The 1,153,433-nt window shown below is 45.5% G+C and overlaps 7 protein-coding genes, 2 long non-coding RNA genes and 1 pseudogene across 35 annotated transcripts; 3 read left to right on the top strand and 7 right to left on the bottom strand.

The window, feature by feature from the left end:
- Window positions 1-322,690: 322,690 nt before the first annotated feature.
- LOC109755831 (uncharacterized) lies at window positions 322,691-325,272 on the bottom strand. Of its 2 annotated transcripts, XM_073503390.1 has the most exons (5): window positions 324,687-325,108; window positions 323,945-324,118; window positions 323,548-323,655; window positions 323,221-323,424; window positions 322,691-323,116 (listed from the first exon to the last, which is right to left on the bottom strand). In XM_073503390.1, the coding sequence occupies exons 3-5, from the start codon at window positions 323,611-323,613 to the stop codon at window positions 323,084-323,086; spliced, it is 303 nt and encodes a 100-aa protein (XP_073359491.1). In that variant the 5' UTR covers window positions 323,614-323,655; window positions 323,945-324,118; window positions 324,687-325,108; the 3' UTR covers window positions 322,691-323,083. The 2 variants fall into 2 exon arrangements, with proteins under 2 accessions (XP_073359491.1, XP_020170308.1); XM_020314719.4 differs by having other exon boundaries at window positions 323,945-325,272.
- Window positions 325,273-328,518: 3,246 nt separating this feature from the next.
- On the bottom strand, window positions 328,519-329,211 carry LOC141027181 (uncharacterized). Its single transcript, XM_073504161.1, has one exon. It carries the CDS (start codon window positions 329,209-329,211, stop codon window positions 328,519-328,521), a length of 693 nt encoding a protein of 230 aa, XP_073360262.1.
- A 37,173-nt stretch (window positions 329,212-366,384) lies between these two features.
- LOC109755833 (protein FAR1-RELATED SEQUENCE 5-like) lies at window positions 366,385-369,360 on the top strand. The gene is made up of 3 exons (XM_020314720.1): window positions 366,385-366,411; window positions 367,995-368,488; window positions 368,625-369,360. Exons 1-3 carry the CDS (start codon window positions 366,385-366,387, stop codon window positions 369,358-369,360), a joined length of 1,257 nt encoding a protein of 418 aa, XP_020170309.1.
- Window positions 369,361-426,555: 57,195 nt separating this feature from the next.
- LOC109755829 (uncharacterized) lies at window positions 426,556-440,544 on the bottom strand. 8 transcript variants are annotated; one of them, XR_005764298.2, is made up of 4 exons: window positions 440,230-440,544; window positions 439,694-439,765; window positions 439,435-439,616; window positions 426,556-427,163 (listed from the first exon to the last, which is right to left on the bottom strand). It is a non-coding gene; the product is annotated as an uncharacterized lncRNA (long non-coding RNA). The 8 variants fall into 8 exon arrangements; XR_005764295.2 differs by having other exon boundaries at window positions 426,557-427,163; window positions 439,405-439,616; XR_012188934.1 differs by lacking the exon at window positions 426,556-427,163 and adding an exon at window positions 427,871-428,132.
- Window positions 440,545-442,088: 1,544 nt separating this feature from the next.
- LOC109755838 (uncharacterized) lies at window positions 442,089-443,411 on the bottom strand. Its single transcript, XR_002231087.4, has 2 exons — window positions 442,880-443,411; window positions 442,089-442,792 (listed from the first exon to the last, which is right to left on the bottom strand). It is a non-coding gene; the product is annotated as an uncharacterized lncRNA (long non-coding RNA).
- A 92,257-nt stretch (window positions 443,412-535,668) lies between these two features.
- LOC141027180 (uncharacterized) lies at window positions 535,669-536,250 on the bottom strand. Its single transcript, XM_073504160.1, has one exon. The coding sequence runs from the start codon at window positions 536,248-536,250 to the stop codon at window positions 535,669-535,671; it is 582 nt and encodes a 193-aa protein (XP_073360261.1).
- A 231-nt stretch (window positions 536,251-536,481) lies between these two features.
- Window positions 536,482-538,001, bottom strand: LOC109755832 (uncharacterized; annotated as a pseudogene).
- Window positions 538,002-645,738: 107,737 nt separating this feature from the next.
- On the top strand, window positions 645,739-657,708 carry LOC109781264 (protein CCA1). 17 transcript variants are annotated; one of them, XM_040397149.3, is made up of 15 exons: window positions 645,739-646,038; window positions 646,131-646,197; window positions 646,868-646,900; window positions 647,318-647,346; window positions 647,429-647,556; window positions 650,451-650,594; window positions 650,756-650,782; window positions 650,917-651,001; window positions 651,213-651,241; window positions 651,405-651,608; window positions 651,680-651,791; window positions 651,965-652,026; window positions 655,330-655,536; window positions 655,633-657,018; window positions 657,108-657,708. In XM_040397149.3, exons 10-15 carry the CDS (start codon window positions 651,570-651,572, stop codon window positions 657,456-657,458), a joined length of 2,157 nt encoding a protein of 718 aa, XP_040253083.1. In that variant the 5' UTR covers window positions 645,739-646,038; window positions 646,131-646,197; window positions 646,868-646,900; window positions 647,318-647,346; window positions 647,429-647,556; window positions 650,451-650,594; window positions 650,756-650,782; window positions 650,917-651,001; window positions 651,213-651,241; window positions 651,405-651,569; the 3' UTR covers window positions 657,459-657,708. The 17 variants fall into 17 exon arrangements, with proteins under 17 accessions (XP_040253083.1, XP_073359483.1, XP_073359481.1 ...); XM_073503382.1 differs by having other exon boundaries at window positions 650,441-650,594; XM_073503380.1 differs by having other exon boundaries at window positions 647,313-647,346.
- Window positions 657,709-658,067: 359 nt separating this feature from the next.
- On the bottom strand, window positions 658,068-661,854 carry LOC109781265 (uncharacterized). 2 transcript variants are annotated; one of them, XM_020339873.4, is made up of 5 exons: window positions 661,642-661,854; window positions 660,171-661,208; window positions 659,888-660,045; window positions 659,233-659,427; window positions 658,068-658,945 (listed from the first exon to the last, which is right to left on the bottom strand). In XM_020339873.4, the coding sequence occupies exons 1-5, from the start codon at window positions 661,769-661,771 to the stop codon at window positions 658,340-658,342; spliced, it is 2,127 nt and encodes a 708-aa protein (XP_020195462.1). In that variant the 5' UTR covers window positions 661,772-661,854; the 3' UTR covers window positions 658,068-658,339. The 2 variants fall into 2 exon arrangements, with proteins under 2 accessions (XP_020195462.1, XP_073359490.1); XM_073503389.1 differs by having other exon boundaries at window positions 659,888-660,063; window positions 661,642-661,850.
- A 313,431-nt stretch (window positions 661,855-975,285) lies between these two features.
- On the top strand, window positions 975,286-979,466 carry LOC109766910 (protein NTM1-like 9). Of its 2 annotated transcripts, none has more exons than XM_020325667.4 (7): window positions 975,286-975,767; window positions 976,341-976,627; window positions 976,925-977,254; window positions 977,365-977,604; window positions 977,680-978,465; window positions 978,706-978,787; window positions 978,902-979,466. In XM_020325667.4, exons 1-7 carry the CDS (start codon window positions 975,599-975,601, stop codon window positions 979,090-979,092), a joined length of 2,085 nt encoding a protein of 694 aa, XP_020181256.1. In that variant the 5' UTR covers window positions 975,286-975,598; the 3' UTR covers window positions 979,093-979,466. The 2 variants fall into 2 exon arrangements, with proteins under 2 accessions (XP_020181256.1, XP_020181255.1); XM_020325666.4 differs by having other exon boundaries at window positions 975,372-975,767; window positions 977,362-977,604.
- Window positions 979,467-1,153,433: the final 173,967 nt, after the last annotated feature.

The following is a 1,153,433-nucleotide window of genomic DNA, read 5'->3' as shown; positions in this document are numbered from 1 at the left end:
CCCCGGCAGAACAGCTCCGCCGGAGCCCTGGATTGGTTTTGCCAGGTTCCGCCTCATGGCGGCGGTGTTTCGTCCCGAAAGCTTCCTCCTTATTTTTTCTAGGATGAAAGACTTCATATAGCAGAAGATGGGCACCGGAGGCCTGCCAGGGGGCCCACGAGACAGGGGGCGCGCCCCCACCCTCATGGCCAGGGTGTGGGCCCCTCTGGTTGATTCTTTCTCCAATATTTTTTATATATTCCAAAATGTACCTCCTTGAAGTTTCAGGACTTTTGGAGTTGTGCAGAATAGGTTTCTATTATTTGCTCCTTTTCCAGCCCAGAATTCCAGCTGGCGGCATTCTCCCTCTTCATGTAAACCTTGTAAAATAAGAGAAAATGGGCATAAGTATTGTGAATAATAGCCCATAATGCAATAAATTTCGATATAAAAGCATGATTCAAAGTGGACGTATCAACTCCCCCAAGCTTAGACCTCGCTTGTCCTCAAGCGGAAGCCAATAACGAAAAATATGTCCACATGTTTAGAGATAAAGGTGTCGATAAAATAAAATACGGACATGAGGGCATCATGATCATTCTTATAACAGCAACATATTTATATATTGTCATATGATATCTTGTGCTAAAGTAACAATCTATTCACAATGTCAAGTATGAATCAGAAACTTCATTGAAAACTAACAAACTATGATCTCGGTCATTGAGGCAATTGCAATATATCATAACATAGGAAAGAGTCAATATAAGAGCTTTTCAGCAAGTCCACATACACAACTATCATTTAGTCTTTCACAATTGCTAACACTCATGCAATACTTATGGTTATGGAGTTTTAGTCGGACATAGAGAAAGATAGGGGCTTATGGTGTTGCCTCCCAACCTTTTACCTCAAGGGTAATGTCAACAATAATAGTTCATGCTAACTTACATCCAATTGGATATATATATATATATATATATATATATATATATATATATATATATATATATCAGGATCTTTCCAACACAATGCGCTTGCCAAAGGATACAATGTAAAAAGGAAAGGTGAAGATCACCATGACTCTTGTATAAGGTATAAGACAAGAATGAAAGATAGGCCCTTCGCAGAGGGAAGCAGAGGTTGTCATGTGCTTTTATGATTGGATGCACGAAATCTTAATGCAAAAGAACGTCACTTTATGTTGCCACTTGTGATATGGACCTTTATTATGCAGTCCATCGCTTTTATTGCTTACACATCACCAGATCGTATAAAGCTTATTTTCTCCACACTAATAAATCATACATATTTAGAGAGCAATTTTTATTGCATGCAACGATGACAACTTACTTGAAGGATCTTACTCAATCTGTAGGTAGATATGGTGGACTCTCATGGCAAAACCGGGTTTAAGGACATTTGGAAGCACAAGTAGTATCTCTACTTGGTGCAAAGAATTTGGCTAGCATGAGGGGGAAAGGCAAGCCCAACATGTTGGACGATCCATGACAATATACTTTATTTCGGATATAAGAAAACATAACCCATTACGTTGTCTTCCTTGTCCAACATCAACTTTTTAGCATGTCATATTTTAATGAGTGCTCACAATCATAAAAGATGTCCAAGATAGTATATTTATATGTGAAAACCTCTCTTTGTTTATTACTTCCTATTAATTGCAATGATGACCAAAACTATGTTTGTGAACTCTCAACAACTTTTATTCATCATACTCTTTTATATGTGAAGTCATTACTCTCCATAAGATCAATATGTTCTTTTTATTTCTTTTATTCTTTCTTTTATTTTTATTCCCTCAAGATCATAGCAAGATAACCAAGCCCTTGACTCAAAAATAATCTTTATTATATATAGCTCACGGACTCGATTACATAGAAGGATCGTAAAGCAAAACTCAAAACTAGATCATACTAAAAATTTATTCTACTAGATCAAGATATTACCAAAAGGATCAAACTAAGAAAAATAGTAAAGATACGAGTGTGATGGTGATACGATACTGGGGCACCTCCCCCAAGCTTGGCAGTTGCCAAGGGGAGTGCCCATACCAGATACTCGGTTCTCCTTTGCTCGTGAAGAAGATGGTGATAATGATGAAAATTGTGCCTTCAGCTTCTTCATATTGTAATTGAGAAGAGCAATTTCCTCCTTTAAATCATCGACCTCCGATTCCAGCTTCAAGATCTTGTCACATAAATCTCCTTTGCTTTTCTGCCGAAAACGAGAAGGAATAGATCGGCTGTTAGACAGTTTAGCCCTCGTAGGGAGGCTAGACTTCTTGAACTTCACGTGCATATCCCCAAGTTGAGGTAGAGGGACATCCTCCTCCTCCGAGCTTGAATCATTGATCCTCATCAAATGAGCATCCTCCTCAACATCCGTAGTTCGACCACAAGGAGATAGATCCCCATAGGTCTTCGGGTTAGCAACGAGATGTGAGACATAGCTCTCTCCGTCGGAATCCTGAGATGACATCTTGCTCCAAACCTGCTACAGAAACAACTCAAAACAAAAACAGAGGATATTTGCATGGTACGGTGGTCAAAACCTTCGGGAGATTATATATTGAATTTTTACCGGCCAAAAGAAGTATCGTGCAAGAAAATGGAGTCCGGAGGGCACACGAGGTGCCCACGAGGCAGGGGGCGCGCCCTCCACCCTCGTGGATGCCTCGTGTCCACTTCGGACTACTTCTTATTTTCCTATTTTCTTAAATATTCCAAAACGGAGAAAAATTGCTATTAGAACTGATTTGGAGTCGGTTTACTTACCGTACCACATACCTATTCCTTTTCGGAGTCTGAAACATTCTGGAAAGTGTCCCTTATGTATTCCTCCGGGGTTACAATTTCAATAACATTAGTTTCAACATTTATTGGGTTACCTGAGATATGATGTTTGATTCTTTGACCGTTCACCACCTTCGGATTTGTGCCTTCGAAGTTGTTGATTTTTATGGGACCGGAACGATAGACCTCCTCGATAACGTAAGGACCTCCCCATTTAGAGAGAAGTTTTCCTGCAAAAAATCTTAAACGAGAGTTGAATAGCAACACATAATCACCTACATTAAACTCACACTTTTGTATCCTTTTATCATGCCATCTTTTAACTTTTTCTTTAAACAGTTTGGCATTCTCATAGGCCTGGGTTCTCCATTCATCAAGTGAGCTAATGTCAAATAGTCTCTTCTCACCGGCAAGTTTGAAATCATAATTGAGCTTCTTAATGGCCCAATATGCCTTATGTTCTAGTTCGAGAGGTAAATGGCATGCTTTTCCATAAACCATTTTATACGGAGACATACCCATAGGATTTTTATATGCAGTTCTATAGGCCCATAATGCATCATCAAGTTTCTTGGACCAATTCTTTCTAGATCTATTAATAGTCTTTTGCAAAATTAATTCGAGCTCTCTATTACTAAGTTCTACTTGACCACTAGACTGAGGGTGATACGGGGATGCAATTCTATGATTAACATCATACTTAGCAAGCATTTTCCGAAAAGCACCATGAATAAAATATGAACCACCATCAGTCATTAAATATCTAAGGACTCCAAACCTTGGAAAAATAACTTCTTTAAGCATCTTAATAGAGGTGTTATGATCAGCACTACTAGTTGGAATAGCTTCTACCCACTTAGTAACGTAATCAACAACAACTAAAATATGTGTATACCCATTAGAGGAAGGAAACGGTCCCATATAATCAAAGCCCCAAACATCAAATGGTTCAATAACAAGTGAATAGTTCATAGGCATTTCCTGACGTCTACTAATATTACCATTTCTTTGACATTCATCACAAGACAAGACAAACTTACGGGCATCTTTGAAGAGAGTAGGCCAATAAAAACCGGATTGCAATACCTTATGTGCAGTTCTATCTCCAGCGTGGTGTCCTCCATAAGCCTCGGAGTGACACTTGCGTAGGATCTGTTCCTGTTCATGCTCAGGTACACAACGTCTAATAACACCATCTACTCCTTCTTTATAAAGGTGTGGGTCATCCCAGAAGTAATTTCTTAAATCATAGAAAAACTTTTTCTTTTGCTGGTATGTGAAACTAGGTGGTATAAATTTAGCAAAAATGTAATTAGCATAATCAGCATACCATGGAGCAGTACGAGAAGCATTTATGATAGCTAATTGTTCATTAGGAAAGCTATCATCAATAGGTAGTGGGTCATCAAGAACATTCTCTAACCTAGATAAGTTGTCTGCAACGGGGTTCTCACCTCCCTTTCTATCAATAATATGCAAATCAAATTCTTGTAACAAGAGAACGCATCTAATAAGTCTAGGTTTAGCATCTTTCTTTTCCATAAGATATTTAATAGCAGCATGATCAGTGTGAACTATTACTGTAGAATCAACAATATAAGGTTTGAACTTATCACAAGCAAATACAATTGCTAAAAAATCTTTTTCAGTAGTAGCATAATTTCTTTGGGCATTGTCTAGAGTTTTACTAGCATATTGGATGGCATTAAATTTCTTATCAACTCTTTGTCCTAGAATAGCACCTAGGCATAATCACTAGCATCACACATAATTTCAAAGGGTAAATTCCAATCAGGTGGCTGAACAATAGGTGCAGAAATCAAGGCTCTCTTAAGTATTTCAAATGCTTCTACACAATCATCATCAAAGACAAAAGGAACATCCTTTTGTAAGAGATTAGTCAGAGGCCTAAAATTTTTAGAGAAGTCCTTAATGAACCTCCTATAAAACCGGCATGACCAAGGAAACTTCTTATACATTTAATGTCCTTAGGACACGACATCTTTTCAATAGCATCAACTTTAGCTTTATCAACTTCAATACCACTTTCAGAAATCTTATGCCCCAAGACAATACCTTCATTAACCATAAAGTGGCACTTTTCCCAATTCAAGACAAGATTAGTTTCTTCACATCTCTGCAAAACTCGATCAAGGTTGCATAAGCAATCACCAAAAGAAGTTCCATATATGGAAAAATCATCCTTGAAAACCTCAACAATCTTTTCACAAAAGTTAGAGAATATAGCAGTCATACATCTTTGAAAGGTAGCAGGTGCATTGCATAAACCAAAAGGCATACATCTATAAGCAAAGGTATCGAAAGGGCAAGTAAAAGTAGTCTTTTCTTGATCCTCTTTTGACACAGGTATTTGAGAGAAACCAGAATAACCGTCTAGAAAGCAAAAATGTGTATGTTTGGATAATCTTTCTAGCATTTGATCAATTACAGGTAAAGGGTAATGATCCTTTTTAGTAGCTTTATTTAGTTTGCGGAAATCAAATACCATTCTATAACCTGTAACAATTCTTTGTGGGATCAATTCATCTTTATTATTAGGAACAACAGTAATGCCTCCCTTCTTAGGGACACAATGGGCATGACTTACCCACTGACTATCAGCAACGGGATAAATTATACCTGCCTCCATAAGCTTTAGTATTTCTTTTCTTACCACTTCTTTCATCTTAGGACTTAACCGTCGTTGGTGATCAACAACTGGTTTAGCGTCTTTCTCCAATTTTATTTTGTGCTGGCATAGAGTGGGACTAATGCCCTTAAGATCATCAAGAGTATATCCAATAGCAGCATGGTGCTTCTTCAGAGTTTTCAATAATTTCTCTTCTTCTTGCTCTGAAAGGTTAGCACTAATAATAATAGGATATATCTTCTTTTCATCAAGATAAGCATATTTAAGAGTATCAGGTAATGGTTTAAGCTCAAACACGGGATCACCCTTGGGTGGAGGAGGATCCCCTAAAATTTCAATAGGCAAGTTGTGTTTCAAGATAGGTCCTTGTTTAAAGAATACTTCATCTATTTCCCTTCTTTCATTCATAAACATATCATTTTCATGGTCTAGCAAATATTGCTGTAAAGGATCATTAGGAGGCACGACAATAGAAGCAAGACCAATAATTTCATCTTTACTAGGCAATTCTTTATCATGGGGTTGTCTTTGAAATTTAGCAAAATTAAACTCATGAGACATATCCCCTAAACTAATAGTAACAACATCCTTTTTGCAATCTATCTTAGCATTAACAGTATTCAAGAAGGGCTACCAAATATAATGGGACAAAAGTCATCTTGTGGGGAACCAAGGACAAGAAAATTAGTAGGATATTTAACTTTCCCACACAAGACTTCAACATCTCTAACAATCCCAATTGGTGAAATAGTATCTCTATTGGCAAGCTTAATTGTAACATCTATCTCTTCTATCTCAGCAGGTGCAATATCATGCATAATTTCTTTATATAAGGAATGAGGTATTGCACTTGCACTAGCACCCATATCACACAAGCCATGAAAACAATGATCTCCCATTTTAACAGAAACAACAGGCATGCCAACAATAGGTCTATGTTTGCCCTTAGTATCGGGTCTAGCAATTCTAGCAGCTTCATCATAGAAGTAAATAACATGCCCATCAATATTATCGGCCGAGAGATCTTTAACCATAGCAACACTAGGTTCAACTTTAATTTGCTCGGGGGTGTAGGTGTCCTTGTATTACTGTGACGAACCATAGTTGAAGCTTTTTCATGATCCTTTATTCTAATAGGGAAGGGTGGTTTCTCACTATATGTAGTAGGAACAATAGGATCAACATTATAAGTGATAGTCTTTTCTTCAACTTTAATAGGTTCAGCTACTTTTACTTCAATGTGAGGATGATATTTAAACCACCTCTCCTTAGATAAATCAACATGAGTATCAAAGGATTCACAGAAAGAAGCTACTATCTCAGATTCAAGTCCATATTTAGTGCTAAATTCACGAAGACATTGATATCCATAAAAGATTTAGCACAATCAAAGTTAGGTGTTATACCTGACTCCTTGCCTAGATCCCAATCTTCAGAGTTGCGTTTAATTCTTTCCAATAAATCACATTTGAATTCAATAGTCTTCATCATAAAAGAACCAGTACAAGAAGTATCGAGCATGGAGCGATTATTGAGAGAAAGCCGAGCATAAATTTTTTGAATAATAATTTCTCTTGAGAGCTCATGATTGGGGCATGAATATAACATTGACTTAAGCCTCCCCCAAGCTTGAGCGATGCTTTCTCCTTTGCGAGGCCAAAAATTATATATATAATTACGATCACGATGAACAAGATGCATAGGATAAGGTTTCTGTCAGGGAGTTTATGCAAAATCAGGATTTGTGCTCAATGTTCCACCTGCCAATCTCCCAGGAGGCAGCAGCTGAATTGGAAACCTTGGAAGGATGGTTGTTCAATCTTCAGAGAGACCCCACATTGCCTGATGTTTGGATTTGGCCTGGAAACTCTGGACAGTTTACAGCAAAGAGCTTCTACGCCATCATGCATACACACCTCCCAACTATTCAACCCTGTAAGTGGCTTCGGCTGAGCAGATGTACTATGAAAATTAAAGTCTTTGGCTGGCTCCTCTTTTTTGATAGGCTCAACACAAAGGACATGTTGGTCCGATGGCATTGGAGGTCCCCTACGGCTGATAATCTATGTGTCATCTGTAATGCCTTTGTTTTCGAGGATAGAGCTCATCTATTCTTTGAATGTAACTGCAGTGCCAGGGTTTGGAATTACCTGCAGATCGATTGGTCACATGGCTCAAATATTCAGCAATGTATATCTCAAGCAAGGCAGAGATTTGGTCATACTTTCTTCTTTGAAGTTATGCTCACAGCTTCTTGGAATATATGGATTCCAAGAAATGGGAGAACTTTCAGGGGGATACAGGCTACTTTTGCTGCCTGGAGGGGTAGCTTTATACATGATATTCTCCTATTGTCTCATAGGCTTTAAGATAGCATTAAGTCTAGGCTTGTAGATTGGGTTAATTCCCTCATGTAAATGTAAGCTTTCTTTCTTTTAGGTTAGGCTTGTAATTTGTATTTTCCCTGTACAGTTTGTTTTGAGGCTGCAATAAAGGGCTGTGGGGTTTTTACCCTACAGTAAATATTCAAAAAAAAGATGCATAGGATAAAACTTCTGATGAAATTCCAATTTAAATCGGTTGTAGTTCCATGATCCCATATCATCACATAGCCTAAACCATGTCAATGCCTTTCCCTTCAAGGATAAAGGGAAGACCTTCTTCTTGATAACATCCTCGGGCATACATGCAAGCTTAAATAATCCACAAACTTCATCCACATAGATTAGGTGCAAATCGGGATGCAATGTTCCATCTCCTGTAAAAGGATTAGCTAGCAGTTTCTCTATCATACCCGAAGGAATTTCAAAGTAAACATTTTCACTAGGTTCAGTATGTTGAGGAGCAACTCTTTGCTCTACTGGTCAGGGTGAAGATACCCTGAACAAGCCCCTCAAAGCATTACTTTCCATAGTAACAAGCGACAGTAAATTTTAGCACACTATATAAATTTTTCCTTACCAAAGGCTCTTCACTCCGCGGCAACGGCGCCAGAAAAGAGTCTTGATGACCCACAAGTATAGGGGATCTATCATAGTCCTTTCGATAAGAGTGTCGAACTCAATGAGGAGCAGAAGGAAATGACAAGCGGTTTTCAGTAAGGTATTTTCTGCAAGCACTGAAATTATCGATAACAGATAGTTTTGTGATAAGGTAATTTGTAACGGGTAACAAGTAATAAAAGTAAATAAGGTGCAGCAAGGTGGCCCAATCCTTTTTGTAGCAAAGGACAAGCCTGGACAAACTCTTATATGAAGTAAAGCGCTCCCGAGGACACATGGGAATTATCGTCAAGCTAGTTTTCATCACGCTCATATGATTCGCGTTCGTTACTTTGATAATTTGATATGTGGGTGGACTGGTGCTTGGGTACTGCCCTTCCTTGGACAAGCATCCCACTTATGATTAACCCCTATTGCAAGCATCTGCAACTACAAAAGAAGTATTAAGGTAAACCTAACCATAGCATGAAACATACGGATCCAAATCAGCCCCTTACGAAGCAACGCATAAACTAGGGTTTAAGCTTCTGTCACTCTACTAACCCATCATCTACTTATTACTTCCCAATGCCTTCCTCTAGGCCAAAATAATGGTGATGTGTCATATAGTCAACGTTCACATAACACCACTAGAGGAGAGACAACATACATCTCATCAAAATATCAAACGAATACCAAATTCACATGACTACTTATATCAAGACTTCTCCCATGTCCTCAGGAACAAACGTAACTACTCACAAATCATATTCATGTTCATAATTAGAGGGGTATTAATATGCATAAAGGATCTGAACATATGATCTTCCACCAAATAAACCAACTAGCACCAACTACAAGGAGTAATCAACACTGCTAGCAACCCACAAGTACCAATCTGAGGTTTTGGGACAATGATTTAATACAAGAGATGAACTAGGGCTTGAGAGGAGATGGTGCTAGTGAAGACGTTGATGGAGATCGACCCCCTCCCGATGAGAGGATCGATGGTGATGACGATGGTGATGATTTCCCCCTCCGAGAGGGATGTTTCCTCGGCAGAACAGCTCTGCCGAAGCCCTAGATTGGTTTCACCAGGTTCCGCCTCGTGGCAGCGGTGTTTCGTCCCGAAAGCTTCCTCCTTATTTTTTCTAGGACAAAAGACTTCATATAGCAGAAGATGGGCACCGGAGGCCTGCCAGGGGCCCACGAGACAGGGGGCGCGCCCAGGGGTAGGGCGCGGCCCCCACCCTCGTGGTCAGGGTGTGGGCCCCCTCTTGTTGATTCTTTCTCTAATACTTTTCATATATTCCAAAACGTTCCTCCGTGAAGTTTCAGGACTTTTGGAGTTGTGCAGAATAGGTTTCTAATATTTGCTCCTTTTCCAGCCCAGAATTCTAGCTGCCGGCATTCTCCCTCTTCATGTAAACCTTGTAAAATAAGAGAAAATAGGCATAAGTATTGTGACATAATGTGTAATAACAACCCATAATGCAATAAATATCGATATAAAAGCATGATGCAAAATGGACGTATCAAGGTTCCCTAGTTTACTCCGCCTGTGATGTGACTTGCTCTGTCTATAGAAGAACAACATATATAACCAAAATAAACATCCAATTACATAACTGACAATACAAATCATTCGCACACACCTCAATAAACAATCACACGCATTCTAAACTTGGAGAAACGATCACCTAACCATCTACTTCTTGTGACACTACCACCACTGCTCTGTGGCTCGATCCCTCGTCTGGGGCGGGACGAAGGCACTTCCTCATGTCAATGATCCGGCTGTACATCTCGTAGCTTGTGTACCCATCCATGGCTGCGTACTTGACGTGTTGTTCATCCAGTCTCGGCTCCCAGGAATTGTGTCAGGCGATCCTGTCCTTCTTGCTCTCATCCTTCATCTTCATGTAGTAGGGGTTGATAATGGCTGAGGCGAGGTCAACCAGGGAGTTTTGAATGTTCTTGGTGCTGCCCCTGACCTTGTAGTGGTCACAGATGTTGACAAGATTCTGGCAGGCCAAGCCTGAAACCTCGAGCGCTTTTAGATCGTTGGTGGTGTCCACCATAGCGAAACTCTAGTCGAGGCTGTTGATAAACTTAGTGAAATGCTCGCAAGGCCTTGTGGCCTGGTGGTAGTGGTAGATGAGGACGTCATGGCGCACACACAACTGGGCAACGACAACCTTCTGATCATGCCTGACACGACCGGTGAACTCGAGGTCGAAGCTGACCACTTGGTACTTGTCCTTAGCAAGCAACCGCTCCATAGTTTGGATGGAGCTCTCCATCGAGACCGGCTCGTTCGTGTACACCACCAATATGTCCTTCCCCCTCACGTGAGTGTCCACTATGTGATGCGTGGTGAACTGCCGCCCGTTGTCGTCGTCAGCTGCTGGGAGCGCCATTGGAGCCACGGGGAGTGCCACTGGAACTGCTGGATACCCTCTCTGTATGTGTCGTCGTGGGTGTGCTTATTGTGTCATGTGGCGCGAGAGATTAAGGTAAATGGCCGCGGGAATAAATGGGGGTTGGGCGGCCTGGATTCTCGGCACATCCGCATGGCAGTTTTTGAAGCGGGTCACTGCATCGTTGCGTCGTGCCAAGTGCAACTGCATGCATAATGGCAGCACGAACATACGTGATCATGCATCGGCCCCAAACACTGGCAGCGCGCGTGGAGGGATGCGGGCAGAGCGCACGGAGGGATGCGGGGGCAGAGCACGTGCGGCGGGATGCGAGCAGAGCACACCATGGCCGCCTCAACTGCGAGCAAGCACATGCATAGAGTAGTTGAACATGCAGGGAAGGGTCGTCTACAAGCAGGCCAACAGTTGCGAGCCGGCGACATGATGCGAAACTACACCGTGTTCCACATCACACCTTGGTAGAACAATCGTTCACGACGCTATGTAGAGGGCAACCGTGTGCTACCTCCGTACTGGTTTATTAGTCCCCTTCATATTCTGTGCCATATTTTGACCTTAAATTTAACTAACAAAATGTTAATGCATGTTATAAAAATAATATAATTGGAATCTATGTTCAAATACAAATCCAACGATATAATATTTGCTGACATGCATTTGTATTTTATTAGTTAAATATCTAGCCAAAATTTGGCACAAAAATACAAAGAGGACTTATAAACCAGGACTGAGGTAGTAGGTAATTAAATTGCAAACATTTTTTTATTAACCGTATGTGTATGTGTCGTTTCATCCTCCTCTCGCACGTCTTGTCACCCTGCTGTCGCTGACGCTTCGAGCGCAAGCTTGAGCACCGTGCAGGCGTTCTATTCGCCAAACGATGGCTCGAAGTGGCGCCAATGAATCGTCGGTGAGCCCGTTCCCACGCAATCGTGCAGGTTCCCACGCATAGTCACGCAAGCTTCCCACCCGACTCGGCGAAATCCCCCAAAATCCCAATGTTTACTAGCCTGCTATATAAACCCTCACGGCCGGCGAGTCCTGCGTCCCATTTTCCCCTCCCTCCCTGTAGCTTATCTCGTCAGCTTCTCCCACAATTGTCAATGACACCGGTCCATCGTCCTCGCTCAGCCACTCCGCCGTCATCAGAGGACTGGTCCAACTGCGAGGCTACACCGTACCGGCGGCGCAGTCCCCGACGTAGTGTAGTGCGTGTGGCGTCCCTGTTGGGTGTGCGTGCAACACCCACCACACGCTCCGCTGCTGCTGCCCGTCGGCAGCTGTTCCCGGCCGTCGTTGCCACCACCCCACCGTTTGCTGCCGTGGCTGCCACACCACCGTCGAAAGCCAGGGCCATCGCCCACTCCACCACCGCGGCCCAAAGGCGGGAGGTGGTTGTCGTGGCCGCCACCCCAGTGTCGGCCACCGTGGCCATCACCCGCGCCGCCACCGTGGCCCAAAGGCGGGAGGTGGCCGGCGTGGCACCACCCCACCATCGGCCGCCATGGCCGCTAGCCCACCGTCGACCGCCGGGGTCATCACCCGCTCCGCCACCGTCGCCCGAAGGCGGGAGGTGGGATGGAGCCCCGGATGTGCGTCAGCGATCTTGCATGCTACATCGAGTTCCTGTGGGAGGAGGAGGGGCATCTGGTCGAGAACGTAAAGAGTCTTACCGTCGCCGTGGCCGCAGCACACGCCGCCACAGAGGCATGGAATGAGGAGATCTACGAGGAGTCCCACCGCTTCAAGAGGGGCCGTTTGAAGCGGTAGGGGGCGTTCGAGGCGAGCGTCGCTAAAGGTGCAGAAGTAGCAGGCACTGGATTCCAATTGTCCAGCTCGTTAGTAGGCTCCTCCTCCTCTGCCTCTTACTGAGCGTGCTCGGTGAAGGAGAGGCTGCTGGAAGTAGTACAAAGCCACTCCATAGTAGTAGTATTTAGGGGCTATTTAGTTCAGTTCATCTGACTATAGATGTGGTTGAACTGTACTACGTACTTAAAATTAGCTAGTATATATAGTTGAACTAGTTATTTCAGTACGTGGTTGGCAACAATTGGGTAAAAGTTTGGTCAGTTCAGCTATCGAGTTGAACTGTTTGTATAAAGAACGACTACTTAATCTATGAATGAAATCTATGCTTACTGAATTTCAGTTGCAAAATTAGATAGTGATGGTGCTTTTTAGCTGCAAATTTTCACAATGGCAGTTTGACAAGGTTGACAAAGGGCAATGTTACTAGATTGACGAATGTCAATCTTTCCAGTTTGACAAATGGCAATGTACCCAATATGACAGATGCAAATCTTACCAAATTGTCAGTACGTAGTTGCACACGGGTCATCAGAAATCGTTTGCGTTGAAGGGATGTACAAATCCTGCGCGCTAGACTTTCTCTTGGCTTAGTGGCGAAGCAACCATAGCTCTCGCTTTGCATAACATGTTTAATCTGAACTTTTTGTGATGAAGATATGCACAAATCCTGCGTGGCAAATTTTCCATTGACTTACTAGGGAAGAACCATAGCTCTTGCTTTGCATACGGGTGTTCTATCTAAAACATTTGCGATGAAGGGATGTACAAATCCCGCGTGGCACATTTTCCCTTGGCTTACTCGGGAAGCTGTCGGTTTGCATATGGGTGTTCTATCTAAGACGTTTGTGATGACTGTTTTAAATTTAAAAACCATTGATGTTTTTCTAAATCATTTTATAAGTCTGTACATTCAGAGAGAAAAACACAAGTTTGTTCAAACCATAGGTTTCATTCAGTCACACTGCGAATTTATATTCGTATGATCAAGATACAGTATTAAACCCAAAACAACTAATTCCGGCGGCGGCGGCGTGCTGCGCCGGCATTGTCGTTGTCTTTGTCGTCCTCCGGGATGCCGTTGTTGAAGTCTTCAAGGCAGCATAGAAAGTTCTTCACTAGGAAATCAAACACCCTATCGTCACGTGATCAAGGGTGGGGCGCGGGAGGACGGCAACTCACGGTGCTGCGAGGTAGTGGTCGACGGCGGTATCCCATGACGCTAAGGGGGCGCGGGCACGGGCACGGGCGCAGCGGGTGCAGGCAAACGCATGGGGACCGGCGCCGCAGTGGGTGCAGGGGCGCGCATGGGCACGGGCACGCACGCTAGCATGTACACGAGCTCGCGCGGGTCCGCGGGGACCTCACTGACGCCCGCGGCTTCCAGCGCTGCGATAGTGCTCGGGCGACCAGCCCGTCAATGCTACGGGGATTTCGCTGGCGCGGGCGCGAGGATGGGAGCTGGGATGGGTGCGGGGCAGCAACCGCCGCAGCGAGCTTGTTCAGGGCCATGTCCATGAGGCCCCATTCCTCCTTATTTTCTATCTCGTCTAGCTCGGAAACAACTTCACCAAACTAGAAGACTAGTGGAAGATGATCCTTCTGCGCCATGGTGTTGGTGGAGGTCTCTGGGAGGGGAATGGGAGGCGAAGAGTAAGGTTGCCCGTATTAAACAGTGGCCCAGGCGCCATTAATGGAGAGGATGCCAGCGAGGCAGGAGGCCATGGAAGTCAAAGGGCTTGCTTCCCAGTGAGCCTGTGCAACATACAACTCGGACGCTTCCTGACGAGACTGCGCATTGGAGGATAGCTTGCACGCCTCCCAGTCAGTCTGTGCAGCGGACTGCGCTCACGCACCTCCTGTCTACTCAAGTAGTTGTCTGCACGGCACCTCCTAGCCACTAAAAGTGTGACGCGTGGCGTCATGTGAATGGTTAACAGAACACCCATGATTTAAATTAAACAAATGTCTGAGATGATAAGGTGGCAGCTATTTCTTTCAAAATGCCTTTGTTGGTTGTTGATTTGTGTGCCTTCTCTCAAACTAGACACGAAAGATACCACGGCATGTTGGTGCCATTCCATGATAGCATGCCAAGTTTCATGAATTTTATACGAGTTTTGGATTTACTAGAATTTTAAAACCAAGCATCTCAATGTTTGCGGCCGAGGTACGAGGTCGAGGTGTTTGAAGTTCATTCCCATTTCTTGCATGGGACTTAAGAATGCACGCAAAGACACACACATATAATTTTTCAACCCAATTTGCTACACTGGAGCATGTGCCTGTAGTTCAAATTTGAATTATGCACCTAAAATGCCTAGAAAACTCGGTTAATGCATAAAAATGTCCAAATGAACCTTGAATAATTCCAAAATTTAACATAACACTCATGTTGCTCTATGTTGTATCTAGAAAAAAAATCAAGGCAAGAAGAGGCAATGAATGTCGTTTCGTCCAGAAAGGTGACACACGTTCCCTACCGAAACCGCAAGGCTTCTTGGGAGAAGCTTTGGTTTGTGAGGAGCATATGCCAAAACCTGCCCCAAATGGGGCAATTTTTTTACCACAGCATGTTGGTGCCATTCCATGATAGCATGCCATGTTTCATAAAATTCAGACGAGTTTTGGATTTACTAGAATTTTAAAGCAAAGTATCTCAACATTTTGTCGGCGAGCAACGGTGCCCTAGTGTTCGAAATTCATTCCCATTTCTTGCATGGGACGTAAGCATGCAACCAAGGACACACATTTGATTTTCAACCCATTTTTATGCACTAGAGCATGTGCATGTAGTTCAAATTTGAATTATGCACATAAATGCATAGAAAGCTCACTTAATGTATAAAAATGTCCAAACGAACCTCGAAAAATTCCAAAATTTAACATGACACTCCTGTTGTTCTATGTTGACGCTAGACAAAAATTGAAAGCAAGAAGAGGCAACGAATATCGTTTCGCCCACAAAGGTGACTTGTTCCCTACCGGAACCATGAGGCTTGTTGTGAGAAGCTTATACCCAAACCTGCCGCAAATGGGACAATTTTTTACCACAGCATGTTGATGTCGTTGCATGATTGCATGCCAAGTTTCACGAATTTTAGACGAGTTTTGGATTTACTAGAATTTAAAAACCATGTACCTCAATGTTTGGCGCCGAGCGATGGTGCCGAGGTGTTTGACATTCATTCCCATTTCTTGCATGGGACCTAACCATGCAACCAAGGACACACATTTGATTTTTCAACCCATTTTTATGCACTAGAGCATGTGTCTGTAGTTCAAATTTGAATTATGCACATAAATGCCTAGAAAACTCAGTTAATGTATAAAATGTCCAAGCGAACCCTGAAAAATTCCAAAATTTAACATGACACTCATGTTGTTCTAGGTTGACACTAGAAAAAAAATTGAAAGCAAGAAGAGGCAATGAATATCATTTCGTCCACAAAGGTCATACGTTCCCTACCGGAACCATGAGGCTTCTTGTGACAAGCTCTTGTTTGTGAGAAGCTTATACCAAAACCAGCCCCAAATAGGACAACTTTTTTACCACAACATGTTGATGCCATTTCATGATATCATGCCAAGGTTCATGAATTTCATTCGAGTTTTGGATTTACTAGAATTTCAAAACCAAGTATCTCAATGTTTGCTGGCGAGCCACGGTGCCGAGGTGTTTGAAATTCATCCCCATTTCTTGCATGGGACAAAAGCATCAACCCACAGACACATATATGATTTTACTACCCATTTTGGTGCACCGGAGCATGTGCATGTAGTTTAATTTTAAATTGTGCACCTGGAATGCCTAGAAAACCAAGTTAATGCATAAAAATGTCCAAACGAACCTTGAATAATTCCAAAAAAATTGACGACACACCTATAGTTGCATGTTCAGTGTAAATAAAAGTTCTAGAAATTCAAACACCCTCCTTTTCCGCTGTGACCCCATTATGTATTTCAAATCAAGACGGAAAATAAAGTAGATCACACACAGTTTATTATCACCAACCATGTGAGATGCAGTACAAAATATCTTGCAGCACCATCAGGGTAGTATATGGCTTCCGCAAGAAGGTGCATGGACTACAATCCACAGCTGGCGCGTCAAGCACACTAGCTCGCTACCCAAATATCACTTCACTATTCAATCATCGCCGGTGAAAGATGGGGACTTGGACCCGCGTTGTGAGGGAAACTTTGGCGGCCCACTCCGGCGAGAGCATGGCCGCAGCCGCCATGCGCGTGCTAACAACCCATGTGAGCACAGCCGCAATCTGCGACCGGGCGGCCAAGGTAGCCCAAACAACCATTGTTGCTGCTTAGGTGGCGGCAGCAACATCTGCGACAGGGATAGCAACTGGCGAGAGCGGCGCAGTAGTTGTCCGTTCCACAGCGGGGGCTGTAGCCCTGATGGAGGCCGCCCACGACCATGTCAAGGCCGCCCATGTCCAGCTCCTGGTGGTCACTGCACAAATTGCATGAAGCTTCTCTGACAATGGTCGGCAACCCACGGTTGGCAATCGCCAAGAGCGTTTGAGCAGCCATCCATTCCTTTGCGATATACCTTGCCACGATAGAGCCCGTCCAAGCCCAGACCACGGCGCCCACACCCAGCTCGTGGTGGCCTTTTCCAAAGAGATGGCAGACACGGATGGCGAGATGCTTGCTGAGTATGGTTCGATAGATGCCATGGAGCCCCTTCCCCAGGAGATCGTTGGGCGCGAGCTGGACATGGAGGAGGCAACGCAGATCGACGAGCGGCAGCCGGATTAGTACTATTTGTTTAATTTAGAGCGTCGGTCTTTAATTTGTTAGAGTAATGTTTAGGTCAGCTAGCTCTATTTAATTTTTGAACTTGCTTGATTAAGAAGTGTGGGTATGTTGTAGGCTCTTTTGTGTGCCCAAATTATGCAATGACGTGGATGACCACTGTAACCAGGGAAATTCGGACCAAAATTTGCATGTTCAAACTCATCACACAAGGGGTAAGGTATATGAATCGTTTGTGATGTTCACATATCGCACATAGTGCTGAATAAGGGACCATGTCTGATGACACTTTGCGCGCCAGTTTTTCTCTACACTGAGCCAAAAAATTTGGCTTCCGCGGTGTGGAGGCCTCGCCATCTTCCAAGTCCAAGGAGCCAATCATCATAGATATCTCTGACGATGAGGAGTAGCTTGCCTTACTTGCTTACTATAAGGACCTATGTTTAGTTAGCTAGCTATGCCGGTTAAGCATGTTCAGTTTACCTATTGCATGTACTACTCCTGCCTTTCCTTAAAAAATTCTAGTGAATTGTCCTATGTACTTTTACCATGCAATCTAATCCTCTAGTGCATATGTTCTATATGTCATGCAATGTGGTGCTCACTTATTAACTGTTTGGTTAACTTGTTGTCGTGTTTAGTTAACTGTTTGGTTCAATTCTGCAATGTGATGTTCAATTCTTCTGGGTGCAATTTTGTATTGTCTTCTGTGTAAGAAATAAATCGAATTTGGTTGTACAAACTACATGAGAAACGAATACAATTGCTATATTTCCAAGTTGTCAAGCATGCTTGGTTTGGTTAACTGTTTGATCTTCTAGTATGTTACATATTGTGCAATGTGGTGCTCAGTTAATGTTTGGTTCATTTGTTGTGGTGTTTAGGTAACTGTTTGGTTCAATTCTGCAATGCGATGTTCAATTGTTGTGGGTGCATTTTTTTATTGTCTACCATGTGAGAAATAAATTGAATTTGGCTATACTAAATACATGAGAAACAAATACAATTGCTATATTTTCCAAGTTGTTAAGCATGCTTGGTTTGGTTAACTGTCTGATCTTCTATTAGGAGTATGTTATATTGTTCAATGTGGTGCTCAGTTAATGTTTGGTTCATTTGTTGTGGTGTTTAGTTAACTGTCTGGTTCAATTCTGCAATGCAATGTTCATTTGTTGTGGGTACAATTTTGTATTGTTATACACGCAAGGAATAAATCGAATTTGGTTGTACTAAATACATGAAAAACATATAAAGTTGCTATATTTCCTATTTCTTAATCATGCTTGGTTTGGATAAATGGCTTTTCCATGTGGCTCGAATTAATCTGCTGAATCAGCAATGTGTTTATTTTTCATCAACATATTTTACTGATAATATGCCAACCCTCACTTAACCTTATCAATAACTACCTTATATGTGTTGCAGGGAAAAAATGGGAAGCACTGAGGTTTACAATCGAGGTTTGCACATGCATGTTCGTTTGTCTAATAGCACATTATTGTGCAATTGCAGGAACCATTCTAATATTTAGGTTTTTAACAATTTGGTCTTGCACATGTAGGTCCTGCTGTCAGAGGTTTCGACCCACTGTTAGACCCATTTTGCATATGGGGAAATGAGTTGTCCATGAATATCAGTCAAGTCAAGAAACTCAGAAAGATTGTTAGGATAAAGAAACTAGTGACAAAAAATAACAAGATCTTTGTTTGCACAATGAAGAAGACGTGAGTGCACTATAGGATGATACTAACTATTATACCTTGCCTTTTTTATTCCTTTGCACCATTTCCAAATTTAGAGAAGATATTTATGCATATACTTGTTTTCGGGCCTTTCCAAAGCAGTTCACTGATGATTACCTCTCAAACCACATGTATGGTCAGGAGGCGAGGAAGGTATTCCTACAACACCCACGATACAATATTGAAGTCTTCCTCAGGAAGACGAAGGATGGACAGTGAATCATCCACAAGCACTGGCCTAAAGTTGCAAGGACCTTCAACATCAATGAAGGCTCAATATTCGTCTTCTGCTTCAGCAGTTTTCTAGATGAGATTCAACTATCTATCTACTGTCTATGATGCTAATTCCAAAGGTTATAGATGTTGCATGTGAAACTTGGTGCTAGTGTAGTTGTGTAATGGGGTAACTAGCTATATGCCTATATGGTGTAACCGAGTGCTGAAGCAATATGATGTTATACTCTGATGTATTTCAATTATGAATTCTTGGTTCTGTAATATGAAAATGAAATATATTGTGTGCTTAATATGAAATGTCAATTTGATTAATAAATGGATTATTAATAATAGGCCAATTAGCCTGCTTATTGGGTTTTTCTATTGCAAACGGTTATAAAAAAAACACTGTGGGGGATGACCTCAGACAACCCACACAGTTTCTAGGAAGAAAACATGTTGGATCAATGAACAATCACACACGACTTCCTCTTGAAAACTTTTTGCGTTAGGCCACCTTGCGCAAATCTTTTCCACATAAAAAGTGTGTGTGATGGACAACCTATGCCACACAGTTTCTTCTACGCACCATGCGTGATGCATTCAATAATGCAAATGATCAAATTGTTAATATCGTCTCCAATGACAACGCTATCACAGACAATTTGATGGGAAAAATTGTGTGTGATGTACGTGCAAACGGAAATGTTGCCTGGGATTCATCGTGTGGAATGTACATACAAACGGAAACGTTCTTGTTGGATTGATTGTGTGAGATGTACATACAAACGGAAACATATTCCTTGGATTGACTGTGTGGGATGTACATACGAAGGGAAACGTTTCTCTGGGACTCACTATGTGGGATGTACTTACGAAAGGAAACAATTGGGCTTGTATAATTGTATGCGATGGCTAACCCGATTGCACACGAGCTCATTTTGCGCAGCGTGTGTGACCGAAGGGCCTATCCCCGATGGTTTCTAGGTCGTGTGGGAAGGACCCACCCTATCGCCCACACTAGCAAGGCGACGCTTTAAAAGTTCGTCGCAGAAAGGGGTTAAAAACCGTTTGTATAGTAGCTCGTTGTACTAGTGATCACATGAGCATCAGTCACTGGGCCGCCATGTGAGTGCCTCTCTCCTTGTAAATATGGGCTCTCTTGTATTGGGCTTCAATAAACGTGCATGCCATGTTTCATACTCTTTGGTCGTAAGAGTGTACGCACTAGCGCTTCCACTTATTTCTAACTACTCATTGAAATGACAAATTAAGGTAATTTTATTGTAGGTAAGAGATAAGCAAACAAGTTCATGCGAGCTTACATGATATATTTTAAAACAGTAAGACGATGAATTGTTAAGCACACAAACTACACCAGCATCTAGACCTTCCTAGTGTGCTTGATGACATTGTGGCTCCACATGGGCACTTTACTAAATTTTATTCTTAAGACGCACGGTGATCAACTCGTTTGCCGCAATTTCAACGGACCACAAAGCTTGAGCAACTTTTTAGCATGCACTACTGTAGGATGCTGCTAACGCGACACTACAATCAGAGACCCTTTGACGAAACTGTGTGCAATGCATTAATCACAAACGGGGATGAAAAAACCCGTCAAAAAAGGTGCAAAACGTTTGCGATGGCGGAGCCATCAAACACGGTTCAGATTTTAGTTGCGTGTGCGATTCAGGGCACACGGTTAACCCGTTCGAGTTGTTTGCGATGAGGCAGAACAACAGAAACGGGCAGCCATATAATTGTGTGTGCGATATACGGCATACAGTTCGCTCCGATGAACTGTTTGCTATTAGGGAGTGCAACAGAAACAGTTAGCCAGATCAAGGTGTGTGTGATATAGGGCATACGGTTCACTCGGACGAACTGTTTTTGATTAGTGAACACAACAGAATTGGTTCATCTTAACAAGATGTGTGTGATACGTGGCAAACAGCCGACTCGGATGAACTGTTTGCAATGAGAAATTACAACACAGACAGTTAATACAGTTAGTTCGTGTGCGATTCTATGTGTACAAAAACTTTGAAAAATGCAAACTAGTTGCTTGCGGTGGCTAGGAGTATTGCACATGATGCGTCTGCGAGTACTCGTGTGTGATGATTAGTAAGTTACACATACATTTCCTTATGTTAACACTTGTGTGATAAATAACACGTGGTACCAGATACGGTATTCGGGTTGTGTGTGTGCTCCACTTAGTCTTCCCGCGCTCCACATGGGTGAATTGTAAAATCCACGCCTCTTCCCTCACCGGTTTCCCGCCACCAGCTAACGGCTTGCTGCATATAACCCAGGCAGCAACGCACCGCAGCGACACTCTGCGCAGATCTAGTCCTCACCCATCTACCATTAGTTATGCCAAGCATGCCAGGCAACGACCAAAGCTTTGACGTCGACGCCTACCTGCGTTACATCTTCGGCGAGGAGAACGAGCCGGAGCAGGCCGGGGAGCAAGAGCTTCATCGGCCGGTGCAGGCACCATGGCCCATCGGCAGCGATATTGGCGTGACAGTCCTTGGGAGCACAATCTACATATTGTAGAGGAGGTGTGATGAGCAGTTTTCCATCCACCATGCAAAAGATCTAGAGCTGCTCGGCGGCATGATTGACGACCCAACCGAAGAGCCGCCGTCACCAGTACTCAACGAGAGCCTGATGCCCCGCAAGGAATGGGCAGAGGACCTCTGCGATTCAGCCAAAACACAGCCAGCCTGCGGCTTCATCATTGCCCGCGGTGGCCGTGTCAACCTCGATCCTGATGATGTGGTGGCCAGGCTCGAGCACATCCTTGGCGGAGTTGACGTCCCTAACGAAGTAGAACATCGCCAACGTGATATCTTGAGGATGCAGGTGATGGATGGAATTTGCTACCAGGCTAGAGACATGGAAATGGAGCGGTTCCGCGGAGTTGTCATGCGCGCGATTGCACGCTGTCAAGCTCTTCTGGAAGAGGCCCAGCAGCCCCAAGAGCCTCCAAGCGCCAGCAGCTCCGTAGGCGGAGGCGGGTCGGGACACTTGGAGTGAACGGCTGCAAGGGTGCTATGCTGATCATGGAGTCCAAGAAGACCATCGTCGGAAGGCCGCCAGCTCAGCCTTTTAGCTTATATTTTATTATAATTGTATGCATATGTACGTCGTGAGTGTTCTGGGCCTTGCTGCATGTGGCATTTTAAATTATCCTGAATATGTAAGACAATTATTAAGAATTATTAACCGTTGCCATTGTAAATTTGCCTCAACGATGAGCAGAGCGCGCGCAGGGACGCCAGAGCGGAGCGCGCCGCGGCTGCCTCAATGGCGAGCAAAACGCGCGGACAGATGTGAGCAGAGCGCACCACGGCCGCCTCAACGACGAGCAACCACGTGGTTAACCTTCTGCCATCAATAAATTTTAACCTTGTTTCTCGTCACATTGTAGATTAGAACGCAATAAGTAATTGCAAATCTCTTCACACCTATCAAACTAATATGTGTTCACACTTAGCCCCGGGCTGTAAAAACTACCCACTCGAAAATTACTTCACAGTTCCTCTCCTCATGACCCACAAAACTGGTCTTTCCTGTCAAGTCATTCCACCATGACTGGTAGGAGGAGTTTAGGGTGGACATATAACCAGGAAGCAAAGACCAAGGCTGCGGAAGCACTAGAGAGGTCCCGCCGCGAAGCCGCAGCCGTAGCAGAGATGTCCCGGCGCGCCGTGGAGCCCTCGAACGAGCTCTCACGGGCACATGAGGGCTCTCACAAGCGCATTCACGGTGTCGGCCATCGCGACGAGCCGGCGTTCCTGAAGTCCTTCGCTGGCGACGACGACATTCTCGCTGGCGTCACTACGCAGCAGGAACTGGTCGACGACTTGATGAAGCTGCTCAAGATCAACGTCGCCTCGGTTGACAAGGCGACCGGCCTCGTCGAGCAACTCATGGGTGACAACGCGAAGCTCCTCAAGTTGCTCGCCGAGAAGGAGGAGGAGGCCGCCGGCTGGAAGATGCTGCATGAGCAGAGCAGTGCCTCGGAGATGACACTGAAAGCGGTCATCAAGAAACTGATGGGTGGCTTGAGGAAGCTGCAGATCGAGCGCGAGCAGGAGGTGGAGGAATCCGTGGCTGCTTTCAAGCAAAGTCGTGAGGAATTGAAGAAGGAGCTGGAGGATTTCGTCGCCCGACGATCCATCGACGAGTAGAGATAGTAGCGACCCAGATTGTTGTCTGCAATTTCCTTCTTCTCTTGCCCCCGTGTCTTCCGGGCTTTGCCGCATGTGGCATTTTAAATTATCCGGAATATGTAAGACAATTATTATCTACGCCATTGTAAATTTGTCATCGTATTATCCGTTGCCACTTTATTTGTGGTCGTATTATCCGTTGCCCTATGTGGAAATTTAAATTAGGGCGAAATATGAGTTGAAAACACGAAGAAAGCAAATGCTGCCATGGGATCACAAGCAAACACCCTCCGTCCAGGTGCTTTAATTAACCCATTAATGGAGAAGTTGTGAGCGACGGGCGGCGGCTGGTGCATGGAGGTCAAAGAGCTCGCTTCCCGGTGAGCCTGGGCGGCCTTGCTGCTCGCACGTGTCCCGTCGAGCCTGCGAGGTGGACAGGATGCACGTGTCCCGTCGAGCCTGCGCGGCAGACTGCTCGCACACGTCCCGTCGAGCCTGCACGGTGAACTTCTCGCGCTTGTCCCGTCTAATCAAACAGCTGCACGCACGCCACCGAGTATGGTTAAATTTTGGCACGGTTAATGTAATACAACCATTTGCGATATTAACGTGTCAGCTTTTTGTTTCAAAAATGACTTTGTTGGCTACTGATAACCCACAAGTATAGGGGATCGCAACAGTTTTCGAGGGTAGAGTATTCAACCCAAATTTATTGATTCGACACAAGGGGAGCCAAAGAATATTCTCAAGTATTAGCAGTTGAGTTGTCAATTCAACCACACCTGGAAAACTTAATATCTGCAGCAAAGTATTTAGTAGCAAAGTAGTATGGAAGTAACGGTAACGGTGGCAAAAGTAAAAGTAGCAGTTTTGTAGTAATTGTAACAGTGGCAACGGTAAAGTAACTAAGCAAAGATCAATATGTGAAAAGCTCGTAGGCATTGGATCAGTGATGGATAATTATGTCGGATGTGATTCCTCATGCAACAGTTATAACATAGGGTGACACAGAACTAGCTCCAGTTCATCAATGTAATGTAGGCATGTATTCTGAATATAGTCATACGTGCTTATGGAAAAGAACTTGCATGATATCTTTTGTCCTACCCTCCCGTGGCAGTGGGGTCCTATTGCAAACTAAGGGATATTAAGGCCTCCTTTTAATAGAGTACCAGACCAAAGCATTAACACTTAGTGAATACATGAACTCCTCAAACTACGGTCATCACCGGGAGTGGTCCCGATTATTGTCACTTCGGGGTTACCGGATCATAACACATAGTAGGTGACTATTGACTTGCAAGATAGGATCAAGAACTCACATATATTCATGAAAACATAACAGGTTCAGATCTGAAATCATGGCACTCGGGCCCTAGTGACAAGCATTAAGCATAGCAAAGTCATAGCAACATCAATCTCAGAACATAATGGATACTAGGGATCAAACCCTAACAAAACTAACTCAATTACATGATAAATCTCATCCAACCCATCACCGTCCAGCAAGCCTACGATGGAATTACTCACGCACGGCGGTGAGCATCATGAAATTGGTGATGGAGGAAGGTTGATGATGACGATGGCGACGGATTCCCCTCTCTGGAGCCCCGAACGGACTCCGGATCAGCCCTCCCGAGAGAGATTAGGGCTTGGCGGCGTCTCCGTATCGTAAAACGCGTTGAATCCTTCTCTCTGGTTTTTTTCTCCCAGAACGTGAATATATAGAGTTGGAGTTGAGGTCGGGGGAGCCTTAGGGCTCCCACGAGGCAGGGGGGCGCGCCCCCCACCCTCGTTGACAGGGTGTGGGCCCCCTGGTGTTGATTCTTTCACTAGTATTTTTTATATATTCCAAAAGTATTCTCCATGAAGTTTCCGGTCATTCTGAGAACTTCTATTTCTGCACAAAAATAACACCATGGCAATTCTGCTGAAAACAGCATCAGTCCGGGTTAGTTCCATTCAAGTCATGCAAGTTAGAGTCCAAAACAAGGGCAAATGTGTTTGGAGAAGTAGATACGTTGGAGACATATCAACTCCCCCAAGCTTAAACCTTTGCTTGTCCTCAAGCAATTCAGTTGATAAACTGAAAGTGATAAAGAAAAACTTTTAGAAACTCGGTTTGATCTTGTTGTTGCAAATATGTAAAGCCATCATTCAAGTTTTCACCAAAAATTATGAACTAACCATATTCACAATAACATTTAGGTCTCATGTTCACTCATATCAATGGCATAATCAACTAGCGAGCAATAATAATAAATCTTGGATGACAACACTTTCTCAAAACAATCATAATATGATATAACAAGATGGTATCTCACTAGCCCTTTCTGAGACCGCAAAACATAAATGCAGAGCACCTCTAAAGATCAAGGACTGACTAGACATTGTAATTCATGGTAAAAGAGATCCAGTCATACTCAAGGTAAACTAATGGTAATGCATGCAAATGACAGCAGTGCTCTCCAACTGGTGCTTTTTAATAAGAGGGTTATGACTTAACATAAAAGTAAATAGATAGGCCCTTCGCAGAGGGAAGCAGGGATTTGTAGAGGTGCCAGAGCTCGATTTTGAAATAGAGATAAATAATATTTTGAGTAGCATACTTTCATTGTCAACATAACAACCAAGAGATCTCGATATCTTCCATGCTACACACATTATAGGCGGTTCCCAAACAGAATGGTAAAGTTTATACTCCCCCACCACCAACAAGCATCAATCCATGGCTTGCCCGAAACAACGGGTGCCTCCAAGTAACAACAGTCCTGGGGGAGTTTTGTTTGCAATTATTTTGATTTGAGCATGGGACTGGGCATCCCAGTGACCGACCATTTTCTCGTGAGTGAGGAGCGGAGTCCACTCCTCGTGAGAATAACCCACCTAGCATGGAAGATATAGACAACCCTAGTTGATACATGAGCTGTTCGAGCATACAAAACAGAATTTCATTTGAAGGTTTAGAGTTTGGCACATACAAATTTACTTGGAACGGCAGGTAGATATCGGATATACGAAGGTATGGTGGACTCATATGGGATAACTTTGGGGTTTATGGAAGTGGATGCACAAGCAGTATTCCCGCTTAGTACAAGTGAAGGCTAGAAAGAGACTGGGAAGCGACCAACTAGAGAGCGACAACAGTCATGAACATGCATTAACATTAATCAACACTGAGTGCAAGTATGAGTCGGATATAATTCACCATGAACATAAATATCGTGGAGGCTATGTTGATTTTGTTTCAACTACATGCGTGAACATGTGCCAAGTCAAGCCACTCGAATCGTTCAAAGGAGGATACCACCCTATCATACCACATCACAACCATTTTAATAGCATGTTGGCACGCAAGGTAAACCATTATAAACTCCTAGCAAATTAAGCATGGCTTGAGCAACTATAATCTCTAATTGTCATTGCAAACATGTTTCATTCATAATAGGCTGAATCAAGAACGATGAACTAATCATATTTACAAAAAGAAGATAAGTCGAGTTCATACCAGCTTTTCTCATCTCAATCAGTAAATCATATATCGTCATTATTGCCTTTCACTCGCACGACCGAACGGTGTTGATAATAATAATAGTGCACGTGCATTGGACTAAGCTGGAATCTGCAAGCATTTAATACACAGGAGAAGACAAGGTAACATGGGCTCTTTGTTAAATTAACAATGATGCATATAAGAGCCACTTCAACATTTTCATCATGGTCTTCTCCTCTCGTCCCCCAAAGAAAAGAAAGGAAATAAAACTATTTACACGGGAAAGCTCCCAACAAGCAAAAGAAGAACGAGAATTTTTTTGGGTTTTCTTTTAATTATTACTAGCTGAAAGCTACAACTAATTTTTTTGGGGTTTTTCTTAAGGTTTTTCAAACACACAAGAAGAAGGCTTAAAACATAAAATAAACTAGCATGGATAGTACAATGAAAAAGTATGAGCACCGACAACTGGCATGAGTGTGTGAACATGAATGTAATGTCGATGAGAAATACGTACTCCCCCAAGCTTAGGGTTTTGGCCTAAGTTGGTCTATGCCCATGGATCAAAGTGGTCCTCTCCAGTGTACTAAGGAGGATCCTCGGGGTGCCACTGGTTAGCGAGCTCTTGCGGATCCCACTGATAAATAGACTCCTGATATGGATCAGGAGATGGCTCAGGCTCAGGCTCTGGGGATCGTGTTCGCTCCCAATATGCATAAATGTCATTGGCAGGATGATGTATGTGCCTGAATAAATGTTAAACAAAGAAGGTGCAAGCAGGGTAATAATCTGACAAGTATTTTCACTGAATACCAGGTTATAAATGAGTCTCTTCTCCTTATCATCGCAAATAAAATCATGTGCTAGCATACTTTTATAGTCTAAGAAAATAGAGGGCATCACCTTTTCTTCTTTCTCAAAGTGTCTAATAGGTATCTCTAAATATTTAGCAAGACGCGAAGCAAAGGTACCTCCAAAAATGGGACCCTTTGTACGGTTTAGACTCAACCATTTAGCAACCATAGCGCCAAAACTGAAAGTTCTGTCATGGAGTAAAGCATGGCGCAAAATGGCGAGGTCAGTAGCACTGAGGCCCCCACTGTTCCCGCGACCAATTAAACATCTACTAGCAAATATTGCATAGTAACGTAGAACAGGAAAATGTATACTAGTAGTTCTTGCATCCAACACTTTTCACTTTTCCCCTACAGCAATTTCATCAATGAACCCCTCCACATCGTTATGATGTGGTTCCTCTATGCTGCCCGCAAAGGGTATCTTACAGACCCGACAAAAATCATATAGTGACATCTCCCTAACCTCATCATATAAGTGAAACTCCACTGAAGGTTGTGATTTCTTAGCATGGAAATAAAAAATTTGCATGAAAATATTAGTGAGTAGGAGATACTGTTCGTGCGGGTCATTGAGGAAGTCGGTGAGGCCTGCATTCTCAGCCAAGTAATAAAAATCATCATAAATTCCGGTGGCTCTCACGAATTCTTCGCAAGGCCATTCGCACGGCCGAACCTTCGCAGTGCGAGGAAGAGTATATTTTGGCTTCTTATTCTCTTCACTTTGCTTATCCTTCGAGCTTTGTCTGAAAGAGCCTCTCAACAGTCTCTTCAACATTTTCTCCCTCTGAAAAATTTCTGAAATTTTTAGTGACTCCAAATAAAAGTGAACCAAACTCAACAAGATTGATAACAACTACTCCCACAAGTGCCTAGAGACTATATCATGCATTAGAACTACTTGGGACCATATAAATTTGAATGCAAGCTCAAGAACAGGGTCACCTAAGTAGCAAAAATTTGCAATAAATAATGCACTAGAACAAAAACTAATTGGACCATTCGAGGAGTCACATACCGAAGAACAATGCCCCGAAGCAGTTTTGTGAGTGGAGCTTTGAACAAGGAGATCAAAAGTCGCAGCAAGATGAGCTAGAACACAGGTTTGAGCTAGGGGAGGATTTTTTTCTGGAGGAAGAAGAAGTGTGTGGGTGCTGGAATAAGCGGAGGGGGGCCACGTGGGGCCCACGAGGTAAGGGGGCGTGCCCCAGGGAGGTGGGCGCGCCCTGTGCCCTCGTTGCCAGGTGGTGGCTCCCCCTGGTGTGTTCTCAGTGCCAGATATTCTTAAATATTCTATAAAAAATCATATTTCATTTTCGGGACATTTGGAGAACTTTTATTTTCGGGGTATTTTTTATTGCAAGGATAATTCAGAAAACAGACAGAAAATACTATTCTTGCCTTAATTAATCTAAATAACAGAAAGTAAAAGGAGGGTACAGAGAGTTGTGCTTTCTAACTTCATCCATCTCATGCTCATCAAAAGGAATCAACCAACAAGGTTGACCAAGTCTTGTTAAGAAACTCATTCCGAATCGCATGAAACCGGAGAATTTTCGAATAGCAGTAGGTTACCTCAACGGGGATATGCACGTCCCCAACAATAAGAATATCATATTTCTTCTTGATAGTAGGAAGTGGAAATTCAAAACCTTCAATAGTAATTGTTGGAATTTTTCCAATAGAATTGATATTGTGGACTTGAGGTTGTTTCCTCAGAAAGTGTACCGTATGCTCATTACCATTAACATGAAAAGTGACAATGCCTTTGTTGCAATAAATAACAGCCCCTGCAGTATTCAAAAAGGGTCTACCAAGGATAATCGACATACTATCGTCCTCGGGAATATCAAGAATAACCAAGTCCATTAAAATAGTAACGTTTGCAACCACAACAGGCACGTCCTCACAAATACCGACAGGTGTAGCAGTTGATTTATCAGCCATTTGCAAAGATATTTCAGTAGGTGTCAACTTATTCAAATCAAGTCTACTATATAAAGAGAGAGGCATAACACTAACACCAGCTCCAAGATCACACAAAGCAGTTTTAACATAGTTTCTTTTAATGGAGCATGGTATAGTTGGTACTCCTGGATCTCCAAGTTTCTTTGGTATTCCACCCTTAAAAGTATAATTAGCAAGCATGGTGGAAATTTCAGCTTCTGGTATCTTTCTTTTATTTGTAACAATATATTTCATATACTTAGCATAAGGATTCATTTTAAGCATATCAGTCAAACGCATACGCAAAAAGATAGGTCTAATCATTTCAGCAAAGCGCTCAAAATCCTCATCATCCTTTTTCTTGGATGGTTTAGGAGGAAAAGGCATGGGTTTCTGAACCCAAGGTTCTCTTTCTTTACCGTGCTTCCTAGCAACAAAGTCTCTCTTATCATAACGTTGATTCTTTGATTGTGGGTTATTAAGATCAACAACAGGTTCAATCTACACATCATTGTTATTGCTAGGTTGAGCATCATCATGAACATCATCATTAACATTATCACTAGGTTCATGTTCATTACAAGATTGTGTTTCAGCATCAAAAATAGAAATATCATTGGGATTCTCAGGTGTGTCAATGACAGGTTCACTAGAAGCATGCAAAGTCCTATCATTTTTCTTTTTCTTCTTTTTAGAAGGACTAGGTGTATCCACATTAGTTCTCTGAGAATCTTGCTCAATTATCTTAGGGTGACCTTCAGGATACAAAGGTTCTTGAGTCATTTTAGCCCCTCTAGTCATAACTCTAACAGCATTATCATTTTTCTTATTATTTAATTCATTGAGCAAATCATTCTAAGCTTTAAGCACTTGTTCTACTCGAGTGGTAACCATAGAAGCATGTTTACTAATAAGTTTAAGTTCACCTTTAACTCTAGACATATAATCACTCAAGTGTTCAATCATATAAGCATTACGTTTCAATTGTCTACCAACATAAGCATTGAAGTTTTCTTGTTTAACAATAAAATTATCAAACTCATCTCAGCATTGGCTAGCATACTTATAACGAGGAATATCACCTTCATCAAATCTACAGAGAGAATTTACCTTTACTACCTGTGTCAGGTTATCAAGACCATGTATTTCTTCAATAGGTGGTAAATTCTTAACATCTTCAGCTTTAATACCCTTTTCATTCATAGATTTCTTTGCCTCTTGCATATCTTCAGGACTGAGAAATAGAATACCCCTTTTCTTCGGAGTTGGCTTAGGAATTGGTTCAGGAAGTGTCCAATTATTATCATTACTCAACATATTATTCAATAGCAATTCAGCTTGATCAATAGTTCTTTCCCTGAAAACACAACTAGCACAACTATCCAGGTGGTCTCTGGAAGCATCGGTTAGTCCATTATAAAAGATATCAAGTATTTCATTTTTCTTGAGAGGATGATCAGGCAAAGCATTAAGTAATTGAAGAAGCCTCCCCCAAGCTTGTGGGAGACTCTCTTCTTCAATTTGCACAAAATTATATATTTCCCTTAAGGCAGCTTGTTTATTATGAGCGGGGAAATATTTAGCAGAGAAGTAATAAATCATACCCTGGGGACTATGCACACAACCAGGAGCAAGAGAATTAAACCATGTTTTAGCATCACCCTTTAATGAGAACAGAAATAACTTAAGGATATAGTAGTAATGAATTTTTTCCTCATGAGTGAATAGGGTGGCTATATCATTCAATTTAGTAAGATGTGCCACAAGAGTTTCAGATTCATAGCCATAAAAAGGATCAGATTCAACCAAAGTAATTAACTCAGGATCGACAGAGAAATCATAATCCTTATCAGAAATACAGATAGGTGAAGTAGCAAAAGCAGGGTCATATTTCATTCTAGCATTCAAAGTCATTTCTTTCAGCTTAGCTAACAGTTTCTTAAGATCATATATATCTTTGCAAGCAAAAAGGTTTCTAGCAGTTTCTTCATCCATAACATAACCCTCAGGCACATTAGGCAATTCATATCTAGGGGGAGAATCTTCATCATCACTTTCATCAATATTATCAGTTTCAATAATTTCCTTCTCTCTAACCCTAGCAAGTTGTTCATCAAGAAATTCACCTAATGGCACAGTATTATCAAGCATAGAAGTAGTTTCATCATAAGTACCATGCATAGCAGAAGTGGCATCATCAATAACATGCGACCTATCAAAATCAATAGCAGGTGTAGGCGTCGCAAATTTACTCATAATAGAAGGTGAATCAAGAGCAGAGCTAGATGGCAGTTCCTTACCTCCCCTTGTAGTTGAGGGATAAATCTTGATTTTTTCGTCTTTCAAGTTCCTCATAGTGATCAGCAGATATAAATCCCATGTGACTCAAAGAATAGAGCTATGCTCCCCGGCAATGGCGCTAGAAAATAGTCTTGATAACCCACAAGTATAGGGGATCGCAACAGTTTTCGAGGGTAGAGTATTCAACCCAAATTCATTGATTCGACACAAGGGGAGCCAAAGAATATTCTCAAGTATTAGTAGTTGAGTTGTCAATTCAACCACACCTAGAAAACTTAATATCTGCAGCAAAGTATTTAGTAGCAAAGTAGTATGGAAGTAACGGTAACGGTGGCAAAAGTAACAGTAGCAGTTTTGTAGTAATTGTAACAGTGGCAACGGTAAAGTAACTAAGCAAAGATCAATATGTGAAAAGCTCGTAGGCATTGGATTAGTGATGGATAATTATGTCGGATGCGATTCCTCATGCAACGGTTATAACATAGGGTGACACAGAACTAGCTCCAGTTCATCAATGTAATGTAGGCATGTATTCCGAATATAGTCATACGTGCTTATGGAAAAGAACTTGCATGACATCTTTTGTCCTACCCTCCCGTGGCAGTGGGGTCCTATTGGAAACTAAGCGATATTAAGGCCTCCTTTTAATAGAGTACCGGACCAAAGCATTAACACTTAGTGAATACATGAACTCCTCAAACTACGGTCATCACCGGGAGTGGTCCCGATTATTGTCACTTCGGGGTTACCGGATCATAACACATAGTAGGTGACTATTGACTTGAAAGATAGGATCAAGAACTCACATATATTCATGAAAACATAATAGGTTCAGATCTGAAATCATGGCACTCGGGCCCTAGTGACAAGCATTAAGCATAGCAAAGTCATAGCAACATCAATCTCAGAACATAATGGATACTAGGGATCAAACCCTAACAATAACTCGATTACATGATAAATCTCATCCAACCCATCACGTCCAGCAAGCCTACGATGGAATTACTCACACACGGCGGTGAGCATCATGAAATTGGTGATGGAGGAAGGTTGATGATGACGATGGCGACGGATTCCCCTCTCCGGAGCCCTGAACGGACTCCAGATCAGCCGTCTCGAGAGAGATTAGGGCTTGGCGGCGGCTCCGTATCATAAAACGCGATTAATCTTGCTCTCTGGTTTTTCTCCCCGAACATGAATATATAGAGTTGGAGTTGAGGTCGGTGGAGCCTCAGGAGGCCCACGAGGCAGGGGGCGCGCCCCCCACCCTCGTGGACAGGGTGTGGGCCCCCTGGTGTTGATTCTTTCGCCAGTATTTTTTATATATTCCAAAAATATTCTCCGTGAAGTTTCAGGTCATTCCGAGAACTTGTATTTCTGCACAAAAATAACACCATGGCAATTCTGCTGAAAACAACGTCAGTCCGGGTTAGTTCCATTCAAATCATGCAATTTAGAGTCCGAAACAAGGGCAAAAGTGTTTGGAAAAGTAGATACGTTGGAGACGTGTCAGCTACTAATGTGTGCGCCTCTTCTCAAACTGGACGATTTTTTTACCACGACATATATGTGACATGTCATGAAACCATGCCAAGTTTCATGTTTTTGGGGTGACTTTTTGATTTACTGGGATTTAAAAACCGAGATTCTCAATGTTTCGGGATGACGAGAAGTTTGTAATTCATTTCCATTCCTTAAATGAGACCTAAACATGCACCCAATGACACATGCACGATTTCCCACCCATTTTGCTTCACTGGAGCATGTGCTTGTAGTTCAAATTTGAATTATGGGCTACATTAAATGCGTAGAAAACTTAGTAATTAGTAATATATACAATGGCCAAAAGAACCCTGAACAGTTTCAAATTTTAGCCCGACACTCCTGTTATTCTATGTTGCCTGTAGAAAACAAAGTTCAAGCCGAGAAGAGGCAGCGATTATTGTTTCGCCCACAAGAGGGGCATGTTTCCCTACCGGAACCACGAGGGTTGCGACATACTTGGTTTGTAAGAGGCTTGTAATATAGCTCGCCCAAATTGGACAATTATATGTACCATGTAGTGACACCATGCCAAGTTTCATGATTTCCTGGTGAGTTTTGGATTTACAGAGATTTAAAAACCGAGATTCGCAATGTTTGTGGACAAGCCAGGACGGCGAGATGGTTGAATTCGTTCCCATTCGTTCCATGGGACCTAAACATGCACCCCAAGGAAACATGTACGTTTTTTCTAGCCATTTTGGCGCACTGGAGCATGTATTTGTAGTTCGGATTTGAATTATGGACATTAAATGCCTAGAAAACTCAATTAATGAATAAAAAAGGTCAAACGAACCCTGAATAATTTCACAGTTCAGCGCGAATCTCCCGTTGTTCCGTGTTGCATGTAGAAGAAAATACGAGGCTAGAAGAGGGAGTGATTATCGTTTGGCCCACAAGGGGACACGTTTCCCTATCGAAACCACGAGGCTTCTTGCGACAGGCTCCGGTTTGTAAGAGGTTTGTAATAAAGCTTGGCCCAAATTGGCAATGTTTATACCACGACATATATGTTCCATGACGTGACACCATGCCACCTTTGATGACTTTCTGGTGAGTTTTGGATTTAAGGGGATTTAAAAACCGAGATTCGAAATGTTTAAGGACGAGCCAGGACACCGGTACGGTAGTAATTCGTTCCCATTCCTGGCATGGGACCTAAACATGCACCCAAGGACACATCTATAAATTTTCTATCCATTTTGGTGAACTGGAGCATGTATTTGTAGTTTAGATTTGAATTATGGACATTAAATGCCTAGGAAACTCAATTAGTGTATAAAAAGTCCAAATGAACCCTGAATAAGTTTAAATTTTAGCACAGATATCATGTCGTTCCATGTTGCCCGTGGAAGAAAATACAAGGCAAAAAGAGGCAGTGATTACATTTCGCCCACATGGGGAACACGTTTCCCTATCGGAACCATGAGGCATCTTTGAGAGAAGCTCCGGTTTGTAAGAGGTTTGTAATAAACCTTGGCCCAAATTGGACAATGTTTTTACCACGACATATATGTGCCATGATGTGACACCATGCCACCTTTGAAGACTTTCTGGTGAGTTTAGGATTTACAGGGATTTAAAAACCGAGATTCCAAATGTTTGAGGACGAGCCAGGAAGCGGGTACGGTTGTAATTCGTTCCCGTTCCTGGCATGGGAACTAAACATGCACCCAAGAACACATGTATAAATTTTCTAGCCATTTTGGTGAACTGGAGCATGTATTTGAAGTTCAGATTTGAATTATGGACATTAAATGCCTAGAAAACTCAATTAGTGTATAAAAACGCCAAACGAACCCTAAATAAGTTTAAATTTCAGCATGGATATCCTGTCGTTCCATGTTTCCCGTAGAAGAAAATACAAGGCGAAAAGAGGTAGTGATTACGTTTCGCCCACAAGGGGGACACGTTTCCCTATCGGAACCACGAGGCTTCTTTGAGAGAAGCTCCAGTTTGTAAGAGGCTTGTAATAAAACTTGCGCCAAAATTGATGAAAAATATTCCTCGACGTATATGTGCCATGTCGTGACACGATGCCAGGTTTCATGATTTTCGGGTTAGTTTTGGATTTAAGGGGATTTAAAAACTGAGATTTCTCTCACGAAATGTTTTCAAATAGCACACGGTTCACTCACGAAAGCCATGTGCCTACCAAACCGTGGCCTATGCCCCCTCCCCCTGCTGCGCACGCGATCTGAGTCGTGCATTCTGATTGGCCAGAACCCAAACCCCACGGATCATACATGTGCACCGTTGGATGCTCCTAGATCGAACGACAACCCTGAGCCCTTACGACAGCACATGCAGTACATGGGTAACACTATGCGCATGTGTCGTGCTGCTTATGCTTCCTTCTCTACTAGGTTTTCTAAACAGGCTACTGTTTCTCGCCACTCCTCTCATCAGTTTCGCGCCTCTTCTCCCATCGTTTTCCCGCTACCAGTGTCAGTGCTCATTGAAGGCTAGAGGCGACACACCGTCCATGTAAATATCCCACACAGTTTCTAAAAGCACAAATGTGTGTGATAGGAGGGAGTAGGTCCCATAGGGTGACCTGCGTGAAACGCCTTAATGGCAAGGAGGCAATTCTTATCAGCAAGGGCGGCTTCCATCCGCTAGCCTAGTCGAATAGAACGCAGAAGTTAAGCATGCTCGGGCTATAGTAGTCCAAGGATGGGTGACCCGGTGGGAGGTTGCATATCTCAAGCTTCAATTAAATGCCATGACACAGTCATTATAGAGATATATTATATCTCTGTAGTGGCCTATCATGGCAATTATATAAACCTTGAGATCCTTGTTTTGCTAATTTGTAGACTATGTTTCTATGGGTTATTTTTTGCTCTAAAAAATTAAAGAATGATTGACTTGATCTGTCATGGCGATTATATAAACCTACTATGTTTTTATGGGTTATTGTTTGCTCTAAAAAATTAAAGAATGATTGACTTGACATGTCATGGCGATTATATAAACCTTTTTCAGGTTGCATGCAAGGTATAGGGGGCAAGGTGTTCTTCTCGAGCATGTCTCCCGTGTGCGGCTTATAGACGCGGCACATATCTGTGGGCTCCCCGAGGTATATATACTATCCTTTACCGGCAATTAGGGGGCCCACACAATCTATCCCTTTGACCCAACAACGAGAAGGGTTTGACCATGATGGTTTCCTATTGATACTAGTAAGGTACACGTGCATTGCATGCATGAGATTTGGTAACCAAATTATGAATAAATACCACACTATAGCATGTAAGCTTTGAGTCATATATGCATGATGTAGATGTTCGTTTAATTCTTATAGTTCATCTCATCCAAAATCAATTAGTTTTATAAAAAATCTATTTTAAGATTCATGGAATTGTGCATTGTAAAGCATAAAGTAAAAATAAAAAGTGACAATTCATTTAGAAAAAAAAGTTTGGGCAATTAATATATGGAAGATTCTAGACAACAAAGGAGAAGTGCTTGTGTTTTGAGGTTTGTGCATTATGCTTAAGTTCAACCATGGAGTCTTCTAGATTGTACATGTGGCAGAATCTGGTGGAATGTAGATGATATCCAACGACCAGTAGTGCTCGGATTTGCCATCTCTGTACCGTCGGATTGGCTTCATCCAACGACCAACTTTCAAAGTTATTCGCACACTATATAGAGGTATACATATAGATATAGATTGCCCCATGCTAGACCAAATAAAGTTTGAGCGCATGCGTGGGACGCCCCACCCCCCCCCCCCCCCCCCCCCCGCGTCCGCCCCCGCCTCGAAGTTGGAAACTGATATCTTACGTATTGAACCAAGCTTGGAGTCGGGTATGGTGTTCGGTTTGTAATGTAGTTGGTGGCCCATCGAAGTTGTGCATTTGGGATTTAAACACATCACACACCACCGTACCCATACATATTTTCGGGCCACATGCAGTGTATATGTGGTCTTCTGATTGACCACGTCTCCCTTGTGCGGTTTTTTATGACGACACGCATATCTGTGGGCTCTTCAAGTGTATATATGTATCATCCCTTTGACCAATAATGAGGGGTATGTGTTGGCCATGAATGGATTCCTCCTAGTTCGTGTTAGGGCCGTTCATCGTCACATGTCGCTCAACCAAAGCTCGAGATCATGTGTTGTCAGGATTCCCTCCCACATGCTCGGATTGCTAGGTTCGACCTACATCATACCTTGTGTATCTCATCCTTAACTACCTTGCCTTCATGGTTGTTGTCTGTATCGAGAGGTAGGCACCACATATAAATTGTACATTATTCTATATTGAAAACACACATCACCCCTTCCCAACGTACATTTTTTTGGGCCGCATGCAAGAGGTGCTGGTTTTGTGGTCTCTCTCATGTGATTTTTATGATGGTTCAATCTACTGGCCCAAGCGGTTTATCGACAACAACAATTGTCGTTTGACCAAACGATAGATTCATTGGTCCGTCTTATGGTAGGCCATAGCGACATGCATGTATGACCAAAGTATCGATCATTATGTGCATCCGCCCCGCTGACACGAAGTGGGAGGTGGTGGGCCAAGCATCCTACCTAGGTACGACATTATGTCATTATATATATCCAAGGGTGCTTTCGGGTTTGCGAGGCAGGTGACACCAAAGTTATGCATTGTGTATTTCAAGTTTTAAACATCCCCAATATTCCTACATATATTTGGCCACTTCCAGGTGGTTCTTGACTTCTGTCCCCTCTCATCGATCTTCGACGACGCGCCCAACCATGGGCCCACGCGGTCAACGTTGTGCATTGGAATTTTGAACATCACAGACCACCCTTTTCACTCATATATATTTGGGCCACATGCTGGTGTGGCTGTCTTCTGACCATCTCTAACGTTATTTTTTGCTGCAAAGACTCTGATGACGCTCAACAGACACGGGTATAATATCTTAACCGTGTGTGATACAAGTGCGCTGTGAATCACCACGCCTGCGCAAGTGCGAGAAAATTAAGGTGGAGGTACTGGCTCAACCGTGTGCGCTGCAAGTGCGCTGTAAAATCACCACGACCGCGCAAGAACGAGAAAAGGGTGGAGGTACTGGCTTAACTGTGTGCGATGCAAGTGCGCTGTAAAACCACCACCTGTGCAAGCTAAAGGCGGGTAAGTTTATTTGGAAATTAGGACGAACCATGTGCGATAGACCAGCTAGCTAGAAATATAAAAACAAACTACCCGCCTTGAGCATTGCAAAAATCGGCAGTTTCGCGCCACTTTTCCTTATTATCATACACACATATTGTTATTGGACCGTGCGCGATCTTGGGCGCTCCCGCCCCGCATCAATTCCTTTACCCAAATTTTAGTAGCCGCCGTACTTCAACCATCACCCACACTCCTCCAGCACCGACCTTATAGCAAAATTGCAGTAGCCGAGGCATTTGAACCGTCGCCCTCCCTCGTCCACCATCATCTCCACCCACCATAAAATTTTCAGTAGTCGTGGCGTATCCTCAAACACCCCCCTCCACAGTCCCCCACCCGCCCCCATCCCCCCTCGAACCCTAGCTCGTAGCCGCCGCCGGTGCTGCCGCCAACCCCTGCCGGTCTGCCCGTTCCTCCTAGCTTAGATAATAAAGTTTAGGTTACCTAGCGATTCCCATACCATTGCCCCACTCCCATGAGTTTTTAGATGAGGCATGCGGTGTCCCTCCCCGCCAGATCCACATCCCCTGCGCCAGAATGTCACAGCCTAAGCTCGGCCACGTATCCCGGGGAGCCCAACGAGCGTTCAGCCAAGAAGAGGTTTATCATGGCCTCTCCGGCGGATGTTGGCGAGGTGGCCGCCGTTCGCCCCGACCGGTCGATCGCGAAGCAACACGTCGCTGCAGAAGCCGGCGAAGACGTTGACTATGTTGCCATGCCGAAGGCTTCATGTCAGCAGGCTAGCGTATTACTGTATCTCGGGAAAGCTAGCTACGACATCAAGCTCGTCCACAGCGACGGCTTCACGCGGGCCATGTCACAGGTAAGTGGTCCATCCCCAACCCCTCTGGTTCAACCGCCGTCGATCTTTTCAATGGCCCTACCGCTGATCTCCTCCGCCAAGCGGTCAAGAATTTGCGAGCTTTATACGCCATCGAGCCCATTTTGTCATTTCTGAAGGACACGTTCTACGGCGGCGGCTTGGGATCCTCAATTGCCAAGTCAGATCTCAGCGACCACGACCACGAGGAGGGCACCCACGAAGGTTCTTCCAAGGTGAAACAGCCCATCTGTGACATCAGAGAGCGCACCATGGGTCTGTGCTCTTCCAACTGGAAGGATCCCGTCCATGAAATGTGAGGCAACATTCTATCATCAAATCTTACCTTTTCTAGCTTGCCAACCCGTACCCTTTGTTGTAGTAGCATTTGCCGTGCTATGTTTTAACTGTGCCGTGTTTAATTATTTCAGTTATGCAAAAATGTATTGTTCAATTGGGCTATGTGATGTTTAAGTATGAATTGTCCACTTCAGTTTCACGAATGGCTATATTTGGTTGTTTGTAGTGAGTAGATGCCTTGTTTATATGTATTTGGTTGTTAGGTTGGTTGGAGTGAGCATTTTTGCAGTTATCGAGCAGATGCCTTGTTTATATGTATTTGGTTCTTAGTTTGGTTGCAGTGAGCATTTGTCCAATTATCAAGCAGATGCCTTGGTTATCTATATTTGGTTGTTAGGTTGCTTTTTTTAGCATTTGTCCAGTTATCAAGCAGATGCCTTGCTTATCTGTATCTGCTTGTTAGGTTGGTTGCAGTGAGCATTTGTCCAGTTTTCAAGCATATGCCCTGTTTATCTGTATTTGCTTGCACTACAAGAAATATGTCAACTTTTGACCATCACTATTGGTCACTGAATGGTCATTGTTTTCCATTTTTGACCATTTTTGACCAAAAACAGATGGTCAAAAGCTGGCCGTCGTAAACTGAAATTAACGACCTTCTCCGTGATATGTAAAAGGTCGTTGGTTCCATGACCAAATTTTTGGTCACTGGCAACCTCCCCAGGCCACGTAGGATCCAGCGTGGCTAGCTGACGTGGATAAGAATCAGCCCGGTCCATTTCGGTGCTTGAGATGGGCCGAGCCCATTAATTCAGCCTTTTTAATGTATATTTTTCTGTTAATTTTCGCTAGCTACATGGGCCTGCCCAGTAATTCGGCCTTTTTAATTTCTTTGCCTATCCCTTTTGACAGATTTTTCTAGGGTCTTATTTTACTGGCCATTTCTTTGCTGGGCCTCTCAAGTTTTCCCCTCAGAAATAATTGTTCAATATATCTTGGGCTGGGCAGAAATAATTGATCCAATCCAACTTTTTTTATTATGCCATTGACATTACAACACATCACACTACAAGCTATCTTGGGCCTAGCCCAGTTCCGATACATTTTCAAAGCAACATGGAAAATTATAGGAGCCCAAAATATCTTTACATGCATTCATTTTAGTAGTACATATCTTTACATCCAAGGAACCAGTAAGTGCCAAACAAAACTATTCTACAACAAAGAAAAGAAAATAGATGACAAGACATCACAAAAGTTCCTATTGTCCTTCTCCTTCAACATTTGAAAACCTTCACCTGGCAGTAGATCAATCATGAGTGAGAAACAATATAGCAGCAAAAATATGTTCAGACGATGCAAAAAAATAACAGTCATTACACATGGTATTCGGGTACAGATTGGAAGTCATGGATCCATTACACATAGTTTTTGTGTTGTGGACTATCTTCATGCAATTGCTACTTGGTAAGGCATTACAATGCTCCAGGAAGTGTACCACACTACATTCAACAGTCTACAGTATGCACACCTAGGAATTGTAAGTCACATTGCATATCCACACCAAAAACTAAGTCAAAACATGCATGCTACTAATCCACTGTCCTGTAGTTGTTTCAAACCCACCAGCATCAGTATTCAGTAGTACTCAACCAATGACAGTAGAAAAATGTACTACCTCGTCACCCATTTCGCGCAGGTGCTTGATGAAGTTCTGGAACTGGTTCTTGTACCCAGGGATGTAGTTGCAAACATGCATGGAAGACGCAAGCAAAATTAGTTCACATATACTAGGAAATTAACAGAATGGTTTATTCGACTAGTGCCATCAAGTTCCACCAATTCACGACAAGGAGAAGAAAGGAGCATGACCGACATATTTATGTAAGACGATTGATTATTCAGAGAAGTTAAACTAAGTGCAGGTCACCCAAAACTGAATTTCTTGCAATCCAAACAACACAAACAACAGGGAGATGGTTGCATAGATACAAATCCATGTGGTAGCAGCAAAATTGACCAATATGGACCGCATCTTCTCTGTTTGGTACTAACTAAATAAAAAACTGGACTTGTTCATACAAATCCCTCTTGAATTCCTTGACACAACCAGGATTTGCATAAAACATTCCTTAATTTAGCGGCATTAGTAAGCAGAGAAAGAGGGGCAGGGAGATGGGAGTGCTACCTGCCGTGGTGGGTCATCGTGGCCGTGCTTGATCTCGGGCAGGACCTCTTGGTCGCACTAGAGGCAGAGCAAAAGGCCTCTCATGCCCCTGCTCCTCGAGCAGAGCAGGGCCGGCGGCTAGGTGCGCCCCTCATCCTCATCCTCCTTTAGCAGGGCAGCATCTGTTACAACTTGTGTTAAAATCTCCTAGGAGTTCAAAGGCTGGAAACAATCTACTATGGAGAAGTGAAGGACCCCAAGTACCTTAAGAGTAGCACATGCATTGTATAATTCTTCTTTACGAGTATCTCCGAAACCATCAGCGTTACTTGTAAAAGTGGTAGTCATCACATGGAAAAATTAGCCAAGCACAGCTCTAATATGCAAAGAAGCACTTCTGTATTTCTATTATATATGCTAGAGAAACTGATTTCTAGTGTTAAAACGTGCAGCTCTGTATACATAATTTTGGTAAGCTAGGCAGAAGCTTAAATATTCAAAGTACAGAAATAGTCATGTCTATGCATATGTTATACTTTGGTCAAGCAAATGGATGAAGACATGACCGCTCCTGGACATATAGAAAGATGGACAAAGAACAGAGACATACATGACCACAGGTAGCGGCAATCTTACCCAGAGACATGACCAAAATATGAACCTTGTGACCATTTGATTCGAGGAAAAGAATCGCTGGAGTAAAAAACCTGCATTAGATAGGAATGACATCACATAAAAGTAAATCAACCCAAGCACCAGATCAGAGCTAAGGGAAAACACATAATATACACACTGAAGTTCAGGCAGCACACGGCTATTTGATTCCCTTCAATCAGTACACACCTGCTACGCAACTTCGACACGGCATGAATTTCGTCGACCACCTGGTGCGCATGGCATACACGAAGGAGGGGAATGAAGGCGGTGGTCAAACTCCCGTCTCCACCCACCGGTCGAACTCCCGGTGGTCGAACAGCTCAAGCCTGCAATTGAACAGCAAATTAACCCTACGTGTTAATGGCAAGCTCACTCGACGAATTGAGCCTCCCGGCCCGCGATCTCGGAATGTGCCAAGCGTGGGTTGCTCACCCATATCCATGTTGCGTGTAGTATGGGAGGTTGGAGAGCAGCATCTCGTCGACGTCGAAGACCAGGTGCCGGCGGCGGCCCCGATGGCGGCGGCGGCGCGGGCGTAGGCGGAGGCCTCCTGTGCGACGAGGTCAAGGTCGGAGCGGTAGGTTGTTGGCCTCCCCCGCCATCCTCCAGCTCGCGCACCGCAGGTCCACGGCAGTCTCCAGGAGGAAAAAGGAAGGCGGCAGATTCCCCATGGTTCATTTGGTTCACCGAGCCGACGAGGGCACGCGGAGGGCGAGGAGTTCTCTGTGGACGCGGTGGGTGGCGCGCTCAGGTGGTGGGAGGACCAGGGGTGGGGCGGAGAAGAGAGTGAGGCCGGCGGCGAGGTTGGTGTGGTGACGGGAGGAAGGGGGCGGTGGACGAGGGGGACTTGGATTGGATTTGGAGAGAATGGGGGCAGCGGCGGCTGGAGTGGGAGGGGCTGGTGGAAGGGGATCGAGAGGAGCTCGGCGGATCTGGAAGGGGAAAGGAGGAGAAGAGAGCGAGGGAAAGAAAGGAGGCGGGGGTGGATGCAAAATGACCACACGGCAGAGCTAGGGTTTCGGGGATGGGGTGGAAGGGCTGAGGACTGCCGTTGGATCCACGATCATCCGATGGTGTTCGATGCATGATACGCGTAAGACGTCCACAGACCAATCAGAATACAGTACGACGTTATGACCATCTAAATTGGTCGAAAAATCCATTTTCTATTTTTCGAGTGCCCAAAATGAGTCTTTTTTTGTAAATGACCTACCATATATTTGTTGCAAAATGGGACCATATCATTTTTATAATATATTAGGCCATATTTAATGTATAATTGACAAAATGGTTGGTTGTCAAAAGTTTTTATACACCTCTGGTGAAAAAGACAAAATTCTGTCGTTTTAGTAGGAAGCGGGTCAAATTTGAACTGCAGCTGCCTCACAGTTTGCTCTTTATTTTTTCCAAAAATAATTTCTAGGTACATAAGTATCTATTTAATTAGAGAAACATCAAAAGTTTTCCATGATTCACCCACTAGCTAGCAACGGTCATGCCCGCCGTTTTGACCGCATTTTGAAACGGGCATGAAAAATTCAAAAAAAATTAAAAAAAAACCTCCCCATTGTGTAATTATATGTGGCCAAGTTACCAGGAAAAATAATAAACTTGTAATACAGCAATTATTTTAAAAAAATGTTCTAAAAGATGAGCTATCATGTGTGGAGATCAATGGCTTTCAAGCCAAATGATCAATCTTATGGCCACATTCATGGCATAGTTTGTTCAAATTATCTCATATTGTGCATGAGGGTGCATCTTGGAATGGCAAACAATATTGCCTAAGGGAGTTTTCATTTTCTTTGAACGAAAAATTCATTTTCCATTTTCTGAATGCCCAAAATGAGTTTTTTTGTGAAGGACCTACAATATATTTGTTGCAAAATTGGACTAAATCAATTTTATAAAATATTAGGCCATGTTTAATGCACAATTGACCAAATGGTTTGGTGTAAGAAGTATTGACCTCTAGTGCAAAACACAAATTTTTGCCAATTCAGTAGGAGGGTCAAATTTGAAGTGCAGCTGCCTCATAGTTCGCTCTTTATTTTTTCCAAAAATCTTTTATAGGTACATAAGTATCTATTTAATCAGAGAAACACCAAATGTTTTCCAAGATTCCACCACTAGCTAGGAACGGTCAAGGCCGTCGTTTTGGCCGTATTTTGAAACGGGCATAAAAAATGCAAAAAAATCAAAAAATTGGAAAACCTTCGCATTGTGTCATTATATGTGCGCAAGTTATCAGGAAAAATAATAAACTTATAATACGGCAATTCTTTTTTAAAAGTGTTCTTAGAAATGATCTATCATGTGTGATGATTCATGGCTTTCAAGCCAACAGATCAATTTCATGGCCACAATCATGGAATAGTTTCTTCAAATGATCTCATATTGTGCACAAGGGTGCATATTGGAATGGCAAACAATTTTACCTAAGGAAGTTTTCATTTTCTTTGGACGAAAAAATCATTTTCAATTTTCCTAGTGTCCAAAATGAGGTTTTTTCATGAAGAACCTACCAAATAATTGTTGCAAAATTGGACCAAATTAATTTCATAAAATACTAGGACATACTTAATGCACAATGTACCACATGGTTGGGTGTCAAAAATTTTGATCCACCTCTGGTGAAAAAGACAAATTTCCGCCGATTCAGGGGGAATCGAGTCAAATTTGAACTGTAGTTGCCTTATAGTTTGCTCTTTATTTTTCCAAAAAATCATTTTTAGGTACAAAAGTATCGATTTAATCAGAGAAACACCAAAGTTTGCAAGATTCTTCCACTAGCTAGGAACGGTCATGCCCACCGTTTTGACCGCATTTTGAAACGGGCATGAAAGATTTAAAAAAATCAATAAATTGGAAAACTTTGCGTTGTGTCATTATATATGACCAAGTTGCCAGGAAATATAACAAACTTGTAATACGATAATTATTTTAAAAAAGTGTTCTCAGAAATGAGCTATCATGCGTGAAGATTCACTGCTTTCAAACCAAATGATCAATCTTATGGCCACATTCATGGCATAGTTTGTTCAAATGATCTCATATTGTGCACAAGGGTGCATATTGGAATTCCAAACAATGTTGCCTAAGGGAGTTTTCATTTTCTTTTCACGGAAAATTCATTTTCCATTTTTTGAGTGCCCGAAATGAGTTTTTTTTGTGAAGGACCTACCATATATTTCTTGCAAAATTGGAACGGATCAATTTTATAAAATACTAGGCCATGTTTAATGCACAATTGACCAAATGGTTGGGTGTCAAAAGTTTTGATCCACCTCTGGTGAAAAAGACAAATTTCCACCGATTCAGTTGAAAGCGGGTCAAATTTGAACTGCAGCTGCCTCATAGTTTGCTTTTCATTTTTTACAACAATCATTTCTAGGTACATAAGTATCTATTTAATAAGAGAAACACCAAAAAAATCCAAGATTCAATCACTAGCTAGGAACGGTCATTCCCGCCGTTTTGACCGCATTTTGAAATGGGCATAAAAAATTAAAAAATTGGGAAACCTTCGCATTGTGGCATTATATGTGAGCAAGTTGCCAGGAAAAATAACAAACTTATAATACGGTAATTATTTTAGAAAAAGTGTTCTCAGAAATGAGCTATCTTGCGTGAAGATTCATGGCTTTCAAACCAAATGATCAATCTTATGGCCACATTCATGGCATAGTTTGTTCAAATGATCTCATATTGTGCACAAGGGTGCATCTTGGAATTCCAAACAATGTTTCCTAAGGGAGTTTTGATTTTCTTTTCACGGAAAATTCATTTTCCATTTTTCGAGTGCCCGAAATGAGTTTTTTTTGTGAAGGACCTACCATATATTTGTTGCAAAATTGGACGAAATCTATTTCATAAAATACTAGGCCGTGTTTAATGCACAATTGACCAAATGGTTGGGTGTCAAATTTTTTGATCCACCTCTGGTGAAAAAGACAAATTTCCGCCGATTCAGCTAGAAGTGGGTCAAATTTGAACTTAGCTGCCTCATAGTTTGCTCTTTATTTTTTTTAAAAATCATTTTTAGATACATAAGTATCTATTTAATCAGAGAAACACCAAAAAAATCCAGGATTCAACCACTAGATAGGAACGGTCATTCCCGCCGTTTTGACCGCATTTTGAAAAGGGCATAAAAAATTCAAAAAAAATAAAAAATTGGAAAACCTTCGCATTGCGTCATTACATGTGACCAAGTTACCAAGAGAAAATAATAAACTTATAATACGACAATTCGTTTAAAAAAGTGGTCTCGGAAAAATGAGCTATCATGTGTGAAGATTCATGGCAAAATTGGACCACTCCATTTTAAAAATATATCAGAACACATTTTATGTACAATTTACTAAATGGTTGCATCTCAACTTGGAATTTCAAACAATTTTGACGAAGGAAGTTTTCATTTTCATTTTTTCCTTGTTTATTTTTCTTTCTTTCTTGGTATTCAACGATTACTTCTTATTCTTTGTTTCCATTATTTTGCACTAGTTTTACATTTTCTGTTTTGTTTCATTTTTTCTTCCATTTTGTTTATTACTTTTTTTTGGTTTTCAATATTTTTAGCGTTTTCTCTCTTTCTTTTGGTTTCATTGTTCCTTTTTCGTATACGTCAAGAACATTTTTCTAATACATGTTTAAATTTTTTTAAATAAATTTGAATGTTATTTCATACTTGTTCGACATTTTTATACACATTTTAAACATTTCTTCAAATGCTTGGTTAGCATTTTTTAAATACAAGATAATTATTTTTGAATGCATGGTCACAAATTATACACATTTTAACATTGCCAAATGCTTGATTAACATTTTTTATGTACACGATTAGCTATTATTTAATACATGGTCAACCTTTTTATATACATTTTAACATTTTCAAATGCTTTATTAAAAATTTCATATAGAAGATTAATATTTATTGAATACATGGTCATCATTTTTCTATACACATTTAAACATTTTTAAATGCTTGATTAAAATTTGAACTCCCTTTATTTATATGGACTCAAAGTTGTTCGAAGCCGGTATTTTCCACACATGCATATTCTATAGGCCTATGGGTTGTTGTCCAGTCGTCACATAAAAAGAAAAAAAATATGGCCTTGTCGAACTGAGGCCCAAACCCAGCAAGGCATTTTCAGTTTAAAAGGAGCCGGTTCGGTAGTTTGACACAAGTTGAGTTGTGGTCTGGTGGTAAGCCTCGTTGGTTGTATGTAGAAGGGCGCGGGTTCGAATCCCCGCTGCACCATATATTTTTTGGTTTTAGATAAACAGAGGACTATCTAGAAGAAATTTTGTGTGAATTAGTACCACAAGCTGAGGCTAGCCCGATGGTTGGTGCCCTCCCTCTGCACCACGAGGTCGTGGGATCGACCCCCCGGTCTGCCATATATTTTTTGGTTTTAGATAAACAGAGGAATATCTATAAGAAAGTTTGTGTGACTGAGTTTTTTTGGTTTTAGATAAACAGAGGAATATCTATAAGAAAGTTTGTGTGACTGAGTACCACAAGCTGAGGCTAGCCCGATGGTTGGTGCCCTCTCTCTCCACCACGGGGTCGTTTCCACCGCCCACTGTTGACATGTAGGCCCTTGGTGGTCCCACCTGTCAAATAGGAAAAACAAATACGTGCTAAATAGTGACATGTAAGTGAGAATGACACCTAAACACGCCATGTAGGCAAGATTGCTGAGGTGTATGCCAAGTCATGCCAAATCAAATCATCGTAGAAACCACGGCTATCTAAATTGGTCATAATTGACAAGAAATAATATTGTAAATCATCTTCATAAATTTACGACCATTTTGTGTAAGAAAATTGTGACCTTTCTGACCAAAATGGTCATTGTGGTTTAGGGTTTGGAGCCCCTCGAACAGCTTTTGACCAATTGGTCTTAAATGATCGTAGATTTACGACCAATTCTTCCAGGGTCACTGACAGAAGGTCATAAGTTGACATATTTCTTGTAGTGTTGTTAGGTTGGTTGCAGTGATACTCTGTCCAGTTTTCAATGGCTATATTTGGTTGTTATACTGGTCATTTATGCCTTGTTTATTTCAGTCATTCACAATGTGTTGTTCATTATGTGCAAGTCGGAACTGTGCCGCTCGACTACATCAATACTAGTTTGAACGGCTATGTTTGGTTCCAGTTATTCCTGGTGTAGTTAACACATGCCCTTTATTTCAGTTTTACACATTTATCCAGTGTTATGTTTAAGCATTACCTATATTCTATTCATTTTCAACAATACCAGTTTGAATTGCAATATTTGATGGCTGTTAAGCCTGCTGTTGGTAACATTGCCTTTCATTTTATATCTGCTTTAACAGCATGCTGAAACCAACACATTCAAGCTATCATTTGGAGATGATGTTGTTTACCTTTTCTATATTTGTTTGATGTTAAGGTTGTTGTACTTATCATGCCTTTCCGCTACTTATGCAGGACAACAACGGGAGTGGCCACCATTTTCTGCCGAGGTTAACTTCATCCCTCGGCTTGTACTCCCCCCATCGTTCCATAATGTAGTGCATATAGATCCCGGCCTGGACACTTGTTAGCTTCTAATATTAACTTGTTGCTTGTAGGTACATATGCCCTTGGCAAGGACCCATGCATCGACCCTTTTTGCGTATGGGGCAATGAGATATTAATGAACAAGCATCAAGTGAGGAAACTGAAGGGTTATTAGCAAAAAGATACGAATGGTGGCAAGAAAATTATTTGTTTATGCTCTATCCAACACAACAGTGAGCTGTAGGATGGTAACTACAAACTCTGCAGCCTTCTCTTTTTACTTCCCATAATGAGTTGTTAGACAACAATGTCTGTATCTTTTTCGTTCGCAGTGGTTCCCGAAGCAGTTCACTATAGATTACCTCACAAAGTACATGATTGGTGGACACACAATGAAGGTTAAAGTATTTCATCTAGACTAGAATGAACATCGAGAAGTCGTAATGAAGACAGTGAAGGATGGACGGGCAGCCATCACAAGGGGTTGGCCTAGAGTCGTGCGTGCATTACGCATGGAGGAGGGCACAATATGCGCATTCCACTTCACCTTCTCCAGCAACCAGAATGTCTTTCGCCTCTCTCTTTATAGCCTTTAGTACAACTGTGGTTCATCATTCCTTACTTGGTGCTTCTGTAGTTCTTCAGTATCTATACCTGTGCATTGGTGGTTGAACCTATATTTGTAATAAACATGGTTCGATATGAAATAAGAGATTGTCTACTTTCAAATTCAAAACATGTGATTTTTAAATTAGGGATTAATTACAGATTACACTACACACGGTTTACGAAAGCGAAACATCTGCGATAGACGTGGAGATCAGAAACGTTTCTAGGATCCACTATGTGTGCGATCAATCTCTACTGCACACATGACATCCTCTTAAAAACTGTTTGTGTTAGGCCACCTTGCGCAAACGTTTACCACATAAAAACTGTGTGTGATGGACAGCCTTTGCCACACAGTTTCTTCTACGCACCGTGTGTGATGCATTCAATAACGCAAACGATAAAATTGTTAATATCGTGTGCAATGGCAATGTCGGCGTTCTGGGAACGGGGGTCCCTAGACTTGCCTGCCTGCGGCCCATGGCGTTGCTCCAGCAGCGGCCTGGTACGGCCCGTATTCACCAGCAAACACTCAAGACCCTCGCGAGGCGGACGACACAAGACCTCATCAGGGGCGGACTCACTAGGCTGGCTCGCGAGGGGTGGAGAGATCGAGGCGAGGGGCACCTCGTGAGGTTCGCGTGACGTGAGCCGTGACGACCAAGGCCAGGCGGGCGCCAGCGGGCGCAGCGTACCCGTTGCCTGTTTGGTGCTAAAGGGGCTAGCGCAGGCAAGGAGTCCCGAGGCATCAGGCAAAGGTTTCCATATAGGTGCAACGAGACCAAGACCAGCAGGACGGCAGGACGGAGGTCATCGCGGAGCCCACGACAGCGTCACCACCAGATCCTTTGGCAGGCGAAGACCACCTTTTGTGAGGATAACTTGTACTAGTTGTCCCCCTTCAAATTGGCCATTGTGGGATCCCTTCCTGCCTAACATCGCGGAGAGGACTCGGGCCTCTATAAATAGGACTAGCCACCACCGTAGTAAGGGGGGAGGATCCAAATCACCATCAGCCACACAAGCTCACCGAGTTCAAGAACACCTCTCCTCGGGAGGCTGTTCTTCCCTTGTACTTGATCATCCTTAGCCTACGAGGCAATCCACCACACCACACTGGAGTAGGGTATTACACCACATCGGTGGCCCGAACTAGTATAAACCCTGTGTCCCTTGTTCTTCGAGTTCGACGTGCTGAGCCTTGAGATCGTGGTGAGTCGGTGAGCTAGGGAAGCGAGAGATCTTCGTGCGCACCCCAGTGTTCGAACCTTAAGGGTTTTGCCGAAACCCGATATCCGACATTTGGCGCGCCAGGTAGGGGGTGCGCTGAAGCTTTCCTTTCGTCGATCCGCGCTCCACCACCTCCACGTTTTCTCCCCATGACCGGCGTTGCTCCTCTGGCTAGGACGTTGGATGCCCGCGATGGCGCCAGGGGGCTAGGAGCTTTTACCCCTGCCCTGCGGCGGGTATAATGGCTGCCCAAGTTCAAGCCGGAGATGCCGCTGCATTACGACGGCGCGGCGGACCCGTCGGCCTTCCTGCTGGCATATGAAGAAGCCGTCCTGGAGGCTGGGGGCGACGACAAGGTCATGGCCAACTGGTTTCCCATGGCCCTCGTTGGTGCACTGTGCGCCTGGCTGCTCACCCTGCCAGGGTCCTCTGTGGCCACTTGGGAAGAGCTGCACGGCCTCTTCGTCGCGCGCTTCGCCGCACCGGCGCCCCTCGCCATCGCAGCCCTCCTCGGTGGCTCGCAAGCACTGCCCTCGAGCCGTCACACCAAGCAGTTCTTTCGCCAGATCAGCGCCACTTTCGTGCAGCAAGGAGCTCCCCTGGGTTGGGCGGCGCCCGAGGCCGACCTCACCTTCGACTCGGGGGATCACCCCATCACCACCGTTGGCTCGGGCGTGCTCCCAATGCTTTGCACGCCTACCATCTGCAACATACTTGTCACCAAGAACCTCATCGACGGCGGCGCCGTCCTCAAGGTGCTCTCCGTGGAGGCTTTTAGCCTTCTTCACGTACCACTCGAGCGGCTCCGCCCCAGCAAGCCCTTCTCCGGGGTCGGTGGCGGCTACGCCAACCCCCTCGGGCAGATCCACCTCCCTGTGACCTTCGGCACCCACGACAACTACTACACCGAGCTCGTCGACTTCGACATCACCCGCATTGGCCTCGCATACAACGCCATCCTCGGGTACCCGGCTCTGGCTCAGCTTATGGCGGCAACTCATCCGGCCTACAACCTCATGAAGATGCCGGGGAGCAAGGGCATCCTCAGCGTAGCTGGAGACACTAAGGAGGCTCTGGCGGCGCTCAAGCTTGCCCTCAAAGCCGCAGCAGCGGCACACCCGGCCGACGAGGCCACCCCCGGAGCTAAGGAGGCCGCACCAGCAAAGAAGAAGCAGTTGTTCACTCAAGATTGGGCCGAAACTAAGCAGGTGCCGGTCGAGGAAGATGGGCCTCAGGAGCCACCTTCACCATAGGTGCCAACCTCGACCCGGACCAAGAGGAGGCCTTGGTGAGATTCCAGCACGCGAACAAGGAGGTGTTCACCTGGGAACCAAAGCAGCTGGTAGGGGTCCCAGGGGGGGTGATCGAGCATCACTTGAAGGTGTGCCCCAATGTGCGCCCTGTGAAGCAGAAGGCACGGCGGCAGTCCACGGAGAAGCAGTCCTTCATCATCCAGGAAACCCGCAAGCTGGAGGCAGCAGGTGCCATTCGCGAGGTTCGGTATCCGGAGTGGCTGGCGAACCCCATCGTCGTGCCGAAGAAAGGAGAGAAGGAGCGCATGTGTGTCGACTTCAACAACCTCAATAAGGCCTACCCCCAAGACCCGTTCCCGCTTCCGCGCATCGACCAGATTGTCGACTCCACCGCCGAGTGCGACCTGCTATGCTTCCTGGACGCGTTCTCGGGATACCACCAGATCAAGATGGTAGTGGAGGATGTGGAGAAGATGGCCTTCCTGACCCCGTGTGGGGTGTACTTCTACACTTACATGTCGTTCGGATTGCGCAACGCAGGTGCGACCTTCCAACGGCTGAAGCACATCGCCCTGGGTCAGCAGCTCGGGAGGAACGCTGAAGCCTACGTCGATGACATCGTGGTAAAATCTTGGGAGGCGAGAACTTTGATTCAGGACCTGGAGGAGACCTTCGCAAGCCTGCGCCAAGTGGACCTGCGGCTCAACCCAGAGAAGTGCGTGTTTGGTGTTCCCTCCAGCAAGCTGCTGGGCTTCCTTGTGTCCCACATGGGGATCGAGGCTAACCCGGAGAAGGTCAAGGCGATAGAAGACATGAGCCCACCGCAAACTCTCAAGGAGATGCGGAAGCTTGCGGGCTGCGTAACCTCGCTAGAGCGTTTCATCTCCAAGCTGGGGGAATGCGCCCTGCCATTCTTCAAGCTGATGAAGAAGAAGGGCCCGTTCGAGTGGACCCCGGAGGCTGACCTGGCGTTTCAAGACCTCAAGAGATACCTGACCAGCCCTCCGGTGATGGTGGTGCCTTGCCCCCTCGAGCCCCTGGTGCTTTACCTTGCCGCCGCCCCCTACTCTGCCAGCGCGGCACTGGTGGCGGTACGAGAAGAGCGCCAGGCCAAGAGTCCGCCGCGCCGTGCCGCACCTCCGGCCAGGGCGGTGCGGCACCTAGAGGATACCGCAAGGGCTGCGACAACGCCAGCGAATGATCAGGCCCAACAAGACGGCGTTCTCGGGCCTGCAGAGGCCCCTATGAGTGACCAGGCTCTTGGGGTCCCATCACCTCAGGAGGCGACCCAACCTTCAGCAGACGCATGCTCCATCGACGCTCCCGCCCTCGTCAAGCACCCAGTGTACTTCGTCAGCACGGTGCTGCGGGATGCAAGGGCACGGTACGCCATGCCTCAGAAGCTCTTGCTAGCGCTCTTGGTGGCCTCGCGTAAGCTGCGTCACTACTTCAAGGTCACCCAATCAAGGTCGTCTCGGCCTACCCCTAGAGAGGGTACCGAGGAGCCCCAACGCTGCTGGAAGAGTCGCTAAATGGAACATTGAGCTGCAAGCATTCCAGCTGGAGTTCAACGCAACCAGGGTCATCAAGGGAGCCGCGCTCGCCGACTTCGTGGCAGAATGGACCGACACCCCGGGGCTTGAAGCAGGCGAGGACCAATCCCTTTCGCCAGGAAGTGAAGCACCAGATGGCTGGGTCATGTATTTCGATGGTGCGTTCGCACGCCAGGGCGCGGGAGCTGGAGCAGTGCTCATCTCGCCCACTCAGGACAAGCTCTACTACACCGTGCAGCTCTTCTTCCAGCAGGGCGAGAAGGTCTCCAACAATATCGCAGAGTACGAAGGCCTCATCGCTGGCCTTAAGGCAGCGGTGGCCCTGGGGGTGAAGCGCCTCACCGTCAGGGGCGACTCGCGGCTCCTCATCAACTTCTCCAACAAGGTATATTAGCCGAGGGACGAGCACATGGAGGCATACCTCGCGGAGGTACGTAAAATGGAAAAGCAGTTCTTGGGCCTAGAGTTACAGCACGTGCCCCGTGGCACCAACAAGGAGGCCGACAACATCGCCAAAAGGGCATCCAAGCGCCAGCCCCAAGAGCCTGGCGTCTTCGAAGAGCGGCTCTTCAAGCCTTCGACAGCACCTCCGCCTTCGGGGCCAGCGCCGCCTCGGGAGGAACTCCCCCAGCCACCTACCTCGGGAGCCCCGGCCTGTGGCCCGACCTCGGGAGCGCGCCTGCTCCTGGCGCTCGAGCCTCAGGAGGGGTGCTGGACCAAAGAGTTCAAGGAATACCTGACGCAAGGGATGCTGCCGGAGAAAGAGGAGGACGCGGAGCGCGTGGCTCGACAAGCTACGGCGTACTGCATCCAGGACGGTGAGCTATACAGGAAGCGGCCAGCTGACGTTTCCTTGCGATGCATCTCTAAGGAACAGGGGAACGAGTTGCTAGCTGACATACACGGCGGAGACTGCGGGCACCACTCGTCATCACGAACCCTCATCGGCAAGGCGTTCCGCAGCGGGTTCTACTGGCCTACGACACTCAACGACGCGACCGAGCTAGTGAAGTTCTGCGAGGCCTGCCAATTCCACGCCAAGCAGATCCATCAGCCAGCTCAGGGCCTCCAGACCATCCCGCTCTCGTGGCCATTCGCGGTCTGGGGGCTGGATATCCTAGGCCCGTTCCCTCGAGCGCTTGGGGGCTACCGCTACCTCTACGTCGCCATCGACAAGTTCATCAAATGGGCGAAGGTAGAAGCTGTCCGTACCATCCCAACCGGATCGGCGGTCAAGTTCGTCAAGGGTCTCCTGAGCCGGTTCGGGGTCCCCAACCGCATCATCACCGACAACGGATCGCAGTTCACTAGTAATCTCTTCAAGACATATTGCGCTAACCTTGGAATGCAGATCTGCTACGCTTCGGTGGCGCACCAGGAGCAATGGCCAGGCCGAACGCGCCAACGCGGAAGTCTTGAGAGGCCTCAAGACCAGGACCTTCAAGAAGAAGCTCGAGGCCCGCGGCAGGGGTTGGCATGACGAGCTCCAGTCTGTGATGTGGTCCATCCGCACCACCGCCACCAAGCCAACAGGCGAGACCCCGTTCTTCCTCGTCTATGGAGCAGAAGCGGTTCTCCCTCACGAGGGCAAGCATCGCTCCGTGCGGGTCCTGGCGTTTGATGAGACGCAGCAGGACGCCATGCGGGGGATGGACCTCGTGCTGGGGGAGGAACGCCGCCGTGAAGCCACGCTCCGAGCGGCAAGATACCAGCAGTGATATGCCTATGCCTAATTTTCAAAATGATCCTTTGCAGGCTGCTCACGAAACACCAAAGTATATTGTTCCGGCATTACGTCAACAAAGTGAGACACAAAATATTCACCAGAAAGTCCGGTGAATCGAACAGCTAATGTTCGTAGCGAAGTTAGTGCCAAATCTAATGAATTTGGAAGCCAGCATACAAATTCTTTTGTACTTCAGTTTGGGAAGATGGCGTTTGAGATTTTTCCACACCATGAGGTGGAACCATGCTTCGGGACGCCATGTGCCATTCCAAGGAAAATACTACTACAAGCAAAGACTCCAGGAGGTACACGTATTTGTTAGGAGGTTAAAGGCCTACGTGCCTGATTACCGTGCCTAGTGGCCGGTTGTTAATCATTAATTAAATAAGTGTAGGGATTCGGTTAGGATATTTTATTTAGAGTACTAGTCTGGTACGGTTTGGCCACTGGCTTGCCGGTGTCCTATATATACCTTTTGGATCGATCGTTAGGAGATCAGGTTTTAGCTTATTTTTTGGTTGACCAACAGAGACTACAAGCCGGGGTATCTTCCTTTGGCGAGTTATTTCGTGTGTACTGGTTGAGAAGCTTTTATTATTGCTTTGTGTTTGGGCGAGAGATTGAAGACGCGGTCTCTAATTTGCTGCTGATTCTTGAAGGATCGTTCACGTACTTCTTCGTCAAGGTGTGCGTGTTGTTTTTGTGGTGATTGCATCTAAAAGATCGCGAGCGCCACATCGTTCCGGGTGACATTGTACCGTGAACAATTGGGAATTTATTCGCGCCGTCGATTTTCTGTCGAAGGTCGCATAAAGTGGTATTCAGAGCAAGGTTGATCACGGTACAATTTTTTTCTTGCTATTTGAGTCAACTATTTGAAAGATGATGAACTCGCACCATGACAAATCTGATCATGAGGAGGTCGATGAGCTTCCAGAGGGTTTGGAGATAAGTGATGATCTGCGTATCCATCTGATGGTGATCAAGGGAGCCAACAAGAAGCTTGGGACAAGGGTTGAGGAATTGTCTGCAAATATTGTAGGCGTCGAGGACAGGTTGAATGAGCGTTTGACTGCCAGCGACCGACAGCGCACTGATAGTCTACATGTGGTGACTGAGAGTCTTAATCGGCTCACCGCAGCAGTTCAGCGCCTTCAGGCGAGAGATGTGACACCCCGACAGTCCCGCTCACCACCACGACGTTGTGGCCGCGACAACGACGATGATGGTGATTTTTCTGAGGATTCTGATGCCCGTGGAGGCTTACCTCACCGACCACGACATGATGCTGGGGCTCACCGCCATGCTGGGCGGCACCGTGACTATGGCGGCAATGGTGGCCGCGAGGATGATGGTTTGGGTCAAATCAAGATAACCATACCTGAATTCTCGGGACGTTGTGCTGACCCAGAAAAATATTTGGAGTGGGAGATGCGCGTAAATCAGATTTTTGACGGTCACAACTACTCCGAAGAGAAGAAGATTCATGTTGCATCTATGGAATTTACAGAGTATGCTCCTGTATGGTGGGATAATAAGAACCGTACTCATGAGCGACCAGCGACATGGGCTGACATGAAGCGAATCATGAGGGAACGTTTTGTGCCTGCTTACTACACTCGCCAGCTTCATAGTAGACTGCGTCGTCTAGTGCAAGGTACGAAATCAGTTGATGAGTACTATAAGGAGATGCAAGTTTTGATGATCCGTACAGCTGTGTGTGAGTCTGTGGAGGCGACCATGGTACGTTTCTTTGAGGGGTTAGAAGAAAAGATTCACGACCGTGTTGATTTAATGCAATATAATGATATCCATGAGTTGCTTCATCAAGCGGAGCATGCTGAACGTTGGGTATTGGAGAAGCAAGCTTCAGAGACTCGTCCAACTTACAACATTGGGCGACGTGGTTCTTCTCCTATTGATGGTGGGTTTAGTGCTAAACCGACTCCTTCTTATAAGTCGGGAAGCATTGAACAAAGCAAAGTGGCGGCTGCGCCGAAGGAGATTTCTCAGGTTTCATCTAATGCGTCTTCATCTCATCATCATAATATTATTTGCCACAAGTGTGGAGGACGTGGACACATGAAGCATGAATGTTCCAATCAACGAAGGGTTTTACTTGTTGATGTGGAATATATTTCAGAATCTGAAGATGAGACGCCTAAGTTAGAGGATGGAATTGAAAGAGGTCATGGTGATACCATACTATGTTATCCTCAAGATGATCCTGATATGGAGAGTTTGCTAGCACATAAGGTCCAGCGGGATGACAAGACCATTGTTGAACAAGGACAATGGCGAAGTATTTTTCAAACTGCATGTACCATCAAGGGAGAGGTTTGCAAACTGATAATTGATGGCGGCAGTGCTAGCAACATGATTAGCAAGGATGTGGTAGAGTCTCTTTCTTTGCCAACATGGGAGCACCCGAAACCATACTATATGAAGTGGATAAATGATGTGGGCAAAGTGAAGGTAACGCACAAGGTGAAGGTGCCTTTTCTGTTGATAAAGTGGAATGCGATGTTATGCCACTACATGTTTGTCATCTTATTTTGGGGCGTCCGTGGCAGCACGATGTTAATGCTCTTCATCATGGATGAACAAATAGGTACACCTTTATGCATAAGGGTGAGTTCTATGCTATTCTTCCCAAGGATGCAAGAGAAATACAGAGTACAGTCAAAGTATTTAAGAAACAAACTGCAAGGTATAGGCCGAAACAGAGGATAGTTTCTTTTCAAGGGAGAGAGGATGATATGCCTATGCCTAATTTTCAAAATGATCATTTGCAAGCTGCTCACGAAACACCCAAGTATATTATTCCGGCATTACGTCAACAAAGTGAGACACAAAATATTCACCAGAAAGTCCGGGTGAATCGAACAACTAATGTTCGTAGCGAGGTTAGTGCCAAATCTAATGAATTTGGAAGCCAGCATACAAATTCTTTTGTACTTCAGTTTGGGAAGATGGCATTTGAGATTTTTCCACACCATGAGGTGGAACCATGCTTCAGGACGCCATGTGCCATTCCAAGGAAAATACTACTACAAGCAAAGACTCCAGGAGGTACACGTATTTGTTAGGAGGTTAAAGGCCTACGTGCCTGATTGCCGTGCCTAGTGGCCGGTTGTTAATCATTAATTAAATAAGTGTAGGGATTCAGTTAGGATATTTTATTTATAGTACTAGTCTGGTATAGTTTGGCCACGGGCTTGCCAGTGTCCTATATATACCTTTTGGACCGATCATTAGGAGATCAGGTTTTAGCATATTTTTTGGTTGACGAACAGAGACTACAAGCCGGGGCATCTTCCTTTGGCGAGTTATTTCATGTGTACTGGTTGAGAAGCTTTTATTATTGCTTTGTGTTTGGGCGAGAGATTGGAGACGCGGTCTCTAATTTGCTGCTGATTCTTGAAGGATCGTCCACGTACTTCTTCGTCAAGGTGTGCGTGTTGTTTCTGTCGTGATTGCATCTAAAAGATCGCGAGCGCCACATCGTTCTGGGTGACATTGTACCGTGAAAGATTGGGAATTTATTCACATCGTCAATTTTCTGTCGAAGGTCGCATCAAGCAGGCACTGCGACAGTATCACTGCCGCAGCGTCCGCTCCAGGACGCTCGAGGTGGACGACCTTGTCTTACGGCGGGTGCTCTCCAGGGAAGGGCTGCATAAGCTCTCGCCCATGTGGGAGGGTTCGTTTAGGGTTGCCCACGTCTCCAGGCCTGGCGCCGTGCGCCCGGAGATGCAGGACGGGGTCCCCATCCAGAATGCCTGGAACATCCAGCACCTCCGGAGGTTCTAGCCATGAAGCAAGGCCCAGCGCCTGTGAAGGTCTCCGCTCGTGACACTCTCACGTAATAATGAGTGGGGCTGTACACGCCCCGGAGTCTCAGGAGTGCCGCCCTCGGGCCTCGGGGGCTCCCTCCCACGTCCTAGTGGCAGCACTTAGCTCCGCACTGGTGAGAAGACTAGACTACCTGCCGGACGCGGCTTTTCATTTGCTTTCCGTAGTTGGCTTGCCCCTCTTTAATGGAAATTCGCAATCTGGTGTTTCTTATCGGCTTGGTTCGATCGCCTTTTTCCTATGTTTCTTCCCTCGGTTCTTTGTTTTGGCCCGTACTCTCCCTCGCATGCCTCGCGAGGGGGCTGGACAGGTGCACTCGTGAGCGTTTTGCCTGGTCTTCGCGAGGCACCCTTGCTCGATCTCGCAAACTGGCGCACCTCCCTCTCTTAAGTCCGTGCCCCTCGGGTACTGCGATGCAGAGTGTTGGGTCATGGCCGGGCACGCCTAGGGCCCTGGGCATGGAAGAATAAGAGTTTCTTAACAAATTTTTGCAGTTCCTCGACGCCTCCCAAGCCTACGACAAGGTTGTCTCACCACGTGCTGGGAGATGTGCACCTCACGAGGCGGAAACTACTTCAGACACGTCGAGCTAAGTTATCTCTACACGCCTACATAAAATGCTGATGCCGCAACACGACACAGGAACAATAAACATAACATAGCAACTTGGAAATCACGGTTTGTTGCACGCCCTTGCAGGGCCCCATACTTGTTTCTTTTTCAAATGCAGGAAGAAAGGAAAGAACAAAACAAAAGCGGCGCGCGCCCCCCAGTGGTTCGTGAGGGTAGGCCCTTGGCGCCCTCCCGGACTCAGCCAGACCCCTCCTCGCGCTTCACTGGGGCGCGGCAACGAGACGACCCGCTACTGCCCTCGAAGCGGGCATGGCGGCTGGTCATAGCCGCCACCGCTGGAGCTGTCGCCGGAGGAAGAGCCGCCGTAGATGGACGAGCCGCGGGCGGCGCCGAGGGAAAGTCCACCTTCACCCTCGACATGACCGTCGCCAAGACCGAGCACCTCACCGCCGTCGTTGTCCTCAGGGCAGCATCCGACGCGGCGACCATATTCCCCGAATACCCTCACCAAGAGGGTCGCGTTGCCGTCATACTTGAAGTGGAGGCTACACCGCCTGCCCAGCCACGGGCTAGGGCTGCGTTGCCCGTGACGGAGACCTCCACCGCGACCCACGAAGCCTTGCTGCAGCAGCCATCCGCCTGCAGCCAGAGACCGCCTGGACCCGTGGCCGGCAGTTCGCCGACGAAGAAGCGCGGGAGCTGAAGCCAGGTGCCGGCCGGGTTCTCCGACCACACGACGAGCTCTGGCAGCACCTCCGCCGAGTGGCAGCGTGGCCGGGGAGGCCGCGCAACCATGGCGCGCCTCACTCCATCGACGGGGCTGCCACGAATTGGGCGGCTCCTGATGTCTACTATGCAACCTTCTTCTTGTAGACATTGTTGGGCCTTCAAGTACAGAGGTTTGTAGGAAAGTAGCAAATTCCCCTCAAGTGGATGACCTAAGGTTTATCAATCCGTGGGAGGCGTAGGATGAAGATGGTCTCTCTCAAGCAACCCTACAACCAAATAACAAAGAGTCTCTTGTGTCCCCAACAAACCCAATACAATGGTAAATTGTATAGGTGCACTAGTTCGGTGAAGAGATGGTGATACAAGTGCAATATGGATGGTAGATATAGGTTTTTGTAATCTGAAAATATAAAAACAGCAAGGTAACTAATGATAAAAGTGAGCACAAACAGTATGGCAATGCGTTGAAACAAGGCCTAGGGTTCATACTTTCACTAGTGCAAGTTCTCTCAACAATAATAACATAATTGGATCATATAACTATCCCTCAACATGCAACAAAGAGTCACTCCAAAGTCACTAATAGCGAAGAACAAACGAAGAGATTATTGTAGGGTACGAAACCACCTCAAAGTTATCCTTTCTGATCGATCTATTCAAGAGTCTGTAGTAAAATAACATGAAGCTATTCTTTCCGTTCGATCTATCATAGAGTTCGTACTAGAATAACACCTTAAGACACAAATCAACCAAAACCCTAATGTCACCTAGATACTCCAATGTCACCACAAGTATCCGTGGGTATGATTATACGATATGCATCACACAATCTCAGATTCATCTATTCAACCAACACATAGAACTTCAAAGAGTGCCCCAAAGTTTCTACCGGAGAGTCAAGACGAAAACATGTGCCAACCCCTATGCATAAGTTCACAAATGGAACCCGCAAGTTGATCACCAAAACATACATCAAGTGGATCACGTGAATATCCCATTGTCACCACAGATAAGCACGGCAAGACATACATCAAGTGTTCTCAAATCCTTAAAGACTCAATCCGAGAAGATAACTTCAAAGGGAAAACTCAATCCATTACAAGAGAGTAGAGGGGGAGAAACATCATAAGATCCAGCATTAATAGCAAAGCTCGCGATACATCAAGATCGTACCACCTCAAGAACACGAGAGAGAGAGCAAACACATAGCTACTGGTACATACCCTCAGCCCCGAGGGTGAACTACTCCCTCCTCGTCATGGAGAGCATGGGGATGATGAAGATGGCCACCGGTGAGGGATTCCCCCTCCAGCAGGGTGCCGGAACAGGGTCCCGATTGGTTTTTGGTGGCTACAAAGGCTTGCGGCGGCGGAATTCCCGATCTATTCTGCTCCCCGATGTTTTTAGGGTATATGGATATATATATATGCGAAAGAAGTCGGTCAGGGCAGCCACGAGGGGCCCACGGGGGTGGGGGCGTTCCTCCCTGCCTCGTGGCCACCTCGAAGCTTCCTTGACTTCAACTCCAAGTCTCCTGGATCACGTTCGTTCCAAAAATCACGCTCCCGAAGGTTTCATTCCGTTTGGACTCTGTTTGATATTTCTTTTCTGCGAAACACTGAAACAAGGGAAAAAATAGAAACTGGCACTGGGCTCTGGGTTAATAGGTTAGTCCCAAAAATAATATAAAAGTGTTTAATAAAGCCCATAAACATCCAAAACAGAAAATATAATAGCATGAATACTTCATAAATTATAGATACGTTGGAGACGTATCAGCATCCCCAAGCTTAATTCCTGCTCGTCCTCGAGTAGGTAAATGATAAAAGAAATAATTTATGAAGTGTGAATGCTAGCAGGTGCATAACTTTGATCAATGATAATTTCAATCACCTTTTCTAGCATCATTATATATCATAACAGTAGCTCATCTCATAAATCTTCTCATGATCAAGTAACAAGCTATTCACATGTTAAAGTATAGATCATAAACTTTCTTGAAAACTAACAAACCGTGTTATTAGTCATCAAGCAATTACAATTTATCTTATTTTAAGGAAGAGTCTATGTCAGAGCTTTGATTCAGCAAACTTCACATACTCAACTATCATTTAGTCTTTCACAATTGCTAACACTCACATGATATTTATAGGTTCAAAGTTTTAATCAGACACAGAGAAAGATAGGGGCTTATAGATTCGCCTCCCATCCTTTTACCTCAAGGGTAATGTCAACAATAATAGTTCATGATGCCTTACATCCAATTGGATATATATATATATCAGGATCTTTCCAAGACAATGTGCTTGCCAAAGGATAAAATGTGAAAAGGAAAGGTGAAGATCACCATGACTCTTGCATAAGGTGTAAGACAAGAATAAAAGATAGGCCCTTCACAGAGGGAAGCAGAGGTTGTCATGCGCTTTTATATTTGGATGCACAAAATCTTAATGCGAAAGAACGCCACTTTATATTGCCACTTGTGATAGGGACCTTTATTATGCAGTCCGTCGCTTTTATTGCTTCCACATCACAAGATCGTATAAAGCCTATTTTCTCCACACTAATAGATCATACATATTTAGAGAGCAATTTGTATTGCATGCACCGATGACAACTTACTTGAAGGATCTTACTCAATCCATAGGTAGGTATGGTGGACTCTCATGGCAATACTGGTTTAAGGGATGTTTGGAAGCACAAGTAGTATCTCTAATTGGTGCAAAGAATTTGGCTAGCATGAGGGGGAAAGGCAAGCTCAACATGTTGGATGATCCATGACAATATACTTTATTTCGGATATAAGAAAACATAACCCATTACGTTGTCTTCCTTGTCCAACATCAACTTTTTAGCGTGTCATCTTTTAATGAGTGCTCACAATTACAAAAGATGTCCAAGATAGTATATTTATATGTGAAATCTCTCTTCCTTCAATATTCTTTCATGAATTGTTCAAGTGACCAATACAATGTTTGCTAACCTTCAATAAATTTACCACCTCTACTTCTTATATGTAAAGTCATTACTCCCCATGGGATAAGCATATGAAACATATATAATTTCAGATTTATGACATTCAAATCATTCAACCATTCTACTACGCAACCTTTTTCTTGTAGACGTTGTTGGGCCTCCAAGTGCAGAGGTTTGTAGGACAGTAGCAAATTTCCCTCAAGTGGATGACCTAAGGTTTATCAATCCATGGGAGGCGTAGGATGAAGATGGTCTCTCTCAAGCAACCCTGCAACCAAATAACAAAGAGTCTCTTGTGTCCCCAACACACCCAATACAATGGTAAATTGTATAGGTGCACTAGTTCGGCGAAGAGATGGTGATACAAGTGCAATATGGATGGTAGATATAGGTTTTTGTAGTCTGAAAATATAAAAATAGGAAGGTAACTAATGATAAAAGTGAGCACAAACAGTATGGCAATGCGTTGAAACAAGGCCTAGGGTTCATACTTTCACTAGTGCAAGTTCTCTCAACAATAATAACATAATTGGATCATATAACTATCCCTCAACATGCAACAAAGAGTCACTCCAAAGTCACTAATAGCGAAGAACAAACGAAGAGATTATTGTAGGGTACGAAACCACCTCAAAGTTATCCTTTCTGATCGATCTATTCAAGAGTCCGTAGTAAAAGAACATGAAGCTATTCTTTCCATTCGATCTATCATAGAGTTCGTACTAGAATAACACCTTAAGACACAAATCAACCAAAACCCTAATGTCACCTAGATACTCCAATGTCACCACAAGTATCCGTGGGTATGATTATACGATATGCATCACACAGTCTCAGATTCATCTATTCAACCAACACATAGAACTTCAAAGAGTGCCCCAAAGTTTCTACCGGAGAGTCAAGACGAAAACGTGTGCCAACCCCTATGCATAAGGTCACAAACGGAACCCGCAAGTTGATCACCAAAACATACGTCAAGTGGATCACGTGAATATCCCATTGTCACCACAGATAAGCATGGCAAGACATACATCATGTTCTCAAATCCTTAAAGACTCAATCCGATAAGATAACTTCAAAGGGAAAACTCAATTCATTACAAGAGAGTAGAGGGGGAGAAACATCATAAGAACCAGCTTTAATAGCAAAGCTCGCGATACATCAAGATCGTACCACCTCAAGAACACAAGAGAGAGAGAGATCAAACACATAGCTACTGGTACATACCCTCGGCCCCGAGGGTGAACTACTCCCTCCTCGTCATGGAGAGCGTCGGGATGATGAAGATGGCCACCGATGAGGGATTCCCCCTCCGGCAGGGTGCCGGAACAGGGTCCCGATTGGTTTTTGGTGGCTACAAAGGCTTGCGGCGGCGGAACTCCCGATCTATTCTACTCCCCGATGTTTTTAGGGTATATGGATATATATAGGTGAAAGAAGTCGGTCAGGGGAGCCATGAGGGTGGGGGGCGCGCCCAGGGGGCAGGCGCGCATCCCTGCCTCGTGGCCACCTCGAAGCTTCCTTAACTTCAACTCCAAGTCTCCTGGATCACGTTCGTTCCAAAAATCACGCTCCCGAAGGTTTCATTCCGTTTGGACTCCGTTTGATATTCCTTTTCTGCGAAACACTGAAATAAGGGAAAAAAAACAGAAACTAGCACTAGGCTCTGGTAATAGGTTAGTCCCAAAAATAATATAAAAGTGTTTAATAAAGCCCATAAACATCCAAAACAGATAATATAATAGCATGAATACTTCATAAATTATAGATACGTTGGAGACGTATCAGCTCCCACCGCGTGAGGAGGCGCCGCCGCGGCCGCAAGGGGCCATGGTGGGGGCCGTGACGTGCTTACGTGGGCGTCGCGTTCTCTCTTGGTCGGCGGCGAGCCGGGCCCCTCCTAGCGGGCCTTCCCCTTCTCTGCGGCCGAGAACCTCTTCACCGACGCCATGGGTGTCGCTGCTAGCAATGAAGCAAGGAAGAAGAAGCGAGCGGAACAGGAAGAGATGGGCGACGGGGGCTCTGCCCCCCTCCTCATTTATAGCAGGAGAAGGCCAACCGACGACCCCCACGATCATAGGTAATGATGGTTTTCTTTGCATGCACCAGGGACTCATCAAATCGGGCAGTTGCCCAGGCATCATGGGGAAGCGGAGACGCCCACGTACCATCAGTCGCCATGCGTCAATCAAGGCCGCAGGTGGTTGGGGCCCGCGGAGCTCCGCACTTGCCCTTTGGCTTCGCCTCGAAGCAAAGTTTGAGCGCGCCTTGGGCCCGGGGGCTACTGTCGGTGTTCTGGGAACGAGGGTCCCGAGACTTGCCTGCCTGCGGCCCACGGCATGGCTCCAGCAGCGGCCTGGTATGGCCCGTCTTCACCAGCAAACACTCAAGACCCTCGCGAGGGGCCAAGCCTCGCGAGGCGGATGACACAAGACCTCCTCAAGGGCGGCCTCACTAGGCTGGCTCACGAGGGGCGGAGAGATCAAGGCGAGGGGCACCTCGTCAGGTTCCCGTGACGTGAGCTGTGACGACCAAGGCCAGGCGGGCGCCAGGCAGGCGCTAGCGGGCGCAGAGTACCCATTGCCTCTTTGGTGCTAAAGGGGCAAGCACATGCGAGGAGTCCCGAGGCATCAGGCAAAGGTTTCCATATCGGTGCAACGAGACCAAGACCAGCAGGACGGCAGGACGGAGGTCGTCGCAGAGCCCACGACGGCGTCACCACCAGAGCCTTTGGCAGGCAAAGACCACCTTTTGTCAGGATAACTTGTACTAGCTGTCGCCCTTCAAATTGGCTGTTGTGGGATCCCTTCCCGCCTAACATTAGGGGAGAGGACCCGTGCCTCTATAAATAGGACTAGCCACCACCTTAGTAAGGGGGGGGGAGGATCCAAATCACCATCAACCACACAAGCTCACCGAGCTCAAGAACACCTCTCCTCAGGAGGCTGTTCTTCCCTTGTACTTGATCATCCTTAGCCTACGAGGCAATCCACCACACCACACTGGAGTAGGGTATTACACCACATCGGTGGCCCGAACCAGTATAAACCCTGTGTCCCTTGTTCTTCGAGTTCGACATGTTGAGCCTTGAGATCGTGGTGAGTGGGTGAGCTAGGGAAGGGAGAGATCTTCGTGCGCACCCCAGTGTTCAAACCTTAAGGATTTTGCCGGAACCCGAAATCCGATAGGCAACGCTATCACAAACGATTTAACGGGGAAAATTGTGTGTGATGTACCTGTGAACGGAAACGTTTTCCATGGAGCGACTGTGTGGGATGTACATACGAACGGAAACGTTTACGGGGACTGACTGTGTGGGATGTACTTGCGACCGAAAACAATTTTGCCAGTATAATTGTATGTTTTAGCTCTACTATACGTATTTCCGTATTTGAGCGCTCGCCGGTCGCAGACAAAATCATTTTGCCGAGCGTTTGTGCGAGGAGTGCATATCCCCGACGGTTTCTGGGTCGTGTGGGAAGGACCCCCTATCGCCGTCACTCACTAGGCGATGGTTCCAAATGTCGTCGCGGAAAGGGGTTAAAAACCATTTGTATAGCACCGACACGTACCAGTGATGGCTGAACCCTGCATCATCATGACATGTGCCCCAACATTCCAAGTTCAACGTTGCAATCAAATTCACAGGCGGGCAAATCATAGACAACACTCAGAACAAACTCATAAGATTACCAGATATAAATCAACATGCATGCTTATGCATCTACATGATTCACACATCAGAGAAAATATTTACTTCGCAACTAAATACATACAAAGAAAGAAAAATTGATCGACGTTGCTAACAATAGAGGGGGCCCATTCCAACATATCAAATGCAAGTCTTCTTGCCAACATCAGTGAGCAAAATTTGACAAGGTTTTCCCATTCCAAAATATCAAATGTGTGTTTTCCTGGTAACATCAATGAGCAAACTTTGACAAGGTTTTCCCATTCGAAAATAACAAATGAATATGATTGTGGAATGGGCGGGGTTTGTTATCAGTTTGCACATCGACATGGTGTTGGGGAACGTAGTAATTTCAAAATTTTCTACGCACACGCAAGATCATGGTGATGCATACCAATGAGAGGGGAGAGTGTTGTCCACGTACCCTCGTAGACCGATAGCGGAAGCGTTTAACACAACGCGGTTGATGTAGTCGTACGTCTTCACGATCCGACCGATCAAGTACCGAAGGCACGGCACCTCCGAGTTCAGCACACGTTTAGCTCGATGACGTCCCTCGAACTCCGATCCAGCCGAGTGTTGAGGGAGAGTTTCGTCAGCACGACGGCGTGCTGACAATGTTGATGTTCTACCGATGCAGGGCTTCGCCTAAGCACCGCTACGATATTATCGCGGTGTAATATGGTGGAGTAGGGCACCGCACATGGCTAAGAGATCAATGATCAATTGTGTTGTGTCTATGGGATGCCCCCTGCCCCCGTATATAAAGGAGCAAGGGGGAGGTCACCAGCCAAGGAGGAGGGCGCGCCAAGGGGGGAGTCCTACTCCCACCGGGAGTAGGACTCCTCCTTTCCTTGTTGGAATAGGAGAAGGGAAGGGAGAAGGAAAAAGAAGGAAGGGGGCGGCCCCCCTCCCTAGTCTAATTCGGACCAGTCCATGGGGAGGGGTGCGGCCACCCTTTGGGGCCTTTCTCTCCTTTTCCCGTATGGCCCATTAAGGCCCAATACGAATTCCCGTAACTCTCCGGTACTCCGAAAAATACCCGAATCACTCGGAACCTTTCCGAAGTCCGAATATAGTCGTCCAATATATCGATCTTTACGTCTCGGCCATTTCGAGACTCCTCGTCATGTCCCCGATCTCATCCGGGACTCCGAACTCCTTCGGTACATCAAAACACATAAACTCATAATATAACCGTCATCGTAACGTTAAGCGTGCGGACCCTACGGGTTCGAGAACTATGTAGTCATGACCGAGACACCTCTCCGGTCAATAACCAATAGCGGAACCTGGATGCTCATATTGGCTCCCACATATTCTACGAAGATCTTTATCGGTCAGACCGCATAACAACATACGTTGTTCCCTTTGTCATCGGTATGTTACTTGCCCGAGATTCGATCGTCGGTATCTCGATACCTAGTTCAATCTCGTTACCGGCAAGTCTCTTTACTCGTTCCGTAATACATCATCCCGCAACTAACTCATTAGTTACAATGCTTGCAAGGCTTATAGTGATGTGTATTACTGAGTGGGCCCAGAGATACCTCTCCGACAATCGGAGTGACAAATCCTAATCTTGAAATATGCCAACCCAACAAGTACCTTTGGAGACACCTATAGAGCACCTTTATAATCACCCAGTTACGTTGTGACGTTTGGTAGCACACAAAGTGTTCCTCCGGTAAACGGGAGTTGCATAATCTCATAGTCATAGGAACATGTATAAGTCATGAAGAAAGCAATAGCAACATACTAAACGATCCAATGCTAAGCTAACGGAATGGGTCAAGTCAATCACATCATTCTCCTAATGATATGATCCCGTTAATCAAATGACAACTCATGTCTATGTCTAGGAAACATAACCATCTTTGATCAACGAGCTAGTCAAGTAGAGGCATACTAGTGACACTCTGTTTGTCTATGTATTCACACAAGTATTATGTTTCCGGTTAATACAATTCTAGCATGAATAATAAACATTTATCATGATATAAGGAAATAAATAATAACTTTATTATTGCCTCTAGGGCATATTTCCTTCAGTCTCCCACTTGCACTAGAGTCAATAATCTAGTTCACATCGCCATGTGATTTAACATCAATAGTTCATATCACCATGTGATTAACACCCATAGTTCACATCGTCATGTGACCATCACCCAAAGGGTTTACTAGAGTCAGTAATCTAGTTCACATCTCTATGTGATTAACACCCAAAGAGTACTAAGGTGTGATCATGTTCTGCTTGTGAGATAATTTTAGTAAACAGGTCTGTCACATTCAGATCCGTAAGTATATTGCAAATTTCTATGTCTACAATGCTCTGCATGGAGCTACTCTAGCTAATTGCTCCCACTTTCAATATGTATCTAGACCGAGCCTTAGAGTCATCTAGATTAGTGTCAAAACTTGCATCGACGTAACCCTTTACGACGAACCTTTTTTCACTTCCATAATCGAGAAACATATCCTTATTCCAGTAAGGATAATTTTGACCGCTGTCCAGTGATCTACTCCTAGATCACTATTGTACTCCCTTGCCAAAATCAATGTAGGGTATACAATAGATCTGGTACACAGCATGGCATACTTTATAGAACCTATGGCCGAGGCATAGGGAATGACTTTTATTCTTTTTCTATCTTCTGCCGTGGTCGGGCTTTGAGTCTTACTCAATTTCACACCTTGTAACACAGGCAAGAACTCTTTCTTTGACTGTTCCATTTTGAACTACTTCAAAATCTTGTCAAGGTATGTAGTCATTGAAAAACTTATCAAGCGTCTTGATCTATCTCTATAGATCTTGATGCTCAATATGTAAGCAGCTTCACCGAGGTCTTTCTTTAAAAACTCCTTTCAAACACTCCTTTATGCTTTGCAGAATAATGCTACATTATTTCCGATCAACAATATGTCATTCACATATACTTATCAGAAATGCTGTAGTGCTCCCACTCACTTTCTTGTAAATACAGGCTTCACCGCAAGTCTGTATAAAACTATATCCTTTGATCAACTTATCAAAGCGTATATTCCAACTCAGATGCTTGCACTAGTCCATAGATGGATCGCTGGAGCTTGCATATTTTTTTAGCACCTTTAGGATTGACAAAACCTTCTGGATCATATACAACTCTTCTTTAATAAATCCATTAAGGAATGCAGTTTTGTTTATCCATTTGCCAGATTTCATAAAATGCGGCAATTGCTAACATGATTCGGACAGACTTAAGCATAGATACGAGTGAGAAACTCTCATCGTAGTCAACACCTTAAACTTGTCGAAAACCTTTTGCGACAATTCTAGCTTTGTAGATAGTAACACTACTATCAGCGTCCGTCTTCCTCTTGAAGATCCATTTAATCTCAATGGCTCGCCAATCATTGGGCAAGTCAATCAAAGTCCATACTTTGTTCTCATACATGGATCTCATCTCAGATTTCATGGCCTCAAGCCATTTTGCGGAATCTGGGCTCACCATCGCTTCTTCATAGTTCGTAGGTTCGTCATGGTCTAGTAACATAACCTCCAGAACAGGATTACCGTACCACTCTGGTGCGGATCTTACTCTGGTTGACCTACGAGGTTTAGTAATAACTTGATCTGAAGTTCCATGATCATCATCATTAACTTCCTCACTAATTGGTATAGGCATCACAGAAACTGGTTTCTGCGATGAACTACTTTCCAATAAGGGAGCAGGTACAATTACCTCATCAAGTTCTACTTTCCTCCCACTCACTTCTTTCGAGAGAAACTCCTTCTCTAGAAAGGATCCATTCTTAGCAACGAATGTCTTGCCTTCGGATCTGTGATAGAAGGTGTACCCAACTATCTCCTTTGGGTATCCTATGAAGACACATTTCTCCGATTTGGGTTTGAGCTTATCAGGATGAAACCTTTTCACATAAGCATCGCCACCCCAAACTGTAAGAAACGACAACTTTGGTTTCTTGCCAAACCACAGTTCATAAGATGTCGTCTCAACGGATTTAGATGGTACCCTATTTAACGTGAATGCAGCTGTCTCTAATGCACAACCCCAAAACGATAGTGGTAGATCGGTAAGAGACATCATATATCGCACCATATCTAATAAAGTACGGTTACGATGTTCGGACACACCATTACACCGTGGTGTTCCAGGTGGCGTGAGTAGTGAAACTATTTCACATTGTTTTTTAACTGAAGGCCAAACTCGTAACTCAAATACTCTTCTCCACGATCAGATCATAGAAACTTTATTTTGTTGTTACGATGATTTTCCGCTTCACTCTGAAATTATATGAACTTTTCAAATGTTTCAGACTTCTGTTTCATTAAGTAGATATACCCATATCTGCTCAAATCATCTGTGAAGGTCAGAAAATAATGATACCTGCTACGAGCCTCAATATTCATCGGACCACATACATCTGTATGTATGATTTCCAACAAATCTGTTGCTCTCTCCATAGTTCCGGAGAACGGCGTTTTAGTCATCTTGCCCATGAGGCACGGTTCGCAAGCATCAAGTGATTCATAATCAAGTGATTCCGAAATCCCATCAGTATGGAGTTTCTTCATGCGCTTTACACCAATATGACCTAAACGGCAGTGCCACAAATAAGTTGCACTATCATTATTAACTTTGCATCTTTTGGCTTCATTATTATTAATATGTGTATCACTACGATCGAGATCCAACAAACCATTTTATTGGGTGTATGACCATAGAAGGTTTTATTCATGTAAACAGAACAACAATTATTCTCTAATTTAAATGAATAACCGTATTGCAACAAACATGATCAAATCATATTCATGCTTAACGCAAACACCAAATAACACTTATTTAGGTTCAACACTAACCCGAAAGTATAGGGAGTGTGCGATGATGATCATATCAATCTTGGAACTACTTCCAACACACATCGTCACCTCGCCTTTTACTAGTCTCTGTTTATTCTGCAACTCCCGTTTCGAGTTACTACTCTTAGCAACTGAACCAGTATCAAATGCCGAGGGGTTGCTATAAACACTAGTAAAGTACACATCAATAACATGTATATCCAATATACCTTTGTTCACTTTGCCATCCTTCTTATCCACCAAATACTTGGGGTAGTTCTGCTTCCAGTGACCAGTCCCTTTGCAGTAGAAGCACTTAGTCTCAGGCTTAGGACCAGACTTAGGCTTCTTCACTTGAGCAGCAACTTGCTTGCCGTTCTTCTTGAAGTTCCCCTTCTTCCCTTTGCCCTTTTCTTGAAACTAGTGGTCTCGTCAACCATCAACACTTGATGTTTTTCTTGATTTCTACCTTCGTCGATTTCAGCATCATGAAGAGCTCGGGAATTACTTTCGTCATCCCTTGCATACTATAGTTCATCACGAAGTTCTACTAACTTGGTGATGGTGACTAGAGAATTCTGTCAATCACTATTTTATCTGGAAGATTAACTCCCACTTGATTCAAGCGATTGTAGTACCCAGACAATCTGAGCACATGCTCACTGCTTGAGCTATTCTCCTCCATCTTTTAGCTATAGAACTTGTTGGAGACTTCATATCTCTCAACTTGGGTATTTGCTTGAAATATTAACTTCAACTCCTGGAACATCTCATATGGTCCATGACGTTCAAAACGTCTTTGAAGTACCGATTCTAAGCCGTTAAGCATGGTGCACTAAACTATCAAGTAGTCATCATATTGAGCTAGCCAAACGTTCATAACGTCTGCATCTGCTCCTGCAATAGGTCTGTCACCTAGCGGTGCATCAAGGACATAATTCTTCTGTGCAGCAATGAGGATAATCCTCAGATCACGGATCCAATCCGCATCATTGCTACTAACATCTTTCAACATAATTTTTCTCTAGGAACATATCAAAATAAACATAGGGAAGCAACAACGTGAGCTATTGATCTACAACATAATTTGCAAAATACTATCAGGACTAAGTTCATGATAAATTCAAGTTCAATTAATCATATTACTTAAGAACTCCCACTTAGATAGACATCCCTCTAATCCTCTAAGTGATCACGTGATCCATATCAACTAAACCATGTCCGATCATCACGTGAGATGGAGTAGTTTCAATGGTGAACATCACAATGTTGATCATATCTACTATATGATTCACGCTCGACCTTTCGGTCTCTGTGTTCCAAGGCCATATCTGCATATGCTAGGCTCGTCAAGTTTAACCTGAGTATTCCGCGTGTGCAACTGTTTTGCACCCGTTGTATTTGAACGTAGAGCCTATCACACCCGATCATCACGTGGTGTCTCAGCACGAAGAACTTTCGCAACGGTGCATACTCAGGGAGAACACTTATACTTTGATAATTTAGTGAGGGATCATCTTATAATGCTACCGTCAATCAAAGCAAGATAAGATGCATAAAAGATAAACATCACATGCAATGAATATAAGTGATATGATATGGCCATCATCATCTTGTGCTTGTGATCTCCATCTCCGAAGCACCATCATGATCACCATCGTCACCGGCGCGACACCTTGATCTCCATCGTAGCATCGTTGTCGTCTCGCCAACTATTGCTTTTACGACTATCGCTACCGCTTAGTGATAAAGTAAAACAATTACATGGCGATTGCATTTCATACAATAAAGCGACAACCATATGGCTCCTGCCAGTTGCCGATAACTCGGTTACAAAACATGATCATCTCATACAATAAAATATAGCATCATGTCTTGACCATATCACATCACAACATGCCCTGCAAAAACAAGTTAGACGTCCTCTACTTTGTTGTTGCAAGTTTTACGTGGCTGCTACGGGCTTAGCAAGAACCGTTCTTACCTACGCATCAAAACCACAACGATAGTTTGTCAAGTTGGTGCTATTTTAACCTTCGCAAGGACCGGGCGTAGCCACACTCGGTTCAACTAAAGTGAGAGAGACAGACACCCGCCAGTCACCTTTAAGCAACGAGTGCTCGCAACGGTGAAACCAGTCTCGCGTAAGCGTACGCGTAATGTCGGTCCGGGCCGCTTCATCTCACAATACCGCTGAACCAAAATATGACATGCTGGTAAGCAGTATGACTTATATCGCCCACAACTCACTTGTGTTCTACTCGTGCATATAACATCAACGCATAAAACCAGGCTCAGATGCCACTATTGGGGAACATAGTAATTTCAAAATTTTCTACGCACACGCAAGATCATGGTGATGCATAGCAACGAGAGGGGAGAGTGTTGTCCACGTACCCTCGTAGACCGATAGCGGAAGCGTTTAACACAACGCGGTTGATGTAGTCGTACGTCTTCACGATCCGACCGATCAAGTACCGAATGCACGGCACCTTCGAGTTCAGCACACGTTCAGCTCGATGACGTCCCTCGAACTCCGATCCAGCCGAGTGTTGAGGGAGAGTTTCGTCAGCACGACGGCGTGGTGACAATGTTGATGTTCTACCGACGCAGGGCTTCGCCTAAGCACCGCTACGAGCTTATCGAGGTGTAATATGGTGGAGGGGGGCACCGCACACGGCTAAGAGATCAATGATCAATTGTGTTGTGTCTATGGGGTGCCCCCCTGCCCCCGTATATAAAGGAGCAAGGGGGAGGTCGCCGGCCAAGGAGGAGGGCGCGCCAAGGGGGGAGTCCTACTCCCACCGGGAGTAGGACTCCTCCTTTCCTTGTTGGAATAGGAGAAGGGAAGGGAGAAGGAGAAAGAAGGAAGGGGGCGCCCCCCCTCCCTAGTCCAATTCGGACTAGTCCATGGGGAGGGGTGCGGCCATCCTTTGGGGCCTTTCTCTCCTTTCCCGTATGGCCCATTAAGGCCCAATACGAATTCCCGTAACTCTCCGGTACTCCGAAAAATACCCGAATCACTCGGAACCTTTCCGAAGTCCGAATATAGTCGTCCAATATATCGATCTTTACGTCTCGGCCATTTCGAGACTCCTCGTCATGTCCCCGATCTCATCCGGGACTCCGAACTCCTTCGGTCCATCAAAACACATAAACTCATAATATAACCGTCATCGTAACGTTAAGCGTGCGGACCCTACGGGTTCGAGAACTATGTAGACATGACCGAGACACCTCTCCGGTCAATAACCAATAGCGGAACCTGGATGCTCATATTGGCTCCCACATATTCTACGAAGATCTTTATCGGTCAGACCGCACAACATACGTTGTTCCCTTTGTCATCGGTATGTTACTTGCCCGAGATTCGATCGTCGGTATCTCGATACCTAGTTCAATCTCGTTACCGGCAAGTCTCTTTACTCGTTCCGTAATACATCATCCCGCAACTAACTCATTAGTTACAATGCTTGCAAGGCTTATAGTGATGTGTATTACTGAGTGGGCCCAGAGATACCTCTCCGACAATCGGAGTGACAAATCCTAATCTTGAAATATGCCAACCCAACAAGTACCTTTGGAGACACCTGTAGAGCACCTTTATAATCACCCAGTTAGGTTGTGACGTTTGGTAGCACACAAAGTGTTCCTCCGGTAAACGGGAGTTGCATAATCTCATAGTCATAGGAACATGTATAAGTCATGAAGAAAGCAATAACAACATACTAAACGATCCAATGCTAAGCTAACGGAATGGGTCAAGTCAATCACATCATTCTCCTAATAATATGATCCCGTTAATCAAATGACAACTCATGTCTATGGCTAGGAAACATAACCATCTTTGATCAACGAGCTAGTCAAGTAGAGGCATACTAGTGACACTCTGTTTGTCTATGTATTCACACAAGTATTATGTTTCCGGTTAATACAATTCTAGCATGAATAATAAACATTTATCATGATATAAGGAAATAAATAATAACTTTATTATTGCCTCTAGGGCATATTTCCTTCACATGGAACATCGTGCTGGATTAACTAGCTGTTATTTTCGTGCAGTTCCACTGAACATGACCAACTTCAACGCGTGGCTTACAAGATTTCACCTTTATATGTTGTATGGCCTTAAAAACAAGGGCATCTCCTTTCATGTATCTAGTTTGGTGTCTCAAGGTGGCAATAAATGATTCAAGAACCATTCGATGTATTGTTTTTGCTACTTCTTGAGCTTGCGTTGATTTTTCCCTTGAAGAGGAAAGGGTGATGCCGCAAAGTAGGAGGCACAAGCAAGTCTCCAATCTATGCACCTGCACAAACTAACAAACACTTGCACTCAACGCGAAAATTGGGTTGTCAATCCCTTCACGGTCTCGAACAAGAGTGAGATCTAATAGAGATAGGTATAAAAGATAAATAGAAGAGCAAACTAAAGTAAATATAAATAAATTGCAGCAAGGTATTTTTGGTTTTTTGGTTTATAGATCTGAAAATATATGATGGAAAATAGACTCGAGGGCCATAGGTTTCACTAGAGGCTTCTCTCTTGAAAGAAAAGACACGGTGGGTAAACAAATTACTGTCGAGCAATTGATAGAAAAGCACAAAGTTATGATGATATCCAAGGCAATGATTATGAATATAGGCATCACGTCCGTGTCAAGTAGACCGACTCCTCCCTGCATCTACTACTATAACTCCACACATCGACCGCTATCCAGCATGCATCTAGAGTATAAAGTTCATAAGAACGGAGTAATGCTTTAAGTAAGATGACATGATGTAGAGGGATAAACTCAAGAAATATGATGAAAACCCGATATTTTACCCCCCCCCCCATGGCAACAATATAATACGTGCCTCGCTACCCCTACTTTGTCACTGGGTGAGGACACCGCAAGATTGAACCCAAAACTAAGCACCTCTCCCATTACAAGAAGTACCAATCTAGTTGGCCAAACCAAACCTATATTTTGAAGAGAAATACAAAGATATTTAATCATGCATAAAAGAGTTAAGAAATACACAAATAATATTCATAGATAATCAGATCGTAAATCCACAATTCATCGGATCTCGACAAACACACCGCAAAAGAATATTACATTAGATAGAACTCCAAGAACATCGAGGAGAACATGGTATTGAAGATCAAAGAGAGAGAAAAAGCCATCTAGCTACTAGCTATGGACCCATAGGTCTGTGGTAAACTACTCACGCTTCGTCGGAAGGGCAATAGAGTTGATGTAGATGCCCTCCGTGATCGAATCCCCCTCCGGCAGGGTGCCGAAAAAGATCCCAAGATGGGATCTCACGGGAACAGAGGCTTGCGGCGGCGGAAAAGTATTTTGGTGGACGCCTCTGGTGGTTTGGGAATATTTGGGAATTTATAGCGCAAGAATTAGGGTTGGAGGACTCGGGGGGGCACAAGCCCTCATGTCGCCCCCTCGGGGCGCGCCTGGCAGGCTTGTGGCCTCCTCGGGAAGCTTCGTCCCCCTCTCCAAGCTCCGTGGATGTTTACTGGTCCAAGAAAAATCATAGTAAAGTTTTATTCCGTTTGGACTCCTTTGATATTCATTTTCTGTAAAACTCAACAACAAGGAGAAAACAGAAACTGGCACTGGGCTCTAGGTTAATAGGTTAGTCCCAAAAATAATATAAAATATCATATTAATGCATATAAAACATCCAAAACAGATAATATAATAAAATGAACAATAAAAAACTATAGATACATTGGAGACGTATCAAGCATCCCCAAGCTTAATTCCTTCCCGTCCTCGAGTAGGTAAATGATAAAAACATATTTTTTCATGTGGAATGCTACCTTACATATTTATCCATGTAATCTTCTTTATTGTGGCATTAATATTCAGATCCATAAGATTCAAAACAAAAGTTTAATATTGACATGAAAACCATAATACTTCAAGAATACTAATAAAGCAATCATGTCTTCTGAAAATAACATGGCAAAAGAAAGTTATCCCTACAAAATCATATAGTCTGGCTATGCTCCATCTTCATCACACAAAATATTTTATCACGCACAACCCCAATGACAAGCCAAGCAATTGTTTCATACTTTTGGTGTTCTCAAATTTTTTCAACTTTCACGCAATACATGAGTGTGGGCCATGGATATAGCACTATAGGTGGAATAGAATATGGTGGTTGTGGAGAAGACAAAAAGAAGGAGAAAGTCTCACATCAACAAGGCGTATTAACAGGCTATGGATATGCCCATCAATAGATATCAATGTGAGTGAGTAGGGATTGCCATGCAACGGATGCACTAGAGCTATAAGTGTATGAAAGCTCAAAAAGAAACTAAGTGGGTGTGCATCCAACTTTCTTACTCATGAAGACCTAGGGAAATTTGAGGAAGCCCGTCATTGGAATATACAAGCCAAGTTCTATAATGAAAAATTCCCACTAGTATATGAAAGTGACAAAATAGGAGTCTCTCTATCATGAAGAACATGGTGCTACTTTGAAGCACAAGTGTGGAAAAGGATAGTAACATTGTCCCTTCTCTCTGTTCTCTAATTTTTTCTCTTTTTTTGTTTGAACTTATTTGGCCTCTTTGTTTTTATAAAGTCCGGAGACTCATCCCAACTTGTGAGGGAATCATAGCTTCCATCATCCTTTCCTCACATGGGACAATGCTCTAATAATGATGATCATCACACTTTTATTTACTTACAACTCGATACTGGAACAAAATATGACTATATGAATGCCTCCGGCGGTGTACCGGGATGTGCAATGATCTAGCATAGCAATGACATAAAAACCGGACAAGCCATGAAAACAACATGCTAGCTATCTTACGATCATGCAAAGCAATATGACAATGATAATACGTGTCATAATAAAACGGAACTGTGGAAGTTGCATGGCACTATATCTCGGAATGCCATGGAAATGCCATAATAGGTAGGTATAGTGGCTATTTTTAGGAATGTATAAGGTGGGTGTAATACACTGGCGAGAGTTGCGCGGTACTAGAGAGGCTAGCAAAGGTGGAAGGGTGAGAGTGCGTATAATCCATGGACTCAACATTAGTCATAAAGAACTCACATACTTATTGTAAAAAATTATTATCCATCAAAACAAAGTACTACACACATGCTCCTAGGGGGATAGATTGGTAGGAAAAGACAATGGCTCATCCCCGACCGCCACTCATAAGGAAGACAATCAAAAAATAAATCATGCTCCGACTTTATCACATAACGGTTCATCATCGTGCATGCTACGGGAATCACAAACTTTAACACAAGTATTTCTACCAATCCACAATTACTCACTATCATGACTCTAATATCACCATCTTTATATCTCAAAACAATCATAAGGAATCAAACTTCTCATAGTATTCAATGCTCTTTGTATGAAAGTTTTATTATATCCCTCTTGGATGCCCATCATATTAGGACTAAATTCACAACCTAAGAAAGTTACCATGCTGTTTAGAGACTCTCAAAATAATATAAGTGAAGCATGAGAGTTCAACAATTTCTATAAAATAAAACCACCGATGTGCTCTAAAAAGATATAAGTGAAGCACTAGAGCAAAACTGCCTAGCTCAAAAGATATAAGTGAAGCACATAGAGTATTCTAATAAATTCACGAGTCATGCGTGTCCCTCTCAAAAGTTGTGTATAGCAAGGATGATTGTGGAAAACTAAAAATCAAAGACTCATATCATATAAGATGCTCCAAGCAGAACACATATCATGTGGTGAATAAAAATATAGCCTCAAGTAAATTTACCAATGAACGAAGACGAAAGAGGGGATGCCATCTGGGGCATCCCCAAGATTAGATGCTTGGTTGTACTTGAATATTACCTTGGGGGTGCCTTGGGCATCCCAAGCTTAGGCTATTTCCACTCCTTGTTCCATATTCCTTCAAATCTTTATCCAAAACTTGAAAACTTTACAACACAAAACTCAACAGAAAACTCATGAGATCCGTTAGTATAATAAAATAAATCACCACTTTAGGTACTGTTGTGAACTCATTCTAAATTTATATTGGTGTAATATCTACTGTATTCCAACTTCTCCATGGTTCATACCCCCCGATACTACCCATAGATTCATCAAAATAAGCAAACAACACATAGAAAACAGAATCTATCAAAAACAGAACAGTCTGTAGCAATATGAAAACTTCATATACTTCTGTAACTCTAGTAATTCTGAAAAAATTAAGACAACAGAGGAAATTCATATATCAATCTTGTGTAGAAAATTCAGAATTTTTCCACGCTCCAGTGAATTTAAACAATTATGTTACTGGACACAAATGTTTCTGTTTTTCAGCAAAACCAAATCAACGATATACCAAAGTATTCCAAAGGTCTTACTTGGCTCAAACACTGATTAAAACACCAAAACACAATTAATACAGAGGTAATAATGTGTAATTATTTAGAAACAGAACGAAAACCAAAAACATAAAAATAAAATTGGGTTGTCTCCCAACAAGCACTATTGTTTAACGCCCCTAGCTAGGCATAAAACATAGATCTAGGTATTGTCATCTTTGGTATTAAATCCGTAAGTTTACCTCATAATAGATTCATATGGCAACTTAATTTTCTTTCTTGGAAAGTGTTCCATGCCCTTCCTTAACGGAAATTGAAATCTAATGTTTTCTTCTTTCATATCAATAACTAGCGGATGCACCCGCGCATTTGCGCGGCTAGACTTTGGTCAATTTTTTTATCAAAGTTAAATTTATATTTGTATTGAAGTCCCCATATTTTTTTATCTTCTCACCGTTATTTTAGTTTTGGTTATCTCCTTCTATTTTTTAGGTTCCTCAGCTTTTTTGTTCCCTTTCTCGCCTATCCACTAAATGGTCCTAATCCATGAGAGCAACAACAAATGTGTATCAATGTTGTAATAATTCAAATAAGATATATCTAAAAAATTCCTTACAATATACTGGTTATAGAGTTTTGACTTGCCATAGCTATATTTTTGTTTTCATATTTGTATTGTCACAAATTTCAATTAGGTTTATATATTTGAAATTATATATTCTTTCATATATATATAACATACATTCGTAACATATCTTTCCTTCTGACTGAAGGCTTTTCATCCATTGCACGTACTTGTGCAACAATTCTTTTATTCACTTATTTGTCCTCTACATGATTTATATCCATCTATTCAGAATCTTTATTGGGAGCTGTGTGTATTTCGATGGCAAGATTTGTACACATATTTTTACTTGGAAAATGAAGGACATATTTATATGATATTACGTTGACCTTCAATTTGGAATTGTTTTTGGCTTCAACACCACTATCGCTTATCTTTCTATATTCCTTCGATTATATGTATTTCGAACACCCTTCAGTTTGCAGTTTGGATTATTAGTACACTTTGCATTTCTTACTTTTAGTATGATATGTATGTATGAGCTATTTAGGATCGCTTATGTCTTGGATTTTTATTTTACGTGTGATCGGATCTACGTATTACACGACGAAGAAGTAGTTGAATCCTGTGTTAGAAAAAAGTAATTGAACCCTCATTTTTCTGAGGGAAAATTGGGTTCATATTATTGTATAGCTTACGGTACACAAAAGTCTGAACCCAATTACGCATAGCCCACGTATGGAGCATGCACATGCCCAAATTTTTGTGTAGTCCCATCGGAGACAAGGTCACCACACTATATAATTATTTTCAAAGTTATTATAAGCATAGCTCGCATTTCTCTCAAGAAAAAAAGTAAAACAGCTTGTGGGGCGTACAGGTTCAGATTCAGAACTTATCCTAGGTCTTGTTCGATACCCACAGAACTCCCTACCCACATGCGTCATTTCTTCCGATTTACCGCCGGCGACGGAAAGTATGACCGCTGACCTGTTGGAATATTAGGCAAGTTCATGATTAATTCCAGTAAACAATTCATGACTAGAAGAGATACTAGCATGCAATAATCTAGCAAACTAGAAGAACAACAAGACATGCATAACAGCAGCAAACACGTAACAATAGCTGTAGAGACAGACATGAACAGAGGATGTTGGACGTACTGATCGTTAGCTATTATGGGTGCGACGGTGTTGATGACGATGTTGGCGACGATCTGCTGCTGACGGCGATGAATACGACGATGAGTAGCACCGCCCGACTTGGACGGAAGACGACCCGTGATGACGAATTTGAGCAGTCGCACACAGCGCTTCCCAAAAACCTAATTCGTCCTCTCCCAGTGCAGGATCGCAAAGACGAACGGTTCCGGAGACCTGCTCTCCCACGCGCCGATGCACGTCGGCATTAGGGATGGAGTAGACTACGGCGGCGGCGCAAGTTGTGAGATGAGGCAAAACCCTAGGTGTTTTTTGGTGTGTCTCTGGCCGCAGCCGGTAGCTGTATATATATTAGGACCAGAGGCGGTATTGTGTCGCGATCACAATCCCAAACCGACTCGGTTTCTAATTCGTATACTTACCGGACAAGAAATCAAAAACTTGTCTGCCAAGACATAAAAATAAAACGGAAAAAGGAAGCTGCGCTCCTGCAAGGAGACGGACCGGATTTCGGCGGACCATTCACGCGCATGTCGCATGTACGCGCCGCCTCGCCTCGCCTCGCCTCGCCACGCCACGGCCCGGCCCGGCCCGGCCCGGCCCGGCGAGGCAAGGCGAGGCGAGCGAGCGCGCGCGTGTGGTTTTCCCTTTCCCTTCTCACACACCACTTAGAGTGGTGGAGAGAACCCACTATATAAAGAGGTCCAACTCTTCTTCAACTTCCGGGGTGGGACTAAACTTAGCACCACCACTTGCCATTTTACACATGGGCTTTGAGATTTCAGAAATTTCTATGGGCCTAGCCCATTAATTCTAACAATCCCCCACCAGATCTCAAATACCCATTTAGAGATTTGCCTTCTCTCACCACTTGTTTAATATGCCAGTGTTTCAGCAGAGACTGTTAAGTTGAACTTCTGCCTAGAACTTTAAGCTACATCAGTTCACAACTTGACAATGGACTATGCCTTGAATTGCTAGTTTTGTGTGAACAGGTTTCACTAAAGTCTTAACCAGTACCTGACCGCCAGTAGGCTACCCCGCGGTTTGGAGCTTATACGTCATACTCCCTGGTCTCTTCGTGAGCTTACTAGAGATCACCCAAATCTCATAGACTGCGACGTTTACAGCCAGAACTCATATAGGTGTGTTCTTTCAAGACTGCTCTGTAGGACAGCATCTTTGCTAATTATAGCCAATAGAACCACGTTAAGGCATGTTGCCAACCTGCCTTACAGATCTGAGCCTTACAGCTCTGAGAGTTTTGCATCTTCACTTGGAGACGATCATTTATTATTACTCTCCTCAGTTAACCAATAGCTTGTTCTTCCCAGATCCTAATTCACGGGATCTCCGATCACAAAGGTTGGGTTACTACTATGGTGTAACATCTATGGGTCTCATACCCATCTCCCTCGATGCAATATCTATCACATTTTGTGATAGTCCCTTTGTAAAGGGATCTGCCAGGTTTTTGTCTGTTTGTATATACGTAACAGTTATTACTCCGGAGTTTCTCAACTTCCTGACAGACTTCAAACGTCTCTTCACGTGTCTTGATGACTTTGCATTATCTTTAGAATTGTTCACTTTAGCGATAACCGTTTGGTTATCACAATTCATAAGAATAGCCGGTACAGGTTTTTCAACAACCGGCAAGTCCATCAAGAGCTCACGCAGCCATTCTGCCTCAACAGTAGTTGTGTCCAAAGCAGTTAATTCTGCTTCCATAGTTGACCTTGTCAATATGGTTTGCTTGCAAGACCTCCATGACACTGCGCCACCACCATGAGTAAATACATACCCACTTGTTGCGTAGAGTACATCAACATCGGTGATCCAATTTGAATCACTATATCCTTTTAGCACAGCAGGATGCCCTGAATAAGTAATTCCGTAACTCATAGTACCTCTCAGATAGCGCAAGACCCTTTCTAGTGCATGCCAATGATCATCACCCTGGTTGGACATGAACCTACTCAGTTTGCTCACAGCAAAAGAGATATCTGGTCTTGTAGCGCTAGCTAAGTACATGAGTGAACCGACAATTTGAGAGTATCTTAATTGATCTCTCATTTCTTTCTTGTTCTTTCTGAGTGTCACGCTGGGATCATAAGGTGTTGGAGAAGGCTTGCTATCCATAAAACCGAATCGGTTCAAGACCTTCTCAACATAGTGAGATTGCATTAATGTAATCCCACTCTCATCCTTAACAAGTTTGATGTTTAGAATTACATCGGCTTCTCCCAGATCTTTCATGTCAAAACTCTTTGATAGAAAAGACTTGACCTCATTAATTGCATTAATGTTTGTACCAAAGATCAGTATGTCGTCCACATACAAACATAATATGACACTATTGCCCCCACCATGGCGATAGTAAACACACCTATCAGCCTCGTTAATGACAAATCCTGCAGAAGTCAGAGTTCTTTCAAACTTCTCATGCCATTGCTTAGGTGCCTGTTTCAGACCATACAAAGATTTTAACAACTTGCACACCTTTCTCTCTTCACCCTTTACCACAAACCCGTCAGGCTGATCCATATAGATCTCCTCTTCCAACTCTCCATTGAGAAAAGCTGTCTTTACATCCATTTGATGAATGATAAGACCATAAGAGGCAGCCAAGGAAAGTAACACTCGAATGGTGGTCATTCTAGCAACGGGTGAATAGGTGTCAAAGTAATCTTTGCCTTCTTTCTGAGTGTAGCCCTTGGCCACTAGCCGCGCCTTGTACTTATCAATAGTACCATCAGGCTTTAGCTTCTTTTTGAACACCCACTTACAGCCCACAGGTTTACAACCATATGGTCTATCAGTTAGTTCCCAAGTTTCGTTAGAAAGAATTGAGTCCATCTCATTATGAACAGCTTCTTTCCAATCATCTACATCCGGAGATGCATATGCTTCTGCAATCGTCTTGGGTGTGTCGTCCACAAGGTATACAATGAAATCATCACCAAAGGATTTTGCAATCCTTTGTCTCTTGTTCCTTATAGGAACTTCATTGTTATCCTTCTCAAGGACTTCCTCATGTGATTGTTAGAAATATTCATCAGTTGTACTAGATTCAGGAATTATCTCAGAAGAAAATCTAGCAATGCTATGCATATCTTTCATAGGAAATATGTTCTCAAAAAATGTTGCATCACGAGATTCCATTATAGTATCAACATGCATATCAGGTACTTCAGATTTTACCAATAAAAACCTATAAGCAATGCTCCGTTGAGCATACCCTAGAAAGACACAATCCACTGTCTTTGGTCCATGTTTGCGTTTCTTAGGAATAGGAATATTGACCTTTGCCAAACATCCCCAAGTGCGCAAATAAGAAAGTGATGGTTTTCTCCCAACCCACTCCTCATAAGGGGTTTTCTCCTTATTATTGTTGGGAACTCTATTCAGGACATGACATGAAGTCAATAGAGCCTCCCCCCACCATGCCTTAGATAAACCAGCAGTGTCTAACATGGCATTCACCAAGTCAGTCAATGTGCGGTTTTTCCTCTCGGCCACTCCATTTGATTGAGGTGAATAGGGAGGCGTCCTCTCATGAATAATACCATGTTCCTCACAAAATTCATCAAAAACTTTGGGAAAATACTCTCCACCATGATTGGACCTAAGACGCTTGATCTTTCTTTCTAGTTGATTTTCAACTTCAGCTTTATAGATTTTAAAGTAGTCTGATGCTTCATCTTTAGTTTGCAACAAATAAACATAGCAAAATCTAGTCGCATCATCAATCAAAGTGATGAAATATCTCTTTCCACCTTTTGTCAACACACCATTCATCTCACAAAGATCAGAATGTATGAGTTCTAGAGGTGCCAAGTTTCTCTCCTCGGCAGCCTTATGAGGCTTTCGAGGTTGCTTCGATTGCACACAACTATGGCACTTAGAACCTTTGGCAACTGTGAAGTTCGGAATTAAACTCATGCTGGATAGCCGAGACATTAAACCAAAATTAATATGACATAAACGAGAGTGCCAAATACTTGCATCATCATTAACACTAGCACAAATTTGGTTTATTGACTTATTGCAAAAATCGGAAAGGGAAAAGCGGAACAAGCCTCCGCACTCATAGCCTTTTCCTATAAATTGTCCAAATCTTGACACGATTACTTTATTGGACTCTAAAACTACCTTAAATCCATCTCGACATAGAAGGGAGCCGCTAACTAGATTCTTGTTCATAGTAGGGACATGCTGCACGTTCCTTAGTTGCACGATCTTTCCCGAAGTAAACTTCAGATCCACCGTGCCAATGCCACGAACAGAAGCATGTGACCCATTCCCCATTAGGACGGAAGAATCCCTTGCGACCTGATAAGAAGTAAACAGGGAGATGTCAGCACACACATGAACGTTAGCACCCGAATCAATCCACCACGAAGATGATTGAAATACTGAAAGCACAATAGGTAAATTACCATACCCATCAGTATTGCTAGCGGTCACCATGTTGACAGTCTTGGAGCTTGTTTTCCCTCTGCGGTCTGCACGTTCAGGGCATTCCTTGGAAAAGTGTCCGGGCTTCCCACAGGCGTAGCACTCTAGCTCAGCCTTGTTGAACTTCTTCTTCTTGAAGGTAGTAGTCTTGGTAGGCTTGTTGAAAACAGGTTTGTTCTTCCCTTTGTTCTTGTTCTGTGGGCACCTCTGCACCATGTTAGCAGTAGGCTGAACCTCACCTCCTTTTTCAGTAGTATGTTTAGCCCGAGCTTTTTCTTCAACATCAAGAGATGCAATCAGATTTTCAACTGATATCTCCTGTCTCTTATGCTTCAGAGTTGTGGCGAAATTCCTCCATGAAGGAGGCAACTTTGCAATCATGCACCCAGCCACGAATTTGTCGGGTAGAACACATTTAAGGAGTTCAAGTTCCTTCACAATGCACTGTATCTCATGAGCTTGTTCAACCACAGAACGGTTATTCACCATCTTGTAGTCATGAAAACTCTCCATGATGTACAGTTCACTGCCTGCATCTGTTGCACCGAATTTTGCATTCAGTGCATCCCACAGAATCTTTCCGTCATTTATGTGCATGTACACATCACACAGACGGTCAGCAAGAACAGTCAGAATGCATCCCACAAACATAGTATTGGCTTCCTGGAATTTTCTCCGATCTTCGTCAGTCATTCCCTCTGGAGCACCAACACTAGCATGGAAAACTTTCAGAGCAGTAAGCCAGAGCGTGGTCTTCACCTGCCACCTCTTAAAGTGCACACCGGTAAACTTATCCGGCCTCGGTGCATCAGCGAATCCAGCCATAGTTGACTCAGGAAATTGCCTATAATTAGGTTTTTGGATTGTTGGAATATTAGGCAAGTTCATGATTAATTCCAGTAAATAATTCATGACTAGAAGAGATACTAGCATGCAATAATCTAGCAAACTAGAAGAACAACAAGACATGCATAACAGCAGCAAACACGTAACAATAGCTGTAGAGACAGACATGAACAGAGGATGTTGGACGTACTGATCGTTAGCTATTATGGGTGCGACGGTGTTGATGACGATGTTGGCGACGATCTGCTGCTGACGGCGATGAATACGACGATGAGTAGCACCGCCCGACTTGGACGGAAGACGACCCGTGATGACGAATTTGAGCAGTCGCGCACAGCGCTTCCCAAAAACCTAATTCGTCCTCTCCCAGTGCAGGATCGCAAAGACGAACGGTTCCGGAGACCTGCTCTCCCTCGCGCCAATGCACGTCGGCGTTAGGGATGGAGTAGACTATGACGGTGGCGCAAGTTGTGAGATGAGGCAAAACCCTAGGTGTTTTTCGGTGTGTCTCTGGCCGCAGCCGGTAGCTGTATATATATTAGGACCAGAGGCGGTATTGTGTCGCGATCACAATCCCAAACCGACTCGGTTTCTAATTCGTATACTTACCGGACAAGAAATCAAAAACTTGTGTGCCAAGACATAAAAATAAAACGGCAAAAGGAAGCTGCGCTCCTGCAAGGAGACGGACCGGATTTTGGCGGACCATGCACGCGCATGTCGCATGTACGTGCCGCCTCGCCTTGCCACGCCACGCCACGGCCCGGCCCGGCCCGGTGAGGCGAGGCGAGCGAGCGCGCGCGTGTGGTTTTCCCTTTCCCTTCTCACACACCACTTAGAGTGGTGGAGAGAACCCACTATATAAAGAGGTCCAACTCTTCTTCAACTTCCGGGGTGGGACTAAACTTAGGACCACCACTTGCCATTTTACACATGGGCTTTGAGATTTCAGAAATTGCTATGGGCCTAGCCCATTAATTCTAACAATCCCCCACCAGATCTCAAATACCCATTTAGAGATTTGCCTTCTCTCACCACTTGTTTAATATACCAGTGTTTCAGCAGAGACTGTTAAGTTGAACTTCTGCCTAGAACTTTAAGCTACGTCCATTCACAACTTGACAATGGACTATGCCTTGAATTGCTAGTTTTGTGTGAACAGGTTTCACTCAAAGTCTTAACCAGTACCTGACCGCCAGTAGGCTACCCCACGGTTTGGAGCTTATACGTCATACTCCCTGGTCTCTACGTGAGCTTACTAGAGATCACCCAAATCTCATAGACTGCGACGTTTACAGTTAGAACTCATATAGGTGTGTTCTTTCAAGACTGCTCTGTAAGACAGCATCTTTGCTAATTATAGCCAATAGAACCACGTTAAGGCATGTTGCCAACCTGCCTTACAGATCTGAGCCTTATAGCTTTGAGAGTTTTGCATCTTCACTTGGAGACGATCATTAGTTATTACTCTCCTCAGTTAACCAATAGCTTGTTCTTCCCAGATCCTAATTCACGGGATCTCCGATCACAAAGGTTGGGTTACTACTATGGTGTAACATCTATGGGTCTCATACCCATCTCCCTCGATGCAATATCTATCACATTTCGTGATAGTCCCTTTGTAAAGGGATCTGCCAGGTTTTTGTCTGTTTGTATATACGTAACAGTTATTACTCCGGAGTTTCTCAACTTCCTGACAGACTTCAAACGTCTCTTCACGTGTCTTGATGACTTTGCATTATCTTTAGAATTGTTCACTTTAGCGATAACCGTTTGGTTATCACAATTCATAAGAATAGCCGGAACAGGTTTTTCAACAACCGGCAAGTCTATCAAGAGCTCACGCAGCCATTCTGCCTCAACAGTAGCTGTGTCCAAAGCAGTTAATTCTGCTTCCATAGTTGACCTTGTCAATATGGTTTGCTTGCAAGACCTCCATGACACTGCGCCACCACCATGTGTAAATACATACCCACTTGTTGCATAGAGTACATCAACATCAGAGATCCAATTTGAATCACTATATCCTTCTAGCACAACAGGATGCCCTGAATAAGTAATTCCGTAACTCATAGTACCTCTCAGATAGCGCAAGACCCTTTCTAGTGCATGCCAATGATCATCACCCGGGTTGGACATGAACCTACTCCGTTTGCTCACAGCAAAAGAGATATCTGGTCTTGTAGCGCTAGCTAAGTACATGAGTGAACCGACAATTTGAGAGTATCTTAATTGATCTCTCGTTTCTTTCTTGTTCTTTCTGAGTGTCACGCTGGGATCATAAGGTGTTGGAGAAGGCTTGCTATCCATAAAACTGAATCGGTTCAAGACCTTCTCAACATAGTGAGATTGCATTAATGTAATCCCACTCTCATCCTTAACAAGTTTGATGTTTAGAATTACATCGGCTTCTCCCAGATCTTTCATGTCAAAACTCTTTGATAGAAAAGACTTGACCTCATTAATTGCATTAATGTTTGTACCAAAGATCAGTATGTCGTCCACATACAAACATAATATGACACTATTGCCCCCACCATGGCGATAGTAAACACACCTATCAGCCTCGTTAATGACAAATCCTGCAGAAGTCAGAGTTCTTTCAAACTTCTCATGCCATTGCTTAGGTGACTGTTTCAGACCATACAAAGATTTTAACAACTTGCACACCTTTCTCTCTTCACCCTTTACCACAAACCCGTCAGGCTGATCCATATAGATCTCCTCTTCCAACTCTCCATTTAGAAAAGCTGTCTTTACATCCATTTGATGAATGATAAGACCATAAGAGGCAGCCAAGGAAAGTAACACTCGAATGGTGGTCATTCTAGCAACGGGTGAATAGGTGTCAAAGTAATCTTCGCCTTCTTTCTGAGTGTAGCCCTTGGCCACTAGCCGCGCCTTGTACTTATCAATAGTACCATCAGGCTTTAGCTTCTTTTTGAACACCCACTTACAGCCCACAGGTTTACAACCATATGGTCTATCAGTTAGTTCCCAAGTTCCATTAGAAAGAATTGAGTCCCTCTCATTATGAACAGCTTCTTTCCAATCATCTACATCCGGAGATGCATATGCTTCTGCAATCGTCTTGGGTGTGTCGTCCACAAGGTATACAATGAAATCATCACCAAAGGATTTTGCAATCCTTTGTCTCTTGTTCCTTATAGGAACTTCATTGTTATCCTTCTCAAGGACTTCCTCATGTGATTGTTCGAAATATTCATCAGTTGTACTAGATTCAGGAATTATCTCAGAAGAAAACCTAGCAATGCTATGCATATCTTTCATAGGAAATATGTTCTCAAAAAATGTTGCATCACGAGATTCCATTATAGTATCAACATGCATATCAGGTACTTCAGATTTTACCACTAAAAACCTATAAGCAATGCTCCGTTGAGCATACCCTAGAAAGACACAATCCACTGTCTTTGGTCCAAGTTTGCGTTTCTTAGGAATAGGAATATTGACCTTTGCCAAACATCCCCAAGTGCGCAAATAAGAAAGTGATGGTTTTCTCCCAACCCACTCCTCATAAGGGGTTTTCTCGTTATTATTGTTGGGAACTCTATTCAGGACATGACATGAAGTCAATAGAGCCTCCCCCCACCATGCCTTAGATAAACCAGCAGTGTCTAACATGGCATTCACCAAGTCAGTCAATGTGCGGTTTTTCCTCTCGGCCACTCCATTTGATTGAGGTGAATAGGGAGGCGTCCTCTCATGAATAATACCATGTTCCTCACAAAATTCATCAAAAACTTTGGGAAAATACTCTCCACCACGATCGGACCTAAGACGCTTGATCTTTCTTTCTAGTTGATTTTCAACTTCAGCTTTATAGATTTTAAAGTAGTCTAATGCTTCATCTTTAGTTTGCAACAAATAAACATAGCAAAATCTAGTCGCATCATCAATCAAAGTCATGAAATATCTCTTTCCACCTTTTGTCAACACACCATTCATCTCACAAAGATCAGAATGTATGAGTTCTAGAGGTGCCAAGTTTCTCTCCTCGGCAGCCTTATGAGGCTTTCGAGGTTGCTTCGATTGCACACAACTATGGCACTTAGAACCTTTGGCAACTGTGAAGTTCGGAATTAAACTCATGCTGGATAGCCGAGACATTAAACCAAAATTAATATGACATAAACGAGAGTGCCAAATACTTGCATCATCATTAACACTAGCACAAATTTGGTTTATTGACTTATTGCAAAAATCTGAAAGGGAAAAGCGGAACAAGCCTCCGCACTCATAGCCTTTTCCTATAAATTGTCCAGATCTTGACACGATTACTTTATTGGACTCTAAAACTACCTTAAATCCATCTCGACATAGAAGGGAGCCGCTAACTAGATTCTTGTTCATAGTAGGGACATGCTGCACGTTCCTTAGTTGCACGATCTTTCCCGAAGTAAACTTCAGATCCACCGTGCCAATGCCACGAACAGAAGCATTTGACCCATTCCCCATTAGGACGGAAGAATCCCTTGCGACCTGATAAGAAGTAAACAGGGAGATGTCAGCACACACATGAACGTTAGCACCCGAATCAATCCACCACGAAGATGATTGAAATACTGAAAGCACAATAGGTAAATTACCATACCCATCAGTATTGCTAGCGGTCACCATGTTGACAGTCTTCGAGCTTGTTTTCCCTCTGCGGTCTGCACGTTCAGGGCATTCCTTGGAAAAGTGTCCGGGCTTCCCACAGGCGTAGCACTCTAGCTCAGCCTTGTTGAACTTCTTCTTCTTGAAGGTAGTAGTCTTGGTAGGCTTGTTGAAAATAGGTTTGTTCTTCCGTTTGTTCTTGTTCTGTGGGTACCTCTGCACCATGTTAGCAGTAGGCTGAACCTCACCTCCTTTTTCAGTAGTATCTTTAGCCCGAGCTTTTTCTTCAACATTAACAGATGCAATCAGATTTTCAACTGATATCTCCTGTCTCTTATGCTTCAGAGTTGTGGCGAAATTCCTCCATGAAGGAGGCAACTTTGCAATCATGCACCAAGCCACGAATTTGTCGGGTAGAACACATTTAAGGAGTTCGAGTTCCTTCACAATGCACTGTATCTCATGAGCTTGTTCAACCACAGAATGGTTATTCACCATCTTGTAGTCATGCAAACTATCCATGATGTACAGTTCACTGCCTGCATCTGTTGCACCGAATTTTGCATTCAGTGCATCCCACAGAATCTTTCCGTCATTTATGTGCATGTACACATCACACAGACGGTCAGCAAGAACACTCAGAATGCATCCCACAAACATAGTATTGGCTTCCTGGAATTTTCTCCGATCTTCGTCAGTCATTCCCTCTGGAGCACCAACACTAGCGTGGAAAACTTTCAGAGCAGTAAGCCAGAGCGTGGTCTTCACCTGCCACCTCTTAAAGTGCACACAGGTAAACTTATCCGGCCTCAGTGCTTCAGCGAATCCAGCCATAGTTAACTCAGGAAATTGCCTATAATTAGGTTTTTGGATTGTTGGAATATTAGGCAAGTTCATGATTAATTCCAGTAAATAATTCATGACTAGAAGAGATACTAGCATGCAATAATCTAGCAAACTAGAAGAACAACAAGACATGCATAACAGCAGTAAACACGTAACAATAGCTGTAGAGACAGACATGAACAGAGGATGTTGGACGTACTGATCGTTAGCTATTATGGGTGCGACGGTGTTGATGACGATGTTGGCGACGATCTGCTGCTGACGGCGATGAATACGACAATGAGTAGCACCGCCAAACTTGGACGGAAGACGACCCGTGATGACGAATTTGAGCAGTCAGGCACAGCGCTTCCCAAAAACCTAATTCGTCCTCTCCAAGTGCAGGATCGCAAAGACGAACGGTTCCGGAGACCTGCTCTCCCACGCGCCGATGCATGTCGGCGTTAGGGATGGAGTAGACTACGACGGTGGCGCAAGTTGTGAGATGCAAAACCCTAGGTGTTTTTTGGTGTGTCTCTGGCCGCAGCCGGTAGCTGTATATATATTAGGACCAGAGGCGGTATTGTGTCGCGATCACAATCCCAAACCAACTCGGTTTCTAATTCGTATACTTACCGGACAAGAAATCAAAAACTTGTCTGCCAAGACATAAAAATAAAACGGCAAAAGGAAGCTGCGCTCCTGCAAGGAGACGGACCGGATTTCGGCGGACCATTCACGCGCATGTCGCATGTACGCTCCTCCTCGCCTCGCCACGCCACGCAACGGCCCGGCCCGGCCCGGCCCGGCGAGGCGAGGCGAGCGAGCGCGCGCGTGTGGTTTTCCCTTTCCTTTCTCACACACCACTTAGAGTGGTGGAAAGAACCCACTATATAAAGAGGTCCAACTCTTCTTCAACTTCCGGGGTGGGACTAAAGTTAGCACCACCACTTGCCATTTTACACATGGGCTTTGAGATTTCAGAAATTGCTATGGGCCTAGCCCATTAATTCTAACAATCCCCCACCAGATCTCAAATACCCATTTAGAGATTTGCCTTCTCTCACCACTTGTTTAATATACCAGTGTTTCAGCAGAGACTGTTAAGTTGAACTGCTGCCTAGAACTTTAAGCTACATCCATTCACAACTTGACAATGGACTATGCCTTGAATTGCTAGTTTTGTGTGAACAGGTTTCACTCAAAGTCTTAACCAGTACCTGACCGCCAGTAGGCTACCCCGCGGTTTGGAGCTTATACGTCATACTCCCTGGTCTCTTCGTGAGCTTACTAGAGATCACCCAAATCTCATAGACTGCGACGTTTACAGCCAGAACTCATATAGGTGTGTTCTTTCAAGACTGCTCTGTAGGACAGCATCTTTGCTAATTATAGCCAATAGAACCACGTTAAGGCATGTTGCCAACCTGCCTTACAGATCTGAGCCTTACAGCTCTGAGAGTTTTGCATCTTCACTTGGAGACGATCATTAGTTATTACTCTCCTCAGTTAACCAATAGCTTGTTCTTCCCAGATCCTAATTCACGGGATCTCCGATCACAAAGGTTGGGTTACTACTATGGTGTAACATCTATGGGTCTCATACCCATCTCCCTCGATGCAATATCTATCACATTTCGTGATAGTCCCTTTGTAAAGGGATCTGCCACGTTTTTGTCTGTTTGTATATACGTAACAGTTATTACTCCGGAGTTTCTCAACTTCCTGACAGACTTCAAATGTCTCTTCACGTGTCTTGATGACTTTGCATTATCTTTAGAATTGTTCACTTTAGCGATAACCGTTTGGTTATCACAATTCATAAGAATAGCCGGTACAGGTTTTTCAACAACCGGCAAGTCCATCAAGAGCTCATGCAGCCATTCTGCCTCAACAGTAGTTGTGCCCAAAGCAGTTAATTCTACTTCCATAGTTGACCTTGTCAATATGGTTTGCTTGCAAGACCTCCATGACACTGCGCCACCACCATGAGTAAATACATACCCACTTGTTGCGTAGAGTACATCAACATCGGTGATCCAATTTGAATCACTATATCCTTTTAGCACAACAGGATGCCCTGAATAAGTAATTCCGTAACTCATAGTACCTCTCAGATAGCGCAAGACCCTTTCTAGTGCATGCCAATGATCATCACCCTGGTTGGACATGAACCTACTCAGTTTGCTCACAGCAAAAGAGATATCTGGTCTTGTAGCGCTAGCTAAGTACATGAGTGAACCGACAATTTGAGAGTATCTTAATTGATCTCTCGTTTCTTTCTTGTTCTTTCTGAGTGTCACGCTGGGATCATAAGGTGTTGGAGAAGGCTTGCTATCCATAAAACCGAATCGGTTCAAGACCTTCTCAACATAGTGAGATTGCGTTAATGTAATCCCACTCTCATCCTTAACAAGTTTGATGTTTAGAATTACATCGGCTTCTCCCAGATCTTTCATGTCAAAACTCTTTGATAGAAAAGACTTGACCTCATTAATTGCATTAATGTTTGTACCAAAGATCAGTATGTCGTCCACATACAAACATAATATGACACTATTGCCCCCACCATGGCGATAGTAAACACACCTATCAGCCTCGTTAATGACAAATCCTGCAGAAGTCAGAGTTCTTTCAAACTTCTCATGCCATTGCTTAGGTGCCTGTTTCAGACCATACAAAGATTTTAACAACTTGCACACCTTTCTCTCTTCACCCTTTACCACAAACCCGTCAGGCTGATCCATATAGATCTCCTCTTCCAACTCTCCATTGAGAAAAGCTGTCTTTACATCCATTTGATGAATGATAAGACCATAAGAGGCAGCCAAGGAAAGTAACACTCGAATGGTGGTCATTCTAGCAACGGGTGAATAGGTGTCAAAGTAATCTTCGCCTTCTTTCTGAGTGTAGCCCTTGGCCACTAGCCGCGCCTTGTACTTATCAATAGTACCATCAGGCCTTAGCTTCTTTTTGAACACCCACTTACAGCCCACAGGTTTACAACCATATGGTCTATCAGCTAGTTCCCAAGTTCCGTTAGAAAGAATTGAGTCCATATCATTATGAACAGCTTCTTTCCAATCATCTACATCCGGAGATGCATATGCTTCTGCAATCGTCTTGGGTGTGTCGTCCGCAAGGTATACAATGAAATCATCACCAAAGGATTTTGCAATCCTTTGTCTCTTGTTCCTTATAGGAACTTCATTGTTATCCTTCTCAAGGACTTCCTCATGTGATTGTTCGAAATATTCATCAGTTGTACTAGATTCAGGAATTATCTCAGAAGAAAATCTAGCAATGCTATGCATATCTTTCATAGGAAATATGTTCTCAAAAAATGTTGCATCACGAGATTCCATTATAGTATCAACATGCATATCAGGTACTTCAGATTTTACCACTAAAAACCTATAAGCAATGCTCCGTTGAGCAGACCCTAGAAAGACACAATCCACTGTCTTTGGTCCAAGTTTGCGTTTCTTAGGAATAGGAATAGTGACCTTTGCCAAACATCCCCAAGTGCGCAAATAAGAAAGTGATGGTTTTCTCCCAACCCACTCCTCATAAGGGGTTTTCTCCTTATTATTGTTGGGAACTCTATTCAGGACATGACATGAAGTCAATAGAGCCTCCCCCCACCATGCCTTAGATAAACCAGCAGTGTCTAACATGGCATTCACCAAGTCAGTCAATGTGCGGTTTTTCCTCTCGGCCACTCCATTTGATTGAGGTGAATAGGGAGGCGTCCTCTCATGAATAATACCATGTTCCTCACAAAATTCATCAAAAACTTTGGGAAAATACTCTCCACCACGATCGGACCTAAGACGCTTGATCTTTCTTTCTAGTTGATTTTCAACTTCAGCTTTATAGATTTTAAAGTAGTCTAATGCTTCATCTTTAGTTTGCAACAAATAAACATAGCAAAATCTAGTCGCATCATCAATCAAAGTCATGAAATATCTCTTTCCACCTTTTGTCAACACACCATTCATCTCACAAAGATCAGAATGTATGAGTTCTAGAGGTGCCAAGTTTCTCTCCTCGGCAGCCTTATGAGGCTTTCGAGGTTGCTTCGATTGCACAAAACTATGGCACTTAGAACCTTTGGCAACTGTGAAGTTCGGAATTAAACTCATGCTGGATAGCTGAGACATTAAACCAAAATTAATATGACATAAACGAGAGTGCCAAATACTTGCATCATCATTAACACTAGCACAAATTTGGTTTATTGACTTATTGCAAAAATCTGAAAGGGAAAAGCGGAACAAGCCTCCGCACTCATAGCCTTTTCCTATAAATTGTCCAAATCTTGACACGATTACTTTATTGGACTCTAAAACTACCTTAAATCCATCTCGACATAGAAGGGAGCCGCTAACTAGATTCTTGTTCATAGTAGGGACATGCTGCACGTTCCTTAGTTGCACGATCTTTCCCAAAGTAAACTTCAGATCCACCGTGCCAATGCCACGAACAGAAGCATGTGACCCATTCCCCATTAGGACGGAAGAATCCCTTGCGACCTGATAAGAAGTAAATAGGGAGATGTTAGCACACACATGAACCTTAGCACCCGAATCAATCCACTACGAAGATGATTGAAATACTGAAAGCACAATAGGTAAATTACCACACTCATCAGTATTGCTAGCAGTCACCATGTTGACAGTCTTCGAGCTTGTTTTCCCTCTGCGGTCTGCACATTCAGGGCATTCCTTGGAAAAGTGTCCGGGCTTCCCACAGGCGTAGCACTCTAGCTCAGCCTTGTTGAACTTCTTCTTCTTGAAGGTAGTAGTCTTGGTAGGCTTGTTGAAAACAGGTTTGTTCTTCCCTTTGTTCTTGTTCTGTGGGTACCTCTGCACCATGTTAGCAGTAGGCTGAACCTCACCTCCTTTTTCAGTAGTATGTTTAGCCCGAGCTTTTTCTTCAACATCAAGAGATGCAATCAGATTTTCAACTGATATCTCCTGTCTCTTATGCTTCAGAGTTGTGGCGAAATTCCTCCATGAAGGAGGCAACTTTGCAATCATGCACCCAGCCACGAATTTGTCGGGTAGAACACATTTAAGGAGTTCAAGTTCCTTCACAATGCACTGCATCTCATGAGCTTGTTCAACCACAGAACGGTTATTCACCATCTTGTAGTCATGAAAACTCTCCATGATGTACAGTTCACTGCCTGCATCTGTTGCACCGAATTTTGCATTCAGTGCATCCCACAGAATCTTTCCGTCATTTATGTGCATGTACACATCACACAGACGGTCAGCAAGAACACTCAGAATGCATCCCACAAACATAGTATTGGCTTCCTGGAATTTTCTCCGATCTTCATCAGTCATTCCCTCTGGAGCACCAACACTAGCGTGGAAAACTTTTAGAGCAGTAAGCCAGAGCGTGGTCTTCACCTGCCACCTCTTAAATTGCACACCGGTAAACTTATCCGGCCTGAGTGCATCAGCGAATCCAGCCATAGTTAACTCAGGAAATTGCCTATAATTAGGTTTTTGGATTGTTGGAATATTAGGCAAGTTCATGATTAATTCCAGTAAATAATTCATGACTAGAAGAGATACTAGCATGCAATAATCTAGCAAACTAGAAGAACAACAAGACATGCATAACAGCAGCAAACACGTAACAATAGCTGTAGAGACAGACATGAACAGAGGATGTTGGACGTACTGATCGTTAGCTATTATGGGTGCGACGGTGTTGATGACGATGTTGGCGACGATCTGCTGCTGACGGCGATGAATACGACGATGAGTAGCACCGCCCGACTTGGACGGAAGACGACCCGTGATGACGAATTTGAGCAGTCGCGCACAGCGCTTCCCAAAAACCTAATTCGTCTTCTCCCAGTGCAGGATCGCAAAGACGAACGGTTCCGGTGACCTGCTCTCCCACGCGCCGATGCACGTCGGCGTTAGGGATGGAGTAGACTACGACGGCGGCGCAAGTTGTGAGATGAGGCAAAACCCTAGGTGTTTTTCGGTGTGTCTCTGGCCGCAGCCGGTAGCTGTATATATATTAGGACCAGAGGCGGTATTGTGTCGCGATCACAATCCCAAACCGACTCGGTTTCTAATTCATATACTTACCGGACAAGAAATCAAAAACTTGTGTGCCAAGACATAAAAATAAAACGGCAAAAGGAAGCTGCGCTCCTGCAAGGAGACGGACCGGATTTCGGCGGACCATTCACGCGCATGTCGCATGTACGCGCCGCCTCGCCTCGCCTCGCCACGCCACGCCACGGCCCGGCCCGGCCCGACGAGGCGAGGCGAGGCGAGCGAGCGTGCGCGTGTGGTTTTCCCGTTCCCTTCTCACACACCACTTAGAGTGGTGGAGAGAACCCACTATATAAAGAGGTCCAACTCTTCTTCAACTTCCGGGGTGGGACTAAACTTAGCACCACCACTTGCCATTTTACACATGGGCTTTGAGATTTCAGAAATTGCTATGGGCCTAGCCCATTAATTCTAACAATCCCCCACCAGATCTCAAATACCCATTTAGAGATTTGCCTTCTCTCACCACTTGTTTAATATACCAGTGTTTCAGCAGAGACTGTTAAGTTGAACTTCTGCCTAGAAATTTAAGCTACATCCATTCACGACTTGACAATGGACTATGCCTTGAATTGCTAGTTTTGTGTGAACAGGTTTCACTCAAAGTCTTAACCAGTACCTGACCGCCAGTAGGGTACCCCGCGGTTTGGAGCTTATACGTCATACTCCCTGGTCTCTTCCTGAGCTTACTAGAGATCACCCAAATCACATAGACTGCGACGCTTACAGCCAGAACTCATATAGGTGTGTTCTTTCAAGACTGCTCTGTAGGACAGCATCTTTGCTAATTATAGCCAATAGAACCACGTTATGGCATGTTGCCAACCTGCCTTACAGATCTGAGCCTTGCAGCTCTGAGAGTTTTGCATCTTCACTTGGAGAACATCATTAGTTATTACTCTCCTCAGTTAACCAATAGCTTGTTCTTCCCAGATCCTAATTCACGGGATATCCGATCACAAAGGTTGGGTTACTACTATGGTGTAACATCTATGGGTCTCATACCCATCTCCCTCGATGCAATATCTATTACATTTCGTGATAGTCCCTTTGTAAAGGGATCTGCCAGGTTTTTGTCTGTTTGTATATACGTAACAGTTATTACTCCGGAGTTTCTCAACTTCCTGACAGACTTCAAACGTCTCTTCACGTGTCTTGATGACTTTGCATTATCTTTAGAATTGTTCACTTTAGCGATAACCGGTTGGTTATCACAATTCATAAGAATAGCCGGTACAGGTTTTTCAACAACCGGCAAGTCCATCAAGAGCTCACGCAGCCATTCTGCCTCAACAGTAGCTGTGTCCAAAGCAGTTAATTCAGCTTCCATAGTTGACCTTGTCAATATGGTTTGCTTGCAAGACCTCCATGACACTGCACCACCACCATGAGTAAATACATACCCACTTGTTGCGTAGAGTACATCAACATCGGTGATCCAATTTGAATCACTATATCCTTCTAGCACAGCAGGATGCCCTGAATAAGTAATTCCGTAACTCATAGTACCTCTCAGATAGCGCAAGACCCTTTCTAGTGCATGCCAATGATCATCACCCGGGTTGGACATGAACCTACTCAGTTTGCTCACAGCAAAAGAGATATCTGGTCTTGTAGTGCTAGCTAAGTACATGAGTGAACCGACAATTTGAGAGTATCTTAATTGATCTCTCATTTCTTTCTTGTTCTTTCTGAGTGTCACGCTGGGATCATAAGGTGTTGGAGAAGGCTTGCTATCCATAAAACCGAATCGGTTCAAGACCTTCTCAACATAGTGAGATTGCGTTAATGTAATCCCACTCTCATCCTTAACAAGTTTGATGTTTAGAATTAAATCGGCTTCTCCCAGATCTTTCATGTCAAAACTCTTTGATAGAAAAGACTTGACCTCATTAATTGCATTAATATCTGTACCAAAGATCAGTATGTCGTCCACATACAAACATAATATGACACTATTGCCCCCACCATGGCGATAGTAAACACACCTATCAGCCTCGTTAATGACAAATCCTGCAGAAGTCAGAGTTCTTTCAAACTTCTCATGCCATTGCTTAGGTGCCTGTTTCAGACCATACAAAGATTTTAACAACTTGCACACCTTTCTCTCTTCACCCTTTACCACAAACCCGTCAGGCTGATCCATATAGATCTCCTCTTCCAACTCTCCATTGAGAAAAGCTGTCTATACATCCATTTGATGAATGATAAGACCATAAGAGGCAGCCAAGGAAAGTAACACTCGAATGGTGGTCATTCTAGCAACGGGTGAATAGGTGTCAAAGTAATCTTCGCCTTCTTTCTGAGTGTAGCCCTTGGCCACTAGCCGCGCCTTGTACTTATCAATAGTACCATCAGGCTTTAGCTTCTTTTTGAACACCCACTTACAGCCCACAGGTTTACAACCATATGGTCTATCAGTTAGTTCCCAAGTTCCATTAGAAAGAATTGAGTCCATCTCATTATGAACAGCTTCTTTCCAATCATCTACATCCGGAGATGCATATGCTTATGCAATCGTCTTGGGTGTGTCGTCCACAAGGTATACAATGAAATCATCACCAAAGGATTTTGCAATCCTTTGTCTCTTGTTCCTTATAGGAACTTCATTGTTATCCTTCTCAAGGACTTCCTCATGTGATTGTTCGAAATATTCATCAGTTGTACTAGATTCAGGAATTATCTCAGAAGAAAATCTAGCAATGCTATGCATATCTTTCATAGGAAATATGTACTCAAAAATTGTTGCATCACGAGATTCCATTATAGTATCAACATGCATATCAGGTACTTTAGATTTTACCACTAAAAACCTATAAGCAATGCTCCGTTGAGCATACCCTAGAAAGACACAATCCACTGTCTTTGGTCCAAGTTTGCGTTTCTTAGGAATAGGAATATTGACCTTTGCCAAACATCCCCAAGTGCGCAAATAAGAAAGTGATGGTTTTCTCCCAACCCACTCCTCATAAGGGGTTTTCTCCTTATTATTGTTGGGAACTCTATTCAGGACATGACATGAAGTCAATAGAGCCTCCCCCCACCATGCCTTAGATAAACCAGCAGTGTCTAACATGGCATTCACCAAGTCAGTCAATGTGCGGTTTTTCCTCTCGGCCACTCCATTTGATTGAGGTGAATAGGGAGGCGTCCTCTCATGAATAATACCATGTTCCTCACAAAATTCATCAAAAACTTTGGGAAAATACTCTCCACCACGATCGGACCTAAGACGCTTGATCTTTCTTTCTAGTTGATTTTCAACTTCAGCTTTATAGATTTTAAAGTAGTCTAATGCTTCATCTTTAGTTTGCAACAAATAAACATAGCAAAATCTAGTCGCATCATCAGTCAAAGTCATGAAATATCTCTTTCCACCTTTTGTCAACACACCATTCATCTCACAAAGATCAGAATGTATGAGTTCTAGAGGTGCTAAGTTTCTCTCCTCGGCATCCATATGAGGCTTTCGAGGTTGCTTCGATTGCACACAACTATGGCACTTAGAACCTTTGGCAACTGTGAAGTTCGGAATTAAACTCATGCTGGATAGCCGAGACATTAAATCAAAATTAATATGACATAAACGAGAGTGCCAAATACTTGCATCATCATTAACACTAGCACAAATTTGTTTATTGACTTATTGCAAAAATCTGAAAGGAAAAGCGGAACAAGCCTCCGCACTCATAGCCTTTTCCTATAAATTGTCCAAATCTTGACACGATTACTTTATTGGACTCTAAAACTACCTTAAATCCATCTCGACATAGAAGGGAGCCGCTAACTAGATTCTTGTTCATAGTAGGGACATGCTGCACGTTCCTTAGTTGCACGATCTTTCCCGAAGTAAACTTCAGATCCACCGTGCCAATGCCACGAACAGAAGCATGTGACCCATTCCCCATTAGGACGGAAGAATCCCTTGCGACCTGATAAGAAGTAAACAGGGAGATGTCAGCACACATATGAACGTTAGCACCCGAATCAATCCACCATGAAGATGATTGAAATACTGAAAGCACAATAGGTAAATTACCATACCCATCAGTATTGCTAGCGGTCACCATGTTGACAGTCTTGGAGCTTGTTTTCCCTCTGCGGTCTGCACGTTCAGGGCATTCCTTGGAAAAGTGTCCGGGCTTCCCACAGGCGTAGCACTCTAGCTCAGCCTTGTTGAACTTCTTCTTCTTGAAGGTAGTAGTCTTGGTAGGCTTGTTGAAAACAGGTTTGTTCTTCCCTTTGTTCTTGTTCTGTGGGTACCTCTGCACCATGTTGCAGTAGGCTGAACCTCACCTCCTTTTTCAGTAGTATGTTTAGCCCGAGCTTTTTCTTCAACGTCAAGAGATGCAATCAGATTTTCAACTGATATCTCCTGTCTCTTATGCTTCAGAGTTGTGGCGAAATTCCTCCATGAAGGAGGCAACTTTGCAATCATGCACCCAGCCACGAATTTGTCGGGTAGAACACATTTAAGGAGTTCAAGTTCCTTCACAATGCACTGTATCTCATGAGCTTGTTCAACCACAGAACGGTTATTCACCATCTTGTAGTCATGAAAACTCTTCATGATGTACAGTTCACTGCCTGCATCTGTTGCACCGAATTTTGCATTCAGTGCATCCCACAGAATCTTTCCGTCATTTATGTGCATGTACACATGACACAGACGGCCAGCAAGAACACTCAGAATGTATCCCACAAACATAGTATTGGCTTCCTGGAATTTTCTCCGATCTTCGTCAGTCATTCCCTCTGGAGCACCAACACAAGCGTGGAAAACTTTCAGAGCAGTAAGCCAGAGCGTGGTCTTCACCTGCCACCTCTTAAAGTGCACACCGGTAAACTTATCCGGCCTCAGTGCATCAGCGAATCCAGCCATAGTTAACTCAGGAAATTGCCTATAATTAGGTTTTTGGATTGTTGGAATATTAGGCAAGTTCATCATTAATTCCAGTAAATAATTCATGACTAGAAGAGATACTAGCATGCAATAATCTAGCAAACTAGAAGAACAACAAGACATGCATAACAGCAGCAAACATGTAACAATAGCTGTAGAGACACACATGAACAGAGGATGTTGGACGTACTGATCGTTAGCTATTATGGGTGCGACGGTGTTGATGACGATGTTGGCGACGATCTGCTGCTGACGGCGATGAATACGACGATGAGTAGCACCGCCCGACTTGGACAGAAGACGACCCGTGATGACGAATTTGAGCAGTCGCGCACAGTGCTTCCCAAAAACCTAATTCGTCCTCTCCCAGTGCAGGATCGCAAAGACGAACGGTTCCGGAGACCTGCTCTCCCACGCGCCGATGCACGTCGGCGTTAGGGATGGAGCAGACTACGACGGCGGCGCAAGTTGTGAGATGAGGCAAAACCCTAGGTGTTTTTCGGTGTGTCTCTGGCCGCAGCCGGTAGCTGTATATATATTAGGACCAGAGGCGGTATTGTGTCGCGATCACAATCCCAAACCGACTCGGTTTGTAATTCGTATACTTACCGGACAAGAAATCAAAAACTTGTCTGCCAAGACATAAAAATAAAACGGCAAAAGGAAGCTGCGCTCCAGCAAGGAGACGGACCGGATTTCGGCGGACCATGCACGCGCATGTCGCATGTACGCGCCGCCTTGCCTCGCCTCGCCTTGCCACGGCCTGGCCCGGCGAGGCGAGGCGAGGCGAGCGAGCGCGCGCGTGTGGTTTTCCCTTTCCCTTCTCACACACCACTTAGGGTGGTGGAGAGAACCCACTATATAAAGAGGTCCACCTCTTCTTCAACTTCCGGGGTGGGACTAAACTTAGCACCACCACTTGCCATTTTACACATGGGCTATGAGATTTCAGAAATTGCTATGGGCCTAGCCCATTAATTCTAACAATCCCCCACCAGATCTCAAATACCCATTTAGAGATTTGCCTTCTCTCACCACTTGTTTAATATACCAGTGTTTCAGCAGAGACTGTTAAGTTGAACTTCTGCCTAGAACTTTAAGCTACATCAATTCACAACTTGACAATGGACTATGCCTTGAATTGCTAGTTTTGTGTGAACAGGTTTCACTCAAAGTCTTAACCAGTACCTGACCGCCAGTAGGCTACCCCGCGGTTTGGAGCTTATACGTCATACTCCCTGGTCTCTTCGTGAGCTTACAAGAGATCACCCAAATCTCATAGACTGCGACGTTTACAGTCAGAACTCATATAGGTGTGTTCTTTCAAGACTGCTCTGTAGGACAGCATCTTTGCTAATTATAGCCAATTGAACCACGTTAAGGCATGTTGCCAACCTGCCTTACAGATCTGAGCCTTACAGCTCTGAGAGTTTTGCATCCTCACTTGGAGACGATCATTAGTTATTACTCTCCTCAGTTAACCAATAGCTTGTTCTTCCCAGATCCTAATTCACGGGATCTCCGATCACAAAGGTTGGGTTACTACTATGGTGTAACATCTATGGGTCTCATACCCATCTCCCTCGATGCAATATCTATCACATTTCGTGATAGTCCCTTTGTAAAGGGATCTGCCAGGTTTTTGTCTGTTTGTATATACGTAACAGTTATTACTCCGGAGTTTCTCAACTTCCTGACAGACTTCAAACGTCTCTTCACGTGTCTTGATGACTTTGCATTATCTTTAGAATTGTTCACTTTAGCGATAACCGTTTGGTTATCACAATTCATAAGAATAGCCGGTACAGGTTTTTCAACAACCGGCAAGTCCATCAAGAGCTCACGCGGCCATTCTGCCTCAACAGTAGCTGTGTCCAAAGCAGTTAATTCTGCTTCCATAGTTGACCTTGTCAATATGCTTTGCTTGCAAGACCTCCATGACACTGCGCCACCACCATGAGTAAATACATACCCACTTGTTGCGTAGAGTACATCAACATCGGAGATCCAATTTGAATCACTATATCCTTCTAGCATAGCAGGATGCCCTGAATAAGTAATTCCGTAACTCATAGTACCTCTCAGATAGCGCAAGACCCTTTCTAGTGCATGCCAATGATCATCACCCGGGTTGGACATGAACCTACTCAGTTTGCTCACAGCAAAAGAGATATCTGGTCTTGTAGCGCTAGCTAAGTACATGAGTGAACCGACAATTTGAGAGTATCTTAATTGATCTCTCGTTTCTTTCTTGTTCTTCCTGAGTGTCACGCTGGGATCATAAGGTGTTGGAGAAGGCTTGCTATCCATAAAACCGAATCGGTTCAAGACCTTCTCAACATAGTGAGATTGCGTTAATGTAATCCCACTCTTATCCTTAACAAGTTTGATGTTTAGAATTACATCGGCTTCTCCCAGATCTTTCATGTCAAAACTCTTTGATAGAAAAGACTTGACCACATTAATTGCATTAATGTTTGTACCAAAGATCAGTATGTCGTCCACAAACAAACATAATATGACACTATTGCCCCCACCATGGCGATAGTAAACACACCTATCAGCCTCGTTAATGACAAATCCTGCAGAAGTCAGAGTTCTTTCAAACTTCTCATGCCAGTGCTTAGGTGCCCATTTCAGACCATACAAAGATTTTAACAACTTGCACACCTTTCTCTCTTCACCCTTTACCACAAACCCGTCAGGCTGATCCATATAGATCTCCTCTTCAAACTCTCCATTGAGAAAAGTTGTCTTTACATCCATTTGATGAATGATAAGACCATAAGAGGCAGCCAAGGAAAGTAACACTCGAATGGTGGTGATTCTAGCAACGGGTGAATAGGTGTCAAAGTAATCTTCGCCTTCTTTCTGAGTGTAGCCCTTGGCCACTAGCCGCGCCTTGTACTTATCAATAGTACCATCAGGCTTTGGCTTCTTTTTGAACACCCACTTACAGCCCACAGGTTTACAACCATATGGTCTATCAGTTAGTTCCCAAGTTCCATTAGAAAGAATTGAGTCCATCTCATTATGAACAGCTTCTTTCCAATCATCTACATCCGGAGATGCATATGCTTCTGCAATCGTCTTGGGTGTGTCGTCCACAAGGTATACAATGAAATCATCACCAAAGGATTTTGCAATCCTTTGTCTCTTGTTCCTTATAGGAACTTCATTGTTATCCTTCTCAAGGACTTCCTCATGTGATTGTTCGAAATATTCATCAGTTGTACTAGATTCAGGAATTATCTCAGAAGAAAATCTAGCAATGCTATGCATATCTTTCATAGGAAATATGTTCTCAAAAAATGTTGCATCACGAGATTCCATTATAGTATCAACATGCATATCAGGTACTTTAGATTTTACCACTAAAAACCTATAAGCAATGCTCCGTTGAGCATACCCTAGAAAGACACAATCCACTATCTTTGGTCCAAGTTTGCGTTTCTAGGAATAGGAATATTGACCTTTGCCAAACATCCCCAAGTGCGCAAATAAGAAAGTGATGGTTTTCTCCCAACCCACTCCTCATAAGGGGTTTTCTCCTTATTATTGTTGGGAACTCTATTCAGGACATGACATGAAGTCAATAGAGCCTCCCCCCACCATGCCTTAGATAAACCAGCAGTGTCTAACATGGCATTCACCAAGTCAGTCAATGTGCGGTTTTTCCTCTCGGCCACTCCATTTGATTGAGGTGAATAGGGAGGCGTCCTCTCATGAATAATACCATGTTCCTCACAAAATTCATCAAAAACTTTGGGAAAATACTCTCCACCACGATCGGACCTAAGACGCTTGATCTTTCTTTCTAGTTGATTTTCAACTTCAGCTTTATAGATTTTAAGGTAGTCTAATGCTTCATCTTTAGTTTGCAACAAATAAACATAGCAAAATCTAGTCGCATCATCAGTCAAAGTCATGAAATATCTCTTTCCACCTTTTGTCAACACACCATTCATCTCACAAAGATCAGAATGTATGAGTTCTAGAGGTGCCAAGTTTCTCTCCTCGTCAGCCTTATGAGGCTTTGAGGTTGCTTCGATTGCACACAACTATGGCACTTAGAACCTTTGGCAACTGTGAAGTTCGGAATTAAACTCATGCTGGATAGCCGAGACATTAAACCAAAATTAATATGACATAAACGAGAGTGCCAAATACTTGCATCATCATTAACAGTAGCACAAATTTGGTTTATTGACTTATTGCAAAAATCTGAAAGGGAAAAGCGGAACAAGCCTCCGCACTCATAGCCTTTTCCTATAAATTGTCCAAATCTTGACACGATTACTTTATTGGACTCTAAAACTACCTTAAATCCATCTCAACATAGAAGGGAGCCGCTAACTAGATTCTTGTTCATAGTAGGGACATGCTGCACGTTCCTTAGTTGCACGATCTTTCCCAAAGTAAACTTCAGATCCACCGTGCCAATGCCACGAACAGAAGCATGTGACCCATTCCCCATTAGGACGGAAGAAACCCTTGTGACCTGATAAGAAGTAAACAGGGAGATGTCAGCACACACATGAACGTTAGCACCCGAATCAATCCACCACGAAGATGATTGAAATACTGAAAGCACAATAGGTAAATTACCATACCCATCAGTATTGCTAGCAGTCACCATGTTGACAGTCTTGGAGCTTGTTTTCCCTCTGCGGTCTGCACGTTCAGGGCATTCCTTGGAAAAGTGTCCGGGCTTCCCACAGGCGTAGCACTCTAGCTCAGCCTTGTTGAACTTCTTCTTCTTGAAGGTAGTAGTCTTGGTAGGCTTGTTGAAAACAGGTTTGTTCTTCCCTTTGTTCTTGTTCTGTGGGTACCTCTGCACCATGTTAGCAGTAGGCTAAACCTCACCTCCTTTTTCAGTAGTATCTTTAACCCGAGCTTTTTCTTCAACATCAAGAAGATGCAATCAGATTTTCAACTGATATCTCCTATCTCTTATGCTTCAGAGTTGTGGCGAAATTCCTCCATGAAGGAGGCAACTTTGCAATCATGCACCCAGCCACGAATTTGTCGGGTAGAACACATTTAAGGAGTTCAAGTTCCTTCACAATGCACTGTATCTCATGAGCTTGTTCAACCACAGAACGGTTATTCACCTTCTTGTAGTCATGAAAACTCTTCATGATGTACAGTTCACTGCCTGCATCTGTTGCACCGAATTTTGCATTCAGTGCATCCCACAGAATCTTTCCGTCATTTATGTGCATGTACACATCACACAGACGGTCAGCAAGAACACTCAGAATGCATCCCACAAACATAGTATTGGCTTCCTGGAATTTTCTCCGATCTTCGTCAGTCATTCCCTCTGGAGCTCCAACACTAGCGTGGATAACTTTCAGAGCAGTAAGCCAGAGCGTGGTCTTCACCTGCCACCTCTTAAAGTGCACACCGATAAACTTATCCGGCCTCAGTGCATCAGCGAATCCAGCCATAGTCAACTCAGGAAATTGCCTATAATTAGGTTTTTGGATTGTTGGAATATTAGGCAAGTTCATCATTAATTCCAGTAAATAATTCATGACTAGAAGAGATACTAGCATGCAATAATCTAGCAAACTAGAAGAACAACAAGACATGCATAACAACAGCAAACACGTAACAATAGTTGTAGAGACACACATGAACAGAGGATGTTGGACGTACTGATCGTTAGCTATTATGGGTGCGACGGTGTTGATGACGATGTTGGCGACGATCTGCTGCTGACGGCGATGAATACGACGATGAGTAGCACCGCCCGACTTGGACGGAAGACGACCCATGATGACGAATTTGAGCAGTCGCGCACAGTGCTTCCCAAAAACCTAATTCGTCCTCTCCCAGTGCAGGATCGCAAAGACGAACGATTCCGGAGACCTGCTCTCCCACGCGCCGATGCACGTCGGCGTTAGGGATGGAGTAGACTACGACGGCGGCGCAAGTTGTGAGATGAGGCAAAACCCTAGGTGTTTTTCGGTGTGTCTCTGGCCGCAGCCGGTAGCTGTATATATATTAGGACCAGAGGCGGTATTGTGTCGCGATCACAATCCCAAACCAACTCGGTTTCTAATTCGTATACTTACCGGACAAGAAATCAAAAACTTGTCTGCCAAGACATACAAATAAAACGGCAAAAGGAAGCTGCGCTCCAGCAAGGAGACGGACCGGATTTCGGCGGACCATGCACGCGCATGTCGCATGTACGCGCCGCCTCGCCTCGCCTCGCCTTGCCACGCTACGCCACGCCACGCCACGCCACGGCCCGGCCCGGCCCGGCGAGGCGAGCGAGCGCGCGCGTGTGGTTTTCCCTTTCCCTTCTCACACACCACTTAGAGTGGTGGAGAGAACCCACTATATAAAGAGGTCCACCTCTTCCTCAACTTCCGGGGTGGGACTAAACTTAGCACCACCACTTGCCATTTTACACATGGGCTTTGAGATTTCAGAAATTTCTATGGGCCTAGCCCATTAATTCTAACAATCCCCCACCAGATCTCAAATACCCATTTAGAGATTTGCCTTCTCTCACCACTTGTTTAATATACCAGTGTTTCAGCAGAGACTGTTAAGTTGAACTTCTGCCTAGAACTTTAAGCTACATCCATTCACAACTTGACAATGGACTATGCCTTGAATTGCTAGTTTTGTGTGAACAGGTTTCACTCAAAGTCTTAACCAGTACCTGACCGCCAGTAGGCTACCCCGCGGTTTGGAGCTTATACGTCATACTCCCTGGTCTCTTCGTGAGCTTACTAGAGATCACCCAAATCTCATAGACTGCGACGTTTACAGTCAGAACTCATATAGGTGCGTTCTTTCAAGACTGCTCTGTAGGACAGCATCTTTGCTAATTATAGCCAATTGAACCACGTTAAGGCATGTTGCCAACCTGCCTTACAGATCTGAGCCTTACAGCTCTGAGAGTTTTGCATCTTCACTTGGAGACGATCATTAGTTATTACTCTCCTCAGTTAACCAATAGCTTGTTCTTCCCAGATCCTAATTCACGGGATCTCCGATCACAAAGGTTGGGTTACTACTATGGTGTAACATCTATGGGTCTCATACCCATCTCCCTCGATGCAATATCTATCACATTTCGTGATAGTCCCTTTGTAAAGGGATCTGCCAGGTTTTTGTCTGTTTGTATATACGTAACAGTTATTACTCCGGAGTTTCTCAACTTCCTGACAGACATCAAACGTCTCTTCACGTGTCTTGATGACTTTGCATTATCTTTAGAATTGTTCACTTTAGCGAAAACCGTTTGGTTATCACAATTCATAAGAATAGCCGGTACAGGTTTTTCAACAACCGGCAAGTCCATCAAGAGCTCACGCAGCCATTCTGCCTCAACAGTAGCTGTGTCCAAAGCTGTTAATTCTGCTTCCATAGTTGACCTTGTCGATATGGTTTGCTTGCAAGACCTCCATGACACTGTGCCACCACCATGAGTAAATACATACCCACTTGTTGCGTAGAGTAGATCAACATCGGAGATCCAATTTGAATCACTATATCCTTCTAGCACAGCAGGATGCCCTGAATAAGTAATTCCGTAACTCATAGTACCTTTCAGATAGCGCAAGACCCTTTCTAGTGCATGCCAATGATCATCACCCGGGTTGGACATGAACCTACTCAGTTTGCTCACAGCAAAAGAGATATCTGGTCTTGTAGCGCTAGCTAAGTACATGAGTGAACCGACAATTTGAGAGTATCTTAATTGATCTCTCGTTTCTTTCTTGTTCTTTCTGAGTGTCAAGCTGGGATCATAATGTGTTGGAGAAGGCTTGCTATCCATAAAACTGAATCGGTTCAAGACCTTCTCAACATAGTGAGATTGTGTTAATGTAATCCCACTCTCATCCTTAACAAGTTTGATGTTTAGAATTACATCGGCTTCTCCCAGATCTTTCATGTCAAAACTCTTTGATAGAAAAGACTTGACCTCATTAATTGCATTAATGTGTGTACCAAAGAACAGTATGTCGTCCACATACAAACATAATATGACACTATTGCCCCCACCATGGCGATAGTAAACACACCTATCAGCCTCATTAATGACAAATCCTGCAGAAGTCAGAGTTCTTTCAAACTTCTCATGCCATTGCTTAGGTGCATGTTTCAGACCATACAAAGATTTTAACAACTTGCACACCTTTCTCTCTTCACCCTTTACCACAAACCCGTCAGGTTGATCCATATAGATCTCCTCTTCCAACTCTCCATTGAGAAAAGCTGTCTTTACATCCATTTGATGAATGATAAGACCATAAGAGGCAGCCAAGGAAAGTAACACTCGAATGGTGGTCATTCTAGCAACGGGTGAATAGGTGTCAAAGTAATCTTCGCCTTCTTTCTGAGTGTAGCCCTTGGCCACTAGCCGCGCCTTGTACTTATCAATAGTACCATCAGGCTTTAGCTTCTTTTTGAACACCCACTTACAGCCCACAGGTTTACAACCATATGGTCTATCATTTAGTTCCCAAGTTCCATTAGAAGGAATTGAGTCCATCTCATTATGAACAGCTTCTTTCCAATCATCTACATCCGGAGATGCATATGCTTCTGCAATCGTCTTGGGTGTGTCGTCCACAAGGTATACAATGAAATCATCACCAAAGGATTTTGCAATCCTTTGTCTCTTGTTCCTTATAGGAACTTCATTGTTATCCTTCTCAAGGACTTCCTCATGTGATTGTTCGAAATATTCATCAGTTGTACTAGATTCAGGAATTATCTCAGAAGAAAATCTAGCAATGCTATGCATATCTTTCATAGGAAATATGTTCTCAAAAAATGTTCCATCACGAGATTCCATTATAGTATCAACATGCATATCAGGTACTTCAGATTTTACCACTAAAAACCTATAAGCAATGCTCCGTTGAGCATACCCTAGAAAGACACAATCCACTGTCTTTGGTCCAAGTTTGCTTTCTTAGGAATAGGAATATTGACCTTTGCCAAACATCCCCAAGTGCGCAAATAAGAAAGTGATGGTTTTCTCCCAACCCACTCCTCATAAGGGGTTTTCTCCTTATTATTGTTGGGAACTCTATTCAGGACATGACATGAAGTCAATAGAGCCTCCCCCCACCATGCCTTAGATAAACCAGCAGTGTCTAACATGGCATTCACCAAGTCAGTCAATGTGCGGTTTTTCCTCTCGGCCACTCCATTTGATTGAGGTGAATAGGGAGGCGTCCTCTCATGAATAATACCATGTTCCTCACAAAATTCATCAAAAACTTTGGGAAAATACTCTCCACCACGATCGGACCTAAGACGCTTGATCTTTCTTTCTAGTTGATTTTCAACTTCAGCTTTATAGATTTTAAAGTAGTATAATGCTTCATCTTTAGTTTGCAACAAATAAACATAGCAAAATCTAGTCGCATCATCAGTCAAAGTCATGAAATATCTCTTTCCACCTTTTGTCAACACACCATTCATCTCACAAAGATCAGAATGTATGAGTTCTAGAGGTGCCAAGTTTCTCTCCTCGGCAGCCTTATGAGGCTTTCGAGGTTGCTTCGATTGCACACAACTATGGCACTTAGAACCTTTGGCAACTGTGAAGTTCGGAATTAAACTCATGCTGGATAGCCGAGACATTAAACCAAAATTAATATGACATAAACGAGAGTGCCAAATACTTGCATCATCATTAACACTAGCACAAATTTGGTTTATTGACTTATTGCAAAAATCTGAAAGGGAAAAGCGGAACAAGCCTCCGCACTCATAGCCTTTTCCTATAAATTGTCCAAATCTTGACACGATTACTTTATTGGACTCTAAAACTACCTTAAATCCATCTCGACATAGAAGGGAGCCGCTAACTAGATTCTTGTTCATAGTAGGGACATGCTGCACGTTCCTTAGTTGCACGATCTTTCCCGAAGTAAACTTCAGATCCACCGTGCCAATGCCACGAACAGAAGCATGTGACCCATTCCCCATTAGGACGGAAGAATCCCTTGCGACCTGATAAGAAGTAAACAGGGAGATGTCAGCACACACATGAACGTTAGCACCCGAATCAATCCACCACGAAGATGATTGAAATACTGAAAGCACAATAGGTAAATTACCATACCCATCAGTATTGCTAGCGGTCACCATGTTGACAGTCTTGGAGCTTGTTTTCCCTCTGCGGTCTGCATGTTCAGGGCATTCCTTGGAAAAGTGTCCGGGCTTCCCACAAGCGTAGCACTCTAGCTCAGCGTTGTTGAACTTCTTCTTCTTGAAGGTAGTAGTCTTGGTAGGCTTGTTGAAATCAGGTTTGTTCTTCCCTTTGTTCTTGTTCTGTGGGTACCTCTGCACCATGTTAGCAGTAGGCTGAACCTCACCTCCTTTTTCAGTAGTATGTTTAGCCCGAGCTTTTTCTTCAACATCAAGAGATGCAATCAGATTTTCAACTGATATCTCCTGTCTCTTATGCTTCAGAGTTGTGGCGAAATTCCTCCATGGAGGCAACTTTGCAATCATGCACCCAGCCACGAATTTGTCAGGTAGAACACATTTAAGGAGTTCAAGTTCCTTCACAGAAACCACAGAACGGTTATTCACCATCTTGTAGTCATGAAAACTCTCCATGATGTACAGTTCACTGCCTGCATCTGTTGCACCGAATTTTGCATTCAGTGCATCCCACAGAATCTTTCCGTCATTTATGTGCATGTACACATCACACAGACGGTCAGCAAGAACACTCAGAATGCATCCCACAAACATAGTATTGGCTTCCTGGAATTTTCTCCGATCTTCGTCAGTCATTCCCTCTGGAGCACCAACACTAGCGTGGAAAACTTTCAGAGCAGTAAGCCAGAGCGTGGTCTTCACCTGCCACCTCTTAAAGTGCACACCGATAAACTTATCCGGCCTTAGTGCATCAGCGAATCCAGCCATAGTTAACTCAGGAAATTGCCTATAATTAGGTTTTTGGATTGTTGGAATATTAGGCAAGCTCATGATTAATTCCAGTAAATAATTCATGACTAGAAGAGATACTAGCATGCAATAATCTAGCAAACTAGAAGAACAACAAGACATGCATAACAACAGGAAACACGTAACAATAGCTCTAGAGACAGACATGAACAGAGGATGTTGGACGTACTGATCGTTAGCTATTATGGGTGCGACGGTGTTGATGACGATGTTGGCGATGATCTGCTGCTGACGGCGATGAATACGACAATGAGTAGCACCGCCCGACTTGGACGGAAGACGACCCGTGATGACGAATTTGAGCAGTCGTGCACAGTGCTTCCCAAAAACCTAATTCGTCCTCTCCCAGTGCAGGATCGCAAAGACGAACGGTTTCGGAGACCTGCTCTCCCACGCGCCGATGCACGTCGGCGTTAGGGATGGAGTAGACTACGACGGCGGCGCAAGTTGTGAGATGAGGCAAAATCCTAGGTGTTTTTCGGTGTGTCTCTGGCCGCAGCCGGTAGCTGTATATATATTAGGACCAGAGGCGGTATTGTGTTGCGATCACAATCCCAAACCGACTCGGTTTCTAATTCGTACGAGGCGAGCGAGCGCATGCGTGTGGTTTTCCCTTTCCCTTCTCACACACCACTTAGAGTGGTGGAGAGAACCCACTATATAAAGAGGTCCAACTCTTCTTCAACTTCCGGGGTGGGACTAAACTTAGCACCACCACTTGCCATTTTACACATGGGCTTTGAGATTTCAGAAATTGCTATGGGCCTAGCCCATTAATTCTAACATGACCATCAGCAAATCAGACCCCAGGCTATTCTCGATCTACTTGTCGCTTATTTTCTTCGAATTCCTCTTTCTAAAGGTGGTTGCTTAGTTGGGTGGGTGAGTTCGTGGACGGTGTCTCCGGAGAGCGTGAATCTGCACCAACCTCTTTGAGTCTGGCGGAGCGGCGAGGAGGGCCATGGCGAACAGGGCGCGCTGCTGAACCTAGTCATGGCCGAGGGCTAGCGGCTGTGGCGGAGATGCTGGAAGTTGGTAGCGCCGAGGAGGCGGTGTGGGAGCACCAGTTCATGGATTTTCTGGACGAAATCATGCGATTCGGGGTAAGTTTGTTGTTGGCAAGGCAACAATGTCAGCGGAGCGAATTGCACAAAAGAATTGTTGTTCGGAGGGAGGATGCTGAAGTATGGAGGGATGGACAGAGGGTGGCCGTGGCCTGGCTATGGTCCATGGGAGGTATGTGGTTAAAGGAGGCAAGATGCATATAAGGAGATTGTTGGATAATTAAATAGCAGCAAGATGTTTGCGGCTTCTAGGGATGGTGTGGTTTTTACAAATTGTAAGTACCAGCTACTGATATGCATTGCTCCCTTATGGTTGATCCATATCACTATGGAGTGTTGTCTGTTTTTAGTTGTTTTTACTATGTGTTAATAATAAAGCTTTATTTTATCTCCATGCCTGTAAAGCCGGTGACCCCCAGGATGAAAACGTGTGGTTCGTTTGCTTAATACTCCCTCCGTCCCAAAATAAGTGTCTCAAGCTTAGTACAACTTTCTACTAAAGTTAGTACAAAGTTGAGACACTTATGTTGGGACGGAGAGAGTATATATATACAAAGCATGCCTGGGCCCTTTCTCTAAAAATAGAAGGATTCCATTTATTAACTGAAATTTGTTTGTGTGTTAAACGACATAAAGTGATTGATCTATTTACCGCGTCTTGTTAGTGCTGTGTATGATATTGAAGATTTTATCATGGTTTTCTTAAACTAAACAGGTAGTATGTGTTCTAGAAGTTTTGTTACCAAGAACGATAAACTTACAAAAGTAACAGTACCTGATTTTGATAGTCTTGCATCTGTGTAATTTCGTGCTATTTGAGTTGTTAAGCAACCTGACGCCAAGTTTTTTTTATAGATGACTGTAGTTCATCTCTGCTCTGGTAATTAGATTAGCTTTTTTAAAAGTAATTTGTAGCCTTGCATAATATTTGCCCAATTTGGGAGTTGCTTTGTTGAGCAGAAGTTCACATGTTGAGTCTAGTCAAGTAATGTCTGCATCAGAAAACGCTAATGTTACTTGGCTAAAATAGCATGTATGTAAAGTATAGCTATATCCTTTATGAAGAAAGTATTCAATCTAAATTTACATATTTATTATAATAACTATTACCCTTCTTACAGTTCTGGATGCCTCAAGTACTCTTACAATATCTTGGTAAATACAAATAGACTGTCTCACTATTACTTTACTAAGCTAATGATCCACTAATTTTTTGGAAAACTTCCTCGGTCTCCTAGGTGTTGCATCTCCTACTTTATGTTCAAACTGAGCAATTATGAACCGGAAGTTGGTTCATATCTGTCAATAAGATTTTTTTCCATTATTTTCTTAAACTGCAAAGGCCTTATGAAATAGAATTTTTGTTACCAAGAACAATTAACTGAAAGATATATAGTGGATTTGCTTTGTTGCTAAGTCTAAACGTGAGAACATTGTTTTTGGATAGAATGGCGGTGTCGACAAAGCTAGTGGTATGTACAACAACAACAGAGAGGCCGTTGATTTGCTTGTATGTGGTTCAGCAATTATAAGTTACTGAAGCAAGGTACTTTCCAGTCTATTGTGAGTATGGTTTCTTCAAATTGTGAAGTGAATCCTAATATGTCAAAACTCTAGTCTTGTAGTATGTGCTGGTCTCGTACATATTTGTTTAAAATAGCATGTACATAAAGGAAACTACGCAAAGAAAGTTTTCAATCTGTTTTCGGGTAAGAACATTGCTAACATTCACACTTATATTAATCTAATAGGTATCCTTGTTATCCTCGTCGATGTCAAGTTACTTATGTTGGTCAATGCAAATAGACTGTCGTACTTTTAATTTCATAAGCTCACCTTGATGATTCAGACGAGAAGAAGTTTATTGTGGCTTCCTCGGACGTCGAGTTGCGTGCCACATGAAGTAATTGGGTGTCAAGCTACACGTCGCATGGTAATTTTTGCTAGTTGATAATGGCCAAACTTGATGATTCCCCTTGATTCAGGTGAGAAGAAGTTCAGTGTGGCTTCGTCGGACGTCAAGTTGCGCGCCAGGTGAAGCAATTAGGCGTGGGTTCGTTGGACGTCAAGCTGCACGTCGCATGGTAAATTTATGCTAGCTGATAATGGTGGGGCGTCGAGTTTCATTATTCCAACAGACTTCGATTTTTCTTGGTGGCATGTTCGAGTTGCACCCGCTGACTCGTACTTCATGGACGTGTGCTTGTGTGCGTGGCAGGATTTGTATATATGGGTTGTTGTGGTCGGCGTGTAGAATTCTGACCGTGTCCGTCTTATTTTCTTATCATCTGGTTTGGAATTGTGGGCAGTGTGGTTACGTATGTCCGTCCTTTTTTTTGTCTGCACATGTAGTCCTGTTCGTTCGTTGCGTCCGACTCCTTGATGGAAACACATCTACTTTTCCTTGTATCTCGGGCTATTTATAACGGACAGATTTAATACCAAAGATATCTTTACGTGACATGTTGCACTGGTTGTAGATGTCAATATTTGTATGTTACGTTTATATCCTTTAATCCCAACCATTGATATCTAAAATTAACGATCAATATAATTTCATCTATGTGGATTAACGTGTGGCTTGTTTTGCTCTTGTCTTAATTATAATAATAATTATTATTATTATATAATAGATAATAGAAGATTGCATCAATTGTTCTAAGAAAAGGTCTACCAGGAATAATAGGACATGTAGGATTGCAATCTATATCAAGCAAAAAATAAAATCCATAGGCACATAATTCCTATTTGCGACAATAAGAACATTATTAATTCTTCCCATAGGTTTTTTAATAGTGGAATCCGCTAGATGCAAATTCAAAGAACAATCATCAAGTTTATGGAAACCAAGCACATCACATAAAGTTTTTGGAATAGTGAAAACACTAGCGCCCAAATCACACAAAGCATTGCACTCATAATATTTAATCTTAATATTAATAGTAGGTTCCCACTCATCATAAAACTTTCTAGGGATCAAAACTTCCAATTCAAGTTTTTCTTCAAAAGATTTCATCATCGCATCGATGATGTGTTTAGTAAAAGCTTTATTTTGATTATAAGAATGAGGTGAATTAAACATGGATTGCAATAAGGAAATACAATCTATCAAAGAACAATTATCATAATTAAAATCCTTGAAATCCAAAAGAGTGGGTTCATCGCTACTTAAAGTTTTGACCTCTCCAATCCCACTTTTATCAATTTTTCCATTAAGATCTTTAAACTCTGAATAATTGGGACGCCTTCTACCTAAGGTAGAACCATCTCCAGTCCCATATTTATCAAGATTAATATTAGAAAACAAAGATTCAATAGGAGTCACGCCAATCACTTTAAGATCTTCATCATTATTTTCACAAAAACTAGAAGAACACGCTTTTACAAACCAATCTCGCTTAGCACGCATCCTAGTGGTTCTTTCTTTACACTCATCAATAGAAATTCTAATAGATTTCAGAGATACATTAATATCATGCTTGGGTGGCATAGATCTAATTTTCAAAGAATCAATCTCAAGAGAAATTCTATCAACGTTCCTAGCCAAATCATCAATCTTGAGCATTTTTTCTTCAACCATAACATTGAAAACTTTTATATCTCAAAACAATCATAAGGAATCAAACTTCTCATAGTATTCAATGCTCTTTATATGATTTTTTTATTATATCCCTCTTGGATGCCCGTCATATTAGGACTAAATTCACAACCTAAGAAAATTACCATGCTGTTTAGAGACTCTCAAAATAATATAAGTGAAGCATGAGAGTTCAACAATTTCTATAAAATAAAACCACCGATGTGCTCTAAAAAGATATAAGTGAAGCACTAGAGCAAAACTGCCTAGCTCAAAAGATATAAGTGAAGCACATAGAGTATTCTAATAAATTCACGAGTCATGTGTGTCCCTCTCAAAAGTTGTGTATAGAAAGGATGATTGTGGCAAACTAAAAATCAAAGAATCATATCATATAAGATGCTCCAAGCAAAACACATATCATGTGGTGAATACAAATATAGCCTCAAGTAAATTTACCGATGAACGAAGACGAAAGAGGGGATGCCATCCGGGGCATCCCCAAGATTAGATGCTTGGTTGCACTTGAATATTACCTTGGGGTGCCTTGGGCATCCCAAGCTTAGGCTATTTCCACTCCTTGTTCCATATTCCTTCAAATCTTTATCCAAAACTTGAAAACTTTACAACACAAAACTCAACAGAAAACTCATGAGATCCGTTAGTATAATAAAATAAATCACCACTTTAGGTACTGTTGTGAACTCATTCTAAATTTATATTGGTGTAATATCTACTGTATTCCAACTTCTCCATGGTTCATACCCCCCGATACTACCCATAGATTCATCAAAATAAGCAAACAACACATAGAAAACAGAATCTATCAAAAACAGAACAGTCTGTAGCAATATGAAAACTTCATATACTTCTGTAACTCTAATAATTCTGAAAAATTAAGACAACAGAGGAAATTCATATATCAATCTTGTGTAGAAAATTCAGAATTTTTCCACACTCTAGTGAATTTAAACAATTCTGTTACTGGACGCAAATGTTTCTGTTTTTCAGCAAAACCAAATCAACGATATACCAAAGTATCCCAAAGGTCTTACTTGGCTCAAACACTGATTAAAACACCAAAACACAATTAATACAGAGGTAATAATGTGTAGTTATTTAAAAACAGAACCAAAACCAAAAACATAAAAATAAAATTGGGTTGTCTCCCAACAAGCGCTATTGTTTAACGCCCTAGCTAGGCATAAAACATAGATCTAGGTATTGTCATCTTTGGTATTAAATCCATAAGTTTACCTCATAATAGATTCATATGACAACTTAATTTTCTTTCTTGGAAAGTGTTCCATGCCCTTCCTGAACGGAAATTGAAATCTAATGTTTCCTTCTTTCATATCAATAATTGCACCAATTGTTCTAAGGAAATGTCTACCAAGAATAATAGGACATGTAGGATTGCAATCTATATCAAGCAAAATAAAATCCATGGGCACATAATTCCTATTTGCAACAATAATAACATCATTAATCCTTCCCATAGGTTTCTTAATAGTGGAATCCGCTAGATGCAAATTCACAGAACAATCATCAAGTTTATGGAAACCTAGCACATCACATAAAGTTTTTGGAATAGTGGAAACACTAGCGCCCAAATCACACAAAGCATTGCACTCATAATATTTAATCTTAATATTAATAGTAGGTTCCCACTCATCATAAAACTTTCTAGGGATCAAAACTTCCAATTCAAGTTTTTCTTCAAAAGATTTCATCATCGCATCGATGATGTGTTTAGGAAAAGCTTTATTTTGATTATAAGAATGAGGTGAATTAAACATGGATTGCAACAAGGAAATACAATCTATCAAAGAACAATTATCATAATTAAAATCCTTGAAATCCAAAAGAGTGGGTTCATCGCTACTTAAAGTTTTGACCTCTCCAATCCCACTTTTATTAATTTTTTCATTAAGATCTTTAAACTCCGAATAATTGGGACGCCTTCTACCTAAGGTAGAACCATCTCCAGTCCCATATTTATCAAGATTAATATTAGAAAACAAAGATTCAATAGGAGTCACGCCAATCACTTTAAGATCTTCATCATTATTTTCACAAAAACTAGAAGAACACGCTTTTACAAACCAATCTCGCTTAGCACGCATCCTAGTGGTTCTTTCTTTACACTCATCAATAGAAATTTTAATAGCTTTCAGAGATTCGTTAATATCATTTTTGGGTGGCATAGATCTAATTTTCAAAGAATCAATCTCAAGAGAAATTCTATCAACGTTCCTAGCCAAATCATCAATCTTGAGCATTTTTTCTTCAACCATAACATTGAAAACTTTTTGCGAATTAATGAAATATTTAATATTGTTCTAGATATAAGAGGGTATTTTATTATAATTTCCATAAGAATTCTTGTAGAAATTACCATAATTATTAGAGGAATTACTAGGAAAAGGCCTAGGGTTGAAATTACTAGGAAAATTATTCCTACCAACACAATTCACATCCATAGATTCATTATTATTCTCAATCAAACTGGACAAAGGCTTATCATTAGGATCAATAGGATCACTCTTACTAGCAATCAATTTCATAAGTTCATCCATCTTTCCACTCAAAATATTAATTTCTTCAATCACGTGCACTTTTTTACTAGTAGAAGATCTTTCGGTATGCCATTGAGAGTAATTTGCCATAATATTATCTAGGAGTTTAGTAGCTTATCCTAATGTTATTTCCATAAAAGTACCTCCCGTGGCAGAATCTAAAAGATTTCTAGATGCAAAATTCAATCTGGCATAAATTTTTTGTATGATCATCCATAAACTTAAACCATGCGTAGGGCAATTTCTTGTCATCAATTTCATCCTCTCCCAAGATTGTGGAACATGTTCATGATCAAGTTGCTTAAAATTCATCATATCGTTCCTAAGGGAGATGATCTTAGCGGCAGGAAAATACTTGGAAATAGAAGCATCTTTACACTTGTTCCATGAATAAATACTATTTTTAGGCAAAGATGAAAACCAATTTTTAGCACGATCTCGTAGTGAGAACGGGAATAGCTTTAATTTAACAATATCATTATCCACATCTTTATTCTTTTGCATATCACACAACTCAACGAAAGTATTTAGATGGGATGCGACATCTTCACTAGGAAGGCCGGAAAATTGCTCTTTCATAATAAGATTCAACAAAGCGGCATTAATTTTATAAGATTCCGCACTAGTGGCGGGAGCAATCGGAGTACTAATATTAGTATTGGAAAAGTCACACAATTTGGTATTTTCTTGAGACATCGTGACAAAGCAAGAAATCTAACACACAAGCGAGCAAAAAGCAAACGAAAAGACGAACGAAAGAAGGGCGAATAAAAGGGCAAATAATTGTGAAGTGGGGGAGGAAAACGAGAGGCAAACGGCAAATAAGAATGCAAGAGATGAGAGTTTATGATGGGTACTTGGTAGGCTTGATGTAGAACCTCCCCGGCAACGGTGCCAGAAATTCTTCCTGCTACTTCTTGAGCTTGTGTTGATTTTTCCCTTGAAGAGGAAAGGGTGATGCAGCAAAGTAGAGATAAGTATTTCCCTCAGTTAAGAACCAAGGTATCAATCTAGTAGGAGGCACAAGCAAGTCTCCAATCTATGCACCTGCGCAAACTAACAAACACTTGCACTCAACGCGAAAAAGGGGTTGTCAATCCCTTCACGGTCTCGAATAAGAGTGAGATCTCATAGAGATATGATAACATAAAAATAATATAATTATATACAATATAGTTAGAAGGGAAAACATAAGTTGGACCTGGCATTCTTATTCTTATATGAAAAAATAGAACAGAGCTCTGCGTTTTCTTCAAAAATAAACATAAGTTGGGCTATGAATGTTTAAGAAAAAATAAAACCTGGGATGGCAGGCCTATAGGCCGGTAGATACATGATGGACCTCAAAAAAATAAGTTGAAACCACTATGTCGGCATGTCGTGGGTTGCGCATGTTGAAAAACAAAACCTAGGCTGGGCAGGCCGCAACCCACCTGATACTTCTTCGCCCTCTGAAAAAATGATACATGCTGACTCCCCGATGATAGTCTTTGTTTTAACTTTATCTCGTTTATTTACTACGTTGACAAACCCGTGGGCCCCAACATCAGTATACCATAGGAGGAAGTTTTTTTCCAATGAGGCACGTGCTTGCGTATGGCCATGGACCTAGTGGGTCCCGAATGTCAGCCTCTCCACATATAGTCCTCCCCAGATTCCTCTCGTTTGACCATGTTGACAACGACAGCCAACGGCTCCACGGCGAGCGCAAAAAGGCGGAGGACGATGTCGAGGCCTCTTTTGGGAATGAACAGGAGCTGGGGAAGACGCGGTAGTGTAGCACCTGCTCAACCCAGGTTTGATTCTAACTGGCGTTGTAGAACCCCCCCCCCCCCCAATTTTTTGCCTATGATCTTACGGACATGTGGATCCCCCTTGTCATCCACACACACACCACCTCCATCCCTAGTTTTCTATATTTTTCGCGCACTCAACACTGTCTTGGCATTTTGAAAATAGCATATCTTTTTGACTATTCATCATACGAAGATGTGCTATACATGAATGTTGATCAGCATGATGTTAACTTGCTGTTAGTTCCATTTTTAACCATGAATAAAATTTCCAACATGATGTTATCCATGTTTTAAAAGGGTGTGCTGATATTAATGCTCTGCCTCTGAAACTTGCAGTTTCTTATCTGAAACTAAAACTTGTAGTTTCTTCTCTGAAAATCACATGGTCTGCACTTTTATACTCGTATGAAACAACATTTTTGAAATTACTAAAAATAGATCTCTGGAATTCAGAAAATAATTCATATGTGCAATACTGCAAAGATCTGAAATTCAAAAGACATTCATATCTAAAAGTACTCAAAATACACAACACAAAACACAATTCACAACCTACAAATACTGATAACCCTAAGGTCCTCCTCTAATTAATCGTCGGGGCACTCCCCTCTTATTCCTCAGCGGCAAACGTCGCCCCACGAGACAAGGTGAATGGCGAGGGGACCTTGGAAAATGGCGAGGAAGCGTCATCACGCCAACTGCTTTCCTCCTCTTGTAGTTGAGTACGGTCGACAAAGACTCCACCGGCTCGTGCTGCCACGACACCCTCACAAATGGCACCATGTGGATGCTCGATCCTTGATGCTTTGGATGCTCCATCCTGGGTCGATACTCCCACAACCTCCACCTCACTACCAGATTCGACAAATTTGTCTGCTCCATGGCCCAGAGGAGCAGCTCTATGTACTCCTACATGACTCCATCGGGGTGGATCGTCGCATTTTCGCTCTGTTTCAGATGTTTGACCATTGCCATCGCCGTCGCCGCTAATTGTCGTTCATTGTCAAACCAAGATTGTATCTCCATCATCCTGGCTAGCTTCACAGGGTCGCTGTTTGCGATCGTCACATATCGGTTGTACTCCTCCATCGATCTACTACTCCACAACACCTTCACTAGCCGGCGGTGGTTTTGGAATGGAAGAGGAACGTCGGTGGTTTTGGATTGGAACAGGAGATGCGGTGGCTTTGGAATGGAAGAGGAGAGGAGCGGCGGTGGTCTTGGAAGGTTTTTTTAGGTGGTGGTCTTGGAAGTTGGAATGCAAGATGAGTTGTTCGGGATATACCCCACGGTATGTCCCGACCAGGATATGACCAGGCCCTCCTATGGAGGCTCATATCAGGCTAGTTATGTGGGTCGTAATTCAAAGCCTAGGAGGTGACTAAAAGAAGAGGCCGACTTATGGCCCAGTATCTGGTGAGCCGGCTCGACAAGGAAGCTGTAGGGAATTTCCCTTACTTGAAGGACAAGATAAGTAGGAAATAGACTAAGACGCGGGTCATAGTACGACTCGATTCTATTATGACCTTAGGTCCTCGACCTTTATATAAAGGAGAGCCCCTGAGGCAGAAAGGACTAAGTTACAAGCTCTTGAGTACTAGGTTAGCCAAGTCGCACCCTTGTAATCAAGATCTCAAGAAATAATCAATCAAGCAGGAAGTAGGGTATTACCTCCATCGGGAGGAGCCGAACCTGGGTAAACTCATGTCTCTCGATTTCGATCAACCCCGTTCAAACTACTACCTAGCTGGGATGGCCTCACGACTAAGTCCTTTTTGAAGTTCATCTGCCGTGACAAAACCACGACAGTAGGCGCCCATCGTGGGGCCTACGCATGGTGGTGTTGAGTTCTTGGAAGGAGCTCTCCCAGGGATTGATGATATGCGATCGGCTGGATGACCAAGAATCGTCGCAGCAAGCTCTACATCGATGATTCAGGCTGGGGCCCAAGAAGTATAGGGGATCGCAACAGTTTTCGAGGGTAAAGTATTCAACCCAAATTTATTGAGTTGACACAAGGGGAGCCAAAGAATACTTGTAAGTATTAGCAGTTGAGTTGTCAATTCAACCATGCCTGGAGAACGTTGGATAATATTCATCATATAACAGTCATAACCTAGGGCGACATACAAATAGCTCCAATTCATCAATGTAATGTAGGCATGTATTCCGTAAATAGTCATACGTGCTTATGGAAAAGAACTTGCATGACATATTTTGTCCTACCCTCCCGTGGCAGTGGGGTCCATAAAGAAATTAAGGGGTATTAAGTCCTCCTTTTAATATAGAACTGTAACAAAGCATTAACACGTAGTGAATACATGAACTCCTCAAACTACGGTAATCACTGGAAAGAATCCCAATTAGGGGTATGTGGATCATAATACGTAGCAGGTGCATATAACTTGCAAGATCTGATCAAGAACACAAATATATTGGTGAAAACATAAACGGTTCAGATCTGAGATCATGGCACTGGGGCCCTAGTGACAAGCATTAAGCATAGCAAAGTCATAGCAACATCAATCTCAGTACATAGTGGATACTAGTGATCAAGCCCTAACAAAACTAACTCGATTACATAATGAATCTCATCCAACCCATCACCGTCTAGTAGGACTACGAAGGAATTACTCACTCCCGACGGTGAGCATCATCAAATTGGTGATGGAGCATGGTTGATGATGATAAAGACGGAAGAACCCTCTCTCCGGAGCCCCGATCGGATACTTTTCTGGCCTCCCGATGAAGAATAGGAGGAGACAGCGGCATCGTATCGTAAAACGCGATGAAACTTCCCCTCCTATTTTTTCTCAGAATATAGGAATTTATATAGTTGGAGTTAGGGTAAGTTGAGCCTCGAGGGGCCCACTACCCACCAGGGTGCACCAGAGAGGGTGGCGCCCCATGGTACCTATTGGGCAGCAGGGGCCCCCTCTAGTGGATCTTTGCTCCAATATTTTTCTTTTATTACAAAATAAATCTCCAAAAAGTTTTGTCCAATTCCGAGAACTTTTATTTCTGCACAAAACAGCACCATGGTAGTTCTACTGAAAACAGTGTCAGTCCGGGTTAGTTTCATTCAAATCATGCAAATTAGAGTCCAAAATAAGAGCAAAAGTGTTAGGAAAAGTAGATACGATGGAGACGTATCAACTCCCCCAAGCTTAACTCATTGCTTGTCCTCAAGCAATTCAGTTGACAAAATGAAAGTGATAAAGAAAAACTTTTACGAACTCTTTTGTTCTTGTGTCCATATATATGCTTAAATAATACTCATGTTGCAAACGACAAGTCTTCGAAATTATATTCATTCATATCAATGGCATAATCAACTAGCGAGCAAATAAAATATCTCAAATGCCAACACTTTGTCAAAACAATCATTATATAATATGACAATAATGGTATCTCACTAGCCCTTTCTGAGACCGCAAAACATAAATGCAGAGCACCTCCAAAGTTCAAGCAGCGACTAGACATTGTAATTCATGGTAGAAGAGATCTAGTCATGGTGCACACAACATTAACTATACAAAATGCATGAGAAAGACAATAGTGCTCTCAATACTGGTGCTTGTTTGAGAAGGTGATGACTCAACATAAAAGTAAATAGTTAGGCCCTTCGCAGAGGGAAGCAGGGATTTGCGGAGGTGCCAGAGCTCAAAGCTTAGATCAGAGATAAATATAATTTTGGGAGGTATACCTTTCCTGTCAATGTTACGACCAAGAGTTATCAATATCTTCCATGCTAAACAAATTAGCGGCGGTTCCCAAGTGGTAAAGGTAAAGTTTACTTCCCATCCACCAACAAACACAAGCCATGGCTAGCTGAATCCTCGGGTGCCCTCCATACCAACAACAGTCCGGGGGAGTTTGTTTCATTATTATTGTAATTTTCATCATGGGACTGGGCATCCCGATTACCATCCCCTCTCGTGCAAGGATGAGTGAATGAACACTCATCATGATAATTACCTGCTTAGCATGGAAGATACTGGCCGACTCCTGTCGCTCCATGACTGGAACGGGCACACAAAACAGATGTTCATTTGAATATTTTAGAGGTAGCACATGCAAATTTACTTGGAACGGCAGAGTAATACCGCATATAGGTAGATATAGTGGACTCATTTGGAATAACTTTGGTTTAAGGACTTTGATGCACAAGCAGCATTCCCGCTTAGTACAGGTGAAGGCTAGCAAATAGGTTGAGAAGCGTCCAACTAGAGAGCAGTAACGGTCATAATCATGCACTATGAATAATTAACATTGAATACTAGCATGAGTAGGATATAAACACCATGAACATAAATGTCGTGGAAGCTGTGTTGGTTTTGAACCAACTATATGCGTGAACATGTGCCAAGTCAAGCCACTTGAAACATGCAGAGGAGGATACCATATCGTCATACTACATCACAATCTTTTTAATGCATGTCGACATCTAAGATAGATCATTATCCACTCCTAGCTACTTAAGCATGGCATGAGCAACTATAATCTCTAATTGTCATCATAAACATGTTTAATCATAATATGCTAAATCATGGATACTGAGCTAAACATATTTACAAAAACAAAACAAGTTGAGTTCATACCCGCTTTTCCTTGCCTCAGTCACTTCATTAAATATCGTCATTATTGCCTTTCACTTGCACAACCGAATGATATGAAAATAATAATAGTGCAAGGGTGTTGTGGACTAAGCTGGAATCTGCAAACATTTTATTCAGAGGAGAAGACAAGATAATATGGGCTCTTTGTTAGATCAACAGTAATGCATATTAGAGCCACTCAACATTTTCATCGTGGTCTTCTCCTCATACTGACTCAACAAAAAAAAGAATTTCAGAGAAACACACTGAAATATTTTTAGAGCTTTTATTTTTTCTTGAAAGAAGCAAACTAAAATGAGAAAAAAAACAAGAAAACTATTTACATGGGAAAGCTCCCAACAAGCAAAAGAGGAATGGGAAATATTTTTGGGTTTTCTTTTCATACTACAACTAATTTAAACTAGAAAGAAAAACCGAAAAGAAGCGAAAAATATGTTTGGATTTTCTTGAATTTTTCAAACACACAAGAAGAAAGCGAGAAAATAAACTAGCATGGATTATACAATGAAAAAGTATGAACACCGACAACTGGAATGAAGTGTGTGAACATGAAAGTAATGTCGGTGGGAAATACGTACTCCCCAAGCTTAGGCTTTTGCCTAGCTTGGTAATCACCACCCGTAACCTGGGTAATAGTCAGAGTGATAGCTCATGGAGGCTCTCGGTGCAGCCTCCTCAGCCAGGCGGGGTGTCCTCCACTGCTGCGTTGTACTCATGCGCCTATCTCTCATAGATGTAATATCTTCGTTTACTCTGGTAATCAAAGAGAGCAGGTGTAGCAAAATAACAGGTAAAAAAGGTTTTTTATCGAACATCAAGTTGTAATTGTAATTCTGAGCTCCATATTTAATGAACTTATGACGCTGCATTGCATCAAAGTCTAGGTATTGGGTAGCTAAAATATGATCATTGGGCATAGGTGACACACATAGCCTTGCAGCTATGCGCGAGGCATAAATTCCTCCATAAAAATGACCACTATTAGCATTGCCTTGCAGCCTCCGTGCAACTATTGCTCCAAGATTATAACGTTTAATCCCTGTTAAGGCAGTGTGTATGAGGCTCAAATAAGGGGCACAGAGTGTACTACAATCTTGTTTACCCATGATGCATTTTCCATTAAAAAATGCAAAGTAACGGATGGATGGAAATTGTATACTTTTTATTCTAGCTTGTGCAACTCCTCTATCCTCACCACAATAGAGACTACTTAGGAACATCTCATACTCAGATTTTGGTGGTTCGTCTAGCGAACCCCAATATGGAATTCTGCATGCGCCATAAAATTCTTCTAGAGGCATGGTAAAGGCACTATCATAAAGGCAAAATGAAACTCTAGAATCACGAGAATGATACTTAAATTTCTTGGTGAACGATTGCGATGAAGGGAGCGAGCTCAGTGTTATGAACATACTGATCAAATTCTTCCTTAAAACCCGCACCTATCATGAACTCATCACACGGCCAGAGGCACGATTTGGTATAGGAATCCCATACTGAGATTGCCTTTGGCTCAACATAGGCATGTCGTATCAAGGTCTCACTCGACGATGCCTCCGAGGACCTCCTCCTCGAAGAACTCGTCTTAAAGAGGTGCATTTTGTACAAGAAAATTTCTGTAATTTTGAGCCACAAAATAATGTGAACAAAACTTCACAAGATTGATAGCCACTACTCATATGGATGTTTAGAGGCTATATCAAGCATTCAAACTACTTGGAACTCAAAGAATTCAACATGCAAGCTAATTTTCTATAGCACCAAGAGTAGCTAATTACTCAAAATATAGAACACTAAATCAAAACCTAATTGGAGCAATGGAGGAGTCACATACCAAGTAGCAATCCCCCAAAATAGTTTAAAAAATGGAGCTCCGAGCAAAGAGATAAAAAATCTCAGCCTTGGGAGCAAGAACACGAGAGAGAGAGAGAGCTAGAGCGATTTTTTCTGGAGGTGAGTGACGATGTGAGGTAAGGGAGAGAGTGAGGGGGTCCTTGTGGGGCCCACTACCCACCAGGGCGTGCCAGGTGGGTGTGGCGCGCCCTGGTGCCTAGTGGGCACCCCCTGTGGTGTTTTTAGTGCCAGAAATTCTCAAATATTCACAAAAAATCGTGTTAAAATTTCAGGTCATTTTGAGCACTTTCAATTTTGGGCACTTCTAATTGCACGGATAATTCAGAAAACATTATTTTCATCGCATTTTATTGTATTTAACTAAAAATAACAGAAAATATAAAGCGGTTTACAGAAGGTTGTGCCTACTAAATTCATCGACCACATGCCTCTCGAAAATAATCCATTAATAAGGTTGATCAAGTCTTATTAATAACCACTTTCGATTAGCATGAACCCGAAGAATTTTCGTAAAACACTAGGTTACCTTAACGAGGATGTGCATCTCCCAAACAATAAGTGTTTCATATTTCTTTTTGATAGTAGGAAGAGGAATTTGAGAACTTCCAATAGTAATTGGCAGAGTCTTTTCAATAACATTAATACCATTCACTTGAAATTGTTTCTTCGGAAAGTGCACCGTATGCTCATTACCATTGATATGAAAAGTGATCTTGCTCTTGTTGCAATCAATAACAACCCCTGCAGTATTCAAAAAGGGTCTACCAAGGATAATCGACATGTTGTCGTCCTCGGGCATATCAAGTATAACAAAGTCTGTTAAGATAGTAACATTTGCAACTACAACAGGCACATCCTCATAGACACCGATAGGTATGTCAGTTGATTTGTCAGCCATTTGCAATGATATTTCAGTGGGTGTGAGTTTATTCAAATCAAGTCTTTTGTATAAAGAGAAAGGCATAACACTAACACTAGCTCCTAAATCACATAAAGCAGTTTTAACATAATTTCTTTTAATGGAGCATGGTATAGTTGGTATTCCTGGATCTCCTAATTTTTAGGTACTCCATCCTTAAAAGAATAATTAGCAAGCATAGTGGAGATTTCAGCTTCAGGTATTTTCCTTTTATTAGTGACAATATCTTTCATATATTTATCATAAGGGGCCATCTTTAAAATATCAGTCAAATGAGTATGCAAAAAGACTGGCCTAAGCATTTCAGCAAAGCGTTCAAATTCTTCCTCATCCTTTTCTCTTAGATGGTTTAGGTGGAAAGGGCATGGGTTTCTGAACCCATGGTTCTCTTTCTTTACCATGTTTCCTAGCAACAAAATCTCTCTTATCATAATGTTTATTTTTAGAAGGTGGGTTATCAAGAACAATAAAGGGTTTTATTTCAACATCATTATCTGGTTCTTTATCATTATCTGGTTGAGCATCTACATGAACATCATATTGTCATTATAATGATCACTGGGTGAATGTTCATTACCAGATTGAGTTTCAGCATCAGAAATAGAAACATAATTATCATCCTCAGAAGGTTTCTCTACCTCAGGTTTACTAGAAGTATGTAAAGTCCTATCTTTTTTATTTTTATTTTTAGAAGGACTAGGTGGATCAGCATTAATTCTTTGAGAGTCTTGTTCAATTCTTTTAGGGTGAACTTCAGGATAAAGTGGCTCCTGAGTCATTCTACCTCCTCTAGTCATTACACTAACAGCATGATCATTCATATTATTATTCATTTCATTGAGCAATTCACTTTGAGATTTAGCAACTTGTTCTAACAGAGTTTGGACCATAGAAGCATCACTGGTGTGCGCCGATCCTAAACAAACGATTCTTTACCCCTTTCTGCGACGACATTTGGAACCATCGCCAAGTGAGTGTGGGCGATAGGGGGGTCCTTCCCACACGACCCAGAAATCGTCGGGGATATGCCCTCGTAGCACACACGTTCGGCAAAATGAGGTCGTGTGCGACCGGCGAGCGCTCAAATACGGAAATACGTACAGTAGAGCTAAAAATACAATTATACGGCGAAATTGTTTCCGGTCGCTAGTACATCCCACACAGTCAGTCCCCGCTAAACGTTTTTGTTCGTATGCACATCCCACACAATCGCTACAAGGAAAATGTTTGCGCAAGGTGGCGTAACGCAAACAGTTTTGAAGAGAATGTCGTGTGTGATTGTTCATTGATCCAACATGGTTTATTCCTAGAAACTGTGTGTGTTGCCTTAGGTCATCACCCACGGTGTTTTCTCATTAACCGTTTGCAATAGGAAAACCCAATTAGCGGGCTAATTGGCCTATTATTAATAATCCATTTAATAATCTAATTGACATTCATATTAAGCATATAATATATTCCATTTCCATATTAAGGAAGCAGGATTTCATAATTGAAATACATCGGAGTACAACATGATATAGCTTCAGCACTCAGCTACCCCATTACACAACTGCACCAGCAGCAAGTTTCACATGCAACATCTAGAACCTTTTGAAATTAGCATCATAGACGGTACATAGAGAGATGCATCTCATCTGGAAAACTGCTGAAGCGGAAGGCGAATATTGAGCCTTCATTCATGTTGAAGGTCTTTGCAACTTTTGGCCAGCGCCTATGGATGATTGGCCGTCTATCCTTCGACCTCTTTAGGAACACTTCAATATTGAACCGTGGGTGTTGTATGAAAACTTTCCTCGCCTCCTGACCACAGAGGTGGTTTGACAGGTAATCATCAGTGAACCCTGAAAACAAGGATGTGCATAAATATCTTCTCTATATTGGAAACGAGGCAAAGGAATAAAAAAGGCAAGGTATAATAGCTAGTACCATCTTGTAAACCTCAGTGCTTCCCATTGTTTCCTTGCAACACATATAAGGTAGTTAGTCATCAGGTTAAGTAAGGGTTCGCATGCTATTAGTAAAATATGTTGATGAAAAATAAGCACATTGCAGATTCATCAGATTAATTCAAGCCACATGGAAAACCCATATATCCAAACCAAGCATGATTAAGAACTAGGAAATATAGCACTTGTATATGTTTCTCATGTATTAAGTGCAGCCAAATTCGATTTATTCCTCACATGGTATACAATAACAGAATGCGGCCACAACAATTGAACATTGCATTACAGAATTGAGCCAAGCAGTTAACTAAACACCACAACAAATGAACTAAACGTTAACTGAGCACCACATTGCACAATATAACATACTCCTAATAGAAGATCAGACAGTTAACCAAACCAAGCATGCTTAACAACATGGAAATATAGCAATTGTATTTGTTTCTCATGTATTTAGTACAACCAAATTCGATTTATTCATCACATGGTATACAATAAGAGAATGCAGCCACAACAATTGAAATCGCATTGCAGAATTGAACCAAGCAGTTAACTAAACACCACAACAAGTGAACCAAGCCACAACAAATGAACCAAGTAGTTAACTAAACACCAATTGAACAATATAACATACTCCTAATAGAAGATCAGACAGTTAACCAAACCAAGCATGCTTAACAACTTGGAAATATTGCACCCTGAAGAATTGAACATCACATTTGCATAATTGAACCAAGCAGTTAATTGAACACCACATTGCAAGACATATAGAACATATACACTATAGCAGAAGATTGCATGATGAAAGTAGATATCACAATTCACTATAATTTGTTAAGGAAAGGCAGTAGCTAGCAAACTGAACATGGGTCCTTACAGTGAGCTAATAAGACAAGCTACTCCTCATTGTCGGAGATATCGATGACAATTGGCTCCTTGGACATGGAAGAGGGCAAGGCCTCCACATCGCGGGTGCCCTCGTTGTAGTGGTGAGTTTCCTGAGCCGCTCCGGGCACCAACCTGCTAGCTCTCGAGATGAGGTAAGCATGTACACGCTGAGAAAACACCTCGTAGTCTTCGTCGAAGGCACCGACGGTGGCCTCGAGAAAACGCCATGAACTATCGTTTAAAGCAGCCAACCGCATTGCAGCGTCGGTGCGCGAGGCGTCAACGGTGGCCTTGACGGCGAGGTGCTCCTCCAAGATCTGGGGGTCGGCACGAATGGCAGCCATCGTGACCTCATCCGCGCGTGCGGCCGCGATTTGCTTCTTCGCTGCCAAATGCTCCTTGAGGTCCTGGCTATACTGCGTGCACCATGGCTTTGGCCGGAGCTTATTTGGTGGAGGGGTCGGTGATTTGGGTGGAAGGTGTCGCGCTCGCGCCGGCAGTCGGGGCATGTGGGATGTGGAAGGAGGAGGATGATGGGGGTCGGGTGTGGATTACCTGCCTGGATAGGCGAGGCCGAGCAGCATGAAGGAGGGTCGCCGGCGAGGAGGCGGCAGCGCTGCAAGCAAGGAGTGAAGGTTTCAACTTGGAAAGGAAGGCGGAAAGGGGGGAAATGTGGCTTTTGGTAAGGGGGAGGGGGCGGGGAGGTAGATATTTCCGCGGAAGCCGAAAATTTGGAATCGCTTCAGACAAAAAACTGGCGCGCAAAGTGTCATCAGACATGGTACCTTATTCAGACACGGTCTAAAGATATTTTGTGCTGCATCTCACACGGTTGGTTATAATAAACTGTGTAGGATCTACTTGATTTTTGGTCTTGATTTGAATTACATAATAGGGTCACAGCGGCCATGGACGGTGTTTGAATTGCTAGACCTTTTATTTGCAGTGGTCATAAAAGAATTGAAATTATTCAGGGTTCGTTTGGACATTTTATGCATTAAGTGAGTTTTCAACGCATTTATGTGCATAATTCAAATTTGAACTACATGCACATGCTCCAGTGCATATAAATTCGTTGAAAAAATCAAATCTTTGTCCTTGGGTGCATGCTTAGGTCCCATGCAAGAAATGGGAATGAATGTCAAACACCCTGCCACCGTCACTCGGCCACAAACATTGAGATACCTGGTTTTTAAATTCTAGTAAATCCAAAACTCGTCTGAAATTCATGAAACTTGGCATGCTATCATGGAGCGGCATCAACATGGCATGGTAAAGTTTTTGTCCCATTTGGGGCAGGTTTGGGTATATGCTTCTCACAAACCAGAGTTTCTCACAACAAGCATGATGGTTTCGGTAGGGAACGCCCCAACTTTGGGGACGAACCGATATCCATTGCCTCTAATTGCTTTCAAAAAATTTCTCGTGTCAACATAGAACAATAAGAGTGTTGTGTTATTTTTGTGCTTTTTCGGGGTTTGTTTGGACATTTTATGCATTAAGTGAGTTTTCAATGCATTTATGTGCATAATTCAAATTTGAACTACATGCACATGCTCCGGTGCATATAAATTGTCTGAAAGATCAAATCTTTGGTCCTTGGGTGCATGCTTAGGTCCCATGCAAGAAATGGGAATGAATGTCAAGCACCGTGCCACCGTCACTCGGCCGCAAACATTGAGATACCTGGTTTTTAAATTCTAGTAAATCCAAAACTCGTCTGAAATTCATGAAACTTGGCATGCTATCATGGAGGGGCATCAACATGCCGTGGTAAAGTTTTTGTCCCATTTGGGGCAGGTTTGGGTATATGCTTCTCACACAAGCATGATGGTTTCAGATAGAACACCCGTATGCAAAGTGAGAGCAGGATTTGTGCATCTCTTGAACACAAACGGTTCTTTTGGATGACCCGTGTGAATCACTAGCGGGGTGTCGGTGTACAAAAGTAGGGGCACTCCTTTTTACCCCTTTACTTGTGCACGGGCAGTCGGAGCCGCGCCCACAGCCACACTAAGTAGGGAAGAAGTGGGAAGCCAGAGACACAAAGAGCAAGAGGGCGAGGTGGACTCCCCCGGCAAGACCCTTGCCGGGGCGGCCTCCGCGGCCCCGGCAAGAGCCTTGCCGGGGTAACTTGCCCAACATCAGCAGAGTGAGCACCCTTGGGCCCGAGGGTTCCAACAACCACATTGGAACCAAGGCTCGGGAGGCACCTCTGTGGTGGCATGCAGATCTTTGTCAAGATCATAAACACACAAGATCAGATGAGGACCAGAAGACGACGATCCTCAGCGGGATCCTAGTCGAGGAAGTCCACAAGACCCCCGGCAAGATCCTTGCCGGGGACGACCACGATGCCGCAGCAAGACCCTTGCCGAGGCCCTGGCTAGGCCCTTGCCGAAGTCATCTGCGAGGCCACAACCAGGCCCGCGTCTGCCAAGACTCCACCGCCGTTCCCATACAGCTGCCAGCCCAACCAGCCGGGCAGGCACCTGCATGGCAGCATGCGGCTTCCAGGCCAGCTTAGCAAGGACCTACGTGGTGGCATGCAAATCTTCGTGAAGACCCTACCACCACGCCACCTCAGCAGCCTGCCAGCCTACGTGGTGCTGCATGCCTCGTTGGCCTGGACGCGCGTTGGAGAAAGACGGAGCGGCGACGGACGGGCCTCGTTGCCGTCCCCGATAAAGTAACAGGACACCTAAGGGGCGCATTTAATGCGGCTTGTCCCATAATGACAAGCGATAAGCTTGTGTACTGTACCCCTTTCCACCTCATGTGTGCCACTGTGGCAACCCCTGTTGCCTATAAAAGGAGGCCCGAGGTGACCAGGAGGAGGATTCGGATCTTCTGGGCTAGACACGCACCATAGCTAGTTCAAAAACTCAAGAACACTCAAATACATACACCAAAGCAGGACTAGGGTTTTACGCATCCTCGCGGCCCGAACCTGGGAAAACGATCTTTGTGCTGTCTCCTGAACCTGCTCTTTGCACAACCCCGTGCCCGCCAACCGTAGAAGGGATCCCAGTGATCCCATAGGTGTCGTTTCCACCGACAGCTTTGGCGCGCCAGGTAGGGGGCGCAGTTGTGGAAATCTAGTTTGATTGGAGCGGCAGCTTCGTGGTGGTCGTCACTCCAAGGAAGAAGACGACCAAACGGGCGGCGTCGCCTGCGGATGCGGTGAACGCCCGCGCCACGACAGAAAAGCTAAGTCACGCGAAATCTTGGTTATTCTCACTCATATAAGGCTGTCCTCCCCGAGAGATCTCGTTCCTTGTACGGGAAACCTGCATGCAATGGGACCCTTCCGTTATGGGCAACACCCTTGTTTCTGTCTCGAGCCCGCTCGACAGTTCATGCGGCCGTGCTAGTGGCGGCAAGGTGGCCTACCCGTTGCCAGTAGCGCTCTTGTCCTGCTTCGAGTCCGCTCGACAGTTAAAGCGACCGCTCTGGCAGCGGCAAGGTGGCTTGCCCGGCAGCAAGCGCCCTTCCGGCAAGGTGCTAAGGATCCTTCCTTAAAGCACCATGGCATGGGTTTACACACCGGCCGCCTTATCTCAATAAGCGTAGGGTACAAACATACAAGGGGAGGTCTAACGGGAAGATAGCATGCATGATATTAAAAGTACTGCAGAGTTATATTACATCAATTGTGTCGCGGTTCTAACTAAAGATAAAAATTGTCTTGGTCATGAACCTGCAACGGTGATCAAGAACGGGGTGCCTAGTCCCGGCGCTGGCCCTCTACCCTCTGGATTCCGTCAATAGGGCTGGTGATGGGCTTGATACACTCCTCGAGCGTCGCAAGGTCCGCATCCTCCGGCAAGCTCTCCAGCGCGGCGTCAAAGTCGAGGTTGGGGTTCTAGTGCGCCACCTTGGTGAGAACCTTGGTCATGGCACCCTGGCAAAGCCTCCGGGCCTCATCGGCCAGTGAGGCCGCCCTGTTAGAGCGGAACAGCTCCAGGGCTCCAAGAACACCCTCAAAGAACAGCGTCAGCTTGGCGTTGGGGCTCACGTTCGGCTCCGGGACATACCTCACGTTTGGCATCCCCATGGTAGCCAGCTGCGTGGTGATACTGCCGGCGACGTCCTCGAGGCGGCTGATCCATAGGTTCTCGCCCTTCACAAAATCTGCGTGGTTGGCGGCCTCGTTCTTCCACAGCTGCCTCTCCTTCTCCAGATCCTTGGTCAGGGTCTCCTCCCGGGCCCTGGCCCCCGAAAGCGTCCCCTCAAGACCCTCCAGCTTCAGCTTTAGGTCTTCGATGGAGTCGTTGGCCTTAGAGAGCTGCTCAGCCTTGCCGAGGACTGCGCCCTGCGCCTCCACCAGAGCACCGTTGAGCGTGTCCTTCTCCTTCGCCAACTTTAGGGCCCGGTCCTTCAGCCCGTCCCGCTCCACCTCCAGCTCTTTCACCTTGCTGGCATGGACCAGGGCTTGGGCATTGAGCGCCTCCTTGTGCCTTTGCTCTAGCTCCTAGGTCCGCTGCGCGACAAGCTTCTCCACCTCCTCATCCTTGCCGCGAAGTGTTGCGGCAAGCTTCTCCTCATGAGCGGCAAGGTCCTCCTCCTGGGAGTTCAGCACGGCCTGGTGCTCGTGCCGAGCGGCCTCGTCCTGGGCGGCCTGCTGCTTCGCCAGCTCCTGGGCCTTCTCGATGTCGGCCTGCTTCATGACAAGCTCCAGCTTGCGCTCAGCCAGCATGTCCTGGGCGGCCTTCAAGTCCATGTGGGCCTGGCGGAACCAAGCCTGCGCCTCGGCGACGCGCTCCTCGAGGTCCGCCTCCGCCTTGTCCACCACCGCCATCCTGGACTTGGCCTTGTCCAGGTGGGCACGATGAAGCGCCTGGAGCTTCTGGAAGTTGGCACTCATGGCCTGGAGGAGCCGCTCTTCCTGGGAACTGCCGCCACCGGCACTCGGTTCGTCGACAACCTCGAGCCCGGCGGCGGCGAGCACCTCGTCATCGAACACCTCCCCCTCGGTGGGCGCCCCGGTGATCTCCGTCCCTAGGAGGTGGACGAACAGGTCATCGCTCACCCTCAGGTACCTGCCCGAGCCAGAGGCAGCGGAGGCGGAAGGTTGGTCATCAACCGCCCCCTCCTCGGCAGCAGCCTTGCCAGCCTCCCCGGCAGGCTCCTTGCCGGCCTCCTCGACAGCGGCCTTGCCGGTCTCCCCGACCGGCTCCTTGGTGGCGTCCTCAGCAGCACCCTTGGCGACCTCTTCGGTGGCGATCTTGTTGGCCTCGGCCTCCGCGTCCCTGCGACCTCCCCGATGACAGTATCGATGTCCTCCTGGTCCACCGAGGGAGCGCCTAGATGCCAAGAGGAGGGTGAGGCAAGGCCAAGACCAAAGTTCAAAAGAAGAAGGAAAGACAGGGACGGGAAGCGAGCAGACTTACCTGCACCAGGCTAGGAAGAAGTGGCATCCTCCCCGCCAACGTTCGTTGTCGGGGTGGAACCACCGGCACCCAAGTTCGTCTCCTCCTCCTCCATGGGTGTGGGCTCGGTGGTGGATGCCCTTGCCGGGGACGCCCCTTGGGGCGGCGTGGTCGAGGGGGGCGGCGTGTTGGGGGTGTCCCTCGGCGGCTCCTCCTGCTTCCGTTCTTCCCCTGTGAAACCCGGCAAGATCAGCATCAAAGAATCACACCCCAAGGTTCATCAATGGAGGAGTGAGTGGTAGACTTACGCTGGGGGCTGAAGCAGGGGCTGCGCCGGGGGCTATTCTCTGGGCTGCTCTCCACCACCAGCGGCGTGCTCGAGGTCCCCGTTGGGGGCTGGCCGCCTGACGAGGCCCTGGCTCTCTTTGCCACCCTCTGGGCCAGCGTCTCCCCGTCCCTGCGAAGATGAAAACAAGCCAAGAAAAACGAAACAATCTGAAGGGCCAGAAAAGATGTAGGGCAAGATGCTTACCCATTCTCCTCTTCCTCTTCTTCTGCTTTCCTCTTCCTCCATGGGCTGAGTGACCCACAATCAAAGGCGACCTCCATGTCGACATCTGCGGGAGGAGGGGAAGGAGATGGGGTCTGGCGATGCTTGGACGAAGAGGAGGCAGTCGTTTTCTTCTTCACTGCCGGGGCCTTCGCCGTCTTCCTTGCTGCCGCGGCCCTCGTCTGGCGCACGGACTCCCCCTGGACATCCCGCGGTTGTGCAGCCCTGCCAGGCTGGACCGGCTCGCCGGAGCTGGCCTGCCGCAGGGTGCGTCTCTTCCCTATGGGCGGAGGGTCGTCGGCCTGGGCCTCCTTCTCGGTCGACTCCTCGACCGCGTCCTCGATGGGGGAGGCCCCGGTGTCAGTGCTGCTGACCTCCCCGACGGACTTTGCCCACTGGGCGAGCTACCTGTCCTCCGCAGCCGCACCGTCTTCATCCTCCATAGCGCCGGCGCTGCTGACCTCCTTGGCGAGCTCTGCCTCCACTGCCCTGGCGGTGATGTAGTCCAGCTCTGCTTGGGTGGTGTCCTGGATAAGCATCGGCTCGTCGCGGACGTATCTCTCCGACAGGCTGGCGAAGAACTCCTGCACTCGCGCGCCTCTGGCTCAGCCCACTTTGGGTCCAGGCCGTGCGTGTTGAAGTCCGACATCATGGCAATGATGTCGGATTGGTGGGAGTTATTGCTCAACGGGACCACTCCCGCCGGTAACCCAAATAGTGGCCCCTTGACAACCTTGCCGGCCTTCGCGGCCTTGCTGGATCTCTCGGCCCTGCCGTCGCTGAACACATCAAGCTGGAAGATCCTCTGACAGAAATGGGCATGCCCCATCACCGTAAAGTTGTGCTTCAAGCCGGTGCGAAGCCTCATGATGTCGGCCGCGTTCCTGAAGAGCCAGGCCGGCCTCCCCTTGTTATGAAGTGGGGCGATTCGGCGGCGGAGGAAATCGGACCCAATCATCTCGAGGGTGAGCCCGGCCTTGGCGAGGCGATGGATTCTGGTGGTGATAATCGTGAGCTTCTTGTCGTCGGCGTCATGGTCGCTCCATTCCTCACGACAGACTGGCGGGCTCCGACGAACCTGGCAGAACTCCTGGGGATCCTCCTCCTCGATCCACGGCCACCGGCCCCGCCATTCTTCCCACCACTCCTTCTGGGCGCCCTCCGGATACGTGCTTTTCTCCTTGGTCCTTGGGATCCAAGTGACACAGCCGGAGATGGCGCCCCCCGCCTGGATGCGGGGATAGAAGTAGTGGCGGAAAAGCGCCGTGCTGGGGAGCACTCCGGCGAAGCCCTCACAAAGGTGGGCGAAAAGGGCCATGCACGCCATGACATTTGGCGTAAAATCCATAAGGTGGAAGCCATAGGTATACATGACATCATTAAAAAAATCAAAGAAGGGGGGGTAGAGGCCGCAGGAGAAGTAGTCGACGAAGAAGGGATACCGATTTGGGCCGGCCTCGGCAAAATCGGCGGGGATGATGCGCGTGGCCGGATGCCCCGTCGTCTCCCCCCGTCTTCGCCCCCACAGGGGTCTGAAGTAGTCCCTGAGGTGGACTGCGTCGACCGTCGGGGGGAAGTAGGCAAGCTGCATCCGGAGCACCGCCAGCTCGCTCTCCGGCATCCCCTTCTCCCCGACGTCCTCCGCCACTCCCTTGCCTTTGCTGGATTTGGGCGCCATGGCGACCAGCGAAGAAGGTGAGGTTGAGGGCGATGGGGGGTGCGGCGGTGGCGGATGGAAGCGAGAGCTTGAGGAGGAAGAAGGAAGGAACGGCGGTTCCGAGATTGGAGAAGACACGGAGGGTAAATGGGCGTCGCACATGCGGTTTCTCCTTTTTTATGGGGAAGGAGCGGGCCGCCCCGTTACCATTTACCATGATGTGATGCATGAGGGCAGCGGCCGCCCCACGCATGCCCCCCACGTCACGCACGACCCTCCACGGCGCGCATTCAATGTGGGTCGTGGGGAAGCGCAAGCGAGCAAAGAAATTACTGCGGTGAAAATCCCGCCCCGCCTGCCCGCGCACCGTTATGGGCCCGGCCCAACAACGCATTGCGCTTATGTGTGGCCCAGGCCCGGGGGCTCCTGTCGGTGTACAAAAGTAGGGGCACTCCTTTTTACCCCTTTACTTGTGCACGGGCAATCGGGGCCGCGCCCACGGCCATACTAAGTAGGGCAGAAGAGGGAAGCCAGAGACACAAAGAGCAAGAGGGAGAGATGCACTCCCCTGGCAAGACCCTTGCCGGGGCGGCCTCCGCGGTCCCGGCAAGAGCCTTGCTAGGGCAACTTGCCCAACATCAGCAGAGTGAGCCACCCTTGGGCCCGAGGGTTCCAACAACCACATTGGAACCAAGGCTCGGGAGGCACTTCTGTGGTGGCATGCAGATCTTTGTCAAGATCATAAACACACAAGATCAGATGAGGACCAGAAGACGATGATCCTCGGCGGGATCCTAGCCGAGGAAATCCACAAGACCCCCGGCAAGATCCTTGCCGGGGACAACCACGACGCCGTGGCAAGACCCTTGCCGGGGCCCCGGCAAGGCCCTTGCCAAAGTCATCTGCGAGGCCACAACCAGGCCTGCGTCTGCCAAGACTCCACCGCCGTTCCCATACAGCTTCCAGCCCAACCAACCAGGCAGGCACCTGCGTGGCAGCATGTGGCTTCCAGGCCAGCTCAGCAAGCACCTACGTGGTGGCATGCAAATCTTCGTGAAGACCCTACCACCACGCCACCTCAGCAGCCTACCAGCCTACGTGTCGCTGCATGCCTCGTTGGCCTGGACGCTTGTTGGAGCAAGACGAAGCAGTGACGGACGGGACGGGCCTCATTGCCGTCCCCGATAAAGTAACGGGACACCTGAGGGGCGCATTTAATGCGCCTTGTCCCGTAATGACAAGCGATAAGCTTGTGTACTGTACACCTTTCCACCTCCTGTGTGCCACTGTGGCAACCCCTTTTGTCTATAAAAGGAGGCCGAGGCGACTAGGAGGAGGATTCAGACCTTCTGGGCTAGACACGCACCGTAGCTAGTTCAAGAACTCAAGAACACTCAAATACATACACCAAAGCAGGACTAGTGTTTTACGCATCCTCGCGGCCCGAACCTGGGTAAACGATCTTTGTGCTGGCTCCTGGACCTGCTCTTTGCACAACCCCGCGCCCGCCAACCGTAGAAGGGATCCTAGTGATCCCATAGGTGTCGTTTCCACCGACACGGGGCGGCGCAGTACTATTCGATTTGACAGCGGGCGACGCAGTTCCCGATACGGCTTTAATGCAGACAAGGGAGAGGGTAGCGGTTCCCGAAATGTTGAACGACCAATGATGCATCCTCCTTCAATTAGCATCGTGTGAATGCATGAGGGAAGTAATGGGAGGATCGGGAAAAGAGGCAGCACGATGTGAATGCAACGTAGTTTGCACTCATATAAAGGCGCCCCTCCATTCCAATGCATCTACCACATCGTACGCACCTAAGCATTTGCCTAAGCACCTACACTAATAAGTGCAAAAGTGCCCACTCCAGACCCATGGCGGCGATGCGTGCGAGCAGCCAGCGGCTGTGCCAGATGGTCCAGGACGCCGGCTTGCGGCATGGCACCGTGGATCATCTCCATACGGTGTTGGCGACCGGCTGGTGGATGGCCGCCGTCGATGCCAGCTACGACTCTCAGTTGGACCAGATGATCGTTCGAAGCACCAATAGGTTCACCGTCGTCAAGAAGCTCGCGGACGACATCGCCTCACTCCTCCAGCCCGCGCGCCCGGGCTCCTCATTGCCTGCCACCCTAATTGGCCTCCATGGTCGGAACCTCTTTGAAGCACTGGTGGCCCTGCGACTGCCCGCCGACGCCATGAAGAATGTCCACCTGGAGGTCGCGCTCGCCGCGAGGCGCCTCGCCCTGCAAGAAACCATCGACCTACACATCCATATGTACGAACAAATCGTGTACATAGGTATCTACAAGGATAGTGTGGACTCTACGACGTTGGCCTTCTTCAGCCGGCTGGAAGCCTTGGATGCCTTAGTTGAGAAGCACCTTGACCTCGCCACACAAGCCGGCGCTCCTTAGCCGCCGGTCGGTGGCCCGGCCGGCACACTGAGTCGAGGAGGAGGAGGTCGTACGTTGATGGATGCATCTTTCTTCTTGCCTCCTGTAACCACCACTGCGATCGCATCATCATGGCCTTAATTCTTATTTTGCTATTGCATTCTTGTTCCAGTCAATACAAACATGTGCGATCCCTTTGATCAATACAGACATGTCCGTTCCAGTCTTATATTGATTGGCTTGAATGAAGGTCTATCCCGCCGTTAGGCGCCGCGGCGCGCTCTGCTTGCGTCCGTCGGCGCGCTCGGCTTGTGGACAGCTTTTCCTTGCGTGTTCAACTGCTACATGCATATATATATATATGGTTGCTCGCCTTGAGGCGACCGCGGAGCACTCTGCTCACGTCCCTCCACGCGCGCTCTGCCAACGGTTGGGCATGCGCACGATCATGTCGGGGGCCCCGTATGCATGCGGCTGCGCCGTGCGCGTTGCCACGCGATGCAGTTACGGGCGGCACGCTGGTGTTACGCGCTGCAAATTAGAACTGCCATCAGGGCCTGCCGATATTCCTGGCCGTCCGGCTTCTCCTTTAATTCCTGCGGCCATTATAACCTTAGTCTCTTCAACCTTTCGATCGCGCCCCACAACAAAACAAGCACACCGACGACGACACATAGAGAGGGGATGTCTGGCGGCGCTCCAATGGAGTTCGGCGAGCATAGAGTGGAGACCCACGCGAGGGAGATGGATCTATCGGTGGTGTACACCATCGACCCGGCCGTGGTGGACGACTACATCAACAGTGTTGAGCAGTTGCTTGCTGGAGACAAGTACAAGGTGGTCGACATTGACCTCCAGTACACCGCCGGTCGTCCCGGCATAGATCAGAAGGTTGCCGTCACCCATTTGTGCGTGCGCCATCATGTCCTCATCTACCACTACTGCATGGCCACAGAGCCTTGCGACTGTTTCAACAGGTTTGTCAACAGTACTGACTACAAGTTCGCCACGGTGGATACCACCAACGATGTAAAAGCACTCAGTGTTATGGGCTTGGCCTACAAGAACCTTGTCGAAATCCATGACCACTACACGGTCTGGGGCAGCACGAAGAAGGACTCCCTGGTCGAACTCGCCTCGGCCATCATCGACCCCTACTACGAAAAGATGAAGCAGGATGCCCAGAGAACAAGTCCTGTATCCTGGCACGGGGCCTGGATGCGACAACTAGATGAACCTCACCTCAGGTTTGCGGCCAAGAGCATGTACACATGCTACGAGATGCACAGGCGGATCGTTGACATGAGGAAGTGACTCGTTACCCAAATCGACGAGCCCGGATCGAGCCACAAGCAGAGCAAGCAGCGTCACAAGAAGTAGATGATGATCAGATGATCATTTATGCTAGTTAATCATGCATGTAATATATAATTTAGTTTATTGGTGTGTGGAAATGTCATGTGTGTAGTAGCCACCTATGTAATTATGCATGTAATAGTTTACTTTAGTGTGTGCAAATGCCATGGTTGTAGTAGCCACCTATGTAAGTGGATGTTTAATTTGGTTATGCAAGCATGTCCTTATAAGTGTGTATATATATACGTTGTTGTTCTGTATGCAATCCCATCGCACAACACACATGTCTAGTTAAGTTGAACCGTTTTTGTTCTCTTGTGTCAACGCAAACAGTTCGTCCGAGTGAACCGCATGCTGTATATCACACACACCTTCATCTGGCTGACCATTTCTTTTGTGTTGCCTAATCACAAACAGTTCATCCGAGTGAACCGTATGCTGTACATCTCACACACCTTCATCTGGCTGCCCGTTTCTTTTGTTCCTCCTCATCGAAAACGGTTAATTTAACTGAACCGTATGCCCTGAATCACACACGCAACTAAAATCTGAACCGTTGTTTGATGCATCCTCCATCGCAAACGTTTTGCACCTCTTTTGACGGTTTTTTACACCACCGTTTGCGATTATGGCATCGCACACAGTTTCGTCGAAGGGTCTCTATCGTAGTGTCGCGTTAGCAGCATCCTGCAGTAGTGCATGTTAACTAACACCTTTTACATCATTAACAAGTCTAAGCAACAAGTCAATCAAATGATCAATCATGTAAGCATTTTGTTTCAATTGTTTCATAACATTTGCATTGATCTTGCTTAAAAAATGTAATTATCAAATTCATACAAGCATTGACTAGGAGATTTATTATAAGGGATATCACCTTCGTCAAACTTTATAAAAGAATTTACCTGTACCACCTGTCCTGGTGTGTCAAGACCATGTATTTCTTCAATAGGTGGTTAATTCTCAACATCTTCAACTTTAAGACCTTTTTCTTTCATACATTTCTTTGCCTCTTGCATATCTTCAGGACTAATAAATAAAATATCCCTCTTCTTCGGAGTGGGTTTAGGCGGTGGTCAGGAAGTGTCCAATCATCATAATTCTTCAAGTTATTATTCAATAGTTCCTAAGCTTGTTCAATAGTTTGTTCCCTGAAAACACAACCAACACAACTATCTAGTCCTGAGAAGCATCGGTTAGTCCATTATAGAAGATATCAAGTATTTCATTTTTCTTAAGAGGATAATCAGGAGCATTAAGTAATTGGAGAAGCCTCCCCCAAGCTTGTGGGAGACTCTCTTCTTCAATTTTCACAAAGTTAAATATTTCCTGTAAGGCAGCTTGTTTCTTATGAGCAGGAAAATATTTTTCAAAGAAGTAATAAATCATATCCTGGGCACTACGCACACAACCAGGAGCAAGAGTATTATACCATATCTTAGCATCATGCTTTAACAAGAAAGAAAATAACTTGAGAATATAGTAATAGCGAATTTTTCATCATTAGCAAATAAGGTGGCTATATCATTTAATTTAGTAAGATGTGCCACAACAGTTTTAGTTTTATAGACAAGGAAAGGATCAGATTCAACCAAAGTAATTAGCTCTGGGTCGACAGATAATTCATAATCCTTATCAATGATAAAGATAGGTGAAGAAGCAAACTTAGGATCATATTTCATTCTAGCATTCATAGATTTTTCTTTCAACTTGCATAGTAATTTCTTAAGATCATCTCTATCCTTACAAGCAAGAAAGTCCCTAGCTACCTCTCCATCCATAACATAACCCTTAGGTATATCAGGAAATTCATATCTAGGAGAGCTAGTCTAATAGGTGTTTCATAATTTTTAGCTTCAATAACTTCATCAGTCTTGGTAATCTCATTAGTTTCAGCATTCTCAATTTCTTTAGCTCTAGCAAGTTGTTCATCAAGAAATCCACCTAGTGGCACATTCTTATCAAGCAAAGTACTAGCATCATCAATAGCATCATTCATAGCAAAAATAGCATCATCAATTACTTGAGACATATCAGGATTAATAGTAGGTGGTGGTGTTTCAAGCTTACTCAAAACAGAAGGTGAATCAAGTGCAGAGCTAGATAACAGTTCCTTACCTCCCCTTGTCTTAGAGGGAACGATCTTGGTTCTTTCATCCTTAAGATTCTTCATAGTGATCAAGATATAAATCCCAAGTGACTCAGCAAATATAGCTTTGCTCCCCGCCAACGGTGCCAGAAAAAGGTCTTGATAACCCACAAGTATATGGGATCGCAATAGTTTTTGTGGGTAGAGTATTCAACCCAAATTTATTGACTTGACACAAGCGGAGCCAAAGAATACTTGTAAGTATTAGCAATTGAGTTTTCAATTCAACCACACCTGGAGACTATATCTGCAGCAAAGTGATCAGTAGAAAAGTAGTATGGTAATTTGATAGTAGAAGTAACGGTAAAAGCAGTGGTACTAGTTTTGTAGGAATTGTAACAGTAGTAATCGCAGTAGTAACTTAGCAAGAACAATATGTGAAAAGCTCGTAGGCATTGGATCGGTGATAAAGTTGGATAATATTCATCATATAACAGTCATAACCTAGGGCGATATACAAATAGCTCCAGTTCATCAATGTAATGTAGGCATGTATTCCGTAAATAGTCATACATGCTTATGGAAAAGAACTTGCATGACATCTTTTGTCCTACCCTCCCGTGGCAGGGGGGTCCATAAAGAAATTAAGGGATATTAAGTCCTCCTTTTAATATAGAACCGTAACAAAGCATTAACACGTAGTGAATACATGAACTCCTCAAACTACGGTAATCACCGGAAAGAATGCCAATTAGGGGTATGTGGATCATAACACGTAGCAGGTGCATATAACTTGCAAGATCTGATCAAGAACACAAATATATTGGTGAAAACATAAACAGTTCAGATCTGAGATCATGGCACTCGGGCCCTAGTGACAAGCATTAAGCATAGCAAAGTAAAGGCAACATCAATCTCAGAACATATATAGTGGATACTAGGGATCAAGCCGTAACAAAACTAACTCTATTACATGATGAATCTCATCCAACCAGCACCATCCACCAAGCCTACGAAGAAATTACTCACTCGTAGCGGTGTGCATCATGAAATTGGTGATGGAGGATGGTTGGTGATGATAAAGACGGAAGACCCCTCTCTCCGGAGCCCCAAACGGACTCCAGATCTGGACCTCCCGATGAAGAATGGGAGGTGGCGGCGGCACCATATCGTAAAACGCGATGAAACTTCCCCATCTATTTTTTCTCAGAAAATAGGAAATTATAGAGTTGGAGTTAGGGTCAGTGGAGCCTCAAGGGGCCCACTACCCACGAGGGCGCACCAGAGGGGGGTGGCGCATGATATTTTTATTGTTCCATGCTATTATATTATCATTCTTGGATGTTTTACAATCATTTTATAGCAACTTTATATCATTTTTTGGGACTAACCTATTGACGTAGTACCCAGTGCGAGTTGCTGTTTTTTGCTTTTTTTTTACTTCGCAGAAAATCAATACCAAACAGAGTCCAAACGCAGCGAAACTTTTTGGAGAATTTTTATGGACCAGAAGACATAAGATGGGCCGAAGAAGTACCAGAGGGGTGCCCCAAGGGGGCACAACCCACCTAGGCACGCCTGGGGGGCCAGGCGCGCCCTGGTGGGTTGTGCCCACCTCGGTGGCCTCCCGCACCGGCTCTTTGCTCTATAAATACCCCAATATTCCAGAAACCTAGGGGAGTCCACGAAAATCAATTCCAGCCGCCGCAAGTTCCAGAACCACCAGATCCAATCTAGACACCATCACGGAGGGGTTCATCATACTCATTGGTGCCTCTCCGATGATGCGTGAGTAGTTCATTGTAGACCTACGGGTCCGTAGTTAGTAGCTAGATGGCTTCCTCTCTCTCTTTTGATTCTCAATACAATGGTCTCTTGGAGATCTATTTGATGTAACACTTTTTGCGGTGTGTTTGTTGGGATCCGGTGAACTTTGAGTTTCTGATCAGATCTATGTATTGATGCGGGCAGGAGTCGGTCTACTAATCTTGGACATGATGCCTGTATAATGATCATTGCCTGGATATCGTCATGACTATTTGAAGTTCTATCAATTGCCCAACAGTAATTTGTTTACCCGTTGTATGCTATCTTTCTCGAGAGAAGCCACTAGTGAAATCTACGGCCCCAGGTCTCTTCTTTATCATATTTGCCTTCGAGATCTATTTTTATTCGCTTTTATTTTCAGATCTATATTTCTAAAAACCCAAAAATACCTTGTTGCACTTTATTTTATTTTGATTTTATTCACGATCTATTTATCCAATCTATCATATTTTTATACCGTCAACTCGACAATTTCTGGCACCGTTACCCGAAAGGGATTGACAACCCCTTTAACACGTCGGGTTGCAAGTATTTGTTCTTTGTGTGCAGGTACCATTTACGTAGTGTTGCATGATTCTCCTACTGGTTCGATAACCTTGGTCTCATCATTGAGGGAAATACCTACCATTGCTGTGCTGCATCATCCCTTCCTCTTTGGGGAACTACCGACGTAGTTCAAGCTGCATCAAAAAGAAATTTCTGGCGCCGTTCCAGGGAGACATCATCAACATCTACCAGGTGATAACCCACAAGTATAGGGGATCGCAACGGTTTTCGAGGGTAGAGTATTCAACCCAAATTTATTGATTCGAGACAAGGGGAGCCAAAGAATATTCTCAAGTATTAGAGTTTAGTTGTCAATTCAACCACACCTGGATAACTTAATATCTGCAGCAAAGTATTTAGTAGCAAAGTAGTATGATGGTAAAGGTAACAGTAGCAAAAGTAAAAGTGATAGTTTTGTAGTGATTGTAACAGTAGCAATGGAAAAGTAAATAAGCGAAGAACAATATGTGAAAAGCTCGTAGTGTAACAGTCATAACATACGGTGGCACAGAACTAGCTCCAATTCATCAATGTAATGTAGGCATGTATTCTGAATATAGTCATACGTGCTTATGGAAAAGAACTTGCATGACATCTTTTGTCCTACCCTCCCGTGGCAGCGGGGTCCTAATGGAAACTAAGGGATATTAAGGCCTCCTTTTAATAGAGTACCGGACCAAAGCATTAACACATAGTGAATACATGAACTCCTCAAACTATGGTCATCACCGGGAGTGGTCCCGATTATTGTCACTTCGGGATTGCCGGATCATAAGACATAGTAGGTGACTATAGACTTGCAAGATAGGTTCAATAACTCACATATATTCATGAAAACATAATAGGTTCAGATCTGAAATCATGGCACTCGGGCCCTAGTGACAAGCATTAAGCATAGCAAAGTCATAGCAACATCAATCTCAGAACATAGTGGATACTAGGGATCAAACCCTAACAAAACTAACTCGATTACATGATAAATCTCATCCAACCCATCACCGTCCAGCAAGCCTACGATGGAATTACTCACGCACAGCGGTGAGCATCATGAAATTGGTGATGGAGGATGGTTGATGATGACGATGGCGACGGATTCCCCTCTCCGAAGCCCCGAACGGACTCCACATCAGCCCTCCCGAGAGAGTTTAGGGCTTGGCGGCGGCTCCGTATCGTAAAACGCGATGAATCTTTCTCTCTGACTTTTTCTCCCCGAACACGAATATATAGGGTTGGAGTTGAGGTCGGTGGAGCACCAGGGGGGCCCATGAGGCAGGGGGCGCGCCCAGGGGGCAGGCGCGCCTCCCACCCTCGTGGACAGGGTGTGGGCCCCCTGGCCTTGATTCTTTCGCCAGTATTTTTTATTATTCCCAAAAATATTTTCCGTGAAGTTTCAGGTCATTCCGAGAACTTTTGTTTCTGCACAAAAATAACACCATGGCAATTCTGCTGAAAACAACATCAGTCCGGGTTAGTTCCATTCAAATCATGCAAGTTAGAGTCCAAAACAAGGGCAAAAGTGTTTGGAAAAGTAGATACGACGGAGACGTATCACCAGATTCCTCATTACAAATCTCATCTCCTTGCAATTAACATTATTTGCCATTTTCCTCTCATTTTCCTCTCCCCCACTTCACAAAAATTTGCCGTTTTATTCGCCCTCTTTTTTGTTCGTCGTTTTTTTGTTAGATATTTTTTTGAGTGCAATCTTGTTGTGTAGTCACAATGACTCAAGAGAATACCAAGTTATGTGATTTCTCCAATACCAACAACAATGATTTTATTAGCACCCCGATTGCTCCACCCGCCACTAGTGCGGAGTCTTGTGATATTAATGCCGCTTTGTTGAATCTCGTTATGAAAGATCAATTTTCCGGTACTCCTAATGAGGATGCCGCATCCCATCTTAACACATTCATGGAATTATGCGATATGCAAAAGAAAAAAGATATGGACAATGATATTGTGAAGTTGAAATTATTTTTGTTTTCATTGCGAGATCATGCAGAAATTTGGTTTTCTTCGTTCCCTCGCAATAGTATCGATTCTTGGGATAAGTGCAAAGAAGCTTTATTACTAAGTATTCTCCGCCTGTGAAAATTATTTCCCTTATGACACAAATCATGAATTTTAAGCAACTTGAGCATGAACATGTTGTGCAATCTTGGGAAAGAATGAAATTGATGTTAAGAAATTGTCCCACTCATGGTTTAAATCTTTGGATGATCATACAAATTTTTTATGCGGGATTGAATTTTGTTTCTGGAAATCTTTTAGATTCCGCCGCGGGGGGGTACTTTTATGGAAATTACTTTGGGTGAAGCTACTAAATTGCTTCATAATATTATGGCAAATTATTCACAATGGCATTCCGAAAGAGCTCCTACTAGTAAAATGGTTAATTCGGTTGAAGAAATAAATTCTTTGAGTGAAAAAGTTGATGCTCTTAAGAAGTTGGCTGCTAATAAAAATGATCCTATTGATCTTAATGATGTGCCTTTGTCTACTTTGATTGAGCAAAATAGTGATCCCATAGATGTGAATTTTGTTTCTCGAAACAATTTTAATAACAATGCTTATAGAGGTAATTTTAAATCTTTTCCTGGAAATTCCTATAATAATTATGGTAATTCCTATGGCATCCTTCTTATCATAATAATACAGACACCTCTAATCTTGAGAATAGTATTAAATAATTTATGAATGCTCGAAAGAATTTCATACTAAGATAGAAGAAAAGTTAAGTAAGATTGATGATATGTCTAGAAGCATTGATATAATTTCTCATGATGTAGAAAATCTCAAGATGAAATTTCTTGTGTCTAAGTTAGAAGAATCAATTAAAGCTTTATATGTTTCTATTATGAAAGTAAGAAAATAATCACTATGCTTAGAGCTAGAAGAGAATTTTTAGAAAAGGCGTTTTCTAGTGATTGCTTTCATAAAAATGATGAAGATCTTAAAATGATTGGTGTTTCTTCTATTGATCCTCTGATTAGTAAAATTAAGATTGATGATAAAGAGACTAAAGGCGAGTCAACTTCAGTTAGAAGGCGTCCAGATAATTCGGAGGGTGAAAATCTTGTTGAGAAAAATGATAAAAGTGGGTTTGAAGAGGTCAAAACTTTAACTAGTGATGTGCCCACTCGTTTGGATTACAAATACTTTAATATAATAATTTTTCTTTGATTGATTGTATTTATTTCTTGCAATCCATGATAAATTTTCCCCATGCTTATGAACAAAATAAAGCTTTTACTAAACATATTGTTGATGCTATGATGAAAGCTTTAGAAGAAAAGTTGGAATTGGAGATCTCAATTCCTAGAAAATTACATGATGAATGGGAACCTACTATCAAAGTCAAGAATAAAACATATGAGTGTTTTGCTTTATGTGACTTGGGTTCTAGTGTTTCTACAATTCCGAAATCTTTATGTGATGTGCTTGGTCTTACCGATATTCAAGAATGTTCTTTAAATTTGCACTTGGCCGATTCTACTATTAAAAAGCCTATGGGAAGAATTAATGATGTTCTTATTGTTGCAAATAGGAATTATGTGCCCATAGATTTTATTGTTTTAGATATTGATTGCAATCCTTCTTGTCCAATTATTCTTGGTAGACCATTTTTACACACTATTGGTGCCGTGATTGATATGAAAGAAGGCAATATTAAATTTCAATTTCCACTAAGGAAGCGTATGGAACACTTCTGATGCGGAGCATCCCACGGTCATCTCCATGTACACCTTCATAGCACCTCAAGCCCCAAGTGGACCTACCGGACTTAAGGTGAACCCGCTCCTCTTCGATACTTACATGAATACCCATTGGACTTGGTCGTTACCTCACCACGGAACATTGTGCATCATTAGGTACGAGGACGACCGCCACCAAGCAGCTACGGAGCTTCCCGGAGGCAAGGGAGAAGGATCCCAAGTACGCACGGAGGAAGAACGAACCCAACAGGAGCTGGACAAGAAGTCCCAGGCGACCCCGTGCCGACGGGCTACACAGGAAGCTGGCGCTAGAGCACCCCATGCGCACGGGCTTGTACCGTGCCCACGGGACCCCCGTGCGCACGGGCCCTACAGGATGGCCGGCCGAGGCTAATGTTTTGGGCCTCCACTTCGTCCCCTTCCTCCACCTACCTATATATATATGCCTCTTCCTCCTCCATTTAGATTAGGCAAAGTAGTTGATAGACATTAGAGAGCTTTGCTCCTTGTATCCACTCCTCTAGAAGATCATGACCTCCCAGGAGAAGATCCCCTTGTGGATTCAAGACCTCCTCTTGGGGAAGACTATCATCAAGACCTCATTCCTCATAGGATTGGGATGAACTAGTTACCTTGTATCTTTCCTTTGTTGTCCTTGGATCATTGTGACCTCTTCTGTGTTCTTGGATCTAGCATATGTGTGATTAGATCTAGTTAATTTGAGTGTTTCCCCTCTCTTGTGTTCTTCGTGTTCTTCAGGATTTCCCCTCCAATTCGTGAGAGATCCATCTCAGGGTTCCACCCTACAACATCTTGGTATCATGAGCCATGGTTTCTCACAAAATTGGAGCCCCCTTCTTTTTTTCTAGCCTAATTTTGTTGTGTTCATCCCCAATTTCGAAAATCCCCACCAAAAATAGCCCCAATTTTTTTTGATTTGTTGGTTTGGTGATGTTTTGTTGGATTTGATCCATGGATTTTCTTGGTTTCAAGTGGTTCTAGCTTTCCCCCATCTTTTCACCACCATCCATCCCCAAAATCTCTCCAATTTTGCCCTAGAAATCTTCAATTTCCGCCCAAAAATCGCGAAATTTCCGCCCACCCTGTTGGGGATATGATATTGGATATGACCCGCCCAGGAGGGGCCGGGTCATGCCACTGGTGGCTTAAAGGTGAAGAAGCCCGACGAGGCCCAAGAAGATAGGAAGATGGCGGTTCATGAAGCAGGCTTATTGAAAGCCCAAGACCCAGATGCGACTTAGGGCCTAAAGGGATGAGCCGCCATATGTTTAAACTTGTACTGTAAGGCAATCTTAGTAGAAACTGAGCCGGTCATGTTTGTGTAAGCCGGCCAGACTCTGTAAGCCGCCGGGCATCTACCTGTATATAAAGGGGCGACCCGACGGCGGGTTAATTCAAGAAACAACTCATTGAGAACTAGGTCAAGCGTATTCGCTCCCTGGTAATCAAAACCCAAGAAATACAACCTAAAGCAGGAGTAGGCTTTTACCTCGTTGAGAGGGGCCGAACCTGGGTAAACTCTCTGTGTCCTTTGTCCCATTTAAACCCCTTCAAGCTAACCTAGCTGCGATGGCTCCACACCTAAGTCCTTTTACTAGGGCATCTGCCGTGTTAAGTCCATGACAGTTGGTGCCCACCGTGGGGCCAGCGCACGGTGGTTTCGAGTTCTTGAAGGGCAACTTCACAGGGATCAAGGCATACGCCATCGGACGGATGACTAAAAGCCACCGCGCAAGCTCTACATCGACGACGCTGGCTGGGGCCCCGAGGCCAGCTCAATCGAGTACGGGTACCGGGTCCCCTTCGGCGGAATCCACATCTTCATCGGCAGGATCGGTGAGTCAGAGCCTGAGCCGGACACCTGCACCAACATCGTTGAGATGGCTCAGCATGCATGACCCGCCAAAGTTCAAACTGCCGTGAAGCACGCTTTTATGGGTTTTACTCATGGAGTGGATCTTGAGGAGGGATCTGTGTCCGGTGGAGAGACAACCATCTATTCTGGTGATGAGTCCTCAACCAGCGAGACCAATTCCATATATCAATTGCACGATGGTGGGCTTGGGGGCTGTTCCGATGGCTACAGTATTCCGGACCCCTATGAGCTGCCGAACAGGGTTGCGATCTTCATGGCCGGCACACAACTGGTGCTCGATTCAACAATTGCTGCGGCTATGACCTCCAGTTCAACGCTTGCGGCGACGGCCGGGGCGAGCAGTTCTGTGCGCTCGCCGGCTCAAGTGCTATCTAAACTCTTGGAGGCTTTGGCGACCTTATTGGCTGCAGAGGTGACACCAGAAAATCAAGCACAGCATGAGGTGGATGTTGTGAAACTACGAGATGAGATAGATCAAGCCAAGGAGGAGTTTAATTCTGAGAATGCTAGGATGGCAACAGAACGAGCCGCTTTGGATGCCGTGACATGACGGATTCAGGCAGGGTCGTTCCGGCTCACCTGCTTGGACCAGAACGCTTCAAACGCCGTCATGAGAAGGAGGCACCAGACCCATCTACCCACAGAGTTTGTGGCTAGGAACCTTTTCAATACACCTGGGGCAGGAACCAGTGACCCGCCCGTGGTAAACTGGGTTGTTGAGGCACTCGTGACCGGAGCAACAGTTCAGCCACGTACCGCAGTTGGGAGGCTGAGCTGGCGGCTCAGTTGGCGGCTCATCAGCAATCTCCGGTTTACCCATGAATGTCTGTGGAGGCAGGAATGACCTCTAGAACCCTTGGTGTGCCATGCTTAGTGCCGGCTTTACGTAATGAGCGCCTACCCAAGGATTTTAAGGACCCTCGCAAGGTGCCTAATTATAGAGCGGATCAACCCCCAGAGGCTTGGATTGAGAGCTATGAGCTAGCCATGGACATGTTGGATGTGAATGATGCTGTGTGCGCTAAGTATTTCACCATGATGTTGGATGGGCCAGCTCATACCTGGTTAAAGGGGCTGCCCCCTAACTCCATCAGATTGTGGGCTGAATTGAAGATGCGTTTCATTCAGAATTTCAAGGACACATGCAAGCAGCCTCTGTCGATTCTTGATTTAGACACATGCATCCAGGAAGCGGGCAAGTCAACCGCCTGATGGGTGCGCCGGATTTCGGTTGTTATCCACTCATTGGATAGTATCAACGCCAGCTCAGCTGTCCTGATTTTGGAGAAAAATTGTCGTTTCCTTCCTCTTAAATAGAAGCTGGGGCGGCTTAAGAGCCACTGCAACAATATGGGAGAGCTCATGGGGGCTCTTCTCAAATACACCGACTCTGATAATACTAAGGACCCTGAGTCTGATGAGAAGAAGGCTGGTAAGGGGAAGAAGAGTGGCAATGCAAAGGGACAGCAACATAATACAGCGGGTCAAGGTAATAATGGTAAGCGCAAGCAGATGGACGGTGGTTCAGACTTTGTGGCCAATACCAACACGCAGAGTAACCATCAGCGTCGTAAGGGGAAATCGTCAATGCCCCGGTTTGGCGGGCGAAAGTTCAACCTTGAGGCAATTATGAATCAGCCTTGCCCAAAGCACGGTACGCAAGAGAAGCCCGCCAATCATCTGTGGAAAGATTGCTTCATCATGAGGGAGTATAGAAATTATAGTTTTTTCCAGAATAATCATGGCCCGCATGGCGGGTCAGGATCCGACTCTCATGGGCTGGCTTTGGAGGTGGCGGCTCAAGCTCTGGTTTTCAGGGCCAAGGCAATCAAGGGGGTTAATCAGAGTAATCTAAATCAGCTGAATAGTGGTCAATATCATGTGTTTACCACGAGCTTATGCAAACGAGACCAGAAGATTCATAAGCAGGCAGTGAACGCAGTTGAGCCGGCAGTCCCTTGATACTTGTGATGGTCTGAACAACCAATTGTATGGAGTTGTGAGGATCACCCGCCCCGGGTTGACAATCTGGGTTAATTGGCTTTGGTGGTTGCTCCTCAGGTTGGAGGATACAAGTTTACAAAAGTGCTTATGGATGGAGGCAGCAGTATCAATATCCTTTACTATGACACTTTTCGCCGTATGAATTTGATTGACAAAGATCTTAAGCCATTTTCTACTGTTTTTCATGGGGTGGTGCCTGGTAAGTCGGCGTATCCTGTAGGTAAGATAGCCTTCGAAGTGGCCTTTGGTGATGATCGTGATTATAGAGCTGAAACATTGACCTTTGAGGTGGTCAAAATCAAGAGTCCTTATCATGCCCTGTTCAGACGGCCGGCTTATGCTGAATTTATGGCGCGACCTTGTTATGTTTATCTACAGCTTAAAATGTCGGGTCATAAGGGTACCATCACAGTACATGGCAACATGAAGATAGCCTTGGAGTGTGAGGAGTGCGATGCTGCTTACGCTGAGTCTGTTTGTGCAGCAGAGGAGTTGAAGTTTTACAAAGATAATGTTGACCCGACAGATATGACACCCTTGAAAAAGCAACCACAGAGCATGACCCCTTATTGAAGTTTAAGTCGGCAGATGACACTAAACAGGTTGATTTTGTTCCTGGCGACTCATCCAAATAGTTCAGTATCAGTGCCAATATGGCTCCGAAATTGGAAAGCGCGCTCATTGAGTTTATCTGTGAGAACTGGGACATCTTTTCATGGAAGCCTTCAAACATGCCAGGTGTACCGAGGGAACTCGCTGAGCACACTCTCAATGTTGATCCAAAGTTTAAACCGTTCAAGCTATTCCTTCGTCATTTTAATGAAGAGAGGCGCAAGGCCATTGGTGAGGAAGTGGCCTGGCCCTTGGCGGCTGGGTTTATTATTGAAGTTTTTCATCCTGAGTGGTTGGCTAACCCGGTGCTAGTACTTAAGAAGAACGGCACTTGGCGCATGTGTGTGGATTACACAGACCTTACACTACTGCAGGATGCTGCTAACGCGACACTACGATCAAAGACCCATCGAAAAAACTGTGTGCGATGCAATAATCGCAAACAGTGGTGTAAAAACCCGTCAAAAAAGGTGCAAAACGTTTGCGATGTCAGATGCATCAAACACGGTTCAGATTTTAGTTGTGTGTGCAAAGCAGGGCATACGGTTGATCCAGACGAACTGTTTGCGAGTAGACAGAACAACAGAAACATTCAGCCATATCAATGTGTCTATGATATACGGCATACAGTTCGCTCTGATGAACTGTTTGCTATTAGGGAAAGCAACATAAATGGTCAGCCAGATCAAGGTGTGTGTGATATACGGCATACGGTTCACTCGAATGAACTATTTTCGATTAGGGAAGAGAACATAAACGGTTCAACTTAACAAGATGTGTGTGATACGCGGCAAAAAGGCCCGGAGGTTAATCCGAGAACAAGTACATAGAGGTTAATTTGACATACATGACTTATAAGTTTCACAGAAATCATATCAATTTTTTTGGAAAACATTTAATTGTGTTGACTGTATATAGTGCTCCGTCCTATTAGTTTAATTAACCTCAAGGTCCATGTTTTGGAAACATGTCGTAAAGTAATGGGATAGACCTTCATTCAAGCCAATCAACATGTGTTCAAAAAACAAAAATTATCAAAAAGTGACGGGATAGATGTCGGCGTCCTGGGAACGGGGGTACCCAGACTTGTCTGCCTGCGGCCCACGGCGTGGCTCCGTCAACGGCCCGGTACGGCCCAGCTTCAACAACAACAACCCAAGACCCTCGCGAGGGGCCAAGCCTCACGAGGTGGATGACACCAAGACCTCCCTGGGGGGCGGCCTCACCAGACTAGCTCCCTAGGAGCGGAGATATCTATGCAAGGTGCACCTCACGAGATTCATATGACGTGAGCCATGACGACCAACGCCAGGCGGGCACTAGCGGGCGCAGTGTACCAGTTTCCTCTTTGGTGCTAAGGAGGCAAGCACAGACGCGGGGTCTCGAGGAATCAAGCAAAGGTTTCCATATCAGTACAACAAGACCAAGACCGCCAGGACGGCAGGACGGAGGTCATCGCGGAGCCCACCGCAGCGTCACCACCAGAGCCTTTTGCAGGCGAAGACTACTTTTGTCAGGATAGCTTGTACTAGTTGTCTCCCTTCAAATATGGCCGTTGTGGGATCCCTTCCCGCCTACATTTGGGAAGAGGACCAAGGCCACTATAAATAGGACTTAGCCACCACCATAGAGGGGACGGATCAATTCCACCCTAACCATTTCACCAGCTCATCAAGCTCAAGAACACCTCACCTCCTGAGGTTGTTCAACCGATGTACTAGTTCATCCTTAGCCCCTCGAGGCAATCCACCACAAAGCTGGAGTAGGGTATTACACCGCAAGGTGGCCCGAACAAGGATAAACTGCCGTGTCTCTTGTCCCTTGGGTTCATCGAGCTAGGCCGTGGAATCATTGAGCAAGCAGACTGGGAAGGGAGAGTTCTTCGGACGCACCCCAGAGTTCGAACCTCTCAAGGGTCTGCGGAACCCTGAATCCGACATTTGGCATGCCAGGTAGTGGTGCGTCGAAGCCTCTCTTCCGTCGGTCGACCCGCCGCCGCTCCACCGCCTCCATGGCTGATGCTCGTCGAGCCCATGCTGAGCGTCGAGCCGCTCTCGCCGCTCGCTTCGCCCAGACGGCGCCCGTCGGCGGGCCTCCCCGTCGTTCTCCATCACCTTCCACCAATGCCGCCACCGGCCCGGCGGGGCACGAGCAACAAGCTTCGTCGCTGCACCACTCCATGCGGCGAGATGGACGCACCGCCACCCCGTCGCTGACTCCTGCTGGCTCGTCGTCGCACACTCAACGCGGGCCGGCAGACGTGCAGGCTGCGCTACTCATGGCGTGCGAGCTCCAGCGCTATTGCCCCGTCGACAACTTCTACAAGGACTTGCTAGACCGCATCGCCAAGCTTGTCAGCGCGGCTGGGGGCTCGCCTGCACCATCCCTTTCGCTGCCTCGCCCGCCGCCCGCTATGGGCGACGTAGCCCATGGAGCACCTCCGCCACCTCCCCGTCAGAACGTCATCCTCGGTCCAAGATGTGCAGCCCCGCAGCGTGACCCGCCGCGCAGGGTGCCCTCGCACGAAGAAGAAAGCTGCAAGGAGGTCCAGCGGCCGCAAGAAGGTGATCCAGTGCTCCCTGCACCACCGCGTCAAGACCGCGCGTCGCCTGCGGTGGCGGCGCGTGAGCGCCAAGACAAGGCTCCACCTCCACGACGGGCCCCCGTGACCACTGTGGGCTGCCGAGTCTTCACCCTGAAGCTATGCAGCATTGTCTGGTCGGGCAAGTTCAAGCCCGACCTGCCTCCGCGCTACGACGGCACCCCCGACCCTGCGGTGTTCCTGCAGCTCTACGAGCTGAGCATCGAGGTGGCCAACGGCGACAAGAAGGTCATGGAGAACTGGTTTCCCATGGCTCTCAAGGATGGCGCGCGCTCGTGGCTCCTGAACCTGCCCGTGGGATCGATCTCCTCCTGGGGCGAGATGCGCGAGCGTTTTGTCGCCAACTCCCAGGGCACTCGCGACCACCCGCCTGCCGCGGGTGACCTGCGATGCATCAAGTAGTAGCAGGGGGAAACCCTGCAGAAGTACATCCAGCGCTTCAACAATGTTCGCCTCAAGATCCCCAAGGTTTCGGACGAGGCCATCATCTCGACGTTCTCCGATGGCATCCGCGATGTCAAGATGAAGGAGGAGCTCGCCATCCATGAGGACCTGTGCACGGCTCTGGAGATGTTCAACATGGCAACCAAGTGCGCGAGAGCTGAGGAAGGGCGCCTCTCCCTCCTCGAGCTCCCAGCGGCCGACCCAGAAGACAAGAAGGCCAAGGCCAAGGATGTGAAGCGCAAGGGGTCGGCTGTGCTCGCGGCTGAACCAGTGATGAAGCGCGGATGCGACCACCTAGAGTCATCCAAGGGCAGCCGTCCGTTCTATGTCTTCCACAATGTACACAGCCACAACAAAAATGATTGTCAGGTGCTCAGGGCCATACGCGATGGGCGCCTCGGTTAACGCCCCGAGCGCAACGATCGGGGCTACGGCTGCGAAGGAGGTAGAAGTCGAGGACGTTGGGACGAACGCGGTCCCTGCCAGGAGTGGCGCGACGAGCCTCATGAGGACCGCTAGCAAGGCCAGCCTCGCGAGGACGCCTGGAGAGATCAGCCTCGTGAGGACCGTCCTTAGGGCAACGCCGGCCTCCCTCCGCTGCCACCGCCATCAAGAAGGAATGACGACCACCACCAGGACGAGGGGGCTGGGGGCATCTGCATCTTGGGCTGCGCTCAGGCCTCAGCCTCTCAGCGCATCTTCAAGCAGTTCGCCCATGAGGTGAACGCGGCCCTCCGAGGCTCGAGGCCACACGTCTGCTCATGTGGTCCAAGTGCACCATCACCTTCAGCTCGTCCGACCAGCTCAAGTGCGCGGAAACTGCCGGCGCCCTCCCGATGCTTTGCTCGCCCGTCATCAGCAATGTGCTTGTCACCAAGACCCTCATCGGTGGCGGTGCAGGGCTCAACGTTCTTTCCATCGAGACGTTCGACCGCCTCCAAGTGCCATATGATCAGCTGCAGCCCACCAAGCCTTTCTCAGGAGTGACTGATGGCTCCACCACCTCGATAGGGCAGATCCGCCTCCCTGTCACCTTCGGCCAACGCGACAACTACGCATCGAGCTCATCGACTTCAACGTCGCCCACATCTGTCGTCCGTACAACGCCATCCTTGGATATCCAGCTCTGGCCAAGTTCATGGCGGTGACCCATCATGGCTACAACGTCCTCAAGATGCTAGGGAACCGCGACATCATCATGATCGCCTTCGAGGAAAAGTATGCGGTGTGCTCCCTCGAGTGCGCCTACCAAGCCATGGCGGTCGAAGACCTAGAAAACAAAGCCGTCATTTACCCTCCTGAGGCTGTCCCCAAGAAGAAGAAGCAGCTGCTCCGCCAAGAGCCTCAGGAGAGCGGTGTCTCTAGCGGCACCACCTCAGGATCCGCTCCCAGGGATGGGGCGCCTCCCTCCCTCGCATAGGAAGGCGCGCCTGGTGCCCTCCTCAGGCTGGGCTCGGGGGCTCTCTTCTGGAGGGCCTCTGACTTAGCCAATGTCACGAGGGAGGTGCTCGGGCACCACATGTAGGCATGCTTCATCGCAAGCTTCTCTCACAAGGGCACAAGGCATGGGATGCCAGGTGCTCAAGAGTTCATCACCAAGGTGACGGAGGAGCTTCAAAAGGCGAGAGCCATGTGCGTCGATCGCCGCCCACCATCTGGCACGGATCCTTGTCTTGACGAGGACAACGAGCTGCGCGTCTGCGTCAACATTCCAGGGCTCAACAGAGCCGCATCCCAGGATCGCTTCTGGCCATCAAACATTGGTCGGTGTGAGGGCCCCCCTCACAGCTACGTTCGCATGCCTTTTGGCTTGTTGAACGCGGCCGTTACGGTCCAACATCACCTGCGGAGCGTTCTGGCGGCTTAGGAGGCCAGGCACCACGTGGTCCTGGCAGAGGTGGCGACGGTTCTTGATGAGCCTCCCGAGCCCCCAGAGCCTCCCGAGGTTCAGGACCCAGGCGGCTTGTGAGGGACGACTGTCGGTGTCAAAACTGGCAGATCTCGGGTAGGGGGTCCCGAACTGTGCGTCTAAGGATCGAAGGTAACAGGAGGCAGGGGACACAATGTTTACCCAGGTCCGGGCCCTCTTGATGAGGTAATACCCTACTTCCTGCTTGATTGACTTTGATGAGTATAGGGTTTACAAGAGTTGATCTACCTCGAGATCGTAATGGCTAAACCCTAGATGTCTAGCATGTATGTTATGACTGCCTCTATGGACTAAACCCTCCAGTTTACATAGACACCGGAGGGGGCTAGGGTTGTAGAGAGTCGGTTTACAGAGAAAGGAATCTTCATATCCGCATGCAAGGAGAGTCCCATCCGGACATGGGGGAAAGCCTTCCGTCTTGCATCTTCACGGCCCATGAGTCCAGCCCATGTCGCATAGCCCGGACGCCTGAGGACCCCGTAATCCAGGACTCCCTCAGTAGCCCCTGAACCTGGCTTCAATGACGATGTATCCGGCGCGCAGGTTGTCTCCGGCATTGCAAGGTAGGTTCCTCCTCCGAACACTTCAAAGCTATATCCAGCTCTGTACAATGGGTTAATCTTCCATCCATAAAAGCATAACACTTCGAATATATCCATCGACGTCCCTTTCCGGCGGAGCGCCACGTTTGGCCCTGTTATCATCTCGAACCGTTTTTTGGGCCTCCCGCCTTGCGTTTCAACACGCAACTTCCACTGACATGTCTTGTCAAGGCAGAGATCGTGTCCCCTCATTACGGGATTCTCATTAAGACAGATTTGGGTAATCCAACTGTGTCGTTCGCACGACTCCTTGGGAATAGGCGAGTTTTAATGCTCGTGGGGGGGGGCGCTCTATATTCACTGTCTTTATAAGGGGATAAGAATCCACCACTTCACCCCACGCCTTCATCCCCATCGATCCATCTGCCCTCGAGCTCCAGCGCCCAAGCTTCCATCTTTCTCCACCCCAAAAAGCGCTCTAGCCATGTCCGAATCTGGAGCGCAGGGCAAGTGGATGGCTTCCTCCGTTATGGAGGAGAACATCAAGGAGCTCCGGGAATCGGGGTATTTAGCCAAGGAAATTGCCCACCGACTTCCGGCCAAGAGGCAGATCATCCCTACCCCAGAGCCCAACGAGGGGGTAGTATTCATCCCTCATTTCCTCCACGGAGTAGGGTTTCCCCTCCATCCTTTCGTCCGTGGCCTCATGTTTTACTACGAGTTGGTTTTCCATGATCTAGCCCCGAATTCCTTTCTCAATATTTCGGCGTTCATCGTCGTATGTGAGGCATTCCTCCGCATCCCTCCCCACTTCGGCCTATGGCTCAAGGTCTTCAATGTGAAGCCAAAAGTGGTGGATGGGCAACACGCGGAGTGCGGCGGCGCCATGGTGAGCAAACTCCCCAATGTCACCTGGCCCAAAGGCACCTTCGTGGAGATGGTGAAGGGATGGCAGCAGGAGTGCTTCTATGTCACGGAACCTTGTGACACCACATGGGCTGGCGCTCCCGAGTTCAAGTCCGGGCCTCCACTGCGGCTGACATCCTCGCTCAACAAGGGTCAGGACTGGGCATCATCTGACGAGGTGACGATGCTGCAGAATCGCATCAAAAGTATGGTGACCAAGAATACCAGCCTGGCCAACGTGATCCAGGTAATGCTCTTTCACCAGATTCTTCCATGCCAAAGCCAGACTCAGTACATGTGGGAGTTTGACCCGGCCGGCCCCCAGACCCTGCAGCGATTCTTCGGCATGAAGCACGAAGACATGTGGAAGCTGCTGTTCAAGGCCCAAAAGACGTGGCCGAAAACGACGGAAGACCTCGGCCTCTACTGGACTCACACGGCGTCTCCCGTAAGTTTTATGACAACTTCATTGCTTGAAAATTCAAGGCGTGTACTTAAGCTTTCCATTCTTCTCACAAGGTTGGACAAAGAATGCGGAGCGAATTCACTGTCCGACCCTCCTACCCGAAGACCCAACCATTCCTCTGTTAACGAGGATGCTGGTTCTGATGCCATATCAGGCGCCGGAAAAGAAGGCCAAGAAGAAGGGCAAGGAGGCTAAAAGCAGCCTCCGCCATAGAGGTGCTTCGGACGTAGTGTCCGAAGACACCGAGACTCACTCCTCCCCCGACGAAGACGAAGGGGAGGAGGTAGAGAACAACTCTCCCCTTAGAGGGGGAGGAAGAAGAGGGGGGCTTCCGCAGATCTGGAGGTGGAGGCGTCCAAGAAAGGGAGAATCTGCCTCACGAATGACTCCGAATCGGACGCCGACGAATGGCGCCCCAGGCCGAAGCCCCTGGCCGGATCGTAAGTACCCCCAAAGGCACTTATACTTTATACATCTATCCAGCTTTCTAACTTGTGATTTTAACATGCTGGATTTCGTGTTACAGTCCGTCTCACATCCCCCCAAGCAAGCCTCATCCTCGGGGAATTGGCTAGATTCGAACGGGATGGATAGTGGGTCTCCTCCACCGGCCTCCTCCCCCAACGCTATGGACATCGCCGAGGTGGTGTCCTGAAAGGCCCTTCTGGGTCGGGGAGAGGTGTGGGGAGCCGCCCAGGTGACGCCAGAGGGTGATATCCCTGCTGCCGATAACATGGGGGAATCGACCCCCATGGAAACTGAAGCTGGGGTCCATACCCAATTCGGCCCCCAACCGAATATTATTCCAGAGACCCCCAAGGCTCCGGGATCAGGCGAGCAGCTCCCTTTGAAAGAAGGGGGTGCGCAAATTCCATCGGCAACCTCTGTCAATCCAGAGGCGTCGGATACTCTGATGGAAGCACTTCAGAGTGCCATCATTGTAGAAGAACATCGTACCCTTATGGGTACGGTGGTCGAGAGGGTTCGGTCCGCCAAAGGCGGATTGACCGAGGCCTATACTAGCCTTCTACGAGGCTTTGAGGTATGTAGTATAATGCCCTTTAGCTATATAAGAAAAATATCTGAGTATAGATAGCAGCCCCTGATACTCTGTTCGGTGTTCACAAAGAAAGGCCGAACAGAGGATCGAATGACTCATATAGGGTATTAACATACATATCTATTCGAACCGAACAGGTTGTGACGCAAGCATCGGCCACCCACGCCGCCGAAGTGTCTGAGCTGAGGCGGAAGTTAGCGGAAAAGCAAGGTATATGATACCACAAATGCTTCCAAAAATAATACCAATAATAGTTTGCCAGCTTAATGAGTGTTATAACTTTGTTCGCAGCTGTCGCGCCTGAGGTTGAGACCCTCAAAAGCACTCTGGCCGAGGCCAAGAAAGAGGCAGAGGAGGAACGAGCTGCCCGCCTACACTACTGCAGGATGCTGCTAACGCGACACTACAATCAAAGACCCTTTGAGAAACTATGTGCGATGCCATAATCACAAATGGTGCTGTATGAAAACCGTCAGAAATGTATAAAACGTTTGTGATGACGGATGCATCAAACACGGTTCAGGTTTTAGTTGCGTGTGCGATGAAGGGCATATGGTTCAGTTCAATTAACTGTTTGCGATGAGGAGGAACAAAAAAACGGGCAGCCAGACGAAGGCGTGTGCGATACACAACATATGGTTCACTCGGATGAACTGTTTGTGATTAGGCAACACAAAAGAAACGGGCGGCCAGATGAAGGTGTGTGCGATATACAGCATACGGTTCACTCGGATGAACTGTTTGTGATTAGGCAACACAAAAGAAACGGTCAGCCAGATCAAGGTGTGTGGGATATACGGCATGCGGTTCACTCGGATGAACTGTTTGCGTTGACACAAGAGTACAGAAACGGTTCAACTTAACAAGACGTGTGTGTTTTGCGATGGGATTGCAGGCGGTTCACTGGGCCCTTGTCGTCAGTGTGTGACCTCTGTGGCAACCGTTCGCTCCCCAGGCGCCTCTTCGTGTACCGTGGCAACCATCCACCAACTATTCGCCTTTCCCTCTCGATTTGGAACTGCTGTCGCATGCTAGCTCTTCCTCCCTCCTCCATTTGACTTCACCCTTCCTTCTGCCATTGTTTGATCATCTTCTCCATGGAGGGAACACACCGAAAACGACCCTGTTATTCTTGCCCTGATCTGAATGATGACACGGTGGAGGAACTCATTGATCGGTGCGACGTCATCACCTCGCCTAGCATGGCAAGTTCGTTCAAGATCATTCTCGACTCAACTAATAACATCATTACAAGGAACCCAAGGGTTCAGGAGCGGTTTGATATCCCCTATCTTCTTCGCCGTGACCCTGCTGACTGGCGCGGGGACGAGGGAAGCCTCGCCTTGTGTAAGTTGATGCCGCTTGATAATGATACGTATGATGTTAAGATTCCATCGCTTGAGGGCAAGGCTTGGGCAGGCGCAAATGGCGATTGGGTTGTTTATATTGGGTACAACTGCGAGTGGGAACTTGTGAATGTGTACACCCGTCACCGGGTTCCACTTCGAAAAATCTCAGACGACTGCCCAGAGGTTGAGTACACTGGTATTCCACGTGAGTTCAAATACAATCATGCTGACTGTCGTCTACGAAAGATAGCAATTTGTCGAGTTCCCAACCGCTCTTGGGGTTATAGGAATGCTTATGTTGTCGCTATATTCGACAAGCTTGTTGCCATCCTTCATGGTTCGACTCGATGGATATTGCTCAAAAATCAGTTTCTATACACGGATGAGTATTTTGATGCAATTCAATACGAGGGTCTTGCGTTTGCTGCCACCACTCGTGGCACTATTTTTGCATGGAATCCTCATGATTACGGTACGTTTGTCTTCCACCATAATTATAATTGTTTCATCCACATGCATGCGGGTTAGCTAGTTTCCCTTTACTAATTAACCTTCTTGTGTTTCCAAGGTCCTGTGAACATTCCACCACCTATACTTGAAAATTTTATTCACGAGCATGAGGACGAGCAGGACCCATATACTCAGTGGCGCCTGGCAACTTATTCCGATGGATCACCTCTTCTTGTCTGTATACGGGGAATTGCTGATGTTACTAAGGAAGCAGGTGTTGTATCGTATGGTCGCACTCTCCGGACCTATTCCAACATTCGTTGCAGGGTATTCGGGATGGATATTGGTGTACTAGCGCCAACACCTCCTCCCTGGTTCGGTATTGAAAGTCTTGGAGGAAACTCGCTCTTCCTTGGACAAAACTATCCAATGATGGTGGAAGGCGAACCAGCTGTTGTTGACACAACGTTACTACCATTTATGAGAAGCAACTGTATTTATACCTCGGACATTACTATGCTTCCCTGCCGTCCCAATATGGGTATTGAAATAGGCCGCTTCAGCCTGGATGATCAGTCCTGCGTTGGTCTCAAGATTGACAATAGCTGGCCCTTCCCAGAGAATCACTTCTGGTTCAAAGCAAGCATTTCCAACGCCGACGAGTGGTTGAGCTGAAGTTCATTTCATCGCTTTGTTATTTGTTGTGTGAGAAAAACTTTACTAGAATGTTTTGTTGGAAATGATCTATAATCCAACGTGTATCCTCGTTGTCGTTGTGGGTTGATGACTTGTTGTATGTAATCAATGGTACATTTGCATATGCGTCCATGAATTCACGCCTGCTAGTGGTGTCCATATGAACAGTGCTAGTGATTTTAGTTGCAAAAATTAGATAGTGCTAGTGATTTGTAGCTGCATATTTTGACAAATCGCAGTGTTACAAGGTTGACAAATAGCAATGTTACTAGATAAACAAATGTCAATCTTTCCAGTTTGAGAAATGGCAACATACCCAAAATGACAGATATGAAAATCTTACCCAATTGTTTGTACGTGGTTGCACACGGGTCATGCAAAACAACCATTTGCCTTGAAGGGATGCAGAAATCCTGCTCGGCACATTTTTCCCTTGGCTTCCTGGGGAAGCTGTCGGTTTGCATACGAGTGTTCTAACTAAAACGTTTGCGATGAGTGTTTTATATTTAAAAATCGTTGACATTTTTTTCAAAAGAAAATCGTTTGACAAGTCTGTACATTAAGAGAGAAAAACACAAGTTCGTTCAAACCATATCTTTCATTCTGTCACACTGCGAATTTATATTCATATGATCGAGAATTCAAGATACAGTATTAAACCCCAAAAAACTATTTCCGGCGGCGGCGGAGGCGGTGTGTCGCGCCGTCGTTGTCGTCCTCCGGGACGCCGTTGTTGAAGTCTTCAAGGCAGCACAAAATGTTCTTCACATGTAAATCAAACATCATGTCGTCGCGCGATCGACGGGCGAGGCGTGGGAGGACGGCAACTGGCGCCGCTGAGAGGTAGCGGTTGATGGCAGCGTCCCATGCCGCTGAGGGGGGGGGGGCACGGGCACGAGTGCAGCGGGTGCAACCAAACGCACGGGGACTGGCGCTGTGGTGGGTGGAGGGGCGCGCACGGGCGCGGCGGATGCAGCCAAACACACGGGGCCGACAGCACGGTGGGTGGAGGGGCGCGCACGGGCACGGGCGCTGGCACTGGCATGTACACTAGCTCGCACGTGTCCGGGGAGACCTCGTTGACGCCCGCGGCTTCTAGCTCTGTGATAGTGCTCGGCGACCAGCCCGTCAATGCTACGGGGATGGTCGCTGGCGCGGGCACGTGGATGGGAGCTAGGACGGGAGCGGGGGCAGCAACCGCCGCGGCCAGCTCGTTCTGGGCCATGTCCATGAGGCCCCATTCCTCCTTATTTTCTATCTCCTCCAACTCGGAGTCGACTTCACCAAACTTGAAGACTAGTGGCAGATGATCATTCTGCGCCATGGCGGTGGAGGTCTGCGGCGGGGGGGGGGGATGGGAGGCGAACAGTAAGGCCGCCCATATTAAACAGTAGCTCGGGCACCATTAATGGAGAGGAAGGTGGGCGGCCATGGAAGTCAAAGGGCTCGCTTCCCAGTGAGCCTGCGCAGCGTAAAGCTCGCACGCTTCCCGGTGAGCCTACGCATTGGAGGACAGCTTACACGCCTCTCGGTCAGCCTGCGCACCAGACTGCACTCGCACACCTCCTGTTCAGTCAAGGTCAAGCAGCTATCCGCACGGCACCTCCTACAACCATTAAAACAAAGACACGTGGCGTCACGTGAATGGTTAACAGAACGCACACGTTTTGAATTATACAAACGTTTGAGATATTAAGTGGCAGCTATTTTTTCAAAATGCTTTTGTTGGCTGTCATTATTTGAGTGCGCCTTCTCTCAAAATGGACACGAAAAATACCACATCATGTTGGGCTCCATTCCATGATAGCATGCCAAGTTTCTTGAATTTCAGACGAGTTTTGGATTTACTAGAATTTAAAAACCAGGCATCTCAATGTTTTGTCGGCAATCAACAGTGCCCTGGTGTTCGAAGTTCATTCCCATTTATTGCGTGGGACCTAAGCATGCACCCAAGGACACAGATTTGATTTTTCAACCAATTTATATGCACTGGAGCATGTGCATGTAGTTCAAATTTGAATTATGCACATAAATGCATTGAAAACTCAGTTAATGCATAAAAATGTCCAAAAGAACCCTGAAAAATCACAAAAATTGACACAACACTCCTGTTGTTCTATGTTGACACGAGAAATTTTTTGGAAGCAATAAGAGGCAGTGGATATCATTTCATCCCCAAAGGTGGGACGTTCCCTACCGAAACCATGATGCTTGTTGTGAGAAGCTCTGGTTTGTGAGAAGCATATACCCAAACCTGCCCCAAACGGGACAAAAAGTTTACCACGGCATGTTGATGCCGCTCCATGAAAGCATGCCAAGTTTCATGAATTTCAGAGGAGTTTTGGATTTACTAGAATTTAAAAACGAGGCATCTCAATGTTTTGTCGGCAATCAACGGTGCCCTGGTGTTTGAAATTCATTCCTATTTCTTGCATGGGACCTAAGCATGCACCCAAGGACACATATTTGATTTTTCAACCAATTTATATGCACTGGAGCATGTGCATGTAGTTCAAATTTGAATTATGCACATAAATGCATTGAAAACTCAGTTAATGCATAAAAATGTCCAAACGAACCCCGAAAAATCCCAAAAATTGACACAACACTCTTGTTGTTCTATGTTGACACGAGAAATTTTTGAAAGCAATAAGAGGCAATGGATATCGTTTCGTCACAAAAGGTGGGACGTTCCCAAGCGAAACCATCATGCTTGTTGTGAGAAGCTCTGGCTTGTGAGAAGCATATACCCGAACCTGCCCCAAATGGGACAAATTTTTTAACACGGCAAGTTGATGCCGCTCCATGATAGAACGCCAAGTTTCATGAATTTCAGACGAGTTTTGGATTTACTAGAATTTAAAAACCAGGCATGTCAATGTTTTGTCGGCAATCAACAGTGCTCGGGTGTTTGAATTTCATTCCCATCTCTTGCATGGGACCTAGAAATTCACCCAAGGACACATATTAGATTTTTCAACCATCCTTAGTGCATTGGAGCATGTGCTTGTAGTTCAAATTTGAATTATGCACATAAAATGCCTAGAAAACCCAGTTAATGTATAAAAAGGCCAAACGAACCCCGAAAAATTCCAAGATTAAACACAACACTCCTATTGTTTTGTGTTGACACTAGAAATTTTTTGAAAGCAATAAGAGGCAACAGATATTGTCCCATCACCAAAGGTGGTACTTTCCCTATCGAAACGATCATGCTTGTTGTGAGAAGCTCTGGTTTGTGAGAAGCTTATACCCGAACCTGCCCCAAATGGGATAAAATTTTCACCACGACATGTTGATGCCGCTCCATGATAGCATGCCAAGTTTCATGAATTTCAGACAAGTTTTGGATTTACTAGAATTTAAAAACAAGGCATCTCAACGTTTTGCCAGCAATCAACAGTGCCATGGTGTTTGAATTTCATTCCCATCTCTTGCATGGGACCTAGAAATTCACCCAAGGACACACATGTGATTTTTCAACCAACTTTGGTGCATTGGAGCATGTGCTTGTAGTTCAAATTTGAATTATGCACATAAAATGCCTAGAAAACCCAGTTAATGTATAATAAAGGCCAAACGAACCCCGAAAAATTCCAAGATTGAACACAACACTCCTATTGTTCTATGTTGACATTAGAATTTTTTTGAAAGCAATAAGAGGCAACGGATATCGTGTCGTCCCCAAAGGTGGTACGTTCCCTATTGAACCATCATGCTTGTTGTGAGAAGCTCTGGTTTGTGAGAAGCTCATACCAAACCTGCCCCAAATGGGACAAATTTTTTGCCACGGCATGTTGATGCCGCTCCATGATAGCATGCCAAGTTTCATGAATTTCAGACGAGTTTTGGATTTACTAGAATTTAAAAACCAGGTATCTCAATGTTTTGCCGGCAATCAACAGTGCCCTGGTGTTTGAAATTCATTCCCATCTCTTGCATGGGACCTAGAAATTCACCCAAGGACACACATGTGATTTTTCAACCAACTTTAGTGCATTGGAGCATGTGCTTGTAGTTCAAATTTGAATGATGCACATAAAATGCCTAGAAAACCCAGTTAATATATAAAAAAGGCCAAATGAACCCCGAAAAATTCATTCCCATTTCTTCCATGGGACCTAAGCATGCACTGAAGGACACAGATTTGATTTTCAACCAATTTGTATGCACCAGAGCATGTGCATGTAGTTTAATTTTGAATTTGTGCACCTGAAATGGCTAGAAAACCAGTTTAATGTATGAAATGTACAAACGAACCCTTAATAATTCCAATTCTTTTACGACACACATATAGTTGCATGTTCACTGCAGATAAAAGGTCTAGCAATTCAAACACCGTCCATTGCCGCTGTGACCCCATTTTGCAATTCAAATCAAGTAGATCCGACACGGTTTATTCTCACCAACCGTGTGAGACGTAGTACAAAATATCTTGGAGCACCGTCGGTGTATAGTACGCCTATCGCTTACGCGAGAAGGTGCGTCGGCTACAGTCCACAGCCGGCGTGTCAAGCACACTAGCTCGCTCCCCCAAAACTCCCGCCTCTGCATCCCTCTCTGCTTCAGTCCCTTGATTCAAATTTTTAGTAGCCCCGGCATTTTACTCCCGCCTCTGCATCCCTCGCAATCTAAAAAATATCTGCTCGCCCTTGATCCAAATTTTCAGTAGCCCCGCCTTGTCACTCCCGCGTACTATAATTTTCAGTTGCCGCAGTATTTCCTCAAACACAACCTCCGCTCACACAGACACACACAACCCTCGAAACCATTGGTAGGTCGCCGCCGGCGCCTCCATCCTCAACCTCTGCCTGTGTGCCGGGGAGCTCGAGTAGCCAATGGCCAAAAACAGGTTTATCGCGGCCTTTTCGCCCGACACCGGCAAGGTGGCTGCCGAGGTGTCCCCTTCGTCCTCCGCGGGCCCAATCCACCATCGTCGGTCCCCCGATCCGCCCGCTGCCGCGCCCCTACGTTGGTTCGAGGACTTCCCCGTCCTCCCCCCGGACCCGGCAGCCGACGAAGTCCTACCTCGGGGTCCGGCAGCGGCGGTGGGGGACTTGGGTTGCCAAGATTACAGATCGAGAGACCCAGACCCGCTGGTGGCTCGGTAGCTTCCACACGGCCGAGCTCGCGGCCATGGAGTACGACCGCTGGCAGGCCCGCTACCACGGCGCGGTGGCTAGGCTCAATTTCCCCTTCGGCACACATCCGGTCTACCTTGTTCCGCCGGAGCCAGGGGTGGTGAGCTCGGCTATGGTGCGGGAGGACCGCGAGGCGTGGGAGCGTCTCGAGGCCGAGGCCGCCGACGAGGCCTACATGCAAGAGCTCCGCCGGCAGCACCCGGAGCTCGTGGAGGCGGAGCGGGCGATCTTTGCCGGCGCGGAGGGCGGCGAGGTTATCGCGCTCTCATTTGATGACAAGGTCGAAGGCGGCGAGGACGGCGGCGCGGAGAGCGGCGAGGTTATCACGCTCTCCTGTGGTGAAGAGGTCGAAGGCAGCGGCGACGGCGGCGCGGAGGGCGTCGAGGTGTTCCCTCAGGATGAAGAGATCGACGTCGACGAGTGGAGGAGTGCCTTTCCCAACGACCCCGACGATGGTACTGGCCCGGACCCGGCTCGCCGCACACCGTACATGACGAGGAAGGATTGGCTCGACCTCTACTTCGACCGAAAGTAGTTTAGCTTAGTTTAAATTTATGTTTTATGTTCGGTTATGCAAAACTATCTATGTTTATGTTTGAATGCATGCTACTTTCGGTTGAACCTGCTTTGAACTTGATCAAATTGAAGTTTACAACCTTAAGTTTAGGGGATCGACTAGAAAAGGCCAAAAATTGCTGGAGTATATATATCCACTAAGGGTTTTAGTCCTTTAACTTTTTAAGGATCGTCTAGAGATGTCCTTATGACTTGTTTATTTCAGTTCTTCACAATGTGATGCTCTATATGTGCAACTATTTGCTGTGCAGTTCAATTTCATCAATAACAGTTTCAACAATACCACTATGAATTACAATATTTGGTTGCTGTTAAGGATATTGCAGTTAACTTTCCTTTTCGTTTTTCAATTGTTGTTTAGCAACATGCATTGTACTGAATGACTAAATATGCAATCCCAGGCTACATGGTGACAAGGAAGAGTGTTACCTTAATGTTCTGATGATGTCTAGATATACATGTAATAAAATCTTATATAATGGGATGGATGGAATGTTGTACTACATCATTTTTCAATTGTTGTTTAGCTTCTAATATTAACTTGGTGCTTTTAGGTACATATATCATTGCCAAAGATCCACACTTCGATCCTTTCTGCGCATGGGGAAATGAGATATTCATGAACCAGCATCAAGTGAGGAAACTGATAAAGATTGTTACTAAAATGGGTCAAAGATGTCAATCGAACTATTTGTTTACACTTTATGCAAGACAACAGTGAACTGTGGGATGGTAAGTAAGAACACTGTAGCCTTCTTTTTACTGCCCGTAATGAGTTGTGTTAGATGACAATATCTGAATCTTTTTTCTTTTGCAGTGGATCATGAAGCAGTTTACTCAAGATTACCTCTCAAACTACATGATTGGTGGCCGGCCATCACAAGGGGTTGGACTAGAGTCCTGCATGCCTTCTGCATCCAGGAGAGCACAATAGGGCCATTCTGCTTCACCTTGTTCAGCAACTGGAATGTCTGTCGCCTCTTTCTTTACCATATGTAATAGTACAAGTATAGAACCCTGGTACATCAGTCTCTATTTGGTGCTTCTGCAATTCTTAAACATATGTACCTGTGAATCGAATAATGCATTGGTTGTTTGAACCTGGTGGATATGAATAAAGCTATAGCCTACTTTCAAGTTTAAATTAGGTACAATTTTAAATAGCAACAATTAAATTAGGGCGAAATTATGTTGCAGGTCATTACGGCACACACGGTTGGTAGAACACAAACGTATGTGATATACACCATAATCCGAGACGGTTCACAGATAGGAAACGTGTGCAAGCATGCACACAGTTGCCATTCGCAAAGCGTCTGTGATGTCAGACACTATCACATACGGTGCGGGAAAACTAAACATGTGTGATTGTCTACCTATCGTACACGGTTTATAATCATGAACTGTTTGTGATGTGCCAGGCATCGTAAATCTCCCGTGCCTGGAATCTACCTAAAATCTGCTTGGAAAGCTCCCGTGCCTAGAATCTGCTTGGTTTTAGGCAGAACCACAAAACTCCGACTGCGATGGCAATGCGAGCACAAACAAGTAGCAAGGATGAAGCGTTTGGGATATTCGAGATATCGGAAACGGTTATATAGGGACAACTGTATGCATCAAGGCTCCTATCCCTCACGGTTCCTGGGTCGTGTGGGAAGGACCCCCTATCGCCCACAGTCACTTGGCGACGGTTCCAAATGCCGTCGCGAAAAGGGGTAAAAAACCGTTTGTTTAGGACCGACGCGCACCAGTGCTAAAACATGAGTCAAGGGTGTCCGAAGTCCAGTAAGAGCTAAAGGATGCTATAAGCAAATGTGAGGCCTTAGAGCACCTGGTCTCGGATCAAAAATCTGAACTTGCTAAGGCCCTTCAAAATGCTCAGGAGGCCCGGACAAAAGCCCAAAACGCCTGCTGGGAGATCCAGGAGGCAAAGAAAATTGCGGCTGGTAAGGCCTTTAATATGCAGAGCAGATTTGTGAGGGAGAAATACATCTTACTGACCCGGGTTGGGAGTTTTCAGGAGCATTTGCGGATCTGCCCCGGAGTGTTGCTGATGCTGTGGAGTTCTTCCGAGCAAAAAGAGGGGAGCTCAACGGAGAAACTGTTCTGGTCGTAGTACCTTGCGCTAGAGCATCCAGTGCCCCTCAGTGATCAGCTGAAATAGCAGATTGAACTGCATAGGATGGCCGAGCTGGCTATGAAGGATTTTATAATCCGTCTATGGCCAGCCGAATCCATACCCTGCAGCTATATCGAGCTCGTGAAGCGGCTGATCGAGGCCTGCCCCCGTCTTGACGCCGTGAAGCGATCGTCCTGGATCGAAGGTGCGCAGATGGCCTTCGCCCGCGTTAAGGTGTAGTGGGCGAAGATGAACGTTGTCAGGCTCGCTACCGAGGGACCATCTGCAGGCAAGGAGCATCGTACACCGGAGGCACCGGAGGGGTATTTCGATGACGTCCTAGAAGGATCCCATATAGTGGAGGGCCAGTGCTCAAAGGACATCATATTTGAGTGAATATATCTATGTTGTCCGATCCTGTATAAACAAAGCTTTATGTATCGTACATTGCCTGTTCTGTTTTGAGATATCTCCTCCTATGTGGCCGTTTTACGCTATATGAGAGTTGGCCAGTCGTTGGCTTCGGCCCCCTCATAGGTAGTACGGGGGTGTTCGGGATAGCACCTGAACACACTTGACCCAACAATGTGGTCCATATAGGAGGTGTTTAGTGCGGCGAACCAGGCAATCGGACTATGTGGCTTTATCGCTCTCACTTTGGCCATAGGAGTTTTATAATAGGCGTTGCCCCTAGTACTGTTCGATTATCCGAACGTGGGTGCTGTGAGTGCCCGGTCGGTCTAAGGCCGGCCCATTGCATAATGCGGAAAAAATCGCAAGAGATTTATACGTAGTCGCCGAATAGCTAACCAGCTCTCGCCGCATCATGACAGACAGTTTTTGGTTTCTCTACTAAGGTGTTTGTCCGGATGAACCAGAAACACAATCGCAGTAGTTCTCCCTTTACTATCTTAGCCGAACAAGCGGAACGTAAGGTAGTAACCACAGGAGCCGGGCAACCCAACTATTGACCAAAGACATGATTCGGAGCCAATGCATATAATGCTATATTCGGGACGCCGAATTGTTACTAGAAAAGTGTTCGGACTTCTTTTATTTGAGAAATCTACGTAGCTCAATAGAGCCCCTGGCGATTTAAGTCGTACCGAGGTGCACATGACAATCAGATGAAAACAGGGAAATAACGGTGGAGAGGTAAGTTAGTACCACATAGGCTGGTCTAGAACTGTTTCCATTCTAGTCTGATAGATACATCAAAACGTATTGGTACAACTAGTGCAGTAAGCAACAAGGCTATTTTAAATGCCGAGTACAAGGGAAAGCTGCGTGCAGGTCCTGCGAACGGACTAGGTGATCTTTAAAGATCCTTTAGATACTCTGTCGTGCTTCTACATTGCCTTTCTCCTTGGTGTATTGTCCTTCAAGAGGATCGACACTTGGTGTTATCATGATAGGCTTCGAAAACAGGCCTGGGCACCGTCGGAAAGGTGACGTGGGTTATAAGATACCTGAAAAGAAAAAAAAAGTGCAGGCGTCTGGCCGAGGTCTGGTCGTACTGTGTACTTTGTCTTTGTGATGCCTCCATCTTTGCCCATGGTATTTTTAGTGTGTAGTTATGTATGCTTGGCACATGGTCCGTAATTCGGTTGGAGCTGAGATGGAGGCCGGATTGCTAATCGAGCTCTTGACGAGCCGAGGTGACGCCCTGCAGTGTTGTCCGGACTCGTTTAAGTGTGTCCGGGGGCCGAGCCGCTGATGTGATGTTTGGCCTGACAAGGCCGCCCTGCACTTCCGCTGCCAAGGCCGCGGTGTGCTCCTCAGTACGGAGGGAGCATTCCATGTTTCCGTTGACTGTTATAATGCCGCGTGGTCCGGGCATCTTGAATTTGAGATAAGCGTAGTGCGGGACCGCGTTGAAGCGGGCGAACGCGGTTCGTCCGAACAGTGCATGATAGCCACTGCGGAAGGGGAAAATGTCAAAGATTAAGTCTTCGCTTCGGAAGTTGTCCGGCGAACCGAAGACGACTTCCAATGTGATTGAGCCCGTACAACGGGCCTCTACACCAGATATTACCCCTTTGACGGTGGTTTTGGTGGATTTGATCCTTGACGGATCGATACCCATCTTGCGGACTGTGTCCTGATAGAGCAGGTTAAGGCTGGTGCCGCCGTCCATGAGGACTCGTGTGAGGTGGGATCCATCGATGATTGGGTCGAGGACTAGTGCGGCCAAACCTCCATGACGGATACTGGTCGGGTGATCTCTATGATCAAAAGTGATCGGACAGACTGACCATGGGTTGAATTTAGGGGTGACTGGCTCTATCGCGTAGACATCCCTGAGCGCGCGTTTACGCTCCCGCTTGGGCATATGGGTGACGTATATCATATTCACCGTTTTGATTTCGGGGGGAAACTTCTTCTGACCCCCTGCTTTTGGTGGGCGAGGCTCCTCGTCTTCGTCCTCACTGGGCGACCCCTTCTCCTTTTGATCAGTATTTAACATACCGGCCTATTTGAAGACCCAACAACTTCGGTTGGTATGATTAGCCGGCTTGTCGGGGGTGCCGTGAAGCTAGCAGGGTCGATCGAGTATTCGGTCCAGGCTGGATGAGCCTTCTCTATTTATTTTGAATGGCTTCTTCCGCTGGCCGGATTTAGAGCCGCTGAATCCGGTGTTGACCACCGTGTCTTCGGTATTGTTGTTATTGCTGCGGCGCTTGTGTTTGTTGCGCCGGGGTCTGCCGTTGCTATTCCTAACTTCTGAAGTGTCGGGATCGCTTGCACTGTTGCTGCTATGGGATAGCCAGCTGTCTTCGCCCATGCAAAAGCGGGTCATGAGTGTTGTAAGGGCTGCCATGGACTTCGGCTTCTCTTAGCTGAGGTGTCGGGCGAGCCATTCATCGCGGATGCTATGTTTAAAGGCCGCTAGGGCTTCGGCATCCGGTCAGTCGACAATCTGGTTCTCTTTAATTAGGAACCTAGTCCAGAATTTTCTGGCCGATTCTCTGGGCTGCTGGACTATATGACTCAAGTTGTCGGCGTCCGGAGGCCGGACGTATGTACCTTGGAAGTTATCACGGAAAGCGTTTTCCATGTTCTCCCAACTACCAATGGAGTTTTCTGGAATGCTATTTAGCCAGTGCCGAGCTGGCCCCTTTAATTTTAGTGGGAGGTATTTGATGGCATGAAGATCGTCACCACGGGCCATGTGAATATGGAGAAGGAAGTCCTCAATCCATACCGCGGGATCTGTTGTTCCATCATATGATTCGATATTCATGGTTTTAAACCCTTCCGGGAATTCATGCTCCATTACCTCATCGGTGAAACATAGGGGGTGTGCGGTGCCTCTTTATCGAGCAATATCACGGTGTAGTTCGGATGAAGTCCGTATGCGATTTTCGGCCCGAGCGTGGTTGTGCTTGTTGTGCCAGGCTTGATAGCTGTCCTCACGCGGCGGGGCGCCCCCCCCCCCCGCGCGATCCGTATATTGATCTTGTCTGACCTGCCTTATTTTCCAGGTCTTGTCGTAGGTCATATGTGTATCCCCGAGCTGTTGTTTCTCTGCTTCTACGGCAAGGTGGCGCGGGCTGGTGTTCGGCTTGACTTGCCGTTCTGTCCCGGCCACGTGGTGGTCGGTCAGGTCCATTAGCCGCGTTACGTGCGGGTGGTACGGGCTCCAGCGCCTCGTCGTCGAATTGGTGTAGCAGCTTACGCTTCGGGTAACTTTTTGTCGGGCGTTCAAGTCCGTATTCTTCGGGCGCCAGGACATTTGTCCATCTGTCGTTGAGCAGATCTTGGTCAGCTTGAAGTTGCTGCTGCTTCTTTTTTAGGCTTCTTTCCGTGGCTATTAGCTGGCGCTTAAAGCGCTCTTGTTCGAGGGGTTCCTCTAGCACGATGAAATCTTCGTCGCCGAGGCTCACCTCGTCCTCGGAGAGTGGTAGATAGTTTCTATCCTCCGAGTCTTCGTTCCCTGCTTGCTCATCAGGGTCAACTTTCCCGTCCTCCCGATGATCCTGTTCGGATGTTGGTTCGATGGGGTATTCCTTGTCTTCGGCATTCTCCGGAGTATCATTGTCTCCGGTGCAAGTATTGCTATCCTTTCCGCGACACAATTTAGAGTGGCGCCGCTGATGTCGACGCTTCGGTGGTACCTCAGGAGGTTCGTCCTCGACTGGGTCCTCCTGTTTATCGTCGTCGCCTTCTTTAGGTGTATCCACCATGGACACGTCGTACGAGGAAGTGGCCGTCCAGCGTCCGGTGAACGGCAGGTTTCAGGCCTCCTCCTCCCCGACATCGTCGTCCATACCATCGATGTCTTCGGAGGCGTAATCATGCATGTCGGTTAGATCCTCGACAGTGGCTATAAAGTGGGTGGTGGGTGGGAAGTAAAGTTCCCTATTTCCAGCCCCTAGTCCAAGCTGGGCGCAATTAGGAATCGACTCCTCTATGATGGCGAGGGACTGCGTAAAGTCCAGAGCCTCGTTTAAGAGCGAGGTTTGTATGGGGACCGGAGTTCCCTTGGCCGAGCCCACAGGACGCGTGCTGCGAGGGTCCAGGGCTAGTGTTCGGAAAAGAGTCCGGCTTTATGATGAGTGTTGGTGACACTATTCCCTCCGGTTCTCCCATGTTGAGCTCTGCAGCCGCAGAGAGTCCCGCGAGCTCTAGTCTCCCGTCTTCGGACCTGATGACGTGCTCCGGATCTAAGGCCGGAGCGGTGGTTGGAGCCACGAACCCTTGGAGGATCAAGTCCCCTCGGATATCAACAACATAATTCAGATTTGCGAAGCTGATTTGTTGACCAGGGGCATAATTGTCGATCTGCTCCAGGTGGCCAACGGAGTTGGCCCGCAGTGCGAAGCCGCCGAATACGAAGATCTGTCCGGGGAGAAAAATCTCGCTCCCGGCAGCATTGTTGTAGATGATCGATGGAGCCGTCAAGCCTTTCGGCGACGGCACAGCAGAACTCTCAATGAAAGCACCAATGTCGGTGTCAAACCCGGCAGATCTCGGGTAGGGGGTCCTGAACTGTGGTCTAAGGATCGAAGGTAATAGGAGGCAGGGGACACATTATTTACCCAGGTTTGGGCCCTCTTGATGGAGGCAATACCCTACTTCCTGCTTGATTGACTTTGATTAGTATAGGGGTTACAAGAGTTGATCTACCTCGAGATCATAATGGCTAAACCCTAGATGTCTAGCCTGTATGTTATGACTGCCTCTACGGACTAAACCCTCCGGTTTATATAGACACCGAAGGGGGCTAGGGTTGTACAGAGTCGGTTTACAGAGAAAGGAATCTTGATATCCGCATGCCAAGCTTGCCTTCCACGCCAAGGAGAGTCCCATCTGGACACGGGGGAAAGCCTTCCATCTTGCATCTTCACGGCCCATGAGTCCGACCCATGTCGCATAGCCCAGACGCCCGAGGACCCCGTAATCCAGGACTCCCTCAACGACTTCTTCAGCACGCATCTTCAGCCACTTCAACATCTCTTCAGCGACAGTGCCAGGTGACATTTTTCGGTTTATTCAGTTGGGGGCGCCCCTCGGGCTGCATCATCCCCAAGTCGCGTGGGTCAGTCCTTGTGGCATGTATTGTTCTTGCATCTATCAGAGCTAGCTTTACCTCCTCCCAGGAGTTTCCTTATGATTATTATATGCATGTCCGGTACTTCGATACCATGAACATCGTACGCCCTTGCAAACCCACCCACAACCGCCTCATGATTAAGGACGAGCACAACGTCTGTGCTCGGGTCCGTCCCTGCAGCGTCGCTAAACCCAAGAGGCTGAGCTCTGGCTCGCGAGCCAGCTCCCGTGTATGTCACCTCCCATGGTCCTTGGTGCCTTGTTCTTGCATGAGCTAATCGCGGGCAGACGAGGTAGGGCGCGTGACCGGTGCCTCGTCACCACGGGAGCCGCGCGCCGGTTGTCTTTCTTCAGGATTTTCGCATGAGAAGACTGGGCACGGCGTCTGTGCTCGGGTCCGTCCCTGCAGCGTCGATAAACCCAACGACTGAGCTCTGTCTGGCGGGCCGGTCCCGTTCACGTCACCTCTTGGGGTCGTTGGTGTTTGTCCTTCTCATGTGATCACCTCAGGAGATTCATTCGGTGCAGGTTGTCTAACCATCTCGCAGGGCCATCACAAGTGTCAAGAATCAAATTCAGGCGCAACCCGCCTTGAGGTAGGGCCTCGTGAGTCTCGCGCTAGCTCACGAGTGCCCAGACACACCTCCTCTTACCCTGCCGTGCAAGCCACGTGTCAGGGCGGCGCTGTACACGCCCCGGGGGCTCCACTCAGAGGGAGCCCCCACCCACGCACTAGTGGAAGCACCATGCTCCGCGCTGGCAGTCGACATGGTCGAGGAGCGGCTATGCACGTGCAAGTGCGGAAGCTCCATGCTCCGCGCTGGTGATAAACAACTGGGGGCAGCCCCATGGCCGCATCAACCTCAGGGAACCGTCAGGATCAGTGTCCAGCCTCATCGCAACACTTTCCCCTCGGGAGAGTTGCACGAGGGGGATGGGCACGGGGGCTGCACTCAGGTCATGCCTAGCGTACGCACCCTGCCAGGTCCCTCGGACCTGGTCGTCGCGCGCCCTCCCGAGTGGGACCTCGGTGAGGAAAGGTATGTAGGTCTGTTGGTACATCAAGGGGGACTACTGAGCATCGCGACTCAGCAGCCTAACTGGTCATGTAGCCCCTCAACCCTTGGTCACGTCCTGGCGATCCGGACGACCCAACGGCGGCTGAGGTATGTGCGGGGCCGGGCCCTGCCGACACAGAACGCTAAGGCCTACTCTCGCATCTCCTTCCCGAGGGCCGTTTGTACGTCAAAGGGGACTCCTGAGCATCGCGACTCAGGAGCCTAACTAGTCACGTAGCCCCTCACCCCTTGGTTTCATCCTGGTGATCCAGATGACCCAACGGCGGCTGAGGTATGCGCGGGGCCAGGCCCTGCCGACGTAGAACATTAAAGCAAACGGGAAGGAAATCGTAAAATCCTAGCAAATTATTACAAGAAACTCTGTCTCTTAAAAGGTGCAGAACACATAAGTTTTAACACCCCCACGAGGCACGGTGCATGTTGTAGGAAATAAAAATGGAGGGAAGCGCTGCCAGCAAGCCTCTTCTTCAGCCTTGAGCGCTGCCATCGCCCTCAAGGAGTGCCCCATCGTCGACAACGTCGCCATCACCCGTACCATCGGCTGTGGTTGAGGGTTCGGCAACACCGTCAGCCGGGGGCATGGGGTCGATGGCGAGGAACTTCCGCAGCAGGGCCTCCACCTGGCCCTTCACGGCTTCGGCAGCGACAGCATAGTGCTGCAGGTCCATAGGCTCAAGCAAGGCTTCGAAGTCGAAGTTGGGGTCGCGAAGATGGAGGTGACTGAAGTCGCGGGTCACGGCCGAAGTGGAGAGCGCGTGCGCCTCTCCTTCCACCATGGGGCCGACCCCAAGGAAAACGCCCTCGAGTGTCGTGACCAGCTGGGGGAGCAGCTCGGTGGGACCTTCCTCAGTAGTCACCAACGGCTTCTTCAACCCCCTCCCATAGAGATCCCGTAGTGCCTCGCGGGACCTACGCTCAAGAGAATCAAAGGCAGCACAATCGTTGGCAAGGATTTTCTCCTTGGCCTCCAGGGCGGCCTTCTCCGCCTCCAGCTCCTTCTTTAGCTTCTCGAGGCGGTCGCGCTCCGCGGCCTGCTCCCATGTTGATTGCTCCAGCTCTGTGTCGCGACCGGCGACCACATCTTCTCGAGCCTTCAGCTTCTCCTCCCGCTCCTTGCACTGACGAGCCTTGGCGGCATGCTCGTTGCGCAGGGTCTCCAGCTCGGCCTCCGCCACCCAACAACACTCCTTGGCAGCCTCAGCGTCCTTCAATGCCACGTCGCGGGCGGCCGCGGCCAGGATGGCAACCTGTTTACCTTCCTCGGAGGCCGCTATGGCCTGGCTCCATGCTGCCCTGACGGACGTGTCGGATCACAGCCACCCCGAGATCAACTCCAAGCGCCCCGACGCCAGGCGACGGTCGGCGCCTTGAAGGTCGTCACGAAGCTGGGTCAGCGTGGAAAGGGCCTCCTCCAGAGCACCAGGCAAAGCAGGAGAATCATGGCCCGGCAGCTGAGGGAGTCCTGTACTAAGGGGTCCTCGGGCGTCCGGCCTGTTGGACATGGGCCGGACTAATGGGTCGTGAAGATACAAAGACCGAAGACTTTACCCGTGTCCGGATGGGACTCTCCTTGGCGTGGAAGGCAAGCTTGGCGACCAAATATGAAGATCCCCTTCTCTGTAACCGACTTTGTGTAACCCTAGTACCCTCTGGTGTCTATATAAACCAGAGGGCTTAGTCCGTAGAGGAGAGATACAATTATAGTCATACAGGCTAGACTTCTAGGCTTTTTAGCCATTACGATCTTGTGGTAGATCAACTCTTGTAACACTCATATTCATCAAGATCAATCAAGCAGGAAGTAGGGTATTACCTCCATAGAGAGGGCCCGAACCTAGGTAAACATTGTGTCCCCCGTCTCCTGTTACCATCGACCTTAGACGCATAGTTCGGGACCCCCTACCCGAGATCCGCCGGTTTTGACACCGACAGCAGCATAATGGAAGGGGGAGGAGATAGCGTTGGTGCCAGGATCGGCAAGTTAGCAGCAGCAGAGGGGGCCGAGGGCTCTAGAGCCTTCGGGACCTCAGCAGGTGAGCTGCGGGAGAGCTCCTCCTGGGCCGACTTGGCCACAGAGATTGCCTTCTCCTGAGGCCGGGCCTCCGAGTCTCGCGAGGATGACCCAGCCGCAGAAGCACGAGAGCCATCACCATCCTTCTGTGCTAGAGGTGGCGGCCACGGCAGGCTGCTGGGTCTCAGGGATCACGGTCGTCTCCTTCTTCTTCTTCACCATCGGCATCGGCCTAACCATACAAGAAGAAGGCGTCAAGATACCACGACAAGAACAGGGAACAAAAGGTCAAGGCGGAGCACTTACTGGTCCACGGCGGCGTAGTCCCTCGCCCTCTTTAGAAGCACCATGCCCGCTGTCTTCGCGGGATGGGGCACTGGCGCACGAGCCCCAGGGGCAGACGAGGGCGCGGTGCCCAGGCCTGCGACATCCATGACCGGCGACGAGGCAGAGGCACCACCTCGCGGGATCAGTGCCGACCTGCTCTTCTTCGGCACCCCCTACTTCAGCCCCTTCGGAGGGGTGCCCTTAGACCTCGTGGTGACCCCGGCGGAGTGCGGCGACTCCCTCACCGGGTGCTTGCCGGTGTCATCGTCGTCGGGGAGGGTGTGGAGGAGTTCGGTCTGGCGTGGAGGTAAGTCTCCCCCGCCCCCTCCCGGGTCGCTTCCGAGTCCGACCTCTCCTCCTGGCCGGACTCGCCGGAGGACAACGTCATCGGGGAGCCTAGGGGCCCGGTGGGCGCCAGTGGAACGAGCTCGCACTCGTTGAAGACAGGCATGGCGGCAGCGATCTCTTCCACATCCGGGCGGCGGTATAGCGGGAGATGAGTATCTGGCAGACAGCCTTGGTCCTTCCCGACCAGGAGGCGTAGGACCTTGTTCAGCTCCTCTTCAGGCAAGTCGTCCGGGCGCAGACGTAGTTCGCCTCCCTCGTCCGTGAGCTTCCACAAGGGGCGCGAGCACGCCTTGAGCGGAGCCAGGCGCTGTGTCAGGAACTCCTTGACAATCATGGCGCCCGTCAGCTTCTCCGCCTTTGGGTCGTCCGGCTTCAGGTCGACCACCATCTTCTCCGTCAACTGCTCCACACGGGGATCGGTGAGCTTCTCATGATTCCATCCCTCGTGAGGCGCTGGCATCCCAACCGGCAGCGCCAGCCGAGGGTAGGAGCGCTTGGCATCCATTAAGATCCACTTGTTCCTGAAGTCCTCCACGTTCTTCCCGGCTAGCGAGATCGCGTTGCTGCCATTGGCCGTGACGAAGTTGGCACACCCTGAACAGCGGCCCTCCTTGACCCGGAGGTAGAAGAAATGGCGGAGCAGTGCCATGGACGACATCACCCCCACGAATACCTCGCAATAAAAGGCAAAGATCGACAGGAGGAGGACGGAGTTGGGATGAAGATGGAGGGCATGGAGATAGTAATGACGAAGGATGGCATATAAGAAGCCGGAGAAAGGGGAACCAGCCCCGCAAAGACGTTGTGCAAGAAGAAGGGATAGAAGGTACCGCCCAAGGTATCCAGCTTGACGGAGCCGGCCCGGAGAGTCGTCTCTCTCCCCTCGTTGCTGCTGCCCGCCGTCACTAGGAGCGCGGCAGCGAGATTCTTCTCCATGACTGTAGACGCGCTCAGGGCAGGCTCGAACCAGGAGGGCGAGCGCGTGGCCTTCGCCTTGTCGGTGGCCATCGGCAGCGGGCTTGGTGGACAGTTTCGGTGGATCTGGGGGCTCTCTGGGCGAGAAGCAGAAGGGGATCTGGAGCAAGATGAAGGAAGGGCAATGAAAGCCTTCTAGCAAGCTCCGGCCTTTTTTTAGGCAATGACAGTTGCCGAGGCAGCATGGGGAAGCAGAGGCGCCCACGTCCCATCAATCGCCACGCGTCGACCGAGTCCTCAGGAGGTTGGGGCCTGTGGCGCTCCGCCCTTGCCCTTTGGCTTCGCCTCGAAGCCAAGTTCGAGCGCGCCTTGGGCCTGGGGGCTATTGTCGGCGTCCTAGGAATGGGGGTACCCAGACTTGCCTACCTACGGCCCATCGTGTGGCTCCGTCAACGGCCCGGTACGGCCCAGCTTCAGCAACAACAACCCAAGACCCTCGCGAGGGGCCAAGCCTCGCGAGGTGGATGACACGAAGACCTCCGTGGGGGCGGCCTCACTAGGATGGCTCCCGAGGAGCGGAGATATCTATGCAAGGTGCACCTCACGAGGTTCATATGACGTGAGCCATGACGACCAAGGCCAGGAGGGCGCCAGCGGGCACAGTGTACCAGTTTCCCCTTTGGTGCTAAGGAGGCAAGCACAGGAGTTGGGTCCCTAGGAATCAAGCAAAGGTCTCCATATCGGTGCAACAAGACCAAGACCGCTAGGACGGAGGTCATCGCGGAGCCCACCGCAGTGTGACCACCAGAGCCTTTTGCAGGCGAAGACTACTTTTGTCAGGATAGCTTGTACTAGTTGTCTCCCTTCAAATATGGCCGTTGTGGGATCCCTTCCCGCCTACATTTGGGAAGAGGACCAAGGCCACTATAAATAGGACTTACCCACCACCATAGAGGGACGGATCGATTCCACCCTAACCATTTCACCAGCTCATCGAGCTCAAGAACACCTCACCTCCTAAGGCTGTTCAACCGCTGTACTAGTTCATCCTCAGCCCCTCAAGGCAATCCACCACAAAGCTGGAGTAGGGTATTACACCGCAAGGTGGCCCGAACCAGGATAAACTGCCATGTCTCTTGTCCCTTGGGTTCGTTGAGCTAGGCCGTGGAATCGTTGAGCAGACAGACTGGGAAGGGAGAGTTCTTCACACGCACCCCAGAGTTCGAACCTCTCAAGGGTGTGCGGAACCCTGAATCCAACAATAGACCTTCTTCAAGCCAATCAACATGTGTACAAAAAACAAAAAATGTCAAAATTACAAAACAAGGACCTCGAGGTTAATTCAACTAATATGATGGAGCACTACATACATTCAACGCAATTAAATGTTTACAACGACCCATCACATCAGTTCATTTGACATCGAGGCCACTTCCCATCCGGTCACCCATCTGATGACTACTCAAGCCTCAACACAGTTAACTTGGTAGTTCTCTTAGATGAGCTATCGATAGGGAAGCTGGTCCTTGCTGATGTAGGACCCCTCTTTGCATCCTTTATTGGGCACCTGGATGACCGACTATTGCCACCTGATGGTCAATGCCACGTCCCCCGCGAATGTGCCCGGCACGACCGATGGTGTACTCGAGGTCGAAGCCGACCACTTGGTACTTGTCCTCGGCATGGAACTGGACCATAGTTTGGATGGAGCTCTCCACCAAGACCGGATCGTTCGTGTACACCACTGAGAGGGCCTTCCCCCTCACGTGGGTGTCCACTACGTGATGCGTGGTGAACTGCCAGCTGTTATCGTTGTCGGCCGCTGGGAGCGCCATTGGAGCCACGGGGATCGCCATTGGAACCGCTGGATGTCCTCTCTGTATGTGTCGCCGTGGGTGTGCTTATTGTGTTGTGCGCCGGCCCCAAACACTGGCAGCACAACTTATAAATTGATGGATGGAGTACTAGTTACAGTGATGCATATAATTAAGCAAAGGGATCGCACATGTCTGTATTGACTGGAACGAGAATGCAATAGCACAATTAGAATTAAGGCCACGATGATGCAATCATAGTGGTGGTTAAAGGAGGCAAGAAGAAAGATGCATCCATCAACGTATGACCTCCTCCTCCTTAACAAAGTGCGCCGGGCCACCGACCAACGGCTAAGGAGCGGTGGCTTTTGTGGCGAGGTCAAGGTGCTATTCAGCAAAGGCATCCAAGGCTTCGAGCCGGTTGAAGAAGGCCAACGTCATAGCGTCCTCATTGGCCTTGTAGATACCTATGTACATGATTTGCTCATACACGTGGATGTGTAGGTCGACGAATCCTTGCAGGGCGAGGCGCCTCGCGGCGAGCGCGACCTCCAGGTGGACATTCTTCGTGGCATCGGCGGGCAGTCGCAGGGCCACCAGTGCTTGAAAGAGGTTCCGACAATGGAGGCTGATTAGGGTGGCAAGCAATGAGGAGCCCGGGCACGTGGGCTGGAGGAGTACGATGATGTCGTCCGCGAGCTTCTAGACGACGGTGAACTTGTTGGTGGTGGCAACGATCATGTGGTCCAACTGAGAGTCATAGCTGGCGTCGACGGCGGCCATCCACCAGCCGGTCGACAACACCGTCTAGAGACGATCCTCGGTGCCATGCCGCAGGCAGGCGTCATGGACCATCTGGCACAGCCGCTGGCCGCTTGCGCGCATCGCCGCCATGGGTCTGGAGTGAGCACTTTTGCACTTAGTGTAGGTGCTTAGGCGAATGCTTAGGTGTGTATGATGTGGTAGATGCATTGGAATGGAGGGGCGCCTTTATATGAGTGCACACTATTTTGCATTAACATCGTGCTGCCTCTTTTCCCGGTCCTCCTCCCATTACTTCCCTCATGCATTCACGATGCTAATTGAAGGAGGATGCATCATTGGCCGTTCAACATTTCGGGAACCGCTACCCTCTCCCTCGTCTGCATTAAAGCCGTATCGAGAACTGCGCGGCCCGCTGTCAAATCGAATAGTACTGCACCGCCCGCAGCACGCCTGGCTGAACACGCCTCCTCGCCTCCATCTATGCTTAATTACTAAATTTTAGTTGCAAAAATTAGATACTTCTAGTGATTTTTAGGTTCATATTTTGACAAATCATAGTGTTACAAGGTTGACAAATGGCAATGTTACTAGATCAACAAATGTCAATCTTTCCAGTTTGACAAATGGCAACATACCCAATATGACAGATGCAAATCTTACCAAATTGTTTGTAAGTGGTTGCACACGGGTCATCCAAAAGAACCGTTTGCATTGAAGAGATGCACAAATCCTGCTCTCACTTTGCATACGGGTGCTCTATCTAAAATGTTTGCGATCAAGAGCCATTAAAACCTATAGCCATTAAATCCAAGACATGTGGCGTCACATGAATGGTTAACAGAACGCAGACGGTTTGAATTATAGAAACGTTTGAGATATTAAAGTGGCAGCTATTTTTTCAAAATGCCTTTGTTGGCTGTTATTCGAGTGCGCCTTCTCTCAAAATGGACATGAAAAATACCACAGCATGTCAGGTACCATTCCATGATAGCATGCCAAGTTTCATGAATTTCAGACGAGTTTTGGATTTACTAGAATTTAAAAACAAAGTATCTCAACATTTTGCCGGCAATCAACGGTGCCTTGGTATTTGAAATTGATTCCAATTTTTTGCAGGGGACCTAAGCATGCACCCAAGGACAAAGATTTTATTTTTCAACCAATTTAGATGCACTGGAGCATGTGCATGTAGTTCAAATTTGAATTATGCACATAAATGCATTGAAAACTCAGTTAATGCATAAAATGTGCAAACGAACCCCGAAAAACCACAAAAATTGACACAACACTCCTGTTGTTCTATGTTGACACGAGAAAAACTTTGAAAGCAATAAGAGGCAATGGGTATCGTTTCGTCCCCAAAGGTGGGACATTCCCTACCGTAACCATCATACTTGTTGTGAGAAGCTCTAGTTTGTGAGAAGCATATACCCAAACCTGCCCCAAATGGGACAAAAAATTTACCACGGCATGTTGATGCCGCTCCATGATAGCATGCCAAGTTTCATGAATTTCAGACGAGTTTTGGATTTACTAGAATTTAGAAACCAGGTATCTCAATGTTTGTGGCCGAGTGACGGTGGCAGGGTGTTTGACGTTCATTCCCATTTCTTGCATGGGACCTAAGCATGCAACCAAGGACACAGATTTAAATTTTCAACCAATTTATATGCATTAGAGGATGTGCATGTAGTTCAAATTTGAATTATGCACATAAATGCATTGAAAACTCAATTAATGCATAAAAATGTCCAAACGAACCCCGAAAATCCCAAAAATTGACACGAGAAAAGTTTTGAAAGCAATAAGATGACGGAAATATGCCTAGAGGCAATAATAAAGTTGTTATTTATATTTCTTTATATCATGATAAATGTTATCCATGCTAGAATTGTATTAACCGGAAACTTATTACGTGTGTGAATATATAGACAAACTAAGTGTCACTAGTATGCCTCTACTTGACTAGCTCGTTGAATCAAAGATGGTTAAGTTTCCTAGCCATAGACATGAGCGTATCATATCATGGGGTTTGGATGCACCGGCGAAGTTTGCACCAACTCTCGAGGAGAGAAAGGGCAATGCACGGTACCGAAGAGGCTAGCAATGATGGAAGGGTGAGAGTGCGTATAATCTATGGACTCAACATTAGTCATAAAGAACTCACATACTTATTGCAAAAATATACAAGTCATCAAAACCAAGCACTACGCGCATGCTCCTAGAGGGATAGATTGGTAGGAAAAGACCATCGCTCGTCCTCGACCGCCACTCATAAGGAAAGCAATCAAAGAACACCTCATGCTTCAAATTTGTCACACAACGTTTACCATACGTGCATGCTACGGGACTTGCAAACCTCAACATAAGTATTTATCAATTCCACAATTACTAAACTAGCACGACTCTAATATTACCATCTTCATATCTCAAAACAATCATCAAGTATCAAACTTCTCATAGTATTCAATGCACTCTATATGAAAGTTTTTATTATACCCATCTTGGATGCCTATCATATTAGGACTAATTTTATAGCCAAAGCAAATTACCATGCTATTATAAATGACTCTCAAAATAATATAAGTGAAGCATGAAAGATCAATAATTTCTATAAAATAAAACCACCACCGTGCGCTAAGAAGATATAAATGAAGCACTAGAGCAAAATTATCTAGCTCAAAAGATATAAGTGAAGCACATAGAGTATTATAATAAATTCCGATTCATGTGTGTCTCTCCAAAAGGTTTGTACAGAAAGGATGATTGTGGTAAACTAAAAACCGAAGACTCAAATCATACAAGACGCTCCAAGCAAAACTCATATCATGTGGTGAATAAAAATATAGCTCCAAGTAAAGTTACCGATAGACGAAGACGAAAGAGGGGATGCCTTCCGGGGCATCCCCAAGCTTAGGCTTTTGGTTGTCCTTGAATATTACCTTGGGGTGCCTTGGGCATCCCCAAGCTTAGGCTCTTGCCCCTCCTTATTCCATAGTCCATCGAATCTTTACCCAAAACTTGAAAACTTCACAACACAAAACTCGACAGAAAACTCGTAAGGTCCGTTAGTATAAGAAAATAAAACCACCACTTAGGAACTGTTGTGAAATCATTCTAAATTCATATTGGTGTAATATCTACTGTATTCCAACTTCTCTATGGTTCATATCGTCCGATACTACTCATAGATTCATAAAAATAAGCAAACAACACATAGAAAATAGAATCTGTCAAAAACAGAACAGTCTGTAGCAATCTGAGTTGTTCGAATACTTCTGGAACTCCAAAATTTCTGAAAAACTAGGACAACCTGGATAATTTGTATGTTTATCTTCTGCAAAAATAATTAGCATTTTATCATGTTCTAGTGAATTTTAAAAATTATTTTCGTGAGCACAAAATTTCTGTCTTTTTCAGCAAGATCAAACAACTATCACCCAAGAAGATCCTATTGGTTCTACTTGGCACAAACACTAATTAAAACATAAAACCAGATCTAACCAGAGGCTAGATAGATTATTTATTACTAAGAAGGAGCAAAAGGCAAATAACTAAAATAAAATTGGGTTGCCTCCCAACAAGCGCTAACGTTTAACGCCCCTAGCTAGGCATGATGATTTCAATGATGCTCACATAAAAGATAAGAATTAAAACATAAAGAGAGCATCATGAAGAATATGACTAGCACATTTAAGTCTAACCCACTTCCTATGCATAGGGATTTTGTGAGCAAACAACTTATGGGAACAATGATCAGCTAGCAGAGGAAGGCAAAACAAGCATAACTTTAAAACTTTAAGCACATAGAGAGGAAACTTGATATTATTGCAATTCCTACGAGCATATATTCCTCCCTCATAATAATTTTCAGTAGCATCATGAATGAATTGAACAATATAACCATCACATAAAGCATTCTTTTCATGATCCACAAAGAAAGAATTTTTATTACTCTCCACATAAGCAAATTTGTTCTCATGAATAGTAGTGGGAGCAAACTCAAAATAATAACTATCATGTGAAGCATAATCCAATTGAAAACTAAAATCATGATGACAAGTTTCATGGTTATCATTATTCTTAATAGCATACAAGTCATCACAATAATCATCATAGATAGCAACTTTGTTCTCATAATCAATTGGAACCTCTTCCGAAATAGTGGATTCATCACTAAATAAAGTCATGACCTCTCCAAATCCACTTTCATAATTATCACAATAATATTAAACATCCTCCAAAATAGTGGGATCATTACTTCCTAAAGTAGACACTCTTCCAAACCCACTTTCATCAATATAATCATCATAAATAGGAGGCATGCTTTCATCATAATAAATATTCTCATCAAAACTTGGGGGACTAAACATATCATCTTCATCAAACATAGCATCCCCAAGCTTGTGGCTTTGCATATCATTAGCATCATGGGTATTCAAAGAATTCATACTAACAACATTGCAATCATGCTCATCATTCACATATTTTATGCCATGCATTTGATACGTCTCCGTCGTATCTATAATTTTTGATTGTTCCATGCCAATATTCTACAACTTTCATATACTTTTGGCAACTTTTTATACTATTTTTGGGGACTAACATATTGATCCAGTGCCCAGTGCCAGTTCCTGTTTGTTGCATGTTTTTGTTTCGCGGAATATCCATATCAAACATAGTCCAAACGAGATAAAAACAAACAGAGATTATTTTTGGAATATTCGGAGAATATGGGAAGGAAAATCCACGCGAGGCGGTGCCCGAGGGAGGCACGAGGCAGGGGGGCGCCCCACCCCCCTGGGCGCTCCCCTGGCCCTCGTGGGCCCCTCGTAAGGCGGTTGATGCCCTTCTTCGGTCGCAAGAAAGCTAATTTTTAGAAAAAAAACACGGCGAAGATTTCAGTCCAATCGGAGTTACGGATCTCCATATATATAAGAAACGGTGAAAGGGCAGCAGACCAGAACACAGAAATAGAGAGAGACAGAGAGACAGATCCAATCTCGGAGGGGCTCTCGCCCCTCCCATGCCATGGAGACCAAGGACCAGAGGGGAAACCCTTCTCCCATCTAGGGAGGAGGTCAAGGAAGAAGAAGAAGAAGGGGGGCCCTCTCCCCCTCTCTTCTAGTGGTGTCGGAACACCACCGGGGCCATCATCATCACCGCAATCTTCACCAACAACTTCACTGCCATCATCACCAACTCTTCCCCCCTCTATGCAGCGATCTAACCTCTCTCTTACCCGCTGTAATCTCTACTTAAACATGGTGCTCAATGCTATATATTATTTCCCAATGATGTATGGCTATCTTATGATGTTTGAGTAGATCCGGTTTGTCCTATGGGTTATTTGATGATCAAGATTGGTTTGAGTTGCATGTTTTATTATTGGTGCTGTCCTATGGTGCTCTTCATGTCGTGCAAGCGTGAGGGATTCCCGCTGTAGGGTTTGCAATATGTTCATGATTTGCTTATGGTGGGTGGCGTGAGTGACAGAAGCACAGACCCGAGTAAGTAGGTTGTTTGCGTATGTGATAAAGGGGACTTGATACTTTAATGCTATGGTTGGGTTTTACCTTAATGATCTTTAGTAGTTGCGGATGCTTGCTAGAGTTCCAATCATAAGTGCATATGATCCAAGTAGAGAAAGTATGTTAGCTTATGCCTCTCCCTCAAATAAAATTGCAATAATGATTACCGGTCTAGTTATCGATTGCCTAGGGACAAATAACTTTCTCGTGACAACAAGTTCTTTACTAAAACTAACTTAGTTGTGTCTTTATCTAAACAGCCCCTACTTTTTATTTACGTGCTCTTTATATTGTTGCAAACCTATCCAACAACACCTACAAAGTACTTCTAGTTTCATACTTGTTCTAGGTAAAGCGAACGTTAAGCGTGCGTAGAGTTGTATCGGTGGTCGATAGAACTTGAGGGAATATTTGTTCTACCTTTAGCTCCTCGTTGGGTTCGACACTCTTACCTATCGAAAGAGGCTACAATTGATCCCCTATACTTGTGGGTTATCAGCATTCTATGTAATTCTTCTTCTAGTACTTGAGCACAATTTTCCTTCCCATCATTTTCATGAAAGACATTAAAAAGATGAAGCATATGAGGCACCCTTAATTCCATTTTTTGTAGTTTTGTTTTATAGACTAAACTAGTGATAAAACAAGAAACAAAAAGATTCGATTGCAAGATCTAAAGATATACCTTCAAGCACTAACCTCCCCGACAACGGCGCCAGAAACTGCTTGATGTCTACTACGCAACCTTCTTCTTATAGACGTTGTTGGTCCTCCAAGTGTAGAGGTTTGTAGGACAGTAACAAATTTCCCTCAAGTGGATGACCTAAGGTTTATCAATCCGTGGGAGGCGTATGATGAAAATGGTCTCTCTCAAACAACCCTGCAACCAAATAACAAAGAGTCTCTTGTGTCCCCAACACACCCAATACAATGGTAAATTGTATAGGTGCACTAGTTCGGCAAAGAGATGGTGATACAAGTACAATATGGATGGTAGATATAGGTTTTTGTAATCTGAAAATATAAAAACAGCAAGGTAACAAGTAATAAAAGTGAACGTAAACGGTATTGCAATGCTAGGAAACAAGGCCTAGGGTTCATACTTTCACTAGTGCAAGTTCTCTCAACAATAATAACATAATTGGATCATATAACTATCCCTCAACATGCAACAAAGCGTCACTCCAAAGTCACTAATAGCGGAGAACAAACGAAGAGATTATTGTAGGGTACGAAACCACCTCAAAGTTATCTGTTCTGATCGATCTATTCAAGAGTCCGTAGTAAAATAACACGAAGCTATTATTTCCGTTCGATCTATAATAGAGTTCATACTAGAATAACACCTTAAGACACAAATCAACCAACACCCTAATGTCACCTAGATACTCCAACGTCACCTCAAGTATCTGCGGGTATGATTATATGATATGCATCACACAATTTCAGATTCATCTATTCAACCAACACAAAGAACTTCAAAGAGTGCCCCAAAGTTTCTACCGGAGAGTCAAGACGAAAACGTTTGCCAACCCCTATGCATAAGTTCACAAGGTCACTGAACCCGCAAGTTGATCACCAAAACATACATCAAGTGAATCACGTGAATATCCCATTGTCACCACAGATAAGCACATGCAAGACATACATCAAGTGTTCTCTAATCCTTAAAGACTCAATCCGATAAGATAACTTCGAAGGGAAAACTCAATCCATTACAAGAGAGTTGAGGGGGAAAACATCATAAGATCCAACTATGATAGCAAAGCTCGCGATACATCAAGATCGTGCCAAATCAAGAACACGAGAGAGAGAGAGAGAGAGAGAGTGAGATCAAACACATAGCTACTGGTACATACCCTCAGCCCCGAGGGTGAACTACTCCCTCCTCGTCATGGATAGCGCCGGGATGATGAAGATGGCCACCGGTGAGGGATCCCCCCTCCAGCAGGGTGCCAGAACAGGGTCCCGCTTGGTTTTTTGGTGGCTACAGAGGCTTGTGGCGACGGAACTCCCGATCTAGGTTATGTTCTGGAAGTTTGGGTATATATAAGAGGTGTTGGCGTCGGGAACAAGTCAGGGGGGTCTCCGAGGCAACCACGAGGTAGGGGCGCGCCCAGGGGGGTAGGGCGCCCCCCCACCCTCGTGGGTGCCTCAGGACTCTTCTGGCCCATCTCCGATACTCCGTGGGCTTCTTCTGGTCCAAAAATAATCTCCGTCAATTTTCAGGTCAATTGGACTCCGTTTGGTTTCCTTTTCTGCGATACTCAAAAACAAGGAAAAAACAGAAACTGGCACTAGGCTCTAGGTTAATAGGTTAGTCCCAAAAATCATAAAAAATAGCATATAAATGCATATAAGACATTCTAGATGGATAATATAATAGCATGGAACAATAAAAAATTATAGATATGTTGGAGACGTATCAACCACTCAAGCATGGCCCACGTCATCGATCAGTGCGGTGTCAAGCCGCAAGATGATTAAGTGGTAGCCATTTCCTACAGAAGAAACCCACAGATGACACCCGTCCTGCGACGTGTCAAGAGAACAGGCGCAAAGCTAGCAAGATAGCCCGGCAAGCCTTGCCGGGCAACCAGTGATGTGACACTAAGCGATGCATGTTGTCGGTGTCAAAACCGGCAGATCTCGGGTAGGGGGTCCCGAACTGTTGATACGTCCATTTTGCATCATGCTTTTATATAGATATTTATTGCATTATGGGCTGTTATTTCACATTATGTCACAATACTTATGCCTATTCTCTCTTATTTTACAAGGTTTACATAAGGAGGGAGAATGCCGGCAGCTGGAATTCTGGGCTGGAAAAGGAGCAAATATTAGAGACCTATTCTGCACAACTCCAAAAGTCCTGAAACTCCACGAAAGTTATTTTTGGAAATAATACAAAATACTGAGCGGAAGAAATACGTCAGGGGGGCCACCACCTGTCCACGAGGGTGGGGGGCGCGCCCTACCCCTTGGGCGCGCCCTCCTGCCTCGTGGGCCCCCTGTTGGTCCTCCGGTGGCCATCTTCTGCTATATGAAGTCTTTCGCCCGAAGAAAAATCCTAAGCAAGCTTTCGGGACGAGATTCCGCCGCCACGAGGCGGAACCTTGGCAGAACCAATCTAGGGCTCCGGCAGAGCTGTTCGGCCGGGGACACTTCCCTCCGGGAGGGGGAAATCATCGCCATCGTCATCACCAACGCTCCTCTCATCGGGAGAGGGCAATCTCCATCAACATCTGCACCAGCACCATCTCCTCTCAAACCCTAGTTCATCTCTTGTATCCAATTCTTGTCTCCAAGTCTGGGATTGGTACCTGTGGGTTGCTAGTAGTGTTGATTACTCCTTGTAGTTGATGCTAGTTGGTTTATTTGGTGGAAGATCATATGTTCAGATCCTATATGCATATTAATACTCCTCTGATTATGAACATGAATATGCTTTGTGAGTAGTTACGTTTGTTCCTGAGGACATGGTAGAAGTCTTGCTATTAGTTGTAATGTGTGGTATTCGTTCGATATTTTGATGAGATGCATGTTGCCTATCCTCTAGTGGTGTTATGTGAACGTCGACTACATGACACTTCACCATTATTTGGGCCTAGAGGGAGGCATTGGGAAGTAATAAGTAGATGATGGGTTGCTAGAGTGACAGAAGCTTAAACCCTAGTTTATGCCTTGCTTCGTAAGGGGCTGATTTGGATCCATATGTTTCATGCTATGGTTAGGTTTACCTTGATACTTTTGTTGTAGTTGCGGATGCTTGCAATAGAGGTTAATCATAAGTGGGATGCTTGTTCAAGTAAGAACAGCACCCAAGCACTGGTCCACCCACATATCAAATTATCAAAGTACCGAACGCGAATCATATGAACGTGATGAAAACTAGCTTGACGATAATTCCCATGTGTCCTCGGGAGCGCCTTCCTCCATATAAGAGTTATTCCAGGCTTGTCCTTTGCTACGAAAATGATTGGGCCACCTTGCTGCACTTTATTTACTTTTGTTACTTGTTGCTCGTTACAAATTATCCTATCACAAAACTATCTGTTACCTACTATTTCAGTGCTTGCAGAGAATACCTTGCTGAAAACCGCTTATCATTTCCTTCTGCTCCTCGTTGGGTTCGACACTCTTACTTATCGAAAGGACTACGATAGATCCCCTATACTTGTGGGTCATCAAGACTCTTTTCTGGCGCCGTTGCCGGGGAGTGAAGCGCCTTTGGTAGGTGGAATTTGGTAAGGAAAAATTTATATACAGTGCTGAAATTTACTGTCACTTGTTACTATGGAAAGTAATCCTTTGAGGGGCTTGTTCGGGGTATCTTCACCCTGACCAGTAGAGCAAAGAGTTGCTCCTCAACCTACTGAACGTACTGAAAATGAAGATGTCCACATTGAAATTCATTCGGGTATGTTAGAAAAACTGCTAGCTAATCCTTTTGCAGGAGATGGAACAAAGCATCCTGATGAGCACTTAATATATGTGGATGAAGTTTGTGGATTATTTAAGCTTGCAGGTGTGCCCGGTGATTTTATTAAGAAGAAGGTCTTCCCTTTATCTTTGAAGGGAGACGCATTGACATGGTATAGGCTATGTGATGATACGAGGTCATGGAACTACAAACGATTGAAATTGGAATTTCATCAGAAATTTTATCCTATGCATCTTGTTCATCGTGATCGCAATTATATATATAATTTTTGGCCTTGCGAAGGAGAAAGCATCGCTCAAGCTTGGCGGAGGCTTAAATCAATGTTATATTCATGCCCCAATCATGAGCTCTCAAGAGAAATAATTATTCAAAAATTTTATGCTCGGCTTTCTGATAACAATCGCACCATGCTCGATACTTCTTGTGCTGGCTCTTTTATGATGAAGACTATTGAATTCAAATGGGATTTATTGGAAAGAATTAAACGCAACTCTGAAGATTGGGATCTCAACGAAGGTAAGGAGTCAGGTATGACACCTAAGTTTGATTGTGTTAAATCTTTTATGGATACCGATGTTTTCCGTAAATTTAGCACTAAATATGGACTTGACTCTGAGATAGTAGCTTCTTTCTGTGAATCTTTTGCTACTTATGTTGATCTCCCCAAGGAGAAGTGGTTTAAATATCATCCTCCCATAGAAGTAAAAGTAGCTGCACCTAGTAAAGTTGAAGAAAAGACTGTCACTTATAATGATCCTATTGTTCCTACTTCTTATGTTGAGAAACCACCTTTCCCTATTAGAATAAAGGATCATGCTAAAGCTTCAACTGTGGTTCGTAAAAGCAATATTAGAACTTATACACCTCCTCAGCAAATCAAAGTTGAACCTAATATTGCTATTGTTAAAGATCTCTTGTCTGGTAATATTGATGGGCATGTTATTCATTTCCGTGATGAAACTGCTAGAATTGCCAAACCTTGTGCTAAAGATAAACATAGACCTGTGGTAGGCATGCCTGTTATTTCTGTTAAAATAGGAGATCATTGTTATCATGGCTTATGTGATATGGGTGCTAGTGTTAGTGCCATACCTATTGACTTATACAAAGAAATTAAGCATGATATTGCACCTGCTGAGTTAGAAGATATTGATGTCACAATTAAACTTGCCAATAGAGATACTATTTCACCAATGGGAATTGTTAGAGATGTTGAAGTCTTGTGTGGGAAAACTAAATATCCTGCTGATTTTCTTGTTCTTGGTTCCCCACAAGATAGCTTTTGTCCCATTATATTTGGTAGACCCTTCTTGAACACCGTTAATGCTAGGATAGACTGCGAAAAGGATGTTGTTACTATTGGTCTAGGTGATATGTCTCATGAGTTTAATTTTTCTAAATTTCGTAGACAACACCGTGAAGAGGAATTACCTAGTAAGGATGAAATTATTGGTCTTGCTTCTATTGCCGTGCCTCCTAGTGATCCTTTAGAACAATATTTGCTAGACCATGAAAATGATATGTTTATGAATGAAAGAAGGGAAATAGATGAAGTATTCTTTAAACAGGAACCCTTCCTGAAACACAAGTTTCTTGTTGAAATCCTAGGGGATCCTCCTCCACCCAAGGGTGATCCCGTGTTTGAGCTTAAACCGTTACCTGATACTCTTAAATATGCTTATCTTGATGAGAAAAAGATATATCCTGTTATTATTACTGCTAAACTTTCAGAGCATGAAGAAGAGAGATTATTGAAAACTCTGAAGAAGCGCCGTGCTGCTATTGGATATACTCTTGATGATCTTAAGGGCATTAGTCCCACTCTATGTCAACATAAAATAAACTTGGAGGAAGATGCCAAACCAGTTCGTGATCATCAACGGCGGCTGAATCCTAAGATGAAAGAAGTGGGAAGAAAGGAAATACTAAAGCTCCTTAATGCAGGTATAATTTATCCCGTTGCTGATAGTCGGTGGGTAAGTCCTGTCCATTGTGTCCCTAAGAAGGGAGGTATTATCGTTGTTCCTAATGATAAAGATGAGTTGATCCCGCAAAGAATTATTACAGGTTATAGGATGGTAATTTATTTTCGCAAATTAAATAAGGCTACAAAAAAGGATCATTACCCCTTACCTTTTATCGATCAAATGCTAGAAAGATGATCCAAACATACACATTTTTGCTTTCTAGATGGTTTTTCTGGTTTCTCTCAAATACCTGTGTCAGCCAATGATCAATCAAAGACTACTTTTACTTGCCCTTTTGGTACTTTTGCTTATAGACGTATGCCTTTTGGTTTATGTAATGCACCTGCTACCTTTCAAAGATGCATGATGGCTATATTCTCTGACTTCTGTGAAAAGATTTGTGAGGTTCTCATGGACGATTCTCCGTTTATGGATCCTCTTTTGATGATTGCTTGAGCAACCTTGATCGAGTTTTCCAGAGATGTGTAGAAACTAATCTTGTCTTGAATTGGGAAAAGTGCCACTTCATGGTTAATGAAGGTATTGTCTTGAGGCATAAAGTTTCTGAAAGAGGTATTGAGGTTGATAAAGCCAAGGTGGATGCTATTGAAAAGATGTCATGTCCCAAGGACATCAAAGGTATAAGAAGTTTCCTTGGTCACGCCGGTTTTTATAGGAGGTTCATTAAGGACTTCTCAAAAATTTATCGACCTCTGACTAATTTATTACAAAAAGACATACCATTTGTCTTTGATGATGATTGTGTAGAAGCATTTGAAATACTTAAGAAAGCATTGATCTCTGCACCTATTGTTCAGCCACCTGATTGGAATTTACCTTTTGAAATTATGTGTGATGCTAGTGATTATGCCGTAGGTGCTGTTCTAGGGCAAAGAGTTGATAAGAAATTAAATGTCATTCAATATGCTAGTAAAACTCTAGACAATGCTCAGAGAAATTATGCTACTACTGAAAAAGAATTCTTAGCAGTTGTATTTGCTTGTGATAAGTTCAGACCTTATAATGTCGATTCTAAAGTAACTGTTCACACTGATCATGCTGCTATTAAATATCTCATGGAAAAGAAAGATGCTAAACCTAGACTTATTAGATGGGTTCTCTTGCTACAAGAATTTGATTTGCATATTGTTGATAGAAAAGGAGCTGAGAACCCCGTTGCAGACAACTTATCTAGGTTAGAAAATGTTCTTGATGACCCACTACCTATTGATGATAGCTTTCCTGATGAACAATTAAATGTCATAAATGCTTCTCGTACTGCTCCATGGTATGCTGATTATGCTAATTATATTGTTGCTAAATTTATACCACCTAGTTTCACATACCAGCAAAAGAAAAAGTTTTTTCTATGATTTGAGACATTACTTTTGGGATGACACTCATCTTTATAAAGAAGGAGTAGATGGTGTTATTAGACGTTGTGTACCTGAGCATGAACAGGAAGAGATCCTATGCAAGTGTCACTCCGAAGCTTATGGATGACACCATGCTAGAGATAGAACTGCACATAAGGTATTGCAATCCGGTTTTTATTGGCCTACTCTCTTCAAGGATGCCCGTAAGTTTGTCTTATCTTGTGATGAATGTCAAAGAATTGGTAACATTAGTAGACGTCAAGAAATGCCTATGAATTATTCACTTGTTATTGAACCATTTGATGTTTGGGGCTTTGATTATATGGGACCTTTTCCTGCCTCTAATGGTTACACACATATTTTAGTTGCTGTTGATTACGTTACTAAGTGGGTAGAAGCTATTCCAACTAGTAGTGCTGATCATAACACTTCTATTAAAATGCTTAAAGAAGTTATTTTTCCGAGGTTTGGAGTCCCTAGATATTTAATGACTGACGGTAGTTCACATTTTATTCATGGTGCTTTTCATAAAATGCTTGCTAAGTATGATGTTAATCATAGAATTGCATCTCCTTATCACCCGCGGTCTAAGGGTCAAGTAGAATTGAGTTATAGAGAGCTCAAATTAATTTTGCAAAAGACTGTTAATAGATCTAGAAAGAATTGGTCCAAGAAACTTGATGATGCATTATGGGCCTATAGAACTGCATATAAAAATCCTATGGGTATGTCTCCGTATAAAATGGTTTATGGAAAAGGATGTCATTTACCTCTCAAACTAGAACATAAGGCTTATTGGGCCATTAAAGAGCTCAATTATGATTTCAAACTTGTCGGTGAGAAGAGGTTATTTGATATTAGCTCACTTGATGAATGGAGAACCCAAGCCTACGAAAATGCCAAGTTGTTTAAAGAAAAAGTTAAAAGATGGCATGACAAAAGGATACAAAAGCGTGAGTTTAATGTAGGTGATTATGTATTGCTATACAACTCCCGTTTAAGATTTTTTGCAGGAAAACTTCTCTCTAAATGGGAAGGCCCTTATGTTATCCAGGAGGTCTATCGTTCCGGTGCCATAAAAATCAACAACTTCGAAGGCACAAATCCGAAGGTGGTGAACGGTCAAAGAATCAAACATTATATCTCAGGTAATCCCATAAATGTTGAAACCAATGTTATTGAAACCATAACCCCGGATGAATACATAAGGGACACTTTCCGGAACATTTCAGACTCCGAAAAGGAATAGGTATGTGGTACGGTAAGTAAACCGACCCCAAAACAATTTTTATGGCAATATTTCTCCGTTTTGGAATATTTAGAAAAATAGAAAAAAGAAGCAGTCCGGGAAGGACATGAGGCCTCCACGAGGGTGGAGGGCGCGCCCTACCCCCCTGGGCGCGCCCCCTACCTCGTGGGCACCTCGTGTGCTCTCCGGACTCTGTTTTCTTGCACGATACGTATTTTGGTTGGTAAAAATTCATTATATATTCTCCTGAAGGTTTTGACTCCTGTATCACGTAATTATCCTCTGTTCTTGTTTCAAGCTGTTTTTCTGACAGATCTAGATTATCATGACGTCTCCAAGTGCCCCCAAGGACAAGTTCTTCGAGAAGGTCATCAACCCTTACCTCGCGGAGGTGCTGCGACACCCTCAAACCATTGAGATGCGTGATGGGTTGCTGCTTATCCGCGATGTTGAGGGACCGAAGGGGACCGGAAGCATGGAGACGAGGCTCGAAGCCATGGAGCAACAAGTTTTCAAGTGCCAGGGGATGGTGGAACGTGGACTCAACTCCAACCACATGATGATCGCGGAGTTCACGAACAACCACAAGCTGGATGCCAAGAACATTGGGGAGACCATCTTCAAGCTTCACGAGAAGATCGAGCACCTTCAAGCCCAAATCTATGCACTGCAAAACCAAAACTATGAGTATGAATATAGATTCAAAAGGATGAGTTTGGTTGCAGATTTGAGGATCCCGGAGACTCGATCATCCTTCTATGATGGTGAGCCTATGCCTTGGAAGATGGACGACAAGCCCGCATCATCAACAACTCCACCTTCTTCACCGGCAAAGGAGATATAATCACATGGGTATGGGCACTCCCCTTGGCAACTGCCAAGCTTGGGGGAGGTGCCCCGGTATCGTATCACCATCACACTCCTATCTTTACCGTTTTTCTTAGTTCGATCCTATTAGTAGTATCTTGATCTAGTAGAATAAAGTTTTGGCATGATCTATTTTTGAGTTTTGCTTTATGATCCCTCTTTGTAATCGAGTCCATGAGCTATATAATAAAGATTAGTGTTGAGTCAAGGGCTTGATTATTTTGCCGTGATCTTGAGTGAATAAAAGAAAAGAGAAAAGAATAAAAAGAAACAAAGAGATCATATTGATTTTATGGATAGTAATGACTTCACATAGAAAGAGTATGATGATTAAAAATTGTTGGGAGTTGGCAAACATAGCTTTGGTCATCATTGCAATTAATAGGAAGTAATAAAGAAAGAGAGGTTTCACATATAAATACACTATCTTGGACATCTTTTATGATTGGGAGCACTCATTAAAATATGACATGCTAAAGAGTTGATGTTGGACAAGGAAGACAACGTAATGGGTTATGTTTTCTTATATCTGAGATAAAGTATATTGTCATGGATCATCCAACATGTTGAGCTTGCCTTTCCCCCTCATGCTAGCCAAATTCTTTGCACCAAGTAGAGATACTACTTGTGCTTCCAAAAAACCCTTAAACCAGTTTTGCCATGAGAGTCCACCATATCTACCTATGGATTGAGTAAGATCCTTGAAGTAAGTTGTCATTGGTGCAAGCAATAAAAATTGCTCTCTAAATATGTATGATTGATTGGTGTGGAGGAAATAAGCTTTATACGATCTTGTGATGTGGAAGAAATAAAAGCGACGGACTGCATAATAAAGGTTCATATCACAAGTGGCAATATAAAGTGACGTTCTTTCGCATTAAGATTTTGTGCATCCAACCTTGAAAGCGCATGGCAACCTCTGCTTCCCTCTGCGAAGGGCCTATCTTTTATTATTATCTTCTACCTTATGCAAGAGTCATGGTGATCTTCACCTTTCCTTTTTACATTTTATCCTTTGGCGAGCACAGGATGTTGGAAAGATCCTGATATATATATATATATATATATATATATATATATATATATATATATATATATATATCTAATTGGATGTGGGTTAGCATGAACTATTATTGTTGACATTACCCTTGAGGTAAAAGGTTGGGAGGTGAAACTATAAGCCCCTATCTTTCTCTGTGTCCAATTAAAACTCCGTAACCACAAGTATTGCGTGAGTGTTAGCAATTATGAAAGACTAAATGATAGTTGAGTATGTGGACTTGCTAGAAAGCTCTGACATAGACTCTTTCTGATGTTATGATAAATTGCAATTGCTTCAATGACTGAGATTATAGTTTGTTAGTTCTCAATAGAGTTTCTGATTCATACTTTGTGTTGTGAATACATTATTACTTGAACATAAGAAATCATATGACAATATTCATATATGTTTCTGTTATGAGAATAATCATGATGCCCTCATGTCCGTATTTTATTTTATCGACACCTCTACCTCTAACCATGTGGACATATTTATTGTTATCGGCTTCCGCTTGAGGACAAGCGAGGTCTAAGCTTGGGGGAGTTGATACGTCCATTTTGCATCATGCTTTTATATCGATATTTATTGCATTATGGGTTGTTATTTCACATTATGTCACAAAACTTATGCCTATTCTCTCTTATTTTACAAGGTTTACATAAGGAGGGAGAATGCCGGCAGCTGGAATTCTGGGTTGGAAAAGGAGAAAATATTGGAGACCTATTCTGCACAACTCCAAAAGTCCTGAAACTCCACGAAAGTTATTTTTGGAAATAATAAAAAACACTGAGCGGAAGAAATACGTTAGGGGGCCACCACCTGTCCACGAGGGTGGGGGCGCGCCCCCCTGCCTCGTGGGCCCCCTGTTGGTCCTCCGGTGGACATCTTCTGCTATATGAAGTCTTTCGCCCGAAGAAAACTCATAAGCAAGCTTTCGGGACGAGACTCCGCCGCCACGAGGCGGAACCTTGGCGGAACCAATCTAGGGCTCCGGCAGAGCTGTTCTGCCAGGGACACTTCCCTCCGGGAGGGGGAAATCATCGCCATCGTCATCACCAACGCTCCTCTCATCGGGAGAGGGCAATCTCCATCAACATCTTCACCAGCACCATCTCCTCTCAAACCCTAGTTCATCTCTTGTATCCAATTCTTGTCTCCAAGTCTGGGATTGGTACCTGTGGGTTGCTAGTAGTGTTGATTACTTCTTGTAGTTGATGCTAGTTGGTTTATTTGGTGGAAGATCATATGTTCAGATCCTATATGCATATTAATACTCCTCTGATTATGAACATGAATATGCTTTGTGAGTAGTTACGTTTGTTCCTGAGGAGAAGTCTTGCTATTAGTAGTCATGTGAATTTGGTATTCGTTCGATATTTTGATGAGATGTATGTTGCCTATCCTCTAGTGGTGTTATGTGAACGTCGACTACATGACACTTCACCATTATTTGGGCCTAGAGGAAGGCATTGGGAAGTAATAAGTAGATGATGGGTTGCTAGAGTGACAGAAGCTTAAACCCTAGTTTATGCGTTGCTTCGTAAGGGGCTGATTTGGATCCATATGTTTCATGCTATGGTTAGGTTTACCTTGATACTTTTTTTGTAGTTGCGGATGCTTGCAATAGAGGTTAATCATAAGTGGGTTGCTTGTTCAAGTAAGAACAGCACCCAAGCACCGGTCCACCCACATATCAAATTATCAAAGTACCGAACGCGAATCATATGAACGTGATGAAAACTAGCTTGACGATAATTCCCATGTGTCCTCGGGAGCGCCTTTCTCCATATAAGAGTTATTCCAGGCTTGTCCTTTGCTACAAAAAGGATTGGGCCACCTTGCTGCACTTTATTTACTTTTGTTACTTGTTGCTCGTTACAAATTATCCTATCACAAAACTATCTGTTACCTACTATTTCAGTGCTTGCAGAGAATACCTTGCTGAAAACCGCTTATCATTTCCTTCTGCTCCTCGTTGGGTTCGACACTCTTACTTATCGAAAGGACTACGATAGATCCCCTATACTTGTGGGTCATCAACTGTGCATCTAAGGATCGAAGGTAACAAGAGGTAGGGGACACGATGTTTACCCATGTTCAGGCCCTCTTGATGGAGGTGATACCCTACTTCCTGCTTGATTGACTTTGATGAGTATAGGATTGCAAGAGTTGATCTACCACGAGATCGTAATGGCTAAATCCTAGATGTCTAGCATGTATGATTATGATTGCCTCTACAGACTAAGCCCTACGGTTTATATAGACACCGGAGGGGGCTAGGGTTGTACATAGTTGGTTTACAGAGAAAGGAATCTTCATATCCGCTCGCCAAGCTTGCCTTCCACGCAAAGGAGAGTCCCATCCGGACACGAGGGAAAGTCTTCCACCTTGTATCTTCACGGTCCATCAGTCCGGCCCATATCACATAGCCCGGATGCCCGAGGACCCCATAATCCAGGACTCCCTCAGTAGCCCGCGAACCAGTCTTCAATGACGATGTATCCGGCGCGTAAATTGTCTTCAACATTGCAAGGAGGGTTCCTCCACCGAATACTTCAAAGCATCTGAACTAAAAAGCTATATTTGGCCCTTACAGCTTCGGTCTTGGCAAGGTGAATTCTTCGAACAGCTTGGTTTTACATTAAACGTCACACCCCTCGGCTTCTGTGCTTTCGTCGCCTCAGCTTCCACGTGGCCAATGAGTATGAAGGGCCCAAGCACTTTTATAGATAACCCCTTGACAACGTACGGAAGGTGCCTATTTAAGGAGATTAGATCTCAGAGGCCATTCCACACCAGGCGAAAATGCTTCGAACTTTGCCTTAAGAAACCACGCAATCATGGCCAGCGCTCATAGTTCTTCTTCCCGCCCCCACGGCCCTCAAAAAGGCGATTGGAGAGCTGCTCTGTATCCCATGCCCAACTGTCCAAGCTCCAGGTGCAGGGCTACCTCCCTCATGCGGATCAGTCCCCGTTCGGGCGGGATTAACTTCCTTTACTGGCGAAGCCTTGGCCGAAAATTTCCCGAATCCTTCAGCAGGGGAGCGGGTGTGCTTCGTTTCCTTTCTCTTAAGAGGCGTTGGATTTCCAATCCATCCTTTCCTCCGAGGTCTCCTGGAGTACTATGGCCTCCAACTGCACAATCTCACGCCGGGCTCCATTCTGCACATCGCGGGTTTTGTCGCTCTTTGCGAGCTGTTCCTAGGCTGTGAGAACCATTTCGAGCTATGGAGGAAGCTCTTCTGCCTCGTCCCTCGCTCCCAAAAGGGATCCATATTCGAGGTGGGCGGCGCCGAAGTATGGCGCATAGCCGAGACGGGATACCTATCCAGCACTCCGAAGAAGGCATCCGAAGAGTGGCCCTCGGAGTGGTTTTATAGAAGATGTCATTCTCTCGGACCCAATCCGGCGTGGCCTACCGGAATTCTCCAATGCCCCGTTAAAGAAGCGCCACAGCTGGCGTCCTCGAAGCCTCAAGGAGGTAGACAGTGCGAAGGTTAAGATGCTGATGGACAAGATAAAAATACTCGCCCAATCCGGATTGTCCATAATCGAGGTCATGGCGATTTCCATAACGCGAGGTGTTCAGCCACTCCAATCCAGAGGACTCACCATGTGGAACTTCAACGGGGAGGACGATACATCTCGCTACGGGCGCAAGGGCCCAGACGACTTTGCTGCCCTTTCCGCCATGCTAGCTGATCTTTACAAAGGGGAGAAAGAAGAGTCCGCTCGCCTCAAGTGCCGAGATGGATTTTCCATGTACAACCCCCCTAGCTGGGTAAACTCTCAATCCAGAACCTCACTTAATCTTCTTCCTGAGTCGCAATCAGTCAAACTTAACCCGACCATTTTTAACAGGAATGGAGGAAGGCCACCACGGGGATTTATAGCCCCGCTCCGCAGCTGTAGGACCATATTCGGGACCTGGATCCCGGAGTCGAGGAGGATCCGGATATATTTTTGTAGTTCAAGGAGGGGGTCTTATATCAGGCGAGCTACGACGGTACAGAAGTGGCCATCGAAGCCGATTACCCAGGCCTTCTTCCTTCTTCCCATGTAAGTGCCCAGGGAGCGTCTCCTCCAAAAGGGTTTTCCCATCGCGCCTCACCCACTGCACTGTCTCGTGCTTCAAAGGGGCGGCGCTCGTCTCACCATGACGCATCGAGATCGTCCCTTAAGAAGGGGACGCCAACACCAGGTGGATCTTCGAAAAGAAAGGTGGACGGCGATACTTCCAAGCTCCGACCTTCATCAAAAAGGTACGGCTTTTGATACGCCCTGTGGCAAACATACCGAACTGTGACATTTGCTGCTGTGCCATATTTCAGGAAGAGCATTCACCGGACTATATCTGGTGACCATACCGGACATACGTTCACCGCTCTGACCCCGAACCCTGCCACTAGGGCTACAGTTGATACGAGTACCATCCCGGATTGTCCTCTCTCCGACGGTTCGGATAATGTTTCCGTCACCAACTCCGAAGTGGAGAGTGCCATGAACCATCGGCGCCGGAGGGCAGCTATGCGCGATCCTAGCTTTACTGAACAGGCATTCAATGCCTTCAGTTCAGCGGATGCATACATCCGAGTTGCTCGGGATGGGCTTGCTGGAGCCACTTACCAGCTTTCAAATGATATGCGGGTAAGATCATTTTGTATAGATTTAATAGCCATATACCAGTAGCCCCCGAGACTTGAAAACAGTTGAAGCAACTGATTTTATGGATCGATGTATGATTAGGTACTTACGGAGAAGAATAGCATGCTATCTCGGAGCTGGAACAATGTCGGACTCAGCTAACTGCTGTTACCGCCGAAATGGAGAAGTCCAAGGAGGCACCGACTGGTAATGTCTCCTTCTGTCCGGAGAATATGATCATGTGCCAGTCGTGTTTATGCAAATAAACACTATTGCATTTTATAATGGCATGATCGTCGGATCGGCTGGAGGAGAAACTAAAGGCCACGCAGGCGGACAAAGAACATGCCGAAAGGCAAGAGGCCGCTGGTCAACGCATACTGACGCGTACCAGGGACGAGAAGAACAAGCTGCAGGATGCCAACACCAAGCTCGGCGAAGAGCTGAAAGACGTGCGAGCCCAACTGGCAGACGCCCTAAAGGAAAACAGAAAGCTGAGAGGCGGCATATTCAGTATGCCTTTTAACTTACTGTTATGCAGTTCGCTGATGTGAATTCTAACCAGTTTATTGTTGCAGGTGTGTTGACTGGGCGGCCCGAAGAAGAGGTGTCCGGATTTCAAGGCGACCTGCTACAAGAGCTGTCCAAGGTGCACGAGCGAGCGCGGAGGGAAATGAGAAACATTGTGAAGGCTTTATGGCCAGCCGACTCTCCTCCAGGAAGTATGGAGGAACTCGTGAATTTGTACAAGGGAGCTCAGCGCCATTTTGGGCTATCGAAGATATCAGCATGCCGAGAGGGTGCTCGGGAGGCATGGGCCATGGTAAAAACACGGACCACCGAACTTGATCCCAATCATATGGCACGGGTCGGACCTCGAGGATCCGATGGACAAGAAATTCCGGTCAGCCTGGTGTATGACCAAGTGAAGGAGGCCGCCAAGTTTTCCCAACAAGATTGTAGACTAGACAACCTGTTAGAAGGTCTAGAGGAAGAAGAAGTTTTTGAGTCCAAGTAGCGATGTACTTTTATCGACAAACTTGTCTCCAGCCGAATTGTAAAACGATTGTCATGGCAGACTTTCTGCTTCGACCTCCAAAAACCCTAGGTTTAGGAGTGTTTCCGAATACTATACCTTAGGTGAACACCAAAGTATGTTCGGAAACCAGGCAGTCTGGTCATCATTGCTTGAATAGAAAAGTTGTATTCGAGGAGTTATGTTATATTACATTTGATTGTAAGAAACATCTTCCAGAGAGAATAGTTCCGTTAAGGGTTCCTTTCTCTGGTCTAGTATGCGGTTCTTTGTGCATACCGAAGCTGTGATGCTAAAAACTCACAGTACGCGTTTATACTCTGGGGTCTTGTATTGCCAGGAGGGCAGTTCGTCTTTTGCTCACCGACCAATCATTCCCTTAAGAACGCTAGCTTTCGGCTTCACCCGTCTGAGGTACATGTCCGGATGACCCGGCTGTAACAATCGCAGAGGTGCTCCCTTTATGCCCTAGCCGAACAAGCGGGAACGTAGGGCATAAGCACAGGAGCCAGGCAACCCAGCTTGGGCAAAACTTAAGTCATAAAGGTGCATATAATGGCGAAGAAAAGACATATATGGATAGATGACACATATATACGGTGAGCTTGATGCTCGAGAAATAATAATTGTAAGAATAAGCTTCCTTTGAAAAGAAGCCCCCAGGTATTGTGGGGTATGTACATTTGAGGATGTCTACCCCTCAGGTGTGCGGTTTATCCGAACACGAGCTAGAAGTCGTATAGAAATGAAGAAAAAAGAAAAAATGTTAAAGGGAGAAAAGAAGGAATGAGAAAAAAAGGTATATGTGCGGACTTAGGCATAGAATCTTCGGAGCCTTGCAGTGTTCCATGGGTTTGGCTCCAAGCGATTGTGCGAAGCATTGCAAAGACGATATCCTCCTCCAGTGAGAACTTCATCTATAAAGAAGTGACCCTCCCATTTGGGCTTGAGCCTGTCCTTTTTATTTTCTGGTAGGCGTAAAACGAGTTCACCGACATCGTAGGTCTTTGCCCGTACTTCTCTGCTTTGGTATCGCCAAGCCTGCTGTTGATAAAATGCGGAACGGGCCTTCGCGACATCGTGCTCCTCCTCCATGCCATCCAGGTCCTCCTGCCGATTGAGCTCGGCTTCTCTCTCTTCATACATGCGCACTCGAGGTGAATCATGAATAATGTCGCAAGGCAAGACTGCCTCCGCACCGTACACCATGAAAAAGGGTGTGTATCCGGTCGTGCGATTGGGCGTGGTCCGCAGCCCCCAGAGTATGGAATCGAGTTCCTCGACCCAGTGTTTGTCCGATTCTTGTAGAGATCGCACTAGTCTAGGTTTGATGCCGCTCATTATCATGTCGTTAGCCCGTTCGACCTGACCGTTTGTCTGAGGGTGGTATACGGAGGTGTAATCAAGCTTGATGCCCAAATTAGCGCACCAAGTTTTCACCTCGTCGGCTGTAAAGTTAGAGCCATTGTCAATAATGATACTATGCGGGACACCGTAACAGTGTACGGCGCCGGATATGAAGTCTATCACTGGTCCGGGTTCCGCCGTTTTAACTGGTTTGGCCTCTATCCACTTAGTGAACTTGTCGGCCATAACCAATAAGTATTTCTTCTTATGGCATCCCCCTTTAAGAGGTCCGACCATATCGAGCCCCCAGACCGCAAAGGACCAAGTAATGGGGATTGTTCGAAGGGCAGTGGGCAGCATATGGCTTTGATTAGCAAAAAGCTAGCATCCGACGCAGCGCTGTACGAGGTCTTGTGCATCTGCCCGGGCTGTGGGCCAAAAAAACCCGTGTGGAAGGCTTTACTTACAAGGGCCCGGGCTGCGGCATGATGTCCGCCAAGACCAGCGTGTATTTCCGCCAAGAGCTGTCATCCCTCTTCTTCGGAGATACATCATCGAAGGACTCCGGTAGTACTTTTCTTGTACAGTTCTCCTTCATGAACTTTGTAGGCTTTCGAACGTCGAACGATGCGACGGGCCTTAGTCTGATCCTCAGGGAGCTCATTCCTAGTAAGGTAGGCAAGGAAAGGCTCGGTCCACGGGGCAATTACAGCCATGATTTCGTGGGCCGATGGTGTTATTTCGGTGCCTGAGCCCCCGATGATATCGGAGATGTGTTCGGAATCGGGGGGTATGATCGGTCCGGGTTGGTGTTCCCGTTCTCATCCTGCCACACCACAGATGGCTTGAAGAGCCTTTCCACAAAGGTGTTAGGTGGGACGGGGTCACGTTTAGCGCCCGTGCAAGCAAGGATGTCCGCGGCTTGATTACTCTCTCGAGCCACGTGATGAGACTCGAGACCCTCGAACCGAGCTGATATTTGGAGTACGGCATTACAGTATGCCGCCATATTCGGATCTTTTGCATCGAAGTCTCCGTTTATTTGGGATATTGCAAGGTTGTATGCCCATGGAGACAACCATCCGGAGACCATCCAATAGGGCCTCGTATTCGGCTGCATTGTTAGAGTCTGTATACAGTATTTGGAGCACATAACGAACTGTGTCTCCTGTGGGGGATGTCAAGAAGGCACCAGCCCCAAGTCCGGCAAACATTTTAGAGCTGTCAAAGTGCATCACCCAGTTGGAATACATGCCGTACTCTTTAGGGAGTTCGGCCTCTGTCCATTCGACGACGAATTCAGCCAACACCTAAGATTTAATGGCTGGGCGTGGTTTGTATGTTATTTCAAATGGTAGGATCTCAATGGCCAATTTGGCAATCCTGTCGGTGGCGTCTTGGTTGTTTATAATATCATTGAGTGGTACTTCTGAAGCCACCGTGATTGAGCACTCTTGGAAGTAGTGCCGTAGCTTGCGGGGTGCCATAAAGACCGCATAAGCTATCTTCTGATAATGCGGGTATCGGGATTTGCATGGTGTAAGGACCATCGATACGTAATATACTGGTTTTTGGAGTGGGAATTTATGTCCCTCCTATTCTCGTTCGACGACGAGCACCGTACTCACCACCTAGTGAGTTGCCGATATGTAAAGCAGCATTGGTTCGCTGACGTTTGGTGCGGCCAGGATGGGGTTGCTTGCTAGCAAAGTTTTTATTTCCTCCAGTCCGGCTGTTGCAGCGTCCGTCCATGCAAAGTGGTCGGTGCGTCGGAGCAGGCGATACAATGGCAGTGCCTTTTCTCCAAATCTGGAGATAAAGCGACTGAAGGCTGCCACGCACCTGCCTAGCTTTTGGACCTGTTTGAGGTCAGTTGGTGTTGCCAATTGTGACAGGGCTCGGATTTTGGCTGGGTTTGCTTCGATTCCTCTATTGGAGACAATAAACCCAAGCAATTTGCCGGCGGGAACGCCGAAAACGCAGTTTTCCGGATTGAGCCTTATGTCATATGTTTGGAGGTTGTCAAATGGGAGGCGTAAGTCGTCCACCAACAATTCAACATGCTTGGTTTTGATGACTATGTCATCTACATATGCCTCCACAGTCTTGCCGATTTTCTTTTCCAGGCACGTTTCTATCATGCGTTGGTAAGTAGCGCCGGCGTTCTTGAGCCCGAAAGGCATAGTGTTGAAGCAGAAAGGCCCATACGGGGTGATAAATGCCGTTGCGGCTTGGTAGGATTCCTTCATTTTAATTTGATGGTATCCGGAGTATGCGTCGAGGAAACACAGCGAATCGTGTCCCGTGGTTACATCGATAATCTGGTCGATGCGAGGTAGTTTGAAGGGGTCCTTAGGGCAAGCCTTGTTAAGGTCTTTGAAATCGACACACAAGTGCCAGGATTTATCCTTCTTTGGTACCATGACCAGGTTTGCTAGCCAGTCCGGATGTTTGATCTCTCTGATAAGCCCGGCTTCGAGTAGCTTGGCTAGCTCCTCCCCCATAGCCTGTCGTTTGGGTTCGGAAAATCGCCGTAGCGTTTGCTTGACCGGCTTGTATCCCTTTAATATGTTGAGACTATGTTCGCCCAACGCACGTGGGATTCCTGGCATATCCGAGGGGTGCCAGGCGAAGATGTCCCAGTTTTCGCGCAAGAACGTGCGTAATGCGGCATCGACCGTCGGGTCCAACTGTGCCCCAATGGAAGCTGTTTTTTGGGATCCGTCGGGTGGACTTGGAATTTGACTATTTCGTCCACTGGCTTGAAAGAGGTGGATTTGGACCTTTTATCAAGGATTACATCATCCCTATCCACTGTGGAATGCAGTGGGGTGACTTCCTCGGCCGCTAGGGCTTCGGATAGTGCCTCAAGGGCTAGGGAAGCGGTTTTATTTTCAGCGCGGAGTGCTATGTCCGGATCGCTGGAGATAGTGATAACACAATTGGGCCCGGGCATTTTGAGCTTCATATACCCATAATGAGGTATAGCTTGAAAGTGTGTGAATGCGTCTCGCCCTAACAGGGCATGATATCCGCTGTTGAAAGGAGCCACCTGGAAGATTATCTCTTCGGACCTATAGTTTTCTGGTGTGCCGAATACCACATCCAGCTTAATTTTCCCCAAGCATCTTGCTTCCCTGGTGGGAATGATTCCCCTAAAGGATGTATTGCTCTGCTCAATGCGACTCCTGTCCATTTGCATTTTATTGAGCGTGTCCTCGTAGATGATGTTCAGTCTGCTGCCACCGTCCATTAGCATTTTAGTGAGCCGAAAACCGTCCACAATTAGGTTGAGGACTAGAGCAGCTGGTGCCCGGACTGAGCGGGATCTTGGTTCGTCATCGGCATTGAAGGTAATTGCCGTGTCGTTCCAAGGGTTTATTGATGCTACATGGCAGACTTTGGTAAGGTCACAAAGCGCCCGTTTGCACCGATTATTTGATGAGAAGGTCTCGAAGACTGTGAGTACTTCGGGATCGTGTTCCGAAGAGTACTGTTCTGGTGTAGTGTTGGTGAGGATACCCTGGCCGCTCTTGGCCACCTGCCGGAGTATCCAACATGCCCGTAGGTTGTGCGTTGGTTCGGTATTCGGCGTCATATGTATTTGACAGGGCCTGTCGAGCCATTCTTCGAAGACACTTCTGTGTCCCGTAAAGGGCTTGATTTTCTTGTCCACGGGATGATGATTAGGTGCCCCATGAGGGTGCATTCTTTTTGCTCGTCCGGGAGATGGCTTAAAGGCCTGCGGTTCCCAGTGGGCTGCCTGAGTTTTCCAGGCGCTTTCCATTGCGCAGTACTTATGTACTATGTGTGCCAAAACTGCGAAGTGCAGAACATGACGGTGATTGAGGGCATTAAAGATTCCCTCGTCCGTACAGTTGTTGCGAACACTGAAATTGCGTTGTCGCCGCAACAGTCTTTTATCTTGTTTTTAACAAGGAGGAATCTAGCCCAAAAGAGATGGACTGTCTCCAGAGGCTGCTGCTGCACATACATTAGGTCGCATATGTCCGAAGGGCCGGAGTTGCTTGGAGAATATTGCTTGTGGTGGGTGGGCAGGCTCAAATTCGCACCCTGACCCACTGTGGAATCCGGAGTTTGAAGAATTTCCGAGGTTACCAGCCCAGGCTCCGGAGTGTCCGAGGAATTCTCAGGCTTAACGTCCAATTTTGTCTTTGGAGGATAGGAAGTGTCCTCCCGAGGGGGGCTACTGGTTCTCCGGGTTCGGAAATCCAAACATAGTTTGTTCTCAACGTAGGAGAGGAGTTATTGTCAGCCTGTTCCTCCACAACCGCTACCTAATGGGTGATCGGCGGAGATTCAATTTCTCTCTGGTCGGGTTTAAGCCCGATCCGATCGTAGTCAGTTGAGACCCCTAGGGCGGCGATGCGATCTAGCAGCTTGTTCAAAGACGATAAATCAGCCGGATCCATCTTGTCGGAGTATTCGGGGCTGATACGGATAGGATTTTCGGCGGCCTGAGGGGTTGCCTTTGGCTTAACGGCCGAACGGGTGCCCACGGTGAAGTCGCCGAGTCAGAGGGTTTGCCCTGAAACTAGGGCTCCTCTGGAAGTGATACTGTCCATGATGACAAGGCGTGCCATCGATCCTTCTGTCGACGCCACAGAGAAACTCTCAATGAAAGCACCGGTGTCGGTGTCAAAACCGGCAGATCTCGGGTAGGGGGTCCCGAACTGTGCGTCTAAGGATCGAAGGTAACAAGAGGCAGGGGACACGATGTTTACCCAGGTTTGGGCACTCTTGATGGAGGTAATACCCTACTTCCTGCTTGATTGACTTTGATGAGTATAGGGGTTACAAGAGTTGATCTACCACGAGATCGTAATGGCTAAACCCTAGATGTCTAGCCTGTATGATTATGATTGCCTCTACGGACTAAGCCCTCCGGTTTATATAGACACTGGAGGGGGCTAGTGTGGTACACAATCAGTTTACAGAGAAAGGAATCTTCATATCCGCACGGCAAGCTTGCCTTCCACGCCAAGGAAAGTCCCATCCGGACACGAGGGAAAGTCTTCCGCCTTATATCTTCACGGCCCATCAGTCCGACCCATATCACATAGGCCGGACGCCCGAGGACCCCATAATCCAGGACTCCCTCAAATGTAATGCGCCCTGTCAGCCTGTAGAGTTAGGTATGATAGCACTGTTTGCTATCATATCAGTGCATAATGACTACTTTGCCATTGTGGTGACCCCTTGATCTGAAAAAGGAGGCCCATGGCACCCATAGAAAGGGTTGGAAAGTTGATGAACCCACACCCCCATACGCACGTAGTTGCTACTTCCCTAGGCAACCCCTGCCGGGCAAGTGTACTATGCTTCGCCACCTCCATTCCACCATCAATCCACCAAAGCAGGAGTAGGGTTTTACGCCTCACGGCGGACCGAACCTGGGTAAATTGCTTGTGTACTCTCTGTCGTGCTGCCGTACGCTGGTCTGCTCTTTGTGCAACGTGAGGTCCCCCTGCCGAACCAGCAAGGGGCCTCCTGGTCCCATAGGTGGCGCGGATATCCCGCGACACTGTTTGGTTCAATTCTGCAATGCGATGTTCAGTTGTTGTGGGTGCATTCTGTTATTATATACCATGTGAGAAATAAATCGAATTTGGCTGTACTAAATACATGAGAAACAAATACAATTGCTATATTTCCAAGTTGTTAAGCATGCTTGGTTTGGTTAACTGTCTGATCTTCTATTAGGAGTATGTTATATTGTGCAATGTGGTGCTCAGTTAACGTTTGGTTCATTTGTTGTGGTGTTTAGTTAACTGATTGGTTCAATTCTACAATGCGATGTTCAATTGTTGTGGCTGCATTCTGTTATTGTATACCATGTGAGAAATAAATCGAATTGGGTTGTACTAAATACATGAGAAACAAATACAACTGCTATATTTCCAAGTTGTTAAGCATGCTTGGTTCGGTTAACTGTCTAATTGTCTATTAGGAGTATGTTATATTGTGCAATGTGGTGCTCAGTTAACGTTTGGCTCATTTGTTGTGGTGTTTAGTTGACTGCTTGGTTCAATTCTGCAATGCGATGTTCAATTGTTCTGGCTGCGTTCTGTTATTGTACACCATGTGAGGAATAAATCGAATTTGGCTGAACTTAACAGATGAGAAACATATACAAGTGCTATATTTCCTAGTTCTTAATCATGCTTGGTTTGGATAAATGGGTTTTCCATGTGGCTTGAATTAATCTGATGAATCTGCAATGTGCTTATTTTTCATCAACATATTTTACTGATAGCATGCGGACCCTTACTTTACCTGATGACTAACTACCTTATATGTGTTGCAGGGAAACAATGGGAAGCACTGAGGTTTACAAGATGGTACTAACTATTATACCTTGCCTTTTTTATTCCTTTGCCCCATTTCCAATATAGAGAAGATATTTATGCACATCCTTGTTTTCAGGCCTTTCCAAAGCAGTTCACTGATGATTACCCCTCAAACCACCTCTATGGTCAAGAGGCGAGGAAAGTTTTCATACAACACCCACGGTTCAATATTGAAGTGTTCCTGAAGAGGACGAAGGATGGACGGTCAATCATCCACAAGCACTGGCCTAAAGTTGCAAAGACCTTGAACATGAATGAAGGCTCAATATTCGCCTGCCGCTTCAGCAGTTTTCCAGATGAGATGCATCTGTCTATGTACCGTCTATGATGCTAATTTCGAAAGGTTCTAGATGTTGCATGTGAAACTTGGTGCTGGTGCAGTTATGTAATGGGGTAGCTGAGTGCCGAAGTTGTATCATGTTGTACTCGGATGTATTTCAATTATGAAATCATGCTTCCTTAATATGTAAATGAAATATATTATTTGCTTAATATGAATGTCAATTAGATTAATAAATGGATTATTAATAATAGGGCAATTAGCCTATTAATTGGTCAATTAGCCTGCTAATTGGGTTTTCCTATTGCAAATGGTTATTGAGAAAACACCGTGGGTGATGACCTCAGGCAACGCACACAGTTTCTAGGAATAAACCGTGTTGGATCAATGAACAATCACACACAACATTCTCTTGAAAACTGTTTGCGTTACGCCACCTTGCACAAACGTTTTCCTTGGAGTGACTGTGTGGGATGTATATATGAACGGAAACGTTTAGCGGGGACTGAGTATGTGGGATGTACTTACGACCGAAAATGATTTTGCCTATATAATTGTATTTTTTAGCACTACTGTACGTATAACCGTATTTGGTCGCTCGCCGGTCGAACACGACCTCATTTTGCCAAGCGTGTGTGCCAGGAGGGCATATCCCCGACGGTTTCTGGGTCGTGTGGGAAGGACCCCCCTATCGCAGTCACTCACTAGGTGATGTTCCGAACGCCGTCGCAGAAAGGGGTTAAAACCGTTTGTATAGCACCTCGCTTTACCAATGTTAACAAGGCTTGTCCGGCTGATCCTTTGGCTCTCCCTTGTATTGATCAGATCATTGATGCTACGGCGGGTTGTGAGCATTGAGTTTTCTAGATGCTTATTCTGGTTATCATCAGATCAAGATGGCAGTTAAGGACCAGGAGAAGACACTTTATCACTCCCTTTGGAGCCTTCTGCTACGTGTCTATGCCTTTTGGGCTCAAGAGTGCCCAGACAACTTATCAACGCTGTGTTCAGAATTGCCTTCACAACCAGATTGGACGCAATGTTCACGCTTATGTGGATGATATTGTTGTGAAATCCATGAAGAAGGAAACCTTGTTAGATGATTTGAAGGAGACCTTTGACAACCTTCAGGCCTACAAAATGATGCTTAACCCGGCCAAGTGTGTTTTCGGTGTGCCAGCCGGTAAGCCACTGGGCTTTTTGGTTTCTGAGGGAGGCATTGAAGCTAACCCTGAGAAAATCAAGGCCATCGCCTCTTTGGCTAAGCCGGCATGTATCAATGACGTCCAGCGGTTGGCAGGTTGTATTACGGCTTTGAGCCGGTTTATAAGCCGCCTGGGAGAGAAGGCTATCCCTTTATACCAGACGATGAAGAAAACAGATCACTTTGTATGGAGTGATGCTGCTGATCAGGCTTTTGAGGCACTGAAAAAGCAGTTGGCTGAGCCGCCAATCCTTGCAGCTCCCATTGATAAGGAGCCCTTGCTTTTATATGTGGCCGCTAATGGCAGAGCTATCAGCGTAGCGGTTGTTGTGGAAAGAAAGGAATCAGGCAAGGAATATCTGGTTCAGAGGCCGGTTTATTATGTCAGTGAGGTGCTCATTGAATCTAAGCAGAGGTGCCCACATTGGTAGAAGTTGGTTTATGGAGTGTTCATGGCTAGTCGTAAGTTGAAGCAGTATTTCCTTGGTCATCCCATTACTGTGGTCAGTTCTGCTCCTTTAGGGGATATTATTCAAAATAGAGAAGCCACAGGCCGGGTGGCCAAGTGGGCAATTGAGCATGGGCCCCATGGTTTGAAATATATGCCTCGGACAGCTATCAAATCTCAAGCACTTGTGGATTTTATCAATGATTGGACAGAGCTGCAGATGCCTGAGGAAAAGCCGGATAACACATATTGGGCTATTCATTTTGATGGGTCTAGGCAATTGGAAGGCTCGGGGGCTGGAGTTATTTTAACTTCCCCACGAGGTGATAAGTTTTGTTATGTCTTAAGGCTGATGTTTCCTTGTACTAACAATGCAGCTGAGTATGAGGCCTTGCTCCATGGTCTTCGGATGGCTAAAGAGATGAATCTAAGCCAGGTGAGGTGCTTTGGCGACTCAGATTTGGTGGCTCAACAAGTCTCAGGAACTTGGGATTCCAAAGACCCGCTCATGGCAGCTTATCGCCAGGCGGTTGATGCTATTGCTGGTCATTTCAAGGGTTATTGGTCTGCTGCAATTGGAATCAGTATTTTATCACGTTCTGGTGATTTTAAACAATTGTTTTTGTGAACAGAAAGTTTCTGGAATTTTCAGCAAGATCAAATAATTATCATCCAAGAAGATCCTATAGGTCTTACTTGGCACAAACACTAATTAAAACATAAAAACACATCTAAACAAAAGCTAGATGAATTATTTATTCCTAAACAGAACCAAAAAGCAAGAAACTAAAATAAAATTGGGTTGCCTCCCAACAAGCGCTAACGTTTAACGCCCCTAGGTAAACATTGCAATCATGCTCATCATTCAAAGATTTAGTGCCAAACATTTTAATGCATTCTTCCTCTAGCAATTGAGCACAATTATCGGAATCCTTATTTTCACGGAAGACATTAAAAAGATGAAGCATATGAGGCAACCTTAATTCCATTTTTTTGTAGTTTTCTTTTATAGACTAAACTAGTGATAAAACAAGAAACTAAAAGATTCGATTGCAAGATCTAAAGATACACCTTCAAGCACTCACTTCCCCGGCAACGGCGCCAGAAAAGAGCTTAGTTGACGGTGTGTGAGTGCCGCTTACCTAGCCTCCCCGGCAACGGCGCCAGAAAAGAGCTTGATGTCTACTACGCAACCTTCTTCTTGTAGACGTTGTTGGGCCTCCAGGTGCAGAGGTTTGTAGGACAGTAGCAAATTTCCCTCAAGTGGATGACCTAAGGTTTATCAATCCGTGGGAGGCGTAGGATGAAGATGGTCTCTCTCAAGCAACCCTGCAACCAAATAACAAAGAGTCTCTTGTGTCCCCAACACACCCAATACAATGGTAAATTGTATAGGTGCACTAGTTCGGCAAAGAGATGGTGATACAAGTGCAATATGGATGGTAGATATAAGTTTTTGTAATCTGAAAATATAAAAACAGCAAGGTAACTAATGATAAAAGTGAGCGTAAACGGTATTGCAATGCTAGGAAACAAGGCCTAGGGTTCATACTTTCACTAGTGCAAGTTCTCTCAACAATAATAACATAATTGGATCATATAAATATCCCTCAACATGCAACAAAGAGTCACTCCAAAGTCACTAATAGCGGAGAACAAACGAAGAGATTATGGTAGGGTACGAAACCACCTCAAAGTTATCCTTTCTACTCGATCTATTCAAGAGTCCGTAGTAAAATAACATGAAGCTATTCTTTCCGTTCGATCTATCATAGAGTTCGTACTAGAATAACACCTTAAGACACAAATCAACCAAAACCCTAATGTCACCTAGATACTCCAATGTCACCTCAAGTATCCGTGGGTATGATTATACGATATGCATCACACAATCTCAGATTCATCTATTCAACCAACACAAAGAACTTCAAAGAGTGCCCCGAAGTTTCTACCGGAGAGTCAAGACGAAAACGTTTGCCAACCCCTATGCATAAGTTCACGAGGTCATGGAACCCGCAGGTTGATCACGAAAACATACATCAAGTGAATCACGTGAATCCCATTGTCACCACAGATAAGCACATGCAAGACATACATCAAGTGTTCTCAAATCCTTAAAGACTCAATCCAATAAGATAACTTCAAAGGGAAAACTCAATCCATTACAAGAGAGTAGAGGGGGAGAAACATCATAAGATCCAACTATAATAGCAAAGCTCGAGATACATCAAGATTGTACCACCTCAAGAACACGAGAGAGAAAGAGATCAAACACATAGCTACTGGTACATACCCTCAGCCCCGAGGGTGAACAACTCCCTCCTCGTCATGGAGAGCGCCGGGATGATGAAGATGGCCACCGGTGAGGGATCCCCCCTCCGGCAGGGTGCCGGAAGAGGGTCCCGATTGGTTTTTGGTGGCTACAGAGGCTTGCGGCGGCGGAACTCCCGATCTATTCTATTCCCCGATGGTTTTAGGGTATATTGATATATATAGGTGAAAGAAGTCGGTCAGGGGAGCCACGAGGATGGAGGGCGCGTCCCCTGCCTCGTGCCTTCCTCGTTGCTTCCCTTACGTGCACTCCAAGTCCCCTGGATTGCTTTCATTCCAAAAATAACTCTCACGAAGGTTTCATTCCGTTTGGACTTTGTTTGATATTCCTTTTCTACGAAACACTGAAACAAGGGAAAAAACAGAAACTGGCACTGGGCTCTGGGTTAATAAGTTAGTCCCAAAAATAATATAAAAGTGCATAGTAAAGCCCATTAAACATCCAAGATGGATAATATAATAGCATGAATACTTCATAAATTATAGATACGTTGGAGACGTATCAACATCCCCAAGCTTAATTCCTGCTCGTCCTTGAGTAGGTAAATGATAAAAGAAGGAATTTATGATATGTGAATGCTAGCAGGTGCATAAGTTTGATCAATGATAATTTCAAACACCTTTTCTAGCATCATTATATGTCATAACAGTAGCTCAACTCATAGAACTTTGCATGATCAAGTAACAAACTATTCACATGTTAAAGTATAGATCATAAACTTTCTTGAAAACTAACAAACCGTGCTATTAGTCATCAAACAATTACAATTCATCTTATTTTCAGGAAGAGTCTGTGTTAGAGCTTTGATTTAGCAAACTCCACATACTCAACTATCATTTAGTCTTTCACATTTGCTAACACTCACGCGATATTTATGGGTTCAAAGTTTTAATCAGACACAGAGAAAGATAGGGGCTTATAGATTCGCCTCCCAACCTTTTACCTCAAGGGTAATGTCAACAATAATAGTTCATGATGCCTTACATCCAATTGGATATATATATATCGGAATCTTTCCAACACGAGGTGCTTGCCAAAGGATAAAAGGAAAAAAGGAAAGGTGAAGATCACCATGACTCTTGCATAAAAGTAAAAGATAGGCCCTTCGCAGAGGGAAGCAGAGGTTGCCATGCGCTTTTATAGTTGGATGCACAAAATCTTAATGCGAGGGAACGTCACTTTATATTGCCACTTGTGATAGGGACCTTTATTATGCAGTCCGTCGCTTTTATTTCTTCCATATCACAAGATCGTATAAAGCTTATTTTCTCCACACTAAAAGATCAAACATATTTAGAGAGCAATTTTTATTGCATGCACCGATGACAACTTACTTGAAGGATCTTACTTAATCCATAGGTAGGTATGGTGGACTCTCATGGCAATACTGGTTTAAGGGATGTTTGGAAACACAAGTAGTATCTCTACTTGGTGCAAGGAATTTGGCTAGGATGAGGGGGAAAGGCTAGCTCAACGCGTTGGGCGATCCATGACAATATACTTTATTTCGGATATAAGAAAACATAACCCATTACGTTGTCTTCCTTGTCCAACATCAACCTTTTAGCATGTCATATTTTATTGAGTGCTCACAATTGCAAAAGATGTCCAAGATCGTATATTTATATGGTAAATCTCTCTTCCTTCAATATTCTTTCATGAATTGTTCAAGTGACCACAATGTTTGCTAACCTTCAATGTATTTACCACCTCTACTTATATGTAAAGTCATTACTCCCCATGGGATAAGCATATGAAACATATATAATTTCAGATTTATGATATTCAACTCATTCAACCATTTACTCATAGGATATACGTGAAGCACACGAGTAAATGACAAACTACTCTAAAAAGATATAAGTGAAGATTAATGAGTAGTTAAATAATTATGTAGCTATGTGAAGACTCTCTCCCATTTAAGAATTTCAGATCTTGGTATTTTATTCAAACAGCAAGCAAAAAAAATAAAATGACATGACGCTCCAAGCAAAACACATATCATGTGGTGAATAAAAATATAGCTCCAAGTAAAGTTACCGATGAACGAAGACGAAAGAGGGGATGCCTTCCGGGGCATCCCCAAGCTTAGGCTCTTGGTTATCCTTGAATATTACCTTGGGGTGCCTTGGGAATCCCCAAGCTTAGGCTCTTGCCACTCCTTATTCCATAGTCCATCGAATCCTTACCCAAAACTTGAAAACTTCACAACACAAAACTCAACAGAAAACTCGTAAGCTCCGTTAGCGAAAGAAAACAAAACACCACTTCAAGGTACTGTAATGAACTCATTCTTTATTTGAATTGGTGTTAAATCTACTGTATTCCAACTTCTCTATGTTTTATAAACTATTTTACTAGCCATAGATTCATCAAAATAAGCAAACAACACACGAAAAACAGAATCTGTCAAAAACAGAACAGTCTGTAGTAATCTGTATCAAACGCAAACTTCTGGAACTCAAAAACTTCTACCAAAATAGGACGACCTAGAAATTTTGATTATTGATCTGCTGCAATTTGAATCAGTATTTTATCACGTTTTGGTGATTTTAAACAATTGTTTTCGTGAACAGAAAGTTTCTGGAATTTTCAGCAAGATCAAATAATTATCATCCAAGAAGATCCTATAGGTCTTACTTGGCACAAACACTAATTAAAACATAAAAACACATCTGAACAGAAGCTAGATGAATTATTTATTCCTAAACATAACCAAAAAGCAAGAAACTAAAATAAAATTGGGTTGCCTCCCAACAAGCGCTAACGTTTAACGCCCCTAGCTAGGCATGATGATTTCAATGATGCTCACGTAAAAGATAAGAATTGAAACATAAAGAGAGCATCATGAAGAATATGACTAGCACATTTAAGTCTAACCCACTTACTATGCATAGGGATTTTGTGAGCAAACAACTAATGGTAACATGAAACAACTAGCATAGGAAGGTAAAACAAGCATAACTTCAAGATTTTAAACACATAGATAGGAAACTTGATATTATTGCAATATGTAGAAGCATATGATCCTCTCTCATAATAATTTTCAGTAGCATCATGAATGAATTCAACAATATAACCAGCACATAAAGCATTCTTTTCATGATCCACTTGCATACAAATTTTACTACTCTCCACATAAGCAAATTTATTCTCATCAATAGTAGTGGGAGCAAACTCAACAAAATAACTATCATGTGAAGCATAATCCAATTGAAAATTAAAATCATGATGACAAGTTTCATGGTTATCTTTATTCTTTATAGCATATTTGTCATCACAATAATCATCATAAATAGGAGGCATGCTTTCATCATAATAAATTTGCTCATCAAAACTTGGGAGACTAAACATATCATCTTCATCAAACATAGCATCCCCAAGCTTGTGGCTTTGCATATCATTAGCATCATGGGTATTCAAAGAATTCATACTAACAACATTGCAATCATGCTCATCATTCGAAGATTTAGTGCCCAACATTTTAATGCATTCTTCCTCTAGCAATTGGGCACAATTATCGGAATCCTTATTTTCACGGAAGACATTAAAAAGATGAAGCATATGAGGCAACCTTAATTCCATTTTTTTTGTAGTTTTCTTTTATAGACTAAACTAGTGATAAAACAAGAAACTGAAAGATTCGCAAGATCTAAAGATACACCTTCAAGCACTCACCTCCCCGGCAACGGCGCCAGAAAAGAGCTTAGTTGACGGGGTGTGAGTGTCGCTTACCTAGCCTCCCCAGCAACGGCGCTAAAAAAGAGCTTGATGTCTACTATGCAACCTCCTTCTTGTAGACGTTGTTGGGCCTCCAAGTGCAGAGGTTTGTAGGACATTAGCAAATTTCCCTCAAGTGGATGACCTAAGGTTTATCAATCCGTGGGAGGCGTAGGATGAAGATGATCTCTCTCAAGCAACCCTGCAACCAAATAACAAAGAGTCTCTTGTGTCCCCAACACACCCAATGCAATGGAAATTGTATAGGTGCACTAGTTCCGCAAAGAGATGGAGATACAAGTGCAATATGGATGGTAGATATAAGTTTTTGTAATCTGAAAATATAAAAACAGCAAGTTAACTAATGATAAAAGTGAGAGTAAACGGTATTGCAATGCTAGGAAACAAGGCCTAGGGTTCATACTTTCACTAGTGCAAGTTCTCTCAACAATAATAACATAATTGGATCATATAAATATCCCTCAACATGCAACAAAGAGTCACTCCAAAGTCACTAATAGCGGAGAACAAACGAAGAGATTATGGTAGTGTATGAAACCACCTCAAAGTTATCCTTTATGCTCGATCTATTCAAGAGTTCATAGTAAAATAACATGAAGCTATTCTTTCCGTTCGATCTATCATAGAGTTCGTACTAGAATAACACCTTAAGACACAAATCAACCAAAACCCTAATGTCACCTAGATACTCCAATGTCACCTCAAGTGTCTGTGGGTATGATTATACGATATGCATCACACAATCTCAGATTCATCTATTCAACCAACACAAAGAACTTCGAAGAGTGCCCCAAAGTTTCTACCGGAGAGTCAAGACGAAAACGTGTGCCAACCCCTATGCATAAGTTCACGAGGTCACGGAACCCGCAAGTTGATCACGAAAACATACATCATGTGAATCACGTGAATATCCCATTGTCACCACAGATAAGCACATGCAAGACATACATCAAGTGTTCTCAAATCCTTAAAGACTCAATCCGATAAGATAACTTCAAAGGGAAAACTCAATCCATTACAAGAGAGTAGAGGGGGAGAAACATCATAAGACCAACTATAAGAGCAAAGCTCGCGATACATCAAGATCGTACCACCTCAAGAACACGAGAGAGGAAGAGAGATCAAACACATAGCTACTGGTACATACCCTCAGCCCCGAGGGTGAACAACTCCCTCCTCGTCATGGAGAGCGCCGGGATGATGAAGATGGCCACCGGTGAGGGATCCCCCCTCCGGCAGGGTGCCGGAACAGGGTCCGGATTGGTTTTTGGTGGCTACAGAGGCTTGCGGCGGCGGAACTCCCGATCTATTTTGTTCCCCGAAGGTTTTAGGGTATATTGATATATATATAGGCGAAAGAAGTCAGTCAGGGGAGCCACGAGGGTGGAGGGCGCGCCCCCCTACCTCGTGACTTCCTTGTTGCTTCTCTTACGTGCACTCCAAGTCCCCTGGATTACTTTCGTTCCAAAAATAACTCTCCCGAAGGTTTCATTCCGTTTGGACTCCGTTTGATATTCCTTTTCTGCGAAACACTGAAACAAGGTAAAAAACAGAAACTGGCACTAGGCTCTGGGTTAATAAGTTAGTCCCAAAAATAATATAAAAGTGCATAGTAAAGCCCATTAAACATCCAAGATGGATAATATAATAGCATGAATACTTCATAAATTATAGATACGTTGGAGACGTATCTGGTGTCTATATAAACCGGAGGGTTTAGTCCGTAGAGGCAATCACAATCATACAGGCTAGACATCTAGGGTTTAGCCATTACGATCTCGAGGTAGATCAACTCTTGTAACCCCTATACTCATCAAAGTCAATCAAGCAGGAAGTAGGGTATTACCTCCATTAAGAGGGCCCGAACCTGGGTAAACATTGTGTCCCTATCTCCTGTTACCTTCGATCCTAAGACACACAGTTTGGGACCCCCTACCCGAGATCTGCCGGTTTTGACATCGACATTGGTGCTTTCATTGAGAGTTCCTCCGTGTAGTCGATAGAAGGATCGATGGTTCGCCTCGTCGTCAATGACAAAATCACGTCTGGAAGAGCCCGAGTTCCTGGGCAGATCCTCCAGATCAGCAATTTCACCATAGGCGCCCGTCCGGCCATTAAACCCAAGGCAATCCCCCAGATTGCCAAAAATCATCTCCGCATCAACCCCGAACGCGTCGATAAGGTGGACCGACAGATGTTTCATCTTTAAGAGAACTACTAGATCGCATTGCCACCCTTGGGGTCGCAACAGATTTCGATCTGGTTGGGCTTAAACCCGATCAGAGGGAAATCAGGTCTCCACCTGTCACCCACCTGGTGACTGTTGTGGAAGAACAAGTTGAGGATACCACTCCTCCTACGCTAAAAACAAACTATGTTCGAATCTCTGAGCCCTATGAGCCGGACACTCATCTTCGAGAAAGGATCATCTGTCTCCCGAGCATTGAGTCCGGCATTGAGTCTAGAAACCCCTCAGACACTCCGGACCCTGGGCCAATGATCTCAGAAAATTTTCAAAATTTGGATCCCACAGTGGGTCAGGGTTCGAATTCCAGCCCACCCACCCACCACAATCAATACTCTCCAAGAAATTCCGGTCCCCCGGACATATGCGATTTAATGTATATATGACAGCAACCTCTGGAAACAGTCCATCACTTTTGGGCTAGATTCCTACTTGTTAAAAACAAGATCAAAGATTGCTGCGATGACGATGTGGTATCAGTCTTTTGCCGCAAATGTACAGACGAGGGCATCCTCAATGCCCTCAATCGGCGCCACATTCTGCACTTTGCAAATTTGGCACACATAGTACAGAAGTATTGCGCAATGGAAATCGCTTGGAAAGCCCAGACAGCTCGGTGGGAGCCACCGGCCTTTAAGCCACCCACCGGCCGGACAAAAAGGACGCACCCTTACAAGGCACCTGATCATTCTTCCACGGAAAGAAAAATTCAGCCCTACCTAGGACACATAACTGTCCTTGATGGATGGCTCGACAAGCCCTGTCAGATACATGCGATGCCAAATTCTGAGGCAACTCATAACCTTCGGGCATGTTGTATACTCCGGCAGGTGGCTAAAAGCGGGGAGGCTATCCTCACCAACACTACTCCGACAAGGTGTTCCCCCGGGGATAACGACCTTGATGTGTTTACGGTCTTCGAGACCTTTTCTTCAAACAACCGGCACAAAAGGGCGCTCCGCGACCTTGTCGAGGTCAATCAGGTAGCCGCAATAAATCCTTGGAACGATATGGCGATAACCTTCAATGCCAATGACGAGCCAAGGGCCTGATCAGTCTGAGCACCAGCCGCATTGGTTCTAAACCCAATTGTAGACGGCTTTCGCCTCACTAAAGTGCTCATGGACGGCGGCAGCGAACTGAACCTCATCTACGAAGACACGCTCAATAAAATGCAAATGGACAGGACTCGCATTGAGAAAAGCAATACATCCTTCGGAGGAATCATCCCCAGTCGGGAAGCAAGATGCGCAGGGAAAATTAAACTAGATGTGGTATTTGGCACGCCGGAGAACTATAGGTCCGAAGAGATAGTCTTCCAGGTGGCCCCTTTCAACATTGGATATCATGCCCTGTCAGGGCGAGATGCATTCAGACGCTTTCAAGCCATACCTCATTATGGGTACATGAAGCTCAAAATGCCCGGGCCCAGCGGTGTTATCACTATCTCCAGTGACCCGGACATAGCACTCCGCGCTGAAAATAAAACCGCATCTCTGGCCCTCGAGGCACTGTCCGAAGCCCTGGCGACCGAGGAGCTCACCGCTCTGCGTTCCACAGTGGATAGAGACGACGTAATTCTTGATAAAAGGCCTAAATCCACTTCTTTCAAGCCAGCAGACGAGATAGTCAAATTTCAAGTTCACCCGACGGACCCCAAGAAGACAGCTTCCATTGGGGCATAGCTGGATCCGGCGGTCAACGCTGCATTGCGTGCGTTCTTGCACAAGAACTGGGACATCTTCGCCTTGCACCCCTTGGATATGCCGGGAATCCCACGCGCGCTGGCCGAACATAGTCTCAACATACTGAAGGGATATAAACCAGTCAAGCAAACGCTGCGGCAATTTTCCGAACCCAAACGACATGCTATGGGGGAGGAGCTAGCCAAGCTACTCGAAGCCAGGTTTATCAGAGAGATCAAACATCTGGATTGGCTAGCAAATCTGGTCATGGTGCCGAAGAAGGACAAATCCTGATGCTTGTGTGTCGACTTCAAGGACCTTAATAAAGCCTGCCCTAAGGATCCCTTCCCACTACTTCACATTGACCAGATTATTGACGCAACCGCAGGACACGACTCACTTTGCTTCCTCGGCGCATACTCCGGATACCATCAAATCAAGATGAAGGAATCCGACCAAGCCGCAACGGCATTCATCACACCATACGGGCCCTTCTGCTTCAACACCATGCCCTTCGGGCTCAAAAACGCCGGCGCCACATACCAATGCATGATTCAAACATGCTTGGAAAAACAAATCGGCAAGACAGTTGAGGCATATGTAGATGATGTAGTCATCAAAACTAAGCATGTCGAATCATTGGTGGACGATTTATGCCTTACATTCGACAACCTCCGAAGATATGACATACGGCTCAATCTGGAAAAGTGCGTTTTCGGCATTCCCGCCGGAAAATTGCTTGGGTTCATCATTTCCAATAGGGGAATCAAAGCAAACCCAGCCAAAATCCGAGCCCTGTCACATTTGGCTACACCAACAGACCTCAAGCAGGTCCAAAATCTAGCCGGATGCGTAGCAGCTTTGAGCCGCTTCATCTCCAGATTAGGAGAAAAAGCGTTGCCATTATATCGCCTGCTCTGATGCACCGACCACTTTGCGTGGACGGATGCTGCAACAGCCGGACTAGAAGAAATAAAAGCAATCCAATCCTGGCCACGCCAAACGTCTGCGAACCCATGTTACTGTACATATTTGCAATGCATCAGGTGGTGAGTGCGGTGCTCGTCGTTGAACGAGAGGAAGAGGGACATAAATTCTCACTTCAAAAACCAGTATACTATGTGTCGACGGTCCTCACACCATGCAAATCCCAATACCCACATTATCAAAAGATAGCGTATGGAGTCTTCATGGCATCCCGGAAGCTGCGGCACTACTTTTAAGAGTGTTCGATCACGGTGGCTTCCGAGGTACCACTTAATGATATCATAAACAACCGGGACGCCACCGGCCGGATTGCCAAATGGGCCATTGAGCTCTTACCATTTGAAATAATATATAAGCCATGCCGAGCCATTAAATCTCAGGTGTTGGCTGACTTCGTCGTTGAATGGACAGAAGCCGAACTCCCTAAGGAGTATGGCACATATTCCAACTGGGTGATGCACTTCGACGGCTCTAAAATGCTAGCCGGACTTGGGGCTGGTGTCGTCCTAACATCCCCCACAGGAGATAAAATCTGTTATGTGCTCCAAATACTGTATACAGACTCTAATAACATAGCCGAATATGAGGCCTTATTACATGGTCTTTAGATGGTCGTCTCTATGGGATTCAAACCTTGCATTATCCCAAATAAACGGAGAATTTGATGCCAAAGATCCGAAGATGGCGGCTTACCGCAACACCGTACTTAAAATATCAGCTCGGTTTGTGGGGCTCGAGTTTCATCACGTGGCCCGAGAGAGTAACCAAGCAGCGGACATCCTTGCTCGCATGGGCGCTAAGCGCGACCCCGTCCCACCCAATACCTTTGTGGAAAGGCTCTTCAAGCCATCTGTGGCATGGCAGGATGAGAGCAGCAATGCCAGTCCGGATCCGATCATACCCCCAGATTCCGAACATAATTCCGATATCATCGGGGGCTCGGCCATAGAAATAACACTATCGGCCCATGTAATCATGGCAGTAATCGCCCCATGGACCGAACCCTTCCTGGCCTACCTTAATAGGCGAGAGCTCCCGGAGGACCAAAATGAGGCTTGATTATCGTTCGACGCTCAAAAGCCTACAAGGTTCATGAAGGAGAACTCTACAAGAAAAGTACTACCGGAGTCCTTCAAAGATGTATCTCCGAAGAAGAGGGGCGGCAGCTCTTGGCCGAAATCCATGCTGGTCTTGGCGGTCATCATGCTGCAGCTCGGGCCCTTGTAAGTAAGGCCTTTCAAACCAGATTTTTCTGGCCTACGGCCCGAGCAGATGCGCAAGACCTCATCCAGCTTTGTGTAGGATGCCAGCTTTTCGCCAATCAAAGCCATATGCCGCCTACCGCCCTACAAACAATCCCCATTACTTGGCCTTTTGCGGTCTGGGGGCTTGACATGGTCAGACCCCTTAAAGGGGGAAGCCATAAGAAAAAATATCTGTTGGTCATGGTAGATAAATTCACTAAGTGGATAGAGGCCAAACCAGTTAAAACGGCCGAAGCCGGACCAGTGACAGATTTCATATCCGGTGTCGTACACCGTTATGGTGTCCCACACAACATCATCACCGATAACGGCTCTAACTTCACAGCCGACGAAGTAAAAACCTGGTGTGCTAATCTGGGCATCAAGCTCGATTATGCCTCCGTCTATCACCCTCAAACAAACGGTCAAGTCGAACGGGCTAATGGCCGGATAATGAGCGGCATTAAACCCAGACTAGTGCGGTCCTTAAAGGAGTCAGATAAACACTGGGTTGAGGAGCTCAACTCCATACTCTGGGGGCTGCGGACCAGGTCCAATCGCACGACCGGATACACACCGTTCTTCATGGTGTACGGCGCAGAGGCCGTCTTGCCCTGCGATATTATTCATGACTCACCTCGAGTACGCATGTACGAGGAGAAAGAGGCCGAGCTCGATTGGCAAGATGACTTAGATGGCCTGGAAGAGGAGCGCGATGTCGCAAAAGCTCATTCCGCATTTTACCAACAACAAACTCGAAGATACCAAAGCAGAGAAGTGCGGGCCAAGACTTACAATGTCGGTGAACTCGTTCTACACCTACCAGAGAAGAAAAAAGACAAGCTCAAGCCCAAATGGGAAGATCCCTTCATTATGGATGAAGTTCTCACTAGAGGAGCCTATCGCCTTCGTAATGCATCGGACAATCGTTTAGAGCCGAACCCATGGAACGCTGCCAGACACCAAAGATTCTACGCCTAAGTCCGGACTCATTGTTCGTTACCTTTTTTCTATTTTTTCTCTTTCTTCTTTTTCGTTTTTATATAACTCCTAGCCCGTGTTCGGATAAACCACACACTCAAGGGGTATACATCTTTAAATGTACATACCCCCTAATACCTGGGGGCTTCTTGTCACAAAAGCTTATTATAATTTTTCGAGCATCAAGCTCAACGTATATATGTATCGTCTTCTCATACATGTCTTTTCTTCGCCATTATATGCACCTTTATAACTTAAGTTTTTGCCAAGCTGGGTTGCTTGGCTCCTCTGCTTATGCCCTACGTTCCCGCTTGTTCGGCTAGGGCATAAAGGGAGCACCTCTGCGATTGTTACAGTTGGGTCATCTGGATGTGTACCTCAGACGGGTGAAGTCGAAAGCTAGCGTTCTTAAGGGAATAATAGGTCGGCGGACATAAGATGAACTACCCTCATTGCTATATAAGCCCCCAACATACAACGAGTATTGTGCTTTTTTATCACAGCTCGGGCATGCGCAACGCATGCTGGCCCAGGGAGAGGAACCCTTAACGGAACTATTCTCCCTTGAAGATGTTTCTTACGATAAAATGTAATATAACATAACTCCCCGAATACAACTTCTCTGTTCAAGCAACTATGACCAGACTGCCTGGTTTCCGAACAAACTTCGGTGCTTCCCACCAGTACAATATTCGGAAACACTCCAAAACTTTGGATTTTGGAGGTTAAAGCGGAAGGTCTGCCATGACAATAGTTTTATAATTCGGCCGGAGATACGTTTGTCGATAAAAGTACATTACTACTTGGACTCGAAAACTTCCTCCTCTTCTAGACCATCTAATAAGTTGTCTAGCTTACAATCCTGTTGCGAAAACTTGGCGGCTATCTTTACTTGGTCATATATCAAGCTAACAGGAATCTCTTATCCATCTGATCCTCGAGGCCCGACCCGAGCCATATGATTTGGATCAAGTCCGGTGTACCGTGTTTTCACCATAGCCCAGGCCTCTCGTGCCCCTTCCCTACATGCTGATATCTTCCACAGTCCAAAGCGGCGCCGAGCTCCCTTGAATAAATCCACGAGTTCTTCCATACTTCCGAGAGGAGAACCGGCTGACCATAAAGCCTTAGCAATGTTCCTCATTGCCTTCCGGGCTCGCTCATGCACTTTGGACAGCTCTTGTAGCAGGTCGCCTTGGAATCCAGATACCTCTCCTTTGGGCCGCCCAGTCAACACACCTACAACAACAAGCTTGTTACACTTCCCATTAGAAGACTGTATGGAAGTAAGGTTAAAAGCATACTGAATATGCCGCCTTTCAGCCTTCTGTTCTCTTTCAAAGCATCAGCCAGTTGGGCTCGTATATCCTTCAGCTCCTCAGCCTGCTTGATATTGGTATCTTGTAGCTTGTTTTTTCATCCCTAGTCCGTGTTAGTATACACTGACCAACGGCTTCTTGCCTTTCGGCATGTTGTTTATCCTCCTGCGCGGTCTTCAGTCTCTCTTCCAGCTGATTCGGCGATGCTGCCATCGTAAATACATCAGTGTTTATTTCAAAAAGCATTGCTGGTACATGATTCTATTTTTCGAACAGTAGCGGACATTACCAGTCGGTGCCTCCTTGGACTTTGCCAGTTCGGCGGTGACAGCAGTTAGCTGGGCCCAACATTTCTCCAGCTCCTAAGACAGCATGCTGTTCCTCTCGATGAATACCTGATTATGCAATGATCCTTAAATCAGTTGCGTCAACTGCTTTAAGACTCGGGGGCTACTGGCACATGTTCTTACCTGCATGTCCTTCGAAAGCTGTTGAGTGGCTCCAGCGAGCCCATGCCGAGCAGCTCGGATGTATGCATCCGCTGAGCTGAAGGCATTAAATGCCTCTTCGATGAAGGTTGGGTCGCGCATAGCCGCTCTCCGGCGTCGATGGTTCATTGCACTCTCCACTTCGGAGTTGGTAACGGATACATCATCCGAATCCTCAGGGAGAGGACAATCTGGCATTTCACCCGTATCAACCCCAGCCCTTGGGGCGGGATCCGAGGTCGGATTGGGCGATGCATGGCCGGGAAGGTCCCCGGACACAGTCCGGCGTATGATTTTCCTAAAAATATGGCACAGCAGGAAACGTCAAGATTTGGTACCTCTGCCATGGACATATTAAAAAACCATACCTTTTTGATGAAGGTGGGGGCTTGGCAGGGTCGCCGTCCGCCTTCCTTTTCGAAGACCCGCCCCGTGTAAGCGTCGCCCTCTTAAGGGACGCCTCTGATGCGGCGTGGTGAGACGAGCGCCACCCCTTTGAAGCACGAGACAGTGCGGTGAGTGAGGTGCAATGAGGAAACTCTTTTGGAGGAGACGTCTCCTGGATACTTACGTGGGAGGAGGGGAGAAGGCCAGGGTAATCGGCTATAATGGCCACTTCCGTGCCATCGTCACTCGCCTGATAGAAGACCCCCTCCTTGAGCTCCATGAATATATCCGGATCCTCTTCAAATCCGGGATCCAGGTCCCGAATATGGTCCTCCGACTGCCGAGCGGGGCTGTAGACCCCCGCGGCAACCTTCCTCCATTCCTGTTAAAAAATGGTAAGGTCAACTGGGTACGACTCAGGAAGAGGATTGAGTAAAATTACAGAGCGAAGGATTACCCAGCTGGGAGGGTTGTACATGGAAAAGCCCTATCGGCACTTAAGGCGAGTGAACTCTTCTTTCTCCCCTTTATAAAGATCAGCCAGCATGGCAGCCAAGGTGGCAAAGTTGTCCGGACCCTTGCGCTCGCAGCATGATGTGTCGTCTTCCTCGTTGTAGTGCCACATGGGGAGTCCTCTGGATTGGAGTGGCTGAACGCCTCGCATTGTTGAAATCCCTATTACCTCAATGATGGACAGTCCGAATTGGGCAAGTGCCTTTATCTTGTCCATTAACTTTTTAACCTCCGCACTGTCTTCCTCCTCGAGGCTTCGGGGCCGCCAGCTGTGGCGCTTGTTTAACGAAGCGCTGGAAAATTCGGGTAGGCCTCGTCGGATTGGGTCTGGGAGAACGACATCTTCAATATAAAACCACTCCGAGGGCCACTCTTCGGATGCCTTCTTCAGAGTGCCGGACAGATATCCTGTCCCGGCTATGCGCCATACTTCGGCGCCGCCCACCTCGAATATGGATCCCTTTTGGGAGCGGGGGACGAGGCAGAAAAGCTTCCTGCATAATTCAAAATGGGCCTCGCAGCCTAGGAACAGCTCACAAAGAGCCACGAAGCCCGAGATATGCAGTATGGAGCCGGGCGTGAGATTGTGCAGCTGGAGTCTGTAGTAATCCAGGAGACCTCGGAGGAAAGGGTGGATTTGAAATTCAACGCCTCTTGAGAGAAAGGAAACGAAACACACTCGCTCCCCTTCTGAAGGATTGGGGAAATTTTCTGCCAGGGCTTCGCCATTGAAAGAAGTTAATCCCGCCCGAACGGGGACTAGGTCCGTGGGAGGGAGATATCCCTGCATCTGAAGCTTAGTCAGTTGGGCATGGGATACCGAGCAGCTCCCCTAATCGCCTTTTTGAGGACCGTGGGGGCGGGAGGAAGAACTGGGAGCGCTGGCCATGTTTGCGTGGTTTCTTGTGGCAAGTTCTAAGATTTTCGCCTGGTGTGAAATGGCATATGAGATCTAGTCTCCTTAAATAGGCGCCTTCCATACGCCGTCAGGGTGTTATCTGTAAAAACGCTGGGACCTTTCGTATTCATCTGACACGTGGGAGCCGAGGCGACGGAGGCGCGGAAGTCGAAGGATATGATGTTTAATGTGAAGTGGTTCTTTTTGTTCAAATTGCTCTGGAGTATTCGGAGGAGGAACCCGCCTTGCAATGCCGAACACGTCGTCATCGAAGCCTGGTTCGGGGGCTACTGAGGGAGTCCTGGACTAGGGGGTCCTCGGGTATCCGGGCTGTGTGATATGGGCCGGATTGATGGACCGTGAATATACAAGATCGAGGACCTTCTCTCGTGTCCGGATGGGACTCTCCTTTGCGTAGGTGGCAAGCTTGGCGTTCGGATTTGAACATTCCTTTCTCTATAACCCGACTCTGTATAACCCTAACCCCTTCCGGTGTCTATATAAACCGGAGGGTTTAGTTCATAGAGGCAATCACAATCATACATGCTAGACATCTAGGGTTTAGCCATTACGATCTCGAGGTAGATCAACTCTTGTAACCCCTATACTCATCAAAGTCAATCAAGCAGGAAGTAGGGTATTACCTCCATTAAGAGGGCCCGAACCTGGGTAAACATCGTGTCCCTATCTCCTATTACCTTCGATACCAAGACGCATAGTTCGGGACACCCTACCCGAGATCTGCCGGTTTTGACACCGACAGGTACCACCTAATGTTTACCTTGATATTTTGAATAACCCTTCAGTTAAATTGCCTACGGAGGAGGATCTTGCTATCCCTGACGGCTCTTCATGCTATTCCTGATTGGACAGTTCCATATTTGGCTTATATAACCCGAGGTGAGTTACCAGAAGATGAAACTTTGTCCAGGCAGATAACCCGGCGGTCTAAGTCGATGAGTATTGTCAATGGCGAGTTGCGCCGATGTAGTGTCATGAGGGTGTTTCAGCGTTGTATTTCTCCTGAGGAGGGCCGTCATATTCTATGGGAGATTCATGAAGGAGATTATGGCCGTCATGCCGGCTCTAAGTCTCTCGTGGCTAATACTTTCCGTAATGGGTTCTATTGGCTGACGGCCCATGCTAATGCGGAAGATTTTGTTAGCAAGTGTGACGGCTGTCAGAAGTTTTCCAGACGAGCTCACGTGCCGGCTCAAGAATTGAAGATGATTCCAATTACTTGGCCGTTTGCAGTCTGGGGGCTGGATATGGTTGGGCCTTTCAAAAGATCCAAGGACAAAGAGAATCATCTTTTGGGGGCAGTTGACAAGTTTACAAAGTGGGTTGAGGTAGAGCCGGTCAGCAAGTGTGACGCAGCGACAACGGTTCAATTCATCAAAAAGGTGATTCTGTTTTGGCTACCCTCACAGTATCATAAATGATAATGGCACTAATCTGTCCAAGGGTGCTATGAAATAATTATGTCAACAAGAACATATTCATCTTGATCTCACATCAGTGGCTCACCCCCAATCTAATGGTCAAGCTGAAAGAGCCAATGAAGAAATCTTGAGAGGCATAAAACCTCGGCTTATGGTCCCTTTGCAGAGCACGCCGGGTTGTTGGGTTGAGGAGTTGCCCTTAGTGTTGTGGAGTATCAATACTACCCCCAACAGGTCTATGGGTTATACGCCTTTCTTCACGGTTTATGGAGCAGAGGCGGTTCTTCCCAGTGACATCCGTCACGACTCACCCCGTGTGGCGGCTTATGTTGAAGCTGATAATGAAAAAGCACGTCAGGATGACCTTGACCTTCTGGATGAAGAGCATGACCTTGCAGTGACTCATTCGGTGATTTACTAGCAAGATCTGCGTCGTTAGCATAGCCGCCGTGTTAAAACCCGTACCTTTCAAGAAGGTGATTTGGTGCTCCGGCTCATCCAGGATCAAACAGATATGCACAAGTTATCCCTACCTTGAGAAGGGCCTTTTGTGGTCAGCAAAAATCTGAACAATGTGTCGTACTACCTCATTGATGTTCGAGACCACAAGGACTCATGCACGTCGGAGGAGGAGACCCGCCGGCCATGGAACATTGCTCATCTTTGGCCTTATTACACCTGAGCCAACGGCTCTTGTGTTGTACATACTTTTACCAATGTATATATTACGATTAGTATAATAAAGCTAACATCCCTGATAATTCAGGACCTCTGTCGTTTCATTTCTGAGTATCTGAGTCTTTATTGTCAAGATCACTTGGGGGCTTCCTGCTCATTGAGCATAGCTATGAGTACCCTCTTGATCCGGCTTGCACGCCTTGTTACAAATTACATGGGGCCTTCCTGCTCATTGAGCATAGCTGTGACTACGCTTTGATCCGGCTTATATGCCTTGTTGCAAACGACTTGGGAGCTTTCTGCCTAAGTTAAACGGTTACCAAGAGAACTTGCTACAATGTGCGGTTCAAACATAGGTAACCTGCCTTGCTGGCTTATTATAGGTCAATTGGGGGATTCCTGTTCAATGAACATAACTATATTTACCCTTTTGATTGGCTTGGACGCCAAGTGTATTCACCAAAACTTCGGGTTATCCTACCTTTATATGTCTGCCACTCCGCCCGGGTAATCCTGGAATGGCCCGCCATACTCTTGACAGTCAATCTTATAAAGACCCTGAACTTGTCAAAGTCAAAACAACGGTTGTTCAAGTGAGGCCCGGCTTACAGGTTTGAATAAAGGATTAACTCAGTGGTTGTGCGGCCCTTGAACAACACTTGATATCGAGGTTTGGCAGCCTATGAAAGCCTTCTTTTTCTGGTTTGTTATTTTATTTGAGCATTGTTTGGGTTCATATTTTTGTACCATATTTACATACGGTTTGAAACGATTCAAGCCATGTAGCCTTAATCCTTATGGCTCATATTTGAGCATATTCGGAGGTTTGATAACCCGATCTGGCTTTGGACAATGAGGCACCAGTACGATGTGACTGTGCATTTGGAGTTCTGCGCTCTATGTTTTTTGGGCTATTACCGTTGCTGCATATGGCGCTATAAGCCAACAGTATGAAAAAATCTCACAGGTATGTTATTTACTTGTTATGAGTATGCAAGGTTTGATAACCTGCCCTAGTTATGGACTATTTAGTCACCAGTAAAATTTTATATGGGACATCATGACCCGCCTTGGTATGAACCGCCAGGGCACATGCTATTTACTTGTGTACAGGGATTATGATAACATGATCAGGGTGATTGATAAAATTATGAGCATAAGTAGCAGAACTTCAGCATCAGATCGGCGGCACAAAATGTTATGCACATCAACATGAATGATGGCATGGCAGATCATTGTTTTTACTACCCTATTACATTGCTTTCTAAGCCCAAATGATTCATTGTTTTCTCATGTCAGGACCCCGATTCCAAGTCACATCGATCTAGTCGGTAACACCTCATATCACTTTGCGGCCTCACGCACGGTATTCCCACGGGTGTTGCCTTACCATGGCCCGGGACCGTTTGCGCCTTTTGACTCACGTATATGATAGTGTCGCTAGCATCCATATGACAGAGAACCCGGGCCGACATGACTAGTCGTGAACCCAAAGTGGCACTAACTTACGGGGACAGGCATACATGAATCAACATCGTGCATGTCGGTCAGCAGCGTGCGAATCCGGGCTGTAGCACTGGGCTAACAGGACTCCAGTGAACCGGGCTGTAGCAGGCTAGGCAGTACTCCGGATGTCACCGCGTGACATTTCCCCTAAGGGACAGACACACAGGAACGAAGTGAATCACATGCCGGCCAGTCAAGTGTTCCGGAGCTGTAGTGCTGGGCTAGCAGGACTCCGGTGAACCGGGCTGTACCGGACTACTATGGCTCATGGAAGCACAAGACTACATTTCCCCATAAGAGAGGCTACCAAGGATAAACAACTAGGTTGTCGGATCCCACACATACCAAGCATTTCAATCATACACACAATATGCTCGATATGTGTAAATACAACATGGCATCACAACAAGACTCTACGACTCAAAGTATTTATTCATTAGGCTCCGAGGAGCGAGATATTACAAACATGGGTCTCATGACCCAACATTCAGAGCATACAAGTCAAAGCACATGCAGAAGCTTAACATGTCTGAGTACAGACATCTACAAATGAAAAGGCTGAGAAGCCTGACTATCTAGCAGATCCAGCCGAGGTCACAAGATCGTAGCTGAGGTATCAAGCTAAACGTCGAAGTCCACACGAAACTACTAGCGAGACTGACGTCTCTCTGCAAAACAAAAAATAGGCAAACGTGAGTACAAATGTACCCAGCAAGACTTACATCAGAACTAGCTACATATGCATCAGTATCAACAAACGGGGTGGTGGAGTTTGACTGCAGCAAGCCAGCTTTGACTCAGTGGCTATCCTAAACTATGACTGCAAGTAACTCTTTTGAGGTGGCGCACTCGAGTCCACATATTCACCATATCAATACACCACTATGGACCGCTCCCGTCTCCCTACGAGAAGGCCATCCATAGCACTCACGCTTATCTTGCGAGTTTTAGAGTATCCACGTTCACGTGTCTATGAACTGTACACGCAACCCAGAACTCCTTTACCGCGGACACGGCTATTCGAATAGATGATGTTAACCCTGCAAGGGTGTACTTCTTCACACACGCTCTTGCCACTTACCGCCATGTACACGTCATGTATCTCGGCAACCTTCAACCGGAAGCCTGGCGAGGGTGTCGGCCACGGCCTACCTAAACACTCAAGTCTCTAGTCCAGGTTTATCGCCTATTCAGGTTCCATCCGCAGGGAGTCCAGCCGAAGTTTCCACATACGGCCCCGAACGGTGTGAGCAAGGTTCCCGGGACACCAAACGGGCGCCCGGTACACCGTGCCACGTGCCTACCGCATCACAGCCCACCCCACGGGTCAGCGCTGCGCACGGCCTCCAGCATACTACAAACACCAGAAACTACTTGCAACTCCTGGACAGAGGACTGGGGTGGTTAAGAAGCCGAGAGAGTCAATTAAGGATCCTAATGTGTGGTAGTAGCTGTTCATGGATCACAAACACAGAACTCAGTTCCTGAGGACGGTTTTAATGAGACAACCCACCATGTACTACTACATGGCCTCTCACCGCTACCTTTACCAAATCGTGTTCACACACTTAGCTCTCAATAGTAAGACATGTTCACACACCTCCAATTCATCCCCGATGAATCAGACCTGACTCAACTCTAAGCAGTAGCAGGTATGACAAACAAGCATGAATGAGTAGGCACATCATGGCTCAAACAACTACTCATGCTAGTGGGTTTCATCTATTTACTGTGGCAATGACAGGTCATGCAGAGGAAAAGGGGTTCAACTACCGCAGCATGTAACAGTTGAATCGTTGTTGTCCTAATGCAGTAAAAGAGAGTAGAAGCGAGAGAGTGAGATTGTATCGGAATGAACAATGGGGTTTTGCTTGCCTGACACTTCTGAAGATAATATAGTTCTCCATCGGTGTCATCGATCACATCGTCGAAGCAACGTCTACTGAGATGGGACAATTACCGGCAACACAGAGAAAACACAATCAATGTAATGCAACAATATGATGCATGAATATGACCTGGCAAACTGAGTGTGTTCGGCTAATGCATCTACAACCAGGGTGGTTTGAGCTCATTTGAATCAAAGATTCAAATACAAACTCAAGTTATGAGTTTATAAAGTGCATTAACATGTTTTGAGCTAAACAGCAAGGTTAGGTTGCTTGAACATGCATGAAACCAGTGCAGATGGATAGATTGCATTTTTCTGATCATTTTCCATATATAATATATTTCATTTGGAGTTATGGTTTAATTTCTATGAATCTTAGAAGATTAAAGCATTTTCTGGAATTTCCAGAATAAGAATAAACCCAGAAAAAGGTTAACTGCGTCAGCATGACGTCGGTGTGATGTCAGCAGGTCAATAGACCGGGTCCAGGTCAAACCTGACCAGTGGGGTCCACTCGTTAGTGAGACAGACACTAATCCCGTGTTGACTCCGGCTTTGACCCGCTGCGGGGCCCGCTGTCAGCGTCTAATGGTGGTCCAGCTGGCAGGGTTAGTCCCAATGACGAGGCCACGTCGGCCCTCGCTGGAGTTTGGCCGGCGGCGACCAAAACTGCGGCGGAAACTCATCGGAGAAGCGCGACAGGCGGCGGCTGGACGCGCGGAGACCACCAGGGCATAGCCTGTGCTCTCCCGCATCCAGAGGGGCAGGTGGGTGGCTGCGGGGGCGCCTGAGCTCGCCGGAACAGAGCTCGCGGCGGCGGTCGGAGCTCGGCTCGAGCGGGCGCACGACTGCAGGGCACGGGGAAGCCGTATGAGGTGTGCCACGGCCTCCTGGGTCCTCTTGGAGCTCGTCTACGAGCTCGGACGCGGGGTACGCTAGGCAGAACGATGGCGGCAACATGGCCGTGCGGCGGCGAGCTTCGCACACGGCGGCTCTAGTGGTGGAGGACGTGCAGGGCGTCGAGAATAGAGGCGGAACGGAGAGGGGCTCACCCCGGTTCCAGCAGAGGCGACGAGGAGGGCGGGGACGCGCTATGGCCGGCGAATCGTCGAAGACGGCGCCGTTGCCGAAGCTTGGAGACGATGCCGATGGCGGTGCTGTGAGGTCTCCCGGCTCATATGGCTCGGTGGAGAGGACGGCGATGATGTGGCGGAGGTCTCGGGCACGTCAGAGGGGCGAGGAGGAGGCGATGGCCGCGGCAACGACGAGTGGCGGCGGCGGTTGCGCTCGGGCGCGAGAGGGAGAGAGAGCAGAAGAGTGGAGAAGCACGGGAGAGAGTGAGAGAGTCAGGGGTTGGCGCGTGGCATCTCCCAGAGGTGTCCGGGCAAGCAGGCAGAGAGGAGGTGGCCAGGGCGCGTGCCCGCGCGCGTGTCCTCCTGGCAGGAGCTTGAGGACGGTGGCGCTGGTGAGCTGGGCTGGCCAACTGGGCCGGCCAGGTGGGCTTTGGTGGGCGCCAGGTAAGTTTCAGGCGAGTCTCTGCTATTTTATTCATTTGTTTGTGTTTTCTATTATTCTGTAACTTTAGGGCTTTATTAAAAATACCAAAACCATCTCAAAATTCATGAAACTGCTCAAGGCTACTGTTTGGAATAATTCCAACAGTAAACATTTTAGTTCATGAATATTTGGGCATTTAAAATATTATATAGCATTTAAATGCCCAAATGCAAATAGCATATGATTTAATTCAGTGACCCAATGTTGTCCTAGAAAAATGTGAACCAATTTTGCCAGAGGTTCTAACCCAGGACAAAAATGATGGACATTTTAGAAGGGCATTCTAGGTTCATTGAAAAAGATTTTAGTAAACCCTAGTTGTTTTCACGGGGGTGCTGGGGGTTCTCTCATCCCCATTTCAAATTCTTTTGAATTTAAACATGATGCATGGATGCTCACAGATGCAACTAACTACAAGCAATCTAGGGCTGTGACAACTCACCCCCACCAAACAAGAATCTCGTCCCGAGATTCAAGACGTGAGGTAAGAAGACAGAGGGGACACAAAATTAATAGAATCTTCACGATCCGATTGCCCTTCTCGAAGATGTTGATTCATTGCATCATGTTGATCTTGACGTCTTTGCTTTCGAAATCTTCATCCAACACAAAGTCGACAGACAGAAACTCTACAGGAGTCGATCTCCTCGAAGATCGAGCACTCAAGATCAACTCATGGAGTGAGACATAGGAACATCTCTTGAGTTGGGACATAAAGCACACATGAGGGGCGATGGGAAGAAGCGGATGACGAAGGTTCAAATTGGTAGGCAACAATTCCATGCTTAGATAGGATGGTGAATGGTTTCAAGATAGCGATGAAATAATTGCCATGATTCCATTACGGGACACCTCGGGGGAGGTGACTCGTAGAATTATTCCCTTAAGTGGCAAAAAGAATTACTTTTGATACAGAGATCATTGAAACTCCCTATACCAGCCTAAGGAAAATCACAATTGATCGTTTCAAAGAGTTCAAAGAAATGATATACTCAAACTAGAATGGATGATGTGGACTACCTTGTTGAAGACAACGCAATGGACGATTTTTGCTTATCACTGAAAATGGATGGGACCCATGGTAGGACCACTTTTGAAGATGATCCTGAATAAAAGTTACTGAGAAGGCAGACCATAGAAAAATGGCACAGTGGCGGTGCAAGCTGGGAACAAAATGCAAATGTTGGGAATGTTCCAACCATCATATATGCCTGAGATTCAGATCTGGTTGGTGTGAGGATATTCCAGACTCATCGGGTCTAGAAAGAAAAATGAAAGTTTGCAACACAAATCAACGAGATGACATTGCGAGATTGTCGGGAGATGAACTACGATAGCAAGCTCCAAAACATGAGATGGTTCTGTTACAACATGTGAGCACGCTGTCCCAGACAAGCATGACCACATAGTAGTCTTACAATAAAACACTACCGGGTTCTGATTAGGAACCACCATCAAGGATTTCGAAGTCTTTACGCACGCTAGACTTCTTTTCCTTGAACAAGTCAATCAGTGGCTTGGGGTGCTGGAACATATGGAATGAAGGTTGCAAGTCTCCAAACCACATGATACTTCGCACATATGCATGAATGACTTGGGATGATTCCAGAGGAAGCAAAAACAAGCTTTCTCGAATTCACGGCGGCAACTTGCATCGATTGCACGTGAACTTAGAGGAAGTCGCTACTTTCATCCAAACATATGCTTCATGAACGGAACATGAAGGCATTGTTTACAAAGTTTCCAACACTAGCTTAATATTTAACACGAATCATGGGGGGGACAAGATGCTGCTGATGGGCTCAACAACAACTCATCGGAATTTCCATATCACTGGACTTCCACCATTATGTGAACAATGTGATAGTTTTGGTCAGACCAAAAGATGTAATGGTGTATGCTCGAGGAATCAACCACGAGTAAGACAACATTACGAATATCGTTGGTTCTAACTTGATTTGGTGATAGCCCATACTCAAATCAAAGATTGGATAAGATGATAGGTCCATTAACTGATCACGAGGGTCAATCGATGAAAATACCATCTTTCTTCAACACACACAAAAGATAGCCCTTAGAGATGAGCTAAGCTAGGCAAGCTTTTAACTTCCAACTCTCCAAGTTGTTGTTTAGCTTAACCAACTGCAGGGATATCCAACACAGATTCTTGGTAAAAGAGTGGTTTATTGGAAAACCAACTTGATCACGAACTCAACATAACGGCCAGGGGACAACCTGGTGATACTTCCATGAAGATATCCGGAAAATCACGAACCACCGATATGTCTCTAAGCTCGAGAACAATCTTGCTTTTGAGGGCAAGATGATATAGCTAAATAAGAAAGGGATTGATACAATCCTAACTCTTGATCGAAGAGTGCACCAGAAATAAGGACTAGGTAGCACAAGCTATCTTAGAATGATGATTCAATAACCGGCACGCTAAGAATGAAATTATTGTAATTTAACTACCAAGCAACGGGGTTGCTAGCAGTACTGATTTCACACATCACAATTTGCTTGTCAGTATTCCAGATACAAAAACACGGAAAACCGACGAATGAATGATAATGGCAAGAAGTATCACTGCGTCAAGAATTCGTAAGAGTTGGTGCAATTCCTATGATATTCTTGACATAAATAGGGTAATACTCCAAGGTAGAACAGAACAAAAGCTGGATTGGCATTTTGATCTGCGAAGTACAATTGCTTTGACCCAATCCTAGATATGGATGAGGTACTGGAGTTTGTTTCTCCTAGTCATTCCGGAATAGAATGGCTTGACAGACCACAAGAATAATAGGCATCGATGGCGAATGCACGCATACTCTTGACTATCAATTGATAGACTAGGGTCGGAATACAGCTGAGGAGGGTCAACTCAAGGAACATATAACTTTCTGAGTTGTGGATGCATAGATTAGTATGTCGAACCAAGTTCAGCAGGTTTCTTCCGGATAACCCATGCAGAGAGGTAGGACTGGCAGAGTCACAATATAGAATGGGGAACTCATCAAGAGCACCCTGGTTGTGATCTTTTGGTTCAAAAGAACTTCTTCCATGATGGTTCATGGTATTGGAAGAATGAGATACCATGGACCTCGAGGACTATCGCAAAGGTTACTAATATCTTAAGGGAACTAGCAAATACTACCAACATGAAGTAGGGTGAATCTCGGGTTCAAAAACCTAGGAGTAGAATACCTACTACTAAGTAGCATCACGGGATGCTTTCGGGAATGATGGCCATATTCATCACACTAGGAACACAAAACATGGGTAGATTACTAGGTGATCCTCTAAGATGCCTAGGGTCATAATACTAGCTCCAACCTATATACTGAGGTAGTGAAGCACCTCAACTCACTGGTTTAGTGTGGTTGATCTGGCCCAAAAGGACATCGGGAACGGGGAGGAAGGCTTTGCAAATGCATCAGATTGTTTAGAGACCTAGGATGACTCGGACATCATAACGACTGTAAATGCTCAAAAAGATTTGGGATATCCTGCAAAATAGTGGCATATCCACTTAACATCATCATATCAAGGGTCTGATTCAACTGACAACATACTAAAGTAGTAGAAACTGAACTAAGGCCTGGAACCAACAATCCTAAGATTCTACGGATTAGTAACACGTGAACCTGATAGAGAGATGAGAACCTAGTCCTTAACCCATGTAGGAAAGAAGAGGATGACTCAGATCAGAAGGCATAAGGTAAAGGAGTAAAAAGAGCCTTATGTTCCCTTCCACAATCAATTCCCTTATATAACTAAAGCATTTCTAGACTCAACTTCGACCAGTTTGGCTTGGTAATCCTACAGGCAGTCAGGCTCTGATACCAAAGCTATCAGGACCCCGATTCCAAGTCACATCGATCTAGTCGGTAACACCTCATATCACTTTGGGGCCTCACGCACGGTATTCCCACGGGTGTCGCCTTACCATGGCCGGGACCGTTTGCGCCTTTTGGCTCACGTATATGATAGTGTCGCTAGCATCCATATGACAGAGAACCCAGGCCGACATGACTAGTCGTGAACCCAAAGTGGCACTAACTTACGGGGACAGGCATACATGAATCAACATCGAGCATGTCGGTCAGCAGCGTGCGAATCCGGGCTGTAGCACTGGGCTAACAGGACAACAGTGAACCGGGCTGTAGCAGGCTAGGCAGGACTCCGGATGTCACCGCGTGACATTTCCCCGAAGGGACAGACACACAGGAACGAAGTGAATCACATGCCGGCCAGTCAAGTGTTCCGGAGCAGTAGTGCTGGGCTAGGAGGACCCCGGTGAACCGGGCTGTAGCGGACTACTATGGCTCATGGAAGCACAAGACTACATTTCCCCATAAGAGAGGCTACCAAGGATAAACAACTAGGTTGTCGGATCCCACACATACCAAGCATTTCAATCATACACACAATATGCTCGATATGTGTAAATACAACATGGCATCACAACAAGACTCTACGACTCAAAGTATTTATTCATTAGGCTCCGAGGAGCGAGATATTACAAACATGGGTCTCATGACCCAACATTCAGAGCATACAAGTCAAAGCACATGCAGAAGCTTAACATGTCTGAGTACAGACATCTACAAATGAAAAAGGCTGAGAAGCCTGACTATCTACCAGATCCTGCCGAGGGCACAAGATCGTAGCTGAGGTATCAAGCTAAACGTCGAAGTCCGCACGGAACTACTAGCGAGACTGACGTCTCTCTGCAAAACAAAAAATAGGCAAACATGAGTACAAATGTACCCAGCAAGACTTACATCAGAACTAGCTACATATGCATCAGTATCAACAAACGGGGTGGTGGAGTTTGACTGCAGCAAGCCAGCTTTGACTCAGTGGCTATCCTAAACTATGACTGCAAGTAACTCTTTTGAGGTGGCGCACTCGAGTCCACATATTCACCATATCAATACACCACTATGGACCGCTCCCGTCTCCCTACGAGAAGGCCATCCATAGCACTCACGCTTATCTTGCGAGTTTTAGAGTATCCACTTTCACTTGTCTATGAACTGTACAGGCAACCCAGAACTCCTTTACCGCGGACACGGCTATTCGAATAGATGATGTTAACCCTGCAAGGGTGTACTTCTTCACACACGCTCTTGCCACTTACCGCCATGTACACGTCATGTATCTCGGCAACCTTCAACCGGAAGCCTGGCGAGGGTGTCGGCCACGGCCTACCTAAACACTCAAGTCTCTAGTCCAGGTTTATCGCCTATTCAGGTTCCATCCGCAGGGAGTCCGGCCGAAGTTTCCACATACGGCCCCGAACGATGTGAGCAAGGTTCCCGGGACACCAAACGGGCGCCCGGTACACCGTGCCACGTGCCTACCGCATCACAGCCCACCCCACGGGTCAGCGCTGCGCACGGCCTCCAGCATACTACAAACACCAGAAACTACTTGCAACTCCTAGACAGAGTACAGGGGTGGTTAAGAAGCCGAGAGAGTCAATTAAGGATCCCAATGTGTGGTAGTAGCTGTTCATGGATCACAAACACAGAACCTGTTCATGGATCACAAACACAGAACTCAATTCCTGAGGACGGTTTCAATGAGACAACCCACCATGTACTCCTACATGGCCTCTCACCGCTACCTTTACCAAATCGTGTTCACACACTTAGCTCTCAATAGTAAGACACGTTCACACACCTCCAATTCATCCGCGATGAATCAGACCTGACTCAACTCTAAGTAGTAGCAGGCAGGACAAACAAGCATGAATGAGTAGGCACATCAGGGCTCAAACAACTCCTACTCATGCTAGTGGGTTTCATCTATTTACTGTGGCAATGACAGGTCATGTAGAGGAAAAGGGGTTCAACTACCGCAGCATGTAACAGTTGAATCGTTGTTGTCCTAATGCAGTAAAAGAGAGCAGGAGCCAGAGAGTGGGATTGTATCGAAATGAACAAGGGGTTTTTGCTTGCCTGACACTTCTGAAGATAATATAGTTCTCCATCGGTGTCATCGATCACATCGTCGAAGCAACGTCTACTGAGATGGGACAATTACCGGCAACACAGAGAAAACACAATCAATGCAATGCAACAATATGATGCATGAATATGACATGGAAAAATGAGTGTGTTGGGCTAATGCATCTACAACCAGGGTGGTTTCAGCTCATTTGAATCAAAGATTCAAATACAAACTCAAGTTATGAGTTTGTAAAGTGCATTAACATGTTTTGAGCTAAACAGCAAGGTTAGGTTGCTTGAACATGCATGAAACCAGCGCAGATGGATAGATTGCATTTTTCTGATGATTTTCCATATATAATTTATTTCATTTGGAGCTACGGTTTAATTTCTATGAATTTTAGAAGTTTAAAGCATTTTCTGGAATTTCCTGAATAAGAATAAACCCAGAAAAAGGTTAACTGCGTAAGCATGACTTCGGTGTGATGCCAGCAGGTCAACAGACCTGGTCCAGGTCAAACCTTACCAGTGGGGTCCACTGGTCAGTGAGACAGACACTAATCCCGCGTTGACTCCGGCTTTGACCCGCTGCGGGGCCCGCTGTCAGCGTCTAATGGTGGTCCAGCTGGCGGGGTTAGTGCTAATGACGAGGCCACATCAGCCCTCGCCGGAGTTTGGCCGGCGGCGACCAAAACTGCGGCGGAAACTCGTCGAAGAAGCGCGACAGGCGGCGGCTGGACGCGCGGAGACCAACGGGGCGTAGCCCGTGCTCTCCCGCATCCAGAGGGGCGGGTGGGTGGCTGTGGGGGCGCCGGAGCTCGCCGGAACAGAGCTCGCGGCGGCGGCCGGAGCTCGGCTCGAGCGGGCACACGATTCCAGGGCACGGGGAAGCCGTGTGAGGTGTGCCACGGCATCCTGGGTCCTCTTGGAGCTCGTCTACGAGCTCGGACGCGGGGTACGCTAGGCAGAACGACGACGGCGACATGGCCGTGCGGCGGCGAGCTTCACGCACGGCAGCTCTAGTGGTGGAGGACGTGCGGGGCGTCGAGAATAGAGGCGAAACGGAGAGGGGATCACCCCAGTTCCAGTACAGGCGACGAGGAGGGCGGGGACGCGCTATGGCCGGCGAATCGTCGGAGACTGCGTCAGTGCCGAAGCTTGGAGATGATGCCGATGGTGGTGCTGTGAGGTCTCCCAGCTCGCATGGCTCGGTGGAGAGGATGACGACGACGTGGCGGAGGTCTCGGGCACGTCAGAGGGGCGAGGAGGAGGCGGTGGCCGCGGCAAGGACGAGCGGCGGCGGCGGTTGCACTCGGGCGCGAGAGGGAGAGAGAGCAGAAGAGGGGAGAAGCACGGGAGAGAGTGAGAGAGTGAGAGATTCAGGGGCTGGCGCGTGGCATCTCCCAGAGGTGTCCGGGCAAGCAGGCAAAGAGGAGGTGGCCAGGGCGTGTGCCCGCGCGCGGCGACCACACGTGCGCGTCCTCCTGGCAGGAGCTTGAGGACGGTGGCGCTGGTGGGCTGGGCTGGCCAACTGGGCCGGCCAGGTGGGCTTTGGTGGGCGCCAGGTAAGTTCCAGGTGAGTCTTTGCTCTTTTATTCATTTGTTTGTGTTTTTTATTATTCTGTAACTTTAGGGCTTTATTAAAAATACCAAAACCATCTCAAAAATTATGAAACTTCTCAAGGCTACTATTTGGAATAATTCCAACAATAACATTTTAGTTCATGAATATTTGGACATTTAAAATATTATATAGCATTTAAATGCCCAAATTCAAATAGCATATGATTTAATTCAGTGACCCAATGCTGTCCTAGAAAAATGTGAACCAATTTTGCCAGAGGTTCTAACCCAGGACAAAAATGATGGACATTTTAGAAGGGCATTTCAGGTTCATTGAAAAAGATTTTAGTAAACCCTAGTTGTTTTCAGGGGGGTGCTGGGGGTTCTGTCATCCCCATTTCAAATTCTTTTGAATTTAAACATGATGCATGGATGCTCACAGATGCAACTAACTACAAGCAATCTAGGGCTGTGACATTTCATGAAGATCCAGAAGGCAGTGTCAGAGACACCTTGTGGTTCAGTTGCCTTGGTCTTGCTGGGTTGAAGCTTCCGATTTATCCAGCACCGGTTCTTCTTCTTCCTCCACTGGCTGGAAATCATGTGATATCCAGTTGACGCCAGTTACAGCTTTGAATATAGCCTCATCATCTATAAGCATGGAGGGATCAATGTCAGGGGCAAAAGTGTGCCTACGTGTTGGAGGAATCAGGTACATGAATGGATAAACCGACGCTTTCATTTTTTCATTTTGATCGGTATAAGCTGCATGATACTGGGAGAGCTCAGATTCCTCAGCCAGCTTGCTTGGGAAAGGTCACATCTCCCTTACAATTTTCGTGAAGTCCTCTGCAGTGAAGGGAGACCCATCTTCTTTTAAGCTTGGGCAGCTAGTAGCCAACTCCTCAGGGTCAAGCTCTGCCTACCATGCTTTGGCCCGGCTCAGGGCAGTGATGGCGCCAGCCCTGGCGGCTGACCGTTTTATTTCTTCTGCCCTTTGTGGTACAACTGATAGCTTTTCCAGAGTTTCTCTGATAAGAGTAGGTGGCTGTTTGGTATAAGAGACGGCAGCTATAGCTCGATGTGCACTGGTGTATAATTGTTCCACAAGAGTGTAGGCGGCTTTCAGCTTCATGCGCATGTCTGAGCCAAAGTGGGAAATCCTGGAGCCTGCATTACCAACGATATTGATAAACTGGTTGAATGGTTGTTCAACATTGATGATGAAAGATTGAGGTACAATATTACTTACCAAAGGTGGCGGCTGTCATGCTATTGATTTGATGCTTCAAGCCGGACAACTCGTCAATCACCGGCGGCAGCTTCAGCATCTTCCGCTCTTTTCAATAGAGCTGCCTTCTCGGTGTCCTAGTAGGTTCTCTCTGCGCTGAAATCCCTTTTCAACCTTTCGATCTCTTCTAAGGCGGTTTTCAGCTCTGATTTGACCTTTGAAGTTTCTGATTGTTGGGATCGGATGTTTTGCCGCAGATCCGACACTTGAGATTCATTCATATTTAATTCAGCCTGCAAGATAAGGCGAGTCAGCAGCAATATATGATTATGATGATCACCTTATTTGAAGTCCCAAGCATAATGCAAGTATTTTACTTGGCACTTGGGGGCTAATGTACATTGCTCTTTTTTAAGACAACTCTATGATGACCCGGCTAAATTTCTACAACCGTAGCCGGTTCATGGGGGCTACATAGTTGGAGTTTATTCATAAATATCGTGATAAGTCCCGGCTTAGCCATGCTGATTAGGCCGTTCCTTAGGGGCTACATGTGCGAAATTGAGCACTATAATTTGAACCAGCCCTTGGGGACTACTAGTCTTGATTCAACAGTTATAAAATGCTATGACATAGCTACAAGACTAAAGAGGCTATTTAAGTCTACATCATATTCAATTTCTTCATATTCAGTAGACTTGGCGGCTGACAGAGGAATATTTATATGAGAAGGTTTGTTAATACTCACCTCAAAGCGCTCCTTCATGAGATTAACCAGGCCAGCTTCGAAATCACGGCTAGTGTTAAGGCGGTTTAGATAGCCCGCGTGGATCTCATGAGCATTGAACTGGGCATAACTCTCCAAGTCCAGTTTCCATTTGCCCTTATCAGCAGCGGAGAATTCTTCCTTGGTGCTTTGTTTGGAAAGGACAGTGGGGTTGCCTGGAGCTATATAAGCCGTCCAAGTAACTATTACATCTTCAGTTTCTTGACCCGGCTGAGTGGGACTGGGCGGCTTAGCATTCTCTGGGTCAAGATTCATGGAGTGCATGGTGACATGGTGCTCCTCTGGCGGCAGATCATCCATGGCTGCTTTGTAGGTTTGATGCAAAGATTCGATATTGTCAGCTTCTCCGGGTCGGCAGATTGGGGATCTTCAGCCCGTTTATTCACTTTTGGCTTCTTGCTGGGTTTGGCCATAGCACTGAAAATAAAAACACATGGCGAGGTTAGTATTATGATTGAGTAAGTGCTGAAGCAAACAAGCTTAAGGTTCTCACACGGGTACGGTTTTGAAAAGAGGGACCTGAGTCCCAGTGGAGTCACCAGAGGAAGAGTCAGATGTTCCCTGATAGTTTGAATCAGAAGGGTTAAGAGGTTGTCGAATAAGACCCGCCTTTGGAAAAGCTAAGTCAGAAATTTGTGAAACCTCTGTTCGGCGCTTGCGAGGAACCGGCGTTTTGGGTAAGCCGGAAGATAAATTCCCACCACCGTTGTTCTGGGTTGTGCGACGAACTTCATGCTGCTGCTTCTTCAAAATAAAGTTGGGGTCCAAGTAAGCTAAGGGGTGAGAAAACCTTACTTCCGGCTCGCTTGATGAATTTTCTGCTTTGACAGAGGTTCTGAGTTGGAGGAAAGTATAGTTACCTCTTCACCATCTGCGTGGCTGCCTTCCGTGTCATCCTGATAGTAATCAATGTCAATAAGATGGACAAAGAAAGAGCCAAGGTAGTCAAGTTCTACCTCCGACTCATCGTCTAGAGTAAAAGGATCAGTTGCATCTGCCTTCTTTTTGGCAGGCTTCTTGGTCACCTTGGTCTTGTTCGTGGTCTTCTTGGGTGGTTTATCCTGAAGTTTTCTGTTACAGAAGGGGGAGTCAGTCTGCAGAAATTCAAGTAATAATGAGAAGGCAGATTGGTAAGTAATGAGTTAGTGAAAGTGGCTCGAATAATACTTACAGTCGGCGGCTTGTTGAGGGTGCAGAAGGGGTTCACCCCCACTGTGCTGCAAGTAGCTAAGCTCACGTTGAGTAGAGTCTTGGTCATGTCATTGATCTATTTATCCTCAAGGCGGATTGAAGAGTAACGCGGGGGATCTTTAACATCGCCGGTATACTCGCACATTAAGCCGGACCGGCGGCTTAAGGGCAAGATCCTCCATGCGACCCAGCAACGAACCAGGTTGACTCCAGTCAAGCCATTGTCCTGTTGGGGAACGTAGTAATTTCAAAAATTTCCTACGCACATGCAAGATCATGGTGATGCATAGCAACGAGAGGGGAGAGTGTGTCCACGTACCCTCGTAGACCGAAAGCGGAAGCGTTAGCACAACACGGTTGATGTAGTTGTACGTCTTCCCGATCCGACCGATCAAGTACCGAACGCACGGCACCTTCGAGTTCAGCACACGTGCAACTCGATGACGTCCCTCGAACTCCGATCTAGCCGAGCTTTGAGGGAGAGTTCCGTCAGCACGACAGCGTGGTGACGATGACGATGTTCTACCGACGCAGGGCTTCGCCTAAGCACCGCTACGATATGACCGAGGTGGATTATGGTGGAGGGGGGCACCGCACACGGCTAAGAGATCCAAGGGATCAATTGTTGTTTTTCCAAGGGGTGCCCCCTCCCCGTATATAAAGGAGTGGAGCAGGGGGAGGGCCGGCCCTCTCTATGGCGCGCCCTAGGAGGAGTCCTACTCCCACCGGGAGTAGGATTCCCCCCCCCCTTCCAAGTAGTAGGAGTAGGAGTCAAGTAAAAGGGGAAAGAGAAGAGAAGGAAGGAGGGGGCGCAACCCCTCCCCCTAGTCCAATTCGGACTAGGCCTTGGGGGGCGCGCAACCTCTCCTCTCTCTTTCCCCTGAAGCCCAATAAGGCCCATATACTCCCCGGCGAATTCCCGTAACTCTCCGTCACTCCGAAAAATACCCGAATCACTCGAAACCTTTCCGATGTCCGAATATAGTCGTCCAATATATCGATCTTTACGTCTCGACCATTTCGAGACTCCTCGTCATGTCCCCAATCTCATCCGGGACTCCGAACTACCTTTGGTACATCAAATCACATAAACTCATAATATAACCGTCATCGAACTTTAAGCGTGCGGACCCTACGGGTTCGAGAACTATGTAGACATGACCGAGACACGTCTCTGGTCAATAACCAATAGCGGAACCTGGATGCTCATATTGGCTCCCACATATTCTACGAAGATCTTTATCGGTCAGACCGCATAACAACATACGTTGTTCCCTTTGTCATCGGTATGTTACTTTCCCGAGATTCGATTGTCGGTATCTCAATATCTAGTTCAATCTCGTTATCGGCAAGTCTCTTTACTTGTTCCGTAATACATCATCCCGCAACTAACTCATTAGTTGCAATGCTTGCAAGGCTTATAGTGATGTGCATTACCGAGTGGGCCCAGAGATACCTCTCCGACAATCGGAGTGACAAATCCTAATCTCGAAATACGCCAACCCAACAAGTACCTTCGGAGACACCTGTAGAGCACCTTTATAATCACCCAGTTACGTTGTGATGTTTGGTAGCACACAAAGTGTTCCTCTCGTAAACAGGAGTTGCATAATCTCATAGTCATAGGAACATGTATAAGTCATGAAGAAAGCAATAGCAGAATACTAAACGATCGTGTGCTAAGCTAACGGAATGGGTCAAGTCAATCACATCATTCTCCTAATGATGTGATCCCGTTAATCAAATGACAACTCATGTCTATGGCTAGGAAACATAACCATGTTTGATCAACGAGCTAGTCAAGTAAAGGCATACTAGTGACACTATATTTGTCTATGTATTCACACATGTATCAAGTTTTCGGTTAATACAATTCTAGCATGAATAATAAACATTTATCATGATATAAGGAAATAAATAATAACTTTATTATTGCCTCTAGGGCATATTTCCTTCAGTCTCCCACTTGCACTAGAGTCAATAATCTAGTTCACATCACCATGTGATTAACACCCATAGTTCACATTGTCATGTGACCAACACCCAAAGGGTTTACTAGAGTCAATAATCTAGTTCACATCGCTGTGTGATTAACACCCAAAGAGTACTAAGGTGTGATCATGTTTTGCTTGTGAGATAATTTTAGTCAACGGGTCTGTCACATTCAGATCCGTAAGTATTTTGCAAATTTCTATGTCTACAATGCTCTGCACGGAGCTACTCTAGCTAATTGCTCCCACTTTCAATATGTATCCAGACTGAGACTTAGAGTCATCTGGATCAGTGTCAAAATTTGCATCGACGTAACCCTTTACGACGAACCCTTGTTGTCACCTCCATAATCGAGAAACATATCCTTATTCCACTAAGGATAATTTTGACTGCTATCCAGTGATCTACTCCTAGATCACTATTGTACTCCCTTGCCAAAATCAGTGTAGGGTATACAATAGATCTGGTACACAGCATGGCATACTTTATAGAACCTATGGCCAAGGCATAGGGAATGACTTTCATTCTCTTTCTATCTTTTGTCGTGGTCGGGCTTTGAGTCTTACTCAATTTCACACCTTGTAACACAGGCAAGAACTCTTTCTTTGACTGTTCCATTTTGAACTACTTCAAAATCTTGTCAAGGTATGTACTCATTGAAAAACTTATCAAGCGTCTTGATCTATCTCTATAGATCTTGATGCTCAATATGTAAGCAGCTTCACCGAGGTCTTTCTTTGAAAAACTCCTTTCAAACACTCTTTATGCTTTGCAGAATAATTCTACATTATTTCCGATCAACAATATGTCATTCACGTATACTTATCAGAAATGTTGTAGTGCTCCCACTCACTTTCTTGTAAATACAGGCTTCACCGCAAGTTTGTATAAAATTATATGCTTTGATCAACTCATCAAAGTGTATATTCCAACTCTGAGATGCTTGCACCAGTCCATAGATGGATCGCTGGAGCTTGCATATTTTGTTAGCACCTTTAGGATTGACAAAACTATCTGGTTGCATCATATACAACTCTTCTTTAATAAATCCATTAAGGAATGCAGTTTTGTTTATCCATTTGCCAGATTTCATAAAATGCGGCAATTGCTAACATGATTCGGACAGACTTAAGCATAGATACGAGTGAGAAACTTTCATCGTAGTCAACACCTTGAACTTGTCGAAAACCTTTTGCGACAATTCTAGCTTTGTAGATAGTAACACTACTATCAGCGTCCGTCTTCCTCTTGAAGATCCATATAATCTCAATGGCTCGCCGATCATTGGGAAAGTCAATCAAAGTCCATACTTTGTTCTCATACATGGATCTCATCTCAGATTTCATGGCCTCAAGCCATTTCGTGGAATCAGGGCTCATCATCGCTTCCTCATAGTTCGTAGGTTCGTCATGGTCAAGAAACATGACCTCCAGAACAGGATTACCGTACCATTCTGGTGCGGATCTCACTCTGGTTTACCTACGAGGTTCGGTAGTAACTTGATCTAAAGTTACATGATCATCATCATTAGCTTCCTCACTAATTGGTCTAGTAGTCACAGGAACAGATTTCTGTGATGAACTACTTTCCAATAAGGGAGCAGGTATAGTTACCTCATCAAGTTCTACTTTCCTCCCACTCACTTCTTTCGAGAGAAACTCCTTCTCTAGAAAGGATCCAAATTTAGCAACAAAAGTCTTGCCTTCGGATCTGTGATAGAAGGTGTACCCAACAGTCTCCTCTGGGTATCCTATGAAGACACAATTCTCCGATTTGGGTTTGAGCTTATCAGGATGAAACTTATTCATATAAGCATCACAACCCCAAACTTTAAGAAACGACAACTTTGGTTTCTTGCTAAACCACACTTCATCCGGTGTCAACTCAACGGATTTAGATGGTGCCCAATTTAACGTGAATACAGCTGTCTCTAATGCATAACCCCAAAATGATAGTGTTAAATTGGTAAGAGACATCATAGATCGCACCATATCAAATAAAGTACGATTACGATGTTCGGACACACCATTACGCTGTGGTGTTCCAGGTGGCATGAGTTTGTGAAACTATTCCACATTGTTTTAATTGAAGATCAAACTCGTAACTCAAATATTCGTCTCCGCGATCAGATCGTGGAAACTTTATTTTTCTTGTTATGATGATTTTCCACTTCACTCTGAAATTCTTTGAAATTTTTTCAAATGTTTCAGACTCATGTTTCATCAAGTAGATATACCCATATCTGCTCAAATCATCTGTGAAGGTCAGAAAATAACGATACCTGCCGCGAGCCTCAACACTCATCGAACTGCATACATCAGTATGTATTATTTCCAACAAGTCTGTTGCTCGCTCCATTGTTCCGGAGAACGGAGTCTTTAGTCATCTTTCCCATAAGGCATGGTTCGCAAGCATCAAGTGATTCATAATCAAGTGATTCCAAAATCCCATCAGCATGGAGTTTCTTCATGCGCTTTACACCAATATGACCTAAACGGCAGTGCCACAAATGAGTTGCACTATCATTATTAACTTTGCATCTTTTGGCTTCAATATTATGAATATGTGTATTACTACGATCGAGATCCAACAAACCATTTTCATTGGGTGTATGACCATAGAAGGTTTTATTCATGTAAATAGAACAACAATTATTCTCTAATTTAAATGAATAACCGTATTGCAATAAACATGATCAAATCATATTCATGCTCAACGCAAACACCAAATAACATTTATTTCGTTTCAACACTAATCCCGAAAGTTATATGGATTGTGCGATGATGATCACATCAATCTTGGAACTACTTCCAACACACATCGTCACTACATCCTTAACTAGTCTCTGTTCATTTTGCAACTCCTGTTTTAAGTTACTACTCTTAGCAACTAAACCAGTATCAAATACTGAGGGGTTGCTATAAACACTAGTAAAGTACACATCAATAACATGTATATCAAATATACTTTTGTTTACTTTGCCATCCTTCTTATCCGCCAATTATTTGGGGTAGTTCTGCTTGCAGTGACCAGTACTTTTGCAGTAGAAGCACTCAGTCTCAGGCTTAGGTCCAAATTTGGGCTTCTTCACTTGAGCAGCAACTTGCTTGCCGTTCTACATGAAGTTCCCTTTCTTTCCCTTTGCCCTTTTCTTGAAACTAGTGGTCTTGTTAATCATCAACACTTGATGCTCTTTCTTGATTTCTACCTTCGTCGATTTCAGCATCACGAAGAGCTTGGGAATCGTTTCCGTTATCCCTTGCATATTATAGTTCATCACGAAGTTCTACTAACTTGGTGATGGTGACTAGAGAATTCTGTCAATCACTATTTTATCTGGAGATTAACTCCCACTTGATTCAAGCGATTGTAGTACCCAGACAATCTGAGCACATGCTCACTGCTTGAGCTATTCTCCTCCATCTTTTAGCTATAGAACTTGTTGGAGACTTCATATCTCTCAACTCGGGTATTTGCTTGAAATATTAACTTCAACTCCTGGAACATCTCATATGGTCCATGATGTTCAAAACGTCTTTGAAGTCCCGATTCTAAGCTGTTTAAGCATGGTGCACTAAACTATCAAGTAGTCATCATATTGAGCTAGCCAAACGTTCATAACATCTGTATCTGCTCCTGCAATAGGTTTGTCACCTAGCGGTGCATCAAGGACATAATTCTTCTGTGCAGCAATGAGGATAAACCTCAGATCACGGATCCAATCCGCATCATTGCTACTAACATCTTTCAACTCAGTTTTCTCTAGGAACATATCAAAAATAAAACAGGGGAGCTAAACGCGAGCTATTGATCTACAACATAGATATGCTAATACTACCAGGACTAAGTTCATGATAAATTTAAGTTCAATTAATCATATTACTTAAGAACTCCCACTTAGATAGACATCCCTCTAATCCTCTAAGTGATCACCTGATCCATATCAACTAAACCATGTCCGATCATCACGTGAGATAGAGTAGTTTCAATGGTGAACATCACTATGTTGATCATATCTACTATACGATTCACGCTCGACCTTTCGGTCTCAGTGTTCCGAGGCCATATCTGTTATATGCTAGCTCGTCAAGTTTAACCTGAGTATTCCGCGTGTGCAACTATTTTGCACCCGTTGTATTTGAACGTAGAGCCTATCACACCCCATCATCACGTGGTGTCTCAGCACGAAGAACTTTCGCAACGGTGCATACTCAGGGAGAACACTTGTACCTTGATAATTAGTGAGAGATCATCTTATAAAGCTACCGTCGAACTAAGCAAAATAAGATGTATAAAAGATAAATATCACATGCAATCAAAATATGTGACATGATATGGCCATCATCATCTTGTGCCTTTGATCTCCATCTTCAAAGAATCGTCATGATTTCCATCGTCACCGGCATGACACCATGATCTCCATCATCTTGATCTATATCAATGTGTCGTCACATGGTCGTCTCGCCAACTATTGCTCTTGCAACTATTGCTATCGCATAGAAGTAAAGCAGTTATTTGGCGCTTGCATCTTATGCAATAAAGAGACAACCATAAGGCTTCTGCCAGTTGCCGATAACTTCAACAAAACATGATCATCTTATACAACAACTTATATCTCATCACGTCTTGACCATATCACATCACAACATGCCTTGCAAAAACAAGTTAGACGTCCTCTACTTTGTTGTTGCAAGTTTTACGTGGCTGCTATGGGCTGAGCAAGAACCGTTCTTACCTACGCATCAAAACCACAACAATAGTTTGTCAAGTTGGTGCTGTTTTAACCTTCGCAAGGACCGGGCGTAGCCACACTCGGTTCAACTAAAGTTGGAGAAACTGACACCCGCTAGTCACCTGTGTGCATAGCACGGCAGTAAAACAAGTCTCACGCAAGCGTATGCATAATGTCGGTCCGGGCCGCTTCATCCAACAATACCGCCGAACCAAAGTATGACATGCTGGTAAGCAGTATGACTTATATCACCCACAACTCACTTGTGTTCTACTCGTGCATATAACATCTACGCATAAAACCTGGCTCGGATGCCACTGTTGGGGAACGTAGTAATTTCAAAAATTTCCTACGCACACGCAAGATCATGGTGATGCATAGCAACAAGAGGGGAGAGTGTGTCCACGTACACTCGGAGACCGAAAGCGGAAGCGTTAGCACAACGCGGTTGATGTAGTCGTACGTCTTCATGATCCGACCGATCAAGTACCGAACGCACGGCACCTCCGAGTACAGCACACGTTCAACTCGATGACGTCCCTAGAACTCCGATCCAGCCGAGCTTTGAGGGAGAGTTCCGTCAGCACGACGGCATGGTGACGATGATGATGTTCTACCGACGCAGGGCTTCGCCTAAGCACCGCTATGATATGACCGAGGTGGATTATGGTGGAGGGGGCCACCGCACACGGCTAAGAGATCCAAGGGATCAATTGTTGTTTTTCCAAGGGGTGCCCCCCTCCCCGTATATAAAGGAGTGGAGGAGGGGGAGGGCCGGTCCTCTCTATGGCGCGCCCTAGGAGGAGTCCTACTCCCACCGGGAGTAGGATTCCCCCCTTCCAAGTAGTAGGAGTAGGAGTCAAGGAAAGGGGAAAGAGAAGAGAAGGAAGGAGGGGGCGCAACCCCTCCCCCTAGTCCAACTCGGACTAGGCCTTGGGGGGGCGCACAGCCTCTCCACTCTCTTTCTCCTAAAGCCCAATAAGGCCCATATACTCCCCGGCGAATTCCCGTAACCCTCGGGTACTCCGAAAAATACCCGAATCACTCGGAACCTTTCTGATGTCCGAATATAGTCGTCCAATATATCGATCTTTACGTCTCGACCATTTCGAGACTCCTCGTCATGTCCCCAATCTCATCCGGGACTCCGAACTACCTTCGGTACATCAAATCACATAAACTCATAATATAACTGTCATCGACCTTTAAACGTGCGGACCCTACGGGTTCGAGAACTATGTAGACATGACCGAGACACGTCTCCGGTCAATAACCAATAGTGGAACCTAGATGCTCATATTGGCTCCCACATATTCTACGAAGATCTTTATCGGTCAGACCGCATAACAACATACGTTGTTCCCTTTGTCAACGGTATGTTACTTGCCCGAGATTCGATCGTCGGTATCTCAATACCTAGTTCAATCTCGTTATCGGCAAGTCTCTTTACTTGTTCCGTAATACATCATCCCGCAACTAACTCATTAGTTGCAATGCTTGCAAGGCTTATAGTGATGTGCATTACCGAGTGGGCCCAGAGATACCTCTCCGACAATCGGAGTGACAAATCATAATCTCGAAATACGCCAACCCAACAAGTACCTTCGAAGACACCTGTAGAGCACCTTTATAATCACCCAGTTACGTTGTGACCTTTGGTAGCACACAAAGTGTTCCTCTGGTAAACGGGAGTTACATAATCTCATAGTCATAGGAACATGTATAAGTCATGAAGAAAGCAATAGCAGAATACTAAACGATCGTGTGCTAAGCTAACGGAATGGGTCAAGTCAATCACATCATTCTCCTAATGATGTGATCCCGTTAATCAAATGACAACTCATGTCTATGCCTAGGAAACATAACCATCTTTGATCAACGATCTAGTCAAGTAGAGGCATACTAGTGACACTATGTTTGTCTATGTATTCACACATGTATTATGTTTCCGGTTAATACAATTCTAGCATGAATAATAAACATTTATCATGATATAAGGAAATAAATAATAACTTTATTATTGCCTCTAGGGCATATTTCCTTCATGTCCATCAAGGCTCTGATCTTTGAAAATATGGGCATATATTTGGCTCATTCTTCTGTGCTGATTCACTCCGGGAGAGGATGTCTGTTGCTAAGCCGGCTTTCACGGTAACCCGGCAAAGGATTTTCACCTTCTCGAGAGGTGTCTTTGCAATAGAACCAAGTCTGGTTCCAGTCCTTGGGATGGCTGGGAGGTGTGGCAGCAGGAAATGTGGCTACTTTTCGCCTCTGAATTGAGATGTCGCCTAATTCTAAGCTGGGCCTGTCCGTGAACTCGGTCCGGTGGTTCAGGTAGTAAAATTCCCTGAACAATTCTTAGTGGGCTCCTGTTGAAGATGTACTTCGCAAAAGACTTGGAAGTTGCAGATGTTTGAAACAGAATTGGGCCCGATATCTTGAGGATGAAGCTTGAAGAAATGAAGCACATCACGAAAGAATTTTGAGCCGGGCGGGGTGAACCCCTGGAGCATATGGTCAGTAAAGACAATGACTTCGCCTTCTTTTGTTCAGGGGTGGTTTCTCTGCCTGAGACTCTCCAATGAATCACGTTCTTCATGGCTAAGATGCCCACTTGAACAGGCTCGTTCAGTGTTTGCTCGGTAACCCGGGAGGCAACCCAGTTGCATGAGGTGACAGTTTTGGTCATTTTGTTGATGAAAGCCTAAAAAGGAAAATATTGCCGGTCTAAGAATATGTTGTTAAGCCGACCAATGATCAACAAGTAAATATGTTATGCAAGCCAGTTCATAGGCAGAAGAGTAAGTGTTATAAAGATCAGCATGGTTAAATCGGAAGACAATGTCGGGTTATACCGATTGTGAACATATGTTGGCGACTTAACAAGGGGACTAATGTTATATGGCGGCTTATGGTTTGTCATATAAGCCGCCCGCACGGCTGCAGTGACAGATCTATAAATGAAATTTTGCTAAGTGATGGACAAACAGATTCCACAAATGGGTGCTATGATTTTGGATCTACAGCAATTCAGAAAATAAAATAAATTCTAAACCTAAGGTGGCGGCAGCAGAAGAGCTTGTGTGCTCAGATGAGATCTTCTATAGAGGGGGTGTCTTCTGCTATTGAAAACGAATGCTAAAACTACTACCACATAACTTTGGCATTGAGTTCAGGTCCAACTATGCGATCTAAAGAGGAAAAGGAAGAACGGTGAAGAACTCCGATGAACTGAGCAAACCCTAGTGTAGATCTGAGGTGAAGCAAGCTGAGTACCTGCTGATGCTAATGGACAGCGGAGGTGTGCTGCAGTGTTCTGGTCTGTTCAGGTTGATGCAGCGACTGGAGTCAAGGGCGTCGCGAAGAGGACGAAGGCGGAGGAGCTCGGGTCTGTTGAGGCGTTGCAAGGAGGAATACGAAGGCAAGGGGGCAGGGTAAAAGTGAAAGGGATGACCTGCTGTCCCTATTTATAAGGAAGTGGATAGATGGCATGCACGGGAATCGAGGAGGCCGAAAAATGATGATGTAGTTATGTGGATGCCTCGATTTTTGGGAGGTCCATTAAAGATAAAGATCTGTTGAGAGGTCCTGGGCTTTGTGCGAAGTTAATCCGAAATGATGTCATGGTAGGTTAACACGATTCTGAGGTGTGACGTCATGGTGGGTTACACTGAACAGGTACAGAATTGACGATGGAAGATTCAGTTAAGTCAAGAAGTGGAGATTGATGTGAACAAATTAAAATCAACTTGGGGCCTATGTTGGGGAATGACTATTGGATATGACCTGCCGAGGAGGGGCCGGGTCATGCCACTGGCGGCATAAAGATGAAGAAGCCCGACGAGGCCCAAGAAGATAGAAAGATGGCGGTTCATGAAGCAGGCTTATTGAAAGCCCAAGACCCAGAGGCGACTTAGGGCCTAATTAAAGGGATGAGCCACCATATGTTTAAACTTGTACTTTAAGTGAAGCTTAGTAGAAACCGAGCCGGTCACGTTTTTGTAAGACGGCCGGACTCTATAAGCCGCCGGGCATCTACCTGTATATAAAGGGGCGACCCGGCGGCGGGTTATCTCAAGAAACAACTCGTTGAGAACTAGGTCAAGCGTATTCGCTCCCTAGTAATTGAAACCCAAGCAATACAACCTAAAGCAGGAGTAGGCTTTTACCTCATTGAGAGGGGCCGAACCTGGGTAAACTCTCTATGTCCTTTGTCCCGTTTAAACCCCTTCAAGCTAACCTAGCTGCGATGGCTCCACACCTAAGTCCTTTTACTAGGGCATCTGCTGTGTTTAGTCCACGACACACCTCGTGCCCACGGACCCCAGACCCCGTGCGCACGGCCCCTCGAAAAGTCTCTGGACACCCCGTGCCCACGGGCCTATATTGTGCGCACGGGACCCCGTGTCCATGGGCCTCTACCCCCGTGCGCACGACCCCCCCCCCTACATTTTGGCATCTTTGCCTAGGCCTTCCACCACATCATCCGCAAAACCACCATAGCCTTCCGCATCCTAACCCATTTTGCTCCATTTAGTATTTGTGGTTGTTTGAGTTGTGACTTGAGTCTCCTAAGGTGTTTCGGCTACTTAGGGACGGTTGCTTCCTCATCAACCACCACCACCACTTCCACATTGCCATTTCCGCCACCACCATCACATGTCCGCTACCACCATTTGACATTTGACTTTTGAGATTTTGAGTTCGCGGTTTTTCATTGTTTCTTAAGGTGTTTCGGCTACTTAGGAACGGTTGGACTTCGTCATCACCGCCACTCATCATCGCCAAGGACGGTAACCTCGACGACACCATTGCACATTCTTGCCATTGCATTGATAACCCCTAGCCCATTTTGCGACACTTGCCTATCGAGACTAGCCATTGAGTATTGCCGACAACGTTACGTGTGCACATTAGTGATCATCGCATACAAACCATATCATCTTGGTATCATCATATCATCCCTTGTGTCACAAGATTGTTCCCGCATATACACAATTGCTATCTTGGTTCGAGCATTTCGCGTAGTGGCCATATAAAAAAGCTTTTAAGCAAAAGAAAAAGAGAGAAAAGAGCTTGTAAGCAATAGCCATAGCATCATACCACATTGTACATAAGATTGTCATATCCAATCATTTTGGATCATCTTGAGAAGAACACCGGGAACATCATACACATAGCATACTTGGGATAGAAATCTCATACATTTTGCATCTTATAGGTTGTGCACAAGTGTCGTATCCGCCTATTGAGCAATCGTGCTAGTGTCTCTCTTGAGTTGTGCAACACGAGCGTTTTCCGCGGATTCCACATTTTGTGCTCATTCCTTGGTTGCATGACCCCATTTATCTATCCGTGTGTGTGTGTGTGTGTTTCCGTGTGCCACATATTGCTATTAGACTACTTGTTTCAATTGCGAATTGGTGAATATTTTCCAACATTATTGACTCTTGCTAACATTTTGCATCAAATTTTCATGCCACTATCCTCACCAAGCTCCACCATATGCCTTACTTGTGTAGGTGTGAGAATTGACAAGATCCGTACCAATTGTGCTATTTCCTTGATACATTATTGAGTGATCATTGATCCATCTTCAACATTGGATAAGTTACATTGGTCTAGTTCTTTCCTTTATTCCACTCATATTTGCTCAAGTCTTGTGATGGATAGGTAAGGCATTTCATCTCCGGTCTTCGACAACAACAACGGCGCGAACAACTACATCATCAAAGCGTCCATCTTCGATCTACAATGACAAATGCAAGGCGCACAATCAAGATTGCCAGAGCGCATCGACAACCTCACCATCAACATACGACACTCCGAAGCACATACAAGAGACTACTTCGACAACAAGCTTTCCGCACAAAAGGAGGAGCAAGATGCAAGGATGGAGGAGATTCGGGCTTTGGCCAAGTCTACTTCCCATTCATTATCTTCAAGGTGGATACGCTCAAGTCGCACACCTTTAGAGCGGTCACACGATACAAGTACCATGCGGCACCGTCATCATCTTCAAGATGACAGCCAAGAACACGAAGCTCAAGGCCATCAAGGGCGACCCAAAGGAACAGAAGAGCAGCCTTCTGGGAGCATGTTGGATTCTCTGCCAACCCCATGCACGTGGGCCCTCGACCCCCGTGCACACGGCCTCTTGCACCCCCTTGCGCACGGGCTCTAGAGAACAACACCATCGACCCCAAGGCTGCGGCTTCATCAACAACTTTGGCATCTTCGCCAAGTGATTTCAAGGCATCTTCGCCTTTGGACGTATGGCATCTTCGCCTACTTCCCACGAGTACGCCTACTTCGACATCATCAAGTCCAAGGCAATCACCTACGAGTGAGGGTGACACTTCCATGTTCAGAAGCCCCTCAAGGAAGATGCCAAGCATGGAAAATTCCCTTCGGTCATGGAGGCGAGCTACGAGGTGCCACATCATATGGGCCTATTACAAGACGGCGACCAGACGGTCGAGCAAGGACCATCCCCTTCGACCACGACGATGAGCGTGAACCTCTTCAACAACACGAAGACGGCGCCCCAATGGGACTCATACTCCGAGTCAAGCTACGAGACCGCGCATAAAGACATTTGCACCTACATCCCTCCGACACCCACATAACGAGATGCCCCATTTCCCATGTGAGGAGAGCCACCATCCCATGAGTGATATGAGTGACTCCACCACATGTGACATTGAGTGCATTTCCTATGAGTGGATGAGCGTGACCACCACTAGCCCCACACACGAGATTATGCCACACACCCTATGTGAGGTTGGGAGCCATTTGAGTGACTCCACCAACCATATGAGTGAGAGCATCTTACCGGGAGTGAGTGAGCCACAACACTTGGTGAGTGAGGTAGTTGAGATGACACGTGAGGCCACTATGATTTCTAACGACTTAACCTCTACTCCTAGTGTGGTTTCTTCTTTGGTGCTAGGTCTCCTACATGACGACATGCCTATCCTCGACGAGTCCATACCTCCAATGGAGACGATGGTGGCCATGGTGGACAATGATGCACCCCCCACATGGTTCCATCACGACATCTCACCTACACCACACGAGTGGAGCTCCAAAGGTAACATAGGTGATTGTGCTTCTCTTGTCCCACTAGTGGACTATCTTACCAATGATTGCTTGCATGATGTTGACACACCTCTTACCGTGCTTCATGATAGTGCGACTTCCTCATGTCATGACTTACCAATTGAATATGATGATGAGCATGTTGAGTTGCCTAGTTGTGATGGTATGCTTCATAGGATATCTTGTGAAAATTCTCTTGGTCACATCATGTTCGACAACCCATTAAACTTCTCATATGCTATGAGTGAGATCTCCCATATTGCAATTACAATCTCAACATAGTACCTATGAATGCCCCATTAAAATAAATCCCATTTGCACTTATGGCATAGATGACGAAATGATGGTTATTGGCTTCTGTTTTTCATGTGATGATATATTGCCATGCTTCCTTTACATGATTTGCGCAATTCATCTACTATGCCATGCCATGAACACATTGCTTCGAATATGCATTGTTTTGGATGTTTTCAATATTCTCCATGTGATGTTTCCACTAATGATCATGAGGAGACCCCCATAATTTCCACATATTAGAAGATTTTGATGCATTCCATACTTTGCATGATTCCCATAATTGTGTGCACCATATGCATTCCATGAATAACAATGATATACATATTTCTCATGATTAATTACACAATTTGAGTCTCCATTATGCTATACATAACAATAAACCCATCATGATGGATGACATGTTTCTATATCATGCATCTCATCTATTTGAGCATTGGATATTTTGTGCTAAGAAAAACATGCACGTATGCATCATAATGGATGATGTGTACATATACCACGCACACACAATTTTCCCTTTGCTTTTGTTTTTTGTAGGTTCTCACATATACTCGTCAACCTCTCAATCCCAGGAGTTGACGAAACGAGCTCTTGAGAGCAACGATGACTTGGGATCACGTACCCTTACCACCGTTCCCTTTGCGCCACGACTACGCGCATCTCTTCTACTTGGCTCTCACAGGGCTATGGGCTATATATCACTTGTTACTTTATGCCCATCGAAGCGTGCTCACTTTGCATGATACACCTCTTTCTATGACTTTGCCATGCAATTGTGATCCTTGCATGCATTTACCCATGATTCACCATTATACTACTTCTATGTGTATCTGCATGCTTGGTGGAGATACTTGTTGCTATTGCCATGTTATATACATGCTTTATGCTATTGTTGCTTCTGTGTTGGGAGAGTCATGATGTTCCATTGCTATTTACATAGGACCTCTCGCCAATACAATGATGAAACTTTACTCATATCTTGCTTTCATACTTGTGCTATGTCATGTGCATTAGGTATGCCGACTATTTGCACACATGCCATGCTTGCCATGATTCCTTTTAGTACGTTGAATCTTCGCACTACTAGCTTTCTTGACTTGATCACTATGATTGCTTGCTTTGTCGCATCACCCATGTTCCATTCTTACTCGCTTTCTTGGGTTGATGACATACATGTTCATGCCTCTCACGTGATATATCTTGATCATTGTCGCTTGCCTCCAATAGTTGCATCTCTCATCACTTGTAGTGAGTGCAACCATGCTATGCTTATCGATCTTGGAGACTTGGACATATTACTTGTGAAGCTTGCTTGTTTACTTGAGCCTAATGTCTTTGTTTGTAGTTGCATCATATGTTTTCATACCATACCACACCTTGTCCTTTGCAATGATAAGAATGATGAAAACACTTGTTGGTTATCTCACCACTCGAATGATAGGTGTTGCATTTGCACTAACCTCATTTGTTTTTCCGAGTGTTTGTCATGTTCTTTCATTTTGAAGGATTCACAAGGCAGTACCATCATGAGATATATTGGTTATGTGAAGGCATACAAGATGTGCAACTCCAACATCCTTGAGAAACTCCTAAAGGTGACCTCCTTCCCTTTGAGCCGTCCTCACATACGCATATTGGACGAGTCTTTCTTTCACTGTTGTTTCCTTCTTCTTGTCTACATGATACATACATTGGATGGAGGACCGACATTCGAGATGGACCCTATGGACCTTCAAGTCGAGCCATGGTACAACACCACCCATAACAAATTTTCATCTTATGCATGGATTGACTCACATTATGATTGCCTTGTTGCATCTTGTATTTCTATGTCATCCATGATATATGAGCTTGTGCATTTCCTTAGCAAATTTGTTGTGATCTTTCTTGAGGGCATATTCATAAGTAATGATCACATTGCCCATCATAAATTGCATGATCACATAGTCACATTGAGCACCAATTACCATGTTCATGCTTTTGATACACCGTCCCATTATGACATCATTTTGCACAATGGTAGAATTTGTAGTTTTGTGCACCATGACAAGCACCATACCATTGTGTGCACGACGAATGACTTTGCTCCCATGGATGCATTACATATAATTCTACATCTTTTTGGATAAGCATCATGTGTCTTGCCATGCACAATCTTTTCGAATGGACTCATACTTCCTTGATGGACGCATTGTGTGCGCTAACCATTGTATTTCCAAGTGTCCCTTGTGTTTGCTCATTTTGCATGTATACCATCCCAATGACATCTTGAGGTACTTGGATTGCACCATCACATACACTCCGTCCGACAACAAGTACATCCATGCCTACCGTGTACATGGCGATACGGTTTATGATCCGAGGTCGGGATGATGTGGAGCATCCCACGGTCATCTCCATGTACACCTTCATAGCACCTCAAGCCCCAAGTGGACCTACCGGACTTAAGGTGAACCCGCTCCTCTTCGAGACTTACATGAATATCCATTGGACTTGGTCGCTACCTCACCACGGAACATTGTGCATCATTAGGTACGAGGACGACTGCCACCAAGCAGCTACGGAGCTTCCCGGAGGCCTAGGAGAAGGATCCCAAGTCCGCACGGAGGAAGAAGGAACCCAACAGGAGCTGGACAAGAAGACCTAGGCGACCCCGTGCGCACGGGCCCCCGAGACCCCGTGCCCACGGGCTACACAGGAAGCTGGCGCTGGAGCACCCCGTGCGTAGGGGCCCAACTTACCTTGTGCGCACGGGCCCTACAGGATGGCCGGCCGAGGCTACTGTTTTGGGCCTCCACTTCACCCCCTTCCTCCACCTACCTATATGTACCCCTCTTCCTCCTCCATTTAGACTAGGCAAAGTAGTTGATAGACATTAGAGAGCTTTGCTCCTTGTATCCACTCCTCTAGGAGATCATGACCTCCTAGGAGAAGATCCCCTTGTGGATTCAAGACCTCCTCTTGGGGAAGACTATCATCAAGACCTCATTCCTCATAGGATTGGGATGAACTAGTTACCTTGCATCTTTCCTTTGTTGTCCTTGGGTCATTGTGACCTCTTGTGTGTTCTTGGATCTAGCATATGTGTGATCGGATCTAGTTAATTTGAGTGTTTCCCCTCTCTTGTGTTCTTCGTGTTCTTCGGGATTTCCCCTCCAATTCATGAAAGATCCATCTTAGGGTTCCACCCTACAAAAACTTCCCTAGAACAAGAATTAGGCCACCATATGAATCAATCACGAGGGCATCTTATGGATCTAGAACCAAAGATGACAATACTTCGATCTTCGCATTATGCCTAGCTAGGGGCATAAAACGATAACACTTGTTGGGAGGCAACCCAATGAATAAAATCTATTTTTGTCTTTTTCTTTGTGTTCTTGAGTATTTGCACAATTATGTTACTGTTACTGTTATGATTGTGTTTTTTGTGTTTTAATTAGTGTTTCTGCCAAGCAAAGCCTTTGGGATCATGTTGGGTGATAGTTGCTTTGATCTTGTTGGAAAACAGAAACTTTTGCGTCCAGTAAAATAATTTTTAAAAATCACAGAAGCGATGAAAAATTCTGAATTTTTTACACAAGATTGATATACAAATTTCTCACATTGTCCTAATTTTTCAGAATTTTTGGATTTAGAGAAGTATCGTAAGTTTTCAGATTGCTACAGACTGTTCTGTTTTGACAGATTCTGTTTTCTTTGTGTTGTGTGCTTATTTTGATGAATCTATGGACTCTTTTGGGGGGGGGTTTGAGCTTTAGCAAAGTTGAAATACATTATACATAATGCAAAAATAAAATATGAATTGGTTTGCAACAGTACTTATAGTAGTGATTTGCTTTGTTATACTAACGGATCTCACGAAGGTTTTGTTGAGTTTTGTGTGATTGAAGTTTTCAAGTTTTGGGTGAGATCACGATGGATGAAGGAATAAGGTGTAAGAAGAGCCTAAGCTTGGGGTCATCCCAAGCTATTATCTAAAGAGAAGCAAGCAACTAAGCTTGGGGATGCCCGAGTGGCATCCCCTCTTTCTTCTAATGACCATCGGTATTTTACTTGGAGCTATATTTTTATTCGTCACATATCATGAGTTTTGCTTGGAGAGTCTTGTATGATATGAGTCTTTGCTTGTTTTGATTTTTATTTTTAGTCTTGAATCCTTTCTGGACACACCTATTTGAGAGAGCCAAAATTATGCTATGACTTGTTAGAGTTGCTCTCTATGCTGCACTTAAATCTTTTTGAGCTATGGAATTGCTCTAGTGCTTCAGTTATATCTTTTTGAGCATGGTGTGCTTTAATATTTTTGAAGAAATGCTCTCATGCTTCACTTAGATTTATTTGAGAGTTAGTAATTCTTTTAATAAATTCTCTCTTGCTTCACTTAAATTATTTTGAGAGAAGAAAAATTTTATGCTCATGTTCTTCACTTAGATTTGTTTGAGCTATCAAAAGCAACAAATGAAATTAGTCCCAAAGTGATAGATATTCAAGAGGGATATAATAAAAACTTTCATGAAGATCATTGGACAAAATAAACTTGATTCCTTGTAATAGTTTTGCGATATGATGATATAATATGTGAGTCATGTTGATGAGTAATTATGCTTTAGTAAGCATATTGGTGTTAAGGTTTGTGATTCCCTATGCAAGCATGAAAGTCAATAGTTATGCAATGAAATTACATCCTACTTGTGGTGCATTATTCGGTGTTAGTTATGTTTAATGCTCACTTATGAGATTTTTTGTTTCTTGGTTGGATGCTTCTCAATCTTTTGCTAGCCTTAATTTGCATTAAGTATGATCACTACTTGTGCATCCAAAATCCTTTAAATCAGTTTTGCCATATGAGTCCACTATACCTACCTATATGCGGTATTCTTTTGCCGTTCTAAGAAAATTTGTATGTGCCATCTCTAATTTTTGCTCGTACCGCTCATGAAACGGTAGGGGTGGCTGATATATTTCCATGCTAGATGTGTTATTCTCAAGATGAGTGTTTATTCACTTGCCATTGCACGAGAGTACGACAAAGGTATTAGGGACTCCCACTCCCAAAATGAAAAATGAATTTACTTTATGTTGTCAAATAATAAATTCCTTGGAAAGTGTTGGTATGGAAGGCACCCATGGATACGGTTAGCCATGGAAAGTGAAAGTATGGTGGAAAAAGGAATAAAATTTATTTTCTGTTTGGGAACCTCCTATGATATATCTAGCATGGAAAGTATTGGGAACTACTCCATCATTTTCGTTGACAGGAAAAGCATGCCACTCAAAATGTTTTTATCTCTATATTTTTCGCTTTGAGCTCTGGCACCTCTACAAATCCCTACTTCCCTCTGCGAATGGCCTTTCTATTTACTTTATGCAATTTTTATTTTGAGTCTCCATCTTCTCTTATAAAGTACCAACTAAGGGGCACTATGATCGTAGTTTAGCATTGGGTGTAGCTAATATGCGAGTGTGTTACATGAATGGATCAATGATTGAGCATAGTGGGATGGGGATAACTTGCTTTAGTATTAATATTTTGAAAGACTTTGTTGCTTGTTGATGTGCTTGAGTATTGAAATCTTCATGTCAAAACTAGACTATTGCTTTAAATCATATAAAAGTCCAAATGTCCATGCTACAAAGAAAAGAATATGTGATGCACATGTTAGGCAGCATTGCACATAAAAAATTCTGTTTTTATCATTTACCTACTCGAGGACGAGCAGGAATTAAGCCTGGGGATGCTGATACGACTCCAACGTATCTATAATTTTTTATTGTTCCATGCTGTTATATTATCATTCTTGGATGTTTTACGATCATTTTATAGCAACTTTATATCATTTTTTTGTGACTAACCTATTGATATAGTGCCCAGTGCCAGTTGCAGTTTTTTGCTTGTTTTTTTACTTCGCAGAAAATCAATACCAAACGGAGTCCAAATGCAGCGAAACTTTTTGGAGAATTTTTCTGGACCAGAAGACACAAGATGGGCCGAACAAGTAGCAGAGGGGTGCCCCGAGGGGGGCACAACCCACCTAGGCGCGCCCTGGTGGGTTGTGCCCACCTCGGTGGCCTCCTGCGCCGCCTCTTTGCTCTATAAATACCCCAATATTCCAGAAACCCTAGGGGAGTCGATGAAAATCAATTCTAGCCACCGCAAGTTCCAGAACCACCAGATCCAATCTAGACACCATCGCAGAGGGGTTCATCATCCTCATTTGTGCCTCTCCGATGATGCGTGAGTAGTTCACTGTAGACCTACAGGTCCGTAGTTAGTAGCTGGATGGCTTCCTCTCTCTCTTTTGATTCTCAATACAATGGTCTCTTGGAGATCTATTTGATGTAACTCTTTTTGCGGTGTGTTTGTTGGGATCCGATGAACTTTGAGTTTATGATTGGATCTATGTTTCTATCCATGAAAGTTATTTGAGTCTTTTGATCTCTTATAGGCATGATTACTTATAGCCTCGTATTTCTTCTTCGAATCTTTGGTTTAGTTAGGCCAACTAGATCGAATTTTCTTGCCATGGGAAGAGGTGCTTTGTGATGGGTTCGATCTTACGGTGCTTGATCCCAGTGACAGAAGGGGAACCGACATGTATGTATCGTTGCTATTAAGGATAACAAGATGGGGTCTATTTCTACATAAATAGATCTTGTCTATATCATGTTATCATTCTTATTGCATTACTCCGTTTCTCCATGAACTTAATACACTAGATGCATGCTGGATAGCGGTCGATGTGTGGAGTAATAGTAGTAGATGCAGGCAGGAGTCGGTCGACTAATCTTGGACGTGATGCCTATATAATGATCATTGCGTGAATATCGTCATGATTATTTGAAGTTCTATCAATTGCCCAATAGTAATTTGGTTACCCGTTGTATGCTATTTTTCTCGAGAGAAGCCACTAGTGAAATCTACGTCCCCCGGGTCTCTTCTTTATCATATTTGCCTTCAAGATCTAATTTTATTCGCTTTTATTTTCAGATCTATATTTCCAAAAACCAAAAATACCTTGCTGCACTTTATTTTATTTCACTTTTATTCACGATCTATTTATCCAATCTATCATATTTTTGTCCCATCAACTCGACAATTTCTGACACCGTTACCCGAAAGGGATTAACAACCCCTTTAACATGTTGGGTTGCAAGTATTGTTCTTTGTGTGCAGGTACCGTTTACGTAGTGTTGCGTGATTCTTCTACTGGTTCGATAACCTTGGTCTCATCACTGAGAGAAATACCCACCGTCAATGTGCTGCATCATCCCTTCCTCTTTGGGGAAATACCATGTAGTTCGACCGCATTAGCGAGCCCTGGTGCCTGCGGGCAGCAGGGGCCCTCTCCAGTGGGTCTTTGATCCAATATTTTCCTTTTATTCCAAGATAAATCTCCAAAAAGTTTCGTCCAATTTCGAGAACTTTTATTTCTGCACAAAAACAACACCATGGTAGTTCTGCTGAAAACAATGTCAGTGAGGGTTAGTTTCATTCAAATCATGAAAATTAGAGTCCAAAAGAAGGGCAAAAGTGTTTGGAGAAAGTAGATACGACGGAGATGTATCAGGCGGCTTCTCCGATGATGAGCCGGCTGACCACGAGCCGCCTCGTCGAACTGCTGTCTACATGGTAGGTGCCGCGATGGGAACCGACACTTCAGCACCAGCTCCGAACGCGGCCGGCTCGGTCAATCCGCTGACTCAAGTTCTAGTGGAGTTGGTTGCCTCATTGGCAACACTCTTGGAGATGTTGGTAACTGCGGAAAATCAGGCAGACCGCAACATGGAGATAACTAAACTTCGTGAGCAGATGGCTAAGGTCCGGGAGGATATCAATGCTGAGAACACTCACATGGTGGAGTTGCAAGCCTAGATCTACAATGAGGTGGAGCGCTTGAAGGCAAAAGCCTGGCACATGAGCCTCTGTCAGAATTCTTTAGACATGGTTCATCAGAGGAGGCACATGAGCCGTCTGCCCCCCAATTTTGAGCCCATGTGTTTGCTCAACACACCTCAAGACACGCTCATTCCGGGGGCTGGGACGGTTGCCCCAGAAGCACCAGTTATACCCGAGTTAACCCAGGTCGCACCCTCGAACGGAGACCAACAGCCACCGCCGGCTTAGGATCATCAACCGGCTCAACCGCACCAGCCTGAGCTGGCCCCGCATCCTCCGCCTATTCAGACGCCTCCGCATCGTTTCCTAACACTGGCGGGTCACTTCTCCAAACCCGTCGACAACATGTTGGCTGTGACTACCAATCTTGTCGTGCTTACAATCACAGGGAATACACCAGTTGAGATCAAGGCCCAGAACTCTATCGAGATGTTAACGACGGCGGTCGCCAGTGATATCTATAATTTATGAAGTATTCATGCTATTATATATTCTGTTTTGGATGTTTAATGGGCTTTATTATACACTTCTATATTATTTTTGGGACTAACCTATTAACCGGAGGCCCGGCCCAAATTGTTGTTTTCTTGCCTATTTCAGTATTTCGAAGGAAAGGAATATCAAACGGAGTCCAAACGGAATGAAACCTTCGGGAGAGTTATTTTTGGAACGGAAGCAATCAGGAGACTTGGAGTAGACGTCAGGGAAGCTTCGAGGAAGCCACGAGGTAGGGAGGCGCACCCTACCCCCCTGGGCGCGCCCCCACCCTCGTGGGCCCCTCGTGGCTCCCCTGACCGACTTCTTTCGCCTATATATATCCATATACCCTAAAAACATCGGGAAACAGAATAGGTCAGGAGTTCCGCCACCGCAAGCCTCTGTAGCCACCAAAAACCAATCGGGACCCTGTTCCGGCACCCTGCCGGAGGGGGGATCCCTCACCGGTGGCCATCTTCATCATCCCGGCGCTCTCCATGACGAGGAGGGAGTAGTTCACCCTCGGGGCTGAGGATATGTACTAGTAGCTATGTGTTTGATCTCTCTCTCTCTCTCTCGTGTTCTTGATTCGGCATGATCTTGATGTATCGCGAGCTTTGCTATTATAGTTGGATCTTATGATGTTTCTCCCCCTCTACTCTCTTGTAATGGATTGAGTTTTCCCTTTGAAGTTATCTTATCGGAATGAGTCTTTAAGGATTTGAGAACACTTGATGTATGTTTTGCATGTGCTTATCTGTGGTGACAATGGGATATCACGTGATCTACTTGATATATGTTTTGGTGATGAACTTGCCGGTTACGTGACCTCGTGAACTTATGCATAGGGGTTGGCATACGTTTTCGTCTTGACTCTCCAGTAGAAACTTTGGGGCACTCTTTGAAGTACTTTGTGTTGGTTTGAATAGATGAATCTGAGATTGTGTGATGCATATCGTATAATCATACCCATGGATACTTGAGGTGACATTGGAGTATCTAGGTGACATTAGGGTTTTGGTTGATTTGTGTCTTAAGGTGTTATTCTAGTACGAACTCTTGAATAGATCGATTAGAAAGAATAACTTTGAGATGGTTTCGTACCCTAGCATAATATCTTAATTTGTTCTCCGCTATTAGTGACTTTAGAGTGACTCTTTGTTTCATGTTGAGGTATAGTTATATGATCCAATTATGTTATTATTGTTGAGAGAACTTGCACTAGTGAAAGTATGAACCCTAGGCCTTGTTTCCTAGCATTGCAATACCGTTTGTGCTCACTTTTATCATTAGTTACCTTGCTGTTTTTATATTTTCAGCTTACAAAAACCTATATCTATCATCCGTATTGCACTTGTATCACCATCTCTTCGCCGAGCTAGTGCACCTATACAATTTACCATTGTATTGGGTGTGTTGGGGACACAAGAGACTCTTTGTTATTTTGTTGCAGGGTTGTTTGAGAGAGACCATCTTCATCCTACACCTCCCACGGATTCATAAACCCTAGGTCATCCACTTGAGGGAAATTTGCTGCTGTCCTACAAACCTCTGCACTTGGAGGCCCAACAACGTTTACAAGAAGAAGGTTGCGTAGTAGACATCAAGCTCTTTTCTGGCGCCGTTGCCGGGGAGGTGAGTGCTTGAAGGTATATCTTTAGATCTTGCAATCGAATCTTTTTGTTTCTTGTTTTATCACTAGTTTAGTCTATAAAAGAAAACTACAAAAAATTGAATCAAGGGTTCCTCATATGCTTCATCTTTTTTATATCTTTCGTGAAAATGATGGGAAGGAAAATTGTGCTCAAGTACTAGAAGAAGAATTAAATAGAATGCTTGGCATAAAATATGTGAATGATGAGCATGATTGCAATATTGTTAGTATGAATTCTTTGAATACCCATGATGCTAATGATATGCAAAGCCACAAGCTTGGGGATGCTATGTTTGATGAAGATGATATGTTTAATCCCCCAAGTTTTGATGAGCAAATTCATTATGATGAAAGCATGCCTCCTATTTATGATGATTATTGTGATGACAAGTATGCTATAAAGAACAAAGATAACCATGAAACTTGTCATCATGATTTTAATTTTCAATTGGATTATGCTTCACATGATAGTTATTTTGTTGAGTTTGCTCCTACTACTATTCCGAATGAGAATAAATTTGCTTATGTGGAGAGTAGTAAAATTCTATGCAAGTAGATCATGAAAAGAATGCTTTAGGTGCTGGTTATATTGTTGAATTCATTCATGATGCTACTAAAAATTATTATGAGAGAGGATCATATGCTTCTATATATTGCAATAATATCAAGTTTCCTCTCTATGCGTTGAAAATCTTGAAGTTATGCTTGTTTTGCCTTCCTATGCTAGTTGGTTATTGTTCCCATAAGTTGTTTGCTCGCAAATTCCCTATGCATAGGAAGTGGGTTAGACTTAAATGTGCTTGCCATGTGTTTCATGATGCTCTCTTTATGTTTCAATTCTTATCTTTTATGTGAGCATCATTGAAATCATCATGCCTAGCTAGGGGTGTTAAACGTTAGCGCTTGTTGGGAGGCAACCCAATTTTATTTTTGTTTCTTGCTTTTTGGTTCTGTTTAGTAATAAATAATTCATCTAGCCTCTGTTTAGATGTGGTTTTATGTTTTAATTAGTGTTTGTGCCAAGTAAGACCTATAGGATCTTCTTGGATGATAATTATTTGATCTTGCTGAAAAAGACAGAAACTTTCTGCTCACGAAAACAATTGTTAAAAATCACCAGAAAACGATAAAATAGTGATTCCAATTGCAGTAGATCAATAATCAAATTATCTAGCTCTTCCTATTTTGGCAGATATTTATGAGTTCCAGAAGTTTGCGTTTGATGCAGATTACTACAGACTGTTCTGTTTTTGACAGATTCTGTTTTCTATGTGTTGTTTGCTTATTTTGATGAATCTATGAGTATTATCGGAGGGTATGAACCATAGATAAGTTGGAATACAGTAGATATTACACCAATATGAATTTAGAATGAGTTCACAACAGTACCTAAGTGGTGATTTATTTTCTTATACTAACGGAGCTTACGAGTTTTCTGTTAATTTTTGTGTTGTGAAGTTTTCAAGTTTTGGGTAAAGATTTGATGGACTATGGAATAAGAAGTGGCAAGAGCCTAAGCTTGGGGATTCCCAAGGCACCCCAAGGTAATATTCAAGCATAACCAAGAGCCTAAGCTTGGGGATGCCCCAGATGGCATCCCCTCTTTCGTCTTCGTTCATCGGTAACTTTACTTGGAGCTATATTTTTATTCACCACATGATATGTGTTTTGCTTGGAGCATCATTTTATTTTGTTAGTATTTGCTTTCTGTTATTTATAATAATGTTTTTCATCTCTATTTTCAATAAAAATGTCAAGGATAGCCTTTATCATGCTTATTTTGTAAGTATACATGTTGCTGTTTCGAAACAGAAAGTTTACCACTGTTGCAAAAATTCCCTAGAAAAGTAAGAATGTGACAAGATGTTGAAACCTTTTGTATAATAAGCTCTGATAAATTTACTACAGTGGGAATTTTTTTCATAATTTTTGGAGCTAGGGAAGTATGGATCTTGCTGCATTCTTTACAGACTGTCCTGTTTAGGCAGATTGCTGTTATGTTTGCATTGTTTGCATATGTTTGCTTGTTTAATGATTCTATTTGAGGATAGGACTATTAAATATTCAGAGGAATTTAGTATGCAATGTTGAATAATAATTTTAGTGATTTGCTACAGTAGAGTATGATAAGGTTTTTGCATTGGTTTATACTAACTTATCTCACGAGTCCTTGTTGAGTTTTGTGTGGATGAAGCTCTTGAGATTTAGGGAGACCGTGATATGAGAGGAATTAAGGAGACACAAAAGCTAAAACTTGGGGATGCCTAAGGCATCCCAAGATAATATTTCAAGAAGTCTCAAGCGTCTAAGCTTGGGGATGCCCCGGTTGGCATCCCACCTTTCTTCTTCAACAACTATCGGTTAGTTTCGGTTGATCCTAAGTTTTTGCTTCTTCACGTGATGTTTGCTATCCTTGAAATGTCGATTTATTTTGTTTCGCTTGCTGTTTGAATAAAATACCAAGATCTGAAATTCTTAAATGAGGGAGAGTCTTCACATAGCTACATAATTATTTAACTACTCATTGCTCTTCACTTATATCTTTTTGGAGTAGTTTGTCATTTACTCGTGTGCTTCACTTATATCCTATGAGTAAATGGTTGAATGAATTGAATATCATAAATCTGAAGTTATATATGTTCCATATGCTTATCCCATGGGGAGTAATGACTTCACATATAGGAGGTAGAGGTGGTAAATTTATTGAAGGTTAGCAAACATTGTATTGGTCACTTAAACAATTCATGAAAGAATATTGAAGGAAGAGAGATTTCACATATAAATATACTATCTTGGACATCTTTTGTAATTGTTAGCACTCATTAAAGTATGACATGCTAAAAGGTTGATGTTGGACAAGGAAAACAACGTAATGGGTTATGTTTTCTTATATCCGAAATAAAGTATATTGTCATTGATCATTCAACATGCTGAGCTTGCCTTTCCCCCTCATGCTAGCCAAATTCTTTGCACCAAGTAGAGATACTACTTGTGCTTCCGAATATCCCTTAAACCAGTATTGCCATGAGAGTCCACCATACCTACCTATGGATTGAGTAAGATCCTTCAAGTAAGTTGTCATCGGTGCATGCAATAAAAATTGCTCTCTAAATATGTATGATCTATTAGTGTGGAGAAAATAAGCTTTATACGATCTTGTGATGTGGAAGCAATAAAAGCGACGGACTGCATAATAAAGGTCCCTATCACAAGTGGCAATATAAAGTGACGTTCTTTCACATTAAGATTTTGTGCATCCAACTATAAAAGCGCATGACAACCTCTGCTTCCCTCTGCGAAGGGCCTATCATTTGTTCTTGTCATATACCTTATGCAAGAGTCATGGTGATCTTCACCTTTCCTTTTTACATTTTATCCTTTGGCAAGCACATTGTGTTGGAAAGATCCTGATATATATATCCAATTGGATGTAAGTTATCATGAACTATTATTGTTGACATTACCCTTGAGGTATGAGGTCGGGAGGCAAAACTATAAGCCCCTATCTTTCTCTGTGTCCGATTAAAGCTTTGAACCCATAAATATCACGTGAGTGTTAGCAGTTGTGAAAGACTATATGATAGTTGAGTATGTGGAGTTTGCTAAATCAAAGCTCTGATATAGACCCTTGCTGAAAATAAGATTAATTGCAATTGTTTGATGACTAAGAGCACTGTTTGTTAGTTTTCAAGAAAGTTTATGATCTATACTTTAACATGTGAATAGTTTGTTACTTGATCATGAAAAGTTTTATGAGTTGAGCTACTGTTATGACATATAATGATGCTGGAAAAGGTGATTGAAATTATCATTGATCAAACTTGTGCACTTGCTAGCATTCACACTTCATAAATTATTTCTTTTATCATTTACCTACTCGAGGACGAGCAGGAATTAAGCTTGGGGATGCTGATACCTCTCCAACGTATCTATAATTTATGAAGTATTCATGCTATTATATATTCTGTTTTGGATGTTTAATGGGCTTTATTATACACTTTTATATTATTTTTGGGACTAACCTATTAACCGAAGGCCCAGCCCAAATTGTTGTTTTCTTGCCTATTTCAGTATTTCGAAGAAAAGGAATATCAAACGGAGTCCAAACGGAATGAAACCTTCGGGAGAGTTATTTTTGGAACGGAAGCAATCCAGGAGACTTGGAGTAGACGTCAGGGAAGCTTCAAGGAAGCCACGAGGCAGGGAGGCGCGCCCCCACCCTCGTGGCTCCCCTGACCGACTGCTTTCATCTATATATATCCATATACCCTAAAAACATCGGGAAACATAATAGATCGGGAGTTCCGCCACCGCAAGCCTCTGTAGCCACCAAAAACCAATCGGGGCCCTGTTCTGGCACCCTGCCGGAGGGGGGATCCCTCACCGGAGGCCATCTTCGTCATCCCGACGCTCTCCATGACGAGGAGGGAGTAGTTCACCCTCGGGGCTGAGGGTATGTACCAGTAGCTATGTGTTTGATCTCTCTCTCTCTCGTGTTCTTGATTCGGCACGATCTTGATGTATCGCGAGCTTTGCTATTATAGTTGGATCTTATGATGTTTCTCCCCCTCTACTCTCTTGTAATGGATTGAGTTTTCCCTTTGAAGTTATCTTATCAGATTGAGTCTTTAAGGATTTGAGAACACTTGATGTATGTTTTGCATGTGCTTATCTGTGGTGACAATGGGATATCACGTGATCTACTTGATGTATGTTTTGGTGATCAACTTGCGGGTTCCGTGACCTCGTGAACTTATGCATAGGGGTTGGCACACGTTTTACTCTTGACTCTCCGGTAGAAACTTTGGGGCACTCTTTGAAGTACTTTGTGTTGGTTTGAATAGATGAATCTGAGATTGTGTGATGCATATCGTATAATCATACCCATGGATAGTTGAGGTGACATTGGAGTATCTAGGTGACATTAGGGTTTTGGTTGATTTGTGTCTTAAGGTGTTATTCTAGTACGAACTCTTGAATAGATCGATCAGAAAGAATAACTTTGAGGTGGTTTCGTACCCTACCATAATCTCTTCGTTTGTTCTCCGCTATTAGTGACTTTAGAGTGACTCTTTGTTGCATGTTGAGGGATAGTTATATGATCCAATTATGTTATTATTGTTGAGAGAACTTGCACTAGTGAAAGTATGAACCCTAGGCCTTGTTTCCTAGCATTGCAATACCGTTTGTGCTCACTTTTATCATTAGTTACATTGTTGTTTTTATATTTTCATATTACAAAAACCTATATCTTCGCCGAGCTAGTGCATCTATACAATTTACCATTGTATTGGGTGTGTTGGGGACACAAGAGACTCTTTGTTATTGGTTGCAGGGTTGTTTGAGAGAGACCATCTTCATCCTACACCTCTCACGGATTGATAAACTTTAGGTCATCCACTTGAGGGAAATTTGCTACTGTCCTACAAACCTCTGCACTTGGAGGCCCAACAACGTCTACAAGAAGAAGGTTGCATAGTAGACATCAGCCAGCAAGCAAACTACTCCTACAGTCAGCAGCGGCTACACTCTACCCCGCACCCGAGCCACAGAAGGAGTCGGCATGCTAAGTCACCATCAGTTTCCAGCAGCGCCCATCGGCATCGCGAGCAACCGTGTGACCCGCCCCGACACGGGGTTTCGAATGCTCAGACAATCAGTGACACGGCTCAAGCTATGCGGGAGGCGAAAGCAGCGCACGCAGCGGCTCAGCCATCACCTACTACAACCCCGTTGGTTTCACCAGGTACGGGATCGAGTACCAAAACCATTGGAATACCCTGTCTAGCATCGGCTTTAGGCAACGAGCGTGTGCCTAAAGATTCAAAGGCCCCCATAAGGTTCCCAATTACACGGCTGACCTCGAGCCGGCTGCTCGGATTGAGAGCTACGAGATCGCCATGGACATGTTGGATGTTAGCAATGCAGTTTGTGCGAAGTATCTTACTATGATGTTGGAAGGGCTGGCTCGTACTTGGTTGAAAAACCTGCCCCCAACTCAATCAACACTTGGGAAGAATTGAAGAATCGCTTCATCAAGAACTTCCAAGGAACTTGCAAGCGCCCGATGATGATTGCTGATCTATAGCACTGCATCTAGCGTGACAACGAGTTTGCTCATCATCGGAGATCATTCATTCCTAAGATAGCATAATGGCGGCTCAAGCCATCCTCATTTTGGAGAAAAATTGCAATTTTCAGCCTCTCATCAGAAGCTTGGGCGGCTGAAGCGGAACGTTCAGGACATGGGTGATCTCATGGATGTCCTGTAGCGATCCGACCTTAGACGGTCAGATCTCTGTGCATAAGTGTCATCCCTGGATCGGTAATGCTGACACACACAATACTTGAAGGATTTATAACAGAGTGCAATCACACACTTATTACATCGACTATCTCAAAAGAGAACTTATTACAATAATATGGCTTAAGGCCAACTAAATAATATAACTGCGGAAGTATCAAAGGTAAATGAGTCCATCAACTCCAACGGCATAGCTGAGTGCACGACAACGACCTAGCGCACCTTACTCTTCGTCTAAAAAGTCTGCAACATAGTACGTTGTAGCCCGAAACGGGCCAGCACATGGAATATGCTGGCAAAATAACACAGTAGAGCAATGAACAGGTAAATGCTATCACTACATGCATATATGGCTGGTGGAGGCTCTTTGGTTATCATGTTTTTTTGCGAAAAGCCAATTTTTCCCTACAACAAAGGAATATATTTTGTTTAACTATCATGGTAGTTGATAAACATTGAGAAGGTTCCTCCAACTCAATCCCAATTAAGTAGTATTAATAACCCAACAAATTAATTTAGAGTGATGAGATCAACATGACAATTCAAGAACCAGATACTCAAGATGTCCATAACCGGGGACACGGTTAACCATGATTAGTTTGTACACTCTGCAGAGGTTTGCGCGCTTTTCCCCACAAGACTCGATCTCCTCCGTTGGATTTCTCGCACTACATGGTGTTTGAGAAATGGATGACCGAGACATAGTCTTTCAAAAGCATTAACTCTTTACTATGGGTAGACAGTACCACCTACATCCCCTACATCTGCTAGTCTACCACTGAAACAGGTCACACAACATACTCAACTATGTCAGAGCCCATAATGGCTTGTGGCTGCACACGTAAGTTTCTAGCATGAATGATCTTATGATCCCTTTGAGCCTGTGTGGCGAACCGTAGGATGATCACACGGGTACTCCGGGATATCCTAGGACAACACTGGATTCTCTAGGTGCCCGCAACCAATCCACCCAGATGTGTATTTAAGTAGCCACCTTAAGGTAACCATTAATTAACAATCTCACATCTGTCTTGGATACACTCAAACCCAAACCACGTCTACTTGCATAGCATAGCGGTATAAGCATAATGTAGAAGTAACTCCCAGGGTTTGACAATAAAAGGACAATAGGTTATACCTCATCATCTACTTCCCAACCCACATGTTAATCAGATCCTACTCATGTAGTGTTTGAGGGTTGTAACTAATGCATAAAAACTGGGTATGAAAGGGATATGATCAAAGTGTTACTTGCCTTGCTGACGATCTGCAAACCCTAGAGACTCGTAGTAGCATGCTTCGCACTCTGGGAATTCTATCGCAAACAAACAATAGCATACATAAGCACTCAAGCATAAATGCAATGGTAAAACTCGGATGGTAAAACTGAAGAGCTTCGAATTGCAAAAAGAATCAACAAAATCGGAGCTACGAAACTCAAACTACGATCAAAAGAAATTCGAAATCATATCTGCTTGAAACCAAATTTTAGATTGCCAAAACCATGTTCAAGTTGATTAACTGGAAAGAGGGTTTCGAGACGAACATTTTGGCGTTGGTTTCACTGGATTTGGACGAACAGTTAAAAAGTTGCGAGGGTTTGAAGATCAGGAGCTAATCCGCGGTAAATATAATCGCGGATAGGTCCCTGGCAAAAATAAAAAATAAAAAGAAAAAGACTACGGTGCGAACGTTCGCTGACATAGACAAACGAACGAATTCGTTCGTTATAAGAACTAAACGAACGAACGTTCGCGGAATAGATCTAAACCGAGAAAATCGAAAAAAAACCGATCTATAAAAAACGATCTAGATCTAGGGTTTACCGAAATAAACCGATGAGAGCCGGAGAAAAAACTGGCGGCGGCGGATCCGAACGGCGGCGGCTTCCGGCGAGGCGGGGCGGCGCGGGGTCAGCGGGCGGCGGCGCGGGCTGCAGCGGCGGGGCCGGCTGTGGGCGGCTGCGGCGGCGGGGCTTGGGGTGGGGAAGAAGAGGCGGCGGCGGCACGGCTTATAAAGGCCTCGGGGGGGCGGCTTGCGAGAGGGGCACGGACGCCGAGGCCGACCCGGACTCCGGCGGGAGTCCGGCGCTCGCACGGCTGCGGGAGGTGGCGGGGCTAGTTGGGCTTGGCCCGGCTCGGCTGGGCCGTTGGCCCAGTCGGGCAAAACATTTTTTTTAAATAAACTAATTACGTTGAAGAAAATCCTAAATAAATATAAAAATTCTAAAAATTCCAAAAACAATTTTCACCGTCTAAATAAAATATTTAGAATGAAGTGAACATTTTTCTGGCCTAAAAACGTAATTTTGAAAAATGCATATTTTCTAATTCATATAAAATATCAATAAAATCCAAATAAAATATTTATTTTATTTCAACATTTTTCCTCCAATATTTCTTTTATTTTGGAGAAGTCATTTTATCTCCTCTCTTTTATTTTTAATATTGGAAATATTTCGGAGAGAAAAATATTAAAACCAAAATGATCCTCTTCTCAAATTTGAGAAAAATTCAAATATGAAAATAATGAAATCCCCAACTCTCTCCGTGGGTCCTTGAGTTGCTTAGGATTTCTAGGATCGCAAACAAGATGCAAATAAAATACGATATGCATATGATGACCTATGTATAACATTCCAAATTGAAAATTTGGGATGTTACAAACCTACCCCCCTTAAGATGAATCTCGCCCTCGAGATTCGGGTTGGCTAGAAAATAGGTGTGGGTGGTCTTTCCGTAGGTCTTCCTCTCGTTCCCAGGTGGCTTCATCCTCGGTATGGTGGCTCCACTGAACTTTGCAAAACTTGATAACCTTGCTGCATGTAACTCGGCTGGCAAACTATCTTGACGGGTTTCTCCTCGTAGGTCAAGTCACTATCCAACTGAATTGCTTCCAGGGGCACTGTATCTCTCAGAGGAATATCGGCCATCTCAGCATGGCACTTCTTCAACTGGGAAACGTGAAACACATCATGAACTCTTGATAGTCCTTCGGGTAACTCCAACTTGTAGGCCACTTCTCCCATACGCTCCAAAACTCGGTATGGTCCTACAAACCTCGGGGCTAACTTTCCCTTAACTCCAAATCGTTTTACTCCTCGCAGAGGTGACACACGAAGATATGCTCTGTCTCCGATTTCATAGACTACCTCCTTGCATTTTGAGTCTGCGTAACTCTTCTGCCTGGACTGAGCTACCTTCAGCCTATTCGAATCAACTTAACCTTCTCTTCGGACTCCTTGATCAATTCTGGTCCAAACAATGACGGTCTCCAACTTCATCCCACATCAACGGCGTCCTGCACCACCTTCCATACAAGGCTTCAAAAGGGGCCATCTTCAGACTAGCTTGATAACTGTTGTTGTATGAGAACTCCGTGTACGGCAAATTATCCTCCCAATTGGATCCATAATCTAATGCACAGGCTCTCAACATGTCCTCCAGAATCTGATTGACTCTCTCGGTCTGTCCATCTGTCTGCGAAAGGCTGTACTAAACTCTAGCCTAGTACCCAAATTCTGGTGCAGATGATGCCAAAACTTCGAAGTAAACTGAGTCCCTCTATCTGATACGATGGTCCTCGGAACTCCGTGTAGACATACGATCCTGGTCATATATATCTTGGCCAACTTCGCACTCGTATAGGTGGTTTTCACTGGGATAAAGTGAGCCACTTTGGTCAAACGATCCACTACTACCCAGATAGAATCGTATCCTGACCGGGTCCTTGGTAATCCGGTGATGAAATCCATGCCAAGCTTGTCCCACTTCCATTCGGGTATGGGCATAGGCTGCAGTAATCCTGCTGGCTTGTGATGTTCTGCCTGCACTCTCTGACATACATCACATACTACTACATACTCGGCAATATCATTCTTCATACTAGTCCACCAGAAACGCTCTTTCAAATCCAAATACATCTTGGTGTTTCTGGGGTGTATCGAGTATGGAGAGTCATGGGCCTCCTGAAGTATTAACTTCCTGATCTCTACATTATTGGGTACATAAACACGATCCTCAAACCATAAAGTTTCGTACTCATCCTCACGAAAACCTTTAGCTTTTCCTTCGCTCATTTTCTCCTTTATCTCAGCAATCTCCTTATCATCATTCTGAGCTTCTCGAATCTTTCCCAATAATGTTGACTAAACCTCCATTGCTGCAACAAAACCTCTAGGAACTATCTCCAAACCAAGCTCCCTGAGATCTTCGGCTAACTCCTTTGGTATTCCTCCGCTTATGAGGGTATTGACATAACTCTTCCGGCTCAAAGCGTCTGCTACGACATTGGCCTTGCCTGGATGATAGTGTAGCTTCATATCATAATCCTTTATAAGCTCCAACCATCTCCTCTGCCTAAGATTCAGCTCCTTCTGCGTGAAAATGTACTTCAAACTCTTGTGATCCGTGTACACATCACAAAGGTTTCCAATAAGAAAATGTCTCCAGGTCTTGAGTGCATGAACTACAGCGACTAACTCGAAATCATGCGTGGCATAATTCAACTCATGCTGTCGAAGCTGACGTGAGGCATATGAAACAAATCTTCCGTCTTGCATAAGTACACCTCCAAGTCCTAAGCGAGAAGTGTCGCAATACACTTGGAAATCCTTGCGTATGTCTGTAGCGACCAGACCTCAAATGGTCTGTGCTGCTGTGCACCAGTGTCATCCCTGGATCAGTAATGCTGACGCGCACAGTACAAATGGAGGATTTATAATAGAGTAGCAATCACACACTTATTACATCGAATATCTCCGAAGAGATTAAATATGATAAACATGGCTTAAGGCCATCTAATAACGATAACAGCGGAAGACTTGGAAGATAAGTGAGTCCATCAACTCCAGCGGCATCACTGAGTATAAGACCACGACCTAAGGCACCTTACTCGTCGTCTGAAAAGTCTGCAACATGAAACGTTGCAGCCCAAAAACGGGTCAGCACATAGAATATGCTGGCAAAGTAACACATAGAGGGTAATGAACAATAATAATGCTATACTACATGCATATATGGCTGGTGGAAAGCTCTACGGTTAAAGTTTATGCGTAAAGCCAATTTTTCCCTACTGCAAAGGAATATATTTTATTTAACTATCATGGTGGTTGTTAAACATTGAGAAGGTACCTCCAACTCAATCCCAATTAAGTGTCATCAATAACCCAACAAAATTAATTAGAAGTAACATGGTGATGAGATTCAAATGATAATCCAGGTACTAGATACTCAAGTTGTCCATAACCGGGGACACGGCTAACCATGATTAGTTTGTACACTCTGCAGAGGTTTGCGCACTTTTCCCCACAAGACTCGATCGCCTCCGCTTGATTCTCGCACTACATGATGTTTGAGAAACGGATGACCGAGACACAGTCTTTTAGAAACAATCACTCTTTACTCTGGATAGACCGGTACACCTACTTTCCCCTACATCTGCTAGCCCACCTCTTCAAGAGATCATGTAACCTACTCAACTATGCTAGAGCCCATAATAGCTTGTGGCTGCACACGGAAGTTTCTAGCATGAACAATCTTATGATCCCTTTGAGCCTGGGTGGCGGACCTTATAAAATCAGACAACACTGGGTTCTCCAGGTGCCTCAATCCACCCAGATGTGAGTTTTAGTTGCCACCTTAAGTTGAACCATTAATAAACATCTCACATCTGTCATGAATATCTCTCAAAACCCAATCCACGTCTACGAGCATAGCATGGCAATATAATAGCAACGTAGAAGTAACTCCCAAGGGTTTGATAAGAAAACAGGTAATAGGTACTACCTCAACTACTTCCCAGTTCCCACAATTTAATCAGATCCTAATCATGCAATTGTTTGAAGAATAGATCTAATGCAATAAAACTGGGTATGGAAAGTATGATCCAAGTGTTACTTGCCTTGCTGATGATCCGCAAAACCTAGCGATTCGAAGTAACAAGCGGCACACTCTGGGTACTCTATCGCAAACAAACAAGCAAACAATAAGTACTCATCTAATGCACAGGTAAAACTCGAATGAAAGATCCAACCAGAAAGTTCAACTTAAGAACTCCGGTTTGCAAAAAGAATCAACTCGAAAGAAGCAACGAAAGTCAAACGGCGAAAGAAACAAGCTTCATTTACTAATCTGGTTCTAGGTCAAATTTTACTGTAGCAAAAACTTGTTTGAGTAGGTTAAACGGAAAGAGAATTTCGAGATGAAACTCTAGGCGCTTGAATCACCTGATTCCGATAAACGAGTGAGAAGTTAAACAGAAACGAAGATTCGATCAGAAATCGAATCTGAGATAATCGCGGAAAAATCCGACGAAAAAGAAAAATGGACGAACGGTTAAAGAACGGACGTTCGTTAACAGAGAAAAACCGACGAACGCGTTCGCTAAAACGAACGGTTCGGTGAACGTTCGCAAAATAACAAAACCGAAAAAAAACCAATCTAGGGTTTTTTTAAACGAATGGTTATTTTTAAAACAAAAACCGGCGACGAACAGCGGTGAGGTACCTCGTCGGGGGCGGGCTCCGGCGGGGCTTGGCCGGCTCCGGCGAGGGCGGCGGGGTGCGGGGTGCTCGGGGGGCGAGGGGCGGCGAGGGGCGGCGGCAAACGGCGGCGGCGGCGGCTCCCGTGCTTGACTCCGGCGGCGGCGGGGCGGGCAAGTGCGGCGGCGGCGGGGGTTTGAGAAGAGGGGGGCGGCGGTATTTATATGGGGGGGTGGAGGTCGCTTGGGGAAGGGGGCGGGCGGCGGCTCCCGTGTGCGAGCGGGACTCGGCGGCGGCGGCTCCCGTGCGCGAGGAGGGCGACACGGGGATGGGCCGGCGGCCTGGCGCGGCTGGGCTCGGCCCAGTCGGGCGCTGCGCTGTTTTTTTTAAAATACGTTCAGCGGAAAATAATTCGTAGAAAAATAAATAAAAGCCCAAAAAAGGTAAAATAAATTTTCCCCGTCTAGTTAGAAAATCTAGAATAGGGTGAACATTTTTTAACACAAAATAAATTTTTGAAAACATGCAATATTTTTAATGCAATAAAAATTGCAAATAAATCCGAATAAATTCCAATAAATGATTTTAACATTTTTCCTCCAGTATTTCAATTGTTTTGGAGAAGTCATATTTTCTCCTCTCATTTATTTTGTTTAATGAAATATTTTTCCGGAGAGAAAATAATTAAAACCAAAATCCTCGTCTTATTATTTGATGAAAATCAAATATGAAAATTCGAGAAAATCCCCAACTCTCTCCGAGGGTCCTTGAGTTGCTTAGGATTATCGAGGATTTGTAAAAATGCAATAAAATATGATATGAAATGATGATCTATGTATAACATACCAAATTGAAAATTTGGGATGTTACAATGTCCGGCAGAATCAGCACTGGGGCTGTAACCAAACGTTTCTTCAGCTCCTGAAAACTTGCCTCACATTCATCTGTCCATTTAAACTTAGTGTCTTTCTTCAACAACTCCGTCATAGGCTTCACCATCTTGGAGAAATTCTCAATGAATCTCCGATAATATCCCGCGAGTCCAAGAAAACTGCGGATCTCTCCTACTGAGGTGGGTGCTAGCCAATCAGTGACTGACTGAACCTTGGTAGGGTCTACTGCTATACCTTCTCCTGATATAACATGTCCAAGAAATCCAACTTCTTTCAACCAAAACTCACATTTGCTGAACTTGGCATATAATTGATGTTCCCTGAGCTTCTCGAGAACTAAACGCAAATGCTCCTGCTGTTCCTCTTCATTCTTTGAGTATACCAAAATATCATTAATGAACACCACAACAAACTTATCCAAGAACTCCATGAACACCTTGTTCATCATACTCATGAAATAGGCAGGGGCATTAGTCAATCCAAATGACATAACCGTATACTCTTATAGCCCATACCTTGTGGTAAAGGCTGTCTTAGGTATATCCTGTTCTCGGATCTTCAGCTGGTGGTATCCTGATCGCAGATCAATCTTGGAGAATACTTTAGCTCCTTGCAGCTGGTCAAACAAATCATTGATCATCGGTAATGGGTACTTGTTCTTTATCATCGCTTCGTTTAATGCACGATAATCAACAACCATTCTCAAGGATCCATCCTTCTTCTCAACCAAAAGCTCTGGGGCTCCCCACGGTGACGAACTTCGTCGAATGTAACCCTTCTCCAATAACTCCTTAATCTGCTTCTTAATCTCCTCCAGATCATTTGCGGGCATCTGGTATGGTCTCTTCGATATCGGTCCGGTGCATGGCAACAGCTCTATCAAAAATTCAATGTCTCGATCCGGCAGCATGCCTAGTAGTTCTGGAAATACGTCTGGGTAATCCTTCACTACAGGCACTTCCTCCTGAACAACTCCTGAGAGGGAATTTACTTGGGTTCTCCTTGGCGCATGCCTGGATACATACTTAATCCTTTTCCCCTCTGGGGTGGTGAGCAGAATTGACTTACTAGCACAGTCAATGTTTCCTCCATACTTCGATAGCCAATCCATGCCTAGTATTATATTCAATCCTTGTGACTCCAAAATTATTAGGTCTGAGGGGAAAACATGGCTACCAATGGTTAAGGGTAACCGATCACACCATCAACTGGCCATATACTCTGCTCCTGGCGAGCCTACTAACATGGGTGATCTAAGGGCTAAGGTGGGTAACTTAAACTTGTCCACAAATCCCCTTGATATGTATGAATGGGATGCACCAGTATCAAAAAGAACGAGAGTGGTAAATGACTTAACCAAAAACTTACCGATAACTGCATCTGGCTGCTCCTCAACCTCCTCCACGTTGACGTGGTTCACCTGTCCTCTGGTGAAAGGATTGGGCTTCTTCCTAGAGCTTCCATTGCCATTTCCATTCTTGGCTTCAGAACACTCGGTGGCGTAGTGTACAGTCTTCCCGCACTTGAAACAAGTAATGTGACTTAGGTCTTTCTTGGCAGGCGTTGCCGGGTTGGAACGGTTCTGGCTGCTGCTTCCTCCATTTCCATTCCCATTCTTGGGGCCACTATGATTATGTGAACTTCCTCCACTATGAGTGTGGCCTCCATGGTTGTGGTGGGTGTGTCCTCCCGAGTTCGGGGTAAAATGAGGTCTCTGCTGAGCTCCTGAATTGTACTTCCCTTGTCCATACTTCCTCTTGCAGCTCTCTATCTGCTGTTGTTTCCCTTCAATCATAAGAGCTCTGTCTACCAACTTCTGGTAGTTAGCAAATGTTGCTACCATCAACTGCATACTCAGCTCATCATTCAACCCTTCCATAAACTTCTCCTGCTTCACGGCATCTGTGGCCACATCATTGGGGCATAGCGAGCTAACTTACTGAACTCATCCACGTACTGCCCCACAATACGATTTCCCGGGCGTAAGTTGCGAAACTCACGCTTCTTCATGCTCATAGCTCCAGTTGAGACATGTGCAGTGCGGAACGCTTGCTGAAATTGATCCCAAGTGACATTGGCTATAGGGAAAGTGGTTGTGTAATTCTCCCACCATGAGGCTGCGGGTCCATCCAATTGATGTGCAGCAAAACGCACCTTCTCAGCATCTGTGCAACCTGCGGTGGTCAACTCCCTTCCAATCCTGCGTAGCCAGTCATCAGCAATAATCGGCTCGGTGCTACTGGAAAACACCGGCAGATTCAACCTCAGAAAACGGGCTAAGTTGTTAACTGGAGGTGGTGGCAGTGGGTTGTTATTGTTGTTGTTGCCTTGGTTCTGGACTAGTAGCTATCAAGGCATTCTGTTGTTGGATCAACTGAGTGAGCTCCGGGTGGGAAGACAAATCCGGGGTCAAGTCTCGGAGGCATCTAATGGGTTTAGAGGGAAGAGATTAGAATAGAATGAGGTCTAAAGAGAATAGCACTACCCATATGCACATGAGACAAACACATTCATATCACACCACTCAATTCAAACAAGGGCATACAATCGATCGATCTACCGTTACAAGATACTCGGACTACTACTATATACATGGGGGAAATACTACTGACAATATGGTGGTCATCTAGAAATTTTGATCGGTGGAAGACTCCATGATATCTACTCCAACTTCGTCTTCGTAATCATGATCGGTGTCGGTGTCGTCGATGATGATGTAGTCCTCGGGATGGTCGTCGTCTCCTCCTGGCGCGGGGTCTCCCAAAAATACTCCTAGCTTCCTCGTCAGGTCGTCATTCTTTTGTACTAGTATTGTGATTTCCTCCTCGTATCCGTCGCATGTAGACTTGAGTTCCTCTTCAAGCTCCATGTTCCTGGTCATCACCTTCTTCAGATCTATCATGCTTGCGCACATTTGGTTCTCCTGGCGGTGAATGTGCTGGTTTAACTCCTGGATGAAAGCTGCAATGGACCTGTCCCTCCTGGTGCTGATAATCTCCCATTGCTCATCTCGGCGCCCACATATCTGGTAGATGGTGTCCTTAAGATCCTTGTGATAAACTTCGCCGATGCGTCCCATGGCGATGTGAGCTGCCATGCTCTTTCCTAGACTCCAGGTTGGTGCATCAAAGGAAAACTCTATGGGCTCAGTGACTGGCGTGAATGTCCTTCCTGGAACTTGAACTCGAATCATCCAACGCTCCTCTTCTGGTAAAGTGGCGGTGTAGGTACCGGTGAAGCTTGGTATTCCTATGTTCAGGTACCTAGTGACTTCCTTCAAGTGTCGTCCAAAAGGTGTGTCTTCATCCGGTTGAGCAAACTTGTTCCTTGAGTCCGCCATCTATAGAGTGGAAAATGGAGATGAGTCAGAATTGAGTAGATAAGAGTGACCTAAGGCTTATCTTAGTGGTCATGTCCTACAATCAACGTGTGCTCTGATACCATCTTGTAGCGATCCGACCTCAGACGGTCAGATCTCTGTGCATAAGTGTCATCCCTGGATCGGAATGCTGACACGCACAGTACCTGAAGGATTTATAACAGAGTGCAAACACACACTTATTACATCAAATGTCTCAAAAGAGAACTTATTACAATAATATGGCTTACGGCCAACTAAATAATATAACTGCGGAAGCATCGAAGGTAAATGAGTCCATCAACTCCAAAGGCATAGCTGAGTGCATGACAACGACCTAGCGCACCTTATACTTCATCTGAAAAGTCTGCAACATAATACGTTGCAGCCCGAAACGGGTCAGCACATGGGATATGCTGGCAAAATAACACAGTAGAGCAATGAACAGGTAAATGCTATCACTACATCCATATATGGCTGGTGGAGGCTCTATGGTTATCATGTTTTTTTTGCGAAAAGCCAATTTTTCCCTACAACAAAGGAATATATTTTGTTTAACTATCATGGTAGTTGATAAACATTGAGAAGGTTCCTCCAACTCAATCCCAATTAAGCAGTATTAATAACCCAACAAATTAATTTAGAGTGATGAGATCAACATGAAAATTCAAGAACCAGATACTCAAGATGTCCATAGCCGAGGACATGGCTAACCATGATTAGTTTGTACACTCTGCAGAGGTTTGCGCACTTTTCCCCACAAGACTCGATCTCCTCCGTTGGATTTCTTGCACTACATGGTGTTTGAGAAACGGATGACCGATACATAGTCTTTCAGAAGCATTAACTCTTTACTCTGGGTAGACAGTACCACCTACATCTTCTACATCTGCTAGCCTACCACTGAAAGAGGTCACGCAACATACTCAACTATGCCAGAACGCATAATGGCTTGTGGCTGCACACGGAAGTTTCTAGCGTGAATGATCTTATGATCCCTTTGAGCCTGGGTAGCGAACCGTAGGATGATCACACAGGTACTCCGGGATATCCTAGGACAACACTGGATTCTCCAGGTGCCCGCAACCAATCCACCCAGATGTGTATTTAAGTAGCCACCTTGAGTTAACCATTAATTAACAATCTCACATCTGTCTTGGATACACTCAAACCCAAACCACGTCTACTTGCATAGCATAGCGGTATAAGCATAATGTAGAAGTAACTCCCAGGGTTTGACAATAAAAGGACAATAGGTTATACCTCATCATCTACTTCCCAGCCCACATGTTAATCAGATTCTACTCATGCAGTGTTTGAGGGTTTTAACTAATGCATAAAAACTGGGTATGAAAGGGACATGACCAAAGTGTTACTTGCCTTGCTGACGATCTACAAACCCTAGAGACTCGTAGTAGCACGCTTCGCACTCCGGGAATTCTATCGCAAACAAACAATAGCATACATAAGCACTCAATCATAGATGCAATGGTAAAACTCAGATGAGAAAGTCCAATTAGAAAGCTCAACTGAAGAGCTTCAAATTGCAAAAAGAATCAACCAAATTGGAGCTACGAAACCCAAACTACGATCAAAAGAAATTCGAATTGAAATCTTCTTGAAACCAAATTTTAGATTGTCAAAACTATGTTCAAGTTGATTAACTGGAAAGAGGGGTTCGAGGCGAAGATTTTGGCGTTGGTTTCACTGGATTTGGACGAACGGTTAAAAAGTTGCGAGGGTTTGAAGATCAGGGGCTAATCTGCGATAAAAATAATCGTGGATAGGTCCCTGGCGAAAATAAAAATAAAAAAGAAAAATACTACGGTGCGAACGTTCGCTGACAGAGACAAACGAACGAATTCGTTCGTTATAAGAACTAAACGAATGAACATTCGCGAAATAGATTTAAACAGAGAAAACCGATCTATAAAAAACCGATCTAGATCTAGGGTTTACCGAAATAAACCGACGAGAACCGGAGAAAAAACCGGCGGCGGCTTCCGGCGAGGTGGGGCGGCGCGGAGTCAGCGGCCGGCGGCGTCGGCTGCGCGGGGCGGCAGCGGCAGCGGCGTGCGGCGGCGACGGTGGGCGGCTGCTGCGGCGGGGCTGCGGGCTTGGGGTGGGGAAGAAGAGGCGGCACCGGCGGCGGCGTGGCTTATAAAGGCCTCGGGGGGGGGGGGGGGGCTTGCGCGAGGGGCACGGACGCCGAGGTCGACCCGGACTCCGGCGGGAGTCCGGCGCTCGCACTGCTGCGGGAGGCGGCGGCGCTGGTTGGGCTTGGCCCGGCTCGGCTGGGCCGTTGGCCCAGTCGGGCGAAATGTTTTTTTTAAATAAAATAATTCCGCCGAAGAAAATCCTAAATAAATATTTTAAAAATTCTAAAAATGCCAAAAACAATTTTCACCATCTAAATAAAATATTTAGAATGGAGTGAAAAAATTTCTGGCCTAAAATTGCAATTTTGAAAAATGCATATTTTTCTAATTCAAATAAAATAGCAATAAAATCCAAATAAAATATTTATTTGATTTCAACATTTTTCCTCCAATATTTCTTTTATTTTGGAGAAGTCATTTTATCTCCTCTTTTTTATTTTTAATATTGAAAATATTTCGGAGAGAAAAATATTAAAACCAAAATGATCCTCTTTTCAAATTTGAGAAAAATTCAAATATGAAAATAATGAAATCCCCAACTCTCTCCGTGGGTCCTTGAGTTGCTTAGGATTTCTAGGATCGCAAACGAGATGCAAATAAAATATGATATGCATATGGTGACCTATGTATAACATTCCAAATTGAAAATTTGGGATGTTACATGTCCTCACTAGGTATGCTGAGTCACACAACACGAAAGATCCTAATTCAGATGATGACAAGTCTGGGAAGGGCAACAAAAACGGTGGCGGCAAGGGTCACCAGCAGAACAACTCGGGCAACAGTGGCAACCACGGTAACCAGATCAATGGTGGTAAGCACAAGCATCCGGAGGGTGGATCAGATTTTGTTGCTAACACCAACATCGGATTCAAGGGCCAGAGACGGAGTAATAATTCTGGAAGATCCCATAATGGGAATAAGCCTCATAATTTTGAGGAGGCTCTTAAAGCCCCGTGTCCCAAACACAGCCTCCCTGATATGCCGGCAAATCACTCTTGGGAAAATTGCTACATTATGCAGGCCTTCCGCAATCAGACATACCAGAATCATCAGGGTGGCGGCGGCAGAAACCCAGGGCGGCCTGGAGCAGGCGGCTCGGGATCTGGATTCCCGGGAGCCGACTCATTTGGTGGTTTCTAGAATCCCGATTATCAAGGCTCTGACAACTCAGGATCTGGCTATCAGGGTTTTGGCAATAACGGAGGTAGAAATCAACATTGCGGACAAGGCACTCAGCAACAGGGCAACCAGTGCAGACTAAGGCATATCCTACTGGTGGAAACGGGCTGATGCCTTGCCACCCACCCAGGTTCAAGGCATGGTACTTGCAATTTGGGTTTGTTGCACCAATTATACTGTAGGGGGTTCCCTTACAGTCTTCCTGTCAAACAAATGGGGCAACCAGTCAGGTTTTCAGAGCAACCCTAAGCAGTTGAATAGTGGACAGTATCACGTATTCACCACTAGTACTTGCAAGCGTGATCGCAAGCTCCCGAAATGTGCTGTCAACATGGTTGAGCTGGCTGTTCATGGGTACTTAAATTGGTCGAAACAACCGGTCATTTGGAGAGCAGAGTGGATCATCCTCCCTGGGTCGTGAATCCTGGTTGTCTAGCCCTACCGGTGGCACCTCAAGTTGACGGTTATAAGCTCACTAAGGTGCTTATGGAAGGAGGAAGCAACATCAACATCCTATACTATGATACCTTCATATGCATGAACCTGTCAGAAAAGCAACTCCAACCTTCCTCAACTATTTTTCATGGGATCGTTCCTAGAAAGTCTGCTTATCCTTGGACGGATCAAGCTGGAAGTTGCGTTTGGCAATGAGTATAACTACAGATTGGAGTTCCTAACATTTGAGGTGATCAAAATTAAGAGTTTGTATCATGCCCTCTTCGGCCGGCCGGCTTACGCTCGCTTCATGGCCCGGCCTTGTTATGTCTATCTCAAGCTCAAGATGCCTGGGCTAGAGGGCACTATCATAGTCGATGGTGATAGGAAAATCGCACGCGAGTGTGAGGAGGGGGATGCAGCTTATGCTGAGTCGGCCTGCACAGCAGAGGAGCTAAAGTTTTATACAACTAATGTTGACCCGGCTGATATGACACCCTTGAAGAAGCCCACCACAGAGTCTAACCCCCTGCTCAAGTTCAAGTCGGCCGAAAATACAAAATAGGTTGATTTCACCCATGGAGACTCATCTCAGCAGTTCAATATTGGGACTGGAATGGATCCCAAATAGGAAAGCGCGCTCATCAAGTTCATCCGTGAGAATCGGGACATCTTTGCAAGGAAACCTTCCGACATGCCTGGTGTACTGAGAGAATTCGCTAAGCACCACCTTAATGTGGATCCTCAGATGAAACCTGCCTGACAATACCTCCGTCATTTCAATGAGGAGAGGCGCAACGCTATTAGTGAATAAGTAGCCCGACTCCTAGTTGCCGGGTTCATCATTGAGGTTTTTCACCCTGCGTGGTTGGCAAATCCAGTGCTTGTTTTAAAGAAAAACGGCACTTGGCGCATGTGTGTTGACTACACAGATCTCAACAAGGCTTGTACCAAGGATCCATTCGCCCTTCCCCGCATCGACAGATTATCGAATCCACTGCTCATTGTGAGTTCTTGTGTTTTCTGGACGCTTACTCCGGCTATCATCAGATCAAGATGGTCGTTGAGGACCAGGAGAACACGGCTTTCGTCACACCCTTCGGGGCTTCCTTCTATGTCTCTATGCCTTTTGGGCTTAAGAGCGCAAGGGCTACTTATCAACGGTGTGCGCAGAATTATTTCCACAAGCAAATCGGGCGCAGTGTTCATGCTTATGTTGATGATACTGTGGTCAAGTCTCAGAAGAAGGAAACTCTATTGGACGGCCTCAAGGAGACTTTCGACAATCTTCGAGTTTACTAGATGAACCTCAACTTGGCCAACCGTGTTTTTGGTGTCCCTGTAGGCAAGTTGCTAGCTAGATATTCTGGTATCAGAACGGAGCGTCGAGGCTAACCCGGACAAGATCGAAGTGGTAACCTCGCTCGCTAAGCTGACCAACATCAATGACGTCCCATTGTATGGTGGGTCGGATCGCAACTCTGAGCCGGTTTTATAAGCCGCCTCGGTGAGAAGGCGATTCCACTATACCAGTTGATTAAATAGACTGACAATTTTGTCTGGAGTAATGTTGTAGATGCGTCTTTCGAAGCTCTTAAGAAATCATTAGTCGAGCCACTAGTCCTGGCTGCTCCTATTCACAAAGAGCCTATGCTCATGTACATCACTGCTAATAATAAAGCGGTGAGTGTGGCAGTTGTCATGGAGCAAAAGGAGACGGGGAAAGAATATGCAGTCTAGAGGCCAGTCTATTATTTCAGCGAGGTTCTGACTGCGTCTAAACAAAGGTATCCACATTGGCAGAAACCGGTGTTTGGTGTCTTCATGGCTAGTCGCAACATGAAGCATTACTTCAAGGAGCATCCCATTACTGTGGTCAGATCAGCCCCTCTGGGAGATATCATACAGAATAGGGAGGCCATAGGCCAGGTTGCTAAGTGGGAAATTGAGCTTGGACCACATCATCTGAAATATGTGCCTCGAACGGCCATCAAATCTCAAACATTGGTGGATTTCATCAATAATTGGACTGAACTTCAAGTCCCTGAGGAGAAGCCAGACAACACGTATTGGACGATCCACTTTGATGGTTCCAGGCAATTGGAAGGCTCGGGGGCTGGAGTCATCATAGCTTCCCCACGAGGTGAATTTTTTTGTTATGTTTTGAGGATCATGCTTCCCTATACTAATAATGCAGCTGAGTATGAATCTCCCCTCCATGGTCTCCATATGGCTAAGGAGATGAATCTCAGCTGGGTCAGGTGCCTAGGTAACTCCGATCTGGTCGCTCAGAAGGTTTCGGGAAAGTGGGACTCGAAGGACCCCCTTATGGTGGCTTAACGGCAAGCAGTGACTAACATTGCATGACATTTTAAAGGTTATCAGGTTGATCACATTGATCAGCGGCTCAATGAGGCGGCTGATGCCTTGCACGACTGGGCTCTCAGCGTAAGTCGGTCCCTCCCAATGTATTCCTTGATGTTCTCCATAATCCTTCTATCAAGCTACCTTCACAGGAAGATCTCGCTATTCCTGACCCAGAAGCACAGTTGGTGGTTGCTCTTCATGTTATACCAGATTGGACGGTCCCTTATTTGTCATATCTGACTCGAGGCAAGCTCCCTGAAGATGAACTTGTCGGCATTCTGGGAACCAGGGTACCCAGACTTGCCTGCCTGCAGCCCATGGCGTGGCTCCACCGACGGCCTGGTACAACCCATATTCAGCACCTTCAAGATAAGACCCTCGCGAGGCGGGCGGCGTCAAGACCCCCGGAGGGAGCAGCCTCCCCAGGCTGGCTCTTGAGTAGAGGACATTTCTATGCAGGCACCCACCTCATGAGGTGGAGGTGACGCCAGCCATGACGACCAAGGCCAGGCGGGCGCCAGCGGGCGCAGAGGAGCGTGTTTCCTCTTTCGTGCTAAGGAGGCAAGCACAGGCGTGGGGTCCCGAGGAACCGGCCAAAGGTTTTCGTTCCCGTGCAACAAGACCAAGACCGCCAGGACGGCAGGACGGATGTCATCAACGAGCCCACTGAGGCGTCACGACCAGAAGCTTTGCAAGCGAAGACCACCTTTCATCAAGATAGGATGTACTACTTGTCCCCCTTCAAAATTGGCCACTCTGGGATCCCCTCCCGCCTTCATTTGGGGGAAGAGGACCGAGGCCACTATAAATATAGGCTTAGCCACCACCATAGAGGGAGAGAACTCACTAGCTGACACCCACGCTAGAACAGACCTCATGAGGTTGTTCTTCCGTTGTACTAGTTCATCCTCAGCCCCTCGTGAGGCAAATCCACCCCAAAGCAGGAGTAGGGTCTTACACCGCAAGGTGGCCCGAACCTGGGTAAACCGTTGTGTCTGTCTTCTTTATTACTCATCGAGCTAGGCCGTGGGGGTGACGAACTGGTTGGCTGGAGAGGTTGAGTTCTTCGCACACGCCCCAGAGTTTGAACCTCTCTTGGGTCTGCGGAGCCCTGAATCTGACATTTGGCGCGACACGTAGGGGCGTGCCGAAGGTCTGCCTCTTCATCGGCCGCACTTCACCCTCGCTGCTCTATTTTCATGGCAGGCGTCGCCCCTCCCACCGGTCCGCCGGCCACGTTCGGAGGCATCGCGGGCCTCCGAGCTTACTCCCCCACCTTGCGACACGTGCAGTGGCCGCTGAAATTCAGGCCGGAGTTGCCACCGCAGTACGACGGTGTGGCCGGCCCTACGGAGGTCCTCCAGGTGTACGTGGAGGCCGTCTGGGCAGCGGGCGGCGACGACAAGGTCATGGCAAACTGGCTCCCTATGGCTCTCACAGGCGTGCCTCGCTCCTGGCTGCTCAACCTGCCGGAGTCTTCGGTGGCCTCCTGAGAGGAGCTGTGCGATCTGTTTGTTGCGCGCTTCTGGCTCCGGCGCCCCACGCCGTCGCGACCATCCTTGGCGGGTCACAGGCGCCCTTTTCAAGAAGCCACGTCAAGAAGTTCTTCCGGCAGGTGGGGGACGCCCACTCACGACATGGGGCTCCTCCAGGCTGGGCGGCGCCCGAGGCCGACCTCGTCTTCGACTCTAGGGACCACCCCAAGACCACGGTCGGCGCTAGTGCGCTCCCCATGCTCTGCACCCCCACCATCCATAACATTTCAGTCACCAGGACCCTCATCGACGGCGACGCTGGTCTCAACGTCCTCTCTGTGGAAGCCTTCGGTCTACTTCATGTGCCTTACGACTGGCTCATCCCCACCAAGCCTTTCTCGAGGGTGGCCGACGGCTCCACCTTTCCTCTGGGGCAGATCCACCTCCATGTCACCTTTGGTACGCTCAACAACTACCGCACCGAGCTCATCGACTTTGACGTCGCCCACATCGGCCTCCCGTATAATTCCATTCTCGGTTATCCGACCCTCGCCAAATTCATGGCAGCGACTCACCCCGGCTACAACATCATGAAGATGCCGGGGAGCAGCGATGTCCTCACAGTGGTGGGGGACACCAAGGACGCACTCATGGCCCTCAAGCTCACTTTCAAGGCCGCGGCAGCCGCGCGACCGAATGCGGAGGGTGCTCTGGAGATCCCGGAGGCCGCACCGGTGAAGAAGAAGCAGTTGTTCTACCAAGACCGGGCAGAGATGAAGCAGGTGCCAGTCGATGACGATGGGGGACCAGGCCCCACCTTCACCATAGGCGCCGGCCTCCCCCCAGACCAGGAAGAGGCGCTAGTCAGCTTCCTCAGTGCAAACAAGGACGTGTTTGCATGGGAGGCAGTGGACTTGATCGGCGTCCCACGTGGAGTGATCGAGCACCACTTGATGGTGTGCCCGGCGCGCGTCCGGTGAAGCAGAAAGCGCGGCGACAAGCCTCGGAGAAGCAATCGTTCATCGTCCAGGCGGTTCATAAGCTGCAAGAGGCTGGCGTCATCCGAGAAGTGCGGCATCCAGATTGGCTGGCCAATTCGGTCATTGTCCCCAAGAAGGGCGGGAAGGAGCGCATGTGCGTCGACTTCACGAGCCTCAACAAGGCTTGCCCTCAGCACCTCTTCCCTCTTCCACGCATCGACCAGATTGTCGACTCCACTATCAAGTGCGACTTGCTGTGCTTCCTGGACGCCTTCTCAGGCTACCACCAAATCAAGATGGTCGTGCAGGATTTCGAGAAGACGGCTTTCCTGACCCTGTTCTGGGTGTACTGCTACACCTGCATGCAGTTCGGGCTGCGCAATGCCGGCGCAACCTTCCAACGATTGATGCACATCGCCCAGGTCCGGCAGCTCGGGAGGAACGCTGAGGCGTACATCGACGACATAGTGGTAAAATCTCAGGAGGCGAGAACTCTTGTCGAAGATTTGGAAGAAACATTCGCCAACCTATGCAAGGTAAACCTGCGGCTCAATCCGGAGAAGTGCATGTTCGGCGTTCCGTCCGGCAAGCTGCTGGGCTTCTTGGTGTCGCATAGAGGGATCAAGGCTAACCTAGAGAAGGTCAGGGCGATAGAAAAAATGCGCCCACCGCAGACCCTCAAGGAGATGCAGAAGCTCGCAGGCTGCGTAACTTCGCTGGAGCACTTCATCTCCAAGCTAGGCGAGCGCGCCCTCCCGTTCTTCAAGATGATGAAGAAGAAGGGCCAGTTCAAATGGACTCTGGAGGCTGAGGTGGCCTTCCTAGACCTCAAGAGGTGCCTCACCAGCCCGCCGGTGATGTTAGCACCCCGTCCTCTTCAGGCCCTGGTGCTTTACCTAGCCGCCACACTCCACTCGGCCAACACGACACTCGTGGCGGTCCAGGAAGAGCGCGCGGATGCGAGTGAGCGGCGTAGTGCCCCGCGCCCAACCAGGACACTGCAGCCTCAGGACGGCGCTCCTAAGGCCTCGGCTGCCCCACCCGACGGCAGGGCTCCCGAGGATCCCTCACCTCAAGAGGGGCAAGACGCTGTCGATGCCCCTTCCCTCATCGAGCATACCATGTACTTCGTCAGCACGATGCTACATGATGCGCGTGCACGCTACCCCATGCCACTAAAGCTCCTGCTCGCGCTCCTTGCTGCCTCTAGAAAGCTGCGCCACTACTTCCAGGGCCACCCTATTAAGGTTTTCTCCGCATACCCCTGGAGAAGGTGCTCCGGAGCCCCAACGCCACAGGAAGAGTTGCTGAGTGGAACATCGAGCTGCAGGCGTTCCGGCTGGATTTCAGCACCACCAGAGTCATCAAGGGCGCGACCCTTGCTGATTTTGTGGCAGAATGGACCAACGCCCCTGACCGAGGGGTGGTCAAGGACCGTTCCCTCACGCTCGGAGATGAGGCACCAGATGGTTGGGTCATGTACTTCGACGACGCGTTCGCATGACACGGCAGGGGGCTGGAGCCGTGCTCATCTCACCTACCCAGGACAAGCTCTACTACGTCGTGCAGCTCTGCTTTCAGCATGGCGAAAAGGTCTCCAACAACATCACTGAGTACGAGGCTCCAATCGCTGGCCTCAGGGCCGCGGCGGCTCTAGGGGTTAGGCGCCTCACCATCAAGGGCGACTCCCAGCCCCTCGTCAACTTCTCCAACAAGGCGTACAAGCCAAAGGACGAGCACGGAAGCATATCCTGAAGAGGTACGCAAAATTGAGAAATGCTTCTTGGGCTTGGAATTGCAGCACATACCGCATGGCACGAACAATGAGGCGGACGACATCGCCAAGAGGGCACCCCGGTGCGACCCCCACAAGCCTGGCGTCTTCGAGGAGCGGCTCTTCAAGCCGTCGGCGCCCCCCCCCCCACTGCAGGACCAACGCTGTTTCGGGAGGAGCCGCCCATGGCACCCTCCTCGGGTGCCCCAGCCTGCGGCCCGACCACGGGGGCTCGCCTGCTCCTCGCACTCGAACCTCAGGAGGGGTGCTGGACCGAGGAGTTCAAGGCGCACCTGCTCCGAGGGACCTTGCCATAGAAGGAGGAAGACGCAGAATGCGTGGCCCGCAAGGCCACCGCGTCTCTCTGCGATGCATCTCCAAGGAGCAGGAGTGCGAGCTGCTGGCTGACATACCACAGCGGGGACTGCGGGCCTCACTCCTCATCGCGTACCCTCATAGGCAAGGCGTCCCTCAGCGGGTTCTAGTGGCCCACGGCGCTCAACGACGGAGCGGAGCTCGTGAGGTCCTGCGAGGCATGTCAGTTCCATGCCAAACAGATCCACCAACCTGCTTAGGGCCTCTAGACCATCCCACTCTCATGGTCGTTCACATTTTGGGGGCTGGATATCTTGGGCCCATTCCCTCGAGCAGTCGGAGGCTACCGCTACCTCTACGTCGCCATCGACAAGTTCACTAAGTGGGCGGAGGTGGAGCCCGTGCGCACCATCCCGGCTGGCTCGACCGTCAAGTTCATCAAGGGCCTCGTCAGCCACTTTGGGGTCCCCAACCGTATAATCACTGACAATGGCTCTCAGTTCACGAGCAGCCTTTTCAAAACATATTGTGCTAACCTTGGAACGCAGATATGCTACGCTTCGGTGGCACACCCATGGAGCAACGGCCAAGCCGAGCGCGCCAACGCGGAGGTCCTGAGGGGCCTCAAGACGAGGAGCTTCAAGAAGAAACTCGAGGCACGCGGCAGGGGCTGGCTCGATGAGCTCCAGTATGTGTTGTGGTCCATCCGCACCACCGCGACCAAGCCCACAAGCGAGACCCCATTCTTCCTCGTCTACAGGGCTGAGGCAGTCCTCCCTCATGAGGTCAAACATCACTCCCCGTGGGTCTTGGTGTTTGACGAGGCACACCAAGATGCCTCGCGGGGGATGGACCTCGTGCTGTGGGAGGAGTGCCACCGCCAAGCCTCGCTTCGTGCAGCGAGGTACCAGCAAGCGCTGCGGCGGTATCACTGCTGTAGCGTCCGCTCCAGGACCCTCGAGGTGGGTGACCTCTTCCTGAGGCGGGTGCTCTCCAGGGAGGGGCTTCACAAGCTCTCGCCTATGTGGGAGGGCCTGTTCAGGATCGCCCGTGTCTCCAAGTCTGGCGCCGCGCGCTTGGAGACACAGGACGGGGTCCCCATCCAGGATGCCTGGAACATCCAACATCTCCGGAAGTTCTATCTGGAGTCTCCTGAGTGCCTCCCTTGGGCCTCACGGGGGCTCCCACCCACGTCCTAGTGGAGGCCCCATGCTCCGGGCTGGTGGGAAGACAAGAAGACTAGTGTAGGTGCCGGACGCGGATGTTCTTTTGCTTGATTCATGTAGCTGGTTTGCAACTTCTTGAATGAAATTTGAAGTTTTCGCGTCTCCTTTTTGAGAGGGTTGGGAATTTTCTTTTCTCCTTGCATCGTTCGCTCTTCCATGTCTTGCCTTAGGGGGAGTGGTAGTTGCCCGTTGCTCTTCCTCGAGCGTCTCGCGCGCGGGGGCTAGGCATGGTGTGTGCGCTCGGGCCCGCCCATGAACACACCTCGCCAAAGCCTCAATGTCCTGGCCTTTGGCGTCTTTTATCCTCGCGCGACGCTCTCAAGCGAGCTCATTGGCACACATGCCCTATTGAGTCCGTGCCTCCAGGCATCGCGACGTAATGTACCAACGGGGGCCAGCCCACGCTTGGGGGCTCACGCGAGGTGTGGCACCTCCGGAGTTTTCCTAATCCTGCAGCCACAGGGTGCCTCCCGAGGCTCGGCAACTTCTGAATCTTCGGGAATAAGGGGTGTGTAGGAAATTTGAGTCCTAGGGAGGCACACTCTTGCGGCAAGGGAGTCTACCATAGGCATATTAAGCTAAGTCACCCCAATCACAATCGGCAACAACACAGATATCATGGTGCAATATGAAAACGATAACATAATGGCGCAAGCGCCATGGTTCATTACACGCCCCGACAGGGCCTCCTACTTTTTTCAATGCAAGGGAAAGAAAGAAACAAAAGCAAGCCACGCGACTACAACGGCTCTTGAGGCCTGGCTCCAGCTGCGCCCGGGCTCAGTCGGAGTCTTCCTACTGCTTCACCGGGGCACGCCGATGAGGCAGCTCGTCGCCCTCCCCGGTCCGAGCCCGGCGGCGTGGTGGCTCATCGTAGTCGTCGTCGCTCGTGCTCTCCCCAGAAGAGGATCCATCGGTGCTGGAGACGGCGCGACTGTCGCCAAGGGAAAGCTCACCACCAGCGATGACGCCACCTCTCTGGCCGTCATCGTCGTCCTCGTCATCGATGTCGCTCTCCGGGCAGCACCCTAGGCGCCGACCGTCTTCCCCGAAGACCCTGACGTAGAGGGTCGTGACGCCATCATACCTGAAGTGGAGGGTGCACCTCCCATGCAGGCCGCACGCACGGGCGAACGGCTTCCACCCTCGGTTTAGGAACACGTTGCTGGCGGCCTGTAGCCAGAGGCCGCCGGGTCCACCGGCCGGCAGCGTGCCCGTGAAGAAGCGCGAAAGATGGAACCAGATGCCTCCAGGCCTCTCCGACCACACCACGAACTCAGGGGACGTGTCAGCCGAGCGGGAGCGCGGACGTGGCGGCCGAACGACTGCCACATGCCTTCCCCCGTCGTAGGGGCCTCCCCGGCCGCGGCAACTTCCGCCACGGGAAGAAGCACCTCTGTGGCTTCCGGAGGAGGCGCCAGCCCTCGAAGGGGTGCGTCTGCACGCTCGAGGAGCCACTGCTGGCGTCGCGGCATGCTTGCGGGGGCGCCCGCGACCTCTCTTGGGCGGCGGCGAGCCTGGCTCTTCCTTGAGGGCCTTTTCCTTCTCCGTGGCAGAAAACCTCCTCACCGGCGCCATGGACGCTCTGGCAAGACGGCAGGACGAAGAGCAAGAAGGAGGAGCGAGCGACGAGAAGATGAAGATGAGCAGGGGGCTCCGCACCCTCTCACATTTATAGCCGAGGGAGGCCAATCGCCGGCCTCTCACGATTCCAAGCAATGATGGTTTTTCTGCATTCATCAGGCAGTTGTCAAGTCGGACAGTTGCCGAGGCAGCATGGGGAAGTGGAGACACCCACGTCCCATAAAGCGCCATGCATCGGCTCGGTCCACAGGCGATTGGGGCCTGCGGCGCTTCGCCTCAAAGCCAAGTTCGAGCGCGACTTGGGACCGGGGGCTACTGTCGGCATTCTGGGAACCAGGGTACCCAGACTTGCCTGCCTGTGGACCACGGCGTGGCTCCACCGACGGCCTGGTATGAACCATCTTCAGCACATTCAAAACAAAACCCTCACAATGGGCCAAGCCTCGTGAGGCGGGCGGCGTCAAGACCCCCAGAGCGAGTGGCCTCCCCAAGCTGGCTCTTGAGGAGCAGAGATTTCTATGCAGGAACCCACCTCATGAGGTGGAGGTGACGCCAGCCATGACGACCAAGGCCAGGCAGGCGCTAGCGGGCGCAGAGGAGCAGGTTTCCTCTTTGGTGCTAAGGAGGCAAGCGCAGGCGCGGGGTCCTGAGGAACCGGCCAAAGGTTTCCGTTCCCGTGCAACAAGACCAAGACCGCTAGGACGGCAGGACGGATGTCATCACCGAGCCCACCGAGGCGTCATGACTAGAAGCTTTGCAGGCGAAGACCACCTTTCGTCAGGATAGGATGTACTACTTGTCCCCCTTCAAAATTGGCCACTCTGGGATCCCTTCCCACCTTCGTTTGGGTGAAGAGGACCGAGGCCACTATAAATATAGGCTTAGCCACCATCATAGAGGGAGAGACCTCACTAGCTGACACCCACGCTAGAACAGACCTCGTGAGGTTGTTCTTATCTTGTACTAGTTCACCCTAACCCCTCGTGAGGTAAATCCACCCCAAAGCAGGAGTAGGGTCTTACACCGCAAGGTGGCCCGAACCTGGGTAAACCGCTGTGTCTCTCTTCTTTCTTGCTCATTGAGCTAGGCCGTGGGGGTGACAAACTGGTTGGCTGGAGAGGTTGAGTTCTTCACACAAGCCCAAGAGTTCGAACCTTTGTTGGGTCTGCGGAGCCCTGAATCCAACAGAACTCATTGCTCGCCAGATTGTCAGACGCTCCAAGTCTACGACTATTGTCAATCGTGAGCTGCATAGGATAAGCATCACAGGTTTTTTTTCAGCAATGTGTTTCCCCTGAAGAGGGGCGAGAAATCCTCAATGAGATTCACTCTGGTGACTCTGGACATCATGACGGCTCAAGATCCCTAGTGGCGAGGGCTTTTCGACACAATTTTTATTGGCTCATGGCTCACACCGATCCTGAGGATATTGTGCTCAAGTGTGATGGATGCCAAAAGTTTGCACGCCAGGTTCATGTGACGGCTCAAGAACTCCTGATGATTCCCATCACTTGGCCTTTTGCGGTTTGGGGGCTTGATATGGTTGGTCCGTTTAAACCATCCAAGGATAAGAAGACCCACCTTTTGGTCGCTGTTGATAAATTCACCAAGTGGGCTGAAGCAGAGCCAATCAGCAAGTGTGATGTAGCACAGCACTCAAGTTCCTGAAAAAGTTGATTTTTCGCTTTGGTTACCCATACGACATCATCACTGATAATGGCACTAACTTGTCTAAGGGAGCTATGAAACAATTCCGTCAAAGGGAACAGATCCGTCTCGACGTAGCATCGGTGGCACACCCTCAGTCCAATGGGCAAGAAAAACGTGCTAACCAGGAGAATTTACGAGGTATCAAGCCAAGACTCATGGTCCCTCTCAAGCACACTCCAGGTTGTTGGGTTGAGGATCTCCCCTCGGTTCTTTGTAGTATACAGACTACCCCCAACAGATCAATAGGCTATACGCCTTTCTTCATGGTCTATGGTGCTGAGGCCGTGTTACCCAACAACATCTGTCATGATTCCCCCAGAGTTACAACCTATGTCGAAGCAGATAATGAACAACCTCGTTAGGACTCTTTGGATGCTCTAGAAGAGGAACATGACTTAGCTGCAGCAGGCTCTACGATCTATTAGCAAGACCTACGACGCTACCATCACTAGTACGCGTTGGTGCTATACAAACGGTTTTTAACCCCTTTCCGCGACGGCATTTGGAACCATCGCCTAGTGAGTGACGGCGATAGGGGGGTCCTTCCCACACGACCCAGAAACCGTCAAGGATAGGGACCCTACAGTACTCCTACTCGTTTGTGCTCGCATTGCCATTGCAGTCAGTATTCTGTGGTGGTACATTTACGATGCGCGACCCATCACAAATGGTTCACTGTTATAGAACGTGTATGATAAGCATACAATCACACACATTTGCTTTTTCCAAATCGTATGCGATAACTAATTAAGAAGATTAGCTAATCGTCATACGAGTGTCGGACAGGATTACGAAATGTCGGACCGTCGTAACATCGTCGTACACGACAACTATCGCACACGCTATTCTGTGGTGCAACGTTTACGATGCATACTTCATCAGAAATAGTTCATGGTTGTGAATCGTGTATGATAAGGCAACTAACACAAATGTTTAGTTCACACGCACTGTTTGTGACATTGCCTGACTTCGCACACGCTTTGCAAACGGCAATTGTGTGCATGCTTGCACACGTTTCCTCTCTGTGAACTGTCTCGGATTATGGTGTATATTGCAAACGTTTGTGTTTTTACCAACCATGTGTGCCGTAACGACCTGGAGTGTGTAATTTCACCGTAATTTAATTGCCGCTATTTCAAATTATACTGGATTTGATTTGAATTTGAATGTATGCTACAGCTTTATTCATATCCATCGGGTTCAAACAACCAATGCATTATTCGATTCATAGGTACATATGTTCAAGAGTTACATAAGAACCAAATAAAGAATGATGAACCACAGTTGTATACTTGTACTATTAAAGACGGTAAAGAAAGAGGCGAAATACATTCTGGTTGCTGAACAAGGTGAAGCGGAATGCCCATATTGTGCCCTCCTCCATGCAGAAGGCACGCACGACTCTAGTACAACCCCTTGTGATGGCCGACCACCCATCCTTCACGGTCTTCATGAAAACATCTAGATAATCATCGTGTTCTGGTAGAAATACTTCAACCTTTGCATGCACACCAATCATGTAGTTTGAGAGGTAATCTTGAGTAAACTGCTTCGGCAACCACTGCAAAGGAAAAAGATTCAGACATTGTCATCTAACACAACTCATTATGGGCAGTAAAAAGAAGGCTGCAGAGTTCTTACTTACCATCCTGCAGTTCGCTGTTGTCTTGGATAAAGTGTAAACAAATAGTTTAATTGTCTTTGGACCCATTTTACTAACAATCTTTATCAGCTTCCTCACTTGATGCTGGTTCATCAACATCTCATTGCCCCATACACAGAAAGGGTCGAAGCGCGGATCTTTACCAATGACATATGTACCAAAAAGCACCAATTTAATATTAGAAGCTAAACAGCAATTGCACAATGATGTAGTACAACACTCTTTTATAATATCTTATAGCATCCAATATACTCACATATTAGATGAATTAACATCTTATATTATGGGCCGGAAGGAGTTTAGTGCATTCTTACAAATTATCAGCTGATTAACTACTGTTGTATCCATGGGTTACAGTTAGTTTGAGCTAGTTCGGGCTCAAATAACCCTAAAGTATATCTAAACATGAGGGCTAGTTTGAGCTAGTTGCATCTATAACCCACCCAAAAAAACTATCCAACCCGAGAGGTGCTAGTTCGAGCTAGTTCTCCTAGTGCATTTATTGTCAATCTAACCTTGCCATCCAAACAACTCTTTGGATGGAGTTCGTTCAGGGTTAGTCATGAGCTAGAAACTAACTCAAACCTCTAGCTAAGTTGAGTATCCAAACAGGGTTGTGTTGTTGTTGTTGTTGCTGCTGCTGCTCTTCTACGTATATCTAGACATCATCAGAACATTAATGTAACACTCTTGTTGCAATGTAGCCTAGGATTGCATATTTAGACATTAAGTACAGTGCATGTTGCGATGTAGCCTCAGATATATTACATATGGCCCTAGTTAACCTAACGATAAATGGGTTGCAGATATATTCAGTTAAAATTCCGATTCATTGATTAGTCCCTTATCAGCCCCCGGCCTATATGGTACCAACTACCAATATCCTGAACAGTTGGCATATATAAGCCATGGGATGAAACTAACCTCGATGGAAAATAGCAATCGTTCCCAAAATTATCCTGTGTAGGTACATCAAGAAGCATGTTAAGCACAACAGGCTAAACATCAACCAAAATTATCCATGGCAGACAAAATAATCTCCAAAAGATAGCTTCAATGTGCAGGTTTAAGCACGCTAGTAAAGCAAAACAAGTGGAAAGGTGTGTTAACTGCAACAGGCCTAACATTTAACAACAAGCAAACATAGTCATTCAAACTGGTATTGTGCTGGTCTAAGTACACTGGTTATTGTTAAATAGAAATGGAAAGGCGTGTTAACTACAAGATGCAGCAACCAAATGTAGTCATTCATAGTGGTATTGTTGAAACTGGTAGTAATGAAATTGAACTGCACAGTTCATACTTGCACATATAGAACATCACGTTGTGAATAACTGGAATAAACAAGGCATATTACAAACAACCAAAGATAGCATTTGAAACCGGACATATGCTAACTACAAATAACCGAACAATCAAAAAACTTTAGAAGAGGCATATGCTAGCTATAACAGGCTTAACAACAAGCAAATAAATGCATCCCTATCGGTATGTTTAAAACTGGATTGATGAAATGTACTGCACAGTAAATAATTGCACATATAGAGCACCACATTGTGAACAACTGAAATAAACAAGGCATACTGCAAACAACCAGATATTGCAATTAACTACAAAAGTGACTCGACAAAACAAATCATGGGTTTCCCCCTGTGAAGAGGCACGACAAAACAAATCATGGGTTTCCTCACTTGTCACATATGGGCTCGTTCCCGTGGGAAGAGCACGGACCCTGGATGCGCTCCATGTTGTCGCAGATGGGCTCCTTCCCCTTGGAAGAGCACGGCTGTAGGGTGCCCTCCCTGATGTCGTAGACGGGCGCTTCCCCCTTGGAAGAGCAAATGGGCTCTTTCCCCTTGGAAGAGCCGGAGAGGGTGCCCTCCTCGTGGTCGCCGTCAATGAGGTCTGACTTGGAAGCTGTGCATCCCAAGCCAGCGTCGCATAATGTGTCCTTCAGAAATGACAAAAGGGGCATGATGGCGATATAGGATGGCAAATTGTTGACAGCGAGCGAGAGGAGATCAGCGGCGGGGCCATGGATGAGATCGATGGCGGTTGAACCCGAGGGGTTGGGGGTGGGCCACTTAACCTGTGACATAGCCTGTCTCAGGCCGTCTCTGTCGTAGCCGGCGGCCGAGACATGCCAGCATACTCTAGCCCGCTGCTTGAGTGCCTGCCGCCAGTAATGGTCGTCAGCTTCCTTGGCGACGTCGGGCGAAGAGACCGCGATACACCTCTTTTGGGCCAGTCGCTCCTCGAGCTCCACGTGAAGCGTAGCCGGGCTTAGGCTGCGACGCTCTGGAGTTGGGGATGGGGATGGGGATGGGGATCTGTGGGAAAGGGGACATTTGGCAGGCGTCATCTAAGAAACTCAGGGCGGTCTGGGTATGGAGTTTGGTGGGTAAGCTGCACAGGCAAACCGGCAGATGTTGACAAGGGAGGCCTTGCGGCGACGGTGGCGGCGGGGAACTTGCTAGGGTTTTGAGTGAGGGTGTGTGTGTGTGTGTGTGTGAAGGAGGGGCGGGGGTGTTTGAGGAAATGACGCTGGTACTGAAAATTTTATTATGCGGGAGTCAAACGCGGGAGTGAAATTGAAAATTTTGATGATGGTGCATCGCACACGGTCCCGAGATAACAACCGTGTGTTATGAAACAGAAAAACCCTCGAGCTGGGCAGATATTTTCGAGGGATGCAGGCGGGATTGGGAACAAGAAATATCGCACACGGTCCGGAGATAACATCCGTGTGTTATGAAACAGAAAAACCCTCGAGGCGGGTAGATATTTTCTAGGGATGCAGGCGGGATTGGGAACAAGAAATGGTCCCACATGGTCGAAACACAATAACCGTGTTTTATCAAACACAAAAAAGCTGCAGGCGGGTAGATATTTTTTAGAGGGGAAGCCTCGTGGAGCCCAATGTACTATGCAGATGTGTGCGTGACAGGGGCACCGGCGTGGCACACGGTTAGTTTGAGTGAACCGTGTCTATTGCGTCATCCGACTTGTCTAATGTTCATAAATTTGGCGAAAAATGACGCGGGAGAGGGTTAGATCACGAACACACTTGCATGTGGACCAAATTTATGTATGAAAAGGGTGGTTTGATTTGCAAATACCAAATGCAACTTCGATGTGGCACCTATCTCGCAAAGCTATGAATGCATGCCCCCTCCCCCCCAACCGCAGTTCACCTAGCAAAGTGCAAAGTAGCTAGCAGCCCCCCTCCCTCGTGTCAGCATGACGGGAATCCTAAGCTATGAATGCATGCCCCCAACTGAGGTTCACCTAGCAAAGTGCGAAGTAGCAGCCCCCCTCCCTCGTGTCGGCACGAAGGGAATCCTAAGCTATGAATGCATGCCCCCCCCAACCGAGGTTCACCTACCAAAGTGCAAAGTAGCTAGCAGCCCCCCTCCCTCATGTCAGCACGAAGGGAAACCTAAGCTATGAATGCATTCAACCCCCCCCCCCCCCCCCCAACCGAGGTTCACCTAGCAAAGTGCGAAGTAGAAGCTAGCAGCACCCCCCTCGTGTCGCCACGCAGGGAATCCTAAGATATGAATGCATGCCCCCCAACCGAGGTTCACCTAGCAAAGTGCAAAGTAGCAGCCCCCCCCCCACACACACACTTACAGTCGGCGGCCAGAGAGGCATCTCTCACCAAGATGGATCGTGAAACGGACCAAGAATAATCCACCTTGGTTGTGCAACCTCTCTCTTGTTGTTGGTCAAAGTGATGGCCGTCCATGCGACCCCGGAGATGGCTAGCTCACCAATAATCACGCAAGTAGCTAGTCCCCGAAGACAACCACTGCATGCGTGTGGCCCAAACATATGTATGGAGAGGTGTGTTTTTGAGTAACAATGGACCAACTTTGATGTGGCACCGTGATTTCGAACTAGAAATCCCCACACTGAGTGAGGGTTAGGTTGACGATGCATATGTATGTTACACAACACTTCGAGCCAATGATGGGGATTCATGCATGCATGCGTGCATAGCATATGCGCTCAAACTTAATTAGGTCTGAATCTCACCATGACCTATACTACGATCAGACGAACCAAATGAAGAATCCGCCATGGTAACCTATCTTGTTGTCGGTTAAGGTGATCATGGATGTCCACGCGGGCCCACGAATATATAGGCTTGTCGTCGATAACCACGCGAGGGAGTGTACCGTTCGAAGGCAACCACTACATGCATATGTATGGAGGTGATGCATGCATGCATGTTTAAATACCATTTTACAACATTGATGTGGCGCGTGCATCAAAAATCATACACTAGCTCCCCACACAGAGCGAGATCGGTTCAGGATGTGTCGTTGTACTAGCCACTTCGACTCGATGGGAGGGATTTATGCATACACATGCATGTGTGTGTGCTCAAACTGTATCATGCGTGTCATCCCAGAGCATGACCTATATATATATATACATATGTATATATATATACATAAACACTATTATGATCATGGGATCAGAATATTATTCTGATCACAACATGAACTTCCTGAGTTACACGCCTGAACTTCCCTCTATAGGAACCCGACCTTTGGGCTATCTTCGCAACCGTGTCTCCCCGCGCGAATTATTCTGGTTAGTTGTGTTCTATATGATGTTAGTGTAATCTAGAAACGTTTTTTAGCAACTAAATACCAGTTTTAAATAGGAATCTCGCTCGTTGGCGGATTTTGCTCTCGGGTCGTGATGAAATTGCGTTTTTGCAATTTTACTGCCTGAGTTGTTCGACCTGAACTTCTCCCAGTGCTACGTTGAACTTCCGCCAACATTGCCCAAATCGGGTTTGCGATATACCATTGGAAAGCTATGGACACCAGTATTATGACCCAAGTTAAATTTTTGGCAAAATGTAAGCGGTTTAAGAGCAGTTTTGAAAACCGTTTTTTCTTCATACAAAAAACGTGAATCATATTTTCGATCGCATTTCTAAACCGTTTATCGGAATGAGGCAAATAATATGGCGTTGGAAAGCTGATGTAAAACTGCTCCTTCCACATGTTGAAAATTTTCTCTAATTCCTTATGATTCAAGAGTAATTTGGAAAATTGTAAAATTTTGCAAACCGAACAGCCGAGTTCGTATTTTCCATGTCATTTCTAAACAGCTAATCCAATTGAGACAAATTATATGGAATTGGAAAGCTTATGAAAATGCGCTACTTTTCCAAGTTAAAAGTTTTTTCTAATTTTGAGCGGTTTAAAAGTAATTTAGAAAACGATACAAGTTCCATCGAGTTTGTATTTTCGAGCTAATTTTTTAACCGTACATCCGAATGCAGCAAATGATATGGCGTTGGAAAGTTTGAGGAAATACGAAACTTTATGGTATATATTGTTTCTCCCAATTCTTTACGGTTTTAAATCAATTTTGAAAATGGCTAAAAGCATATTTTCACGGAAATTTCTAGAAACTTTATCAGAACGGGGCAAATAATATACGCTAAAAAGCTACGGAAAATGCAATTTTTTTCATGTTGATGGTTTTCTCTGATTCCTAGCCGTTTTCAAGTAATTTCGAAAACGGCGAGATCATTCGTTTTGCCTTTATCGCGAAACAGATTCTTCGAAAATGCACCGCGTGAAGAACTTGAACTTCTCGGCATGTCTACTAGAACTTCACTCTGTTTTTTCACGTACTTTTTTTTCCTCGTAGCTCTCGATGCACTCACCTGAATAAGAAAGTGATATACCGATGGAAAGCTGATGTAAACACGCAACTTTCCCGTGTTGATTATTTTTTCATACTCGCGACGGTTTCAAAAGTTTTTCTCAAAAATTCATTCAGTGCATTAGTTGAACTTCTTGCTGTTTTCACATTGAACTTCTGTGACGTACTTTCGTTTGTAATTTTCCCATCCATTCGTTCGTGTTACACAAATGATACTCCTTTTGTACAAACCCCTTTCACAATAATTTTTTTAACTTTCTCCGACCTAGGAGTTGAACTTATAACAACAAAACTTTTAGTATTTGCTTTTTTATTCCTTTTATACAAAATGCACACCGTTTAGTACGTGAACTTCTGGCAGTTATCAATCAAACTTCTCTCGGTTATGTGAAAATATCTGAGTTTTTATAAATATTTATCTGAATTCCTTAATCAGTTTTTATGAATTTCGAAGCGCTCTATTTTTAAAAGTTGAACTTCTTGTTATTTATTTTTGAACTTCTTGTCTCCACTCGTTAATAATGAGGAAAATCTGAGTTTTCTATAATCATCGAACTTCTCCATCTTTTTAATATGGACTTCCTGGTTTTATTTATTAATCTTTTTATGAATTTTGAAGCACTCTATTTTTAAAAGTTGACCTTCTTGTTATTTTTTTGAACTTCTTGTTTCCACTCTTTAATAACAAGGAAAACTTGAGTTTTCTATAATCATCGAACTTCACCATCTTTTTAATATGGACTTCTTGGTTTTATTTTCTTAATCTTTATAATTTGAATTTTTTATTTTCTTTTTGAAATCATAATTGCTCCCAAATAATAACTGAACTTCTTTGTGGATTGAGAGAATTATTTTAAAATGCAAAAAACAATTTTTTTGTTTTCGAACATGGAAATACAAGGTGAACATATCTCGCAAGAATTTTTCAACTTCCCCGGACAGAGCACGTGAACTTCTTGAAACAAACCTTTTAAGCTTTTAGTTTCTATTCTTATATTCTTATTTGAAACGCATTTCGTGTAGTAGTTGAACTTCCCGCTGTTTTCACCTTGAACTTCTATGGCGTATTTTTGGTCAACCTCTCTCACAAGAATTTTATGTACCTTCTCGGGCCGTGCACTTGAACTTCTAGCAACAAAACTTACGGCCTTTGCTTTTTCATTCTTTTTTCCATACAAATGCACACCGAGCAGTACGTGAACTTCTGACAGTTTTCAATCTGAACTTCTTAGATCATGTGTTCTGCCTTCATCGCAAAAACAGGGTCTCCGAAAATGCACTACGTGAAGAGGTTGAACTTCTGGAGCAGTTGTGTTTGAACTTCCGTCTGTTTTTCACGTGTTGTTTTTTGCCCGTAACTCCCCAACCACTTACCGGAATTGAGCAAATGATATACCGATGGAAATCTGTTGAAAACACACAACTTTCCCGTGTTGGTCATTTTTTCACACTCATGACGGTTCAAAAGAATTTATTGCTCATTGAACTTAAGCAAAAGATATAACGTTAGAAAGCCATAAAAAGGGTGCAACTTTACGTGTTGAGTATTTTGTTTCAACTTCGCCAAGGTTTTTAAAAGTTTTTTTAATACGATAAAACTTATTTTACGAACGACATAGACCAAAATTTTAGACCGTTTAATGAGAATAAATCATTTGATATCCTATTGGAGAGAGTTTGAATAAGAGAAACTTTTGCATGTAGAGAGTTTTCCCAAAATTCATCGTTGTTTATGAGTTGTTATTATAAATGCCCAAAATGACGTCGTCTTTTTCATTATTTGTACGTGTAAATCCTATGTTTTAATATACTTTGAATTTATTTTTTATTTTAATTTGAACTTCACATCTTCTAATTTTGAGTAAAGAATTGTTTTCGATTTTTAAATAAACATCGAATTTGACTGTTTTTCAATTTAAACTTCATGGTTGATTCTTTAATAACAACGAATACCTGCGGTTTTTTTAAACGGTTAAATCCTATGTGTTTTAATAAACATCGAACCAGTTCGTTATTTTTTGTTTGAACTTCTAGTTTTTTCAGAAATGAGGATTTTTTTTAAAACTTTTTTTAGTTGTTCCTTTTATTACAATTTGAACTTCTTCATTTTATACTATAGTAACGAGAAAAAAATCTTAGTTTGATATATACTTTGAACTTCACTGTTATTTTAATTTGAACTTCTTAATTTTATTCTTCGGAGAAAAATATGGTCTTCGAATCATACAATTTTCTTAAAATTGAACTTCCAACTTTTATTTTTCCTACAAACGGAAAGAATTTGAGTTCTCCATATACATTGAACTACTCCGTTATTTTTCAATTGAACTTCTTGATTCTATTTCTTTTAGTACCAAGAAAATGTGAGTTTTTTATAAACAACAAACTTCGCTATTTTTGTAATTTGGACTTCTTGGTTTATTTCTTCGGGAATATCCTAGTTTGTAATAAGTATTGAACCGGTTTGTTATTTTAAATATGAACTTCTAGTGTTTTTTTATTTAGAAACGATGAAAATCCTTTTTTATGATTTTTCAACTGCTCTATTTTTAGAATTTGAACTTCATGCTTTTTGTGAAGAAACGGTGAAATACCCACTTCAAAGTGCCATGTTATCTTTTGAACTTCTGTGTTACTCTTTCCTGAACTTCTTATGATGTGATTTAATTTTTATACATTGAACCATTGTGTGATTTAATTTTGAACTTCTTATTTCCATTCTTTAATAGGGACCAAAATTTGAGTTTGCTATAATCATCGAGCTGCTCCATCTTTTTAATTTAGACTTCTTGGTTTTATTTATTTTTGTAACAGAAAAAAAATCCATAGTGCATACACCACTTTAAATTCTGCAAGATTCAAGTAAACTAGGGACAATTGTTTCATTAACCCCACAATCTAAACTATTGCAAGCCTACAACAATCACATTCACTCATCAGATGGATTCGAGTTCGACGGAGTCCAAGAAGAATTACCGCTGCATGTGCAGCGCCAGCCAATACATTTTATAATAATTATACAGTATAGAAGAAGGAATGAACCAGCCAGGTAATTTTGTCTGACCTGTTTTACACACTGCTACTCAATTCGACTACTAGTCAATTTTACGTTTTAACCAACCAACGAACCACTCCACAAGATAAAACACATATACTCAAACAAACATTAAGACACGGATGATAAATACTTCTACTTTGCCGCCCCTCTTTTCCATATCGAATGATGATATATGTACATTTTTTCACGGCGAGTAGATCCTTCCTGCAGGTCATGGGATTAGCGGCGATCCATCCATCCATCAATTTGACGGCCAAGAGAGCTAGCTGGCTGGTGCCAGGAACTGTGCGTAGCTAGCCTTGCGCTTTCACAGAGTACAATAGCTCCTGGACGTTGGGAGGGAAACGGTACATACAGATCATTAGGATGCTGAAGCAATGGCGAAAAGAAACAGTTAGTTATTAGGCAATCAATTAGAAATGGAAATTACCAGGTCTCCAACACCAGAGGCGAGCATAGGGTAAAGCTCGAAAAGCGAACTCTCTTCCTTGAGTCTTTCCAGGCCGTCGAGCCGCTCCATTTTTGCCTCGTTGTCTGCGCTGGTGTCTTCGGTTTTAAGCGACCCGTTTATGGAGTTCTTCCTGAAGTATATCTCCACCTCTGCGGCTTGACGTGAAAGCTGAAGAGCAACAAACTGAAACAACGCACGAAGAAACAGAGTAAGCAGAGTCTTCGCTTACTCATTTCGATCTATGTCCACCAAAGTTATGTCACAATACAGATGGCAAGTGTGTGGAAGCAAGTGATTAGTGATTACCTGGCATAGATGGCTAACAGAGAATGTTGGCTGGCAGCTGAGATAGGACTTTTCCAGTTTAGGCATGCTTTGCCCATCAAGCGGAGTTAGAGCAAGATAGAGGTTGAACTGCACAACAGAACAGACATATTCAGCAAACCTAATGGACGTAAACCACGGGCCACTGCTTGTACAAGATTGGCCTAGCCCAGGTAGCCATGTATGTGCATGTGCTGATGTTTTATATTGTCTGTGCAACACTACAAAACACACCAGAATAACACATACGAACAACAGGATGCCTTTTTAGAATGTTTAGCAATCTGAATCTTCCAAAGCATAAGTACGAAATAGCAACTCAGATTATTTTTTGGAAGAGAAACTGTAAATTTAAACTGTTGCGACTGTCTGTTGTTACCTTGGTATCAAATTCATCAGCATTACGGAGATGATCCACCTACTTGGCAACACGCCGACCCTTAACCATCCTTCCACTGGAGCCACCGGCATTACCATGTCGAGTTTGGCTGCGGGTGCCATTTTTTGCCCCAGGCAAGCATCTCTCCCCGCAGTGGAGAAGTAGCCAAGATATCTCTGGCACCTCCCAAATCATCATACACCACTTTAATTTCTGCAAGATTCATGTAAACTAGGGACAATTTTTTCATTGACCCCACAATCTAAACTGTTGCAAGCCTACAACAATCACAAGCACCACATCTGCAACATACTCTTCTTTTCTCTTCTTTCCACTCTAATATACATTGAACTGCTGCAAGAAATCAGAAGATTTGTACACTGCTAGGCATCAGCGCATTGGTTGCTCACGCGCGGGAGCAGATGGTCCAGGGTGGCGGCACCGTGTAATACTATATTTAGTCGCTTTTCTTGTACAAGGTCTACAGACCTGCCCTTCTACCACAAGAGAGGATGCATCCACAACCGAAGTTGGACTTTGCCATCTGCAATTCTGAACTTCTAGCGCGGTTGTTGCTGTTTCGAAGAGGAACTAAAACGGGGTCGCTGCTGTTGGTTGAAGACGAAGGAGACGCGAGGAGTTTAGAAGGAGCCTGGGCACAAGTCCAGAGGAACTCATCGGAGACGTGTGGATCCATCCAGCTGGACGGGAGGTGACGGACTTGAGGGGAAGAAAGGGGCACCTGAACACGCGACGTGCCCATGCCCACACGTGCAGGCCATGACGCACTGAAGATCTGGTGCTCGTGGCTGGGTTGGAGCAGCGAGGAGGCGCATGTTGAGGGAGACGTCACCGGGAGGAGCAGTTGGGAGATCCTGCAGTGGCTGACCAAGCCAGCGGCGGCCACGGATCTCGCCGGATCCAGCGACCCAGTGCGAGTAGATGATTGTGGTCCGCAGCGGCGAACTCCCGGTCGTGTCCGTCGGTGGTGGCTTGTGGCCGCGACAACGGGGGAAGACGATGGGTGGCCGCAACGATGGGAGAAGGTCGCGGGTGGTTACGGAGGGGCGGCGCACCGGTTGGAATCGAGGGTGGGGGCGGCGCTACACACCGGCCGGAACCAGGTCTGGGGGCGACGCGACGGCCGAATCCGGGGGCGGGGGTGGGGGCGGCGGGGTTCGGGGACGGGGTGGGCGGCGGCCGGCTCCGGGGGTTTGTGGCGGCAGGGGAATCGGGGGGTGAGGAGGAAGGTGCGGGTGGTCGGGGAAGTTCAGTTTTTTTTATTTGCTTCGAGATTTCTAGAAATCTGAGTAACATCCCTTTGAATCTTTGCAAATCGAGCGATTTGGCGGACGAGCTTTCTCTGCTCGTTCGTGTTCGCGTCGGATGCGATTTTTCTGTTCTCGGATGTTGTTTGTTAGTAGGAATTCTTTGATTGCGTTCATTTTAATCGGTCCGTTTACTCTACAATTTGTCTAATTTTTAGGAGTTAGTTTTCAATTTCTGCGAAATCGATTGTCTGGGCATGTGAGCTTCGTCCGCTGGTCTGTTCTTGTTGTTTTTTTTGATTTTGTGCGTCGATGCATGTCTTGCGCATGTAATGTTCGTCTTTGAATCTTGTAGTTAGTTTCCCTTTTTCGTTTGAATTTACTGTATTACGCATGTAATGTTCGTCTTTTTGGTGTGCATTTTTAAAGAATAGCTCATGCTGTTCATCATAGTGGCCGTGGGTTTCATGTATTTTTTGGTGGGTAATTGTTCAAATTTGAGTGGTTGCGCAATGTTTTGGCCACTTATCGAACTGCGAGTGGAATTGGCACCTCTGTTGGTCTCCTACATGTCTGGACCTGTACTGCTTTGATTTTATTGATGCAGTTCTGACATATGTTTGTAGTGTGCTGCATTTTTTGTAAGTAGTGTACTTCAATGTAACTGTATTATAGTGGGCATGACACCTTATGAGATAATTCTTTTTCTTAGACTGCATTCTGTGTTTCAGAGAACTTCATAGTATGCACTTTCGTACTACATTAGCAGAATAGTTATGCTGCTATTTCTTGTATTTTTATGTCAATTCTTCTGAACTCCATAGCATGAGAATTCTGTTGAACAACATATGTTGACTACAAAGTTTTCGACCATTGGCATTGCATTGTTATTGTTTAGAGCACTGCAATTTTTTATATAAGGACCGTACTATGTGTATTAGAGAACTGCATTTCTGTCAGCAGCAACTTGTCTAAAAAGAGTGATCAAATGATGCAGATGAGGTTGCATACTTTAAATAGGCGTCGTTCAAGCCTTCTGATGGACATAATTTTAGAAGCATACAACATAAGCAAAGCATTAGAATATGCCACTGATGGCTTTAACTTTTATCCTATACAACCTACAGTGCAAATATTGTAAACTTGAGGGAGTCTTCTTCTTTGTAGAAAAACACCATGGCCACTTCTCCAGCCTCAAAGCCATTCTGGGAGACCAAATCATTGCAGCCAGTAGTTATGTTGATGCAGTCTTCAGAGTCAATGTGGTGGTCAGCTTGCATGTCTGCATACCCATTCTTGTGTTGTGTCTCCAAGGTAACCTTCCCTGAACTCGGAGCAGGAAATTTTATTGTGGATGGCAGTTTCTGCATTTTGGAATGGATGGGAAAAGAATGTTTATAAGTAAACATCAAATGTTTTTCTTTATGCTTAGGATGATCTATTTATGTTGACTTAAATATGTACATATATATGACTACTATTTTTGTAAAGTAGTTGCAATGTATGAACAAACTTATATGCGGAATTGATCTCTAGTTTTACTAGGATATATATTATACAGTAACATGCTTGTACTGCAAGGTCATTTACAGTGTACTTCTCTAGCATGTCAAGAGAACTGCAACACTGCTCTACTGACCCTCTTTTTTGTCCGTGTGTTGGGGTTTTGATCTAACTAGTGTCGATACCTGGTGTGGTACTGAACAAAAATAGTTGGAAGCATCTAGTCTTAATAGCTAACAAATCTGAACAACAATACAAATTCTGTTTGTACTTGTTGACACTACTAAACAAATTAATGGTACTATATATTTAGATGTGGATTTGCAGCCTAGATTATGTCGAAAATTGTGAGGGAAAAAACATACCCAACTTTCCTGCAAATCTGCGGGTGTTAGGCGATGAAGAAATGGCGCCCGAAACCCCCTGTTGGGTTTCATCAGGCACCCGAGCATGCCGCGCCACTCGGTGTTGGTGAGCTCTAGACCCTCTGCGTACACGCATGTGTCCGCTACCGGCGCCATCCTTGCCAAACACCCGCACTTACAGTCCATGGCGACTTCAGTGGAATTTCAGAGAACAGCTGGGGATGGGATGAACCCTAGATCTACGCTTTGAAGAAAAAGAGGAATGGGGGGAGGAGTTGTGTCAGTTTGGAGCACGAATGGATAGGTTTTTATGCAACCAATTGAGCGATGGAAGCAATAAATGTTGTGGTTGTTGTTAGGTGGTGGATTGATTCTGATTTAGTGTACCCGAATGCATTTGAGAAGCAACAGGACTGCTTACTTGAATACAGCGAACTGCATTGTCGTATCACAACGAACTACGGAACGCGTTTTTGGGCCTGTGTTTGTGGAGTGGTATGTGGGATTTTTTTTTTAATTTTCAGCATCCTCTCTTTTGCCTGTAGGGCCTATCTTTGGGGAGTGAAGACGTATTCGGCCCAAGTCGGCCTATCAGTATGGCTGGTTCCCGGTGTGCTGTGTGTGCGCCCTAATGTTTAGTCCCACCTCGCCCGCGGAGGGCGCGCTCGACCTGTTTATAAGCGCTGGCGAGGCAGCCGTATCGAACTCATCTGGTTACTTATTTGGACGCTTATACACGGCGCTCGCTGCTCTATGCTCTTTGACATGTTGCTCAGAACGACTCGCCTGATGTGGGCGCAGATCTACTACGAGACTGGCTGGGCCTGGTTGCACCTGGGTGGTCAAATTTTTGTTCTTTGTATTTTTTGTCTTGCATATTTTTTTCAAATGCAGAGGCGTGCACTGCTTAGTAAATCATTCGTGCACTGCATTATTCATGTTTCTGTACTGCATGTTCACATATTCCACACTACATATATAGGTCGCATTTTCTTTTCGTGTTTTTGCTCTTATGTATTTTTTTCAAATGCAGAGGCGTGCATTGCTTTGTTGGGTATGTGTGCACTGCATTCGACAGACTCTGTACTGCATTCATACACATTTTGCACTGCATGCGTCCTATTTGCGCACTGCATCTTCGTCCGTTTTGTGCACTGCTCGAATCTAATGATACATAAGAAAACAACAGAAAACAAATGATCACAAGCATTCTGTATGACAAGTTCATCACCAGCAAACTAAGTTCAACAGAAAGCAATGTAACATAATCAAACTTCATCATTACAAAAGATTCTACATGACAAGCAAACTAAGTTCAGCAAAAGCAAATGATCACAAGCAAACTAACGATACAAAAGCAAACAACAGAAAGCAAATTTGACGATAATTCTAAAATGATGCTGCCATTGTTGGCTCTTGGCCGACACCGTCTGCTTCTTCACCAGTTAGCATCTCCCCAACCCCAGCTGCTCCTGGCGCGCTTCTTTGGGGGCTCCTCCTTCTCCAGCTTTGCACGGCGAAGCCCATCCTGGGTGAGGGTGATGCGGTTCCATATCTCGTACACTACGTAGGCGTCCTTTGCCGCGTACTCGATGTGCCTCATGGACAGAGGCAGGGTGGCCCAGCGCCTGTGTTCATCGTCGGTGATCTTCTTCTTCATGTTGTTGTAGTAGTCGTCGATGAGCATGCCGGAGACGTCTCCAAGGGAGTCCATTTCCTTGGTTGCCTCGGGCACCCTCCACTCCTTCTGGATGTCGATGAAGTTGGCGACCTCTAGATTGAAGCGCTCTAGCCTGGTTTTGTCGCCGTCGATGGAGAAGCCAGCAAAGGTGTACCTGGGGTCGGCGAGGTCGTTGTCGAAGACGATGCACCTTTCAGTGGCGCTCAGTTGGAAGAGCAACACCGGCTGAGTCTTGCCGACGGAGAGTTGCACGAGGGCGGGTTTCAGCGTCGCTTCAGGCTCGTTGTTGTACTCAAGATCAATCCCGACGATCTTGTGGCGCTGGAGCCTGAGGTGGCGCTCGTACCGCGCAAGGGAGATCACCATCTGCTTCTTGTCGTTGGTGTGGATGACGTGCAACTTGGTGTTGCCGTGGGCCTCCACGCCCTTGTACTCGTCGGAGAACGCCATCGCCGGTAGTAGGGCTTGGTGTTTTCTGTGGAGATCGATGTGATGGAGCGATTTGGTGGCAGTGCAATGGATACTTATATTGTTGTGGATGAGAAGGCCTTTTGGCATGGGTCTGAATTTAAGGGGAGGGCGCGGGGTGGGACGGCCACATTGGATGAACTGCACGATCTCGCTGACGATGCGGTTGTGCAGATCGTGGGTTGGTGTTGCGTCTGTGATCGTGGGTTTGTGGCGATGGAACCGCTCGGATTGGGTGGTTGTATGCGAACGTGGTTTTATTTATTTTTTGATCAGTAATTTTTTTAACCACCACTTTCTATGCGAATGGGCATTTGTCACGTTTATATGTATCCTACGTGTTCACGGAACTGCATTGGTTATCATAGTGCACTGCATCGTGTATCAAAAAGAACTGCATTTTGTCTATAGGTGCGTACTGCACCGTTTTTTGCGTGTCCTTGCTGCAGCCCCTGAAAAAAGTACAATGTATTCCAAAATTTTATGAGTTTTCGCTGTGGACTAGACCGTGTATTTATTCATGTAGGTAATCTGAAACTGAATTGCTTATTATACCGTACTGCTTCATCCAACCAAATGCACTGCATTTTCTAGAGCTACGTACTGCATGTGTTTTTTGCATGCACTTGCTGCAGTCCCTGGCACGGGAGGGGGGGTTGGGGGCCCCTCATTTTTTGTTTCACTTATTTGAAGGTAGACTTTTTTCGGATGCGTTATCTTAACACGCGCGTTGTTTTTGAATTTAACATTTTTTACGAACTGCATGTATTTTGTTTTGTTTTACTGTCTCAATTTCATTGTTCTTCATAGAGAACTGCATCATGTGCGTTTTGATGTAGTCCGTCTTATTTAGCCGGGCCGTTTTGGGCCGGCTCGTTTTATGTAACCCTTTGCCACGCGGGCCTCCTACGTGTCCCTCCCAGGCGATTCCACCGTTCCGCTGACAGGGAGAGACCGAGAAGAATCCCATCCCCTCTCTTGCAGTGTCTCCCGAAGCATCTCTCCCTCGAGCAAAACCGCCGTCGCGCGCTGAACCACCTCCCTCAAGAGGTCCTTATTCCTGCATCGTCGTCGTCCGCTCCGCCAGCCCTTCTCGCTGCGCTCCCGCAGCCCTTTCCCGTCCGTTCTCGTCGCCGCCCCCTCCCCCCTGCCGCCGCCATTCATCCCCTTTTTTTGTGGTACGTTCCCCTTGGCCTCGGTCTTGATCGTCCCCTCATCTAGTTTTGTGATTCTCGTAGTTACTGTTGCGGTTTTTTCTTATGTATTTTCTCCTAAGCAGGCGATTTTATCTCGATTTGAAGTCGATACTCGTGTGTGCTCTATAGGCAGAGCAAGGTGGATCTAGGGTTTCGTTAGATTTCGCCAATTTAGTTGCTTATATCTGTCACTTCGTCCTTGTGCTGCAGGAAAACGCCATGTCTTCACCGAGCAGAGTGGGAGGAGGATTTCAGGGTATGCGGAGTGCTTATTTTTTTCCTTTGTTTATTTTGTTTGATGTTTATCTAGTTTCCTAATTCATCCTGCATATTTGTTTATGATGTGTTAGTTGTTAGCGTTCGTTTGCATTATTTGTCATGTGATGTTTTGTAATTTTTGTTTCTGTTTTTTTAATCCAGTAGGTGATTGCAGTGGTCATAATGATACACCAATTGGCTCTCGTTGTCCTGGTGGTAAGGATCATGGTGGTGAGGGAGGACATCAATTGAATTCGCCAATTGAATCTTCTCCCATAAGTGTGGCCCCTCCTTCTGGTATGTGAATGCTTTGTTTATTTGTGTATGTTGCTTACTTGATGTTGTACAAATTGGCGTTGCCTTGCTGTATCTAATCCGGCATTTTGTTGGGAACATACGTGAAGTTAGTGTAGGCAGCACTGCATTTATTTGTGTATCTCAACTCCACTGTATGTATGTGTGAACTGCATTGTTATTTTATTCAAGTTTTTTGTACAATGCATTAATTTTTATTTAGCTTATGATTGGAGCACTACATTTATATGTCTAAGTGTACTGCATTTATTCTTTTTGTGCACTTTTTAACGACCATAGTTAAACTTCATTTTGACGCAGTGTCTGTTTTCCTTGCTGGGCGCCTGGGTTTGAGGAGGTTACTCAATTGATTGACCATTATTTTGCAGAGGGTGATGTTGGTGTGAGCTTTGAGTAGAGACGTCCCGTCTTGTCTGAAACACAATCGCAGTCTGTTGATGGTACAGAGGAAGTTACACAGGAGTGGATGGTCTCAGAACAGCTTCGTGCATATGATTTGAAGCAAAACAAGAAGAAGTTGAGGTTTGAAAGTGATTCAAAAGAGTGTGCGGAGAAGGAGAAGCAGAGGAGAGCTGCAGATGGTGCCAAGGGTGCAAAATTTGTCAAGGTGAAGCAGCCTGCTTTGCAGAAGAAGAGGCTGAGTTCTGTTGTTGAGGAAGGTGGTACTCCTCGGCGGAGTCCACGTGTTGCTGGCATGAACAAGAATATCGGCAAGAGAACTGCTGAAGCTGGTGGTAAGGATCCTCAGCGCAAGCGACTACATGTCAGTGAAGGTCCCAACTCTGACGATGACGACTTTGTGCTTGCTGATTTTGTGAGGGATGTTCATACTGGTAGACGCAAAGACTGTGGTTCATCTAAGAGTCTACCCAAGCGTGACCGTGATGATGTCAATGAAGATGTTGGTGCTGACTCTGGCGAGGAGGCGGATGTTGTTCCAAATGTTTGTTGACGTGGACTGCATTTGTTTCCTTCATTGTTATTCTATCTGTGTTTTCTCTATCTCTTTTTCATGGCTAATAATCTAAATTGGACTGTATTTCCCTCTACACAGAGGAAGAAGTCTAGTAAGAGCAATGCAACTGAAGATAATGCCGAGGGAGATGATTCTCGATTTAACAAGACCGTACGTTTGTCGCTTCCCACTGTTTGCAAGGCTGCTGCTTTATTGAAAGACGCACACTATAGTCGTGTTCGTGATGCTGGATTCGGTATTGTCTTTGAACTGACAATAAAGAAAAATGTGTCGCGCATTCTTATGTGCTATCTTATGGGAGTGATTGACCCTACCACCATGATAATGGACTTTGGGAATGGCAGGGTTCTTCGAATCAACCGTGATGCATTTCATCACATTTTTGATTTACCGATGGGACGTCACACTGCACCCACGCCTGCTGCTAGTGGCCATGATGACTCGTTGACTGCCCTCAAGGATGAGCTTGGCTTTGACCGTTATAAAAAGTATAGGTGTCAAGGAGTTGCTTGAGAAGCTGAAGGTGTTGGTGGAGGAAGATGATCATGTGACTGTTGATCTTGCTGTGAAGGTGTTCTTCCTGATACTTTACCAGAATTTGTTGTGCCCTGGGCCTGCAGTTCATTTGGGTAGAGTTGTTGCAATGGTAGAGAACATGGATTATGCGGCTATGGCGCAGATGGACTTTTGCCAGTTTGTTGTTGATGAGTTGCAGGCAGCTGTGGTGAGGTGGCAAACAAAAGGCAGCAAGAAGAATTGTGCAGAGGGTTGTGCCATTGTCCCCCTGATTATGTATCTTGATTGCTTGAAGCTTCGCAAATTTTCAGTTATGCACACGTTGACGCCACGTGCGTCATACCTGACGACCAAGGAACTGATGAAGTTATACAATGAGGATGTGCTTGTCAAGGAAAGATTTACTTGGAAACTTACAAATTTGGAAGCTGCCGGTTAGTGCATCTGAGTTTTTAATATCAGATTTTTTTGAAAAAAAGGTGCAGTCATTATAAATCTGAACTTTCTAGTACTCACATGTGTAATTTTCTTCGCATCTTGTCTTTTTTTGCAGTGGAAGGCGTCAGGTGATATTGTGTACAAACATCCTGCTGCAGTTGTATGTGGCAGCTCTGATGCGGGGCCTAGCACTCATGCTAGGTTTTATGAGCCTATCTGTAGCTAGCTTCCTGCCTGTGATGATGAGGTGTCGTGTACTCGTGGTTTCACGGCTCGTCGGCTGTTTGATAATAGAAGCTCTTCTAAACAGACATTTGTTGGCGGCAAAAAACACGAGGAGATCGATGAGCTTCTTCTGAAGGTTTTGAAGTTGACTGAAGATTTGCCAACCTCTGGTGACAGGTTGAGGACAGTTGCTGGTTTTTTCCCGGTTGGCCATGTCCCACGAGATGAAGATATTGTTGCTGCTCACAATTTTGATTGCAGCATGATTGAAAGCCTGAAGATTGCAGTGACGAATATTCGGTCTTCGTATGCTCGGTTGAGACATTCACAGGAAGAAAAATGCGGTCGGTATGAGAAGGATGCTGAGCATTTTTTGGATGAAATGTACCATCAGGACACTAGCGTCGGCGTTGATAATGTATGCTCTAGGTTTTTTGTGCCTTTGAACCTCTTTTGTGTATTATGTGGACTGCTCCTCAATATTTTTGGTTTTTGTGATAGGCTGGAGTGGAATCTTCTAGTGTCCATGGATCTAGGGATGATGGAATTGGTCAGGTACAAGTACTTCTGCCATGTCTGTTCTGCCATACGTCCCTCTTCTTGAACTTGCATTTTTTGCTTTCCATTGTATTGTATTTTTGTGTACTTCACGATTGTAAAGTGTGTATTGCTTGTGCATAGTTGAAGTTTTTCTTTTCTTTTTTGGTCGTTACCATCTTATTTTTGTTTTTGGTTTGTTTTATGCCTGTAGACTGGAGTTGCTGCTTGTGATGTGCACAAAGATTCCTACGATGGCTCTGGGAAGGATGAGGTCTTGGCTGATGCATCATCCCCTCCGGATGTTGTAGCTGATAAGGTATACTTGAATTACTTTTTCTGTTAGTGGGTTGTAATCTAATTCTTTTTGTTGATGTTATAAACTTGATGTACGCTGTTATGTTCACTCATATGCATTTCATTTACATATGTGAGCTCCACTAGTTTTACATGTGTGAGCTTCAGTCTTTGACAAAAGTGAACTGCAGTTCTTTTCGCATGCGTGGTCTGTAGTCTTTTACATACGTAAGCTTCAGTATTTAACATAACGGAACTGCAGCGTTTGACAAAGTGAACTGTAGTTCTTTTTACATATATGTGGGTTGCAGTTGTAGTTTGTTTTGACATATGTGGGTTGCAGTTGTTTTGCATATGTGGACTGCAGTTGTTCTGCGTATGTTGTTTGCAGTCTTTGACATAAGTGACCTGTGTGTTGTTGTGTTAATTATCCCCACGCTCATTTGTGTTATTGTGTCTTTTTTAAACGTAGAAGTTCATGTTGATCTGAACCAGGGGGGTTGTGATGTTGATGCTTCTCCATCGGTTGCCGTCGACGGTGCAGATCCTTCTGTAGCTCAGGAATCCCATGATGCTGTTTCCCCTAGTCGGCATGAAGATTCTGATTTTGGCATTGAAAAGCCGCTAGAGAATGTCGTTCCTGCTGGTAGTGTTGCTGCTTCTCCTGTTTGTCTGGCGGCCAATGATGTTCCTGAAGTATCCAGAGGGGAGCCTCATGTAGCTGAAGTATCTAAGGACCTTGCGGTTGACCAGACTGTTGTAAATCCAGAGAATGCTGATGTTGCTACAGAAGGGCAGTCCAGTGAGGTTGTGGTGGATTCGTCGCAACCAAGCCAAGTAAATGTTTTGGTCAGCTCTGAAGAACAACATCATGAAGACTCTGGCACTGAAGGCAAGAGTTTTGTTTCGAACAATGCAGTTGAAGTTTTTCTCATTCATTTTGTTTAATTACTATGGTAGCTGTATTAGATGTTTAATGATAAGTGAAACTTGATCTTTTGTTGATGATTTTCAAAATAGCTAGCAGAATTTCCTTATCTTAATATTTGAACTTGATTCTTTGGATAAGTGAACTTCATCTTTTTATTACAGATGACGAACTTCCTGTTGTGACACCGTCGAGCATTGATCCAGCTCTTCTGAAAAGATACAATGAGTTGTACAATGCTGTTACGAGGGCTCGGAAGGACAAGAAGAAGAAGAAGTATGGCTTTTTAGAAATTGTTTTGTTCATATGTATTTTCTAATTTCAGTATTTTAACCTTTTTCATTGTTGTTATTTTTTTAGTGTCTTATGTTTCAGTTTTTCATTAAAAAAAATCAGGGACATGATTGCTTTTAAAACTGAGATGGCTTATATTACCATTGGCGAAGTTGGTCAATCTTTTTGGAATAAAGGGATGCTCACTACAGGCCTTGTAGATCTTGGGGTTTGTTTGCTTGTAGATAAGTTTAAGGGATCTCCGACGATGGTTGTCCCATACCATATTTGTGGAAGAATGCAGAATTTTTTTATTTTCTTTTCTGATTTCGTGTGATGACCTGTTTGCTTGAGCACTATTTCTTTTTTGGTTTTATTTTCGCAGACAAGTATTTGGCATGGTGGTGCTGTAGGCAGGAGTGTTAAAAATGATGTTCTCTTCAAAAGCCGAGGAGCGTGTTGATAAAAAGGATATGGTGAGTAACGTTTTTCTGTGTCGAAAACCATATTTTGTGTGTTGGTTTTTATAGTGTTCTGTTTCTTCTTCTTATAATAATTTTATTTATTTTTCGTTCTTCCAACAGGTCCTGTTTGCAACATTTGATCCGCCAGAGATGAGGGATGGCGTTGGTCATTATTGTGTAGTTGCCTTAAATGTGAAAGAAAGGCAGTTTGAATTTCTTGACTCGCTCAATAAACCTGGCAGCCCTGATGCGATCAGGATTTTTAGGAGGATGGTTAAAAATATCAAGCGTGCATGGAAAGAAGGTAGCTCAAGTTCTGATGAGCCGCTAAATCCTCCTACACTTGATGGATTTGTGTTGAAACATGTCATTGTCCCAATGCAGCCAAATGGGTGTGTTCCGTACAACCCCTCTCCAACATACTACTCAAGTTTTTTTTTTAATTTCATTTCGTGAAACTGATGTTTTCTATTCTTTTATTGCAGGCATGATTGTGGATTCTATATGTTTCAATTCTTGCAGACTTGGGATGGTGCTCGAGTTGCTCAGTTTGGGGTGTAGCACATTGCCTACATCAGAAAGGCCATGCTCTATAGTTGGCTCACATCGAGAAAGTGTTGCCTTGATTTAACATCACTTTTAATTTTTGCAGATAAAGGTTGTTTTAGTGAGCTTCTTTATCTCCCTTATTTATTTTTTCTCTACTGCTTGCTTCCGCTTCTAAAGCCTTTTTTACTAGTGTGTTTAGTTAAATGCGTGATTTAGAATGGATGTCTATATTTTTGTTGTGTTAGTGAGCTGCATTTGTTGTAGACAAGTTAGCTGCATTGTTGTAGAGAAGTGAGCTGCATTGTTATAGACAAGTGGGCTGCATTGTTGTAGAGAAGTGGGCTGCATTCTCTTCTTTAGTGAACTGCATTTTTTATATTATTGAGATGTATTACATGTTTTTTGGTTTTGTATTTTGTGATGAGTGTTTCCACGTTTTTTCTACACATTTTTTAGGTTTTGATGGGGGTCTTCATGAAGGCTATATGTCACTGTTTGAGTCCCAGGGTTCTGAGGTGGTTATGGAGGATTGTGCCATTGAAATCTCTCCAGATAATTCTGGTTCTTTGGCTGGAGATGGTTTGAACACAGATGTGGCGTCTGGACAAGATGGTGGAAGTGTTTCTCGACCTAGCTCTCCACATGATGTATTTGATGTGATTTTGTTACGTCGTGCCCACGCGTCACTGGGACTAGGAGTGCAGCAATTAATCGTCCTCCTGTGGATGAGGCTGAAGTATTTTCGAACAAGAGGGTAGGTGAGAGGCTTTTAAGTTGAGATGCTCTATAGAGAAATTGAAGCCTCCGAGGTTCAAATATATTGATGAGGCGAGGAAAATAAAGGATCTCGTTCTCAGCAAAGATTTTGTAACCAAATACCACAAGTAAGTTTTATGTGTGTGCCCTTCATCCTTTTTGTGTGTTTTGTTTTTAATTTTAATTTTATTGATCCCATCTGTGTATGTTTACTGCAGGAACGCGTTCTTTATGATGAATAGTCCTTTTGGTGATGTCGAAAATTACACTGTTGACTATATCTATAATACATTTGGCAAATGAGCGGACTCATATCTCATGGATTTTTTCATCATGTACTGGAAGCAAGACCCTGAATTGGGTTTAGTTTATCGTTCCGGTGAACGTGTGCTACTTTCACCTTTATTTATCATGATAAACGTGTGCTGTCATTTTTTCTCTTGTACTGATTTTTTCATGTCCATGCGTGCATGCATGTTTTATTCTTTTTTTCATGTCCTATTTTTGTTCTTTTTCTGTGCAGTATGTTCTTCAAATGGAAACCTTTGTGAAGAGAGATGATGAATTAAACCCTGTGTTGCCACTTGTGCATAGCCCGTTTGTTTTAGAAGATGCAGTTAAGCAGTTCAAGGTTTTTGTGAGCGGCGACGAAAACCTATTGGACACAAAACTGGTATGGCCATTGTTTTCCGTCATTTATTTTCTGGTTTGTTGCATTTCTTTTTATAGTTATTTTTGGAACAGTGGTCCTAGTGCTACGTGTCGAACGAACTTTTCATTTTGTTTTTTGATGTGACAGATTATGATGCCGCGCTCCAAGGATGGTCATTATTTCGTATACACGATGAACTAGCATCGCCAGACTATTGATATCCATGACACTAGGAAGTATACTGGCCATCCTGATGTCACGACAAAGTGGCGCAGGACTGACAACCACTCAGATTGCACTGAAGTGGTATGTCATTTTTTCTAGCCAAGTGCTAAGCTTTTTTGTGTTTCTCCTACTGCATTTTTTTTATAAACTGCACATGCAATGTTAGCACACATAGCACCACACTTGTTTATATATTGCACTGCAACATATGCATGACAGAACTGCATTTTCTCACACACCCCCAATCTCTGTAAAATATCTGTGTCAAAAAGTGATAAAAGGAAATGACCTCACGTGCATTTAAAAGAGGGACTGTCTAGACATTGAGAAGAACTTTGTATTTTTCAGTTCGTCTGAATAGTTATTTGATCTGTGACGTGTGTTATTTTACTTTATGCTTCCTTTTTTGCCAGATGAGGAGGATGACTCGGCTGCTGAAGGCGATTTATGGTGAAAAGTTGTATAAATCTAAGAACCACCCTGACTGGGTTAAATTGGCAGAGAAGCCCTCTTACCCGGTTGTGCCAGCGCAGGGAACAAATGAGTGCGGAATCTATGCTCTGAGGTTGACACGGTTGTATGACGGCCAACGTCTAGTCCAGAAGATTGTCAAATCCGACGTAATACCTTCTCTGTTTTTCTTTTCCTGTTACCTTTTTTATTTTTTTATTTTTTTCACTTTTTGATCTTATGATAACCTTTTTTAAATCACTCGTCTGCATTTTTTAATTTTCTTTCAGCCTGTTGTTGAAGATTGGAAGGCGGAGTACATGTTCCAGCTGATGTTCAATCCTTCGAACATGTTGTATTATGAAGACATGCCGCGTGAGCTACGAGATCTGATTGCAAACCTCGGGCTTACTTCCCTGTCGCAGTCGCAGACGCAGTCACAGTCATTTGGCATTGTTTTTCCTGGGTAAAAGCCTGTGTATGGACAAGAACTAGGGTTCATGTTGTGTACGGTGTGCTGTCTAAGGTAGATAATGTATGAAAAGACTTTTTTTCTGTTGTTGTGTTTCGTCTTCTTTTTGCAGCAGCGTATATGGACGAATTTGTGTGTGTACTTTATTTTATATAAGTAACTCATAAAGTATATATATGTATATATTTTTTATTTGTTGACCACCACATTCTGTCCGATCTGGCATTTGTCACTCTTATATGTATCATACGTGTCCCAGAAACTGCATTCCACGTGATTCCGAACTTCTTCGTCTACCAAAAAGCACTGTATTTGTCTACAGGTTTGTACTGCACCTGTATTTTTTTGCTGTACTTGCTGCAGCCCCTGAATTCATGTGTGAATTCTGAAACTGCATTGCTTATGATACTACACTGCTTTGTCTAACCAAATGCACTTCATTGTCTAAAGTTGCGTCCTGCATTTGGTTTTTTGTTTGTACGATAGGTCGGGGGATTGGGGCCCCCCACCATTTTTTTATTTGTCTATAGGTTACTTGCTGCAGCCCCTGTATTTATGTATGTATTCTGAAACTGCGTTGTTTATGATACTGCACTGCTTTTGTCTACCAAAATGCACTTCATTGTATAGAGTTGCGTCCTGCGTCTGTTGTTTTTTTGCTTGTACGTGATGCAGCCCCTGTCACGTCGCCTCCCTGTCTATCTTAGCGGTGTGGCTCTAGGGTTGCGTGCATCCTAGGGTTGGAAAAACAGAAAGTCCGCACTGCACCTGTCAACCAAGCGCAATGCGTGCATTAGCGAGAGGCCGAGCAGGGGGTGGGGCGGGGGGTCACGACCCCCCTCCCCACCCCCCTTCGAGGCCGAGCCTGGAACGAGCCGGAGCACGCGGCGACGCGGCGTGCTGTGGTGCCACATGCGTAGGCGAGTCCGTCACACCCCGTCGCCTCCCTATCTATCTTAGGGGTGTGGCTCTAGGTTGCGTGCGTCCTAGGGTTGAAAAAACAGAATGTCCGCACTGCGCCTGTCAAAGCGCACTGCGTCCGTTAGCGCGAGGCCGAGCAGGGGGGAGGGGGGCTCGTGACCCCCCTCCCCGCCCCCCTGCGAGGGCGAGCCTGGAACGAGCCGGAGCAGGCGGCGACGCAACGTGCCGTGGTGCTGCATGCGTAGGCGAGTCCGTCACACCCCGTTGCCTCCCTGTCTATCTTAGGGGTGTGGCTCCGGGGTTGCGTGCGTCCTAGGGTTGGAAAAACAGAATGTCCGCACTTCGCCTGTCAACGAAGGGCACTACGTGCGTTAGCACAAGGCCGAGCAGGGGGATGGGAGAGGGGTCGTGACCCCCTCCCCACCCTCCTGCGAGGCCGAGCCTAGAACGAGGCGGAGCAGGCGGTGATGCGGCGTGCCGCGGCACCGCATGCGTAGGCGAGTCCGTCACACCCCATCGCCTCCTTGTCTATCTTAGGGGTGTGGCTCTGGGGTTGCGTGCGTCCTAGGGTTGCAAAAACAGAATGTCCGCACTGTGCCTGTCAAGCAAGCGCACTGCATGCGTTAGCGCCCCTCACTCCCCACCCCCTGCGAGGTCGAGCCTGGAACGAGCCGGAGGAGGCAGCGACGCGGCGTGCTGCGCCGCCGCATGCGTAGGCGAGTCCGCCACACCCCGTCGCCTCCCTGTCTATCTTAGGGGTGTGGCTCTGGGGTTGCGTGCCTCCTAGGGTTGGAAAAACAGAATCTCCGCACTGCGCCTATCAACAAAGCGCACTGCCTGCGTTAGCGCGAAGCCGAGCAGGGGGTAGGTGGGGAGTCGTGACCCTCCTCCCCACCCCCCTGCGAGGCCGAGCCTGGAACGAGTCGGAGCAGGCGGCGACGCGGCGTGCCGCGGCGCCGCATGCGTAGGCAAGTCCGTCACACCCCGTCGCCTCCCTGTCTATCTTAGTGGTGTGGCTTTGGGGTTGCGTGCATCCTACGGTTGAAAAACAGAATGTCCGCACTGCGCCTGTCAACCAAGCGCAATACCAGCGTTAGCGTGAGGCCGAGCTGGGGGGTGGGAGAGGGGTCGTGACCCCCCTCCCCACCGCCCTGCGAGGCCGAGCCTGGTCCGTCACACCCCATCGCCTCCCTGTCTATCTTAGGGGTGTGGCTCATGGGTTGCGTGCGTCCTAGGGTTGAAAAAACAGAATATCCGCACTGCGCCTGTCAACCAAGCGCACTGCGTGCGTTAGCGCGACACTAATAGGAAAAGGGCTATAGATGGAATGGCCACTAATGGCGCACTGTCCATGTGGTGCGCCATTACTAAATAGTAATGGCGCACCATGTGTTGGTGCGCCATTAGTTTGCAAATACTAATGGCGCACCACATCCACGGTGCGCCATTAGTAATTTTTTTATTTTTTCAAAACTAGTAATGGCGCACCAGGGAATAGTGCGCCATTACTACTTAAACTAGTAATGGCGCACCACTCCCACGGTGCGTCATTAGTAATTATGTTTCAAAAAAATTCAAATTTTTTTATTTTATTTTTAAACTACTAATGGTGCACCGTGGGAGTGGTGTGCCATTACTAGTAGTAATGGCGCACCACTCCCACGGTGCGCCATTAGTAATTTGGCCCAAACATTCCCCCGAATGCACACCCCCCCCCCCCCCCCCGTGGACCGCCTTTTCAGTTTCAAAAAAAATAAAATAAAATGATAGAAATGTCAAAAAAATAAAAGAAAATAAGATTCCCATGTGATATGTGGTCTAGTTGTTAGCAAAATTTACAAACATGAATTTTCGACTTTTTTGCAAAATCTCTCGAGAATTTGTAAAAATGGGCATAACTTTTGCATACGAACTCGGATGAAAAAGTTTTTTATATGAAAAATCATCTACTCGAAAAGTCCTCAAAAATCCTCAAAAACCTAACAGAAAAAAAGATACGGGGCTTTTAAGATCTGGAGAGGCAAAAAAATTCAAACTTACTAATGGCGCACCTGCCCATGGTGCGCCATTAATATCTTCCCGCCTTCAAAATTCAAAATAAATCAAAAAAATTAAAAAAAATAGTAATGGCGCACCTTCCCACGGTGCGCCATTAGTATGCCGTATATATGGCTGGGCGTGGTCCTCTCCTCCTTACCTCTTCATTCTTCTCCTCCACTCCACCTCTCCTCCACTCCACCTCTCCTCCTCTCCTCCACTCCATCTCCCCTTCTCTCCTCCACCATACTACCCTCCTCCTCTCCGGCGACCTCCTCGTCCTCCTCTCCGGCAACCTCCTGCTCCTCCTCTCCGGCGACCTCCTCCTCCCCTCCCCTCACGGTTTCTCCTCCCTCCTCTCTGGTGATCTCCTCCTCCCTCCTCTCCGGTGATCTCCTCCTCCTTCCTCTCTGGTGAGCTCCTCCTCCCTCCTCTCCTCCCCTCCCCTCACGGTTTCTCCTTCCTCCTCTCCGGTGCTCCGGTGAACTCCTCTCCGGCGACCTCCTCCTCCTCTCCGGCGATGTAGGCGAGCGCCTCTCCGGTGACCTCCTCCTCCTCCTCTCCGATGACCTCGGCCCTCCTCTCCGGTGAACTCCTCTCTGGCAAAAGAACACGGCAAAAGAACGTACAAGATCCAAAAACGAGAACAAAATTTGAAAAAAAATTCGTGCAAAAAAACAAGCAAAACAAACGAGCAAAAAATGGGCAAAAAAATCGCGATCCAGATCCAAATTCAAAATTCAAAAATAGCAATGGCGCACGGTGGGGGTTAGACGGTGCGCCACTACTATTTTCCCGCCTTCAAAATTCAAAAATACTAATGGCGCACCGTGGCCTATACTAATGGCGCACCAGTGGCCTACACTAATGGCGCACCGTGGCCTATACTAATGGCGCACCAGTGGTGCGCCATTAGTATACCAGATACTAATGGCGCACCAGTGGTGCGCCATTAGTAAAAAATACTAGTGGCATGGTACTAGTGGCGCACCAGTAGTGCGCCATTAGTAGGCAAAACTGGTGCGCCACTAGTAGGCCTTTTCCTAGTAGTGCGAGCCGAGCAGGGGGTGGGAGGTGGGTTGTGACCCCCCTCCCCACCCCCTAGTGAGGCCGAGCCTGGAACGAGGCGGAGCAGGCGGCGTGCCGCGGCGCCGCATGCGTCGACGAGTCCATCACACCCCGTCGCCTCGTTGTCTATCTTAGGGGTGTGGCTCTGGGGTTGCGTGCGTCCTAGGGTTGGAAAAAACGGAATGTCCGCACTGCGCCTGTCAACCAAGCGCATGGCGTGTGTAAGCGCGAGGCCGAGTAGGGGGTGGGAGGGGGGTCGTGATCCCCCGCCCCATTCCCCTGCGAGGCCGAGCCTGGAACGAGGCGGAGCAGGCGGCGACGCAGTGTACCGCGGCACCGCATGTGTAGGCGAGTCCGTCACACCCCGTCGCCTCCCTGTGTATCTTAGGGGTGTGGCTCTGGGGTTGCGTGCGTCCTACGGTTGGAAAAACAAAATGTCCGCACCGCGCCTGTCAACCAAGCACACTACGTGCGTTCGCGCGAGGCCGATCAGGGGGGTGGGAGGAGGGGTCGTGACCCCCCCACCCCCCACCCCCCTGCGAGGTCGAGCCTAGAACAGGCTGGAGCAGGCGGCGACGCGGCGTACCGCGGCGCCGCATGTGTAGGCTAGTCCGTCACACCCCGTCGCCTCCCTGTCTATCTTAGGGGTGTGGCTCTGGGGTTGCGTGCGTCCTAGGGTTGGAAAAATAGAATGTCCGCACTGCGCCTATCAACCAAGCGCACTACATGCGTTAGCGCGAGGCCGAGCAGGGGGGTGGGAGTGGGGGTCCTCCCCACCCCCCTGCGAGGCCGAGCCTGGAACGAGGCGGAGCAGGCGGCGACGCGGCGTGCCGTGGCGCCGCATGCGTAGGCGAGTCCGTCACACCCCATCGCCTCCTTGTCTATCTTAGGGGTGTGTCTCTGGGTTGCGTGCGTCCTAGGGTTGGAAAAACAGAATGTCCGCACTGCGCCTGTCAACCAAGCGCACTCCGTGCGTTAGCGCGAGGCCGAGCAGGGGGTGGGAGGGGGGTCGTGACCCCCTCCCCACCCCCCTGCGAGGCCGAGCCTGGAATGAGCCATGCGTAGGCGAGTCTGTCACACCCCGTCGCCTCCCTGTCTATCTTAGGGGTGTGGCTCTGGGGTTGCGTGCGTCCTAGGGTTGGCAAAACAGAATGTCTGCACTGCGCCTGTCAACGAATGGCATTGTGTGCGTTAGCGCGAGGCTGAGTAGGGGGGGAGGGGGGTCGTGACCCCCCTCCCCACCCCCCTGCGAGGCTGAGCTTGGAACGAGCCGGAGCAGGCGGCGACGCGGTGTGCCGCGGCGCCGCATGCGTAGGCGAGTCAGTCACACCCCGTCGCCTCCATGTCTATCTTAGGGGTGTGGCTCTGGGGTTGCGTGCGTCCAAATGTCGGAAAAACAGAATGTCCGCACCACACCTGTCAACCAAGCGCACTGCATGCGTTAGCGCGAGGCCGAGCAGGGGGGTGGGAGGGGGGTCGTGACCCCCGCCCCCACCTCCTTGCGAGGCCGAGCCTGCAAAGAGCCGGAGCAGGCAGCGACGCGAAATGCCGCGGCGCCGCATGCGTAGGCGAGTACGTGACACCCCCGTCGCCTCCCTGTCTATCTTATGGGTGTGGCTCTAGGGTTGCGTGCGTCCTAGGGTTGGAAAAATAGAATGTCCGCACTGCGCTTGTCAACCAAGCGCACTGCATGCGTTAGTGCGAGGCATAGCAGGGGGTGGGTGGGGGGTCATGACCCCCCTCCCCAACCCCCCACGAGACCGAGCCTGTAACGAGCCGGAGCAGGCGGAGACGTGGGGTGCCGCGGTGCCGCAGGAGTAGGCGAGTCCGTCACACCCCGTCTCCTCCCTGTCTATCTTAGGGGTGTGGCTCTGGGGTTGCGTGCGTCCTCGGGTTGGAAAAACAGAATGTCCGCACTGCGCCAGTCAACCGAGCGCACTGCATGCGTTAGGGTGAGGCCGAGCAGGGGGGTGGGAGGGGGGCCGTGACCCTGCCTCCCCATCCCCTGCGAGGCCGAGCCTGGAACGAGCCGGAGCAGGCGGCGATGCGGCGTGCCGCGGCGCCGCATGCGTAGGCGAGTCCGTCACACCCCGTCGCCTCCCTGTCTATCTTAGGGGTGTGGTTCTGGGGTTGCGTGCGTCCTAGGGTTGGAAAAACAGAATGTTCGCACTGCGCCTGTCAACCAAGCGCACTGCGTGCGTTAGCGCGAGGCCGAGCAGGGGGTGGGAGGGGGTCGTGACCCCCCTCCCCACCCCACTGCGAGACCATGCCTGGAATGAGCCGGAGCAGGCGGCGCCGCATGCGTAGGCGAGTCCGTCACAACCCGTCGCCTCCCTGTCTATCTTAGGGGTGTGGCTCTGGGGTTGCGTGCATCCTAGAGTTGGAAAAACAGAATGTCCGTACTGCGCCTGTCAACCAAGCGCACTGCATGCGTTAGCGCGAGGCCGAGAAGGGGGCTGGGAGGGGGGTCGTGACCCCCCTCCCCACCCTCCTGTGAGGCCGAGCCTAGAACGGGCCGGAGCAGGCGGCGACGCGGCGTGCCGCGGCGCCGCATGCGTAGGCGAGTCCGTCACACCCTGTCGCCTCCCTGTCTATCTTTGGGGTGTGGCTCTGGGGTAGCGTGCGTCCTAGGGTTGGAAAAACAGAATGTTCGCACTGCGCCTATCAACCAAGCGCACTACATGCATTAGCGCGAGGCCGAGCAGGGGATGGGAGGGGGGTCGTGACCCCCCTCCCACCCTCCTGCGAGGCCGAGCCTGGATAGAGCCGGAGCAGGTGGCGACGCGGCGTGCCGCGGCGCTGCATGCGTAGGCGAGTCTGTCACTCCCCGTCGCCTCCCTGACTATCTTAGGGGTGTGGCTCTGGGGTTGCGTGCTTCCTAGGGTTGGAAAAATAGAATGTCCGCACTGCGCCTGTCAACCAAGCGCATTGTGTGCATTAGCTCGAGGCCGAGGAGGGCGTGGGAGGGGGGTCGTGACCCCCCTCCCCACCCCCCTACGAGGCCGAGCCTGGAATGAGCCGGAGCAGGCGGCGACGTGGCGTGCCGCGGCACCGCATGTATTGGTGAGTCTGTCACACCCTGTCGCCTCCCTGTCTATCTTAGGGGTGTGCTCTGGGGTTGCGTGCGTCCTAGGGTTGGAAAAACAGAATGTCCGCACTGCGCCTGTCAAGCAAGCGCACTACGTGCGTTAGCGCGAGGCCGAGCAGGGGGTGGGAGGGGGGTCATGACCCCCCTCCCCACCCTCCTGCGAGGCCGAGCCTGGAACGAGCCGGAGCTGGCGGCGACGCGGCGTGCCGCGGCACCGCATGCATAGGCGAGTCCGTCACACCCTGTCGCCTCCCTTTCTATCTTAGGGGTGTGGCTCTGGGGTTGCGTGCATCCTAGGGTTGGAAAAACAGAATGTCCGCACTGCGCCTGTCAACCAAGGGCACTGCATGTGTTAGCGCGAGGCCGAGCAGGGGGTGGGAGGGGGTCGTGACCCCCCTCCCCACCCCCGTTTGAGGCCGAGCCTGGAACGAGCCGCAGCAGGCGGCAACGCGGCGTGCTGCGGTGCCACATGCGTAGGCGAGTCCGTCACACGCCGTCGCCTCCCTGTCTATCTTAGGGGTGTGGCTCTGGGGTTGCGTGCGTCCTAAGGTTGGAAAAACAGAATGTCCACACTGCGCCTCTCAACCAAGCGCACTGCATGCGTTAGCGCGAGGCCGAGCAGGGGGTGGGAGGGTGGTCGAGAGCCCCGCTCCCCACCCCCTGCGAGGCCGAGCCAGGAACAAGCCGGAGCAGGCGGCGACGTGGCGTGCCGCTTTGCCGCATGCTTAGGCGAGTCCGTCACACCCCGTCGCCTCCCTATCACACCCCGTGCGCCTGTCAACCAAGCCAGGGTGTGACATGGGATTGTGCCGTTGTAGCCAAGTGAAAAGATTCGCCAAGTGGAGGCAGCGGTTTGACGCGGGCTAGCCGTGGTAGTGTTCTTGATTGGCTGGAAAAAACAATCGTCTAAGCGAACTGCAATGCTTTATTGACAACACATCTTCCATCTCATACCGAACTACACAGCGGACTATATTTTTTAGGTGGGAGGTTACTGGAGTTGCGTGCTAGTTGTGCGTCGTTAGGCTTGTTTGTTTTGGGCTGTGAGAATTTGTTGGGTCCGTTGGGGTGTAAGACGCATTCGGCCCAACTCGGCCTGTCAGCACGGCTGGTTCCCGGTGCGCTGTGTGTGCGCCCTAATGTTTAGTCCCACCTCGCCCGCGGAGAGCGCGCTTGACCTGTTTATAAGCGCTGGCGAGGCAGCTCTATCAAACTCCTCTGGTTACTTGTTTGGGCGCTTATACACGGCGCTCGCTGCCCTTATTTCTCTGAACTGTGGGCCCATGTGTGCCCGGCCCCATGCATCGTGGCTTAGAACGACTCGCCTACTGTGGGCGCAGACCAATTACGAGACTGGTTGGGGCCTGGTTGCACTTGGGTGGTAAAAACAATTTCCGTATCTGGGGCATTTTTTTTCTTTTGCAGTATATATATTTCGTGGTAGTACAAATGATGTCATTTGTACTGCTTGCACCAACGTTGCGGACTGCACTGTGTGTACAAAGTTTGTGTGTTGTGCACTGCACGAAAGTGGCTGCAGCCCCTCTCGTTCTTCATTTAAGCATGTACTGTACTTCATGTAGACACTTTGTGAAATGCCTTATATTTCTTCGATGAATTGTATTCACGTTTGTTCAGAATGGTCTGTGGATTATTTTTTTTATAAATATTAATATTAATTGTCTTTCTCTATAATTACTAGTGTGGACTGCATGTGGACACATGTGTACTACTTATGTAACCATTGTGAACTGCATTCATCTTTCTTTTTTAGGTATGATTTGTAGTCAGAGTACTTAATTTTTTTAACGTTATTTTTTAATATGTTTTGTATGGTGTGTAGTATGTTTTGGTATCACACATTAAATTTTTCAAAGTTGTCTGGATACTTGTTCTAATACAAACTTAGCAATCATTGCCTAGTGCAAAGTTACAAGTGATTCTGCATGACAAGCAATCAACAAAATCAAATGATCACAAGCAAACTAACGATACACAAGCAAACAACAGAAAGAAGATTTGATGATAATTCTAAAACGACATTGTTTTTACAAGAAACGTTCGATATGAAGCAATAGACATAATCAAAACCTTGCAGACATGAAACAAGGAACAACACAACCACTAAAGTAAAATGAAACTAAACATAGCCCTGATTATTTCTAGTTGTTGTATTGGATTACAGCCTTGTTCTTCTTCTTCTTCTTTGCTTCTTTTTCTCTTTTTGCCTTGTCTGGTCCCATTATGACATCGTAGATGACTCTCCATGACTCATATGTTGCGAATGCATCTATTGCTGCATACTTGATAAGCTTGTCTGGCAGCGGGCAAAATCCCCACAGAGTATGGTCCTCCTTGCGGTTAATTTTTGTCTTCATGTCATGGTAGTGAATGTCTATCATCCTGCCGGCAACATCAGCAAAGCGTCAAACTCCTTTTTATTGTATGGGTCTCTCCATTCCACTTAAATATCAATGTAGTTGTCGGAGTTGATCTCCAAGCCAGGTAGCTTCAGCTTGCTTTTGCCTCCTTCAATGGCGAATCCGATGAAGGTGTACTCACCATTCATGAGAAATTTGTCTAGTTCCATTGGCCTGCAAGATGTTTGTATAGACTGAATATAGTTTCTTTTTTAGAACCACCAGTGTTTTTTTTGTTTTTTCTGAAACTGAAGTGCAATATGAATACCTGAATCTATTGCAGTGAGTAGCTGCTAATACTTTGTACAACATAACTAGTGAATCTGATAATAGATTGCATAAACAATGCATGTTTGTGCATGTTTGTATTCATGACTTGAATTTCATACATGTTTTATATAGTAATGGTGCAGTTTTCTATTGTTCAAGCAAATAATTTGTATTTGGTAAAACAAAATAAAACTGCGTGTATCACCAGATCATGTAATTCAAGAATTGAACACATGAGTTACATGGAGCCAGATGAAAATTGTCAATGAATTCCTATGCCATGCTTTTTAAAAATGAGAACCAAAGTTTAAATAATGGCAATTGCGATGAAGAAAATTTAAAATCAATATTGACAAGCAATAGTACAGATTGATAGTTATTCTGACATGTGTTTAGCTGCAGAGATGTGGTAGACAAGGCATTCTTTTTCTACGCATAGCTGGAGCACTGCTGCCCGCTGTGGCTTCAAGCAAGATGACATGATGTTGAGGGATAAACTCATCGACCGCTATCCAGCATGCATCTAGAGTATTAAGTTCATAAGAACAGAGTAACGCTCTAAGCAAGATGACATGATGTAGAGGGATAAACTCATGCAATATGATATAAACCCCATCTTGTTATCCTCGATGGCAACAATACAATATGTGCCTTGCTGCCCCTACTGTCACTGGGAAAGGACACCGCAAGATTGAACCCAAAGCTAAGCACTTCTCCCATTACAAGAAAGATCAATCTAGTAGGCCAAACCAAACTGATAATTCGAAAAGACTTGCAAAGATAACCAATCATACATAAAAGAATTCAGAGAAGATTCAAATATTATTCATAGATAAACTTGATCATAAACCCACAATTCATCGGTCTCAACAAACACACTGCAAAAGAAGATTACATCGAATAGATCTCCACAAGAGAGGCGGAGAACATTTTATTGAGACAAGAAGAGAGAAGAAGCCATCTAGCTAATAACTATGGACCCGAAGGTCTGAGGTAAACTACTCATACATCATCGGAGAGGCTATGGTGTTGATGTAGAATCCCTCCGTGATCGATGCCCCCTCCGGCGGAGCTCCGAAAAAGGCCCCAAGATGGGATCTCACGGGTACAGAAGGTTGCGGCGGTGGAATTAGGTTTTTGGCTCCGTATCTGGTAGTTTGGGGGTACGTGGGTATATATGGGAGGAAGAAGTACGTCGGTGGAGCAACGTGGGGCCCATGAGGGTGGAGGGCGCACCCAGGGGGTAGGCGCGCCCCCTACCTCGTGCCCTCCTGGTTGATGTATTGATGTAGGGTCCAAGTCCTCTCGATCATGTTTGTTCCGAAAATCATGTTCCCGAAGGTTTCATTCCGTTTGGACTCCGTTTGATATTCTTTTTCTGCGAAACTCTGAAATAGGCAAAAAACAGCAATTCTGGGCTGGGCCTCTGGTTAATAGGTTAGTCCCAAAAATAATATAAAAGTGTATAATAAAGCCCAATAATGTCCAAAACAGAATATAATATAGCATGGAACAATCAAAAATTATAGATACGTGGGAGACGTATCAAGCATCCCCAAGCTTAATTCATGCTCGTCCTCGAGTAGGTAAATGATAAAAACAGAATTTTTGATGTGGAATGCTACTTGGCATAATTTCAATGTAATTCTCCTAATTGTGGTATGAATATTCAGATCCGAAAGATTCAAGATAAAGGTTTAATATTGACATAAAAGTAATAATACTTCAAGCATACTAACTAAGCAATTATGTCCTCTCAAAATAACATGGCCAAAAAAAGTTCATCCCTACAAAATCATATAGTTTAGTCATGCTCCATTTCGGTCACACAAGAATTCTCTCATCATGCACAACCCCGATGACAAGCCAAGCAATTGTTTCATACTTTAGTAATCTCAAACTTTTTTCAACCTTCACGCAATACATGAGCGTGAGCCATGGATATAGCACTATGGGTGGAATAGAATATAATGATGGGGGTTATGTGGAGAAGACAAAAAAGGAGAAAGTCTCACATCAACGAGGCTAATCAATGAGCTATGGAGATGCCCATCGATTGATGTTAATGCAAGGAGTAGGGATTGCCATGCAACGGATGCACTAGAGCTATAAATGCATGAAAGCTCAACAAAAGAAAGTAAGTGGGTGTGCATCCAACTTGCTTGCTCACGAAGACCTAGGGCATTTGAGGAAGCCCATTGTTGGAATATACAAGCCAAGTTCTATAATAAAAATTCCCACTAGTATATGAAAGTGACAAAACAAGAGACTTTCTATCATGAAGATCATGGTGCTACTTTGAAGCACAAGTGTGGGAAAAAAGGATAGTAGCATTGTCCCTTTTTATTTTCTTTTTTTTGGGCCTTCCTTTTTTTTATTTGGACTTTCCCCCCTTTTTTTGGGACAATGCTCTATGAATGATGATCATCACACTTCTATTTATTTACAACTCAATGATTACAACTCGATACTAGAATAAAGTATGACTCTACATGAATGCCTCTGGCGGTATACCGGGATAACAATGAATCAAGAGTGACATGTATGAAAAATTATGAACGGTGGCTTTGCCACAAATACGATGTCAACTACATGATCATGCAAAGCAATATGACAATGATGAGCGTGTCATAATAAACGGAACGGTGGAAAGTTGCATGGCAATATATCTCGGAATGGCTATGGAAATGTCAATAGGTAGGTATGGTGGCTGTTTTGAGGAAGATATAAGGAGGTTTATGTGTGAAAGAGCGTATCATATCACGGGGTTTTGATGCACCGGCGAAGTTTGCACCAACTCTCAATGTGAGAAAGGGCAATGCACGGTACCGAAGAGGCTAGCAATGATGGAAGGGTAAGAGTGCGTATAATCCATGGACTCCACATTAGTCATAAAGAACTCACATACTTATTGCAAAAATCTACAAGTCATCAAAAACCAAGAACTACGTGCATGATCCTAGGGGGATAGATTGGTAGGAAAAGACCATCGCTCGTCCCCGACCGCCACTCATAAGGAGGACAATCAAAGAACACCTCATGTTTCAAATTTGTTACATAACGTTTACCATAAGTGCATACTAAGGGACTTGCAAACTTCAACACAAGTATTTCTAAAATTCACAACTACTCAACTAGCACAACTTTAATATCACTACCTCCATATCTCAAAACAATCATCAAGCATCAAACTTCTCTTAGTATTCAGCACACTCATAAGAAAGTTTTTTACTAGTCTTGAATACCTAGCATATTAGGATTATTTAAGCAAATTACCATGCTGTTTAAGACTCAAAATAATATAAGTGAAGTATGAGAGAATAATAGTTTCTATAAAACAAAACCACCACCGTGCTCTAAAAGATATAAGTGAAGCACTAGAGCAAAAACTATATAGCTCAAAAGATATAAGTGAAGCACATAGAGTATTCTAATAATTTCCGAATCATGTGTGTCTCTCTCAAAAGGTGTGTCCAGCAAATATCATTTTGGTAAACTAAAAAGCAAAGACTCAAATCATACAAGACGCTCCAAGCAAAACACATATCATGTGGTGAATAAAAATATAGCTCCAAGTAAAGTTACCGATGGAAATAGACGAAAGAGGGGATGCCTTCCGGGGCATCCCCAAGCTTTGGATTTTTGGTGTCCTTAGATTATCTTGGGGTGCCATGGGCATCCCCAAGCTTAGGCTCTTGCCACTCCTTGTTCCATAATCCATCAAATCTTTTACCCAAAACTTGAAAACTTCACAACACAAAACTTAACAGAAAATCTCGTGAGATCCGTTAGCGAAAGAAAAGAAAACACCACTTTAAGGTACTGTAATGAACTCATTCTTTATTTATATTGGTGTTAAACCTACTGTATTCCAAATTCTCTATGGTTTATAAACTATTTTATTAGCCATAGATTCATCAAAATAAGATAACAACACACGAAAAACAGAATCTGTCAAAAACAGAACAGTCTGTAGTAATCTGTAACTAACGCAAACTTCTGGAACTCCAAAAATTCAGCCAAAATATGACGACCTAGATAATTTGTTTATTGATGAGCAGCAATTGGAATCAATATCTTATCACGTTCTTCTGATTTTTAACAATTATTTTCGTGAACAGAAAGTTTCTGCAATTTTCAGCAAGATCAAATAACGATCATCCAAGCTGATCCTATAGGTTTAACTTGGCACAAACACTAATTAAAACATAAAAACACATCTAACCAGAGGCTATATCAAATATTTATTCCTAAACAGAAGCAAAAAGCAAAAAAAAAACTAAAAATAAAATTGGGTTGCCTCCCAACAAGCGATACCGTTTAACGCCCCTAGCTAGGCATAAAAGCAAGGATAAATCTAGGTATTCCCTTCTTTGGTAGGCAATCCATAAGTGGATCTCATGATAGATTCATATGGTAATTTTATTTTGTTTCTAGGAAAGTGTTCCATGCCTTTCCTTAACGGAAATTGGAATCTAATATTTCCTTCCTTCATATCAATAATTGCACCGATCGTTCTAAGGAAAGGTCTACCAAGAATAATTGGACATGAAGGATTGCAATCTATATCAAGAACAATAAAATCTACGGGCACATAATTCCTATTTGCAACAATAAGAACATCATTAGTTCTTCCCATAGGTTTCTTAATGGTGGAATCCGCAAGGTGCAAGTTTAAAGAGCAATCATCAAAATTACGGAAACCTAGTAAATCGCACAAAGTCTTTGGAATCGCGGAAACACTAGCACCCAAATCACACAAAGCATAGCATTCATGATCTTTAATTTTAATTTTAATAGTAGGTTCCCACTCATCATAAAGTTTTCTAGGGATAGAAACTTCCAACTCAAGTTTTCTTCATAAGATTGCATCAAAGCATCAACGATATGTTTAGTAAAAGCTTTATGTTGACTATAAGCATGTGGAGAATTTAGCACGGATTGCAGCAAGGAAATACAATCTATCAAAGAGCAATTATCATAATTAAATTCCTTGAAAAATCCAAAATAGTGGGTTCATTAATATCTAAAGTTTTGATCTCTTCAATCCCACTTTTACCAATTTTTGCATCAAGATCTAAAAACTCTGAAATTTTTGGAACGCCTTCTAGGTAAAGGTGGATCATATTCAGTCCCATCATTATGAAGATTCATATTGCAAAACAAATATTTAATAGGGGACACATCAATAACTTTTAGATCTTCATCTTTATTTTCATAGAAACTAGAAGAACACGCTTTCACAAAGCAATCTTTCTTAGCACGCATCCTAGCGGTTCTTTCTTTGCACTCATCAATGGAAATTCTCATGGATTTGAGAGACTCATTGATATCATGCTTAGGTGGAATAGATCTAAGTTTTAAAGAATCAACATCAAGAGAAATTCTATCAACGTTCCTAGCCAATTCATCAACTTTAAGCAATTTTTCTTCAAGCAAAGCATTGAAATTCTTTTGCGAATTCATAAATTCCTTAACACTAGTCTCAAATTCAGAAGGCATCTTATTAAAGTTCCCATAGGAATTACCATAATTATTAGAGGAATTACTAGGATAAGGCCTAGGATTAAAGTTTCCTCTATACGCGTTGTTACCAAAATTATTCCTACCAACAAAATTCACATCCATAGATTCATTATTATTCTCAATCAAAGTAGACAAAGGCATATCATTAGGATCAGAAGAAACAATCTTAGTAGCAAATAATTTCATAAGTTCATCCATCTTTCCACTCAAAACATTAATTTCTTCTATCGCATGCACTTTTTTACTAGTAGATCTTTCAGTGTGCCATTGAGAATAATTAACCATAATATTATCTAGGAGTTTAGTAGCTTCTCCTAAAGTGATTTCCATAAAAGTGCCTCCCGCGGCCGAATCTAAAAGATTTCTAGAAGCAAAATTCAATCCGGCATAATTTTTTGTATGATCATCCATAAATTCAAACCATGTGTAGAACAATTACGTATCATTAATTTCATCCTCTCTCAAGCTTGTGCAACATGTTCATGATCAAGTTGCTTAAAATTCATAATATCGTTTCTAAGAGAGGTGATCTTAGCGGGAGGAAAATACTTAGAGATAAAAGCATCTTTGCACTTATTCCAAGAATCAATACTATTTTTAGGCAAAGACGAAAACCAAGCTTTAGCACGATCTCTAAGCGAAAAAGGAAATAGCTTCAATTTAACAATATCATTGTCCACATCTTTCTTCTTTTGCATATCACACAAATCAACGAAGCTATTTAGATGGGTAGCGGCATCTTCACTAGGAAGGCCGGCGAATTGATCTTTCATGACAAGATTCAACAAAGCAGCATTGATTCACAAGATTCAGTATCGGTAAGAGGAGCAATCGGAGTGCTAAGAAAAACATTATTGTTGGTATTGGTAAAGTCACACAACTTAGTATTATCTTGAGCCATCGTGACAAGCAAGCCAACATACGAGCAAAGAAGCAAGCAAAAAAGAGGCGAACGGAAAAGAGAGGGCGAATAAAACGGCAAGGGTGAAGCGGGGGAGAGGAAAATGAGAGGCAAATGGCAAATAATATAATGCGGGAGATAAGGGTTTGTGATGGGTACTTGGTATGTTGACTTTTGCGTAGACTCCCTGGCAACGGCGCCAGAAATCCTTCTTGCTACCTCTTGAGCACTGCGTTGGTTTTCCCTTGAAGAGGAAAGGGTGATGCAGCAAAGTAGCGTAAGTATTTCCCTCAGTTTTTGAGAACCAAGGTATCAATCCAGTAGGAGGCCACGCACTTGTCCTCGCAACTACACAAACAAATAAATCCTCGCAACCAACGCAATAAAGGGGTTGTCAATCCCTTCACAGTCACTTACGAGAGTGAGATCTGATAGATATGATAAGATAATATTTTTGGTATTTTTATGATAAAGATGCAAAGTAAAGAAAGCAAAATAAAAACAACGCCAGAAATAGCTTGTTGTCGGGAGATTAAATATGATGGAAAATAGACCCGGGGGCCATAGGTTTCACTAGAGGCTTCTCTCAAGAGCATAAGTATTACAGTGGGTGAACAAATTACTGTTGAGCAATTGATAGAATTGAGCATAGTTATGAGAATATCTAGGTATGATCATGTATATAGGCATCACGTCCGAGACAAGTAGACCGACTCCTGCCTGCATCTACTACTATTACTCCACACATCGACCGCTATCCAGCATGCATCTAGAGTATTAAGTTCATAAGAATAGAGTAACGCTTTAAGCAAGATGACATGATGTAGAGGGATAAACTCATGCAATATGATATAAACCCCATCTTGTTATCCTCGATGGCAACAATACAATACGTGCCTTGCTGTCCCTACTATCACTGGGAAAGGACACCGCAAGATTCAACCCAAAGCTAAGCACTTCTCCCATTGCAAGAAAGATCAATCTAGTAGGCCAAACCAAACTGATAATTCGAAGAGGCTTGCAAAGATAACCAATCATACATAAAAGAATTCAGAGAAGATTCAAATATTGTTCATAGATAAACTTGATCATCAACCCACAATTCATCAGTCTCAACAAAAACACCGCAAAAGAAGATTACATCAAATAGATCTCCACAAGAGAGGGGGAGAACATTGTATTGAGATCCAAAAAGAGAGAAGAAGCCATCTAGCTAATAACTATGGACCCGAAGGTCTGAGGTAAACTACTCACACATCATCGGAGAGGCTATAGTGTTGATGTAGAAGCCCTCCATGATCAATGCCCCCTCCGGTGGAGCTCCGGAAAAGGCCCCAAGATGGGATCTCATGGGTACAGAAGGTTGTGGAGGTGGAATTAGGTTTTTGGCTCCGTAGCTGGTAGTTTGGGGGTACGTGGGTATATATAGGAGGAAGAAGTACGTCGGTGGAGCAACATGGGGCCCACGAGGGTGGAGGGCGCGCCCAGGGAGTAGGCGCGCCCCCTACCTCGTGCCCTCCTGGTTGATGTCTTGACATAGGGTCCAAGTCCTCTGGATCACATTCATTCCGAAAATCACGTTCACGAAGGTTTCATTCCGTTTGGACTCCGTTTGATATTCTTTTTCTGCGAAACTCTGAAATAGGCAAAAAAAAAACAATTCTGGGCTGGGCCTCCAGTTAATAGGTTAGTCCCAAAAATAAGATAAAAGTGTATAATAAAGCCCATTAATGTCCAAAGCAGAATATAATATAGCATGGAACAATAAAAAATTATAGATACGTTGGAGACGTATCATCCACGTCCTGACCCTTGCTTGTGCAAATGACGTGGAGCTTGTGGTTGTCGTGGAGGTCGACGTCATGGAGCTCCCTGGTGTACCTGCGGCGCTGCTTGTACAGAGGTGCATCCGCCATGACTCTCCTCTGCTCTCTCGTGTTTGTTCTAGAGAGAGAGGTTAGTGAAAGGAAGTGTGGAAAAGAAGATGCAATGGGGTTTTTGTGGGGATGAAGCAGTTGTGTTTTCTCCTCTGCTCTCCTTTGCTCTCCGTGACAGGACGTGGGAGTGGTGGAGCGGGGTGGTAGTGTGGTGGGGCTGTGTTTTTAGTTACGTGGCAACTGCAGAGAGGTTCTGCTATGAGGAGGCTGTCTTAGTGGGTTAGATATCCGGAACGTCGTCGCCTCTTTTTTCGTGACTAGTTCAGGTATGCACGCAACGGTCAGAAAATGTGATGATTGTGTTTTCGGTGAATTTTCCTAGCAAGTGCACTTCTTCGCTATCACGACAGAATTGCATAAGTCCACGTAGTGTACCGCATGCAATTGAAACTTATTCTTTGTATACCGTATTATACATGATTCATACAAATGTACGCACATTTAGTTTTTTGATGGAGTTCTTTATTTTTTTCTCTTATTTTATATGTGATGGTGATGTAGCTTTTGTGTGGATGGAGGGTAGTGTGCGTAGGTGTATCGGACTGCTTTGCTTAACTAACAGGGCTGCATTCTTCATTTTAGCCATACTGCAATGCAGTAGAAAGACAACTGCATTTCAGAAATAGGAATACTTCGTGCTTCCACGTGACGAACTACATTGTTATACGTTGCAGACTGCATTTGTACGTTGACTTCAGGCTTCCTGCGTTATATTTATTATAGCAAACTGTAGTTTCTGGCAGTGCCCACGCACATTTTTTGTTGTTGTTGTTGTTGTTGTTATTCATTTAAAAAATGTTTCTCATTTTACTTTGATGTTTTATTTTTGTACTTATTGTTTTTTAGTGGGCCTTGTTATTTTAACTACTCTAGCATGTTGGGCCTGTCTTTGGGGAGTGAAGACTTATTCGGCCCAAGTCGGGCTGTCAGTACGGCTGGTTCCCGGTGCACTGTGTGTGCGCCCTAATGTTTAGTCCCACCTCGCCCGCGGAGGGCTCGCTCGACCTGTTTATAAGCGCTGGCGAGCCAGCCGTATCGAACTCCTCTGGTTACTTATTTGGGCGCTTATGCACGGCGCTCGCTGCTCTATGCTCTCTGACCTGTGGGCCCATGTGTGCCCGGCCCCATGCATCGTGGCTCAGAACGACTCGCCTGCTGTGGGCGAAGATCTACTACGAGACTGGCTGGGGCGTGGTTGCAAGTGGGTGGTCAAATGTTTTTCATTGTATTTTTTCGTCTTGCATATTATTTCAAATGCAGAGGCATGCACTGCTTAGTAAATCATTCGTGCACTGCATTGTTCATGTTTCTGTACTGCATGTTCACATATTCCGCACTACACAATTTTGCGCTACATTTTTTGTGCACTGCATTATGGTCGCATTTTTCTTTATTGTTCTTCTTCTTACGTATCCTTTTTCTAGTGTACGGGTGTGCACTGCTTTGTTGGTTCTGTGTGCACTGCATTCGTCATAGTCCTGTGCTGCAGGTGTACACATTTTGCCCTGCGTACAACCTTTTTTGTGCCAAAGTTGTGACTGCTTGTACCAACGATGCGGACTGCATGACTTACATTTAAGGACAGCATCTGGTGCACTAATTCTGCGTTGTGCACTACACGAAAGTGCTATTCTTGTGCTTCATTTTGAGCATGTACTGCACTTCATGCACACATATTATGAACTTCACGATATTACTTTGGAGAACTGCATTTACTTTTATTTAGAATCATCTGCGGCTTTTTTTTTATAAATTTATATATTTTTAATGATGTGTTGTTAGTGCGTGGGGAGTGCTGCAGTCAAAGTACACCTTTTTTGGTCCTTTTTCTTTGGTAACATAAGCTTCCATTGATTGTCCTTCATTGTTGGTAACATAAGTTTCGTTAACTCTTGTTTAATTTTCATTTGACCTTTTTGCATTCCTCTCCTATAAATGTAGGCTAACTTCTAACCTTCCTTTGCCGTTCATTTCTCCTCTGGCCGCGACTTCTCTCCTTTCTCCAGCCTCTCTTTATTTCTTTTCATTTTCTAGGTTTTTGTTGCGATGGCTCCAGGCCCCTGCGCGAATCTCTCCTGCTGCAGCCATGGTTGTGGTGTGCCGACGCACTGCGATTGCTCAGCTTGCTCGGAGGCCCGTCGTGCTCGCCGCGGGGGCAAGGTCTTGTGCCAAGCTGGGCGAGCGGAGCAGCTTGCATATGGCACAGTATTCACGGAAGCATTGGATATGGGCCACATCAACGCTGCTGCATTCTATTCCGCCCTGCTTCACCGTGGCCTTGGCCGCACAAGTCCTTTTGTCCATCAGCTTACACCAACAGACATGGAGACTCACTACAAGATGGTGTTTTTCGCTTGATCTGATTTTTTCTTTGTGTTTTCTATTTTTTTGTGTAATTCTATACTAGTCTGAACTTCTAGTATTTTAGGAACACACTTATTTTGTTTTATTGAAGTGTACTGCACTATGTACTTATATCTTGTTTTTATTTTTTTTGCTTGTGTGCATGGAGCTCGTGTTTTAGTTTGCATGGTTACAATATGTGAACTGCTTAGATATTACATGAGCACCAGTAGTTTCCACAATTTTCGCCGCTTGTACGGTGTGTACTACATGCAGCTAGTCTCAAGAACTACATGATAGTTAGAAGCGCACTGCATGTTTGCAAGTTCCGTACTGCATATTAGATTGTGTGTAATCTGTACTGCTTGTTGGACTGTTGTGCACTTCATCTAGCTCGTGTCTGTACTGTGTGTAGGTTTTTATAGTTTTTTTTGCAGAAAATCCCCCAACGAGCTGTTAGGTATCTTCGGCACAAGAAGAAGGGAATTCTCCAAGTTGTTCTTGGTAATAGACACCTGAAACCAGCCAAGTACCATGTAGGCGTTGACGGGTGGCTGTATCTGCAGAAAGGCTGGAAGGAATTTATCATTGATAGTGGCCTGAAGTCTGAGCAAGTTGTTATCCTCAACTTCTTTGAACTCGAGGATCATATGGTTAGAATCACGTTTGACGTGATTGGTTAAGGTTATGAGGTTAATTTTTAATAAGTACTTTTGCTTGTCGAACGCTTCATCTTTTGATGTGTTTTGTAATAAGTACTTTTGAGACCTGAACCGCTTCAATTATTATCCAGAACTTCGTGCTGCCAGTGAGCTAACTGCATTTTTTCATGAGTTGTGGATCAAAATGTGTCAATGTTTACTCTAGACTGCTATATATATGGTATACTCATACATCATTTCTCTTGATATGGTTTAGTTGAATAACTCATAGTCAGCGGGAAATTTGTGTTTACACAAAATTTAAACTGATACATAAGTCATACAGATAAGCAAACTGCTATGTATATGATTAATTTATTTAACTTCATCTATTTGGTCGTTAACCTGCTGCTTCTTCGTGGTGACTGGAGCATGTCTAATGTCGCACTTTGTTTTGTTTTCCGTGGCGGTGTTGCTGGTTCTTGTCTTTGCACCGTTGTGTTCGTATCTCCTCGCATGCTGGTTGATGGTGGCTTTTGTTTTCCAGCGCTGTGCACTGCATCCTTCTTTGCTCCTACCTGTTTTTTTGTACGCGGTGTCATTCTCGGTTGTTTCTGTACAGCAGCATTCCCTTGTGTTTTCAGTCTTTTTTTGGTGGTCTTGTGGGCATTGTTTCATCATTTTCTTCGTCCTCTTCACTCTCTTCTTCCTCTTGCTTCTCTTCTTCATCTGCTTCTTCATAAGCCTCTCTTTGTTCAGTTTCTTCACGTTCTTCGTCCTCTTTGCTGTCTTCTTCTTCCTTCTCCTCTTCTTCATCTTCTTCTTCATAATGCATTTCTTCTTCAGTTGTGTCACCATCTTCTTCTGTGATTTCATCTTCTTCGTCTACCTCGTTTTCTGATCTTGTACTTTTGGGGCAGTTCTTGAATCGTGTCTCTTCCTCTTTTTGCAGATGCTGTAGCGTCTCGGTTTCGTCCATTTTTTAGTGTTGTGAGTGGAATTTATGTTTGGTTGTGCATCGCCATGTCCTCGGTTTTCTTGTTCATGTCTTTTTGTACATGTCCTAGAATTGTGGCTGCTGATTTCATTACATGTCTTGCACCTTCTTATTCCGAGTCGGTGACCATCACTGTCCAGCTCAGGCTGTGGCTTACTGTTTTTGTCATCATTTTTCTCCTTGCATGCAACCTTTTTCTGGGTTGCGCCGCCCCCTTTCTTCCTTCCTCTCATGTTTGAAATAGGAGGTGGAAGAATTGTTTCTTTTTTGATAGCACCAGTTGCGCTGTGTTCGGTATTTTCTACTTGCTCGGCATTATTATCCTGCTGGGATTTCTCTGCTTGCTTTAGTTTTGCTGCTTCTACTTCTTCTTCGTTGAGCACATCAACTTCCTCGATCAGCGCCCTCATACCAGACAACGCTCTGTGGCACCCAACGTCGGACCTTGTCGCTCTGTTTGCAAGGTCCATTGTTGTTTCTGTCAGCAATTTTCTACGGCAAAAAAGTGAGCTTCCATCTGGTGTTGTTTGTTCGTAGCCTCTTCTGTCAAACGTTGCATTTGATCTTGCATTCCGGGTGTATATTTTCATGATGTACACCTCAAGAATCTTGAGTACTCTCAAATGAGAAAGCATGCATAACACATGGACGCAAAAGAGCCATGCAGACAACACACGATTTCTTTGTTTTGTAAGTGAACTACATGAAATTAATAAACACATATTTTTTTAGTTATTTGTTCATTTTAAGGAACTGAACTTCACTTGGTTTTGTGAATTACTCATGCATGTGGACTTTTAAAGTTCAGTAAGTGAGTTTTCGTGCATGACTATCAGAAATTAGGATTTTTTTTGCTAGCAAGTCGCACCTGTGTGTGTCCAGAGTTTGCACTCACATTCGTAGACACCTTTCTGTTCATCGGCGACCACTTGGAAATTATGCCTTGCCCAGTCAAATGCATTCGATCTATTGTAGTGGTGTACGAGATACTTTTTCGGGATCTCTGGGCACCGTTCTGCTCTAAATGCAGTGCTACGGTAGAGTGTTTCTTTGAAATCTGCAAACACTGCCCTTGTATACACTTTTGATAGCTAAACTTCGAACACAAACTGGGTTGTTGTCTTTACCTCTGGCTGCATGATCAGAACTGCACTGTTACGAACGGGAGAAATGGAAATTTTGTTTGTTTTTGTAGTTATACTTTAGCGGTTTTTTATGGACATTTTGTTTACCTCATTTGCTACTGTCTCTGCGTGCTCGACAGCCTTCCTGGTCTGAATGCACTTGTCCACCTGCTGAGCAAACAGATGGAGATCATGCTTCTCTTTGACAAAGTTTTTGTTCAGTATGCGGTTCATGCTCTCGCTTCTCTGCGTGGAAGTCATCTGAGCACAGAAAATTTCCTTGTAGTAAGCCGAGATTCACTCGTGCCTGTCATCCCACAGCGAATTCATCACTTCATCGTTTTGCAACTTGTATTTCTGAATGAGGTCCATCCATGCTCGTTCAAATTCTGACGGCATTAGTGGGTTGTTCAGCACCGCAATGAGGCCATCCTTGAGTTTCTCGTGCGCCTTATACAGCAAGGCGAGGTGGTCTTTGTACTTCTTCATGATATGCCACCGACACAACTTATGTAGTGTATCTGGGAGGATAGTTTTTAATGCTGCCTTCATCGAAGAACACTGGTCTGAGAAGGCACAAATAGTGTTTTTTTATTAAGTTGTTTGTGTGTGTAAGATAGATGGAAGAAATATAAGTGTACCAAACAAATGTAAGTATACAGGTGTTGTTTTTTTGTGCATATGAGCATGCAGATTGGCGGCTTGTTGTTCATACACCTTAGAAATGTTTTGAAAACCCACTCGAACGACGGTATTGTTGCATCTTGCACGAGGGCAGCAACAAATATGGTGCTCTGTAGATGATGGTTCACTCCCACGAAGACTCCCAGCGGCATGTGGAATTTGTTAGTTTTATATGTCATGTCAAATGTAACGCAATCTCCAAAATCTTCATACGATCCTTTGCAACTTGCGTCGGCCCCCAAAAGACGTTTCTTACACGGTTATCTACATCAACGTCATAATCATAGAAGAACTCTAGGTTTATCTTCTGCATCTTCTCGAAGAAATCTAGAAGTTTCTTGACGTCATCTTGGGACTCTTCTTTGACAAACTTCTGTTTCCTGCATTTTCAAACGCAATGCAAACTCATCTCATCGAACAGGAAATAATTACCGACAGAATGCTCAAGTGATATGCTATGTGACGTGCTTACTTGTTTACCCAGTTGCGGCTAGTATGTCCCATGTACTGCAGACCATCGGACATACGTGACAGCGTTGACATCATCTGAGCGTGTGTGTGGTTGTCCCGGTTGCATGTCTTTCACTAACTGGTCGATCAAAAGAACGTCTCTTTTGTGCGATCGCATGTGCAAAAGCATCCTGGGGCTTTCCAGCATCTTGTGATTGTGGTTGAGTTCAACCATTTCTATCACAAATTTGCCATCCTTCCTCTTTTTGACTCTAATTTTTGCCTTGCAGTCAATCATTTTTTATGTCTTCTGACGTTTCCGATGGTAATCTGACACAGTCTGCTTGTGCGTCCCTTCTCTTGAGCAGACAATGTAGGCATTTGTCCTGTGTTTTTCCCTCTTGCGTATGCCAAACCCTGCACATCTTGCATAATTGTTGTAAAAGTCCCATGCCTTGTTGTACGTGGTGAACTTCATTCCAGCGGCATGTACGAGGTTCAGCGGCATGTTTTTATCCTGCATTAAGTGCAATGATCTATGAGATAAATTGTTCTGTTCTGTTTTTAAATACGAGGAGTGCATACAAGTTTAATAAAGCATTGCAATGTTCCTAAGTTTTCAGAAGAATCGACTGTATTAGATGTTAGGTCAAACCTCACAAGAAATACCAGTGTGCACTCCAATGTTATCTGAATGGACTGCAAATATTAATATTTTTTCTGGACATAAACTTACATGTGTGTAGAGTCGTTCACCCGATGGTGTTTGCAGCTCGCCAGGTTGTATTGGACATGGCGGGGTTATAGCAGATCTGTGTAGTTGAGGATCTCGCGGCGGCAATAATGAGGAAGATTATTACCTGCTGTTGACTTTTGACCGAGGCACCCTTGGTGGTCGTAGTGTCGAAGTTGATGCAACAGGTCTACTTGGAGCTCTGTTTTTCGGTGCACCAGGTGGGCGCTGAGCTCTCTTTTGGGGTGCGGCAGGTGGACGTGGTGGTAATCCAGTGTTGTGACAATGTCTCAGTGGATTGGTTTGACAATTTTTGAGCGGCAGCACATCATCATAGTCATAATCATCATTTGCTGCAACATCATGTTCAACTGCATCATCATTGTCTGTTCAGACATGTTGTCCAAATGTAGTGAACTCGTGCTTATACTCTTGGTTGAGAACTGTTATTGGCTCATCTTCATCGTCGTCATCTTCATCATCCTGTCGGTGAGTGCCCTCCCACACGAAGGTGACATCATTGTCATCTTCGACTACCTCTTCTTCCTGGAAAAAATCCTCTTCCGGCGAGTATTGCACCATGTTTGTTGTCGTGAAGAATCCTCGAGGAATCTCAGGGGTAACCCAGTCAGTATCTCTTTCAGAAGAAGCTTTACTCTTCTGAAAGTTCTTGTTCTCAGTGTTGTCAATTATGCGTGGCATTTTGTATCTGCTGAACATCATTTCCTGCACAAAATGGCCGAGCTGCATCGTCAGGTTAAATGAACTGAATCATGCGAGCTGCAATGTGTTTGAAAGGGTACTGCGAACTAATGTACGCTGACTGCATCACCCCGCAAGGTGAACTGAAGCAACCGCACTGCACCATTTTTGGAGGCATACTGTACTGCTTGTACTGCTTTGTATGGAATAGGTAAACTGAGATAGTTGAGGGAGTGTACTGCTTACCTCGTGTTGTAGTGCTTTCTTGCGTTTGGAGGAAGAAGTTCCCCTCTCGTCTGTCTGCAGAACTTTTGCGTTCACCCATGCAGTCCACTTGCCCTTCAGAAGTTCATGAGCGGTCTGGACATTGCTCAAGGTGAGTGGTGACGGAGGATTTGCTTTGAAGGTCATTGCAGACTTATTCCAAGAAGCTGTCGTGGATGAAGGAACCTTGCGCACAGTCCTCCTTGCTCGAATTGGTTTGATGTCGAGGCAGCACCAATCCACATCTGATGAAGTACAGGTAATTGAAGGCCCAAAGGAGTTCGGCGGCGGTGCTACCGAGCTGCTGCCGCGGAAGAATGCCGATATACTAGCGGGGGAGGTGTTGCTCGGGTGCTGCCGCGGAAGAAGGCCGATTGGCGACGGGCGGCGTCGCTGCTTGGCCGCTGGCATGGAAGAAGGCCGGGAGCGGAGGGGCAGCGTCGCTGCCGGACGCCACCGCGGAAGAATGCCGGGAGGGGAGGGGCGGTGGTGCTCCCAGGCCGCTGCCGCGGGAGAAAGCGGGGAGGGGAGGGGCGACATCGATCCCAGGCTGCCGCCGCGGAAGAAGGCCGGGAGGGGAGGGGTGGCGGCGCTCCCAGACCTCTGCCGCGGAAGAAGGCCAGGAGGAGAGGGGCGGCGGTGCTCCCAGACCGCTGCCGCGGAAGAAGGCCGGGAGGGGAGGGGCGGCGGCGCTCCGAGGCCGCTGTCATGGTAGAAGGGGGGAGGGAAGGGGCGGTGGCGCTCCCAGACCGCTGCCGCGGAAGAAGGTCGGGAGGGGAGGGGCGGCGGTGCTCCCAGACCACTGCCACGGAAGAAGGCCGGGAGGGGAGGGGCGGCGGTGCTCCTAGGCCGCTGCCGTGGTAGAAGGCGGGGAGGGGACGGGCGGCGGCGATCTGGTGGGGGATGTGTAGAATAAGGCAGGTGTTATTAGAATAAGACTCTTAAGGGGTGTTATCATAATAGACCCTATATATATATATATATATATATATATATATATATATATATATATAGGGCTGGACTATTCTGTTACCCGTAACAGAATAGTATTCTGTTACCCCTCGGCCCTATATAGGCGCGACGCGCAGAGCACCGTAGAATCCCCCCGACCCAGCCCGAACCCAACCCGCCTTCTTCCGCCGGAGGCAGCCATCTTGGGCGAGCGAGCGACGGCGGCAGCCAGAGCGAGGGAGCCCTGGGCGCCGTGACTGGCCGGCGATGGATCCGCCGCCGCCATCCCCTTCCTCGGCGACGGATCCAACGATGGGGCTGTGATCCCCGCCTCCTGCCTCCCTCCGTCGCCGGGTCTCCTTCACCGAGCCCGTGGTCCCCGCCTCCTGCCTCCCTCCGTCGCCGGGGCTCCTTCGCCGGGCCCGTGGTCCCAGCCTCCTGCCTCCCTCCGTCGCCGGGACTCCTTCGCCGGGTTCGTGGTCCCGGCCAGCCGCTGCCTCCCTGGACCTCGTCGCCGGACGTCCACCATAAGCAGCAGCGCCTCGTCTCCCCAAGCTCCTTGCCTGCATGAATGGCGCCGCCTCCCAGGAACATGCCAGTACGCCGCCCATGAGGGGAAGAAGAAGAAGTCAGATCCAAAAACATGCCAATGGAGGTGATGTCTGCTTCCCACCCTAATTTTCCTCAAAAAATGAATCAGTTCATTAGTCCTGCTATGAAGAAGGTTCAGTTTAAAAAATGCACACACTATGCTCTGCCTACATGTTACACTATCAGATTCATTAGTACTACATGTGTGTTGCATCAGTGGCGCATGTTCCTACGATGCAGAACCTGATAGTACATTGCAAATGCTTGCATCAGTTCATTACACCCCTGCCACTTGATGCACAATTTGGATGTCGAGGTTACTGTCACTACCTCTAATATGCTAGCTTCAGTTCAAGCCAAAAAACATAAACTTATGCATCAGTCCAAGTAGCTACTAGGCTTTATATAAGGTTCAGCTACCACTGCAAGTTGCATGATGTTATTTCTAATAGTACATGTCGGGTAGTTGCGTCAGTTCGAACTAGTGAAAGAATGTTGTTGAAAAAATATACACTTGTTACACAGTAAGTTCAATGATACATAAACTAGGAGTACTTCTAGTGTAGTTGCATAAGTTATAGACGAACAAAAGAGAAGACATGCATCAGTTATATATATATGCATATCCATACATCTTTGAAGTTCAATGTTCAATTTCCAAGCAGTGCTAAAAAAAATACATCGGTACATCAGTGTTGAACATGTACGTTCATCAGTTCAACTAAAAACTAAACCAGATACAAAACAGAGAACAAAGTTTAATTAACGGCCAGCGATGCAAGTTCAACTTGTACATTTTCTTCAGTGCATGACATGTTACCCATAGCATGTATACGAGAAAAATGCAGAAAAGATTAATCCCAAAACTGTTGAATGTCATTGCAGAAGCATGCAAGGCGGCACACGCAGCGAGAGTTTGATGAGCCAAGCAGATATGGGGCACCGCCTGGTTGGGTAACACCAGAAATAGCACCTGGATACTTCAACAATACAGGAAGATTTCAAGATACACCGGAATCATCACAAGCACGGACAGGTTCTTCTATGCAGCAAACACCGATATCTGGGAATACAAGCTTTGCCACTGTTGGGTTGCAACAAGGCCAACAATTTCCCCAACAACAAATGTTTTCCTTCCCTAGCGCATGCAGAAAGGCAAGGACACACAGGCTTCCACCAGTCGCTCCGTCAACATCAATCATCCGTGCTACAAAAGTGGTTGTGACGGGAAGACCAGGCCAAAGAGACAGAAATTTTGGCCACTCTAGCAGGGTCCAAAGTACAAGATATGAGCCATATAGATAGGAGCAACCTCACAACAAATCTGAGGGGATACGGCCGTACAATGAGAGATGGAGAGCTTCGTCAACATTGCTCCCTCCAAGAGATGCATTGCTGCATGTGCCAAGGGTGACACCACCCGTGCCCATACACCAGGGTGAACAGCAAACACCGGAGGCAGCACAGAGCTATACACATGTAAGTATCCATTCAGAAAAAACATACAAGCACAGTCTATACCATGGTACTGTGACCACACCATCTAACATTTTCATAACTGCGTTTTTGTTTGCTCACTTTTGCGTGCAGCCACCTAACATTGAAGCTTACGTTCTGCCAAGGCTAGAGATGCGCTCTGAAACTTTCAAAGAAGTAAAGGACTTCTACAACGTCTATGCAAAGCACGCGGGTTTTGCTGTCAGGGAAGGCTCCAAGGTTGAGACCAGAGTCTACCTTTATTGCACGTGCCATGGAGTGTATGAATCGAAGGTGTCAGAAGCAAATAGACAGCGGAACAAGATGACAGCCAGGACTAACTGCGGGGCTAAAATGAGGCTGAAGAGGGAAAAGGATGGAACACTTGTCGTAAAAGAGATAGTCTGGGAACACAACCACAGGCTACAGCTCACCCCCCAAATGCTTGTCTTCTTGCACTCCCACAAAAACTTTGACGAAACAATCTTGGAGTACGTCAAGTACCTGCAGTTCCAAGGCATTGAACACGTGAAAATCATGAGCATACTGGGCGGCGATGACCCTGGTAGCTACTTCCTCGAAATGAATGCCAAAGACCTGATTAACCTGTAAGTACAAACTTGTTCTTCTCCCATAAACCCCCTCCATCTATTTTCCTATGTCAGTACAAACATATTATGCAATGCATGACTTGACGCCAGTTCAACATGCATTTTTGAATGACTGCTCACTTTTAATATGCAGCAAAGCAAAGAATTCCAGGATGGATGATGTGGACGATGTCCTAAAGACTGTCAACTTCTTTAGGGAGATGAAAGCTATAAACAGGGAATTCTTCTGTGACATGCAACTTGATGAGTCCGACAGAGTTAAGAACATATTCTGGGCGAACGCAAGCTGTCGAGGGGCATATCAGGACTTCGGTGACTGCGTAATGTTTGACACCACATATAAGACCAACAAGTACCATATGCCACTTGGGGTGTTTGTGGGTACTAACAACCACTTACAGACTACATTCTTTGGTTTCGCCCTAATAAGAGATGAGGATGCAGATTCATTCAAATGGCTGTTCAAGACATTTTTAAGGTGCATGAGAGGGAAGGCTCCTACATGCATCCTCACACGTACAACCACCAAAACTACATGTAAAAATGTTGTGTCAGTTCTATTTTGTATATATGCACTACCATCTGCTGACCACTCCATGTCTCTTTTCTCATTACCAGACAAGTGTCCGACAATGGCTTTGGCGATCCCATATGATTTCAAGAACACAGTACACAAGCTGTGCCGCTGGCACATTAAGAAGAAGTACAGGGAACACCTCGCATACTTGTACAACCTGCACGAAGACTTTAAGGATGAATTAACATCAATCCTCAACTGGCCCCTCATGCCAACTGAGTTTGAGGCTGCCTGGAAAAGACTCATGGATAAGTACAACCTCCATGATGATGGCACGATGGTGGCCATGTAGAACAAGCGTGAGAGATGGATATCAGCCTACTACAAAGAAATTTTCTGTGCCAAAATGACATCCACACAACGAAGTGAGAGCATGAACTATGTGCTCAAGAGGAACTTCGTAAGTGAGAGACAAAACCTCCACCGGTTTGTCAGCCAGGTAAACTCCTGCGTCAAAACCAGGAGGCAGGCATAGAACCAAGAGACAATGGGTAACCGGGTATAGCTCTATCTATCACCTATCTTGAGACAAAATAACATGCTTGCTAAAGTGAAACTTTATTAGTTAGACAAGTTTTTGCTATGAGAAAACTAATAATTTGGTCATCACTCTTACTTGGGCAGAAGGAACAAAACACGCTGACCTTCTATGGGTTTGACATCCAGATGGCAAAGCTTTACTCACGAGTTGTGTACAGGGAGATCAGAAAAAGGCTAAAACTGAGCACACTCTTCACGGCGACAGAGACGGGAGAGCCCACAAAGTACCTCGTGCGCTACAACAAGCCGCAAAAACTGTCTGCGTGGGCTCAGCACGCGTTCCAGGTGGTTGCAGACCCCGTGGGATAAATATATGACTGCGAGTGCAAGCTATGGGACCACACAGGTGAGCACTAAAGAAAGATGTTACATGTTGTACCACTTATTTTTGCAAAGTTTTTGTTCGAATGAAATGAAAAAAAACATGTACCTCTTCCAAAAAAATACAGGTATTTTCTGTGTGCATGTCCTGTGCATGATGCAGACAATCAAGGCTGACAGCGTTCCAGAGAAATACATCCTCAGGAGATACACCAAACGCCCAAACATCCAGCCAACATTCAACAAAAATGACTTGAGGGTAGTAGCGTCAAACAAGGCCTCCCAATACTGCATTGGAAGCGCACTGCTACAACAGAACATGAGGGTGCACAGAAAAAGCTTGAGAAGCCAAGAGCAAATGGCGAGGTCATGGATCGTCATGGACAAACTTGAACAAGAACTCGACGCCATTCATTCTGCTGAAAACGGAGGTGTCGCGGACAATGGATCCATTGAGCAGGATATTGCTACAATCTTATCTGAGATGAACCATGTGGGAGCTATTGACCCATTCGACAACGAGGAAGATGAGCAACAGCAACCAGAGCTTGCCCATGTGCACACTCAAGAGCAGCAACATGCTCATGTGCAAGATCATGAGCTTGATGGTGCTGTAGGCGAACGACATGACAATAGGACATACTACCAGCAGCAGCAGGAAAGGGTGATTAAACCACCCATATTCTCAAACACAAAGGGGAGGAAGAGTAAGACGCAAGCAGCGAAAGCAGCAGCCAAAAAGCCGCCACGCCCCATCAGGCGCGTGGAATTTGGCCCGGACGGCAAACCTCTCGGGATAAGGGCATGCGAATTCTGCAACGTTGTGACCAACCATAATTACCGCACATGCCCACTCCGCCCAGATGCCACTGTCAATAAGCAAACGCTGCAGAAGCAGATTGGAGCCGCCCAGGTTTCAACCAATGGAGACGACACACATAACAACTACACTTGCCGCAAGTGTGGGGGGAACTGACGGACATAATGCCCGCACGTGCAAAGTGGGCAAGGAGGTCAGTGGCGCTGAACAGAAACAGGGCAAAGTCCAGAGTTCCAAAAAATCAAAAGAAGAGGATGAAGAAGAAGAGTTTCACGAGAATGACGACCAATCAGACGAAGACAATGAAGATGACAGTGTTGGGGACGAGGAAACTGAAACTGATGATGAAGCTGCCAAGGCTCAAGGAGGAAAGGGCGCCGGCAAGGGACAACATTCGGGGCCAGTTAGGAGGAGCTCAAGACTAAAAAATCCATAGTGGTTATGCTGCTTCGTCAACTGAAAAAATAAGCTTGTACTCTCAGTTGCCTCGGTACACAATGAGGAAACATATCTGAAACACTGTCGTTACCAAAACTTATTTAGCTTTATCATCGATTTCTTGATTAGTACTATAGTTAAGATATAATTTGTGTTTTGTGCCAGCTGGACAAGTGACATTATTATGTAAACCGTTTGATAATCCTTTTGAATGCAGTCACAAATACATTTCCAAAAACTTATCTGGATTTATGTAACGCCAACACTACTGTCGACCAGTAGCTCAGCAAAAATACGTTAAGGAAAAATTAAACTCTTATAGTACATCAGTACTGATAATTCACACTCGTCGGTACAGATGGCATAGTAACCAAACACACCCATGAACACCTCAAGAAACATCGTTTCAAAAACAAGCTATGTCTGCTTCTGCCAGTCCTAGTTCAGAAAGACCATCAGTACATAAAAATAATTACCTCAAGCAAAATGCAAATATAAATACACCTGTATTGATGAAAATCTAATTTATCTGTAAAAAATACTTTCAGAGATTATCTTGATATAAAAATCCTTTCAAAAAAACAAAAAATGTTTTAAAAAACATTAGCATGACACACATAATCTGACTACTATTTGGTAAGTTCAATTACACTTCAATCACCAGTCCAAGTACCCACAGTAGAGGAGTACAAACCTCCATCATCACCAACCCTGACATGTGCAAGTCGGATAAGCAGCTCTTAAGTACAGCTTGACAAGACGGATCAGTGCAACAATAAAATGCCATCATCACCGACCCTGACACGAGCAAGTGGGATAAGCAGCTGGTAAGTACAACTTGACAAGACTACTCAGTGCGACAAGATTAATACCTTGGCAAACAAATTGGCTTGGACGGTTGGTTCTTCCAGGCCACCGCCCGCACCATTCACTAGGCGGTTGCCACAAGGGACTCCAAACGGCGACCCCACGCCACTACACCCACGCCCCCGACGAACCGCCACCCACACATCCCCGTCGACGCACTGCAAAAAACCCCATTCTCTTCCATCTCTCCCTCATTCCCAGAAACCACCATTGCCGCTTCCATCTCCACTGCATAAACCACAAACTTCTCTCTCTCCCAAGCCCACAGTCGCCGGAGGAGGGCAATGGCGAAGGAACCGTCCGCCAAGTGTCATCATGGCGAGACGTCAGACAAGACCAGCAACCTCGTCGACGTTCACGTCCCCGGCTAGAAGCGCGAGTACACCACAACACTCACAGGGGTTGAGCTCCACGGCAAGGAGACGCTGGAGATCGTCTACACCAGCGAGCCAGACAAGGCCGACGAGATGTTCTCCAGGCTCTGGAGGAAGGCTGGCGGCAAGCTTCGTAAGATCGTCGGCGTTGGTGTGCACTACACCAGCGAAGATGAACCTCCCCAGATGGCAGAAGTCCTGCAGTTGTGCCTCGATGAGCTCTGCTTGGTGTACCACATCGCAGCGGCCACAAAATGGTGGCCCATCCTACTCATTTGCCCTGTTTGGTTCATCTATTTTATTAGTGCTGTATCCTGAAAATTTCATCAGACTTGTTTCCCAACTAGATGTACTAGTGTGGTTTGTGAAAAGTGGATGCACTACTGCATTTTCTCAAGTAGATACACTATAAATGTATTTTTGAACCCGATGCACTGGATTACTATTTGGAAAATCTTGCAGAAGATGAATTTCTGAAGTTGATCGACTAGTGTAGTTTCTGAACTTGATCCAATAGTGTAGTTTATGTACCTGATGTATTAAAAAGATGTTTCTGAACTTGATGTACTGAAGTAATTTCTGAATTTGATCTAATGTTATTTTCATAAGCCAAAAAACTAAGGACTTGGTGAAGCACTGGTTATGTGTTATCCTATTCAACAAAAGTTAACTAAACTAGTAGTAAAGCAGCACATACAACAATGACTGAAACTATGTATAATCCAAAAAGAAAAATAACATGACGTACTTCAATTTAATTTCAGAACTTTGTTTACTAGTTTCTGAAGTACATTCATCCATTAATTATGCTATATAAGCATCTACTTCATGGATTCATCGCTTGTAAAACAAACAAAAAATAATTCAAACATCAAAGTAATGCTAATTTTCAAAATGTCTCTCCCCTTGTAGGCCCAAGCGCCTGAACGATATGCTGCAGCATGAGAGGTTGTTCACATTTGCCGGTTTCAGCATTGAAAGCAACAAAGAGAAGCTGAAGATGTCTGGTTTGGAGATAAACCCCAACAAGTTCATCGACATTCAGCGCCTCTGGAGAGTTCCATACACCGGAAAAGAGTACGACTCCTTGACTGATGTTGCAGCCAGCGTCATCCACCCATTCTGCAAAGGCATGAAGAAGAACATCGACACACAGGAAGACCACAAATTGTGGGGGATCAGCCCGCTGCCAAACAACCTCATCGAGTACGCAGGAGTAGACGCGTACGCCGCGTACAAGTCATGGAACATGATCGACTACATCACAGATGGTTGGGAATTTGCAAAAGAGCGGGAGGCTGACAACTACTACGACTGCCCCTATTGCCCCTTTTAGGGATGAAGATACATCAGAGCCTTCCTTCGTTTTCCTTCCGCTTGTGCTTGCCTTTTATCTTGTTGTTTCAAATTAGTAGTTTGCTCTTGTTGGGTTGAACCAGTATGATTATGTCGTGCTTGTCATGGTTGAACAAGTTTACTTATGTCATCAAGTACAATGTTTTGCTTATCTCATTATATAAGTTTGGTAGCTTCGTATGTTGTTAATCCATCATTTCAAATTCAAAGTAGCTTCTAAATGGAACTTTGTGGCTGCTCTAAAGTACTAGTTATGAAGCAACTAATCACACAACGTTGTTCCATGTGTAGTTTCGATTCAGTATTGTATAGAAAACAAAACGTTGAAAACAATCAGCACAATTTGAGTTGCTTAACAACGCTTCAAAAGTTGAAGCAGAAATTCTTAGTACTTCATGTAGTGTTCTCATTCATATGTAGCTGCTAGAAAATTAACAAGTACTACAAACAGAAAAAGTTAAGAAGCATCAGCACACACTTATGTCTTGCAGATTAAGAATGACAGTACTAGTACACTTGATCGGACAGTACATACTTACTACAATAAAAAGTACAAAGAAGCATCAAACCTTAACTCCCCCCAAAAAAATGTCAGACTAACAACATAAGTGCTACTATGAATGGACTATCAGTACAACTTAGTCTACACGAAAGTACCATAGTACTGAAAATGACACCAGAAGACCCTTGAGAACAATCACAAAAACAAACACAACAAAGAAGGTAAAAAACTCAAATGAAAAAGATTACACATACACAAAACTCACAAGAACTAGAACAAAAATAATCAGTCCAAGTTACTGGTGGAGTAAAGTGCTAGATTCAATCAAACAAAATAGAAAAAATTGACCGCCCAAGGACATGCGCAGGCCCTGACGCTACTAGATACTTGAACTCGAGCCCGTGGGCGAATCCCTAGTAATCCGCACAACGCAGGGCCAGCCGACCAGGGCCCATAGGTCATGATAGAGAGTGAGCGCCGTGTATAAGCGCTCAGGTAAGTATTCAGAGGAGTTCGACCGGTGAGCCTCGACCGCACTTATAAACAGGTATAGAGCCCCCTCGACTAGCGAGGTGGGACTAAACCCAGAGCGCACGCGCACGCCGCACTGCATAGCCGCGCGGGCCATTTGGGCCAGAAAACGGCCCAATAACCTAAATCATCTACAAACACCCCACCAATAAGCCCAGTTAAACAAACCAGAGGGCGGGGCAAAGCAATATAAACTACAAGAAAAATGTTCGAAACTAAAAATATATAAATTCAAATACTAGTTCGCAGGCAACAACTTTAAATACGAAAAATAAAAATAAAAATAATTTTAGCTCTGCACCACGGATGATAAAAAAAGGAAAAAAATATGATACAAAAACAATGAACCTCTAAAAAGAAGAGAACTTAATAGCCTATCTGTTAAATGTACATAATTTAAAAAACCAAATTAAATATTACTTTCAAGTTCAACTACTAAAATGCAACAAGTTCAAATAGACAATGTTTCTCAATTCTGCTAAATTTCTTATTTATATAAAATCTGACAAGTTCAACTACTAAAATGCAACAAGTTCAAATAGACAATGTTTCTCAATTATGCTAAATTTCTTATTTATATAAAATCTGACAAGTTCAACTACCAAAATGCAACAAGTTCAAATAGACAATGTTTGTCAATTATGCTAAATTTCTTATTTATATAGAATCTGACAAGTTCAACTACTAAAAGGAACCAAGTTCAAAATAGACAATGTTTGTCAATTATGCTAAATTTCTTATTTATATAAAATCTGAAAAATTCAAGTACTAAAATGCAACAAGTTCAAATAGATTTTCTTTGTCAATTATGCTAAATTTCTTATTTGTACAAAATCTGTCCACACTTCAATGAACGATTTGGTCGTAAATAATCTCAATTCCCCCCTCCCCCCAAAAAAATAAACTCAGTTCAAACATACATATGACATCAGTACTAAAAAAGTAGGATCAATCAGGCCACTCACACCACTGTGACACCAAATTTCAAATCCGTACGCTGTATGAAATTACAATTCAGTTCACACAGCACTAAACCATAAGTGCACTAAAATGAGAATATAAAAACTATAAAGGCCTAACTTAGGTTGGCACAGATGAAAATAAAATAAGTACCAGTTTTGAGCAACAACTCTCAGGGCACTGAAAAATGTTTTGAGATAAACTAGTGTATAAGACTTCAGTGGAAAAACAATACTTAACATCCACACGAAAAAACATCACAAAGCATACGTCACCTAAACAGTGCAAAATGACATCATCACCACCCCTGAGACGTGCAAGTGGGATTTAGCAGATCATAAGTACAGCTAGACAAGACTACTCAGTGCAACAGTAAAAACCCTTTATCTTGGACGGTTAGTTCTTCCAGGCCGCCACCCGCGCCACCCACTGGGCGGTTGCCACAAGGGACTGCAAACGGGGACCCCCACGACCAATACACCCATGCCCCCGACGAACCGCCTCCCACACATCCCCGTCGACGGACTGCAAAAATACCCCATTGTCTTCCATCTCTGCCTCATTCACAGAACCACCATTGCCGCTTCCATCTCCACTGCACACAAACCACAAACTTCTCTCTCCCAAGCCCACAGTCGCCGAACGAAGGCGATGGCGGAGGAACCGTCCGCCAAGCATCATCATGGTGAGACGTCGGACCAGAGCAGCAACCTCGTCGACGTTCACATCCCCGGCGAGAAGCGCGAGTACACAAGAACCCTCACAGGGGTTGAGCTTCATGGCAAGGAGACACTGGAGATCGTCTGCACCAGCGAACCAGACAAGGCCAACGAGGTGATGAGCAGGCTCAGGATGAAGGGCGGCGGCTTGTATCCGAGCTTCATCGGAGTTGATGTGGAGTACACCAGCGAAGATGAACCTCCACGATGGCAGCAGTCCTGCAGTTGTGCGTCGCGGAACTCTGCTTGGTGTACCACATCGCAGCGGCCACAAAATGGTAACCCATACTACTGTTCATTCATCTGTTGTACTAGTACTACTCCCTAAAAACTTCATTAAACTTGTTTCCCAACTAGATGAACTACTATAGTTTGTGAAGTGGATGCACGAGTACATGTTTCTCAAGTTACATGCATTTCTGAAACTGTGAAGTGGATTGTTTCACCAGATTAGCATCTGAAACTGATGCACTGGATTAGCATATGAAAAATGTTTATAGAATTCTGAACTTGATGCACCAAATTAATTTCTGAACTTGATGTACTAGCATATATTCTGATCTTGATGCACCAAATTAATTTCTGAACTTGATGTACTAGCATATATTCTGATCTTGATGCACTAGTATAGTTTATAAAATTGATGTATTAAAAGATGTTTGGTGAAGTGCTATAGGTCCATATCTTGATGCACATGTTTCTCAAATTAATTTCTGAACTTGATATAGAATTGATGCACAAAGATGTATCAAGCACTGGTATAGGTCTTTTATTCAACAAAAAAGAAAACTAAACTTGAATCAAGCAGCACATATATCATTGACTCTGGTAAAATGATTCTTCACTTTGCTGAAGCATTTGGTGAAGCACTGGAGATAGCAAAAAAGAAAAATAACATGGTGTAGTTGAATTTAATTTCAGGACTTAGTGTACTAGTTTCTGAACTACATTCATGCATGACTTATACTATATAAGCATCTACCTCATGGATTATCACTTGTAAAACCAAAAAGCAGAAGAGTTAAATCTTCAAAAAAGAACACTAATCTTCAATATGTGTCTCCCCCCTTGCAGGCCCAAGCGCCTCAAACAGTTCCTGCAGGAGGAGAAATTGTACACATTTGTCGGTTTCAGCATTGGAGGTGACAAGAGGATGCTGGACAAGTCTAGTTTGGAGATCAACCCCAACAACTTCATAGACATGCAGCGCAAGTGGAAAGATCCAAACACCAGCAAATACTATGACTCCTTGGCCGATGTTGCAGGCGGCGCCATCCACCCATTCTACAAAGACATGAAGAAGAAGATGGACAAGGCAGACCACAAACTGTGGGGGACCAGCCCGCTGCCAGACAACCTCATCACGTACGCAGGAATAGATGCGTACGCCACGTACAAGTCATGGAAGACAATTGACAACATCGTGACAGGTTCAGATATTTCAACAGAGCAGGAGGCTAACCCCTACTACCACTGCAACTTCGCGGGATGAAGATGCATGAAAGTCTGCCTTCGTGTTGCTCGCGCTTCTGCTTGTCCTTAATCTTGTTGTTTCAGATTTGTAGTTTGCTTTCATTATGTTGAACCAGCTACCTTATCTTATGTGTGTCAGGGTTTGCACAAGTTTGTCTATGTCTATCAACTACATCGTTTGCTTATGTCGTTCAACAAGTTTGCTAGCTTCCCATTTTGTTGATCCATCATTTGAAGTTGACGTAGGCTGAAGTTGAAACTTGATGGCTGCCACGCAGCACTAATCATGGAGCAACAAAATCACACATGGATATTTTCACAAAAAAAAACAGTGGCAGACTAACTAAGGACAACAGCAAATAGTAGACTTGGACGCTCAGTACAGCTTATACATGTACGCTACTACTATCACACTAAAAATCAGTTTTTAGTTTCAGAAGAACACTAAAAAGACTAAGTTTCAGCCGAGGACAACATTCAGTACTAACAGCATCGTGCTAATAGTAGTTAGAAATTTACTAAGTACTGCAATAGGAAAAGCAAAGAACCATCAGTACGTATTTCCTAGTCACTAGCATGCTAGGACTGAGAGTTCTGGTACACTTGAACACACGGTACATTCATTCTACAAAAATATAAAAAGGAACGGGAAGTTTCAGTTCGCGTTCCATAAAACAGTGACACACTAAGAATAACAGTAATAGTACAACTAAAATCTCAGTACAACTTAGTCTATACGGCAAGTAGTATGATCATACCAAACAGTGCCTTGAGAAGAACCACAGCCTAGAAAAAAGAAGGCCAAAACTAAATCAAAACGATATCAGTTCGACCAAGGAGAAAAATCACAAGAAAGAAAACAGAAGCATCAGCCCACATTGACCAGTGAGGCCCTAGTTTCAAACAACACAAAAAAAAATAAAATGATAAAAGTACTAGCACAATTGAAATTTCAGTACAACTTAGTTTATTCGCTAAGTGCTATGATGATACCAATTAATGTATTGAGAAAGAAGGCCAAGACTCAACCAAATAGATTATAGTTCAACCAAGGACAAAAATTAACAAAAAACAAACAACAGAAGCATCAGCCCACATTGACTAGTGAACTAATTATGAACTTAATACGGCTATCCGTTAAATGTAGCTAATTTAAACCAGTGCTTTAACTTTTACTATGAAGTTCAACTACTAAAATTCAAGAAGTTCAAACCAAAATTTGGCTCTCAAAATTTTGCTAAATTTCTTATACTTAAATAAAATCTGGCTAGAGATCACGTAGCAACTTGGTCGTAAATAATTTCAATACCAAAAGAAACTTCAATTCTAATACATTATATGAAATCAGTTCTACATAACAAAAGAAGCGTCACTCCACTCACGCTAGATCCACAAGTGCTATCGTGACACCAAATTTTAAAAGCCTTACGCTGAATGACATTACTATTCAGTACTAACAGAACTATACTATAAGTACAAGAAAAGAGGGTACATAAACTATAAAGGTCCAACCTAGCTTGGGACAGATGAAAAGAAAATAAATCTCACTTTTCCAGCAACAACTTGTAATGAACTTGGAAAAAGGTGTTTTCAGTTCAACTAGTTTACAAGACTTCAGTACAAAAAATAGAACTTAACCAAAACGAATTCCCAATGAAACATACACAAGTGAAAACAGCTATTCAACCACACTATCATAATGGAAAAAAATATTGTTAAACATTGTGTCACACTTAAGCACAACACAAAATATACCAGTTATTACATAGTACTTGACAAGACATCCAAACACTACAAACAAAGCCTACAATCCTTTCAAGAGATATATCACACAAATATCCATTTCACTATGCAAATGATGATCATTTCTTCTATGCACCAGGAGCCAAAGCCTGAACCTCCTTGGGAAGCTCCGTCACCAGAAGCTGGTTATTCCGATTGAACACAACTCTATACAGATCCTCAGCGTTCCAATCAACAATACGAGGCTGCAAAAACAATAAAACAAATTATCAAAAATCATGACACATTAAAAAGAAGAATACACAATCAGCCAAACACAAAAAAGTGAAAAGCTCAACTAGAACCCACGTCATTATCTCGAATGTTCTCAACGATCTTTTCACCATCATACACTACAAAAAAATACACTTCCGTGATGATACGTGTTTGTCACAGTAGGTCACGTTTTCTGTCATGCATGTACATCCATGACAATTTTATGACAGAATCAAGATAGTCATACCTGTGCTGTTGTAGAAGTGTTCCATGACATTACCAAAATTATCATCACGGAAGTGTCCACTTCCATGACGATAAATCGCGCGTCACAGAAGTGCTTTCGTCAAGGGTGACCGACACATGGCATCCACCGTAGCGGGACGCCGTTAAGCTATCGGGTCCGGTTTTGGATCCAATAACCCGTTAACAGCCCCGACCAATGGGGATTTTCCACATGTAAAATCATCATTGGCTAGAGGGAACACGTGTCGGCTCACCATTGGGACAGATGTCATCCACTCATTGGACCCAAAGCGCCTATGATACGTCGACACGTGGCACGGCCCAACAGAGGCCCATTCCTGTGAAAAGGCCGGCCCGTTTGACTTGGTCAAAAGGTGGCGGGCCGGCCCACGGCAAGCCTGTTAATGGCATGTTCGCATATAGCCCATTTACAGCCCGCTAACCCAGGGCCCGTTTACGGCCTATCCGAATTAGGCCCAGTAGCGTCATCTGGGCCGTCCAATATAATTCCAGCCCGTTTTAACTTCCGGCCCATGTATGGCCTATGACGTCTTTCGGCCCATATGAGGCCCTTAGTAACCCTCGGCCCATTAACGGCCTGTGGTAAAACTGGCCCGTAATGAACAGTGTATCACTTTATACCCATTAACGGCCCATTATTCCGTTGGGCCGTTTCTAGCCCATGTTATCTTTCGGCCTTCTCAGGGCCCATTTATTCTTGGGCTCATTTCCAGCATTCGTTTACTTTCGGCCCGTTACTGTCATTTTATGCTTGTGGGCCAAATTCAGCCCGTGGTTACAGTCGGTCTGTTTGTGGCCCGTTAATACGTTGGGCCGTTTTCCTAGCGTCATCAAATACGACCGATTAACGACGACCTGTTATGGTCGGCCCATGAACGGACGATTTCAACTCTAGCCCATTTACGGCCATAATGTGGTCTGTTATTGGCCCATGTTTGGCCAACCGATCATACGGCCCGTAGAAGGCCCATTGATGATACGGCCCGTAGAAGGCCCATTGTGTCAATGGCCCGTATAAGGCCCATGGTTTCTATGCCCCATAGAAGCCCCATTGTTTCTACGGCCCTTAGAAGGCCCATTGTTTCTACGGCCCGTAGGAGGCCTATGTTAACTACAGTAAATATGTAGCCCATGGTTAATGTGGCCTAGTTTTAAAAAATAGGTTATTGCGGCCACTAGCAAACCGCGGAAAAAGAACTGCACTGACTATAAGAAAACAAATAAACAAGACAATAAGGAAATAAATAGGAAAGCAACTTACGCTAGGCTATCACGGCTATGACACATTACATCCACTAGGCATCAAAGTTCGCCACCAGTGCAAATATAGGGAACAAAGCAGCATATAAATGCCGCAGCAAAACAAGTCCAAAACTGAAACCACTTCAGAAGAGCTCACGAAACAATATCCTGGGTACCCATAATGCTGGCAAGATGCTTAGCAAGCTTATTAACTTTCTCTTGTTTGGCGCTTAAATCCTCCAGCACTTGCTGTTGCACCAGAAAGTATGCATCTGAATTCTGCAGGGACTTCCTCAGTCCTTCGGCTTCCTGTCGCATAACATCTGATCGATGTCTTTCAACTTGAAGTTGAGACTCAAGAAGCCAAACTGATTCAGGCAGCGAGTTCGAAGAGTTGGTGCCAGCAGTAGTAGCCAGTAACTCGAACACTACATCAAGACAGGACTTTGGGGTTGTCTTAGTGTCTTCAATATAGTTTTTATCAGCTTTCTTGGAGACCAACAGGGATGTCTCACTATCTTGAACCTTATCTGCATTACTTCCTGTACCATTGCATAACGGGGTACTCTTCTCCAATATTTTATTCGCATTCTAAAAGAGAAACAAACAAACACATCACAGGTTTACAATGTAGTATATGAAACTCATTTTGGTAAACCAGTTCAGTAGTAAGGTGGACAGGATAACAGCATGAAACAAACATATATCTATGTAGTATGGTCACTGTATGGTCCATATCATTCTAGTTTATGTTGCCAAATCAAGATAGATACCGTTCGAATCATATCTATTTAAGACAAAGCAGCTTAGACAGAATATAAGTGTGGGAAACTACACAGCAATAACAACACTTGTAAGGTGCATGGCATGAGAATATAATTGTTTATTCAATTGAAACTGAAATCAACATAGAGCAAGTTACAACAGCAAACACGTTAAAGAAACAGGTTTAAAACATACCTGTTGCGCCATTGGAGTTCAAGTTGCATCCTTCAAATTTGAAATTAGTTGGTATGAGTAAATACAGTGATGCAAGAGCAAAGTAGTATGAACAATAGCTACGGAACCTGACCTGAGAACAATTCTTCTTCTGCTTTAAGCGTTGACTTGGGGTTTGGAGTGGTGGTCCTCGTGCTTTGGGCACTGCAGTTGCCTTACTAACTGCTCATGTTTGGGTGCTCTGTGGTGGAGACGGTGCTGTGTCAACGGGAACTGGGTTACTATCTGCTGGGGTTGGGGTTAGAAGGGGTGTAGCTGGTTCTCTGTCCAACTGGGTAGGGGTACAATCTGTGTGAGTCTGGGTTATGTGTGGTGGGGCTGGTTCTTGGGCAAGTACAACCGTGGTTCTATCTCCATCGACAAGTAGCATGATCTTTTCTGAAGACCGTGTTTTTACTCCCACAGATACTGCCATCACCCCCTCCAATTGAAATGGCTGATAAATAAGAAAAGTAATTGAATGTACAGACATTGTAAGATAGACAGGTGCAATGGATAGTAGGGAAGAAAACAGGGCATGAAATAATTCACATTTATGTTGTCTAACCAAACAGAATAGCAGGACATAATTTCACATATACGATGGCTAATTAAACAGGATAGCATGACACAATTTCACATGTATGATGGCTAACTAAACAGGGTAGAATGACATACTTCAAAATATGATGACTATGTAAACAGGATGACATGATATAACTATATGATGTGTCTATTAAAGTGGTTGGCATGCCATAAATCACAAACATGCCGTCGATGGAAACATGATGGCATGATATAATTCACGGATAGAATGACATAATTCAAAATATGATGACTATGTGAAGTGTGAACAGGATGAGATGATTTAACTATATTATGTCTTTAGAAAATGGGTTGGCATGCCATAATTCAGATACATGTTGTCTATGTAAACATCATGGCATGATATAATTCAAATATATGATTTATATACTAAGGAAGTGAGCAGAGGGCAATCACATATATGATGTGTCAACTAAGGAGATGGCATTCAATATCATGTATATGATGTAAAAACTAAGCATTGCAATACAACATATGCATGATATGAGTAACATAACCCTGCCAAGTTTGAGCATACACCTCAGGGGGATAATAGGACTGGTCATCTACCTCTGAATCCTCCTCTGAAGAGCTATTTGTAACCAGCAAGATATCTGCTTCACCAGGTAGCATTGTCTGCTCTGAAGACCTTGTTTTCACTCCAGATTTCTCCATCACCAATTCAAATGGCTGATGCACAGGAAGAGCAGTTGAATATACAAACATTGTCGACAAAAGCAATGAGAAATACAAAAAAGGACGGCATGATATAATTCACATATATGACGCTTGGCTAAACATCATGGCATTTTATAATTCACATATATAATGCCTTGCAACAAGATAACATTGCATAATTCACATATATAATGTCTTGCAACAAGATGGCATTGCATAATTCGCATATATGGTAATTAGACACTAAGCAGGTGGCATTCACACAAAGCATGTCTAAACTAAGCAAATGACATAGCAATGCAAGATACCATACGCACGATATGAGCAACATAACCTTGCCAAGTTAGAGCATGCACCTCGGGGGGGGGATAGGACTGGTCATCTGTCTCTGAATCCTCCTCTGAGGAGCTATCTGTAACCAGCAAGACATGCGCTTTGTCAGATAGCATTGTCTGCTCTGAAGACCTTGTTTCCACTCTAGATTTTTCCATGACCGTGTCGAATGGCTGATGCACAGGAAGAGTAATTGAATGTACTAAAATTGTTGACAAATTTAACACGTAATAAAAGATGATGTCATGATATAATTCACATATAAGATGACTGGCTAACCAGGGTGGCATTGCAAAATTCACATATATGATGCCTGGCTAAACAAGATGGCATTGCATGATTCACATATACGATAAAGAAACTAAACAGATGGCATTGACACAAAGCATGTCTAAACTAATCAGATGACATCTTTGATGTATACAGTAAGCAATGCAAGGCACCATATGCATGATTTTACCAACATCAGCATGCCAAGTTAGAGCGAAGACCTGATGGGGTAAATAGGAGTGGTCTTCTGCTTCTGAATCCCCCTCAGAACAGTTATCTTCCTCTTGATTACGATCCGAAATGGGTGGAGGGGGGTTGCCTTTGCGCCAACCATGGAGCGACGTCTGCATGAAATTTTATTGTCACGCAAGGCTCGTCTCTTTTGCTCTACATGTTCAGTTCCATTGTGTACAATAACTGACATGCATAGGAATAAAACATGGTGAGATTATGTAAGGAGTGCATGCACAAATCCAGAGTGATGGTAGCAAACTGTGGATAGACCCAAAACAAATGATAGCAGGCAGATAATAGCTTTAGTTAAAAAATATAGATAATGGCTCCTTTAATGTTTGTTTGCACCCAACATGAAACTCATAGTAGACACCCGAGATTAACCAGATAGTAGACAGATAGTATTGATTGCTGCCCCAATATGTACTCACAACCATTTAAAAACTCAAGTTTCAGCATAAGTTTGGACCTGAGTCAGAGTCTAATAGGTGAACACGACGATAAAGTAGCATGTCATCATATTAAGCAATGCATAACGTAAGCAGACACGGAAGAGTGTGACCTCTCTTGCGGACCCGTGTAGTCCTCAAGGTCATCTGCTCAGTTGATGATGGTAATGCAGTTGTCGTGGCTGCCGGCGGCGGGGAAGAAGATCTGAGGCGGCGAAAGACAGTCTGGAGAGCGGCTCCCTGCTGTGGTGAACCCTTCCGTCGTTGGAGCAGCTGAGCTGGGGTGGAACACAACACCACAGGAGCAGGACAAACCACACAAGGTTTTCTTTGACACATATCTGTAACAGAAGTAATTGCGTGAGGGCTTGTTTGAATTTGAGGATTCTAACAATGCAGGGATAGGAAATAGACAGGAATAGGATAGGAATGCACGTGCAAAACAAAGAATTTAAAAACACAGGATTTCGGCCAATCTGGGTGTTTGGTTCAAAGATCACAGGATGCAAAGAAGCATGGTGAGATTAAGTCAAACCACAAGAAGTGTACAACCTATTTGGCGAAGCCATGTCGATCTCAGCGTGATTGGGTTGGCCGGTGAGGATGCTCTGGCTGACTTGGCTGTCAGAGGAGGGGAAGAAGATCTTAGGTGTCTGGAGATGGAGCCTGAGGTACTGCTCCGCTGTGATGGAGGGTTTCGTCGTTGGAGCAGCTCTGGTGAGTTGTACGACGCCGAGGCTGAAGCAGGACAAGAGAGACAACGTTAACCTGAGTGGAATTCTAATAGCATCTCCAATAGATGACGTAAAATACATAACCAAAAAGTGCTAGATGTATACATCAGCCGCTCATCTCTGAACTTAACTCTCGAAACTGAATTTAACTGTCGAAACTGAACTTAACTGTCGAAACTGAATTTTCCTGTCGAAACTGAATTTTACTGTCGAAACTGAACGCACTAGAGGTGAGGCTACACGTCAGTCGACTGACTTTTTCATCTCTGGTCAGTCGATTTTGCAGCCGTTGGATACGAAATCAAGGGCCTGCAGTTCATCTTCAACCTCCGCCCCCTGAGCCGCCAGCCACCACCGGCCAAACAGCCGCCCCCCGCCACCCGCGGCCGGCGGTGCACCGCCCAGCCCGCCCCAAAAACACTCCCCACCGCCGGTCTGCCGCCGCCCCGGCCATCCCTCTAGGCCTCCCCGTGCCGAGCTTTTTCTCCGGCGATCCCCACGCCACCGCCCCACCACCACCGGCGACCACCGCCCCCACCCTGAACCCTAAGATAGATAGTGGGGTACCTCTCCGTCGAGCCCCCCTCCCCACTGTGGCTGGTTCTTCCTTAACTCCGGCGAGCCCCCCCACCCTCTGAAAATTGACTGACCCAAAAGTCGATTCAGTCGACTGAAGTGTAGCTAAATCGGAGCAGCATCTAAAGCAAGAGCAAGAGCGAGAGCAGCAGCGCGAGCAAGAGCAGACCAGGCAGGGGACCGAGAGCAAGAGCAGAGCAGCAGCGCGAGCAAGAGCTAAAGCGGCAGCAGCTCCTACTGATATGGACGTCGCCACCGAGGGAGCGACTCCGTGGAGGAAGTGGCCGGCGACGCCGCCGTGGATGGAGCCGCGTCGTGTCGGCTCGGGACCGAGCGCCGGCAGCACCGTGAGATCGAACCAAGAAGAAAATGCGGCGATTAGTGTACAACCTCTTTGGTGGCGCCGATTAGGCCGCAGCTTCATCCGAGGAAACGGTGATGATGATGCTCTTCCGGTGGTGGAGGTGAAGACGGCAGTGTGGGAATGGAGGTGGCGCGAAAGACGACGGGAACGTCGGGGCAGCTCCTTGGAGGTGGAGGACGGGGTGGCTGAACCGGCGGGACGACCAGATCGACGACGGATCCTCATCCGGTACGGTGGATGAGGGACATCGAGGTGTTGATGTGTACGACGTCGTCGGGGAAGAGGCTCCGGCTGGGTGGCGGACGGAGGAGGGTGTGGGGCTTCGCGGGTTTTCCCAGCCTCGGTGTATGAATGGGTGGGCAGATGGGATGGGAGTGGGGAACCATGGCTTAGGGACGCGCTTGTCCGAAATGTGGGGTAAGTTAAGAAAGTACCCCCACCGATTTGAGGCGGTTCTTTCGGTTCAGGGGTACCACGGGCATTTCGCGTGTCGGGATTTCACAGGTGGTGGGAGTTTTCACGCGCGTTGTAATTTTGGAATAGCAAGGCGCGGGTTGTGATGGAGGGAGTTGTCGGAGCACAATGAGACAAAGATTTATCTTAAATATTTCGGGGTAACAAGGCGCGGGTTGAAGAGGCGGGAGTTTCGCGGCACGATAGACAGAGACGCTAGCTTGAAATTTCGGCATAACAAGGCGAGGATTGAAATTTTGGGAGAACAAGCTTAACGTGTACCCAAAAGAAAAAAAAGACAATTTAGACTAGTATGATATACTACGTACAATGTGTTTAACACGCACAACACACACACAGACACCATTTAGACTAGTAAGGTACACGTGCATTGCACGCATGAGATTTGGCAACCAAATTATGAATAAATACCACATTATAGCATGTAAGCTTTGAGTCATATATGCATGATGTAGATGTTCGTTTAATTCTTATAGTTCATTTCATTCAAAATCATCTAGTTTTTATAAGAAAGCTAATCTATTTTATGATTCATGGAATTGTGCGTTGTAAGGCATAAAGTAAAAACAAATCATGTAGAAAAACATTTGGGCAATTCTGATACGGAAGATTCTAGAACAAAGAAGAAGTGCTTGTGTTTTGAGGTTTGTGCATTATGCTTAAGTTCAACCATAGAGTCTTCTAGATTGTACATGTGGCAAAATCTGGTGGAATCTAGATGATATCCAACGGCCAGTAGTGCTCAAATTTGCCAGCTCTGCACCATCGGATTGGCCTCATCCAACGACCATCTTTCAAAGTTAAAGTTATCCGCACACTATATAAAAAATATAAAATATAATATATAGGGGTATAGATATAGATATTTGATGCGAAATCCACGCATCATCTCCAAGTAGAATAGTGTGTCCATGCACGGATGCAATGTGGCCAAACGATGTCTGCCATCGGTATCTCAAATTCAAACCAGTCTGACCTTGTTCAATGTGTATACATTACAACATGCTCGTTTCCAAACCACACCACGCAGATCTCCGTTATATTCATGCATGCATGGGTTTCAAACATCATGATCTCTTATTCAAATATTTGAATTCAACTTTACATTGATTATGACCTCACCTAGTCTTTTACACCCACACATTGGTCTTGTCTTTATAATTGTACCACTAACTTTCTCTCGTGCATGCATGCACACACACTACCAGTCGGCATTATCCATCGCACACATGCAATATTTTTCTTCAGGCCGGTCCCCCATGAAGTCACACACACACATATCCCCCTCTCCATCATATCGGGCATTCTTTATCTCTCACGTGCATGCGCAACGATCGATGTTCCTCTATGTGTGTGTATATAGCTAGGTCTTTCATAGTTTTCCAGATAAACCGATCAATCTATATATCTAGTGAGGTCTCACCCTCTTTCCCACGTCCACATCGATCAATCTGTACCTCGCTATATAGGATTACATATATAGCTAATACACCCACATTAATTATATATCCAATGCCCCCCTCTCATCATCCATGCCTTCCACTTCATCTCTCAGACGCGCACACAATGGAGAAGACAGGGGGCAGCAAGGGCCCTGCCCCCCCTAACATCACTATATATCGAGGCTAATATGAATGTGATCATTAGACAATTGCTGGTAAAAATGGTTTAAGTTGATGAATTGGCCCTCCTCGTAAAGGATTAGCAATGCTTGGCCCCCTAGCTCATGGGACATTTTTCATGGCTCCGCCACTGCGCGCAACAACGCACGTTCTCGCCCCCTCTCTCTAAATATCGATCTCGCAGTTGTGCGCTCCTTCATAGTCTCCCTCCACTCGGCCCCTCGCAACATCTTCTAGCCCCCCACCGGATTTTGCCACATGTACAATCTAGCAGACTCCATGGTTGAACTTAAGCATAATGCACAAATCTCAAAACAACAGTGGTTTTCCTTTGTTCTAGAATCTTCCGTATCATAACTGCCCAAACTTTTTTCTAGTTGAATTGCCATTATTTGTTTTTACTTTATGCTTTACAATGCACAATTCCATGAATCATAAAATAGATTAAGGGCTTCTTTGATTCAAAGGATTCTCGAAGGAATTTTGGAGGATTCTAATCATTAGGAATTTTTCCTATCTTGGTTGTTTGATTCGTAGGATTGTAAACCATAGGAATTTTTCCATGTGATTCATTTGCACTAGATTTCATAGGAAATATCCCATCCACTCAAACCTCTTTGAAAGAATTCTGCGTTTTTTCTATGCACAATCAAACACTCGTACCATCCTGTAGGATTCAAGACTACATTCCACTCTAATCCCATGTTCTTCTTATTCCCGCGTTTTGGAAATCCTATGAATCAAAGAGGCCCTAGGTTTTTTATAAAAACTAATTGATTTTGAATGAGATGAACTATAGGAATTAAACGAAGGTCTACATCATGCATATATGACTCAGAGCTTACATGCTACAGTGTGGTCTTTATTCATAATTTGGTTGCAAAATCTAACGCGTGCAATGCACGTGTACCTTACTAGTACTTTGAGTATGTGCAAAACACAATGGCACGCTACACAGTGTCTCTCTTACACTTCATGAAGCCACGTGACACATGTGGAGGCGTTGTCGCGACATCCTTGTGTGGATTGATCACAGTGACGTGCTGCTGGTTCCAGAAGAATGTACTCGTCCTCCGTAAGCCACACTGGCGGTACATGCACGAAGCGAAGATGTGCACGCACACCACGCACACACTCATTCCCTCGCACGCGCACGCGGGTACACGGGCGGACACAATTTTGTACCAAGATCCACCCCATGTGATAATTTGACGCGTGTAAAGTCCTTCACTTCATTGATGGTCAATTAATACAGCGCATGCAAATTGAGTGGACGTGAGGGCGGAAGAAAGACATTACTACTCCACTGCGCGCATGCGAGTAGTTAAATCATGGGTTGCTAGTAGTACTTCCATTGGTCTCCTTCGTATTTTGTGCCAATTTCTGACAGTAACATAATATTTACGCATCTGAGCAGTGTAGTCTACTTGAAATTTATGTTCCACTAAACTCATCGGGAGCCGTTTCGGGCCTCGAAACCAAAAACCATCAATTAATCTTTACCTTGTTCCCATCACATTCGAAAGTACTAGTGCTACAATTAAGTGCAAGCCTTCTCACACCTAGCAGTACGTACCAAACCTGAACGTGTTCCCACTATGCAGGTTTTAGTACTAGTGCTAGTACTTAGGTTATAAAAAGGGGAACTACCTAACCGAAAATTACTCTACCTTCCTCCTCATAAGTCCTCCTTCGTCCATCCTTGCCATGGCCGGCGTGCAGAGCTCTAGGTCGAGAACTACTCGTAACAAGGGAGCGGCAACCAACGCTGCGAAAAAAAAGAGGGCTCGCCGCCACGCAGAGACCTCGAAAGATCTCTCACGGGCAGGCGATGGCTCCCAGGAGCGCCCTAGACGCGGAGGCGAACATGCTGAGCTGGCGGCGCAGGAGTCGTTATCCCTCGACGGCATGCCCGATCAGCTCAATAAGCACCTCAATAAGCAGAAGGAGTTCATCCACGGCTTGGTGGAGCTGCTGAAGGAGAGCCTCGATGACATGCCCGCTGAGCTCAGTGAGCAGGGGGAGTTGACCGCCGGCTTGGTGATGCTGCTAAAGAAGAGCATTGCCTCGGAGAAGAAGGCGACCGGCGAAATCTTGCAACTTCAGGAGGACAAGGCGAAGCTCTGCCACGAGCTCGACCTGCTGAAGGAGGAGAACGCCGGTTGGAAGAAGCTGCATGAGAATAGTAGTTCCTCGATGAAGATGTTGCAGGCTCTCGTCATGAACAGAAGGAGGAGTTGGCGAAGCTCCGCATCGAGCACCCGGCTGCTGTCAAGGTACGTAATGCGGCAGTGGAACAGATGATGAAGGCTCGTGTCGAGAAATCCCGCGTCATGGACACAATGATGAAGATGGCGGAGGAGACGCGCAAGGAGATGGAGGTCGTGGAGGCGATGAAGAAGCAGTTACGACTCCGCGGCCAGACTTGTGTGTGCGTATTCCTTCTTTTTTGGGGTGATAATCCTCCTTCTTCTTTTGCTCCTGTGTTTCTTATTTTGCTTCGGGTATTTCACCGCACGTGTCACCTTCTCTACGAGGCATGAATAGAACAATGCTAAAAATGAGATGACTAGCAAATTAGATCATTCTTTATCGCCAATAGAACAATGCCTCTTGCTAGTAATATATAATAAGAGTAGAGAGTAGAGGATATGGCACTGGACTGCCGTGTTTCGTGCTCCTCCGTCATACTCCAGTGAGTATACCGCATGCTTCTTTGCTCCTCCTCAGGTCATCGGCATATTTATATGAGCAGTCAAATCACAAGGCCCCGCCTTCCAGCAGTAATGAGCCGTCAAATCACAAAGGCCCTCACCTCTCGTGAAAAGGACCAAGCTAGACTGCCCCGCCCTCTAGCCTTTTAAAAAATGTATACATTTGTACAGTAGTAGTATCGATGGATTGCGCCATGGAGCAAAACTAACAAGATGTAATTAAAGGAAAAAGGTGGTACATATAGAGAGCGCTCGTCGCCAAATTATGCATATACTATATGACACTACCCACTATGAAGGTACTAGTAACATAGACTAGTAACTAGTCTATGCTACTCTCCACTATGACCAGCCAAAGTCGAGGCGCGGATACCAACAAGGGCCTGGTTGTGTCTACACTTGGACAACTCACCTGACTGCATGCGCACCAAGCAGACAAAGCTCATGTCGTGTTGGTGTCGTGTGCGGCCCGCACATTAACCAAAACCTTGCGCCTCCATCTTAGCCTCGGCGTTTTAAACTTCTCAATCTCAAGGCCAAGGAGCAACGTGAAACCTATGATAGAGCCAATCAGATGGTTGAGAACACTATAATTCGTAGCTACAGATGTGTGTGTGAGAGAGGACAAGTGCGTGCGTGCACCTCTTCTCAGAGTACAACCGTATGTAGGTGGCATCGACCTAGGGAGCAGTGATGGTGCGTGCGAGAAGTCCCAAGAGATAGGTGTAATGCGTCTGAAAAAAAGACTAGTCTATAGCTCGCCACGAGGCTATTCCTGTCGAACGCTAAGCGTAAGATATGTATCCGACGGTGCCAGTTTTTGCACGTACACAGCAGTAGAAAAAGAACTAGTACCATGGCATATGCTACACCACGGCCAAGAAAACGTGCCAACGTTACGCCATCCGGGAATAGTGCCGCACTTCGAAACTAGAACCGTCAATAAATTTTGAGCGCGTCTCGTCACATTCCAAATTACTACTACTACCACGCTATATTTAATTGCAAATCTGTTCACACCGATCACAACCTAAACGGTTTTCCACTTAGGAGCGTATTAGTAGTACTCGGTTATAAATACTACTATGCTAAGATGACTGCACATTCCTCCTCAACTCCTCATCCACAAAAAACAATCAAGTCAATCAAGCCATAGCCAGCGTGATTTCTGGGTTGAGAGATTTCCACCAGGGAGAGGTGAGCATGGAAGAGGAAGCACGAGAGATGTCCCGCCTCGCCGCGAAAGTAGCCGACATGTCCAGCCGCGCAGCAGTAGTAGCACAGAGGTCCCACCGCGCCACCGAAGCAGCACGGAGGTCCCGCCGCGCTGTTGATGTAGCAGACTGGTCCGGCCATGCCGCGGAAGCAGCAGAGATGTCCCGCCGCGCCGCCGAAGTAGCAGGGAGGTCCCGCCGTGCCGCGGCGGCCTGGGAAAATTTCTCGTGGGCAGGCGAGGACTCTTACAGGCGCATGCATGCGACAGTCCATAGCCAGATGGATCAGATCTCCGGCTGGGCGAGGATGCAGGACGAGGCTACCGGCGTCATCCGGCAACTAGGGAGGGCAATGCGAAGCTCCGGGGCGAGCGCGACCTGCTGAGGGCAAAGATCGCCGGAAGGGCGAAGCAGGAGGAGGAGACCGCTGCCTTGTTGCAGAGGACGGGCGTCATCATCAAGAAACTTATGGACGAGAATGCCATGCTCCGCATCAAACGCAACAGGCTGGTGGAGGAATCCATGGATGCTACCAAGCAACGTTTTAAGGACATGAAACTGATGAAAGAGATCATCGCCCGCCGCGAGAACTAGTCTCCGCAACCTACAGCGCATAAAGAAAGTAGAGATCAGCGAGCCAGATCGTTGTATGTGTCTTCCTTCTTCTTTTGCCCTTGTGTATTTCGGGCGTAGCCGCATGTGGCTTTTTTATTTATCTTCCTAATTATGTAAGACAATTATTGTCCACTCTCGTCGTCCTTATATATATTCATCAGTCTTGCTATAAGTCGCAGTAGATGCTATATAGGTCGTCGGATCTTACATCAAGATCTGTGCAAAATTTTCTTTACAGATTTTCTTTTTTCTCCCTTAAATCTCAGTCGAGTCAGACATTGCCACGCCATTAAACAGAGGCTCGGGCGCCATTAATGGAGACCTTGGGAGAGAGGTGGACGGCAGATGGAGGTCAAAGGGCTCTGATACATCTCCAACATATCTATAATTTATGAAGTATTCATGCAAGCCTCTGTAGCCACCAAAAACCAATCGGGACCCTGTCCCATCACCCTGCCGGAGGGGGGATCCCTCACCGGTGGCCATCTTCATCATCCCGGCGCTCTCCATGACGAGGAGGGAGTAGTTCACCCTCGGGGCTGAGGGTATGTACCAGTAGCTATGTGTTTGATCTCTCTCTCTCTCTCGTGTTCTTGATTCGGCACGATCTTGATGTTTCATGAGCTTTGCTATTATAGTTGGATCTTATGATGTTTCTCCCCCTCTACTCTTTGAGTTTTCCCTTTGAAATTATCTTATCGGATTGAGTCTTTAAGGATTTGAGAACACTTGATGTATGTCTTGCATGTGCATATCTGTGGTGACAATGGGATATCACGTGATCCACTTGATGTTTGTTTTGGTGATCAACTTGCGAGTTCCGTGAACTTATGCATAGGGGTTGGCACGCGTTTTCATCTTGACTCTCCGGTAGAAACTTTGGGGCAATCTTTGAAGTACTTTATGTTGGTTTGAATAGATGAATCTGAGATTGTGTGATGCATATCGTATAATCATACCCACAGATACTTGAGGTGACATTGGAGTATCTAGGTGACATTAGGGTTTTGGTTGATATGTGTCTTAAGGTGTTATTCTAGTACGAACTCTATGATACATCGAACGGAAAGAATAGCTCCGTGTTATTTTACTACGGACTCTTGAATAGATCAATCAGAAAGGATAACTTTGAGGTGGTTTCGTACCCTACAATAATCTCTTCGTTTGTTCTCCACTATTAGTGACTTTGGAGTGACTCTTTGTTGCATGTTGAGGGATAGTTATATGATCCAATTATGTTATTATTGTTGAGAGGACTTGCACTAGTGAAAGTATGAACCCTAGGCCTTGTTTCCTAGCGTTGCAATAGCGTTTACGCTCACTTTTACCACTTGCTACCTTGCTGTTTTTATATTTTCAGATTACAAAAACCTATATCTACCATCCATATTGCACTTGTATCACCATCTCTTCGCCGAACTAGTGCACCTATACAATTTACCATTGTATTGGGTGTGTTGGGGACACAAGAGAATCTTTGTTATTTGGTTGCAGGGTTGTTTGAGAGAGACCATCTTCAACCTACACCTCCCACGGATTGATAAACCTTAGGTCATCCACTTGAGGGAAATTTGCTACTGTCCTACAAACCTCTGCACTTGGAGGCCCAACAACGTCTACAAGAAGAAGGTTGCGTAGTAGACATCAGGCTCTCTTCCCGATAAGCACGCACAGGGGTCTGATCGCACGCCTCCCGTACTCAAATAGCTACCCTGCACGGCGCCTCCTAGCTAATAAAAAAAGGGGACGCGTGGCGGCACGTAGATGGTAAATAGAGCGCCCACGGTTTTAATAATACTTGTGTTTCCGATTGTAACGTGACAGCACTTGTTCCAAAATGACTTTGTTGATTGTTAATGTGTGCGCCTTCGCAAATCGGACAGCAAAATTACCACAGCATGTTGGTGCCATGTCATGACACCAAGCCAAGTTTCATGATTTTCATGCGTGTTTCGGATTTACAGGAATTAAAAAAACCAACTTTCTCAATATTTCCAGCCGAGCCATGACGCCCAGATGTTTGAATTTCATTCCCATTTCTGGCATGGGACCCAGAAATTTACCCGAGGACACACATGTGATTTTTCAACCAGCTTTGGTGCACTGGAGCATGTGCTTGTATTTAAAATTTGAATTATGCACACAAAGGTGACACGTTCCCTCTCAGAACCACGAGCCTTCTTGAGAGAAGCTCCGGTTTGCAAGAAACTTATACCAAAACTTGTTCCTATTCTGCAATTTTTTTTACCATAGCATGGTTGTACCATGACATGACACCATTCCAAGTTTCATGATTATCAGGCGTGTTTTGGATTCACAAGAATTTTAAAACCAAGCTTCTCAATGTTCTCGGCCGAACCACGATGCACATATGTTTAAATCTCATTCCCATTTCTTGCATGGGACCTAGAAATTCACCCGAGGACACACATGTGATTTTCCAGTCAACTTTGGTTCACAGGAGCATGTGCTTGTAGTTCAAATTTTAATTATGCGCATTAAATGACCAGAAACTCAACTAATGTATTAAAAAGGCCAAACGAACCGGAATAATTCCAAAATTTAACATGGCACTCATATAGTTCTATGTTGCCTCTATAAAGAAAATCTGGGGGGAGGCAGCGTATATTGTTTCGCACACAAAGGTATAAAGAAATAAAGAAATTAGCATACCTATTTAATTCTTGGGTTCTTATTATTTATGCCACTAGTTGTGTATCACTACTCAGTTTTGCCATTAGAAGTTACAACTACTCAAAAAATGCCATCGATCCGTGAGATGCCTGCTCAAAAATGCAATTAGATATCTAAAAAATGCCATCGTTAAGTTAGATGTTTGCTCAGAAATGCCATTAGACATTGTTATTTTCACGTCAAACCCGTTGACCATGTTACATGACAAAAATAAGCCGATTCTCACAATGGTAAGTTAATGGTGTCTAGCACAACACACCCCTCAAATAAAACTAAGCACCTTGGAATTCTTTGACAAAACTAAGCACCCTGAAATTCTTTGACAACTAAACTGCTGGCTATATGATGTTGGCCATATATATTGTACGTATATAATGTCAGGAAACGAGTGGTAGTACTATACCAACTAAAAGATGAAATGTACGAAATATAACGAGAAGAAACATAACATAGTTCTGCTGGGGGCTCAACACAACACACCCCTCAAATAAAACTAAGCACACCAGAAATTAAACTAAGCAACTAATCCGGTAGACACTGCATTAGAACCACCATGAGCAACGACACTGCCACCTTACTCGGAGTCCTCGTCCACATCCTCGACTTCGTCCTTGTCCCTCTTCCTCTTGGGCGATACTTCTTTGCTTGAACCGCACACTTGGCTCTTGATCTTCATCCAACCCTTGTAGATATTGAAACAAAGGTAGCCATCCATTGCAGCGTAGTAGATGTGGTCTATATCTAGTACAGTCCACTGCCATGCACGATGAAACGTGTGCGGAGGTTTCTTCAGTTAACCATACGAAGGATGAACCATGGCTCCTGCCAGGGTCAGCATTGAAGGTGATCAAGGGAGGGCACCAGCCCTTCCTTCTGGAGGTCGAAGGGGTCGCCTACAACGAGGCCTATCCGACCCAGGATTTCCTTGTCATTCCTAAAGTCTACAGTAACGAATTTGACTCGGCCGCCCTTGAGGAACTTCTTAAATTCCTCACACTCAACATCGGCATGGCATATGTGGTAGACCAAGCAGAAGTCATGCACGCAAACCTGGATCACGGCAGGCTTCTTCTTCTCTGCCTCCTTTAGTTTCTTCTCGCTTCCCAGGACTGTGGTGTACTCAACATCTAGCCCAGCGACCCACTCATCATTTAAGTTTTCGAACATGCGTTTGTTGCGAGCAAGGCATTCTTTCACCGTTGCGGAAGAATGGGTGTAGATGACGTCGAACTCATCGCTGGTGATGGTTCTAACCTTGTACTCACTGCCGATCATGGAGATTTGGGACGCCATGGATTTGGGAGGAGGGTTAGGATTAGTGGAACTGCCGTAATGTGAAAGGATGGGACGACTGGGAGCGGTTTATCGATTGTAAAAATGTCGAGTGGGGGGGCGCGTGCGAATGGCAAGGTAGTGGCTTGCCTAGTGGATAAATGGATTCATGCACAGTACTATGGGGGCCCAATTAGATGTCATGTCTACTCGACGCCCGATTAAATGGCTTTCGATGTCATGTCAAGCGTCGGGAAAATTACAGGTGATACGAAGCTTTCCATTCTCCCATGATACGGGCTTCCGAGAGCCCTTGGATCTAAGCTCGGATGGTTGCATGGCATGATTCTAGACCTATGGGTGAATATCCTATCCTGGAGGGTTATTCTGCAAATTTTCAGCAACTTAGAATGCGACCGTTCGATCTACCATGACCGTCGCCTCGCTCATGTCATGGTCGCGCCTACCACGACCGTCGCCTCGCTCGCGCGGTCGCGCCCTTGGAGATTTAACACGGTGCGTTAGGCTATCTGATGTTGGCATGTCATACATAGTCATCACTTAGTCACTCATACAACAAGGTTAGCTATAAGGTTGGCTATAAGAGTATTTTTTTGTTTACTTCTCTCTATCTCTTTCTTCGTAGTATTTATTGCATTTGCCAAGGAGTGACCTCTTCCAATGAAATGGTGCTTAGATGAGGTGCTATGGGCATTAAATGGCTTAGCAACTCAAGTCCCCAATGCATAGGTGCTTAGTTTTTTGTTGCTAAGTTTGCTTCATCTAGGTACACGCGCTTATCACTGTTTCTTCCTGGGGTCACCAAACTAGTCTCTCTCTTCTTAATTAACTTGCCACATCAGACTTTATGCCTATGTGGCAGGCTTAGCACCTATAGGATCAAGTACAATAGTGGGCCATAAGCCCGCTTTACATGGCATTTTTGCATATGTGGGGGAAAGAGGCAAGGAAAATGTGGAGGAGTGGGCTCTCAAGCAAGAGCCAGCCTCTACATGGTGGAGCATCGGGAGAGGCACCTGCATGGAGGTGGTCAGGAATCGGGAGACTCAAGCCGGTCGTAGTGCCGCAGTTAAAATGATAATGGCAAGTCAAATCACCGGGCCCCACCTGTCCAGCAGTAACTCACTGTCAAATCACACAGCCCTACGTTTGCAGCAGCCTACTCCCTCATCTTCTCACGTCTCTGTCGAACCGACTAGGCGGAATTGCCCCGCCTACCGTGCGGGAAAAGCCCTGCCCTCGACTTTTAAATAGTACAATATACTAATTTTGTATCCATGGATTGTGCCATGGAGCAAAGCCTCAAGAAAACGGCGGTACACATGTACGGAGTATACAGCACGCCCGTCGCGTTCGCGTCGTACCCCAGACGGTCGGTCGGTCTGGCACGCCACTCTCCGAATGGAACGCACGTCATATTGCGTTTGCAAACACATGTGGGACCGCAATTGAGAACCGACCATAGGCACACTCCCCGGCCCCGCAAGTCGGGTGAGTTAATATAAGTACATACGTTGGTACCTGGACGATCCCTGCAAGACACGGAAGATCAGTTCGTCCATGCATGTGACCAGACTCCAGCAGACACGCCTGGATTGGCTACTGTCTACATATCGTGCAGGCTGTGTTGTACAGGGCTGTAGTTCTGGTGAGAAATCTAAAAAAAGGTTTCTTGTCATCTCGCAAAATTAGGTGTCATGTGCTTCGGATCACTGCGAGGGTTAAACAATGACAACTGAGTTGGGCTAGTCACTGGGGGCACATGCACGAAGACTACTCGGCTGCCATCTAGGTCAAGCCGGCTATGTTAATTAGGACATCTATCGACGAACCCCTTTTCTACGAGTTTATCTTTAATTTGAGCTTTGATCCTCGTCTAGTTTGTCCGTCGGGATTCATCTTGTCTCCTTTGGGCAGTGAGGTTATGATTTCTTGTCATGTGGCATTTTTTCGTGTTATATGTTATAATCCGGTGCTTCATATCAAAATGACGACAACTGTGCCTCCGGGGCACGTGCATGAAGACTTCACGACAATCATTGCCGAGGTCAAGCCGGCTCCGGCCGGTAGACAAGAGAACACTAGTACTCCATTATATAGGCAGGAGCCTCCGCGCTAGCTTGCTAGTGTTTCTCTCTTCACACTGTCTCGTCCTCTCCAGATCTAAACACGACAGCGGTGGCCACACACTCTCTCTCTCTACTCACCGCTGGTCACAGATCCAGCTGGATCCTCTCCGCCAGGGAAGGTGAGAAGGTGCAACGTTCACGCGGTCGTCCTCGGCAACGGCTCTTACCCACTGCCGGCGCATCCCGATCAGCGTGCCTTGCCGTTCTCTCCCAAGCATCGCTGGTGAGGGAGGGCCTCCCACCCCTTCTTCCTCGCTGCCGTAGTGTGGGCAGATCCGGCCTCCCGCCGCCCACCTAGCGACATCCCAGTGACCCTCAGGTATAACTTCCTTCGAAACCGGCCTTGCTCTACTTCCGGAGCTCCTGACATCGCTGCATTTGTATCTTTTACTATTTCTCAGGCCCCCTCGTGTAGATAGGATCGATCGGTTGTTCGAAAACCACCTAATTTTTTACTGTTAAGAGGTAAAACTAGTTCATGCACTCGAATCTAGTAGTACTTGGTTCAAACAAGGAAGAAAGGGGGTGGGGGTGGGGGAAGATTTGTTACCTGAATCTAGGACTTGGTCGAAAGAGGAAATAATGGGGCAAAAAGTAGCAGAGACTGGCTATCCAACTGGTCTCTAGGTCTAATAGGGAAATAAAGGGAACGCAGTACAAACTCAATATAAACCCGATCTATTGGTTGAAAAAGGAAGAAAGTGGGGACTGGGGGACAAGTCAACAGAGTAAGTCCAGCACTAGATTTGCTAGCCTCACACAGTATAAGGTGGCTATATACCGAACAAAAATGGCACCAACCCAGATATCCTCTTCTGATGTTTGTTGCCCCGAGCCGCTCTTATGTAATGCCACTGGTAAAATGTAGCAGCCGCACTGTTAAAAGTAAGGACACATTAAACCAATGTTGTTTTCAATGTAATGCCTCCAGTAATATGAATCAATGGCACTTTTTTTCATGTCCTGCTAAATTTCCCATTAAGATAAGTTGTTTCTTTTCGTTAGAGATGCAACTGTCCTGGTCCGCCTACTCTCCAGGAGCTTCACGACCAACCTTGATGTTGCTCAATTTTATTGCAACTAATGAAGAAGAAGCTCAGTAGGTTTCGTTTTCTGATGGAAATGGAACCGGGGCTGGAGCCCTTTTCTTAAAAAAGAAGAAGAAGAAGAAGCTGCTAGCTCATGGGACATTGCTTCATTTTAGGTGAAATGCACCAAAAGGTCCCATGAATTGAATCATCCATGTTGGTGACTAGTGTCATCCCTTCTACGATGGCGTTGACTGCAGATATGGTTCCCATCACGAGGTATGTTCCTTTTTGGTCTGACCGTTTGCCAAAGATCCTGCATGTTGATCGTGCTCTTGTGCTACTGCTTTGGCACTGCCATGATAAAGCAGTAATGTTATTATTTTGCACCTTAATCTAATGGCACTATTAATTTGAGGTAATGTTTTGGCACCACTAGTGCCACTATTTTTTTATATATCAAAAGAGGGGGTTCCCTCCGATTTCATTAAAGAAACCCAACCATAGAGAACCATTATCCGACAACATCTCAGTGTAAATGGGCAGTTATGCAACTACTACTAGAACGGACTGAGTACTAGCAGGAGACAAGTTCACCACATAAGCTAGGCAAGTAGGGGGACGCAGCACCAGCTCGACCAAGTTTGGATTACAACCCAAATGCTACCACAGAAACATCAGGGGGAAGATAGGGACTGAAAGAGCCAGCTTCAGCATCCCAGTCTAAGCATCCCCGACCTTCATCCTTGCAATGCACGGTACACCTCGTTTGCCACCTGCTCGACCCTAGTGTCACTGATAAAATGGAGTAATAATACAGTTAAAATAGAGCGAGTGTCCTCTCTATCATTTCATTTCCAATGTAGATAAAGAAAGTGCTTCTCTTTGTTAATTATGTTTCAGCAACTAGTCCCATTGTTAATGTTTAAGTGCTTCTGCAAACTGGGGTGCTTAATTTTAGTTGATCTGCACAAAAATAGAGATTTGAATGTCTCAAGGCCCCTCCTTGTACTACCGCTGTACACTGATGTTCATCACTGGCAGAAGGTGTATCGGGGAGACTTGGGTCGATTTCTAGTATGATGTAATATTTTCTTCTGTTTATTAGTGTATGTTTCATCAACTAGTGCCACTATAATGTAATCACGCCTTTTCATTATCTATGCAAACAGGGTTTTTCAGCTGCATTTTGGTGGAACTGCACAAATGTACGGATGGAACCGGCATATATGCAGAGTGCGAGGTGCCAAGTAAAAATTACCGACACCAGCCCTGCTCCATCTAAGCATTGGCATCCACCACCATCAGTGGGATGTGTGGCGCTCACTGTGGACGGATCTTTCTCGGCAGCAAATCCTCTAACCAAATACTAGTAGCTTAGACTTAAAAAAACTAGTACCTTATATTGGCAGTTTTCTAGGGGTGTACTCTTTTCTGAAAGAAGCACCAATCTATTTTTGTTTATTTGTACATAGTGTCACAACTTTGACCCAAAGGTCCAGAGCTATTTTAGGGTGATTGGCATAGTACTCGGAGACTGATTGTAAGCATGATTTTTATTAGTTGTCACACTGATTGTAAGCATGAGCAGATGGAAGATTAGGTTAGTGCGAAGCTTACCTTAAACCCTACCGACGCCGTTGAAACGCGGCGAGCGTCGAGGGAACCGTGGAGAACGGCGGGGAAGCGACGTCGCGCCATCCGGCCTCCTCTTGTGGTGGGAGAACGAATACTCCTGTGGCTCCGGCTGGCTCTGCACCCTCACGGACGGCACACCGTACTCGATCGATTCGTTATCCTCTGGGTGCTCGACCTTCGACCTGTACGCCCACCACCTCCGCCTGACTTTCGCCTCGGGCGAATCTGTCTGCTCCATCGCCCAGAGGAGATACTCGATAAACTCAAAGGACTGCGGTGTGACTGCCGCCGAGGAGTACATCGCCGTCGTCTCGCTCTTTCGCATACATTGCCACATGGCCCTCACCGTCCTCGAAATCTCCCACTCATTGTCAAACCAAGTAAGGATCTCCTTCAACCTGGCTAACTTTGCCTGGTCGCCACCGGCGATCTGCCTGATTCGCTGCTGCATCCCCTCCATAGATGTCCTTCTGAGTGGTCCGGTGCTAGCTTTGGAAGATGGGAGGAGAGACGATGGTCTTGCAATAGAGAAGAGGGAGAGGCGAGACGGTGGTTTTGGAATGGAGATGATGGAGAGGAGAGGGGGTGGTTTTGAAATGGAGAAGAGGGAGAGGCGAGACGGTGGTTTTGGAATGGAGATGATGGAGAGGAGAGGTTCCCCTGCCTTTTGGTCGCTGACAGGTGGGCCCAGCGCTTGGTGGGACCCATGTGTCAGTGTCTCAATGGCAGGATGGGCTACGTCAGGAGATCCTCGTCCGAGGGGAGAGGAGGTGGATTTGCAATGGAGAAGAGGGAGAGGCGAGACGGTGGTTTTGGAATGGAGATGATGGAGAGGAGAGGAGGTGGTTTTGCAATGGAGAAGAGGGAGAGGAGCGTGCGGCGGGGATTTAGGATTGGACGAGAGGGCCGGCGTGCTGTGACTGGATCAGAATCAAAATCAATTTACCCTTCAATTAAGAAAGCGACCCCACATTAACTAGTCTCCCTTTTATTCTGGGTCATAATTGACCATGATTTTCGCAAATAAAATACATGTTATACGTTGCAAAAATAATATAATTTGAAAGTACATTCAGATACGAACCAAACGATACAATTTTTGGTGACATGCATTCACATTTTGCTTGTCAAATACAGTACATGGTCAAACTTTGACCCAAAATACGCAAAACAAAAAAAATACTTCCAAGACCAGCGCCGCTCTTCTGCTCTTCTCCTCTTACACCGCCGCCACTCCCCTCCTGTTCCAATCTAAATCCAGCGCCGCTCCTCTCCTCTTCCATTTCAAAACCACCGCCCCTCCTCTCCTATCCCAATCCAAAACCAGCGTCGCTCCTCTCTCGTTCTAAACCAAAACCAGCGCTGCTCCTCTCCTCTTCCATTAAAAAACCACCGCCGGCGAGTGAAGGTGCTGTGGAGAAGTAGATCGATGGAGGAGTACAACCGATACGTGAGGATCACAAACGATGACCCTGTGAAGCTAGCTAGGATGTTGGAGATACAGTCTTGGTTTGACAACAAGGACCAACTAGCGGCGACGGCGACATCCATGGCCAAATATCTGCAACAGAGCGAAAAGGTGGCGATACTCCCAGAGGGAGTCGTGCGGGAGTACATAGAGCTGTTCCTCTGGGCCATGGAGCAAACAGATTCACAGAATCCGACCGTGAGGGAGCGGTGGTGGGAGTATCGATCCCAGATGGAGCATCCACCAGAGATTGAAGGATCGCGCATCTACAGGGTGCCGTTTGTGAGGGTGTCGTGCCAGAGCGACCGGTGGAGTCTTCGTCGACCAAACCCAACTGCAAGATGAGAAAAACAGTTGGCCCGACGACACTTCCCCGCCATCCTCTCCCTCGCCGTTCACATAGTCTCACGGGGTGCCCGTCTGCCGCCGAGGAATAGGAGGGATTGCCCCCCCCCCCCAGACCAATAGTCGGGCAGGTTGTGAATTGTCAGGAGGAGCATAGGGTTGATAGTATTTTCAGGTTGTGAATTGTGAATTGTGTTGTGTATTTTGAGAGTACTTTCAGATATGAATGTCTTTTGAATTTCAGATTTGTAGTATTGAGCATATGAAGTATTTTATGAATTCTAGAGATCTATTTTTAGCACTTAAAAAAATGTAGTTTCATAGGAGTATAAAAGTGCAGACAATGTGATTCTCAGAGAAGAAAATGCAAGTTTCAGTTTCAGATAAGAAACTCCAAGTTCAGTTTCAGATAAGAAACTGCAACTTTCAGAGGCAGAGCATTTATATTAACACGGCCTTTTCAAACAGTGTTAACATCATGCTGGAAGTTTTATTCATGGTCGAAACTAGAACTACCAGCCAGTTAACATCATGCTGATCAACATTCATGCATAGCACATCTTCATATGATGCACAGTCAAAAAGATATGCTATTTTCAAGATGCCCACACAATGTCGAGTGTGCGAAAAACAGAGAAAACGAGGGACGAAGTTTTGGCAAGTGTTGGACGTGGTGTGCGTAGATGACAATTGGGACCCACATGTCAATAAAGGCAGAGGCAAAAAATTTGGAGATATTTTCTCTGCACAGGTGGAATCGAACTCGGGCGGAACAGCTGTCGGGTAGTGTCACTCGGCCACTAGGCTAGTTCAGTTGTTTCGTTACTAATAAGGCACTTCCTCAGGTGGTCGGATATCCTCCTGCGCCTTTGTGCGCTCGCTGCGATGCCGCTGTCTGCCGTTGTGAACATGCAGAACAAACGAGAGGAATCTGGAGAGGACTGTACGTGGAGAGGCGGACAGTCGGGTCCACCAGGTCTATGGCCATACGCAAGCAAGTGCCTCATCGAAAAAATACTTCCTCCTAATGCTATACTGACGTTGGGGCCCACGGGTTTGTCAACATAGTTACATTTTTTAGGTGCTTCAACGTAGTTACTATAGGAGATAAATTCACAACGAAGCCGGGGAGCTGGCAGGTATCATTTATTATCACTAGCAAGTATCAGCTGCTGCCCCGTCTAGGCTTTCTTTTTTAACATGCGCTGCCCACGACCTCGGATGGGAGGTCCATAGGCCTGTTTGTATTTTCTTGAGGGCCGTCATGTATCGACCGGCCTATGGACCTCCCATCCGAGGTTTTATTTTTCCCGAAACATCGGCAGCCCAATTTATGTATTTTTTTGAAGAAAACACAGAGGTCTGTTCTATTTTTCTATATAAGAATAGGAACGCCTGGTCCAACTTATGTTTCCCTTCTAACTATATTATATATATTTAAATAATTTTATATGTTATTATGTATTATTGTTATTGTCATCATATATTTAACAAATACTTACATATGTAAGAAAACAATATCCCACATCTTATTAACTTATGAAATAATTTCTTAACAATAAAATCCTGGATTTTTTTGGCAACGAAAATCCTGGTGATTGTGTACAAAAGCTTGGTAAGATTTAAGGACCAATGTAATAATAAATCACTTATTATTTAAATATATAAATATATATATATAACAAAATGCTCAGCCCATGTTTATTTTTTGATAACATTGCTGCGCCCACCCCAACATTATAATTAGAATAAGCCCAACAAAATCGTGTATTTCGAGAAAGTGCAAATGGCCTGTAATTTTTTAGGAAAAACATAAATGGGCCGCATGGACGCTACGTTATTTGTTCACCCAGCCCAGCCCAGCCTCGCCGTCGTCCACCACCTTGATGTGCTCGGCGCGGAGTGGTCAATGAACGACACCATCGAAAGTAGACTGTGCATGGAGAGGCTGACAGCTAGGTCCACGGCCGCACGCAAGGAAATGCCTCCTTATTACGTGCAAAATAATGATTCCTCCACCTGACAGCTGGGACCCACCGGAAGGGCCTCTGTATTTCATGAATTCCCACCGCTGACAGGTTGGACCCACCAGCTATATTTTCGCACGCAAGGAAGTGCCTCCTTATTACGCACAAAAAAACGAATACCCCCTGCTAGCTGGGACCCACAATAGTGGGAGGCTGACTTGTGGGCCAACTAAGTTGACGGGGACGGAGGGCTTTGTCAACTTAGTCAATATGAATGATTCTAGCTCCAGTGACCGTACGATGTCCATCCAACGGCCGTAGTGCTTCTTCAACCTATGGTCTTCTTGCTCCAGCCGCCCAAAGCAGCGCCAGTCGTGCCTCGTGCTCCTGCCTCCCGTGGCCGGCTGCGATGCCACGGAGGCCTCACCGCCCCCTACTACTCCCACCGCTGGCCAGGCCATCCCTCTACTCACCCACACCCCCTGTTATTCTGCGGCGACGGCAGCCTCACACCACAGCAAACTAGTGAACCCTCATACTCCTCTACTCGTGGGCATCCACTGCCGCGTCTTCCCCGGCTCCATGTCGTCCCCTTCCTAGGACTCTCCGTCGTCCACCGCCCTGGTGCTCTCTGCGCAGCGTGGTCAACGTGGTCAAGGAACGGCTTCCATCGGACGTGGACTGTACGTGGAGAGGCTGACAGCTGGGTCCACGGCCGCAGCAAGGAAGTGCCACCTTATTACGCGGAAAATAATGATTCCTCCACCTGACAGCAGGGACCACTACTAGAAAAAAGGCTTTTTGCTATTAATGGCGCACTATAGGTGCGCCATTACTAGCACGCCATTAGTAACTGTTAGTAATGGCGCACATTTGGTGCGCCATTACTATCTGACTTAGCAATGACGCACCACATAGAAGTGCGCCATTACTAACAATTTTTTTCAAAAAAAATTCAGAAATTTTTTTTCAAAAATTTTTCCAGATTTTTTTTCTTTTTTTTCTTAATCTCGGGTCAATATGCTTAATCTCAAGTCAAATCGCACTCCGTGGTCAAACTTTTCGGAAGGTCACCCATCCTCACACTACTCCAGCCCCAGCACGCTTAACTTCTCAGTTCTATCCAACCCTAGCACCAGCTCACTTAACAGGCACTTGTTGATATATCTATCATATCAATCCTATTAAACCTTGTTAATGTCTAGGACTTTGTTCATGTTCATGAGTGTGATGAAATTTTGAAAAAATATTTCAAACTTCCCGGTCATATTACGTATCATATTTTGAACATTTTTTCCAAAAAAAATCAAAACCAATTTTTTTCTATTACTAGTGGCGCACCTAGCAAATGGTGCGCCATTCTAAGTTTGAATTTTTTCCATTCTCCCCCCCTCTAGATCTTAAAAGCCCCGTATCTTTTATTCTGTTAGGTTTTTGGGGATTCTAAAAATCTTCAACGGGGTTCCCCCGATTGAATTCGGATGTAACTTTTCGAGTAGATGATTTTTCATATAAATTTTTTTTAATCCGAGTTCGTATGCAAAAGTTATGCCCGTTTTACTAAATTCCAGAGAGATTTTGCAAATAAAATCAAAATTCATATTTGTAAATTTTCCCAACAACTAGACCACATATCACATGGGAAACTTATTTTCTTTTATTTATTTTTTTGACATTTCCATCATTTTCTTTTATTTTTTTAAAATTGAAAAGGCGGTCCACGGGCGGGGGGGTGCATTTAGTAATGGCGCACCTTCACAAAGTGCGCCATTACTATGTGTATGACTTGGTCAAACCTTGGTCAAAGTTAGTAATGGCGCACTTTGTATAGGTACGCCATTACTAAGTTTGACATAGTAATGGCGCACCTATGCGAAGTGCGCCTTACTAAGTTTGACCAAGGTTTGACCCAGTCATACACATAGTTATGGCGCACTTTGTAAAAGTGCGCCATTACTATGTCAACTTAGTAATGGCGCACCTATATAAAGTGCGCCATTACTATGTGTATGACTGGGTCAAACCTTGGTCAAATTTAGTAATGGCGCACTTTTCACCTGGTGCGCCATTACTGTTTTGGTTACTAATGGCGCACCTACACATGGTGTGCCATTACTATTTAGTAATGGTGCACCACATGTATAGTGCGCCATTAGTGTCCATATTGGCTATAGCTGTTTTTCTAGTAGTGGACCCACCGGACGGGCAACCGTATTTCGTGAAAAAAAACGTTCCCCCCTGACTGCTGGGACCTACCAGCGACATCTTCGCACGCAAGGAAGTGCGTCCGGGCAAAAAAAATGATTCGCCCCCCTGACTGCTGGGACCCACCAACTACATCTTCGCACGCAAGGAAGTGCCTGACAGTCGGGACCCACCTGGTCGAAGCGTATGTAGCGTTATCATTCTGGTCACGAACGTGTACGTACATACTGGTCGATGTAGAGGCGCGCACGTGTCGTAGTAGAGGCGCGCACGTGTCGTAGTAGAGGCGCGCACGTAGCATGTACACGTACGTACAGCGGCCAGGGTGCAAGAAAGTAAATACGACCACGTACGTACATACGGGCGGGGTCTCAAACGCCTACTCGCGCGTACGTACGGCCAGGGCTCGTGTTCATGGCTGGGTCGGAACGGAGAAACTGCGTCGTCGTCATGTTCATGGGGAGGCAACGGAATGCGTCATGTTCATCGGGAGGCAACAGAACGCGTGGGAGCCAACCCGGCTTGGACGGAACAGCCAATGGAAACGAGGCCTGGCATACCGCAGAACGGAGGAAACGGCCTTGTGTTCGACCGGCCACGTTCGAAACAGGATCCTGTTCATCGGGAGGGGTCTGGTGTACCGCAAAACGGAGGAAACGGACCTCCTACGGTCGAAACGGGGGTCCTGTTGATCGGGAGGGGTGTGGCGTACCGCAAAACGAAGGAAACGGACTTGTGTTGGAGCGCTACGGTCGAAACGGGGGTCCTGTTCATCGGGAGGGGTGTGGTGTACCGCAAAACGGGACTCAACGGGATACTGTTCATCTCCATCGTCGACCCCCTCCAGCCTCCACGGGCTACTGTTCATCCACCGTCGACCTCCTCCAGCCTCCACCTGCGACTGTTCATCCATGGGCTCCTGTTCATCCAGCCTCCACTGCGCGCTACTCCACCGGCTACTATTCAACCAGCCCTCTCCACGGGCTCCTGTTCAACCACCCCTCCATGGGCTACTGTTCATCCAGCCCTCCACCGTCTACTGTTCATCCAGCCCTCCACGGGGTGGTCCTGTTCATCCTACCCTCCACGGGGTCTTGTTCATCCATCTCCAACCGGCTCGATCAATCAGGGTCCTGTTCATCCAGAGGCAACACCACGGGGTCCTGTTCATCCCCCCCCCCCCACCGGGAACTGTTCATCCAAACCCCCCCAGCAACGCTCACTTTTCATCCAGAGGCAGCATCGATCGGCTTCAGTTAGCAGCAGTAGCGAAGGAATCGCTCGATCAGGTTCCGTTAACAGCCATCGATCGATCGCTCGGGTTCAGTAACGCATAGCCTGCAGTGCAATCGCTCGGGTTCAGTTAGAGCCCAACGCCTCGCACCCACGCGCGTGCGTGTATGAGAGAAACGCGCATCGCTCGGCCCCGACCACCCACCGTAACCGGGAACACCCCAATATTTTCCTCGCCCTCGCTTCTACCACGGTTTTTTCCGTCATGGACGGCCCAAAGAATGTCATGCAGCTGCGTCTCCGGCCCGCCCAGGACGAAAAGCTCATTTTCTTTCATGATTTTTTTCATAGAAGTAGGACCCCACCACATCTATGATGATACCGTGTTTTGCCACAATTATTGTCATAGAAGTGTCATAAGTATGACAGAGAAAATTTTCGTTCGGCCCAAAATGTCACGGATGTGTCTTTTTTTTGTAGTGATAGGATCCCGCATACTTCAGAGTATAATGGCCACATTCATTCGCCCCTTGAAGTGGAACCTTCACAAACGTTGGTTTCTTTGCAAAAACCTCCCATTTGGGTTGCTTGCTTGCATTGTATTGAGCATCACCATACACAGCCTTCATTACTTGGACCAACCTGGAGATCTGTAAAAAAAGAGAAGAAACCACACATTTTCAGGTCTCAGAAAAGCAGAAACAAAGATGCGGAAAAATTAATCCAGTACAGATAATAAATGTCACTCACAATCTTCTCGCAGTCTTTATGATAGGTGTTCTTTGAAGGACGATGGTTCTTCAGATAAGGTAAAGAGTTAAGGATGTCAACGCTACTTCGGTACCGATTCATGACATATAAGGAAAAGTGGTTCACTTTCTTATCCTTTGGTAAAACCGTAGGCTTGAATAGAGGCATCATGATCTAAAAAATGACCAAAAAAGAGATGTTAAATATTCAAAGTAAAAACCATCATGACAACAAACAAATAAAACCAAAAATCAGCTAGTAGATCTCACAAGGTCAGCACTGAGCAAGTCTTCCTTTTCTTTAACATAGCTCTTGAAATCTCTCGCTGCACTCTCCACATTAAACACTTTATTTTCATCACCGTAAAACGTACAGTCAAGCACAACCTGCAAAAAAGCCAAAAAAGAAATAAACAGGGGAAAAGGATCAACAAACAAAGTATTATTAAAACTCGTAAAACAATAGGCAGTCTTGTTTAACAGAAACAAAGGATTTGATTGATTACCGTGATGAAATATGGACTCAGCAATACCCTTTTTCCATACGCAAAATCAGCATTTCTCTCGGGATCTTTCTTCCAATCATCAATGAGGAAGTCCATTACATCACCCTCCATCATTTGCCCAGGTGCAAAAACTTCCCAGATGCGTTTCCTAGTGGAGCTAGTTACACTATCATCAGACTGAGGTATCATTGAGAATGTATTCCTGCAGCACACACAAGAACAAAAAGCAGGGGAAGCAAGAAAGGCATTTATAGTAGTTCAAGTTGTACAAAAAGGAACAGTTCAGGTCATATTTATTCTAGCAGTTACAAACAACAGAAGAAAAGAAGAGGAAACATAATGAGAGATACTCACTCAGCATACTTCTCACATGCTTCATCACTAAGCAACAGATTATACAACTTGCAAGCCTTGTCCAGGTGAGGGAATTTATGAGGGTGAAGTTGCTGCACAGGGGAGCAAAACTTTATAGGAGCTCTGGGCGCACGCTTCGTGCTTACAACATTGCCAGAATCCAAAGCAGGATCCTTCCTAGCACCACCAGCTCTACGAGCCACAATTCCAGCAAGTGGAGATAAACCTTTGGCAGCAGCGCTCCTGGTGACTCTTCCCATGCCAGCAATCTTGTCAAACGCACCATCATCGCTGTCTATCAATTCCACAATGGGATTCTTGGGTGTAGTGGGGCTCTCTGCACAAGCAGCTGTAGAACCTTTCAGAGCTCCCAATCGCCCCTTCATAACACCAGATCTTGTCTTTTCAGGAGAACGCCCCTGGCTAAGATCAATAGCTACGCGCTCGAGCTCCGAGAACTAGCTGCCAAAGATCCTGTAGTCGTGCTCACCAAGATCCAGCCACTCACTTGCAAAAACAAAAAAGAAAAGAAAAGACCGCATCAAGGGTAAGTTCAAATACATAATTCATGACAGTACTAATCAAGAAGTACAAGCTGCAAAAAATTACAAAAGGCCATGCATACGTACAGGGTTCGATGCCAAACAAACCCTGGAAGTCAACATCAAACACATCGCTAGTTTTGCAGGTATACAGCAAAGTCTTCCTAATGTCAAGAATGTCTTCGTGGTTGTAATCCAACATTTCAATCACACCATCCTCCCGGCAATGATAATTCTTGCAGTTTTGTAGCATAAAGAAGCCACAATCATGCATGTTAACAAAAGAAAATACAAAAGGGTACATCACAAATCCGAAAAAACAGGAACACCATCCCCCCAGCAACAAAAACAACTAACAAAAATCATTAAAAACGGATACTCACGTGTTTTCCTGCTGCGGCACCCACACAAACTCGCAAGAGAAACCATCATTATGCACCGGCGAGAACGGTTTGGCCTTGTCTACGCTGGACTCCCTCCAAAGCTTCTTTATGTTATTTGTCATATTCCTTAAGAATCTAACTGCATCACCCCAGGTTTCATCATGGAGTGAATCAAGACACTCGAAACGACGGAACCTCAAATTCAGAACAATCAAGCACCAATGCCTAGATTCTTCGCTAAGCTTCATGGTAGCCGCAAATGACGGTGGATCAAAAGTAGGGAAAAAAGCTGACAAAAAATCGTAGAGGAAAAATGAATTCAACAAATCATAATGAAACAAAAACTTCAGCCTCCAAACAATTAAATAAAAGAGGGAAATTGAAATTCAGAAGTACAAACAAAAATCAGATAATCATAAGTTCTAATTTAGTAAGCAACCCACTACAAAAAATAAATGCTACTCAAGTTTATATCCACCGCCCAAACTTGCAACAAACATATCAGTTCAATTTCCTTGCAACAATAAGTGCGGCTTTAAAAAAAGAAGCACACATCATTCATAAGTACAGGGGTAAAAGCAGGCTACCCAAGTTCATTCCCCCACCTCCCAAACTTGCAAAAAAACATGACAGTTCTAGTTCATGAGTACAAAAAGTTCAAGTTCACCTACTTGGTCAAAACCATCAGCCCCTGATCTCGTGAACCAATTTAGCACATTGGAATCAATATTTCCATCACTGATCTTGGTCTGTTGTACAAAAAGAACAACAACAGTTAGAAAATTGCAAAAATAACTTATCATCCTATCTACAAAGCAAAATACTGACCGTCACCCATCTGGGAACTATCAACTTGTCAGTGTCTTGGTACTTCTACGTAGAGAATATAAAACAACGTCAGCACTGTCTGAGTTGAGCATGCCAGTCGGGACAAACGCTTTAGCAATAGAACCAACACTGGCATCACATTCTTTATTTTGAAACATCGGCTTGTCACTGAGAAAACACAAAAGATTACATGAATTAAAACTACTGTAATAACAACAATAGTCATATGAGAGAAAGAAAAAGAGACGAAAATGATACGGGCAAAATCCCAAACTAACCGTTTTGAACGGTTCGTGCGCAACCTCGTCACAGCGAAATAAAACAAATCAACCTTAACAACATTAGCACCTTCTGCTTGCAGAAAAAGAAGAAAAATAATAAGTTCAAGCACTACAAGTGAACATGTCCAAAATGCCATAAATGAGAAGTACGCCTCATTTACAAGTCCTTACCTGCACTATCAGCGTTTGACGACGGGAGTTCCTGTGATGACACCAATATGCCTCTAGTTTCAGGGTTTGACGATGGGAGATCTTGTGAGGACACCAATATCGCTGTGCTTTCAGGGTCTGAAGAAAGAAAATCCTGGGGCGACACGAGCGCCTCCTGCGTCAAGGGGCCAGAAGAAATCGACAGAAGTAAATCATCATCCTCGGATGGCACCTCCTCCACACTAGACGCATCTTCCAATGCATCACCATAATCAAGACCTCCAGGCGGGAAATTCTCTAGCGGGAAATCTTCACAATCAGAAACATTTTCATTCCCAGCAATACCAACACCAGACGATTTGGCATCAAGTATGCTCACAGCACCAACATCCTCGTCAGCAACTTTGGTACCAACATCGCGCCCACTACTCAATGGAACACCATGAGCATCATCTCCACCACTAACGACAGCCTCACGCTCAACATCAGTCATCTGAAGAAATAAAAATTCAGAAAAAGTGAATAATATGAGCAAAACTAACAATCAAAAATAAGCTAGCAAGAGGTGCATAGAAAAACAAACCTTAGCAGCATTCACAGCAACATCATCGATCTTGTTGCTACTAACATTCAAAGGAACATCACCAACGGTCGAACAAGGCTCATCGCCAACAATAGGACCCTGATTCATATGTAATGAAGAAAAAAAAAACAATGATATTATTAGCAACAATAAACACAAGGAATTAAACCACAGTAACAAAAAGGTAGGTATCACCTGCAAACTCTTAACGGTATGGGATAGAAAAATGAACAAGGAAGGCACATTGGTGCGCATGAAAAATCAAGAAATATGTATAAACACAATAAAAATAAAAATAACCATGCACTTATCAGTAGATGGATCATTAACTCCACGGTCAACAGCAGCCTCAACATTATGACTGGTCTCCTACATGAAAAGAAAAAATAATAAAAAGATGAAGATGAGGAAGTTCAACTACAATAGTAACAGCAGAACAACATAGTAAAAACATACAAACACCGAGGACTGACTCACATCAACAACAGGGCGCTCCAAGCCAACATCATTTGTATGGTGATCAGAAACATTAGCCTCAGTACCATCATCAGCCCTACTGTCGGTGGCAGCAGCCTCATCCTACTCAATCTGCATGAAAGAAAAATTAATAAACAGATGAAGATGAGGATGTTCAACTACAGTACTGACAGCAAAACAACATAGTAAAAATTGCAAACACCGAGGACTGACTCACATCAACAACAGGGCGCTCCAAGCCAACATCATTCGTATAGTGATCAGAAACATTAGCCTCGGTACCATCACCAGCCCTGCTGTCGGTGGCAGCAGCCTCATCCTGCTCAATCTACCTGATAACAACATTTGCACTTTCTTCATATGGCTTGCGGCGAGAGTCTTGCATAGTTTTGAAACGCTTCATGTTGTTCAACAGAGGAACCGAGCTCTGAACTAGATCAGCGGCACCGTCATGCATATCACCAATTAAAATTCTCTCCATCTCAATATAGTCCGCTGCTTCCTCAGCGTTAAATTGATGACCTTTAGGAAGGATACCATTGATACATCATAGACGCTCAACTGTCGTTGGGACCTTTTGCAGCTCAGAACACACATTTATAAAAATATGCTCAGCCGCGCTCCGACGTAGAAACAACAACATCAATACCAAAACCCTGCCTCTGTGAAGTACTAACATTACTAGGGCCAGGGGAACATAACAAGCACCACGGCCTCAACTCATCGTGCAGAGATGAAAACTTGGGAACCTGAGACGGCGACATCTCCAGGACTGGCCGTTTATACACTCGGAAAAAAACAACCTCCTCTTGAGTTTTCCACTACAAACAAGGGGGGAAATTTAACTAATCAATGCAACACACAGGGAAAAATAAAACATGATATTAACAGATTTAAATCAACAGCACTATCAATCTTTAACTTTCAGTGCCAATTTGTTAGTATTTACCAACAGGCCAGTTGAACAAAGATAGTTAGTTCAACCACACATGAAACAACAGTACTAAACAGGTAACTCTGCGGGACACATGTTCACTCTAGCAAAAATAGCTATACCTAAATAAAAAAAGGTCTGCAAGACACGAAACAAATAAAACTCACCGGAAGCTTCCCAAACACCCAAGTCTTTGGATCTGTGTTGCCTTTTTTATCAAATCTGCATCAACCAGATCGGAAAGCTTGACAGGATCCATGAAACATATGCGGGGGACTCGCATGTCAGGCTCCGCAGTCTTGCCACGGATAAGGCAGTCAAGGTACATTAGTATAGGCCCTATAGCACAGCCTGTGATTGCCTTCCCCATGGTAACACCATCTTGGTACTTGACAACAGCCCTTCTAAGCTCATCAACCATCGACTGACAATAATCCATATTAGCCATGTCCTCAATGACGAGACCCTCAAACATTGCTGCCTCTCTGGAAACACGCGGGGCGGCACCAGGTAAAACAACCTTCATAAACAATATAATGAAGAACACTTTCAGAGCAAGGTCATCTTTGCTAGGATCCTTGACGAGCACCTTGAGCCTATTCCTCAAATCCTTTGTCTTGATATCTTTGTTCCTGCTAATATCAAGCTCCGATCTTAACTTCATCAGAGCATCGTCATATCCGTCCTCTGACGGCCTTGGTGCAGAACGACCACCACGAGGGAACCCAAATAATTGTTGTATACCATCACTAGTGATGCTAAGCTTCTTATTAGCCTCACCCATGTCAAGAGTCATCGTATCAGGATCTATCCTCAGGTACAAAGCTCCCATCAGAGGGTGGGAAATGTTAGACTTCACCCTCCACTTGAAGATAGAACCAAAACCAGTTGCATGAACCCTAGCCACATGCCGACTCTCAAGCAATTTAGCACAAGCTTCAACCTCTCCCAACGAACATCGCACAGTTAAGTTCAATCGTTGTTGGTCACCTTCATCCAAAGAAACTTTTCCGGCATTGCCTCCCACCGGCTTGACCGGACTCATAACGCTAACAGGCTGTAAATGAAAATAAAGAAGCCACAGCTTAAATAAATGAATATAGAAAACAAAACAAGCATATGAAGGCAAGTAGAAAAAAGAAAAGATTGCACAAGTTCAACTCTTAAAACAACATCAGTACCACCCTCAATTGATGCAAACCATGACCAGCCTCGCCTGGCCAGCATACCAGCCCAAACACAATTAAATCATTGCAAGTACAACTAGTTAGTCACATACAGTACAAAACACATACCACTGCAAATTCATCTTCAGAATCAACTTCTTCAGATACAGCATCTTCAGCTTTGACACGAGCATGCTTCATCACACCTTTGTTCACCTTCGCAGGAGGAACTTTACGCTTCTTATTTTCTTTCAACAAAGAGCACTCTGGAAGAGGAGACGAAGAAGGCTTCTTATTTGTCAAAACTCGTGGACTCCGACGAACAGGGGAGCCACCAAGTGTGCTTGGACCAATCTTCACAGCAACACTATCCCCATCAGCTTTGCTATTACCAGGTTGGGAACCAGCTTTCACACGTGGGCTACGCCTCTGTGTGCCATCAGCATTTCGATCTGACATCTTCCTCTTCAAAACAGCTTTCTTCTCCTTAACTGCATCACGAGTAAACACTTGTGTCAAACGAGTTTGCATCAGGTTTGTCTTCACAGGCATGTCACTTCCATGAGATCCACCATCAATAGTTGGAAAGGCCGCGTCACCACCTTCATCACCTACACCTTCACGAGCTTGAGCAACATCCCCATCACTTCGTTGCACACAGGCAGCCTTTTGACGCCGTTCCAACTCCTTTCTCCTCTGGAAATCACACTTCTTCTTTCTTATCCTTTCATCCTCGAGCTGTAACTGCATAGGAACATCCTCAGCCTGAGTAAGAGGCTCAGTGCCATCAACACTCTATGACTGAGTAACAGACAACTGCAAGCTGCCATCACCATCATCAATGTTAAGAGAATACATTCCATCATTAATATCTTTGACAACATCAGAAATGTCCTCAGGAGCACCATAGCTGTCATTAACTGCATAAACCAATAACATAAGCATGCACATATAAAATTAAAACACAATTAACATTGCAGAGATAAGATAAATAAAGCACATAGCATCAGACACAAAGAAAAGGAACAACTGATGTAGCTAAGCATATTTATGTATTCAAGGCTGGTAAAAAAGAGCAAGTATAAGGGAAACACCAGCAACATTCACAAGTTCTTCTAGAGGATTTGGTGTCTCAAAAATAACATTCACAAGATCTTGAAAGTGTTCTGATTTGTCAAAATCAGGATGCACCGGCACTCCAACATCTGCAACAACATCATAATTAGCAAAAAAGTACACGAACAAACAATCAGTTCAACTATATGAACACTACAAGTGCACCCAATAAAACAATATCAACCCACCACTGGCACAACAAACTTCAGAATGACAACTCTTTCAACATCATAATAGTTCTTCACTGACTACTACAACCTATTCAAATGCCAGGACAGCAGTTCAAACTACAGATGGTGATCAGTACTACAACCTGTCTGCAGGTCACATCAACCGCCAAAACTATACACACCACACATTCCAGGGCAAAATTAACAACTATCAAAATACATACAACTTATAAAGTCGATACGACAACACCTATACAACCTAAAAACCAGATCTGTTAAAACATCATCCAAATTACAGGGAAAATCACCTGCATTCAACTTGTCCAGACTGGATGATGTACCCATTGAGATCTACAGACCTAAAATCTGCCAAACCAGATCTGCAAGACACATGAACAAAAATTAGGGCTCTGACCTATTTCAGAAACGAAGCACGCCATACAAAGCAAAACTCTTACCAGCAAACACAAAATCCGCCACGGAATCCAGTATCACTGTCGCCAACCGCTCATTCAAGAGCAAAGGAACCCTAGTGAATCCAGCCTGAGACAGCAAGAGAGCAATAGCTTAGAAATAGAGGGAAAATTGTACATAAGAGGATGCAAGAGAAGTCGATGGCAGAGCAAAAGGAGCAAACAGAGCACCCAGACCTCCACCCCTAAGGTTCAACCCGCCGGCCGATGCTCCCGCGGCGAAACAGGAGAAGCAACTTCTCTGCGAGAAGAGAAGAAGAGGGGAACGAAGAAGGAATCGATTTGGGAAGGGGGCCGAGCGGAACGGGGGAGAGGGGAGGTTAAAAGGTGAGTGGGAGAAAACCGACGGCTAAAGCCCACAAACGTGGCAAAGCCCACTATCTCTAGGCAGTTACCAAAGATAATAGCAAAAATTAAACACAATAAAGAAATTAATATAGAGGGAGAAAACAAACGGCTAAAGTACAAATAATAACTCACAACAGTACAATAAAAATTACCAAAAAAGTACAAATGAAATAATAATTCATAACGGTGCTGGTTTTCCCCCTAAAAAAGATAAGATAATGGGGGCAAGTCATGTTACGGACTCGCCTCCGCATGCCCCTCGGTGCGGTGCGGTGCGGGGGCAAGTCATGTTACGGACTCGCCTCCGCATGCGACGCCGCGGCACGCCGCGTCGTCGCCTGCTACGGCTCGTTCCTGGCTCGGCCTCGCCGGGATGGGGGAGGGGGGTCCCAACCCCCCTCCCCCCCGGCTCGGCCTCGCGCTAACATAGCAGTGCGCTAGTTTGACAGGCGCAGTGCGGTTATTCTGTTCCCCCCACACGCACCCACACACCCCTAAGATAGATAATGGGGGCAAGTCCATACAAGGAAGATGTGTCAGTACAACTATGCCCCTCGGTGCGGTGCGGGGGCAAGTCATGTTACGGACTCGCCTCCGCATGCGACGCCGCGGCACGCCGCGTCGTCGCCTGCTACGGCTCATACCTGGCTCGGCCTCGCCGGGATGGAGGAGGGGGGTCGACTCCCCTCCCGGCTCGGCCTCGCCCTAACGCGGCAGTGCGCTCGTTTGACAGGCGCAATGCGGTTATTCTCCCCCCCCCACACACACGCACCCACACACCCCTAAGATAGATAATGGGGGCAAGTCCATACAAGGAAGATGTGTCAGTACAACTATGCCCCTCAGTGCAGTGCGGTGCAGGGGCAAGTCATGTTACGGACTCGCCTCCGCGGCACGCCGCGTCGTCGCCTGCTACGGCTCGTTCCTGGCTCGGCCTCGCCGGGATGGGGGAGGGCGGTCCCTGTTGGGAATCGTAGCATAATTTTAAAATTTTCCTACGCTCACCAAGATGCATCTATGGAGTATACTAGCAAAGAGGGGAAAGGAGTGCATCTACATACCCTTGTAGATCGCGAGCGGAAGCGTTCGAATGAACGTGGATGACGGAGTCGTACTCGCCGTGATCCAAATCACCGAACGGACGACACCTCCGCGTTCAACACATGTACGGTGCAGCGACGTCTCCTCCTTCTTGATCCAGCAAGGGGGAAGGAGAGGTTGATGGAGATCCAGCAGCACGGCGGTGTGGTGGTGGATGTAGCGGGATGCCGGCAGGGCTTCACCGAGCTTCTACGAGAGAGAGAGGTGTAGCAGGGGAGGAGGGAGGCGCCCAAGGCTGTGTTCTTGCTGCCCTCCCTCCCCCCCCCCCCTTTATATAGGCCCCCTTGGGAGGGGGGCGCCGGCCAAACCCATCTAGGGTGGGGGGCGGCGGCCAGGGGGGTGCCTTGCCCCCCAAGGCAAGTGGGAAGCCCCCCACCCTAGGGTTCCCAACCCTAGGCGCATGGGGGGAGGCCCATGGGGGGGCGCCCAGCCCACTAGGGGCTGGTTCCCTTCCCACTTCAGCCCACGGGGCCCTCCGGGATAGGTGGCCCCACCCGGTGGACCCCCGGGACCCTTCCGGTGGTCCCGGTACAATTCCGGTAACCCCCGAAACTTTCCCGGTGGCCGAAACTTGACTTCCTATATATAATTCTTCACCTCCGGACCATTCCGGAACTCCTCGTGACGTCCGGGATCTCATCCGGGACTCCGAACAACTTTCGGGTTTCCGCATACACATATCTCTACAACCCTAGCATCACCGAACCTTAAGTGTGTAGACCCTACGGGTTCGGGAGACATGCAGACATGACCGAGACGCCTCTCCGGTCAGTAACCAACAGCGGGATCTGGATACCCATGTTGGCTCCCACATGTTCCACGATGATCTCATCGGATGAACCACGATGTCGAGGATTCAATCAATCCCGTATACAATTCCCTTTGTCAATCGGTATGTTACTTGCCCGAGATTCGATCGTCGGTATCCCAATACCTTGTTCAATCTCGTTACCGGCAAGTCTCTTTACTCGTACCGCAATGCATGATCCCGTGACTAACGCCTTAGTCACATAGAGCGCATTATGAAGATGCATTACCGAGTGGGCCCAGAGATACCTCTCCGTCATACGCAGTGACAAATCCCAGTCTCGATCCGTGCCAACCCAACAGACACTTTCGGAGATACCCGTAGTGCACCTTTATAGTCACCCAGTTACGTTGTGACGTTTGGCACACCCAAAGCACTCCTACGGTATCCGGGAGTTGCACGATCTCATGGTCTAAGGAAAAGATACTTGACATTGGAAAAGCTTTAGCAAACGAAACTACACGATCTTTTATGCTATGCTTAGGATTGGGTCTTGTCCATCACATCATTCTCCTAATGATGTGATCCCGTTATCAATGACATCCAATGTCCATAGTCAGGAAACCATGACTATCTGTTGATCAACGAGCTAGTCTACTAGAGGCTTACTAGGGACACGTTGTGGTCTATGTATTCACACATGTATTACGATTTCCGGACAATACAATTATAGCATGAACAATAGACAATTACCATGAACAAAGAAATATAATAATAACCATTTATTATTGCCTCTAGGGCATATTTCCAACAGTCCCGACCCCCCCTCCCCCCACGGCTCGGCCTCGCGCTAACGCGGCAGTGCGCTCGTTTGACGGGCGCAGTGCGGTTATTCTCTTCCCCCCCCCCCCACACGCACCCACACACCCCTAAGATAGATAATGGGGGCAAGTCCATACAAGGAAGATGTGTCAGTACAACTATGCCCCTCGGTACGGTGCGGGGGCAAGTCATGTTACGGACTTGGCTCCGCATGCGACGTCGCGGTACGCCGCGTCGTCGCCTGCTATGACTTGTTCCTGGCTCGGCCTCGCCGGGATGGGGGAGACCCCCCTCCCCCCGGCTCGACCTCGCGCTAACGCGGCAGTGCGCTCATGTGACATGCGCAGTGTGGTTATTTTGTTTCCCCCCACATGCACCCACACACCCCTAAGATAGATAATGGAGGCAAGTCCATACAAGGAAGATGTGTCAGTACAACTATGCCCCTCGGTGCGGTGCGGTGCGGGGGCAAGTCATGTTATGGACTCGCCTCCGCATGCGACGCCGCGGCACGCCGCGTCGTCGCCTGCTACGGCTCGTTCCTGGCTCGGCCTCACCGTCCCCCCTGGCTCGGCCTCGCGCTAACGCGACAGTGCGATTATTCTGTTTCCCCCCGCCCCCCACACGCACCCACACACCCCTAAGATAGATAATGGGGGCAAGTCTGTACAAGGAAGATGTGTCAGTACAACTGTGCCCCTCGGTGCGGTGCGGTGCGGGGGCAAGTCATGTTACGACCCCGCCTCCGCATGCGGCGCCGCGGCACGCCGCGTCATCGCCTGCTACGGCTCGTTCCTAGCTCGGCCTCGCCGGGATGAGGGAGGGGGTCCCTCCCCCCTCCCCCCAGCTCGGCCTCGCGCTAACGCGGTAGTGCGCTCGTTTGACAGGTGCAGTGCGGTTATTCTGTTCCCCCCCCCACACGCACCCACACACCCCTAAGATAGATAATAGGGGCAAGTCCATACAAGGAAGATGTGTCAGTACAACTATGCCCCTCGGTGCGGTGCGGTGCGGTGCGGGGGCAAGTCATGTTACGGACTCGCCTCCGCATGCGACGCCGCGGCACGCCGCGTCGTCGCCTGCTACGGCTCGTTCCTGGCTCGGCCTCGCCGGGATGGGGGAGGGGGTCGGGATCCCGGCTCAGCCTCGCGCTCACACGGCAGTGCGCTCGTTTGACAGGTGCAGTGCGGTTATTCTGTCCCCCCCACACGCACCCACACACCCCTAAGATAGATAATGGGGGCAAGTCCATACAAGGAAGGTGTGTCAGTACAACTATGCCCCTCGGTGCGATGCGGTGCGGGGGCAAGTCATGTTACGGACTCGCCTCCGCATGCGACACTGCGGCATGCCGCGTCGTCGCCTGCTATGGCTCGTTCCTGGCTCGGCCTCACGCTAACGCGGCAGTGCGCTCGTTTGACAGGCGCAATGCGGTTATTTTGTTTCCCCCTACACGCACCCACACACCCCCAAAGATAGATAATGGGGGCAAGTACTAGATTCAAACAAACAAAAACAAAAAAAGAAAAAAGTAGCAGTCCAAGTTACTAGTGGAGTCAAGTACTAAATTCAAACAAACAAAAAAAATTGACCGCCCAAGGACCGGCGCAGGCTCTGAAGATGCTAGATACTTGAACTCGAGCCCGTGGGCGAATCCCTAGTAATCCGCACAATGCAAGGCAGCCGTCGAGGGCCCACAGGTCATGAGAGAGAGCGAGCGCCATGTATAAGCGCTCAGGTATGTATTCAGATGACTTCGACCGGTGAGCCTCGGCTGCGCTTATAAACAGGTCTAGAGCCCCCTCGACTAGCGAGGTGGGACTAAACCCATAGCGCACACGCATGCCGCGCTGCACAGCCGCGCAGACGAGCTATCTGGGCCGAAAACAACGACTCAGGCGGATGGCCCAACACAGTAGTTCGCCCCATTACAAAATTCCAGCCGATCACACACGACAAAAAAAAAATGCAGATAATTTAAAAAAAACCTCACAAGAAATCAGTTCAAAACAAATAATGTAAAAGGTTCAAACACATGTTAATGGTAAGAACTAAAAAAAATAAAAAATATTTTTTTTTAGAAAATCAAACGTAGAAGATTGTAAATAAAAATTTTAGAAACAATTTTATAAAAAGTTCAACTACTACAATTCATAAGGTTCAAGTAAAAAATAGTATTATGCAGCAAAGATTAAATTATTTTAATTTTAAAAATTACTAGAACTATCATTATTCAACTATAAAAAGAAAAAATGTGCTCTAAAATTCATGTAAAAAAGTAAGAAAAAATGCTATACAGCAAACAAATTTGATTGGTAATTGACAACCTAAAATAGTTCAGTACTATCATTAACAGCATGTAAGTTCAGCAAACTCAAAACCCAAAAGGGGTTCTACAAACATCATCAGCGTATAGTTCCGTCTGCTAGCTATGTACATGAAAATATCCCAGTCAAAACAAAGGATGCCCATCAGTTCAACTATAAAATGTTCCAGTACAAATATAAAGAATATATAAATAAAACAGTTATACTTGAGCAAAACAATAGGAAAAGCATTACATAAATTGTTCCAAACCATCTGGTAATACCATAGAATTCAACCATCTCACATGCAAATGTTTTAAAGAAAAAATATTGCAACATAATCAAACACACACAAATCTCACAACCGGCGTCAGTTGCCACATTAAAACCTACAGCACATAAATTCTGAACGTGAGAGAGTCATCTTCCCTGGAGAACATAACCATAACCACATCACCATCCTCAAATCCAGACTCTGCCACAAACTCCTTCCACCCAGTAGTTAGGTTGATGCAACCATCAAAGTCGATGTAGTAGGCAACTTCCATCAACAGATACCCATTTTTGTCTGAAGTCTCCATCTTCAGTATCCCAGAACTAGGAGCAACAATCCTGATCCTGGGTGACATTTTCTGCAAATGGGCATGGGAGTACAAAACAAAGTGAACACTTGACATAACTGAATTTTTACACAGATCTAGGAACGGTTTGCATAACAAACTGAAAAGAGAAAAATCTGAACCAAAACAATAACACCAAACTAACTAGTCATATGAACTGACTAAACTGAAGAAATATACATATCAATACACCTACAGTAAAAACTTCTGACAAAAAACGGATCAAGGATTATACAAAAATGGATAAAATACTATTAAGTAATGAACAAATACACACAAAAATCCCTACCGTTAAATTCTGACAAAACCAACTAAAAAATATAGACAAACTATTGATAAAAGTAAACTACAGATTCAGTCCATGGGATTCAAAAAGAGACCTCCAAAAAAGTAGAAAACAAAACAAATAGAAATACATACCCATGATTCCTTCAAGTCCCCAACCGTCAAGCGACAAACATAGGGTGCACGAAACCCATGGTTGCTGTACAGCAGACAAGAAAGTTGCCCACGGCGCTAAGTCTGGGTGAGCTCCAAACCAGATTCGTACACACAGCCGTCAGCTATGCGCGCCATCTTTGCCAGGCATCCGCATGAACAATCCTCCATGGAACACACAGGAACAGGGAAGAAAACAACGGAGAGAAGAGGGAGGAACCTAGATCTGATTCTGGAAGAAGGAAGAAAAAGGAGGGGGAGACTGAGCCACACACCACACATAGATGGATAGAGTTTATAGCCAGGGAGACTCGCAGATTATAAAAATAATAAATAGGCAGGTGGGCAGCCAGCTGGTAGGAAATAGTTATCATACAAGTCATGCAACATTTGACCGCAAATCAGTTCAACCTCAGATAAACCAGCAGTTCCAAAGTGCACATGACAAACATATGCAGATAAAACAACACATTCAGAGGTAAACAGTTGAATTCATTTAGTCATTCAAACATCTGCTCCCTCACAACAAAATCTTGAAAACATAATATTCACTACTTCAGTCATAACGATCAAAGAAACGACGCCATTTGGCCCTGCTGGATGGATGTGGAGTCGTGGCTGCTCTCGCCCTAGCCCAACTGATGATCTGAATATGGTTCCTTCCCCTGCCCTCTGGGAAAAGAAGCTCCAATTCATTGGAGTTGCAAGTATCCATCACCTCGCGCGCAAGCCATCTGTTGAAGTCTGCCTCCAGTTCCTCCTCGGCAGCACGTCGTGCCATCTGCCTGTGTCTGTGCCTCCTCCTCCTCCTTTGCTCAGCTACTGCAGCCCTCACATCGACGGCATCCCCCTCCTCCTTTGTGACCTCTCCCAGCTCAGGATCCATCTCGCTTTTCTTTGGTTGCAGCTGGTAGAATGAAAGCGACAGAGGGCTCGGGCTTTATACTCAAAGTGCAGAGGTATCGGTAGGTAGCCAGTAGAAAATACTTATTCCGATGTCAACGCACAGTAAGACAACTTTGACATGGAGCAGTCCAACTACACATACGGCAGCAATTCAAACAACACTGAAAAACACGCAACTTAATTACACAGTTTGACCAAATTACAAGAAATCGCAGGCTACAATCAGCCGCCATACACCACCTCCGCCGACGACAAAATAACATGGGAATCAGGGGTAAACAACTCAAAGAAGCAAAATTGACAACACAAATCTTTTCATACAATCCTCATATCTCTCCCTGCAACGCCAATTCGAAAGTAAAACAACAGAAAAAGAAGAACACATTTGCATGGCGGGCATGGAAAACGACCAAGAACACCAAAACTTGTAATCAGAAATTACAGATGAAATTAATCTCCAAAAACTCTAACATACCGATAATTATCACATCCAAAACAACAAACAGGACGTAGAATGAGGCCTACGAACACCACGGTAAACACCAACGCCCAAAACACGTCCGCCGCCAAATGCCCACGCCATCACCTCCGGTGACTCCAGATCACAAAACACGACCAGGTGAGCGCGCGCACGTGCGGAACCCCTTACATGTCTCCTCTGGCAACGAATGGCCCGCGGCACCGCGCCGGAGAACGCCCGGAAGCTCCACGCTGCATCCCCTGTTTCTGCCCGTCGTACACGCAGGAAGTCAGTTCAAGTAGAAAACCACGTCAGTCCAACCTATAAACTACGTCAGTTCAAGTAGGGTAACAGAATAATATTCTGTTACGCGAAACAGAATAGCCCAGATGTGTGTGTGTCTATATATATATGTGTGTGTGTGTGTGTGTGTGTGTGTGTGTGTGTGTGTGTGTGTGTGTGTGTGTGTGTGTGTGTGTGTGTGTGTGTGTGTGTGTGTGTGTGTGTCACCCTGGGTGAGGAATTCTTATTCCTCACCCCAGCCATCTCCCACGACCACACCTTTAAAACATAAGAAAACAAGAGCACTTGAGGTAAGGTTACGACCTGAAGAAGGAACCGGTCTCCAATACGAAAAGCAAAAGGTATTCGGGTAATATTACTTTCTGCATGCCAACAAATTACACCCTGCATGTGAGGAACCCGTGCAGCACATCAAAATAACACTATAAAATATTAATAACGTTGTTGTAATTTTACAGTGAGTACGAGGCGTGCCTGACTTTTTTTGTACAACAAGACTGCGTTCCTATAAATTGGTCTAAGTGTAATTCCTATTTGCATTACAGTGATGGTAACAGTCCAAAAGCCCAACCGATGGTCGGAGCTGATTGAGATGACAACATTAATATCTGAAAGAACCGAACAACATATCTATCATCAAGAACACGTTACAATCAACAACCTCAAGGAACGGATGGTACCCTCACACATATTTGAACATGGTTCTTAAAAAAAAACACATATTTGAACATGGTCTTCAAGCAGCTTAACAATTTCTCACATGTTCAACAATCCCTCAATGGACTGAACCATTCTTATCCATGGCCTGGAAGCAAAATAGTATCCTAAGAATAGCACTGAAGCCTTTAGGTTCACCTCTCTTCTCAGCAGTCGTAAATTTTGCTACGGATTATTGGTAAAAGGTCTAAATTTTGAATCTACCACTACTTGTACCCACCATACACTAAAATACGGAGACATATTCCAGAAAACTCATTTCTCTCTATCCCTCATACATTTGTTGTCATTCACTTGAAGGTAGAGGCCACCAACAAACAAGAATATATCACACTTGAAGGTAGACTGAGGATTTACTACCATAATCTGAAAAAAAGATTTAAAACCTAAGTTATAACAAGCGAAGTTTGGATGTACCAATTTCAGTAAAATCACATGAACATGCTGGCTACAGGTATGAATCAAAAGTAAACAGAGAAACAAGACAGAGAGGCGAAGCTTTTCCTTCATGTAAAAATTTCTTCCATAGTCAATCTGTAAATATTGGCGAACATCCTCCAATCTTTAGAGGTAGGTCTTTCTGTCATGTGTAGCCATAAGAAGCATGTAGGTTTCTTTGTCTCCAGTTGACATGAAAAGCTTAATTACTTCATGGTAATAATCATTAAACTTCTGAATTCTGACCAAGAACAAAGGAACCTTAAACTTCTGATTTATCGTCCTAAACAAAAGTGAACATAACTCTATAAGAATATGAGCTTCAAGGCTTTACATGATAATTTAGATCCATGACAAAATTTGTATAGCAATTTTTTTGAAGATAATATCATACACAAGGTAGTTTGTAAACAGGAACTTCAGTCAGTATGAAGGGAACGCAAGCCAATAGTCTACATCTGAACAAGCTAGTAACAGCCAAAAATCAACCATAGCAAGAAGCCACAAGTCAATTGTAACGCCCACGATGCGGCTATATCTCCCACGTGTCGAGGCACGACTTAGAGGCATAACCGCATTGTAGGTATTGTCGCAAGAAGGGTCATTTTCACACAATCCCATGTAATGAACAAGAATGGGATAACGAGAGTTGGCTTACAATCGCCACTTCACACAATACATACATTAATTCATACATCATCCAAAATCCACACATAGACCGACTACGGTCAAATCCAAATGAAAATAAGATAACCCCAAATGCTAGATCCCCGATCGTCCCAACTAGGCTCCACTACTGATCATCCGGAAACGAAACATAGTAACGACCACGTTCCTCGTCGAACTCCCACTTGAGCTTGGTTGCGTCATCTGCACGGGTATCGTCGGCACCTGCAACTGTTTTGGTAGAATCTGTGAGTCACGAGGACTCAGCAATCTCACACCCGCGAGATCAAGACTATTTAAGCTTGTAGGAAGGATGGGGTAATGAGGTAGAGCTGCAGCAAGCACTAAGCATATATGGTGGCTAACATACGCAAATAAGAGCGAGAAAAGGAGCATCGCAACGGGCGCGAAGCTAGAAATGATCAAGAAGTGATCCTGAAACTACTTACGTTCATGCATAACTCAAACCGTGTTCACTTCCCGGACTCCGCCGAAAAGAGACCATCATGGCTACACACACGGTTGATGTATTTTAAATAAGTCAAGTGTCAAATTCTCTACAACCAGACATTAACAAATTCCCATCTGCCTCATAACCGCGGGCACGGCTTTCGAAAGATAATACCCTGCAGGGGTGTCCCAACTTAACCCATTATAAGCTCTCACGGTCAACGAAGGATAAACCTTCTCCCGGGAAGACCCGATCAGACTCGGAATCCTGGTTTACAAGACATCTCGAAAATGGTAAAACAAGACCAGCAAAGCCGCCCGATGCGCCTACAAATCACGATAGGAGCTCCACATATCTCGTTCTCAGGGCACACCGGATAAGTCAAGCTACGAGTAAAAACCAGGCCTCGAGTTTCCCCGAGGTGGCCCCGCAGGCTGCTCGGTTCGGACCAACACTCTAAGGAGCACTGGCCCGGGGGGTTAAATAAAGATGACCCTCGAGCTCGCGAAAACCCAAGGGGAAAAAAGGCGTAGGTGGAAAATGGTAAAACCGAGGTTGGGCCTTGCTGGAGGAGTTTTATCAAGGCGAACTGTCAAGAGGGTCCATAAATCACCCAACCGCGTAAGAAACGCAAAATCAAGGAACATAATACCGGTATGACGGAAACTAGGGCGGCAAGAGTGGAACAAAACACCAGGCATAAGGCCGAGCCTTCCACCCTTTACCAAATATATAGATGCATTAATTAAATAAGAGATATTGTGATATTCCAAAATATCCATGTTCCAACATGGAACCAACCTCAACTTCACCTGCAACTAGCAACGCTATAAGAAGGGCTGAGTAAAAGCGGTAACTTAGCCAAACAACGGTTTGCTAGGAAAGGATGGTTAGAGGCTTGACATGGCAATATGGGAGGCATGATATAGCAAGTGGTAGGTAGCGCAGCATAGCGATAGAGCGAACAACTAGCAAAGCAAAGATACAAGTGATTTCGAGGGTATGGTCATCTTGCCTGAGATCCCGCAAGGAAGAAGAACGGGTCCATGCAGAAGACCAACGGATGAAGTCGAACGAATCCTCACAAACGCGACGTTACTGGAACTAACCCGAAGAGCAACACCGAAAAGAAGCAAACAACATGGTAAACAACCATCACATGAACATGGCATGATGCACAATCAAGTATGATGCATGTCCGGTTTAGTGAGGCATGGCAAAGTGCACAAACAACACTACAAATTAAGTGGAGCTCAATATGCAACGACTTGCATATTGACGAGACACCACATTCAAGTTATTTAGTTCGCTCTCGTTTATGTACCCAACAATATTCAATGTCATTAAACATGGCAAGGAGTGAAGTATAAGTAAACTAACTATTTAGGCAAGTTTAAATGAGGCCGGAACAACAAACAACAATTCCGGAAAATCCTCATATGCATATTTTGGAATTGGTACTGTTCTGCCCTAAACCATATTTTAATGATGTTAATCAGCAAACAAAGTGCACCATGTTAATCTATACATTTTTCTACCCCATGTACATATAAAGAACATTTAAATCTGAGCTACGGTTATTTAGTTATGAAATAAAACATTTTAGCATGGCATTTATGCAAAATTAAACAAACAGCAAGTTTAAACATTTTAACATGGATGAAAACAGCATAACATGAAACTAGACAGAAATCTAAGCATTTTTCATATATATAATGTTTTTACATATGATGCACTGTTAAAGAGTTATTATATGCATGATGTTTGAGGGTTTTTCTGTAAAACTGCAGTTCTCTGGATAATGCTAAAATCGCAGACATGAAAAAAAACACTACGTGGGCCAAAACTGTTGGGCGGTTAGGCTGCTCACCATGGGCCAAGGCCCAGGCGGTGGAGAGGTAGGCCGGGACGGACTGGGCCGCACGGGGACGTGGCTGGCGACGCGGGACGAGCGGAAGCAGAGGAGTGGTCAACGCGGCTGCGCGACTGCAGCCTCCTCTCGAACAGAGGCAGGAGCGGGACTTGGCGGCGCCAGGCGACGACGGGCGCGGGACAGGTCGATCCGGGGCGGCAACTCCAGATCCAGGCGCGAGGTAGGCCGCCGGTGGCTTGGGCTTCAGGCTCCTGTCCATGGGCATGTAAGAGAGAGAGAGAGAGAGATGTGAGGAATAGAGGGAAGCACGGGGAGGAAGGGAGAGACAGGGGAGGAGAGGAGCGGGACAAGGATGAGCGACGAGGCTCACCGGAGATGGTGGTGAGGCCGTCGAGGATGGAGGTGCCGGCAGCGAGGTTCGATGAAGGCGGCGGAGGCAAGGTGCAGGAGCTCCTCGGCTCCATGGAGGTGCTCTAGCACGAGCAGATCGAGCACTCCTCGCTCGGGGATGCGCTGCTTGAGGAGGAGAACTGCAGATGCGGCTCGGGGCAGGGGAGGAGCTTGGGCGCGGGCGCGCTGAACCGTAGGCGCAAGGAAGGTTCAGATCGGGAGCTCCTCTCCCGATCGGAGTTGGAGGAGGAGGCACCGGCGAGGTGGATCGAGTGGGGTGCTGGCTCTGGTTGGCTGGGTTTGCAAATCGAGGAGGTGGCTGGATCGACTGGATGGATGGATCGAGGGGATGGCTAGGCACGGAAAGAGAGGAGCAGGTGGATCGGGAGGAGATCCCGAGGTTGGAGGGAGGCTGTCGGCTGGCGGCGGCGGAGGATGGGATAAGTCTCTAGAATTTAGGGTTAGGCGGTGTATATAGGTAGGGAATTAGGGTAGGGGTTAACTCGGTCCGTCCGATCGTAATCGGGCGGTCGAGAATAAATAGGTAGGGAGTCTAAATAAGAAAACGGAGATGTTTTATAGATGTTAGGAGACGATCCGGACCCACCGGTAACACAATCCGGGTCGGGTTCGGGGAAGTTTCGGACACGCACGAGGGGGTCAGTGCACTGTGCAGAAAGGGCCAAACGGCCGGACCACAAAAGAACGGCTAGACTGAGAAAGGTCAACGGAGGCGAGGAGGGACGCGGCAACTACGAACGGATGCAAACTTTATGAAAACATGCAGATGCAATGTGCATGATGCTATGATGAAATGCAACAAACAAATAAATAACAGAGCTGACACGCAAAACAGGAAAGGCATCTGGAGCGTCGGTCTCGGGGCGTTACACCACTCCACCACTACAAGAGGATCTCGTCCCGAGATCTAGGATGGCACCGGAGGGAAAACGGGGGAGGAATAGGTAAAACAAAGTTGCTTCTTTGACAAACGAGTGAAACCCACAAACCTTGAGAGGTTGAACAAATCGAAAGAAAGAATACAATGGAGGTGAACGAGATTGCAAACACTGCGTTAGCAGAGAAGAACAAAGAACATGATGAGAACCAAGAGCTTAGGGACAAGATAGATTTTGAAGCCACTCCGGTTAAAACAAGATAGAGTAGGATTAAGAATGATATAATTTGGACAACACTCCGACTGAAAATGGAAGGAATTAACATGAACTTGCGAAGATGGGATGATACTTGAGAAATCAATAACACACTGCCTCCGGAACTATTGAAAAAATGGCACAAGGGGTAAGAAAGATTTCAGACCGCACTCTGGTTGAGGAAGGAGGCAAAACTTGATAAGATGAGAGAGCTCGAATGAAAACACAACACTCCGGTTAGATGGATAAGCAAGAAAAAGAACACGATCTTTACAAAACGAGGAGATGGGTGAAGAGAGCAACATCACAAAGCCTCCGGAAACAATGCATGATAGTTAGATAGTTGGAGTGAATAGAACGAAGAATGAAACCAACATCTCCTATCATAAATGAATTTTAAAGGGCATCCTTACGAAGTAGGATTGAACGGAGTTGTTGGAAAACCAACAACGAAAAGAATAAGCTTGTAGTGGACTTATGGAAAAACTTCTCAAAGCTATGAGGTGAAATTCTGCCACTAACGGAAACAATAGATTGGCTTGATATGAACAAGGAGACGAGAAACTTATTTCACCGGAGGATAAATGAAGAACTTGTGTCATTTATAAGCACCATAAATAGCAACAATCCTTGAAGAAAGCTTTAGGTGAAATATAACCCAAGATAACTCCAATGAAGAGATTGATGGATTTAAAATATCTCATTCCTGACAACATGTGAATCATGAAAAATGAATGAAACTGTCAAAATGACATAACACCACCTCAAAAGATATTGTAGAAAGAATTGCACTTTGGAATGCAAGAGGAAGAATACTTGAACTCCTCAAAACAAAACATGTGTTGAGCACCATGTTTATTTTGAAGTATGGCTTGACGGATCATAACTTCGAGAGAAATCTTGAAGAACAATTGGAGAATGAAAAGAATCCTTAACGAACCACCATGTGAACCTTCCATGAAGAACTCCGGTAAAACAAGGATGATAGAAAGAGAGAGAAGTTGAAAACACAAGGTGAAGCCTTGCAACGATTTAGATGGAGCTTCGCGACGAGATAATGCGGAAAAAACTTGGAACTCCGGAAGAAGGAATTAATCACTTGGATGAAACAAGAACAAGAATTATGTTATGCGTATCCTTCACCAAATTAGATTGATGACAAGCAACGGATTTGGCATACTACTTATTCTCGTTGAAAAAGGATTGAAGAGAGATATTGCTCAACTTGGGAAGGTCTTCAACGAACCACCGGTAGGATTTGGGAAGAATGAATGAATTGATACGGTAACAAAGGAAGAGGAATCTTTGAACGAACCACCGTAAGAACTGAAAATGAAAATAGCAAAGGCACAATTCACCGGGAAGAATTATAAAAAGAATGAAGATACTTTAGAGAATTTAGATACATAAGAACGAAGAGATCATGAACTAATTAGCGGATATTTGAACGATGCACCGGTAAGATTTGGAGAATGAGATCTGAAAGTTGAGAATGAATAATTCTGAGATGATGAGTTCCAGAGAATCAAACTGAAAAGACTCCCGAATTGCTTCGGATGGGTGAAAAGAATTCTCGCAGTCAAAAACAATTATGAGAGGATGGCAACAAGTTAGAACCACACATCTTCAAGAGAATGGACAAGATTTAAGGAAACTCTTCTTCGGTCTTCAAAATCCGAGAATGACGATGAGAAACACCACCATGAATTGTTGAGGCACTCCAGAATGAAAATTAGAAAGGTTGGACCAACGATGAAAAGAATTTGAAAGATCTTGGAGAAAGACATATGACTGATGATCACCCATTCTTACGTCAAACTTCGAAAAGAATTTGGAATAGCTCCGGGAAAATTAGAAGAGTCGGGTAAGATCCTGGGAAAAGACCTGTGGGTTAGGGCCCACTCAAAAGAAACACCGTTGAACGATTTAAAAGAGAGATTGCACTGGTTGAATTAAATGGCTTGAATGAGATAACAAACTCGAAATAGCTTGAACGGATTAGGAATGAAAACACGAATCTCCTGCAATATCTTCAGTACACCGGAACAAATAAATAGCAAGCGGGGAATGATTAAGAGATGCACCGGCATGAGAAAACATTTGAAACGAGGAAAGGATAAGATCAACAAAGCTTGAATTGAATCCACCGGAGAAGAAAAGAGAATGATGAACTTGAAGCTCCGTTAGTATCTTCCTGAGAATCAGCGGATTAGAACATTGATGGAAAAGAATGGAGAAACTTCACATCCATAAGATGGATACATGATTAAGAAATCTGAGTCCTTGAAGAAAGAGGGTGGGAGGGCGGGAAAACAAAGGCAACTTGGGGCAGATGGAATAAACACCGTTGAGAAAACTTATAATTGATCTTGCGGATGGGGAGAATGATGGGATCATCTCGAAGAGAAATGCACCGGTTGGAAATAGAGTTAAGATGGCAATCTCGATGATCAAGAAGGATTAGTATCTGCATTGGAATATGAGAACACCACTTAGAAAAGGTATGGAATCCACATTTGACTTCGAAGCAACTCTAATACCACAACTTAAAACAAAACAAAGGATTTGGCTTGCGAAATAAGCCGGAACAAACATGATAGAGATTTCGCCCGAAGTTTTCGTGATGGGGCCCACACGGGCTCGATCGCACAGCACCATCATGTACAAGGCAGTGCACATGACATACGAAGCGTCCCCGAGTCGGCATAGCCAAGGACTCTTTAAGACACTACGAAACCACTGTAAAACCAACCGTGGAAAGGCGAACCACTAGACGTTGAACCCCAATCTCATATCATGCATCTGTCGGAAAGATATCCTAGAAGCTACTTGAATTCCCACTTATAAACTCCCGAAACTTTCTGGTTATGCAATCAGGTGTTGGGGATACAGGGGACACAATATATCTCACCCAAACTAACAATACCTAGATCCAGCTGTATCCATCCTTCAACACATAACCAAGAAATCTTCGAAAATCATTTACCTCAACCTTCGAAAAGCATCCGTTATACGAGTTATGGCAATACTCCCGAACTCCCGCCCCAGTACTGGGTGGCGTCGAGGTGATCTCACCAATAACTGCATAAAAGAGATTTTCGATGTCGGCGAAACTCAGGTATTCCAGAACTGCAACGATAAAATTGTGACGACAACACCTCGGAGCTCAATTCCCCGGGACACTGCCACAACCCCTAAATGTCAGGAGGCACCAAGAACAATGTTCTCGTCACAAAACCATCGGAACGATTCCAAGATACCCGCGTGATCCTAATTTTTTTTAGTGAAATTTGAGGAGAGGAAAGTCAAAACATCTGCGTCAGGAGGCCTCACCAGAGCGACGAAGGGACTGAGGAGTAAAAAGAATCCTACTCTCCGATATATATAATCCTAAGACTCAAAACATTTTTGTTCTAGACTCAACAACGCCAGCGATTCGATCAAGCAGGGGCTCCTAAGTCGGGGATGGCTCTGATTACCAACTTGTAACGCCCACGATGCGGATATATCTCCCACGTGTCGAGACACGACTTAGAGGCATAACCGCATTATAGGTATTGTCGCAAGAAGGGTCATCTTCACACAATCTCATGTAATGAACAAGATTGGGATAACGAGAGTTGGCTTACAATCGCCACTTCACACAATACATAAATTAATTCATAAATCATCCAAAATCCACACATAGACCGACTACGGTCAAATCCAAATGAAAATAAGATAACCCCAAATGCTAGATCCCCGATCGTTCCAACTGGGCTCCACTACTGATCATCCGGAAACGAAACATAGTAACGACCACGTTCCTCGTCGAACTCCCACTTGAGCTCGGTTGCGTCATCTGCACGGGTATCGTCGGCACCTGCAACTGTTTTGGTAGAATCTGTGAGTCACGAGGACTCAGCAATCTCACACCCGCGAGATCAAGACTATTTAAGCTTGTAGGAAGGATGGGGCAATGAGGTAGAGCTGCAGCAAGCACTAAGCATATATGGTGGCTAACATACGCAAATAAGAGCGAGAAAAGGAGCATCGCAACGGGCGCGAAGCTAGAAATGATCAAGAAGTGATCCTGAAACTACTTACGTTCATGCATAACTCAAACCGTGTTCACTTCCCGGACTCCGCCAAAAAGAGACCATCACGGCTACACACACGGTTGATGTATTTTAAATAAGTCAAGTGTCAAGTTCTCTATAATCGGACATTAACAAATTCCCATCTGCCTCATAACCACGGGCACGGCTTTCGAAAGATAATACCCTGCAGGTGTGTCCCAACTTAGCCCATTATAAGCTCTCACGGTCAACGAAGGATAAACCTTCTCCCGGGAAGACCCGATCAGTCTCGGAATCCCGATTTACAAGAAATCTCGACAATGGTAAAACAAGACCAGCAAAGCCGCCCGATGCGCCGACAAATCCCGATAGGAGCTGCACATATCTCGTTCTCAAGGCACACCGGATAAGTCAAGCTACGAGTAAAACCAGGCCTCAAGTTTCCCCGAGGTGGCCCCGCAGGCTGCTCGGTTCGGACCAACACTCGAAGGAGCACTGGCCCGGGGGGTTAAATAAAGATGACCCTCGGGCTCGCGAAAACCCAAGGGAAAAAAAGGCTTAGGTGACAAATGGTAAAACCAAGGTTGGGCCTTGCTGGAGGAGTTTTATCAAGGCGAACTGTCAAGAGGGTCCCATAAATCACCCAACCGCGTAAGAAACGCAAAATCAAGGAACATAATACCGGTATGACGGAAACTAGGGCGGCAAGAGTGGAACAAAACACCAGGCATAAGGCCGAGCCTTCCACCCTTTACCAAATATATAGATGCATTAATTAAATAAGAGATATTGTGATATTTCAAAATATCCATGTTCCAACATGGAACCAACCTCAACATCACCTGCAACTAGCAACGCTATAAGAAGGGCTGAGTAAAAGCGGTAACTTAGCCAAACAACGGTTTGCTAGGAAAGGATGGTTAGAGGCTTGACATGGCAATATGGGAGGCATGATATAGCAAGTGGTAGGTAGCGCAGCATAGCGATAGAGCGAACAACTAGCAAAGCAAAGATACAAGTGATTTCGAGGGTATGGTCATCTTGCCTGAGATCCCGCAAGGAAGAAGAACGGGTCCATGCAGAAGACCAACGGATGAAGTCGAACGAATCCTCACAAACGCGACGTTACTGGAACTAACCCGAAGAGCAACACCGAAAAGAAGCAAACAACATGGTAAACAACCATCACATGAACATGGCATGATGCACAATCAAGTATGATGCATGTCCGGTTTAGTGAGGCATGGCAAAGTGCACAAACAACACTACAAATTAAGTGGAGCTCAATATGCAACGACTTGCATATTGACGAGACACCACATTCAAGTTATTTAGTTCGCTCTCGTTTATGTACCCAACAATATTCAATGTCATTAAACATGGCAAGGAGTGAAGTATAAGTAAACTAACTATTTAGGCAAGTTTAAATGAGGCCGGAACAACAAACAACAATTCCGGAAAATCCTCATATGCATATTTTGGAATTGGTACTGTTCTGCCCTAAACCATATTTTAATGATGTTAATCAGCAAACAAAGTGCACCATGTTAATCTATGCATTTTTCTACCCCATTTACATATAAAGAACATTTAAATCTGAGCTACGGTTATTTAGTTATGAAATAAAACATTTTAGCATGGCATTTATGCAAAATTAAACAAACAGCAAGTTTAAACATTTTAATATGGATGAAAATAGCATAACATGAAACTAGACAGAAATCTAAGCATTTTTCATATATATAATGTTTTTACATATGATGCACTGTTAAAGAGTTATTATATGCATGATGTTTGACGGTTTTTCTGTAAAACTGCAGTTCTCTGGATAATGCTAAAATCGCAGACATGAAGAAAAAACACTACATGGGCCAAAACTGCTGGGCGGCTAGGCTGCTCACCATGGGCCAAGGCCCAGGCGGTGGAGAGGTAGGCCGAGACGGACCGGGCCGCGCGGGGACGTGGATGGCGACACGGGACGAGCCGAAGCAGAGGAGTTGTCAACGCGGCTGCGCAACTGCAGCCTCCTCTCGAACAGAGGCAGGAGCGGGACTTGGCGGCGCCAGGCGACGACGGGCGCGGGACAGGTCGATCCGGGGCGGCAACTCCAGATCCAGGCGCGAGGAAGGCCGCCGGTGGCTTGGGCTTCAGTCTCCTGTCCATGGGCATGTAAGAGAGAGAGAGATGTGAGGAACAGAGGGAAGCACGGGGAGGAAGGGAGAGACAGGGGAGGAGAGGAGCGGGACGAGGATGAGCGACGAGGCTCACCGGAGATGGTGGTGAGGCCGTCGAGGATGGAGGTGCCGGTGGCGAGTTCGATGAAGGCGGAGGAGGCAAGGTGCAGGAGCTCCTCGGCTCCATGGAGGTGCTCTAGCACGAGCAGATCGAGCACTCCTCGCTCGGGGATGCGCTGCTTGAGGAGGAGAACTGCAGATGCGGCTCGGGGCAGGGGAGGAGCTTGGGCGCGGGCGCGCTGAACCGTAGGCGCAAGGAAGGTTCAGATCGGGAGCTCCTCTCCCGATCGGAGTTGGAGGAGGAGGCACCGGCGAGGTGGATCGAGTGGGGTGCTGGCTCTGGTTGGCTGGGTTTGCAAATCGAGGAGGTGGCTGGATCGACTGGATGGATGGATCGAGGGGATGGCTAGGCGCGGAAAGAGAGGAGCAGTTGGATCGGGAGGAGATCCCGAGGTTGGAGGGAGGCTGTCGGCTGGCGGCGGCGGAGGATGGGACAAGTCCCTAGAATTTAGGGTTAGGCGGTGTATATAGGTAGGGAATTAGGGTAGGGGTTAACTCGGTCCGTCCGATCGTAATCGGGCGGTCGAGAATAAATAGGTAGGGAGTCTAAATAAGAAAACGGAGATGTTTTATAGATGTTAGGAGACGATCCGGACCCACCGGTAACACAATCCGGGTCGGGTTCGGGGAAGTTTCGGACACGCACGAGGGGGTCAGTGCACTGTGCAGAAAGGGCCAAACGGCCGGACCACAAAAGAACGGCTAGACTGAGAAAGGTCAACGGAGGCGAGGAGGGACGCGGCAACTACGAACGGATGCAAACTTTATGAAAACATGCAGATGCAATGTGCATGATGCTATGATGAAATGCAACAAACAAATAAATAACAGAGCTGACACGCAAAACAGGAAAGGCATCTGGAGCGTCGGTCTCGGGGCATTACATCAATAAAGATTGAGACTTTTCGGCAGAAAATTAAGTCACTAAGTCTTTTCAGTTTCATAATTGAAGAGCTTCATCTTTTGAGAAAGCAAATTTTTTGGGCAAGATGTGCATTCTATGTGACAGTGGTGGACACTCTACCATCAACCATGGACATGCTGGGCAAAAAGTAAACTAATAATGACACGATCTATGTACCAACTGGGCAAAAAGATATTACGGTCTTGAGTATTTAGCTTGTAGGACAGCTATAACTAATACTAACAAATTGGGGGAGGAGATAAAAATTGAAACTGAAATACCTAGTTAGCCTATGCCTGTTGGGACATGATCTATTAAATTCAATTACTATACTTCTTTGCTAAATCAAACCATATTGGGAGGATAATTAGACACATACTCCTGCGAATTTATGGAGAGAGGGCTATACTTGAGAGCTCCAGCGGCTAAGGCCTGCTTGACGACCGTCTTGCTGGGAGGAGATGCAGACCACATCAACAAGCAAGCCAACGGTCAATGTAACCTGGCCACGAGGACTACAAGAGATGTTGCACGACTGGTAAGCCTACTGCGATCGACGACCACCCACCACCGTGAAAAAATGGAGTATTCCTGAGAAAATGCAGTCAAATAGTGTTAAGTACAAGAATACAAACACAAGGAAGCTTATACTGTAAAATGAAAATAACCTTTTTTGACAAAAGCCTCGATCCCTGCTTTAACAAAAGCAACAGTCTTCTGAGTACCAGCTCTTACAAGAACTGCTTAGCATAATATACCAAGTGCCAGCGAGCAGCATGGAAGAATAAAGGAGTTTAGTGATGAACTGAGCAGAAAAGACCAAGGTGAGCTGATACAGCTTTCTTTAACTGAAATTTCATTGGTTGCTTCTGTATCTTGTTAGGTTTCCCAATTTGAACAAACAAATGATCGTATTCCTGCGTACTCTCGGCAACGACTCCCAACATCCATCAAGACGTGCAAAATAAAACCCAACATCGCCTCGAGATAACTCCAACAACATAGAAAATCTAGTATCTGAACCACTCGTCAAAAGCTAAGTAACATGACCTACCAGATTCTTCTTCCTAGTTTTATTGAGCGAACCAGGTACTAATCAGAGATCAAACTATCTACTTGGGAAGAACATGACAAAGGGCAACTTAATTAAGTGGAAGCTAATTGGAATTTTGAAATGGAAATCACTAGAATTGGGGTTGCTCACCTCCCCTCGTGCACCAAACCAAATTTCAATCCAAACAACAGTACTGCCGACGCAATTGCCTGCCACAGCTTCGCGGACAGCGCCGCACTAGACCTAGGCAGACGCCGCACACCAGGCCGCCCCAATTCGCTGAACAACCACCCTAGGTCGAGACCACCCGGCGAGCAGCACAGCGCTCCACCAGGCAGGCCGCCCCAATTCGCCGAGCACCACGCCGCCGTCACCCGTGTTGTTCGTTGTCGATAGACGCGAATCGTCGCAACCTTTTTTTTACTCAGGAAAGAGAAAGGGATGGGGAAGTGGGGTGGACAGGAACATGGGGTAGCTTCGAGTCAAGCGTTACGGAAAATTACATACATACCGATGTAATTTTACAGCGTGGAACCAAGTGTGCTGCAGTACTCATACAAGTGAACTTTCCGTCGCAAAAGATTGCACTCTGTGTTTTCTTTACCTTATTTGCTCTAATTTTTGAACAATTAGTCAAAACGGGTGTGTAATATACCGTTGAATAGCTATGGATTAGGTGCTACTTCGACATGTTGAACACTTTTCGAGATTCCACACGGTTTAAGAGCAGTTTTGAAAATGGTGCGGCCCATGACAAGTGGCAGCGAGCCTTTTTTCGTGATTTCTCTAAACCGCTCGCCAGAATGAAGCAAATGATACACCATTGGAAAGATATCGTCGGGGCGCATCTTTTTCATATCTACTATTTTCTCTAATTCGTTACGGTTTAAGAGCAATTTCAAAATTACTAAATCGCGGAATTCTGTTTTTCAATTTTTTTTCAAATTTGCGGTACTGTTTTCGCTCCAGTTTTCTAATCGTTTGTCGCAATGAGGCGTATGATACGCCGTTGAAAAGCTACGGATGAGGCGCAACTTTCATGTGTTAAAATGTTTTTGAGATTCCTTACGGTTTTTAGTTAATGTTTTAAATTGTGCGGCTGACGACGAGCGGCAGCGGCCGTTTTTCGCGAAATTTTTACAAACCGCTGGTCGAAATGATCCAAGTTATACGCCGTTGGAAAGATATCAATGAGGCGCAACTTTTTTATATAGAACACTCTCTCTGATTCCTTACGATTTAGGAGCAATTTTGATTTTAACGAAATGCGGACACTGTTTTTTCGCGACACCAAAATCGTCGTATGTACTGCATCAGAAAGAAAAACACACTTCTTTAGACTAAAAAGTGCACTTCATCGAAAAACAAGTGCACTACATGATTTCTTTTTTGTGGGACGTAAAATTTCCTAAATGAGGTGGGGTGCACTTCATGTCGAGTGTTGGTGAACCGCAAGACTATGAAAAGTGAACCTCGAGACTATCGTAAACGGGCCGTACTGCATCAGACGGAAGACCGCACTTATTTAGACTAAAAACCGCACTTCATTGGACAGACAAGTGCACTGCATGATTTCTTTTTTGTGGGACGTAAATTTACCAAACGAGATGCAGTGCACTTCTTTAGACTAAAACTCCCACTTCATCGGACAGGCAAGTACACTTCATGATTTATTTTTTTGTGGGACGTAAATTTTTCCAAACGAGGTGGAGTGCACTTCATGTCGAGCGTTGGTGAACCTCAATACTATGAAAAGTGAACCACATTATTTTTCTTTTATCGCCTCCGTAATGCTTTTTATCAATGAGTATGCACTGCAGGGACGAGGTGAGTGTACTGCATCAATTGTTCTTTTCCAATTTTCTTTCTACTGCACACAAACAACAGAGTGAGCTGCATTAAAAAAATCAACCTTTTCCAATTTGTTTTCTTCCATTTTGTTTTTGCACATGGCAACATAGTGAACCGCTCGGAGATAGAAGATCACTACAGCAATGAAACAAGTGAGCTGCACTTAATTTTTTTTACTTTTCTTCTATGCATGTTTACGAGAGCCACAAACGAAACAAAGTGCATTAGAAAAAGAAGTGAACTTCTCATGGGCAAGTGCACTGCAGAATTTTTGCTAGACGGTACATTGGCGGGTTGCGAGCTGCATGCACTGGAAATACGGACTACAGCGCGGTGAGGTGAGTACTGCACTCGGCAGAAGGAGGCACAATGGCGTTGACCCGGAGCAGCACTCGTCGCCATCCTGGCCAAAGCACCGAACCGTCTGGCACATGTTTTTGAGCTGCACCGCAGCGGCTGACCGCCTGCCCCCGTAAAGGAGAGCACCCTATAGCAGTGCACTTCCCTCCCGCCGCCAGGGAACCGCAACAAGTTGAGCAGAGAGCTACTTCCGGAGGCTCGTTGACGCCAGCATACACACATTTGAATTTCACACCGCACTGCATCGGCAAAATCTGAACATTTTCTTTCTGAACTAAAGGTCAACGCTCCACTAGCTGAAGGAATTACACGAGCTGCCTCGCCAACACAATCGTGCTGCACGCGCGCGCATGCCGGACTGCATTACCATGCTGCCCCAGCGAGGATCCATGACAGAGGGAGGGTTGAGATCCCACGGCCGAAGCCCGTGCTCACTGGGAGGCGCTCCTTGTGCTCGGCTGCAGAGAAGATCGAGAGAGGAAGGTAGGTGGCCTCCTGGTGCCTGCACATCATGGTGGTGGGTGAGATGGAGAAGGGGGCATGGGGTAGGAGGGGAGGAGGAGGAGGGGTGGCCATGGCTTAGCCTTACCGGTGATGGATCTACCCGGGAGACGCAAGGTGGAGCTCCTCCCGCTCCATCCAGCCTCGGAGAGTCACAGGGGGAAGCAGGGCGCAGCGCCTGCAACGCCTCCAGGGCGGCGCCGCGGCAAGGATTCTGGGGTTGGGGGCGCCGGTTGCGGGACTCACTGGATCCGCACGGAACGGGGACAGGGAGGCCACCGTGTCGGGAGATTACGGCTGCCCTCGGCGGCGCTGGGGCTGGGGGCGGCCGCTCGAAATCCCTCGGCTGCAGGGGAACATGGCCGGCTGGATCTGATAGGGCGACGACTGGATCCATGCGCCGAAGTGCTATACGGAGGTGGATGCACCTCCTACACCCCATCTCGCCGACGGAAGCCTGGCGGAGCACTCCCTCCCCGTGCTAGTAGGTAGCAGCGGTGGCCGGCAGGAGGAGCTGCTGCGGTGGTGCGGGGCGGGAGGTGGTGCGATGGCGCGCGTGGGAGGAGGTGCGGCGGTGCAGGGAGGGAGGGGGTCCGGCGGCACGGGGGAGGGAGGTGGTGCGGTGGCAGGGTGGGATGTGGAGGTGGTGCGGCGTGGGTCGTGGAGCAGGGAAGAGGGGAGTTGGGAGGGGACGATAGGATTCGGTGAGGGGAGTGGGGAGGGGGCGATAGTGGGGGTAGGGGTTTTGTTCAGTGCAGTTCTGTCATCGTTAGTGTGTAGCTACGTGTGTGGTTCGTAGGTGTTAGCAGAATAAGCGTAGGTGTTAGCAAAATAAGGTCTTAAGTGTGTTATTACAATATATTCATCCTATAGAAAACAATAATCCCCTTCTAAGTCAAATTAACCTTTCTTGTGTTGTTCAGGCAAAAAGTAGTGATGGACCAAGCGGGCCATAGATGGAAAGCATCGATATCGCTGATAACCGTTTAAGTGGGTGCGAGAGGACAACCACCACCGCTTTACATGTGGATCAAACATATATATGTTGAATACCAAAAATGCACAACTTTGATGTGTCACGTGCCTCAAAAACCATAAATCATGCACCCACATAGAGCGAGGTTCATGAAGCATACTACATATGATGGTCCCCTTCCCCCCTCTTCACCGCATACTATATGCTCTTGCCGTCATATGTACAACCCAAAAGAATCCTCATCGATGGTGAAATTAATTAACCTCTCCTGATGTAGGTCAAAGTGATGCATGCATGTATCGACGATGGTCTCGTGGGCCCACAGATGGAAGCGTCACACGTGAGTGTCCTAGCTAGGATAACCACCGCGTGCATGCATGTGGCCCAAAGAGGTGTTGTGTGATGTTTGAATAGCCAATTTCACAATTTTGATGTGGCACGTGCCTCGGAAACCGAAAAGTCCCGACTGAGTGAGGTGTACTTGTTCATGGACGTGTACGTATAGTATATATGCTAGTCCCCTCCCACCTCTTCGACGCATACTATATACCACCATAACACAAACAAAAAAGATTCTACCTTGCTGGTCAAATTAACCTCACTGCCGTCTGTTCATCAAAGTGATTGACGACGACCTCGCGGGCCCAAAGAAAGCATCACACACGAGTATCGAGTGTCGTGTAGGACAACCATCGAATGCATGTGGCCAAAACATGTATGTATGAAAGGGTTGTGTAATGTTTTAAATAACGAATTCACGACTCTGATGTGGCACCGGCCTGCCTATAAAAAAGGCCAACCCACACGGTGGCTCACAACTCGTAGTGTACTGCGAGCCACCCGCCACCCCCAGACGCACACACCCACACACACTGCGAATCCACCGCAACTACGATGCATGTTAAATTAATTATCCCGCGGTGAACATATGTTACCAAAGGAGGGACGTCTTAATTACAAAAAAATTACAGAGATCATTAAGATGTTTTAGTACATTAATTGATTGATTTTCTATGGGTATAATGTGCAAAAATCAAATTTGAGCTATATGCACACGTGACAGTGCACCTAAATGGATTGCAAAAACACATGTGTCTCACTGGGTGCATGTTCACTCCCCCTGCAACAAATTTCAAACATTGAGAATCTTAATTTTTAAATTCTACTACATCCAAAACTTATTTGAAGTTCATGAAACTTATTGTGTTGTCATATGGACACCAATACTAGACCAACAATGGATACGTGCCATGCTTCGGTTAAGCAATAAAGCGACAACATTAATTATCCAAATAGAAAAACAATATACGTGCTGCCGCGCGACCCCTGTGTCGTGCGAGCAGGCGTGAGTTGATGGGACGCAGGCGAGCAGTCCACCGCGCAGGCAGACCGGGAGGCGTGCGTGCAGGTGTGTGAATTGACGGAGGCAGGCTCGTTGCGCAGTGTCATCAGGAGGCGTGCGAGTAGCTATCTGAAACTTTGGTAGGCATGCCAGCAGTCTGGTGCGCAGGCCCACCGGCAGGCAAGCCATCAGTTTGACCATCGCCCGCCTCTCTCCCACAACTCACACTACTCCATAATAATGGTGCGCCCGAGCGGTCCCACCCCCCATCCTCGCCACACACACAATCCTCTCTCTCCGCTTGCATCCTCGACGCCGCTCTCGGTCCTCAAAGCCGTCGGTGTATGAGGATGCCACCGAAGCGCCCCATCGGAGGGAGTGGCGACGCTGGGGCTGCTAAAGCACCGGAGCACGGCATGGAGATGGAGACAGAGGTTGCCGTCACCGCCGGCGAGTTATTGCTGCACCCTGACGTCGTCGACGGCGTCGAGCTTCCACAGCCGGAGGCGGAGTTCCACACCGACTCTGGTGACGACCCCAGTGACGACTCCGACGACCACTCCGGCGACGACTCCGACAACGACGGACAACTGGTTGGTCATCTATACCCATTTATGTGTCAAATAGATCATATGGTTTCTCTGTTTACTCCTGGCTCCACTTTTTGGAATAGAAATCCTATGGTTATGTTCTCCCAATCCATGATGTAGCGATCCGACCTCAAACGGTCAAATCTCTGTGCATAAGTGTCATCCCTGGATCGGTAATGCTGACACACACGGTACTGGAAGGATTTGTAGCAGAGTGCAATCACACACTTATTACATCGAAATGTCTCAAAAGAGAACTTACTACAATAATATGGCTTAAGGCCATCTAAATAGGATAACTGCGGAAGCATCGAAGGTAAATGAGTCCATCAACTCCAACGGCATAGCTGAGTGCACGACAAGGACCTAGCGCACCTTACTCTTTGTCTGAAAAGTCTGCAACATAATACGTAGCAGCCCAGAACGGGTCAACACATGGAATATGCTGGCAAAATAACACTGTAGAGAAATGAACAAGATAAATGCTAACACTACATGCATATATGGCTGGTGGAGGCTCTATGGTTACCATGTTTTTGCGAAAAGCCAATTTTACCCTACTGCAAAGGAATATATTTTATTTAACTACAAAATTGGTTGATAAACATTGAGAAGGTTCCTCCAACTCAATCCCAATTAAACAGTATTAATAACCCAGCAAATTAAATTAAGAGTGATGAGATCAAATCAATAATTCAAGAACCAGATATTCAATATGTCCATAACCGGGGACACGGCTAACCATGATTAGTTTGTACACTCTGCAAAGGTTTGCGCACTTTCCCCACAAGACTCGATCTCCTCTGTTATATTTCTCGCACTACATGGCGTTTGAGAAACGGATGACCGAGACATAGTCTTTCCGAAGAGGTCCCCTTAACCGATAGATAGGCCGGTACACCTACAATCCCCTACATCATCTAGCCCATCATGGAAAGGATTCCCACAACTTACTCAACTATGCCAGAGCCCATAATTGCTTGTGGCTGCACACGGAAGTTTCTAGCATGAATAATCTTATGATCCCTTTGAGCCTGGGTGGCGAACCATAGGATGATCACACGGGTACTCCGGGATATCCCAGGACAGCGCTGGATTGCTCCAGGGTGCCTCAACCAATCCACCCAGATGTGTATTAAAGTAGCCACCTTAAGTTAACCATTAATTAACAACTCTCACATCTGTCATGAATACACTCAACCAATCCACGTCTACGAGCATAGCATAGCAGTTTAAGCATAACGTAAAATAACTCCCAGCGTTTGATATAAGGACAGTAGGTTCTACCTCATCATCTACTTCCCAAACCCACATGTTAATCAGATCCTACTCATGCAATGTTTGAGGATGGGAACTAATGCATAAAAACTGGGTAATAAAGGGGTATGATCAAAGTGTTACTTGCCTTGCTGACGATCTGCAAACCCTAGAGACTCGTAGTAGCACGCTTCGCACTCCGGAAATTCTGTCGCAAACAAACAATAGCATACATAAGCACTCAAGCATAGATGCATGGGTACAACTCAGATGAGAAAGTCCAAACTGAAAATTCAACTGAAGTGCTTCGATATGCAAAACGAATCACTCGAATCGGAGCTGCGGAACTGAAACTACAATCAAAAGAAATTAGAATTCAAATCTGCTTGAAACCAAATTTTAAATTGTCAAAATCATGTTCAAGTTGGTTAACTGGAAAGCGGGGTTCAAGGCGAAGATTTTGGCGTTGGTTTCACTGGATTTGGACGAACGGTTACAAAGTTGCGAGGGTTTGAAGATCAGGGGCTAATCTGTGATAAAAATAATTGCGGATAGGTCCCTGGCCGAAAAATAAAATAAAAAGAAAAAGACTAACGAACGGACGTTCGTTATCAGAGACGAACGAACGAACGCGTTCGCGAACAGAGGCGTTCGGGCGAACGTCCGCTAAATAGAGTCGATCGGAAAAACCGAGAAAACCCTAACCCTAAAAATAAAACCGATCTAGATCTAAAACCGAAAAAAACAGCGGCGGCGGCGGTTTTTACCGGTTCTCTGAGAAAAACCGGCGGCGGCGGCGCGGCAATGGCAAGGCGGCGGGGCTGCGGTGGCGGCGCAGTGCAGCGGCGTGGGCGGCGGCAGGCGGTGGCGGCGCGGCTCGGCGGCGGCGCGGTGCAGCGGCGCAGGCGGCGGCAAGCGGCGGCCCGGCCCGGCGGCTGCGGCTGCGGGGCTGCGGCTTGGGGTGGGAGGAGAGGCGGCGGGGGCGGCGCTGGCTTGGGGAGGGGGCCGGCCTGGGAAGGAGTTCGGCTCGGACTCCCCTCGGCATCCCTGCGGGGCACGACGGCGGGGAAGGCGGCGGCGCGCGGGAGTGGGCCGGCTGGGCTTCGGCCCAGTCGGTCCGAGATTTTTTTTTAAATAAATTCCGCCGAAACAAAAATCCTAATAAAATAAAATAAAAATCTAAAAATGCCAAAAACAATTTTCACCATCTAAATAAAATATTAGAACAAAGTGAACATTTTTCTGGCCTAAAAATGCAATTTTGAAAAATGCATATTTTCTAATTCAAATAAAATCTCGAATAAATTCCAACTAAAATATTTATTTGATTTTAAAAAATTTCCTCCAATATTCCTTTCTTTTTGAAGAAGTCATATTATCTTCTCTCTTTTATTTTGATATTTGAATTATTCGGAGAGAACAATATTAAAACAAAATGATCCTCTTTTCAAATTTGAGAAAATTCAAATATGAAAATAAATGAAATCCTCAACTCTCTCCGTGGGTCCTTGAGTTGCTTAAGATTTCTAGGATCACAAACAAAATGCAAATAAAATATGATATGCGTATGATGACCTATGTATAACATCCAAATTGAAAATTTTGGATGTTACAAACCTACCCCCTTAAGATGAATCTCGCCCTCGAGATTCGGGTTGGCTAGAAAATAGGTGCGGGTGGTCTTTCCGTAGGTCTTCCTCTTGTTCCCAGGTGGCTTCGTCCTCGGTATGGTGGCTCCACTGAACTTTGCAAAACTTGATAACCTTGCTGCGTGTAACTCGGCTGGCAAACTCGAGAATCTTGACGGGCTTCTCCTCGTAGGTTAAGTCTGTCGGGTGGTTGGTGCGACATATGCCAACGGGTGGCTTATCATTGTGGGTGCCAATAAGACGTCGCTGGTGCCTGGAAACGGGATGAGGCGAAGACATGCACGCCGGCGGATCTTACCCAGGTTCGGGGCTCTCCGAGGAGATAACACCCCTAGTCCTGCTCTGCGGGGTCTCCGCATGATCACTAGATCAGTAAAAGTAGCTACAATCGCTCCTAGAGCTGTTGGGTTCAAGGGAGAAGAAGAACAAGGCTAGCTCTCACTTCTCTCTCTCTATGGTGTGTGTGCTATGCTCAGAAGCCAACCCTTTGCATGGGTGCTCCGGGGGGTTTATATAGGCCTACCCCCCGGGGGTACAATTGTAATCCGGCTGGGCTCTGGTCCCAGCCATCAGTGTCTACGCTCGTCGGCTTCTCCGCCGGTTGTTGGGGCCCGCCGGCTAGTGGGTCCTGCCGGCTGCCGGCCTCTTGGTCGACAGGCAGGCCCCACCGCCTAGGATCTTGTCGGCGGCTGCTTACTGTAGCCTCGCCCCTGATGACGAGGGCGTTGTTGAGGTAATCGTGGCTACAGTGGGCCGCCTTGAGGGTCCTCACTGTAGCCTTACCTCGTCTTGTCTCCTTAATGGGGCGCATGCTTCGAGGGAGGGGGTAGCCGGCTTCTGGGGGCCGGCTATGCCCTTGGCCGACTGGGGGAGGCCGGGCCGCCTCCGCGCTTCTCTCTGGCCGAGGGGACCCGCCGCCCGTGGGCCATACGGGAGTCTGTCGTGGATGACGTTGAGGCTAGCATGGCTACAGTGCCGAGCCGAACGGGAGACGGCCGTCCCGTACGGCCTCCTATGGCCATGCCTGCCTCGGGCTTCGGGGGTAGTGGGCCGCACTGTGGCCACACCCCGTCTTGTCACTGTTATGTGGGTGTAGCTTTGGTGGTTGTGGTCTCGGCCGGCTTCTTGGAGTCGGCGCTCTTCGAGGCCAGCTTCCTGGAGTCGGCCACCCCGCGGATATCCTGGGGGGGGGGGAGGTTGCTGAGGCTGGGCCGCCTCCCGTGAGTCGGCTTCGGGGGTAGCCGGCCAGGGGAGGTGGTCCAATGCTTGGAGTGCTTGGAGGCCCAAAGGCCTGATAATTTTTCAGAAGAACCAGGGGCAGTCGGTTAGGCTACCCGTGGCCATTTACTCCGACAAAGTCACTATCCAACTGAATTGCTTCCAGGGGCACTGTATCTCTCAGAGGAATATCGGCAATCTCTGCATGGCACTTCTTCAACTGGGAAACGTGAAACACATCATGAACTCCTGACAATCCTTCGGGTAACTCCAACTTGTAGGCCACTTCTCCCATACGTTCCAGAACTCGGTATGGTCCTACAAATCTCGGGGCTAACTTTCCCTTAACTCCAAATCGTTTAACTCCTCGTAGAGGTGACACACGAAGATATGCTCTGTCTCCGATCTCATAGACTACCTCCTTGCGTTTTGAGTCTGCATAACTCTTCTGCCTGGACTGACTTACTTTTAGCCTGTCGCGAATCAACTTAACCTTCTCTTCAGACTCTTTAATCAAATCTGGTCCAAACAACTGGCGGTCTCCAACCTCATCCCACATTAACGGTGTCCTGCACCTTCTTCCATACCAACCTTCGAAAGGTGCCATCTTCAGACTAGCCTGATAACTGTTGTTATATGAGAACTCTGCGTAAGGTAAATTATCATCCCAACTAGATCCATAATCTAGCGCACAAGCTCTCAACATATCCTCCAGAATCTGGTTGACTCTCTCGGTCTATTCATCTGTCTGCGGATGAAAGGATGTACTAAACTCTAGTCTGGTACCCAAAGTCTGGTGCAACTGATGCCAAAACTTCGAAGTAAACTGTGTTCCTCTATCTGATACGATGGTCCTCGGAACTCCATGCAGACATACGATCCTGGTCATATATATCTTGGCCAACTTCGCACTCGTATAGGTGGTTTTCACTGGGATAAAGTGAGCCACTTTGGTCAAACTGTCCACTACTACCCAGATAGAATCATATCCCGATCGGGTCCTGGGCAATCCGGTGATGAAATCCATGCCAAGCTTATCCCACTTCCATTCAGGTATTGGCATAGGCTACAGTAATCCTGCTGGCTTCTGGTGTTCTGCCTTCACTCTCTGACATACATCACATATGGCTACATACTCGGCAATATCCTTCTTCATACCAGGCCACCAGAAATGCTCCATCAAATCCAAGTACATCTTGGTGTTTTCGGGGTGAATTGAGTATGGCGAGTCACGAGCTTCTTGAAGTATTGACTTCCTGATCTCTGCATTATTGGGTACATATACACGGTCCTCAAACCATAAGGTTTCAAGCTCATCCTCTCAAAAACCTTTGGCTTTTCCTTTGCTCATATTCTCCTTTATCTCAACAACTTCCTTGTCATCCTTCTGAGCTTCTCGAATCTTTCCCAATAATGTTGACGGAACCTCCATTGCTGCAACAAAACCTCTAGGAACTATCTCCAAACGAAGCTCCCAGAGATCTTCGGCCAACTCCTTTGGTAATCCTCCGCGCATGAGGGTATTGACATAGCTTTTCCGGCTCAAAGCTTCTGCTACTACATTGGCCTTTCCTGGATGATAGTGTAGCCTCATATCATAATCCTTTATAAGCTCTAACCATCTCCTTTGCCTGAGATTCAGCTCCTTCTGCGTGAAAATGTACTTCAAACTCTTATGATCCGTGTACACATCACAATGGTTTCCAATAAGAAAATGTCTCCAGGTCTTGAGCACATGCACTATGGCTGCTAACTCCAAATCATGCGTGGCATAATTCAACTCATGCGGTCGAAGCTGACGTGAGGCATATGAAACAACTCTTCCGTCCTGCATAAGTACACCTCCAAGTCCTAAGCGAGAAGCATCGCAATACACTTGGAAATCCTTGTGTATATCAGGAAGAATCAGCACTGGGGTTGTAACCAAACGTTTCTTCAACTCCTGAAAACTGGCCTCACATTCTTCGGTCCACTTGAACTTGGTGTCCTTCTTCAACAACTCCGTCATGGGCTTCGCAATCTTGGGAAAATTCTCAATGAATCTCCGGTAATATCCCGCGATTCCTAGGAAACTGCGGATCTCTCCAACTGAGGTGGGTGCCAACCACTCAGTGACTGACTGAACTTTGGTAGGATCTACTGCTATACCTTCTCCTGATATAACATGTCCAAGAAATCCAACTTCCTTCAACCAAAACTCACATTTGCTGAACTTGGCATATAACTGATGTTCCCTGAGCTTCTCGAGAACTAATCGCAAATGCTCCTTGTGATCCTCTTCATTCTTCGAGTATACCAAAATATCATCAATGAACACCACCACAAACTTATCCAAAAACTGCATGAACACTCTATTCATCATACTCATGAAATAGGTAGGGGCATTTGTCAATCCAAATGACATGATCGTGTACTCATATAGCTCGTACCTTGTGGTGAAAGCTGTCTTAGGTATATCATGCTCTCGGATCTTCAACTGGTGGTATCCTGATCGCAGATCGATCTTGGAAAATACTTTAGCTCCTTGCAGCTGGTCAAACAAATCATTGATCATCGGTAGTGGGTACTTGTTCTTGATCGTCACTTCATTCAATGCACGATAATCAACAACCATTCTCAAAGATCCATCCTTCTTCTCAACCAAGAGCACTGGGGCTCCCCATGGTAACGAACTTGGTCGAATGTAACCTTTCTCCAATAACTCCTCAATTTGCTTCTTAATTTCCTCCAAATCATTTGCGGGCATCCGGCATGGTCTCTTTGATATTGGTCCGGTGTCTGGCAACAGTTCTATCAAAAATTCTATGTCTCGATCCGGCGGCATGCCTGGTAGCTCCTCTGGAAATACATCCGGATAATCCTTCACTACAGGCTCTTCCTCCTGAACAACTCCTGAGAGGGAATTAACTTGGGTCCTCTTCGGCGCATGCTGTGACACATACTTGATCCTTTTTCCCTCCGGGGTGGTGAGCAGAATTGACTTACTGGCGGAGGCATCTGATGGGTTTTAGAGGGGAGAGATTAGAATAGAATGAGGTCTAAGGACAAGACACTACCCATATGCACATGAGACAAACACAATCATATCACACCAGTCAAATTCAAACAAGGGCATACAATCAATCTAAACTACCGTTACAAAATACTCAGACTACTAATATATACATGGGGGAATACTACTGCTAATATGGTGGTCATCTAGAAATTTTGATCGGTGGAAGACTCCATGATATCCGCTCCAGCTTCATCTTCGTAATCATCATCACTACTGTGGGGGTCGGAGTCGGTGTCGTCGATGATGATGTAGTCCTCGGGATGGTTGTCATCTCCTCCTGGCGCGGGGTCTCCCATGAATACTCCTAGCTTCTTCGTCAGGTCTTCATTCTTCTCCAGTAGCACTACGATTTCCTCCTCATATCCATCGCGTGTAGACTTGAGTTCCTCTTCAAGCTCCATGTTCCTGGTCATCACCTTCTTCAGATCTATCATGCTTGCGAACATTTGGTTCTCCTAGCGGCGAATGTGCTAGTTTAACTCCTGGATGAAACCTGCAATGGACTTGTCCCTCCTGGTGCTGATCATCTCCCATTGCTCATCTCGGCGCCCACATATCTGTTAGATGGTGTCCTTAAGATCCTTGTGATAAACTTCGCCGATGTGTCCCATGGCGATGTGGGCTGCCATGCTCTTTCCTAGACTCCAGGTTGGTGCATCAAAGGAAAACTCTATGGGCTCAGTAACTGGCGTGAATGTCCTTCCTGTAACATGAACTCGAATCATGCAACACTCCTCTTCTGATAAGGTGGCGGTGTAGGTCCCGGTGAAACTTGGTATTCCGATGTTCAGGTACCTAGTGACTTCCTTCAAGTATCTTCCAAAAGGTGTGTCTTCATCCGGTTGAGCAAACTTGTTCCTTGGGTCCGCCATCTATAGAGTGGAAAATGGAGAGGAGTCAGAAATGAGTAGAGAAGAGTGACCTATGGCTTATCTTAGTGGTCGCGTCCTACAATCAACATGTGCTCTGATACCATCTTGTAGCGATCCGACCTCAAACGATCAAATCTCTGTGCATAAGTGTCATCCCTGGATGGGTAATGCTGACACACACGGGACTGGAAGGATTTATAACAGAGTGCAATCACACACTTATTACATCGAAATGTCTCAAAAGAGAACTTATTACAATAATATGGCTTAAGGCCATCTAAATAGGATAACCGCGGAAGCATCGAAGGTAAATGAGCCCGTCAACTCCAACGGCATAGCTGAGTGCACGACAACGACCTAGCGCACCTTACTCTTCGTCTGAAAAGTCTGCAAAATTATGTTGCAGCACGGAACGGGTCAGCGAACGGAATATGCTGGCAAAATAACACTCTAGAGCAATGAACAAGATAAATGCTAACACTACATGCATATATGGCTGGTGGAGGCTCTATCATTACCATGTTTTTGCAAAAAGCCAATTTTCCCTACTGCAAAGGAATATATTTTATTTAACTACAAAGTTGGTTGATAAACATTAAGAACGTTCCTCCAACTCAATCCCAATTAAACAGTATTAATAACCCAGCAAATTAAATTAAGAGTGATGAGATGAAATCAATAATTCAAGAACCAGATACTCAAGATGTCCATAACCGGGGACACGGCTAACCATGATTAGTTTGTACACTCTGCAGAGGTTTGCACACTTTTCCCCACAAGACTTGATCTCCTCCGTTGTATTTCTCGCACTACATGGTGTTTGGCAAACGGATGACCGAGACACAGTCTTTCCGAAGAGGTCCCCTTAACCGATAGATAGGCCGGTACACCTACAATCCCCTACATCTGCTAGCCCATCATGGAAAGGATTCCCACAACTTACTCAACTATTCCAAAGCCCATAATGGCTTGTGGCTGCACACGGAAGTTTCTAGTATGAATAATCTTATGATCCCTTTGAGCCTGGGTGGCGAACCATAGGATGATCACACGGGTACTCCGGGATATCCCAGGACAGCGCTGGATTGCTCCAGGTGCCCAGACAATCACTGGGTGCTCTAGGGTGCCTCAACCAATCCACCCAAATGTGTATTAAAGTAGCCACCTTAAGTTAACCATTAATTAACAACTCTCACATCTGTCATGAATACACTCAACCAATCCACGTCTACGAGCATAGCATAGCAGTTTAAGCATAACGTAAAAGTAACTCCTAGGGTTTGATATAAGGACAGTAGGTTCTACCTCATCATCTACTTCCCAAACCCACATGTTAGTCAGATCCTACTCATGCAATGTTTGAGGATGGGAACTAATGCATAAAAACTAGGTAATAAAGGGGTATGATCAAAGTGTTACTTGCCTTGCTGACGATCTGCAAACCCTAGAGACTCGTAGTAGCACGCTTCGCACTCCGGAAATTCTGTCGCAAACAAACAATAGCATACATAAGCACTCAAGCATAGATGCAAGGGTAAAACTCATATGAGAAAGTCCAAACTGAAAATTCAACTGAAGTGCTTCGATATGCAAAAAGAATCACTCGAATCGGAGCTGCGGAACTGAAACTACGATCAAAAGAAATTCGAATTCAAATTTTCTTGAAACCAAATTTTAAATTTTCAAAATCATGTTTAAGTTGGTTAACTGGAAAGCGGGGTTCGAGACGAAGATTTTGGCGTTGGTTTCACTGGATTTGGATGAACGGTTAAAAAGTTGCGAGGGTTTGAAGACAGGGGCTAATCTGTGATAAAAATAATCGTGGATAGGTCCCTGGCCAAAAAATAAAATAAGAAGAAAAAGACTAACGAACGAACGTTCGTTATCAGAGACGAACGAACGAACGAGTTCACGAATAGAGGCATTCGGGCGAACGTCCGCTAAATAGAGTCGATCGGAAAAACCGAGAAAACCGAAAAACCCTAACCCTAAAAATAAAACCGATCTAGACCTAGAACCGAAAAAAATGGCGCCGGTGGCGGTTTTTACCGGTTTTCTGAGAAAAACCGGCGGCGGCGGCAATGCGATCTGGCGGTGGCGCGGCAACGGTGAGGCGGCGGGGCCGCGGCGGCGGCGCGGTGCAGCGGGGCGGGCGGCGGCAGGCGGCGGCGGTACGGCTCAGCGGCTGCGGCTGCGGGGCTATGGCTCGGGGTGGGAGGAGAGGCGGCGGGGGCGGCGACTTTTAAGGGGGAGGGGGCGGCGCTGGCTTGGGAAGGGGGCCGGCCCGGGGAGGAGTCCGGCTCGGACTCCCCTCGGCGTCCGTGCGCGGCATGGCAGTGGGGAAGGCGGCGGCGCGCGGGAGTGGGCCGGCTGGGCTTCAGCCCAGTCGATCCGGGATTTTTTTAAATAAATTCCGCCAAAACAAAAATCCTAATGAAATAGAAAAAAATCTACAAATGCCAAAAACAATTTTCACCGTCTAAATAAAGTATTTAGAACAAAGTGAACATTTTTCTGGGGTAAAAACGCAATTTTGAGAAATGCATATTTTTCTAATTCAAATAAAATCTCGAATAAAATCCAACTAAAATATTTATTTGAATTTAAAAATTTTCCTCCAATATTCCTTTATTTTTGAAGAAGTCATATTATCTTCTCTCTTTTATTTTGATATTTGAAATATTCGAAGAGAAAATATTAAAACCAAAATGATCCTCTTTTCAAATTTGAAAAAATTCAAATATGAAAATAAATGAAATCCCCAACTCTCTCCGTGGGTCTTTGAGTTGCTTAGGATTTCTAGGATCACAAACAAAATGCAAATAAAGTATGATATGCGTATGATGACCTATGTATAACATCCAAATTGAAAATTTGGGATGTTACACATGAAATCTGAGTAAGTTTCGTTAGATCCGTGTAGTGTATTGATTGTTTGAATGGTACAAGTGATAAGTGATTAGTTGTTTCATCTGTACAAATGATTTTTGCTAGTAATCCGACTAGGGTTAGTGTTCGTGCTAATAATTCCTAGCCAGGACTTGACAATTGATTTTGAATGACCTACATATGTTTGTGCCATTATTTTCTTCAAGATTGGTTTGTAAATAGACGACTGTGCTTAAAAATTGAACCATAATCTCTGGATATGTATAAATAAATAGCCATAAATTCCTAATCCTACTTCACGGCATGTAATCATTGATTTGATGCCAAATTTGTTTTACTATTTTTATAGGTGTTGTCTGACGATGTGGACAGCGAGGATGAAGATGTGCAGAGGAGGTACAAGAGGCAAATCCTGAGGGAGCTTTATGCGGGAATGCATAATAGGCGTATTAGGACCTGGAACGGCGGCTATCGATCCCCATGAGTAGGCCATCCTAAATATACTACATTTGGATAAAAGGTGCCACATGCACCATATACGTGAAAGGGATTTTCCCCTCTTCTTTCTATATTAGGCAAATTAATGATGCATTGTTCTTTCGATTACTCTCATATTTCCATGACATCATGTTTACCCTATCTGTTTAATTATAAATTTTTGTCCTTCAATTTCGTCTGCTGAACAGTTCTTTCAATTTGGGCCCATATTTGCATGTTACCATATTTTCTTTAACAATCCTACCATTTTCTCTAGCGCGTCCCTTGCTATGCAATAGAATCTGTAGTGCACAATCTTTCCCTTTACGTAAATCAAGACTGCAGGGATGTCATACTGCACACAAACCATGGATTTACAATCGTTGCTACTGTAAGACTTGATGAACGTGGTGACCCCTATTTTGGCACTGGCCTTTGGAGAGAAATTGCTAAGTTTTATGAACTGCAAGCTAGCACTGGAATTGCACTGCACATAAAAGGGCCTGGTCATGAGATATATGGTAACTTCCTGTATGATATCATCCATCCAGACTTTGTTCGAAGTAGGTTTTCTTTTCAACTATCTGCATGTTGACTTACCCAGCAATATCAAATGAATTGTGTAGTATTTAAGCAACCAACTGTTATTCCCTTTTCTTACTGTATTCCTACCTAATAACTTCTAGTTATCAATACACTTTTCTATTGCCCTATTTTAACTAAATATTCCCTGTACTCCCATTTCTATCAGAAAGTGCCGCTGACAAGGAGACTCCGGAGGTGGAGAACGGGGCTTCCAACAAGCGGAGGCGGGGCGAGATAGAACCGCAAGCGATTCCAGCAGGCCTAGACTTCATCAGCAGCCTCCGCGATGATATGTTGACAGTCATCATCTCCCACCTCCCAATCAAATATGGGGCGCGGACAACCGTCCTTTCCCGGCGGTGGCGCCCCTATGGAAGTCCAGCCCATGAGCTCTGCCATGGCTATCGCAAAAGCTTGGATGCGTTCTCCAAGATCCTCGGCAGTCACCTTGGCCCAACCAGAGGCCTTAGAATGGGCAAGTTCCGTTCCAACGACAAGGACCGAGCCAAGCTTGATGACTGTTTCCGATCCCCCGCCCTATATCGGCTCGAGGAGCAAACTTTTGATGATGGGCATATGCGGTCGCTTGCAACGTCCGCACTCCACCTCGCGTCCACGCTGCGCATTGCCAAGTTCAGGAACTGCCATCCCCTAATGACGCGCCCGCTCTTATTCTACCACGACTGAAGCACCTCGAGCTCGTCGCCGTCTGCCTCTCAAACGGTGACATGGAGCACCTGCTCCGTGGCTTTACTGCACTCGAGTACCTTTGTCTTCAGGCGTTCAATGGGTTGAGTACCTTCCACATCACCTCCATGACTCTCCGGACTATTTATGTGTGTTGCTGGTGCGGCAGGAAGACATCACAAGATGTGTACCACGGTATGGTCATTGAGGACACACCTGCACTTGAGAGATTACTTGTAGTTGATCAAGAAGGTCCAACAAGAATCAATGTCATCTATGCGCCGAAATTGACAGTGGTGGGCTACTCGTCTGACAAATACTCCAAACTTGTTATTGGATCCACACCCGTTCAGGTACAATAGTCGCCTTCTACCTCTCCTTCTACAAATTAACATTATTTCTAATTTTGAAGATGTTTGTTCGTCTGTCATTCAGAAAATGATTCCGACAAGCTTGACCCCGAAACTATGCACAGTGAAGGTCTTGGCACTTGAATCTATCAGCCCCAACCTGGAGCAAGTTTTCAGTTTCCTGAGATGCTTTCCGTGCCTGGAGAAGCTATATATCGAGGTGATGTTCCTTTCCTGTTAAATGTTAACCATAAGGGAGTTCAATTTGTGACACCTTTTTCCAAGTTTACAATGACAATGTACTACGATTTCTGAAGGATTCTTTTGGAGGATTTTAGCACATACATGCCCCCCCATATTGGTTGCTTGATCCATATGGTTACAATCAATAAGCATTTCTCCTTTGGATTCATCTGTACTAGTTTTCTTAGGGAACTTTTCATCCACTCCAACCTCTTGTGAAGAAGGCTACATTTTTGTAGAATGTAATCAAATGCCCACGTTAATCATGTCAGATCGAAGATGGCATGTTAGTGCATTTTACAAATCCTGCAAACCAAATAGGCCTGTAGTAATGTTCAAAACTGCATGTAGGCACTAACACGTTTTCTTCTTTTGAAGATACAATTAGGCCCAGTGGTGGATAATGTGATACAGTATAACAATCACATCAAATGCCTAGATCTGCATCTCTCGGAAATTACTTTGAACTCCTACCGAGGGACCTTACCGGAGATTATATTCGCCAGGTTCTTTATTCTCTGAGCAAGGGTGCTGAAGGAAATGAGGTTTGCCCTACATTTATTTCACAAAAATGAGCAGTTTGTTGATCAGCGTCAGCGCCTGCGGCAGAATGGAATAGGCTCCAAAAATGCTGATTTCATTTTGGAACTTCATATGACAGAGTAATCAGAAGTCATCGTGTCAACCCCATACATGACTTCTCAGTGGCTGACCCCTTTGCAAAAATTGTGAGGTTTCGAAACCAGACTTAGAAGTGGTAATATTAGTTTGAACCTCTCTGATATCCATGTTCAACAGATCAGCGCGAGCGTTTGCAGCTAATGAGCTGAATTTCATTTCTAATATCAGTTTGAACCTTGTAATCTTCAAATTTGAGCCATATAACTCTGGAATTTGAACCTTGTAATATTTCGAGCTTTTGTGGTACAACCGTTGAAATGGCATCGTATGAGACTCGTATATTGGTAGCACTATTTTGACCTTATATGCAATGGTCTTAGATTTTATTAACCATTCTCGAATTTATTTAGCTTGTCGATCTCACAGCACACGATCTATATAGCTAACTCGACAGCGATCTTCGACATTATTGCACACAGTTGGTTTCTTCCACCGTGTGCCATGTAGAGCGCAGAATTAATTATCGCACTCGAGTGTCCATCATCACCCTTCTGTGTAACTTTGACCTCATCACCCACGGGTAAACTTATGACCGAAGTCATTCCACACACTTCGTTTTTACAAATCTTTTTGCCAATAAACGCCCATGATTTGTCCCTCTCCTAGCTGACGCCTGGCCAAACTAGCCGGGCGGGAAGCTTGCGCGGTAGCGCGGGAACAGGCTCACCGACGATACATTTGGCGCCACTTCGAGCCCACGCATGCGGTGTGGTGTTGTCAAGCGTGCACTGGAATCCTCCGCTATGAACACCGTGACAAGACGTGACGATTACAGGCTGGCCGGCCCCCATTTATTACAACGGCCATTTAACCCTTGTGTCTCTTCAACCTTTCAATCGCGCCCCATCATTGCAAGAAGCACACCCACCATGATAAATTCTTAGAGGGTATCATGTGAGGCTCCAATGGCGCTCCGAGCGGCTCCTAGTTTAGTATGCATGTAATTGCTTACTTTGGTGTGTGGAAATGTTATGTGTGTAGTCACTTGTGTAATTGTATGCTTAATTTGGTTATGCAATGTTGTCTTTTTAAGTATATATGTTGATGCACTGTAGACAGAGCGTAGATGTTGTGCGGACAAAGAAAATCACATCGCGCACGGACTAAACAATGGAACCCGTCGGTGATGTTTTCATCAATCACTCACAATTGTATACCAGCAATCGTTTGCTCACAACACACACGGATTGTTAGCAGCAATCGTCTGTGTTGTTATCGGTCTTCGCTGTGACTCCCCTGATTTGACCATACACTAATCATGCACGCAAACGTGTACGATCAAGATCAGGGACTCACGGGAAAATATCACAACACAACTCTAAAACATAAATAAGTCATACAAGCATCATAATACAAGCCAGGGGGCTTGAGGGCTCAAATATAAGTGCTCGATCATAGACGAGTCAGCGGAAGCAACAATATCTGAGTACAGACATAAGTTAAACAAGTTTGCCTTAAGAAGGCTAGCACAAAAGTAGCAACGATCGAAAAGGCAAGGCCTCCTGCCTGGGACCTCCTAACTACTCCTCGAAGCCGAACTCCATGTAGAATCATCCTCGGGATCTCTAGCTCCTGGACTCCAGCATCTGGTTGCGACAACCAGGTATAGAAAGGGGGAAAGAGGGAGAAAAGCAACCGTGAGTACTCATCCAAAGTACTCGCAAGCAAGGAGCTACACTACATATGCATGGGTATATGTGTAAAGGGACATATCAGTGCACTGAACTGCAGAATGCCAGAATAAGAGGGGGATAGCTAATCCTTTCGAAGACTACGCTTCTGGCCACCTCCATCTTGCAGCATGTAGAAGAGAGTAGATGGTAAGTTCACCAAGTAGCATCACATAGCATAATCCTACCCGGCGATCCCCTCCTCGTCGCCCTGTTAGAGAGCGATCACCGGGTTATATCTGGCACTTGGAAGGGTGTGTTTTATTAAGTATCCAGTTCTAGTTGTCATAAGGTCAAGGTACAACTCTGGGTCGTCCTTTTACCGAGGGACACGGCTATTCGAATAGATAAACTTCCCTGCAGGGGTGCACCACATAACCCAACACGCTCGATCCCATTTGGCCGGACACACTTTTCTGGGTCATGCCCGGCCTCAGAAGATCAACACGTCGCAGCCCCACCTAGGCTCAACAGAGAGGTCAGCACGCCGGTCTAAACCCTATGCGCGCAGGGGTCTGGGCCCATCGCCCATTGCACACCTGCACGTTGCATACGCGGCCGGAAGCAGACCTAGCCCCCTTAATACAAGTGCGAGCTTACGGTCCAATGCGGCGCGCGCCACTCAGTCGCTGACGTCAAAAAGAGCTTCGGCTGATACCACGACGTCGAGTGCCCATAACTGTTCCCGCGTAGTTGGTTAGTGCGTATAGACCAAATGGCCAGACTCATATCAAATACCAAGATCTCGTTAAGCGTGTTAAGTATCCGCGAACGCCGACCAGGGCCAGGCCCACCTCTCTCCTAGGTGGTCTCAACCTGCCCTGTCGCTCCGCCATAAAGTAACAGTCAGGGGCCGTCAGGAACCCAGGCCCACCTCTACCGGGATGGAGCCACCTGTCCTTTCAGCCCCCTCATCAGAATCACTTGCGGGTACTCAACGAGCCTACCCGACTTTAGTCACCACATGTGTCATGTATATAAAGTATATAGTATATACCCGTGATCACCTCCCGAAGTGATCACGGCCCAGTAGTATAGCATGGTAGACGGACAAGAGTGTAGGGCCACTGATGGAACACTAGCATCCTATACTAAGCAGTAGGATGGCAGGTAAGGGTAACAACTGTAGCAACAATGACAGACTATGCAGCAGAATAGGATTAACGAAAGCAGTAACATGCTGCACTACTCTAATGCAAGCAGTAGAGAGAAGAATAGGCGATATCTGGTGATCAAGGGGGGGCTTGCCTGGTTGCTCTGGCAAGTAGGAGGGGTCGTCAACTCCGTAGTCGAACTGGGGGTCGCCGGTAGTCTCGGGGTCTACCGGAAAGAAGTAACGAAGGGGGAACACAATAAATAACAGAGCAATCAAAGCAACACAAAGCGTAACATGACAATACGCGGTGCTAGGTGTGCCCTAACGCGGTAGTAGGTGATACCGACGAACGGGGGAAACATCCGGGAAGGTATTCCCGGTGTTTCGCGTTTTCGGACAAATGAACCGGTGGTGAAATGTTACAGGTTCACTATGCTAGGGACGCGTGGCGGACGAACGGGCTGCCTATCTGGATTCGTCTCGTCGTTCTGAGCAACTTTCATGTACAAAGTATTTTCATCCGAGCTACGGTTTATTTTATATGAATTTTAAAAGATTTAAATTAATTTTTGCATTTATTTAATTAATTTAATACAACATTATCCAGAACAGTGCATGCTGACGTCATCATGACGTCAACATGACGTCAGCAGTCAACAGGGCGTTGACTGGGTCAAACTGACATGCGGGACCCACCTGTTATTGACTGTTTACCTAATCAGATAATTAAGGCTAATTAACATTGTTAACTAGATTAACTAGCAGGTTTAACTAAGTTAATTAATTATCTTAATTAATTAATTATTATTTTTACTATTATATTTATTCTTTTTTTTTTCTCTTTTTTTTAAAGTTCCAGGGGGTGGGGCCTGCCTGTCATTGGCCCCGGGGGGCCTAGCGGGTTCGGCGGGTTCGGGTGCTGGAGCGGGCAACGGGCGCATGGGCGCGCACTCGCCGGCAGGGAGTGCGGCGGGGCGAGGCCACGGGCGCGAGGTGCTCGCGCGTGGGCGCGGGCTGGGGGAAGCGAGGGCGCGGCGACCATGGACGGTGCGCGACCCGACGTGGCGAGGCACGGCCCTAGCACAGCCGGGCGTGGCCACGGGCGCAAACACAGCGTGGCCGGGCGCGTCGGCGAGGCAGGGGGCGGGGCACGACGGCGACGCGCGGTGAGCAGAGAAAGGGAGGAGGGGAGGTGGCGGCTCACAGGGGGCCAGACGAGGAATTGCAGCGGCTCGGGGAGGAGTTGGGGTCGGCGCGACGAGGTGGAGCAGCTCCGGTCGTGGAGGAGGACGAAGATGGGCGGCGAGGTGCCGTCTTGGTGATGCTCCTGCTCGCTGGCGTTGGCATGGAGGTCGAGGAGGTCGAGGGGCAGCCCCTCAAAGTGTCGGCCTGCTCAGGGAGGCCGGTGGCCATGGGGTTCACGGCGGCGCGGAGTCGGGCGGAGGCGCTGGAAGGCGGTTGGGCGCGGGGACGAGCATGCGTGCGGGGTCGCGTGGGAGGCCCTGGAGCCGAGCTAGCGGCGGAGAAGAGGACCAGGGGCGCGAAGGCCCAAGGCGGTCGCCGGCAGCCATGGGGATCGAGGCGAGGAGCTCCTCTCCTGTGTGGGCTTTGTGTGTGTGGTGGCGGCGGGTGAGGGAGACGAGGGGAGAGGTGGGGATTGTGCGGGGGAGTGGGGTGACCGGGCTAGGGTTCGATGGGGAGTGGGGGGTTAGGCGCAGCTGGTGGGCTGGTGGCCTGCTGGGCCGTGGCCCAGTGGGCCAGGGGGTTTGTTTGTTTTTTAATTTGTTTTTTTCCTTTATTTTTATTTATTCTTTCCTATTTTATTTTAGTTTTAGTAAAAATTAGCACTAACACCTAAATTGGTACTTTTAAATAAACTACTGCCACATTAATTCTTACCCCAACTAAAATAGTTTTAATATTTTATAAAATTCAAAAGGCATTTATTTTATTATTTAACCTATAGTTTTAATTATTTTGAACACTTAATCATTTTATTAAATTTAGGTTTCTTCGCCACTATTACCCAGGATTTATTTAACACATTTACAACATTTTAGTTTTCACTTTTGAAAACTTTTATTGGTTGTTTGATTTTTTATTTGGACTCGAACCGGTTTCGAACTAACGCGAGATTAACAACAGTAACCGTGGTGACATGGCATCATTAACATGGGATTACTGTAGCCTAATTATCCGGGCGTTACAATTCTCCTCCACTACAAGAAATCTCGTCCCGAGATTTAAGGGGTAGAGCAAGGGGAAAGATTTGGTTACGACATCCTAATGGATCTTCTCATTCATTTTTGGTCTCCCTGAAGTAGTTGACCCGCTTCGTTGATGTCCTTATTTCTCTGCTTCAGATCATCATGATGAAGTCGGCATCCTTTCTTCGGGAACTCCATCGTACTTACGAAAGAATAAGGGTGGTTATTTCGGAAGAACAGACCTCTGCAAGGTTGACTAACTGGTCAATAACATCGGGGAAGGTGGCGGAAAGTAACTCTCGAATTGAAACTTAAGAAGATATCGAGAGCCAGTAAGAAGGTACCATGAGAAGTTTAAGTGGGTAGACAATCGTTCGATGCCTGAACAAAGTGTGAAAGGGGTCCAGAGCATCGAGAAATAGTATTGCGCCTGATACCAGAATAGATGACTAGGAAGGTGGCCCATGAATTAAATACGAAGCCAAGCGTGGGGAATAACCATTAGAAACGGGGTTGTATAGGAGAGTCAGGTTTCGATCCTATGGAACTGTGGGTTATGGGCCCACCATGTGGGTTAAAAGTAGGAAGGGCGGAGACGTCTTGCGTGATCATGCAAGCAAGGCATGTCAGAGGGTAGCCTGTCAATTATGTCGGCAACAACGTCGATACCAAGGGCGAGGGACGAAGAGAACCATTTTCCTGCTCGTTGAACGAGGCAGACCAATAGGCAAAGTTCTCGTCCATCGGTGGTTACCGGAATGTCATCGACAATAGTAACAGGGTCTTACTGATAGAATTGTACACCGAGGTGTTTACATAAGCAGGAGAATAGTACTGCTTAGATCATATAGATCACCAGAAAGGTTAAACCAAACAATGGAAAGGAAAATATGATTATCAGATTAAACAGAACAATGGAAAGGAAAATGTGTTTAAACACATATTTCAAGGGTATATCCTTCCCAAGGACAAGCAAAGCATGATATCCATGACAGGATATAATGTAGAAAACTCTTTCAGGTACGGGAGAGAATTTTCATGACATTACCCATACAGCGGTGTTTGGATAATTGAGCAGGAAACATTTAGCATTGGGCTTCAAATGTTCCTGTTGAAAATCGGAGTACCATAGACATGCTTCGAGATAGCATTGACATGGTCAACAGGTGAAGATCGGACTTTGGAAACAAAAAGGATCCATCAGGAACAACCTATAGAATAAGTCTTACAATTTCCTCACGGAAGAATGACTAACCTTGCCAAAAAGGAAATTATAACAAAAGGTCCTGTGGCTAGGGGTGCTAAGCAAAGACACCACCTTACCGGGTTGTATAAAGACCAACGTTATAACTCTTGGAAATATGTTCCAACCATCATATCTGACCGAGATTCAGATCTGATCGGTGTTAGGATAACTCAGATTCAGGATGCCTGAGAAGAAAGGTGCAACACAAATTGTCGAAATGACATCAAAGATTCTCGGGAGATGAACTATGGAAGGGAGTTCCGAACAAGGGTTCATCATTAAGTCAAGGAGAGGTGAGGAGGTGACTGATTGACTCAGCGACAATCCATTGAGATTTCCAAAAGATGGATTTCCACAACTATGTGAACAAGGAGATAACATTAGCTAGATCGAATGACTTAATGCTGTATGCTCGAGGAAAACATACACAATTAAACATTAGTTGAAAGGTGCACCCGAATATGGGCTTAGCTAGCATGATCAATGTTAGAATGGTGATTCGATAACCAATACACAAGGAATGAAACTATCGTTCATTAACTTACAAGCAATAGGGTTGCTGGAAGTTTTTGAATTTTACACATCCCAGTTCATTTGTGGGTACTTCGGTTAAAATCAACATGGGGACCAAGAACTAAATGTAGACAGCAAGATGTATTACTATATCAAGAATTCTTAAGAGGTGGTGAAATTCTCACGACATTCTTGATATAAAAGATGGTAATACTCCAAAGTAAAGAAGAACAAATGCTGGATAGCAAGGATCTCAAGGTATAACACAAAATATGAACAAGTTTGTGTTGGGGGAGGCAAGAATGTTGTCGATGATAACACAATTCATCGAGGGGCAAGGATGGTATTTCTCATCCTGAATTTCGACACACAACTTGGAAGAAGTCAAATTGTTGACAATGATCTCGACAAATTTGTCGAGAGGTTTTCAAGAAGATGTAATTGATCGACGATGACATCAAGTCAAAGGAATGATGTAAGCGAAAGGTTATTGGAACCACGATTAGGACACAAACTCGAAATCAAGTTTGCTGTTCAAGGAGAAGTGATATGACGAGGAAGATCGATTGTAAGATTAGCTCACCGTCGCAATTTGTGCTCCGGGAAGAAGGACCCGGTAGCACAGTTAAAATTTAGCACGATAATGATATAGCCAATCAGGCTAGGAATGACGTGATCGAGTACAAACTCGCAAGTAAAGAAGATTACTGAGAGTTGTTTAATCGCGACGCGGACTCGATTCAGTTATCGATGTCCTTGAGTGTTTAATAACTCAAAGCCCGTGAAAAACTGTAATCAGTGAGAATGTAGCACTTGATGAAGAACTCATAAGAAGTTATGCAGTTCCATGATAATCTCGAGATACTAGGGGGTAATACTCGACGACAGATCAAGGTAGAGGTTGGACTAGGGTATTGCTCTGCAGAAGACAAGTGCTCAAACTTGCACGAGAAACGGAATCAAGGAGAAACATGGTCGGGACCACGTCCACGGATACCAGATGAACTTATAACAAGGGGATAATTATTTTAAGAGAAGCTTCCATGATAAGGTATACATCGTGTCCATGCGCATGAACACAGGGTTCAAGGTCGACTCCCACTTGTTCAACGCATAACCTTTCATTCACCTCTCGTATTTCGAAAATGACAGTAGTTGTTGAAAGTTTTTACCTGGTGCAATACCAGATAAGTATGACCCGTGTAATCTTTCGGGTTCACACGGATTAGGGAAGGCGTAGGTTCAACCCATCAGGGCATCTTAGGAAAATATACCACAAACTTCGGAGTAAATATTACAAGCTCGAAAGTAGAGCATTGTTCAAAAGCAGATGATACAATTTACCAAAGGCATTATATACCCATGGAAAGGCTCACAAGGTTATTCAATATGAAGGACACTGCCGGATAAAATCCAACAAAGGAACCGATGGTCCACAAGGGATCTGATGTGAGCATCGGTACTCAACCAGAGGAAGAAGAATGCAAGGAGATCTGATTATAGAAACAACTGTCTAATTCAAAGTTCAAATGCATAAGAATCATGATTTCCAAATCAGGGGATCAGGAGCAACGCTCTGATCAAGGATGGATAAGTTAAGTAGGCTTAGGGGTACAATCGATGGCAAATTGATTGGCCGAGATCTAGCTCACGTTTAAAATGACGGCTGAGCCAGAAGGATGAATTCTAGGATCTGATTGAGGATTGCAGCATTCGCAACAAATTGAATCAACAGACTCAAAATGATAATGACAAGAGATGCCAATAAGATTATAGACTTATGGGATTAACCATAATGCAAGCAAGTAAGAATTTCAAGAGCAATAGGCTACTCAGGATTTCCGAAGTTCAAATAGTATTTTGAAGACTTTGTGAAATACATGAATCAAATGGGGATGAGCAAATATCCGGTGAGTGCTAAAAATTATCCATAGTGGTATTCATGTGGCAAAGAACAGCAAGGCAGTAAGCTCAAGGGATTCTCGGAGCAACAAAGAGAATTTCGAGGTATCTTGTAATAACAAGATCAACTGGGAAGCATTGTATGAATGGTGAGTATACGTGGTTATCCACAGGGGTTTATCGATGGAAGAGAATTGCAAAAGCGACACCATAAAGTCTCAAGAGAACATCGGAGAGTATCTTCGGATCCTTCTGGTGTAGAAGACGATCATCTGTAATAAGGGGCTCTCCGGGAGAAAGTATTATCGAGAACCTAGAGTCAGAGTTAGTAAAATCGTTTAATCCGAATAGAAGAGATGTCACAGTCCCAGAGTATAGGTTGAGGAATAAAAGATCCTACTACCACCCAATGGCGACGTGGGCCCGTAAGCCACACAGCCATGTTAGTAAAACAGTTTTCACTGACTAGACTCAACCTCGGCCAAGGAGTTGGAAAGGGGGATTCCTACAGGCCGTCGGCTCTGATACCAACTTGTGACTCCCCCGATTTGACCATACACTAATCATGCACGCAAACGTGTACGATCAAGATCAGGGACTCACGGGAAGATATCACAACACAACTCTAAAACATAAATAAGTCATACAAGCATCATAATACAAGCCAGGGGCCTCGAGGGCTCGAATACAAGTGCTCGATCATAGACGAGTCAGCGGAAGCAACAATATCTGAGTACAGACATAAGTTAAACAAGTTTGCCTTAAGAAGGCTAGCACAAAAGTAGCAACGATCGAAAAGGCAAGGCCTCCTGCCTGGGACCTCCTAACTACTCCTCGAAGCCGAACTCCATGTAGAACCATCCTCGGGATCTCTAGCTCCTGGACTAGCATCTGGTTGCGACAACCAGGTATAGAAAGGGGAAAAGAGGGAGAAAAGCAACCGTGAGTACTCATCCAAAGTACTCTCAAGCAAGGAGCTACACTACATATGCATGGGTATATGTGTAAAGGGCCATATCAGTGCACTGAACTGTAGAATGCCAGAATAAGAGGGGGATAGCTAATCCTGTCGAAGACTATGCTTCTGGCCACCTCCATCTTGCAGCATGTAGAAGAGAGTAGATGGTAAGTTCACCAAGTAGTATCGCATAGCATAATCCTACCCGGCGATCCCCTCCTCGTCGCCCTGTTAGAGAGCGATCACCGGGTTATATCTGGCACTTGGAAGGGTGTGTTTTATTAAGTATCCAGTTCTAGTTGTCATAAGGTCAAGGTACAACTCCGGGTCGTCCTTTTACCGAGGGACACGGCTATTCGAATAGATAAACTTCCCTGCAGGGGTGCACCACATAACCCAACACGCTCGATCCCATTTGGCCGGACACACTTTTCTGGGTCATGCCCGGCCTCAGAAGATCAACACGTCGCAGCCCCACCTAGGCTCAACAGAGAGGTCAGCACGCCGGTCTAAACCCTATGCGCGCAGGGGTCTGGGCCCATCGCCCATTGCACACCTACACGTTGCGTACGCGGCCGGAAGCAGACCTAGCCCCCTTAATACAAGCACGAGCTTACGGTCCAATGCGGCACGCGCCACTCAGTCGCTGACGTCAAAAAGAGCTTCGGCTGGTACCACGACGTCGAGTGCCCATAATTGTTCCCGCGTAGTTGGTTAGTGCGTATAGACCAAATGGCCAGACTCAGATCAAATACCAAGATCTCATTAAGCGTGTTAAGTATCCGCGAACGCTGACCAGGGCCAGACCCACCTCTCTCCTAGGTGGTCTCAACCTGCCCTGTCGCTCCGCCATAAAGTAACAGTCAGGGGCCGTCAGGAACCCAGGCCCACCTCTACCGGGATGGAGCCACCTGTCCTTTCAGCCCCCTCATCAGAATCACTTGCGGGTACTCAACGAGCCTACCCGACTTTAGTCACCACATGTGTCATGTATATAAAGTATATAGTATATACCCGTGATCACCTCCCGAAGTGATCACGGCCCAGTAGTATAGCATGGTAGACGGACAAGAGTGTAGGGCCACTGATGGAACACTAGCATCCTATACTAAGCAGTAGGATGGCAGGTAAGGGTAACAACTGTAGCAACAATGACAGACTATGCAGCAGAATAGGATTAACGAAAGCAGTAACATGCTGCACTACTCTAATGCAAGCAGTAGAGAGAAGAATAGGCGATATCTGGTGATCAAGGGGGGGCTTGCCTGGTTGCTCTGGCAAGTAGGAGGGGTCGTCAACTCCGTAGTCGAACTGGGGGTCGCCGGTAGTCTCGGGGTCTACCGGAAAGAAGTAACGGAGGGGGAACACAATAAATAAAAGAGCAATCAAAGCAACACAAAGCGTAACATGACAATACGCGGTGCTAGGTGTGCCCTAACGCGGTAGTAGGTGATACCGACGAAGGGGGGAAACATCCGGGAAGGTATTCCCGGTGTTTCGCGTTTTTGGACAGATGAACCGGAGGTGAAATGTTACAGGTTCACTATGCTAGGGACGCGTGGCGGATGAACGGGCTGCGTATCTGGATTTATCTCGTCGTTCTGAGCAACTTTCATGTACAAAGTATTTTCATCCGAGCTACGGTTTATTTTATATGAATTTTAAAAGATTTAAATTAATTTTAGCATTTTTTAATTAATTTAATACAACATTATCCAGAATAGTGCATGCTGACGTCAACATGACGTCAGCAGTCAACAGGACGTTGACTGGGTCAAACTGACATGCGGGACCCACCTGTCATTGACTGTTTACCTAATCAGATAATTAAGGCTAATTAACATTGTTAACTAGATTAACTAACATGTTTAACTAAGTTAATTAATTTAATTAATTAATCATTATTTTTACTATTATATTTATTCTTTTTTTCTCTTTTTTTGAAGTTCCAGGGGGTGGGGCCTGCCTGTCATTGGCCCCAGGGGGCCTAGCGGGTTCGGCGGGTTCGGGCGCTGGAGCGGGCAACGGGCGCCTGGGCGCGCGCTCGCCGGCAGGGAGTGCGGCGGGGCGAGGCCACGGGCGCGAGGTGCTCACGCGTGGGCGCGGGCTGGGGGAAGCGAGGGCGCGGCGACCGTGGACGGTGCGCGACCCGGCGTGGCGAGGCACGGCCCTAGCACAGCCGGGCGTGGCCACGGGCGCAAACACAGCGCGGCCGGGCGCGTCGGCGAGGCAGGGGGCGGGGCACGACGGCGAGGCGTGGTGAGCAGAGAAAGGGAGGAGGGGAGGTGGTGGCTCACAGGGGGCCAGACGAGGAATGGCAGCGGCTCGGGGAGGAGTTGGGGTCGGCGCGACGAGGTGGAGCAGCTCCGGTCGTGGAGGAGGACGAAGATGGGCGGCGAGGTGGCGTCTTGGTGATGCTCCTGCTCGCTGGCGTTGGCATGGAGGTCGAGGAGGTCGAGGGGCAGCCCCTCAAAGTGTCGGCCTGCTCAGGGAGGCCGGTGGCCATGGGGTTCACGGCGGCGCGGAGTCGGGCGGAGGCGCTGGAAGGCGGTTGGGCGCGGGGACGAGCATGCGTGCGGGGTCGCGTGGGAGGCCCTGGAGCCGAGCGAGCGGCGGAGAAGAGGACCAGGGGCGCGGAGGCCCAAGGCGGTCGCCGGCAGCCATGGGGATCGAGGCGAGGAGCTCCTCTCCTGTGTGGGCTTTGTGTGTGTGGTGGCGGCGGGTGAGGGAGACGAGGGGAGAGGTGGGGATTGTGCGGGGGAGTGGGGTGACCGGGCTAGGGTTCGATGGGGAGTGGGGGGTTAGGCGCAGCTGGTGGGCTGGCCTAGTGGTCTGGTGGCCTGCTGGGCCGTGGCCCAGTGGGTCAGGGGGTTTGTTTGTTTTTTTACTTTGTTTTATTTCCTTAATTTTATTTATTCTTTCCTATTTTATTTTAGTTTTAGTAAAAATTAGCACTAACACCTAAATTGGTACTTTTAAATAAACTACTGCCACATTAATTCTTACCCCAACTAAAATAGTTTTAATATTTTATAAAATTCAAAAGGCATTTATTTTATTATTTAACCTATAGTTTTAATTATTTTGAACACTTAATCATTTTATTAAATTTAGGTTTCTTCACCACTATTACCCAGGATTTATTTAACACATTTACAACATTTTAGTTTTCACTTTTGAAAACTTTTATTGTTTGTTTGATTTTTAATTTGGACTCGAACCGGTTTCGAACTAACGCGAGATTAACAACAGTAACCGTGGTGACATGGCATCATTAACATGGGATTACTGTAGCCTAATTATCCGGGCGTTACATTCGCACACGTTTCCGATTGCAGACTTGTTTGCCGCGTATCACACACATCTTGTTAAGTTGAACCGTGTTTGTTCTCTTGTCTCAACGCAAACAGTTTGATCTGGCTGACCATTTCTGTTGTGTTGCCTAATCACAAACGGTTCATCCGAGTGAACCGTATGTTGTACATCGCACACACCTTCATCTGGCTGCCCGTTTCTTTTGTTCCTCCTCATCGCAAATAATTAACTGAACTGAACCGTATGCCCTGGGTCGCACACGCAAATAAAATTTGAACCATGTTTGATTCATCCTCCATCGCAAACGATTTGCATCTTTTTTGATGGTTTTTTACACCACCGTTTGCGATTATTGCATCGCACACAGTTTCGTCGAAGGGTCTCTGATCGTAGTGTCGCGTTAGCAGCATCCTGCAGTAGTGCATAGCCGTAGAGTTCGCAGCCGTACTTTCCAGGAGGGTGACTTAGTGCTCCGTCTAATACAAGAACAAACAGGTATGCATAAGCTTTCACCTCCATGGGAAGGGCCCTTCGTCATTAGCAAGAATCTCAACAATGGGTCATATTATTTCATCAACATACGTGAACACATCAAATCGCGTACCTCCGAAGAGGAGACCAACAGGCCTTGGAACATTGCTCGTCTTCGTCTTTATTATACCACTACAAAGAAAAGACACATCCGTGACATTTTGGGCCGAACAAATTTTTTTCTGTCATGCTTATGACACTTCTATGACGATAATTGTGACAAAACCCAGTATCATCATTGATGTGGTGGGCTCCTACTTCTATGACAAAACATCATGACAGAAAAATGGGTTTTCGTCCTGGGTGGGCCGGAGACGCAGCTGCATGTCATTCTTTGGGCCGTCCATGACGGAAAAAACCGTGGTAGAAGTGAGGGCGAGGAAAATATCGGGGAGTTCCTGGTTACGGTGGGTGGTCGAGGCCGAGCGATGCGCTTTTCTCTCATACACGTACGCGCGTGGGTGCGAGGCGTTGGGATCTAACTAAACCCGAGCGAGGCATTCACCTACTGAACCCGAGCGATTGCACTGTAGGCTACGCGTTACTGAACCCAAGCGATCGATCGATCTAGCTGTTAACTGAACCCGATCGACCGATTCCTTCGCTACTGCCGCTAACTGAAGCCGATCGAACCTGCTGCCTCTTGATGAACAGTGAGCGTTGTTGGGGGGTTGGATCAACAGTTCCCGGTGGGGGTTGGATGAATAGGACCCCATGGTAGTAGAGGCCGTTGCCGCTGGATGAACAGGACCCCGATTGATCGAGCCGATTGGGGGTGGATGAACAGGACCCCGTGCAGAGGGCTGGTTGAACAGTAGCCGGTGGAGGGCTGGATGAACAGTAGCCCGTGGAGGGGTGGTTGAATAGGACCCCGTGCAGAGGGTTGGTTGAACAGTAGCCGGTGGAGGAGCGGTGGAGGCTGGATGAATAGGAGCCCGTGGATGAACAATCGCAAGTGGAGTCAGGAGGGAGATGCCGTGGATGAACAGTCGCAGGTGCAGGCTGGAGGAGGTTGACGGTGGAGATGAACAGTCGCCCGTGGAGTCCTGTTTTTCGGTACGCCACACCCTGTCGGATTTCGGGTTCCGCAGACCCTTGAGAGGTTCGAACTCTGGGGTGCGTGCGAAGAACTCAACCTCCCTAGTCTGCCTACTCGCCAATCTCACGGCCTAACTCGATGAACAGGAAGGAAACGAGACACAGCAGTTTACCCATGTTCGGGCCACCTTGCGGTGTAAAACCCTACTCGCTTTGTGGTGGATTGGCCTCGAGGGGCTGGTGATGAACTAGTACAATGGGAAAACAACCTCAGGAGGAGGCATGTTCTTGTGCTCGAGTGAGCTGGTGGATGTGAGGATGGAATGGATCCGATCCGCCGGTCATGGTGCTACTCTATTTATAGTGGCCTTGGTCCTCTCCCCAAATGAAGGCGGGAAGGGATCCCACAATGGCCAAATTTGAAGGGAGACAACTAGTACATCCTATCGTGACAAAAGTAGTCTTCGCCTGCAAAAGCCTCTGGTCGTGACGCCGTGGTGGGCTCGGCGATGCCCTCCGTCCTGCCGGTCTTGGTTTTGTTGCACGGGAATGGAAACCATTGGTTGATTCCTCGGGACTCCGCGCCTGCTCTTTCCTCTTTAGCACCAAAGAGGAAACTGATGTCCTGCACCCGCCGGCGCCCGCCTGGCCTTGGTCGTCATGGCTCACGTCATCCAAAGCTCACGAGGTGTGGCTTGCATAGGAATCTCTGCTCCTCAGGAGCCAACCTGAGGAGGCCGCTCTTGCTGGAGGTCTTGGTGTCGACTGCCTCGCAATGCTTGGCCCCTCGTGAGGATCTTGAGTTGTTGATGCTGAAGATGGACTGTACCAGGCCGTCGATGTAGCCACGCCGTGGGCCGCAGGAAGGCAAGTCTGGGTACCCCCGTTCCCAGAACGCCGACACACCCCTCCTGATGAACAGGACCACCGTTTCGACCGTAGCGCTCCAACACAAGTCCGTTTCCTCCGTTTTGCGGTACGCCACTGAGGGAGTCCTGGATTAGGGGTCCCTGGGCGTCCGGGCTATGTGACTTGGGATGGACTGGTGGGCCATGAAGATACGAGATAGAAGGCCTTCTCCCTTGTCCGGATGGGACTCCCCTTGGCGTGGAAGGCAAGCTTGGCGTTCGGATATGAAGATTTCTTTCTCTGTAAACCGACTCTGTACAACCCTAGGCCCCTCCGGTGTCTATATAAGCAGGAGGGTTTAGTTCATAGGGTCGATCGTAATCACACAGGCTAGACATCTAGGGTTTAGCCATTACGATCTCGAGGTAGATCAACTCTTGTAATCCGTATATTCATCCAAGTCAATCAAGTAGGAAGTAGGGTATTACCTCTATTAAGAGGGCCCGAACCTGGGTAAACATCGTGTCCCCCGCCTCCTGTTACCTTCGATCCTTAGACGCACAGTTCGGGACCCCCTACCCGAGATCGGCCAGTTTTGACACCAACATTGGTGCTTTCATTGAGAGTTTCCCTGTGTTGTCGACAGAAGGTTCGATGGCTCGTTTGATCGTCTACAATGATGCTGTTTCGGACGAGACTTTCCTCCCCGGCCAAATCTTCTTATTCGGCGGCTTCGCATTGTGTGCCAACTCGATTGGCCACCTCGAGCAGATCGATAGCTATGCCCCTGGTCACCGGATCAGTTTCGGGAACCTAAACTATGTCACTGATATCCGAGGAGACTTGATCTTCGAAGGATTCGCGGCCACGACCACCCCTTCGGCCTTAGATCCGGAGCGGACCACCGGGTTCGAAGACGGGAACTTAGAGCCCGCCGGACTCTCTGCGGTTAAGGAACTCGCTACCAAAGATCCGGTGGGGATGGCGTCATCAGCAAACTCAAAGACAAACTGAATTCCCCTTGTCGCTAAAACACCGGACTCTCCCTCGGACTCCGAATCTGAACTTCGAGGTCCGCGATAAACGGGCGCGGCCAGGAGGCCCTCACCCCGGTTGGCTCAGCGGACTCCCGCCTTTATGTCCAAACCTCGCTCCTAAACGAGGCTCTAGACTTAATGCGATCCCTCTCCATATCAGAGGAATCGCTTTCGAATTACGCCCAGCCCAGACTAGGGGCTGAGGGCGGGGGATTTTACATCCCACCCACCACCCACTTCATAGCCACTGTTGAAGATCTAACCGACATGCTAGACTACACCTCCGAAGAGATCGACGGTATGGACGACGATGCCGGAGACGATCAAAGCCAAAACCCTCCGTTTACCGGACATTGGACGGCCACCTCCACATACGATGTATACATGGTAGATACACCCAAATAAGGTGACGGCGATGGCAAGAAGGATCCGGTAGAGGACAAGCCTGCCAAAGCACCTCCAAATCGTCAACGACAGCGGCGCCGCTCAAAATTGCGTCGTGAAAAAGTCAGCAATACTGGCACCAAAGATAATAACACTCCGGAGAACGACGAAGACCCCGAAATTCCTATCGAACCAACATCCGAACATGATGATTTGGAGGACGGGCAAGTTAACCCCGATGATCCAATCAGGAACGAGGACTCGGAGGATAGTAACTACCTACCAATCTCCGAGGAGGATGTGAGCCTCGACGACGAAGACTTTATCGTGCCGGAGGAGCCCCTCGAGCAAGAGCGCTTTAAGCGTAGGCTAATCGCCACCAAGAGAAGCCTGAAAAAGAAGTAGCAACAACTTCAAGTTGGACAGGATATACTCAACGACAGATGGACTAATGTCCTGGTAGCCGAGGAATACGGCCTCGAACGCCCAACCAAGAGTTACCCGAAGCGTAAGCTACTACCTCAATTTGACGACGAGGCCCTCGAGCCAATTCCGCCAAAGCGTAAAACTGCTGATGAACCCGACCGACCACCACGCGGATGGGACAGACCGGCTACCCACGCCGAACACTAGCCCACACCACCCCACCGTCAAGGAAGGGAGGCAGAGGCCCCGGGCTATACCTATGACCTACGCAAGGACCTGGACAGTAGAGCCGGTCTGACAAGATCAATCTATGGGTTAAGGGGGCGTGCTCCGACACGAGAGGACGACCATCAGGCCTGGCGTGACAGGCACAACCTCACTCGAGCTGAGAACCGCATTCGGCCTTCATCCGAACTGCACCGCGGCATCGCTCGATATAGAGGCGCCGCTCATCCCTTATGCTTCACTGATGAGGTTATGGACCACCAATTCCCCGAAGAATTTAAACCCGTAAACATCGAATCATATGATGGTACAATGGATCCCGCTATATGGATCGAAGACTTTCTTCTCCATATTCACATGCCCCGCGGTGACGACCTCCACACCATCAAGTACCTGCCTCTAAAACTCAAGGGGCCAGCACGGCACTGGCTGAACAGCCTCCCAGAAAACTCTATTGGAAGCTGGGAAGACCTGGAGGATGCCTTTAGAGACAACTTCCAAGGTACCTATGTTCGGCTTCCAGACGCCGATGACCTTAGTCACATAGTCCAACACCCCGGAGAATCAGCCCGGAAGCTTTGGACCAGGTTCTTGATTAAAAAGAACCAAATCATGGATTGTCCGGACGCTGAAGCCCTCGCGGCCTTTAAACACAGCGTCCGAGATGAGTGGCTCGCCCGACACCTCGGCTAGGAAAAGCCGAAATCCATGGCAGCCCTTACCGCACTCATGACCTGCTTTTGCGCGGGAGAAGATAGCTGGCTGGCTCATAGAAGCAATAGCACCAGCGACCCCGGCACTTCCGAAGCCAGGGATAGCAATAGCAAGACACGACGCAATAAACACAAGCGTCGAAGCAACTACCAAGATACCGAAGACACGACAGTTAATACCGGATTCAGTGGCTCCAAACCTGGTCAACGGAAGAAGCCATTCAAAGGAAACAGAGATGGTCCATCTAGTTTGGACAGAATACTCGATCAGCCTTGCCAGATTCATGGCACCCCCGACAAGCCTACCAACCATACCAACAAAAATTGTTGGGTCTTTAAATAGGCCGACAAGCTCAACGCCGAACACAAGGGGAAAGGGCTGCCCAGCGAGGACGACGATGAAGAGCCTCACCCATAGAACACAGGGGATAGAAGAAATTCCCCCCCGAGGTCAAAACAGTGAAGATGATCTACGTCACTCATATCCCCAAACGGGAGCGCAAGCGCGCGTTAAGGGACGTTTATGCCTTAGAGCCAGTCGCCCCAAAGTTTAATCGTGGTCAGCCTGTCTGATCACCTTGAATCGCAGAGACCATCCGACCAGTATCCGGCATGGGGTTCGGCTGCACTGGTCCTTGATCCAATCATCGACGGATTCCACCTCAGGCAAGTCCTTTTGGACGGCGGCAACAGTCTCAATCTGCTTTATCAGGATACCATCCGTAAAATGAGCATTGATCCATCTAGAATCAAGCCCAATAAAACCAGCTTTAAAGGGGTAATACCCGGCGTAGAGGCCTATTGCACAGGATCCATAACGCTGGAAGTCGTCTTCGGCTCACCGGATAACTTCCGGAGTGAAGACCTGATCTTCGACATTGTCCTGTTCCGAAGTGGCTATCACACACTACTCGGACGAACTGCTTTCGCCCATTTCAATGCAGTCCCGCACTACGCTTATCTTAAGATGTCTGGACCACGTGGCGTTATAACAGTCAATGGAAACATGGAGCACTCCCTCCGTACAGAGGAGCATACCGCGGCCCTCGCGGCCGAGGTGCAGAGTGGCCTCGCTAAGCCGAAGACCACACCGGCTGTCAAGCCCCCGGACACTGTTAAATGAGTCCTGTCTACCTTGCGGAACGACGGCTTGGCTCATATAGAGCTAGATTAGCAATTCGGCCTCCGCCAACGCCCCAGCCTGATAGCGGCATACGCACCGCGCATGCATAACTACACGTTAAAAATACCATGGGCAAAGACGGAGGCATACTAAACATAGGGTCCAAGATACGGCTTGACCCTATCCAGACCTAAATATTGCTCCACCTTTTTCGTCTTGTTTTCCTTTTTTCAGGTTCTTTACAAGCCCGCATCAACTTCCGGAGTTAACAAGGGTCCCCTCCTAGGCCCCTTATACATACTTGATCGTCGGTCCTTTCAAAGGATCCTACACCAAGGTGAAAAGCGGCACAGACGTGCAGCAGAACGTCGAAAGAATCTTCTAGATCATCTTTTCAAATATAGGACATGTATACAGCTTTCCCTTGTTCTCGGCATGTAAAATAGCCGTGATGCTTATTGCATCTTTCGTAAAAATACGTTTTGACATACCAATCAGATTATAATGGAAATAGCTTTGCCCAGCCTTGCTTGGCATTGGCACTTTTTCTGTTTTCCCACTTCACGTTCAAGTTGGCATATACACCTTGGTACGACTTAAATCGCCAGGGGCCCTATTCAACCCATCTACATATCTTCAACGATAGAAAGTTTGAACACTTTTAGAGTGTACTTCGGCGTCCCGAATACTGCATTATATGCATCGACTCCGAATCACGTCTTTGGTCAATAGTTGGGTTGCCTGGCTCCTGTGCCTGCCACCTTACGTTCCGTTTTTCGGCTAAGGTAGCAAAGGGAGAACTACTGCGATCGTGTTTCCGGCTAGCCCGGTCAAACACCTCGGTAGAGAAAGCCAAAAACTGACTGTCGTGATGCGGCGAGAGCTGGTCAACAATTCGGTGACATATTAAGTCTCTAGCGATTTCTCCCGTATTTCACAAAGGGATGGTTGTGTTCAGTCATGCGTCTAAAGGCATCTAAGTTTGGTAGCTGCATACGCACCAGGGGCTATCTTACAACCCCATTGTAAAACTCCTACAACTAAATGAGAGTGGTAAAGCCACATAGTCCGATTGCCTTGGTCGCCGCACTAACACCTCCTCTACGGACCAAGATGTTGGGTCAAGAGTGATTATGTGCTATCCCAGACACCCCTGTACTACCTATGTGGGGGCTAAAGCCGACGACTGGCAAACTCTCAAAGATATAAAGGGCTGCACAGAAGGAAAAGTAATTCAATGGTAACAGGCATAAATATATTACAAAGGCCTCAATTTATAATACAATGTCTGGGTAGCTCGGATACAGTCGCTCAGACACAGCTACTCGAAGATAATATCCTTTGAGCGTTGGCCCTCTATCAAATGGGGACCCTCAAGGACATCCTCGAAGTAGCGCTCCGGCTTGCGATGAGCCTTGTCACCGGGCGGACCTTCAACGGCTACGCTGGCGACCTTCATTTTGGCCCAGTGCATTTTGACACGGGAAAAGGCCATCCGCGCACCCTCAATGCATGCCGAGCGCTTCACCGCCTCTAATCGGGGCAAGGCATCGCCTAGTCGCTTGACCAGGCTGAAGTAGCTGCTCAAAATGGGCCCGGCGGGCCATAACCGGACTATGATGTCCTGCATGGCCAAACCAGACATCCTATGCAGCTCTGCCAGCTGCATCATCTGATTGTTCAGCAGCGCTGGCCACTCTGGCGCCAAATACTGTGACCAGAATAGCTTCGCCGTCACGTTCCCGTCTTGGGCCCCGAAATATTGGGCGGCATCAGTAGCACTCCTCAGGAGATCCGTGAAAGCGTCTGGAGCACTCTACAGTTGATTTAGCAAAGCATATCTTCGACCGCCGGTTACACTCTATAAAATAAAAGGCTTACCAGCCGCTATCTGTCCGGCTTGCTTGATCTCCTCACGAGCAGCCTGAGAATCAGATCGCGCCTCCTTCGCAGCCTGAAGAGCCTTGGTGAGATTGGCCACTTGGGCCTTGTTCCTCTCCTCCAAGGACTCGCATTTGGTGGCGGCCTCCTGGAGCGCTTGCTCTACTTCGGTCACCCTCGCCTCATACTTAAGGCGGGAGGCCTTGCCAGCCTCCACATCCTTAGCCGCCTTGCTTACAGCTGCTTTTACCCTCGCCTCCTCCTTGGCTTCGGCAAGGGCACTCTTGAGGGCCTCGACCTCGGTCGCGTTGCCTACAAACATTAATAGTTACGCACGAGCTTAAAAACTCTTGAGTTTGCATTATAATTCAGGCTCGTAAGGGATCTTTTAAAAGCATACCTTGGGCCTCATCGAACCGCTTGTTAATATGGTCGATCTCATCATCAGCCAGCTTTAGTTTCCGCTGGAGTTCGGAAACTTCCGCGTTCTTGGCCGAAGCTGCTAGCAGAGAAGCCTGTTCACCAAAATAGACAAGTACGTTACCTCTGGGATATTCGACCCTCTGTCCGGCCCTTTCTTCAAAAGGCCGAACAGAGTCTTAGGGGCTACTATCCATACATGGGCATATGATTATACAGGCAAAAGCGACCATAGATATTACATCACATACCTCAAAACCTGTTAATAGGCTAGTGAATGCTTCATTCAGTCCGCTTTTGGCGGACTGAACCTTTTCGACCATCGTACCCATCAGGGCACGGTGTTCATCCACGATGGAAGCACGACGAAGTGCCTCCCTCAATGTATCCGGCGCCTCCAGATGGATGGAGGTCGTCGGTGGAGTCGGCACCCCCCCTCTTTCGAAGAGGGATGCTCGCTCGGATCCGGAGCCGTGTGGAACTTTGGAGCAGTATTTGGCTGGGGGCCGGACTGGTCAAGGCCCCCGCCATCAGTCTCCATGGACCCCCCATGTTTCTGGCCGCCGAGGCATTGCCCTCTGGCGCCGTTTCAGTGGCCCTTCGCACCTCTCCCTGGCCTAGAGAGGTCCTTTGGGACAACACCTCGGTGTCATCCGTGGCGCGTGGCGGGGAGGCTAGTGGAGGCGACTCACTCTCCATCATGTCCGGCGACAAGGAATTCCCCGAAGACAATGATTGTTGGGGGAGATCACGTGCCGGACTGGAAAACATAGATGATTTAACACTACAATTTATAAAAGCCAGATATATGTGTTATCTTTGAATACTTACGATTCGGCCGGGGGTTCCATTCGGGGACGGCTTCAACGTCCGATTCCAGTTCATCCGAAAGGGAGAGTTTCCCTTCTTGGACGCTTCCGCCTCTAGGTCTGCGGACGTCCCCCTCTTCTTCTCTCCCCCTTGAGGGGAGAATTGCTCTCCTCCTTGTCTTCTTCATCTTCATCTCCCTCGGGGGAGGAGAGAACCTCGGTATCTTCGGATGCTATACCCGAAGTACCCTTACAGCGGAGGCCACTTCTGGCCTCCTTGCCCTTCTTCTTGGCCTTCTTCTCCAGCGAATGGTACAGCGCCGGAACCAGCATCTTTGTTAGCAAAGGGATAGCTGGGTCTTCAGGCAACGGAGCCGGACATTTAATCTGCGCTGCTTTCTTCGTCCAGACCTGAAGAAGAAAAGGAAGGCTAATCATACTCCTCGAATCTTCGAGTAGAGGTTATATTCGGAAATCCGAAAAACTTACCAGAGTGGCCGGATGAGCACAGTCGAGGCCGAGGTCTTCAGTCGTGCCCGACCACGACTTCTGGGCCTTGAAAAGCAGCTTCCAGATTTCTTCGTGCGTTGTACCGAAGAATCATTGCAAGGTCCGAGGGCCGGACGGATTGAACTCCCACATATGGAGAGTCCGGCACTGGCAGGGGAGGATCCGGCGAAAAAGCATCACCTGGATCACGTCGGCGAGGCTGGTGTTCTTCTCTATCATGCCCTTGACGCGCTTCAGCAGCGTCATCAGCTCGTCGGACGATGCCCAGTCCAGGCCCTTCTTGACCCACGAAGTGAGCCGCATTGGAGGCCCGGATTTGAATTCGGGGGTGGCAGCCCACGCGGTGTCACGGGGCTCTCTGACATAGAACCACTCCTGTTGCCACCCTTTCACGGTTTCTACGAAGGTCCCCTTGGGCCAGGTGACGTTAGGGAGCTTGCTCACCATGGCGCCGCCACACTCCGCGTGTTGACCCTCGACCACTTTTGGCTTCACGTTGAAGACCTTGAGCCACAGGCCAAAATGGGGGGGGGCGAATGTGGAGAAATGCCTCGCACACGACGATGAATGCGGGGATGTTGAGAAAGGAATTCGGGGCTAGATCGTGGAAATATAGCCCGTAATAGAACATGAGCCCGCGAACGAAGGGGTGGAGAGGAAACCCTAGCCCACGGAGAAAGTGAGGGATGAATACTACCCTCTCATTGGGCTCCGGGGTGGGAATATCTGCTTCTCAGCAGGGAGCGGATGGGCGATTTCTTTGGCTAAGTACCCCGCTTCCCGGAGTTCCTGGATGTTCCCCTCCGTGACGGAGGAGGCCATCCACTTGCCCTGCGCTCTAGATCCGGACATGGCCGGAGTAGTTGGTGGCGAGGGGAAGGTTTGAGACTTGGGCACTGGAGCTCGAGGACGGATGGGCTGAGGAGGAAGAAGGCGTGAGGTAAAAAGGTGGATCCCAATCTTCTTATAAAGGTAGTGAATATCGAGCATCCCCCCCACGAGCCTTAAACCTCGCCTGTTCCCAAGGCATCATGTAAACGGCACGGTTGGGTTACCCAAAACCGTATTGATGAGAATCCCGCAATAAGGGGACACGATCTCTGCTTTAACAATACGTGTCAATGAAAACTGCGCCTTGAAGCGTGAAGCGGGAGGCTAAAAAACGGTTCGAAATAATAATAAAGCCAGAACACAACACCTCATCGAAAAAGTTGTCAGAAGATATGATCTGTTTTTGTTTAAAGTATTTTGCCCTTATGGATCAGGGTTGTAACTATGGTACAGAGCCGGATATAGTTCCTTTTGATCTACTACTTGGGAGTATTCGGAGGAGGAACCCGCCTTGCAATGCCGAAGACAATTTGCGTGCTAGACACATCGTCACTGAAGCCTGGTTTAGGGGCTACTGAGGGAGTCCTGGATTAGGGGGTCCCCGGGTGTCCGGGCTATGTGACGTGGGCCGGATTGGTGGGCCATGAAGATACGAGATAGAAGGCCTTCTCCCGCGTCCGGATGGGACTCCCCTTGGCGTGGAAGGTAAGCTTGCGTTCTCATATGAATATTCCTTTCTCTGTAAACCGACTCTATACAACCCTAGGCCCCTCCGGTGTCTATACAAGCCGGAGGGTTCAGTTCATAGGGTCGATCATAATCACAGTGGCTAGACATCTAGGCTTTAGCCATTACAATCTCGAGGTAGATCAACTCTTGTAATCCGTATATTCATCCAAGTTAATCAAGTAGGAAGTAGGGTATTACCTCTATTAAGAGGGCCCGAACTTGGGTAAACATCGTGTTCCCCGCCTCCTGTTACCTTCGATCCTCAGACGCACAGTTCGGGACCCCCTACCCGAGATCGCCCGGTTTTGACACCGACAGCCACACCCCTCCCGATCAACAGGACCCCGTTTCGACTGTAATAGGTCGAAGAGAAGTCCGTTTACTCTGTTTTGTGGCATGCCACACCCCTCCCGGTGAACATGATCCCGTATCGACAGCAGGCGGTCGAACACAAGGCCGTTTCCTCCGTTCTGTGGTACGCTAGGCCTCATTTAGATCTGTTGTTCCGTCCAAGCTGGTTGGCTCCCAATGAACATGACGCATTTGTTGCCTCCAGATGAACACGATGATGCAGTTTCTCTGTTCCGACCCTACCATGTACACGAGCCCAGGCCGTACGTATGCGCGAGTAGGCGTTCGAGACCTCGCCTATATGTACGTATGTGGCCGTATTTACTTTCTTGCACCCTGGTTGTACGTACGTGTACATGCGACATCTGCGCCTCTACTATGACACGTGCCCTTGCTTACTCGGCCACGGTTCATCGCTGCAGCCTGCAGACAGACCGATCGACTAGTATATACGTACATGTTCGCGACCAGAATGACAAGCTACGTACGCTTCGACCAGGTGGGTCCCGACTGTCAGGGAGGATAAGGAGGCACTTCCTTGCGTGCGAAGATGTAGCTGGTGGGTCCCAACAGTCAGGGGGAAATGTTTTTTTCGCGAAATACGGTGGCCCGTCTGGTGGGTCCCTGCTGTCGGGTGGAGGAATCATTATTTGGCGCGTAATAAGGAGGCATTTCCTTGTTGCGGCCATGGACCCAGCTGTGAGCCGCTCCACGTACAGTACTCTTCTGATGGAAGTCGTTCCTTGACCACATTGACCATGCTACGCCGAGAGCACCAAGGCGGTGGACGACGACGAGGCCTAGGAAGGGGACGACACGGAGCCGGGGAAGACGCGGCAGTGGATGCCCACGCGGAGAGGAGTACGAGGGTTGACTGGTTCGGTTGCGGTGTGAGGCTGCCGTCGCCGTAGAATAACAGGGGGTGTGGGTGAGTAGAGGGATGGCCTGGCCAGCGGTGGGAGTAGTAGGGGACGATGAGGCCTCCGCGGCAGCACAGCCGACCACAGGAGGCAGGAGCAGGCGACATGACCGGCGCTGGTTTGGGCGGCTGGAGCAAGAAGACCAGAGGTTGAAGAAGCACTACAGTCGTTGGATGGACATCGTACGACCACTGGAGCTAGAATCGTTCATATTGACTAAGTTGACAAAGCCCTCCGTCTACGTCAACTTAGTAGGCCCACAAGTCAGCCTCCCACTATGGTGGGTCCCAGCTAGCAGGGGAGTATTCTTTTTTTGTGCGTAATAAGGAGGCACTTCCTTGCGTGCGAAGATATAGCTGGTGGGTCCGAGCTGTCAGCGGGGGGATGTTTTTTTCACAAAATACAGAGGCCCTTCCGGTGGGTCCCAGCTGTCAGGTGGAGGAATCATTATTTTGCGCGTAATAAGGAGGCATTTCCTTGTGTGCGGACGTGAACCCAGCTGTCAGCCTCTCCACGTACAGTCCACTCCTGATGGATGCCGTTCGTTGACCACGTTGACCACGCCGTGCCGAGAGCACCAGGGCGGTGGACGACGGCGAGGCCTAGGAAGGAACGACATGGAGTCGGGGAAGACTCGGAAGTGGTTGCCCACACGGTGGGGAGTACGAGGGTTGACTGGTTCGGCTGCCGTCACCGGAAAATAACAGGAGGTGTGGGTGAGTAGAGGGATAGCCAGGCCAGGGATGCGAGTATGGTGGGGCCGTGAGGCCTGCCCGGCAGCACAGCCGGCCACGGGAGGCGGGAGCAGGCGGTTCCACCGGCGCAGGTTTGGGCGGCTAGAGCAGGAAGATCAGAGGCTGAAGAAGCATGATTGTCGTTAGATTGACATCTAACGGTCTAACGCTGGTAGAGTCAATTGTTGACTAAGTTTCTTTTTTGAGAAACCTTGTGTACGCATGAACTTAGTTGGCCCACAAGTCAGCCTCCAAATCTGTGGCAGACAACTTAGAGCTCATTTGCTATTTTTTTTAATAATTTGCAGCCCATTTGCTAACTTTTAAGGAATTTATTATAGCCCATTTTCTGCCCAGGACCACGGTCAAAAAGTTCAACCTTATTTTGCATATTTCGGTGGAGTCCGAACTGTTGTAATCCCAAAATGATAAACAATTATTTTTTAAGAACTTATTGATTTGCCAAAAAAATCGTTTGTTTTTGTAAGCAAATAAGACGTGGGACAATGGAGTTGGTTTAAGGGAAAACCAGTCGTAAAAAATCAGCGCTGCAAGGGGAAAAAAATAAGGATGTAAATATGAAAAGGGAACTTTACGTATTTTCAATATAATGATACGTGTATATGAACTAGTAAAACTATATGTAGAGATTAGAAAACGGAAGTAGTACATGGCGTTTCAAGAGGAAAATAGAACTGGGCTGTGTGTTTGATTCAGTAAAAAAACTGCTTGCGGATGTTCTAAGACAAAATATAACTAACACTGGCGGGCCAGAGGCCAGTAGATACCAGCTGGATATTTGTGCCCCATTGTCATCATGGGCTGGGCCTGTTAAAAACAAAACCAAGCCTCGGCAGTCTAAAGCCCAGTTGAAACTTGCTCGACCTGAAAAAACAATATACTTGTTGGATCCCAGTTATCAGTTTGTACTTGCAGAATTCTCTCGTTTATTGAGTACGTTGAAGACTTCATGGGTTTCACCGTCTCAGACGTCAGCATTATTTTTCCATCATGATAATAAGTGCATGCACTTGCTTGCGTACGGCCATGGACCTGCTGGTTCCGTACGGTTAGGCTCTGTATGGACAGCCATCTTGTGGTTCCACAAACAAATTTCATGCAAATCAGATGGTTTACAGTGAAAGCAGACTAAATTCATTGCATTTTACATATTAATTTTCATTATGGAATATTTTACATATTTCAACTAATAATAACGGACTAGGCCTTTTTTAGTCCATGGGAGGTGCTTCACGATCGAGGTCGCGACACTTAACTGTTCTAGAAGGCCCAAATCCATCGCTCCTCTCTTTTAACAATTTGCAGCTGGGATCGGCATGCCACAGCCCAGTTCTGATGTGTTGCATCCAACTACCAGCCTGTGAAACCGGATGGATCCCCTGCATACTTCGAAGATGTAAAAGATTTGGAGAACTGGGAATTCGAACGGTAGGTGCTTATGCTACCCATCAAATAAAAATCAGGTGCCTGAAAATTCATTTCGAAACAAATGATTCATCTTTATATCCATGTCGACCCTCGACATGATGGTTGGAAGCAAATGCCAAGTTCATACCGAAAGATCGTTAACAACAATACCAACTTGCAGACGACCAGATAGTACAAGTACCAATATCAAACAAACTTATAATCTTTTTAGTCATGTCCCTAGTGTTCATCCAGTAGAAAATCTTGCAGAGGACCAACTCCCGCTCCTTCTCTTGCTCCAGGTCCCCGAGGTGGTACTGGTGCATCACCCAATTGGTCCTATGTTGGTCGAAGTTCTTGTTGGTGTGCAGCACTAGAACCTTTTTGCTACCCGTCTGCCGGTTGTTGACCATCACCAGCAAGGTATTACCGGTCTTGTGCCACATTGCGTGCATGTCGCACTCTGACTGTATCTTGCGACGCGTCCACGTGCCCCTTTTGAACGCCCTGGAGTTGCGCCGGAAGAAAGGCTTGCTTAGGCCACTCAGTGTGATACCTGCAGTATTGTCGAATACAGGTTTTAGTGTACGTAGTTGGCATTTTCGTAACATCTTTGGCATGTTGCAGTCACTTGTTTCACTTTTAATTAACTGTCAAATTGCAATTGCTTCACTAGGTCTGCGTCTAAAAAGAAAATAGAGCTATAAACAAAGGAATGTGTTTGTGCAAGTAGACGGCCGATCGGTGTCTCACCTGGAAGTTTCTCAGGATGGGTGTAGCATATGTCGTGCTCGCTGTCGATGGTTGGTATGAACAAATCGATGAGAGGGTGAGATCTCGTGCTGTCAGCACTCACTTTGGCCTCAAGGTGCTCAATCAGCTCCTGATCCGTGGGATCGAACTTGACACCAGCCGACAGCACCGGCCAATCCTTCTTGGACTTGCATCGGTTAATTCTAGTTATATGGTACTCAATATATGATCAATCGACTGTTTTAAGTGAATGATGAAAGATCTCGACAGATAAGTGGTACTCCAAATCTAAAGTCCATAATACCCGAACACACCGCCAGGACTCTTGTGTCACCTCAGGCGCAGCGTGTTGTCACGTCAATTCAATGTGAGGACATGATGAATAGTTTGACCGACGTATACTAGCACTACTACTGTACTACTTACTAGTCGTATTTAGTGTCACATTTTAACCATAGGTTTAACCAACAAAATGTCAATGCATGTCACCGAAAATTATACCATTTGAAACTATGTTCAAATACGAATCAAACGATATAATTTTTTGTGACATGCATTAACATTTAGTTAGTGAAATTTATGGTCAAAATTTGACACAAATTACGAAGGGGACAAATAAACCAGGAGGGAGGTAGTAGTACGAGTATCGCAATACACGGTATAGAGGACTAGTAAGAAATTAGAAATGGAGTAAGAAGTTACAAGGCTGTGCGACAGACTTTGTAGGCTACATGAGTAATACAAAATATAATTCCCATTGGACAACAATTTCACCAAAAAGTATGCACTTGAGGCCTAATAGATCCAATTGCGGCAAGTAACAACCAGCCATGCAATTAGTAAACAGCGCCGCTTATTGTTGGAAATATGCCCTAGAGGCAATAATAAAATGGTTATTATTGTATTTCCTTGTTCATGATAATTGTTTGTTGTTCATGCTATAATTATTAACTGGAAACCGTAATACATGTGTGAATACATAGACCACAACATGTCCCTAGTAAGCCTCTAGTTGACTAGCTCGTTGATCAATAGATGGTTATGGTTTCCTGACCATGGACATTGGATGTCATTGATAACGGGATCACATCATTAGGAGAATGATGTGATGGACAAGACCCAATCCTAAGCATAGCACAAGATCGTGTAGTTCGTTTGCTAGAGCTTTTCTAATGTCAAGTATCATTTCCTTAGACCATGAGATTGTGCAACTCCCGGATACCGTAGAAATGCTTTGGGTGTACCAAACGTCACAACGTAACTGGGTGGCTATAAAGGTGCACTACAGGTATCTCCGAAAGTGTCTGTTGGGTTGGCACGAATCGAGACTGAGATTTGTCACTCCGTATGACGGAGAGGTATCTCTGGGCCCACTCGGTAATGCATCATCATAATGAGCTCAATGTGACTAAGGAGTTAGCCACGAGATCATGCGTTACGGTACGAGTAAAGTGACTTGCCGGTAACGAGATTGAACAAGGTATTGGGATACCGACGATCGAATCTCGGGCAAGTAACGTACCGATTGACAAAGGGAATTGAATACGGGATTGATTGAATCCTCGACATCGTGGTTCATCCGATGAGATCATCGTGGAGCATGTGGGAGCCAACATGGGTATCCAGATCCCGCTGTTGGTTATTGACCGGAGAAATGTCTCGGTCATGTCTACATGTCTCCCGAACCCGTAGGGTCTACACACTTAAGGTTCGGTGACGCTAGAGTTATAGAGATATTAGTATGCGGTTAACCGAAAGTTGTTCGGAGTCCCGGATAAGATCCCGGACATCACGAGGAGTTCCGGAATGGTCCGAAGGTAAAGATTTATATATGGGAAGTCCTATTTTGGCCACCGGAAAATGTTCGGGATTTTTCGGTATTGTACCGGGAAGGTTCTAGAAGGTTCCGAAGTGGGGCCCACCTGCATGGGGGGACCCACATGAACGTGGGTAGTGGGGGCAAGGCCCCACACCCCTGGTCAAGGCGCACCAAGATCCCACCTTAGAAGGAATAAGATCATATCCCGAAGGGATAAGATCAAGATCCCTAAAAAGGGGGGATAACAATCGGTGGGGAAGGGAAATGATGGGATTTCTTTCCCCCACCTTTGCCAACGCCCCAATGGACTTGGAGGGCAAAAAACCAGCCCCCTCCACCCCTATATATAGTGGGGAGGCGCATGGGAGCAGCACCCCAAGCCCTGGCGCCTCCCTCCCTCCCGTGACACCTCTTCCTCTCCGCTTGCGCTTGGCGAAGCCCTGCCGGGATCCCGCTACTTCCACCACCACGCCGTCATGCTGCTGGATCTCCATCAACTTCTCCTCCCCCCTTGCTGGATCAAGAAGGAGGAGACGTCCCCGCTCCGTACGTGTGTTGAACGCGGAGGTGCCGTCCGTTCGGCGCTAGGATCATCGGTGATTTGAATCACGACGAGTACGACTCCATCAACCCCGTTCTCTTGAACGCTTCCGCTCGCGATCTACAAGGGTATGTAGATGCACTCCTCCCCTCTCGTTGCTAGCATCTCCTAGATTGATCTTGGTGACACGTAGGAAAATTTTGAATTTCTGCTACGTTCCCCAACACTTATTTACTTTGCATGCACACCTTATCCCAGAACTTAGGGACGTCCAAGCGTTATCCAAGTTGAGAATTAGTTGGAATAGGCAACGCCATTGGTTGGGTTTCTTAGAGTATATACTATTCTTTTGAGTTGAACGACTTCAGAACATGCTATTCGGGATTAGACTATACAAAACTCTTTTAAAAACCAACAATTTAGTTATATATATCATATCTACCATTTTTCTTGGGTGAGTATATACCTTTTTTAGTGAGGGGGTATATACCATATTCAGCCGAGAGGTTCTTTTTAGGAATGACTACATACTACTCCCTACATTCCAAAATAAATGTGTGGTATATACCCTAATAAAGTGTGTGGTATATTCTGTTAGCAAAATAGTAGTATATTTTCTTGAGGGGGTATATCGTAGAATTTTTTGTGAGAATGTATATACTACATTGCATTTTGCTGACAGAGTATACATTACTTATTTTCTGTGTGGGTATATACTAACATTATGTTGTGCGGGTTTGTACTAATTTTATTAGTGAGTATATACTACATGCATTATGTCAAGTGAGACCCCTACTGTTTTCCGACCCAATTAATTATATATTCTCCATCCATTGAGAACAAAATTATGTTTTGTAGAATGATGATCATATACATAATCGAGATCTTGAACTTAATAGTGTCCCGAGTAAATACTACAAGCAAATATACTAACCTCAAATAAATATATATTACCTTGGGAGAAAGAGTATATACCAAAAAGCATACATTCATAGGAATTGGTAATCTGTATCCATCCAATATATACTTCCGAAAAAAATTAGTGTGCCACTAGTACATAGACTTTCCTAAGAGTATAATGATACACATCGTTCTCGTCAAGTCACCGCTTGTCACGTGTTGTCGGTGAGTGAGGATGTCGTCAGGGGTCTAGCTGCTTCTCATCATCGCGGTTGAGCCGCAACCAGCCATGTTGCAGATATGTCTGCATGTCATGAGCTGCCGCCGGCCGTGACGTCCGTCGTCGGCCACATCTATCTACATGTGTCGAGTCTCCGCTGATCCCGATTGCTTGTTCATATGAATTAGATGAGAATCCAAATTGATCCTTGAAACAAGAAAATGACAAAACGATGCAGAATAGAAAGATTTGAAATGGAAGTAAAATATAAGCATACATGAAGCATGCATGAGAAGAGGTTATGCATGCATATGTACTTGAGTGCATGTATATATATGTCACCAATGGCGGGATCGATTCAGTTCGCCGCCTTTGTCCGATTTTCAAATAATATTCACAGGTAAAAGAATTAGTAGTACTTTGTGCCCTCCGTCGCACATATACCATAACACAAAGAGCTAGCTTAATTTACATGTATGTATGAACTAGCTAGATGGAGATGTATGTGTTTACATATGCGAGAAGATCAATGGTAAGCAACATACCATGTCTGAATTTTGGCTGATTCTGATCGGGAGAACTGGCCGGTGGAGAGCGCTGGACGCCGGAGACCGGTAGGGCAGAAATGGGGACGTGGACTTCTTCCATGTTGATGCATGCAGCACGGTTAGCGGGAGAGACGCAGCCGTCGTCGGCCGCGACGAAGCTACAAGAGTGGATCGATGGTGGCAGTAGAGACGCTGTCGTCGCCGAGGTATGTACCAAGAAGAATAGATCGATGCAATTTAGTTTTAATGGTGGCCTTTGTTATCCCTAAAAAAAGATTTTGTTCCGGCTAATTTCAACTAACAAATAATTATCTCATTATCAGGAAGGCTAAACGGGTTTAAAACATGGCTATAGTTTGATAGGCAGATGCGTACGACGCTGGGTAGTCTCGGGAGGTGGATCAACATGGGAGTACGTACTCCTAGGAGTATCAACCCATTTTTAATATATATGGCATCTGCACATCATCTCCATCATCATTATCAGTACATCCTACGCAAGTGAGTTAGGATGCACTAGATCCCAGAAAGGTGTCTATCCTTCAAACCAGAGGAGTGCTTCAAACTAACAACGGTACATAATATCCAACAAAAGAAGGTCATGCTACAACAGCATGATACTTAGCTCAGTCTAGATATCACTACGAATCAAGTTGTGCATATTTTCTGTTGGCATGAGCCACATCACCGCATGTTGGGTTTGCAAAAGTCATCTATCGCATGGAAGCTTGATGCCTTTCACACACTGAAGATTATCTGGCAACAAGCTGTGTCGACGAATCTTTGGATATGGTGATTCATGAAACCCATGGTATGATGTGTAAACACAGTTCCCCCTGGCGAATTGAAGTTGCATAGCACGGTAATCATCGCCGGTGATATGATCGATGATTGGTTGGATGATTGGATAATTGAGCCCGAGCAACATGGAGTGGTTGCCGAGGCTGTAAACCCGCCTCCAGTTAAATACGCCTGGCCCAACGGAGCTAGAATCTTTCTCAAACAAGAAGCAGCCATAGCCATCACAGTCATGAACACCCCAGGCATTGTATTGCATGTGGTTTGATGAAATGGTTTGGTCAATTTGGTGCGTGCGAATGAGCATCAAATGACAACCCTCAGCTGAACAAGCGATAAAACACCACCCATTGACTGGTATGATTCCAGGTCCTGGAATCATGAAGGCCAGCGCATTTGCGTCTGCTGCAACAAATCAAATTGGAGATCAAAAGGACAAAAATATACAATTATGTTCAGAGTATGTGTGGAATTAAGATTATTATAACAGTGACACATATCATAGACAGAGAATTGCAATGTCGTGGTCATAATCATACCCCAAGTTAAAAAAATAAGCCAATGGCTTCCATATTCTAGCAATATGTCATGGTTCAAACATCATGTAACAATGAGAGGAAAACAGCTATGACAGGGCCTACTCATATTCTACCATAGCACTTACAACTGTTCTCATATCAACTCTAAGCAATAACATGCGGTGTTATAAAAATCTTGGAAATGAGAGTAACATATAGCAATCATGAGGTTATCCTCATAATATCTATTCTAACAATCATTAGATGCCAATTGTTCTCATATCAACTCTAACAATAACATGTGTGGTCATAAAAATCTAGGAAAAGAGAGGAACATATAGCAATGATCTGGTTATAGGCATACTATCTACTCTAAATTGTAACAATCAGCAGGCAGTCGTATTCATAAGGTAAAATGAGATGAGATAGAAAAATTACAAGACGATAGATTCCACCAGTATAGGCATCCAATCTATGCGTCGACCGCGTAAACGATGCCATCGTGCACTGTCGGGGCCGGATTTTTCGGGAAATAAATTCCCAGCAAACGACCCTTATGTCACCACCAGCACCAGGATTACTGTTGTTGGCGGATATTTCCTTGATACAGAATTCCAAGCAATTACAAGGATTTGAGTACAAGACCTTATAGGTCCATTGGGTGCAACAATGGTTTCTAGTGGCAGATGATGGAAGCGACTCGTGGATCTCCAAGATTGATGGCACTCCATTCTCACAGGAACAGCTGACCCGGATAACTCCTATCTCGCGTGGCTGCTATCTCCGAATCCTAGGTTGCGGGATGTCGTCGTAGTGCTCCTCTCTGAGTCATGATCTAGCCAAGACAATAGCCAGGGACAAGCCAGTGAGTACGTTTGAATGTACTCGCAAACATCAAGAACAAAAGATATACCGGATGCATATGCTCATGATGAATTAAATTATGTGCATGTGCTGACTAAGAATTAGAGCATGGCATGATAAATATTCATACGGTGCGGAAGGATAAATAAATCATGTTATTAGTAAATCAAAGAAATGAAACGGAACGTCGGGTGTTGGACCACCTGAGAAATTCCAAGAGAAATGCCCAACGGGTGTCTAAAAGAGAATCAGGCGAGACAGGACCGCCCGAGAACTCAAGCGACGCCACGAGAGGTCTTGAAAAGAAATGCCAAACGGGTGTCTAAAAGCGACGCCTCGTAAGGTCTTGAAAATGAATGCCACAGTCGGGTGTCTGAGCGACGCCTCATAAAGGGCTTATAAGAAAAATAATAACATGAGTATCCAGGTGGACTAGCATCCCAAGTGATACTCAGAAATAAAAATAAACTTGAGAATCCCGGGTAGTCTAGCCATCCCAAGAGATACTCAAGGTTAAACATAAGAGGAAAAGGTTAGTCCACAACAATATTGATATCAGCAATAATATTCAAAATGGCACCAGTAGTGATAATAATTACCCTGCAGAACGATCCAGGATCAATTTAGTTATTTCCTCTGGAGACTGACACTAAGACCGACACTTGACCAATCCAGACTGTAGTCCTTAACCATGGACACGGCTATTCGAATAGATATAACTCTGCAGAGGGTGTACTCTTTACCCACAAGTAAAGGATTTCTTTAGCCAACACCGAGACACTGACTAATTCCCGTTACGGCCTTTGGGTTGAAAACACACCTGACCAGCACACACACCAGATTAACTTTCCGGATGACAGGAATCACCCAAAGCATCATTCAAGAGAAACTCTAAGGCGGGGAGACCATCGTCTCGAGTAGCATGGGATCACTATTTACCCGTGCGGATTACAAGGGGTGCCCCCTCTCGGCCCAGCCGGATACACCCATGCCCCTGGCCCTATGACTAGCATTGCAGCCGGTACCTAGAAACCCTCATCATGGCCTCTCTGTACGGTGTGTGCAGGGAAAGCGGTTAACAACTTACTGAACCGTACCCTGCCTGTCGCGGGGACAATTGGTAGCACGAAACCAGTATGGGGGTTACCGGAACAAGACTCGATCTATGGTCAACTCAGGAGGTTTAAGTTTGCCTGAAGTCGTTAGCACAATATAATTCCTTGGCAGTACCAGACAGGGTCACCACCTGGTATGTCCCAACGTACCCTCACTGATCATTCTCGTCACCACGAGATTTCAGTCTCACGGTCACTTTTCTCGTGACTGATTCTTCCTGCAAATTAGCCCGGACCAACACAGGCACATATGGCACATGAAAACAACCGTACTCACTTATACTTCATGTTTAAGTGAAAATAAAATACCATCAAGGGGATCATGCATGTATGACCAACAATATGCAAACTCTATAGGAATTCAAATACACATGCCACAAATAATTATGCAGTCATCATATCATGTGTTCAAAATGCTTGCCTTGAGCATGAAGAAAGATTGGGTGCACTCCAAAACTTTGAAAATTATATCTCCCTCCATTTCCTATTTTCAAAATATTATAATTACCACATAAATCAAAAACAGTACCTAAAAGTTGTTTGGAAATTTGTGAAATAAATACTAAAATAAACTAGATGAAATTTGAGAGATAACAGAAAAAGAATCAAGTCATTTGGAGTTTATATGATTTTACTATGGATTTACTAAGCTGGAATAATCAAGGAAATGGACTATTTATTAGATCCAGCAAAAACTAGGCCTAGGAAAAAAGTTCACCCTATCTGGAAAAAATAGAGCATGATTTTAGGAGTAGGTAGAAATTTGAATCATCGAATTTGGATGTGAAATGACTGCAGTGGAATTATTTGTAATCTGCAGGAAAAGAAAAAGAGGAGGGCAGAAGTGCGCACTGGGCGATACTTAGCCGTCTGGCGCAACTGGGCCGAGCCCAGCTGCTCAGCCGCGAGGAAGAGTTGATGACGTCGAAGGCGTATTCATTCTATACGTCTACCCCAAACGGAGGCAGCCACAGCGGAGTTCGCCTCCACTTACGGGCGGGTCAGCGGCGCTCGGACACTGACAGTGGGCCCGCCTGGCCCACTGGTCAGGTTTGACCAGTCCACGCGCGCGCCATCTCCTCTGGCCGAATAAAGGCGGCGCTCCAGCGATGCTCACCGGTGAACGGCCGCACCCCTCGGGGATCTGAGCACATGGGTGTGCTCAGGTGGTCGAGGCGAACCTGTGGGTACCCTCCTTGGTCGCCGGAGTGGACGGAGTCGCCGACGGCGAGCTTCCCGGCGGACGGCGGCGTCGGGCGAGATGGGGCTTTCACCTACAGTGGCTCCTGATCAAAATCGAGCATGGGGATGGATTCGTGGATTCTCTAGGGTTCTATTGGTGAAGAGAGTGGAGAGAGGGAGGCCCTAATGGCGTCGGAACCAACACGGCAGTGGCGGGGGCCGAAGCTGCCGGAATCGGAGAAGACGACCACCTCTGGTCGTGTTGCTGCTACGGGTGGGTCAGTGAGGGAGGGAGAGAGGTGGTGATGGACTGAGAGGGCTCAGGGGAAGCTTAAATAGGCGGGGGAGGGTGGTGCCGCGGCTTCGAGAGGGTGGACACGGCGACGACGGCCATTCAAGGCGAACGTGTGGGCGGTGGCGAGGTAGGCGTGGCCGGTGTGTCTCTTGTGAGGCCGGTGATTCGCGGATGAGCTCGAGCCATTGGCGTTCAAGCGAGAGGGGCCAAGATAGAGACGTGGCGAAGGCGTACTCGTTGGGCGGCGGGCCTGGTCGTCGTGGACGGCGGTGAACGGCGCTAGGGGCTAAGCGAGGGTGTCTGTGAGGTTCCTGGTGGTCGGGCTGATCCAGAGGAGGATCGGGATGAGAGGGGGAGGCAGCAGAGACACGGCAGGAGCTCGGACGCGTGCAAAACACACGCTCTGGCCACGCCCGATGCACGCACGTTAGGTGTTTGTCAGATTGACAGTAGCGTCTACAGGGACACACACGAGCTACAAATCAACACGATGGTGCTTCTAGGTATGAGAGGAGTGATGGACATGATAGTTTGGGCAAATGACCAAGCGTCCAGTGTAAGTTAGAAAGTGTCAACATTTATGTCATGCCCACAAGGTGTTTGACAAAATGCTAGAGCTAGCTAGGAGACTTTGTTGTATTTGAAAATTGGCAGGATGGGGTCTCCTTAGATGATAAATATGGTGATGGAGTTGGTTTGGCAAGAAGAGAAACTTGTTAGTGCAAGTTTTACCAGAATTCAGTTCTGGACAGAAACTTTAGTGGCATGTTTGGTGGACTTAAAATATGCAAATAGAGTTGATCTCCTGGAGTTAAGGTTTTGGTCTGAAGGACTACTAGATGGAAAAGTTCCAGAAGTAATGGAGCTAGGAAAAGTAGGGTTGTAGTTATAACTCAAGAATGGGACAAAAATGGAAAGAGGATGTTTCACTCAAAATTTTCAAAAGACATAGTTAGGTTTTTGCACAAAAGTGATTTATAGGCATCACCTGACCTCTCATAATTTTTGTGGGATTTTAAAACAATTATTTAAAATATTTGTAGTGCAACAGAAGCATTTCAAAGATTGAAAATGCTGGTAAAAGAATTATTTTGTGGCAAATTTTATTATGAAAATATTTCCTACTGTTATTTAAAATACAAATGGAAAGGTTTATAAAACAACCACAGACCACAACATTCTACAAAATAATCTTCTATGGAGGGAAGAATTTTGTAAAACACAACAGAAAAGGCTCTGGAATTAATAAATGACCTGGAGTAGCTCAAACTTTTATTTCTGGCCAAATTTTACTTTAATAAAATTTGATTAAGTTTTTGGGGTGTTACAAACTCTAACCTCCTTAAGAAAAATCTCGTCCTCGAGATTTGTTAGGGGCAGAAGAACTGAATGCAAATCAGAACAAATGATCATATATGTAGAATGCAATCATGGCAATGCACTTATGACATACGCCTTGAAATACAATACAATGGTTGCATCACGTAAACTAGTGCGAGGTACAGCAACAATGACCGTCTATGGTCCGAAGGTGAGATCTGCAAGGTCTTGTGGAAGGGTTCCCGGTGATGGAGCACATTCTTCTTCTTCCGGGGGAAGTGAAGGAAGTAAACGAAGAACGCGCCCTTCCGGAGTTGGCCATGGTGGTCCACCAATGGCGATAGGGGGATTTAGAACAGCAAAATAATGGAGGTAATCCATTAGTTGCTGGGTTAGATGCTCCTGGGACATCACATACTGAATGAGATTGGCCAGGGCTGGGTCCCTCTCTATACGTTCACAACGGAACGTGGCTTCTGCTCCAGAAGCTGCGCAGCTCGGGAAATAGTAGTATTTCCTTTCACTGGTAGCGGGTACCGTGAATCGAAGACGGGTAACTGCTTCATAAGCAGCAGCCTCAATAGCCATGCCTGAGGTTGGCATGGATCTCCCGACGAAGACAACATATGGAGGGCCTTGCACAACTGCCCAGTGTTTCGAGGAATCAGGGGTGATCCTCATTTTGAACAACTCGTACTGGGGTGGGTGGCTGGAACCAAGGGTATTGCGGGTCAGATCCCACAAAACCTTAACAATACTACCAGGGCTTGCATCTGGAGTTTTCAGGTAGGCTCCAGGGTGACACATGGAAGGATGAATGGAGAAGAGTGGTGGTCAAGTGTGGTGGTGGCTGGTGTGGTGCATGGATACGACCCCTTATAAGGTGCATGGGTCAGGAAACACGATGCGGCGCTGGTACGACTTGTCCATCGGCTCCGACATAGGGTTGTCCAAGTCAAATTCTTGGACACCACTTCTCAAAAGGAGTGTGACGTATTACTATGTGTGTCGGCAATCACGTCTAGCATTTACTCTGTTGCCATACACCAATAATTTATGCTAGATCACACATAGTACCATCAAAACAATGACGGTAACTTACAAGCTCACTACGCCATGCGATTGCTACCTTGGAAATACAAGACAACAGGACTACTAGGATTTGATAACACTCCTGGTGGACTCAGTCCACCTCATTGACATCTAGTCGGGCGTGTCTTGTAGATGTCGAGGCTTCTCCGTGAGCTTCAGTGTCGGAGTTTTTCAGGGTAGGATGGGAAGCTACAGTGCTGGGATAGTGCTGATGCCCCTGTGGGGTCTCGTGGTTATAATTCCATTGGAGTAGGTCTCCAAGAGATAACGGAGTTCTCCTGGGGAGGCGAAGGCATTGCCGGGGTGGATGACAGGAGCAGACCTTAGGGGCTCAACTGGCCTCCCAAGCAACATTATCGGGGTGTCGGTGTCGGTTGCAGCTTCACTTCTCACCGGTGTCAGGAGAGCAAGCGTCCTGCGGGTCGCAATCAGGTCATTAGTGACCAGATCAAATAGTGCCTCTTGCGCCCTCAGGTAGCGCACCAGATGCACTAGAGCAGGATCCGACTCATGGTCTCCGTTGGCGACCTGGGTCGGGCTACCATAGCCTTCACGACTAGGGTAGTAGAAGAAAGGGCGAGTGTTAACCCTCGGCGACAAATGCCGAAGATGAACTATACCCTCTCGCGCTGCAAGTTGGATAGCTTGGGGCTCGTCGGAGGTCGTCCTCCCGGTGAACCGGTAGGGACGCTCTGATATGGTGCCCCTCCCGTAGATGTGCACCGTGGCCCAGAAGTGATGGATGGCATCACTTGTGTGTTCCTGGTACACAACATACTCTGGGGGTTCGTCTATGCCAAAAGCATGACGAGTGAGATTGGCGAGGATCGCTACGAAGTCCCCAAGCTCGGATGCGGTGATCTCGTTGCGGACGATGGGACCAGGCATCTTGGTGGTTTGGAAATTAGACTGCGAGTGAAAGTTGTGATGTGCTGAGTTTGGGGCAAGGCTTCCTTTATAAGCCAGCAGAGTCTTCCATGGCACGCTTGTGGGTAGGACAACTCAGGTGTCGGCCACGGGCGCACGGCCTATGGCCTAGGACGATAGGTTGGGCACCGACAATCAAAAAGATGTCGGCTGGCCACTATGCAGGCTATTGGATAGGATGAGCTTTACGGTGGATAAGAAAGGATATGGACAGTGTGGAAACCTAGGGATAGTGACTGGGCTAAGATAGGATTAGCCGGTGGTCAGCCTGGCTCTGATACCAAGGTTGTCGGGGCCGGATTTTCCAAGAAATAAATTCCCAGCAAATGACCCTTATGTCACCACCAGCCCCAGGATTACTATTGCTGGTGGATATTTCCTTGATACAGAATTCCAAGCAATTACAAGGATTTGAGTACAAGACCTTATAGGTCCATTGGGTGCAACAATGGTTTCTAGTGGCAGATGATGGAAGCGACTCGTGGATCTCCAAGATTGATGGAACTCCATTCTCACAGGAACAGCTGACCCGGATAACTCCTATCTCGCGTGGATGCTATCTCCGAATCCTAGGTTGCGGGATGTCGTCGTAGTGCTCCTCTCCGATTCATGATCTGGCCAAGACAATATCCAGGGACAAGCCAGTGAGTACGTTTGAATGTACACGCAAACATCAAGAACAAAAGATATACCAGATGCATATGCTCATGATGAATTAAATTATGTGCATGTGCTGACTGAGAATTAGAGCATGGCATGACAAATATTCATACGGTGCGGAAGGATAAATAAATCATGTTATTAGTAAATCAATGAAATGAAACGGAACGTCGAGCGTTGGACCGGCCGAGAAATTCCAAGAGAAATGTCCAAGGGGTGTCTAAAAGAGAATCCGGCGAGACAGGACCGCCCGAGAACTCAAGCGACGCCACGAGAGGTCTTGAAAAGAACTGTCAAACGGGTGTCTAAAAGCGATGCCTCGTAAGGTCTTGAAAATGAATGCCACAGTCGGGTGTCTGAGCGACGCCTCATAAAGGGCTTATAAGAAAAATAATAACAAGAGTATCCAGGCGGACTAGCCATCCCAAGTGATACTCAGGAATAAAAATAAACTTGAGTATCCCGAGTAGTCTAGCCATCCCAAGAGATACTCAAGGTTAAACATAAAAGGAAAAGGTTAGTCCACAACAATATTCATATCAGCAATAATATTCAAAATGACACCAGTAGTGATAATAATTACCCTGCAGAACGATCCATGATTAATTTAGTTATTTCCTCCGGAGACTAACACTAAGACCGACACTTGACCAACCCAGACTATAGTCCTTAACCATGGACACGGCTATTCGAATAGATATAACTCTGCAGAGGGTGTACTCTTTACCCACAAGTAAAGGATTTCTTTAGCCAACACCGAGACGCTGACTAATTCCCGTTACAGCCTTTGGGTTGAAAACACACCTGACCAGCACACACCAGATTAACTTTCCGGATGCCAGGAATCACCCAAAGCATCGTTCAAGAGAAACTCTAAGGCGGGGAGACCATCATATCGAGTAGCATGGGATCACTATTTATACGCGCGGATTACAAAGGGTGCCCCCCTCTCGGCCCAGCCGGATACACCCATGCCCCCTGGCCCGATGACTAGCATTGCAGCCGGTACCTGGAAACCCTCATCGTGGCCTCTCTGTATGGTGTGTGCAGGGAAAGGGGTTAACTACTTACTGAACCATACCCTGCCTGTGGCAGGGACAAGTGGTAGCACGAAACCAGTATGGGGGTTACCGGAACAAGACTCGATCTACGGTCAACTCAGGAGGTTTAAGTTTGCCTGCAGTGGTTAGCACAATATAATTCCTTGGCAGTACCCGACAGGGTCACCACCTGGTATGTCCCAACATACCCTCACTGATCATTCTCGTCACCACGAGATTTCAGTCTCACGATAACTTTTCTCATGACCGATTCTTCCTGCAAATTAGCCCGGACCAACACAGGCACATATGGCACATGAAAACAACCGTACTCACTTATACTTCATGTTTAAGTGAAAATAAAATACCATCAACGGGATCATGCATGTATGACCAACAATATGCAAACTCTATAGGAATTCAACATATTCATAATTCAAATACACATGCCACAAATAATTATGCAGTCGTCATATCATGTGTACAAAATGCTTGCCTTGAGCATGCAAAAAGATTGGGTGCACTCCAAAACTTTGAAAATTATATCTCCCCTCCATTTCCTATTTTCAAAATATTATAATTACCACATAAATAAAAAACAGTACCTAAAAGTTGTGTGTAAATTTGTGAAATAAATACTAAAATAAACTGGATGAAATTTGAGAGATAATAGAAAAAGAATCAAGTCATTTGGAGTTTATATGATTTTACTATGGATTTACTAAGCTGGAATAATCAAGGAAATGGACTATTTATTAGATCCAACAAAAACTAGACCTAGGAAAAATGTTCACCCTATCTGGATAAATAGAGCATGATTTTAGAAGTAGGTAGAAATTTGAATCATCGAATTTGGATGTGAAATGACTGCTGTGGAATTATTTGAAATCTGCTGGAAAAGAAAAGGAGGAGGGCAGAAGTGCGCACTGGGCGAGACTTAGCCGTCTGGCGCAACTGGGCCGAGCCAAGCTGCTCAGCCGCGAGGAAGAGCTGATGACGTCAAAGGCGTATTTGTTCTGTACGTCTCCCCCGCACGGAGGCGGCCACATCGGAGTTCGCCTCCACTTACGGGTGGGTCAGCGGCGCAGGACACTTACAGTGGGCCCGCCTGGCCCACTGGTCAAGTTTGACCAGTCCACGCGCGCACCATCTCCTCCGGCCGAACAGAGGCGGCACTCCGGCGATGCTCACTAGCAAACGGCGGCACCCCTCGGGGATCTGAGCACAAGGGTGTGCTCAAGTGGTCGAGGCGAACCCGTGGGTACCCTCCTTGGTCGCCGGAGTGGACGGAGTCACCGGCGGCGAGCTTCCTGGTCGACGGCGGCGTCGGGCGAGATGGGGCTTTCACCTACGGTGGCTCCTGATCAAAACCGAGCATGGGGATTGATTCGTGGATGCGCCAGGGTTCTATTGGTGAAGAGAGTGGAGAGGGGGAGGCCCTAATTGCGTCGGAACCAACGCGGCAGTGGCTGATGACCCACAAGTGTAGGGGATCTATCATAGTCCTTTCGATAACTAAGAGTGTCGAACCCAACGAGGAGCAGAAGGAAATGACAAGCGGTTTTCAGTAAGGTATTCTCTGCAAGCACTGAAATTACCGGTAACAGATAGTTTTGTGATAAGGTAATTTGTAACGGGTAACGAGTAATGAAAGTAAATAAGGTGCAGCAAGATGGCCCAATCCTTTTGGTAGCAAATGACAAGCCTGGACAAACTCTTATATGAAGGAAAACGCTCCCAAGGACACATGGGAATTATCATCAAGCTAGTTTTCATCACGCTCATATGATTCGCGTTCGTTACTTTGATAATTTGGTATGTGTGTGGACCGGTGCTTGGGTACTTTGCTTTCTTGGACAAGCATCCCACTTATGATTAACCCCTATTGCAAGCATTTGCAACTACAAAAGAAGTATTAAGGTAAACCTAACCATAGCATGAAACATATGGATCCAAATCAGCCCCTTACGAAGCAACTCATAAACTAGGGTTTAAGCTTCTGTCACTCTAGCAACCCATCATCTACTTATTACTTCCCAATGCCTTCCTCTAGGCCCAAACAATGGTGAAGTGTCATGTAGTCGACGTTCACATAACACCACTAGAGGAGAGACAACATACATCTCATCAAAATGTCGAACGAATACCAAATTCACATGACTACTTATAGCAAGACTTCTCCCATGTCCTCAGGAACAAACGTAACTACTCACAAATCATATTCATGTTCATAATCAAAGGTATATTAATATGCATAAAGGATTTGAACATATGATCTTCCACAAAATAAACCAACTAGCATCAACTACAAGGAGTAATCAACACTACTAGCAACCCACAGGTACCAATCTGAGGTTTTGGGACAAAGATTAGATACAAGAGATGAACTAGGGTTTGAGAGGAGATGGTGCTGGTGAAGATGTTGATGGAGATTAACCCCCTCCCGATGAGAGGATTGATGGTGATGATTTCCCCCTCCCAGAGGGATGTTTCCCTGGCAGAACAGCTCCGCCGGAGCCCTAGATTGGTTCCGCCAAGGTTCGGCCTCGTGGCGGCGCTGTTTCGTCCCGAAAGCTTGCTTATGATTTTTTCCAGGGTAAAAGACTTCATATAGCAAAAGATGGGCACCGGAGGCCTGCCAGGGGGCCCACGAGGTAGGGGCGCACCCAGGGGGTAGGGCGCGCCCCCCACCCTCGTGGCCAGGGTGTGGGCCCCCTCTAGTTGATTCTTTCTCCAGTATTTTATATATATTCCAAAACGTGCCTCCGTGAAGTTTCAGGACTTTTGGAGTTGTGCAGAATAGGTCTCTAACATTTGCTCCTTTTCCAGCCCAGAATTCCAGCAGCCGTCATTCTCCCTCTTCATGTAAACCTTGTAAAATAAGAGAGAAAAGGCGTAACTATTGTGACATAACGTGTAATAACAGCCCATAATGCAATAAATATCGATATAAAAGCATGATGCAAAATGGACGTATCAACTCCCCCAAGCTTAGACCTCGCTTGTCCTCTAGCGGAAGCCGAAATTGAAAAATATGTCCACATGTTTAGAGATAGAGGTGTCGATAAAATAAAATACGGAGATGAGGGCATCATGGTCGTTCTTATAACAGCAACATATAAATTGTCATATGATTTCTTATGCTCAGGTAATAATCTATTCACAATGTAAAGTATGAATCAGAAACCTCATTGAGAACCAACAAACTATAATGTCAGTCATTGAAGCAATTGCAATTTATCATAACATCGGAAAGAGTCAATATAAGAGCCTTTCAGCAAGTCCACATACTCAACTATCATTTAGTCTTTCATAATTGCTAACACTCATGCAATACTTATGTGTATGGAGTTTTAATCGGACACAGAGAAAGATAGGGGCTTATAGTATTGCCTCCCAACCTTTTACCTCAAGGGTAATGTCAACAATAATAATTCATGCTAACTTACATCCAATTGGATATATATATATATATATATATATGTATATGTATATATATATATATATATCAGGATCTTTCCAACACAAAGTGCTTTCCAAAGGATAAAATGTAAAAAGGAAAGGTGAAGATCACCATGACTCTTTTATAAGGTATAAGACAAAAGTAAAAGATAGGCCCTTCGCAGAGGGAAGCAGAGGTTGTCATGTGCTTTTATGGTTGGATGCACGAAATCTTAATGCAAAAGAACGTCACTTTATATTGCCACTTGTGATATGGACCTTTATTATGCAGTCCGTCGCTTTTATTACTTCCACATCACAAGATCGTATAAAGCTTATTTTCTCCACACTAATAAATCATCCATATTTAGAGAGCAATTTTATTGCATGCAACATGACAACTTACTTGAAGGATCTTACTCAATCCATAGGTAGGTATGGTGGACTCTCATGGCAAAACTGGGTTGAAGGATATTCGGAAGCACAAGTAGTATCTCTACTTGGTGCAAAGAATTTGGCTAGCATGAGGGGGAAAGGCAAGCTCAACATGTTGGATGATCCATGACAATATACTTTATTTTGGATATAAGAAAACATAACCCATTACGTTGTCTTCCTTGTCCAACATCAACTCTTTAGCATGTCATATTTTAATGAGTGCTCACAGTCATAAAAGATGTCCAAGATAGTATATTTATATGTGAAAACCTCTCTTTCTTTATTACTTCCTATTAATTGCAACGATGACCAAAACTATGTTTGTCAACTCTCAACAACTTTTATTCATCATACTCTTTATATGTGAAGTCATTACTCTCCATAAGATCAATATGATCTCTTTATTTCTTTTTATTCTTTCTTTTTCTTTACTTGCCTCATGATCATAGCAAGATAATCAAGCCCTTGACTCAACACTAATCTTTATTATATATAGCTCACGGACTTGATTACATAGAAGGATCATAAAGCAAAACTCAAAACTAAATCATACTAAAACTTTTATTCTACTAGATCAAGATATTACTAAAAGGATCGAACTAAGAAAAACGGTAAAGATAGGAGTGTGATGGTGATACGATACCGGGGCACCTCCCCCAAGCTTGGCAGTTGCCAAGGGGAGTGCCCATACCAGATACTCAGTTCTCCTTTGCTGGTGAAGAAGATGGTGGAGTTGTTGATGATGTAGGCTTGTCGTATGTCTTCCAAGGCATAGGCTCACCATCATAGAAGGATGATCGAGTCTCTGGGATCCTCAAATCTGTAGCCAAACTCATCCTCTTGAATCTATATTCATACTCATAGTTTTGGTTTTGCAGGTCATAGATCTGGGCTTGGAGACGCTCAATTTTCTCGTGGAGCTTGAAGATGGCCTCCCCAATGTTCTTGGCATCCAGCTTGTGATTGTTGGTGAACTCCGTGATCATTATATGATTGGCGTCGAGCCCACATTCCACCATCTCCTGGTACTTGAAAACTTGTTGCTCCATTGCCTCGAGCCTTGTCTCCACGCTTCCGGTCCTCCTTGGTCCCTCAACATCGCGGATGTGCAGCAACCCCTCACGCATCTCAATGGTTTGAGGATGTTGCAGCACTTCCGCGAGGTAGGGGTTGATGACCTTCTCGAAGAACTTGTCCTTGGGGGCACTTGGAGACGTCATGGTGATCAAGATCTGTCAGAAAAACAGCTCGAAACAAAAACAGAGGATATTTGCGTGGTACGGTGGTCAAAACCTTCTGGAGAATATATAATGAATTTTTACTGACCAAAAGAAGTATTGTGCAAGAAAACAGAGTTCGGAGAGCACACGAGGTGCCCACGAGGCAGGGGGCGCGCCCGGGGGGTAGGGCGCGCCCTCCACCCTCGTGGACGCCTCGTGCCCTTCCCGGACTACTTCATATTTTCCTATTTTCTTAAATATTCCAAAACGGAGAAAAATTGCCATTAGAACTGTTTTGGAGTCGGTTTACTTACCGTACCACATACCTATTCCTTTTCGGAGTCTCAAGCGTTCTGGAAAGTGGCCCTTATATTTTCCTCCGGGGTCATGGTTTCAATAACATTAGTTTCAATATTTATAGGATTACCTGAGATATAATGTTTGATTCCTTGACCGTTCACCACCTTTGGATTTGTGCCTAAGAAGTTGTTGATTTTTATGGCACCGGAACGATAGACCTCCTCGATAACGTAAGGACCTTCCCATTTAGAGAGAAGCTTTCCTGCAAAACATCTTAAAAGAGAGTTGAATAGCAACACATAATCACCTACATTTAACTCACGCTTTTGTATCCTTTTGTCATGCCATCTTTTAACTTTTTCTTTAAACAGTTCGGCATTCTCATAGGCCTGGGTTCTCCATTCATCAAGTGAGCTTATGTCAAATAACCTCTTCTCACTGATACGTCTCCAACGTATCTATAATTTTGATTGTTCCATGCTATTATATATTCTGTTTTGGATGATTAATGGGCTTATTTATACACTTTTATATTATTTTTGGGACTAACCTATTAACCGGAGGCCCAGCCCAAATTGCCGTTTTTCTGCCTATTTAAGAGTTTTGCAGAAAAAGAATATCAAACGGAGTCCAAACGGAATGAAACCTTTGGGAGCGTTATTTTTGGAACAAACGTGATCCAGAGGACTTGGAGTGGATGTCAAGTAACAGACGAGGAGTCCACGAGGTAGGGGCGCACCTACCCCCCCCCCCCCCCAGGCGCGCCCTCCACCCTCGTGGGCCCCTCGTGGCTCCACCGACCTTCTTCTTCCTCCTATATATACCTACGTTCCCCCAAACCATCAGGGGCATCCACGAAAACCTAGTTCCGCTGCCGCAACCTTCTGTACCTGTGAGATCCCATCTTGGGGCCTTTTCCGGCGTCCTGCCGGAGGGGGCATTGATCACGGAGGGCTTCTACATCAACACCATAGCCTCTCCGATGATGTGTGAGTAGTTTACTTCAGACCTTCGGGTCCATAGTTATTAGTTAGATGGCATCTTCTCTCTCTTTGGATCTCAATACAAAGTTCTCCTCGATTCTCTTGGAGATCTATTCAATGTAATCTTCTTTTGCGGTGTGTTTGTCGAGACCGATGAATTGTGGGTTTATGATCAAGATTATCTATGAACAATATTTGAATCTCCTCTGAATTCTTTTATGTATGATTGGTTATCTTTGCAAGTCTCTTCGAATTATCAGTTTGGTTTGGCCTACTATATTGATCTTTCTTGCAATGGGAGAAGTGCTTAGCTTTGGGTCCAATCTTGCGGTGTCCTTTCCCAGTGACAGTAGGGGCAGCAAGGCACATATTGTATTGTTGCCATCGAGGATAAAAAGATGGGGTTTATATCATATTGCATGAGTTTATCCCTCTACATCATGTCATCATACTTAAAGCATTACTCTGTTCTTATGAACTTAATACTCTAGATGCATGCTGGATAGCGGTCGATGTGTGGAGTAATAGTAGTAGATGCAGAATCGTTTCGGTCTACTTGTCACGGACGTGATGCCTATATACATGATCATACCTAGATATTCTCATAACTATGCTCAATTCTATCAATTGCTCGATAGTAATATGTTCACCCACCGTAATACTTATGCTATCTTGAGAGAAGCCACTAGTGAAACCTATGGCCCCCGGGTCTATTTTCCATCATATTAATCTTTCAACACTTAGCTATTTCTATTGCCTTTTATTTTACTTTGCATCTTTATTTCCCTTTATCATAAAAATACCAAAAATATTATCTTATCATATCTATCAGATCTCACTCTCGTAAGTGACCTGAAGGGATTGACAACCCCTTTATCGCGTTGGTTGCGAGGTTCTTAGTTGTTTGTGTAGGTGCAAGGGACTCGAGCGTAGCCTCCTACAGGATTGATACCTTGGTTCTAAAAAACTGAGGGAAATACTTACGCTACTTTGCTGCATCACCCTTTCCTCTTCAAGGGAAAACCAACGCAGTGTAGAGGTAGCAAGAAGGATTTCTGGCGCCGTTGCCGGGGAGTCTACGCAAAAGTCAACATACAAAGTACCCATCACAAACTCTTATCCCTTGCATTACATTATTTTCCATTTGCCTCTCGTTTTCCTCTCCCCCACTTCACCCTTGCCATTTTATTCGCCCTCTCTTTTCCGTTCGCCTCTTTTTCGCCTTCTTTGTCGTCATGGCTAGTCCTTTATCTACTCCTCTGTCCCCCCGAGCTTGAAGCCCTTCACTTCAAACAAAAGCAAGGAGAAAATTTAAAAGATGCTTGGTATAGATTGATAGAATCCTATCGCGGCTGCACTATAGAGGGAGATTTCAAGGTTTTACTTCGTAATTTTTATGTTGGGCTAACCTTATCCCATAGACAACTCCTTGATTTTGCCGCCAAAGGGAATTTTATTGAAATTGATCCTAGTTTTGCTTATGAAATTATAGAGGGGATAGTAGGAATATTTCCCCCACCAAAGGGATTAACTCTCACTCATGAGGGAACCCAAATCCTAGAAAAATTAGGCGAATTGCAAAAATCTCTTGACCCCCTTAAAAACGTTGGAGGGAACCTCAATCGTATGAATACTTTGATCACACTTTGCAATAAACGGTTGGATGCTCTAGATCCAAGAATCTCTGAGTATGAAGGGAAACGCAAGGAACCTCCCGGATTCGAGCATAACTCCATTAAAAAGATAAATACCAAAGATGGCAATACCTAGATCTATCCTTGCTTTTATGCCTAGCTAGGAGCGTTAAACGATAGCGCTTGTTGGGAGGCAACCCAATTTTATTTTAATTTTTTGCTTTTTGCTTCTGTTTAGGAATAAATCTTTGATCTAGCCTCTGGTTAGATTTGTTTTTATGTTTTAATTAGTGTTTGTGCCAAGTTAAACCTATAGGATCTTCTTGGATGATAGTTATTTGATCTTGCTGAAAATTCCAGAAACTTTCTGTTCACGAAAACAATTGTTAAAAATCACCAGAACGTGATAAAATATTGATTCCAATTGCAGCAGATCATTAAAAAAATTCTAGGTCATCCTATTTTGGTAGAATTTTTGGAGTTCCAGAAGTTTGCGTTAGTTACAGATTACTACAGACAGTTCTGTTTTTGACAGATTCTGTTTTTCGTGTGTTGTTTGCTTATTTTGATGAATCTATGGCTAGTAAAATAGTTTATAAACCATAGATAAGTTGGAATATAGTAGGTTTAACACCAATATAAATAAATAATGAGTTCAATACAGTACCTTGAAGTGGTGTTTTGTTTTCTTTCTCTAACGGAACTCACGAGATTTTCTGTTAAGTTTTGTGTTGTGAAGTTTTCAAGTTTTGAGTAAAGATTTGATGGAGTATGGAACAAGGAGTGGCAAGAGCCTATGCTTGGGGATCCCATGGCACCCCAAGGTAATCCAAGGACACCAAAGCTTGGGGATGCCCCGGAAGGCATCCCCTCTTTCGTCCTCATCCATCGGTAACTTTACTTGGAGCTATATTTTTATTCACCACATGATATGTGTTTTGCTTGGAGCGTCTTGTATGATTTGAGTATTTATTTGTTAGTTTGCCACAATCATCCTTGCTTTACACACCTTTTGAGAGAGACACACATGATTCGGAATTTGTTAGAATACTCTATGTGCTTCACTTATATCTTTTGAGCTATATAGTTTTTGCTCTAGTGCTTCACTTATATCTTTTAGAGCACGGCGGTGGTTATATTTTATAGAAATTATTGAACTCTCATGCTTCACTTATATTATTTTGAGAGTCTTAAACAGCATGGTAATTTTCTTTAATCATGAAATTAATCTTCCATATTGAGTTCATTAAATATCATGAGAAGTTAGATACTTGATAAGTGTTTTGAGATATTAAGGTGGTAATATTAGAGTGTTCTAGTTGAGTAATTGTGAAATTGAGAAATACTTGTGTTAAAGTTGGCAAGTCCCGTAGCATGCACGTATGGTAAAAGTTGTGTAACAATTTTGACACATAGGTGTTCTTTTATTGCTTTCCTTATGAGTGGCGGTCGGGGACGAGCGATGGTCTTTTCGTACCAATCTATCCCTCTAGGGGCATGCGTAGTAGTACTTTGCTTCGAGGGCTAATAAACTTTTGCAATAAGTATATGAGTTCTTTATGACTAATGTGGGTCCATGGATTATACGCACTCTCAACCTTCCACAATTTTCTAGCCTCTACGGTACCGCGCATTGCCCTTTCTCTCGTTGAGAGTTGGTGCAAACTTCGCCGGTGCATCCAAACCCCGTGATATGATACGCTCTATCACACATAAGCCTCCTTATACCTTCCTCAAAACAGCCACCATACCTACCTATTATGGCATTTCCATAGCCATTCCGAGATATATTGCCATGCAACTTTCCACCATTCCGTTTATTATGACACGTTTCATCATTGTCATATTGCTTTGCATGATCATGTAGTTGACATCATATTTTGTCGCAAAGCCACTATTCATAATTTTTTCATACATGTCACTCTTGATTCATCGCATATCCCGGTACACTGCCGGAGGCATTCACATAGAGTCATATTTTGTTCTAAGTATTGAGTTGTAATTGTTGAGTTGTAATAAGTAATAAAAGTGTGATGATCATCATTATTAGAGCATTGTTCCATGTGAGGAAAGGATGATGGAGACTATGATTCCCCCACAAGTCGGGATGAGATTCCGGACTAAATAAAAAAAAGGCCAAAGAAAAAAAAGAAAGAAGGCCCAAAGAAAAAAATGAGAGAAAAAGAGAGAAAGGACAATGTTACTATCCTTTTCCACACTTGTGCTTCAAAGTAGCACTATGATTTTCATGATAGAGAGTCTCCTATGTTGTCACTTTCATATACTAGTGGTAATTTTTCATTATAGAACTTGGCTTGTATATTCCAATGACGGGCTTCCTCAAAATGCCCTAGGTCTTCGTGAGCAAGCGAGTTGGATGCACACCCACTTAGTTTCTTTTGTTGAGCTTTCATATATTTATAGCTCTAGTGCATCCGTTGCATGGGAATCCCTACTCCTCTCATTGACATCAATTGATGGGCATCTCCATAGCCTATTGATTAGCTGCGTCAATGTGAGACTTTCTACCTTTTTTGTCTTCTCTCATAACCCCCATCATTATACTTTACTCCACCCATAGTGCTATATCCATGGCTTACACTCATGTATTGCGTAAGAGTTGAAAAGGCTGAAGCGCGTTAAAAGTATGAACCAATTGCTCGGCTTGTCATCGGGGTTATGCATGATGAGAACGTTTGTGTGACAATATTGAAACAAGCCTAACTATCTGATTTTGTAGGGATAAGCTTTCTTTGGCTATGTTATTTTGATAAGACATAATTGCTTGGCTAGCATGTTCAAAGTATTATTGTTTTTATGTCAACATCAAACTTTTATCTTGAATCTTTCGAACCTAAATATTCATGCCACAATAAGAGATTTACATTAAGAAGTATGCCAAGAAGCATTCCACATCAAAAATTCTGTTTTTAATCATTTACCTACTCGAGGACGAGCAGGAATTAAGCTTGGGGATGCTTGATACATCTCCAATGTATCTATAATTTTTGATCGTTCCATGCTATTATATATTCTGTTTTGGATGATTAATGGGCTTATTTATACACTTTTATATTATTTTTGGGACTAACCTATTAACCGGAGGCCCAGCCCAAATTGCTGTTTTTTGCCTATTTCAGAGTTTCGCAGTAAAAGAATATCAAACGGAGTCCAAACGGAATGAAACCTTCGGGAACGTGATTTTTGGAACAAACGTGATCCAGAGGACTTGGAGTGGACGTCAAGTAACAGACGAGGAGGCCACGAGGTAGGGGGCATGCCTACCCCCCCCCCCCAGGCGCGCCCTCCACCCTCGTGGGCCCCTCGTGGCTCCACCGACCTACTTCTTCCTCCTATATATACCTACGTACCCCCAAACCATCAGGGGCATCCACGAAAACCTAGTTCCACCGCCGCAACCTTCTGTACCCATGAGATCCCATCTTGGGACCTTTTCCGGCGTCCTGCCGGAGGGGGCATTGATCACGGAGGGCTTCTACATCAACACCATAGCCTCTCCGATGATGTGTGAGTAGTTTACCTCAAACCTTCGGGTCCATAGTTATTAGCTAGATGTCTTCTTCTCTCTCTTTGGATCTCAATACAAAGTTCTCCTCGATTCTCTTGGAGATCTATTCGATATAATCTTCTTTTGCGGTGTGTTTGTCGAGACCGATGAATTGTGGGTTTATGATCAATATTATCTATGAACAATATTTGAATCTCCTCTGAATTCTTTTATGTATGATTGGTTATCTTTGCAAGTCTCTTCGAATTATCAGTTTGGTTTGGCCTACTATATTGATCTTTCTTGCAATGGGAGAAGTGCTTAGCTTTGGGTTCAATCTTGTGGTGTCCTTTCCCAGTGACAGCAGGGGCAGCAAGGCACGTATTGTATGCCATCGAGGATAAAAAGATGGGGTTTATATCATATTGCATGAGTTTATCCCTCTACATCATGTCATCATACTTAAAGCATTACTCTGTTCTTATGAACTTAATACTCTAGATGCATGCTGGATAGCGGTCAATGTGTGGAGTAATAGTAGTAGATGCAGAATCGTTTCGGTCTACTTGTCACGGACGTGATGCCTATATACATGATCATACCTAGATATTCTCATAACTATGCTCAATTCTATCAATTGCTCGACAGTAATTTGTTCACCCACCGTAATACTTATGCTATCTGGAGAGAATCCACTAGTGAAACCTATGGCCCCCGGGTCTATTTTCCATCATATTAATCTTTCAACACTTAGCTATTTCTATTGCCTTTTATTTTACTTTGCATCTTTATTTCCCTTTATCATAAAAATACCAAAAATATTATCTTATCATATCTATCAGATCTCACTCTCATAAGTGACCGTGAAGGGATTGACAACCCCTTTATCGCGTTGGTTGCAAGGTTCTTATTTGTTTGTGTAGGTGCAAGGGACTCGAGCGTAGCCTCCTACAGGATTGATACCTTGGTTCTAAAAAACTGAGGGAAATACTTACACTACTTTGCTGCATCACCCTTTCCTCTTCAAGGGAAAACCAATGCAGTGCTCAAGAGGTAGCACTCACCGGCAAGTTTGAAATCATAATTGAGCTCTTTAATGGCTAATATGCCTTATGTTCTAGTTCGAGAGGTAAGTGACATGCTTTTCCATAAACCATTTTATACGGAGACATACCCATAGGGTTTTTATATGCAGTTCTATAGGCCCATAATGCATCATCAAGTTTCTTGGACCAATTCTTTCTAGATCTGTTAACAGTCTTTTGCAAAATTAATTTGAGCTCTTTATTACTCAATTCTACTTGACCAGTAGACTGCGGGTGATACGGAGATGCAATTCTATGATTAACATCATACTTAGCAAGCATTTTATGAAAAGCACCATGAATAAAATGTGAACCACCATCAGTCATTTAATATCTAGGGACTCCAAACCTTGGAAAAATAACTTCTTTAAGCATCTTAATAGAAGTTTTATGATCAGCACTACTAGTTGGAATAGCTTCTACCCACTTAGTAACGTAATCAACAGCAACTAAAATATGTGTATACCCATTAGAGGAAGGAAACGGTCCCATATAATCAAAGCCCCAAACATCAAATGGTTCAATAACAAGTGAATAGTTCATAGGAATTTCTTAAAGTCTACTAATATTACCAATTCTTTGACATTCATCACAAGACAAGACAAACTTACGGGCATCTTTGAAGAGAGTAGGCCAATAAAAACCGGATTGCAATACCTTATGTGCAGTTCTATCTCCAGTGTGGTGTCCTCCATAAGCCTCGGAGTGACACTTGCGTAGGATCTGTTCCTGTTCATGCTCAGGTATAGAATGTCTAATAACGCCATCTACTCCTTCTTTATAAAGGTGTGGGTCATCCCAGTAGTAATGTCTTAAATCATAGAAAAACTTTTTCTTTTGCTGGTATGTGAAACTAGGCGGTATAAATTTAGCAACAAGGTAATTAGCATAATCAGCATACCATGGAGCAGCACGAGAAGCATTTATGACAGCTAATTGTTCATCAGGGAAACTATCATCAATAGGTAGTGGGTCATCAAGAACATTCTCTAACCTAGACAAATTGTCTACAACGGGGTTCTCAGCTCCCATTCTATCAATATATGCCAATCAAATTCTTATAGCAAGAGAACCCATCTAATGAGTCTAGGTTTAGCATGTTTCTTTTCCATAAGGTATTTAATAGCAACATGATCAGTGTGAACACTTACTTTAGAATCAACAATATAAGGTCTGAACTTATCACAAGCAAATACAACTGCTAAAAATTCCTTTTCAGTAGTAGCATAATTTCTCTGGGCACTGTCTAGAGTTTTACTAGCATATTGGATAACATTTAATTTCTTATCAACTCTTTGTCCTAGAACAGCACCTACAGCATAATCACTAGCATCACACATAATTTCAAAGGGTAAATTCCAATTAGGTGGCTGAACAATAGGTGCAGAAATCAAGGCTTTCTTAAGTATTTGAAATGCTTCTACACAATCATCATCAAAGACAAAAGGAACATCTTTTTGTAAGAGATTAGTGAGAGGCCTAGAAATTTTAGAGAAGTCCTTAATGAACCTCCTATAAAAACCGGCATGACCAAGGAAACTTCTTATACCTTTGATGTCCTTGGGACACGACATCTTTTCAATAGCATCAACTTTAGCTTTGTCAACTTCAATACCTCTTTCAGAAATTTTATGCTCCAAGACAATACCTTCGTTAACCATAAAGTGGCACTTTTCCCAATTCAAGACAAGATTAGTTTCTTCACATCTCTGCAAAACTCCATCAAGGTTGCTCAAGCAATCATCAAAAGAAGTTCCATATACGGAGAAATCATCCATGAAAACCTCAACAATCTTTTCAAAAAAATCAGAGAATATAGCCATCATGCATCTTTAAAAGGTAGCAGGTGCATTGCATAAACCAAAAGGCATACGTCTATAAGCAAAGGTATCGAAAGGGCAAGTAAAAGTGGACTTTCTTGATCCTCTTTTGACACAGGTATTTGAGAGAAACCAGAATAACCATCTAGAAAGCAAAAATGTGTATGTTTGGATAATCTTTCTAGCATTTGATCAATAAAAGGTAAAGGGTAATGATCCTTTTTAGTAGCTTTATTTAATTTGCGGAAATCAATTACCATTCAATAACCTGTAACAATTCTTTGTGGGATCAATTCATTTTTATCATTAGGAACAACAGTAATACCTCCCTTCTTAGGGACACAATGGACAGGACTTACCCACTGACTATCAGCAACGGGATAAATTATACCTGGCTCCAGAAGCTTTAATATTTCTTTTCTTACCACTTCTTTCATCTTAGGATTTAACCTTCATTGGTGATCAACAACCGGTTTAGCATCCTTCTCCAATTTTATTTTGTGCTGACATAGAGTGGGACTAATGCCCTTAAGATCATCAAGGGTATATCCAATAGCAGCAGGATGCTTCTTCAGAGTTTTCAATATTTCTTTTCTTCATGCTCTTAAAGGTTAGCACTAATAATAACAGGATGTTCCTTTTTCTCATCAAGATAAGCATATTTAAGAGTATCAGGTAATGGTTTAAGCTCAAACACGGGATCACCCTTGGATGGAGGAGGATCCCCTAGGATTTCAACAGGCAAGTTGTGTTTCAAAATAGGTCCCTGTTAAAAGAATACTTCATCTATTTCCCTTCTTTCATTCATAAACATATCATTTTCATGGTCGAGCAAATATTGTTCTAACAAATCATTAGGAAGCACGGCAATAGAAGCAAGACCAATAATTTCATCTTTACTAGGTAATTCTTTATCATGGGGTTGTCTAAGAAATTTAGCAAAATTAAACTCATGAGACATATCCCACAAACCAATAGTAACAACATCCTTTTTGTAGTCTATCCTGGCATTGACAGTATTCAAGAAGGGTCTACCAAATATAATGGGACAAAAGTTATCTTGTGGGGAACCAAGAACAAGAAAATCAGCAGGATATTTAACTTTCCCACACAAGACTTCAACATCTCTAACAATTCCAACTGGTGAAATAGTATCTCTATTGGCAAGTTTAATTGTAACATCAATTTACTCTATCTCAGCAGGTGCAATATCATGCATAATTTTTTTTGTATAAGGAATGAGGTACTGCACTTGCACTAGCATCCATATCACATAAGCCATGATAGCAATGATCTCCTATTTAAACAGAAATAACAAGCATGCCTACAATAGGTCTATGTTCATTTTTAGTATCAGGTCTAGCAATTCTAGCAGCTTCATCACAGAAGTAAATAACATGCCCATCAATATTATCAGCCAAGAGATCTTTAACCATAGCAACACTAGGTTCAACTTTAATTTGCTCAGGGGGTGTAGGTGTTATAGTGTTACTCTTACGAACCACAGTTGAAGCTTTAGCATGATCCTTTATTCTAACTGGGAAAGGTGGTTTCTCAATATAAGCAGTAGGAACAATAGGATCAACATTATAAGTGATAGTCTTTTCTTCAACTTTAATAGGTGCAACTATTTTTACTTCAATGGGAGGATTATATTTAAACCACTTCTCGTTAGGGAGATCAACATGAGTAGCAAAGGATTCACACAAAGAAGCTACTATCTCAGAGTCAAGTCCATATTTAGTGCTAAATTCACGGAAAACATCGGTATCCATAAAAGATTTAGCACAATCAAACTTGGGTGTTATACCTGACTCCTTACCTTCGTCGAGATCCCAATCTTCAGAGTTGCATTTAATTCTTTCCAATAAATCCCATTTGCATTCAATAGCATCATAAAAGATCCAGTACAAGAAGTATCGAGCATGGAGCGATTATTGAGAGAAAGTCGAGCATAAAAGTTTTGAATAATAATTTCTCTTGAGAGCTCATGATTGGGGCATGAATATAACATTGACCTAAGCCTCCCCCAATCTTGAGCGATGCTTTCTCCTTCGCGAGGCCAAAAATTATATATATAATTACGATCACAATGAACAAGATGCATAGGATAAAACTTCTAATGAAATTCCAATTTCAATCGGTTGTAGTTCCATGATCCCATATCATCACATAGCCTAAACCATGTCAATGCCTTTCCCTTCAAATATAAAGGGATGACCTTCTTCTTGATAACATCCTCGGGCATACCTGCCAGCTTAAATAATCCACAAACTTCATCCAGATAGATTAGGTGCAAATCAGGGTGTAATGTTCCATCACCTGTGAAACGATTAGCTAGGAGTTTCTCTATCATACCCGAAGGAATTTCAAAGTAAACACTTTGTAGGTTCAGTAGGTTGAGGAGCAACTCTTTGCTCTACTGTTCGGGGTGAAGATACCCCGAACAAGCCCCTCAAAGGGTTATGTTCCATAGTAACAAGTGACAGTAAATTTCAGCACACTATATAAATCTTTCCTTACCAAATTCCACCTACCAAATGCGCTTCACTCCCCAGCAATGGCGCCAGAAAAGAGTCTTGATCACCCACAAGTGTAGGGAATCTATTCGTAGTCCTTTCGATAAGTAAGAGTGTCGAACCCAACGAGGAGCAAAAGGAAATGACAAGCGGTTTTTATTAAGGTATTCTCTGCAAGCACTGAAATTATCGGTAACAGATAGTTTTGTGATAAGGTAATTTGTAACGGGTAACGAGTAATGAAAGTAAATAAGGTGCAGCAAGATGGCCCAATCCTTTTTATAGCAAAGGACAAGCTTGGACAAACTCTTATATGAAGGAAAACGCTCCCGAGGACACATGGGAATTATCATCAAGCTAGTTTTCATCACGCTCATATGATTCGCGTTCGTTACTTTGATAATTTGGTATGTGGGTGGACCGGTGCTTGGGTATTTCCCTTTCTTGGACAAGCATCCCACTTATGATTAACCCCTATTGCAAGCATCCGCAACTACAAAAGAAGTATTAAGGTAAACCTTACCATAGCATGAAACATATGGATCCAAATCAGCCCCTTACGAAGCAACTCATAAACTAGGGTTTAAGCTTCTGTCACTCTAGCAACCCATCATCTACTTATTACTTCCCAATGCCTTCCTCTAGGCCCAAACAATGGTGAAGTGTCATGTAGTCGACGTTCACATAACACCACTAGAGGAGAGACAACATAGATCTCATCAAAATATCGAACGAATACCAAATTCACATGACTACTTATAGCAAGACTTCTCCCATGTCCTCAGGAACAAACGTAACTACTCACAAATCATATTAATGTTCATAATCATAGGTGTATTAATATGCATAAAGGATCTGAACATATGATCTTCCACCAAATAAACCAACTAGCATCAACTACATGGAGTAATCAACACTACTAGCAACCCATAGGTACCAATCTGATGTTTTGGGACAAAGATTGGATACAAGAGATGAACTAGGGTTTGAGAGGAGATGGTGCTGGTGAATATGTTGATGGAGATTGACCCCCTCCTGATGAGAGGATCGATGGTGATGACGATATGGTGATGATTTCCCCCTCCCGGAGGGATGTTTCCCCGACAGAACAGCTTCGCCGGAGCCCTAGATTGGTTCCGCCAAGGTTCCGCCTTGTGGCGGCGATGTTTCGTCCTGAAAGCTTGCTTATGATTTTTTCCAGGGTAAAAGACTTCATATAGCAGAAGGTGGGCACTGGAGGCCTGCCAGGGGGCCCACGAGGCAGGGGGCGCGCCCAGGGGGTAGGGCGCACCCCCCACCCTCGTGGCCAAGGTGTGGGCCCCCTCTGGTTGATTCTTTCTCCAGTATTTTTTATATATTCCAAAACGTGCCTCCATGAAGTTTCAGGACTTTTGGAGTTGTGCAGAATAGGTCTCTAATATCTGCTCCTTTTCTAGCCCAGAATTCCAGCTGCCGGCATTCTCCCTCTCCATGTAAACCTTGTAAAATAAGAGAGAAAAGGCATAAGTATTGTGACATAACGTGTAATAATAGCCCATAATGCAATAAATATCGATATGAAAGCATGATGCAAAATGGACGTATCAGTGGCGGGGGCCGAAGCTGCCGGAATCGGAGAAGACGACCACCTCTGGTCGTGTTGCTGCTACGGGTGGGTCAGTGAGGGAGGGAGAGAGGTGGTGATAGACTGAGAGGGCTCGGGGGAAGCTTAAATAGGCGGGGGAGGGCGGTGCCGCGGCTTCCAGAGGGTGGACACGGCGGCAATGGCCATTCAAGGCGAACGTGTGGGCGTTGGCGAGGTAGGCGTGGCCGGTGTGTCTCTTGTGAGGCCGGTGAGTCACGGATGAGCTCGAGCCATTGGCATTCAAGCGAGAGGGGCCAAGATAGAGACATGGCGAAGGCATACTCGTCGGGCGGCGGTCCTGGTCGTCATGGACGGCGGTGGACGGCGCTAGGGGCTAAGTGAGGGTGTCGGCGAGGTTCCTGGTGGTCGGGCTGATCCAGAGGAGGATCAGGATGAGAGGGGGAGGCAGAAGAGACACGGTAGGAGCTCGGTGCCGACGCGTGCAAAACACACGCTCTGGCCTCGCCCGATGCACGCACGTTGGGTGTTCGTCAGATTGACAGTAGCGTCTATGGGGACACACACGAGCTACAAATCAACAGGATGGTGCTTCTAGGTATGAGAGGAGTGATGGACATGCTGTTTTGGCCAAATGACCAAGTGTCCAGTGTAAGTTAGAAAGTGTCAACATTTATGTCATGCCCACAAGGTGTTTGACAAAATGCTAGAGCTAGCTAGGAGACTTTGCTGTAGTTGAAAATCGGCAGGATGGGGTCTCTTTAGATGATAAATATGGTGATGGAGTTGGTTTGGCAAGAAGAGAAACTTGTTAGTGCAAGTTTTACCAGAATTCAGTTCTAGAAAGAAACTTCAGTGGCATGCTTGGTGGACTTAAAATATGCAAATAGAGCTGACCTTGTGGAGTTAAGGTTTTGGTTTGAAGGACTACTAGATGGAAAAGTTCCGGAAGTAATGGAGCTAGGAAAAGTAGGGTTGTAGTTATAACTCAAGAATGGGACAGAAATGGAAAGAGGATGTTTCACTCAAAATTTTCAAAAGACATAGTTAGGTTTTTGCACAAAAGTGATTTATAGGCATCACCTGACCTCTCATAATTTTTGTGGGATTTTAAAACAATTAACTAAAATATTTGTACTGCAACAGAAGCATTTCAAAGATTGAAAATGCTGGTAAAAGAATTATTTTGTGGCAAATTTTATTATGAAAATATTTCCTACTGTTATTTAAAATACAAATTGAAAGGTTTATAAAACAACCACACCACAACATTCTACAAAATAATCTTCTATGGAGGGAAGAATTTTGTAAAACAAAACAGAAAAGGCTCTGGAATTACTAAATCACCTGGAGTAGCTCAAACTTTTATTTCTGGCCAAATTCTACTTTAATTAAATTTGATTAAATTTTTGGGGTGTTACATGCACTATAGAATCAGACAGAAATGGAGGCTCAATAGGATTGGCGATGCGCCATAACCATGTATGGCGAGCGGATTCTAGTTAGACTAATCCCATGTTGAACAAGGCAATGAGATTGTAATCCATGTAGTCTTTTGATGGTGTGGGCACTTCGCAGATTACAACCTTCGGCAAACAGAGGTCGAGCCAAAAGCTCGACGCGTCTCGTGCGTAGTAGGAAGGAGTGTCCGGCGGGCCGCGTGGCTCGATGGCGGCGGTATCCAATGATGGAAGGGTGATCTCTCGCTGGGTGTAGATATCCACGAGAGCCACGTACTACCGGATTGGTGGATGAGGACGATCCAGTTGGCCTTCATGCCTGTCCAGTAGTGGCCGCGCATGAAGGACAGGTGGACGGGTGGTGGTAGCATGTCGAGGGGCACCACGACAACCTCTGTAGGATCGTCAAGTCGGTGTCTAGGCCACCTGCGAGGATCGGGCATCAGCAAGCAGCGTGTCTTGAAAAGGGCCAGCCGGTTACAGACAAGTAGACGGTACAAAGACACCGAACATGCGGCCAGACGGGCGGTGCTGAGCAGGTCCATACGATTACAGATCTGCTCCAAGAGAACATCGGGGAGGGAATTCCAATCGCGGCTCTGCGTGTCAGTCGGTTCTGCCATAGGGTTTTTTAGGGCGCCGAGTTATTGGGGTTTTCGGTGCCTGCGAGCCAGCGGGGAAGTGGATTCGGGCGGGCGAGCGAAGAAGATGGCGTGTGTGGACGAGCAGTGAGCGGGGGGATATGGTACGCATGAGCTACCAAGGAAGATGGTGCGGGCGGGCGAGCAGTGAGCGGGGGGAAATGGTGTGCGGCTGACGATGGGGAAGAGAGGAGCAAGAAGAAGAGAGGAGTAAGAAGAGTGAAAGACGGGGAAGAAAGTGCATTAAATCTCAATTCTACTAGTACTACTACCAGGTTATACCGTCCTTCGGAGTGTAAATAGTTACGTCGATGACATGTGGGTCTACCTCAAGAGGGCCCATATGTCAGTTAATGGAGGAGAGAGGTGCGTAGGCGTATTTGCGGAAGCGTGCTACACTGGCAAGCATGATGGCAGTACTGGGTAAGGCTGGTTTAGTAACACCAACACGCTGGTTCAGCTTATTAATTAAGTGTCCCATCTGCTGCAGCGTGTATTGTCACTTCACTTTGAAGACTACTTGAATAATTCTCTTTGACCGAGATGTGATAATGGATCGCTAAGACTTCCTATCTACAGTATACCTATGCCTCTACGCTCATCCTGTCCAACAAGATAAAACATTGGCCAAGGCACCCCGCGCCAATAATGTAGGAGTACTAGTAGTACCTCCTTTCCGGTTTGTAGGGCTCAATTCAGAAATCTCATCAACCAAGCTAGATGGTGAGTGGTGGAATAATTTTTGTAGTTTGCAAAAACACTCAATTAATGTACTCGTTTTCCTCAAAAAATTATGTTTAGCAATGCATTAATTGCAATGCATGCATGCATGAAGTCCATGCATTGGTTAATTTTCTCTTAATACTTGCATGCAATGATTTAATGCACCTTGAAATCTGAACATGTGGTAGGGAACCATCAAATTGAGACTTATAAAATGAGAAATCTAAAATTTTGAGATAAGCCCTATAAACCGAAAAGGAGGGAGTAGTATTTTGTGTCAAACTTTGACCATCTACTCCCTCCGTCCAGGTGAATAAGTCATCTTTGGTTGTGCACCGTGACCAAGGAGTAGGGAAAAACAAGAGAACTTAATGTTTATTTGCTAATTAATAGCATTGCATGCAATGAACTAACCACTGCATGTCATGTTTGGTAGTCTCGAGTCATTGAAAACATGCACGCCCACATCTCTTATTGGTTGATATGTCAAGAAACAAGAAATGAGGTGGGAGTTAATGCACCGCGCCGAAGTGTTTTGGGATTATTTGGTTTTGGTAAAGTGACTTATACACCTAGACGGAGGGAGTATTTAACTAATAAAATGTTAATGCATTTCACCAAAAAACATATCACTCGATTCGTATTTGAACATAGTTTTAATGGTATAGTTTTTTACGACATGCATTGACACTTTGTTAGTTAAATTTACGGTCAAAATTTTACACTAAGTACGAAGGGGACCATTAAACCATTACGGAGGTTTATATACAGGTCTATAAAAAAATCATCAACCAATGTAGTAGTAAATGATGAGTGCCCGAAGAATTTTTTCCGAAAGTACTCAATAATGGGCTCGTTTTCCTCAAGAAAATTGTGTTTACGAACGTATTAATTGGAATGCATGCATGAGGAACAAATGACCAGAAATTTTACACGCATTGGTGAGTTATCTCTTAATTCTTGCATGCAACGTTTTAATGAAGCTTGAAATATGAACATGTCAATGGGAGGGAGTAAAAGCCGCATGCATGCATGCAACATGCAACACTCACACGTACACATGCACGCACGCAACACTCACGCATCCATGCGGCACACAACACATGACGCAACACACACGCACACGCTCAAGTGCTCAACGTACTCCCTACGTCCGTGAAAGACTGTACATATAGAAATTTACACATTGACCAGGAGGAACCGGAACTTCATGGCATAATTAATGCCCAAAAGTAGCAGACTTATGTGTGCATGCGACCATTGAGAGAAGAAGATTAAATGAAGGTTGTTGCATGCTGTAATTAAGGATAGACATGTAGCCTATAGCTAGAGCACAAGTTGGTGCATTAGTCTATCAATATTGATTAGATTAAAGGCTAAATGCATTGGAAGTGTAGATGTACACTCTTTGTTTTTGAGCCGATGTACACTCTTTCTTGGAAGACCGAGGGAGTACACATGCACGCACTCATATAAACAGCCAGGGTGGTTCGCACGCAAGGGTTAACTGATTTCTTTGCTCTGCCAACTGACAGGTGGGACCCAGAAACCAGGTGTCAATTTAACCAGTCAACAATGTGCCACGTCGACTATGTGGCTGGTCAGTAGGGTGCAATATGGTGCTCTACGATGAGCTAGTGATCGTATAATCACCGCAAAACTATATAGTGACCGTAAAGAGAGTATTGTTACATACGTTGACCGCCAGTTTTTTTTCTTGTTTCAAATTAAGCCATATTAACCGGAAAGGACGCAGTATGGACTAGTACTAGTATTGGTTTGATGTGTCCCGTCAACTTGCCGAACAAGGAGAAGCTTGCTTACTATGCCCTCTCCCATGCCCACGCGCGCGGCGGCTCGCGGGACAAGGAGAGGGTTTTGACTACAGCGCCCTCTCCTTCTCCCTCGCCCTCGCCCTCGCGGTGGACGTGCAACAGTTCAATCAGTGTCAGATTGCCAGAAGCATATTGTACTGTAGTATCATCATTGTTGGACCTTCCGAAGGGGCGAAGAGCCAAGTGCAAGGTTCACACGAGTACGAACTGTTGAACTTCCCGAAGAGACAAAGAGCCAAGCGCAAGGTTTTATAGGAGTTGTCGTCCTAGTAAGAGTACTACAACTATAGCGACGATGCTACTGTATGATGCCGCCACGTCACCTATATCCAAAGTTGTGCCACCTTTTTTTTCTCAAAGAGCATGTTGGAGCCCATGCAACAACCACACAAGTTGCACGTACACATAACACATTTACTAGTAACAAATTCTAAAGGACAAATGCCAGTATGCCACACAAGTTCATCTCCACTTCATGTGATAAGTTTGTGCACGACTAGTCTACATATATTCACAACACTATCGTTCACAATTTACCATACTCCACTTACACGTTATAGATGGGCTACATGTCCTCCTCCAGGTTCCAGTCCCAGGTGTTCTTCATGGATGGCACGATCCATAGCGGTGGGCAACGGGAATCATTGTCGTAGCTTTCTAGTTCGGTTCCACACGATGGAGACTCATCCAAGCTGAAGCGGCATAAATCAGGGATAGCGTGTCCGAGCATGTCGTTCATCCGGCGGTGCACACTGAAGACACAACCATGCTTCATGAACGGCAGGCCTTCGGTGTCGTGCATGGAAGGTGGCATCCGCTTCAAAATGGGGTAGCTGTCCCGAATGAAAAGCGGGTACTCTCCAAGAGTGTTCCTCGGCACCCACGTAGCATCATGGGGGTCGAACTCGGCATTGTTCATCTCGTACACGCGGCATCTCAGATCTGGACACACGGTGACGTACATAGTCGAGGTCCATGCATAATAATGTTATGCTCAAATATGGCGGTCAGTAATACTGTGCAGCAAATAGTACTACTCCGGTATAGAGGAAGTAAAATAACCGGCTTATTATATATAGCCACTCTTGGCTACATGGATGAGATAGTAAGACATGGAAAAACAAAAATGGTGGGAGCTTGTTGGTTCAAGTCTTGAAGGGCCTAGCTAGCTATACACGTCCTCCAAGGTAAAAAGTACTCCTACTAGTACTAGGAAGTAGTACAACAATGAAAGAGAAGGCGAGAGGGTTAAAAAATATAATACTAAATTGTACTACTGGTACAGTAAACATGTCCCAGTCAAGAAAAGAAAATAACTAACAAGTACTACTACTCTACTACTCTAACACACAGCAATGAGAAAATGGAATACCTGGGTAGATGGTGACGGTCCGATCGTGGTAGATTGTGTGGCCATGTTGCACATTAGTGGTACCATGGGTAACGACTGCTAAGATAGTTGATCTCAATATGCCAAAGTCAGCTACAAGGTTACAGGTTAGACCGAATCACAGATGCAAATGCACATCCAGGATCGGCGATCTTATTTTTATCGAGGGATGGCTGGTCCCTGCAAAATAATGGAGTACCGTTAGGGAAGCAAATGATGCTTTGTGCATTCCGTTTGTAATCTCCCGTACCGTAGGATGGCAACCAGATGAAACAAGTCCCTTGGCTTGTCACTGTGAAGATGCGGCCTAGATGGTGCATGGCGTCTTCGAACGTATAGGGGTACATATCTGCCACGGCCAACATGCGCCAGCCTCTGCCGTTACTACCTGTTGCATTGATGGAAATCCTTATGTCGAACACCGCGATGAGATAGTAATCGTCGTAGCCGCGTTGCTTTGTTAGTGGGTCCGCAATTGCTATCTTCTTCAATCTCATGTAGGCATCATCATATGTATTCTAGCCCAGCTAGTCCAGAAGGCCAATCCCAATGGTGGAGAAGGGGTCTAGAGGAACGGCCGCACTGCTGTGGATGTTGTGCAAAATGATGGTGGTATCCGGCCGGAGGTATGCAAGCCAATCTTCATTGGCACCGACCCAGACCTATATATAAGACGGTGGGCAGTGGAGAAATTATGGGATGGAAATGGAATAACTAAGTACTACATGATCAAACTCCATGACTGACCTGCTCATCGGACAAAATCCGACTACCTCTCAACGTCGGCAACTCTAGCGGAGTCAACGTGCAACCATGGCCAGGGAGCAGTGGATTGTTCGAAGGATTGTCCCATAGAAGAACTTTCTCCTCGAGGACGCATGGAAGACCAACAAGCATGGCCTTTTCCCAAGCCTGTTTAAGCACGGTCTTAAAAAAGTTGGTGCAGGAAGCACCGAGTCTTGCGGCGGTGAGGACGTCGGAGCGGCGTGCGACTTCTCCCAGAGGATGGTCGTCCAAGATCTCCCAGCTCCGACGAGGAGGAGAACCGCCTGGCGAATCTATGGTAGCAGCGAGAACTGCCTTCTCTTCGGGGGGAGGGGAACTAGCGAGGAGGAGATAAGAGCGTAGTAACCGCAGGGCCTCGTCCCTTCGCTAAGGAAATTATGCGGGCACACATAGTGGTAGTGCCTCGTGCCCCGCGATGGTGAGGCTATTATTTACTACGTACTTGTACTGTAGCAGTACTAGTACTACTTTCTCAACTAGTAGTGCGATGTACTATACTTCTAGTATAGTGCACCAGTTTTGAACTCTTGAATCTCAGGGCCAAGGAGCTACAGTTGGAAGTGGAGGGTACTACTGTTCTCTAGAATCATCGCTGTACTATGAATGCAGGGAAAGTACACCTGGGTAGTGGGTACTCTCGGTGCTCTATTCAAGCACGTAGCTGGCCTACTCAGCCGCTCCTCTCACGCACACACTAGCATCCTATTTATCAATGAAGGTTACTGCGGGGGCACAACATTTGAGTTATTTGATACATCGAGACTAGGCTTTTCGCTTCCATTTATGGAGGTTTAATGGATCTCGTCGAACTTTGTTAGTAGTTACTTCATTATGAATGAGATGAGGCAAAGCTTTTTCCTCTGTTTCAAAACAAAAAAATCACATCAAGAGGAATTCCTTTTTTTTGAAAGATCCAGCTATTGCTGGCTTCATTGATTTAGCAGATAGGAGAATACAAATGTTTGATCGAAGCGATCAGAATGTGAAGACGGAGAGGTGGCCAAGCGGCCAGCAACTCCTCCTGAAACTACTGAAATTAGACCTCTCCCAACATATCCCCAAAAGGGGGCTCTAGCTTCTTTGCTCCTGCTAATCTCCATTGTTCTAAATTACTCATGATCTTTGCACATATCCGCTGAGTACTTGGCATCATCCCCCTAAAGGTGCAGTCATTTCTCTCATTCCACAGTTCCCACAATATCATAATGATCATCGATCTGATTGCTCCTCTGTTTTGCGGAAGTGTCCGGTTGATGATATCCTGGCATACTTGAACAGAGGTGGGGAGACCCCTGACCAAGGGGGCCAGAGAGGAGCAGCCAGATCGCCCTGTCGTGTGCAACCAAATTTCCCGCGCAAAACTGCAATCCCAAAACAAATGCGTTGACGTTTAAAGGTTGCGGAGGCACAATTGGTAGAAGTAACTGTTGGGCCAACCCCTCCTCTAGAGTCAATCATTGCACCAAAGTCTGTCTTGGAGCAGCAGCCACATGAACATTTTGAGCTTGTTTGGAGCCTACACCTTCCAGATCAGCGTGTTGAAACTGGACTGACCAGAGGACTGAAACTGGTTGTTGTATGCTGAGTTTGCAGAGTAGCAGCCATTGTTAGTACCTTGCCATCTTATGCGTTCGTCTTCGTCGGGCCGTAACACGGTGTTTGCAACCTGGAGCATACCCCACATGGATAGAAAATTCGGTGCAATGGCCATGGTGTCACCATGCTGGAGGTCTTTGATCCACTGATCATTCTGGAGGGATGCTTCAACGCTTTTGTTTTTTCTACGGGCATGATTGAAGACTGTAGGGTATGCGATTGCTAATGGAGAATCACCTATCCAATTGTCATTCCAGAAACTAGTTTTGCGACCGTTTCTGATCTGAACTTTGGTTGCCAAGCTGAAGATATTTCGATCCTTTTCCGAGACCGGGAGGTGCAGCTGCGTCTAAGGTCTTCCCGGCTGCTCCCATGCTAACCACTGCCATCTAAGACGTAGAGCGGTGCTAAACTTGTTAAAATCTAAGATGCCCAACCCACCTTGACGCACCGGGGAACAGACCTTAGACCAGGCCACTTTGCACTTACCACCAGTGAGCTCTTCGTCCTGGGTCCATAAGAATCACCTTCTGGCCTTGTCTATCTCTCGTATGATCTTCTTAGGGACCTTGAGCACAGTCATGGCGAATGTGGGCAGAGCAGAGAGCACGCTACGAACCAGAACTCTCTTACGTGCCAAGTTGAGCAGCCTTCCTTTCCATCCCGCCAGCCGCGCTTTTATTCTGTCGAGTATGAACTGGAAGTGAACCAACCTCAGCCTGGTCGTCGAGATCGGCAAACCAAGGTAAGTCATTGGCAAACCAACCAGAGAGCCACCAAAACCCTGTAGCACTTCCGACAAATTGATGTCGTCACACCTAATAGCAGCCACGGATGATTTACTTTGGTTGAGATGCAGCCCCGTGGCCTCCCCAAAGTTTGTCAGCAGGCCAAGCAGCGTGTCAACCTCGGGCTTGGATGGGTTGGCAAAGATAACTGCGTCATCCGCGTAGAGGCAGGCTCTCATACTTGTACCCCGGCCCGGCAACCGAGCCAGTGTCCCCCTCTCCGCTGCCGCAGCTAGCAGGCGATGGAGTGGATCAATGGCGATGATGAAGAGCAACGGGGAGAAAGGGTCTCCCTGACGCAGGCCTTGGCGGTGCCAGAACTTCTCTCCCGGCTCGCCGTTCATCAGGATGGAGGAGGAAGCCGTTGATAGCAGCATGGTGGTCCAGTCCCTCCAACGTGAGTTGAAACCCAATCTCTGCAGGAGCTCCAGCAAATATTCCCAAGAAACTGAATCGAAGGCTTTAGCAATATCTAATTTGAATAGGAGGGCCAGTTTTTTGTCTCTATGAAGCGCTCTAACACAGCCCTGCACGTACTGATAACTATCATGGATACACTTGCCCTTCTGGAAAGCAGTTTGTGCCGGGGAGATCAGGTCCTTGAGTTTTGCAGCCAGCCGCATGGATAACACCTTAGCAATCAGCTTCGACACGGAGTGAATGAGGCTGATAGGCATGAAATGATGCATCTCCGTTGCCCCGTCCTTTTTTGGCAGTAGTGCTATGAACGCGGTGTTCAGTTCGTTGAAGTTTGCCCCCGCTAGGTTGTAGAATTTCTGAAAAACCGCCATAATGTCGTGCTTGACGATGTTCCAACAAGCCCTGAAAAAACGCCCGGTGAAGCCGTCCGGTCCAGGCGCTTTTTCCGCCGGCGAGGCCTGGACTGCCGCCCACACCTCAGGTTCGGTGAAGGGGAGGTCGAGCCTAGACATGTCGATTTCCGGTAGGCGCAGCTCATCCCAGTTCAGTGTGCAGGAGCGATGTCGTAGCCTTCCCAAGCACTTCGTATAATGATCGCGCGCGGCCGAGGCCTTCGCCTGGTGTTCTGTAATTTCAGCGTTGCCCACCTTGATGGAATGGATGTAGTTTTTCCTCCTTCTAGCTCTGATTTTTGCATGGAAGAATTTTGAATTTGCGTCACTGTCACAGCCCTAGCTTTGGCCTTTGCTTGTCATTGCATATGCATCCATGCATCATCTTAAATTCAAGGAAATTGAATTGAGGGAATTCTCAAGCCTCAGAAATCTTTTAAAAAATGATCAACATTAAAATATTTTCAAATGAGCCCAACAAAATGTTCCTGCTAATCCCTGAAAATATTGGCAAGAGCTAAAATTCAAACCAAAATTTTTGGAGAAATATTTATTTTGGGCATTTGAAATTTATTGAATAACTATTTGCATTGGATTTATAATAGCTATGTATTTAATATATGTCCAATAATTCTGATTTTTAGTGTGGGGCTTTGGAACAATCCAACTAGTTCCTACAATAATTTTCAGAAGAAAATAAATTGATTTGGTTCAAAAACCAAATTAAAACAAATGTCAGAAATAGAAAACAGAAACAAAAGGGGAAAAGGGTTTTACCTGGGCCTTACCTGACGCTCACCTGCAGCCCAAGTGGCTAGGCCATCCCACCTCCCGGGCTCCTGTCGCCTTCCTCCTCCTGCAAGTAGGAGCAGGGGCGCGTGGTCGCCGCGCGCGCCAGCTCCTGCTTCCACCGCGACGCCTGGCTCTTCTGAGGGCGCCACGGAGACGCCCAGAGACCCCTCTCTCCTCTCCCTCACTCGCCGCTCTCTCTCCCGACCTCTTCCCCCTCCTCTGCTCCCTCTTCCTCTCTGCCCGAGCGGAGCTCGTCGACGCCGCTCGCCGTTGCCGTGGCCACCGAGCCCCCCTCGCCTAGCTAGGATGTCTAGCAGCACCGCCATCGTCTCCTACGTCCCCTCGACGAAGGAAGAAAGCCCCGACGCCTGGAAGCGTCGCCATCGAGCTCGTCCCCGCCGCCTCTGGCCGGAGATCGCCGGCGTCGATTCGCCTCGTCCAGAGCATCCCCGAGGCCGTTGACCTGCCCTGTCACATCCCCTTCGTTCCTGTCTTCTAGCTGCCGTCCCACCATGCCGAGCGCTCCTCGCCGCGGGCCATGGTGCCGTCGCGGCCACAGCTGCTGTAGCTCGCGTCCGAGGCCGTCGTCATGCTCATCACACTCCCAGGAGCCGATAACTCCCACCAACTCTTCTTCCCGCACACCACAACGCTGCCTCGGCCAACCCCGTGCGGGCGCCGCCGCGGATGTGCTCCCCGCCATCGTTCTGGTTCACCCCGGCTCGAGCTAATGGCACCATTGGACGCGGATGAGTCGCAGCTGCACGTAGAGCCCCTCCGCCGCCGATTTGGTCGCCGGAGGGCAAAACCCGAGCAACGCCGCCGTCTCTGGACGTCGCCGGCGACTAACCGCCGACCTAACCCGGCTGTTAGGAGCTAATCACCCCACTAACTACCACCTGAGTCAATGACAGCCGGGCCCCACTGCCTAATTAACCAGCTAACAAAAATAGATTAAGATTAATCTAAACACGATGGACCCACGCGTCAGCTTTGACTATGCTGACGTGTACGTTGACCCGGACCCACTGGTCAGCCTCTGTTCTTGCCCTATTACACTGACATACGGGACCCACGCGTCAGGTTTGACCTGGACCGTGGCCCGTTGACCTGCTGACGTCAGCATGATGTCATGCTGACGCAGTATTGGTTTTCTGGATTTAAAATAATTCAGAAAATTCCAGAAAATAGTATAAACTTCTAAAAATCATATAAAATCAACCGTAGCTCAGAATGAAATAATTTATATATGAAAAATTATCAGAAAAATGCAATCTATCCATCTGTATCATTTTCATGCATGTCAAACTAAGTTATACCTGCTGTATAGGTGAAAACATGATAATGACATTATAAATGCTAAATATGGAGTTTGCATATGAACCCTTAGTTCATATGGACCTCATTTAAACTGTTGCTAGATGCATTAGTGTAAATCGTAACATTCTTGACATGTCATGACCATGCATCATATTGTCGCATTGCATTGATTGTGTCCTTCTCTGTTTGCCGGTAACCGTCCCCTCTCAGTAGCCGGTGCTCCGATGACGTGATCGATGACACCGATGAAGAACTATAATATCTTCAGAAGTGCCAGGCAAGCATAACCCCCTTGTTCATTCCGATACAATCCCACTCTCTCGCTCCTGCTCTCTTTTACTGCATTAGGACAACAATGATTCATCTGTTACTTGCTGTGGTAGTTGAGCCCCTTTCCTCTGCATGACGTGTCATTGTCACAGTAAATAGATGAAACCCACTAGCATGAGTAGGAGTTGTTTGAGCCCTGATGTGCCTACTCATTCATGCTTGTTTGTCATGCCTGCTATTGCTTAGAGTTGTGTCAGGTCTGATTCATCGGGAATGAATTGGAAAGTTGTGAACATGTCCTACTGTGTGAGAGCTAAGTGTGTGAACACGATTTGGTAAAGGTAGCGGTGAGAGGCCATGTAGGAGTACATGGTGGGTTGTCTCATTGAAGCCGTCCTCAGGAACTGAGTGCTGTGTTTGTGATCTATGAACAGTTACTACCACACATTGGGTTCCGGTAACTCGACCCCTCTCGGCTTATTAACCGCCTCGATCTCTGTCCAGGAGTTGCAACTAGTTTCTGGTGTTTGTAGGTTGTGTTAGTAGTCTACCAAGTGGTACCCAGTACAGGTGGGCTTGGGACAGACTAGGCACCGTGGCACGGTGTACCAAGCGTAGATCCATCCGTCGAGGTGGGCTTGGGAACCCTGCACACATCGTTTGGGGACGTGAGCGACACCCCGGCCGGATCTCCTTGCGGATGGAACCCGAATAGGCGATAAACCTGGACGAGAGACTTGTGTGGTTAGTCAGGTCGTGGCCGACTCCCTCGCCAGGCTTCCGCTTGAAGGTTGCCGAGGTACACGACGTGTACATGGTGGTAAGTGGCGAGAGCGTGTGTGAAGAAGTACACCCCTGCAGGGTTAAGATCATCTATTCGAATAGCCATGTCCGCGGTAAAGGACTTCTAGGTTGCCTATAACAGTTCATAGACAAGTGAAAGTGGATACTCTAAAATGCGCAAGATAAGCGTGAGTGCTATGGATGGCGTTCTCGTAGGGAGACGGGAGCGGATCCATAGTGGAGTATTGATATGGTGAATATGTGGACTCGTGTGCGCCACCTCAAAAGGGTTACTTGCAGTCGTAGTTCAGGATAGCCACCGAGTCAAAGCTGGCTCGCTGCAGTTAAACTCCACCACCCCCTTTGTTGATACCGATGCACATGTAGATAGTTCTGATGTAAGTCTTGCTGGGTACATTTGTACTCACGTTTGCTTATTTTATGTTTTGTAGAGAGACGTCAGTCTCGCTATTAGTTCCGTGTGGACTTCGCCGTTTAGCTTGATACCTCAGCTACGATCTTGTGCCCTCGGCAGGATCTGGTAGATAGTCAGGCTTCTCAGCCTTTTTCATTTGTAGTTGTCTCTACTCAGACAAGTTAAGCTTCCGCATGTGCTTGTTGCTTGTATGCTCTGAATGTTGGGTCATGAGACCCATGTTTGTAATATCTGGCTCTTCGGAGCCTAATGCATAGATACTCTGAGTCGTAGAGTCTTGTTGTGATGCCATGTTGTATTTGCACATATCGAGCATATTGTGTGTATGATTGAAATGCTTGGTATGTGTGGGATCCGACAACCTAGTTGTTTATCCTTGGTAGCCTCTCTTATGGGGAAATGTAGTCTTGTGCTTCCATGAGCCATAGTAGTCCGCTACAGCCCGGTTCACCGGAGTCCTGCTAGCCCAGCACTACTGCTCCGGAACACTTGACTGGCCGGCATGTGATTCACTTCGTTCCTGTGTCTGTCCCTTCGGGGAAATGTCACGCGGTGACATCCGGAGTCCTGCCTAGCCTGCTACAGCCCGGTTCACCGGAGTCGTGTTAGCCCAGTGCTACAGCCCGGATTCGCACGCTGCTGCCGACATGCTCGATGTTGATTCATGTATGCCTGTCCCCGTAAGTTAGTGCCACTTTGGGTTCACGACTAGTCATGTCGGCCCGGGTTCTCTGTCATATGGATGCTAGCGACACTATCATATACGTGAGCCAGAAGACGCAAACGGTCCCGGGCCATGGTAAGGCGACACCCGTGGGAATACCGTAAGTGAGACCGCAAAGTGATATGAGGTGTTACCAGCTAGATCGATGTGACTTTGAATCAGGGTCCTGACAGTCGCCCGCTTTGAGCCACATGATCCTGGAAGCTTGTCTCTTTCTAGCTCTCTCGATGGCAGCCAACCCGATCACCTTGAGCTTAAGCTCCTTGCGCAGCAGGCACTCCTGCTCCGTCAGGTTTCTGGCCTATTGCGCCATGTCCAACTGCAAGATCACCGCGTTTGCGATGTGGAACTGCAGTTTGGCGCCTCCAAAGAGTGATCTGCTCCAGATTTTTAGGTCAGCCCCAACCCTCTGTAGTTTCCTGCTGATGCGTATGAAGGGGCAGTCGTGATTCACCGGCCGATCCCAGGCGTGTTGCACCGTTTCCTGGAAGTGTGGGAATCGCGGCCAAAAGTTCTCAAACCTGAACCTAGCCTTCCTGATCGGAGGCGCTCCATTAGCTAGCAGGAGAGGGCAGTGATCAGAGAAGGAAGTTGAAGCCGCTGTGCGCAACACATCAGGGAACATGTCCTCCCATGCCAACTTGCAAAAAATCTTGTCGATACTGCATAAGGTTGGGGATTCTCATTCACTACTCCAAGTAAACCGCCTGTTTCTACACTTGACTTCTCTAACCCCTGCAATATCAATCGCCCGGCAGAAACGACCCATCATTCTTCTGTTGATCAGACCGTTGCTTTTGTCTCTGGCCTGATATATCATGTTGAAATCACCGTTGAGCATCCATGGTTCAGATGGGGGAGGGGCCGCGCTGGCTACTTCAGATAGGAAGTTTGCCTTCTGTTCATCCAGTGAAGGCCCGTAGACAGTTGTCATCCAAAACAATTCGCTGCTGCCGACGATCTCTACCCTAACCGTGATGGAGAAGCTAGGAATCATGTGTGTGACGATGTTAACTATTTTCTTATCCCAGAAGATGGCTGCACCACCTCTAGTACCCGTTGCGGGCAGGACGACACCGCCCTGAAGTGAAGGGCCCCCTACTTCTACTGCTAGCTGCGTGGTCCAGGATTCGGTCTTAGTTTCCTGCAGATTTAGAATTGCAATTTTGTTTGTGTGCGCCACCTCGCAAACGGCCGTGCGCTTTGCTGGGGAGTTTAGGCCCCTCACGTTCCAGGACATGATTCTGAAATTTGTATCAATCATGGGGACAGGCGATATCTCTTCGTCGACTAAAATAACTACTGAAGGAAACAAGCACGCACACACATGCCTTACAATCCTACGGGGAGCGATGCCGGCCACCAATAGGCCCCAAATTCTGGCGCCGTCTAACTACCTCTACCTTACAGAGAGCACAACACATGGGAATAAAACCTAACTCAAGCTAGTTTAAGACCAACCGTCGATGAAGACTACGAAGGACGACTAACATGATCACACCGTAAGGACGTCATCGTCGTTCGCTCCGGCCATGCCGGCAGCGATCTTCAGGGCCTCATAGTTCAGTCCTGTGAGCTTGGCAATAGCAGCGATGTCCTTGGAAGTTAGCGGCTCCTGGAAACGCTTGAGAAGATCAGCAGTAGCCTTGGGTGTCATCTTGTCTTTTGGCCCGAGCCCACCGAGCTCCTGGATGAGGCGCATCGCCACCCTCTGAGCGACCGGGACCGGACAGCCCGCCGCTGCCTGCCTTGCACTGCGGCAAGAAGGGGCGGAGGTGGCCCACACCTTGGGTGGTGCAGAAGGACGCGGCCGCACCGGAGGACTGGGCAGGACGGCCTGGAGCACCAGAGCGAAGAGCTGCAGCACTCCCTCGCGGCTGTTGCCGTCTGCCACCTCGTGGATGTTGGGGTCTTGTCCTCCGCCAATCTGCAAGCAGTCCACCTTCTGCGTGATCGCGTCAACATGGAACCCCACCGCGGGCAGAGCCGGCGAGCTGATGCAGGGGCTGGAGAGCGGGGCGGATAGGTCGGCGATGCACGGGAGGATGTCATCATCTTCGTGAAACTCTTCTGTCACACCAGCACGTGTGCGGGCATGCGGAGGCGAGCGTCCACCATCTTCAAAGGCCAGCGGGGAGTTGAGGGCGTCGAGCATGGCGTTTTCGATCTCGAGCTGCATGATGTCCGTGCGCGGGGGGGGGGGGGGGGGGGAGAGCACGCGACCACCGGGGAATGAGAAGAATGCGGCCACGGGGTCCAACTCCTGGGTGTCACAACGCGGGGCCGCCGCCACCGGGCGGAGAGGGAGCGGCGGGGTAGCCCGCAGCGGCGGCGCCTCGGCCTCTGCCTTGCTCTTGGCGCGTCCCCGTCCCTGATTGTTGTGCCGCCGTCCCGCCGGAGTCCTGCTGCGCCGTCTTGGTGCCGCCTCGATGACGTCAGTGGACTTGCCCTTGGCGTGGCATGAGTTGACCAGGAACGCATCGTGCCACGAGCGCCGCTGCCCGCTGGCGCCATCTTCGTCGTGGTCGCGCCGCTCCGTCCGAGGGGCCGCCCGGCAAGCAGTCGTAGCCAGCCAAGCATCCGGACGGCGACCCTGCTCCTGACCGTCTTCAATGCCGCCCGTCCAGGAACCAGGCTTGACGCGGGGGAAGGGGCAATTGTCGTCGTCATCGGAGGAGGGGAGCCCGCTCTGGCCCAAGTGCGAAGAGCGCGGCGAGAGCGGGGTCCAGTCTTCAACTCGATCCACGTGCAGCAGCAGGTCGTAACGGCGCACGCTTTGGGCGGGGGGACGCGGCGATCCGGGGGGGATTAGCCGAGGATCTCATCGACACGGCCCGCTCCCCTCTTGAGCACCCAGAACGCCCGCTTGGTTGGGATGTGCGCGACATCCCAGGTCCAGAGCCAGCACGCGAAGGTTCTCGTGTGGCCCCGCTCCAGCATCCTGCTGTCGAGGCGGTTGATGCGGCCGAAGTCTCCGAACGCCTCTTCCGCGCCCTCAAGTGACCAGAATTGCATCGGGAGGTCCTCAACGACGATGGGACATGCAGGGGCAGCTTCATGATGGCAGCGTGGTCGTCCTCTTGCCAGGCGCGGATGAAGAACTTGGCGCCGTCCACCCGCAACACGCCGCGTCGTACAGCATCATCACGGTGCTCCAGGAGGTCGAAGTGGACCAGGAAAGCCTCCGGTGGTGGGAGGTGACACGCAGCTGCAACGGGGGGGGTGCCCAGCTGCGCCTCAATGGCCTTGCCCACCGCCATGGGATTGGTGGAGTGGACCCCGTCGGCGGTGGTGAGGGTGACGGCGTGCAGGCGCAGGACGAGCTCCTCACGCTCAAGCATGGGAGAGGCGACCACCACCTTGTTGCTGACGCGTGGGCGCTGCGAGGGGTCGCAGTGGAGGAAGCGGTCCATGGTCGGGGAAGGCGGAGGAGGGCAGGTCGGCGAAGGGAAGCGGAGGCACTCGTGCACCGGAGCCCTGGAAGGAGCCGACTTCAGCCGATCCCGGGCAGCCCCTCTTGGACCCCCGTTCCTCGGGTTCTGCGGACACTCCCGGGCGAAGTGGCCTTGTCGCTTGCAGAGGATGCAGCGGAGTGGATCTCTGCAGTCCTTGCGGTGGTGAAGCTTGCTGGGGCATCGAAAGCACTTACCTTTGAATCTGCTTAAGAAGGCGTCGCGGCCGGTGAGAGCATTGAAATCCTGATGGCGGTCCGAGCGGCGCTCCCTAGGGTGGCGCGGATGGACCGCAGGGCCAGAGCCAGCGCGCTTTCCTTTCCTTGATCTGACCTCCGTCCAGCCATGGCCATCGCCCGAAGAGGAAATGTCGACAACGGGGGATGGGGCGCCAACCATGGATTTAGGGCGCCCTTGCCCTAAAAGAGGGGACGCGCCCAGATCCGTTGGGCAAAGTTGATGCCCCGAGAAGGAAGGGCCGCCTCGCTGCAGGAATCGCGGCGTCGAGGCCGGATCTGAGCCTGCCACGGTGGTAGCCGGTGTTGAAGGCGAGGTCGGGGCCCTGGACGGACCGCCCGAGGACGAGGAACCGCGGGGCGAAGTGGAGAGCCCGCGCTGCGAGCCAGCCGAGGAGGGACGGGACGGGACGGCGGCCATCAATGTCGGATTTGTGGCCGCCGTGGCCGGAGTGGCCAGCGGCGCAGGGGAGCGCGGGAGTGGGGGAGTGGCTAGTGTTCCTCTCCTCCGTTAAGAATCAACTAGACTAAGAAAGAGAAAAGGTAGAGGAATTTCTTTTATAGAGCCGATAATGGAGTGAAGTCCATGTGTGCAACGCCACAAGCTACGGAGCAGTAGAGTACTAGCACTTTACGTACAGAGCCATATTGCATAGTTCCCAATGCCGCACCAGGCTTTTCCGACTCCCCGGGCTTAATTGGGAGGCGCTAGTTTAAATATGCTAGCTGATGAGGAAGCTGCAAGCGAGGTGCGGCTAGGACGAGCACGCAGGCGAGAAACTTTGCATGGTGTGAATTGATATATAGGAGTACTACTCTAGTACGCGAGCCACGAGATGATGGGAGGGAAAACCCTTTCACGTGGATGGGCTATCCAGTGCACCCAGATTGTGGTGCGACATGTCCATTCGACTTCAAAAGTCAAACTGCCAGTGTACAATATTGGCTCGCAGCGAAAAAATGCCGCCGTGCGTTCGGTCGGGATCGAACCAACAAAACGAGCTATACACTCCCGCGACCACTAGTAGTACTCGTTGGAGTACAACACAACCTAGAATCACCTTTTTCGCTAGTACATTGTTCCGTACAAGAAACTACTAATAATGCTAAGAAACCACTAATAATGCCAAGAAACTACTACCACTTGCATACGTGGCAGACTTAAGATAAGACTACCTTATCAACCATTGTACATGCCCTTACCAACCAGCCCTACAAGGAAACTACTACTCTACAAAGTGCCTTTATAGGCACGTTTCAACCCATGTCACCCCTTAAGTCAACGCCTTCTATTCGACCGGCAAGTTAGGCGTTATGACTTGTGGGACCTACATGTCGGCTGGACAAAAATCCCCGAGTGACCTCCTACCTCCGGCCCGTCCACCTAGTCATCCTTGGCCATGGGACGCAGCTACCGCCGGCGGCAGAAGGCGAGGTCAAAACTGCCGGCGGTGCAGAGCCCATCTTGCGGCAGCCCTGATGCCAGCTCCGTCCGACGCTCGCGACCGCTAGCTAGCCAAGATAGCACACACCCTGCTGGATGCATCCAGCTGCTTGTCTGCAAGGTTTGCTAGCTAGGTTGGCACGGCGATTGAAAGGATCGAGAAGAGGTGTCTAGAGGGGGGTGAATAGACCCTTAGCAAAGAAAAGTTGCAGTTTTTAATTTCTTTATGTTAAGGTGGAGTTTTAGCACAAGTTTACACATTCACAATACATATCAAGCAAGCATGAAAAGAGTATATGAGCAGCAGAAAGTAAAGCATGCAATTTGCAAGAATGTAAAGGGATGGGATTGGAGTGTGCAAACGCAATTGGAGACACTGAGATTTTTGGCGTGGTTCCGATAGGTGGTGCTATCGTACATCCACGTTGATGGAGACTTCAACCCACAAAGGGTAACAGTTGCGTGAGTCCACGGAGGGCTCCACCCACAAAGGGTCCACGAAGAAGCAACCTTGTCTATCCCACCATGGCCATCGCCCACGAAGGACTTGCCTCACTAGGGTAGATCTTCACGAAGTAGGCGATCTCCTTGCCCGTACAAACTCCTTGGTTCAACTCCACAATCTTGATGGAGGCTCCCAAGTGACACCTAACCAATCTAGGAGACACCACTCTCCAAAAGGTAATAGATGGTGTGTTGATGATGAACTCCTTGCTCTTGTGCTTCAAATGATAGTCTCCCCAACACTCAACTCTCTCTCGCAGATTTGGATTTGGTGGAAAGAAGATTTGAGTGGAAAGCAAGTTGGAGAAGGCTAGAGATCAACATTTATGTGGTTGGAATGGAATATCTTGACCTCAACACATGAGTAGGTGGTTCTTTCTCAAAAATGTATGCTAGAAGTGTAGGAATGTTCTGATGGCTCTCCTCACGAGTGAAGAGTGGGTGGAGGGGTATATATAGCCTCCACACAAAATCTAACCGTTACACACAATTCACCAAACTCAGTGGGACCGAATCAGAAAACTCGGTCAGACCGATTTAGTTCATAATGTGACCGTTAGGCTTTTCGGTGGGACCGATATGATCAACTCGGTGGGACCGATGTGCTAGGGTTAGGGAAAACCTCATCTCGGTTTGACCGATTACACAAACACGGTGATACCGATTTTGGTAAAGAGCTAACTAGAGAGTTGGTCAAGCAAACTCGGTGAGACCGATTACAAATCTCGGTTGGGCCGGAATTATTGCAAAAGGAACCAGAGAGTTTGCAAGCCCATCTCGGTGAAACCGGATCCCATCGGTGAGACTGAACTGATCAGGGTTTCTGGCAGTGGCTATATCAAATGAACTCGGTGGCGCCGGATAGATCAAATCGGTGGGGCCGAGTTTGACTTTTGGTTTGGGACATATGTGGATATGAGAAAGTGGTTGAGAGCTTTGGACCATATCACTAAGCACTTTGAGCAAGCAAGCCATTAAGCAACACTTCATCCCCTTTTAATGGTATTGGCTTTTCCTATGGACTGAATATGATCTTGGATCACTAAAATGAAAATGTAGAGTCTTGAGCTTTTGAGCTTGAGCCAATCCTTTGTCCTTAGCTTCTTGAAGGGGTTCCACATCCTCTTGTCCACACCACTCCATCTGTTGAACTTGTCTAAAATATACTAGATGAAAACATTAGTCTAACAAGAGATATGTTGACATTAATTATGAAAACCACCCAGGGAGCACGTGTGCTTTCAGCGGTGCGGCGGCTTGCTCATGTGCGCCGCGCTAAGGCTAGCCATCTGGCTCGAGCGAAGGCCAGCGCGGGTGTCTTGCTCGCGTGTGAGTCGTGCTCTTGCCAGCCAGCCAACCCATGCGGAGGCCAGCGCAGCATCCGGCCCGTCCGGCGGAGCGGCGGCCAACTCGCTCATCACTGGCACCACCGACGAACACGCATCAGTGATGTTTGAAGTAATGTTCAGGAAAAATAATGATTTGAGGAGGAATAACAGGATAGAAGGTCTCATGTGGGTCCCTCGTGTCAACGGTCAAACAAAATGTGTTGGTTTAAACTGACTCGTCAGCACGGACGTGTGGGCCAACCCTGTCATAAACGGGTTTAAATGAGCCTAACCGGCACTAGGTAGTAGTTTTCTGGCGCGGATTAAGAAATTTTGGGTATGTTTTTGCTATTTTTTGTACAATAGTTTCTTCCTAGGGCTGGTTGAAAGTGGTAGTTTTTTGTTAAATACTCTACATACCGTAAGTAGGAGTGAAAGTTAAGCTTAGGAAGCCAATAAGCAAGGCAAGTTACATAGTGCCTATGTGTACGTGATTGAAACTAAATATCAACCATGAGTGACTAATATCTTGATGGAAAACTCGAAACTATGGAAATACTAGCAATGTTCACGTGCATTGCAACGGATCATAATTAGAATAATACGTATTCACAAACTTGATAGAAAACACTCTAATTTTGATATACATATATCACTAGAGATATATTATGTTTCAATCAGAATATATTCCTTGGGATGTTTTGGTGAGGTGAGGGAGGGATGTGGTTGGTTTTAAGATACTAATTATGGGTTTTTCTCCAAATTGGTAGAGAAGTGGGATGTTGGTGACAAAAGGCAACAACTTACCTCACAGTCGTTAGATGTAGATCTAATGGTCGGAAATGACGGATCGCAGACACACCATCATCACCAACTAAGTATTATGTAGGATTACTAGCAAGATGTCTGTGCATTGCACGGAACATCAAGATGCATTTTTTATATAAAACACCTATTGTGATTGACCCATGCGGGAGTAATCCCATGTGTAAAAACTAATGATATCTCGAGAAAGAGGAGATAAGGTGAAGAGGAGTGGGGCGTGGTGGTGATTGGTGGTCGGACTAAGCGGAGGCATGGGGATGGGCGACGCCGGCAGCGACCACCATGCCAGTTTGTTCCAGAGGCTTCCTTTTTTAATTGTTCAACAATGAGGTTGTTGGAGATAAAGATGAACGAGGGAAGGCCTTGTCTGCAAATGTGGAGAGAGGTGCGGGTATCTTTTAGTTTAATTTCTATCCGTCAGATATAGATCGGACGGTCTATATTGCAAGATGGCACGCATACAAACTTATTAGTCACTCATGGTTGATATAAGAGAAGAAATATAAGTATGGAGATACAAACTTATTATTGATACTTGTTTCCGTAAACTGGGACCTACATTCTATTCAATGGCTCAACATGTGGGGCCTTAGCACAATGACTTCTCGACTGTGTAAAACAAAGGTTTTCCCGTCGCTGATAAGGAGGGGGTGACGGCGGCGCGCTTTCGGCTTGGTCTAGTCCTGGTAGTCATACTAGGTGGTCTACGCACGTGTAGATTTATTCTTTTCACGTCTCGTGTTCGCCGTACTGCCACGACTGTTGATGAATAGACGGTAAGTTATTCATGGGAAAACCATTGTTGAGCGTCTGTGCGAGAGAGAGACAGTGTGCGTGTGTGATATGTGTAGAGACTGAGGCAATGATAAGATATTCTTTGTGTCTCTGTGTGTGGAGGATAGAGAGAGACATGTACATGGGGCTTTGTGTTGTGTAACGTGGAGACACATAGACATAATCAGAGAGTGAGTATGTGAGATACACATGCAGACATGGGGAGAGATGTGTGAGTTAGAGAGATGGAGAATTTTGGTGTGCATCTGAGCTAGAGAGAGGGGTGATATATACATACCTACAGCTGGAGAGAATATGCAAGGGTGTGTGTCTTAAAAGAAGGATCCAGATAGATGGGTGTTTGTGCGTGTCTGTGTGTCTTTGTGCGCGCGTTTGTGTGTGAGAGGGACTGTGTGTATGTGGAGTAGAGAGGCGGGGGGTGGCTTCAGATAAAGAGTGAGGTGTCTATATATGAGGGACTTTAGCGTAATTGAGATATGTATGGTCAATAGTGTGTACACTCATGGTTGATCAATTTGTTTCACATTTTGGACTATGAGATAACGATACTTTTGAACATGCGTGATATACCTTGAAGTACCAGAATTACAAACCTAAGATTGGAATTTTGGAATTCGACTCCATCATTAGCTTTTGTAATTCATTTAAACGGAGGTACATTTTCTAAGCCGGGATTCCGTTATTTCAAATTCATATATCAAACCTAGAGATATACACATACGGGCATGTTCAAACTTTATAATCATCCACTTTATTCATACACGTACCCATTTTTGCTTTTGTCATCATATTTAGGATATAACACATTTTGAATTTCATTTGAATTGGACCGTATGATGGTATTTGCTTGTACTAGCTCAATGATCCGTATTTGAATTGAATGGACAATCTAAGTTTCGAGTTGGAGACACTGATTTTCAAAACTTGCACTTTTTTGCGTGCAAAACAAATAAATTCCCGGCCATGATATCATAGTCGGTCGTACAAGAGCAGAACACCTAATTTCATGTGCGAAAATCTTTCAAACTTCCCGCTCACTCGAAATATCTCGCGCCCAAAAGTTTAGCCCTGCGATATTCCTGTTTTACCCCTGCCACATGAACGGAAAAGGGCTGCTTTGGTAACTCCATTGTTTTCCCCTCTTTGCCCCCAACATTCTTCCCGAGAGCCCCTCCCGACCCCCCAACCATGCCAAGCCACCGAATCTAGTCCTCCACCGCAGCGGTGGACCTCACACCCCACCGGATCTACCTTCGCACCTTGGAACCCCCAATTGCCAACTCACCACTTCACCGGAGCCTCTTCAGCGACTGGCTTGTCCACCTCTCCAGATCTCCTTGACCGCCATCATGGTCCACCGCACCGGATCTGCTTAACCGGCGCCCGCGTCCACCACAGTGTAGGCCCTTCACTGACTCCCTCGTCCGCCCCATCACTGGCCCTTCCTACAAGCCCTCGTCCACCGCAACAGATCCGCCCCACCGAAAGCATTGTACAACGCGCCCGCCGACGCCTTCGTCCACTGCACGGACCCGCTCGACGGATGCCATATTCAACTCCACCGGCCCTGCTTTACTGACGCCGCGGCCCCATCGGGTTATTTCGATTTGTACTCCTTCAGTTTTTCTCTTCTTTATCGTTGAACTGTTCACTTACCATGGATGAGCTTTCTTGTATGTCGACAGGCGCCGCAACCGAAGCACCGGAGCCGCTTCAGCAACGGCGATAGTCGGCCCAAACTCAACCACAACACAAGCACCATCCACGATCCTTAGCTATCAAGTATGACAACGATACCCATACGCCGTCGAGAATCAGGTACTATTATCCAACGGCCGGCGCCTACGTTCACTTTCTTAGCATTAGCACCACACCTTTGAATTTCTTCAGGGCATCATTCAATTTTTCATGAGACGCGTTATTCTGCTTGCACCTGTAGGGCCATACTTCTGGCAGTGAACATGTTACATGTGTAAATTACAAACCAGTGCACATATAGTTACAATGCTTTAGTTTTGTCCTAAGTACTACTGTACTTCCTAGATATCACTGCCTACTATTTTACTTCTTGCATGCTATATTTATGATGATGGTGTTGTTTTGATGCCACCTGTTGGTTCTATCAGACTGCTTCATGTTCTCTATGCTTACTACTGCAGGATGCTGCTAATGCGACACTACGATCGGAGACCCTCGACGAAACTGTGTGCCATGCAATAATCGCAAACCGTGACGTAAAAAACCGTCAAAAAGGTGCAAAACGTTTGCGATGACGGATGCATCAAACACGGTTCAGATTTTAGTTGTGTGTGCGATGAAGGGCATATGGTTAAGTTCAATGAACTATTTGCGATGAGGAAGAAGAACAGAAATGGGCAGCCAGATGAAGGTGTGTGCGATATACGGCATACAGGTCACTTGGATGAACTGTTTGCTTTGATCCAAGAGAACAGAAACGGTTCAATTTAACAGGATGTGTGCGATACGCGGCAAACAAGTAAGTAAACAGAAATGTGTGCGAAGACGATAATAACACACACGATTGCTTCTAATAAGACGTATGTGATATGCTCTGTCTACACAACATCTATTGGCCATTGGGCGACCGACGGTCATCCGAGTACGTCATAAGGATGCGAAGAGGCATCCTATATCAGCAAGGACTAGTTGTTCCACCAATAGCTCATCTAAGAGAACTCTCAAGTTAATTGTGCTCAGGCTGGATCAGCCATGAGATGGGTGACCGGATGGGAAGTTGTCAAAATTTCAAAACCCACTGATGGGATGGATCATAAATGTCCTTACACTACAAAAAAAGTACACTTCTGTGATGATATTTGTTTGTCACAGTAGGTCACGTTTTCTATCATGCATGTACATCCATGACAATTTTATGACAGAATCAAGATAGTCATACCTGTGCTGTCGTAGAAGTGTTCCATGACATTACCAAAATTATCATCACGGAAGTGTCCACTTCCATGATGATAAATTGCGCGTCACAGAAGTGCTTTCGTCAAGGGTGACCGACACATGGCATCCACCGTAGCGGAACGCCGTTAAGCTATCGGGTCCGGTTTTGGACCCGATAACCCGTTAACAGCCCCGACCAATCGGGATTTTCCACATGTAAAATCATCATTGGCTGGAGGGAACATGTGTCGGCTCGCCGTTGGGACAGATGTCATCCACTCATTGGACCCAAAGCGCCTATGATACGTCGACACGTGACACGGCCCAACAGAGGCCCATTCCTGTGAAAAGGCTGGCCCGTTTGACTTGGTCAAAAGGTGGCGGGCCGGCCCACGGCAAACCTATTAACGGCCTGTTCGCATATAGCCCATTTACAACCCGCTAACCCAGGGCCCGTTTATGGCCTATCCGAATTAGGCCCAGTAGCGTCATCTGGGCCGTCCAATATAATTCCAGCCTGTTTTAACTTCCGGCCCATGTATGGCCTATGACGTCTTTCGGCCCATATGAGGCCCTTAGTAACCCTTGGCCCATTAACGGCCCATGGTAAAACTGGCCCGTAATGAACAGCGTATCACTTTATACCCATTATTCCGTTGGGCCGTTTCCAGCCCATGTTATCTTTCGGCCTTCTCAGGGCCCATTTATTCTTGGGCTCATTTCCAGCATTCGTTTACTTTCGGCCCGTTACTGTCATTTTCTGCTTGTGGGCCAAATTCAGCCCGTGGTTACAGTCGCCCCGTTTGTGGCCCGTTAATACGTTGGGCCGTTTTCCTAGCGTCATCAAATATGGCCGATTAACGACGGCCCGTTATGGTCGGCCCATGAACAGACGATTTCAACTCTAGCCCATTTACGGCCATAATGTGGTCTGTTATTGGCCCATGTTTGGCCAACCGATCATACGACCCGTAGAAGGCCCATCGATGATACAGCCCGTAGAAGGCCCATTGTGTCTACGGCCCGTATAAGGCCCATTGTTTCTACGCCCCGTAGAAGGCCCATTGTTTCTACGGCCCTTAGAAGGCCCATTGTTTCTACGGCCCGTAGGAGGCCCATGTTAACTACAGTAAATATGTAGCCCATGGTTAATGTGGCCTAGTTTTAAAAAATAGGTAATTGCGGCCACTAGCAAACCGAGGAAAAAGAACTGCACTGACTACAAGAAAACAAATAAACAAGACAATAAGGAAATAAATAGGCAAGCAACTTACGCTAGGCTATCACGGCTATTACACATATTACATCCACTGGGCATCAAAGTTCGCCACCAGTGCAAATATAGGGAACAAAGCAGCATATAAATGACACAACAAAACAAGTCCAGAACTGAAACCACTTTAGAATAGCTCAAGAAACAATATCCTGGGTACCCATAATGCTGGCAAGATGCTTAGCAAGCTTATTAACTTTCTCTTGTTTGGCGCTTAAATCCTCCAGCACTTGTTGTTGCACCAGAAAGTATGCATTTGAATTCTGCAGGGACTTCCTCAGTCCTTCGGCTTCCTGTCGCATAACATCTGATCGATGTCTTACAACTTGAAGTTGAGACTCAAGAAGCCGAACTGATTCAGGCAGCGAGTTCGAAGAGCTGGTGCCAGCAGTAGTAGCCAGTAACTCGAACACTACATCAAGATAGGACTTTGGGGTTATCTCAGTGTCTTCAATATAGTTTTTATCAGCTTTCTTGGAGACCAACAGGGATGTCTCACTATCTTGAACCTAATCTGCATTACTTCCTGTACCATTACATAACGGGTTAGTCTTCTCCAATATTTTATCCGCATTCTAAAAGAGAAACAAACAAACACATCACAGGTTTACAATGTAGTATATGAAACTCATTTTGGTAAACCAGTTCAGTAGTAAGGTGGACAGGATAACAGCATGAAACAAACGTATATCTATGTAGTATGGTCACTGTATGGTCTATATCATTCTAGTTTATGTTGCCAAATCAAGATAGATACAGTTTGAATCATATCTATTTAAGACAAAGCAGCTTAGACAGAATATAAGCGTGGGAAACTACACAGCAATAACAACACTTGTAAGGTGCATGGCATGAGAATATAACTGTTTATTCAATTGAAACCGAAATCAACATAGAGCAAGTTACAACAGCAAACACGTAAAGAAACAGGTTTAAAACATACCTGTTGCGCCATTGGAATTTCAATTGCATCCTTCAAATTTGAAATTAGTTGGTATGAGTAAATACAGTGATGCAAGAGCAAATTAGTATGAACCATAGCTACGGAACCTGACCTAAGAACAATTCTTCTTCTGCTTTAAGCATTGACTTGGGGTTCGGAGTGGTGGTCCTCGTGCTTTGGGCACTGCAGTTGGCTTACTAACTGCTCGTGTTTGGGTGCTCTGTGGTGGAGACAATGCTGTGTCAACCGGAGCTGGGTTACTATCTGCTGGGGTTGGAGTTAGAAGGGGTGTAGCTGGTTCTCTGTCCAACTGGGTAGGGGTACAATCTGCGTGAGTCTGGGTTATGTGTGGTGGGGCTGGTTCTTGGGCAAGTACAACCGTGGTTCTATCTCCATCGACAGGTAGCACGATCTTTTCTGAAGACCGTGTTTTTACTCCCATAGATACTGCCATCACCCCCTCCAATTGAAATGGCTGATAAACAAGAAAAGTAATTGAATGTACAGACATTGTAAGATAGACACGTGCAATGGATAGTAGGGAAGAAAATAGGGCATGAAATAATTCACGTTTATGTTGTCTAACCAAACAGAATAGCAGGACATAATTTCACATATATGATGGCTAATTAAACAGGATAGCATGACACAATTTCACATGTATGATGGCTAACTAAACAGGATAGAATGACATACTTCAAAATATGATGACTATGTAAACAGGATGACATGATATAACTATACGATGTGTCTATTAAAGTGGTTGGCATGCCATAAATCACAAACATGCCGTCGATGGAAACATGATGGCATGATATAATTCACGGATAGAATGACATAATTCAAAATATGATGACTATGTGAACAGGATGAGATGATATAACTATATTATGTCTTTAGAAAATGGGTTGGCATGCCATAATTCCGATACATGTTGTCTATGTAAACATCATGGCATGATATAATTCAAATATATGATTTATATACTAAGGAAGTGAGCAGAGGGCAATCGCATATATGATGTGTCAACTAAGGAGATGGCATTCAATATCGTGTATATGATGTAAAAACTAAGCATTGCAATTCAACATATGCATGATATGAGTAATATAACCCTGCCAAGTTTGAGCATACACCTCAGGGGATAATAGGACTGGTCATCTACCTCTGAGTCCTCCTCTAAAGAGCTATCTGTAACCAGCAAGATATCTGCTTCACCAGGTAGCATTGTCTGCTCTGAAGACCTTGTTTTCACTCCGGATTTCTCCATCACCAATTCAAATGGTTGATGTACAGGAAGAGCAGTTGAATATACAAACATTGTCGACAAAAGCAATGAGAAATACAAAAAAAGGATGGAATGATATAATTCACATATATGACGCTTGGCTAAACAACATGGCATTGCATAATTCACATATATAATGCCTTGCAACAAGATAGCATTGCATAATTCACATATATAATGTCTTGCAACAAGATGGCATTGCGTAATTCACATATATGGCAATTAGACACTAAATAGGTGGCATTCACACAAAGCATGTCTAAACTAAGCAAATGACATAGCAATGCAAGATACCATACGCACGATATGAGCAACATAACCCTGCCAAGTTAGAGCATGCACCTCGGGGGGGGGGGGAATAGGACTGGTCATCTATCTCTGAATCCTCCTTTGAGGACCTATCTATAACCAGCAAGACATGCGCTTCAGCAGATAGCATTGTCTGCTCTGAAGACCTTGTTTCCACTCCAGATTTTTCCATGACTGTGCCGAATGGCTGATGCACAGGAAGAGTAATTGAATGTACTAAAATTGTTGACAAATTTAACACGTAATAAAAAAAGATGTCATGATATAGTTCACATATAAGATGACTGCCTAACCAGGGTGGCATTGCAAAATTCACATATATGATGCCTGGCTAAACAAGATGGCATTGCATGATTCACATATACGATAAAGAAACTAAACAGATGGCATTGACACAAAGCATGTCTAAACTAAGCAGATGACATCTTTGATGTATACAGTAAGCAATGCAAGGCACCATATGCATGATATTACCAACATCAGCATGCCAAGTTAGAGCGAAGACCTCATGGGGTAAATAGGAGTGGTCTTCTGCTTCTGAATCCCCCTCAGAACAGTTATCTTCCTCTTGATTACGATCCGAAATGGGTGGAGGGGGGCTGCCTTTGCGCCCACCATGGAGCGACGTCTGCATGAAATTTTATTGCCACGCAAGGCTCGTCTCTTTTGCTCTACATGTTCAGTTCCATTGTGTACAATAACTGACATGCATAGGAATAAAACATAGTGAGATTATGTAAGGAGTGCATGCACAAATCCAGAGTGATGGTAGCAAACTATGGATAGACCCAAAACAAATGATAGCAGGCAGATAATAGCTTTAGTTAAAAAATACAGATAATGGCTCCTTTAATGTTTGTTTGCACCCAACATGAAACTCATAGTAGACACCCGAGATTAACCAGATAGTAGACAGATAGTACTGATTGATGCCCCAATATGTACCCACAACCATTTAAAAACTCAAGTTTCAGCATAAGTTTGGACCTGAATCGGAGTCTAATAGGTGAACACGACGATAAAGTAGCATGTCATCATATTAAGCAATGCATAATGTAAGCAGACACGGAAGAGTGCGACCTCTCTTGCGGACCCGTGTAGTCCTCAAGGTCATCTGCTTAGTTGATGATGGTAATGCAGTTCTCGTGGCTGCCGGCGGCGGGGAAGAAGATCTGAGGCGGTGAAAGACAGTCTGGAGAGCAGATCCCTGCGGTGGTGAACCCTTCTGTCATTGGAGCAGCTGAGCTGGGGTGGAACACAGCACCGCAGGAGCAGGACAAACCACACAAGGTTTTCTTTGACACATATTTGTAACAGAAGTAATTGTGTAAGGGCTTGTTTGAATTTGAGGATTCTAACAATGAAGGGATAGAAAATAGATAGGAATAGGATAGGAATGCACGTGCAAAACAGAGAATTTAAAAACACAGGATTTTTGCCAATCTGAGTGTTTGGTTCACAAGAATTGGAAGATCACAGGATGCAAAGAAGCATGGTGAGATTAAGTCAAACCACAAGAAGTGTACAACCTCTTAGGCGAAGCCATGTCGATCTCAGCGTGATTGGGTTGGCCGGTGAAGATCCTCCGGCTGACTTGGCTGTCGGAGGAGGGGAAGAAGATCTTAGGCGTCTGGAGATGGAGCCCGGGGTACTGCTCCGCTGTGATGGAGGGCTTCGTTGTTGGAGCAGCTCCGGTGAGTTGTACGACGCCGAGGCTGAAGCAGGACAAGAGAGACAACGTTAACCTGAGTGGAATTCTAATAGCATCTCCAATAGATGTTGTAAAATACATAACCTCAAAGTGCTAGATGTATACATCAGCCGCTCATCTCCGAAATTAACTGTCGAAACTGAATTTAACTGTCGAAACTGAACTTAACTGTCGAAACTGAATTTTACTGTCGAAATTGAACGCACTAGAGGTGAGGCTACACGGCAGTCGACTGACTTTTTCATCTCTGGTTAGTCGATTTTGCAGCCGTTGGATACGAAATCAAGAGCCTGCAGTTCATCTTCGACCTCCACCCCCCGAGCTCCAGCCACCACCGGCCAAACAGCCGCCCCCCGCCGCCCGCGGCCGGCGGTGCGCCGCCCCGCCCGCCCCGAAAACACTCCCCACCGCCGGCTCGCCGCCGCCCCGGCCATCCCTCTAGGCCCCCCCCGTGCCGAGCTTTTTCTCCGGCGATCCCCACACCACCGTCGCACCACCGCCGGCGACCATCGCCCCCACCCTGAACCCTAAGATAGATAGTGGGGTACCTCTCCGGCGAGCCTCCCTCCCCGCTCCGGCTGGTTCTTCCTTAACTCCGGCGAGCCCCCCCTGAAAATCAACTGACCCAAAAGTCGATTCAGTCGACTGAAGTGTAGCTAAATCAGAGCAGCATCGCAAGCAAGAGCAAGAGCAGCAGCGCGAGCAAGAGCAGACCAGGCAGGGGACCGAGAGCAAGAGCAGAGCAGCAGCGCGAGCGAGAGCCAAAGCAGCAGCAGCTCCTACTGATGCGGACGTCGCCGCCGAGGGAGTGATGCCGTGGAGGAAGTGGCCGGCGACGCCGCCGTGGATGGAGCTGCGCCGTGTCGGCTCAGGACCGAGCGCCGGCAGCACCGTGAGATCGAATCAAGAAGAAAATGCGGCGATTAGTGTACAACCTCTTTGGTGGCGCCGATTAGGCCGCAGCTTCATCCGAGGATACGGTGATGATGATGCTCTTCCGGTGGTGTAGGTGAAGACGGCGGTGTGGGAATGGAGGTGGCACGAAAGACGAGGGGAACGTTGGGGCAGCTCCTTGGAGGTGGAGGACGGGGTGGCTGTACCGGCGGGACGACCAGATCGACGACGGATCCTCATCCGGTACGGTGGATGAGGGACGTCGAGGTGTTGTTGTGGACGACGTCGTCGGGGAAGAGGCTCCGGCTGGGTGGCGGATGGAGGAGGGAGTGGGGCTTTGCGGGTTTTTCCGGCCTCGATGTACGAATGGGTGGGCGGATGGGATGGGAGTGGGGAACCATGGCTTAGGGACGCGCTTGTCCGTAATGTGGGGTAAGTTACGAAAGTACCCCCACCGATTTGAGGCGGTTCTTTCGGTTTAGGGGTATCACGGGCATTTCACGTGTCGGGATTTCACAGGAGGTGGGAGTTTTCGCGCGCGTTGTAATTTTGGAATAGCAAGGCGCGGGTTGAGATGGAGGGAGCTGTCGGAGCACAACGAGACAAAGATTTATCTTAAATATTTCGGGGTAACAAGGCGCGGGTTGAAGAGGCGGGAGTTTCGCAGCACGATAGACAGAGACGCTAGCTTGAAATTTCGGCATAAGAAGGCGCGGCTTGAAATTTCGGGAGAACAAGCTTAATGTGTACCCAAAAAAGACAATTTAGACTAGTATGATATACTACGTACAATGTGTTTAACACGCACAACACACACAGACACCATCTAGACTAGTAAGGTACATGTGCATTGCACGCATGAGATTTGGCAACCAAATTATGAATAAATACCACATTATAGCATGTAAGCTTTGAGTCATATATGCATGATGTAGATGTTCGTTTAATTCTTATAGTTCATTTCATTCAAAATCATCTAGTTTTTATAAGAAAGCTAATCTATTTTAAGATTCATGGAATTGTGTGTTGTAAGGCATAAAGTAAAAACAAATCATGTAGAAAAACATTTGGGCAATTCTGATAGGAAGATTCTAGAACAAAGAAGAAGTGCTTGTGTTTTGAGGTTTGTGCATTATGCTTAAGTTCAACCATAGAGTCTTCTAGATTGCACATGTGGCAAAATCTGGTGGAATCTAGATGATATCCAACGGCCAGTAGTGCTCAAATTTGCCAGCTCTGAACCATCGGATTGGCCTCATCCAGCGACCATCTTTCAAAGTTAAAGTTATCCGCACACTATATAAAAATATATAATATAATATATATATATATAGGGGTATAGATATAGATATGTGATGCGAAAGCCACCCATCATCTCCACTTAGAATAGTGTGTCCATGCACGTATGCAATGTGGCCAAACGATGTCTGCCATCAGTATCTCAAATTCAAACCAGTCTGACCTTGTTCAGTGTGTATACATTACAACATGCTCGTTTCCAAACCACACCGCGCAGATCTCCGTTATATTCATGCATGCATGGGTTTCAAACATCATGATCTCTTATTCAAATATTTGAATTCAACTTTACATTGATTATGACCTCACCTAGTCTTTTACACCCACACATTGGTCTTCTCTTTATAATTGTACCACTAACTTTCTCTCGTGCATGCATGCACACACACTACCAGTCGGCATTATTCGTCGCACACATGCAATCTTTTTCTTCAGGTCGTTCTCCCATGAAGGCACACATGCACACTCACATCCCCCTCTCCATCATATCGGGCATTGTTTATCTCTCACGTGCATGCACAACAATCGATGTTCCTCTATGTGTCTGTATATAGCTAGGTCTTTCATAGCTTTCCACATAAACCGATCAATCTATATATCTAGTGAGGTCTCACCCTCTTCCCACGTCCACATCGATCAATCTATACCTCTCTATATAGGATTACATATATAGCTAATACACCCACATTAATTATATATCCAACGCCCCCCTCTCATCATCCATGCCTTCCACTTCATCTCTCAGACGCGCGCACAATGGCGAAGACAGGGGGCAGCAAGGGCCCTGCCCCCCCCCCTAACATCACTATATATCGAGGCTAATATGAATGTGATCATTAGACAATTGCTGGTAAAAATGGTTTAAGTTGATGAATTGGCCCTCCTCGTAAAGGATTAGCGATGCTTGGCCCCCTAGCTCATGGGACATTTTTCATGGCTCTGCCACTGCGCGCAACAGCGCACGTTCTCGCCCCCTCTCTCTAAATATCGATCTCGCAGTTGTGCACTCCTTCATAGTCTCCCTCCACTCGGCCCCTCGCACCATCTCCTAGCCCCCCACCGGATTTTGACACATGTACAATCTAGCAGACTCCATGGTTGAACTTAAGCATAATGCGCAAATCTCAAAACAACAGTGGTTCTCCTTTATTCTAGAATCTTCCGTATCATAACTGCCCAAACTTTTTTTCTAGTTGAATTGCCATTATTTGTTTTTACCTTATGCTTTACAACGTACAATTCCATGAATCATAAAATAGATTAAGGGCTTCTTTGATTCAAAGGATTCTCGAAGGAATTTTGGCGGATTCTAATGCTTAGGAATTTTTCCTATCTTGGTTGTTTGATTCGTAGGATTGTAAACCATAGGAAATTTTCCATATGATTCATTTGCACTAGATTCCATAGGAAACATCCCATCCACTCAAACCTCTTTGAGAGAATTCTGCGTTTTTTCTATGCACAATCAAACACTCGTACCATCCTATAGGATTCAAGACGACATTCCACTCTAATCCCATGTTCTTCCTATTCCCGCGTTTTGGAAATCCTACGAATCAAATAGGCCCTAGGTTTTTTATAAAAACTAATTGATTTTGAATGAGATGAACTATAAGAATTAAACGAAGGTCTACATCAGGCATATATGACTCAGAGCTTACATGCTACAGTGTGGTATTTATTCGTAATTTGGTTGCAAAATCTGACGCGTGCAATGCACGTGTACCTTACTAGTACTTCGAGTATGTGCAAAACACAATGGCACGCTACACAGTGTCTCTCTTACAGTTCATGAAGCCACATGGCACATGTGGAGGCGTTGTCGCGACATCCTTGTGTGGATTGATCACAGTGACGTGCTGCTGGTTCCAGAGGAATGTACTCGTCCTCCCTAAGCCGCACTGGCGGTACATGCACGAAGCGAAGATGTGCACGCATGCCACGCACGCACACGCGGGTACACGGGCGGATGCAATTTTGTACCAAGATCCACCCCATGTGATAATTTGACGCGTATAATGTCCTTCACTTCGTTGATGGTCAATTAATACAGCGCATGCAAATTGAGTGGACGTGAGGGCGGAAGAAAGACATTACTACTCCACTGCGCGCATGCGAGTAGTTAAATCATGGGTTGCTAGTAGTACTTCCATTGGTCTCCTTTGTATTTTGTGCCAATTTTTGACAGTAACATAATATTTACGCATCTGAGCAGTGTAGTCTACTTGAAATTTATGTTCCACTAAACTCATCGGGAGCCATTTCGGGCCTCGAAACCAAAAACCATCAATTAATCTTTACCTTGTTCCCATCACATTCGAAAGTACTAGTGCTACAATTAAGTGCAAGCCTGCTCACACCTACCAGTACGTACCAAACCTGAACGTGTTCCCACTATGCAGGTTTTAGTACTAGCGCTAGTACTTAGGTTATAAAAGGGGGAACTACCTAGCCGAAAATTACTCTACCTTCCTCCTCATAAGTCCTCCTTCTTCGTCCGTCCTTGCCATGGCCGGTGTGCAGAGCTCTAGGTCGAAAACTACTCGTAACAAGGGAGCGGCAACCAAGGCTGCGGTAAAAAAAGAGAGGGCTCGCCGCCACGCAGAGACCTCGAAAGATCTCTCATGGGCAGGCGATGACTCCCAGGAGAGCCCTAAACGCAGAGGCGAACATGCCGAGCTGGCGGCGCTGGAGTTGTTATCCCTCGACAGCATGCCCGATCAGCTCAATAAGCACCTCAATAAGCAGAAGGAGTTCATCCACGGCTTGGTGGAGCTGCTGAAGGAGAGCCTCGACGACATGCCCGCTGAGCTCAATGAGCAGGGGGAGTTGACCGCCGGCTTGGTGATGCTGCTGAAGAAGAGCATTGCCTCGGAGAAGAAGGCGACCGGCGAAATCCTGCAACTTCAGGAGGACAAGGCGAAGCTCTGCCACGAGCTCAACCTGCTGAAGGAGGAGAACGCCGGCTGGAAGAAGCTGCATGAGAATAGTAGTTCCTCGATGAAGATGTTGCAGGCCCTCATCATGGAACAGAAGGAGGAGTTGGCGAAGCTCTGCATCGAGCACCGGCTGCTGTCAAGGTACGTAATGCGGCCGTGGAACAGATGATGAAGGCTCGCCTCGAGAAATCCCGCGTCATGGACACAATGATGAAGATGGCGGAGGAGACGCGCAAGGAGATGGAGGTCGTGGAGGCGATGAAGAAGCAGTTGCGACTCCGCGGCCAGCAACCCTTCATGTAGTGAGAGCAGCGCCCCAGACTTGTGTGTGCGTCTTCCTTCTTTTTTGGGGGTGATAATCCTCCTTCTTCTTTTGCTCCTGTGTTTTTTATTTTGCTTCGGGTGTTTCGCCGCACGTGTCACCTTCTCTGCGAGGCATGAATAGAACAATGCTAAAAATGAGATGACTAGCAAATTAAATCATTCTTTATCGCCAATAGAACAATGCCTCATGCTAGTAATATATAATAAGAGTAGAGAGTAGAGGATATGGCACTGGGCTGCCGTGTTTCGTGCTCCTCCGTCATACTCCAGTGGAAAACTAGAGTATACTGCACGGTTGTTTGCTCCTCCATAGGTCGTCAGCACATTTATACGAGCAGTGCATACTAAGGCATAGCCTAGTGGTGGGAAGGGGTTGATGCCTTTCCACCCACCCAGGTTCAAGGCATGGTACTTGCAATTTGGGTTTGTTGCACCAATTATACTGTAAGGAGTTCCCTTACAGTCTTTCTGTCAAAAAAAACATGTATACGAGCAGTCAAATCACAAGGCCCCGCCTTCCAGCAGTAATGAGCCGTCAAATCACAAAGGCCCTTGCCTCTCGTGAAAAGGACCAAGCTAGACTGCCCCGCCCTCTAGCCTTTTAAAAATGTATACATTTGTACAGTAGTAGTATCGATGGATTGCGCCATGGAGCAAAACTAACAAGATGTAATTAAAGAAAAAAGGTGGTACATATAGAGAGCGCTCGTCGCCAAATTATGCATATACTATATGACACTACCCACTATGAAGGTACTAGTAACATAGACTAGTAACTAGTCTATGCTACTCTCCACTATGACCAGCCAAAGTCGAGGCGCAGATACCAACGAGGGACTGGTTGTGTCTATACTTGGACAACTCACCCGACTGCATGCGCACTAGGCAGACAAAGCTCGTGTCGTGTTGGTGCCGTGTGCGGCCCGCACATTAACCAAAACCTCGCGCCTCCATCTTAGCCTTCGCATTTTAAACTTCTCAATCTCAAGGCCAAGGAGCAACGTGAAACCTATGATAGAGCCAATCGGATGGTTGATGTAACATCCCAAAATTCTAAATTTTGGAATGTTATATTAAATAGATAGTTTTGATTGATTGTATGATTGCTTGTGTGAAATCGATTGAAATTCGAAACTTTTCGAAAGTTAAATTAGAGGGAATAAAAGGACTTTCCCAATCTTTCATTTTGCATTTATGATCTCCATGGATTCAAACTCTCTTCAAATACAAAACCCTAGAGAGAAGATGATATGACTTCTTCCATTTAATTAAATGAAAAAGGGGTTTTGAAAATATTTGAATTCCATTTGGAAATATTTTAAATTCAGAAACTTTAAGCAACTCAATGATTTTCATGAGAGAAGATAAAATGACTTCTTCAAAACATATGAAATATGAGTTGGAAGTTTAAAAGGATCAAATTTAAGGTCCTTTTAAAATTATTTTTAATTTGGAGTTATTTTGGTTTTTATTCAAATTATTTTTGTCCAAAAATAAAATATAATGAAAATAGGGTAAAATGATTCCCTACAATGGAAAATTGGAGAGAAATAAATTTGAAATTATTTTGGTATTTTTAAAATGATTTTTATTGGATTTTATTAGAGCAGTAGCACTCTTTGCTTTATTTAAATTTGTGTGGACTTTATTTGACTTCAGAAAAATGTTCACGTTGTAGAAAATCTTTTTCTGAAAATATTGATATATAATATGCCTATACTATATTTATATTTTATGTGGTTTTCTTTTTATTTATTGTCTGCTTATTTTAATTAAAAAAACTCTTCGAACAGTGACAAGCCGAAGCCCAGCAGCGGCCTGCGCCCGCTCCCAAATCGCCTCCGCACCGCCTACCGCTCGGTCGCCCGCTCGCAGCCTCGCTCCACGCTGCCTCGCCAGCCACCGACAGGTGGGACCCACCTGTCATGTCCGTCCTCGACCTCGCGCCAGGAGTCCGTCTTCCCCAGGAGTCGCCGGCCGCCGCCATGTCCGACTCGAACTCCGCCCCTGCCTTGCCCCCTCACCCACGCATCGCCCTCGCCCCCTCCTATATATAGCCAGGCCCCGGTCTCGTTTTGCCCCAAACTGGAAGGCCCGAGAACCTCCCCACGCTCCACGCGAACTCGCCAGAGTTCGCGAGATCCACCGAGCTCCGCCGCCAAGCGCCGCGCCGTTCCGACACCGCAGCCCAGCTCCGACCCCTCCATCGGCTTCGGCACCTCGCGCCGCTTCTTCCCGACCCCACGGACACGCTGGAGGACCACCAGAGCTGCAGCCCGCTCGAAGCCGACGCTGCCACCGCCATCTTCTCCGGCGACGTCGAGCCCCACCGCCGCGGTACGCCCCGTGTCCTGTCGTCCGTCCGATCTTAGAGCTACGGTTAGGATTAGATCTTTTTTTTATTCGGACCGGTATGCGCTAAATAGCGAACGTCCGCCGTTTTAGCCCCGCAGTGCACAGTTTTCGGCCAGTAGATTTCTGACATGTGTCCAGGGACCCAGTTGCAGTTATAAGTTTCATAGATTAGTCCCTGGACTTTTCAGAACAGCCCCCGAACTTCAAAACCCTCCAACTCTTTATCCGTAACTCCGATTTAAGCGGTTATTTTTGCAAAATACTCCTCGTGACATATACTTTCCAATAAAAAGTGGATTTTGGAGATTGAGCAAATCAAATTTATTCAACTTCAAATCTAGTTCAAACCTTTGTTCGATCGTAATTTTTGAACCGGAGCTCCGTTTTTATGAAACCAACGCCAATTTCTTCGTTATGATCCCCTCTGTCCAGCTAATCAACTTGAAACATGTTTATGAAAATTTAAATTTTGATTCCAAACATATTTGAATTTGAACTTCTTTTGTTCATAACTTGAGTTTTATAACTCTGATTTAATTGGTTCTTTTTGCTAATTAAAACTCTTGACCTAACTTTCTGATAAGACCAAATCCACCCAATTTTGGTACTGTTAGAAATTGTTTTCTGTTGCAAGAGTTTAATGCTTGTTTTCGAAGTTTTCTGAGATCTTTTCTTTGATTCTTTTGCATGAGTGCTTATGTATGCAAGTGCTTGCTCACGATAGAATGAACGGAGTGTGACGAGTAGAACTATCAGGAGTTATGAGTGCGAATCATCTTCATCAACAGTACAAAGCAAGTTCACACTTGGATCATATCCCTTTCATACCCAGTTTTTACGCATTAGTTTCACCCTCAAACATTGCATGGTTAGGAATTGATAACATGTGGGTATTGGGAAGTAGTTGATGAGGTAGGAACCTATTGTCCTGCATTCAAACCTTGCGAGTTACTACTACGTTATGCTTATACTGCTCTGCTATGCTCGTAGACGTGGATTGGTTTGAGTGTATCCATGACAGATGTGAGATTGTTAATTAAGGTTTAATTTAAGGTGGCTACTTTAATACACATCTGGGTGGATTGGTTGGGGCACCCTGGAGTACCCAGTGGTTGCCCGGGCACCTGGAGAACCCAGTGCTTGCCCAAGGGGATCCCGGAGTACCCATGTGATCACCCTATGGAATGCCACCCAGGCTCAAAGGGATCATAAGATTATTCATGCTAGAAACTTCTGTGTGCAGCCACAAGCTATTATGGGCTCTAGCATAGTTGAGTAAGTTGCATGATCTCTTCCAGTGGTAGGCTAGCAGATGTAGGGGATGTAGGTTGGTACGGTCTACCCGGGGTTAGAGTTAATGCTTCTGAAAGACTGTGTCCGGTCATCCGTTTCTCAAACACCATGTAGTGCGAGAAACCAACGGAGGAGGTCGAGTCTTGTGGGGAAAAGTGCGCAAACCTCTACAGAGTGTACAAACTAATCATGATTAGCCGTGTCCCCGGTTATGGACGTCTTGAGTCTCTGGTACTTGGATTATCATGTTGATCTCAACACTTTATTTAATTAGTTTGATTGGGTTAATGATTACTATTTTGGGATTGAGTTGGAGGAACCTTCTCAATGTTTCCAACCAACTTTGTAGTTAAATAAAATATATTCCTTTGCAGTAGGGAAACATTGCTTTTTGCAAAAACATTATAACCATAGAGCCTCCACCAGCCAAATATGCATGTAGTGATAGCCATTATTCAGCATTGCTCTACAGTGTGAAATTGCCAGTACATTCAATGTACTGACCCTTTGCGGCTGCAACGTCTCATGTTGCAGGATTCTTACGATGAGTAAGTGATACGTTAGGGTTACGATTTCTACACTCAACTTTGCCGTTGGTGTTGATGGGAATCCACAACCTTGTTGTTACTTCCGCTATTTGGATTGAGGTAATAGTATTTACGTTACTTTATACATGTGATTTACCTCTGTTATAAATCCTCGAGTACTGTGTGTGTCAGCATACCGATCCAGGGCTGACACTTAAGCACAGAGATTTGACTGTCTGATGTCGGGTCGCTACAGTTGAGAACACTACAATTCGTCGCTATAGATGCGTGTGTGAGAGAGGACAAGTGCGTGCATGCACCTCTTCTCAGAGTAAAACTGTATGTGGGTGGCGTCAACCTAGGGAGTAGTGATGGTGCGTGCGAGAAGTCCCGAGAGATAGGTGTAATGCGTCTGAAAAAAAAGACTAGTCTATAGCTCGCCACGAGGCTATTCCTGTCGAACGCCAAGCGTAAGATATGTATCCGACGGTGCCAGTTTTTGCACGTACACAGTAGTAGAAAAAGAACTAGTACCATGGCATATGCTACACCACGGCCGAGAAAACGTGTCGACGTTACGGCATCCGGGAATAGTGCCGCACTTCGAAACTAGAACCATCAATAAATTTTGAGCGCGTCTCGTCACATTCCAAATTACTACTACTACCATGCTATATTTAATTGCAAACCTGTTCACACCGATCACAACCTAAACGGTTTCCCACTTAGGAGCGTATTAGTAGTACTCAGTTATAATACTACTACGCTAAGATGACTACACATTCCTCCTCAACTTCTCATCCACAAAAAACAATCAAGTCAATCAAGCCATAGCCAGCGTGAGTTCCGGGTCGAGAGATTTCCACGAGGGAGAGGTGATCATGGAAGAGGAAGCACGAGAGATGTCCCGCCTCACCGCGAAAGCAGCCGACATGTCCAGCCACGCAGCAGTAGCAGCACAGAGGTCCCGCCGCGCCGCCGAAGCAGCACGGAGGTCCCGTCGCACTGTCGATGTAGCAGACTGGTCCGGCCACGCCGCGGATGCAGCAGAGATGTCCCGCCGCACCGCTGAAGCAGCAGGGAGGTCCCGCCGCGCCGCGGCGACATGGGAAAATTTCTCGCGGGCAGGCGAGGACTCTTACAGGCACATGCATGTGATAGTCTAGCCAGATGGATCAGATCTCCGGCTGGGCGAGGATGCAGGACGAGGCTACCGGCATCATCCGGCAACTAGGGGAGGGCAATGTGAAGCTCCGGGTCTAGCGCGACCTGCTGAGGGTGAAGATCGCCGAAAGGGCGAAGCAGGAGGAGGAGACCGCTGCCTTGTTGCAGAGGACGGGCGTCATCATCAAGAAACTTATGGACGAGAATGCCATGCTCCGCATCAAGCGCAACATGCTGGTGGAGGAATCCATGGATGCTGCCAAGCAGCGTATTAAGGACATGAAACTGATGAAAGAGATCATCGCCCGCCGTGAGAACTAGTCTTCGCGACCTGCAGCGCATAAAGAAAGTAGAGATCAGCGAGCCAGATCTTTGTATGCGTCTTCCTTCTTCTTTTGCCCTTGTGTATTTCGGGCGCAGCCGCATGTGGCTTTTTTAGTTATCTTCCTAATTATGTAAGACAATTATTATCCACTCTCGTCGTCCTTATATATATTCATCAGTCTTGCTATAAGTCGCAGTAGATGCTATAAAGGTCCGTCGGATCTTACATCAAGATCCGTGCAAAATTTTCTTTTTAGATTTTCTTTTTTCTCTCTTAAACCTCAGTCGAGTGAGACATTGCCACGCCATTAAACAGAGGCTCGGGCGCCATTAATGGAGACCTTGGGAGAGAGGTGGATGGCAGATGGAAGTCAAAGGGCTCTCCTCCCGATAAGCACGCGCAGGGGTCTGATCGCACGCCTCCCGTACTCAAATAGCTACCCTGCACGGTGCCTCCTAGCTAATAAAAAAAAGGGACGCTTGGCGGCACGTAAATGGTAAATAGAACGCCCACGGTTTCAATAATACTTGTGTTTCCGATTGTAACGTGACAGCACTTGTTCCAAAATGACTTTGTTGATTGTTAATGTGTGCGCCTTCGCAAATCGGACAGCAAAATTACCACAGCATGTTGGTGCCATGTCATGACACCAAGCCAAGTTTCATGATTTTCATGCGTGTTTCGGATTTACAGGAATTAAAAAACCAAGTTTCTCAATGTTTCCAGCCGAGCCATGACGCCAGATGTTTGAATTTCATTCCCATTTCTGGCATGGGACCTAGAAATTTACCCGAGGACACACATGTGATTTTTCAACCAGCTTTGGTGCACTGGAGCATGTGCTTGTATTTAAAATTTGAATTATGCACACAAAGGTGACACGTTCCCTCTCAGAACCACGAGCCTTCTTGAGAGAAGCTCCGGTTTGCAAGAAACTTATACCAAAACTTGTTCATGTTCTGCAAAAAAATTACCACATCATGGTAGTACCATGACATGAGACCATGCCACGTTTCATGATTTTCAGGCGTGTTTTGGATTTACAAGAATTTTAAAACCAAGCTTCTCAATGTTCTCGGCCGAAACCACGATGCCCAGATGTTTGAATTTCATTCCCATTTCTTACATGGGACCTAGAAATTCACCCGAGGACACACATGTGATTTTTCAGACAACTTTGCTGCACGGGGGCATGTGCTTGTAGTTCAAATTTGAATTATGCACATTAAATGACCAGAAACTCAATTAATGTATAAAAAAGGCCAAACGAACCCGGAATGATTCCAAAATTTAACAGGGCACTCATATAGTTCTATGTTGCCTGTGTAAAGAAAATCTGGGGGGAGGCAGCGTATATTATTTCGCACACAAAGGTATAAACAAATAAAGAAATTAGCATACGTATTTAATTCTTGGGTTCTTATTATTTATTCCACTAGTTGTGTATCACTACTCAGTTTTGCCATTAGAAGTTACAACTACTCAAAAAATGCCATCGATCCGTGAGATGCCTGCTCAAAAATGCAATTAGATATCTAAAAAATGCCATCGTTAAGTTAAATGTTTGCTCAGAAATGCCATTAGACATTGTTATTTTCACGTCAAACCCGTTGACCATGTTACATGACAAAAATAAGCCAATTCTCACACTGATAAGTTAATGGTGTCCAGCACAACACATCCCTCAAATAAAACTAAGCACCTTGGAATTCTTTGACAAAACTAAGCACCCTGAAATTCTTTGACAACTAAACTGCTGGCTATATGATGTTGGCCATATATATTGTATGTATATAATGTCAAGAAACGAGTGATAGTACTATACCAACTAAAAGATGAAATGTACGAAATATAACGAGAAGAAACATAACATAGTTCTGCTGGGGGCTCAGCACAACACACCCCTCAAATAAAACTAAGCACACCAGAAATTAAACTAAGCAACTAATCCGGTAGACACTGCATTAGAACCACCATGAGCAACGACACTGCCGCCTTACTCGGAATCCTCGTCCACGTCCTCGACTTCGTCCTTGTCCCTCTTCCTCTTGGGCGATACTTCTTTGCTTGAATCACACACTTGGCTCTTGCTCTTCATCCAACCCTTGTAGATATTGAAACAAAGGTAGCCATCCATTGCAGCGTAGTAGATGTGGTCTATATCTAATACAGTCCACTGCCATGCACGATGAAACGTGTGCAGAGGTTTCTTAAGTTCACCGTACAAAGGATGAACCATGGCTCCTGCCAGGGTCAACATTGAAGGCTGATCAAGGGAGGGCACCAGCCCTTCCTTCTGGAGGTCGAAGGGGTCGCCTACAACGAGGCCTATCCGACCCAGGATTTCCTTGTTGTTCCTAAAGTCTACAGTAACAAATTTCACTCGGCCGCCCTTGAGGAACTTCTTAAATTCCTCGCACTCAACGTCGGCATGGCATATGTGGTAGACCAAGCATAAGTCATGCACGCAAACCTGGATCACAGCGGGCTTCTTCTTCTCTGCCTCCTTTAGTTTCTTCTCGCTTCCCAGGACTGTGGTGTACTCAACATCTAGCCCAGCGACCCACTCATCATTTGAGTTTTCGAACATGCGTTTGAAGTGAGCAAGGCATTCTTTCACCGTTGCGGAAGAACGGGTGTAGATGACGTCGAACTCATCGCCGGTGATGGTTCTAACCTTGTACTCACCGCCGATCATGGAGATTTGGGACACCATGGATTTGGGAGGAGGGTTAGGATTAGTGGAACTGTCATAATGTCAAAGGATGGGACGACTAGGAGCGGTTTATCGATTGTAAAAATGTCGACTGGGCGGCGCGTGCGAATGGCAGGGTAGTGGCTTGCCTGGTGGATAAATGGATTCATGCACAGTACTATGGGGGCCCAATTAGATGTCATGTCTACTCGACGCCCAATTAAATGGCTTTCATTGTCATGTCAAGCGTCGGGAAAATTACAGGTGATACGAAGCTTTCCATTCTCCCATGATACGGGTTTCCGAGAGCCCTTGGATCTGAGATCGAACGTGTGCATGGCGTGATTCTAGACCTATGGGTGAATATCCTATCCTGGAGGGTTATTCTGCAAATTTTCAGCAACTTAGCATGCGACCGTTCGATCTCAGATCCAAGGGCTGCCAGCAGCCCGTATCATGGTCGCGCCTACCACGACCGTCGCCTCGCTCGCGCGGTCGCGCCCTTGGAGACTTAACACGGTGCATTAGGCTATCTGATGTTGGTATATCATACATAGTCATCACTTAGTCACTCATACAACAAGGTTAGCTATAAGGTTGGCTATAAGAGTATTTTTTTTTGTTTACTTCTCTCTACCTCTTTCTTCGTAGTATTTATTGCATTTGCCAAGGAGTGACCTCTTCCAATGAAATGGTGCTTAGTTGAGGTGCTATGGGCATTAAATGGCTTAGCAACTCAAGTCCCCAATGCATAGGTGCTTAGTTTTTTGTTGCAAAGTTTGCTTCATCTAGGTACACGCGCTTATCACCGTTTCTTCCTGGGGTCACCAAACTAGTCTCTCTCTTCTTAATTAACTTGCCACATCAGACTTTATGCCTATGTGGCAGGCTTAGCACCTGTAGGATCAAGTACAATAGTGGGCTATAAGCCCGCTTTACATGGCATTTTTGCATATGTGGGGGAAAGAGGCAAGGAAAAAGTGGAGGAGTGGGCTCTCAAGCAAGAGCCAGCCTCTACATGGTGGAGCATCGGGAGAGGCACCTGTATGGAGATGGTCAGGAATTGGGAGACTCAAGCCGGTCGTAGCGCCGCAGTTAAAATGATAATGGCAAGTCAAATCACCGGGCCCCACCTGTCTAGCAGTAACTCACTGTCAAATCACACAGCCATACGTTTGCAGCAGCCTACTCCTTCATCTTCTCGCGTCTCTGTCGAACCGACTAGGCGGAACTGCCCCGCCTACCGCGCGAGAAAAGCCCCGCCCTCGACTTTTAAATAGTACAGTATACTAATTTTGTATCCATGGACTGCGCCATGGAGCAAAGCCTCAAGAAAACGATGGTACACATGTACGGAGTATACAGCACGCCTGTCTCGTTCGCGTCGCACCCCAGACGGTCGGTCGGTCTGGCACGCCGCTCTCCGAATGGAACGCGCGTCATATTGCGTTTGCACACACATGTGGGACCGCAATTGAGAACCGACCATAGGCACACTCCCCGGCCCCACAAGTCGGGTGAGTTAATAGAAGTACATACGTTGGTACCTGGACGATCCCTGCAAGACACAGAAGATCAGTTCGTCCATGCATGTGACCAGACTCCAGCAGACACGCCTGGATTGACTATCGGCTACATATCGTGCAGGCTGTGTTGTACATGGCTGTAGTTCTGGTGAGAAATCTAAAAAAAGGTTTCTTGTCATCTCGCAAAATTAGGTGTCATGTGGTTCGGATCACTGTGAGGGTTAAACAGCGACAACTGAGTTGGGCTAGTCATTGGGGGCACATGCACGAAGACTACTCGGCTGCCATCTAGGTCAAGCCGGCTATATTAATTAGGACGTCTATCGACGAACCCCTTTTCTACGAGTTTATCTTTAATTTGAGCTTTGATCCTCGTCTAGTTTGTCCGTTGGGATTCATCTTGTCTCCTTTGGGCAGTGAGGTTATGATTTCTTTTCATGTGGCATTTTTTCGTGTTATATGTTATAATCCGGTGTTTCAGATCAAAATGAAGACAACTGCGCCTCCGGGGCACGTGCATGAAGACTTCTCAACAGTCATTGCCAAGGTCAAGCCGGCTCCGGCCGGTAGACAAAAGAAAACTAGTACTCCACTATATAGGCAGGAGCCTCCGCGCTTGCTTGCTAGTGTTGCTCTCTTCACACTGTCTCGTCCTCTCCAGATCTAAACACGACAGCGGTGGCCACACTCTCTCTCTCTACTCACCGCTGGTCACAGATCCAGCCGGATCCTCTCCACCGGGGAAGGTGAGAAGGTGCAACGTTCACGCGGTCGTCCTCGGCGATGGCTCTTACCCACTGTCGGCGCGTCCCGATCAGCGTGCCTTGCGGTTCTCTCCCAAGCATCGCTGGCGAGGGAGGGCCTCCCACCCCTTCTTCCTCGCTGCCGTAGTGTGGGCAGATCCGGCCTCCCGCCGCCCACCTAGCGACATCCCGGTGACCCTCAGGTATAACTTCCTTCGAAACCGGCCTTGCTCTACTTCCCGAGCTCCTGACGTCGCTGCATTTGTATCTTTTACTATTTCTCAGGCCCCCTCGTGTAGATAGGATCGATCGGCTGTTCGAAAACCACCTAATTTTTTACTGTTAAGAGGTAAAACTAGTTCATGCACTCGAATCTAGTAGTACTTGGTTCAAACAAGGAAGAAAGGGGGTGGGGTGGGGGAAGATTTGTTACCTGAATCTAGGACTTGGTCGAAAGAGGAAATAATGGGGGCGAAAAGTAGCAGAGACTGGCTATCCAACTGGTCTCTAGGTCTAATAGGGAAATAAAGGGAACACAGTTAAAACTCAATATAAACCCGATCTATTGGTTGAAAAAGGAAAGAAAGTGGGGACTGGGGGACAAGTCAACAGAGTAAGTCCAGCACTAGATTTGCTAGCCTCACACAGTATAAGGTGGCTATATACCGAACAAAAATGGGACCAACCAAGATACCCTCTTATGATGTTTGTTGCCCCGAGACGCTCTTATGTAATGCCACTGGTAAAATGTAGCAGTCGCGCTGTTAAAAGTAAGGACACGTTAAACCAATGTTGTTTTCAGTGTAATGCCTCCAGTAATATGAATCAATGGCACTTTTTTTCATGTCCTGCTAAATTTCCCATTAAGATAAGTTGTTTCTTTTCGTTAGAGATGCAACTGTCCTGGTCCGCCTACTCTCCAGGAGCTTCACGACCAACCTTGATGTTGCTCAATTTTATTGCAACTAATGAAGAAGAAGCTCTGTGGGTTTCGTTTTCTGATGGAAATGGAACCGGGGCTGGAGCCCTTTTCTTAAAAGAAGAAGAAGAAGAAGCTGCTAGCTCATGGGACATTGCTTCATTTTAGGTGAACTGCACCAAAAGGTCCCATGAATTGAATCATCCAAGTTGGTGACTGGTGTTATCCCTTCTACGATGGCGTTGACTGCAGATATGGTTCCCATCACGAGGTATGTTCCTTTTTGGTCTGACCGTTTGCCAACGATCCTGCATGTTGATCCTACTCTTGTGCTACTGTTTTGGCACTGCCATGGTAAAGTAGTAATGTTATTATTTTGCACCTTAATCTAGTGGCACTATTAATTTGAGGCAATGTTTTGGCATCGCTACTGCCACTGTATTTTTATATATCGAAAGAGGGGGTTCCCTCCGATTTCATTAAAAAAAACCAACCATAGAGAACCATTATCCGACAACATCTCAGTGTAAATGGGTAGTTATGCAAATACTACTAGAACGGGCTGAGTACTAGCAGGACACAAGTTCGCCACATAAGCTAGGCAGGTAGGGGGGCGCAACACCAGCTCGACCAAGTTTGGATTACAACCCAAATGCTACCACAGAAACATCAGGGGGAAGATAGGGACTGAAAGAGCCAGCTTCAGCATCCCAGTCTAAGCACCCCTGGCCTTCATCCTTACGACACACGGTACACCTCGTTTGCCACCTGCTCGACCCTAGTGTCACTAATAAAATGAAGTAATAATACATTTAAAATAGAGCGAGTGTCCTCTCTATCATTTCATTTCCAATGTAGATAAAGAAAGTGCTTCTCTTTGTTAATGTATGTTTCATCAACTAGTCCCATTGTTAATGTTTAAGCGTTTCTGCAAACTGGGGTGCTTAATTTTAGTTGATCTGCACAAAAATAGAGATTTGAATGTCTCAAGGCCCCTCCTTGTACTACCGCTGTACACTGATGTTCATCACTGGCAGAAGGTGTATCGGGGAGACTTGGGATGATTTCTAGTATGAGGCATGGCGTACCGTATGAGGCGTCGCAGGGCCCATCTCGCCCTAGCAGCATGGCATACTATGATACTATCGCAATATTTTCTTCTATTTATTTTGCGTGTTTCATCAACTAGTGCCACTATAATGTAATCACGCTTTTCATTATCTGTGCAAACAGGGTTATTCAGCTGCATTTTGGTGGAACTGCACAAATGTACGGATGGAACCGGCATATATGCAGAGTGCGAGGTGTGCTAAGTAAAAATTACCGACACCAACCATGCTCCATGTACGCATTGGCATCCACCACCACCAGTGGGATGTGTGGCGCTCTCTGTGGATGGATCTTTCTCGGTAGCAAATCCTCTAACCAAATACTAGTAGCTTATATTGGCAGTTTTCTAGGGAGTACTCTTTTCTGAAAGAAGCACCAATCTATTTTTCTTTATTTGTACACAGTGTCACAACTTTGACCGAAAGGTCCAGAGCTATTTAAGGGTGATTGGCGTAGTACTCGGAGACTGATTGTAACCATGATTTTCGTTAGCTGTCACACTGATTGTAAGCATGAGCAGGTGGAAGATTAGGTTAGTGTGAAGCTTACCTTAAACCCTACCGTCCTCGAAATCTCCCACTCATTGTCAAACCAAGTAAGGATCTCCTTCAACCTGGCTAACTTAGCCTGGTCGCCGCCGGCGGTCTGCCTGATTTGGTGCTAGCTTTGGAAGATGAGAGGAGAGACGATGGTCTTGCAATAGAGAAGAGGGAGAGGCGAGACGGTGGTTTTGGAATGGAAATGATGGAGAGGAGAGGAGGTGGTTTTGCAATGGAGAAGAGGGAGAGGCGACACGGGGGTTTTGGAATGGAGATGATGGAGAGGAGAGGAGGTGGTTTTGCAATGGAGAAGAGGAAGAGGAGCGTGCGGCAGCGATTTAGGATTGGACGAGAGGGCCGGCACGCTGTGACTGGATCAAAATCAAAATCAATTTACCCTTCAATTAAGAAAGCAACCCCACATTAACTAGTCTCCCTTTTATTCTGGGTCATAATTGACCATGATTTTCGCAAATAAAATATATGTTATACGTTGCAAAAATAATATAATTTGAAAGTACATTCAGATACGAACCAAACGATACAATTTTTGGTGACATGCATTCACATTTTGCTTGTCAAATACAGTACGTGGTCAAACTTTGACCCAAAATACGCAAAACAAAAAAAATACTTCCAAGACTTGCGCCGCTCTTCCGCTCTTCTCCTCTTAAACCACCGCCGCTCCTCTCTTGTTCCAATCTAAATCCAGCGCCGCTCCTCTCCTCTTCCATTTCAAAACCACCGCCCCTCCTCTCCTGTTCCAATCCAAAACCAGCGTCGCTCCTCTCCCGTTCTAAACCAAAACCAACACTGCTCCTCTCCTCTTCCATTCAAAAACCACCGCCGGCAAGTGAAGGTGCTATGGAGAAGTAGATCGATGGAGGAGTACAACCGATACGTGAGGATCGAAGACGGCGACCCTGTGAAGCTAGCTAGGATGTTGGAGATACAGTCTTGGTTTGAGAACAAGGACCAACTAGCGGCGACGGCGACATCCATGGCCAAATATCTGCAACAGAGCGAAAAGGCGGCGATACTCCCGGAGGGAGTCGCGCAGGAGTACATAGAGCTGCTCCTCTGGGCCATGGAGCAAACAGATTCACCGAATCCGATCGTCAGGGAGCGGTGGTGGGAGTATCGATCCCAGATGGAGCATCCACCAGAGATTGAAGGATCGAGCATCTACAGAGTGCCGTTTGTGAGGGTGTCATGCCAGAGCGAGCCGGTGGGGTCTTCGTCGACCGAACCCAACTGCAAGAGGAGAAAAACAGTTGGCCTGACGACGCTTCCCCGCCATCCTCTCCCTCGCCGTTCACATCGTGTCACGGAGCGGCTGTCTGCCGCCGAGGAATAGGAGGGATTGCCCCCCCAGACCAATAGTCATGCAGGTTGTGAATTGTTAGGAGGAGCTTAGGGTTGTTAGTATTTGCAGGTTGTGAATTGTGTTTTGTGTTGTGTATTTTGAGAGTACTTTCAGATATGAATGTCTTTTGAATTTCAGATTTGCAGTATTGAGCATATGAAGTATTTTATGAATTCTAGAGATATATTTTTAGCACTTAAAAAAATGTAGTTTCATAGGAGTATAAAAGTGCAGACAATGTGATTCTCAGAGAAGAAACTGCAAGTTTCAGTTTCAGATAAGAAACTCCAAGTTCAGTTTCAGATAAGAAACTGCAACTTTGAGAGGCAGAGCATTTATATTAACACGGCCTTTTCAAACAGTGTTAACATCATGCTGGAAGTTTTATTCATGGTCAAAACTGGAACTACCAGCCAGTTAACATCATGTTGATCAACATTCATGCATAGCACATCTTCATATGATGCACAGTCAAAAAGATATGCTATTTTCAAGATGCCCACACAATGTCGAGTGTGCGAAAAACAGAGAAAACGAGGGACGAAGTTTTGGCAAGTGTTGGACGTGGTGTGCATAGATGACAATTGGGACCCACATGTCAATAAAGGCAGAGGCAAAAAATTTGGAGATATTTTCTCCGCACAGGTGGAATCGAACCCGGGCGGAACAGCTATCTGGTAGTGTCACTCGGCCACTAGGCTAGTTCAGTTGTTTCGTTACTAATAAGGCACTTCCTCAGGTGGTCGGATCTCCTCCTGTGCCTTTGTGCGCTCACCGCGACGCCGCTGTCTGCCGTTGTGAACATGCTGAACAAATGAGAGGAATCTGGAGAGGACTGTACATGGAGAGGCGGACAGTCGGGACCCACCAGGTCTATGGTCGTACGCAAGCAAGTGCCTCATCGAAAAAATACTTCCTCCTAATGCTATACTGACGTTGGGGCCCACGGGTTTGTCAACATAGTTACATTTTTTAGGTGCTTCAACGTAGTTACTATAGGAGATAAATTCACAACAAAGCCGAGGAGCTGGCAGGTATCATTTATTATCACTGGGGCAGCAAGTATCAGCTGGGTTTTGGGCTGCCCCGTCTAGGCTTTCTTTTTTAACATGCGCAGCCCACGACCTCGGATGGGAGGTCCATAGGCCTGTTTGTATTTTCTTGAGGGCCGTCATGTATCGACCGGCCTATGGACCTCCCATCCGAGGTTTTATTTTTCCTGAAACATTGGCAGCCCAATTTATGTTTTTTTTGAAGAAAACGCAGAGGTTTGTTCTATTTTTCTATATAAGAATAGGAACGCCGGGTCCAACTTATGTTTCCCTTCTAACTATATTATATATATTTAAATTATTTTATATGTTATTATATAGTATTGTTATTGTCATCATATATTTAACAGATACTTACATATGTAAGAAAACAATATCCCACATCTTATTAACTTATAAAAATAATTTCTTAACAATAAAATCCTGGATTTGTTTTGGCAACGAAAATCTTGGTGATTGTGTACAAAAGCTTGGTAAGATTTAAGGACCAATGTAATAATAAATCACTTATTATTTAACTATAACAAAATGCTCAGCCCCTGTTTATTTTTTGATAACATTGTTGCGCCCACCCCAACATTATAATTAGAATAAGCCCAGCAAAATCGTGTATTTCAAGAAAGTGCAAATGGCCTGTAATTTTTTAGGAAAAACATAAATGGGCCGCATGGACGCTACATTATTTGTTCACCTAGCCCAGCTAATGGACTGTAATTCGAAAAAAAGATCAAATGGACTGTAAATTCTACCCCGCAAAAAAAAAGACTGTAAATTCTGAAAAAATGGGTTGAATACATGCCACATTTTTGGAGGCTGAAATGTGGGCCAATAGGTCGAAGCCAATGCAAGTCGTTGTCAACTTAGTCAACAAATGATTCTAACATCGTTAGCCGTTGGATTTACATCCAACGACCGGCATCCATCTTCAATCTCTCGTCTTCTTCCTCCAACACCGCCGGGACCACCTGCACCCGCCTCCTGCTGCTAGCAGCTCTGCTTAGCACGCTTCGCTGTGAAGTGCTACTCCACCGTTGGCCAGGCCATCCCTCCACCCCTCCACACCTCATGTTCTTCTCCACCGACTGCCAAACCACACCGCACCAGAACCAGTTAACCCTCGTACACCTCTCCGTCCGCGACTCTACTCCCGCGTCTTCCCATCTCCGGCTCGTTGCTGTCCGGGGCCTCGCCGTCGTCCACCACCTTGGATGCGCTCGGCGTGGAGTGGTCAACGTGGTCAACGAACGACACCATCGGAAGTAGACTGTGCGTGGAGAGGCTGACAGCTGGGTCCACGGCCGCACACAAGGAAATGCCTCCTTATTACGCGCAAAATAATGATTCCTCCACCTGACAGCTGGGACCCACCAGAAGGGCCTCTGTATTTTGCGAGAAAACGTTCCCATCGCTGACAAGTCGGACCCACCAGCTATATCTTCGCACGCAAGGAAGTGCCTCCTTATTACGCACAAAAAAATGAATACCCCCCTGCTAGCTAGGAACACAATAGTGGGAGGCTGACTTGTGGGCCAACTAAGTTGACGGGGACGGAGGGCATTGTCAACTTAGTCAATATGAACGATTCTAGCTCCAGTGACCGTACGATGTCCATCCAACGGCCGTAGAGCTTCTTCAACCTCTGGTCTTCTTGCTCCAGCCGCCCAAAGCAGCGCCGGTCGTGCCTCGTGCTCCTGCCTCCCGTGGCCGGCTGTGATGCCGCGCAGGCCTCACCACCCCCTACTACTCCCACCGCTGGCCAGGCCATCCCTCTACTCACCCACACCCCCTGTTATTCTGCGGCGACAGCAGCCTCACACCGCAGTGAACCAGTGAACCCTCATACTCCTCTACGCGTGGGCATCCACTGTCGCATCTTCCCTGGCTCCGCGTCGTCCCCTTCCTAGGCCTCGCCGTCGTCCACCGCCTTGGTGCTCTCGGCGCGGCGTGGTCAATGTGGTCAACGACCGACTTCCATCGGAAGAGTACTGTACGTGGAGAGGCTGACAGCTGGGTCTACGGCAGCCGCAAGGAAGTGCCTCCTTATTACGCGCAAAATAATTGTTCCTGCACCTGACAGCGGGGACCCACCGGACGGGCCACCGTATTTCATGAAAAAAACGTTTCCCCTGACTGTTGAGACCCACCAGCTACATCTTCGCAAGCAAGGAAGTGCGTCCGGGCAAAAAAACGATTCGCCCCCCTGACTACTGGGACCTACCAGCTATATCTTCGCACGCAAGGAAGTGCCTAACAGTCAGGACCCACCTGGTCGAAGCGTACGTAGCGTTGTCATTCTGGTCGCGAACGTGTACGTACATACTGGTCGATGTAGAGCGTGCACGTGTTGTAGTTGAGGCGCGCATGTAGCATGTACACGTACGTGCATCGGCCAGTGTGCAAGAAAGAAAATACGGCAACGTACGTACATACAGGCGGGGTCTCGAACGCCTACTCGCGCATACGTACGGCCAGGGCTCGTGTACATGGCTGGGTCGGAACGGAGAAACTGCGTCGTCTACGTGTTCATGGGGAGGCAACGAAATGCGTCCTGTTCATCGGGAGGCAACGGAACGTGTGGGAGCCAACCGGCTTGGACGGAATAGCCAATGGAAACGAGGCCTGGCGTACCGCAGAACGGAGGAAACGGCCTTGTGTTCGACCGGCCACGGTCAAAACGGGATCCTGTTCATCGGGAGGGGTCTGGCGTACCACAAAACGGAGGAAACGGACCTCCTAAGGTCGAAACGGGGGTCCTGTTGATCGGGAGGGGTGTGGCGTACCGCAAAATGGTGGAAACGGACTTGTGTTGGAGTGCTACGGCCGAAACAGGGGTCCTGTTCATCGGGAGGGGTGTGGCGTACCGCAAAACGGGACTCCACGGGATACTGTTCATCTCCACCGTCGACCCCCTCCAGCCTCCACGGGCTACTGTTCATCCACCGTCGACCTCCTCCAGCCTCCACCTGCGACTGTTCATCCAGCCTCCACCGCGCGCTACTCCACCGGCTACTGTTCAACCAGCCCTCTCGACGGGCTACTGTTCAACCACCCCTCCATGGGCTACTGTTCATCCAGCTCTCCACGGGGTGGTCATGTTCATCCAGCCCTCCACGGGGTCCTGTTCATCCAGCCCCAACCGGCTCGATTGATCGGGGTCCTATTCATCCAGAGGCAACACCACAGGGTCCTGTTCATCCAGCCCCACCGGGAACTGTTCATCCAAACCCCCCCAACAACACTCACTATTCATCCATAGGCAGCATCGATCGGCTTCAGTTAGCAGCAGTAGCGAAGGAATCGCTCGATCGGGTTCAGTTAACAGCCATCGATCGATCGCTCGGGTTCAGTAACGCGTAGCCTGCAGTGCAATCGCTCGGGTTCAGTTAGAGCCCAACGCCTCGCTCGGGTTCAGTTAGAGCCCAACGCCTCGCACCCACGCGCATGCGTGTACGAGAGAAATGCGCATCGCTCGGCCCCGACCACCCACTGTAACCGGGAACACCCCAATATTTTCCTTGCCCTCGCTTCTACCACGGTCTTTTCTGTCATGGACGGCCCAAAGAATGTCATGCAGCTGTGTCTCCAGCCCGCCCAGGACGAAAAGCCCATTTTCTGTCATGATTTTTTGTCATAGAAGTAGGAGCCCACCACATCTATGATGATACCGGGTTTGTCACAATTATCGTCATAGAAGTGTCATAAGTATGACAGAAAAAAAATCCGTTCGGCCCAAAATGTCACGGATGTGTATTTTTTTCTAGTGTTAAAGGACCTTTAAGATACATCCCATCAGTGGGTTTTGAAATTTTGACAACTTCCCATCCAGTCACCCATCTCTTAACACATGTTAAAGAAGGTCTATCGCATTACTTATTGACAATGTGCGATACGTGGCATACAGTTGATCCATCCGACCTGTTTGTGATGGAATAAGCCGTGTGTGTTGTGGGGTGGAATTAACCTCAAGGTCCTTGTTTTGAATTTTTTTTTGTTTTTCTTAACACATGTGAAAGAAGGTCTACCGCATTACTTTTTGACTATGGGCGATACGTGCCATACAATTGATGCATCCGACCTGTTTGTGATGGAATAAGCCGTGCGTGCTGTGGGCAAACACTTGCTAGTATACAACTGTTTGCGATTGATGAATTCATCACCGACGGGTTCCATAGTGTGGTCCGTGTTCATCTGATCATCATCTACTTCTTGTGCTAGCTCGATGTTCCTTATATGCTAAGTTTCCATTAATTGATGGCATTTTATGAACACGCCACCGTTTCCTGCCATTTCCTCACATGTTTCCCGCCACCCAATGATATTGCGCATAAACCTGGGCGGCGTGCAACGCACGGAGGCAACAAGCGCAGCCTGTAGCACATCCACCTTTCCCCAAGCATGCCAACCCACCAAGTGCCGCCTCTGCCATCAACCTCGTCGACAAGGAAAACAAGAAGGCGCCATGGCCCATCGAGGCTGAGGCGCTCCCGGGCAACGCGATGGACGACGCCGTGATGCACGTCATCGGACCCTTGGCGCATGGCGCTTGAGCGCCGCGGATCAAGATAGGCATGTCAGTGCCGAGAGGCTACAGCTCGCCGCACAACATGATCGATGGCGCGCCGCAGAGCAAGCTAGGCGCGTCCGCGCCGATAGGGTGCGGCTCACCGCAGAGCAAGACTGTTGGAGCGCCGCAGAGCGAGAGGCGCGGCGCACCACACAGCAAGAGCGGATCCATCGGCGCTTGCCTGCTGTCGACACGGCATCGCAGTTGGGTACACGTCCCGTCAGTACCCCCATTCCTCGCCAGGAGTGGGCAGAGGCCCTCTGCGCCGTACTTGCAGCAGAGGCCGGCCGCGCCGTACTTGCACCGGACGCCCGCCGCGCCGTTCGCATGGGTTACGCTGTTCGCCTTGTCTGCAGCCCGCTTGATGCCAACACGCTGGTAGGTAGGCTCGATTGCCTCCTTGGCCCAGGTGTCCACCTGGGCGCAGTAGAGGAACATTGCTGTCGCATCCTCGAGCTGGTGATCTCCGATCAAATAGCCAACTTGGAGCTCGAGATCGCACTCCAGATGTACCGCGATTGTGTCGACCGCTTGGACAAACGCCTGCACGAGTTCAGGGAGAGCCAAGAGCTACCGTAGGCAAGGGCTGCTGGTCATGGTCTCATGGACGCGTTTTATTTTGTTGAGTCGTTTCGACATGGATAGCTATGTATTAACAGCAATCATAGTATTGCTCTGTTAATTGCTCTGTTTCAATGTGTGTACTCTATTTTCCGTTCTTATATGTTCTGTTTCAATGTGTGTATATACGCTTTCCATTCTGTATATGTGGATGATAACACCTAGATTCAATTAGTATACAAAAACAGATAGAAAATGGAATTCATAATATATATATATATTGTTCATTAGTTTATCACATAATATATATAAGATCATCACATATACGTGATGATACTTAACTACTAGGTACAATGCATAAAATTGAAAATGAACAATACTAAAACTAATAATCCCTCCTGATGCGCGGCGTTCCCAGCGCGGAGGCAGTACTCCGCCTCCTCCGCCTCGCAGCGCTTGATGTACCGATCTGCCTCTTGCTGGCGGACGAGCGCGGACGGTCTTGCCATTTCGTTGGGCGCCCACCGGAGCTCCTCGTGGTGGCACGCTGGAGCTTAGTGGCCCACCTCCACGCAGCGATGAGGCGCCTAGCGCCTTTGACCTTCCTCGTGAAGTACCCATCTTCGTACACCTTCTCCGCACGACGATGCGCCCGCCCCCAAAGCTCCACCTTCTCATTTTCCCATGTGACATCACGGGCTTCACAGGCCGCCTGGTACCTAGCTTCCTCCTCCGCCATCTCCTTCTTGAACGCCACTTGCCTGGCTTTCTCAGCCGGCAGCAGTGACTTCCATAGACAAAGATTGTACTCGCCCCAAAACCAATCCAAAGTTGGGGGGTCCGGCGCAACCTCGTCCGGCGGCGCGTAGGGGTCCTCCACGTCACTGCTCTTTGACTGAGCGTCCTGGGGGGCGGCGACTCCTCGTCGGCGCGTGGGCAGATCGGCGGCGCCATGGCAGAGCAGAGAGAGAGAGAGAGGGCAAGCGAGGGGAGGATGTAGATGAGAATGCAGGTGGGATGATGTGAGCAAGGTAGTATTTATTGGCGGCCGGAATCTAGATCGACGGGAACAGTACACATGCCGGTCGCCGGAATTTACGAGTACTGTAGTTTGAATTACACACGATTCCCGCATTAGAATCCGTGTGTGAACATAATAGCTGACGGCTTCTAATACAGAACCGTGTCTGGTTAATAACCACCGCCATTCACCTTCCAAACCTCGAGGCGCGAAATAGAGTGCCAATTGTGTGGGGGCTGGTTGTCTTGCCAGATCTTTACATTTTCTTTTTTGAACACCAGATATTTGCATCGTCTGAAGATTTTTTAACTCGCACACAAGTACACAAAAAATATGATTTTTCAAACTGTTATGGTTAGTCGTTGCATGTGGATGAAGTTCAAATTTGAATTACGGTCATTAAATGGCTGCAAAATCCCTTAAATGGCTTTAAAAGGTCAAATGACCCCTGAAATTTTCCAAATTTTCACATGACAGTTGTATTAGTGCACGTTAGACATAGAAAAATTTGAAGGCCATAAGGGGAAGCTATCTCCCGTTCGTCATCAAACATGCATTGTTCCCTCTCAGAACCACTAGCCTTCTACTGAGTTGCTCCGGTTTGTGAGGGGTGTGTCCAAACTTTCGTCAAACATGTCAATTTTTTTACCACATCATCTTGGTGGCATGACATTACATCAAGCAAGATCTCATGTTTTTCTGATCATTTTTTAATTTTTGGAATTAAAATGCCATGGCTGTCCATGCATACATATGCATGTGTCCATGTCGTGAGACCAATATGTTTGAAAATTCCTTCTAATTTATTGCACATGGAATTAACTCGCACACAAGTACACAAATATGATTTTTCAAACCGTTATGGTTAGGCGTTGCATGTAGAGGTAGTTCAATTTTGAATTACGGTCATTAAATGGCTAGAAAATCACTTAAATGTCTTCAAAAGGTCAAATGACCCCTGAAATTTTCCACATTTTCACACGACAGTTGTATTAGTGCACGTTACACGTAGAAAAAATTTGAAGGTCGTAAGAGGAAGCTATCTCCCGTTCGTCATCAAACATGCATTGTTCCCTCTCGGAACCACAAGCCTTCTAGCGAGTTGCTCCGGTTTGAGGGGTGTGTGTCCAAACTTTCGTCAAACATGCCAAATTTTTTACCACATCATCTTGGTGGCATGACATTACATCAACCAATGTTTCATGTGTTTTTGATCTTTTTTAAAAACTTTGGAATTTAAATGCCATGGCACTTCATGCTTAATTGTGTCATGGCCGTTAGACCAATATGTTTGAAAATTTCTTCCAATTTACTGCACATGGAATTAAATCACACACAAGTACACAAATATGATTTGTCAAACTGTTATCCGTTGCATGTACGTCTAGTTCTAATTCGAATTAGGGTCATTAAATGGCTAGAAAATCGCTTAAATGTCTTCAAAAGGTCACATGACCCCTGAAATTTTCCAAAATGTGACATGGCAGTTGTATTAGTGCACGTTACACGTAGAAAAAAATTGAAGGTCGTAAGAGGAAGCTATCTCCTGTTCGTCATCAAACATGCATTGTTCCCTCTTGGAACCACGAGCCTTTTAGTGAGTTGCTCCGGTTTGTGAAGGGTGTGTGTCCAAACTTTCATCAAACATGCAAAAAAAATTACCACATCATCTTGGTGGCATGACATTACATCAACCAAGGTTTCATGTGTTTCTGATCTTTTTTTAATTTTTTGGAATTTAAATGCCATGGCACTCCATGCTTAATTGTGTCATAGCCGTTAGACCAATATGTTTGAAAATTCCTTCCAATTTGCTGCACATGGAATTAAATCGCACACAAGTACACAAATATGATTTTTCAAACCGTTATGGTTAGCCGTTGCATGTACATCTAGTTATAATTTGAATTAAGGTCATTAAATGGCTAGAAAATCACTTAAATATCTTCAAAAGGTCAAATTACCCTTGAAATTTTCCAAAATTTGACATGACAGTTGTATTAGTGCACGTTACACGTAGAAAAATTTTGAAGGCCGTAAGAGGAAGCTATCTCCCGTTCGTCATCAAACATGCATTGTTCCCTCTCGGAACCACGAGCCTTCTAGTGATTTGCTCCGGTTTGTGAGGGGTGTGTGTCCAAACTGTCGTCAAACATGCCAAATTTTTTACCACATCATCTTGGTGGCATGACATTACATCAACCAAGGTTTCATGTGTTTCTGATCTTTTTTTTTGGAATTTAAATGCCATGGCACTCCATGCTTAATTGTGTCATAGCCGTTAGACCAATATGTTTGAAAATTCCTTCCAATTTACTGCACATGGAATTAAATCGCACACAAGTACACAATTATGATTTTTCAAACCGTTATGGTTAGCCATTGCATGTACATCTTGTTCTAATTTGAATTACAGTCATTAAATGGCTAGAAAATCACTTAAATGTATTCAAAAGGTCAAATGACCCCTGAAATTTTCCAAAATTTGACATGACAGTTGTATTAGTGCATGTTACACGTAGAAAAATTTGAAGGCCGTAAGAGGAAGCTCTCTCCCGTTCATCATCAAACATGCATTGTTCCCTCTCGGAACCACGAGCCTTCTAGTGATTTGCTCCGGTTTGTGAGGGGTGTGTGTCCAAACTTTCATCAAACATGCCAATTTTTTTACCACATCATCTTGGTGGCATGACATTACATCAACCAAGGTTTCATGCGTTTCTGATCTTTTTTAGATTTTTTGGAATTTAAATGCCATGGCACTCCATGCTTAATTGTGTCATAACTGTTACACCAATATGTTTGAAAATTCCTTTCAATTTACTGCACGTGGAATTAAATCGCACACAAGTACACGAAATATGACTTTTCAAACCATTATGGTTAGCTGTTGCATGTACATGTAGTTCCAATTTTTGAATTATGGTCATTAAATGGCTAGAAAAACACTTAAATGTCTTAAAAGGTCAAATGACCCCTGATATTTTCCAGAATTTGACATGACAGTTGTATTAGTACTACAAATTTTCTCGTACATTAAAAACACCATCAATTGCCGCTTTACTCCAAATTCGTCTCTAACAGCTAATAAAAAATATCTACAACATCACACACAGTTGTTTTGTAGGAACCGTTTGCGATGAAAATTTCTGGGTCTATTTAAGTCTTCCTCCTGAAGCTTCGCCGGCGCGTCTGCTCCAATGCCGGCAACCCCCGAATACACGAATCTCGATCCCCATTCCCACACCCCCTTCTTCCAAAGATGACGCCGTGGAAACGCTTCGTGAAGGCCCGTACGATGGCCACGTCCCCCTCGAGCGCCACTGCCTGCGCCGAGAGCACGGCCGCCTACGCCGAGAGTGTCGCCGCAGCCACATTGAGCGCGGCCGCTTCCGCTGATAGGGCGTCTGCAGCAGCTGACAGGGCAGCTGCTGCTGCGACGGCGGCTGCAAACGCCGAGAGCGCTGGAGCTGTCGTCCGTGCCACCGATGTCGCACTGGCCCGGGTCGAGGCCATCCACGCCAAGATATTCCAAGCCATCTCAGAATCAAGCATGCAACCCACGTCTAAAAAGGCGGCAGTGGCCATGGAGCACCTGCTTCCTCATGAGGTCGCCGAGCGGGAGCTGGAGATGCAAGAGGCGGCGAAGATCGAGGAGCGCCGGGAGGAGTAGTTGCGCGTGGCCGAGGTCGAGGTAGAGAAGAGTTTGTCCGGCGAGGAATCGGTGATGGAGTACCAATGCGAGCTCTGTCGCAGCCACTACTATGAGTACTACAACCTTGAGGGCGGCGCCGAGGACGAGGATGAGGACGAGGACATGGTCTACTTCAGCAGGGAGGACGCGGAGTCCACCAACGGCGGCATGTCACCAGGACAAGTCATCGACGTTTCATCTCACACCGGCGATGCATAGGTCGGCGCGGCGGCGGATTTGTTAAAATTATGCGTACTTAGGCTTTGTTTTTAATGCTGTCTTTTGTTAGAGCAATGTTTTGGTCAACTGGCTATGTTTAATTACTAAAATTGCTCGATTCAGTAAGTGCGGTCTGTCCGTTGTACGCTCTTTTGTGTGCCCAAATTAGCAGGTGACGTTAAATTATGCAATGCAATGACGTACCCGGGGAAATTTCCACCAAAATTTGAATTATCAAGCTCATCCCATTTGTGTAAAGAAGAAGAACCGTTTGCAATGCACACAATCATTCAAAGTGAATAGTGTCCGGCGGCACCCCGCGCAAAATTTCCCTCCACATTTCGAATTTTTTGCCTACCGCCAAAATATCTACCCCCCCTTACCAACCCCCTTTTCTCCCCGACCACAAGTCACATTTCCCCTGTTTCCTCCTTCCTTCCTTCCTTCCTTCCTTCCTAAGCTATAGCCGCTTCCTCACATGCTTCCTCGCTCTCGTCGTCTCGCATCCTACCGCCGGGGTCGCCATGGTCTTCTTCAAAGACCTCTCTAGCGGTTCCTCCTTCGGTGACAACTCCTTCACCACCCCGGTATGCCTCTCTTCTCTCTCTCGGGCTATGACTTGGAATGAAGGATTTTTATCCAGTGGTCGATTTGAGTCATTTCTTCCTCTTGTAGCTCCCTAGGACCATCAGTGGCAACGAATGGAGCGGGGTGGCTGAATGTGACGCCCGGATAATTAGACTACATTAATTCCCTGCTAATGATGCCACGTCACCTCTGTCACTGTAGTTAATCTCGGTTTAGTTGAAAACCGATTCAAATTCAAAATTAAATTAAAGGCAAACAACAAATATTTTCAAACATCAAAACTAAAATGTTCGGTTTGTGCCGAATACTACATAGGTAATTATAGTAAAGAAAACACTTGTTTATAAAATACTAAAATGCTCTAAAATAATTAAAACAGAAAAGAAATAAGATAAAAAAGGTAAAAGCAAAAGAAATTGCAATAGGGGAGAATCCCCCTGCCTCCCTGGGTCTTAGCCCATTGCACAGACCGGCCCACCTTACCCCCCCACTGGGCCAACCGGCCCAACTGGCAACTAGGCCACCAGCCGACCCAGCCCACCCCCCGGGTCGTCCTCCTCACTGCTCCTCCGACCGGGGCGCGTCCCCGCCGCACCGGGCGCGCCGTCCCATTCTGCCACGTCGCCGGCAAGGGATAAGGATCCCCCCGACGCCTCAGTCCTCTCCCACTTCCCCACTTGCTCTCTCCCCCCTCCCTGGTCCTCTCTTCCTGCGCTCACTCCCCACCAGATCCCCTCTTCCTCACTCTCGCTCTGCCGATCTGGAGAAAGGGGCCGACGCTTTCATCGCCGTCTCCGCGCCACCATCGCGGCCACTGCCGTCCCCGGGCGCCTCCGACGTGTCCACCTGCCTCACCGGCCTCTGCTACGCCCTCCCCGACCACGGGCTCGGGTCGGAAGCCACCAGGGAACCCACTGCCTCCCCGTCTTCAACCTCCGTCCGCCACGGTCGCCGCCATCTTCCTCCTCTCCGGCGACCCCTGCTGCTACTAAGCCTATCACCGGCCTCCGTGTGCCGCTCGATGAGCCCCTCATCCTTCTCCCTCTCCTTGTTGACTTTGGCACGAGCCCTAGCTGCTTTCCCCACGCGCGCCCGAACGCAGCGCCGCGGAGCTCGTCGACGGCGAGTCTCCGGTGACCAAATGGTCATGGGCTTATGCCCGTTAGCTTCACCGCATCACGCAGCACCCGCCTAGCTGGTTAGTTTGGCCGCTCGCGCGCTCTAACGCCGCACCCGCTCGAGCCCGAACTCCGGCGCCGCTTCTGCTCGTCGCCGGCGTCGTTCCGGTCGTTCCCGGCCCCAGCCATCGCCTCCATCTTGCATGCGACGTCGAGCCGCGTCGAACGCATCTAGCTACGACCCCGGAAACCCCCTGTGCGCGAAACCCGACCCCTCTCCCGACGTGCGCCGCTGCGGGAGGCTCGCCGGAGCAACTCCGGTAGCCAGCGCCGATGTGGCCGGCCGAGGCCACTCCCCTGGTCACTGCGTAGGCCCTGGGGGCCCCGTTGACTGGGTTGACCCAGTCAACGTGCTGACTGGGCAGCCCAGTGGCGCTGACGTGCGGGCCCCACCGCATAATTAATTTACCTAAAACGTTTGTTTTAATTAAAATCAATAGTTAAACTAAATAGTCACTAACATGTGGGGCCCAGCTGCTAATTAACCACGTTTAATTAAAATAACCCACTGTTAGCCCTCTGTCTATGACATGTAGGACCCACTGGTCAGTTTGACCAGTCAGCGGGTCTGTTGACCCGCTGATGTCATGCTGACACTCTGCTGACGTCATAATTCCTTTTCTGTTAATTAAATAATTCCAGAAAATGTTTAAACCTTTAGAAATTCATAGTAATTAAACCGTAACTCCGATGAAAATGTTTTCTACATGAAAGTTGCTCAGAAAAATCCAACGAATCCAAATACGTGGTCCGTTCATCTGTCACATGCCCCTAGCATGCTGAACATGGAACCGTCCCCTCTCTTTCGTTTGTCCAGAAAAAGCCAAACGCCGGGAAAACCTCTCCGGATGTTTTCCCTCTCCGTCTGCAATGTGTAGTACTGCGTTAGAACACCCCTAGCTATGCATATCGTCTTGTCATGCTTAGTGTTGCATCTGTTTGCTTGTATTCATTGTTTCTTCCCCCTCTTCTCTCCGGTAGACTACGAGACCGATGCCGCTGCTGGTGCCCCGACCGACTACGTTGTTGACGACCCCTCCTTCTTGCCAGTGCAATCAGGCAAGGCCCCCCCTTGATCACCAGATATCGCCTATTCTTCTCTCTACTACTTGCATTGGAGTAGTGTAGCATGTTACTGCTTTCGGTTAATCCTATTCTGCTGCATAGCCTGTCATTGTTGCTACAGTTGTTACCCTTACCTGCTATCCTACTACTTAGTATAGGATGCTAGTGTTCCATCAGTGGCCCTACACTCTTGTCCGTCTGCCATGCTATACTACTGGGTCGTGATCACTTCGGGAGGTGATCACGGGTATATACTATATACTTTATATACATGACACATGTGGTGACTAAAGTCGGGTCAGCTCGTTGAGTACCCGCAGGGACAGGTGGCTCCATCCCGGTAGAGGTGGGCCTGGGTTCCTGACGGCCCCCGACTGTTACTTTGTGGCGGAGCAACAGGGCAGGTTGAGACCACCTAGGAGAGAGGTGGGCCTGGCCCTGGGCGGCGTCCGCGGATACTTAAAATAACACGCTTAACGAGATCTTGGTATTTGATCTGAGTCTGGCCATTTGGTCTATACGCACTAACCAACTACGCGGGAACAGTTATGGGCACTTGGCGTCGTGGTATCAGCCGAAGCTCTTTTTGACGTCAGCGACTGAGTGGCGCGCGCCGCATTGGACTGTAAGCTCGCGCTTGTATTAAGGGGGCCAGGTCTGCTTCTGCCCGCGTACGCAACGGGCAGGTGTGCAATGGGCGATGGGCCCAGACCCCTGCGTGCATAGGATTTAGACCGGCGTGCTGAACTCTCTGTTGAGCCTAGGTGGGGCTGCGACGTGTTGATCTTCCGCGGTCGAGCATGACCCAGAAAAGTGTGTCTGGCCAAATGGGATCGAGCGTGTTGGGTTATGTGGTGCACCCCTGCAGGGAAGTTTATCTATTCGAATAGCCGTGTCCCTCGGTAAAAGGACGTCCCGGAGTTGTACCTTGACCTTATGACAACTATAACTGGATACTTAATAAAACACACCCTTCCAAGTGCCAGATATAACCCGGTGATCGCTCTCTAACAGGGCGACGAGGAGGGGATCGCCGGGTAGGATTATGCTATGCGATGCTACTTGGTGAACTTACCATCTATTCTCTTCTACATGCTGCAAGATGGAGGTGGCCTGAAGCGTAGTCTTCGACAGGATTAGCTATCCCCCTCTTATTCTGGCATTCTGCAGTTCAGTCCACCGATATGGCCCTTTACACATATACACATGCATATGTAGTGTAGATCCTTGCTTGCGAGTACTTTGGATGAGTACTCACGGTTGCTTTTCTCCCTCTTTTCCCCCTTTCCCTTCTACCTGGTTGTCGCAACCAGATACTAGAGCCCAGGAGCCAGACGCCACCGTCGACGACGACTCCTACTACACCGGAGGTGCCTACTACTACGTGCAGGCCGCTGACGACGACCAGGAGTAGTTAGGAGGATCCCAGGCAGGAGGCCTGCGCCTCTTTCGATCTGTATCCCAGTTTGTGCTAGCCATCTTACGGCAACTTGTTTAACTTATGTCTGTACTCAGATATTGTTGCTTCCGCTGACTCGTCTATGATCGAGCACTTGTATTCGAGCTCTTGAGGCCCCTGGCTTGTATTATGATGCTTGTATGACTTATTTTTATTTTTAGTGTTGTGTTGTGATTTCTTCCCGTGAGTCCCTGATCTTGATCGTACATGTTGCGTGTATGATTAGTGTACGATTGAATCGGGGGCGTCGCGAGTTGGTATCAGAGCCGACTGCCTGTAGGAATCCCCCTTCCAACTCCTTGGCCAAAGTTGAGTCTAGACATTACAAAACTTTTACTGACATGGTTGTGTGCCTTATGGGCCCACGTCGCCATTTGGGTGGTATTAGGATCTTTTACTCCTCGATCTTTACTCCGGGACTCTGATCTCTCTTCTATTCGGGTTAAATGATTTTACTAAATCTAACTCTAGGTTCTCGTAACTACTTATCCCGGAGAGCCCCTTATCACAGATGATCGCCGACTGCACCAGAAGATGTTGAAGATACTCTTCGATCATTCCCGAGACCCTTGTGCCCTCTGGCTTTTCAATTCCCTACTACCGATATATCCATATGGATAACGACATACACTTGTTGTTCATACAATTACTCTGAGTTTCTCTTGTTATTACCAGATACATCGAATTGCTCTCCGGTTTTTAAGAATCCCTTGTACCACTGCCTTGTAGTTCCTTGCCGCAGAAATACCCATACGGATAATTACTCGCACCTACCGAGTATCGACTCATCCCCAGTTGATTCATGTATTTCACAATAGTCTTCAAAATACTATTCGATCTTCCGAAAATCCTCAGGAGCCTATTGCTCTTGAAATTCTTGTTTGCTTGCATTATGGTTAATCCCATAAGTCTCGTAATCTTATTGGCATCCCTTGTCATTATCATTTTGAGTCCGTTGATTCAATATGTTGCGAATGCTCGCAATCCTCAGTCAGATCCTAGAATTCATCCTTCTGGCTCAGACGTCATTTGAATGTGAGCTAGTTCTTGACCAATCAATGCCTTGATCGGTTGTGCTTCTAAGTCTATTGAGCTTATTCATTTTCGATCAGAACGTTTGCTTTTGATCCCTTGATTTGGAAATCATAAATTCCTTTGCAATTGAGCTTTGAATTAGTCAGTTGTTCTCTAATCGGATCTCCTTGCATTCTTTCTTCCTCTGGTTGAGTACCGATGCTCACATCAGATCCCTTGAAGACCACCGGATCCTTTGTTGGATTTTATCCGACAATATCCTTCATATTCAAATAACCTTGTGAGCCTTTCCATGGATATATAAAGCCTTTGGTAAATTGTATCCTCTGCTTTCTCAACCATGCTCTGTTTTCGAGCTGGTGGTATTTACTATTGAAGCTTGTGGTATATGGTTCCATGATACCCTGATGGGTTGAACCTATGCCTTCCTTAATATGTGTGAACTCGAAAGTTTCCACGAGTCATACTCTTCTGGTATTTTGCCAGATAAAATTTGAACACTACAACTTCTTCGAAAGTGAGGAGTGGATGAAAGGTTATGCATTGGAGAAGTGGGAGTCAACCTTGAACTTTGTGTTCATGCCCATGGAAACGATGTAGATCGTATCATTAAAGCTTCTCTTCAAATAAATATTTCCTTGGTATAAGTTTATCTTATATCTGGGATCTGGCATTTTGCAATCGTGGTTCCAACCATGTTCTCTTTTAAATACCATTTCTCGTGCAAGTTTAAGCACTTGTCTTCTGCAGAACAATACCCAGTCCAACCTCTATTCTGATCTGTCGTCGAGTATTACCCCCTGGTATCTCGAGATTCACAGAACTGCATAACCTCTTATGAGTTCTTCATCAAGTACTACATCCTCACTGATTCCAATTTTTCACGGGCTCCGAGTTTTTAAACACTCAAAGGCACCGATAACTGAACCGAGTCCGCATTACGGTTCAACAACTCTTACTAATATTCTTTACTTACAAGTTTGTACCCGATCATGTCATTCCCAGCCTGATCGGCTATATCATTATTGTGCTAGTTCTTAACTGTGCTACCCGGTCCTTCTTCCCGGAACACAATTTTTGACGCTGAGCTAAGCTTGCGTTGATTTCCTTGTCTTATCATTCCACCTCGAACAACAAACTTGGTTTCGAGTTTGTGTCGTAACCATGGTTCCAATAACCTCTTGCTTCATCATTCCTTTGACTTGATGTCGTCGATGAGCGATTATATCTTCATGAAACCTCTCGACAAATGTGTCATGATCATCATCAACATTCCGAGCTCCTCAAGGATATCAATTGAATTCATGATGAGAAATACCATCCTTGCCCTCGATGATTTGTGTTATCATCGACCACTCGATTGCCTTCCGTTCAACACAAACTTGTTCGTGTTTGGTGTTATACCTTGATTTCCTTGCTATCCAGCAATTGTTCTTCTTTACCTTGGAACATTAACATCTCTTATGTCATCTATGTTGTGAGAATTTCACCACCTCTTATGAATTCTTGGTATGGTAATACTTCTCACCATCACCATTCTTTCTTGGGTCCTCGTGTTGATTCCAACTGGGGTACCAACAAGTGAGCGGTGCTGTTTGGATTTTGCCCTTCTAGCAACCCTATTCCTTTGAAGTTAATGGTTGGCCGTTCATTCTTAGACTATTGATTATTGAATCACCATTCCGACATTGGTCGTGCAACCCAGCCCATATTTCGGGTGCACCTTTCAACCAATGTTTAATTGTGTATGTTTTCCTCGAGCATACATCATTATACCATTTGAATTGACAAATGTTATCTCCTTGTTCACATACTTGTGGAAATCCATCTTTTGGAAATCTGGATGAATTGTCGCTGAGTCCATCAGCCACCCCCTCACCCTCTCCTTGATTTAATGATGAACTCTTCGGAACTCGCTTCCATAGTTCAATTCTCGAGAATCTTACAATGTCATCTCGACAATTTGTGTTGCACCTTTCTTCTCAGGCATCCTGAGTCTGAGTTATCCTGACACCAATCAGATCTGAATCTTGGTCAGATATGATGGTTGGAACATATTTCCAAGAGTTATAACAATAGTCTTTATGTGACCCAGTAAGGTGATGTAATGCCTAGCACACCTGGCCGGAGGCCATATTGTTATAGATTCCTTTTTAGCAAGGTTATCCATTCTTCCATGAGAAAATTGTAAGACTTATTCTACAAGTTATTCCTGATGGATCCTTTGTGTTTCCAAAGTCTGATCTTCACCTGATGACCATGTCAATGCTATCTCGAAGCATGTCTATGGTACTCCGATTTTTAACAAGAACATTTGAAGCCCAGTGCTAAATGTTTGCTGCTCAATTATCCAAACACCGCTGTATGGGTAATGTCATGAAATTTCTCTCCCCTTACCTAAAGAGTTTTCTACATTATATCATGTTATGGATATCATGCTCTGCTTGTCCTTGGGAAGGATATACCCTTGAAATATGTGTTTTAAACACATTTTCCTTTCCATTGTTCTGTTTAATCTGATAATCATATTTTCCTTTCCATTGTTTGGTTTAACCTTTCTTGTGATATGTATGATCTAAGCAGTAATATTCTCCTGCCTATGTAAACACCTCGGTGTACAATTCTGTCAGTAAGACCTTGTTACTATTGTTGATGACATTCCGGTAGCCACCGATGGACGAGAACGTTGCCTATTGGTCCGCCTCGTTCAACGAGCAGGAAAATGGTTCTCTTCGTCCCTCGCCCTTGGTACCGACGTTGCTGCCGACATAACTGACATGCTACTCTCTGACATGCCTTGCCATCATGACCATGCAAGATGTCACCGCTCCTGTTTTTAACCCACATGGTGGGCCCATAACCCACAGTTCCACTGGATCGAAACCTGACTCTCCTGTACACCCTGTTGTCAAAGTTATTCCTCGCGCTTGACTTTGTATGTAATTCACGGGCCACCTGCCTATTGATCTATTCTGGTATCAGACGCAATACTGATTCTCGTTGCTCGGGACCCCTTTCACACTTGGGTTCAGGCAACGAACGATTGCCTACCTGCTTGAAACTTCCCATGATACCTCCTTACTATGCTCTCGATATTTTCTTAAGTTTCAACTCGAGAGTTACTTTCCGCCACCTTCCCCGATGTTATCGACCAGATAGCCAACCTTGCAGAGGTCCGTTCTGCTGAAATACCCACCATTTATTCTTTCATAAGTACAATGTAGTTCCCGAAGAAAGGATGCCAACTTCATCACGATGACCCGAGGAAGACAAATGAAGACATCAACATAATGGATCGACCTCTTCGAGAAGAGCAACCAAGACCGAGGACACTCATTAGAATTTCGTAACCAGAACTTCCCCCTTACTCCCCCTCTTAAATCTCGGGACGAGATTTCTTGTAGTGGAGGAGAATTGTGACGCCCGGATAATTAGACTACATTAATTCCCTGCTAATGATGCCACGTCACTGGAGTTAATCTCGGTTTAGTTGAAAACCGATTCAAATTCAAAATTAAATTAAAGGCAAACAACAAATATTTTCAAACATCAAAACTAAAATGTTCGGTTTGTGCTGAATACTACATAGGTAACTATAGTAAAGAAAACACTTGTTTATAAAACACTAAAATGCTCTAAAATAATTAAAACAGAAAAGAAATAAGATAAAAAAAGGTAAAAGCAAAAGAAATTGCAAATAGGGGAGAAGCCCCCTGCCTCCCTGGGTCTTAGCCCATTGCACAGACCGGCCCACCTTACTCCCCCCCCCCTGGGCCAACCGGCCCAACTGGCAACTAGGCCACCAGCCGGCCCAACCCACCCCCCGGGTCGTCCTCCTCACTGCTCCTCCGACCGGGGCGTGTCCCCGCCGGACCGGGCGCGCCGTCCCGTTCTGCCACGTCGCCGGCAAGGGATAAGGATCCCCCCGACGCCTCAGTCCTCTCCCACTTCCCCACTTGCTCTCTCCCCCCTCCCTGGTCCTCTCCGCCTGCGCTCACTCCCCACCAGATCCCCTCTTCCTCACTCCCGCTCTGCCGATCTGGAGAAAGGGGCCGACGCTTTCGTCGCCGTCGCCGAGCCACCATCGCGGCCACTGCCGTCCCCGGGCGCCTCCAGCGTGTCCACCTGCCTCACCGGCCTCTGCTACGCCCTCCCCGACCACGGGCTCGGGTCGGAAGCCACCAGGGAACCCACTGCCTCCCCGTCTTCAACCTTCGTCCGCCACGGTCGCCGCCATCTTCCTCCTCTCCGGCGACCCCTGCTGCTACTAAGCCTATCACCGGCCTCCGTGTGCCGCTCGGTGAGCCCCTCATCCTTCTCCCTCTCCTTGTTGACTTTGGCGCGCCCCCTAGCTGCTTTCCCCACGCGCGCCCGAACGCAGCGCCGTGGAGCTCGTCGACGGCGAGTCTCCGGTGACCAAATGGTCATGGGCGTATGCCCGCTAGCTTCACCGCATCGCGCAGCACCCGCCTAGCTGGTTAGTTTGGCCGCTCGCGCGCTCTAACGCCGCACCCGCTCGAGCCCGAACTCCGGTGCCGCTTCTGCTCGTCGCCGGCGTCGTTCCGGTCGTTCCCGGCCCCAGCCATCGCCTCCATCTTGCGTGCGACGTCGAGCCGCGTCGAATGCATCTTGCTACGACCCTGGAAACCCCCTGTGCACGAAACCCGACCCCTCTCCCGATGTGCGCCGCCGCGGGAGGCTCGCCGGAGCAACTCCGGTAGCCAGCGCCGACATGGCCGGCCGGGGCCGCTCCCCTGGTCACTGCCTCGTAGGCCCTGGGGGCCCCGTTTTTGACTTAGTTGACCCAGTCAACGTGCTGACTGGGCAGCCCAGTGGCGCTGACGTGCGGGCCCCACCGCATAATTAATTTACCTAAAACGTTTGTTTTAATTAAAATCAATAGTTAAACTAAATAGTCACTGACATGTGGGGCCCAGCTGCTAATTAACCACGTTTAATTAAAATAACCCATTGTTAGCCCTCTGTCTATGACATGTAGGACCCACTGGTCAGTTCGACCAGTCAGCGGGTCTGTTGACCCGCTGATGTCATGCTGACACTCTGCTGACGTCATAATTCTTTTTCTGTTAATTAAATAATTCCAGAAAATGTTTAAACCTTTAGAAATTCATAGTAATTAAACCGTAACTCCGATGAAAATGTTTTCTACATGAAAGTTGCTCAGAAAAATCCAACGAATCCAAATACGTGGTCCGTTCATCTGTCACATGCCCCTAGCATGCTGAACATGGAAGCGTCCCCTCTCTTTCGTTTGTCCGGAAAAAAGCCAAACGCTGGGAAAATCTCTCCGTATGTTTTCCCTCTCCGTCTGCAACGTGTAGTACTGCGTTAGAACACCCCTAGCTATGCATATCGTCTTGTCATTCTTAGTATTGCATCTGTTTGCTTGTATTCACTGTTTCTTCCCCCTCTTCTCTCCGGTAGACTACGAGACCAACGCCGCTGCTGGTGCCCCGACCGACTACGCTGTTGACGACCCCTCCTTCTTGCCAGAGCAATCAGGCAAGCCCCCCCCCCTTGATCACAAGATATCGCCTATTCTTCTCTCTACTGCTTGCATTAGAGTAGTGTAGCATGTTACTGCTTTCGGTTAATCCTATTCTGCTGCATAGCCTGTCATTGTTGCTACAGTTGTTACCCTTACCTGCTATCCTACTACTTAGTATAGGATGCTAGTGTTCCATCAGTGGCCCTACACTCTTGTTCGTCTGCCATGCTATACTACTGGGCCGTGATCACTTCGGGAGGTGATCACGGGTATATACTATATACTTTATATACATGACACATGTGGTGACTAAAGTCGGGTCAGCTCGTTGAGTACCCGCAAGTGATTCTGATGAGGGGGCTGAAAGGACAGGTGGCTCCATCCCGGTAGAGGTGGGCTTGGGTTTCTGACGGCCCCCGACTGTTACTTTGTGGCGGAGCGACAGGGCAGGTTGAGACCACCTAGGAGAGAGGTGGGCCTGGCCCTAGGCGGTGTCCGCGGATACTTAAAATAACACGCTTAACGAGATCTTGGTATTTGATCTGAGTCTGGCCATTTAGTCTATACGCACTAACCAACTACGCGGGAACAGTTATGGGCACTCGGCGTCGTGGTATCAGCCGAAGCTCTTTTTGACGTCAGCGACTGAGTGGCGCGCGCCGCATTGAACCGTAAGCTCGCGCTTGTATTTAGGGGGCTAGGTCTGCTTCCGGCCGCGTATGCAACGTGCAGGTGTGCAATGGGCGATGGGCCCAGACCCCTGCGCGCATAGGATTTAGACCGGCGTGCTGACCTCTCTGTTGAGCCTAGGTGGGGCTGTGACGTGATGATCTTCCGCGACCGGGCATGACCCAGAAAAGTGTGTCCGGCCAAATGGGATCGAGCGTGTTGGGTTATGTGGTGCACCCCTGCAGGGAAGTTTATCTATTCGAATAGCCGTGTCCCTCGGTAAAAGGACGACCCGGAGTTGTACCTTGACCTTATGACAACTAGAACTGGATACTTAATAAAACACACCCTTCCAAGTGCCAGATATAACCCGGTGATCGCTCTCTAACAGGGCGACGAGGAGATGATCGCCGGGTAGGATTATGCTATGCGATGCTACTTGGTGAACTTACCATCTATTCTCTTCTACATGCTGCAAGATGGAGGTGGCCTGAAGCGTAGTCTTCGACAGGATTAGCTATCCCCCTCTTATTCTGGCATTCTGCAGTTCAGCCCACCGATATGGCCCTTTACACATATACCCATGCATATGTAGTGTAGATCCTTGCTTGCGAGTACTTTGGATGAGTACTCACGGTTGCTTTTCTCCCTCTTTTCCCCCTTTCCCTTCTACCTGGTTGTCGCAACCAGATGTTGGAGCCCAGGAGCCAGACGCCACGGTCGACGATGACTCCTACTACGCCGGAGGTGCCTACTACTACGTGCAGCCGCTGACGATGACTAGGAGTAGTTAGGAGGATCCCAGGCAGGAGGCATGCGCCTCTTTCGATCTGTATCCCAGTTTGTGCTAGCCATCTTACGGCAACTTGTTTAACTTATGTCTGTACTCAGATATTGTTGCTTCCGCTGACTCGTCTATGATCGAGCACTTGTATTCGAGCCCTCGAGGCCCCTGGCTTGTATTATGATGCTTGTATGACTTATTTTTATTTTTAGTGTTGTGTTGTGATATCTTCCCGTGAGTCCCTGATCTTGATCGTACATGTTGCATGTATGATTAGTGTATGATTGAATCGGGGGCGTCACACTGAAGATCTATCTGCTCGTTGTCACCAACAATCTCCATGCGTGAAGCTAGTTCCGTTTGAATCTGTGGACAGTGAGAGGAAGTTTTTGGCATGTGCAGAGAAGGTTAGACCCTCTTTCATTGTTACAAATCATTTGGTAGATGTGATTCAGACACTATCACGGTCCCAACCCATTCATACCACACCTTCAACCAAACGCATCCTAAGACAGTATCACAGTTTGTACCTAGTATCTAAAATTGTTGCCATCTCATCAGCGGTGCCATTAGAAAATTATTTGGCACCGCTTCAGCAGTTTGTGCAGCCAACTTTGGTCCACACATCCGAGCAGCCAAGCAGTAAAATACTAAATCTTTATGGCACGAAGGAACTGGGCATCGGAGCAACTAGGTGCTCCGGAGTCCGGGTCCCTGATTTTTTTCCGCTGCATCGGCTCGCCAGTGCAGGGCACCGGTGCGAGATGTAGCAACAGCTGTCTTTACACCAGTTTTGGCATACATAGTGGACGGCCTTAGTGCTATTAGTTCTATGTTACTAAATTTGTGCATGTACACACCTGTTAATATCGATTTGCTGTCATCCAAACAATGTCGCTATGTTGTTGGAGTTATATTTACCTTCCTCATAAAATGTTCAATTTGTTATTTATTGTACATGAGTAAGAACTTGTAGCATTGTTGTAGTTAATTACAGCTTCTGATGTTTCGGAATTTAGTTTTTGTCTTAGTAGCAATTAATTCATTTGCACATTGATCTTTTTGAGAAGATATGTCATAATTAACATGTTTCTTCAGTTTTTCAAAATAAGCATTGGTGATTTTCTATGTTGCTATAAACCCATTTCCCCTACAATTGTTATTGATCTAGGTTTAAATATTATCGAATGAACGGAAGTGTTCTTACTTGGAGTGGGTTGATCAAGAGTGGCCATAGTCTTTGCAGATGTGCCTAGCAAAGCTCTGGAGCATGTATGAGGAAGAGAACAGAGGTAGGCTTAGAGAAAGTGTTGTCAACGCTGAAGAATATTTGAAGATGCTAGATAAAAAGAGGAAGGTGGAGAATGAGCTTAGATTTTTTAAATCAGACTTTGCTAAGATGGTGTTGGCGAAGGAGGAGGCACTTTCCCAGTTGGCCAGTGCAAAACAGGTTCTTACTGAACTGAAAGCAGAGGTGGATAAGACGAGCCTGCATGATCTCGATTAGGGAAATGAATATATTGTTCTAATATTGTTCTTATGAAGTTGAACTAGCTATATGTTGTAATGTGTTGTTTTCATGTAGCTATCGTACTGTGATGTTAAAATATATTTATGTGCCTGATATGAAATTGGCAAACAGCTGTTCGATATGAAATGTGAATTTGCGTAATACTGGAATTATTAATTGTAAACTAATAAACCTGCTAAATGTGTCATGGAACTTTGCAAACGGTTCTAGCAGTAAAAGCACTTGTGATGGATAGCCCAATGACACACAGCTTTCTTCATCAAATCGTGTGTGATGTAGTTGATAAAAGCAAACGGTTAAACAAGGCAGAGCGTGTGTGATAGTTACACCTATCACACACGAGCCTATAAATAAACCTGTGTGGGATGTACATACGAATGGAAACGTTTTCCCTGGATTGACTGTGTGGGATGTACATTCGAACGGAAACGTTTTCCGTGGATTGACGGTGTGGGATGTACATACGACCGAAAATGTTTTCCCTGGATTGACTGTGTGGGATGTACATAAGAATGGAAACGTATTCCTTGGATTGACTGTGTGTGATATACATACGAACGAAAACGTTTTTCTGGGATTCACTATGTGGGATGTACATACGAACAGAAATGATTGGGTTTCGAAGCCTCGCCCGATCGCACACAAGTCCCAGGAGGGCCTATCCCCGACGGTTTCTGGGTCATGTGGGAAGGACCCCCTATCGCCCACACTCACTTGGCGACGGCTCCAAATGTCGTCGCGGAAAGGGGTTAAAAACCGTTTGTATAGCACCGACGCGTACCAGCAAACTAGCATGTGGTTCCGTTGTTTTTATTTATTTTACCCTACATTTTCTGATGCTAGCTATTACATCACTGCTCTGAGCCTCTGTTCATTAATTTTGTGTGTGTTCTTGATCTTCGCAAGTTGCATGACTAATTTGATGCTTCTATTAATTATGGAGCTGCCAACCCCATCAAGCAAAATATTTGTTCTTTTGGGGCTGGCACCTCAAACAAGCATAAAATAGAGTGAAGCACATATATTGTCACCCTTCTTTCATTAGTTTAGATGAACCATTGATGATCAATTCGAACCAGTGCATGCGATTAAAATTAATTTTACCTAAATAGAGGGTGCAGAATAAACTACAACAACTAGATTTGCAACCACAGGATGCTGACGATATCTTCAAAGAACATTGCAACAACAACGAGGCTTCGCAGCAACATATGGTAAGCCATTGTGTTTTAGTACATGTGAAATGTAATGTGTGTGGGCTGCTTTCTTGGCTTGTGCCCTTAACCTGTAATCCTACGGAATTACAAATAATTCAGTTGTCTGCTTTGCTGTATTGCTTGATTCGAATGCTTGTTTGTTACTTGTTAGGATATACCTGAGTTGGCCAATATGTCAGCAGTGCCTGCTGTACTATCGTAAAGAAATGCATGCCTAGTTCATTTGAGTCCTTAACTTTTCCAATGAACTTCATCACCAGACTGTCTTTGTAGTTTATATGAGGCCACACTATTAAGTGCTTTCTCAGATTATTTCAACTACTTAGATGCCTTGGCAACTTAAATATAGCGGTGGTACACTCCCTTTCAACTAGGGATGTCAACTGCATCCCGTTTAATCCCGATTAAAGTCCACTAGTGGTATGATAGTTCAAAAGAGTTTTTGTTTTTTGAGGAAAATGAACTAGGGATCTAGCAAAAACTAACTAGATGGGACTGGCGGATGTCGTTTATTTGCCACTTACATCCCTAGTTTCATCTTACCATTTTAATTTATTTTCAGCTGATGCTGCTTCAAACCATTTAAATATAGCTTGCCATGCTCAGCAATAATTTGTATGTCATTTACCATGTAAGCTTACTGCCTGGATCATGCGATAACTATCTCTTATTTATGTCCCGCGGAAACCTTTCGGGATGCCGTTCACACTAGCACACAATGTACAACCCCAGAATCTATTTGTGGAAGCAGTGCACCATCCATGTTACCATATGGTAGTAGTTCAGAGGCAACACCGCCAGAGAGCAGTCTGAGCACAGATATTATAGTTCTTGAGGCTCTACTAGAGGTAGAAAGAGATGGTGTGGCTGCCATGAATGAGGTAATCTTGATCTTGAGGCTGGAAATTATGCAATTAGCTGCACGCATTATGCAAGCAACCCAAGAATTGGAGGAAGTAAGAATGTTGCATTTGAAGACGAAGGAGGTCCTGCTGTTTTTGCTATCTGAAGCCCAGGGTAATCCCAGTTCTTCTTTAGATACCAGTGGAAATTATCATTAGATTATTATACTTGCATGTTGTGCCATGTCTCTGAATGGATTATATTGTAAGACCCCCTATGTTGTCCATGTGTTGTAATGATCCAAAAAACTTAGGCGAGGTAATCCTCGGTACTTGTATGATTGACATAAGGTGAACTATTTTTTCGTGTGAGCATATTATATTGGATGAAATAACTGTTTGACTCAAAGTGTATCCAACCTACTGAATTCGAAGATCACGGCATTTCTAAATCATAATCATATATAAAGGTGGAACAAATCTTTGTCGTGGTTTTGAAGAAATAAATAACAAAACGTAGAATTATCTATGGATATTCGCAATCGAATACAAATTGGATTTGAATTTAGTTGCCATGGCCCAGGGTAAACGTGAATGCTAATTCTCCCAAGTTTTGAATGAAGCGGCTAAATACCCACTATCATTTGTGGGTTGCCCGAAGCAAGTGTTTGCGAGATGGAAATTACTGTCTACCCCTGACACTTGACATCCTAATCGACCGGATTTACACTTCTATCGACAGGGGTAGACTAGTAACTTCAATCAGACGTGACATGACTGCCTCTGAGCCCATTCAGACAGGGTGAGTGCCAAACATGGGCGGCAAAACACATTTGATTCAAGCTCGTCCGAAAGACATGTGTCTCTCCCTCCATTTCCCCATTCATACACAGTGGGCGGCAAAACAAACTCTCCTCGTCCGAAATTGATGTAGGCAAATATTTTAAATAGGGGCGGATGTGTAACTTCCCTCAGACGTGACACAACCGCCCTAATTGTCAGCCCCGTTCATACACCATGGGCGCCAACCGTGGGCGGAAAAACACCCTCTCCTCGCCCGAAATCGCTACAGGCAAATATATGGGAGATACGAGATTACCGTCATATCCCCAACCGACGTGATGTCCAAAATTTTAAAGAGGGGATAAGTTCGTAACTTTCCCACATTTCAGACAAGCGCGTCCCAAAGTTTGAGATCCCCCCTCCCCCTCCATTTCCCCATTCATACACCGTCGGCGCCACAACAACCTCCCCACGACGGCCAGCCTCCTCTGCCCGCCACCCCATCCTCCACCTTGCCGGAGCCGCTACCCCTACCCCATCGTACACTGCAAGAGATGGATGTCTCTCATCCACGGCGCCAGACCAGGATCCTTTCATCGCGTCCTCTCGCTTCATCGACACCGTCGTCCACCTTGTCACCGCTCCTACGACCGCCTCGTCCACGGCAACAGGACTTATCCCCCGACCCGGCCGTCTTCCATCTAAAGTCTTCTTCCGTGCTGCCGACAACCATCGCACCCGCAGCACCCTCAATGTATCAGCAGGGGCCTACACGGCATCGCAAGAGAGGTGATACTCTTTCATATATCCTTAAGTTATTGATCTCACCAGGAAAATAGATCGTAAATTGTTTACTGTACTTTTTTTGTCCGTACCAAACTGTAGTGGCTAGTTGAAAGCAAAAATTGGTTGCGAAGTAGCTTTTTCCGGTTTGCACCTTCAGATCCGCCATGGCACGGTCACTATACTCGTAAAGCTTATGGTTTCCCCCTTTATATTCACTACCATCATCGTAGGTGCTTCGTGTCGTGCTAGTACTGCTCCTCAAGACCTCAACCCATCAAGCGAAACAACATTCCACTCATAATTCCAAAGCTTAGTTGTTGAAATACGAATCTGATGTGATGCTTATATTACTAAAACAAAGAACGTTTAATTGGTCACCTAGTGTTCCTATATTCGTTTTGAAAAGCATGTGCGCCACCCACTGGTCCAGCTAGTTCCACTTTCCTGATTTTACTCTTGATGCTTAGGGTTTTCCCCTTTTATCTACTCTACTATGATCTGCGTAGGTGCTTTCTGTCATACTAGCATTAATCCACCCTTCAAGCTAAACAACACAAACTCAAAATTCCAAAGCTTAGTTGTTCAAATATGATTGTGATATGATATTGATATTAGTTAACAGACACATTTAATTGGTTAGCTAAAGGTCCCACTTGAGTTTCCAAATGCATGTCGCGGCATATAGAGAGATAGTAGAATTGCATTTGTTTGTCACTTGTTGACTGTACTTTCTTTTCCATACCAAATCTTAGTTGTTATTTCAAAGCAAACATCGGTTGCTAACTACCCTTTGCGCGGTTTGCAGCTTCAGATCTTCCATCCACTGCCACGGTCAACACTATACTCATCATGCTTACGGTTTCCCCATTTTATGATGACCACGATCAGCCTACGTGGTCCGTGTCATAATAGCACTGCTCCACCCATCGAGCTAAACAAGCTTAGTTGTACAAATTCAAATCTGATATTATGCTGATATTAGTAAAACTGAGACATGTTTACTTGGTCAGCTAAATGTTCCTACTTTAGTTTCGAAATGCATGTGAGCCACATATGGAGAGACCGGAAGGAATAGTATTTCTCTGTGCGCTCTAGTTCATCATGGGTAGGCAACATACATTGTATAGAAAGACTTGTAATATCTTCAGTCTGCTTGCTCTTCTGCTCTTCTTTAAGATCATCCTCTTCTCTTCTTTAATAAGTATGTTCCTTGATGGGAAGAGTAGCAGAGACATTTGCGGTCGACTGGTCAGGTCGAGTTGTTCTCCCTTAGTATATTTTGAATCTGTCAGGTCGGGTCGACTTGTTCTTCTTTACTATATGTTGAAGTTGTCATCTGCGAAGTATCATCACTTCTGGAGCTCTCATATTTTGAGTAGTAGGCCACATTATATTAATGCACACACCAAATTACAGCATGCATGGCATCTCTCAGAAGAATTGCAGAGATAGCACAAAGGGGTTTACAGGGAGGCAGTACTGGATTAGAATCACTTCTGCATTACAAAGATAATCTCACTTGTTTTTATGTTTTCATGCATGTCAGGTATTGAACATTATCAAAATGAATATGAGAATGGGCGCACGAGAGGAATATTGCGGAACAATCCACTGGCTAACAAACTTGGCATGGTGGAGGATGGCCTATCTTATTCACCCATCAAGGTGCTTGCTCTAACTTGGCAAGGTTGTATTGGTCGCACATATTTTGCGTATGGCCTCTTGCATTACTTCTACTTTGTTACACCACCATCTGCTTAGTTTAAGCATTATATATGAGTATATGCCATATCTATCCATTTTCCATACCTATTCCATGTGTTGTCATACTATGTTTTCCAGTCAAATGTTGTTCTTTCGTAATAGATGTCCAAAAGGAAGAGGGTGAGTGCAGATCCTCAAGGAGTACAAACTAGGTATTTGGAAAAGGTAGTGATACCTGTTAAATCAAATAGATTAGCAGCCATAGAAAACACAGGCCCAACTGTACCACACTTTACCCCTACTCCACTGGCCAAACCCCTATTAGAACTGCTGAGAGCCCAGCGTCAGGTACTGTCTATGATATCAATTCAAAATTTGAATTCCTAAATTTCTGCATGTGCCTTACCTTCTCTCTTGTATGAAAACTAATTTCAGATGATCCTTTCTCAAAGGATCATAGGATCTCATAACAATACTGGGCACTTCGTTGCTCTTGTCAGTACCTCTTGCCCTTTGTCAGCATACTTACACTCATTGTTATTTGATTATGTAGCATCGCTGTAAATGTTTGCTTCTTTATCCTCCCTTTGCTTGAAATTATAAGATCTATATTTACTCTTAGATAAATGTAGAATTAACACAATGGTTATGAAGTTTTGGATTGCTCATGTAAGTACATGTTGTCATGTACTCCCTTTGTATTGAATTAATTGTTGATCAATTGGATGTATTTAGAACTTAATAGTGCTAGATACATCCATTTGAGCGACAAGTAATAACGGACGGTGGTGGTATTACTGTACTTGCATCGCGAGATAGTTCATTGTCTAGCATTACTCTGCATCTTATCTGCTCTGCCCTCCACTTTCTCCAAATTATCATATCTACATTTACTCTTACCAAAATGTTGAATAAAGCCAATGCCACTGCACACGTTGATGTCTGCATTCCTCTTGTCAGTACCTTTTGCCTTGTAACGTTGTACTTAATTAATTGCTATTTGATTATGTATCATCAGTCTGCACCTGACCTTCATTATCCTCTGTTTCTTCCAATATTATTTTATCTATATTTACTCTTTGCAAAATGTAGAATAATGGCAACGCTTATAAAGAGGTTTCTTTGGGGAATTTATTGAATTATCCTTCCATCAACATGGAGAAGGGCTTTGTCCAGCCCGTGTTAACATGGAATGTAAGTTCATCCTTCTCAATCCTTCTTGTTCTAGTATAGATTTGGATAGGCATCATTTCCTCCATTGTTGTTTACTTTGCTGTTTACATCTGATTGGATGTTTGCAACAACTACCAGTTTTAAATTGTAGTTGTAAAAATATGTTCCTTATGCAGAACAGATCCATTTATTTGCTTATATAATTGTGAAACCTGTTACATTTCTCCTTGTTTCTCTTTCAGAGTCGTATCTCTTATGCCAGGTAGAACTTTAGAGAAGATAGTGAGCCAAACCATCTTGAAGAGAGCGAGATGACCCCAAGGTCCTGTCTTGATGAAGATAGTGAGTTGAAGCTACTCACCGGCAGCTGTGAGACAACCTCTGTGCAGTCACTGCCTCAATCAGTTCGACTTCTTCAGTCTCAACTTAAAGCGGAAAGGCTTGCTTTAGCTCAGCTCCGACTTGATGTCAATGATGCAATGAAGATCTCAGAGGACTGCCTTGTGCACTATGGTGCTATAAAGCTAGGGATGGAGCATCTAACATTGACACAACTGAGGTCCCATCAGCTTGTTCGGCTGCTTGCGGAGCCCATCCTGGCCAGGCCTAATGCCTTCTGAAGTGCTCTTAGTTTTGTATATTCTTTTTTTCGACGCGTTTATATGCACTGGTGGCGACCTTTGATGCCCAGTGTATGTAATCCGCGGTCACGTTGCGCTTTCTTATCACCGGTAGCAAACTTTGATTCCCAGTGGATGTAATATGCCATAATTTCTTTATTGTATAGTCTAGGTTTATTCTTGGTCGGTATGATGTAATTTAGGCCGGAAGGTTCAGTGGATCTTAGTATTGTCGGTCGTCAGGCCAACCCGTTACTCATATGGGCCAAAACGTGGGCTTATAATCATCTTGGGCCATTAGCAGGTCTAAACCTATAGTAGTTTTCCGCCTTTAACAGGCCGAGTAAAGTTTTGGCCAGCTGGGCCAGATAATACCATGGGCTTTTAACAGGCTAAAACCTAGATTGGGCTAGCGTTGAGCTGAAAAATTCAGGGGCAAATACAGGTCGAAATTGCCTAAGGCCCATGTTTGGCCCAAATAGGACGACCGTTAACAGGCCAAAATATATCTCGGGCCTGTTTACCCCAATAAAATTATGGGCTTTAAGCAAGCGGGTATCCACATGGGCCATAGGCCCGAAAGTGTCACGGGCCATTATCAGATGGGCTGTAAGCAGGCCGGATTCAACGCGGGCTGTAATTAGGCCCAACTGTTACACGGGCCATTGACAGGCCGATAGGCCAGTTGGGCTGAAATTTATCCATGAAGACTACGGGCCGTTAAGAGGCCTAAAGTTACTTCGGACAAGAAATAGCCTAGTTTCTGCATGGGCCATTAAATGGCCTAAAGTTAAACCGGGCCGACAACATCCCAGATGCACCACGGGCCGCTAACAGGCCGAAATTATTATCGGGCCGAACTGGTAAATGGGCATTTAACAGGCTGAAATACAAACCTGGCATAGAATGGGCCCAAAAGAACAGTGGCCTGTTAACGGGCCTGATCCGATATGGGCCGTAATTTGGCCCAAAACAAGGTAGGCTATGAACGGGCCTAATCTGATATGGGCCTCAATTTGACCCAAAACATGGCAGGCTGTTAACGGGCCAGCCCACTAGTGTCTGGAAAAACATGGTGGGCCTTCAGCTGGGCCGGCCTTTTTACCTAAAATGGGCCACTGTTGGGCTGTGCCACGCGTCGACATATCATAGGCGTCTCCCGTCCATTGTAGGAATGACATCTGTCCCAATGATTAGCTGACACGTGCATTATGTAGCGAATGAGAATTTTACACGTGGAAATCCCCATTGGTCGGGGCTGTTAACGGGTTATCGGATCCAAACCGGAAGCCGGTAGCTTAATGGTGACCCGTTACGGTGGATGCCACATGTCGGTCACCCTTGACGAAAGCAACTCTATGACGCGCGATTTATCGTCATGGAAGTGGACACTTCCGTGATGATAATTTTGGTAATGTCATGAAACACTTCTACGACAGCACAGGTGCTATCTTGATTTTGTCATAAAATCGTCATGGATGTACATGCATGACAGAAAACGTGACCTACTGTGACAAACACGTCTCATCACGGAAGTGTATTTTTTTTGTAGTATACTTAGAACCATGTCTCCAGCTTATTGTACATACCTCTATATATATATTATTATGATCAATATAATAAAGTTTGGCATCCCCGGAACTCGAGGCCTCTGTCATTTCGTCTCATATATTGTACATGAGTCTTTATTTTTTGATCATAGGTCACTTGGGAGCTTCCAACTCATCGAGTTTAGCTACTAAAATCCCTCTTGACCCGGCATATGTGATGACCCACAAGTATAGGGAATCAATCGTAGTTCTTTCGATAAGTAAGAGTGTCGAACCCAACGAGGAGTAGAAGGAAATGACAAGTGGTTTTCAGCAAGGTAATTTCTGCAAGCACTGAAATTGTCGGTAACAGGTAGTTTGATAGCAAGATAATTTGTAACAAGTAACAAGTAACAATGGTAACAATAAGTGCACCAAGGTATCTCAATCCTTTTGATGGCAAAGGACAGGCTGGTACGGTCTCAGATAATAAGCAAAGCATTCTTGAGGGCACACGGGAATTTCATCTAGTCACTTTCATGATGTTGGTTTGACTCGCGTTCGCTACTTTGATAATTTGATATGTGGGTGGACCGGTGCTTGGGTGTTATTCTTACTTGAGCAAGCCTCCCACTTATGTTTAACCCCCTCGCAAGCATTCGCAACTACGAGAAAAGTATTAAGATAAAATCTAACCATAGCATTAAACATATGGATCCAAATCAGCCCCTTACGAGATAGCCATAAACTAGCGTTTAAGCTTCTGTCACTCTAGCAACCCATACATATCATCAAAATATCAAACGAATATCAAATTCACATGATTACTTGCAACATGACTTCTCCCGTGGCCTCAAGAACAAAGGCAACTACTAATAAATAATATTCATGCTCAAGATCAGAGGGGTATTAAATAGCATAATGGATCTGAACATATAATCTTCCACCAAATGAACCATATAGTATCAACTACGAGATGTAATCAACACTACTAGTCACCCGCGGGTACCAATCTGAGGTTCTGGTACAAAGATTGAACACAAGAGATGAACTAGGGTTGAGATGAGATGGCGATGTTGAAGATGTTGATGAAGATTGGCCTCCCAACGACGAGAGGGTTGTTGGTGATGATGATGGCTTTGATTTCCCCCTTCGGGAGGGAAGTTCCCCTGGCGGAATCGCTCCACCGCAGGGTAAAAGTGCTCCTGCCCAAGTTGCGCCTCAAGACGGCAGCGCTCCGTCTTGAAAGTCCTCCCCTTATTTTTTCTAGGTCAAAAGACCTTATATACCATAAGATGGGCACCAAACGTGGGACAGGGTGCCCACTACCCACCAGGGCGCTCCTGGAGGGGGTGCCGCGCCCAGGTGTCTTGTGGTCACCTGGTAGCCCCCCTCTGGTAGTTCTTTTCTCCAGTATTTTTTATTTATTCCAAAATAATTCTCTGTAAAATTTTGGCTCGTTTGGAGATGTGCAGAATAGGTATCTCTAACATAGCTTTTTCAGGTCCAGAATTCCAGCTGCCGGCATTCTCCCTCTTTGTGTAAACCTGGCATATTATGAGAGAAAAAGCATTAGAATTACTCCATAAAGTGTTATAAAGCATAAAAACACTATAAATAACAGTAGGAAAACATGATGCAAAATGGACGTATCAATATGCCATTATGAATCTTGGTTAAACCTGCCTGTCTGCTCGATGCTACTCGCCAAGGTGACCTGGTGTACTCTTGACAGTCAATCAAACAATGACCCTGAACTTGTCAAGGTTGAAACACTGGCATAAGTCACGTGAGAGCCGGCTTACATAAAGTGAGGATAAACCTTGGGCTATCACGCCAGCTTCCCTGAAGTAAGACTCAAGCCTCGAAAGCCGGTCTTTTTTGTCGTGCCTCGAAAGCTGGCTTAACACTTATGTAATTTATTTGTTACAATCTCATATATTTCTGTTTTATAGGAATTGAGTTTCATTGATCTATCATATCGACCAAGAGTCGTTGGGTCATAAACACACCGGCTTGCCCTGCTCAAGTTAACCATTGAGTTGATATTGGCAAATGTTTTATCTACTTCGGACAATTGTTGACAAATTTGCCAGGCCACATCAAGTCGGCTTATCAGTTGATCACGGTGTCAACCCAATCCAGGTTATCATCTAAAAAACACCAGTTCATCTCTGAAGGAAGTAGAATACTACAAGTATATTGCTAATTGGCGGGTTAGCGATCAAAACACCAGGTCGTTTTACTTAAAACAATGATGTTCTCAAAATATCAAAGTGCACGATGGCACCATAAATAAGCAAGTATTTTTACTACTCCTATTACAAGCCTCATCCGGAGTGAATATCAAGCAAGTTTTTCAAGATGGCTACTCGTTCAAGTCGGCTTGAGAGCTCTTCAAGTTGATGTCCCCGTGTTGGCCTTCTGCGCCAGCTGCTTCCGGGTCAGCCTATGCCGGCTTGTCCTACCCGGTCTGGAGGTCCCTTGGCATCCACTAGATAGTGGATAAAGCTTGGAAGATTGAGTCATCGGTGATTATAACAGATGGGTCGATGACAGGGGAAATTTTTTGCTTACGACAAGGTGGAGTCAGTACAAGAGGCTTGAACTCAGACGGGTTGACGCGCTTGTTTTCCTCCGTATAGCTGACTTGATACTTTGACAGATCCAGCTCGTCAATAAGCTCGGTCGCCAGGACTTGGGTATCTTTTATGCAACGCGCAAAGTCATTTTCGGAGAAGATAGTACCATCAACATTAAACTCTGGGAACCCGCCCTCCAGCTCAGATGGCTCCATCTCGGGAAGATAGGCCTTAGCTTGGGCAAGCGCTAAGATGGCCCTAGCACAAGCCGCCGATTTCTTTAGCTCTTGGATCCGTTGAGGAATTGTTGATAAATCGTTAAGCATGTCTTTGATCCGTGAAGGGGGTGTTGCGGCGTTCTTCACTTCCATTATTACATAAGCACAACCTATGTACAACTACTTCAAGTAGGTATATATTGCCTTCAACTTTACCAAAGGCAGTTGCACAACATTGTCCTTTCTCCTACCTGCACAGAGACGCATGACAGTAAGCCGGTCGACGCTCAACCCGGATTTTAACTATGGTAATATTCCACTTACCAAAGATGGCTACAGTCATATTGGTTATATGGCGCTTCAGCGTGCTCAGTTCTTGAGTCACCGGCTCAAGCTTTCCCTCTGCCTCCTCAACACGTGTCAGCAATGCTACTTTTTCCTCTTCAAAGGCGGTCTTCATGGTTTGTAAGTTCTCTTTGGCAAGCGCAACAAATTCTTGCAAATATGAGGAGGACGATTCTGCCCTCTCACAAAGTTTTTGCTCTGTTTTCAATTGCTTTTGCAAGCCGTCAACTTTTGACTCGGCCAAATCTAGCATTTCCTGTCATAACAGATGTAAACTTAGTTCCACTTTTCTACAGTCCCGAGCCGGCGAGGTCGCACGACCTGGCACTTGGGGGCTACAGTGCAGATCTTTTATATATTTTTTCACAACAAGTCTCATGAAGCTGCAAGCAGACCCCATGACACTTGGGAGCTAATGCAAGTCTCTTTCTCAAATCCATAACATTAAAGACCCGGTTATCTCATGGAGATGAACCGTCCCTTGGGGGCTACATGTCACTTTTTTCTGCAAAGTATTGATTAAGTGGTCTTTTGAAGAACCGGCTTGTCATTTCTATGACGACCTGGTACTTGGGGGCTACGGTTTGATCTCAAATTTGATTACTATTATCTAAATACCAGCCTAGTACTATTTACTGAGCTGACCCTTGGGGGCTATAAGAGTATACATGATAAAGGAAAGGGAGTACTTCATACCTCATATTTGCGCTTGAGCACATTTATCATATTCATTTCAGCATCCCGACTCTTAGATAGCCGGGTCAAATATTCTTGATGCAGATCATTGGCGCTTAGTTTGTCAAAATTTGGGAGCTCTAGCTTAGCTTTCCCCTTAGAGAACATTGCTAACTCATCCTTGGCTACAATTTTGGCCAAAGCATTCGAAGCCTCTGGAGCCTTATGAGCTTCTCTAGTTATGGTCACCTCTGCATCATCCACCGTGCGTGATGGAATGATATTGGCTACCTCCTACAAAGGACTGGAGGCTCCTACAGGACTTGGCGAGTTAATATTATGAGCCAGATCATCTGTATTGACCTGCTCTTCGGCATGGACCGGCTCTTCCACCGTCACCAGCTCGTCAGCATTAACCCGCTCATTTCCATGAGTCAGCTCAATCCTCTGCTCTGGGTTGTCTTCGCCAGTAGGGTTAATTTGGGTCTCTGGATTAACCATTGGCTGCTCTTGAGTACCTGGTGTCGGTGTCAAAACCGGTCGATCTCGGGTAGGGGGTCCCGAACTGTGCGTCTGAGGATCAAAGGCAACAGGAGGCGGGGGACACGATGTTTACCCAGGTTCGGGACTCTTAATGGAGGTAATACCCTACTTCCTGCTTGATTGACTTGGATGAATATATGGATTACAAGAGTTGATCTACCTCGAGATCGTAAGGGCTAAACCCTAGATGTCTAGCCTGTATGATTATGATTGACCCTATGGACTAAACCCTCTAGCTTATATAGACACCGGAGGGGCCTAGGGTTGTACAGAGTCAGTTTACAGAGAAAGGAATCTTCATATCCGAACGCCAAGCTTGCCTTCCACGCCAAGGAGGGTCCCATCCGGACACGGGAGAAGGCCTTCTTTCTCGTATCTTCATGGCCCACCAGTCCGGCCCACACCACATAGCCCGGATGCCCGGGGACCCCCTAATCCAGGACTCCCTCAGTAGCCCCTGAACCAGGCTTCAATGATGATGTGTCTGGTGTGCAGATTGTCTTCGGCACTGCAAGGCGGGTTCCTCCTCCGAATACTCCAAAGTAGTTGATCAAAAAGAACTATTTCCGGCTCTGTACCATAGTTACAACCCTGAACCATAAGGGCAGAATACTTTAAACAAAAAACAGGTCATATCTTTTGACAACTTTTTCAGCGAGGCGTTGTATTCTGGCTTTATTATTATTTTGAACCATTTTTTAGCCTCCCGCTTCGTGTTTCAAGGCACGGTTTTTATTGACACGTCTTGTCAAAGCAGAGATCGTGTCCCCTTATTGCGGGATTCTCATCAATACGGTTTTGGGTAACCCAACCGCGCCGTCTACACGATACCTTGGGAATAGGCGAGTTTTAAGGCTCGTGGGGGGAGGCTCGGCATTCACTGCCTTTATAAGAAGATAAGGATCCACCTTATACTCCACGCCTTCTTTCTCCTTAGCCCATCCGTCTTCAAGCTCCAGCGCCCAAGCTCCAAACTTTCCCCTCGCCGCCAAGTACTCTAATCATGTCCGGATCCGGCTCACAAGGCAAGTGCATGGCCTCCTCCGTGACGGAGAAGGACATCAAAGAGCTTCGGGAAGCGAGGTATTTGACAGCAGAGATTAGGCATAGACTCCCTGCCAAAGAGCAAGTCATCCCCACTCCAGAACATGGTGAGAGGGTCGTATTCCTCCCTCACTTTCTCCTTGGACTAGGATTTCCCCTACACCCCTTTGTCTGAGGTCTCATGTTCTATTATGGGCTGGATTTTCACGATCTGGCCCCGAATTCCTTTCTCCACATCTCGGCGTTTATCGTCATGTGCGAGGCATTCCTCCGCGTCCCTCCACACTTCGGCCTATGGCTCAAAATATTCAATGTGAAGTCGAAGGTGGTCGATGGGCAACATGCGGACTACGGCGGCGCCATGATAAGCAAACTTCCCAAAGTCATCTAGCCCAAAGGGGCCTTTGTGGATACCATCAAGATATGGCAGCAGGAATGGTTTTACATTACTGAACCCCGCGGCACCAAATGGGCAGCCGCCCCTGTATTTAGAACCGGACCCTCGCTGCGGCTTGCGTCCTGGACCAACAAGGGTCTGGATTGGGGATCATCCGACGAGGTGCTGATGCTGAAGAAGCGCATCAAAAATATTATAGAGAAGAACACAGCCTCACAGATGTGATTTAGGTGATGCTTATTCGTCGGTCTCTTCCCTTCCAACGCCGGCCTCTCCGCATGTGGGAGTTCAATCCGGAAGGGCCACGGATCTTGACCCGATTCTTCGGCACGACGCATAAAGCGATCTGGAAGCTACTTTTTAAAACTCAAAAGTCATGGCCGGAGACGTCCGAAGACATCGGCCTTGACTGCAATCATCCAGCCTCCCCCGTAAGTGCTATTTTTCCTAACATAACACAGTCAATTAAGCAAAAGAGGGGACGGACTGAGAATTCCATCTTATGACACAAGGCTGGACGAAGAAGGTGGAGCGGATCAGATATCCGGCTCCATTGCCCAAAAACCCAGCAAATCCTCTTTTAGTGAAGATGCTGGTCCCAGCGCCCTATCAAGCACCAGAGAAAAGGGTCTGAAAGAAGGGCAAGGAAGCCAAAGATGGCCTCCATTGCAAAGGTGCTTCGGATGGGGTGTCTGGATTGAACGAAACCCATTCTTCCGAGGAGGAGGAAGAGGAGGAGGCCGACAGCATCCTTTCCCCGAAGGGGAAGAAGAAAAAGAAGAGGGAGGCCTCCGAAGAACCGGAGGCGGAGGCGCCCAAAAGGGGAAAATATCCCTTCCAGACGGCTCAGATTCAGACACCGAGGCCATCCCCAAGTGGCGCCCAAGGCCGAAGCCCCGTGTCGAATCGTGAGTATCTGAAGATGCCGTACATAGGTCCGGTTTTGATGAGTATGGCATTAACGTTTTGAATGGTGCAGGCCGGCCCGCGATCTTCCCCAACAATCATCGGAGGGGAACTCCTTGGATCCAAGGATGATGGAGAGAGAGTCACATTCGCAGGCCTCCACGCCTCTAGCCAAGGATGACACCGAGGTGTTAACCCAAAGGGCCTCTCCGGGGCATGAGGTGGTATGGAAAGCCGCCAAAACGGCGCCAGAAGGTAACACTTCGGTCGTCGAAGACACGGGGGTAACAATCCCCTTGAGGGCTGACGGTGGGGGTCTAGACCAGTCCGACCGTTAGCCGGACACTACTCTAGGAACCCAAAGGGTTCCAGAGCAGAACAAGCAATCCTCCTTGAGGGAGGGGGGAGTGCCAACTCCCGCGGCAACCTCTGCTAGTCTGGAGGCGCCAAAAACACTGATGGAGGCACTACAACGAGCTTCCATCATGGAGGAGCACCGCACCCATCAAAACAAGCAATCCTCCTTGAGGGAGGGGGAGTGCCAACTCCCGCAGCAACCTCCGCTAGTCCGGAGGTGCCAAAAACACTGATGGAGGCACTACAACGAGCTTCCATCGTGGAGGAGCACCGCACCCTGATGGGTGCAGTAGTTGAAAAGGTTCAGTCTACCAAGAACGGACTAAACGAGGCCTTTGCCGGCCTGTTAACAGGCTTCGAGGTATGCAATGTAATACTCCTGACCGCTCTTCATATGAAAAGATGCTTGTGTATAGGTAGTACCCCTGAGACTCTGATCGTCCCTTTTGTTAATAAAAAGGAGGCGGACAGAGGAACAATAATTTTCACAGGAGCTAACGCATTTTCATATGTTGAAATGTAGGCTTCGCTGTTAGCGGCGACCGCCCAGGCCGCTGAGGTATCCGAACTGAAGCGTCAGCTAGGACTGGCCGATGAGGATCTCGTCCACATCAATAAGGGTTTTGATGATGCGCAGGGTATATACCTTTTTGTTGTAAAACGCTTCGTTCAGGCCCGTTCCTCTGGAGTTGAAAGCTCATGTGCTGCTATGTGCGTGGTTGCAGGTAGCGTGGCTGCAGTTGAGGCCCTTAGGGGTGAACTTGCCCAGGCCCAAGAGCAGGCAAGGGTGAACAAGGTGGCCGCTGAAAAAGCGGCCGAAGACCTGAAGGCCGAGCAGGTTATCCGCTGCCAGTACGAGGAGCGGGTAACCGAAGTAGAGAAGGCGCTCAAGGACGCCGACGACAAGTATAAGTCCCTGGAGGAGAAGAGCAAAGCCCGGGAGACCGACCTTGCCAAGGCCCTTAAAGAGGCCGAGGAGGCGCGGGCCGTATCCCAAGCGGCGCGTGAGGAGATGAAGCAGGCCGGACAAGTAGCGGCTGGTAAGCCCCGTCTTCTACAGATTAAATTCGGCAATCAGTCGTATGTTTTCCTCACGCAACTGTGGGGTGTTTTAGATGTCTTTGTGGATCTTCCGAAGAGCGCTACTAACACCGCGCGATTCTTCCAAGCCCAGGAGGGGCATGCGACTGAGCAGCAATTCTGGAGCCAGTTCGTGGCACGGGAGCGCCCTGTACTGCTGAATGACCAGATGGCGCAGTGGGCCGAGCTGCATAGGGTGTTCGGCGCGGCAATGAGGGATGTCATAGTCCGGCTGTGGCCGACCGAACCCGTTCCGAGCAGCCATTTTGGCTTAGTGCGGTGGCTTTTTGACGCCCTGCCCTGTATTGATGCGGTTAAGTGGTCGTCGTGCATAGAAGGTGTGCGGATGGCTTTTGCTCGTGTCAAGATGCACTGGGCCAAGATGAAGGCCGCCAGCGTGGCTATTGAAGGTCCGCCCAGAGGCAAGAGCCACCGTACGCCCGAGCGCTATTTCGAAGACGTTCTAGAAGGCACCACCTTAATAGAGGGACAGTGGTCGAAGGACATCCTGTTCGAATGAATTTGTCCGAATGCATGGATGTTTGTATGAACTAATGCTTTGTAATTTATTATATTGCTTATCTTTAAAAGTGTTATTTCTCCTGTGCGGCCGTTGTATACCTGAGAGTTTGCCAGTCGTCGGCTTCAGCCCCCATGTAAGTAATACGGGAGTGCCCGGGATGGCACATAATCACTCTTGACCCAACGTCTTGGTCCATAAAGGAGGTGTTAGTGCGGTGAGCGAGGCAATCGGACTATGCGGCTTTACCACTCTCACTTAGCCATAGGAGTTTCACAATGGGGTTGTAAGATAGCCCATGGTGCGTATGCGGCGTTTGAACTTAGATGCCTTTAGACACGTGACTGAACGAAGCCAGACCTTCGTGTAATACGGAAGAAATCACTAGAGATTTAATAAGTCGACAAATTGCTGACCAGCTCTCGCCGCATCACGACAGTCAGTTTTCAGCTTTCTCTACTGAGGTGCTTGACCGGGCTAGCCGGACACACAATCGCAGTAGTTCTCCCTTTGCTACCTTAGCCGAAAAACGGAACGTAAGGTGGCAAGCACAGGAGCCGGGCAACCCAACTATGGACCAAAGACGTGATTCAGAGCCGATGCATATAATGCAGTATTCGGGACGCCAAGTATACTCTGAGAGTGTTCGGACTTTCTATCACTGAAGATATGTATATGGCTCGAATAGAGCCCCTGGCGATTTAAGTCGCACCAAGGTGTATTTGCCAATTTGGACATAAGGTGGGAAAACAGGGAAAAGGGGCCAATACCAAGCAAGGCTGGGAGAAACTGTTTTCATTGTAGTCTGGTTGGTACGTCAAAACGTATTTTTGCAGAAGATGCAGTAAGCATCACGGCTATTTTACATGCCGAGAACAAGGGAAAGCTGTATACAGGTCCTAGATTTGAAAAGATGATCTAGAAGATCCTTTGGATGTTCTACCGCATGTCTGCGCCGCTTTTCACCTTGGCGTAGGATCCTTTGAGAGGATCGACGATCAAGTATGTATAAGGGGCCTAGAAGGGGGCCCTTGTTAGCTCCGGGAATTGATGCGGGCTTGTAAAAAACCTGAAAAAATAAAAACAAGAAGAAAAAAAGGTAGAGCAATATGTAGGTCTGGATAGGGTCGAGCCGTATCATGGACCCTATGTTTAGTATGCCTCCATCCTTGCCCATGATATTTTTAACGCGTAGTTATGCACGCGCGGTACGTATGCCGCTATCAGTCTGGGGCTTGGGCGGAGGCCGAATTGCTAATCTAGCTCTATATGAGCCGAGCTGTCGTTCTGCAAGGTAGACCGGACTCGTTTAACAGTGTCCGGGGGATTGACTTCTGGTGTGTTCTTCGACTTAGCGAGGCCACCCTGCATCTCGGCCGCGAGGGTCGCGGTGTGCTCCTCTGTGCGGAGGGAGCGCTCCAAGTTTCCATTGACTGTTATAACACCGTGTGGTCCAGGCATCTTAAGCTTGAGATAAGCGTAGTGCGGGACTGCATTGAAACGGGCGAAAGCAGTTCGTCCGAGTAGCACGTGATAGCCACTTCGAAACGGGACAATGTCGAAGATGACATCTTCGCTCCGGAAGTTATCCGGTGAGCCGAAGACGACTTCCAGCGTTATGGATCCTGTGCAACAGGCCTCTACGCCGGGTATTACCCCTTTAAAGGTGGTTTTTGTGGGCTTGATTCTTGATGGATCAATGCCCATTTTACGGATGGCGTCCTGATAAAGCAGATTGAGACTGCTGCCGCCGTCCATAAGGACTCGCGTGAGGTGGAATCCGTCAATGATTGGGTCAAGGACCAGTGCAGCCGAACCCCCATGACGGATACTGGTCGGATGGTCTCTGTGATCGAAGGTGGTCAGACAAGCTGACACGGATTAAACTTTGGGGTGACTAGCTCTAAGGCATAGACGTCCCTTAACGCGTGCTTGCGCTCCCGCTTGGGGATATGAGTGACGTAGATCATGTTCACTGTTTTGACCTCGGGGGGAAATTTCTTATATCCCCCTGTGTTCTGTGGGCGAGGCTCTTCATCGTCGTCCTCGCTGGGCGGCCCTTTCCCCTTGTGTTCGGTGTTGAGCTTGCCGACCTGTTTAAAGACCCAACAATTTCTATTGGTATGATTGGCAGGCTTGTCGGGCTGCCATGAATCTGGCAAGGCCGGTCGAGTATTCTGTCCAAACTAGATGGACCATCTCTTTTTCCTTTGAATGGCTTCTTCCGTTGACCGGGTTTGGAGCCACTGAATCCGGCGTTAACCGCCGTGTCTTCGGTATCTTGGTTGTTGTTTCGACGCTTGTGTTTATTGCGTCGTGGCTTGCCATTGCCATCCCTGGCTTCGGAAGTGCCGGGGTCGCTGGTGCTATTGCTTCGACGAGCCAGCCAACTATCTTCTCCCGCACAAAAGCGGGTCATGAGTGCGGTAAGGGCTGCCATGGACTTCGGCTTTTCTTGGCCGAGGTGTCGGGCGAGCCACTCATCTCAGATGCTGTGTTTAAAGGCCGCGAGGGCTTCGGCGTCCGGACAATCCACAGTTTGGTTCTTTTTAATCAAGAACCTGGTCCAAAGTTTCCGGGCTGATTCTCCGGGCTGCTGGACTATGTGGCTAAGGTCATCGGTGTCTGGAGGCCGAACATAGGTACCTTGAAAGTTGTCTCTAAAGGCGTCCTCCAAGTCTTCCCAGCTTCCAATAGAGTTTTCTGGGAGGTTGTTTAGCCAATGTCGTGCAGGCCCCTTGAGTTTTAGGGGCAGGTACTTGATGGCGTGGAGGTCGTCACCGCGAGCCATGTGGATGTGGAGAAGAAAATCTCTGATCCATACTGCAGGGTTCGTCGTACCATCGTATTGAAGGAAATATGCCCTAGAGGCAATAATAAAGTTATTATTTATTTCCATATATCATGATAAATGTTTATTATTCATGCTAGAATTGTATTAACCGGAAACATGATACATGTGTGAATACATAGATAGACAGAGTGTCACTAGTATGCCTCTACTAGACTAACTCGTTGATCAAAGATGGTTATGTTTCCTAGCCATAGACATGAGTTGTCATTTGATTAACGGGATCACATCATTAGGAGAATGATGTGATTGACTTGACCCATTCCATTAGCTTAGCACTTGATCGTTTAGTATGTTGCTATTGCTTTCTTCATGACTTATGCATGTTCCTATGACTATGAGATTATGCAACTCCCGTTTACCGAAGGAACACTTTGTGTGCTACCAAACATCACAACATAACTGGGTGATTATAAAGGTGCTCTACAGGTGTCTCCGAAGGTACTTGTTGGGTTGGCGTATTTCGAGATTAGGATTTGTCACTCCGATTGTCGGAGAGGTATCTCTGGGCCCACTCTGTAATGCACATCACTATAAGCCTTGCAAGCATTGTAACTAATGAGTTAGTTGCTGGATGATGTATTACGGAACGAGTAAAGAGACTTGCCGGTAATGAGATTGAACTAGGTATTGAGATACCGACGATCGAATCTCGGGCAAGTAACATACCGATGGCAAAGGGAACAACGTATGTTGTTATGCGGTTTGACCGATAAAGATCTTCGTGGAATATGTAGGAGCCAATATGAGCATCCAGGTTCCGCTATTGGTTATTGACCGGAGACATGTCTCGATCATGTCTACATAGTTCTCGAACTCGTAGGGTCCGCACGCTTAAAGTTCGGTGATGATTGTGTTTTGATGTACCGAAGGTAGTTTGGAGTCCCAGATGTGATCATGGACATGACGAGGAGTCTCGAAATGGTCGAGACGTAAATATCGATATATTAGTCGACTATGTTCAGACACCGGAATGGTTTCGGGGAGTTTCGGACATATACCGGAGTACCGGGGGGTTACCGGAACCCCCCGGGGAGTTTAATGGGCCAAAATGGGCCTTAGTGGAGAAGAGGAGGGGCAGCTAGGGCAGGCCGCGCGGCCCCTCCCCCTCTAGTCCGAATTGGACAATGAGGGGGGCGGCGCCCCCCTTTCCTTCCTCCTCTCTCCTTCCCTTCCTTTCCCCCTCCTACTCCAACTAGGAAAAGAGGGAGTCCTACTCCCGGTGGGAGTAGGACTCCTCCCTGGCGCGCCCTCCTCCCGGCCGGCCGCCTCCTCCTCCTGGCCGGCCGCCTCCTCCCCCTGGTCCTTTATATACGGGGGCAGGGGGCACCTCTAGACACAACAATTGATCTCTTGATCTCTTAGCCGTGTGCGGTGCCCCCCTCCACCATATTCCACCTCGATCATATCGTAGCGGTGCTTAGGCGAAGCCCTGCGTCGGTAGCAACATCATCACCGTCATCACGTCGTCGTGCTGACGGAACTCTCCCGTGAAGCTCTGCTGGATCGGAGTTCGCGGGACGTCATCGAGCTGAATGTGTGCTGAACTCGGAGGTGCCGTACGTTCGGTACTTGGATCGGTCGGATGGTGAAGACGTACGACTACATCAACCACGTTGTGCTAACGCCTCCGCTTTCGGTCTACGAGGGTACGTGGACACACTCTCCCCTCTCGTTGCTATGCATCACCATGATCCTGTGTGTGCGTAGGAAATTTTTTGAAATTACTACGTTCCCCAACAGTGGCATCCGAGCCAGGTTTTATGCGTAGATGTTATATGCACGAGTAGAACACAAGTGAGTTGTGGGCGATACAAGTCATACTGCTTACCATCATGTCACACTTTGGTTCGACAGTATTGTTGGATGAAGCGGCCCGGGCCGACATTACGCGTACACTTACGCGAGACTGGTTCTACCGACGTGCTTTGCACACAGGTGGCTAGCGGGTGTTAGTTTCTCCAACTTTAGTTGAACCGAGTGTGGCTATGCCCGGTCCTTGAGAAGGTTAAAACAGCACTAACTTGATGAACTATCATTGTGGTTTTGAAGCGTAGGTAAGAACGGTTCTTGCTCAGCCCGTAGCAGCTACGTAAAACTTGCAACAACAAAGTAGAGGACGTCTAACTTGTTTTTGCAGGGCATGTTGTGATGTGATATGGTCAAGGCATGATGCTATACTTTATTGTATGAGATGATCATGTTTTGTAACCGAGTTATCGGCAACTGGCAGGAGCCATGTGGTTGTCGCTTTATGGTATGCAATGCAATCGCCCTGTAATTGCTTTACTTTATCACTAAGCGGTAGCGATAGTCGTAGAAGCAATAGTTGGCGAGACGACAACGATGCTACGATGGAGATCAAGGTGTCGCGCCGGTGACGATGGTGATCATGACGGTGCTTCGGAGATGGAGATCACAAGCACAAGATGATGATGGCCATATCATATCACTTATATTGATTGCATGTGATGTTTATCTTTTATGCATCTTATTTTGCTTAGATCGACGGTAGCATTATAAGATGATCTCTCACTAAATTTCAAGGTATAAGTGTTCTCTCTGAGTATACACCGTTGCGAAAGTTCTTCGTGCTGAGACGCCACGTGATGATCGGGTGTGATAAGCTCTACGTTCAAATACAATGGGTGCAAAACAGTTGCACACGCGGAATACTCAGGTTAAACTTGATGAGCCTAGCATATGCAGGTATGGCCTCGGAACACTGAGACCGAAAGGTCGAGCGTGAATCATATAGTAGATATGATGAACATGGTGATGTTCACCATTGAAACTACTCCATCTCACGTGATGATCGGACATGGTTTAGTTGATATGGATCACGTGATCACTTAGAGGATTAGAGGGATGTCTATCTAAGTTGGAGTTCTTTAATAATTTGATTAACTGAACTTTAATTTATCATGAACTTAGTACCTGATAGTATTTTGCATGTCTATGTTGTTGTAGATAGATGGCCCGTGCTATTGTTCCGTTGAATTTTAATGCGTTCCTTGAGAAAAGCAAAGTTGAAAGATGATGGTAGCAATTACACGGACTGGGTCCGTAACTTGAGGATTATCCTCATTGCTGCACAGAAGAATTATGTCCTGGAAGCACCGCTAGGTGCCAAACCTGCTGCAGGAGCAACACCAGATGTTATGAACGTCTGGCAGAGCAAAGCTGATGACTACTCGATAGTTCAGTGTGCCATGCTTTACGGCTTAGAACCGGGACTTCAACGATGTTTTGAACGTCATGGAGCATATGAGATGTTCCAGGAGTTGAAGTTAATATTTCAAGCAAATGCCCGGATTGATAGATATGAAGTCTCCAATAAGTTCTACAGCTGCAAGATGGAGGAGAATAGTTCTGTCAGTGAACATATACTCAGAATGTCTGGGTATAACAATCACTTAATTCAACTGGGAGTTAATCTTTCGGATGATAGTGTCATTGACAGAATTCTTCAATCACTGCCACCAAGCTACAAGAGCTTCGTGATGAACTATAATATGCAAGGGATGGATAAGACAATTCCCGAGCTCTTCGCAATGCTAAAGGCTGCGGAGGTAGAAATCAAGAAAGAGCATCAAGTGTTGATGGTCAACAAGACCACCAGTTTCAAGAAAAAGGGCAAAGGGAAGAAGAAGGGGAACTTCAAAAAGAACAGCAAACAAGTTGCTGCTCAAGAGAAGAAACCCAAGTCAGGACCTAAGCCTGAGACTGAGTGCTTCTACTGCAAGCAGACTGGTCACTGGAAGCGGAACTGCCCCAAGTATTTGGCGGATAAGAAGGATGGCAAGGTGAATAAAGGTATATGTGATATACATGTTATTGATGTGTACCTTACTAATGCTCGCAGTAGCACCTGGGTATTTGATATTGGTTCTGTTGCTAATATTTGCAACTCGAAACAGGGGCTACGGATTAAGCAAAGATTGGCTAAGGATGAGGTGACGATGCGCATGGGAAATGGTTCCAAAGTCGATGTGATCGCGGTCGGCACGCTACCTCTACATCTACCTTCGGGATTAGTTTTAGACCTAAATAATTGTTATTTGGTGCCAGCGTTGAGCATGAACATTATATCTGGATCTTGTTTGATGCGAGACGGTTATTCATTTAAATTAGAGAATAATGGTTGTTCTATTTATATGAGTAATATCTTTTATGGTCATGCACCCTTGAAGAGTGGTCTATTTATATTAAATCTCGATAGTAGTGATACACATATTCATAATATTGAAGCCAAAAATGCAGAGTTGATAATGATAGGGCAACTTATTTGTGGCACTACCGTTTAGGTCATATTGGTGTAAAGCGCATGAAGAAACTCCATTCCTATGGACTTTTGGAATCACTTGATTATGAATCACTTGGTACTTGCGAACCATGCCTCATGGGCAAGATGACGAAAATGCCGTTCTCCGGAACTATGGAGCGAGCAACAGATTTGTTGGAAATCATACATACTGATGTATGTGGTCCAATGAATATTGAGGCTTGTGGCGGGTATCGTTATTTTCTCACCTTCACAGATGATTTGAGCAGATATGGGTACATCTACTTAATGAAACATAAGTCTGAAACATTTGAAAAGTTCAAAGAATTTCAGAGTGAAGTAGAAAATCATCATAACAAGAAAATAAAGTTTCTACGATCTGATCGTGGAGGAGAATATTAGAGTTACGAGTTTGGTCTTCATCTGAAACAATGCGGAATAGTTTCGCAACTCACACCACCCGGAACACCACAGCGTAATGGTGTGTCCGAACGTCGTAATCATACTTTACTAGATATGGTGCGATCTATGATGTCTCTTACTGATTTACCGCTATCATTTTGGGGTTATGCTTTAGAGACGGCTGCATTCACGTTAAATAGGGCACCATCTAAATCCGTTGAGACAGCGCCTTATGAACTATGGTTTGGCAAGAAACCAAAGTTGTCGTTTCTTAAAGTTTGGGGCTGCGATGCTTATGTGAAAAAGCTTCAACCTGATAAGCTCGAACCCAAATCGGAGAAATGTGTCTTCATAGGATACCCAAAGGAAACTGTTGGGTACACCTTCTATCACAGATCTGAAGGCAAGACTTTTGTTGCTAAATTTGGATCCTTTCTAGAGAAGGAGTTTCTCTCGAAAGAAGTGAGTGTGAGGAAAGTAGAACTTGATGAGGTAACTGTGCCTGCTCCCTTATTGGAAAGTAGTTCATCACAGAAACCGGTTCCTGTGACACCTACACCAATTAGTGAGGAAGCTAATGATGATGATCATGAAGCTTCAGATCAAGTTACTACCGAACCTCGTAGGTCAACCAGAGTAAGATCCGCACCAGAGTGGTACGGTAATCCTGTTTTGGAGGTCATGTTACTAGACCATGACAAACCTACGAACTATGAGGAAGCGATGATGAGTCCAGATTCCGCAAAATGGCTTGAGGCCATGAAATCTGAGATGGGATCCATGTATGAGAACAAAGTGTGGACTTTGGTTGACTTGCTCGATGATCGGCAAGCCATCAAAAATAAATGGATCTTCAAGAAGAAGACAGACACTGACGGTAATGTTACTGTCTACAAAGCTCGACTTGTTGCGAAAGGTCTTCGACAAGTTCAAGGAGTTGACTACGATGAGACCTTCTCACCCATAGCGATGCTTAAGTCCGTCTGAATCATGTTAGCAATTGCCGCATTTTATGATTATGAAATTTGGCAAATGGATATAAAGACTGCATTCCTGAATGGATTTCTGGAAGAAGAGTTGTATATGATGCAACCTGAAGGTTTTATCGATCCAAAGGGTGCTAACAAAATGTGCAAGCTCCAGCGATCCATTTATGGACTGGTGCAAGCCTCTCAGAGTTGGAATAAACGCTTTGATAGAGTGATCAAAGCATATGGTTTTATACAGACTTTTGGAGAAGCCTGTATTTACAATAAAGTGAGTGGGAGCTCTGGAGCATTTCTAATCTTATATGTGGATGACATATTGTTGATTGGAAATGATATAGAATTTCTGGATAGCATAAAAGGTTACTTGAATAAGAGTTTTTCAATGAAGGACCTCGGTGAAGCTGCTTACATATTGGGCATCAAGATCTATAGAGATAGATCAAGACGCTTAATTGGACTTTCACAAAGCACATACCTTGACAAAGTTTTGAAGAAGTTCAAAATGGATCAAGCAAAGAAAGGGTTCTTGCCTGTGTTACAAGGTGTGAAATTGAGTAAGACTCAATGCCCAACCACTGCAGAAGATAGAGAGAAAATGAAAGATGTTCCCTATGCTTCAGCCATAGGCTCTATCATGTATGCAATGCTATGTACCAGACCTGATGTGTGCCTTGCTATTAGTTTAGCAGGGAGGTACCAAAGTAATCCAGGACTGGATCACTGGATAGTGGTCAAGAACATCCTGAAATACCTGAAAAGGACTAAGGATATGTTTCTCGTTTATGGAGGTGACAAAGAGCTCATCGTAAATGGTTACGTTGATGCAAGCTTTGACACTGATCCAGACGATTCTAAATCGCAAACCGGATACGTGTTTATATTGAACGGTGGAGCTGTCAGTTGGAGCAGTTCTAAACAAAGTGTCGTGGCGGGATCTATGTGTGAAGCGGAGTACATTGCTGCTTCGAAAGCAGCAAATGAAGGAGTCTGGATGAAGGAGTTCATATCCGATCTAGGTGTCATACCTAGTGCATCAGGTCCAATGAAAATCTTTTGTGACAATACTGGTGCAATTGCCTTGGCAAAGGAATCCAGATTTCACAAGAGAACCAAGCACATCAAGAGACGCTTCAACTCCATCCGGGATCAAGTCCAGGTGGGAGACATAGATATTTGCAAGATACATACAGATCTGAATGTTGCAGACCCATTGACTAAGCCTCTCTCACGAGCAAAACATGATCAGCACCAAGACTCCATGGGTGTTAGAATCATTAATGTGTAATCTAGATTATTGACTCTAGTGCAAGTGGGAGACTGAAGGAAATATGCCCTAGAGGCAATAATAAAGTTATTATTTATTTCCTTATATCATGATAAATGATTATTATTCATGCTAGAATTGTATTAACCGTAAACATGATACATGTGCGAATACATAGACAGACAGAGTGTCACTAGTATGCCTCTACTAGACTAGCTCGTTGATCAAAGATGGTTATGTTTCCTAGCCATAGACATGAGTTGTCATTTGATTAACGGGATCACATCATTAGGAGAATGATGTGATTGATTTGACCCATTCCGTTAGCTTAGCACTTGATCGTTTACTATGTTGCTATTGCTTTCTTCATGACTTATACATGTTCCTATGACTATGAGATTAGGCAACTCCCGTTTACCAAAGGAACACTTTGTGTGCTACCAAACGTCACAGCGTAACTGGGTGATTATAAAGGTGCTCTACAGGTGTCTCCGAAGGTACTTGTTGGGTTGGCGTATTTCGAGATTAGGATTTGTCACTCCGATTGTCGGAGAGGTATCTCTGGAACCACTCGGTAATGCACATCACTATAAGCCTTGCAAGAATTGTAACTAATGAGTTAGTTGCGGGATGATGTATTACGGGATGAGTAAAGAGACTTGCCGGTAACGAGATTGAACTAGGTATTGAGATACCGACGATCGAATCTCGGGCAAGTAACATACCGATGAGAAAGAGAACAACGTATGTTGTTATGCGGTTTGACCGATAAACATCTTCGTGGAATATATAGGAGCCAATATGAGCATCCAGGTTCCGCTATTGGTTATTGACCGGAGACATGTCTCGGTCATGTCTACATAGTTCTCGAACTCGTAGGGTCCGCACGCTTAAAGTTCGGTGACGATTGTATTATGAGTTTTTGTGTTTTGATGGACCGAAGGTAGTTCGGAGTCCCAGATGTGATCACGGACATGACGAGGAGTCTTGAAATGGTCGAGACGTAAAGATCGATATATTGGACGACTATGTTCGGACACCGGAATGGTTTCGGGGAGTTTCGGACATATACCGGAGTACCGGGGGGTTACCAGAACCCCCCGGGGAGTTTAATGGGCCAATATGGGCCTTAGTGGAGAAGAGGAGGGGCGGCTAGGGCAGGCCGCGCGCCCCCTCCCCCTCTAGTCCGAATTTGACAAGGAGGGGGGCTGCGCCCCCCTTTCCTTCCTCCTCTCTCCTTCCCTTCCTTTCCCCCTCCTACTCCAACTAGGAAAAGAGGGACGAGGGCATGGGGGCACCTCTAGACACAACAATTGATCTCTTGATCTCTTAGCCGTGTGCGGTGCCCCCCTCCACCATATTCCACCTCGATCATATCGTAGCGGTGCTTAGGCGAAGCCCTGCGTCGGTAGCAACATCATCACCGTCATCACGCCGCCGTGCTGACGGAACTCTCCCGCGAAGCTCTGCTGGATCGAAGTTCGCGGGACGTCATCGAGCTGAACGTGTGCTGAACTCGGAGGTGCCGTACGTTCGGTACTTGGATCGGTCGGATCGTGAAGACATACGACTACATCAACCGCGTTGTGCTAAAGCTTCTGCTTTCGGTCTACGAGGGTACATGGACACACTCTCCCCTCTCGTTGCTATGCATCACCATGATCCTGTGTGTGCGTAGGAATTTTTTTGAAATTACTATGTTCCCCAACACATATGATTCGATGTTCATGGGTTTAAATACTTCGGGTAACTGGTGCTCCATAACCTCATCAGTGAAGCACAAGGGGTGTGCGGTGCCTCTATATCGAGCGATGTCTCGACGTAGTTCGGATGAAGTCCGAATGCGGTTTTCGGCTCGAGTGAGGTTGTGCCTGTCCGCCAGGCCTGATGGCCATCCTCTCGTGTCGGAGCACGCCCCCTTGACCCATAGATTGATCTTGTCAGACCAGCTCTACTGTCCAGGTCCTTGCATAGGTCATAGGTATAGCCCGGGGCCTCTGCATCCCTTCCTTGACGGCGGGGTGGTGCGGGCTGGTGTTCGGCGTGGGTAGTCGGTCTGTCCCGTCCGCGTGGTGGTCGGTCGGGTTCGTCAGCAATTTTACGCTTTGGCGGAATTGGCTCAAGGGCCTCGTCGTCAAATTGAGGTAGTAGCCTACGCTTCGGGTAACTCTTGGTTGGGCCTTCGAGGCCGTATTCCTCGGCTGCCAGGACATTAGTCCATCTGTCGTTGAGTATATCCTGTTCAGCTTGAAGCTGCTGCTACTTCTTTTTCAGGCTTCTCGCGGTGGCAATTAGCCTGCGCTTAAAGCGCTCTTGCTCGAGGGGCTCCTCCGGCACGATAAAGTCTTCGTCGCCGAGGCTCACATCCTCCTCGGAGATCGGTAGGTAGTTACTATCCTCCGAGTCCTTGTTCCTGATTGGATCATCGGGGTTAACTTGCCCGTCCTCCAAATCATCCTGTTCGGATGTTGGTTCGATAGGAATTTCGGGGTCTTTGGCGTTCTCCGGAGTGTTATTATCTTTGGTGCCGGTATTGTTGTCTTTTTCGCGATGCGATTTTGAGCGGCACCGCTGTCATCAACGCTTTGGAGGTGCTTCGGTAGGCTTGTCCTCTACCGGATCCTTCTTGCCGTCGTCGTCACCTTCTTTGGGTGTATCCACCATATATACACCGTACGTGGAGGTGGTCGTCCAACGTCCGGTAAATGGAGGGTTTGGCTTTGATCGTCTCTGGCATCGTCGTCCATACCATCGATATCTTCGGAGGCGTAGTCCAGCATGTCGGTTAGATCTTCGAAAGTGGCTCTGAAGTGGGTGGTGGGTGGGACGTAAAATTCCCCGCCCTCAGCCCCTAGTCTGGGCTGGGCATAATTCGGAAGCGATTCCTTTGATATGGCGAGGGATCGCATTAAGTCCAGAGCCTAGTTTAGAAGCGAGGTTTGGACATAGCGGCGAGAGTCCACTGGGCCAACCGGGGTGAGAGCCTCCTGGCCACGCCCGCTTATTGCGGACCTCGAGAGTTCAGATTCGGAGTCCGAGGGAGAGTCCAGTGTTTTAGCGACAAGGGGAGTTCGGTTTGTCTTTGAGTTTGCTGATGACGCCGTCCCCACCGGATCTCCGGTAGCGAGTTCCATAACCGCGGGGAGTCCAGCGAGCTCTAAGTTCCCATCTTCGGACCCGGTGGTCCGCTCCGGATCTAAGGCCGGAGCGGCGGTCGTGGCCGCGAAGCCTTCGAAGATCAAGTCTCCTCGGATATCGGCGACATAGTTTAAGGTCCCAAACTGATCTGGTGACCAGGGGCGTAGCTATCGATCTGCTCGAGGTGGCCAATCGAGTTGGCACACAGTGCGAAGCCACCGAATACGAAGATTTGGCCGGGGAGGAAAGTCTCCTCCGAAACAGCATCATTGTAAATGATCGAACGAGCCATCGAACCTTCTGTCGACAACACAGAGGAACTCTCAATGAAAGCACCAATGTCGGTGTCAAAACCGGCCGATCTCGGGTAGGGGGTCCCAAACTGTGCGTCTGACGATCGAAGGTAACAGGAGACGGGGGACACGATGTTTACCCAGGTTCGGGCCCTCTTAATGGAGGTAATACCCTACTTCCTGCTTGATTGACTTGGATGAATATATGGATTACAAGAGTTGATCTACCTCGAGATCATAAGGGCTAAACCCTAGATGTCTAGCCTGTATGATTATGATTGACCCTATGGACTAAACCCTCCGGCTTATATAGACACCGGACAGGCCTAGGGTTGTACATAGTCAGTTTACAGAGAAAGGAATCTTCATATCCGAACGCCAAGCTTGCCTTCCACGCCAAGGAGAGTCCCATCCGGACATGGGAGAAGGCCTTCTTTCTTGTATCTTCATGGCCCACCAGTCCGGCCCATGCCACATAGCCCGGATGCCCAGGGACCCCCTAATCCAGGACTCCCTCACCTGGGCCTACTGCGGTAGAAGATGACCCGCCAACCTTCTTCTTTGCAAAAGCTTTGACTCTGTAGTCATGAAAATGAAATCAGTTTAAGGAAACAACTGTGATGATAAAGTAAAAGTGTGGCACAAAGGTAGTTGCCCGCGCTTAATTGTAAGAGCTGGGAGCTGGGAGGCGATCGACTCTCCAGAAGAGGGCGGCAATTCCTGATAATTTGAATCAGAGGCATTAAGTGGTTGCCTAATAAGACCAGCTCACGGACGAGATGAAGTTGGACTATGAGGCACCTCAACTCATTGTTTTCGAGTATCCGGCTCATCAGATATGCCGGCAGATAACTCTCCGGAGCTCCTGCAGGTCTTCCGCTTCGATGTGCCAGTCTATTGATTTTTCTTCAAAAGAAAGTGTGGATCTAAATGAGCATCTGGATGCGAAAACGGTACCTTCCTAATAGCTTGTCTCGTTCTCTTCGTGATAAAAGTTTCCGAGTTGGATGAGATTGCAATTACCTCAACATTGCCGGCTCGACTGGTTTCTGTATGATCCTGAGAAGAGGGAGGGTCAGCAAGTTCAATAAAAAGACGACCATGTGAGTCGAGCTCTACCTTTGACTCATCTCCAGCAGCCGCCTCATCGGCGTCGACCGGCTCGTTTTCTTCCTCAACTGGGGGAAGAACAGACTTTCGAGCTTTCTTCTTCCAAAACCTGGAGTCCGCCTGAACGTATGATGAGCCGGTAATTAAGATTGAGACAGAAAATAAGTCACGGGCAGAATAAGTAAGAAAGCACAAATACACTTACTTGAGGCACGGGCTTGGTCAGATAAAAGGGAGCTAGCCCGGTCTTATTGCACTTCTCTTGGGTTTCTCCCAGCAGTTTCTTTGTGGCTTTATTAACTTCATCCTCAGACAGATTCACTTGGCTGAGGCGTTGCACATCTGTCGGGTCACCAGTATAGTTGCACATTAAGTCACCCCTCAAGCTAAGGGGTTGAATTCGCCAGCTTATCCAACACCGGGTCAAATCGATCCCGGTGAGGCCATTAGCTATCAAAGCCCTTAACTTGGAACATGGTGATACCCTGTTTCCGCTCTTCCTATGATGGTCAACCCGGAAAAGTGATAGTAGCATTGAGCTGGTCCAGTCTATAACCCGGCAGGGGATTTTCACCTTGTGAAGCGGTATTTTTACAGTAAAACCAGGTTTTGTTCCAACTCTTGGGATGACTCGCCAGTTTGGCTTCAGGGAAGGCACTATTCTTCCTCCTTTGAATAGAGATTCCACGAAGTTCTATAATGGGACCATCTTTGAACTCAGTCTGGTGGTTGATATAAAAGAATTCCCACAAGAGAAGGACAGTTGGCTCTGTTTGGAGATATACTTCACAAAAAACTTGGAACTGACAGAGATTGGTGATCGAGTTTGGGCCAAGATCCTAGGGCCAGAGTCAAAGAAATTAAGCACGTCATGGAAGAATTTTGACCCAGGCGGACGGAAACCCCTATGTAAATGATATGCAAAGACAACTGCTACTTCTTGAGCTTGCGTTGGTTTTTCCCTTGAAGAGGAAAGGGTGATGCAGCAAAGTAGAGATAAGTATTTCTCTCAGTTAAGAACCAAGGTATCAATCCAGTAGGAGGAACAGACAAGTCTCCAATGATAGCACCTACACAAATAAACAAATTACTTGCACCCAACGCGATAAAGGGGTTGTCAATCCCTTCACGGTTACTTGCAAGGATGAGATATGATAGAGATAGATATAAAAGATAAATAAAAGTGCAAAATAAAGTAAAGGTAAATAAATTGCAGCAAGGTATTTTGGGGTTTTTTGGTTTTATAGATCTAAAAATAATATGATAGAAATAGACCCGGGGCCATAGTTTTCACTAGAGGCTTCTCTCTTGAAAGAACACATATGGTGGGTGAACAAATTATTGTTGAGCAATTGATAGAAAAGTGAATAATTATGACGATATCTAAGGCAATGATCATGAATATAGGCATCATGTCCGTGACAAGTAGACCGACTCCTGCCTGCATCTACTACTATTACTCCACACATCGACCGCTATCCAGCATGCATCTAGTGTATTAAGTTAACAAGAACGGAGTAACGCCTTAAGCAAGATGACATGATGTAGAGTGATAGATCCAATCAATATGAATAAACCCTATCTTTTTATCCTTAATGCCAACAATAAAAATACGTGTCATGTCCCCTTCTGTCACTGGGTATGAGCATCGCAAGATTGAACTCAATACAAAGCACCTCTCCCATTGCAAGAAAAATCAATCTAGTTGGCCAAAACAAATCAATAGATCAGCGAGAAATACAAAGATATATTAATCATGCATAAAAGAGTTCAGAGAAGATTCAAATAATATTCATAGATAATCTGATCATAAAGCCACAATTCATCGGATCTCAACAAATGCACCACAAAAGAATATTACATTGAATAGATCTCCAAGAACATCGAGGAGAACATTGTATTGAAGATCAAAGAGAGAGAAGAAGTCATCAAGCTACTAGCTATGGACCCATAGGTATATGGTAAACTATTCACACATCATCGGAAGTGCAGCAAGGTTGATGTAGAGGCCCTCTATGATCGAATCCCCCTCCGACCGAGTATCGGCAAAGGCCTCTAGATGGGATCTCATGAGGACAAAAACTTTCGGCGGCGAAAAAGTATTTTTGGTGTGCCCTCTGGTGAATATTTGGTTATTTATAGAGCAAAGATTAGGATTGGAGAGTCATCAGGGAGGGCACAAGCCTGCCACCCGCTAGGGTGCGCCCTCCGAGCTTGTCGCCAACTGGTGGCCCCTCTGACCCCCTCCCGAAGGTTCCGAGGTGTCTTCTGGTCCAAGATAAATCCTCAAAAAGTTTCGTTCCGTTTGGTATTTATTTTCTATAGAAGGCAAAAACAAGGAAAAAACAGCAACTGGCACTTGGCACTAGGTTAATAGGTTAGTCCCAAAAAATGATATAAAATAGCATAATAATGCATATAAAACATCCAAGGTTGATAATATAATATCATCGAACAATCAAAAATTATAGATACGTTGGAGACGTATCAAGCATCCCCAAGCTTAATTCATGCTCGTCCTCGAGTAGGTAAATGATAAAAAGAGAATTTTTTATGTGGAATGCTACCCAACATGTTTATCATGTAATCTTTCTTTTATGTGGCATGGATATTCAGATCTGTAGGATTCAAAACGAAAGTTTAATATTGACATAAAAATAATAATACTTCAAGCATACCAAAAAGCAATATTGTCTTTTCAAAATATAATGGCTAAAGAAAGTTATCCCTACAAAATCATGTCTTGTCATGCTCCATATTCTTAACACAAAGTATTTATCATGCACAACCCCGATGACAAGCCAAGCAATTGGTTCATACTTTTTAACGCTCTTAAGCTTTTTTAACTCTCGCACAATACATTAGTGTGAGCCATGGATATAGTACTATGGGTGGAATAGAATATGATGGTGGAGGTTGTGTGGAGAAGACAAAAAAGGAGAAAGTCTCACATTGACGAGGCTAATCAATAGGCTATGGAGATGCCCATCAATTTATGTCAATGCAAGGAGTAGGGATTGCCATGCAATGGATGCACTAGAGCTATAAGTGTATGAAATCTCAAAAGAAAACCAAGTGGATGTGCATCCAACTTGCTTGCTCACGAAGACCCGGGGCATTTGAGGAAGCCCATCATTGGAATATACAAACCAAGTTCTATAACGAAAAATTCCCACTAGTAATATATGAAAGTGACAAAATAAGAGACTCTCTATCATGAAGAACGTGGTGCTACTTTGAAGCACAAGTGTGGAATAGGATACTAACATTGTCCCCTCTCTCTTTTCCTCTCATTTTTCTTTCTCATTTTTTCTTCTGGGCTCTTTTGACCTCTTCTTGGGGGGGGGGGGCTCTTTGGCCTATTTTTATTTATTTTAGTCTGGAGTCTCATCCCGACTTGTGGGGGAATCATAGTCTCCGTCATCATTTCCTCACATGGGACAATGCTCTAATAATGATGAGCATCACACTTTTATTTACTTACAACTCAAGAATTACAACTCGATACTAGAACAAAAGTATGACTCTATATGAATGCCTCCGGCGGTGTACCGGGATATGCAATGATCTAGCGTGACATGTATAAAAAAATATGAACAATGGACAAGCCACAAATACTATGCCAACTATATGATCATGCAAAGCAATAGGACAATGATGGTATGTGTCATGATAAAACGGAACGGTGGAAGTTGCATGGCAATGTATCTCGGAATGGCTATGGAAATGCCATAATAGGTAGGTATGGTGGCTGTTTTGAGCAAGATATAAGGTAGCTTATGTGTGAAAGAGCGTATCATATCACGGGGTTTGGATGCACTGGTGTAGTTTGCACCAACTCTGAAGGTGATAAAGGGTAATGCACGGTACCGAAGAGGCTAGCAATGGTGGAAGGGTGAGAGTGCGTATAATTCATGGACTCAACATTAGTCATAAAGAAACTCACATACTTATTGCAAAAGTTTATTAGCCCTCGAAGCAAAGTACTACTACGCATGATCCTAGGGGGATAGATTGGTAGGAAAAGACCATCGCTCGTCCCCGACCACCACTCATAAGGAAGACAATAAAAAATAAATCATGCTCCAATATCATCGCATAACGAGAGACCATGCGTGCATGCTTCGGGAATCACAAACCTTAACACAAATATTCTTACCAAACCACAATTACTCACTAGCATGCCTCTAATATCACCATCTTTATATATCAAAACAAATGCAAGAAATAAAACTTCTCATATATTCAATGATCTTCATGAAAGTTTTTATTATATCCCTCTTGAATACCTCATCATATTAGGACTAAATTCATAACCCAAGCAAATTGCCATACTATTTATAAGACTGTCAAAATAATATAAGTGAAGCATGAGAGTTCATCAATTTATTCAAAATAAAACCACCATCGTGCTCTAAAAAGATATAAGTGAAGCACTAGAGCAACTACCTAGCTCAAAAGATATAAGTGAAGCACATAGAGTATTCTAATAAATTAATGATTAATGTGTGTCCCTCTCAAAAGGTGTGTACAGCAAGGATGATTGTGGCAACCTAAAAAGCAAATAAAGCAAAGACTCATATAATACAAGACGCTCCAACCAAAACACATATCATGTAGTGAATAAAAATATAGCCTCAAGTGATTACCGATGGATTGTAGACAAAAGAGGGGATGCCATCCGGGGCATCCCCAAGATTAGATGCTTGGTTGTCCTTGAATATTACCTTGGGGTGCCTTGGGAATCCCCAAGCTTAGGCTCTTTCCACTCCTTATACCATAGTCCATCGAAACTTCACCCAAAACTTGAAAACTTCACAACACAAAACTCAATAGAAAACTCATGAGATCCGTTAGTGAAACAAAGCAAATAACAACTTTTAGGTACTGTTGTAAACTCATTCCAATTTTATATTTGAATTATATCTACGGTATTCCAACTTCTCCATGGTTCATACCCCTCGATGCTACCCATAGATTCATCAAAATAAGCAAACAACACAATGAAAACAGAATAGGTTGTAGTAATCTAGACTTTAGCCAAACTTCTGAAAGTCCAAAAATTCTGAAAAATTAGGTCAACGTGGGCAATTTGTATATCAATAAACTGTAAAAAAAATAGAATTTATCACGCTCCAGCAAATTTTAACAATTCTGCTACTGGACGCAAAAGTTTCTGTTTTCTCACAGAATCAAATCAACAATCTTCCAAACCAACGCAAAGGTCTTACTTGGCACAAACACTAATTAAAACACTAAAACGCAATCATAACAGAAGTATAATTTTGCATATTTATGGAAAAACATAAGCAAAACATAAAAATATAATTGGGTTGCCTCCCAACAAGCGCTATTGTTTTACGCCCCTAGCTAGGCATATTGCATAGATCTAGGTATTGTAGTAAAAGTGAGGGAGATCAACCATGCTCATCTCATATTCCCTCCTTCCAGCAGCAAGCTCTCTTTGTGGCAAGCAAAAATAATCAAAAGGGCTAAATTTAATAGGATAAGGATCTATAAGATCAAGTTTGGGAGGAGAAGGCTCCTCCTTTGGCCCTTTATATGTGATTACTATCTCTTCATTAAAATATTCATTTGATTATGATCTCTGAGTCTTTCTTTAAGAACACGTCCTAGCCTGTTATTTTGTATAGCAAAATGATCGTTGGTTTCTGAAATCTTATCAATCAAAATAGATGGAGGAACCTTTTTCCTTAGACTTTCATTGTAAGCAGCATAATCCCGAGATTGCAATCTCCTTATCTCTTCTTGATTAAAAAGGATCTCCTCTATAGGGGGGCAACCACCATTGATATTGTAATGAGCGAAAATTTCACTAGCTTCTTTCATGATATGCCCAAATTCATAATCTAGAAATATAGTGGTAACACACTTAACGGAAGGATCATGAATATTAGAAAATTCTAGGAATATCCTTTGTATGCAAGGATGCATGTGAAAAAATTGTCTTCCAAGTTCAACTATAAGCAAAGAGATTGCATCCACAAGACTAGAAGTTTTGTTAAGAGTTGACCCCCTAGCATAGGTAACGTACCAGCACAAGTAAAGAAATCTTGGATAAAACCTTTTCCAATAATATTACCGCTACCTACACAGAGTTTTTTAGTGTGCATGATAGTAGGTGCTTCCTCATGAGGATCATCATCAATAAAATTATCAAAGTTTTTCTCAAGATTATTACTAGTTTTATCAACGATAACCTACTCAGATTCAGACATGGTAGCAAAAAAAGCAATCTAGCACACAAGTAAACAAAAGGCAAACGAAAAGACGAACGGAAAGAAGGCGAATAAAAAGGCAAATATTTTTGTGTTTTTCTGAAAACGTTTTAGAAGTGGGGGGATGAAAACGAGAGGCAAATGGAAAATAATATAAATGCAAGAGATGAGAGTTTATGATAGGTACTTGGTAGGCTTGGTGTAGATCCTCCCAGGCAACGGCGCCAGAAATTCTTCCTGGTACTTCTCGAGCTTGCGTTGGTTTTCCCTTGAAGAGGAAAGGGTGATGCAGCAAAGTAGAGATAAGTATTTCCCTCGGTTAAGAACCAAGGTATCAATCTAATAGGAGGAACACACAAGTCTCCAATGATATCACCTACACAAATAAACAAATACTTGCACCCAACGCGATAAAGGGGTTGTCAATCCCTTCACTGTTACTTGCAAGGATGAGATCTGATAGAGATAGATATAAAAGATAAATAAAAGTGAAAAATAAAGTAAAGGTAAATAAATTGTAGCCAAGTGTTTTGGGGTTTTTTAATTTTATAGATCTAAAAACAACACGATAGAAATAGACTCAGGGGCCATAGTTTTCACTAGAGGCTTCTCTCTTGAAAGAACGCATACGGTGGGTGAACAAATTACTTTTGAGCAATTGATAGAAAAGCAAATAATTATGACGATATCTAAGGCAATGATCATGAATATAGGCATCACGCCCGTGACAAGTAGACCGACTCCTGCCTGCATCTACTACTATTACTCCACACATCAACCGCTATCCAGCATGCATCTAGTGTATTAAGTTAACGAGAACGGAGTAATGCCTTAAGCAAGATGGCATGATGTAGAGGGATAGATCCAATCAATATGAATAAACCCCATCTTTTTATCCTTATTGGCAACAATACAAATACATGTCATGTCCCCTTCTGTCACTGGGTATGAGCACCACAAGATTGAAGTCAATACAAAGCACCTCTCCCATTGCAAGAAAAATCAATCTAGTTGGCCAAACCAAATCAATAGATTCGAGAGAAATACAAAGCTATCTTAATCATGCATAAAAGAGTTCAGAGAAGACTCAAGTAGTATTCATAGATAATCTGATCATAAAAGAAGATTGCATCGAATAGATCTCCAAGAACATCGAGGAGAACATTGTATTGAAGATCAAAGAGAGAGAAGAAGCCATCTACTCCCTCCGTCCTTAAAAGAGTGTACTTCCAACTTTGTTGGAAAGTCAATTATTTTTATGTTTGACTGTATTTACACAATAATAGACCAACATATATGCCATCAAATTAGTAGCATTAGATTCATGATAAATATATTTTTGTCACATACCTGTTTGGTTTCACAAGCATTGATATATTTATAGAGCCTGTGGGGATAAGCTCGCAAACAGAAATACTACAAAGACGGCCACGCCTATGGATCTAGAAATTACTATGAAAAGGGAAAAATAAAAGACCTAGATAAGCACAAATGCAGGAACTAGTCTATCAATGGGCATCTAATAATGACAGTACAAGAATCCTAGTGGGCGTAAATGGCATCATCACAGCAATACAGCGCCTACTCGAATTGTTTAAACAAGTTTGGATCTACAGGGGAGAAATGGCGATGAACGCCGACGAACTGTGGATGAACTATAAAGAAAGAGCAGAGCACTTACAGATCTGAAGAAGAGAGGTTTTTGGAGTGCCGGAGCGCTGCAGGTGTGGTCGGGGCACTATGGGGGAAGCTCTGACGATGTTTGAAGCGGCGGTAAAGGCGCAATCGAGTTGGCCGGAGGTCTCAAAGAGACACAGCGGAGCTACGTCGCGAGAAGCAGTGGGCGCGAGGAATATGACGGTAAAAATGAATCTGAAGGCCCCTCGTGCATATTTATAGAGGGTAAGAAGGTGGAACGGTAAGTGCGAGAATCTAGGCGGCGTAGTAAATTTGGGGTGGAAAGGCGCCTCGATTTTTGGGCTTGCCAGATCCACTCATGATTTTTTGTGATGTCATGCAAGATCCAGAGATTTGGAAGGTGATGTCACGGTCTGAGGAAGGAACAAATAATGCAAAGTATGAAATGTCACAAGCCAGCAGTAACCATAACCCGGCCAGAAGATAAGCTGAAGAGACAAGAGAAGTTCTGGCTCACCAAAATATGACATAGAATTAATTCAAGTGTGAATTTTAACATGGATAAATCCAGGTTAACTTGGGGGCAAATGTTGGGGATATACCCTACGGTATGACCCGGCCATGATATGACCTGGCCCTCCTATGGCGGCTCATGTTAGGCTAGTTATGTGGGCCGTAATTGAAAGCCCAGTAGGCGACTGAAAGAAGAGGTCAGCTCATGGCCCAGTATCTGATGAGCCGGCTTGACAAGGAAGTTGTAGGGAATTTCCCTTACTTGAGGGACAAGATAAGTAGGAAATAGACTAAGACACGGGTCATAGTACGACCTGGATTCTGTTGTGACCTCAGGGCCTCGGCCTGTATATAAAGGAGAGCCCCTGAGGCAAAAATGACTAAGTTACAAGCTCTCGAATACTAGGTTAGCCAAGACGCACCCTTGTAATCGAGATCTCAAGCAATAATCAATCAAGCAGGAAGTAGGCTATTACGTCCATCGAGAGGGGCCGAACCTGGGTAAACTTGTGTCTCTCGTTCAAGCGACTACCTAGCTGCGATGGCCACACGACTAAGTCTTTTTTTAGGACATCTGTTGTGACAAAACCACGACACATAGCATCTCCACTTGAGGTAGTAGACATGTCTCATGTGGTTCATATGGAAGCTCACTAAGGAGAGAAGTCACCTCGGTCTCGATAGATCTTGCATGTGCTCTTGTCATCGGTCCACTTGGTGCTTTGGGAGACGATGGTGGGTCCATGGGGATGACAGTGGGATGCTCCGCATCAAAACCCTTAATTACCATTTGGTAAGAACTATAACTTAAATCAATACAAGAGATGAAGATTGATTCATGTGCTCCATGTGGGTTCTATACTCTTACTTTGAAAAGGCTACAACTAAAGCCTACGCACTTGCTGGCCATCATGTACACTACTGAAGAGGTCGTCAACAAGTATTGCGATGTGTATGCACAAACGCTAAACCGGGTGGCAAAGTGGTACGCCACTCCTTCAACTCGTAAGATGATTTTCTATGTTGCTCTATGTGTTGGTCTCGCAAGTTAATTTGCTCTATTTTCTTTCCTGTTGGCAACAAGTCATTCACGGTGATACATTGTTTCTTTGTTGAGAAAACCGATGATACATTTTGGTTCAAGTTGAATAAGGAAAGCAAGTGGAGCACCATTGCCCATTCCGCCAAGATCGCCGACACCAACAAGTGATGAAGGTGGTGATCTGGCCATTAGAGGAGGGCTTGCACCGACCACCCATGTGCTTAGGTCGAGAAGGAGGAAGTGGAGACAGAAAAGGGGAAGCGAGAAAGGGTGGGGACAAAGATGACGGAGAAGTTTGAGGTCATCGTGGCGAACAAGTGAGAGGCATGTGCTAAGCGCAATGAGATGAAGAAGGAAAAGAACGCGGAGAGGTTTGGCATGTTCATGAAAATCCAAAATAAGAAATTAAGCTCGAGGAGAGAAAACTTGCGATCAAGGAAGTTCCCGGGGAGCAAAAGATCTTGTATGTCAAGGCGGGCGACTTGGATCCGGATGTGGCGAAATTTGTTCATGACTTCCATGCTACCATGTACAAATGCTTTGCGCAAAAAGAGGACGAAAAGGCGGTCGAAAATTGAGGCATTTGGAACGGACAACCGATTATTTTCCTTTTAGGATCAATGAATGTAAAAATACTTGTTCAACATCTGGTGTTTTTGCTATTAGTTGCATTTTTTGCAACTATTTAAATGCATGGTCGAATTACTTATAATTTAGATGAATTTCTCAAAAAAAAAGATCGACCAAATAGAAAAGATTTAAGGGACAAGTTGAATGACCTTCGCTGGCTGTTGGGTGAACCATCTGGACTGGTGAATCCACATTGAAGATGCCCTAGCCACAAGATATTCGTGAGTCGCCCGACGATCGACACTTGCCATCTTCGGTCGCCTCGAATAAACAAAGCCCGGCGCCACATCACAGCCTACACGGCGATAAGATGCAGACGGGTACACGAGCCGGGCACAGCGGGTAACCGAATGGAGCTCCTTTTCCTCGCCTTGCTTCCAGGCCTCCCGCGTAGTCATGCGGGGCCCACTGCCCATGCGCTTTTCTACTACAGCCGCAAGTTCAAAAGCATCCGTCTCAGCCACCAATGCAACCCGTACGGCTCGGGGCCACCCAACCCCGCATCGCCGCATGAAGGGAGGCGTGGAGAATCTGGGTCGTCCGCTGAGTCCGGCCTTCGTCAGCCACGAGTTGCCCTGCCAACATCGGACGGTTGTGACAGGGGGGATGCACAGCATCGACGGCTCGGATTGTGGGCGAGCATGGGTGGAGCGCGCGAGACCACACGTTTTGGGGTGCCCTGGAAAAAGCGTGGGGTTAGCGAATAGGTTTTAGCCAGGTGGCCTTCAGTGTGGGCCCGTGGAGCGAGGCCACTTTGGGTCATTTCGGACCGCAAATATTCAGCTATTGGTATTGACTGCCCCTGTTTTTGCCTTCGGGCCCTTGTAAGAGTGTGTTTTGAGTCCCAACCACAAATTACTTTTGCAGCCCATGGGTAGTACAGACGGTCACTTATCCTACAAGAGGCTAGAATCCCTGAGTACAGTACAAATGCTAAATATCTATATCACTATATAACATATGAATAATTTTGAATGAAGACAATCCGACCATCATAGATGACAAATCTGGGTACTATTAGTCACTAGATATCATCTTTTCTTCAATGGATTCTACCAGATATACAATCTAGAAGATTTCATTGTTGAGCATGAACACAAGGCACGAATCTCCAAACACAAGCACTTGTCCTTTGCTCTGGAACAGTGAAGAATCTAGAACTTGACCAAATGGGGACAACATTACAATGGGTAGCTTTTTTGTCAAAATACATTACAAATAGTTAATAAAGTACTGAATATACATGTGAATGCATTAGTAAAAAAAAGTTCAGCAAATTGTTTGTGGGGGCCATGGCCCCCACGACCCCACCCCTAGATCGGCCACTGCTCTAGAACATTTCATACTTTAATTATCCAAACAAACATTCCAAATGAATTATCGTTCTTTCTTATTCATGATTTACAATGCACAGTATGTACAAGTCTCAAAACACCCCACCTTTGTTCTAGAATCTCCCATGCATAATTATCCAAATTGTTTTATTCTAAGTGAATTACCATTCTATTCATAATATGCACAAACTTCAAAACACAAGCATTTTTTTGTTCTAGAATATCCCATACTTTCATTATCCGGACTTCTCTTCTTCTAAATGAAGTATTACCCCTTATCAACTTTGTGGTTTATAATACACATCATCCATACACTTGACATTTTTCTAGGCTCCTCCATACCTTAATGTCGCAAGTTTTTTCTTCTTTTGAAAAAATTGTTGCTCACTTTTAGTTTAAGATATTTTTGTTCAAGGCCTATCATAACAGGTACATAGATTATATTTATCTTTAAAAATGCAATCCTAGCTACTCAAAATTGTGGTACGAGATTCCTAAAGACAAATGTGTCCGGTCACAAGAGTTTCATGTAGTATTATGGCATGCGGTCTTCGAATATTTTGTAATTATAATCTGATTTCAATAAGATGAAATATGTGAATTAAATCTACATCCACGTCATGGATAAATGACTCAAAACTTACATTCTTACCTTCTATAATGTGTCATGACGATCTTAATTCATAATTTGGTTATCTAAGCAACGTGCAATGCACGTGTACCTTACTAATATATAAAGTGTAGGTTGATGAGTCATTTTGTATGGTTGGATAATTTAACTACTCGATTTTCATGATTTTTTTCAACATTATCTTCTCTGCATTAATGAACATAGAGACTAATGAATTACACCTATGTCAGATACATAATCAAACATTAGGAAACCACTATCACACTAGAAGTTCTTTTCTAAAAATTATGACTGCGATGCGTAATTAACTAAATACACCTATTATATTCATGGCATAAGTAAATTTAAATACAGTAAAGAACTCAACCAATGGCTAGATGGTTAGGAAGGTGGTGTTACCTCTAGTCCACCAAGGATAAAACTCCAGGTTTAAAGCTTTGGTATCTCATTAATGCGTTCTATTTTTCCAATGAGGAGTGATGTCCCGTCAATAGCAAGGCGTAAAACAAAATTTAAATACTATAGTCCATTAAAGCTATCACTATTATAAAGTATGGGGTCTCTAGGAACGAGAGGCAAAGAGTAAATATGAACATTTTCCTACTTCCCTTACGTGATAAGGAAGATCACCAACCATTTTCTTTTATGAAAGACATAATAAGTTGTCAACAAAGGAGTGCGCTAGCTTGTGAATGTCCCATTTTCTTTCATGAAAGACATAATAAGTTGTCAACAAAGGAGTGCGCTAGCTTGTGAATGTTATGCATTTATAGATGTAAAACCCGAATGAATCCACCCCATGTGCACTCCATTGTCCATCTTGCATGCATGCAGAAAAAGACAAAATATGATGTAGGCCGAGATTCTTTCATACTCTGAAAATTCAAAATATTTTGTAGCTTAAACCGTTGGTTGGATTCAAAATCATTTTCACTGTTAAATAATTAAATTCATCGCAAGGAGACCTTTGAAACTACATCACATGTAGGCATGTTCCGACAACTTTTTTCAGGTTGGAAGTTATCACCCGATACTATAAGAGTTACCAATATTGTTCATATGTCGTTATCGGTAAAAAAAAGTTATGTGGGGTATCGGACAACTCATTGATAATTATCGATTCCAAAACTAGGCCTGTCTGCAACCACCCATGTAACAACATCACTTATATGGTTGTGACTGCGATCTAGCACACTTGATAATTGTAGCATGTGCAACTAGTAGATATAGCTGACATGTTGGTAACTATTGCATGGCAGCCAACAACTATAGTTATCTAATGTTGGCAACGTTAGCATGGACATCCTGATAACTTTAGCACGTGTAGCGTGATAACTTCAACACGAGCAGCCTGATAACCTTAGCATCATTAGCTTGGCGACTACATCATGAACAACCTAATAACTATAGCATTATCATCCTAGTAACTTCAGCATTAGCAGCCTCATAAATAGAGCATAAGTAGTCTGATAACTTCATAATTGTTAAGGCGGTAACTATGTAATAGCCATGTTGATAACTATAGCATGAGTCTTGGTAACTTTAACATTAGTTGTCTGGTAACTATAACATGAGCAACCTGATAACTTTAGCATTAGCAACCTAATAACTATAGTATGAACAACCCGATAACTTCACAATTGCTATATTGATAAGATAGTAACTACATACTAACAAGGTCGGTAACTGTAGTTTTAGCAGTTTGGTAACTATGATAGGAGCAGCCTGCTAAGTATGCGTGAGTAGCCTGATAAGTTTAGCATATGTATCTTGGTAACTTTATAATGAGCAACATGGTGCATACCATGAGCGGAGCTTCGTTGGGGCAGACCTGGGCCATGGCCCGCCCAGGATTTTGGCCAACTTCTTAATACATATGTTTGTCGTCAGTCACGTTCGATCCAAAGCCATCTAATGGCATACAAGGAGGTGCAGTACCTGGTAGTCATGGGCTCATGGCTAGCGACCTGTAACTAGATGCGACTACTTCTGCTCGTCTAGATTTAGCAGCGGCCTAGGCACTCATCAAGGAGCAGTTGTCGCCCGTGCCCAGGGCATCTCGTGCAGATCCATGTTAGACAACTAGAAGGGGGGTTGTAACTTGCGAATCACCATACATGCACATGCCAGACCGCCAAAGGTCCCGCACGCATGAGTAGTGTCACGGTGGCTAGCGGCCAACCAGCGTCCTTGGCAACAAGCAATCAAGCACAAAATCTCTAGTTGCTTGCAATTGTGAGTATGAATACATGTGATCTTATTTATTCCCAAAATTTTGAGTTTGCTATTTCCTAGCTTGATTTTTTCGCTCAACTGTTCTTTACATTATAAAAATCACAGAGCCAGCCCTCTCAATTTTTTATGGAAAGCAAAATCGCCAGGGTCATCTGCTGGGATCACCGACATTGTATGTGTATAAGTAAACGACCAACATGCCCACACGTTAAAAACCAACAAGAGGTAGGCTCCTAGCAATGACTGAACCAGATGTGATGCTCATGCAGGCCAAAGAGCTTATAGAAAAGCAACAATGAAAAACTAGGAAACTAAGGAACTAGGGTATAGTTGCAAACTCGATATTTGTCCTCTCTTTTGAGCTGGTTCTCCCAACTTTTTCTTCCAAGCTCCGCCAGTGGTGCATACACAACATCTCTACCATATCAGGGTAGACTGATAACTCTAGCCTGAGTAGTGTGTTAACTTTAGAATGGATTGTCTCGTAACTTTAGCACGAGCAGTCTGGTAACTTTGGCATGAGTTGCTTGGTAGCTATAGCACAATGGGCTCAGTAACTTGTAATGCACCGACCAAACCCATCGGTTCTGGCCATTGCTCTGGGATCTGGGCTGACCCCACAGATCAGCACTAGTCTTTCCTGTGCACCTGGGAACAATTTCCCAGTCGGTAAGCCATGCTCAAATTGCTCCAAACTAAGCACACTTAACTTTGAGGTTCCTTTCGGATGGACTACAAATTAGAAGATGCACCTTGTTGATATGAGTAGTCTATTATTCCTATTAAACCTGGATGTCACCATACACCCTCCCTAGCTAAAGGAACCGACATCCCCGTCGACCCAGCAGGAACATTTCCTCTTAGCACATGTCTGTGCGTGCCAGTGCCAGCATCCACATGCACCCCACGTATGCATCACTGGCCCATGCGCGGCGTGTAACTGTGATGTTCGGCTTTGATACCAATTGCAACACCCTGATTAAACCCATCGATCTCTGGCCATTGCACCTGGGATCTAGACTAGCCACACAGACCAACACTAGTCTTTTCTGCGCACTTTGTGCTTACTCATGTGCACCTAAGAACAACTTCCCACTCAGTCAAAACATCCACAATTTGCTCCAAGCAACGCACACTTAACTTTGAGGTTCCTTTCCGATTGGCTCCTGAAAAAGATGCCGCACCTTGTTAATTAATATGATTAGTCTATCATTTCTATTAAGCCGAGATGTCACATACACACTCCCTCAAAGAAATTGACGTCCCCGTCGACCCAACAGGAACGTTCCTTCTTGGCACCCATCGGCACGTGCCAGTGCCAGCATCCACATGTGCCTCGTGTATGCATCACTAACCCACACACGCCCGTGTAACCGCGAGGGTCAACTCTGATACCAATTGTAATGTCCTGACCAAACCCATATGTTCTTGGCCGTCGCGCCTGGGATCTAGACAAGACCCATAGACCAACACTAGTCTTTCTTTCGCACTTTGTCATCTCTCGTGCGCACCTAAGAACTATTTCCCAGTCAGCCATCCATCCTCAAATTGCTCCAAGCCAGACACACTTAACTTTGAAATTCCTTTCGGACGGGCTCCCAAGAAAGAAGGTGTGCCTTTTTATACGAGTAATCTATCATTCCTATTAAGCCGGGATGTCACATACTTTTAGCATGAGCAAATTTATAATAAAGTATATTTCAAAATATTAGGTTGGTCGTCTCGGTCCAAGTCTCAACCTCGGCTGCAAGCACGATCACCATCAAACGCATCGTGAGTTGTTTGGTTCCGGCCCTAAATTCATATCGTTCGTCACATACATATGAAGAATACAATAATGTTCTCATCCTGATCAATGCACAAACTAATAGAACGTGTGTGAACTAGGTCCTCGGTAATACTCTTCAAGGTTTAGAAATCACTTTGTTCTTTTTTTCAGCACCGCGTGCCAGGCCGCAATCAGCATCCTAGATGCTAGTAGTTAGATCAAAATTGCAAAAGCCATTTTTGTAATAGTTCCACGTAGGATCAATGCTAATTAAATTGTATACTAATTACTCAATATTGTTGCAACCAATCAAAAGAGTGGTTGTCAAAACAGCGGGCACTATTTATTGCTAGTCAAAAACAAGAATTTCTTCCCATCTAGATAAAAACTAAGTAGTTGAGAGTTTATTGCCGAGCCAATATGGCGTCCAAATGACCAGGGTACAAAACCCACACAGCGCATCTATACATTTCCCTTAAAAATAACCCCTGTTGTCTTATACATCTTCTATTACTAAATAGCTACAATACCTATCTTTGTAACCTTGCCACATAAGTAAGTCATGCATGCAAGTCATAAATCATTTTTTTGCTTTACTCTATGCATGCAATGCTGTCGTATCATAAATTCATGCATGTTAATTATTCACACGTTATTTTTTGCATTAGATTTTGTACTGGCAATATATATGTTGCGCGATTGAGTGTATGTATGTACTTGACCCTTCACATTTCTGTTCTGTTAGAAATGACATTATTTTAACCGTAATTTAATTTGTTTTTATACACTTTGTATTTTTTTATTTTTCAGATTACATCTTCTTTCCATTAGTTTTAGAAGTCTTTTAGCAACTATTTAAGCATTTCTGTTACCAAGATTCCTGAGGCAACGCGCGGGGCATCAATCTAGTTTCTACTAATATTTTGTAAAGCATATGGAAGGTCCAGAATAACCTTTGACCCTTTATTTCTTTTTTTCTCCCGTGAGAAAGAAAGCCAACAGAAAATGCGGTGGTTTGCGATTCCAGGGATTTTACGAGGGTGCCGCAGGAAGATAGCCTCGGAGGAGGCCTAGAAACCCACAAGTAAAGATAGTGGCTGAGATTTCTCGCGGCGGCGAGAGCGACCCCCACAGCCCCCGGCCACAAACACACCTCCACCGTGTAGCCTCCACGACCCGCAGCATACAGCGAGCCCCGCACCCGAGTACCCGACATCTCGACCCTTCCCTTCCCTTCCTTCGTCACTCGCGCGCGCACGCACGCACGCACGCTTGTTCCTCCCGCTGCTGGCCTAGCTAGATCCCCAAAGCGGAGGAGTTGGCCGGGAAGCTTCGTCCGGAAGCATCGGCCGGTGGCGGCAGAGAGAGGAGCCGCTGCGCCCGGTGCGGCGGTCGCTTGAGGTGGGTGGCAGGGATCGGGGCGGAGATTCCGTTTTGCATGATGAACCGCTGGGTTGCTGATTTGATTTTGTGCACGGGGTGGCTTGGTGCAGGCCGCCGCGCGGAGGGCGGGCTGGGCGGGCGACGTGGCGACTGGGGTTAGCTTGCTGCTCGCCCGAGGTAACTAGAACTAAGAACCATACAAGTTTTCCAGAAATTTGTGCTTCCACTGGACGCGACGCGATTGATATATACGCTCCTCTCGCACGTCCGTTCTTAGGTGTGCTAGTTTGTCGACTGAAAACTGTGCAGCAAATGAGCCCACGCTTTTTTGTGTGTGCCTGGTCGGTCTCTGTAGTTGCAGTTTTTGATTTCGCGTTGCTCTCCTCCAATGATCATGGTGCAAAAGCTCAGACTTCTGAGCGGTTGAACTGCACCTGTTCACTGAAAGCTCTGCTGTCGGAGAGGGGGGATTACGGATCAGATCATTTATACCCTTTGCTTAAAGGCATCACATCTGAGTTTGGCTTCTTCTACCCGGTCTACTGTGTAGTCCAGTGATTATTTTCTTGCTCTAGCCGGTCTTCTGTGCCCTTTTCTTGCTCTAAGTTAGTCCTGTCCATTTTAGTATGGTTATTAGGAATAAAATTAATAGATCATTTATACCCTTTGCTTAAAGGCATCACATCTGAGTTTGGCTTCTTCTACCCGGTCTACTGTGTCGTCCAGTGATTATTTTCTTGCTCTAGCCCGTCTCTGTGCCCTTTTCTTGCTCTAGTTAGTCCTGTCCATTTTAGTATGGTTATTAGGAATAAAATTAATATTGATTCCATGGTTCAACTGCTTGCAGCTAGAAAACTGTATGGTCGACTAGTTAAGTTAGGTACGTGGGTTTTTTATCTGACTTTTTTTGCTGTCATGGGTTTGAGGTGTGCTTTTATCAGATCTCTGATCTAATATGTTGTTGTTGGTGCTCTGAAGTTGTTTAAAAAGAAGGTGTGTAAGTTAGGCTTCTGAGTTTGCTATGCATGGAGAGAACAGCTTAATTTAGTTTATAAGCAGGTGAGTTAAGTTAATTTTGGATTTGCTATGCTGGAAAGGGAGCTACTTAATCTAGTTTAACTAAGCAGGTGAGGTAATTTGACTAAAATAGGTGCTCTGGTGAATTGTGCTAAGAAGAAAATATATTTTTTGTCTGCTATAAAAAAATCATATTTTTTTGGTGGTTGTTATGTCAATACATTTGCTATGATAAATTTCGGTCTGGCTTAAATTCTAGTGTTTGTTTTGGAAAGTCCAGGAACCCTAAAGCAACATATGCATATTAAGGTATGTTGCAATTTTTTTTTATGTTTCTATTAGTATTAGTTAACCGTTTTGCTTCCTGGTGAGCTCATAGATCTGTTTGCAGGCATACTGTGTTGCCCTTAAATAACGTGTTTGAGATTGTGGGAGATAAACTCACGGATGCTTTTCGCAAACACACACACACACACACACACTCATGGATGCTCCTTCCAAGGCATACTGTTAGTGGAGGTAAAGGAGGTCAATGCGATTTTAGGAGTTACTATATCCTAGCTGCTACATGGTCAATTAAGTCGGAATCGTAAAAAAATATTATGAACAACATCAAATAGGTCGAGGTACTGGACCAGTAAATAAGTAAGTCTGTAAAGACAATTGGTTAGTTTCTGGAGAGCCATGCCCCTTGATTTTATTTCTGTAGAATTCAGCAAAAAACAGAAGACTTCATTTCATAGCGCCAAACATACTCCTTCAATCTTGTTTTGTTTTTGTACTATATTTCCCTGAATGTTTTAAATGACAGACTTGTAAAGCGGAGTACCAAAGCACTTCCATGGTCTACCTTTTTTTTTCCTAGAATACACCATAGAAAGGTGTATCATATTTCATAGAAGAGCAGGCAAGCGACTAGCAGGCTAGCACAACACCTTTCAATTTATAACGATAATCTGAGGTTAGCCACCTTTCGCGCCATGACAACAACGTCACGGAAACGTCTTGCACAGTTAAAGTATCAAGGCCGCTTCTTGACCGATGTCGGACACCTCCATAGCACGACATGTCTTCAGGGTTGTCCGGGTCAACGTGCTTCCCACCCATAAGTGCCTACAAGAGCCGGTGAGTGGATGGAGGAGACATCTAATCCTGAGGGAGGCATCGTCTAGGAAGAACTGGCGACGGCAACATTGTGCCTTTGCAAATAAATTAATGGCCTGAGCAGCGGCCAACATCAGAGCAATGTGCCACCACCACTGATCTCCTGCCAGCCGCTCCAGCGCAGGCCGCCAAGTGCCCCATCAGAACAGGGAAGTCCTGTCTCCAAAATGATGCTTCTAACAAAGGAACAAAGTCGAGGATACCGCTATCACTGATCCGACTAGCTCGATCTTCCTTCATTGCCAACACCAATAGAAGTCGGGCAGGACTTCGTACGGGGCGCCACACATGTAACCCACAGGCATCGTCGCCGACACACCCCACCCTTTGGCCCTGAGATCAGCATATCGGGTAATGCAGGCCAGAGAACCACTGCTGTGCCACTCACTGCTGCAGCACCTCAGCCCTTGCCGCGCAACAGTGCAGCACCTCGCCGTCGATGCTTCAGCCCAGCCATAGCCGAGCGCCGCTGCCACAACCGGCTCCCGAGCTACCTCATTCGCGTGCGCCGTCCAGGGCTGCCACAGCACGATATCCGTAGCCATGCGCGTGGCTGAGTGAGGAGGCAAGCCCACCGCTGCCGTCCACCAGTGGGGAGATAGGAGAGGGGCGCAACAACGGCTAGGGTTTTGCTCGAGCCGCCCCCTGAAAGCGGCATGGGTGGCCACCCTAAACAGGTCTCCATGGTCTACTTTGAAGACCATGGCCAAGAGTAATATTTTTATAATTCTGAAAAAAGTGAGTGCATGGAACATTAACTTTTTTAGTAAACCAATATCTGACATGGAAAAGAACTACCATGGGATTGCAAGAGTATTATGTCCCTGTGCTAGTCTGGTTCCTTTTGCCAAAAGTTCACTTATGTCAGATATCTCGATCAAAGTATGGAGGTCAGAATAAACAGAGTAATGAATGGGAAAAGGGGAAAAAAGCTAGCTGGATAAGGGGCGGATGTAGCCAAGTGGATCAAGGCAGTGGTTAGAGAAATAGTTTGGACTTGGCAAGCAAGGGTCATGTCTGGAGACAAGTTAGGGGTTATTTGAAAGTATTTTAGAAACCGGGTTCGTAAAAGATTCACCAGTCAGACACAATCAACTCCTTGATCAACTTCGACAATCGACATCATCCAGGATGGTGTCCTAGCCGTGGTTCTAACCCCTTTTTCGAAATGAAAAGAAAATCCATCACGGTGTCTGTAATTCCCCCCTTGCTGCGTTTCTCAACCTAAGTCACTGAATTTGAGAAGACAATTTGTGGGAGGGGATGGTATATTAAATCATTGTGCATGGAGATAGCATGTCACTGCCATGCAGGCCTCCATGTGATGCCCTTCTTGCTCTGCCACTGCAATTGTCATGGATTTTAGGAGCAATGTTCTAAAATAGCTATATTCAGTTAAATCCTCATAACAGGTCACCTCCCCGGTTACAAGTATACAAAATTGATAGGTAAGGCTGTGTCTGGAGCTTACTTTGACTGCATGGAGGCCCTTGCGAGTATCCATCCAGAGTCGTATTTGCACTCGCCTAGTGCAGTGGAGCCATTGCTGTAGGTACAGTTTGTCCCCAGGCCAGGCAGGATTCTCCTTCTAAAGCATGCACATAGTGATATAATCTGTGAAATCAAGCAAGAAACTAGAAGGACTCTCTTTCCGTCTCTTGTGGCCATTGCTCCCCTCCATCTATCCTCCTCCCCTATTGCACGACAATAACAGCTCACAATTTCCATATGCCTCTCCGAAAGCCTTCAAGCTCCTAAAATGCTAATCTACTTTCTAAGACCACATCATCTAGATCAAATGATAAACAAGGAACATTTGATTTGAATCCAATAACACTGAGTTAACTTTAGAAGAAACATAACTTACCAAGTTCCGAATTTAGTTCCAGTTATCTTCTTTCTGACGAGGTTCTAATCTCATCTAATGGTTAGTACATTGAGTGTAAATCATTCCTAGTTTATGGGCCTGTTCTTTGGTTTCTTTTGGAAATTAAGTTAGCATGTGAAGGTGCAAATCATTACATATTTTATGAGCTTGTACTTCAGTTTGTTTTCATATTCATCTTTTGTAGAAATGCAACATAGTTTGATTGGTTATTAGCTTATGTTCCAGAGTTGTTATTTATATACACTTTCATAGTTCAACTGATTTGCATCCAAAGCAGCAAACTAGATCTATTCTAGCAAGTAAATATTGGTTTTTGAGTTTGGCAAGACTATTTGGCTGATCTCATTTCAGTAACTTTCAGGTGTAGGAAGTGTTAAGGGGATACATAATCAGTTTTGAGCTGTGAGGCCTGCATTTGTGCTGCCTGCTGTTTGATTCACGGCCCACTCTTTTCCTCCTACTCATTTAAGCAAAGTACTGGAATTTCTAAGCTCAGTTTATTCAGGTAGCTGTGATTTTTCTGGCTTTTGGTCGATTAGAGTTTTGATATTTGTCATTTTTTCTTGAACAATTGTCAAATTTGGCAGTTTTCATATGAGCTGTGATTCAAACCTGGAAGTTGATAGGGCCTCAGCACTAATAACGTGAATTTGGTTGCTTTGGCAGGTCATGGGAATTGTTTGTCCTTAGCAGGTGAGCTGGATTGGGTGGCTTGTGTTATTGCGTTGTATCTTCCCTATGCTTTTGACTGTTTTTTTAGTCTGATCTAATTCTTTCTGTGGAATGGTTTCATGATCTGAGTACTTGAAAGTTTAATCTGATTCTAGAGTTGAAGATAAAGAGAGGAAGGCTAAACTCCGCTGACTCAGTTCATGTGGGCAATGAGCCAACTGCAATAGAGGTTTTCAGTAGGTGAGTGCAATGGTGATGTTCCTGGCATTGTTAGACCAAGCTATTCTTATAGCTGTGGAATTTTATAGTTTTCCTAATTAACATGCCTGATTTTAGGATGAAATGAGGTTTGCTGCTCTCTAAATACCTGCATATTTTAACATGTTGGAGAGGGCGTAATTTATTTATTTAAGGGGTGAATATATATATTTAATGTTGCACTATTTTGCAGATTAACACCAATTGAGTCAAAGAAAATAGGTGAGTTAACTCCTTAGAGTATTTCTTTTGATTATGATCGAAGTTCATTTATGAGTAGACTGGTGAACTCAGATTATTTCTTTGCTCTGTGATAACTAATCTAGCTGCTCCTTTTGTGGCTGGGGTGTACAAATTTGAAATATTTATTGTATTTGTGTGATAGAGAGGTTTAGGGGGAGGTATGAGATACTACTCGCGTCAAGTCCAGCGTTTGGCTGGAGACACAGAAGGAGGAGCGTTGTTGTTTGTAGACGCCCTCAACTCCAAGTAACAAAGCGACCAGTTGTCAACACTTCCTTTTATTTTTGTATTTTCCCTGGAATTGGAGATGGAGATAAATTCTTCGGGTGAGGAAACAATGATAAAGGTGAGTGTGCTCTTGGACCTACCAGTTAATTTGTGGTGAAAGAATCAACATTTTCTTCATGTTGTTTGTAGGTGCGAAAGCCGTACACAATAACAAAACAGCGGGAGCGGTGGACCGAGGCAGAGCACAAACGGTTCCTTGAAGCCCTCAAACTGTATGGCAGAGCTTGGCAGCGCATAGAAGGTGAAATCTTCATATATGTCATACCTTGAGTACTTGTACTCACTGATTTCTTCCAAGGAAATACTCACTGATTATTAGTGGTGTATATGTATATATCGATTACTTTGTTGTTGATAACTTTATATGAACTCATTTCTTTTATTTTCTTATTCTCCTTCTGGTTTGTTGTACAGAGCACGTTGGGACAAAGACGGCCGTGCAAATCAGAAGCCATGCTCAGAAGTTCTTCACCAAGGTTATTTTTCTATCTTATTGGCTAGTACCCTTGTCTGATTTACTGCTATACCCTTCATTTTCAGGTTGTTTCATCTTTATTGTTGGTGATAAAATGGAAGACACGCTTCATAATATTTATGTCTTTATTTTACTGAAGTATTTTCTTTCTTTCTTTCGTTGTACAGTTGTGTACTGCAGTGCTGAGCATGATGAAAGATTCATTTCCCTTGAATATCATGAGAACCATTCTTTATCTAATTGTTGCTCTGTTGATTGATTAAAAGATCAAATTAAAGCATGTTGAAATGGATGAAACAGCTAGGAAGTCTTTCCTGATTGTAACCAATGAGTAATGCTGCAGAGCAGATGATGTTGAACAACTCTGATTCTCTCATTGATTGATTTTACATATCCATGCTGTTATTGAGCATACATATGACTAAGAAAACATTATGTTACTAGTTAATTTTACATATGAGGGTCAATACAATACATAATGTGAAATTCCTTAGGAATTGTATGGCAAATATGCTAACATTTGTTACATTTCATTATAGCCCCCATCAACGTAGGTAAACACTTCATCGAACATGTTTCACTATCGACATTGTGTAAATGAGTCCATTTCATTTTCTAAATCATGATATTTGTTCCGTAGAAGTACACAATGGCATGAACAAAATTTATCTTCTTTCTCCCTTTTTCGTCCTTTCTCTCTTCTCTGCTTTCTGTTCTTTGCTGCATGTCCTATTTCTTTAGGGGCTGCATACAGCCACATGGTGGAGGCTACATTGTCATCATGTTGTAATATGCAACAGACTGTTGCCTTGTTGGGATTGCAGCCTCATCCTCGCAGAGGTTTCCTTGCCAGACCCATGGGGGAGGGAGAAGGCCAAGGCTAGTTTTTTTTTCTTCTCGTTTTGACCGCGATGGTTTTCTGAGTCCTCTAATTTCATGCTTTGCTCACCAGCCATTACCATCTGACCTTGCTTGATATAGCAGGTTGGTTGTTGGGATGGACAGCTCTACCCTATTGTACATATAGTAAATGACGCAACTAACGGTTCAGTACACCAACTTAGCTCATATTTGCTCGCCAATAAATTCGTAAAAGTTCAGAGTGGAAACTGATAGCCTTCAATCTAACCAATAGTTTAAAGGCTTAGTGCATCGGTTGATGCTGAGGCTGGAGAGATGTTTCTTCTATAATCGAAGAAACAATTTTACAGTGCTATTTTTCTTACCTTTTATGTGGATAGAGAAGAGCCAGTCGGGTGAAAAAGAAACCACTATCCACTGTTTCAGTCCTCCACTCGCTTGCGGGTTTAGGCTGTAGAATTCTGTATTTGTCAGGGCTAGGATACCGGAACTGCCCCAAATTTCCATTGCAGACGGTTCTGGTTTCTTCAGAACCCGGCCAGTTAGTCTGGTTGCCCCAAAATGCCTTATTTTCTGGCACTCCGAATCTTCATTTTCATTTTGCAGATTTCAAATTGAAGATATAAATTAGAGGCAATTACAGACCAATTGTTAGAAAAATGGGTTTTAGAGTCTGGTTTAGGGTGAGGGTGGGCACCGGCTACATATCCACCGGTGCCCACCTGTTTGGCCAAAAAAAAAACATCACCAACGTCAATTATGTTGATAGTCTGAAAAGGGAAGACTTGCAATTGTGGAGTGCCCACTAAGGTTGATGGCCCTAAATTAGTTGTTAGCACAGGATAATTCTTTTTAAAAATGCTATCATAATAGTGCCTGTTGAAGTGTGGACTCTGAAGGATTTTGATGACTTATGACCATTCCAAGCTTCAGATGCACTAGTATTTTGGTTCTACTTGTGTATTGCAGTAGTAATTGCGACAATGTAGCTGTAGCTAGTAGCTGCTGGTCTGTGGGCTGAAGTCCAGCCTTCATTGTGTTGCCTGATTTAGTGAGCAGATTGACCAAATTGTAAAAGGATTTTGATAACCAGCAAATGTTCCCTGGGAGGCCATGGCAAAACGAACATTTGTTATGGCAATTTATGTTGTTGTGAGGATGGCAAATTTCTTTAGCAAGCATGGAAAATCCGCCCAGTTCAGTTTTTTGCCAGGATTTGCCGTGCTTGCTCAAGGAATTTGCCATCCTCACGACAACATAAATTGACATAAAAAAAACATTTGTTTTGCCATGCCCTCCCAGGGAACATCAGCACAATAACAGTTCCCTTTTAAAATTGTTACTTGTCACAGTTAACCACGTAAGTCTGGTTTGTTATCTACTTGTCTTCTTTTGGTATCCCGCCATTAGTCACTCCAGTCATATTAGCATCTAGCCAAATGCCATAACGCGCTTCTTGGTGTGAGCCCACTATCTCCTCGCGGCCACTCCTAATTGGTCAGTGATGATGGACGTCATGGTTGACCTTGTTCTGGCTGAACCTCGGCATGTTAATCTGAGACCATGAGGATAACATTCCTGTGGACATAAGGATGGCATTCTAATGCAGTGAAAATTTGTAAGAACTAATGATAGCAAAGCTGCCATTGCCAGATACTGAAACTCTGTACCAGTCTGCGTTTTTTATATCAAGGAAAACTACTTAAAATATGTCTGGACTAGAATTTGCCATGCCTTTTCAGTTACATTCTGATTCTTGTTGGTGAAATTGTTTAAATTAAATAATGTTAGTATCTCAAGAGCAAGCTGATGATTCTGATAAAAAAAATCAAGATGTTAGCAAGAAAAAACAACTGAAAGATGATTAGTTGGGTGACACTAGGTTCTTATAACTAACGAGATCGCCAGTAAGGAACATGTGCACATTGTTTTCTGTAGTATTGATCTCAGAAGATCTCTTGCACCATGCATCATGACATGTTTTCTATGGTTCCAACCTCCATAGCGGACCATCTTATATGATTGTAACCCTGATGATTCTTCACAACATACAGATAAGCTTATGTGAGCATCAGTGAATTTGTAACTTGGCTAATAAGCATAAAATTTCTCATGTCTGATACTTTCTGAGTTTGCCTCTTTCGCACATTGTTCTTTCAAAAGACAGTGCCTCCTCATATTATTCTAAAGGAACTCATCTGTAAAGAAATTTGCCATTGTGATAATCCTTTCTCTGCGAAATCTCATGCATTTTCCAACCGATTCCTGATTGGTTTGAGTGTGTGAAATGGGGCAAAAATCTGATCAGTACAAAGGTTATAGCTTTTTGGACACTAGAAAACCTAGTAACCGTAACAGTTGTATGCAATAATAGACAGTTCAATTTCCCAATTCTAGTTTATCACCACTATCTGTCTGTATCTAACTAATTGGGAAATTGCAGTTGGAAAAGGAAGCTATCAATAATGGTACTTCTCCGGGACAAGCTCATGATATAGACATACCTCCACCACGGCCTAAAAGAAAACCTAACTGTCCATATCCTCGAAAAGGTTGTCTCAGTTCTGAAACACCCACCAGAGAAGTTCCAAAATCAAGTGTAAGCTTGAGCAATAGCAATGCAGAAATGGGGAGCAATGGAACTCTTCAGGTAAATACCATTGCGGTATTATATGCTCTGGTTTTAGTTCTGTCTATGCTATCCTTGATGTATGTATTGATATACTTGTTTTTCTTTAACATGAAGCTCACCTGCATTCAGAAACTTCAAAGGAAGGAGTTATCTGAAAATGGCAGTTGCTCAGAAGTTATTAATATCTTTCGAGAAGCACCATCTGCCTCATTTTCTTCCTCTAACAAGAGCTCTTCAAATCATGGTGTCTCTGGGGGAATTGAACCGACTAAAACAGAAAACAAAGATATTGCAACCATGGAAAGGAAATCTACTTCCATTGATGTGGGGAAGGATGTAAAAGATATTAATGACCAGGAAATGGAAAGGAACAACAGAGTCCACATCAGTTCTAATTATGACCGTTCTCATGAAGATTGTTTGGATAACTCAATGAAACACATGCAGTTGAAGCCAAATACCGCGGAGACAACATACACGGGTCAACATGCTGCAAGTGCCCCACTCTACCAAATGAATAAGACTGGGGCAACTGGCGCTCCAGACCCTGGAACTGAAGGAAGTCATCCTGATCAAACAAGTGATCAAGTGGGAGGAGCTAATGGAAGCATGGACTGCATCCATCCAACACTTCTGGTGGATCCAAAAATGGGCAGCAGTTCCACAGCACAGCCCTTTCCCCACAACTATGCAGGCTTTGCACCAACGATGCAATGCCACTGCAACCAAGATGCCTACAGGTCTTCTCTTAATATGTCATCCACCTTCTCCAACATGCTCGTTTCCACGTTGTTATCAAACCCCACAGTACATGCAGCCGCAAGGCTTGCAGCATCATACTGGCCAGCAGCAGACAGCAACATTCCTGTTGGTCCAAATCAAGAAGTTTTTGCTGAGAATGCTCAAGGAAGACATATTGGTTCTCCTCCAAGCATGGCTTCTGTGGTAGCAGCTACAGTTGCTGCGGCTTCGGCATGGTGGGCAACACAAGGTCTTCTCCCTCTTTTTGCTCCCCCCATGGCTTTTCCATTTGTCCCAGTTCCTACTGCTTCCTTTCCCACAGCGGATGTTCAGCGAGCTACAGAGAACTTCCCAGTGGACAACGCACCGAAGGAATGCCAAGTAGCTCAGGAGCAAGGTCAACCTGAAGCTATGATAGTTGTAGCGTCTTCTGTATCCGACGAGAGTGGAAAAGGAGAGGTGTCTCCCCACACTGAGTTAAATATATCTCCTGCTGATAAAGTTGAGACAACACCTCCCACAGGAGCTGAAACAAGTGATGCTTTCGGCAACAAGAAGAAGCAGGATCGCTCTTCATGTGGTTCCAACACGCCATCAAGTAGTGATGTAGAGGCAGAACATGTTCCTGAGAACCAAGATCAAGCCAACGACAAGACACAGCAAGCATGTTGCAGTAATTCTTCAGCTGGTGACATGAACCACCGCAGGTTTAGGAACATTTCAAGCACAAATGATTCATGGAAGGAAGTTTCCGAAGAGGTTGTAGTCTACCAGCATTGCCGAACTTCATTTCCATGTTACTCTTGAGCATCTATCACTGCTTTTCTAATTCACATTTCTGCTGTCAGGGTCGTATGGCTTTCGATAAACTGTTCAGTAGAGGAAAGCTTCCCCAAAGCTTTTCTCCTCCACAAGCAGAAGGATTGAAGGTGGTACCCAGGGGGGAACAAGACGAAGCTACTACGGTGACGGTCGACCTCAACAAGAGTGCTGCAGTTATGGACCATGAACTTGATACATTGGTTGGGCCAAGAGCTGCTACCTTTCCCATTGAATTGTCACACCTGAATATGAAATCCCGCCGGACAGGCTTCAAACCTTACAAGAGGTGCTCGGTGGAAGCAAAGGAGAATAGGGTGCCGGCTTCTGACGAGGTTGGTACCAAGAGGATTCGTCTTGACAGCGAACCCTCCACGTGATTTACTTGCTACGACATGATTACCAGCCTTCACGAGTAGTGTATTTTCAAGAAATTGCAGTATTTACATCTAAGCTACTACTATAGGACTTCTCAGTCCTTGCAATGCAGTGTTTCACAGAACTCAATTTATTATGTGTTGTATGTTAATGCTTGCCGAGCAGCCCTTCTAGACTCTCAATTAAGCATTAAGCACCTACGCATGCTACTTTATTGGTAAAAGGCAATTATGCTTATTTTTGTGTGGTGAAGGATAATACTTGTAATTTTGGTTCATTTTGCTGGATCATGTAGATTTAATTCCCGAAGGGAGAGCATGATCGCCTTGTTTTATGTATATACACCTGAGATTTGAAGATTCTTGGATGGCCCAGCTTTCTTAAACAATGTAATTTTTTAAAATTTAAACATATTGCTTGTATCTTTAATATTGGAAGGTAACTGGATCTGCACGTGGGCTCAGAAACTAATTTTCGAATTTAGAGTCTATCCATTTCATAGCTGCTTTCACACATTACAGCCGTGGGGCTTAAAAGCCTCACACACAGGCGCACAGCTGCCTGACATATCGGCCCCCCACACACCACAACGTCCGTTAGGCTCTGAATCCTGATGCACAATCCCTCCGTCAGGGTTGCCCGGCATGACATTAAAGAACAAGACATTGCTTAGTAGTAGCATCACAAGTTCATATTTATACAACCATTGTTTCCGAGAAGATTCATAACGGGGGCACCGTTTTTCGCCCGATGAGAAATGCACCATTTTGCCTAGTGCCGTTTTCAGCAGCATTAGTTGGCAACAAAAAGGCAACCAGAATCGCTGGCTTCCTGCAATCCTACTTCCTCATATACAGGTACCACCATCCATTGGCAGATTCGTTCAGCTCCAGCCGATTTCTTCAGTTAGCACATGCTCCCAGTCTGACGATCCATACTTTGAATTGCTACGCAAAATGCCATCTTGTCCGGTGATGTATGAGCGGGCAGCCACTCCATCCAAAGTGCCTCCATTCAACCCTTGACAAGCTCCATATGGCAGAGGCGCACGGCGCTGCGTGGCAGTTTCTTCCAAGCCTGTTAGGACATGGCCATGCTGCAAATTCTTCGGCAGAGCAGTGTACCCTTTGGTGCTTGAAGAACAGCTAAGTGCGGCGTCGCCTCCTGACCGAGTGCAGTCACCAGCATAAGGAAGATATTGACCGTTTCTTGCTCCTGATGTCTCTCCGGTAGGGTGAGCTGAGGCAACTCCATACAGATTACTTGGATCGGTACTCAAATCAGAGACTTGGGAGTAATTCTTTCTTGGCCCAGGCCCACCAATAGGAGCCATGCTGGACTCTAGGTCTATTTTTATACAAGTGTGTTTCAGCTGGTACTTCAATTCACAATTTGCACGCTCCGCTTCAATCCACAGATTCTTATACACAAGAACCTGTGGATGCTCTTCCTCACAGGACATCTTCTTTTGGACACTGTTGAGTGCAGGCTGGTCAATCATAAATTGCTTGTCAATAAAGTGAAACAGAAACAATTGGTTAAACTAATTTTCTATGTGAGTGGCACAATACTGCTAGACTTATCACAAGGTACATATAAGTCCTACGATTTTCCTGGATTTTTTTGCAAGGAGAAAAATTCTTCTACACATTTTCTAAAAATTGCCAGACCTTTTAACACGCCTATGAAAAATTGCACTTGTTGGAGCACACAGTTTAACAACTCAGCAAATGAAAGAAACAACACAAGTAATTTATCATGAGTAGAAGAGGTTACCTGGCCCCCTGTCAAGCTGTTTCTTCCAAACTCATTGTGCATATGACTAGAACCAGCAAAATGATTAATAATTATGTCCTTTTCACCATCTGCAATGTAACTACGATTATATTTTCCTGGGTCATATTTTAAAACTGCAGTCTGAGAATGTGGAGCCTTTGATCCTGCCTTGTCAGAAGCACCCTTAATAGGATCCTAGTAACAATAGATACACAATTATCATGGGGTCACTGCAAATATCATATTACTGTAGTAAGTCTGAATAGTTCTTGTTCTTTTATCGACAAGAAGGAAAATGTTAACAACTAAATAGAATTCACAAAAACCAGAGACCGTATAATCTGCTTATCCTACATATGACTCAAAATAATAGTTTCTACAGTTACTCCGCCTAAGAACAATTCAGGCAATAACATCGGGCGTAAGTGGAAGCAATCAAACTTCGAAGTAAGCAATAGGGAAATAAGAAAAAAATAATGAAGGATAGCCTGGTACACCTGCTCTCTCATGTCAAAATAGTTTTGAATAAGGCAAGACGTAAGTAAAACTGCGAGCTGCAGGTTGCGGGTATGCTCAACTGAAAGTATTTCGAATTGAACACAATGTCTATGCTAAATAAGAAGTTGAAAACAAAAACAACAACAAAACAACGCACCTTTCTTATTTTATGAAGGCAAGTCTGAAGACTATCAATCACTGATTCAAGGAGGATGCAGTCATCTTCATCTAGCTTGATTTCATCACCAGAATAACTACTCTGGAATACCACAGTTAGATTCTCGATTGCCTTGAGAACTCCCGATATATTATTTCCTGTTGAAGAACAGGGTCCTGTAATGTATCAAATAGATAGCATATTGTGCATTTGAAGGAAATGCTTATTCAAAACATCAAGCATCAGGTACTATCGTAAATAACTTCAACAGATATAGATAAACCTTTGCCAATTTTTGATTTCCCAATCGACGAAGGTACAAAATCCGGAGCAGCAGAATTCAGACCAGATCGCTTCACATAATTGTCTCTCAGTTTCAAAAGGTCTTTCTGCTCTAGTTCACATTTTGCTGCATACTGGTTTGCACATTCATGCTCCTTCCCACATGAATTTTTTGTCTCCTTTATACTTGTGACCCCAGATTTCTTTGACACACCGGCTTCAGTCTGGGATTTGCAGTGGTCGTGGTTAGTCTTGGTGACCAAACTCTGGAGCTCGGACGGAGTTTCATGATGTCGAACAGTACTAGAGCTTTGTTTCTGTCGTACGGCAAAAGCTTCTAATTCTTGATTAGTTGACTGGGTAGCAGGTGTCTGAAAAACATCAAATGGAGACAGACGAGAAGCTGAAGCACCTCTATAGCACGGTGAATCAACAGAGCATTCTGATGGATCTGGCATCACATCCTCGGCCAAAACACCACATGGATCAGCACAAGTAGTTGGAATATGAAGAGGGCTTGCACTGAAGACGGGATTTGCCTCTTTGGAGGAGAACATGTTTTTTTGACCCGAGGAGGAGAACATGGTACCTTGTGAATTGTCCTTGCCATCAGCAGGACCATTGAATTGTAAACTGCGGGATGATGTTTCTTTTTCACTGTCTTTATTAGACTTAGGATTTTCTGCTATAACCAACTTGCTTCCAGAACCACAACTGTTTTTGTTAGTTTCTGATGTTTTATTTGGTGGCCTTTCTATCCTCACTGTTGAACATTTGCTCCCATTTCCTGAGGTCAAGGAATTTTGCTGCTTATAATTGGATGTTATCCTGACATATGGTGAGGAGGGATATGCATCCAGGCAAACTGCTGACCATGAACTTGGCTGCCCAGTGTGCATGGCATGTGTAGAGGGTGGATAAACGGCACCACTTGATTTCATCAAGGCACATGCAATTGGTGACGCTGAGTGAGTATCTCTTGATGTCTTCTCTTCGGCATAACCCACAGAGCTAGCACCCGCCGACCTAGAAACATCACCTATGCATTGGCAATACACACTCAATGGCTTTGCTATGTAAACAGATGACTGGCACGTTATGCAGTTGAACAAGAACACAAATATAGCATGTACAGTATATATTGTTGCCCCGATTGGGGATAATCATGGATATAAAGTCGTAAATTAGTGGTGACTGAGAGGGCGGAATGATGTATGCCGGATACTACAAATCAGCTAGGATCAACTGATTCTCGGCCTACTACCCCAGACCGCAAACCTAGCTAACGCCCAAGAACCGGACGAAGGTCAAATATTTTGCCAAGCTGGTCAGCACAACTAGATTAACCCAGCGGCGTAACGCAATCACAAGGGCCGATAAGGCGCGGACCAGCCAAGAACCGGAATATCAGAGCAAGGCGGAGAATAACAAGAAAAAGGTGGGGATTGGAGGAAGGGAAAGGAAAAGGTTACCATTTTGGCGGTACTGGAAAGGGGCGCAAGCCGGTCGGGAGGGGGGGTTGAAGGGAGCGGCGTGCGGGGAGAGAGCATATGACGAGACGGAGTTAATGGCGGCGGCGGCGGCGGCGGCGGTCGAGGTCATCGCCGGCGTCTCGCGTAGAAACCACCGGTGGTAGAGTGAGTGGTCGACCCGTAATAATTGAGGAAGCGGAGAAGTACGGTGACTTTTTCGCCTCTACCCTTTCCGAAGCGGAGAAGGATGTGACATCTGGACGCGGTGAACAGTAAAATAAAAAATGTAATTAAATTTAAAACATCTGATTTTTTGTCTGTGAAACATTGACAAATGTTTTGGTAGTTTACAAAATTTCATCACCATATGCCATTGTGGAAAATGTGGCAAAAGAAAATTGATGCTCGAAAATGTTATTTTCAAACGTATTTTGGAGTATCGACTTTGTTTTTTACCACGTCCTCCCGGAACGTCATTTCATGATGAAATTTTACAAACTATCAAAACATTTCTCAATGTTTTAAAAAATAAGTATTATGGTTATGATGCTAATGAAATGTTAATCTAAAACACATGTGTAGATTTACATGTTTAGTCATCTAGAATTGCAGACTTAAGGATTAATATACTGATTCAAAACACCATACTCAGGACCACATGAGTACCTAATGTACCCGCCTCCCTAGGCTGCTCGGGGGCGAGAGTGCCTGGCCGTCCGTTTGCGGTTGGCTTGCCGCAGGAGCCTCTCGAGGCGCCTTCATGTCGTCCGATCTAATCGAATGGTGCGTGCCCGAGTGACCCGGCTGGAGGGTCCATGACGGGTGGACCGCCTGGCCACCTGGGGCCATTATTATTGAGTAGTCATTGGTACGCGTCGGTGCTATACAAACAGTTTTTAACTCCTTTCCGCGATGGCATTTGGGACCGTCGTCAAGTGAGTGTGGACGATAGGGTGTCCTTCCCACACGACCCAGAAACCGTCGGGGATATGGAGCAATAATCCAGAGGCCTTCCAAAATGTAATCGTGTGCAATGCAACACACACTAAATTCTTTCACACGTGTGGGATCGGTGATTAAACGTTTCTAATGACGCAGTGAAACCATACGATGTGTCGTAATGAACCGTTTGGGAAACAGTATGTAAGGCGAACGGGCCAACATATGAACTGTGTGCGATTTGTGCCCCATCGCACACGAGTTTTCTGCGTAACCCGTCTGCCATGCAGGACTTCATCGCACACGTTTCCCAACAATTACCGTCTGCGATAATGTTCTATCACAAACGGTTCAGGAGCCCCTTCGCACACATACAAGTGCTGCAGACCGTTTGTGATTTGTTGGGTATCACCGACGGTTGCCGCAAGAGTGGTGTGCTTTTCATTTGGGATCCCACACGTTTCCTGAAAAAATTACGACTGGGATTGTATTTTACATTGGGCACGGTTTACTCTGAGTTCTCGTGTGCGATAACGCGATATCACAAACGGTTCCGGAGGCCCTACGCACACGTAGTAGCGCTGCAAATCATTTGCGATCTGTTGTGTATCACCGACGGTTCCGCTACAATTGACGTATGCTTTCCGATGTGGATCGCACACACTTATTTAGTTGAACCGTGTGTGGAGCAATTGCCAGGTTAAAACAAAAATATCCCATTTTGAATCGGCATGCAAAAAGCAAATTCGCCACAATATTCAATTGAACAAATAAACAAAAATATCACATTTTGAATCGGCACGCAAAAAGCAAATTCGCCACGATATTCAATTTAACAAATAAACAAAAATATCTTATTTTGAATCGGCGCAAAAAACAAATTCGCCACAATATTCAATTGAACAAATAGTGTCCACAGGAAGAACATTCATCAGATTTCGCAACAATTGCAATTGAACATATGGTAGCTAAATTCCAATGATTTGTCCACACATATATGCATTACATAATTAATCATAGTGTATGAAATACGAAGACTTCATCAGATGGAAAACAATGGATCCATGCATATATGTTTAGCGGCTAACTCTTACTCAATGTTTCAGGAGAAGACATGCTGAAATCTTCATTATCACCAGTGGGATTGATGTAGTGATCCAGAAAGAAGTTGTTGATAAATCTCCGAACCATCAGCAATTCACCAGCCGGGAGCGGTTCAGGGGTTGTTTTAAGATGAGCTGCAATATTTTTAAGATCAGAATGTGCCATATGAGTGGAGTAGAAGATATTAATTAAGATAGACTTACTGGTACTAATTCGCGAGGATCGTCACAACTATCAGCAGATTTGCAGATGGAGACCATGTGTCTGCAAACATAGTATCCACAAAGGTTGGTCCCTGCTTCTTGTTGAGGACACTGAATTTTTTTGTACAAAATTAGTCATGTATTTATCCTGTTAGGAACAACCTAACCGGTGTTAGATGTATTATTTTTTCTTTAGACAAAATAGAAAGAGGTTTATTTAGAAGCTTGAACATTTGACTAGCGTAAAAAAAGGTATTTGCAGACTGTTGGATAAATTTTCCGAAAATAACGGATTACGGTGTGTTACCGGAGAAACGATCTCGTGCTGCAGAGGTAGTTCCCTCTTGAACAGGTTCCCTGATTTAGTTTTCCACAATGCGAGCACACTGCAAATGATGATGAATTTTGACAACATCAATTATTGAACTAGATATGAATGCAAATTAATTCCAACATCATAGAATTCAATACCTATCCATGAATTGCTAAAGATGCGTCAGATCTTGAGCGTTTGTTGACTCTCTAAGAGAATCGATGTAGTAAACTATGTTCTTGTTTGGAACAATGAATACCAATATCCAGTGATTGCTACGTATTAAGAAAGCCATGAACTTACGAATCATGTTGAAATTTCAAAAAGACAATCAGTATATGCGTGGTTGTTTACTTGACTTACCATTCATGATATGGCCAGAGAAATGATTCTGCATGGGACATGTTTTCGAAGAGACGGACGACCGTGTTAACGGCCCAGTCCCGTAGGTCCTTACCATGTATTGTTGTGCCATTTGCTAATTCAGGATCTATGAAATACACACTCTCCCTTTTTCTTCTCTGCCCGTTCAATCCCCTAAGAGGAATAAAATGCAGTCAGCTGTTTATCATTTACAACCTTGTATGGAGAAGTTGATCAGAGTTTGTTAAGTACTTACAAAATCAGCCATCTAACAAGAGTGGCATCGAGCTTGTTGAAGTTGAAGAAGAGATGTAAGTCCTCGAAACTCACATTGATGGAACCAGCATCATGTCAGAAATGATCTCTGTTGTAGTGGACTAGCAAACCATGAAGACCTGTTGACATTTGATCCATGCAATATTCATCGTGTCAGAAATGATCTCTGTTGTAGTGGACTAGCAAACCACTTTTTCTAGCATCATTATATATCATAACAGTAGCTCATATCATAAAGCTTCTCATGATCAAGTAACAAACTATTCACATGTTAAAGTATAGATCATAAACTTTCTTGAAAACTAACAAACCGTTCTCAGTCATCAAACAATTGCAATTCATCTTATTTTCAGGAAGGGTATATGTAAGAGCTTTGATTTAGCAAATCCCACATACTCAACTATCATATAGTCTTCCATGATTGCTACCACTCAAAGCATATTTTTAGAACAAATAGTATTCATCAAACACAAAGAAAGATAGGGGCTTAATGTCTCGCCTCCCAACCTTTTACCTCAAGGGTAATGTCAACAGTAATAATTCATGCTCAAATATATTTGAATGGCCATATATGCTTAGATCTTTCCATCACATGATGCTTGCCAACTAAAGAGTAGGTTGGAATGAGAAGGAATACTACTGACTCTTGCATAAAAGTAAAAGATATGCCCTTTGCAGAGGGAAGCAGGGATTTGCAGAGGTGCCAGAGCTCGAAGCTAAAACAGAGATGAAAATAATTTTGAGAGGTATGCTTTCATTGTCAACATAACGACCAAGAGTTCCCAATATCTTCCATACTACATACATTATAGGCGGTTCCCAAACAGAAAGGTAAAGATTTTACTCCCCCTCCACTAACATTCACACTCCACAGCTTGTCCGAAACAACGGGTGCCGTCCAACTATCAACATTCCTGGGGGAGTTTTGTTTAAATTATTTGCGAATTTGTTTTTGATCTTCTGATCATATGACTAGGCATCCCAGTTACCAGCCATTTTCTCATGAATGATGAGCGGAGTCACTCATCGTGAGAATAACCCACCTAGCATGGAAGATACTGACAACCCCTATCGCTACATGAGCGATTCGGGCATACAAAACATATTATTATTTGAAGGTTTAGAGTTTGGCACATGCAAATTTACTTGGAACGGCAGGTAAATACCGCATATAGGTAGATATGGTGGACACTCATGGAAGAAACTTGGTTCAAGGAATTTGGATGCACAAGCAGTATTCCCGCTTAGTACAGATATTTTGGCTAGCAAAGGATTCTAAATAGCAAGCTCCACATGTTAGAGGATCCATAACAATATAACTTCTATACAAATATACCCAAGCATAACTCATTATGTTGTCTTCCTTGTCCAACTTCAACTAATTTGCTCAGGTTTGAAAATAATTAATGGGGCTCACAATCATAGAAGATGTCCAAGATAGTATATTTATATGTGAAATCTCTCTTCCTTCAATATTCTTTCATGAATTGTTCAAGTGACCAATACAATGTTTACTAACCTTCAAAATTTTTACCACCTCTACTTCTTATATGTGAAGTCATTACTCCCCATGGGATAAGCATATGAAACATATATAATTTCAGATTTATGACATTCAAATCATTCAACCATTTACTCATAGGATATAAGTGAAGCACACGAGTAAATGACAAACTACTCCAAAAAGATATGAGTGAAGATCAATGAGTAGTTAAATAATTATGTAGCTATGTGAAGACTCTCTCTCATTTAAGAATTTCAGATCTTGGTATTTTATCCAAACAGCAAGCAAAACAAAAGAAAATAAAATGACGCTCCAAGCAAAACACATATCATGTGGTGAATAAAAATATAGCTCCAAGTAAAGTTACCGATGAACGAAGACGAAAGAGGGGATGCCATCCGGGGCATCCCCAAGCTTAGGCTCTTGGTTGTCCTTGAATATTACCTTGGGGTGCCTTGGGCATCCCCAAGCTTAGGCTCTTGCCACTCCTTATTCCATAGTCCATCGAATCTTTACCCAGAACTTGAAAACTTCACAACACAAAACTCAACAGAAAACTCGTAAGCTTCGTTAGTATAAGAAAATAAATCACCACTTAGGTACTATTGTGAACTCATTCTAAATTCATATTGGTGTAAAATCTACTGTATTCCAACTTCTCTATGGTTTATAAACTATTTTACTAGCCATAGATTCATCAAAATAAGCAAACAACACACGAAAAACAGAATCTGTCAAAAACAGAACAGTATGTAGTAATCTATAACTACTCCCTCCATTCCAAAATATAGTGCGCCCATGCTTCCCGAGGTCGAACTTTGACCATAAATTTAACGAACGAGACCGACTGCGGCAGGTGAAAAAATTACATAATTAAAAACTTCTTTCGAATACGAATTCACTGATATAATTTTTGCTCCCGCCGCAATCGGTCTTGGTAGTTAAATTTACGGTCAAAGTTGAAGCACGGAGATAGAGGAAGCACTACATTGTGGAATGGAGGGAGTAACGCAAACTTCTGGAACTCAAAAAATTCTACCAAAATAGGACGACCTAGATAATTTGATTATTGATATGCTGCAATTGGAATCAGTATTTTATCACGTTCTAGTGATTTTAAACAATTGTTTTCGTGAACAGAAAGTTTCTGGAATTTTCAGCAAGATCAAATAACTATCATCCAAGAAGATCCTATAGGTCTTGCTTGGCACAAACACTAATTAAAACATAAAACCACATCCAACCAGAGGCAAGATAGATTATTTATTACTAAGCAGGAGAAAAAAGCAAAGAACAAAAATAATATTGGGTTGTCTCCCAACAAGCGCTAACGTTTAACGCCCCTAGCTAGGCATGATGATTTCAATGATGCTCACATAAACGATAAGAATTGAAACATAAAGAGAGCATCATGAAGCATATGACTAGCACATTTAAGTCTAACCCACTTCCTATGCATAGGGATTTTGAGCAAACAACTTATGGGAACAATAATCAACTAGCATAGGAAGGCAAAACAAGCATAACTTCAAGATTTTAAGAACATAGAGAGGAAAATATTGCAATTCCTACAAGCATATATTCCTCCCTCATAATAATTCTCAGTAGCATCATGAATAAATTCAAAAATATAACTACCACATAAACCATTCTTTTCATGATCTACTTGCGTAGAAATTTTACTACTCTCCGCATAAGCAAATTTATTCTCATCAATAGTGGTGGGAGCAAACTCAACAAAATAACTATCATGTGATTGAAAATTGAAATCAAGATGAAGAGTTTCATGGTTATCATTATTCTTTATAGCATACGTGTCATCACAATAATCATCATAGATAGGGGGCATGCTTTCATCATAATAAATTTGCTCATAAAACTCGGGGGACAAAAAATATCATCTTCATCAAACATAGCTTCCCCAAGCTTGTGGCTTTGCATATCATTAGCATCATGGATATTCAAGGAATTCATACTAACAACATTGCAATCATGCTCATCATTCAAATATTTAGTGCCAAACATTCTAATGCATTCTTCTTCTAGCACTTGAGCATAATTTTCCTTTCCATCATTCTCACGAAAGATATTAAAAAGATGAAGCGTATGAGACAAACTCAATTCCATTTTTTTGTAGTTTTCTTTTATAGACTAAACTAGTGATAAAACAAGAAACTAAAAGATTCGATTGCAAGATCTAAAGATATACCTTCAAGCACTCACCTCCCCGGCAACGGCGCCAGAAAAGAGCTTGATGTCTACTACGCAACCTTCTTCTTGTAGACTTTGTTGGGCCTCCAAGTGCAGAGGTTTGTAGGACAGTAGCAAATTTCCCTCAAGTGGATGACCTAAGGTTTATCAATCCGTGGGAGGTGTAGGATGAAGATGGTCTCTCTCAAAAAACCCTGCAACCAAATAACAAAGAGTCTCTTGTGTCCCCAACACACCCAATACAATGGTAAATTGTATAGGTGCACTAGTTCGGCGAAGAGATGGTGATACAAGTGCAATATGGTTGATAGCTATGAGTATTTGTAATCTGAAAATATAAAAACAGCAAGGTAACTAATGATAAAAGTGAGCGTAAACGGTATTGCAATGCTTGGAAACAAGGCCTAGGGTTCATATCTTCACTAGTGCAAGTTCTCTCAACAATAATAACATAATTGGATCATATAACTATCCCTAAACATGCAACAAAGAGTCACTCCAAAGTCACTAATAGCGGAGAACAAACGAAGAGATTATTGTAGGGTACGAAACCACCTCAAAGTTATCCTTTCTGATCGATCTATTCAAGAGTCCGTAGTAAAATAACACGAGGCTATTCTTTCCGTTCGATCTATCATAGAGTTCGTACTAGAATAACACCTTAAGACACAAATCAACCAAAACCCTAATGTCACCTAGATACTCCAATGTCACCTCAAGTATCCGTGGGCATGATTATACGATATGCATCACACAATCTCAGATTCATCTATTCAAACAAACACAAAGTACTTCAAATAGTGCCCCAAAGTTTCTACCGGAGAGTCAAGACGAAAACGTGTTCCAACCCCTATGCATAAGTGCACGAGGTCACGGAACCCGCAAGTTGATCACCAAAACATACATCAAGTGAATCACGTGATATCCCATTGTCACCACAGATAAGCACATGCAAGACATACATCAAGTGTTCTCAAATCCTTAAAGACTCAATCCGATAAGATAACTTCAAAGGGAAAACTCAATCCATTACAAGAGAGTAGAGGGGGAGAAACATCATAAGATCCAACTATAATAGCAAAGCTCGTGATACATCAAGATCGTATCACCTCAAGAACACGAGAGAGAGAGATCAATCGCATAGCTACTGGTACATACCCTCAGCCCCGAGGGTGAACTACTCCCTCCTCATCATGGAGAGCGTCGGGATGATGAAGATGGTCACCGGTGAGGGATCCCCCCTCCGGCAGGGTGCCGGAACAGGGTCCCGATTGGTTTTTGGTGGCTACAGAGGCTTGCGGCGGCGGAACTCCCGATCTATTCTGCTCCCTGATGTTTTTAGGGTATATGGATATATATAGGCGAAAGAAGTCGGTCAGGGGAGCCACTAGGGGCCCACGAGGGTGGGGGGCGCGCCCAGGGGGCAGGCGCACCTCCCTGGCTCGTGGCCACCTCGAAGCTTCCTTGACTTCAACTCCAAGTCTCCTGGATCATGTTCGTTCCAAAAATCACGCTCCCGAAGGTTTCATTCCGTTTGGACTCCGTTTGATATTCCTTTTCTGCGAAACACTGAAACAAGGGAAAAAACAGAAACTGGCACTGGGCTCTGGGTTAATAGCTTAGTCCCAAAAATAATATAGAAGTGTTTAATAAAGCCCATAAACATCCAAAACAGATAATATAATAGCATGAATACTTCATAAATTATAGATACATTGGAGACGTATCACAAGCCATAGAGAATAAATGGATCTTCAAGAAGAAGACTGACGCTGACGGTAATGTTACTGTCTACAAAGCTCGACTTGTTGCGAAAGGTTTTCGACAAGTTCAAGGAGTTGACTACGATGAGACTTTCTCACACGTAGCGATGCTTAAGTCTGTCCGAATCATGTTAGCAATTGCCGCATTTTATGATTATGAAATTTGGCAAATGGATGTCAAAACTGCATTCCTGAATGGATTTCGGGAAGAAGAGTTGTATATGATGCAACCGGAAGGTTTTGTCGATCCAAAGGGAGCTAACAAAGTGTGCAAGCTCCAGCGATCCATTTATGGACTGGTGCAAGCCTCTCGGAGTTGGAATAAACGTTTTGATAGTGTGATCAAAGCATATGGTTTTATACAGACTTTTGGAGAAGCCTGTATTTACAAGAAAGTGAGTGGGAGCTCTGTAGCATTTCTAATATTATATGTGGATGACATATTGCTGATTGGAAATGATATAGAATTTCTGGATAACATAAAAGGATACTTGAATAAGAGTTTTTCAATGAAAGACCTCGGTGAAGCTGCTTATATATTGGGCATCAAGATCTATAGAGATAGATCAAGACGCTTAATTGGACTTTCACAAAGCACATACCTTGATGAAGTTTTGAAGAAGTTCAAAATGGATCAAGCAAAGAAAGGATTCTTGCCTGTGTTACAAGGTGTGAAGTTGAGTCAGACTCAATGCCCGACCACTGCAGAAGATAGAGAGAAAATGAAAAATGTTCCCTATGCTTCAGCCATAGGCTCTATCATGTATGCAATGCTGTGTACCAGACCTGATGTGTGCCTTGCTATTAGTTTAGCAGGGAGGTACCAAAGTAATCCAGGAGTGGATCACTGGACAGCGGTCAAGAACATCTTGAAATACCTGAAAAGGACTAAGGATATGTTTCTCATTTATGGAGGTGACAAAGAGCTCGTCATAAATGGTTACGTCGATGCAAGCTTTGACACTGATCCGGACGATTCTAAATCGCAAACCGGATACGTGTTTACATTGAACGGTGGAGCTGTCAGTTGGTGCAGTTCTAAACAAAGCGTCGTGGCGGGATCTACGTGTGAAGCGGAGTACATAGCTGCTTCGGAAGCAGCAAATGAAGGAGTCTGGATGAAGGAGTTCATATCCGATCTAGGTGTCATACCTAGTGCATCAGGACCAATGAAAATCTTTTGTGACAATACTGGTGCAATTGCCTTGGCAAAGGAATCCAGATTTCACAAGAGAACCAAGCACATCAAGAGACGCTTCAATTCCATCCGGGATCAAGTCCAGGTGGGAGACATAGAGATTTGCAAGATACATACGGATCTGAATGTTGCAGACCCATTGACTAAGCCTCTTCCACGAGCAAAACATGATCAGCACCAAGACTCCATGGGTGTTAGAATCATTACTGTATAATCTAGATTATTGACTCTAGTGCAAGTGGGAGACTGAAGGAAATATGCCCTAGAGGCAATAATAAAGTTATTATTTATTTCCTCATATCATGATAAATGTGTATTATTCATGCTAGAATTGTATTGACCTGAAACATAATACATGTGTTAATACATAGACAAATATAGTGTCACTAGTATGCCTCTACTTGACTAGCTCGTTGATCAAAGATGGTTGAGTTTCCTAACCATAGACATGAGTTGTCATTTGATTAACGGGATCACATCATTAGGAGAATGATGTGATTGACTTGAGCCATTCCGTTAGCTTAGCACTTGATCGTTTAGTTTACTGCTATTGCTTTCTTCATGACTTATACATGTTCCTATGACTATGAGATTATGCAACTCCCGAATACCGGAGGAACACTTTGTGTGCTACCAAACGTCACAACATAACTGGGTGATTATAAAGGTGCTCTACAGGTGTCTCTGATGGTGTTCGTAGAGTTTGCATAGATCAAGAATAGGATTTGTCACTCCGATTGTCGGAGAGGTATCTCTGGGCCCTCTCGGTAATGCACAGCACTATAAGCCTTGCAAGCAATGTGACTAATGAGTTAGTTGCGGGATGATGCATTACAGAATGAGTAAAGAGACTTGTCGGTAACGAGATTGAGCTAGGTATTGAGATACCGACGATCAAATCTCGAGCAAGTAACATACCGATGACAAAGGGAACAACGTATGTTGTTATGTGGTTTGACCGATAAAGATCTTCGTAGAATATGTAGGAACCAATATGAGCATCCAGGTTCCGCTATTGGTTATTGACCGGAGACGTGTCTCAGTTATGTCTACATAGTTCTCGAACCCGTAGGGTCAGCACGCTTAAAGTTCTGTGACGATTGGTATTATGAGTTTATATGTTTTGATGTACCGAAGGTAGTTCGGAGTCCCAGATATGATCACGGACATGACGAGGAGTCTCAAAATGGTCGATACATAAAGATTGATATATTGGAAGCCTATATTTGGACATCAGAAGAGTTCCGGGTGAAATCGGGATTTTACTGGAGTGCCGAAGGGGTTACCGGAACCCCCCGGGGGTTAATGGGCCTTGTTGGGCCCTAGTGGAGAGAGAGAGAGGGGCCGGCCAGGTCAGGCCGCGCGCCCCTCCCCCTCTGGTTCGAATTGGACTAGGAAGGAGGGGCGGCGCCCCCCTTTCCTTCTCCTTCTCCCCTTCCTTTCCCCCTCCTTGTAGGAGTAGGAAAGAGGGGAGTCCTACTCCTACTAGGAGGAGGACTCCTCCTCCTGGTGCGCCCTACAGGGCCGGCCGGCCTCCCCCTTGCTCCTTTATATACGGGGGCAGGGGGGCACCCTAGAACACACTAGTTGATCATTGATCTCTCCCAGCCGTGTGCGGTGCCCCCCTCCACCATGATCCACCTCGGTCATATCGTAGCGGTGCTTAGGCGAAGCCCTACGACGGTAGCTTCATCAACATCGTCACCACGCCGTCGTGCTGACGAAACTCTCCCTCGAGCTCTACTGGATCGTGAGTTCGCGGGACGTCACCGAGCTGAACGTGTGCTGAACGCAGAGGTGCCGTACGTTCGGTACTGAGGGTCGGTCGATCGTGAAGACGTACGACTACATCAACCGCATTGTCATAATGCTTCCACTTAATGGTCTACGAGGGTACGTGGATGACATTCTCCCCTCTCGTTGCTATGCATCACCATGATCTTGCGTGTGCGTAGGATTTTTTTTGAAATTACTACGTTCCCCAACACATTATACCACTGGTTTGTTTTTCTAACGCATTTCAGGAATCGTTTGCTATATTTAAGGCATTTTTTGAATTTGGCATGCAGTTTGTGGATATAAATAAAATCACAACCGGAACTGCATGTGCTGTCGAAAGGGATGAGGTTCTCCGTTCGATCAAGGAGAATCCAACGGTGCAGATGTACGATCCATGGGGTTTGGGTTCTGGCCAATCAGAACACACGACTCAGATCGCGCGCGTGGCAGAGGGGGGCATCGGCCACAGTTTAGTGGACATACGACTTTCGTGAGTGAACAGTGTGCTATTTGAAAACATTTACATTACCTAACATCATATTTTTGTTTGAATGAAAAACATGAGTTCATCGTTTCGCCTCCAATTTTTTTCCACGGTAAGAAATCATGATTGGACCCTATAGTTCGATTTTCTGGTACATTTTACCAGGCGGCAGGCCTCGCTAGCAATCTCAAACTTTGAATATGAAAAAAATAGATCTTGTTTGTATGTATATATATAGTCCCAACTACACGTGCATGTTAGCAAGATCATTTGTGTGTCGCTTTGCGAGTTCTTATTCATTGTGCGAGAAACGGGAAAAACTTCAAACAGTTCGGACGCAGGGTGCGGCCAGAGGCGTAGGCCTTGTTGGTATTTTAATTTCAGGAAATGCATATAGAGTCCGGAAAATAACGAAAATCATTGTGTTACTGTCGCGTGCTCTCACGATCGCATGGAATATTTTTGGTAAAGTTTGGCACAAGTTTTGGTGCTCGCACCTTCCATATCGGAGCATCTCACAAGAAGGATCATAGTTTCCAAAAGGAGATGCGACACTTCGGACTATAAATCGTTAGTTATTAGCTACATCGTTCCGGCCCATTTCAAGTCGTCTGCTATGTTTAAGTCATTCTTTGCACTTACCTTGCATTGCATTTTAGTGCATATAATTAATTAAAGTCAAAAACCCTACTACAACTACATGTGGGTGTTTTAGTTAGGCTATATATACTTAGGCTACTCATAGTGGAGAGTGTCATATACTAGTATCATGCATATATATATATAATACTAGTGTATGATACTACCTTTAATTAATTATAGTGCATAGTATAATACATAGAGTATAGTATCATAGATCATATTTATTGCCATGCATGACAAAAATTAGCATTGCATTTAACATGATACGGTATCTACCTATATGTTACTCTAACCCTCTCTATATATATTTAATTCTTTGCCACATCAGCATACTTGCTATTTCCGAGTGCATGATATCGTCGGCTATGATACCACCACTATGGCCAGCCTTATATAGTGGGGAGTATCATATACTATATATAGTATTATGCATATCATACTAGTGTATGATACTACGTACGTACCTTCATAGTGCATATATAGTATCATAGAGTAGTATATATCATAGATCGCCGTATTTATGGCCATGCATGACACAAAGTAGTATATCATTTATTATATATGTTACGGTATCTACCTATGTTACTGCTTCTTTGCCACATCATCATATTTTCTATTCCCGACTGCATGATACCGGCTATGATACCCCACTATGGCTACCCTAAGGCTGGTCGTAATATGGGAGTATCAAGCGGTATCATGCATGTCAACTAGACTTTTTGGATGATGTGGCACACAGTTAAATGAGGAAAGAGAAGGTGTGGTATCATATTAAATGTTGTATTACTTTGTGTCATGCATGCCAATTAATAAGGCAACCTAAGATACTAACTTATGATACTATGCATGCGCGCATTACAGAGAGGTATTACCGATCATATACTAGTATCATGCATATATACTCCCTCCTTTCCGGTTTATAGGCTTATCTCAAAATTTTAGTTTTTTCCATTTTATAAGGCTCAATTTGGTTGTTCCCCATCACATGTTTAGATTCGAAGGTGCATTAAATCAGTGCATGCTAGTATTAAGAGAAAATTGATCAATGCATGTATTTTATGCATGCATGTATTGCAATTAATACATTGGTAAACATAATTTTTGAAGGAAAACAAAAGCATTAATTGGGTGTTTTTGCAAACTACAAAAAGTATTCCACCACTCACCATCTACCTTGGTTGGTGAGATTTTTGAACTGAGCCCTATAAACCGGAAAGGAGGGAGTATGATACTAGCTAGTTTATGATATACTAGCTACCTCACTAAGAGCAACTCTAGCAGACCCCGCAAAAACTCGACCCGCAAAACGCGTTTGCAGTTTCTTGAAGATCTCATTTGCGGGTCGAAAACTAGCGCGGCCGAACAGAAACCATATCTAAAACTGCATAATTAGAAAAAACAGTTTCATGGGAGAAATTGTACCTCGTTGACACGAGTAGTTCATCACATACTACATAGATTTTACATGATCAAACACTACAAACATAGTTCATACTACATACTATGTTAATACTAGTACTAGTGGGGTGGGGATCTGACGGCGGCGAGGTCGCGGCCGTGGACGACGCCGTGGAGGAGAAGGACGCTCAATCCTCCTCGCCGGAGCTGCAGAGGTCGATGTACTTGGCCCTCTGCTCCTCGCGGATGCGGCGCTACTCCTCGTCCTTCTCCTTGGCGGCGAGGTTGGCGACGACCGCCTCCCGCCACTGGATGGCTTCGAGCTCCTCGGCGTGGCGCCGGCGCTCCGCCTCCTCATGCACGCTCCGCTCAGCGATGGCGGCCGCAACGGCGTCGACGTCGACGACGTAGTCTTCCGGCCCGACGACTCCGCGACGGCCGAGCGGAGCGGGCTCCTCGGGCTCCTCCTTGACGGGGACAAAGTCGAACTCGTCCGGCTCCTCCGGCTCCTCCTCGTCCTCCGACCACTCCCTCTTCACGGGGAGAAGGCCCGCGCCGAAAGAGGAGGAGCTCCTGGCGTACGAAGATCTCGCCGCGGAGAAGGACGTGCGCCGGCGGTCGTACTCCTCCGTCTCGCGGACGCCGAAGCTCGCCGGCGGCGACAGGCCGCGGTTGGTCCACTTTCGGGCCCCGCGCTTCCTCGCGCCGTCCGACCAGACATGCCGCTCATGCTTCGGGTCGCTTCCGCCGCCGGATCTGCTGCCGGAGCCACGTCTGGAGCTCCACATGCGGCCCCACATGGCGGCTGGAGCCGGGGAGGTGGTCGTCGGCGGCGAGAAATGTGGAGAAGGGGGTGGGGAATCGCATGGCTCGGCGGCGGCGGGGTATAGGATTTCGACCCGCAAATGAGCCGCGGAACCGTGGATATAGCGGTCGGGGCGTGCGGTTTGCGGGCCGCTGCAAAAACATTTATGGGCCGGGCGAGTATGCGGGCTCTATTCTGGCCGGAAAATTGGGCCGAGCCCGCATACTCGCCAGAATTTTGCGGGTCTGCGTGTTTTGCAGGGTCTGCTAGAGTTGCTCTAAGAGCATGGTTAGTAATACAGCCAACGGTCGGCTATAAGAAGTCGCCATGTCATATACAACCAACCTCTTAGCCGGAATGTACAATAATAAGTTTTAAATATGTACTAGTTTATCAATAGTTGGCCCACCTTACATTCTCACAAAGTGTCTTGGGTCTCGTGTTGCAGCTGGCTATACTAACCAAGAGCCCGCTTCTTCTTCTCTCTCCAGTTCTCTTTCTCCAACTAATAAGCACACATATATTATTCTATTCCTTATAGCCTGCTTATGTCACTCTATTGTACTTGCTCTAATGCATAGTCATAGAGTAGTATCATGTAGTACTTTATTTATTGTCATGCATGACACATAGTAGCATAGCATTTGTTATGATACAGTTTCATGATATGATACTTAACCCTCTCTTTCTTCATTTAATTCTATGACAACTCATCAAAATTGCCTAGTTGGCATGCATGATACTAGCTATGTACCCCCTTACTATCAGTCTAGCAAAGAAGGTGTACAGATCATTTGTGCGTCGCTTTGTGAGTTTTCATCCGTTTGCTCGAGAAGCGGGGAGAAGTTTCAAACATTTCGGTCGCGAGGTGCGGCCACTGGCATAGGCCTGGTTGGTATTTTAATTACAAGAAATTCAGATGGAGTTCGGACATCATCAAAATCAATGTGTGCCCGTGGCGTGCTCTCACGACCCCGTGGAAAAAAATTGGTAAAGTTTGGCACAAGTTTTGATACCGCTCCTTCCCAACCGGAGCATCTCACATGAAGGATCATGATTTCCAAAAGGAGACATGTCAATTCAAACTCCTGTGGCCGGTGACTTCATCGTTTGGCCTCATAAAAATTTCCACGGTACGCAATCACCATTATACCACGGGTTTGGTTTTCTGGCGCATTTCAGGTATCATTAACTATATTTAAGACATCTTTTGAGATTAACGTGCATTTTGTGCATAAAAATAAAATTACAATCAGAACTACATGTGCCGTCGAAAGGGATGAGGATCGCTGTTCGATCTGGGAGCATCCAACGGTGCAGACGTACGATCCGTGGGGTTTGGATTCTGGCCAATCAGAAAGCACGACTCAGATCGTGGGCGGTGTTTGGTCAGCGCACGGCTTTCATCAACGAACTGTGTGCTATTCGCAAACCAGATTGCATATTTTTGTTCAGACATACTGTAGTGAGATCAATTGAGTGTGCTACCTCTATGATATAATAATAATAATAACAAAACACAGTTCATATTCATTGCCTGAGCTGACAGCATATCAAGTTCAACATATTAACGGTTCTTACATCAACAGAAAACCGGGCATAACTCACAAATACAGTACACGCGACAGTTCTAAATTGAACGAATTAAGTTGCAGGGTAGGCATAAAGACTAGTCTTACGGCTTAATTGCCATGTACATGGGGGAATTGGGATCATTACGTTGACCTCGAATGAACTTGGGTTTTCTGATGATTTTACGTTCTCTGTTACACCGGTGCGTGATCCCTTGGCTGGCAACTCATCAAATTCATCGTACTCGTCCTCATCGGCAACGTCGTCGACACCCAGTACCCTTCTCTTCCCATGCATCACTACATGGCAGTTCTTATGCAAGGGGTCTTCCAAAAAGAAAATCTGTGTAGCATCGCTCGCAAGAATGAATGGGTCCGTGTGATATGCCATCGTTGTCCTGTTAACATAGGTCTTCCTGTACTCATCAATCATTACATGACCAAGAGGGATCCATGCACACCTGAATAATGCCACCTTAACTTTCACATAGTCAAGCTCCCAAATCTCTTTGATGGTTCCATAGTATACCCTTTTATCAGTTTCATTTACAGTCATGCATTCTATTCGAATAGAGCTGTTCTGATATGAGGTCTTCTGATCACGTTCCTCAGTGTAGAACTTGTATCCATTTATGTCATATGCTTGGTACGTCAACACCGTAGGTGATGGATTTTGTGCCAACCACGTAGCAATGTCATCGATGGATCCTTGTGCCAAACAATTCTTCAGCCATTCAGCGTAGTTCTTAGTGTGCTCCTTCATCTCCACATCTGATGAAGGCACCATTGGTAAGAAGCTTTTGCGTATCTCTGCCAAGTGTTCTTCGGCATAAGCGCTGAGAACTGGGTTGTTAAGCAGTACCATCAAATGGGCTTTCTCTGCCAATTCTCCGGGTGCAGCCATTTGCGTGCCAGCAAGGACCGGCCCTTTCAGCCTTCCCTCGTGGCGAGAGAGGGGCAAACCTATAGGTCTTTGTTTCATGTATTCGGTGCAAAACTCAACCACCTCCTGCGCGGTATAACCTTGTAGGATGCTTGCCTCTGGATGGTTTCGGTTCCGACAAAAGCGCTTCAGTATTCCCATGAACCGCTCGAAGGGATACATGTTGCGAAGAAACACAAGACCACAATACTTTATCTCATCGAAAAGGTGCACAGTGAGATGGACCATGACATCAAAGAATGACGATGGGAAAAACATCTCTAGGTTGGACAATATTCTTGCAATATCATCTTGCATATGATCCAACTCTTCAGGATCTACAACTTTCTGCCATAGTTGGTTGAAGAAATCACAGAGGTCAATGAGTGTGTTTCTTATATCTTTGTGCATCAGATTCCCGATGGCAACCGGGAGGATTTGTGTAAACATAACGTGGCAAACATGTGACTTCATGTGTCCCAACTTCATTTTACCCGAGCTCACATCCACGAGACTTCTGATGTTTGCGCAGTAGGAAGAGGGTGTCTTAACTAACAACAAATAGGTGAAGAACTGTATTGCTTCTTTTATACTGAAATTGTAACTCTGGCGAGCTTTGATGAATTTGTCATCATCTTCTGCTTCACTCTTGCGTTTTGATTGATTAGCAAGCATATCGAGACGTGAATCGTCACCATCCTTTATTTTACCTTTAATCTTGAGCAGAGTACCAAGTATGCTTTCACATACGTTCTTCTCTACGTGCATGGCATCGATGCAGTGACGTACATGTAGAATCTCCCAGTAAGGTAATTTCTAGAACATTGATTTCTTCTTAAAAGCTTGACCCTTGGGTGTTTGTTTCACCGTCAAAGGGTGGTTCTTGCCAAGCACAACATTAATTTTTTAGCCATGTTGTGGACCACCTCCCCTTCATAGGGTCTTGGGCTCACACCTGCCTCTGCCGTACCATCAAATTCAGCTTTCATCTTTCGGTATGGGTGATTTTTCTGTAAGAACCTACGATGACGCAAATACAAGGTTTTGTGCGAGTTGGGAAGTCTTCTGCTAGCTGTCCTATCCATGCATGTGACACACCCTACATTTAACTTTGTTTTCTGCCCCGATGTGTTGCCTAATGCCGGCATATCTTGAATGGTGTGCAGCAGCATCGCATGTAGATCGAAAATCTCCTTTCTGTAAGCATCATAAAATTTTACAGCAGGTGCATCTATCCACACTGTTAGCAGTTCTTCTACGAGTAGATGAAAGTAAATGTCGATGTCATTTCTAGGTTGCTTCGGGCCTTGGATAATCATTGACATCATAATGTATTTTTTCTTCATACACAGCCAAGGAGCTAGGTTATATGTGCACAGAAGCACTGGCTATGTGCTGTGATTGGTGCTCATATCGCTAAAAGGATTCATCCCGTCAATACACTCCCCGAGCCTTATACTTCTAGGATCCTTGGAAAAGTCTACAAACTTGTTGTCGATTAATTCCCACTAAGCCACATCTTTCGGGTGCCTCATAAACTTATCCGCAATCCGCTCATCATGATGCCACCGCAACCTCTTTGCCTCTCTAGGGTTTGCAAACAAACGCCTCAACCTTGGAATTAAAGGCAAGTACCAAACAACCTTGAACGGGATTCTTGTCTTGATCTCGTCGTCCAATTTGTACTTGTCCTTTGCTCTCCTGCGCTTGTATCATGCATGCTTGCATGTGGGACATGCACGCAAATCTTTGTACTCACCATGGTACAATATACAATCATTCACACAAGCGTGTATCTTCTGTACTTCAAGTTCCAATGGGCAAACAATTTTCTTTGCTTCATTCGTGCTTCTAGGGAGCACATTATCTTCCGGAAGAATTTCTTTGAAAAGACCTAACATCTGTGTGAAGCCCTTGTTTGATAGACCGTTTGTTGCTTTAAATCCGAGAAGCGCCAGGGTGGCACTCAACTTGGAATATTTCTTTTTGCAACCTGGATACAATTCTTTCTTGGAGTCTGCATCAATGGTTGGCAGATCCTTGTACCCAATCATATCCTTTTTGGGCCCTCGAAATCTGCAATCATAGCAGCAAAATCTGGCATATCAAGATCGTCGTCATCTGCGTCGATGTCTTGGTTTTCCAGTGGGCGTTTCGGCTTTCCGGTGTTCCATTGGTAGTTTGATGCCTCTGCCCTGATGTTAGATTCAACATCCATGTGACACTGATCGGGGTTTGGCATCTCGCTACCCTGGGTATCTTCATCCATGACCTCCTCTTCATCGTGTCTGGTCCAACGTGTATATCCATCCATGACTCCCCTAGAGACTCAGTGCAACTGGACATCTGCAACTTCATGTGACTCTGTATTGGCACAATCAATACATGGACATAGGATGTAATCCGCATCACCAATTCTCCTCTTTGTACTTTCAGCCAAATTCATGAACTCTGTCACGCCACTGATAAAATCTGCGGTTTTCCGATTCTTCATCCATCGAGATCGTTCCATCTGCACCACACGAATGGTAATTAAAAACAAAACAACAACATTAATACACGGATTAACTCCTGCCCAAAGATGCGTGCATAAATCACAAGGTTTTATTTTCATAATTACTTAGGGTGCTCCATGTTGTTATCCAGACGTGCAATGACAAAAATTAATGGCCAGTCAATTTAGACGCAGAGAACTAGTACAACACTACCCTTAGGAATTGAATACCTTAATTAAGCCACTCACGAAAAGAATACCTTAATTAATTAGCCGCGCAGCGACCTCCACCCAGCAGACAGAGAAGCGTGATGCGGCAGCACAACGAGATAGCAGGGTCGAGGAGCAAAGCTTAGTGCGGCTGCCGCCTGAAGTTCGACCTCCACTATCCCGCCATCGACCGCGATGGATGTGCTTGAATCACGCTGCTGCTGACCTTGATGGTTGAGCTCCTCCTATCTCTTGTCGCAGACCGATGATTGACCTCCTATGACGCCACCACCGTATACAACATATAGTGCCATAAGTAGTTCCCGACCATTAGCTTATCCCCACAGTTTCCCCATTTCCCCCAAATCCCTACGTAGCCTCCAATTTCCCTCGCGTGGCGCTGACATTGGGGGAATGCGGATGAGTGGTGCTGATGGTTTCGGTGCGACTGCTCCTGGTCGTATCGCCACCACGACGGCAGTCACCACCGAGCACTTGCCTAAGGTCATCAGAAGGCAGGTGTATTATGGATCCGAATCATCGTGTCAAGTTCCAATCTATCCCGATCTTTTTTAGCATGTCCAAAGTATAGCTCCTTGCTGAATCTGTCCTGAATGACACCCCCTCCCCCCAGGAAAGCGATCTGCCGCCGGATCCGGAGCATGACTCCAGACTCCCGCAACACGAGTTCGACTCCGAGTTTTGCGCCACCGAGAAGTACCAAAAGCTGAGTTGTGTGCACGGGCACACTCCTTCTTGACGTGTATGTACGGAGGGATTCGACATTGGCAGGAGGTTTCTCAGTTGCCCCTTAGAGGTTATTGCTAAGTTCATCATTTTACTTCAGTTAATGCCACCGCTCATCCTGAATACTATTTAACATTGGTAGGGATATGAGGCTTGTGCCTTTGTTAACTGTCTGGATGAAGAATGGCATGGCAGGGCTCAAAGTGTTATCACCAAGATCGCAGAAGATAACGTAATGCTGAAGAAGAAACTGGCTGATCTGGAATGTACAATCAGTACGATGAAGCAAGAAAGAATCAATCATAGGCAACAGATGAAAGTAAGAGACAAGAAGGAACTAGCATGTGTAGTTCTTATTGTCGCATTATTCCAATGATAATTAGGGGTTTTGTTTGACAGTATTGCTAAAGCACATCTAGATGTGCTCTAAGTAATGCACATCTATGTCCTATGCCATTGATGTTACGCGAAGATTCGTGCAGATATTTTCCTTTGTCTTTTTTTCTTTTCCTTTGTAGTTTGATTATTACTGGCTTTATCAATAAGAAGAGCTCAATGTATTACTTGCCAACTGTCCTACCCCGTTCGTACCGGTACCGGTGCATAATCCCGAAACTCGTTCCTTATTTTTGTCCTGAAAAAATAAACCAGCCAATAGGAGTCCTGCGCAACCCTGGAATTTGGAGCGACTGGGTACAAATAATTGCGGTTGATTATATCAGCGGTTAGCTAATACGTCAACCCCCGCTTAAATTGGCATTTCCTCTTCTCTGCATACCCCGCTTAAGTGCCCACCATCTTCATCGTCCCCGGCAGGCCGCGCTACACAATGGCACACACTCTGCAGCCATGTCGAGCGACAGCAAGGACGACAGTTCCGCCAGCAGTCTGGCGCCCGATAATAGGTCAACATCGGAATCATCCCGCTCGTCTTCCATGAGTCCGGCGTCGAGCCCAGACCTCAATTATATCCGGATCATGGAAGGGATGCGGCCTCTGAAGTCGTCAGACGACAACCAGACGGACGAGGAGCCGTTGGAGGACAGAGAAGAGGACAACGACGATGAGGAGGAGGAATGGTCGAACAAGTAGGAGGACGACGATGACAACAGCGGCGGCGATGAAAAGCCAACCGCCAGCGGCAAGAAGCGTCCTCGCCAAGACGATGTCGCGGGGCCATCCAACAACAACAAGAAGAGCAAGAAGAAGGACTAAATTAAGCAGACTATACATATCTTTGTTTCCGTTCGCTCATATTAATTTGTTATCTCTGTTTATTCTGTCAATGTCATCGCAGACAGTTAGTAATAAGTATTCGACAGATATCTTCTACATTATCGCCCACAGGTTGGTTTGTTGAACTGTGTACCCTGACAAGCACACAATTCACAAAAAAAGACCGTATGGGCTGTCTATAATGATCGCACACAATTCTGATTACCGACCTGTTTGCCGGGTATCACACACATCTTGTTACACCGAATCATTTGTGTTCACCTCGATCATCGCAAACAGTTCATCGGAGCAAACTGTATGCCGTATATCGCACACACATTGATATGGCTGCTCTTTTCTGTTGTTCTATCTAATCACAAACAGTTCGTTTGGATCAACCGTATGCTCAGCATCGCACACGCAACTAAAATCTGAACCGTGTTTGATGTGCCCGCCATCACAAACGGTTTGCACCTTTTTTGACGTTTATTTTACACCACCGTTTGCGATTACTGCATCGCACACAGTTTCGTCGAAGGGTCTCTGATCGTAGTGTCGCGTTAGCAGCATCCTGTAGTAGTGAGTGTCCGCTGCGCCCCTCCCGTGCCCGAGCATCTGGACTCACCCGCCTGCCCGGACAATGACGGGTGGACCATCCAGCGTGCCCAGGGTCACAGTCATTGGGAGACTTCGGGCGGGCCCTTGAGCGGCCTTTCTCTACTAGCGATCCGGCTGGGTGATCCATGACGAGTGGGCAACCCAGCGCGCTCGGGGCCACCGTCATTGGGCATCCTTCGTCACCCCGTACCCATGAAAGCGTGATGGCCTAGCTGGGCCCTCTTGGCGGCGTCCTCACCCCTCACCAGGCTGGTCCGATCACGACAGGCGCGCGAGCCGGGTCCCGGTCCCAGCGTCGGCTCATGCGTGGGGCTCGGTTTGGGCTTGCATTCATCGGTGGCCGCGTGGGGCCAGCATGTGGGCGAAGCCCTCGTGAGCCGGCCACCTTGCTGGTGCCAGTTCCGTTCAATTAGGGTTGGGCCAGCATGTGATACATCTCCAATGTATCTATAATTTATGAAGTATTCAAGCTATATTAACATCAATTATATATGTTTTGGTGCACTTTTATATTGTTTTTATGGACTAACTTATTAATTTAGTGCTTAGTGCCAGTTCATGTTTTTGCTTGTTTTTGGTTTCGCAGAAAATCCATATCTAGAAAGGTCCAAACATGATGCCATTTTGATGGTTTTTTCCTGACCAATGACCCTAGAAGCTTCAGGAGACGTTAAGAGGAGTCACAAGGGCCCAACAATCCTAGGTGGCATGGCCAGGGGTGTTGGAAATATGCCCTAGAGGCAATAATATTGTATTATTATATTTCCATTATTCATAATTAAGAGTTTATATTTCATGCTATAACTGCTATGATCCTGGAATATGTGGTTCACTGGAAAACTCATATGCACGTGTGGAATGATAAACGGTCAAACTATAGGTTCCCGGTCCAGCCTCTAGGACTGGCTCAAGTGTTGTTGGTGATCACGTTTTTCGGATCTTAAGATATCGTTAGGTGCAACGATAGTCGTAAAACAACATTGAGAGTATGACGTTAGAAGAACAATCATATTGAATCGACGCAATCTTGTATGTTATACTTTGTGATCATATCGTTTGAAATCATCTGTTATAGCACGGAGTGTTAGCATGTGTACTTTTGTTCCTCAGACCATGAGAGTGTCTCGGTTACTTCTTACCAGACAGTGGACTTTAGGGTTGCTCAAACGTCATCTGTAATAAGGTGATCATAACGACAACTTTCAGGTTCACCAGAAAGTTTGACAAGTGAACGAACAGCTCGAGAGTGGGATTTGCTCCTCCGACGATGGAGATATATTCTTAGGGCCCTCTTGGTGTGATGGCATCCATCATCGTCTGGCCAAACATAGGTGACTACGTCACGGGGATGTCGTAACACACCAACGAGAAAGAAGAACAAAACCGGTAACGGGAGCAACGGTATAGTGGGCATGGTAATGACCTAGGAGGATACCGATGCACATTGGGTTTTGTAAAGTGTCGCGAAGCGAAGGGAACGTCACATGATAACCAAAGGTTCACTCGAATATCATTCGTGTTATCATAGGGACCAATATGGATGTCCACGGTTCCGCTATCGGTCATTGAACGAAGGAGTTTCGTTCATGTCTATGCTTTACCGAACCTACGGGGTCACAAGATTAAGGTAATCATGATCTGCTGAGTGTTAGTGGAACTGGAGTGATGAGAATATATTTATGAAATAGTTTCATTAATATCCGGAATAGTTCCGAGAGGTTCCGGAAGCGTTTCGGGGTCACCGGAAGGGTTTCGGTGAATATCGGGTAATACCGGGTATTATCGATTAATTATATGTAGGTGGAAAATGTTTCCAGAGATGTTAAATTATATATAATGCTCTGAAAATGTTTAAGGTATTTTATATATAATTAAATATCAACGGGCCTTAAAAGGCCAAGAGGGGATAGGAGAATTGGGCCATAAAGGCCCAAGTGGAGGTGGCGCCCCCCTTTCCTTGGGGGGGGGGATCCTACTAGGGATGGGAGTTGGACCCCCGCCCTAGGCTGGCGCACCAAGGGAGGGTTTCCCTTCCTTGGTGGTTGCCCTCTCCTCCCCCCTAAACCTATATATACTAGATGTTTTCCACCCTTTTGGATGACAAGTCTTGGGTGCCCCTTCTAGTTGATCTAGTTCTAGTTCTAGTTGGTCCTAGACTAATTAGAGCTAGCCCTAGCCACCTCTAATCCTCATAATTAGAAGCCCAATGTGGTTCTAATCTCCTCCCTCTAATTCTCCGGTGATGATTAGCTCTGGATGGCGAAGCGCTGCCGGATCGTGAAGACTGTACGCTTGCAACCAAGTAGAGAGGCCGTGCTTTCGGTCTCCGGTGCGAGGGATCGTTCAAGGGCGGTTCACGGGATCATCACCAAACATTCGAGGGACTTCAAGCACAATCTACACTGACTCTTCTTCTGCTACTGCATTCCGGAGTTGGTAACGATCGTTGATTCCAACCCGTTTTGCATCTTCATAATTATCTTGGTGATCGTAGGTGGGAATTTTTTTCTACTACGTTACCAACAATGGCATCATGAGATGGTTTATGAGTAGATGCAGGTTGCGATCTAGATCACATTTGATATGTGAGGGTTGATGTTCTTGCTATGCTTCCCACGAGTGTTGCTTCGGTTCAGTTCATCGGCAGAATGATGAGTTTGCTACAAGGTTTTGACAATCGTTTGACTTTGGCTGTCAACAGTCTGCTAACAGTTCCTTGGGCAACATCATAGTCGAGAATAGTGAACCATCGCGTACACAAGGGGGTGCCTAAGATGGATGATCTTCTAGGGGGTCACGCGTATTGATGAAGTTTAGTGTGGGGGACAAGACTTTTAATTAAGTTTCTCTTTCACACACCCCGAAACTTAATCTAGCATCAAGAACATCGCCTTGTTGTGCTTGCGTAGGTAGCTAGTCTTAATTGCTAAAATTGGTTAACCATGTAACTAAAAATTTGCTAAAACCGATTAGAGGACGTCTAACTTGGTTTTGCAGGGTTTGCATATGATATGGTATAGCCTTCGTCATGATAATGAGTTTATGTATGAGATGGTTATATGTTGTAATGTTAAGTGGCCTGCGCGTCATAGCATGATGGCTGGAGCCACGGGTTTGCCACCTTAATGTAAATATCGTAGAGATAGGTTATAGGTGGTGGTGGAAAAATGTACACGGAGGACCCTGATGAGGAGAAGGTGTACCAGGCGCGGGACGAGGAGCTATAATTTCGTGCCACGACGGAATTTCAGATTTTGGTGTCACGGCAACGTTTTCTGAAACAGTCGCCACGACAAAATTTTCTGAGATTGCCGCCATGACAATGTTTTTGAAACAGTTGCCTCGGTAACGAAATATTGGTTGTCACGTCGCTTCAACTTGAGATTGAAGATGATCATGGAGGATTCCCGGTGCCCATGGCTATACCATATCATGCTATTATGAATTGCCTGAGATATTTATCCCTTTGTTGTTTGCACCCTTTGATTGCGCTGTAGTCAATTATTAGGGTGATCTCTCATAGTAAATATCAAGCTAAAAGGTGCTCTTCCCAATGTTGCAACCGTCTATAACATGTAGCATTTAGGAGTGCGACATGTACACATAAGCACAAATGGATCATGAGGTGTAAAGGCGGGGATGGTCAGACCATGCATGCAGATAACACTCGGTTGTCTTGAAGATCTGGCAGAATAGTTCCGAGCTTGGAGCACAAAGCATCGAAAGATGAACAAGATTCATATGGAGATATGATCGGCAAAAGATTGCCGGCCGGTCAAAATACTCGTCATCAGTGATGCACACATCAATGGCTGAGAACTAGACTTGGATCTTGAATCACTCACAATTAATTATGAGAGATATTAATTTGAGTGGGAGTGCACTTTATATTAAAACTTGTCTAAACAATAAGTGTTATAAATTAATTATGAATTATGTCTAAAATTATTTGTGTATTTGTTGTTGTAGATGGCTCGCAATATGTTCAACTTAGCCCCTATGGTTGAGAAAGAAAAGTTGGCTGCAAATGGTGGAAACTATGCGGATTCGATCTGAAACATGAGATTTGTTCTCAGGAGTGCTTGTCGGTGTCAAAACCGGCGGATCTCGGGTAGGGGTCCCGAACTGTGCGTCTAGGATCGATGGTAACAGGAGACGGGGGACACGATGTTTACCCAGGTTCGGGCCCTCTCTATGGAGGTAATATCCTACTTCCTGCTTGATTGATCTTGATGAATCTGAGTGTTACAAGAGTTGATCTACCACGAGATCGTAATGGCTAAACCCTAGGAGCCTAGCCTATGTGAATATGGTAATGAATGTCCCCTATCCGGACTATGCTCTCCGGTTTATATAGACACCGGAGAGATCTAGGGTTACATGGAGTCGGTTACATAAGAAGGAATCTTCACAGCTGGTCGCCTAGCTTGCCTTCCACGCCAAGGAGAGTCCAATCCGGACACGAGTATGGTCTTCGGTCTTCATGTCTTCACAGCCCATCAGTCCGGCCCATGGATAACAGGCCGGACGCCCGAGGACCCCTTAGTCCAAGACTCCCCCAGTAGCCCTGAACCTGGCTTCAATGACGAGGAGTCCGGCGCGCAGATTGTCTTTGGCATTGCAAGGCGGGTTCCCTCCTTCTGAACTCCAGAATAGTCTTCGGATGTAGTAGATATATCCGGACCTGTGTATATAATTGCAGAAAATACAATATTCCACGAGTTTAATTTGTCGGTAACTGTTTATGACATTGCATCATGCCTGCCCGGTTGCTATTTCCAACCGTTGGCTGGCACGTCGCCCCACGTCTCGGGGCGCAGTTTTACTGGCACGTCTTGTCAAGGCAGAGATCGTGTTCCCTTATTTACGGGATTTTTCATTAATGCAGGCATGGGTAACCCAACCGTCCCCCGGGTACAACTCTCTGGAGATTGGTAAGTTTCGAGACCCAGGTGGATACACTTAGTATTTGGGGTCTTTATATAGGGTCCCAGACTCATCTTCTTCCTTTCGCTTGCTTCTTCCTCAACCCTAGCCACCCCAAGTTCCAACCCTCGGGTTCCCATCGCCACCAACCCTAATCATGTCCGGATCCAGCCATCAAGGCCGGTGGGTGGCTTCTTCTATCACAGAGGAGGATATTGCGAAGCTCCACGCGGCGAGGTATCTAACCCCGGAAATCCTTCATCGGCTTCCTGCTCACGGGCAGGTCGTTCCTACCCCCAAATCCGGCAAGAGGGTAGTGTTTGTGTCCCACTTCCTCCATGGGTTAGGGTTCGCGCTTAACCCCTTCGTCCGGGGGCTCATGTTTTACTATGGGCTAGACTTTCACGATCTGGCCCCGAACTCTATTCTCCTCATCTCGACATTTATCGTCACGTGTGAGGCCTTCCTCCAGACTCCTCCGCACTTTGGTTTGTTGCTCAAGACCTTTGACGTGAGGCCGCATGTGACAGAGGAGGAGCAGGCAGAGTGCGGTAGCGCCACAATAGGCAATCTTGCCAGCGCGGTTTGGTTTGAGGGATCTTTCGCCAAGTCTTCCGACCTATGGCAGCAGGGGTGGTTTTATATCAACGAGCCGCGGGGCTCCAAGTGGGCGGCTATGCCCGCGTTTCGACATGGCCCTCCAATTCAGCTTGCTTCATGGATCGATAAGGGACTGGACTGGGGATCCGTCAATGAAATGCAGACTCTGCAAGGTCGCATCTGAAGCCTTACCGAGAAGGGCATCGGTCTTGTGAACGTCGTTCAAGTAATGCTAGTCCGCCAGACCCTGCCATGTCAGCGGCGGCCTCTCACATGTGGGAGTTTAATCCCGAAGGACGGCGGCCTCTTCAGCACTTCTTCGGCACCACGCACGAAGGATGTGGAAACTATATTTCGGGGAATGAGAGCAATGGTCGGACACCACCGAAGATGTCGGCCTTGACTGCAATCATCCGGACACTGCGCTAAGTACTCAAACTCCGAACACCTTCCATTCAAGCATCTCTCGACAAGATACTGAACAACCCGTCCCTATACAGGACTGGATAAAGAAAGCGGTCTTAATCTGGTGTCCGGCGCCCCTTCCCGAAGACTCTGCGACTGCCCTGCTGACGAGAATGTTGATTCCCACACCGTACTAGGTGTCGGCAGAGGGTGGCAAGAGCGGGGAGCCCGAAGGTGATACCCGCCCTGCGGGCGAATTAGACGCTGTGTTCGGGGAAACCGAAACTCTTTTGCCCAAGGGCAAAGGTGCGGAGGAAGCTCTTCATGGCAAAAAGAGGGCTGCTTCCGAAGATCAGGAGGGGAAGCCTCCCAAGAGAGGAAAAATGCCATCATCGGGTGGCTTGGGCCGGGCAAGCGATGTTGCCGCAGAGCTTTATGATGAGGATAAACCTCTGGCCAAACCGTAAGTGCAGCAGGGTACTTTAATCATACCTCATTCGTTTCTTATTACTGAAGTAATCTTCCGACATACGTATATCTTCGCAGGTTAACACCTGGTGTTTCTCAATTGTCCTCCTCCTCGGGAGACCTTCTTCCAGAAATGATGGAGAGTGACACGCCTTCTCCGGCCTCCCCGCCCAACAGGGCGGATAATTCTGAGGTATCGTCCCCGGGGGCTCCTCCCGGTCGACGAGTAGTGTAGGAAACGGGGAAGGCATTACCCGAAGGTGGTGCCTCTGTCGCTCAAGGTTCGGGAATCAAGCATGACGGCCCCGCACTATCCAATTTACAGCCGGAGACGATTCTGGAGGCGAGTGAGCGGATTCCTTCAAAGGAATGCCGTACTTCGGCGGTGGTCTCCGGAGACCCAGAAGCGCCGGCAATGCTGATGGACATGCTGCAACAAGCGTCCGTTTCGGAGGAACACCATGCCTTGATGGCTATGGTGGTCGAAAAGGTTCTATCCGCGAAGAGCAGGTTGAACGAGGCCTTCACGAGCCTCCTAAAGGGTTTTGAGGTTTGTGATGTAATTTTGCCAATGGAGTTTTATTGATAGAATGCACCTGTTGTATATGCAGTAGCCCCTGAGACTCGGATTGCCTTCCAAAGGAAGCGATCGGAGGATTGAAAAGATATTCTCAGGTACTGACCTTGATTTTACTTGGAATACAGGCTGCCTCCCCTCCGGCGGCTACCCGAAATACGGAAGTGGCCAAACTGCAGCGAAAGCTGGATATTGCGGAGGATGACATTGCATTGATCAACAGGCGTCTTGACGACTCGCAAGGTATATATTCCGAGGATTCCTTACACCAATGTGCTTGTAATTTAAGCCTGACTCTAAAAAGAGTTTTATATGAAATGTGCATGAATGCAGATGGTGCTGCCGCCGTGGAGGCCCTTCGGGCGGAGATAGCCCGGGCCAAGGAGCAGGCCAGGGGTAGTAATGCGGCTGCCAAAAAAGCATCGGCTGAGTTGAAAGCCGAACAAGCTGCACGGCGCCAAGACAAAGAGAAGATGTCCACCATGGCGCACGAGTTAGAGAATGCGGCTGGCCGCTGTAAACTTCTTGAGAAGGAAAATAAAGCCAAAACGGCTGAACTTGACAAGGCCTTACGAGAGGCGAGAGAAGCACGGTCTGAATCCAGAGCGGCCTGTGAGGAAATCCGGCAAGCTGGGGAGATTGCGGCTGGCAAGCCCTTTTTGCTGCAGACTAAGTTCGGCGATCCGAACTATGTTCAGCTTAACCAAGTATGGAGTTCTCTGGACAAATTTTTGGACTTACTGAAGAGTTCTTTCGATGCGGCGCAGTTTTGCCGCGCACAAGAGGGATATGCAACGGAGAAGCTTTTCTGGTCACAATTCGGTGCGTCGAAGCGTTCTCTGTTGCTCAATGAACAGATGTCCCAGTGGGCCGAGCTTCATAGGATATCTGGCGACGCCATGAAGAATGTCATAATCCGGTTGTGGCCAAGTGAGCCTATTCCGAGTAGTTATTTTGGCCTGGTGCGGTGGCTTGTTGACGCGGTGCCACATATCGACGCTGTGAAGCGGTCGGCGTGCATTGAGGGTGCACGGATGGCCTTTGCCCGAGTCAAAACATTTTGGGGAAAGATGAAGACCATTGATGTTGCGGTGAGGAGTCCACCCAAGGGCCAGGACCATAATGAGCCGGAGCACTATTTTGAAGATGTCTTAGATGCCGCCCGCTTGATAGAGGGTCAATGCCCGAAAGATATAATGTTCGAGTGATTTATATAATGGTGTAACAGACAACTTTATAGTTAATCTATTTATATTTTACTCAAAAGCTTGAATTCCTCCTGTGTGGCAGTTTTAGTATAATCTGAAAGTTTTCCAGTCGTCGGCTCCAGCCCCCTCGTAGGAAGTACGGGGGTGTTCGGAAAAGCATTTAATCACTCTTTATCCAACGTCTTGGTCCATAAAGGAGGTCATAATGCGGCGAACCAGGCAATCGGACTATAGGGCATTAACACTTTCACTTAGCCATAGGAGTTTTATGGTGGGGCTACGACATAGCCCCTGGTACGTATACGGCGCATAATGCCTTACATATGTTGATCTAAAAAAGATCCCTCGTGTGACACGGAGAATCACTAAAGATTCGAATAAGTCGTCAAGTGGTTGACCAGCTCTCGCCGCATCATGATAGTCAGTTTTCGGCTTTCTCTACTGAGGTGCTCATCCGGTCTAGGCTAGGGCACAATCACAGTAGTTCTCCCTTTACTACCCTAGCCGATAGAGCGGAACGTAGGGTAGCAAGCACAGGAGCCGGGCAACCCAACTATTGACCAAAGACAATGATTCGGAGCTGATGCATATAAGGCCAAACTTGCGACGCCGAAGTACGCTATAGAGCAGTTCGGACTTTTATTGGCGACTCATTTGTTCCCATACCGAGCCCCTGGCAAGTTATGCCGAGGCGCATCTTGTAAGGCAGCCGTTACGGCTGGACTCATTGTAGAAAGAGCATGAAAGATTAGTTCGGATAAAGTTTACTGGGAGCGGAGCAATATGCCAATGATAAATGTATATAAAGAGTAAAAACTACAACCCAACTATTTGACATGCTCGGGGTTGGGAACAGAGGAAAAGGGCATGGTACAGGCTCAAAAGAAAGAGTGCGGTCTACAAAAGCTTATTTTGGACCTCCTGTCGCACGTCTGTGCCGCTCGTCCTAGGGGAGGGGAATCCTTAATGGGAGTGGCCCCTTAGGTGAGTGTGCGGATTCGAACTTCGATAGAGTCTGATGTAGATGCTGCCCTGATGGTCACCTGTTTTTAAGAAATGATACAGAAAAATAAGAAAAACGGATAAAAACGTTATGGGGATTCTTGCAAGGTTGTCCATATTGTGCTTCGCCGATGCCCATGGTATCTTGAGTGCGTAGTGATGTACGCGTGGTGTAAACTTTGCCAGTACAGTAGGTGGGTGGCGGAAGCCGAACTGCTATTTCCGTTCTGGGAGTGGTCGAGCTTCAGAGGGAATGTGCTTCTGGCCCCTGGTGTTCGGCTGGCGAGCCGATCCGTCGTCTCTATCGCCTGGTGGCCTCCTCCCCTTGTGATCGGCGTTGAGCTCGCCTGCCTGCTTGAGGACCCAACAGTTTCTGTTGGTATGGTTAGCTGGCCTATCAGGGTGACCGTGAATCTGACAAGGTCGGTCCAATATCCTGTCAAGGGTGGATGGTCCATCCTGGTTTGCCTTTAGTGGCTTCTTCCGTTGACTGGGCTTCGGATTGTGAAATCCGGCGTTCACCGCTGTGTCGCATATATTACTGCGACTGTTGTGTTCGGTTCGTCGTGGCTTACCGTTGCCGTCTCGAATTTCGGAAGTGCCCGGGTCGCTGGCGTTGTTGCCTTTACGAGCGAGCCAGTTGTCTTCTCCCGCACAAAAGCGATTCATTAGAGCGGTAAGGGCTGTCATGGACTTGGGTCCTTCCTGGCCGAGGTGACGCGCTAGCCATTCATCCCGGATGCCATGTTTGAAGGCTGCGAGGGCTTCTCGTCCGGACAGTTGACAATCTGGTTCTTTTTGACTAAGAACCTAGTCCAGAGCTCCCTGCCTGACTTGCCGGGCTTCTGGACAATATGACTTAAGTCATCGGCATCTAGTGGCCGGACATATGTTCCTTGGAAGTTGTCTCGAAAGGCGTCTTCCAAGTCTTCCCAGCTACCAATAGAATTTTCTGGTAAACTGTTTAGCCAGCAGCGAGCTGACCCTTTAAGCTTGAGAGGTATGTATTTAATGGCATGAAGGTTGTCTCCGCGAGCCATGTGAATATGGAGGAGGTAATCCTCGATCCATACCGCGGGATCTGTTGTTCCATCGTATGATTCGATGTTAATGGGTTTAAACCCGTCTGGGAATTCGTGCTCGATTACCTCGTCGGTGAAGCAGAGAGGGTGTGCGACTCCTCTATGTTGGGCCACACTGTGAAGCACCTCCGGTGGACTCCGCTTATGGTTTTCGACCGAGCGTGGTCGGGTCTGTTGTGTCCGAATAGATAACCGTTGTTACTGGTCGGGGTATGTCCCCGCGATCTGAGTGTCGGTTTTGTGTGTCCTGTTCTACCCTCCAGGTCTTGTTGGATGTCGCGAGTGTTCCCCCGAGCTGCTTTATTCTTGCTTGGGTGGCCGGATGGGTTGGTATGGTGCTTTGCTTGGGCTGCTGCTTTATCCGGACCAAATTATGGTCGGCCCACCGCGTTGTTTGATGGTGATGTGGGCTCCAACGCCCTGCCATCGTATCGAGGGAGCCACCTACTCTTAGGGTGGCTTTTGTCTGGGCCGCTAAGGCCGTATTCTTCAGCGGCCAGGACCTCGGTCCATCTATCATTGAGCAAATCCTGGCTTGCTTGAAGCTGCAGCTGCTTCTTCCTTAGGCTCCTTGCAGTGGCTATAAGCTGGCGTTTAAAGCGTTCCTGCTCGAGAGGTTCCTTAGGCACGATAAAATCCTCGCTGCCGAGGATCCCCTCTTCCTCGGAGAGTGGGAGATAATTGCTGTCCTCCGAGTCTCCATATGTGGCCTGTTCATCAGGGCTATCCTGCCCGCTCTCCTGTTCCTCCTGTTCGGATTCTACCTCAACAGGGTCTTCATTGTCCGGAGTGTTGTCTTTTCTGGTGCTAGCAGTGTTTTCTCTTGGGTGATGTGGCTTGGAGCGGCGCGGTGGGCGCCGGTGTTCGGACTGTATACCAGGAGGTTTATTCTCGACTGGATCCTCCTTGTCATCGTCGAGAGCGTCGCCGGGTGTGTCTATCATACACACATCATACCAGGAAGTGGCCATCCCGTGTCTAGCAGGTAGAAAGCTCTGGCCCTGCCCCTCATCGTCGTCCATACCGGCGATGTCTTCGGAGTGGGGGTCAGGCGTGTTGGTTGGGTCTTCGATGGTGGCTATAAAGTGGGTGGCGGGTGGGAAGCAAAATTCTCCATCGTCCGCCGTAAGTTCGAACCAAACATAGTTCGGCGACGAGCCATCTGCCAGGGATAGGTTTTTTAATGAGTTAAGCAGGTTGCCCATGGGCGAGTGTTGGAAGACATCTGCGGCGCTAAACTTGAAGATTGATAACTGACCGAGTTCGGTATCCGCGGGCTCACAGGGTTCGAAACTCGACACTAGAGAAGAGTCCGGGGTTCCGTTGATGCAGATGACATACGCAGTGGAATCTGCGAGCGGCTCCAACGCCGCAGAATCGGTAACCCCCGCGATGGGGTTGAGCTTCCCATCTTCGGGGGACTTGATCTGCTCCGGATCTAAGGGCAGAGTTGCTGCAGGAGCTCTCTCCTGGATGCGGCCCGATGACAGGTTTAAGCCATGTCCATCGGGGCGGCGGGGAGCAATTGCCGCGGTCTCGAATCCGTCGAAGATCATGTCTCCACGAATGTCCGCAACGTAGTTCAAGCTTCCGAATCTGACCTGATGGCCAGGGGCGTAGCTGTCGATCTGCTCCAGATGGCCAAGCGAGTTGGCCCGTAGTACAAAGCCGCCGAACACGAAGATCTGTCCGGGGAGAAAGGTTTCTCCCTGGACAGCGTCATCATCGACGATTGAAGGGGCCATCAAACCTTTTGTCGAGGGCACAGTGGAACTCTCAATGAAAGCACCAATGTCGGTGTCAAAACCGGCGGATCTCGGGTAGGGGGTCCCGAACTGTGCGTCTAGGATCGATGGTAACAGGAGACGGGGGACACGATGTTTACCCAGGTTCGAGCCCTCTCTATGGAGGTAATACCCTACTTCCTGCTTGATTGATCTTGATGAATATGAGTGTTACAAGAGTTGATCTACCACGAGATCGTAATGGCTAAACCCTAGGAGCCTAGCCTATGTGAATATGGTAATGAATGTCCCCTATCCGGACTATGCTCTCCGGTTTATATAGACACCGGAGGGATCTAGGGTTACATGGAGTCGGTTACATAAGAAGGAATCTTCACAGCTGGTCGCCTAGCTTGCCTTCCACACCAAGGAGAGTCCAATTCGGACACGAGTATGGTCTTCGGTCTTCATGTCTTCACAGCCCATCAGTCCGGCCCATTGATAACAGGCCGGACGCCTGAGGACCCCTTAGTCCAGGACTCCCTCAGTGCTAAAAAGGACTACGTGATGGATCAACCCCTAGGTGAAGCTCCTTCAAAAGATGCTGCACCAGAAGAAGTTTCTACTTATGCTACTCATAGTGATGACTATGAGTCAGTCCAGTGCCTCATGTTAACTTGCATGGATCTTGAACTATAGAACGTTTTGAACGATCCACCACTCAATTTATAACTGGGTCATTGGAAGTTATGTACAAGAAACAGGCAAGGACCGAACGGTTTGAATTAACCAAAGCCCTGATAGAATGCAAGATGAAAGTGGGTTCCTCAATGAGTGAGCATATAGTGAAGCTTGCTGGCTATGTTGATAGGCTTGCTTCACTGGAATTTGGAATTCCGCCAACACTCGGTACAAATATTGTGCTTGCTTCACTCCGCCCATCTTATGATGGTTTCATCATGAATTACAACATGAACGGGATGGAGAAAAGTGCAAACGAGTTGTTTGCTATGCTCAAAACTGCGGAAGCTCACATGTAAGTTGTCGGGTCCTTTCCCACTTATTTCCCTTATGCATTCGTCGCCGTAGCCATGCCTGCTCGCCTCAATTGCCATGACCCAGAGCTCTGCTGCCGCGCATGCTCGTCGCATCTGGCCGCGCCCTCTGCCTCCAGTGCGCACACGCTCGCCTACTGCCGCTCCCGCCCGCGTGTGTTTCCGCCGATGCTGCTCACTGTCGCACTGCTCTCTGCTGTTGTTGTCGCACTGTGCTGCCACTGCTGCTCACTGCATGGCCATGGTGGGCACAACCATGAGGCACGACTAGGCCACTGCCAAGTCGGGCTGGCCTTGTTTAAACTAGGGGCTAACAAAATTAGTGCTAACCCCCTACTAATTACCCACTGACTAGTGGACCCTTTCAGATAAAATAGCTAATTAAAACCCATGTTAAAGAATTACACCAATGACATGTGGGTCCCCTTTGACCCTACTGACCAGTCAACATTGACTGGTCAACTCCCGTTGACCCAGCTGACTCAGCACCCTATGGCCCCACTGTCACCACACAACCACATTGTTATGTACACTTCTGTGGGCACTTAGCAATTTCCCCATTTAGTAAATTTGAATTAAATTAGACCTAGAAATTCAGAAAATCATTTAATCTTTGAAAAATCATATAAAATAAATCTTAAGTCAGATGAAAATAGTTTATATATATGAAAAAAGATGAGAAAAATATAACGAATCTGAATAGGCCATCCACATACCTATGACACCCCTCTAACATAATGAACATCGATAATTTGCCCTTGGTTCAATATACCGATAAATACAAGGAGTTGGGAAAACATTGCCGGATGTTTTCCCTCTTCTTTTAAATTGTTTAGGAATGCACTAGAGCATATCATCATCACATTTTGACATGACATGCATCTGTGTTGCACTTATATGCCCGTTATTTATTTATTTCCCCTTCTCGTCCATTCTCATCGATAGACCCCAAGACTGCCAGTGACCCCGAGTATGACTACGTCGACGACAACCCTTCCCTCTCGGCAGAGCTTCTAGGCAAGCACCCCCTTTGTCATTCTGATATCTCCTATCCTTTCCCCTCTACTGCTTGCATTAGAGTAGTGTTATTGTTATTGTTTTATCGATAGATCCTATACTGCTGCATAGTCTGTCTTTGTTAACCGCTATTGATACCATCATGTTATCATATATGCTTAGTATAGAGTTGCTATTATTCCATCAGTGGCCCTACATCCCTGTCTGTGTTGCCATGCTGTACTATCCGGGTTATCCGAGATGATGGATCGTTGTACAACAACCTGAACACCCCTTTAGGCTCTGCAATTGTTCGACTCTGTAGAGCCACACTAAGGGTGAACTTACTGAGGGTGATTCCTCTTAGTTCACTCTCAATGATGACTTTGCAGTGCAACACATCAAGTCTGACCTTACGAAGGGTGATTCCTTGTATACCACTCTCGATGATATCACTGTCGTCACCTCGGTGTACAACTCTGTCAGTAAGACCCTGTTACTATTGTTGATGACATTCTGATAACCGCGGTGGAAAAGAACTTTGCCTACTAGTCTGCCTCATTTTAACAAGCAGGAAAATGGTTCTCTTCGTCCCCTGCCCTTGGCACCGACGTTGTTGCCAACATAGCTGACAAATTATTCTCTGATGAACCTTGTATCATGATCACATAAGATGCCACCACCCTTCCTATCCATCATGGCGGTATGAATGTTGATCACTTGATTTTGATGAACCTAATGATTGGGAAATACCCGAGTCCTCAAACTACATACTGGTGCAGTGTGCTTTATCCTTCAGTAGCACTTGCGACTGTATATTCCAGATAACCATGTGATCGTTTATTGTTCTACCTCGAGCATGTCATTCTTTTGAATTCCTTACGGAAACTCTCTCATTAATTATGATGTTTCATGTAAATGATTACGTGTTCCTTGTATCCGAATTTACCTTATACTTGGCTTTGTATGTAATTCCATGAACCACCTTCCTTGAGATGTCCTATTTCGGTATCAGACGCAAGATTCATTCTTCGACACTCTAAACCTTTCTTTCATCCTGCTTAGGCATTAAAATGTTTGCCTACCCAGATGAAACTATTCATATCTTCTTAAGTCACTCTCGATATGATTCCCGTGTTTCAAAACTCGAGAAATGCTTATGTGTTTCATTCATGACGTAACCCCGGATAATTACCCCTTGTAGAGTTCCCTCGTCGCTGAGTTACCCCTTATCATTTTGTAAGTACGATGAAGATCCTGAAGGAAGGATGACAACTTCATCATGATCCAGTGATGCATGGAAAAGGAAGACATCAATGAGGTGGAACAACCTCTTTGAGAAGAGCAACCAAGACCGAGAAGACTCGTTAGAATTTCGTAACCAAATCTTACGCCCTAACTCTACCTCTTAAATATCAGGACGAGATTTTCTTTGAGTGGAGGAGAGTTGTGACATCCCCATCCCTTGATGCCCTATTAAGAAAATTAACATTGCCATGGCATCTTGATCATCATAATTAAGTTAAAGTTAGAAAATAATCTCACACTTCAAATTGGTTCAAATTCAAATTTAAAAATATAAAGGCCAGAAATTATTTCACCAAACACTAGAATAAAAGTGTGAGTATTAATGTTAATAATCCACCGAGAAAAATTCATGTTGAAACTAAAATCTTTTGAAGCTTCAAAATGCCCTTATCTACTTTTGAACTGGACCAATAACACCTAAGTGGCTTATTTAAATTCAAACATAATTCAAATCAAATTGAACTGGGATCAAACTTTGTGTACTGGCTCAAAATATTCTCCAGTAACTATGTGCCAAATTTCACATTAAAAAATCATTTACTAGCTCAAATAAATACAAAATAGTAGCAGAAAAAGAAACATAAAAGAATAAAAAGAAAAAGAAGAAATACATTATGCACTTATGGCCCAGCCGCACAGGAGCCAGCCCAGCCACCTATGTCTTCCTCTACCTCTCGCTACAGTGGGTAGGGGGCTCATGGCAGGCATCTGGCCGCCATGGTCGTGCCCTGGCCACATGTCGGCCATCCCCGGGCCTCCTACGGGGTTAAAATGACATCGGCGCCTCCCCTGAAACCCTAGGTCGCCATTCTCCCCTTTTGTTGCTTGCCCCCTTTATTTTTCTTCGTCGACCGAAACCAATGTGTCGCACCGTCATCGTCCGATGTTAGACAAACTAGGGTTTGGAACAATGCTCGATACCCTAAGCGGGTACGGCTGTCATGTATATATAGGAGAGAACGTACAGGTACATGTATTGTGTTACAACATGTATATCTACAATATACCTATTCTAACACCCTCCCTCAATCTTAACTATGTCCTGAAACACTCAGGAGGTTAAGATTGCGTCGACATCCTTCAAACAAAGGTAAGGGCAAGGGTTTAGTGAAAATGTCAGCAAGCTGATCCTTAGAAGAAACGAACTTGATCTGAAGTAGCTTCCGTGCAACACGTTCCCTCACAAAATGATAGTCAACTTTGATATGTTTCGCTCGGGCATGAAATACCGGATTGGATGAAAGATATGTAGCACCGATGTTATCACACCAAAGGAAAGGCGGCTGAGCTTGAGAGACCTTCAACTCTCGAAGTAATGACTGCACCCATATGATCTCAATTGTGCCATTAGCAACTGCTTTGTACTCAGCTTCAGTACTACTCCGGGACACTGTAGCTTGCTTGCGAGCTTGCCAGGCAATCAAGTTAGGACCAAAGAACACAGCATGTCCCCCCGTGGATCGCCTATCATCGGGACTACCAGCCCAATCAGCATCAGAGAAGGCTCAGATCATACCAGAAGGCGCAGGCTGCAGATGTAGACCATATGAACCAGTGTGTCGAACATAGCGCAAAATGCGCTTAATAGCTGTCCAATGAGGATCACGCGGTGCATGAAGGTACTGACACACACGGTTAACTGCAAATGATATATCTGGTCGAGTAATGAGCAAGTATTGTAGTCCACCAACGATGCCGCGGTACTCAGTGGCATCCTCAGAGGAGAGCAAGTCTCCATCAAAAGCTGACAATTTGTCTGCGGAGGACATAGGGGTCGTAGCAGTTTTACACTGCATCATACCCGCGCGTCGTAATAGATCCTGAGAGTACTTCTGCTGAGTGAGAGTCAAGCCACTGTCAGAATGAATAACCTCTAGACCCAAAAAATAATGCAGTCTCCCAAGATCCTTGACAGCAAAAACAACCCCTAGAGAAACCACGAGTCGATCTGCAGCAGTGACCGATGAACTGACAAGTATGATGTCATCAACATAGACCAGAATGTACATAGTCACCTTAGGTCGCTGAAGAATGAACAACGACGTGTCTGCTGTAGACGGTACAAACCCATGCGCACGAAGAGCAGCGCCAAGACGTGCATGCCACTCACGAGGAGCTTGCTTCAGACCATAGAGAGCCTTGTCGAGGCGACACAGATGATTTGGCTGAGCAGGGTCAACAAAACCTGGTGGCTGACGCATATATACCTCTTCTTCCAGAACTCCATGAAGAAAGGCATTCTGGACATCGAGCTGTCGAAGCGACCACCCTCGAGTAATAGCCAGCGAAAGAAGAACACGAATAGTCGTGGGTTTAATAACAGGACTAAACGTATCTTCGTAATCAAGGCCATACCTTTGTTTAAACCCCTTGGCAACTAATCTTGCTTTGTACCTCTCAATGGACCCGTCAACATGTTTCTTCACCTTGAACACCCATTTAGAGTCAATAACATTGACACCAGAGGGAGGTGGAACCAGGCGCCAGGTATTATTCTTTCGAAGAGCATGGATCTCCTGTTCCATAGCAGCGCGCCAGTGTGGAATGCCAAGCGCTGCCTGAAAATGTCACGGTTCCACCGTAGGATCAGCCTCAGCACGAGCAACACAGACTGCAAGCCATGCGACGGTACCATCCGTGCACTGGAGAGGCTTGAAGATGCCACTCTTGCTGCGCGTATGAGGGCACAGTATGACAGGTGGCGGAGGTGTCGGAGAAGCCACCACGGCAGAAGGACCAACGTCTGGGAGCGGCGCGGAAGACACACCAGCGGGCGAGTCCACTGGCTCTGCCGGGGCCGGAGTGGCCGGCGAAGACGGGCCAGGCGAGGACGGATCACGCGGGGCAGAGACCGGGGACATGCACGTGCGTGCAGCCGGACTAGGCGCCGATCCATTTGCATGGAGCATGCACGTACGTACAGCCAGGCTAGGCGCCGATCCATTTGCATGGAGCATGCACGTGCGTACAGCCGGACTAGGCGCCAATCCATGTGCATGGGGCATGCACGTGCGTGCAGCCGGAGTAGGCGAGGCTGCAGCCCCAGCCGATCCATGTGCATGGGGCATGCACGTATGGACATCCAGGCTAGGTGAGGCTGCCGCCCCACCCGATCCATGTGCATGGGGCATGCACATGCGGCCGACATCGAGCGCCCCGTCGAGCGACCCAACCGGCGTAACGGCTGCAGTCGGTGCAGCAGAAACCACGTCATCGTGAAGAAGCTCAAGGCGAGCGCCCCGTCCAGTTCCTGCACCGTGGTTAGGCAACAACAGAGGAGAATATGCAGCATCTACAAATTGATCAGGCAAAACTGGAAAGGAGTGCAGCTCGGTAGCGGTAGTATCAGTGGATGGTGAGAGCGTGGGAAAAGGGAAAACAGTCTCATCGAACACAACATCACGGGAAATGTAAACACGATTTGTCGGAATGTGAAGACACTTGTAACCTTTGTGAAGAGGACTGTATCCGAGAAACACACACTTCTTAGATCGAAATTCGAGTTTATGCTTATTGTATGGTCGAAGATGTGGCCAACACGCACAACCAAACACTTTGAGAAGAGAGTAATCTAGAGTTTCATGAAGTAATACCTCTAGGGGAGATTTCATGTGAAGAAGTCATGTGGGAAGCCTGTTTATCAAAAAACAAGCAGTAACAAAAGCATCACTCCAGAACCGGAATGGGACAGAGGCATGTGCAAGCAGTGTTAAGCCAGTTTCAACTATGTGACGGTGCTTGCGCTCGGCTGCACCGTTCTGCTGATGTGTATTAGGACAAGACACATGATGGGAGATGCCAAGTTTCTGGAAGAAGGTATTAAGGTTGCGATATTCGCCCCCCAATCAGACTGAACATGGACAATTTTGCACTTAAGCAACCTCTCAACATGGGCTTGAAATTGCATAAAAACATGAAACACATCAGATTTGCGCTTAATAAGCTAAATCCAAGTAAAGCGACTAAAGGCATCAATGAAACTGACATAGTAGTTGTGACCACTAACAGAAGTTTGGGCATAACCCCACACATCCGAAAACACAAGTTCAAGAGGAGCCTTGACAACACGACTCGATACAGAGAAAGGTAACTGATGACTCTTGCCTTGTTGACAGGCATCACAGACTAGAAACCCCTTATTGCTTGACTCAACAGGAAGACTATGGAGATGAAGCAAATGGCGCACAATGGGAGTGGCAGGATGGCCGAGGCGAGAATGCCACTGCGCCGACGACACCCGAATACCACTGAAAGCTTCAGAAACAGGTGGCACATCAAGAGCATATAGGCCATGGCGAGCTCGACCACTAAGAAGAACGTCCCTCGTGTCCCGGTCCTTCACAAAAAAATGGAAAGAGTGAAACTCAACAAACACATTGTTGTCATGAGTTAATTTAGGAACCGAGAGCAAACTACATGTGACGGAAGGAACACGAAGAACACCAAGGAGACGCAAGGTTTTAGTGGTACGTGAAAGAAGTGATGCCTGACCAACATGTGAGATGGGCATACCTGATCCATTGGCAGTGCGGACCTGGTCATGACCAGTGTAGGGCTGGCGAGTGGCCAGTTTGTCGAGCTGGCTTGTCAGATGATCTGTGGCACCTGTGTCCATGTACCAGGCAGGATCCACGGAATAAGAACGAGTAAACCCAGGCTCCTGTGTGGCGAGAGCAGCTTGTTTCTCATTGCCTTTTTCGTTGTTCCCAATGCCAAGGAAGTCGCGTTTGAAGCGACGATGGCAGCGAGACGCCAAGTGCCCCTCGATGCCGCAGAGTTGACACTCAACCCCGCCACCACATGCTTGGTAGTGAAGCCGCTTGCGGCCGATCGTCGGGGGAGCGGGAGCAGACTGGCGGGGCTGCTGGGTCGGAGCGGCCGGCGGGGGCTGCTTGGCACCACGAGGTCCCCCGCGGTGAGCAACGTTCGCAGACGAGCCATCAGTATAGACCCCGACGGAGCGATGAGCAGAAAGCCGCTGTTCTGTGTTCAGGAGCCGCGCGTAGAGATCATGGGGTGGTAGTGGTGTGTCACGTCCATTAAGATTTTCCACTAGAGAATCATAATCCTCATCAAGGCCATTGAGAATAAATGAGGTAAACTCCTCATCACGGAGAGGCTTCCCAATGGAAGACAATGTATCAGCCAAATTCTTGACCTTGTTGAAGAAGGCCGTGACGGAGAGATCATGCTTCTTGACCTCACCCAGCTGATTACGAATAGCAGATGACCGTGTCAACGACTGCGAGGAGAAGCTGGAGTCAAGCGTGGCCCATGCATCCCTCGACGTCGCGGCAAAGACCACCATGCCGGCCACGGAGGGAGTGAGCGAGGACTGAATTGCACCTAGAATAGCTTGATCCTGAGCGATCCACCGACGATGAGCAGGGTTGGGCACCATGATGGAGCCACCAGTGGCCGAGGGCACCGGAACCATGGCCGGAGGACACGGCAGCGTACCGTCAACATACCCCTCAAGATAGTGACTACGCATCAACGGCAACACCTGAGCGCGCCACAGGAGCTAGTTATCGGCAGAGAGTTTCACGGTCACCAGATGAGCGAAGTGAAACGGTCCTGGTTCAGCCACCGATGCGGAGAGCTGCGAGTCGTACGTCGGAGGAGCACTGTATGGAATCAGCGCATCGGCCGACGGAGGCGCACGGTAGTGTTGGTGATGACCGTAGGGCGCCGTAGGAGATACGCCGTAGGGCTGCAGGGGCGGCGCGACGTACGGCGCAGGAGCGGCGTAGGGCGCGCCATACGACGCCTCGTAGGGCACCGCGGAGGACGGAGCATACTGCGCCGGCGACGGCGCGACGTATGGCGCGGGATACGGCCCCCCGTAGGGCACCTGGACGGGGGCACCATGGGAGCCTGGAACCGGCGGCATATCACGAGACGGAGTCCCGCCGTAGGGCAGCGACGCCGAGGTGTTGTAGAAGTTCTGCGGCAGAGACACATCACGGGAGATCAATCCATCACGGGGCTGCACACAGGAGATCAATCCATCACGGGGCTGCACACAGGAGATCAATCCATCACGGGGCAGCTGTGCAGAGGCGCCGTAGGAGATCGGCGCCAGAGATGCATCATGGGCGAGCGATGGATGCATCGCGGGCGATCGGGGCGCTGGTGGACGCGAGCCCGATGCAGCCGGACGGGCCCAGGCGAGCGGCGTGGAGGCCATGAAAGGTGATTCCATCGCCAGGGTTGACGGAGGCGGCACGGCGGCGGCAGCAGAGGCGGAAGCACGGCGCGGATCGAACGCGTCGTCTGATACCATGTTAGACAAACTAGGATTTGGAACAATGCTCGATACCCTAAGCGGGTACGGCTGTCATGTATATATAGGAGAGAACGTACAGGTACATGTATTGTGTTACAACACATATATCTACAATATACCTAGTCTAACATCCGAATGCTCCGGCGCCTCCCTGGGCCACGATAGATTGCCCGGGGGCCTCACTGCGCCCCTTCGTCGCCGTCCATGCCACCAGGTCGAGCTGCGGAGGCCCCTGCCACCGGATCGGGCGTCATCCCCGCGTCTGGCCGCCGCATCTCGCCGTCGTTCGCCACCGCTATGGACCACCCTCGGCTCTCCCGACCGTGCCTCCGAGTTCACCATGAGCTGTAGGTCCTTTCCCCTATTTTCGCATCTGTCGCCATAGCCGCGCCTGCTCGTCTCGGCCGCCATGACACGGAGCTCTGCTCCCGCGCGTGCTCGTATGCACCTGGCCCCGCCCCTGCCTCCAGTGCACGCGTGCTCGTATGCACCTGGCCCCGCCCCTGCCTCCAGTGCACGCGTGCTCGCCTGCTGCCGCTCCTGCCCGCTTGCATTTTCGTCGTTGTTGTTCTTGCTGCTCGCTGTCGCGCTGCTCTGTGCCGCTGTTGTCGCGCTGTGCTGCCACCGCTGCTCACTGCATGCCCATGGCGGGCACAACCTTGACGCACGGTTGGGCCACGGGAGAGTGGGGCCGACCTTGTTTAAATCAGGGGCTAACAAAATTAGTGCTAACCCCCTGCTAATTACCCACTGACTAGTGGACCCCTTCAGATAAAATAACTACTTAAAACCCATGTTAAAGAATTACACCCAATGACATGTGGGTCCCCTTTGACCCTGTTGACCAGTCAAAATTGAAAATAACTTCCCCATTTAATAAATTTGAATTAAATTAAATCCATAACTCAGAAAATCATTTAATCTCTAAAAAATCATAGAAAATAAACCGTAAGTTAGATGAAAATAATCTATATATGAAATAGATTTATGTTTATCGTTGTATCGTAGAGTTGTGTTGCGATATTGACGTGAGTCACCGTTCCTCTTCGTGCATGATGCGTGTATGGTTAGTACACGATTATAAACGAGGGTGTCACAGTACTAGTAGCTATGTGTTCAATCTCTCTCTCTCTCCCTATCTCTCATGTTCTTGATGGACCCGATCTTGATGCATCGTGAGCTTGATTACTAAAGTTGGATCTTATGATGTTTATCCCCCTCTATCCTTTTTGTGGTGAATTGAGTCTTGCACTTTGAAGTTTCTCTATGTTGGACTGAATACTTTGGATTTGAGATCACTTGATGCATATCTAGTAATTAACTTGCGGATACCCGAGGTGACATTGGGGTAATCTTAGCATAAAGGTTGAACGATAGTATCATATGGTGTTGTCGTAGTGTGGTCTCTGGGACTATCTGTGGTGACATTGGGGTGGTTCAGTAGATTGATTGGAAGGACAACTTTGAGGTTGTTTGCTTCCTACGCGATTTCATCCTATTTTCTCTCATAGAATAGGAACTTTGAAGTGATTCTTTGTTGTACTTTGAGGGATTATTATGATGTTCAATTATGTTAATGATGTTGAGAGTTGGAACTAGTGAAAGTATGAACCCAAGGTCTTGTTTCCAAGCATTGCAATACCATTTTTTACTTACTTTTTTTACTTGACACCACTGTTCAAGATATCTTCCGATATTCCGATAAATCAGCTGATTTATCGCTTACCGTTCTCTGACCGATAAGATAAATCGACCGATAAATTAGCCGATATGGTGATAAATCGGCCGATATGCCGATATGCCGATAAACTGACCGATTTACCCCTTATCATGGGTCGACCGATAAGTTCCCGATAAGCGATATCCCCAACATTGCTTGACACCTTGCTATTTTTATTTATTCAGATTATAAAAATACATTTCTACTATCCATATTACACATATATCACCACCTCTTCGTTGAATTAGTGCACCTATACAATTGACAATTTAATTGGGTATGTTGGGGACACAAGAGATTTCTTGTATTTGATTGCAGGGTTATTTGAGAGAGAACTACCTTCATCTTACACTTCTCGTGGATTGATAAATCATAGGTCATCCACTTGAGTGACAATCATAGTCGTATAAAACTATGCGCTTGGAGGCCTAACAAAGTCTACAAGAAGAAAGTTGCGTAATAGGCATTTGTGCACCATAGGGTCGTCCGGCCAGAGTCGCCATGCACCATTGTCTGGCCAGAGTTGGCATGACGCGTTGCTACTTGTAATAGTGTTGGGATTCCCCGAAGAGCAAGGGTGATGTAATATAGTAGCAGATAGTATTTCTCTCAGTTAAGAATCAAGGTTTATCGAATCAGAAGGAGACGGCACACAGACAACTTTAGCAGTACTTGCACACATACAAACAAATGCTTGCACCCAACAAAGGTAATGGGGCGTCGCTCCCCTTGTTCTTCCCATGCAAGTATCAAATATGGTAGTGGTAGATATAATAAATAAAAGTAAAATAAAACAATGAGGAATTATAAGATTTGTTTTATAATATAGGTGAATGGACCTGGGGGCCAAAGTGTTCATGAGGCATCTCTCTCATAAATAGGATTGGTGGGTAAAAAAATTATTGTTGGGCAATTGAAATAAAAAAATGCATAGTTATGATGATCATCCATGGCATAATTAATATATCAGCATTATGTCCGCGACAAGAAGACCATAATCCAACTGCATCTACTACTATCACTCTACCTCAAGACCGCTATCCAGCATGCATCTCAAAGTATTAAGTTCATAACAAACAGAGTAACGCATTAAGCAAGATGACATCATGTAGATAGAATAAGATCAAGCAATATGTTCAAACCCCATCGTGTTATCCGTAGTAGCAACAATACAAGACGTGCCTTGCAATCCCCCTGTCATAGAGTAAGGACACCGCAAGATTGAACCTACTACTATGCATCACTCCCTCTGAAGATCTAATCATTAACTTGGCCAAAGAAAACTCATAGATCAGAAAGCATACATAGCTAAAATTACGGTGATGTATGATGCACCACTCCCTTTCTTTGTTGTCCGTACTCGTGTTTCTTCTGTTTTGCGTCTTTCTGCTTTGATCGTTCCACTACAGGACATGACTTTTAGTCCTTTTGTGTTTGGTCTTTGTTTCGGGGATGAGTTTTTGCCCCCGGTGTTGTTGTGCTTCGTCGTAGGATGCCACATGTCCGTCATCAGTGGTAAGGTGATGGTTAAAGTTGTCCTGTTTGTAGGCGCCTTGGCTGATAAGCTGCTAGGAATTTGACTGTCGTCCCATCAGGTAGAAAGTTTTTTTGCGGCTATCCGATAGAAAGTTCCAGGTGCTAGGACTGTAGGTCATGGAATATTTGTAGACAAATGTGGGTCATGTTGGTGTACTTGATTTCTTGTTGAGGCCCATCTGATGCCCTGGCGGCGTGGTTGTCATTGCAGTATAGTCGTCGTTGCGTGTATAGTTTGCGTCTTCTATACACGGCGGTTGTTATGGTCGTCTATGGCCGGTGTATACGACACTAGATGCACGCTGTGGAGTTTGGTTGGCATGCCTGTGAGCATTGAGCATCTATGAAGCCATGTCTACGTCCATGGTAGATGAGTAACCGACTGGTAGGAGACCTTGGGGTTCTTGTTTTCAGCAACGGGTGACTTGCGGGCAACACTTGCTAGGCGTAGGCTTTGGCGGCCGACTTCCACATAGTTCACCGTGTCCGAGTCCGACACTTTTTATGTGGCTGTTGATATTGTGCCGATGATGTTTTGTGTCTTTAATCCGATGGTAGGTATTTCCTTTATCATGCTCGGTTTGTAGGTGTATGAGTTATTGTTCCAAGATAGAGGGTTCTATGTTATTTCTACGGAGAAGACCAGACAGGGTGAACAAGCAGCTGGCTAGTCGGAAACCTTCGACTAGCGCCTCTAGACGAGATGACACATCACATGAAGGGTGAGGGCAATAGGACATCAGGCAACACATACACCTACCCTGCGAGCCTGTCTCCTCGGTTCATCTATTCCAGCACCCTGGCGGGGTGCCTTTGGTCGAGGGCGATTTTTGTATCATGTATGATAGCTACAGCAATGTCAATCATAAGTGTTCTATGTTTTCTGGATTTCACATGTAATGTGCCACCCAAAATATTGTGTTTGTAACACCGTACCAACAATGCTTCAACCATATTACAAAAGGAGATGAAGGACAAGCAAGATGCAACTCTAGCAGAAGGTGAAGAGCGAAAAACAGATTTGCAAATTGTTGCAGAGGAAGGGCGTTTCCAAGCATAGCACATTCCTCGCAAGCATGAGAGAATCATCTGCCTCCAGGAAGAAGACAACCTCTTATGAACGCATGAGAGAACTTGAAGAGAGGCTTGCAACTCAGGAGGTAGTTGCGAGATCAGCAGTTGATATGTATCAACAAGAGTTGAATGCAAGAATGACAGGGTAGCACGAGGAAATCGAAGAGGTGAAAACAAAGCAGCTAGATGAAATTGCAGCTCTTAAGAAGGCACAATGGGAGAAAATTGCTTCTATGGAAAAGAAGCACTCACAACTGGAAGGAGCTTTTGGTTCTTTCTTAAGGATGCAGGGCGGCTCTGGCAATAGCATGTCGTAGCCTACTTTGGGAGGTTGCAACAACAACATGTCACATTCCACTTTGGGAGGCTTTGACAACACCATGTCGCTACCCTGATGGTTATCTTCTTTGTACAAAAACTTATGGTCGTCCCTTATTATATTTTGTAATGTGTGGTACTCTATTGGTTTCCTTTTATGTCGTGTGTGATACTTCCTTAGTTGGCTGATCATTAATAGAAGTGTATTAAGCATGTCTGTTTCCAGCGTTAATGAAAGTCATTCCATTCTCATATTTGAAAATTTAAAAAATTTAGAATTCAAATTTGAATTTGGTTGGCAGTTGCAACAATGAATTAACTGTGATGGTAATAGTGACAGAAATGCATGCCGTCACCATCTTCTGGACCCACATGTAAGCAGCCATGTGAGCATCCCATGGGCCCATGTGTCAGGATATTTGACCGGTCAAATCTGGTCATTACTGACGAGCATCGTCAGTGATAAAACCTCGGTTAGCGCAACTGTAAGGTGCCATGTTAGCATATTATGCGCCCGTATGTCAGATTTGTTGACTGGTCACACATGGTGAGTCGGTTGTTAGTGTACGATTCAACTCTAGTGACATTTTATGGTCGTCGCTGAAGATAGTTTCGGCGACGATTTTTGGTTCGTCATTTAAGATGCCATCTTCCGTGATGGAGGAAGTGGTACCATCAAGATTTTAGTTTTTTATGACGGCGCTTCTGTGACAGTGGGGGTGAAGGCCGAAAAACGTCGCCAGTACATTTTCTGTGACAAAAAGGGTTATACGTGACACAAGTGGAATGTCGCAAAATAGAGCAAATTTTGTAGTGATGAATAATGAAAACCAGCAGGACGTAGGGTATTACTCTTCGGAGGCCCGAATCTGGATAAACCCCTCGTGTGACCTCCCATCCAGGACTTCCAGCTACGCTTGGACCCCTATCGAGGGATCTGACAATATTTTGCACCGTCAGATTATAGCAATTTCGAGCAATGAAGCTGACATTATTAACATCTTCTTCGGTAACTACATTAATGTTTACCTCTTCTTTACCTCTCATAACATCGATGAGTTCATCAAGTTACGCGGTCATCTCTCCCTTCTAAGCCTTAGGAGGTGCATGGAGCAAAGAAGACGAACAACTGGAGCCGATGCACAAAACAACCAGCCAAAACTCATGTAAACACAGAGAGGCGAGGAGCAGCACGGTGAGCGAAGGCATCATATCATTGAAAAAGAAAGAGGAAAGTATCTCAACCTCACTGGGTGGGAGGAGCAAATGGTACACCGGCCGATGAAGCAAAGGACATATGACCGGCGACAAAGCTAGACGAACAATGAGCAAGCGTGCACCACGTTCGGCGTGAGGCATAAAACAACAAACTCATAAGAAAACACAACCATCATAAGCAAAAGACCAGAAAGCCCAAGGAGTGCCCCTAATCTGCACACCATGACTCGTGTGAGACAGCCGGGTCCGTGTGTCAGCGTCTTCACCAGCTAGACTGGTTCTGTTGCTCCAATCGGATGCGCCCGTGTGTGGGGTCTGACCGGCCATGTCTCCACTAGTCGGACGTGTTGGGTAACGTAGCATGAAATTTCAAAAATTTCCTACGCTCACGCAAGATCTATCTAGGACATGCATAGCAACAAGAGAGGGAGAGTGTTGATACGTCTCCAACGTATCTATAATTTTTGATTGTTCCATGCTATTATATTATCTGTTTTGGATGTTTTATATGCATTAATATGCTATTTTATATGATTTTTGGGACTACCTATTAACCTAGAGCCCAGTGCCAGTTCCTGTTTTTTCCTTGTTTTAGAGTTTCACAGAAAAGGAATACCAAACAGAGTCCAAACGGAATGAAACTTTCGCGATGATTTTTCTTGGACCAGAAGACATCCAGAGGGCTTGGCGTGCACGTCAGGAAAGCCACGAGGCGGCCACAAGGTCGGGAGGCGCGCCCAGGGGGTAGGGCGCGCCCCCACCCTTGTGGGTCCCTCGTCACTCCACCAACCTATTTTTTCCGCCTATATATTCTCAAATATCCCAAAACCTTCCGGGGGAGCCACGAAACCACTTTTCCACCGCCGCAACCTTCTGTACCCGTGAGATCCCATCTAGGGGCCTTTTTTCGGCGTCCTGCCGAAGGGGGATTCGATCATGGAGGGCTTCTACATCAACACCATTGCCTCTCCGATGAAGCGTGAGTAGTTTACCACATACCTACGGGTCCATAGCTAGTAGCTAGATGGCTTCTTCTCTCTCTTTGATTCTCAATACCATGTTCTCCTCGATGTTCTTGGAGATCTATTTGATGTAATACTCTTTTGCGGTGTGTTTGCCGAGATCCGATGAATTGTCGATTTATGATCAGCTTATTTATGAATATTATTTGATTCTCCTCTGAATTCTTATATGCATGATTTGATATCTTTGCAAGTCTCTTCGAACTATCGATTTGGTTTGGCCAACTAGATTTGTTTTTCTTGCAATGGTAGAAGTGCTTAGCTTTGGGTTCAATCTTGCGGTGCTCGATCCTAGTGACAGAAGGGGAACCGACACGTATAGTATTGTTGCCATCGAGGATAACAAGATGGGGTTTTCATCATATTGCTTGAGTCTATCCCGCTACATCATGTCATCTTACTTAATGCGTTACTCTGTTCTTATGAACTTAATACTCTAGATGCAGGCAGGAGTCGGTCGATGTGTGGAGCAATAGTAGTAGATGCAGGCAGGACTCGGTCTACTTGATACAGACGTGATGCCTATATTCATGATCATTGCCTTAGATATCATCATAACTTTGCGCTTTTCTATCAATTGCTCGGCAGTAATTTGTTCACCCACCATAATATTTTCTATCTTGAGAGAAGCCTCTAGTGAAACCTATGGCCCCCGGGTCTATTTTCCATCATATAAGTTTCCGATCTACAATTTTAGTTTCCTATTACTTTCTTTGCAATCTTTTACTTTCCATTCCATAAACCAAAAATACCAAAAATATTACTTACCATTTATCCATCTATATCAGATCTCACTTTGCAAATAACCGTGAAGGGATTGACAACCCCTTTATCGCGTTGGGTGCAAGTTGGTGTTTGTTTGTGCAGGTATTCGGTGGCTTGTTGCGTTGTCTCCTACTGGATTGATACCTTGGTTCTCAAAAGCTAAGGGAAATACTTACTCTACTTTTCTGCATCACCCTTTCCTCTTCAAGGGAAAAACCAACGCAAGCTCAAGAGGCAGCAGGAAGAATTTCTGGCGCCGTTGCCAGGGAGATCTACGCCATGTCAAGTCTAGATTTGTCTCCCGTCAACTTGCCAATTTCTGGCGCCGTTGCTGAGGAGATGTACGCCAAGCCAAGACATACCAAGTACCCATCATAAACTCTCATCCCTCGCATTACATTATTTGCCATTCACCTCTCTTTTCCTCTCCCCCACTTCTAAAATGATTTTCAAAAAGATTCGCCTTTTCTTCGCCCCTCTTCCGTTTGTCTTCTTCGCTTGCTCGTTTGCTTCTTGTGTGCTCGTGTGTTGGATTGCTTGCTTTGTCACGATGGCTCAAGATAATACCAAATTGTGTGACTTTTCCAATACCAACAACAGTGATTTTATTAGTACTCCGATTGCTCCCGCTACTAATGCGGAATCTTGCGAAATTAATACCGCTTTGCTGAATCTTGTTATGAAAGATCAATTTTCCGGCCTTCCCAATGAAGATGCTGCATCCCATCTTAATAATTTCGTTGATTTGTGTGATATGCAAAAGAAAAAAAGATGTGGATAATGATATTGTTAAATTGAAGCTATTTCCGTTCTCACTTCGAGATCCTGCTAAAACTTGGTTTTCATCTTTGCCTGAAAATAGTATTGATTCATGGAATAAGTGTAAAGATGCTTTTATTTCCAAGTATTTTCCTCCCACTAAGATCATCTGCCTTAGGAACGATATTATGAATTTTAAGCAACTTGATCATGAAAATGTTGCACAATCTTGGGAGAGGATCAAATTGATGACATGAAATTGCCCTACTCATGGTTTGAATTTGTGGATGATTATACAATTTTTTATGCGGGGTTGAATTTTGCTTGTAGAAATCTTTTAGACTCGGCCGCGGGAGGTACTTTTATGTAAATTAATTTAGGAGAAGCTACTAAACTCCTATATAATATTATGGTTAATTATTCTCAATGGCATACCGAAAGACCTTCTACTAGTAAAAAAGTGCATGCGATTGAAGAGATTAATGTTTTGAGTGGAAAGATGGATGAGCTTATGAAATTATTTGCTAGCAAGAGTGCTCCTATTGATCCTAATGACATGACTTTGTCTACTTTGATTGAGAATAATAATGAATCTATGGATGTGAATTTTGTTGGTAGGAACAATTTTGGTAATAACGTGTATAGAGGTAATTTTAATCCTAGGCCGTTCCCTAGTAGTTCCTCTAATAATTATGGTAATTCCTACAACAATTCTTATGGAAATTATAATAAGATGCCCTCTTATTTTGAGAATAGTGTTAAAGAATTTATAAGTTCGCAAAAGAATTTCAATGCTTTGATTGAAGAAAAATTGCTTAAGATTGATGATTTGGCTAGGAACGTGGATAGAATTTCTCTTGATGTTGATTCTTTAAAACTTATATCTATTCCACCTAAGCATGATATCAATGAGTCTCTCAAAGCCACGATAATTTCCATTGATGAGTGCAAAGAAAGAACCGCTAAGATGCGTGCTAAAAAAGATTGGTTTATAAAAACGTGTTCTTCTAGTTTCCATGAGAATAATGATGAAGATCTTAAAGTAATTGACGCGACTTCTATTGAATCTGCATTTTCCAATGTAAATCTTGATAAAGATAGGACTGGAGATGAGTCAACTTTAGTTAGAAGGCGTCCCAATGATTCGGAGTTTTTAGATATTTATGCAAAAATTGATAAAAGTGGGATTGGAGAGGTCAAAACTTTAGATAGCAATGAACCAACTCTTTTGGATTTCAAGAAATTTAATTATGATAATTGTTCTTTAATAGATTGTATTTCCTTTTTGTAGTCCATGTTGAATTCTCCTCATGCTTATAATCAAAACAAAGCTTTTACTAAACATATCGTTGATCCTATGATGCAATCTTTTGAAGAAAAGCTTGAATTGGAAGTTTCTATCCCTAGAAAACTTTATGATGAGTGGGAACCTACTATTAATATTAAGATTAAAGATTATGATTGCCATGCTTTGTGTGATTTGGGTGCTACTGTTTCCACGATTCCAAAAACTTTATGGGATGTGTTAGGTTTCCGTGAATTTGATGATTGTTTCTTAAATTTGCATCTTGCGAATTCCACTATTAAGAAACCTATGGGAAGAATTAATGATGTTATTATTGTTGAAAATAGGAATTATGTTCCCATAGATTTCATTTTTCTTGATATTGATTGTAATCCTACATGTCCTATTATTCTTGGTAGACCTTTCCTTAGAACAATTGGTGCAATTATTGATATGAAAGAAGGAAATATTAGATTTCAATTTCTGTTAAGGAAAGGCGTGGAACACTTCCCTAGAAAGAAAATTAAATTGCCTTACGAATCTATTATGAGATCCACTTATGGATTGCATGCCAAAGATGATAACACTTAAGATCTATTCATGTTTTATGCCTAACTAAGGGCGTTAAACAATAGCGCTTGTTGGGAGGCAACCCAATTTTATTTTTGTTTTTGCTTTTTAGGTTATGTTTTGCATTAAATATTTCATCTAGCCTCTGGTTAGATGTGGTTTTGTGTTTTAGTTAGTGTTTGTGCCAAGTAAGACCTTTGGGATAGCCTACAGTAATAGTTGATTTGATCTTGCTGAAAAACAGAGACTTTTGCGCTCACGAAAACAATTCTTATTTTTAGTAGGAGCGTGATAAAATATTGATTCTTTCTACAGAAGATTAATAAAAGAATTGATTTGGACTTCCTAATATCTCAGGATTTTTGGAGTTATAGAAGTATTTGAAATATCCAGATTGCTACAGGTTGTTCTATTTTTGACAGATTATGTTTTACGCGTATCGGGGGGTATGAACCATGGAAAAGTTGGAATACAGTAGATATTACACCAATATAAATAAAGAATGATTTGACAACAGTACCAAAAGTGGTGATTTATTTTCTTATACTAACAGAGCTTACGAGATTTTCTGTTGAGTTTTCTGTTGTGAAGTTTTCAAGTTTTGGGTAAGGATTTGATGGACTATGGAATAAGGAGTGGCAAGAGCCTATGCTTGGGGATGCCCAAGGCACCCTAAGGTAATATTCAAGGATACCAAGAGCCTAAGCTTGGTGACTGATGACCCACAAGTATAGGGGATCAATTGTAGCTCTTTTCGATAAGTAAGCGTGTCGAACCTAACGAGGAGTAGAAGGAAATGGCAAGTGGTTTTCTGCAAGGTAATGTCTGCAAGTGCTGAAATTGTAAGTAGCAGAGTAGTTTGATAGCAAGATAATTTGTAATGAGCAAGTAACGATAGTAGTAGCAAAAGTGCAGCAAGGTAGCCCAATCCTTTTGAGGCAAAGGACAGGCCAAAACGGTCTCTTATGATAAGCAAAGCGTTCTTGAGGGTACACGGGAATTTCATCTAGTCACTTTCATCATGTTGGTTCAATTTGTGTTCGCTACTTTGATAATTTGATATGTGGGTGGACCGGTGCTTAGGTGATGTTCTTAATTGAACAAACCTCCTACTTATGATTAACCCTCCCGCAAGCATCCGCAACTACGAGAAAAGTATTAAGAATAAATTCTAACCATAGCATTGAACTTTTGGATCCAATCGGTCCCTTACGAAATAGCGCATAAACTGGGGTTTAAGCTTCTGTCACTCTCATAAACATGCTCATGATCAGAGGAGTATTAAATAGCATAATGTATCTGAACATATAATCTTCCACCAAATAAACCATATAGTAATCAACTACAAGATGTAATCAACACTACTAGTCACTCACAAGCACCAATCTATAGTTCCGGTAACGAGATTGAACACAAGAGATGAACAAGGGTTTGAGATGAGATGGTGCTATTGAAGATGTTGATGGAGATTTCCCTCCCCAAGATGGGAGAGTTGTTGGTGATGATGATGATGATTTCCCCCTCCGGGAGGGAAGTTCCCCCGGCGGACTCGCTCCGCCGGAGGGCAAAAGTGCTCCTGCCCAAGTTCCGCCTCGAGGCGGCGGCGCTTCGTCCCGAAAGTCCTCTCCTTATTTTTTCTAGGTCAAAATGGCATATATACCAGAAGATGGGCACCGGAGGTGGGCCTAGGTGAGCACAACCCACCAAGGCGCGCCTGGGCTGCCTGGCGCGCCCAGGTGGGTTGTGCCCACCCGGTGGGCCCCCTCTGGTAGTTATTTGCTCCAATAATTCTTATATATTCCATAAAAATTCTCCGTGAAGTTTCAGCTCATTTGGAGTTGTGTAGAATAGGTAGCCTGACGTAGCTTTTTTAGGTCCAGATTTCCAGCTGCCGGAATTCTCCCTCTTTGTGTATACCTTGCATATTATGAGGGAAAAGGCATTAGAATTACTCCAAAAAGCATTATTATAGATAAAAACATAATAAATAACATTAAGAAAACATGATGCAAAATGGACGTATCAACTCCCCCAAGCTTAGACCTCACTTGTCCTCAAGCGAAAACCGAAATCGAAAAACATGTCCACATGCTTTGAGAGAGAGGTGTCGATATAAAACAAAATACGGACATAGAAGCATCATGTTGATTATTATAACAGTAACAACATTAAACATAAGACTTTTATCATAGAACTTTTATCATATACTTCTCATGAATAAGTAACAATTCATCACACAATTGAAGTATGAAGCAAAAACACTATTAAAAACCAACAAACTATGTTCTCTGTCAACTTTGCAACTACAATTCATCATCTTTTCAGGAAGGGTCACATATCGGAGCCTTTAGGCAAGTCCACATAATCAACCATCATATAGTCTTCTATGATTGCTAACACTCACCGCGTACACATGAGCAAAACGTTTCAACCGGACACATAGAAAGACAGGGGCTTATAGTTTTGCCTCCCAACATATTCACCTCAAGGGTGATGTCAACAACAATAACTCATGCTATCTATATTCAACTGGACATATGTGCCTAGATCTTTCCTCACCACATGATGCTTGCCAAAGGAGAAAAATAAAAAAGGAATAGAAGGAAAACTTTGACTCCTTGCATAAAAGTAAATACATAAAAGTAAAAGATAGACCCTTCGCAGAGGGAAGCAGAGGTTGCCATGCACTTATTTGTTTGTATGCTCAACCCCTTAATGCAAAAGTATGTCACGTTGAATTGCCCCTTGTGATAGTGACCTTTATTATGCAGTCTGTCGCTTTTATTCTTCACCATCACAAGTTCGTGCAACACTCAATTTTCTCTTACACTAAATGATCTCACACTTTTAGAAGCAATTTTTATTGCCTTTTTGCACCGATGACAACTTACTTGAGGGATCTTGCTCAATCCCTAGGTAGGTATGGTGGACACTTGAAAATAAGATTTGGGTTTAAGGGTTTTTGGTTGCACAAGTAGTATCTCTACTTAATACGGAATGTTTGGCTAGCAAAGATAGGGGGCAAGCACCACATGTTGAAGGATCTATGACAATATGACTTCTATGTGAATATAAACAAACATAAACCATTAAGTTGTCTTCCTTTTCCAACACCAACAATTTTGGCATATAATATTTTGATGAGGGCTCACAATCACAAAAGATTTCTAGGATAGTATATTTACATGTGAATCTTCTTTTCCCTTATTAATTCTTTCATGAGTTGCATCATTGACTAATGCTATGTTTGTCAATCCCTAATAAATTTTTCTATTTATTCTTTTCCTTATGTGGTGTCATCACCTACCATAGGATTAGTATATGGTCTTTCCTTTATTTATTTCCTTTCTCTTTTTCTTTCTTTATTTGTTTTCTTTTATTCGCAACATGAAAGTAAACAAAGCAAAAACTCAAACTAAACTTTATTATATAACTTGCACACGATTACAAGGATAGATCACTAAGAAAACTCTCAAGGAAGAAAGGATCGAACTAACTTTTATTCATCTAAAGCAAAAGATCAAACTAAAATAAGTAAAAGTAATAAGATAGTGGGGTGATACGATACCGAGGCACCTCCCCAAGCTTGGCGGAAGCCAAGGGGAGTGCCCATACCCGATACTCAGTTCTCCTTTGGTGATGAAGAAGAAGGTGGTGGTGAAGAGGAAGAGATCTTGTCCTCGGATTTCCATGGCAGTGGTCCACCATCATAAGAGGAGGAGTGAGTCTCACAGGTCCTGCAACTATCAGCCAAACTCATACCTTTAAACCTCGCCTCATATTCAAAGACTTGGTTTTGAAGATCATAGATCTGGCTTTGGAGAAAGTTGATTTGCTCGTTGAGGGTGAAGATGATGTCCTTCATGGGCTTGCCATCCACCTTGAGATCACGGGAAAGGTCCGTGATCATGAGGTGATTGGCATTGAGCCCACGCTCTACCATCCCCTTGCACCGGAAGACTTCCTGCTCCATGGCTACAAGCCTGGCTTCCAAGGTTCCCGTGCCCTTGGGACCTTGCTCATCGCGGATGTACAACACCCCCTCATGCATCTGGATGGTTTGAGGGTGCTGCACCACCTCCCATAGATATGGGTTGATGACGTTCTTGAAGAACTTGTCCTTGGATAGACTTGAAGAGGCCCTGGTAGATGGGTTCTGACAGAAAATAGCAAGAAAAGAGAATAGAGGATTTCTCTGCGATACGGTGATCAACAGGTTCGGGAAGTATATATAGATTTTTTTATCTTGGAGGACAAGCATATGGTAGAAAAACGGAGTCCGGGAGGTGTCCCAGGTGGGCACAACCCACCTGGGCGCGCCAGGCGCGCGCCCTGGTGTCTTGTTCCCACCAGGGGATGCTTCCTGGAAGTTTCTTTATTTCCAATTTTTTTAATATTCCAAAACTGATAAAAAATATTTTTGCGGATTTTTCGGAGTCCGTTTACTTACCGTATCACGTACCTCCTTATTTTCACGATTCTGGAGTGTTCCGGAAGGACTCTTTTATGTGTTCTTCTAGTGTCAAAGTTTGGATAGTATTACTTTCAACGTTAATGGGCATACCTGAGATATAATGCTTTATTCGTTGCCCATTGACAACCTTTGGGTTAGTATCGTCGGAATTATTTATTTTGATGGCTCCAGACCGATAAACCTCCTCGATAACATAGGGGCCTTCCCATTTTGAGAGGATTTTTCCTGCAAAGAATCTGAAACGAGAGTTTTACAAAAGAACATATTCTCCGACTTTAAACTCACGCTTTTGGATTCTTTTGTCATGCCATCTTTTAAATTTTTCTTTGAATAATTTTGCATTTTTATAAGCTTGGGTTCTCCACTCATCTAGAGAGCTAATATCAAATAACCTCTTTTCACCAGCAAGTTTGAAATCATAGTTGAGTTCTTTGACTGCCCAAAATGCTTTATGTTCTAACTCAAGAGGCAAATGACAAGCTTTTCCATAAACCATTTTATATGGAGACATACCCATAGGATTTATATATGCTGTTCTATAAGCCCAAAGTGCATCATCTAATTTCTTAGACCAATTCTTCCTGGACCTATTAACAGTCTTTTGCAAAATTAATTTTATTTCTCTATTGCTAAGTTCAAGTTCACCACTAGACCGAGGATGATAAGGTGATGCAATTCTATGGTTAACATCATACTTGGCAAGCATTTTACGGAAAGCACCATGAATAAAGTGTGAACCACCATCAGTCACTAAATATCTAGGGACTCTAAACCTTGGGAAAATAACTTCGTTAAGCATTTTAATAGAGGTGTTGTGATCAGCACTACTGGTTGGAATAGCTTCTACCCATTTAGTAACATAATCAACAACAACCAAAATATGTGTATACCCATTAGATGAAGGAAAAGGTCCCATGTAATCAAATCCCCAAACATCAAATGGTTCAACAACAAGTGAATAATTCATAGGCATTTCTTGACGCTTACCGATATTACCTATTCTTTGGCATTCATCACAAGATAAGACGAACTTACGGGCATCCTTGAAGAGAGTAGGCCAATAAAATCCAGATTGCAATACCTTGTGAGCAGCTCTATCTCCAGCATGATGCCCTCCATAAGCTTCGGAGTGACATTTCCGTAGGATTTGTCCCAGTTCATGCTCAAGCACACAACGTCTAATAATACCATCTACTCCTTCTTTATAAAGATGTGGGTCATCCCAAAAGTAATGTCTTAAATCATAGAAGAATTTTTTCTTTTGTTGGTATGTAAAGCTAGGTGGTAACTATTTAGCAACAATGTAATTAGCATAGTCAGCATACCAAGGAGTACTATGAGAAAAATTTATTGCAGCTAACTGCTCATCAGGAACACTATCATCAATAGGTAGTGGGTCATCAAGCACATTTTCAAGCCTAGATAAATTATCAGCTACTGGGTCTCAGCTCCTTTTCTATCAATGATATGTAAATCAAATTCTTGTAACAAGATGATACGTCTCCAACATATCTATAATTTTTGATTGTTCCATGCTATTATATTATCCATCTTGGATGTTTTATATGCATTTATATGCTATTTTATATGATTTTTGGGACTAACCTATTAACCTAGAGCCAGTGCCAATTTCGATTTTTCCTTGTTTTTGAGTTTTACAGAAAAGGAATACCAAACGGAGTCCAATTGACGTGCCAATTTTTGATGATTTTTATGGACCAAAAGAAGCCCCCGGAGTAAAATAGTTGGGCCAGAAGAGTCCCGAGCCATCCACGAGGGTGGAGGGCGTGCCCTGATACGTCTCCAACGTATCTATAATTTTTTATTGTTCCATGCTATCATATTATCTGTTTTTGATGTTCAATGGGATTTATTATACACTTTTATATTATTTTTGGGACTAACCTATTAACCGGAGGCCCAGCCCACATTGCTGTTTTTTTGCCTATTTCAGTGTTTCGCAGAAAAAGAATATCAAACGGAGTCCAAACGGAATGAAACCATCGGGAGCGTGATTTTTGGAACAAACGTGATCTAGAGGACTTGGAGTGGACGTCAAGCAATCAACGAGGAGGCCACGAGGCAGGGGGCGCGCCCTCCACCCTCGTGGGCCCCTCGCGGCTCCACTGAACTACTTCTTCCTCCTATATATACCTACGTACCCCAAACCATCGAGGAGCACCACGAAAACCTAATTCCACTGCCGCAACCTTCTGTACCCGTGAGATCCCATCTTGGGGCCTTTTCTGGCGCTCCGCCGGAGGGGGCATTGATCATGGAGGGCTTCTACATCAACACCATAGCCTCTCCGATGATGTGTGAGTAGTTTACCTCAGACCTTCGGGTGCATAGTTATTAGCTAGATGGCTTCTTCTCTCTCTTTGGATCTCAATACAAAGTTCTCCTCGATTCTCTTGGAGATCTATTCGATGTAATCTTCTTTTGCGGTGTGTTTGTCGAGATCCGATGAATTGTGGGTTTATGATCAAGATTATCTATGAACAATATTTGAATCTTCTCTGAATTCTTTTATGTATGATTGGTTATCTTTGCAAGTCTCTTTGAATTATCAGTTTGGTTTGGCCTACTAGATTGATCTTTCTTGCAATGGGAGAAGTGCTTAGCTTTGGGTTCAATCTTGCGGTGCTCGATCCCAGTGACAGCAAGGGAAACGACACGTATTGTATTGTTGCCATGGAGGATAAAAAGATGGGGTTTATATCATATTGCATGAGTTTATCCCTCTACATCATGTCAGCTTGCTTAAAGCGTTACTCCCTTCTTATGAACTTAATACTCTAGATGCATGCTGGATAGCGGTCGATGTGTGGAGTAATAGTAGTAGATGCAGGCAGGAGTCGGTCTACTTGTCACGGACGTGATGCCTATATACATGATCATACCTAGATATTCTCATAACTATGCTCAATTCTATCAATTGCTCGACAGTAATTCGTTTACCCACCGTAATACTTATTCTATCTTGAGAGAAGCCACTAGTGAAACCTATGCCCCCCGGGTCTATTCTCTATCATATTAATCTATCATTATTTCTACTACCGTTTATTTTGCAATCTTTACTTTTTATCTTTATCATAAAAATACCAAAAATATTATCTTATCATCTATATCAGATCTCACTTTTGCAAGTGGACGTGAAGGGATTGACAACCCCTTTATCGCGTTGGTTGCAAGGTTCTTATTTGTTTGTGTAGGTGCGTGGGACTTGAGCGTGGCCTCCTACTGGATTGATACCTCGGTTCTCAAAAACTGAGGGAAATACTTACGCTACTTTGCTGCATCACCCTTTCCTCTTCAAGGGAAAACCAACGCAGTGCTCAAGAGGTAGCACGCCCTACCCCCCTGGGCGTGCCCCCTGCCTCGTGGATGACTCGGAGACCCCCCTGACGTGAGACCCACGCCAAAAATTCCTATAAATACAGAAACCCCCGAATAGAAACCTATATCAGGAGTTCCGCCGCCACAAGCCTCTGTAGCCACCAAAAACCAACCGGGACCCTGTTCCGGCACCCTGCCGGAGGGAGGAATCATCACCGGTGGCCATCTTCATCATCCCGGCGCTCTCCATGACGAGGAGGGAGTAGTTCACCCTCAGGGCTGAGGGTATGTACCAGTAGCTATGCGTTTGATCTCTCTCTCTCTCTCTCTCTCTCTCTCTCTCTCGTGTTCTTGATTTCACACGATCTTGATGTACCGCGAGCTTTGCTACTATAGTTGGATCTTATGATGTTTCTCCCCCTCTATCTCTTGTAATGGATTGAGTTTTCCCTTTGAAGTTATCTTATCGGATTGAGTCTTTAAGGATTTGAGAACACTTGATGTATGTCTTGCGTGGGATACCCGTGGCGATAATGGGGTATTCTATTGTTTCACTTGATGTATGTTTTGGTGATCAACTTGCGGGTTCCGTGACCTTGGGAATCTATGCATAGGGGTTGGCACACGTTTTCGTCTTGACTCTCCGGTAGAAACTTTGGGGCACTCTTTTAAGTTCTTTGTGTTGGTTGAATAGATGAATCTGAGATTGTGTGATGCATATCGTATAATCATACCCGCGGATACTTGAGGTGACATTGGAGTATGTAGGTGACATTATGATTTTTGTTAATTTGTGTCTTAAGGTGTTATTTTACTACGAACTCTAGGGCTGTTTGTGACACTTATAGGAATAGCCCAATGGATTGATAGGAAAGAATAACTTTGAGGTGGTTTCGTACCCTACAATAATCTCTTCGTTTGTTCTCTGCTATTAGTGACTTTGGAGTGACTCTTTGTTGCATGTTGAGGGATAGTTATATGATCTAATTATGTTATCCTTGTTGAGAGAACTTGCACTAGTGAAAGTATGAACCCTAGGCCTCGTTTCGAAGCAATGCAATACCGTATGTGCTCACTTTTGTCATTAGTTACCTTGCTATTTTTATAATTTCAGATTATAAAAACCTATATCTACCATCCATATTGCACTTGTATCACCATCTCTTCGCCGAACTAGTGCACCTATACAATTTACCATTGTATTGGGTGTGTTGGGGACACAAGAGACTGTTTGTTATTTGGTTGCAGGGTTGTTTGAGAGAGACCATCTTCATCCTACGCCTCCCACGGATTGATAAACCTTAGGTCATCCACTTGAGGGAAATTTGCTACTGTCCTACAAACCTCTGCACTTGGAGGCCCAACAACGTCTACAAGAAGAAGGTTGTGTAGTAGACATCAAGCTCTTTTCTGGCGCCGTTGCCGGGGAGGTTAGTGCTTGAAGGTATATCTTTAGATCTTGGAATCGAATCTTTTAGTTTCTTGTTTTATCACTAGTTAGTTTATAAAAGAAAACTACAAAATGAAAATGGAACTGAGGGTGCCTCATATGCTGCATTTTTTTAATGTCTTTCGTGAAAATAAGGATTCCGATAATTGTGCCAAAGTGTTAGAAGAAGAATGCAATAAAATGTTTGGCATACAATCTTTGAATGATGAGCATGATTGCAATGTCGTTAGTATGAACTCTTTGAATATCCATAGTACTAATGATGATTGCACTAGTAATGATAAAAATGTCTCTTATAAGCATGTCAATTTTTGTGGTGTGCATAGAGCTTGCAAGCACACACCAAATAGGGACGATAGATTTTGCAAGAGGCATAAGTATTTAGAAACTAAATGGTTGCAAGAGAGGCTAGATGCTTGTGCTGAAAACTTAAAATTTCTTTGCCATCCTTGTGAACTTTGCAATGAACGTGATCATTTAAATCTCCAATGCAAATTGTTTCATGATCGAACCATGTCCAAAAATTGTGATGACTTGATTTCCCTTGCACATCATAATGAACTTAGTTTGCTTGTGGGTTATGAAGAAATGAAACGTATAACTAAGGATCTTCCAGGATTTGTCCTTGATAAAGTTCTTGAAATTTTGATCTAGAGGAAATTTATATGTATTGTGTGGTGAATTGTATTGAAAATCCTTATATTGCCAATTACATAAAGAAAAGAAATTAAATAGAAGATGAAGAGAATACTAATGAAAGGGAAGAGGTTTCCCCGTATCCTCCTATTCTTTCTTATGATGAATCAGGTAACGAGGAGGAGCTTTCTATTCAACCAATCTCATTAATAAGGAGCTCCAAAAAGAGGATTAAACCCACGCATAATGTGAAGAAGAAAGAGAAAAGACGGAGAAGCAAAGGTAAAAAGGTATCCCTCCCAAATGATGTTGCTCCTATTACTCATTGTGATGATGATAATTGCTATACTATTTGTGCTATCCATACTATTAATGATGAGAGCGATTATGCTTATGATATGCGAAGGCCCAAGCTTGGGGATGCTATGTTTGTTGAGAATGACATGTTTGAGAATTTATTTGCTGCAATTAATGTTTGTCCCAAGCTTGGGGATGCTATGTTTTATGAAGATGATATTTTTAACCTCCCAAGTTTTGATATGCAAATTTATTATGATGATAGCATGCCTCCTATTTATGAGGATTATATTGATGAAAGTGGGTTTGGAAGAGTGTCAACTTTAGGAAGTAATGATCCCACTATTTTGGAGGGTGTTGAATCTTATTGTGACAATTATATGTATTGAAGATCTCTGGCTGTGCTGGACTTCTGGTGATTTGGGAGATCTGGTCTGAGCGTAGTCGCCGCATCTTACACAATTCGGAGTTATCAGCTGGGACCCTTGCACGCCTTGCAATTAACGAAGCCAATGTTGGAAGGACGCTGATGCATGTCACATCATTTTGCATAGTAGTCTAGCTTAGTGAGCCCTAATCATTTTGTTTGCACTTTTATATACTCTCCTATGCATGCAAGTTTTGGATCAAGTGTTTTTATTCTGGGTGTGATATGTTTGTGTGACTATAATACACTTATCAAACTATATATTTCAGTAATGTTTTCTATTGCATGCTCTATGTCCCCTCGATATAGGATAATGAGAGCATTGAGAAAGGTCAGTAGGGAGAACATGTGAGACGGATGGAAAAGATATGGTTGCTTTGATGGTGGGGTTTATTGATTGGAAATCATATGTTTGATTGTGCTTGATGTGTACCTTTCAACAATATGTCATCATTTCGATCAATGTCTCAGTATATTTTCTATTGTCCGTAGCAAACATCTGGTTCCTAACTATGTGTCCGTACCTTTTTTATTGTCTGTAGCAACATCCGGTTCCTGAATATGTCTCAGTACTTTTTTTATTGTCCATAGCAACGTATGGTTCCTGACTATAACTTAAATTCAACTAATTTTGTGCGACCCCGTGCTATGCGTAGCACGGGCATCTTACTAGTATTTCAGAATTTTTGGAGTTACAGAAGTATTCAAGAGTTACAGATTACTACAGTCTGTTCTGTTTTTGACAGATTCTGTTTTCTATGTGTTGTTTGCTTATTTTGATGAATCTATGAGTAGTATCGGAGGGTATGAACCATAGAGAAGTTGGAATACAGTAGATATTACACCAATATAAATAAAGAATGAATTCACAACAGTACCAAAAGTGGTGATTTTATTTCCTTATACTAACGGAGCTTACGAGTTTTCTGTTGAGTTTTGTGTTGTGAAGTTTTCAAGTTTTGGGTAAAGATTCGATGGACTATGGAATAAGGAGTGGCAAGAGCCTAAGCTTGGGGATGCCCAAGGCACCCCAAGGTAATATTCAAGGACAACCAAGAGCCTAAGCTTGGGGATGCCCCGGAAGGCATCCCCTCTTTCGTCTTCGTTCATCGGTAACCTTACTTGGAGCTATATTTTTATTCACCACATGATATATGTTTTGCTTGGAACGTCATTTTATTTTATTTTGTTTTGCTTGCTGTTTGAATAATATCCCAAGATCTGAAATTCTTAAATGTTAGAGAGTCTTCACATAGTTACATAATTATTCAACTACTCATTGATCTTCACTTATATCTTTCGGAGTAGTTTGTCGTTTGCTCTAGTGCTTCACCTACATCTTTTAGAGCACGGTGGTGGTTTTATTTTGAAGAAATAGATGAACTCTCATGCTTCACTTATATTATTTTGAGATTCTTAAACAGCATGGTAATTTGCTTTGGTTATAAATTTAGTCCTAATATGATAGGCATCCAAGAGGGATATAATAAAAACTTTCATATAAAGTGCATTGAATACTATGAGAAGTTTGATTCCTTATGATTGTTTTGAGATATGAAGATGATGATATTAGAGTCATGCTAGTGGCGTAGTTGTGAATTTTAGAGATAGTTGTGTTAAAGTTTGTGATTCCCGTAGCATGCACATATGGTGAACCGTTATGTGATGAAGTTAGAGCATGATTTATATTGATTGTCTTCCTTATGAGTGCAGGTCGGGATCACGCGATGGTTAACTCCTACCAACCCTTCCCCTAGGAGCATGCGCGTAGTACTTTGTTTTGATGACTAATAGATTTTTGCAATAAGTATGTGAGTTATTTATGACTAATGTTGAGTCCATGGATTATAGGCACTCTCACCCTTCCACAATTGCTAGCCTCTCTTGTGCCGCGCAACTTTCGCCGGTACCATACACCCACCATTTACCCTCCTCAAAACAGCCACCATACCTACCTATTATGGCATTTCCATAGCCATTCCGAGATATATTGCCATGCAACTTTCCACCGTTCTGTTTATTTTGACACGCTTCATCATTGTCATATTGCTTTGCATGATCATGTAGTTGACATCGTATTTCTGGCAAAGCCACCTTTCATAATTCTTTCATGCATGTCACTCTTGAGTCATTGCACATCTCGGTACACCGCCGGAGGCATTCATGTAGAGTCATATTTTGTTCTAAGTATTGAGTTGTAAGTAAATAAAAGTGTGATGATAATCATTATTAGAGCATTGTCCCAGTGAGGAAAGGATGATGGAGACTATGATTCCCCCACAAGTCGGGTTGAGACTCCGGACGAAAAATAAAAAATAAAATAAAAAAGAGGCCAAAAAAAAGAGAGCCCCCCCCCCCAAAAGGAGAAAACAAAAAAATGAGAGAAAAAGAGAGAAAAAGAGAGAAGGGGCAATGCTACTATCCTGTTACCACACTTGTGCTTCAAAGTAGCACCATGATCTTCATGATAGAGAGTCTTCTATGTTGTCACTTTCATATACTAGTGGGAATTTTCATTATAGAATTTGGCTTGTATATTCCAAAGATGGGCTTCCTCAAATGCCCTAGGTCTTCATGAGCAAGCAAGTTGGATGCACACCCACTTAGTTTCTTTTTGAGCTTTCATATACTTATAGCTCTAGTGCATCCGTTGCATGGCAATCCCTGCTCACTCACATTGATATCTATTAATGGGCATCTCCATAGCTCGTTGATACACCTAGTTGATGTGAGACTATCTTCTCCTTTTGTCTTCCCCACAACCACCATTCTATTCCACCTATAGTTCTGTGTCCATGGCTCACGCTCATGTATTGCGTTAAAGTTGAAAAAGTTTGAGAATACTAAAGTATGAAACAATTGCTTGGCTGAAACCGGGGTTGAGCATGATTTAAATATTTTATGTGATGAAGATAGAGCATAGTGCTGCTCTTCTCTAGCCACCCCCACCCCTTTGTAACCCCCCATGTAAACCCCCCTTCCCCCTCTCATGTAAATACCTTGTAACACCACCCATTTATATATATATATATATATATATATATGCAGTAGGAAACTCTCCTACTGTCTAAATTTTCAAAAAAAAAAAGATAGAGCATAGCCAGACTATATGATTTTGTAGGGATAGCTTTCTTTGGCCATGTTATTTTGAGAAGACATCATTGCTTTGTTCGTATGCTTGAAGTATTACTATTTTTATGTCAATATTAAACTTTTGTTTTGAATCTTATGGATCTGAATATTCTTGCCACAATAAAGAGAATTACATGGATAAATATGTTAGGTAGCATTCCACATCAAAAATTCTGTTTTTATCATTTACCTACTCGAGGACAAGCAGGAATTAAGCTTGGGGATGCTTGATACGTTTCCAATGTATCTATAATTTTTGATTGTTCCATGCTATTATATTATCCATCTTGGATGTTTTATATGCATTTATATGCTATTTTATATGATTTTTGAGACTAACCTATTAACCTAAAGCCCAGTGCCAGTTTCTGTTTTTTCCTTGTTTTTGAGTTTTACAGAAAAGCAATACCAAACGGAGTCCAATTGACGTGCCAATTTTTGATGAATTTTTATGGACCAAAAGAAGCCCCAGGAGTAAAATAGTTGGGCTAGAAGAGTCCCGAGCCATCCACGAGGGTGGAGGGCGCGCCCTACCCCCTGGGTGCGCCCCCTGCCTCGTGGATGACTCAGAGACCCCCCTGACGTGAGACCGACGCCAAAAATTCCTATAAATACAGAAACCCCCGAATAGAAACCTATATCGGGAGTTCCGCAGCCGCAAGCCTCTGTAGCCACCAAAAACTAACTGAGACCCTGTTCAGGCACCCTGTCAGAGGGAGGAATCATCGCCGGTGGCCATCTTCATCCTCGCCGCGCTCTCCATGACGAGGAGGGAGTAGTTCACCCTCGGGGCTGAGGGTGTGTACCAGTAGCTATGTGTTTGATCTCTCTCTCTCTCGTGTTCTTGATTTGGCACGATCTTGATGTACCGCGAGCTTTGCTACTATAGTTGGATCTTATGATGTTTCTCCCCCTCTATCTCTTGTAAGGGATTGAGTTTTCCCTTTGAAGTTATCTTATCGGATTGAGTCTTTAAGGATTTGAGAACACTTGATGTATGTCTTGCGGGGGATACCCGTGGTGACAATGGGGTATTCTATTGATTCACTTGATGTATGTTTTGGTGATCAACTTGCGGGTTCCGTGACCTTGGGAATCTATGCATAGGGGTTCACACACGTTTTCGTCTTGACTCTCCGGTAGAAACTTTGGGGCACTCTTTGAAGTTCTTTGTGTTGGTTGAATAGATGAATCTGAGATTGTGTGATGCATATCAAATAATCATACCCGCGGATACTTGAGGTGACATTGGAGTATCTAGGTGACATTAGGGTTTTGGTTGATTTGTGTCTTAAGGTGTTATTTTACTACGAACTCTAGGGCTGTTTGTGATACTTATAGGAATAGCCCAATGGATTGGTCGGAAAGAATAACTTTGAGGTGGTTTCGTACCCTACAATAATCTCTTCGTTTGTTCTCCTCTATTAGTGACTTTGGAGTGACTCTTTGTTCCATGTTGAGGGATAATTATATGATCTAATTATGTTATCCTTGTTCAGAGAACTTGCACTAGTGAAAGTATGAACCCTAGGCCTTGTTTCGAAGCATTGCAATACCGTTTGTGCTCACTTTTATCATTAGTTACCTTGCTATTTTTATAATTTCAGATTATAAAAACCTATATCTACCATCCATATTGCACTTGTATCACCATCTCTTCGCCGAACTAGTGCACCTATACAATTTACCACTGTATTGGTTGTGTTGGGGACACAAGAGACTCTTTGTTATTTGGTTGCAGGGTTGTTTGAGAGAGACCATCTTCATCCTATGCCTCCCACGGATTGATAACCTTAGGTCATCCACTTGAGGGAAATTTGCTACTGTCCTACAAACCTCTCCACTTGGAGGCCCAACAACGTCTACAAGAAGAAGGTTGTATAGTAGACATCAAGCTCTTTTCTGGCACCATTGCCGGGGAGGTTAGTGCTTGAAGGTATATCTTCAGATCTTGCAATCTAATCTTTTAGTTTCTTATTTTATCACTAGTTAGTTTATAAAAGAAAACTACAAAATGAAAATGGAATTGAGGGTGCCTCATATGCTGCATCTTTTTAATGTCTTTCGTGAAAATAAGGATTCCGATAATTGTGCCAAAGTGTTAGAAGAAGAATGCAATAAAACGTTTGGCATACAATCTTTGGATGATGAGCATGATTGCAATGTTGTTAGTATGAACTCTTTGAATATCCATAGTACTAATGATGATTGCACTAGTAATGATAAAAATGTCTCTTATAAGCATGTCAATTTTTGTGGTGTGCATAGAGCTTGCAAGCACACACCAAATAGGGAAGATAGATTTTGCAAGAGGCATAAGTATTTAGAAACTAAATTGTTGCAAGAGAGGCTAGATGCTTGTGCTGAAAATTTAAAATTTCTTTGCCATCCTTCTGAACTTTGCAATGAACGTGATCATTTAAATATCCAATGCAAATTGTTTCATGATCGAATCATGTCCAAAAATTGTGATGACTTGATTTCCCTTGCACATCATAATGAACTTAGTTTGCTTGTGGGTTATGAAGAAATGAAGCATATAACTAAGTATCTTCCAGAATTTGTCCATGATAAAGTTCTTGATTTTGATCTAGAGGAAATTTATATGTGTTGTGCGGTGAATTGCATTGAAAATCCTTATATTGCCAATTACATAAAGACAAGAAAACAAATAGAAGATGAAGAGAATACTAATGAAAGGGAAGAGGTTCCCCCGTATCCTCCTATTCTTTCTTATGATGAATCAGGTAACGAGGAGGAGCTTTCTATTCAACCAATCTCATTAATAAGGAGCTCCAAAAAGAGGATTAAACCCACACATAATGTGAAGAAGAAAAAGAAAAGACAAAGAAGCAAAGGTAAAAAGGTATCCCTCCCAAATGATGTTGCTCCTATTACTCATTGTGATGATGATAATTGCTATACAATTGGTGCTATCCATACTATTAATGATGAGAGTGATTATGCTTATGATATGCAAAGGCCCAAGCTTGGGGATGCTATGTTTGATGAGAATGACATGTTTTAGAATTTATTTGCTGCAATTAATGTTTGTCCCAAGCTTGGGGATGCTATGTTTTTTAAGATGATATTTTTAACCTCCCAAGTTTTGATATGCAAATTTATTATGATGATAGCATGCCTCCTATTTATGATGATTATATTGATGAAAATGGGTTTGGAAGAGTGTCAACTTTAGGAAGTTAGCTCCTTTCTTAGGGACACAATGAACTGGACTTACCCATCTACTATCAGCTATGGGATAGATTATACCTGCTTCCAGAAGTTTTAATATTTCCGTTCTTACCACTTCTTTCATCTTTGGATTTAACCGACGTTGGTGATCAACAACGGGTTTAGCATCAGGTTCCATATTAATTTTGTGCTGACATAGAGTGGGACTAATGCCCTTTAAATCATCAAGTGTATATCCAATAGATGCTCGGTGCTTCCTTAGAACTTTCAATAATCTTTCTTCTTCATGTTCTAAAAGGTTAGCACTAATAATAACAGGATATATCTTCTTTTCATCAAGAAAAACATATTTCAAAGTGTCTGGCAATTGTTTTAATTCAAACACAGGATCACCTTTAGGTGGAGGAGGACCTCCTAGAGTTTCAATAGGCAAATTGTGTTTAAGCAGAGGACATTGTTCAAAGAAATTTTTATCAATTTCATTTCTTTCATGCATATGTAAATCATTTTCATGATCTAGCAAATATTGTTCTAAAGGATCAGTAGGTGGAAGAGCAATAGAAGCAAGACCAATTAATTCATCCTTACTAGGAAATTCTTTTTCATGAAACTTTCTGCTGAACTTGGAAAAATTAAACTCATGAGACTCATCACCAAAACTAACACCGACAGTTTGTTTCTCACAATCTATCTTAGCATTAACGGTGTTCAAGAAAGGTCTACCAAACATAATGGGACAAAAGTCATCTTGTGGGGAACCAAGAACAAGAAATCAGTAGGGTATTTTATTTTCCCACACAAGACTTCAACATCTCTAAGAATCCTAATTGGTGATATGGTGTCTCTATTAGCAAGTGTAATAGTAACATCTATGTCTCCTATTTCTGCGGGTGCTATGTCATTCATAATTTCTTGATATAAGGTGTAAGGAATAGCACTCACACTAGCACCTATGTCACATAGACCATGATAACAGTGATCTCCTATTTTAACTGAGATGACAGGCATGCCAACAAAAGGTCTATGTTTGTCCTTTTTATCAGGTTTGGCAATTCTAGCAGCTTCTTCACAGAAGTAAATAACATGCCCATCTATATCTTCTTCTAAGAGATCTTTAACCATAGCAATGCTAGGTTCTACTTTGATTTGTTCATTAGGTTTAGGTGTTCTAATATAGCTTTTGTTAACCACAGTTGAAACTTTAGCATGTTCCTTTATCTTAACAGGGAAAGGTGGTTTCTCAATATAAGCAAAAGGAACAACTGCATCAACATTATAAAGTACAGTTTCTTCTTTAACTGGTATCGGTTCTTTAGTTTCTTCTTTCATACGTGGGTGATATTTAAATCACTTCTCTTTAGGGATTTCAACATGAGTAGCAAATGCTTCACAAAAGGAGGCTACTATCTCAGAGTCAAGTCCATATTTAGTGATAAACTTTTGAAAAGCATCGGTATCCATAAAAGATTTAACACAATCACATTTAAATTTAATACCTGACTCTTTACCTTCGTCGAGTTCCCAATCTTCAGAGTTGCGTTTAATTCTTTCCAAAATATCCCACCGGAATTCAATATTCTTCTTCATAAAAGAACCAACACAAGAAGTATCAAGCATGCACTAGTACATCGACGTGCTAAACAAACGTTTTTAACCCCTTTCCGCGACGGCATTTGGAACCGTCGCCAAGTGAGTGTGGGTGATAGGGGGGTCCTTCCCACACGACCTAGAAATCATCGGGGATAGGCCCTCCTGCGACCCAGGCTGGGGCCGTGTGCGATCGGGCGAGGCATCAAACCCAATCATTTCCGCAGCTATGTACATCCCACACGGTGAATCCCAGAAAATCATTTCCGTAGGTATTTACATCCCACACGGTGAATCCCAGAAAATCATTTCTGTAGGTATGTACATCCCACACGGTGAATCCCAGAAAATCATTTCCGTAGGTATGTACATCCCACACGGTGAATCCTAGAAAAACATTTCCGTAGGTATGTATATCACACACAGTTCTTTGTGTGGAAACGTTTGTGCAAGGTGGCCTAACGCAAACAGTTCGCTGCCGGAAGCCGTGTGTGATTGTTAGTTGATCGAACACGCCTACTTTCTAGAAACCGTGCGGGTTGTTTGAGTTCATCGCCCACGGTGTTGTCCGAGTAACCGTTTGCATTAGAAAACCCCAATAAGCAGGGTAATTAGTCTATTATTGATAATCCATGTACTAATCAAACTAATATTTCTTATAAAACATGCCAGATATTTCATATCCGTAGAAAAGCAACCATGATTTCATAATTGAATTACATCAGATAGCTTCGGCACTCAGTTACGCCATTACACAACAGCACCAAGTTTCACGTGCAGCATCAGAAACCTTTGGAAAGTAGCATCATAGACGCTAAATAGACAGATGAATCTCATCTGGGAAACTGTAGAAGCAGAAGGCAAATATTGAGCCTTCAGTGATGTTGAATGTCCTTGCAACTTTAGGCCAGTGGCTATGGATAATTGCCCGCCCAACCTTCGTCCTCTTCAGCAAGACTTCAATATTGTACCGTGGGTGTTGAATGAATACCTTCCTCGCCTCTTGACCATGCAGGTGGTTTGAGAGGTAATCATTAGTGAACTGCTTTGAAAAGTACTGAAAACAAAGCTATGCATAAATCGCCGTTGGAAATTTTGAAATGGCGCAAGGGGTAAAAACAAGGTAAAAGAGTTGGTACCATCCTATAGTTGACTGACATCTCATTTCCCCTTATGCAAAATGGATCGAACAGTGGGTCTAAGCCTCTGACAACAGGACCTACATGTGCAAGACCAAATTGTAAGAAACCTAAATATTAGAATGATTCCTGCAACTGCACAATAATGTGCTATTAGCCAAAGGACCCTGCTTGAACAAACCTCGATGGTAAACCACAGTGTCTCCCATTGTTTCCCTGCAACACACATAAGGAAGATCTTGATCAGGTTAACTGAGAGTTGCCATACTATCAGTAGAATATGTATTGAGTACAGTCAAATTCGATTGGTGTCACATGCATAACAATACAAAATTGTACCCACAGCAAATGAAAATCAAATTGCAGAACTGAACCTAACAGTTAAATGGACAGCAGACCAAATGAACCAAAATAGTTAACTGAGCATGACATTGCAGAATAGAAACATGTACTAGAAGATAAGACAGTTAACAAAACAAAGAATGGTTGAGAACAGTACTACAAAATGTAGCAATTGTTGGACCGAAGTGTTAACTGAACATTACATTTCAGAGGACCAAACTGTTAACTGAACATCAGATTGCATATTAACATTACAGAGGACAAATCACTAGAAGGCACTGGCGGTGGCCTCGAGAAAACATCACGAACTGTATTTTAAAGTAGACAACCGCGTGGCGGTGTCGACGGTGGCCTCGAAGACGAGGTGCTCCTCCAAGATCTGGCGGTCGACACGCATGGCAGCCATAGCGACCTCATTCGCGCGTGCGGCCGCATGCTACTGAGCTCCACGTTATACTGCGTGCAAAATGGCTGTGGGTGGCGCTTAATTGGAGGAGGGGGTAGGGATTTCGGTGGAAGGTGTCGCTCCGTCGGTCGGGGCATGTGGGACGGGAAAGGAGGAGGATGGTGTGTGGATTACCTGACCATATCGACGAGGCTGCGCAGCAAGAAGACGGGTCGGAGGTGAGGAGGCCGCACAACAAGAAGGAGGGTCGCCGGCGAGGAGGCGGCGCTGCAAGAAGAAGGGTCGCCGGCGAGGAGGCGGCGCTACAAGAAGAAGGGTAGCCGGCGAGGAGGCGGCGCTGCAAGAAGAAGGGTTGCCGGCAAGGAGGCTGAGCTGACAGTAAGCATTAGTGAAGGTTTGAACTTGGAAAGCGAGGAACAGTGGAAATGTGGCTTTTGGTAGGAGGGAGGGGGCGGGGAGATAGATATTTCCGCGGTGGCAAAAAAAATTCGCTCGGTGCCGCGAGAAACTGGCGCGCAAGTGTGGTTCAAGCGGGGACGGTGAACTGTAGACGATGAAGCTTCCTGCGTAAGCCAGACAAGACGATGCGCCAAGATATTTTATATCGCATCCCACACGATTCTTTCTAGTAAACTGTTTGTGGTATACCTGATTTTTTCATTATGTTTTGAAAGACAAAATGGTGTTACGGAGGGAAATGATGGTGTTTGAATTTCTAGAACATTTACGTACAATGAACATGCAACTAGTACATGAGTGTCGTGTTTAAATTTGGAATTATTCCGGGTTCGTTTGGCATTTTTATGCACTAATTGAGTTTCTGGGCATTTAATGTGCATAATTCAACTTTGAACTACAAGCACATGCTCCAATGTACCAAAGTTTGTTGAAAAATCACATGTGTTTCTTTGGGTGAATTTATAGGTCCCAAGCAAGAAATGGGAATGAAATTCAAACATCTGGGCGTCGTGGCTCGGCCGGAAAGATTGAAAACTTGGTTTTTTAATTCCTGAAATCCAAAACACGCCTGAAAATCATGAAACTTGGCATGGTGTCATGACATGGCACCAACATGCTGCGATAATATTTTGGCCGAATTGGGACAAGCTTTGGTGTAAGCTTCTTGCAAACCGGAGCTTCCCTCAAGAAGGCTCGTGGTTCCGAGAGGGAACGTGTCACCTCCGTATGCGAAACGAGATACGTATACTACCTTCTCCCGCCTAATTTTTTTACACAGGCAGATTAGACCAAATAGAAGTATCGTGCTAAATTTTGGAAATATTCCGGGTTCGTTTAGCCTTTTTTATACATTAATTGAGTTTCTGCGCATTTAGTGTGCATAATTCAAATTTGAACTACAAGCACATGCTCCAGTGCACCAAAGTTGGTTGAAAAATCACATGTGTGTCCTTGGGTGAATTTATAGGTCCCATGCAAGAAATGGGAATGAAATCCAAACATCTGGGCGTCGTGGCTCGGCCGGAAAGATTGAGAAACTTGGTCCTTTAATTCCTGTAAATCCAAAACACGCCTGAAAATCATGAAACTTGGCATGGTGTCATGACATGGCACCAACATGCTGCGGTAATTTTTTTGGCCGAATTAGGACAAGCTTTGGTGTAAGCTCCTTGCAAACCAGAGCTTACCTCAAGAAGGCTCGTGGTTCTGAGAGGGAATATGTCACCTCCATGTGCGTAACGACATAGTACACTGCCTTCTCCCGCCTTACTTTTTTTACACAGGCAGATTAGACGAAATAGAAGTATCGTGCTAAATTTTGGAATTATTCTAGGTTCTTTTGGCCTTCTTTATACATTAATTGAGTTTCTGCGCATTTAATGCGCATAATTCAAATTTGAACTACAAGCACAGGCTCCAGTGCACCAAGGTTGTTTGAAAAATCACATGTGTGTCCATGGGTGAAATTCTAGGTCCCATGGAAGAGATGGGAGTGAAATTCAAACATCTGGGCGTCCTGGCTCGGCCGGAAAGATTGAGAAACTTGGTTTTTTAATTCCTGTAAATCCAAAACACGCCTGAAAATCATGAAACTTGGCATGGTGTCATGACATGGCACCAACATGCCGTGGTAATTTTTGGCCGAATTGGGACAAGCTTTGGTGTAAGCTTCTTGCAAACCGTAGCTTCCCTCAAGAAGGCTCGTGGTTCCGAGAGGGAACGTGTCACCTCCGTGTGCGAAACGACATACGTACATTGCCTTCTCCCGCCTTAATTTTTTTACACAGGCAGATTAGACCAAATAGAAGTATCGTGCTAAATTTTGGAATTATTCCGGGTTCGTTTGGCCTTTTTATACATTAATTGAGTTCCTGCGCATTTAATGCGCATAATTAAAATTTGAACTACAAGCACAGGCTCCAGTGCACTAAAGTTGTTTTGAAAAATCACATGTGTGTCCTTGGGTGAATTTCTAGGTCCCATGCAAGAGATGGGAGTGAAATTCAAACATCTGGGCGTCGTGGCTCGGCCAGAAAGATTGAGAAACTTGGTTTTTTAATTTCTGTAAATCCAAAACACGCCTGAAAATCATGAAATTTGGCATGGTGTCATGACATGGCACAAACATGTTGCGGTAATTTTTTTGGCCGAATTGGGACAAGCTTTGGTGTAAGCTTCTTGCAAACCGGAGCTTCCCTCAAGAAGGCTCGTGGTTCCGAGAGGGAATGCGCCGCCTCCGTGTGCGAAACGACATACGTACACTGCCTTCTCCCGCCTTAATTTTCTTACATAGGCAGATTAGACCAAATAGAAGTATCGTGCTAAATTTTGGAATTATTCTGGGTTTGTTTGGCCTTTTTTATACATTAGTTGAGTTTCTAAGCATTTAATGTGCATAATTAAAATTTGAACTACAAGCACAGGCTCCAGTGCACCAAAGTTGTTTGAAAAATCACATGTGTGTCCTTGGATGAATTTCTAGGTCCCATGCAAGAGATGGGAGTGAAATTCAAAGATCTGGGCATCGTGGCTCGGCCGGAAAGATTGAGAAAACTTGGTTTTTTAATTCCTGTAAATCCAAAACTCGCCTGAAAATCATGAAACTTGGCATGGTGTCATGACATGGCACCAACATGCTGCGGTAATTTTTTTGGCCGAATTGGGACAAGCTTTGGTGTAAGCTTCTTGCAAACCGGAGCTTCCCTCAAGAAGGCTCGTGGTTCCGAGAGGGAACGTGTCACCTTCGTGTGCGAAACGAGATACGTATACTGCCTTCTCCCGCCTTAATTTTTTTACACAGGTAGATTAGACCAAATAGAAGTATCGTGCTAAATTTTGGAATTATTCCGGGTTCGTTTGGCCTTTTTATACACTAATTGATTTTCTGCGCATTTAGTGTGCATAATTCAAATTTGAACTACAAGCACATGCTCCAGTGCACCAAAGTTGGTTGAAAAATCACATGTGTGTCCTTGGGTGAATTTATAGGTCCCATGCAAGAAATGGGAATGAAACCCAAACATCTGGGCGTCGTGGCTCGGCCGGAAAGATTGTGGAACTTGGTCCTTTAATTTTCGTAAATCCAAAACACGCCTGAAAATCATGAAACTTGGCATGGTGTCATGACATGGCACCAACATGCTGCGTTAATTTTTTTGGCCGAATTGGGACACGGTTTGGTGTAAGCTCCTTGCAAACCAGAGCTTACCTCAAGAAGGCTCGTGGTTCCGAGGGGGAATGCGTCACCTCCGTGTGCGTAACGACATACGTACACTGCCTTCTCCCGCCTTAATTTTTTTACACAGGCAGATTAGACGAAATAGAAGTATCGTGCTAAATTTTGGAATTATTCTAGGTTCGTTTGGCATTTTTTATACATTAATTGAGTTTCTGCGCATTTAATGTGCATAATTCAAATTTGAACTACAAGCACAGGCTCCAGTGCACCAAAGTTGTTTGAAAAATCACATGTGTGTCCATGGGTGAAATTCTAGGTCCCATGCAAGAGATAGGAGTGAAATTCCAACATCTGGGCGTCGTGGCTCGGCCGGAAAGATTGAGAAACTTGGTTTTTTAATTCCTGTAAATCCAAAACACGCCTGAAAATCATGAAACTTGGCATGGTGTCATGACATGGCACCAACATGCTGCGGTAATTTTTTTGGCCGAATTGGAACAAGCTTTGGTGTAAGCTTCTTGCAAACCTGAGCTTCCCTCAAGAAGGCTCGTGGTTCCGAGAGGGAACGTGTCACCTCCATGTGCGAAACGACATACGTACACTGCCTTCTCCCGCCTTAATCTTTTTACACAGGCAGATTAGACCAAATAGAAGTATCGTGCTAAATTTTGGAATTATTCCGGGTTCGTTTGGCCTTTTTATACATTATTTCAGTTCCTGCGCATTTAATGCGCATAATTCAAATTTGAACTACAAGCACAGGCTCCAGTACACCAAAGTTGTTTTGAAAAATCATATGTTTGTCCTTGGGTGAATTTCTAGGTCCCATGCAAGAGATGGGAGTGAAATTCAAACATCTAGGCGTCGTGGCTTGGCCAGAAAGCTTGAGAAACTTGGATTTTTAATTCCTGTAAATCCAAAACACGCCTGAAAATCATGAAACTTGGCATGGTGTCATGACATGGCACCAACATGTTGCGGTAATTTTTTTGGCCGAATTGGGACAAGCTTTGGTGTAAGCTTCTTGCAAACCGGAGATTCCCTCAAGAAGGCTCGTGGTTCCGAGAGGGAACGCGCAACCTCCGTGTGCGAAACGACATCCGTACACTGCCTTCTCCCGCCTTAATTTTTTTACACAGGCAGATTAGACCAAATTGAAGTATCTTGCTAAATTTTGGAATTATTCCGGGTTTGTTTGGCCTTTTTATACATTAATTGAGTTTCTGAGCATTTAATGTGCATAATTAAAATTTGAACTACAAGCACAGGCTCCAGTGCATCAAAGTTGTTTGAAAAATCACATGTGTGTCCTTGGGTGAATTTCTAGGTCCCGTGCAAGAGATGGGAGTGAAATTCAAACATCTGGGCGTCGTGGCTCGGCCGGAAAGATTGAGAAACTTGGTTATTTAATTCCTGTAAATCCAAAACACGCGTGAAAATCATGAAACTTGGCATGGTGTCTTGACATGGCACCAACATGCTGCGGTATTTTTTTTGGCCGAATTGGGATAAGCTTTGGTGTAAGCTTCTTGCAAACCGGAGCTTCCCTCAAGAAGGCTCGTTGTTCTGAGAGGGGACGTGCCACCTCCGTGTGCGAAACGACATACGTACACTGCCTTCTCCCGCCTTAATTTTTTTACACAGGAAGACTAGACCAAATAGAAGTATCGTGTTAAAGTTTGGAATTATTCCGGGTTCGTTTGGCCTTTTTATACATTAATTGAGTTTCTGCGCATTTAATGTGCATAATTCAAATTTGAACTACAAGCACAGGCTCCAGTGCACCAAAGTTGTTTGAAAAATCACATGTGTGTCCTTGGGTGAATTTCTAGGTCCTATGCAAGAGATGGGAATGAAATTCAAACATCCGGGCGTTGTGGCTCGGCCGGAAAGATTGAGAAACTTGGTTTTTTAATTCCTGTAAATCCAAAACATGCCTGAAAATCATGAAACTTGGCATGGTGTCATGACATGGCACCAACATGTTGTGGTAATTTTTCTGTCTGATTTGCCAAGGCGCACACATTAACAATCAACAAAGTCATTTTGGAACAAGTGCTGTCACGTTACAAATCGGAAACACAAGTATTATGGAAACCATGGGCGTTCTACTTACCAATTACGTGCCGCCACGCGTCCCCTTTTTTATTGGCTAGGAGGTGCCGTGCGGGGTAGCTATTTGAGTATGGGAGGCGTGCGATCAGACCCCCGCGCGTGCTCATCAGGAGGAGAGCCCTTTGACCGCTACCCGCCGCGCACCTCCCTCCCAACATCTCCATTAATGGCGCCCGAGCACCTGTTCTACGGCGTGGCTATATGTCTCACTGGACTGAGATTTAAGAGAGAAAAATGAATGTCTAAAAAGAAAGTTTTGCATGGATCTTGATGTAAGATCCGACGGACCTATATAGCATCGACTGCGACTTATACCAAGCATGATGAATATAAGGACGATGACAGTGGATAATAATTGTCTTACATATTTAGGAACATAATTAAAAAATCCACATGCGGCAACGCCTGAAATACACAAGGGCAAAAGAAGAAGGACAACAATGATCTGGCTAGCTGATCTCTACTTTCTTGATGTGTTGCTGCAGACCGCGGGAACTAGTCTCTGCGGCAAGCGGCGATGAGCTCTTTCTTGTCCTCAAGATGCTGCTTGAGAGCATCCACGGATTCCTCCACCAGCCTTCTGCGCTCGATGCGCAGCATGGCATTCTCGTCCATAAGTTTCTCGACGATGACGCCGATCCTCATCAACAAGGAAGTGGTATGCTCCTGCTGCTCCGCACTTCCGACGATCTTCACCCTCAGCAGGTCGCGCTCGGCCTGGAGGTTCGCATTTCTCTCATTTAGTTGTCGGATGACGCCGGTAGACTGTTCAAACAAGGCTTTCAGGTCATCCTGCAACCTCGCCCACCTGGAGATCTGATCCATCTGCCTAAGGACGAGGGCACGCATGCGCCTGTAAGAGTCCTCGCCTGCCCGTGAGACATTTTCCCAGGCCGCCGCGGCGCGGGAGGACATCTCTGCTGCATTCGCGGCGCAGCGGGACATTTCTTCTGCTTCCGCGGCACGGCCAGACTAGTCTGCTGCATCGACGGAACGGCGGGACCTTCGTGATGCTTCGGCGGCGCGGCGGGACCTCTCTGCTGCTACGGCCGCGCGGCGGGACATGTTGGCTGCTTTCACGGCAAGACGGGACATCTCTCGTGCTTCCGCTTCCAGGCTCGCCTCTTCCTGGTGGCAATCTCTCGACCCAGAACTCACACTAGCCATGGCAGACGCAAGGGAACGATGATGAAGGACTTGTTTGTTTTTGTGGATGAGGAGTTGAGGAGGAATGTGCAGTCATCTTGGAGTAGTAGTATTTATAACCGAGTAGTAATACGCTCCTAAGTGAGAAACCGTTCAGGTTTTGATCGGTGTGAACAGGTTTGCAATTTGGAATATGACGGGACGCGGCCTCCCTGTTCTTCTAAAAAAATTGTGACGGGCGCATGCTCAAAATTTACTGACGGTTATAAGTGCGGCACTATTCTTGGAAGGCGTAACGTGGGCACGTACGCCTTCTTGGCCCCCGTACATGGCGTTTGCACCATAGGGTGCACCGCAATAGGCAATGTCAGCACACATCTTGTTCCAACAACCGTGCGCGCTCGTTATTACCATCGCGCACGCTTCTTTTAATTAGAATGTGTGTGCCCGTCTAGCGCACACATGTTGATCTATCTAATTGTTTCAGTTTGTTGTGGCTTCGCAAACAGTTCATTCATGTGAAGTGTATGCCATCAATCGTAGACACTTTGATCTGGCTGACCCATTTCTGTTCTATTGCCTAATCACAAATAGTTAATCCTTCTGAAGCGTATGCCCTCAATCACACACACCTTGATCTGGCTGACCATTTCTTTTGTGTTGCCTAATCACAAACAGTTCATCCGAGTGAACCGTATGCTCTATATCGCACACGCCTTCATCAGGATGCCCGTTTCTTTTGTTCCGCCTCATCGCAAACAGTTCATTGGACTGAACCATATGCCCTGGATCGCACACGCAACTAAAATCTGAACCGTGTTTGATGGCACCGCCATCACAAACGCTTTACACTTTTTTGACGGTTATTTTACACCACCGTTTGCGATTATTGCATCGCACACAGTTTCGTCGAAGGGTCTCTGATTGTAGTGTCACGTTAGCAGCATCCTACAGTAGTGATGGTTTGATCATTACGAGAAAGCCGAGCATAAAAATTCTGGATAATAATTTCTCTTGATAGCTCATGATTGGGGCATGAATATAACACTGACTTAAGCCTCCCCCAAGCTAGAGTGATACTTTCTCCTTCACGAGGCCAAAAATTATATATATAATTCCGATCATGATGAACTAGATGCATAGGATAAATTTTTTGGTGGAACTCCAATTTCAAACGATTCCAATTCCATGATCCAGTATCATCGCATAGCCTATACCATGCCAATGCTTTTCCCATCAAAGATAAAGGGAAAACCATTTCCATCACTTCATCTCCGGGTAAACCTGCAAGCTTGAACAATCCACAAATTTGTTCCACATATATCAAAGGCATATCAGGATGTTCGGTTCCATCTCCTGCATAAGGGTTAGCTAGCAGTTGTTCTATCATACCCAAAGGAATTTCATATTCAATATTTTCAGTAGGTGCAGTAGGTTGAGGGGTAGCTAATTGTGGTTCCGGACAAGGTGAAGATACCCCGAACAAACCCCTCAAAGGATTGTTTTCCATAGTAACAAGTGACAATAAATTTCAGCACGCTATATAAATGTTCCCTTACCAAATTCCATTTACCAAAGGCGCTTCACTCCCCGGCAACGGTGCCAGAAAATAGCCTTGATGACCCACAAGTATAGGGGATCAATTGTAGTTCTTTTCGATAAGTAAGAGTGTCAAACCCAACGAGGAGCAGAAGGAAATGACAAGTGGTTTTCAGCAAGGTACTGTCTGCAAGTGCTGAAATTGTAAGTAGCGGAGTAGTTTGATAGCAAGATAATTTGTAACGAGCACGTAACGGTAGTAGTAACAAAAGTGCAGCAAGGTAGCCCAATCCTTTTGAGGCAAAGGACAGGCCAAAACAGTCTCTTATGATATGAAAAGCATTCTTGAGGGTACACGGGAATTTCATCTAGTCACTTTCATCATGTTGGTTCAATTTGTGTTCGCTACTTTGATAATTTGATATGTGGGTGGACCGGTGCTTAGGTGTTGTTCTTACTTGAACAAACCTCCTACTTATGATTAACCCTCCCGCAAGCATCCGCAACTACGATAAAAGTATTAAGAATAAATTCTAACCATAGCATTAAACTTTTGGATCCAATCGTTCCCTTACGGAATAGCGCATAAACTAGGGTTTAAGCTTCTGTCACTCTCGCAACCCATCATCTAATTGCTACTCCACAATGCATTCCCTTAGGCCCAAATATGGTGAAGTGTCATGTAGTCGACGTTCACATGACACCACTAAGGGAATCATAACTTACATACTATCAAAATATCGAACACATATCAAGTTCACATGATTACTTGCAACATGATTTCTCCGTGACCTCAAGAACAAAAGTAACTACTCACAAGTGATAAACATGCTCATGATCAGATGAGTATTAAATAGCATAATGGATCTGAACATATAATCTTCCACCAAATAAACCATATAGTAATCAACTACAAGATGTAATCAACACTACTAGTCACTCACAAGCACCAATCTATAGTTCCGGTAACGAGATTGAACACAAGAGATGAACTAGGGTTTGAGATGAGTGGTGCTGTTGAAGATGTTGATGGAGATTTCCCTCCCCAATATGGGAGAGTTGTTGGTGATGATGATGACGATGATTTCCTCCTCCGGGAGGGAAGTTCCCCCGGCGGAATTGCTCCGCCGGAGGGCAAAAGTGCTCCTGCCCAAGTTCCGCCTCGAGGCGGCGGCGCTCCGTCCCGAAAGTCATCTCCTTATTTTTTAGGTCAAAATGACCTATATACCAGAAGATGGGCACCGGAGGTGGGCCTGGGTGAGCACAACCCACTAGGGCGCGCCTGGGCTGCCTGGCGCGCCCAGGTGGGTTGTGCCCACCTGGTGGGCCCCCTCTGGTAGTTATTTGCTCCAATAATTCTTATTTGTTCCATAAAAATTCTCCGTGAAGTTTCAGCTCATTTGGAGTTGTGCAGAATAGGTAGCCTGACGTAGCTTTTTCAGGTCCAGATTTCCAGCTGCCGGAATTCTCCCTCTTTGTGTATACCTTGCATATTAGGAGGGAAAAGGCTTTAGAATTACTCCAAAAAGACTTACTATGGATAAAACATAATAAATAACAGTAAAAAAACATGATACAAAATGGACGTATCCGTGATGCCACGGGAAGGCATCCCCTCTTTCGTCTTCGTCTATCGGTAACTTTACTTGAGGCTATATTTTTATTCACCACATGATATGTATTTTGCTTGGAGCGTCTTTTATGATTTGAGTCTTTGCTTTTTAGTATGCCACAATCATCCTTGCTGTACACACCTTTTGAGAGAGACACGCATGAGTCGTGATTTATTAGAATACTCTATGTGCTTCACTTATAACTTTTGAGCTAGGCAATTTTGCTCTAGTGCTTCACTTATATCTATTTAGAGCACGGCGGTGGTTTTATTTTATAGAAATTGTTGAACTCTCGTACTTCACTTATATTATTTTGAGAGTCTTTAAAAACAGCATGGTAATTTGCTTTGGTTATAAAATTAGTCCAAATATGATAGGCATCCAAGAGGGATATAATAAAACTTTCATATAAAGTGCATTGAATACTATGAGAAGTTTGATTCCTTATGATTGTTTTGAGATATGAAGATGGTGATATTAAGGTCATGCTAGTGAGTAGTTGTGAATTTGGCAGATACTTGTGTTGAAGTTTGTGAGTCTCGTAGCATGCACGTATGGTGAACCGTTATGTGATGAAGTCGGAGCATGATTTATATATTGATTGTCTTCCTTATGAGTGGCGGTCGGGGACGAGCGATGGTCTTTTCCTACCAATCTATCCCCCTAGGAGCATGCACGTAGTACTTTGTTTTGATGACTAATAGATTTTTGCAATAAGTATGTGAGTTCTTTATGACTAATGTTGAGTCCATGGATTATACGCACTCTCACCTTTCCGCCATTGCTAGCCTCTCTAGTACGGCACAACTTTCGCCGGTACCATAAACCCACCATATAACTTCCTCAAAACAGCCACCATACCTACCTGTTAAGGCATTTCCATAGCCATTCCGAGATATATTGCCATGCAACTTTCCACCGTTCCGTTTATATGACACGCTCCATTATTGACATATTGCTTTGCATGATCATGTAGCTTGAGGCAAAGCCACCTTTCATAATTTTTTCATACATGTTGTTCTTGATTCATTTCACATCCCGGTACACTGCCGGAGGCATTCCTATAGAGTCATATTTTTTTCTAAGTATCAAGTTGTAATTTTTGAGTTGTAAGTAAAATAAAAGTGTGATGATCTTCATTATTAGAGCATTTTCCAATGTGAGGAAATGATGATGGAGACTATGATTCCCCCACAAGTCGGGATGAGACTCCGGACGAAAAAAGAGGCAAAAAAAGAGAGAAGGCCCAAAAGAAGAGAGAACAGAGAGAAGGGGCAATGTTACTATCCTTTTACCACACTTGTGCTTCAAAGTAGCACCATGATCTTCATGATAGAGAGTCTCCTATGATATCACTTTCATATACTGGTGGGAATTTTCATTATAGAACTTGGCTTGTATATTCCAATGATGGGCTTCCTCAAAATGCCCTAGGTCTTCGTGAGCAAGCCAGTTGGATGCACACCCAGTTAGTGTTCTTTTTGAGCTTTCGTAAACTTATAGCTCTAGTGCATCCGTTGCATGGCAATCCCTACTCACTCACATTGATATCTATTAATGGGCATCTCCATATCCCGTTGATACGCCTAGTTGATGTGAGACTATCTCCTTCTTTTTGTCTTCTCCACAACCACCGTCTATTCCACGTATAGTGCTATGTCCATGGCTCACGCTCATGTATTGCGTGAAAGTGGAAAAATTTTGAGAATGTCAAAAGTATGAAACAATTGCTTGGCTTGTCATCGGGGTTGTGCATCATTTGAATATTTTGTGTGATGAAGATGGAGCATAGCCAGACTATATGATTTTGTAGGGACAAGCTTTCTTTGGCCATGTTATTTTCAGAAGACATAATTATTTTGTTAGTATGCTTGAAGTATTATTGTTTTTATGTAAATATTAAACTTTTGTTTTGAATCATACGGATCTGAACATTCATGCCACAATACAGAGAATTACATGGATAAATATGTTAGGTAGCATTCCACATCAAAAATTCTGTTTTTATCATTTAGCTACTCGAGGACGAGCATGAATTAAGCTTGGGGATGCTTGATAGGTCTCCAACGTATCTATAATTTTTTATTGTTCCATGCTATTATATTATCTATTTTGGATGTTTAATATGCATTAATATGCTATTATATATGATTTTTGGGACTAACCTATTAACCTAGAGCCAAGTGTCAGTTCCTGTTTTTTTCCTTGTTTTAGAGTTTCACAGAAAAGGAATACCAAACGGAGTCCAAACGGAATGAAACTTCCGTGATGATTTTTCATGGACCAGAAGACATCTAGAGGGCTTAGAGTGCATGTCAGGAAAGCCACGAGACGGCCACAAGGTCGGGAGGCACGCCCAGGGGGGTAGGGGGCGCCCCCACCCTTGTGGGCCCCTCGTGACTTCACCGACCTATTTCTTCCGCCTATATATTCTCAAATATCACAAAACCTGCCGGGGGAGCCACGAAACACTTTTCCACCGCCGCATTATTCTGTACCCGTGAGATCCCATCTAGGGGCCTTTTTCTGGTGTCCTGCCGGAGGGGGATCCAATCATGGAGGGCTTCTACATCAACACCATTGCCTCTCCGATGACGCGTGAGTAGTTTACCACAGACCTAAGGGTCCATAGCTAGTAGCTAGATGGCTTCTTCTCTCTCTTTGATTCTCAATACCATGTTCTCCTCGATGTTCCTGGAGATCTATTTGATGTAATACTCTTTTGCGGTGTGTTTGCCGAGATCTGATGAATTGTGGATTTATGATCAGCTTATCTATGAATATTATTTGGTTCTCCTCTGAATTCTTATATGCATGATTTGATATCTTTGCAAGTCTATTCGAAATATTGATTTGGTTTGGCCAACTAGATTGGTTTTTCTTGCAATGGGAGAAGTGCTTAGCTTTGGGTTCAATCTTGCGGTTCTCGATCCTAGTGACAGAAGGGGAACCAAAATGTATTGTATTGTTGCCATCGAGGATAAGATGGGGTTTTCATCATATTGCTTGAGTCTATCCCGCTACATCATGTCATCTTACTTAATGCGTTACTCTGTTCTTATGAACTTAATACTCTAGATGCAGGCAGGAGTCGGTCGATGTGTGGAGTAATAGTAGTAGATGCAGGCAGGAGTCGATCTACTTGATACGGACATGATGCCTATATTCATGATCATTGCCTTAGATATTGTCATAACTTTGCGCTTTTCTATCAATTGCTCAGCAGTAATTTGTTCACCCACCGTAATATTTTCTATCTTGAGAGAAGCCTCTAGTGAAACCTATGCCCCCCGGGTCTATTTTCCATCATATAAGTTTCCGATCTACAATATTAGTTTCCTATTTACTTTCTTTGCAATCTTTTACTTTCCACTCCATAAACTTAAAATACCAAAAATAATATTTTACCGTTTATCCATCTATATCAGATCTCACTTTGCAAATAACCGTGAAGGGATTGACAAACCCTTTATCGCGTTGGGTGCAAGTTGGGGTTTGTTTGTGTAGGTATTCGGTGGCTTGTTCCGTTGTCTCCTGGATTGATATCTTGGTTCTCAAAAGTTGAGGGAAATACTTACTCTACTTTGCTGCATCACCCTTTCCTCTTCAAGGAAAAAACCAACACTAGGAGAAGGAAGGAGGAGGTGGCGCCCCCCTTCCTTTCTCCCTTGAGAAGGGGAAGGAAAGAGGGGCTAGCCCTCCTCCCTTGCCTTCCCTAGGGCTGGCCGGCCTGGTGGAGGGGCGCACCAGCCCCCTGTGGGCTGGTCTGTCCCTTCCTAGGCCCATTAAGCCCATATAGCTTGCCGGGGGTTGCCCGGAACCTCTTCCGGTGACCCGATACGTACCTGGTACCCCCGGAACACTTCCGGTGTCCAAATACCATCGTCCTATATATGAATATTTACCTCTCGACCATTTCGAGACTCCTCGTCATGTCCGTGATCTCATCCCGGACTCCGAACAACATTCGGTCACCAAATCACATAACTCATATAATACAAATCGTCATCGAACTTTAAGCGTGCGGACCCTACGGGTTCGAGAACTATGTAGACATGACCGAGACACCTCTCCGGTCAATAACAAATAGCGTAACCTGGATCTCATATTGGTTCCCACATATTCTACAAAGATCTTTATCCGTCGTACCGTAATGACAACATACGTTACTCCCTTTGTCATCGGTATGTTATTTGCCCGAGATTCGATCGTCGGTATCTTCATACCTAGTTCAATAACGTTACCGGCAAGTCTCTTTACTCGTTCTGTAATACATCATCCCATAACTAACTCATTAGTCACATTGCTTGCAAGGCTTATTATCTTGTGTATTACCGAGAGGGCCCAGAGATACCTCTCCGATACTCGAAGTGACAAATCCTAATCTTGATCTATGCCAACCCAACAAACACCTTTAGAGATACCTGTAGAGCATCGTTATAATCACCCAGTTACATTGTGACGTTTGATAGCACACAAGGTATTCCTCTGGTATCCGGGAGCTGCATAATCTCATAGTCAAAGGAATATGTATAAGTCATGAAGAAAGCAATAGCAATAAAACTTAACGATCATTATGCTAAGCTAACGGATGGGTCTTGTACATCACATCATTCTCCTAATGATGTGATCCCGTTCATCAAATGACAACACATGTCTATGGTTAGGAAACTTAACCATCTTTGATTAACGAGCTAGTCTAGTAGAGGCTTACTAGGGACATGGTGTTTTGTCTATGTATCAACACATGTATCAAATTTCCGGTTAATACAATTCTAGCATGAATAATGAACATTTATCATGAAATAAGGAAATATAAATAACAACTTCATTATTGCCTCTGGGCATATTTCCTTCAGTCTCCCACTTGCACTAGAGTCAATAATCTAGATTACATTGTAATGATTCTAACACCCATGGAGTCTTGGTATTGATCATGTTTTTCTCGTGGAAGAGGCTTAGTCAATGGGTCGGCCACATTCAGATCCGTATGTATTTTGTAAATCTCTACGTCTCCCTCCTTGACTTGATCATCGATGGAGTCGAAGCGTCTCTTGATGTGTTTGGTTCTTTTGTGAAATCTAGATTCCTTCGCCAAGGCAATTGCTCTAGTATTGTCACAAAAGATTTTCATTGGACCCGATACACTAGGTATTACACCTAGATCGGATATGAACTCCTTCATCCAGACTCCTTCATTCGCTGCTTCCGAAGCAGCTATGTACTCCACTTCACACATAGATCCCACCATAACGCTTTGCTTCAAATTGCACCAACTGACAGCACAACCATTCAATATAAATACGTATCTAGTTTGTGACTTAGAGTCATCCGGATCAGTGTCAAAGCTAGCATCGACGTAACCATTTACGACGAGCTCTTTGTCACCTCCATAAATGAGAAACATATCCTTAGTCCTTTTCAGGTACTTCAGGATGTTCTTGACCGCTGTCCAGTGATCCACTCCTAGATTACTTTGGTACCTCCCTGCTAGACTTATAGCAAGGCACACATCAGGTCTGGTACACAACATTGCATACATGATAGAACCTGTTGGGGATATAACTATTGGGTATGACCCGCCCAGGAGGGGCCGGGTTATACCGTTGGAGGTTTGTTATGACAAAGCCCATGAAGACGTTGAAGATGGCGGTTCACGAAGCAGGCTTACTAAAGGCCCAAAACCCAAAGGCTACTTAAGGCCCACAGGTGTAAACCGCCATATATGTATGACTTGTATTATAAGGCATGTGTAGTTAGTCACCGAGTCGGACACGTTGTGTATGAGCCGGCAGGGACTCCGTAAGCCGCTGAGCGTCAACCTGTGTATATAAAGGGATGACCCGGCGGCGGTTCAAGACAAGAAACAAGAGATAGAAAGCTAGGTCAAGCGTATTCGCTCCCTGGTAATCGAAACATAAGCAATACCACCTCAAACTGGATTAGGCCTTTACCTTCACCACAAGGGGCCGAACCAGTATAAACTCCCTGTGTCCTTTGTCTCGTTTAACCCCTTTAAGCTAACCTAGTTGCGATGGCTCCATGACTAATTCCTTCTGCTAGGACATCTGCCGTGACAATTCCACGACAGTTGGCGCCGACCATGGGACCAACGCACGGTGGTTTCGAGTTCTTACAGGGCAGCTTTGAAGGGATCAAGGGATATGTTGTGGGCCGGATAACCAAGAGTCGTCGTGGCAAGCTCTACATTGACGATGCAGGCTGGGGCCCCGAGGTCGGCTCAATTGAGTACGGGTACCGGTTCCCCTTCGGTGGAATCCACGTCTTCATCGGCAAGATCGGCGAACCGGGCCCTGAGCCGGACATCTGCACCGACATCATCGAGACGGCTCAGCGTGCACGACTCACCCGGGTTCAGCTCGCCGTGAAACGTGCCTTTGTTGGTTTCATCCATGTGGCGGAAATTGAAGATGGATCTGTATCTGGCGGTGAGACGGTCATCTATTCTGATGGTGAGTCATCCACGGGCAAGACCAACTCATTTTATCAACTGCAAGACGGCCGGCTTGGGGGATGTTCCGATGGTGACAGTATTCTGGACCCCTACGAGCCGCCGAACAGGGTGGCGATCTTTATGGCTGGTACACAGCCGGCGCTTGGTTCAACAACAGTTGCGGCTACTTCCAGTTCGATGGCTACGGCGGTGGCTGGTGCTAGTGGCTCTGCGCGCCCGCCGGCTCAAGTTCTCACCGAATTGTTAGAGTCTCTAGCAACTCTGATGGGGGTGGAGGTAACCCAGACAACTAGGAACAACACAAGGTGGATGTGACTAAGCTGCTAGATGAGATAGCTCAAGCCAAGGAAGAGCTAGCGGCTAAAAGCGCTAAGATGGCTGCAGAACAGGCTGTCTTGGAGGCTTAGGCACAGCGGATCCAAGCTGACTCCTTCCGGCTCACGTTGGGTCAGAATGCTTCAAATGAGGTTATGAGGTGGAGACACCGGAGTCATCTACCCCCGGTTTATGAACCGAGGAACCTCTTCAACACGCCCGGAGCAGGGACCAGTGACCCGCCGGTGGTAAACCGGACGGTTGAAGCGCCCGGGGAGGGAGCGCCGGTTCAGCCACGCACGATGGGCCCTCCACGTGTGAATAATACCCCGCCTCAGCATGTTTCAACACCACCGGGTCATTATTCTAACCCTTTGGACAATATGATTGCCGCGGCGTCGTGATTGGCAGCTCTACCAGTTGAAGGCGAGTCTCCAACAGCGATAGAGACACGGCGGGCCAGGGAGCTTCTGCAAACAGCCGTGGCTCAGCAGGCGGCTTATTCTTACAGTCGCGAGGGGATTCACTCGACCCCTCGTCCAAGCTGGAGTTACATCAGGCACATTGACTCCCCAGCAGTTTCAAGCAGCGAACGGCGCCGTGACCAGCCTCGCGGGCATAACCCGGCACGTGGCGGTGAAGCTCAGGACTTGGTGGACCAGGGAAGAGCGCGTCGGGTGGCCGAGCTGGCGGCTCAGCTGGCGGCTCATAACGCGGCTCATCAGCATTCTCCGATTTATCCATCAGTTTCAATGGAGGTAGGCGCAACCTCCAAAACCTTGGGTGTGCATGTTTAGTGACGTCTCTACGTAATGAGTGTTTGCCTAAGGATTTCAAGGGTCCTCGCAAGGTGCCTAATTACACAGCAGATCAACCCCCTGAGGCTTGGGTTGAAAGTTATGAGATGGCCATGGAGATGCTGGATGTTAGTGATGCTGCGTGAACCAAGTATTTCACCATGATGTTAGAAGGGCCTGCTCGTACTTGGCTGAAGGGGCTGCCTGCCAACTCCATTGGGTCGTGGGCGGAGCTGAAGGCCCGTTTTACTCAAAATTTCAAAGACACGTGCCAGCAACCTATGTCAATCGTGGATTTGGTTTCTTGTGTCCAAGGTGAGGGCGAGTCAACAACCCACTGGGTGCGTTGGATCTCAACTATCATACACTCATCAGATAATATCAACGTCGGCTCCGCAGTTTTAATGTTGGAGAAAAATTGCCGTTTCCTCCCTCTCAAACAGAAGCTTGGGCGGCTTAAGCGCCATTGCAGTGACATGGGAGAGCTCATGGCGGCCCTTGTCAAGTATGCCGACTCCGATAGTACCAAGGACCCTGAGTCTGATGATGAAAGGTCAGGCAAGGGAAAAAAGAGTAGCGACATGAAAGGGCAACAGCATAACCCGGCCAGTCAGGGTGGTAATGGTAAGTGCAGAGGTGATGGGAATTTAGACTTCGTGGCTAACACTAGTGTGCGGAATAATAACCAGCATTGCAAGGGGAGGCCGGCTCAATCTGGAGGGGCGAAACTCAACCTCGAGGCAATAATGAATCAGCCATGTCCGAAGCACGGAACGCCTGAGAAGCCGTCCGCCCATTTGTGGAAGGATAGTTTTATCATGAAAGAGTTTAGGGATTCACATCTTTTCTAGAATAACCATGGCCCGAATAGCGGTTCAGGATCCGACTCTCATGGTCCGGGTCATGGAGGTGGCGGTTCAAATTCCGGTTTGCAAGGCCAAAGCAATCAGGGTGGTTACAATCAACAGAATGGTCAGGGGAATCAGCAGCAGCAGTCTAGTTATCAGAGTAACCCAAAGCAGTTGAATAGTGGGCAGTACCATGTCTTCACCACGATTTTATGTAAGCGGGATCAGAAGCTCCATAAAAGGGCAGTGAACGCCGTTGAGCCGGCGGTGCCACGTTACTTGCGATGGTCTGAACACCCAATTCTCTAGAGCCGTGAGGATCACCCGCCCCGGGTTGATAATCCGGGTCACTTGGCGCTGGTAGTGGCGCCTCAGGTTGGAGGATACAAATTCACTAAAGTACTCATGGATGGAGGCAGCAACATCAATATCCTTTACTATGGAACTTTCCGTCACATGGGATTGACCGACAAAAATCTTAAGCCGTCAAACACTGTTTTTCACGGTGTGGTTCCTGGTAAGTCGGCATATCCAGTGGGTAAAATATCTTTGGAGGTTGCCTTTGGAGACGAGTATGATTCCAGATCTGAGACGTTGACCTTTGAAGTGGTTAAAATCAAGAGCCCTTATCATGCTCTATTTGGGCGGCCGGCTTACGCCAAGTTCATGGCAAGGCCTTGTTATGTTTATTTGTAGCTTAAGATGCCGGGTCACAAGGGCACTATCACAATGCATGGAAGTCGCAAGATAGCCTTGGAATGTGAAGAAGGTGATGCTGCTTATGCTGAATCTGTTTGTGCAACACAGGAGTTGAAATTTTACAAGGATAATGTTGACCCGGCGGATATGACGTCCTTGAAAAAGCCAACCACAGAGCACGACCCCTTGTTGAAGTTTAAGTCGGCAGATGACACTAAGCTAGTTGACTTCGTTCCTGGCGATTCATCCAACCAGTTCAGCATCAGTGCTAACCTGGATCCGAAATAGGAAAGCGCGCTCATCGAGTTCATCCGTGAGAACCGGGACATTTTTGCATGGAAGCCTTCAGACATGCCAGGTGTACCGAGGGAACTCGTTGAGCACACACTCAATATTGATCCTAAGTTTAAAATGGTTAAGCAATTCCTTCGCCGTTTCAATGAGGAGCAGTGCAAGGCTATTGGTGAAGAAGTAGCCTAGCTCCTTGCAGCTGGGTTTATCGTGGAAGTTTTTCATCCTGAGTGGTTGGCTAACCCGGTGTTGGTACTTAAGAAAAATGGCACCTGGCGCATGTGTGTGGATTATACAGACTTAAACAAGGCTTGTCCGGCTGATCCCTTTGCTCTCCCCCGTATTGATCAGATTATTGATGCTATGCTACATCGGGTTGTGAGCATTTGAGCTTTTTGGATGCTTATTCTGGTTATCATCAGATCAAGATGGCAGTTAAGGACCAGGAGAAGACAACCTTTATCACTCCCTTTGGGGACTTCTATTACGTGTCTATGCCTTTTGTGCTCCAGAGTGCCCAGGCGACTTACCAGCGGTGTGTGCAAAATTGCCTTCATAATCAAATTGGGCGCAATGTTCATGCTTATGTGGATGATATTGTGGTGAAGTCCAGGAAGAAGGAGACCTTGATAGATGATTTGAAATAGACCTTTGACAATCTCTGGGTTTACAAGATGATGCTTAACCCGGCCAAGTGTGTTTTTGGTGTGCCCACAGGCAAGCTCTTGGGTTTTCTGGTTTCGGAACGGGGTATTGAAGCTAACCCGGAGAAAATAAAGGCTATCACCTCTCTGGGTAAGCCGGTGTGTATCAATGATGTTCAACATTTGGCGGGTCATATTGCGACCTTAAGCCGGTTGGGTGAGAAGGCTATCCCTCTGTACCAGATGATGAAGAAGACTGATCACTTTGTCTGGAGTGATGCTGCTGATCAGGCATTTGAGGCCTTGAAGAAACAATTGGCTGAGCCGCCGGTTCTTGCTGCTCCCATTGATAAAGAGCCTTTGTTGTTATATGTGGCTGCCAATAGCGGAGCTGTTAGTGTAGCCATTGTGGTGGAAAGGAAGGAATCAGGCAATGAGCATCCTGTTCAGCGGCCGGTTTACTACATGAGTGAGGTGCTTATTGAGTCCAAACAGAGGTATTCGCATTAGCAGAAGCTTGTATATGGGGTGTTCATGGCTAGTCGAAAGCTCAAGCAATATTTTCTGGGTCATCCCATCACAGTGGTTAGTTCTGCTCCTTTAGGGGATATTGTTCAAAACAGAGAAGCCACAGGTCGGGTAGCCAAGTGGGCCATTGAGCTTGGACCTCATGGTTTGAAGTATATGCCTCGAACAACCATCAAGTCTCAAGCACTTGTGGATTTCATAAATGATTGGACAGAGCTGCAGATGCCTGAGGAGAAGCCGGATAACACATATTGGACTATTCACTTTGATGGGTCCAGGCAGTTGGAGGGCTCGGGGGTTGGAGTTGTTTTGACTTCCCCATGAGGTGATAATTTTTTTATGTTCTCCGGTTGATGTTCCCTTGTACTAACAATGCCGCTGAGTATGAGGCCTTGCTCCATGGTCTTCGGATGGCTAAGGAGATGAACTTAAGCCGGGTGAGGTGTTTTGGCGACTCAGATCTGGTGGCTCTGCATGTTTCTGGTACTTGGGATTCCAAGGATCCACTCATGGCGGGTTATCGCCGAGAGGTTGATGCTATCGCTGGCCATTTCAAAGGTTATCAAGTGGAACATGTTGATCGCAGGAAAAATGAGGTGGCTGATGCTTTGAGCCGGTTAGGGTCCCAACGTAAGCCGGTGCCACCTAACACTTCCCTGGATATTCTGCATAACCCTTCAGTCAAATTACCTATAGAGGAAGATCTAGCTATTCCTGACCTGGAAGCACAATTGGTGGCAGCTCTTCACGTTATTCTTGACTGGACAGTTCCATATTTGGCTTATATGACCCGGGGCGAGTTACCTGAGGATGAAACTTTGGCCAGGCAGATAACCCAGCGGTCTAAGTCAATGACTATTGTCAATGGAGAGTTGCATCATCGCAGTGTCACAGGGGCGTTTCAATGTTGCGTTTCTCCTAAGGAAGGCAATGAGATTTTATGAGAGATTCATGAAGGAGATTGTGGTCATCATGCCGACTCTAAGTCTCTCGTAGCCAAGGCTTTTCGTCACGGATTTTATTGGCTGACGGCTCATGCTGATGCAGAAGATTTGGTCAGTAAATGTGATGGTTGTCAGAAATTTTTGCGACGAGCTCATGTGCCGGCTCAGGAATTGAGGATGATTCCAGTTGCTTGGCCGTTTGCAGTCTGGGGGCTTGATATGGTTGGGCCTTTCAAAAGTTCCAAGGATAAAAGACCCACCTTTTGGTGGCGGTTGACAAATTTACAAAGTGGGTTGAAGTGGAGCCGGTTAGTAAATGTGACGCGGCGACGGCGGTTCAGTTCATCAAAAAGGTGATTTTTTTGTTTTGGTTTTCCCCACAGCATTATAACTGATAATGGCACTAATCTTTCCAAGGGTGCTATGAAAGAGTTTTGTCAACGAGAGCATATTCGACTTGATGTATCATCAGTGGCTCACCCCCAGTCCAATGGTCAAGCTGAGAGAGCCAATCAAGAAATTTCGAGAGGCATTAAGCCCCGGCTTATGGTCCCTTTGCAGAGGACGCCGGCTTGTTGGGTGGAGGAGTTACCCTCAATGTTATGGAGTGTCAATACGACCCCCAACAGATCTACGGGTTACACACCTTTCTTCATGGTTTACGGAGCAGAGGCGGTTCTCCCTAGTGACATCTGTCACGATTCGCCCCGTGTGGCGGCTTATGTTGAAGCTGATAATGAAAAAAGCACGACAAGATGCACTTGACCCGTTGGACAAGGAGCGTGACCTTGCGGCGGCTCGTTCGGCGATTTACCAGCAAGATTTGCGCCGTTATCACAGCCGCCGGGTTAAAACCAGAACCTTTCAAGAAGGCGACTTGGTGCTCCGGCTTATCCAGGATCATACTGATATGCATAAACTATCCCCACCTTGGGAAGGACCTTTTGTGGTCATCAAAAACCTGAACAATGGGTCATACTACCTTATCGGTGTTCGTGGACACAAGGACTCACGCACGTCGGATGAGGAGACCCGCCGGCCATGGAATATTTCTCATCTTCGGCCTTATTACACCTGAGCCACTGGCTCTTGTGATGTATATATTTTGACAATGTATATATTATGATGAATATAATAAATCTGGCATCCCAGATAATTCAGGGCCTCTGTCGTTTCATTTCTTCGAAACTGAGTCTTTATTGTCATCTCATATGATCACTTAAGAGGCTTGATGCCCGAGTTACAGGGACCAAAGAGAGTTTGATGCTCAAACACAGCTCAAACATAGACACATATCACTTGGGGGCTTCCTGTTCAATGAACATAGCTACATTCACCCTTTTGATCGGTTTGGATGCCAGGTGTATTCACCAATAATCCAAGTTATCCTGCCTGTATGCAAGATGCTTCTCCACCAGGTAATCCTTAATGACCCGCCATGTTCTTAACAGTCAATCTTTTAAATAAGACCCTGAACTTGTTAAGATTAAAACATTGATTGGGTCATGAGAGAGCCGGCTTACGGAAAGCAAGGATAAACCCAGGCTATTAAGCCGCCTTCCTTGAAACTTGGTTAAACCTGCCTGTTTGCACGATGCTACTCCGACCCCACATACTCTCGATAAGTCAATCTTTTAATAAGACTCTGAACTTATCCAGGTTAAAATGTCGATTGGGTCATGTGAGAGCCGGCTCACAGAAAGCGAGGATACTCTAGTGGCTATCATGCTAGTTTCATTGAAGTACATATTTAAGTTTGAAATTTGGGCTTGGCGGCCTATGAAAGCCTCGTTTTTTCTGGATTTTTAATCATCTTGGATTTATATTGCCCCTTTTTATTACTATATAGTTTTCCCAAGTCGGGCCAAGCAGTCCTGACTATGTCTCATATTTGGGATGTTACCCCCTGCCCTGGTTATGGACTCCTATAGTCACTAGTGGATTTATACTAGGCGTCATGACCCGCCCTGCGGTAAACTGCCAGAGCACTTGTGATTTGTTTGTGTGCAGGTCAAACAATAAATTTGGTACACATATTTGATGAAAGCATGAGCATAAGTGGCAGATCTTCAATTGGCAGATCAGCAATGTTGTGTAAACAAAACATGCACGATGGCATATGATGGCCCAACGAGAATAAATGTTTTGGGGATGTCAACACAGCAAAGTATTCTGTTTCATAAACCAGCTCATGACTGTTGGCGGGTTGAAGCATCCAGATCATCCTGCACCTCTTCTTCATCTTCAGCTCCTTGCTTATCCATCAGCTGGAAGTCAGGCGTAGCCCAGTTGATACCGGTCAACGCTCTAAACACATCTTCATCATCAATAAGGTTTGATGGATCAATGTCAGGAGCGAAGGTATGCTTACGAGTCGGCAGGATGAGATCCATTGGCTGGTGAACCAGTGCTTTCATTTTCTTGTTTTCATCGTCATAAGCCGCCTGGTATGTGGCAAGATTGGTTTCATCAGCCAGCTTACTTGCTAAGGGGCGCATTGCTCTCGCTATTTCCGCAAAGTCATCAGCACTGAAGGCAGTTCCGTCTGCTTTAACGCTAGGGCAGCCATTGGCCAAATCTTCAGGATCAAGATCGGCTTGCCATGCCTTTGCCCGGCTTAAGGCAGTCAAGGCGCCGGCTCTAGCAGCTCCCCGCTTTAAGTTGTCAATCCTTCGGGGCAGCACAGATAACTGCTCCAGCGTGTCTTTGATGAGTGTGGAGGGAGATTTCTTATGCAGTGTAGCAGCAATGGTTCGTTGCACGCTAGTATACAACTGTTCTACAAGAGTGTAGACAGCTTTAAGCCGGACGCGCATGTCTGAGCCTAACTTAGCGCTTCGAGAACCTATATCAGTAAAATTATGGGTAAGCCGGCAGCCGTTTATAATATGATTATTAAGGTGCAAGGGAGATATGTTCTTACCAAAGATGGCTGATGACATGATATTGATCTGTTGCTTTAAGCCGGATAGCTCCTCAGTCACCGGTTTAAGTGCGACCTCAGCATCTTCTGCTCTCTTCAATAGAGCTGTTTTCTCAGTTTCCCAGCCATCTTTGTCAGTATTGAAGTTTTGCTTGAGTTGCTCAATATTCTCTAAAGCAGTCTTAAGTTCTGATTTGGCCTTGGAAGTTTCAGACTGTTGAGTTTTTACATTGGCCTTCAGATCATTGAGCTGTGAGTCCTTCTCAGAAAGTTCAGACTGTAGGATAAGCATGGACAGATATTATGAGTATGATTATTGTTGAAGTCCCAAGCACAATACAAGTATTTTCCTTGGCACTTGGGGGCTAATGTATCTTGCTCTTAAGAATTTTTTGAAGTCCCAAGCACAATACAAGTATTATACTTGGCACTTGGGGGCTAATGCATATTGCTCTTTGTTCAAGACAAGATTATTTGCCGACCCGGACAAATGATGTGATCCGGCTTATGAAGGGTACAGATTGGATTATTGATTTCATACAAGATGATTAGACCCGATTTATTCATGATTGATTAAGCCGGCCCTTGGGGGCTACGGATGCAAAGTTCATTATTACTATTTAAAGTCCCGGCTTAAACATGATGACTTAAGTCGGCCCTTGGGGGCTACTAGTGATGTTGTGCAGTTCTTTACGGTAACTGGAAAGTCTACAACATATTGAAGTTCTATCATATCCTATAGACTTGGCGGCTGATAGACAGATAATTCTGAAAGATAATGGTGAGTAAATTACCTCATAGCGTTCCTTCATCAAATTGACCAAGCCGGCTTCAAAGTCACGGCTGGTGTACAGACAGTTCAAGTAACCAGAGTGGATGTCTTGGGCGCTGAAATGGGCATAGCTATCCAAACCTACCTTCCACTTGCCTTTATCTTCAACATAAATTTCTTCCTTGGCGCTGTGCTTAGATAAGATAGTAGGTTGACCCAGATCTGTGAATCCAAACCCAGTGACAACAACATCATCAGTCTTCTCCTCGGCAGACTTAATCGGGCTTGGCGGCTTAGAAATAGCCGGTCTAACGTCCATATGATCTATGGAGGCTTCATGATCTTGTGGTGGTGGATCATCAAGGGTGGCCTCAGCAATTGGGTTAGAAGGTTCTGACTGTTGCCTTTCCGGTTCATACGGGTTGGAGTCGTCGACCGGCTTATTCAGCTTTGCCTTCTTGCTGGGTTTGGCCTGGCCCCTGAAAATAAGAAGTATAAAGAGGTCAGTATAATGATCAGGCATAAGGTTTGAATTATTAAATATACCCTTACCCAGGTACAGTCTTGAAAGCCGGGAATTGAGTTCCCGTTGACTCGCCAGAGGAGGAATGAGAAGTCCCATGATTGTTTGAATTAGACAGGTTAAGAGGTTGCTAGAAATGACCTGCCTTGGGATAAAGTGTATTAGAAATATGAAAGACCTCTGGGAGGCGTTTGCGAACCGGTGTGTTTGGTAAGCCAAAGAAGTGATTACACCACCACTATGTCGGGTGGTGCACGAGCTTCGTGTTGCTGTTTCTTCAAAAGAAAATTGGGATCCAAGTGAGCTAGAGGGTGAGAAAAGCTTACTTTCCGGCTTTCTTGTCGGGTTTTCTGTGTTGGCAGAGGTTCTGAGCCGGAGGAAAGAGTAATTACCTCTACGTCATCTGCACGGCTGGCTTCTGCATCGTCCTCATAACAATCATGGTCTATGAGATGTATAAAAAATGAGCCAAGAGAGTCAAATTCTACCTCTCACTCATCATCATCATTGTCATCATCAATGTTTGAACCAACGGATTCGGTGGTCTTCTTCTTGGCAGGCCTCTTGGTGGCCTTAGTCTTGGTACGAGCCGGTTTGGCCGACTTATCTTGTGGTTTCTTCTTCCAAAATGGAGAATCGGCCTGTTGAAATAATAAAAGGGTCATAAGTGGGCATAATCACTGAAAAAGTTGTTGAACGGAAGGGGTGCAACACTTACGGCTGCGGCTTATTGAAGGTGCTGAAAGGACTAAGTCCTGTTTTACTGCATTCCTTTAAAGATTCATTCAGCAATTTCTTGGTGGCTTCAGTAATTTCTGCATCAGACAGTTGAATGTCATAGTGGCGCTAGGGATCTTTTAAATTGCCAGTATATTTGCACATTAAGCCGGGGCGATGGATTAATGGTAAGATACTCCAAGAAACCCAGCACCGAACAAGGTCGACGCCGGTTAAGCCATTGGCCATAAAGGCTCTAAGCTTTGAAAATGATGGTGCATATTTAGCCCGCTCCTTTACACTGAGCCGTGAGGGGAGTGGATGTGTGCTGCTAAGCCGGTGATCGTGGTAACCCGGTAAAGGATTCTCGTCGGCTGGAGATGTGTCTTGACAGTAGAACCAAGTTTGGTTCCAGTCTTTGGGATGATTGGGCGGCTTAGCATAGGGAAAGCTGCCTTCTTTTCTCTTTTGAATTGAAACCCCGCCAAGTTCGGTGTTGGGTCCATCAACAAACTCTGCCTGACGGTTTAAATAGTAGAACTCTCTGAATAAATCAATTGTGGGCTCCTCTTGAAGATAAGCTTCACGGAACACTTGGAAATTGCAAATGTTGGACATGGAGTTGGGTCCGATATCTTGAGGGTGAAGTTGGAAAAAATGAAGTACATCACGGAAAAACTTTGGGTGCGCTGAACTCCCGACTCAGGTGATCAGTGAAAAGAAGCACTTCTCCGTCCTTGGTTTAGGAGGATTTTCTTCACCAGCGACCCTCCAGTGAATGACCTCTTTTTTGGCTAAAGCGCCAGTTGCAACGTGGTTGTTCAGGTCTTCTACAGTGACCCGGGATTGGACCCAGTTGCAAGCAGTATATGTCTTAGCCATTTTTCGATGATCTGAAAGAAAGATTGTGCCGGTTCAAGATTATATGATTAAGCCGACTGTCGCTTTAAAGGGTAAATAACAATGAAGTATGCATAAGTGGTAAATCGGAAGAGGGCATTAAAGTTATAAAGATGAGCTATTGGCGGCTTAAGAGGGGACTAATGATACCTGGCGGGTTACGGTTTCTGAGTTAAGCCGCCCACACAATTATTGATCTACAGATCTAAGAGTGGCAAAATTGCTAAGTGCTGGAAAATGGATTTCACAGATTGATGCTATGATTTTGGATCTACGTAGTTCAGATAAAGGAAAAATATCTAGACTTGAAATTGTAGTACTTGAGCAGTTCATGGCCAGATTGGATTTTCTTATGCAAAAGGAGATGCCCTAATGGTAAAAATGAGTACCACGACTACCGCCGCGCAGGAGGGGTACCAAGTTTGAATCATAAATCGCAAGCCTCAGTGAAAAGAAAAGATGAACTCCGACGAACTCGTGGAAACCCTAATGGGATCCATGGGAAAAGGAAGGAGGATAACTCACCAGAGTTGTTGAACAGCGAAGGCGCGCGGACGAACTCTGGTCGATTCAGGTTGATGCAGCAGCCGTTGTTGAGGCAGTGGCAAAGGTCGACGGCGGCAGCAGAGCTCGGGCACTGAGGCGACGCGAGGTGGAAGACAGAGACGAGGAGGCAAGGGGGAAAGTGAAAGGGACCCCTGGCCCTATTTATAACGTCGAAAGGATAAGTGGCATGCGCGGAAATCGAGGAGGCCAAAAAATGGATATGCGACAGTGCAGACGCCTCGATTTTTGGGAGTTTATTAAAAGAGAAGATATATTAAGATTTGGGCCTTGTGTAATATTAATGACAGGTGACATCATGGCGGGTTACCATGATCTTAAAAGATGACGTCACGGCGGGTTACAAGGCCTCGCAGGAATAAATGAAGAAGGATTTTTTCTAAGTGTTGAAGATTGATATGAACAAGTTCAAATCAACCTCGGGCCTAATGTTGGGGATATAACTATTGGGTATGACCCGCCCAGGAGGGGCCGGGTTATACCGTTGGAGGTTTGTTATGACAAAGCCCATGAAGACGTTGAAGATGGCGGTTCACGAAGCAGGCTTACTGAAGGCCCAAAACCCAGAGGCTACTTAAGGCCCAGAGGTTTAAACCGCCATATATGCATGACTTGTATTATAAGGCATGTGTAGTTAGTCACCAAGCCGGACACGTTGTGTATGAGCCGGTCGGGACTCCGTAAGCCGCTGGGCATCAACCTGTGTATATAAAGGGACGACCCGGCGGCGGTTTAGGACAAGAAACAAGACATCGAAAGCTAGGTCAAGCGTATTCGCTCCCTGGTAATCAAAACATAAGCAATACCACCTCAAACTGGATTAGGCCATTACCTTCACCGCAAGGAGCCGAACAAGTATAAACTCCCTGTGTCCTTTGTCCCGTTTAACCTCTTTAAGCTAACCTAGCTGCGATGGCTCCACGACTAAGTCCTTCTGCTAGGACATCTGCCATGACAATTCCACGATAGAACCTATGGCTGAGGCATAGGGAATGACTTTCATTTTCTCTCTATCTTCTGCAGTGGTCGGGCATTGAGTCTGACTCAACGTCACACCTTGTAACACAGGAAATAACCCTTTCTTCGACTGGTCACTTTTGAACTTCTTCAAACTTTATCAAGCTATGTGCTTTGTGAAGGTCCAGTTAAGCGTCTTGATCTATCTCTATAGATTGTGATGCCCAATATATAAGCAGCTTCACCGAGGTCTTTCATTGAAAAATTCTTATTCAAGTATACTTTTATGCTATCAAAAATTCTATATCATTTCCAATCAACAACATGTCATCCACATATAATATTAGAAATGCTACAGAGCTCCCACTCACTTTCTTGTAAATACATGCTTCTCCAAAAGTCTGTATAAAACTATATGCTTTGATCACCTCATCAAAGCGTATATTCCAACTCCGAGATGCTTGCACCAGTCCATAAATGCATCGCTGGAGCTTGCACACTTTTTTAGTACCTTTAGGATCGACAAAACCTTCTGGTTGCATCATATACAACTCTTATTTAAGAAATCCATTAAGGAATGCAATATTGATGTCCATTTGCCAGATTTCATAATCATAAAATGCAGCAACTGCTAATATGATTCGGATGGACTTAAGCATCGCTACGGGTGAGAAAGTCTCATCGTAGTCAACTCCTTGAACTTGTCGAAAACCTTTTGCAACAAGTCAAGCTTCGTTGACGGTTACATTACCATCAGCGTTAGCCTTCTTCTTGAAGATCCATTTATTCTCTATGGCTTGCCGATCATCGGCAAGTCAACCAAAGTCCATACTTTGTTCTCATACATGGATCCCATCTCAGATTTCATGGCCTCAAGCCATTTTGCGAAATCTGGGCTCATCATTGCTTCCTCATAGTTCGTAGGTTCGTCATGGTCTAGTAACATGACTTCCAAAACAGGATTTCCGTACCACTCTGGTGTGGAACGTACTCTGGTTGACCTACGAGGTTTGGTTGTAACTTGATCAGAAGTTTCATGATCATTATCATTAGCTTCCTCTCTAATTGGTGTAGGCATCACGGGAACGGTTTTCTGTGATGAGCTGCTTTCCAACTCGACAGAAGGTACAGTTACCTCATCAAGTTCTACTTTCCTCCCACTCACTTCTTTTGAGAGAAACTCCTTCTCTAGAAAGGATCCATTCTTAGCAACAAAGATCTTGCCTTCGGATCTGTGATAGAAGGTGTACCCAACAGTTTCTTTTGGGTAACCTATGAAGACGCACTTCTCCGATTTGGGTTCGAGCTTATCAGGCTAAAGCTTTTTCACATAAGCATCGCAACCCCAAACATTAAGAAGTGACAACTTAGGTTTCTTGCCAAACCACAGTTCATACGGTCTCGTCTCAACGGATTTAGACGGTGCCCTATTTAACACGAATGTGGCTGTCTCTAATGCATAACCCCAAAATGATAGTGGTAAATCGGTTAGAGACATCATAGATCGCACCATATCTAATAAAGTACGGTTACGACATTCGGACACACCATTACGCTGTGGTGTTCCAGGTGGCGTGAGTTGTGAAACTATTCCACATCGTTTTAAATGAAGGCCAAACTCATAACTCAAATATTCGCCTCTGCGATCAGATGGTAGAAACTTTATTTTCTTGTTACGATGATTCTCCACTTCACTATGAAATTCTTTGAACTTTTCAAATGTTTCAGACTTGTGTTTCATTAAGTAGATATACCCATATCTGCTCAAATCATCTGTGAAGGTCAGAAAACAACGATACCCGCCGTGAGCCTCAACACTCATCAGACCGCATACATCGGTATGTATTATTTCCAATAAGTCAATGGCTCGCTCCATTGTTCCAGAGAACGGATTCTTAGTCATCTTGCCCATGAGGCATGGTTCGCAAGCATCAAATGATTCATAATCAAGTGATTCCGAAAGTCCATCCGCATGGAGTTTCTTCATGCGCTTTACACCAATATGACCTAGACGGCAGTGCCACAAATATGTTGCACTATCATTATCAACTTTGCATCTTTTGGCATCAATATTATGAATATGTGTATCACCATGATCGAGATTCAACAAAAATAGACCACTCTTCAAAGGTGCATGGCCATAAAAGATATTACCCATATAAATAGAACAACCATTATTTTCTGATTTAAATGAATAACCGTCTCGCATCAAACATGATCCAGATATAATGTTCATGCTCAATGCTGGCATCAAATAATAGTTATTCAGGTGTAAAACTAATCCCGAAGGTAGATGTAGAGGTAGCGTGCCGACGGCGATCACATTGACCTTGGAACCATTCCCGACATGCATTTTCACCTCGTCCTTAAGCAATCTTCGTTTAAACTGTAGCCTCTGTTTTGAGTTGCAAATATGAGCAACAGAACCAGCAAATACCCAGGCGCTACTACGAGAATTAGTAAGGTACACATCAATAACATGTATATCAAATATACCTTTGTTCACTTTGCCATCCTTCTTATCTGCCAAATACTTGGGGCAGTTCCGCTTCCAGTGACCAGTCCCTTTGCAGTAGAAGCACTCAGTTTCAGGCTTGGCTCCAGACTTGGGCTTCTTCTTGGGAGTGAAAACTTGCTTGCCATTCTTCTTGAAGTTCCCCTTCTTTCCCTTGCCCTTTTTCTTGAAACTAGTGGTCTTGTTAACCATCAACACTTGATGCTCTTTCTTGATTTCTACCTCCGCAACTTTGAGCATAGCGAAGAGCTCGGGAATTGTCTTATCCATCCCTTGCATATTATAGTTCATCACGAAGCCATTGTAGCTTGGTGGCAGTGATTGAAGAACTCTGTCAATAACACTATCATCCGGAACACAACTTGGATTCAAGTCAACTCTGGGAACTCTGCTCTGTTTTGGTCTGATAAGTGGAAGATTGGGGATTCAGTTGCACCTTTGCAATTAAGGTTCTCTAGGCTCTTCTCTTATGTGAAAGATCCATGGATCACAGTCTTTGAGGCCTTCCAGTCGTAGGATATGATTAATATGTTCCATTTACCTCTATCTGCTCAGGCATATCAGGAGTTCTTGACTGTACAAGATCTTATGGTCTCCTGTAGTAGAGAAGTGGAGTAAAAGGACACTTGGTTCTGGCAAGGGACATGTAATGCATTCAAGCCCAAGCTGTTCTACTCTTTCATGCATTCTAACATGTCTTTTAACCCTCTTCTTCTCTGGATATGGAAATCCTCCTGCACAATGAAAATCAAAGTGTTTGCCTGGATGTTAATCATGGACAGGCTCAATACCAAGGATATGGTGGAAAGAAGACATTGGCATCTTGATGATGGGGTTAACTGCCTTCTTTGTCCCTTGAGGACTAGAGAGACCAGAAACCACCTGTTCTTTGAATGTAACTTCAGTGTGAGAATATGGAACTATCTGCAAATTACATGGTCACCTGGGGATGACATGTCTGCTATTGTTATGCAAGCTAAACAGGATTTTGCTCAGCCTTTTTTTTTACTGAAGTTGTCTTTGTTGCTTGTTGGAACATCTGGATAATCAGGAATGCAAGAGTGTTCAGGCATGAGAGGCAGAGTTTTCGTAAATGGAGAAGTGCATTTATCCATGATATTACACATGCAGCACAGAGTCAAGGCTAGATACAAGGAGGACCTGCTAAAGTGGATTTCCTTCTTACCCCCTTGAGGTTCTTTTTGTTTTACTAGTAGTTTAGTTCCCTTTCTTCTTTCTTTTATGTTCTGATTACCCCTTGTAATCTTTGTACATTGTATTATCTATTTGAATAAAAGTAAAATGCTGTGGGGGGTTGTCCCTACAGTTTCCAGTCAAAAAAACACTATCATCCGGAAGATTAACTCCCAGCTGAGTCAAGTGGTTATGATACCCACACATTCTGAGTATGTGTTCACTGACAGAACTGTTCTCCTCCATCTTCCAGCTATAGAACTTGTTGGAGACTTCATATCTCTCAACTCGGGCATTTGCTTGAAATATTAACTTTAATTCCTGGAACATCTCATATGGTCCATAATGTTCAAAACTTCTTTTAAGTCCCGATTCTAAGCCGTAGAGCATGGCACACTGAACTATAGAGTAGTCATCAGACCGCGTCTGCCAGGCGTTCAAAGCATCTACATTAGCGGGAGGGGGCTTGTCACCTAGCAATGCATCAAGGACATAATTGTTCTATGCAGCAATGAGGATAATCCTCAAGTTATGGACCCAGTCTGTGTAGTTGGTACCATCATCTTTCAACTTAGCTTTCTCTAGGAACGCGTTAAAATTCAAGGGAATGGTATCACGGGCCATTGATCTACAACATAGATATGCAAAAACTATCAGGACTAAGTTCATGATAAATTAAGTTCAATTAATCATATTACTTAAGAACTACCACTTAGATAGACATCCCTCGAGTCATCTGAATGATCATGTGATCCATATCAACTAAACCATGTCCGATCATCACGTGAGATGGAGTAGTTTTCAATGGTGAACATCTCTATGTTGATCATATCTACTATATGATTCACATTCGACCTTTCGGTCTCCAGTGTTCCGAGGCCATGTCTGTACATGCTAGGATCGTCAAGTTTAACCCGAGTATTCCGCATATGCAAAACTTTCTTGCACCCGTTGTATGTGAATGTAGAGCTTATCACACCCGATCATCACTTGGTGTCTCAGCACGATGAACTGTCGCAACGGTGCATACTCAGGGAGAACACTTATACCTCGAAATTTTTGTGAGGGATCATCTTATAATGCTACCACTGTACTAAGCAAAATAAGATGCATAAAAGATAAACATCACATGCAATCAAAATATGTGACATGATATGGCCATCATCACCTTGTGCCTTTGATCTCCATCTCCAAAGCACCGTCATGATCTCCATCGTCACCGACTTGACACTTTGATCTCCATCGTAGCGTCGTGGTCGTCTCGCCAACTATTGCTTCTACAACTATCGCTAACGCACAGTGATAAAGTAAAGCAATTACATGGCGTTTGCATTTCATACAATAAAGCGACAACCATAAGGCTCCTGCCAGTTGCCGATAACTTCTACAAAACATGATAATCTCAAAGAATAACGTATATCACATCATGTCTTGACCATATCACGTCACAACATGCCCTGCAAAAACAAGTTAGGCGTCCTGTACTTTGTTGTTGCAAGTTTTACGTGGCTGCTATGGGCTTCTAGCAAGAACCGTTCTTACCTACGCATCAAAACCACAATGCTGATTTATCAAGTTTGCTGTTTTAACCTTCAACAAGGACCGGCCGCAGTCAAATTTGATTCAACTAAAGTTGAAGAAACAGACACCCGCCAGCCACCTTTATGCAAAACTAGTTGCATGTCTGTCGGTGGAACCAGTCACATGAACGTGGTCATGTAAGGTTGGTCCGGGCCGCTTCATCCAACAATACCGCCGAATCAAAATAAGACATTGGTGGTAAGCAGTATGACGATCACCACCCACAACTCTTTGTGTTCTACTCGTGCATATCATCTACGCATAGACCTGGCTCGGATGCCACTGTTGGGTAACGTAGCATGCAATTTCAAAAATTTCCTACGCTCACGCAAGATCTATCTAGGAGATGCATAACAACGAGAGGGGGAAGTGTGTCCACGTACCCTCGTAGACCGAAAGCGGAAGCATTTGACAACGTGGTTGATGTAGTCGAACTTCTTCTCGTTCCGACCGATCAAGTATTCTTTACACGATTTCCAATAAAATAAAGATCATCAATTAAAGGTATAAATAAAGTAATATACTGTTATAATAAAAGATGAATTCCCGGAGAGGGAACTCCGGGAAGATACAATAAATTAAGATTAAGTGGTAGGAATCAATGAGCTGGATTACTTTCTTTATAATATATATAGGTCTGGCCCTTTCGGTTTCTTCGGAAAACTCTATCTATTCTGGTGTGGATGGCAAGCAGGCCTATATTTCTTGGTTTCAATAGGACTCCTTACGAGCGTTCTTTCTATCTACTATTATCTAAAAATAATCAAGCCGATCAGGAAACCGTATCCAAGCTCCGTGGCTAGTCTGCGCTCTTTGGACTTTTCAAACTTAGCGAACTGAAACATCTGAGTAGCTAAAGGAAGGAAAATCAACCGAGACCCCGTTAGTAGCGGCGAGCGAGAGCGGAACAAGGGTTTTCATCAAAAGAAATCCGAAGCGGTTTCATTTGTACGACACCTCCAAGTTCTGCACATGTTTAGCTCGATGACGTCCCTCGAACTCTTGATCCAACAAAGTGTCGAGGGTAATTTTCGTCAGCACGACGGCGTGGTGACGGTGACGGTGAAGTGATCCGCGCAGGGCTTCGCCTAAGCACCACGACAATATGACCGGAGGCGTAAATTGTGGAGGAGGGCGCCGCACACGGCTAACAGATGTTTGTGTGTCCTCTAGGCGCCCCCTCCCCACATATATATAGGTTGGAGGGGGAAAAGGCAGCCAGGGGGCGCCCAAGTAGGCCGAATCCTACTTGGGGTGCCACCCCAATTCGCCCCCTTCCTTGTTTTGGCACTAGGAGAAGGAAGGAGGAGGTGCCCCCCCTTTCCTTTCTCCCTTGAGAAGGGGAAGGAAAGAGGGGCTAGCCCTCCCCCTTGCCTTCCCTAGGGCTGGGCGGCCTGGTGGAGGGGTGCATTAGCCCCCTGTGGGCTGGTATGTCCCTTCCTAGGCCCATTAAGCCCATATAGCTTGCCGGGGGTTGCCCGGAACCCTTTCCGGTGACCCGATACGTACCTGGTACCCCCGGAACACTTCCAGTGTCCAAATACTATCGTCCTATATATGAATCTTTACCTCTCGACCATTTCAAGACTCCTCATCATGTCCATGATCTCATCCGGGACTCCGAACAACATTCGATCACCAAATCATGTAACTCATATAATACAAATCATCATTAAATGTTAAGCGTGCGGACCCTACGGGTTCGAGAACTATGTAGACATGACCGAGACACCTCTTCAGTCAATAACCAACAACGGAACCTGGATGCTCATATTGGTTCCGACATATTCTACGAATATCTTTATCGGTCGTACCGTAATGACAACATACGTTATTCCCTTTGTCATCGGTATGTTACTTGCCCGAGATTCGATTGTTGGTATCTTCATACCTAGTTCAATATCGTTACCGGCAAGTATCTTTACTTGTTTCGTAATACATCATCCCGTAACTAACTCATTAGTCACATGGCTTGCAAGGCTTATTGTGATGTGTATTACCAAGAGGGCCCAGAGTTACCTCTCTGATACTCGGAGTGACCAATCCTAATCTTGATCTATGCCAATCCAACAAACACCTTCGGAGATACCTGTAGAGCATCTTTATAATCACCCATTTACGTTGTGATGTTTGATAGCATACAAGGTATTCCTCCGGTATCCGAAAGTTGCATAATCTCATAGTCAAAGGAATATGTATAAGTCATGAAGAAAGCAATAGAAAAAAAACTTAACGATCATTATGCTATGCTAGCGGATGGGTCTTGTCGGGGATATACCCCGCGGCGTATACCGGCGGGAAGTATAACCCGGCCGGACTTGGCGGTTTATTTATGATCATCCTGACACTTGGCGATTCACTGGCGACCCGCCCTGACCTGGCGGTTTACAAGCAACCTGCTTAAACATTATGACACACTGGTAACCCGGCGGGCGGCGGACGGATGACAAGGCCCAAGGCCCAGAAGGCCGGTTTATGTTAATGGTGGGCCGGTTTAAGAGGAAAGGCATGAGGAATATTTACCTTACAAGGAGTTAAGACCTAGACTTGTATCCGGTTTGTATTAAAGATAGACTAGTCCTAATCCTAATAGGACTCCACATGTAACCCGCCCATTTCAACATATATAAGGAGGGGCAGGGCTCCCCAAAGAGGGACAGGCAGCAATCAATAATCTCTAGGGCTAGACACAATTAGAGGAGAGCCGGTTTACGGCGACTCCCTCATGAGCGTAATGAGATCTAGCCTCAAACAGCATGTAGGGTTATTACCGGATGATGTTTCCCGGGGCCCGAAGCTGTCTAAATCCTCGTCTTGTGTTGCGTCTCTCGATTCCGCTCAACCCCTCTCAAGCTACTACATAGATGCGCTGGCCTCACGACTAAGTCCTCACCCTAGGACATCTGCCGTGACAATTCCACGACAGTTGGCGCCCATCGTGGGGTTGCGCACGGTGGTATGAGTTCTTGGAGGGATCTATTTTAGGGTTCGAGAAGCTCGCGATTTACTAGAGAGAGAAGATTTGAGGCGGAAGGATCAACGTCTCAATGGAAAACAGTCATAGCGACAAGATACAAAATTTTGTGCAAAGTCAAAAGAAGTTAGGCTTACGGTCTCTTCATTACTACCGGCGGTGATTCATCTGATCACTTTTGATCCGCCGGGATTGACTGAAGTTTTTCTCTGAAGTCAGCGTTCTACCAGTCCACCGAGCCTGTAAGGATTTTTCACAATCAGCGGCCAGACCAAAGCAAAAGTACTAGTACCGCTTAAACTAGCACTCTGCCACGTGAAAGCCAACATCAACTATTTCTTTTTGGGAAGAGGGCTAGTACTACTTGAGTACTACTAGATCAGATGTGTTCTGTCCTTAATTACTACATGATTATCTGCATGGCGAGGTCAAGAGAAGAAGAGAAGGAAAAATAATGTCGAGGGCTGCCTCTGAGCCGTCTCCTGCTGCTGGATGTCTCTCCAGCGGCTGCCCGTCTCCGCTGCCGACTACTCCGAGCTGTCGCATCCGCTTGTAAGCCGGCTTCTGCCGTCTCCACCTCAGCCGTTTCCAAGGCGCTCTTGACACAGAGTACCAGCAGCCAGGAAAGCAAGTCAGGACTCCTGACTCAAAAGGAAAGGAAAGAGTCCTAGTGCAGTACAGATTTATTATTTCGTCTACGATTGGGAACCGACACCTCCGAGATTAGTTGGAGGAGGTTAAGTGCTACTCCCTCCATTCGGAATTACTTGTCGCAGAAATGGATGTATCTAGACGTATTTTAGTTCTAGATACATCCATTTCCGAGACAAGTAATTCCGAACGGAGGGAGTACTATCGAATCATCATCACTGGAAAAAAAAATTGCAGCGTGGCACACAGAGGCTGCAGGCGTTTTGGGCGCTCCACTCACGAGACCGGGGTTTGTACGCTGTTGTCAAAGAGTAGTGCGTGCACATGCTGGCACTTCAATATCAAGACAAGAGGAGAAGGTCACGTGGAGACATCAGACATTTGATATGTTTTTGATCCCAGTGTCCACGTTCATCCAACAAATAAAAATCAGGTGATATCCATCAAGTTTACTTTTTATCAGTACTTATTAATTTTTTGAAAACAACCACTCTGCCCTATAGTGTTGTTATATACAGCCGTCGCCCCTGCGGTCTGGTCTACATCAACGTGCCAGCCGGCTCTCTCGTCCGCGCCGGCTTACAACGCCGCGGTCGACTCTCCCCAGGAGCTGTCGGCATCAGTCAAAGGATGAGGAGTTGAAAGGAAAAAGACCAAGACTATGTCCAACATTATTCGGCATTAGTGTCCGCTTTATCCGATGAAAAATACCGGGTGCTATTTATCCTATTTTTTAAAAAAAGTGCATATTATTTCATCCATATGGTAGTAGCCTCCGGGACCGGGTTATCTTTCCCTCCAACGTCCTGGGGTTCTTGACTTCAATACAAACCGGCAACATTTGCTGAGTCATATAATTGTAGCCCCCAAATTCAGTTTTTAATAGTGCATATTATTTCATCCGAGCAAAACTACTTTGCCCTATTGTGTTTTATATACAGGTAAATTATTCATTACAAAAGTGGTGTTATGCCGCGGATGCACATTCGGCTGTGTCGCGTGGCTCCACGGGCACGCGTGTCGCGGTCCAGTTTACATCAAACGCGCCAGCTGACTCGCCCGTCCGCACCACTTTACAACCCCACGGATTACTCGCCCTTCCGCCCTCGCGGCGGTTCATGTGTCTGCGTCAGCTTACAACGCCGTGGTCGACTCGCTGTTCGCGCCGGCTTACAAACGTCGCGGCTGACTCACCCGTCCGCACCGGTTTACCACGCCGCGGCCGGTTCACCCATGAGCGACTTCAACTTCACCTAGCGATCATCAATTTAATGGCGGATTATTTCCGGCCTGGCACATCAGGTGATATCCATCTAAAATATATTTTATTGGTACATATTATTTTTTGTCAAAGAGCAGTTTATCTTTGTCTTGGTCTGCAATATTGTTGATGCAGGACAATTGTTCACTACATCAAAATGATGTGGCTAACTCGCCCGTCCACGCCGGTTTACAACGCCTGCGGCCGACTCATGTGTCTGTGCCGCCTTTGAAGCCGCGGTCGCCTTTGTCGTCCGTCTCTCGCGGCCTGGTCTACATCAACACACTAGGCCGCACCTGTTTGCATGAGCTGTTTATTGAGTATGAGCAAGTCACAGCTTGGGTAGCCCGGTTTTCTTTCAACAAAATGGAGGCAAATTGTCATATATTATCAACCGCCGTCTGCACTGGGTGGCCCAATGGGCAGGCGCTCAAGTTGCTGCCACTACAGTTTTGTTAACTTCAAATCGCCAGTTAGAAGGAACCATTGGCCGAATTGCTGACACGGCTCATACGAGATCATTTATAACCCGCCACAGTCACCTCAACCTTCTGTGGATTTACATCGTGCTATCAACACCAATGATATACAAGTTATGCCGGCTTATATCACGGTCAAGTATGGAGAATCTCAAGACAACTCCTCGAGTCACCTTGAGACTCGGGGGCTACAATGATATGACTCAGCAAATGTTGCCGGTTTTCAGCGAAGTCAAGAACCCCAGGACGTTGGAGGGAAAGATAACCCGGTCCCGGAGGCTACTACCATATGGATGAAAATTTAAAGGCCGTCAGAAAATTTCTGGTTTAGAAAATATATGACAGTTACAAAAACCCGGCTTAATGAAGAAGGTCCGGGTCATCAGAAAGGATTCCGGTTTAAAATTTGGCTCAAGGGAAGTCAGTCTCACTGAAGCTCTCGAATATCCGATTTACAATCCGGTTCAAGGAAAATATATTCTCCCACAAGGCTCTGAAGCTCTCAAATCCGGTTTAAGAATTTCCGGTTCAGAAAGAATTAATCTCTCGCAAGTTCGAGTTTAAATGCCGTCAGAAAATTTCCGGCTGAAAATAAAGATTCCGATTTAAAATCCGGTTCAAGTGAAAGATGTCTCCCACAAAGCTTTGAAACTCTCAATATCCGGTTTAAAAATCCCGGTTCAAGAAGAATTTATCTCTTGCAAAAAGTTAAAGGTTGCCGAAGATGGCATGTTGCCATGATGCGCGGTTCAAACATGGGTATTCCGCCTTATTGGCTTATCATATTATTGATCACTTGGGGGCTTGGTCGTATCCGAACCATAGCTACACCTCTTGATCGGCGCAATGCCTCAAAGTCACTTGGGGGCTTGGTTGTATTCGAATCATAGCTACACCTCTTGGCTGGCTCAAAAGCCACGACAGTAAGTCACTTGGGGGCTTGGTTGTATTCGAACCATAGCTACACCTCTTGGCTGGCTCAAAAGCCATGATAGTAAGTCACTTGGGGGCTTGGTTGTGTTCAACCATAGCTACACCTTTTGGCTGGCGCAATGCCATTACTTAGGGGCCAAAGAGTGTTGTCAAGAACAACTCAAACATAGGCACCCGTTGAGCACAGCTCAAAATGTTGCTTGGGGATTCTTTGCTATCGCAATGAACAAAGAAATCTACACTTGCAATAGGCTATCAAGCCGTGGCTTGGAAGCCTGGTATATACACCTAAAACCCCGGGTTAACCTGCCTTCATTAAGTAAGTCACTCCACCCAGGTAAGCCTGGTATGACCCGCCAACTTGACAAGTCAATCGCATATGACCCTGAACTTGTGATAGACCGGCGATTGGTTAAAGATGGAGGACCACCTTAAAAGGCTTTGTGGGTTTAACTCAGTGGCCTGGCAGCCCATGAAAAGCCTCGAATTTGGGGCCTGGCAGCCCGTGAAAAGCCTCGACTACAAGTTTTTCATATACTTTTGTTTGCCAAGTTTTTTCTCTTTTGGTGACATTTATAATGTTTTGATAAACCGGTGTTCATTAAACCGGCTTGACTTTCAACTACAAGTTGTCAGTACATGATCAGTTATAATTTGGTGTTTATTAACCCGGCCTGGCTTTCGACTATAAGTCGCCAGTATATATTTGGATTGCGCCATTGGAATCATGCGCTTATAAATCATTGGATTATATTATTCAAATCTTTAATAACCAACATGGCTAGATTTTTATTATGGTTATCAATAGCCAATATTATGATGGAGGTCTTCAAAGTCGCTTCAGCGCAATGGTTATTATTTTATTAATGGACATGATTTATTTTTACAATGGAGGGAATAGTCCCGAGTCGCTGCAGGCTCACGACCCGGCGCTTGGGGGCTACATTATTCAAATCGAGATTACATCAAATATACAAGTCCCATGTCACTGCCAGCATGCACCATGGCACTTGGGGGCTAATGCAAAGTCATTTTTTGCTCACTTTATGGAAGACCCGACTCGTCACATTGTAATGAGCCGGCCCTTGGGGGCTACCAATTGCTCCTGTCAACAATTCAAGGTACACAAGTCTTAAAACCATTATATTAAAAGGTCCATTGCTCAATTGGTAAAGCACAAAGCTCTTAACCTTGTGGACGTGGGTTCAAGCCCCATGGTGGGGGTTACATTATATGATGTTCTTTTCGAAAAGTATATATAAAGTACCAGCTCAATATTATCTTACTGAGCCGCCCTTGGGGGCTACACGTTATTGTTCAAATCTACATGATCATATTTATAAAGTCCCTGCTCATTATAGCATAATGACCCGGCACTTGGGGGCTACATATATGGAGTATTCAGTTTTTAATAGTGGCTGAGATGAACAACATGGATTTCTTCAAAGTGGCAGTAATTATATGGAAACAAGTCTTAAGCCATCACTTTGTTCTGCTCAAGACTTGGGGGCGACAGGTAATATGGATATAAGGGAGAAAAATCTTCAAATTCTCAGTTCTAAGCAAACCAGATTGACCCGGTGTCTGCAACAATTATGACCCGGCGTCGGTAACAATTATGACTCGGTGCCATCCATATTTACAAACCGGTAATTTTGGTAATATTAAACCGGCAAGTTTTACATCTTCAAACCTGCTGAATATCAGATGAGTATTTCAAGACCAATATTTCTTAAACCGGCGCTTTCGAAGCCGACTCAAGTGGATTATTCTTCAAAATATTTCTCTGTGAGAAACCAATGTCAGCAAATTGAGTATGAAGCTGGCTTGTTGACCCGGATTTTCTAGAAGGAGGAAATGACAAGGACTTAAGGATGATCAGATGCCGGTTTACAAGAATTCTTAACCCCGAGCATAATCTGTCAAATTTGTTCTGGTGTTTGTTTTACAGGATCAGTTTAACATGGATAAATCCAAATTAAACTGGGGGCTAATGTCGGGGATATACCCCGCGGCGTAAACTAGCGGGAAGTATAACCCGGCCGGACTTGGCGGTTTATTTAAGATCATGCTGACACTTGGCGATTCATTGGCGACCAGCCCTGACCTGGCGGTTTACAATCAACCTGCTTAAACATTATGACACACTGGTAACCCGGCGGGCGGCAGACGGATGACAAGGCCCAAGGCCCAGAAGGCCGGTTTATGTTAATGGTGGGCCGGTTTAAGAGGAAAGGCATGAGGAATATTTACCTTACAAGGAGTTAAGACCTGGACTTGTATCCGGTTTGTATTAAAGATAGACTAGTCCTAATCCTAATAGGACTCCACATGTAACCCACCCCTTTCAACATATATACGGAGGGGCAGGGCTCCCCAAAGAGGGACAGGCAGCAATCAATAATCTCTAGGGCTAGACACAATTAGAGGAGAGCCGGTTTACAGCGACTCCCTCATGAGCGTAATGAGATTTAGCCTCAAACAACATGTAGGGTTATTACCGGATGATGTTTCCTGGGGCCCGAAGCTGTCTAAATCCTCGTCTTGTGTTGCGTCTCTCGATTCCGCTCAACCCCTCTCAAGCTACTACATACATGCGCTGGCCTCACGACTAAGTCCTCACCCTAGGACATCTGTCGTGACAATTCCACGACAGGTCTTGTCCATCACATCATTCTCCTAATGATGTGATATCGTTCATCAAATGACAACACATGTCTATGGTTAGGAAACTTAACCATCTTTGATTAACGAGCTAGTCTAGTAGAGGCTTACTAGGGACATGGTGTTTTGTCTATGTATCCACACATGTATCAATTTTCCGGTTAATACAATTCTAGCATGAATAATAAACATTTATCATGAAATAAGGAAATATAAATAACAACTTTATTATTGCCTCTAGTGCATATTTCCTTCAGGACGGGCCTTGTTGTTGGGTTCGCACCACGAGCCACTCGCGTCATACATGCGTGGGGAAAACAAAACTACCCGAACCAACCAAGTATTGGGCAAGCGGTCCTAATAGTGGTCTCACGTGCAGGCGCGAGTGGACCAGCCCGCTAGAGAACGCATCGCGCATGAGCCGCCACACGTGGGCATCGCACCACGCATGCCTGATACGTCACTTTTGCATCATGTTTTCCCTACTGTTATTTATAATGCCTTTATGCATAATAATGCTTTTGAGATTAATTCTAATGCCTTTTATCTCATAATATGCAAGGTTTATACAAAGTGGGAGAATACCAGCAGCTGGAATTCTGGACTTGACAAAAGCATGTCAGAGCTATCTATTCTGCACAACTCCAAATAAGCTGAAACTTCACAAAGATTTTTTGTGGATTATTGGATCAAATTACTACCAGAAGGGGCCCACCAGGTGGGCACAACCTACCTGGGCGCGCCAGGGAGCCCAGGCGCGCCCTGGTGGGTCGTGCCCTCCTCGGCCCACATCCGGTGCCCATCTTCTGGTATATAAGTCATTTTGACCTAGAAAAAAAATAAGGAGAGGACTTTCGGGACGAAGCCCTGCTGTCTCGAGGCGGAACTTGGGCAGGAGCACTTTTGCCCTCCGGCGGAGCGATTCCGCCGGGGGAACTTCCCTCCCGGAGGGGGAAATCGCCGTCATCGTCATCACCAACAACTCTCCCATCTTTGGGAGGGGCATCTACATCAACATCTTCAACAACACCATCTCCTCTCAAACCCTAGTTCTTGTCTTGTGTTCAATCTTTGTACCGGAACCTTAGATTCGTACTTGTGGGTGACTAGTAGTGTTGATTACATCTTGTAGTTGATTACTGTATGGTTTATTCAGTGGAAGATTATATGTTCAGATCCAATATGCTATTTAATACCCCTATGATCTTGAGCACAATTATTATTTGTGAGTAGTTAGTTTTGTTCTTGAGGTCACAGGAGAAATTATATTGCAAGTAATCATGTGAACTTGATATGTGTTCGATATTTTGATGATATGTATGTTGTGATTCCCTTAGTGGTGTCATGTGAAAGTCGACTACATGGCACTTCACCATATTTGGGCCTAAGGGAATGCATTGTGGAGTAGTAATTAGATGATGGGTTGCTAGAGTGACAGAAGCTTAAACCATAGTTTATGCGCTATTCCGTAAGGGACCAATTTGGATCCAAAAGTTTAATGCTATGGTCAGATTTTATCTTAATACTTTTCTCGTAGTTGCGGATGCTTGCGAGGGGATTATTCATAAGTAGGAGGCTTTTTCAAGTAAGGACAGCACCTAAGCACCGGTCTACCCACATATCAAATTATCAAAGTAGCGAACACAAATCAAACCAACATGATGAAAGTGATATGTTGAAATTACCGTGTACCCTCAAGAACGCTTTGCTTATCATAAGAGACCATTTTGGCTTGTCCTTTGCCACAAAAGGATTAGTTTACCTTGCTGCACTTTATTTATCGTTACTGTTACTTGCTCGTTACAAATTATCTTGCTATCAAACTACTTGTTACCGACAATTTCAGTGCTTGCAGAAAATACCTTGCTGAAAACCACTTGGCAATTCCTTCTGCTCCTCGTTGCGTTTGACACTCTTACTTATCGAAAGGACTATGATTGATCCCTTATACTTTTGGTTCATCAAGACTCTTTTCTGGCGCCGTTGCCGGAGAGTGAAGCGCTCTTGGTAAGTGCAAATTAGTAAGGCCGTATGTACGTACGTGGCCGTATTTACTTTCTTGTACCCTGGCCGATGTGCGTACGTGTACATGCTATGTGCTCGCCTCTACTATGACACGTGCCCTTCCTTACATGGCCACGGTTCATTGCTGCAGCCTGCACACAGAGCGATCAACCAGTATGTAATATGATAAAAAACCATCTTGTTATCCTCGATGGCAACAATACAATACGTGCCTTGCTGCCCCTACTGTCACTGGGAAAGGACACCGCAAGATTGAACCCAAAGCTAAGCACTTCTCCCATTGCAAGAAAGATCAATCTAGTAGGCCAAACCAAACTGATAATTCAAAGAGACTTGCAAAGATAACCAATCATACATAAAAGAATTCAGAAGATTCAAATATTGTTCATAGATAAACTTGATCATAAACCCACAATTCATCGGTCTCAACAAACACACCGCAAAAGAAGATTACATCGAATAGATCTCCACGAGAGAGGGGGAGAACATTGTATTGAGATCCAAAAAGAGAGAAGAAGCCATCTAGCTAGTAACTATGGACCCAAAGTTCTGACGTAAACTACTCACACATCATCGGAGAGGCTATGGTGTTGCTGTGGAAGCCCTCCGTGATCGATGCCCCCTCCGGCGGAGCTCCGGAACAGGCCCCAAGATGGGAGCTCATGGGTACAGAAGGTTGCAGCAGTGGAATTAGGTTTTTGGCTCCGTTTCTGATCGTTTGGGGGTACGTAGGTATATATAGGAGGAAGGAGTACGTCGGTGGAGCAACATGGGGCCCACGAGGGTGGAGGGTGCGCCTGGGGGGGGGGGGGGGGTAGGCGCGCCCCCCTACCTCGTGCCTTCCTCAAAGCTTCCTTGACGTAGGGTCCAAGTCTCCTGGATCATGTTCGTTCCAAAAATCACGTTCCCAAAGGTTTCATTCCGTTTGGACTCCGTTTGATATTCTTTTTCTGCGAAACTCTGAAATAGGCAAAAAACAGCAATTCTGGGTTGGGCCTTCGGTTAATAGGTTAGTCCCAAAAATAATATAAAAGTGAATAATAAAGCCCAATAATGTCCAAAACAGAAGATAATATAGCATGGAGCAATAAAAAATTATAGATATGTTGGAGACGTATCAAGCATCCCCAAGCTTAATTCCTGCTCGTCCTCGAGTAGGTAAATGATAAAAACAAAATTTTTGATGCGAAATGCTACTAGGCATAATTTCAATGTAATTCTTCTTAATTGTGGTATGAATATTCAGATCCGGAAGATTCAAGACAAAAGTTTAATATTGACATAAAAATAATAATACTTCAAGCATACTAACTAAGCAATTATGTCTTCTCAAAATAACATGGCCAAAGAAAGTTATCCCTACAAAATCATATAGTCTGGCTATGCTCTATCTTCACCACACAAAATATTTAAATCATGCACAACCCCGATGACAAGCCAAGCAATTGTTTCATACTTTGACGTTCTCAAACTTTTTCAATCTTCACGCAATACATGAGCGTGAGCCATGGACATAGCACTATATGTGGAATAGAATGGTGGTTGTGGAGAAGACAAAAAGGAGAAGATAGTTTCACATCAACTAGGTGTATCAACGGGCTATGGAGATGCCCATCAATAGATATCAATGTGAGTGAGTAGGGATTGCCATGCAACGGATGCACTAGAGCTATAAGTATATGAAAGCTCAACAAAAGAAACTAAGTGGGTGTGCATCCAACTCGCTTGCTCACGAAGACCTAGGGCATTTTGAGTAAGCCCATCATTGGAATATACAAGCCAAGTTCTATAATGAAAAATTCCCACTAGTATATGAAAGTGACAAAATGAGAGACTCTCTATCATGAAGATCATGGTGCTACTTTGAAGCACAAGTGTGGTAAAAGGATAGTAACATTGTCCCTTCTCTCTTTTTCTCTCATAATTTTTTATTATTTTTTTGGGCCCTTTTTTTATGGCCTCTTTTTTTTCGTCCGGAGTCTCATCCCGACTTGTGGGGGAATCATAGTCTCCATCATCCTTTCCTCACTTGGGACAATGCTATAAAAATGATGATCATCACACTTTTATTTACTTACAACTCAACAATTACAACTCAATACTTAGAACAAAATATGACTCTATGTGAATGCCTCCGGCGGTGTACCGGGATATGCAATGAATCAAGAGTGACATGTATGAAAGAATTATGAACGGTGGCTTTGCCACAAATACAATGTCAACTACATGATCATGCAAAGCAATATGACAATGATGGAGCGTGTCATAGTAATCGGAACGTTGGTAAGTTGCATGGCAATATATCTCGGAATGGCTATGGAAATGCCATGATAGGTAGGTATGGTGGCTGTTTTGAGGAAGGTTTATGGTGGGTGTATGATACCAGCGAAAAGTGCGCGGTATTAGAGAGGCTAGCAATGGTGGAAGGAAGAAAGTGCGTATAATCCATGGACCCAACATTAGTCATAAAGAACTCATATACTTATTGCAAAAATCTACAAGTTATAAAAGCAAAGTATTACGCACATGCTCCTAGGGGGATAGATTGGTAGGAAAAGACCATGGATCGTCCCCGACCGTCACTCATAAGGAAGACAATCAATAAATAAATTATGCTCCGACTTCATCACATAACGGTTCACCATACGTGCATGCTACGGGAATCACAAACTTTAACACAAGTATCTCTCAAATTCACAACTACTCAACTAGCATGACTCTAATATCACCATCTTTATATCTCAAAACAATTATCAAGCATCAAACTTTTCTTAGTATTCAACACACTCATAAGAAAGTTTTTACTAATCTTGAATACCTAGCATATTAAGATTATTTAAGCAAATTACCATGCTATTTAAGACTCTCAAAATAATCTAAGTGAATCATGAGAGATCAATAGTTTCTATAAAACAAATCCACCACCGTGCTCTAAAAGATATAAGTGAAGTACAAGAGCAAAACTATATAACTCAAAATATATAAGTGAAGCACATAGAGTATTCTAATATTCCGAATCATGTGTGTCTCTCTCAAAAGGTGTGTACAGCAAGGATGATTGTGGTAAACTAAAAAGCAAAGACTCAAATCATACAAGACACTCCAAGCAAAACACATATCATGTGGTGAATAAAAATATAGCTCCAAGTAAAGTTACCGATGGAAGTAGACGAAAGAGGGGATGCCTTCCGGGGCATCCCCAAGCTTTGGCTTTTTGGTGTCCTTAGATTATCTTGGGGGTGCCATGGGCATCCCCAAGCTTAGGCTCTTGCCACTCCTTGTTCCATAATCCATCAAATCTTTCACCCAAAACTTGAAAACTTCACAACATAAAACTTAACAGAAAATCTCGTGAGCTCCGTTAGCGAAAGAAAACAAAAGACCACTTCAATGTACTGTAATGAACTAATTCTGTATTTATATTGGTGTTAAACATACTTTATTCCAACTTCTCTATGGTTTATAAACTATTTTACTAGCCATAGATTCATCAAAATAAGCAAACAACACACGAAAAACAGAATCTGTCAAAACAGAACAGTCTGTAGTAATCTGTAACTAACGCAAACTTATGGAACTCAAAAAACTCAGCCAAAATAGGACGACCTAGAAAATTTGTTTATTGATCAGCAGCAATTGGAATCAATATTGTATCACGTTCTGGTGATTTTTAACAATTATTTTCGTGAACAGAAAGTTTCTGGAAATTTCTGCAAGATCAAATAACTATCATCCAAGAAGATCCTATAGGTTTAACTTGGCACAAACACTAACTAAAACATAAAAACACATCTAACCAGAGGCTAGAACAAATATTTATTCCTAAACAGAAGCAAAAAGCAAACAACTAAAAATAAAATTGGGTTGCCTCCCAGCAAGCGCTATCGTTTAACGCCCCTAGCTAGGCATAAAAGCAAGAATAGATCTAGGTATTGCCATCTTTGGTAGGCAATCCATAAGTGGCTCTCATGATAGATTCATATGGTAGTTTTATTTTCTTCCTAGGGAAGTGTTCCATGCCTTTCTTTAATGGAAATTGGAATCTAATATTCCCTTCCTTCATATCAATAATTGCACCAATCGTTCTAAGGAAAGGTCTACCGAGAATAATAGGACATGAAGGATTGCAATCTATATCAAGAACGATAAAATCTACGGGCACATAATTCCTATTTGCAACAATAAGAACATGATTAATTCTTTCCATAGGTTTCTTAATAGTGGAATCCGCAAGGTGCAAGTTTAGAGAGCAATCATCAAAATCATGGAAACCTAGCAAATCGCACAAAGTTTTGGGAATAGTGGAAACACTAGCACCCAAATCACATAAAGCATAGAACTCATAATCCTTAATCTTAATTTTAATAGTAGGTTCCCACTCATCATAAAGTTTTCTAGGGATAGAAACTTCCAACTCAAGCTTTTCTTCATAAGATTGCATCAAGGCATCAACGATATGTTTGGTAAAAGCTTTATTTTGACTATAAGCATGAGGAGAATTTAGCACGGATTGCAACAAGGAAATACAATCTATCAAAGAGCAATTATCATAATTAAATTCCTTGAAATCCAAAATAGTGGGTTTATTAACATCTAACGTTTTGATTTCTTCAATCCCACTTTTATCAATTTTAGCATCAAGATCTAAAAACTCCGAATTTTTGGAACGCCTTCTAGGTAAAGGTGGATCATATTCAGTCCCATCATTATCAAGATTCATATTGCAAAACAAAGATTTAATAGGGGACACATCAATGACTTTTAGATCTTCATCTTTATTTTCAAAGTTCTCCGGTTTAGCAGCCATCTTATTAACTAAGGTAGCCTGCTTATCCGATATTTCAGCTGTCAACTTCTCAAGACGAGCAATTTGGGATCTTAAACCATCAAATTCTTTAGACATATCATCGAGCTCTTTATTCATATAACTCATAAAGCTTTTTTGTTCCTTAAGCTCATTTCTGAAGAAATTATTATGCTCAAATTGCAAGACCATAGAACTCCTGACGTTGCTTTCGATCTCTTCTAACCTTTTAAGGTGAAGATCACCAAATCTAGGTAGAGCCATCACGACAAACAAGCTATCCAACACACGAGCAAACAAAAAGCAAGCGAAAAAGAGGCGAACGAAAAAGAGAGGGCGAATAGAACGGCAAGGGTGAAGTGGGGGAGAGGAAAACGAGAGGCAAATGGCAAATAATGTAATGCGGGAGATAAGGGTTTGTGATGGGTACTTGGTATGTTGACTTTTGCGTAGACCTCCCCGGCAACGGTGCCAGAAATCCTTCTAGCTACCTCTTGAGCACTGCGTTGGTTTTCCCTTGAAGAGGAAAGGGTGATGCAGCAAAGTAGCGTAAGGATTTCCCTCAGTTTTTGAGAACCGAGGTATCAATCCAGTAGGAGGCTACGCGCGAGTCCCTCGCACCTACACAAAACAAATAAATCCTCGCAACCAACGCGATAAGGGGTTGTCAATCCCTACACGGTCACTTACGAGAGTGAGATCTGATAGATATGATAGGATAATATTTTTTGGTATTTTTATGATAAAGATACAAAGTAAAATAAAAGCAAAGTAAAAAAGCAACGGAAATAACTAAGTGTTGGAAGATTAATATATGAAGATAGACCCGGGGGCCATAGGTTTCACTAGTGGCTTCTCTCAAGAGCATAAGTATTTTACGGTGGGTGAACAAATTACTGTTGAGCAATTGACAGAATTGAGCATAGTTATGAGAATATCTAGGTATGATCATGTATATAGGCATCACGTCCGAGACAAGTAGACCGACTCCTGCCTGCATCTACTACTATTACTCCACACATCGACCGCTATCCAGCATGCATCTAGAGTATTAAGTTCATAAGAACAGAGTAACGCTTTAAGCAAGATGACATGATGTAGAGGGATAAATTCATGCAATATGATAAAAACCCCATCTTGTTATCCTCGATGGCAACAATACAATACGTGCCTTGCTGCCCCTACTGTCACTGGGAAAGGACACCGCAAGATTGAACCCAAAGCTAAGCACTTCTCCCATTGCAAGAAAGATCAATCTAGTAGGCCAAACCAAACTGGTAATTCGAAGAGACTTGCAAAGATAACCAATCATACGTAAAAGAATTCAGAAGATTCAAATATTGTTCATAGATAAACTTGATCATAAACCCACAATTCATCGGTCTCAACAAACACACCGCAAAAGAAGATTACATCGAATAGATCTCCATGATTGAGATCCAAAAAGAGAGAAGAAGCCATCTAGCTAATAACTATGGACCCTAAGGTCTGAGGTAAACTACTCACACATCATCGGAGAGGCTATCGTGTTGATGTAGAAGCCCTCCGTGAGCGGAGCTCCGGAACAGGCCCCAAGATGGGATCTCATGGGTACAGAAGGTTGCGGCGATGGAATTAGGTTTTTGGCTCCGTTTCTGATTGTTTGGGGGTACGTAGGTATATATAGGAGGAAGGAGTATGTCGGTGGAGCAACGTGGGGCCCACAAGGGTGGGGGCACGCCTGGGGGGGGGGGGGGTAGGCGCGCCCCCTACCTCGTGGCTTCCTCGAAGCTTCCTTGACGTAGGGTCCAAGTCTCCTGGATCATGTTCGTTCCAAAAATCACGCTCCCGAAGGTTTCATTCCGTTTGGACTCCGTTTGATATTCTTTTTCTGCGATACTCTGAGATAGGCAAAAAACAACAATTCTGGGCTGGGCCTCTGGTTAATAGGTTACTCCCAAAAATAATATAAAAGTGAATAATAAAGCCCAATAATGTCCAAAACATAAGATAATATAGCATGGAGCAATCAAAAGTTATAGATACGTTGGAGACGTATCACTGCCGTCGCCGGAGAATAACAGGAGGTGTGGGTGAGTATAGAGAGATGGCATGGCCAGCGGTGGTAGCACGGCCGACCATGGGAGGCAGGAGCAGGCGGCACGGCCGGCGCTTGTTTGGGCGGCTGGAGCAAGAAGACCAGAGGTTAAAGAAGCACTACGACAGTTGGATGGACATCGTACGGTCACTTGAGCCAGAATCGTTCATATTGACTAAGTTGACAAAGCCCTCCGTCCTCATCAACTTAGTAGGCCCACAAGTCAGCCTCCCATTATGTTGGGTCCTAGCTAGCAGGGGGAGTATTCATTTTTTTGTGTAATAAGGAAGCACTTCCTTGCATGCGAATATATAGCTAGTGGGTTCGAGCTGTCAGTGGCTGGAACATTTTTTTCGCAAAATATAGAGGCCCTTTCGGTTGGTCCCAGATGTCAGGTGGAGGAATCATTATTTTGCGCGTAATAAGGAGGCATTTCCTTGTGTGCGGCCGTGGACCCAGCTGTCAGCCTCTCCACGTATAGTCCACTTTCGATGGATGTCGTTCGTTGACCACGCCGCACCGAGAGCACCAGGGCAGTGGACGACGGCGAGGTCTATGAAGGGAACGACACGGAGCCAAGGAAAACACGGCAGTGGCTGCCCATGCGGTGGGGAGTACGAGGGTTGACTGGTTTGGCTGTCGTTGTCGGAAAATACCAGGAGGTGTGGGTGAGTAGAGGGATAGCCAGGCCAGGGATGAGAGTATGGTGGGGCCGTGAGGCCTGCCCGACAGCACAGCCGGCCACGGGAGGCGGGAGCAGGCGGTTCCGCCGGCGCTGGTTTGGGCGGCTGGAGCAGGAAGGTCACAGACTGAAGAAGCACGATTGTCGTTAGATTGACATCTAACGGTCTGACGCTGGTAGAGTCGATTGTTGACTAAGTTACTTTTTTGAGAAACCTTGTGTACGCATGAACTTAGTAGGCCCACAAGTCAGCCTCCAAATTTGTGGCAGACAACATAGAGCCCATTTGCTATTTTTTAATAATTTGCAGCCCATTTGCTAATTCTTAAGTAATTTATTATAGCCCATTTTCTGCCCAGGACCACGGTCAAAAAGTTCAACCTTATTTTGCATATTTCGGTGGAGTCCGAACTGTTGTAATCCCCAAATGATAAACATTTTTTGAAGAACTTATTGATTTGCCAAAAAATCATTTTGTTTTTGTAAGCAAACAAGACATGGGACAATTGAGTTGGTTTAAGGGAAAACCAGTGGTAAAAAAATCAGCGCTGGGAGGGAAAAGAACAACAAAAATAAGGATGTAAATATGAAAAGGGAACTTTATTTATTTTCAATATAATGATATGTGTATATGAACTAGTAAAACTATAGGTAGAGATTAGAAAACGGAAGTAGGACATGGTGTTTCAAGAGGAAAATAGAACTGGGCTATGTGTTTGATTCAGTAAAAAAAACTGCCTGCGGATGTTGTAAGACGAAATATAACTAACGCTGGCGGGCCAGAGGCCAGTAGATACCTACTGGATCTTTGTGCCTCATTGTCGTCATGAGCTAGGCCTGTTAAAAACAAAACCAAGCCTGGGCAGTCTACAGCCCAGTTGAAACTTGCTCGACCTGAAAAAACAATATACCTGCTCAATAAAGGAGAGAATTCTGCAAGTACAGACTGATAACTGGGATGCAGCAGGTATATTGTTTTTTCATCGTGATAATAAGTGCATGCACTTGTTTCGAAAAATTTGGAGAACTGGGAATTCGAACGACAGGTGCTTATGCTACCCATCAAATAAAAATCAAGTGCCTGAAAATTTGTTTCGAAACAAATGATTCAGCTTTATACCCACGTCGACCGAATCGCGTGCATGCCGCACTCCGACTGTATCTTGCGATGCGTCCATGTGCCCCTTTTGAACGCCCTGGAATTGCACTGGAAGAGATGCTTGCTTAGGCCACTCAGTGTGATACATGCAGTATTGTCGAATACATGTTTTAGTGTACGTAGTTGGCATTTTCATAACATCTTTGGCATGTTGCAATCACTTGTTTCACTTTTTATTAACTGTCAAATTGTAATTGCTTCACTAGGTCTGCTTCTAAAAAGAAAAATAGAGCTATAAACAAAGGAATATGTTTGTGCAAGTAGACGGCCAATCGGTGTCTTATCTGGAAGTTTCTCAGGATGGGTGTAGCATATGCCGTGCTCGCTGTCGATGGTTGGTATGAACAAATCGATCAGAGGGTGAGATCCCGCGCTGTCAGCACTCACTTTGGCCTCAAGGTGCTCGATGAGCTCCTGATCCGTGGGATCGAACTTGACGCCAGCCGGCAGCACCGGCCAATCCTTCTTGGAGTTGCATCAATTAATTCCAGTTATATGGTACTCAATGTATGATCAAATCGACTGTTTTAAGTGAATGATGAAAGATTTCGACAGATAAGTGGTAGTACTCCACATCTAAAATCCACAATACCCGAACACGCCGCCGGGATTCTTGTGTCACCTCACACGCAGCATGTTGTCACGTCAATTTAATGTGAGGACATGATGAATAATTTGACCGACGTATACTAGTACTGCTACTGTACTACTTACTAGTCGTAGTTAGTGTCACATTTTAACCATAGGTTTAACTAACAAAATGTCAATGCATGTCACCGAAAAGTATTCCATTGGAAACTATGTTCAAATACGAATAAAACGATATAATTTTTTGTGACATGCATTAACATTTAGTTTGTGAAATTTATGGTCAAAATTTGACACAAATTACGAAGGGGACCAGTAAACCAGGAGGGAGGTAGTAGTACGAGTAGCGCAATGTATGGTATAGATGACTAGTACAAATTTAGAAATGGGGTAAGAAGTTACAAGGCTGTGCGACAGACTTTGTAGGCTACATGAGTAATACAAAATATAATTCCCATTGGACAACACTTTCACCAACAAGTACACACTTGAAGCCTAACTGATATATATATATATATATATATATATATATATATATATATATATGTATATATATATATGTTGGGGAACGTAGCAATTTCAGAAATTTTCCTACGCACACACAGGGTCATGGTGATGCATAGCAACGCGAGGGGAGAGTGTGTCCACGTACCCTCGTAGACCGAAAGCGGAAGCATTAGCACAATGTGGTTGATGTATTCGTACGTCTTCACGATCCGACCGATCCAAGTACCGAACGTACAACACCTCCGAGTTCAGCACACGTTCAGCTCGATGACGTCCCGCGAACTCCGATCCAGCAGAGCTTCACGGGAGAGTTCCGTCAGCACGACGGCATGATGACGATGATGATGTTGCTACCGATGCAGGGCTTCGCCTAAGCACCACTACGATATGATCGAGGTGGAATATGGTGGAGGGGGGCACCGCACATGGCTAAGAGATCAAGAGATCAATTGTTGTGTCTAGAGGAGCCCTCCTGCCCCCGTATATAAAGGATCAGGGGGAGGAGGCCGCCGGCAGGAGGAGGGCGCGCCAGGGAGGAGTCCTACTCCCACCGGGAGTAGGACTTCCTCTTTTCCTAGTCGGAGTAGGAGTGGGAAAGGAAGGGAAGGAGAGAGGAGGAAGGAAAGGGGGCGTCGCCCCCTCCTTGTCCAATTCGGACTAGAGGGGGAAGGGCGGCGCAACCAGCCCTAGCCGCCCCTCCTCTTCTCCACTAAGGCCCATCTTGGCCCATTAAACTCCCAGGGGGTTCCGGTAACCCCCCGGTACTCCGGTATATGTCCGAAACTCCCCAAAACCATTCCGGTGTCCGAACATAGTCATCCAATATATAGATATTTACGTCTCGGCCATTTCGAGACTCCTCGTCATGTCCGTGATCACATCCGGGACTCCGAACTACCTTCGGTACAACCAAACACAAAAACTCATAATACAATCATCATCGAACTTTAAGCGTGCGGACCCTACGGGTTCGAGAACTATGTAGACATGACCGAGACACGTCTCCGGTCAATAACCAATAGCGGAACCTGGATGCTCATTTTGGCTCCCACATATTCTACGAAGATCTTTATTGGTCAAAGCGCATAACAACATACGTTGTTCCCTTTGTCATGAGTATGTTACTTGCCCGAGATTCGGTCGTCGGTATCTCAATACCTAGTTCAATCTCGTTACCGGCAAGTCTCTTTACTCGTTCCGTAACGCATCATCCCGCAACTAACTCATTAGTTACAATGCTCGCAAGGCTTATAGTGATGTGCATTACCGAGTGGGCCCAGAGATACCTCTCCGACAATCGGAGTGACAAATCCTAATCTCGAAATACGCCAACACAACAAGTACCTTTGGAGACACATGTAGAGCACCTTTATAATCACCCAGTTATGTTGTGACGTTTGGTAGCACACAAAGTGTTCCTCCGATAAACGGGAGTTGCATAATCACATAGTCATAGGAACATGTATAAGTCATGAAGAAAGCAATAGCAGAATACTAAATGATCAAGTGCTAAGCTAACGGAATGGGTCAAGTCAATCACATCATTCTCGTAATGATGTGATCATGTTAATCAAATGACAACTCATGTCTATGGCTAGGAAACATAACCATCTTTGATCAACAAGCTAGTCAAGTAGAGGCATAATAGTGACACTCTGTTTGTCTATGTATTCACACAAGTATTATGTTTCCGGTTAATACCATTCTAGCATGTATAATAAACATTTATCATGATATAAGGAAATAAATAATAACTTTATTATTGCCTCTAGGGCATATTTCCTCCAGTCTCCCACTTGCACTAGATTCAATAATCTAGATTACACAGTAATGATTCTAACACCCATGGAGTTTTGGTGCTGATCATGTTTTGCTTGTGGAAGAGGCTTAGTCAACGGGTCTGCAACATTCAGATTCGTATGTATCTTACAAATCTCTATGTCTCCCACCTGGACTTGGTCCCGGATGGAATTGAAGCGTCTTTTGATGTGCTTGGTCCTCTTGTGAAATTTGGATTCCTTTGCCAAGGCAATTGCACCAGTATTGTCACAAAAGATTTACATTGGACCCGATGCACTAGGTATGACACCTAGATTGGATATGAACTCCTTCATCCAGACTCCTTCATTTGCTGCTTCCGGAGCAGCTATGTACTCCGTTTCACACGTAGATCCCGCCACGACGCTTTGTTTAGAACTGCACCAACTGACAGCTCCACCATTCAATGTAAATACGTATCCGGTTTGCGATTTAGAATCGTCCAGATCAGTGTCAAAGCTTGCATCGACGTAACCATTTACGACTAGCTCTTTGTCACCTCCATAAACGAGAAACATATCCTTAGTCCTTTTAAGGTATTTCAGGATGTTCTTGACCGCTGTCCAGTGATCCACTCCTGGATTCCTTTGGTACCTCCCTGCTAAACTAATAGCAAGGCACACATCAGGTCTGGTACACAGCATTGCATACATGATAGAGCCTATGGCTGAAGCATAGGTAACATCTTTCATTTTCTCTCTATCTTCTGAAGTGGTCGGGCATTGAGTCTTACTCAATTTCACACCTTGTAACATAGGCAAGAACCCTTTCTTTGCTTGATCCATTTTGAACTTCTTCAAAACTTTGTCAAGGTATGTGCTTTGTGAAAGTCAAATTAAGCGTCTTGATCTATCTCTATAGATCTTGATGCCCAATATGTAAGCAGCTTCACCGAGGTCTTTCATTGAAAAACTCTTATTCAAGTATCCTTTTATGCTATCCAGAAATTCTATATCATTTCCAATCAACAAGATGTCATCCACATATAAGATTAGAAATGCTACAGAGCTCCCACTCACTTTCTTGTAAATACATGCTTCTCCAAAAGTCTGTATAAAACCATATGCTTTGATCACACTATCAAAGCGTTTATTCCAACTCCGAGAGTCTTGCAACAGTCCATAAATGGATCGCTGGAGCTTGCACACTTTGTTAGCACCCTTTGGATCGATAAAACCTTCAGGTTGCATCATATTCAACTCTTCTTCCAGAAATCCATTCAGGAATGCAGTCTTTACATCCATTTTCCAAATTTCATAATCATAAAATGCGGCAATTGCTAACATGATTCGGGCGGACTTAAGCATCGCTACGGGTGAGAAGGTCTCATCGTAGTCAACTCCTTGAACTTGTCGAAAACCTTTCGCAACAAGTCGAGCTTTGTAGACAGTAACATTACCGTCAGCGTCTGTCTTCTTCTTGAAGATCCATTTATTTTTGATGTCTTGCCGATCATTGGGCAACTCAACCAAAGTCCACACTTTGTTATCATACATGGATCCCATCTCAGATTTCATAGCCTCAAGCCATTTTGCGGAACCTGGGCTCATCATCGCTTCTTCATAGTTCGTAGGTTCATCATGGTCTAGTAACATGACCTCCAGAACAGGATTACCGTACCACTCTGGTGCGGATCTTACTCTGGTTGACCTACGAGGTTCGGTAGTAACTTGATCTGAAGCTTCATGATCATCATCATTAGCTTCCTCACTAATTGGTGTAGGTGTCACAGGAATCGGTTTCTGTGATGAACTACTTTCCAATAAGGGAGCAGGTACTGTTACCTCATCAAGTTCTACTTTCAACCCACTCACTTCTTTTGAGAGAAACTCCTTCTCTAGAAAGGATCCAAATTTAGCAACAAAATTCTTCCCTTCAGATCAGTGATAGAAGGTGTACCCAACAGTTTCCTTTGGGTATCCTATGAAGACACATTTCTCCGATTTGGGTTCGAGCTTATCAGGTTGAAGTTTTTTCACATAAGCATCGCAACCCCAAACTTTAAGAAACGACAACTTTGGTTTCTTGCCAAACCATAGTTCATAAGGCGTCATCTCAACGGATTTAGACGGTGCCCTTTTTAACGTGAATGCAGCTGTCTCTAAAGCATAACCCCAAAATGATAGCGGTAAATCAGTAAGAGACATCATAGATCGCCCCATATCTAGTAAAGTACGATTACGACGTTCGGACACACCATTACGCTGTGGTGTTCCGGGTGGCGTGAGTTGCGAAACTATTCCGCATTGTTTCAAATGAAGACCAAACTCGTAACTCAAATATTCTCCTCCATGATCAGATCGTAGAAACTTTATTTTCTTGTTACGACGATTTTCTACTTCACTATAAATTCTTTGAACTTTTCAAATGTTTCAAACTTATGTTTCATTAAGTAGATATACCCATATCTGCTCAAATCATCTGTGAAGGTGAGAAAATAACGATACCCGCCGCGAGCCTCAACATTCATTGGACCACATACATCAGTATGTATGATTTCCAACAAATCTGTTGCTCGCTCCATAGTTCCGGAGAACGGCGTTTTAGTCATCTTGCCCATGAGGCATGGTTCGCAAGTACCAAGTGATTCATAATCAAGTGATTCCAAAAGTCCATTGGAATGGAGTTTCTTCATGCGCTTTACACCAATATGACCTAAACGGCAGTGCCACAAATAAGTTGCACTATCATTATCAACTCTGCATCTTTTGGCTTCAATATTATGAATATGTGTATCACTACTATCGAGATTTAATATAAATAGACCACTCTTCGAGGGTGCATGACCATAAACGATATTACTCATATAAGTAGAATAACCATTATTCTCTGATTTAAATGAATAACCGTCTCGCATCAAACAAGATCCAGATATAATGTTCATGCTCAACGCTGGCACCAAATAACAATTATTTAGGTCTAAAACTAATCCCGAAGGTAGATGTAGAGATAGCGTGCCGACCGCGATCACATCGACTTTGGAACCATTTCCCACGCGCATCGTCACCTCGTCCTTAGCCAATCTTCGCTTAATCCATAGCCCCTGTTTCGAGTTGCAAATATTAGCAACAGAACCAGTATCAAATACCCAGGTGCTACTGCAAGCATTAGTAAGGTACACATCAATAACATGTATATCACATATACCTTTGTTCACCTTGCCATCCTTCTTATCTGCCAAATACTTGGGGCAGTTCCGCTTTCAGTGACCAGTCTACCTGCAGTAGAAGCACTCAGTCTCAGGCTTATGTCCAGACTTGGGTTTCTTCTCTTGAGCAGCAACTTGTTTGTTGTTCTTCTTGAAGTTCCCCTTGTTCTTCCCTTTGCCCTTTTTCTTGAAACTGGTGGTCTTGTTGACCATCAACACTTGATGCTCCTTCTTGATTTCTACCTCCGCAGCCTTTAGCATTGCGAAGATCTTGGGAATTGTCTTATCCATCCCTTGCATATTATAGTTCATTACAAAGCTCTTGTAGCTTGGTGGCAGTGATTGAAGAATTCTGTCAATGACACTATCATTCGGAAGATTAACTCCCAGTTGAATCAAGTGATTGTTATACCCAGACATTCTGAGTATATGTTCACCGATAGAACTATTCTCCTCCATCTTGCAACTGTAGAACTTATTGGAGACTTCATATCTCTCAATCCGGGCATTTGCTTGAAATATTAACTTCAACTCCTGGAACATCTCATATGCTCCATGACGTTCAAAACGTCGTTGAAGCCCCGGTTCTAAGCCGTAAAGCATGGCACACTGAACTATCGAGTAGTCATCAGCTTTGCTCTGCCAGACGTTCTTAACGTCGTCAGTTGCATCTGCAGCAGGCCTGGCACCCAGCGGTGCTTCCAGGACGTAATTCTTCTGTGCAGCAATGAGGATAATCCTCAAGTTACGGACCCAGTCCGTGTAATTGCTACCATCATCTTTCAACTTTGCTTTCTCAAGGAACGCATTAAAATTCAACGGAACAACAGCACGGGCCATCTATCTACATTTAACATACACAAGCAAAATACTAATAGGTACTAAGTTCATGATAAATTTAAGTTCAATTAATCATATTACTTAAGAACTCCCACTTAGATAGACATCCCTCTAATCATCTAAGTGATCACGTGATCCAAATCAACTAAACCATGTCCGATCATCATGTGAGATGGAGTAGTTTTCAATGGTGAACATCACTATGTTGATCATATCTACTATATGATTCACGCTCGACCTTTCAGTCTCAGTGTTCCGAGGCCATATCTGCATATGCTAGGCTCGTCAAGTTTAACCTGAGTATTTCGTGTGTGCAACTGTTTTGCACCTGTTGTATTTGAACGTAGAGCTTATCACACCCGATCATCACGTGGTGTCTCAGCATGAAGAACTTCGCAACGGTGCATACTCAGGGAGAACACTTTTATCTTGAAATTTAGTGAGAGATCATCTTATAATGCTACCGTCAATCAAAGCAAGATAAGATGCATAAAAGATAAACATCACATGCAATCAATATAAGTGATATGATATGGCCATCATCATCTTGTGCTTGTGATCTCCATCTCCGAAGCACCGTCATGATCACCATTGTCACCGGCGCGACACCTTGATCTCGATCATAGCATCGTTGTCGTCTCGCCAACTTATGCTTCTACGACTATCCCTACCGCTTAGTGATAAAGTAAAGCATTACGGGGTGATTGCATTGCATACAATAAAGCGACAACCATATGGCTCCTGCCAGTTGCCGATAACTCGGTTACAAAACATGATCATCTCATACAATAAAATATAGCATCATGCCTTGACCATATCACATCACAACATGCCCTGGAAAAACAAGTTAGACGTCCTCTACTTTGTTGTTGCAAGTTTTACGTGGCTGCTACGGGCTGAGCAAGAACTGTTCTTACCTACGCATCAAAACCACAACGATAGTTCGTCAAGTTAGTGTTGTTTTAACCTTCTCAAGGACCGGGCGTAGCCACACTTGGTTCAACTAAAGTTGGAGAAACTGACACCCGCCTGCCACCTGTGTGCAAAGCATGTCGGTAGAACCAGTCTCGCGTAAGCGTACGCGTAATGTCAGTCAGGGCCGCTTCATCCAACAATACCGCCAAACCAAAGTGTGACATGCTGGTAAGCAGTATGACTTGTATCGCCCACAACTCACTTGTGTTCTACTCGTGCATATAACATCTACGCATAAAACCAGGCTCAGATGCCGCTGTTGGGGAACGTAGTAATTTCAAAAAATTCCAACGCACACACAGGGTCATGGTGATGCATAGCAACGAGAGGGGAGAGTGTGTCCATGTACCCTCGTAGACCGAAAGCGGAAGCGTTAGCACAACGCGGTTGATGTAGTCGTACATCTTCACGATCCGACCGATCCAAGTACCGAACATACGGCACCACCGAGTTCAGCACACGTTCAGCTCGATGACGTCCCGCGAACTCCGATCCAGCAGAGCTTCACGGGAGAGTTCCGTTAGCACGACGCCGTGATGACGGTGATGATGTTGCTACCGACGCAGGGCTTCGCCTAAGCACCGCTACGGTATGCTCGAGGTGGAATATGGTGGAGGGGGGCACCGCACACGGCTAAGAGATCAACAGATCAATTGTTGTGTCTAGAGGTGCCCCCCTGCCCCTGTATATAAAGGATCAGGGGGAGGAGGCCACCGGCCAGGAGGAGGGCGCGCCAGGGAGGAGTCCTACTCCCACTGGGAGTAGGACTCCCTCTTTTCCTAGTTGGAGTAGGAGGGGGAAAGGAAGGGAAGGAGAGAGGAGGAAGGAAAGGGGGCGCCGCCCCCCTCCTTGTCCAATTCGGACTAGAGGGGGAGGTGGCGCGCGGCCAGCCCTAGCCGCCCCTCCTCTTCTCCACTAAGGCCCATCTTGGCCCATTAAACTCCCCGGGGGTTTCCGGTAACCCCCCGGTACTCCGGTATATGTCCGAAACTCCCCGAAACCATTCCGGTGTCCGAACATAGTCATCCAATATATCGATCTTTACGTCTCGACCATTTCGAGACTCCTCGTCATGCCCGTGATCACATCCGGGACTTCGAACTACCTTCGGTACAACAAAACACAAAAACTCATAATACAATCGTCATCGAACTTTAACCGTGCGGACCCTACGGGTTCGAGAACTATGTAGACATGACCGAGACACGTCTCCGGTCAATAACCAATAGCGGAACCTGGATGCTCATATTGGCTCCCACATATTCTACGAAGATCTTTGTCGGTCAAACCGCATAACAACATACGTTGTTCCCTTTGTCATCAGTATGTTACTTTCCCGAGATTCGATCGTCGGTATCTCAATACCTAGTTCAATCTCGTTACCGGCAAGTCTCTTTACTCGTTCCGTAACGCATCATCCCACAACTAACTCATTAGTTACAATGCTTGCAAGGCTTATAGTGATGTGCATTACCGAGTGGGCCCAGAGATACCTCTCCGACAATCGGAGTGACAAATCCTAATCTCGAAATACGCCAACCCAACAAGTATCTTTGGAGACACCTGTAGAGCACCTTTATAATCACCCAGTTACGTTGTGACGTTTGGTAGCACACAAAGTGTTCCTCCGGTAAACTGGAGTTGCATAATCCCATAGTCATAGGAACATGTATAAGTCATGAAGAAAGCAATAGCAGAATACTAAACGATCAAGTGCTAAGCTAACGGAATGGGTCAAGTCAATCACATCATTCTCCTAATGATGTGATCCCGTTAATCAAATGACAACTCATGTCTATGGCTAGGAAACATAACCATCTTTGATCAACGACCTAGTCAAGTAGAGGCATACTGGTGACACTCTGTTTGTCTATGTATGCACACAAGTATTATGTTTCCGGTTAATACCATTCTAGCATGAATAATAAACATTTATCATGATATAAGGAAATAATTAATAACTTTATTATTGCCTCTAGGGCATATTTCCTTCTATATATATATATATATATATATATATATATATATATATATATATATATATATATATATATATGGCTTCTGGACAGCATCTCGATCATCATTATCAGTACATCCTACGCAGGTGAGTTAGGATGCACTTGATCCCAGAAAGGTATCTATCCTTCAAACTAGAGGAGTGCTTCAAACTAACAACAGTACATAATATCCAACAAAAGAGGGTCATGCTACAGCAGCAGGATACATGGCTTAGTCTAGATATCAATACGAATCAAGTTATGCATATTTGTTGTTGGCATGAACCACATCGCCGCATGTCGGGTTTGCAAAAGCCATCCATTGCATGGAAGCTTGATGCCTTTCACACACTGAAGATTATCTGGCAACAAGTTGTGTCAACGAATCTATGGATATGGTGATTCATGAAACCCATGGTATGATGTGTAAACACAGTTCCCCCTGGTGAATGGAAGTTGCATAGCACGGTAATCATCGCCGGTGATATGATCAATGATTGGTTGGATGATCGGATAATTGAGCCCGAGGAACATGGAGTGGTTGCCGAGGCTGTAAACCCGCCTCCAGTTGAATATGCCTGGCCCAACGGAGCTGGGATCTTTCGTGAACACGAAGCAGCCATAGCCATCAATGTCACGAACGCCCCAGGCATTGTACTGCATGTGGTTTGATGAAATAGTTTGGTCAATTTGGTACGTGCAAATGAGCATCAAATGACCGCCGTCGGCTGAACGAGCGATAAACCACCACCCATTGGCTGGTATGATTCCAGGTCCTGGAATCATCAAGGCTAGCGCATTTGCGTCTGCTGCAACAATTCAAATTGGAGACCAAAAGGACAAAAATAAACAATCATGTTCAGAGTATGTGTGGAATTAAGATTATTATAATAGTGACACATATCATAGACAGAGAATTGCAACGCCGTGGTCATAATCATACCCCAAGTTAAAAAAAATAAGCCAATGGCTTTCATATTCTAGCAATATATCATGGTTCAAACATCATGTAACAATGAGAGGAAAACATATATGACAGGGCCTACTCATATTCTACCATAGCACTTACTACAGTTATCATATCAACTCTAAGCAATAACATGTGTTGTTATAAAAATCCTGGAAATGAGAGTAACATATAGCAATCATGAGGTTATACTCATAATATCTATTCTAACAATCATTAGATGCCAATTGTTCTCATATCAACTCTAACAATAACATGTGTGGTCATAAAAATCTAGGAAATGAGAGGAACATATAGGAATGATGTGGTTATAGACATACTATATATTCTAAATTTGTAACAATGAACAGGCATTCGTATTCTTAAGGTAAAGATGAGATGTGATAGAACAATTACACGATGATATATTCCACCACTATAGGCAGCCAATCTGTGCGTCGATCGCATAAATGATGCCATCGTGCACTATAGCATCAGACAGAAATGTTGGGTGAAGAGGATCGACGATGAGCCATAACCATGTATGGCGACCGGATTCCAGATAGACTAATCCCATGTTGAACACGGCAATGAGCTTGTAATCCATGTAGTCTTCTGATGGTGTGGGCACTTCGCAGATTACAGCCTTCAGCAAACAGAGGTCGAGCCAAAAGCTCGATGCGTCTCGTGCGTAGTAGGCAGGAGTGTCCGGCGGGCCGCGAGGCTCGATGGCGGCGGTATCCAACGATGGAAGGGTGATCTCTCGCTGGGTGTAGATATCTACGAGATGCCACGGAATACCGGATTGGTGGATGAGGACGATCCAGTTGGCCTTCATGCCCGCCCAGTAGTGGCCGCGCATGAAGGACAGGTGGACGGGTAGTGGTAGCATGTCGAGGGGCACCACGACAACCTCTGTAGTATCGTCAAGTCGGTGTCTGGGCCACCTGCTTGGATCGGGCATCAGGAAGCAGTGTGTCTTGAAAAGAGCCGGCCGGTTGCAGACGAGTAGACGGTACAAAGACACCGAGCATGCGGCCAGACGGACGGTGTTGAGCAGGTCCATACAATTACAGATCTGCTCCAAGAGAACATCGGGGAGGGAATTCCAATCGCGGCTCTGCGTGTCAGTCGGTTCTTCCATAGGGTTTTTTAGGGCGCTGAGTGACTGGGGTTTTCGGTGCCTGCCAGCCAGCGGGGAAGTGGATTCGGGCGGGCGAGTGAAGAAGATGGCGTGTGTGGCTGAGCAGTGAGCGGGGGGATATGGTACGCGCGAGCTACCAAGGAAGATGGCGCGGGCGGGCGAGCAGTGAGCGGGGGGATATGGTGTGCGGCCGATGATGGGGAAGAAAGGAGGAAGAAGAGTGAAAGACGTGAAAGAAAGTGCATTAAGTGTCAATTCTACTAGTACTACTACCAGGATATACCGTCCTTCCGAGTGTAAATAGTTACGCCGATGACATGCGGGTCTACCTCAAGAGGGCCCATATGTCAGCTAATGGAGGAGAGAGGTGCGTAGTCGTATTTGCGGAAGCGTGCTCCATTGGCAAACATGATGGCAGTACTGGGTAAGGCTGATTTAGTAACACCAACACGCTGGTTTAGATTATTAATCAAGTGTCCCCTCTACTGCAGCGTGTATTGTCACTTCGTTGTGAAGACTAGTTGAATAGTTCTCTCTGACCGAGATGGGGAATAATGGATCGCGAAGACTTCCTATCTACAGTATCCCTATGCCTGTATGCTCGGGCCCCTCCCAATGCTCTGCCTTGTACAGGTGCTAAGGCTGCCATGTAGGCAAAAAGTCTGATGTGGCAAGGTAATTAAGAGGAGAGATAAGTGTGGTGACCCCAGTACTAAGCGCGAGAACCTAGACAAAAGACTTAAATGGAAGAATCCCACCAATGCATGAAGAACTTTAGTTACAAAATCATTAAATAAAGGATGCTTAGCACTAACAAGTTAAGCACCTGTACATGTAAGCATTGGGAGCTTTAGTTACTAAAGTTTTTAATGTGCTTAGCACCCCATGTAAGCACCGATGCATTGGAAGTAGCCTCATCCTGTCCAACAAGATGAAACATTGGCCAAGGCACCCAGCGCCAATAATGTAGGAGTACTAGTACTACCTCCTTTCCGGTTTATAGGGCTCAATTCAAAAATCTCATCAACCAAGGTAGATGATGAGTGGTGGAATAATTTTTGTAGTTTGCAACAACACTCAATTAATGCACTCGTTTTCCTCAAAAAAATTATGTTTACCAATGCATTAATTTTGTGTCAAACTTTGACCATCTACTCCCTCCATCTAGGTGAATAAGTCATCTTTGGTTGTGCACCGTGACCAAGGAGGAAAAAAAAGAGAACTTAATGTTTATTTGCTACTCCCTCCGTTCCTAAATATTGTCTTTTTAGACATTCAAATGGAATACAACATACTGATGTATGTAGACATATTTTAGAGTGTAGATTCACTCATTTTGCTCCGTACGTAGTCACATGTTGAAATCTCTAGAGAGACAAATACTCTGTGGGAACAGAGGGAGGCTTTTACTCCGTATTTGGGAATAGAGGGAGTATCACAATATGGAGGGAACAGAGGAAGCTTGAAATATGAACATGTCAATGGGAGCGAGTAAAAGCCTCATGCATGCATGCATGCATGCATGAAACATGCAACACTCACACGTACACATGGACGCATGCAACACTCACGCACCCATGCGGCACACATCACGCGACGCAACACACATGCTCAGGCTCAAGTGCTCAACCTACTCCCTACGTCCGTGAAAGACAGTACATTTAGAGATTTACACATTGACCAGGGCATAATTAACGCCCAAAAGTAGCAGATTTATGTGTGCATGCGACCATTGAGAGAAGAAGATTAAATGAAGGTTGTTGCATGCTGTAATTAAGGATAGACATGTAGCCTATAGCTAGAGCACAAGTTGGTGCATTAGTCAATCAATATCGATTTTAGATTAAAGGCTAAATGCATTGGAAGTGTCGATGTACACTCTTTGTTTTTTAGCCGATGTACACTCTTTGTTGGAAGACTGAGGGAGTACACGTGCATGCACTCACATACACAACCAGGGTGGTTCGCGCGCAAGGGTTGGACTCCTATCGCGCCTGCATAAAGTTCTGTTCAACTGATTTCTTTGCTCTGCCAACTGACAGGTGGGACCCAGAAACCAGGTGACAATTTAACCAGCCAACAAAGTGCCACGTCGACTATGTGGCTGGTCAGTAGGGTGCAATACGGTGCTCTATGATGAGCTAGTGATCGTATAATCACCGCAAAACTATATATAGTGACCGTAAAGAACGTGTTGTTACATACGTTGACCGCTAGTGTATTTTTCTCGTTTCAAATTAAGCCATATTAACCGGAAAGGACTAGTACTTGTACTGCTTTGATGTGTCCCGTCAACTCGCCGAACGAGGAGAAGCTTGCTTACTACGCCTCTCCCTCGCCCATGCGCGCGGTGGCTCGCAGGACGAGGAGAGGGTTTTGACTACAGCGCCCTCTCCCTCTCCCTCTCGCTCGCCCTCGCGGTGGATGTGCAGCAGTTCAATCGGTGTCAGATTGCCAGAAACATATTGTACTATAGTATCATCATTGTTGGACCTTCCGAAGAGGCGAAGAGCCAAGTGCAAGGTTCACACGAGTACGAACTGTTGAACCTCCCGAAGAGGCAAAGAGCTAAGCGCAAGGTTTTATAGGAGTTGTCGTCCTAGTAGGAGTATTACAACTATAGCAAACGATGCTACTGTATGATGCCGCCACATCACCTATATCCAAAGTTGTGCCACCTTTTTTCTCAATGAGCGTGTTGGATCCCGTGCAACGACCACACAAGTTGCACGTACACATAGCACATTTACTAGTAATAAATTCTAAAGGACAAATGCCAGTATGCCACACAAGTTCATCTCCAATTCATGTGATAAATTTGTGCACGGCTAGTCTACATATATTCACAGCGCTACCGTTCACAATTTACCATACCCCACTTACACGTTATAGATGGGCTACATGTCCTCCTCCAGGTTCCAGTCCCAGGTGTTCTTCATGGATGGCACGATCCATAGCGGTGGGCAACGAGAATCATTGTCACAGCTTTCTAGTCCGGTTCCACATGATGGAGACTCACCCAAGTTGAAGCGGCATAAATCAGGGATAGCGTGTCCCAGCATGTCGTTCATCCGGCGGTGCGCACTAAAGACACAACCATGCTTCATGAACGGCAGGCCTTCGGTGTCGTGCACGGAAGGTGCCATTCGCTTCACAATGGGGTAGCTGTCCCCAATGAAAAGCGAGTACTCTCCAAGAGTGTTCCTCGGCACCCACATAGCATCATTGGGGTCGAACTCGGCGCCGTTCATCCGGTACATGCGGCATCTCAGATCTGGACACATGGTGACGTACAAAGTCAAGGTCTATGCATAATAATGTTGTGCTCAAATATGGCGGTCAGTAATACTATGCAGCAAATAGTACTACTCCAGTATAGAGGAAGTAAAATAACCAGCTTATTATATATAGCCACTCTTGGCTACATGGATGAGATAGTAAGACATGGAAAAACAAAAATGGTGGCAGCTAGTGGGTTCAAGTCTTCAAGGGCCTAGCTAGCTATACGCGTCCTCCAAGGTAAAAAGTACTCCTACTAGTACTAGTAAGTAGTACAACAACGAAAGAGAAGGCGAGAGGGTTAAAAAATATAATACTAAATGGAATACCTGGGTAGATGGTGACGGTCCGATCGTGGTAGATTGTGTGACCATGTTGCACATCAGCGGTACCATGGGTAACGACTACTAAGATAGTTGATCCCAATATGCCAAACTCAGCTACAAGGTTCCAGGTTAGACCGACTCGCGGACGCAAATGCACATCCAGGATCGGCGATCTTATTTTGATCGGGGGATGACTGGTCCTTGCAAAATAATGGAGGACCGTTAGGGATGCAAATGATGGTTCGTGCATTCCGTTTGTAATCTCCCGTACCGTAGGATGGCAACCAGATGAAACAAGTCCCCTATCTTGTCACCACGAAGATGTGGCCTAGATGGCGCACGCCGTCTTCGAACGTGTAGGGGTACAAATCTGCCGCGGCCAACATGCGCCAGCCTCTGCCGTTACTGCCTCTTGCATTGATGGCAATCCTTGTGTCGAACACCGCGATGAGATAGTAATTGTTGTAGCCGCGTCGCTTTGTCGGCGGGTCCGCAATTGGTATCTTCTTGAATCTCATGTAGGCATCATCATACGTATTCAAGCCCAGCCAGTCCGGAAGGCCGATCCCAATGGTTGAGAAGGGGTTTACGGGAACAGCCGCACTGCTGTGGATGTTGTGCAAAATGATGGTGGTATCCGGCCGGAGGTATGCAAGCCAATCTTCGTTGGCACCGACCCAGACCTATATATAAGACGGTGGGCAGCGGAGAAATTACGGGATGGAAATGGAATAACTAAGTACTACATGATCAAACTCCATGACTGACCTGCTCATCAGACAAAATCCGACTACCTCTCAACGGTGGCAACTCTAGCGGAGTCAACGTGCAACCATGGCCAGGGAGCGGTGGACTGTTCGAAGGATTGTCCCATAGAAGAACCTTCACCTCGAGGACGCATGGAAGACCAACAAGCATGGCCTTTTCCCAAGCCTGTTTAAGCACCGTCTTGAAAAAGTTGGTGCAGGAAGCACCGAGTCTTGCGGCGGTGAGGACGTCGGAGCGGCGTGCGATTTCTCCCAGAGGATCGTCGTCCAAGGTCTCCAAGCCCCGACGAGGAGGAGAACCGCCTGGAGAATCCATGGGAGCAGTGACGAACTGCCTTCTCTTCGGGGGGAGGGGAATTGGCGAGGAGGAGATAAGAGCATAGTAACCGCAGGGCCTCGTCCCTTCCAACTGTAGCTCCTTGATTGTTCCTTAGCGAAGGGGTGAGGCTATTATTTACTATGTACTCCTACTATAGCAGTACTAGTACTACTTTCTCAACTAGTAGTGCGATGTACTGTGCTTCTAGTATAGTGCACCAGTTTTGAACTCTTAATTTTAGGGCCAAGGAGCTACAGTTGGAAGTGGAGGGTAGTACTGTTCTCTAGAACCGTTGTTGTACTATCAATGCAGGGAAAGTACACCTGCATAGTGGGTACTCTCGGTGCTCTATTCAAGCGCGTAGCTGGCCTACTCAGCCGCTCCTCTCACGCACACACTAGTATCCTGTTTATCAGCAACGGTTACTGCGGGGGTAGAACATTTGAGTTATTTGATACAGCGAGACTAGGCTTTTTGCTTCCATTTGTGGAGGTGTGATGGATCTCGTCGGACTTTGTTAGTAGTTCCTTCTTTATGAATGAGATGAGGCAAAGCTTTTGCCTCCGTTTCAAAAAAATACCATGTCAAGAGGAATTTCTTTTATAGAGCCGATAATGGAGTGAAGTCCATGCGTGCAATGCCACAAGCTACAGAGTACTAGTAGAGTACTAGCACTTTATGTACAGAGCCATATTGCATAGTTCCCAATGCCGTGCCAGGATTTTCTGGCTCCTCGGGCTTAATTGGGAGGCGCTAGTTTAAATATGCTACTAGCTGATGAGGAAGCTGCAAGCGAAGTGCGGCTAGGGAGAGCACGCGAGCCACGAGATGATGGGAAGGAAAACCCGCTCACATGGATGGGCTATCTAGTGCACCCAGATTGTGGTGCGACACGTCCGTTCGACTTCAAAACTCAAACTACCCGTGTACAATATTGGCTCGCAGCAAAGTTACTATTTAGAAAAAGGGCCGCCGTGCATTCGGCCAGGATCAAACCCACAAAACGAGGTATACACTACCGCGACCACTAGTAGTACTCGTTGGAGTACAACGCAACCTAGAATCGCCTTTTGACGCTAGTAGTACATTGTTCCTTACAAGAAACTACTAATAATGCAAAGAAACCACTAATAATGCCAAGAAACTACTAGATTGGCACGGCGGGGCGGCGGCTTGCTCGCGCGCGCTGCGCTAATGCCAGCCATCTGGCTCAAGCGAAGGCCAGCGCGGCGGCTTGCTCGCGCGTCAGTCACGCTCGGGCCAGCCTGCCAACCCGTGTGGAGGCCAGCGCGGCGCCTGGCCCGTCCGGCGGAGCGGCGGCCAACTCCCTCATCACCGGCGCCACCGACGAACACGCATCAGTACTGTTTGCAGTAATGTTCAGGAAAAATAATGATTTGAGGGGGAATATAACAGGACAGAAGGTCAGATGTGGGTCCCTCGTGTCAACGGTCAAACAAAATGTGTTGGTTTAAGCTGCCTCGTCAGCACGAACGTGTGGGCCAACCCTGTCATAAATGGGTTTAAACGAGCCTAATCGGCACTAGGTAGTAGTTTTTGGCACGGATTAAGAAATTTTGGGTATGTTTTTGCTATATTTTGTACAATAGTTTCTTCCTAGGGCTGGTTGAAAGTGGTAGTTTTTGTTAAATACTCTACATATTGTAAGTAGGAGTGAAAGTTAAGCTTTGGAAGCCAATAAGCAAGGCTAGTTACATAGTGCCTATGTGTACGTGATTGAAAGTAAATATCAACCATGGGTGACTAATATCTTGATGGAAAACTCGAAACTATGGAAATACTAGCATTTTTTGGAATGGTTGGAAATACTAGCAATGTTCACGTGCGTTGCAACGGATCATAATTAGAATAATACTTATTCACAAACTTGATACAAAACACTCTAATTTTGATATACATACTAGCAAGAGGACCATGCGTTGCATGGAACATCAAGATGCATTTATACGAGTTGTTTATCTCGTGGGAGACGAAGATGAACGAGGGAAGTCCTTATCTGCAAATGTGGAGAGGGGTGCGGGTATCTTTTTGCAAAATTGTCATAGTTTGCTTTCTATCCATCAGATATAGATCGGACGGTCTATATTGCAGGATGGCAGGCACACCATCATCACCAACTCGGTTTTTATAAGACTGTAGATATCACTAGAGATATATCATGTTTCAATCAGAAAATGTTCCTTGGGCTGTTTTGGTGAGGTGAGGGAGGGGTGCGGTTGGTTTTAAGATACTAATTAATTATGTGTTTTTCTGCAAATTGGTAGATAAGTGGGATGTTGGTGAGAAAAGGCAACAACTTACCTCACAGTCGTTAGATGTAGATCTAATGGTCAGAAATGACGGATGGCAGACACACCATCATCACCAACTTAGTCTTCTGTAGGTGTACTAGCAAGATGTCCGTGCATTGCACGGAACATCAAGATGCATATTTTTATAAAACACTTGTTGTGATTGACCCATGTAGGAGTAATCCCATGTGTAAGAACTAATGATATCCCGTGAAAGAGGAGATAAGGTGAAGAGGAGAGGGGCGTGGTGGTGATTGGTGGTCGGACTGAGTGGAGGCAAGGGGATGGACGACGCCGGCAACGGCCACCAGGCCAGTTTATTCCAGAGGCTTCGTTTTTTAATTGCTCAACAATGAGGTTGTTGGAGATAAGGATGAACGAGGAAAGGCCTTGTCTGCAAATGTGGAGAGAGGTGTGGGTATCTTTTAGTTTAATTTCCATCCATCATATAGATCGGACAGTCTATTGCAAGATGGCACGCATACCATCATCACCAACTCGGGTTTTTTATAAGAGAAGAAATATAAGTATGGAGATACAAATGTATTATCGATACTAGCTTGTTTCCGTAAACTAGGATCTACATTCTATTCAATGGCTCAGCATGTGGGGCCTTAGCACAATGACTTCTCGACTGTGTAAAACAAAGGTTTTCCCGTCGCCGATAAGGAGGGGGTGACGGTGGCGCGCTTTCGGCTTGCTCTAGTCCTAGTAGTCATACTAGGTGGTCTACGCACGTGTTATTCTTTTTCATGTCTCGTGTTCACCGTACTGCCACGACTGTTGATGAATAGACGGTAAGTTATTCACGGGGAAACCCTTGTTGAGCGTGTTTGCGAGAGAGAGAGAGAGAGAGAGAGAGAGAGAGATAGTGTGCGTGTGTGATATGTCTAGAGACTGAGGCAATGATAATAGATTCTTTGTGTCTATGTGTGTGGAGGATAGAGAGAGACATGTACATGGGGCTTTGTGTTGTGTAACATGGAGACACATAGACATAATCAGAGATTGAGTGTGTGAGATACACATGCGGGCATGGGGAGAGATGTGTGAGTTAGAGAGATGGAGAATTTTGGTGTGCATCTGAGCTAGAGAGGGGGGGTATATACATATCTAGAGTTGTAGAGAATATGCAAGGTGTGTGTCTTAAAAGAAGGATCCAGATAGCTAGATGGGTGTTTGTGCGTGTCTGTGTGTGTTTGTGCGCGCGTTTGTGTGCGAGAGGGAGTGTGTCTATGTGGAGTAGAGAGACCACTAATGATGTAAACCTAGTATAAGGGAAGGGGGAATGGTGTGACATGTGTGTCAAAGAGAGACAAAGGCATGTGTAGTAGCGGGATAGCATGGGTGCGGGCGGGGAGCAGACTATTTGGAAGAGACATCGAGTGTGTGTGGGAGAGGGTGTGAGAGCGAGAGAGAGAGAGAGAGAGAGAGAGAGAGAGAGAGAGAGAGAGAGAGAGAGACAGAGACAGAGAGAGAGAGAGCTAGCGACGGGGAGAGAGAGAGAGGAAAAGAGGGGGGAGAGGGGTCGTTTGTGTCCATAAGTGGCGTATAGATAGGGAGACAATGTTAATGTTGTTCGAAATTGGCCTATGTACGGAGACGCAAGGGAAGCGAGTCATCGTGTGTGTGATAGGGACTTCATGAGAGATCTAGAATAGATGGTGTAGATAACAACGTGCGAGATTGAGAACGATGATACATTTGGGAGCTATGGAAAGAGTCACGGCATATATGTATACAGGGAAGGAGCTGGGGCGGGTCCGCATGTGGGAGAGATAGAAAGAGGAGAGTGGTGCACAAGGAGACAAAGTGTGCTTGTTTGAAGTGGGGTGGTGTGTGAGGTGAGTGTGCGAGAACCACATACCTAGGGAGATAGACGTTTGGGGGCGACGTTTTGTGTGTATGAGAAAGATACACTCTACATAGTGTGTATGCTTGGGAAAGAGTGATGCCGGGAGACCTGGATAGTGGGGGAAGAGATGTGTGCATGCCCGAGAGACAAAGTGATAAGAGACCTATATTGGGGTCCGGACTTTAGAAGAGAGGGGGGTGTTAATGTGCTCGTGTCTAGGGGAGAGAATGGCGTGTGTGTCTGTGGGGGGGCGACGGAGGGGTGGGGGTGGGGGGGTTGGCTTCAGATAATGAGTTAGGTGTCTATATTTGAGGGACTTTAGCGTAATTGAGATATATATGGTCAATAGTGTGTGCACTCATGGTTGATCAATTTGTTTCACAGTTTGGACTATGAGATAACGATACTTTTGAACATGCGTGATATACCTTGATGTACCAGAATTACAAACCTAAGATTGGAATTTTGGAATTCGAATCCATCATTAGCTTTTGTAATTCATTTAAATGGAGGTACATTTTTTAAGCCAGGATTTCGTGATTTCAAATTCATATATCAAACCTAGAGATATACACATACGGGCATGTTCAAACTTTATAACCATCCACTTTATTCATACACATACACATTTTTGCTTTTGTCATCATATTTAGGATAAACACATTTGGAATTTCATTTGAATTGGACCGTATGATGGAATTTACTTGTACTAGCTCAATGATCCATATTTGAATTGAATGGACAATCTAAGTTTCGAGTTGGAGACATTGATTTTCAAAACTTGCACTTTTTTGGGGTGCAAAACAAATAAATTCTCGGCCGTGATATCATAGTCGGCCGTACAAGAGCAGAACACTTATAATTTCAGGTGCCAAAAGCTTTCAAACTTCCCGCTCACATCGAAATATCTCGCGCCCGAAAGTTTAGCCCTGCGATATTCCTGTTTTACCCCTGCCACATGAATGGAAAAGGCCTGCTTTGGTAACTCCATTGTTTTCCCCTCTTTGCCCCCAACATTCTTCCCCAGAGCCCCTCCCCTTCCCCTCCCCGACCCCCCAACCACGGCAAGCCGCCGAATCTAGTCCTCCGCCGCAGCGGTGGACCTCACACCCTACCGGATCTACCTTCCGCACCTTGGAACCCCCAACTGCCAACTCACCACTTCACCGGAGCTGCTTCACCGACTAGCTTGTCCACCGCTCCATATCTCCTTGACCGCCATCATGGTCCACCACACCGGATCTGCTTAGCTGGTGCCCTCATCCACCACAGTGTAGGCCCTTCACTGACTCCCTCGTCCACCCCATCGCTGGCCCTTCATACAAGCCCTCGTCCGCCGCAACAGATCCGCCTCACCGAAAGCACTGTACACCGCGCCCGCCGAAGCCTTCGTCCACTGCACCGGACCCGCTCCACGGACGCCATATTCAATTCCAGCGGCCCTGCTTTACTGACACCGCAGCCTCATCAGGTTATTTCGATTTGTACTCCTTCGGTTTTTCTCTTTGCCGTGCAACTGTTCACTTACCACAGATGAGCTTTCTTGTATGTCGACAGGCGCCGCAATCGAAGCACTGGAGCCGCTTCAGTGATGGCGACAGCCGACCCAAACTCAACCGCAACACGAGCACCATCGACGATCCTTAGCTATCAAGTATGACAACGATAGCCATACGCCGCCGAGAATCATGTACTATTATCCAACGGCCGTCGCCTACGTTCACTTTCTTAGCATAAGCACCGTACCTTTGAATTTCTTCAGGGCATCATTCAATTTTTCATGAGACGCGTTATTCTGCTTGCACCTGTAGGGCCATACTTCTGGCAGTGAACATGTTACATGTGCTAAATTACATACCAGTGCACATATAGTTAATATGCTTTAGTTTTGTCCTAAGTATTACTGTACTTCATAGATATCACTGCCTACTATTTTACTTCTTGCATGCTATATTTATGATAATGGTGTTGTTCTGATGCCACCTGTTGGTTCCATCAGACTGCTTCATGTTCTCTATGCTTAATTACACATCAACAAACTAGCATGTGGTTCCGCTGCTTTTTGTTCATTTTACCCTACATTTTCTGATGCTAGCTATTACATCACTGCTCCGAGCCTCTGTTCATTACCTTTTTGTGTGTTCTTGATCTTCCCAAGTTGCGTGACTAATTAAAAACTAGCCAGTCTTTTGGGTATGAAACCCATTTGGCGAGAGTAGTACTAGCATGGGTGACCTCCTGGGAAGTCCTCGTGAAAGGGTTTCATATCTAGCCTACTCCAACTTGTTTGGGATAACAGGCTTCATAAGTAAGGATTAATTATGGAGCTGCCAACCCCATCAAGCAAAAATATAGTGAAGCAGATATATTGTCGTGTAAGCACACACCCTTCTTTCATTAGTTTAGATGAACCATTGACAATCAATTCGAACCAGTGCATGTGATTAAAGTTAATTTTACCTAAATAGAGGGTGCATGTGACGCCCCCGATTCAATCATACACTAATCATGCACGCAAACGTGTACGATCAAGATCAGGGACTCATGGGAAGAAATCACAACACAACTCTAAAACATAAATAAGTCATACAAGCATCATAATACAAGCCAGGGGCCTCGAGGGCTCGAATACAAGTGCTCGATCATAGACGAGTCAGCGGAAGCAACAATATCTGAGTACAGACATAAATTAAACAAGTTTGCCTTAAGAAGGCTAGCACAAACTGGGATACAGATCGAAAGAGGCGCAGGCCTCCTCCCTGGGATCCTCCTAACTACTCCTGGTCGTCATCAGCGGGCTGCACGTAGTAGTAGGCACCTCCGGTGTAGTAGGAGTCGTCGTCGACGGTGGCGTCTGGCTCCTGGGCTCCGGCATCTGGTTATGACAACCAGGTAGAAGAGAAAGGGGGGAAAGAGGGAGAAAAGCAACCGTGAGTACTCATCCAAAGTACTCGCAAGCAAGGAGCTACACAACATATGCATGGGTATAAGTGTAAAGGGCCATGTCGGTGGACTGAACTGCAGAATGCCAGAATAAAGGGGGGGTAGCTAATCCTGTCGGAGACTACGCTTCTGGCCACCTCCATCTTGCAGCATGTAGAAGAGAGTAGATGGTAAGTTCACCAAGTAGCATCGCATATCATAATCCTACCCGGCGATCCCCTCCTCGTTGCCCTGTTAGAGAGCGATCACCGGGTTATATCTGGCACTTGGAAGGGTGTGTTTTATTAAGTATCCAGTTCTAGTTGTCATAAGGTCAAGGTACAACTCCGGGTTGTCCTTTTACCGAGGGACACGGCTATTCGAATAGATAAACTTCCCTGCAGGGGTGCACCACATAACCCAACACGCTCGATCCCCTTTGGCCGGACACACTTTCCTGGGTCATGCCCGGCCTCGGAAGATCAACACGTCGTAGCCCTACCTAGGCACAACAGAGAGGTCAGCACGCCGGTCTAAATCCTATGGCGCAGGGGTCTGGGCCCATCGCCCATTGCACACCTGCACGTTGCGTACGGAGCCGGAAGCAGAACTAGCCCCCTTAATACAAGAGCAGGCTTACGTTCCAATCCGGCGCACGCCGCTCAGTTGCTGATGTCACGAAGGCTTCGGCTGATACCACGACGTCGAGTGCCCATAACTTTCCCACGTAGTTGGTTAGTGCGTATAGACCAAATGGCCAGACTCAGATCAAATACCAAGAACTCGTTAAGCGTGTTATTTTAAAGTATCCGCGGACGCCGAGCAGGGCCAGGCCCACCTCTCTCCTAGGTGGTCTCAACCTGCCCTGTCGCTCCGCCACATAGTAACAGTCGGGGGCCGTCAGGAACCCAGGCCCACCTCTACTAGGATGGAGCCACCTGTCCTTTCAGCCCCCTCATCAGAATCACTTGCGGGTACCCAACGAGCTGACCCGACTTTAGTCACCACATGTGTCATGTATATAAAGTATATAGTATATACCCGTGATCACCTCCCTAGTGATCACGGCCCGACAGTATAGCATGGCAGACGGACAAGAATGTAGGGCCACTGATGGAATACTAGCATCCTATACTAAGCATTTAGGATTGCAGGTAAGGGTAACAACTGCAGCAACAATGACAGGCTATGCAGCAGAATAGGATTAACCGAAAGCAGTAACATGCTACACTACTCTAATGCAAGCAGTGTAGAGAAGAATAGGCGATATCTGGTGATCAAGGGGGTGGGCTTGCCTGATTGCTCTGGCAAGGAGGGGTCGTCAACAGCGTAATCGGTCGGGGCACCAGCAGCGGCGTCGGTCTCGTAGTCTACCGGAGAGAAGAGGGGGAAGAAACAATGAATACAATGCAAACAGATGCATAACGATGCATGACATGACAAAGCGTGATGCTAGGTGTGCCCAAACGCGGTAGTAGGTGATACCGGCGAAGGGGGAAACATCTGGGAAAGTATCCCCGGTGTTTCGCGGTTTCGGACAGGTGAACTGAGGGGGAAATTTGCGTGTTCGCTATGCTAGGGATGTGTGGCGGACGAACGGGCTGCGTATTCGGATTCGTCTCGTTGTTCTGAGCAACTTTCATGTACAAAGTTTTCCCATAGGACCTACGGTTTATTTTATATTAATTTTTAAAGATTTTATTCAATTTATAAATTATTATTATTGATTTAATTCAAAAATGGTATTACTGCCTCAGCATGACGTCAGCATGACATCATTAGTCAACAGAGGTGTTGACTGGGTGAAGCTGACGTGTGGGTCCCGCATGTCATTGACTGCAACTAACTACCCAGGTTAATTAGTTTAGTTAACAGATTAGTTAAGTTAACTAACGGTAGTTAACTAGGTTAATTAAACATAATTAATTGAGTTAATTAATTTACTTAATTAATTAATTATTAATTATTATTATTATTATTTTAAATCTTTTTTAATAACGTTCTGGGGTGGGGCCCCCTTGTCATAGGGCCAGTGGGCCTTAGCGGGCACGGCGCTAACGGGCGCGGTTGCTGGGGTGGAGCCCCGTGAGCGTGCGAGCGTGTGGGCGCCGATTGGGCTGGTCCCGGGCGAGGCCAGCAGGCGCACGGGCGGCCGGTGGAGGCCGCGAGGCGCGCGCGACCAACAGCCAGCGGCGACGCCAGGAGAGGGGCGAGGCCATGGCCGAGGTGGCTGGAGCAGGGGGCGCGGTGGCCGGGCGGGACGGACCCGAGCGACGGCCAGCGAGGGGGGCCCCGGCCGCGGCGAGGCCAGCCGCCAGTGGCCAGAGTGGAAGGGACGGGAGGAGCACCGGGCGGCGCCGGAGCGGGCGTGAGGTGAGCGCGTGCTGCCCAGAGCGTGAGCTCCGGCACGCGGGTGCGTGTGCGCGCGGTGGCGCACCGAGTGAGGCGCGGACGGCGCGGGGACAGGGGAAGGAGGAGGGCGGAGGCCGTGGCCTCACCAGGATTTGTAGGGACGGGGCAGCGGGGGGGGGCGAGGAGGTCGTCGAGGACGACGCGAACGGAGTGGAGGCAGGCCGGCGGGGAGGAGGAAGCAGGCCGGCGAGGGAGCTCCAGCGAGGTCCTCGGGCGGCGGCGTCGGGGTGGCGATGAGGCGTGGCCACGGCTTCACGTGGTGTCGCGCGAGGGAGAGGAGGGCGAGGAGGCAACGGCGACGGAAGACGACGGTGATCCGTGGCGGCACCGGGCGGCGGGAGCGAGTGCCCCGATCCCGATCTGGATCGGGGGGAGGAGAGGATCATGGGGATCGTGTGTAACGCCCACGATGCGGCTATATCTCCCACGTGTCGAGGCACGACTTAGAGGCATAACCGCATTGTGGTTTTGTCGCAAGAAGGGTCATCTTCACACAATCCCATGTAATGAACAAGAATGGGATAAGGAGTTGGCTTACAATCGCCACTTCACACAATACATAAATAAAACATACATCATTCAGAGATACACACACAGGTCCGACTACGGAACCAAAAGAAAAGAAGACAACCCAACTGCTAGATCCCTGATCGTCCCAACTGGGCTCCACTACTGATCAATAAGAAAAGAAACAACACAACGGACAAGATCTTCATCGAGCTCCCACTTGAGCTCAGTTGTGTCACCTGCACTGGTATCCCTGGCACCTGCAACTGTTTGGAAGTATCTGTGAGTCACGAGGACTCAGCAATCTCACACCCGCGAGATCAAGACTATTTAAGCTTATGGGTAGGAAAAGGTAGTGAGGTGGAGCAGCAGCAAGCACTAAGCATATATGGTGGCTAACATACGCAAATGAGAGCGAGAAGAGAAGCAACGGAACGGTCGTCAACTAGAAATGATCAAGAAGTGATCCTGAACTCCTACTTACGTCAAACATAACCCAGAAACCGTGTTCACTTCCCGGACTCCGCCGAGAAGAGACCATCACGGCTACACACGCGGTTGATGCGTTTTAATTAAGGTCAAGTGTCAACTTCTCTACAACCGGACATTAACAAATTCCCATCTGCCTCATAACCGCGGGCACGGCTTTCGAAAGATATAACCCTGCAGGGGTGTCCCAACTTAGCCCATTATAAGCTCTCACGGTCAACGAAGGATAAACCTTCTCCCAGGAAGACCCGATCAGTCTCGGAATCCCGGTTTACAAGACATTTCGACAATGGTAAAACAAGACCAGCAAAGCCGCCCGGATGTGCCGACAAATCCCGATAGGAGCTGCACATATCTCGTTCTCAGGGCACACCGGATAAGTCAAGCTATGAGTAAAACCAGACCTCGAGTTTCCTCGAGGTGGCCCTGCAGGCTGCTCGGTTCGGACCAACACTCGAAGGAGCACTGGCCCAGGGGGGTCTAAAATAAAGATGACCCTTGAGTCTGCAGAACCCAAGGGAAAAGGGGGTAGGTGGTAGCAAATGGTAAAACCAAGGTTGGGCCTTGCTGGAGGAGTTTTATTCAAAGCGAACTGTCAAGGGGGTCCCATAAATCACCCAACCGCGTAAGGAACGCAAAATCAAGGAACATAACACCGGTATGACGGAAACTAGGGGCGGCAAGAGTGGAACAAAACACCAGGCATAAGGCCGAGCCTTCCACCCTTTACCAAGTATATAGATGCATTAATTAAGATAAGAGATATTGTGATATCCCAACATAAATAGAATCCAACATGGAGCAATCTTCATCTTCTCCTGCAACTAGCAACGCTATAAGAGGGGCTGAGCAAAAGCGGTAACATAGCCAAAGAATGGTTTGCTAGGAAGGGTGAAAAGGTTAGGGGCTGACGGGGCAGTATGGGAGGCATGATATAGCAAGTGGTAGGTAGCGCAGCATAGCAATAGAGCGAACAACTAGCAAGCAAAGATAGAAGTGATTTCGAGGGGTGGTCATCTTGCCTGAGATCCCGCAAGGAAGAAGAACGAGTCCATGAAGAAGACAAACGGATGTAGTCGAACGAATCCTCACAACTCCGGAACAAAACCGAAGCTAACGAGAGAAGAAACCCGGAAAGAAACAAACAACATAGTAAACAACCACCACATACACATGGCATGATGCACAAACAAGTATGATGCATGTCCGGTTTAATGAGGCATGGCATGGCAAAGTGCAACAAACAACACTACAAATTTAAGTGGAGCTCCATATGCAACGAGTTGCATATTGACGAAACACCACATCAATTATTTAGTTCTCTCTCGTTTATGGACCCAACAATATTAAATGTTATTAACCATGGCAAGAGGTGAAGCATAATTAAACAACCTATCTAGGCAAGTTTAAATGAGGCCGGAAATAACAAACGACAATACCGGAAAATCCCCATATGTCATTTAACAATTTTAAAACAAACATCAATTTTAGACATTTTAAATGTTGTTATCATGATGCGGATGACATAAGCAAGGTATAAGAAATTTTATGAAAGTGTTGACATGAGGATGATTAGGAGCATTTGGTCACCATGGCAGAAAGATCTGGGTGCCACGGCGATGAAAACGGAAACGATGCCATGGCAACGTCCCGGTTCCGATAACTCGTTGAGCGACCGGTGCAAACGAAGATGTGGATGTGCGGAACATGCAAAAGATGGTGGGGTGATCCCGGTTACCGGGTTCCCACGGGACGATGGCATGACAACGAGGAGGAACATGGAATGACAACTCGGAAACGGTGCAACCACGAGCATCTCATACAACACACATGCATTCGGTCCACGGACGTCGTCTCGGGGTTATACCTTCGAAGCGTGCATTCAGGGCGGAACGCGTTCGAAGTGGAAGTAGTTGTTCACGGGGTCATGATGGAAGTAGTCGTTCTCGCGACGGTAGTGGAAGTAGCGGTACACGCGGAGGTAGTCGAACTTGACGGTTCCGTTACACGAGTCTTCGGCGACGGTAGTGGAAGTAGTGGCACACATTCGTTTTCGGAGAGGTACTTGACGGGTCCGAGGTCTTTGGGGCGACGGTAGTGGTACACGCAACGTCGAGGTACTTGTCATTCCGATCTTGGCGGTGTAGATGTGCACGTTTCATAGATGAACTTGGCGGTCCTCGTTGACCTGGTACTTGACCTATCCAGTCTCCGGGATCGTCGCGGTTCTTCGTGTCTCGTGTAACTGGTGTCCTTTCGACCTTCAGAGAGAAGAAACAGAACGGCCACAGTGCACGATGGGAAGGGTCCTGCAGCAACAGGAGGTCGATGGCAGAGCGGCAGCAAGACGAAGTGGGGCCGGCGTCGGTCTTAGCGTGGAGCAAGGGAAGCAGAGCTTCTGGAGGCTGGAGAGGCCATGGACGTCGGGCGCGCGATGCCACAGGGAGGAGGCGAGACCTCTGTGGCGCGTGAGAGGGTCATGGTCGGGCTCGACCACGTCGAGGAGGCCATGGCGGAGCGAGCGGGAGGCGCTGGACGCGGGCACACACGCGCCCAGCGGGGCACGCGGGAGGCAGGAGGCGAGGCAAGGCGACACGACGGCGAAGGGGCATGGCTCTGGCGGCGCCGGGAACAGGGAAGACGACGAATCCAGTCGGCCGGCGGCCGAAGCGAACGGAGCTCGGGGCGGAGGAGCTTGGGCGCGGGACGGCGGCCTGGCGGCGTTGGCGCTCCTGCGGGCATTCATGGCGGCGGTGGAGAGGCGCGACGGGCGGCGGCCGTTGCCAGAGGCGGGGAGGCCGACTCGAGGAGGAGGGACGACGCTCGGCAGCGGGGCCAGCAGCAGGCAACCGTGGGAGGCCGAGGCCGGTGGAGGTGCGGCGCAGGGCGGCGACGCAGGGCAGCTTCAGGCGATGCAGCAGGGCGACGGGGATGGACGGCGCCGGTGCAGAAGAGGAAGAAGGGTGGCGTCACTGGCAGGGGAGGCGCGCCATGGGGATCGAGCGCGAGCGCTCCTCCTGGCGCTAGCGATGTGCGTGCGTGTGTGAGTGGCGGCGGAGGGGAAACGAGAGGGAGAGGAGGAGATCGGGTGAGGGCATCGGGCTAGGGTTAGGAAGGGTTTAGGTGGGCTGACCTGCTAGGAGGCCCAATTGGCCAGCTGGGCTTCTCTCTTCTTGATTTACAGAAAATAGAAAGAAAGAATAGAGAGAAAAGAGAAGGTTAGAGAAAGAATTGGCACGGGGTTAATTTTCTCAGACTCAGAAAAATGAGTTTAATCCAAGAAAATAGGAGTGGGCGTGGATGCAAGGTTTAGATTCAAAAACATTTGAATTTAATTCAAATGGGTGAATAGGAAGTGGAGGTTTGGAAGGCCCAAAAATGTTGAGAATTTTAGAGGAGCCACAATAAATGGAGAAGAATTGTTGGCAAAGTTAGAGAGATCGACTCAAAGCAGAAAAGGCATAGGATTAATTCTGCACGTGTGTTAAGGTGAACTCCAGTTAATGGAATATTTATAATAGCTCCATAAATATTAGGAGGATATGTTATAAAGAGAAATCACCATGTGAATTCCCTCGATTTAAATAGATCGAAGATCCATGCAATTTATTTAGTTGAGTTTTTAAAAATTAATGACATGATGGCATGATGACATGATGCAATGCAAAAATAAAAGAGCAAGCGCCAAAAGAAACACGCGGAGATCACAAAAATATGGAAGTCTTCTGAAGCGTCGGTCTCGGGGCGTTACATCATGGGGGGAAGTGGGAGGTGTCAGTGGGGGGTTACGGGTTAGGGTTCGGTCTCCAGGGGGTTATGGAGGAGTGGAGGGGGCGGCCCGGGCCAGGTGGGCCGGTTGGGCGGCCTGGTGGCCTGCTGGGCCAAAGGCTTGTGAGGAGGGGGATTCCTTTTCACTTTTGTTTTTATCTTATACCCTTTTATTTATTTTCTTTTCTGTTTTAATTTTATTTCCCAAATTGTTTTAGTTTGGTAAAATATTCAATTAGCACCTAACATAGTAACATTAATTATACCACTGCCACAATAACTTTGGCACCTAGCTAAAATAGTTTAGTATTTTGTAAAATATATTAGGAGTATAACTAATTGTTTTGCTGTTGTTTTAATCACTTTAGGGTATTTAATTATTTTATAAAGACGTTGTTTCCCCACCAATAATATCCTTGATTTATTTGACACATTAAGAACATTTCAGTTTTGACTTTTGAAAACTTTAATTGTTTGACTTGATTTTAAATTTGAAATTTGAACAGGATTTGAATCATCGCAAGATTAACAACGGTAATCGTGGTGACGTGGCATCATTAGAGGGTTACTGTAGCGTAACTATCCGGGCATCACAATTCTCCTCCACTACAAGAAATCTCGTCCCGAGATTTAAGGGGTGTGTAAGGGGGAAATATCTGGTTACGAAATTCTAACGAAACTTCTCGGACTTGGTTGCTCTTCTCGAAGAGGTCAATCCATTACGTGGATGTCTTCATTACTCTGCTTCAGGTCATCATGATGAAGTCGGCATCCTTTCTTCGGGAACTCCGTCGTACTTACGAAAGAATAATGGTGGGTACTCCGGGAGAACGAAACTCTACAAGGTTGCTTATCTAGTAGTTAACTCTAGGGATGTGGTAGAAAGTATCTCTCGAATTGAAACTCGGGAAAATCACCGAGAGAGATAAAAGAAGGCGTGAGAAGTTTTAAGCGGATGGGTAATCATTTAACGCCCAACCGAGAGTGTGAATGGGGTTCAGAGCAAACGGGAATAAGCATTGTGTCTGATACCAGACTTGATGATCTTTTGGGAGGTGGCTCGTGAATTATATACGAGGCCAGACGCAAGGAGTTACTTTGGAAACCGGGGGTGTATAGGAGAGTCAGGTTTCGATCCTGTGGAACTGTGGGTTATGGGCCCACCATACGGGATAAAGGTAGAAGGAGTGGTGACATCTTGCACGGTCATGATAGCAAGGCATGTCAGAGGGTAGCCCGTCAGTTATGTCGGCAACAACGTCGGTACCAAGGGCGAGGGGCGAAGAGAACCATTCTCCTGCTCGTTGAACGAGGCAGACCAATAGGCAAAGTTCTCGTCCATCGGTGGTTACCGGAATGTCATCAACAATAGTAGCAGGGTCTTACAGACAGAGTGGTACAACAAGGTGCTTACCTAAGCAGGGAATTATCTCTGCTCAGTTAAGTCCAGTTACAGGAAAGGTTAAATAAAAGAATGGAAAGGAAAACGCGATTATCAGATTAAACAGAACAATGGAAACGAAAATTGTGATTACACACAATTATTAGGAGTATATCCCTCCCATGGACAAGCAGAACATGGCATACAGGGTAGGAAGCCAGTACCCAACCATTCAGATAAAGAGGCAAGGATTAATCAAGATGTTACCCATACAACGGTGTTTGGATAACTGACCAAGAAACTTTTAGCATCGCGCCTCCAATGTTCTTGTTCATGAGCGGGGTATCATAGTCATGCTTCGAGGTAGCAATGATATGGTGTTTCAATCAAGGGCAAGACTTTGGATACACAAATGATCCATTAGGAGCAACTTATAAAATAAGTCCTACAATTTCCTCCAAGAAGAATGGTTATCCTTGCAAAAGAAATTATGGGGAAGTGGGAGGTGTCGGTGGGGGGTTACGGGTTAGGGTTCGGTCTCCAGGGGGGTTATGGAGGAGTGGAGGGGGCGGCCCGGGCTAGGTGGGCCGGTTGGACGGCCTGGTGGCCTGCTGGGCCAAAGGCCTGTGAGGGGGGATTCCTTTTCACTTCTGTTTTATCTTATACCCTTTTATTTATTTTCTTTTCTATTTTAATTTTATTTCCCAAATTGTTTTAGTTTGGTAAAATATTCAATTAGCACCTAACATAGTAACATTAATTATACCACTGCCACAATAACTTGGGCACCTAGCTAAAATAGTTTAGCATTTTGTAAAATATATTAGGAGTATAACTAATTGTTTTGTTGTTGTTTTAATCACTTTAGGGTATTTAATTATTTTATAAAGATGTTCTTTCTCCACCAATAATATCCTTGATTTATTTGTCAAATTAAGAACATTTTAGTTTTGACTTTTGAAAACTTTAATTGTTTGACTTGATTTTAAATTTGAAATTTGAACGGGATTTGAATCATCGCAAGATTAACAACAGTAATCGTGGTGACGTGGCATCATTAGCGGAGGGTTACTGTAGCGTAACTATCCGGGCGTCACAGTGCAGAATAAACTACAACAACTAGATTTGCAACCACGGGATGCTGACGATATCTTCAAAGAACATTGCAACAACAGCTAGGCTTCACAGCAACATATGGTAAGCCAGTGTGGTTTAGTACATGTGAAATGTAATGCGTGTGGGCTGCTTTCTTGGCTTGTGCCCTCAACCTGTAATCCTACAGAATTACAAATAGTTCAGTTGTCTGCTTTGTTGTATTGCTTGATTCGAATGCTTGTTTGTTACTTGTTAGGCTATACCTGAGTTGGCCAATATGTCAGCAGTGCCTGCTGTACTATCGTAAAGAAATGCATGCCTAGTTCATTTGAGTCCTTAACTTTTCCTCTGAACTTCATCACAAGACTGTCTTCATAGTTTATATGAGGCCAGACGGTTAAGTGCTTTCTCAGATTATTTGAACTGCTTAGATGCCTCGGCAACTTAAATATAGCGGTGGTACACTCCCTTTCAAGTTTCATCTTACCATTTTAATTTCTTTTCGGTTGATGCTGCTTTGAACCATTTAAATATAGCTTGCAATGCTCGGCAATAATTCGTATTTCATTTACCACGTAAGCTTACTGCCTTAATCATGCGATAACTATCTCTTACTTATGTCCAGCGGAAACCTTTCAGGCTGTCGTTCACACTAGGACACAATGCACAACCCCAGAATCTATTTGTGGAAGCAGTGCGCCATCCATGTTACCAAATGGTAGCAGTTCATAGGCAACACCGCCGGAGAGCAGTTTGAGCACAGATATTATAGTTCTTGAGGCTCTACTAGAGGCAGAAAGAGATGGTGTGGCTGCCATGAATGAGCTAATCTTGATCTTGAGGCTGGCAATTATGCAATTAGCTGCACACATTATGCAACCAACCCAAGAATTGGAGGAAGTAAGAATGTTGCATTTGAAGACGGAGGAGGTCCTGTTGTTTCTGCTATCTGAAGCCCAAGGTAATCCCAGTTCTTCTTTAGATACCAGTTGAAATTGTCAATAGATTATTGTACTTGCATGTTGTGTCATGTCTCTGAATGGATTATGTTGTAAGACCCCCTATGTTGTCCATGTGTTTTAATGATCCGAATTTTTTAGATGAGGTAATCCTCAGTACTTGTATGATTGACATAAGGTGAACTTTTTTCGTGAGAGTGATGTCTACTACACAACCTTCTTCTTGTAGACGTTGTTGGGCCTCCAAGTGCAGAGGTTTGTAGGACAGTAGCAAATTTCCCTCAAGTGGATGACCTAAGGTTTATCAATCCGTGGGAGGCATAGGATGAAGATGGTCGCTCTCAAACAACCCTGCAACCAAATAACAAAGATTCTCCTGTGTCCCCAACACGCCCAATACAATGGTAAATTGTATAGGTGCACTAGTTCGGCGAAGAGATGGTGATACAAGTGCAATATGGATGGTAGATATAGGTTTTTGTAATCTGAAAATATATAAACAGCAAGGTAACTAATGATAAAAGTGAGCACAAACGGTATTGCAATGCGTTGAAACAAGTCCTAGGGTTCATACTTTCACTAGTGCAAGTTATCTCAACAATAATAACATAATTGGATCATATAACTATCCCTCAACATGCAACAAAGAGTCACTCCAAAGTCACTAATAGCGGAGAACAAATGAAGAGATTATTGTAGGGTACGAAACCACCTCAAAGTTATTCTTTCAGATCAATCTATTCAAGAGTCCATAGTAAAATAAAATGAAGCTATTCTTTCCTTTCGATCTATCCTAGAGTTCGTACTAGAATAACAACTTAAGACACAAATCAACCAAAACCCTAATGTCATCTAGATACTCCAGTGTCACCTCAAGTATCCGTGGATATGATTATACGATATGCATCACACAATCTCAGATTCATCAATTCAACCAACACAAAGAACTTCAAAGATTGCCCCAAAGTTTCTACCGGAGAGTCAAGACAAAAACGTGTGCCAACCCCTATGCATAAGTTCACAAGGTCACTGAACCCGCAAGTTGATCACCAAAACATACATCAAGTAGATCACGTAAATATCCCATTGTCACCACAGATAAGCACATCCCAGACATACATCAAGTGTTCTCAAATCCTTAAAGACTCAATCTGATAAGATAACTTCAAAGGGAAAACTCAATCCATTACAAGAGAGTAGAGGGGGAGAAACATCATAAGATCCAACTATAATAGCAAAGCTCGCGATACATCAAGATCGTGCCAAATCAAGAACACGAGAGAGAGAGAGAGAGAGAGATCAAACACATAGCTACTGGTACATACCCTCAGCCCCGAGGGTGAACTACTCCCTCCTCATCATGGAGAGCGTCGGGATGATGAAGGTGGCCACCGGTGAGGGTTCCCCCTCCGGCAGGGTGCCGGAACAAGGTCCCAATTGGTTTTTGGTGGCTATAGAGGCTTGCGGCGGAGGAACTCCCGATCTAGATTATGTGTTGGAAGTTTGGGTATATATAAGAGGTTTTGGCGCCGGGAACAAGTCAAGGGGGTCTCCGAGGCAATCACGAGGTAGGGGGGCGCGCCCCCACCCTCGTGGGTGCCTCGGGACTCTTCTGGCCCATCTCCGATACTCCGTGGGCTTCTTTTGGTCCAAAAATAATCTCCGTGAAATTTCAAGTCAATTGGACTCCGTTTGGTTTTCCTTTTCTGCGATACTCAAAAACAAGGAAAAAACAGAAACTGGCACTGGGCTCTAGGTTAATAGGTTAGTCCCAAAAATCATATAAAATAGCATATAAATGCATATAAAACATCCAATATTGATAATATAATAGCATGGAATAATAAAAAAATATAGATACGTTGGAGACATATCAAGCATCCCCAAGCTTAATTCCTGCTCGTCCTCGAGTAGGTAAATGATAAAAACAGATTTTTTGATGTGGAATGCTACCTAACATATTTATCAATGTAATCTTCTCTATTGTGGCAAGAATATTCGGATCCATAAGATTCAAGACAAAATTTTAATATTGACATGCAAACAATAATACTTCAAGCATACTAACAAAGCAATCATGTCTTCTCAAAATAACATGGCCAAAGCAAGCTATCCCTACAAAATCATATAGTCTGGCTTTGCTCTATCTTCATCACACAAAATACTTAAATCATGCACAACCCCGATGACAATCCAAGCAATTGTTTCATACTTTTGATGTTCTCAAACTTTTTCAATCTTCACGCAACACATGAGCGTGAGCCATGGACATAGCACTATAGGTGGAATAGAATGGTGGTTGTGGAGAAGACAGAAGATAGTCTCACATCAACTAGGCATATCAACGGGCTATGGAGATCCCCATCAATAGATATCAATGTGAGTGAGTAGGGATTGCCATGCAACGGATGCACTAGAGCTATAAGTGTATGAAAGCTCAAAAAGAAACTAAGTGGGTGTGCATCCAACTCGCTTGCTCACGAAGACCAAGGGCATTTTGAGGAAGCCCATCATTGGAATATACAAGCCAAGTTCTATAATGAAAGATTCCCACTAGTATATGAAAGTGACAACATAGGAGACTCTCTATCATGAAGATCATGGTGCTACTTTGAAGCACAAGTGTGGTAAAAGGATAGTAGCATTGCCCCTTCTCTCTTTTTCTCTCAATTTTTTGTTTTTGTTTTTTTGGTGGGCTTCTTTGGCCTCTTTTTTGGCTTCTTTGGCCTCTCTTTTTTCGTCCGGAGTCTCATCCCGACTTACGGGGGAATCATAGTCTCCATCATCCTTTCCTCACATGGGACAATGCTCTAATAATGAAGATCATCACACTTTTATTTACTTACAACTCAAGAATTACAACTCGATACTTAGAACAAATATGACTCTACGTGAATGCCTCCGGCGGTGTACCGGGATATGCATTGAATCAAGAGTGACATGTATGAATGATGAATGGTGGCCTTGCCACAAATACAATGTCAACTACATGATCATGCAAAGCAATATGACAATGATGAAGCGTGTCATAATAAACAGAATGGTGGAAAGCTGCATGGCAATATATCTCGGAATGGTTATGAAAATGCCATAATAGGTAGGCATGGTGGCTGTTTTGAGGAAGGTAATGGTGGGTGTATGGTACCGGCGAAAGTTGCGTGGCACAAGAGAGTCTAGCAATGGTGGAAGGGTGAGAGTGCGTATAATCCATGGACTCAACATTAGTCATAAAGAACTCACATACTTATTGCAAAAATCTATTAGTTATCGAAACAAAGTACTACGCACATGCTCCTAGGGGGATAGATTGGTAGGAAAAGACCATCGCTCGTCCCCGACCGCCACTCATAAGGAAGACAATCAATAAATAAATCATGCTCCGACTTCATCACATAACGGTTCACCATACGTGCATGCTACGGGAATCACAAACTTTAACACAAGTATCTCTCAAATTCACAACTACTCAACTAGCATGACTCTAATATCACCATCTTCATATCTCAAAACAATCATAAGGAATCAAACTTCTCATAGTATTCAATGCACTTTATATGAAAGTTTTTATTATATCCCTCTTGGATGGCCATCATATTAGGACTAAATTCATAACCAAAGCAAATTACCATGCTGTTTAAGACTCTCAAAATAATATAAGTGAAGCATGAGAGTTCATCTATTTCTTCAAAATAAAACCACCGTCGTGCTCTAAAAAGATATAAGTGAAGCACTAGAGCAAATGACAAACTACTCCAAAAGATATAAGTGAAGATAAATGAGTAGTAGAATAATTATGTAACTATGTGAAGACTCTCTAACATTTAAGAATTTCAGATCTTGGGGTATTATTCAAACAGGAAGCAAAACTAAATAAAATAAAATGACGCTCCAAACAAAACACATATCATGTGGTGAATAAAAATATAGCCTCAAGTAAAGTTACCGATGAACGAAGACGAAAGAGGGGATACCTTCCGGGGCATCCCCAGGCTTAGGCTCTTGGTTGTCCTTGAATATTACCTTGGGGTGCCTTGGGCATCCCCAAGCTTGGCTCTTGCCACTCCTTATTCCATAGTCCATCGAATCTTTACCCAAAACTTGAAAACTTCACAACACAAAACTCAACAGAAAACTCGTAAGCTCCGTTAGTATAAGAAAATAAAACCAACACTTAGGTACTGTTGTTAACTCATTATAAATTCATATTGGTGTCATATCTAATGTATTACAAATTATCTATGGTTCATACCCTCCGATACTACTCATAGATTCATCAAAATAAGCAAACAACACAATGAAAACAGAATCTGTCAAGAACAGAACAGTCTGTAGTAATCTGTATCATTCGAATACTTATTTAACTCCAAAAATTCTGAAATAAATCGGTGGACCTGAGGAATTTGTCTATTAATGATCTGCAAAAAGAATCAACCTAATATCACTCTCCAGTAAAAAATGGCAGCTAATCTCGTGAGCGCAAAAGTTTCTGTTTTTACAGCAAGATCGCAAAGACTTCACCCAAGTCTTCCCAAAGGTTCTACTTGGCACAAACACTAATTAAAACATAAAACCACATCTAAACATAGGCTAGATGAATTATTTAGTTATAAACAGGAGCAAAAAGCAAAGAACAAAAATAAAATTGGGTTGCCTCCCAACAAGCGCTAACGTTTAACGCCCCTAGCTAGGCATGATGATTTGAGTGATGCTCACATAAAAGATAAGAATTGAAACATAAAGAGCGCATCATGAAGAGTATGACTAGCACATTTAAGTCTAACCCACTTCCTGTGCATAGGGATTTTGTGAGGAAACAACTTATGGGAACAATAATCAACTAGCATAGGAAGGCAAAACAAGCATAACTTCAAAACTTTAAGCACATAGAGAGGAAACTTGATATTATTGCAATTCCTACAAGCATATGTTCCTCCCTCATAATAATTTTCAGTAGCATCATGAATGAATTCAACAATATAACCATCACATAAAGCATTCTTTTCATGATCTACAATCATATAATTTTTATTACTCTCCACATAAGCAAATTTCTTCTCATGAATAATAGTGGGAGCAAACTCAACAAAATAACTATCATGTGAGGCATAATCCAATTGAAAACTAAAATCATGATGACAAGTTTCATGGTTATCATTAATCTTTATAGCATACATGTCATCACAATAATCATCATAGATAGCAACTTTGTTCTCATAATCAATTGGAACCTCTTCCGAAATAGTGGATTCGTCACTAAATAAAGTCATGACCTCTCCAAATCCACTTTCATAATTATCACAATAAGATTCAACACCCTCCAAAATAGTGGGATCATTACTTACTAAAGTTGACACTCTTCCAAACCCACTTTCATCAATATATTCATCATAAATAGGAGGCATGCTTTCATCATAATAAATTTGCTCATCAAAACTTGGGGAACTAAACATATCATCTTCATGAAACATAGCATCCCCAAGCTTGTGGCTTTGCATATCATTAGCATCATGGGTATTCAAAGAATTCATACTAACAAATTTGAAATCATGCTCATCATTCAAATATTTAGTGCCAAACATTCTAATGCATTCTTCTTCTAGCACTTGAGCACAATTTTCCTTTCCATCATTCTCACGAAAGATATTAAAAAGATGAAGCGTATGAGACAAACTCAATTCCATTTTTTTTTGTAGTTTTCTTTTATAGACTAAACTAGTGATAAAACAAGAAACTCAAAGATTTGATTGCAATATCTAAAGATATACCTTCCAGCACTCACCTCCCCGGCAACGGCGCCAGAAACTGCTTGATGTCTACTACACAACCTTCTTCTTGTAGACGTTGTTGGGCCTCCAAGTGTAGAGGTTTGTAGGACAGTAGCAAATTTACCTCAAGTGGATGGCCTAAGGTTTATCAATCCGTGGGAGGTGTAGGATGAATATGGTCTCTCTCAAACAACCATGCAACCAAATAACAAAGAGTCTCTTGTGTCCCCAACACACCCAATACAATGGTAAATTGTATAGGTGCACTAGTTCGGCGAAGAGATGGTGATACAAGTGCAATATGGATGGTAGATATAGGTTTTTGTAATCTGAAAATATAAAAACAGCAAGGTAACTAATGATAAAAGTGAGCACAAATGGTATTGCAATGCGTTGAAACAACGCCTAGGGTTCATACTTTCACTAGTGCAAGTTCTCTCAACAATAATAACATAATTGGATCATATAACTATCCCTCAACATGCAACGAAGAGTCACTCCAAAGTCACTAATAGCGGAGAACAAACGAAGAGATTACTGTAGGGTACGAAACCACCTCAAAGTTATTCTTTCGGATCGATCTATTCAAGAGTCCGTAGTAAAATAACATGAAGCTATTCTTTCCGTTCGATCTATCCTAGAGTTCGTACTAGAATAACACCTTAAGACACAAATCAACCAAAACCCTAATGTCATCTAGATACTCCAATGTCACATCAAGTATCCGTGGGTATGATTATACGATATGCATCACACAATCTCAGATTCATCTATTCAACCAACACAAAGAATTTCAAAGAGTGCCCCAAAGTTTCTACCGGAGAGTCAAGACGAAAACATGTGCCAACCCCTATGCATAAGTTCACAAGGTCACTGAACCCGCAAGTTGACCACCAAAACATACATCAAGTAGATCACGTAAATATCCCATTGTCACCACAGATAAGCACATGCAAGACATACATCAAGTGTTCTCAAATCCTTAAAGACTCAATTCGATAAGATAACTTCAAAGGGAAAACTCAATCCATTACAAGAGAGTAGAGGGGGAGAAACATCATAAGATCCAACTATAATAGCAAAGCTCGCGATACATCAAGATCGTGCCAAATCAAGAACACAAGAGAGAGAGAGAGAGAGATCAAACACATAGCTACTGGTACATACCCTCAGCCCCGAGGGTGAACTACTCCCTCCTCGTCATGGAGAGCGCTGGGATGATGAAGATGGCCACCGGTGAGGGTTCCCCCCTCCGGCAGGGTGCCGGAACAAGGTCCCGATTGGTTTCTGGTGGCTACAGAGGCTTGCAGTGGCGGAACTCCCAATCTAGGATATGTTCTGGAAGTTTGGGTATATATAAGAGGTTATGGCGTTGGGAACAAGTCAGGGGGGTCTCTGAGGCTGCCACGAGGTAGGGGGCGCGCCCCCACCCTCGTGGGTGCGTGGGGACTCTTCTGGCCCATCTCCGATACTCCGTGGGCTTCTTCTGGTCCAAAAATAATCTCCGTGAAATTTTATTTCAATTGGACTCCGTTTGGTTTTCCTTTTCTGCGATACTCAAAAACTAGGAAAAACAGAAACTGGCACTGGGCTCTAGGTTAATAGGTTAGTCCCAAAAATCATATAAAATACCATATAAATGCATATAAAACATCCAAGATTGATAATATAATAGCATGGAACAATCAAAAATTATAAATACGTTGCAGACGTATCAGTGAGCATATTGTATTGGATGAAATAACTGTTTGACTCAATGTGTATCCAACCTACTGAATTCGAAGATCACGGCATTTCTAAATCATAATCATATATAAAGGTGGAATAAATCTTTGTTGTGGTTTTGAAGAAATAAATAACAAAACGTAGAATTATCGGTGGATATTCGTAATCGAATACAAATTGGATTTGAATTTAGTTGCCAGGGCCCAGGGCAAACGTGAATGCTAATTCTCCCAAGTTTTGAATGAAGCGGCTAAACACCCACTATCATTTGTGGGCTGCCCGAAGCAAGTGTTTGTGAGATGGAAATTACTGTCTACCCCTGACACTTTGACATCCTTATTGACCGGATTTACACTGCTGTCGATAGGGTAGACTAGTAACTTCAATCAGACGTGACACGACCGCCTCTGAGCCCATTCCGACATGGTGGCGCCAAACATGGGCGGCAAAACACATTTGATTCAAGCTCGTCCGAAAGACATGTCACTCGGCAAAAAAACTCTCCTCGCCCGAAATCGATGTAGGCAAATATTTTAAATAGGGGCAGATGTGTAACTTCCCTCAGACGTGGCACAACCACCCTACCTGTCAGCCCCGTCCATACACCGTGGGCGCCAACCGTGGGCGGCAAAACACCCTCTCCTAACCCGAAATCGCTACCGGCAAATATTTGGGAGATGCGAGATTACCGTCCTATCCCCAACCGACGTGATGTCCGAAATTTTAAACGGGGGATAAGTTCGTAACTTTCCCACATTTCAGACAAGCGCGTCCCAAAATTTGAGATCCCCCCTCACCCTCCACTTCCCCATTCATACACCGTCGGCGCCACAACAACCTCCCCACTGCGGCCAGCATCCTCCGTCCGCCAACCCATCCTCCACCTTGCCGGAGCCGCTACCCCGTCATCCACTGCAAGAGATGGACGTCTCTCATCCACGGTGCCGGACCAGGATCCTTTCATCGCGTCCTCTCGCTTCATCAGCGCCATCGTCCACCTTGTCGTTGCCGCTCCTACGACCGCCTCGTCCACAACAACAGGATTTATCCCCCGACCCGGCCGCCTGCCGTCTAAAGTCTTCTTCCCCGCCGCCGACAGCCATCGCACCCGCAGCACCCTCAACGTATCAGCAGGGGCCTACACGGCGTCGCAAGAGAGGTGGTACTCTTCCATATGTGCTTAAGTAATTGATCTCACCCGGAAAATAGATCGTAAATTGTTTACTGTACTTTTCTTGTCCGTACCAAATCGTAGTGGCTAGTTGAAAGCAAACATTGGTTGCGAAGTAGCTTTGTCCGGTTTGCACCTTTAGATCCGCCATGGCACGGTCACTATACTCGTAAAGCTTATGGTTTTCCCCTTTATATTCACTACCATCATCGTAGGTGCTTCGTGTCGTGCTAGCACTGCTCCCAAGACCTTCAACCCATCAAGCAAAACAACATGCCACTCATAATTCCAAAGCTTAGGTGTTGAAATACGATTCTGATATGATGCTCATATTACTAAAATAGAGAACGTTTAATTGGTCACCTAATGTTCCTATATTCGTTTCGAAAAGCATGTGCGCTACCCACTGATCCAGCTAGTTCCACTTTCCTGATTTTACTATTGATGCTTAGGGTTTTCCCCTTTTATCTACTCTACTATGATCTGCGTAGGTGCTTTCTGTCATACTAGCATGATTCCACCCATCAAGCTAAACAACACAGGACTTAGTAGTTCAAATATGATTGTGATATGATACTCATATTAGTTAACAGACACATTTAATTGGTTAGCTAAAGGTCCCACTTGAGTTTCCAAATGCATGTCGCGACATATAGAGAGACAACAGAATTGCATTTGTTTGTCACTTGTTGACTGTACTTTCTTGTCCATACCAAATCTTAGTTGTTATTTCAAAGCAAGGATCGGTTGCTAACTACCCTTTGTGCGGTTTGCAGCTTCAAATCTGCCATCCCACTTCCACGGTCAACACTATACTCATCATGCTTACGGTTTCCCTATTTTATGATGACCACGATCAGCCTACGTGGTTCGCGTCGTAATAGCACTTCTCCACCCATCGAGCTAAACAAGCTTAGTTGTACAAATTCAAATCTGATATTATGCTGATATTAGTAAAACTGAGAGATGTTTAATTGGTCAGCTAAATGTTCCTACTTTAGTTTCGAAATGCATGTGAGCCACATATGGAGAGGCCGGAAGGAATACTATTTCTCTGTGTGCTCTGGTTCATAATGGGTGGTCAACCGACATTGTATAGGAAGACTTGTAATATCTTCAATCTGCTTGCTCTTCTGCTCTTCTTTAAGATGATCCTCTTCTCTTCTTTAATAAGTATGTTCCTTGTTGGGAAGAGTAGCACAGACATTTGCGGTCGACTGGTCAGGTCGAGTTGTTCTCCCTTAGTATATTTTGAATCTGTCAGGTCAGGTCGACTTGTTCTTCTTTACTATATGTTGAAGCTGTCATCTATGAAGTATCATCACTTCTGGAGCTCTCATATTTTGAGTAGTAGGCCACATTATATTAATGCACACACCAAGTTACAGCATGCATGGCATCTCTGAGAAGAATTGCAGAGATAGCACAAAGGGGTTTACAGGGAGGCAGTATTGGATTAGAATCACTTTCGCATTACAAAGATAATCTCACCTATTTTTATGTTTTCATGCCTGTTAGGTACTGAGCATTATCAAATGAATATGAGAATGGGCGCACGAGAGGAATATTGCGGAACAATCCACTGGCTAACAAACTTGGCATGGTGGAGGATGGCCTATCTTATTCACCCATCAAGGTGCTTGCTCTAACTTGGCAAGGTTGTATTGGTCGCACATATTTTGCATTTGACCTCTTGCATTACTTCTACTTTCACCATCTGCTTAGTTTAAGCATCATATATGAGTATATGCCATACCTATCCATTTTCTGTACCTATTACATGTGTCTCATACTATGTTTTTCCAGTCAAATGTTGTTCTTTCGTAATAGATGTCCAAAAGGAAGAGGGTGAGTGCAGATCCTCAAGGAGTACAAACTAGGTATTTGGAAAAGGTAGTGATACCTGATAAATCAGATAGATCAGCAGCCACAGAGAACACAGGCCCAACTGTACCACACTCTACCCCTACTCCACTGGCCAAACCCCTATTAGAACTGCTGACAGCCCAGCGTCAGGTACTGTCTATGATATTAATTCAAAATTTGAACTCCTAAATTTCTGCATGTGTCTTACCTTCTCTCTTGTATGAAAACTAATTTCAGATGAAGCACCTTGCTCAAAGGATCATAGGATCTCACAACAATACTGGGCTCTGCACTGCTCTTGTCAGTACCTCTTGCCCTTTGTCAGCATACGTACACTCATTGATGTTTGATTATGTAGCATCACTGTAAATGTTTGCTTCTTTATCCTCCCTTTGCTTGAAATTATAAGATCTATATTTACTCTTAGATAAATGTAGAATTAACACAATGGTTATGAAGTTTTGGATTGCTCATGTATGTACCTGTTGTCATGTACTCCCTCTGTATTGAATTAATTGTTGATCAATTGGATGCATTTAGAACTTAATAGTGCTAGATACATCCATTTGAGCGACAAGTAATAACGGACGGTGGAGGTATTACTGTACATGCATCGCGAAATAGTTGATTGTCTAGCATTACTCTGCATCTTATTTGCCCTGCCCTCCACTTTCTCCAAATTATCATATCTACATTTACTCTTACCAAAATGTTGAATAAAGCCAATGCCACTGCACACGTTGATGTCTGCATTCCTCTTGTCAGTACCTTTTGCCTTGTAACCATGTACTTAATTAATTCCTATTTGATTATGTATCATCAGTCTGCACCTGAGCTTCATTATCCTCTGTTTCGTCCAATATTATTTGATCTATATTTACTCTTTGCAAAATGTAGAAAAATGGCAACGCTTATAAATAATTTTCTTTGGGGAATTTATTGAATTATCCTTCCATCAACATGGAGATGGGCTTTGTCCAGCCCGTGTTAACATGTAATGTAAGTTCATCCTTCTCAAGCCTTCAAACTTTGTTCTAGTATAGAGTTGGATAGGCATCATTTCCTCCACTTTTGTTTACTTTGTTGTTTACATCTGATTGGATGTTTGCAACAACTACCAGTTTTAAATTGTAGTTGTAAAAACATGTTCCTTGTGCAGAACAGATCCATTTATTTGCTTATATAATTGTGAAACCTGTTACGTGTCTCCTTGTTTCTCTTTCAGAGTCGTATCTCTTATGCCAGGCGGAACTTTAGGGAAGATAGTGAGCCAAATCATATTGAGGACAGCGAGATGACCCCAAGGTCCTGCCTTGATGAAGACAGTGAGTTGAAGCTACTCACCAGCAGGTGTCAGACAACCTCTGTGCAGTCGCTGCCTCAATCAGTTCGACTGGTTCAGTCTCAACTTAAAGTGGAAAGGCTTGCTTCAACTCAGCTCCGACTTGAAGTCAAAGATGCAAACAAGATGTCAGAGGACTGCCATATGCACTATCGTGCCATACAGCTAGGGATGGAGCATCTATCATTGACACAACTAAGGTCTCATCAGCTTGTTCGGCTGCTTGCGAGGCCCGTCCTGTAAAGGCCTAGTGCCTTCTGAAGTGCTCTCAGTTTTGTATATTCTTTTTTCGGCGCGTTTATATGCACTGGTGGCGACCTTTGATGCCCAGTGTATGTAATCCGCGGTCATGTTGCGCTTTATTATCACCGGTAGCGAACTTTGATTCCCAATGGATGTAATATGCCATAATTTATTTATTGTATAGTCTAGGTTTATTCTTTGGTCGGTATGCTGTAATTTGGGCCGGAAGGTTCAGTGGATCTCAGTGTTGTCGGTCTTCAGGCCGGCCAGTTACTCATATGGGCCAAAACGTGGGCCTATAATCATCTTGGGCCATTGGCAGGACTAAACCTATAGTAGTTTCCCGCCTTTAACACGCCGAGTAAAGTTCTAGCCAGCTGGGCCAGAGAATACCATGGGCTTTTAACAGGCTAAAACCTAGATTGGGCCAGCGTTCGGCCGAAAAATTCACGGGCCAATACAGGCGAAACTGCCTAAGGCCCATGTTTGGCCCAAATAGGACGAGTAGTTAACATGCCAAAATATATCTCGGGCCAGTTTGGCCCAATAAAATTATGGGCTTTAAGCAGGCCGGTATCCATGCGGGCCATAGGCCCAAAAGTGTCATGGGCCATTATCAGATGGGCTATAAGCAGGCCTGATTCAACGCGGGCTGTAATTAGGCCCAACTGTTCCACGGGCCATTAACAGGCCGATAGGCCTATTGGGCTGAAATTTATGCACGAAGACTACGGGCCGTTAAGAGGCCTAAAGTTACTTTGGGGAAGAAACAGCCCAGTTTCTGCATGGGTTGTTAAAGGGCCTAAAGTTAAACCAGGCCGATGGCGTCCCAGATGCACCACGGGCCGCTAACAGGCCGAAACTATTATCGGGCCGAACTGGTTAACGGGCATTTAACAGGCTGAAATACAAACATGTCTTAGAATGGGCCCAAAAGAACAGTGGCCTGTTAATGGGCCTGACCCGATATGGGTCGTAATTTGGCCCAAAACATGGCAGGATGTGAATGGGCCTGATCTGCTATGGGCCTCAATTTGGCCCAAAAGATGGCAGGCTGTTAACGGGCCAGCCCACTAGTGTCTAAAAAAACATGGTGGGCCTTTAGCTGGGCCGGCCTTTTCACCGGAATGGGCCTCTGTTGGGCCGTGCCACGTGTCAACGTATCATAGGCGCCTCTTGTCCAATGAGTGGATGACATTTGTCCGAACGTTGAGCCAACACGTGTTTCCTCCGGCCAATGAGAATTTTACACGTGGAAAATCCCCATCGGTCTGGGCTGTTAACGGGTTATCGGATCCAAAACCGGACCCGATAGCTTAACAGCGACCCGTTACGGTCAATGCCACGTGTCGGTCACCCTTGACGAAAGCACTTCTATGACACGCGATTTATCGTCATGGAAGTGGACACTTCCGTGATGATAATTTTGGTAATGTCATGGAACACTTCTACGACAGCACAGGTATGACTATCTTGATTCTATCATAAAATTGTCATGGATGTACATGCATGACAGAAAACGTGACCTACTGTGACAAACACGTATCATCACGGAAGTGTCTTTTTTTGTAGTGATAGATGTTACTATTAAACTTGCCAATAGAGACACTATCACACCACTTGGGATTGTTAGAGATGTTGAAGTCCTGTGTGGGAAAATAAAATACCCTACTGATTTTCTAGTGCTTGGTTCCCCACAAGATGACTTTTGTCGCATTATCTTTGGTAGACCTTTCTTGGACACTGTCAATGATACTATAGATTGTCTTGAACAAGCTGTCAGTGTTAGCTTTGGTGATGAGTCTCATGAGTTTAATTTTTCCAAGTTTAATAGACAACCTGACAAGAAAGAATTACCTAGTAAGGATGAAATAATTGGTCTTGCTTCTATTGTCGTGCCTCCTACTGATCCACTAGAACAATATTTGCTAGACCACGAAAATGATATACATATGCATGAAAGAAATGAGATGGATAAAATATTATTTGAACAATGACCTTTGCTAAAACATAATTTGCATACTGAAACTCTAGGAGGTCCTCCTCAACCTAAAGGTGATCCTGTGTTTGAATTAGAACAATTTCCTAACACTTTGAAATATGCTTATCTCGATGAGAAAATGATATATCATGTTATTATTAGTGCTAACTGTTGGAAATATGCCCTAGAGGCAATAATAAATAAGTTATTATTATATTTCCTTGTTCATGATAATCGTTTATTATCCATGCTAGAATTGTATTGATAGGAAACTCAGATACATGCATAGACAACACCATGTCCCTAGTAAGCCTCTAGTTGACTAGCTCGTTGATCAATAGATGGTTACGGTTTCCTGACCATGGACATTGGATGTCGTTGATAACGGGATCACATCATTAGGAGAATGATGTGATGGACAAGACCCAATCCTAAGCCTAGCACAAGATCGTGTAGTTCGTTTGCTCAGAGCTTTTCTAATGTCAAGTATCATTTCCTTAGACCATGATATTGTGCAACTCCCGGATACCGTAGGAATGCTTTGGGTGTACCAAACGTCACAACATAACTGGGTGACTATAAAGGTGCACTACAGGTATCTCCGAAAGTGTCTGTTGGGTTGGCACGAATCGAGACTGGGATTTGTCACTCCGTGTAAACGGAGAGGTATCTCTGGGCCCACTCGGTAGGACATCATCATAATGTGCACAATGTGACCAAGGAGTTGATCACGGGATGATGTGAGTTACACAACGAGTAAAGAGACTTGCCGGTAACGAGATTGAACAAGGTATAGGGATACCGACGATCGAATCTCGGGCAAGTAACATACCGATAGACAAAGGGAATTGCATACGGGATTGATTGAATCCCCGACATCGTGGTTCATCCGATGAGATCATCGTGGAACATGTGGGAGCCAACATGGGTATCCCGATCCCGCTGTTGGTTATTGACCGGAGAACGTCTCGGTCATGTCTACATGGTTCCCGAACCCGTAGGGTCTACACACTTAAGGTTCGATGACGCTAGGGTTATAGGGAATAGATATACGTGGTTACCGAATGTTGTTCGGAGTCTCGGATGAGATCCCGGACGTCACGAGGAGTTCCGGAATGGTCCGGAGGTAAAGATTTATATATGGGAAGTCCTGTTTTGGTTACCGGAAAAGTTTCGGGTGATATCGGTAGTGTACCGGGACCACCGGGAGGGTCCCGGGGGTCCACCAAGTGGGGCCACCAGCCCCATAAGGCTGTGTGGGCCAAGTGTGGGAGGGGACCAGCCCCAGGTGGGCTGGTGCGCCCCCCCACCAAGGCCCAAGGCGCATGGGAGAGTGGGAGGGGGCAAACCCTAGGTCCAGATGGGCCTTAAGGCCCACCCTAGTGGCGCCCCCCCTCTCCTCCCCTTGGCCGCCCCCCTAGATGGGATCTAGGGCTGGCCGCCACCCCTTGGGGTGGGAACCCTAGAGGGGGCGCAGCCCCCTCCCCCCCTATATATAGTTGAGGTTTGGGGCTGCCCATAGACACGAGAACGTCTCTCTTTCGGCGCAGCCCTACCCCTCTCCCTCCTCCTCCTCTCCCGCGGTGCTTGGCGAAGCCCTGCGGGATTGCCACGCTCCTCCATCACCACCACGCCGTCGTGCTGCTGCTGGATGGAGTCTTCCCCAACCTCTCCCTCTCTCCTTGCTGGATCAAGGCGTGGGAGACGTCACCGGGCTGCACGTGTGTTGAACGCGGAGGCACCGTTCTTTCGGTGCTTAGATCGGAATCAACCGCGATCTGAATCGCTACGAGTACGACTCCCTCATCCGCGTTCTTGCAACGCTTCCGCATCGCGATCTACATGGGTATGTAGATTCACTCCCCTTCCCCTCGTTGCTAGATTACTCCATAGATTGATCTTGGTGATGCGTAGAAAATTTTGAATTTCTGCTACGTTCCCCAACAGTGGCATCATGAGCTAGGTCTATGCGTAGTTTCTATGCACGAGTAGAACACAAAGTAGTTGTGGGTGTTGATGTTGCCAATTCTTCTTGCCGCTACTAGTCTTATCTTGTTTCGGCGGCATTGTGGGATGAAGCGGCCCGGACCGACCTTACACGTACGCTTACGTGAGACAGGTTCCACCGACTGACATGCACTAGATGCATAAGGTCGCTAGCGGGTGTCTGTCTCTCCTACTTTAGTCGGAACGGATTCGATGAAAAGGGTCCTTATGAAGGGTAAATAGAAATTGGCAAATCACGTTGTGGTCATACGTAGGTAAGAAACGTTCTTGCTAGAAACCTACAAACCACGTAAAAACTTGCAACAACAATTAGAGGACGTCTAACTTGTTTTTGCAGCAAGTGCTATGTGATGTGATATGGCCAGAAGATGTGATGAATGATATATGTGATGTATGAGATTGATCATATTCTTGTAATAGGAATCACGACTTGCATGTCGATGAGTATGACAACCGGCAGGAGCCATAGGAGTTGTCTTTATTTTTTGTATGACCTGTGTGTCATTGAATAACGCCATGTAAATTACTTTACTTTATTGCTAAGCGTGTTAGCCATAGAAGTAGAAGTAATCATTGGCGTGACAACTTCATGAAGACACAATGATGGAGATCATGATGATGGAGATCATGGTGTCATGCCGGTGACAAAGATGATCATGGTGCCCCGAAGATGGAGATCAAAGGAGCAAGATGATATTGGCCATATCATGTCACTATTTGATTTCATGTGATGTTTATCATGTTATGCATCTTATTTGCTTAGAACGTCGGTAGTAAGTAAGATGATCCCTCACTAAAATTTCAAGAGAAGTGTTCCCCCTAACTGTGCACCGTTGCGAAGGTTCGTCGTTTCGAAGCACCACGTGATGATCGGGTGTGATAGATTCTTACATTCGAATACAACGGGTGTTGACGAGCCTAGCATGTACAGACATGGCCTCGGCACACACGCAATACACTTAGGTTGACTTGACGAGCCTAGCATGTACAGACATGGCCTCGGAACACAAGAGACCGAAAGGCGTGGGAGACGTCACCGGGCTGCACGTGTGTTGAACGCGGAGGCACCGTTCTTCGGTGCTTAGATCGGAATCAACCGCGATCTAAATCGCTACGAGTACGACTCCTTCATCCGCATTCTTGCAACGCTTCCGCATCGCGATCTACAAGGATATGTAGATGCACTCCCCTTCCCCTCGTTGCTAGATTACTCCATAGATTTATCTTGGTGATGCGTAGAAAATTTTGAATTTCTGCTACGTTCCCCAACAGTGGCATCATGAGCTAGGTCTATGCGTAGTTTCTATGCACGAGTAGAACACAAAGTAGTTGTGGGCGTCGATGTTGTCAATTTACTTGCCGTTACTAGTCTTATCTTGTTTCGGCGGCATTGTGGGATGAAGCGGCCCGGACCGACCTTACACGTACGCTTACGTGAGACAGGTTCCACCGACTGACATGCACTAGTTGCATAAGGTGGCTAGCGGGTGTCTGTCTCTCCCACTTTAGTCGGAACGGATTCGATGAAAAGGGTCCTTATGAAGGGTAAATAGAAATTGGCATATCACGTTGTGGTTTTACGTAGGTAAGAAGCGTTCTTGCTAGAAACCTATACAAGCCAAAAACTTGCAACAACAATTAGAGGACGTCTAACTTGTTTTTGCAGCATGTGCTATGTGATGTGATATGGCCAGAAGATGTGATGAATGATATATGTGATGTATGAGATTGATCATATTCTTGTAATAGGAATCACGACTTGCATGTCGATGAGTATGACAACCGGCAGGAGCCATAGGAGTTGTCTTTATTTTTGTATGACCTGCGTGTCATTGAATAACGCCATGTAAATTACTTTACTTTATTGCTAAGCGCGTTAGCCATAGAAGTAGAAGTAATCGTTGGCGTGACAACTTCATGAAGACACAATGATGGAGATCGTGATGATGGAGATCATGGTGTCATGCCGGTGACAAAGATGATCATGGTGCCCCGAAGATGGAGATCAAAGGAGCAAAATGATATTGGCCATATCATGTCACTATTTGATTGCATGTGATGTTTATCATGTTTACATCTTATTTTCTTAGAACGACGGTAGCATAAATAAGATGATCCCTCACTAAAATTTCAAGAGACGTGTTCCCCCTAACTGTGCACCGTTGCGAAGGTTCGTTGTTTTGAAGCACCACGTGATGATCGGGTGTGATAGATTCTAACGTTCGAATACAACGGGTGTTGATGAGCCTAGCATGTACAGACATGGCCTCGGAACACATGCAAAACACTTAGGTTGACTTGACGAGCCTAGCATGTACAGACATGGCCTCGGAACACAAGAGACTGAAAGGTCGAGCATGAGTCGTATAGAAGATACGATCAACATGGAGATGTTCACCGATGATGACTAGTCCGTCTCACGTGATGATCGGACACGACCTAGTTTGACTCGGATCATGTATCACTTAGATGACTAGAGGGATGTCTATCGGAGTGGGAGTTCAATAATCAGATGAACTTCATTATCATGAACATAGTCAAAAGGTCTTTGCAAATTATGTCATACGCTTTAGTTCTACTGTTTAAGATATGTTCCTAGAGAAAATTTAGTTGAAAGTTGGTAGTAGCAATTATGCGGACTGGGTCCGTAAACTGAGGATTGTCCTCATTGCTGCACAGAGGGCTTATGTCCTTAATGCACCGCTCGGTGTGCTGAACCTCAGCGTCGTCTGTAGATGTTGCGAAACATCTGACATACCGTTTTGATGACTAGGTGATAGTTCAGTGAGTAATGCTAACGGTTTAGAATTGTGGCACCAAAGACGGTTTTTTGAAAACGTCGCAGAACATATGAGATGTTCCGAAGACTGAAATTGGGATTTCAGACTAGTGCCCACGTCAAGAGGTATGAGACCTCTGACAAGTTTCTTAAGCCTGCAAACTAAGGGAGAAAAACTCAATCGTTGAGCATGTGCTCAGATTGTCTGAGTACCACAATCGCTTGAATCGAGTGGGAGTTAATCTCCCAGATGAGATAGTGATGGTTCTCCATAGTCACTGCCACCAAGCTAGTATAGCTTCGTGATGAACTATAACATATCAGGGAAAGTTATGATGATCCTTGAGCTATTCGCGATGTTTGACACCGCGAAAGTAGAAATCAAGAAGGAGCATCAATTGTTGATGGTTAGTAAAACCACTAGTTTCTAGAAGGGCAAGGGCAAAAGGGATACTTCATGAAACAGCAAGTCATTTGTTGCTCTAGTGAAGAATCCCAAGGTTGAACCCAAACCCGAGACTAAGTGCTTCTGTAATGAGGGGAACGGTCACTGAAGAGGAACTACCCTAGATACTTGGTAGATGAGGAGGCAGGCAAGGTCGACAGAAGTATATTGGATATACATTATATGAATGTGTACTTTACTAGTACTCCTAGCAGCACCAGGGTATTAGATACCGGTTCGGTTGCTAAGTGTTAGTAACTCGAAATAAAAGCTGCGGAATAAACGGAGACTAGCTAAAGGTGAGATGACGATATGTGTTGGAAGTGTTTCCAAGGTTGATGTGATCAAGCATCGCATGCTCCCTCTACCATCGAGATTTGGTGTTTGCGTTGAGCATGATTGGATTATGTTTATCGCAATACGGTTATTCATTTAAGGAGAATAATGGTTACTCTGTTTATTTGAATAATACCTTCAATGGTCTTGCACCTAAAATGAATCTCGATCGTAGTGATACACATGTTCGTGCCAAAAGATATAAAATAGTAATGATAGTACCACATACTTGTGGCACTGCAATTTGAGTCATATTGGTATAGAACGCATGAAGAAGCTCCATGTAGATGGATCTTTGGACTCAGTCGTTTTTGAAAAGATTGAGACATGCGAACCATGTCTATTGGTATATATGCATGAAGAAACTCCATGCAGATGGATCGTTTGGACTCACTTGATTTCGAATCACTTGAGACATGCAAATCATACCACATGGGCAAGATGACTGAAAGTCCTCGTTTTCAGTAAGATGGAACAAGAGAGCAACTTATTGGAAGTAATACATTTTGATGTATGCAGTCCAATGAGTGCTGAGGCATGCAGTGGATATCGTTATGTTCTTACTTCACAGATGATTTTAGTAGATGCTGAGTGTATTTACTTGATAAAACACAAGTCTGAATTATTGAAAGGTTCAAGTAATTTCAGAGTGAAGTTGAAGATCGTCGTGACAAGAGGATAAAATGTCTGTGATATGATCATAGAGATGAGTATCTGAGTTACGAGTTTGGCACACAATTAAGACATTGTGGAAAGTGTTTCACAATTAATACCGCCTGGAACACCACAGAGTGATGGTGTGTCCGAACATCATAATTGCACCCTATTGGATATGGTGCATACCATGATGTCTCTTATCGAATTACCACTATCATTTATGGGTTAGGCATTAGAGACAACCGCATTCACTTTAAAAGGGGCACCACGCAATTCCGTTGAGACGACACCGTTTAGAGAAACCTAAGTTGTCGTTTCTTAAAAGTTTGGGGCTGCGATGCTTATGTGAAAAAGTTTCAGGCTGATAAGCTCGAACCCAAAGCGGATAAATGCGTCTTCATAGAAAACCCAAAACAGTTGGGTATACCTCCTATTTCAGATCTGGAAGCAAAAGTAATTGTTTCTAGAAACGAGTCCTTTCTCGAGGAAAAGTTTCTCTCGAAAGAATTGAGTGGGAGGATGGTGGAGACTTGATAAGTTTATTGAACCGTCACTTCAACTAGTGTGTAGCAGGGCACAGGAAGTTGTTCCTGTGGCACCTACACCAATTGAAGTGGAAGCTTATGATAGTGATCATGAAACTTCGGATCAAGTCACTACCAAACCTCGTAGGACGACGAGGATGCGTGCTACTTCATAGTGGTACGTGATCCTGTCTGAGATATCATGTTGTTGGACAATACTGAACCTACGAGCTATGGAGAAGCGATGGTGGGCCCATATTCCGACAAATGGTTAGAAGCCATGAAATCCGAGATAAATGGATCTTTGAGAAGAAGACGGACGTGGACGGTAATGTTACCGTCTATGAAGCTCGACTTGTGGCAAAGAGTATTTCCACAAGTTCAAGGAGTTGACTACGATGAGATTTTCTCATCCGTAGCGATGCTTAAATCCGTCGGAATCATGTTAGCATTAGCTGCATTTGTGAAATCTGGCAGATGGATGTCAAAACAAGTTTCCTTACCAGTTTTCGTAAGGAAAGGTTGTATGTGATACAATCAGAAAGGTTTTGTCGATCCTAAGGATGCTAAAAGGTATGCTAGCTCCAGCGATCCTTCCATGGACTAGAGCAAGCATCTCAGAGTCAGAATATACGCTTTGATGGAGTGATCAAAGTTTTTGGGTTTATACAAAGTTTGTTAGAAACTTGTATTTACAATAAAGTGAGTAGGAGCGCTACAACATTTCTGATAAGTATATGTGAATGACATATTGTTGATCCGAAATGATGTAATATTTCTGGAAAGCATAAAGGGTTGTTTGAAAGGAGTTTTTCAAAGGAAAACCTGGATAAAAGCTGCTTACATATTGGGCATCAAGATCTATAGAGATAGATCAAGACGCCCGATGATACTTTCAAAGAACGCACACCTTGACATGATTTTGAAAGAGTTCAAAATAGATCAGCAAAGAAGGAGTTCTTGGCTATGTTACAAGGTGTGAGTATTGAGTAAGACTCAAGACCTGACCACAGCAGAAGAGAGAGAAAGGACGAAGGTCGTCCCCTGTGCTTTAGACGTAGGCTCTACAGTATGCTATGCTGTGTACCGCACATGAAGTATGCCTTGCCATGAGTTGGTCAAGGGGTACAATAGTGATCCGGGAATGGATCACATGACAGCGGTCGAACTTATCCTTAGTACCAAGTGGACTAAGGAATTTTATCGATTATGGAGGTGAAAGGGAGTTCGTCGTAAAGGGTTACGTCGATGCGAACTTTGGCACTAATCCAGATGACTCTGAGTAGTAAACCGGATTCCTATAGTAGAGCAATTATTTGAAATGGCTCCAAATAGCGCGTGGTAGCATCCACAAGATGACATAGATATTCGTAAAGCACACACGGATCTGAAAGGTTCAGACCCGTTGACTAATAACCTCTCTCACAAGCATAACATGATCAAACCAGAACTCATTGAGTGTTAATCACATAGTGATCTGAACTAGATTGTTGACTCTAGTAAACTCTTTGGATGTTGGTCACATGGTGATGTGACCTGTCAGTGTTAATCACATGGTGATGTGAACTAGATTATTGACTCTAGTGCAAGTGGGAGACTGTTGGAAATATGCCCTAGAGGCAATAATAAATAAGTTATTATTATATTTCCTTGTTCATGATAATCGTTTATTATCCATGCTAGAATTGTATTGATAGGAAACTCAGATACATGTGTCGATACATAGACAACACCATGTCCCTAGTAAGCCTCTAGTTGACTAGCTCGTTGATCAATAGATGGTTACGGTTTCCTGACCATGGACATTGGATGTCGTTGATAACGGGATCACATCATTAGGAGAATGATGTGATGGACAAGACCCAATCCTAAGCCTAGCACAAGATCGTGTAGTTCGTTTGCTCAGAGCTTTTCTAATGTCAAGTATCATTTCCTTAGACCATGAGATTGTGCAACTCCCGGATACCGTAGGAATGCTTTGGGTGTACCAAACGTCACAACGTAACTGGGTGACTATAAAGGTGCACTACAGGTATCTCCGAAAGTGTCTGTTGGGTTGGCACGAATCGAGACTGGGATTTGTCACTCCGTGTAAACGGAGAGGTATCTCTGGGCCCACTCGATAGGACATCATCATAATGTGCACAATGTGACCAAGGAGTTGATCACGGGATGATGTGAGTTACGAAACGAGTAAAGAGACTTGCCGGTAACGAGATTGAACAAGGTATAGGGATACCGACGATCGAATCTCGGGCAAGTAACATACCGATAGACAAAGGGAATTGCATACGGGATTGATTGACTCCCCGACATCGTGGTTCATCCGATGAGATCATCGTGGAACATGTGGGAGCCAACATGGGTATCCAGATCCCGTTGTTGGTTATTGACCGGAGAACGTCTCGGTCATGTCTACATGGTTCCCGAACCCGTAGGGTCTACACACTTAAGGTTCGATGACGCTAGGGTTATAGGGAATAGATATACGTGGTTATCGAATGTTGTTCAGAGTCCCGGATGAGATCCCGGACGTCACGAGGAGTTCCGGAATGGTCCGGAGGTAAAGATTTATATATGGGAAGTCCTGTTTTGGTTACCGGAAAAGTTTCGGGTGATATCGGTAATGTACCGGGACCACCGGGAGGGTCCTGGGGGTCCACCAAGTGGGGCCACCAGCCCCAGAAGGCTGCGTGGGCCAAGTGTGGGAGGGGACCAGCCCCAGGTGGGCTGGTGCGCCCCCCCACCAAGGCCCAAGGCGCATGGGAGAGTGGGAGGGGCAAACCCTAGGTCCAGATGGGCCTTAAGGCCCACCCTAGTGGCGCCCCCCCCCCCCTCTTCTCCCCTTGGCCGCCCCCTTAGATGGGATCTAGGGCTGGCCGCCACCCCTTGGGGTGGGAACCCTAGAGGGGGTGCAGCCCCCTCCCCCCCTATATATAGTTGAGGTTTGGGGCTGCCCATAGACACGAGAACGTCTCTCTTTCGGCGCAGCCCTACCCCTCTCCCTCCTCCTCCTCTCCCGCGGTGCTTGGCGAAGCCCTGCGGGATTGCCACGCTCCTCCATCACCACCACGCCGTTGTGCTGCTGCTGGATGGAGTCTTCCCCAACCTCTCCCTCTCTCCTTGCTGGATCAAGGCGTGGGAGACGTCACCGGGCTGCACGTGTGTTGAACGCGGAGGCACCGTTCTTCGGTGCTTAGATCGGAATCAACCGCGATCTGAATCGCTACGAGTATGACTCCTTCATCCGCGTTCTTGCAACGCTTCCGCATCGCGATCTACAAGGGTATGTAGATGCACTCCCCTTCCCCTCGTTGCTAGATTACTCCATAGACTTATCTTGGTGATGCGTAGAAAATTTTGAATTTTTGCTACGTTCCCCAACACTAACCTTTCAGAACATGAAGAATAAAGATTATTGAAGTTATAAAGAAGCACCAAGCTACTATTGGATATACTCTTGATGATCTTAAGGGCATTAGTCCCACTCTCTGTCAGCACAAAATTAATATGGAACCCGATGCTAAACCCGTTGTTGATCATCAACGATGTTTGAATCTTAAGATGAAAGAAGTGGTAAGAACTGAAATACTAAAGCCTCTAGAAGCTGGTATAATCTATCTCATAGCTGATAGTATATGGGTGAGTCTCGTTCATTGTATCCCTAAGAAAGGAGCTATTACCGTTGTTCCCAATGATAAAAATGAACTTATTCCACAAAGAATTGTTACTGGCTATAGAATGGTAATTGATTTTAGAAAATTAAGTACAGCTACTAGAAAAGATAATTACCCTTTGCCTTTTATTGATCAGATGCTAGAAATATTATCAAAGCACACACACTTTTGTTTTCTTGATGGATATTCTGGTTTTTCTCAAATACCTGTTTCACAACCTGATCAAGAGAAAACCACTTTTACTTGCCCTTTTGGAACTTATGCTTATAGACGTATGCCTTTTGGTTTAGCAATGCACCTGCTACCTTTCAAAGATGTATGACTGGTATATTCTCTGATTTTTGTGAAAAGATTGTTGAGGTTTTCATGGATGATTTTTCTGTATATGGATCTTCTTTTGATGATTGCTTAAGCAACCTTGATCGAGTTTTGCAGAGATGTAAGCAAACTAATATTGTCTTGAATTGGGAGAAGTGCCACTTTATGGTTAACTAGTAGACTGCCCATGCGTTGCCATGGGCTTTTTAAAATTATATCGCTTGCATGTTAGAGAAATAAGGATAGAGAGTCGTTAAGTTCATCATAGTGTTCATTTGGTTATACTGGAGAAATAAGATAACATCCCCTCAGGCAAATTTATTTTTATTGATAAATGAATTCCCTCCTGCCTATGTGGTTGACTTGGAAGGCAAAGGAGAATTTCATAGCACTAGTAATTATGTACGTGCAATGCACGTATTAGGTAGGATATTAGTGGCACGTTATATTAGGTAAGGTGTATTTGTGGCACATTGATATTTGGTAAGATATTAATTGCTTTCTTCGTGGGAATGGTAAGGTATTAATTACATGGAAGATTTCGAGATAGCGTTGAGTCTAAACATGTTTATAACCAATGGCAGTGGTGGGTAATTAGAGCGTTAAACGTGTTTGGTGCTCAACATTGAAGCAATTTGAACCGCTAGATCACATGATTTGACGGTTGAGATGATTTGGATCTGCCCCTTTGGGTCTTTTTATATTGGTATAGATGTATATGGTACCTTGCTAGAACAAAAAAAATAACTAATATATTTGCCTCAAAATCAGAATGGATGATAGAATTACATGACCAGTTTGTCCATGTCGAAGATACAACTTTTGTAAGGAACTGTGTCAATGAATTCCCACAGAAAATATAGCGTGCGATTACGAGGATTGGAATAGCACACCAAATCATATTTATGAATGTGTAGGACTGCAGAAGTGTTATTTCTTTGGAAAAAATGGACAGACCAAATGAGCACGGACCAACGCAGGTTTGACCGCTTCTATTGTACACGTGCTTTTATACAAAATCTGCTGGAAACAAAAAGGAACAAAATATGTTTGAGTAGGCAATAGTGTGTTTTAGAAGATGATGACTTCCTAATATTGAAGCACATAACTGAACTCTACTGAACAGTGGTAGATGAATCATAGGTATAGGAGAAGAGTGAAAAAAATAGGTATTATTTCAGTTACTCACAGTCTACATGTAGAACATTGAGAAGCTCCTCTTGAATCAAGCTTACAATAGTGAGCATTGAACAATCATTCTCTCTTGTTGCTAGCCGGTGTTGAGAACACCTGTGCAACAATTAGTATTGCAATGTTCTCCTTGATATGTTCATGAAGATTGCCAGCAATGAGAATCTCATCCAGTATTTACGCCTGAAAATCTCACCATAGGTACTCATGGGAATTAATCTGTACTAAAAAGAATGATATAGCTCTCGCAAGAAATTTCATATAACTTTAGTGCTGGTTCTTCAAAGTCAAAATTCAGCATTGGTCCTCCGAAGTCAAAATTTCAGCATATATATGAACATTAAATTGGCCTCGCATCCTAAAGAAGTTAGAAAAAACTGTACAGCTACAATGCAGTTTGCGCGCCTACTGATAACCCACAAGTATAGGGGATCGCAACAGTTTTTGAGGGTAGAGTATTCAACCCAAATTTATTGATTCGACACAAGGGGAGCCAAAGAATATTTTCAAGTATTAGCAGCTGAGTTGTCAATTCAACCACACCTGAAAGACTTAATATCTGCAGTGAAATATTTAGTAGCAAAGCAGTATGGAAGTAGCGGTAACGATGGCAAGAGTAACAATAGCAGTTTTTAAGATCATCAAGAGTATATCCAATAGCAGCTCGGTGCTTCCTTAGAACTTTCAATAATCTTTATTCTTCATGTTCCGAAAGTTAGCACCAATAATAACAGGATATATCTTATTATCATCAAGATAAGCATATTTCAAAGTGATTGGCAATTGTTTTAATTAAAAGACTGGATCACTTTTAGGTGGAGGAAGACCTCCTAGAGTTTCAAGGGGCAAATTGTGTTTAAGCAAAGGACGTTGTTCAGATAAAATCTTATCTATTTCATTTATTTCATGCATATGCAAATCACTTTCATGGTCTAGCAAATATTGTTCTAATGGATCAGTAGGAGGTACAGCAATAGAAGCGAGAATAATAATTTCATCCTTATTAGGCAATTCTTTTTTATGAGGTTTTCTACTAAACTTGAAAAAATTAAACTCATGAGACTCATCACCAAAGCTGACACCAACAATTTGTTTCTCACAATCTATTTTAGCATTAACGGTGTTCAGGAAAGGTCTACCAAAGATAATGGGACAAAAGTCATCTTGTGGGGAACCAAGAACAAGAAAATCAGTAGGGTGTTTTATTTTCCCACACAAGACTTCAACATCTCTAACAATCCCAAGTGGTGTGATGGTGTCTCTATTAGCAAGTTCAATAGTAACATCTATGTCTTCTATTTCAGCAGGTGCTATGGCATTCAAAATTTCTTGATATAAGGTAAAAGGAATAGCACTCACGCTAGCACCTATGTCACATAAACCTTGATAACAGTGATCTCCTATTTTAACTGAGACAATAGGCATGCCAACAACGGGTCTATGTTTGTCCTTTTTATCGGGTTTGGTAATTCTAGTAGCTTCATCACATAAGTAAATAACATGCCCTTCTATATTTTCTTCTATGAGATCCTTAACCATAGAAACACTAGGTTCTACCTTGATTTGTTCAGCTGGATTAGGTGTTCTAATATAACTTTTGTTGACCACAGTTGAAACTTTAGCATGTTCCTTCATCCTAACAGGGAAAGGTGGTTTCTCAATAGAAGCAATAGGAACAACTGGATCAACATTATAAATAATAGTTTCATCTTTAGCTATTACCGGTTCTTTAATTTATTCTTTGATTGGTGGGTGATATTTAAACCACTTCTCCTTAGGGAGATCAACATGAGTAGCAAAAGATCACAAAACGAGGCTACTATCTCAGAGTCAAGTCCATATTTAGTGCTAAACTTTTGAAAAGCATCGGTATTCATAAAAGATTTAACACAATCATACTTAAGCTTGATACCTGACTCTTTACCTTTTCGAGTTCCCAGTCTTCAGAGTTGCGTTTAATTCTTCCTAAAAGATCCCATCGGAATTCAATAGTCTTCTTCATAAAGGAACCAACACAAGAAGTATCGAGCATGGATCGATCATTATGATAAAGCCGAGCATAAAATTCTGAATAATAATTTCTCTTGAGAGCTCATGATTGGGGCATGAATATAACATTGACTTAAGCCTCCCCCAAGCTAGAGTGATACTTTCTCCTTCATGAGGCCAAAAATTATGTATATAATTCCGATCACGATGAACTAGATGCATAGGATAATTTTTTGGGTGAAAATCCAATTTCAATCGATTCCAGTTCCAAGATCCAATATCATCGCATAGACTATACCATGCCAATGCTTTCCCTTCAAAGATAAAGGGAAAACCTTCTTCTTAACTTCATCTCCGGGTAAACCTGCAAGCTAAAATAATCCACAAATTTCTTCCACATATATCAAGTGCATATCAGGATGTTCGGTTCCATCTCCTACATAAGGATTAGCTAGCAGTTGTTCTATCATACCCGAAGGAATTTCATATTCAATATTCAGTAGGTGCAGTAGGTTGAGGGGTAACTAATTGTGGTCCCGGTCGAGGCGAAGATACCCCGTACAAACCCCTCAAAGGATTGTTCTCCATAGTAACAAGTGACAATAAATTTCAGCACGTAGTAATAATTTTTCCTTACCAATTTCCACTTACCAAGAGCGCTTCACTCCCCGGCAATGGCCCCAGAAAAGAGCCTTGATGACCCACAAGTATATGGGATCAATTGTAGCCTTTTCGATAAGTAAGAGTGTCAAACCCAACGAGGAGTAGAAGGAAATGACTAGTGGTTTTCAGCAAGGTGATGTCTGCAAGTTCAGAAATTGTAAGTAACAGAGTAGTTTGATAGCAAGATAATTTGTAACGAACAAGTAACGGTAATAGTAACAAAAGTGCAGAAGGTAGCCAAATCCTTTTGAGGCAAAGGACAGGCCAAAACGGTCTCTTATAATAAGCAAAGCGTTCTTGAGGGCACACGGGAATTTCATCTAGTCGCTTTCATCATGCTGGTTTGATTCATGTCCGCTACTTTGATAATTTGATATGTGGGTGGATCGGTGCTTAGGTGTTGTTCTTACTTGAACAAACCTCCTACTTATGATTAACCCCCTCGCAAGCATCCGCAACTACGAGAAAAGTATTAAGAATAAATTCTAACTATAGCATTAAACTTTTGGATCCAATTGGTCCCTTACGAAATAGTGCATAAACTAGGGTCTAAGCTTCTATCTCTCTCGCAACCCATCATCTAATTACTAGCCCACAATGCATTCCCTTAGGCCCAAATATGGTGAAGTGTCATGTAGTCGACGTTCACATGACACCACTAAGGGAATCACAACATACATACTATCAAAACATCGAACACATATCAAGTTCACATGATTACTTGCAACAAGATTTCTCCCGTGACCTCAAGAACAAAAGTAACTACTCACAAATGATAATCATGCTCAAGATCAGAGGGGTATTAAATAGAATATTGGATCTGAACATATAATCTTCCACCTAATAAACCATATAGTAATCAACTACAAGATGTAATCAACACTACTAGTCACCCACAAGCACCAATCTATAGTTCTGGTACAAAGATTGAACACAAGAGATGAACTAGGGTTTGAGATGAGATGGTGTTGTTGAAGATGTTGATGGATATTGCCCTCCCCAAGATGGGTGAGTTGTTGGTGATGATGATGACGACCATTTCCCCCCTCTGGGAGGGAAGTTCCCCCGGAGGAATCACTCCTCCGGAGGTCAAAAGTGCTCCTGCCCAAGTTCCGCCTCGAGACGGCGGTGCTCCATCCCGAAAGTCCTCCCCTTATTATTTCTAGGTCAAAATGACTTATATACCAGAAGATGGGCATCAGAGGTGGGTTGGGCCAAGCTCAACCAACCAGGGCGCGCCTGGGGGGCCAGGCATGCCATGGTGTCTTGTGCTCACCAGGTGGCCCCCCTCCGGTAGTTATTTGCTCCAGTATTTCTTATTTATTCCATAAAAATTCCTCGTGAAGTTTCAGCTCATTTGAAGTTTTCTAGAATAGGTAGCCTGACGTAGCTTTTTCAGGTCTAGATTTCCAGCTGCCGGAATTCTCCCTCTTTGTGTGAACCTTGCATATTATGAGAGAAAAGGCATTAGAATTACTCCAAAAAGGCATTATTATGTATAAAAACTTTATAAATAACAGTAGGTAAACATGATGCAAAATGGACGTATTAGGAATCACCGCGTGAAACTGATCGGAATTACCGAAATGTGGTTCAGCCTATGCCATTGCACTTTGGTCTCACCGAGATGATCTAGTCGGTCCGCCGAGATCCCCAACATTCATATCTTTTGCATAGGTCGGTCTCACCGAGAATTCCAGTCAGTGCCACCGAGTTTGATCAAAAGTGTGTAACGGTTGGATTTCATGTTTAGGCTATTTGTACCCTCTCCAGCCCCTCTTACCCAGTAAGAGACCCATCAGAATAAACCACAACTTTCACCATTCATTTTCTGAGAGAGAACCACCTGCTCATGTGTTGAGATCAAGAGATTTCATTCCTACCATTTGAACCTTGATTTCTATCCTCTTCAAGTTGCTTTCCACTCCAATCCTTCTCCTACCCCAAGCCAAATCTGTGACAGAGAGGGAGAGGGAGAGAGAGAGAGTATTGAGGAGACTATCATTTGAAGCACAAGAGCAAGGATTTCATCACCAACACAACATCTATTACCTTTTGAAGAGTGATGTCTCCTAGATTGGTCAGGTGTCACTTGGGAACCTCCAAGATCATGTGGAGTTGAACCAAGGAGTTTGTAAGGGCAATGAGATCGCCTACTTCGTGAAGATCTACCCGAGTGAGGCTAGTCCTTCATGGACATAAGCCCTGGTGGAATAGAAAAGGTTGCTTCTTCGTGGACCCTTCTTGTGTGGAGCCCTCTGTGGACTCGTGCAACCGTTACTCTTCATGAGTTGAAGTCTCCATCAACGTGGACATACGATAGCACCACCTATCGAAAACACGCCAAAAATCCCCGCGTCTCCATTGCGTTTGCTCATTCCAATTTCTATCTCTTTTACATTCTTGCACTTGCATGCTTTACTCTTTCCGCTGCCTATACTCTTGCTATGCTTGTGTAAAATGTATTGTGTGCCCTTTAATATGTGCTAAACTCAACCTTAACTTGAAGAATCTTAAAATCTACTACATTTACTTATTAAGGGTCTAATCACCCCCTCTAGAACCCTCGTCTCGATCCTATAATTTGCTAATCTGTCAATAGCCAAATTGAGAAACTAAACACACGAAGTAGAGTCCAATAAAAGGGAATAGCATAACCGTGTCGATAGCAGATATGAAGATGCACAAATTAAATGGGATTTACCTTGCCCATGTACATCTTGAGGTACTGGCCAAAGCGGCCGTCGGGCGACCCGATGGTGGGGTGTCGTTGGGCTCGGACGCGCCCTTATCCCCCCTCCTCGCTGTCGGGGTGGTCGTTGGTGACGTGCCTGACCCAGGCGTGGAACTCCTCCTCCAGTCCTCGCTGAGGTGCGGCAATAAACATGAGCACATCAAATGAGCAGAGTGCTAGGCTGGTCAAACGGAGGGAGGCAGACAGAGTAGTCTAGACAAAAACCCCAAGGATGGAGCACGAACGCCGACAAATCTCTCCGGCGCAGGTACAGGAGCGGAGGAGTCGGTGTAGTCCAGCATGGGACAACCAACGACGACGACAAATAGGCGCACAGAGAAGCTGCACTAATGGGAGCGCTCATACGGACCGCCCGCTCAACAGCAAGCGCAGCAGCAGCAACAGTCCTAGGTCCAGCAACGACATGGATCGATCATTATGATAAAGCCGAGCATAACAATTCTGAATAATAATTTCTCTTGAGAGCTCATGATTGGGGCATGAATATAATATTGACTTAAGCCTCCCCCAAGCTAGAGTGATAATTTCTCCTTCATGAGGCCAAAAATTATATATATATAATTCCGATCACGATGAACTAGATGCATATGATAACTTTTCTGGTGAAAATCCAATTTCAATCGATTCCAGTTCCCAGATCCAATATCATCGCATAGCCTATACCATGCCAATGCTTTTCCCTTCAAAGATAAAGGGAAAACCTTCTTCTTAACTTCATCTCCGGGTAAACCTGCAAGCTTAAATAATCCACAAATTTCTTCCACATATATCAAGTGCATATCAGGATGTTCGGTTCCATCTCCGACATAAGGATTAGCTCGCAGTTGTTCTATCATACCCGAAGGAATTTCATATTCAATATTTTCAGTAGGTGCAGTAGGTTGAGGGGTAACTAATTGTGGTTCCGGTCGAGGTGAAGATACCCCGTACAAACCCATCAAAGGATTGTTCTCCATAGTAACAAGTGACAATAAATTTTAGCACGTAGTAATAATTTTTCCTTACCATGAGCGCTTCACTCCGCAGCAACAGCCCCAGAAAAGAGCCTTGATGACCCACAAGTATATGGGATCAATTGTAGCCTTTTTGGTAAGTGAGAGTGTCGAACCCAACGAGGAGCAGAAGGAAATGACTAGTGGTTTTCAGCAAGGTGATGTCTGCAAGTTCAGAAATTGTAAGTAACAGAGTAGTTTGATAGCAAGATAATTTGTAACAAACAAGTAACGGTAATAGTAACAAAAGTGCAGAAAGGTGGCCCAATCCTTTTGAGGCAAAGGACAGGCCAAAACGGTCTCTTATAATAAGCAAAGCTTTCTTGAGGGCACACGGGAATTTCATCTAGTCGCTTTCATCATGTTGGTTTGATTCGTGTTCGCTACTTTGATAATTTGATATGTGGGTGGATCGGTGCTTAGGTGTTGTTCTTACTTGAACAAACCTCCTACTTATGATTAACCCCCTCGCAAGCATCCGCAACTACGAGAAAAGTATTAAGAATAAATTCTAACTATAGCATTAAACTTTTGGATCCAATTGGTCCCTTACGAAATAGTGCATAAACTAGGGTCTAAGCTTCTATCACTCTCGCAACCCATCATCTAATTACTACCCCACAATGCATTCCCTTAGGCCCAAATATGGTGAAGTGTCATGTACTCGACGTTCACATGAAACCACTAAGGGAATCACAACATACATACTATCAAAACATCGAACACATATCAAGTTCACATGATTACTTGCAACAAGATTTCTCCCGTGACCTCAAGAACAAAAGTAACTTCTCACAAATGATAATCATGCTCAAGATCATAGGGGTATTAAATAGAATATTGGATCTGAACATATAATCTTCCACCTAATAAACCATATAGTAATCAACTACAAGATGTAATCAACACTACTAGTCACCCACAAGCACCAATCTATAGTTCTGGTACAAAGATTGAACACAAGAGATGAACTAGGGTTTGAGATGAGATGGTGTTGTTGAAGATGTTGATGGAGATTGCCCTCCCCAAGATGGGTGAGTTGTTGGTGATGATGATGACGACCATTTCCCCCCTCTGGGAGGGAAGTTCCCCCGGCGGAATCACTCCTCCGGAGGTCAAAAGTGCTCCTGCCCAAGTTCCGCCTCGAGACGGCGGTGCTCCATCCCGAAAGTCCTCCCCTTATTCTTTCTAGGTCAAAATGACTTATATACCAGAAGATGGGCATCAGAGGTTGGCTGGGCCAAGCTCAACCCACCAGGGCGCGCCTGGGGGGGCCAGGCACGCCATGGTGTCTTGTGCTCACCAGGTGGCCCCCCTCCGGTAGTTATTTGCTCCAGTATTTCTTATTTATTCCATAAAAATTCCTCGTGAAGTTTCAGCTCATTTGATGTTTTGCAGAATAGGTGGCCGGACGTAGCTTTTTCAGGTCCAGATTTCTAGCTGGCGGAATTCTCCCTCTTTGTGTGAACCTTGCATATTATGAGAGAAAAGGCATTAGAATTACTCCAAAAGGCATTATTATGTATGAAAACTTTCTAAATAACAGTAGGTAAACATGATGCAAAATGGACATATTAGGAATCACCGTGTGAAACTTATCGGAATTACCGAAACGTGGTTCAGCCTTTGCCATTGCACTTTGGTCTCACCGAGATGATCTAGTCGGTCCCGCCAAGATCCCCAACATTCATATCTTTTGCATAGGTCGGTCTCACCGAGAATTCCAGTCAGTGCCACCGAGTTTGATCAAAAGTGTGTAACGGTTGGATTTCATATTTAGGCTATTTGTACCCTCTCCAGCCCCTCTTACCCAGTAAGAGACCCATCAGAATAAACCACAACTTTCACCATTCATTTTCTGAGAGAGAACCACCTGCTCATGTGTTGAGATCAAGACATTTCAATCCTACCATTTGAACCTTGATTTCTATCCTCTTCAAGTTGCTTTCCACTCCAATCCTTCTCCTACCCCAAGCCAAATCTGTGAGAGAGATGGAGAGGGAGAGAGAGAGAGTATTGAGGAGACTATCATTTGAAGCACAGGAGCAAGGATTTCATCACCAACACAACATCTATTACCTTTTGAAGAGTGATGTCTCCTAGATTGGTCAGGTGTCGCTTGGGAACCTCCAAGATCATGTGGAGTTGAACCAAGGAGTTTGTAAGGGCAATGAGATCGCCTACTTCGTGAAGATCTACCTTAGTGAGGCTAGTCCTTCATGGATGTAAGCCCTGGTGGAATAGAAAAGGTTGCTTCTTCGTGGACCCTTCGTGTGTGGAGCCCTCCGTGGACTCGTGCAACCGTTACTCTTCATGAGTTGAAGTCTCCATCAACGTGGACATATGATAGCACCACCTATCGAAAACACGCCAAAAATCCCCACGTCTCCATTGCGTTTGCTCATTCCAATTTCCATCTCTTTTACATTCTTGCACTTGCATGCTTTACTCTTTCCGCTGCCTATACTCTTGCTATGCTTGTGTAAAATGTATTGTGTGCCCTTTAATATGTGCTAAACTCAACCTTAACTTGAAGAATCTTAAAATCTACTACGTTTACTTATTAAGGGTCTAATCACCCCCTCTAGAACCCTCGTCTCGATCCTATAATTTGCTAATCTGTCAATAGCCAAATTGAGAAACTAAACACACGAAGTAGAGTCCAATAAAAGGGAATAGCATAACCGTGTCGATAGCAGATCTGAAGATGCACAAATTAAATGGGATTTACCTTGCCCATGTACATCTTGAGGTACTGGCCAAAGCGGCCGTTGGCCGACCCGATGGTGGGGTGCCGTTGGGCTCGGACGCGCCCTTATCCCCCCTCCTCGCTGCCGGGGTGGTCGTCGGTGACGTGCCTGACCCAGGCGTGGAACTCCTCCTCCAGTCCTCGCCGAGGTTGTGCGGCAGTAAACATGAGCACATCGAATGAGCAGAGTGCTAGGCTGGTCAAACAGAGGGAGGAAGACAGAGTAGTCTGGACAAAAACATGATAAATCTCATACATCACAAATAGTGACATGAGCACATCGAATGGGCAGAGTGCTAGGCTACCGTCGTTCTAAGCAAATAAGATGTAAAACATGATAAACATCACATGCAATCAAATAGTGACATGATATGGCCAATATCATTTTGCTCCTTTTGATCTCCATCTTCGGGGCGCCATGATCATCTTCGTCACCGGCATGACACCATGATCTCCATCATCGTGTCTTCATGAAGTTGTCACACCAACGATTACTTCTACTTCTATGGCTAACGTGTTTAGGAATAAAGTAAAGTAATTTACATGGCGTTATTCAATGACTCGGAGGTCATACAAAAAATAAAGACAACTCCTATGGCTCCTGTCGGTTGTCATACTCATCGACATGCAAGTCGTGATTCCTATTACAAGAACATGATCAATCTCATACATCACATATATCTCATTCATCACATCCTTTTGGCCATATCACATCACAAGGCATATGCTGCAAAAACAAGTTAGACGTCCTCTAATTGTTGTTGCATGTTTTTACGTGGCTCCTATAGGTTTCTAGCAAGAACGTTTCTTACCTACGTAAAACCACAACGTGATATGCCAATTTCTATTTACCCTTCATAAGGACCCTTTTCATCGAATCCGATCCGACTAAAGTGGGAGAGACAGACACCCGCTAGCCACCTTATGCAACTAGTGCATGTCAATCGGTGGAACCTGTCTCACGTAAGCGTACGTGTAAGGTCGGTCCGGGCCGCTTCATCCCACGATGCCGCCGAATCAAGATAAGACTAGTAGTGGCAAGAAAATTGACAACATCTACGCCCACAACAAGTTTGTGTTCTACTCGTGCATAGAAACTACGCATAGACCTAGCTCATGATGCCACTGTTGGAGATCGTTGCAGAAATTAAAAAATTTCTACGCATCACCAAGAACAATCTATGTAGTCTTCTAGCAACGAGAGGGAAAAGAGTGCATCTACATACCCTTGTAGATCGCGAGCGGAAGCGTTCAAGTGAACGGGGTTGATGGAGTCGTACTCATCGTGATCCAAATCACCGATGACCGAGCGCCGAACGGACGTCACCTCCGCGTTCAACACACGTACGATTGGGGAAGACGTCTCCTCCTTCTTGATCCAGCAAGGGAGAGGGAGAGGTTGATGGAGATCCAGCAGCACGACGGCGTGGTGGTGGAAGCAGCGGGGATCTCGGCAGGGCTTCGCCAAGCTCAGCGAGAGGGAGAGGTGTCACGGGAGGGAGAGGGAGGCGCCAGGGGCTTGGGGTGCTGCTCCCATGCGCCTCCCCACTATATATAGGGGTGGAGGGGGATGGTTTCTTGCCCTCCAAGTCCATTGGGGCGTTGGCAAAGGTGGGGGAAAGAAATCCCATCATTTCCCTTCCCCACCGATTGTTATCCCCCTTTTTAGGGATCTTCATCTTATCCCTTCGGGATATGATCTTATTCCTTCTAAGGTGGGATCTTGGTGCGCCTTGACCAGGGGTGTGGGGCCTTGCCCCCACTACCCACGTTCATCTGGGTCCCCCCATGCAGGTGGGCCCCACTTCGGAACCTTCTAGAACCTTCCCGGTACAATACCGAAAAATCCCGAACATTTTCCGGTGGCCAAAATAGGACTTCCCATATATAAATCTTTACCTCCGGACCATTCCGGAACTCCTCGTGACGTCCGAGATCTCATCTGGGACTCCGAACAACTTTCGGTTAACCGCATACTAATATCTCTACAACTCTAGCGTCACCGAACCTTAAGTGTGTAGACCCTACGGGTTCGGGAGACATGCAGACATGACCGAGACGACTCTCCGGTCAATAACCAACAGCGGGATCTGGATACCCATGTTGGCTCCCACATGTTCCACGATGATCTCATCGGATGAACCACGATGTCGAGGATTCAATCAATCTCGTATACAATTCCCTTTGTCAATCGGTACGTTACTTGCCCGAGATTCGATCGCCGGTATCCCAATACCTTGTTCAATCTCGTTACCGGCAAGTCACTTTACTCGTACCGTAATGCATGATCCCGTGACCAAACACTTGGTCACATTGAGCTCATTATGATGATGCATTACCGAGTGGGCCCAGAGATACCTCTCCGTCATACGGAGTGACAAATCCCAGTCTCGATTCGTGCCAACCCAACAGACACTTTCGGAGATACCCGTAGTGCACCTTTATAGCCACCCAGTTACGTTGTGACGTTTGGCACACCCAAAGCACTCCTATGGTATCTGGGAGTTGCACAATCTCATGGTCTAAGGAAATGATACTTGACATTTGGAAAAGCTCTAGCAAACGAACTACACGATCTTTGTGCTATGCTTAGGATTGGGTCTTGTCCATCACATCATTCTCCTAATGATGTGATCCCGTTATCAATGACATCCAATGTCCATAGTCAGGAAACCATGACTATCTGTTGATCAACGAGCTAGTCAACTAGAGGCTCACTAGGGACATGTTGTGGTCTATGTATTCACACATGTATTACGATTTCCGGATAACACAATTATAGCATGAACAATAGACAATTATCATGAACAAGGAAATATAATAATAACCATTTTATTATTGCCTCTAGGGCATATTTCCAATAGTCTCCCACTTGCACAAGAGTCAATAATCTAGTTACATTGTGATGAATCGAACACCCATAGAGTTCTGGTGTTGATCATGTTTTGCTCTAGGGAGAGGTTTAGTCAACGGATCTGCTACATTCAGGTCCGTATGTACTTTACAAATATCTATGTCTCCATTTTGAACAATTTCACGAATGGAGTTGAAGCGACGCATGATATGCCTGGTCTTCCTGTGAAACCTGGGCTCCTTGGCAAGGGCAATAGCTCCAGTGTTGTCACAGAAGAGAGTCATCGGGCCCGACGCATTGGGAATAACTCCTAGGTCGGTAATGAACTCCTTCACCCAGATTGCTTCTTGTGCTGCCTCTGAGGCCGCCATGTATTCCGCTTCACATGTAGATCCCGCCACAACGCTTTGCTTGCAACTGCACCAGCTTACTGCCCCACCATTCAAAATATACACGTATCCGGTTTGTGACTTAGAGTCATCCAGATCTGTGTCGAAGCTAGCATCGACGTAACCCTTTACGACGAGCTCTTCGTCACCTCCATAAACGAGAAACATATCCTTAGTCCTCTTCAGGTACTTCAGGATATTCTTGACCGTTGTCCAGTGTTCCATGCCGGGATTACTTTGGTACCTTCCTACCAAACTTACGGCAAGGTTTACATCAGGTATGGTACACAGCATGGCATACATAATAGACCCTATGGCCGAGGCATAGGGGATGACACTCATCTTTTCTCTATCTTCTGCCGTGGTCGGGCATTGAGCCGTGCTCAATTGCACACCTTGCAATACAGGCAAGAACCCCTTCTTGGACTGATCCATATTGAACTTCTTCAATATCTTGTGAAAGACCAATGAGGCGTCTTGATCTATCTCTATAGATCTTGATGCCTAATATATAAGCAGCTTCTCCAAGGTCCTTCATTGAAAAACACTTGTTCAAGTAGGCCTTTATGCTTCCCAAGAATTCTATATCATTTCCCATCAACAGTATGTCATCCACATATAATATGAGAAATGCTACAGAGCTCCCACTCACTTTCTTGTAAACACAGGCTTCTCCATAAGTCTGTGTAAACCCAAACGCTTTGATCATCTCATCAAATCGAATGTTCCAACTCCGAGATGCTTGCATCAGCCCATAGATGGAGCGCTGGAGCTTGCATACCTTGTTAGCATTCTTAGGATCGACAAAACTTTCCGGCTGCATCATATACAATTCTTCCTTAAGAAAGCCGTTAAGGAATGCCGTTTTGACGTCCATTTGCCATATCTCATAATCATAGTATGCGGCAATTGCTAACTTGATTCGGACGGACTTCAGCTTCGCTACGGGTGAGAAAGTCTCATCGTAGTCAACCCCTTGAACTTGTCGATAACCCTTAGCGACAAGTCGAGCTTTATAGATGGTAACATTACCATCCGCGTCTGTCTTCTTCTTAAAGATCCATTTGTTTTCTATCGCTCGCCGATCATCGGGCAAGTCTGTCAAAGTCCACACTTTGTTTTCATACATGGATCCTATCTCGGATTGCATGGCTTAAAGCCATTTGTCGGAATATGGGCCCGCCATTGCTTCTTCATAGTTCGAAGGTTCACCGTTGTCTAACAACATGATTTCCAGGACAGGGTTGCCATACCACTCTGGTGTGGAACGTGTCCTCGTGGACCTACGAAGTTCAGTAGTAACTTGATCCGAAGTACCTTGATCATCATCATTACCTTCCTCTCTAGTCAGTGCAGGCACCACAGGAACATCTTCCTGAGCTGCGCTACTTTCCGGTTCAAGAGGTAGTACTTCATCAAGTTCCACTTTCCTCCCACTTAATTCTTTCGAGAGAAACTCTTTCTCCAGAAAGGACCCGTTCTTGGCAACAAAGATCTTGCCTTCGGATCTTAGGTAGAAGGTATACCCAATGGTTTCCTTAGGGTATCCTATGAAGATGCATTTTTCCGACTTGGGTTCGAGCATCGCATCCCCAAACTTTTAGAAACGACAGCTTAGGTTTCTTCCCAAACCATAATTCATACGGTGTCATCTCAACGGATTTCAACGGAGCCCTATTTAAAGTGAATGCGGCAGTCTCAAAAGCATAGCCCCAAAATGAGAGCGGTAGATCGGTAAGAGACATCATAGATCGCACCATATCCAATAGAGTGCGATTACGACGTTCGGACACACCATTTCGCTGAGGTGTTCCAGGCGGCGTGAGTTGTGAAACTATTCCACATTTCCTTAAGTGTGTGCCAAATTCGTGACTCAAATATTCCCCTCCACGATCTGATCGTAAGAATTTATTTTCCTGTCACGTTGATTCTCAACCTCACTCTGAAATTCCTTGAACTTTTCAAAGGTCTCAGACTTGTGTTTCATTAGGTAGACATACCCATATCTACTCAAGTCATCAGTGAGAGTGAGAACATAACGATAGCCACCGCGAGCCTCAACACTCATTGGACAGCACACATCAGTATGTATGATTTCCAATAAGTTGGTTGCTCGCTCCATTGTTCCGGAGAACGGAGTCTTGGTCATCTTACCCATGAGGCATGGTTCGCACGTGTCAAATGATTCGTAATCAAGAGACTCTAAAAGTCCATCAGCATGGAGCTTCTTCATGCGCTTGACACCAATGTGACCAAGACGGCAGTGCCACAAGTATGTGGGACTATCATTATCAACCTTACATCTTTTGGTATTCACACTATGAATATGTGTAACACTACGTTCGAGATTCATTAAGAATAAACCATTAACTAGCGGAGCATGACCATAAAACATATCTCTCATATAAATAGAACAACCATTATTCTCGGATTTAAATGAGTAGCCATCTCGAATTAGACGAGATCCTGATACAATGTTCATGCTCAAAGCTGGCACTAAATAACAATTATTGAGGTTTAAAACTAATCCCGTAGGTAAATGTAGAGGTAGCGTGCCGACGGCGATCACATCGACCTTGGAACCATTCCCGACGCGCATCGTCACCTCGTCCTTTGCCAGTCTCCGTTTATTCCGCAGCTCCTGCTTTGAGTTACAAATATGAGCAACCGCACCGGTATCAAATACCCAGGAGCTACTACGAGTGTTGGTAAGGTACACATCAATAACATGTATATCACATATACCTTTGGTGTTGCCGGCCTTCTTGTCCGCTAAGTACTTGGGGCAGTTCCGCTTCCAGTGACCACTTCCCTTGCAATAAAAGCACTCAGTCTCACGCTTGGGTCCATTCTTTGGCTTCTTCCCGGCAACTGGCTTACCTGGCGCGGCAACTCCCTTGCCGTCCTTCTTGAAGTTCTTCTTACCCTTGCCTTTCTTGAACTTAGTGGTTTTTTTCACCATCAACACTTGATGTTCCTTTTTGATCTCCACCTCCGCTGATTTCAGCATTGAATATACCTCAGGAATGGTCTTTTCCATCCCCTGCATATTGAAGTTCATCACAAAGCTTTTGTAGCTCGGTGGAAGCGACTGAAGGATTCTGTCAATGACCGCGTCATCCGGGAGATTAACTCCCAGCTGAGTCAAGCGGTTGTGTAACCCAGACATTTTGAGTATGTGCTCACTGACAGAACTATTTTCCTCCATCTTACAACTGAAGAACTTGTCGGAGACTTCATATCTCTCGACCCGGGCATGAGCTTGGAAAACCATTTTCAGCTCTTCGAACATCTCATATGCTCCATGTTGCTCAAAACGCTTTTGGAGCCCCGGTTCTAAGCCGAAAAGCATGCCGCACTGAACGAGGGAGTTATCATCAGCACGCTGCTGCCAAGCGTTCATAACGTCTTGGTTCTCTGGGATGGGTGCGTCACCTAGCGGTGCTTCTAGGACATAATCTTTCTTGGCAGCTACGAGGATGATCCTCAGGTTCCGGACCCAGTCCATATAGTTGCTGCCATCATCTTTCAGCTTGGTTTTCTCTAGGAACGCGTTGAAGTTGAGGGCAACATGGGCCATTTGATCTACAAGACATATTGTAAAGATTTTAGACTAAGTTCATGATAATTAAGTTCATCTAATAAAATTATTCAATGAACTCCCACTCAGATAGACATCCCTCTAGTCATCTAAGTGAAACATGATCCGAGTTAACTAGGCCATGTCCGATCATCACGTGAGACGGACTAGTCAACATCGGTGAACATCTTCATGTTGATCGTATCTTCTATACAACTCATGCTCGACCTTTTGGTCTTCCGTGTTCCGAGGCCATGTCTGTACATGCTAGGCTCGTCAAGTCAACCTAAGTGTATTGCGTGTGTAAATCTGGCTTACACCCGTTGTATTCGAACGTTAGAATCTTTCACACCCGATCATCACGTGGTGCTTCGAAACAACGAACTTTCGCAACGGTGCACAGTTAGGGGGAACACTTTCTTGAAATTATTGCGAGGGATCATCTTATTTAAGCTACCGTCGTTCTAAGCAAATAAGATGTAAAACATGATAAACATCACATGCAATCAAATAGTGACATGATATGGCCAATATCATTTTGCTCCTTTTGATCTCCATCTTCGGGGCGCCATGATCATCTTCGTCACCGGCATGACACCATGATCTCCATCATCATGATCTCCATCATCGTGTCTTCATGAAGTTGTCACGCCAACGATTACTTCTACTTCTATGGCTAACGTTTTTAGCAATAAAGTAAAGTAATTTACTTGGCGTTATTCAATGACTCGGAGGTCATACAAAAAATAAAGACAACTCCTATGGCTCCTGCCGGTTGTCATACTCATCGACATGCAAGTCGTGATTCCTATTACAACAACATGATCAATCTCATACATCACATATATCTCATTTATCACATCCTTTTGGCCATATCACATCACAAGGCATATGCTGCAAAAACAAGTTAGACGTCCTCTAATTGTTGTTGCATGTTTTTACGTGGCTACTATAGGTTTCTAGCAAGAACGTTTCTTACCTACGTAAAACCACAACGTGATATGCCAATTTCTATTTACCCTTCATAAGGACCCTTTTCATCGAATCCGATCCGACTAAACTGGGAGAGACAGACACCCGCTAGCCACCTTCTGCAACTAGTGCATGTCAGTCGGTGGAACCTGTCTCACGTAAGCGTACGTGTAAGGTCGGTCCGGGCCGCTTCATCCCACGATGCCGCCGAATCAAGATAAGACTAGTAGTGGCAAGAAAATTGACAACATCTACGCCCACAACAAGTTTGTGTTCTACTCGTGCATAGAAACTACGCATAGACCTAGCTCATGATGCCACTGTTGGAGATCGTTGCAGAAATTAAAAAATTTCTACGCATCACCAAGAACAATCTATGTAGTCTTCTAGCAACGAGAGGGAAAAGAGTGCATCTACATACCCTTGTAGATCGCGAGCGGAAGCGTTCAAGTGAACGGGGTTGATGGAGTCGTACTCATCGTGATCCAAATCACCGATGACCGAGCGCCGAACGGACGTCACCTCCGCGTTCAACACACGTACGATTGGGGAAGACGTCTCCTCCTTCTTGATCCAGCAAGGGAGAGGGAGAGGTTGATGGAGATCCAGCAGCACGACGGCGTGGTGGTGGAAGCAGCGGGGATCTCGGCAGGGCTTCGCCAAGCTCAGCGAGAGGGAGAGGTGTCACGGGAGGGAGAGGGAGGCGCCAGGGGCTTGGGGTGCTGCTCCCATGTGCCTCCCCACTATATATAGGGGTGGAGGGGGCTGGTAACTTGCCCTCCAAGTCCATTGGGGCGTTGGCAAAGGTGGGGGAATGAAATCCCATCATTTCCCTTCCCCACCGATTGTTATCCCCCTTTTTTAGGGATCTTGATCTTATCCCTTCGGGATATGATCTTATTCCTTCTAAGGTGGGATCTTGGTGCGCCTTGACCAGGGGTATGGGGCCTTGCCCCCACTACCCATGTTCATGTGGGTCCCCCCATGCAGGTGGGCCCCACTTCGGAACCTTTTAGAACCTTCCCGGTACAATACCGAAAAATCCCGAACATTTTCCGGTGGCCAAAATAGGACTTCCCATATATAAATCTTTACCTCCGGACCATTCCGGAACTCCTCGTGACGTCCGGGATCTCATCCGGGACTCCGAACAACTTTCAATTAACCGCATACTAATATCTCTACAACTCTAGCGTCACCGAACCTTAAGTGTGTAGACCCTACGGGTTCGGGAGACATGCAGACATGACCGAGACGACTCTCCGGTCAATAACCAACAGCGGGATCTGGATACCCATGTTGGCTCCCACATGTTCCACGATGATCTCATCAGATGAACCACGATGTCGAGGATTCAATCAATCCCGTATACAATTCCCTTTGTCAATCGGTACGTTACTTGCCCGAGATTCGATCGTCGGTATCCCAATACCTTGTTCAATCTCGTTACCGGCAAGTCACTTTACTCGTACCGTAATGCATGATCCCCTGACCAAACACTTGGTCACATTGAGCTCATTATGATGATGCATTACCGAGTGGGCCCAGAGATACCTCTCCGTCATACGGAGTGACAAATCCCAGTCTCGATTCGTGCCAACCCAACAGACACTTTCGGAGATACCCGTAGTGCACCTTTATAGCCACCCAGTTACGTTGTGATGTTTGGCACACCCAAAGCACTCCTATGGTATCCGGGAGTTGCACAATCTCATGGTCTAAGGAAATGATACTTGACATTTGGAAAAGCTCTAGCAAACGAACTACACGATCTTTGTGCTATGCTTAGGATTGGGTCTTGTCATCACATCATTCTCCTAATGATGTGATCCCGTTATCAATGACATCCAATGTCCATAGTCAGGAAACCATGACTATCTGTTGATCAACGAGCTAGTCAACTAGAGGCTCACTAGGGACATGTTGTGGTCTATGTATTCACACATGTATTACGATTTCCGAATAACACAATTATAGCATGAACAATAGACAATTATCATGAACAAGGAAATATAATAATAACCATTTTATTATTGCCTCTAGGGCATATTTCCCACAAACTCCTCCTCCAGTCCTCGCTGAGGTGCGGCAGCAAACATGAGCACATCAAATGAGCAGAGTGCTAGGTTGGTCAAACGGAGGGAGGAAGACAGAGTAGTCTAGACAAAAATCCCAAGGATGGAGCACGAACGCCGACAAATCTCTCCGGCGCAGGTACAGGAGTGGAGGAGTCGGTGTAGTACAGCATGGGACAACCAATGATGACGACAAATAGGCACACAGATAAGCTCCACTAATGGGAGCGCTCACACGGACCGCCCCCTCAACAGCAAGCGCAGCAGCAGCAACAGTCCTAGGTCCAGCAACGACATGGATCAATCATTATGATAAAGTCGAGCATAAAAATTCTGAATGATAATTTCTCTTGAGAGCTCATGATTGGGGCATGAATATAATATTGACTTAAGCCTCCCCCAAGCTAGAGTGATACTTTCTCCTTCATGAGGCCAAAAATTATATATATATATATATATATATATATATATAATTCCAATCACGATGAACTAGATGCATAGGATAATTTTTTTGGTGAAAAATCCAATTTCAATGGATTCCAGTTCCAAGATCCAATATCATCGCATAGCCTATACCATGCCAATGCTTTTCCTTTCAAAGATAAAGGGAAAACCTTCTTCTTAACTTCATCTCCTGGTAAACCTGCAAGCTTAAATAATCCACAAATTTCTTCCACATATATCAAGTGCATATCAGGATGTTCGGTTCCATCTCCTACATAAGGATTAGCTAGCAGTTGTTCTATCATACCCGAAGGAATTTCATATTCAATATTTTTAGTAGGTGTAGTAGGTTGAGGGGTAACTAATTGTGGTTCCGGTCGAGGTGAAGATACCCCATACAAACCCCTCAAATGATTGTTCTCCATAGTAACAAGTGACAATAAATTTCAGCATGTAGTAATAATTTTTCCTTACCAAGAGCGCTTCACTCCCCGGCAACAGCCCCAGAAAAGAGCCTTGATTGTAGGAAATATGCCCTAGAGGCAATAATAAAATGGTTATTATTATATTTCCTTGTTCATGATAATTGTCTATTGTTCATGCTTTAATTGTGTTATCCGGAAATCGTAATACATGTGTGAATACATAGACCATAACATGTCCCTAGTGAGCCTCTAGTTGACTAGCTCGTTGATCAATAGATGGTTACGGTTTCCTGACCATGGACATTGGATGTCATTGATAACGGGATCACATCATTAGGAGAATGATGTGATGGACAAGACCCAATCCTAAGCATAGCACAAAGATCGTGTAGTTCGTTTGCTAGAGCTTTTCCAAATGTCAAGTATCATTTCCTTAGACCATGAGATTGTGCAACTCCCGGATACCATAGGAGTGCTTTGGGTGTGCCAAACATCACAACGTAACTGGGTGGCTATAAAGGTGCATTACGGGTATCTCCTAAAGTGTCTGTTGGGTTGCCTCGGATCAAGACTGGGATTTGTCACTCCGTATGACGGAGAGGTATCTCCGGGCCCACTCGGTATTGCATCATCATAATGAGCTCAATGTGACTAAGTAGTTAGTCACGGGATCATGCATTACGGAACGAGTAAAGTGACTTGCCGGAAACGAGATTGAACGAGGTATTGGGATACCGACGATCGAATCTCGGGCAAGTAAAGTACCAATTGACAAAGGGAATTGTATACGGGATTGCTTGAATCCTCAACATCGTCGTTCATCCGATGAGATCATCATGGAACATGTGGGAGCCAACATGGGTATCCAGATCCCGCTGTTGGTTATTGGCTAGAGAGGTGTCTCAGTCATGTCTGCATGATTCCCGAACACGTAGGGTCTACACACTTAAGGTTCGATGACGCTAGGGTTATAAGGAAGGTTTGTATGTGATTACCGAATGTTGTTCGGAGTCCCGGATGAGATCCTGGACGTCACAAGGAGTTCCGGAATGGTCCGGAGGTAAAGATTTATATATGGGAAGTCACCATACGGTCACCGGAAATATTCGGGGGTATACCGGTATTGTACCGGGACCACCGGGGGGTTCCGGGGGTCCACCGGGAGGGTCCACCTGCCCCAGAGGGCCTTATGGGCTGTAGGTGGAAAGGAACCAGCCCTTAGTGGGCTGGGCGCCAACCCCCCTAGGGCCCATGCGCCTAGGGTTTGGGGGGAACCCTAAAGGGGGGCGCCCCCCTTGCTTGGGGGGCAAGCTCCCTCCCCCCTTGGCCGCCGCCCCCCTCTAGATCTCGTCTAGAGGGGCCGGCCCCCTTCCCCCTTCTCCCTATAAATAGAGGGGTGAGGGGAGGGCTGCAGCACGACATCCAAGGCGCAGCCCCTCCCCTCCCCAACACCTCTCCTCCTCCGCGTGTGCTTGGCGAAGCCCTGCCGGAGAACTGTCACTCCACCACCACCACGCCGTCGTGCTGCTATTGGAGCCTTCTTCCTCAACCTCTCCCTCCTCCTTGCTGGATCAAGGCGTGGGAGACGTCACCGCTCCGTACGTGTGTTGAACGCGGAGGTGCCGTCCGTTCGGCGCTTGGATCATCGGTGATTTGGATCACGACGAGTACGACTCCATCAACCCCGTTCTCTTGAACGCTTCCGCTCGCGATCTACAAGGGTATGTAGATGCACTCCTCCCCTCTCGTTGCTAGTAAACTCCATAGATTGATCTTGGTGATATGTAGAAAATTTTAATTTCTGCTACGATCCCCAACAGTGGTATCAAAGCTAGGTCTTTGCGTAGTTTCTATGCACGAGTAGAACACAAGTTGTTGTGGGCGTCGATTTTGTCAATTTACTTGTCGTTACTAGTCTTATCTTGATTCGGCGGCATCGTGGGATGAAGCGGCCCGGACCGACTTTACACGTACGCTTACGTGAGACAGGTTCCACCGACTGGCATGCACTAGTTGCATAAGGTGGCTAGCGGGTGTCTGTCTCTCCCACTTTAGTCGGATCGGATTCGATGAAAAGGGTCCTTATGAAGGGTAAATAGAAATTGGCATATCGCGTTGTGGTTTTGGCATAGGTAAGAATCGTTCTTGCTAGAAACCTATAGCAGCCACGTAAAAGTTTGAAACAACAATTAGAGGGCGTCTAACTTGTTTTGCAGCAAGTGTCATGTGATGTGATATGGACAGAAGGATGTGATGAATGATATATGTGATGTATGAGATTGATCATGTTCTTGTAATAGGAATCACGACTTGCATGTCGATGAGTATGACAACCGGCAGGAGCCATAGGAGTTGTCTTAATTTATTTATGACCTGCGTGTCAACTGGAACGTCATGTAATTACTTTACTTTATTACTAACCGTTAGCCATAGTAGTAGAAGTAATAGTTGGCGAGACAACTTCATGAAGACACGATGATGGAGATCATGGTGTCATGCCGGTGACGATGATGAACATGGCGCCCCGAAGATGGAGATCAAAAGGAGCAAAATGATATTGGCCATATCATGTCACTATTTGATTGCATGTGATGTTTATCATGTTTTACATCTTATTTGCTTAGAACGACGGTAGCTTAAATAAGATGATCCCTCGCAATAATTTCAAGAAAGTGTTCCCCCTAACTGTGCACCGTTGCGAAAGTTCGTTGTTTCGAAGCACCACGTGATGATCGGGTGTGAAAGATTCTAATGTTCGAATACAACGGGTGTAAGCCAGATTTACACACGCAATACACTTAGGTTGACTTGACGAGCCTAGCATGTACAGACATGGCCTCGGAACACGGAAGACCGAAAGGTCGAGCATGAGTTGTATAGAAGATACGATCAACATGAAGATGTTCACCGATGTTGACTAGTCCGTCTCACATGATGATCGGACACGGCGTAGTTAACTCGGATCATGTTTCACTTAGATGACTAGAGGGATGTCTGTCTGAGTGGGAGTTCGTTAATAATTTGATTAGATGAACTTAATTATCATGAAGTTAGTCTAAAAAACCTTTACAATATGTCTTGTAGATCAAATGGCCCACGCTAATGTTGCCCTCAACTTCAATGCGTTCCTAGAGGAAACCAAGCTGAAAGACGATGGTAGCAACTACACGGACTGGGTCTGTAACCTGAGGATTATCCTCATAGCTGCCAAGAAAGCATATGTCCTTGAAGCACCGCTAGGTGATGCACCTGTTTTCCCAGCAACTCAAGACGTTCTGAACGCTTGGCAGTCACGTAGTGATGATTACTCCCTGGTTCAGTGCGGCATGCTTTACAGCTTAGAACCGGGGCTCCAAAAGCGTTTTGAGCAGCACGGAGCATATGAGATGTTCCAAGAGCTGAAAATGGTTTTACAAGCTCATGCCCGGGTCGAGAGATACGAAGTCTCCGACAAGTTCTACAGTTGTAAGATGGAGGAGAATAGTTCCGTCAGCGAACACATACTCAAAATGTCTGGGTTGCACAACCGCTTGTCTCAGCTCGGAGTTAATCTACCGGATGACGCGGTCGTTGACAGAATCCTTCAGTCGCTCCCACCTAGCTACAAGAGCTTTGTGATGAACTTCAATATGCAGGGGATGGAAAAGACCATTCCTGAGGTATATTCAATGCTGAAATCAGCGGAGGTGTAGATCAAAAAGGAACATCAAGTGTTGATGGTGAATAAAACCACTAAGTTCAAGAAAGGCAAGGGTAAGAAGAACTTCAAGAAGGACGGCAAGGGAGTTGCCGCGCCAGGTAAGCCAGTTGCCGGGAAGAAGCCAAAGAATGGACCCAAGCGTGAGACTGAATGCTTTTATTGCAAGGGAAGTGGTCACTGGAAGCGGAACTGCCCCAAGTACTTAGCGGATAAGAAGGCCGGCAATACCAAAGGTATATGTGATATACATGTTATAGATGAGTACCTAACCAGCGCTCGTAGTAGCTCCTGGGTATTTGATACCGGTGCGGTTGCTCATATTTGTAACTCAAAGCAGGAGCTGCGGAATAAGCGGAGACTGGCGAAGGACGAGGTGACGATGCGCGTCGGGAATGGTTCCAAGGTCGATGTGATCGTCGTCGGCACGCTACCTCTACATTTACCTACGGGACTAGTTTTAAACCTCAATAATTGTTATTTAGTGCCAGCTTTGAGCATGAACATTGTATCTGGATCTCGTTTAATGCGAGATGGCTACTCATTTAAATCCGAGAATAATGGTTGTTCTATTTATATGAGAGATATGTTTTATGGTCATGCCCCGCTGGTCAATGGTTTATTCTTAATGAATCTCGAACGTGATGTTACACATATTCATAGTGTGAATGCCAAGAAATGTAAGGTTGATAATGATAGTCCCACATACTTGTGGCACTGCCGCCTTGGTCACATTGGTGTCAAATGCATGAAGAAACTCCATGCAGATGGACTTTTGGAGTCTCTTGATTATGAATCATTTGACACGTGCGAACCATGCCTCATGGGCAAAATGACCAAGACTCCGTTCTCCGGAACAGTGGAGCGAGCAACCAACTTATTGGAAATCATACATACTGATGTGTGTGGTCCAATGAGCGTTGAGGCTCGCGGTGGCTATCGTTATGTTCTCACCCTCACTGATGACTTGAGTAGATATGGGTATGTCTACTTAATGAAACACAAGTCTGAGACCTTTGAAAAGTTCAAGGAATTTCAGAGTGAGGTTGAGAATCAACGTGACAGGAAAATAAAGTTCTTACGATCAGATCGTGGAGGGGAATATTTGAGTCACGAATTTGGCACACACTTAAGGAAATGTGGAATTGTTTCACAACTCACGCCGCCTGGAACACCTCAGCGTAATGGTGTGTTCGAACGTCGTAATCACACTCTATTGGATATGGTGCGATCTATGATGTCTCTTACCGATCTACCGCTATCATTCTGGGGTTATGCTTTAGAGACTGCCGCATTCACTTTAAATAGGGCTCCGTCGAAATCCGTTGAGACGACACCGTATGAATTATGGTTTGGGAAGAAACCTAAGCTGTCGTTTCTAAAAGTTTGGGGATGCGATGCTTATGTCAAGAAACTTCAACCTGAAAAGCTCGAACCCAAGTCGGAAAAATGCGTCTTCATAGGATACCCTAAGGAAACCATTGGGTATACCTTCTGCCTCAGATCCGAAGGCAAGATCTTCGTTACCAAGAACGGGTCCTTTCTGGAGAAAGAGTTTCTCTCGAAAGAAGTACGTGGGAGGAAAGTGGAACTTGATGAGATGACCCCTCTCGAACCAGAAAGTAGTGCAGCACAAGAAAATGTTTCTGTGGTGCCTGCACCGACTAGAGAGGAAGTTAATGATGACGATCATGATCAAGTTACCACTGAACTTCGTAGGTCCACAAGGACACGTTCCGCACCAGAGTGGTATGGCAACCCTGTCCTGGAAGTCATGTTGTTGGACAACGGTGAACCTTCGAACTATGAAGAAGCAATGGCGGGTCCAGATTCCAACAAATGGCTTGAAGCCATGCAATCCGAGATAGGATCCATGTATGAAAACAAAGTATGGACTTTGACAGACTTGCCCGATGATCGGCGAGCGATAGAAAATAAATGGATCTTTAAGAAGAAGACGGACGCGGATGGAAATGTTACCATCTATAAAGCTCGACTAGTCGCTAAGGGTTATCGACAAGTTCAAGGAGTTGACTACGATGAGACCTTCTCACCCGTAGCGAAGCTGAAGTCCGTCCGAATCATGTTAGCAATTGACGCATTCTACGATTATGAAATATGGCAAATGGACGTCAAAACGGCATTCCTTAACGGCTTCCTTAAGGAAGAATTGTATATGATGCAGCCAGAAGGTTTTGTCGATCCTAAGAATGCTGACGAAGTATGCAAGCTCCAGCGCTCAATCTATGGGCTGGTGCAAGCATCTCGGAGTTGGAACATTCGCTTTGATGAGATGATCAAAGTGTTTGGGTTTACGCAGACTATGGAGAAGCCTGTGTTTACAAGAAAGTGAGTGGGAGCTCTGTAGCATTTCTCTTATTATATGTGTATGACATACTATTGATGGGAAATGATATAGAATTCTTGGAAAGTATAAAGGCCTACTTGAATAAGTATTTTTCAATGAAGGACCTTGGAGAAGCTACTTACATATTAGGCATCAAGATCTATAGAGATAGATCGAGACGCCTCATAGGTCTTTCACAAAGCACATACCTTGACAAGATATTGAAGAAGTTCAATATGGATCAGTCCAAGAAGGGGTTCTTGCCTGTATTGCAAGGTGTGAGATTGAGCACGGCTCAATGCCCGACCACGGCAGAAGATAGAGAAAAGATGAGTGCCGTCCCCTATGCCTCGGCCATAGGGTCTATCATGTATGCCATGCTGTGTACCAGACCTGATGTAAACCTTGCCGTAAGTTTGGTAGGAAGGTACCAAAGTAATCCCGGCATGGAACACTGGACAGCGGTCAAGAACATCCTGAAGTACCTGAAAAGGACTAAGGATATGTTTCTCGTTTATGGAGGTGACGAAGAGCTCGTCGTAAAGGGTTACGTCGATGCTAGCTTTGACACAGATCTGGATGACTCTAAGTCACAAACCGGATACGTGTATATTTGAATGGTGGGGCAGTCAGCTGGTGCAGTTGCAAGCAAAGCGTCGTGGCGGGATCTACATGTGAAGCGGAGTACATGGCAGCCTCGGAGGCAGCACATGAAGCTATCTGGACGAAGGAGTTCATTGCCGACCTAGGAGTTATTCCCAATGCATCGGGGCCGATGACTCTCTTCTGTGACAACACTGGAGCTATTGCCCTTGCCAAGGAGCCCAGGTTTCACAAGAAGACCAGGCACATCAACCGTCGCTTCAACTCCATTCGTGAAAATGTTCAAAATGGAGACATAGATATTTGTAAAGTGCATACGGATTTGAATGTCGCAGATCCGTTGACTAAACCTCTTCCACGAGCGAAACATGATCAACACCAGAACTCTATGGGTGTACGATTCATCACAATGTAACTAGATTATTGACTCCAGTGCAAGTGGGAGACTGTTGAAAATATGCCCTAGAGGCAATAATAAAATGGTTATTATTATATTTCCTTGTTCATGATAATTGTCTATTGTTCATGCTTTAATTGTGTTATCCGGAAATCGTAATACATGTGTGAGTACATAGACCATAACATGTCCCTAGTGAGCCTCTAGTTCAGTAGCTCGTTGATCAATAGATGGTTACGGTTTCCTGACCATGGACATTGGATGTCATTGATAACGGGATCACATCATTAGGAGAATGATGTGATGGACATGACCCAATCCTAAGCATAGCACTAGGTCGTGTAGTTCGTTTGCTAAAGCTTTTCTAATGTCAAGTATCATTTCCTTAGACCATGAGATCGTGCAACTCCCGGATACCGTAGGAATGCTTTGGGTCTACCAAACGTCACAACGTAACTGGGTGGCTATAAAGGTGCACTGCAGGTATCTCCAAAAGTGTCTGTTGGGTTGGCTCGGATCGAGACTGGGATTTGTCACTCCGTATGACGGAGAGGTATCTCTAGGCCCACTCGGTATTGCATCATCATAATGAGCTTAATGTGACTAAGTAGTTAGTCACGGGATCATGCATTACGGAACGAGTAAAGTGACTTGTGGGAAACGAGATTGAACGAGGTATTGGGATACCGACGATTGAATCTCGGGCAAGTAAAGTATCGATTGACAAAGGGAATTGTATACGGGATTGCTTGAATCCTCGACATCGTGGTTCATCCGATCAGATCATCATGGAACATGTGGGAGCCAACATGGGTATCCAGATCCCGCTGTTGGTTATTGGCTAGAGAGGTGTCTCGGTCATGTCTGCATGATTCCCGAACCCGTAGGGTCTACACACTTAAGGTTCGATGACGCTAGGGTTATAAGGAAGGTTTGTATGTGATTACCGAATGTTGTTCGGAGTCCCGGATGATATCCCGGACGTCACGAGGAGTTCCGCAATGGTCCGGAGGTAAAGATTTATATATGGGAAGTCACCATACGGTCACCGGAAATATTCGGGGGTATACCGGTATTGTACCAGGACCACCGGGGGGTTCCGGGGGTCCACCGGGAGGGTCCACCTGCCCCGGAGGGCCTTATGGGCTGTAGGTGGAAGGGAACCAACCCTTAGTGGGCTGGGCGCCAACCCCCCTAGGGCCCATGCGCCTAGGGTTTGGGGGGAACCTTTAGGGGGGGCGCCCCCCTTTCTTGGGGGGCAAGCTCCCTCCCCCCTTGGCCGCCGCCCCCCTCTAGATCTCATCTAGAGGGGCCGGCCCCCTTCCCCCTTCTCCCTATAAATAGAGGGGTGAGGGGAGGGCTGCAGCACGACATCCAAGGCGCAGCCCCTCCCCTCCCCAACACCTCTCCTCCTCCGCGTGTGCTTGGCGAAGCCCTGCCGGAGAACTGTCACTCCACCACCACCACGCCGTCGTGCTGCGATTGGAGCCTTCTTCCTCAAACTCTCCCTCCTCCTTGCTGGATCAAGGCGTGGGAGATGTCACCGCTCCGTACGTGTGTTGAACGCGGAGGTGCCGTCCGTTCAGCGCTTGGATCATCGGTGATTTGGATCACGACGAGTACGACTCCATCAACCCCGTTCTCTTGAACGCTTCCGCTCGCGATCTACAAGGGTATGTAGATGCACTCCTCCCCTCTCGTTGCTAGTAAACTCCATAGATTGATCTTGCTGATGCGTAGAAAATTTTAATTTCTGCTACGATCCCCAACATTGATGACCCACAAGTATATGGGATCAATTGTAGCCTTTTCGGTAAGTAAGACTGTCGAACCCAATGAGGAGCAGAAGGAAATGACTAGTGGTTTTTAGCAAGGTGATGTCTGCAAGTGCTGAAATTGTAAGTAACAGAGTAGTTTGATAGCAAGATAATTTGTAACGAACAAGTAACGGTAATAGTAACAAAAGTGCAGAAAGGTGGCTCAATCCTTTTGAGGCAAAGGACAGGCCAAAACGGTCTCTTATAATAAGCAAAGCGTTCTTGAGGGCACACGGGAATTTCATCTAGTCACTTTCATCATGTTGGTTTGATTCGTGTTCGCTACTTTGATAATTTGATATGTGGGTGGATCGGTGCTTAGGTGTTGTTCTTACTTGAACAAACCTCCTACTTATGATTAACCCCCTCGCAAGCATCCGCAACTACGAGAAAAGTATTAAGAATAAATTCTAACTATAGCATTAAACTTTTGGATCCAATTGGTCCCTTACGAAATAGTGCATAAACTAGGGTCTAAGCTTCTATCACTCTCGCAACCCATCATCTAATAAATACCCCACAATGCATTCCCTTAGGCCCAAATATGGTGAAGTGTCATGTAGTCGACGTTCACATGACACCATTAAGGGAATCACAACATACATACTATCAAAACATCGTACACATATCAAGTTCACATGATTACTTGCAACAAGATTTCTCCCGTGACCTCAAGAACAAAAGTAACTACTCACAAACGATAATCATGCTCAAGATCAGATGGGTATTAAATAGCATATTGGATCTGAACATATAATCTTCCACCTAATAAACCATATAGTAATCAACTACAAGATGTTATCAACACTACTAGTCACCCACAAGCACCAATCTATAGTTCTGGTACAAAGATTGAACACAAGAGATGAAGTAGGGTTTGAGATTAGATGGTGATGTTGAAGATGTTGATGGAGATTGCCCTCCCCAAGATGGGTGAGTTGTTGGTGATGATGATGACGATGATTTCCCCCTCCGGGAGGGAAGTTCCCCCGGCGGAATCGCTCCGCCGGAGGTCAAAAGTGCTCCTGCCCAAGTTTCGCCTCGAGACGGCGGTGCTCCGTCCCGAAAGTCCTCCCCTTATTATTTCTAGGTCAAAATGGCTTATATACCAGAAGATGGGCATCAGAGGTGGGTTGGGCCGAGCTCAACCCACAGGGCGCGCCTGGGGGGCCAGGCGCGCCACGGTGTCTTGTGCTCACCAGGTGGCCCCCCTCCGGTAGTTATTTGCTCCAGTATTTCTTATTTATTCCATAAAAATTCCTCGTGAAGTTTCAGCTCATTTGGCGTTTTGTAGAATAGGTGGCCTGACGTAGCTTTTTCAGGTCCAGATTTTCAGCTGCCGGAATTCTCCCTCTTTGTGTGAACCTTGCATATTATGAGAGAAAAGGCATTAGAATTACTCCAAAAAGCATTATTATGTATAAAAACTTTATAAATAACAGTAGGTAAACATGATGCAAAATGGACGTATCAGGAATCACCGGGTGAAACTGATCGGAATTACCGAAACGTGGTTCAGCCTTTGCCATTGCACTTTGGTCTCACCGAGATGATCTAGTCGGTCCCGCCGAGATCCCCAATGTTCCTATCTTTTGCATAGGTCGGTCTAACCGAGAATTCTAGTCGGTGCCACCAAGTTTGATCAAAAGTGTGTAACGATTGGATTTCATGTTTACGCTATTTGTACCCTCTCCAGCCCCTCTTACTCAGTAATAGACCCATCAAAATGAACCACAACTTTCACCATTCATTTTCTGAGAGAGAACCACATGCTCATGTGTTGAGATCAAGAGATTTCATTCCTACCATCTGAACCTTGATTTCTAGCCTCTTCAAGTTGCTTTCCACTCCAATCCTTCTCCTACCCCAAGCCAAATCTGTGTGTGTGTGAGAGAGAGAGAGAGAGTATTGAGGAGACGATCATTTGAAGCACAAGAGCAAGGAGTTCATCACCAACACAACATCTATTACTTTTTGAAGAGTGATGTCCCTAGATTGGTCAGGTGTCATTTGGGAACCTCCAAGATCATGTGGAGTTGAACCAAGGAGTTTGTAAGGGCAGTGAGATCGCCTACTTCGTGAAGATCTACCCGAGTGAGGCTAGTCCTTCATGGACGTAAGCCCTGGTGGAATAGAAAAGGTTGCTTGTTCGTGGACCCTTCGTGTGTGGAGCCCTCCATGGACTCGTGCAACCGTTACTCTTCATGAGTTGAAGTCTCCATCAACGTGGACATATGAGAGCACCACCTATCGAAACCACGCCAAAAATCTCCGCGTCTCCATTGCGTTTGCTCATTCCAATTTCCATCTCTTTTACATTCTTGCACTTGCATGCTTTACTTTTTCCGCTGCCTATACTCTTGCTATGCTTATGTAAAATGTATTGTGTGCCCTTTAATATGTGATAAACTCAACCTTAACTTGAAGAATCTTAAAATCTACTGCGTTTACTTATTAAGGGTCTAATCACCCCCTCTAGAACCCTCTTCTCGATCCTATAATTTGCTAATCTATTAACAGCCAAATTGTGAAACTAAACACACGAAGTAGAGTCCAATAAAAGGGAATAGCATAACCGTGTCGATAGCAGATCTGCAGATGCACAAATTAAATGGGGGTTTACCTTGCCCATGTACATCTTGAGGTACTGGCCAAAGCGGCCGTCGGCCGACCCGATGGTGGGGTGCCGTTGGGCTCGGACGCGCCCTTATCCCCCCTCCTCGCTGCCGGGGTGGTCGTCGGTGACGTGCGTGACCCAGGCATGGAACTCCTCCTCCAGTCCTCGCCGAGGTTGTGCGGCAGTAAACATGAGCACATCGAATGAGCAGAGTGCTAGGCTGGTCAAACGGAGGGAGGAAGACAGAGTAGTCTAGACAAAAACCCCAAGGATGGAGCACGAACGCCGACAAATCTCTCCGGCGCAGGTACATGAGCGGAGGAGTCGGTGTAGTCCAGCATGGGACAACCAACGACGACAACAAATAGGCGCACGGAGAAGCTCCACTAATGGGAGCGCTCACACGGACCGCCCCCTCAACAGCAAGCGCAGCAGCAGCAACAGTCCTAGGTCCAGCAACGGCAGCCGAAAGCCCACCCCAGCCAGCGCAGCAGCAGCAGCAGACTCAGCAACATCAACGGCGACCGAAAACTGAGGGGAGGCAGCCGAGCAACACGTATCCCACGGGGGCTGCGCTTCCCAGTCGGCACGATGCCTGGCTTGACCAGAAAAGCCCAGACCCACACACCCACACGCCGACCAAAGGGGTTGGCCCAGAGCGGCTGACCGGGTCAAAAATCGAGGGCATCGAGCGAAATCGATCACCTCTACCCTAGGAGCTTAGTGATATACGAGATTTATTTCCCTGGAATTTTTGCATTTCATATCTATCAATAGTTTTCCAAAGCATAAAATTGGTTTAAAAGTTGAAAAGTTGGTATACCTGTGACGTTTTTGAGAAATGTGAATCAATCTCTTGGTTTATGCAATGGAAAACAACTGATGGTGAGAAATCTTGATGAAAGAGTATTCGAGGGAGAGGTCATTGCTGGAACTAATAATGGACAACAGCGTTTGTATGCCCAGAATTGGCAAGGTGAGAGCAGAACTGAAGATTGCTGTTCTGATTGTCATACCTATCAGTGCACTGTAGCATAGGAATTCGTGTCCGGAGACATGTACATCTATCGATCTCACCTCATGCTTTTCTTCTCTGGCTATTCATAATTACTTTTTCTTTGCTGACCATAGGCACAATTTGACTTCAGGACTTTGTTTGTTGCATCATCTATCAGCGTGGATAGAAGAGTTTCTCCAGATGTTGGTCTTTTGCTTGGTCTGATTCAGAGGGTCCCTAAAGCTTCAGTTATCAGTCTTTACGTTGGCTGAATTCAATAAATAGGATTTCATGTTTTTTGCAGTCTGATCACACTTTTCTACTAAACATTCTTCTCTAGCTCTTCGTAATTACTTTTTCTCCGCTGAGCAGAGGCACAATTTAACTTACAGGACTTTGTTCGTTGCAGCATCTATCAGCATTGATGGAAGTGTAGTACGACAGTGTTTCTTCAGATGTAGATCTTTTGGTTAGTCTGATTCAGTGAACACCTAAAGTTTCAGCTATTAGTCTTTCGGCTGGCTGAATTCAATAGAGATGTACCCTGTGTTACTGTAACAACTAGGATTTTATGCTTTTTGCGATGTGATCTCACTTTTGTACTGAACAGACTTCTCAGGCATGAGTGTTGCATCTATCTATTTTTCAATGTACTCAACCGTCGGTATGTTAAATGGTAGAATGTGCCTTTCTTTTTTCCCTGTCAGTTCGAACAGATAATATACTTTCTGTAGTGCGAGACACCATTGAGTTCTTCAACTTTAAAATAAAATAAAATCTACGTATGTAGTTCTCTTCGTGGTTAGACAGACATAATTAACTTAACTAACATTGAATGTTTGGTTCGATCAACCGACAATTTGACTAAAAAAATCCCCATCGAACTCTTGCAACCCATTCCCTCCCAATGTCACCTAATAATTTAATTTCATACATGGATGCGAAATGTATCTTTCACTTAGGTAGCTATTTCACCCTGTATTCCATTCTTTTATTCACTTTTTTGCCACACTCTTTCCATGATCCATATTCATATGATAAAAAAAATGGTTCCAGAAAAAGCGGTCCTTCTGACACACAAACATGAAATAAATATTTGCCTGGTCCACAAGCAGAAATATAAAAGGACTTGTATGAATCAAAAAGTTTGCAAAACAAAAAACAGAGCCAAGAAATAAGCAGATTAAGCTATATTCGGATAAAAATAAAAGGACTTGCATGAATCGAAAAAAAGGGAACAAAGACACTAGGGCAACCAACCCATCGCCAAACCCACTAAATCCATTTCTCCTATTAAAAAAACACCATACAAAGACGAAAAAAATTAGGAGGAGCGGTTGTACATACATTTCATTATCGATGCTTGGTAGCTTTATTATGCATGGTCTAAGGAGATAGATAATGTTCTACAGATTGTTGTTGCGTTACCTGATCGCCATATCAAGTGATTGCTGAAAATATGAGAAATTTGGCATGACAGCTTTAGTTGAGATTAGTGAATTGTTTATGAAAGGGGCGATTTGGTTCCCGGGTTGAGATGAGCCCGGGCATGAACAGTACCAGCGTTAAAAATGTTATGATGCAACTTGTATTATCAGGACGCCAGAGCCAACATATATACACATACATGAGGATGCCAAAAGGCTACAGGACAATGCCAGGAGACTAGAATGCAAAAGGCCAAAAGACATCACTAATATAACTCTAACACCCCCCCTCAAACTCATGGTGGATCCACAGCACCGAGTTTGGAAAGGTGAAATCCATGTTGCGCTCTAGTCTGGGCCTTCGTGAAGAAGTCTGCTAGCTGTAACTCAGAAGGCACATACTGAAGAGCAACAACATGATCCTGCACTGCAGCACGCACATAAGAAGTATCAACACCAATATGCTTGGTAAGCTCATGCTTCACGGGATCCCGCGCAATACTGATAGCACCTGTGCTGTCTGACAAGAGGGTGGTAGGCGTAGTAATAAAAACACCAAAATCCTCCAATAACCATCGTAACCAAGTCACCTCTGCCGTCAGAAGAGACATAGCTCGCAACTCGGCCTCTGCACTCGAACGGGAAACTGCAGTCTGTTTCTTCGTCTTCCAGGCAATGAGAGAACCACCAAGAAAAACACAGTAAGCAGAAAGTGAATGGCGATCCGTAGGATCACTAGCCCACGTAGCATCCGAATAGGCCTGGAGCTGTAACGAGCTGGAGCGCGGAAAGAAGAGACGGTGAGAGATCATGCCACGAAGATATCGTAGTACACGAAGAAGGTGACTATAGTGTACCGAAGTGGGAGAAGAAACAAACTGACTCAAGATATGGACAGGATAGGAGATATCTCGACGAGTGACAGCGAGATAGACAAGACTCCAAACAAGATGACGATAACGTGTGGGATCAGAAAGGGGCTCACCATCAGAAGCGCGAAGGTGAACATTGAGCTCCATAGGAGTCTCAACAATGCGCTCATCACTAAGAGCCGCACGAGTAAGAAGATCCTGGATATACTTTTCTTGAGAAATAAAAAAGGCATCAGAGGTGGAGGAAACCTCAATCCCAAGTGATACGTCTCCGTCGTATCTATAATTTTTTATTGTTCCATGCCAATATTATACAACTTTCATATACTTTTGGCAACTTTTTATATTATTTTTGGGACTAACATATTGATCCAGTGCCCAGTGCCAGTTCCTGTATGTTGCATGTTTTATGTTTCGCAGAAACCCCATATCAAACAGAATCCAAACGGGATAAAAACGGACAGAGAATATTTGAAGAATATGGGAAGAATAATCAACGCGAGACGGTGCCCGAGGTGGCCACGAGGCAGGGGGCGCGCCCAGGCGCGCCCCTGACCCTCGTGGGCCACCGGTAAGGCGGTTGCTGCTCTTCTTCGGCCGCAAGAAAGCTAATTTTCAGAAGAAAAAAATCTCGGCGAAGGTTTCAATCCAATCGGAGTTACGGATCTCCATATATATACGAAACGGTGAAAGGGCAGAATACCAGAACGTAGAAACAGAGAGAGACAGATCCAATCTCGGAGGGGCTCTCGCCCCTCCCACGCCATGGAGACCATGGACCAGAGGGGAAACCCCTCTCCCATCTAGGGAGGAGGTGAAGGAAGAAGAATAAGAAGGGGGCCCCTCTCCCCCTCTCTTTCGGTGGCGCCGGAACGCTGCCGTGGCCACCATCATCATCACCGCGATCTTCACCAACACCTCCGCCATCTTCACCAACATCTCCATCACCTTCCCCCCTCTATCTACAGCGGTCCACTCTCCCGCAACCCGCTGTACCCTCTACTTGAACATGGTGCTTTATGCTTCATATTATTATCCAATGATGTGTTGCCATCCTATGATGTCTGAGTAGATTTTCGTTGTCCTATCGGTGGTTGATGAATTGCTATGATTGATTTAATTTGCTTGTGGTTATGTTGCTGTCCTTTGGTGCCCATCATATGATCGCGCGCGTGGATCACACCATAGGGTTAGTTGTATGTTGATAAGACTATGTATTGGAGGGCAAGAGTGACAGAAGCTTCAACCTAGCATAGAAATTGATGCATACGGGATTGAAGGGGGACCAATATATCTTAATGCTATGGTTGGGTTTTACCTTAATGAACATTAGTAGTTGCAGACGCTTGCTAATAGTTCCAATCATAAGTGCATGGAATTCCAAGTCAGGGATGACATGCTAGCAGTGGCCTCTCCCACATAAAACTTGCTATCGGTCTAGTAAAGTAGTCAATTGCTTAGGGACAATTTCGCAACTCCTACCACCACTTTTCCACACTCGCTATATTTACTTTATTTCTCCTTCATCTAAATAGCCCCTACTTTTTATTTACGTGCTCTTTATATTCTTACAAACCTATCCAACAACACCTACAAAGTACTTCTAGTTTCATACTTGTTCTAGGTAAAGCGAACGTCAAGCGTGCGTAGAGTTGTATCGGTGGTCGATAGAACTTGAGGGAATATTTGTTCTGCCTTTAGCTCCTCGTTGGGTTCGACACTCTTACTTATCGAAAGAGGCTACAATTGATCCCCTATACTTGTGGGTTATCAAGACCTTTTTCTGGCGCCGTTGCCGGGGAGCAATAGCGTGGGGTGAATATTCTCATGTGTGCTTGTTTGCTTTATCACTAAGTAATTTTTTGCTGTTCTAAGTTGTTCTCTATCTTTAGTTATGGATATGGAACACATAATACCAAAAAAATTAGGTATACTTGCTACTCATGGAGATGGGGAACCTCCTAAAACCCTCGATGATCATTATGTGAAAAATATTATGTACCATTTTGATAATCCTGAGAAAACCTCATTCAATTATGTAATGGGAGACACGTTGGACCAACGTGAATACTTTAGGGATTATCGCTTGACTCAAAAAGGGAAACTATTATGGGATCAAATTTATATGTTGAAGTGGTATGCTCGGCAAGTATGCTTGAGATATGATTATACTTGTTGCTCTAGGATGAAGGCTCCACACCTTCCCTTCTCATGCAAATTTAATTATAATGAAACATTGGCTTCTTATGCTAGAGGAATATATGATTACTATGATGTGGAACAAATAGAAGAATTTGTTGCTTTTATGGGTGCTTATGAAATTGAATCTATGTTCAAAGAGTTTGAAAATCTTTATGATGCTGTTTATAGACCTGAAAATTTAGCTATCCTTAAATATTGCTATGAGAATTATGAATTCAATTCTGATATTGATGCATTTATTGAGAAAGTCTCCGCTGTCCAAGAAGTGACTAATATTATGCAGGAATCTATGGAAGAAGAAATTGATGAAACTGTGAGCTCATTGGATGAAAAAGATGAGAAGGAGAGTGAAGAACAAAAGGAGGAAGAGAGGATTAGCTGCCCGTGCCCACCTTCTAATGAGAGTAACTCTTCAACTCATACATTGTTTAATTTCCCTTCGTGCTTACCGAAGGATGATTGCTATCAGATTGTTATGATCTCGTTGATTCTCTTGAAATATCCCTTTTTGATGATGCTTGCTATGCTTGTGGTCAAGATGCCAATATGAATTATGCTTATGGAGATGAACTTTCTATAGTTCCTTATGTTAAACATGAAATTGTTGCTATTGCACCCACGCATGATAGTCCTATTATCTTTTTGAATTCTCCCGACTACACTATATCGGAGAAGTTTGCCTTTATTAAGGATTATGTTGATGGGTTGCCTTCTACCGTTGCACATGATGATTTTGATAGATATAATATGCATGTGCTTGCTGCTTCTACTTGCAATTATTATGAGAGAGGAACTACATCTCCACCTCTCTATGTTTCCAATACGATAAAATTGTAAGAAACTGTTTATACTATGCATTGGCCTTTACTATGTGTGCATGAATTGTTCTTTTATGACATGCCGATGCATAGGAAGAGAGTTAGACTTCGTCATTGTATGATATATGTTGCTTTGTGCTCACTACTAAATGCCAAATCATTGTTAATTAAAATTGGCTTTGATATACCTTGGGATCCGGGTGGATTCACTACTTGAACACTATATGCTTAGCTTAATGGCTTTAAAGAAAGCGTTACCAGGGAGACAACCCGGAAGTTTTAGAGAGTCATTTATTTCTGTTGTGTGCTTTTATATAGTTTAAAAACAAAAAAATAAAGAGGGGAACCCAAAACTTTTCAAAAAGAAAAGTGAAAGTGAGATGGATGAGCATTGTGAAAGTGGGGGACGTCCTTGAACTCTGTTCATGCTCAGGGAAACTTTGTGAATCTTGATTACAGAAACTTTTTCAACAAAAATAATTATCCCCTTGTACAATTCCATTGTATTATAATAATAATAATGTGCCAAGGTTTGCCTTTAGGATGTTTACAATGCTTGTTGGTTTGTGCGGTGCAGGACAGAAACTTTGGCTGTAGTGCGCGATTTTTAATTTTTTGCTGGAACGTCAAACGGTTATGATTCTTTTTTCACTGTCTTTCTATACAAAGTTTTTATTTTTACTAATTTTGGCAGAATTTTTCAAGTATCATAAGTATGGTGAATGTTCAGATTATTACAGACTGTTCTGTTTTAGACAGATTCTGTTTTTGATGCATAGTTTGCTTGTTTGATGAAACTATCAATTTATATCAGTGGATTAAGCCATGAAAAAGTTATATTACAGTAGCTACAATGCCAAAACAAAATATGAATTGGTTTGCAACAGTACTTAGAGTAGTGATTTTCTTTATTAACGGATCTTACCGAGTTTTCTGTTGAAGTTTTGTGTGGATGAAGTGTTCGAGGATCGAGGAGGTCTCGGTGTGAGAAGAAGGAAGAGAGGCAAGAGCTCAAGCTTGGGGATGCCCAAGGCACCCCAAGTAAATATTCAAGGACACTCAAGCGTCTAAGCTTGGGGATGCCCCGGAAGGCATCCCCTCTTTCTTCAACAAGTATCGGTATGTTTTCGGATTCGTTTCGTTCATGCGATATGTGCAAATCTTGGAGCGTCTTTTGCATTTAGTTTTCACTTTTCTTTTATGCACCATGCTGATATGAGATAGTCCTTGGTTTATTTATAGAATGCTATATGCACTTCACTTATATCTTTTGAGTATGGCTTTATAAAATGCTTCATGTGCTTCACTTATATCATTTGAAGTTTGGATTGCATGTTTCTCTTTACATAGAAAACCGCCATTTGTAGAATGCTCTTTTGCTTCACTTATATTTGTTAGAGCGTGGGCACATCTTTTGTAGAAAGAAATTAACTCTCTTGCTTCACTTATATCTATTTAGAGAAATGACAGGAATTGGTCATTCACATGGTTAGTCATAAAATCCTACATAAAACTTGTAGATCACTGAATATGATATGTTTGATTCCTTGCAATAGTTTTGCGATATAAAGATGGTAATATTAGAGTCATGCTAGTGGGTAATTGTGGATTAGTAGAAATACTTGTGTTGAGGTTTGTGATTCCCGTAGCATGCACATATGGTGAACCGTTATGTAACGAAGTCGGAGCATGAAGTATTTATTGATTGTCTTCCTTATGAGTGGCGGTCGGGGACGAGCGATGGTCTTTTTCTACCAATCTATCCCCCTAGGGGCATGCGTAGTAGTACTTTGCTTCGAGGGCTAATAAACTTTTGCAATAAGTATATGAGTTATTTATAGCTAATGTGAGTCCATGGATTATACGCACTCTCACCCTTCCATCATTGCTAGCCTCTTCGGTACCGTGCATTGCCCTTTCTCACCTCGAGAGTGGGTGCAAACTTCGCCGGTGCATCCAAACCCCGTGATACGATATGCTCTATCACATATAAGCCTCATTATATCTTCCTCAAAACAGCCACCATACCTACCTATCATGGCATTTCCATAGCCATTCCGAGATATATTGCGATGCAACTTCCATCATCATCATATACATGACTTGAGCATTTATTGTCATATTGCTTTGCATGATCGTAAGATGGCTAGCATGATGTTTTCATGGCTTGTCCGTTTTTTGATGTCATTGCTATGCTAGATCATTGCACATCCTGGTACACTGCCAGAGGCATTCATATAGAGTCATATCTTTGTTCTAGTATCGAGTTGTAATATCAAGTTGTAAGTAAATAAAAGTGTGATGATCATCATTATTAGAGCATTGCCCCAAGAAAAAAAAAGAGGCCAAAGAAGCCTAAATAAAAAAGGGGGCCAAAGAAGCCCATTCAAAAAAAAGGCAATGTTACTATCCTTTTATCACAGTTGTGCTTCAAAGTAGCACCATGTTCTTCATGATAGAGAGTCTCTTGAGTTATAACTTTCATATACTAGTGGGAATTTTCATTATAGAACTTGGCTTGTATATTCCAACGATGGGCTTCCTCAAATGCCCTAGGTCTTCATGAGCAAGCAAGTTGAATGCACACCCACTTAGTTTCAGTTTGAGCTTTCATATACTTATAGCTCTAGTGCATCCGTTGCATGGCAATCCCTACTCCTCACATTGACATCAATTGATGGGCATCTCCATAGCCCGTTGATTAGCCGCGTCAATGTGAGACTTTCTTTTTTTGTCTTCTCCACATAACACCCACCATCATATTCTATTCCACCCATAGTGCTATATCCATGGCTTGCGCTCATGTATTGCGTGAGGGTTGAAAAGGCTGAAGCGCGTTAAAAAAGTATGAAAAAATTGCTCGGCTTGTCATCAGGGTTGTGCATGATTTGAATATTTTGTGTGGTGAAGATGGAGCATAGCCAGACTATATGATTTTGTAGGGATAACTTTCTTTGGCCTTGTTATTTTGAAAAGACATGATTGCTTTATTAGTAGGCTCGAAGTATTATTGTTTTTATGTCAAATGATAGACTATTGCTTTGAATCACTCGTGTCTTAATATTCATGCCATGATTAGATTATGTGATCAAGATTATGCTAGGTAGCATTCCACATCAAAAATTATCTTTTTAATCATTTACCTACTCGAGGACGAGTAGGAATTAAGCTTGGGGATGCTGATACGTCTCCGTCGTATCTATAATTTTTGATTGTTCCATGCCAATATTATACAACTTTCATATACTTTTGGCAACTTTTTATATTATTTTGGGGACTAACATATTGATCCAGTGCCCAGTGCCAGTTCATGTTTGTTGCATGCTTTATGTTTTGCAGAAACCCCATATCAAACAGAATCCAAACGGGATAAAAACGGACGGAGAATATTTTTGGAATATTTGGAGAATATGGGAAGAAGAATCAATGCGAGACGGTGCCCGAGGTGGCCACGAGGCAGGGGGCGCGCCCCTGACCCTCGTGGGCCACCCGTAAGGCGGTTGCTGCTCTTCTTTGGCCGAAAGAAAGCTAATTTTCAGAAGAAAAAAATCTCGGTGAAGGTTTCAATCCAATCGGAGTTACGGATCTCCATATATATACGAAACGGTGAAAGGGCAGAATATCAGAACGCAGAAACAGAGAGAGACAGAGAGACAGATCCAATCTTGGAGGGGCTCTCGCCCCTCCCACGCCATGAAGACCATGGACTAGAGGGGAAACCCCTCTCCCATCTAGGGAGGAGGTGAAGGAAGAAGAATAAGAAGGGGGCCCTTCTCCCCCTCTCTTCCGGTGGCGCCGGAACGCTGCCGTGGCCACCATCATCATCACCGCGATCTTCACCAACACCTCTGCCATCTTCACCAACATCTCCATCACCTTCCCCCCTCTATCTACAGCGGTCCACTCTCCCGCAACCCGCTGTACCCTTTACTTTAACATGGTGCTTTATGCTTCATATTATTATCCAATGATGTGTTGTCATCCTATGATGTCTGAGTAGATTTTCGTTGTCCTATCGGTGGTTGATGAATTGCTATGATTGATTTAATTTGCTTGTGGTTATGTTGCTATCCTTTGGTGCCATCATATGATCGCGCGCGTGGATCACACCATAGGGTTAGTTGTATGTTGATAAGACTATGTATTGGAGGGCAAGAGTGACAGAAGCTTCAACCTAGCATAGAAATTGATGCATACGGGATTGAAGGGGGACCAATATATCTTAATGCTATGGTTGGGTTTTACCTTAATGAACATTAGTAGTTGCGGACGCTTGCTAATAGTTCCAATCATAAGTGCATGGAATTCCAAGTCAGGGATGACATGCTAGCAGTGGCCTCTCCCACATAAAACTTGCTATCGGTCTAGTAAAGTAGTCAATTGCTTAGGGACAATTTCGCAACTCCTACCACCACTTTTCCACACTCGCTATATTTACTTTATTTCTCCTTCATCTAAATAGCTCCTACTTTTTATTTACGTGCTCTTTATATTCTTGCAAACCTATCCAACAACGCCTACAAAGTACTTCTAGTTTCATACTTGTTCTAGGTAAAGCGAACGTCAAGCGTGCGTAGAGTTGTATCGGTGGTCGATAGAACTTGAGGGAATATTTGTTCTGCCTTTAGCTCCTCGTTGGGTTCGACACTCTTACTTATCGAAAGAGGCTACAATTGATCCCCTATACTTGTGGGTTATCACCAAGAAAGTAACGAAGAGGACCAAGATCGGACATAAGAAACTGCTCACTGAGACGGGCCTTGACAAAGGCAATGTACTCAGGGTCGTCGCCAGTGATGATCATGTCATCAACATATAGAAGAAGAAGAGTCCGACCACGAGCTAAAAGGTGAACAAACAGTGCCGGATCATGAGCACTCGCTGAAAAACCAGCAGCGGTCACCACAAAGGCAAAACGCTCAAACCAGGCGCGAGGGGCTTGCTTAAGGCCATAAAGAGAGCAACGAAGATGGCATACCATGCCATCAGGAACAGAATACCCGGGTGGTGGCTGCATATAAACCTCCTCATGCAACTCACCATTAAGAAAAGCATTTTTAACATCAAGCTGAGAAACTGACCAATGGCGAATAGAGGCCACAGCGAGAAGTGTGCGAATAGTAGTCATATGGGCCACAGGAGCAAATGGCTCATCGTAATCACGACCATGCTCCTGCTGAAAGCCACTAGCCACAAGACGAGCTTTATAACGCTCAAGAGAACCATCGGAGCGAGTCTTAGCCTTGTAGACCCACTTACAAGTGATGGGACGAACACCGGGAGGAAGAGAAACAAGATCCCACGTGCCGGTGCGCTCGAGAGCAGCAAGCTCCTCTGCCATCGCAAACTGCCATTCAGGATGAAACAACAGCATCACGATAAGAGGTAGGCTCAAGTACAACCGAAAGACCATATCGACTAGGAGAATAGCGATAAGTGGGAGGGCGAGGCCGAGCCCGTAGACCATAAGTCGGCTGGGATGAGGAGGACGATGCACCAGAAGTAGATGGCACGTCAGTGGATTTATCCACAACACGTGGACGGCGAGTATAATGGAAAGGAAAGGAGGGAAGAGGTGGAATCACTGGAGGTGGAGACGAGGAATGTATCGGCGATGAAGGTGGAGAAGGGGAAGGTATCGATGATGAAGGTAGAGAAGGGGAAGATATCGGTGATGAAGATGGAGAGTCATGCGATGAGGGAGAAGAATCCGTATGAGAGGACAGTGTCGGATCTGCAACAGCAGGACGAGGAATAGGAATACTAGGCACAGAGGAAGGTGTATCCGGAAACGTAAGAAATGAGATGTCCTCCGCTGAAAAAGCCGAGGAGGATGGACGCGGGTAGAAGGGACGAGACTCATCAAACGTCACATCTGAGAAATACGCATCCGGCGACCGACAGGATCCCAACACCGATAGCCCTTATGCTCATCACTGTATCCAAGAAAGACACACTCAACAGACTGAGCGGTCAGTTTGGCGCGTTCACGAGGGGCAAGCAAAACATAGCAAACGCAACCAAACAGACGAAGCGCCGAATAATCCGGAGGATGACCAGAAAGACGCTCGAGAGGAATACCACCCTGTAGAGCAGTAGAAGGCTGAATGTTGATGAGCTAGGTGGAAGTGGTAACAGCCTCAGCCCAAAAGTGAGGCGGAAGAGAGGCGGCGATCATCATCGCACGCGCCGTCTCAAGAAGGTGACGATGCTTGCGCTCAGCCGCACCATTCTGAGCATGAGCACCAGGGAAAGAGAACTGAGTAAGAGTACCCTGCTCAGCAAGAAATCCTCGCAGCGCATGAGAGATATACTCACCGGCTGAATCTGCGCGAAAAACACGAATAGAAGTGGAAAACTGGGTATGAACCATGGCAGCACATTTTTTGTATATAGATAAAACCTCACTACAAGAAGACATGAAATAGATCCAAGTGTACCGAGAAAAATCGTCTATAAAGATAATATAGTAGCGATGACCCCCTTTCGAAGTGAAGGGAGCCGGACCCCAAACATCAGAGTGAACGAGATCAAAAGGACGCTCAGACACTGATTCACTGTGAGGGTAGGGCAGCTGAATCTGCTTACCAAGTCCACAACCCAGACAATCCAACGAAGCGTTACTGGAGACAGACCCCAGAACACTGCGATGAACCAAAGACGAGAGGCGAGAACCACATAAATGGCCAAGACGATGATGCCACTGTTGAAAAGAGCTGGTAGATGCAGCAACAGGGGCTGTGAGACTGGCGACAGTGGCAGCGGAGGGAAGACGAAGCCAGTCAAGCTCCCAGAGACCATCAGAGCGTCGAGGGCCAGCACCAAGCAGAGCACCCGTGCGACGATCCTGAACAGAACACGAATCAAAGTCGAGAATGACCCTACAACTAGAGTCAATAATCTGACCACCAGATATGAGCTGCATGATAAGTCGAGGAACATGAGCTACAGAGGGAACATGAAATGAAGAAGTGCTAAGAGTGCCTCGACTAGCTACAGAGAGGGGAGTGCCATCAGCTGTAAGAACATGAATGGGAGACTCGACGGGTCAAATGGAGGTCAAAGTAGAAGAATCATAAGTCATATGGAAAGATGCTCCAGTATCAAGAATCCATGGGGATGTACCTGAATGGGTAGAAGGTGGTTTCTCAGTGCCAGAAGAGTCAGTCACGGAACATGCAGAACCTCTCGGTGAAGAATCCCAAGAAGCAAGCAGACATCGCAGCTGCGCAATCTCATGCGCAGACAGGGACATGACAGAAGAGGCCGACGATGAGCAGTCGCCACTTTCCGTGGAAGCCGTGTGTAGAGTCGACCGAGAGTAGCGAGTCGACACAGAGCAGTCATCGTCGTGCGCGAAAACCGCAAAAGGAGTCGACGTAGAGCGGTCACCGTCGCGCGCGGAGGCCGCGAAAGAGGAGTCGACATAGAGCGGTCACCGCCGCGCGCGGAAGCCGCGATAGAAGTCGGCGTAGAGCGGTCACTGCCGCGCGCGGAAGCCGCAAGAGGAGTTGACGTAGAGCGGCCACCGCCGTGCGCGGAAACCACACTCAATGCACTGAGCGACGGAGAGTGGCATGTGAAAGTCACCGACGAAGTCGACGAAGAGTAACCACCACCACATACGGCCGCCGCCGTGAGAGACGATGTAAAGCGCCCATCATCATGTGCGGAAGTCATCAAACGAGTTGACGAAGAGTGACCATAGCCGCGGTCGGAAGCCACGAGAGGAGTTGTGGAAGAGCGACCACCACATCCCCGTGTGGAGGACGGAGGGGGCAACGTCACATGTGGACGAGCATCCTAGAGACGGCAAGTTTGCAAGACAGGATCAATATAGGGAACATCGGACGATAGCGGCATTTTTTTTATGAGTAGGTAATTGGACAAAGCAGCTCAGCCAAAACGAACGAACTGACAAAAGGCAGCCTACGCGAACTTAGCCCAGCCTCAGAGCAAAGAGCCCAGCCGAACAGACAAAACTATCCTTGGAAAACAGATTTGGTGGGTGGCTCGATCGAATCGGCAGGGAGAACAGCACGCACTGGCTCGAAATCGAGCGCACGCGCACGCGTAAGAAGCAGCGGCCGGTGGAGCAGCTGGACGGGAGTAGGCAGCGCCCAGGATCTGGTGGGCCGGGGCCGGGCGGCGCGGATGGCCGATGGCGACCCGGGCGGCGCGGACGACCGGAGAGCGGACGACCAGAGACATTGGAGAGAAGCTGATCCGGCGAGTAGCACGTCCTGAAGCGCGACGGCCAGGGACCGGTCCGGCGACCAGCAACGTCGTGGAGACTGCTGCGGAAGACCAGCAGGCGGAGAAAGGCTGGTGGAGTCCAGATGAGCAGCGGCAGCAACGAGAGAAGATGAGCAGACCGGAAAAAAATCCGATCGGAATGATAGACGAGTTGCGGCGTCACGGGATGATCTAAAACCTAGGCAATGATACCATGTTATCAAGCAACTTGTAATATCAGAAACCAAAGCCAACATATATACACATACATGAAGATGTCAAAAGGCTAGAGGAGAATGCCAGGAGACTAGAATACAAAAGGCCAAAAAACATCAATAATATAACTCTAACAAAAAATAGAAAAAAATCCAAAAAAATTCACACGCCCGATTTTATCTTTTTTGCCGCGCGCTCCTCGAATGTCCAAACTTAATCAAATTTTGCACGGACACCATGCACATGCGCATCTTGCTTGCAGTTCTTTTTCAGATTTTTCTATTTTTATGGTGTTACTGTTCACCGGGCTCAGAGGTGGATTATCGATTGTTTTTGCATTATCTTGTGTATATTCAAAGTCCTTCGGCTCTTCTTTCTTACTACACTGACTAATTCTATTTGCTTCTGTGAAATAAATCAAATGTGTCTAAAGTATGCTAAACATGATGGAATTCACATGTTCATTATGTTGTTGAGATAGCATTTGGTTTATTGGCATCTATGATATTTTTTGGCGCATCATGAGTGAAGTGGATAAGCGGAAGGGAGCAAATCACTGGAGGATAATGTGCGCTGACAACTATCAAGCTAAATTAATATACTAAAACTAGATGCTAAGAAAATCAACTGCAAAATCTGGTTATTTTCATTTTACTATCAATGTTCGCTTTATTGTACTCATCCATTCATTTTTTTATGTATGCCATCAGATTTGTAATCGACCCAACAATTTGTACTCTTTTCGGCAGTTCGTAACCTTTATCACTACTTATTAAAACTTAAACAAAAAATAAACACGCTCAACCAACAAATTAAGCCGCAGTTTAGCCAACGACAGGCTCGTACGCCGCGCCTTCCGCTTGCTAGTGTAGTAATAAGCAATCTACAATCTGTTAGAAAAAGAAAGGGTCCATTTGATCCAGCTCCATACCCAACGGACGTTCACCAAGCGAAAAGTGACTAATGTCCCGTTCATGCGCATCCTCTACTTGTCTCCCATCAATAATTCCATCGCCCTCTACATGGAAAAAAGATGATCTCACTAGGCACCACACCCACGTGTACTGTCCTGTACATATCATATCACTAGCAGCGCACGCCACAGTGCCGGGCGGGACACGAAAACAACAATGCGAGGACAATGCAATGCACTTGCGTTCTATCCCCAGAGAGAGAGAGGGGGGAACTTTGAAAGATGACAGGCTTGTAGAAGAAGCTTGTCCCGGGCTCGTCCGTTTTCACCTGTCTTCTTTCTCCCTCTTCTCTCTCTAGCTTTTTATCGTCGTATAGCTTTGAACGTGTGTTTTTCGTGGCTTTGCTTTGCGCTTTTGTGGTTGCCATCGCTTTCTCTTTCCTTTAATTTCGAGGATCACGTGAGGCTGCGAAGAAGAGAGAGATAGAGGAACAAGTGGGCAAGCCAAGCACATCGAGTGAGGCGGAAAAAACTGGTGGTATATGGAGATCGATCGGGCAGTCAACCAACGGTAACATAGCACTTGGACAACAAAGCCTTTCTTTTGGGATTTGACCCATCGTTTTGTTGGTACAAGAGGCACCAGCCGCTCGACCTTCCCAGTGTCGCTTGGACAAAACAGATCCCCCCCACACCCCCACACACACAGAGAGACACACACACACCACACACACACACGAGCCGCTCCCGCGACCGCCCTTGGGGAAACCCTAGCCGCCGCCCCCAGCTCCTCCCATCCGGCCCCTTCCTCCCCCGTCGCCGCCGGCCAGGCTACCCTTCCCCTCCTCGCGGATCCCCGACCGGTGCGGGACGGCTGCCGCAGGTGGCACCGACCTATGGTGGGGCCTTGTGGCGCCGGTACGGTGCTCCTGCCGGCGGCCGGTCGTCGTCCCGGTGGGGCCTCGGGGTGGCGCGGTGGCTGCCATGGAGGTGTGTGCGTGGGCGTGTTTCGGCGTCGGGCGGGCGGCGGATCTGGATCCAGGCGAAGCGGGCCGCGGGCGGTGTGGGTGGCAGCTGGGGTCCGGCTTCGGGCTCCCGGCGGCTACGATTGGGTCTTCCCGTCGCGGGCGCGCGGCGGTTCTCCTTAGGCAACGGCGGTTCCGGTGATGGCGTGGTCCCTCGGGCGGCGCAGATCCGGATGGTGAGGAGGTGGTGGCGCGGTGACTTGACGGCGGGCTAGCGCGCCGCCGGGCCCAGATCTGGGCCCTTTTGGGCCCCATCTTGGTCTGGGCAGTCCTGGCTCGGCTCTGGCGGACGGAGGTGCGGCTCGTGCGGGGGAGGGGGGTGCAGAGACGACGACGCGCCCATTGCAACGCACCGACGGGAGCTTCATGAGCCATTTCGAGCTCAGCCGGACCCATGTGCCTAGTTTGCTCCTCTTGCCGCGTCCAGTCGGTGACCGCCGATGGTGGTGGAGGTTGTCCCCTCCCGTGTGGCTGTTGGCGCTGCTGCTCCTCATTCCCGGCTGCTCCCTCTCGGAACCATCGGTCCCGCTTCGGACTCCATGGTGAGAAGGCGGCGGTGACTCCAAGACTGTGGTGGCACATGTTGGTGGGCGGCAAGTGTGGTGAAGCGCGACAGATCAGTCGGGGTGGTGGGTGTGTGGCGGACGGGAGAAATCCCTGTCGGTTTGGCTGGCATCGACGCGGTGACGCCCATGGGCTCCATCGTTCCTTCCTGAAGGGCGTCGAGTATCCGCCTCACCCATGCCCCTCCATGTACCGGGGGAAACCCTAGGACCAGTGCGGGCAGCATCGTCGTTATCGTCGCGTTCCTTCCTGAAGGTGTTGCTTGGTATGCGGTGTCCAAAGTGCTAGGAGTGCGGTGAAAATCTCCGTAAGGCGCAGTGGCTACGGATCATTATTGTTTTCGTATGTCCGACTCTGTTGTAACTAGTTTCTTTTTCTTTCTCTTTAATTTCTTTTGGGTGTGTTTATGCTGTCTATCCTAGTAGTGAATTCTCAGATGTATTGGGTGGTTGCTATATCTATATAGCGGGAGAAAATCTATTTTGAGAGAGATGTTAGAAGATGGCATTCCATGCGGTCAGGTAGCTTTTTTACTCAATCAAGAGACTCCCAAATCATTTTGGCCAACGACTTATGTGCACACGCATGCACAATTGCGCATCACACGCGAGTGCACGCGCCTTTAACCATGCATCACGCGTCTATAATTTGCCGGGAATATATGTCGTGGAATTTTATATCGGAAAAGAAGTATGCACCAGAATCTGAACATCGCGAACAATTTGTTACCCCACAATCCACCGAAAACGATAAGATTGCATTTGGTAGCCTGCACCGTTCTGTACCCCTTTGGCCTTTCACGTTTTTTTTCTTAACAAGGCAAAAAATTTGCCATTTCATTGATTAAGAAGAAAGTTTTGTTAGACATTCCGCATCAACAGTACAACACGAATGAACTACTCTCACATCATTACATTACTTAATTGCTTGGCACCTGTCAAGACCCAAAGCGATGCTTTCTCCTTAATAGCTCAAATCATCACCGCCATTGGCGCTGCTTTATTTTTGAAGACATGCATTTCTTTCTTTCCAAATCTCCCAAACAACAAGATAAATCGGGGAGGAAAAAGCCTTCTTTTCATTTGCATTCCCTGACCGTTGGAAAGTCATGTCAGGCCCCATGATGGTGTTGAGATCCAGCCAAGCGAACATCTCGTTCCAAACTCACGTGAACCGACACTTGAAGATGAGACAAGTCGCCGTTTTCTGCACTTGGTTGCAGAAGGGCATCGATCATAGTTAGGCCACCCTCGGCCTTGGAGTCTATCAACCGTTCAAATTCTGTTTTGAGTGACAAGCCAGACAAAGAATTTGCACTTTGAGGTGACCATACCTTCCAAACCAAGTCATGTAAGCTAGAGTGCACAAGACCAGTGAATTGGGTTTTGTAAGCCAACGATGCACTACACTAGTGGTTGGGGCGCACCCCTGGTGCGCTGCCCGAGAGGAAGTTCGGTGGTGCCAGGTGGGAGGCGCCTCTTTCACTTTTTTATTTGTACTATATGTAATGTTAGCCTATGCTATGTGCGGTTATGTCTGAGCGATGTCAGGGTAGGACACGCTATTATGGTAGTCGTTTCATCAGCTTCATGACATGTGCGATAGGGTAGCTTACAAACTGAACTCATTAGTACAATACATTTGTATGAATAGAATATGAATGGCTAGGTTATAAAAAACACATTAAGTGTAAGATCTGATTAAAGAACTACATGCAATCCAGATCACACTTCATTCAAAAAGTCATTCGACAAAGAGCAGGCAAACCTTTATATTTTGTACAACATTGATTGCTACAAAAAGTCTACATAGCCAATAGGGACAACACTATACACTTCAAAGAGGAGTCTTCACGTTTAGCTAGCAGAGCTTCTAGCTGAGTGGTACCACTCCCCCACCACCCAGGGTATCAAGTGTGGAATCAACCACAAGTTCCCTCTCATGAACTTCTACCTGAAGTATATCACATAACTTGGAAATCTTGTGAAGTTGCTCCAGAGATATAGGAATCAACCAAGTACCTCTGTTCTTCCAGAGATATAGGCTCATTCTGTATATATCTTGACATCCTAAACCTGCCAGAATAGGGGGGGGGGGGGAGTTACATGCATCTCTTAATCCAGAAGTTGACCAAATAATGAAAACTTGATGAAACAAGACTACCTACATACAAGACGAGGTAACTTCCACACATATACTTCTAAAAAATGCATACTTTATGGACGCGGAGGAATTGATCCCGAGCTCATATGCTCCCGCATGAACAGTAAAATCGAAAAAATATTGAAATTTTTTAAAAAATTCCAATTTTTTTTGGAGAAACATTGACAAAAGTTCTAAGTGCGTGCAAAAATTCGTCGTGAAATCACATTCCTAGAAGGCATGGCAAAAAAAACAAAAACAGTACTATGAAAAAGCTACTTTCAAAAGCATTTTGAAGCACCGAATTTGTTTTTTTTTTGCCACGCCTTACATGAATGTGATTTCATGATGAACTTTTGCAGGCACTTAGAACTTTTGTCAATGTTTCTCTAAAAAAAAATTGGAATTTTTTGAATTTTTTTATATATTTTTTCGATTTTACTGTTCATGCGGGAGCATATGAGCTCGGGATCAAAAGATGACTTTCGATACTTTATACACAACCTAAGTGTTAGACTATTGTAAGCAAATAATCTTGTATTGTAAGTGAGTGCAACAAAATTATGTATAATTCTCTTGTTGATCTCTGTAACATCAATATAGATGACGTTCAAGGAGAAGCTGAATGGAAAGAAGCGGTCACGTGCCACACCATCAATCTTCTGGACTATTGTGAGCATTTAAGTATTAATGTATTATGTAGAAACCACTAGATGTTGAACATTTAAATCTCTAAAATCTAGAAGAACAAACATAACAAGTTGAATCCTTTAAAATAAAAGAAACGAACCAACTTAACTGAAGAAACCTCTCCCATCCCTTCCCGTACTCGGGTGCAGTCTGCTACTTGTGAGTTGCATTGGGATTTCCCCGAAGAGAAGAGGATGAAGCAGTATAGTAGAGATAAGTATTTCCCTCAGTTAAGAATCAAGGTTATCAATCCAGTAGGAGAACCACACATAATCTCGTGAACAACACCTGCACGCACAAAAGAAAATACTTGCACCCAATGGAAACAAGGGAGTTTTCAATCCCCTGGTCGGTTACTTGCAAGGATTAAATCTTGTAGTGGTAGATAATAAAGTAAATTGCAAAACAAAATAAAAGAAATAAAATTGCAGCAAGGTATTTTTGTGTTTTAATATATGATAAAAGTAGACCCGGGGGCCATAGTTTTCACTAGAGGTTTCTCTCTCGAGCACATAGCATACGGTGGGTGAACAAATTACTGTTGGACAATTGATAGAAAAGCGCATAGTTAAGACGATATTCAAGGCAATGATCATGTATATATGCATCACATCCGAGACAAGTAGACCGACTCCTGTATGCATATACGACTACTACTCCACCAATCGATCACTATCCAGCATGCATCTATGGTATTAAGTATAAAACAGAGTAATGCCTTAAGCAAGATGACAAGATGTAGACAAAGTAAACTGTGGGAGTCCTGGACTAAGGGGTCCTCGGGTGTCTGGCCTGTTAGCCATGGGCCGGATTGATGGGCTGTGAAGATACGAAGACCGAAGACTGCACCCGTGTCCGGATGGGACTCTCCTTGGCGTGGAAGGCAAGCTTGGCGACCGAATACGTAGATTCATTTCCTTTGTAACCGACCTTGTGTAACCCTAGATCCTCCCGGTGTCTATATAAACCGGAGGACTTAGCCCGGAGAGGACATACTCATTACCGTAGTCATACAGGCTAGGCCTTTAGGGTTTAGCCATCTCGATCTCGTGGTAGATCAACTCTTGTAATACTCATATTCATCAAGATCAATCAAGCAGGAAGTAGGGTATTACCTCCATAGAGAGGGCCCGAACCTGGGTAAACATCGTGTCCCTTGTCTCCTGTTACCATCGACCTTAGACGCACAGTTCGGGACCCCCTACCCGAGATCCGCCGGTTTTGACACCGACATTGGTGCTTTCATTGAGAGTTCCACTGTGCCGTCCCCAAAAGGTTCGATGGCCCCTTCAATCGTCAACAATGACGCTGTCCAAGGAGAAAACTTCCTCCCCGGACAGATCTTCGTGTTCGGCGGCTTCGCGCCGCGGGCCAACTCGTTTGGCCACCTGGAGCAGATCGATAGCTACGCCCCTGGCCATCAGATCAGATTTGGGAGCTTGAATTATGTTGCGGACATCCGTGGAGATTTGATCTTCACCGGATTCGAGACCGCGGCGACCGCTCCTGGTCACCTTGACGAACATGACCTAAATCTGCCGTCAGACCGCATCCAAGAGATAGCTCATGTGACCACTCTGGCCTTAGATCCAAAGCACACTGCGGCATCCAAGGATTGGAGGCTCAACCCCACCATGGAGGCCACAGATTCCCCGGCGTTGGAGCCGCACATGGACTTAACCTCACGCAATACTCGTGTTACCGGAACTCCGGACTCTTCTCCGGGTATAAGTTCCGAACCATGTGAGTCCGCGGATACCAAACTTGGTCGCTTATCGATCTTCGAGTTCAGCGCCGCAAACATCTTCCAGCACTCACCCTTGGGCGATGTGCTGAACTCATTAAAGAACTTGTCCTTGGCGGGGGACTCACAGCCGAACTATGTACGGTTCTAGAGGCTGATGATGGGGAATTTTGCTTCCCACCCACCACCCACTTCATAGCCACTGTCGATGACTTAACCGACATGCTTGACTACGGCTCCGAAGACATCACCAGTACGAACAACGATGCCGACAAGGAGCAAGGCCAAAACCCGCCATTCACTGGACGACGTACGGCCACTTCTTCCTACGACGTATACATGGTGGACACACTTGAAAAAACTAACAACGATGACAAAGAGGATCCAGTTGAGGATAAACCTCCTGAGAGACAGCCCAAGCGCCAGCTTCCTCGACACCGCTACAAGTCACGTTGTTCCAAAGACTACGATACGGGCACCGGAAAAAATAATACTCCGGACGATGCCGAAAATAATGAAGACCCCGTCAAGGTAACCTCCGAACAGGAGGAACGGGAAAATGGGCAAGTTAGCCCTGATGAACAGGCCATACACGGAGACTCGGAGGACAGTAATTATCTTCCGCTCTCTGAGGAAGAGGAGAGCCTCGGCAACGAGGATTTCATCGTGCCTGAGGAACCTCTCGAGCAGGAGCGCTTCAAACGCCGGCTAATAGCCACTGCAAGGAGCCTGAAAAAGAAGCAGCTGCAGCTTCAAGCGAACCAAGATCTGCTTAATGATAGATGGATCGAAGTCCTGGCCGCCGAAGAATACGACCTTAGTGGCCCAGCCAAAAGCTACCCGAAGCATAGATTGCTACCTCAGTTCGGTGACGAGGCGCTGGAGCCCGTACCATCATCGCACAATGCGGCAGGCCGACCACAACTTGGTCCGGATAAAGCGGCAACTCAAGCCGAACACCAGTCCGCCCCACCTCGTCGTTAAGGCAAGAATAAAACAGCTCGGGGTTGTACATACGACCTTCGACAGGACTTGGACAGTAGAGCAGGACACGCAAGATCGATCTACGGATCGCGAGGACGTGCTTCGACACGCGACGACGGCTACCTATTCGGACGTGACAAACCTAGCCATGCCCGGGCCGAAAACCGCAAATGGACTCCATCGGAGGTACGTCGCGGTGTGGCCCAACATAGAAGCGCCGCACACCCTCTTTGCTTCACAGACGAAGTAATGGAGCATGAATTCCCAGATGGGTTCAAACCCATGAATATCGAATCATACGACGGAACAATGGATCCCGCGGTATGGATCGAGGACTTCCTCCTCCATATCCACATGGCCCGCGGAGATGACCTTCATTCCATCAAATACCTACCACTAAAACTCAAAGGACCAGCTCGGTACTGGTTAAACAGTCTGCTGGAAAATTCTATTGGCAGCTGGGAAGATTTGGAAGACGCCTTTCGCGACAACTTCCAAGGAACATATGTCCGGCCACCGGACGCCGATGACTTAAGTCACATTATCCAGCAGCCCGGAGAGTCAGCCAGGAAGCTCTGGACTAGGTTCTTAGTTAAAAAGAACCAAATCGTCGATTGTCCGGACGCGGAAGCCCTTGCAGCCTTCAAACACAGCGTCCGGGATGAATGGCTTGCACGCCACCTCGGTCAAGAAGGACCTAAATCCATGACAACCCTTACCGCTCTAATGACCCGCTTTTGCGCGGGAGAAGACATCTGGCTCGCTCGTAGAAGCAACAACGCCAGCGACTCGGGCACTTCTGAAATCCGAGACGGCAATGGCAAGCCACGACGAAGCAAACACAACATTCGCAATGATAATGAAAGATCACGCGACACAGCGGTCAACACCGGATTCAGCAATCCCAAACCCCGTCAACGGAAAAAGCCATTCAAGGTGAACCGAGACGGACCATCCAACCTAGACAGGATATTGGACCGACCCTGCCAGATTCACGGCCACCCCGATAAACCAGCTAATCATACCAACAGAAGCTGTTGGGTCTTCAAGCAGGCCGGCAAGCTCAACGTCGAACACAAGGGGAGGAGGCCGCCAGGCGACAGGGACGATGGAGAGGTTCACCAACCAAATACCGGGGGTCAGAAGCAATTTCCCCCCGAGGATCGACCAATCCCGGAGCGGAAATAGCAGTTCGGCTTCCGCCGCCCACCTCATACACCCGCAAAATTTGTACCGCGCATACATCACTACGCACTTAAGATACCATGGCCATTGGCGGAAGCACAATACGGACAAGCCTGCAAGCATTCCCGTAACATTTTTATCTACTTTCCTTTTTCTTTCTTCATTATCTCTTACAAACAGGTGACGCAAAGGACAAACATCTAAACTGACTCTACCGGAGTTCGGATCCGTACACTCACCTAAGGGGCTACTTCCGTCAAGGATTCCCCTCGCCGAGGACAGGCGGTGTAGACGTGCGACAGGAGGTCCAAAATAACTTTTTGTAGACCGCACTCTTTATTTCGAGCCTGTAATATGCCTTTTTCCTCCGCCTTCGACCCCGGGCATGTCAAATAGCCGGGGTTGTGGTCTTTTTATATATAAAGTAATCGTTGGCATATCGCTCAGATCCCAGTAAACATTATCCGAATTAATCATTCGTGTCTTTTCGCAAATGAATATGGCTCCTATGCTTGTTTCACAGATATACCTCGGCATAACCTGCCAGGGGCTCGGTATGGGAACAAATGAGTTGCCAACAAAGTCCGAACAGCTTTACAGCGTACTTCAGTGTCGCGAGTTTGGCCTTATATGCATCAGCTCCGAATCATGTCTTGGGTAAATGGTTGGGTTGCCCGGCTCCTGTGCTTGCTACCTTACGTTCCGCTCTATCGGCTAGGGTAGTAAAGGGAGAACTACTGCGATTGTGCTTCCGGTTCATCTGGTCAAGCACCTCAGTAGAGAAAGTCGAAAACCGATTGTCATGATGCTACGAGAGCTGGTCAACCACTCAATGACTTATCGGAATTTGTCGCGATTCCCTCCGTATCACACGAAGGACCTTTTTTCTTCAGGTCATATATGTAACGCACCATATTGGAATAAGCCGTACACATACCAGGGGCTATATCGTGGTCCCCCCTATAAAACTCCTATGGCTAAGTGAAAGTGTTAACGCCCTATAGTCTGATTGCCTAGTTCGCCGCATTATCACCCCCTTCATGGACCAAGACGTCGGGTCAAGAGTGATCAAATGCTTTTCCGAACACCCCCGTACTTCCTACGAGGGGGCTGAAGCCGATGACTGGAAAACTTTCAGATTATATTAAAACGGCCGCACAGGAGGAACACAAGCTTTTGAGCAAAACATAAAAATAGATTAACTATAAAATTGTCTTTTACAATTCCCATACACCTCACTCGAATATTATGTCTTTCGAGCATTGACCCTCTATTAAGCGGGCGGCCTCTAAGACGTCTTCAAAATAATGCTCCGGTGTGTAACGGTCCTTGCCCTTGGGTGGACTCTTCGCCGCAACATCGATGGCCTTCATCTTCCCCCAGAATGTCTTGACTCGGGCAAAGGCCATCCGTGCACCCTCAATGCACACCGACCGCTTCACGGCATCGAAACGTGGCACCACATCAACAAGCCGCTGCACCAAGCCGAAGTAGCTATTCGGAACAGGCTCAGTTGGCCACAACCAGATTATGACGTTCTTCATGGCAGCACCGGATATCCTATGAAGTTCGGCCCATTAGGACATCTGTTCATTCAGCAACAGAGGGCGCTTTGACGCGCCAAATTGTGACCAGAAAAGCTTCTCCATTGCATACCCCTCTCACGCTTGGTAAAACTGCGCCGCATCGAAAGAACTCTTCGGCAAGTCTAAAAACTTATCCGGAGAACTCCACACTTGGTTAAGCTGAGCATAGTTCGGATTGCCGAACTTAGTCTGTAGCAAAAAGGGCTTACTGGCCGCAATCTCCCCAGCTTGGCGGATCTCCTCACGGGCTGCTCTGGATTCAGACCGCGCTTCTCTCGCCTCTCGTAAGGCCTTGTCAAGTTCAGCCGTTTTGGTTTCATTCTCCTTCTCAAGAAGTTCACAGCGGCTAGCAGCATTTTTTAATTCGAGCGGCATCGTGGATATCTTCTCCTCATCTTGGCGCGGAACAGCTTGTTTGGCTTTTAACTCAGCTGATGCCTTTTCGGCAGCCGCATTACTAAACCGGGCCAGCTCCGCCCGAAGAATTTCAACGGCGGCAACACCATCTGCAGCCATGCATATTCCAGTATATAACCTTCAGGGTCATGCTTATATCACAAAAATGTATGTGAAGGGACTGCCCCGAATACATACCTTGCGACTCGTCAAGACGCATATTGATTAACGCAATGTCATCCCCTGCCACATCAAGCTTCCGCTGCAGCTCGGCAATATCCGTAGTCTGGGAAGTAGCCAGGGGGGAAGCAGCCTGTGTTCCAGTTAATCAGATTAGTCCTTGAGTATTTCTTCTTGATCCTCCGTTCGCCTCCCATGGGAAGCCAACCCGAGTCTCAGGGGCTACTACCTATACACAGGTGCATCTTTGCAAATAAAATATAGTTGAAAACATTACATTACAAACCTCGAAGCCTCTTAGCAGGCTCATGAAGGCTTCATTCAATCCGCTCTTCGCGGACAGAATCTTCTCAACCACCGTACCCATCAAGGTACGCTGTTCCCCCGAGACAGATGCTTTTCGCAGCATATCCCTCAAGATATCCAGCGCCGCCGGGTCTCTGGAAGCCGCTGTAGGAGCACAACCATCCTTTGAAGGAACCCGTTCACCCGTCTCCAGAATCATCGTTGGCTGAAAACCGGACAGTCCGGGGCCTTCATTATTGGCCCCCGAATCCTGAACGATCGGAGGTCCACCTTCGGGTACTGCCTCTTTCATCCCCTGCACCGCTTGTTGATCAAGAAAAACCCTCCGAGATGACACTTCGGAGTCGTCCGCCTTATTGGGCGAGGAGATCGGGGGAGGCGTCTCGCTTTCCATTATCTCGGGGAGGAGATCTCCCGAAGAAGAGGATTGCCCAGAAAAACTTTGGGCCGAACTGTAAAAATACACAGGCACGTGATGACCCACAAGTATAGGGGATCTATCATAGTCCTTTCGATAAGTAAGAGTGTCGAACCCAACGAGGAGCAGAAGGAAATGATAAGCGGTTTTCAGCAAGGTATTCTCTGCAAGTACTGAAATAAGTGGTAACAGATAGTTTTGTGATAGGATAATTTGTAACGAGCAACAAGTAATAAAAGTAAATAAAGTGCAGCAAGGTGGCCCAATCCTTTTTGTAGCAAAGGACAAGCCTGGACAAACTCTTATATAGAGAAAAGCGCTCCCAAGGACACATGGGAATTATCGTCAAGCTAGTTTTCATCACGTTCATATGATTCGCGTTCGGTACTTTGATAATTTGATATGTGGGTGGACCGGTGCTTGGGTGCTGTTCTTACTTGAACAAGCATCACACTTATGATTAACCTCTATTGCAAGCATCCGCAACTACAACAAAAGTATTAAGGTAAACCTAACCATAGCATGAAACATCTGGATCCAAATCTACCCCTTACGAAGCAACGCATAAACTAGGGTTTAAGCTTCTGTCACTCTAGCAACCCATCATCTACTTATTACTTCCCAATGCCTTCCTCTAGGCCCAAATAATGGTGAAGTTTCATGTAGTCGACGTTCACATAACACCACTAGAGGATAGACAACATACATCTCATAAAAATATCAAACGAATACCAAATTCACATGACTACTAATTGCAAGACTTCTCCCATGTCCTTAGGAACAAACGTAACTACTCACAAAGCATATTCATGTTCATAATCAGAGGGGTATTAATATGCATATAGGATCTGAACATATGGTCTTCCACCAAATAAACCAACTAGCATCAACTACAAGGAGTAATCAACACTACTAGCAACCTACAGGTACCAATCCCGGACTATGAGACAAGAATTGGATACAAGAGATGAACTAGGGTTTGAGAGGAGATGGTGCTGATGAAGATGTTGATGGAGATTGCCCTCTCCCGATGAGAGGAGCGTTGGTGATGACGATGGCGATGATTTCCCCCTCCCGGAGGGAAGTGTCCCCGGCAGAACAGCTCTGCCGGAGCCCTAGATTGGTTCCGCCAAGGTTCCGCCTCGTGGCGGCGGAGTCTCGTCCCGAAATCTTGCTTATGATTTTTTTCTTGGATGAAAGACTTCATATAGCAGAAGATGGCCACGAGAGGACCAACAGGGGGCCCACGAGGCAGGGGGCGCGCACTGGAGGGTAGGGCGCGCCCCCACCCTCGTGGACAGGTGGTGGCCCCCCTGACGTATTTCTTCCGCTCAGTATTTTTTATTATTTCCAAAAATAACTTTCGTGGAGTTTCAAGACTTTTGGAGTTGTGCAGAATAGGTCTATAATATCTGCTCCTTTTCCAGCCCAGAATTCCAGCTGCCGGCATTCTCCCTCCTTATGTAAACCTTGTAAAATAAGAGAGAATAGGCATAAGTATTGTGACATAATGTGTAATAACAGCCCATAATGCAATAAATATCGATATAAAAGCATGATGCAAAATGGACGTATCAACACCCCCAAGCTTAGACCTCGCTTGTCCTCAAGCGGAAGCAGATAACGATAAATATGTCCACATGTTTAGAGGTAGAGGTGTCGATAAAATAAAATACGGACATGAGGGCATCATGATTGTTCTCATAACAACATATATGGATATTGTCATATGATTTCTTATGCTCAAGTAATAATCTATTCACAATGCAAAGTATGAATCAGAAACTTTATTGAGAACTAACAAACTATAATCTTAGTCATTGAAGCAATTGCAATTTATCATAACATCAGAAAGAGTCTATGTCAGAGCTTCTAGCAAGTCCACATACTCAACTATCATTTAGTCTTTCATAATTGCTAACACTCACGCAATACTTGTGGTTACGGAGTTTTAATCGGACACAGAGAAAGATAGGGGCTTATAGTTTCGCCTCCCAACCTTTTACCTCAAGGGTAATAGTTCATGCTAACCCACATCCAATTATATATATATATATATATATATATATATATATATATATATATCAGGATCTTTCCAACACCCTGTGCTTGCCAAAGGATCAATTATAAAAAGGAAAGGTGAAGATCACCATGACTCTTGCATAAGGTAGAAGATAATAATAAAATATAGGCCCTTCACAGAGGGAAGCAGAGGTTGCCATGCGCTTTTATGGTTGGATGCACAAAATCTCAATGCGAAAGAATGTCAGTTTATATTGCCACTTGTGATATGAACCTTTATTATGCAGTCCGTCGCTTTTATTTCTTCCACATCACAAGATCGCATAAAGCTTATTTCCTCCACACCAATCAATCATACATATTTAGAGAGCAATTTTTATTGCTTGCACCGATGACAACTTACTTGAAAGATCTTCCTCAATCCATAGGTAGATGTGGTGGACTCTCATGGCAAAACTGGTTTAAGGGTTTTTGGAAGCACAAGTAGTATCTCTACTTGGTGCAAACAATTTGGCTAGCATGAGGGGGAAAGGCAAGCTCAACATGTTGGATGATCCATGACAATATACTTTATCTCAGATATAAGAAAACATAACCCATTACGTTATCTTCCTTGTCCAACATCAACTCTTTAGCATGTCATATTTTAATGAGTGCTCCCAATCATAAAAGATGTCCATGATAGTATATTTATATGTGAAACCCCTCTTTCTTTATTACTTCCTATTAATTGCAACGATGACCAAAGCTATGTTTGCCAACTCTCAACAATTTTTAATAATCATACTCTTTCTATGTGAAGTCATTACTCTCAATAAGATCAATATGATCTCTTTGTTTCTTTTTATTCTCTTTTTTCTATTCTTTTATTCACTCAAGATCATGGCAAAATAATCAAGCCCTTGACTCAACACTAATCTTTATTATATAGCTCACGGACTCGATTACATAGAGGGATCATAAAGCAAAACTCAAAACTAGATCATGCCATAAACTTTATTCTTACTAGATCAAGATACTACTAATAGGATCGAACTAAGAAAAAGGTAAAGATAGGAGTGTGATGGTGATACGATACCGGGGCACCTCCCCCAAGCTTGGCAGTTGCCAAGGGGAGTGCCCATACCCATGTGATTATGTCTTCTTTGCTGGTGAAGAAGGTTGAGGTGATGGTTTAGTTGATGGCGTAGGCTTCTCCCTTAATTTGCGCTTGAGAACAGAATTTTGACCCCTCAAGTCATCAATCTCCTGCTCCAGTATTAATATCTTTTTGCATAGTTCCTGCTTGTTTTCCTGCAAGAGACGAAAAGGGATAAACTCGATCTTAAGTTTCTTCGCCCTATCAGGGAGGCTTGACTTTTTGAACTCCACATGCATGTCCCCAGGTTGAGGTAACGGGACTTCATCTTCATCTGAGCTCGTCTCCTCCTTTCTCTTGGGTTCATAGTCCTCTTCTTCCTCCGTGGTCCAACCACAATGCTCCACATCTCCATAGACCTTAGGATCTGCAAGGTAATCATCCACATAGCTTTCTCCTTCCGAATCCTGGGACGACATGTTGCTCTAATGTGCAGCAGGACAGCTCGAAACGAGAACAGAGGATAATTGCGTGATACAGGAGTCAAAACCTTCGGGAGATTATATAATGAATTTGTACCAACCAAAATACGTAACGTGCAAGAAAATGGAGTCCGGAGAGCACACGAGGTGCCCACGAGGTAGGGGGCGCGCCCAGGGGGGGTAGGGCGCGCCCTCCACCCTCGTGGAGGCCTCGTGTCCTTCCCGGACTGCTTCTTATTTTTCTATTTTTCTAAATATTCCAAAACAGAGAAATATTGCCATAAAAACTGTTTTGGAGTCGGTTTACTTACCGTACCACATACCTATTCCTTTTCGGAGTCTGAAACGTTCCGGAAAGTGTCCCTTATGTATTCCTCCGGGGTTATGGTTTCAATAACATTGGTTTCAACATTTATGGGATTACCTGAGATATAATATTTGATTCTTTGACCGTTCACCACCTTCGGATTTGTGCCTTCGAAGTTGTTGATTTTTATGGCACCGGAACGATAAACCTCCTCGATAACGTAAGGACCTTCCCATTTAGAGAGAAGTTTTCTTGCAAAAAATCTTAGATGAGAGTTGTATAGCAATACATAATCACCTACATTAAACTCATGCTTTTATATCCTTTTGTCATGCCATCTTTTAACTTTTTCTTTGAACAATTTGGCATTTTCATAAGCTTGGGTTCTCCATTCATCAAGTGAGCTAATATCAAATAACCTCTTCTCACCGGCAAGTTTGAAATCATAATTGAGCTCTTTAATAGCCCAATAAGCCTTATGTTCTAGTTCGAGAGGTAAGTGACATGCTTTACCATAAACCATTTTATACGGAGACATGCCCATAGGATTTTTATATGCAGTTCTATAGGCCCATAATGCATCATCAAGTTTCTTGGACCAATTCTTTCTAGATCTATTGACAGTCTTTTGCAAAATTAATTTGAGCTCTCTATTACTCAATTCTACTTGACCACTAGACTGTGGGTGATAAGGAGATGCAATTCTATGATTGACATCATATTTAGCAAGCATTTTACGGAAAGCACCATGAATAAAATGTGAACCACCATCAGTCATTAAATATCTAGGGACTCCAAACCTCGGAAATAACTTCTTTAAGCATTTTAATAGAAGTGCTATGATCAGCACTACTAGTTGGAATAGCTTCTACCCACTTAGTAACGTAATCAACAGCAACTAAAATATGTGCGTATCCATTAGAGGCAGGAAAAGGTCCCATATAATCAAAGCCCCAAACGTCAAATGGTTCAATAACAAGTGAATAATTCATAGGCATTTCTTGACGTCTACTAATATTACCAATTCTTTGACATTCATCACAAGACAGGACAAACTTACGAGCATCCTTGAAGAGAGTAGGCCAATAAAAACCGGATTGCAATACCTTATGTGCAGTTCTATCTCCAGCGTGGTGTCCTCCATAAGCTTCGGAGTGACACTTGCGTAGGATCTGTTCCTGTTCATGCTCTGGTACACAACGTCTAATAACACCATCTACTCCTTCTTTATAAAGATGTGGGTCATCCCAGAAGTAATGTCTCAAATCATAGAAAAACTTTTTCTTTTGCTGGTATGTGAAACTAGGTGGTATAAATTTAGCAACAATATAATTAGCATAATCAGCATACCATGGAGCAGTACAAGAAGCATTTATGACATTTAATTGTTCATTCGGAAAGCTATCATCAATAGGTAGTGGGTCATCAAGAACATTTTCTAACCTAGACAAGTTGTCTGCAACAGGGTTCTCAGCTCCCTTTCTATCAACAATATGCAAATCAAATTCTTGTAGCAAGAGAACCCATCTAATGAGTCTAGGTTTAGCATCTTTCTTCCATAAGATATTTAATAGCAGCATGATCCGTGTGAATAGTTACTTTAGAATCAACAATATAAGGTCTGAACTTATCACAAGCAAATATGACCGCTAAGAATTCTTTTTCAGTAGTAGCATAATTTCTCTGAGCATTGTCTAGAGTTTTGCTAGCATATTGGATAACATTTAATTTCTTATCAACTCTTTGCCCTAGAACATCACCTACAGCATAATCACTAGCATCACACATACTTTCAAAGGGTAAATTCCAATCAGGTGGCTGAACAATAGGTGCAGAGATCAATGCTTTCTTAAGTATTTCAAATGCTTCTACACAATCATCATCAAAGACAAATGGTATATCTTTTTGTAATAAATTAGTCAGAGGCCGAGAAATTTTTGAGAAGTCCTTAATGAACGTCCTATAGAAACCGGCGTTACCAAGGAAACTTCTTATACCTTTGATGTCCTTGGGACATGGCATCTTTTCAATAGCATCAACCTTGGCTTTATCAACCTCAATACCTCTTTCAGAAACTTTATGCCCCAAGACAATACCTTCATTAACCATAAAGTGGCACTTTTCCCAATTCAAGACAAGGTTAATTTCTTCACATCTCTGCAACACTCGATCAAGGTTGCTCAAGCAATCATCAAAAGAGGATCCATAAACGAAGAAGTCGTCCATGAAAACCTCACAAATCTTTTCACAAAAGTCAGAGAATATAGCCATCATGCATCTTTGAAAGGTAGCAGGTGCATTACATAAACCAAAAGGCATACGTCTATAAGCAAAAGTACCAAAAGGGCAAGTAAAAGTAGTCTTTGATTGATCATTGGCTGACACAGGTATTTGAGAGAAACCAGAATAACCATCTAGAAAGCAAAAATGTGTATGTTTGGATAATCTTTCTAGCATTTGATCGATAAAAGGTAAGGGGTAATGATCTTTTTTAGTAGCCGTATTTAATTTGCGGAAATCAATTACCATCCTATAATGTGTAATAATTCTTTGCGGAATCAATTCATCTTTATCATTAGGAACGACGGTAATACCTCCCTTCTTAGGGACACAATGGACAGGACTTACCCACTGACTATCAGCAACGGGATAAATTATACCTGCCTCAAGGAGCTTTAGTATTTCTTTTCTTACCACTTCTTTCATCTTAGGATTCAGCCGTCGTTGATGATCACGAACTGGTTTGGCATCTTCTTCCAAATTTATTTTATGTTGACATAGAGTGGGACTAATGCCCTTAAGATCATCAAGAGTATATCCAATAGCAGCACGGTGCTTCTTCAGAGTTTTCAATAATCTTTCTTCTTCATGCTCTGAAAGGTTAGCACTAATAATAACAGGATATATCTTCTTTTCATCAAGATAAGCATATTTAAGAGTATGAGGCAACGGTTTAAGCTCAAACACGGGATCACCCTTGGGTGGAGGAGGATCCCCTAGGATTTCAACAGGTAAATTGTGTTTCAGGATGGGTTCCTATTTAAAGAATACTTCATCTATTTCCCTTCTTTCATTCATAAACATATCATTTTCATGGTCTAGCAAATATTGTTCTAAAGGATCACTAGGAGGTACGACAATAGAAGCAAGACCAATAATTTCATCCTTACTAGGCAATTCTTCTTCACGGTGTTGTCTACTAAATTTAGAGAAATTAAACTCATGAGACATATCACCTAGACCGATAGTAACAACATCCTTTTCGCAATCTATCTTAGCATTAACGGTGTTCAAGAAGGGTCTACCAAATATAATGGGACAAAAACTATCTTGTGGGGAACCAAGAACAAGAAAATCAGCAGGATATTTAGTTTTCCCACACAAGACTTCAACATCTCTAACAATTCCCATTGGTGAAATAGTATCTCTATTGGCAAGTTTAATTGTGACATCAATATCTTCTAACTCAGTAGGTGCAATATCATGCTTAATTTCTTTGTATAAATCAATAGGTATGGCACCAGCATTAGCACCCATATCACATAAGCCATGATAACAATGATCTCCTATTTTAACAAAAATAACAGGCATGCCTACAACAGGTCTATGTTTATCTTTAGCACAAGGTTTGGCAATTCTAGGAATTTCCTCACAGAAATAAATAACATGCCCATCGATATTATCAGACAAGAGATCTTTAACAATAGCAACATTAGGTTCAACTTTAATTTGCTCAGGAGGTGTATAAGTTCTAATATTGCTTTTACGGACCACAGTTGAAGCTTTAGCATGATCCTTTATCCTAACAGGGAAAGGTGGTTTCTCAACATAAGAAGTAGGAACAATAGGATCATTATAAGTGACAGTCTTTTCTTCAACTTTAATAGGTGCAGCTACTTTTACTTCTATGGGAGGATGATATTTAAACCACTTCTCCTTGGGGAGATCAACATAAGTAGCAAAAGATTCACAGAAAGAAGCTACTATCTCAGAGTCAAGTCCATATTTAGTGCTAAACTTACGGAAAACATCGGTATCCATAAAAGATTTAACACAATCAAACTTAGGTGTCATACCTGACTTCTTACCTTCGTCGAGACCCCAATCTTCAGAGTTGCGTTTAATTCTATCCAATAAATCCCATTTGAATTCAATAGTCTTCATCATAAAAGAACCAGCACAAGAAGTATCGAGCATGGTGCGATTGTTATCAGAAAGCCGAGCATAAAAACTTTGAATAATTATTTCTCTTGAGAGCTCATGATTGGGGCATGAATATAACATTGATTTAAGCCTCCCCCAAGCTTGAGCGGTGCTTTCTCCTTCGCGAGGCCAAAAATTATATATATAATTGCGATCACGATGAACAAGATGCATAGGATAAAATTTCTGATGAAATTCCAATTTCAATCGTTTGTAGTTCCATGATCCCGTATCATCACATAGCCTATACCATGTCGATGCATCTCCCTTCAAAGATAAAGGGAAGACCTTCCTCTTAATAACATCACCGGGTATACCTGCAAGCTTAAATAATCCACAAACTTCGTCCACATATATTAGGTGCTCATCAGGATGCTTTGTTCCATCTCCTGCAAAAGGATTAGCTAGTAATTTTTCTAACATGCCCGAAGGAATCTCAAAATGAATATTTTCATTTTCATTTTCAGTAGGTTCAGTAGGTTGAGGAGCAACTCTTTGCTCTACTGGTCGGGGTGAAGATACCCCGAACAAGCCCCTCAGAGGATTACTTTCCATAGTAACAAGTGACAGTAAATTTCAGCACACTATATAAATTTTTTCTTACCAAATTCCACCTACCAAAGGCGCTTCACTCCCCGGCAACGGCGCCAGAAAAGAGTCTTGATGACCCACAAGTATAGGGGATCTATCGTAGTCCTTTCGATAAGTAAGAGTGTCGAACCCAACGAGGAGCAGAAGGAAATGATAAGCGGTTTTCAGCAAGGTATTCTCTGCAAGTACTCAAATAAGTGGTAACAGATAGTTTTGTGATAGGATAATTTGTAACGAGCAACAAGTAACAAAAGTAAATAAAGTGCAGCAAGGTGGCCCAATCCTTTTTGTAGCAAAGGACAAGCCTGGACAAACTCTTATATAGAGAAAAGCGCTCCCGAGGACACATGGGAATTATCGTCAAGCTAGTTTTCATCACGTTCATATGATTCGCGTTCGGTACTTTGATAATTTGATATGTGGGTGGACCGGTGCTTGGGTGTTGTTCTTACTTGAACAAGCATCCCACTTATGATTAACCTCTATTGCAAGCATCCGCAACTACAACAAAAGTATTAAGGTAAACCTAACCATAGCATGAAACATATGGATCCAAATCAGCCCCTTACGAAGCAACGCATAAACTAGGGTTTAAGCTTCTGTCACTCTAGCAACCCATCATCTACTTATTACTTCCCAATGCCTTCCTCTAGGCCCAAATAATGGTGAAGTTTCATGTAGTCGACGTTCACATAACACCACTAGAGGATAGACAACATACATCTCATAAAAATATCGGACGAATACCAAATTCACATGACTACTAATAGCAAGACTTCTCCCATGTCCTCAGGAACAAACGTAACTACTCACAAAGCATATTCATGTTCATAATCAGAGGGGTATTAATATGCATATAGGATCTGAACATATGATCTTCCACCAAATAAACCAACTAGCATCAACTACAAGGATTAATCAACACTACTAGCAACCTACAGGTACCAATCCCGGACTATGAGACAAGAATTGGATACAAGAGATGAACTAGGGTTTGAGAGGAGATGGTGATGATGAAGATGTTGATGGAGATTGCCCTCTCCCGATGAGAGGAGCGTTGGTGATGACGATGGCGATGATTTCCCCCTCCCGTAGGGAAATGTCCCCGGCAGAACAGCTCTGCCGGAGCCCTAGATTGGTTCCGCCAAGGTTCCGCCTCGTGGCGGCGGAGTCTCGTCCCGAAAGCTTGCTTATGATTTTTTTCTTGGATGAAAGACTTCATATAGCAGAAGATGGCCACCGGAGGACCAACAAGGGGCCCACGAGGCAGGGGGCGCGCCCTCGCGGGTAGGGCGTGCCCCCACCCTCGTGGACAGGTGGTGGCCCCCCTGACGTATTTCTTCCGCTCAGTATTTTTTATTATTTCCGAAAATAACTTTCGTGGAGTTTCAGGACTTTTGGAGTTGTGCAGAATAGGTCTTTAATATTTGCTCCTTTTCCAGCCCAGAATTCCAGCTGCCGGCATTCTCCCTCCTTATGTAAACCTTGTAAAATAAGAGATATAGGCATAAGTATTGTGACATAATGTGTAATAACAGCCCATAATGCAATAAATATCGATATAAAAGCATGATGCAAAATGGACGTATCAGCACGTTACGTATCTCTTCGGTAACAGGAAAGAAGCGGGACGCTATCAAAGCACCCCGGATTCACTTACGGTTTGGTTGAGGGCTTGTCCTCATGACGGAGCTGTTCAACGGCGTCGCCTTCCAATCCCGAGCCGCTCGACGGTGGCATCTTGCCCCTCTTAGGAGACCGCCCCTCCCAACCTTCGGAGGCGGCCCTTTTCTTCCTGAATGGAGAAGGGATACTGGCTTCTCCTTCGCCTTCGTCTTCGGGCGAGGAAATGTCGATTTCTCCGGACTCAGTATCTAATTTACCTACGAAACGAAGGTCACCCCGGGTCTTCTCACTCTCCACCTTGCCCTCCCCTGCCGGCGTCTGGTACAGTTGCGGTGCCAGCATCCTTGTTAACACGGGGTCCGCTGAGTCTTCGGGAAGAGGGGCCGGACACCTAATCCGTTCCGCTTTCTTTATCCAGCCCTGGAAAAAGATGGTTTGCTTAGTGTCTTACCACAGGATATCTGATTATGAGGTGTTCGGCGGACGAGTACTTACCGGGGTGTCCGGATGGTTACAGTCTAGGCCGGTATCTTCGGTGGTGTCCGGCCATTGTTTTCGTCTCCCGAAGAATAATTTCCACATTCCTTCGTGCGTAGTGCCGAAGAAGTGCTGAAGAGTCCGTGGCCCTTCTGGGTTAAACTCCCATAGGCGGAGAGGCCGTCGCTATCACGGCAGGGTCCGGCGGACTGGCATTACCTGAATAACGTTGACAATATCGATATCCTTCTCAATGAGGCTTCGGATGCGACTTTGCAGAGTCCGCACCTCGTCAACTGATCCCCAGTCCAACCCCTTATTAATCCACGATGCAAGCTGAGTTGGGGGGCTGGATCAAAACGCAGGCGCAGCTGCCCACTTGGAACCGCGGGGCTCGGTGATATAGAACCACTCCTGCTGCCATAAGTCGGAAGATTCTTTGAAAGATCCTTTTAGCCAGATAGCGCTGGTAAGCTTGCTCACTGAGGCGCCACCGCACTCCGCCTGCCCCCCTCTATCCTTTGCGGTTTCACATTGAAAGTCTTGAGCCACAAGTCGAAGTGTTGAGGAGTTCAGAGGAAGGCTTCGCACATGACGATAAACACCGAGATGAGAAGAACAGAGTTCGGGGCGAGATCGTGAAAATCTAATCCGTAATAGAACATGAGCCCCCGGACGAAGGGATTGAGGGCGAACCCTAATCCTTGCAGGAAGTGGGAAACGAACACGACCCTCTCACCGGATCTGGGGGTAGGGATAACCTTCCCCTCCGCGGGAAGCTGATGGAGGATTTCTGCGGTCAGGTATCTTGCCGCCCGAAGCTTTGCGATATCCTCTTCTGTGACAGAAGAAGCCACCCACCGGCCTTGACGGCTGGATCCAGACATGACTGAGGCTTACGAAGGGTGAAACCTGGGTGTCAGAACTCGAGGTAGTAAGAGTCGAGGAAGAAGCAAGCATGGAGAGGAAGGGCGGGTCTATGCCCCTTTATAAAGGCCGAGAATATCGAACGCCTCCTCCCGGGCTTTAAAATTTGCCTATTCCCAAGGAGTTGTGCCCTAAGGATGGTTGGGTTACCCAGTCTGTGTCGATAAAAGAATTCCTTAATAAGGGGACATGATCTCTGCTTGGATAAGACGTGTCAATGACAACCCCGTTTCGAAACGTGGGGCCGCAGGCGAAACAATGGTTCGACATAATGCCATGTTGTAAAAAGTTGCCAGAGGATTGGACTTATAAATTATCATGCCCTCTGTGGAAGTATATGCTGCTCGTGCTGCCGAGCCGAACTCGATCGTTCGAAGACCATTGTGAAGTATCCGGAAAGAAGGGAACCCGCCTTGCAATGCCGAAGACAAATCTGCGCACCGAACTCCTCGTCATTGAAGCCAGGTTCAGGGGCTACAGAGGGAGTCCTGGACTAAGGGGTCCTCGGGCATCCGGCCTGTTAGCCATGGGCCGCACTGATGGGCTGTGAAGATACGAAGACCGAAGACTGCACCCGTGTCCGGATGGGACTCTCCTTGGCGTGGAAGGCAAGCTTGGCGACCGAATACGTAGATTCCTTTCCTTTGTAACCGACCTTGTGTAACCCTAGATCCTCCCGGTGTCTATATAAACCGGAGGACTTAGTCCGAAGAGGACATACTCATTACCGTAGTCATACAGGCTAGGCCTTTAGGGTTTAGCCATCTCGATCTCGTGGTAGACCAACTCTTGTAATACTCATATTAATCAAGATCAATCAAGCAGAAAGTAGGGTATTACCTTCATAGAGAGGGCCCGAACCTGGGTAAACATCGTGTCCCTTGTCTCCTGTTACCATCGACCTTAGACGCACAGTTCGGGACCCCCTACCCGAGATCCGCCGGTTTTGACACCGACATAAACCCAATCAATATGAATAAACCCCATCATTTTATCCTTAATGGCAACAATACAAATATGTGATTTTTACTGAAGTTGTTTTTGTTGCTTGCTGGAACATCTGCATAATCAGGAATGCAAGAGTGTTCAGGCATGAGAGGCAGAGTTTTAATAAATGGAGAAGTGCATTTATCCATGATATTACACTCATGCAGCACAGAGTCAAGGCTGGATACAAGGAGGACCTGCTAAAGTGGATTTCATTCTTACCCCCTTGAGGTTCTTTTTGTTTTATTAGTAGCTTAGTTCCCTTTCTTCTTTCTTTTTTATGTTCTGATTACCACTTGTAATCTTTGTACATTGTTTTATCTATTTTGAATAAAAGTTAAATGATGTGGGGGGTTCTCCCTACAGTTTCCAGTCAAAAAAAAACAATACAAATATGTGTCTTGTCCCTTTCTATCACTAGGATATATAGCACCGCAAGGTTAAACCCATCACAAAGCACCTCTCCCATTGCAATATAAATCAATCTAGTTGGCCAAATCAAACGGATAAATTGGAGAAAAATACAAATCTATAACAATTATTCATAATAAAGTTCAAAGAAGACTCAATTAATATTCATGAATAATCTAATCATAAACCCACAATTCGCGGGATCCCAACAAACACACCGCAAAAGAAGATTAGATCAAATAGAACACCAAGAACATCGAGGAGAACATTGTATTGAAGATCAAATAGAGATAAGAAGCCATCTAGCTACTAGATATGGACCCGTAGGTCTATGGTGAACTACTCACGTATAACTGGAAGGCAACAAGGATGATGTAGAAGCCCTCCATGATCGATTCCCCCCGCAGCAGAGTGCCGGAAAAGGCCTCCAGATGGGATCCCGGAAGAACAGAAACTTGCGGCGGCGGAAAAAGTGTTTTGGGTGGCCCTTTGTTAGTTTCCCGGTTTTAGAGAATCTATAGAGGTGGAATTAGGTCAGACGAAGCCACGAGGGGCCCACAAGGCATCTGGGCGCGCTGAAGGAAATATGCCCTAGGGGCAATAATAAAGTTGTTATTTTATATTTCCTTATTAATGATAAAGGTTTATTATTCATGCTAGAATTGTATTGATCGGAAACTTAAATACATGTGTGAATACATAAACAAATATCGTGTCCCTAGTATGCCTCTACTAGACTAGCTCGTTGATCAAAGATGGTTAAGGTTTCCTAACCATGGACATGTGTTGTCATTTGATAACGGGATCACATCATTAGGAGAATGATGTGATGGACAAGACCCATCCGTTAGCTTAGCATAATGATCGCTCAGTTTTATTGCTATTGCTTTCTTCATGTCAAATACATATTCCTTCGACTATGAGATTATGCAACTCCTGGATACAGGAGGAATACCTTGTGTTCTATCAAATGTCACAATGTAACTGGGTGATCATAAAGATGCTCTACAGGTATCTCCTAAGGTGTTTGTTGAGTTGGCATAGATCGAGATTAGGATTTGTCACTCCGAGCATCGGAGAGGTATCTGTTGGCCCTCTCGGTAATACACATCATAAGCTTGCAAGCAAATGACTAAGGAGTTAGTCACGAGGTGATGTGTTACGGAACGAGTAAGGAGACTTGCCGGTAACGAGATTGAACTAGGTATAGAGATACCGACGATCGAATCTTGGGCAAGTAACATACCGATGGACAAAGGAATTATGTATTTTGTCATAACGGTTCGACCGATAAAGATCTTTGTAGAATATGTAGGAGCCAATATGGGCATCCAGGTTCCTCTATTGGTTATTGACCGGAGAGGTGTCTCGGTCATGTCTACATAGTTCTCGAACCCGTAGGGTCCGCACGCTTAACGTTCGTGACGGTATAGTATTATATGAGTTACGTGATTTGGTGACCGAATCTTGTTCGGAGTCCCAGATGAGATCACGGACATGACGAGGAGTCTCGAAATGGTCGAGAGGTAAAGATTGATATATAGTACAATCGTATTCGGACACCGGAAGTGTTTCGGAGGGTACCGTGTACTTATCGGGTCACCGGAAAGGAGTTTTGGGCACCCCCGGCAAATATATGGGCCTTATGGGCCAAGAGAGGGAACACACCAGCTCATAAGGGGCTGGTGAGCCCCTATAGAGTCGGCCCTATGAGGAGGAGAAGGAAAGAGGGGAAGGGAAAAAAAGTGTGGAGTAGGACTCCCCCTTCCTTCCCTCTCCCCCCCTCTTTCCTTCCCCCTTCTTCATACAAGGAAAGGGGGCGCAGGAGGGCCGGAGCCCTAGGGTCGGTGGCCAGCCCCTTGGGGCGCGCCCTGGCTGCCCTAGGCTGCCTCCTCCTCCCTCCCACCTATATATTTATGGGGAGGGGGCGCCACACAAGGACACGACATTGTCTTAGCCGTGTGCGGCGCCCCCGTCCACCATTTACTCCCTCGGTCATATTTTCATAGTGCTTAGGTGAAGCCCGGCGGAGATCACATCACCATCATCGTCACCATGCCATCGTGCTGACGGAACTCATCTACTACCTTGCCGTCTTGCTGGATCAAGAAGGCGGAGGACGTCACCGAGCTGAACGTGTGCAGAATGCGGAGGTGTCGTGCATTCGGTACTAGATCGGTTGGAGCGCGAAGAAAGTTCGACTACATCAACCGCGTTGTGAAATGCTTCCACTTGCGGCTACAAGGGTACGTAGACACACTCTCCCCTCTCGTTGCTATGCATCTCCATGGTAGATCATTGTGTGTGCGTAGAATTTTTTTTGTTTTCCATGCAATGATTCCCAACACGCGCCCTGTTGCCTTGCTGTCTCCTCGCTTATCTACTAGTCTCCGCCCGAAGCTTCTAGGGCCTCTCTTGTCCCGAAAAAACCCGTCAAAAAGTTTCATAGCGTTTGGACTCCGTTTGGTATATATTTCCTGGAAAACCAAAAACAAGCAGAAAACAACAACTGGTACTTGGCACTGGGTTAATAGGTTAGTCCCAACAAATGATATAAAATACCACAAAAAGTTATATAAAACATCTAAGATTGATACTATAATAGCATGGAACCATAAAAAATAATAGATACATTGGCGACGTATCACAGTCTAGAATGAATAGAGCAAGCAACAAGATGCAACAACGTCCACGACAACCCAGCTTAAGCACGCAATTTCAAAATAAAAAGGTGACCCTGTCAATGACCCGATGCCACACTCCACAATGAGCTTGGCGAGGAAGAAATCCCTCATCCCTTCAAACTGCAGCAACCAACGAAGCAGAATCAAAAAAGCCTCACAAAGCACCGAGATAATTAGAAAATCCCATTAGGCATATCCCCGTCAAGCTCTTTTGCTGTACACCATAAAGTTCCTAGATTATCAATAGAATAATTATGATAATAGCCTAAGACATGATCGTGTGTCTCTTAAAAGTGAAAATGTAAGCTAATATGACATGATGGTCTTAAGTTGTAGCAAGAACAAAAACAAATCAAAGTACACAAAAGATTTCACGACAAAGAATCGCTAGGGGACTGACCAATGTACAAATCAAAATGAAATTACACATTGATCAAATTTAATACTTGCAGTAGTACCTCTTAAACAACAGAGTAGTTGCAGAGTCACTGGCCCATTGTGTTGGGGGGCAACATTTGATGCCTCTCTTGGTATAAGGGTTTGCTGACGAATTAATGGATTCAATGCATCTTTTGCAGCTGAGGAGGAGAACATTTGCTTTCTATTCTCATAAAGCTTCAAATTCTGCACATTCAGAAAGAAACACGATAAGTACATCATTTATAATGAAGATACTATCCAAAGAAAAAGAAAACATGGTGACAACCTATTTGAATCAGGAAACCATTACTAATTTTATTTTATGTGACCCCTGTCCGCATGGTAAGAACTTCTTTGAATTTGTTTGTTGCACTCATCAGGCAATTTTTTAGGTTGTCCTCAACGGTAGTGGAAAGATTTGGTGTATCCTTGGAAAGATTGCCACTCTCATTTTGTGAATTGCACGGAACCTGTAAGTCTAACATCATTATTCAAGCATTGATATCCTTCTTAACAACTGCATTCAACTCTTGCATCTCTAAGGTAGGGTCATAAAAAGAGATGCCTTATTTGCCACATAGACCAGGATATTTCTCCCATCTCCATGATAGTATCCTATGAATGCCATCGGATTCACGTGGTGCATTATTGAGAACTTGGACAAACTAATAGCATCCGTTGGTGTCAAGAATCATTCAAAACACTATATTCATTGTGTTGGCAAATTAAACATCTTGGTTGACCCTCTAAGTATTCATAAACAGAACCAAGAAGCTCCATGCAGTTATTAAGACTATAAGCCAGACAAAAAGATAGTGTGCAGTATCCACAAGCCCAGACCACTTAAAAGGTCGCTGTAATGCACAATGCTTTACAGAAGAAGAAAAACTGTAAGCATAGTTACATTAGACTGTAATGAGAGCAAATGACAAAAAGTCAATGGTCTATTACTCATGCATCAAAGGAAAATCATGAAATAATTACTATCATATTGTGCTTATTAAAGAGGAATAAATTTGAGATGATGAAACTTGTGGTTAAAATAAGGGCCTTGAAAGTTTTTTGGCAGTTCGCTAAAAATATACCAATAACTAGGGCCTTTTGCCAATAGAACGGACACTCTCAATATCAAATTCATTAGCACAATCACCCCGGAGAACAAATCTGATTTCATTGCCACTACATATTTTGATAGAGAATGAGTCTAAAAGTCAATGGCAAACGCCATAATTGAAAAGCAGAAAATAAATAGGTTGCAGAACCCACAACCAATCTTTGAGCATTATTGTCCTTATCTTTGAGTGCCCTGCCTGATGCATTTCAAGACATAATCTGCCACAACCTCGAGATTTCTGCTTGTCAATGACCATTGAGCACATCGAAACAAATAAATTTATGTGGAGTTCGGCAAAAATAAAAGGGAGCTCTCTAAAAGTAAACTGACATGAGAAAAACATAAACCATGGCCATGGGGACGGGGGGTGGACCTACTGGCCTGCTTTTCCTCAGGTTCCTTGGTCCTGCACAACACCTTCATCCCCTAAAGAAGAAGAGAAACACATATAGAGACTCAGAACAAGTAGAGTCAAATTGGAAGAGAAATAGATAAATCGAAAAGGGTGGGATTTATGCATTTGCGTCAATCATGTACCCGGTGATAACCTCTTAGATGAAATAGTCGGCCATGGAGATGTGGTATGAAAACTTCTTCCTCAAGGCTTTTCCTTGCAGAGTATAGACTGGTGTATCATGGACAAACAAACAATAACAAAATTAGAATTATGTCATCCTTTGTAGAATAGCAAGGTAACTTGTTTAGTGAAATTTGAATTAACCAGGTATGTTTGAGATATCAAGTTAGTATGAGTATGAAAGTTGTACTAATATAGACAAATTTAAACAGGAACGGATGTTGAAATGGTGAAGTGCTGAAGAAAATTATCATATACTATCTTACAAATTAAATGTTGGAAGGATGACCAAACATATAGCTTATACATCACAAAAATGAGCACATCCATTATAATAAATAAAAGATCTAGTGTTCTCCAAATATTTGAAGGAAACAATACTCTTTTTTTGGCCTCACTAAACTTACATCCATACATCCATTATAATAAATAAAAATCCCAATCTACTTCTATCCAGATGAGAATGTGTGGAAAAGAATTTTCATTTTTTACTTGCCGATTGATGAATACATATACATTATAATTGAAGGAATATAGTTGCCATGTCCTCCATGATGGTTCTACAAGTAGCAAGCTGAACCTTAACAATCAATGGGTTAGAAAAACACTACCAAATTTAAGGGAAAATGGCTTAGACGCCGTCTCCTTGTATTGTTTGGCTTCTGCATCCAAACTATTTTGTAAAACATGCATTCTTATGGTTCAAGATAGCAGCTCAGAACCTATTCAATCTCCCCTTTTCAATTCCTGCACGATTGATTTATAGTTGCACAACAAATAGCAAATTTATGTCCTTATCTAGTTCCTATCATGCAACCGGCCATTCACACTAACTGAACTAACACGAAAGAAGCAGACGTGCAACCCAATCGGAATCAAAGCATTGGTATGCTACCTTCCTTTGACAAGAACTTACCTTTCTGATCTAGGCATTGTATGGAGCAGTCCGTGCCCATCAAAGCATTGGAGCAGCTCGTGCTTACCGTCCATGTGTGGAGTAGCCTGTGCCCATCAACCGCGCAAGCGCAAGCATGGTGGACCTATAGCCGAACTCTGTCGGACCACTGCTAGAGAAGAACCTCGCGGAGCAGCCCATGTCGATGGAGCACCGCGCGATGCCGTCAGAGATGTGGCTGCACAAGAGTGGAGGAGCTACCCCTCCTACCACCGCGACCACGTAACTCCACACCCCCTGGTCCGTCCTTCCCTAATACTTCAGCAACGCCAAACACAGCCAACCCTGTCTCTACCTCGCCTCCACTGCCTTGGCCCATCCCGGTACGGCCACATCGCCTCGCTCCTACGTGCTCCGGAGATCTAGATTGAGAAGACCGCTAGAGATAACGCTGGGGAGTGGAGCTTGGGGCGGGATGGAGAGGGCACGAGCGTCGGGGTGGCTGCCAGCGGCGGCGGTAACCCTGGCTAGGAGGAAATGAAAGAGGGGATGTTGGGTCATGGAGGAGACAGAGAGTCACTGCCCAATCCGGGTCGATGAAGTCGCATTTTGGTTTTCTCTTTGTTCGATATATACAGTAGAACTTGACACGGTAAATGAACACGTGGACTACATAAGCGAGCAACCTTACCCTGCACCTTATTGTGTTCGATTCCCCTCCAATAGTAAGCTTCCGCACTATAGAATCTTGGACCCCTGGTTGTATGGTGAGCTTTCACACTATAGAATCACATGCCCGTGCACGCGCCTTTATCCATGTGACATGCATCCATAATTTGATAGAGTTTTAACAATTCATAATAGAAAACTATCACTTAATATACTACAGTTTCATATACACATGCACATCAGTAAAACATTTCAAGCATATATACACATGCACATTTGTACAACTGAGAGCATTGCAATGAACGACATATATACACATGCACATGAGTAACACATTGCAAGCATGCAATGAACACACCGGAAATATGCAGCGGCACACAGCTACTAAGCCCTGCCCGGCCGCTCGAATGCCTCGCTATTCGCGTAGTAGTTGAATCTCGCACGAGGGCACAATAAGTTTTAGTCGTTGAAACTTATGGCTTTCTATCCGAGACTTGTGATTTTCTCGCTCGCTCTTACCAAGTTTCATAGATAATTTCGAAGAATATTTTTTTGTCATTTGTAGGCACAAAAAACGTGATTTTATCGGCCGCTCATACTAAGTTTCAAGAGTTGAAACTTGCAATTTATTTTCAAAATTCATCAAAATGTATTCAAAATGGATCTTATTTGAAAGCCCTCGTCACCAGAAACACAGATATGAAAACATAAATTAAATATTTCAAAATTGGAAGCCAAAAATAAAAGCATGCGTCGGGGACTCGGTACTCCCGCACTTGCGTGCCCCAAATCCGCTCCCATGAACACACCGTAATTGATAGAGACGCTGCAATTGAAAGAGAACACCACATATATGCATTGGCAGAGAGCAATGTCAATGTAATTGACAAAGAGCATAAAAATACAATTTATACAATGGGATCTTGAATGCGGAAAGCGAAATATATAGTGGGCATAGACCAATACTTTCACTTGATTTAAACTACAATCTGCCTAAAATTCTATCTTGGCATATCATTAACACAAGTGAAAGTGCTAGTTATCAACTAGGGGGTGAATAGGCGATTATTATGAAAGTCTTCGAAACATGCAATGTCTTTGAAGACGCGGAAGCAAAACAATAATTGAATATGATAGTGCAGAAGATAAGATACACTAGACATGCTGGCAGAACAAAATAATTGAAGTGAGAAGTGAAGACAGACAACAGACTAGGTAGCAATGAACAATAGTAACAGTTAATGTGAAGACAAAGATATGATCAGAGGGATTGTCTTCATGCGATGTCATCAAACAAGATGAGCAAGCAAGGCCTTCACGATACAAAATAGTAAGTAAAAGGGTGATGTGATAGAACCGGTTGCTCGGAGAAGACAGTGATTTATTTGACTAGTTCTAGCTGCTGGGACAGTTGTACGTCTAGTTGGGGAGGCTGAGATTGAACTTTGAAGACCTGGTCTTCACCTTATTCCCCTTGAGCTAAGGTCATTATAGACCTCACCCAATCACTCAAGTAAGTCTTCAAGGGAGACTTCCAAACCTTTACAAACTTCGTTCACCGGCAATACATAATGGCTCTTGTATGCTCAAAACGTAATGCCTAACCGTCTAGAAGATCACATTCTTCAAGTGTAACAAGTCTTCGGTTCACTCAGAATAGAATGTCTTTAGTGATGCTCAATCACTTTGGGCTCTAGGTGTTTCGTTTTTCCTCGCATGAAATCTCTCTCAAAGGCTTTGGAGGTTGGTTGCTCTCAAAAGATAAAAGTTGTGCAATAACTCAGAGTAGCCATCAACTTATGGTGGAGGGGAGTGGCTATTTATAGCCAGGGGCAACCCAACATGATTTGAATGAAATGACCCTGGGCCATCAATCAACCACACGTGTCCCAATGGTTAGATTTCAAACACACGCGACACCATTACTTGGGCTACAAGCAATGTCGACTCATCCAACTCTGGACGATATTTTCTCTCATTGTCTTCGCTAGGAAGACATAGGCCTTTTGGTTGAGCAATCACTTCAACAACTGTCTTCGTATTGCCTCGACCCCACTTAACAGTGTGGTGGTTCCTATGACTCAATAAAAACAAAATGAAGACTACGAAGAAGCTAAGTCTTCAAGTTCCATTGTCTTCACTCATTATCTTCAAAGGTAACCATTGGCTACAATGTCTTCAGACATTTTTAGGGTTCTTCTTCGATAGTTAAACTGAATCTCCCGGGACTTCTATCTGTGTTATCTCGCGTATCTCACAAACACATTAGTCCCTCAACTAGTTTGTCGTCAATACTCCAAAACCAACAAAAGGGTGGCCCTAGATGCACTTACAACAAGCATTTCCAGTACATAGACATAGATCAAAATATCAAAATGGACAAAGAGCACTATATTTACAACAAATTACTCACATAGATCATGATGTAACAAGAGCAGGGATTCAAAGAGAGTTCAAGAGCAGACATGGAGGCAGAGAGAGAAATGACTTACATTCTTAGGACATCCATAAAACCTCCTACCAGTGAGGCTGCCTTCGAATGCTACCAGTTTTGTAGGATTTGTCTTCTCGTAGGACAAGATAGTGACCTTCTCGAACTCCATAATGCCCTCAAAGTCCAAGTCTTCAATTTTGAGAGGGTTATGCATTCGAATGGAGCAAGTCAAATCGACTGGATTCAGTTCAAAATCCCCAAATCAGCAAGAGGCCTAACCCTATCCTATGAGAAAGAAGAGAGGGGGGGCTTACATTTTAATCGAGCTCCTAAAAGGAGTCGTCCCTGGTACGTCGAGTCTCTACCATAGATAGGACCATATGTGTAATGTATTTCCATATAAAAATACCGTATTGGAGTGTTTTTCAAGTACAAGGACCATTCATGCACCAACAAGTTTGAGGACAATTTGTATGATTTTATCCTTTGCAACTGATCTCGTTTTGCTCATAACATTTTTCAGTGGGAGAAAAACAAAGAGACCTCCCCGAATTTGTATACTTTTCTCCTTTTCAAATGGTCTCCTTCTAACTCATAATATTTTGGTAAACGATTCTAATCGGTTGGCCGGTCGCGTCGCACACATGCCTTTGATTGGTCGATCCACCCATGAGAGCCACATCTCCTATGGCCCCGCGCCCACTGGTAACACCTTATCCCGTCGCCCCTCATCTTCTTCTTTTCACCAGGACCATGTGTTGCGTCTGGACGATGAGTTGTGACCCAAATGGAGGGTGCTGGGAATCCAGGTTTTCGACACCGACAAGCGGACAGTCGCTCGCCACGGTGACGCCATGGCTGTGCGCCTTCCATCCTCGTCACCGTGATGCCATGGTCGTGCGCCATCCACCCCCATTGTCCTCGTAGGCACGGTGACACCATGGTCGTGCTGCAAGCTCCAGCCGCCATGCTGGAATCGGCGACACACGAGACACTTTTTTGCTGCAAGTTCCAGCGCACGTGCTGGAACCGGCAATGCCACATGCTGGTATCGATGACAAAAATTGCTTGAACTAACGACCATGTTTGATGCGTGCCTGTTGGCACCCATGCATTGTGCCAATGACTTTTGCTCCAATGGACGATTTGATTTGCTGGAACCGGCGAGCAGTGATGCTGTATCAAAGAGTGAGGATGACACAACAACAGCACCCATGTATCCTGCCGGTGATGTTTTGCTGCAATCGATGTTCTGAATTGTTTGGGACCACAGATCGAGGAAGCAACAACAACACATGGTGTGCCAACGGCTGACCTGTGAGATGCTGCAATTGTCAAGCTGAAATGATGGAACCGACAATGTCAGGAGCTACGACGGGCAGGGGGCATGTCAATGTTTTGATGGGACCAGAGATCCCAGGGAGCTATGACGGCGTGGTGATGCGGAACCATTGTGTGGCATGCGAGAACGGTGTGCCGATGTTTGCTGCATCCAGGGTGTCGCCGTAAGCTGCGCAAGGAGCGGGGGCAGCTTTCCCGCGATTCCAGCGACGAGAGTTGTGAGCGGCGATGCTTTGGGGACCGACGACAAGGGTGCATCAGTGTCGCTGAGTTTTACTGCAAACAGTCACGTACGACAATGCGGTGGGGAGATAGGGATTGGAATCAAGGTGGTTGGGGGAGATGAACATTGAAGCACGAGGGAGGCATGCGAGACATGGAGGCAATGGAAGATGGACCAGATTCGACGGATCAAACGACGAGAGTGTTCCTGTGGCTTGCTCTCCGGGGACGGCTAAATACCAGGGATAAGATGATGAAAAAACATTGGACCACAGTTATGCAACACAACGGATGTGATCTATGTCTAGCGATAGAGTCAAGCTACCACATCATTCTTCGATGCAAACTTGCAACTGCAGTATGGGGCAAGCTTGGGCTGCCTCAAGATTCGCTAGATCTACACAGCTTTCTTCTCTCACCAGCTGCAACATCCAAGTACAACAAGCTTGGCATATCCTGTTCACGGCCTGTGCAATAGCTCTTTGGACTGTCCGTAATGCTAAGGTCTTTCGTAACAACAGACGGTTATCTGCAAAAGTCTTCTCTGAGATAGCAATTCTACTCAGCTGTGGTGTTCTAGAGCTTTAAGAGATGATGATCGGACAACTTTAGGTAGCTGGCCGCGACAGGAGCTCGAGGAATGAACACATTTTTTAGAAAAGGAGGATGAACCCCGGCCTCTGCATCTGGGAGATGCATACAGCCATTTTATTGATTATTCTCGAGGACCTTACAAAGTATTACAACAATATGCCTGAATCCACCATCTTGGCAACATATGCCGCTACTCCTATCCATACGATGAAGGGGTGCTAGCTGGGCCACTCAGACCACTCACCTAAGCCTAACATCAAAACCCGGAAGCCCCAGCCGAGCCACATACCGGGTCTGGGGCACAATCCGGTCAGACGCACTCGTGTGTCGTCGCCGCCATCTTCCACAGGTCCATCTTCAGATCATATTGAGGCATCTACCTTGTCTGGCCACTCAGCCATCGACGTCACCATGACGCCAGACAGCTACCTCCTCCTGCGCGAGTCCATCCCACGCATCGGACGCCGAGCCTCCACAGCGCCATGCCGCCGATAACTACCGCCATCAATGTGTGAGATGAAGCACCGCTCCGCCGAGTCCGGCAGGGCTGCTGAAGACCAAGCACCGTGGAAGAAGGACTCCGAGGCTAAGCACATAGGCGGGAGAGCGCCAACGCACCACCACCAGACGAACTCTGACCACGCCACCAACCGCCGCCAAGCAACCAAAGCATCACATCCACCCCAAGCTCACCACAAACGACACCCTCAAGAGGGTGACGACGCTCGGAGCGCCGCTGTCGCTCGATCCGGCAAGGATTTGGGCTTTCGCCCGGCATACGAGCTGGGTGGAAGGAGGAGGGGAAGGAGGCAACCTTGATGGCGCCTACAAGAAGGGTACGGCGCCCTTGGGCGTCGCCGCCGTCGTGCCCAGCACTGCTGGCCTCGGATTTCTCCGGAGCCACCTCCCACCTCCAGCCGCCAAACAGGTACAACTCCGGCGACAAGGGCCGCCCAAAGCAGGACCATCGGAGGCAGCCCTGGTTGAAGTAGACGGAGGCCTTCAGATCTGGATCGGGCGCCGCCGAGATGCCCGCACCACAGCCACCACCTGCCGCCGCCTCGCCGCCCCCGCGGCCGAGGAAGAACGGCCAGCACCAACGAGCATGGGTCATCGCAGAGCCGGTGTCGATCCACCAGCCGAGGCCGCCGCCATGGATCCAAAGCCCCCCGAGGAAGAACGTGGCGGCCAGATCCTCGCCGCCACCTTCACCGGCGGCCGAGCGGCGAGCCGGCGGCCACCTCTGGTGGCGGCGAGGGAGAGGAGAGGTGGGGGAGAGGGCCGGCGGCGGGCTAGGGTTACGCCGCCCGAGTCGCCCCTGCGGGAGCGACGCGGGGGCCAGGAGTAGTGAGGAATGAACACATGCTTACTTGTAACCTGATTTTGATCTTTGGGGGCTGAGCAACCCCTGTCTCCTGCTCATTCCGACGCCATAGCCTCGCCAGCTCTGTGTACGTGGCTGTGGTGTCCACCCTATACCTCGTACGCTTTTCTGCCCCTATCAATGCAATGATACGTTGCTAGGCGTATTTGAGAAAAAAAAACTTTAGATAGCTGGTTGATATAGTTGATTTACATGTAACAAACTCCTAATCTCTAGCTCTCTCTTTTCCTGATCAGGCTTGGTGACGGTCTATTGCATGATCTGTGCAGCATTGACATCACCTTCATGTAATTTGACTAGGGTCAGTCGGGCTCTTGCCCGTTTTGAATGCATAATATTTTGGACACCGGTAACTGCCACACGTGTGGTGTATCGGGTGGTTGTGCCGCACGCCTCGTGTGGCATGGAGAAGAACCCGCCCGCACGACCGCGTCCGGGTGCGCGCAGCCACAGCCCGCACGTCCGATGTGTGGCAAAACCGCCCACACGTCTGGGCCAAACGACCGCGCTGCCCGCACGACCCAGCACGTCAGCCGTCCCGGGCTCCTACCGATCCCCAGTCCGCCCTGCCGCCATTGTCTCGCACCTCTCGATCCCCTACCTCCGTCGCCTTCCTTCTCTGGTTGCCATGGCAACCAGAGCAGATCCCTAGCGCCTTTCCCACCGCTGACCACCCACCCCACCTCCCTACCCCCTCCCACCCCAACCCCGCCCTCCCAAGACGACGAGCTAAAACAGATGGATCTCCGATCTCCTTCTGTTTCTCGACCTTCTTTTGTCCAGAAATCTGAATTTGCAAAATTTGCCCACGAAGATGGCGACTGGATCCACGCTATCAGGGCAAACACCCCATGAATTTGTGTGTCTTTGCATTTGCCCACAAACATATGCCAGATCTGCCATATACTATGCTAGACTTGTGCCAAGCTTCTGGGTTGGCTTGATGCGAGTCGTTGGTAGCGTAGTAATCACTATAAAATAGGGAGAGAAAGGAGGAATTTGGCATGGGGAGGGAGGAAAAATAATTGCCAGTTGTATCTAACGTCAGTTGCCATCTATCGCTGTCTGTAGTTGCCACCATGTTATATTATTGCTTGCCATCCTATTTTATTTTCTGTTGCCATCGCTTCAAAATGATAGATGGCATCCAGAATTCAGAAAAGAAAATGGATGTGCATGTCCTACTTGCCATGAGGTGTTGGTTGCCTACGCAAGAAATGTTATGAGATTGTCGTGTTATCTTCTACGTGCAAACAGCAAGAACGCTTTTTGCGGATTGTTGATGCGTTCTTGTTCATGCAGTGACTAAAAGCACAGTGGCAGAAAATAAAAATCAGAAGAATGAATCACGAAGATGGCACTGATCCTTGGCTTTCTCAAAGGCCGGAAACGCCACCTTGGGATGCAGCAGAGTACAATCAACTCATTTCTTCAGGGCCATTGCTGCCACTACTAGAGCACTACGTGGGCATCGGTACGATGCATGATAAACAAAGAAGAAATAGTTGCCATGTTCGTGACGATGAAGATGTCATTCTACTTATGTCCTACAATCTATTTTTTAGCAGGTTCTTATGACCAAACCACAATCAGGAGGGCAACATGGCAAGTTTCGTCTAATGCTGACAAATGTACGGGCAACCAACTTCAGCTAGCTAATGTGGCAAATCAAGGTAACGCATACGAAAAAGGAACTTATTGTTGTGGACATGAAATTAAACTTGCAAGGATGGCAAAAGACTCACGAGTTATATCAGAAAAAATGTAGGACCTTCATGCAGCACGTGGCATCAGGCAGCAACCATGTACCTGCCATCAACGTCGTACACAGGTGAGTGCATGAAAGTGAAGTTGTGGACAGTGAGTTAGGAGAAAGGAACCTATATGACAGCTGCAGTTGCCATGCCTGGAAAACTGCAGTTGCCATGTATAATCAAATGTGACTGCAATGTCTAAACAACCGTGGATGACAAGTGTGAACAAATCTGTGTGGCATGGTTGGACCACTACATGTGCCATGTTGAACAAACTACAGTTGCCATGCAATGACCAACTGCTACCATGATCGCAGGTTGTTACGTGGAACCACATCGGCAAACATCTCATGGCAAGCTTCACAGTTGCAGGAAAGCGCTATTGCAGATAGAGCACATCAAATTGGAATGACAGACCACACAAGATCGGCACATGCGGCACAACAAGGTAAAAAAAAGTGAAAACAGAAAACAGTACTGCATTTGCTTTTGTGGGGAATAGCATGTGAAGAAAAGTAGATTTGTAACGGTGGTGGTGGAAAAAACAAACAAAAAATGCTACCAAGTGATCATGTGCAAAAGAGTCGTATATTGTCTTCGGGATTTGCCAATTGCTATAAGAGTGTGTGCAACATTCATGATTGTTCACATTTGCGTATTGAGCTCAAGCCTAGAATACAAGTTTTGATGCTAGAGTATACTGGTTGCCATGTGTTGGCAACAGTAGTTGCCATGTATGTTGGACTGTATCTGCCATTGCTATGTGCTGCAAGTTCTGATGCTGAAAGAAGCTTGTTGCCATGTGTGGGCAACAGTAGTTGCCATGTGTGTTGGACTATTTCTACCATTGCTATATGCTACAAGTTTTGAAGCTAAAAGACGCTAGTTGCCATGTGTTGGCAACGGTAGTTGCCATGTGGTTGGACTGTAGCTGCCATTACTGGAGAATTACAGTTGCCATGCATGGCCATATGCAGATTCACAACTTGCTGTGTGAAATGATGTCATGCAAAATCACATGCAGTTGCTGTACTCCGTTACGATACACATGACATTCAAGCAAAATCTTACGCTCGTACCTGATTTTTTAATGCAGGTCCTTCAACTACAATTAACAGCGGCGCGGGGACATCTACTGCGGGGAGCTCTGAGCGCACGGAAGACGCGTTCCACCAGCCAGCCAACACTCATGCCACAAACAATGCCGAGTCAGTGTCAGAAATGGCAATCGTGCCAGCAATACCGACAAGCACACCTGTGCACACCAGCACAAGCAACACTCAAGCAGGTGAAACAGCCGCCGATATTGAAGTGAATGATGAAACCGATGATGAAGCACAAGGGGATGAAGATGGTGGGCAATCAGAAATCATGGTACCCCACCACCGTATCTTGGGCATAGATTTGATTCGTTTGAAGATGCAAAGAAATTCTACCAGACATATGCAAAGTTCCATGGGTTTGCGGTCAACACCGAATACCATAGGAAAATTAAAAAAAACTAACGAGTACAGCAGAGGTGAGATGAGGTGCTACAAGGCACGAAGAAACAAGAAGGGCAAAGGTGATGCGCCTGTCGTTCCGGAACAAAAGAGAGGTATCATTGTCAAGACGGAATGCCCTGTCCGGTGTAAGCTGAACGTAGATGGAGCACAGTGGGTGGTCACTGAATATTTGATGAGCACAACCACGAGCTAATAAAGAAGTTTGACCTGGTAAAATTTCTGACCGCCCACAGAGGATTCACCCCCCTCGAGAAGAAATTCATAAAGCTGCTACATGATTGTAACGTCGGTCCATCAAGAATGGTGCAGATACTCTCCCTCATCCACAGCAAAAAGGGTTCTCTGAGTAGCATGCCCTACCTACCAGCAGACGTCACAAACCTAAAGGCAAAGTACCGTAGAGAAAGCTAGTTGGCTGACATAGAAGCCACGATAGCCTACTTCAATGAGAAAGCAAAAGAAGATCAAGATTTCTTCTACAGGATAAGATTGGACGATGAGGACCGTGTCAGGAACATGTATTGGGTGGATGGTGCTGCAAGAAGAGCCTACAAACATTTCTGAGACTGCATTTCTTTCGACGCGACATATCTCACTAATATGTACAAGATGCCATGCGCTCCATTCATAGGAATAAATAACCACAATCAGTCATTGCAGTTCGGATGCGGGCTCGTTCAGAACGAAGACACGGATGGGTACGTTTGGCTGTTCAAGACCTTCTTGGAGCGCATGGGTGGACTTGCTCCGATGAACATAATAACAGACCAGGATTTTAGCATGCGTGCACGCATAGAGGAGGTCTTTCCGTTGGCAGTGCACAGGCACTGCAGGTGGCACATTATAAAGAAGGCTGAGGAGACACTAGGACCGTTCTTTGCTGACCGTCCAGACCTGCACAAGGCATTCGAGCTGTGCGTGGACCACAACTTGACGGTGGAGGAGTTTGAAAGGAGATGGATGGCTATGGTTGAAACATATCAAGTCCAAGACCACGAGACGCTTGCTAGCTTGTGGGAGAAGCGAATGTATTGGGTGCCGGCCTACTTCATGCAGTGCTTCTTCCCGTTTCTGCTGACTACACAGCGCAGTGAGGGGTTCAATGCTGTTTTGAAGCGGTATGTGAGCCCTGGCAACTCATTGCTACAGTTTGCCAAGCAGTACACCGCTTTGCAACAAAAAATACTGGGATCCGAGCTACAGCAAGAAGCAAACACCGCGCTCAAGCAGCCAAAATTGCTAACGTATTTACCAATGGAGAGGCAGATGAGCAAGATATACACCAACACGATTTTTAACAAGTAAGTCAGTTCTGTTACAATCTTATTTGCACAAATCATGAAGGTACCAGGTGCCATGTAGAATGCAATGCAGTTCAAATGCTTATTTGAAAATGATGATTGTGTTGAAAAGTAGCCATTAGGTACAGAGTAAACATGATATGTAGTTGCCGTGCTTAATGAACTACAGTTTGCCATGCTTAATGAACTGCTGTTTGCCACGTTTACTCAACTGCAGTTACCATCACAACAAAAAAAAGACACATCCGTGACATTTTGGGCCGAACAAATTTTTTTCTTCTGTCATACATATGACACTTCTATGACGATAATTGTGACAAAACCCGGTATCATCATAGATGTGGTGGGTTCCTACTTCTATGACAAAAAATCATGACAGAAAATGGGCTTTTCGTCCTGGGCGGGCCGGAGACGCAGCTGCATGACATTCTTTGGGCCGTCCATGACGGAAAAAACCATGGTAGAAGCGAGGGCGAGGAAAATTTCGGGGAGTTCCCGGTTACGGTGGGAGGTCGGGGGCCGAGCGATGCGCGTTTCTCTCGTACACGTACGCGCATGTGTGCGAGGCGTTGGCTCTAACTGAACCCGAGCGAGGCGTTGGGCTCTAACTGAACCCGAGCGATTGCACAGCAGGCTACGCGTTACTGAACCCAAGCGATCAATCGATGGCTGTTAACTGAACCCGATCGAGCGGTTCCTTCGCTACTGCTGCTAACTGAAGCCGATCGATGCTGCCTCTGGGATGAACAGTGAGCGTTGCGGGGGGGGGGTTGGATGAACAGTTAGCGGTGGCGTTGCCTCTGGATGAATAGGACCCCGTGGTGTGGTGGAGGGCTAGATGAACAGTAGACGGTGGAGGGGTGCCCGTGGAGGGGTGGTTGAACAGGACCCTGTGGTGTGGAGGGCTGGATGAACAGTAGACGGTGGAGGGGTGCCCGTGGAGGGGTGGTTGAACAGTAGTCGGTGGAGTAGCGTGCGGTGGAGGGTGGATGAACAGGAGCCCGTGGAGGCTGGAGGAGGTCGACGGTAGCCCGTGGAGGCTGGAGGAGGTCGACGGTGGAGATGAACAGTATCCCGTGGAGTCCCGTTTTGCGGTACGCCACACCCCTCCCGATGAACAGGACCCCCGTTTCGACCGTAGGAGGTCCGTTTCGTCCGTTTTGCGGTACGCCACACCCCTCCCGATCAACAGGACCCTCGTTTCGACCGTAGGAGGTCCGTTTCATCCGTTTTGCGGTACGCCACACCCTTCCCGATCAACAGGACCCCTGTTTCGATCGTAGGAGGTCCGTTTCCTCCGTTTTGCGGTACGCCAGACCCCTCCCGATCAACAGGACCCCGTTCCGAACGTGGGAGGTCCGTTTCCTCCGTTGTGCGGTACGCCAGGCCTCGTTTCCATCGCCTGTTCCGTCCAAGCCCTCCCGATGAACACGACCACGCATTCCGTTCTGACCCAGCCGGTTGGCTCCCACGCGTTCCGTTGCCTCCCGATGAACACGACGCATTCCGTTGCCTCCCCATGAACACGACGCATTCCGTTGCCTCCCCATGAACACGACGATGACGTTGTTTCTCCGTTCGGACCCAGCCATGTACACGAGCCCTGGCCGTACGTATGCACGAGTAGGCGTTCGAGACCCCGCCTGTATGTACACATACGTGGCCGTATTTTCTTTCTTGCACCCTGGCCGTTGTACGTACGTGTACATGCTACGTGCGCGCCTCTACTACGACACGTACGCGCCTCTACTACGACACGTGCGCGCCTCTACATCCACCAGTATATATGTACGTACACGTTCGCGACCAGAATGACAACGCTACGTACGCTTCGACCAGGTGGGTCCCGACTGTCAGGCACTTCCTTGCGTGCGAAGATGTAGCTGGTGGGTCCTAGCAGTCAGGGGGCGAATCGTTTTGTTTTTTTGCCCAGACGCACTTCCTTGCGTGTGAAGGTGTAGCTGGTGGGTCCCAGCAGTCAGGAGGGAAACGTTTTTTTCATGAAATACGGTGGCCCGTCCGGTGGGTCCCCGCTGTCAGGTGGAGGAATAATTATTTTGCGCATCATAAGGAGGCACTTCCTTGCTGCGGCCGTGGACCCAGCTGTCAGCATTTCCACGCACAGTACTCTTCCGATGGAAGTCGGTCGTTGACCACATTGACCACGCCGCGCCGAGAGCACCACGGCGGTGGACGACGGCGAGGCCTAGGAAGGGGACGACACGGAGGCAGGGAAGACTCGGTAGTTGTTTCCCACGCGGAGGGGAGTACGGCCGTACGAGGGTTTACTGGTTCATCTGCCGTCGCCGGAGAATAACAGCAGGTGTGGGTGAGTAGAGGGATGGCTAGGCCAGCGATGGGAGTACGGTGGGGCGGTGAGGCCTGCGCGGCACCACAGCCGGCCGCGGGGAGGAGGGAGCAGGCAGTCCCGCCGGCGCTTGTTTGAGCGGCTGGAGCAGGAAGAGCAGAGATTGAAGAAGCACGACGGCCGTTGGATAGACATCCAACAGTCAGTGCTTGGCGTCAACCTTTTTTTAGGAAAACCTCAAATCTGTGGAAAACAGCATACAGCCCATCTGCCATTATTTCTAATAATTTACAGCCCATTTGCTAATTCTTGAGGTTTTTTTTGGAGCCCATATTCTTTTTGTTAGCATTACAACCCATATTGTGGCCACGGTTAAAAAATTATACAAAATTTTGCATATTCCGGTGCGGTCCAAACTGTTTTTAATCCCGAAATTTCGACTCACATTCAAACTGATTTTAAAAATAAATGTATATCAATATAAAATTCAACAAATTCTCCACGCATAAAAATTAATGTAATTTAAAATCTTGAAATGAAAAAAAGATATTTGAAACTAATTGCCGGTTTGATGTGTTTTAAAAATGTACAGTCCATTTCTCATTACTGATGGGCCATTTTCTCGGCCAGCCGAATGAAAGCTCTCCTCGTCTTGAAAGATTTGTAGCCCAACAGGCCTGACAAAGCGACTTACTTGGCAAATCACAAAAAAGCTGGGCTGTGGCCGTGGACCCAGCTGTCAGCCTCTCCACGTACAGTACTCTTCCGATGGAAGTCGTTCCTTGACCACGTTGACCACGCCGCACGGAGAGCACGACGGCGGTGGACGACGGCGAGGCCTAGGAAGGGGACGACGCGGAGCCGGTGAAGACACGGCAGTGGAAGCCCGCGCGGAGAGGAGTACGAGGGTTCACTGGTTCGGCTGCGGTGTGAGGCTGCTGTTGCCGCAGGGCCTGGCCAGCGGTGGGAATAGTAGGGGGCGGTGAGGCATCTGCGGTAGCACAGCCGGCCACGGGAGGCAGGAGCATGCGGCACGACCGGCGCTGCTTTGGGCGGCTGGAGCAAGAAGACCAGAGGTTGAAGAAGCACTACGCCCGTTGGATGGACATCGTACGGTCACTGGAGCTAGAATCATTCATATTGACTAAGTTTACAAAGCCCTTCGTCCCCGTCAACTTAGTAGGCCCACAAGTCAGCCTCCCACCAAGGTGGGTCCCAGCTAGCCGGGGGAGTATTCATTTTTTTGTGCGTAATAAGGAGGCACTTCCGGTGGGTCCGAGCTGATAGCGGGGGGAACGTTTTTTCACGAAATAAGGTGGCCCGTCCGGTGGGTCCCAACAGTCAGGGGGAAACGATTTTTTCGCAAAATACTGGTGGCCCGTCCGGTGGGTCCCCGCTGTCAGGTGGAGGAATAATCATTTTCCGCGTAATAAGGAGGCACTTCCTTGCGGCTGCCGTGGACCCAGCTGTCAGCCTCTCCACGTATAGTCCACGTCCGATGGAAGTCGTTCCTTGACCACGTTGACCACGCCACGCCGAGAGCACCAGGGCGGTGGACGACGACGAGTCCTAGGAAGGGGACGAAGCAGAGCCGGGGAAGACGCAACAGTGGATGCACACGCGGAGAGGAGTACGAGGGTTCACTGGTTCGGCTGCGCTGTAGTCACCGCAGAATAACAAGGGGTGTGGGTGAGTGGAGGGATGGCCTGGCCAGCGGTGGGAGTAGTAGGGGGCGGTGAGGCCTCCGCGGCAGCACAGCCGTCCATGGGAGGCAGGAGCAGGCGGCATGACCGGCGCTGCTTTGGGCGGCTGGAGCAAGAAGACCAGAGGTTGAATAAGCACGACGACCGTTGGATGGACATCGTACGGTCACTGCAGCTAGAATCGTTTATATTGACTAAGTTGACAAAGCCCTTGGTACGTCAACTTAGTAGGCCCACAGGTCAGCTTCCGAAACGGTGCGCCCCAGATGTCAGAGGGAGGAGTCATTTTTTGGGCGGGTGAAGCTAGAATATCCGAGATTGAAGAAGAAGCACGGCATCCGTTGGATGGACATCCAACGGCCACTGCTGCTAGAACCGTGTGTTGACTATAAGTTGACAAAGCCTTGCATACGCGTCAACTCTTTTTTTAGGGGACGCGTCAACTTAGTAAGGCCAGAAGTGTGTGGCAGAGAACTTATAGCCCATTTGAGATTTGTAAGAATGTGTAGCCCATTTTTGAATTCTAATGGAATTTACTACAGCCCATTTACAGTTTGTTAAAAGTACAGCCCATTTCAAGCAACCGTTCAAAACAGAATTCAATAAAATTTCCCACATTTTGATGGGATCCGAAATATTTTTATCCCGAAATTTCTAGTCAGATTAAATACAATTTCAATATAAATTTATATTACGTAAAAATCCAATGAAACATTGCGCTCGCAACAATTAATGAAATTAAAATTTTCAATATCCAAAAATAATATTTTATAAAGTAATCACGTGTTTGGTGCATTTTTTTATAGTTACTGCCCAGTTTTTATAATTACATCCCATTTATTATTTCTTAAAGCCCATTTTCTTGTTAAGCCTAATGCATCCCTCCTAGGAAAGATTTGCAGCCCAGCGGGGCGGAGAATAACAACTTGACCTTGCCTGGGTATTCCTAAAAAAAAGTATAGCTGGGCTAGCCATTTTTCAGCTTGACAAAAATTTATATCTGGGCTGGATATCTGGCCTGGGCTAGACGGGCCACAACCCGCCCAGTTAATACCTGCAGCGATGTTTTCGTTGTTGTTCAGAGGAGAAAAATTAATATCTGGGCTAAACATCGAAAAACTCTGCAGTGCTCACACCTCAAAAACACAAATACTGCTCGAGCTGCTTGGTCCCAGCTGTCGGCCGCTTCTTGTGCAATTCTCTCGTTTATTGACTACTACATAGGTTGACAATGGTGTGGGACCGTGATGTCAGGAAACCAGGAGGAAGCAAAATAAATTATAGTTATATATATATATATATATATATAATAAGGAGGCACTTGCGTACGTGAGGCTATGGACCTGGTGGGTCCCCATTGTCATCCTCTCCAAGTAAAGTCATCTCCTCGCCCGCGCGCGCTTTCCGCGTGAAACAGTCAGCGCCGCCCGCCCCGCTTCCCGGTGCAGGCGATTGCTCTGCCTTCAAATGACACAAGTGCCGTCCGTCCGTCCATCTGCCGCCCACATTAATGATACGCGGTTGCCGAGGCAGCTACTCCGGCGCCACACGTCCGTCCCTCCGCCCGCCCACCATTGATATATAAACTGCTGCGCCGGCCATAGCCGCAATCATCCACATCCGTTCCCTTTCTCCTGTCCACACCACTACTGCCCACCATGGCTTCCTCGCGCTCCAGCGCTCTTCGGGACGGGCGGACGACGGACCACAAGGAGATGGCAGCCATTGCTGCCGACCAGCTGGCCGGCAGGCAGCCGGAGGACGACGACGTCCCAATGGAGAACATGGTAGTCGACGATCCGGCGCCAACCCCCTCCTCCGCGCCATCCTCGCCGGTGCATTGCACCATGACCATCGGCGAGGCTCGTGCCCAATATATGGACAAGGTGAGGCAGATGCGTGAGGAGCAGTTCCGGGAGGCGCAGGCCGACGCCGCCTACAACAACCATCTCCTCCAGGAGCACCTGCAGGCGGAGGAGCAGATCGCCGCGGAGCGGGCGGAGCAGGAGGCGCTGCTCGACTCATACCGCTCCGCCCGCAAGGGCCGCCTCGAGCGCTGGCGGTACCGCATGCGGGTGGCGGAGGCTACGGCCGCCTAAAAAGAGGCTAGCAAAGAGGGCGATGAAGCGGGCGAGGCGCTGTTTGGCGAGACCGATGACGAGGCAGAGGACAATGCCGGCTCCAACGAGTCCCCGCTCCGCCGGCGTCGACGAGGCCCTGCTCCGCCGAGGCCCCGCGGCGCCAACAACGAGGCATAGGACACCGCCGGCTCCGCCGAGGCCCCGCCCCGCCAACAACGAGGCAGAGGACATCGCCGGCTCAGCCGAGGCCCCACCCTACCAGCAACGTGGGGGAGGATTTCCACCGCTCCGCTGAGGCGCCGCACGCTGCCAACGAGACAGAGGACATCGCCGGCTCCGCCGAGGCCCCGCCCCGCTGCCAACGAGGCCGCGCCACACAGAAAACGAGGAAGAGTAGAACACGGTAGGTCGCTGCCGCTCGGGTCCAAGTAAGGCCACCGCTGCTACCCTCCGGTTGAAGCCAAGCTAGGCGGGTTGACCATTGACGGCCGGTTAGCTTCTTGGCGGCGACGTGGAGTCGGAGAGCTGCGTTGGAGAAGAACGCTGCTTCTACTTAACTGCTGGTGCAGTTGGCTGACTGACACGTGGGCCCAACAGGCCACATGTCAGTTACGCAACTGCACCTGCAGTTAAGTCACTGAAGCTTCTGTTCGGCTTAGCGGGACACAGGTGGGTAGCTTCGGTTAATTAATTATACCTCCAGCGCACCCCTTTTTAGTTGAAGAATGTATGAAATGTAATGAAATCCGGCATGTTTATATGAAATCCGACCGTGTATGAATAAATTTATTTCGATTAGTTCGAATTCCTGTATCACTGCCATTGGATGAACATGCAAAACAATACGTACTAGCATTATTCCCAGGGTAATCACCTCGTTTGCAGCAGTTTCACATGTACTCCCTCCGGTCCTTTCTAGTATGCATACAAGTTTTGTCTGCAGTCAAAGTATCTCTACTTTGACCAATCTTATACAAAAAAGTATGCACTTTCACAATGTGCGAAGTAAAAAGGAACAGAAGGAGTACAAAGAGTTTGAGCAGCTTTTTAGCGTTTCTGTACTTTGCAATCAAACACACAGGCCTGGCAATTCATAGAGAACATTCAAAACAATCGATGATTATGCATCTCAGCGGCTCACATGTCAGAGGCAATATTTACTTCACAACTAAAGAATAACAAAAATTGATCGACGCTGCTGACAGCAAAGGGCGTCCCATTCGAAAATATCAAACGCATGTCTTGCTAAAATCAATGAGCAAAATTTGACAAGGTTGTCCCATTCCAAAATATCAAATTCCTACGATTGTGGAATGGGCAGGGTTTGCCATCAGTTCGGACATTGGCATGGCACCTCGTGCTAAATAAACCAGCTGTTCTTTTTGTGCAGTTCCACCAAAATCAACCAAATTCGCGCGTAGCTTGTATGATTTCGCCCTTATATGTTGCAACGCCTTGAACTTATCGGCACCTCCTTTCTTGTGGTGGAAATGAATGATTCGATGTATTCATGAACATTTTGTGCAGTTCACATTGAAATCAAGCTGAGCACCCTTGTTTGCACAAATACAAAAAAGTGATTAGTATAAAGCAAACTGTACTATGAATTGACAGTTTCAACAGGCACATACATGGTCCATGTAGAGCACACTTTTAGAAAAATGGAACTCACCAGAAAGAATCCTAGAACAACATTGTACTCGCGCATCACAGCAAAAAAATGGAGATTTGTCAGTCCTTCTGAGCTGAAGTTAGTTTGGTCTTGTGGGGAGTAATGTAACCATCCTTCAACTGCTCCTTCTGATGAGAAGATAGACAGGGCTTCTTCATCCTGGCATAATCGGAACTAGTCACTTCACGTACTCCATATTCTTCTTCAGAGGAAGATGATCCTGTTGTGCAAAGACAAGAGGACTACTAAATGCTAGCATACCTGTTTGCTCGAAAAAAAGGAAAGGAAATATTTAAAACAACACAGATGAAGCACTTCTCAAGGACAATACCACTTTTTCATGACAGTATCTAAACAGTAGCACAACACCAATAGAGATGACAAAGCTCAATCATATGGATGAAATCAGTGGGCGAGTACCAACCTTTGTCAGGAGGCTTATTGTGTAGAGCATACAGATGAAGCACTTCTCCGGAACCATCTGTTGCTATCTACGGTGGTGGCCATGCTTACTATATACTCCTCGATTAATTTAATGTTTCCAACATCTTCTTGTGCAGTTCCACTAAAATATATGGTATCTTCAAAGAAGATCCCTGTTTGCACAAGTAGAGATAATTACATATTACATTAAGGGTGGCATCAAATCAGTGGCAAAACAATTGCTCGTTCCAGCCATAGCAATAAATTAAGATGCAAAACTATATCATTACTTGTGTCATCACAGTTCCAGTGCTTCATTACAGCACCGGGAGTTGATTTTTGTTTTTCTTCCGCTTGTTCTTCCCCTTCATCACTTGGTTCAATAACAGACAAGCTTCGCCTTCAATGTAAGATTTGGCATGTCAATTAGGGAGCACAAGTATAGTACTAAACTTAATTTTCTGATGAAAGTGGCAAAATACAGGCCAGCAGTTGTGAAATATCCTTATCTTACCTCAATGGGATATTACGGTGCACATACAGATTGGAAGTCTTGTCTCCATTTGTGTAGTTCACTAAAATCAAGCAACATTATCATACAAGTAGCACAACATATGAAAGCACACTGCAGAATCATGTGAAAGAAGGCTAGTACTGACCACTCATGATGCGGAATTCAAACAACTCACAAGAAGAAGATCTGAACCAAATTCGCCTTAACGGATAGGAAGTAAGATCTCCTCTTGTGCAGTTCCACTAAGATCAAGCAATCAAGCAACGTTGTCGGTGTGACATTTTGGTTGAACTGCACAAAACACTCTTAAAACAAAAGTGTTTTGTGCAGTGCAACAAAAGGTCACAATGGAAACGAGGTGAAGTAGATAACCCTGTTTACACAGAGGTGCAAAGGAAACAATTAGTGGTCAATAACGGTGGATGACATAGAAGCCAACAAAAAGAAGCATCTACCTTATCTAAATGGGAAAGAAAGCAAGACAGTAGCATTTCTCAAACGGTGGCATTGATTAATATTAACATAGAGATTATATTAACAATAAAATTCGTTAAACATGTATTTTGCTTTTAACTGTGGCATTGCATCAATTTTCCAGCGGCATTATTAGAGGGTGTTTGTTTACATGGACATTTTGGTGTAGGGACTAAAAAAACTCTGTGTCAGTCCCATCTAAACCAAACAGGAGGGACTTTTAGGGACTAAAAGTGGGCATTTGGGACTAAAGAAAGAAGACCCCGAGGGAGTCTTTTTGGGACTTTTTCCAATAGTTACCCCTGCCTCGCATCGCACCTTGTCTCTATTAGTTCATTACTAGGGGTAACATGGTCTTTTAGCATGTCATTTAATAACCTCTAGTCCATGTTTAGTCCCTGGAACCAAGCAGGTAGGGACTAGGGAGTTTTTAACCAAACAGGGCCTTAGATTACCAACAGGTAATGAGTTGCACGGGACAGTGGACGCACCAGCACCATGTGCATCTACCGATGTACTGTGGTCATGCACAGTCTGTTGCAACAAAGAACAAACAACCAAGGAGCATATTTGTGTTGGGCCCCGTTTTGTTATCTTTAGACACCTTTTCCTATGTGAGCGCAGCAAATCTAGTCCTGCTCAAACTCTACAGCCTTGTCCCTTCCTTTCCTTTTTGAACTAGTACTTTCGCCCCTTCCTTTCCTCTTTGAACCACGTCCTAGATTTATGCGATACAACTTTCCCCACTACTTTCCCCCATTCCTTTCCTCTTTGAACCACGTCCTAGATTCATGCTATACAACTTTCCCCCTTCATTTCCTCTTTGAACCACGTCCTAGATTCATGCTATATACAACTTTTCCCACTACTTTCCCCACTCCTTTCCTCTTTGAACCACGTCCTAGATTCATGGTATACATGCAGCTAGAGCAATGCATGTGGAGTAAGTAAATTATACCTTAAGGTTCTTGGGGCGTGGTTCGGTGGGCGACGGGACGGCGGCGAAGAAGAAGGGGTCGGAGGCCCTCCCGCGCCGCCGCTGGGTGGAAAGTGAACAGCTGCGCCGGTAGTCCCTCACCGACGGCGACAGCATTAAGCCTCCTTCCCTTCCCGGCGGACGGATCCTGCCGGCTCTTTGAGCAGCAGTGAGGGGAGAGAGAGGCCAACGAAGTCTTGTTTAGATCCAGAGAGGGTGAGAGAGTGTGAAGAGAGCAACTACAAGCGCTGAGGCTCCAGCGGGAGAGGGCGAGAGAGTGTGAAGAGAGCAACTACAAGCGCTGAGGCTCCAGCGTGTATATATATACTGGAGAGAGAGTGTGAAGCGTGCAAACCCTAGAAAGCATTTTGGCCAGTCAAAGAATCCACCTGAGACCTCAAGTTTGATGAGCGAACAGGCTAACCAGCTACACAACCCTCCCGTTATGTTCAACGAGAGGGAAATAACCTTTTATACATTCCTGCATTCGTGTGACAAGCATGCCGTGTTTTTTTGTGTGTGTGGGAGTCATTGGGATTTCAATCATAATCGTGTCATGTGGCTTTGGTGGTAAGACTATCCACAGTGGTGCAGAAATAATGCAGCCTTAGTCACCTTACCTCTCTCCACGTAGTACGTTGGGTCCCACCAGTCAGAGGGTGAAACAAACAAATTAATAAGAAAAATTAAAAGCGCCAGCGGTGTATCTTACCTCACACATCTCGCTACTGCTCGGGAACACTGTCCAATTGATCCCTCTGTTCGCTCACATACTATTTTAAGTGAATCCTTATTATAACATGCACACAAATTTTGGGCACTTGTATTCGACTTAAGTCAGTGTGCCACCGTATCTCGTATACTTACTACTCCCTCCGTCTAGGTGTAATAAGTCACGTTAGAAGGTGCAACGGGACCAAGGTGCGTGCGTGCGTGCGTGTGTGTGTTTGTGTGTGTGTGTGTGTTTAACAACATGTGTGTGTTAGAGAGAGCGACAGATCGACCTACTCCTACAGAGAGATGTTGTGTAGTGTAGTACGATTTTAGCCGCGAGAGTCGGTGCATCCTCTCGTTTCCGGGCGTGTCCGATAGGGACATGTGGACAGCTGCCACGCCCGCTCCTGACCAGCCTGGCCCACCCAAAGCCCCTCCATCGCCCGCGCGCGCTTCCCGCCCGAAACGGTCAGCGCCGCTCCAAAGAATCAGTGCCGCATTCATGCCCGGGCAGAGTGGACGCGACCTCTCACTGGCGCAAGAGTGATGGTTGCTTCGTCCGTCCAACTTACTGTTGGGTCTATGTGATTTGACGGCTCATTGGTCTTTATTACTGAGGTGGTAGGACTGCTGGATGTCCCACGCTATCGGCGAAAGGAGGTACTACTACTAGATTACAATTTTCTCCATTCTTATAGCGGAGGCGTGCAAGAGCAGTGAAAACACACAGGCTCAGTGATTACATGGCCCACCTCACACTATCACCGTGCGACACCTAACTCTTTACATAGTACTCCCTCCGTTCCTAAATATTACTAGATGAGTCCCCGCGCGTTGCCGCGGAACAGCGGTATATCTCTCTGCGCAAAATTATCGATTTCATAGAACTAAAAAAACTCTATAACCGCATGACAAATGTGGTAGCCAAACTAAATAAACTCCCATCATCATTAAGATCATCCCACGTAAGGAAAAAAGATCAGCCAACTCCTACTGCATAATGGGATTATATTTTTCTTTTTGACATGTTAATGGGACTTAAAAGCTCACTTACATGCATGCTACCGGTGCATGCTTGCATGCAGACATGTTGATGTGATTTAAAACCCACTCACATGCATGTGCCACGGTATTTCTGCATGCTTGCATGTGGCTTAGTGCGGAGCCTCTCAACGTCTAGATCAGACGGCTATTATGGACTGATTTACTTCATCTAACGGCTACATCAATTTTGATGATGTGGCTCAAGGAGAGGATAGAGAATTCCTAGTAGTGGGGGCTAGCTATTACTAGTAGATAAGTCTTTGTAGAGATTCCACTACATACAGAACAAAATGAATGAATCTACACTTAAAATGCATCTATATACATCCGCATGTGGTTCATGGTGAAATCTCTACAAAGACTTATATTTAGGAACGGAGGAAGTACTAGTATAGTACGTACTGTAATTTATCAGCGAGATAAATTTGTACAATGCTATGAAGCTTCCAGCTTCTGTTACATGTATCTTGCGTCCAAGGTTGCCCGTTGCAACATTTCATCAAAGACAAAGGAGACTACATGCATGTTATTGCATCTCAATGATTGACAGATCATAGCAAATATGTACTCCCTCCGTTCCAAAATAAGTGTCTCAACTTTGTGCAAACTTTAGTACAAAGTTGTACTACTACTAAAGTTGACACTTATTTTGGAACAGAGGCAGCTAAAGAAAAAAACGATCCATGCAATCCCTAGCCCTTGAACCATGAACCCTGACCAGGCTTCAATTTGCTGGCAACGTTCGAGCTTCCTAATAAATGAAGTTTGCAACCTTTTGACCATCGGATCATTTTGTGCAGTTTCACCAAAATCGAGATGAGCATCCCTGTGGCAAAGAAATTGAAGAAGCGTGATTAGAATAAGATTACTAGGACTAGTTGATGAGACATAAACTCATCACAAATACAGTACGTATAAGCCAGTAGAGGTATGTGCGGGGCAAAGAAGTAGAGAAATATCCACAGGGAGTGATGTGGGCAGCTGGAGCAGTGGTGCAAGTCGGCTGTAAAGGGAGTTGTACCTGAGGGACGTAGCTCAACCTTGAGGAGGGCGGCGGGAGGCGGCAACTTCCCACATCGCGGCAGTGAGCAAGGGACGAAGGCAACCTCACCGGCTTTGTGAGAGAGAACGGCGGGGACCCCTGATCGGGACGTGCCGACAGTGGGTTTTCGCCGTCGGCGACGGCCACCGCATCTACACTAAGCATCCACCCCTTCCCCAAGCGGACATGATCCGCCGGGATGTTAGAGATGTGGCCACAGTCGTTTTGTGCGAGAGAGTGTGAAGAGAGCAACCCCAGCAAGCAACCATGTAGGCTGGCCCGTCCTGACTATGTATATGGTGGAGCGGTTTCCTTTTCTCTCCATATGAACCTATCATATTGCGTACGTGCCACTGAAGAAAAAAAAACTTTATTTATAAATGACGCGGCACCTACTACTCGTTCTCCTATAACCTTGCGCTTGGCATCTCCAAAATATTAACCTTGCGATTGGCTCTTCGCCTCTTCGGGAAGTCGAGCAATAATGATAGTGCAGTACATATCATTCTGGCTATATGAGACCGAATGAATTGCTGCACGTCCACCACGTGGGCGAGGGTCGAGGGGCGAGGGAGAGTGCTACATACGGAGCAAAATGAGTGCATCTACACTCTAAAATACGTCTATATACATTAGTGTTTGGAGTATGTACTAGTAGTTCATATTGAAATCTACTAAAGGACATATATATTCCAAACAATATGATATAATCTCTATAACCAAGGTAGTAGGGACGAGGAGTAAACGAAGGGAGTAGTAAATTTTTCTCATCGTCCTGCGAGCCACCGCGCGCATGGGCGAGGGAGCGGGCGTAAGGCGGAGCAAGCTTCACCTCATCCTGCGAGCCACCGCGCCCGTGGGCGGGGGAGACGGCGTACTAAGCAAGCTTCTCCTCGTTCTGCGAGTTGACGGGACACATCAAAAGTACTCTAGTGTATAGAGCCTTGCCTCTAAGGTAGGCCCCACATGGTTTGCCTCTTTTTTTAACATAACACGTCAATTTGCAATTTGTTTGTTCACCCGTGGTAGACGATCCTCCCTCCACCAAGTGGACAACCAGTACACGTGCCAAATTACCACATGGGCTGCCTTTTTCGTATAGAAATGAGCTCCACCGTGTACCCGCGCGGGTGTGGTTGGGAAAGAGACGGGAGTACGTGCGCCGTGCATGCACCTCTTCTCTTCGTGCACGTCCCCCACCTACGTGGGTGTGTGAGAGAGATACAAACCGCGTTCGTGAGTGTTTTTTGTTTTGGGGTGGGGTGGGGGTGGGGTGGGGGTTGATTTCGTGAATTATTTGTGGGAATATGTGTCGATGACATCTCAAACAAAATTTTGCATGCAATGTGTGTGAAATGGAGGCCTATCCATATCATACATAGAGGGTCGGGCAATCCACGAGAAGAGAGGGAGGGGTCATAGCTATCGATAGAGTCGAAGAGAGGATCAAGTGGGTGGGTGCGAGATCGATGAAGAGAGCCATCGAAATTGTGTGTGTGTGCAAGTCAAAGATATAGGGCGACTGGCCTACCGGAACGTTAGAGGGCACATGTCAAGTTTGTGTGTGGCAGGGAGACATGACTAGAGCGGTCGATGTATCGGTGTGTGTGGGGGGAGGGGGTGGGGGGAGGGGTAGGCAGAGGCCTACCTATAGAGGTAGAACGACTCGTATATGTGTTGAGAAGGAGAGACCCAGCTATGTCTTGAGGGAGATCGGTCGACATCCATACATAACTGAAGGACGGGAAATATGATGGAACAGAGAGAGAGAGGAGAGAGAGAGAGAGAGGGAGGGAGAGGGAGGGAGAGGGGTAGAGTGCTGGATGGGTGATGGAGTTGCTTCTCGAAGATGGTGGGAGAGGCCTACTGGACAAACTGAGGGTGGAACTGCAATGTTATCAATAAGAGTGGGGATGTGTTTTTGTGTGTGCCTGTGCGTGATAGATCTGTCGGGACGCATCCATGGATGATGAAGGGGAACCATGTGTTTGGTAAGCAAACCTAACTAGATCGGTAGATCAATTGTTGTTTGTCGGAGGAAGGGAGAGACACAACTAAGGAGGTAGATCGATTGACGTGTGGGTAAAAACGAGTTATAAGGACCTAGCTAGCTATATGTATAGCGAGAGATCGGTCCGTGTACGTCCATTTGTTAGAGGCAAATAAGGCCCAGCGAGACGGATAGACAGAGAGAATGGAGCTAGGAGGTGGTGCGAGAGGCCCAACTACTAGCTAGATAGGGGGAGGAGTGTGCGGTTGTGAGATCGATGAAAAGAGGGGCGAGAGTTTACACATGTGTCTCACCGTATGAGAGACACGAGGCAAGGACACATAAAGGAGGAGATTGAAGGTGTGTGTGTATGTTGTAGGCAGGCATCGCTGGAGAGGTTTATCGATCGGTGTGTGTCGGAAAGGAGTTGTGGAGACTCTGGGAGAACGACCTAAAGAGAAAAATCAATGTGCCCGGTGGATAGAATGCCGAGGGAGGGGGGGCGAGGAGGGCGTGTGCATGCACGAGAGAAAGTTAGTGGTAGCTACAAAGGCTAGAGGATTGTGTGGGTGTAAGAGACTAACAAAGATCATAATTTGATATGAAAGCGGATTCATATATTTGAATAGGAGATCATAGTGTTTTAAACATTGCGTGCATGAATATAGCGGTGATACACGTGCTGTGCACATGTTATACCATAATGTGATAATGCATGGCGTTTGCAACTCACAACTAAATGCCGAACAATCTAAACCATACTATACATCAAACAATCTCACATTTTATTTGAATTTGTGATAATGTGTGGCATTTGCAGCTTACAACTAAATATCGAACAATCTAAACAATACTATATATCGAACATTCTCACATTTTATTTGTATTTGTGGTAATGTGTGGTGTTTGCAACTCACATCTAAATACTTGTAGGCGTAGGGGGCGGGGCACCATACATAATGTGATAAACACATTATACATATGAGACATGGTTTAGATTATGAAGATCTAGCTAGAGCTAGAAATATAATGTGATTTGAAATCAAAATAAAGTGGTCGCCGGAGAGGTACCCCACTATCTATCTTAGGGTTCAGGATGGGGGCGGTGGTCGCCGGCGGTGGCGGGGCGTTGGCGGGGCGGTGGTGTGGGGATCGCCGGAGAAAAAGCTCGGCACGGGGGGGCCTAGAGGGATGGCCGGGGCGGCGGCGGACCGGCGGTGGGGAGTGTTTTCGCGGCGGGCGGGGCGGCGCACCGCCGGCCGCGGGCGGCGGGGGGCTGCTGTTTGGCCGGTGGTGGCCGGCGGCTGAGGGGGGTGGAGGTTGAAGATGAACCGCATGCCCTTGATTTCGTATCCAACGGCTGCAAAATCGACTGACCAGAGATGAAAAAGTTAGTCGACCGACGTGTGGCCTCACCTTGCTAGTGCGTTCAGTTTACAGCAAAATTCAGTTTCGACAGCAAAATTCTGTTTCGACAGTTAAGTTCAGTTTCGACAGTTAAGTTCAGTTTCGACAGTTAAGTTCAGAGATGAGCGGCTGATGTATTTTACATCTAGCACTTTGTGGTTATGTATTTTACGTCATGTATTGGAGATGCTAATAGAATTCCACTCAGGTTAACGTTGTTCGTTGTCTCTCTTGTCCTGCTTCAGGCTCGGCGTCGTACAACTCACTGGAGCTGCTCCAACGACGAAACCCTCCATCACAGCGGAGCAGTACCTCGGGCTCCATCTCCAGACGCCTAAGATCTTCTTCCCCTCCTCCGACAGCAAAGTCAGCCGGAGCATCCTCACCGGCCAACCCAATCGCGCTGAGATCGACATGGCTTCGCCAAAGAGGTTGTACACTTGTTACATCTCTTTTTTACTCTACATGTTATATATATTGTCCACTGAGCACACGGATTTGTTCCTTTAGTGTCTCCTTGAAAGAAAAAACATCGGAATTTTAATTTTCACTTGTCCTCCTTTTCAAATTCCTATTCATGCACAAGACTAAGAGATAGTAGCATAATAGCATTATAACCGTACATTTTCTTGTGGTTTGACTTAATCTCACCATGCTTCTTTGCATCCTGTGATCTTCCAATTGTTGTGAATCAAACACCCAGATTGGCAGAAATCCTGTGTTTTTAAATTCTCTGTTTTGCACGTGCATTCCTATCCTATTCCTGTCTATTTCCTATCCCTGCATTGTTGGAATCCTCCAATTCAAACGAGCCCTTACAGAATTACTTCTCTTACAGATAGTTGTCAAAGAAAACCTTGCGTAGTTTGTCCCGCTCCTGCTGCGCCATCGTCCACCCCAGCTCAGCTGCTCCAACGACAGAAGGGTCCAGCACAGCAGGGATCCGGCCTCCAGACTGTCTTTCGCCGCCTCAGATCTTCTTCCCCGCTGCTGGCAGCCATGAAACTGCATTACCATCATCAACCGAGCAGATGACCTCGAGGACTACACGGGTCCGCAAGAGAGGTCGCACTCTTTCGTGTCTGCTTACGTTATGCATCGCTTAATATTACATGCTACTTTATCGTCCTGTTCACCGATTAGACTCTGAGTCAGCTCCAAACTAATGGTCAAACTTGAGTTTTTAAATGGTTGTGGGGTACATATCGGGGCCGCTATCAATAGTATCTATCTACTATCTGGTTAATCTCCGGTGTCTACTATGAGTTTCATGTTGGGTGGGAAACAAATAGTAAAGAAGTCATTATCTGTATTTTTTAACTGAAGCCATTATCTGCCTGCTATTATTGGTTTTGGGTCTATCCACAGGTTGCTACCATCACTCTGGATTTCTGCATGCACTCCTTACATAATCTCACTATGTTTTATTCCTATGCATGACAATTATTGTAAACAATGGAACTGAACATGTAGAGCAAAAGAGACGAGCCTTGCGTGGCAATAAAATTTCATGCAGACGTCGCTCCATGGTAGGCGCAAAGGCAGCCCCCCTCCATGCATTTCGGATTGTAATCGAGAGGAAGATATCTGTTCTGAGGGGGATTCAGAAGGAGAAGACAACTCCTATTTACCCCCTGAGGTCTTCGCTCTAACTTGGCATGCGGATGTTGGTTATATCATGCATATGGTGTCTTGCATTGCTTACTTTATACATCAAATATGTCATCTGCTTAGTTTAGACATCCTTTGTGCGAATGCCATCTGTTTAGTTTATTCATCGTTTATGTGAATTATGCAACGCCATCTTGTTTAGCCAGGCATCATATATGTGAATTTTGCAATGCCATCCTGCTTAGCCAGTCATCTTATATGTAAATTATATCAGGCCATCCTTGTTTTGTTACATATTACATTTGTCAACAATGTTAGTACATTCAACTGCTCTTCGTGTGCATCAGCCATTTGACACGGTGATGGCAAATTCTGGAGTGAAAACAAGGTCTTCAGAGCAGACTATGCTATCTGACGAAGCGCATATCTCGCTGGTTACGGATAGCTCCTCAGAGGAGGATTCAGAGACAGATGACCAGTCCTATTCCCCCCCCCCCCCGAGGTGTATGCTCTAACTTGGCACGGTTATGTTGCTCATATCGTGCGTATGGTGTCTCGCATTGCTATGTCATTTGATTAGTTTAGACATGCTTTGTGTGAATGCCACCTGTTCAGTGTCTAATTACCATATATGTGAATTATGCATTGCCATCTTGTTGCAAGACATTATATATGTGAATTATACAATGTTATCTTGTTGCAAAGGCATTATATATGTGAATTATGCAATGCCATGCTGTTTAGCCAACCATCATGTATGTGAATTATATCATGCTATCATTTTTTTGTATTACGTGTTCCATTTGTCGACAATGTTTGTATATTCAACTACTCTTCCTGTGCATCAGCCATTTGAAGCTGTGATGGAAGTATTTGGAGTGAAAACAAGGTATTCAGAGCAGACAATGCTACCTGCTGAAGCAGACATCTTGCTGGTTACAGAGAGCTCCTCAGAGGACGATTCAAAGACTGATGACCAGTCCTATTTCCCCCTGAGGTCTATGCTCAAACTTGGCAGGGTTATATTACCCATGTCATGCATGTTGTCTTGCATTGCTTAGTTTTTACATCATATATGGATTGCCATCTGCTTACTTGCTTACTATATAAATCATGTATTTGAATTATATCATGCCATCATGTTTACATAGTACATACACATCATCTATCTGAATTATGGCATGGCAACCCATTTAATAAAGACATCATGTAGTTATATCATCTCATCCTGTTTAGTGTTTACAGTCATCATATTTTGAATTATGGCATTCTATCCGTGAATGTATGTGAATTATGGCATGCCAACCTATTTAATAAACACATTATATAGTTATGTCATGTCATCCTGTTTACATAGTCTCATATTTTGAACTATGTCTTTCCATCTTTTTTAGTTAGCCATCATAATGTGAAATTGTGTCATGCTATCCTGTTTAGTTAGCCATCATATATGTGAAATTGTGTCATGCTATCCTGTTTGGTTAGACAACATAAATATGAATTATTTCATGCCCTCTTTTATTCCCCACTATCCATTGCACCTGTCTATCATACAATGTCTATACTTTCAATTACTTTTCTTGTTTATCAGCCATTTGAATTGGAGAGCGTGATGGCAGTATCTAAGGGAGTAACAACACGGTCTTCAGAAAAGATAGTGCTACCAGTTGATGCAGATAGAACCACGGTTGTAATTGCCCAAGGACCAGATCCACCACACATAACCCAGACTCTCGCAGATTGTACCCCTACCCAGTTGGACAGAGAACCAGCTACACCCCTTCTAACCCCAACCCCGGCAGATAGTAACCCAGTTCCAGTTGACACAGCACCATCTCCACCACAGAGCACCCAAACACGAGCAGTTAGTAAGGGAACTGCAGTGCCCAAAGCACGAGGACCACCACTCCGAATCCCAACTCAACGCTTAAAGGAGAAGAAGATTTGTTCTCAGGTCAGGTTTTATAGCTATGGTTCATACTCCTTTGCTCTTGCATTACTGTATTTACCCATACCAACTATTTTCAAATTTGAAGGATGGAATTGAAACTCCAATGGCGCAACAGGTATGTTTTAAACCTGTTTCTTTAACTGGTTTGCTGTTGTAACCTGCTCTATGTTGATTTCAGTTTCAATTGAATAAACAGTTATGTTCTCATGTCATGCACATTACAAGTGTTGTTATTGCTCTATAGTTACCCACACTTATATTTTGTCTATTATGCTTTGTCTTGAACAAATATTATTTGAACTGTGTCTCTATCTTGATTTGGCAACAAAAACTAGAATGATATAGACCATAAAGTGACCATGGTACATAGATATATGTTTGTTTCATGCTGTTATCCTGTCCACTTTACTACTGAACTCATTTACCAAAATGAGTTTCATATACAACATGGTAAACATGTGATGTGTCTGCTTGTTTCTCTTTTAGAATGCGGACAAAATATTGGAGAACAGTACCGCATTATCCAATGGTAAAGGAAGTAATGCAGATAAGGTTCAAGATAGTGAGACATCCCTGTTGGTCTCCAAGAAAGCTGATAAAAACTATCTTGACGACAGTGAGGGAACCCAAAAGTCATGTCTTGATGTAGTGTTCGAGTTACTGGCCACTACTGCTGGCACAAGCTCTTCGAACTCGCTGCCTGAATCAGTTCGTCTTCTTGAGTCAACTTCAAGTTGAAAGACATCAATCAGATGTGCTGTGATAGGAAGCTGAAGGACCGAGGAAGTCCCTGCAGAATTCAGATGCATATTTTCTGGTGCAACAGCAAGCGCTGGAGGATTTAAGCGCCAAACAAGATAAAGTTAATAAGCTTGCTAAGCATCTTGCCAGCATTATGGGTACCCAGGATATTGTTTCTTGAGATCTTCTAAAGTGGTTTCAGTTCTGGATTTGTTTTGCTGCGGCGTTTATTTGCGCTGGTCGCCAACTTTGACAACGAGTGTATATGATATGCTGCTTTGTTCCCTATATTTGCACTGGTGGCGAACTTTGATGCCCGGTGGATGTAATATGTGTAATAGCCGTGATAGCCTAGTGTTATTTGCTTGCTTATTTATTTGCTTGTTGTCTTGTTTATTTGTTTGCTTGTAGTCATTGCAGTTCTTTTTCCGCGGTTAGCTAGTGGCTGCAATAACCTATTTTTTAAAACTAGGCCACAATAACCATGGGCTAATATTTACTGTAGTGACACTGAGCCTCCTACTAGCCGTAGAAACAGTGGGCCTTCTATGGGCCGTAGAAACAATGGGCCTTCCGCGGGCCGTATCATCAATGGGCCTTATACGGGCCGTATGATCGATTGGCCAAACATGGGCCAAACAGACCGCATTATGGCCGTAAACGGGCTAGAGTTGGAATCGTCCGTTCATGGGCCGACCATAACGGGCCATCGTTAATAGGCCGTATTTGATGACGCTATGAAAACGGCCCAACGTATTAATGGACCACAAATGGGCCGACTGTAACCACGGGCTGAATTTGGCCCACAAGCAAAAAATTACGGTAACGGGCCATAAGTAAATGAATGCTGGAAATGAGCCCAAGAATAAATGGGCTCTGAGAAGGCCGAAATATAACATGGGCTGGAAACGGCCCAACGGAATAACGGGCCCTTAATGGGTATAAAGTGATACACTGTTCATTACGGGCCAGTTTCACCATGGGCCATTAATGGGTGTAAAGTGATACACTGTTCATTACGGGCCAGTTTCACCACGGGTCGTTAATAGGCCAAGAGTTACATAGGGCCTCATATGGGCCGAAAGACGTCATGGGCCAGAAGTGAAAATGGGCTGGAATCATATTGGATGGCCCAGATGACGCTACTGGGCCTAATTCGGATAGGGCGTAACGGGCCTTGGGTTAGCGGGCTGTAAATGGGCTATATGCGAACAGGCCATTAACAGGCTTTCCATGGGCCGGCCCGCCACCTTTTGACCAAGTCAAACGGGCCGGCCTTTTCACAGGAATGGGCCTCTGTTGGGCCGTGCCACGTGTCGACATATCATAGGCGCCTTCCGTCCAATGAGTGGATGACATTTGTCCCAACGATGAGCTGACACGTGTTTCCTCCAGCCAATGATGATTTTACATGTGGAAAATCCCCATTGGTCGGGGCTGTTAACGGGTTATCGGATCCAAAACCCGACCCGATAGCTTAACGGCGTTTCGTTACGGTGGATGCCACGTGTCAGTCACCCTTGACGAAAGCACTTCTGTGATGCGCGATTTATCATCATGGAAGTGGACACTTCCGTGATGATAATTTTGGTAATGTCATGGAACACTTCTACGACTGCACAGGTATGACTATCTTGATTCTGTCATAAATTTTTCATGGATGTACATGCATGACAAAAAACGCGACCTACTGTGACAAACACGTATCATCACGGTAGTGTATTTTTTTGTAGTGCATGTTTGCTTAACTGCAGTTGCCATGTTTGATGAACTGCAGTTGCCATGTTTAATGAACTACAGTTGCCATATTTAATGAAATGTAAATTCCACTGGCCATGATGGTATGGAATGCAAATGCCAAGTTGAAGTTGTTATGTAGTTGCCATGTTTAAATGAACTACAGTTGCCATGTTTAATGAACTGCAGTTGCCATGTTTAATGAACTGCAGTTGCCATGTTTACTCAACTGCAGTTGCCATGTTTAATGAACTGTAGTTGCCATGTTTGAATGAATTGTAATTCCATTGGCCACAACAAACAAAAGGTGCTACAAAAAACTTCACACAAGAGTTTAACAAAAACCACACAAAACTTGCAGATTCCAGGAAGAAATCAAGCGTGTGAACATGTACACGGCTTTCCAGGTGGGCGAACATACATTCAAGGTGTGTTCTATCATGGGCATGTCGGATTCAGAACCTGAAGACCCAGACAAGGGAAGGAACTACTTTGTGAAGGCATCGATAAGCGAAGGCGAATACTACTGCCAATGCTGCAAATTCGAACGGGACGGGATTGTGTGCTGTCACATTCTAAAAGTAATGGACTTGAACGCGGTGACACGAATGCCCCGCCATTTCATAAGGCGGCGATGGACTTGGGACGCTGACGACGCATTGGCGCCGCAAACATCAAACGCAGTTTTGGCCGTGCATGACGAGAGACCAGAGTCAACCATGGAAGCCGTGAGGCACGTTGTGTTGACAAAGAACTATGCTGAACTAATTGATGAAGCGTGCAAGAGGATGAGACAGCAAGGGTCGCAGAAAATCACAGGAAGGCCCTCAAAAGAGAGCTTGATGAGATCAAGAAGAGGAAAGCTGAGGAAGCCTTACACAGGTTCCCCCGCACATCAAGTGTGCCTTCGTCCACACGGCCATCATCTGAAAACTCAGGGGTAGGATCTGGAATAGCAAGCACACAAACACAGGTTAGGAACCCGCCCCGTTCCATCACAAAAGGGCGTCCAAAAGAGATAAGATACAAATCGGGATTGGAGATTCAAGCAAAACACAAGAAACCAAAGAAAGGGACGGGCAATCCGTAAACAACATTGGAGCACTTTGACTTGGTCCATGGTGACATTTTTTTTGTAATCTAGATGTTCTAAATTTTGTAAAAACTAGAGAATGACTCTTTAGGTGCATCAGAATCTGAAGTAAAAATGCCATGAAGGAATAGCTGCAGTTGCCACGTGTATGGCACTGAATTTGCCATGTTACTTGAACTGAATCTGCCATGCAATTTCTACTGAATCTGCCATACCATTTCTACTGAATCTGCCATGCCATTTCTACTGAATTTGCCATGTTATTTTTACTGAATTTGCCATGTTATTTTTTACTGAATCTGCCATGTTAGTTGTACTGAACATGCCATGTTAGTTGTACTGAATCTTCACCGCGTAGATTTCCATGTTCAGTCAGCGCATTTTAGTCACACATATTGTATTGTGGTGCAAACTATGGGAAACAAGCTGAAACGGTCTCGTGCAGCAACCGCACAGGTTACTACTCCGTGATCAAACTACCATGCTAGCCAGTACAGTTAGCAGTGCAAAAAAACCAAAAAGCCACACAAGAAAGAACGATAACTTTCACTAACCATGACTGATCAACTACATTTGCCATGTTCTCAGACATCAAGGACGCATTCAAAACACCATGCTGGTACTACCAACCCACAAGCACATAATAATACTGAAAACACATAAACGTATCTGCTGTCAAACCTAAGTAGGTTCACATCCACACATATATTACAAACTATTCAAATGTCACTCACATGCCACCACTGTATACTAGGCTACGGGGAGATGCAGTCATAGCATATTACACGGACATAGTTTTGAAAAAACAAGGTAATACCTTACATTCCTCGGCAACAGAATGTAAGGTAGGCGTTCAGTCAGGAGCACCACGTGATCACTTGTACTTCTTGGCGGCTTTCTTCACAGCTTCCTCTATGAACTCACGTGCGTTGGACCGCGTGTTGAAATCTTCAATCATCAACCAGTTCCATGTGTAAATTTTGCGGAGCTCGACGACCATTGCAGCTGTGACGACAGGAACCCGTCGACCTTCCCACTTTGTAAGGTATTCCAACGTGTGGAAGCCGCAGTCGTGCCTAAACAAGAAAAGAGTCAGGTTAACTCACAAGAACATATAGAAAAAATCATAAACTTCAATTCAGAGGTGACAAAAAGAGAGGGTGAGCATTGGTTTGGAGGACACATGAAGAAAAGATGAGAAAATACCGGTTTCCTTGCTTCGTAGTCGCCACGTACTCAATTGGAAAATGTCTGATCTGGACCTTTGAGTTTTCATAGTGATGGTTCCATGTCTCTTTGAGGTTGTTGATGAAGTATTCAGCATGCGTAGTAAGGTCTGCATCAGCTTCTGAACGCATTGAATCAAGCACCTCAAAACGTTGGTTCTTCAGGTCAAGGCAGATCGCATAGTGGTGACCACACTTGTCGTGTGGGTCGTGTGGTGCAAGCTCCTGGAACATGGGGAACAAGACCTGCAAACAAAAATGAAGGAAAGAAAAGAAGCAGAGCTCACATTAAGAACAGAAACGATGTAGTTGGGAAAATGACATGTAAAGATATCACCGGTTACACTAACAGGCACATGAGTGACTACGAAAGCATCAAGGGTCCAAGAAAAGTGGACCAACATATAATGTTTAGTTGTAGTGGGTAATTAAAAGAAGTTGTCGTCCATGTATGAACAAAGTTCCATGTATTTTAGTTTGAAGTTGCCACATAGGTTGTATTAGGAAAGCAAATCAGAAGTCATTTTACATGGCAGCTGTTGCCACATGAAACAGTTGTCACAAAACAGGGTGTAGCCCACATCTGAAGCATAGCCACTGGCAAAAAAATAACATGGGAGGAAAAAATGTGCAAAAAAGGAAGGAGTACTCACACATTTCTTCATTGTGAGCTTGAAATCACCATGCGCAGCAAAATGCTTCCTCAGGATTTTGTGGTGGAAGTCACCATCCCATATTTTGCACATCACAGTGTACTGCATGATTGTTTTGTCGGGAGACATATCCATATGCTTGTTGATGAAGTCAATCCCACATGCAACTACATTCTTCGACATTTTACCGAGTGGCCTCACAGACTCGGCAAGATCACCCAGGTCAACGTACGTCGCATCACATTGTATGATCTTGGTTCTGTCCAAACATGAGCTGTATGAAAATGATATAACATGAAAGAATCATGTCTACTAAGTGAAAAAAAGAAATAAAACGTAAACGGAGCATATCTAGAAATATCAAAAGGATGAATAGTAAAAAGAGCAAAGCAAATGAGAGGTTTATGTGGGTGTGGTCATTACGCTTTCAGCTCCTTCATGTGATTGCTGTTGGACCTCGCATTTCCAAAGCGCTTGACAATTTTGTACAGCTGGTTCTGATCCTTTGTGGCCTTGACTTCCGGCTCATAATCATCCACGGGTGGCGCGTGAACTACCCTACGCTGCCTCACAGAACCAGGGGTGGCACTTCTAATGGTATCCTCAGATACGGACTCAGCAGGCACGTTGGTACTTGATTGGCCCTGACCTCGTGAGGACCTCCTCTGCAATGCTGCCTCCTCAATCCTGCGGTAAGCTTCATCAAGTGACGGCGTAATCTCCTCAGGGGTGGTTGCACGGATAAAAAAAGTGGGTTAGGAATCCTTGGAAAACAAAACAAATCTAGTTTGAAATAAAGGTTGCAGAAATATGAGATGTAGGCACAGAAAGTAGGGAGTTGCCATGTGCAGGCAACTCTAGTTGCCATGTGCAATGCATTGTAGTTGCCATGTGACAACAGCTACAGTTGCCATGATGTATCAATTGCAGTTGCCATGTGCTTGCAGAATGGAAAAATGGAGTATGGCAACAGAAAAATGTAGGTGATAGCGTGCAAGCAAATCCAGTTGCCATGTCCATCAGATAACATTTGCCATCACAAGTGAGAACCCAAAAAAAATGCTTGGAACAAAAGTCAGACTAAAAAGATGTATACACGAATATGATAAACGCATAAAGAAATGTACCTTGCACAACCGGCTCTGCGAACTTCACAGCCTTCTTGCCCTCGACCATTGGCTGCGCCATCATTGGGGCCATGCCTGCCGGGAAAGCAAAGGCAACTGGTGAAGGATCTTGCACCACTGGTTCATCTTGACTGTGATCAATGCCAAGGCTACAACTCGGTGGGGTGAAGGCCATTGAGTGCCTCTCCTGCCTACTGGCCGGACCGTGAACAGCTTGCTGGGCAGAATCCAAGGGTGAAAGATCAACAAACATTTCTGCATCGGCTGCTGCAGAGTCATCAGGCTTATTTGTAGGACGGGGCGTGCTGTCAGCGGTATCAGTCGCAGCTTTCTTGACAATCTTCTTGTTTGGGCTGTAGGGGACACCGATGTTGACTGGGAGCTTAGAAGTGCACAGATTTAAGCTGGGGTTATCCACTGCGGGTAAAGACGCAGTCTGCTCCGCACGTTCACCTCCGTCAGTCGTGCCCGGCTTGCCACCTGGGTCGGTTGTACTCCGGTCTTCCGTTCTCTCCATCACATTGCTTCTGGCAGGTGGTGGGAATAGTGTGGACGCAGGCACATAACCAGAGTCATCTCTGCTGCTCCTAGCTACAGCAGGCGCGTTGGGTGTGTCTGCAGATTGCTTGCTGGGGCTACGACGCCTAGGTGGAAGACCAGCTCGCGTAACGGTCACCTTGGCAACCTCTGGAGCACCAGAAGCTGGAGCTGTTGTGCCAAGTGTCTCACCTATGGATGGCATATCATTATGAACTGTCGCCTCAGCCCCTTCTTTCGTGGACGAAGAAGTGCCACCACCCACGCGCTTGGAATCCGTGTCAGATGAGCGGGAATCTTCCTTGCTTAGGTTGATCTCGGGGGCGTCCACTTCAACACTTGCTGATCGGGTCGCATGGCTCACAGCAGCATCCTTCATTGCTAGCAGAGTGGGCAATATTACAGCAGTCCTGGCAGATACCGACTCGTGTACAGATGCCTGCTGTCGTAGCCTGCACATCTGCAACCGGCGGAGATGTTCGGCCGCTTGCATCAGAGCTAGTGGGAACAGTGGATGATGCAGCAGCAGGTTTGTGCACTTGCGCCTCATGAACGTCTGAGTTGCCACCTGTCGACAACTTTGAGTGTATGCGTTCGAGTGGGTCTCTGGGGTTCTGCTTCGTCACGCGTGTGGTAGTCTTCTTCACCCTAAAAAAACATACACAAACATTGTTAGATGAATAGATGATAGTTGCCATGTAGGTGGAACAAGAGTTGCCATGTGGACCAGTTAGCAGTTGCCATGCATAACAAGCAGCGGTTGCCATGGTAGACATCTTAAAAATGTAAGAAATGTGTGATGTGCCACGACTGCCATTTTCAAAACTAGGTGTGGATGAGTGCACAAACAGATGGAAAAGCTGGTAGTTGTCATGTAGGTGGAATAAGAGTTGCCATTTTGCCTGGTTAGCAGTTGCCATTTTGCCTGGTTAGCAGTTGCCATGCAAAACAAAGCAGGAGTTGCCATGTGGTAAGAAGAAATAAAGCATGGGAGAAATAGCAGTTGCGATGTGGGACTGACGGCAGTAGCCCATGTGGCAAGCTGAACAGCTGCATTGAAAGGCAAAAATATAGCAATATGGCAATGAAGAAAGAACATGGATAACCTACTTCTTGACTGTCTTCCTCAAATCTGGCAACACGACAGGATCACCAGTGTTGGAAGTCGACATACGAGGAGATGACCTAGTGGAATGCGTGTCACCAGCAATAGGGGCACCCTTGTTCAATCGAGCAGAAACACGGGTTGGCGTTGGTGCTTGTTTCTTCGTAACTGCTCGTCCACCAGCTGTCGCCTCGCTGCACATATAAGAAAGAGGCAAAAAAAGGTGCCAAGTGTCAGACACGAAAATTGTTGCCATGCTTAGCAAAAACAAATGGAAAAAGGGGGCCAGTCTGTTCGAAAGGATAGACAAAACAAAACACTAAAATAGAAGTCGAACCTCCTCCTAGCAGCTAAGGGATCGGTCCTAGGTCTCTTGACAGGAGAGCCCTGCCCAACCTCCTCTGGATCCCTCCCCCTCTTTGAGGGCGACACCCCCTTGCCTCTCGCAGCTGTCTGTTCTTTGACTTTCTCCGGTGAGGGGACATCTGGTACACCCTTGCCCTTCTTACCACCTGCACGAACGTCGACATGTTCATCATCGTCGGTGTCATGTTGCACGTTCTCCATGTCATTGTCATCGTCCTTGTCGAGAGCAACATCTCCATCTAGTTCATCTTGTGTGTCGGGAAGCTCCTGCGAGCTGTTGTAGTCGTACAGACCACGGCAACCAGTTGGCCGATGTGTCCATTCTGCAACGAATGGAGTGAACTGCCTCGCAACCGCGTCGCTGTCAGAGCCATTAAGGGACGTCCAACCCTCAACCAACTTCCCGAGCAAGCTGGTCATTCTGAATGCAAACTGCCCAATTAGATGCTCAACAGGTGCCCTCGCCTGTGCGCGAAACAAGAAGCAGCAGTAACCAACCGTATTAAAGTCGCGTGCACAAGATCAAAATAAACCAAACACAACCATTGATATATATCCTTGATTACCTCAACAGGACAAGACGGAGCTGAGTGCACGTCCATCCACTTTCCAAAGTTGTGAGGCCCACCAAACACGCTATAGTCTATAGCATGCTTGGCCATCAGCTGGAAAAAACCAAAAAAATAGCTAGCATGTAAAGATAGAAAACAATGAACACTAACTAACAGTTCATGTATTGCAACAAAAAAGAGGTGTAGGATAGAAGTTTCAAAATGAATGGCAAAGTTGCCATGTGGCGTAAGACATGGATACCATGCGCAGACAGCCATGGCTAACAAGGTAGTCATCTCTTGTTGCCACGGACGGTTGCCGTATGGGGATTTTTTCATATGTTATGCAGCGTCAAAAAATGAAAGAATGCCATGCAAAGAAAGAAGCCAGAACTAACCTGCAGTTTCCCGTATTTTGTATCAGTTATCTTGTCTGCGGCAAGCACCGCCTTGACAGCATCGTAAGTCCACGCAGGAACTGCATACTTGTGTGGAGGCGGCCGGCCTCCTATCCCAGTAAAGTCCACAGTAGACAGATCAAGACGATCGACGTACATGAGCTGATGTACAACAATTTAAAAAGAAAAAATATGAGTTGCCATCATGGTATTTTGCAAAAAAGAAGCTAACGCATGATCCGTCAATCATCAAGTTGGAGGGCATGAAGAAGGAAAAGAGTTGCCATGTATTTCTGTTAGTTGCCATGTATTTCTGCTAGTTGCCATCTAGTTATGTTGGCAGTTGCCATCTTGTTATGGTGGCAGTTGCCACAATGTCACCATCATGGTTGCCATGCATGCTCAAGGAGCTAGGAGTGTTTGCAAAAAGAGTAGTACAAAAATACCATTAAATGGAGCCGACAACCCTTCTGGTACATCTTGTTTGAGAATGCATCATGCAGGAAGTCCACAATTAACTTACACCAATTCATGTTCTTCACTTCTTTCAGTTTTGCCTGCACGACACAAATTTCAGGACAAGAAGTTGCTGCATCAGAAGTCAAAATGGGAAAACATCAAAAAACTGGCAGTGACTAACTTACAGATGACATAGGAGTCAAAAGATTGAAGGAAAAATGAAGGAGTAGAGATACAACATTCACCAGGATGGGGAAGCATTTGTTGCTTGGGCGAAGAGATGTGGTCGGCGCAAAAACAGCTGAGATCAGGTACATGAGTAGCTTCATCTTGAAAACCTCGCCATGGGTTGTCATGCCCTCTAGTGAATTTGCCAGCACGGTCGTGTTCGGCATGGATGTCAACCCAGGAAACAAACGGGTAAACAACGTTTCCTCAATCGTATTATTGACCTCATACGGGACTTTGATCTCTCCGCGGGGCACACCCAATGTCCAGAACACGGATTCCTCGTCTAACGGCAGTCTTCCACGTGCCGGAATCACAAATTCCCTGGAGGCGGGCTCGTAAATCTCACTGAGCTAGTCGCATACAGGATTCACTAGATTCTTGCACCGAACATCCATCAGAGCTTGCATCCCCAACTCAGTAGCAGCTCCCTTCTGGTCGTCGGTGAATCCTTCGGTCAATATAGTCAGGCGTTCCTGTGAAGCCCTATTGCGATTACGTTTCTTCTTCTGCAAAACAGAGAAATGATCATTTGTTGCCATGTTTCACCATCATGAAGGTTTAGACCCTATCAGACGATTGCAAACTCAACATGACATTCAAAACATATGGGGGGAGTGGGGCTGGGGGGTGGACAGTTACCTCATCACCGTCTGTTGTCCGTCTAGTTGCGCGATTCTGCCGCGGTAACTCCATGAAATCATCATCATCGTCTTGATGATCACCGCGAGCCATTCTGCTGATGTAAGAACAAAGCAAAAATGTTAGGGTGAAAATGAAAGCATGAAGTAAGCAGTTGCCACCCAACAGAATGTACTTGCCACAAAGGCTCAATTGAAAGTGGCAAAAAGTACTAGGTTGCCATATATTGTGGTAACATATAATGTGGCAACATATAATGTGGTAACTCACACTCTGTCCTCATACAAAAAATGAGTTGCCACATATTCAAAGGCGAATGTACTAGGTTGAAATTGCCATGTTAAAAATGCAAGACAATTCAAAAAGCGTTGAAAACATCTACTCAACAACATGTAATGTGGCAACTCACAAACTGACCTCATATTAAAAAATGAGTTGCCATGTAGTACGGCCAAAAATATGTTCAGATATCACAAGTCAGTATGGGCAAACACAAAAAGTGAGTATATTGTACAGAGAATTTGCCGCATTATCCTGCCGATATCATGGCAACAACCTTAGTGTGGTAACAGAAATACTTGCCACATATAATCATACTGTGCGGCAACTGACACATTTGATCAGGAAATTAGTTGCCTTCCAGTGCACATAGTTGCTGAAACTGCCATGACTACCTATTTACTACACTTTATCAGGCCTACAGCATGGCAACAGCCATATTGTGTGCACACAAAAAGTTGCCGCATGGAAAACATATTTGTGGCAACTGACACAGTTGATCAGGGAATTAGTTGCCATCCAGTGCAGATAGTTGCTGAAACTATCATGTCTACCTTCTTACTGCACTTTGAAAAACAACTACCTCGATCTAGGGTTCATTGGCAACTATCATAACCTGAAATTCGTCAACAAAAAACTTCCTGCACTGCTCGCAAAATAGCATTTCAAGACAGTATGTAACCATGAACACCCACACCCCCTACGATTGTCCAACGATAAATGTGGCAACTAAACACATTGGCTTCATTAAAAATCTACAGTTCATAAGGCAATTTAACAAAATGTTGAAGTTGCCATGTTAACGCAAAAGAAACTAGAAACAAAAAGGGACACGTACTACAATGCACAAACATATAATGAGGCAACCGACACCCTGTCCTGATATAAAAATGAGTTGCCATATCTTCACAGGCAAGTGTGGTAGGTTCAAATTGCCATGTTAAAAGTGCACGACAACTCAAAAAGTGCATAAAAACATCCACCACACAGCATGTAAATCTGGCAAACACACACCCTGACCTCGTATTAAAAACGAGTTGCCATGTATGTTCATATATCACAAGTCAGAAGGCAAAACGCGAATTCAGTTTACAATACAGTGAATTTACCCCATTATGCTGCCTACAGCATGGCAACAGCCATTGTGTGTTCACAAAATTAGTTGCCACATGGCAAGCATGTTTGTGGCAACTGACACGGTTGATCACGAAATTAGTTGCCTTCCAGTGCATACAGTTCCTGGAACTACTATGGCTGCCTTTGTAATTCACTTTGAAACACAACTACCTAGATCTAGGGTTCAATCCCAACTATCAAACCCTGAAATTAACCAACAAAAAACTTAATGCACCAATGGCAACAACATTTTAGGGCAATGCATGACTAACAACTACAAAACCGCCGGCTCAAATCGAACCGCAACACCCGGATGTGGTTGCGGACATGGCGAGCCACACCGGCATCACTGCCACCGCGGCGACGACGAACCTGCGCAATGCCATCCTAAACGGCAAACACGGGACTGAAAGAACATGCGGTGCCCCCATGTTTGGTTTTGGTAATTGATGACAATCTCTATGCACTAATGGTTGCCTTGAGTTATATTTGAAGGATTTGTCCATAGGCATTTCTTGAAGTCCATGTGTTGGTTTCAAGGAGTTTATGTGGTGACCAAGGTGTTATTAAGGAATTATCCAAAGATTGGTCATGTGAGAGTTGAGCTTATTGCAAGCATGTCTTGAAGAAGAAGATTGTGTGATCATTCATGTTTACCTTCAAGACATCATCCAAATGAAGAGAGTTGGAAAGAGTCAAGGTTGATCAAGACTAAGTCAAGAGTGAATCAAGTTGATCAACACACAAAGCGCACAAGATGTACCGAGGGATCAAGCGATCCCATGGTATGGTAAGCATTGCCAATTACGCTTTGTGTTCTAACCCATGGTCTTCGTGAGAGTTCTTTGTGGGGCTAGGTTGCGATGTGCAAGTTCAAGTGAAGCGGGCAAGTTCAAGTAAAGCATCACGAAGAGATCAAATGCTTGAAGCTTGCCATCCATTGTGGTGACAATGGACTTGTGAAGATGTGCGGAAGGGTGGCTCACCCATAGTGGAATATGGGGGAGCAATCAACTAGTCTTCATCGAGCCAACACAATCAAGAAAGGTGGTCCATCTTGAGGGAGTCAAGATCGTCATCATATAGCTCAAGTGGACCATGTGCAAGGCAAAGGTTTGCTCTTGATAGGTTTTCTATTTTACCGGTCTCATGGTGGTAGTTGGGAGACCGGGTTATAGGATCGATTGCCGTAATATCAAGGGGGGCTCTCGATGAGTAGCTTGATCGTATCGTTCATAGAGAGCTCAAACCATTGCATCCTTGCATCATCTTTATTGGTTCTTCTTTGATTCTTCTCCTTGTGAGATTTGGAGCTTATGGTCATTTTCATGACAAGCTCGAGTTCATCGAAAACGGAGTTCACATGCTTCTTCTATGATGTTTTCGATGTTGGAGGTTATGCCGGTTCTTCTCGGTTGGAGGTTTCACTCCTCTATTTGTTAGGCATACCTCCCCTGCCTATTCTTACTATAACCAGTCGCTGTTTTGATGCTACTCGTCGTCTTGTATCCAACAAGCTTGAGTTTGCTCAATTCGGAGCTCATATGAAGAAGTTTTGGCAGTTCTGTTTTTCTCCCTGCGGTAGTACCGCGGTGGCAGCGGTAGTACCGCTTGTAGCGTCAAGCGGTAGTACCTCTCCAGTACCGCTCTACTACCGCCTCGATTTTGGGTCTGCTCTTTTCGTGTCGGGTTCAGCAGTAGTCGCGCGGCAGTAAGGCACGGTAGTACCGCCTATAAGCAGTAGTACCGCTCCGGTCGAGCGGTAGTACCGCTACTGCACTACTGCCACCGTACTCTGCTTTGTCCTGCCTCCTTTTGTCCCGTGTTCTACTCCTCCAGCGGTAGTACCGCTGGGGTGAGCGGTAGTACCGCTTATCGGCGGTACTACCGCCCCAAGGTTCTTATTTTCTTGCTCCTGTTCCCTGCTTCTTCCGCCCGAGCAGTAGTACCGCTCGTGGAGCGGTAATACCGCTCGTGTGCGGGCTGAGCACATAACGGTTGGATTTTCCCCCTCCTATAAAAGGGGTCTTCTTCCCCAATGAACCTTATCCTTTGAGCTCGTGTTCTTTCCCCATTGTTGACCTTCTTCGAGCTTGCTAACTCTCAATCCCTCCAATGATTCTTGCTAGTTCTTGAGGGAAAAGAGAGAGGAGATCTAGATCCACGTTTCCACCAATCACTTTCTCCTCTAAGTGAGGAGAACCCCTTGGATCTAGATCTTGGAGTTCTTCGTGTTCTTCTTTCGTTCTTCCTCTCATTTTCCTCCCTAGCATTAGTTGCCTCGGTGGGATTTGAGAGAGAAGGACTTGGGCACTCCGTGTGCCCTTGCCATTGCATTTGGTGCATCGGTTTGAGTTCTCCACGGTGATACGTGGAAGTTACAAGTTGAGAAGCTTATTACTCTTGGGTGCTTGGTACCCTTGAGCTTGTTCCTCTTGGGTGCTTGGGCGCCCTAGACGGTTGGTGGTGTTCGGAGCTCAATCATTGTGGTGTAAAGCTCCGGGCAAGCGTCGGGGTCTCCAATTAGGTTGTGGAGATCGCCCCGAGCAATTTGACGGGTTCCGATGACCGCCCCCAAGGGTCGCCAAAGTGTACGGGTTCGGTGACCGCCCCTAAGGGTTGCCATTTGTACGGGTTCGGTGACCGCCCTCAAGGGTCCCTTAGTGGAATCACGGCATCTTGGATTGTGCGAGGGCGTGAGGAGATTACGATGGCCCTAGTGGCTTCTTGGGAGCATTGTGCCTCCACACCGCTCCAAACGGAGATTAGCATCCGCAAGGGTGTGAACTTTGGGATACATCGTCGTCTCCGCGTGCCTCGGTTATCTCTTACCCGAGCCCTTACTTATGCACTTTACTTTGTGATAGCCATATTGTTTCTTGTCATATATCTTGCTATCACCTAAGTAGTTTCTCTTGCTTAGTATAAGTTGTTGGTGCACATAGGTGAGCCTAGTTGTTGTAGGTTTTGTGCTTGACAAATTAACCGCTAGATTTATTCCGCATTTGTTCAAGCCTCAACCGTAATTATTTTAAAGCGCTTATTCACCCCCCTCTAGGCGACATCCACGATCTTTCAGGGACTCCGCCGCCGACGGGAACGCCGGAGCACCGTGATTACGCCGTAATCACTATGAATCTTGAGCGGAGAAATCCACCGCAGAGGGGAGAGGGGAAAATGCAGGGAGGAATGTCAGCGCGGGGAGGAGCATTACCTTCAAGCTGCGGGCACTCCGGCGTAGACTCTCTGGTCCGGCGAGCCTCACCGACGGCCGCGAATGCCGTCGACTCTTCCGCCTCCGCCGCCTCCTCCTCCTATCGGCTTCTCCTCCAATCGAATGAACTGCCGCGGATGGTGGGTTGGGTGAGTAGAGAAGTGGGGGGAGTAAATGGAACCGCGCATGATGGGGGTGTGAAGTATGCCGTGCTAGACGGCAACCGCATTCGGGCAACGCGTGCGGGCGCAACCGCTGTCCCACCGCACGCCCCCGAGTGTCAACCGTTGACCGCAGAGAGGAAACCGGCGTGCGGGCCACCCCTCTTACACACCACACAATCGACTTGTCCTACGTGGCACAAGAAATCAGCCAGATCGTGTCAAGATTCGTGCAGTAGCTACTGGACGGCAATGGATGCGTGTGCGCGAGTTGGCTAACGCCCACACGTGTGGGCATTAGACTTTTCGAATATTTTTTTACGGCGGTAAGCCGGCGGCCTAATATATTTGAGCAGGGGAAAAACAAAGAGCCCTCCCCGTCCCCGTCCCCGCATCGCTGCTGGACTGGTTCACTGGACAGTGGGCAGCGTGGTGCGGCGGCAGTGGCCGAACCGTAATATTATGGTCATCAAGGGGGTAAACCCGGACGCGGGGTATATACAGAGCAAATTCCGGACGCGGTAAAGGAAGGCACGCGGCACTCGCTTTCTTCGCACACACGTCTCCTCCCCGCATCCTCCCCTAAAAATCCCCAAATCCGACCAAACCCTAGGCAAAATCCACCCCCTCCGCTTCCTTCGCTGCTAAGTATATCCCCTGAGCTCCGAATCTCCTACCGGGTTGGGTCTCGTAGTCGTTGGATGAGAGCTTGGGACAGTGGAGGAGCATGACGGTGATGGAGCTCAAGGCGCTACCGCTCGGTTTCAGGTTCCACCCCACCGACGAGGAGCTCGTCAGGCACTACCTCAAGGGGAAGATCACGGGGCAGATCAAGAACGAGGTCGAGGTGATCCCGGAGATCGACGTCTGCAAGTGCGAGCCGTGGGACCTCCCAGGTACTGCCGCTCCTGCCGCCTCTTGTGTGTGGGGGGATGTTTTGGTCCTGGAGCTTGGATGATCGTCTCGTATGCGGTTGGACTCGGGGGCTCCGTTGTGTCTTTGTTTTGCGGCCTCTGATTTTGGTCGCTGCGATTCGTGCCTAATTTGGGGTTCTGAGTTTGATTTCCCCCCATTTGTCTCCCCCGTTTTGTACGCGTTGCTGTTCTTGTAACCACTCCAGCCAGTCTGTTCTTGCGATTCTCCGTCGGCGCGTTCCGTTTGGGGGGTTCTGATCCCTCGGGGACCATCCTTTTTTTGTTAGTTCGTTTGATTCACTGGCTGATTCTCGCTGTTTGCATCGTGCTGTTTGGGGGCTGCGAAATTCAGTAAAAAAGGTGTTCGGGGTGCTGATATTTGATACGATTCCCTCGATGCCTGCTATATATTTCTCTAGTATACCCTTTTTCCGAGATGCGATTTGGTGCGATGCAGCTGTAACTATTGGGCGTGGTGCTATTTAATAATTTGAATGTCAATACCTTTGGATGAAGATTCCATTTCTTCTGACGCCGGTATTGTGGTGCTTGCAGATAAAGCTTTGATCCGCTCGGAGGATCCAGAGTGGTTCTTCTTTGCACCAAAGGACCGCAAGTATCCCAATGGAAGCAGGTCAAACAGGGCGACGGAGGCTGGGTACTGGAAGGCCACCGGGAAGGACAGGGTCATCAAGTCCAAGGGCGAGAAGAAGAAGCAGCATATGATTGGCATGAAGAAGACCCTTGTGTTCCACCGAGGACGTGCCCCGAAAGGGGAGCGCACTGGTTGGATTATGCACGAGTACCGCACCACCGAGCCAGAGTTTGAGTCTGGCGAGCAGGTATGGGCCTCTATCTGTTTCTTTCTCAGTTTTTCGTGGCAGTGCTGTTAGATTCTGTTCACAGTGCGGTTCTAAGTTCTTAGATATAACAGGCTCATTGACCAACATCTTCTGAAACCTACCAGTTTCGTTTTAGACTGTAAAATGAAGTAACAACATAATCAACACAGCACAAATCCGATTGTCTGCACGCTTTGAGCAGTCAAAATAAACAAAAAGTAAATTGCCCCTGGATTGGAAATGGTTACTACTACCTCGTTGTCTGATACTTCTGCTGTGATATTTGTGTACTTTCAGGGTGGTTATGTTCTCTACCGCCTATTTCAAAAGCAATTGGAGAAAACTGAGCGCTCCATTCCAGAGGAAATGGATAGAAGTGGCTACTCTCCCACTCCATCTCGTTCAACTCCTGACAACATGGAAGCAAACGAGGAAGCTATCACACTCATAAATAAGGAATTTCCTGAATCTGGTCTGCATGGATGTCCAATTGAGTTGCCAGGTACCATTGATACTCCGGGCACACCAGTTACAAGGTGGCTTGCAGACCGAAATGGCAATTCGGGGATAGATGAAGCAAATGTTTTAGGCATGCCTTTTCATGGTAATGTCGATGAAAGTCCGAAGGTGAGCAGAACTGTGTACCTCTATATCATGCATTATTTAAGTGTACAGTCTCTCAAAGTGAGTTAAGGTCCTGAAGTCCTCATACTGATTTATCATATATAATAAAGCAGGCTGATATGCCGGTTGGCTCTTTGGCTCACCTAATTGATTCACAGACGAAAAATCTCGGGTCTCATGAATTTGCAACCGTTTCCGCCCCCATGTTATCGCTTGATGATGTGGATAAGCTTCTACTTCAGTTACCTCATAATTCAGTGGAAGATTTCTTGAATGAAACAATTGCTGATCCAGATGAGCATTCATCAACTGCATGTAAAGTTCAGTATGATTCAGACACTGTTTTTATGCAGGTAATGATTATTTTGGCATCTGCTGTATATGTTATGATTATTGTCTGCCTTCTTATATTTGTTTGTTCTCTGTAGGCTCAGGGTGAGTTGCTATATGATGGTCCAAACTGGTTCGGTAATTTTCTGTCAGATGACACAAATCCGCAACAAAGTGGATTATATGAGAATGCAACATTGCTTCCTTATGGCACTAATCCGGATGTACTTTCCATGGACTCCGGCGATGAGTCCTTGCAAGATTTGTTCAATAGCATGGACGATTCAAGTGGGCAGAATGATGTATGGAGCAACGGTTTTGGATTTAATCCCATGCATCAGCAGTTACAGTCTACTGTGCATCCGAACTATATATTTTCTCAACAGGGCATTGCACCAAGGAGGCTTCGGCTACTGGATTCATTGTCTGATGTCAATGTTGAGAGTAGAGAGAGCATGACCAGAGATGAACATGAAGATGAAGAATCAGATATTGTAACTTCGAAGTATACGAGTGAATCTGTTGAGTCATCTGCTGATGTAGATGATTCTGAGTCAACCGGGGTTACTATTATGACCCGGCGCCGTGCTCTAACTAAAAGTGCACCTTCCGACTGTGATGACGCTCAATCAACGGGGATTACTATTATGGCCCGGCGCCCTGCTCCAAGTTCAAATATGCCTTCCAATGAAGCTGATGCTGAGGCAACAGGGATTAATATTATGAGCACAAGCACAGATAGCTCATTTACCACCGAACAAGGGACTGCAGTGCGAAGGTTACGGCTACAATCAAACCTTGATGCAGGATCATGTTCCAGTGTTGATGGTGCGTCAAGTTGCATTATAAAACATGGAAGTGAAAACAAAGGGCTGGAAGCTGAGGTGAGGACTTCTTTCTTACTCTTGACCTAATTCTTCAACTGGACTTTGGTGGTAAAAGATAGATATTGGGTGTCCTACGGTTAGTTCCATTATATGCGTGGAAGGTGTCTTAGTTTATGACCTGTTCCTGTGCTTTCTTCATTGGGCCTGTTCTAGCTTATATGAACTCCTGCATGACAATGATGCCTGGCAACGAGCTGCAGTTTGTAATACTAACATGTTTTGGTATTCGTCTTCCAGATTGAAGAGCATGTGGACACAAACTTCCCAGACGACGCTGGCAACAGTCATGCTGATGAGCAAATGTACATGCCTGATCATGGTAACTAGTCTGCTGAGCTATTATACATCTTGTTATCTTGTTATTGTTGGCTTCTGCCTTGGGAAGCCTATTCAACATATTATTGACATGCTGATGCTGCAATGCTTGATCCAGAAGCTAATTCTGGTATGAGGCTGCGGAAGACGGCAGAGAAAAGCGACAAGGAGAACAAGCAGGAGTGTGGTCTCCAGCCACATGTGAGAGCACCAAGGAAGAGGGGAGGCTTCGCAGCACGCATGATCTTGCCAGTTCTGTCGGTGGCTCTTCTCGTCCTTGTCAGCGTTGGGATCTACGGATGGGCATAATAGCTCTCTTATGGTGGGATTTAATGTGTCACATTTTCCCCACATCGGCTGTGAGCATTGTACATACTGTGTCTTGCTGCCTGCGTTTAAGACGGTTGTAAGACAGCGAAGTGTTTGTTCCCCTTCCGGCGGGGGGCTGTGAAATGAAGTGAGGTAGCAAATGAGAAGCGGGATGAAGCAAGGAGCAAGTGTTGCTGTAGATGCCTGTGACTTAGTACATGCTAGTTTTTGTTTTTCTGTCACCGCAGATGTTGGCAACCAGGTTGTAGTCATCCATGATGTGTGTTGTTGTGATGATGTAAGGTCTGAACCTAATTAGATCTGTTGCAGATCCTTTTTGCATTTTATAGAACTTTGCAGTTGCTTAGCAGTCATATCTGGTAAAAAAAAAGAACAGATAAGGTAAGTCGGGTCCCTGTTGCCGCGCTGCAGCGGCTGAAATACCAACTGAGCTCTCAGCAGTCAGCACCAGCACACATCTGGTACAAAAAAAAACCAGATAAGGTAATTCGCATCCCTGCCGCAGCTGCAGCTGCGGGGGAGGACGAGAGGAGTAGGTGAGGGGATGAAGCAGGACGAGAGGAGTAGGTGAGGGGATGAAGCAACCGGGGAAGGAGATCAATTCACTTTCTTATTCAACATGAACCCTAACAGTGGCATCGTTGTCTTAAGTATCCACCACACTCTTAAGGCCCAGTTTTTTTGAGCAGATTATGGAGAATCTTGGTCCCGAAAATCCTGAGCGAAAAGAACTCGATTGAACCTCCAAAATCTCAACCGAATTCTTCAGAATCCTAGTGCAATCCCTAAATCACAAAATACCTGGTTTCTCCCACAATCTCAGGATTCTGGCAAGTCCCACCAAAGAAAACGTTTCGAAGTATAGCTGTACCCTTATTATATCACGTATTTATGATCAAAATGCCATCCCGCACTCCAACCCAGGACCCCGAAAACGAGCGGACGCACCCCACCGCTCGCTCGTCTCCCAGTTCCCGCACCGCATCGGGGCAGCGGACCTTCTAGCCGCGCCCGCCCCCGCCCCCGCCGGCCAGCCTCCCTTGCCCAGTCCGCCCCGCCCTCCCCGCCCGGCAGTTTGCCCCGCCCCGTCAGCTTCGCGGCAGCGGCTAGGGTTGCCGCGCCGCCGTCGGCCAGGACAAGCCGTTGCCGCCCCTGCCGTCCAGTTTCCCTCCTCAGCTCGTCCTCGCCCCTCAGTCCGCCCCGGCCCTCAGCTCCGTCCCTCAAAGTTCGACGCCGACGCTCACGGTGAGCATTTTGACAAGTTCGACAATGATGCATATGTGCAACCTCCATTGCCGTTTACAGGTGCCAATGCTCTACCACGAGAAGATGATGGTACCATGAACGCAATACGCGATGCGATTGCTGCTAGTCTCGTACCTTGAGATTATCCATTTTTTAGTTCATCCACTTTTGTAATGAACAAATCTTTATCCATTCTAAATGTAATATTTAGCACTTTTTATGACATTCGTAAATCACTTTCGTACTCAAATTCGACTAGATACCGTTAGAAACAACAAGGTGTTAATAAATTCATCAAACAATTTCTGTCTAAGGGTACTACAGACATTTCAACACACAACTCTTTCCAGAATCTCAACCTACAATCCCAGAAAAGAACTCGCCAACAGATTCTGGGATAATTTTCCAAAATCTTGATTCTGCAGAATCCTGTGTGAAAAGAACTGGGCCTAAGTATCCACCACACACACCCGACATGGGCTTACACGCGTTACACGGGCTCCGGCCCAGAAGACTCGTAGGCTATGGCCCAACTCTGACTGGTGACTGCACGGTTCGTGCACTCGGTGTCCGCTGCAGGTTTAGGTGCTGCTACCGGAATGGCAGGCGTGAAAGTCGCCCCTTCTTGAGGCGCAGGGTCTTTCCAGATGCTGGCTACAGGAAGACGCGCACGAAGGATGTTGTGATCCCCCTAGGTAGTGGCATCCGTGGACAGTGTGGACCATTGCACCGGGCTTGGATGAGCGCAGCGTCTCCTTTCTTCACCATGTGGCGTTCTTGGATGGCCACCGGAACGAGTGGTGTTTTCGTCAAGTCCCGTATCTTGGGCAACTCGGAGAAGACGGGCGAGTAGTTTGGGGGCGAACGACTTCAATTGAGAGACGTGGAATACCGGATGGATGCGGCTGTCCGGTGGTAGCTCCAGGCGGCAGGCGAGGGTGCCGATGGCTCCAGGATGGTGAACGGGCCGAAATACTTGTATGCTAGTTTCCGGCAGGGGCGTCTCGCAACGGAGACCTGCACATAAGGTTGGATCTTGAGGAGGGCTTGATCCTCGACAGTGAAGGCACGTTCCAAGCGCTACTTGTCAGCTTGCTTCTTGAAGTGGTCTTGGGCACGGGTGAGGTGTCCCGGGAGCAACTTTGTGTGCGTCGCCCAGTCGAGGTCACTCGAGGCCGTGTCGGAGGAGAGCTTGTCGTTGAAAGCTGGCAGTCCTCCCAAATTGGGTTCGGTGCCGTAGAGGGCCTTGAAGGGAGAACACCGGAGAGAGCTGTGATGGGTGGAGTTGTACCAAAATTCCGCGGCGGGCAGCTATTTACGCCATTTCTTGGGACGATCTTGAACAACACAACGCAGGTACATTTCGAGGCACTGGTTGACGCGCTCGCTTTGGCCATCGGTTTGAGGGTGGTAGGTGGTAGTGTAGAGGAGCTTGGTGCCGGCTGCTGCAAGTAGTTCGCACCACATATCGCTTGTGAAGATCTTGTCCCTGTCAGAGACAATGGAGTGTGGCACGCCGTGGAGCTTGATGATGAAGTCCAAGAAGGCGCGAGCTACTTGCGCCGCGGTGAAGGGATGATGAAGGGGCACGAAGTGGGCAAGTTTTGTCAGGCAGTCCACCACCACCATGATCGTGTCATAGCCCTCGGAGGTTGGAAGGCCCTCGATGAAATCCATCGTCAAATCATGCCACGGCTCGGTTGGGATGGGGAGTAGCTGTAGCTTGCCGGCGGGGTGGAGGTGCTCGTGCTTGGCCTGCTGACAAGCGAGGCATTGGTGCACATAGTCTTCCACGACGCGCTTGAGCCCGATCCACACAAACAGTTTGCACACCCGCTCGCCCGTCGCGCCGATGTCGGAGTGCCCTCCGAGAGCACTATCATGTAAGGCGGCGATGAGCTTGGCTTGGAGGGCTGTGTTGGCGCCGATCCATGAGCGTGACGGTGACCAACTCGGGAGAGCGCGTCTGCGGCGCCATTGTTGAAAGTGCAACTAATCCCCAGTTGGTTTTGGTAATTAATAACGACATATACATCATTGATGTAATATACTTTGCAACTAGATTTCAGAAAAAGATAATAATTGGCATGGCAAGGACTAATGGATGTGGACCCCTTAAAATGTCAAGGAAAAGAATTAGCTACTCCAAGACTCTACATTTTTGGTTCAGTGATCCAATATCACATTGAGTCCCTTAGGAAAGCTAATACTATTAAAAGGGGATGAGGTATTATTGATGAGGTTGTTGCTCAAGTGCTTAGTGATATTGCTCCAAAAATCCTTAGTCATTTTCTCAAAACACATATGTCCAAAAACCTAGTTCCCTATCTCGGTGCCACTGAAATCATCCATTCGGACCCATCGAGATGACCACTACCATTGCCACTGCTAAACCCTAGCAATTCAGTTTAACCGAAAAGGAACTCGGTCCCACTGAGATGGCATTGCCAAGTTTCTGTGATGACATTGTTTCACTTCGGAATCATCGAGTTGAAACAATCGAAATTCCAAGACTGTGTTCTGCCCTCCCACCAAGTTGTTCCACTTTAGTCCCACCGAAACGCCCAACGTTCATATCTTTTACACTAATCGGCCTCACCGATTTGGGTCAAAAGTGTGTAATGGTTGGATTTTGGGCGAAGGCTATTTATACCCCTCCACCCCCACCTACTCTCTAAGAGATCCATCAGAACGAAACATAACTTCCACCATTCATTTTCTGAGAGAGAACCACCTACTCATGTGTTGACATCAAGAGATTCCATTCCTACCATTTGAACCTTGATTTCTAGCCTCTTCAAGTTGCTTTTCACTCCAATCCTTCTCCTACCCAAGCCAAATCTGTGTGAGGGTGATTGAGTGTTGAGGAGACTATCATTTGAAGCACAAGAGCAAGGAGTTCATCACCAACACAACATCTATTACCTTTTGGAGAGTGGTGTCTCCTAGATTGGTTAGGTGTCACTTGGGAGCCTCCAAGATCATGTGGAGTTGAACCAAGGAGTTTGTAAGGGCAAGGAGATCGCCTACTTCGTGAAGATACACCCGAGTGAGGCTAGTATTTCGTGGATGCAAGCCATGGTGGAATAGAAAAGATTGCTTATTTGTGGACCCTTCGTGGGTGGAGCCCTCTGTGGACTCGTGCAACCTATCCCTCCATGGGTTGAAGTCTCCATCAACATGGACGTACGATAGCACCACCTATTGGAGCCACGCCAAAAATCATTGTGTCTTCGTTACGTTTGAAATCTCTAATCCCGCCTTTATGTTCATGTGGAAAGTCTTTACTTTCCGCTGCACAACTCTTAGACTTGCATGTGTAGAGTGTATTTGACTTGGTAGAATTGGTAAAACTTGTCTACAACTAAAATTGGGAGAATAATAAGTTTTTATTTGGTCAAGTAGTCTAATCACCCCCCTCTAGACATACTTTGATCCTACAAGTGGTATCAGAGCATTGGTCTCCATTTCATTGGTTTCACCACATAGGAGAGTATGACGTCTAGTGAGGGAAACTACCACCGTAGATGTCCATATTTTGGTGCTACAAACTTTACTAGTTGGAAGTAAGATGAAAATGCATATTCTTGGTCATAACCCTGCCGTTTGGGTTGTTGTTTGTGTTGGCTTGCAAGGTGAATTCTTTGAGGATTGTAAAGAACCGGATCGTGAAGCAACCGCAGAAGAATTGAAGATGATGCAATACAACGCTCAAGCATGTGACATCACTAAAAAAAGACACATCGGCCCGAATGGAAAAAAATCTGTCATGGTTATGACACTTCTATGACGATAATTGTGACAAAAACACGTATCATCATTGATGTGGTGGGCTCCTACTTCCATGAGAGAAAATCATGACAGAAATGGGCTTTTCGTCCTCGGCCGGCCGGAGATGCACCTGCATGACATTCTTTGGGCCGTCCATGACGTAAAAAATCATGGTAGAAGTGAGGGTGAGGAAAATATCATGGAGTTCCTGGTTACGGTGGGTGGTCGGGATGGAGCGATGCAATGTGGCTTGCGCGTTTCTCTCATACGCGTGTGTGTGCGAGGCGCTCGCAAACTGAACCCTTGCGAGGCGTTCGCTACTGAACCCGAGTGATTGCACTAGCTAGCTACGTAATGAACATGAGCGATCGATGCCACTACATACTGAAGCCGATTGATCGACCCCTTCGCTGCTAACTGAACTCGAGCAATTCCTTCGACGCTAACTGAAGTCGGCCGATTCCTTCGCTGCTAACCGAATCCGATCGATCCTTCTCGCTGCTCACTGAAGCCGATCGAGTCCCCATGTGAGATGTAGCCAGCTGGTGTGTTGGGTTACCTCTCGATGAACAGTGCTTTTTGTTGCCGCACGCGCAATAAGTAGAAACGAGTCGAGACATGTGGTGAGTCCAGCCGGTTGGTTGGCTACGGATGAACAGTTCCCGTTGCTACCGCCCGCCTGTACGTATGTACGCCCCAGCCCAGCCGGTGGGGGTTGGATGAACATGACCCCGTGGTAGTAGGAGATTGCCGCTGGATGAACAGGACCCCAAGGAGGCCGCCACACCCCAGTCGGTTGGGGGTGGATGAACAGGACCATGTGGAGGCTCTATGAATAGTAGCTGGTGGAGCCTGGGGGATGACGGTGGATGACCAGTACCCCGTGGAGGCTAGAGCGAGAGACAGTAGACGATGGATGAACGGTAGCCTATGGAGTCCCATTTTGTGATACGCCACACGCCTCCCGATGAACGGGACCCTGTTTTGACCGTAGGCAGTCCAGCAGAAGTCCGTTTACTCTATTTTGCGGTACGCCAGACCCCTCCCGATGAACAGGACCCCGTTTCGACCGTAGGCGCTCGAACATAAGTCCTTTTCCTCTGTTTTGCGGTACGGCAGACCCCTCTCGATGAGCGAGATCCTGTTTCGACTGTAGGCGGTTGAACAGAAGGCTGTTTCCTCCATTCTGTGGTATGCGAGGCCCCGTTTCGGCTGTTCCGTCCAAGCCGGTTGGCTCCCGATGAACATGACGCATTCCATTGCCTCCCGATGAACACAACATTGTTTCTCTGTTCTGACCCAGCCGATTGGCTACCGATGAACTGGACGCCGTTGTTGCCGTCCATTGCCTCTCCATGTACACGAGCCCTGGCCGTACGCATGTGCGAGTATGCGTTCGAGACCCCGCCTGTATGTACGTACTTGGCCGTATCTTTTAGCATGTCGCTGTACGTACGTGTACACGGTTTAGACTGGACTGCCTGAACTGCCTGAACTGCTATGTCGGGGGCTCTACTATGACATGTGCCACTACCTACTCGGCCACATCTCATCGTTGTGGAGAGACCGATCGACCAGTATGTACATACATGTTCGCGACCAGACAGACAATGCTACGTACGCTTCGACCTGGTGGGTCCTAGCTATGAGGGAGGATAAGGACACACTTCCTTGCGTCCGAAGATATAGCTGCTGGGTCCCAGCTATTATGGGAGGAATCATTTTTATTTTGCGAGTAATAAGGAGGCACTTCCTTGCGTTTGAAGATGTAGCTGGTGGGTCCAGCTGTCAGCCCCAGCACCTAAAGTCCTCTTCCGATGGCTGTCGTTCGTTGACCTCGTTGGCCACGCCGCGCCGAGAGCATCAAGGGGATGGAGGATGGCGAGGCCTAGGAAAGGAACGACACAGAGCCAGGGAAGACGAGGCAGGTGGATGCCCAAGCGGAGGGGAGTATGAGGGTTCACTGGTTCGACTGCGGTCTAAGGCTGCTGTTGCCGGAGAATGACAGGGGGTGTGGGTAAGTAGAGGGAAGGCTTAGCCAGTGGTAGTAGGGTCGGGCGGTGAGGCCTGCGCGGCAGCACAACCGGCCACGGGAGGCTGGAATAGGCGGTACGGCGGGCGCTGGTTTGGGAGGCTGGAGCAAGAAGACCAAAGGTTGAAGACGCAACACTTCCATTGGATTAACATCTAACGATCGCTGGAGCTAGAATCGTTTATTGACTAAGAAGATGCAACACCTCCATGTCTCGCTCGACCACGAGAACTGTGCTAACCACCTTGTTTGTGGCCGAAATGTATAGTATCATTGGTCACATGTGCCTGGTGCTGCCAGGATTGGATTTGTGGCGAGGAGAGCCTTGATGTCTTCCAGGGCCGCCGCAACCTCCTTGGTCCATTTAAATGTTTTAGTTTGCTTTAGAAGCCTATACAGGGGCAGGGCCTTTTCTCCGAGTCATGATATGAAGCGACTCAAGGCCGCCACACAACCCACTAATTTTTGTACATGTTTGAGCTCTGTTGGCACCTCCAAACGGTCCAAGGCTCGAATTTTGGCCGGATTGGCTTCGATTCCTCGCTAGACACGACGAAGCCGAGGATTTTGCCAGCTGGGATCCCAAAGACGCACTTCTCCGGATTAAGTTTGATTTGATATTCCCATAAGATGGCAAATGTATCCCGAAGGTTGTCCACCAATTGTCCAATGTGTTTGGTTTTGACAACCACATCATCGACGTAGGCCTCAACAGTTTTCCCAGTGTGTTTTTCCAGGCATGTTTGAATCATGTGCTGGTAGGTGGCGCCGGCGTTCTTTAGTCCAAAGGGCATCATGTTGAAGCAGAACGACCCGTAGGGTGTAATGAATGTTGTAGCTGCCTAGTCTGATTCCTGCATCTTTATCTGATGGTATCCTGAGTAGGCGTCCATGAAGCATAGTGTATCGAGGCCTATCGTGGCGTCTACAATTTGGTCGATATGGGGTAGGGGAAGGGGTCTTTGGGGTAGGCTTTATTGAGGTCCTTAAAATCGACACATAACCGCCAGGACCTATCCTTCTTTGGTACCATGACCAAATTGGCCAGCCAATTGGGTGTTTTATATCTCGGATGGACCTAGCTTCCAGTAGTTTAGCCAGCTCCTCGCCCATTGCTTGACGCTTGGGCTTGGAAAAAAATGCCGAAGTGTTTGCTTGACAGGCTTATAGCCCTTAGTATGTTCAAGGTGTGTTCCGCGAGCCTGCGGGGTATCCCTGGCATGTCGGAAGGATGCTAGGCATATATGTCCCAATTCTCCCCGAGGAAAGTGCGCAAGGCCTCGGCGATCTCTGGATCCAGGTTTGCCCCTATGGACGCCGTTTTGGCGGGGTCCGTTGGGTACACTTGAAATTTGACTATCTTGTCGGCTGGTTTGAAAGAGGGAGACTTTGGTCGTTTGTCAAGAACGACGTCATCCCGGTCGACTTCGGAGATTGCCGAGGCCTTGCGGACGATGAATCACACAAAGCATGGCACTCATAATCTTTAATCTTAATCTTAATAGTAGGTTCCCACTCATCATAAAGTTTTCTAGGGATGGAAAATTCCAATTCAAGCTTTTCTTCAAAAGATTGCATCATAGCATCAACGATATGTTTAGTAAAAGCTTTGTTTTGATTATAAGCATGAGGAGAATTCAACATGGATTGCAACAAGGAAATACAATCTATTAAAGAACAATTATCATAATTAAATTCCTTGAAATCCAAAAGAGTGGGTTCATTGCTACTTAAAGTTTTGACCTCTCCAATCCCACTTTTATCAATTTTTGCATCAAGATCTAAAAACTCCGAATCATTGGGACGCTTTTTAACTAAAGTTGACTCATCTCCAGTCCCATCTTTATCAAGATTATATTGGAAATCAAATATTAAATAGGAGTCACATCAATCACTTTAAGATCTTCATCATTATTTTCATGGAAACTAGAAGAACACGTTCTTACAAACCAATCTTTTTTAGCATGCATCTTAGCAGTTCTTTGTTTGCACTCATCAATGGAGATTCTCATAGCCTTTAGAGATTCATTGATATCATTCTTGGGTGGAATAGATCCAATTTTCAAAGAATCAACATCAAGAGAAATTCTATCCACATTCCTAGCCAAATCATCAATCTTGAGCAATTTTTCTTCAACCAAAGCATTACAATTCTTTTGTGAACTCATAAATTCTTTAACACTATTCTCAAAATCAGAGGGCATCTTATTATAATTTCCATAAGAATTGTTGTAGGAATTACCATAATTATTAGAGAAATTACTAGGAAATGGCCTAGGATTAAAATTACCTCTATACGCGTTATTACCAAAATTGTTCCTACCGACAAAATTCACATCCATAGATTCATTATTATTTTAAATCAAAGTAGACAAAGGCATATCATTAGGATCAATAGAAGCACTCTTGCTAGCAAATAATTTCATAAGTTCATCCATCTTTTCACTCAAAACATTAATCTCTTCAATCGCATGCACTTTTTTACTAGTGGAAGATCTTTCGGTGTGCCATTGAGAATAATTAGCCATAATATTATCTAGGAGTTTAGTAGCTTCTACTAAAGTAATTTCCATAAAAGTACCTCCCGCGGCCAAATCTAAAAGATTTCTAGAAGCAAAATTCAATCCGGCATAATTTTTTTTGTATAATCATCCACAAATTCAAGCCATGAGTAGGGCAATTTCATATCATCAATTTCATCCTCTCCCAAGGTTGTGCAACATGTTCATGATCAAATTGCTTAAAATTCATAATATCGTTCCTAAGGGAGATGATCTTAGCGGGAGGAAAATACATGGAAATTAAAGCATCCTTACACTTATTCCATGAATCAATACTATTTTTATGCAAAGATGAAAACCAAGTTTTAGCACGATCTCGAAGTGAAAACGGAAATAACTTCAATTTAGCAATATCATTATCCACATCTTTATTCTTTTGCATATCACACAACTCAACGAAATTATTCAGATGGGATGCGGCATCTTCACTAGGAAGGCCAGAAAATTGATCTTTCATAACAAGATTCAGCAAAGCGGCATTAATTTCATAAGATTCCGCACTAGTGGCAGGGGCAATCGAAGTACTAATAAAATCATTGTTATTAGTATTGGAAAAGTCACACAATTTGGTATTCTCTTGAGCCATCGTGACAAAGCAAACAATCCAACACACGAGCACACAAAAAGCAAATGAAGAAGACGAACGGAAGAGGGGCGAAGAAAAGGCAAATCTTTTTGAAAATCGTTTTAGAAGTGGGGGAGATCGTTACGGTGTCCCCCACAATCTGATCATGGATAATGGAACAAAGTTCACGGCTAAAGAGGTCAAAGCATGGTGTAAGAAAATGGTCATTAGGCTCGACTACGCACCCGTCTACCACCCACAGTCTAATGGGTAAGTGGAGCGAGCCAATGGCCCGATCCTTAGTGGCATAAAGCCAAGGCTCATGCGCTCCTTTAGAAAAGCCGACTGCCAACGGGTCGAGGAACTCAATTCCGTCCTATGGGGCTCGTGTACCATGCCAAATAGTTCCATTGTATACATGCCATTCTTCATGGTGTATGGCGCTGAGGCAGTCCTCCCCTGTGACATCAGACACGATGCACCTCGGGTACACATGTATGAATAGCTAGAAGCCGAGATCGATCGGAAAGATGCCCTAGACGCTCTATAAGAAGAGTGCAATGTCGCACGAGCAAGGTCCGCTATTTATCAACAGCAGGCCCGATGCTATCACGACAGAGAGGTCCGCGCAAAAGACTTCAACGTTGGGGACCTCATCATGAGGCTACATCCCGAAAAGCAGAATCACAAGATTTCCCCTAGATGAGACGGGCTGTTCATTATTTACCAAGTGCTAATCGGAAGATCTTATCGAATTCTAGATCCAGAGGATGGCCGTCTAGAGCCCAACCACTGGAACGCGGCGCTACTCCGACGCTTCTATGGCTGACACCCCGCACACTGCCGATGTATATAATGCACACGCTCTCTTTGCTTTTCACACCTCGGAACATTTTCAAATGATCTCGGGGGATAATACAACATGTTCTTTTCAAAACACGCTATTGTTCCACCTCTTACACACTATCGTCTTTAAACCACTATATGCATCGATTTAACTTAAGATTTGAACAAGCTGGGTTGCCCAGCCCCTGTGCTTGCCCCTTACATTCCCGATATTTTGGCTAGGGGGCAAAGGGAGCACCACTGTGATTGTTACTCTCGGGTTAGCCAGTGTAGTACCTCAGACGGACAAAGCCGAAAGCTAGCATTCTTACAGTTCAAATCGGTCGGCCATGACATAGGCTTAAACATGGAGGGGGTCTTTTCAACCTCGACCAGGGGTTTTAACTCCGAGGTCACCCGCCTTTGGACCAATGTGTTCAACACATACACCTGAGGAAAGGAACTATTGGAAGAACTATTTTCCTTGGAAGATGTTTCTTACGTTAAATTGTAATATAACACAACTTTCCGTCACCCTCTTATCTTTCGAGCCGCGTAGCCTGATTGCCTTGTCACCTGAAGCACCTGGTCTGATGACTTTGGCCAGTAGTACGGGAAACTCCTTGGCCATTGGCCGAGGAGGTGGAAGCCGAAGGCTGGCTGACAGAGTTTGGATGTACGGTCTGAGAATTGACATAAAGTACTTCGATACATAAATTCATACAAAACAATTACACACGGTCTAGCCCGTTGCTACTTCTTGAGCTTGCGTTGGTTTTTCCCTTGAAGAGGAAAGGGTGATGCAGCAAACTAGAGATAAGTATTTCCCTCAGTTAGAGAACCAAGGTATCAATCGAGTAGGAGACAATGCACAAATCACCAATACCTGCACAAACAATCAAACAACTTGCACCCAACGCGATAAAGGGGTTGTGAATCCCTTCACGGTTACTTGCAAAAGTGAGATCTGATAGAGATAGATGAAACTAAACAAAAGATAAAGTGAATATTTTGGAATTTTTGGTTTATAGATCGGAAAGTAAAAGATTGCAAAATAGTAGATCGGAAACTTATATGATGGAAAATAGACCCGGGGGCCATAGGTTTCACTAGAGGCTTCTCTCAAGATAGCAAATAATACGGTGGATGAATAAATTACTGTCGAGCAATTGATAGAAAAGCGCAAAGTTATGATGATATCTAACTCAATGATTATGAAATATAGGCATCATGTCCATGTCAAGTAGACCAAAATGATTTTGCATCTACTACTATTACTCCACACATCGACCGACTCCTGCCTGCATCTAGAGTATTAAGTTCATGAAGAACAGAGTAACGCATTAAGTAAGATGACATCATGTAGAGGAATAAACTCAAGCAATATGATGTAAACCCCATCTTTTTATCCTCGATGGCAACAATACAATACGTGCCTTGCTGCCCCTACTGTCACTGGGAAAGGACACCGCAAGATTGAACCCAAAGCTAAGCACTTATCCAATTGCAAGAAAAACCAATCTAGTTGGCCAAACCAACACTGGTGCGCGTCGATGCTATACAAACGGTTTTTAACCCCTTTTTGCGACGACATTTGGAACCGTCGCCTAGTGAGTGACGGCGAAAGGGGGGGTCCTTCCCACACGACCCACAAACCGTCGGGGATAGGGAGCCAAGATGCATATACAGTACTCCTACTCATTTGTGCTCGCATTGCCATCGCAGTCGGTATTCTGTGGTGCTACGTTTACGATGTGCGGCCCATCACAAACGGTTCACTATTATAGAGCGTGCACGATAAGCATACAATCACACACATTCGCTTTTCGCAAACCGTATGCGATAACTAATTAAGAAGATTAGCTAATCGTCGTACGAGTGTTAGATAGGATTACGAAACGTCGGACCATCGTAACATCGTCGTACACGACAACTATCACACACGCTATTCTGTGGTGCAACGTTTATGATGCATACTTCATCAGAAACAGTTCATGGTTGCGAATCGTGTATGATAACGAAACTGACACAAACATTTAGTTTGCCTGCACCATTTGTGATATTGTCTGACATCGCACACGCTTTGCGAACGACAACTGTGTGCATGCTTGCACACGTTTCCTCTCTATGAACCGTCTCGGATTATGGTGTATATCGCAAACGTTTGTGTTTTACCAACCGTGTGTGCCGTAACGACCTGGAGAGCGTAATTTTACCGTAATTTAATTGTTGCTATTTCAAATTGTACCGGATTTGAATTTGAATTTATGCTACAGCTTTATCCATATCCATCAGGTTCAAACAACCAATGCATTATTCAATTCATAGGTACATTGCTACCTCTTGAGCACTGCGTTGGTTTTCCCTTGAAGAGGAAAGGGTGATGCAGTAAAGTAGCGTAAGTATTTCCCTCAGTTTTTGAGAACCAAGGTACCAATCCAGTAGGAGGCCACGCTCAAGTCCCTCGCACCTACACAAACAAATAAAAACCTCGCGACCAACACAATAAAGGGGTTGTCAATCCCTTCACGGTCACTTACGAAAGTGAGATCTGATAGATATGGTAAGATAATATTTTTGGTATTTTTATAATAAAGATGCAAAGTAAAATAAAAGGCAATAAAAATAGCTAAGTGTTGGAAGATTAATATGATGGAAAATAGACCCGGGGGCCATAGGTTTCACTAGTGGCTTCTCTCAAGAGCATAAGTATTATGGTGGGTGAACAAATTACTGTTGAGCAATTGATAGAATTGAGCATAGTTATGAGAATATCTAGGCATGCTCTCATCATGCACAACCCCGATGACAAGCCAAGCAATTGTTTCATACTATAGTAATCTCAAACTTTTTCAACCTTCACGCAGTACATGAGCGTGAGCCATGGATATAGCACTATGGGTGGAATAGAATATAATGATGGGGGTTATGTGGAGAAGACAAAAAGGGAGAAAGTCTCACATCAACGCGGCTAATCAACGGGCTATGGGGATGCCCATCGATTGATGTTAATGCAAGGAGTAGGGATTGCCATGCAACGGATGCACTAGAGCTATAAATGCATGAAAGCTCAACAAAAGAAACTAAGTGGCTGTGCATCCAACTTGCTTGCTCACGAAGACCTAGGGCATTTGAGGAAGCCCATTGTTGGAATATACAAGCCAAGTTCTATAATGAAAAATTCCCACTAGTATATGAAAGTGACAAAACATGAGACTCTCTATCATGAAAATCATGGTGCTACTTTGAAGCACAAGTGTGGAAAAAAAAGGATAGTAGCATTTTCCCTTTTTATTTTCTTTTTTTTGGGCCTTTTTTTTATTTGGCCTTTCTCTTTTTTTGGGACAATGCTCTATGAATGATGATCATCACACTTCTATTTATTTACAACTCAATGATTACAACTCGATACTAGAACAAAGTATGACTCTATATGAATGCCTCCGGCGGTATACCGGGATAGCAATGAATCAAGAGTGACATGTATGAAAAATTATGACGGTGGCTTTACCAGAAATACGATGTCAACTACATGATCATGCAAAGCAATATGACAATGATGAACGTGTCATGATAAACGGAACGGTGGAAAGTTGCATGGCAATATATCTCGGAATGGCTATGGAAATGCCATAATAGGTAGGTATGGTGGCTGTTTTGAGGAAGATATAAGGAGGTTTATGTGTGAAAGAGCGTATCATATCACGGAGTTTGGATGCACCGGCGAAGTTTGCACCAACTCTCAATGTGAGAAAGGGCAATGCACGGTACCGAAGAGGCTAGCAATGATGGAAGGGTAAGAGTGCGTATAATCCATGGACTCAACATTAGTCATAAAGAACTCACATACTTATTGCAAAAGTCTACAAGTCATAAAAAACCAAGCACTACACGCATGCTCCTAGGGGGATAGATTGGTAGGAAAAGACCATCGCTCGTCCCCGACCGCCACACATAAGGAAGACAATCAAAGAACACCTCATGTTTCAAATTTGTTACATAACGTTTACCATACGTGCATGCTACGGGACTTGCAAACTTCAACACAAGTATTTCTCAATTCCATAACTACCCAACTAGCACAACTTTAATATCACTACCTCCATATCTCAAAACAATCATCAATCATCAAACTTCTCTTAGTATTCAGCACACTCATAAGAAAGTTTTTTACTAGTCTTGAATACTTAGCATATTAGGATTAATTTTCCTATTTAAGCAAATTACCATGCTTTTTAAGACTCTCAAAATAATATAAGTGAAGCATGAGAGAATAATAGTTTCTATAAAACAAATCCACCGCCGTGCTCTAAAAGATATAAGTGAAGCACTAGAGCAAAAACTATATAGCTCAAAAGATATAAGTGAAGCACATAGAGTATTCTAATAAATTCCGAATCATGTGTGTTTATCTCAAAAGGCGTGTACAGCAAAGATGATTGTGGTAAACTAAAAAGCAAAGACTCAAATCATACAAGACGCTCCAAGCAAAACACTTATCATGTGGTGAATAAAAATATAGCTCCAAGTAAAATTACCGATGGAAGTAGACGAAAGAGGGGATGCCTTCCGGGGCATCCCCAAGCTTTGGCTTTTTGGTGTCCTTAGATTATCTTGGGGTGCCATGGGAATCCCCAAGCTTAGGCTCTTGCCACTCCTTGTTCCATAATCCATCAAATCTTTTACCCAAAACGTGAAAACTTCACAACACAAAACTTAACAGAAAATCTAGTGAGCTCCGTTAGCGAAAGAAAACAAAACACCACTTTAAGGTACTGTAATGAACTGATTCTTTATTTATATTGGTGTTAAACCTACTGTATTACAACTTCTCTATGGTTTATAAACTATTTTACTAGCCATAGATTCATCAAAATAAGCAAACAACACACAAAAAAAAGAATCTGTCAAAAACAGAACACTCTGTAGTAATCTGTAACTAACGCAAACTTATGGAACTCAAAAAATTCATCCAAAATAGGACGACCTAGACAATTTGTTTATTGATCAGCATCAATTGGAATCAATATTTTATCACGTTCTGGTGATTTTTAACAATTATTTTCGTGAACAGAAAGTTTCTGGAATTTTCAGCAAGATCAAATAACTATCATCCAAGAAGATCCTATAGGTTTAACTTGGCATAAACACTAATTAAAACATAAAAACACATCTAACCAGAGGCTATATCAAAGATTTATTCCTAAACAGAAGCAAAAAGCAAAAAAAAAAAAACTAAAAATAAAATTGGGTTGCCTCCCAACAAGCGCTATCGTTTAACGCCCCTAGCTAGGCATAAAAGCAATGATAGATCTAGGTAATATCATCTTGGGTCTTTAATTTTTTAGCGGAGTTATGCTCGAATCGGGTAGGTTCTTTACGTTTCCCTTCATATTCGGAAATTTTGAGATCTAAAGAGTCCAACCGCTTATTGCAAAGGGTAATCAACATATTCATGCGGTGGAGATTCCCGCTAACACTCTTAAGAGGTTCAAGAGATTTTTGTAAAATCTTTGTTACTTCGCAAATTTTCTCAAAAACTTGTGTTTCTTCTTGGGTATGATGAGGCCCCTTTTGTTGAGGTAGTGTTCCCACTATACCTTCTATAATTTCATGAGCAATACTGGGATCAACTTCAATAAAATTGCCTTTGGCAACGCAATCCAAGAGTTGTCTATGAGACATATTCAATCCAACATAAAAGTTATGAAGCAAAGTTCTAAAATTCACCTCTAGGGTGCAATTACGATAAGATTCCATCATTCTAAACCAAGCATCTTTTAAGTTTTCTCCTTGTCTTTGTTTGAAGTGAAGAACTTCAAACTCGGGAGACAACGGAGTAGATAGAGGACTAGCCATTACGACAAAGCAAGAGAAAAAGAGGCGAACGGAAAAGAGGGTGAATAAAACGGCAAGGGTGAAGTGGGGGAGAGGAAAACGAGAGGCAAATGGCAAATAATGTAATGCGGGAGATAATAGTTTGTGATGGGTACTTGGTATGTTGACTTTTGCGTAGACTCCCCGGCAACGGCGCCAGAAATCCTTCTTGCTACCTCTTGAGCATTGCGTTGGTTTTCCCTTGAAGAGGAAAGGGTGATGCAGTAAAGTAGCGTAAGTATTTCCCTCAGTTTTTGAGAACCAAGGTATCAATCCAGTAGGAGGCCACGCTCAAGTCCCTCGCACCTACACAAACAAATAAAAACCTCGCAACCAACACAATAAAGGGGTTGTCAATCCCTTCACGGTCACTTACGAAAGTGAGATCTGATAGATATGATAAGATAATATTTTTGGTATTTTTATAATAAAGATGCAAAGTAAAATAAAAGGCAATAAAAATAGCTAAGTGTTGGAAGATTAATATGATGGAAAATAGACCCGGGGGCCATAGGTTTCACTAGTGGCTTCTCTCAAGAGCATAAGTATTACGGTGGGTGAACAAATTACTGTTGAGCAATTGATAGAATTGAGCATAGTTATGAGAATATCTAGGTATGATCATGTATATAGGCATCACGTCCGTGACAAGTAGACCGACTCCTGCCGGCATCTAGAGTATTAAGTTCAAAAGAACAGAGTAACGCTTTAAGTAAGATGACATGATGTAGAGGGATAAACTCATGCAATATGATATAAACCCCATCTTGTTATCCTCGATGGCAACAATACAATACGTGCCTTGCTGCCCCTACTATCACTGGGAAAGGACACCGCAAGATTGAACCCAAAGCTAAGCACTTCTCCCATTGCAAGAAAGATCAATCTAGTAGGCCAAACCAAACTGATAATTCGAAGAGACTTGCAAAGATAACCAATCATACATAAAAGAATTCAGAGAAGATTCAAATATTGTTCATAGATAAACTTGATCATAAACCCACAATTCATCTGTCTCAACAAACACACCGCAAAAGAAGATTACATCGAATAGATCTCCACGAGAATCGTGGAGAACTTTGTATTGAGATCCAAAGAGAGAGAAGAAGCCATCTAGCTAATAACTTTGGACCCGAAGGTCTGAGGTAAACTACTCACACATCATCGGAGAGGCTATGGTGTTGATGTAGAAGCCCTCCGTGATCAATGCCCCCTCCGGCAGGACGCCGGAAAAGGCCCCAAGATGGGATCTCACGGGTACAGAAGGTTGCGGCGGTGGAATTAGGTTTTCGTGGATGCTTCTGTTGGTTTGGGGGTACGTAGGTATATATAGGAGGAAGAAGTACGTCGGTGGAGCAACGTGGGCCCCACGAGGGTGGAGGGCGCGCCCAGGGGGGTAGGCGCGCCCCCCTACCTCATGCCCTCCTGGTTGCTTTCTTGACGTAGGGTCCAAGTCCTCTGGATCACGTTTGTTCCGAAAATCACGTTCCCGAAGGTTTCATTCCGTTTGGACTCCGCTTGATATTCTTTTTCTGCGAAACTCTGAAATAGGCAAAAAACAACAATTTGGGCTGGGCCTCCGGTTAATAGGTTAGTCCCAAAAATAATATAAAAGTGTATAACAAAGCCCATTAATCATCCAAAACAGAATATAATACAGCATGAAGCAATCAAAAATTATAGATACGTTGGAGACGTATCATACATATGTTCAAGAATTACATAAGAACCAAATAAAGAATGACGAACCACAGTTGTATACTTGTACTATTAAAGACGGTAAAGAAAGAGGCGAAATACATTCTGGTTGCTGAACAAGGTGAAGCAGGATGCCCATATTGTGCCCTCCTCCATGCAGAAGGCATGCACAACTCTAGTCCAACCCCTTGTGATGGCCGACCGCCCATCCTTCACGGTCTTCATGAAAACATCTAGATAATCATCGTGTTCTGGTAGAAATACTTTAACCTTTGCATGCCCACCAATCATGTAGTTTGAGAGGTAATCTTGAGTAAACTGCTTTGGCAACCACTGCAAAGGAAAAAGATTCAGACATTGTCAACTAACACAACTCATTATGGGCAGTAAAAAGAAGGCTGCAGAGTTCTTACTTACCATCCCGCAGTTCGCTATTGTCTTGGAGAAAGTGTAAACAAATAGTTTAATTGTCATCTTTGGACCCATTTTTACTAACAATCTTTATCAGCTTCCTCACTTGATGCTGTTCATCGATATCTCATTGCCCCATACGCAGAAAGGGTCGAAGCGCGGATCTTTACCAATGACATATGTACCTAAAAGCACCAAGTTAATATTAGAAGCTAAACAGCAATTGCACAATGATGTAGTACAACACTCTTTTATAATATCTTATAACATCCAATATACTCACATATTAGATGAATTAACATATTATATTATGGGTCCGAAGGAGTTTAGTGCATTCTTACAAATTATCAGCTGATTAACTACGGTTGTATCCATGGGTTACAGTTAGTTTGAGCTAGTTCAGGCTCAAATAGCCCTAAAGTATATCTAAACATGAGGGCTAGTTTGAGCTAGTTGCATCTATAACCCACCCAAAAAACTATCCAACCCAAGAGGTGCTAATTGGAGCTAGTTCTCCTAGTGCACTTATTGTCAATCTAACCCTGCCATCCAAACAACTCTTTGGATGGAGTCAGTTCAGGGTTAGTCATGAGCTAGAAACTAACTCTAACCTCTAGCTAAGTTGAGTATCCAAACAGGGCTGTGTTGTTGTTGCTGCTGCTCTTCTACGTATATCTAGACATCATCAGAACATTAATGTAACACTCTTCCTTGTTGCATGTGATGCGGCTTGAAGCTACGTCGGTATTTCCCCAAAGAGGAAGGGATGATGCAGCACAGCGGCGGTAGGTATTTTCCTCAGATGTGAAACCAAGGTTATCGAACTGGTAGGAGAACCAAGCAACACAACGTAAACATCACCTGCACACAAATAACAACTTCTCGCAACCCGACGTGTAAAAGGGGTTGTCAATCCTTTTCGGGTAGCGGCGCCCCAAGATGGGCAAACGGACCTGAATAAAATTGTAGTAGATTGATAGATCGAACGCCAAATAAAATAAATAAGAATAAAATGCAGCAAGGCAAATAATATGAGAAAGAGACCCTGGGGCCGTAGGTTTCACTAGTGGACTCTCCCGAGAAAAATAGCAAACGGTGGGTGAACAAATTACTGTTGGGCAATTGATAGAACTTCAAATAATCATGACGATATCCAGGCAATGATCATTATATAGTCATCACGTCCAAGATTAGTAGACGGACTCCTGCCTGCATCTACTACTATTACTCCACACATCGACCGCTATCCAGCATGCATCTAGTGTATTAAGTTCATGGAGAAACGGAGTAATGCAATAAGAATGATGAGATGATGTAGACAAGATCTATCTATGTAGAGATAGACCCCATCTATCCTTAGTAGCAATGATACATACGTGTCGGTTGCCCTTTTGTCACTGGGATCAAGCACCGTAAGATCGAACCCACTACAAAGCACCTCTTCCCATTACAAGATAAATCGATCAAGCTGGCCACACAAAACCCAAATATCGGAGAAGAAATACGAGGCTATAAGCAATCATGCATAAAAGAGATCAAAGAAACTAAAATACTTTCATGGATATAAAAAGATAGATCTGATCATAAACTCAAAGTTCATCGATCCCAACAAAAACACCGCAAAAAGAGTTACATCATAGGGATCTCCAAGAGACCATTGTATTGAGAATTCAGCGAGAGGGAGGAATCCATCTAGCTACTAACTACGGACCCGAAGGTCTACAAAGAACTACTCACGCATCATCGGAGAGGCACCGTGGAGGTGGTGAACCCCATCCGAGATGGTGTCTAGATTGGATCTGGTGGTTCTGGACTCTGCGGCGGCTGGAATTGATTTTCGTCGACTCCCCTGGGGTTTCTGGAATATTGTGGTATTTATAGAGCAAAGAGGCGGTCTGGGGGCACACGAGGTGGGCACAACCCACCAGGGCGCGCATGGGCCTCCTGGCGTGCCCTGGTGGGTTGTGCTCTACTCGGAGCACCCCCAGGCGCAACCTCGGCCCATTAGGTGTCTTCTGGTCCAAAAAAAACTCCGTAAGTTTCGTTGCAATTGGACTGCGTTTGGTATTGATTTCCCGCGATGTAAAAAACATGCAGAAAACAACAACTGGTACTTGGCACTATGTCAATAGGTTAGTTCCAAAAAATGATATAAAATGACTATAAAATGATTACAAAACATCCAAGATTGATAATACAGCATGGAAAAATCAAAAATTACAGACACATTGGGAGACATATCAGCATCCCCAAGCTTAACTCCTGCTCGTCCTCGAGTAGGTAAGTCATTCATAGTGGTATTGTTGAAACTAGTACTGATGAAATTGAACTGCACAATTCATACTTGCACATATAGAACATCACATTATGAATAACTGGAATAAACAAGGCATACTACGAACAACCAAAGATATCATTTGAAACTGGACATATGCTAACTACAAACAACCGAACAATAAAAAAACTTTAAAAGAGGCATATGCTAGCTATAACAGGCTTAACAACAAGCAAATATATGCATTCCTATCAGTATGTTTAAAACTGGATTGATGAAATGTACTGCACAGTAAATAATTGCACATATAGAGCATCACATTGTGAACAAATGAAATAAACAAGGCATACTGCAAACAACCAGATATAGCAATTAAAACTGGACATATTCTCACTACACTACAAAAGGGACTCGACAAAACAAATCATGGGTTTCCCCCTGTGAAGAGGCACGGCAAAACAAATCATGGGTTTCCTCACTTGTTACAGATGGGCTCGTTCCCGTGGGAAGAGCACGGACCCTGGATGCGCTCCATGTTGTCGCAGATGGACTCCTTCCCCTTGGAAGAGCACAGTTGTAGGGTGCCCTCCCTGATGTCGCAGACGGGCGCTTTCCCCTTGGAAGAGCTGATGGGCTCTTTCCCCTTGGAAGAGCCGGAGAGCGTGCCCTCCTCGTGGTAGCCGTCGATGAGATCTGACTTGGAAGCTATGGATCCCAAGCCAGCGTCGCAGAACGTGTCCTTCAAAAATGACAAAAGGGGCTCGATGGCGATGTAGGATGGAAAATTGTTGACAGCAAGCCAGAGGAGATCAGCGGCGGGGCCATGGATGAGATCGACGGCGGTTGAACCCGAGGGGTAGGGTGTGGGCCACTTAACTTGTGACATAGCCCGCCTCAGGTCGTCATTGTCGATAACCTCGATGCCGTAGCCGGCGGCCGAGACATGCCCGCATACTCTAGCCCGCTGCTTGAGTGCCTGCCGCCAGTAATGGTTGTCAGCTTCCTCGGCGACGTCGGGTGAAGAGACCGCGATACACCTCTTTTGGGCCAGTCGCTCCTCGAGCTCCACGGGAAGCGTAGTCGGGCTTAGGTTGCGACGCTCTGGAGTGGGGGATGGGGATGGGGATGGGGATTTGTGGGAAAGGGGGCGTTTGGCAGGCGTCATCTAAGAAACTCAGGGCGGCCTGGGTATGGAGGTCGGTGGGTAACCTACACGGGCAAACCGGCAGATGTTGACAATGGAGGCCTTGTGGCGGCGGGGGGGGGGGGGACCTTGCTAGGGTTTCGAGTGAGGGAGGGTGTTTGTGTGTGCGCGCACGCCTGAGGAGGTTTTGGTGTGTGTGTGTAGATGGGTAGTGGGGCGGGGGTGTTTGAGGAAATGACGCGGGTACTGAAATTTTTACTACGCGGGAGTCAAACGTGGGAGTGAAATGCTGGGGCTATTGAAATTTTTGATGATGGTGCATCGCACACGGTCCGGAGATAACAACCGTGTGTTATGAAACAGAAAAACCCTCGAGCTGGGCAGATATTTTCGAGGGATGCAGGCGGGATTAGGAACAAGAAACAACACACACGGTCGAAACACAATAACCGTGTGTTATCAAACAGAAAAAAGCTGCAGGCGGGTAGATATTTTTGAGAGGGGAAGCCTCGTGGATCCCAATGCACATGGTTAGTTTGAGTGAACCGTGTCTGTTGCATCATCCGACTGGTCTAATGTTCATAAATTTGGCGAAAAATGACGCGGGAGAGGGTCAGAACACGAACACACTTGCATGTGGACCAAATTTATGTATGAAAAGGGTGGTTTGATTTTCAAATACCAAATGCAACTTCGACATGGCACCTATATCGCAAAGCGCACGGTATTGCTTGCCCCCACCCCCCTCATGTCGGCACAAAGGGAATCCTAAGCTATGAATGCATGCCCCCCCAACCAAGGTTCACCTAGCAAAGTGCGAAGTAGCTAGCAGCTCCCCCTCCCTCGTGTCGGCGCAAAGGGAATCCTAAGCTATGAATGCATGCCCCCCCCAACCGAGGTTCACCTAGCAAAGTGCAAAGTAGCTAGCAGCCCCCCTCCCTTGTGTCGGCACGAAGGGAATCCTAAGCTATGAATGCATGCCCCCCCCAACTGAGGTTCACCTAGCAAAGTGCGAAGTAGCTAGCAGCCCCCCTCCCTCGTGTCGGCACGAAGGGAATACTAAGCTATGAATGCATGCCCCCCCAACCGAGGTTCACCTAGCAAAGTGCGAAGTAGCTAGCAGCCCCCCTCGTGTCGCCACGAAGGGAATCCTAAGCTATGAATGCATGCCCCCCAACCGAGGTTCACCTAGCAAAGTGCGAAGTAGCAACCCCCCCCCCACACACACTTTCAGTCGCGGGCCAGAGAGGCATATCTCACCAAGATGGATCATAAAACGGACCAAGAATAATCCACCTTGGTCGTACAACCTCTCTCTTGTTGTTGGTCAAAGTGATGGCCATCCATGCGACCCTGGAGATGGGCTAGCTCGCCAATAATCACGCAAGTAGCTAGTCCCTGAAGACAACCACTGCATGCGTGTGGCCCAAACATATGTATGAAGAGGTGTGTTCTTGAGTAACAATGGAACAACTTTGATGTGGCACCGTGATTTCAAACTAGAAATCCCCACACTGAGTGAGGGTTAGGTTGACGATGCATATGTATGTTACACCACACTTCAAGCCAACGACGGGGATTCATGCATGCATGCATGCATAGTATATGCGCTCAAACTTAATTAGGTCTGAATCTCACCATGACCTATACAACGATAACACGAACCAAACGAAGAATCCGCCATGGTAACCTATCTTGTTGTTGGTCAGGTGATCATGGATGTCCACGCGGGCCCACGAATATATAGGCTTGTTGCCGATAACCACGCGAGGGAGTGTACCATTCAAAGGCAACCACTACATGCATATGTATGGAGGTGATGCGTGCATGCATGTTTGAATACACAATATTGATGTGGCGCGTGTGTCAAAAATTGTACAGTAGCTCCCCACACAGAGCGAGATCGGTTCATGATGTGTCGTTGTACTAGCCACTTCGACTCGACGGGAGGGATTCATGCGTACACATGCATGTGTGTGTGCTCAAGCTGTATCATGCATGTCATCCCAGAGCAAAAATAATAATCCCCTCCTAAGTCAAATTAATCTCTCTTGTTGTCAGGCAAAAAGTAGTGATGGACCAAGCGGGCCCACAAATGGAAAGCATCGATATCGCTGATAACCGCTTAAGTGGGTGCGAGAGGACAACCACCACCGCTTTGCATGTGGGCCAAACATATATATGTTGAATACCCAAAATGCACAACTTTGATGTGCCACATGCCTCAAAAACCGTAAACCATGCACCCACACAGAGCGAGGTTCATATCAAGCGTACTACATATGATGGCCCCGTTCCCCCCTCTTCACTGCATACTATATGCTCCTGCCGTAATATATGTACAACCCAAAATAATCCTCATCGATGGTGAAATTAATTAACCTCTCCCGATGTAGGTCAAAGTGATGCATGCATGCATCGATGATGGCCTCGTGGGCCCACAGATGGAAGCGTCACACGTGAGTGTCCTAGCTAGGATATGCATGTGGCCCGAAAAGGTGTTGTGTGATGTTTGAATAACCAATTTCACAATTTTGATGTGGCACGTGCCTCGGAAACTAAAAAGTCCCGACACTGAGTGAGGTGTACTTGTTCACGGACGCGTACGTATAGTATATATATGCTAGTCCCCTCCCACCTCTTCGATGCGTACTATATACCACCATAACACAAACAAAAAAGATTCTACCTTGCTGGTCAAATTAACCTCACTGCCGGCTGTTCATCAAAGTGATGGACGACGACCTCGCGGGCCCACAGAAAGCGTCACACGCGAGTATCGAGTGTCGTGTAAGACAACCATCGACTGCATGTGGCCAAAACATTTATGTATGAAAGGGTTGTGTAATGTTTTAAATAACGATTTCACGACTCCGATGTGGCACCGGCCTGCCTAACAAAACGGCCAACCCACACGGTGGCTCACAACTCGTAGTGTACTGCGAGCCACCCGCCACCCCCAGACGCACACACCCACACACACACCGTGAATCTACCGCAACTACGATGCATGTTAAATTGATTATCCCGCGGTGAACATACATGTTACCAAAGGAGGGACATTTTAATTTCAAAAAAATCACAGAGATCATTAAAACATTTTAGTACATTGATTGATTGATTTTCTACGGGTATAATGTGCAAAAATCAAATTTGAGCTGCATGCACACGTCACAGTGCACCTAAATGGATTGCAAAAACACATGTGTCTCACTGGGTGCATGTTTAATCCCCGTGCAACAAATTTCAAACATTGAGAATCTTGATTTTTAAATTCTAGTACATCCAAAACTTATTTGAAGTTCATGAAACTTATCGTGTTGTCATATGGACACCAATACAAAGTGGCATTGTACTTTTTTTGTCAAATTTGAGACCAGTTTTGATGTAATCTTTATCTAATTACAGACGGGAGATTATTAATAATTGGGAACCAATATCCCAAACGGATTATTTACTCGAACCGTGAGCGTTAGAGCAATAATGGATACGTGCCATGCTTTGGTTAAGCAATAAAGCGGCAGCATTAATCATCCAAATAAAAAACAATATACATGCCGCCGTGCGACCTGTGTGGCGTGCGAGCAGGCGTGAGTTGACGGGACACATGCGAGCAGTCCGCCGTGCAGGAAGACGGGGAGGCGTGCGTGCAGGTGTGTGAATTGACGGAGGCGTGCTCGCTGCGCAGTGTCATCGGGAGGCGTGTGAGTAGCTGTGTGAAACTTTGGTAGGCATGCTAGCAGTCCGGTGCCCAGGCTCACCGGGAGGCGAGCCATCGGTTTGACCGCCGCCTGCCTCTCTCCCACAACTCCCACTACTCCATATTAATGGTGCGCCCGAGCGGCCGCACCCCCATCCTCTCTACGCACACACAATCCTCTCTCTCCGCTTGCATCCTCGACGCCGCTCTCAGTCCTCAAAGCCGTCAGTGTATGAGGATGCCGCCGAAGCGCCCCATCGGAGGGAGTGGCGACGTCGGGGCTGCTAAAGCACCGGAGCACGGCGTGGAGATGGAGACAAAGGTTGCTATCACCGCCGGCGAGTTATCGCTACACCCTGAAGTCGTCGACGGCGTCGAGCTTCCACAGCCGGAGGCGGAGTTCCACACCGTCTTCGACGACCACTCCGGTGACGACTCTGACGACCACTCCGGCGACGTCTCCGACGACGACGGACAGCTGGTTAGTCATCTATACCCCATTTATGTGTCAAATAGATCATAGGGTTTCTCTGGTTACTCCTGCCTCCCCCTTTTTGGAATAGAAATCCTATGGTTATGTTCTCCCAGTCCATGAAATCTGAGTAAGTTTCATTAGATCCGTGTAGTGTATTGATTGTTTGAATGGTACAGGTGATAAGTGATTAGTTGTTTCATCTGTGCAAATGATTTCTGCTAGTAATCCGACTAGGATTAGTGTTCGTGCTAATAATTCCTAGCTAGGGCTTGACAATTGATTTTGAATGACCTACATAAGTTTGTGCCATTATTTTCTTCAAGATTGGTCTGTACATAGACGAGTGTGCTTAAAAATCGAACCATAATCTCTGGATATGTATAAATAAATAGCCATAAATTCCTAATCCTACTTCATGGCATGTAATCATTGATTTGATGCCAAATTCATTTTACTATTTGTATAAGTGTTGTCTGACGATGTGGACAGCGAGGATGAAGATGGCCAGAGGAGGTACAAGAGGCAAATCCTGAGGGAGCTTTATGCGGGAATGCATAACAAGCGTATTAGGACCTGGAGCGGCGGCTATGGATGCCCATTTTGCAACCAGAAGCTTCATGGCGCGTATCTAAGTGTTCTGGCGCATGCAAGAGGATGGGTCATTGGCTCCTTCAAGTAGAAGTATTCTCGCAGGGTGGCGCACGACGCGTACGCCGAGTACCTGGAGAAGCTTCAGGATCGTGCCGGCCGCATGTGAGATGAGATGTGGGATGGATCGGACTATGTACGCTTGAGTATGCTTAATGACGGTTGAACTATGTACTTATGGTTGAACTATGCTTATGTACATGTACGCTTATTATCTATGTCTAAGTATGTCAAATATTTCGCCAAATTTTGGTAAAAATTACAATGGGGGACCAATAAACCAGGACGGAGGTAGTATGTCGATCACACGCGGTTCCCAAAATTGGAACCATGTGCAATGACTTTCATTTTGCCTGATGCGTCAATCACACACAGTTCGCTCTAGCAAACCGTCGCCCCCAAAATTCTTTGTGGGACAGAAAACCCTCACCACCCAATTCAAAAAAGAAAAAATAAAACCCTCACCATCCCCACGTCACAAAACCCTCACCCCGCCTGCCACCCCCTCGGCCCCTCTGGTACGTTCCCCATTCACACCTGCACAAGCTCCTCCGCGTCTATGCCATGTCACCGCCTATCGCGGCGGTAAACACTTAGCTCGACGCCTGTCGCTGCCGCCAGGCTGCCGGCAAAGCCCACCGCATTTCGCCACTTCCGCTTGCCGCCGCCTATCGCCATCGACTTTCTCGACGCTGCTCGCGGTCGACCCAACTTCGCTCGGTTGGGGAATCTACCGTACTGAGGGTTCTTTCTCATGGACGACAAGGTAACTAATTTAACGAGATATTATCTCATCTCTTATCCCAGTTCATCTGCCTCCTTCAATCACCCGGAGGAAATCGCCACGAATTCATTTTTATTCGAGCTGATTTGAGGGTTTTCTTTCATTCATAGAATGCGCCGACACTTCAGGACTTTGCGACCGCCGCCAGAGATTCCATCTCACCGTACGAGATAACTTGACGACGCGCGGGGTATGTTCAATCTCACCCTAGATCGGTTGGCATGCCCTACTTTCCTGAACCTATTATAAATATTGCTACATTTGGATAAAAGGTGCCACATGCACCATATACGTCAAAGGGGATTTTTCCCTCTTCTTTCTATATTAGGCAAATTAATGATGTATTGTTCTTTCGATTACTCTCATATTTCCATGACATCATGTTTACCCTATCTGTTTAATTATAGATTTTTGGCCCTTCGATTTCAACTGCTGCACAGTTCTTTCAATTTGGGCCCATATTTGCGTGTTACCTTCTTTAACAATCCTACCATTTTCTGCAGAACATCCCTTTCTATGCAACAGATTATGTAGTGCACAATTTTTCCCTTTACATACATCAAGGCTCCACGGATGTCATACTGCACACAAACCATGGATTTACAATCGTTGCTACTGTAAGACTTGATGAACGCGGTGACTCCTATTTTGGCACTGGCTTTTGGAGAGAAATTGCAAAGTTTTATGTACTAAAAGCTGGCACTAAAATTGCACTGCACATAAAAGGGCCTGGTCATGAGATATATGCTAACTTCCCCGACAAAGTCATCCGTCCAGAATTTGTTCGAAGTAAGTTTTCTTTTCAACTATCTGCATGTTGACTTACCCAGCAATGTCAAATGAATTGTGTAGTATTTAAGCAACTGATTGTTATTTCCTTTTCTTACTATATTCCTACTTGATAACTTCTAGTTACCAATACACTTTTCTATTGCCCTGTTTAAACTAAATATTCCCTGTACTCCCATTTCTATCAGAAAGCGCCGCTGACAAGGAGACTCCGGAGGTGGAGAACGGGGCTGCCAACAAGCGAAGGTGGGGCGAGCTAGAACCGCAAGCGATTCCAGCAAGCCTAGACTTCATCAGCAACCTCCCCGATGATATGTTGAAAGTCATCATCTCCCTCCTCCCAATCAAATATGGGGCGCGGACAACCCTCCTTTCCCGGCGGTGGCGCCCCCTATGGAACTCCAGCCCTCTCAACCTCATCGACACCCACGAGCTCTGCCATGGCTATCGCAAAAGCTTGGATGAGTTCACCAAGATCCTCGGCAGTCACCTTGGCCCAACCAAAGGCCTTAGAATGGGCAAGTTCCGTTCCAACGGCAAGGACCGACTCAAGCTTGACGACCGGTTCCGATCCCCCGCCCTAGATCAGCTCGAGGAGCTCACTTTTGATGATGGGCATATGCGGTCGCTGCCAACGTCCGCACTCCGCCTCGCGCCCATGCTACGCATCGCCAAGTTCATGATTTGCCATTTCCTGCCCCTTAATGACGCGCACGCTCTTATTCTACCACGACTGAAGCACCTCGAGCTCATCGCCGTCTGCCTCTCAAAGGGTGACATGGAGCGCCTGCTCCGTGGCTGTACTGCACTTGAGTACCTTCGTCTGCAGGCGATCAATGGGTTGAGTACCTTCCACATCACCTCCATGACTCTCCGGACTATTTATGTGTGTTGCTGGTGCGGCAGGAAGACATCACAAGATGTGTACCACGGTATGGTCATTGAGGACACACCTGCACTTGAGAGATTACTTGTAGTTGATCAAGAAGGTCCAACAAGAATCAATGTCATTTCTGCGCCGAAATTGACAATGGTGGGCTACTCGTCTGACAAATACTCCGAACTTGTTATTGGATCCACACCCGTTCAGCTACAATAGCCGCCTTCTACCTCTCCTTCTACAAATTAACATTATTTCTAATTTTGAAGATGTTTGTTCATCTGTCATTCAGAAAATGATCCGGACAAGCTTGACCCCAAAACTGCGCATAGTGAAGGTCTTGGCACTAGAATCTATCGGCCCCGACCTGGAGCAAGTTGTCAGTTTCTTGAGATGCTTTCCGTGCCTGGAGAAGCTATATATCGAGGTGATGTTCCTTTCCTGTTAAATGTTAACCATAAGGGAGTTCAATTTGTGACACCTTTTTCCAAGTTTACAATGACAATGTACTATGATTTCTGAAGGTTCTTTTGGAGGATTTCAGTACATGCATGCCCTCCATATTGGTTGCTTGATCCATATGGTTACAATCAATAAGCATTTCTCCTTTGGATTCATCTGTACTAGTTTTCTTAGGGAACTTTTCATCCACTCCAACCTCTTGTGTAGAAGGCTACATTTTTCTAGAATGTAATTGAAAGAACATGTGGTGCCCCCATGTTTGGTTTTGGTACTCGACGACAATCTCTATGGACTAATGGTTGCCTTGAGTTATATTTGAAGGTTTTGTCCATAGGCTTTTCTTGGAGTACATGTGTTGGTTTCAAGGAGAGTTTGTGTTGACCAAGGTGCTATTAAGGAATTATCCAAAGATTGGTCATGTGAGAGTTGAGCTTATTGCAAGCATGTCTTGAAGAAGAAGATTGTGTGATCATTCATGTTTACCTTCAAGACATCATCCAAATGAAGAGAGTTGGAAAGATTGTAGGTTGATCAAGACTAAGTCAAGAGTGAATCAAGTTGATCAACTCACAAAGCGTAGAAGATGTACCGAGAGGGATCAAGTGATCCCATGGTATGGTAAGCATTGTCCATTGTGCTTTGTGTACTAACCCATGGTCTATGTGAGATTTCTATGTGGGGTTAGGTACGTGTTCATGGGCTTGCGTCAAGAGGAAGATATCACTCAACCCATGGAGAGGATGACATCAAGTGGTGATCGTCATCAAGATTGCTGTGTGCAAGTTCAAGTGGAGCATCACGAAGAGATCAAGTGCTTGAAGCTTGCCCTCCATTGTGGTGACAATGGACTTGTGAAGATGTGCCGAAGAGTGGCTCACCCATAGTGGACTATGGGGGAGTAATCATCTAGTCTTCATCGAGCCAACGCAATCAAGAAAGGTGGTCCAACTTGAGGGAGTCAAGATCGTCATCATCTAGCTCAAGTGGACCATGTGCAAGGCAAAGGTTTGCCCTTGATAGGTTTTCTATTTTACCGGTCTCATGGTGGTAGTTGGGAGACCGGGTTATAGGATCGATAGCCGTACTAGCAAGGGGGGCTCTCAAGTGAGTAGCTTGATCGTATCGTTCGTCGAGAGCTCAAACCATTGCATCCTTGCATCATGTTTCTTGGTTCTTGTTTGGTTCTCTTTGTGAGTCTTAGAGCTTATGGTCATCTTGATGACAAGCTTGAGTTCATCGAAAACGGAGTTTGCATGCGTCTTCTATGATGTTTTTGATGTTGGAGGTTTTACCGGTCTTATCCAAGGAAGGGTTCTCACCATTTTATTTTGGGCCTTTTCTCATTTGCTTCTTATTGGTATTTCTATGAAGATTGTGTTAGCCCTTGTCTCTAGATTTCCAACAAACTTGGTTTCGTCGAATTCGGAGTCCGTTTGCAGAAGTTGTGTCAGTTTTGGTGTTCTGAAAAGGCTACAGCGGTACTACCGCGGACAGGAGCGGATGTAATTTTTTACTACCACTCTTGGGAGCGGTACTACTGCTTGGAGCAGTACTACCGCGGCTACTTCCGTGGCTACTTCCGCTCGGGACCAAAAACTCGTCACAAGTCCAGCGGTGGTAGGCACGGATGTAATTTTTTAGTACTGCTCGCAAGCAGTAGTACCGCTACCCCTAGCGGTAGTACCGTGAGGTCAAGCGGTACTACCGCTCCGACGGTTCTTCTGGCTTTTTTGCCTCCTCGCTGTTGTGTTGCAAAGGGCTACTACCGCCCTAGCGGTAGTACCGCTCGGTGCGGGCTGTGACCATAACGGTTGGATTTTCCCCACCTATAAAAGGGGGTCTTCTTCCCCAATGAACCTTATCTCTTGAGCTCGTGTTCTTCCCCCATTGTTGACCTTCTTCGAGCTTGCTAACTCTCAATCCCTCCATGGATTCTTGCTAGTTTTTGAGGGAAAATAGAGAGGAGATCTAGATCCACATTCCCACCAATCACTTTCTCCTCTATGTGATGGGAACCCCTTGGATCTAGATCTTGGAGTTCTTGGTGTTATCCTTCTTGTTCTTCCTCTCATTTTCCTCCCTAGCATTAGTTGCTTCGGTGGGATTTCAGAGAGAAGGACTTGGGCACTCCGTGTTCCCTTGCCATTGCATTTGGTGCATAGGTTTGAGTTCTCCATGGTGATACGTGGAAGTGAAGTTTGAGAAGCTTATTACTCTTGGGTGTTTGGGCACCCTAGAGCTTGTTCCTCTTGGGTGCCTTGGCGCCCTAGATGGTTGGTGTTGTTCGGAGCTTAATCATTGTGGTGTAAAGCTCCGGGCAAGCATCAGGGTCTCCAATTAGGTTGTGGAGATCGCCCCGAGCAATTTGACGGGTACCGGTGACTGCCCCCAAGGGTTGCCAAAGTGTGACCACCCCCAAGGGTTGCCATTTGTACGGGTTCGGTGACCGCCCTCAAGGGTCCCTTAGTGGAATCACGGCATCTTGCATTGTGGGAGGGCGTGAGGAGATTACTGTGGCCCTTGTGGCTTCTTGGGGAGCATTGTGCCTCCACACCGCTCCAAACGGAGATTAGCATCCGCAAGGGTGTGAACTTCGGGATACATCGTCGTCTTCGCGTGCCTCGGTTATCTCTTACCCGAGCCTTTTACTTATGCACTTTACTTTGTGATAGCCATATTGTTTCTTGTCATATATCTTGCTATCACCTAAGTAGTTTTTCTTGCTTAGCATAAGTTGTTGGTGCACATAGGTGAGCCTAGTTGTTATAGGTTTTGTGCTTGACAAATTAACCGCTAGGTTTATTCCGCATTTGTTCAAGCCTCAACCGTAATTATTTTAAAGCGCCTATTCGCCCCCCTCTAGGCGACATCCACGATCTTTCAATTGGTATCAGAGCCTCGTCTCTCTTTGTTAGGCTTAACCGCCTAGAGAGTAAAGATGTCGACTAGGGGATTAGGATTCTGTGACACACTTAGTTTCGATGGCACAAATTTTGATGTTTGGGTAATTCGCATGCTTAATCTCTTTAGGGTCATGGACCCAAATTTAGAGCGAATTGTAGATATGTGTTTTTCTCCTCCAAAAGATCCCCAAAGATTATCTTTAGAGGATGAGAAAAACTCTTATCTCAATGCTCAAGCTTCTAATATGCTTTTCGATGCTTTGAGCAATGTAGTTATATTTCAACTCATGCCTTTCCGGGATGCTCATGAGTTGTGGACAAAGCTTCAAGATAAATATGGCGTGTCCAAGTTTTGTGGGGATGATTGTTCCCCCTCCACCTCCAGTCGTGTTGTGTTCTCAACTTCTTCTACTTCACCTACATGTGGTTTGCCACAAGGTAATGACATGGTGAGTAGTGGTGTTCATTGCAATGACGATAGTGGGCTTAGTTTTGATAATCCTTCATCACTTTCTTGTTGCGATGCTTCATCTTTGGACTCTAGCACTTCGAGCACTCCAAATGTTTCACATGCTTGTGTTGATAGTCCTTGCATATCATGTACAAATTGCTTGACTAAATCTCATGATGATATGCTTGCTATGTCTTGTTGGCATGATAAAAATGCATGTATTTCCTCGAGTTGTTGTGCTAACAATGTAGAGGAAACCCAACACTCCATGGAACAAGATGTTGTCTTGAATGGTGCTTCAAGGGATCCCACATCATCATCTATTGCTTTTTGCCTTATGGCCAAGCCTTCAAAGGTATCTCCCACTTTGAATCCCAATATATCTTGTGATAATATTGATGATGGAAAGAGTGATGATGATGTCGATTATGATGATGTTGCCTCCTTAAAAGTTAAGGGGAAATAATTTTTAATGCTCTTCTTAAGAATAAAATTGCTCGTTCCAACTTCATGGAAATCATGTCTATTGCTATTGAGGGTAAGAAATATATTGATGAGTTGGAATCTCGTCTTGAGGAGCATGAGGTCACCATTGATAAAATTGAAAGTCATGAGCGTGATTACGCTAATGAGATTGCGGACCTCTCTCAAGCTCTTGAACTTGAACAAACCACCAAGGAATCTCTTGAGGAGACTTTTGCTCTAGAGTTATCTAGAGTGAAGGAATCTCATGATAGAGCTCTTGAGGTGGCCAATGTTTTTGAAACTAAAAATGCTAAGCTTGAAGTTGCTCATGCTAGACTCCTTGAGGATTTTGAGCACCTCGAAAATGGCTCAAGGGTCAGCAAGGGTGAGCTCATCAAACTCACCGAGTCTCATGCTCAACTTGAAGCTTCTTATTTAAAAGAGCTTGCCAAGTTGCCTTCTCCTCTTGTTGTTAATGATGATGCTTGTGCTACTAACTCTATTTCTTGTGAATCATCCATTTTAAAGGAGAACATTGAGCTACGGGCTCAACTTGAGTTGCTATCTAGCAATTATGGGAAATTGGAAGAAAGCCATGAAAAGCTCTCAAGCTCTCATGATGATCTTCTAGTATCCCATAATGTGCTAAAGATAGCTCATGAGGCCATGATTTCTAAGGTAACATCTAGTGAGCCTCATGTGGACACTAGCACTACTTTTAGTCAAAATGCTATATTGCCTTGTGCTAGTCCTCGCGATTCATCCATGCATAACGTTGGTACATCTTGTGATGAATTGCTTTCCTTGCCTTGTTGCTCTAACGATGAAGCTTATACTTCCTCTAGTGCTTGTGTTGAGACTAACCATGTAGAGGAAATCAAAGAGCTCAAGGCCCAAGTCACTTCTTTGAAGAAAGACTTGGAAAAGAGTCATGAAGGGAAATTTACACTCAACAACATCTTGAGAGTGCAAAAATCCCCCAATGACAAAGGTGGACTTGGATTCAACTCCAACAAGAAGAAGAAGTCCAAGATGAACAAAAAGAAGGGCCAAGAACAAGTCAAGAATTCGGCCAGGATTGTTTGCTTCAAGTGCAAAGTAGAAGGGCATCATGTTAGATCTTGCCCATTGAAGAAGAAGGCCATTAGTGACAAGCAACAAGGGAAGCGGCCACAAGTTCGATCTCATGCTCAACCACAAGTTGAAGAAAGTCCTCTTCCCAAGAATCCTCAAGCTAATGCTTCTCAAGTTGAGAAATCAAGTGAGAATAAAGTAAAGAGTAGACGTTGCTACTTATGTCATGAGAAAGGTCACCTCGCCTCTTCATGCACTAGTGGTAACTTATCCAACCCAATTATTATTGATGATATCTATTCTCTTTTGAAGGATAATGTTGGCCATGTGTTTGCCAAATTTGTTGGTGCTCAAAGTGGTGTCAAGAAAAGAACCATCTGGGTAGCCAAGCCTATTGTGACTAACCTCTTAGGACCCAACTTGGTTGGGGACCAACTAGCTCAAACTTGATCAATAGGTGTTGTTGGAGGGCATTGGAGACTTGGCTACATTATGAAGATTTAAGGGCACTTCATCATTCTTATTGTCTCAAGCCAAGTCAATTGGGTTATCAAGTTTCTATTCTAGATCCAATGTGCCTCCTTCCGGTAACTTGTACTTAAATTGTTTACATCAAAAGTTACTTGCCCCTTTGCATGTTTTGGTTTTGTTCCTTGCATGTGGTTGTATATGTTGTGCCTCCAATTTGCTTATCTTGAGTAATCAAGTATGTGTGTGTTGGTTTGCACATCATGTACGTGTGTGTAGTGCGTTGAGCCTTTGCGCATCTTGTTTGTATGTTAGTTGGCTCTTGTGAGAGATTAATGGAACATCCCATTTTGGGGGAGTGATGTGCTTTGTGCACCTCACGGTCCCATAAATGTGTTTACATGAGGAATACCACCTAGTATTGATATTGCAAGCTTATCTAGTCACTATGTGGTATGTCTTCTCATGAGAAATTCAAATTCTAAATAGTCCATTAATTATCTCTTGTTGGATCCTCTTTTTGCCTCTTGTTAAGTTTTCTTTAATTGGTATCACATTATGGGGGAGTAATATGCTATGTATATTACTAGCCTAGAAAATGTGTACATTTGAGGTATTGTCACCTAGAATTGATATTGTAAATTATCTTGTTCCTACGTGGCATGTTAGCTCTACAAGTTGCAATTTGCTTGTGTTTCGTGTGAAGATGATGTCGGATATCCTTGCTATCTACCACCGGGAATTATTTCCAAATACTTCTTGTCTTTTGACAATTGGTACTCACTTATGTGTGGTAGAAATTATTGATCATCTTCACATTGGCGTTTGCTTTTTATTTGCCTTATCTCTTGCCAAGTTTGTGTCAACTCCCATTGCCTTCCGTGCCACTTGAGGATCTTGTTGTTTTCTTGATCTTGTCTAGTGTTTTCCTTGATATAGTGAACGTGGTGATCCTATCTTGTGCATTTTGTATTCAAATGCAAATTCTCTATAATGCGCAACTCGTGGGGGAGCTATCCTATTTTCTATAAAACACTAAACTTGTGATCCATTTTAAGTGTGTGTTGGTGGACGGCAAGCCGTTTCTTTTTGGTACTTGTGCCATCATGAAACTTTGTAGAGAGCTTGGTTTGTTTGGAACCATCCTCTCTTTTGGGAGTTTGATATCATTTTGTGGGTTCCAATGGATATCTCATTCCTTGATGTATCTTTTAATGATATCTTCCAAGTGATGATTTCTCCATCTGGTATTCTTTTCACTTGGTATTTCCTTGTATTTTGGTATCGGTTCTTGAAAGTCTTGAGCATGCATATTAACTTCATGTAGTTTCCGTGGCATGCTTTCTCTCTTTGACCCAATATATAGGAGAAACTCCACCAAGTCTGAAATTGGATGAGATGTGCATGAATTTCATTTCCATATCTATATGCACATATTTATGTGGAGTTTTTCCTATGTATTGTTGGTGTTTCTAACTCTTTGGTCCCAAGGAGTTTGGGTACCATTTTGTTTGTGTTGTTGTTCTAGGAACAATTGGAGATGCATTGGATGCTCGGCTCACTCACAAGGAAGGTGTTGTCACCATGTGCTTTTTGGAGTCAAGCTAGGATGATCAATGAACTACTTTGTACCTTCAATTGGTATCTACTACATCCTTCCAATGTTAACTCGGTAACAAGTATCTTCATATACTTCATGCACACATTTCTTGCATCAACCTTGTGTAGGTTGTATCATGGCATGTTATTCATTCTCTCTTGTGATACTTGTTTCCTTTCTCAAAGCATCCCAACAATGATCTCTTGTTGCTAGTTGTGATGTCTTTGATGGTTGTGTGGTAGGAATTCATTTATGTACAATAAGACCATATCTAGCCATGTGCTATGCTTCCAAGCAAATATCTTATTGGTATATCTATGACTTCCTTTTGGATATCTTGTTGCTTCGTGTTGTAACTATTTCGGGTGTACATCCTTCTTTGTAGATATATATCATCATGATCTCGTCTACCTAGAACCTTATACACTTGAGAGAAATTACATATCTAGATGATATCCTTGCTTTCACGTCCACCTTGTCTTTCTCGTTATTTCTTTGGTGGCTCCGTGAAAGCTTTTGCCTTGAGTGCATGTCTTATCTCGTTGCATCTTGATGCACTCCTGTGGGGTGAAGATTATTTTCCTCATGCTTATCTCTACGAGGCTTTTGCCATCTTAATTGGTATCCCTCGTCTTGATGAGGCTTTCATCTTCTATCTTCACCATGGGTTGTCACAAGTGTTGGTTATTCATTTTGAATTTTTAGTGTGCTTGTGAACCCTTTTGCTTGGTGTGTGTGGGGAGGACATGTCATGCACCTTGTATCTCCACTATCCAAGACTATGTTGATGCTTAATGCTCATTCGTACATTAGTCTTCTCAAGTGCTTTGCCATGACTCACACACATCATTTTGGTTGAGCCTACTCTTAAGTTGCCTCTTTTATATGTTGCTCAACCATTTGTTTGTTGCAAGTGCTAGGCTTTGTTTCCTATATGCTCACTTGCACTTGTTGTGAGTTTCTATTGATTTTCGGGGAGTGATGATCCTATTTTGTGCACTCGGTATCCTAATGCAAATATTGTAAGAAGTGCACAAATCATGGAGAGCTTCACTAGTGTCTTTAGAACACTCTGTTGCTCTCTTGCACTTGTCGTGAGGTTCTATTGATCTTGGGGGAGTGACGATCCTATTTTGTGCTCGTTGTATCCAGTTACAAAACTAAATTGTGCACAAATCATGGGGAGCTTCTCTAGTTTCTCTAGAACACTCCTTTGCTCATATCATAATTTATTTCATTCATGTGGCACGTAGGATCATTGGTCTAGTTGGCTCAATTGATATCCATTGATTGCTTGCTTCAATTGGTATCTTTTGATTGCTTGTTTCTCTCTTTCTTATGTCTTTGTGGCATATCTTTCTTTTGTAAACTTTGGGCCTAAATATAGTTTGTTTTCCTCCTAGTATTTACCGTCAAACTTTTGTATTGCATTCCACTCTCTTGTTGAGAAATACACAAATTATGGAGGAACACAATTTATATTGGCCTTCTAAGCTTTTCTCCCATTTTGGCAATCGATGCCAATGGGGGAGAAGTTTCAGAGAGTTTTGTGGAGAAGTTTAGAGAATTCTCTCCTCTTGCTTTGGTTTTGTTCCTAAGCATTTGCATCTCTTACTCATGCATCATTGGTTGTTGCATTGCATGGTGATGCATAATTCCTTATATAAACTCTCTTGAAAGTGATTGTCATCAATTACCAAAATGGGGGAGATTGAAAGAACATGTGGTGCCCCCATGTTTGGTTTTGGTAATTGACGACAATCTCTATGGACTAATGGTTGCCTTGAGTTATATTTGAAGGTTTTTTCCATAGGCTTTTCTTGGAGTACATGTGTTGGTTTCAAGGAGAGTTTGTGTTGACCAAGGTGCTATTAAGGAATTATCCAAAGATTGGTCATGTGAGAGTTGAGCTTATTGCAAGCATGTCTTAAAGAAGAAGATTGTGTGATCATTCATGTTTACCTTCAAGACATCATCCAAATGAAGAGAGTTGGAAAGATTCTAGGTTGATCAAGACTAAGTCAAGAGTGAATCAAGTTGATCAACTCACAAAGCGTAGAAGATGTACCGAGAGGGATCAAGTGATCCCATGGTATGGTAAGCATTGTCCATTGTGCTTTGTGTACTAACCCATGGTCTATGTGAGAGTTCTATGTGGGGTTAGGTACGTGTTCATGGGCTTGCGTCAAGAGGAAGATATCACTCAACCCATGGAGAGGATGACATCAAGTGGTGATCGTCATCAAGATTGCCGTGTGCAAGTTCAAGTGGAGCATCACGAAGAGATCAAGTGCTTGAAGCTTGCCATCCATTGTGGTGACAATGGACTTTTGAAGATGTGGTGAAGAGTGGCTCACCCATAGTAGACTATGGGGGAGTAATCATCTAGTCTTCATCGAGCCAACGCAATCAAGAAAGGTGGTCCAACTTGAGGGAGTCAAGATCGTCATCATCTAGCTCAAGTGGACCATGTGCAAGGCAAAGGTTTGCCCTTGATAGGTTTTCTATTTTACCGGTCTCATGGTGGTAGTTGGGAGACCGGGTTATAGGATCGATAGCCGTACTATCAAGGGGGGCTCTTAAGTGAGTAGCTTGATCATATCGTTCGTCGAGAGCTCAAACCATTGCATCCTTGCATCATGTTTGTTGGTTCTTGTTTGGTTCTCTTTGTGAGTCTTAGAGCTTATGGTCATCTTGATGACAAGCTTGAGTTCATCGAAAACGGAGTTTGCATGCATCTTCTATGATGTTTTCGATGTTGGAGGTTTTACCGGTCTTATCCGAGGAAGGGTTCTCACGGGTCCCTTAGTGGAATCACGGCATCTTGCATTATGTGAGGGCGTGAGGAGATTACGGTGGCCCTAGTGGATTCTTGGGGAGCATTGTGCCTCCACACCGCTCCAAACGGTGATTAGCATCCGCAAGGGTGTGAACTTCGGGATACATCGTCGTCTCAGCGTGCCTCGGTTATCTCTTACCCGAGCCCTTTACTTATGCACTTTACTTTGTGATAGCCATATTGTTTCTTGTCATATATCTTGCTATCACCTAAGTAGTTTTTCTTGCTTAGCATAAGTTGTTGGTGCACATAGGTGAGCCTAGTTGTTGTAGGTTTTGTGCTTGACAAATTAACCACTAGGTTTATTCCGCATTTGTTCAAGCCTCAACCGTAATTATTTTAAAGCGCCTATTCACCCCCCCCTCTAGGCGACATCCACGATCTTTCAGTAAACAAATGCCCATGTTCATCATGTCAGATCGAAGATGGCATGTTAGTGCATTTTACAAATCCTGTAAACCAAATAGCTAGGCCTGTAGTAATGTTCAAAACTGCATGTAGGCACTAACACGTTTTCTTCTTTTGTAGATAAGATTAGGCCCAGTGGTGGATAATGTGATACAATATAACAATCACGTCGAATGCCTAGATCCGCATCTCTCAGAAATTACTTTGAACTCCTACCGAGGGACCTTACCAAAGATTATATTCGCCATGTTCTTTGTTCTCAGAGCAAGGGTGCTGAAGGAAATGAGGTTTGCCCTACATTTATTTCGCAAAAATGAATGGTTTGTTGATCAGCGCTGGCGCCTGTGGCAGAATGGAGTAGGCTCCAAAAATGCTGAATTTCAATTTGGAACTTCAGATGACAGAGTAATTGGAAGTCATCGTGTCAACACCATACATGACTTCTGAGTGGCTGACCCCTTTGCAAAAATTGTGAGGTTTTGAAGCCAGACTTAGAAGCGGTGGTATTAGTTTGAACCTCTCTACTATCCATGTTCAGCGGATCAGCGCGAGCGTTTGCAGCTGATGAGCTGAATTTCATTTCTAATATCAGTTTGAACCTTGTAATCTTCGAATTTGAGCCATATAACTCTGGAATTTGAACCTTGTAACATTTCGAGATTTTGTGGTACAATCGTTGGAATGGCATCGTATGAGACTCGTATATTGCTAGCACTATTTTGACCTTATGCAATGGTCTTAGATTTTATTAACCATTCTCGAATCAGTTTACCTTGTCAATCTCACAGCACACGATCTGTATAGCTAACTCGACTGTGATCTTCGACATTATTGCACACAGTTGGTTTCTTCCACCGTGTGCACTGTAGAGCGCAGAATTAATTATCGCACTCGAGTGTCCATCATCACCCTTCTGTGTAACTTTGACCTCATCACCCAAGGGTAAACTTATGACCGAAGTCATTCCACACACTTCGTTTTTACAAGGCTTTCTGCCAATAAACGCCCATGATTTGTCCCTCTTCTAGCGGACGCGTGGCCAAACTAGCCGGGTGGGAAGCTTGCGCGGTAAACAGTGCGGTAGCACGGGAACAGGCTCACCGACAATACATTTGGCGCCTCTTCGAACCCACGCATGCGGTGCGGTGTTGTCAAGCGTGCACTGGAATCCTCCGCTATGAACGGCGTGACGATTACAGGCCGGCCGGCCCCCATTTATTACAGTGGCCATTTAACCTACCCTTGTGTCTCTTCAACCTTTTGATCGCACCCCACCATTGCAAGAAGCACACCCACCACGAGAAATTCTTAGAGGGTATCCTGCGCGGCTCCAATGGCGCTCTGAGCGGCTGCCGACGATGAGCAGCAGTTCACCATGTGTGCCGTGGTGGACACCCACAGAAGGTTCATGGACCTCTTGGTGGTGTACACCAACGACCCGGTCTGGGTGGAGCACTCCATCCACATCATGGAGCTGTTGCTTGCCGCGGAGAAGTACAAGGTGGTCGGGTTTGACCTCGAGTACACCCACGCTCGTGCCGGGTCTCGTCCCAAGGTTGCCGTCGCCCAGATGTGCGTGCGCCACCACGTCCTTCTCTACCACTACTGCCTGGCCACAAGGCCTTGCGAGCGTTTTGCCAGGTTTGTCAACAGCCCCCACTACATGTTCGCTGCGGTGGACATCACCAACGATGTAAAGGCGCTCGAGAATTCGGGCATCGCCTGCCAGAATCTTGTCGACATCCAAGGCCAATACAAGATCTGGGACAACAAGGAGCATGAGAAGGACTCACTGGTTCACCTCGCCGAGGCCATCATTGACCCCTACTACAGAGACATGAAGGATTCGTGCAACAAGGACAAGCGTGCCTAGCACTTGGCCTGGATGGAGAAACTCGACAAAGCTCACGTCGTGTACACGGCCAAGGAGGCGTACACTAGCTACGACATGTACAGGCGGATCGTTGACATGAGGAAGTGCCTCCTTCCTCAAAACGGCCAGGGATCCAGCCGGAAGCAGAGCAATGGCAAGTGTCGTCGCAACAATAAGTAGATGATTAGATCCTTGTTTCTCCTACTTTAGTATGCATGTAATTGCTTTCTTTGGTGTGTGGAAATGTTATGTGTGCAGTCACTTGTGTAATTGTGTGCTTAATTTGGTTATGCAATGCTGTCTTTTAATTATATATGTTGATGCTCTTTAGATAGAGCGTAGATGTTGTGTGGACAAAGAAAGTCATACCGCACACGGACTAAACAATGGAACCCATCGGTGATGTTTTCATCAATCACTCAAAATTGTATACCAGCAATCGTTTGCTCACAACACACATGGCTTGTTAGCAGTAATCGTTTGTGTTGTTATCGGTCTTCGCATACGTTTCTGATTACAGACCTGTTTGCCTCGTATCACACACATCTTGTTCATTTGAACTGTTTCTGTTCTCATGTCTCAATGCAAACAGTTCATCTGAGTGAACCGCATGCCGTATATCGCACACATCTTTGATCTGGCTGACCGTTTCCATTGTGTTGCCTAATCACAAACAGTTCATCCGAGTGAACCGTATGTTGTACATCGCACACACCTTCATCTGGCTGCCCGTTTCTTTTGTTCCTCCTCATCGCAAACAGTTAATTGAGCTGAACCGTATGCCCTGCATCGCACACGCAACTAAAATCTGAACCGTGTTTGATGCATCCTCCATCGTAAACGTTTTGCACCTTTTTGATGGTTTTTTTGCACCACCGTTTGCGATTATGGCATCGCACACAGTTTCGTCAAAGGGTCTCTAATCGTAGTGTCGCGTTAGCAGCATCCTGCAGTAGTGATCGCTCGCCGATCGCACACGACCTCATTTTGTCGAGCGTGTGTGCCAGGAGGGCATATCTCCAACGGTTTCTGGGTCGTGTGGGAAGGACCTCCCTATCGCCCAGACTCACTTGGCGACGGTTCCAAATGTCGTCACGGAAAGGGGTTAAAAACCGTTTGTATAGCACCTCACTGTACCAGTGCTACTCCGATGGACAAAGAACCAGCTTCACCCAATCTAACCCCAACCATAGCTGTTAGTAACCGAGACCAGTTGACACAACACCATGTCCAGCACAGAGCTTCGAAACAAGAGCAGTTAGTATGGCAGCTCCATTGCCCAAAGCGCCAGTACTACCACGACGAACTCCAACTCCACCAGTTAGTACACCTATTCTCGTGGATGAAGCACAACCAGTCATTCGTAGTTTAGCATCAATCGCATTTGATGTTGTTAAATCCTATGTGCGTATCTTCCCATCATAGAAATATTATACCGAAGATGAAGGAAAAAAGCCAGTTGCAGGTGTTCGTCCAGGAATCATGTGTAAGTAATGTTATTCATGGCAAATACTTTGCTTTGTCCCAAACATTCTACCTCCATGCTGGTTAAAATATAGCAAATGTTCCCATTTTCTCTATAGAGAAGGACTGATTTGGAAACTCAGGATGAGGTAACATGTGCTAATACCTCTGCTATCTTCAAGAATGCTTTGTGGTAGTATCAGAATTACCTGAAGAAAACGTACTTCACTGGCAAAGAAACTCATCAAATTCCCTTACTTTCTCCTGAGACACATTTACGGCACGATGACTAGGAACACCTTGTTCTGTACTGGTCCCGAACCAAGAATGTGGTAAGGTCTATGAGCTCATTTTTTATTTTGAAGTACTATATGCCTGCGTCTTACTGTACTCTATTCACGTAGAAGAAGTGCTTAAACCTGAAGAAGAACTATTCTCATTTAAGATTCCATTGCTATGGTGCACATTGCTTTGCTCTTGTATCAATGTATTTACTCATACAAACTTATTTTAAAATTGAAGGATCCAATCGAAACTCCAATGGCACAACAGGTATGTTTAAACATGTTTCTTTAACAGGTTTGCTCTTCTAAATTGCTCTGTTGATTTAAATTTCAATTGTGTATATAGTTGACTTCTTATATCATGCACATTACTAGCATCACAACAGAGCCAATAGTGTTGTTGTACATGTATACCCGTGTTACCCATCTGAAATCTTGTGGTGCCATGTAGTTTCCCACACTTGTATTCTTTCAATGCTGCTTTGTCTTGAACAGATATGATTTGAACCGTGTCTCTATTTTGATTTGGCAAGACAATGCAGTGACCATAGGACATAGATATATGTTTGTTTGATGCTTTTATTATGTACTTACTACTTGGCAATAGAAGACTTGGTAGTTTAATCCTGTCCACCTTACTACTAAGTTGGTTTACCGAAATGAGTTTCATATTCTACATGCTAAACATGTTATGTGTCCGCTTGTTTCTTCTTTTAGAATGCCGGCATAATATTTGGGAAGAGTACCTTATTAAGCAATGGTAAAGGAAGCAATGCAGATAAGGTTCAGGATAGTGAGACATCCTTGTTGGTCTCCAACAAAGCTGATAAAACAGCTAAGGAAAACTATCTTGAAGACAGTGAGACAACCACAAAGTCCTGTCTTGATGTAGTGTTCGAGTTATTGGCCACTACCGCTGGCACAAGCTCTTCGAACTCACTGTCTGAATCAGTTCGGTTTCTTGAGTCTCAACTACAAGCTGAAAGACATCGATCAGCTATGCTGCAATAAGAAGCCGAAGGACTGAGGAAGTCCCAGGAGAATTCAGATGCATACTTTCTGGTGCAACAGCAAGCGTTGGAGGATTTTAGCGCCAAACAGGAGAAAGCTAATAAGCTTGCTAAGCTTATTGCCAGTATGGTGGATACCCAGGATAACATTTCTTGAGCTCTTGTGAAGTTTTTTTAGTTATGGACTTGTTTTGCTGCCGCTCGTTCATTTGCACTGGTGGCCAATTTAGATGCCCAATGTATGTAATATGCTGTTTGTTCCCTGTATTTGCACTGGTGGCAAACTTTGATGCCCAGTGGATGTAACATGTGTAATAGCCGTAATAGCCTAGCGTAGGTTGCTTGCTTATTTATTTCCTTATTTTCTTGTTTATTTGTTTTGTTGTAGTCACTGCAGTTCTTTTTCCACGGTTTGCTTAGTGGCAATAATAAAATATGTTTTAAAACTAGGCCGTAATAACCACAGACCGTTATGTAGTGACCATGGGCCTCCTACGGGTCGTAAGATCAATGGGCCTCCTACGAGTCGTAGGATCAATGGGCCTTGTGTGGGCGTTAGAATCCAGGCCATACTATCATGGACCAATAAAGGACCGCAATATGGGCTGTAAACGGGCTAGTGGAAATTGTCTGTTTATGGCCCGATCATAACGGGCCGTTAATAGCCGGTATGTATGACGAGGCTTAAACGGGCCATATTTGATGACGCTAAGAAAACAGCCCAATGGATTAACGGGCCACAAACGGGCCGACTTTAACCACAGGTTGAATTTGGCCCACAAGCGAAACAGGCCAGTAACGGACCGAAGGTAATCGAATGCTGGAAATGAGCCCAAGAATAAATTGGCCCTTAGAAGGCCGAAAGATCACACTGGCTGGAAAGGTCCCAATGGAATAATGGGCTGTTAATGGGAATAAAACCATACGCTGTTCATTATGGGCCAGTGTCACCAGGCCGTTAATGGGCCAAGAGTTACATAGGGCCTCATATGTGCCGAAAGATGTCATGGGCCAGAAGTTACAATGGGTTGGAATCATATTGGATGGCCCAGATGCAAGTGCTGGGCCTAATTCGGATAGGCCATAATGGGCTGTGAGTTAGCGGGCTGTAAATGGGCTATATGTGAACAGGCCGTTAACAGGCTTTCAGTGGGCCGGCCCGCTAGCTTTTAACCAAGTCAAACAGGCCGACCTTTTCACCTGAATGGGCGACTGTTGGGCCGTGCCACGTGTTGAAGTATCATAGGCGCCTCCCGTCCAATGAGTGGACGACATCTGTCCCAACGCTGAGCAGACACGTGGATACCCGGGCGAATCAGAATTTAACACGTGGAAAATCCTCATTGGTCTAGGCGGTTAACATGTTATCGGATCCAAACCGGAACTTGATAGCTTAACGGCGACACATTACGGTGGATGCCACGTGTCGATTACCCTTGACGAAAGGACTTTCATGATGCGCCATTTATCGTCATGGAAGTGGACACTTCCGTGATGATAATTTTGGTATTTTCATGGAACACTTCTATGACAGCACATGTATGACTATCTTGATTCTGTCATAAAATCGTCATGGATGTACATGCATGACGGAAAACGTGACCTACTATGACAAAAACATATCATCATGGAAGTGTATGTTTTTTTAGTGTTTAGTTAGGCCAACTAGAACGATTTTTCTTGCCATGGGAAGAGGTGCTTTGTGATGGGTTCGATCGTGCGGTGTTCTTTCCCAGTGACAAAAGGGGCAGCAAGACATGCATGTATCGTTGCTATTAAGGATAACAAGATGGGGGCTATTCCTACATTAATAGATCTCCTCTACATCATGTCATCATTCTTATTGCATTACTCCGTTTCTCCACGAACTTAATACACTAGATGCTTGTTGGATAGCGGTCGATGTGTGGAGTAATAGTAGTAGATGCAGGCAGGAGTCGGTCTACTAATCTTGGACGTGATGCCTATATATTGATCATTGCCTTGGATATCGTCATAATTATTTGATCTTCTATCAATTGCCCAAATTAATTTGTTTACCCATCGTGTGCTATTTCTTGAGAGAAGCCACTAGTGAAATCTACGGCCCCTGGGTCTATTCTTTATCATATTTGCTTTGAGATCTATTTTTATTTGCTTTTATTTCAGATCTATTATTCCAAAGACCCAAAAATACCATGTTGCACTTTTTTATTACTTATTCTATTTCGCTTTTTATCGAGATCTATTTATCCAATCTACCAAATTTTATCCCGTCAACTTGACAATTTCTGGCTCGTTACCCGAAAAGGGATTGACAACCCCCTATGCGCGTCGGGTTGCAAGTATTTGTTCTTTGTGTGCAGGTACCATTTACATAGTGTTGCTTGGTTCTCCTATTGGATTGATACCTTGGTTTCATAACTGAGGGAAATACCTACCGTAGCTGTACTGCATCATCCCTTCATCTTTGGAGAAATATCAACGTGGTTCAAGCGACATCAAAAGGAATTTCGCCGTTGCCTGGGAGACATCATCAACATCTATAAGGTTCCTAATCACAAATATCATCTCCTTGCAATTTACATTATTTGCCATTTGCCTCTCGTCTTCATCTCCCCCACTTCACAAAAAATTGCATTTTATTCGTCCTCTTTTTCGTTCGTCTTTTTCTCGTCAGATATGTTTTTTTGCAATCTTGTTCGCGTAGCCGCGATGTCTCAAGAAAATACCAAGTTGTGTGATTTTTCCAACACTACTGGAATCAGCTAATTTGCCATCTGCCAGCTCTTTGCCGTCTGCTAGCTGACGGCAAAGCAGCTCTTTGCCATCAGCTACGCATAAGCAGACGGCAAAGAAAAGGCTGACGACAAAGAAGCTCTTTGCCATCTGCCAGCTCTTTGCCGTCTGCCAGCAGACGGCAAAGAATCTTTGCCGTCCGCTGGCAGACGGCAAAGAGTGTGGTGGCCCCCACCCCCCGCTCATTTGAAAAAATGTTAACGGCCCACCTCTTTGCCGTCCGCTAGCAGACGGCAAAGAGGCAAAAAGGCGGACGGCAAAGAGGGCACTTGACTAACGGCAAGTACCCCCCCGCCCGTTACTCACTTCGTCCTCGCGCGCCCTTCTCCTCCGACCCCGCCGCCGCCGCCGCCGCCCGCCGCCCCGTCGCCCCACCGCCCCGTCGCCCCCCGCCCCGGCCCCCCGCTGCCCCGCGCCCCACTGCCGCCCCGGCCCACAGCCGCCCCGGCCCCCCGCCACCCCGCGCCCCCGCCGCCTCCTCCACCGCCCCGCCCCGGCCCCCCGCCGCCCGGCCCCCCCGCCGCCCCGGCCCCCCGCCGCCCGGGCCCCCGCCGCCCCGCCTCCTCCACCGCCCCGCCCCGCCCCCCCCCGCCGCCCCGGGCCCCCGCCGCCCCGCCTCCTCCACCGCCCCGCCCCGGCCCCCCGTCGCCGGCCCCTCCCCGACCCGTCGCCGCCCCCCACGGTGAGCCCCTCGATCCCATTTTTTTCTTCTGTTTTTTTGTTTTTTCTGTTTAGATAAGGTTTTTTAGTTTAAGTTTTTTCAGTTTAGAATTAATTAGTGTAGGTTATTTAGTTTAATTAGTTTAGGTTTAATTAGTTTAAATAGTTTAGTTTTAATTAGTTTAGGTTTTTAGTTTAGGTTTAGGTTAAGTAGAAGGGGGAAGAAGAAGAAGAAGAAGAGGAGGAGGAGGAGGAGAAGAAGAAGACCCCGACTCCACCACGACACCCGACCCCCTAACCCCCTGACCCCGACACGACACCCCGACCCCCCGACCCCCTAACCCCCTGACCCCGACACGACACCCCGAAGCCCCGACCCCAAAACAGCACCCCGACCCCGACACGGCACCCTGACACCGACACGGCACCCCGACACCGACACGACACCCCGACCCCCGACACGACACCCCCGACACCCCGAGACCCCGACCCCGAGACCCCGACCCCGACCCCGACCCCGACACCCCGACCCCGAGCCTGACCCGACACCCCGATCCCGACACCGACACGGCACCCCGACCCCGACCCGGCACCCCGACCCGACACCCCGGCCCCGAGACCCCGACCCCGACACGGCACCCCGAGACCGACATGACACCCCGACCCCGACACGGCACCCCGAGACCGACACGACACCCCGACCCCCGACACGACACCCCCGACACCCCGACACCCCGACCCCGAGACCCCGACCCCGACCCCGACCCCGACCCCGACACCCCGACCCCGAGCCTGACCCTACACCCCGACCCCGACACCGACACGGCACCCCGACCCCGAGACCCCAACCCCGACCCCGACCCCGACCCGACCCCGACACCCCGACCCCGAGCCTGACCCGACACCCCGACCCCGACACCGACACGGCACCCCGACCCCGACCCGGCACCCCGACCCGACACCCCGACCCCGAGACCCCGACCCCGACACGGCACCCCGAGACCGACACGACACCCCGACCCCCGACACCTCCCGAAAAGGTATTCTTTGGCCTTCCAGAAGCCGACGGGGTCATATATTTGTGAATTATTAGTTAGGTCATATATCTTTCGATTTTGTTATGAAAAACATCATATATAATTGTGTTGATCGGGTAGTTTTAAATGTGCAGTTGTTTCATCGCTGCGAGGTTTGGTGTTCGACGACCTCGCCGTGCGTTTGACGAGCTCTGCCCCTTCGTTCGTGGGTGAGCACAAATGACATGTCCTCCTCCCCCATTAATTATTTGATCTATTCCGATGAAACTTGATAGCTAGATATATATGTGTCTTGAATCATCAGTATGCGTAACCAATATGTGTCTCCCATTCGAAAGCGTCATAGTTATAAATATGCATGCATTTGCATATTTATAACATTGATTCTTTCGAATTGTCCAACGCTATCCATGAACAGCCCGAGTATGTTTAGATTGGGTTCGTTTTCCCATATGCTTTGCTCCGGATCCGACGCATAAATTTCGTCAGTGCCTCCCCTGTTGTTCTCCGGGTACACATCCTCTCTGTTTATTGCAGAGACGTGTATCAGGAGAACAGCGGGGAGGTGCTGCCGAAATTTTGCGTAGGATCCGGGGCATAGCATGGGAAAATGAACCCAATCTAAACATACTCGGGTGGGATTAGGACCTATCATTACCTATTAGAGTGTAGGTTGCATGGACGTAATAAAATTGACAAAGTAGATCAACTGATGAATACTTGCTAGTCTTAACATTTGAGTCTCATTACTAACTAGTATGACTCTGTTCTGAAAACCAAATGTGCAGTCTGTGTGCGAGAAGTCCGGTCAGCCCGCTCCGCCGATGCCAGTGATTGCTCCTGGGAGCATGGTGAGTTTAGTTTGAATGGACATTACTTGGTAGTCTTAACATTTGAGTGTCGTAATGCTAACGAGACATTGGAAATGATCTTTGGTGCAGCTTAACTCCAGAAACGCATCGCACGATCCTTCTCCAGGTAGCGGCACTAGCCACCCCGCTCCTACACCTCCCTGATCACGGTAAGTTCTCTAGTGTTTTGCTTAACAAATGCATAAAGACCTAGACTTAGCTTTATTTCCTCCAATATGCTTACCATAATGACCTAGAGTTAGCTTATTTTCCTCCAAAATGACCCATTTTACCTAGGTTAGCTTATAAATGACGCAGTTCATCCAAGTTAGCTCAAAAATGACCCATTTTACCTAGATTAGCTCCTAAATGATCCATTTTACCTACGTTAGCTTTAAAATGGCACATTTCACCTACGTTAACTCCAAAATGACCCATCTTACCTAGGTTATCTCATAAACGATCCATTTCAACTAATTTAGCTCATAAACGATCCATTTGACCTAAGTGAGCTAAAAAACGATCCATTTCACCTAAGTTAGCTCAAAATGATCCATTTCACCTAAGTTAGCTCAAAAAGATCCATTTCAACTAAATTAGCTCCTAAATGACCCATTTTACGTAGGTTAGCTCCAAAATGACCCATTTCACCTAGGTTAGCTCCAAAATGACCCATCTTACCTAGGTTAGCTTATAAATGATCCAGTTTATCCAAGTTAGCTCTAAAATGACCCAATTTACCTGAGTAGCTCCTAGGTTAGCTTATAAATGATCCAGTTTATACTTCTTGTTCTAGTCTTCTTCTTGTTCTAGTCACCTATTTCTAACTTTCTTATTTACCATTTTGCAGATTTCATTCACTTCATGGAAGCTAGCTTGCTATGATGGAGTGCTTGCTTTTCCTTTGATGAAACTTTGCATTGTATCTAGCTTGCTATGATGGAACTTGCTATCTTGATCATACCTTGCATTGTAATATATATATGGATGGAACAATGTGTATGGATGGAACTTGCTTATGTATGAACAATGTGTATGGATGAAAATGATGTGATATGTGATATGTGATATGAAACTTATGTGCTGGATATGTGATATGGAAATATATCTATATATGTCATATATATTTTCTGTGCAAATTGTGGGATTTAATAAAAAACAGAAAAAACAGCCAATATGCAGGCTCTTTGCCGTCTGCCACCGACGGCAAAGAGCTCTTTGCCGTCTGCCGCGGACGGCAAAGAAGCCACGTGGCAGCCAACTGTGCTTCCTGGGAGCTGACCCATTTGGTCAGTTTGCCTACAGTGGCAGACGGCAAAGACTTTGCCGCCCGTCCGTGGCAGACGGCAAAGAACCTGCACTTTGCCATCAGTGGTAGACGGCAAAGAACCTGCCATCTAGTGACGTGTAGATGACATCATAAGGCGGACGGCAAAGACCAGAGAAATTTTGCCGTCTGCGGCGGACGGCAAAGGTCTGCCATTAGCCACTTAACGGACTGACAACGCAATTATTGTCGTCCGCCCTCTTTGCCGTCCGCCGCAGACGGCAAAGAGCCTTTGCCGTCCGCCTCCAGGAAGCAGACGGCAAAGCAGCTGTTTACCGTAGCCTTCTTTGCCGGAGCCTTTTGCCGTCCGCGGCTGACGGCAAAGGTCTTTGCCGTCCGCCTTTCGAGAAGTAGCTGTTTCCTGTAGTGCAAGACCAATAATAATGATTTTTTAGCACACCGATTGCTCCTCCCGCCACTAGTGCAGAATCTTGTGATATTAATGCCCACTTTGTTGACATTTCCCATCTAAACACATTCGTAGAAATGTGTGATATGCAAAAGAAAAAAGATATGGACAATGATAGTGTGAAGTTGAAATTATTTCCGTTCTCTTTGAGGGATTGTGCAAAAAATTGGTTTTCTTCTTTGCCTCGCAATAGTATCAATTTTTGGGATAAGTGCGAAGATGCTTTTATTACTAAGTATTTTCCGCCCGCGAAAATTATTTCTCTTAGGACTCAAATCATGAATTTAAGCAACTTGAGCATGAACATGTTGCGCAATCTTGGGAAAGAATGAAATTGATGCTAAGAAATTGTCCTACTCATGGTTTGAATCTTTGGTTGATCATACAAATTTTTTATGCGGGGTTGAATTTTGTTTCTAGAAATCTTTTAGATTCCGCCGCGGGTGGTACTTTTATGGAAATTATTTTGGGTGAAGCTACTAAATTGCTAGATAATATTATGGCAAATTATTCACAATGGCATACCGAAGGAGCACCTACTAGTAAAAAAGTTAATTCGGTTGAAGAAATTAGTACTTTGAGTGAAAAAGTTGACGCTCTTATGAAATTGGTTGCTAATAAAAGTGCTCCTATTGATCTTAATGATGTGGCTTTGTCTACTTTGATTGGGCAAAGTAGTGATCGCGTAGATGTGAATTTTATCTCACGAAACAATTTTAATAACAATGCTTATAGATGTAATTTTAATCATAGGCCTTTCCCTGAAAATTCCTCTAATAATTATGGTAATTCTTCTTGCAATAATGATAGGAACATCTCTGATCTTGAGAATAATATTAAAGAATTTATCGATGCTCAAAAGGTTTTTAATACTATGATAGAAGAAAAATTGAGTAAGATTGATGATATGTCTAGAAGTATTGATAGAATCTCTCAGGGCGGTCACCGAACCCGTACAAATGGCAACCCTTGGGGCGGTCACCGAACCCTTACACTTTGTCAACCCTTGGGGGCGGTCACCGGTACCCGTCAAATTGCTCGGGGCGATCTCCACAACCTGATTGGAGACCCCGACGCTTGCCCGGAGCTTTACACCACAATGATTGAGCTCCGAAGCACCACCAACCGTCTTGGGCGCCCAAGCACCCAAGAGGAACAAGCTCAAGGGTACCAAGCACCCAAGAGTAATAAGCTTCTCAACTGCACTTCCACGTATCACCGTGGAGAACTCAAACCGATGCACCAAATGCAATGGCAAGGGCACACAGAGTGCCCAAGTCCTTCTCTCCCAAATCCCACCAAAGCAACTAATGCTGGGGAGGGAAAAGAGAGGAAGAACGAAGAAGAGAGCACGAAGAACTCCAAGATCTAGATCCAAGGGGTTCCCCTCACATAGAGGAGAAAGTGATTGGTGGAAATGTAGATCTAGATCTCCTCTCTCCCCCCCAAACTAGCAAGAATCCATGGAGGGATTGAGAGATAGCAAGCTCGAAGAAGGTCAACAATAGGGAAGAACACGAGATCAAAGGATAAGGTCCATTGGGGAAGAAGACCCCCTTTTATAGGTGGGGAAAATCCAACCGTTATCTGCCCAGCTCGCACTGAAGCGGTACTACCGCTCCTAGGAGCGGTATTACCGCTTAAGCGGCGGTTCCAGGAGAAACACAGTGGGCACGTACAACGCAGGAGCGGTAGTGCCGGCTAAGCGATACTGCCGTCCATCCCACAGCGGTACTACTGCTTAGGCAAAGGTGGCAACCAGAAACCAGCACAGATGGAAAATCCTAAGCGGCACTAGACGCGGTAGTAGAGAGCGGAAGTACTGCCTAAGCGGTACTACCGTTGAAAGGGCATGTAGCCCCTAAGTGTGGTTTTGGTAATTGAATGACAATCTCTATGGACTAATGTTTTCAGTGAGATATATTTGAAGGTTTTGTCCATAGATGGTGCCTCAAGGATATTGGATGGAATCAAGGATGAAGTCCATATATATGAAGATAATGCCTCAAGGATATTGGATGGAATCAAGGATGAAGTCCATATAGATGAAGTTATATTTGCTCTAAGCTTTGGTATTAAATGACAATTCCTATGGAGCATCAAGTGCATTGGATCTTATATGAAGATATGTTCCATAGTGATGCTTGAAGTTCTTTGGGTTGTTATGAGAAGATTGCCATCAAAGCATCCGAAGAAGTCCTCATGGTATCCCTCTCTGGATACCCCATGCACACGGGCTTATACCGTGCGCACGGGGTCGAGTGTCAACTCTCTGGATACCCCGTGCTCACGGGGCCTAGGTGTTGGCTCTCGAGATTCCATATCCAGCGAGGTTTCAAGTTGGTCTTCTGAGGATCAAGACTTGAGAGAATAATCAAAGAGAAGAATTCGAGTTATGGTTTCAAGACAAGATCATGGTGAGCTCATGTGTTGGGTTTCAGTTGATCAAGCCTTGAAGCAAGCAACTAGAGTGGAGAATTCATTATGCCTCTCAAGACAAGATCATGTTGATCAAGTCTTGAAGCAGGCAATTAGAGTGACGAATTCATTATGCCTCTCAAGAGTTTGGGATGGAGTTTTTAGAAGGGCAAGTGGTGACCAAGATGATATTCATAATGGAACTTGATATGGTCATGAAAGAGTCTTTGGTGATATTGTCTTGAAGCAATGAAGTGAAATGAAGAGTTCATTGTGGCTTTCAAGAAACCAAGATGGATCTTGAAGTAAAGATGTTAGTTGACCAAGATGAAGCTCGAAGAGTATATCTAAGTGGTCAACTCACAAAGCACAAACAATGTACCACGTGAGATCAAGTGATCTAGTGGTATGGTAAGTAATTGTGAATTGTGCTTTGTTACCTAACCCATGCTATATGTTTGTTATGTCTATGTGGGTTAGGTGTTTCTCATAGGCTTGCATCAAAAGGAAAGATCTCGTGTAGCCTATGTGTGGATGACATCAAGTGGTGATGGTCATCGGATTCGAGGAGTCCAAGTGCAAGATGAGATGACATCAAGTGGTGATGGTCATCGAGTTCGGGGATTCCAGGTGCAAGATGAGAAGCCGGAGGTTATATGCTTTGAAGCTTGCGGTCCACATCATGATAATGTGCATGTGAAGATGGGCTTGAGATAAGGCTTCCCTCATTGCATCATGAGGAAGCAATTCGAGTATCTTCACCAAGTGGTCGTGGACAAGAAAGGGATTCCAACTTGAGGCAAGCATTAAAGTCATCATCAAGCTCAAGTTGAATGTGCAAGGCAAAGGTATACCTTAGCTAGGTTTTCCTAGTTTTGCCGGTCTCATAGTGCTTGGTGGGAGACCGGATTATAGGTTTGATAGCCGTACTATCAAGAGGGACTCTCGGGCAAGTAGCTTGATCACGTCGCATGTAGAGAGCTCAAACCTTTGCATTACTTGCATCATTCTTTCTTGTTGATCTTGGGTGGTTCTCTATCTGAGGACCTTGGGCTTTTCCATAGCTTCAAAACGAGCCCAAGATCATCGAATTCGGAGTCCGTATGCCAAAGTTATCAACGTTTTAGTGGGCTGCTGCTGGCTGTCCTGGGGACTCCGTGTGCACGGGGTATTTGACCCCCGTGGGCACGGGGCTTGTACCGTGCGCACGGGACCCCGTGGGCACGGGGTCTAAACCCCCGTGCACACGGGGTGCCCAGGAAATGCCCGTTGGAGCCCCAACGGCTAGTTTCTGAGTTTGGCTATTTAAGGGCCCTTTCCTCCCACCGGTTGGGGGTTGGTTCTTACACTTTCAAAACACCATTTTGAGCCTCTCTACACCTCTCCCAAAGCCCTTTCTCCCCTCTATGTGAAGGGGGATTTATGGATGGATTTGTGAGCCATTTGTTGATCATATCCATTGCATCTCCTCTCCTCAATCTCCTACTTTCAAAAGTGCATCTTGTGAGATTGAGAGAGTGTGTTGAGCATTTGTTGCTTGGCATTTCATTGCATTTGTTGCATTGGTTTGAGCTCCCCACATCGATTAGTTCGAGCGAGAGTCCGTGAGTTTATTACTCTTGGAGGTTTCGGCCTCCTAGACGGTTTGGTGATATTCATTGTGAAGATTGTGAAGAGGCCTATGTGGCCAAGGTTCCCCCGGAAGCTTCCTCTTGTGGTGTGCTCCGGGGAAGGGTGTTGAAGTGGCCTAGGTGGTCAAGTTCCTCCGGAAGCTTCCTTGCTTGTGGTGTGCTCCGGAGAAGTTTGTAAAGGTGTGGTGGTCGCCTTCAAGACCAACCCCGAGTGAATCGAGGCTCATCCGTTGGGGGTGACTCGAAAAGGAGAATACGGTGAGTCACTTGGTGACGCCCCGGAGCTTTGGCTTCGGCACCGCTCTAACGGAGATTAGCACTCTCACGAGTGTGAACTTCGGGATAAATCCGCGTCTCCGACTCACTTGTGGTTATCTCTTACCCACACCCTTTACTTACCGCAATTCATACTTGCTCATATTGATATATCTTGTGCTAGTTGAATTGTTTAGTTGTTCCTACATTTCCATATCTTGTGATATAGTTTGTGCTTGCTAGTTTCCTTAAGTGCCTATCTTGTTTAGCATAGGTTGTTGGTGCACTTAGTTGAGCCTAGCATATTTAGGATTTGTGCTTGAAAGGTATCCGTTTAGTTTAATTCCGCATTAGGATAAAGCCAAATCCGTAACAGTTTTAAAACGCCTATTCACCCCCCCTCTAGTCGTCATCTAGATCCTTTCAATTGGTATCAGAGCTTTGGTCTCTCCTTGCTAGGCTTCACCGCCTAGAGAGTAAAGATGTCGACTAGTGGTATAGTGCACGATGACACTTTCTGTTTTAGTGGCACAAACTATCACTTGTGGAAAATTCGCATGCTTTGTCATTTCTGGGCCATGGGTCCAAATTTTGTGTGAATTGTTCTTGTAGGGGCTTCTCCATGGAAGGATGAACTTTTTCCATCTATTAAGGAAAATGATGATATGCTTTGTGGGTATGGTGCAAAGAATGCCTTAATCCGGTCTATATCCCCCGAAGTGTTTGAGTCAATTATGATGTGTGCGTCGGCTCATGAGATGTGGACAAAACTTGAAGAAATATATGGTGGGTCCAATCTTGATGAGGTCAATCATATTTCGGAGGTGTCTCTTGAGGAGTTCTCCACATCTTCATATCATGAAGAACTCCATATTGCTTCTTCCTCCGTGTGCTTGGACATTTCAACTTCTTCCACCTCACCATCATATGACATGTCCCAAGGTAATGACATGGTGAGTGGAAATATAATTTGTGATGATGATGTTGTGCTCAACATTGATGATCTTTCATGCATAAATGTTAATTTTGTAGCTTCTTTGGACTTGAACACATCTAGCAAACATGACATACATTCTTGTGTTGATAGTCCTTACATATCATATAGAGATTCCTTGAATACTTGTTGTGATGATATGCTTGATTCTCCTTGTTGCCATGATATCTATGCTTCTATTTCCTCTAGTTGTTGTTTGACTAACCACGTAGAGGAAATAAGAGAAAATGGTGCACACATCACTAATGGAGAATTTGCTAGAAGAGCAAAGAAGGAAATCACTATGTTGGAGAGGAAATGCTATGAGTGTCAAGAGGATGGACATGGATATCCTACTCTTGATGATGAAGAATCTCCCTCTCCAAAAGAATCATCATCAACCTCCGATGTTCACATGTGCCTCATGGCAAGAGGTACTACCGAGGTATCATCTCTTCTTAGTAATGATAATGATGAGAGTGATGATGAATGTGATAGGGATGAGTCAAGAAATCTATGAAATTGGTAATTCTCTTCGTGGAGTAAATAAGAACACTTATGAGATATTTAAAGATCTTATTACTCATTTTGGAAAGTGTAATGATTTACTTCACGAAGAGCAAGAACAAAATGATAAACTTGATTGTAACCTTCTTGATGCTCTAGAAACTCTTAGAGACTTAGAATCTTCCAAAGAAGAGATTGAAGTTGCTCATGATAAACTTAAAGAGGATTTTGAGCACCTTGACCTTGGCTACAAGAATGTCAAAGGAGAGCTCGCCAAACTCTCTAAGTCTTATGAGGAACTTCAAGCTACTCATGTGAAGTCTCTAGTTTCTTCTAGCTCCTCTCATATTGTCAATGATGCTTGTACTACTAACTCTACTTCTTGTGAAGCATCTATCTTGAAGGAGAATGTTGAGCTACGGGCTCAACTTGTTTTGCTAACTAGCAATTATGGGAAATTAGAAGAAAGTCATGAAAAGCTCTCGGGCTCTCATGATGACCTTCTAAACTCCCATGAAAGGCTAAAGTTAGCTCATGAGGCTATTGTGACTAAGGTAACATCTTGTGAGCCTCATGTGGACATTAGCACTATTTCTACTCAAAATGCTTTATTGACATGTGCTAGTCCTAGTGATTCATCTAGACATATTATTCCCAATTCTTGTGATGAATTGCTCTCCTTGCCTTGTTGCTCTAACAATGAAGTTTCTACTTCCTCTAGTACTTTTGTTGATACTAACCTTGTAGAGGAAAACAAAGAGCTCAAGGCCCAAGTCACTAATTTGAAGAAATACTTGGAAATGTGTCATGAAGGAAATTCCACTCTCAACACTATCTTGAGTGTTCAAAAATCCCCTCATGATAAGGGTGGACTTGGTTTCATCTCCAACAACAAGAAGTCCAAGAAAAAGAAGAAGGGACAAGACCAAGTCAAGAATGATACCAACATTACATGCTTCAAGTGCAAGAATGTTGGACACCATCTGAGAGATTATCCATTGAAGAAGAAGGCTTCAAATGTGAAACAACAAGGGAAGCGGCCTTGTAGCGACCCGACCCAAATGGATCAAGTCTCTGTGCTTAAGTGTCATCCCTGGATCGGTATGCTGACACACACAGTACTCGAGGATTTATAACAGAGGTAAATCACATGTATAAAGTAACGTAAATACTATTACCTCAATCCAAATAGCGGAAGTAACAAGGTTGTGGATTCCCATCAACACCAACGGCAAAGTTGAGTGTAGAAATCATAACCCTAACGTATCACTTACTCGTCGTAAGAATCCTGCAACATGAAACGTTGCAGCCCAAAAACGGGTCAACACATGGAATATGCTGGCAAATTCACACCATAGAGAAATGATGAACAAAGGCTATCACTACATGCATATATGGCTGGTGGAAAAAGCTCTATGGTTATATTGTTTTTGCGAAAAGCCAATTTTTCCCTACTGCAAAGGAATAAATTTTATTTAACTATCATGGTGGTTGTGAAACATTGAGATGGTTGACAGCATCTCAATCCCAATTAAGTATCATCATTAACCCAACAATATTAAGTTAAGTAACATGATGAGATCAACGGGATAATCCAAGAACTAGATACTCTAGATGTCCATAACCGGGGACACGGCTAATCATGATTAGTTTGTACACTCTGCAGAGGTTTGCACACTTTTCCCCACAAGACTCGATCTCCTCCGTTGGATTTCTCGCACTACATGGTGTTTGAGAAACAGATGATCGAGACACAGTCTTTCAGAAGCATTTACTCTCTACTCCGGGCAGACCGTTACACCTACAATCCCCCTACATCTGCTAGTCCACCTCTTCAAGAGCTCACACAACTTACTCAACTATGCCAGAGCCCATAATGGCTTGTGGCTGCACACGGAAGTTTCTAGCATGAATAATCTTATGATCCCTTTGAGCCTGGGTGGCGGTCCAAAAGAAAAACAGGCAATCCTGGAATACCCAGGTACCTCAATCCACCCAGATGTGAGTTTTAGTTGCCACCTTAAGTAAACCATTAATTGACAATCTCACATCTGTCATGAATATCTCTCAAACCCAATCCACGTCTACGAGCATAGCATGGCAATATAAGCAAACGTAGAAGTAACTCCCAAAGGTTTGATAATAAACAGGGCAATAGGTACTACCTCATCTACTTCCCAATACCCACAATTTAATTAGATCCTAATCATGCAATGTTTAAGGGTTGATCTAATGCAATAAAACTGGGTAGTAAAGAGGTATGATCAAAGTGTGAACTTGCCTGCAATGTTGATGAAGATGATTCACACTCAATACTCTGGATAGATCTACTCGTCACACTCCGGTCAATCTATCGTAAGCAAGCAATGGTAACCACACATAAGCAATCACTCAAAAGATCAGAAAGAACGAGGAAAACAATTCAGAAAACTTCAAAACCAAGCAAATAACTCTTGCAACATAAAACAATTTCTAACAGTACCAAAATTAGGTGAACTTGGCCTTATCAGAAAGTTTAGTAAAACCTAAAAAAACAGATCTAGTCTAGGTTTTTTTTAAAAAAACCGAACTTGAAAAAAAAACCGGATTGGACCGGCGGGTTATACCGGTTCAGCAGCGGTCCGGCGCCGGCGGGGAAACTCCGGCGAGGCGGGGCAGTGGCGACGGCGGGCTCCGGCGCGGCGGCTCGGCTTCGCGACGAGGGGCGAGGGCGGCGACGTGGCTCGGGCGCGGCGACTCGGGCGCGGGGCAAGGCGCGGGCGGCGGCGCAGGCGAGCGGTGGTGGCCCAGCGGCGACGAGATGCGGGAGAGGCGGCGGCGGGGGTAGAGAGAGAGAGAGAGGGGGTCGGGGTGGAGCTATTTATAGAAGGGGAGGGGATCGAGACGTGGAGGAGGGGGCAAGGGAGGCGGCGGCGGGAGTTGGAGGCGTTCACGGCGGCGGCGGCGCTCTCGTGCTGGCTCGGGAGACCGAGCGGAGCTCGGGGATGAGCTACGCGGGCTGGCTGGGCCGCGGCCTGGCTGGGTGCTGGGCCGGCCCAGTTCGGCGGAGGGAATCTTTTTTTTATAAACAGAGAAAGAAATAATAAAAACAAAAGAAAATGAAAATATTATACAGGCATATAATATATCAAAATTTTCAGAAAAAGATTTCCTACAACATGAACATTTTTGTGAAGTCAAATAAAATCCTCACAAATTTAAATAAAACAAAGAGTGCTACTGCCTTAATAAAATCCAATAAAAATCATTTTAAAAATACCAAAATGTTTTCAAATTTATTTCTCTCCAATTTTCTGATGTAGGGAATCATGTTACCCTATTTTCCATATATTTTATTTTTGGAGAAAAATAATTTGAATAAAACTCAAATAACTCCAATATTGAAAAATAATTTCAATGGGACTTTGATTTTAATCCTTTGAAACTCCCAACTCATATTTCATTTGTTTTGAAGAAGTCATTTTATCTTCTCTCGTGAAAATCATTGAGTTGCATAAAGTTTCAGAAATGGGAAATATTTTCAAATGAAATTCAAATATTTTCAACACCCCTTGTCATTTAAATAAATGGAAGAAGTCATGTCATCTTCTCTCCAGGGTTTTGTGGTGAAAAGAATTTGAATTCATGGAGATCATAAAAGCAAAATGACAGTTTGGGAAAGTCCTTTTATTCCCTCTCATTTAACTTTCAAAAGATTTTGAATTTCACTCACTTTTAGTCAATCAGTTACACAACAATCCAACAAACAAACAAATCTATCTATTTACTATAACATTCCAAAATTTAGAATTTTGGGATGTTACAAACTACCACCCTTAAAATGAATCTCGTCCTCGAGATTCGGAGAGGCTAGCAAGAAATAGGTTAGGTTTGGGGTCTTCTCAAAATCCATCGATCATCACAGGGGGTCTAGGGTGCTACCACCCTTAGAAACATTGTTACGGTTCCGCCAAAACTCGTATACTCCATCCTTGTTGTTGACAGTGTCAGTCTTCTCAGATTCTCGAAAAAAAATCCTTCTCTGGCGCTTTGGGTAGCAGCATAACCTTTTTCCTCAATTCTTCTGTCTTTCATCTTGGTAAGGTTATTCCGAGACTGGGTCTTCTTAGCTGACGGGTCAGGCGCCAATACTAAACAACTATCGATATCTCATGGTGGTCAACGATTTATGGTTTCTCCTGCAGGAAATGGGTCTGGGTTGATCCTCACCGTATAACCTACGATTGGCAACAACTGCCGTGTACAAGGGAAACATTCTTATACCATTCTAAGGTTCAAACAAGGTTTTGATCGTCGTCTCTCTACAATAGGTAAGTCACTCAGATTTACCATCCCGTATAGCAAAGCGAATAATAAGAGTAAGTTGGTATGGTGATCAATCCATCCCGCACCCAAATCATTACCTTGTACATGGTTTAGTGAATCTCGCATTCTAACACTCGGTCATCCTCACAAGCATTGCAGAATTTGTCTTGTCAACGAACTAGGTTCGGATAAATCCATTGATTCTGCAAGCCAAACAAACCTCTATCGTTTCTTCACAACTCTCAGGTTTTTGCGTTACTCCTATAAGATCGTCTGTCGATAAAAATCGTAACTTCTTCCAGGGTCTTCCATTCAACAAGAGTGTGCTTGCTTCTTGGCAGGTCCTGGGGCCTGCGGGTTATGGCCCATCTCATTACTTGTAGTTCCTTGAACTTATCATCGGGCAACTGATCCTTAATCCAACATCCATCTTCCTGGTATTCTTAAATCCATCCAATTGTACTGTCTTCCTTCCTTCCATTGGCACCAAACTAAGACGTGATTACTCAGACTCATCATGGAATTTCCATTGATCCATATTTCCAACATCATACCTCCTTTATATTCAATAGTAATTCATCTCTTCATTCTCGGGGGATATCCCACATACCGAGATAAAAAAACTTATACTTATGAAGTCCATACTCCACTTCGTGGAACATCATTATCCTTTCCAGGGTCAAGCGTCCTTACAGGGGAATATTGGCCATCTCTGCATGGCACTTCTTCAACTGGGAAACGTGAAACACATCATGAACTCCTGACAGTCCTTCGGGTTACTCCAACTTGTTGGCCACTTCTCCCATACGCTCCAAAACTCGGTATGGTCCTACAAATCTCGGGGCTAACTTTCCTTAACTCCAACTCGTTTAACTCCTCGCAGAGGGAACACATGAAGACATGCTCTGTCTCCAATTTCATAGACTACCTCCTTTACATCCAATAATACTCCATACCCCCATATTCTTGGGGTATCCAACATATCGAGATAAAACTCATACTTATGTTGTTCGAAATCCACTTCGTGGAATATCATTACCTTTTTCCAAGGGTCAAGTTTCCTCACGGGGTACTACCACCTTTAAAATGCACAATCTTCCATAGACCATATTTCTCATATCCTCGAAAATGATCAAAATCTTTCTTCATAGAGTAACAACTCATAAAATACAAATCAATACCAATGATGCTAACTTTATTGATTCTCAAATTATTTCAATCTCCTGCATTCCATTACATGCCTCAACCCGACACTTCACTAATAAAAGAAATGTCCACACTACTACTACTATATTTCTCGTTGCATTCAACTATTTATCACAAGCCTCCGTCTCCTTGGGGCATTCTCTGGCAAAGTGCCCTGCTTCATCACAATGGAAACATATTACTTTTGACATATCTCGGGGTTTCCTTGTGATTATATAGCCTCCTGGGGTCCTCATCCTCCCTTTTGGGCAATCATTGTGGTAGTGTCCTGAATTTTTGCAGCTGAAACATGTGATATGACTCAGGTCTCTCTTTGTAGAAATTGGGTTGTTCCTGGGATCCAATCTACTTCTCTTCCTGGACTTTTCCGTTCTAATCAGGGCTTCTATTTCCTGTGGGTCATACTCTACTTCCTCTGTCGGGAATTCTACTAAATCCCCATTCAGACAATTTTGGGAGATGTGTCCTTCTTCTCCACATGAATAGCATGACTTGGTGCAGGGTTTATTTGGTTCTTCTTTGGGTGTGTCCTCCTCCTCTTCCTTCATCACAGATTCCTCTAAAATTTCCATGAGGGCTCTTTTCATTGCTTCTTTCTTCTGCTGGATAGTCCTTTGTACCATGGGGTAGATGTGACACCGGGCAGGGTAGTGGGTAGTCCCTTCACACAAGAAACAAGTGATCTGCCTAGTTGGGCATTCTTCAGCTGGGTGACTTCCTTCACAATTAGGGCATTCATCCTTGTGTTCCTTATGGTTGTGTCCTATTTCTCCACAAGGCTTGTATGCACAAGGTTTCTTCATATCCTTTCCATAAGGCTTCAATTTCTGGGACACAAGACGAGATCTTTGTAGAGTCCACTTAAATTCTTTCCAAGTGGTTACTTCTTGCCATCCATTGGTGGTTTGGTACATCCTCCACCAAGTAGCAGCACCTCTTTCAAAACATTGAAGAGCATGCCGGGTCATATCCTTTCCGACTATATTGTTATTCTTCATGTGATCCTCCATGTTCTGAATCCATCGGTCCGTCTCCAATTGACTCATCGGTCCAGAAAATACAAGCTCATCTCCATTCATCCTCTATTGGTCCATGGGTTTGGGGTGAGATAAGAGAGGTCGAGAGGGATGCACACAATACAAACAATAGTTTTGAAGAGACAGGTTTTATTGTGGCTGTCGGAAAAACAACAAACAAATGACAGCTCACAAACGTCGCATCTAACGTAGGTATAACAAGGGTTTGGTCTTCTAAAGGTCAATAAGTCTTCAACGTCGCCAAACTCTTCAAGTCTTGTTAATGTCTTTGATGGCTTCTTCCAATCATGCTTGTCCTTCTCAAGTTCTTTTGCCAAATCATCTCTATTGATGCGAAGTCTCTCGTGACGTCCTTTAATATTTCTGGAGTTGCGCTCCAACTTCTGGGTCTCAACATCCTTGACATGAACCATGGTACTACTGTCCTTCAGTTCCTGACGAGCCTCCGTTATCTCGAGGTTTTGCTTTCCCAGCTTGGCTACTTTCAGTTTCTGGGTTCTGAGTTCTTCACGAAACACTTCTTTGTCAAAAACTGCTTCCTGAAGGTTCATCTTTAAACTTCCTGATGTAATGTTCCTGATCCTGGTGATACATCGGTCTAAAGTTAAAATTTCATCTTTTGCTGATAGGTGCTCCATCAGTTTTCTACCATCCAATCCTTCCATGCATCTGCATGCTTAACTCCGCACGGTGACAATAGCATAAGCGGGCGATAACATCATGGATAGCCATGTTTCTGCTCTTGTCATTTCCATGAGCTATTTCTCCATAATTCATATCTCCTACCTTAGGGTTTTCTTAACAACACTTTGAGTTCTAATGTTCCATGTTCCGGTCTTTCTCCGATACACCTTGATCTCGAGTATTGACGGCTTCCATAGTCTGCCAACTTCCATAGAGGTAGCCATTCCTAGGTCATAAAAATATCTGGGAAATCTTCAGAGCCTTCAAATTCTCCCAGTCTTCGGAGCCTTCAACCGTTGTAGTTTCCATTATCATAATACACTGTAAAATCCTCATCATTCCGAATGGTCTTAGTTGTCCGATATCTTGTACTTCTTGAAGTGGTCTTATCCGTTGAATCTTCAAGTGGTCAAAAGGGGAAAGGGTATGGTCTCACTAAAAGGGAATATTTGAATAAGACTCGGAAAAGAAGAGTGGTAAAAGATCATTTTGAAACGGAAAGTTTTAGGGAAAATCCTTCCTATGGGCTTGCCAGTTTCTAGGGTCACGTCCTACAGTCAACATGTGCTCTGATACCATCTTGTAGCGACCCGACCCAAATGGATCAAGTCTCTGTGCTTAAGTGTCATCCCTGGATCGGTATGCTGACACACACAGTACTCGAGGATTTATAACAGAGGTAAATCACATGTATAAAGTAACGTAAATACTATTATCTCAATCCAAATAGCAGAAGTAACAAGGTTGTGGATTCCCATCAACACCAACGGCGAAGTTGAGTGTAGAAACCGTAACCCTAACGTATCACTTACTCGTCGTAAGAATCCTGCAACATGAAACGTTGCAGCCCGAAAACGGGTCAACACATGGAATATGCTGGCAAATTCACATCATAGAGAAATGATGAACAAAGGCTATCACTACATGCATATATGGCTGGTGGAAAAAGCTCTATGGTTATATTGTTTTTGCGAAAAGCCAATTTTTCCCTACTGCAAAGGAATAAATTTTATTTAACTATCATGGTGGTTGTGAAACATTGAGATGGTTGACAGCATCTCAATCCCAATTAAGTATCATCATTAACCCAACAATATTAAGTTAAGTAACATGATGAGATCAACGGGATAATCCAAGAACTAGATACTCTAGATGTCCATAACCGGGGACACGGCTAATCATGATTAGTTTGTACACTCTGCAGAGGTTTGCGCACTTTTCCCCACAAGACTCGATCTCCTCCGTTGGATTTCTCGCACTACATGGTGTTTGAGAAACGGATGATCGAGACACAGTCTTTCAGAAGCATTTACTCTCTACTCCGGGCAGACCGTTACACCTACAATCCCCCTACATCTGCTAGTCCACCTCTTCAAGAGCTCACACAACTTACTCAACTATGCCAGAGCCCATAATGGCTTGTGGCTGCACACGGAAGTTTCTAGCATGAATAATCTTATGATCCCTTTGAGCCTGGGTGGCGGTCCAAAAGAAAAACAGGCAATCCTGGAATACCCAGGTACCTCAATCCACCCAGATGTGAGTTTTAGTTGCCACCTTAAGTAAACCATTAATTAACAATCTCACATCTGTCATGAATATCTCTCAAACCCAATCCACGTCTACGAGCATAGCATGGCAATATAAGCAAACGTAGAAGTAACTCCCAAAGGTTTGATAATAAACAAGGCAATAGGTACTACCTCATCTACTTCCCAATACCCACAATTTAATTAGATCCTAATCATGCAATGTTTAAGGGTTGATCTAATGCAATAAAACTGGGTAGTAAAGAGGTATGATCAAAGTGTGAACTTGCCTGCAATGTTGATGAATATGATTCACACTCAATACTCTGGATAGATCTACTCGTCACACTCCGGTCAATCTATCGTAAGCAAGCAATGGTAACCACACATAAGCAATCACTCAAAAGATCAGAAAGAACGAGGAAAACAATTCGGAAAACTTCAAAACCAAGCAAATAACTCTTGCAACATAAAACAATTTCTAACAGTACCAAAATTAGGTGAACTTGGCCTTATCAGAAAGTTTAGTAAAACCTAAAAAAACAGATCTAGTCTAGGGTTTTTTTTTTAAAAACGAACTTGAAAAAAAAAACCGGATTGGACCGGCGGGTTATACCGGTTCAGCAGCGGTCCGGCACCGGCGGGGAAACTCCGGCGAGGCGGGGCAGTGGCGACGGCGGGCTCTGGCGCGGCGGCTCGGCTTCGCGACGAGGGGCGAGGGCGGCGACGTGGCTCGGGCGCGGCGGCTCGGGCGCGGGGCAAGGCGCGGGCGGCGGCGCAGGCGAGCGGTGGTGGCGCAGCGGCGACGAGATGCGGGAGAGGCAGCGGCGGGGGCAGAGAGAGAGGGGGGGTCGAGGCGGAGCTATTTATAGAAGGGGAGGGGATCGAGACGTGGAGGAGGGGGCAAGGGAGGCGGCGGCGGGAGTTGGAGGCGGTCACGGCGGCGGCGGCGCTCTCGTGCTGTCTCGGGAGACCGACCGGAGCTCGGGGATGAGCTACGCGGGCTGGCTGGGCCGCGGCCTGGCTGGGTGCTGGGCCGGCCCAGTTCGTCGGAGGGAATCTTTTTTTTTTTTATAAACAGAGAAAGAAATAATAAAAACAAAAGAAAATGAAAATATTATACAGGCATATAATATATCAAAATTTTCAGAAAAAGATTTCCTACAACGTGAACATTTTTGTGAAGTCAAATAAAATCCTCACAAATTTAAATAAAACAAAGAGTGCTACTGCCTTAATAAAATCCAATAAAAATCATTTTAAAAATACCAAAATGTTTTCAAATTTATTTCTCTCCAATTTTCTGATGTAGGGAATCATGTTACCCTATTTTCCATATATTTTATTTTTGGAGAAAAATAATTTGAATAAAACTCAAATAACTCCAATATTGAAAAATAATTTCAATGGGACTTTGATTTTAATCCTTTGAAACTCCCAACTCATATTTCATTTGTTTTGAAGAAGTCATTTTATCTTCTCTCGTGAAAATCATTGAGTTGCATAAAGTTTCAGAAATGGGAAATATTTTCAAATGAAATTCAAATATTTTCAACACCCCTTGTCATTTAAATAAATGGAAGAAGTCATGTCATCTTCTCTCCAGGGTTTTGTGGTGAAAAGAATTTGAATTCATGGAGATCATGAAAGCAAAATGAAAGTTTGGGAAAGTCCTTTTATTCCCTCTCATTTAACTTTCAAAAGATTTCGAATTTCACTCACTTTCAGTCAATCAGTCACACAACAATCCAACAAACAAACAAATCTATCTATTTACTATAACATTCCAAAATTTAGAATTTTGGGATGTTACAGGCCTCAAGTTCAATCTCAAGGTCAACCTCAACTTGAAGAAAGGCCACTACCAATGATGAACCAAGATAATGCTCCCCAAGTTGAGAAAATAAAGAAGAAGAGAAGGGGGAGCACATGTTGCTATAATTGTCGTGAGAAGGGACACATATCCTCATCTTGTCCCAACGGTAACATCCCTAAGCCTCCTCTAGTCAATGATCATTATTCGCTTAGGAAGGATGTTGTTGGCAATTTGTTTGCCAAGTTTGTTGGCGCCCAAAGTGGCTTGGAAATGGAAAAGGCCATTTGGGTTGCCAAGCCTATTGTGACTAACTTCTTAGGACCCAACTTGGTTGGGTACCATCAAGCTCAAACTTGATCAATAGGTGTGTGGAGGACATTGGAGATTTGGCTAGTTCATAAAGAAAAGGATATCCACCATTTATTTGTTCGAGCCAAGTCATGTGGATTATCTTCATATTATCTTTGCGGTAACTTGTATTTATATTGCTTACATTGAAAGTTGCTCGCCCCGTGCATGCTTAGGTTTTGTATCTAGCATGTGCATCTATATGTTGTGTTTCTTAGTATGCTTGATTTGTGTTATCTAGCATGTGTAGGTTGCATTGCACATTATATAGTGGTGTTTGCTGTTTTGAGCCTGTATTGTATCTTGATTGGCTCTTGCAAGATATTAGTGGATCATCACATTATGGGGGAGTGTTTTGTTGTGTGCACATCACAAACCCAAAATGTGAATATGAGAAATGCCACATAGTATTGATATTCAATCTTATCTAGTCACTATGTGGTATGTCAAGCTCATTCGAAATTCAAATTCTCAGAGTATCCACTAATTATCTCTTGTTGGTTGTTATTTACCTTTGTTGCGTGCTTCGTCGCGGTGTCCTGTGAGGTTCTTCAGTAAGTTTCTGGACACCCCGTGTGCACGGGGTCTCTGACCCCCGTGCGCACGGGGTACCACGAAACTTACTGGACACCCCGTGCGCACGGGGTCCTGGACCCCCGTGCGCATGGGGTGGGTGAAAATCACTGGACACCCCGTGCACACGGGGTCCTAGACCCCCATGCGCATGGGGTGGTGTTTTTTCTCTGGACACACCGTGCGCACGGGGCTGACCTAGCCCGTGCGCACGGGGTCCTATGGGCAGAAATGTCCACCCGGCCAAGTACGCTTTATTTATCTTTCTTTGCTTTGGAGTTGTTGATGATCCTGTGCATCTTCGTAATCTACCCCCGAGTGTTAATTCCAAATACCATTTGTATTCTCTTACAATTGGTATTCCCTCATGTGGTAGAACCTTATGATCATCTTCTTCTCGGCTTGTGCTTCAACTTGCCTTATCTCACTGCTTGTGCTATATTTTATCTACTTGAGTAAGATAAGCCTTTGAGCATGTGTGTATTGTATATCCTATATGCTCTTTGGTTTTTGCTTAGTTCATATGTTGTACTTTGTGTGCGGTCCTGTGTGGATTCGTCACTTTGATATAATTGGGACAACTTGAATACTTTGTGATATTATCGGAGTATTCTTCGGTTAAGTGTTCTTTTGTCCAAATCGTATCTCTCTGGATCTTGGTAGGCATGAGCATGCATATTTATTTATATTCTTCTTCATGCCTTGCTTGCTACTTGATCCTCTATGTAGGGTAAACTCCATAAAATCATTAATGGTTAAAAGTGTGCATGAACTTCAAGTTCATATCCTTTTGCACATATTTAATGTGGAGTTTGCCCTATATATTGTGGTTGTCCTAAATACTTCGGACCCAATATGTTTGGGGACCAAATTGTACCTTAATGTGCTTTAGGTACCGTGGAGAAGCATTGGATGCTTGGCTTATTCACAAGGAAGGTGGAGACACCATGGAAAATTATTAGAGCCAAGCTTGGTTGATTCTTTGATTTGAGGGAGAAGATAAATGAAAACCCGATTCGGTTGTAAGTGTTTTATTCTCATCAATTCAACCCGGTTAACATAATTTGGGTCTTTTTGTTGGATATGCATCAAACTCCCACACTTACTGTATTCTCAATAAATCCACGGGATGTATTGAGGAAATGGTGAATGTGGAGTGTGATGAGAATAACAGCTTCCATGCGGAGCAATTTGTTTCAAGTGTTGTAGGTGATGAGGCTCCTTCCCAAGCTACAAGTACAATGGAGATTGGTCATATTCTTCCACAAGAAACACCCTTTGTCCATGTAGAAGAAGAAGGAGTAAGAGCCCCTCTTGTGGATCCACCACAAGGGAAGTCATCACCCCCAACACAAGAACAAGATGCTATGGGAGATCATTTACCTATCCAAGAACAAGATCAAGTCCCTCATGTTCATGGGCTAGATCAAGGGCCCCTTGAACCAATGCTCTCTCGGTAACAAGTACTTACTTCATGCGTTTGTTTAAATTAGAGTCAACATTGTGTATGTTGCATCATGGCATGTTTAGTACTTGTTGAGTTTGTGTTTCTTGCAACAGCTTAAACCTCCTTATTGCATCTATGAGACTTTTGAGAAGAAGCATATCATGGGGATCTATAAAACCATGCTCATGGTTCACTTATCCCAAATATGCCAATTAAGCAATTTATTGCATACCAATTCCTCAAAGTGCTCTTATGTGCAATATTGATAAAATTGCAAGAAACAATCTTTTTGGTTGTGGTATTTGCTCTCATGCTTAGTAATTCATTTTTATGCAAATGAGATCAGTTTGCGACATGTGCCTTGTGCCATGTGCCATGTGACAAAGCCCTACGCTAAGATCAAGTTTGTATAAATAATGGATTCATTCTTGGATATCATGTTCTTATCTTTTGTATCTTTTTGTGTGTGCAAGTTTCTTTGTGGATGCTCATCTTGATGATTATTGGCCACGTAAGAAACTTATACACATGAGAAAGTGCATATCCCTCTTTGATATCCTTTCGTTTCCTTGCCGGTCCTTGGAATTGTCTCTTTTTATTCTTTGGTGGATCCCGTAAGAGGTTGAGTAGTGAGTGCTTGTATGTATTGCATATATCATTGCACTCATGAGTTGTTGGATATATTTTGGACCCTTGCTTAGTCAAGTGATGATCCTATTTTGTGCACGTTGTATCCAAGTACAAAACTAAATAATGCACAAATCATGGGGAGCTTCTCTATGTTCTTTAGAACACTCCTATGCTCATATCATAATATCTTTTTGGTGCATTTTATGGATCCTCAATATAGTGTGAATTTCTTCATTTGTTCGTAACTGGATATGTGCATTTGATTCCACTCACAATATGAGAAATGCACAAATTAAGGAGGAACTCATACTATATTGGTCTTCTAGATTTTTTCTCCATTTTGGCACTTGTTGCCAATGCGGGAGAAGTTTAGAGGGTTTAGGTGAAGTAGGTTGGTTCATGCATATCTACATTTGTTGTGGTTGTTGCATGGATGTGTATATAGAGGAAACTCCACCAAGTTCTTCCATGCATATATTGTGGGGGAGTTTGCTCTATATAGTGTGGTTCTACTAGCATCAAATTCTTGTGTAGTATTTCGATGCTAGTACAACCGGTTTTGATAAGTAGGTTGGTTCAAGCATATCTACATTTGTTGTGGTTGTTTCATGGATGTGTGTATAGAGGAAACTCCACCAAGTTCTTCCATGCATATATTGTGGGGGAGTTTGCTCTATATAGTGTGGTTCTACTAGCATCAAATTCTTGTGTAGTGTTTCGATGCTAGTACAACCGGTTTTGATAACATCAACTATCTTTGTGATATTTGAGGCTATCAAAACCACCTCAAGTATTCAATTTATTCTCGGATAGATTGCATACTCGTTTTAAATTCATTATATAAACCGTCTTGTTGAGATTGTCATCAATTACCAAAATGGGGGAGATTGAAAGGGCATGTAGCCCCTAAGTGTGGTTTTGGTAATTGAATGACAATCACTATGGACTAATGTTTTCAGTGAGATATATTTGAAGGTTTTGTCCATAGATGGTGCCTCAAGGATATTGGATGGAATCAAGGATGAAGTCCATATATATGAAGATAATGCCTCAAGGATATTGGATGGAATCAAGGATGAAGTCCATATAGATGAAGTTATATTTGCTCTAAGCTTTGGTATTAAATGACAATTCCTATGGAGCATCAAGTGCATTGGATCTTATATGAAGATATGTTCGATAGTGATGCTTGAAGTTCTTTGGGTTGTTATGAGAAGATTGCCATCAAAGCATCCGAAGAAGTCCTCATGGTATCCCTCTCTGGATACCCCATGCACACGGGCTTATACCGTGCGCACGGGGTCGAGTGTCAACTCTCTGGATACCCCGTGCTCACGGGGCCTAGGTGTTGGCTCTCGAGATTCCATATCCAGCAAGGTTTCAAGTTGGTCTTCTGAGAATCAAGACTTGAGAGAATAATCAAAGAGAAGAATTCGAGTTATGGTTTCAAGACAAGATCATGGTAAGCTCATGTGTTGGGTTTCAGTTGATCAAGCCTTGAAGCAAGCAACTAGAGTGGAGAATTCATTATGCCTCTCAAGACAAGATCATGTTGATCAAGTCTTGAAGCAGGAAATTAGAGTGACGAATTCATTATGCCTCTCAAGAGTTTGGGATGGAGTTTTTAGAAGGGCAAGTGGTGACCAAGATGATATTCATAATGGAACTTGATATGGTCATGAAAGAGTCTTTGGTGATATTGTCTTGAAGCAATGAAGTGAAATGAAGAGTTCATTGTGGCTTTCAAGAAACCAAGATGGAGCTTGAAGTAAAGATGTTGGTTGACCAAGATGAAGCTCGAAGAGTATATCTAAGTGGTCAACTCACAAAGCACAAACAATGTACCACGTGAGATCAAGTGATCTAGTGGTATGGTAAGTAATTGTGCTTTGTTACCTAACCCATGCTATATGTTTGTTATGTCTATGTGGGTTAGGTGTTTCTCATAGGCTTGCATCAAAAGGAAAGATCTCGTGTAGCCTATGTGTGGATGACATCAAGTGGTGATGGTCATCGGATTCGAGGAGTCCAAGTGCAAGATGAGATGACATCAAGTGGTGATGGTCATCGAGTTCGAGGAGTCCAGGTGCAAGATGAGAAGCCGGAGGTTATATGCTTTGAAGCTTGCGGTCCACATCATGATAATGTGCATGTGATGATGGGCTTGAGATAAGGCTTCCCTCATTGCATCATGAGGAAGCAATTCGAGTATCTTCACCAAGTGGTCGTGGACAAGAAAGGGATTCCAACTTGAGGCAAGCATTAAAGTCATCATCAAGCTCAAGTTGAATGTGCAAGGCAAAGGTATACCTTAGCTAGGTTTTCCTAGTTTTGCCGGTCTCATAGTGCTTGGTGGGAGACCGGATTATAGGTTTGATAGCCGTACTATCAAGAGGGACTCTCGGGCAAGTAGCTTGATCACGTCGCATGTAGAGAGCTCAAACCTTTGCATTACTTGCATCATTCTTTCTTGTTGATCTTGGGTGGTTCTCTATCTGAGGACCTTGGGCTTTTCCATAGCTTCAAAACGAGCCCAAGATCATCGAATTCGGAGTCCGTATGCCCAAGTTATCAACGTTTTAGTGGGCTGCTGCTGGCTGTCCTGGGGACTCCGTGTGCACGGGGTATTTGACCCCCGTGGGCACGGGGCCCCATGTGCACGGGGCTTTTACCGTGCGCACGGGACCCTGTGGGCACGGGTTCTAAACCCCCGTGCACACGGGGTGCCCAGGAAATGCCCGTTGGAGCCCCAACAGCTAGTTTCTGAGTTTGGCTATTTAAGGGCCCTTTCCTCCCACCGGTTGGGGGTTGGTTCTTACACTTTCAAAACACCATTTTGAGCCTCTCTACACCTCTCCCAAAGCCCTTTCTCCCCTCTATGTGAAGGGGGATTTGTGGATGGATTTGTGAGCCATTTGTTGATCATATCCATTGCATCCCCTCTCCTCAATCTCCTACTTTCAAAAGTGCATCTTGTGAGATTGAGAGAGTGTGTTGAGCATTTGTTGCTTGGCATTGCATTGCATTTGTTGCATTGGTTTGAGCTCCCCACATCGATTAGTTCGAGTGAGAGTCTGTGAGTTTATTACTCTTGGAGGTTTCGGCCTCCTAGACGGTTTGGTGATATTCATTGTGAAGATTGTGAAGAGGCCTATGTGGCCAAGGTTCCCCCGGAAGCATCCTCTTGTGGTGTGCTCCGGGGAAGGGTGTTGAAGTGGACTAGGTGGTCAAGTTCCTCCGGAAGCTTCCTTGCTTGTGGTGTGCTCCGGAGAAGTTTGTAAAGGTGTGGTGGTCGCCTTCAAGACCAACCCCGAGTGAATCGAGGCTCATCCGTTGGGGGTGACTCGAAAAGGAGAATACGGTGAGTCACTTGGTGACGCCCCGGAGCTTTGGCTTCGGCACCGCTCTAACGGAGATTAGCACTCTCACGAGTGTGAACTTCGGGATAAATCCGCGTCTCCGACTCACTTGTGGTTATCTCTTACCCACACCCTTTACTTACCGCAATTCATACTTGCTCATATTGATATATCTTGTGCTAGTTGAATTGTTTAGTTGTTCCTACATTTCCATATCTTGTGATATAGTTTGTGCTTGCTAGTTTCCTTAAGTGCCTATCTTGTTTAGCATAGGTTGTTGGTGCACTTAGTTGAGCCTAGCATATTTAGGATTTGTGCTTGAAAGGTATCCGTTTAGTTTAATTCCGCATTAGGATAAAGCCAAATCCGTAACAGTTTTAAAACGCCTATTCACCCCCCCTCTAGTCGTCATCTAGATCCTTTCAACCGTGCAACTACCGGTAAAGGGAAAATGACAACAAGAACTAGCACAGAAAGGATATCTCATGCGGTAGTGACGACAGAAGTCCATAGCGGAAGTACCGCCTAAGCGGTACTACCTTGGTATCGAGCGGAAGTACTGCCTAAGTGGTACTACCATGGTACCGAGCGGTACTACCGCCTGAACACAGAAAAACTGCCCAAGCAAAGCAGATGAAAACAATAAAACCTGAACTACCATAACTTCTGCATATGAGCTCCAAATTGAGCAAACCCAACCTTGTAGGATAGAAGACGACAAGTAATATCCATACAGCGACAAGATATAGAGATGTGAAACCTCTAAGGACGAAGAACCGTCAAAAACACCAACATAAAAAATATCATATAAGATGCATGTGAACCCCATTTTCGATGAACGCGAGCTTGTCATGAAGATGACCATAAGCTCCAAATCTCACAAGGAGAAGAACCAAACAAGAACCAAGAAAGATGATGCAAGGATGCAATGGTTTGAGCTCTCTACGAACGATACAACCAAGCTACTAACTTGAGAGCCCCCCTTGATAGTACGACAATGGTTGTACGATAAGTATTTCCCTCAGTTTGAGAACCAAGGTATCAATCCAGTAGGAGGAACACACAACTCACTGATGGTTGCACCTACACAAACAAACAAATACTTGCACCCAACGCGATAAAGGGGTTGTCAATCCCTTCACGGTTACTTGCAAGGATGAGATCTGATAGAGATAGGTATAAGAGATAAGTAAAAGTGCAAAATAAAGTAAATGTAAATAAATTTATAGATCTGAAAATAATATGATAAAAATAGACCCGGGGACCATAGTTTTCACTAGAGGCTTCTCCCTTGAAAGACCGCATACGATGGGTAAACAAATTACTATTGCGCAATTGATAGAAAAGCACATAGTTATGACGATATCTACGGCAATGATCATGAATATAGGAATCACGTCCGTGACAAGTAGACCGACTCCTGCCTGCATCTACTACTATTACTCCACACATCGACCGCTATCCAGCATGCATCTAGTGTATTAAGTTAAACAGAATGGAGTAACATCTTAAGCAAGATGACATGATGTAGAGGGATAGATCCAATCAATATGAACAAACCCCGTCTTCTTATCCTTAATGACAACAATACAAATACTTGGCATGTCCCTTTCTGTCACTCGAAATAAGCACCACAAGATTGAAACCATTACAAAGCACCTCTCCCATTACAAGAAAAATCAATCTGGTTGGCCTAACCAAACCAATAGATCGGAGAGAAATACAAAGCTATCTTAATCATGCATAAAAGAGTTCAGAGAAGACACAAATAATATTCATAGATAATCTGATCATAAACCCGCAATTCATCGGATCTCAACAAACGCACCGCAAAAGAAGATTACATCGAATAGATCTCCAAGAACATTTTATTGAAGATCAAAGAGAGATAAGAAGCCATCTAGCTACTAGCTATGGACCCGTAGGTTTGTGATAAACTACTCACACGTCATCGGAAGGGCAGCAAGGTTGATGTAGAAGCCCTCCATGATCAAATCCCCCTCCGGCAGAGTACCGGAAAAGGCCTCTAGATGGGATCTCACGAGGACAGAAACTTGCGGTGGCGAAAAAGTAATTTTGGTGTGCCCTCTGGTCTACAGGGAATATTTGGGTATTTATAGATGCGAAATTAGGGTTGGAAGTGCCACGGGTGGCCCACAAGCTTGTGGGGCGCGCCCTACAAGCTTGTGGCCACCCTGTGGCTCTTCTAGACTCCTCCTGAACCTTCATGGGTGTCTTGTGATCCAAGAAAAATCGTCAAAAAGTTTCATTCCGTTTGGTATTGATTTTCTATAAAATACAAAAACAAGGAAAAAACAACAACTCGCACTTGGCACTAGGTTAATAGGTTAGTCCCAAAAAGGATATAAAATAGCATAATAATGCATATAAAACATCCAATATTGATAATATAATAGCATGGAACAATGAAAAATTATAGATACGTTGGAGACATATCATGAAACAACATAGTTAATGGGCTAACAAGAATGTCATAGGGGTTTAGGATAGGAAGGACTACAAGCTGGTGAAATTTGAGATGATTTGGACAAAGATTTATCATAGTTGCTTCACAACTTACAATTTTGTCCAGAAAATAAAATTTGAAGATGCACTCACATGGAGTGTTGATTGAGCTGAAATTTAGCGTAGGATAATGATTTAGACATATGGAGGTATTGTAAAAATTTCATACGATTTGGATAAATATAAATGGTACTTGGTTCACAGTGATTCTTGTTGGACAGACCCTTGGCTGCCGAGGCGCATCGCGGGCGGGTCCTCTTCCTCCTCCTCCTGCTGCTCCTCCTACTCATCCGGTTCGCCGACGCTCGTCAATGTCAAGCCCGAGCCCGCGACGCCGCGCCGCCCTCGTCATCAATGAGGGCGGCCGTGGCACCTCTGCTCCCTCCTCCTCCCGCCTCGTCAAGCCGAAGACGGAGCCAAGCCTCGTTGCCGTGAAGAGCGAGCACGAGGACATGGCCCCCGACGACGAGGCCGCCATCAAGTGGGCGCGTGAGGACTATATCCGGCTAGAGATGGAGCGCCAGCGCCGCACCCTCGAAGAGATCCCCGCTCGGCGCTGGAGCCGCGACGAGGGTGGCGTCATCGTCCTTGAGGACAGCGACGACGAGGCACCGCCGCCAACCAAACCAGTCCGCCAAGGCAGGGGTGCAGCAAGGACGACGACGGCATGAAGAAGGAGGGTCACGACAATGACGACAGTGACTACAGCGCCTTCGGCAAGCTCTTCAGCCTGTAGGCGGCGCGGCAGACGGCGCAACGGTGACGCATTAGTAGTAGTTTTTTAAATTATGTGTTTTTATTATGTAAAAATACAATGGACCTAAATTTCGCCGAATTCTGCGTGGTGTTTGGCCAAATTTTGGCCGAGTATGGTTTTAAAACAACTGCATGTGAGGCGACCTAGGGCGGTGGCTGGGAACCCGATCGCCCCCACGTCGAATTTATCACCGACGCGCCCCCAGGCGGCACTATTTCAAGCCCTTGGGGGGCCGAACGGCTGGAGATGCTCTAAGAGCAACTCCAACGCGGCGACCCATTTTGTCCGCGCGCGTCAATTTGGGTCGGCGCGGACAGAAAAGTCGGCCCAAAGCGTCAACCCAAATGGACGCGCGTCGGCTTTTCGTCCGCCCGCCGACCCATTCCCGGCCCAATTTTGAGCCAGATTTGCATCGGCGCGGACACGCGACGGACACGCGCATGCCCGCCTACTCCTTCCCCTGACCCGCTGGTCGGTGGTAGCCTCCACCATTTCCCTCCATTTCTCCCCAAAACCCTCCTGCCCGCGCGCGCTCTCGCCACCTGCCTTGGACGATGACCTCGATGCCGCCGTCAGCCTCGCCTCCCTCGCCTCGTCCGTCAGCATGACCGACCCCTCTGGCAAAGGCAAGCCTCGCGGCCCCTGCAAGACCGCCACCGCGCCCAAGCCGAAGAGCAGGCACGGTAGTCAGCGAAGAGAAAAGGCCGGAGGCACGCGGCGGACGCGAGGGAGGAAGCCATCATGGTGGCCGCCATTGTCGCCGCCGTGCAGCAAGAGGCCACCAACGCCCGCGTCGCGGCGGCAATGAGGGAATCGCTAATTCTGCTAGGGTTAAACCCTGGCCAACACGGCCTCGTCAACGCTGCCATGGCCGCAGCCAGGACCGGCTCATCTACATTCTATCGGATGGTGCTGCCCGACTCGCCCCACAAGTCGGCGACACAGCCAATACCCAGCTTCCACGTCTACCCGCAGGCCTCTCAACTCTCCGGGGAGTGCTCGTCCGAGGTGAGCATGGTGGCGCGTTCCACGCCCGCGCCCATCGATCTCAACGCCACACCGGTGGCTGGTGGCTCGTCATCCGTTCGGGGCAAGGAAACGCGTGCGGCACATGCCAGCCGACGTGCTGCCGGGTGCACGCAGGGGACGATGAGGAGCCCCGCAGGCCGAACAGTAGAGGCCAAAATCCCTTCCCTTATGAGGTCAAGACGGTGAACACGATCTACGCCACCCATATACCAAGGAAGGAGAGGAAGCGCGCGCTGCGGGATGTGTACGCCGTCAAGCCCGTAGCGCCGAAGTTCAACCCATGGTCGGCTTGCCCGATCACCTTTGACCGCAGGGACCATCCAACTAGTATCCGTCATGGAGGATCGGTGGCCCTAGTACTTGACCCCATTTTCAATGGATACCACCTCACGAGAGTCTTAATGGATGGAGGCAAGACATGGTATGCTAGAAAGCGGCCCTTTTGTGTCATCCCGTTTATACTTGCATATCCATTTTCATATCCATTTGCCAATATGCTTGCATGCAATACATTTGTAGGCATTCCAAGCTTTGGAGGCATTCAAGGTCCAACACGATGGCAAGTGCTTCAAACTCTCCCATTGTTTGAGGTCATCAAAGACGAGGAGAAGTTCAAGGCGCATGCCGCCCTCAAGTCACGTGGGGGGAAGCAAGCCATGGAGGAGGTTGGGGACGGCGAGAAGGCACGGCCGCGGGGGAAGACAAACTCTAAGAAGGAGGACAAGCGGGATGCGGCATCGAATGCCTTTATCGCAAGCGTGGAGGGCATGATGAGCAAGAAGGACTCAAGGGGGGGGGGAGAGCCAACGATACAAAGAAGAACAAATGAATGCCTTCATGGAGATCCGAAGGAGGAGGCTTGAGATGGATGCAGAGAAGCAGGCCAAGATGCTTGAGATGGAGGCGAAGAAGCAAGCCAAGATGCTAGAGATCGAGGCTGCCAACGCCAAGACCTGATGCGACCCAGTCTTCGAAGAAGAGGGAGTACAAGGGGAGGTCCGATCTTCACGACGGACGATCTATGAATGGATGGGGATAACTAGCTGCAAGCAGCCGGAAAATGGAAAATAAGAGATTATGACCCGACGAGGAGGAGGCTCACCGAAGCTTGCAATCCGAACATTCGCCGATCCACAACCCGCAATACTACCCCACACAACCACGCTCAAGTCGTGGAGCACGAGATAGGTGCAATCCACAAGGGAAACCACAAACTCTAATCCACACAACACGATCTAGTCGTGGAGCACGAATTAGGGGCAATTTCTCAAGGAATCACGAGAATAAGGATAACAAGAGATGTCCAATCTTAGGAGGAGTCTATGTCTTTGGTGTTTGATAGAACTGGCAAAAGTCCCCAACGAAGGGAAGAGCTAGACTATTTATAATCGGGACAACCCCCCTGTATAGGTGTGAAAGAGAACTAGCTTCTGGAACCAGCTTAGGTGTGAAAGTGAACCAGCTTTGTTTGACTAAATGGCTTCAAGACTTAATGAGGTAGCTTCTGGAAAACTCTCGTTGGAGGTGGTTGGTAGTTCCCGACCAAACATTGTTCACTGGGATCGAACAATGTTTCCTTCAGTAGAAAACTCGACTTCTGGAAACCTTTTGCAAGTTGGGATATCCAAACTCGTGCAAAACATTGTTTCGTCAGAGTCGGAACAATGTTTCTTCAGCAGACAACTCATTTCTTCATGAACTCCTAACTTTATTTCTTCGCCATAAAACATTGTTTTGCACGGACTAAAATGTGTTTGGCCTTCTTCGATATTGCACCTGTGTTCAACCAACAACAAAGGAGATGAAAGTGCAGCCATGTGTTCAAGATTATAGTATAAACTTAAGTTAGCGTTCACCTGGCAATGTGTTAGTTTGACACGAAATATTATGACTTCTCCTTTGATGACCAAGGATGTATAAATGGTTGTCATGTCCTCATCATCCTCCCCCTCTTAGAAAGGAGTCATCCTCGACTCTAAGGGTTGAATGGGTTCCATGTCCTCATCATCCTCCCGCTCTTGAGAAGGAGTCGTCCTCGACTCTAGCTGGTCATCACACAATAGAAAATTGGCCAGTACAAAGAAACAATACAAAGATTTTCTCAAATGCATAAGTTTAGCTTTCACCTTTGCGCACTTCAAATATTTGGTTCGACTCAGCAACTCCTTCCAACTAAAATTTCCATGGAGTACAACTTGTAATCAGGCACAACCATGTTCATATCATCCTCCCTCTCTTGAAGAAAAGTCGCCCTCGACTTCCTTCGGTCTACAAAATAATAGCACGAGGACAATACAAAATATCTTGGCAAAATAAGAGTTGAATATTGATGTGCAAATTTCAGTTTTGTTGGTTGTTTTATCCTCTCTACATGATTAACAAAATGGCGTTGTTGCATTGATGATATACCAAACATCTTCTCTCTGATTTCATCGCGCCAATGCTTCAATAGTTCATAAGTGCATACCTCTGGGTGCTTCAAGATGAATGATCTCTTTTCTTTTACCTCACAAAGTACTTTCATGCCCTTTTGGAGATCACTAACCCCAAATGATGTTTCTTCGATGGTACTCCAGGTGCGCCATAATTGTTCATGGATCTCATCCTCCCATTGTTGTAGCAGGGCAGCTAAGTATGATTTTTGCATCTGCACATACTTCAAAGAAAGAGAGCTTTGTGAATGGTCAGTAGTTGAATAGTCTTCTCTCCTTGCATTTGGTGGATCACTTATCTCTTTGATATTGTGTGTAAACACCTCAAGCTCAGATTTGGTGGACTCACACAACTCGCTACTCCTCTCACTTTGATGGTGTGGTATAATATGTTGTGGTTCACTCATTTCTCTAATCTTGTGGTGGATTACCTCACCCTCATATTTGGTGGAATCACACAACTCACTAATCCTCTCTCGCTGAATGTGAGGTATACATGGGTGGAGATATTCCATCTCTCTAATCTCATTTTGAGCAACCTGATCCTCATATTTGGTGGACTCACTCACCTCACCTTTCTTATCACTATGATTATGTGGACTTTTGGGAAGTGAACACCCTTCCTCACATCTGGTGGAGTCACTCATCTCACTTCTCTTATCATTCTCAATATATAGAATTTTTGGAAGCGGGGCGCCCAGAACCAAGTCGATTTGGTGTTCAATACCTAGCTTCAGCGGCAATCTGGGTGGCACCTCCTTGTGAAGCACATCCCTATACTCCTGCAGAAGATCCAATACAACACTAGGAAGAGTTGATGGCTGATACCTCTTGAGCATGCGTTGGTTTTCCCTTGAAGTGGAAAGGGTGATGCAGCAAAGTAGTGTAAGTTTTCCCTCAGTTTTTGAGAACCAAGGTATCAATCCAGTAGGAGACTACACGCAAATCGCCTAGTACCTGCACAAACAATCAAGAACCTTGCAACCAACGCGATAAAGGGGTTGTCAATCCCTTCACGGCCACTTGCAAAAGTGAGATCTGATAAAGATAATAAGATAAATATTTTTGGTATTTTTGTTGTATAGATTGGAAAGTAAAGATTGCAAAATAAAAAAAAATAGGAAACTAGAATTGTAGATCGGAAACTTATATGATGGAAAATAGACCCGGGGGCCATAGGTTTCACTAGTGGCTTCTCTCAAGATAGCATATATTTATGGTGGGTGAACAAATTACTGTCGAGCAATTGATATAAAAGCGCATAGTTATGAGAATATCTAGGCATGATCATGAACATAGGCATCACGTCCGTGTCAAGTAGACCGAAACGATTCTGCATCTACTACTATTACTCCACATCGACTGCTATCCAGCATGCATCTAGAGTATTAAGTTCATAAGAACAGAGTAACGCATTAGGCAAGATGACATGATGTAGAGGGATAAACTCAAGCAATATGATATAAACCCCATCTTTTTATCCTCGATGGCAACAATACAATACGTGTCGGTTCCCTTTCTGTCACTGGGATCGAGCACCGAAGATTGAACCCAAAGCTAAGCACTTCTCCCATTGCAAGAAAGATCAATCTAGTAGGCCAAACTAAACCGATAATTCGAAGAGACTTGCAAAGACATTAAATCATGCATATAAGAATTCAGAGAAGAATCAAATATTGTTCATAGATAATCTTGATCATAAACCCACAATTCATCGGATCTCGACAAACACACCGCAAAAAGTATTACATCGAATAGATCTCCAAGAAAATCGAGGAGAACATTGTATTGAGAACCAAAGAGAGAGAAGAAGCCATCTAGCTAATAACTATGGACCCGAAGGTCTGTCGTAAACTACTCACACATCATCGGAGAGGCTATGGTGTTGATGTAGAAGCCCTCCATGATTGAATCCCCCTCTGGCAGATCGCCGGAAAAGGCCCCAAGATGGGATCTCACGGGTACAGAAGGTTGCGGCGGTGGAAAAGTGGTTTCGTGGCTCCCTTGGATACTTTCAGGGTATAAGAGTATATATAGGCGAAAGAAGTAGGTCGGTGGAGCTACGAGGGGCCCACGAGGGTGGGGGCGCGCCTACCCCCTGGGTGCACCCTCCTGCCTCGTGGCCGCCTTGTTGCTTCCTTGACTTCCACTCCAAGTCTCATGGATTGCGTTTGTTCCAAGAAAGATCCTCGCGATGGTTTCGTTCCGTTTGATATTCCTTTTCTGCGAAACACTGAAATAGGCAAAAAAACAGCAATTTGCACTGGGCCTTCGGTTAATAGGTTAGTCCCAAAAATAATATAAAAGAGCATATTAAAGCCCATTAAACATCCAAAATAGATAATATAGTAGCATGGAACAATAAAAAATTATAGATACGTTGGAGATGTATCAAGCATCCCCAAGCTTAATTCCTGCTCGTCCTCGAGTAGGTAAATGATAAAAACATATTTTTTTATGTGGAAGGCTACCTAACATAATTTTCAATGTAATTTTATTTATTGTGGCATGAGTGTTCAGATCCGAAAGATTCAAGACAAAAGTTTAATATTGACATAAAAATAATAATACTTCAAGCATACTAACTAAGCAATTATGTCTTCTCAAAATAACATGGCCAAAAAAAGCTCATCCCTACAAAATCATATAGTCTGGCTATGCTTCATTTTCGTCACACAAAATGCTCTCATCATGCACAACCCCGATGACAAGCCAAGCAATTGTTTCATACTTTAGTATTTTTAAACTTTTTCAATTTTCACGCAATACATGAACGTGAGCCATGGACATAGCACTATGGGTGGAATAGAATATTATGATGGAGGTTGTGTGGAGAAGAAAAAAAAAGGGAGAAAGTCTCACATCGACGCGGCTAATCAACGGGCTATGGAGATGCCCATCAATTGATGTCAATGCGAGGAGTAGGGATTGCCATGCAACGGATGCATTAGAGCTATAAATGTATGAAGCTCAACAAAAGAAACTATGTGGGTGTGCATCCAACTTGCTTGCTCACGAAGACCTAGGGCATTTGAGGAAGCCCATTGTTGGAATATACAAGCCAACTTCTATAATGAAAAATTCCCACTAGTATATGAAAGTGACAATATAAGAGACTCTCTATCATGAAGATCATGGTGCTACTTTGAAGCACAAGTGTGGAAAAAAAGATAGTAGCATTGTCCCTTCTCTTTTTTTCTCTCATTTTTTAATTTCCTCACACGGGACAATGCTCTAATAATGATGATCATCACACTTCTATTTATTTACAACTCAAGGATTACTACTCGATACTAGAACAAAATATGACTCTATATGAGTGCCTCCAGCGGTGTACCGGGATAGGCAATGAATCAAGAGTGACATGTATGAAAAATTATGCATGGTGGCCTTGCCACAAATACAATGTCAACTACATGATCATGCAAGGCAATATGACAATGATGAAGCATGTCATAATAAACGGAACGGTGGAAAGTTGCATGGAAATATATCTCGGAATGGCTATGGAAATGCCATAATAGGTAGGTATGGTGGCTGTTTTGAGGTAGATATAAGGAGGTTTATGTGTGATAGAGAGTATGATATCATGGGGTTTGGATGCACCTGCGAAGTTTGCACCAACTCTCGAGGTGAGAAAGGGCAATACATGGTACCGAAGAGGCTAGCAATGATGGAAGGGTGAGAGTGTGTATAATCCATGGACTCCACATTAGTCATAATGAACTCATATACTAGTTGAAAAAATCTACAAGTCATCAAAACCAAGCACTACGTGCATGCTCCTAGGGGGATAGATTGGTAGGAAAAGACCATCGCTCGTCCCCGACCGCCACTCATAAGGAAAGCAATCAAAGAACACCTCATGCTTCAAATTTGTTACACAACGGTTACCATACATGCATGCTACGGGACTTGCAAACTTCAACACAAGTATTTATCAAATTCACAATTACTCAACTAGCATGACTCTAATATTACTATCTTCATATCTCAAAACAATCATCAAGTATCAAACTTCTCATAGTATTCAATGCACTCTATATGGAAGTTTTTATTATACCCATCTTGGATGCCTATCATATTAGGACTAATTTTATAGCCAAAGCAAATTACCATGCTGTTCTAAAAGACTCTCAAAATAATATAAGTGAAGCATGATAGATCAATAATTTCTATAAAATAAAACCACCACCGTGCTCTAAAAAGATATAAGTGAAGCACTAGAGCACGCTCAAAAGATATAAGTGAAGCACATAGAGTATTCTAATAAATTCCGATTCATGTGTGTCTCTCCAAAAGGTGTGTACAGAAATGATGATTGTGGTAAACTAAAAAGCAAAGACTCAAATCATACAAGACGCTCCAAGCAAAACACATATCGTGTGGTGAATAAAAAATATAGCCTCAAGTAAAGTTACCGATAGACGAAGACGAAAGAGGGGATGCCTTCCGGGGCATCCCCAAGCTTAGGCTTTTGGTTGTCCTTGAATTTTACCTTGGGGTGCCTTGGGAATCCCCAAGCTTAGGCTCTTGCCACTCCTTGTTCCAAATCCATCAAATCTTTACCCAAAAACTTGAAAACTTCACAACACAAAACTTAAACAGAAAATCTCATGAGCTCCGTTAGTGTAAGAAAAGAAAACACCACTTTAATGTACTGTAATGAACTATTTCTTTATTTATGTTGGTATTAAACCTACTGTATTCCAACTTCTCTATGGTTCATACCCCCCGATACTAGCTATAGATTCATTAAAATAAGCAAACAACACACGAAAAACAGAATCTGTCTAAAACAGAACAGTCTGTAGTAATCTGATTTGTTAGAATACTTCTGTAACTACAAAAATTCTGAAAAACTAGGAAAACATGGATAATTTGTATATTGATCTACTGCAAAAAGAATTTGTATTTTATCACATTCTGGTGAATTTTAACAATTATTTTCGTGAGCGCAAACTTTCTGTCTTTTTCAGCAAGATCAAACAACTATCACCCAAGAAGATCCTATTGGTTCTACTTGGCACAAACACTAATTAAACCATAAAAACACATATAAACAGAGGCTAGATGAATTATTTATTACTAAATAGGACAAAAAGCAAGGAACAAAAAAATAAAATTGGGTTGCCTCCCAACAAGCGCTATCGTTTAACGCCCCTAGCTAGGCATAAAAACAAGAATAGATCTAGGTATTGCCATCTTTGGTATGCAATCCATAAGTGGCTCTCATTATATTCATAAGGTAATTTAATTTTCTTCCTAGGGAAGTGTTCCATGCCTTTCCTTAACGGAAATTGAAATCTAATATTTCCTTCTTTCATATCAATAATTGCACCAATCGTTCTAAGGAAAGGTCTACCAAGAATAATAGGACATGTAGGATTGCAATCTATATCAAGAACAATGAAATCTACGGGCACATAATTCCTATTTGCAACAATAAGAACATCATTAATCCTTCCCATAGGTTTCTTAATGGTGGAATCCGCAAGATGCAAATTTAAAGAACAACCATCAAATTCACGGAAACCTAACACATCGCACAAAGTTTTGGAATCGTGGAAACACTAGCACCCAAATCACATAAAGCATAGCATTAATGATCTGTAATCTTAATTTTAATAGTAGGTTCCCACTCATCATAAAGGTTTCTAGGGATAGAAACTTCTAATTCAAATTTTTCTTCATAGGATTGCATTAAAGCATCAACGATGTGTTTGGTAAAAGCTTTATTTTGATCATAAGCATGAGGATAATTTAACACGGATTGCAACAAGGAAATACAATCTATCAAAGAACAATTATCATAATTAAATTCCTTGAAATCCAAAATAGTGGGTTCATTGCCATGTAAAGTTTTGACCTCTTCAATCCCAATTTTACGAATTTTTGCATCAAGATCGAAAAACTCCGAATCATTGGGACGCCTTTTAACTAAAGTTGACTCATCTCCAGTCCCACCTTTATCAAGATTCATATTGGAAAACAAAGATTTAATAGGAGACACATCAATCACTTTTAGATCTTCATCATTATTATTATCTAAATCTTTCGGTTTAGCAGCCATCTTATTAACTAAGGTGGATTGCTTGTCCGAAATTTGGGCTATTAAGTTTTCAAGATGAGCAAACTGAGATTTCAAACCATAAAATTCCTTAGACATATCATCGAGCTCTTTATTCATGTACTCCATAAAACTTTTCTGTTCTTTAAGCTCGTTTCAGAAGAAATTATTATGCTCAAATTGCAAAGACATAAAGCTTCTAACATTGTTTTCAATTTCTTCCAACCTTCTAAGGTGAGGATCAACTCTTTTAAGTGGATCCATCAAAGCAAAACGGGCACACTAACACCCAAAAACACAAGAGGCATGCAAAAAGAGGCGGACGAAAAAGGGCAAATAAAACGACAAGGGTGAAGTGGGGGAGAGGAAAACAAGAGGCAAATGGCAAGTAATGTAATGCGAGGGATAAGAGTTTGTGATGGATACTTGGTATGTCTTGACTTGTGCGTAGATCTCCCCGGCAACGGCGCGAGAAATCCTTCTTGCTACCTCTTGAGCATGCATTGGTTTTCCCTTGAAGAGGAAAGGGTGATGCAGTAAAGTAGCGTAAGTATTTCCCTCAGTTTTTGAGAACCAAGGTATCAATCCAGTAGGAGACTACACGCAAAGCGCCTAGTACCTGCACAAACAATCAAGAACCTTGCAACCAACGCGATAAAGGGGTTGTCAATCCCTTCACGGCCACTTGCAAAAGTGAGATCTGATGAAGATAATAAGATACTATTTTTGGTATTTTTGTTATATAGATTGGAAAGTAAAGATTGCAAAATAAAATAAACATTAAACTAGAATTGTAGATCGGAAACTTATATGATGGAAAATAGACCCCGGGGCCATATGTTTCACTACTGGCTTCTCTCAAGATAACATATATTACGGTGGGTGAACAAATTACTGCCGAGCAATTGATAGAAAAGCGCATAGTTATGAGAATATCTAGGCATGATCATGAACATAGGCATCACGACCGTGTCAAGTAGACCGAAACGATTCTGCATCTACTACTATTACTCCACACATCGACCGCTATCTAGCATGCATCTAGAGTATTAAGTTCATAATAACAGAGTAACGCATTAGGCAAGATGACATGATGTAGAGGGATAAACTCAAGCAATATGATATAAACCCCATCTTTTTATCCTCAATGGAACAATACAATACGTGTCGGTTCCCTTTCTGTCACTGGGATCGAGCACCGCAAGATTGAACCCAAAGCTAAGCACTTCTCCCATTGCAAGAAGATCAATCTAGTAGGCTAAACTAAACTGATAATTCGAAGAGACTTGCAAAGATATTAAATCATGCATATAAGAATTCAGAGAAGAATCAAATATTGTTCATAGATAATCTTGATCATAAACCCACAATTCATCGGATCTCAACAAACACACCGCAAAAAGTATTACATCGAATAGATCTCCAAGAAAATCGAGGAGAACTTTGTATTGAGAACCAAAGAGAGAGAAGAAGCCATCTAGCTAATAACCATGGACCCGAAGGTCTGTGGTAAACTACTCATGCATCATCAGAGAGGCTATGGTGTTGATGTAGAAGCCCTCCGTGATCGAATCCCCCTCCGGCAGATCGCCGGAAAAGGCCCCAAGATGGAATCTCACGGGTACAGAAGGTTGCGGCGGTGGAAAAGTGGTTTCGTGGCTCCCCTGGATGTTTTCAGGGTATAAGAGTATATATAGGCGAAAGAAGTAGGTCAGTGGAGCTACGAGGGGCCCACGAGGGTGGGGGGCGCGCCTACCCCCCTGGGCGCGCCCTCCTGCCTCGCGGCTTCCTTGACTTCCACTCCAAGTCTCCTGGGTTGCATTTGTTCCAAGAAAGATCCTCGCGAAGGTTTCGTTCCATTTGGATTCCGTTTGATATTCCTTTTCTGCGAAACACTGAAATAGGAAAAAAAACCAGCAATTTGCATTGGGCCTTCGGTTAATAGGTTAGTCCCAAAAATAATATAAAAGAGCATATTAAAGCCCATTAAACATCCAAAACAGATAATATAATAGCATGGAACAATCAAAAATTATAGATACGTTGGAGACATATCAAGGATAAGTCGTTAGCAGCCAATAAAGTTTCCTTGTACATGGGTACAAAGAATGGAGCATTAGGTTCTCTCAATTCCAGCATATCCCTTTTCCTAGCCATCATAACTAATCGCTGTTTTTTCCGGGGCTTGGTCATATTTGGCTGTGGAAACACTCCCTCACTATGTTGATGGCTCACTCGTTGTGTATGATCACTCTCTCCCTTTTTCTTTCCTTTTCTTTTCATCTCATCAAGATTTTCCTCGGGTGTCATGGGCAGCCAAGTGAACTTTTCTCCTCTATGGACAAAACATAAGCGATTCGCACGCCCGCTGATTTGCACATCACGGTCATGCAACCACGGTCGCCCAAGAAGCAAGTGACAAGTGTGCATCGGCACCACATCACACTCAACATCATCATGATGTGTCCCTACTGAAATTGGTATTTGCACGCTGCTAATCACCTTAATTGCGCCGTAATCATTCAGCCATTGCATGCGGTATGGGTGTGGGTGACGTTTTGTTCGCAATTGAAGCTTCTCGACCATCTCCGTACTTGCAATATTGTTGTAGCTGCCACTATCAACAATCACTCGACATATCTTTGAGTTGATAAGGCAACGGATGTGGAAAAGATTATGCCGCTGCCCCTTTTCCTCCTCCACAACCTGGGCGTTAAGTGAATGACATACAACCAAAGCTTCTCCATCAAGTTCCTCATGAGATAAAATAGTTCCTCCTACTTCCCAACCTTGCTCCTCTTCCACTTCATCATTTCCACCTTCAGGGTCACTTTCAGACTTCCATTCACCTCGTTCATTGATGATCATAGTTCTTTTGCTTGGACATTCCGAGGAAATATGACCTCTTCCTTTGCACTTGTGGCATTGAATGTCGCTGCTGTGTGTAGAACTCTTTTCTGGAGGTGGAGCAGAGGATACTCCTGCTGTAGCTGATGACCTCTCATCTTGATTACAAATAGCAGGTGAGGAAGCCGTCGAGGCATGTGGGTGTGTAGGTGGTGCACCCTCAAACTGAGAACCATATGGCTGTTGTGCTCGCTGCCATGAGCGTGTGGTGGTGCGGCCTTGGAAAGCATGAGTACGACCATTACGCATATTCTTCTTCTCAACTCTTATAGCTTGATGTACCACATCTTGTAATGTATCATAAGGAAACATCTCCACAAAATCTGATATTTTGTCATTCAGCCTATGTAAAAATCTTGCCATCTTCGCCTCATCACTTTCACGGGTTCTTGTCCGAATTAGCAGCACCTCCATCTCTTTATAGTACTCCTCAACAGTGCGGGAACCTTGAGTGAGCCCCTGCAACCGCTTGTACAAATGCCTCTCATAGTATTATGGAACAAAATGGCGCCTCATGACTTCCTTCATCAAAGTCCAGCTGCGGATATGATTATTGCCTGACATCAACCAATCATCTTGCAGCTGATTCCACCATGTAAGAGCATAACCAGAGAACTCCATAACAGCAAGATCAACTCTCTTGGCTTCAGAAAAACCATGGATGCGAAAGATTTGATCACACTTCTCTTCCCACTCAATATATGCATCCGGGTCCTCTTTTCCCATGAATGACGGTACATATAGCTTCACTCTCGTTTGGTTGTCACGGTCATCCTGATCACGACGGTCATAATGATGACCATTGCGACCAAAAGCAGCACCACGGCGAGGCGGGAGTAGGGTTCAGAATCCCCCATGCCTTCATCTTCATCACCATGCTCAGAGAGATCTTCAAGGAAGATGGCATCACCATCATGTGCCGCTCATCGCTGGTGATCAACAGCAAACCTGCGGGGGTCATGGCCTCGCCCGCGAGCTTCTCCTCCATGCAGCCCACCCCCACGGGGGGCAGCAAAGTCGCGATGCCTCCGTTCAACACCAACAGCAGGGGCACCGTGGGCAGCAACTCCTGCCTCTCTTCCACGACCAACATGGCGATCGTTGTTTCCTTGACGTTGCTGGTTGTCGGCAGCAAGCAAGGCAGCGGGGATGTGTTGATGTTGATCCCCATTACCCGCGATAGGAAACGACCACCGAACATCCTTCGCATAGCTGCAACTATACTCTCCTCAATCATATCACCAAGTGCTGCGCGAGTTTTTGGGAGATCATCTTCCACATGTTGATGTCCATGTACACTCGAGTTGGATCCTGTCATGTTAACTCTTGGAAACCAGTGGACAAAAGAAAAATATATGTGGAAAACACTCAGCTCACCTTCGTCCTTACCCAAATTCTAATGATTCCTTGGCGGCTGTGCGGAAGTAGCAAATCAGGAGTGGACAAGCGAATGAAATGAAGGAAGCTGACGGTTTCTAGGTGGGTCTAGGTGGGGTAAAAAGGGAGGGCTAGTGCTGAGATCCAATCGATGCAAACCAAATGAACAAGAAAAATTTGTAGATCCTTGCACCACATTTGAGCTGCAACACTTGCCACTACAACTTCTGAAATTTCTTAACAAACTGAAAATGGTTGCACACTTGCTCAACACTTTCTCTTCTCTTTTTTTTTGCTCTTTTTTCCCCTCTCTTTTTTTTGCTTTTTTCACTCTTTTTCTTTCTCTCTCTCTTTTTTTGCAGCACAAAAGATCCAACAATACTCAAATAAAACATCAGCAACTTTGGATAGAACTTGGTGCAAACACAAAGTGGAAAGCAAATAACTAGATCGCAGCAAACAAAGGCTTGGATTTTTTGTGGCTTTTTGGCTTTGGACTCTAGGATGGGGAAAAACCAAACTAGAAAGGATAGATCTAGCTAAAAGGATACATGTAAGTGCATCTAGTGCCACCCCTAGTTGGTCTTGGAGTATTGACGACAAACCTGGTTGAGGGACTAATGTGTTTGTGAGAATTGCAGGATAACATTGGTAGTAGTCCCTCATTGATTCGGTTTACCTACCGGAGATGACCCCTAAAAATGTGTGAAAACATTGAAGACAATGGTGGTCTGTGAAGATATTCACATTGAAGACTATGACATGAGAAGACATCGCATGAAGACTATGGAGCGCGAAGACTTAGTTGTTTCGTAGTTTCCTTTTCTTCTTTGTTGAGTCATAGGAACCACCGCACTGTTAAGTGGGGTCCAAGTGAACAAAGTCAGAGTGACTGAAGTGATGCTCAACCAAATCCTATGTCTTCGTGCGAAGACAAAGAGAGAAAATCTTATCCAGAGTCGGATAAGTCAGCTTTACTTGTAGCCCAAGTCAAGTTGTCGCGTGTGTTTGAAATCTGACCGTTGGAACACGTGTCAGTTCCTTAGTGACCCAGGGTCATTTCAGACAAATCAGGTCAGGTTGCCTAATGGCTATAAATAGCCCACCCCCTACACCATAAATTGGTGGCTGCTCAAAGTTAGTGCATGGCTTTTGTCGTTTGAGAGCAACCCATGTCCGAAGCATTTGAGAGAGAGATCCTTGCGAGGACAAAGCCCAAAACACCCAGAGCCCAAAGAGTGTTTGGCATCACTAAAGTCTTTCTGTCTGCGTGACCTGAAGACTTGTTACACTTGAGGACTGTGAATCCTCCAGCCGGTTAGGCGTCGCGTTCTGAGCATCCAAGAGTCATTGTGGATTGCCGGTGAACGAAGTCTATGAAGGTTCGGAAGTCTACCTTGAAGACTTACCAGAGTGATTGGGCGAGGACTAAGTGTCCTTAGCTCAAGGGGAATAAGGTGAAGACGCGGTCTTCTGAGTTGAATCTCAGCCTCCCTAACCAGACGTACAGTTGTCACAACAACTGGAACTGGTCCAACAAATCCCTGTCCTCTCCAAGCTACTGGTTCTATCTTCTCCCTCTCTTTACTTACAATTTGTCTTCGTGAAGTCATTTTCTGCTTGCGTTATCTGATTGACTTCACTGTGTGACGACTATTGTTGTTTGGCTTCATACTATCTTCCATTTTGATCCATACTACCTAGCTGCTAATAGTCTTCGTGCTTTAGCTTCATTACTTGCTTGACTATGGCTTGTCTAGTGTAGTCTACCTTCCGCTGCATGTTAATAGGTTCTTTTCTATCGTTTGTCTTCATAACTCCCATGTTTTGAAGACTTCCATAAAAATCGCCTATTCACCCCCCTCTAGTTGATACCTAGCACTTTCAATTGGTATCAGAGCAAGGTACTCCCTTGTTCTATGTGATTCGGTTTAACCACCTAGAGTTTTAGCTATGTCGACTGCAGGGATAATCAAAGTCTCTGCTGCGTGCCCTGTCTTCGATGGCACTGATTACCCCTACTAGAAGAATAAGATGCACATGCATCTTGAAGCCATTGATGTCGATCTATGGTATGTCATCAAGAATGGCGTTCCCAAGACTGGTGAAGGTGTCACCCCTGCTGATGTCAAGAAGTTCGTTCAACTGGATTCTACTGCCAAGAACATCATCTGTGGTCATCTGACCAAAGGACAGTATGGCCATGTGAGTGCTCTGGAAACGTTGAAGCTAGTCTGGGACTGGCTCTCCAAGGTCAACGAAGGCGTCTCAACCCAGAGAGATCAAAGGATCAGTGTCCTTTGCAATCTCTTCAACCACTTCAAGAGAAATGATAATGAGAACGTCTAGCTCACCTTTGATCGCCTCATTGATATCACAAATGAGCTCCATGCTCTCGGTGCCACTGAGATCACCAAGCATGAAATCGTCAAGACACTCCTGAGATCACTTGACAGCTCGTTTGACACCCTAGCCCTGATGATACAAGAACGCCTTGACTTCAAGACTCTCGATCCATCTGACATACTTGAGAGGCTCAACACACATGAGTTTCAGCTATCTGAGAAAAGAGACATCTATGGTCCCAACTATGGCCGAACTCGCGCTTTGAAGGCAAAGGCTGTTTCCTCATCTGAAGAAGAATTTGACTACAGTTCTGGGGATCCTGAAGACATTGGAAAGGAGCTTGCTATGCTCGTGAAGAAGTTCCAGGAATTCACCAAGAAGAAAGGCTTCAGAAAGTCTTCAAGATCCAGCTCGAGGAATGATGAAGCTTCTACTCATGACCACAAGAAGAGAACATGCCACAGGTGCAAGAAACCTGGTCACTACATCTCTGAGTGTCCACAATGGGACAATGAGAACAACAAGAAGAAGAAGAGCAAGGAATATGATTCTGATGACAAGAAGAAGAAGAAATCCTCAAAGTCTTCTTCCAAGTCTTCCTCCAAGTCTTCATCACATAAGAAGAGCTCATCTGGCAAGGCTCGTGATTTTGTTGGCAAGGAGATGGATTCAGAGGAGGAGTCTGCTTCGGAGGAGGCAGAGGTGGAGTCTGAGGAGGAGTCTGACTCTAGCATTGCAAGCGTGGCTCTAGCTACAGCCTACATTGCCAAGTCCATCTTCAACACTGAAGACAATGGCTCCGTCGCCAACGCTGATGCTAATGATAAGGACGACTCCGCTCCCACCTACTGCTTCATGGCACGTGGTGCCAAGGTAAACTCACGCGATGCTTACTTTCAACATCAAGTGAAGATGACTCTGATTGTGAATCCAAACCCAGCTACAAAATACTTGCTAAAATTGCAACTGAACAACAGAAAGCTATGGAACATATTCAAAAACTGTTAGACAAAAGCGATGACCTGTTGGACGCGGAAATGGCCCAATCTCAGTCCTTAATTGAAGACATAAAAAATCTTCATGTTAAGTACGAGGAACTTGAAAGTCGTCATGAAACGCTCTCAACAACTCATGAAAAGCTTTCCTATGATTATCTTCAAAGGAAGCAAGAACTTGAGAAATTGAGAGCAGTTAATGAAGATCTTCAAAAAGAATACGAGTCACTTCGCGCTCAACAGATCAGTCCCGCTCAGGAAGGATTTGAAGCAAATGATACGCCGTTGGAAAGATATCGTCGAGGTGCAACTTTTTCATATGTATTACTTTCTCTAATTCGTTACGGTTTAAGAGCAGTTTCAAATGTACTAAATCATGGAATTCTGTTTTCATTTTTTTTCCAAATTTTCGGTACTGTTTTTGCTTCAGTTTTTTAACCGTTTCTCGAAACGAGGCATGTGATAAGCCGTTGGAAAGCTACAGACGAGGCACAAGTTTCATATATACAAATATTTTTTAGATTCCTTCCTGTTTTGAATTAATTTTGAAAATGGTGCGCTAGATGACGAGTTGTCGCGGCCATTTTTTCACGATTTTTTACAAAACGCTTGTCGGAATGATGCAAATGATATGCCATTGGAAATATATCGATGAGGCGCAACTTTTTCATGTACAACACCCTCTCTAGTTCCTTACGGTTTAAAAGCAATTTTAGAAATACCGAAATGCGGACACTGTTTTTCGCGACACCCAAATCGACGAGTAAACTTCATCCGACAGAAAACCGCACTGCATCGGATGGAAGACCGCACTGCATCAGACGGTTAAGCGAACTGCATGATTTCTTTTGTCCGATGTAAATTTTCTCACACGAGTTTTTGTTGTCTTTTTTTCAACTTTTTTTTACGAACGAGAGTGGACCGCAGAGCCTAGGGCAAGTGAACCGCGACATATATCCAAGTGAACCGCATTACTATTTTATTATTTCGCTAAATTTTAATACTTTCATGTTTGGCGCAAGTGAACAATATCACTCTCAAAAGTGAACCACATATGAGGACCAAACGCATTGCAGGAGTTGATGTTGTTAACTAAATTTTGGAACACACAAAACAAATTGCACGTCATACAGAGGGGTAATGAGCTGCTAAAAAAATTGGAGTGAACTACATTTTTGCATACCACTATACACCCACATCACTGAAGACATGCTTTTGGACTACACAAACACGAACGGCAAACTGCAAAACCAATACCCACATCCGCAAACAACATGCTCACGCTAGGGAACTGCAAGCCTTGTTGCGCACAATCTACACATGACACGCATAACGAACTGCACCGTCTCCCGTGCCTTCCCAGCATCGCACTGTAGCACCCCCAGAAGAGAACTGCAGCACACAGGCATAACAAGCAAAACTGAACCCAAAAAAATGAAATACATGGGTGATTAGGAGCACACTGAATACCCAAAAAACTCTGAACTTCACTGGGAGCACCCAGTCTAGCTGCACGGTCGAGGCATAAAAATACACCCAACTGCACGGGCCGGTAAACTGTGTGCTATTTGTTCGCTGTTGAGTTGAACGTAAAGTGGCACCAGACTGTAAAACAGGATGATATGTCAAAGCCCTACCAAACTGCACCATGCGAGATGCCAAACCGCTTGCCTGCACAAACCGGGCTACACGGGACGAGCTACCGAAACTGCACGTCGGTGGGTTCCAAGCTGCCCCCTGTAGATGTGGGCTGCGGCAAGCTCTGGCTATAGATGTGGGTGATACGTCTCCAACGTATCTATAATTTTTGATTGCACCATGCTATATTATCTACTGTTTTGGACATTATTGGGCTTTATTATTCACTTTTATATTATTTTTGGGACTAACCTATTAACTGGAGGCCCAGCCCAGAATTGCTGTTTTTTTGCCTATTTCAGAGTTTCGCAGAAAAGGAATATCAAACGGAGTCCAAACGGAATGAAACCTTCGGGAACGTGATTTTTAGGAAGATTATGATCCAGGAGATTTGGACCCTATGTCAAGAAACAAAAGAGGAGGCCACGAGGTAGGGGGGCGCGCCCACCCCCCCAGGGCGCGCCCTCCACCCTCGTGGGCCCCCTGCTGCTCCACCGACGTACTCCTTCCTCCTATATATACATACGTACCCCCAAATGATCAGATACGGAGCCGAAAACCTAATTCCAGCGCCGCAACCTTTTGTACCCATGAGATCCCATCTTGGGGCCTGTTCCAGAGCTCCGCCGGAGGGGGCATCCATCACGGAGGGCTTCTACATCATCACCATAGCCTCTCCGATGAAGTGTGAGTAGTTTACTTCAGACCTTCGGGTCCATAGTTAGTAGCTAGATGGCTTCTTCTCTCTTTTTGGATCTCAATACAATGTTCTCCCCCTCTCTCGTGGAGATCTATTCGATGTAATCTTCTTTTTGCGGTGTGTTTGCTGAGACCGATGAATTGTGGGTTTATGATCAAGATTATCTATGAACAATATTTGAATCTTCTCTGAATTCTTTTATGTATGATTGGTTATCTTTGCAAGTCTCTTCGAATTATCAGTTTGGTTTGGCCTACTAGATTGATCTTTCTTGCAATGGGAGAAGTGCTTAGCTTTGGGTTCAATCTTGCAGTGTCCTTTCCCAGTGACAGTAGGGGCAGCAAGGCACGTATTGTATTGTTGCCATCGAGGATAACAAGATGTTTTTTTATCATATTGCAAGAATTTATCCCTCTACATCATGTCATCTTGCTTAAGGCATTACTCTGTTTCCATGAACTTAATACTCTAGATGCATGCTGGATAGCGGTCGATGAGTGGAGTAATAGTAGTAGATGGAGGCAGGAGTCGGTCTACTTGTCTCGGACGTGATGCCTATATACATGATCATACCTAGATATTCTCATAACTATGCTCAATTCTGTCAATTGCTCAACAGTAATTCGTTCACCCACCGTAAAATACTTATGCTCTTGAGAGAAGCCACTAGTGAAACCTATGGCCCCCGGGTCTATCTTCATCATATTAATCTTCCAACACTTATTTATTTCCTTTGCTTTTTTACTTTTCTTTTATTTTACTTTGCATCTTTATCATAAAAATACCAAAAATATTATCCTATCATATCTATCAGATCTCACTCTCGTAAGTGACCGTGAAGGGATTGACAACCCCTTATCGCGTTGGTTGCGAGGAGTTATTTGTTTTGTGTAGGTGCAAGGGACTCGCGCGTAGCCTCCTACTGGATTGATACCTTGGTTCTCAAAAACTAAGGGAAATACTTACACTACTTTGCTGCATCACCCTTTCCTCTTCAAGGGAAAAGCAACGCAGTGCTCAAGAGGTAGCAAGAAGGATTTCTGGCGCTGTTGCCGGGGAAGTCTATGCAAAAGTCAACATACCAAGTACCCATCACAATCCCTTATCTCTCGCATTACATTATTTGCCATTTGCCTCTCGTTTTCCTCTCCCCCACTTCACCCTTGTCGTTTTATTCGCCCTCTCTTTTTGTTTGCCTCTTTTTCGCTTGCTTTTTGTTTGCTCGTGTGTTTGATTGCTTGTTTGTCGCAATGGCTCTACCTAGATTCGGTGATCTTCACCTTAAAAGATTAGAAGAGATCGAAAGCAACGTCAGGAGTTTTATGGTTTTGCAATTTGAGCATAATAATTTCTTCAGAAACGAGCTTAAGGAACAAAAAAGCTTTATGAGTTATATGAACAAAGAGCTCGATGATATGTCTAAAGAATTTGATGGTTTGAGATCCCAAATTGCTCGTCTTGAAAAGTTGATAGCTGAAATATTGGATAAGCAGGCTACCTTAGTTAATAAGATGGCCGCTAAACCGGATTTCTATGAAAATAAAGATGAAGATCTAAAAGTTATTGATGTGTCCCCTATTAAATCTTTGTTTTGCAATATGAATCTTGATAATGATGAGGCTGAATATGATCCACCTTTACCTAGAAGGCGTTCCACAAATTCGGAGTTTTTAGATCTTGATGCTAAATTTGATAAAAGTGGGACTGAAGAAATCAAAACCCTAGATGCTAATAAACCCACTATTTTGGATTTCAAGGAATTTAATTATGAAAATTTCTCTTTGATTGATTGTATTTCCTTGTTGCAATCCGTGCTAAATTCTCCTCATGCTTATAGTCAAAATAAAGCGTTTACTAAACATATCGTTGATGCTTTGATGCAGTCTTATGAAGAAAAACTTGAGTTGGAAGTTTCTATTCCTAGAAAACTTTATGATGAGTGGGAACCTACTATTAAAATTAAGATTAAGTATCATGAGTTCTATGCTTTATGTGATTTGGGTGCTAGTGTTTCCACTATTCCCAAAACTTTGTGCGATTTGCTAGATTTCCGTGATTTTGATGATTGCTCCCTAAACTTGCACCTTGCGGATTCCACTATTAAGAAACCTATGGGAAGAATTAATGATGTTCTTATTGTTGCAAATAGGAATTATGTGCCCGTAGATTTTATCGTTCTTGATATAGATTGCAATCCTTCATGTCCTATTATTCTTGGTAGACCTTTCCTTAGAACGATTGGTGCAATTATTGATATGAAGGAAGGGAATATTAGATTCCAATTTCCATTAAAGAAAGGCATGGAACACTTCACTAGGAAGAAAATAAAATTACCATATGAATCTATCATGAGAGCCACTTTTGGATTGCCTACCAAAGATGGCAATACCTAGATCTATCCTTACTTTTATGCCTAGCTAGGGGCGTTAAACGGTAGCGCTTGTTGGGAGGCAACCCAATTTTATTTTTAGTTTTTTGCTTTTGCTTCTGTTTAGGAATAAATATTTGATCTAGCCTCTGGTTAGATAATTTTTTATGTTTTAATTAGTGTTTGTGCCAAGTTAAACCTATAGGATCTTCTTGGATGATAGTTATTTGATCTTGCTGTAATTTCCAGAAACTTTCTGTTCACGAAAACAATTGTTCAATATCACCAGAACGTGATAAAATAGTGATTCAAATTGCTGATGATCAATAAACAAATTTTCTATGTCGTCCTATTTTGGCTGACTTTTTGGAGTTGCACAAGTTTGCGTTAGTTACAGATTACTATAGACTATTCTGTTTTTGACAGATTCTGTTTTTCGTGTGTTGTTTGCTTATTTTGATGAATATATGGCTAGTAAAATAGTTTATAAACCATAGAGAAGTTGGAATACAGTAGGTTTAACACCAATATAAATAAAGAATGAGTTCATTACAGTACCTTGAAGTGGTCTTTTGTTTTGTTTCGCTAACGGAGCTCACGAGATTTCTGTTGAGTTTTGTGTTGTGAAGTTTTCAAGTTTTGGGTGAAAGATTTTGGTGGATTATGGAACAAGGGGTAGCAAGAGCCTAAGCTTGGGGATGCCCATGGCACCCCCAATATAATCTAAGGACACCATAAAGCCAAAGCTTGGGGATGCCCCGGAAGGCATCCCCTCTTTCGTCTACTTCCATCGGTAACTTTACTTGGAGCTATATTTTTATTCACCACATGATATGTGTTTTGCTTGGAGCGTCTTGTATGATTTGAGTCTTTGCTTTTTAGTTTACCACAATCATCCTTGCTGTACACACCTTTTGAGAGAGCCATACATTATTTGTAATTTGCTAGAATACTGTATGTGCTTCGCTTATATCTTTTGAGCTATATAGTTTTGCTCTAGTACTTCACTTATATCTTTTAGAGATCGGTGGTGGATTTGTTTTATAGAAACTATTGATCTCTCATGCTTCACTTATATTATTTTGAGATTCTTAAATAGCATGATAATTTGCTTAAAGAATCCTAATATGCTTGGTATTCAAGATTTGTAAAAACTTTCTTATGAGTGTGTTGAAAGCTAAGAAAAGTTTGATGCTTGATAATTATTTTGAGATATAAAATGGTGATATTAGAGTCATGCTAGTTGAGTAGTTGTGAATTTGAGAAATACTTGTGTTAAAGTTTGTGATTCCCGTAGCATGCACGTATGGTGAACCGTTATGTGATGAAGTCGGAGCATAATTTATTTACTGATTGTCTTCCTTATGAGTGGCGGTCGGGGACGAGCGATGGTCTTTTCCTACCAATATATCCCCCTAGGAGCATGCGCGTAATACTTTGCTTTGATAACTTGTAGATTTTTGCAATAAGTATATGAGTTCTTTATGACTAATGTTGAGTCCATGGATTATACGCACTTTCTTCCTTCCACCATTGCTAGCCTCTCTAATACCGCGCACTTTTCGCCGGTATCATACACCTACCATAAACCTTCCTCAAAACAGCCACCATACCTACATATCATGGCAGTTCCATAGCCATTCCGAGATATATTGCCATGCAACTTTCCACCGTTCCGTTTATTTTACACGCTTCATCATTGTCATATTGCTTAGCATGATCATGTAGTTGACATCGTATTTGTGACAAAACCACCGCTCATAATTCTTTCATACATGTCGCTCTTGATTCATTGCATATCCCGGTACACCGCCGGAGGCATTCATATAGAGTCATATTTTGTTCTAAGAATCGAGTTGTAATTGTTGAGTTGTAAGAAAATAAAAGTGTGATGATCTTCATTTTTAGAGCATTGTCCCAAGTGAGGAAAAGGATGATGGAGACTATGATTCCCCCACAAGTCGGGATGAGACTCCGGACGAAAAAAAGAGGCCATAAAAAAAAGAAAAGGCCCAAATAAAAAAATGAGAGAAAAAGAGAGAAGGGACAATGTTATCCTTTTACCACACTTGTGCTTCAAAGTAGCACCATGATCTTCATGATAGAGAGTCTCTCATTTTGTCACTTTCATATAATGGTGGGAAATTTTCATTATAGAACTTGGCTTGTATATTCCAATGATGGGCTTCCTCAAAATGCCCTAGGTCTTCGTGAGCAAGTGAGTTGGATGCACACCCACTTAGTTTCTTTTGTTGAGCTTTCATATACTTATAGCTCTAGTGCATCCGTTGCATGGCAATCCCTACTCACTCACATTGATATGTATTGATGGGCATCTCCATAGCCCGTTGATACACCTAGTTGATGTGAGACTATCTTCCCCCCTTTTTGTCTTCTCCACAACCACCATTCTATTCCACATATAGTGCTATATCCATGGCTCACGCTCATATATTGCGTGAAGATTGAAAAAGTTTGAGAATGTCAAAAGTATGAAACAATTTCTTGGCTAGTCATCGGGGTTGTGCATGATTTAAATACTTTGTGTGGTGAAGATAGAGCATAGCCAGACTATGATTCTGTAGGGATAACTTTCTTTGGCCATGTTATTTTGAGAAGACATGATTGCTTTGTTAGTATGCTTGAAGTATTATTATTTTTATGTCAATACTAAACTTTTGTCTTGAATCTTTTGGATCTGAATATTCATACCACAATTAAGAAGAACTACATTGAAATTATGCCAAGTAGCACTCTGCATCAAAAATTCTGTTTTTATCATTTGCCTACTCGAGGACGAGCAGGAATTAAGCTTGGGGATGCCTGATACGTCTCCAACGTATCTATAATTTTTGATTGCTCCATGCTATATTATCTACTGTTTTGGACATTATTGGGCTTTATTATTCACTTTTATATTATTTTTGGGACTAACCTATTAACCGGAGGCCCAACCCAGAATTGCTGCTTTTTGCCTATTTCAGAGTTTCGCAGAAAAGGAATATCAAACGGAGTCCAAACGAAATGAAACCTTCGGGAACATGATTTTTAGGAAGATTATGATCCAGGGGACTTGGACCCTACGTGAAGAAACAAAAGAGGAGGCCACGAGGTAGGGGGCGCGCCCTCCACCCTCGTGGGCCCCTGTTGCTCCACCAACGTACTCCTTCCTCCTATATATACCTATGTACCCCCAAACGATCAGATACGGAGCCAAAAACCTAATTCCACCGCCGCAACCTTTTGTACCCACGAGATCCCATCTTGGGGCCTGTTCTGGAGCTCCGCCGGAGGGGGCATCCATCACGGAGGGCTTCTACATCATCACCATAGCCTCTCCGATGAAGTGTGAGTTGTTTACTTCAGACCTTCGGGTCCATAGTTAGTAGCTAGATGGCTTCTTCTCTCTTTTTGGATCTCAATACAATGTTCTCCCCCTCTCTCGTGGAGATCTATTCGATGTAATCTTCTTTTGCGGTGTGTTCGTTGAGACCGATGAATTGTGGGTTTATGATCAAGATTATCTATGAACAATATTTGAATCTTCTCTGAATTCTTTTATGTATGATTAGTTATCTTTGCATGTCTCTTCGAATTATCAGTTTGGTTTGGCCTACTAGATAGATCTTTCTTGCAATGGGAGAAGTGCTTAGCTTTGGGTTCAATCTTGCGGTGTGCTTTCCCAGTGACAGTAGGGGCAGCAAGGCACGTATTGTATTGTTTCCATCGAGGATAACAAGATGGGGTTTTAATCATATTGCATGAATTTATCCCTCTACATCATGTCATCTTGCTTAAGGCGTTACTCTGTTTCCATGAACTTAATACTCTAGATGCATGCTGGATAGCGGTCGGTGAGTGGAGTAATAGTAGTAGATGCAGGCAGGAGTCGGTCTACTTGTCTCGGACGTGATGCCTATATACATGTTTGTACCTAGATATTCTCATAACTATGCTCAGTTCTGTCAATTGCTCAACAGTAATTCGTTCACCCACCGTAAAATACTTATGCTCTTGAGAGAAGCCACTAGTGAAACCTATGGCCCCCGGGTCTATCTTCGTCATATTAATCTTCCAACACTTATTTATCTCCTTTGCTTTTTTAGTTTGCTTTTATTTTACTTTGCATATTTATCATAAAAATACCAAAAATATTATCCTATCATATCTATCAGATCTCACTCTCGTAAGTGACCGTGAAGGGATTGGCAACCCCTTATCGCGTTGGTTGTGAGGAGATATTTGTTTTGTGTAGGTGCGAGGGACTCGCGCATAGCCTCCTACTGGATTGATACCTTGGTTCTCAAAAACTGAGGGAAATACTTACGCTACTTCGCTGCATCACCCTTTCCTCTTCAAGGGAAAACCAACGCAGTGCTCAAGAGGTAGCAGTGGGCTCCCGAGACCATATGAGGAGTAGGGGGCAGAAGATGGCGAAATGACCTGGAGCTAGCCGTCGGAGAGCCCTTCCACGCCACCACCGCCGGAGAGGACGAGGAGGAGGACTAGGGAGACTGCCCCTGTCGTATCTAGCCGTGGAGTAGACTGCAGGTGCGCCATGGGAAGAGCACTGCCGGAGGTCGAGGCAAGCACCGCGGAGGCACTGCGGCCATTGGAGGGCGTCAGGGAAGAGGTTGCCGCACCGTCGGGGCCAACCGCCAGGATCCCGCGCGTGCGTCACGGTGAGCAAGGGTGGGCGATGGAGCTCGTCGGCGTCGGGGGAACAACACCCACACCTCGAGAATGAGTAGATCCGGGCAGGGGGAGGGGATGTCCGGGCAGGGGGAGGGGGATCCACGGCCGTCATTGTCAGCCGGATCTGATTTGTTTGAGGCGAGGAGGGGAGGTGTGGGGCGAGGGATCTCGTCCCCGGGTCGCCAGCGACATGGTCGTGGCTGGAGGCGTCATGCCTGGATCTCGCGGTCGAAGACGAAGGCCGATGCAGGGTGGGGGGTGGGTGCCTGAGCCGCGCGATCCTGCGTGGATCTCGCCGTCGCCGCGACTGAGAATTAGTTAGAGGAGGCAGGGTGGCCCCGTGTGAGGAAGGGAGAGGAGGTGGCCTGCGCGAGGCCTTCCCAGACCGAGCCGACGATGGCTGGCCTCGGCGGACGTCGGTGGAGGGGCGTGGCGCACCGGCGGTGGTCTGGGTCAGGAAGAGCTGGCGCGCAGCCCCGGTAGGGAGGAAAGTGGCGGGGAGAAGGGAGGTGGCCGGGGCGGCACGGGGTGCCGGGGAAGGAGGAAGGAGGCCGACGTGGGGAGCATAAGGTGGGAGGAGTGCGGGAACTTTTGGATCTGGCGTGATGATGGGCCCGAGTGGGTGGGCTGTGCGGTTTTTCGTTTTGTTTCTTCGCGGTTCGGTTCGCTGTTTGTTTTCAGTGCCGAAGTGTTAGCAGAATAAGCCAGGTGTTATAAGAATAAGACTCTTAAGGGGTGTTATTAGAATAGATCCACCCTATATATATATATACACACGCACCGTATTACAAGCAAAAAAAAATCCCCTCCTAAGTCAAATTAACCTCTCTTGTTGTCAGGCAAAAAGTAGTGATGGACCAAGCGGGCCCACAGATGGAAAGCATCGATATCGCTGATAACCGCTTAATTGGGTGCGAGAGGACAACCACAACCGCTTTGCATGTGGGCCAAACATATATATGTTGAATACCCAAAATGCACAACTTTGATGTGCCACATGCCTCAAAAACCGTAAACCATGCACCCATACAGAGCGAGGTTCATGAAGCGTGCTACATATGATGGTCCCCTTCCCCCCTCTTCACCGCTTACTATATGCTCCTGCTGTAATATGTACAACCCAAAAGAATCCTCATCAATGGTGAAATTAATTAACCTCTCCCGATGTAGGTCAAAGTGATGCATGCATGCATCGACAATGGCCTCGTGGGCCCACAGATGGAAGCGTCACACATGAGTGTCCTAGCTAGGATAACCACCGTGTGCATGCATGTGGCCCAAAGAGGTGTTGTGTGATGTTTGAATAGCCAATTTCACAATTTTGATGTGGCACGTGCCTCGGAAACCGAAAAGTCCCGACACTGAGTGAGGTGTACTTGTTCACGGACACGTACGTATAGTATATATGCTAGTCCCCTCCCACCTCTTTGACGCGTACTATATACCACCATAACACAAACAAAAAAGATTCTACCTTGCTGGTCAAATTAACCTCATTGCCGGCTGTTCGTCAAAGTGATGGACGACGACCTCGCGGGCCCACAGAAAGTGTCACACGCGAGTATTGAGTGTCGTGTAGGACAACCATCGACTGCATGTGGCCAAAACATGTATGTATGAAAGGGTTGTGTAATGTTTTAAATAACGAATTCACGACTCTGATGTGGCACCGGCCTGCCTAACAAAAGGGCCAACCCATACGATGGCTCACAACTCGCAGTGTACTGCTAGCCACCCGTCACCCCAGACGCACACACCCACACACACACCGTGAATCACCGCAATTACGATGCATGTTAAATTAGTTATCCCGTGGTGAACATATGTTACCAAAGGAGGGACGTTTTAATTTCGAAAAAAACAGAGATCATTAAGACGTTTTAGTACATTAATTGATTGAGTTTCTACGGGTATAATGTGCAAAAATCAAATTTGAGCTACATGCACACGTGACAGTGCACCTAAATGGATTGCAAAAACACATGTGTCTCACTGGGTGCATGTTTACTCCCCATACAACAAATTTCAAACATTCAGAATCTTGATTTTTAAATTCTAGTACATCCAAAACTTATTTGAAGTTCATGAAACTTATCGTGTTGTCATATGGACACCAATACAAAGTGGCATTGTACTTTTTTTTTCAAATTTGAGACCAGTTTTGATGTAATCTTTATCTAATTACAAACCGGAGATTATTAATAATTGGGAACCAATATCCCGAACGGATTATTTATTCGAACCGCGAGTGTTAGACCAACAATGGATACGTGCCATGCTTCGGTTAAGCAATAAAGCGGCAGCATTAATCATCCAAATAGAAAAACAATATACGTGTTGCCGCGCGACCCGTGTGCCGTGTGAGCAGGCATGAGTTGACGGGACGCATGCGAGCATTCCACTGCGCAGGCAGACCGGGAGGCGTGCATGCAGGTCTTAGCATTGATGGAGGTGTGCTCACTGCGTAGTGTCATCGGGAGGCGTGCGAGTAGCTGTGTGAAACTTTAGTAGGCATGCCAGCAGTCTGGTGTGCAGGCTCACCGGGAGGCAAGCCATCGGTTTGACTGCCGCCCGCCTCTCTCCCACAACTCCCACTACTCCATATTAATGGTGCGCCCGAGTAGCCGCACCCCCATCCTCGCCACACACACAATCCTCTCTCTCCGCTTGCATCCTCGACGCCACTCTTAGTCCTCAAAGCTGTCAGTGTATGAGGATGCCGCCAAAGCGCCCCATCGGAGGGAGTGGCGAAGCTGGGGCTGCTAAAGCACCGGAGCACGGCGTGGGGATGGAGACAGAGGTTGTCGTCACCGCCGACGACTTATCGCTGCACCCTAACGGCGTCGAGCTTCCACAGCCGGAGATGGAGTTCCACACCGACTCTGGTGACGACCCCGACGACCACTCTGGCGACGACTCTGACGACGACGGACATCTGGTTAGTCATCTATACCCATTTATGTGTCAAATAGATCATAGGGTTTCTCTGGTTACTCTTGCCTCCCCCTTTTTGGAATAGAAATCCTATGGTTATATTCTCCCAACCCATGAAATTTGAGTAAGTTTCGTTAGATCCGTGTAGTGTATTGATTGTTTGAATGGTACAAGTGATAAGTGATTAGTTGTTTCATCTATGCAAATGATTTCTGCTAGTAATCCGACTAGGGTTAGTGTTCGTGCTAATAATTCCTAGCCAGGACTTGACAATTGATTTTGAATGACCTACATATGTTTGTGCCATTATTTTCTTCAAGATTGGTCTATACATAGATGACTGTGCTTAAAAATCGAACCATAATCTCTGGATATGTATAAATAAATAGCCATAAATTCCTAATCCCACTTCATGGCATGTAATCATTGATTTGATGCCAAATTTGTTTTACTATGTGTATAGGTGATGTCTGACGATGTGGACAATGAGGATGAAGATGTCCAGAGAAGGTACAAGAGGCAAATCCTGAGGGAGCTTTATGCGGGAATGCATAACAAGCGTATTAGGACCTGGAACGGCGGCTATCGATGCCCATTTTGCAACCACAAGCTTCATGACGCGTATCTAATTGTTCTGGCGCATGCAAGAGGATGGGTCGTTGACTCCTTCAAGCAGAAGTATTCTCGCCAGGTGGTGCACGGCGCGTACGCCGAGTACCTGGAGAAGCTTCAGGATCGTGCCGGCATGTGAGATGAGATGTGGGATCAAACTATGTATGCTTGAGTATGCTTAATGATGGTTGAACTATGTACTTATGGTTGAACTATGCTTGTGTACGTGTACGCTTATTATCTATGTCTGAGTATGTTTAATCTCTGTTTACTTATGTCTAACCATGGGATATGGATGCAATCAGTTCGGTTGATGGAATCTACCTCCGTCTTGGTTTATTGGTCCCCTTTGTAAAAAAATGTTAGTGCAGGTCAGCAAAAATTATATCGTTGGATGGGTATTTGAGCATAGTGTTCAATGCTATAATTTTTGGTGACATGCATCAACATTTCTTAGTTAAATATTTGGTCAAAATTTGGTACAAAATACAAAGGGGACCAATAAACCAGGACGGAGGTAGTACGTCAATCACACACGGTTTCCAAAATTGGAACCGTGTGCAATGGCTTTCATTTTGCCTGTTGCGTCAATCACACACGGTTGGCTCTAGCAAACTGTCGCCTCCAAAATTCTTTGTGGGACAGAAAACCCTCACCACCCAATTCAAAAAAGGAAAAAGAAAACCCTCACCATCCCCACGTCACAAAAACCCTCACCCCACCCGCCACCCCCTCCGGTCCCCATTCACACCTGCACATGCTCCTCCGCATCTATGCATGGCACCGCCTATCATGCCGAGAAACACTTAGCTCGATGCGTGCCGCCGCCGCCAGGCTGCCGGCAAAGCCCACCGCATTCCGCCACTTCCACTTGCCGCCGCCTATCGCCGTCGACTTTCTCGACACTGCTCGTGGTCGACCCAGCTCCGCTTGGTTGGGGAATCTGTCGTACCGAGGGTTCTTTCTCATGGATAACTAGGTAACTAATTTAATGAGATATTATCTCATCTCTTATCCGAGTTCATCTGCCTCCTTTAATCACCTGGCCGAAATCATCGTGAATTCATTTTTATTCGAGCTGATTTAAGGGTTTTCTTCCGTTCATAGAGTGTACAGTGCGTGGACACATCAGGACCTTGCGGCCTCCGCCAGACATTCCATCTCACCGTACCAGATGACTTGAGGATGCGCGCAGTATGTTCAATCTCACCCTATATCGGCTGGCATGCCTACTTTCCTGAACATATTCTAAATATTACTACATTTGGATAAAAGGTGCCACATTCACCATATATGTCAAAGGGGATTTTCTCCTCTTCTTTCTATATTAGGCAAATTAATGATGTATTGTTCTTTCGATTACTCTCATATTTCCATGACATCATGTTTACCCTATCTGTTTAATTATAGATTTTTGTCCGTCGATTTCGAGTCTTGTACAATTCTTTAAATTTGGGCCCATATTTGCATGTTACCATATTTTCTTTAACAATTTTCTGCAGTGCGTCCCTTGCTATGCAACAGAATCTGTAGTGCACAATCTTTTGCTTTACATAAATCAAGACTGCAGGGATGTCATACTGCACACAAACCATGGATTTACAAACGTTGCTACTGTAAGACTTGATGAACGTGGTGACTCCTATTTTGGCACTGGCTTTTGGAAAGAAATTTCTAAGTTTTATGAACTGAAAGCTGGCACTAGAATTGCACTACACATAAAAGGGCCTGGTAATGAGATATATGGTAACTTCCCTGACGATATCATCCGTCCAGACTTTGTTCGAAGTAAGTTTTCTTTTCAACTATCTGCATGTTGACTTACCCAGCAATATCAAATGAATTGTGTAGTATTTAAGCAACCAACTGTTATTCCCTTTTCTTACTATATTCCTACCTAATAACTTCTAGTTGCCAATACACTTTTCTATTGCCCTGTTTTAACTAAATATTCCCTGTACTCCCATTTCTATCAGAAAGCACCGCTGACAAGGAGACTCCAGAGGTGGAGAATGGGGCTGCCAATAAGCAAAGGCGGGGTGCGCTAGAACCGCAAGCGACTCCAGCAACCCTAGACTTCATCAGCAGCCTCCCCGATGATATGTTGATAGTCATCATCTCCCTCCTCCCAGTCAAATATGGGGCGCGGACAACTGTCCTTTCCCAGCGGCGGGGCCCCATATGGAACTCCAGCCCTCTCGACCTCATCGACACCCACGAGCTCTACCATGGCTCTCGCAAAAGCTTGGATGCGTTCTCCAAGATCCTCGGCAGTCACCTTGGCCCAACCAGAGGCCTTAGAATGGGCAAGTTTCGTTCCAATGGAAAGGACCGAGCCAAGCTTGACGACTGGTTCTGATCCCCCGCCCTAGATCAGCTTGAGGAGCTCACTTTTGAGGATGGGCATATGCAGTCACTGCCAACGTCCGCACTCCGCCTCGCGCCCACGCTGCACGTCGCCCAGTTCAGGAACTGCCACCCCCCTTAATGACGCGCCCGCTCTTATTCTACCACGACAGAAGCACCTCGAGCTCGTTGCCGTCTGCCTCTCATACGGTGACATGGAGCGCCTGCTCCGTGGCTGTACTGCATTCGAGTACCTTCGTCTTCAGGCGATCAATGGGTTGAGTACCTTCCACATCACCTCCATGACTCTCTGGACTATTTATGTGTGTTGCTGGTGCGATATGAAGACATCACAAGATGTGTAGCACGGTATGGTCATTGAGGACACCTGCACTTGAGAGATTACTTGTAGTTGATCAAGAAGGTCCAACAAGAATCAATGTCATTTATGCACCGAAATTGACAGTGGTGGGCTACTCGTCTGACAAATACTCCAAACTTGTTATTGGATCCACACTCGTTCAGGTACAACATCCGCCTTCTACCTCTCCTTCTACAAATTAACATTATTTCTAATTTTGAAGATGTTTGTTCGTCTGTCATTCAGAAAATGATCCCGACAAGCTTGACCCTGAAACTATGCACAATGAAGGTCTTGGCACTAGAATCTATTGGCCCCAACCTGGAGCAAGTTGTCAGTTTCCTGAGATGCTTTCCATGCCTGGAGAAGCTATATATAGAGGTGATGTTCCTTTCCTGTTAAATGTTAACCATAAGGGAGTTCAATTTGTGACACCTTTTTCCAAGTTTACAATGACAATGTACTACGATTTCTGAAGTATTCTTTTGGAGGATTTCAGTACATACATGTTCCCCCCCATATTGGTTGCTTGATCCATATGGTTACAATCAATAAGCATTTCTCCTTTGGATTGATCTGTACTAGTTATATTAGGGAACTTTTCATGCACTCCAACCTCTTGTGAAGAAGGCTACATTTTCTAGAATGTAATCAAATGCCCATGTTAATCATGTCAGGTCGAAGATGACATGTTAGTGCATTTTACAAATCCTGCAAACCAAATAGGCCTGTAGTAATGTTCATAACTGCAGGTAGGCACTAACACGTTTTCTTCTTTTGCAGATAAGATTAGGCCCAGTGGTGATAATGTGATACAATATGACAATCACGTCGAATGCCTAGATCTGCATCTCTAAGAAATTACTTTGAACTCCTACCGAGGGACGTTACCGGAGATTATATTCGCCAGGTTCTTTGTTCTCAGAGCAAGGGTGCTGAAGGAAATGAGGTTTGCCCTACATTTATTTCGCAAAAATGAATGGTTTGTTGATCAACGCCGGCGCCTGCGGCAGAATGGAATAGGCTCCAAAAATGCATTTGCAAAAATTGTGACTTCTCGGTGGCTGAGCCCTTTGCAAAAATTGTGAGGTTTTGAAACCAGACTTAGAAGTGGTAATATTAGTTTGAACCTCTCTGATATCCATGTTCAGTGGATCAGCGCGAGCGTTTGCAGCTGATAAGCTGAATTTCATTTCTAATATCAGTTTGAACCTTGTAATCTTCGAATTTGAGCCATATAACTCTGGAATTTGAACCTTGTAATATTTTGAGCTTTTGTGGTACAATCATTGAAATGGCATCGTATGAGACTCGTATATTGGTAGCGCTATTTTGACCGTAATATGCAATGGTCTTAGATTTTATTAACCATTCTTGAATCTTTTTACCTTGTTGATCTCACAACACATGATCTGTATAGCTAACTCGGCTGCGATCTTCGACATTATTGCAGACAGTTGGTTTCTTTCACCGTGTGCCCTATAGAGCACAGAATTAATTATCGCACTCGATTGTCCATCATCCTTCTGTGTAACTTTGACCTCATCACCCACGGGTAAACTTATCACCGAAGTCATTCCACACACTTCGTTTTTACAAAGCTTTTTGCCAATAAACGCCCACGATTTGTCCTTCTTCTAGCCGACGCGTGGCCAAACTAGTCGGGCGGGAAGCTTGCGCGGTAAACTGCGCGGTAGCGCGGGAACAGGCTCACTGATGATACATTTGGTGCCACTTCGAGCCCACGTGTGCGGTGCTATGTTGTCAAGCGTGCACTGGAATCCTCCGCTATGAACGCCGTGACAAGACATGACGATTACAGGCCGGCCGACCCCCATTTATTACAGTGGCTATTTAACCCTTGTGTCTCTTCAACCTTTCGATCAAGCCCCACCATTGCAAGAAGCACACCCACCACGAGAAATTCTTAGAGGGTATCCTGCGCGGCTCCAATGGCACACCGAGCGGCTGCCGACGACGAGCAGCACTTCTGTCAAGACCCCGATCCTAAGTCACACCGATCTAGCATGTAATACATCATATCACTATGCGGCCTCACGCACGGTATTCCCACGGGTGCCACCTTACCTGGCCCAGGACCGTTTGCGCCTTTTGGCTCACGTAAATGATAGTGTCGCTAGCATCCATATGACAGAGAACTCGGGCCGACATGACTAGTCGTAAACCCAAAGTGGCACTAGCTTACAGGGATAGGCATACATGACCCAGCAACGAACGTGTCGGTCATCAACGTATGAACCCAAGTCGTAGCAAGCTACAAGTACTTAAAGAAACAACGCGTGACATTTCCCCGAAGGGACAGACACAGGAACGAAGAAGGACACATGCTGGCCAGCCTAAGTGTTCCGGAGCGGTAGCAAGCTACCATGGCTCAGTGGAAGCACTAGGAGACATTTCCCGGTAAGAGAGGCTACCAAGAATAAACAACTAGGTTGTCGGACCCCACACATACCAAGCATTTCATTAACATACACACAATATGCTCGATATGTGCAAATACAACATGGCACCACAACAAAACTCTACGACTCAAAGTATTTATTCATTAGGCTCCAAGGAGCTAGATATTACAAACATGGGTCTGTTGACCCAGCATTCAAGTCATACAAGCAATAAGCACATGCGGAAGCTTAACTTGTCTGAGTACAGACAACTACAAATGAAAAAGGCTGAGAAGCCGGACTATCTACAAAACCCTGCCGAGGGCACAAGATCGTAGCTGAGGTAACAAGCTAAACGTCGAAGTCCACGCGGAACTACTAGTGAGAATGAAGTCTCTCTGCAAAAACATAAATTAAGCAAACGTGAGTACAAATTTACCCAACAAGACTTACATCAGAACTAGCTACATATGCATCAGTATCAACAAAGAGGTGGTGGAGTTTAACCGTTGCAAGCCAGCTTTGACTCGGTGGCTATCCTGAACTATGACTGCAAGTAACTCTTTTGGGGTGGCGCACACGAGTCCACATATTCACCAATCAATACTCCACTATGCATCCGCTCCCGTCTCCCTACGAGAACGCCATCCATAGCACTCACGCTTATCTTGCGCATTTTAGAGTATCCACTTTCACTTGTCTATGAACTGTATGGGCAACCCAGAAGTCCTTTACCGCGGACGCGGCTATTCGAATAGATGATGTATAACCCTGTAGGGGTGTACTTCTTCACACATGCTCTCGCCACTCACCACCATGTACACATCGTGTATCTCGGCAACCTTCAAGCGAAAGCCTGGCGAGGGAGTCGGCCATGACCTGACTAACCACACAAGTCTCTAGTCCAGGTGTATCACCTATTCGGGTTCCATCCGCAAGGAGATCCGGCCGGGGTTTCGCTCACGGCCCCAAACGATGAGAGTAGGGTTCTCGAGGAACCAAACGGGCGTCTCGGTACACCGTGCCTCGTGTATCTACCACATCATAGCCCACCCCTAGGGCCAGCGCTACACACGGGCCCCAACACATATCCTACAAACACCAGAAACTAGTTGCAACTCCTGGACAGAGATCGAGGCGATTAATAAGCTGAGAGGGGCGAGTTACTGGAACCCAATGTGTGGTAGTAACTGTTCATGGATCACAAACACAGAACTCAGTTCCTGAGGACGGTTTCAATGAGACAACCTACCATGTACTCCTACATGGCCTCTCACCGCTACCTTTACCAAATCGTATTCACACACTTAGCTCTCAATAGTGAGACATGTCCACCACATTCCAATTCATCCGAGATGAATCAGACCTGACTCAACTCTAAGCAGTAGCAAGCATGACAACAAGCATGAATGAGTAGGCACATCAACGCTCAAACAACTCCTACTCATGCTAGTGGGTTTCATCTATTTACTGTGGCAAAGACAGGTCATGCAGAGGAAAGGGGTTCAACTACCACATCATGTAACAGTTGAATCGTTGTTGTCCTAATGCAGTAAAAGAGAGCACAAGCGAGAGAGTGGGATTGTATCGGAATGAACAAGGGGTTTTTGCTTGCCTGGCACTTCTGAAGATAGTATAGTTCTTCATCGATGTCATCGAACTCATCGTCGGAACCACGTCTACTGAGAGGGGACAATCACCGGCAAATGAGGGGAAACACAATCATTGTAATGCAACAATATGATGCATGAATGAGACATGGCAATATGATGTTTATTGAGCTAATGCAATTAGCAACCAGATTAAATGAAGATGGTTTGAACCAAAGGTTCAAATTCAAACTCCATATGTGATTAATTAAATGCCAATTATGCACATTGTCATATACAACAACCTTAGGTTGTCCAAACATCCATGCAAATGGTACATATGGATAGATTGTATTTTTCTGATCATTTTCATGTATAAATTATTTCATTTGGAGTTATGGTTGATTTTCTATGATTTTCTGAAGTTTATAACATTTTCTGGAATTTCCTGGTTATTTAAAATAAGCTAAATCCAGAAAATGCTTTGTTGCATCAGCATTACATCACTGTGATGTAAGTGGTCAACGAGGCCGTTCCAGGTCAAACTGACTAGTGGGTCCTGCGTGTTAGTGATTAACTAAACTAACTAAATTTGGTTAGCACTAACCTAGGTTAATTAGCAGGGCGGGGCCCCACCTGTCATTGACCCAGGGGAGGTCAACCCCTGGTCAAACCTGGACTAACCACTGGCGTTTAGCCGCCGCCGGCAGCGGACGCGGCGATGGGGCACGGGATTCGCCTCTGGCGACCAAATGGACGGCAGAGGCCATCTACGTGATGCGGGCACTCCCCGCATCGAGTGGTGTTGGTGGTTGGTCGGGGGGTGGCCGGAAGCGTCGCCGGCGATGACTTTGGCGGCTGCCGGAGCTCGGGTGCGCTCGGGGTCGTCAGTACGACGAGTGTGGAGGCGCGGGGTTAGCTCCTACGTGCTCTACACGGTGCGGCGAGTGCGGTGGACATGACAGCCAGGCCGTTGTGTGGCCGGAGTCACGTCGGCGGCGAGCACAGGCGGCGGCGCGTGCGGGTGAGCTCGGTGTGGTGCGTACGGTGTAGGAGGGAGAGAACAGAGAGGGGGAGGACGGAGCAGGGCTCACGGCGATCTCGGCGGAGCAGACGACGAGGTCGGGGCGGTCGGAGCTGAGCAGGGCGAAGAGGGGGATCTCCGATGACGGCGGTCAGGGATGAGCTCGGTGCAGGGTCTCTGGGACGAGCGAGCGCTCGGGGCTCGGTATGTTCGGTGAAGTGGACGTCTGCGGTGCCCGTGGACAGGTCGGGGCGGCGACGGTGGCTGCGGCTACATCGACGGCGAGCTCGTGGCTGCGTCCGCCATGGCGTCCAGGGAGCGAGGGAGAGAGCAAGGGGAGTGAGAGAGGTCGGGCAGATCGGGATGACACCGGGGCATTCATCCACACGTCCAGGGGCTCGGCGACAAGCAGGAGGTGGCGAGGCGCGTGCTCGCGCGTGGCGGCCACACGCGCTGTCCTCCTGGCGGGAGGTAAGTGATGACTGGCAGAGGCCAGTGGGCTGGGCCTCTACCGGGCCTCCAGGTAAGTGCCCGGTTCTTTCTCTCCCTCTGTTTTATTTTCTGTTTTCTAATTATTTTGATCTATTTTGAATTATTAAGATACTAACTCATTTTGTAAAATCCTAAAAATAATTGTGGGCACTATTTGAATTATTTCCAACAGCCCCCAATTGTTTTCAAAAGTATCGAAGCATTTAAAATATTTATAGGCATTAAATGCCCCAATTCAAATACAATATGATTTAACTCAAAAATCCATAAATGGCCAAGAAATATGCTCATCATTTTCGGCAGAGGTTTTCACCTTTATCAGAAATCATGAACATTTTCAAAGGCATTTCGGGTTCTTTGAAAAGGATTTTATTTGAACCTATTTGAATTCTTTCTAGTGCTAGGGTTTGATCAATCCCCATTTCAGCTTTACATAAAATTTAACATGATGCAACAGACAAGTGCTAGCCTAGTGCAAGATAAAGCTAGGGATGTGACAACTCACCCCCACTAAACAAGAATCTCGTCCCGAGATTCAAGACGTGAGGTAAGAAGACAAAGGGGATACAAAGCTAACACGATCTTCATGATCCATTGCTTCAAATTGATCTTAGCATCTTTGCTTTCGAGATCTTCATCCAACACGATGATGACAGACAGGAACTCTACAGGAATCGATCTCCTCGAAGATCGAGCACTCAAGATCAACTCATGGAGTGAGATGTAGGAACATCTCTTGAGCTGAGACACAAAAGACACATCAAGAGAGATGGAAGAAACAGATGACGGAGGTTCAATTTGGTAGGCAACATTCCATGCTTAAAGAAGATGGTGGGCGGGGTCAAGGTAGCGAGGAGCTAATTGCCCTGATTCCATAGTGAGGCACCCCAGGGAAGGTGACTCATAGAGTTATTCCCTTAAGTTGCAAAAATAATTACTTTTGATATAGAGATCATTGAAACTCTCTATACCAAGCTAGGGCAATTCGCAATCGATCGTTTCAAAGAGTTCTATAGAATGGCATAGAGATCATTGAAACTCTCTAGACCAAGCTAGGGCAATTCGCAATCGATTGTTTGAAAGAGTTTGATAGAATGGCATACTCGGGCTAGAATTGATGATGTGGACTACCTTGTTGAAGACAACGCAATGGATGATTTTTGCTTGTCGTCGGAAATGGATGGGACCCATGGTAGGACCACCTTTGAAGATGATCCTGAACAGCAATTACTGAGAAGGGCAGCCCATGGGAAAATGGCACAATGGCGGTGCAAACTAGGAACAAAATGCAAATGTTGGAATGTTCCAACCATCATATCTGCCTGAGATTCAGATCTGGTTAGTAACAGGATACTTCAGACTCAACATGTCTGAAAAGAAGAATTGCAACACAAATCGACGAGATAACGTTGCGAGATTCTCGGGAAATGAACTACGATAGCAAGCTCCAAAACATGAGCCGGTTCTGCTACATACATGTGAACACGCTGTCCAAGACAAGCATAACCACGTAGATGTCTTACAATAAACACTACTGAGTTCTGGTTGGGAACCATCATCGAGGATATCGAAGTCTTGTGCATGATCTAGATTTAACACAACAAACTCCTTTTCCTTAAGCAAATCAATCAGTGGCTTGGTGTGCTAGGAAACACATATGGAGTGGCAGCGGCCAACCTATCAAACCATAGAGTACTTCGCACATATGCGTGACTAACTTGGGATGATTCCAGAGGAAGCAAAAACAAGCTTTCTCAAATTCACGGCGGCAACTTACATCAAGTTGACGTGAATTAGAGGAAGTCACTTCTTTCATCCAAACGTATACCTCATGAGCGGAACATGAAAGAAATGCTTACAAAGTTTCCAATGCTAGCTTTAATGTTCATCATGATGTTGGGGAACGTAGTAATTTCAAAAAAATTCCTACGCACACACAGGATCATGGTGATGCATAGCAACGAGAGGGGAGAGTGTGTCCACGTACCCTCGTAGACCGAAAGCGGAAGCGTTAGCACAAACGCGGTTGATGTAGTCGTACGTCTTCATGATCCGACCGATCCGAGTACCAAACGTACGGCACCTCCGAGTTCAGCACACGTTCAGCTCAATGACGTCCCTCGAACTCCGATCCAGCTGAGCTTTGAGGGAGAGTTCCGTCAGCATGACCGCGTGGTGACGGTGATGATGGTGCTACCGACGCAGGGCTTCGCCTAAGCACCGCAACGTTATTATCGAGGTGGAATATGGTGGAGGGGGGCACCGCACACGGCTAAGAGATCAAGAGATCAATTGTTGTGTCTCCAAGGGGTGCCCCCCTCCCCGTATAATGGAGTGGAGGAGGGGGAGGGGGCCGGCCTCCCTAGGCGCGCCCCATGAGGAGTCCTACTCCCACCAGGAGTAGGACTCCCCCCTTCCAAGTGGGAGTAGGAGAGGAAAGGGAAGGAGAGAGAGGGGGAAAGGAAAGGGGGGCGCCCCCCTCCTTGTCCAATTCGGACTGGGGGGAAGGGGGCGCGCGGCTGCCCTTGGCCGCCCCTCCTCATCTCCACTAGGGCCCAATAGGCCCATTAGTCTCCCCGGGGGGTTCCGGTAACCCCCCGGTACTCCGGTATATGTCCGAAACTCCCCGAAACCATTCTGGTGTCCGAACATAGTCGTCCAATATATCGATATTTATGTCTCGACCATTTCGAGACTCCTCGTCATGTCCGTGATCATATCCGGGACTCCGAACAACCTTCTGTACATCAAAACACAAAACTCATAATACCGATCGTCATCTAACTTTAAGGTTGCGGACCCTACGGGTTCGAGAACTATCTAGACATGACCGAGACACGTCTCCGGTCAATAACCAATAGCGGAACCTGGATGCTCATATTGGCTCCTACATATTCTACGAAGATCTTTATCGGTCAAACCGCATAACAACATACGTTGTTCCCTTTGTCATCGGTATGTTACTTGCCCGAGATTTGATCGTCGGTATCTCAATACCTAGTTCAATCTCGTTACCGGCAAGTCTTTTTACTCGTTCCGTAATACATCATCTCGCAACTAACTCATTAGTCACAATGCTTGCAAGGCTTATAGTGATGTGCATTACCGAGAGGGCCCAGAGATACCTCTCTGACAATCGGAGTGACAAATCCTAATCTCGAAATATGCCAACCCAACAAGTACCTTGGGAGACACCTGTAGAGCACCTTTATAATCACCCAGTTACGTTGTGACGTTTGGTAGCACACAAAGTGTTCCTCCGGTAAACTGGAGTTGCATAATCTCATAGTCATAGGAACATGTATAAGTCATGAAGAAAGCAATAGCAACATACTAAATGATCAAGTGCTAAGCTAACGGAATGGGTCAAGTCAATCACATTATTCTCCTAATAATGTGATCCCGTTAATCAAATGACAACTCATGTCCATGGCCGGGAAACTTAACCATCTTCGATTAACGAGTTAGTCAAGTAGAGGCATATTAGTGACACTATGTTTGTCTATGTATTCACACATGTATTATGTTTCCGGTTAATAAATTTCTTGCATGAATAATAAACATTTATCATGATATGAGGAAATAAATAATAACTTTATTATTGCCTCTAGGGCATATTTCCTACACATGAATCATGGAGGAGATAAAAATATTGCCAATGGGCTCAACAACAATTCATCCAGATTTCCATGAGAATGGAATTCCTCAACTATGTGAACAAGGCGATAGCATTGGTCAAAACAAAAGATATAACAGTGTATGCTCGAGGAAACAACCACGAGTAAGACAACATTACGAACATCGTTGGTTCTGATTTGATTTGACGATAGCCCACAGTCAAATAAAAGATTGGATAAGATAATAGGCCCAACAACTGATCATGAGGACCAACCGATGAAGATAGCATCTTACTTGAACACACACACAAAAAGATATCCTGTCAGGACCCCGATCCTAAGTCACACCGATCTAGCATGTAACACATCATATCACTTTGCGGCCTCACGCACGGTATTCCCATGGGTGCCACCTTACCTGGCCCGAGAGCGTTTGCGCCTTTTGGCTCACGTATATGATAGTGTTGCTAGCATCCATATGACAGAGAACCCGGGCCGACATGACTAGTCGTAAACCCAAAGTGGCACTAACTTACAGGGACAGGCATACATGACCCAGCAACGAAGGTGTCGGTCATCAACGTATGAACCCAAGTCGTAGCAAGCTACAAGGACTTAAAGGAACAACGCGTGACATTTCCTCGAAGGGACAGACACAGGAACAAAGAAGGACACATGCCAGCCTAAGTGTTCCGGAGCAGTAGAAAGCTACCATGGGTCAGTGGAAGCACTAGGAGACATTTCCCGGTAAGAGAGGCTACAAAGAATAAACAACTAGGTTGTCGGACCCCACACATACCAAGCATTTCATTAACATACACACAATATGCTCGATATGTGCAAATACAACATGGCACCACAACAAAACTCTACGACTCAAAGTATTTATTCATTAGGCTCCAAGGAGCTAGATATTACAAACATGGGTCTGTTGACCCAGCATTCAAGTCATACAAGCAATAAGCACATGCGGAAGCTTAACTTGTCTGAGTACAGACAACTACAAATGAAAAAGGCTGAGAAGCCGGACTATCTACAAAACCCTGCCGAGGGCACAAGATCGTAGCTGAGGTAACAAGCTAAACGTCGAAGTCCACGCGGAACTACTAGTGAGAATGAAGTCTCTCTGCAAAAACATAAATTAAGCAAACGTGAGTACAAATGTACCCAACAAGACTTACATCAGAACTAGCTACATATGCATCAGTATCAACAAAGGGGTGGTGGAGTTTAACTGCTGCAAGCCAGCTTTGACTCGGTGTCTATCGTGAACTATGACTGCAAGTAACTCTTTTGGGGTGGCGTACACGAGTCCACATATTCACCAATCAATACACCACTATGGATCCGCTCCCGTCTCCCTACGAGAACGCCATCCATAGCACTCACGCTTATCTTGCGCATTTTAGGGTATCCACTTTCAGTTGTCTATGAACTGTATAGGTAACCCAGAAGTCCTTTACCACGAACGCGACTATTCGAATAGATGATGTATAACCTTGCAGGGGTGTACTTCTTCACACACGCTCTCGCCACTTACCACCATGTACACGTCGTGTATCTCGGCAACCTTCAAGCGGAAGCCTGGCGAGGGAGTCGGCCACGACCTGACAAACCACACAAGTCTCTAGTCTAGGTTTATCGCCTATTCGGGTTCCATCCGCAAGGAGATCCGGCCGGGGTTTCGCTCACGGCCCCAAACGATGAGAGCAGGGTTCCCGAGGCACCAAACGGGCGTCTCGGTACACCGTGCCTCGTGTCTCTACCGCATCATAGCCCACCCCTAGGGTCAGCGCTACGCACGCCCCCCAACACATATCCTACAAACACAAGAAACTAGTTGCAACTCCTGGACAGAGATCGAGGCGATTAATAAGCCGAGAGGGGTCGAGTTACCGGAACCCAATGTGTGGTAGTAACTGTTCATGGATCACAAACACAGAACTCGGTTCCTGAGGACGGTTTCCATGAGACAACCCACCATGTACTCCTACATGGCCTCTCACCGCTACCTTTAACAAATCGTGTTCACACACTTAGCTCTCAACAGTGAGACATCTTCACCACATTCCAATTCATCCCCGATGAATCAGACCTGACTCAACTCTAGGCAGTAGGAAGCATGACAACAAGCATGAATGAGTAGGCACATCAGGGCTCAAATAACTCCTACTCATGCTAGTGGGTTTCATCTATTTACTGTGGCAAAGACAGGTCATGCAGAGGAAAGGGGTTCAACTACCACAGCATGTAACAGTTGAATAGTTATTGTCCTAATGCAGTAAAAGAGAGCACAAGCGAGAGAGTGGGATTGTATCGGAATGAACAAGGGGTTTTTGCTTGCCTGCCACTTCTGAAGATAGTATATTTCTTCATCGGTGTCATTGAACTCATCGTCGGAACCACGTCTACTGAGAGGGGACAATCACCGGCAAACGAGGGGAAACACAATCAATGTAATGCAACAATATGATGCGTGAATGTGACATGGCAATATGATGTTTATTGAGCTAATGCAACTAGCAACCAGATTAAATGAAGATGGTTTGAACCAAAGGTTCAAATTCAAACTCCATATGTGATTATTTAAATGCCAATTATGAAAATTGTCATATACAGCAACCTTAGGTTGTCCAAACATGCCTGCAAATGGTACAGATGGATAGATTGGATTTTTCTCATCATTTTTCATGTATAAATTATTTCATTTGGAGTTATGGTTGATTTTCTATGATTTTCTAAAGTTTATAACATATTCTGGAATTTCCTGGTTATTTAAAATAAGCTAAATCCAGAAAATGCTTTATTGCATCAGCATTACGTCACTGTGATGTCAGCGATCAACGGAGCCAGTCCAGGTCAAACTGACTAGTGGGTCCCGCGTGTCAGTGGTTAACTAAACTAACTAAATTTGGTTAGCACTAACCTAGGTTTATTAGGAGGGTGGGGCCCCACCTGTCATTGAGCCAGGGGAGGTCAAACCCCTGGTCAAACCGGGGCTAACCACCGGTTTTTAGCCGCCGGCGGCAGCAGACGCGGCGGAGGGGCGCTGGATTCGCACTCCGGCGACCAAATGGACGGCGGAGGCCATCTACATGATGCGGGCACTCCCCCGCATCGAGTGGTGGTGGTGGTTGGTCGGGGGTGGCCGGAAGCGTCGCCGGTGACGACTTTGGTGGCTCCCGGAGCTCAGGTGAGCTCGGGGTCGTCGCTACGACGAGCGTGGAGGCGCGGGGTTAGCTCCTACGTGCTCTACGCGGCGCGGTGAGTGCGGTGGACATGAAGGCCAGGCCGTTGTGTGGCCGGAGTCATGTCGGCGGCGAGCACAGGCGGCGGCGCGTGCGGGCGAGCTTGGTGCGGTGCGTACGGTGCAGGAGGGACATAATGGAGAGGGGAGGCCGGAGCAGGGCTCACGGCGATCTCGGCGGAGCAGACGACGAGGTCGGGGGCGGTCGGAGCTGAGCAGGGCGACGAGGGGGATCTCCGGCGATGGCGGTCGGGGATGAGCTCGGTGCAGCGTCTCCGGGACGAGCGAGGGCTCGGGGCTCAATCTGTTTGGTGAAGTGGACGTCTGCGGTACCCGTGGATAGGTCGGGGCGGCGACGGGGCGACGGTGGCTGCGGCTACGTCAACGGCGAGCTCGTGGCTGAGTCGGCCATGGCGTCCAGGGAGCGAGGGAGAGAGCAGGGGCAGAGTGAGAGAGGTCGGGCAGATCGGGACGACACCGGGGCGTTCATCCACGCGTCCAGGGGCTCGACGGCAAGCAGGAGGCGGCAAGGCGCGTGGTCACGCGCGGCAGCCACACGCGTTGTCCTCCTGGCGGGAGGTAAGTGATGACTGGCAGAGGCCAGTGGGCTGGACCTCTGCTGGCCCGCCAGGTAAGTGCCCGGTTCTTTCTCTCCCTCTCTTTTATTTTCTGTTTTCTAATTATTTTGATCTATTTTGAATTAGTAAAATACTAACTCAGTTTGTAAAATCCTGAAAATAATTGTGGGCACTATTTGAATTATTTGCAACACCCCCAATTGTTTTCAGAAGTATTGAAGCATTTAAAATATTTATAGGCATTAAATGCTCCAATTCAAATACAATATGATTTAACTCAAAAATCCATAAATGGCCAAGAAATATGCTCATCATTTTTGGCAGAGGTTTTCACCTTTATCAGAAATCATGAACATTTTCAAAGGCATTTCGGGTTGTTTTAAAAAGTTTTTATTTGAACCTATTTGAATTCTTTCTGGTCTTAGGGTTTGATCAATCCCCATTTCAGCTTTACATAAAATTTAACATGATGCCACAGACAAGTGCTAGCCTAGTGCAAGGTAAAGCTAGGGATGTGACAAGTTCACCATGCGTGCCGTGGTGGACACCCACACAAGGTTCATGGACCTCTCGGTGGTGTACACCAATGACCCGGTCTGGGTGGAGCACCCCATCCACATCATGGAGCTGTTGCTTGCCTAAGAGAAGTACAAGGTGGTCGGGTTCGACCTCGAGTACACCCGCGCTCGTGCCGGGACTCGTCCCAAGGTCGCCATCGCCCAGATGTGCGAGCATTTCGCTACGTTTGTCAACAGCCCTCACTACATGTTCACTACGGTGGACATCACCAACGATGTAAAGGCGCTCAAGAATTCGGGCATCGCCTGCCAGAATCTTCTCGACATCCAGGGCCAATACAAGATCTGGGGCAGCAAGGAGCATGAGAAGGACTCACTGGTTCACCTAGCCGGGGCCCTCATCGACCACTACTACAGAGCAATGAAGGATTCGTGCAACAAGGACAAGCGTGCCTGGCACTCGGCCTGGATGGAGAAACTCGACAAATCTCACGTCGTGTACGCGGCCAAGGAGGCGTACATGAGCTACGACATGTACAGGCGGATCGTTGACATGAGGAAGTGCCCCTTCCCCAAAACGGCCAGGGATCCTGCCGGAAGCGGAGCAATGGCAAGCGTCGTCACAACAATAAGTAGATGATTAGATCCTCGTTTCTCCTAGTTTAGTATGCATGTAATTGCTTACTTTGGTGTGTGGAAATGTTATGTGTGTAGTCACTTGTGTAATTGTATGCTTAATTTGGTTATGCAATGCTGTCTTTTTAAGTATATATCTTGATGCTCTATAGATAGAGCGTATATGTTGTGCGGAGAAAGAAAATCACATCGCACACGGACTAAACAATGGAACCCGTCGGTGATGTTTTCACCAATCACTCCCAAATGTATACCAACAATCGTTTGCTCACAACACACACAGCTTGTTAGCAGTAATCGTCTGTGTTGTTATCGGTCTTCGCACACGTTTCCGATTACAGACCAGTTTGCCGCGTATCACACACATCTTGTTAAGTTGAACTGTTTCTGTTATCTTGTCTCAACGCAAACAGTTCATCTGAGTGATCCGCATGCCTTATATCGCACACACCTTGATCTGGCTGACCGTTTCTTTTGTGTTGCCTAATCACGAACAGTTCATCTGAGTGAACTGTATGTTGTATATGGCACACACCTTCATCTGGCTGCCGTTTCTTTTGTTCCTCCTCATCGCAAACAGTTAATTGAACTGAACCGTATGCCCTGCATCGCACACGCAACTAAAATCTGAACCGTGTTTGATGCATTCTTCATCGCAAACGTTTTGCACCTTTTTGATGGTTTTTTACACCACCGTTTGCGATTATTGCATCGCACACAGTTTCGTCGAAGGGTCTCTGATCGTAGTGTCGCGTTAGCAGCATCCTACACGAGTGCAAACCAATAGTTCGAAGAGAATTACAAAGTACCAAATCATGCAGAAAAGAATTCAGAGAAGATTCAAATAAAATTCATAAATAAGCTGATCATAACTGCACAATTCATCGGATCTCGACAAACACACCGCAAAAGAGGATTGCATCGGATAGATCTCCAGGAACATCGAGGAGAACATGGTATTGAGAATCAAAGTGAGAGAACAAGCCATCTAGCTACTAGCTATGGACCCGTAGGTCTGTGGTAAACTACTCACGCTTCATCGGAAGGGTAGTAGAGTTGATATAGAAGCCCTCCGTGATCGAATCCCCCTCCGGTAGGATGCCGGAAAAGGCCCCTAGATGGGATCGCACCGGAAGAGAAGGTTGCGGCGGTGGAAAAGTGTTTTCGTGGATACTTCTGGTGGTTTGGGAATATATGTGAATATATAGGACGAAGAATTAGGTCAGGAGGTATTGGAGTACGCCACAAGGCAGGGGGCGTGGCCCCACCTAGGGTGCGCCCTTGTGGCTTGTCGTCTACACCAAGGTCTTGTGACTTGGAGTCCAAGTCCAACAGGTGTCTTCTGGTCCAAGAAAAATCATCCCGAAGGTTTCATTCCGTTTGGACTCCGTTTGGTATTCCTTTTCTGCGAAACTCAAGAACAAGGAAAAAACAGAAATTGACACTCGGCTCTAGGTTAATAGGTTAGTCCCAAAAATAATATAAAATAGCATATTAATGCATGTAAACATCCAAAACAGATAATATAATATTATGGAACAATAAAAAATTATAGATACGTTGGAGACATATCACCTGTCTATCAAGGTGTCTAGTGCGCGATCCTTCTGCAAGAATCGCGTCGCAGGCATTACAATTTTGTATGCATTGCTAGTGGGGATTTTCTCCCCGTCAGGCCCCATGGGTCCCACCTCTGCTAGATTCTTCATCTTCAGACCGGTATAATGGGTCTTTACCATCGCCTTGGCTTCCCTTGCACCTTCTCGGCAGGCGGATACTTTCCACGCCTGGATCCAGCGTCGAGCTCTTTTTAGCTGTTCGGCCAGAATGGCCATGTCTTCGGGGATGTGCTCCACCTCGGGCCATAAAACCTGGTAGATATCCTTCATCATTTTCCATGCACTTTCATGCACCACGGATAGATGATTCGCCATCTCCTCGGGCATCGGACCTCTGGCATCAGGGGGTAAGCCAGACAAAGAAGCTGCCACAGAAATGACGTCAATCTATTCATCACCTCGGTCAAACTACATGACGATCACATTCTTCAGAAAGAAGTGACTTACCAAAGATCATGTCATCCGTTCGCCGATTCTTTGATTTTGCGGCAACCAGCCGAGCTTGTAAGCTCTCAATCTCCTGGGTTTGTCAGGCGTTCTCAGCCCTGAGTGCATTAATGCCATACACCCTTTGGCTAGACATATGCTGGCTCGCTTAATGCTATGACTCTGCATACAACAGATCTTCGCGGGCCTGCTTCAGGTCTCTCTCAAGATGACCTAGGGCTTCCACTACTGCAAGGGATTCTGGCATTAGTGCTACCTCATTCCCTCCATAGCACAAATAAAAGTTAGTAGGACTGCTTACCGTGCGCTCCCTGGTGAATTTCTTCACCTACTCCACCTCGGTCAGAGCATCATCTAGCTTCCCCTTTGTTTGGGCCAGCACCTCAGTCAGCTGATCATTCTTCCATCGACCTCCTGTTAAAAGGCAGCAGACACTGATCATTATTCAAGCCTTGGTATGGTCCCAGGGGCCCATACTAAGCCTTAGGGGCTACTACCATAATTGGTAGTCCTATTTGTCCTCGAACAAATATGCAAAATCACAAAATACCAAGAATTCGGATAAATTCCAACCCGCAAGCCCCGCGAAAAGACGTCCAACGATTGGTGAAAGGCACCTCGGGCTGCCCCGAGATAAGCATCTACCGCACTTAGGGCATTGAACTCCTGATCTGAGAAGGCCGGATTCCCTAGAGAAGCTTTCCGTCAGCGGTAATTTGTGGCACATTGGATCTTGGATGGGGAAGCTGAGCTGGTCGCCGAGTCCTCGGGTTGAGGGGCCTCGGATGCGATCCTTGCGGAGGCAGGAGCTTCTGCCTCCCTGGACAAGGTCGCAACTCCCGCGACTCTTGCACTTGTTGCTGAGGGTTGTCTGCAAGATGATTGGGTAAGTTAATATCAAATACCTTTGTACTGGCAGTAAATTAGAAATTACCTTGTAACTGAAGGGGCACTTTCGCCCGCCCCTGTGACCTCAGCTTGAGCTTCTTGAGTCTCTTGCGGGGGCCTTTCTTCCGGAGTCGTTTCTCTACGTGGGCGTTTGGAGAGCGACCCCTTTGGAGAAGAAGTCAGACGACTAGGGGCTGGAGGACGAGGGGCAGTCTTTCGATTAGAGTAACAGAGTGTTACCAATGAAGCTGGCCTCGTCCCCGGCGTGTCAAGGGTAATGGCTACCCTTGAGCCGTCAAGGCTCTCCGAAAAAACTCTCCCTTCGTAAATAAGGGCTAGATCTTCATCCTCGTTGAACAGAGGGTCCTCTGCACGACAGTGCAGCTCGGGCTCAGGTGCCGGGATGCTTACGCTTGAGGGAGTCCTGGATTAGGGGGTCCTCGGGTGCCCGGACTATTTGATATGAGCCGGACTGATGGGCCATGAAGATACAAGCAGAAGACTTTCCCCCGTGTCCGGGTAGGACTCCTATATGCGTCGACGGCAAGATTGGTGTCTGGATATGTTATTTCCTTCCCCCACAAACCGACTCTGTACAACCCTAGGCCCCTCCGGTGTGTAGGGTTTAGTCTGTAGAGGCTATCAGAATCCTCATAGGTTAGACAACTAGTGTTTAGCCATTACGATCTCGAGGTAGATCAACTCTTGTAACCCTTATAGTCATTGAATACAATCAAGCAGGATGTAGGGTTTTACCTCCTTTAAGAGGGCCCAAACCTGGGTAAACATTGTGTCCCCATTGTCCCTTGTTACCATTGATCTTCAGACACACAGTTCGGGACCCCTTACCCGAGATATGCCGGTTTTGACACTGATATTGGAGCTTTCATTGAGTGTTCCACTATATCGTCGACAGAAGGATCAATGGCTCAACTTGTCATCAACGACGATGCTATTTCCGGGGAGACTTTTCTCCTTGGCCAACTCTTTGTGTTTGGCGGCTTCGCTCTGCATGCCAATTCAATTGGTCACCTCGAGCAGATCAACAGCTATGCCCCTGGTCACCAGATCAGGTTTGGAAGCTTGAACTACATCGCTAATATCCGAGGAGAATTGGTCTTCGAAGGGTTCTCGGACTCGGCCGCCGCTCCTCATCTACATGAAGGAAGCCCATCGGATCCATCAACAGATTCCGCTCAAGGATTGACTCTCATGCCTGCCCTGGCCTTAGATCCAGAGTGGACCACTCTATCCGAAGACCGGAGGATAAACCCTGCCGAATCCTCTCCCATTATAGAGCTTTTTGCCGGAGACCCAGAGGTGACCATGCCGTCAGCGGGCTCGAAGTCAAACAGGACTCTCCCCGTCATCGGGAAGCCGGACTCGTCTCTGGATGTCAACTCCGAACTCTTGAGGTCTGCGTCCACCGAGCTCGGTCAAGTGGTGATTACCGGGCCCAGCTCCACAGGTCCTGAGACACCTGTCCATCTTTCGCTCCTAAACGAGGCGCTGGACCTAATGCGATTTCTCGCCATCACGGAAGTATCACTTCCAAACTACGCCCAGCCTGAACTGGGGGTTGAGAGCGGGGAATTTTACATCGCACCCACCACCCACTTAATAGCCACTGTCAAGGACTTAACCGACATGCTAGACTACGCCTCCGAAGACATCGATGGTGTCAGATGTGGGGTTTCGGCAAACCCTTAAGGTTCGAACACTGGGGTGCGCACGAAGTCTTTCCGTCCTACCGATCTATGCCCTAGCTCACTAAGATCTCGCAGACGAACTCGACGAACTCGCAACACAGAGAGACACGAGATTTATACTGGTTCGGGCCACCGTTGTGGTGTAATACCCTACTCCAGTGTGGTGGTGGTGGATTGCCTCTAGGGCTGATGATGAACAGTACAAGGGAAGAACAGCCTCCTGAGGTCGAGGTGTTCTTGTGCTTGGTGTCTTAGCGGGTGAGAGCTGGGTGAACTGCTCGATCCGTTCGACCTCCCTCTACTGCGGTGGCTAGTTCTACTTATATAGGCCCTGGTCCTCTTCCCAAATATTGAGCGGGAAGGGAGCCAACAACGGCGGGCAAATTTGAAGGGGGACAGCTAGTACAAGCTATCCTCACAAAAGCGGTCTTCGCCTGCGAAAAGCTCTGGTGGTGACGCCGCCTTGGGCTCCACGATGACCTCCGTCTTGCCGTCCTCCTGGTCTTGGTCTCGTTGCACCAATATAGCAACCTTTGCCTGATGCCTCGGTACTCCTCGCCTGCGCTGGCCTCCTTAGCACCAAAGAGGAAACAATGACGCGGCGCGCGCTGGCGCCCGCCTGGTGTTGATCGTCATGGCTCACGTCACGAGAGCCTCGTGAGGTTTTGCGCCGCCTTGATATCTCCGCTCCTCGTGAGCCTGCCTGGCTAGGCCACTCCAGAGGAGGTCTTGTGTCGTCCGCCTCACGAGGCTTGGCCCCTAGCGAGGTTCTTGGATGCTTTGTTGATGAATGATGGGCCGTATGGCCTGCTAGCTTAGCCACGCCATGGGCCGCAGGCAGGCAGGTCTGGGGACCCCCGTTCCCAGAATGCCGACAGTAGCCCCCGGGCCCAAGGTGCGCTCGGGCTTGGCTTTGCGGCGAAGCCAAGGGTCAAGTTCGGAGCACCGCGGGCCCCAAAAGCCTGCGGCCTCGGTTGACGCGTGGCGGTTGATTGGACGTGGGCGTCTCCGCTTCCCCATGCTGCCTCGGCAACTGCACGACTTGACAAGTCCCTGCGACATGCAAGGAAAACCATCATTACCTGCGATCGTGGGAGACGCCGGTTGGCCTTCTCTTGCTATAAATGGGGAGGGGGCGGAGCCCCCGTCGCCCATCTCTTCCTCGCTTGCTTGCTCCTTCTTCCTTGCTCTGCTGGTAACAACAATGGCGCCTATCAGAAGGTTTTCTGCCGAAGAGAAGGGAAAGGCTCCCCGCGATGATCCGGGGCCACTTCCGCCGAAGAAGAGGTCGATCCATCGCCGTGATGAAGCGGCGATGCAGGTGGTGTCGAGGCCTTGGTGCGAGCGGCCTCCTCCGGGGTACCCGCTACCCTTGTACGCCCTTGCCGAGGGCTCACGAGGACGGAGCAACGAGCAGCGCCGCCCACGCCGCGTCCGGGGTCGCCGCGCCACGGCGACGCGTGCCGTCGCCCCCGAGATCCATGCCGCGGACTCCTCGCGTGAGTTGGTGCTGTGGGCGCTGATGCCTCCGAGCTCCTGGATCCGCTTCCCGCGGTTCTTCTCCGACGTGATGCCGCCAAGGGGGCCACTCGAGCTCTGGTTGCAGCACGCCGACTGCAGCGCTCCAACTACAGGAGCAGAGATCGAAGCGGTCCCCTCCAGCAAGATCTTCATGACTCGCGGATGGGGCGAGATCGCACGGGTCTGCCGTGCGAGGGGTCCCCTCGCGATCCACTTGGAGTTCGATGGCGTCTCCACGCTCTTTTCAAGGTCTTCGACGCGGAGGGCCGCCGCCTGGAATGCTGCTCCGGAGAGGAGCGCCAAGCTGACGCGTGCCCCGCTCGCGGCCACTCCAGCAGCAGCAGCCCTTGGGAGTCCAGCAGCTCTCCTGAGCTCTATGAGACTCCGGAGACGAGCGATGACAGCTACGTGCCCCCGAGCTCTCGCCGCGCTCGGGGCAGGGCTGCGGAGTCTGGCCGTCGCCGCCGCTGATCTGGATGGGGTTGGCGCCGGCCTCCCGTGGCCCACTGTTGATGATGGCGTCTGCCACGGGAGGGTGTTGATAGGATTCCCCTTAGTTTTGGCTTTTGTTCCCTGCGAAGAATCATGAATTACCCCATGGGGGCGTGTAAGGGCCTGCAATGTCTTTTGTACTTATCTTCCTTGTTATGAAAATTTGGTGAGCGCATGTCCCGTTTAGGCTCGGTCCCCCCTTTCTTCCCTCACGATAGCTTGTTGCTCTAAGCTGAGAGGTCCCGGTCCCCAGGCAGGCTACAGCCGTCGCTGGTATGCCAGGCCGCGTGACGTGGTCAAGGCCAGGAGGTGTGCGTTCCGAGGTCCAGTAAGAGCCCCTGAGGCGCGATGCTCAGGAGGTCCCCCTTAGCGCTCAAGCAGCCATGGTAAGGTGAGAAAGGGAGTTGACGTGGCTGCAACGGGGCTGCGGTAGGGAGAGGATGACCATTAGGCCCCAACATTTAGCTGATCCGAGAGCGGTACCTGGCCTCCTGAGCCGCCAGGACACGCCGCATGTTGCGCTGATAGGCTGACGCCACGCTCGGCAAGCCGAAGGGCATGCGAACGTAGCTGTGTGGCGGGCCCTAGCAGCGGCCCACACGTGAAGGCCAGAAGCGCTCCTGAGATGTGGCCCTGTTGAGCCCTGGGACGTCGATGCAGACACGCAGCCCAGCATCCTCACCTGGATGGGGAGTTGTGCCTCGTGAGCGTTTGTCGCTACGCATGGCTCTTGCGTCTTGCAGTTCCTGAGTGGTCTTGGTGATGAACTCCTAAGTGGTGGGCACTCCTTGCCCTGTGCTCTCCTGAGGGACACGTGCTGCGAAGTACGCCTCCAAGTGGTGCCCAAATGCCTCCCTCGTGAGGTTGGCAAGGTCTGAGGCCCTCCAGAAGAGAGCCCCCGAGCCCTGTCCGAGGTGGGCGCCGGGCGCGCCTTCCTATGCGATGGAGGGAGGCGCCCCTGGGATGGACGCTGATCCTGATGAGGCTCCTGCCTCAACGCCATCCTCCTGAGGTCCTGCGCGGCGCAACTGCTTCTTCTTTGGGATGGCCTCCGGAGGGCCTTCACTTCTGCTGTCGGGGTCGTCGATTGCTGCCGCTTGGAAGGCGCGCTCAAGGGAGCACACCGCATCTCTCTCTTCACACGGGACCGTGATGATTCCTCCGCTTACTGGCATCTTGAGGACGTTGTAGCCGTGATGGGTGACTACCATGAACTTGGCCAAGGCCGGATACCCGAGGATGGCGTTGTACGGCAGGCGGATGTGCGCGACGTTGAAGTCGATGAGCTCGGTGCGGTAGTTCTTGCGCTCTCCGAAGGTGACAGGCAGGCAGACCTGCCCTATCGGTGTGGTGGAACCGTCGGTCACTCCTGAGAAGGGTTTGGTAGGCTGGAGCTGCTCGTATGGCACTTGGAGGTTTTCCAACGTGTCGACGGACAGGACGTTGAGCCCTGCGCCGCCGTCGATGAGGGTCTTGGTAACCTGCACATTGCTGATGACTTGGGAGCACAACATCGGGAGGGTGCCGGCGGTGGCCGCGCACTTGAGCTGATCTGCCGAGTTGAAAGTGATGGCGCACTGGGACCACTTGCCCCTTCGTCCTGATGGTGGTCGTCATTCCTTCTCGGTGGCGGCAGCGGGGGAAGACCGGCGTTGCTTTGTGGGCGATCCTCACGAGGCTGGTCTCTCCAGGCCCCCTCGCGAGGATGGTCCTGCCAGCGGTCCTCGCGAGGCCTATCGCTCCATTCCTGGCGCGGGCCACGGTCGTCCCAGCGTCCGCCTCCGTGTCCTCCTCCTTGGCCATAGCCCCGGTCGCTGCACTCGGGGCGTCGACTGAAGCGTCCTTCTCATATGGCTCTAAGCTCTTGACAGTCGCTGGTGTTGTGGGTGTTCAGTTTGTGGAAGGCGCAGAACGGTCTGCCATTCTTGGATGATTCGGGCTGATCTCTGCCTCGCTTGGTGTCGGGCTCCGCTGCGAGCACAACTGCTTCCTTGCGCTTCACGTCCTTGGCCTTGGCTTTCTTCTCCTCTGCGCCCGCGGTTGGCAGCTCAAGGAGAGAGAGGCGCCCCTCCTCAGCTCTTGCGCACTTGGTCGCCAGGTTGAACAGCTCCTGAGATGTGCAGAGCTCCTCGTGGATTGCGAGCTCTTCCTTCATCTTGATGTCACGGACGCCGTCGGAGAATGCAGAGATGATGGCCTCATCCGTGACCTTGGGGATCTTGAGGAGGGTGTTGTTGAAGCGCTGGATGTACTTCTGGAGGGTCTTCCTGGTTGTTGCTTGATGTGGCGCAGGTCACCCGCGGCCAGCGGGCGGTCGCGAGTGCCCTGGAAGTTGGCGACGAAGCGGTCGCGCATCTCGTCCCAGGAGGAGATCGAGTCGTGCTGCAGGTTCAGGAGCCAGGAGCGGGCTCCATCCTTGAGAGCCATGGGAAACCAGTTCGCCATGACTTTCTCATCGCCGTTGGCTGCTTCGATGCTCAGCTCGTAGAGCTGCAGGAACTCCGCGGGGTCGGCGGTGCCGTCGTAGCGAGGAGGCAGATGCGGCATGAACTTGCCTGGCCAGGCGACGCTATGCAGCTCGGGGGTGAAGGCGCGGCAGCTAGCCGTGGTTGCTGGGGCCCACTTCGGAGGTGGAGCTTGGTCTTGACGAGGTCCGCGCGGCGCCGCTGCGGGCGGTGCGCGGTCTTGATGAGGCGGCGCGGGAAGCGCGGGTGTAGCTTCTCGCGGCCGAGGGATTTCTTGGCAGCTTCTCTCTTCGCGTGCGGGCACTGGGCGTGGTGGATCACGCCGCGGAGCCGCGCGCCTTGGTGCCAAGGCACCGTCTTGGGGCAGAGGTGGTTGAGGCACGCCATGAGCCTCGTCCCCGTGGCTGGTTGAGGGGGAGGTAGAGAGAGGGACAGCGCCGGGGAGCCCCCTGCGGCACGGACGAGCTCGGCGACGCGGGTGAGCCACTCCTCATAGAGGTCGTCGACGGGGCGGTAGCGCAGAAGTTCGTTTGCGGCGAGGAGTGCGGCCCGTGCCTCCATGGGAGCACGACGAGCGTGGGACGAGGAACCGGCCGGGGTCAGCGATGGAGTGGCGGTGCGGCCGTCCTGCCGCACCGAAGGGTGCAGCGAGGACGCCTGCTGCTCTTTCCCCGCCGGGCCGGTGGCAGCGTTGGCGGTGGGAGACGGAGAACGACGAGGTGGTCCACCGACGGGAGCCGTCTGAGCGACGCGGCCGGTGAGGGCAGCCCGACGCTCAGCCCGAGCACGGCGAGCGTCTGCCATGGAGACGACAGAGCGACAGAGCGACTGATAGACGAGAGGGAGGCTACGGCGCACCCCTACCTGGCGTGCCAAATGTCGGATGTGGGTTCCGGCAAACCCTTAAGGTTCGAACACTGGGGTGCGTGCGAAGACTTTCCCTCCTATCGATCTACGCCCTAGCTCGCTAAGATCTCGCGGACGAACTCGACGAACTCGCAACACAGAGAGACACGAGATTTATACTGGTTTGGGCTACCGTTGTGGTGTAATACCCTACTCCAGTGTGGTGGTGGTGGATTGCCTCTAGGGCTGATGGTGAACAGTACAAGGGAAGAACAGCCTCCTGAGGTCGAGGTGTTCTTGTGCTTGGTGTCTTAGCGAGTGAGAGCTGGGTGAACTGCTCGATCCGTTCGACCTCCCTCGACTGCGGTGGTTAGTTCTACTTATATAGGCCCTGGTCCTCTTCCCAAATATTGAGCGGGAAGGGAGCCAACAACGGCGGGCAAATTTGAAGGGGGACAGCTAGTACAAGCTATCCTGACAAAAGCGGTCTTCGCCTGCGAAAAGCTCTGGTGGTGACGCCGCCTTAGGCTCCACGATGACCTCCGTCTTGCCGTCCTCCTGGTATTGGTCTCGTTGCACCAATATAGCAACCTTTGCCTGATGCCTCGGTACTCCTCGCCTGTGCTGGCCTCCTTAGCACCAAAGAGGAAACAATGACGCTGCACGCACTGGCGCCCGCCTGGTGTCGATCGTCATGGCTCACGTCACGAGAGCCTCGTGAGGTTTTGCCCTGCCTTGATATCTCCGCTCCTTGTGAGCCTGCCCGGCTAGGCCACTCCAGAGGAGGTCTTGTGTCGTCCGCCTCATGAGGCTTGGCCCCTCGCGAGGGTCTTGGATGCTTTGTTGATGAATGATGGGCCGTACGGCCTGCTGGCTTAGCCAGGCCATGGGCCGCAGGCAGGCAGGTCTGGGGACCCCCGTTCCCAAAATGCCGACAGATGGTATGGACGACGATGCCGGAGCCGAACCAGGCCAAAACCCGCCTATCACTAGGCGTTGGACGACCAGTTCTACCTACGACGTATACACGCTGGATACGCCCGAGAAGAAGGACGACGATGGTACTCAAGATCCGATTGAGGACAAGCCCGTCGAGGCACCACCAAAGCGCCGACGTCAACGGCTCCGCTCACGATCACATCGGGAAAAAGAAAGCAATACCGGCACCGGAGACAATGACACTCCAGAGAACGCCGAAGAGCCCGACCACCCGTTGAGCCTACGTTGGAGCAGGGTGAAAGGGAAGAAGGTCAATACGGGCCCGAACATGTCGATCACGAGGATTTGGAAGACAGTAACTATTTACCTGCCTCCGAAGAGGATGTCAGCCTCGACAACGAAGATTTCATCATCCCAGAGGAACCCCTCGAACAAGAACACTTCAAGCGACAGCTCATCGCCTCCACGCGAAATCCTGAATAAGAAACAACAACTTCTTCAAGCCGAACAGGATACGCTCAACGACAGATGGACCAAGGTCCTGGCTGCTGAAGAATACGGTCTCAAGCGCCCGACAAAGAGCTACCCAAAACGCAGGCTACTACCACAATTCAACGACGAGGCCCTTGAGCCAATACCGTCAAAATACAATCATGATGATCAACCGGACCGACCACCACGTGGACGAGACAAAGCGGCTAATTATGTCGAACACCAGCCCGCGTCACCTCGCCGTAGAGGCAAAGGGGCAGCGGCTCCAGGCTACACGTACGACTTACGTCAGGACCTGGACAATAGAACCGGCCAGACCAGATCAATCTACGGATCAAGGGGACGTGAGACGATGACCATCAAGCCTAGCGCGACAAGCATAACCAAGTTCATGCCGAGAACCGAATACAGATGTCATCCGAACTCCGTCGTGATGTTTCCCGATATAGAGGCGCCGCACACCCCATGTGCTTTACCGATGAGGTAATGCATCACCAGTTTCCGGAAGGGTTTAAACCCGTAAACATCGAGGCATATGATGGAACGACAGATCCCGCTGTATGGATTGAAGATTTTCTTCTCCACATTCACATGGCTCGCGGTGATGATCTCCACGCCATTAAATACCTTCCTTTAAAGCTAAAAGGGCCAGCACGACACTGGTTGAATAGCCTCCCAAAGAGCTCCATTGGCAGCTGGGAGGACTTGGAGGACGCCTTCCGGGACAACTTTCAGGGCACTTATGTTCGACCACTGGATGCTGATGACCTGAGTCACAGAGTCCAGCAACCCGGAGAGTCAGCTTGCAAATTGTGGACTCGGTTCTTAATTAAAAAGAACCAAATCATCGACTGTCTGGACGCTGAAGCCTTAGCGGCATTTAAACACAGTGTCAGTGGCGAATGGCTCGCCCGACACCTCGGTCAGGAAAAGCCGAAAACTATGACACCTCTTACTGCACTTATCACCCGCTTCTGTGCGGGCGAAGATAGCTGGTTGGCTCGTAGAAGCAACAACACCAGTGACCCCGGCACTCTGAGGCCAGGTATGGCAATGGAAGGCCACGACCTAGCAAAAATAAGCGTCGGAACAACAACGAAGAAATTGAGGATACGATGGTGAACGCCGGATTCAGCGGCTCCAAACCCGGTCAGCGGAAGAAGCCGTTCAAAGGAAATAGAGACGACCCATCCAATTTGGAAAAATACTAGATAGGCCTTGCCAGATTCATGGCACCCTGACAAGCCTGCCAACCACACCAATAGAAACTGCTGGGTTTTTAATCAGGCCAGTAAATCAAATACCGAACATAAGGGGAAAGGACCTCAAAGCGAGGACGATGATGAGCCCCACCTTCCAAACACAGGGGGACAGAAGAAGTTTTCCCCGAGGTGAAAACAGTGAACATGATATATGTCACACACATCCCCAAGAGGGAGCGCAAGCGCGCACTAAGGGACGTCTACGCCGTAGAGCCTGTCGCCCTAAAATTCAACCCTCGATCACCTTCGATCACAGGGACCACCCAACTATTATCCCTCATGGAAGTTCGGCAGCCCTGGTACTCAAACCCATCATCGATGGGTACCATCTCACTAGAGTCCTTATGGACGGCGGCAGCAGTCTCAACTTGATTTACCAAGACACTGTCCGTAAGATGGGAATTGACCCATCAAGAATCAAGCCTAGTAACATTACCTTTAAAGGAGTGATACCTGGCGTAGAGGCCCGCTGCACGGGCTCCTTAACACTGGAAGTGGTATCGCTCTCCAGATAACTTTCGAAGTGAAGAATTGATCTTCGATATCGTCCCTTTCCGCAGTGGTTATCATGCACTGCTTGGACGAACTGCTTTCGCCCGTTTCAATGCAGTCCCACACTACGCTTAGTTAAAGCTCAAAATGCCCAGACCATGCGACATCATCACAGTCAATTGAAATATGGAGCACTCCCTCTGCAATGAGGAGCACACCGCAGCCCTAGAAGCCGAGGTACAGAATGGCCTCATCAAGCCGAACAACTCATCGGTCATTAGGACCCATCACACTGCTACGCGAGTCCGATCCACATTACAGCACGACAGCTCTGCGGATCCGGAGCTTGAATAGCAGTTCAGCCTCCGCCGATCGCCCCATAAGGTTGAGGCATATGTATCGCACGTGCATAATTACGCACTTAAAATACCATACTGCGGAAAAGGTCTATTTTTTCTCTTTTTTTCTTTTTCACTACAGGTTCATTAAAAACCTACCTACCCAACGGTTGTACAAGGGCTCCTTTCCATGCTCCCCTTTCTTACAGACGACCATCGACTTCTCCTCTCAAAGGATTTCTCACCAAGGAGAAACAGCGCAGACGTGCAGCAGGGCATCGTTGGGATCTTCAAACCACTACTTTTAGGCCCTGTGTAAAACTTTCCCTTGTGTAAACTTTCGGCACCTCGATATTCTTGGCATTATCTTTAATAACACGTCTCGACGTATCAACCAGGATATAAAGGAAACGATTGATCACCACTTTCATTTGGTACTGGTTTATTTCATATTGCCCTCTGTATTCCCTCCTTACTTCAGATTGCCATGCGTGATTTAGTCCGGCCTTAACACCGGGGGCTGTATTCGGCTCCGCATGTTTTCAAGTCCGAACACCTATAGGGTACTCTTCGGCGTCCTGGATATTGCATTATATGCATCAGCTCCGAGTCATGTCTTTGGTCTACAGTTGGGTTGCCTGGCTCCTGTGCTTACCACCTTATGTTTCGCTCGTTCGGCTAAGGTAGTAAAGGGAGAACAACTGCGATTGTACTTCTGGTTCGTTCGGTCAAGTACCTCAACAGAGAAAGCTGAAAACTGACTGTCATGATAAGCGAGGGCTAGTCGGCGATTCGGCGACTTACTACAAATCGTTAGCGATTCACTCGGTGTTATACGAGGGGCTCGTCTTCGTCCAACCGCATGGAAAAGGCACCCTAGTCCGGATTGCCGCACATGCATGAGGGGCTAGTACTTAGCCCGACAGTCAAGCTCCTATGGCTAAGTAAAAGTAATAAAGCCGCATAGTCTGATTGCCTGGTTCACCTCACGAACACCTCCTTTACAGAACAAGACGTTGGATAAAGTGTGGTCACGCGTTATGAAGAACACCCCCGTAGCATCTACGTGGGGGCGGAAGCCGACGACTGGCAACTTTTATAATTAAAACGGCCGCACGGGAGGAAAAATCGCTTGAAACAAAAGGCGCAACACATAGATATATTACAAGCATGGGTTCATAACATAGTTTTTACAACCCGAATACACCTACTCAAATATGACGTCCTTAGAACATTGGCCCTCTACTATTCGGGCCCCTTCTAGTACGTCATCGAAGTATCTCTCCGGCTTTCGATGATCTTTGCTTTCGGGCGGGCCTGCGGTCGCCACGTCGGTGGCCTTCATCTTTGCCCATTGCATCTTGACGCGGGCGAAGGCCATCCGGGCACCTTCTATGCAGGTCGAGCACTTCATAGCATCAATCCGAGGCAGCGCGTCTACGAGATGCTTCACCAAACCGAAGTAGCTAATGGGAATTGGTTCGGACGGCCAAAGCTGGACTATTAGATCCTTCATCGCCAAATTGACCACCCTATGCAGCTCCATCAGCTGCTTTAGCTGGTCGGTCAGGGGCGTCGGGTGCTCCGGCACAAGAAACTACGACCAGAATAGCTTCTCGGTCGAATTCCCCTCATGGCCTCAAAAGAACTGTGCAGCATCAGCGACACTCCTCAGAATATCCAAAAACGCGTCTCGAGAAATCCACACTCATGTGAGAAAATCATACCTATGACCTCCAAAAATACTCTGCAAAAGAAAGGCCTTACCAACCGCTATTTGCTTCACTTGATGGTTCTCCTCGCGAGCACTTCGAGACTCGACCCGTGCCGCCTTGGCTTCATTGAGAGCCTTGGTGAGTTCGGTCGACTGGGCCAACGCCTTCTCCTCCAAGGCCTCGCACTTGCCGATGGCATATTTCAGCTCCAGCTCAACCTCGGCTACCCGAGCTTCGTGTTGGCGGCGGGCAGCCTGCTCGGTCTTCAGTTCGGCAGGCGCCTTGTCAGCGGCTGCCTTATTTGCCTCTGCCTGCTTTTTGGCCTGGGCAAGGGCGCCTCTGAGGGTCTCGACCTCGGCTGCGCCAACTATGCTCATAATCAAAGCATTACATGAGTTAATCTCCGAATATAACTATCACTTATGATATACAACTAAACTTTTAACACTATACGTATACCTTGCGTCTCATCGAACCGCTTGTTAATGCGGTCGATTTCTTCATCAGCCACCTTAAGCTTCCGATTGAGTTCGGAAACTTCTGCGGCCTGGGCGGTTGCCGCCAACAGGGAAGCCTGTTACAATAACAGAGAATTATGTTAGCTTTCCGAAATTTTGTGTGGATCCTCTTTCCGGTTTCTTTTACACCGGAAAGAGCCTCAGGGGCTACTATCTGTATACAGGTATATTCCTCTATATATGGAAAAGCGTTTAGAGCATTATGTCGCTCGAAGCCTGCCAGTAGGCTGGTAAAGGCTTCATTCAATCCGCTCTTGGCAGACTGAACCTTCCCTACCACCACACCCATTAGGGTGCGGTGCTCCTCCATGATGGAAGCATGTTGCAGTGCTTGCACTAGAGTGTTCGGCGCCTCCGGATTAGTGGAGGTTGCCGACGGAGCTGATGCTCCCCCCTCTTTCAAAGGGGGCTGCTCACCTGACCCCGGAGCTGCATTGGTCTCTGGAATGGTGTCCGGGTGGGGCCCGAATTGTTGGGGGTCCCCACCGTCTGTTGTCATAGGGGTCGCTTCCCCTATGTCTTCGGCGACCGAAGTATTAACCTCAGGCGCTTTCTCGACAGCCTCGTCCGCCACTCCGAGACCAGGAGAGGTCCTTCGGGATAACACCTCGGTGTCATCCATGGAGATAGGCGAGGGGGCTCGTGGTGGCGTCTCGCTCTCTGCCATCTCAGGCGGCAGAGAGTTCCCCTCCGATAACGGAGTGTTTGGAAGCTCGCTTGGAGGCCTGAAAGGCACATAGCAAAATGGCTTATATAATAGAAAGGGAGAACTGAAGATAAACGGTGAGTATTTGAATACTTATGATTCGGCCAGGGGCTTTACCCTGGGAGGCTTTTTGGGGACCAGTTCGGCATCTGAGTCCGAACTGTCCTGGAGGATCACTTCCCCCTCTGGGGCGCCTCCCGCTTTGGGTCTTCACAGGCCCCCCTCTTCTACTTCCTCCCCTTACGAGGGGAGTCACTTTCCACCTCCTATTCTTCCTCATCTCCCTCGTGGGAGGAGAGGGCTTCGGTCTCTCTGGACATAACATCCAAAGGACCTTTGTGGCGGGGGCCGCCCTTGGCCTCCTTGCCCTTCTTCTTCTTGGCCTTCTTTTCCGGCGCTTGATACCGCGCCGGAACTAGCATCTCCATTAGCTAGAGGTGGCTGGGTTCTTCGGCACCGGAGCCGGACAATTGATCCGCTCCGCCTTCGCCGTCCAGCCCTGTACGGAAAGAGGATAATGTAAATCTTCATCATCATCCGAAGCATTAGCCAACTAAGTCTTCAGAAAGGTATGCTTACCGCCGAGGCCGGATTCTCGCTATTGAGTCCGATATCTTCGGTCTTCATCGGCCAACTCTTTTGGGCCTTGAAAAGCTGCTTCCTTATATCTTCGTGCGTGGTGCTGAAGAAGCGCTTCAAGGTCCTTGGTTCTTCCAGATTGAACTCCCACATGGGGGAGGCTCGGAGTTGGCAGGGGAGGACGCGGCGGAAGAGCATCACTTGGATCACGTTTGTGAGACCAGTGTTTTTGCCCAACACATTGTGTAGCGACCAGACCTCAAATAGTCTGTGCTGCTGTGCACCAGTGTCATCCCTGGATCAGTAATGCTGACACGCACAGTACAAATGGAGGATTTATAACAGAGTAGCAATCACACACTTATTACATCGAATATCTCCAAAGAGAATAAGTATGATAAATATGGCTTAAGGCCATCTAAATACGATACCAGCGGAAGACTTGGAAGATAAGTGAGTCCATCAACTCCAACGGCATCACTGAGTATAAGACCACGACCTAAGGCACCTTACTCGTCGTCTGAAAAATCTGCAACATGAAACATTGCAGCCCGAAAACGGTGAACGTTCACTAAATAATAAAACCAAAGAAAAATAAACCGATCTAGGTTTTTTTAAAGAAAAACGAAGGGTTTTTTTTCCAGAAAACCGGCAAACGGCATCGGAACGATTCCTCGTCGGGACGGGCTCCGGCGAGGTCGGTGGGCTCCGGCGGGATCCGGTGAGGGGGCGGCGAGGTGCGGCGGGGCTTGGGGGTGGCGAGGGGCGGCGAACGGCGGCGGGCTTCGGGCGGCGGGCTCCGGCTCCGGCGGGGCTCGGCTCGGGCGGCGTGCGGGTACGGGGTGAAGGGGGGGCGGTATATAAGGAGGGGGGCTGCTTGGAGGAGGGGTAAGGCGGCGGCGGCGGCGTGTCCGATCCGGTCACGGCGGCGGCGGGCGGCGTGCGCGCGGAGGAGACGCGGGGATGGGCCGGCCGCTCGGCTGGGCCTCGGCCCGGTCGGGCGCGGCCCGTTTTTTTTTTAACATTCCGCCGGGAAAAATTCATAGAAAAATAAATAAAAATCCAAAAAAGATAAAACAAATTTTCCCCGTCTAGTTAAAATAATTAAAACAGGGTGAACATTGTTTTGACACAAAAATGCAGTTTTGAAAACATGCAATTTTCTTAATGCAATTAAAATTCCAAATAAAATCCGGATAAAATCCAATATATGATTTTAATATTTTTCCTCCAATATTTCAATTGTTTTGGAGAAGTCATATTTTCTCCTCTCATTTATTTTTAAATGAAATATTTTTCCGGAGAGAAAATAATTAAAACCAAAATCCTCGTTTTATTATTTGATGAAAATCAAATATGAAAATCGAGAAAATCCCCAACTCTCTCCGAGGGTCCTTGAGTTGCTTAGGATTTATCGAGGATTTGTCAAAATGCAATAAAATTATGATATGCAATGATGATCTATGTATAACATTCCAAATTGAAAATTTGGGATGTTACAAACCTACCCCCCTTAAGATGAATCTCGCCCTCGAGATTCAGGTTGGCTAGAAAACAGGTGGGAGTGGTCCTTCCATAGATCTTCCTCTCGCTCCCAGGTGGCTTCATCTTCCGTGTGGTGACTCCACTGGACTTTGCAAAACTTGATAACCTTACTGCGGGTGACTCGGCTGGCATACTCGAGAATCTTAACCGGTTTCTCCTCATAGGTCAAATCACTTTCCAGCTGAATCGCTTCCAGTGGCACTATATCTCTCAGTGGTATCTCAGCCATCTCTGCGTGGCACTTCTTCAACTGGGAAACGTGAAATACATCATGAACTCCAGACAATCCTTCGGGCAATTCCAGCTTGTAGGCAACTTCTCCCATACGTTCCAAAACTCTGTATGGTCCGATAAAACGGGGCGCTAACTTTCCCTTAACTCCGAAGCGCTTCACTCCTCGAAGTGGTGATACCCGAAGATACACTCGGTCTCCGGCTTCATGAACTGTCTCCTTTCGTTTAGAATCAGCATAACTCTTCTGCCTGGACTGGGCTACCTTGAGCCTATCACGAATCAACCTCACTTTCTGTTCAGACTCCTTAATCAAATCTGGTCCAAACAACTGACGGTCTCCAACTTCATCCCATAACAACGGTGTTCTACACCTTCTTCCGTACAAAGCTTCGTAAGGGGCCATCTTCAAACTGGTTTGATAACTGTTGTTGTAGGAAAACTCCGCATATGGCAAATTCTCGTCCCAACTAGATCCATAATCTAGTGCACAAGCTCTCAACATGTCCTCCAAAATCTGATTGACTCTCTCGGTCTGTCCATCTGTCTGTGGGTGAAAGGCTGTACTAAATTCTAGCCTGGTTCCCAATGTTTCATGTAACTGCTTCCAAAACTTCGAGGTAAACTGGGTTCCTCTGTCTGATACAATGGTCCTCGGAACTCCATGCAAACATACGATCCTGGTCATGTATATCTTTGCCAACTTAGCACTGGTGTAAGTGGTCTTCACTGGAATGAAATGAGCCACTTTCGTCAAACGGTCGACTACAACCCATATTGAGTCATAGCTTGAACGAGTCCTCGGCAATCCGGTGATAAAATCCATGCCTATTTTATCCCACTTCCGTTCGGGTATTGGCAATGGTTGTAGCAATCCTGCGGGCTTCTGATGCTCTGCTTTCACTCTCTGACATACATCACAAACTGCTACATACTCCGCAATATCCTTCTTCATTCCGGTCCACCAGAAAGTATTTTTCAGATCCAAATACATCTTGGTATTTCCTGGGTGGATCGAGTACGGTGAATCATGGGCTTCTTGCAAAATCAACTTCCTGATCTCCGGATCATTGGGTACATAAACGCGGTCCTCAAACCATAAGGTATCGTGCTCATCCTCACGAAATCCCTTGGCTTTTCCTTTGCTCATCTTCTCCTTTATCTCGTCAATCTCCTTGTCTGTCTTCTGAGCTTCTCTGATCCTTTCCATCAAGGTAGACTGAATCTCCAGAGTCGCTAAGTAGCATCTTGGGACTATCTCCAAACATAGCTCGCGAAGGTCCTCGGCTAACTCTTGAGGCAACTCTCCTGTCATGAGGGTGTTGACATGACTCTTGCGGCTCAATGCATCTGCTACTACGTTAGCCTTTCCTGGGTGATAATGCAATCTCATATCATAGTCCTTAATAAGCTCCAACCATCTCCTCTGTCTGAGATTTAACTCCTTCTGCGTGAAAATATATTTCAAACTCTTGTGATCCGTGTACACCTCACAATGGTTCCCGATGAGAAAATGTCTCCATGTCTTCAACGCATGCACCACGGCTGCTAACTCCAAATCATGCGTAGCATAATTCTTCTCATGGGGTTTAAGTTGTTGTGAAGCATATGATACAACTCTTCCTTCCTGCATAAACACTGCTCCAAGTCCTCGACGAGAAGCGTCGCAATAAACTTCATAATCCTTGCGTTGATCTGGCAGAATCAACACTGGTGATGTAACCAATCGTTTCTTCAATTCTTGGAAACTAGCTTCACAATCTTCAGTCCAATTGAATTTGGTGTCCTTCTTCAATAACTCAGTCATGGGCTTAGCAATCTTCGAGAAATTCTCAATGAACCTCCGGTAGTATCCTGCAAGTCCAAGAAAACTCCGGATTTCTCCAACTGACGTGGGTGATTCCCAACTTGTCACTGTGTCCACTTTGGCAGGGTCTACTGCTACTCCTTCTCCAGAAATAACATGTCCGAGGAATCCAACTTCCTTCAGCCAAAATTCACATTTGCTGAACTTGGCATATAACTGATGTTCTCTGAGCTTCTCAAGTACCAATCGCAAATGCTCCTCATGCTCTTCCTCATTCTTGGAAAAGACTAAAATATCGTCAATGAACACCACGACGAACTTGTCCAAAAACTCCATAAACACTTTGTTCATCAGGTTCATGAAATAGGCAGGTGTGTTAGTCAGACCAAATGACATAACGGTATACTCATACAGTCCATATCTGGTGGTAAAAGCCGTCTTAGGTATATCCTGCTCTCGAATCTTTAACTGATGGTATCCTGATCGTAGATCGATCTTGGAAAATACTTTAGCTCCTTGTAAGCGGTCAAACAAATCATTGATCATCGGCAGTGGGTACTTGTTTTTGATGGCCACTTCATTCAATCCACGGTAATCAACAACCATCCTCAACGATCCATCTTTCTTCTCCACTAGAAGTACTGGTGATCCCCAAGGTGACGAACTTGGGCGAATATAGCCTTTATCCAGTAACTCCTTGATCTGCTTCTTAATTTCCTCCAAATCTTTTGCGGGCATCCTGTACGGTCTCTTAGATATTGGCCCTGTGCCTAGCAAAAGTGCAATCAGAAACTCAATGTCTCTATCCGGTGGCATGCCTGGCAACTCTTCTGGAAATACATTCGGATAATCCTTCACCACTGGTACTTCCTCCTGTACAACTCCTATTAAGGAATTCACTTGAGTCCTCTTCGGCATATGCCGGGATACATACTTAATCCTTCTTCCTTCTGGGGTGGTAAGCAAAATCGACTTGCTGGCACAATCGATGTTTCCTCCATACATCGATAGCCAATCCATTCCCAAAATCACATCCAAACCTTGCGACTCCAAAATTATTAGGTCTGAGGGGAATACATGCCTACCAATGGCCAATGGCATCTGAAAACATCCTTCGCTTGCCATATACTCTGCTCCTGGCGAGGTTACTAACATAGGTGTTCTGAGAACTTTGGTGGGCAACTTAAACTTATCCACAAATCCCCTTGATATGTATGAATGCGATGCACCAATATCGAAAAGAACGATTGCAGTAAATGACTTAACCAAAAACTTACCTATTACTGCATGAGGCTGTGCTTCAACCTCCTCCACGCTCACGTGGTTCACATGTCCTTTGTTGAACGGGTTCGGCTTCTTCCCAGAGCTTCCATTGCCATTTCCATTCTGGGCTTCAGGACATTCATTGGCATAATGTCCAGTCTTCTGGCACTTAAAGCAAGTGACTTGGCTCAGGTCCCTCTTGGCTGGGGTAGATGGGTTGGTGTGGTTCTGTCCATTGCTTCCTCCATTCCCATTACCATTCTTGGAGCCATTATGGTTGTGCGAACTACCTCCTCCATGGGTATGCTGAAACTGTCCTCCCGGTTTCGGGGCAAATCGTGGTTTCTGTTGAGCTCCAGAATTATACTTCCCTTGTCCATACTTCCTCTTACGGTTTTCAATCTGCTGTTGCTTCCCTTCAATCATGAGAGCTCTATCTACCAACTCCTGGTAGTTGTTGAAGGTTGCTACCATCAACTGCATACTCAGTTCATCATTTAGTCCTTCCAAAAATTTCTCCTGCTTGGCTGCATCTGTAGCAACGTCATCTGGTGCATAACGTGCTAACTTACTGAAATCCTCCACATACTGGCCTACGGTGCGTCCTCCTTGGCGTAGGTTGCGAAACTCACGCTTCTTCATAGCCATAGCTCCTGCTGAAACATGAGCTGTACGGAAAGCTTGCTGAAACTGGTCCCATATGACAGTGTCAATAGGGTGTGTGGCTGTGTAATTCTCCCACCATGATGCTGCGGGTCCATCAAGCTGATGTGCGGCAAAACGCACTCTTTCCGCATCTGTGCTTCCTGCAGTGGTCAACTCCCTTCCAACTTTGCGGAGCCAATCATCTGCAACAATCGGCTCGGTGCTACTGGAAAACACCGGCGGGTTTAGCCTCAAGAAACGGGCTAAGTGATCAACAGGTGGTGGTGGCGGTGGGTTGTTGTTGTTGTTGCCTTGGTTCTGCACTAACACTTGCATCAGGGCATTCTGTTGCTGAATCAACTGAGTGATCTCTGGTGGGAAGACAAATCCGGTGTCGCGTCTCGGAGGCATCTGATGGGTTAGAAAAGATGAGAATTAAGAATAGAATGAGGTCTAGAGGGAAAACACTACCCATATGCTCATGAGTCAAATACAATCAATATCACTCAATCAATACAAACAAGGCATACAATCGATCTAACTAGCGTTACAAAGTGCTCGAACTATACTATTAAATGGGGGAAAACTACTACTGATATGGTGGTCTACTAGAAATTCTGATCAGTTGAAGACTCCATGATGTCTGCTCCAGCTTCATCAACAAAGTCATCTTCACTTGGTTCCGAGTCGGTGTCATCGATGATGATGTAGTTATCCGGGCAAGTGCATTCGTCTTCTTCTGCTTTTGGCACTGGATTTCCCATGAATACTCCAATCTTCTTCTCCAGGTCATCATTCTTCCCTACTAGTGCGACGATTTCCTCCAAATAATCCTCGCGTGTAGCTTTGAGTTCTTCCTCCAGCTCCTTGATCTTCGTCAATGCCTTCTTCAGTTCTTCCTTGTCTGAGCACATTTGGTTCTCCTGGCGACGAATGTGTTGGTTTTGCTCCTGGATGAAAGCTACAATTGATCCATCCTTCTTGGTTCCGATCATCTCCCATTGCTCGTCTCGGCATCCACAAATCTGATAAATTGTATCCTTAAGCTCCTTGTGGTAGACTTCTCCAATGCGTCCCATAGCGATGTGGGCTGCCATGCTCTTCCCTAAACCCCAGGTTGGTGCTTCGAAAACCAATCTTATGGGTTCAGTAACTGTCACAAACGTCCTTCCTGGAATGTGAACTTGAATCTTCCAGCTCTCCTCTTTGGGTAATGTGGCGTTGTAGGTTCCGGTGATGCTTGGTATTCCTATGTTCAAGTACTTAGTGACTTCCTTCAAGTGTCGTCCAAAAGGCGTGTCTTCATTTGGTTGCATGAACTTGCTCCTTGCATCCGCCATTCCTAAAAGAGTAGAAAGTGGAGAGGGGTCAAAAATGAGAAGAGAGAAGTGTTCTAGGGCTTAGGCTTAGTGGTCGTGTCCTACAGTCAGCGTGTGCTCTGATACTACCTTTGTAGCGACCAGACCTCAAATAGTCTGTGCTGCTGTGCACCAGTGTCATCCCTGGATCAGTAATGCTGACACGCACAGTACAAATGGAGGATTTATAACAGAGTAGCAATCACACACTTATTACATCGAATATCTCCAAAGAGAATAAGTATGATAAATATGGCTTAAGGCCATCTAAATACGATACCAGCGGAAGACTTGGAAGATAAGTGAGTCCATCAACTCCAACGGCATCACTGAGTATAAGACCACGACCTAAGGCACCTTACTCGTCGTCTGAAAAATCTGCAACATGAAACATTGCAGCCCGAAAACGGGTCAGCACATGGAATATGCTGGCAAAATAACACATAGAGAATAATGAACATAATGATGCTATAGTACATGCATATGTGGCTGGTGGAAAGCTCTATGGTTACAGTTTTGCGAAAAGCCAATTTTTCCCTACTGCAAAGGAATAAATTTTATTTAACTATCATGGTGGTTGTGAAACATTGAGATGGTTGAGAGCATCTCAATCCCAATTAAAAATCATCATTAACCCAACAAAATTAATTAAAGTAACATGATGAGATTCACATGATAATCCAAGTACTAGATACTCAAGTTGTCCATAACCGGGGACACAGCTAACCATGATTAGTTTGTACACTCTGAAGAGGTTTGTGCACTTTTCCCCACAAGACTCGATCGCCTCTGCTTGATTCTCGCACTACATGATGTTTGAGAAACGGATGACCAAGACACAGTCTTTCAGAAGTGTTTGCACCTTACGTATGGGTAGACAGTTACACCTACTTTCCCCTACATCTGCTTGTCTACCACTGTAAGAGTTCACACAACTTAGTCAACTATGCTAGAGCCCATAATAGCTTGCGGCTGCACACGGAAGTTTCTAGCATGAATAATCTTATGATCCCTTTGAACTTGGGTGGCGGTCCAAAAGAAAAACAGGCAATCTTGGAATACCCAGGTACCTCAATCCACCCAGATGTGAGTTTTAGTTGCCACCTTAAGTAAACCATTAATTAACAATCTCACATCTGTCATGAATATCTCTCAAACCCAATCCACATCTACGAGCATAGCATGGCAATATAATAGCAACGTAGAAGTAACTCCCAAGGGTTTGATAATAAACAGGGCAATAGGTACTACCTCAACTACTTCCCAATACCCACAATTTAATTAGATCCTAATCATGCAATGTTTGAGGATTGGTCTAATGCAATAAAAACTGGGTATGGAAAGGTATGATCAAAGTGTTACTTGCCTTGCTGATGATCCGTGAAACCTAGCGATTCGAAGTAACAAGCGGCGCACTCCGGGTACTCTATCGCAAACAAACAAGCAAACAATAAGTACTCATCTAATGCACAGGTAAAACTCGCATGAAAGATCCAAACAGAAAGTTCAACTTAAGAACTCCGGTTTGCCAAACTCGCATGAACGAAGCAACGAAAGTCAAACGGCGAAAGAAACAAGCTTCGTTTACTAATCTGGATCTAGGTCAAATTTTACAGTAGCAAAAACTTGTTTGAGTAGGTTAAACGGAAAGAGAATTTTGAGACGAAACTCTAGGCGCTTGAATCGCCTGATTCCGATAAACGAGCGAAAAGTTAAACGAAAACGAAGATCCGATCAGAAATCGAGATCTGAAATAATCGGGAAAAATCCGACGAAAAAAACAACTGACAAACGATTAAAGAACGAACGTTCGTTAACAGAGAAAATCCGACGAACACGTTCGTTAAAACGAACGGGTCGGTGAACGTTCAATAAATAATAAAACCGAAGAAAAATAAACCGATCTAGGGTTTTAAAAAAAAAAGAAAAACGAAGGTTTTTTTCAGAAAACCGGCAAACGGCATCGGAACGATACCTCGTCGGGACGGGCTCCGGCGAGGTCGGCGGGCTCCGGCGGGGTCCGGCGAGGGGGCGGCGAGGTGCGGCCGGGCTTGGGGGTGGCGAGGGGAGGCGAACGGCGGCGGGCTTCGGGCGGCGGGCTCCGGCTCCGGCGGGGCTCGGCTCGGGCGGCGTGCGGGTACGGGGTGAAGGGGGAGCGGCGGCGGTATATAAGGAGGGGGGCTGCTTGGAGGAGGGGTAAGGCGGCGGCGGCGTGTCCAATCCGGTCACGGCGGCGGCGGGCGGCGTGCGCGCGGAGGAGACGCGGGGATGGGCCGGCCGCGCGGCTGGGCCTCGGCCCGGTCGGGCGCGGCGCGTTTTGTTTTAAACATTCCGCCGGGAAAACTTCATAGAAAAATAAATAAAAATCCAAAAAAGATAAAACAAATTTTCCCCGTCTAGTTAAAATAATTAAAACAGGGTGAACATTTTTTTGACACAAAAATGCAGTTTTGAAAACATGCAATTTTTTTAATGCAATTAAAATTGCAAATAAAATCCGGATAAAATCCAATATATGATTTTAATATTTTTCCTCCAATATTTCAATTGTTTTGGAGAAGTCATATTTTCTCCTCTCATTTATTTTTAAATGAAATATTTTTCCGAAGAGAAAATAAATAAAACCAAAATCCTCGTTTTATTATTTGATGAAAATCAAATATGAAAATCGAGAAAATCCCCAACTCTCTCCGAGGGTCCTTGAGTTGCTTAGGATTTATCGAGGATTTGTCAAAATGCAATAAAATTATGATATGCAATGATGATCTATGTATAACATTCCAAATTGAAAATTTGGGATGTTACACATTGGAGATGCGCTTTTGCACCATCATCACCTCTGGCTGGGACACCCAATCAAGGCCATTGGTGGTCCACGAGGTGAGTCTCGTAGGAGGTCCGCATCTGTAGTCAGGTGTGGCCACCCACTTGGCGTCGCGGGGTTCGGTGATGTAGAACCACTCCTGCTGCCACACCTTGACTGTCTCCACAAAAGCCCCCTTGGGCCAGACGGCGTTGGGAAGCTTGCTCACTATAGCACCGTCGCAATCCGCGTGCCGCCAATCGACCACCTTCGGCTTCGGATTGAAGACCTTGAGCCATAGGCCGAAGTGTGGAGGGATGCGGAGTAGAGCCTCACATACGACGAAGAACGCCGATATGTGGAGGAAATAATTCGGGGCTAGATCATGGAAATCTAGTCCGTAATAGAACATGAGGCCTCGGACAAAGTGATAGAGAGGAAACCCTAGCCGTCAGAGGAAATGAGGAATGAATACGACCCTCTCGCCGGGCTCCGGAGTGGGGATGACCTGATCTTTGGCAGGGAGCCTATGTGCGATATCCGCAGACAGATAGCCCGCGCCCCGAAGCTCCTTGATGTCCTTCTCGGTGACGGAGGAGGCCTCCCACTTGACCTTGGAACCGGATCCAGACATGGCTGGGGAGGTTGGTGGCAGTGGGAAAGATTGAGGATTTTGGCACTTGAGCTCAGAAGTGGGAAGGCAGGAGCTAGAAGAAGGCGTGGGAAAAAAATAAGGGATTTTTTTACCCTCTTATAGGCAGGAGAAATACCAAACGCCCCCCTCTCAAGCCTTAAAACTCGCCTGTTCCCAAAGAGATCGTGCGAATGGCGCGGTTGGATTACCCAAAACCGTATTGATGAGAATCCCGCAATGGGCGGGCACGATCTCTGTTTTGACAAGACGTGCCAATGGGGGCTACGCCTCGAAAAGCGAAATGGGAGGCGTGAAAACGGTTCGAAATGTTAACGAGCCAAATGTGACGCTTCACAGAAAAAGTTGTTAGCAAAAGACACTGTTTTATATTGATATCTTGCCTTCGTGGCTAAGGATTGTTTTAATTATACGGAGTCGGGTATAATTCCTTTGTGCTGGGAGTTATTCTAAGGTGTTCAGGAGAAGGAACCCGCCTTGCAATACCAAAGACAATCCGCGTGCCGAACACATCGTCATCGAAGACTGATTCAGGGGCTACTAAGGGAGTCGATTAGGGGGTCCTCAGGTGTCCGGACTATTTGATATGGGTCGGACTGATGGGCCGTGAAGATACAAGCAGAAGACTTTCCCCCGTGTCAAGGTAGGACTCCTATATGCGTGGACGACAAGATTGGTGTCCGGTTATGTTATTTCCTTCCCCCACAAACCGACTCTATACAACCCTAGGCCCCTCCAGTGTGTATATAAACCGGAGGGTTTAGTCTGTAGAGGCTATCAGAATCCTCATAGGCTAGACAGTTAGGGTTTAGCCAGTACGATCTCGAGGTAGATCAACTCTTGTAACCCTTATACTCATTTAATACAATCAAGCAGGACGTAGGGTTTACCTCTAAGTGGGCCCGAACCTGGGTAAACATTGTGTCCCCATCGTCCCTTGTTACCATTGATCTTCAGACACACAATTTGGGACCCCCTACCCAAGATCTACCGGTTTTGACACCCGCCCTCAAGCCAACGCCTCTACCTCTGCTCGAAGAGCCCGTACACGGTGGGTCGGATGCTAAGATAAACTCGAGGAAAATGAGGAGGTCAGGAATGTACTTACTATTTTGGCGGGATTGTAATAAGACAGTCCGTCGCGAAACTGTCGCCGAGCGAATTCCTCCGCCGCCCCTTGATAGATCCCGGCCAGCATTGTCCCAAAGACTGCTTTGTCATAGAAACTTTCCCAAATGGTTCGTGAAGAATCATCAGACCCATCGAACTCACAAAATAAGTGGGGGCGCTGCCAAAGTGGTTGGACTGTTCGGTTTATCACCTTGGCCATTATGTCGATAATGGTTAGGCCGGTACACGGCATCTGTATCACTTGAGCCGCCAGTTTGCTTACCTCAGTTCTTTCCTCTAAGGCTAGGCTCTTTGGCCGCCAGCTGTACCACCCCTTCAGGGGCTCCACGGAGAACAAGGGGAGTCCTGGCCAAACTGGGTCCATGAGAGGGACGTCGTCTATGTAAAACCACTCGGTCAGCCAGACGTCGGTATCCTCCCGAGGTGAGCCAGGCGCGTATTCTGTTCCGTCGATGCGACAGACTTCGGCTGCCCCGACCTCATATAACTTCTCGGCTTGAGAGCAGGGCCTTATGTAGAAGTACCTGATACGTCTCCAACGTATCTATAATTTTTTATTGTTCCATGCTATTATATTATCAATCTTGGATGTTTACATCATTTTATAGTCATTTATATCATTTTTGGGTACTAACCTATTGACATAGTGCCAAGTGCCAGTTGTTGTTTTCTGCATGTTTTTTACATCACAGGAAATCAATACCAAACGAGTCCAAATGCAACGAAACTTTACTGAGAATTTTTGGACCAGAAGACACCTAATGGGCCACGGCTACGCCTGGGGGGGTGCTCTGAGGAGAGCACAACCCACCAAGGCGCGCCAGGAGGCCCAGGAGCACCCTGGTGGGTTGTGCCCACCTCGGGTGCCCCCAAACCACCTCTTTGCTTTATAAATACCCCAATATTCCAGAAACCCTAGGGGAGTCGACGAAAATCAATTCCAGCCGCCGTAGAGTCCAGAACCACCAGATCCAATCTAGACACCATCACGGATGGGGTTCACCACCTCCATTGGTGCCTCTCCGATGATGCATGAGTAGTTCATTTTAGACCTTCGGGTCTGTAGTTAGTAGCTAGATGGCTTCCTCTCTCTCGTTGAATTCTCAATGCAATGGTCTCTTGGAGATCCATATGATGTAACTCTTCTTGCGGTGTGTTTGTTGGGATCAGATGAACTTTGAGTTTATGATCAGATATATCTTTTTATATCCATAAAAGTATTTGAGTTTCTTTGATCTCTTTCATGATTGCTTATAGCCTCGTATTTCTTCTCCGATATTTGGGTTTTGTTTGGCCAACTTGATCTATTTATCTTGCAATGGGAAGAGGTGCTTTGTAGTGGGTTCGATCTTACGGTGCTTGATCCGAGTGACAGAAGGGGAACCGACACGTATGTATCATTGCTACTAAGGATAAAATGATGGGGTCTATCTCTACATAGATAGATCTTGTCTACATCATGTCATTGTTCTTATTGCATTACTCCGTTTCTCCATGAACTTAATACACTAGATGCATGCTGGATAGCGGTCGATGTGTGGAGTAATAGTAGTAGATGCAGGCAGGAGTCGGTCTACGAATCTTGGACGTGATGCCTATATAATGATCATTCCCTGGATATCGTCATGATTATTTGAAGTACTATCAATTGCCCAACAGTAATTTGTTCACCCACGGTTTGATATTTTTCTCGAGAGAAGCCACTAGTGAAACCTACGGCCCCGGGTCTCTTTCTCATATTATTTGCCTTTGCGGTCTACTTTTCCTTTGGTTTTATTTTCAGATCTATTAAACCAAAAATACAAAAATACCTTGCTGCGTTTTATTCTTATTTATTTTATTTGGCGTTCGATCTATCGATCTACTACAATTTTATTCACGTCCGTTTGCCCATCTTGGGGCGCCGCTACCCGAAAGGGATTAACAACCCCTTTCACACGCCGGGTTGCGAGAAGTTGTTATTTGTGTGCAGGTGCTGTTTACGTTGTGTTGCTTGGTTCTCCTACTGGTTTGATAACCTTGGTCTCATAACTGAGGGAAATACCTACCGCCGCTGTGCTGCATCATCCCTTCCTCTTTGGGGAAATACCGACGTAGCTTCAATCCGCATCAGTACCTCCGCCACAGTTAAAAGTGTGCCTCGCATCCGAGGTGCATCTCGCAGAAGGCAACATACCCCGCAATATGTAGAATAGCATTGGGGCTGAGGTGATGAAGTTGCAGCCCGTAAAGCTCCAGCAGACTCAGAGGAAGGGGTGAATAGGAAACCCTAATCCACGCAGTAAAAAGGAGACGAAGCATACCCTCTCGCCCCCTCGAGGGGACACGTGATTCTGTGCGTGTACTTGGCTGTTCATGGATGTCTATCCTACGCGGGTCGCAGATCTGAATCTGGCAGATAACCTTGCTTGGCCAATCGCTCCAGATGAGGAGGCGAGACTGTGCAACTGCCCCAATCACCTCTGACAGGGCCATGAGGGCGCCTTAAGGAACCTACATCGCTCTCCATGAGAGCTCTTGAGGATGGACTTGGGAGAAGGGAATGCTGGCGCGATTGTCTTGGAGAAAAAGGGATGGCCCGGTGCGGTAAATCGATGCAGTTAGCCCATGAATATAAAGGGGAAGAGGCTGACACTTCAAAGTTTCACCATAAAGCAACACACTTCCCCATAAAGGTGCGGTTGCCAAGGTCAGGAACTAGAGCCACGTGCAGCAAGTCTGGGTCCACTTGGTAGGACTATTAGTATTTGAAGACACCTTAAAGGGGAAATCGCCTGTCGAGCTGAAGACCCCAGATCCGAAGACCCGCAACATTGTCTTCAGCGTCGAAGGCCCATTCAGGGGCTACTGATGGTGTCCTGGATTGGGGGGTGTGTCGGTGTCAAAACTGGCGGATCTCAGGTAGGGGGTCCCGAACTGTGCGTCTAAGGTCGATGGTTGCAGGAGACGGGGGACACGATGTTTACCCAGGTTCGAGCCCTCTCTATGGAGGTAATACTCTACTTCCTGCTTGATTGATCTTGATGAATATGAGTGTTACAAGATTGGTTGTTTGGTTGACCTAGCTTTCGATTGGTTGTTTCTTGGCCTAAGCCGCCGCCGGGTCTCGCCTCTATATAAACAGGCCGAAGCCCGGCGGCTTACAAGAGTCCGAACCGGATCACAAATGTGATCGGCCCGGTTTCTAAATTGGCCTATCTTAACAGACAAGTCACCATATGGCGGTTCATACGTTCGGGTCTTGGGCTTTCGTCAGGCCCACTCCTATGAGCCGCCATCTTCATATTTCATCTTATCAAGCCCTCTTGGGCCTTCTTCATGTTAAGCCGCCAACGGTGTAACCCGGCCCCTCCTGGGCGGGTCACACCTCAGAACTATATCCTCAACATTAGGCCCAAGATTGATTTGAACTTGTTCATGTCAATCTTCACTGCTTTAATGAACAAATCATCCACTAATGTTGAACCTGCAATAATACTACACGAGCCAAACCACCGTAACCGCCATGACATCATGTAGACGGAACCATTATAACCCGCCATGACCTCATGCGCATTAAATGCACACAAAAACATACAATATGAGAACAGATCTTTATCTTAATGGACCTTCCGAGAATGGAGGCGTCCGCACCGCAAAGATAATCATTCTGCCTCCTCGATTCCCATGCATGCCAGTTTACCACCTCCTTATAAATAGGGACAGGGGGTAATTTTTCCATTTTTTTACCCCTGCTCCTCTCTTCTTCCTCCTCGCGCCATCAAAGCCTCCGGCGCTCCGCCACTGCCATCGATCCCCATTGCAACTTCGACCTGGCCGCTGCATCAACCTGGCTTGGTCCAGAAAATACAGCGCCCCTCCGCTGTTCATCAGGGCAATCAGGTATTCATCTCCCCTTGCCTAAGATCCGCATTAACAGACCCTAGTTCATCAGAGTTCTTCAGCTGCTCGCCAAAGTTCATCGCAATTCTTCATTTATATTTAGCTCAATCCCCAAATAGCACGGGGATTGCGTGGCACTCGTTTTTTAACATCCATTCTTACTCATAGGTGTATTCCCTCTGCTCTAGATTCAATTCCCAATACAGCAGTTCATCCATCATGTTCTAGGTTTAGCAATTTTCACTTGTTTTTCGAACTTAGTGAAATTATAAGCAGGACCGGTAAAAATTAGTACTTAGTGAAATTATCTAGAATTATAAGCAGGACTGGTAAAAATTAGTAACTTAGTGAAATTTCACTAGAATCCAGATCTGTAGTCGTTGTACACACTGTTGTATAGGCGGCTCATAGCAACACATTTTGTAACCCGCCAAACGCCAGTCGACTTACTTATAAATGTTCAAACCTCCGGTATCCTCTTGATCATAAATCATGACTGTATAAGCCGTCAATACTTTGCCGACTTAACCATGCTTATTAACTATCGCTCAAAATAATTTACCTTGCATGCATAACTAGTCTTGAACGATAGCTTTACTTGTTTAACCATTGGGTGGTTTATCATCATAATATCAACCCTCCTATTCTTTACTCTCAGGTTTCAACTTTGGCAAAAATGACTAAGACCACCACCTCCTGCGACTGGTTGCTTCTACTGTCATTGAACAATTTTTAAATGAGTATGTTACCATGGTGTCTTCCAGCAAAGAACATCATCCACTGGAGAATTCCAGGGACCGAAACTAAGCCTCTCCCCAATGAAGGCAAAGTCATAGTCTTTGCAGATCACCTCCTCCATGGTTTCTCACCACCCGGCTCCAAGTTCTTTCAAGATGTTCTACATTTTTATCATCTACACCCTCAAGACCTCGGCCCCAATTCGGTGTCCAACATCTGCAACTTTCAAGTCTTCAGTGAGGTGTACCTTCAAGAAGAGCCTAGTGTTGACTTGTTCAGAGAATATTACAATTTGAACCGTCAGACTGAAATGACAGACGGGCCCTGTCTCGAACTTGGTGGAATTTCAATCTAGAGATAGAGAGATGCTATATTTCCTGCTGCTGCCCTGCCCGGTCATCCCAAAGACTGGAATCAAACTTGGTTTTATTGTCAAGATACTTCTCCGGCGGGTGAAAATCCTCTGCCAGGTTATCGCACCTCCCGTCTCAGCCCAAGACATCCTCTTCCTAACCGGATCAGCGCTGCAGAACGAGCCAAATATGCACCAACTTTTTCAAAGATAAGGGCCTTATTGGCTAACGGCTTAACTGGAGTTGACTTGGTCCGATGCTGGATCGCTTGGAGGATCATGCCCTTGAGCCGCCGCACCGGCTTGATGTGTGAATATACATGTGATGTAAAAGACCCTCAGATGTATAATCCAACCCGTCTCAAAGACCAGGAGATCAACTAGATGACCAAATCATTACTCGATGAAAGCCTTGAAAACTGCAGCAAGTCGGGCTTGAACCCCTTTTGCACTCTCAACCCAGCTCCTGACGTAAGTATTTCAGGCCTCTCCTTATTTCAGTTGACATTTCCTTACAATTTAAACCATTCATCATCATTATTTGTGTTTTCAGGCCAGCTCTTCTTTCTGGAATAAGAAGCTTCGAGACAAGAAATCACAAGATAAACTGGCGAAGAAGCCCAAGACCAAAACCAAGGCCCCAAAGAAAACCAAGGGGAAGAAAACAGATGCAACGGACTTATTCACCCTAGACGATGAGCCGGAGGCAGAACTTGATTCCCTTGGCCTTTTATTTATGCAACTTATTGACGTTGATTCCCCTCAGGATGACGCGGAGACCAGCCAAGCCGACGCCGTAGAGGTAACTAATATTTCCTCCGACTCAGTGCCTTTGCCAAGACAGAAAGCCCGGCAGGTGACCCGGAAAGTAAGATTTTCTCATCCCCTTGCTTACTTGGATCCCGAATTTACTTTTAAAAGACAACGACACAAAGCCAGGTGCAAGACCCGGACTGATGGTGACACGGAGTTGATTTCCGGCTTACCAAATACTCCCGCCCATCGCGAGCGTCACCATGAGGTCCTTCACGATCCAAATTCTCTTTATCCTCTTGCCGGCTTAATACGCCAGCCTCTCAAGCCTTCTAACTCGAATTATCAGAAGACACCTCCATCATCTGGCGAGTCCTCAAAGACTCAAATGCCTGTCTTCAAAGTCGCCCCTGGGTAAGTATTCACACTTGATGCATTTATTTAACCAATATGTTATGATGATATACTCATGTTCCTATATTTTCATCGCAGATGGATAGCCAAAGCTGGTAAAAACAAAAGCTTGGTGGGTCTAAAGATCCTAAAATAGTTGAGCCAGATAAACAATCTACCGATGTCTTCAAGGCTCATACTCACGATCCAACAGAACTCCTTAATGACCCGCCACCTTCAGTCAATGCCGCCATCTCTGAACAAATGGATGTTGAAGTTAACCCGATGGATAAACATGACCCACCGAGCCCTACCAAGCCTGTTGAAGAGAATTCTTCTCAAAAAACTGCCGAGGACGTCCTCATCACTGGTACAGGCTTCACAGAACCAGGGAATCCTAGTGCCTTAGCTACACATAGTGCCAAGGAAGAGGTTTTAACCACCGAAAAAGGCAAATTGAAACTGGACTTGGAGAGCTATGCAGGCTTTAGCGCAAGTGATATCCATGCAGGCTACTTCAGTCGCCTCCATACCAGCCGTGGCATGGAGGCCGGCCTGGTAAACCTTATGAAGGAACGCTTCGAGGTAAACTACCAGACCCTTTCCATATGAATCCATGTTAGGTGCCAAGTCTATAGGATAAGAAAGAAGTGAAGATACTGTAGACTTGAATAATAGCATTCATCTTGTAGCTTCCCAAAACCAGTTTATACCCATTAGATCCAAATGAGTAGCCCCCAAGGGCCGGCTTAAACTGAAAAGATGAGCCGGGACTTAAAATCGTGCTTCCAAAATCCAAATATGTAGCCACCATGGGCCGACTTAAACTGAAAAGTTGAGCCGGGTCACTAAGTACTTTTTTTAAAGTTGACCTACATTAGCCCCCAAGTGCCAAGTAGAGTACTTGTAATGTGCTTGGGACTTCAATATAGTAATCATCATAACTGCTAAGTCCTGCTTGATTATTGCATTTCAGGCTGAATTAAGCATGGAGGAGTCACAAGTAGGCGACTTGCGGCAGAATATAAAATCGCAGCAAGCAGAAGCTTCAAGGGCCAGGTCAGAACTGAAAGCCGCCTTGGAAGTAAGTGAAAAAAATTGAAAACAGACTTTAACACTGAAAGAGCCGACTAGGATACTGAGAAGGCAGCACTATTGAAAAGAGCAAAAGATGCTGAAGCTGCTCTTAAGCCGGTGATTGAGGAGTTATCCGGCTTAAAGCGACACATTATCATATGATAGCAGCCATCTTTGGTAAGTGACACTTAATGTTAGTCTTTCACCACCTATTTATTTTGACCCACCTGGCGACTCATCGTTATGTTTGTTCAACAGGCCCCAGGAGCTCCAATCTTGGCCAAGATATGCTTGTGAAACTCAAAGCCGTATACACCTTGGTGGAACAAGTATACACTGGCACTCAACGAACTCTTGTGGCTATCTCCAATGGTAAACAACTGCCCACACTCATCAGGGAGGTACTGGCCAAACTGTCAATAATGCCCCACAAGCGGGAAGAGATAAAACGATCATCCGCCCGTGCCGGTGCCATTACAGCTCTTAGCCAAGCCAAGGCATGGCAAGCGGAACTAGAACCGGAGGAGATGGCCACTGGCTGTCCAAGTCTCAAAGAAGACGGGTCTCCCTTTGATCAGACGGACTTTGCGAAATGTGTGAAGGAGATGCGTCCCTTAGCGTGCAAACTGGCTGAGGAGACTGATTTATCCAGGTATAAGCCGGCGTACAACATGGAGAATGCTAAGGTTAAACCGCCGGCTTATGACGTCGTGGATCTTACTCCTCCAACGCGTAAGCACACTTTTGCCCCTGATGTTGATCCGTCCCCAATTATCCATGATGAAGCTATATTGGAAGCCTTAACTGGCATCAACTGGATGTCACCTGACCTCTAGATGGGAGATGATACGTCTCCAACGTATCTATAATTTATGAAGTATTCATGCCATGTTTACAATAGTTTTATATGATTATGGTATGATTTGATTAGAACTAACCCGGACTGACGCTGTTTTCAGCAGAACTACCGTGGTGCTGTTTTTGTGCAGAAATAAAAGTTCTTGAAATGCGATGAAAATCAACGGAGAATTTTTCTGGAAAATATAAAAAATACTGGAACGAAGAGTTTCCGGAGGGGAGGCCTATGGGCCCCACGAGGGTGGAGGGCGCGCCTACCCCCTAGGGCACGCCCCTGTGCCTCGTGGACTTCCCGTGGGCCCCCCTAACTTGTTCTCGACGCCAACCTCTCCTATAAATACCCAAAACTCCGGTAAATAACCTAGATCGGAATTTCCGCCGCCGCAAGCCTATGTAGCCACGAGAAATCAATCTAGGCCCTCTCTGGCACCCTGCCGGAGGGGGCCATCATCACCGGAGGCCATGGAGGAGGATCCCGGAGGGGCCATCATCGCCATGAAGGCCAAGGACCAGAAGGAGAACCTCTCCCCATCTAGGGGGTGGCCATGGAGGAGGAAGCACAAGGGGGAGAACCTCTCCTCCTCTCTCTCGGTGGCGCCGGAGTGCCATCGGGAGGGGAATCATCGCCGCGGTTATCGTCTTGATCAACATCACCATCACCATCACCATCCTCATCTCTTTTACGCGGTCCACTCTCCCGCACCCTGCTGTAATCCCTACTTGAACATGGTGCTTTATGCCACATATTATGATCCAATGATGTGTTGTAATCCTATGATGCTTTGAGTAGATATCCTTTGTCTTTGGGTTGATTGATGATCTAGATTGGTATGAGTTGTATGTTTTATTTTGGTGTTGTCCTATTGTGCCCTCCGTGTCACGCAAGCGTGAGGGACTCCCGCTATAGGGTGTTGCAATACGTTCATGATTCGCTTATAGTGGGTTGCTTGAGTGACAGAAGCATAAACCCGAGTAAGGGGGTTGTTGCATATGGGATAAAGGGGACTTGATATGTTAATGCTATGGTTGGGTTTTACCTTAATGATCTTTAGTAGTTGCGGATGCTTGCTAGAGTTAATATCATAAGTGCACATGATCCAAGAAGAGAAAGTATGTTAGCTTATGCCTCTCCCTCATATGAAATTGCAATGACGACTACCGGTCTTGTTAACAATTGCCTAGGATAATTCCGCACACCGACCCATCATTATTTCACACTCGCTATTTATAATATTTAGCAATATATTCTAACTTTATGATAACCACACTTACTTTTATATTTTAGCTCTCCGATGCCATGCAAAGTTATCCTCTTCATACCCACAACATAGTTTTCTTTCTCGTTTCTAGTTGGAAGCAAACATTCGGTGTACGTACAGTCGTATCAGTGGCAGATATGACTTGAGAGAATATTGATCTTAACTTTAGCTCCTTGTGGGTTCGACACTCCATACTTATCACTTCCACCTTTGGGAATTGCTACGATGATTCTCTGCACTTGGGGATTATCAAGCTCTTTTCTGGCGCCATTGCCGGGGAGCAATAGTGTGGGGTTGATATTCTCGTGTGTGCTTGTTTGCTTTCATCACTAAGTAGATTTTTTTCCTATTTGTTTCTGTTTAGTTGTGGGTGAAACATACAAAAAAATTAAAAGAATGAAAATACAAAAAATTTACTTGCCTCTCATGCCTAAAAAGTTTTTCAATAAGAGAAGTGATTGGAAGGTTATGAATTGGAGAAGTGAGGGTCGACCTTGAACACTTGTGTTCATGCTCATGGAAACAATGTAAAAAATTTCATGGAAGCTTCTCTGAAAATAATTATCCCCTTGTATATATCCATTGTATTATAAAAATAATGTGCCAAGCTTCGGTTTTAGGATGATTAGATTGCTTGTTTACTTTGTGTAGTAGAAAAAAAAACTTTGGCTGTAGCGCGTGAATTTACATTTTTTGACTAGAAAGTTGTGGGTGCACAAAAGTAGGGGCTCTTTTTGTGCCCCTTTACCTGTGCACAGGCAATCAGAGCCGCACCCGCGACCACACTTAGCAGGGCAGATGAGGGAAGCAGAAGTGCAAGGCTACCAGAGCAGCGCTCCAACCAAGGGCGCAGAAGACGGAGCGATCAGACAGGATTCCTCTCGGCAAGACCCTTGCCGGGGCGGCCTACACAGCTTCGGCAAGAGCCTTGCCGGGGCAGCTCGCCCAACACCAACATCGCAGCCACCCTTGAGCCTGAGAGTTCTGACACCATCAACAACATTGGAACCAAGGCTCGGGAAGTGCCTGCATGGTGGCATGCAGATCTTTGTGAAGACTGAGAGCCTACAAATCCTAGATGAGGACCAGAAGACAAGACAATCGCAAGGCTCCTTGCCAAGGATGCCCACGAGGCCTCAGGAAGGCTCCTTGCCAAAGACACTCGCAAGGCCCCGGCAAGACTCTTGCCGAGGGCGCTCACAAGGCCCCGGCAAGACCCTTGCCGGGAATATACGCAAGACCGCGGCAAGACCTTGCCGCCCCATCACCGCCCCAGCTCAGCGGCCAACCCACCAACTGAAGCAAGTACCCACGTGGCAGTACGTGGGTACTAATCCAACTAGCCAAACACCTGCGTGGTGGCATACAGATCTTCGTGAAGACCCTACCACCACGCCAACTCAGCAGCCTGCCAGCCTATGTGGCGCTGCATGTCTCGTTGGCTTGGACGCGTGTCGGAGCAAGGCGGAACGGCGACGGACGGGACGGGCCTCGTTACCGCCCCCGATAAAGCAAGTGGACACCTAAGTAGCGCATTTAATTTACTTTATCCTATAATGACAGGCGATAAGCTTGTACACTGTATACCTTTCCACCTCCTGTGTGCCACTGTGGCAGCCCCTTTTGACTATAAAAGGAGGCCCGAGGCGTATTGAAGGGGGATTCGGATCTTTTGGACGACACACATATCGTAGCTAGTTCAAGAACTCAAGAACACTCAAATATACACCAAAGCAGGACTAAGGTATTACGCATACTTGCGGCCCGAACCTGGGTAAACGATCCTCGTGCTGGCTTCTAGACCTCGCGCCCACCGACCGTAACAAAAGGGATCCCAGTGATCCCATAGGTGTTGTTTCCCCCGACATCTTTGGTGCGCCAGGTAGGGGGCGCAGTTGTGAAAATCTAGTCTAGCAGTTAGTCTAGCAGTTCTTCATCACCATGGCTCCAAGGAGGAAGACGACCGAACGAGCGGCATCATTTGCGGATGCAGTAAACGCTCGCGCGGCGACAGAAAAGCTAAGTCATGTGAAACTTTGAGTAATTCCTTTATGTATAAGGTTGTTTTCCTCGGAGATCCTGCTCTTGGTATGAGAAACCTGCACGCCATGGGGACCTTCCGCTATTGGCAACGCCCTTGTTCTGTCTCGAGTCCGCTCAACAGTTGGAGCAGCCGCGTCGAGAACGGCAGGGTGGCCATCCCACCATTGGCAACGCCCTTGTTCTGTTTCGAGTCCGCTCAATAGTTCAAGCAGTCGCGCTGAGAACGGCAAGGTGGGTTTGCTTCGCCGCAAGCACACCCGGCCAGTTGTTGAGGATCCGTCCTCAAAACGCCGCAGCCTGGGTTTACGCGCCGGCAAGCCTATCCAGTTGAGCGTAGGGTGTACATACAAAGAAAGATCGAACAGGAAAATAACATGCATCGTTTCAAAGTACTGCGGAGTTATATTACACCAGGTGTTGCTGCGGTTCTAACTAAAGATAAAAATTGTCTTGGTCATGAACCTGCAGCGGCGATGAGAAACGGGGTGCCTAGTTCTGGTGCTCGCCCTCTATCCTCCAAACTCCGTCGACGTGGCTGATGATGGGCTCGATACGCTCTTCGAGCGCTGCAAGGTCCACACCCTCCGGCAAGCTCTCCAGCGCGGCGTCGAAGTCGATGTTGGGGTTCCAGTACGCCACCTTGGTGAGGACCTTGGTCAGGGCACCCGGCAAAAGCCTCCGGGCCTCGTTGGCCAGAGAGGACGCTCTGTTGGAATGGAGCTACTCCAGGGCCTCAAGAACGCCCTCGAAGAATAGGGTCACCTTGGCATTGGGGCTCGCACCCACCTCAGGGGAATACCTGAATCTCGACATGCCCATGGCGGCCAGCTGCGTGGTGAGCTTCTCCGCGACGCCGACGAGGCGGCTGATCCAGAGGTTTTCGCCCTTCACATAATCCTCGTGGTTGGCGGCGTCATTCGTCCGCAGCTACTTCTCGTCCTCCAAGGCCTTGGTTAGGGTCTCTTCTCGGGCCCTGACCTCCAAAAGCATCCCCTCAAGACTCTCTAGCTTCAGCTTCAGGTCTTTGATGGAGTCATTGGCCTTGGAGAGCAACTCGGCTTTGCCGTGGACTGTGGCCTGCGCCTCCACCAGGGCGCCATTGAGCGTGTCTTTCTCCTTCACCAGCTCCAGGACCTGTTTCTTCAGGCCATCCCGCTCCACCTCCAGCTCCTTCACTCTGCCGGCATGGACCAGGGCCTGGGCATTGAGCACCTCCCTGTGCCTTTGCTCCAGTTCCTGGGTCCGCAGCACGATGAGCTTCTCAACCTCCTCATCCTTCTCGCGGAGCGTGGCGGCGAGTGCCTCCTCACGAACGGCAAGGTCCTCCTCCTGGGAGTTCAGCTCGGCCTAGTGCTGATGTCAAGCGGCCTCGTCCTTGGCGGCATGTTCCCTCGCCGCCTCTTGGGCTTTCTCGACGTCGGCCTGCATCAGGATGAGCTCCTGTTTGCGCTCAGCCAGCAGATCCTGGGTGACCTTCAGTTCCTCGTGGGCTTGGCGGAACCAGGCCTGCGTCTCGACGACGCGTCCCTCGAGATCCGCCTCCGCCTTGTCCACCACCGCCATCTTGGATTTTGCCTTGTCCAGGCGGGTACGGTGAAGCGCCTGGAGCTTCTGGAAGTTGGTGCTCATGGCCCGAAGCAGCTGCTCCTCTTGGGAACCGCCGCCGCCGGCGCTCGGTTCGTCAACGACCTGGAGCCCGGCGGAGGCGAGCGCCTCGTCGTCGAATGCCTCCCCTTCGGTTGGCGCCCTGGTGCTTGCCGTTCCTGGGAGGTGGACGAATAGGTCATCGCCCACCTTCAAGTACTTGCCCGAGACGGAGGCAGCAGAGGAGGAAGGTTGGTCGTCAAGGACCCCCTCCTCGGCAGCGGCCTTGCCGGCCTCCCCTGCAGGCTCCTTGGCGGCCTCTTCAGTGGCGGTCTTGGTGGCCTCCTCGGCGGCGATCTTGTTGGCCTCGGCCTCGGCGTCCCTGGCGACCTCCTCGATAACGGTGTCGATATCCTCCCGGTCCGCCGAGGAAGGATCTGGGTACCAAGAAGAGAGGATGAGACGGGGCCATGGTCAAGGTTCAATAAGAAAAAGAAAGAGTGAGGACCGGAAGCAAACGACTTACCCGCTTCAAGCTGGGAAGAAGTAGCGCCCTCCCCTCCAGCATTTGTTGCCGGGGCAGAACCCCCGGCACCCAAGTTCGCCTCCTCCTCCATATGAGTGGGCTCGGTGGTGGATGCCCTTGCCGGGGACGCCCCTTGGGGCGGCGTAGTTGAGAGGGGCGGCGTGTTGGGGGTGGCCCTCAGCAGCTCCTCCTGCCGCCATTCTTCTCCTACGAACCCGGCGAGGTCAGCATCGAGGATTCACACCCCAATGTTCATCAGTGGAGGAGTGAGTGGTGAGCTTACGCTGGGCGCTGGAGCGGGGGCTGCACCGGGAGCTGCTGTCCGGGCTTCTCTCCACCAACAACGGCGTACGCTAAGTACCCGCCGGGGGCTTGTCGCCCGTCGAGGCCTTGGTCTTCTTCGCCGCCCTCTGGGCCAGCGTCTCCACATCCCTGCAAGGATGAAAACAAGTCAAGAAAACCGGCGCGGTCTGAAGGGACGGGGACGATGAAGGGCAAGATGCTTACTCATCCTCCACCTCCTCTTCCGCTGCCTTCCTCTTCCTCCTTGGGCTGAGAACCCAAGATCGAAGACGACCTTCGTGTCGACATCTGCGAGAGGAGGGGAACGGGATGGAGTCCGGCAACGCTTGGACGAAGAAGAGGTGGTCGCTTTCTTCTTCGCCACCGCGGCCTTCACCACCTTCTTCGCTGCCGCGGCCCTCGTCAGGTGCACAGACTCCCCCTGGACCTCTTGCCGCTGCTTGGTCTGGCCGGGCCGGACCGGCTCGCCAGAGCTGGCCCACCATAGGACACACCTTTTCCCCGTGGCCGGAGGGTTGTCAGCCTCGGCCTCTTCCTCGGTCGACTCCTGGACCACATATTCGATGAGAGGGGCCCTGGTGAAAGCGCTGCTGGCCTCCCCAGCAGACTCCGCCCATCTGGCAAGCTCCTTCTCCTCCGCGGCCGGCTCGGCCTCGTTCTCCACGTGGTCCGTGCAGCCAGCCTCTCTGGCAAGCACCGCCTCCGCCGCCCTGGCGGCGATGTAGTCTAGCTCCTCCTTGGTGGTATCCTGGATAAGCAGTGGCTCATCGCGGATGTACCTCTCCGACAGGTTGTCGAAGAACTCCTGCACCTGCTCCGCCTCTGGCTCGGCCCAATTTGGGTCAAGGCCGTGCGTGTTGAAGTTCGGCATCATGGCGATGATGTCGGTTTGGCGAGAGTTGTTGCTCAGCGGGACCACTCCTGCCGGCAACCCGAACAGAGGCCCCTTGACGGCCTTGCCGGCTCTCTCAGCCCTGCCGTCGTCACCCACATTGAGCTGAAAAAGCCTCTGACAAAAATGGGTGTGCCCCATCACCGTGAAGTTGTGCTTCAAGCCAGGGCGAAGCCTCATGATGTCGGCCACGTTCCTGAAGAGCCAAGCCGGCCTCCCCTTGTTATGCAGTGGGGCGATTCGGCAGCGGATGAAATCGGCCCCAATCATCTCAAGGGTGAGCCCGGCCATGGTGAGGCGATGGATTCTTGTAGTAGCGATCGCGAGCTTGTTGTCGTCAGCGTCGGGGTCGCTCCAGTCCTTGTGACAGACTGGCGGGCTCTGACGAACTCGGCAGAACTCCTGCGGATCCTCCTCCTCGATCCATAGCCATCGGCCCCACCACTCCTCCCACCTCTCCTTCTGGGCGCCCTCCGGATACGTGCCCTTCTCCTGGGTCCGTGGGATGCAGGTGACGCAGCCGAAGATGGCACCCCCCCGCCTGGATATGGGGATAGAAGTAGTGGCGAAAGAGCGCCGTGTGGGAAGCATTCCGGCGAAGCCCTCACAGAGGTGGGCAAAGAAGGCCATGCACGCCACGGCATTCGGCCTGAAATCAAGAAGATGGAAGCCGTAGGTGTGCATGACATCATTGAAAAAATCAGAGAAAGGGTGGCAGAGCCAGCAGGAGAAGTAGTCAACGAAGAAAGGATACCGATTCGGACCGGCCTCAGCAAAATCGGTGGGGATGATGTGCGTGGCCGGATGCCCCGTCGTCTTCGCTCCCCACATAGGCCTGAAGTAGTCCCTGAGGTGGACCGCATCGATCATCGAGGGGAAGAGGGCAAGCTGCGTCCGAAGCGCCGCCAACTCACTCTCCGGCACCTCCTTCTCCCCGGCATCCTTGGCCACTCCCTTGCCCTTACTGGTTTTGGGTGCCATGGTGGCCGGGAAAGAGGTGAGGAATCTGGAGCAATGGGAGATTGAGGGCAATGGGGGCGCATCAGCGGCGGATGGAGGCGGGAGTTTCGGCTTTTTTGCTTGAGGAAGAAGGAAGGGACAGCGGTTCCGAAATTGGAGAGACGCGGAGGGTAAATGAGCAGCACGCCCGCGGTTTCCCCTTTTTATGGCGAAGGCGTGGACCGCCTCTCTACCATTTACCATGATGTGACGCATGAGGGTAGCAACCGCCCCATGCACGACCCCCACGTCGCGCATTCAACGCGGGTCGTGGGGAAGCGCAACCAACGGAGAGGTTACCGCAGTAAAACTCCGCCCCGCGTGCCCGCGCACCGTTTTGGGCCTAGCCCAACAACGCGTCGTGCTTATGTGTGGCCGAGGCCCGGGGGCTCCTAATGGTGCACAAAAGTAGGGGCTCTCTTTTGTGCCCTTTACATGTGCACGGGCAGTCAGAGCCGCACCCGCGACCACACTTAGCAGGGCAGAGGAGGGAAGCAGAAGTGCAAGGCTACCAGAGCAGCGCTCCAACCAAGGGCGCAGAAGACGGAGCGATTAGACAGGCTTCCTCCCGGCAAGACCCTTGTCGGGGCGGCCTACACAGCCTCAGCAAGAGCCTTGCTGGGTTAGCTCACCCAACACCAACATCACAGCCACCCTTGAGCCTGAGAGTTCCGACACCATCGACAGCATTGGAACCAAGGCTCGGTAAGTGCCTGCATGGTGGCATGCAGATCTTTGTGAAGATAGAGAGCCTACAAATCCTAGTTGAGGACCAGAAGACAAGACAATCAAAAGGTTCCTTGCCGAGGATGCCCACGAGGCCCCGGCAAGGCTCCTTGCCGAAGACACTCGCATGGCCCCGGCAAGACTCTTGCCGAGGGCGCTCACAAGGCCCCCGCAAGACCCTTGCCGGGAATATACGCAAGACCGCGACAAGACCTTGCCGCCCCATCACTGCCCCAGCTCAGCGGCCAACCCACCAACTGAAGCAAGTACCCACATGGCAGTACGTGGGTACTAAACCAACTAGCCAAACACCTGCGTGGTGGCGTACAGATCTTCGTGAAGACCCTACCACCACGCCAACTCAGCAGCCTGCCAGCCTACGTGGCGCTGCATGCCTCATTGGCCTGGATGTGTGTCGGAGCAAGGCGGAGCAGCGACGGACGGGACGAGCCTCGTTACCGCCCCCGATAAAGCAAGTGGATACCTAAGTAGCGCATTTAATGTAGTTTGTCCTATAATGACAGGCGATAAGCTTGTACACTGTATACCTTTCCACCTCCTGTGTGCCACTGTGGCAGCCCCTTTTGACTATAAAAGGAGGCCCGAGGCGTACTGAAGGGGGATTCGGATCTTTTGTACGACACACGCATCGTAGCTAGTTCAAGAACTCAAGAACACTCAAATATACACCAAAGCACGACTAGGGTATTACGCGTCCTTGTGTCCTGAACCTGGGTAAACAATCCTCGTGCTGGCTTCTAGACCCGATCTTTGCACAACCTCGCGCCCGCCAACCGTAGCAAAAGGGATCCTAGTGATCCCATAGGTGTCGTTTCCCCCGACAAAAGTCATATGGGTCTGAAACTTTTTGCACATTACTTCTGTAAAAATTGTTTAAATTGTCATATTTTCTTAGAATATTTTGGAGTTACAGAAGTTTACTAAACTTCCAGATTACTACAGACTGTCCTGTTTTTGACAGATTCTGTTTTCTATGTGTTGTTCGCTTATTTTGATGAATCTATGGGTAGTATCGGGGGGTATGAACCAAGGTGAAGTTGGAATACATTAGATATAGTTCTAATATGAAATTGGAATGAGTTTGCAACACTACCTAAAGGTAGTGATTTGCTTTATTATACTAACGGATCTCACAAAGTTTTTGTTAAATGTGTGGATGAAGTGTTCGAAGATCGAGGAGCTATCAATATGAGAAGAATAAAGGGAGGAAAGAGTTCAAGCTTGGGGATGCCCAATGCACGCCAAGTAAATATTTCAAGGATACTCAAGCATCTAAGCTTGTGGATGCCCCGGTTGGCATCCCATCTTTCTTCTTCAACAATTATCGGTATACCTCAGTTTTTGTTTTGTTCACATGATTTGTGTCCTTTGTGTTTTTGTTTTTCCTTTAAGAACCATGCTAGTATGAGATAGCCCTTCACTGATTTATAGAATACTTCATGTGCTTCACTTATATCTTTTAAGTATGATCTTGTAGAATTGCTCTATGTGCTTCACTTAAATCTTTTGAGTATGGTTTTATAGAATGCTTCGTGTGCTTCACTTATATATTTTGAGCTTGGATATTGGTTAGTCTATATTAATTGTAGAATGCTCCATGAACGTCACTTATATCTTTTGGAGTATGAATAATACTATAATCTAAAGTGGGGTTGGAAGAGTGTCAACTTTAGGAATTAGTGATCCCACTATTTTGGAGGGTGTTGAATCTTAGTGTGATATTTATGAAAGTGGATTTGGAAGAGTGTCAACTTTAGTTAGTAATGATTCCACTATTTCGGAAGAGGTACCAATTGATTATAAGAACAAAGCTACTATCTATGATGATTATTGTGATGACATGTATGCTATAAAGAATAATGTTAACCATGAAACTTGCCATCATGATTTTAATTTTCAATTGGATTATGCCTCACATGACCGTTATTCTGTTGAGTTTGCTCCCATTATTCCGTATGAGAAGAATTTTGCTTATGTGGAGAGTAGAAAAATTTCTATGGTTGTAGATCATGAAAAGAATGCTTTACACTACAAAAAATACACTTCCGTGATGATACGTGTTTCTCACAATAGGTCACGTTTTCTGTCATGCATGTACATCCATGACAAATTTATGACAGAATCAAGATAGTCATACCTGTGCTGTCGTAGAAGTGTTCCATGACATTACCAAAATTAACATCACGGAAGTGTCCACTTCCATGACGATAAATCGCGCGTCACAGAAGTGCTTTCGTCAAGGGTGAGCGACACGTGGCATCCACCGTAACGGAACGCCGTTAAGCTATCGGGTCAGGTTTTGGATCCGATAAACCGTTAACAGCCCCGACCAATGGGGATTTTCGATGTGTAAAATCATCATTGGCTGGAGGGAACACGTGTCGGCTCGCCATTGGGACAGATGTCATCCACTCATTGGACCCAAAGCGCCTATGATACATCGACACGTGGCACGGCCCAACAGAGGCCCATTCCTGTGAAAAGGCCAGCCCGTTTGACTTGGTCAAAAGGTGGCAGGCCAGCCCACGGCAAGCCTGTTAACGGCCTGTTCGCATATAGCCCATTTACAGCCCGCTAACCCAGGGCCCGTTTATGGCCTATCCGAATTAGGCCCAGTAGCGTCATCTGGGCCGTCCAATATAATTCCAGCCCATTTTAACTTCCGGCCCATGTATGGCCCGTGACGTCTTTCGGCCCATATGAGGCCCTTAGTAACCCTCGGCCCATTAACGGCCCGTGGTAAAACTGGCCCGTAATGAACAGTGTATCACTTTATACCCATTAACGGCCCATTATACCGTTGGGCCGTTTCCAGCCCATGTTATCTTTCGGCCTTCTCAGGGCCCATTTATTCTTGGGCTCATTTCCAGCATTCGTTTACTTTCGGCCCGTTACTGCCATTTTCTGCTTGTGGGCCAAATTCAGCCCGTGGTTACAGTCGGCCCGTTTGTGGCCCGTTAATACGTTGGGCCATTTTCATAGCGTCATCAAATACGGCCGATTAACGACGGCCGTTATGGTCGGCCCATGAACGGACGATTTCAACTCTAGCCCATTTACGGCCATAATGTGGTCTGTTATTGGCCCATGTTTGGCCAACCGATCATACGGCCCGTAGAAGGCCCATTGATGATACAACCCGTAGAAGGCCCATTGTGTCTACGGCCCGTATAAGGCCCATTGTTTCTACGCCCCGTAGAAGGCCCATTGTTTCTACGGCCCTTAGAAGGCCCATTGTTTCTACGGCCCGTAGGAGGCCCATGTTAACTACAGTAAATATGTAGCCCATGGTTAATGTGGCCTAGTATTAAAAAATAGGCTATTGCGGGCACTAGCAAACCGCGGAAAAAGAAACACTGACTACAAGAAAACAAATAAACAAGACAATAAGGAAATAAATAGGCAAGCAACTTACGTTAGGCTATCACGGCTATTACACATATTACATCCACTGGCATCAAAGTTCGCCACCAGTGCAAATATAGGGAACAAAGCAGCATATAAACGCCGCAGCAAAACAAGTCCAGAACTGAAACCACTTCAGAAGAGCTCAAGAAACAATATCCTGGGTACCCATAATGCTGGCAAGATGCTTAGCAAGCTTATTAACTTTCTATTGTTTGGCGCTTAAATCCTCCAGCACTTGCTGTTGCACCAGAAAGTATGCATCTGAATTCTGCAGGGACTTCCTCAGTCCTTTGGCTTCCTGTCGCATAACATCTGATCGATGTCTTTCAACTTGAAGTTGAGACTCAAGAAGCCGAACTGATTCAGGCAGCGAGTTTGAAGAGCTGGTGCCAGCAGTAGTAGCCAGTAACTCGAACACTACATCAAGACAGGACTTTGGGGTTGTCTCAGTGTCTTCAATATAGTTTTTATCAGCTTTCATGGAGACCAATAGGGATGTCTCACTATCTTGAACCTTATCTGCATTACTTCCTGTACCATTGCATAACGGGGTACTCTTCTCCAATATTTTATCCGCATTCTAAAAGAGAAACAAACAAACACATCACAGGTTTACAATGTAGTATATGAAACTCATTTTGGTAAACCAGTTCAGTAGTAAGGTGGACAGGATAACAGCATGAAACAAACATATATCTATGTAGTATGGTCACTGTATGGTCTATATCATTCTAGTTTATGTTGCCAAATCAAGATAGATACAGTTCGAATCATATCTATTTAAGACAAAGCAGCTTAGACAGAATATAAGTGTGGGAAACTACACAGCAATAAGAACACTTGTAAGGTGCATGGCATGAGAATATAAATGTTTATTCAATTGAAAGTGAAATCAACATAGAGCAAGTTACAACAGCAAACACGTTAAAGAAACAGGTTTAAAACATACCTGTTGCGCCATTGGAGTTTCAATTGCATCCTTCAAATTTGAAATTATTAGGTATGAGTAATACAGTGATGCAAGAGTAAAGTAGTATGAACCATAGCTACGGAACCTGACCTGAGAACAATTCTTCTTCTTCTTTA

Source organism: Aegilops tauschii, chromosome 7 (assembly GCF_002575655.3).
Source record: "Aegilops tauschii subsp. strangulata cultivar AL8/78 chromosome 7, Aet v6.0, whole genome shotgun sequence".
NCBI classification, from domain to species: domain Eukaryota; kingdom Viridiplantae; phylum Streptophyta; class Magnoliopsida; order Poales; family Poaceae; genus Aegilops; species Aegilops tauschii.
Note: the sequence above shows the minus strand (reverse complement) of the source record. Positions and strands in the feature narration are given on the sequence as shown.

Bases quoted from the DNA above. Each gene is read 5' to 3' on its own strand.
- LOC109755831 (XM_020314719.4), bottom strand. From the start codon at position 323,613: ATGCCTAAACTGGAAAAGTCCTATCTCAGCTGCCAGCCAACATTCTCT. The intron at 323,425-323,547 runs GTAATCACTAAT...GCGTTGTTTCAG, and splicing joins CTGTTAGCCATCTATGCCAG to TTTGTTGCTCTTCAGCTTTC. The intron at 323,117-323,220 runs GTAATTTCCATT...CCCAACGTCCAG, and splicing joins CCTCTGGTGTTGGAGACCTG to GAGCTATTGTACTCTGTGAA.
- LOC141027181 (XM_073504161.1), bottom strand. From the start codon at position 329,211: ATGGCGTTCTCCGACGAGTACAAGGGCGTGGAGGCCCACGGCAACACC.
- LOC109755833 (XM_020314720.1), top strand. From the start codon at position 366,385: ATGGCGCCGCCTCCCAGGAACATGCCA. The intron at 366,412-367,994 runs GTACGCCGCCCA...TTTTGCGTGCAG, and splicing joins CGCCTCCCAGGAACATGCCA to CCACCTAACATTGAAGCTTA. The intron at 368,489-368,624 runs GTAAGTACAAAC...TTTAATATGCAG, and splicing joins GCCAAAGACCTGATTAACCT to CAAAGCAAAGAATTCCAGGA.
- LOC141027180 (XM_073504160.1), bottom strand. From the start codon at position 536,250: ATGATTGATACAAATTTCAGAATCATGTCCTGGAACGTGAGGGGCCTA.
- LOC109781264 (XM_040397150.3), top strand. From the start codon at position 651,570: ATGGAGATAAATTCTTCGGGTGAGGAAACAATGATAAAG. The intron at 652,027-655,329 runs GTTATTTTTCTA...GGGAAATTGCAG, and splicing joins CTCAGAAGTTCTTCACCAAG to TTGGAAAAGGAAGCTATCAA. The intron at 655,537-655,632 runs GTAAATACCATT...TTTAACATGAAG, and splicing joins GGAGCAATGGAACTCTTCAG to CTCACCTGCATTCAGAAACT.
- LOC109781265 (XM_073503389.1), bottom strand. From the start codon at position 661,771: ATGACCTCGACCGCCGCCGCCGCCGCCGCCGCCATTAACTCCGTCTCG. The intron at 660,064-660,170 runs GTTTATCTATAT...GATACATTACAG, and splicing joins GAAATCAAAAATTGGCAAAG to GACCCTGTTCTTCAACAGGA. The intron at 659,428-659,887 runs GTGCGTTGTTTT...TATTGTTACTAG, and splicing joins GCCTTCATAAAATAAGAAAG to GATCCTATTAAGGGTGCTTC.
- LOC109766910 (XM_020325666.4), top strand. From the start codon at position 975,599: ATGACGGTGATGGAGCTCAAGGCGCTACCGCTCGGTTTCAGGTTCCAC. The intron at 976,628-976,924 runs GTATGGGCCTCT...GTGTACTTTCAG, and splicing joins AGTTTGAGTCTGGCGAGCAG to GGTGGTTATGTTCTCTACCG. The intron at 978,466-978,705 runs GTGAGGACTTCT...TTCGTCTTCCAG, and splicing joins ACAAAGGGCTGGAAGCTGAG to ATTGAAGAGCATGTGGACAC.